Source organism: Lissotriton vulgaris, chromosome 4_1, assembly GCF_964263255.1.
Source record: "Lissotriton vulgaris chromosome 4_1, aLisVul1.2, whole genome shotgun sequence".
Lineage (NCBI taxonomy): Eukaryota > Metazoa > Chordata > Amphibia > Caudata > Salamandridae > Lissotriton > Lissotriton vulgaris.
The window spans coordinates 1,208,500,354-1,209,653,786 of record NC_141691.1 but is presented as its reverse complement, the minus strand read 5'-3'; the positions used below and the strand labels follow the sequence as shown (position 1 = coordinate 1,209,653,786).

Sequence of the window (1,153,433 nt, the reverse complement as noted above, 5' to 3'; positions counted from 1 at the left end):
CTACCAAAGGGGTGGGTACAGGGGTAACAAGAACAAGGGCAGAGGTAAAAATAACAATTCCCGCTCTGCCTCCACCCCTGCCCAAATGACTCCCTTCCCCTTCCCCTGCTCCACTCCACTCCTGTTGGGGGAAGACTCCAACAGTACCTGCCAGCCTGGGAAAACATCACATCAGACAGGTGGGTGTTACAAATTATTCAATCAGGTTACTGTCTGGAACTACAATCTACCTCCCCAAACATACCACCCAAGCAGCGTCCAATGTCACAGGAACATTTAGCATTGCTCAGACAAGAGGTAATATCCCTCTTGCAGAAAACTACACTAGAAATCGTTCCAGAGCACCAGAAAAACAAAGGAGTATACTCACTGTATTTCCTAACTAAAAAAGGACGGATCTCTAAGACCCATCCTAGACCTCAGACCTCTAAACATTTACATTCAGTCGGACCATTTCCATATAGTCACACTTCAACAGGTCCTTCCACTACTGGTACTAAACGACTTCCTTGCCACTCTAGATCTCAAGGACGCCTACTTCCATATTCCCATCCACGCAGCGCACAGAAAATATCTCAGATTTGTGCTAGACCGGCAGCACTACTAGTTCAAAGTGCTCCCATTTGGAGTCACAACAGTGCCACGGGTGTTTACCAAATGCCTAGCAGTGGTAGCAGCACACTTAAGAAGACAGCACATTCATGTCTTCCCATATCTGGACGACTGGCTCATAAAAGCCAGCTCATACAGCCAGTGTGTTCAACACACTCACGCTACCATTCAACTGCTTCACGACTTGGGATTCAAAGTAAATCACACCAAGTCGCATCTACAACCCTCACATATACAATAGTATCTCAGCGCTACAATAAACACCCAGGTAACACTAGCGTATCCCTCTCCAGCAAGGATAACAAGTGTACAAACTCTTCTAACAAAATTCAAGCCGCAACACTCACTACCAGCTCAAGTGTTCATGCAGCTCATAGGAATGATGGCATTTTGCATATTCGAAGTTCCTCACGCAAAATTGCAAATGCTCCCACTTCAAGAGTGCCTAGCACGCCAATGGAACCAGGCTCAAGGTCAACTAACAGACCTAGTGTTGGTAGACAGTCGGACTCATCGTTCTCTGCAATGGTGGAACACCAAAAATCTTTCCAAAGGGCGATTGTTTCTAGAGCCAGTTCCTCAAGTAGTCTTAACAGCGGACGCGTCGCTCTCCGGCTGGGGAGCTCACCTCCTGCATCACACCACTCAAGGCAAGTGGACACAGCAACAAAAGCTACTCCACATCAACCACCTAGAGTTACTAGCTGTGTTTCTAGCCCTAAAAGCTTTTCAAACTCAAGTGTCAGGCAAAGCTGGCCTAGTCCGCACAGACCATGTGCAAGCTATGTACTACATAAACAAACAAGGAGGGACACACTCTCGGCAGCTCTCTCAGTAAGCACAGCAGATATGGAGATGGGCTATACCACTAAAGATCTTAATATTAGCCCAACTCTTCCCAGGAGTACAAAACACCATGGCAGATCTGCTAAGTCGATAAACTCAGCAAATCCACAATGGGAACTTCATCCACAAGTTCTTAATCCGTTCTTTCAAATGTGGGGACACCCTCAAATAGACCTCTTTGCCACCCACGAAAACGCAAAATGCCCAAACTTTGCCGCCAGATACCCACACCCATTGTCCAAAGGCAATGCGATATGGATGAACTGGTCAAAACTATTTGCGTACGCTTTTCCTCCTCTCCCATTAATTCCATTAGTGGTACGCAAACTACAGCCACATTCCCTAACGCTCATCCTGATCGCTCCAACTTGGGCCAGACAACCGTGGTACACCACGCTGTTGCAAATGTCTGTAGTACCACACCAAAAACTAAACCTATCTCCACGCCTATTAACGCAGAACCATGGAGAGATCAGGCACCCGGACCCAGCTCAGCTCAACCTAGCGATCTGGCTCCTGAGGTCATAGTTTGGTTGCCTCAACCTTCCCCCAGAATGTATGAACGTTATCAAAGAAGCTAGATGCCCCACCACTAGAGCATGTTACGCTGCTAAGTGGAAAAGGATTGTCATATACTGCCAAAACAACCAAATTAATCCTTTAGATGTGTCTATTCAACACATCATTGGATATTTATTGCACCTTCAAAAGTGTAACTTAGCCTGCATGTCTATCAGGTTACACCTTGCAGCTATTGCAGCATACTTACAAAATAGATAACATCTATCTCTTTTTAGAGTGCCATCTATTAAAGCTTTCATGGAAGGACTCAAAAGAATAATTCCTCCCAGACCACCACCCGCACCAGTGTGGAATCTAAATGTGGTTCTCACAAGGTTAATGGGACCTCCCTTCGAACCATTACATAAATGCGAATTTGCAATTTTTAACCTGGAAAGTAGCTTTCCTAGTAGCCATTACGTCTCTCAGAAGGGTTAGTGAACTACAAGCATTTCCCATTCAGGAACCCTTTCTGCAAATGCATCATAACAAAGTGGTTCTTTGTACTAATCCAAAATTCCTTCCAAAAGTCATTTCCCCCTTTTCATCTAAATCAATCTGTTGAGCTGCCGTATTTTTCTCGCAGCCTCAAACAGTCGCAGAAAGAGCTCTACACAGTTTAGATGTCAAGAGAGCATTACTGTACTACATTGAAAGAACACAAACCTTTCGTAAGACAAAACAACTTTTTGTGTCTTTCTCACTGCCACATAAAGGCAATCCCATTTCAAAGTCAGTGATCGCTAGGTAGATTTTGTTTCTCTTTGTGTTGTAACTTCTCATTAGTTAAATGTGTCATTACTGGTTTTATCTCTGTCATTGGCTGGTGGTCCGATACCTCATTTCCGGTTTGCTTTCGTTTCGCAGGAAGCAGCACCGACCAACTACAATGTAGTTCCGCTGCTGGCTGTTATCGTTTCTTTTAGGGACTACTTGTTTTATGTAGGCATCGCGCACGCACACCTGGGCAAGAATAATAATGTTTTCATGTTTACGGTGCGGAACGCCGCGCCATGCCTTTCTTTTTATGGATATTTCTTTAATACAATGGCGGCACCAGGTTCCAGGCAAACACAGCCTCCCGCCAGCTCTGTCAACACTCAGCAGATCCTTCTTGGCGGCTGACGCTCCACTTGCAGGTTCCACAGCGCAGCTCAGCGGTTGAACAGCAGAGCTGTGGAATGCGCTGTTGTGTCTTTTCATGGAGTGCCTCGCTGTCAGCTACTAAATCTGCTGCTGCCTGTCATGTCCTGTCTCCGGGAACCTAGCACAAAAGCTCCCTTTCGTGTGCACTCCCTTTGCTACCTCTGCTCTCAGTTACTGCGAGGTAGCGTGCACAAAGGGACCAATGGCGCCCCCTCCATTGAGCCACACCGCCTCTCTTGACCAGGGCTCCTCCACTCTCATCTCACAAAAAAACAAACAAACACAGAAATGTCACACAACCTGAAACCTCAGCAGTTGTGTATAATTTCGCTGGTGCGGAAATTAATAGAAACCTACCCAGAGTCCTTGTGCTTTTTGAGCTGCTCGGCCTGAATTGTCTGTATTAGGCACTTATTTATATTTACGTTCGGTTTTAATGGCTGCTAGGGTTGCTTTGGGTTTACACTGAAGAGCTCAGTGCTGGCATGGAGTGGAAGGTCAGTCAACTGCCAGGTTATGTTTGGCCAAAGACTATCTCAAGCTGTTAGAGCAGGGAAGAGCCAGTGACGTCAGGCTTGTGCTCCTTTTCGTGTTCATTACCACCTATAATTCATTGTCAGTCAGCGCCCACCCGAGCCTTGTCCACATCTGGTATTGTTTGTTACTGCTAACTCTTTCACACGCGCGCACACACACACGCACCCATACATTCACAGCAAGATTTTTCTGCGTTTTAAACGCTCGCTGCTGACATCTGCAGCTATGTAGTAGTTCCTTTTAATTGTGTTGTGAGTGTGCGTGGTGGTCAAAGTATACAGGCACAGCCAGACGCTGAACTGACCCATTCCCACCTGCCAAACGCTGAACAGTATCACACCGCAGAAAAAAGAAATGACGCACTCTCAGATTTTGGCACATCTTCCTGGCTGTGCTAGAGTGCTATATAATATTTATTAATGCTATTGATTCTGCATGATATCTTTCAGCACCCCCTTTAAGGCAATTCATGAAAGTATATATTTCACAAATGTTAACAATAAATATAATTGTACAACCACGTATACTACTGATAGCACCAAAAATGCAAGGAACAATGGACCCTCGTGAGCCCTTGCTGCGCCTAATTCAGGCATTCATTGCTTGATAGACATCACATGTCGCGCAGTATTTGAAACACATGACAAAATGCACTGAGGGGGACGTGGACAACAGGCCTTTTAGAACCTTTGTCAATGACATCCTGATTTAGACAGTTTGCGGGCGTACGGAAAATCATAGGTATTCCTCAACTATACGTCGACCTATTGAAAGCCTACTTTAAGAATCAGTCATTTGTTCGCCCTCTTGCAGGCATGCTATTTAGTGCTGATTCTTTCACACACACACACTCACAGCAAGATTTTTCTGTGTTTTAAACGCTCGCTGCGGACATCTGCAGTTATGTAATAAAGGTCATCAGTTCACATCCTGGCAGGACCAACTCACACACGTACCATTTAGTGCTAATTCTTTCACACACATGCATGCATGCACGCACGCACACACATACATTCACAGCAAGATTTTTCTGTGTTTTAAACGCACTCTACAGACATCTGCAGTTATGTAATAAAGGTAATCAATTCACATCCTGGCAGGACCAACTCACACTTCCAGCTTCTAAGGTGGATGAATTGAGTACCGTTACATTGGGTCATAGTAGTTCATTTTTATTGTGTTGTGAGTACGCCTCCTGGCCAAAATAGACTGCCACGTTAACGCATGCATGCAACACATAGAGCCAGTGGTTCAATGGCTACGGCTAAGGGGGTTAAATTTATCACTTTGTGTGGAGACTAATTACTGAGATTCATGCGCATCAGCAAAAATGGAGGCCTGGGGGTCGGCAATTCTGATCACATTCTCTGCCTCTCTTCTCATCCTGTCACTGTAAATTGCCTGGAATGTGGCTCGCACAAAGCCTCCCTTTACCTGGGGATTGCTTCTGAGGAGCATGCTGCCCACAGCAGAAAATCATTCACTCACTCTATCTGTATCTATCACCCTCCCTCCCTCTATTTATCGCCCTCACTCTATCTATCTATCGCCCTCACTCTATCTGTCTATCGCATCACCACAGCATCACTCAGCACCACCAAAGCATCACTCGGGGGCACCACAACATCACTATGCGTTACCACAGCATCACTGAAAGCCACAGCATCCCTCGTCGCAACCACAACATCACTCGGCGCCACCACAGCATCAATCTGTGCAACCATTCAACAACAACTGGTTCAAATATGTTCTCTCAATGTTTAAAGCTTTATTACAAATGTCACAAAAAGAGGTTAATATTTCACTTCTGTGCTTGGATTTTCGTCACAATATAATACACCGAACATAATCTTCACAAAAGGTATTTATCAAAGTTTAAGCTATTGCCATTATAAATTACAATAACTTTTATTTAAGTATTAATTATTTAAAATAAATAAAAGCCATTGTTATTTGTAATTGCAATACATCTAAGTCATGTAAATACAACACATATTGCATTACAAATGCTATAGGTGTCACATTTGCGAAAGTTAAAACTATTGGCATTGTAAATGACACAGCCATTTATTTTGCTATTTTCAAAACCAACACATAAATAACAAATTTGTCATTTACAATACCAATAGCTCAAACTTTCCTAATGTGAGACCTATTGCATTGCAAATGCTTGTTTATATCTATTCTTACATGTTCTCATACCCTACATTAAGGTTCCTTATCTCATTATAAACCCTTCTCTCTATTTAATGGTTTATATTTTCCATTTCAAAACAATCCGTAGCACCCTTTTAATGTTAATTTAGGTAAAGTTTGTAATCTAATAAGTCAGCTGAACTTTTCTGAATGAATGGATAGTAACGGCTCAAAAGCACCATTTGCTCATCTCATCCGGTGGCGCTTTGTCAAAAATATAAAGTGTATTACTCAAGCTGTTCCCCACAGTCATTACTTTAACTGCAATACCAGGGGTAGTTATTCTCGTTTTTGTTTGTAAAACTATCTGCTTCCAGGAGTATAAAATTTTTCCCCATATCTTGTGTTATCACAATTTTTTGCAGACCTGCAAAATCAAGTTTATTCAAACACAATAGTCAATCACAGAAATTAGCAAAGCCAGGTAGTTGCTTTGCAATCATACCACTACGTTACTCCTGTAAAGTATACCATAGCATTGTTTTATATATGCATGTGTTCATAGAAATAATTTATAAAGACAACTATGTCTGTATTTTTACTTCATTGTGCTGAATGAGGTCACTGTAATAGCAGTACCAGCATATTATTGTCCAGTAGTAATCTCAAGTGCATTCTTTTAAATATACTGTGTTGCCATTTTTAGCCTTTGAGCAAAGTACAATAAGCTGCAAGGCATGAAGAACACAAAAGCAACCAGGGAGGCCATCACAGTTAGATGATCTTGTTTCCAAATTACTAGGGCTGTAACTTCAGTTATGTCCATGGTTGTCGTCCCATGTAGCCTGTTACTTGTGTCTACACCGTTTAATGTTTCCGAATCAAACTCACAATTACCTTAACTATGGAGCCTATAGAGTAGTATACAGAATGCCCTTTGTTTGAAGCCTGAGCTCTTGAAAGAATTAAACGCTACTAAGAATTGATTTTATAAACATCATACAATGTAATATAGACTTCTAGCCACAGAGTCCTTACCTTAGAATATTTCCCAGGTACCAGACTGGATCTGGAAACTTTTCGAGCAGTACCTCTGTGCACTGGTAGGTGACGTTGATTAGCTTTGCGATGTCTTGCCGGAAGTGACATGCATAGTGCCTATAAAGGTGGCCACCACTGTGCGCTGATAGAAGTTCTTTTTTGTTCCTCTCCGTCAGCAGGGATCTGGAGAGAGCTACCTCTGTCCACTTTTTAGATGCCTTGTTTCAATGTTTTGTCAAGCTTTTTTGAGACTTTTTCTTTTAGTGTGTGTAGGGATGTCCCCTAAAAAATCAGTGGGATTTAAACCCTGCGGTTCCTGTTAGACAGCTGTCTGTGATGGACCTCCACCGAGTGGGTTCCCTGGTTAGAGTAGGCACTGAGGCGAGAATTATCGAGTCCGTTGACCCCTGGTCCACGGCCCTGCCGCGTCGGGAATTGAACCCTGGTCCCGGGCTGTTCTCTACTTACAGGTCTGCAGAAGGCATATTGTTTGATATGGTGAAGAGGATGGTGGCTGAGGTCATGACCTTATGCTGCCCTCTAAGGCAGTCAAAACAAATGTCTTGATGGTGTTGCTTCATCTGGGAGTCAACTCCACAGAAACCTCTCCTCCCTTTAAAAAAAATCACAGGTGCTCCTCTGCACAGGACTATTGCCACTGTGACCACCCCAATCCAGGGGGCCCAACTGTTCTCAGTCAGAACCCCACCCTAGAGAGTCTGGTTGTCCTGGTATTCATATCCAAAGTCAACCATGGCTCGTTCCCTACCACATCTGTGGAAAGGGAATCCAAGATGCTGGACACCTATGGCATGAGCCAGACTTGCACTGCAGTCCATGAACACTGCGTGTCTCCCCCAATGACTGGCTGTTGAAGGTGGACTCTCACCAGACTGTTGTCTGGTGAGAGTGGACCTCCTGTATGCTGGACCTCCTGTATTTGCTGGGGTTCACTATCAACGTGCCACAGTCACACCTAACTCCCTCTCCGATGCTCGCTTTCATCAAAGCCATTCTGGACACAGTGCTATTTTGCACTTATCCTCCAGATCAGCGAGTCCAGGATATTAAGGTTATGAATCCGATATTTCAGCCTCTATCCGTGATTTTAGTAAGACTGATTCTGAGGCTGCTAGGCCTCCTGCAGCCTGCTGGTAAAACATGCCTGTTGACATATGTGCGATCTTCAATGGGACCTGAAGTTCCAATGGACTCAGCATCCTGGTCCAGACATTGGAGGAAACTGCAAAAGACTTGTAGTGGTGGCTAATGAACCCAGATTGGCTCACCACCAGACCACGTTCCCTTCCCCACCCAGAGCTCACAGTGGTGACAGATGCTTCACTTCTGGGTTGGAGCGCCCAACAAAGACTCCGGTCTCCGGTGGAGTCTTGGCTCCACATCTAGTTTGTGGCTCTGTTAGCGATATGCTTAGCTTTGAAATCCTTCCTTCCATCTATCAAGTGAAGGCATGTTAAGGTGTTCTCGGACACCACCACCACCACCATCATGTGGTATTACAACAAACAGGGCGCAGTGAGGTCCTGGACCCTGTACAAGGAAGCTCTGTGCTTCTGGACTTTGCTAGAACATAAGGACAGCTTCTTGGTCTGCAGTCCCTGGCGGGCTCCTTAAACGCCAGAGCGAATCACAAATGGCATCTCCATCCAGAGGTGGTGCATTGTCTCTTCAAAGAATGGTGAGAGCATTGGTTTAATATATTTGTTACTGTTGAGGACACTCAATGTCAGCCCTTCTGCATGTTGGACTATCCAAAACTATTCGCAGTCAGAGATGTATCTAATCTTGAGTGGAACTCAGGCCTCCTTTCCGCCGATACCACTCCTGTCTCAAGTCCTCAAGAAGATCTGTCACTGCAACAGGGTAGGGTTCTCTACCCGTACATGCACACACTCCACCCCACGCGTGTAGATTGAGGGTAGACAGTTCAGAGTATTCAACCACCCTTGTGAAGTGTGTAGTGTCAGTTTTGCAGCCAAGCTTCCCTCAATGAAAACAGTATACGTCTCCTGATAGGAAAAATTTGTGACTTAGTTTGCTGCAAAACAAGTTTACTTCCTATCTGCACCCATGTCTGAAGTTTTGTTGTTTGTGCTGTTGTTAGCCTGGCAAGGACCTTGGTACAGTTAAAGGATACCTTTTGGCCATCTTGACTCTCTTGCGGTTGCCATGTCAACCCTTACTGTCCAAGTCACCATTGTGACAGGCTTCCTAACAGGTTTACAACATATAACTGCTCACCATCAAAACAATTTTTCTGATGGATGCATCTGCCTGTGGATTCCTCACTTTTTGCATTACCCCTTGGGCAGCATTCCACTGAAACTTCTTTCCCATTTCTCCTACGCCGACGAGGACGTCATAATGATACGGCTCTGCTCGTGACTCTGCATTATGTCATCAAAGCCATAAGAAGACCTTGTCGGCGTGCTGGCGTCAGTTTCCTTCTTTACACGCTGTTGATGCATAAAAGGTTTTTCTAGGACTCTCCATTTGTTTGTCGTTTAACATTGTTACAGTTGTCTGTAATTGTAGCAGTGCGATGGCTGCTCAGAAAAAGTCTGGTTTTAAACCTTGTAGGGAATGTGGGGGACATATGTCCATCATGGATCCCCACAATGATTGCCTTTGGTGCTTCTCTGACCACGACGTCGAGGGATGCTCTTCTTGTCGCCGTATGAACCTGAAGGCCCTCAAGGAGAGGGAATCAAAACTGTTCATGGCCCGGGCGAAGACGCAGAAGAGGGGTCGGAAGAGGACAAAGTCAAGGTCGAAGTTGCCAACTCCACACTCCTCGAAGTCGTCGAAGAAACATAAGAAGAAGCGATATCAAGGCGTCGCTCTTCTAAAGACGAGTCGTCGAAGTCTGGATCCCCTGCCCTGCGGCATCACAGGAAGGATGATAGCTCACCTTCCCCTTCATCATAGGTGACTCCGGTGCATTTTTCGGCTCTGAGGGACTCTTCGGCGCCCAGGGAATTGACTCCTTCGTCTCAGGCCACTCTGCCCTCAGCTCCGGTGTCTTCGGCGCCGCAGCCATAACCAGCCTTACAACCTCAGGCGCAGTTCCAGACCAGGTGGTTCTCCATCCATACCCACCTTTTCCGGCTCCAGGTACGGGTCCTTCGCATTTTTTAAATGCATGTTTGCCAAGGCCGTTAACCCTTCTAGCTCGCCTGGTGGCCCTGTGGGACCGATTTCCTTCAACATGGGCTTACCCCATCATTATTTCCAGGCACACTTTATGCCTTTCATGCCAATGACTCTGACTTAGCCTCTCCGACAAAGATGTTCTTGACACCTATCTCGTCCCAGGAGGGAAGGATGAACTATTCTCCGTCACCATCAGGCTCCGGTCCAGCACTGTCTCAACTTCGTGCAGCGCCTCCAGCCATCCCTAAAGGGCCTCCATCGACGCTGGCTCCAAAGTCTCTGGTGCCGCAGATACCAAAGATACGATCAAGAAGGGAGGCTTAGAGGCTTTTGGAAGAGGAGGATTTCCAGGAGCAACAGGAAGAAGCAGAGGAAGGGGATATACTGGATCCTAAGCATGATTTTGAAGTGCTTCAGGTAGCTAGAGGACTGGATACTTCACCAGTGTGGGAAGTCTCTTCTCCCAAAGCACTTCCTTCTCAGGAGGTTTCTTTCTACCATTCTGTAATAAGGAAGACTGCTGACCTTCTGGATTTGCAATTGCCCACTGCTGAGGTCAACTCAAGCATTCTGACTGAGGTTCTTCACTCCCCTTCATCACTGATGGAACCTTTGCTTCTGTTCAGTGAAGCTTTGACAGAACCCATTCTGGAAGTATGGCAAAAGCCTATGTCTGCTCCATCTGTATCCAGACCGGCAGCAAGGATATACATAGTTGCGTCTGGGTATCCAGCATTTTTAATCAAGGCACCCTTCACCTGAGAGCCTGGTGGTTAAAACTTGCTTTCCATCCACTCCAGGGGATAGGGACTCCAAATATTTGGAGCAGTTGGCTAAAAAGGTATTTTTTGCAGCCAGTTTGGCTTTAAGGTCAACTCATGCTACGTTCCTGCTGGGACGCTACATCCATGCGTTGATGGAATCGGCTATGGGTGTGATTCCTAAACTGCCAGAGGATGTCCAGGGTCACTTCGCGGAGGTGCTGTCGGACATTCAAGCTGTAGCCCGTTAGGGTATGCGGTCCAAACTTAACATGGCTGACTCAGTCGCCAGGTGATGGGCTCCTCGGTGGCAACCAGGCGGCATGCCTGGCTCAGGCTTTTCTCCAGTTCAGGCATCTTTGCCGATGTTCAGTCCACGCTGTTGGGTCTTCCTTTTGATGGCTCTAGACTCTTTGGGACCAAGGCGAACTCAGCGCTACAGCGTTTCAAAAAATAGTAGAGCTAGCGCTAGATCTCTAGGTTTGTAATTTCGGGCCTAGGGGTTTTGGATTCCGAAGATTTTGGGTCTTTGAAAAGGCTGCTTCTTTTCGGGCCTGACATCAGCAACAGAGCCCACTGTGTTGAATACAGAGGGAAGGGAAGAGGTCATCTGCAAGGATCTGCTTGCCAACAAGTCTCCTCCTCCTCTCCTGTTCTACAGACTGGCTCAGCAGGGAAGCAGCTCTAGATCCCAAATCTTGGAGCACGTTGGACCCGTGGGAGGTTGGGTGTCCCATTTTCTTCAAAATTGGAAATCTGTTACATCAGATCTTTGGGTTTTGAATCTTGTAGAAAATGGGTATGCCCTTTTTATCCAGGAGTTTCCCCCTCCTTTTCTCCCTTGCCAGGGCTGGTGTTCGGAGGACCATCTGTTGCTCTTGCAACAAGAGTTTCTGTCCTTGCTTCAGGTGCGATGGAGGTTGTTACAGAGCAGGAATGGGGTCAGGGATTCTACTCAAGGTATTTCCTGATCCCCAAAAAGGTTGGGCGATTGAGACCGATACGTGACCTCAGGGTCTTGAATTTTTACCTCAAACAGGAGAATTTCAAGATTTTGACCCTCGATCAGGTTCTACTGGTGCTGCAGCAGGAAGACTGTATGGTGTTCATTGATTTACAGAATGCGTACTCTTACACTCCCATCCCGAAGTCACATCGGAAGTATCTCTGTTTAGTGGTGGGGTCTCAACACTATCAGTTTGCGGTCCTCCCTTAATCTGTGCACCACAGGTCTTCACAAAGGTTGTGGTGGTGATAGCAGCACATCTCAGAAGGTCCGGATTCCTGTGTTTCCCTATCTGGATGACTGGCTGCTCAAAGCAAAGTCACCAGAGATGGTGCTGCATCATCTGCGGGTAACAGCACAGCTGTTGTTCGAGTTGGGTTTTTGAATAAATGTATACAAATCTCACTTGGCGCCCTCTCAGAGCAACCTGTTAATAGGGGCAGTACTGGACACTACTGTGAGTCAAGCTTTCCTCCGGCATCCTCAGAGGATTCTAGGCATCCAAACTATGATTCCAATGTTTCAAGGTGGAGCAGCTGTTCCAGTCCTAAAGGCTCTGTGCCTGGTTGGTCAGTTCACTTCCTGCATACTGTTGGTCAACTATGCACGCTGGTACATGACAGAACTCCAGGGGTGCCTCCGCAGGCAGTGGTTTCAGCACAACAGTGATCTCAGGAAGGTGGTCAGAATCTCCAGAGACTGAAGCAGAGCTGTTATGGTGGAGTGTTCCAGGCAACCTGCCTCAAGGAAAGGTGTTTCAACCTCCTTCACCAGTGGCCACAGTGATAACGGATACCTCCACTCAGGGGTGGTGTGCTCATCTTGGGGATCTGGACATCAAGGGTCTTTGGTTTCCAGAAGAAAGATTGCTTGACATTAATCTTCTAGAATTGTGGGTGATATGTTTGGCTTTCAATGCCTTTCTTCCCTCCTTATCAGTCATTTTAGGTTCTGACTGACAACACTACTCCGATGTGGTACATGAACAAACAGGGTGGAGTAAAGTCGTATCGCCTCTGCAGAGAGACTGTGCTACTCTGATCCTGGGCTCAGGACCACCAGATTTGTATGATTGCAAATCATCTGACCGGGGTGCTGAATGTGCGTGCGGACAGTCTCAGTCGGCAGTACTCGTCCGATCACGAGTGGCGTCTTCATCCAGAGATGGTCATCACATTTTCAGAATTTGGGTGTTTCCTTGGTTGAACTGGTTTGTCACTCACGAGAACCCACACTGCCAGTTGTTCTGCAGTCTCCAATATCCGATGCAGGGAGCGTTGGAGGACGCGTTTCAGTTAGATTGTGGCTCGCAGCTTCATTATGCGTTCCCTCCTATACCCTTGATTCCTCTGGTTCTGAGGAAGATTTGCTAAAAAGAGTCCAAGTCATATTGATTGTCCCGAATTGGCCAAGAAGGGTGTGGTCCACAGACCTCCTTTACCTCTCATCACACCCTCCGCTCTGTCTCCCTCTCAGGGCAGACCCCCTCTTGCTATCGCAGGAGCAGGTTCTGCACCCCCACCTCCAGAGTCTGCACCTTCATGTCCAGAGATTGAACGGGCTAACCAGAGTTATTTCTCTCTCCCACTTTGATGTGGTGGATGCTATATTATCGGCCAGAAGACACCCCGCCAAATCTGTCTATTCTTGTATGTGAGCCAAGTTTGTTAAATGGTGTGGAGAGAGATCAATTGATCCTTTGCAGGCTAATGTATCTGATATTCTGAGTTTTGCTCTTTCCTCGGCTCATCAGGGTTGTGCTGTAGCAACCGTTAAAGGCTACTTGTTTTCTATGTCTGCCTTTCTTTGCTTACCAGACCAACACTCTTTATCTAAGTCTCCTATAGTCATGAGGTTCATTAAGGGTCTCACAAACAGGTTTCCTCTCACTCCATTTATCATGCCTCAGTGGGATTTAAATGTAGTTCTTACTTTCCTGATGGGGTCCCGCTTTGAGCCTCTACATAGTTGTCAGTTGAAGCTCCTGTCATTCAGGACAACTTTTATGATTGCATTTACTTCGATTAGGAGGGTTTAATGAGTTTCAGGCTCTTCGTTCCAAGCTCCCCTTCACCTCTATTCATGCAGATAAGATGATTCTTAGGACCAGAGCTGCTTTCCTGGCTAAGGTGGTCACTCATTTCCACCAAGGGCAATCTATCACTCTACCCACTTTCTATCTTTCCTGCCACCCTTCTAAGGAAGAGGAGAGACTTCATGGCCTGGACCCTAAAAGGGCAGTCAGCTTCTACCTGGACAGCTCTTTATTTGATATGTGGGAAAAATGAAGGGCAAGGCTGTTCACAAGCGAACACTGCCAGGTAGATCATCCTCTGCATCACAAAATGCTACTCTTTGGCCAAGAAGGAGCCTCCTGAAGGTATTCAAGCTCATTCCACCAGAGCTAAGTCTTCTTTTTCGACTTTGGCTAGAGGTGTCCCTGTTGTAGACATCTGCAAGGCGGCAACTTGGGCCTCCCTTCAAACATTCTCGAAGCATTACTGTATGACTTTCTAGTATTCCGTTGTCATTTGAAATATGATGCTTGGCGCTAGGAAAAATCTATATTTTAGAATTTCCAGTTTCCTTTCTTGTTTGAATCATATACTGTTTATATGCATGCATATATTGTATACTGTGCATACTTGTGAAATGTTGTTGGTTCACCTGTTTGCCTCGAAGGCACAGAAGAAATGGGTGGAACTGGTGTCTGTCAGCACGCAGACGAGATCTTCTTATGGCTCCATTGATATCATGTGGAGTCGCGATCGGAGCCGTACCATTATGACGTCCTCGTCGCCGTTGGAGAGCTGTGAGAAAAGTTTAATTGGAATGCTGCTCAACAAGCTATTCAAAAGGTGAGGAATCCACAGGCAGATACTGCAGCCACCAGAAAAAGCGTTGCTGAAGGTAAGTAAATTGTTCTTCTCATGGCTATTGCATTTGAAAGGAGGGTTGGTGAATTGCAGGTGCTCTCATTCAGCCCTCGGTTTACTACTTCTTTGCGGACAAATAGGTCCCCCGGACCCGTGCCTCCTTCCTGGCCAAGGTTGTGACAACTTTTCACGTCAGACAGAACATCAGGCTGCCTACTTTTCTTGCCCCATCTCACCCTTCCAAAAAAGATGAGTGAGTCCACCACCTGTATCCAAAAGGCATTTTACCATTCTACATTAATCATACTAAATGCTTCTAGGTGGACATTCAGCTCTTTTGGGTTTTGTTAGAGTGGAGAAGTCAAAGCAGTGCACAAGAGAACTGTGTCCAGATGGATCGTACTCTGTATTAAAATCTGCTGCGCACTGGACAAAATGCAACCTCTTGAAGGTTTGTCGGCTCATTGCACCAGAGCCAAGGCTGCGACCACTGCATTAGCTCATTGAGTATCTCTCCTGGACATCTGCTGGGCAGCTACTTGGGCATCGCTGCACACGTTTGCCAAACAATACTGCTTAGACAGTCACAGCCCATGTGATGGACATTTTGCTTGTTCGGTCCTACAGGACTTTTCAGTGTAAACAGTCCACTTACCCTCCTCCTTGGAGAGCTTTCTTTGTTATCTGTTCTAAGGTAAGGAATCTGAGGCTAGGAGTATCCAACAAATAAACAAGTAACTTACCTTCGGTAACGTTTTGTCTGGTAGAGACACTAGCTGCAGATTCCTTACCGATCCTCCTGATTCTGCGAACTGTGACTTCTCCTTCAAGAGGTCTTCGAGGATTTCATTCTGGCACTCTGGTTTTATACCTCAGCGTGGCTCTGTGTTCCTGGTGCAGAAAGATAGTCACAAAACAGAGATTTATTGAGCTGGGGTGTCTCTTCTGGCATGGATGACACTAACAAAGTGACGCAGAGCCGAACGACTACACCTACTGGTGCACAAGGAAACTGCTCAGAAAACTCTCTGGATCTCGTCTGATGCCTGGGAATATTCCATGGTAATGAATCTGCGGCTAGATAAAGTCTCTACCAGATCAGGCATTGCTGAAGTTAAATAACTTCTGGCAGCCAGGCGTCCCTCAGCCAAGACGATATCCGTCTGCTATTGGGAGAAATGTATAGCTTGGTGTACTGCCAAAAATGTTGTTCCTCCTCCTACACCTCTGTTAGAGGTTCTGTTTTTTGTTCTTTTGATAGCCCGGCAAGGCTTTGTTTTAGGCATAGTTAAAGGGTATCTTTTGGTCATATCAGCGTTCTTAAAGTTCGTGGACCAGCCCTTCTTGTTAAGCCACCTGTTGTGACTCTGTTCCTAAAAGGCCTAAACATATGTTCCCTCCAGAATCCTTCATTACACCCCAGTGGGACTTCAATCTGTTATTAACATTCTTGATGTGCTTGTCCTTTGAGCCTCTTCACACCTGCATATATGCCTTCTCACCATAAAAACTGCATTTCTAGTGGCCATTACATTTGCCAGGAGGATTAGCGAACTATAGTCACTAGTCATGCCCCCACCATATACCTCATTCTTTCCAGACAAAATGGTTCTCAGAACACATGCCTCTTTCCTGCCGAAGGTGACAACACCCTGCCGACCTTATTTGCTCCACCTCACCCGTCCAAAGAGGAGGAGTAGAGACTTCATCTACTAGACCCAAAAATAGCACCACGCTTCTACACTGATCTTGTTAAGGAACACCAGGTGGACGATCAACTCTTCATTTGGTTCACCGGAGCAAAGAAAGGAAAGGCTATGCAGAAATGGACCATCTCAAGATGGATCGTACTCTGTGTTAAAATCTTCTTCGCACTGGTCAACAAACACCCTGAGGGCTCACATGCTCATCCCATCAAAGCTAAAGCTGCTACCACAGCATTGGCTCGCAAAGTCCCTGTCCTGGACATCTGTGAAGCTGCGACTTGGGCATCTGCACGCTGTAACCAAGCTCTACTGCCTGAACAGTTCAGGTCCTTTGTGACAGGCACTTTGCCAGTTCGGTTCTCCACAACATCCTATTCTAAATCTGTTCGCAGACCCAACCCTGGAGAGGTATTGCTTGGATATATCCATTCTAAGGTAAGGAATCTGCGGCTAGAAGTCTCTATTGGATGAAAAAGTCACTTACTTTTGGTAATGCCTAATCTAGTAGAGACTATCTAGCTGCAGATTCTAAGCCACCCATCCTCCCTTCACTGCCAACTGATTTTTCCTCATAGGATGATCCATATGAGGTCTGTAGTGTCTGTACACCGGTGCCTCTGCATTGTGCGTGGCTCTGCACCTCTGGCTTGCAAATATCACTAAAAGTACATGGCGTCAGCATGCTGGGGTGGCACCTATATATATGCACCACACACATCACTTCTGGCTTGGAAGCTGCCGAGCTCATTGATGCCACCTACCGGCGTGCAGAGCTATTGCTCAAAACGTTTCCTGATCCAGTCTGACACCTGGGGAATGTTCTAAGGTAAGGAATCTGCAACTAGATAGTCTCTACTAGAAAAGGTGTTACCAAAGGTAAGTAACTTGTTCTTTAGTTACCACATTGAGTGTTTTTCATGAGTTTCCTGGTGCACTGCTGCCCTTGTATGCTCTCATTGCTACTGCTAATTGTAATCTACTTCTTTTTGTACCTTCATTTTGGGTAACAGCATCATGATTTCTTTAATGTTGGTGGAAGCATGCTAATATCTGGGGGAGAACCACAGGATGTTAGTTTGGGAAATGTCATGGCAGCACTTGCACCTGACCCTTAACACAAATCTGAAGTCATTGGGTACATAGCTTTCATTTATCAGCATTACTGCATACAATTTAAGCCATTAGGGAAATCTCATAGAGTAAGAAATAATTAATTGTAATCATCTTAATAGTTATATTTTGTTTTTTTAATTTTTTTTCTCACTGATCTGACATTTTTTTTACAGAGGAAAATCATTGTGCCCATCTATTCCACTTACGACTGTACTTGAAAGAGAGATGCAAACTCGACCTCCACCACCAATCCCTCATTTCAGACAAACTACAGATCGGTACGTTGTTACTTACTAAGAGTTTACTTTGAAATGTTTGATTGAGGGAACCTATCTTGGTTTGTTTTGGAAGAATTTCTCAAATTAAATTAAAATGTGTTTATTTGCTTTCAGTATTGTAGAGGAAAGCACATTAGGTATTTCCTGACAAGCTCAGCATCACTCGAGACATCTGCAAGACAGCAGTAGATAATCAATTCTCCTTTATGTTGATGAGTCGGTGGTAATGATGTGTCAATCTCGGGACAGATCAAAAATTGCATTTTAGGTCTCCACTTCCTATCTGAAGTCTATCCCTGTAATGTTCAATATGTGTAAAGTAAATACACACACTTGTACTCTGCTTCACCTCCTTGTGTGGGTGGTTAAGTAGTAAGACCTATGCTGCTTAATTGTTTGCAACTGATGCCACAAACCTCTTAAACACCATGTGGAAAGATATATGTTTAAAACTATATGTTTGAGGTATGTGGGCTGCTGAATTTATATCTTGTGCATAGATCGCCGCCTAGTGTTGGGTCCGGATGATTGCACTTTGTTATCTTGGAAGAGTCTTCGAAGTATCACGAGATAGGTGACTCCTCCCCTGGACTACAGTGCGCATGGGCATCTTCTCCATCCTCAGATTGTTTTTTTCCGCCATTGGGTTCGGGTGCAAACTCCTATACTCCAACTTTGGAATCAAAAACAAAACTTTTCTAAAGGCCAAAAGGCCTTCGATTCGACGGTTTTGTTCTCGCTCTGTAACTCGCTCTGAACCCCCCTCCAACAACCTTTACACCTGGAACCCAATCACCACTGAAGACACCATCCGCCTGATGAACTCCATCCACTCAGGATCGCCAACCGACCCATGTCCCCACCACATTTTCAACAAAGCAGACTCCATCATCGCACCCCATCTCCGAGACGTCATCAACTGCTCCCTCAACTCCGCTACCTTCCCGGAAAGCTGGAAACATGCCGAACTCAGCGTCCTTCTGAAGAAACCCACAGCAGACCCCACTGAACTTAAGAACTACTGCCCCATCTCGCTCCTCCCATTCCCTGCCAAAGTTATTGAAAAAGCCGTCAACAATCAGCTCGCCGCCTTCCTCGAATCCAACAAATCCCTCGACCCCTCACAGTCCGGCTTCCGAGCCAAACACAGCACCGAAACCGCCCTCATTGCAGCAACAGACGACATTCGAACACTACTGGACAACGGAGAAACAGTTGCCTCATCCTACTTGACCTCTCTGCTGCCTTCGACACAGTCTGTCATAGCACCCTCATACAACCCCTCAGCAACGTCGGAGTACAAGGAAAAGCATTGGACTGGATCATCTCATCTCATTCCTCGCCGGAAGAACCCAGAGAGTCCGCCTCCCCCCTTTCACATCGGAGCCCACTGAAGTCATCTGCGGCGTACCACAGGGATCTTCACTCAGTCCCACCCTCTTCAACGTCTACATGAGGCCCCTCGCTTCCATCGCGCGCCAACACAACCTCAACATCATCTCCTACGCAGACGACACCCAGCTGATCCTCTCACTTACCAAAGACCCAAACACCGCCAAAACCAACCTACACGAAGGAATGAAAGCTCTAGCCGAGTGGATGAAGAACAGCCGTTAAAAACTGAACTCAGACAAAACGGAAGTCCTAATCTTAGGCTCATCCCCCTCTGCTTGGGACGACTCATGGTGGCCACCAGCCCTGGGAACAGCACTCATACCAACGGACCACGCACGCAACCTGGGCTTCATCCTGGACTCCTCCCTCTCGATGACCAGACAAGTCAACGCCGTCTCATCATCATGCTTCAACATCCTACGCATGCTCAAAAAAATATTCCGTTGGATCCCCATCGAAACAAGAAAAACGGTCACCCACGCACTGGTCACAAGCCGACTGGACAACGGAAACACCCTTTACACCGGAACCACAACCAAACTACAGAAAAAACTCCAAAGCATCCAAAACGCCTCAGCAAGACTCATACTAGACATCCCCCGCCAAGATCACATTTCCGGCCACCTGAAAAACCTCCACTGGCTCCCCGTCAACAAGAGGATAACGTTCCGACTCCTCACCCTCGCACACAAAGCCCTCTACGACCTAGGACCCGAATGCCTGAACACGCGCCTGTCCTTCTACACTCCCACCCGCCAACTACGATCGTCCAATCAAGCCCTTGCCGCAATTCCACGCATCCATAGATCCACCATGGGGGGAAGATCCTTCTCCTACTTAGCGGCCAAAACCTGGAATTCTCTCCCCACCCACCTCCGCCTCACACAGAACCACCTCTCCTTCAGAAAGCAACTTAAAACTTGGATATTCGACAAGTAATGTACCCCTCCCTCCCACAAGCGCCTTGAGACCCTCTGGGTGAGTAGTGCGCTATACAAATTTCTGAACTTGAACTTGAACTTCCTGACTTCCATCTCGAAGCAGTCGTCGACGCGGGCCGTTGGGCCTTTTCGGCGCCACGTGAGCCGACCGTCGATGGAAAGAAGCCCGTTTAAAAGGTGCCCACAATGCCAATCCAAGTTCCCACATACTGATAAGCACTCAGTATGCAACAAGTGCCTTTCCCCAGACCATAAGGAAGAAAGCTGTCCAGCCTGCTCACAGTTTCGATTGAAGAAAACTATTCGAAACCGACGTGCCGCTAGGCAAGAAATGCAGCGACAGGCACCGGACCCAGACAACATCTTCAATGATGACCAGGATCTACAAGAAGCTCCAGACTCGGACCTAGAGATCGTCACCGTCGACGACTACTCTGACTCCAATGACGACATCCCACTGGGGCAAACCGTGAGTACCCTGCCCTCCACACCAACTACCCCTTTACCAAAGGCTCCGGTCAAGGCATCGCCAAATGGCCTTAGCCAAGATCAGAAAAAAAGTTTTGCTTGCCCCGCCATCCGACTCTGCACCGAGACCTTCTGAAAAACCAGGGCCCAGTACCATCGTCCCAAAGAAGGTTCCAGAGCCAAAGAAGGTCGTCGACCCGAAGGGCGTCGATCCGAAAACAGCCGCACAGCCAAAGAGTGTCTAGTCGGAAGACTGTCGACCCCAAGAAGGCCGCACAGCCCAAACTTGTCGAGACAAAAGTGGTTGTCGAACCGAACAAGGGCACACAACCAAAGGGCGCCGAACCAAAAAAGGTCACCGACTCGAACAAGCCTTCGGCACCAAAATCCATCGACCCGGCAAAAGGCGCCGTACCAAAACCCACGCCGAGGCCAGAAAAACCTATCGACCCGAAGACACCGGCTCCGAAAACACCAATCGATCCAAAAAATACCATCGACTCGGGAAAGGACACTCATCCAAAAAAGCCAAAGTCACCAGTCGATCCGAAAAGGAACATCGACTCTGAAAAGGACACCCCTCCAAAGAAGCCTACGGAGCACAAAAAACGCATTGAACCAAAAGTCACGGTCGACCCGAAAAAAGGCCCAAAGCCGAAAAAATTGGTTACTAAGCCAAAAGTCGTCGAAAAACCAAAGTTGAACACTCAACCCAGGACTGTAGAGGAAGAATTCTTCCACCCAGATCCCTCTGACGACCAAGCAAAAATATACATCAATCCAGAGACTGGTAAAGTTACCATCCTGCATAGGAAAAAGAGGCCTTTGGACTTTGAACCTCAGTCTCCTATTCCATTGAACTTTGGGATTTCTCCCTCTAGACCCTTCATTCCTTTTCAACCTATCATGCCTACTACTCCTTTTAATCCCTACTCTCCTTATTCTCCTTCTCAACACGGGGACAATGAAGGTAACACAGGGGATGAGCCACAGCCTCAATGTGATTTCCCACAGGATCCTGAACCACAAGAGGAACCATGGGAAGAGCCAACAGACCCTTACAACACCCATCCCATCCCCGATATATCCTCTTATCCTACTAAGCTGTCACCTACTGATGACACTGTAGTTTTTAATCAACTCATAGACAGGGCAGCACAGTTCCACAAGGTAGTTATGCATAACGACCCTGTTGAGGAAGACTTCTTGTTTGACACCTTCCCTACATAAGAAAAATGTGTCAAAACACTTCCCATGTTAAAGGGAGTTCTGAAACATGCACCTGACATATTTAAGGATACAGCCAGGGCAACAGCCTCTTTTAGGGAGGACTTTAACTGTTTTTCAAAGAGACTCATTAAGGAGTTCTCTGTGAGGGTAGCTTCACATGTATCCCCAACCTTCTCAGTCATCTTTAATGTTTAAATTACTTTAAACTAAAGTCTAAAAAACAAGTCACCTACATTGAGGAAGGAAGGGCTGACCGTTCGTTAGCTGTGCGCTGTGCGATGCTTTTCAAAGAAACGCACAGCGCGAGCCGAAAAAATGCCTCTGTTTTCAGCCTAAACCACAAACTGGGGGTGCTGAACTGTTCCTGGCAAGAATTGAAGGGAGACTGGCTGTACCGAAGGTGTATATTAACACCCTTGGGCATCCATTAAGTTGGACATGTTTGCCTCACACACCCCGAAGGATGTCATGCTTCATCATCGGCGGTTGCTCCTCGTCGGGGAGGCGGTGCAATCCCCGACGGGCTCACCTCAAAGAGGGGCTCTTTGGCGGAGATCTTTTTGTCCAGCTGCCTGTTGGTGAAGTGCGGGTATGTGGGCCAGGGCAATCAGTATCCTGAACTGGAAGAGTGAAGTTAAAATGTAGTAGAGGGTCCCGGAAAAGACTTTATTCTAGAGGTCCTACTACTACCATTAAAAGGTGTAGTTAGCTTGTTTGGTCACGGAGAGTTACGTGGCGTGTCCCAAAGCAAGACTAATGTGAAGGTCGGTCAACATGTTTCTCGCTTGGGGGTTTTCCCGCGATTCGTCAGGACCTAGTGAAGTTGTGAGTGAAGAGTTTAAAAAGGAAACATGCTAGTGTCATGAATCTCATGTGGTTTACCTCAGGGGAAAATCCTATGCCTGAAGGATGGAGACAAAAGAAAACATTAAAGCAAGTATCATGTTTAATATACACAATTATCTATGGTAACAGCCAATCTAGCATTTCAGTGCAGTGAAGTGGCAGTGGTGTGTGGAGTGTCACACATACACGAACATGCCTGTGATGTATAAAGAGTGCATAGTCTCGTGAACACTCTTATACCTTATGTTCATGGTGGGTGCGTGATAAGTTAAAAGCAATAGTTAAAAACGCAACTGCTATCTCAGGGAGAGAACTAGGATCAGAAAAATGGCAAGTCGTGACGTGGTTTGTTATAAACTCACCTAAAGGTCTTGGACTAATGGCCACCTGAGTTGTCGGCGGGTCGGTACAACAGGAATTGCCTATAGATCAGGCTAGGGAGAAGGAACTAAAGGTTATGGAAGGTCTTGGTATCGTTCCACCTAGAATGGAGCATTTCGGAAGCTATGTGGTCTTACCTCAAGTTACCCGTGTCCGTGTAGAGTCACCTACCCATCACCGCCGAGCTCGAATAGGTAATGAACCAAGGGGGCGTGGGCTATTTATAGGTAGACCCGTCATCAGGTTGCGTCGGTAGACGCCCTCTGTGTAGGTCACGTGTTAACCTAGGTAATGACGGCCATGATGGAGTGGTGTAGTTGGAGTTCCGCCTCATGTGGATGGATACAATGTAATCAGGTAGTAACCAAAGGGTTGGATGTTTACAGAGAATGCCAGGGAATATCTTCATTCAGCCCGTGTCTGTCTGTGGAGAGGCGGTGTACCCACCTTTGCTCTTTGCGGAACAATGCATTTTTAGGGCAATTTGGACTTGCTTCAAGGATCACCCACCTCATGCAGTCGGCGCTATGTTGGTTTTCCAAGTAGTGTTTACACATCTTGGTGTGCGTTTTCTTGCACCGAAAATTACTGCGGTGTTCAGTGATCCTTGTCTTGATTGTACGTGTTGTCATCCCAATGTATTTGAGACCACATGGGCAAGTTAGCATATAGATGCAGTGGGTGGTGTTGCAATTTGTGTGGCCCTGGATTTCCCATTTGAAGGTGTCAGTAAGCTGTATTGTTTTCTGGGGGGTGGTGTATTTGCAGACCCCGCAGTTGCCGCATGGGTAGTGACCGGTGACCGGTGGCAAGTTCCATAATGTCTGTTGGGAGCTTTTTTTAGTGGTCTTAGGTCTAGTGTGGATGAGGATATCCTTCACATTTTGTGACCTTTTGAATGCGAACCTGGGTTGTTCAAAGGTCAAATAGCCTGTATTCAGAATCCCCCAATGGCGTCTAAAGTCTAAAAAACAAGTCACCTACATTGAGGAAGGAAGGGCTGACCGTTCGTTAGCTGTGCGCTGTGCGATGCTTTTCAAAGAAACGCACAGCGCGAGCCGAAAAAATGCCTCTGTTTTCAGCCTAAACCACAAACTGGGGGTGCTGAACTGTTCCTGGCAAGAATTGAAGGGAGACTGGCTGTACCGAAGGTGTATATTAACACCCTTGGGCATCCATTAAGTTGGACATGTTTGCCTCACACACCCCGAAGGATGTCATGCTTCATCATCGGCGGTTGCTCCTCGTCGGGGAGGCGGTGCAATCCCCGACGGGCTCACCTCAAAGAGGGGCTCTTTGGCGGAGATCTTTTTGTCCAGCTGCCTGTTGGTGAAGTGCGGGTATGTGGGCCAGGGCAATCAGTATCCTGAACTGGAAGAGTGAAGTTAAAATGTAGTAGAGGGTCCCGGAAAAGACTTTATTCTAGAGGTCCTACTACTACCATTAAAAGGTGTAGTTAGCTTGTTGGGTCACGGAGAGTTACGTGGCGTGTCCCAAAGCAAGACTAATGTGAAGGTCGGTCAACATGTTTCTCGCTTGGGGGTTTTCCCGCGATTCGTCAGGACCTAGTGAAGTTGTGAGTGAAGAGTTTAAAAAGGAAACATGCTAGTGTCATGAATCTCATGTGGTTTACCTCAGGGGAAAATCCTATGCCTGAAGGATGGAGACAAAAGAAAACATTAAAGCAAGTATCATGTTTAATATACACAATTATCTATGGTAACAGCCAATCTAGCATTTCAGTGCAGTGAAGTGGCAGTGGTGTGTGGAGTGTCACACATACACGAACATGCCTGTGATGTATAAAGAGTGCATAGTCTCGTGAACACTCTTATACCTTATGTTCATGGTGGGTGCGTGATAAGTTAAAAGCAATAGTTAAAAACGCAACTGCTATCTCAGGGAGAGAACTAGGATCAGAAAAATGGCAAGTCGTGACGTGGTTTGTTATAAACTCACCTAAAGGTCTTGGACTAATGGCCACCTGAGTTGTCGGCGGGTCGGTACAACAGGAATTGCCTATAGATCAGGCTAGGGAGAAGGAACTAAAGGTTATGGAAGGTCTTGGTATCGTTCCACCTAGAATGGAGCATTTCGGAAGCTATGTGGTCTTACCTCAAGTTACCCGTGTCCGTGTAGAGTCACCTACCCATCACCGCCGAGCTCGAATAGGTAATGAACCAAGGGGGCGTGGGCTATTTATAGGTAGACCCGTCATCAGGTTGCGTCGGTAGACGCCCTCTGTGTAGGTCACGTGTTAACCTAGGTAATGACGGCCATGATGGAGTGGTGTAGTTGGAGTTCCGCCTCATGTGGATGGATACAATGTAGTCAGGTAGTAACCAAAGGGTTGGATGTTTACAGAGAATGCCAGGGAATATCTTCATTCAGCCCGTGTCTGTCTGTGGAGAGGCGGTGTACCCACCTTTGCTCTTTGCGGAACAATGCATTTTTAGGGCAATTTGGACTTGCTTCAAGGATCACCCACTTCATGCAGTCGGCGCTATGTTGGTTTTCCAAGTAGTGTTTACACATCTTGGTGTGCGTTTTCTTGCACCGAAAATTACTGCGGTGTTCAGTGATCCTTGTCTTGATTGTACGTGTTGTCATCCCAATGTATTTGAGACCACATGGGCAAGTTAGCATATAGATGCAGTGGGTGGTGTTGCAATTTGTGTGGCCCTGGATTTCCCATTTGAAGGTGTCAGTAAGCTGTATTGTTTTCTGGGGGGTGGTGTATTTGCAGACCCCGCAGTTGCCGCATGGGTAGTGACCGGTGACCGGTGGCAAGTTCCATAATGTCTGTTGGGAGCTTTTTTTAGTGGTCTTAGGTCTAGTGTGGATGAGGATATCCTTCACATTTTGTGACCTTTTGAATGCGAACCTGGGTTGTTCAAAGGTCAAATCGCCTGTATTCAGAATCCCCCAATGGCGTCTAATTGTGTTTTTGATTTTGGTTGATAGTGGGGTAAAAGTCGTGACACAGGTGATCGGTTGATTTTCAATGGGTGGTTTATCCCGTCTCTCCAGGAGTGCTTCTCTGTTATTATTTCTCGCCCGTTTTTTGGCTTTCATAACCTCTCCTTTTGGATAGCCTCTGTCTAGTAGATTTCTTGACAAGAGGGTGGATTCTTTTTTGTAGTCTGCGATGTTACTGCAGTTCCGCCTAATCCGGAGGAATTGTCCAAAAGGTAAATTGGACCTTAAGGCTTTAGGATGGTGGCTCTCGAAATGTAACAGACTATTTCGATCTGTAGGTTTCCTAAACATTGTTGTCTGGAGTCTACCCTCTAGCAATTGTACTGTTAGGTCGAGAAAGGCAATCTCCTTAGGTGAGGAAGACATGGTGAACCGGAGATATGGGTTGAGTGAGTTGACCCATACGAAGAAGGCCTCATGTGAGTTAGGGCGACCTGACCATAGGATGAGAATGTCGTCAATGAAGCGCTTCCACATTGTGATATTGGCCAAAAATGGGTTAGATTGGTGGTGGATGAATCTGTCCTCGAAGTCGGCCATATACAGACATGCCACCGACGGGGCAAAAGTGCTGCCCATCGAGGTCCCTTGGGTCTGGTGAAAAAATTATCCCTTGAACTCAAAGAAGTTTTCAGTGAGTGCCAGTGTAGCGCACTCCATAATGAATGAAGGCGGAGTGTTAGAGTCCCATTCCTCCATTCTCAGGCGTGACTCGATTACCTCTAGTGTGGCCCTTTGTGGGATGTTGGTATAAAGGGCTTCAACATCTAGAGTCAATACCCGAAACTATAGGTCTCCCTGGGACTGGTCTTGTTCCCTTATAACTGTCTGCAAACAGTTATTACAGGCTTAGTGGAAACTGCCGAATGTGAGCAATGGATAAGCAAATAGGAGGCTGCATTTTTGAACCAGAAAAATCCTAGGGTCCCCTACTTCTACATACTACCTAAAATTCATAAGGGAACAAGACCAGTTCCAGGGAGACCTATAGTTTCGGGTATTGACTCGGTACTGGAACCTCTCTCCAAATTTTGCGATCATTTCCTGCAACCCTTGGTGAGACGCATCCCCTCCTACATTCAGGACACTGGCGATGTCTTACGGCATCTAAACTCAATCGAAGATGCGAGACAAATTGACCTTTTGATTACCCTAGATGTTGAAGCCCTTTATACTTGAAGACTCGAGAGGCATGACCCGCTCATTTCCGCGAGCGGGTCACATTTCACAGAACCCGGAAGAAGCGTACCGGGACGCGCTCTCGAGAAGGGAAACAGAGGTCTCGAGGTAAGCGTTGAGCCCGTTATGAATCTATTTAAAAAATGCTCATTACACAGTGGGAGTGCAAAATGCAATCCTAAAATATAACGCAGAAGGTTTTACTTTATTAGCGTTTATCAAAATTTGAGAAAGTTGTAGTGTGGGGGAAAACAGGGAAGAGAAAAACGGAGAAACAGAACTCCTTAAGCACAATAAAGAGCACTTAAGAAGCATTTAACATTGCTGAGGGCTTGTTTTTTCGAGAGAGAATAAAAAAGAAAGAAAGAAAGAAAGAAAGAACCCAACCATAAATTGGAAGGGTGGAAAAGTAAATAGAACAAACTTACCTGAAAAGGGTAAATTTCTCAAACAAATACACAATTGTAATGGCAAGGTGTAATATTACTTACCTAAAAAAGGTAAATCTGAAAAGAAAATATGTTAGATAAACTATTATCATATAAAATACTTTAAAAAAAGGGAGAAAGGAAGAAGTTGTACTTAACTCTCCGTGAGCAGCGAATAAAAGAGGAAGTTATTTGGTTGCTATGACACATTGTCTATGCTGTGTGGAATGTTTTATTTATGATGTAACTGTTACACTTTAAAGGGCTGCCTATCTTGGGCAGTAATAAAAGTTATTGCATAATGTAGCCTCCGGTCTTGTAATTAAATTGCTAGCAATATTCCTAGCCCTAAAAGCATTTCAGAAATACTTGTACAGCAAGACGGTGTTGATCCGGACGGACAACATGACCGCGATGTACTATATTCAGACACAGGGAGATACGCACTCTCCACAGCTGTCCCATCTGGCACAAAGCATATGGAAGTGGTCGATTCCAAAAGACATTTTTCTCCTAGCAGAACATCTTCCAGGAAAGGACAATCAGGTTGCCTACCTGCTCAGCAGGCACAGCCAACAACTACACGAATGGGAGATTCACCCCCAGGTTCTCCAGCCATTCTTCGAGGAGTGGGGTCACCCAGAAATAGACCTGTTCGCCACAAAAGAAAACTCGAAATGCCAATACTTCCATTGTCACAGGGCAATGCGATATGGGCGAACTGGTCAGGCAGATTTGCGTACGCTTTTCCCCCAGCACCACTGATGCCGCTGGTGGCATGCAAACTGCGGCAACACTCCCTCACACTAATCCTAGTTGCTCCCACATGGGCGAGACAACCGTGGTACACAACGTTCCTGGAACTCTCAGTAATTCCCCATCAAAGACTGTGCCTTGCACCTCATCTACTAACTCGGAACCATGGAGAAATCAGACACCCAGATCCCAATCAAATGAACCTAGAGATCTGGCTCCTGATGTCTTAGAGTTTGGATACCTTAACTTGCCCCCAGATTGCATGATCATCATTAGGGAGGCAAGAAGACCAACCACACGAGCGTGCTATGCAGCTAAATGGAAGAGATTTGGTATTTACTGCAACAATAATCAAATCAACCCCTTAGACGCTTCAATAAAAAAACATTATATGTTACCTGCTGCATCTACAAAGATGTAACTTAGCATACTCTTCAATACGACTACACCTCGCTGCTATAGCAGCATACCTTCAAAACAGGCAACACCTTTCACTGTTTAGAATACCAGCAATCAAAGCCTTCATGGAGGGTTTGAAAAGGGTGATTCCTCCTAGGCACCCCCCTTCCCCAGTCTGGAATCTGAATATAGTACTTACCAGACTCATGGGCCCTCCTTTCGAACCTTTACATTCATGCAAACTACAATTCTTAACGTGGAAAGTTGCATTCTTGGTTGCCATCACCTCACTCAGAAGAGTGAGCGAATTACAAGCACTGACAATTCAAGAACCTTTCATGCAGGTACATGCCAACAGGGTGGTTCTTAGAACAAACCCTAAATTCTTGCCTAAGGTTGTATCCAATTTCCATATCAACCAATCAATAGAACTGCCAGTTTTCTTTCAAAATCCACAGTCAGAATCTGAGAGAGCCCTGCACACACTAGACATAAAGAGAGCTCTACTTTATTATGTGGACAGAACTAAATCAATCCTTTGCACCACAACACAAAGGGAATCCAATTTCAAAATCAGGAATAGCCAGATGTATAGTTAAATGCATTCAAATATGCAAACGCACTTTACCTGTCCCCCAAGAGCACACTCCACAAGAAAAATGGGGGCATCCATGGCTTTCCTAGGAAATATTCCTCTTGAAGATATCTGTAAGGCAGCCACATGGACCACCATACACACTTTCACAAAACACTACTGTTTAGATGTGAAAACAAGACAGCAAGCTGCTGTAGGCCAGGCTGTCCTCAAAACTCTTTTTCAAACTGCTGCAGCTGGCACAGGTAGCCTCCGCTAGAGGAGATATTGCTATACAGTCTATGCACAAGATATGAATTTAGCAGCCCACATGCCTCGAACGGAATATGCTACTTACCAGTATGCATCTGTTCTTGGCATGTAGGGCTGCTGACATTCATATCGCCCGCCCTCCTCTCCGGTGCCTGTAGCAGCTGCAGCATTATCCCTGGCATGGCCATCTCTTACTTTACTATCTCCATCTTTGCCACAATGGCGAAAAACAATCTGAGGATGGAGAAGATGCCCATGCGCACTGTAGTCCAGGGGAGGAGTCACCTATCTCGTGATACTTCGAAGACTCTTCCAAGACAACAAAGTGCAATCATCCGGACCCAACACTAGGCGGCGATCTATGCACAAGATATGAATGTCAGCAGCCCTACATGCCAAGAACAGATGCATACTGGTAAGTAGCATATTCCGTTCTTATTCAAGCACTGTGTACATAAATTCTTAATTGCGTTTTAAAATATAGATCAAAACTCTCTTAGCTACTTGGTGAAATAACTGAATATTTAGAATGGACTAACGTGCAGATTAATGCTTTCACTCCATCACTATTTTGATATAGCCACTGATGGTCATAAATAAAGTATACCTACTGTTTTATGAATGTGTTTAATTGGGCTGATTTCTTGCCTCAAGTGACTTTCATTGTTGCTAAGATTAAGGCTTACTCTAAAGGTAGTATAGACAAATCAAATCTATACATAGATGAACAAAACTTGAAGGCCTGGGTTTGAACATCTTTGAGGGTTCTAAAGGGACTCTTTCATATACATTGTTCTGGAAATGTAAAGTGAAGAGACTAACACATTGTTGATTAAAGCCCTGAGTTCAAGGCCAACACTTTCACCCCAGAAATTAGCATGAGTTCCAAAGAATATTAGTAGTGTAAATCTTATTGAACATTTGCAACCCAATTGTCAGAGGTCAAGTTTCTGAATATTAGTGTAAAGCTTCAGGCTCAACCAGTGGCATTTGAATTCCTAGGGAATCTGGCAATAGAAAAAGTGTTTGGCAGTCATTGCAAATTAGAATTGTGATCACTTGTTTAATTCTTAAAGCGACTAGATCATGCCACAAATGGAGTGTCATTTGCATACATAGGTTCTCCCTTCTGAAATCTTTTAATGACAAATGGCAGTGACCTCATGCAAGAGATTAGAGAGAGCACAAAATCATATCGGCTTTCTGCGGCCAAGTTGTTTATGAGAGGGGATTAGACCCTGTAAGAAAGTGGCTCTGTATATACTGCACCAAAGTAAGGTTCAGTGTGCACAGAGTCCACTGTCCCCAGACGTATGGCAGAGGGTAAAGTTTGATATAACCTCACTCTCAAAAGTGGTAGCTTGGTCGAGCTGTAAGGCAGAATCAGAGGACAGTGTAAAGCATTTGTTGTACACACACTGCCAGCAAATGGTCTCATACACTCAATAACTGAACTCTAGGCCAATTGTTTTGTATATAAAAATATATTGTTGTTTATTTTAGAACCACAAGTAGGTATCATAAATACTTTCTCAGAATGAGATGTTGCAATTGAATACTTTCAAAAAGCAATAGACTTTTAAATGCAATTGATACAGTTGCACCCGTCCGTGCCTGGACCGAGCCCAGGGCCTTGACCCCTACACAAAATGAGACTGCTCCAGAGACGATAAGGTACACTAGCAATGAGCTGCTTACACTCAGGCCCAAATCTTGCTGTCCTACATTGATGATGCTGAAGGAAGTTAAACAATGCCCGTTCTGTCATCTAACTTTCAAATTTACACAAAGAAGAAGGCTAAGTAAATTTCGGACTCACCCTGGCAGGATAAAAGACAAAATTATTAAGGCTGGGCTAATCAACTCTTGGGCCTTAGTCAAGCACAATACAGAAATGGCCGAATTGATAGAAAAGCAAAATCTTGATTGTGTCTTCATTACGGATACTTGGGCTGATGACGCCTCAGACTTAGATTTAGCACTAGCCATTCCTGAAGGCTATTCAATGATTATGAAGGACAGGAAAGGGAAACGAGGGGGGGGGGGGGGGGGGCTGGCTATTATCTCTAGTAATAAACTGAGGGCTAAGGCCTCGGACCAGGGCAGTAATCCAGATTGCGAGACCTTATTCTTCCAGATTAATGTCACAAATATTTACACGTTTAACGGCCTTTTGATTTACAGACCGCTTAGGGCTAAAACACCATTGATACAATTGCTTAGCCCATTTCTGGAATCCAATGTGAAGGGCTCAGACTTTACTGTTCTGGGCGATTTCAATGTGCACCTAAAGAAGAGTTTAGACATAGGCACAGTAACATTGACCGATGCACTGCCCAACCTAGCCACGGAGCAGATTGTCAAGCAGAATACCCATGTGGCAGGGCACACTCTCGATGGGATTTGTACCTCTAATAACAACATCAAGATATTAGGAATCCTGCCGGTTCCCTGGTCAGATCATAAGGTAATAACATTTACCATAAACATAAAAAAAGATGTGGCCGCCTCTGCGCCGCCACCTAGGTGCGCCACATACCTTGATTGGTCAATGGCAGACACCCAGAAACTGAACGAGCAGCTCTCACTGTCTATTCCTGAGCTGGAGTCAGACAGTAACGTAGCCGCCAATCAAATCTCGAGCTGGATAAAATCAGCCATTAAATTAGTAGTCCCTATAAAGAAAGTCACCTCCAGGAGGAAAACCCCTCCTCAACCTTGGTTCACGGACTCACTAAAGATTCAAAATCAAAACGGCAGAAGGATGGAAAAGAAATGGAGGACTAACTATGATCAACAGCTGAAAGATGAATATAAAACATCCTTGGCTATCTACAAAAAATTTATATTAGAAGAAAAAGGCAAATATTTTATACGGAAAATAAACAAGGCCAAAAATTCTCGTAAGGCACTCTTTATAACGGTGAAAAAACTAACAAAAATTGATAGTTACAAACAGATAGTAATTAGTACGGAATTATGCAATAATTGGCCTATTTATTTTTGATAAAGTTACGTGTCTATCAGTTGTACAAATTGACAGACCAGTATATTCCCACACCGCCAAACACAGAACTTAAAGAGGAACTGTTCCCACTAACCTATTACTCCTCATTTTACTTCTGGCCACCATCAGTGCAACAGATCCTTCAGGTGGTAATGACAGCTAAGTCCGGGAGTCTAACTAACCCTTGCCCACCGAAGGTGATGCATCTATTTCCTGAGCTGTTGAGCGAGCAACTAGTCTTGTTATTTACAGAAATAGTTAAATCTGGCCGCTTTCCAGATGCATGGAAAACAGCCTCAGTTCTGCCACTACTAAAAAAGCCAAATTTAGACCCACAGGAACCAGGGAATTACAGACCTATTGCGAGAATCCCTTTTGCCGCTAAAGTACTGGAGAAATTATTGAACAAACAGCTGTCTCAATTTCTCTCAGAGGCAAATTTTTTAGATCACTCGCAATTTGGTTTCCGAGAGGAACATGGAACGGAAACAGCTCTGCTCATGGCAGTGGAGGGGCTCGGGAGTGTACTGGACGCCGGAGGGAAGGCCGCCTTGATCCTCTTGGATCTCTCGGCGGCCTTCGACACAGTAAACCATGATACACTCCTGATCCGGCTAGCTCAAGTCGGAGTATATGCGTCGGCACGAACGCTGTTACCCTCAAATTTGTCTAACAGAACGTTCACAGTGGAGCTGGGAGAGGCTAAATCGAAACCATTGAACTCTCTGTGTGGTGTACCCCAGGGGTCTTCTTTAAGTCCCACTCTTTTTAATTTATATGTGGCACCTTTAGCGGCAATACTAAGGAATTGTGGCTTCCTACCAGTCTCCTATGCTGACGACACACAAATAGTGGTTTCAATTGCAAACAATGATAAAGAGACTGCAGACAGATTTAAAAACTGCATGTTGAAAATCAGTCAATGGATGCAGGGTAACTCCCTAAAGTTAAATGGTAGCAAAAGTGAAGTCATGCTATTGGGGACGGACATGAAAATCTGGTCCCCGGAGTGGTGGCCTGATAGTTTAGGCGATTGCCCATCCCCAGTTAACAAAGTTAAAAATCTAGGAGTGATTCTGGACAACAAACTTTCGTTTGACGCTCAGTCAAACAAATTGGCATCCACCATATGGTACATTCTGAAAATAAGGAAGTTCCTGCCGTTTATTCCCCATGATTCCTGTAAAACGGTGGTATCAGTGCTTGCCTTATCTAGGCTAGATTATGGGAACGCTCTGTATGCTGAGATACAGATCCAGCACCTAGCAAAACTACAGCGTTTGCAAAACGCAGCGGCTAGGGTGGTGCTGGACATTCCCAGATCTGAGCCTTTTGCACACAGATTAAGAACCCTCCATTGGCTTCCAATTGAAAAAAGAATAACATTTAAGCCTGTGTGTCTGGCTTATAAAGCCCTTCATGGGAAGGGTTCTCAGTTTTTAAAAACACATCTGAAACTTTATGAGCCATCCAGGAATTTGAGATCTAGTCAAGCGAAACTGATTAAGGTGCCAAAATACAAGCAGGTCAGGTGGGGGGAGAAGCTTTCTGCTGCATGCAGCTAGGGCTTGGAATCTTCTCCCAATTGCAATTGAAAGAGGTAAAAACCTGGCTGTTTACATCCTGTTAGAACTTAGTTTAGGCCATTTCCGGGTCTCTCTGCATCTACTCAGCGCCAGGACGCTCATGGGCAATCGCGCGCTTTATAAATTCACAAATCAAATCAACTCAATATGCAACATAAACTTGACACTAATGATATTGAGCTCAATTAGAAGTTTTAAGTAAATGCAATAAAATCACTTTACAAATGTTTTTCTTACTCGGGGCTGGATCCTGGATTCAGCCCTGGTGCATTTCCTGTAAACAGTTGAAAGAAATCGTTTTTGTTACAAAAGCAATTTTTAAGGAATATTTGTATGTTTTGGAAATCGACACTTAGAAGAAATGTTGGTGAAAACCAAGCAATGTAATCCTATGGAGGAGAATCAAGTTAACGGTAAGTCACAGTTATAATTACTTTTTATGGTCAGTGCTGGGTATCAAGATCTATCACTGGGATCTCTCCTGATAACAGGTGAGTAATTTCGTTTACGTTGATCGGACGATTTTTAAGGAATATTTCAAAGTTGCAAAACTCGACACAGAAGAAATTCTGAGTGAAACCCAGCCAGTGTTACCCTATGAAGAAAATCAAGTTATCGGTCTTAGGGTAAGTACTCGGTTGGCAGTGTTAAGGTGCTGGGGGTAGACTCAGGGGTCTCCCAGGGGCAGGTAGGTACAGTCGTTACACCCTCAGCGGCACTGGGGCAGCCGGGTGCAGTGAGTAGGCCCAATGTTAGCCTATGGCGGGTAGGGGGCCTTTTTTTGATGACTGCTAGCAGGCAGGCCACGCGACTGTGGGAGCTGAGCTCCTGGTCACTTACACAACGCAAATGGGGAAGTAGGATAAGACAGATGCTGCACTTCCAATGGCACTCTGGCGGCTGGGTACAGGGTGCTTTTGGGCCGTCGGGCACCCAATGTATTTCAATAGGAAAGCTGCAAGACGAACAAAGGCTGCAAACTCTGGGACGAAGGTTCTTCAGGTGCGACCACCACTTCGAGAGGTAAGTTGGGAAGCTGTAGGTTAGGTAGCCACCCAGGATTTGGGCACAGGGGGCCGTGGGACGGCGGGTGCAGGGGTGTCTTTTGGTGTCGGGAAATCTTACCCTCAGCTGGTTGCGGTTGGAGGGGTCCCTGGTTGTGAGGCTGCAGGCATCGTCAGGAGCGTCGAGGAGGGTCCTTGGGTGCTGAATTAGTGGCCACAGTCACCGTGGGGGCGTCCTTGTGGTCTTAGATCACTCAGGCACAGGCCGGGCTCGGCGGGTGCAGAGTGTGCTGGATTCGCGGTTCCTGGCTGGCACCAGGAGTTGTTGCTGTTTGAGCAGAACCACTGCTGGTGGGAGTCCCAGTCTTTAGATGAGCAAGGCAGTCAGGTCCTCTGGGGTTTTCGAGGTTGCTGGCCACAGGCAACGCCGTGGTTTAGCAGGAGCAGGTTCGAGGGTCGACAAGCCTGTAGGCCTGGGGCCAAGTCCGTTGAGGTCATCCTCTTGTTAGCAGTTGCACGGCAGGTCTTCTTTCTTCTTGTTCTTCTTCTTGTTTCAAAATCGGGTTCTGAGGAAGGAAGGTTTAGGGTGTCCCTAAATACTAAATTTAGGGACGTTACAGGTAGGACAAGGGCAGAGACCAATGGGCACCCCCTATCCTGCCACTCTCCGGTGGGAGGGGGGCAGGAGCCATGCTCTGATTGGGTAGGGCTCAACATTCTTGAAATGGCGAGAGCCCGGAGTTGTGCTTTACCTAGCCCCACCTACCTGAGGGGTGGGGTTGGCTGAGTCTGGCACACCCCCTCTCCTTCCTTTGTTTTTCCCCCCTGTCTTCCCGCCAGAGTCGGGGTCAGAACCGGTGGGGGCTAGTTGCCGAGTACAGCAAGTGGCCTGGAGAAGCTCACAAAGGCGACATGCCTTTGAAGCTCCCCCTGCACATCCTGGGGTAGGAGACCTAGCACTTCCTCCCATGATGTGCATTGTTGCAGGCCCATGAAAGCGGATGACTCTCTACCCAGGGGTCCAGCAACATGTCTGCTGTTTGGCAGCCTAGGCTGCCTCTCAGTCAGGACGCTGGTTGTGGGTTAGGTTCAGGGGGCAACTCGAAGTTGCCCTCTGTCGTGCATTTTACACTAAATCCCACACTGGCATCAGTGTGGCTTTAATGTGCTGAGAAGTTTGATACAAAACTTCTCAGTCTTCAGTGTAGCCATTATGGTGCTGTGGAGTTCGTAATGACAACCTCCCAACACCATCTCTTAATGGCCTCACTGCACTTACAGTGGCCAGGAATTACCCTGGGTAATGTAGGGGCAGAGGTCATGCACCTGTCCCCACACCACTGGCACAGTGCACCCAGCTGGAGGGCTGACTAAGGTATTCCATGGCAGTGTTTTGTGGGCATGGCACACAGGGATGTGTGCCATATCGACTCTTTGTTTTGTTCTGCACCCAGACACTCAGCCTGCAAAGCTAGTGTAAGTGTGTCAGGGCACAGGGCCTCTTAAGGATGGCACAATAAGTGCTGCCGCCCTTAGGGCATTCTTCGGTCACAGTGCCCTGGGTACCTAAGGTACCATTTACCAGGGGCTGACATGTGGCCAGAGATGCCAATTGGGTTTAGGCTTTAGTACAGTTTGTAGGGAAGGAACAAAGGCCCTGGGTTCCTGATTGGCAGGGACCTAGGGCACACCAAGGAAAAGTGCATCAGTATTCAGGCAAAAAGTGGGGTGTTACTACAACAGAAACCCACTTACCTTCACCCCCAGCCCAAAGGCCAGGAGACTCTGCCAATGCTGGGAGAGTCTTCCTAGTCTTTCAGGCGAGGAAGAGTTGGGAAGTGGTTTGAAAGTTGCCGGGCCTATCCTGCCTTATATCCTTCAGTCCAGGTCAGTCCCTTTGGAGCTGGCCTACCTTATTGGTTTCAGGACCTAATTCCCAAAGCTCCTCTCCTTGCTCTTTAGTGTCTTCACCCCATCTTTTTTTTTTTGCTTCAGAGGTGCCTACCTCTGCAAAGTCTAACTTAGCTAGGGCAAAGCCCAGCTTACCCACAGAGGTTACCCACAGTGTGAGCAACCCCACCATGACCAATATGGTCAGGGGGCCTAGCTTGCTATTTGGCAGGGGGTTGGGTCACCAGGCGAATGATTGGGCTGCCATGAAGGCTAACCACCAGTAGGGGCTGCTGACAGCTGTCAGTGCCCAGAACCACACCTTTAGCTCTTGACTGGCAAGTGAAGGGGCTATTTTACTGGTCTCTGTGGGTCTGTTGTTTTCGGCGGGGGGGTCACTAAACTTTGTAGTGAACACCCTTCCTCCACCCTTTGTTCTGCCAGCTGAGGAGGCACCAACTCAGGCTGGAGAGTTGCCTGACTAGTCATGTCTTTTTGTTGGCATGAGGGCTGGGGGGGGGGGGGGGGCACTTTACCAGGGTCACTTTTGGAGTTTTCCATCACTGGGATAGAATCTCCCTGGCCCTCTGGAACAGTGGCTAACAGTTGCCCACCTTTCCTACCCTGGTTCTCCTTACTCTTTGGGGGCTTAGCTGCACAGACTGCAGGTTGAGCCCCCCCCAGGTTTCTTGGGTGAGGCCTGGCATTGGGTCAGTAACTCTCTTAGGCTCAGATCCACCTCTACGTGGTCATTCCCCAGGAGGCAATCAAGGAGAAGGTCTTTACTGACTACCACCGTTCTCCATCTAAAGGACCCGGCTATGGCTAGGGGCACTGCAGCCACAGGCCTAACAGTGACTCCCCCTGGGACAGCCCTTACTCTTCTTGTTTCCCCTGGGACATACTGGTGTGGGAGTACCAACCTGTCATGCACCACAGTGTGACTGGCACAGGTATCTCTCAGGGTGTGGCTGGGATTCCATTCACCAGTAGGTGGTGGAAGTGTCTACTCCCCTCTGGGATCTCCAGCCTACCTTTTGGGCCCATTTTCCAGTTGAAAGCTAGGAGGACTTCCTCATCTGAGTACCCTTCCTAAAAAGGGGAAACAATATACCAAAAAGATGTCCTTGAAACTTTTCATAGTTGTCCCTTATATTTACTAACATTTAAGACAAGGTTCTTATTTGATATGACGCCAGCAAGGTGCTCAAGCGAATTTCAAGCATTAGACGCAAAACCTCCCTTCATGTCTTTTTTTTCTGACAAACTGTTATTAAAAACCAAGGCTGCCTTTCTGTCTAAAACGGTTACCTCTTTCCACTTAGGACGATCCATTACCCATTCCACCTTCTAACCTCCCCCGCTTCAAACTAAGGAGGACAAAATATGTCATTGTCTTGATCCCAAGAAAGCTGTTTGCTTCTACGTGGACAGAACATGTAAGTTCAGACTGGATGATCAACTCTTTGTGTGATCTATGGAAAAGATGAAAAACAAGGTGTTCCCCAAAAGAACATTGTCAAGATGGATAATCTGGTGCATTAAGATCTGCTACTTAATGGCACACATGGAACCTCCAGAAGGTACTCATGTTAATTCTACCAGATCCCAGTTTCCTGCTTTGACAATAGGAGGGCCTGTGGGTAATGCCTGCAAAGGGGTTACTTGGTTGCCTCTTCACACTTTTGCAAAGCATTAGTGTTTGATTTCTGAACTGAGAAGGATGGTCACTGCGCATGCTTAGTTCTTCAAGTTTGTTGGTGTAACCAACCATGTACAACCAGCCTATTTTCCAGGCGTGGAACTGCTTGATGAATCTGTTCAAAAGGTGAGGAATCTGCAGGTAGAAGTATCCATCATAAGTCCAGTTTGCTTACCTTCAGTTATGCTTTCGCTGGTGGATTCTGTGTATACCTGCAGATTTCCATTGAATGACTGTCTTTTCCAATAGTCATGTTCAGGGGTGTGGAATTTATTAAAATATCTACTTGTTCATGGGGCAAGTTGCTTCATAAATCTACTTGTCCTGTAACAAAATCCACTTGTCCCTTTTGTGCGAAATTATGGCGGCAACATCATTATAGAAGACCTCTTATATAGCCTCTCTGATTATGCCAGGGCTCATACCATAGTAGCTTTTGAATACTAGCAATCCCTTTATGTTGCCACGTTTCTGCAGGTCTACATACTGGGACTGTAGGTAGTGGTGAGCAATAGTTCCAGGGTCGGAACGCCCTTTAAGTCTGTGCAAATCTACTAAGGGTGTTTTTAAGGGTTTTCAAAAACTCTTCTCCCAGACTGAGAAATGTTGGAAATTTACTCCTCCTGACAATGGCAGACGTAAACCTTCCAGAGTTGGGAAAAAAGTGGTGGATGGGAAAAGGACCTTGCAAACACTCGGGTTTTCGCATGAGCTAATCTACACATGCATATTTGCTCATGATAAACTGTAGTTCACAAATATTTTCCATGAGTACATTTCTTGCCCTACTTCTATAAATTCTTGTAAATTCACGAAAGCCATATAGCTGCACTTAATGCAAGGACATATACTAAGGGTGCACTTTTGAGACTTTCTTTAATAATAGGGCCCCTAATTTGGTCTGGCGTTAACCACAACCTTTTGTGTTTGTTAAAATTCTCTCTCCCTCTCTCTGTATCGGCTGGCTTCACTGTGAGTGACAGCATAAAGCTCTTTCACAAGGAGTATATTGGCACACAAAGTAGTTTTGTTCAGTGGCAGAAACGGCAGTGTGTGTTTTTTTTAGACCAATTTTTTTTTGTGTTTGCCAATGTTTGTTATAATGGTAAGGGCCCGTCACCTCTCACATCAAGAAGGCTTTACAAAAACCATGCCAAAACAAGTCACGTATTGGCAAAACTAAAAGGTTGACCACTAATTTCAGACCTTTTGGCTTTGCTATGTTTGTTTATTTTTGTTTCTCATAATCTTATTGAAACTGGTTACACTGATTTTCCAATATGAACATTTTTGCAAAATACTAGCATGCATCAACACATTTTACTAAATGATGCTGCAAAGAAACGGTACCTGAAATTTCACAGTAGTTTAGCAAAATATTTTTTCCTACTTTAATTTTTTTAGGAACATTTTATATTGAAAGCAGAGTCATTAATCTTGCTCTCTGAAAATATTTGCATCTAATCAGAGAGCATTCTGGGAGCATTATGCATAGCCTCAAAGTGCTAAACTTTGAAACTGTGAGTACACATTTTTATACTGTAACCACTGTAAGTAGTGCAGTCAGAACTTTCATTTACTTAGAGCGCTTACCCTAATAATAAAGGCTTTCCATTAATGAACCATAAATACAAGTTTGAACAGCATTAACATAGGCACACAAATAATAACTTCAGGCAGTGCTCTTCCCTGGCCCTTAATGTGCTACTGTAAACTGGCAGCCAAAGGGTTTGTGCTGCAGGGGGTTGGGCCTACTTGTCCCAAGGACAAAATACACATTAAAACTTATTGCCCTTGACCCCAAACAATATGTCCTGGGCGTCGGGCTATAGGAATTCCACATCCCTGCATGTTGCTATGTTCTCTTCATATTATGGAAAACTGCACCAATCTTTTTGATGTATGTATCATTTGTTTGCCTCAAAGTTGAGCGAAAAATGGATGTCACCTGAGGTGGTCCTTAATGTCTTCAGAGGTGTTGTGTGCAGTCCCGAAGTGGAACCAGCAACTCCTCTACTGGCGTTTGGGAGTTATTAAATGTTTCCAGATCGGTGCCTGGTATACTCTAAATGTGAGTAATGCCTAGGTAAGGAACTTGTAAATTTCTGACAAGGATCCTGTGGGAAAGTGATGATGCCCATGACCTAGATCATGGCCAGTGCATCCTCAGCGGCATATGGTCAGGAGAGTGACGTTAACAATGCCATGCGGAGCCGAATGACGCCACCTACCATCGTGTAGTGGTACTGCTCAAGAATTTTTTGGGGATCCAGTCTGATGTCGGGGGATAATTCTAAGGTAAGGAAACTGCGACTAGATATATTCTCTACCAGATAACGCATTACCAAATGATAGTAACTTTTTCTACTGTGCATAGATAAGGGAGTGCATTGAATTACTACTCTAGATTCAGATTATACTTTAACTATTCTGGAAGACAGCCCGTGATGTTCCTGTGGAATAAATCTAAGTCTCAATGTAGTGCAAAATAAAAGTCTCTTTGTCCCAGCTGGAGGAGATCTGATGACTAGGTCTATGGATAGAACAAATTGGCCTTTGTCCGTACCGGTGAATATCTATCCCCCATAAATAATGGTTCCCAATATCCCATGGTAGTAGCTTTCCCTTTGTATGTTTCCATCTGTCCATTACATATGTTTCATCTGTCCATTACAGTCTGATTGCCAGGCAACACTTTCCTTTTTTGGTGGTTGGTATGGGTAGTGCAGCTTTTGATGGGGTTAGCTTGGCATTGCCCACTTATGGGGATCATGGAGTGTCTCTGCCCTGGCCCACCCATTCTGTTTGCAGTCTGCGACTGGTGCACCTGTGCATGCTGGTTCCGGTGAACAGTGGCAGCATCAATACTAATGGAAGGATGTTATGGAATGGTTGTGTGTCACTTTGATATTTCCTTAGACTCTGTCACATCCCCCGCTACCCTAAGCAAACTAGGTACCTACCCTTGTTTGCAGCGATAAATACTTTATGTTGGTGGGGTCGTCTTTCAACTAGGCAAAGTAGCCATGCTGGTATTCTGATTCTTTGGTAAAGACCATAGGATGCTTTCAGGTTTCTCTAGACCCTTGATGCTTCTGACTGCTTGCTTACTCGAGCAGAATTCGTCCTAAGTTGGGTTCCATAGCACTCCACAGTCAAATAGCATAGGCTTCAGCTCATTTTATGTGATGCTGTACCTGCACCTTGGCATAGTGCCCTAGGTTGTCACAGAGTACTGTTTCGGTTCATCCTACCTCTTCTTTGCAGTCCTTCTTAAGGGCAGGATCATCCTTGTACAAGGCCACCACCAAAGCTCCTACTGAGCACTAGATCTGAAAGAGACACGTTAGTGATAGATTCCTTACCTTAGAATATCCCCAGGCGTCAGACTGGATCCGGAATTTTTTTTGCGTAGCAGTTCCCTTGCGCGTCGGTAGGCGTCGTCTGCGGCTCCGCGTCCGTCGTCGGCGTCGTGGGCGCCGTGATGATGTCGTCGGAGTACTTAGACGCCGCCTCCGCGTGCTGATGTCAGTTCTTCTTTTTTCAGCGCCAGCAGCGCAGATCCGGAAAAAGTGGTACCTTAGTCACTTTTTGACTAACTCTTTTTGATCTTTTGATCACCCTTTTCGAGTCTTCGACTCCAATCGGTGCCGATAGGGAAATGCCTGGTTTCAAACCCTGTGAAGATTGCGATCGACTGATGTCGGTCATGGATCCTCACCGTCGGTGTCTCCACTGTCTCGGCGTCGACCACGACGACAAGGCCTGCCTCGACTGCCGGGCCCTTACTTCGAAAGCTAGACGGGAGCGGTCCCGTAAGCGACTCGAACCGGCAGTCGGCCCCGCGCTGAGAGAGGTCCCGGTACGGACGGAGGTCGAGGGACCGGTCGCAGGAGCGGAGCCATCATAGCTCCGGGAGTCGACATCACTCCTCTGGGTCGAAGTCGTCAGGTAAGCACAAGAAGTCGAAGCCGACTTCCCCCCCGACGCTCGCGCGACGCGGCCCGGGGTTCAGGTGGCACCGCCCACGTGGCTCCGTCGGAGTCGCAGGCGTCGTGTCCGGCTTCATACCCTCCGGTCCCTGGGCCTAACGCGACGCCGGGGGAGATCAAGCGGTTCCTCATGGCCATGAGGTCCCTCTCTCCCCGGACGGGTTCCGCGGCGCCTTCGGGCCCAGCGGCCCCGTCTGGGGGTCCTAGCGGGTCGGGGGCTTCTGCCCCGGCGCCGTTGGGTGCTTCGGCCCCGACGCCGTCGGTGCCTTCGGGCCCGGCGCCGCAGGGCCCCACTGGATCCGGTTCCGGATCCGGGTCGTCGCCGGTCGATTTAACGACCTCCCCGGCGCCGACCCCACAGGTGTCACCTCCGGCGCCGTCCTCGGGCGGCGCCGTCCCCGATGCCTCCCTCAACCCGGTTCCGGCGCCGGAACGGCGCCGATTCAGACGCCGTTTGCTGAGTTCACTTTCCATGAACCTGCTCCATCCTTTACTGACCCTGAGTACCAGGTGATGGGTGATGAGGAGGATTGGGAGGGGTCTGAGGACCCTCTGACACGTGAGTGCCAGTCTTATGAGGACTGGGCAGGTGAACTTGGGGAAGCCAGTGGTTTAGACACTTCGCCTGCCACTGGCTTTGTCTCCCGTCCTAGCGTGGCTACGGAGGAGGGGGCAACCTATAGTGTGGTGTTGATGAGGGCAGCCAAGGCCTTGGGCCTTGAGCTCCCCGTCACGGCCGTGAGGACTAACCTCCTCACTGAGGTCCTTAAGCCGCAGTCATGCTCAGCCGAGCCTCTGCTGCAGTTTAACGAGGCCTTAACTGACGTTCTTTTGGGCACTTGGTCCAAGCCCGCTACGGGTTCGCCCGTAGATAGGAATGTGGCCAAAGTCCACCGCCCGGCCCCGGGTGACCCATGTTTCCTGTCCACCCACCCCACCCCTGAGAGCCTGGTCATCCAGGCCTCCAATTCCCAAACCGGATTCCCGTCGGCTCTGCCGGACAGGGAATCCAAGAGGTATGAGCAGTATGGCAAAAAGATCTTCTCATCCCTTAGTCTGGGACTGCGGTTTCCAACACTGCATGCCTCTTGGGCCGCTACACCCACTCTCTGTGGGATACGGTCGCGGAAGTGCTGCCAGAGTGTCCGTTGGAGGTATGGGCCAAACTCGGCCAAGCCCTTGTGGAAGGTCGGGATGCAGCCAGATATTCCATCCGGTGTGGACTGGATACCACCGACTCACTGGGTAGAGCGATGGCAACGACGGTGGCGGTAAGACGCCACGCCTGGTTGAGGTCCGCCAACTTCTCGGCCGATGTCCAGAACACAATTATGGACATGCCGTTCGATGGCCGTCGCCTCTTTGGCGACAAGGCAGACCATGCGCTTGAGCGTTTCAAGGACTCCAGGGCTACGGCCAAGTCCTTGGGCCTCTCGGCCCCACGCCAGCAATCGGCTGCCTTTCACTTCTTTCGTGGCCACGGAAGGGGTGCACCCACACGTGCTGCCAGCCACGCTCCGCAGGGTAATACCCAACGCGGTGGCGGCCGTGGATACCGCCGTGGCGGCGGTCGGGGTCAACGGCGAGGTCAGTCCACACCTTCCCCCGCAGCATCCGCCTCAAAACCCTCCTAGTCCGTGCTTTCAGGCCCATGTGACGCCAGTGGGTGGCAGGGTTCGCCATCACCACTCCCACTGGCGCACTGTCACGTCGGACAGGTGGGTGCTGCAGATCGTCCGAAGGGGCTACTCCCTCCCCTTCGAGGCGACTCCTCCAGCCATGCCACCGCAGAACCACCGTGTATCGGGGGATCATTTGCGACTTCTGCAGGAGGAAGTTACGGCCCTCTTGGCCAAGGGGGCCATCAAGCGCGTTCCTGGGCCAGAAGTAGGGTGTGGTTGCTACTCCCACTACTTTCTGGTACCCAAGAAGGGCAAAAGGGGCCTATGCCCTATATTGGACCTAAGGAACGTCAACGGCTTCCTCCGGAAGGAGAAGTTCAAAATACTGACACTGGCTCAGGTCCTAGCTGCCCTGGACCCAGGAGACTGGATGGTAGCGTTGGACTTGCAGGACGCTTATTTCCACATCCCAGTCCTGCCGGCCCACCGGCGCTACCTGCGGTTCACGGTTGGCCAAGAGCATTTTCAGTATATCGTGCTCCCCTTCGGCCTTACCAGCGCCCCACGGGTGTTCACAAAGGTGATGACGGTGGTCGCAGCTCATCTGCGCAGGCTAGGGGTTTCAGTCTTCCCCTACCTCGACGACTGGTTGTTGAAGGCGGGCTCGCCCCAGACAGTCGTCAGCCACCTCCAGACTACGGCGGATCTCCTGCACCAGCTGGGGTTCTCCATCAATGTGCCGAAGTCACACCTGTGCCCCTCTCAGAAGCTCCTCTTCATCGGAGCGGTTCTAGACTCGGCGCAGTTTCGGGTTTATCCGCCCGAACAGCGGGTCCGGGATATTCAGGCTCTCATCCCACTCTTTCAGCCTTTATCCCGGATCTCGGTCAGGTTGACGCTGCGGCTTCTGGGGCTGATGGACTCCTGCATCCTTCTGGTGCATCTCGCCAGGTGGCGGATGCGGGCTCTGTAGTGGGACCTGAAGTTTCAGTGGGCCCAGCATCGGGGCAACCTGTCCGACCACGTCCTGATCTCGGAGAGCACTGCGAGACAGCTGCAGTGGTGGCTCACGGACCGCGATTGGGTCAGCAGCAGATCCCTCTCCCTTCCCCCAACCGGAGCACGTAGTCGTGACAGACGCGTCCCTCCAGGGCTGGGGAGGCCACATGGGAGAGGCGGAGATCAGAGGCCTCTGGTCTCCGGCGGAGTCCCGGCTCCATATCAACCTTTTGGAGCTGCGGGCGATTCGTCTAGCACTGAAGGCATTCCTCCCCTCTGTCCGAGGGAGTGTAGTGCAACAAACAGGGCGGGGTGGGGTCGTGGACCCTCTGCCAGGAGGCTCTGCGCCTCTGGCAATGGCTGGAACATCAGGACGTGACCCTGGTGGTTCAACACCTGGCAGGTTCTCTGAACGCCAGGGCGGACGAACTCAGCCGCCGGTGCATGATGGATGACGAATGGCATCTGAACTTGGACGTGGCGCAAGGTCTCTTTCTGCAGTGGGGAGAGCCTTGGTTAGATCTATTCGGCACCGAAGAGAACGCGCAATGTCATCAGTTCTGCGCGTTGGAATTTCCAAGGCGGCACTCGCTCAGAGACGCTTTTCGTCGCGAGTGGAGTTGCGGTCTGTTGTACGCCTTTCCGCCTATACCACTTCTGCCCAGAGTGCTGAAGAAGATCAAGCGCGACCGGGCCCAAGTCATCCTTGTGGCTCCGGACTGGGCACGAAGGTACTGGTATCCAGAGCTACTCAGTATGTCACTCGATCCCCCGGTTCGTCTGCCTCTTCAGGAGGACCTTCTATCGCAGCAGCAGGGGACGGTCCTCCACCCAAACCTGTCCAGTCTCCACCTCCATGATTGGAGATTGAGCGGCGACAGTTGAGGCCATTTGACTTACCTCCTGAAGTCTGTAACATCATTCTGGCAGCCAGGCGTCCCTCCACAAAGTCGGTATACGCCTGCAGGTGGAACAGATTTGTGGCATGGTGCACAGCAAAGGCTGTGGATCCTCTCTCTGCCCCTCTTTCTGAGGTTCTTCTCTTCCTTCTTTCTCTTGCCCAGCAGGGCTCTGCTCTGGGCACTATCAAGGGCTATCTTTCCGCCCTTTCAGCCTTCTTGAGGCTGCCTGATCAACCATCTTTGTTCAAGTCCCCTATTGTAAATCGATTCCTAAAAGGCATCACACACACATTTCCACCTGTTCCGTTTGTGATGCCTCAGTGGGACTTGAACCTTGTACTTACATTTCTGATGTGCGCTCCCTTTGAGCCACTTCACAACTGTCCTCTCCGCCTTCTTACACTGAAGACTGCTTTCCTGGTTGCCATCACCTCTGCCAGGAGAGTGAGTGAGCTCCAGGCCCTCTCTTGTACTCCTCCTTTCCTTTCTGTCCATCCGGACAAGGTTGTGTTGCGTACTAAGCCATCTTTCCTACCCAAGTTTGTCACAGCCTTCCACATCGGGCAGTCCATCACTTTGCCAACCTTCTTTCCGCCTCCGCACCCCTCTAAAGAGGAAGAGCGGCTCCACCGTCTGGACCCAAAACGTGCCCTCTCATTCTACTTTGATCGCACACGCCAGTTCCGGGTGGATGACCAACTCTTTGTTGGCTACGTGGGCGCTAAGAAGGGGAAGGCGGTACATAAGAGGACCATCTCCCAATGGATCATCTTGTGTATCCAGGCATGCTACTCCTTGGCTAGAAAGGAGCCCCCTGTTGGATTGTGGGCTCACTCCACCCGAGCCACGGCGACAACTACTGCCCTGGGCCGGGGAGTGCCCTTGCAGGACATTTGCCAGGCAGCTACGTGGGCCTCGCTGCACACGTTTGCAAGACACTATTGCCTGGACAGTCCAGTCCGGAGGGATGGCTTCTTTGGCCGTTCCGTCCTCCAGGACTTTCTGGTGTGATTATTGGTTCGCAGACCCACCACCGGGGTTGGTATTGCTGGGGTATCTATTCTAAGGTAAGGAATCTATCACTAATGTGTCTCTTTCAGATGCACAAGTTACTACTTGTGTAACGATATATCTGTAAGAGACATTAGTTAGTGATAGATTCCTTACCAACCCACCCATCCTCCCCGTTCTGCGAACCGATATCTAGGGTTAAGGTCATCCCCTTTCAGGGCCCTAGTTTCAATGGCACCAGTGTTGGTTTTTAACACGGCTCAGCGCTTCTGGCGCGGAAAAGCTGTGGCTAAGAACTGACGTCAGCACGCGGAGGCGGCGTCTAAGTACTCAGACGACGGCGCCGACGACGGACGCGGAGCCGCAGACGACACCTACCGACGCGCAAGGTTACTGCTACGCAAAAAAAATTCCGGATCCAGTCTGACGCCTGGGGATATTCTAAGGTAAGGAATCGATCACTAACTAATGTCTCTTACAGATATATTGTTACACAAGTAGTAACTTGTGCGTCAGCTCTACCCTTTGAAAAAGGGTCGTGGGACTAGCCAAACACTCTGTTTTTGACTCTGAACCTGGAAAGAACAGTGGGAAATAAATACCCCAAACCTGGAGCACAGTGTTTCTCGTTCATCCTGGCGTGGAGACCCCAGATTCTGGTAATCTTTGCACACTGGCTGGAAGTTTTTGTCTGTCTTTATACTAAAGTTGCAGACTTGTGTATGACAGTAGTAGACTCTGAAACCAGTTTTTGGCAGATCTTGCCTGTTGCTTATTTCACTCAGACTGGTCCAGCTAAAGACTTGTCATGTGAGATGTCCGGAAAAGGGTGAGATGGAGCAGGGAGTCTCCTGTCAAGGGAAACCCCCAAAAAATTTGCAAAAGAGGGTCTGTCACACTTAACTACCTGTTAAAGTGTGAAGGGTTTCTCTTCCACTGAATAGGAGTGGCAAGAAAGGGATGGTGGAAGCTGCATAACAATTGAAGGGGCTCTCTTTCCTATCTGCCTCACCCCAAAATCTTACCTACTCGAAATGATATTTCAAAGGCATTCAAGGAGACTGGAGGACAGGCAGGCAACCACATTCTTTTTGGTGTACAACCTGTAGGCCGACTACTAAGCCTCTGTCCTGCCCCACAAGAAAACAGGTGGGGGTTGTGGCAATGATTGTTCACCTGTGGTAGAGATCACCTCAGACCAATGGGCCTTTCATCTGGTTGCATCAGATTTTTCTCCACCATTCTCAAGGAGCCTTCCTCCCATCCTTCCAAAACCCATCCTATCCATTGCTGCCGTCCATACCTTGAATTTCCTCCTCCTCCCCATCAAATGAACATTAGAAATAGTCACTTCCATCCAGATTTTTTTAAATAGCTTCTGAGTGGGTCAGGCTCCTGTGGTACCCTGACATTCTTCATCACAGCATATAGAGTTCTATGCAATTTCCTCTGTGGGAGGATCTTTTGTTACTCGGTTAAATCTTCCATCTTAACCTCAGACGCTAAACTTGAATGCATGAATCTTTAGTGGTTATCACTTGCTTCTTATGCTCTTGTCCTGAAATCATTCTTTTGTCAAGGTAGTGTTCGACCAGAGTTGTCTATTCCATCAGATGGACCACATATGCTCCCAGAAGTCTAGATATGTCACTCGATCCACTACAATCAACCCTTGAGCACAATCTGAAATGTGTGATTTCTTTAGAAGACAAAGGGTTAAACTTTGGTACTTTGAAAAGGTATCTAGCTGGTAACTTTGCATCTTTTTCCCACATCAAGGCTCTTTACGTTTCCTGTTGTCATGCGTTTCCTTAGGGACATGCACACCATGTTTGCTTGACCTCTTTTTCTAGCCCCTCTTTGAGATTTTAATGTGGTCATTTTATTCCTGATGGGCCAAACTTAAGCCTCTCCTTTCTTGGGCATACAAAAAAGTGATGGATGGAATTCTTGAATTCATCTTAGCTACTGGTAATTACTTGGGGCTAAAACCCAGTCCATTATTATCTAGTACACCATGCCGCTTCAGCTTAGATTCAGCCACATGCAAATTAATCTTGACCCTGCTCCTTCAGGAGCAGTTCAGTCTGAACTGCCTGGACATTTCCTCCCTGAACTGCAACACAAGCAACCCAAACCAGTATTGCACAAGTTAGGTCTCATCAGTCAGGTATAGCTTGGTTTCAGTGACAGTACGCACAGGACCCACATCTGGGCATACCCGTCCCACTAAAGCATTAAAAAAAGTGATGGATGGAATGTTTGAATTAATCTTAGACACTGGTATTTACTCAGGCTACATCCTAGTCCATCTTTTTTTGCACACCATATCACCTCGGTCTTGCCCAGAAGTGGGTCTGGTGCACACTAAACTGGCACCAAGCTATAACTGGATAAGGAGGCCAAAATATGGTGAAAGCGGACCAAGATCACTTGTGTTTCGGTTCATGGATTGCCTCGATTGGTAGTTCGGACTGGACCTTTCCCACCGGAGCAGGGTCAAGACTGATATGCATATGGCTGGGTCCAAACTGAGGTGACATGGTGTGGAAAATAACAATGGACTGGGATGCTGCCCTGAGAAATCCCCAGTGGCTGTGATTAATTCAAGCGTTCTAGCCATCACTTTTTAGTATACTTTAGTGTGACACCTCCTTTCTTGTGGCATTACATTTCAAACTTTCATAACAACCATATTTCATGCAAGCTTGACGCTCTTTATTCTTCCCCACCATTCACTGTGTTCTCTGAGGATAGGGTAGGTCTCTTCTGGTCAAGGTTGTCATGGAGTTACAGTTGTCGCACATTTTTTACCTTCATCTTCCTTTCCTCTCCTTCGTCCATCCAAGGAAAACCACATTCATAGACTTGATCTTCATTGGACCCTTAGCCATTGTGTTCACAAAATGTACCCATTTGGTATGGAAAAAAATCTTCTGATTTTGTTTCAAGGGACTCAGCTTGCTTCATTAATAATTAATTGCATTTATATTGCACTCACTGCCTGCGGGTCTCTTGGTACAGATGAGAAGAAGAGCTATACAGCAAACTATGTTGTGATGGCTGTCTTTGACAGTGAAACATTGCTATGAACTAGCTCGAAAGCCAGTTCATGACTGGTTCGCAGCTCATTCAGTCAAGGGTTCAACTGCCATGCTAGCTCTTAAGAGGGGAAACACGATTCATGTGATTTGTAATGCTGCTAGTTAGTGCTCGGTGCATTGTTTCACGAAGTATAGTAGCATGACTATTCAGGTTTATTAGAACAGTGCTGTAGTTCTTACTAGGGTGTATCCTCGCATGTTTCATTCAAAGGTACTGCATAAGTTGTTCAATTAAAAAAAAAAGAGCGAGAGTCTGTTTGAAGAACAGGTCAGTTACCTTTGTAACATTCTTTTTCACAGATATGTAGCTTCTGTAAGTTGCTTGTGATGTTCATACCTCACCTCCTGGGGATCATTTATTTTTTAGTTTGTGTCTTTTTGAATTGGTTCCATGCATCCTTTTTTCCTGTGAGGGGCGTGGAAAACATAGTCAAAACTGGCGTAACTTCCGTTCTATTGTCATATACGATACCTACATGTTACCTTTGATGGCGTTTTGAAACACCTATCAGGACGTCTGTCTCAATCACATTCCAATGGTGAATAGAGTTTTGTGCTTTCACTCTGTACCTCAGGAAAGGGATTGAATTTGGAAATCAGTAGGAGCTACCAAATCCTTTAGAAAGAATGTTCTGAAATGTAATTAACATGTTCATTTTCATGTGCCCCTGTGATCTGTTAGGGAAAGCTACCCCTGGCCTACTAAAATAATTGTATAGGTTTCCATTATTCCGTGTACTCTTTTTTTCAGTGGAACACCCCAGCGTGCACATGTTCCTAATTCCTTTTGAGCTGCTGTGTAATCATGTTTACATGGTGTGCTTTGCGAAATTCATGTAATGACTGCTATAATGTTTTCAAGTTTCTCTGAGCCAAAAGTGATAATCAAAATTGCTGAGAAAAAGTCTTTTATAGTTTCAAAGTTGGGGGGAATATTTAACAAGGAAAATTGAATTGATTTAGTAAAATCTGGTTCCACTATTTGAATGAATATTTTGAGCTGTGCTAGTTGGCGTAAAAATGTGAAAGCCAAGTCACTTATGTTATGCTACATTTTTTACCAGTGGAAATTTAGATCTTTTCTCTAATGACTTTTATCAAATTTCTTTATTATTTGCAGAAATGGTGGGAACACCAGCCTACAGAAAACTGTAAAAGAAGAGCCAATGATAGACTACTTTGATGTCCAAGACTGAAACTTTTCAGTTGTGATATTCTTGGAAAATGCACACGTTGGAGACTGGAAGGAAAAGCTATTGACTTTCAAAAAACCCTGTATCTGTGCCTAAATAATCCACATACTTGCGAATCATGCCACGAGCATCCGCCGCTTTGCACTTGAAAGCACTGCTCATTCAAACCAGTACAAAAATATGGTTGTGAGATTGGCAATTAGAGGATGATTTTGTTAGAAACTTTGATACATAGTTTCAGTTGGGTCATTAGTTCTCACCTCTCAACCGTTAATTGTAGTACCACTTCTGTGAAGTAGGTAGGCACCTGAGGTTTTGAGGAACCCTGTTAATTTTACAGACATTTTATTCCTAAGACTTCAAGCTACTCAAACAGGAGTTGGTTCATAAAAGTACATCACCAGAGAAAGACATGATAACAGTAGACTCCAGGCAACGACACTTGTTATGTTGCTTGGTGTATGGTCTTAAATGATTGGAAAGAACCCCCAAAACATCCTAGATGTTTTTGCGGTATAGATTGAAGTTTTCCGTTAGGCATAAAGTTGTTGTCTAAGAACTTTCTTTTATTGCTCCTTTTTGTTCTTTCACATAATATATTTTCACAGATTTGGAAGGTTTATAGATCTTACATTTAAATGACCTACTGCTACAAGTAAGCATAGCAACACTATGAAACTAAGCATGTCATTTAAATAATATGTACTTCCTGTGCATCAGCACTTGGTATCTTCATAATCCGGATATAAATAGTTTGACGCATATAGATTTTGCTTGCTTATGTCATTTTGCTAATCATGTTTTTAAGGGTAAACTTGAAATACAAATATGGGCCTGGGTGCTAATTTTCTTCATGCAAATGGTTTCCCAGTAATGGCACGCATTAAAATGGATGGAATTTCCCCCTTCTTGATAACGACTAATTAAATTCTATCAACCACAATTCCAAATGACTCTGGGCCTGGGATTATCTGATCTTTAAGCTTTGGACCTGATAGTTCTGGGCTGGAGACACCAGACACTTTTACAGGCTGCAAGGCATCAGCACATCCTGGCCCCCACCGGAGCTGTTCAGCAGTATGCAGGAGTCGACAGTGCTTGCCGGTGGACAGACGTAACCCTTCACTCCTCCATCAAACCCGCTAGACTCCTACCAGCCTTTTGCTTCATTCTTTCTACCTGCTCAGAGCAGGCATATTGTGACTTCAGTGTTCTCCCTGGTATCAAGGTAAACCTCATGAAAAAGGACCCAGTGTCCCTGGTTCCATATCATTATTTGCCATTCCAGGCAAAAAAAACTTGTAATCAGCTGATTTCCTTACAGGAATACTGTCTGAAATCAGGAATACTTGCCTTCCTCTATCCCCACAACAACATCCTCCAAACTCGCAATGAAGGCCTAAGTTGAACAATCTGTTATTTCTACATACCAGTACTTGCCTCTCTTCTGTCAACTTGTTGGCTTCATCTTCTTTAGAAATGGTTGTCTTAAATGCAGTTGATAGCAGTTGTTCATACTGACATGCTTAGCATATTGGAAAATTCATGTTGACTCAAATTATTTTCCCTAGGCAATTAATGTTTGAGTTGGTCCATTCTCTAGTTGCTTAAGATCTCTCTGAATTTAGTTGAAATGCTTAGCATATTGGAAATTCATGCTGACTCAAATTATGTTTCCCAGGGCAGTTTAGTTTTGTGTTAGAACAATCTCTTTGTCCTTTTAGATCTTTCTGAATGTACATGGTTAGTTCATACTTTCTGAAGATATGTGCCACTGAAGGACGGCATTAATGCTATGTTTAATGAACCCTTCAATTGCTAGAGGTACTGTTTGTGAGATAGCAGGAACATTTAAGTCTTTGTCAAAGCGATCGCTTTGTTATCGCAAAGGTAATGTTGTCTTTGAATAGACATGTTTGGAACCTTATTAGTGTTTGAAGAAGGATGCGATATTGTGGATAATTTTAAAGCTGTATGTTACCACGGCTGTCAGGGGACCTTTATATGTTTCCCTTCAAGTCAAGTTCACTAAATCATTCTGCAGTCCTGTGAGATCTGATTTGCTTTAGCAGCCTCATTTCACTGTTGTCATCATGGTTTTGAGAGTTTATTGATTTTTTTCAAATAGTGCATAATAGGTTTTGAGAAGGAAACATTTAGTTTTTTCTGTTAGTATTGCTTCAGCCTCTGCCATTTTTTGTTGAGAATTTACTTTGTCAGCAGGCATGACTAGTAAAACGTCTGAGAGGAATCCTGTCACTCAAACATATTCAGTTGAACCATCCTGGTGAAAGTATACCTCCACAGATTTGAAATTAGCCATGAACAATCCCTATTCAATAACATTTTAGTACACTTTTTTATGCAAGTTATCCTTTTAGAAATAAGATTTTACCTTGAACTTTCCCTTTGGCTTAAACAAAAGTAATCATTTTGTTTCTGTCTGCTTCTCTCATAATACTACCAACTGATTAGTTCATGCCAGTTCTACACTGGAAGTCTTCTGAAGTGACTGAGATGTTGTATTGTTGAAGAAGAGGCTGGGTACAAGAAGAAGAAGCCCTTGACTTTATGATGGTATGGATCTGTTGCCATTTGCAGTTCTAGACATTAACACTGCATCGTCCGTGATTGGGAGCACTGGGGTATGTAGAGGTCCAGTTTTTTTTAAACAAATCTTTTTATTAAATAAGCATCAGCCAAAATAACATCATAGAGGCGTTGTCATAGCATAGAGAACACAGAGGGGGCACAGGAAATTCAAGTATACACATGATTAAGAACTTCATGGGGAAGGGGGCTCACCGAATAAAGCAGTTCTGGGTGGCGCACATATATCTCCCCTGTACCGATTCCAGGGTCCCCATACCAATGACCATTTACGAGGGCGCCCCCTTGCAAGGTAAAAAAAAATTCCCTAAACATGCACCAGTCCAAGTTATTTTCCCATACTTACAGTGTGGGTGGCTGCTCAGCACCCCATAGAGGTCCAGTTTTGAGTGCATCAAAGACCTGTGGCACTGGACATCCATTTCAAGCCTGGTAAAGTGCTGAAAACATCGCAGACGTATTCCACTGCCTCCGAATGTTTCTAAACAGGATCAGAACACTATGGAGTAGCTTAGTCCCCTGGTGTCAAATCCAAGAAGAACGAATGCTTTTGACAAAACTTCCTAAGCCAGAGAGAGAGTCTTGTTTCTCTCCTAGATGCTGTTACCAGTTCATTGTTGGTACCAAAGTTACCTGTAATCTGGACACCACAGAAATGTGTATAGAATGTTTTTTAATTGAATGGAGTACCAAACCTGTACCAGAACCTGCTTGGGGAATAAAACATAAAGGTACAAAAATAACGAAAACTCTAATGACTCCATGTTGATGAAGTGGTTTAGCTTAGGGCACCATTCATCCAATAAAGCCATATGTATGCAAGATTTTTATGATTTCCTATTCGTCTGGATTTTTAGCCATGTTTTTGGCCCTTCTGTCAGTGAGTTTAGAACTCCAGACCCTCATTCGTCACAGGATGACCTATCTAATTTTTTCAAAATTACATAGAAGCTGCCTTGGTTTCCTTATTGCTCTGTTAATTTATGAACAATTTGCAGATCAATATAGAAGATCCTTTGCATCCAACATCCCTGAAGAAATAAAATTGGAGGCAGATATCAAATCCCTGCAAGCGTTAGAACATCTGTTTTCTAAGCATTTCTCCTTAGATCTTTTTTCAAGATTTATAGTTTCCTATGATAGTGAAATGTTTATCATTGTGTAAACAAGCCTTTACTTGCCTGGCATAGACCTCTACTCAACTGGCCATTTCCAAAACCATAGCTATAAAACCCAAGTCTCCAAATATTTATTCATTATAGACAACTTGCCATGTCTCCTTTTTTAGCTAAGAAGATATAATGATATGATAACGAGGATAAATGTCTGACTAGATTGCCTCTTTCTCGTTAAGCCAATCCAATGTGGCTTTTGTGATTGAATTTTCTCATTTGCAGCTTAGCACAGATCCTTTAGAGGAATATCTTTTTGACTGCTTGATAGAAAAGGAAGTGGATAAAAGGAGCTGCGAGTAAGAAGACTTTATTGGCTGGAAACATTATACAAACATGATAACTTTAAGCATAAGGTGATCTACTCCAAGTCCCATCTTTATATCCACCAAGATATCAGAAGTCTTTGAAGAGCTTCTGGAGTAATTTTAAATGTGTGCTTTGCTGGGAGTGAGTAAAGGTGTATCCGAAATATAAAAGGGAACCCTGTGTGTGAGGAACTTCAATATACACTGGAACACCAGGATCATCAGGTTAATCTTGAATTTTCACTTGCTCCAAATAGCTAAGAAATCCTTCTACTTGGTGATGTGAGCACTAATTCTCTGCCAAATAGATGGACAACTGAACAACATCTGTGGCTCACTCTCCAGGAGGCGTATTTACTCATACTTATCAAGGAACAGCATTGTAATTAGTTGAGATTTGACTTTGAAGGTCAATGAAAAGCTGCACCATGTGTATATCCTTTGACCCTGCACTGTGCTCTGTTTAAGAATGTTTTCTCACGCCTCAGTCTTGTTTTCCGGGAATGGATACACTTGTTCCTTCTTTCAGAAGATTTGCTGGTGACAGCTAAATGTCCAAAACTTTAGGATACCTTCTTATCATATGCAATCCACTTTAGAGTCTGGGAAAACAAACAAAATCACCTATACTGACATAACAGATTACACTGTGAAGAAATTGTAATAGACTCATCTATTGACCTACATTTCCACCTCCTGTGATTAGGCCTAATGTAAAAAGTTCTGCACTCACTGTACATCATTGACATATTCGTTCCAGAAGTCCCATGGGCTAACATATGTATTCATCATCTCAATCCCTGTGGCATAGGTTTGAGTGCTTGCACAAGCAATTTGAGCCACTGGTCTTTTGCAAATTAATTGTTTTGCCCTTTAGATCAGCATTCTTGGTAGCAGGCACATCTTTCAGAATAGGCAAGCTTCAGAGATTTTCAGCAAATAAACATTACTTAGTCCACTGACATGGTGACCTTTGCATGGTTCTTCCCATCGTCTCAAAGGTCTAAATTAAGACATAGTACTTTCTATTTTTTCCAGCCAAGACATCACACTGCTTCTTCTGAGGTCAATTTTTTTAGAGTTCAATAAGGAGTTGCTCTTTCAGAGTTTCTGACCCTCTCTTTATAACTAATTGTGAAGTTACTTCAGTCATTAATATTTCCAAGGGAACAGTTCCATAATCTGTTCTTTTCAGAATTGCACACTGTGAGATTTCATTCTAATTTCAACAGAACTAGGCTAGCAGTGGTCACCTCCCAAATGTGTTATTACAGACATTTTTACACATTCTCAGCAGGCATTTTGAAACATTACTTTTTGAAAATATAGTCTTGTAAAATGCAGCTTTAGACCAAGTTATCTGTGGTCCGTTTTCCTGAGGCATGGTCTAATATTTGCTGCCTCTCTCTCAAAGTGTTGTGGGCTGTGGAATTTGATACCCAAGCGTTTGGGGATAGACAAGAGCAGCACACTCACTTAAGTCACTTTCAAGCACATGTTGTGCAGTAGCACTGCATGTTGACAAGAACATGTATGAATTCTTTTGAGACAGAGCTGACCAGGTGGTGAAGAGGAGGACACTTACCCTGAGGAGGAGTCTACTTAGAATGTAAATTGATAGTTATTTAGAGACTGTCTGCTAACCCAGCCAATTCCCAGCCAATTGTCAATAAGGAAGAGCGAGGACTGTGAATAAGCATTTTTCTCCTATTGTTGTTGATGTCTTAAGTGAAAGAACTTTGGGCTATATGTACAAAGCATTTTTGGTATAGCAAACAGCCCAATTTTACAAATGGCAAAAATGCTTTTCCAAATGTACACACATCCAAACTGAGATTCTCCAGAGTAGAAGTAGTGGGTATAGAAATCCCTATTTGGAAAGGGTGTGTTTAGGGTTCCCCTTCCAAATAGCGATTTCCAGTGTTGTGTGTCAAGGTTTTGAAACCAAAATACAGTGGCAATACCTTGCTATTTTACCACCAACTCAGAGTCCCATGGGACTAATTCCTCTTTATGAAAGTTGTAAAAAAAAAATTTAAAGCAGGCAGTGTTCCCAAGGACCCCTGCCTGCTCTCAAAAACTGACAATCAAGCCTTACTTTTCTTTTATTGTTGAAACGCATCTCCTTTGCCTTTACAGAAAACAGGTTGCATTTCAACTACAACAAAAAGAAAACGGTATTCAAAGGTAATCGCAGACATGGTGGTCTGCTGACCTCAGCAGGTGAACAGCCCTGTGATGGCAGGTATTTTTATTGGGTCTCAAACTGCGACCGACCTCATTAATTTCATGAGGTAGGTCAGTTTGCAACCCACTACGAATCACAAGTATGAAAGAAAAAGTTTTATAGAGAAGTAATAGCTATTTCCAAATATCGAATTAGATAAATTCGCTATTTGGAAATTGCTATTCTTAGTCTTTGTACATCTGGCCTTCCTACTTTGTGCTTTTAGTTACGTGCCTTCCACTAAGAGTCAGTCACTTGATTGGAGGAGTAGCTCCTTATGGGAGCGATTACGAATCAGTATTCTGAAGAACATCATCAAACATTTCCATGGGTCTATTTGGTTATTTGTAAAACTAGTTAAAGGGAAACCCAAATCAAAAGGTTATTATGATCATTAAAGTTGAATCTGTTACCAGAGGACCTTCAAAGTTGTGAACATGGAAGTCGAGCTTGTAACCAGTCTATACATTTTTCTTTAATTCTTCAAAATTCTTTCATATCTCCAACAATTTTTAGCAACCTTTTCTTGTAAGTATTTGACTTTTCAGCACACTCGCTATTTGGACCACAGAAATGTCATGCACTGAAACCCTCATATATATCATATGGCTTAATTAGGTGATCTAGATGAGAAAACAATGCCCTTCCAACATAAATCCAGTACTGTTGTGTCACACATCAGCACTGGTTGACAGGGAATGTAGTATCCTGCATAATCACCTGGTTAGGGTTGAAATTTTGACTCTGACCAGTGTCATCCTTTATTGGGTGTTTAGCACCAACATCACATTGACTTTCATACACACTTTTGATATATTTACAGAAAGTCATGTATAGTGTAAAGCTGTATTTTCAAAACAAGGGAAATCAGCACACAATTTTTTCGCAGTTGACACTGTGTGCCCGAGGTTTATCTTAAAGTTGTTTATTATTGATGTGAAATTGTTTCATGTTATTAAATAGTGAACTCCTTTTAAGATTAAATCATCTTTTTACTTGACTAGAATATTTGTAAAACCCGCCAACGTGTTTGTGGTCTCAAGTACTTAAGCCTTTAAAAACTTGTAGAGACTTTTATTTAGTAATATATGCTTTTATATTTGAATTCAGTTTTATATTACAACCCTCTCCACAGAACATGGTGAAACGTGCTTCATCTGGCATTTCTTCTCATTTATCATTACATTTTTCATAAATTGTGCCAGTCCCTCGTGGTTAACAATCTATACTTTTTTGGATGAGTATTAGCATCCAGGCTAAATAGTGTGTCCCTCTTTAACTTAACAAAGATCTATTGTGTTGTGAAGTTCATAAAAAGCTAAGAAAATACAAGAAAACAAAGTATTGGAAGAGATCATAAATGTACTGTTAATGCTTCGAGAGCCCATACTATGTAAACAATGATTTAACATGTTTCCAAGGGTTAGAACAATAACATCTAAGACTCCAGTGTATACCTGTTGGCTTGGGTCTACAGATCCTAAGTCAGAGAAGAAACATGCTAATGCAAACTCCACAGACACTTTGAAGGTCATCGTTTGCAGTGACAACTCATAATGTAATTATTTTTTCCTCTCTTCTCTCACCAATGCCTTTAAATCTTGCTTTTCAATTTGGGTAAATGTATATTTATTTATTAGACTTGAAACTTTGTTTTCTTCTTTTTATCAGCCGTTCGATTATTTCGACCTGTAACAATCACAAAATATGATCGGAGTGTAAAAAAGGTGATATCTAGTTTTTTAGTTTAAATTGTTTTCTTATTTTTATTTTGAGCCGAGTCGGGTTATGCATGCAAAGTAGATCTGTTTAATTTGGAATGTGCTGTAAGGAAAAGTAAGGCTTACCATGTGCAGCTAATTATTCGGTTTCTTCTGAGGCACAATATGTTCTTACTCTGGTTGACTAGGACCCATAGTCACATAATTCAAGCATTTTCCATATGGTCATAAATCTTAACTGGCCTTGCCAATTCAGAATACCAAGAAAGAAGGCTCTCATCTAATGTGGCTCTCAAATATTGGACTCATTTTCACCATAGTCTATGAACTTAAGCATAATATATATATATATATATATATATATATATATATATATATATATATATATATATATATATATATATATATATATATATATATATATAATATGCTGAGGTCAAAGTGCTCCTCTTTGCAGCATTTATAGGACATATGTAGGGTGGACGTTTAGCACAATATGATCTTGGCAGTGCTTTTCCTGCATACCATAATCAATTCATTTTTACCTGCACAATTAATTATATCAGAGAATTGTACTTGTAAACTTTCTTTTGCCATTGCTAGCACACACTTCTTTGTAATGGACATTGTGCACCATCATGCACCATTGCACACTTTCCTTGGTTCTCCAGAAAGGCATGGATTAAAATGATTCCTTGATATAGTTCTCTTAGCAATTCAGTGTCTTATTTAGTTGGCTGATTTAGTAATATGTTTCTACTCTCCTGAAATGGTGCAGAATGTGAGATGGATTAGAATACATCAAGCTTTGCTATTCTGGCCTGTAGTCTTTGACTCTCACTAAATGAGAGTCCTGTAAAATCATTAGAGGTTGCAGATGACGTTTCAGTATCTCCAGCACTACTGCACAGTCTTATCTTTCATATGCCTGCAATCCTCATGTTCCCTGCATATAGATTGATAAGAGGTGCCAGCTAATCGAACATTAAGTGTCACTATGAAAGCAGACCATAACCTGTTCTTTTCGAGTTTGTAAATGTACAGTTTCCTTCTCTACAGTCATACTTCGTTTTAGTCTGATTGTGATATCATACTGAAGAGTTTTTAAATCACAGCAGATCTTCTCCAGGATCCTATCTTCTCTGGAAGCCATATTGTATTTTATCGGGACCAAGAACATTGATCTTTCCTATCCTCTGTAGTTTGTGTAAGATTTTTCAATGAACTAGTGTATGTTCTTGCCAGATAATTTAAGTTTAGCGCGATTTAACAGTGCAGAAGACATCTGTACTCCTTGTATTTTTGTTGTTATCTGGGTAAGGTAACATTCAGTAGTTACCTTGCTTTTAATCAAAAGGAATGTTTTTTTTAACTATCCATTGGTGAATCGCGTGTTGAGTGTCTGCCAGAAACTATGGCAGCATGCAACATTGAGATTACATATCCTACATTAATCCTCCCTAAACAAAGTAGGTAAATAACAAATGTTTGATAGGATCACGTCACATTCCCTTTGATGATCAGTTTAAATACCTCCATATTTATTATTGTTTAACTGATGCCTAAGCTTCTACGTGGAATACAGCACTTATTGCACAAAAAGCAACTTGACATCATGTATCTTGCTGGAAATGTACATCATGTACATATCTATAAGGCTACTAAGCTGCGTTCAGTGCACATGCAATGCAAACCATATTTTGGCCTCATGCACGTACACAACATTTTATTGACAATTTCCCCTACTCTTTAGCCAGTGACTACTCCCGATATATCCACTTAGAACACACATTAAGAATCAGCTGATGATAATACAGAATAAGAATAATAGTCTGTGTACGATGAGTGGTAGTTAGCCTGATTGCTTTAAAGCCAACATATGGTGAATGAGCTTGTAATAGCCAAACCTGGCACTTCATGTATGTGAAGCGCATTATTTTGTGTGGGCTCCATTGCTTCATTCGTTGATTTTGGTGTTTATTTCGCTTTGATAAAATGTGCTGGCAGTCCTCAGTAGTCAGCAAAAGCACATAGATTGTTAGTTTAGTATTTCTGGTCATGAATAAGTAAAGTAAACATTGTATAAATAACTTTCAAATTGTGAAAAGAGACAACATAATTTTAAATTGAGCCTGTTGGAATTATTGAAATATTTACTGCAAAATGCACAATGAATATGATTAACCGAGATAGTAACTTACAGGGTCTCAAGGACTCATTTAAGCAGCACTCACTTTATTTTACCCAGCCCACTGTATCCTGTGAAAATGCTAATTGAATTAACTATTCAGCAGTATCAAACTTATTGCTAACCCTGCACAGTGACGAGCCGATGAATGTCCACAATGGTTTCCTCCCATTTTTGTACCTGTATTTGTAGACTAGTGACTTATTGTATGAAGGACAACATTATTGTGAAGTGACTAGAATGAAATATTTTTTAAGGGGGGTTTCGAGCAATTTTTGGTTCACATTCCAATCACAATTGCCCTGAGCCATTAGTTGTACATTTGTTATGTTACTCATATTGCAACAGCCCTTGGGAATCGTTATTATAACTATGGTGTACTTTTCGTACAACATTGACTGGCATACAGCTCTTCATCTGAGCAAATCTTTCACACAACTGATCTATCAACATTTATTTGGCAGCACAAAGGAGCCTTTCTCACCCTATTGATAGTTTATGACTGTAGCTGTTAACAATTTTTCAACCCTATCAATATGCCTTACTGATCTATGTGCAGACCATTCTTAGGGAGGAGACATGAGCATTTGACACTGTGAGAAGTTATGTATTGCTGCTGTTTTCTGTCAGTTCCAGAAGTCTTTTTAGACTGATCGACAGCTTACTCAATTCTGAGAGGCAGTACCGGAATGTTTGCAAGTTTACAAAGTGCATTAAACCCATTGTATATAAGATACATGTGGATTGTCAGAATTAGAAATGCTTAAATGTAAAATGGGCTAATGTTTCGAAGTACTCTGAATTTTCAGTGCTTTATGTACAGTACAGTAATGTTATCTGGATTTATCCAAATCCCGAATGTGGGTATTTGTTAAGGAGGGTTCTTATGGTTATTTTACTTTTTGTGACTCACAATGAAGTAAGCAGGCAGGTTCTAATCACTGTGTTCATAATTGGTAAATGCTTTTTGAATATTTGACATCAAACGTTTCAGTAAAGTGGTGTCATAAGCTACCCACACAATGCTGTAATAAAGGTCAGCTCTCAGATTGATGTATTGCATTGTCTTGGATATATTTCATCAGACCTTTGAAGTGGAAAGTATACTTTTTGTTACTTTTTCAGTGTTGCAAAAAAGACTTTTGTGAAATCTCTTAATAAAAGCCAAATCGCATTTTCTTTTTCTTTTTTTTCTTATATATAAATCAGCTAATGTTACTTGATTGTAAAAGGGTGGAGGAGGCTGTGAAATGTTAGCTGTTTCAAAATATTTTAATTTCCTCAATACGTAGCATTGTCGGTATTATGAGAAAGTTGTGTATTTTTTGGTATGGTGCCCCTTGTTGTTGGTCAAAGTATGCTCTGTTCTCCACTTATCTTGTGTTAAAACATTAATATAGAGTATTACAAAAATGCATTTTTAAAAAGGGACACTTGTATATTCCTTTTCCTTGCTTTAAAATTGCATCATGGCTTTGCTCTGTGCTGCAAAGAATCTATCCCTGAGACAGGAGACCAAGGTTTGAGTATTAACATGTTACTTTTTGATATCCTTGTACAAGTTCAGCATAAGAGACCACATTTCTACGTAGGAGTACCAGGAAAGGCCCATCATGAAGGAAGGTAAGGCAGCTTTATGGCTTCACAATAAAGAGCAGCAAAGACAGTGAATTGCAATGGGAGCCACAAATATAACCATTTCGGGAGTGGGTGGCATTCGTCAAAAATTGATTTTGCCTCTGGTGACTATCACCTTCTCACTGTTCTTGACTCATATATAAACTCATGTCTGGACTATGCAATTGAATGACATGTTAAGGTTGATAAACTTACAAGACCAAAGACTTGGGAATCTTCAGGAGGTTCTTATAGCTGCTCCGTTGTTTTTCGACTGGCTGAACTAGAGATCCTCAGAAAACATCTAGGGCCATATGTATGAACACATTTTCCCATAGACACAGAATGGGTAAAACCCTTTGATACATCTGGTCCATAGTCCCTCACTGGAAGGGAAGAAGCCATTAGCCAAGTGAATATTTAACAAGTATTCTAACTCTGTGGTTAATAAGTTAACTCTGAACATTAGGTGATTTGAGCTTTCATCATTGCTTCTCCTCGGAGTTAAGACGATTATATTAGATGTGTATTTTATTTATTCGTAGGAAGATTTGGCCGAAGCACTTCACAGTTAGGAAAATATAATTGTAATTGACAGAAGCGAAATGTAGTTATAATTTATATTAATCCTTATGCAAATTTCTTTCTTTTTTATCTTTGATGAAAGCAGGAGAACTCTTTTGTGTTGATCCATAAGATGCAGGAGAAATAACTCTCCTATGTATCCTCACTCTATTTTAATCATCTCTTGGGCCCTCAAGTAATAAAGTATTATTTTTTGGAAGAGACAACAGGATTTTTAGACTATCACCTTGGATCCTACACTGTCCCGACACAAAAGCCCATTTATCACCATAATCATTCCTGACGAATGAGGCAGCCCCATGATAAAGCATGCCACTTGGGTTACATTTTTACATTTACTGTTTTTGTAATTTGTTGGTCCTTTCATTTACATATACACATGTTATTAGGTCTCCTTTGGGACTTCTATTTGTTGTCTTTACTGCCTTGTTGTTTAATGTTATGATTAGGGAAGAGCAATCTGCGGCAGCCCATTTCCCTCTTGTTCTCCTTCCCCGTCCCAGAGTGTTAGTAGGTTTATCTGTTGAAATATGTCAACTTACAGATTATGGTCCTATAAACATTTGTTATCCGGTTCCAACATTGGCTGAATCCCTTTTGTCTCAACGTGTCAGCCTGGCATACAAGATGGTAACCAGACGTGACAGCTTCTCATTACATAAGCACAGCTATGTTCCAAACCCATTTGGTTGCCTTTTCCACACCTAGGTGTCCGGACTCTGAACTGTGCTGGGCGCTTTCATGTATTACTATTTTATTTCTCCTCTTTAAGGATGAACAAAAGGCCTTCAGGCTTTAAAGACTGTAGAAAATGTGTTAAAGTTATGTCAGAGGCAGGCATGAGAGCAGCTGTATTTTGCATATGGCAGTGCAGCATGATAATTTTGTGCTTGCTTCTGTATGATTTCAGAGGCCTACCTTTCTCATTAAAGGAATGTTATGTGTGAGACTGGTAAATTTCCAACACCCCAAAATTGAGGGCTCCTAAGAGTAGGGGACCGCTACATTCCTCCAATTAAGGGTTTATGGCTGTAGTAAGGTGGAGTATTATGTGATGATACAGGTTAGATTTCACCATGGAATACTCTCACAGTACTCCAAAGATAGTCCTTGGATTCACAATAATAAATTGTTAGCTCAGTCCTAGTAGAGTGGCAAAGAGCAGTCCAGCTTTACTAAAGAAACATATGTTAAGCATTTCAGAGTAACAACATGGATGATAAGTAATTGACACGACACAAAATAATTCCGACACCAATTTATAAAATAGAGCAGTTTTTTAACTTAATTTTGACTCTAAAATGAACGAGATCAGATACATAAAACTGGAGTTATGGATTTTAGAAGAAAACATAAATCACACCACTTCACTTCTGCAGAACCTTTACACTGCGGTCAATAGAAAAATGTGGTAGTAACAATAGGTTAGTTACAGGTTGAGTTGCATGGAACCTAAGGTGGGTAAAGGTGATGTGGATCCCAGGACCAAGTCACAACAGTCAGTTCTATTTTACCTAGCTCGGGTGCAGACATGTCCTGGCTGTCCTTGGTGCAAACGCGGAAGAGATAGTTTTGCTGCTTACACAGTGCTAGTGGGGAACAGGATGCAAAAAGTTGACAACAAAGCCACTGCTGATGTAGAATGAAGGTTTTGTGCAGATCCTTCGAGGTTCAGGATCGAGTAAAGGTGGTTGTTGTCGGACTGGTGACCAACAAGCCTTGGAAGTGGTAAACACAGAAGAAAGTTATTTTGACGTCCAGGTAAACTTGGTAGCCGCCTAAAACGTTGTGGGTGTCAGGACTACGTTTCCCACAATGCAGTTGGGCTATCTAATGGGTGATCCTTCGGAGGGCCAGATGGCTAACGATTCTTTGATTCCGGTGTTCTGTTTTTACCTGCAGTTGCAGGGGGACTAGTGCCACTAGTCCAGGGGAATCTGGCAATATCTTTGGCTCTTAAGGGGGTCCCACTGTCTGGGCAAACTGAACTTTGGACAGGGACGAGCCCTGTTCATGCAGTTTCAGGAAGGTTGCCACGGGTGCAGAGTATCAAGCCTGTGGTTGGTGCAGCTCCTGTTGTCGCAAACACTGGTTTCTTCTTTTGCCCTTGTTGCAAGGTAGATCAGAACTGAAGTTCTGGGGTTAGGGTAGCCCTTAAATCCTAGATGTAGGGGTATTAGGCCTGTGGATGCAAATGGCCAAATGACAACTAGCCCTAGTGGCTAACCCCCCAGACCCCCCCCCCCCCCGAAGGGATCCCATCCAGGGGTGTAGGTCACCTTTTCTACCCAGAACCCTCTATTCTACCACTTTTAAAAATGGCAAAAGTCTTCCTCAGCTGTACAGACCAGGTAGCCCACCCTAGAAGTGTGGCTAGCCTTCTGGGGGTGTAGTCATGGTCATAAAACCTTTATTCGGATTTGCATGAATCCATAAAAGCATACATTTAAAACACAATCATATTTCATTTAGAACATCTCTATATATATATACTGTGATTCAATAAAAAGTGAATACACAGGCGATATCAACAGCATCTTTAGGGGTCTTGAGTATTTTAGACTACATTTTCTACATTACACTCTTAAGCTACAACTTATAAAAACAAAATAGTTTCAAATTTCAATTAACTTGCACTCGAATTTCTAACTTAAATGGTTTTGTGCTCCCTTGAGGTATTAGCCCTGGGAAACCTGTTAATATCTCTCTCTAAGTGCCAAAGATTTCCTTAAAAAGTTATAAACTGCCCAACAGGCATCTTTGTTCTCCTGACACTGTAAGCAGCGTAAGCCATCCACATGGAATCTAAAATTCGATTTCCGCAATGTGGGTGTTAAGAACTCACACCTTGGAGCCTCATATAAAGAACAGAAAAAAAAATTCTGTATTTTTCGCAGATAGTTTCACACCTACACAATGATAAATTGCCAGACCAACAGTATTGAGTGCGGAAATCTACTACGAAATGTATTGTACGAAATCTAAGGAGAGATAGGTACTGCCGGTAGAGAGGATTTGTCACCCAGGTCAAGCATGGCTCTATGTAATTGATTTTCACCAGTGGGACATATCTTGCCAATGCATGAACACATAGTGCTTTCCTTAGCCTGTTTTTGGAACAATAATTTAAAAAGTTAGTGTTTTTCTATGTCTTTTGTATTTGCACTAATGATGGTCGGATTTTCATACAGTTGTTTCATGCCTATCAATTCGAAAGTCTTCTTTAGATAAAACTGACAGGAGGTCTAAGCTGACCGTGTTAAGCCTAAGCAATCAGATATGCATGCACTAATCAAAGAAGCCTCAAGATTTTTTTTTTGTTTTTAGTTTTTATAAAGCACAACATGACCCAAAGATATCGGGTATCTGTGGCGCTTTAACATGAGCACCTGTTTCGTTACAGATAAACACATGCCTTGATCTATAACAAAAAAGGGGCGAGGCTTAGAGAGTCTTCCAAATAAGGGAGGCCAAGTTCTTCATGGCATAACAGGTATACAGTACCTCTGGGGTGTACACTGCCTGCCCATCTACTTTTTCCTCCTACCTGGGTGCAGATATCCCTGAGGGCAGGGGGAGGGCGGTTTCCTCCTTTGGAAGGCAGCCTGGTTGCCTTTCACAGCGGCATCAAATTGGAGGTATACAGTAATTATATAATCATCGCTTACTCAGAGTATATTGGCGTCTTACTTTTAGTTTTATAACAAATCATAACCAAACATTTAATCACAATTTTATACTAACAAATCAGGCAGTAACTTCGGCAATATTGGCGATGTTCTATACAGTTATTATGACGACGTGTCTATAGAATCATTTCAAGTCTCATGTGTACTGGCTACTGTCGGGCATCCTACCCGGTCGCATTCTCATCTTGAAGCAATCGTTGCCACCACCACCCATGACTGTCTGTGGGGCAGTCTGTCTTCCTCCCCCTCCTCGTCCGAGCTGTCAACTTCATCTTCCCTCAGCGGATCACATAAATACCTTCTGGTACCTGTTCCATTGCAGCCATATTTTATTCCACTTACGAGGGTTTGCCCTCATCTTATATACCACTCTTTCTGTAGGCATTAGCATGTCCATGTTGTTACACCATTGCGTCAATGTAGGTGAATCTGTCGCCCCCATTTCTGCGCTATATCTCTCTTGGCAACCATAATGCCCACAGTGGCCCAAAGTTGTCCCTGGCGCGTGAGGTCATTTGGGTCCCACACATTCAGCAGGCACTTGCGGGGGTCCGGTGGAAGGGAGACCTCCAGCGTTTGGGAGATGGTGCGCATTACCTGCCTCCAAGTAGTCAATTCTAATCGGGCATTCCCAGATAGTATGGATAAAAGTTCCTTCCTCTCCACATCCCCGGAGAGAGTAAGGGTGTTGAGCCCTATGGATCTTGTGGAAGGCGGCCCTTGTGTAATATATCCGGTGCAGTACCTTAAGCTGCACCAGTCTGAACCTAGCTGAAATGCCCGCTTCCTTTGGGGATGCCAGTGCCACATTCCAGTCTGTTCCATCCATATCCCCCAGTTCGCCTACCCATCTCTCTCGTAGTTTGGTCATTGGGTCTGATAAGTTGTGTATTAGCTTGCGGTACTTGAGTGAGGTGGGGCTGTGCTGCATAAAGTCAGTAAGTAATCGGTCTTCCAAAGGAGACTCGGGGACCTTCGAGCCTTCCGGCAGTGCCGTCAATAGTGCGTGCCTAATTTGTACATATCTATATGTTTCATTTGGGCCTAGGTCGTATTGTTGCTGCAGCTGGGAGAATGGGACCACCGTCCCGTCTGTCCACAGGTCTCCTACCGTCGAAATACCAATATTGTCCCACTGTGTGAATCCCTTGCTCCACCGTAGATGACCAAGGGCCACATGTAGGAGCCTTAATACCAGTCGGAAACGGCCGATTTCGGCCGTTTCCGACCGGTATTTGGCTTTTGAGATGTAGGGGGCATTTTATTTACAGAATCGGTATATTTACCGATTCGGTAAATATACAGAATCGGTAAAATACCGAATTGGTAAATATACCGATTCTGTAAATCAAGATGTAGGTGGCACTGTAATCAGTGCCACAAGCCCTTACCGAATCGTTATTTACCATGGAATACTATTCCATGGTAAATAACGAATTCCAGTGTACATGCACATCTGTGCATGTTCACCTGTGCCATGTGGCACACAGACATGCCCTAAGGGCATGTCTGTGTGTCACATGGCACACAAGCCAGAAACAGGGGTGCAACAGGGTGTCAAAGTGACACCCTGTCACCCTTGCAAAATCGGTAATTTTACCGATTCTGTAATTACAGAATCGGTATTTGCCATTGATTCCTATGGGCTTCAAGGCCCATAGGAATCAATGGCAAATACCGATTCTGTAATTACAGAATCGGTAATTACAGAATCTTACAGATTCGGTATTTTTACCGAATATTTTACCTACATAGCAATTACCGAATAGTGAATACCGAATCTGTAAAATTCGGTATTTACCATTCGGTAAATTGCTATTACCTACATCTAGGCCCTAGAGCCTTGGCGTCCCATAATGGAGTAAGTTTCGTAATTACTCCTCCCCATTTAAGTTTTGTCTGTGCTTTATACCATAGCGCTACTGTGTGTTGTGTGGGTCCCATAAGCTTCGCTGCCATTTCTTTGTGATAAAGCGCCGTCAATATGCTATGTGCGCCTAATTGCATTCTATCGGCCCGGTATGCGGGATCGTCCTGGGGGCATGCAGGCAGTGATTAATGACTTTAAGTTGTGTTGCCCAATAATACAATTGTAAGTTAGGCAACGCTATCCCTCCCTCGTACCGGCTCCTGTTTAGCTTCACGTGGGCAATTCGTGCCGGGCGGTCTCCCCACATCAGTCCAGACACCATGGCCGTCACCTGCTGGAAATAGCGCGATGGTACCAAGTAAGGGGTATTTTCAAGCGCATAAAGGACACATGGCAACGCCATCATTTGAAATAGTGCTGCCCTCCACAGCAGCGTCAAAGGTAGGGCTTTCCAATGTTGCACATCGCGCCGCAGGCGTTCCAAAGGCAACCTCAAATTTCTATCATAGAAGTCGGACGCATCCCTGGTGACATGAATCCCGAGATATTTAAAGGAGGTCTCCGCTATCTCTAGCGGACAGTCAGGGGGTAGGATCGGCGTTGGGCCGTGCAGGACAAAAATCACTGATTTCGTCCAGTTTAACGTGTATCCGGACACCTTTTCGTGGGTATCACACATCGCAAGGAGTTCCGGTATTCCACGGTCTGGTTCTAACAAATAGACCAGCATGTCGTCTGCGTAAAGTGAGACTCTCTCTTCCCAACTCTCCCCCCAGCTAATCACCTTCAAGAGCGGAGTAGTCCTAATTAAAGTGGCTAGCGGCTCTCTAGCACCAGGGCAAACAGTAGAGGTGACAGTGGACAGCCCTAGCCCGTCCCCCTTGCCAGTGGCATCGTACGTGATATATGGCTGTTCGCCGTGACGTGTGCCAGCGGACTGGAATATAAGAGTTGTATCCACAATATAAATTTGGGACCGAACCCCATGTGGGTAAGAACTGCAAACAAGTATTGCCATTCGACCATGTCGAACGCCATTCTAGCATACAAAGACAGTATTGCCGCCGACACCTGCAGTTGCAGTGCTCACGCCAGCGCCCCATGGACCTGACGTAGGTTCAGAGGGGTACTTCTATGTGGCATAAAGCCTGATTGATCCGGGTGAATCAAGTGTGAAAGGTGAGGCAGGAATCTAGTAGCCAGAAGTTTCGCCAAAATCTTAGCTTCGGCATTTAGGAGCGATATTGGGCGGTAGGACGTGCATTCCGTCTCTGGTTTCCCTGGCTTTGGGATTGCCAAGATTGTTGCTGTGCGCTGGTCTTGAGGGAGGTCAGTAAGCTCTAGACTTTCTACGTACATTGCCAGAAGCGGTGCACTCAATGTCTCTGTCATTATCTTGTACCATTCAATTGGGATCCCGTTGGGGCCCAACGCTTTGCCGGATTGTACGGCATTAATGCCAATTGTATTTCCTCAGTCGTGAGTTCAGCTTCTAGCTCCTTCACTCCATCCGGAGTGAGTGTTGACATCGGTATGGCACGGAGGGAAGTCAGTGCTGCTTCCCTCGTGACAGTCTCATTCGGGGTGTACACCTTTTGAAAGTAGTCGGCCAGTTTGCCGACTATATCTGCCGAGATGATGCAGCCTTTGAAGCTCACCACCTTGATGTGCCACTTCACTAGCCGGCCTGTAAGGCCATTGTTTCTGACTCCTTGGAGAGTTCACTTCTCTTTGCAGGGGGTCAGATTCTTGTCTTGGTGGCAGAAAGGCTGGGGGCAACCTCGAAGTTAGCCACTAGGGTGCAAGCCACATCATCCTGAACACAATAATTGTGTGAGGAGGCACTTTGATATTTAGATGGTACCCAATTGTGTATGGGAATGTTAGGAAACTGCCCCATAGTCAAGGGTCACTCTCATTTTATTTTTAGGCCCACATTTTAGCCGTTTCTGGCTCCTTCCTTTGGGGCAGATCAGTGATATTCTCAGACTCGTCTGCCATTAAGGTGGGCAGAAAACCTCTAGATACCAGGGAAAGTTTCTGTGTGTGTGAACTGGAGTATGACTGACAGTCTGCATGTACTGATGTTTGGCTGGTGTGTGTAATGGCATTTTGCAGGTGCGCGTGTGGATGACACTTGGCTGGCGATGTGCGTTGGATGACGCTTGGCTGGAGGTGTGTGTGTGAATGGCGCTTGACTGCCGGTGTGGCTTGCGTGGATCCCCAGCATTTCTTTTACCCAAATTCCTTTGCAAACCTCAAAGTTAGCTAAAAAGCCTCATTTTCCTCACGTCTATGTGGAAAAGTTGAAGGATCACCGCACTGGCACAACTTTCCTACCACCCAGCGTTCCCCTCTAACTCCTGATAAAAATGATACCTCACTTGTGTGGATGCCCAAAGCAGAGTCAGCCTAAAAACCGATAAAAATAAAACTGCCCTAATGAACACACTTTGGTGCCACCTCAGTTTTTCCTTTTATACGTTTCTAGGGTGACTGTACTTTGGACAGCAGGATTGCTTCGGCAATCACAACTGAATTTTACTATAGGGTATTGGAGCAAAGAACAACTTCCCAAAAAAATAATGACTCCAGCCCCCATAGAGGAAAAAGAAAGGATGAGCCGGGGACCTTAATGCCCACCATTGAACAACAAACTAGAAATAAAAGCAGAGGTGCCTTTTTGCAGTGAAGAAATAGGGAATTCCCCAGATGTATCTGCCATCGAAATACTCTCAACATCCACCCAGGATGGGAATGTAATAAACTGCAGTACAAACCACGCTGGTAGTTTTGTACTACGTGAAGTTGATGTTGAACTTCTGGACAAAACCGAAATATCACAATTAAAGGGAAGTGGGATAACCTCAAAGTAGACAACGAATCTATCAGCAGCCTGGCAGACACCACAGTGTTATCATCCTACAACACACCTTGCTTTCAAAAATCTACGCACCGACCTTTGGGTCTCATAAACTCGAACAGCAGGTGAACCAGTTGCAGTGTTTGACCAGGAAATGAAAGTAGGGATTGAAACGACAGGTGTTACAGGGCCTGCAGCATATAATGACGATACATTGTGCACACTTCCGGGGATGCTGTCCCAATTGGTGCGGACTTCCGGGGATGCTGTCCCAATTGGTGCTGAGTTTAAAAAATAGAAATCCATCTGATATAGACACAGCAGCGAGAGACCAGAAATCTCTACAGAAACCTCGTTTAGCTTGGATATGTCGCCCACAATAAACAACTCGAACAGGACAGCTGCCAACAACCATTTATTGGCAGACAATTGCCCCCCAGGAGCCAATAAAGTAAACAAATGCAGAAACCAAAAGCAAACAGGAGAGGAGGCGTACTTAAAATAGCAGAATCATTAAAGCCAATCCAGATAGACACCAACACAATTAATCAAAATGAACAAATGCAAGGGGTTAGAATACTATCCAGGAGGGAATAGAAACAAAAAAATCCAAGAAAACGCAACATAAATAACAACGAGCAAAAAAACGTAGAACCCAGATAGTAGTAACAAGGGGATACTGTGCAATGTATTTGTATACTGCCTATAAAAAGCAATAAAAGCTGATTGGAAAAAAAACAAGGGAATACTGTGGGAAAGGGGGTTTCTGTTGTAGTAACCCCCCCCCCCCCCCCACCCACTCTCACACACTTTTTTCATTCAACCATTTTATTGGGTTTTCAAACAGCGAGAAAAGCAGGACATAATCATACAATTCACAAGTGTAGACAGCATGCTCGGTACATGACTGGTATTGAGGCAGCATTACATGCAATAACCATTAGGACTGAATGCACAGAAAATCTATGGAGACCGTTGGGGGGTAAGTCGCTCCCAGAGAAGGTGTGTCTACTTGTGTGTGTATCCAAAAGAAGAATGATAGGAGGAGAACTGAATGGAAGGGGGGGCGGGTGTGCAGTATTTTTTTCACTGAGTTGGCGGTGCTGTAAGCCTAGGCAAGGGAGATCGCTTAATGATTCTGCGGGGTGTGCCGGCTGAGGTGTATTTGTGCGCAGTGAGGGGGGATCTCAGAAAGGCAGGATGGTTTGCGCCCCTAGGGAAGCCGCTCAAAGAGACTTGTGACTGCAGAGTCGTAGTTTAATGATCAAAAGTCCGACAGAAGCACAAAAATAGCATGGCCCATTCAGGGGAGATGGGGCGATGGCGCACTCTATGCACCTCCTCATATTGAAGCGGATCTTCCTTTGCAGCGCCCACTTATGTACCTCTCCTATGCAGGCTGCCAAAGAGGGTCCCTCGTGCACACCAGTGCAGTTTGATGCCTCGTTTGAGTATGAGGAGGGCCAGCGTTGCAAACTGCGATTGGACCTTGTAGTGTTTCCTTCGTCAGAATATATGTTGGGGAGCTCCGTGACCTTGCGCAGTGTGGCATAGGTGGTGCTCCAATAGTGCTGTTTGTATTGTCTTCAAGTTTATGTAAGTGTTGTGGATACAGGACTGTGTCCCACTGTTTTATTTTTCTCCAATTGACTATTGAATTATTGAATAAATTTGCAAAGTCCGGCTGGACTTTCTTTTGCCGTTATAGTGCACATCGTGGCCTATAATTATTACAAGCATAAAAATTCTTTTGTGTCAAGGGCCGTTGTCTTTCGTAAAAGTTGATACCCCAGGTCCTTGCCTACCTAGAGGGTTCCCTTGTTTTTTTGTACCAATAGTGCTGCAGGGCAGCGCAGACCCAGAACATATGGAGGAAGGTTACGCTAGTGGTCTGGCAACGGGGGTAAACAAACTGTGACTCCGGATAATGGTGCTGTAGTTGTGCCAGCGTCAGGTATTCCTGGTGCAGTATAAAGAATCGTATATTTGAAACAGGAGTTCTAAAAAACATTTTGGGTGAATTTCAGGGTGTGCTCCGTAGTTTAGGGGCCTCTCAAACTTCTCTTCCCATTTGTGACACAACTGAGTATGCAGGCAGGGGTCAGTTCCCTGATGGCCTTGTATATCCAAGTAGTAAGGTGTCGGCGGGGACTCATGGTCAGTACTGTGTGAAGCACAGGGTGAGGCACAGGTTCACCCTTAGGTCCCAAAGAAGCCAGCAGTCAAATATAATTTGCCTATAGAGAAGTAATTGCCCTAGGGGGAGTCCGCTCTTCTCCGCTAGCTGGTCGAAGTGAAGTAACTGGCCCTTGGAAAATAGGGATTCCATCTCAAGATGCAAGTGGTCTGTCCTGGTCTGTAGCTCCCCGGCAGTGTAGTAACCCCCACTATGGGGCAGGCCAACCAGCGGCAACAGCAGGGTGTAGAATGAGGCCCCTTGGGACAGCCAATGAATGCAGAGCATACATGCCTTTGCAATAGTTACCTGTGTTGAATGGGTCGAGGCAGGCCAGGCTCCCAGCAGGAGCAGGCGGCGGTAAAGGCCCTCTTTCAGAACAGGCCTCCCACAGATTGCGCCTTGCTGTCCAGTGAGACAGCCACTTGAGCTGTACCACTAGGAAGTAGGCCTTAAACAACAGAGGTCCCAGGCCCCCCTTGTTTACCAGCAGCTGCAGCTTAAAAAAGCGACTCGCTGATGGCCGTTTCCCCAAATAAGGGAGCAAAGCAGGGCGTCCAGCTCCCTGAAAAAGGAGTGGGGAGGAATGGCTGGAATATTGGCAAAATAATAAAGAAGACGAGGTAGGAGGACCATTTTTGCCAATGCGATTTTTCCTATGGGGGCCAGGGTAAGAGTCCTGCAAAATTCCACCAGTGTTCTGTGGTGATTACCCTCCTAGAGATAATGGGGGGAACGGTACAAATAGACACCCAGGTAGCGAGGCACACACGTGGGCGAGGCTGGAATTGTCAATGAGCTCCTCTCACGGACGGAGGTCGGGACTGAGATGATAGACAGAGGATTTCGCCCAATTAACCCTCCGCCCGGCCGCGTCTGCGAAGTCTCACAATGTGGCCCGAAGAGGTCTAATGTTGGTCAAGATGTCCTGCAGATAAAGAAGCAGGTCATCTGCGTACAAGGATACTCTGGGTCTTGCCCTTCAGGGGGATGCCCCATTCCTGTCTCACCACCAGGGGCTCCATCGCAAGGGCAAAGAGCAGTAGGGAAAGCGGACACCCCTTACGCATGCCCCGGGTCACAGGGAAGGGAGCAGAGATGTAACGCCCTAGGCTTACCTGCGAAGTGGGGTTTGAATATAGTAGCTTAGTGTAGGCTAGGAGTTTAGGTCCCACTCCCATGTGACGAAGACAGTGAACAGATAGGACCAGGACACGGTATCGAACGCCTTCTCCAGGTCCAGGACCAGGCAGACAGCAAGTGGAAAAACGCCCCTCACCATACCCTGGACGTGAAAAAGGTGGCAAACGTTCTGAGACAGGCTCCTGCCTGGGATGAAACTGTTCTGATTCGGGTGCACGAGTGCAAGAAGAAATTGAGCATGGCGATCTGGCAAAACGTTTACCAAGGATCTTGCAATTCGCAATCGGTCTGTAGGAAGCCAACAGGGCTACAGAATCGAGGCAAAGAGAGACTCAGAGCGAATTAGGGAGCTTGCCGCCCTGCAGCGCTGCCCCGTACATTTCTGCAAACCGGGGTGCCAACAAGTTAAAAAAGGTGTTGTAATATTCCATAGGCTGTCCATACCCGGGGTTTTCTTATGGACCAAGTCTAGGATTGCTTGTTTCACATCAGCCAGTGTAATCTCCACATCCATGGATGCCTTCACCTGGGAAGAAATCTGAGGCAGAGTGAGAGCTGTGAGGAACTGGCCTATGGAATGCGATGAATCATGCAGTGGGACCTGTACACCTCAGCATAGTAGTCGTAGAAGGTCTGCAGAATTTCAGTTTGGGCATGGGCTGCAACATCAGAAGGGGGGATCAGTTTTGGGACGAGCGTCAGAATCCTGGTGAATAAGTCATGCGATGGTTGCTCCCGGCCTGTCTCCCTCCCGATGCACCCTAGCAACGTATGCTTAGAAGTTGTATTTATTTATTTATTTAGATCTTTTGTATAGCGCTAGCTGGACCCGCGGGTATCAGAGCGCTTCACAACAAGTACAATTATGAGCATTATTGGCAGAGACAAAATCCGTAACTCACAAACTTAAGAGCATTATAGACATAAATACAATACAGATCTCGAGGTCGAACAAGAGGGGTTAGGCTGATGGGTTTCTTGAGGAGGAGTTAGTTTGCTGATAGCTAGTGGGGTGTCTATCAATCAAGAAGCGGTATGGCGGGAAATCCCTTCGATTTTAGTTTTAAGACGACTGTTTTAGTCCACATTGAGGGTATGGTGCGGTGTCGAACACTTTCCAGCGTATCTTGTGGATTTCTCGTTACGTTTGAGAGCTCTCTAGGAAGAGGGCTTTGAGTAGGATCTTGAATTTCGGGAAAGAGGTGGTCGTTCTGATGTTGGGGGGGATGGAGTTCCAGATCTTAGGTGCATTTCCCGCAAAGGATTTATATGTGGTTTTGTGTTTCCGAGCTTTCGGTGGGATGAGTAGAAGCGTGTTGGAACTTCTGAGGTTCCTGGACTGGCCAGCCCTTTTGAGTTTTTGCCAGGTAAAACCTTGAAAGCGACCCATTACAGCATTCTGGTGGATGCCGTGTTGGAGATTTTGGAAAAATAGCAATGAATGTTTGCTTCCTGCTCATGGCAAAACACCTGGTCTTCAAGACAGTCACTCCGCAGCCGCCAAATGGGGACAGGAGGTGGAGGGGGCTGCCATTTAAGGGCTATGAGGTGCACGTCATGATCAGACAGGACCTGCCCCAGATATTCCGCAAGCTGAACCAGTGGGATGATATAGGGCGAGCACAAGAAGCTGATCAAGGCTTACATAGAGGTTGTGCAGGATAGAGTGAAATGAGTATAATTTAGTATTGGGTTGACGTGTTCTCCAGGCATCCACGAGTGACAGTTCTGTACCCAGGCACGCAAGCGCTCCATTTGCCTGTGGGGCGGAGAGCGAGGGATGGGTGGGTGGGACCTCTCTAGGGAGAGACATGCATACATTCTGGATTGCCATGCCCACACACCACTGCCAATGACATGGGTAAGTCACCCCTCTGGCAGGCCTTACAGCCCTAAGGCAGAGCACAAAGTACCACAGGGGAGGACATAACTGGATGAGCAGTATGCCCCTACAGTGTTTGAGTCCATTCTTAGACCCTGTAAGTGCAGTGAAGCCATTTTGAGTACATGGGCTGGGAGTTTGTAAACCCGAACTTCACAGCTCCGCAATGGCTTTATTTAAGACTGAGAAGTTTGGTATCAAACTTCTCAATATAATAAACCCACACTGTAAAATGCACTCAGAAGGCATTTTAGAGATGCACCCTAGAAAATGACCAACTTCTAGTGTATTGGCTGACCGGTCCCTGCCTGCCTGCCAGCCAGCCAGCCACCATCAGACAGGTTTCAGACCTCATGGAGCAAGAGCCTTTGTGCGCCCGAAGGTCAGGAACACATCCTTCTCTGGGTGGAGGTGCTTCACATCTCCTTGCCGGACCAGCAGCACTTGGTTCTGTTAGGAGCTACGGAACACCTGCATCAGATTCTAGACAGGGGTGGTACGACCACACTGATCCTTCAGGCCCATTGTGCAGCCTTTAACACTGTCTCACGATAAGCTGATTGACAGACTGACTCAACTCAGCCTAAAAATCACAACAGTTGCTTGGTTAAAATCCTGTTTGGCTGATCAAACTTTTCTGTTTTTTTCCACTAATACTGTGTCAAATCTACAAACATTGACCTGGGGTGTCCCACTGTGCTCTGCCCTTAGCCCTCTGCTCTTCAACATATATGTTCGCCCTTTAGCAGATCTAGTAGAAAGACATGGACTAACTATATTTTCCTATGCCAATGACATCCGGATAATTCTTTCTTTGTCATCGGATCAGAAAGCAGGCCCACAAGTTCTCAAATCTTGCCACAGTTTTGTTGCCAACTGGATGAATAAGACTAGGGTGCTAATACTTGCCACATATCTTCAGCTCTAGAGACCTCCGCTCTGGGTTCCTATCCCACACTGGCTGACAAGGTGAAAAGCCTGGATGCCACTCTGTCCATGAAACCTCAAGTAGCCAAAATGACCTCTTCCTACTTCGCCACTATGAAATGGCTCAAAAATATTCTATGGATGCTCCCTTTCTCAGCGCAAAGAACAGTCATTCAAGCCACGACTCTTTCCAGATTAGATTATGGCAACATCCTCTATTTGGGTGCTGACAAAGCAATAATCTGGCGCCTTCAGATTGTTCAAAACTCGTCTGCTAGGCTATTTTTTCGACTACCCAAACATTCTTCAGTATCTGACTTCCTTCAAGATCTCCACTGGCTCACTGTGGATAAAAAAAAGCATGAAATTCTGCTTTAAAAATTGCACCTTAGTCATAAACCAAACTATTCAATCTTCATTTATTTTTTTCGAAGAACGACATAATTTGTTGTGCATTTCAGTACAAAACGAACATGGACACTACAATGAGGCAAAATATAGACAAACTATGAAGTATTCACAAAACTCCTTATCAATATATATCCCATACAGTTGGCCAATTTCACATTCATATCACATTCACACAAACATCCATCCTACAACAGAGGTCCCTTTGTCACATTTAAATGTATATTGGACAATTAAAGCATCAAGAATACAACAATTTAAATTAATCAAGTCTTTTCTCAAAGAAATTGTTTTCCTATATACAATATTAACTTCTGGGTGACCAGGGACCAGGTCGGTCGACGCGTTTCGAGCCCCGACTGTCTACAAAAAACAAAACAACATATTTTAGACTAACTGCACTTAAGCAAGACCTTTGGCCTTAGGTCTAATCTACACCCCTAAAGACGCTTCCCTACCTTCAGTTATCCAGAATATGGTTGGGATCCATATATTAACGAAGTAAAGGATAGCACACCTATTAGTATTTCATCTATTTTTTAGTCCATTCTTTTAAACCACAGTTTTGTCCGGCGTGCTCACTGCTTGACATGCCAAGCCCACATTGCATGTGACGAATATAGTATATCAAAAATTGTGGGGCTACTTTTTAACCCCACTTCAGTGGCGACAGCCTATTAACTCTGCATTTGCATCAATTTCTTCATTAACTTGTATTAATCTTCATTTTTAAACCATCCGCTTTGGGCAATGTTGTTCTTTATCCTGTTAAATAAACATCCTTCTTAATCCATCATCAAGCAAGGGGCTGCAAATTTACGAAGTTTCTCATGCTTTGGTGGGCCAAATGAACCTCTCTCCCCAAAACACGCACTGAAGCATGGTTCTTTTTTCAGCAGTTTATTTTTATCCAATGCATTTCGAACCCTTAGATGGGTTCTTCGTCAGGGAAAACTGTAGACCAACAATAAAACATGTATTTACAATCATCTCTGTGTCATGTTAATTTCATCACATACATTCACTTCAATACAATCTACTTTCAATATGTGAATGCTTTCCATCCCCCTCCTGGTCCGTTTTTCTAGTCGGTTTTATTTCATACAGATGCCCCCTCCTCTTTTAACTCAATACTTTCTGTCCATGTTTTCAGAAACCTTTTTCACTTTGTGTGAGTTATTCCTGCTAAGTGCCCTGTTTCAATGGCTATTGCTCTCTCGTCCCACCACGGCGTCTTCCTCTTACTATTCTACAAGATTCCAGCTTCCCTCACTCTCTCTCTTCACCCAGCCTTCGAGTGCTGCGTTAACTATCCTCTCCCAATCTCTCAGCTTTTCTTTCTCCCTTTACCTGCTGAAACGGCTGTCTCCCTTTTCTCTCGTGAAACTGGAACCATTTCTTTCGACCCGTGTCCTTTTTATAAAGATGAAAACTCCCCTTGTTCGCTCGGGTTTAAAACCCGCCTCTTCAATCAACATTAATAATATCCACCTGTAATGCTGCTGTCTTTTTTCAACCTCTGTCACGGCCCCTTGATCTCAAAGGACCTAGCTCGACCTAAACACTATTGTTATGTCTCACCTAGTCCTTCATTTCAACCGGACCTCAAATATACAGACCAAAAACAACTCAATCAGTTAGCTACTCGAGGTCAACAAAACACACTTAAAATTAAAAATATATAAGTCCTGTGGCATTCAAAAAAGATTTTCTATATTTGTATGTGTTAAAAACAGTAATTTATTAAAATTTCATCGCATTACAGTACATCACATATTGCATAGTCATACAAAAACAATATTATAAAAACCAAAGAGTCGACGCGGCGTTTCGGTGTCTTGACCAGTGAGTCACACCTTCTTCAGGACGGTTTTTAAAATCACTAAAAAGAGAATGCCACAATTACACACTGTTTATAGACTTATTGATAACAAGACCTCGAGCAATCACAAACTGGTACAAATTACACATTTATTTAAAAAACAACACTCCTATACTTAATAATTGCAATTTTCTCATTAGTGCAATTCTATCCTTTCACATATGTCGGATATATTTCTTATAATTCTTGTTATCACATTTCAGATCTTATACTGGTAGCCATTATAAAGTCCATATACTTTCTTGTTTGTGTGACAAGTATAAACATTTCATCCTTTTCATCTTGTCCCATCATTACTTAGATACTCATTGTCTTTTCTAGTCTTATTACAGGGAAAAATATATATATTTCTAATTTACGTTGACCCTGGGATTTCATACACTTCAACTACGGATAGACAGAAATACACACAAATGCCAATTTGTAGGTAGGGTTTGGGCTCCTCTAGACCCCATGAGGTGACCCTAAGCTTCATAACAAAAGGTATGGGAACAAAATGAACATACAACAATTGTCTTTTTTTGACCATTAAGAGAAGACCAAACCCTACCTACAAATTGGCATTTGTGCGTATTTCTGTCTATCCGTAGTTGAAGTGTACATAACCTATCAGAACGGTGGTCATCCCTGGTGCAGCAAACCTTTCCAGCACACATACATCTGGATTAAGGTATGATAGCATGTAAACCTATTAACAGAAGTAGACCATCTGTGGCTAAGGGAATGGGAGATGCATGTTATATGAACCCATCTTTATTTTTGTAGGTGAAAATCTTTTACGATACGGAAAGTATACCCCTAATGGATTAAGAAATAGAGGGTAAACTCAGAGTTTATATCATTATCTGTCTCACTTGATGCCCAAGGTATGTAAAATTCTGGAGTATGAACAAATGAAATCCCAGGGTCAACGTAATTTAGAAATATATATATTTTTCCCTGTAATAAGACTAGAAAAGACAATGAGTATCTAAGTAATGATGGGACAAGATGAAAAGGATGAAATGTTTATACTTGTCACACAAACAAGAAAGTATATGGAGTGTTGTTTTTTAAATAAATGTGTAATTTGTACCAGTTTGTGATTGCTCGAGGTCTTGTTATCAATAAGTCTATAAACAGTGTGTAATTGTGGCATTCTCTTTTTAGTGATTTTAAAAACCGTCCTGAAGAAGGTGTGACTCACTGGTCAAGACACCGAAACGCCGCGTCGACTCTTTGGTTTTTATAATATTGTTTGTTTTTTTTTGTAAAATTTTTATTTTGATTTGCATAAGAGAATAAACAAAGGGCTGCGGAGGAACCGCACAGTACTCAAGATTAGGGCAAAATCATTGTTCACACATCAGCAGTGTCCCAAACCATATTATAAGCATATCCAGTCCAGGCGCGAGACATCATATCAATTAGGACCGCTGTACAAAGTGTTCTACAAGCTTATCATTAGGCCAGTCCAGCTAAGATAACCAGTGCTGCAATATGCTGGACCCCAATCCTCCAAGTTCCATACAGGCGGTGCAGATAATCAGTTTGTGGAACCTCCACAGCCCAAAAGACCAAAACAACCAACATCCCTATCCCACCCCCTCCCTCCCCCCGGTGGTGACGCCATTCACTCAACACTCAGTCCACATCCACATTACACTTGAAAGAGGTGCATCGACCTCAAAGAAGCCGGACATACCGCCGAGGGTAACCCCTTAGAAAGAAAGTTAACCAGAGGACCCCACTGATATCGGAAATTCTTATACTGGCCTAGGAAGATGTCCGCCACTCTCTCCAAACTGAGCAACCTCCATAGTCGCGCATGCCACAGTGACACCGCCGGGGCATCCTTCTTTTTCCAGGCCGCAGCCAGCGTGAGCTTCGCAGCGCCGAGGCATAGCCACAAAATCTTTTTATCTGCCCTGGTCTGATAAACGAGGCCAGGGTCACGCAGCCCTAGCAGGACACAGGCCATAGAATCATCAATGGGATAAGTCAATATGTCCTTCATGTGGGAGAGGATTTCCTCCCAGTACGGACGGATCACCGGGCAGTCCCACCAGATATGGCGGAAGTCTCCCAGAAGTCCGCAACCCCTCCAGCACTTATCTGAGGTCTCCGGGAAAATGCGGTGAAGCCTAGTCGGGCACATATACCATTGCATGACCGTCTTGAGGTGGGCTTCCCTCAAGTGCAAGGAATGGTTAAAGGTCGTCAGGTCACGCCATAGCGCCGACCATTCCACATCCGAGATATCTCGCCCCAGCATTTCTTCCCATTGCCCCATATAACGAGGTCGAGGAGCTATTGCCGATTGAAGCAACAACTGGTATATGAAGGAAATGGCCCCCTTCATGGCAGACGTCCGTAATATAAAGGCTTCAAACGGCATCGGCGGTCTCGTAGCCGCTTCCACCACTCCAGGTGACGTAGCCCAGTGAAGCAGCTGAACATGCCGGAATTGTTCAGTCTGGGGGACCCCATAATCTCTCATACAGTTAGCGAAAGTGAGGGTGTCTAGGCCGTGGAACAAATGGGTCAACGCCCGACACCCCCCCTCCCTCCACACCGTAAACGGCCCTTCATGAAGTGCCGGTGGGAAAGCTGGGTTGTAATGCAAGGGCGTAAACGGTGAAGGGAACGTGGTCCAACGGTCGTCCCCCGCTAGTGAGTCCCATACCTTCAACACCGTGCTTGTAGGAGTGCTGATATATGCGTTGAGAGGACGGTCCTTCTTTGGTTTCCAGGCTAGGTCCCAGATTGACCTGCCGGCAACGCATCAATCCATATGGAGCCAATGTTTCTCGGAGGTTTGTTGCGACCACTCTACCAATACTCTCAGTTGCGCCGCTTTGTAATATAACTGCAGGTCAGGGAGCCCAACCCCACCCTCTGATCTCGGTCGACGGAGAACCGCATAGGAGACCCGTGCCTGACCCCCTTGCCACACGAAACGCAATAAATAAGTCTTGAGCCGCCGAAAGAAATCGCTGTCTATAGGGATAGGCAATGCTTGGAACAAATATAAGAATTTAGGGAGGAGGACCATCTTCACGGCATGGATTCTGCCCAGCCATGACAGAATTTTTGGTTTCCACCTGTCCAATTCCGCCCGGGATTTCGCCATCAAAGATGGGAAATTGGCCTGGAACAGCCCGCTCACCGTCGGAGTCAGATGGACCCCCAGGTAGACAATCGAACCTGTGGCCCAGGCCAACGGAGTCAGCGGCCGTACCCGATCCCTCTCGACCTGCGACAGGGTAAGATTCAGGATGTATGACTTGCTATAGTTGACCTTAAAGCCTGCCACGCCCTCAAATTCCAACAAGACCTCCCTAATGCAATGCAGCGAGCTCTCCGGATCAGTAATAGAGAACAAGACATCGTCCGCGAAGAGCGAAATCTTATGCTGTTCCCCCGCGAATGGTAAACCTCGGATCCCGTCATGCTCCCGCACCGCCACCGCCAGCGGCTCGATGCTCAGCGCGAACAGCAGGGGGGACAGAGGACAACCCTGTCTAGTGCCTCGAGTGTGAGCAAAGAACGCTGACATATGACCATTCACCGCAACCCGGGACCGGGGGCAGCAGAAATTAGCCTTCACCATAGTGATGAAAGTCTCCGAAAAACCAAAGGCAGTCATGGTATTGAACAGGAAACCCCAGTCCACCCTATCGAAGGCCTTCTCGGCGTCCAGGCCCACTAGGACCGCCGGTATACGAAATCTTTCCGCCTTTTCTATTAGATGCACCACCCGACGTGTGTTATCATGCGTCTGGCGCCCCTTGATAAAGCCAGACTGGTCCGGATGGATTAGCGCCGGCATAAGGTCTTGTAGCCTACGCGCCAGGATCGCCGAGTATATTTTGGCGTCCAAATTAAGAAGCGCTATCGGGCGAAAGGAGGCGCATTGTGCTGGATCCTTCCCCGGCTTTGGCAAGACCGTAATCATCGCCTCCGCCAAGGAGCCAGTAGAGGAACCGGAGGCGGCCATGTCATTAAAAAGGGTGACCAAGAATTCGCAGAGCTCGGAAGCGTAAGATTTATAGAACACAGCGGTGTAACCGTCCGGGCCAGGCGCCTTGTGAAGCTTCAAGTTCTTAATAGCATCTAGCACCTCCTCCCCGGTAATCGGGGCCCCTAAGAGCTCGTTCCATTCCTTGGACACCTGCGGAAGGGGCAGACGTCCCAGGTACTGTTTCTGGGCAGCTGTTTCCAGCCGTTCCCCCTTGTATAGATCCGAGTAAAAGCGTCCGAAGATGGCCGCCTTAGTTTCGTCCCGATGCTGCAACTGTCCAGCAGAGTCGCGGATCCCCCCAATGTACTCACGTTCCCGCCTGTCACGAAGCTGTCGGGCCAAGTGCCTCCCCACCTTGTTACCACAAGAGTAGGACTGTCGGCCCAACCTCAGTAGGGTGAACTCCGCCCTGTTACTGTAATGAGCCCTCAGTTTCCCTCGTACCGCCGTGAGAGGCCGGAGGGTCACCCTCGAGGGGTTGAGTTTATGCGCCTGCTCGAGAGAAGCCAGTTCAGCCTCCAGGGCCTCCCTCTCCTTGCGTCGCAACCTATTGAGTTGTGCGTTAAGGCCCAAGCAAGTGCCCCTGATGGACGCCTTAAAGGCATCCCACGTGTTGGGTACTGAGGTATCGGACGTCGGATTGAGGGCAAAGAACTCCCTAATGGCCACCCGCAGCGCCCTGTTAGAAGCCTCGTCCCGAAGTACCGAAGCTGGGAAATACCATTTCCGTTGCCCGGTGTCTGCCGACGACCAGCGCAGAGTAAGCACCAGCATGCTGTGGTCCGAAACCGAGAGGGGCAGTATGGTGGAGTCAAGGACATCTCCTCTAAGAGCCTGGCTAAGGAATATATGGTCCAATCGTGAATATGAGTGGTGTACATGAGAAAAAAACGTGTAATCCCTGGACGTTGGATGTAGAAACCGCCACCCATCAACCAACCCCATTTCCGCAACTTTTTGCCGTGACATCTCAGAGAATACACCAGTATCCGCCCTGCGAGCGCCAGAACAGTCCAGCGCCCCGTCCCACACCAAATTACAGTCCCCCATGAGGAACAACTGCCCTTCAACAAAATCACCCACTTTATGCAGCAAGCCTTGCAAAAACTTATTCTGGCCAGTATTAGGAATATACAGCACAACAAAAGTACAGAGCCTCCCCTGAACCAGCCCATTCACCATCAACCAGCGGCCCTCCCTGTCCGTGCGTATCGCCACAGGCTGAAAATGCAGCGAAGCATGGAAGAGGAGGGCCACCCCCTTATGCTTTGTGGATGCAGAGGATCTGTATATTAGGGGATATGCCTTATGCTTAAGACGCAGCTCATCTTTGCGTGCAAGGTGAGTTTCCTGGAGCCCCACTATATCCAATTGGTGGTCCGTTATATATTTCCACACCCTTTGCCTTTTCTGCGGAGAGTTCAGTCCCTTAACATTCCAGGTCCCTATGCTAACAGGCATCGTGAGACAAAAAACAAGAATCCTCTATAACTCTGGGACATGCCCTCCACCCCTGCCAGAAGGTACCCTGGTTACAACACGTGTTAAGATCAGGCTCCCGCCAACCCTCCTCCCCGCAATCCCAACCTTGAGTCCCATGCCAAATCGCCCCGCATCTCCCATACCAACAGCACCTCCCAACTTCCCTCTCACCACCACATAATACAATCCACAACACGTCCGCGTCACCACCAACACCCCCCCTCACCCCCAACCCCAACACCCCAAACAGCCCCCCCAAGACCCTCCCCCCCCCGGAAACCCCCTCACAAACCATCGAAAGTCCAAAAGAGTCCTCCACGGGATGGCGAGGAGACATCAGCCGATGTCCCCCACAAATCTCGTACCTGGGCGTCTTCCCACAAAGTACATACGAACCCACGATACCTGCACGGGTGCGCCCCTCCGGCGCCAGTCAGATCCTTCTTCAGAAATCACGCCGCCCCGGAACCAAGCTGAGAGGCAGACAGCGTGACGGTGGCAACCGAGGCCACCGCGTCGTCCCGTTCTTGCATGCTGGTGGTCCTGTCAGGCACCCTCCTCCCCCCCTCCCCGCCCACCCTGTGCCAGGAGGGGGACCGTTGCCGGCCCCTTGCAGAAGGACTCCTATCGCCAGGTGAAGCATCCGGTCCGTCGATTCCCAGTAGATCCATTGCCACTTGAAGGGACCTGATCTGTTCAAGCCTATTGTTCCAACGAAATATGATGCGAAACGGGTGGCCCCAGGAATAAGCAATGTTGCGGTCCAGCAGAAAGGTAGTCACAGGTCTGAACTCACGCCGTTTCCGCAGAGTAGAAGCTGCCAAATCCTGGTACAACTGCGGGTGGTGCCCACGAAACAGGATAGACGTAGCCTCCCGAGCCTTCTTCAGAATGCGCTCTTTCAACTGAAAATCGTGGACGCAGACTAGGATGTCCGGCGGAGGGCCCCCCCGCGCCTAGGAAGACCAACCCTATGGGCCCTGTCCATCTTGACATCAGTGATTTCTTCGTCGCCCAAGATCTGCTGGAACAGCGCCAGGACATAGCCTCTCAGATCGCCAGACTCCCCGTCCCATGGTACCGACTTGATACGGACGTTGTTCCGCCTGGAGCGGTTCTCCAGGTCCTCCGCATGGGACTGCAGGTCCAGATTCTGTTCCCTAAGACGCAGCACATCCTGTTGCAGCTGATGGACATCATTAGCCAGATTAAGATCATGGTCCTCTAGGGTGGCTACCCTCTCGCCAACCCCATCCAGGTCTCTCGTCACCTCCCTAAGGTCCGACGCGAGTTGGGACCGCAGCTCGGAGATGTCATCTTTAATGGAAGCAAACAGCTCAGTCATGAATGCTTTGGTGACCGGCGCCTCATCGTCCTTTGATGTGGAGGAGGAACTCGCCCCCGGTGACGGCGGGAGCTGGGAGCCCCTGGTTAGGCCATCCTTGCCATTCTTCCCCCTCCTCTGGTTGTTCGCCATCGCAAGGTCGATCGTGTGCGTCTCCCCAAGCCGACCACAATCCACCGTTGATCACAACCCACTGCGCCAGTCGCCGTTTGCGAGGTGAGGCGACCGAGACGGGCTCCTCACCCCCGCTAAACACCGCGGGCCTCCCTGTGCCCTTCTTCGAGGTGCTAGACCCGCTGTAGCAGGTCCGCTCCACTTCACGGCCAGCCCTTCTGATCTAGCGACAGCCCCCACCAGGTCACAGTTCGGCGGGGCGCGTGCCCCCAAAGACCATAGAGCGCCTCACGCGTCCGGGCCACTGCCCCCCGATATTATGGCGCTTAAGATCGCTGCTCGGCGCAGGCCCTCCGATCAGGGCCTCACTCAGGATGTAGGCCGCAGCTGCGACTCCAGATGCCTCGCTTCCCCCACTACTACAGGCCGCCGCCGTCCAGGGTGCACTGCATGCGTAGGCTACTTGTGGCCGCAAACCTCCATGGACCCACTCAGAGGGGGGGTTGCCCAACCTGCACCAGGCCGTCCTTGCCACTCGGCCAGAGCGCAATGCCGCCCCCTCGCAATTCCTGCCCAGCAGCCCAGCTCCGTCGGCGCCCTCCGCGCTCCAGATCGTGGTCCTGAGCCCTCTCCGGCTGCCTCCAGGCGCTCACCTTCTTCCGCTCGGCGGGCCCACCGCTCCTCCGGGTCACGCACCCGGTGGCCGATCCGCGCTCAGCCCCCGGCTCCTCCGTCGCCGCTCCTCACAGCTCAACACACGAGAGGGGGGCAGCGGGGAAAGTGCTGTCCTCCGGAAATCCCGCCGGCTACTGAGGTCCCGCTCCAGGCATCGGGCCGACCTCCATCCCCTTACGGCGTCCGCCCTGCCTGCACTTCCGGTCGGCGTTCACTCCCACGCCAGTCCGGCGTCGGACAGGCCCTCCACCGCTTCTGCTCCAAGAGCGCGCCTCTCCGCGCGGGACGCTCCGAGGGTCGAGCGCCGCCACCAGAATGCAGCCACTAGGCTCCGGTGCCCCTTGGCAACAGAACCACCGGTCAAAGCACGGCCCCGGGGGTGCTATTCGGTGCTTTGTCAAAGTCGGCGCCGGAGGGAACGCAAAGAGCGTCTCACTCCGTCGCCATCTTGGCCACGCCCCTCGTATAATATTGTTTTTGTATGACTATGCAATATGTGATGTACTGTAATGCGATGAAATTTTAATAAATTACTGTTTTTAACACATACAAATATAGAAAATCTTTTTTGAATGCCACAGGACTTATATATTTTTAATTTTAAGTGTGTTTTGTTGACCTCGAGTAGCTAACTGATTGAGTTGTTTTTGGTCTGTATATTTGAGGTCCGGTTGAAATGAAGGACTAGGTGAGACATAACAATAGTGTTTAGGTCGAGCTAGGTCCTTTGAGATCAAGGGGCCGTGACAGAGGGTACCCCCCGACAACTAGGGACTTTCTTGTGTTCTAATATTATCTCACCCTGTCCCATATTGGCATATAGGGTATCTCCCTCTTTTTTTCTTGTTTTTTCAACCTCTTACAGGATAAAGAACAACATTTCGCAAAGCGGATGGTTTAAAAATGAAGATTAATACAAGTTAATGAAGAATGGACTAAAAAATAGATGAAATACTAATAGGTGTGCTATCCTTTACTTCGTTAATACGTCAATATGCAGGCCCTTGGAGTAAGCACCCAGAGCGAAAAGCTACGCATACTAAGATGGTTAATCAACTAAGAAGACAAATCCACCACCAAGCAAGATGTGCAATCTGGTTCAATTAGCGTGTTTATTTCACAAAAGAGTCGAGTTGAAAACGTTTTTTCAAAAAAAAAGATTTTATTGGACATATGATTGACACTGTGTTTATTTTTCCTCGTAATGGTCAATTGGTTTGAATAGAGTTTTGAAGTAGTTCGATTTGGAAGTGGCTGTGGAAAGAACAAACACGGCATTAGGGATGCCAAAGAGGAGGAGTGTGGGAGTTGTAGGAGGCTGCATGCAAGGAGGAGTTTGGGAGGTGTAAGAGGTTGGTCTTTTTCTAGATGGCAAAGAAGACCCGTAATTGAAGCAGCGGACGCTGCAAGCAAGTTTGATGAATTGCCTAACACAGTGACACGGGGTAAGCATCCCTCAGCGGCTTGATTTAGTCAGGGAGAGTTGTTTGTTTTTATGACGATCATGCATTAAATAAGCGGGACATTTATTTAATTCGTAGGTGTTGAGGACACTTTAACGTTTGTGTGTGGAACAAACAGAAAGGCAGCAGCCAATTAATTTTATACGGCGATTGGTACATTTCACAGGAACAACCGTGGATCACACGGTAAGCCACTTACACTGATTTATAAGCTGAACGGAGTAGTTCATCATCCTTTGTTTGTATCTGAGTGTCACTTACTCTCCTTTTCAGTGATTTCTGTGTATGACGTATGGATTGTGGCATATATGGTTCCCAACCATATTCTGGATAACTGAAGGTAGGGAAGCGTCTTTAGGGGTGTAGATTAGACCTAAGGCCAAAGGTCTTGCTTAAGTGCAGTTAGTCTAAAATATGTTGTTTTGTTTTTTGTAGAAAGTTGTTGGTCCTGAGGAGAACCCTTAAACAGTCGGGGCTCGAAACGCGTCGACCGACCTGGTCCCTGGTCACCCAGGAGTTAATATTGTTTATAGGAAAACAATTTCTTTGAGAAAAGACTTGATTAATTTAAATTTTTGTATTCTTGTTGCTTTAATTGTCCAATATACATTTAAATGTGACAAAGGGACCTCTGTTGTAGGAAGGATGTTTGTGTGAATGTGATATGAATGTGAAATTGGCCAAGTGTATGGGATATATATTGATAAGGAGTTTTGTGAATACTTCATAGTTTGTCTATATTTTGCCTCATTGTAGTGTCCATGTTCGTTTTGTACTGAAATGCACAACAAATTATGTCGTTCTTCGAAAAAAATAAATGAAGATTGAATAGTTTGGTTTATGACTAAGGTGCAATTTTTAAAGCAGAATTTCATGCTTTTTTTCATGAAACCAGTCAACAAATAAAGGAGTAGTCAGTCTCAGCATTGGCAATTGTTCTGTTCTATAATTGTAGGGCTCAGCCTTGCTGAGTGAGAGCCAAGACCCATCACTGTTGTTAGGTTTTGGAGCGGGCGGAGATCCCGCGAGGTTGTTTTGTGGTAGACATTAGGCCACTTAAAATAAACCTTATTTGAGAATTTAAGGGAATCTCAGAGCATTCCCTTCCCCAGTGTAGGTCGGGTTTAGAGTGTGCATGTGGTGTGACAATCGTGAGTTTCTTTGTTTTACTCTATCCTGTTAAGTGTTTTTTCTTTTGCACATTGTTTTATGTTATGGCTGACAAAGACACGTTCGCTTATAGAGAAGAACATATACAAAATCTTATGAGCACCCCTCCAATATTCGCCTCCGCAACCCTTAATTTGATGGCGAAAACGCAAAACGAATCGGATAAACTCATCAGATTGCGTAAAAAACAGATACGTACAGATCTCCATGGACATTTCTTGTTACAACATTTGCGTGCGGGTACAATTCCATCTGGACTCCAAATTCGCAACATTCCAGTAGTATTCACAGACGATCCGGAATATAAGAAAGGCTATAGCTGCATTGAGACCAAGTGCAGCAGAGATTTGATGGTTCTCACTGGCGAAACTTCTCATAGGATTTCTCTAAAACAACTAGAGGAGATAGAGGCATTAGAGACAGAAATTAAAAACAATCAATTAATTACAGACGCCAAAAGACTACTGGACAAAGTTGAAAAAGAAATCTTAGAGTTCAAGGATTACACAGTTACCCAGAAAACCAACAAATTTGACTTAGACAAAATGAATTTTTCACTAGAGAATACCTATCCATATCTAAACAAAGACTTTTATACACGGACAGACTCGAGGAGATTTCTTCAAGTGAATCAGGGTCGATCACGGCAAAAGTTTTTAACATTCTCCGATACATCGTCATCTTCGGAAGGAGAACCGGATACTAGCACGAGGTTTAATTCTAACCGGAAAGGAAATCAACAAAATCAACAGCAATTACAGCAGCCACAAAACCAGACACCTTTTTTAGGCAGAGGCCAACAGAGAGGCAGAGGCAGGACGCGCTTTGCCCAACCATGGAACATGACGACTCGTCGTCAATATTACAAGAGCTAGAACAATCACCAGTATTTAATTCATCAGACAGAGTGCTGACCGAATCGGAATTATCTGTTCTAAGGAAAGGTCTTAGCTCCGTACCATCCAGACCCACGGACTTCATCAAAATGAAATTGGAAATTATCGAATTTTGTCGTAAGATTCGACTTAAAACCTTTTTTACGGAAACTCAAGAAATACTGACAGGAGAAGTTACTGGTTTAAGAAACAAGTCATCCTTCTGCCCAGCAGGCCATAAAGTTCCAAAGGAAGTTGTCACGTTTGAAAGAACTATTTTGTCAAAGCCATGGAATCCAAGAAAAAATATGTGAACTATAATCTTTCAAAAAAGGAAAAAGACGCATTATTTGCGTTAAAAAACGACAAATCTTTGGTCATCAAGCAGGCAGATAAGGGCGGGGCAGTGGTGATCTGGGATATCAACAAATACAAAAAGGAAGTTCTTCGACAATTAGATGACACAAGTTGCTACAGAAGAATTGGTAAGAATCCAACAAATGATCTTCAAAGCTATCTCTTTAGCATCATTCAAGGAGGTTTTGAACAAGGGTTTGTAGGATCTAAAGAATTAACATTTTTACAGAATAAGAACCCTAGGATACCAGTTTTTTATGTATTGCCCAAATTGCATAAGAGTGAAATCGATCCCCCGGGCCGACCAATAGTCTCGGGCTGTGAGTCTTTGATTGAGCCAGTTGCCAAATACATTGATTTCTTCTTAAAGCCTTTTATAGAAGACATTCCAGCCCATTTGAAAGACACTACAGCATTTCTTAACAGAATAGCTTCAGTGCAATTTGATGAAACTAACAACTCCTAGTGACATTAGATGTTGTTTCTCTGTATACCCAGATTCTCCAAGACCAGGCGTTGGAAACATTGACCTTTTTCCTAGATACAAGAGACCAACCGACAAGAGTACCCACTGAGTTCATCCTGGAACTTGCAAAATTTGCATTACAAAAAAACGACTTCTCATTTGACTCAGAATTTTTCTACCATGTAAGAGGTGTAGCCATGGGGTGCCCATTTGCACCAGAACTGGCGGTCCTTTTTATGGGATTATATGAAAATAAGTTTATATATAACAACAACCCTTACACTGAGTGTATATCCAACTATATGCGATACATCGATGATGTATTCCTAATTTGGACAGGCACGCATGAGCTACTCAATGAATTTGTGGCGTGGTTAAACCTAAGAACTAATGATATCAAATTCAGTTGTTCCGCTTCCAATGAAACAATCCATTTTTTGGATGTAAAAGTGGTGGCATCAGAGGGTCAATTGGCCACAACTTTGTTCCGCAAGGATACTGATAGAAACAAAGCTCTCCATTATACCAGTAATCACCCTCGAAGTCTCAGACAGAATCTACCGTTTAGACAGTTTCTACGGATCCGTAGAAACTGTTCAAACAAAGAAAATTACTTTAGTCATGCCAATCAACTCAAGGATCGCCTATTGCAAAGAGGATACCCAAAGAAACTATTAAAACATTCTCTTAAGAGAGCATGGTGGACACCACGGGAAACTCTATTGGAGAAAAAAATCAAACCGGATCTCAAAAGATCTGTTTGTGTCACCACTTTTTGCCCAAATGCACATCAACTGAGGAAATTAATTATATCAAACTGGCATTTGATTTAGAATTTACATGAATAGTTTGAGATACCACCACTGTTTGCATTCCGAAAAGAAAAAAGTGTTGCCAATCATATTGTCCGTACATCACTCCCGACGGAACAAGCTCCAACTTTGAGGAGTATGTTGGGCCTAGCACCCGTAATTGGACACCACAAATGTGGGACGTGCACTTGTTGTGATCAAACCATGGAAAACTCAATTTTCTCATTTAATGAGATACATTGGAAACATGAGGTGTTTACTAATTGTAAAACCAGAAATGTTATTTATGGAGTCATGTGCCCTTGTCCCAGTCTGTATGTTGGAAAAACGACCCAGGAGATCAGACAACGTATTACACAGCATAAATCTCGAATACGGAGGCGGGTTGAGAATGCGCCATTAGTTAATCATTGGATTACCAAAGACCACAACGAAAATGAGTTACAATGGACAGTTCTATCAAAAATTGACGAAGACCCCCGTGGGGGGGATCTCGAGGCACGTCTGAGTCAAAGAGAAGCTCTCCTTATTATGAAATTCAATACTGCTATCAGCAGCCTTAATGAGATTTCTGAAATATTTAAACCTTTGTAAATACTGTAGGACCATGAGCATAGCCTCCACTCTGCTGGCCTGGGGCTGATACACAATGAGGGTGTCCTTTGTGGTTTCTGTTTTTAAAAAAATGGATACTTTAACCATCTGTACCACAAACGTAGGTTTACAGCATAAACCTCCAACGCACCCATTAATGGATATATATGGGATCGAATGGCTGTTTTATCTGTGAAGTTTCTTCTGTGAAGATTACGCAAATAGGGGTCCTCGACAGGACCCAGTAACTCATAATACCGTTGTCCCGGTTTGAGCGACACACGGGATAAAAAACTACAGAGTCCACACTCCCTGGCGATAGTCACATGACTAAACAGGAAGCAATAGCTCTCTTCCTAACAGTGCCGACATTCGAACGGCAGGGATGGAATCGCCGCGATAACGAATTCAGAAGCCTCCAACCACTTGGTAAGGGAAAACAGTTCAGCCTTGTAGATACAAATAGAAAGGGAGTGTAAATATAATTAGAAAAGAGGAGTAATGTACGGCGCGTTTTGGTCTTTCTCTGGATGGCAAAGAAGACCGTAATTGAAGCAGCGGACGCTGCAAGCAAGTTTGATGAATTGCCTAACACAGTGACACGGGGTAAGCATCCCTCAGCGGCTTGATTTAGTCAGGGAGAGTTGTTTGTTTTTATGACGATCATGCATTAAATAAGCGGGACATTTATTTAATTCGTAGGTGTTGAGGACACTTTAACGTTTGTGTGTGGAACAAACAGAAAGGCAGCAGCCAATTAATTTTATACGGCGATTGGTACATTTCACAGGAACAACCGTGGATCACACGGTAAGCCACTTACACTGATTTATAAGCTGAACGGAGTAGTTCATCATCCTTTGTTTGTATCCGAGTGTCACTTACTCTCCTTTTCAGTGATTTCTGTGTATGACGTATGGATTGTGGCATATATGGTTCCCAACCATATTCTGGATAACTGAAGGTAGGGAAGCGTCTTTAGGGGTGTAGATTAGACCTAAGGCCAAAGGTCTTGCTTAAGTGCAGTTAGTCTAAAATATGTTGTTTTGTTTTTTGTAGAAAGTTGTTGGTCCTGAGGAGAACCCTTAAACAGTCGGGGCTCGAAACGCGTCGACCGACCTGGTCCCTGGTCACCCAGAAGTTAATATTGTATATAGGAAAACAATTTCTTTGAGAAAAGACTTGATTAATTTAAATTGTTGTATTTTTGTTGCTTTAATTGTCCAATATACATTTAAATGTGACAAAGGGACCTCTGTTGTAGGATGGATGTTTGTGTGAATGTGATATGAATGTGAAATTGGCCAAGTGTATGGGATATATATTGATAAGGAGTTTTGTGAATACTTCATAGTTTGTCTATATTTTGCCTCATTGTAGTGTCCATGTTCGTTTTGTACTGAAATGCACAACAAATTATGTCGTTCTTCGAAAAAAATAAATGAAGATTGAATAGTTTGGTTTATGACTAAGGTGCAATTTTTAAAGCAGAATTTCATGCTTTTTTTCATGAAACCAGTCAACAAATAAAGGAGTAGTCAGTCTCAGCATTGGCAATTGTTCTGTTCTATAATTGTAGGGCTCAGCCTTGCTGAGTAAGAGCCAAGACCCATCACTGTTGTTAGGTCATTGTGGATAAAGGCATCATATTCAAGGCTCTCTGCCCTGAATTTTTACAAAAGCTAGCTGTGCTTTACCTTCCGTCTTGTACACTACGTTCTAGTAACAAGTCTTTTTTCAGTGCCTAAATTCAGACTTTCATGCATTGGTGGCCGGTCATTTTCTTTATCGGTCCCAAATTGTGGAAAACCCTTCGGGAATCAACCAGAAGCTGCAACTCCCTGGCCTCATTTCGCAAACAGTTGAAAACTTGGCTATTTTAGACGACTCCAGTAGGTTACCACCTAATGTCCTCCAGTGCTGGAAACCTTTATAGGTAGCTATGTGCTATACAAGAATTAATAACTTGGCGGAGAGCCTCAGAAGCTCCCACCTTGTGTTATGCTGATTTGGGCAGCTCTAACTAGTGTAGATGCTCACACCCTTGCCCCAGCCCCACTTTTTTTGCGACAGGACAGGCAGGAAAATTAGTAAGCAGAGGTGAACCCCTCTCTTTAGAATTCTCCATCTTGGTTTTGAGAATTAGGTCCAATAGAAATAGGGATATGCCCCTCTCCCCAAAGGGAGGGGGGCACCCAAAGGGTGTAGTCACCCTAGGGCACAGTAGTCATTGGCTACTGCCCTCAACCTCAGCAACTCCCTTAAATTTAGGATTTTTGGACTCCCCTGAACCTTGTTATTCATATTTAATGACCTAAGAAGAAGCACAGAAGAGCCATGCAGCAGCGAAGGAGGAAAGCGACAACTGGCTTGACCTCAGCCCTACTGGCCTATCTCCCACTTCAAGGACCTTGCTCACAGAAACCGTTGTGCCCCGCAGCCAGCAACCCCAGATAACACGGAGACCTGAGCTGCCTTCAACAGACCTTTTTTTCCTGTGGACACCAGATTTGGCTAGAAAAGAACAGAACGAGGCCCAACAAAAAGAAGTGTATGCAGACCACACTGTTGATCTTACATGGAGACAGTATTATGTCGTGTCAAAAGGAGAAGATACAGAGTCTCTGAGACTAGAAAACAGTACCCATCAGCCCACTCAGAAGCGGAGTATCGTCATCTGGGTAGTGGGAGAAAAGGTGTCCTCTAGGCTCATCCTCAGCCAAAGTCTAAGGTTGCCTGATCATGGACCCTTAAGATCGAAACATCCAACCCACAGAAGGCAAGACGTGAGCAGACAGGCCAGAAAGAAAAAGTTGCAGTGCAGAAAATAGAGGAAAAAGTGCTCCTAATGTTTAAAAATGCCTAATTTGATGACATAAGGTAACTTTATTGGGTTTGACCATCAAATTGGCATGATTAAAAGCAGTATGCTGATAGCATGGAAAAAATGGTTTGCTATCTATCTTGAGTGTTACTAGGTCGACATGTTTCAGCCGTTAACGGCTTTCTTCAGGACCAAAATGAGCTACCGCAACACATACTTATCGTGAACAATCAACCAATGTCCCATGGATTCAAAGGAAAAAGGTGTATCTCCTCCTGTATATATAGTGTGGGAAACAAAAAAACACAAAACATCATGTTAAGATATATACATAATGTAGACATATCATGATTAAGCTGTCAAACAGGCTTATATATTCAGCACTCACCCTAAATGCAGGGAGAGAAAACCTCACCTCGCCTGGCGACTGCTCAGGTAGGAAGGAGGCCACGCACTGTAAAGAAGTGCATGAAAAAGGAAAGTTAACTATACTTAAAAAAACTAATTCCAAAAAGCAATACCAATAAGGCGGAAAAATAGGACCAGATCTATAAGAAAGACCTATAACAGCCATCTCACAGAGAGATTAAAAACAACCTTATCTAAACAGAAAAGTTGTTGAAAACCAACAGGGTTATTTAGAAAAAACCTTGGCAAAAACGGCATATTAGCGCTGGATACCTGCCAAGGAGAACGCTGAGCTAGCTAAAGCCCTACGAGTCTGCAAAGGCCGAGCTCCAAAAAACCCTACCTCTCCGTCGTTGCCTCGGGTCCGTAGACTGAGCCGAGGGGGAGGTAGCGAACTCACGTAATGTGAGTGAATTTAGAGAGAAGCTGCGGACCTGGGAGAAGCCTCCCATCTGCATCCCTGCTATTGGTGGAATGTTCAAGCCAATCGTACGCGATGTCAGCTGTGCACAATTGACGCCTTTTAGTTGGCTCGAATACACTAGCGGACCTTGGAGAAAAATGTCTATCAAGTCCTGGCTATTGGCTGACTGGCGTAGGCCAATCAAAAGAGGTGTCGGCAAAATAAACAGGAAACGCGCGAATGACGCGTTCCACACGGAGTATGCTGTGCAGCTGACCAGCAAAACGGCCACGCCGTGTAGCGCACATTAAAGGGGACGGTACTTAAATGAAAGACATTGGTTGAACAAATCAGCCAATGGTAATGTGTCAGAAAGTAAACATCGCCCGTGGTATAGTGTGGGGACGCGTGTACATATCTGTACCCAAACGATGTAGCAGAGGTTGTTGCAGACATCCGTGTGTGTCGAAAAAAGTCCCACAAATACCGGGACGGGTGTCAAAGATTTAAAGTCATAGCAAACCCAGAATAGTTAGATGTAACCACCCGTGGGCTGAAGCTAGGTCGGGGACCCATGCTCATGATTGAAATACTTGCCCCTGGAAAGTATGGTATATAAGTAATATTACTAATGAGTCATGAGTAACTGAAAGAGTCATGCAGATGTGTCCCAAAAGCGGACATCACCCTTAGATCATGGGCGGAGTGTCTACATACAATGAGTGCACAGAAGGTTATGAAACTCCGACATCTACGCCAGTGTCCAGACACTTACAGTTGTAGCCAAGGAATATCATCATTCAGGCCTTCGCTGTCAGTGCGAAGTTTGAAAACCCACTTTTGCTCTTTCCTAAGGAGGAACAAAGGAATGTCAGTGATGTGGCTGGGTATATGTGGTTGCTCTAAGATTAACCACCTGAGTTCATCCGGATGATGTTTTTGCTGTAATGTTGTCACTGTTACAGTTCGTGTGGTGCCTAAGTACCCAGGGACGGTCGGTGCCAATGTCAACCTCCGACCGTCCCTGGGTACTTAGGCACCACACGAACTGTAACAGTGACAGAGTCATTTACCAAATCACTTGTCCATGTGGCCTCAAGTATATAGGCATGACGACAAGGAAAATCAAGGTGCGCATCCAAGAGCATAAAAGCACAATCAGACGCAGTAAACAGGCCACCCGCCTCACAACACATTTTGTTGAGCAAAAACATCATCCGGATGAACTCAGGTGGTTAATCTTAGAGCAACCACATATACCCAGCCACATCACTGACATTCCTTTGTTCCTCCTTAGGAAAGAGCAAAAGTGGGTTTTCAAACTTCGCACTGACAGCGAAGGCCTGAATGATGATATTCCTTGGCTACAACTGTAAGTGTCTGGACACTGGCGTAGATGTCGGAGTTTCATAACCTTCTGTGCACTCATTGTATGTAGACACTCCGCCCATGATCTAAGGGTGATGTCCGCTTTTGGGACACATCTGCATGACTCTTTCAGTTACTCATGACTCATTAGTAATATTACTTATATACCATACTTTCCAGGGGCAAGTATTTCAATCATGAGCATGGGTCCCCGACCTAGCTTCAGCCCACGGGTGGTTACATCTAACTATTCTGGGTTTGCTATGACTTTAAATCTTTGACACCCGTCCCGGTATTTGTGGGACTTTTTTCGACACACACGGATGTCTGCAACAACCTCTGCTACATCGTTTGGGTACAGATATGTACACGCGTCCCCACACTATACCACGGGCGATGTTTACTTTCTGACACATTACCATTGGCTGATTTGTTCAACCAATGTCTTTCATTTAAGTACCGTCCCCTTTAATGTGCGCTACACGGCGTGGCCGTTTTGCTGGTCAGCTGCACAGCATACTCCGTGTGGAACGCGTCATTCGCGCGTTTCCTGTTTATTTTGCCGACACCTCTTTTGATTGGCCTACGCCAGTCAGCCAATAGCCAGGACTTGATAGACATTTTTCTCCAAGGTCCGCTAGTGTATTCGAGCCAACTAAAAGGCGTCAATTGTGCACAGCTGACATCGCGTACGATTGGCTTGAACATTCCACCAATAGCAGGGATGCAGATGGGAGGCTTCTCCCAGGTCCGCAGCTTCTCTCTAAATTCACTCACATTACGTGAGTTCGCTACCTCCCCCTCGGCTCAGTCTACGGACCCGAGGCAACGACGGAGAGGTAGGGTTTTTTGGAGCTCGGCCTTTGCAGACTCGTAGGGCTTTAGCTAGCTCAGCGTTCTCCTTGGCAGGTATCCAGCGCTAATATGCCGTTTTTGCCAAGGTTTTTTCTAAATAACCCTGTTGGTTTTCAACAACTTTTCTGTTTAGATAAGGTTGTTTTTAATCTCTCTGTGAGATGGCTGTTATAGGTCTTTCTTATAGATCTGGTCCTATTTTTCCGCCTTATTGGTATTGCTTTTTGGAATTAGTTTTTTTAAGTATAGTTAACTTTCCTTTTTCATGCACTTCTTTACAGTGCGTGGCCTCCTTCCTACCTGAGCAGTCGCCAGGCGAGGTGAGGTTTTCTCTCCCTGCATTTAGGGTGAGTGCTGAATATATAAGCCTGTTTGACAGCTTAATCATGATATGTCTACATTATGTATATATCTTAACATGATGTTTTGTGTTTTTTTGTTTCCCACACTATATATACAGGAGGAGATACACCTTTTTCCTTTGAATCCATGGGACATTGGTTGATTGTTCACGATAAGTATGTGTTGCGGTAGCTCATTTTGGTCCTGAAGAAAGCCGTTAACGGCTGAAACATGTCGACCTAGTAACACTCAAGATAGATAGCAAACCATTTTTTCCATGCTATCAGCATACTGCTTTTAATCATGCCAATTTGATGGTCAAACCCAATAAAGTTACCTTATGTCATCAAATTAGGCATTTTTAAACATTAGGAGCACTTTTTCCTCTATTTTCTGCACTGCAACTTTTTCTTTCTGGCCTGTCTGCTCACGTCTTGCCTTCTGTGGGTTGGATGTTTCGATCTTAAGGGTCCATGATCAGGCAACCTTAGACTTTGGCTGAGGATGAGCCTAGAGGACACCTTTTCTCCCACTACCCAGATGACGATACTCCGCTTCTGAGTGGGCTGATGGGTACTGTTTTCTAGTCTCAGAGACTCTGTATCTTCTCCTTTTGACACGACATAATACTGTCTCCATGTAAGATCAACAGTGTGGTCTGCATACACTTCTTTTTGTTGGGCACCACTTGGGTCCTTATTCTTACACAGACTGAAGGTACCTCCTTTGTTGTTTCGCTATATGAGTTGGGGGACTAGGTACCTACTGTGTCTATAAATCATTTCCCCTCGGACCCTCCAAACACTCAGTATAATATTGGTAGAAAAGAACAGACCCAAGGACACAGGATCCGCGACCCCTACGCCACTCTGCACCCGTCGCCCACGCCCTGAGTACGGGTGGCCCAACAATTCAGTGACGTCTCCCCAGTGATCTGAGTTGGGATTCAGCATTTGACGACCTCTCCTGAACTACTCCGCGATGCCTACAGCCTCATCTTGAAGGGTCCCCAAACCAGATCCGGTGAGAGAAACCTGACGCATAAAGACACCCCTGCACCCGCAGCTCCCAGGACTTGGAGTACCCTCACGATGTCCCGGTATCCCCCCACTATCCAACTCTCCTCTCCAGTTGCTTGGTTACTTCAGCCAGTCTTCTGGTCCCCTCCTGCAGATGTTTTTTCAACCGAGGATCTCCATTGATTTCTACAGAGCACCCAAACTCTCCATTGCACCCTACACCCAGCTGCCACCTGTGCCGCTGGTGGTGCAGCTTTGGTGCTACTTGGTGACCCCTTCAGTGCTTACCTTAACCCCCAGGGGGTGTGTCCCTCAACAGGGGGTAATTACCTGCAACTGGTGTCTCTTAGAGGTGCCCCCAGTTCCCATAGGCTAACATTGGGCCTAGTGACCTCTGCACCCAGCCTCCCCAGTGTCGATGGTTGTGCAGTACCTACCTTGGTCCAACTCTTGACCTGTATTGGTCAAACCCTTCGAAGGCTGAGCTTGTAAGTCGAGTGCTTACCTGAAAAGTACTTACCTGTCTTTCCTCCCTTAGGATTGCATTGCTTTTTCTCTGTATTGACCTATGTTGATTCTGAGAATAATACAAAGTATCTCTTTGACATTAATAATTATTTCATTTTTTTTGTAACATCGTTTTTATTGCAGCACCAAAATAATTGTACAGACAATATCTCCATGGCATAATTAAGAAACATAGCAAGAAGACACTTTATCAAATCTCTCCCCCCATCATATCAGGCACGTCTCCAGAAAGAAGACTAAACTGCCATCGCGCTGAGTCCATTCCTCGCTGCATAGTTCAATGTCTGACATCACATTTACAAGAAAAAGAGGACTGCTTTTGTAGTTTTCGCCCCTCCCCCACCCCCGTCAACTACCTTCCCCCCCGCCCGCCAGCCAGTCCCGAACTCCCCCCTCCCCCGTGGCAGCGCTGTGTGAAAATCCCAGTCAGAGTAAGGTCTGGTGTGTGCAAGAAGGTCCTATACATTCACTAAGGTGTGTTCCTAGGTGTGTTAGTGGGGTCAGCTGCCACCAAGTCCTCCTCCTCTTCTTCCTCCTCATCATTATCATCCCGGAGTGCCTGCACCATCATTTCCCATGCTGTTGCCTTTTCCATGGCCTTCTCATCATCCGTCCTCCTAGCCATCTGGTACCTCAAAGTACTTTCACACGCTGCCCACCGCATACACTCCCCATACCACCGTTTATACGTGGGTCCCGCTTTCGACTTCCAATTCCTCGTTATTTCCCTCTTTGCGAGGATCAGCCCCAAATCTATAAATCGGCTGGTATTTTTATTTTTAGACGTGTGTGGAAACCAATGTAGGACCCCCACTGCCTTGGTGTACTATATGTCCCTATCTGTAGCATTATTCAGAGCCCTCCCGATTTCCTGCCAGTAATCCCCCAAGGCAGGGCAGTCCCACAGCATGTGACCCAGATCCGCCCCAACTGTGTTACACCTGGGACAGGCCGCCTGTTCCACCCCAAAGTATTGCCGTATTTTCCCAGGCGTGAGGTATGCCCGATGAATAATATAGAAGTGTATGAGCTGGAACCTGGCGTTCCTTGAGCTTTTCCGCGCCCTTCGTAGCAACTGACCCCAAGTTGCATCAGGCATCTCCATTTGGAGGTCCAACTCCCATTTAGCCTTCAAGGCTGCGAGCGGCTGCAAGGCCTCCCGCAACATTCTGGAGTACAGGCAGGTTACCGCTTTAAAGGTCCCGGCCGCCATCATCGTATATTGGCACGCCATGGAGGTCGCTGGTTCCTGCAAACCCTCTCCCCAGTGATCTTGCATGGCGCCTGTTACCGCCGCATGTAACAAGTAATCACCTCGCGGGAGATCGAACCGCTCCTGTAATTCCTGAAACGGAAGCAACGCACCATCCTCATACAAGTCACCCAGCATTTGAACCCCAGCCTCTTCCCAGCCTAGTAATCGCGACCAGTCCCCTCCATGAGGGAGGGCTGTAACCATCCCCAGTGGAATTTCCGGAGCATACATAAGGCGGACCCCCGCTCTTCTGCGCGCCAGATTCCAGCAGAGTCGAAATGTCTGTTCCTCTACTGTTAAATCTCTAACCAAGAGCCTCTGATGCAGCGTGATGTATGCCAGCACATGCCGCGGGTGCCCTCATCTCTAGAACGCTCCGGGCCTCGATACACCCTCGCGACCTCCTGAGTGAAAGCCTGCAGCTGAGCCGCCAGATAATAACCTTCGAAATCGGGCACCGCCATGCCTCCCTCATCCTTGGGCCGCAAGAGGGTATCCAGCGCGATTCGTCGCCTGCCCGTGCCCCAGAGAAACGCTATGGTCAATGATCTCAGGCGTCGGAAAACGGAGCCCGGAATCCATATCGGGAGGGTCCTAAAGTAGTACAACAGCCTGGGCAGAGCCACCATCTTAAGTAGGAAGATTCGACCAGCCAGTGAGAGTGGACCAGAAATCCATACACCCTCTCAGGGCAGTAATACAACGATTAATATTGCCATCCAGCATATCCGTTGGGGTATGGTAGATGTAAACGCCTAGATAGTGCAGACAATGCGGTTCCCACCGGAGTTCCTGCGCCGTGAGAGGGCACGGCTCTCCTTGTCTCAGAGGGTATAGACAAGATTTGGGCCAATTGACCCTCAGGCCCGACATTCGGCCAAACAGCTCCAACAGACGTCTCGCCTCCAGTAATTCTGCGTCCGCATCAGCCAAGAACATCAGTAGGTCATCTGCATACAATGAGATGACATGCGGCCTGTCCCTGTACATCAGTCCCGTATAATGGCGGCCAGATATGGCCTCCGCTGCAAATGGTTCCATTGCCAAAGCGAACAAGAGGGGAGAAAGGGAGCACCCCTGCCTAGTGCCTTGTCGTACGGGGTATTGCTTCGAAATCCGTGAGCCCACTCTGACTCTAGCTGTGGCTTCCGTATACAGGACTTTAGTCCAGTTAATATACCCGTCCCCTAGCCCGAAACGCCTCAGCACCTCGTACAGATAGTCCCACTCAAGACTATCGAAGGCCTTCTCGATATCTATTGAGAGCACGAATGGAGTAGTGGCTTCCGACCACTGGGCCCCCATCAACCTTGTAAGCCTGCGGATATTGTGGGTAGTGTTACGTGTCGGGATAAAGCCGCACTGATCCTTATGAATCAGACCGGTCATGTGGGTCAATAATCTATTTGCCAGGATTTTGCTCAGGATCTTGTAATCCGTCGTGAGCATGGACAATGGGCGGTAGGATGAAAGGGCAGCGCCCTCCCTGCCAGGCTTTAATAATGGGATCATAAGGGCCTCGCACATGGAGCTCGGGAGCCTACCTCGCGATTGCGCTTCATTATAAACCAATTGCAGTTGCGGAGCTAGATACTCCAAATATTTACTATAAAACTCTATCGGGAGACCGTTGAGCCCCGGAGTCTTGTTCCTAGCAATCTGCTTCACTGCACTCCCTATCTCCCCGATCGTAATGGGCCGACCCAACTCCTCTGCTTCCGAGTCCTCCAATCGTGGTAGCTGTAACCCTTCTAGAAAGGTGCCCAGCTCATCCACCCCGCCCGTCTGTCCGCTCTCATACAAACCCTCGTAGTACGTCCTGAACCTATCCAGAATCCCGGCTTGGGTGTGGCAAAGCCCCTCCCCCTCCGCCTGAATCGCCATGATCGGCGTGCCCCGCCTGATCGGATCGGCAAGCCACGCCAGCATCGACCCCGCCTTATCACCTTCTGCATGCGCCTTCGTCATATACGCCTTATGGTCGAAACTACGCAGCCGCTACAATTCCACCGCTAGTGCTTCCCTGGCACCACTAAGCCCCTCCTGAAGCTCGGGGTGATTCGGGCGTTCCCTCTCCTTCTCTCTCAATCGCTTTTCCGCCTTCTCAAGATCATCTAGCAAAGTTTTACGAGCCCCTGCAGTGTTCCCAAAACAGTGCCCCCTGACCACCACCTTAAACGCGTCCCACTCCACAGCTCTAGTGGATGCGGAGCCACTGTTCTCCTCAAAGTAGCGCGCTATTCGCTCCCCCAAGGCCTCCCTGAAGAGCAAGTCATCTAAGGTATCAGGTTGCAGTCGCCATGTCGGTACACAGTTAACTTCCACCATCCAGTTCAGGGACAACAATAAAGGGTTGTGGTCCGACATCGTGCGAGCCACATACTCCGCGCTACCCACTGTTGAGAGCATATGTGATGAGCACAGAAACGCATCCAATCTAACATGCAGGTCATGTAAGTGTGAGTGAAAGGAATAGTCCCTAGTGGTGGGGTGTAGTGTTCTCCAGGCGTCCCCCAGGGCCCAACTCTCCTGCCATTCCAGTCTGCGTTTCGCTACCCTGTGTGCTGGGGATGCACGCAGCGGGGGATGAGATCTATCCAAATCAACATCCACCACCGAGTTGAAATCCTCCCCCATGAGCACCGGCCCTGCCAGATAACTCGCCAGTTTGCCCGAGAGTGTCGTTAGAAAAGCGGGCAAATCCACATTGGGGGCGTACACGCTGCAGAGAGATACCACCCGGCCCCTCAGTCTCCCCTCCACCGCTACAAACCTACCCTCCGGGTCCACCATCGTCTTGGTGACCTGGAAAGGGACCCCCGCCCGTATCCAAATCAATGTCCCCCTCGCAAAGGCCGAATATGTTGTGTTGAACAGTTGCCCCCTCCACCTTCTTTGCAGCGCAATCCCCTCCTGCTTGTTGAGATGCGTCTCTTGTAGGAAAGCTATATGCACACCCCTACGCTTTAGATACGCTTGAACCTTGTGCCTAAGTACCATAGTATGGAGACCCCGCACATTCCAGGTCCGTACTAGCCATATCCCTTAGCACACACAGACAGAACGATAAATGTCATCGACCATGCGCTTTTGCCAACAGCGTGCTGCCCCTCCCTCCCACTCCAAACAAGTGAACCCCCCCCCAAAAACAACCTGAGCACCTCCAACTACTCTCGGTTCCCACCCTCCAGGACAGGCCCCCCCACAATTGGAAGCAAACCCATCCAAACCATCACACCCAACTACCCCTCAAAGGAAGGCACTAGTATTCGCAGTCTCCACTGCGATGACCGTAAGGGCCAGTAGGGCGCGGACCGATGTCGAGAGGGTTCGTCAAAGCAAATCAGTCCCGCACATCCCGCCCCATGATCCCCTCATTATAGAATCACGAAACCCCATAGAACAGTAAACTGCGCTCACGGGCACAGCGCCCCAGTGTCTGACCAGTAGGCCGCTCCTCTTGTCCAGCGTGTCACGCCTCGACTATCTCCCCAGATGTCTGCGGTGTCACTATAGGGCCTTTGGCTCCACCAAATTCCGAGAGCCCCGTCTCCGACCCCGTGCCCTGCTCATCACAGTCCGTGCCCTTCCCGGACTGGCTTCTGGTCGCCCTAGATAGGTCCACAACTGCCTGTAAGGCCGCCTTCCTCTCTGACTCTGTTTGTGACACGGATGGTTTGCCAGTTCTCCGGCGATTTTTACGAATCCATTGCGACTTCCTGATCGGCTGTGCTTCTCTAGCCTCCTCCGCCCTGGCTTTAGCTCCGTCCGTTCCAGCTTTATAGGTGTCCCACCAGGCCCAAGCATCCGCCGAGGTCGTGAAAAAGAGCGATTTTTCATCCACCACCACTCTCAGCTTCGCTGGAAAGAGCAGGGAGTATTTTATGCCCTCTCCACGGAGCTCGCGCTTGAGGGACAGGAAGTTGGCCCTGAGTCTCTGGGTCTCATAAGTGTAGTCCGGGAACATGGTGACTCTGTTGTTGTCAACTTGAAAGGGTCCCGCTTCCATCGCCCTCTGTAGTAGCCAGTCCCGGTCCCTGTAATGGAGCAACTTGAACACCACCGGGCGAGGTGGCAGACCCGGGGCAGGTGGTCGAGCCGGAACCCTGTAGGCCCGTTCCAGGGAGAAGAAAGGAGATAGTCCTTCCGGTGCCACCTCAGTGCGTAGCCAGTTGTCGAGGTAGCCCACCATATCATCGCCCTCAATTTTCTCCGGTAGGCCCACGAGGCGAACATTATTGCGCCTACTCCTGTTTTCCGCATCCTCGGCCCTCCTCTCCAGCACCTTCAGCCTTTCTAGGGCATCCGCCATCTGGGCTTTCACAGCTGCGTGGTCCAGGGCCAATTCCTGAACAGCGATCTCCATGGATTTGACTCTGTCCTTAAGTTTATCATGATCCGCTTTCAGGAGACCCAAGCCCGTCGCCACCTGGGCGATGTCCTGCTGTAGAGCATCTTTCGTGGTCGTGATGGCCTCCAATATACGGCCCTGCATGCGCTGGAGAGCAGACTGATCACGATCCGCTCCATCCGCCGCCTCCGTGTCGGTCGCTCCGTCCCCCTTCCCTTTCGGTTTCACCATCTCGGCTGCAGCTGGTAGCGGCCTCTAGGGTCTCTTTGTCCCCCTCACTGTCTCCACACTGCAGAGCTCCGCCACTAGAGAACTCGCCGGGCAATAGGATCAGAGATCTTGGATGTACTTAGGGCAGTGGACTCTGCTCCGATCGCACTAGATAGTGCAGTACTCTAGGGTCCCCTGCTGTCGCTGAGCCTTAAGATGCCAGCTTGTGCTCGGATAGTCGGGACCGTCGTCACAAAGTCGCCGCCATTTTAGTGCTTCATCGGCGAGCGTAATTATGGCCACGATTCCCAACAGCTCGCATCAGCGTGAGGAAAGTTCACCCGTGCCCGCCGAGAAGGTCAAGAGGGGTCCTTCAGTCTATCAAACACCGCCAGTAATAGAGCAGCAGGAGAATCCGGCCATGCGCTCCCGTCGTTGCTTTGTCCAGGCCTCAGGGCGCCATCTTAGATCGACGACATCACACCCGGTGCTGGTTTTCAAAGTCAAATTTCAGGACAAGGAACAGCTCCAGGTCGTCCACTGTGAACGCCGTATCCTCCGCGACTACTTCCGATTACGGATTATCCCAGTTTTACTGGAATCCGCTCGGATAATCAGGATGATATTCGGGATCGGGCGCGGAGCTCCGGGCTCACGCTGCCTACCTCCTCGGCATCCAAGCCACGCCCCATTAATAATTATTTCATGCAGCTATATATTGTAAGTATTACACTTCTGAAAAGTCTATTTAGGCCTGTAACTGAGTTCTACGTGTTCCTAAAATAAAAGTAACTAAAGTCATATTTTTACAACCATTGGCCTGTAGTTAGTCATTGAGTGTGTGTTCCTCCCTTGTGTAACAAATGGATTCACGCTACCCTCTGATAAGCCTAACTGCTCAGCCCAGCTACCACTTAATTGAGAGTAAGGTATTATCTTCTTTATCCTCTGCCATACCTTTGGGGACTTGGTGGACACTATACCTCTTTTTTTTATATACTTCTAGCTTGCGCGTTGCTGCGATCTCAGAAATGAAATTTAAGGAAACTTGTTATGATAACATTTAATTTACATTGTGTCATTTTTATTGAAACTTATTCATTTTAATATGGAAAACATTTTAAAGTGTTTTAATTCTATTTATTTATTCGAGTGCTTGTGGATACACAGTATTTTTTGTTTTTCCGTCTGGTTCGTACACGAATAAATCAGAAGGTTTTCCGACGCGTGAGCTGGCCACATACAGTTGTCCATGTGAGAAGCACGGATTCTCCAAATCTAGTCCACACACTTGCAGCGATTGTCCTTGTGCTTTGTTGATGGTCATTGCAAAAGCGAGTCGCACCATAAACTATAAACGTTCAGTATTGGAAAGATTATGAGGGCCCTGGGTGGGACCGGGGGGCCGATATTTATCACATTTTTCTTTTTTTTTTGTTGCCGGAAACCTTCGCGGGAATGTACTCAACAACTTTTAACACATTTTTTTTTTTTTTTTTTTGCCAGAAACCTTCCCGGGAGTGTACTCAACCACTTCCCAAAGTTTCATGGCGATCGGATGAATGGGGTAGTAATGCATAAAGGACAAACAGACATACTTTCGTTTTTATATATATATAGATATACAGAGCCAGCTTCCTACAGATAACAAGAATAAATATAACCCAATATTTAAGGAAGGGAAGGGGCAGGAGGAAGCTCAAGTACAGACAAACACTACAGACAATTTAAACAGTGAAACAGACAGTACAGAAGATAATGCCCGCTCCCAAAGCAAGTTAATTAAAATCTGAGTACACATAATCATAACACTGCCTCCAGGGAAAAAGCAACGGAAATCGCAACATATGTAAAAGCAGTAATGCATCTAGTAGGAGGGCATAAGACAACTTTGAAGAGGAAGCAGAATCCATACACTCGACAGCCATTCACTGTAGAAGTGAACTCAGAAAAGGAGAGTGTGGATGAAAAGGGAGAGGGCACTCGTGTCACAATGAACTCAGCTTTGATACACAATTTAACAAGCCCCACCCCACATCAAACAACCACGTATCCAACAAGCAGGGCACCACCCCATTTATATTTTTTAATAAAGTAAAATTACACCCAAGCAATACAATACTAATTTAAAAAAGTAACTTGGCCACAAGTAACAACCAGGCAAATAGATTACATCTTGTAACATCACCGGAAAGGCCAAGAATTGACAAAGAGCAAGAACCCGGAAGTGATTCACCGACAAGAACTCAAATGTAGGTGGGCATATTACACTTTTGAGAGTACTGTTTCCTCCTGGTTTTTGATGACTTGACCGCCCGGGACTGAGTAACGCTAAAGGACATTTCTCTGGCTCCACCAGATTAATGTTAATTCCCCCTTGTTCAAATGTTGACACTTGCAGTAGTACCTAGTTTCCTATTCCTTCTGAATCCCAAATACTATTGTAGTATCTGTACACAGTCTATTTTTAAAGGTGAAAAATCGTGTTCTGCTGATGTCCTCTGATTTTATATGGATTAACGAAGGTATGTGATGACATAACATTCATATATTAGTCCTGTTTAGTTTATCTTGCCTCCCCCTTGCAAGATATATGCAAGAGTAAAAATGCATCGCTGCAATTAGGGAATATTCAAGTAAGAGTCCAATTAAGTATAAATAACGAAATAAATTACATCATGTACAACTTCAACATGGAAGGTCTCAAGGAAGACTGGAGTTGGTTGACGCTTACTCAATTTTCAAAGTCTAAGCTGCATTCCTAACGTTGGCCCCTAAACCAGACTGTAAATAGATCATTGGGAATACCTATAACGCTAATATCATGGAATGTGGCGGGGCTCAAACAAAGTATACAGCAGGATACCCTAGAATCACTAAAGACAGGACATAACTTGTTTTCAAGAAACGTGGAGCACATGCTCAATACCAAAAGACGGATATCAGACAGTGAATCATCCAGCAGTAAGAACTAACAAGCTTGGAAGAGCGTTCCGTGAGTTGACTTGTGTAACAAAATCCGAAATATCAAATGATAGTTTTCAATGGCTTATCAAATCAACTAATTTTCATTGTTAACACATTCCTGAATCTTTTTTTAAAAAATCTACATGCGGTTGAATCGGAACAGCGTTCGCTGTTGTGGAGCGGGGGCTGTCCTAGGATAGCTCTCAAAAGTTACAGAAAGGGGTGTTTGAGGGGGGGCTAGCAGTCCCAGACGTCCGCCTGTATTGCTAGGCATCCCAGCTAGTCAATGTTAATGGTTGGGTGTTCGCACCTGTGGAGGAACCGGCGTACAGGGTGGACTGTATGGTCTTCGGAGACGCGACCTACCTGGCTGCCCTCTACCATAGAGGCAGATGCCTTAGGACCCTCCCGCCTCAGACGAATGCAGTGGTGGAGGTGTGGAAGAGAGCGACGAAATTGCTGGGATGGGGACCGAAATTAACTGCCCAGACCCTCTTATGGGCCGGGAACTTTCTCCCGGCAGTGACCAAACTGCAAGGCCTTCGCGCATGGAACCTTATCGGCATCGACAGACTAGGGGACATTTGGAAGAGAGGAGACATGGTGGAATTTGCGTCCCTACAGACGGAATTTTAGATGGGAACTGGAGAGTTCCTGCATTACCAGCAGCTTAGACATGCCATCCTGGGGCATTTGCAGTCGGGGGACTACCTACCGGAATATTCCCCGCTTGAGGACCGGTTGTTGATAGATCCAATGATAGATAAAGCAATCTCCCTCACTTATAAAAAAACTGATCAACAATCTGACTGATCCCCTGGGCCCTCTGAGGGAGAAGTGGGAGACAGACGTAGGGCTACTGGAAGTCGACGACTGGAGAGAAGCATTGCAAGGCCCAAGGGAGGTGGCGATTCGGGCTCGGTTCAGGCTGGTCCAGCTTTGAATATTACATTGCTCTTACACCCCACGCACGACACAACACCGGATAGGCTATGCAGATACAAAGTTTTGCCTCAGGGGGTGCGGGGAAGAGGGCACGTTCTTCCACATACTGTGGAATTGCACCAAGATCAGGGCTTATTGATCCAGGCTGTCTGATATCATGGCGGAGGTAGTGGGTGACAATTGAGGCGGTGCCTACGGTGGAAGAGTGGGAAAGGGACCTCGATTGGTGCCAAAGGGCGGAAAGAGTTATTTATATGAGTAGCGGATGCCCAAAGAAATGGGAGAAAGTGTGGGGGCCATGGAGGCAATACAGAGGAGAGTCAGTAGATACCCAGGCAGATTCGGAGCCTGATTAAAAGCTAGAATAGACCCAGAGTCCCGCTCCCTTCTCGAGGGGGATGGGGTTTGATGGGTGGCGCAGGAAGGAGTAGACCGGGTATGGGAGGGGGCTGGTACTTTAGTACGCAGTGATATCCATTCACAGAAATTCCACCTGTGTGGGCCCCGGACATTCGTGGTTAGGGTTGGGAGGGATACAGGGGGTTTGATTTTTCCTGCTGGCCGTGATGATGACATGCAATGTAAATATTGATGTATTTTTTGTATCAGTATATTACTACTGCCGACCACTGTGTGATCTACCTGGAGCATGTTTTATAATAAAAAGATTTTCACAAAAAAAACCCTACATGTAGTTTTAGGGAAATTCTGGGAGTCACTGTAAGATATGCCACTACTACCCACAACTTAAATATAAAAAACCTTGCTCAACCTCCCAACGTTTGTGGCCGCTCTGTCAAAAAGGCCCACAAACTGCAGCATATCATTCAGGCTTATAATGTGCACCCTCTTCAGGTTACTAATTCTGGAATTAATTAGAGACCAAGCAATCAAAATACACCCAAAAAGAAGTGGTCAATGGATCTTGCAATAAAGAAAATGACAACATGAATATGAACTTTATTTTCTCCTTTGTCCTGTCCTAAAATTGGAAATAACAGATCATATACAGTCTAGAAACTGTTGTTACCATATGACTCATTAGTTTAATATGTACATGTGCTTTAGGATTGTGCTCTCCTTGACCACTTCTTTTTGGATGTATACTTGTCAATCTTCTGTTTGACATCTGATCCCTCTTGGTAGTGGGGGATAGGGGGCTATGCAGCACTCTGTCTTTATGTACTAAAGATTGTTTCTACTTATCCAGCATTATTCTCTATCAGACTATTATTTGTGTATGTGCGGTCTTATTCAAGTTTGGATACACCACTACCGTCTCCTTTATGCATTCAAAATACACATAGAAGCGGGCCAACACTAGATTACATATTTACATCTAAAGGCCTCCAGGAGTGTTGTAGAAACGTCTTTATCCTGCAGATGACTCAGACACTTGCAGGAGAACAAAAATGGTGTAAGGCCTCTACAGCACGGTTTAACCAATGGCAGGTAGAGTTTAAACATGCAGACACCGAATTTGTCACAGAACAAGGGATGCATTATGTTACAAGATGACCAGAAATTGTCACCTGTTTACACATCTCATTGGTTGAAAGAGTTTCAGTCAAGCGAACAACAAAAGCCCTGGTGTTGGCCACTGGAGGCAGAAGTCCTGATATAATGGCACACTTAAAAGATATAAAGCAATATTAAGGGAAGCAAATAAAACACACAAGACTAATGTCGCAAACAAAATAATCAAGGACAAATTAATAGAAGGGAGGAGAATCCTATCGGAAAGCTCTCTTGGAGGAAAAAAGAAGCACCACAAAGACAGGTGGAGTAGTGTTCATACATTACTAGGGAGCACAAAGCAGTCTCAATTTTGCTAGTTTGTGAACAGGATAAGTGAAACCACATATAACACGCATTGACCATGGCAATTGGTCTTGATTTGCTGTTGTATTGAATTCAGATATAAATAAAAATACAGTCTTTATGCAACATTTTTTGTAATAAATGACAGATTTTTTGTAGTGTTGTATTTTTTTTATTTGTAGTGCAATATAAATTTCTCACCCGGTACAGCATTAAAAAATGTATTTGGTATATATTTTTTTAGTGTAATATCAAAGTGAAAGACATTAAAGAAAAGGTGCTTTGCTAAAAATATAAAGCTTAACGTGCAGTGCAGTTACATGCTTGCGCTAGCGTACGAACAAAGTAACATAGCAGACTAAAAACTGTGAATGAAATAAAGGCAGACAACACTTAAAAGAAATGATACATGTTTGTAATTTGCGCGCGCTTTACACCTATCTACACGAAGATAGCAGCCACTGTAAAAGTAGAAAAACACCACCACAACAGAGTAAGTTTGTAATCTGTGCACGCTTTACACCTATTTACACAAGGTGGCAGCAATTGTAACATTTAGAAAAGAAGCTCAACAACAAACTAAAGAAAGGGCAGACAAAGTGTTTGTAATGCGTATTTCGTTCGCACCTAACCAGACAGAACTGTTAGGATGGCACTGTTAAGTAAATGCATAGAACACAACAAAGAGCATACAGACAAGATGCTTATCAAATTCTCGGCTATATGACTTAGTAATTCGAAGTTGGCTGTTAGATGTTAGACAAAGAAGTGAATAGAGAAGGCCTTGAAGTAAGCAAACTAAAAAGGTTGACAACTTGTTTGTTATGGGAGCTTGCTTCGCATGTAATTAAATGGGCATGGCAGGACAACTGGTGTGAATTTCAAGTGAGCCACCAACGTACAAAATAAGCTAGACAGCCTGTCTATAACAGGAGCTTGCTCTACATATTAGTACAGTTTTAATGCCCGTGTTGTCTGTTCAAAAATGGAGATTTTATAAGCTAGACAGCCTGTGGTCTGTTTGTTCAAAAATGGAGATTTTAGCCAAATAATGAGAGTGAGCTAAACAGGTTAGTATTAGATTCCTTACCTTAGAATATCCCCAGTCGTCACTCTGGATCCGGAAACTTTTGCGTAACAGTACCCCTGCGCGTCACTAGGCGTCGTCTGCGGCTCCGCGTCCGTCGGCGCCGGGATGACGTCGCCGGAGTACTTAGACGCCGCCCTCGCGCGCTGATGTCAGTTCCTCTTTTTTTCTGTGCCAGCAAGCGCCGATCCGGAAAAAGTGGTACCCTTTAGTCATTTTTTGACTAAACTTTTTTGATCCTTTTTGATCTGTTTTTCGAGTTGAACGACTCCATTGGTGCCGGTAGGGATGCCCGGGTGCAAACCCTGTTCCGACTGCAACCGACTGATGTCCGTTACCGACCCCCATCGCCGGTGCCTGTATTGCTTAGGGGCCGACCACGATGACAAGTCGTGTCCCGACTGCCGGGACTTGACGTCTAAAGCTAGGCGGGAGCGGTCCCGTAAGCGCCTCGAGCTCCGGCAGTTGGCCCGCGCCGCTCGAGGTCCAGGAGGAGGTCGAGGGACCGGTCGCGGGGCCATAGTCATCACAGCTCGGTGAGTCGACACCGCTCGTCGGGCTCCAAGTCCTCAGGTAAGAGGCGCAAGAAGTCGAAGAAGCGACACCGCTCTTCTGACTCCCCCCGAAGCTCGCACGGCGCGGCCGGGGGTTCGGGCGACACCACTCACGCGGCTCCCCCGAAGCCGCAGACGTCGCGGCCTGCTCCATACCCGCCGGTCCCTGGGTTGAACACGACGCTGGAGATCGATCGATGCCTTCCTCACGACCATGAGGTTGCTCACTCCTCTGTCGGGTTCCGCAGCACCTTGGGCCCCCGCGGTCCCTACTGGGAGCCCAAGCAGGCCGGGTGCCTCGGCCCTGGCACCGTCGGCGACTTCGGTCCCGACGCTGCAGGGCCCCGCCAGATCTGGGTCACCGCGAATCGACCTCACGACCCCTCCTCTGGCGTCGACTCCTAGGGTGTCGCCCCCGATGCCATCCCCGGACGAAGTCGTCCCCAATCCCCCCTCGATCCGGTTCCGACATCGAAACGGCCTCGATCGACGCCGCATTCAACGTCGAGAGAAGTGCAATATTTCTATGATCCGGCCCCATCCTTTGAACCTGAGTACCAGAAGAGGGAGGGCAAGGCGGATTGGGAGGGGCCTGAGGACCCTCTGGCACGGGAGTTCCAGTCTTTTCAGGACTGGGCAGGAGATCTAGGGGAGGCCAGTGGTTTGGACACTTCGCCCGACACTGGATTTGTCTCCCCCTACCGTGGCTACGGAGGAGGGGGCTACTTATAGTGTGGTGCTGACGAGGGCGGCCAAGGCCTTGGCTCTTGAGCTCTCCGTCGCGGCCGTGAGGACTAACCTCCTCACTGAGATCCTTAAACGGTAGTCAAGCTCTTCGGAGCCTCTACTGCTGTTTAATGAGGCCTTAACTGACGTTCTTTTGGGCACTCGGTCCAGGCACGCTACAGGTCCCCCTGTTGCCAGACGCCACCACCCGGCCCTGGGCGACCCTAGTTTCCTGTACACCCACCCCACCCCTGAGAGCCTGGTTATCCAGGCCTCTAATTCCCAAACCGCATTCCTGACAGCTCCCCCTGATCGGGAATTCAAAAGGTACGAACAATATGGTAAGAAGATGTTCTCCTCACTCAGTTTGGGGTTGCGGTCAGTCAACACCGCGTGCCTTTTGGGTCGTTATACCCACTCTCTGTGGGACACGGTCGCGGACATGCTGCCACAATGCCCGGAGGAGGCCCGGGCTAAACTCGCCAAGCCCTTGCGGAAGGTCGAGATGCGGCACCGTATTCCATCCGATGTGGGCTGAATGCAACGGACTCGCTAGGCAGGGCGATTGTGACGACGGTGGCGGTTCGCCGCCACACCTGGCTGAAGTCCGCCAACTTCTCGGCTGATGTCCAGAACACCCTTATGGACATGCCATTTGATGGCCGTCTCCACTTTGGCGACAAGGTAGACAGTGCTCTTGAGCGCTTTAAGGACTCAAGGGCTATGGCCAAGTCCTTGGGCCTGTCGGCCCTGCACCAGCAAGCTGCTGCCTTTAGCTCCTTTCGTGGCCAAGGAAGGGGCACCCCCAAATGTCCTGCCAGCCATGGGCTGCAGACTAACATCCAGCGCAGTGGCAGACGTGGTAACCGCCGTGGCAGTGCCGGGGGACAACGGCAAGGCCAGTCCACATCCACCCCCGCAGCATCCACCTCAAAGCCTTCCTAGTCCGAGCTTTCAGGCCCATATAACGCCAGTGGGGGGCAGAGTTCGCCATCACCTCCTCCACTGTCGCAACATCACTTCGGACAGGTGGGTGCTGCAAATCGTCCGAAGGGGCTACTCCCTCCCCTTCGAGGTGACCCCTCCAGCCATGCCACCGCAATACTACTGCGTGTCGTGGGATCGCTTGAAACTTCCGCACGAGGAAGTTGTGGCCCTCTTGCGCAAGGGGGCCATCGAGCGTGTTCCTGGGCCAGAAGTAGGGTGTGGTTTTTACTCCCACTTCTGGTTCCCAAGAAGGGCAAAGGGGGCTGTTGCGGAACGTCAACAGCTTCCTCCGGAAGGAGAAGTTCAAGATGCTGACACTGGCTCAGGTCTTAGCTGCCCTGGACCCGGGAGACTGGATGGTAGTGTTGGACTCGCAGGACGCTTATTTTCACATCCCGTCCTGCCGGCCCACCAGCGCTACCTGTGGTTCACAGTAGGCCACGAGCACTTTCAGTTTACCGTGCTCCCCTACGGCCTTACCAGCGCCCCTCGGGTGTTCACGAAAGTGATGGCGTTGGTCACAGCTCATCTGCGCAGATTAGGGGTGTCAGTCTTCCCCCATCTCAGCGACTGGTTGTTGAAGGTGGGCTCGTCCCAGACAGTCGTCAGCCACCTCCAGACTACGGCCGACCTGCCGCACCTGCTGGGGTTCTCCATCAATGTGCCGAAGTCGCACCCGTGCCCCTCTCAGACGCTCCTCTTCATCGGAGCGATTCTAGACTCGGCGCAGTTTTGGGTTTATCCCCCGAACAGCAGGTTCAGGATATTCAGGCTCTGATTCCGATCTTTCAGCCTTTATCCAGAGTCTCGGTCAGGTTGACGCTGCGGCTTCTGGGACTGATCGTCTCCTGCATCCTTCTGGTGCATCACGCCAGGTGGCGAATGTGGGCTCTGCAGTGGGACCTGAAGTTTCAGTGGGCCCAGCATCAGGGTAACCTGTCCGACCATGTGATGATCTCGGAGTGCCCTGCAAGAAAAGTTGCAGTGGTGGCTCACGGACCGCGATTGAGTCAGCGGCAGATCCCTCTCCCTACCCCAACCGGAGCACGTAGTTGTGACGGACACGTCCCTCCTGAGCTGGGGGTGGCCACATGGGAGAGGCGGAGATTAGAGGCCTCTGGTCTCCGGCGGAGTTCCAGCTCCACATCAACCTGCGGGCGCTGCGGGCGATCCGGCTTGCCTTGAAAGCATTCCTTCCCTCTTTCCGGGGGAGAGTAGTGCAGGTGCTCACGGACAACACCACCACCATGTGGTACTCCAACAAACAGGGCGGGGTGGGGTCGTGGACCCTGTGCCAGGAGGCTCTGCGCCTCTGGCACTGGCTGGAACATCAGGGCTTGACCCTGGTGGTTCAACACCTGGCAGGTTCCCTGAACGCCAGGGTGGACGAACTCCGCCGTCTGTGCATGATGGATCAGGAATGGTGTCAGAACTCGGATGTGGCGCAAGGTCTCTTTCAGCAGTGGGGAGAGCCTTGGTTAGATATATTCGCCACAGAAGAGAACGCGCAATGTCATCAGTTCTGCGCGTTGGAATTTCCAAGGCGGCACTCGCTCGGAGACGCTTTTCGTTGCGATTGGAGCTGCGGTATGTTGTACGCCTTTCTGCCTATACCACTTCTTCCCAGAGTGCTGAAGAGGATCAGGCACGACCAGGCCCAAGTCATCCTTGAGGCTCCGGACTGGGCACAAGCTAATCAGCATGTCAGTCGATCCCCCGATTCGTCTGCCTCTTCAGGAGGACCTTCTGTCGCAGCAGGAGGAGACGGTCCTCCACCTGAACCTGTCCAGTCTCCCCCTCCAGGCATGGAGATTGAGCGGCGACAGTTGAGGCCATTTGACTTGCCTCCTGAAGTCTGCAATGTGATTCTGGCAGCCAGGCGTCCCTCCACAAAATCGGTATACGCCTGCAGGTGGACGAATTTGTGGCATGGTGCACAGCAAAGGCTGTGGATCCACTCTCTGCTCCCCGTTCTGAGGTTCTCCTCTTCTTTCTCTTGCCCAGCAGGGCTCTGCTCTGGGCACTCTTAAGGGCTACCTCTCCGCCATTTCCGCCTTCTTAAGCCCTCTCTTTTCAAGTCCCCAGTTGTAAATAGGTTCTTGAAGGGCATCACTCATATGTTACCCCCTGTTCCTTTCGTGATGCCTCAGTGGGACTTGAATCTTGCTCTGACGTATCTGATGTGCGCTCCCTTTGAGCCACTTCATAACTGTCCTCTTCGTCTCCTTACTCTTAAGACTGCATTTTTGGTTGCCATTGTAGGAGGGTGGATACCTGACTATGGTTGCCCCCAACTTTTTGCCTGGTGTTTTGCTGGTTTTCCGACTTAGTTGACCTGGGACCCTGCTATTCAGGGCCCCAGGCCTACTGCTCTCTCTGTAAAATGGATTCCATGTACCTTAGGTGCATATACCAATTGGTACTGGGCCACCTTATCAGACCCTGTAACTCAGGGCATAGGTGTACCCAGGGCCTACCAGGGGCTGCAGCATGTATTATGCTACCCCTGGCTGGCCATCTAAATCTGACACAACTGGCTGCACGACAGCTGGGGCAAGGTGGTGTAATCACCCTTTGCTTTAGATATAGTATACCTATATCTAACCCTAAAATGGACACATGTATTCCTATCAGTCACTCCTATGGCAGGCCTTGACAATCCTGAAGGCAGAGTGCTTGGAATTATGTGAGATGGTGCTCTGGCATGAGCTGAGCCCGTTTGCAGCTTGCGGAACCAAGTCCTAATAGCTGTTCCATGATAACGCGTACCATATACTCTTAAGTGCCTTATAATCCTCGCGGTTATTTGCCAACTTTGGTATCGCTTTATCAAAACATGTCGAGTAAGGTGTCATACGAATTGGAATACTAACCCCTCGCCAATTCTGGCGACGGGGTTAGCATTCCACCCTTCTAGAGGGACACGACATGTATGTAACTGTGAACCCCGGTTAAAGTTAACTCAAGCCTCAGCATCACAAAATGGATGCTGCCACCACAGACACAAGTCTGACCTCCTGCTGCTGGGAGTCCTTCCAGCGAGGGAGGCTTGGACAAAGGGTTTCCTGTCAGGGGCGGTGCTAGCACCATCCCAGACAGGGTTTTGTGTATCCTGGGTAGGCAGGGCTTTAGAGGAAGGTGACTGCAAGTGGCACCCCGGTGCTCACTATGCATAGGCCGGCTTGAACCATTTCCAGGGGCATACCAGCCCCTGAGCTGGGGAAAGTCCGGCATGGGAGAGGGGTGTAACCACCCCCCTTCCTGGTCCCACCCATGGGCAGGACCTAGTCGCGTGCCAGCCCCTTTCCTTAGTATAAAGATAGGAGCGGGCCCCCTTCCAAATTAGATCATCTTTGAATCCTGAAACTACTTTCTACGAAAGGAACTCAAGACTTCTTCCTAAGATTTCTCCCTTGTGACTAAGGAGTAGTCACCCTGCATCTGCGGGCACCAACTAAGAACACTGCGGTTTGCTGCACGTCCTTCCTCCGGAATCCGACCGACCAGCACGACGAGACCCGGCTTCCCTGGCACCTCTGAGCTCTACCTACATCATCAGCCCCGCTGAGATCCGTGGGTGTGACGAGACCTCGAGGGACCGGCCATGTTCAGAACTGCACGACGCTTATCCAGCACGACCGCCGAGGGATCCTCAAGTGAGTGCTTTGGGGTTCGAGAAGCCCTAACCCTGAGCAGCTCCAGCACCGAAGTCCAGCCCCCCAGCATCCACGAGATCTGCGTGAGGCCCTTCTGCTCTTTGCTGCTCACCGCGTTGTCCGGCTACTTGCCTGCTGGCTTGTGGCCCTCTTGACGACGCACCACGACGACAACACCGCTGGTCTGGTTGCTCCAGACTGGCCCTTGCTCCCCTCCAACAGAGGAGCACCCCGGACCCTCCTGGTCCACTCCAGACGCCATCTTGAGTCCATCGCGTGGGCTTGCATTTGCCAAGAGTTGTTGCCCCAATCCTGGGTCCAGCGACGTCGACAGCAGATACCTTCGTTGGACAGCTCGCACCTCCATCCTGGTCGCCGACAACGCCTCCTGGTCCGTGAGACTGCAGAGCCCAGCGTCGCCCACTCACCTGGTCGAGGTGACTTCGTCCGGTGCCATCCTGGTGCCCATCTAATCACTGGCTAGTGATTCAGGACTTGGTCCCCACTGCTTACAGGTATCCTCCATCATCGATCCAGGCTTGGATCCCTCTGAATCTCTTCACTGGTCGCCTGCCAGCAACTTCTTCTTTCAGGCTCCATAGACTGCAACGAGGATTCCCGACGTCTTTTCAGACCTATACAGCCGCAGCCCCTGGGCTAGGTAACCTGAGCATTTCGGTGCTCCAGCATAGCTTAACTACCCAGAGGTCCAGAACCTTTTTCGTTTCAGCTCTACCTAGTCGGATTCGTCCGATAACACTAACTTTACGAAATCTAGCATCCATAGACTTTGTCCCGCATCCTGCGTGAGAGTGCACACTCTGCACCCGATCCCCCTAGGCCTCCTGCTAGTAATCTGAAGGTTCAGTAGTACAGTTCTAGCGATCCCAAAGCCTTTGAGACTAGTTACTTACCTGCTAGTATTTTGCATTCCACTTTTAGAGTATATGGTTTTTCGTGCCCCTCGGGCATTTGTGTAAATTGTGCAACTTGAAGTATTTTCATAAGAGCTTTGTATTGTGCTTAGTGCCCTGTCCTCATAAAGAGTCCAGGGCTGTTGTGTTCTAAATAAATATACTTTATTTTCATAACAACTTGTGTGGTGTCCTTTCACTTGGTGTTCAAGGGGTATATGTGATGGTATAACAGCTGGCTTAACACGCCCTCTAGAGTTTAGCCTAAAGACTGCTCTTGTCCATGCTACTAGGATAGCTGGTCTACGGTTGACTTACAACCAATCATCAATAAGGGTTGTTTGGACTGATACAAAGTGCTCACTAGAATAGTGAACATTATATATCAGGCCAACTTATCACAGCCATCACCTCTGCCAGGAGAGTGAGTGAGCTCCAGGCTCTTTCTTCACAACCTCCTTTCCTTTCTGTCCATCCGGACAAAGTTGTGTTGCGGACGCGACCCTCTATCCTGCCCAAGGTAGTCACAGATTTCCACACCGGGCAGTCCATCATCTTGTCCACCTTCTTTCCGCCTCTGCATCCCTCGAAAGAGGAAGAGAGGCTCCACCGTCTGGACCCAAAACGTGCGCTCTCATCTTTGTTGGTTACGTGGGCGCTAAGACGGGACGGGAGGTGCACCAACGGACCATTTCTCGATGGGTCGTCATGTGCATCAAGGCTTGTTATTCACTGGCTACAAAGGAGCCTCATGTGGGTCTGCGTGCCCATTCCACTTGGGCCACGGCGGCTACTACTGCCCTGGGTCGGGGAGTCCCCTTGCAGGACATCTGTCAGGCAGCTACGTGGTCCTCGCTGCACACGTTCACAAGACACTACTGCCTCGACAGCCAAGTCCGGAGAGATGGCTTTTTCGGCCGTTCCATTCTCCAGGACTTTCTGGTGTGATAATTGGTTTGCAGACCCACCACCGGGGATGGTATTGCTGGGGTATCTATACTAAGGTAAGGAATCTAATACTAACCTGTTTCTTTCAGATGCACAAGTTACTTACCTTCTGTAACGATACATCTGTAAGAAACAGTAGTTAGTATTAGATTCCTTACCGCCCCACCCATCCTCCCCGCTCTGCGATCCGATATCTAGGGTTAAGGATATCCCTTTTTCAGGGCCCTAGTTTCATGTGGAGAGGTGTGGGTCACTGGTTAGAGACGGCAGACCTGTAAGCAGAGAACGGCCCAGGACCAGGGTTCAATTCCCGACGCGGCAGGGTCGTGGACCAGGGGTCAACGGACTCGATAATTCTCGCCTCAGTGCCTAGTCTAACCAGGGAACACACTTGGTAACTCTGGCCATTAAGCTTGCCTCATCTCTACAACGGCCCCCCACAGACGCCGGGGATGCCTGGTTTCACCCTGGAGATACCCAGAAAGGCACCATCTCACAGGGAAAACCAGGACGGGTTCCCCAGCGGTCTACAGCGCCAGGACACTCGGGTAGAGTAACAGTGCGCTTTACAAGAATCCCACATTTACATTTACATGGCACCAATGTTGGTTTATATCATGGCTCTGCGTTTCTGGCGCGGAAAAGCTGTGTATAAGAACTGACGTCAGCGCGCGAAGGCGGCATCTAAGTACTCCAGCAACATCATCCCGGCACAGACTACGGACGCGGAGCCACAGACGACGCCTAGAGACACGCAGGGGTACTGCTACGCAAAAGTTGCCGGATCCAGAATGACGCCTGGGGATTTTCTAAGGTAAGGAATCTAATATTAACTACTGTTTCTTACAAATATATCGTTACCGAAGGTAAGTAACTTGTGCTTTAAAAGCAGAGTAAACACAGAGCACACAAGATTATCAAGATAGCCTCCACGTGATCCACAACGCAGTGTGTTGCCAGTGACTAGCCATGCACCCCAGCAGTAAAAAACACTTTAAAAAACAAGCAATCCAAGTCTGTAACTTGAAAAGAATGTTTATCGCTGGAGCCTGGCAACATATGTTGTTTATGATGTCGCTTTGCTTTCCCGTAAACAAAATCCTCAGCAATTGTAGGTAAACAAAGCTAAGTACTAACTTATTCGTACGCTGCTATTAACATAAAGCTTAGCGTGCAGCACAGTTATGTGCTCATAATATCCTAAAAACGTACAAAAAAGTTAAACGCGCCATGTTCACATTAAATAATGTTGAACACGTACATCATGAAGCTCTTCGCTCCTAAAATAAAAATTAAAAATTCAAATATGCTGGCTTTTGAAAAACACCATTCTTAAACCACTTCTAAAAAAACCTCACTTGGATCCGGAGGACACCAAGTACTATAGGCCTATAGCTAGCCTACCTTGTCTGGCCAAAGTGGCTGAAAAGGAGATGAACCAACAACTTCCCAAATACATTGAGGACCACCATTTGTTGGACGACACTCAATTTGGGTTTCAAAAATCACATGGTACAGAAACAGCCCTAATTAAAGCCTCTGAAGATATAAGAACCATTATGGACCAGAGAGGCACAGCTGTGCTCATACTGTTAGATCTGTCAGCTGCGTTTGACACAGTCGATCATACCACCTTGATCGACCGTGTCTCTGCAATGGGTATCCAAGACAGGGCAAATGACAGGACCCAGGTTGTGACCCTGGGCTCCTTTCAATCTGCCCAACCGACGCTACCATGTGGAGTTCCTCAAGGCTCATCTCTAAGTCCGACACTTTTTAACATCTATGTGTCGGACCTAGCTAGAGTCATAAAGGCTCATGGGATGGGCCTTACATCCTACGCGGATGATACCCAGTTGGTGCTCGCGGTTAACAATAACGGAGAGAAGGTAGCAGCCAGCTTTCTAGAGGGCAATCTGGCCATCCGCAATTGGATGGCTAGCAATTGCCTAAAATTGAACTCCGATAAAACGGAAGTCATCATCTTTGGCAAGCTATTCCCTTCTTGGTCCAGTTCCTGGTGGCCACCTTCATTAGGTACTCCGCCCAACCCAGTACCTAAAGCCAGGAACCTAGGCATCATGTTTGATGATAGATTACATTTTGTCTCTCACGCCAACCTAGTGGTCTCGGCAGCATTCCACAAGCTTCGATTGATTAAGAAAATTCTTCCATATCTCCCTGAGACTGCAGGAAAAACCCTGGTCAGCACACTGGTGATGTCATCCCTGGATTACTGCAACAGGTTGTTTGCTAACACACAAAGCAGGGTTATCCACAAACGGCAAACCGTTCAAAATGCAGCCGCCAGAATGTTGTCAGGGACCCCTAAATTTAAACCTATCTCCCACGTGATCAAAAGCTACCACTGGTTAGCAGTAAGGAATCGTATAAAATTCAAGGCTTTATGCACATTGCTTTTAAAGCCTCTCATAATATAGGCCCCCAGTTCCTAATAAATCAGTTATCTATATACTTTCCCAACAGAAGGCTTCGCTCATCTACCGCCTATCAGCTATATGTTCCACGCACAAAAACGGCGTCCTGGGGAGACAAGCCTTTGTTGTAACAGCGGCAAGACTTTCACAAGCTCTCCCACTGAAGATTAGAACCTGTCAGTCATTGTTACACTTCCGCAGGATGATAAAGACGCGGTTGTTTGACCAATAATTCTTTCTCTGTTTCTGCTTCGTCCGCAGCACCGAGACTCCCAAGGGCATTTGTTGCGCTTTATAAGTTTCATAAATAAATAAATAAATGATAACGTTATTGTAACAAAAGAAGAGAAATGCTTTGTTATGGCCGGCGGAAGAAAGGCTTAACACATTTCCAACACGCAAGCTTTTGGAAACACAGATATAAATAACACTACGTGATTGTAACAAAAGACAAAAAATGCTTTGCTATGGGCGGCGAAGAAAGGCTGAGATTGTAACAAAAGACAAAAAATTATTAACCATGGGCGGCGAAAAAAGGCTTAAAGATGTTCGCTCAAAAAATCTATTTTCAACATATGGCTTTTGTAAGCACATATTAACGTGAATGTAGACAAAAAAGTTAAACAAACGAGCTATGTTCACATTAAATAATCATACATCATGAAGCCCTTCGCTCCTAAAATAAAAAAACAAAACATTTCTAACATGCGGGCTTTAGTAAACACATGATAACGTGATTGTAACAAAAGACGAAAAATGCTTTGTTATGGCTGGGCGGAAGAAAGGCTTGAATTTGAATTTAAAATACTTGTAAAGCGCAGCGTTCACCAGACGGTTTCTTGGCGCTATAAAGGTCAAAGTTAACAGAGGAGAGACAGAGGGTAGATTACTGCGAAAAGGCCTGATTGAACAAAAAGGTTTTTAAGCCTTTACGGAAAAGGGAGTAGTGTTTGGCCGACCGCAGATGGTCGGGGAGGGAGTTCCAAAAAGTGGGTGCCAGGAATGAGAAGTTGGCCCCTCCCCACTTTTTCCGCTTGTAGCGGGGTACCTGCAGAAGGGATTGAGAGGATGAGCGAAGCTCTCTTGCAGGGACGTATTCCTTTATCAAGGAGGCAATGAAAGCAGGAGCTGAGCCCTGGCGGGCCTGGAAAACTACACAGCCAATTTTAAAGAGGGAACGCTCCCTGACAGGCAGCCAGTGGAGTGCCTTCAGCAACGGAGTGGAATGGTGGGAGCGGGAAAGGCCGTACACTAGCCGGGCCGCCTGGTTTTGCACCAGTTGGAGCTTTTTTAAACTGTAGGCTGGAATGCCGGTGTACAGGGCGTTGGCGTAGTCCAGCCAGGAGATCACTAGGGCAGACATGATCAGTTTGAGTGCCAGGGGGGAAAAGAAACGGGAAACAGTGCGGATAGTACGAAGAGTGAGAAGACAAGAAGAGACAACAGAACTAATTTGTGAGTGGAGGGTAAGGTGATTATTCATTTTAATGCCTAAAGTCTTGACTGTAGGAGAGGGGGTGGGAGGGAGACCTAAGGAAGAGGGCCAGAATAGAGAGTTCCAGGGACTGGAAGAGCCACCGGTGAGGACCAACTCGGTTTTATCAGGATTCAGTTTCAAGTGGTTGTGGCTCATCCAGTCCCTTATAAAAATCATAATAGATTGGAAATGAGAAATAGAATGGGATGAAGGAGAAAGGTTGAAGATGAGCTGGAGGTCATCCGCATAGTTGTATACGGTGACCTCCATCTGCTGAAGAGCAAAGATTAGAGGATAGATATAGAGATTAAACAAAAGAGGGGAAAGAGAAGAGCCCTGAGGGACACCGCAAGTGATATTAAGTGGAGTTGCCGTGAAATCCCCCAGCCGGACAGCCTGGGTGCGGTCCCTCAGGAAGGACGATAGCCAGACCAGGGCTGAGCCCCCGATTCCCGCCGCTCTGATACGTGAAAGCAAGATGGAGTGGTCCACCATATCAAAAGCGGCGTAAAGGTCGAGGAGCACCAGGGCCTGGTGTTTGTTTTGGTCCATGCCCTCCCTGAGGTTATCCAGGACCGACACCACAACAGACTCAGTAGAGTGCCTGGGTCGAAAACCCGCCTGGCAAGACGCCAGGCCCCCTGTTGCTTCTACGTGGGCACTGAGAACCGATGTAACATGGCGCTCAAGCACCTTGCCCAAGAAGGGCAACAGGGAGATGGGACGATAGTTAACTGGGGCAGACGGATCTGCTCCAGGATTCTTTAAAATAGGCACTATTGTGGCTGTTTTGAAAGCTGAGATCACAACCCCCTGAGCAAGGGAACTGTTGAGAAGAGTAATCGGGGGCTGAGTGCAAACAGAATAGATCTGTTGAAGAATACGGGCCGGCCAAATATCTGCCGGAGAACCTGACTTTACCTTGGGAAGTGTTTCCAAGAATACTTCTTCAGTGAGAGGGGGGATTAAAGAAAGACACCACTGGACTGTGGGAGGGAGAGGTGCAACAAAAGTGGGAGGGGGGGTGGGATATTGGTCTTGATTGTGATAATTTTATCCAGAAAATAATAATTCAATGAATCACATAAGGACTGGGTGGGAAGGGGTTTAGGAGTAGTCCTCTCGGAAAAAGCTAAATCATGAACAATTGTAAAAATCTCCCTAGATTTTTTCTCTGCCACCAGAATTTTGGCTGAAAAATAGGCAGTTTTGGCTCCTATAATAGCTTTTTTGTAGTGGCTTAATAATGTGGGATAGTGGGTTTTCAATAGGGGGCAATAGTCCCTTCTCCATTGCCTCTCAGCCTGCCGGAGAGTCAGCTTTTTATCCTTCAAGTCCTCACTGAACCACCGGTTTGACTCCTTAGGTCTTCTGGTTGAAATCCGACGTAGGGGGGCTACTGAGTCGCAGCCTCCAGCAAGCCAGGTGTCGATGGCGGTGGCTTGCAGTGAAGAGGACAGGCCCGCCAGGTTGGGTGAGGAGTTAAGGAGAGAAGAGGATAAAGGCTTAACACATTTCCAACACGCAAGCTTTTGGAAACACAGAAATAAAGAACACTACGTGATTGTAACAAAAGACAAAAAATGCTTTGTTAAGGGCGGCGAAGAAAGGCTTAAAGATGTTCGCTCCAAAAAAAACAACCTATTTTAAACATGCGGCTTTTGTAAGGGCATATTAACATAAATGTACAGCCAAAAAAAAGAATACCTTTGCCATGATTGGCGAGAAGAAGCCTTAAAAAAGACAAATAACTTTGCCATGGGCGGCGACAATAAGCCGAAAAAAAAGTCCAACAACACAAACGTATCTCTTTAGAGCACAAAGGAATACACGTAAAGGTGCTAATAGCTGTAGGCATGAACAAGGTCCAAAAGGAGGGACTTCCTCACAGCTTGCACCAACCTCAACTTGAACGGAACTCGGACGGTTTGAGTGGCACACGAAAAAAATGAATCGGAAGGCTGCAAAAAATAAAGACGGTTACCAACATCATATAGTTTAGACAGCATCTCTCGTCGACCCAGCGCATGGCGCTGCCTAGGCGAGACCTAAAAAGGGAACACGCATATTGCAAGAAACGTGTCTGATACATTAAATAAAAAATGTACTTTACAGAAGAAACGGTAATGGGGACATAAAAGTGCCCAATAAGAGGCCGGCATCAGCACTATCCACGGAGGGCCATATTGAAATAGGTCATATATACTCTGAAAACAATAAGAGCAGAAGGGGCTCAAGGCCCAAAGGGTCTACAATGAATTTATGTAAAGGATATATAGAGTTCTGGACCCATTATTTGACACTGTTGTATGAAGCATCCTTGGATCCTTTTTGCACACTGCCCACAGGAAGGATATATAGAGTTCTGGACCCATTATTCAACACTGTTTTATGAAGCATCCTTGGATCCTTTTTGGACACAGCCCACGGGAAGGGGAACACAGCCGACCCTGAAAATTATCTGGTGATAGCACTACTTGAAGTGGAAGTAAAGTACAAGTTACTTACCTTCTGTAACAATATATCTGGTAGAGGGGGGGCGGAGCTAGCCACGACACGAGATGGCTGCGCTTTGAGTGAGCTCCTAGAGGTGTACTAATATTTCATCCAAAACCTGCACGAAACCGGGTCACTCCAACTCAAAATTGCCACAAGGATCTGTACACACCTCCAACGCACTCGGTGAAAAGCGGAACCCGCCAGAGTAGATTGTTAAGGAGATACAGCCCAAGCAGTAAGGGAGGCCTGCCGAGATATAACTGACGCGAAGCATAGGCCTGAGGCGGCGACACAGGCCGTGACGTGGGGCACGTAAGCCGGCCAGAGGAGTTCGGAGAGTCCGGGAGCGGCAGAGTTTGCAGCTGCGGCTCCGGAGCAGGTACGGGACGGCTGCGCGCCCCACGGGACCCCCCGCTCCATCCTGCTAGCCTCACCGGGGAAATCAATACACTGGGGGCAGACAGCAATATAAAATCCTCCATGCGGCTGCACCGAAAACGCATAAGACGAAAGCGCGCATAACGGCACTAGCGGGCATTTTGTCAGCGCAACGCGGCCCTGTGCACACACAGGAGCAAGACTGCAGCACCTGGTAAAACGGAACGAAATCCAGCACCAGCACTGAAGAGAAGGTGCACGCAGCCCAATACTCGAGTTTCCACCCCAGAGGAAGGTTGAAGCATGCTGCGCAACACAAAAAGTTGTAAAAGTGCAATCCGAAAGTGGTAAAAGGTGTAAAGCGCCCCTCTGAGGAATCATACACCAAACTACACAGTCCTGAAGTGCTCGTAAGACCAATAAGAAATCAATTTAGGAAAAGGGGGTGGTGATGGACAGAGACCGGTTTCTGGCATTTCAGCCGTCATCGGCCCGGCTTGCTTGAATCCTGATGGTGCAATGAGCAAGGGACTCACGTCTGAGTATACCCTCCCACACTTAGTGTGGACAAAATCGATTTTGGAAAAGGGGGTGGTGATGGACAGAGTTTCTGAATGATGCAGAATACTCCTACCCAGTCAAGAGATCAGGGCTTGATCCATCACCGTTTTTTAGCTCACTGCACCATCCCAGCTCAGAACCTGGCTACATGCAAATTAGTCTGTTCCTGTCCCAGTGCATGATGGGAACAGGGCAAACCAAACCACCAAGCCAATTCTTATACTGGGAAGGAAACAAGCTTCCGGGGACCGGTTTCTGGCATTTCAGCCGTCGTCGGCCCGGCTTGCTTGAATCCTGATGGTGCAATGAGCAAGGGACTCACGTCTGAGTATACCCTCCCACACTTAGTGTGGACAAAATCGATTTTGGAAAAGGGGGTGGTGATGGACAGAGTTTCTGAATGATGCAGAATACTCCTACCCAGTCAAGAGATCAGGGCTTGATCCATCACCGTTTTTTAGCTCACTGCACCATCCCAGCTCAGAACCTGGCTACATGCAAATTAGTCTGTTCCTGTCCCAGTGCATGATGGGAACAGGGCAAACCAAACCACCAAGCCAATTCTTATACTGGGAAGGAAACAAGCTTCCGGGTACCGGTTTCTGGCATTTCAGCCGTCGTCGGCCCGGCTTGCTTGAATCCTGATGGTGCAATGAGCAAGGGACTCACGTCTGAGTATACCCTCCCACACTTAGTGTGGACAAAATCGATTTTGGAAAAGGGGGTGGTGATGGACAGAGTTTCTGAATGATGCAGAATACTCCTACCCAGTCAAGAGATTAGGGCTTGATCCATCACCGTTTTTTAGCTCACTGCACCATCCCAGCTCAGATTTTGTCCACCATAAGCGTGGAAGGGTATACTCAGACGTGAGCCCCTAGCTCATTGCACTATCAGGATTCAAGCAAGCCGGGCCGAAGACGGCTGAAATGCCAGAAACCGGTCCCCGGTAGCTTGTTTCCTTCCCAGTGAAAGAATTGGCTTGGTAGTTTGGTTTGCCCTGTTCCCATGATACACTGGGCCAGGGACAGACTAATTTGCATATAGCCAGGTTCTGAGCTGGGATGGTGCAGTGAGCTAAAAAACGGTGTTGGATTAAGCCCTGATCACTTGACTGGGTGAGTGTATTCTGCTTAATTCAGAAACTCTGTCCATCACCACCCCCTGTTGTTTAATTATTTTGTCCACCGTAAGCGTGGAAGGGTATACTCAGACGTGAGTCCCTAGCTCATTGCACCATCAGGATTCAAGCAAACCGGGCCGAAGACGGCTGAAATGCCAGAAACCGGTCCCCAGTAGCTTGTTTCCTTCCCAGTGAAAGAATTGGCTTGGCAGTTTGGTTTGCCCTGTTCCCATGATACACTGGGCCAGGGACAGACTAATTTGCATATAGCCAGGTTCTGAGCTGGGATGGTGCAGTGAGCTAAAAAACGGTGTTGGATTAAGCCCTGATCACTTGACTGGGTGAGTGTATTCTGCTTAATTCAGAAACTCTGTCCATCACCACCCCCTGTTGTTTAATTATTTTGTCCACCATAAGCGTGGAAGGGTATACTCAGACGTGAGTCCCTAGCTCATTGCACCATCAGGATTCAAGCAAACCGAGCCGAAGACGCCTGAAATGCCAGAAACTGGTCCCCGGTAGCTTGTTTCCTTCCCAGTAAAAGAATTGGCTTGGTAGTTTGGTTTGCCCTGTTCCCATGATACACTGGGCCAGGGACAGACTAATTTGCATATGGCCAGGTTCTGAGCTGGGATGGTGCAGTGAGCTAAAAAAACGGTGTTGGATTAAGCCCTGATCTCTTGACTGGGTGAGAGTATTCTGCTTAATTCAGAAACTCTGTCCATCACCACCCCCTGTTGTTTAATTATTTTGTCCACCATAAGCGTGGAAGGGTATACTCAGACGTGAGTCCCTAGCTCATTGCACCATCAGGATTCAAGCAAGCTGGGCCGAAGACGGCTGAAATGCCAGAAACCGGTCCCCGGTAGCTTGTTTCCTTCCCAGTGAAAGAATTGGCTTGGTAGTTTGGTTTGCCCTGTTCCCATGATACACTGGGCCAGGGACAGACTAATTTGCATATAGCCAGGTTCTGAGCTGGGATGGTGCAGTGAGCTAAAAAACGGTTGGATTAAGCCCTGATCTCTTGACTGGGTGAGAGTATTCTGCTTAATTCAGAAACTTTGTCCATCACCACCCCCTGTTGTTTAATTATTTTGTCCACCATAAGCGTGGATGTGTATACTCAGACGTGAGTCCCTAGCTCATTGCACCATCAGGATTCAAGCAAGCCAGGCCGAAGACGGCTGAAATGCCAGAAACCGGTCCCCGGTAGCTTGTTTCCTTCCCAGTGAAAGAATTGGCTTGGTAGTTTGGTTTGCCCTGTTCCCATGATACACTGGGCCAGGGACAGACTAATTTGCATATAGCCAGGTTCTGAGCTGGGATGGTGCAGTGAGCTAAAAAACGGTGTTGGATTAAGCCCTGATCTCTTGACTGGGTGAGAGTATTCTGCTTAATTCAGAAACTCTGTCCATCACCACCCCCTGTTGTTCAATAAGAAATCAAGGCACGCTACACAGCGCCACATAGAAATATACAAGGCTCTGTGCTGAGGTGGTGCAACACAATAGTATCCATGTGACAATAACACGGGAGGGCACAGAGCAACACACGGACGCTATTCGAAACAGTGACAGAGTGCATCGGCTGAGACAGGGTGCTAGGGAGAAGCGTTTTTCTTTTTTCCCCAGCCGCCTGAGAAGACAACAACCAGATTCTGCAACTGCAGTGGGCAGGAGGCGACAGCACATAGAGGGGCTGCGGAAGAAAGAAACCGACCATTACAGGGGCGCTGAACTAGGAGGGGGCCGACAAACCGCCAGGATCCAATTGCAGACTGTGCCCTTCTGACATATAGGGATACTACTGGAGCCGGCGGAAGCGCGTTTTCGCCAGTTCAGGTAGAAGGTGGCATGGGCACCACACAACTGCAATAATGGGCAAACCGGATAGGAACCAGCCTAAAATAAACTTTGAGGCATCAAAGAAGGCCCCGGAACAGTCGGAATGAGATCAGCAGGCGTGCCCGCAGTCGGGGTCGCAACAAGCGGTATCCCAGTGGATAATGTCCAATCAATGTTTCAATCAATACAGACTGCATTATCTAACATCGACGGTAAAATTGACATGCTAACTCACAGAGTAGACCGCATGTCTGAGAGACTAGACCGACATTACGAGCAAATTGACATGGCAGAAAGGAGAATATCGGATGTGGAAGATACCAACAACCAAATAACTGCCAAACAAACAGGAATTGACAAACAACTGGCGGCGATGGTGGCAAAAACCAAAGATTTGGAAGCCAGATCTCGAAGGAGCAAAATACGCATTATGGGAATTGCGGAAACCACCAACACTGGCCCCATGGAGAAATACGTGGAACAACTACTGATAACACTGCTAGGAAGAGACACATTCACGGAGGTGTTTATCATAGAGAGGGCACACAGATGCCTGGCTCCTAAACCTCCAGTGGGCACCAGACCAAGGCCCATAATTGCCAAACTACTAAATTATCGAGACAGGGATGCAGCACTGAGAAAAGCGAGAGAACTGGGGACATTGCGTCACAAATGACTTGATATAGCCCTATATCCAGATTTTTACGGACCGGCAAAACAAAAACTGCGTGAGCTGCAAATCCCATATGCCATGCTGTACCCTGCACAACTAAAAATTACGGAGAATGGTGCTACAAAAATCTTCAATGATCCCAAAGACATTATGAAATACTTACAACTGAAAAAACCGAAAGGAGAGCGCAGAAGATCGCCGTGGGACAGACCCCAAGAAAGAGATGCCATGTCAGATGTGGAGTGAACTTTTCCTGTCAGCACACATATCCCTCCAATAAGCGGGAGAGGTAAACGCTATCCGGGAAAAGAGACTTGATGAGATGCAATGGGAAGCATTATATACGATGGTACAGTTGGACACTGAGTCACTGATAAAAGACAAGACACAGAGACAAGATGTGACCTGGTTGGGAAACTATGTGATGAAACACAGCCCAGAGCTCCAGATAAGTTCCCATTGGGACATAGTTATTTTGATAAGGCTACACTACAGTAGTGGTAACGGATCACCAGCTGTTATTGTTGATTATGTTGCAAATTGTTATTTTACATTGAATACCTAACAAAAGGGTTGGAGTGCACACATCTAGTGCTTCTATATGTTCAAGTACAGCCACCCCACCCCTGATTCACTACAACAGGGGTTGAGTCAAGGCAGCTTTCGCCCACCTGTGTATAACACAACTGTTATTTGTTTGGGGAAGGGTAGGAATATGCAAGGGCGAGGGAATATGTCTTCGTTAAGGGGCAAGAGACGAAGTGGGAGGGGGGTGGGAGGGAGGAGTAAATATAAAATTCACCAGTCAGCTACAGACTGTTGCAGAGGCAGACACCCTGCTCAAAGAGAACTGCATCCCTGCCTGTTCACAGAGATAGAGTGGGCAACAGCAAGCTATGGCAAATAATCTGAAGCAAACCAGGACACTGTCCTTCCTAACGTGGAACGTGAGAGGGCTACATGATCCCCGGAAGATCAGAAAAGTGATAGCATATTTAGACAGACATAAGGTAGAATTGGCCTGCCTACAGGAGACACACATTACCCCCGGAAGAGAATGTGGGATCGGATACAAATGGGCACAGACACAGATAATGTCATCATATTCCAATTATGCTAGAGGGGTGCTACTCATGATTAGACGTACTATTCCTTTCACTCTCATAGACACAGTAACAGATGACCAGGGTGGGTTTGCTATTTTACGTGGTAACTTTGGTGGCACAGATGTAACGATAGTCTCTGTATACGGTCCTAATACAGACGACCCTACATTCTTTGGGACCATTTGCTCCAAACTAAGAGTCATACAACCGACAAATATGATATGGGGGGTGACTTTAACACATGCTTAGACCCACCCTTGGCCAGATCAGCAGGTACCGATAGACATGGTAGACTTATGCGTCACCCAGGCACTAGAGAAGGCACGTGCACCTCGCTGACCCACAACACCTGGTCGAGGCTTGATTACTGGCTCACTACACAAGAGGTCAGCACATGGGTAACAACAGTGGAACACCTACCCAAAACATTGTCAGATCATTCCCCGGTGCGGATGGTCCTAGACATACCCACACACACACACACACCAAGGCAATTTACATGGCGCCTCCGCCAATCTGCACTAAAAGATCAAGTTTTCAGAAGCGAACTACACCAGGCTATTGCAAACTTTATCCAGACAAATGAGGGTTCGGTGGATAGTGCGCGGACGCTGTGGGAGGCCTTTAAGGTAACCATAAGAGGGCACTTCATTGGAAAGCACGCCAGGATACTTAAAGACATTCGACAGCAATTAGTCATGGTGGAGTCAGACATCCGAACGCTGGAAGCTGAGTACGCAGACACACCGCGAGAATCCATTCAGGCTGACATAAAACGCAAAGTTGATACATATCATGAATACGTGGACACAGAAATAAAATACCTCTCGAAACACTACAAGGCAAGGGCATATGGTGAGGGAGGCAGACCGGGAAGGGTGCTATCGCACAAGATCAAATCCATACAAAACAACACTCAGATAACACACATAAATAATGGTCAAGGCGAAACGGTTTACGACACACCAGCCATTTTAGACAGTTTGCAGAAGTTTTACTCCATGCTCTACACCACGCGGATCACCAAATCTAGACAGGAAATACATGATTACCTAGATGACATAGGACTAGCCTGGCTATCAGATACGCACAGAGCTTTTCTAGGAAACCATCTAACATGAGAATGAGTTTAAGGACGCTATTAACTCGCTCCCAAATAACAAGGCCCCGGGATTAGATGGACTGCTGGGCGAATTTTATAAGGAATACGGGGACCTACTATTACCACATTTAGCCCAAATGTACGAGGAATCGTATGAGGAGGGGCTCCTCCCGGAGACTTTAAGAGGAGCGTTACTGATAGCACTCCCTAAGCCTGGAAAGGACCTTACAAATTGCGAATCCTACCGTCCTCTCTCCCTCATTAATATCGATGTCAAAATCTTGGCGAAAATACTAGCTACTAGAATACAATTGCTGCTAGGGTTCCTGGTGTTCCCGGATCAGGCAGGATTCATCCCCTGCAGATCCACAACACAAAATTTACGAACAATATTTACAGTGTACCAAAGCCTGGACCCGGGTCTGCCAGCTTCAGCTGCACTCTTAGGTGCAGCAAAAGCGTTTGACTCGGTGGAATGGGAATGTTTACTGTCATGACAAGAATGGGTTTCCCATCCTCGTTTCTCAAATGGATAGCCTTACTATACAATGAACCTGGGGCGAGAGTTCTAATTAACGGAAGCACCTCAAATAGCATGGGCATAAGTCGCGGGACCAGACAGGGCTGTCCACTGTCCCCTATATTGTTCACACTCATTGTAGAACCACTGGCATGCAAAATCAGACAAAAACACCCAGAGTCGGCACTGCAGTTCTCTCTGCGGCCTATTGGGATTTCGCTTTCTGCGGATGACATGGTACTGTACACCAGATACCCAGAGACAAACTTGAACCCATTGATTAGAGAATACATCAAATATGAACAATACGCTGGCCTAAGTATAAATTGGGATAAATCGGTGGTGATACCGTTGACGACAGAGATCCCGCAACCCACAATAGACTACCCACTAAAGTGGGAAACAGGTCCGGTGAAATATCTGGGAATATGGGTACACCGGGATCCAGAGGTAGTGCTCAAAGAAAATTACGGAGTAGCCATGTCCAAATTGGAGGACACAGTAGAAAATCGGATTAAACTCCCACTATCGATAGCTGACAGAATAGCATTTCTGAAAATGGTAGTCTTACCCAGATTTCTGTATTTATTCTGGAATATCCCAGTATGGCTCACAAATGCGTTTTTCAACAGGTTGCGCTCGACGCTTCAGCGACTCACATGGGCGGGGAAACGATCGCGGGTAAGCTGGAAGACACTCACAAAACCTTACCACCTGGGAGGATTTGCAGCTCCTGACCTCCAACTATACTACTACTGCACACAGGCGCAGCATGCACACTACTGGCTACAACCACATTCGATTATACCACACATAGCGGTGGAAACGGATAGCGTATATCTGAAAAAACTGACGCAATACATTGCAGATACGGTGAGCCACTACACCAATGCACAATTCAGCCTGTCAAATGCACATCAAGGGCATGGCACACACTGGCAACGCGAGCCAAAAAACTCCCAATGTATGCTCCGTCGCTCCCACTGGCGAACCACCCCAAACTGTCAGTCACATGCGAACAGCGGATGAATAAAGAACTAGGGGACATGGGCCTCCGGACAATGGGCTCGGTGTTTCCTCACAATAAGTTTATATCCTTACAAAGTCCAACGCTGTGTGCCCAACAAACACCACTAAAAATGTTTGCCTATCACAGACTAAAAGCCGCAATTAAAGACCTGTATGAAATGTTCCCGGACGAACCGCCAACACTACATGCATTACAAATCTTACTAACAGCATCAGCACGAGCGAAATTGGTCATTAGACTGTACACAGCATCCCAGCACGAACAGACATGGGATACCAATAGATCGCTACTAAGATGGGAAGAGCAGACGGGCATGACTATCTCGGAAGATGAATGGAATTATAGTTGTGCGCAAATAGGCCTACTCACATCCAACTGCAATCTGCGCATTATACATTTTAAATTCATGCACCAAACGTACTACACACCGGTCAAGTTGCATAAGTTCGGCCTTAGAGTAGACGATAAATGTCAGAGGTGCCAGGCGCCCCAAACCGATTTCCTGCATCTGTCATGGGCCTGCCCTGTCCTCACCGTGTACTGGCAAGAGGTGACGACCGCGCTCACACACATGTTAAAGGAACATATCCCACACTCCCCATTGGTATGCCTGCTAGGCACGTTCAGGATCAAACAGATTAGAAGAAGGAAACTGTTAGCTGTAGCGCTATTACTGGCAAAAAGACATATAGCAATAAAGTAGGGTAGCAAAAGGCCGCCCAGATTTAAGGTTTGGATTCAATATATTGTATATTGCAAGGAAACAATGGGGGTGTATGAGGAGGAACTACCGCAGACCTCCCAACCGAAAGACTATTGGCAACCGCTAGTTGACTACCTGCTGGAACAACAAGATGAGAATGGAGAGGCATAGGGGCAGGGGTTTAGTGACACTGGGAGACACATGCCTGAGGGTAGATATGATTCAGTGATCCCTCATGTATTGGTTCCACTGTTCTTCTGTACTACAACTTGGAAAGGTAAATCAGATGTTCTTTGCCAATAATGAAAATGTCAATACTGCCAGAAAATTAACGCAGTGGCGTGATGTTGCATGATCAAATCCGGAATTTACTGTGAAAAACGGGTTTTTTGCAGAACGTTTGTATGTAATATATTTGATTACTGCGTGCTGTCTGTACTTTAAATGCTGGTCTTGTGTAATAAAAACTATTTGAATAAAAAAAAAACCAAAAAAACCCGATATATCTGGTAGAGACGATTCTAGCCGCAGATTCCTTAACGTAGAATTATCCCCAGTCGTGGGACTGCATCCGGAAAATTGTTGCCACAGCATCCCTGCGCGCCGGGGGGCGGCACCACGCGACCATGCCTTGACGCCATCCGCGGACGTGACGTCAGTGAGGTCACATAAGTCCCATCAGTTTTCTTTGGAGAACTTTTCCACGCCACAACGCGGAGCCATCACAAACAAAACTGTGAGAGTATGGGAACAGTGTGCGAGAAAAAAAATCAGTGAAACGGAAAAGGAAAGAGCGAATGGTGAAGAACAGCACCATTAGGCACAGTGCCAGGCACTGTGTTACTGTAAGTCATGGAAGAGAAAGAGCAAAGCACCGCCTCTGAGAAGGAACCCTGCAAAGCGGAGGCTATATCCACCATGGAGGCAGATAACATGTGAAAATATCATAACAAACAACAGAAAGTCTGCAACCACAATCTATAACAGCGAAGGGGAACAAACCCGGAACGGATGAGGAGCGATAAACTACCCCAAGACCACACCATCAAGGAGTGTCGTATCCCCTGTAAAGAGCTAAGGGCTAAGGCACAACCAAGAAACCCCAACCGAGACGACTGCAGAGGAGTCCGAAACCCCAAGCAATGGAAAAGGGAGAAGATTATGAGTAGGCTCCACACAGGAATAACCAGGGTGTAGGGATGCAAAATTACACATGAACGTACTGTCCAAGTACCAGAAAGGAAGGGGTAGAACAAATAAACAGAACGAAGCATCCCGCCAGGGAGGAAGTTAAAGAGGAAGCTCGCAGAAGACAAAGTCACCCGGAGGGAGACGAGTGCAGAAGATCACATTGAAGGTCCTTGCAGAAAGGGGAGGAAGGGCGGGCCGTGAAGGAATCTGCTGCTAGAATCGTCTCTACCAGATGCATCGTTACCGAAGGTTAGTAACTTGTTCATCTGATGGAGACCAGTAGCCGCAGATTCCTTAACGTAGAATAGATACCCTCGCCATACCCTGAAGGGAGGAGGGTCTGCGAGAGAACCTCACCAGCTTGGAAAAACACAGGACCCCCAACAGGGGATGTGTCATGGGGACAGGAAGGACGTCCCAGCCCCCACCAAGCCAAAGAAAATAAGAACAAGGAGATGGGAAGGCCAGGATACCACAAGCCTACCTGAGGGGCAAAGGGCGTCTGCCAGAGAACGCAGAGGGACAGACGGCACCAAGAGAGTACCAAAGGAAAAAAAAGAACCACCTGCAAAATCCAAGGAGAAGAGGTGGAAACTGAGGCCGAGCCTGCCTCAGGAGAAACACACAGTGAAGGGAATAGCTGAATGGGCATCAGCTCCGAGGCAGGGAACACAGCAGGATCGGCTCCACAGCCAAGAAGCGCATACGTGAGAATGAAGACACAGTAGTGCAAAGCTCCAGCAGAGCAAGGGACAGGAACACACGGGTATGCGCCGAGGCCCACAGAGGTGGACCATAATGACCATGCGTTTGCAGCAGGCAGCTGGTACACACTGTGAAGTAGTGTGCCCAGAACAAGCCGAGCCCAAGACTAAGACAGAGGCAAGGGAACCCCATTACAAGCCCCAGAGAAGGACCATCCCAGTGGCACAACCCGGCCCACGAAGAGAAGTGGGACCAGCCAAAAGAAAAAGAGGAGCACAAACCTAAAGCAGTCAACCAGAACACAGGTGAACACCAGGAATATCCTAGCCCTCCTGAAACACAAGGTAGAGGACCAGGCTGAAACGTCGGATAATAAGGTGAAAACACAAAGACACAATGCTGTCAACGGCATGACAAAAGTCGGTCTGGTGACCAAGAAGCTAAAGAGGGAAGGCAAAACCCACAGAAGCAGATATCCCACAGGAACCAAGGGCAAAACGTACGACTTGCAAGCCCTGCAGAAGAAGGATAGAAACACCATCGGATACTGAGCAGGGCAGAACCTGGAGCAGGGCAAGCTGCGCTAAGGCGGAAGAAAAAAGACCGCACCAAGCGATATACAGTGACACCAGGAAATGCAAGGATCCCGAGAAGGTATCCACACCCGCACAGTTTGGACAGAGCTATACAACAGCCAACAAGTACCCCACCTAGGGTATGACATGTCCCAAAACAAAACAGGGAAACACCTCTTAGAGAAAACGGCAGCAGAGGTCAACAACATAAAAGACCTGTGGGTATCACCACAGATGGCTTATCAATCAGCCAAAAAACAATACACAGATGGTCCTACCTAAGGACCTATATGGCTTCACAAACAGCCAAAAAAAAGACACCACAAAAGCTGAAGGGCTGTACCAGCAGCCAAAAGTACAGAGGGGCCAACTTAAGGGCCCTTAAGGCATTCCCAGCTACACACAGCACACAGAGGGGCCAATCGAAACGCTAGGCCCGAAGAGTAAGGTGGGATAAACGCCTTCCATAAGACACCTGAGGACTGACCATCCGAAGCTTATGGAGGGGGAGGAGGACGGAGCCCCGCAAGGAGTCAGTGAAAAGAGGAGTCCGCGCGGGTGTGAAATAAAAGAATCCAATCAAAGGGTAGGTCAACAAGATGCTCCCGAATATTCTCGGGAAAGACGCTATTCCGCAACCAAGCATGGCGGCAGAGGACCACAGGACACGCCATCGCGCGGCCGAGAGAATCAAAGACATCCAAGGCCGAACAGAGGATAAATGCAGCTAACTCCCGACCATCCAGCACATGGTGCCGCAGATCAGCGTGGACACCTTCGTGGGAGGTACGAGATAGAAGGGACTCCACGGAATCCCATAGGTGAAAGGTAGCCCTGGCCAACACACAAAGTGTGTTGAGCGCGCGCAGAGCAGCACTAGTGGAAGCGAAAATGTTACACCCCCAGGAGTCCATCCACCGGGTCTCCCGTGACGGAGGGAGCAACACTGAAGGCAAGGAAGGGAAAGCCGTCTGCAGGAGAGGGCACTGGGCAGATGGGTGGGAAAAAAGGTAGACTGGATCTTGCGGGCAGGATGGTGGCAGTGGAGGAGCGGCTGAGGCACTGGTTCCCCCGTAGCAGGACGCCCCCATGCCCCCAGAAGAGAGTTGTGGAGCGAAGCTTCAAATGGAAGAAGCGGCTCCCCTCCACCCCTCCAACAAGTGGTCTGTTGGGAGTGGAGCGACCGGGGTGCCCATTTGCGAAATGCCAGAGGCCGTGGAGATGGCCCGGACAAAGGCGACACTTGCCTCCGTAGAGCGATGTGGGGGAGAGAGCAACTCTTCCGTGGTCAAAGACTGCAAACTAAGCCGCCTGTCCCTGTGCCCTGCTGGAGGATGAAACGGCCAGCCCCTGTAGGTTGGAGGACCCATGGGCAAGTGAGAGCCTGAGGGGCAACCAACTGCAAGGTGCGGAGGAGCAGGTCCGCGGGCTGTGGACGCGGAGATGGCATAGAACCCGCCCCAGAAACTGCCGGGGAAAAAGCAACGATGCGGCGTCCAGTCTCCAGTGAAGAGGAGACCAGGAGATGATAATCCTCCGGAGAGGAAGGGACATGCGGAACAGAGTCGACAATCCGATGCCGGGACGGCGCCGGGGAGTCCGCCCTGGGTGCCGAAGTGTCCTCCAGGGGTGCCGAGTCGACCTCCACCACCACGTACCTAAGAGGAGAAAGGAGCGGGGTCGGAGCCTAATTGGCCAATGAACGGTGCCGGAAAGGCGCTGGCTCGACCTCTGATGAGGCAGCTGCCTGTGCAGAGTACCGAGAGGGACTCGGGGAGGCACCCCAGGTCCCAGCCTCCACCCGCGGCCCTGCCAGGGAGGAAAGCCGCCAGTGCCGGAAAGGCGTCGGCTTGGCCTCCGGTAAGACAGCCACCTGCGCAGAGGACCGAGGGGGACTCGGGCCGAGCCGTGAGTCCAGGCGACCTCCTGCGATACCACAGGGAACCCTGCGGTGTTTTGCGCCAAGGCAGGGACGCCGTGGGTCGAAGAGGGGAACCCCATAGGGCCGCACCTCAATGACACCACTCCTCCAAAACCTGAAGCCAAACGCATTGGCGCCGGGGCAAATCTGCCAGCGAGTCCGAGGAAGGCTCCGCGCATGGCAAGGGATCCGCAGACGTCTCAGGAAGAGGAGTGGGGCCCAAAGAAGCCTGCAGAGCAAATAGCGTAGGCCATCATTTGGGCCCTTGTCATCCCAATGCCAGGAAACGGCAGATAGGCTGGAGACGGGCGAGGGCGCACGTCCCGAGAGGAACCCGCCCCCTTTGCAGAACGAGGACAAGGCCTTGGTGACAAGCTGCAAGACTTACCAGCGGGCCTCGGTGAAGGACGATGCCGCAGCCGGAATCGGCGGTTACTGAACCCTTCCGAGGTAGGGGACTGATGGGGTGACGAGACCGATCTGGACAAGCGGGGCTGAAAGCAATTTCATCCGGCGCTCCCGCTGGGACTTCGGCTTGAGATGCTGACAAGCGTTGCAGTCCATAGAATCATGGTGTTCGCACAAGCACCACATACAAATTGGGTGAGGGTCCGTCACCGACATCTGACGCGTACAAGAAGCACACATCTTGAAACCCGAAGGCATTGCACACTGTTCCCAACGCAAAGGCGTTAAAAGAAGCCTGAAAGCAGGACACGGGAACTCACTCCGGATCCGCGTTGCATGCGGAAAAGAAGGAAACTGACGTCAGCGCGCCGGGTGGGACTTGTGACCTTGCTGACATCAAATTCGCGGAAGGCGTCTGGGCGTGGTCGCGTGGTGCCGCTCCCCCGGTGCGCAGGGATGCTTTGGCAAACATTTTCCGGATCCAGTCTCACGCCTGGGGATAATTCTACGTTAAGGAATCTGCGGCTAATAGTCTCTATCAGATGGCATATGCAAGAATCCTTCTAAAAGATCTTGAAGGCTGGGCAGGAAAATAAAAATTAATTCCCTATCATCAAACTGGGTTTGGACAGAAAGCCTCAACTGTACACATTATTGTTGCCCGATCATACTTGGCTACCGCATGAAAATACCTTTTTATCCTTTGTCTCTTTGTGGATTACTCAGCAGCATATATTATGGAAGAAGTTAGCTGAGCGGAATATTCCTCAAATCTTACACAAAGCAAAAATTGCACCTTACTCGGTCACATGGGTACAAGTTAAATTGGGCCATGGAAACAAGACCTAAGTAAATATTGGGGGCAAACGCTCATAAAACAAATGTTATGGTATTTAGAAAATTAAAGTAGAAATCTAAAAGTGTGGAAACTTGACTGTGTTAACATTGATTACACCACAACATACAATTTTCTACGGTGCTGTTTATCAGATATGACTTAAGTGTGAATCAATGCATGGGCTCTGCATTGGGACCTCTAAAATTTGTGGTGTTGTGAGTGTAGGAAGGTGGATATCTAACTATGGTTACCCCCAACTTTTTGCCTGGTGTTTTGCTGATTTTTCGACTTAGTTGACCTGGGACCCTGCTATTCAGGGCCCCAGGCCCACTGCTCTCTCTGTAAAATGGATTCCATGTACCTTAGGTACATATTTAATTGGATACTGAGTCACCTTATCGGCCCCTGTACAGTGTACCTTAGGTACCCAGGGCATAGGTGTACCCAGGGCCTACCAGGGGCTGAAGCATGTATTATGCCACCCCTGGCTGGCCATCCAAATCTGACACAACTGGCTGCACAACATCTGGGGCAAGGTGGTGTAATCACCCTTTGCTTTAGATATAGTATCCCTATATCTAACCCTAAAATGGACACATGTATTCCTATCAGTCACTCCTATGGCAGGCCTTATCAATCCTGAAGGCAGAGTGCTTGGAATTATGTGAGATGGTGCTCTGGCATGAGCTGAGCCCGTTTGCAGCTTGCGGAACCAAGTCCTAATAGCTGTTCCATGATAACGCGTACCATATACTCTTAAGTGCATTATAATCCTCGCGGTTATTTGCCAACTTTGGTATTGCTTTATCAAAACATGTCGAGTATGGTGTCATACGAATTGGAATACTAACCCCTCGCCAATTCTGGCGACGGGGTTAGCATTCCACCCTTCTAGAGGGACACGACATGTATGTAACTGTGAACCCCGGTTAAAGTTAACTCGAGCCTCAGCATCACAAAATGGTTGCTGCCACCACAGACACAAGTCTGACCTCCTGCTGCTGGGAGTCCTTCCAGCGAGGAGAGCTCGGACAAAGGGTTTCCTGTCAGGGGCGGTGCTAGCACCATCCCAGACAGGGTTTTGTGTATCCCAGGTAGGCAGGGCTGAGAGGAAGGTGACTGCAAGTGGCACCCCGGTGCTCACTGTACATATGCCGGCTCAAACCAGTTCCAGGGGCAACCCAGCCCCTGAGCTGGGGAAAGTCCGGACAAAGGAGAGGGGTGTAACCACCCCCCTCCTGGTCCCACCCATGGGCAGGAACTAGTCGCGTGCCAGCCCCTTTTCTTAGAATAAAGGTAGGAGCGGGCCCCCTTCCCAAGTTAGATAATCTTGAATCTTGAACAACTTTCTACGAAAGGAACTCTTGACTTTCTTTGAAGACTCTCCCTTGTGGCTAAGGAGTAGCCACCCTGCATCCGCAGGCAACACCTAAGCATTGCGGTTTGCTGCACGTCCATCCTCCGGATCAAGACTGACCAGCTCGACGAGACCCAGATTCCCTGGCATCTCTGACCTCTACCTTCATCATCAGCCCAGCTAAGATTCGTGGGTGTGACGAGACCTGAGAGACCGGCCATCTTCTAAACCTGCACGACGCTTAACCAGCACCACCGCCGAGGGATCCTCGAGTGAGTGCACTGGGGTTTGAGAAGCCCCAACCCTGAGCAGCTCAAGCACCGAAGTCCAGCCCCCCAGCATCCACGAGATCTGCGTGGGGCCCTTCTGATCTTTACTGCTTACCGCGTTGTCCGGCCACTTGCCCGTTGGCTAGTGGCCTTCCTGACGATGTACCATGATGATACACCGCTGGTCTGGTTGCTCCAGACTGGCCCTTTCTCCCTTCCAAAAGAGGAGCACCCCGGACCCTCCTGGTCCACTCCAGAGGCCATCTTGACTCCACCGCGTGGGCTTGCCTTTGCCAAGGTTTGTGTCCCCATCTTGGGTCCAGCATCGCCGACAGCAGAGACCTGCGTGGAACAGCTCGCACCTCCAGCCTGGACGCCGACAACGCCTCCTAGCCCGTGTGACTGCAGAGTCCAGCGTCGCCCACTCACCTGGTCGAGGTGACTTCATCCGGTGCCATCCTGGTGCCCACACAATCACTGGCTAGTGATTAAGAACGGAGTCCCCTCTGCTTTCAGGTCATCTCCATCACCGATCCAGGCTTGGATCACTCCGAATATCTTCACTGGTCGCCTGCCAGCAACTTCTTCTTTCAGACTCCATAGACTACAACGAGGATTCCGGACGTCTTTTGAACCCTATGCAGCAGCAGCCCCTGGGCTAGGTAACCCGAGCATTTCGGTGCTCCAACGTAGGTTCACTATCTAAGTGTCCAGATCCTTTTTCGTTTTAAGTCTACCTAGTCGGATTCGTCCGAAAACAGTGACTTTAGAAATACTAGCCTCCATAGACTTTGTCCCGCATCCCGCGTGAGAGTGCACACTCTGCACCCGATCTCCCTAGGCCTCCTGCTCCTAACCTTAGGGTTCAGTAGTGTAGTCCTAGCGATCCTGAAGTCTCTGGATCTTGTTACTTACCTGCTAGTATTTCGCATTCCACTTCTAGAGTATATGGTTTTTCGTGCCCCTCTGGCATTTGTGTAAATTGTGCAACTTGAAGTATTTTTGTAAGAGTTTTGTATTGTGCTTAGCTCCCTGACTCATAAAGAATTCAGGGTAGACTTGTTATAAATAAATATCCTTTATTTTCATAACAACTTGTGTGGTGTCCTTTCACTTAGTGTTCAAGGAGTATATGTGATGGTAAAACAGCTGGCTTAACACGCCCTCTAGAGTTTAGCCTAAAGACTGCTTTTGTCCACGCTACTAGGATAGCTGGTCTATAAGGTTGACTTACAACCAATCATCAATAAGGGTCGTTGGGTATGATACACAGTGATCACTAGAATAGTGAGCACTATATATCAGGCCAACTTCTCACAGTGAGCAAAAGAATGATGGATTAAACCCAGATCCTTGTGACTGGGGGTGAATGTTTGCATTGTCCAACATTCTGTCCATCAATTGTTTCTTTTGCATATGTCACTCTAAGTGGGAAGGGTGTTCCCAGACGTCTGTCCCGGGCTCACTACACCACTGTATTCAAGCTAGCCTTGCTGATGAAGGGTGATGCCCTGAATACGGTCCCAGGATGCTTGTTTCCGGTCCAGGGAGGACCTGGCTTAGCAATCTGAAAGAAACATGTACTGATAGATTCCTTACTGTAGAATTACCCCCAGGAGTGAGACGCGATCTGGAAAGTTTTCGTCCGCAGTACCCCTGCGTGTCGGTAGGCGTCTTTGTGTGGTTTCGAGTGCGTTGTTGGTGTCGTTCCATCCGAGACGTTGCTGGAGCTACATAGACGCGCCCACGCGCGCTGACGTCAGTTCTTTCTTTTTCTGCGCCAGCAAGCGAAGATCCAGGAAGAGCAAGTACCCCCAGTCACTTTTTAACTGATTTTTTTCGAGGCCTTTTTGTCTCAATTCTTTCGAGTCGATCGACTCCTGATGTCGTAGGGATGCCCGCAGCATAGTCGCACTGCGGTGCGCAATCATTTGCAAAATTATAATGTTCCCATGGATGGCATGGCAGTGATAATGGTGGTGAGTGCAGAGATGGCATACCCGTATGAAATGTTTTACTCGGGGGTGACCTTCTTGGCTGTTAACGCAAATGCTAATGTGTTCGACACGTACACTCCCACGGCTGTCCCACAGGAATATGCTCCATATAGGGCACAGGAAATTCCAATAGATACTTGGCAGCACCACGTTTGGTTTGATGGCGCCCTACCCCATTCTTTGGCAGCTCCGAGGTTAGGTCCTTTTTCCATTCCAGGCGCAAATTGGCCTGTTTTGGCTGGATTTACACCTCATCCTCAACACGGACCATGTAACGTTGTTGAGTTAAGATGACTACATGTAGTCGCAATTAGCGTGATACTTAACACGTAATCTCCCGGGCGGGGCCCCGGGTGGTGCGGCGCTTCCTGCCGGACAGGGCGGAATGAAACTCAGTCCCGTTATGGTCAATGCTGTGATGGGCAAGCGCCCCCAGGAAAAGGATGATTTTCCTTCCTGGCTTGCCGAAAAGTTTGACCAGCTGGAAGCAGTATTTCCTAACACGACTCCTGGTGAACAACACAGGATTCTGACAATTAGCTTACCGAAAGACTTGACCCCTGAAATTGGTGACTGTGTGACCTGGGGTAAAACATTTGCGGCCGTCTATACAAGGTGTTAAGGCACTCCGTCTATGACTGTCCTGCCGACGGTCCTTAAACGTGTTCAGGATGAGCATGGACCTGAGGCTGCTGTGAAATTGGGTCATGCGCCTCTGTGGCTCCTTTGATGTGGTTTCCGATCTCATACTTGCTAATGTCAAGGGGGATGCAGTGAACTTTCAGGTTGCCAATGCTTTGCAGGCAATTCCCGATGCCGAAAAACCCCGACAGTTGGCGAGGATTATTGTGGTGGCTTATAAAACCGTGGGCCGCAATAGTAGGGGTCTCAAGCCTTTTTCTACTAAAGAGAAAAAACAACCCCAAAGGCAGAAGTCAGATACTGACGAACAGCCCAAGACCAAAAAACAGAATTGGCTGAAAAAACAGAAACAGGGATAACAACAACAGCAGAAACAGGAGTCTCGTACTGCGTCTCCATTGCCTGCGTCCCCGTAACATGTTTATGACTTGCGCAATGATAAAATCACCTGATCGATTTCAGGTTTCTGATCAACGCCATCCTCGTTCTTTTCAGGAACCATCGGCCTTTTCGACCGGTGGAGGAGGAGGCGGCAGGGGTCGGGTGGCCAGCAGGGACGTGACGAGCCCCGCCCGAAGGACGGTAAAGGCAAGCAGGACGAATCTACACCGAAGAGACACAAGTTTCAGAAAAAGAAAGTCGCCACTTTATCAGCGAGATATGCCACAGATAGTGAGAACGCAGCTTCGGAATCTGACATGGGCTCTGACCTTGCTGGACAGCGCGTCGGAGATTACCATAGTGCGAGAGGCCCTGCGTCCACTACTGAAGGTGACAGCGACTGACCGCTATGTTGTTGTGGAGACAGCTGACACTAGAGTAGCCCCCCCTGATAGACTTTATGAAATAGTCCTGTTCATTGAAGGTGACATACAACGTACCATAAAAGGGGTATTTTGGGAGAATCTTACGACTACCTATGACATATTGTTAGCGGAGGCTGACTGGCCCCCACCTTTTGTGCTCGCGGCTCCAAGAGGGGAGGAGGTAATCCTCCCAAGTTTCGCGCACACTGTCTCGAAGGAGAATGCGCTGAATTTTGCAGAAGAGTGGGCTAAAGCCCTCCCACCGGCTCTGTACCGTACACACTGTGGTTGGGATAAATTTTCCCCTCACCACGAGATTCCTTTGCGGTCTATGCCACAGCCTCAACCTCAATATCCCATAAGACGCGAAGCTAAGGCTTCCGTTGCGGAAATCCTTGAACAATTGGAATATCAAGGAGTGATTGAAACGTGTGTGTCACCAATGAATAACCCTCTTTTTACTGTGACCAAGCCTGACGGTTCATATCGTTTGATATTGGATTACCGGCATTTAAACTTGCATTGTTGTACCTGTGCAGTTCAGAATACTCACGGCTCTGCCTTAGTGGATAGTCTTGTGCGTAAGCAGTTTAAAACCACGCTTGACATTTCCAATGCTTTTTATGCCCACCAATTGAATGGTCTGAGTTCCCAATGGACCTCCTTTACTTGCGGCAGTGTCAAAAAACATTTCAAACATTTACCGATGGGTTATAAAATAGTCCTTAGGTGTTTGCTGCCCGCATAGTCTCTCTCTTGGAGAGAGTCAACCCGGATGCTTGTTCATATGTGGAAGACATTTATCTCACGGATGACGAACTTTGGGAGCATCTGTGTCGAGTTGACCGCTTAATTTGTAGCTTTGCGGACTTCGGTTACAAATTCAACTTTGCAAAATCGCACATTGCAGAGTACACAGTGTTGTTTCTGGGCTACGAGCTCAACAATGAAGGTCGAGGATTAGCTCCTCACTTCTTGGAGAAATGCGCACAACTGCGCGCTCCGACAACGCTGAAAAAATTACAGTCTTTGCTGGGATTTTTGAATTTCGGAAGGACGTACATTCCTGAATATGCCCAGCATATCAAGCCCTTGTATGCTTTGATACAACCAACTTTTACCAAATCAAACTGGCTGCCGGAGCACTCAGCTATACTGCAATCTTTACAGGCTGATCTGCTCGCTTCTAAATACTTGTTGACTTGTGACGACCACACCAACCTGGTGATAAGAATTATCCCTGGGACGGTGGGTTTCACATACCTTACTTTTAACGAAGGAGACACAGTGCCTATTGCCTACAAGCCACACTTGTACACTTCGACTGAAATGCGATTTTCCACTGTGGAGAAAGTTTTAACGGCTGTACAGATGTTATGTTATGTTATAAAGTCTTGTATAGCACGCAGCTGCCCCAGCCAAGGGACGTCCCGGCGCTTTAGTAGACAGGAGAGTTGGCCGCCGTAGAGATGGAACTTACGGCTATAGCATGACGCTACAGTTAACAAAAAAGGTAGGTTTTGATGGCCTTTCTAAACCTCAGAAGGTCTTTTAGGCCGCGGACCTGGGGTGGCAAAGCGTTCCATATTTTCGCTGCTAAAAAGCGGAATGAGCGTCCTCCCATCTGCGCACGCTTTATTCGAGGGACCACTACCAGGTGCTGGCCCTCTGAGCGTAGAGTACGCCGAGGAATGTAAGGGGTCAGAAGGGGACATAGCATAGAAGGGGAGGCAAGTTTCAAAATTTTAAAAGTCAGACATAAGGGTTTGAATTTGATCCTCTTGTCCATGGGCAACCAATGAAGTTTGGTCAGAGTACTGGTAACTGAATGGAAGCCGGGAAGTCCTATCAAGGCTCTAGCTGCAGCGTTTTGCACTCTTTGTAATCTTCCCACCTCCGCCTGGTTGGCCCCTAGACGTAGCGAGCTCGCATAGTCTAGTCGAGATAAAATAGAAGACTGCACTATGGTTTGGCGGGTGGGAGGGTCAAAGAATTTTAAAATCGGCTTGAGGTTCCGAAGAATCCCAAAGCACGTGGCGGCAACCTTTTTTGTATGGTGAACAAAATTGAGTGAGGAGTCCAGCCAGACTCCAAGGTTTTTTACCTCATTTTTAGGCCCGGGAGGATCCCGAGAATTTCCGGCCATCATTTGTCACCCCAGGCAGAGACATCCTTACCTAGCAGTAAGACCTCAGTCTTGTTGGCGTTAAGCTGTAGGTAATTGGATGTCATCCAGTTGGTGACTGGTGTTAGGCCCAGTTTAAAATTGGACGCACTCAGCCCTGCGTCATCACTCAGCAGTACCACCAGCTGAGTGTCGTCTGCGTATGAGACTATAGAAAGCTCCCACTGTTTAGCGACCTCAGCTAGTGGCTCGACGTATAGATTAAAGAGTGTCTGGCTGAGAGCAGATCCCTGGGGTACTCCCTGCTCAGTTGGGCGTTCTTCAGAAAGAAACGGGGGGGTGGAAACCAGGAATGACCTTCCGGTCAAGAACGCCTTAAACCAGGCAACCAGGCCCACAGATTCCTGCTGTCTCCAGACGATACAGCATGGTGATTCTAAAGGACCATGCTCTGTCACAGGAAAAACGCATGTTGGTGGTTACCCTGTGTCCTGCTTTGGAGGCAGTTACGAAAGCCGGTGTACCTAATTCTAAAGCATTGCACCCTCGGTGGATACAATGGGCAGCATCGTTGACCTCTCCGGATGTCACGTTTATTTTTGATGCCTCCTTACGGTCGCAGTAGTTTTTGCAATATGAATTTGTTCATCCTGCAACTTTGGCTATGCGGCCTTGGAGGATTTCCATTGCATCATATACACTGATGGTTCGGCGTGGGTTGCGCATGGTTCTAAACATGCCTACTTTTCCGCATGCGCCATTGTGGTAGGTGCCATGGTGAATGATGAGTTCAATTCCACAGTCGTGCACACGCAGACTCTAGGGGACTGCACCGCACAATTGGCAGAGCTTCATGCTCTGATGTTTGCATTGGAGTACGCAGATCCTAGTGTGACGACACTTATTGTAAGTGATTCTAATGAAAACTTGTTCTTTTGGATTCAGAATGATTTTCGTGATTCCAAAGGTAGCACAATAAAACGATCTGGGTCCGAGTGGCTGAGCTTAAGGAGCAATTGCCACTCGTGTTTGTAATTCATAGTCTTGGTCATCAGCACGTTGGAGTTCACGCAGTTGGCAACTCGCTGGCTGATGAATGTAAGTGGGGTAGCAAAGGTCCAAGGGTTTCAAGGCTTGAACAACACTTGAATAAGTAGTATTGATTGGTGGGTGGAGACACACTCGAAGCTCTGGACCTCTTGGGCTTCAAATAAAGAAACAGTTTTGAAAAGGGGTAAGTGTGTTCTCCACAGAAATTCACATTAGTTTTTCAAGATTAATATCCATTCTTTCCAGATCGTGGTATGAAGGACAGAGACATTATAATTGCAGTGAAGTTTCTTTATTTTGTTTTTATTCATAGAACAAGGACAGCCGACACGTGTTTCGCCCCCTCTTGGCGATTCGCGCCGGGGCTTTCTCAAGGCTGTTGAAGAGGATAAGAGAGAATATTTTAGTTGTGTGGTTTTAAGAGCAGTTGACCCCAAGAGGAACAGAGAAAACACCTAGTGTGAGGAAATGGTTAGGGTGATTTTGTGGTGTCATAGCGAAAGAAAGCCTTATCTATATGCTCAAAGAAAAGTGGTGATTATTAAGTGCAGTGCAGTGATTTTAGTTGTACCAGAATCGCACAAGAGAGAATTCAGGAGAAAGCGATGTTAGTGGTGTTTTAGAGTTTTTTTAGGGTTTTTAGAAGGACGGCAAGATCTAGTGAGCGTAGTGAAAGGTGTCAGATATTCAAGTTTTCAGTCCAGAAAAAGTCCCACAATCCCAACACAGAAAATAATATGTGATTAGAGAAAGGTACAGTATAATAAATGGAATATAATCATAGTACCTAGTTTGACTTATTGACATAAATGGTTGTAGATCCCATATATTTACAGTGTTCCAAATGTGAAAATATAATTCTTCAAAGGTAAAACATTTTCTGTCAATTCAAACAGAAGAACTCATGAGTACAATTGTTATCGGTCTTTCGCATAGTATGTTAGATAAAACATTGTGAGAGGTACAAACAAACTTACAATATATAAAAAAGCATCTATCTACGTTACAAAAGTTTCAAAAGAGAATAGCAGCCTCTAAGGCGTATAAGGATGCCATGGCTTCGATGGGGGTCCAAGTCAAGTTTTCGTCTCCATGCAGACCTGAGGGTAATAGTGTAGTGGAAAGAATGAACCGTGACTTAAAGCAATCATTGACAGCTCGAGTTATAGGCTCTGGCAGGAACTGGCTGGCCCATCTCAATGGCGTGCAGCGTGCTCTTAATAATCTCCCTAGAAGGTCTCTGGTTGGGCGGACCCCATACAAAATGCTCTTTGGTATCAAGATGTATAGCCACCGAGTCTAGACCTTGACGGTCTAGACTCGGTGGCTGCTGCTGCCTCCTTTGACGTAGATGAACACTGCAATGTTTTACAGACTATACAAAAGACAAGAGACAGTCTTGCAAAGGAACATTTGCCCTCCACTTCGGATTATGCGTTGCAGATCCCGGTAGTTGGCTACCCCAAGTTGGAGAATTGGTTAGGGAGAAGCTCGATAACAAGAAAGAATTTGGACCCTCATTCCGTGCTCCAGTTCCTGTACTTGGTGTGAAGGGCACAAGAACAGTAATTTTACCACCACTTCCAGGTCGTAAAGAAAACAGGTATATCTCCATTGACAATGTCAAGATACACAGAGTGGGCGATTCTTCTTAGTATGACACCAGCAGTTTCATGTCCTTCGATGGTGAGAAATTCTGTATTGGCCACAGCTTCGAATCCTGAGCCAGAGGTGGTCCTCGAGATGCCTGCAGGTTCAAGTCCTTTATTGAGTGCATTGCCTGGTACTCAACTTGATGAAACTGACTACACATACCCAACTGACTTATCGATGCCTGATTTGCAAACTCGTTTGGCCACAGAATCCAGATTTTCATTTGACACTGTTTCACGCACTTCAGGAAAGCCCACAAGGATTGGGGTCTATGTAACATTGTTTAAAAAACATTTTTTGATTCCCCTTGGACTTACATTTGGTTGGGGCTTTTTTCACTCTACCTTTTTTTTTTTTTTTTTTTTTAAATTCTTTATTGTCAGGAAATTAGAAGAAATAGCAGTACGTCATTTGCAAGTGTCGTAACTTAACTGTAGGTAGCTCCCCTAGGTGGGGACAGCATGCAACATAGATTACAATAACAGTTACCGATTTCATGTAGGGCTTGATGGACAAAGGTTCAACAAATAGATATAAGCCGCCTCACACCCAGCTTCTCTCCGTCCTCTAATTCCCTTCCCACCCATACAGTTCCACGGCAGAAGGTTATTATTTCTCTTACAGTGCATGAGTGGGTACATACAAGAATAATGAACATTACTCCTAAAACCAAAACAGTCGTCATCACCATATCATATTCTGCGTACGTTCTGCTTTACCATCTCACAGGTTAACAATCAGCAATTCGCGTATAGTGTCAGTGCGTGCAACATTCCCCCTGGTCCCTCCCTCTTTCACAGTATTTCTCGATCGCCACTAGTCTTCTTCCTCCTCTGAATCGGAGTCCTCACCCTCCGGCAAAGCCTCACATGGGTCACCTCTATAGGCGTTCCACTTCAGCCATACCCGGTTCCACTTACGTGGGCAGGCTCTTATCACATACACTGCCCTTTCCTTGATCATGAGAAGGTCCATATTTCTCACCCACCCCGCCACCGTAGGTAACTCCGGAGCCCCCCATTTTTGTGCAATGTCCCGTTTGGCCACTGTCATTGCAAGAGTGACCCACACTTGTTCGTATCTGTTCAGGTCCGTTGGTTCCCAAATGTTCAGTAGGCACCTGCGAGGTTCCGGCAGGATAGACACTTTCATGGCTTGAGAGACGGTGCGCATAATTTGGCGCCATAGTTCCCTTATGCGTGGACATTCCCATATCGTGTGAAGGAGGGTTCCCTCCTCCCCGCATCCCCGCAGGCAGTATGGGTGCTGCGCCCTTTGTATCCTGTGCAGCAGTGTGCGAGTGTAGTAGGTGCGGTGGAGCACCTTGAGCTGTATCAGGCGGAACCTAGCTGATATACCCACCTCCCTCGGGGAGGCTAACGCTTCATTCCATTCCGTTTCATCCATGTCATCTAGCTCAGCTACCCATTTCTCCCTAAGCTTGAGTGTGGGATCAGGTGTGTTGTTAACTAATTTCTTATACGTGAGTGAGGTCGCTTTTTGTTCCATGTATTCGGTGAGCAGTCTATCCTCAAGGGGTGAGGACTCTGGGAGTGTCGTGTCTGGTGGGATAGCGCGCAATAGTGCATGTCGAATCTGAACATAGCGAAATGTTTCAGTGGGCCCTAGGCCGTATTGCTGCTGGAGGTGCTGGAGGGAGACAACCGTGCCCTTGTCCCAGAGGTCACCGACCACTGAGATGCCTATGTCATCCCATCTCTCAAAGCCTTTACATGCCCTAAGTGCGCCCAGTGCCTTGGTGTCCCAAAGGGGTGTCATCTTAGTGATTTTCCCTGTCCACCCCAGGCGTGACTGCGCCGTGTGCCAGAGTGTCGCTGTGTGGAGTGTCGGGCCCAGCAGGGTCTTCACCCTCTGGCGGTCGTACAGTACAGCTAACATGCCAGTCGTCCCCAGTTGCACCCAGTCTGCTTTGTATGCGGGATCGTGTCTGGATGCATGAATCCATTGATTAATTATTTTAAGCTGCGCTGCCCAATAATATAGTTGGAGATCCGGTAGCGCAATACCTCCCTCGTACCAACTCTTCACTAGTTTCGCCTGCGCTATACGTGCCGGCCTGTTATCCCACAGCAGGTTGGAAACCAGCGCTGCCACTCGCCGGAAATATTGCGGGTTAACCACATGTGGAGAGTTCTCCAATACATACAGAAACCTCGGAAGAGCCATCATTTTATAGAGAGCTGCTCGCCCCAGGAGGGTCAGCGGCAGCGTAGCCCAATACTGGACATCTGTACGTAGCCTCTGCAGAGGCGGTTGCAAATTTTCGACGTAAAACCGTTTTGCCTCTCTCGTCACATAAATACCTAGATATTTGAAAGAAGAGGTGGTCACTGTGAGAGGGCAGGTCGCCGGCAATATTGGGGCCTGTCCGGTTAGCACATAGAGCACCGTCTTGTTCCAGTTTAGGGTGTATCCGGATGCTTTACCATGTTCGTCGCAGAGTTCTAGTAGGGCGGGTACCCCGTTATCCGGGTCTGTCATGTACACCAACATGTCGTCAGCGTAGAGGGAGACCCTGTCCTCCCATCCATCGCCCCACTCGATCCCTCTAAACAACGGCGTCGCTCGTAACAGGATCGCCAGTGGCTCTAGCACTATCGCAAACAACAGAGGTGACAGTGGGCATCCCTGCCTCGTTCCCCTACCTAGGGGAAAGGTGGAGGATAGATGCCCGTTCGCTACTACCTGCGCCATCGGTCGGGTGTAGAGCAATCGCACCCATGCCATATACAGGGGCCCGAAGCCCATGCGGGTTAGTACAGCAAAAAGGTATTCCCACTCGACCAGATCAAACGCCATTTTAGCATCTAATGAAAGTATCGCTGTCTGTTCCTGAAGGAGATGCGCCCTTGCCAGCACCCCGTGTACCCTGCGTAGATTAAGTGCCGTGCTCCTATGTGGCATAAAGCCCGATTGGTCCGGGTGTATCAGTGTAGCGAGATGTTTGGTGAGGCGGCTGGCCAGAAGTTTCGCCAGGACCTTCGCTTCTGTATTAAGCAGTGAGATGGGTCGGTATGAGGCGCAATCGGTTGGTGGTTTGGATGGTTTCGGGATGGCCACAATGGTGGCCGTGCGCTGATCTAGTGGGAGTAGTGACTTCTGTAGGCTGTCTTTAAACATGTCAAGGAGTGGCTTGGCCAGGACCGAGTCCATCGCCTTGTACCACTCCACCGGGATCCCATTTGGGCCTAGGGCCTTGCCGGATTGCAGCGCCTGTATTGCCAATTGGATCTCCCCAACAGTCAGGTCTGCGTCCAGTTCTTGCTGTGCCTCTGGTGAGAGTACCGGGACCTGGACGTCGCGGAGCGTGTCCAGAGCCTCTCGCTCAGTGACTTGCCGCGTCGGCGTGTAAATGTTCTGGAAGTGACAGGCTAGAGTCTGGACTATGTGCTCTGGGTGAGTTCGCAGCGTGCCACTCGAGTCATTGAGTCCGTGGATCCCTTTGTTGCTGCCCCCCCGCTTATCCAGCCACGCTAGCATCTTTCCTGCCTTGTCGCCCACGTCATAGATCCTGTGTGCTGTATTCGCGAGGTGTCCCTTTGTGATCGCTGTAAGATGTGCCTGATGTTGCTGCTGGCGAAGCTGTAGTGCATGCAGTGTCTCCGGATTGGGGTCTGACATATGCGCAGTGTTTGCTGTGTGCAAGGCCGCTTCTAGTGTAGCCAGTGTAGTCCTGGATTCCCTCTTATGCCCAGTAATGGCAGATATGGATGCCCCCCTGAGGACCGTCTTATATGCCTCCCACAGAATCGAGGGCGAGGCCACCGACCCAGTATTCTCTTCGAAGTAGTGTGTGGTTGCCGACTTAAGCTTCTTTTTGATGCCAGGAACCTGCAGATAAGTGGGATATATCGGGTATATCCTACCCCGCCTATTCTCCTTAGTGGAAATGTGTAGGGTGACCGGGGAGTGATCCGAAATGCCCCGTGGCATAATGTCAACACTGTCCATCAAGCTCAGTCCCACCCCCAGAGTGAAAAAGTAGTCGATTCGGGAGAGGGTGTTGTGTGGTGCGGAGAAGTGTGTGTAACTCTGTTCTGTTGGGTGCAGGCTACGCCAGACATCCATGAGGCCCATAGCAGACAGAAAGCCCTGGAGCGTGGCGGCTCCTCTCTGGCGGGCTCGCTGGGGATAGGTGTCCAGTAGAGGGTCCGCTATGGCATTGAAATCCCCTCCCATGATCACATCTCCCTCTGGAAGATCAATAAGGAATCGGCTAAGTGCCGGGAGGGCCGTAGCGTGGAGCGCGGGGGGGATATAGACTGATACCACATTCAGGGCCCTTCCCTCCCACTGGCCTGAGAGTGCTGCAAACCTGCCTTGGTCATCCGTCTTGTGGCTAGTGACCAGGAAGGGGGAGCTGTTTTTGAGGAGAATCCCCGTGCCCCTGGAGCCCGAGGTGAACTCGGAGTGTACCGCCATGGTGTAACCACGCCTATTCAAGGCCTTACAGGTGGTTCCCGCTAAATGTGATTCCTGTAGCAGCACCAGGTCGGACTTAGCGCGCTTAATTGTTTGCAGCACCAAACCCCGTTTTATTTTGTCTCCCAACCCTCTAACATTCCAAGTAAGGAGCTTCAGTGGGGGCGTTATAGTCGTCGCCTGGGTACCCATCGCTGGCGTAGCCTGATTATGTTGTGCCATGAGTATGAGTTAATCAAGGTCTCCATTGTCAGGAGGAGAATGATACCAGAGTGCGGAGGAGGTGCACGCCCCCCATAGTGTGTGGGGTTTGTATGCCCCGTGAGATCGCAATAGTGATGACAGTGACCGTGTAACTTAACTGTAACTCTAACTTCAAAACTCCCAACCCATCCCCCCCTCCCTGCTCCCCTGCACCACGGACGAATTCCCGCCCGCATCCCCAACTTGGCAGAGTGCTTGATTCCCCCCCCTATCTAGTCTTACTTGCTTGTGGGGTTGGTGAGTCCCCTACAGGCACCGGCCTGAACCCGCCCTACTCGGTTCCATCGGCCCAAGGTCCCAAGTGTAGTGATCAGTGCTTGATGCTTCCAGCGCAGTCTATCATGCCTTGTTAGGCTGTCCCGAGTCAAAGGGATCTCTTTCAAGATCGGAGTCCAGTCCCCCGGCGGCTCCCTGTTCAGTGGTCGGGCTGGGCGTGCGATGCTCCGGTGTTTTCTCCTTACGGTGATCTTGGCGGTCTTTGCGCGGGCGATGAGGTTTGCCCGCCGGTCTCCAGCCGTCCAGCCATTCTCGCGCTACCTCGGGATTGTCAAAGAACCACGTCCTCCCCTCGGCCACAATCCGCAGTTTAGCGGGGAACAGCATCGAGTAGGGTAATTCCCTGTCCCTCAGAGTCTTTTTTACTGCATTGAAGGATTTTCGCCGCCTGGCCACCTCGGCAGTGTAGTCCGGGAAGAACGCCAGCGTGGAGTTCTGTATCTTCACTGGCGGGGCCACCCTGGCCGCTTGCAAAATGGCGTCTCTATCCCGAAAGTTGAAGAGTCTGGCCAGTACTGGTCGTGGTGTGGCTCCTGGTTGTGGTGTACCTCCGGGGACTCGGTGTGCCCTTTCAACGGAGAAGAAGGCTGATAGCCCTTTAGGCTGCAATTTGGTCTTGATAAGGTCCTCTATATACAGGTCCATGGCCCCCTTCCCCTCCGTTTCCGGAAGGCCCAAAATGCGGACGTTGTTCCTTCTGGAGCGTCCTTCCTGGTCGTCCAGCTTTTCTTGAAGTTGTTTGGTGGTCTTTTCCAGTCGTTCCATTGCCACCTGCAGGTCCGAGGTGTCCTCAATAAGAGATTTCGTGACCACCTCTACTTGTGCCACCCTCTCCGATATTTTCTTGAAGTCTGCACGAAGCAATGTCACCTCCGTGGAGATTGTACCGACCGTGGCCTGTACGTCTGTGAGGGTTCTCATGATGGCCTCCAGGGTGACTTTCCCAGTCCCATTGGCGTCAGATGAGGCTCCGGCTGAGTGCCGACCAGGCCCCTGCGAATGACCGGTGGGGGTGTAGGCAAATTTGTCCAGCTTCGATTGCGTTGCCGACGTGCTCCTCGTGTTCTTGCCCGCCATGATGTCCTACTAGCGCTGCCCGTGTCTATGCAGACCTTCCCCCGCTGTAGATCGGTAATGCAGCCGGTTGTGCGAGCAGGATTCAGGCTCGGTTCAGCCCGTAGTGCGGCCAGTCTGCTGCTGCCTTTAAAAGCAGTATAGAGAATGTCCCTGCTCTGCTCGGAGGTCTTTGACTCCGTATATTGTCACTCCTGCACGTGGAGCGCACCGATGTTTGTGGCGGTCGCTATGTGCCTCCGGAGGCTGGTGCTTCGATAGTGTGGGCAGCCCCCTTGTTCAGTGGCAGCCCGGGGCGATTTTTAGTGATGTGGGGGTAGGGTTCGCCGATGTAGGCGCCGTCCACCTACACGCGCCGCTTCCGTTGGGGTGCTTCCCCGCTGATGTGTGGGTCCCCCACTGACCTTGCTGCAGTCGTAGTCTTGGGCGAAGTGCGCTCTCAGGTGTAGTGCTGTATGAGCGCCGAGGCTGAGCTCACTGTTATTCAGGGCAGACCGGTCGCCGGCTAGTTTCGTTTTTTCCCCGCCGGGTGAGGTGCACTTCCGGTCGGCTCGTCTCCGCACCCAGGGCCGGTGCTTCCGAGTCTCTACAGGCCGCGCCTCCCCATCGATGGACGGGGCACTTCCCGGCGTCGGATTGCCGCTGGAAGCGAATCTTTCCGTGTCGCTCTGGTTCCCGGGGCCGATTTCACCCCTTCAGGCAGGTTGCTGGTCGGATGGGCATTCGGATTTTTGTTCGGGCCGGAATGCCTCGCGGAGCTCCCTGGTTAAGCTGCCGCCATGCTCGGCCTTCACTCTACCTTTTTATGTGAATTGGTTTTGTGTTTTATTTTTTCCAATTCATTAATGGACACTATGTCGAGTAGAGAACATGCATTCGACATGTGAATGGAACATTGGCACCCCATTCCTCGTCACATTCTGCCCACAGATTGAAGAGAAAGTTGGCCTTTGTTAACATCACTGCTTGGCTGTCCTGGGTGGGATAGTTTGGGATGCTGTTAAATTTCAAATCCATGGCCCACTGAAGTTATAAATGTCCCTAATGAACTAAGAGCTAACATGGGGGATGTGGTTAAACAAAACATACGTTCTGATTTGGATGTTCAGGCCGTGGGGCCGTTGTTTGCTGATTTGCAATATTATGCTGCCTTTGATGCTGAAGATTTATATTTAAAATCTGCTAATTATGGTGATTTGTTTTTCTTCCAACATTTTGGCAATCACTACCTACATAAAACTAATCCCAGGAGGAATACTGTAAATTATACACAGTGGGAGCATTGCCCAGCTCCTTTGCGAGGCAGCTCAAGGACATTTCTGAAAAAGTACACATATTTTACTGATTTCAATCAGTCCAATCCCACTTCATTTTATTTTAAAATGACAGAAAAATCCATGTCCAAAGTTAGACTTACCGATACTAAGTTATTGTACTTGAAGTCCTTTCTAGACCAGTTAGCTGTTGGAGGCTACGAGTTGTGGAAGGAAACCATTGACCTTAAATCTGTTTGGGGTTCTAAAAATTGGCAGGAACGAGGCACTGAGGCTTTGCACCGTGCATGTCTCATCCCAAATCATATGTTGTTTTTGAATTCTACCATCTCACAGATAACATGGTTTGGATTGGCTACTTCTAAAAAATTAAATACTCCTTCCTTCCCTGATTTGGAAGAATATTCAGGTTGGGATAATCCTACAAATTTTTCGATTGGAGAGTTGCAAACTCTATTGCTAAAATTCGTCCTTTAACATATCCAGTTATCCCAAGGGTTGGTTGTTGTGGCACAGAAGTGCTGATTCATGCCATCATCGTTTTCTGGGTCTAGCTGATGGCTTTACACAGGTCAGAGTTGATCCCCGTTTTGAGAGTGACCATTCTGTTACCACTTATTCAGTAGGCAAGTTGTGTCAGAATTGGCTCAGACATTCTACCTTAGCGTCAGTTAAACTGCATCTATCAAAACTGACTGATGATGTTGATCTGAATGATTTTATTAACACCTTGGCTGCTTGACTCATTCCCCTCCTGTGCTGGAGGTCAATGTAAACGTGTGTGGTGAGCACACGAGCACCGTGCCTCATGACGAGCTGAGCTCGTCATGAGCATCGAAGGGGTTAAAGGCCCGGCTAGAGGTAGATCTAGAAGATGGATTTATGCCGTTTATAATGAACTCTGGAAAACATCACAGATTGAGGCGGCTACCCTCCTTAGGGCTATTGATCAAGCTTATTTAGAGAAAGTGCTTGTAGTAGTGGATAACAGCATTAACACGCTTTCCTCCCGCTTCGACACATTGGATAATATTGTGTCATCTGTTGTTGATATTGTGCAAGATGATGTGTCTGTATTGTACCATGGTCAAAATCAATTGCGTTCTATTATGCAGTTTGCGTGGACCCTGCAGACACTAAAGGCCGGGAAGGTGTCTTGGAGTTACATGAATGTGTCGTCTCTTTTTGCCCCGTTCAATTTGACTGATAAGCAACGTTTGCTTTCAATGAGAGATGCATCTTTTTCCATGTTACACATTGAACGATTAGAGTCTTTACCTTTCTCAGTGGCAGAGGCCACTACTGCAACGTGGCTTAGCCACGGGTTAATAACTTTACCGTTTGCTCTTTTCCAATTTACAAATTGTATGAAATATTTTTCTATTGGTCGATACGAGCCTCTTGGTAGCTCCTATTTACATGAAGCCTGGTTGCTTCCTTTTACTTACAGATGCCTTAGGGAAGGAAAGGAGGTTTATCTGAAAGGTGAAGAGTGCATCGAAACACCAGATCACTCATTAATGTGTAGACATATTCAATTGCACGCTCTTGTAATCAGGAACGGCCTAATTTAGCATGTGTTTTAAAAGGTACACCTGTTCCCGCTATCGTCCCCACATTCACTTTACTGGCAAACGGTAGTTATTTACGTTTAAATAATGAAGATTGCTGTGGGTTATTAAAAGGCATAGCTTACATAGTTACAATCAGTGAACGTGTGGTTTGCTGTAAAAATGTGTTGTATCCACCCACGCATGGGAACTTGGATGTTTCCATCTCGCCGAGGATTCCGACCTTGAAAGCAGAGTTCAATAAGATGAGTCGAATAAGAGCCCTATTGTCACAAAAAGAAGTTGCCCTGACATCTGCTCGTGAAACATTTGTCCTTCACGTAGCTAACACCCGCACAGAAGTGCATGCTTTATTAAATACTGATCTACCATTGCATTTCGGTGAACTGATTCATACAATCTTTAATGCATCCTCCACATCGGGGCTGGCGCACTTTTTTAAAGTAGTGAGCAGTGGTCTTGTGACTTCTTTCCAAAAGATAATTGGAGTCATTCCTGTTTTCTTCCATTCGATCTTTTCCAGCCTATTTGGTGGATTTCCCGTTTTGCTGGCGTTGGCTACGGCCTTTCTATTGCTATTTTGTTTTATTAAAAATGGATGCACGTCCTGTGTTCCAAGACGAGCTGTCGCGGTTAGCACTGTTTCGCAACAGGATGCTTGAATACTATGGAACGCTGCCGCTCGCCACCTTAAGTGCAGCATATGGATTATCATTTCGATTTTCCTATTTCACATGTGTCCAGCCTGTCTTTCATTGCCTGAGCTGCGATTTCGACTCGGCCCTGGATTTGTGTCTCTGCAATATGGTGTCTCCTGAAGTGGATTTTAATCGGCTCATGAGCCACTTAGTTGCTCATGAATTGATTTGTTCTGACGGAGGGATTATGGCCTTTGCAGCGATGCATGGAATACTGGGTCGTTGGAATATATTCGCAGCGGCGCAAGACCGCATGTCGGGGGACCATCTTGCGCTTCTTCATGTGGTTCTGAAAATTCTAGACCCTGCTATGATGTGGCACCGAAGCCCAACACTCGTGTCACAAAATATCATCCAATCATGACGAATTTGGTATCATTAGACCGGTAATGACTAGGACATTACCCCTGTGCATTTGCGTCGTGATCGAGCAATGCAATCACTTTAAAACAGTCGTTTCTGTCTCGAACCCTCAGGTTCCATTTTGTAAGCGGCATCCATCTTGTGGTTCCCCTTCCATAGTCAATTGACCAAGGCCGAATTCGAGCTGAAAGGACACGTAGACCTTTCCTGACTCTTCTTTGACCTGGGCGAGCTGCCTCCACTGCCTCCAGCCAAACCTGCTCGGGCAGTCCCCAACCCACTGGCCGAGCGAGATTAACAGAAATTAACAACAAAAGAGTGTTCTAGTGCAGGTGGGATGGGGGTCTGCACTGAGCACAAGGAGTCACACACAAGCCCATTTGGTTTGTTAATAAAGCCCTCACTCACCGACCTGGTCGGTGACCTGCTTCATCATCGGGCCCCACCGGGTGTGACCGAATGTCACCCCGGTGTGCTACAACGCCAGAGTTACTGCGGAGTTGGTCTTGTGAGGATGGAGGGGCTATGTGATAGGTAACGTGAGAAGTGTAAAGAGTGGTGGTTTAAAATTGTCTTGTATGTATCAAAAATTATTTATTAACTGATCATCAATGACAAAGTAAAAAATGTGTCGATAAACAAGGCCAACTAATTGGATGGTCTTGTACCGATAACATTTATGTGAAAGTGTGGTTGGTCAACATGTTTCTGCCCTAGCGGTATAGTTAACCAGGCATTCGTCAGGACCTAAAGTGTAAACCCCGGCGGTATGAGCACGCTAAGGCCCACCCGACCGTAGGCCTTGAAAGTGAAAAGTTCGTGTCTGTGAAGTAAAAAAAAAGGGGGGCTACACCGGCCAAGGGCGGGAAGCACACAACCTCAGGTTTCCAAAAATACGGAGACCAAAGTTAAAACTTCACAGGGGGTGGTATTACACCCCATAGACCTCGGGAGGGGGGAGGCAGCGCTTTTTGGCACATCGCCCACTACGCCAGTCTCGGCGAGACCCGGTTCCGAGGGCTGAGCAGGTGTATCAGCGGGAGACTGGCGTAGTGGGCGATGTGCCAAAAAGCGCTGCCTCCCCCCTCCCGAGGTCTTTGGGGTGTAATACCACCCCCTGTGAAGTTTTAACTTTGGTCTCCGTATTTTTGGAAACCTGAGGTTGTGTGCTTCCCGCCCTTGGCCGGTGTAGCCCCCCTCTTTTTTTACTTCACAGACACGAACTTTTCACTATTAAGGCCTACGGTCGGGTAGGCCTTAGCGTGCTCATACCGCCGGGGTTTACACTTTAGGTCCTGACGAATGCCTGGTTAACTATACCGCTAGGGCAGAAACATGTTGACCAACCACACTTTCACATAAATGTTATCGGTGCAAGACCATCCAATTAGTTGGCCTTGTTTATCGACACATTTTTTACTTTGTCCTTGATGATCAGCTAATAAATAATTTTTGATACATGCAAGACAATTTTAAACCACCACTCTTTACACTTCTCACGTTACCTATCACATAGCCCCTCCATCCTCACAAGACCAGCTCCGCAGTAACTCTGGCGTTGTAGCACACCGGGGTGACATTCGGTCACACCCGGTGGGGCCCGATGATGAAGCAGGTCACCGACCAGGTCGGTGAGTGAGGGCTTTATTAACAAACCAAATGGGCTTGTGTGTGACTCCTTGTGCTCAGTGCAGACCCCCATCCCACCTGCACTAGAACACTCTTTTGTTGTTAATTTCTGTTAATCTATTGGGGACTAAGAGTGTTCGCGCTTCTCCCTACCTCTCTCTTTGTTGATAGCGAGCGAGATTAACATCAAGGCACAACTTGTCATAAACCCTTCACTGCATACAAACCACGCTTATCATACACACACCTGTCCCTGTTTCTTCTTTATGGCTAGTTTTACAAGGAGGAGGTGCCCGATTTTATTGGGGTTTCATCGATATCTGATGGTAGTTCTGGGCCTGGCCAGGTAATCTATCACAAACTGGACATACAAAAATGTAGGCTGGCCATCATGACTTTGCTTTTTCTTTGTTGTAAAAATATGTATATGGTTGCATCATAAAACAAAGAATTCTTGCCTGAAGTGTAATATTGTGTATAAAAAGAGAAGGCTGGCTCTGTAAAAATGAACAGTCTCCTGAGAATATACAAACCGTGCTGTTGTACTTCTAGGACTCTTGTTACTTGGTTGCAGCCAATAAAACTCGATCCTTGACATCACCTAGAAGACTCTGTGTTTCTGTGGTCCAGAACAGGAAGAACTCAAGAGGTCTTTGGGTGTTTTCCCCTGGCACCACCGGGTTCCTAAAAACCCGGTACCTCAGTTTGGCGCCCAATGTGGGGCGGTATCAAGCGGTGTCGGTCCAAGCCAGATGTTCGTGAGGAGCTTAGTGTGAAAATTCCAGAGGACGGCCAGCCACTTCAGCGACCCCTGTATGTCGACGTGGTTCCGAAGGTCTTTGCTGCGAGGTTCCCCGCGTCCCGACGGCTACGAAGGACTGCTGCCCTGACTATCGCCCTGTTTTGGACCCATTGATACTTGGTAGAGCGAAACGATAGACGAGTCTTCTAGTGAAGTCATTGATCATCGATACTTCAGTTAAGTATAAGTGGAGCATCTCCCAGTCCTTAGTTTTGTTCTTAGTTTTGGTATCCTCGAGATACACTTTGTTTGGAACTTGCAAGAGCCAAAAGCAAGGGATTCGTGTATTCACGAGACTATCCTAATCGATAATCCTTTGAAGTTTGAAGCTAGACTAGTGAGCGAAGATGCCTGGTTTTAGCAGACTTGGAAACTTGTTTTGTCTTGGTTGTAGTAGGGACTCCTGATTAGAGGATTCATGTCCGGTTTCTCCGATTGGAACTCCAACATATGAGCTCTATGTGAAGCACGGAGTAGGCCCCGTCACATACAATGACGTGTGGATAAAATACACCTTTTAAAGATGGTGTTTTAAAATGGCCCCAATATGGTAGCTTTGATACAGAGATTTTATATAATCTAGAGGTGAAACTGTTCAAGAAGAAAGCCCGGCAGGCGATGTTTGACTCTTTTCGCCTATGGCGCAAAGAAGCCAAACAGAAAGAAATGAAATTAGCAAAGAAGAATAAAAGAGGTATGTCAATGGTACAAGCTGCCGTTGCATACAGGGATAATGAGGAAGAGCAAGAGGGTGAACAAATGCTTAGAAGTTAGAAGCTAGCAGTAGATAAATGCTACCCAGTGTTGCTACGTAGAGGACAAGGTTCAACGGAGAAAATTGATAGCGATCCTCTAATGTCCCACTTGTTGAGTTCACCACCCCCCTATGCACAAGATGCTACTGCACCCCCGACGCTTTGTTATACCGCGCCCCGGCGCACGAACACCAGTTTTTACTCAAGCACCAGCTCCTCTTCAGCTGGTTTCTACTCCTCCGGCGCAGCCCTCTCAAGGGCCGCCGCCTTCGCTACATACTCCATTTACTTTTTCTGCGACTTTGCCTACTGCTCCAATTGCTTATCCTGATCCTCTTTCTGCTACTGCCTCGACTTCTACTTTACATCAGCCTGTCTTTTCTGGCACATCTGCCGTTCCGCCAGCTTCTCCTTCTGTTCGACAGAGAGTGGCAAGTACTGTCACTGGTCTTTTCTCACCTTTCTTTGGGTCGCCTAAGACGACCCCTAATACAGAACGCAGACAGTTGCGGAGTCAACTGCCTGACTATCAAGAGAGAGAAGTACTGAATGAGTTAGCACGTAATTGGTTTACCAATACTGCAAAGTATGACACTCAGTCCGTTATGGAAGTCTTCAGTCAGTGGGAAGCATCTACACAGAGATATGTATTTGAACAGATGTGTGTATATCTCTGTGAAGATTTGAAGGGAAATGATCCAGAATACAACATGAATAAATTATTCCGTATGCGATTCAAGTTTGGGGAAGGCATGATTGTGGGTGCCGATGTCGAACCAGCAATCGACATGTTGTTGTCATATAGGAGTAAGGGAAGCAATTCCCGATTACTGTCTGAGTATGACATGCCAGGTAGGAAAAAGGCGCGACAGTATCCCATGAGAGAAGTTCCTCCAGTTTGGAGGGAAGGTGATGCGAATGCGAATCCAGCAATTCCGCCTCATTTCCAGCGTGTATGGGTACATGTTCCCTGGAAAAGATCTGAAGTTTTAGCTCTAAAGCAGACATTGCCTGATCCTCGCAAAAATCCTGCAGGGTATTATAAGGAGTTGTCACAGACTGCCAGTTCATGTATCATGAATCTAGCAGATACAGACATGTTGTTTGGAAATGTTGTTCCACAGCCTTTATGGGGAAAAATTCGTCATGCAGATCATGACCAGGAATTAGGTGATACATGGGCTAATATTGCTACTGCTGATGCCAGACAAGTTGGTGGCTCCAAGCCCGAGCCTTTAGTTGCAGAACTTCCTGGTAGAATTATCACGTATATGAAGACTTTAATGCCTGAATTGCGTGTGAATTGGGACAAGTTGTCTGCATGCAAGCAGAAGAAAGATGAGAATGTGTCTGACTTTTTCACAAGGTTTGAAGAGACTTTCGTCGATCATAGTGGTCAGGATATGGCTACCGAGGGTGGCCAAAGATTGTTTGTAGACAAATTTGTACATAATTTGCTTCCTGAATTATGTAATAAATTGAAAGATTCAGAGAGTGCTTGGGCTGTTTCCACGTCAGCGCAGATTCTAGCCACAGCCCAGTACTATGAAAATAGGCGCAAAGACGAGCTAGAGAAGGCAGACAAAAAGACTAAAGATTTGAAAACTAAAGTCCTTCTCCAGCAAGCCTATCCGCTTTGTACTGCTAATCAGCACGATTATCCGCAACCTCAGCAGTATTAGAGAAACTCGCAAAGGAATGAGTCTTCTCAGCAGCGTTTACCCTATGGTCCGAATCAGTGTGCGTATTGCAAAGAAGAGGGTCATTTCAAGAATAGTTGTCCAGCTTTATTGCGACGTTTGAATGGTGTTTCTGGTGCAAGAGGTAGAGGTGTTCAACAGGCTCTCAGAGGTAGGGGTCGTGGAAACGCCCCCCAGAATGCTCGTTCTTTTCCGCCTCAGAGTTCCATGAACAGCTTTGATCAGCAGAATAATGAGTCTTCTAGGACAGCTCAGTACTATGCTGATGACTACTATGCAGAAAACGAGAATGAAGGTAATGATTGCTAGGACAGCCATGGACAAAGAGAGGGAGTTGTTTCAGTTCCAGTAGATCAGAGTGGCCCCTATGTTGAGGTGATTACATCAGGTGTGTCAGAATCTTTTCTGCTGGATACTGGCGCTACAAAGAGTTCTATTATGCACTCAAAACTTCCTGGCGCACCTTTGTCTGGCGAAATGAACGTTTCAGTAGGTTTTTCTGGCGCCCCGGTTAGGAACATGATCTCTAGTCCTATGCCCCTTTCTGTTGGGCCATGTGAATTGGAAGCACCCCTCATTCTTACAACAGGTTGTGGTGAAAACTTGTTAGGATTGGATCTGTTAAAGAGATTATATGCAACTTTGTACTGTTCTCCTTCGGGAGTACAACTTACGCTAGGTAAGAAAGTGGTTTCACCAATGTATTTGTCAAGGGAAAATATTCCAACAGAATTGTCTTGTCTTCCGGATGTACTTTGGGCTACTGGTTCTAATGATGTGGGTCTTTTGGAAATAGCGCCATATTTCATAACATTGAAAGCCAATGTTAGGTTGCCACGTATTCCCCAATACAAGATCTCTAGCGAAGGTGAAAAGGCGTTGTTAGCGATCATTTATGATCTGATTGAGAAAGATGTCATTGAAGAGACAACGGGTAACGTTTGTAACAGTCCTGTTCTGCCAGTTTTAAAGCGTACTGATCCTTCTCAGCCACCTGTGTACAGATTTGTGATCGATCTTAGAGAAGTGAACAAGATTGTTGTGCCACAGTTTCCAGTTGTTCCTGATATAACTGCCCTATTGACTATGGTTCCAGCTTCAGCCACTTGGTTCTCGGTGATTGACTTGAAGAATGCTTTCTTCAGCATCCCGATTGCCGAGGAGAGCAGAGATATTTTTGGCTTCAATTTAGGTGGACGAAGCTTCCGCTTCAAGCGCGCTCCTCAGGGCTACTGTGAAAGTCCATCTATATTCAGTCAAGCTCTGAAATCACAACTTGACACGATTGTTCTACCTGATGGTGCGACGCTTACTCAGTACGTAGACGATTTGCTACTCGCTGCAGATACTGAGGAGATTTGCAAACAAGCCACTTTGTCATTGTGGCATCATTTATGTGACATGAAGCACAAAGTCTCTCTTTCGAAATTGCAATTTTGTCGACAAGAAGTGACCTACTTAGGTCACATCTTATCGAAGGGGGGAAGGAGACTGACCCCAGAGAGAATACAGGCAATTGCAAATTTGAGTGTCCCAAGGACACAGAGAGAAGTGTGTGCTTTCTTGGGCATTACATCATATTGCAGACAATGGATACCAAATTTCTCATTGTTGGCCAAACCTTTGGTGGCATTAACTTGCAAGGATACACCAAAACCCATTCCATGGTCTGAAGATTGTCAGAAAAGCTTTCACGAATTACGTGATGCATTGTGTTCGGCTCCTGTGTTGGGTAACCCCGACTACAGTAAGCCGTTTACATTATACGTCCATGAGAAGGAAGGTTGCGCATTATCAGTCCTGACACAATGTTTTGGGGACAAACAGCGCCCATGCGCCTACTTTTCAGCAACTCTAGATCCCGTAGCTAAGGCATTGCCAAGTTGCTTGAGGGCCACTGCTGCAGCAGCTGTCTGTATTCGACAGTCTGCTGGGTTAGTAATGAATAATACACTGATAGTTATGGTCCCACATGCAGTAGACATTTTGCTAAACAGAACAAGGACACAGCACTTAACTAGTGCTCGACTGTCAAGTTATGAGCTGACACTGTTAGCGAGTCACATACACATAAAGAGGTGTGATACACTCAACCCAGCCACGGTATTGCCCATTCCAGCAGAGACAGATGAGGTCGAACAACATGACTGCTGTTTTAGGACAGAAGAAGAGACAAAAGGGAGAGTAGACTTACAGGACACTCCTCTTCCTAAATGTAATGATGCTTTATGGGTTGATGGTTCATGTTTCAAGTTGCTGAATGGTGATACGACTGCAGCATATGCTGTGACGACTTTGCACACGATTGTAAAAACTGCACATATCCCACACAATTCTGCGCAAGCAGCAGAGTTAATTGCACTTACAAGAGCATGTGTGTTGGCAAAAGGAAAACGAGTGAATGTGTACACAGACAGCTAGTACGCCTTTGGCGTGGCTCACAGTTTTGGGCGATTGTGGGGTGAACGTGGGTTCCTGACATCGCATGGCACAAAAATTCAACATGGTCAGCTAGTTAACGAGATTCTCGAGTCACTGACCTTGCCACTACAAGTTGCGATTGTGAAATGCAGTGCACACAAAAAGATTCAAGATGATGTTGGTCGTGGGAATGCATTTGCATATGAAGTTGCAAAAGAGACTGCAAGGAATATGATGAGTCGAATGTATGTTGCAGGTCCCGCAAGATGGATTGGTGATGTGGGTATGTGTGAAGACACGATTGAGAGTGTGAAGTCTATACAATCCGAGGCCACTGAGAAAGAGGTGAATGAATGGAGAGAAAGCAAGGGTAGATTGGATGCGAATGGTTGTTGGGTTGAATTGTCAGACCATCAGAGATGGTTGTTACCCGATGCGTATGTGCTTGCAGTGGTGACAATGGCTCATGGAATGGCTCACATCAGCGTGAAAGGGATCTGTAAGTTGTTGGCCCCAGTATGGCAGAATAGTGGCATCCCTAAATGTGCAGAGAATGTGGTCAAGAACTGTGTGGTGTGTCTGAAGTACAATCCTGGTAGGGGAACCCCAACTCCAGCTGGTCATTTCGCGCCTCCATCGTATCCGTTCGAGGTTTTGCAGCTAGATTTCATCCACATGGAAAGGTGCAACAACCTGAAATACGTACTCGTTGTTGTTTGTGCCTTTTCCAGGTGGGTGGAAGCATATCCCCTTAAGGACAATACTGCCTTGTCCACAGCCAAAGCCCTGGTCAAAGAATTCTTCCCTAGGTTTGGAATGCCTCAAGTGGTCTGGAGTGATAATGGGAGTGAATTCGTGGGACGAGTGATGAAGAGAGTGTGTGAGAGCCTAGGCATACACCAGAAGTTTCACGCTGCAAATCACCCCCAATCAGCTGGATTAGTAGAGTGCTATAACCGCACTCTCAAGTTGAAGCTGGCCAAGATCCAAGCCAGCACAGGCCTTAAATGGCCTGACGCCCTGCCTTTGGCACTCCTATCTACCAGAATGACCGTCCATTCTAGAATGGGACTTAGTCCGCACGAGATTGTGTTCGGCCGCCCGGCCAACATATGGGGAGTGCCAAGGCCCAAAAAGCTCAGTGAGATAGAGCATCCTGTACTGCTTGACTATTTGCACGAATTGGCAACTAAATTGCGTGTTTTACACCAACAGGTCCACAGTTCCTCTCCGCCAGCGTCTGATGATCCAGGCCACACAATTGAACTTGGCACCTGGGTCCTGGTGAAAAACTTTCAGCGAACAAAGAACGAACAGCCCAGGTGGACCGGCCCACACCTCGTCCTTCTTTCCACAAGATCAGCCGTTCGGGTGGAAGGAAAGAAGAACTGGATCCACGGGATCCATTGCAAACGGATCCCTCTACCTCTGCCCTATGACCGGTGGGTCCAGGAGGGTGTCGCCGACTCAGAGACTGAATCTGTGCCTCGTTTCTTACCCTTCAGTGATGCACGTTTGAAAGGAGCTGCTACAGAAAAGGAGAGTGATAGTATTCTGCAAGGATTTGTGCCACCGTCAATGCAGTTGGACACTACAGAACCTGAAATCTTGTTTGAAGACCACACCATACCAGGAAAACAACGATATAATCTGAGGCCAAGAAAAACGAACTAATAAAAATAAACTAATAAAGTTTTCTTTCCCCCAAGAACAATTTTTGATTGTGCAGCTCTCTCATCCAGGAAACTTGCTCATTTTTGATTTTCGAACCGCCATCCGGTTCTGCTGCTAGGGTAGCGGTTGCCACAGTCTTTGGGGTGCAGCTGGAGACGGTTAGGTTGACAGTTCTGGTTGGTCTAAGGGAATTACCCTGGACTGAACAGAAGCACTCCTTAGCAGAATCAATCTCCCACCGCGGGCAGCAACTTAGAGGATGGAGTTTCCAAAGATGGAGAGACCTGCTAGATCTACGAATTTTGAAAAGACAATATGCACTGTGATGGCAAGAAAACAATTTTTAGTAATATGCATTTTAATGTTGTGTAGCATAATGATGTTTTGGTGGGCTATGCTCTCTTCACCTTTCGAGTTACATTTGTACACAACACTCAGCCCACACCTCCTCCTACTGTTTCCCCGCATTCCTTTCACCCTCTACCTGAACACGAGTCTGCCAGAAGATTAGAATTTGTAAATAACTCATTCGTCCAGCTCTTACACCAGCACCAGTCTGTAATGAACACCACGAATTGCTGGGTATGTGGCCTCATGCCACACACGATAGACAAGGGTATACCGTATTTTGTCCTGCCATTTGGCTACCATGGTTCTCTGTGGGCATTTCGAGCAATGTTCCTGTTTGCCCTCGAACCATATGTCCCAGGGAAAAACTCAAGCAACAAGGCACTAGTGGCGGGAATTAGAAATATGAGTAGGGATGTCGACACGTATAAAACGATTCCCAGAGATGAATTGACGCCTTACAGCAGATGGAATATAACCCAATATGGAATTTCCTTGACTGAGAGTCAGAAATCAAAGAAATCCTCCCCAATCTGGATAGTGCCCCACCAAGGTCACCTATGTCTGCAGGGAAATGGCAAAAACCCCAGAGCTAAGTTAGGGAAGAGTGTCTGTACTGAGACTTACGTTTTCTCGTCTCAGACCTCTCCTTCATCCTAGCAGCTAAGGGTACCTACTTCGTCTGCCACGATAGAGCGTATACATGGTTGCCCCCTGACTTCTCGGGCACATGTTTTATCTTGTTTCTGCTGCCACCCACCTACACGGCCGAGGCAGATTACCATCGGACAAGGACAGTTAGGGGTGTTGTGAGTAAAGACGACACTGCGGAACAGGAGTTTGGAGATTTCGCAAAAGGTTTTCTGCCGTTTTGGGGGCCTATGGTGAACAGCAGGAACATTCGCCAATTGACGAGGGTAGTTGAATCCGCCGTGATTGAAACGGCTGGTGCCCTTAGTAACTTGACTGCGGAGCTCCAGTCGGACCGCCTTATGACTCTTCAGAACAGGGTTGCCCTAGATGTCATACTTGCAGACCGTGGTGGGGTATGTAAAGTGATCCAATCCAGTTGCTGCATTTTCATCCCTGATAATGCTCCGACAGTATACCAGGCCATCTCCAAACTGCACAAGATCTCTGAGTCCATTCATGTGGACAAAGGAGACTGGTCCTTGCTGTGGTGGTTCTGGGAACTGATATCTGCTTGAGGATGGAAAATTCTGATATTCATTGGAATGATCTTAGCCATTCTGTTTATGTTCTGCCTGTGTGTGCAGTGCGCTCCTGCAATATGTGGCCTCTGTGCTACATCATGTGTAAGGAAGCCTGTGTCCAGGGACGAACTGAGCAACAGGATGATGCTACAGCATCATCTCCATGACTTCATGAATACAGATTTGGATTCAGATTAGCATGAGTTATTGCCTATATAAGGGCAAGAGGAGGGACTGTGGTTCTGAAAATTCTGGACCCTGCTATGATGTGGTACCGAAGCCCAACACTTGTGTCACAAAATATCATCCAATCATGACAAATTTGGTATCAGTCGACCGGTAATGACTAGGACATTACCCCTGTGCATTTGCGTCGTGATCGAGCAATGCAATCACCTTAAAACAGTAGTTTCTGTCTCAAACCCTCAGGTTCCATTTTGTAAGCGGCATCCATCTTGTGGTTGCCCTTACATAGTCAATTGACCAAGGCCGAATTCGAGCTGAAAGGACACGTAGACCTTTCCTGACTCTTCTTTGACCTGGGCGAGCTGCCTCCACTGCCTCCAGCCAAACCTGCTCGGGCAGTCCCCAACCCACTGGCCGAGCGAGATTAACATCAAGGCACAACATGTCATAAACCCTTCACTGCATACAAACCACGCTTATCATACACACACCTGTCCCTGTTTCTTCTTTATGGCTAGTTTTACAAGGAGGAGGTGCCCGATTTTATTGGGGTTTCATCGATATCTGATGGTAGTTCTGGGCCTGGCTGGGTAATCTATCACGAACTGGACATACAAAAATGTAGGCTGCCCATCATGACTTTGCTTTTTCTTTGTTGTAAAAATATGTATATGGTTGCATCATAAAACAAAGAATTCTTGCCTGAAGTGTAATATTGTGTATAAAAAGAGAAGGCTGGCTCTGTAAAAACGAACAGTCTCCTGAGAATATACAAACCGTGCTGTTGTACTAGGACGCTTGTTACTTGGTTGCAGCCAATAAAACTCGATCCTTGACATCACCTAGAAGACTCTGTGTTTCTGTGGTCCAGAACAGGAAGAACTCAAGAGGTCTTTGGGTGTTTTCCCCTGGCACCACCGGGTTCCTAAAAACCCGGTACCTCATTCAGCAGGAAGTCATGGCCCTCCTGACCAAAGGGGCCATCGAGCACGTTCCTGGGCCAGAAGTAGGTCATGGTTGTTATTCTCACTACTTTCTTGCCCCAAACCAAAGAAGAACAAGGGCCTACGTCCGATCTTGGACCTCAGTAACGTCAACCGCTTCCTCCGGAAGGAGAAGTTCAAGATGTTGATGTTAGCTCAGGGCTTGTCTGCCCTCGACCCTGGAGATGGTAGCGTTGGACTTGCAGGACGCATATTTCCACAACCCTGTCCTGCCGGCCCACCGGCTTTACCTGCGGTTCACGGTAAGCCACAAGCATTTTCAGTTTACCGTGCTCCCCTTAGGCCTTACCAGCGCCCCTCGGGTGTTCACGAAAGTGATGGCAGTGGTCGCAGCTCATCTGCGCAGATCAGGGGTTCCAGTCTTCCCCTATCTCGACGACTGGCTATTGAAGGTGGCCTTTCCCCATGCAGTCTTTTCCCACCTCCAGACTACAGCTGACCTCCTGCATTTTCTGGGGTTCTCCATCAACGTGCTGAAGTCGCACCTGATTCCCTCTCAGAAGCTCCTCTTCATCGAAGCGGTTCTGGACTCAGCGCAGTTTCGGGTTTATCCTCCCGAGCAGCGAGTCCAGGATATTCAGGCTATGATTTCGATCTTTCAGCCTCTATCCCAGGTTTCGGTAGGATGACCCTCCGGCTACTGGGCCTGATGGCCTCATGCATCCTGCCAGTGGATCATGCCAGATGGCATATGCGGGCTCTGTAGTGGGACCTGAAGTTCCAGTGGGCACACCATCAGGGCAACCTGTCCGATCACGTCCAGATCTCGGAGTTTCCTACACACCAATTGCTGTGGTGGCTCACGAATCGCGATTGGGTCAATGGCAGATCCCTCTTCCTTCACCAACCGGAACACACAGTTGTGGTGGATGCATCCCTTCTGTGATGGGGCGACCACATGGGAGAGTCGGAGATCAGAGGACTCTGGTCTCTGGCTGAGTCCCGGCTCCATATCAACCTTTTGGAGCTTCGGGTGATCTAGCTTGCATTGAAGGCATTCCTTCGCTCTGTCAAGGTGAGAGTAGTGCAGGTGTTCACAGACAACACCACTGCCATGTGGTATTGCAACAAACAGGGCAGGGTGGGGTCATGGACCCTCTGTCAGGAGGCTCTGCGCATCTGGACATGGCTGGAACATCAGGGCATTTCCCTGATGGTTCAACACCTGGCAGGTTCCCTGAACGCCAGGGCGGACAAACTCAGCTGCTGGTGCATGATGGATCACGAATGGTGTCTGAAATCGGACGTGGCGCAAGGTCTCTTTCAGCAGTGCGAAAATCCTTGGTTAGATCTATTCGCCACCGAAGACAACACGCAATGTCTTCACTTCTGCGCTTTGGAATTTCCAAGGCAGCACTCGCTAAGAAACACCTTTTGTCGCAAGTGGGGTTGCGGTCTACTATACGCCTTTCTGCCTATACCACTTCTACCCAGATTGCTGAAGAAGATCAAGCGCGACCGGGACCAAGTCATTCTTGTGGCCCTGTACTGGGCTCGAAGAGTATGGTATCCCAAGCTACTCAGCATGGCTATTGATCCCCCTATCTGACTGCCTCTTCGGGATGATCTTCTGTCGCAGCAACAGGGGACGGTCCTGCAACAGGGGACGGTCCTCCACCCGAAACTGTCCATCCTCCACCTCCTTGCGTGGAGATTGAGCGGCAGCAGTTGGCGGCTTTTGACCTGCCTCCCGAAGTTCATGATGTGATATTGGCAGCCAGACATCCCTCCACTAAGACGGTGTACACTTGCAGGTGGAATACATTCGTGGCATGGTGCACAGAAAAGGCTGTGGATCCCCTTTCTTCCATTCTTTTAGAGGTCCTCCTATTCCTCCTTTCTTTGGCCCAGAAGGGCTCTGTTCTGGGCACTATCAAGAGCTATTGCTCAGCCATTTCAGCCTTGTTACGGCTTCCAGATCAGCCTTCCCTTTTCAAGTCCACTGTTGTAAATAGATTCTTAAAAGGGATTACTCCTCTTTTCCCTCCTGTTACTTTCATAATGCCTCAGTGGGACTTGAACCTGGTTCTGACATATCTGATGTGTGCTCTCTTTGAGCCACTTCACAACTGTCCTCTTCGTCTTCTTACTTTAAAGACAGCTTTCCTGGTGGCTATCACCTCTGCCAGAAGAGTGAGTGAGCTCCAGGCTCTTTCTTCTAAACCTCCTTTTCTCTCTGTCCATCTGGACAAAGTTGTTCTAAGGACTCTTCCCTCTTTTCTGCCAAAGGTTGTCACTGCCTTCCACATCGGGCAGACCATCACTTTGCCCACCTTCTTTCTTCCTCTGCATCCCTCAAATGAGGAAGAGAGGCTCCACCGTCTGGACCCAAAACTTGCGCTCTCATTCTACTTCAACCGCACACAATAGTTCTGGGTGGATGACCAGCTCTTTGTCGGCTACGTGGGTACCAAGAAAGGTTCGGCCGTGCACAAGCGGACTATTTCTCGGTGGGTCATTCTGTGCATTAAGGCTTGTTATTCTTTGGCTATAAAGGAGCCTCCAGTGGGGCTACGCACCCATTTAACCAGGGCGATGGCAGCCACTACTGCTTGGGACAGGGAGTTCCCTTGCATGACATCTGTCAGGCAGCTACGTGGGCCTCGCTGCACATTTTTACCAAGCCTTACTGTCTGGACAGCCAAGTCCTGAGAGACTGCTTCTTTGGTCGTTCTCCAGGGCTTTCATTTGTGATCTTGGTTCGCAGACCCACCACTGGTGTTGGTATTGCTGGGGTATCTATTCTAAGGTAAGGAATCTATCACTAGGTGTTTCTTTCAGATGCACAAGTTACTTACCTTCGGTAACAATATATCTGTAAGAAACATTAGTAGTGATAGATTCCTTACCGCACCACCCATCCTCCCCGTTCCGCGAACTGATTTCTAGGGTTAAGGACATCCCTTTCAGGGTTCTAGTTTCATGCCACCAGTAGTCAGTTTCTTGCATGACTCTGCGTTCCTGATGCAGAAAGTCATGTACAGAACTGACGTCAGCACGTGTGGGCGCTTCTAAGTAGCTCCAGGGACGTCATCTCGGCGCCAACGACGCACGTGGAGCCGCACTACGACTCCTACGACACACAGGGGTACTGCTGATAAAAACTTTCCTCCGGATCCAGTCTGACGCCTGGGGGTAATTCTAAGGTAAGGAGTCTATCACTACTAATGTTTCTTACAGATATATTGTTACCAAAGGTAAGTAACTTGTGCATTCGGGCTGGACTGTTCCCACAAGGAACAGGGTCAAGACTGATTTGCATATGGCTGTGTCCAAACTGGGGAGGTGTGGTGAGCAAAAGAAGGATGGATTAAACCCAGATCACTGTGACTGGGGGTGAATATTTGCATTGTCCAGCATTCCGTCCATCAATTGTTTCTTTTGCATATGTCGCCCTAAGTGTGAAGGGTTTGCTCACTCGTGGGTCCCATGCTCACTACACCACTGGATTCAAGCTAGCCAGGCTGATTAAGTGTGATGCCCTGAAACCGGTCCCAGGATGCTTTTTTCCGTTCCAGGGAGGACGTGGCTTGGTACTTTGGGCTGGACTGTTCCTTTCTCCAGTAAGTGAGTGAGGTTCTGTGCAGTTTCTTTTAGGACCGAGGAATAGCTTGTATATCCCTACAGAATTGCCGTAAATCCACATATGATGAAAGCAATATTTCCCCTGATATATACAACTAGTACTGCACAGCCCAGCTTATGGTGATCAACGAGTGGTGGTTGGACCCTGAGTCTGACCCAACTCATGCACTAGAGAAGTGGGTGATACTGGAGACCTTGCTGCTCCACCTGTTAAATGGGGGCTCAAAGTGCCCTGTCCTTCCTCCAGCTACCAAGGTCATCCTTAGCTTGTGGCAGAATACTGCAGGGTGGATTGGATGGGGATGCAGACTTGCGTCCGAAACGCCCCTGTGAGGGGGGGGGATATGCTCTCCCCAAGGTGTCTGCCCTCTCGGGCTTCTGCTTGTTAGATCTGATTGGCATCTCTCGCCTGGGAGATGTGATGGATGGCATCGACATGAAGTCCTTCACAGATCTGTAGATGGTATTTGACCTACATCGTCCATTATTGTCTTACCCAGGTACAGTACCTCCATCAGACTTACTTTATTAGATCTAGACTCTAGAAGAGAGGCTTGATAGCATCCCCATTGTGTCTTCTCTGCGGCCTTGTGGCAGAATTTTAGGTTGCTGGTGTTGGCTGTTGGAAGGACTGGCCTAAGATTCCGTTGACCTGGGCAGGTGAAAACACTGTGTTCCTGATTCAGAGTACGGCAGAAAAGGTACTCCTGCACAAAGGAAACAGAGTATCATCTCCACCATACTGAAGAGCTGCCGGCCTCATTTTGAGTTGGGTGAAGATTCAGTATGTCAGCGGCAGAGACTACTCTGTCTCCATCGATGACATACACCTCCAATGGCCCAAAAGAGTAAGGGTCTGTCTGAGGTTTGGACATTTGACTGGTCACCTGATTTAAAGTGAGTGGAATTGCCAATTTTCACTGTCCATCACAGCCAGGTAGAAACTGACAGTAAGGGGCAGTGAAAACTTGCCAATGATCCCCATTCCAAACTCCAATAGTAACAAGTCATTGTTTTTTTTACATTTTTTAATTTTCAAAAAGAAAATCTTGCATTTGAATTTTCTTTTTGAAAACAAAAAATAGCATTGAAAGTTTGCTGTATGACTCTGTGATGTTGACAGAGCCATTTGTCAAACTTTCAGTGCATTTACAGGAACCGCTGCAACAGAAGTTCCTGCTAGTGCAGGATGTCCATTTGGCCAGCGGACATTCGGCAAGCAGGTACTCTCCCAGGGCAACTAAGTACTATACTCCATCACCCAGATGAAGTTAATTATTTCCGTCAAATTCTAAATCAGGTCCTAACACTTTCTTCATGGATCGGTAAGCAGTGGAATATACTTGAGGCCCTGAGCACATACAAGTTGCATAAATACCTGAAATCAGAAGTCACACAGTCATCATGGGCAGCCTGTAGCATGAACAAGAAGACCAAATATAAGAATCCTTGCCATTATTCTTAATCCCAGCTCCCTGATATACCTCCATAAACAATTGATGTCCAGAGAGGGTTTTGGGATCATTACAGAAGTAATTTAGCTTGGGTAGTGCTGATCCAGGCTGAATTTTTCTGAAATATGTTTTTGAAAATGGCAGATGTGTTGCAGTGATGATGTAATATTTCAGGAACCGTGAGACCTATATACTTCATTTTGTTGTCAAACAGGTTTTAGGGGTCAAGTAGTCTTATAGAGACAGAAAATAACTCCTCAGAGCAACCCTTCTTCCAAAATGGCAGCTATAATAGAGGAAGAAGAGACCTATATAGAAATGAAGCAAATTATAATGGTTTTTAATCCTCTGATGTATACAACGAACAATGTTTATGATCTGAATATGGCTAAAATGTTTATCACTTCTGTTCAAGACACATTTCAATAGTTTATTTTGACAATCACTTGTGGCACATTTGCAGAATGTTGAACATTTGAGAAGAGAATATCGACAGGGACATCTTTTTGAAGCACAGGTTTTGCAAGTACATGTATGTGTACGTTCTGTGGGTAGAGGCTTTAGAAATTTCATAGGTTTTGGCACCCCATCAATATCTTCCCAAGCAAATTCACACAGATCATTCTCTACATATGCATGATCCAAAACATTTATACATCTTCTGATCAAGAAAAATGATCTTCTAATATGTCCACGTACAGAATATGACATTGGTGTAAGGTCACTTAGCAGGACTGATTTCTTCAACTCAGTGTACCAAAGATTTCCAAATGTGTTACAGTCAGAACTAGTTTTCCACTCACACACAAGGTATTCTTCTACGTCTTTAAAGTCACATTCTTCTTCTGTTGCAGCAAATCCTTTTAGAAACTTCACAGGTTCAGCAGTTAAAGCTCCAAGCTTGGTTCTAATTTTTCTCATCACCTGTGTGCCTTGATGAGAACATTAGACATTTCTGAGTCAAGTTTCTTGTACAGAATATGAAACCGGATTAGGTGTCTTTTCTCGCCTGTTCCGTAATGTATCTATAACTGACAATCCTTGACTTATGAGCATTGCAGCACATCTAAGTAGCACAATCATACATCTGTGTCATTGGACAGTACAATGACTAGATTGAAACCATTTCGAACAGCCCACTCAACATGTGGCACAACACGAAGGCCAGCTTCCTCCAATTTGCTGTTAAGTTTTTTAACAATATGTCCTGTACCTTTTGAATATATCTCTTCTTGCACCAACTCCTCATTGACATTCATTCCATTTGCAATAATTGGAAATTCAGTGTTCACTGAAGCAGTAGCAATATTTTGGCGAGTTAACATCTACAACTTCATCTTGTTTGATGTTGATGACAAGAATTTATTAAGTTGCACAGGTATAGGTGTAGAATTTTTTTTTTTTTTTAAAACCTTTATTTTCAGATCGCACAGTACACAGCGTCTGCCTACAACCCAATCGGGCCAGCCGCTATGACAAAAAGTCTGGATACCAGACAACACATTTTGACATCGAAGCCATACATCGCAACATACCGGTGCACTGGCATCAAAACACCATAAAGAAAGGATCAACCAGGTTTCGTTTTTATAATTTTGATGAAAACAAGAACAAACATCACAAACACTCACATGGTAAAAGCAATATCTAGGGTGCGGGGTGGAGAGGAGGAGGAAGTCAATTTTCCCAAAAATTTTGTGACTACTATCGAGGGGCGGGGGGATGGGGAAAAGGATCACAAAGAAGTTTTATTAGTCAGTCTTCAGGAACGTCAATTACGGGGATGAAGGGACATCAGCGGTGTATTCGAGTGGAGGGGTGCAGATATCTCCACGGTACTCATTCCACTGTGACCAAATCCTGTCCCACTTCCTGGGACGGCCCCGAGCCTCATAGACCGTCTTCTCCCGAAACATGCACCAGTCCATGTTTTCCTTCCAGGCTGTTATCCCAGGCGGTCTATGAGAACCCCAGAGTTGCGCTATGTCCCTCTTGGCAACCATGTTGCCAAGAGTTACCCAAAAGGTCTGAGCGGCCGTGCAGTCCGTAGGCTCCCAGACATTAAGCAGGCAACGACGCGCCTCAGGCAAAAGAGAGACCCCGGTGACCCGCCCCATAATATCATGCACTCTGGACCAGAAAGTGGAGATCACCGGACATTCCCAGATGATGTGAAGAAAGGTGCCACTCATGCCACAGCCACGCTTACACAGCCCATCAATCGAGTTTCCCATTCGAACCAGACGCGTACCAGTCATGTAAACTCGATGGAGGATCTTCAATTGCACAAAACGAAGGCGAGCTGGAATAGCCACCTCTTTAGGGGAGGCGATCGCTATCTGCCAATCCTCGTCGTCTAGTTCGAGGCTGTCCGCAGTCCAGGAGGCCCGAAGCCGCACCAGAAGATCAGCCCTGGTATTAATGAGTTTTTTATAGATCAAGGAACTCGTACTGTCAGGCACGTGGCCATCCAGAATACGATCCTCGAGCGGAGACGACAGGGGGATCTCCGTCCCAGGAGGGAACACAGAGATCAGAGTGTGGCGCACCTGAAGATATCGAAAATACTCCCTGTCGTCAAGCTGGTACTCCACCTTAAGGGCCTCAAAGGACTTAACTGTGCCCTTGGACCAAAGGTCCTCCACCTTGCTAATACCGATCATATCCCATCTATCAAACCCTTTCGACCGCCACAGGCTGCCCAATCTCTCAGTCATACAACGGAGTCAGCCTTGTCATCTTATCACCCCAGCCCGTAGCCACAGTCGCATCTCTCCACGCACGCACAGCACATTTTGTAGGTCCAGTCAGAAGTCGGAATGGCTCCTTCGAATACAAAGCCCTGTTGAAGTTGCCACCCGGCAACAGTAATTTGTCCATTGCGAAGGCAGGGACGGGGCCCGGGGAATACGTCACATGGTTGACCGCACTCAACTGTGAGGCCCAGTAGTAGCGTTTGATGTCCGGAAGGGCTATGCCACCATCATACGGCATTTCATGGAAACATGATGCCTTTAGTAACTGCAAATCCAAATTTGTAGTTTACGGGATAAAGTGCCCTTGCAATTTCCTGTATATAGGAAAAACTAATCAAGAAGTACGCCAACGCATTTCTCAACATAAGTCACGTCTGAAAAGGAAAGTTGAAAATGCACCTTTGGTAAACCATTGGACTAGGATGCAACATCGAATTGAGGACTTGAGTTGGACAGTTATATCTAAGGTAGAAAGGGACCAACGTGGTGGTGATTGGAACCTTAAACTGGCTAACAGAGAGGCTCTCCTTATAGTCAAATTCGACACGGCCGTGTCGGGTTTAAATGAATTGAGTGAAATCTATAATCTATGAAGGAATTATACCACCTTTACACCTCCTCTGCTTCTATCCGATGTTTCCCCGTTAGAGATTTAGGAACCCCTGATTTACTGTCTTTGTTCGAGCTCCGCTGTTTTTTTCGAGCTCCGCTGTGCTTTCAGTCTGCTTGATCATGACTGGTTAGGCTGGCACTCGTACGAGTGTAGACCAAGTTTATGCCGTTTTTCGGAATCTATTTCAATTCCTTCTGCTAGTACATCTTTTGTCCCATTAACCTCGATCAGCGCAAAACCACGCCCACCGGATTGTCTCCTCTGTTGGCGTGCCGATATAAAAGACACTGCTCCCCGGCCTACGTTCTTCTACGCATGCGCCGGTGAGCAGTGCGGATTGAGATGCCGTCGGCTTTTGCTTTGTTTCCCTGAACCTCTAGTAAGTGAACCATCGACTCGTTATCTTTTGCTCGGCACCCCTTAGTGTGCATTAAACATCAATGACTGAGGCTCTTTTATTTATATTTTTCATTATAGTTACCTCGCGTTGTTATTCACAGACCTTCGATACTACCACAGCGCTTATGTGGATCAACTAGCTTCCACACAAGTAAGTGTGTATATAGGTTTTAACGATTAGTACTTTGCTTAATACAGATTCAACCGTTTCTTCATACCCTCCCTTTTCTCTTACATCTGCAGAACGCATTTAAAGTGCCTGTCTTTGGGAAAGTTAAAACCTTACATTTCCTCTTTGGAAAAGATTAGGTGAGTTAGACGAACTTAACCCATGTAGCATTTTCTGTTATAAATAGATCGTTATCCTACTTATGATCCGCTTTTTTTGCCTATTTCAGCAACCCGTTTAAAGTTGCAGCCTAACGTTCCATCCTCCGGAGGAAGACTCTTCATTAGGTCCAAATCTCTCATGATTCCATATTGAAGTTTTTGTCGGTCCGTAGAAATCGGTAAGAAGGGGGCTAAAAAACTTTAAACAGTCGAGGTCTGCAATAAGGTCAAATTCTTAAGAGCCTTTCTCTTTTTCGCTCGTAGCAAACCAGTCACCATTTATCTTCTAGAAAAAACCAGCGCTTGAAGGTTCGTTCTGAAATTTAAGAGAAGGGTACGTTTTCTGCTCGAGACACTGTTGCACCTAGTGGTTAGAGCAGTTGTTAGTCCATCTGTAGAAGTTTAAAACTTTTTCCGATTGCATTATAGGTAGCCGATCACGCTCCAGCGCCCAGTCACACAGGGTTTATTGGCATCATTACATGCATGAGTTTCCTATCGAGAGGTCTGTAAAAACACTTGGTACTAAGCAGCTTGAGATAACTACCTTTGGGACAGATGTCGGTATTTCACGATAGACTTCGTGCGATGCAGCCATCCCATTTCGTATACGATACAATGTAGCACAGCTAGGACAGTGTTTCCCTGGGATATGTCTAAACTTTTATGTATGTTTGACACCTTTGTGGGAAACATAAATGGTGTAGTCACTCAGCGGTATCCTGCATGTATTCAAGTGGTCTAATGTTTAAGTAGATAACCGGTCCATTACTTTCCATTTACTTTTTGTTCTTCTCTCTTTCTTTCATTGTTCTGGTCTATAGGAATCGACTGGCCCTGAAGAGAATCCCCGTCAATCCAAGAGGGATTCGAAACGCGTAGGCTCCATCCCAATGGTCTACTGTAGTAACTGGGGATTACACTAGGAAAACCCAGTTCTAAGTGCTGTACATTACCGTTTAATAAGTGATTGTAATTATTTTTTTACCTTTGTAGACACACAGGAATGTACCTGTATAAATATTCAGTTTAAATATCTTCTAAAAACATGTAGACCTTGGTACTTGTTCTTTCATTGTTTATTCATAGTCCTTACTGTATATGTTCCTAATTCCTTTTGTTTCTCTCACATGTATGTATGTTAATGGTTGTCTGTGATATGCTTGTATCTTTTTGATTGAATGAGTGAATGATTGAAGAATATCCTTATTTCTTGCCCTGTGTCCATTGTAAATTTTATCTTTGTGATATTATGAATTTAATGTTTCTTTCAAATTTTGCAAATAATATGAATAAAAAATACTATTAAGTAGTAACTCCCACTCCTGATTCGTTGTTCCGGTTTTTTGGTTGTGATTTGATCTTGTTAAACAATTTGTATCAGTATTGGCACCTCTTCTTTGTTGGTTAACCATCATACCATGGCAACGTGAGTTTAGATAGGGAGATACGAGCCCGTCCGTCCCAAATCAATTGCCTCTGGAGCCCCTCAACCTCACGAAAGTAGCTAGAGGGAACAGGGTCAAAGAAATTCTGCAGGGCGTATAAGAATCTAGGGAGGGACATCATTTTGAAAAGCGCTGCGCGTCCCAGTGGGGACAAGGGCAAGCGGCGCCACCGCTGCACGTCTAGTTTAAGGCGCCGAAGAGGAACATATAGATTGCGGTCGTAACGTACAGAGGGGTCCAGGGAAATGAAAATTCCCAAATACTTGAACCCAGTCTCCGCCACCTGGATCGGGAATCTACGGGGTAGCGGAGGCAGCACCCCGGCTATAACATATATACACGATTTAGTCCAGTTAATTACGAGCCCCGAGTTCTTCCCAAAGGAGGTGAGGACATCAAAGAGCACGTTAAGGGAAATAATATGAATAAAAAATACTATTAAGTAGTAACTCCCACTCCTGATTCGTTGTTCCGTTTTTTTGGTTGTGATTTGATCTTGTTAAACAATTTGTATCAGTATTGGCACCTCTTCTTTGTTGGTTAATTATTCGGCTCAGCCTTACTGATTAGAGCCAGCCCCCTGTTGTTTTTCGCTATAATAGCGGGCTCCAGCCCGCGAGGTTATATTCGTAACCTCATTTATTTTGAGGTGTAGGGCCATCAAGTACCCCTCCGTGAAGTAGGGTTTGAATTGATTAAGTTATTTCAACCCCCTATTGAAAGTGTTGCTTGTTAATTTCTTTAAAAACTCTGGTCTAATCTCCATCTTCTCTTTTTCAGTTGACTATCTGTGATGGCAGAAAAGGACACATTTGCTTATTCCGAAGATCACATCAGGAGCTTGCTGAGTGACCCACCAGTGTTTTCATCAGTTTCCCTGAGTATAGTAGCAACATCTAATAACGAATCTGATAAATTGATCAGACTCAAAAAGAAACAGATCAGAACTGACCTTCATGGTCACTTCCTATTGCAACATCTAAGAGAGGGGACTATCCCGGGTGGGCTACAGATTAAAAATATTCCTGTAATATTTACAGAAGACCCGATCTTCAAAAAAGGCTTTTCACTTATTGAGACCAAATGCAGTAGAGACCTTATGGTCCTAACTGTGGAGACAGCAGTAAGGATCTCCAAAGAGGAATTAAATGAAATAGCCGAATTGGAAGCTGAGATTAATACCAATCCAGCTATAGCTGATGCAAAGGCATTGATAGAAAAAGTTGATAAGGAGATTCAAGAATTTAAGGACTATACGATTACTCAAAAAACAAACCAGTTTGAGAAAGATAAAAAAAACTTCTCACTGGATAACGTATATCCGTATTTACAGTCTGACTTTTACACCAAGTTAGATTCAAGACGTTATCTCCCAGATAACCAAGGGCGTTCAAGAAAACAGTTTATCTCGTTTTCCGATACATCATCCTTGGGCACAGATAGTGACGCAAGCAGTAGTTATAATCGCCCGAATAGAAATCGCAACTGGCGTCAAAATCAACTACAACAGAATCAATCTACTAACTCTTTTTTATCGAGAGGTCAGACACGTCCCAAAGGCAGGGTGAGATACACAATCCCCTGGGAGATGAAAACACGGCGCCAACAATACAAAAACTAGAGTTGTCACCTATCTTTAATCTTTCTAGTAGGACTCTCACTGAAGCGGAGGAAAGTATATTGGCCAAGGGACTGTCTTTTGTTCCATCCAAAAAGACTGATTTCGTGAAGTTAAAATCAGAGTTCATAGAATTCTGCAGAAAACTGAGATTAACCATGTTCTTCATTGAAAATCCTATGCAACGCCCGATTGAAGTGACTGGACTTAGAAATAAGTCCACCTTTTGTCCACCAGCTAACAAGATCCCAAAAGAATTGATAACCTTTGAGAAAACTGTGTTATCTGCTATTTCATCTATGGAAAAAGACAAAAAATTTGTCAAATACAATACCACCAAAGAACAAATGGCTGCTTGAAGTAATCTAAGAAATGACACCTCGATTATAATAAAGCAAGCCGACAAAGGCGGGGCGATAGTCGTGTGGGATACCAAGGACTACACCGCCGAGGTGATGAGACAATTGGAAGATCCCAACTGCTATCGCAAAATAGGAAAAGACCCTACGAAAGATCTACAAAATGAACTGTTTGCTCTAATCCAAGATGGATTCGAACAGGGGTTTGTTGGGCAAAAGGAATTAGAATATCTCCAAAACAAACACCCCAAAACCCCAATGTTCTATATACTGCCTAAACTCCATAAAAACCAAGATCACCCTCCTGGCAGACCCATTGTGGCAGGATGTGGTTCTCTGCTAGAGCCGATTGCCAAATATGTGGATTGTTTTTTAAAAGAGTTTATGAGCCAGGTAGTCTCGTACCTCCAAGATACAACCGACTTCATAAACAAATTAGACAAAGTTGGTTTTTGCGAAGGGAATGACACCTTGGTCACACTTGATGTGACATCCCATATACCCAGATCCCTCAGGATGAAGCAGTGGCGGTCCTCAATTTCTACCTTGACTCAAGACCTAGACCGATGCGAGTCCCAACCAAGTTTTTGGTTGACCTTGCATCCTTTGCACTAAGGAAGAACTATTTTTGCTTTGACAATGAATTTTACTATCAAGTGAAAGGGGTAGCAATGGGCTGCCCCTTTGCACCAGAGTTGGCAGTACTTTTCATGTCATTATACGAAGATACTCATATACATAATAACAATCCATTCAGTCAGTATATGAGTATTTGGCTTCGTTTCATTGATGACGTTTTTATGGTGTGGACAGGTGACAGTAACAACTTATCCCTATTCCACCAATGGTTAAACGCAAGGACACCAGATATACAGTTTAGCATGACCCAATCCACTACCCACATCCCATTTTTAGATGTGGAGGTATTCCCTAGAGAAGGCAAACTAGCAACTACGTTGTTTACAAAATCCACAGACCGCAACAAAGCTCTACTGTTTGATAGCAATCACCCTAGAAGCCTCCGAGAAAACCTACCTTATGGGCAGTTTCTGCGAGTTCGCAGAAATTGCACATATAATGAAGACTACCAACATCATGCGGGAAAGTTGATATCAAAATTTTGTGACCGGGGATACCCTAAGAGGTTGGTAAAAAATTGTATGAAAAGAGCCAAATACACCCCGAGAGAGACGCTACTTGAACGTAAAGAAAAATCCAACCAACAACGCCAGGTTTGCGTCACTACTTTCTGCCCTAATGCCAACCAACTTAAACGCATTATCGGCCAAAACTGGCATTTGGTTAAAAATTTAGATGCCAGTCTGAAAGAGCTTCCGTTATTTGCCTTTAAAAAGGAAAACAGTATAGCAAATCATGTGATAAGAGCGGCTATGCCTACTAAAGTTCAACCTTCATTGCGCCAATTGTTAAGCATGCCCCCAGTAACAGGACATCATAGATGTGGCACCTGCTTATGCTGTGATTCCACCATGGAAGGGTCATTATTCCAACATAACAGCATTTCATGGAAACATGATGCCTTTAGTAACTGCAAATCCAAATTTGTAGTTTACGGGATAAAGTGCCCTTGCAATTGCCTGTATATAGGAAAAACTAATCAAGAAGTACGCCAACGCATTTCTCAACATAAGTCACGTCTGAAAAGGAAAGTGGAAAATGCACCTTTGGTAAACCATTGGACTAGGATGCAACATCGAATTGAGGACTTGAGTTGGACAGTTATATCTAAGGTAGAAAGGGACCAACGTGGTGGTGATTGGAACCTTAAACTGTCTAACAGAGAGGCTCTCCTTATGGTCAAATTCGACACGGCCGTGTCGGGTTTAAATTAATTGAGTGAAATCTATAAACTATGAAGGAATTATACCACCTTTACACCTCCTCTGCTTCTATCCGATGTTTTCCCGTTAGAGATTTAGGAACCCCTGATTTACTGTCTTTGTTCGAGCTCCGCTGTTTTTTTCGAGCTCCGCTGTGCTTTCAGTCTGCTTGATCATGACTGGTTAGGCTGGCACTCGTACGAGTGTAGACCAAGTTTATGCCGTTTTTCGGAATCTATTTCAATTCCTTCTGCTAGTACATCTTTTGTCCCATTAACCTCGATCAGCGCGAAACCACGCCCACCGGATTGTCTCCTCTGTTGGCGTGCTGATATAAAAGACACTGCTCCCCGGCGTACGTTCTTATACGCATGCGCCGGTGAGCAGTGCGGGTTGAGACGCCGTCGGCTTTTGCTTTGTTTCCCTGAACCTCTAGTAAGTGAACCATCAACTCGTTATCTTTTGCTCGGCACCCCTTAGTGTGCATTAAACATCAATGACTGAGGCTCTTTTATTTATATTTTTCATTATAGTTACCTCGCGTTGTTATTCACAGACCTTCGATACTACCACAGCGCTTATGTGGATCAACTAGCTTCCACACAAGTAAGTGTGTATATAGGTTTTAACGATTAGTACTTTGCTTAATACAGATTCAACCGTTTCTTCATACCCTCCCTTTTCTCTTACATCTGCAGAACGCATTTAAAGTGCCTGTCTTTGGGAAAGTTAAAACCTTACATTTCCTCTTTGGAAAAGACTAGGTGAGTTAGACGAACTTAACCCATGTAGCATTTTCTGTTATAAATAGATCGTTATCCTACTTATGATCCGCTTTTTTTGCCTATTTCAGCAACCCGTTTAAAGTTGCAGCCTAATGTTCCATCCTCCGGAGGAAGACTCTTCATTAGGTCCAAATCTCTCATGATTCCATATTGAAGTTTTTGTCGGTCCGTAGAAATCGGTAAGAAGGGGGCTAAAAAACTTTAAACAGTCGAGGTCTGCAATAAGGTCACATTCTTAAGAGCCTTTCTCTTTTTCGCTCGTAGCAAACCAGTCACCATTTATCTTCTAGAAAAAACAGCGCTTGAAGGTTCGTTCTGAAATTTAAGAGAAGGGTACGTTTTCTGCTCGAGACACTGTTGCACCTAGTGGTTAGAGCAGTTGTTAGTCCATCTGTAGAAGTTTAAAACTTTTTCCCATTGCATTATAGGTAGCCGATCACGCTCCAGCGCCCATTCACACAGGGTTTATTGGCATCATTACATGCATGAGTTTCCTCTCGAGAGGCCAGTAAAAACACTTGGTACTAAGCAGCTTGAGATAACTACCTTTGGGACAGATGTCGGTATTTCACGATAGACTTCGTGCGATGCAGCCATCCCATTTCGTATACGATACAATGTAGCACAGCTAGGACAGTGTTTCCCTGGGATATGTCTAAACTTTTATGTATGTTTGACACCTTTGTGGGAAACATAAATGGTGTAGTCACTCAGCGGTATCCTGCATGTATTCAAGTGGTCTAATGTTTAAGTAGATAACCGGTCCATTACTTTCCATTTACTTTTTGTTCTTCTCTCTTTCTTTCATTGTTCTGGTCTATAGGAATCGACTGGCCCTGAAGAGAATCCCCGTCAATCCAAGAGGGATTCGAAATGCGTAGGCTCCATCCCAATGGTCTACTGTAGTAACTGGGGATTACACTAGGAAAACCCAGTTCTAAGTGCTGTACATTACCGTTTAATAAGTGATTGTAATTATTTTTTACCTTTGTAGACACACAGGAATGTACCTGTATAAATATTCAGTTTAAATATCTTCTAAAAATATGTAGACCTTGGTACTTGTTCTTTCATTGTTTATTCATAGTCCTTACTGTATATGTTCCTAATTCCTTTTGTTTCTCTCACATGTATGTATGTTAATGGTTGTCTGTGATATGCTTGTATCTTTTTGATTGAATGAGTGAATGATTGAAGAATATCCTTATTTCTTGCCCTGTGTCCATTGTAAATTTTATCTTTGTGATATTATGAATATAATGTTTTTTTCAAATTTTGCAAATAATATGAATAAAAAATACTATTAAGTAGTAACTCCCACTCCTGATTCGTTGTTCCGTTTTTTTGGTTGTGATTTGATCTTGTTAAACAATTTGTATCAGTATTGGCACCTCTTCTTTGTTGGTTAACCATCATACCATGGCAACGTGAGTTTAGATAGGGAGATACGAGCCCGTCCGTCCCAAATCAATTGCCTCTGGAGCCCCTCAACCTCACGAAAGTAGCTAGAGGGAACAGGGTCAAAGAAATTCTGCAGGGCGTATAAGAATCTAGGGAGGGACATCATTTTGAAAAGCGCCGCGCGTCCCAGTGGGGACAAGGGCAAGCCGCGCCACCGCTGCACGTCTAGTTTAAGGCGCCGAAGAGGAACATATAGATTGCGGTCGTAACGTACAGAGGGGTCCAGGGAAATGAAAATTCCCAAATACTTGAACCCAGTCTCCGCCACCTGGATCGGAATCTACGGGGTAGCGGAGGCAGCACCCCGGCTATAACATATATACACGATTTAGTCCAGTTAATTACGAGCCCCGAGTTCTTCCCAAAGGAGGTGAGGACATCAAAGAGCACGTTAAGGGACTTCTGAGGGGAAGTAAAGTAAAGAAGAATATCGTCTTCGTAGAGAGAGACGCGATCCTCAAGATCTGGGGCCCGCCGGATCCCTTTAATCGAAGGCTCCCACCGAAGCCACGCAGCCAACGGTTCCAATGCCAAAGCAAAGAGGAGGGGGGAGAGCGGGCAACCCTGTCGGGTGCCACGCCCCAGCGGGAACGATCCAGAGACTCTGCCATTAACAACTACCTGGGCCAACGGACGTTCATACAGGAGCTGCACCCACGCAATAAAGTTAGGACCAAAACCAAACTTCGAGAGGGCCGCCCACAAATAAGGCCACTCGATAGTGTCGAAGGCCATAGTGGCATCTAGCGAGGCCAAGATGGCGGGTTCAGTCAGCGTCCCAGCTCTCGCGAGAACACAGTGGAGTCTGCGAAGATTAAGCGCCGTATTCCGATGAGGAATGAAACCGGACTGATCCGGATGGATCAGGTCACAGATCACCGTTAGCAAGCGATTCGCTAGGACTTTAGCCAGGATTTTAGGCTCAGCGTTAAGCAACGAGATAGGGCGATAAGAAGTGCAATGATCCCGCTGCTTACCCTCCTTGTAGATGACGACTATAGTGGTCAAACGCTGATCAAGGGAAGGAGACCGGCCTCAAAGGCATCAATGAACATATTGCGCAGATGGGTCGCCATCTTATCTGGCCGTAGCTTATAGAGCTCGATGGGTAGACCATTCGGCCCCACAGCCTTACCCGAATGCAAAGACCTTATAGCGATAGCAACCTCATCCACCGTTATGGGCGCATCCAAAGCGGACCTATCCTCTTCCGACACACAGGGCAGCGCAATATCGCGCAGAAGCAAGCGGGAGTCAAACTCGTCTCTATCACTCATCGTTTGGTATACTGTCTGAAAATGGTCCACAAAGCATTCAACAATCTCACCTGGGTCAGACACGCATTCCCCAGTCACACGGGTGATCACTGGCACCACACGACTCATTCTCGCAGACTTATCCAACCATGCCAGTAACTTACTAGCCTTATCTCCCACATCATAGAGCCTGCCCAGTTGATTTCTGTGCATAACCTAAGCAGCATCGGTCACCAGGGCCCTATAATCAGCGCTAAGGAGTGCAAGATTGCAGGGGTATCATCACCACCCAATTCACTTTCAAGCGAGGTAATTTCGGCCTCAAGGACTAACAAGTTTTCCCTCTTGGCCTTCTTATCAGCAGCAATGAAGGACAGTGCAGAGCCCCTTACTACAGTCTTGAAGGCCTCCCACAAGGAAATAGGGGAAGAGACGGACCCCACATTCTCATTAAAATAACAGTCAATAGCCTTGAGAAGTTCAGAACAGAGCTTGGGGTTCCTAAAATGCCAAGGATGGATGGGGGAATCCTACTCCCCCCAAAATATTCCACCGAAACCTCAAGCATCAAGGGGGAATGATCAGAGATGCCCCTGGGAAGATGACGAACTCCACGCACCAAGGGGGTATGAGCAGCCAACATCAGAAAGTAGTCAATCCTCGAGAGGCTGCCGTGGGCTCCAGAGTGGAAAGTGTATTGAGTTTGCGTGGGATTCAACATCCGCCATACATCCACCAACCCGAGAGTCTCAAGCAACTCAGGCACCCACAACTGAGACGCCGCAAAACCCTGGGGGGTAGCCGGTCACACTCACCCGAGACCACCGAATTGAAATCTCCACCCAGTATAAGGATACCATCCGGAAGTCCTAGGAGAGTCCTTCCAAGATCGGCGTGCGTGGTAGCCTGGAGCCCCGGGGGAATATAAACAGTAACAATTGTAAGCAGCTTCCCCTCCCACCGCCCAGAGACAGCAGCATACCGGCCCCTATCGTCGAGGGCAACTTCGTCGATTTCAAGGGGTAGGGAGGATTTAACAATTATGCCGACTCCTCTGGAGCCCGATGTGAACCCAGCGTGCACTACCAACCGATAGCCTCGTCTATCAAGAGCCTTGCAAGCGTTCCCTATCAAATGGGTCTCCTGTAGCAGAACTATACCAGGGGAATGACGTCTAATAAATTGAAGTACAACACCACGTTTGATTTTATCACCCAGACCATTAACGTTCCAAGACAACAGTTTCAAATCACCCCCCCCTGTCCCAGCACAGCCCCCGAACCCTCCCCCTCGAAACCCAAGAGCAAAAGGATAAAAGCAAAAGAGATTGTACCATGTGGAGAAAAACATACACAAAAACAAAAAACAACCCCTCCCTCTACCCCCAACCAACAACCCGTTACAACACCTCCCACCCTGCACCCCTGCTGACTAAAAAGCCACCCCAAAATGCAGTGTGCCTGTCGCCCCTTCATAAAACTCTACACAAAGAACCCCTGAGGAGGAAAAAGAGAGGACAGTCCCCACCCCGCTGCACCCCCGGGGCCTAAGCAAGAATAAGATGAAAAAACAAAACTCAGCCGGTAAATGCGACCCAAAACCGGACATCGAGAACCAAAATGTCACTCCTGTGTCGATGCACCTCCGTCCGCACCGCCGGGGCCTCCACTCCCAGTGTCCATCTTCGGCAACGAGTCCAACCAGTCGCCAACACTGTCCGGTCGATCAAAAAAGAAAGTGCGTTCTTGGTACTCGATGCGAAGTCGAGCTGGAAACAGCATCGCATACTTAAGTCCCAAGTCCCGCAATCGACGTTTCACTCCCTGCAATCCCGTCCGCTGCCGCTGCACTTGAGGAGTGAAATCAGGGTAGATAGAAATGGAACTGTTCTCGTATTGCAGTGGGCCATGTCTACGAGAGGCCTGAAGGATAGCGTCCCTATTCCGAAAGTGGAAGAGCTTAGCGATGATAGGCCTCGGGGGAGCCCCCGGCTTGGTCTGTCCACCCGGGAAGCGGTACGCACGCTCAACCGCAAAAAACTCACTGAGGCCTGCGGGAGCAAGATGGGTCACAATTAAGTCCTCCACTAGTATTACCACTGTTCTCAGGTACCCCGACTAAGCGGATGTTGTTCCGTCGGTCCCTATTTTCATACTCCTCCAGACGTCTGGCCATCAGATCATGCGATGACCGCAGGTTGCCGATCTCCGACTGCGCGTCCGCCATCTCAGTGACAAGACTGGAGGCCTTAAGGTCCAAGGCTTTGACCCTCTCATTGGTCTTAGCCAAGTCCGCTCTTATGAGGGTAACATCGACCGCCACTGTGTCTATCTTCGAGACAATGGCCTCGTACTGGTGCCCCATGTCCATCTTGATCCCAGCGATGGCGTGCATGAGATCCTGGAGGGACACCTCCGATGTCGCCGCCAGGTCCGTCTTCGGGTCCTCAAGACTACGGCCAGCAGCACTGGGGTAACCTTTCGGTTGTGTGTAGCGGTCCATAACGTTGGACTGGACCGAACCCCCACGGGTCGGCATCTTTGTCTTGCGCTTCTCAATGTCGGGTTAGTCGCCATATTGGAAGCCGCGCCCCGAAGGGCCTCTCTGGAGCTGGTGTAAATGGCAGTGATCTTTGGGTCGCCAAATCAGTACTTCTGTCCAAAATCGTAGCCTGCGAGACCAGGGTTGTGGCCAGAATGCACAGCGGGTCAGGCCACCGTGGTCCGAAGTGAGGAGTACGTCCAGAGCAGTCAATTAGGAGGTAGTAGGGAAACCGAAAGTGAAAGTGACAATGACACCGGTGGAGCAGATGTCCAGTGACCGCTATTGTTGAATTACGTCTCGGCCAGCCAGAGCAGCAGAGACCCCGGTCCTGTCCGGGGTTAGGCCAGAAAGTGAATGACGGCGTAGAAATGGTTCCCGAAGTCCGATCTCAGCCCTGGAAAGTGTAGCAGGATCAGCAGAAGTAGAACTTCAAAAGCCCGTAAAAATAAACAGGCTATCAAAAGGATAGATGCAAGAGGGCGGAGTGGGTCTCGGGAGCTCTCTGCTCACGCGACCATCTTGGATGCCCGCGTAGCTCCTCCTCCAGGTGTAGAATTTTTGATGTAGGCACAGTCAATTGTTCCTCTTGTAGACATTTGTCTGATTTTCTCACATTCTTTGACTGATAGTTCAAGATAACTGTCAAAGACAATATGCAGTTCTTGCACGGTGCACACTGACTTTGATATCTGTAGAACAGCCTGAATGCCCTCTCCGAAGTTTTGCCTGGATAAAATCTTGACCATTCACAATTGTGACATAGAGTCCACAACAACAGCAGTTTTCAATGAGGAAACCTTTTTGAATTGAAATTCTTCAAATTAAAGTTTTGTTTTAGCTCTTTGACAAGTTTATGCTTCACTCATTTGTTTACAGCGTCTCTATCAAATAATGCGTTTGTTGGAAGAAGATCATGCAACAGAACATCCTTGATAAATTCACCCATTTCTTTTGCTACATCCATCTCTCTATGTGCTTGCAAAAGTTGTTTTTTTGTAACCTGTTTTGTAGTGGCTGGTTGGACGAAACTCTTACTATGGTAATTAAAGAATGGAAGTTTAGCTTTAGTGGTTATGCTTTTTCTCTTTCAAAACAAATCACTCCTGCTTCAGTTCTGCATATAGCTTTGATCCATGGTCCAAGACATCTAGTAGACATGTCTTTATATAGCTTTTCCATATATTGTTTGGTCACAAAGTTGTGTAGTTGCCACGGCTTAGTCATTTCAATGAGTTTTCCTTGCTGCTGCATGAAATGAAGAAGACTGTCAACAAGTTTATTGAAACGTTCCCCTCTCTTTCCCACAAGTGTGTGGTAAAGAATAGTTTCACTGTGGCCCGTTCATTTTGAATTTGTCCTCTCTGAAAACATTGCACATAGAAAGGACTTTATGGTACACTAGCTGCCATTGAGCAACATATTCACTTTTATTTGTCTGACCAACAATTCCCTTAGAGCCTTTCTGTGATCTCTGGATCGTCTGTTCTAGTTTCATACCTGGATCCACAGCATTGAACCTTCTCTCTCTGTCTTTTGCCACAAAATGTCTTTGGATGAATCTTCTGTAGAGGTATGATTTTTGTTCCCCCCTCTAGCTTCTTCACTCTTTCCTGATACCAGGAACCATAACTCAGGTAGTTTATGCAATCGAAATCATGAAACAAGGTAATCAGTGATTCCACAGTCTTTACGTGCTGCTCCTAATCAAATTCCCGATCAGTATGTACCAAGTTTTTCACTAGAGCTATATATATATATTTCCCCAGTACTTGCAAAGTTTTGATTTTTCTTCACATTATTTGACAAACTCTACTAACTTAGTTTTATGATTTTGAACTGAGTGTATTGGACATCGCCTGGCTTTACATTATGTCTTTTGAATGAAGTGCACCTTGTGCCTTGTTCACTTCTGTTCACTTCTGACAAAAGATATGCAAAACCTGATTTGTCATTCTTGTTCAAGAAAGCATTCCAATGCAATGTTTCTATAGCCTCATATATGATGAGCAGACCATGTAACAAACGAACATAATGAGTACTGCTCAATACTGGCTGGACAGTTTTGCTTCCAAAGATTTCAGCCTCAATAAGTGCATTGTCTATGCCACATCCACTAAGATATCTTTCTGCACACCGCAACACATCTTTTGTCATGTGGAAAACATCCATTATTGGTTAAAGATAATCAAATTCTACTGGATTCCTCATAAAAATGTCCGCTATAATACAGAAAACACCTTCATCGCAGAGAATTGGCAGGACAGGATAGACTGGTTTTCATGCTGGGCACGCACATTTTGGAAATTTCTTAGAACTGTGTGCAGTTGCGTAGTTTGTGACTGGAGATGGTATTACTGGTAAAAACACAACCTTGTTCATGGGACAGTATCCTGGGAGATCAGAACATGAATTCTAGCCCACAGAGGAAACTGCTTTCCTTCAGTCCGCACTGAATAAGCGATATGATAAATTCAGTTAAATCAGCTTTGCAGACCACAGCATCAGGTAGAAGAAGATCCAGGTCCTCAGCCACTTTAAAACATGTGTTGATGGCTTGTAGTGAGTTTGCACACATTGGCAAGGCAGTTGGGTCATAAGTTTGCAGCTTCGTTTGTTTATGCCTACAGCTGACAGCTTGTTTTCCAGCAGCTACTTCATTGGTGCAGGCTTGAAATAGCACCATGGCAGTATCATGTGTGCTGTATATTCCAGACAAAGATGATCTGTCTTCAAAATCAAAATGATCAAGAGCAGCAATTGTAAATCCTGTTCTGGTAAAGTGACTTTGAAGTGGTGTGCTGTCGGCTTCACTAGATTTTACAGCGTGAGTTGCTAACAAGTTTCTGTGCCGTACTATTTCATTTTAACTTGATGATACACCAATCCTATTTATAGAAGTGATTATCCCTCTACTTATGCACTTTTCATATATTGCGTGGGCAGTCATCATGTGTAGCTGAGTTTTCTCTTTGCTGTGATGTAATTCATAAAACATGATTTGGAAAAGACAGTACATTTCCACAGCATAAGCCTGTTGGTTCATGGGATTGTCTTCCACTTCTTAGCTTACATCTTCAAAGCCATTATCAATGCTGTCAGCTTCTGTTCCGAACTCAAGAACTTTAGTCTGTAACAGTTTTTTTTTTGTTTTTTTTAAAAAGACCTTTATTGTACATTTCGAGTCTTACACAGCGTGAAGCCTACAACCCAATGGGCCGGCTGCAACACAAACCAATGTATCAAGAATCATCAAGGTAACACAGCTCTTTTGCCGACAACCCATGGGTCCGGCGGCGTTATAAAACAGTGTTCATACTTATTTAGCATGAATACGTCTAATAAGTATAGGTCCGATTTTTAGTCTTCATAACAACAACCAAACTTAAATGTGAGACTAACCAAATATAAACCGTAGGGCAGACATCTATCTGGGGCACTGCTCCTGTCCAGTCTTGTATGTGACATTAACTATCTGTTAGCGGACTACGTCCTCTATCCGGAGCCCGTTTAGTGTGTTGTTTCCAGCATGTATGTGAACCAGTGAGGGCATTGTATGAAACTGACATGCCCGTCCATCCCTCCCACCCCCTCAGTGTTGTTTAACGTCATGTATTTGTTGTATCCCCTTCGTGCCTCCCCCTCTCTTGTCTAGCCAAGCCAACATTTTCCCAGCTTTGTCCCCTATGTCATAGATCCTATGTGTGGATGCCGTAATCTGTTCCATCGTCTAGAGTCGTAGGTGTTCCCTATGCTGCTGTTGGTGTAGGAGTAGGGTGTGGGATGTTTCCAGTGTTGGGTCGCTAATATGAGCCACGTTTGCGGCGTTCAATGCTAACTCAAGTTCAGACAGCTCTAGCAACCTCTCTCGCCTATAACCAGTAATGGACGCTATAGCTTGTCCTCGCAAAACCGTTTTGTACGCTTCCCACAGGACCGTAGGTGACTGCACTGATGATGCATTTTCCGCAAAGTAGTTTGTGGTCGTGTTCTTAAGCGCCTTTCTAATTTTAGGGACTTTGAGACATGATGCGTGTATGGGAAAAATTCTTCTACGCGCTTTTTCTTGGGTGGATAGAGTCAGTACTACTGGGGAATGATCTGATATCCCCCTAGGTTGGATTTCAATACGGTCTACGTGTTGCAAGCCCCCTCCCAACGCCAGGAAGTGGTCTATCCGTGACAGACTGTTGTGCACAGTAGAGTGGTATGTGTATTGTCTCGCTGTGGGGTGTATGTGCCCCCATATGTCCACCAACCCCAGGACGTTCATGAACCTCAGAAAGTAAGAAGGGCCTGCAACTCGAGTCGCCCCCGGGAACCTATCCACCAAGGCATCTAATGTCGCATTAAAGTCTCCTCCGACCACAATGTCTCCCTCAGGCAAGGTCAGGAGAAAGTCTCCTAGTGCTGGCAGTGTGACAGTGTGAAGTGCCGGAGGGACGTACACCGTCACTACATTTATAAGTCTCCCCTCCCATTGCCCTTGGACAGCCGCAAAACAACCCTGGTCGTCGACCTTGGTGCTCAACAGTTTGAACGGTGCAGACTTCCTTACTAGGATACCTGTGCCCCTAGAGCCTGACGTAAAGTCAGAGTGTACCACCATCTTGTAGCCTCGTCTGTCTAGCGCCTTGCAGGCCCCCCCACTATGTGTGTCTCCTGTAAGAGCACCAAGGCCGGGCCCTGCCTCTTCACTGAATGCATTACCACCCCTCGCTTTATCTTGTCACCCAGCCCACGCACATTCCATGTCATAATTCGGAGAGGTGCGATCGATGTCTTCAGTCTCCCCCCTCTGAGGTTTGCAATTGGGAGTCGAGCATGTTCACTTTTGCAGCCATTTTTACACTCCCTGAGTCTTGTATCAGGAGTGCGTTTTCCGTCACAGAAACCTAGGCATTGTGCGTGCCTCGTGCTAAGTCGTGCCCTGTCTTGTAGAACTTCAATAACAACAAAACTAACCCCCCCTACTCCCCCTCCCTGCCTCCCTGCTCAACGGACATACAACCGCCCGCCCCCCCCAACTTAGCAGAGTGCTTAACCCAACCCATGAACAGTTTACTTGCTTGCCGGGGTAGAGTTCCTCCCGGAGCCGGCAGCCCCCCTGTGTTCTTCAGGGACCCCCAGGCCGGTGTCCAAGCGCGACCAGTCATCAAGGTACATCATAGTTTATCCTTCATAAGTGTACCAGTCATTCAGGATTCTACACCACCTTCTGCGCCAAGGTGTTCCTGTGTGGGCGACCGGCCTGCTCCGTTTCTGCCCGAAGTCTGTGATCTTGTCTGGCGGTCCTCTCGGTGACTTCTGTTAGATCTGTGCTGGCGTCGGGCTTGTCCTGTTTGTCTCCAACCCTCCAGCCAGTCGCGAGCTGCTTCTGGCGTTTTAAAGAACCATACCTTGATATCCGCAACCACTCGTAGTCTAGCCGGGAAAAGCATTGAATATGACAGTTCTTTCGCCCTCAACTCCTTCTTGATCTCCAGGAAAGTCCTCCTCCGGCAAGAGACCTCCGCTGTATTGTCCGGGAAGAAGGCCAAAGTGGAGTTTTTGATCTGGATTGGCTCCGACACCCTCGCCGCAAGTAAAATGGTGTCCCGGTCTCGGAAGTTGAAGAGTCTCACCAAAATTGGTCTCGGAGGGGGGGGGGGGGTCCCAGGCCCAGGCCCAGGCCCAGGCCCAGGCCCAGGCTTGGGTTTCCCACATGGGACTCTGTGCGCCCTTTCTACTGAGAAAAAGTGTGAGAGCCCCTTAGGCTGTAATTTCGTCTTTATCAGTTCCTCCACGTAGAGGTCCATTGCATGTGTTCCTTCCAATTCTGGCACCCCAAGGATTCGGACGTTGTTTCTCCTCGAGCGCCCTTCCTGATCGTCCAGCTTCTCTTTGGGCGCTCTGTTTTCTGCCTCCATCCGTTCCTGCGCTCTTTGTAAGTCCGAGACATCCTCAACCAGGGATTTTGTCACCACTTCGACCTGTTTCACCTTCTCACTCATTTTATGAAAGTCAGCACGTAGTAAGGTGACCTCCGTGGCAGTTGACCCCACCGTGGCTTGGACCTGCGCCAGAGCTCACATGACGTCCTCAAGTGTCGCCGTCTTGGACCCCTCGCCCTCTGGCGGTCTTCCCGTGGACGTGCGGGGCTCCGCGTGTGAGGGATTGTGCTTGTTGTTGGCAAATTTGTCAAGCTTCGATTGTGTCGAGGTATTTTTCGAGCCTCTGTCCGCCATGGTCTCCGCCGTCGGTGTTTCTCCTTCCCTGGGTCGTTATTGTATCTCCTGGGGCTTGCAACCTTCGCCGCGTCCTGGGCTGTCACTTCGGCCCCCGAATGCCTGGTTCTTCCCTGCTGGTTGAAGACCCAGTATCTGGCCGCGGGGCACAAGCCTCTCGGTTATGCTGCCGCGATGTTTGGCTGCTAGCCACTCCCCTCTAACAGTTTTGTTTTGCTGATATTAATAATTAAAACATGTTAAGACAACATTAGGCCTTCTTGTTGACTCTTATGATTTGCAGAGCCCTGGGGCATCACAAAATTTGTCATTAAGTCCAAAATCTGAATCTTTCAGGAGGTTTCTTAAAATGGTTCCTGATGATTTTACTGCATCCTGTGATCTTATTTTGGCAGCAAGAACTTCAGTATTCAAATCAGCTGAGAATACCATAAGCGACTCATTGTTTTTTTAGACTGACAAAAACTAATTTTGTCCTTGTACATTCTCAACTGAAAAATCTTAATTTCATTATTATGGCTCAATACAGTTAAATCAATGTTGACCATTTTTCCTCTGACCTCACTGAGTGAACCGGTAGCCAGCACTCGAGTGGCTTTAAAACTTAATTTGCAAATTCATAGAGTGCAAACTTAACTGAAAGCTGGCAGTTACATTGCTGCTTGGACCTCATTGTACATTCATATTTTCAAATGTATGCATGCATGCAGTTTGGTTCGGCATACAAATCTGCTGCACATACATTCACCTCGCTATTTAGATAAGCAACTCAGCTGAAAACTTCATCTGGGGAGAAACTAGCAGATACAAACATGTTTTCCCTTGGATTCTCACATACTCTGCACCTTGTTCTTTCGTCAATCCCTTTGGTCCTTGTTCTGGCTAAACCACAGCTAATACATTGAAAATCCTCTGATGTCTGAGCAGTTGTTTAAGGCGGAAGAAAGGAAGTCATTGATCTTCTAAGTTGGTGGGCATTGGGTTTGGTTGTTGTCGCTTTCTCAGAAGACTGATTCATTTTGTTAATGACTGGTTTCTACTAAATTTTGACGAATTATATCCAGGCTTTTTTTCACTGTATAGGACTTGTGGCACTTGTTGTTACAATGATAAACTATTTGATCCTCTTCACCCATTAGTTTCAATCTTTTGTAAACCTTGTCTTACCGTATTTTCCAAAGCTTTCTCGCACTCTCTTCTGTCCAGCTGCAGATGATGTGTGCTTTTCTTTTGGATTAGTTTTGCATATGACACATTTTTCTTGGTTGAAGATGTCTTCAGATTTTATAGTTTGCAACACGTTGCCAGGAGGTAAAGATCTTTTGCTATCACCTGCTTTGCTCATGTTTACAAATATGAATCAACAAAAAACCTGTACCTAAAGAAATATTAAAATAAATTACCAATATGATGGCTTAAACAAATTATTATAGACCCGCCAATTGGGAATATGGCGGAAGGATTGCTCTGAGGAGTTATGTTCTGTCTCTATAAGACTACCTGACCCCCAAACCTATGTTTTGACATCAAAATGAATTTTATAGGTCTCATGGTGCCTGAAATATTACATAATCATTGCAACACATCCATCATTTTAAAAAATGGCGTCCAGAAAAATTCTGCCTGGATTAGCAATGTCTATCCAAGCTAAATTACTTCTCAAATGATACAAAAAGACAAATCAAAAATGAAAAATTACGATGAATATATCTGCCAGTGGATTCCCCACCCTTTGTATTATCACTATACGCAGCATTCTACTAAAACTTTTTTTCACAGCTTTCCCACGTTGACGTCTCATTCGAACGGCTCCCCGCGCATGACGTCATCGGAGCCATAAGAAGACCTCGTAGGCCTGCTGACTTCAGTATCATTTTTTCCCTTCCATCGACACATAGCGTTTTTTCCCAGGGTTTTCCATGTCTGGGAGTTTTGTTGTTGCAAGTTTCTGGGTCTTTGTAGCAGCAACCATCGCTACACAGAAGAAATCAGGCACCAAGCCATGCAGGGAATGTTGTGGTCATATGTGTTTTACTGGCCCTCATGATGACTGTTTGTGGTGTTTGTCGTCAGACCATGACGTCTGGGAGTGTTCGCATGAACCCCAATGCATTGGAGAGAAAAGTCAAGTTGTTTATGGCAAAGGTTAAAAAAGCAGGAAGGAGGTCAAAGGAGGTCGAGGTCCCTGTCCAAGTCGCCGACTTTGCTCACCTCAAGTCGTCAAGGAAGCATAAAAGGAAGCAGTGCCATGGATCTCGAAGTTGATCGTCAAAAGATGAGAAGCTGAAGTCGGGTCTCCGACTCTCCGGCGTCATCCCAAGGATGAAGTCTCTCTGTCTGCTTCTCCTGGGGTAACTACAGCCCCATTTCCAATTCTGAGAGGGTGTCTTCATCTGCACCGAGAGAACCAATGCCTCCGCTGCCGGCCACTCCACCTCCAGCGCTAGGATCTTGGGCGCACCAACCGGAGCCGATTGTCCTGCTTCCTCGAGCAGTCTCAGAACCTGCAGCACCGGAGCCAGGGTATCCTGCCTTCCCGACTTCGGGTCCGGATCTGTCGCATTTCCTCAATGCCATGTTCTGCTTGTTTGCCAGAAGGGCTGACTCCTCTGGTGCACCGGTTGGCCCATGGGTCTACTGGCATACTCCCAGGGAGGCTTGCCACCTCATTTCCCTCAGGCACCTCCCATGCCTTTTATGTCAATGGCACCGAGGAGTTGCCCTTTCCCGACACCAAGGTTCTCAACGCCGGTGCAATGTCTGGAAGCGCAAGTACCACTAGATGAGCCTTCAGCAATGCCATCCAGCTTCGGTCTGGCACCAGCTCGACTTCGGCCGGCGCCGCCAACGCCAGTCCCGAGCATGAGGTCTAGTAGGGAAGCACAGAGGTTAGCCGAAGAGGGAAAGTATCAAGAGCAGCATGAGGAGGCTGAAGAAGGTGAGATTGTTGACCCTGAAAAATAATTTGAGGGCCTGCAGGGGGCTAGTGGCCTAGATACATCTCCAGAATTGGAACTCTCCTCTCCAAAAGGTCTTTCAATGCAAGAAGTTACTTTGTATCACTCTGTAATTAAGAAGGCAGCAGATCTGCTGAGTTTACCATTGCCCTGAGCAGAACTGAAGGCTAACATTTTGACGGAAGTGCTCCATTCCCCTTCTTCTGTCTCTGAGCCTTTGCTTCCTTTCAATGAGGCTTTGACTGAGCCTATCCCGGAGGTGTGACAGAAGCCGATGACTGTTCCTGTGGTGCCAGGTCTGTGGTGAGGTTTTAGGTGGCTCCGGGGGGGATCCTGCCTTTCTATTCACCCATCCGTCAGTAGAAAGTCTAGTGGTCCAAGCGTTGTGCTCCACTAAGCAGGCTACAGGATCATTCCCATCTACACCTGTGAATAGGGAATCTAAACGTATGGAGCAATCAACAAAGAAGGTCTTTACTTCTGGTAGTATGGCTATTAAGTCGACTAATGCTACTTGCATTGTGACCTATTGTTATTTCAGCCCTGAGGATTCGCAAAGGCGATGAAACACGTGTCGGCTGGCTGTTTAATGTATTAAAGGATTCCATTGGACTACTCTCACAACGGAAATTCCTACTTTTTACTGTTACTTTGCTTTAATTGCTCATGTTACATGACTGTTTTCAATTTTGGTACTAATATTTTGTGTGTGCATAGGGTACTCCTGTAATGCTACTTGCATGTTAGGGCGCTGTATCTATGCTCTGAAGGACTCGGCTGGGGAAGTGCCCCCAAATCTTCTGGAGGACGTTCAAGCAATTTACCAGAGCAACCCTCTTTGTTTAACTCCCCATAGTAATGAGATTCATTAAAGGTCTCACAAATTAGTTTCCTCCCACTTCCTTTACCATGCCTCAGTGGGATTTAAATGTAGTTCTCACTTTTTTAATGAGTTCTCCCTTTGAACCTTTACATAGTTGTCCTGGAAGGTAACTAGCATGTAAGACATTATTTCTGGTTGCAATCACTTCCGCTAGGAGGGAGAGTGAAGTGCAAGCTCTTAGCTCCAAGCCTCCATTAACTTCATTCCATGCGGATAAGATGGTACTTAGGACCAGCGCTGCTTTCCTGCCTAAAGTGATCACTCCTTTTCACCTAGGGAAATCCATCAATTTACCAACTTTCTATCCTCCCCTTCACCCTTCTAGGGAGGAGGAAAGACTTCACTGCCTGGATCCTAAGAAGGCTGTCAGGTTCTACCTGGAGAGGACTAAAGACGTCAGGATGGATGACCAACTCTTCCCTGGATATGGGGCAAGATGAAGGGGAAAGCTTTCCACAAGAGAACACTGTCCAGGTGGATCATCCTCTGTATCAAGATCTGCTACGCCTTGGCCAAGAAGGAGCCTCCTGAAGGTATTCAAGCTTACCTTACCAAGTCTTCTTCTATGGCTTTAGCTAGAGGTGTCCCTGTTGTAGACATCTGCAAGGTGGCAACTTGGACCTGCCGCCCCACTTTTGCGAACCACTATTGCTGGAAAGCCTTAAGTAAAATAAGCTCTGCCATCAGCAGATATCAACTGGAGGTTAGCCCGATTACATAGTTGTCCTGGAAGGTAACTAGCATTTAAGACATTATTTCTGGTTGCAATCACTTCCGCTAGGAGGGAGAGTGAAGTGCAAGCTCTTAGCTCCAAGCCTCCATTAACTTCATTCCATGCGGATAAGATGGTACTTAGGACCAGCGCTGCTTTCCTGCCTAAAGTGATCACTCCTTTTCACCTAGGGAAATCCATCAATTTACCAACTTTCTATCCTCCCCTTCACCCTTCTAGGGAGGAGGAAAGACTTCACTGCCTGGATCCTAAGAAGGCTGTTAGGTTCTACCTGGAGAGGACTAAAGACGTCAGGATGGATGACCAACTCTTCCCTGGATATGGGGGCAAGATGAAGGGCAAAGCTTTCCACAAGAGAACACTGTCCAGGTGGATCATCCTCTGTATCAAGATCTGCTACACCTTGGCCAAGAAAGAGCCTCCTGAAGGTATTTGAGCTCATTTTACCAGAGCCAAGTCTTCTTCTTTGGCTTTAGCTAGAGGTGTCCCTAATGTAGACATCTGCAAGGTGGCAACTTGGACCTGCCGCCCCACTTTTGCGAACCACTATTGCTTAGACTCAGAGGTGAGGCCATTTTTCACCTTCTGTGCTGCAGGATTTCTTGGTATAGGTAGGCTGGCACCCTCCACCAGGAGCGGGACTGCGTGGGGATTCAGTACCTTTGGTAGCGCTTTTTCTGATGGATATGGTATCTGTCTGTGGATTCGTCACTGACATACTCACCTCCCCATTGCCGGCCTATTTATACCGAAAAATAATTGATATGCATTTAATGTATTTTGTTGTTGAAATAATGTGATACTTGACACTAGGAAATGTCTATGATTTAGAATTTCCAATTTTAGTTGTGTTTTATATACTGTGTTTACTTGTGAAAATGTTGTAGATTTGTCCGTTCACCTCGAAGGCATGGAAAAAATGGGTAGAACCGACGTCAGCACGCCTACGAGGTCATCTATGGCTCCAATGATGTCATGTGGAGTCGCTTGTGGAGCCATTCCAATGTGATTCAAAAGGTGAGGAATTCACAGGCAGATACTGTATCCACCAGATAAAGAGTTACAAAAGGTAAGTAGCTTGCTCATCTAATTACATTTTGTTTTCAGAGGTATATCAAGGGGCCAGGACTATCTCGATCTTAGACAGATTCCCACTAATGTTACTAATGCGCCGCTGCCTGTCAGCAGTCCTTCTACATAGTCAAGTATTATAATCCAGGCAGGTCAGTGCATATTAGCAGTGTATAATATATTGTAAGTTTGCATACCCTAATATTACCAATGAAAGAACCGGATTGGGCCATACCATCTCTGCACGGCAACTTTTTCAATTAGGGACATATTGCCTACTCTGACTTAGGCCCTGGCCCCCATGAAAGATTGCCACTGGGCTATTTTTATATACAGGCATGGCCAGTATTTTCATGTCCCGGATAGTACAAAAATTAGAAAAATCGCCTGATGATGACTAATATTCCCCTTATTAGTACATGCAATTAACCGTAAATATAAGAAGTACTTTAATATGTGTTCTACAGTTGCCTTAATAACCCCTGAGTGGTAATTAAAGTGGAGTTAAAGTAAAAACAATTTTTAAAAAGGCCATGATAAAAATTAGAACAAACAATGTTATATAGATTTATATTTATGAATCATGGCCAGGCGTTTGCAGAATCTTAAACCCGAAACAAATGGCTGTTTTTTTATCCTGTGGGAAAGGTGGCACCCTGGCACTGCAGCCAGCACTTGTGTGGTATTTAAATATAGAGGTCGCCAGGCTACTGAAAGCTCGATCCAGATGCCAGGGTCTGGCTCATCTCAAGGGCCTCTTGGAACTTTGAGCCAAAATGGGCCAAGCTTTTACTGGAGGTTTTCTGGCTTAGGAACGACATTTGATGATAATATAACATGGAAAATTAGATTCGATGCCTGGCCTTGGCGCTGCATCCTATGAAACCTAGCAAATCTCTCTGTGCTGAAAAATAAAACATTGTAGAGTGGTCTATCTCTGTTGGGAAGTGCTGGTATGTTCTTGGGCAGGTTTGGGCTATTTAAAACATCCCAAAGATAAAATGCGATTCTGCCTGTCACTTATGCTGTAAACACATCCTGCAAAAATTAGGGACAAAGCATTTCCTTTGATGTCAGAAAGAGATCCCATCAAGTGGTTTAATTGCACAGTTTAAAACCAGAAAACTTGTGAACTATCCCGACTTTGCTGCTTAACCAAATCCTGTGATCTAAGGCAAATGCTTAATTTCATTCTGCTTCTTTTTTTGTTCTTTTTTATTTTTCCTCATGTAAGAACACCATCAAAACGCAAGATCAGGATGTGCACTGTATAAAAATGTTTTTTTTTTAAACTGCTTCTAATATTAGTTCTTCTGTAACCGGAATCTAGGCCACATGTATGGTACACATGACCCCTGGGTTGCCTCATAGTTCACTATTAGTATTGTCATCAGGGCGAGGGCAGAAATGTTTCTCAGTTAAAATGTAAAAACTCACTTTTAATAAATGCTTCTCAATGCATGGATATAATCTGATGTACTGAGATGACACGCTTCTGCCTGTCAAAGAGGCATACTTTTTCATGTTAAAGACACACTATGATATTCTAAAGTAATGTTTTTTTTTTAGTTTTTTTTTTTAATCCTCATCAGCCTTTACGCCACCCATGTTCGATAGTTTCCGCCCTGGGCTTTTATCTCATATGCTGGCTATAGACTCGGGTAAATGCGGCTCTCCAGCCCGCACTGGGCCAAAATCTTCTGTACCGCCCTATGTAGACTCCACCTTCACGAAGGACGGACCTGCTCCACATGCCTGCGAGATAGGCCAAGGCCTTAATCATAGGATTTTTTCGTTATATCCTGATATCTTACAATATATCAAGGCGAAGGCCCGCTCATTACCCAAAATGTTGCAAAAAAAGTGACCAAAATCTATGCTTCTTGTTCGTAGATTCTAAAGTAATGTTTGTTGCATGATTTACATATCAAACATTTTCAGGGCTCGGGCAACCCTTGGCTCAGCTCTCACTGTTACGTTTTTGGCTCTCCCACTTCTATTTAAAAATATATGTATTTATTTAGCACATTACGCAGTGCCTCTTCCAGGAGTTCAACAGAGGCATTACAAAGATGGATCATTGGCTTTAGATGCTGATATATCATTAAACAATGAATAATTAAATCAGTTCCTTATAGCGCTGTCCAAGCTACTTGGAAAAGGGGCGCATTATTGACAAGCCATGAAACTCCATTATCTGACATGACGCACTGTTGGACTCTGGTGCAGCATGTCAGATGCAGATCATGACTGTGTGAGGCTACCTTGTGACAGCCCCCACCTGGCACATGTGCAATTCAACCAGTGGAGCCCTCTTCTGCTGCAAATGTGACATTGCCTCTTTTACATACAAACAATTGGCCCGTGAGATCATTTATTTTCCTATAAAAGCTGTAATAGCTGAAGCAATTGGTGGCAAAGCGAAGTGGTAGCCCAATGTCTGGCTTCCCCTATGGATGAGCCGCCCCTGACTTGACCCAAAAAAGAGGGAGGAATGGGTAAGCTTGTGTGCCAGCGATGTGGAAGACGATGTAAATGGCTTCCACTGGCCTGGTCTGAAGAGTTACTGGAAAGCCTTAAGTAAAATAAGCTCTGCCATCAGCAGATATCAACTGGAGGTAAGCCCGATTTGAATCCTTTTGGTGAAAAAGTTGGGAATGTTTTTGATTATGAAGAGGCTAAGCTAATCTTCTATCTCATTTTGCTTGGCAAGCATCTGTAAAAAATGGATTGACACCGCTCCGAGTATAACGATTGGATCAATTTGATAGAGAAAATCAGTAAGCAATAAAGAGTTTGGTTTAATGAAATGAAAATACAAATTTGGCTCCCTATGACATCCTAAGGCGTCCAAAATCATGATTACTTTAGAGCTCTTGCAATGACTGTGCTATTAGCCTGTTTGGAGGCTGGTCTCTAGAGGTCTCTAAGGGCTATAAAGATTACCCTGAAAACTTCAGGGAACCGAATGCAGATGCAACATATAAGCTGGGGCACAGTGAGTCCAGAATGGGTATCACAGTTGTAACGGTGATGAGGAAAAAAATAAAAAGTGTCCAGAGTTATTACCAGTGGCTGAAATTAACTCAGTCATTCCACCCATCACTTGTTGGTGCCCGAGGTGCAGCGAGCATGCCCAGTCATGGTCCTGTTCTCAATTAAGCACATAGGAGCGCTCAGGCTAACCACCTTGTGCTTACAAGGTTTCCCTAAGTACTATTTTCGTTCTGCTCTTCCCGGACAGCAAGAGCATCACCCTGAGCACCCTAAAAAATATACTTTTGGCAGGAAACCCTACTTGACAAACCTGATGAAATTAGGAGTGCAGCGGAATTACTTCGGTATTTACGCCTGTTCTCAGTGTGCCATGGGAATAAAGTTATACCTAACTGAGAAGGACCATCAAGGCGGAAATCACTTTCTTTGCTTGTGTTCCTTTAGATTGCACCAGCCTGGCATTTACATGTGGACTGTTCCTGTTGGAGCAAGACATACATGCCAACAGACTCGACTCAGATTGGAGACTCCAGGTTTTTAAAGCCCAAAATGCTTTTATTTTAGCAGCCTCCCGCAAAAAAATCTCTCCTGCTCTTCAGCATAAGTCAATGGCAAAATCAATTCTTCCAAGTTTATTTCCCAAATCGCCCTCTCACCAGGTTCAAAATGTTGGCATGTATACTACTCTTTAGAGTGGCATAGCAGGCCCAAAAAGTTGTATTGAAAGTTGACCTTTGTAATTGCTTGTAATTAAGATCAAGTCAAACATTCCCCCCATCCTTTTTTTCTTCTCTAAATTGTACTACCTGGGCATCAACAGGCCCATGCTGATTTTCAAATACCCCTGGCTGCCTGGAAGCCTTTGTGGAATTGGATTTATTTGAAAATTACATTGAAGTGACTATTAACATATAGAAGCTATGCAAGTACTTTATGACAGACGAGAGGCTAAGTGCAATGACCATTTAAGTTCTACACCGTAACAACCATTTCTACAGCATCTTGAAAAAGTCTGCAATATAGGTGATACTCCAGATTCGACCATTAGTGCAAAAGCATGACATGCCCTGGTGTCACAAGTGCTATATGGCCAAGGACGCCCCACATATCAAAACTGAAAAATATTTTGTATTTGATAGAGCATGTACTCAAGAACATGTGTTTAGCAACCCCAATGCTCAATACAGTGCACAAAGTGATAAGATATATAAAAAAATTTTAAAACATTGGCATCTACTCATCGCAGATCCAAAGGTAGCCCAACACTTATCAAGCAGACCACGGATTGTGCATAGAAGATCACCAAAAATCCATCATAGGATATGTCATATGTATCTTAACCCTAAGAACAATACGATTAAGCCTCTTTGGTTGTCGGCGTTACTGCATGGCTTTTTCAAATGTGGCAGATGCAATATGTGTTATTATGCTCCAGTCAAAATCACTGCATTCCAATATAACAAAAGCAAAATAAATAACATTTTAAATTTCAACAACTGTTAATTTAAACATTGTCTTCTATGTTATAGTATATTACTGCTCCAAAATTTGTGTTGGCAACACCATCAGACAATTAAAGGAGTAACTACAGGAACACATTAGGGCAATCAAAAATGGGGATCTGAACAACGTTTTAGCTAACCACAGTCATTCTGTGCATTGACAGTGTGCACACCTACATTTGCTTGTATGAACTCCCTCAGCAACGGCTATTTATGTGCAAAATCCCTAAACTGTATGAAACATATGGATAAAGTTTGTCCACTCGAAGCTCTCCTTCTAATGAGATGCCCAGTAGATGCTTTCACATGTTAGTGATTCTACGCTTCTACTTATTGTATTACTGCATTACTCTGGTCTTTCCCTTTTGTTTGTCACAATGGTTCAATTTCTGTGCAACTATGAGTTTGATGATATTAAGAAAGCTCACAATTATGATCTATGTACATGGAACATAAACAAACTTACTGTTTTGATGCAGGACTATGTTGCGTTCCTTAACTAAATGTGCACATTACTATATAGACGTGGTCCCTTGCTCACTTTACCACTGGATTCAAGCTAACCTGGCTGATGACTGCGGATTATCCAGAAACCGGTCCCAGGATGCTTGTTTCCGGTCCAGGGAAGACATGGCTTGGCAGTACGGGCTGGACTGTTCCCATGAGGCACAGGGTCAGACTGATTTACATATGACCATGTCTGAACTGGGGTGCTGGAGTGAATTAAAGAATGATGATGGATTAAACCCAGATCACTTGACTGGGGGTGAGTGTTTGATTTGTTCCAGCGCTCCGTCCATCATCCCCTTTGGTATTGCTTTGTTCGCCCTAAGTTGGCAGGGTATCCCCAGACGTGGGTCCCTTGCTCACTTTGTCACTGGATTCAAGCTAGCCTGGCTGATGACGGCTGATTAGCCAGAAACCAGTCCCAGGATACTTGTTTCTGGTCCAGGGAAGACATGGCTTGGCAGTTCGGGCTGGACTGTTCCCATGAGGCACAGGGTCAGACTGATTTGCATATGGCCATGTCTGAACTGGGGTGGTGGAGTAAGCTAAAGAATGATGATGGATTAAACCCAGATCAGTTGACTGGGGGCGAGTGTTTGATATGTTCCAGCGCTCCGTCCATCATCCCCTTTAGTATCGTACATTACTATATAAGCATTATTTGTTTCACGGTGTATCCAAAAACTTAGCCCTTTTTTTTTATTACTAAGATTACTCATGTCATTTGCTTAATTTTACTCCATTTGGACTTTCTTTTCTTCTCCCTTTTTCTTTGCTATTCATTTACTGTTTTTTGTTTCTGCCCCACCATGTGTAACTTTCTAATTCCAAATGTCATCTCATTTTTGCTAACATGTTTTATCTCCCTTCATACCTAGCATTCCGGGATGATCCTATAACCACTTGGTGCCACTTCCAATAGGACAATATGGCTACCTGTTTCCCTCCAGTCTTTTGTTTCTGGTTGGTCGCCAGTTGTCCTTTCTGTATTTCTTTTTAACCTGCCTGCTGCATATACACTGGTTCTTTCCACTCAAAATGGTGCACTCCTGAACCACAGGTAGAATGTCACTTTTTTTTCATTACCATGATACTTTCCCTTGCTTTTTAGTCCAAATCGCCACATAGCTAGGCCTTGTATTTTGTTTTGCTCAGTTTGAACCTTTGAGGTCATACTACTTCCTTATGTTTTGGGGTATGTATCACTGTGTTCACCCCAGATACACCACTACCAACTTGGGCATGCTTCTAACACTGGTATAGTTGCTGACCTATCAGTGATGGCTAGCATGTACCAAGGAAGGGGAGGAGGGGGATAACAACAAAAAAGGGTGACATCCTCATCCCTCCTCCGTCTTCTGTAAGCCCCAGAAGCAGGAAACTGCACAACCCAATCCTAGTGCCAGGATTGGATAGGGCGTCTTCTTTCAGCGCTCCTAAGAGCACTGGAGGCCTGCACGTTCTCTAACCCAGCTGTCTAAGACAGCGGGGTTAGAGACCTTTAAAATGTGCATGTCTAGCTGCCCGGCCCAAGATGGCAGGCCAAAGAAACATGCACATTTTAAAGTGCATAGCTCTATGCTGCTACCGCCACTTGGCAGCACTGGCCCACCCTGTTGTGACACTTAGCTCAGGACAGGTTGCTGAAAAAGAAAACAGTAATAAATAAACTTTATTACCATTTTAATTTTCAGCTCTTGGGCTTTTGGAGCGAGGCTCCTCAATCAAGTGGAGGAGCCGCCCCTGTACCTATACGCGTATTTATCCAGACTTATCTTCCACATACATGGATAACAGCCCTGTAAAGACATGGTTATATATGTAATTAATAATTAGGACCAACTCCATTTGCTATTATTTTTTTCTTACTGTGGGTTAATGAACTCTTGCTCTTTGCAAAACCTATAGTTTGGGCTGTTTTACTCTACCATACAGAATTGTTTAAACATTACAACATTTTTGCAAACTTTTCAACATTCAAGCAATGTCAACCCTCTCTTGTGCTTCCACTGTTTTTTCAGGTCGAGCCTAGCGCAGCGCGCATGCGCTGCTCTAGGAGAGGGCTTCTTGGAATCACTCCAGCTTTTCTGAAAACTTGTGTGTGTGTGTTTTGATTTTCCACACATTGTATTGGCCTTTGCGTGTGGCTTTCAAAAATGAAAGCACGCAATTGGCCAGAGGCGGATGCATGTCCCACCTTTCCCAGTAAATGTTTACTCCCGCGGCATCCAGATTGCGGGAGCAAGCAGGGCCGCCCAGGGTACCATCTGTTTTGGATCATGTTACGGTCGCTTTCACTCTCGCGGCTGCACGCCCGCGCTTGTCTCAAATGCTTTTGTTCCCACCTTGCTGCAGTGTGTATGGTTTTTGTACAGTGTGCGATACTCTGATCCGCAAGCCGCTGAAATTACTTCGGCAGTTCTTACTTGTTAATTATCGGTCACTTTCCCCAATCAGTGTTTTTCACAGTCTGCAGTCTGGTGCTCAGTCTGTTTTTTGTGCACTCTAGAGTAGTGATCCGTCACACCAGCTGCATGTGCCGCATGCATGAAGGATGTGACACTCTCTTACTCCTCCTTCATGCAATCTGTAGTGCTCACCAGTCACTTGTGCTCAGTTTCCTTTGTTCAGTCTACAGTAATAAGCGGACAGTCTCACTCCCTTCCATTTGCGGTCAAGCTTACTCCGTCCTTAATCACTGTGTAGTAATTACCATCCAGTGTTCCCTTTTCTTCATCTGATCTGCGGCCATGATAGGTCAGTCGCGCTCTCCTCTGTCAGTGCTCGGTAATGATGCTGTAGCTTCTCCTATCCTTGCCTATGTTGCCACTCAGCTTATGTTACTCCTTTCCCTTCTACATAACATCTCGAGACTTCATCCTCTGAAATCACCTTTCCTCCCCCTTCTATCTCCCTGTCACTTATATTTTCTATTTCTTAATAAGTCCAACGGTTCCCTGCTGGATCATGAAACCACAGTGGAAGTTGTCGGTGGATACAGGGGGTCTAGGCAAATCAGGACAGGACATTGCTTCTGAAAGGCCGACGGGGCTGAGGCAGAGCAAGTCAGAGTTTGGGGTTTTGAGATACTTATTATTTTTTTATCTTTATATTCTTATTTTTTACGGTGTTTACTATGGTGCTTTGAGTTTGTAACCGCCAGTGCTTTTTTTTGAGCCAGAGGATTCCAGGACTTACCACAGCATTTAAATAACAACACTGGCACTTATACAGCAAAATGGACCTACAAATATTGGAATTCTTTTTATGAGCATAACTTAAGGGCATATTATTTTCTGGTACTAAATTGGAGACTTAGGGGCTGATGTAGGTGGGTAAATACCAGTCGGTAACGCCGAAATTCGGTAAAGTTCAGCGTTAATGTCTGGTATTTAGTCATTCCTAATGTAGGTAAGGAATCGGTAAATAAGAAATCGGTAAATACTGATTCCTTAATACCGATTCCCTATTGCTCTTGCATTTAAGGAATCGGTAATACTGATTCCTTAAATGCAATATAGGAAGCACATTGAAGAGTGCTTTTGAGCCTTAAGAAATCGGTAATTACCACCAACTTCAAGTTGGTGGTAATTACCGATTTCCCTTAAAAAAACACTTTTTTGCTTTTTTTTAAAGTGCCATATGGCACACATCCATGCCCTTAGGGCATGAATGTGCGCCACATGTGCAAACATGTACATTTAAGGGGTGCAACAGGGTGTCCTTTGGACACCCTGGCCCCCTTGAAATACCTCCCGGCATTACTGATTCGGTAATACCGAATCGCTAATACTGAATGTCTTGATATTCAACCCTATGGCCCTCGAAGCCCATAGAAATGAATGGGTAGGTATTCCGTATTACCGAATCTCAATTACTGATTCAGTAATAAGGAATATTAAGGATTCCGTATTTTTTACCGAATCTTTTTCTACATAGGAAATACTGATTTCTTAATAGCGAATTGGTAAAATTCGCTATTATGAAATCGGTATTTCTCATTTACCTACATCTGGCCCAGGCACCTTTCAGTGCTATATTATAGCTTTTCCCTAATGGCATTTGCCTCTCCTAATCTGTTACTTTTTCTATATTCGAACATTGGAACGTTGAAAGCTCCATTGTAAACAATGGAGTGCTATGGGTTTATAATGGCTGGTATAAGCCCGGAGCTCCAACATTCCAATGCTTTTTTGTGGCTGTGAACAAAGGCTTCAGGGAGCCTAAGGGGATTTCAATACCCTCGCGCTCCCTGAAGCCTTTGTTTATTTTGTTAGAACATTCTGCCCTCTTAACGCCTTTAACGATGCAGTTGGCCTTTAATAGCCGGTATAGCCCGCTATGGTGGGCTATAAGGTTGTAGTAGTGCTTAATTTGAGCTGGTGCTTTCCGGAACTCAGCACAGCACTTCATTATAAACACTGGCACTTATAGCATAAACTGGACCGAGCTTTTTTGGAGTGCTTTTTATAAGCATTACTTTAGGACATATTACTTTATGGAACAAACACTGTTATTTTGATAAATACCACTTAAGGGCATAAGAATTTTTGTTACAAACATGGAAATTAAGTGATTGTCCATGATCACAGGATAGAGATCCGACGCCAAGACTCGATCTTTGTTCCCCAGCTCTAAAGTCGGCATCTTTGCCTGTTACGCAATAGCTTTCCCCAATGACATTTGCTTCTCTTAATCTGTTCCTTTTTTTATTAGTAGTACTAATTTGAGCCAGTGTTTTCCTTCACTCCCCACTGCATTTAATTGTCAACACCGGCGCATACAGTGCAAACTGGAACCAAAGGTTTTGGAGTGCTTTTTATAAGCACCATTTAAAGATATATTGAAAAGCATTATAACACGCACAAGTAAAACTCATTTCTGATATATTTTTTATTTAAAAAACTGGGATGTTATTGTGAGCAATATTTTACCTGCTCTTTGGCTTTTACAACACGCACAAGTAAAACACATTTCTGATATGGTTTTTCTATATAGACTGCAATGCTGTTATTGTGCGTGCCGTTTAATATGCTTTTTGCATTTTGTAAAACAGTGCTTAATTTGAGCTGGTGGTTTCCGGGACTCACCAAGGCAATTTATTATTAATACTGACGCTTATAGAGCAAACCTAGCCTACGATACTTCAGTTGTATATAATGTTTTTTTAGACTATATATAAGGTGTCAGAAATGGTTATAACACTTTTTTTATTATAACTTATAACTTTTAAACATGCTGCACAACATTCACAATACTATACAACACATATTAAAAATGTTAACAAAGCCCCTAGCTCTTTCAAAACCCTTATAAGGCCCCAAAGGCGAGACATAATTGGCTATGCCAATGCTTGCCTGACTTGAGTCCCGTGCCCATTTCCTAGACATCATTTACGAATTGCTTATCATGGCCAGGCACTATACTAAACATCAGCTATTTACTGAAACTACGGTCTTAGGGCTGGAGTGCTTTATCTCATTCACCTTCCAACTTCTACTACCTACAACATACCATTCCGCTTGCAGACAAAATATTTAATTTGGCTCGTTTGAAAGTATATCCAATGGTTTCAAATGGCTTTACAACCATGTTACTATTAAAAAATTCCGAACACAAAATACCTAAAAAACACTTCTATGTTTTTTTTTTATTTGTACTTCTTCTGGTTTCTACAGCAATAATTTGAGCATATATAAACAAAGGCTATAGCAGGGTACTATATAAACAAATATCCATTTTTGTTTTAACTTTACTTGGTATTAGAACATAGGGATGTTGGGAGCTCCATTGAAAACAATGGAGTGCTCTGGGCTTATAATGGCTGGTACAAGCCTGGAGCTCCAACATTCCAATGCTTCTTTGTTCACAGCTCTGGCTGTGAACAAAGGCTTCAGGGAACCTGAGGGGATTCCAATCCCCTCACTCTCCCAAAAGGCTTTGTTTTTTTTGTTAGAACATTCTGTCCTCTAGTGACAGAATGTTCTAATAGCCTTATAGCCCTTCGTAGATGGGCTATACCGCTATTAAAGTCCCTCTCCCTTGTTAAAGGCCCTCGCCTTCGGCTCGGGCCTTTAACCCTGGAGAGGGCCTTTAATAGCTGGTATAGCCCTCTACGGTGGGCTATAAGGCTATATTCAGTCTACCGTTTGTTCTGAGGGATTCAACCAATTCTTAAGTTTGGTGGGAACAAAGTGGGTTCAAACAAACCAAAACACATTGAGTTCCCTTTGTGTTTACATACAAGGTTTAATAAAACACTCTTTGGTACACTCCCTCTTTAAGCAGCAGTTAGATGTTTCACATCCCTAATCCTTTCGCGGCCTGATCGATGTTAGGGCCAGCACTTCCACTCCAAAAGGTGTTCCAGCATCTGTGTCTTGCGCTACCTTATCATCTATAAGTCTATTCACTCAGGGTTGTGAACTGATACGGCACACAGGTTTAGTATCTCCTGCAGGTCATCAATTCTGTTCATTTTTTTGCCGATTTAACAGAGTAAATTGACAGGAACCTTTGCTCTTCCGGGTTTTGAAGGTCATTTCCCACACGTTTTTCAAATGCCTCTTTGAATCTAAACTATGTTGGCTCTATTTCTTGGGCCAAACACTATGATGTAGAAAGCATCATGTTAGACTCTGAGTTCAAAGCAGTATTGAACACATGTTAGGATACACAGTGTTTCCCTACACATAATAACAGCAGTTTTAAAAATGTGTAAACTCTGTAAGCCTAACACAAACAAATATATAATGCTTATAGACATTTATGGGAGTTTTTGCTGGGAAAGATTGATTATGTTGTTAACTGACTATATAAATATTATGCGGAAAAGCCTTCATCTGCCTAGATATCGTTAACATGCAAGCCTAGGTCTTCCACATCAAAGTGGTCAATATTCCTAAAAAAAACATAGCTCGTCCACTCTCCTCTGATTTTGGTGCTGGATTTTCATTCCATTTTGAGTAGCACAAGCAATGACAATTTAAGCTAATGTCCATCAGGTGTGAATCCTTACTGAAGATGACTATCTCTGATGCTTTCTGTAATTCAAAAAAGGAAACAAAACAATGGATTATTTAAGATGTAATACATACATAAAAATAAATATTCATTTTGGAGCATCCCCCTTGCACATAGCTGGCTTCTCCCGCCTGAGATTTCCTAAAATCCAGTGATGCATAACCTTCACTGAAGTTTGCCTATGTTACCTGTAACATAGCAACATGATCAGCTCATCCAAAAATGCCATATTGTCACACATAGTTGTGTTAAAAGCCTTTATAATTCCTTCTGCTGTGTTAATTTTACCAATGTCATTTCCGTTTCTTACACACAGCATCTCTGCCTTGAGCACATTTAATGGAGGATATCAGCTACAGCAGATCTCAATTTCTTGTATTCAGTAACGACTGGCAGCATATTCCCAACTAGAATTCAGTAAATTATGCACAATAGATGTAGCACATCATAGTAGGAAGCAATGTGGTGTTTAAAATGTAGCTGACTTAGTTTCGGCATGTGCAGAAAATATACATCATGGATGTTGAGATGTTTGCAATGCTATTGGCGTTTTTGATGGCAGCAATTTCCTGCCTGCTTTTTAGAGAGGGGACCTTTAAAGAGAGGGCAGAGATTTCTCTGCAGGCAGGGTCAGTGAATGACTGCAGGGGGATGTGTTGGGAGGCGGGGGTCCATGGGACTGTGTTTCCTCCCCTTGCAGAGGTTGAACTGAGGGCAAGCAATAAATGGAGCCACTATTTTTGTAGCGCACAGTCAGTGCGCCTCCTTATGGCCTCTTGCCTCTGTGTTTGCATCCATAATATGGCACACGGGCAGAGCCAAATTGTTTCTCTCATCAGGGGCGGCCTTAGGCATGTGCAAGCTTTGCACCTGCACAGGGCCACCAAACCCTAGGGGCCACCACGCCAATATATATCCTTAATATAATAATCCTCTGAGGATGGATACATATTTGCGTGGCGGCCCCTGGCAGGGATTTAGCGGCCTCCGACTCTGTTCCACTTCCAAACACCCTGACCCCCCTCCCCCCCCTTCACTGGCCTCCGCGCTCTGCCCCACCCGGACCCCCTCTTCCGGGGCCCCTTACCTACGCTCCCTGCCCAGGGCCGCCATGAGCCTAGAGCTGCCCCTGCTCTCATTAGCATAAGACCACGTCCCCTGAGGACAGTGCTGGCGCTCTGTGTGCACCGGAGCTATCTGTATTACAGAAGAGGGCACACACATGTCTCTATCTTTTCTATAAGGCAGCAGTGCTCCAGGGACGCAGAACATGGGCACACTGTCCTACTGCTTATGGTGTCTCTCCTTTTCACTTTCGCTGTAAATTCGATCATGTAGGGCTCAGTGGTTGTTTCTCTCCCACTCGTCTCTCTTCAGAGGAAAAAGCACTGGTGGCTGTTTGAAAATTGGGGCCTTGTGGGCCAGCACCATTTGCTTAAAGCAGATACAGGTCCTGCATAGTGTGCATTTGTGAACTCTAGGAATGCAAGGAAGTATGAACTGTGCTTTTTGAGGGCACAGGCAAATCTTCGTTTGGGGACGGCTATTTATGCGGCTCCATTAGTAGAGCATGCACTATTGTAACCACTCACCTGAGTCCGAAGAACGGTTACCTTAAGCCACACAATGTGGTGATTTGGGGCACATGTAGAGATAGGGAGATATCTACTTATAGGTGACATATTGCAGACTTGTCATAAATTATACCACTACTAAATTTCTGAGCACACCCAAGTAGGTCAGTGTCTCTGAGGGTCTGACATCTAATAGAGGATCAGGTAGGGCAAATTTGCTTCGTTTCCTGACCAAAACTTTCCAAAAGTAGAAGAGTTCGTGGGTAGCTGCCTGACACATTGGTCCTGCATGTAATGGTTTCATGGTCAAAAAAGGAACGACCAATACCTTAGTATTCGACTGGCTAGAAGTCTGATGACACTCGAGACCGGGGATCCTGAACACACCTGGTCGCTGGGAAATCAGAGAAATCAGAGACAGAGATGTGAGTATCGTAGACCTCAGACAGACCCCACCAGAGAATGAGCTGAAGTGGAAGGGGCCAAAGTGGTGGTAGACATTCACCAACAAAACCTTGGTGCAGCCGAATAGATGTTTAACCCTGACAGTGGATGCTAGGGACTCTGATCAAGAGGAGAGTTTTGGAGAGCCCTCCCCACTAAAGACTACCCGAGTGACCGCTGATGACATAATTTGAAGGGGGAACCAGGTAGAGGAGTATGCACGTATGTGCTTACAGGGTGGGAGCGATGCCCCCCCAGGGAGGGGGTTCTGGTATGGCTGAACAATTATGCTGCGATCCAAAACCCGTCCCACCTCAAATTTGCAACGTACATGTTGTTCAAAGTACGTAGGTTTGATATGAGGGGTCCACAGACACCTAGAGCAACGAGTGGCAGGCATTTCATAGCCCGCATCACAAGGTTGTGGGAGGGGAGAGTTGGGGGGTCTACAGGTCTTTATACACTGGCACCAAAACGCCACTGCCACCCTCATCCTCCTCGACCTATCGGCTACATTCGACACGGTCTGCCACCGCACCCTGACAACCCGCCTCCACCACGCCGGGATCCATGGAAAGGCCCTGGAATGGATCACCTCCTTCCTCTCCGACAGAACCCAAAGAGTCCGTCTCCCGCCCTTCCGCGCAGCGGCCACCAAGATCATCTGCGGCGTACCCCAAGGCTCCTCGCTCAGCCCCACCCTCTTCAATGTCTACATGAGCCCCCTCGCAGCCATCGCACGCAAGCACAACCTCAACATCATCTCCTACGCCGACGACACCCAACTGATCCTCTCCCTCACCAACGACCCCGCCACTGCCAAAGCCAGCTTCCAGGAAGGAATGAAAGACGTCGCGTAATGGATGAAGCTCAGCCGTCTGAAACTAAACTCAGACAAGACGGAAGTCCTCATCCTTGGCCCATCCACCTCAGCCTGGGATGACTCCTGGTGGCCCCCTGCACTGGGCACCGGCCCACGGACCACGCACACAACCTGGGATTCATCCTTCACTCCTCCCTCACGATGACCAGGCAAGTCAACGCCATTACATCTTCCTGCTTCAACACCCTCCGCTTGCTCCGGAAGATCTTTCGTTGGATCCCCACTGGAACCAGAAAGACGGTCACCCAGGCCCTCGTCACCAGCCAACTGGACTACAGGAATGCCCTATACGCTGGGACCACTGCCAAACTACAGAAAAGACTCCAGCGCATACAGAACGCATCTGCACGACTCGTCGTGGACATCCCCCGACACAGCCACATCTCTGCCCACCTGAGAGAACTGCACTGGCTCCCTGTCAGCAAGAGGATCACGTTCAGACTCCTCACCCACGCACACAAGGCTCTCCACGACATGGGCCCGAATACCTCAACAACCGCCTCACATTCTACACACCTTCCCGCCCGCTTCACCGTCCCACGGATCCGCAGAACCACCACCGGAGGAAGATCTTTCACCTACCTGGTGGCCAAGATGTGGAACACCCTCCCAACCCACCTACGACTGACCCAGGACCATCTCTCCTTCAGGAAGCACCTCAAGTCCTGGCTTTTCGAGCAGTAGCGGGAGACTCCCGCTACTGAGTAGCGGGCTCTATAAATGTTCCTGATTGATTGATTGACTCAGGAAACATACACTGACATGGGGACAGACCTGATTGACTCTCAAGCTGTTATCCTGGAACGTAAACAGGCTGGGTAGCTAACTCAAAAAAGGACTGGCATCTAAGTATCTGTATAGGCATGTCCCTGATGTTATATTGTTACAGGAGACACACAGGGTAGGGAATAACTGTAGGTTCCTAGTGAGATGGAGATACCGAGTAATGGCCCATGTAGGGTTCTCAGCGAGATCGAGAGGGATGGGGATGCTAGCGCATAGATCCCTACCGCCCACATCATTAGCAGCTACGTGCACCCTCAAAAGATGCTTTGCAGCAGTTAGCAGCCAGTGGAATGGAATCAACATGCCAGTGGACTTTTGGTACTTTTCCCCAGACTTTCAGACAGTTGGGACAGGAGATGTTGGAGAGGTAGCCATAGAGGTGCTGGATGGGGACCATAGAGGTGCTGGATGGGGTTCTACAAGTGGGGTGTGGGTGGGATTCTAAACTAACCCTTCATGGGGACTTGGACACAGTGACGAGGTCTGGCAGACAACCCAAACCAGACATACACCTGCATACCTTCCTTAAGGCGCAGGCTTGATGGAAATATGGAGGGAAGCTCACCCTGCTCTGTGCCAACACGCCTATGTTTCCAATTTAAATTGCTCCCTGTCCAGACAGGACTGTGTGCTTGCCCCCAAACACCAGCAAGGTGTACATCAATACACATTACTTCACTAGAGGCATATAGGACCACTCTCCCATTACAACAGTTATACGGTGATCCCTGTCCGGTCAGAGGGGAGGGTGGAGACTCGATCCCATAGGACCTGAAAGACTAAAACACACAGAAACTTGCACTTCCAGGACAATGCTGGGTCGTTATCTCAGACTCCATTCAATGGGAAGTGTACAAATCCATCATGTGAGGCCCCAGATAGCCTATATCGTGGAGAAATGTAAGGAAAAGGATAAAGACCTGAGGAAATTAGAGGAACAGCTGGCCCGTGAGGAGGCAGATTTCATAGCCTAACCCACAGTTGAGTGGACTCAGCATTTGGAGGTTTTCCTTGAGGACTGCAGGACCCGAGCCACTCAGGAAGCGGAAGCTGCCTTCTGAAGCAAGCAGGCTCACCTATATGAAGTGGGAAATAAGGTTGGGAAGCCCCCGGCCTGGCTAGCAAGGTGGAACGAAGAGCAACATTGGGGTCACAGGGTGCGGGGGCCGAATGAGACTCTGGTGTCTGCGGTGGAGGGAATAGCCCAGGGATTTGCCGCCCACCTGTATAACCTCTATCAATCACAGACAGCACAGGATGGCAGTGCCCCGCATGGCTTTGTACTTGATTTACCAGTCCCCCAACTGGGAGATGAGGGGTGGCTTACTTTAGAGGCATAGTTCACGGAAATGAAGATCTCCAAAGCAATAACCCAGATCCGCAGCCGGAGGGGGCCGAACCCCACGGGGTTCCCAGTTGAATACTATAAATGTGTGAAATCCAAAATCACTGGGCCACTTAAGCCAGCAATGGAGATGGCCAGGGAAAGTGGAATTGTGCCCAGAGATTGAAGGCAAGCCACAATAGTGTTCATAATCAAGGAAGGAAACCCAAGAGAGGACTGAGCCTAATATAGGCCGATCTCCCTGCTGAATGTTGAAACTAAGATCTAGGCCAAAATACTAGATAACCGGCTGATAGGGGCGGTGGACTCACTAATTGCAGCCAACCAATCTGGATTTATGCCATATAGAGTGACACGACCCAACCTGAGGCGACTGTTTGGTTACCTAGTGCCTCTAAACTGTGTGAAGGAGCCTAACCCTTGATGCCACAAAAGCCTTTGACTCCGTGGAGAGGTCATACCTCTGGGAGGTCCTACAAAAAATGGGTTTTCAGCCCATCCTTCATGACGTAGATACAGCTACTGTATGAGGAGTCGTAGGCATGGGTCCGGGTCAACAGTTTGACTTTGAATGAATTTCACCTTGGCAGAGGCACCTGGCAGGGCTGCCCTCTGTCCCCCTTGCTCTTTGCGGTGGCAATCGAGCTGCTGGCTGGATGTATTCACACAGATGCCCTATTACGGGGACTGCAGTGAGACCCAAACTGGGAGGATGAGATCTTGCTCTATGCGGATAACCTGTTTCTCTATTTGGCGGACCCCAAGCACTCGATAGGTCAGGTCCTGCAGATCATGGAAGTGTTTGGGACCATGTGGGAATATGCAAAAACTGGACCAAGTCGGTGATTTACCCCCTGATGTTGTGGTAACCGGGAAGGGAGTGGGACTGTCCTCTGCAATGGGTACCCAAAGGGTTTTGGTATCTGGAGATCTAAGTGACAACAGACTGCAGTATGTTCTACACCAATAATCTGGGGCAAGTCCTGGAAAACTATAAAAATGATGTCCGCACTGGCGGTGGCTGCCTCTAACTAAGATTGGCAGAGCAGCCCTATAAAAGATGAGCCTCCAGCCTAAATTCCCGTATGTTCTGCAGAACACTCCATTTGAGGTCCCGATCGGTTCTTTAGGGATGTGAACGCAGTGACAAGGGAATTTCTGTGTGATGCTGGACACACAGGATATCACTTGCTGCCCTGACTAGGAAACCCCATGATGGGGGAATCTTCCCCGAATCTAATATTATACTATTGGCCATCTCAGCTATTGGTGGCTAATGACTGGGTGTATGCAAGCCAATAGGACCCCAACTCTGATGGCTGGTAGAAAGGCAATGGGCCCAAAGGGATATCTACAGGACCTGTTTGGGGGTGACCGGGCAGGTGGATTGGCTTACCTGACAACGACGGTGGTGCGACAATGAAAAATGGCGACAATGGCCATTGGGTGGGTGAAAACTGACACTGGAGACACCACTCTGGGAGATGGACGTTTTGAACGATTTGTGAGGCATAGAGGGGTACAGGAAGTGGGACCAGCTGGGTGTCTCAATAATAGGGGACAGTTGGAAAAATAAATAAGTGACAGTGTTCCGGGACCTCCAGACGTAATCTGACTTAGCCGTTAGTCAGATCTTCTGTTACATGCAAAAGAGGCATACACGGAGGTCCTCTATCAGCAATCTTGGAGACATGGGAGAGGAAACACCGTTATAAATGAGAGTATTGGGGACCCCACTGCACAAATATGCAGTATCCCAGATCTACGTCACAATACTTAACAATAGTCTACCCCCTTATGGCATTCAGAGACCGCTGGGAGCATGACCTGGGGACACTTGAGGATGATGCCTGGGCAGAAGCTTACGGTTACCCTGGGGGAAGTGGCTATTGGGGAAGGCTTTAGGGTGGTCCAGCTAATGATTTTCCACAGGTCATACTATTCTAGAACACAGCTCTTGGCGTTGGGCAAGATAGATAATGATAGGTGTCTCAGAGGCTGCAGACAATGGGGCACTGTAAGGCATACTCTATGCTGGGACTGCCTGTGCTTACATGAATACTGGGACACAGTCAGCAAAACAATATTAAGACAGATGGGCCTCTCCCAGAACCACGCTCCAGCCTTGGTAATGCTGGATATATGGGGCAAACAACTGTGACACAATCCGCAATTGGGGTGAGGGAGAGTAAATGAATATAAGGGCAATGTGTAGAAGTGTGGCAGGATGACAGGATCACAAGTCTATTTATTGTCACTCAGAACACCTATGTATAAAACTTCAGTTTTTATTCTCAGTTACCCTGAACGAAATTGGGTTGTTGGTTGACTGGGGTGTGACCCCTGGTCAAGCAACAGCAACAATCTCTTGCATGGTGAACCACAGAAAGTCACAAAATGGACCTCTGCTTAACCCTGGGTACCTGGGTAGCTTGGCACAAAAATCAGTCCGGCTTAACTTAGAGGCAATGTGTAAAGTTTTTATGCAGCACACAACATTTATAAAGTAAAAATACAACACAAAAGAAATCCCAAACCAACCTAGAAAAATAGAGAAAATTCAACAGAAGTGGAGTTAAGATGTTTTAAAGCGTTCAGTAAAAGCTAGAGCCTAAAAGATCAAAGCCCCAGCAGCGAACATCTAGTCGCACGAGACCGGGACAAAAGTCGAAAAATGGGGCTGACCATGATGGCGTGCGGTTCAGATACAAAAAGTGCATTGGGACGGGTCAGTGGTATCTGAGAGTCCATCACTGATCAACACTGTATGGAGCCAGCGCCGTGAGCGACTAACATGAAGACCCTCACGATTCGGATTGAGTGCGGAGCCCGAGGTCATGTGATGGCCCTGTCGGTCATGTGAGAAAGGCTTTGATCCTTTTTCCTATCATGACAGATCCAAACTAATGGAATTTTTACTAAACTACGAGGCAATTGAGAATGGACATCAGTTCTATGTCCTGAGGAGAACCCCATTAAGGTGGACTAGGGGTTCGAAACATGTCGACCATTTCCATTGGATCCACTATTGTAAATTGCGGAATGTGAGCACTGGTTTCTGAGCACTGGTTAACCCAGGGAACATACAAAAAGACTGATTGTAATAAATGTACCTGGTGTCTAGTTTTGCTCTAACAAGGATCCGGTATTTAGCAAAATAGGGAGCGTGTGCATCTACATCAAAACTCCTTAGGGGCTTATAAAAGTTGCCCTGTGAGGTAACTCCCTGCTGTGTATACATTTAACTGATGTTTTGATGGATGCATTCTACATTGAAACATGATGTGTTGAATTAATGTGTTAATTATATGTTGATCTGTTTGTTAAATGTGTGATTATTAATTGTCATGTATGACTTATTGTGCGTGGGAGAAACAATTACTGTCCATAACGAGTTGGTGGTTCTTTGTGTATGACAAAAAAGTTTTTTCAAAATAAATGTACTGTGGGTAACATATCCTTGTTGACAACCACAGTTATTGAGTAAAACATGTGCATGTGACTGTGGTTTTTAAAGAATGTCGGGTTTGGCAATTGTGTTTTGTGTACTTTCTAAAAGTGGCATTTTTCAAAATTGTAATGAAAAGTCCAACTTCAACATTAGAAAAGGTTTATCATTAGAATTTCATAGGTACCAAACATGAAATAACTACCTGCACTTATGCACTTTACCTCAAAAACTGGAAAATGGTTAATCAGATGTCGGGCATGTTATATTTTGGCATTGTATTCATATATGTTCAATCAGATTATGTGCTAGTTATGTATTTTTGTTTTAATAATGATTTTAATCAATCAACAAATAAAGAATTTACTCTGTCCTTTCAACTACCTGCTCCTAATTAGGAGTTAATAAGGAATTCCCAATGTTATCCAATGGGAGGGTAGTGTGAGAAAATGCCCTCTTTCTTGCATGGTATGCCCACTTTTTGCTGAATTGCTGATGTACTTTGACTGAGTGTGCCCTGGGCTCCTGCCAATCAGGTACCCAGGGCCTGTGTTCCTTCCCTAAAACTGCATTGAAGCCTAAACCCAATTGGCATCTCTTGCCACATGTCAGCCCCTGGTAAATGGTACAGTAGGTACCCAAGGGACTGTGACCAGAGAAGGCCCCTAAGGGCAGCAGCACGGATTGTACCACCCTTAGAGGCCCTGTGCTCTGACACACACACTGCCTTGGCAGGCTGTGTGTCTTGGTGCAGAACAAAACATACATCAGTCACCCCTCTAGCTGGGTGCCCTATGCCAGTGGTGAGGGTACAGGTGCATGAGCCCTGTATCCCTACAGTACCCAGGTCCATCAGTGTGCACTGTAAGTGCAGTGCTGCCATTAAGAGTATATGGTCCAGGGAGGTTGACACTATGAACTCCACAGCACAATAATGGTGACACTGAAGACTGAGAAGTTTGGTATCAAACTTCTCAGCACATTAAACCCACACTGATGCTAGTCTGGGATTTAATGTAAACTGCACGACAGTGGGCATCTTAGAGATCCCGCGTGAAACTCGGCCAACTCCCAGTGACCTGACTGAGTGGCTGCCGAGGCTGCCACCCCCAGACATGTTTCTGGACCCCTGGGTTGAGAGCTTGCCGCTCTCGGGAGCCTTAAACAATGCACATCCTGGGATGAGGTGCCATGCCTCCTCCCCCAGGATGGGCAGGGTTCACGAAGGAGAAGCTTCAAAGGCATACCGCCTTTGTGAGCCTCTCCAGACCACCTGCTGTACTCAGCAACTGGTCCCCACTCATTCTACCCCCCATTTTGGACGGGAGACCCGGCAGGAAAAACAAAGTGAGGAAGAGAGGTGTGCCCACCTCTGCCAACTCCTCCCCTAGGGTGGGGGAGGCGAGGTGAAGCACAATCTCAAGTCCCTGCCATCTTGAGGATGGGGGGGACCCAGCCAACCAGGGACAGGTTCCTGCCTCCTCCCACTGGAGAGTGGCAGAAAAGGGGTGTACCCACCCCAGGGAAGGGACCCATTGTTCCCTGACCTTTACCTACATGTAACGCCCCTAAATTTAGTATTTAGGGGTACCCTGTACCTTCCTTCCTCAGATCCAGCACCAACAGAAAAGAATAAGGACGAGAAGCTGTGCAGAGCTAACAGGAGGACGACGCCCACTGACTTGGCCCCAGCCCTGCAGGCTTGTCTCCCCTCGTACCTGCTCCTGCAAAATCCCATTGTGTGCAGCGGCCAGCAACCTCACAAACCCCGGAGGACCTGCTTGCATTCACTTCCCAAGCTGTTTCTCCCGTGAACACCAGTCTTGTTTGAACTACGGCTTCTGGTGCCAACCAGGAACCGCACATTCAGGACATGCTGCACCCACTGAACCCGGCCCGTGTTTGAGTGAACAAACACCATGAGGCGGCCCCCCCGGCAATCCTGGCCCAAGATCCGGCAATACCTGACCGGCCTCAAACCTCCAGACGACACCTGCAGCCTCAATCCAGAGGGCCCCCCTACCGCGACTAGAGCGGGTAAGAAAACCAGACGTCCAATGGCAACCCTGCACCCGATGTCCCACGACCTTGTAAGCCCAACCCAGCGGTGCCCAACCATCCCTCTACATCCCAACTTACCCCTCGAAGTGCTGGTCACTCCTGGAAGATCCTCATCCCCAAGTCTGCAGTGTTTCTTTGTCCCGGACAAATTCCATTGAAATCAACAGGGCAACCGACCTCAAAATTGCACCCTGAACCCGGCTGCCCTAGTGCCACTGAGGGTGCCCCTTTGGTGCTAACTTGGTCCCTAACTTTCCCTGAGCTTAACCGTAGGAGCTTTGCTCCCACAACCCTGTGGCCTGCTTGCCAGCCGCCACTAACCAGAGTTCCCCTATCCCCGATTGGATACCATTGGGCCTCAACACTCTGCACCCGGCCGCCTGAGTGCCGCTGAGGCTGCAACAACAGTGCATCACTGACCCTGGTAGACCACTAAGTCTAGCCCCAGAATCCAAACTTTAAAGACCAATTACTTACCTTGAAACCGAAAACTCATTTTTCCTCATACAATAACATTGACACCTTTTCTCCCAAAAAGTTTCTAAGTATCGACTTTTGAAAACTACAAATATTCCGTAAACTTCAGCCAAATAACCAAAACACATTTTCTCAACTGTTTTCAGGAAATGTCCCAGTGCTGAATTCAGGATCCAGCACTGAGTAACACTAACCTAAGCATGGGCGAATTTTGCGAATCTGGCGTTCGTGAATTTAGCGAATTTGCGAACTCGCAATCCACAAAATCCGCGAATTCCTGCGAATTTGCGGATTTTTTTTTGTGTTCGCAAGGGTTTCTGCCAGTTCGCGAGGATTTGGTACTAGTTCGCAATTGCGAACTTACTTGTCGGCTCGCAACGGTCGCAACTATGTTGTTTCTATGTCTGGTTCATCATCACAGCCTCCCAGCACCCTCTGTTTCACCACTGCCACCCTCTCTTTGACCCATGCCACCCTCTGTTGCATCAATGCCACCCTCTGGTTCATCATCACTGTAGAAGATGGGGGGGAAAGCAAGCACACCTGCCCTGCTTCAACTGACATGAATTAATTTGGGGTTAGTTTATTAACAACACCTGCCCTGCCCCAACTGACAATAATGAATTAGGGGCTAATTAATGTGTCACTGAATTTGAAGTTCCATCCTGGCACCTGCTTGTCTGCTCCCTTAGCTGTTAATCAGGACCTTTGTGGCATACAGTTACGGTCAGAGCAGGGTCACACAATAGTTGCAAGTAGGCAACCGAATTCTGGAGGGCCCCCTCAGGAAGCACAACAGGGAATCGTTACAAATCATGAGATTGACCTTTTGCACCTGTTCATTTGTTTTGCTTTTGCAAAAATAGTTTTTAAGTAATTTCGCGCTATTCGCGAGGGGCGGCGTCGTGCGAAACCGACCGCGGACGCCGCCAATTCGTGCGAATGAGCTTTATATTTTTTTGCGGCGTGTTATTTCGCGAGGTTTTTTGCAGTATTCGCGAGCCGCTTGCAGAGCAACACGCAAATTTACCCCAAGGTCGAGTACGGGCGCGGCCATTTTGTTTGCGTGACGTATTTCCGTTTCCGCCCGCTATGTATAATCTTGCGAAGTAAGCGCATTGCGAGTACAAGTTTGCACGAGATCACGAGGAAAATCGCGTGCGAACTTACTTTCGCGCTCGTGAACGGGCGGCCATCTTGTTTTTCATTCATTTCCTGTGTCTGGGCATGGTGTTTATCCTCTTGCTATCTTTGCCATCCTTTGCTTGTTTTCAGTTTTTTTTCGAACGATTTTGCTTCTTATCTATCCCTCTCTTTTCCTAGCTGTATATTTTTGTCTTTTCTGCAATTTATGTTTACTTTTAAACTACTTTTTTAAACTCTTTTCTTTTCTTCTTCCCTATCCTATTCTTTCTTAATTGTCTACTTCCTACCTTACCTGCCCAGACCATGGTGAAGCCAGGCGCCGCGAAGCTGCCCAGGCACTTGAGGGCCGCAGCGGCGGAGGGGAGGAGTCCTGGACCCCGTGCCAGGACAGCATGCGGGCGATTGAGGGGGGAGCAGGTGACGTGACTGGAGATCTTCAGCCCGAAGGAAGTGGGCGCGCTGGTCTACTTCGTCCAGCGCCGCCTGCCCAGGACCATCGCGGGAGGCGGCAGGATCGCGACCGGCGGCTACAACATCCGGGAGCGCCGGAAGCAGTGGCAGAAGGTGTGCTGGGCCATGTCCCAACTCTCCGGGGTCCAGCGCACCTACAGCCAGGCCACCCACCGCTGGACGGACCTCCTGGACCGGGAGCGCGACCTGCTGGACCAGCTCGGCTTGGAGATCCCCGGGCTTGGTGAGTAGTAGTAGCTATTTCATCACTCACTACTATGTTTTCTCCTGCTTTGTGTTGTTGTATTGCAAATATTTGTTTTTTACATGGAGCAAGCCAACAATGCTGCTGACGATTACATTGTAGTTAAATTATATTTCAAAATCTTCTGTGCATTTCAGGTGCACTGCTCTCCTTCTCAGTGGCATTGCTACTATGCTTATTTGTTTTCTATTTTGTGGTCTCATTGGCCTGAGTAACTATTATATATGAGTGTACTTTACAGAACTGCGTAATGCTAGACACTAGGGGGAGGATTACATTTACAAGCCCCTTGCACCACGTTTACATTGCCTTGCGTGACGCAACAGCGGCGTAAACGTGGCGCATCCCTGCAAGTCATTTACAGCGTGACGCATCTAGGGAGATGCGTCACGTTATAAAGCCATGGGCCTGTGCCACAATGGGTGCGTTCCTAGTACGCAGGGTGGGCGGTCCGGCGGCTGTGCGCCTCGCAAAAGTGCCTGCGTGAAATCTACAAGATTTAACGCAGGCACTTCTGCGACGCTGCTACGTCAATTCAATTCCTTATGCCTGCTTGAAGCAGGCGTAAGGACTGACACAGCATGTTAAGTATTGGGTGGCCCTGAGCATTACTGGAGTTGCATTGCGTTGGCGACGTGACTCCAGCGATGCGCCGCTCTTACGTGACGAGATGCGTCACGCAAGTGCCTACCCTTGCGCCAGGGCGCACCGAATGGTGACAGTAATATTCTCAATTCCTTCTTACACTGGTTGAATAACAACTGTGACAACTTGCAATTCACTCTCACGCATCACAGAACTGAGATAGCATTTCTTGACCTTACAATTTATCACGAGGACGGCAAATTATTGACTCGCCTTTACAGGAAACCGACTGAAAGAAATACTTTACTGAGGTATGATAGCAACCATCCAAAAGCCCTCAAAGACTCTCTCCCATATTCGCAATTCCTTCGAATAAGGAGAAACTGTTCCTCTAAGAATGATTACTTCAGAGAAGCAGGCATACTATGCGCCAAACTTAAAACAAGAGGCTACCCAAATAGGATAGTGAGAAACGCATCCAAACGAGCATGGTATTGCCCAAGAGATGTACTGCTCCAACCCAAAACAAAGCCAAACTCAGAAAGAATGGCCTGCGTAACAACTTTCTCCCCAATTTCAAACAAGATAAGAAAAACAATTCTACGTCACTGGTCAACCCTTAACTCAGGGACACTGAATTTTGACAAACCATTGTTTGCTTTCAAGAAAAGCCGAAACATCAAAGATCACCTTGTCCGTGCAGCCCTACCAGCACCACCTTTAAAAAGCACAATAGATTCCAGTTGGGGGCTGCCAGCTTTGAGGGGACATGTGAAATGTGGGAGTTGTATTGTCTGCGATTTAACACTTGAGGGGCGCACTTTCAGCCACAATAATATCACCATTCACTTAAGAGATTTCACAAATTGCAACACCTGTAATGTGATCTATGCTATTGTGTGTCCATGTCCTTTACTTTATGTGGGGCAAACGACCCAGAAAATCAAGACCAGAATTAGCCAACATCGGAGCCGCATACGTTGTGGTACCCTGAACGCTCCGTTGGTTGAACATTTTACAAATCTGAACCACTCAGCAGACGACTTGAAATGGACCATCTTCAAAACGGTCAAATTACCACAAAGAGGTGGTAACTTACAACAACTACTCAACAGGGAAGAACTAAAATCTATCATCCAATTCAATACGATCCAATCGGGTTTGAATCGGAGTGAGGATTGGACAACACTGCTCTGAGATCTTCTGGTCCAAACAACTCTGGGCACCCTAAGAGAATATGAAAATGAAATCGGGATGTACAATGAGACCTGGCTGATCCCACTCAAGACTTTACAAACTGCATGTGATGTCGAACATTTCTGAATGCATAAAGGCATCTGGAGCTGATGATTGAGAACTTATTTCAAAAATTTTAATTTTTACCTTTCACTTACGCACAATTGTCACTTTGATTGCACATATGTCACTATGATCTGAATTGTTGCAAATAGGTTCTTAATAATTCTCTGTAGACATTAATCCAAGAGTACCCACACAATGGCCGTGCCCTTAATGGTAGTGCACATGAAAACCTACAGGCCATTCATAGCCCTCCATTTACCCTCCACTCTAAGATGGCCGACACGTTAACGTAGATGCCGACCCATAATGACGCTTTCCGCTCACATCACGTGATCGGATCCTGTGTTACAAACCATTCACGAGGACATGCCTCCATTCTGGAACCGGCATTGTCCGAAGCACCCCTGGGAGAGGCGGATGGCAGATTACGTCCAAGTAAGTTAGACGCCCTTGCCCAGCGGCAAGCTCTGTTTCCAATAAAAAAGGCTAGCGCGACGTTCTCGCCGCACGCTCTGACGCGGTATTCACTCCTTTTTTCAGCGCCCTGTACCCACATTGTTGAAACCCAGGGCACAGCAAGTCTGAATCTCCTAATTCGTAAGTACCCAGCGCATGTCCGAGACTAGATCACGGTAATTGGCCACCACGTAATTTCTGTAGTAAAACCGATTCTCCGCCTTATTTCCTCAGAAAGGAGTCGGAAACACTGACAAATAACATGAGACCATTGATGTCTGTATACTTATGAGTTCCCCGTTAGCACGCGAAACAGAAGGTAACCACTTCCTACTAACTTGGGTACTGCTCACTGTTTTTGCGTAAACTTTATGGTCTTAAATCCCTAATTGATTCCTTGATTCTAGTGCAGCCACCTTCAGACTGCCGTCGAAGTTTTAAAATACGATTATATTGAGACAACCACTGATCCCCAGAGAATCGTATGCACAAGCTCAACCATATGGTTTGTTATACATTGTTTTCTGCCCTATTGGTTTACTAAGCCATCTTCCAATAGACCTTGGAAGGCTTCCCTTCACGCGTCTGACCAATTTCATATGAAGGCACCTGTCATTGCCCACCAGATTTAGACCAGGCTCACAATCACCACCTAGCCCCAGAGTTATGAACCTCACGCATGCCACTGCGATTCCGGAAGTTATGACAATGTGCTTTGCTTAAACTTTTAAGTCAACACGATACACTTTGCACCGGGTCACGCACTGCGATTTCGAATGTAACTACAATATGGGCAGTTAAAATCTTTATAATATTCTTTAATGGCGAAGTATTTTTCACAAACTTTGTTTCCTTTTGTTCCTTTTCTCTAATACAGGCTTTACTTATTTCAGGCATGTTTTGTTACATAAATAAGTCCTGATGATGATCCCGTGCATCTATTAGAGCCTTTAGGGATCGAAACGTCGACACCCAAGAGTGGGTTGACACTTGAAATATTCCAAAAAATTTGTGTAAACTCCACTCCAGGTGACACTGCTAGCAATCCTTGCATCTCTTCGCAGTGCCCTGTCTTTGCTCTCTTTCCTTGCCTGAAAACCACCCTCTTTTTCACCTTATATCTATTTCCTTCTTGTCAGTACGGCACAGGCTTGTGTCTTGCAAAATTGTATTGTATATTTGACAGTGTCTTTTTGGTAATAAATTCCTGCCCCGGCTGGGTCAGGACAACCTGAAAAAAAAAAAAGCTGGAACCGGCATTGTCCGAAGCACCCCTGGGAGAGGCGGATGGCAGATTACGTCCAACGCCCTGTACCCACATTGTTGAAACCCAGGGCACAGCAAGTCTGAATCTCCTAATTCAAAGGAGTCGGAAACACTGACAAATAACATGAGACCATTGATGTCTGTATACTTATGAGTTCCCCGTTAGCACGCGAAACAGAAGTGCAGCCACCTTCAGACTGCCGTCGAAGTTTTAAAATACGATTATATTGAGACAACCACTGATCCCCAGAGAATCGTATGCACAAGCTCAACCATATGGCTTTACTTATTTCAGGCATGTTTTGTTACATAAATAAGTCCTGATGATGATCCCGTGCATCTATTAGAGCCTTTAGGGATCGAAACGTCGACACCCAAGAGTGGGTTGACACTTGAAATATTCCAAAAAATTTGTGTAAACTCCACTCCAGGTGACACTGCTAGCAATCCTTGCATCTCTTCGCAGTGCCCTGTCTTTGCTCTCTTTCCTTGCCTGAAAACCACCCTCTTTTTCACCTTATATCTATTTCCTTCTTGTCAGTACGGCACAGGCTTGTGTCTTGCAAAATTGTATTGTATATTTGACAGTGTCTTTTTGGTAATAAATTCCTGCCCCGGCTGGGTCAGGACAACCTGAATTGTATAGCTTCCATTGAGTTCCTATACTATATATTGTATTTATTTTGAATAAGCTAAAGTCCGTTGTTTCATTATAACGGTATTGTAAATGAGGCGCATCTGCCGTGTCGCAAGGGTAGTTTTGCGTGACGCATTTGATCTGGCGCATCTTTGGAGATGCGCCAGAACGCGTAAGTAAGTATGCCCCTAAAGGGCAGAATTGCAATTACCGTCGCATCCCTGCAAAGTAGCAGGGATGCGCCAGTAATTGTGCGGCCCGATACCACCACCAAACATGGTGCGCCGTATTTGCAATGCGGCGCACCATGGGCCCAAAACGTCAACGAAGCTTTACTGCTGGAGTTGCGTCTCAACGATGGCGCAGCTCCAGCAATGCTCTGGGGTACCCTATCTCCCCAATGCTGGGTCAAGCCGTACGTCTGCTTCAAGCAGGTGCAGGGTTTGTGTGACGCATCATTGTCCTAAAGGTGACTGATTGAAATTTTGTAGATTTCCCTCAGCCACTTTTAGGATGTGTTCCAGCGCAGGAATGCCCTCCCTTTCACCAGAACGCCCACTGATGGCGCAAGGCTTTATAATGGGATGCATCTCCCAAATGCGTCACGTTGTTATAATATTATACGCCGCACCATGGCGCCTCTTTTGTTCAGCTGCTGCGTCACAAAAGTCACGCAAGAACGGAGCAAAAGAGCCGCAAGGGGCTTAAATCTGCCCCTTCCTTTGTACCCCTGACAATAAGAAAAATAGTGGCGGTGGATTGATAGTTTGACTATTTAAAAGACTGGTTATGTAGCAGGCAACTGTTAGTGTTGTCACTGATCTGACTGAAATCACAATGGAGTTTGTCTGTCACTTTGCGTCTTGCCTGCGGACTGCTGCCTGCCAGTCCTAGGTGAACCTTTCAGTACTTTGTTTAGTGAGTTACGTGACTTTCGAAGTCGCAGGTCCGCAAATCAATGAAAACTAACCCTAATCAATATAATTTCGCGGAAATATTTTGTTATTGTTGTTTTGAAATGTTTGATTTGGTTGACATTGACAAGCAACAATCATCCATGTTTTCTGTTCTTTCTTTCATGTTGTACGTCAGCTCCCCCCAGGGGCGAGGGGACACAGGAGCAGCAGGCGGCGGCGGATGCTGTTGAACAGGGCAAGGATCGGGCAGGCGAGGGCTCCTTTGCTGGCCCCAGTAAGTTTTCATTTTAGACTAGTACCTATTTTTCCTAGCGTTCCTCATTTGATTTTTTCAAAATCGTCTTTGATCTTCTTGTAGACTGTATCTAAATTCTTATCCTGCCTCTACTATGACTCCCTGTGGTATTACTAGATTATTCTTATTAGTCTGTCTGTGTAGCTAACTAAGATTGCACGGTTGGCGAAACTCCCATTCTAGTCAGCAATAGCTCTATCAACTTAGTGCAGTCCTCTGGGATTGTCCATAATGTCTTTTGAAGTGTTCTATCTGCTTTGAAAATTCCCAACTATAAAATGTGAATGACCACCAAGAAAGAATAAGATACTACCTTTTGGTTTGGATAGGAGGACAATCCATACCACTACTGTTGCGGGGACAATTCTTCTGCAGAAACAGAACTATGGACAATAAATAGTGCATTGCTTATCAATTATAATAGGCACTGTTAGAGTTTCCACATACCTCTGTGACAACAGACTTTGAACCCCCAATGTCCTTACTGACTGACTACATAGTGTGGCACAGTCATTTACCTCCCGAATTCATCGATGATTGATCCCCAATGATGATTATCCAACGTAGCTCAAGAGTACGGAGTCAGAGTCAAGAAGTGTCAGAAGCACGGACTCATGCTTGCAAAAATTGCAAAACCTTTCGCTCAGTCACTCTAGTCTGGACCAAAAAACACAGAGTCTATTTAAGTTTAAAAGCTTTATTAAAAGTAAACACATTTATTAAAATGAAGTCATAATAAAACTAAACGTTTAACTGAGAATGGAAAAGTGGTTAGTGCTGACGATTAATTGAAGACATTTCTTGTGGTCGAGCCGAGCTCTCACCTGGTTTTAACTTGATCTTGTTGTTAGAAGTCCATCTTCTGTCTGTGTGGAGAAAAATGGTGCGTGTTAAAAAGCCAGCCTTCATCAGTTGTGCCAAAAAGTGCAGCAAGACAACACCCTTCCCTGGAAAAAGGGACATTTTTTTTTACTTTAGAGTAGACAGTCACAAATTACATTGTTTTCACATGTCTTCATTCCTAGACCAAATACTAGTGAGTGGTTTATTCTAACATTCTTAAATGTACTTTGTAGGTGGAACATCTGGTGGCGGGGCCAGCGCGGAGGTGGTGGTTCTCGACATGGAGGCAGAGGGCAATTCTTCAGGGGAGGAGGCGGCGGCTCCAGTGCCGGCTGTGAGAGTTGAGACGGTGGTGGTGGCGGGCAGAGGTAAGCTCTTATATATTCCTTACTTATTGAGATTGAAGACGTGGCTGGGAAGGAAAGAATATGAGATGCATGGCTGGGTGAATGATGAAGCAATGATGGGTGGAAGGACAACAGCCTGGGTGGGTGACACAGAAACTGTATGTGTCCATATACCTGGATCATGCTACTATCTGACTCTTAGATAGCATATGTGTATCTAGAGCAGGGGTACTCATAGTACGGCCCGCGGGCCGGTGGCGGCCCGGCAAGCCTTCCTTGGCGGTGCGCAGACCTTGCAGACAATCACTGCTCCCCCGGCCCCCACAGAGCAGAGTGGAGATGCAGGGCCACAAAGAGGTGAAATAGAACAAAGCCTCTGCTCTGTGGGGCTGGGCGAGCAGTGATTGTCAGGATGGAGATGCAGGGGCGCTACAACAAACAAAGCCTCAATAATATGTTAATGGTCTTTTAAAGACCTGTTAAGTACTTTGGTGTGGCTGTCTGTGTGTGTGCCCGTTGAGGAAGCTGTCTCAGCCCGGGCTGAAGGCTGACACAGACAGACACATACACAGTGAGATGACAGAGGGGGAGGGAGAGGGAGGTCAGGAGGGAGAGAGAGATGGAGAGGGAGGGCAGGAGGGAGAGCAGGAGGGAGAGAGATGTATGTAAATGCTGGGTCTGGTGACTCAGTGGATGAAGGCATCTGCTGCAGGGACCTGTGTGCAACCTCATGGTCACAAGTTTTCGTTTTGCTTTAGCCCTGGCCCCTCTGACTCCGCCCCCACCAGTGCGGCCCTCAGCCACAAACTACACTGTAAATTTAGCCCCCGAGAGAAAGTTTGTGAGTACCCATGATCTAGAGAGAGTAGACGGTCAGTGGATGAACTAAGTGTAACTTTGAAGAGCATGTAACACTGCACCCGCACATCCGTTCCAGTGTAGGAAAGGCAAGGAAAAGAAGTTGTAATTTTGTCCAAATACTACCATCAATAGTAGCAGTAGTTTGTATTGCAAGCACAGCATAGATCCGGTTATTACGGTGGCCACTCCCTACCTCTCTTAATAAGTTTAGTAGTACTCAGTCATTCATGTGTGGATGTATCACTGGTCACTCAATAAAAAGCAAAGCACCTAAAGTCATCCCATATGTAAGCAAAAACATCCCATGTGAAGTGATAGATAATCAGATTATTTATCTTCTTCATTTTCCATTTCTAGTACTCATTTGCACTCTAGGGTGAAAGTTAAATTAATTAAGTAGTAGCCCTTGTAACAGAGTATTCTCAGTGCCACCCGTAATAGAAAAGTAAGAGCTTCACCACCTGCATGTACTGGACCGGTACAGTAACGCAAGTCTAGGTCACTCATCATGGCGTGCGTCTCTTTTTCTCGGGTGCAAGTTCACTGCGCTGGCATTATGCCAGCTTGCAGAAGATAACGTACCAATTTTCCTAAACAAGAGACAAGAAGAAGAATAAGACTGGTTTACTTTCATAGTCGACTCCAATGGAAGTCCATAGTGCTTGTAGAATTTGTTCCTTAAACTCCCACTAATGTTAGAGCAAGGATGAAGAAGTGGGAGGTTAGATAGATACTGGCCTCAATAGTTATGTAATGCGCTTGCAAGTTGCTAGTTGTACTGTAACACAAATTTCTGCTGAATGATTGAGTTAATCTTAAAGAGCATTGGTTACAGACTATGTCTTTTTTTCTTCATATAGATGCTCCTTCCAAACCAACAAGGAGGAAGGAGCTGGCTAGAGCGGCCCGGCAACGGAGGATCGATGCCACTGTTGCTGAATATCAGCGGCTGGTGGCCCTGGAGGACGACGAAAGTGCGCAGTCGACCACGACAACAACGTTGGCTGCATCGGCCTCCGTGCCCCCACGGGCTGCCACCCAGCACAGTGCTCCAGCCAGACCGAGCCGGGCTGCCAAAGCCAAACGCCGAGCAGCAAGGACAACAGCTGCCTCTCACAGCCATTGCAACTGCAAGGCATGCCTGCGCCGCAGTACCCTGAGGGTGTCCCGCCTTCAGCAGGAGCTCCACCACTTTACCAACGTGTTGGAGGGGCTCCGCTTAGAGCACGCCTTGCTCCACGAGGAGTATGATGCCCTGGCCCAAAAAGTCAACAGCATCCACCCATAGTGTCCCTTGCCCCTTTTTTAGAGACTTTTGGGGGGTGGGAATCGGGAGTTGGGTTTGGGACTTTTAAAGGACAACCGTTGGGGTTAGGGAGGGTCTTGCGGGAGATTATTTTGTTAGGGCTATAAAAATATACTTTTTGAAACTTTATCTGACCATACCTGTTTTTACTGCTTGCCTGGTGGGTGGGGGTTTAACAGTAACTTTGTTTTCCTGAAAGTTTAGTTCCATTTTCTTCCTTTAAGTGTAAATGCCCAAACAAGAGTCCTAGGACTTTAGTAGTACTACCGTCAGTCTCTCGTCTCTCCTAATACTCCATTATACTCCTTCCCACCAAACGCTTATCTTACCTGTAATTTGTGTTTCAAAGTAGGGCTAGGTACAGGGCTGGCTCCACGGGAAATGGCGATTAAGGTTGGCAATCCTGGGCGGATGAAATTTCCTCATAGCGGTGGTACTAGTGGTGTGACACAGTGGCAGTTGCATGCCTATGAAAAAAAAGAAAATGAAATCTGGTTTGTCCTGAGCAATACAACGGTACAATAGAGAATATAGCAGGTGACAGTACACTAGGACAGTGCCACATTGTAGCCTAACAAATGGTAAAGTATAACTACTAATTCGGTTGAAGTTCTTTGACATTAGCCATGGGTCTTTGTCAAGCAGAGTAAGAATATATCCTAGGATTTCTTCACCAGCCTGTTGCTATCACCTTATCCTCCCCAGCAAGTGTGTGGATTTATTGCTGTAATTTAGTCACACATCAATCAAAACCACACAGCCCGGGGGAAGAGGGTTAGGGTTTGAAAAATGGATGGGTACGGGGGTTTTTGAGAAAGGTTTTGGGAGACAAGAAAAAATAGCACAGCATGGACAAACAATTGAAAATAAACAAATCTTTGGGTACAAACCTATCCATCAATCTTTGAAAGTGCATGCACTACTGCATGCATGTCAGTGAAAAGTAAGTAGTACTTTCGACAACTGTGGAAGAAAGAATGCGACAGTACAGGGCGTGTGTGGAATTATTGATAACTATATTCAACATAAGGTCTCTGTTGCCAGATACCTGAGAGCCTTGCTGGTCACTATAAATCCATTCACAACACTCAATTGGGTTGGTCTGGAAGGTATAGTAGATAGAAAAGGAGAAATTGCTCTTTTTCTAGGTGTCCCCTCACTCACCAGGGTTGCCCCTTGGTGACATGCTTCATCATTGGGGCCATCCCAGTCCTCTACGGGCTGGGGCGTGCTGCGACTTGCGAATTACGTAGGAGCACTTACAAATAACTATGTGTGGTGCAGATGTGATAGTGGAGTGGACTAAGTGATGTGTTAAGGGATCAATTTAGAAGCAGAGAGAGATCCAAGAAATGCAGTCACAGTCATAGAAAAAAACAATGGATACTGATTCTGTATGTTGTTGTAGTTGTCCTGTTGAAATTGGAAAGTAAGTTGCATGCAGAAAAAAATTCCTCTTATTAGCGGCACTCCTCCATTGCAGCTGACGCTTAGTCCATCAATGTTGGTGACCAGAAGACACCCTGTAAAAAAAGCACAGCATGGACAAACAATTGAACATAAACAAATCTTTGGGTACAAACCTATCCATCAATCTTTGAAAGTGCATGCACTACTGCATGCATGTCAGTGAAAAGTAAGTAGTACTTTCGACAACTGTGGAAGAAAGAATGCGACAGTACAGGGCGTGTGTGGAATTATTGATAACTATATTCAACATAAGGTCTCTGTTGCCAGATACCTGAGAGCCTTGCTGGTCACTATAAATCCATTCACAACACTCAATGGGGTTGGCTGGAAGGTATAGTAGATAGAAAAGGAGAAATTGCTCTTTTTCTAGGTGTCCCCTCACTCACCAGGGTTGCCCCTTGGTGACATGCTTCATCATTGGGGCCATCCCAGTCCTCTACGGGCTGGGGCGTGCTGCGACTTGCGAATTACGTAGGAGCACTTACAAATGACTATGTGTGGTGCAGATGTGATAGTGGAGTGGACTAAGTGATGTGTTAAGGGATCAATTTAGAAGCAGAGAGAGATCCAAGAAATGCAGTCACAGTCATAGAAAAAAACAATGGATACTGTATCTGTATGTTGTTGTAGTTGTCCTGTTGAAATTGGTAAGTAAGTTGCATGCAGAAAAAAATTCCTCTTATTAGCGGCACTCCTCCATTCCATCTGACGCTTCGTCCATCAATGTTGGTGACCAGAAGACACCCTGTCCACTGCCTGCCTGGCGGATGCTGAATTGCGGCTCGCTAATGTGAAGCCTAACTCCATCCTTTTTCCCCATTGCACAGACTGAAACCCGGCCTGTAATTATTCAACGAAAAACAGGAAGTGATATAATATTACAACACCACTGATAAATAAATATAAGGTATGTAGGCTGTGGAGTGCAAAAAGTCACACTTTGATTTTCCTAGTAGACAGTACAATATTTTTGAAAGTGCGTACTCTGTCTGAGTCACCTTTTGAAGGATAAATAAGTATGGGCAAATTAATGTAGCGGATCTTTCCCCTCAAGCTAGGTATACTGTAAACTGTGTTTTAGAACAAAATTAGATCTTCCCAGCAGTGCTCCCACCCAGACCCTTACTAAAGCCAGTCGCAAAAATGTAGAAGATCCCCAATCAAATCTCAAAAAACGAGGCCTAGCAGAAAACTGGTGACAAAACGTACTTGAAAGTAAAAGTAGGCCCAAATACCCCCTTACTCACCGTGGATTGTATTCAAACCACTTGCAAGCAACCAAGCAAAAGTATCCATAGCCAGCATCGCTCCAAGACTCGAAAACCCCCCCACCCAAACACATGCAATAGAAATACTGCTAACCCTAACGAACCCTAAGTTAAGAATAGTGGCAAAGGCTTTCTGTAACTATGCCAAATCCCCCCTTTCCCACCATGGATTTTCTTCAAATGACTTGCAACCAAAATTACACATTCTCACGAGTGCTCTAAGACCCCAGAACTCAGTTGCAAAAATATAGAACACCCCGAAACACATGCAATCCTGCTGCTAGGGCTAACCCTAACGAACCCTAAGTTACAAAAAATGCCAAAAGGCTTTTCCGCGTGGATTTTGTCCCAACCACTTCTACCCGGTATTAGACCTTCCCAGGAATGCCCCAAGACCCGCCAACCCACCCGCCAAAAAGCATAACACCCCCAAACAGGCCAAAAGCAAAATCTCATACTTACAATATTTCTCGGCCTTCGGTCCAAACGCGCTGTGTAGCTAGGCCATAACTCCGGTTTACCACCACGGATTTCCTGAAAAGCAAATGCAATCAAGATTAGAGTGTCCCGGCAGTGCTCCCAGACCCCGAAACTCACCCACAAACAGCCGGAACCCCCCCAAAGAGCACCTCAAAGGCAAACAAGTCAGCAAAAACACAAAAAAAATTCCGCCTCGGATTTGGTCCAAACCACTTTTATCCGGTATTAGAGCTTCCCAGCAATGGCCCCAGAGCCGTCAACCCAGGAGAAAACGAGTAGAAGACCCCCAAACAGCCAAAGAGCAAAAGTACAAAAATGGGGACAGTCATTTTTTTGCCAATTTCCCAAATCACTCCGCGCGCGCTCTGCAGCTAGGCCCTAACTCCCCTCTGCCACCATGGATTTGCTTCAAACCTCTTGTAAAGTAAAGTATCCATAGCCAGCAGTGCTCCCAGACCCCGAAACCCACCCACAAACACCAGGAAGCCCCCCAAAAAGGCCCCCGGAAACGCTACATTGAGCAAAATGTCAGAAATAGCAACAAAAAATATCAGCTTGGATTTTGTCCCAACCACTTCTATCCGGTATTAGACCTTCCCAGGAATGCCCCAAGACCCGCCAACCCACCCGCCAAAAAGCATAACACCCCCAAACAGGCCAAAAGCAAAATCTCATACTTACAATATTTCTCGGCCTTCGGTCCAAACGCGCTGTGTAGCTAGGCCATAACTCCGGTTTACCACCACGGATTTCCTGAAAAGCAAATGCAATCAAGATTAGAGTGTCCCAGCAGTGCTCCCAGACCCCGAAACCCACCCACAAACACCAGGAAGCCCCCCAAACAGGCCCCCGAAAACGCTACATTGAGCAAAATGTCAGAAATAGCAACAAAAAAATCTGCGTGGATTTTGTCCCAACCACTTCTATCCGGTATTAGACCTTCCCAGGAATGCCCCAAGAACCACCAACCCACCCGCCAAAAAGCATAACACCCCCAAACAGGCCAAAAGCAAAATCTCATACTTACAATATTTCTCGGCCTTCGGTCTAAACGCGCTGTGTAGCTAGGCCATAACTCCGGTTTACCACCACGGATTTACTGAAAAGCAAATGCAATCAAGATTAGAGTGTTCCAGCAGTGCTCCCACACCCAGAGACCCACCCACAAACACCAGGAAGCCCCCCAAACAGGCCCCCGAAACCGCTACATTGAGCAAAATGTCAAAAATAGCAACAACAAAAAATCAGCGTGGATTTTGTCCCAACCACTTCTATCCGGTATTAGACCTTCCCAGGAATGCCCCAAGACCCGCCAACCCACCCGCCAAAAAGCATAACACCCCCAAACAGGCCAAAAGCAAAATCTCATACTTACAATATTTCTCGGCCTTCGGTCCAAACGCGCTGTGTAGCTAGGCCATAACTCCGGTTTACCACCACGGATTTCCTGAAAAGCAAATGCAATCAAGATTAGAGTGTCCCAGCAGTGCTCTCAGACCCCGAAACTCACCCACAAACAGCCGGAACCCCCCCTAAGAGCACCTCAAAGGCAAGCAAGTCAGCAAAAACACAAAAGAATTTCCGCCTCGGATTTGGTCCAAACCACTTTTATCCGGTATTAGAGCTTCCCAGCAATGGCCCCAGAGCCGTCAACCCAGGAGAAAACGAGTAGAAGACCCCCAAACAGCCAAAGAGCAAAAGTACAAAAATGGGGACTTAGTAATTTTTTTGCCAATTTCCCAAATCACTCCGCGCGCGCTCTGCAGCTAGGCCCTAACTCCCCTCTGCCACCATGGATTTGCTTCAAACCTCTTGCAAAGTAAAGTATCCATAGCCAGGAGTGCTCCCAGACCCCAAAACCCACCCACAAACACCAGGAAGCCCCCCAAACAGGCCCCCAAAAACGCTACATTGAGCAAAATGTCAGAAATAGCAAAAAAAAAATCAGCGTGGATTTTGTCCCAACCACTTCTATCCGGTATTAGACCTTCCCAGGAATGCCCCAAGACCCGCCAACCCACCCGCCAAAAAGCATAACACCCCCAAACAGGCCAAAAGCAAAATCTCATACTTACAATATTTCTCGGCCTTCGGTCCAAACGCGCTGTGTAGCTAGGCCATAAGTCCGGTTTACCACCACGGATTTCCTGAAAAGCAAATGCAATCAAGATTAGAGTGTCCCAGCAGTGCTCCCAGACCCCGAAACCCACCCACAAACACCAGGAAGCCCCCCAAACAGGCCCCCGAAAACGCTACATTGAGTAAAATGTCAGAAATAGCACAAAAAAAATCAGCGTGGATTTTGTCCCAACCACTTCTATCCAGTATTAGACCTTCCCAGGAATGCCCCAAGACCGCCAACCCACCCGCCAAAAAGCATAACACCCCCAAACAGGCCAAAAGCAAAATCTCATACTTACAATATTTCTCGGCCTTCGGTCCAAACGCGCTGTGTAGCTAGGCCATAACTCCGGTTTACCACCACAGATTTCCTGAAAAGCAAATGCAATCAAGATTAGAGTGTCCCAGCAGTGCTCCCAGACCCCAAAACCCACCCACAAACACCAGGAAGCCCCCCAAACAGGCCCCCAAAAACGCTACATTGAGCAAAATGTCAGAAATAGCAAAAAAAAAATCTGCGTGGATTTTGTCCCAACCACTTCTATCCGGTATTAGACCTTCCCAGGAATGCCCCAAGACCCGCCAACCCACCCGCCAAAAAGCATAACACCCCCAAACAGGCCAAAAGCAAAATCTCATACTTACAATATTTTTCGGCCTTCGGTCCAAACGCGCTGTGTAGCTAGGCCATAACTCCGGTTTACCACCACGGATTTCCTGAAAAGCAAATGCAATCATGATTAGAGTGTCCCAGCAGTGCTCCCAGATCCCGAAACTCACCCACAAACAGCCGGAACCCCCCCAAAGAGCACCTCAAAGGCAAGCAAGTCAGCAAAAACACAACAAAATTTCCACCTCGGATTTGGTCCACTCCAAACCACTTTTATCCGGTATTAGAGCTTCCCAGCAATGGCCCCAGAGCCGTCAATTCACCCGCAAAGAGGTAGAACAACACCCCCACAAGTGCTGAGTCTTTCTTCATTGGGCGTAAACCAGCCCTCTGCTTTGATGGAAATAGGAGTCTGGAGGAGGAGGATAGAGGAGCATGTTCTTTTGAACTTGTGAACCTGAGGAATGCAGACTGCAGCACCTTCAAATCAATAAGCAAACAAGTGAAGACAGTTCTGCTGATGGGCTTGTTTTTGTGATTAGGTGATTAAAGTTTGAATTATATTAACTGTGCACAACAAAGAAAGACAGACACACAGGAATAAAAGTGAATAAGGACGAAAAAGAAAGTTATTGATTCATTGTCTCATTTTCAGGGCTCAGTGTCACGGTCCACGAATAAGAATAAGGCTTCGTCATCATACTCTGCGAATTCAGGCAGGGTGAGCTCAGTGTCACCTGACAGAGAAGAAATTCCCTCATCTATGTTGCTGTCCACCTCGTCTTGATCCGGCGCGCTTTCTCGTACTCTGAAATCTGGTGGTATGAGGTGCTGATTCATCTTGATCATTGTTAACCTCTCCACATTTTAGGGCGAGAGGCGGCTCCGTTTGGAAGTTACAATGCCACCAGCAGCACTGAAAACACGTTCAGAAGACACGCTTGCGAGTGGGCAAGACAAGTAGTTTAAAGCCAGGTTGGAGATCTGTGGCCACAATTCTTTTTTCCCATGTCAATACGCCAATGGGTCAGCATTAACATAGACCTCTGTTGAGTCATTCAGATAGTCCTTCACCATCGACTCAAGGTGCTCCTCCAAGGTTCCTCCACTTTGCTTAGCTGTTGCTGTGACCTTTTGAGAACCAAACCCAAGCCGAGCTAGCCAATCCTCTTCAGCCTCCAATGTTACTGTTGTGTCTGGTGGTGCAGATGATCCGGTTGCCGGTCTCTTTAACGGCTGAGAGGTCACTTGTGCCGCAGCCACAGGTGCAGAAGTGGATTGTTGTGACTGGGGATGGCCTGCTGATGCTGATGTACTGCCTTTTCCTTCAATGTTCTGCCGTTCTCTTTCAAACCTCTTGGCTGAGGAGGCTAGCCACTGTTTGTACTTTGTAACATCTTCATCAGCAAAAGGAAAGAATGCTTGGCCTGCCAGCGCCTTTTTGTAGCGTGGATCCAGAATAGTAGCGCAAATGTAATGCTGGTTTGAGTGGATCATTTTAAGACGTTCATCACCTTGTAGGCGCTCTAATAATTTCTCCGCCAGAACAAAAGGGTCTTGGTTTTCTTCATCTTTTTGAAACACAGAACACACCTCCTTCAGTTGGTGCTCCAGCATGTACAACAATGGGATAGCTTTTCCCAAATTACAGTCCTCCTTGCTGACTGCACGCGTGAAGAACTCAAAAGGATGAAGCATGTGTGTCAGGCTTTTAACTATGTCCCATTGCGCCGCACCCATCCTCAGGTCCTCCTTCTGAGCTGTACCCTGTGTTAAGAAATAGTGATCGAGTACCGTATACTGCTCATACAGACGCTCAAGCATGTAGAAGGTTGAGTTCCAACGTGTTGCCACCTCCTGGATGAGTGCTTTCACTGGCATTTGACGTTCATGTAGCAGGCTCCTCAGATGCTTCCGGGCCTTAAAAGAATGGCTGAAATGTTTGCACATTTTTTGGCAGGTGTCCACTACCCTGTACGCTGCACTGTCTTTATCACTCAAGAATTTTTTGACAACCAGGTTTATACAGTGCGCCAAGCACGGCACTCTGAAATAGTCACCCAGCTCCATGGCCTTAACTACATTGGCGCCATTATCCGTGGAAACGTAACCAACCTGGCGTTTTTTGGGGGACAGCCAGCCAAGGACCTTTGTGTTAAACACATCCAAAATGTTTTCTGCTGTGTGACGTTTCTCCAAACCAAACATGGCTAGTGTTGCATGTTTCCGAGCAGCTTTAAAAACTTGGTCCGGGTCAACACCTGCGTTTAGCTTTGCTTTAACCCCTGAAAAAGAGACCCAGTGTGCAGTGATGCACATGTAATCAGCGCCTGCGCCACTGGTCCACATGTCTGTTGTCAGATGTATAGTGTGAACAGCACTCTTCTGCAAAGCTGCCCCAATCACCTCCAGAACATCTTCATGTAGTGCTGGAACCGCAACTCGGGCAAAATAGAACCGGCTAGGAACCTTCCATTTAGGGCAGAGCGCTGCCACTAATTCTAGAAAACCAACCCCTTCTACAAAAGAAAAAGGGAGAAGGTCCAGAGCTAGCATTTTAGCCAGCTTAGTGTTATACAGACGCGTCAGTGGGTGGTTGCGTTCATATTGCGCTTCTGTAAACAACATATTTTTAATGTTGCCCTGGACCAAGGATTTACGGGATGATGATGATGATATCTTCGACCCAGTTACGCTCGCTGATGAACTTTTTCGCATTGGTGTATCACTCTCTCCCACACTCTTAGTGTGGCTCACATGGGGTGTGCTGCTGACAGGGGTACTGGGTGTAAGTGAAGTGTTTGACACGTCTTCTTCCTCCTCGTCATCATCAGATGAAACAGCATTACGTGCAATTCGGGCTTCCTTGATCGCCTGTAGGTGCGCAAACCATTTGACAGCGTGCTTTCTTTCAAGATGACCTCTCTGGCCTCCGGTACCATAGTTGGAACCAAACTTACCACAACTAACTCGAAGCTTACAAATGCTACAAATGGCTATGTTTTCCTTTTTTGGGCAAACACTAAAGAAGTCCCAAACTGCAGACTTGAAATGTCTTTGGGGGCCGGAGGAGGCGGCGATACTGGTGGTGGTGGTCCTGCTGCTAATGCCAGATGAAGTGGAGGATGTGGATTGCCGAACTTCAGTGCGTTTTGCACTTTCACCACCACTAATTGAGGTCGAGGTGGATGGAGGTCCCTTCTGGCGACTAAGAAATATGGAAGCGGTAGGTGTTGGTGTACTAGTTAACTCCAATGATTGTGGTGTTTCTTCCATTGTCTCCTCGTCGACATCATCATCACGCTCAGCAGCTTCTCGGGATAGGGTCAAAATGTCTCTTTGCTGCATGCCCGCTGGGGCTGCAGTGACTTTTATGATGACTGGCTCGTCGTCGTGAGAGGCTTCATCAGCAGCAGTATCCGTCACTTCTTGTTGAGCCTCATCACACTCCATAGCTATGAGTTTTTCGACGACCTTCCTTTTACGCTTAGGTATCTTTGTCAGATCATGGTGTGCCTCACTCTCAGACTGCCGTGATGGTTCCCAATCTTCATCCAGATCATCAGAAGGAGGTGGGCTTGAAGAAGATGTAGACACCCCCCTTGATCTTTTCCTTGCTAGGGATGTGGAAGACAATGAATGATCATCAGGAGGAGTGGCTTCCTCAAATGATACCTCGGTTTGATTGTCAATTTCCTGATGTGCCCCTACTTCGGGAGGAACAACTATTGTGGGCACTTGTGACCCTCCATGCAGCTCTGCTTGCGCATCTCCTTGCGCTGCTTCTCCTTCCACATGTACTTTGGCTTGTACTTGCACATGTTGTTGTTGTTGCGGCTGTGGTTGTTCAAAACTTGTCAGATGAGTTACAACAACCTGTGTTGATTCAGGGACATTGCTGCTACTTTCTTGCGATGAGCCAACATCACTGGTCGATGGTGATTGAAGAAGTACACTGACTGCCTCTGAAGCACTCAAGGGCTTTGACTTAAGTTGGCGTGGTGGTGGAGGCACTGAGCCCAATGGTGCGGGGGTGCTGCTCCCAGCTTGGTCCCCAGCAGATCCCGCTGCAGGCGTACTTTTTTTTTACTCCCAAAAAACGCGGCGAACGGCACACCAGCCTCCTTGGTAACTTGCTTCTTCTGCTCCTTACTAGCAAATTTCTTGCTAGAGGAGCTACGGAGAACCTTTTTTGGGGCCATCTTCTTCAGAGCAGGTCAGAACAGCAGGCCGCAGTTGCACGAGTTGCAGAGTTGTCTGAGGCCAGACGTGACGTCGCGTGACGTTATGCTGCACACACACACCGCTGCAGGACTTCTTCCTGGCACTGGTGGTTCTCTTGAGTCTTGTGCACCTAAAAGCAATGGAAGACAGAGGAACATCAGTTCAGTTATACACCCCAAAAAAATCGAAAAAAACCAGAAAAATCAGCACAATCCCATGCCTTCCATAATGCTTAAATTCAAGACACCCCACAGAAACACTAGGCCCATGCAACACTCACTAGTCACTACCCCTGGTGAAAAGGCCACACCAACAGGCCAAAAAAACGAAAATCACAGAAAAATCAGCACAATCCCATGCCTTCCATGATGCTTAAATTCAAGACAACCCACAGAAAGACTAGGCCCTTGCACCACTCACTACCCCTGGGCATAATGGATGAAAGCTAGGCAAAATGGGTGCAGGCCTGAGAACACTGCCTGCATTCAAAATGGCCCCCTCCCTCACAGCACATGGCCAGGGCCTGTAGCAGCACTCAAAATGGCCCCCAACCACATGGTCTGTCCACAACAGGCCAAAAAAACAAAAATCACAGAAAAATCAGCACAATCCCAAGCCATCCAGCCCCTCCATGATGTTTAAATTCAAGAAGACAACCCACAGAAAGACTAGGCCCATGCACCACTCACTACCCCTGGGCATAATGGATGAAAGCTTGGCAAAATGGGTGCAGGCCTGAGAACACTGCCTGCATTCAAAATGACCCCCTCCCTCACAGCACATGGCCAGGGCCTGTAGCAGCACTCAAAATGGCCCCCAACCACATGGCATGTCCACAACAGGCCAAAAAAACAAAAATCACAGAAAAATCAGCACAATCTCAAGCCATCCAGCCCCTCCATGATGTTTAAATTCAAGACAACCCACAGAAAGACTAGGCACATGCACCACTCACTACCCCTGGGCATAATGGATGAAAGCTAGGCAAAATGGTTGCAGGCCTGAGAACACTGCCTGCATTCAAAATGGCCCCCTCCCTCACAGCACATGGCCAGGGCCTGTAGCAGCACTCAAAATGGCCCCCAACCACATGGTCTGTCCACAACAGGCCAAAAAAACGAAAATCACAGAAAAATCAGCACAATCCCAAGCCATCCAGCCCCTCCATGATGTTTACATTCAAGACAACCCACAGAAAGACTAGGCCCATGCACCACTCACTACCCCCTGGTGAAAAGGCCACAACAGGCCAACAAAACGAAAATCACAGAAAAATCAGCACAATCCCAAGCCATCCAGCCCCTCCATGATGTTTAAATTCAAGACAACCCACAGAAAGACTAGGCACATGCACCACTCACTACCCCTGGGCATAATGGATGAAAGCTAGGCAAAATGGGTGCAGGCCTGAGAACACTGCCTGCATTCAAAATGGCCCCCTCCCTCACAGCACATGGCCAGGGCCTGTAGCAGCACTCAAAATGGCCCCCAACCACATGGCCTGTCCACAACAGGCCAAAAAAACAAAAATCACAGAAAAATCAGCACAATCCCAAGCCATCCAGCCCCTCCATGATGTTTAAATTCAAGACAACCCACAGAAAGACTAGGCACATGCACCACTCACTACCCCTGGGCATAATGGATGAAAGCTAGGCAAAATGGTTGCAGGCCGGAGAACACTGCCTGCATTCAAAATGGCCCCCTCCCTCACAGCACATGGCCAGGGCCTGTAGCAGCACTCAAAAGGGCCCCCAACCACATGGTCTGTCCACAACAGGCCAAAAAAACAAAAATCACAGAAAAATCAGCACAATCCCAAGCCATCCAGCCCCTCCATGATGTTTACATTCAAGACAACCCACAGAAAGACTAGGCCCATGCACCACTCACTACCCCCTGGTGAAAAGGCCACAACAGGCCAAAAAAACGAAAATCACAGAAAAATCAGCACAATCCCAAGCCATCCAGCCCCTCCATGATGTTTAAATTCAAGACAACCCACAGAAAGACTAGGCACATGCACCACTCACTACCCCTGGGCATAATGGATGAAAGCTAGGCAAAATGGGTGCAGGCCTGAGAACACTGCCTGCATTCAAAATGGCCCCCTCCCTCACAGCACATGGCCAGGGCCTGTAGCAGCACTCAAAATGCCCCCAACCACATGGTCTGTCCACAACAGGCCAAAAAAACGAAAATTACAGAAAAATCAGCACAATCCCAAGCCATCCAGCCCCTCCATGATGTTTACATTCAAGACAACCCACAGAAAGACTAGGCACATGCACCACTCACTACCCCCTGGCGAAAAGGCCACAACAGGCCAAAAAAACGAAAATCACAGAAAATCAGCACAATCCCAAGCCATCCAGCCCCTCCAGGATGTTTAAATTCAAGACAACCCCACAGAAAGACTCAGTGCACCCACCACTGAGTACCCCTGGGCAAAAGGCCCCAAAACAGCCCAAAAATCGAAAATTCCAAAATTGGAGTTGCAGCAACTGTAATGCCCCAAACAAACTTACTTGTGAAATTTCTAATCCAAAAGTGATCCAAAGAAAGTCAAAAAGGCCTCAAATCCAAATGTCCAGCAGCATCCACAAAAAGTAATCCTTCCAGCTCCAGATCCAAATGAAAAGTGACCAGGAGATGGACAAAGCACTGGGAGGAGCCTGCTGGACAGGAACAGGAAGTTGAAGACTGTGGGGCACTTCCTTCCTCCCACCCCCCCCCCTCCCCAAAATGGACTCCTCGCAAAATAAGTGCAGGCAAATGTCAACCTGAGGAGTTATTCAGATAAAAATCATCCTTTCCAGAAGGTTTATGCTGCTTGCTGGTGGATTTCTTGTGCAGAATTGCAAATTTTGTATTTTCGCGAGTGCGAGATTGTTGCTGCTCGCCGCATCTCCAAGCTCGCAATTGCGAAGTACCGCGATACGTGATCACGGCGTACTCGCGTTGACAAACTCTCGCTGTACAAATTGGCAAGCCGCGATTACGTAATCGCGCTTGCCAAATTCCTCCGCAGCAAGATCCAAAATGGCGCAGCACTCGCAAAATATCAAGAAAAATAACTCGGCAAACGATGAATGACGGTAAGTAAACGCTGCGCGCCGCAAAATTGTATCACCAAGAAAAAAAAATCCGCTGCGTGCGAATTTGCGGATTTTGCGGGAAATTCGCAAATCTCGCAGATTGCGAATTTACCAAAAATCTGCAAAATCCGCGTGCGGAACGGATTTTACGCCCATGCTTACACTAACCTAACTTACTTGCTAAGTGAATTTCGTCCCATAGGATAACATTGGTGAGTCTGTGTGTCAAAGTTTCCAAGTCTCAACTTTTGAAATGCAATAATAATCCTTAAAAATCACACCTTTAACCAAAACGCATTTACTCACCTGTTTTTAGGAAATGTCCTGGACTGAATCCAGGATCCAGTCCTGCGTTAGCAAAAGTAATCTGAAAAGTAATTAACTGCATTTTACTTAAAAAGCCCATTCAATTGAATGCAGTATACCTGCAATGTGTTGCAAACTGCTTTCTTAAAACTGCAATCAAAACCAGTACAAGTTACACTGCTATTTTGAACTGTGTTCATACAAGCATTGTACTACTGAAAAGTATTTTTATGCTTACCTGTACCAGGCTTGCTTGGTTCTAGAAATAAAACAACAGCATATTTTTTTATACAAAACAATTGGCCTAGAGTTCAGTTATTGAGTGTGTGAGGCCATTTGCTGACTGAGTGGGTACATCAAATGCTTTACAATGTCCTCTGATACTGCCTTACTGCTCGACCGAGCTACCACTTTAGAGTGTAGGTTATATCTATCTTTAGCCTCTGCCAAACCTCTGGAGACTGCTGGACTCTGTGCACACTGAACCTTACTTTGGTGCAGTATATACAGAGCCACTTTCTTACAGGTAGGTCTTACAGTAGTGAAAAAGGAATTTAGGATTTTTCCATACCAACAGCCTGATTCATGTAGGTAAATTGCACTCGCAAAGGGCCAGATTCTCAGAATCTGGCCCTTAGCGAGTGCGATTTTTGCATTTGGTATTCATGATACCAAATGCAAAAATCGCTATGTAAGAATTCGCATATTTGCGTGGAATGGCATTTAAGGAATCTCTAATAGAGATTCCTCAAATGCTATTCATGACACACAACAAAATTGCGATTTTGGACTTTTGGGGCCGCTATTTACCGACAGGTCAGACCTGTCGGTAAATAGCATAAACTCAGAAAAATGCTTTTAAAAGCATCATTCGAAGTTGCATGTAGCACACACACATGTCCTTTGGACATGTGTGTGCGCAACACCTGTCCAAAAGTGCATTTTAGGGGTGCTACAGGGCGTCCTTTGGACACCCCTGGCACCCTTAAAATCGCTATCTCAGTTGCGAGTAGCAAATTGCTACTCGCAAATCCCCATTCATTCCAATGGGCCTCTTGGCCCATAGGAATGATTGGGGAGTATTTGCGAGTAGCAAATTGCTACTCGCAAATAAAGAACATGTAGGAATCGCTATTTAAGTACCAATTCCTACATGAATGCCGTTTTGCGTGTCCTCAATAGCGATTCGCTATGATTCGCTATTAGGGACACGCAAAACGGCATGTACATGAATCAGGCTGCAGGACATGTAAAACTTAAAAGTACATGTCCGACCTTTTAATTACACAGCACCCTACCCTATGGGCTACCTAGTGCATACTTATATGTAATAAAAGGTGAGTTTAAGGCTTGGAAAGGAAGGTTTAATGCCAAGTCAACACAGCAGTTTAAAACTGCATTCAGACTGCAGGGAAGGCCTGGGACATGTTTTGAAGTGCTACTTAAGTGAGTGGCAAAATAAGTGCTGCATGTCCACTTGGAGCATTTCATTTACAGGCCCTGTGTATAAGGTATATCACCATACAAGGGACTTATAAATAAATTAAAAAGGCCAATTGGGTATATGTCAGTTACACCATATTTAGGGGAGCGAGCACAAGAACTGTAGCTCTGGTTAACAGCGGTGAAGTACATAGCGGCATATTTAAAGGGAATGGTGGAGCGTGGCGTTAAGCACAAAATGCTAACGCCACACTCCGCCATTCAGAAAATGCAGGGATGCGCCATACTTCCACAGATACTGCGCACCCATATGTTCTTTCTAGCTCTAGCGCTAAAGTAAGCTGTCTAGCGCCATCACAAGCTCCCATGGGTACCTGCGTAGACGGCATGATTGTTTGTGTGCAGAAAGGCATCCCTTCCTGCACATAAACAATTGCAAACGGCGACTTGTAACTTCTATTTGTGCTGCATAAAAAATGCAGATCTTCATTTTTGCAATGATTTTTTATGTGCAGAATGAGATACCTTCCTGCACATAAACAATCATTCATGGCGTATTGCTGTTTCTATGTGTGCTGCACAATGCTGCACATGTAGAAACAGCAAAAACAAGTTTCTTCATGTTAAGACCAGGTTTTCCCTGGTCTTAATGTGGGCACTACCTCCTATCTATGACACCCTTGTAAATAGGGGGCGGAATCAATATCAATGGGTATTTGAGCAGAACGCCCACTGCAACACCCATTGCCCACCCCTTTCGGGTATAGTGTGAAAGGGTGCCTTATATACAAGGTGGTGTTCAGCCACATTAAGTGGCTCAACCCTGCCTTGTAAATAAGGCGAAGCCACTATCACCACAGGAATGATACTAAAAGTGACGTTCATGTGACGATAGGGGCTTGTAAATATGCCCCACAGAGTCTTACGGGCAACAAAGACGAATTCAGCAAAAGTGGAGTTTAAAAGGAAACGTTTGGGGGTGACCCTGCAGAGAGAGTCAGGTCTAACATACCACATTAATGACAACATGGAGAACCTGAGCTTCACTGTTGTCTATTTGATGTCACCCAGAACCCATAAATGGAAAACATCTTTATTCAGTTCCCTACATATAATTATCATTTTTACCTATTGTCAAATATTTAGGAAACCAGTAGCCTTTTCCATTGCAGGTCATACGGATTGAGACTCCACCTCCACCCTCTTCTAGTTCAAAGACAACTTGCAACATATGCTTCTGTCTGTCGGTCATTTTGATCGACGCTCAATGGTGGACCCACAAGCCTGACACCAGCCTTCTGTATAGGCTGTAGCTCTAGAGTGAGCAACTTTTACCTACTAAGTAACCTTCTAGAACGTGACTCCCCAGCTTCTATCTCCTCTACAGTCAACAGTATTTTTCATCCATCCAATGTCAGTATTTGAACTTGGGTTACCTAATGCTTGATGGGTCTTGTGAGATTGGTGCATGGAGTCTCACTTGTTACTCTATCACACTGAAGGGCCAGAGGAGATTTAGAGACCTGCAAGGGTTATCTCCCCTATTACATACATGAACCACAAAAGGGAACTCATGGGTCTGTAGAGGTTACTTTAATAACTGGAGACTTAGCTGTGGTGGAATATCACTTCAAAAAGACTATTTACTTCACTCACTATAGGTGGCATGCTTAATCATTGGGCACCTCCTTGGACCGTGATACCTGGTCATGGTGCAAGCTACAACCCCCTCACTGAGAGGGGGGAGCTCAAGGGTGTTTTTGAGAGAGAGTATACTAAATACCCAAATAGTGAGCTAAGGAGTGAGGGCAGCAGAGCAATGTGAATGTGAGGATTAAAACTAGCTACAGAGACACACAAATTACCGCAAATTACTTTATTTGTGTGTCCCTGGGCCAGGATTAAAAATGGGGCACTGCAGGAAGAAATTAAACCCACATTTGATGTCATATGTTAGCCAAGTCATGGTAGTGTGCCAACCACCTACGGCACAAGGCCTACACTCGCAGACGACGTGGTATGTGGGTGTAAGGAGGAAGAGGACATCATCACAATTTATTTTCAACTGAAATGAACATAATCCAGGCAATCTTTCAAGCATTAAAAGAAAACGTACCTCTGCCTCGGCATCGCAGCTTTCCAATGGTGTGGTACGCCATTTCTAATGGCGGGTCTTGAGTATCTCCAAGATGCACTGCTTTTACGGGCAAGGCCTGTTTGTCACGCAGGTATCCATCATCTCTCCTCCAGATGTGGTCATTGTTGTCACAGTTACACAGCTTACCAGAGCCCGCACAAGAGCCTAGGTTTGAAGATGGAAATGATACTGTCACACAGGACATACTTGCCATGCCAGACAGTTGTGAGTGCCTAAAGTTCACAATTTATTTAAACATTTTAATTATCTACAGTATGTATCTGGAATGCTATTTTAATGCCATGTTGGGTGCCTGAAATTAAGAGTGTTGCTAGTGTCACTGGCATGCATTCAATATATGTTTTTGTAAACTGTGTAAAAGAAATGAACGGCATGTGTAACAATTTGCCATCTGCTACCCACCGTCTTCTCTTTCACTGCTCTTCCCTCTCCCAGCACTCCTGCTCACCTTATTCCCACTATCCTTCTCACACCTACCATCCTTGCCAACATCCCTCTTTCTCTGAGCCTATTTTTTTCTCCAGCCCTTCTTCTTTCCCAATATCTTTTCTTACCCCTCTGCTCTTTCCACACCCTACTATGGGAACCATGTCACTGGGACCAGAATGCCCAACCACTAGGACAGGGAGGTACACGCGCTGTAATATGAAGATCCCGACACTGACTGGTGATACACTGGTCCTGGTTCTGAGGTTCGATATACTACTGGTCAGTGGTGTTTTCATGTGTTGTTGTTTTGGCATAAAAAATGTTTGCACTATTTTTGCACATCGAGGGAGGTTTATGGGCCAGATGTTCACAGGGTTTTAGCGTTTGCAAAGCCTTTAGTTGAGTAAATCTGAGAATTTGCGAATGCTACAACCATTCTAAAACTATAGTAAGCCAATTTAAAGATTTGGCTAAGGTTTTCCAAATCCTCAAAGGGGTTTCAGAAACCATACTGAACCGATATTTGGAATGGCCGTGTTTAGGGTGCGCTTTACAAATAATGATTCCTTATGGTATGTATTAATCTTTTGCAACACAAATCTTGTTGAAAAACATCAACATTTACTGACTACACAAAGTGAGTGTTAGACCACAGCTTACTCCTTAAAATTTTTATTTTTTTTAAATTGTGAAAACTTATTTTTTTTTAACACATCCTATTTTCCATTAAGTGGTTCCATGCTGAAGACTGAACAGTTCCGTCCTCAGCCACGGTGGTCGTGTGCTAAGAACGGAACTGTTCTGTCTTCTGCACTTGACTAGGAAATCCCTCTGCTCAGATGGGTTTCCTTTTTTATTTTTCAGATTCAGGAGCTGGGAAAGAGATTCTCCAGCGCCCAAGGCTTTTTTTTTTACAATGTAATAACGATGTGTGCATGGCGTGCTGACATCATTACATTGAAACTGATATGAGCGGATCAGCTCATTGCACTTTCACTGCTTCAGTGCCTGCAGGGCTATCTCAGCCACCGAGCACCAAAAACACAGGAAGGTATCTTTGAAAAGGGGAGAATGTCCCCTTTCCAATGGTACCATTCCCTAGTGGATCCCTGCCTAGGGATCACTGCAGGAGAGCAATTCCCAAGCAGGGATCCACCACTAGACACAGGGATGGGGTGCGTGGCCCCTTGGGTAAAGCACCTTGTTTCCCCCCCAATTTTTATGGGCATAAATAGTCTGGTTCAGAAAGCACACTAAGGGATTTTTTTTAATAAAAGAGGGGTGAGGCTGCCCACAATGGGCAAGACCATGCCCCCATCCAAAATAAATTGCAACTAAAGTATTTCTGCTCCCCCAGGGGGCATGGGGGGCACTAGCCCCCAATCTGCCTCACAAGGGGCACATAAAGCCAACTAGGGTTCAGGGATGGATTTTTTTAATATGTAGTGGTGGGGGCTCCCCAAAATGGGCATGCCAATGCCCCCACACTCCAAAATACAAATGGGGCAGTCTTTCTGTCCCCGCGGGGGGGGCCGAGTGGCAGAGTGCTCACTAGACAACAGGGATTTTTTTATATAAGAGGGGTGGCGGATGCCCACAATATGCATGACCATGCGCCCAAGGAGGCGACTGCCCGCAATGAGCATGACCATGCCCCCAGCCCACATAAATGTGGATCGAAGTATTTCTACCTCCCCTGGGGGGCAGGTGAGACAATAGCCCCCCCCCCATCTGCCCATCCAGGAGGCAGAAAGCCTACTAGGAACCAGGGATTCTTTTTTGTTCTTAGTGTAGGGCTGGGGTCTGCCTAGAATGGCAGTCCAATGCCCCTACCAACTCCCCCCAAAAATGGGCATAGTCTTTCTGGCTCCCCTTGCGGGCATTAGGGGCAACAACTTCTGATCTGCCCACCTGGGGAAAAAGAAAGCCCACTAGACACCTGGAACTATTTTAACTTTATGTAAGGGTGGGTGCTGCCCAGAAAGGGCATACCGATGCCCCACCCACTCAAAAAAATTACACACAGTCTTTTTGGTCCCTCTGGTTACTACAACAGATCTGCGCCCCCCGGGTGGGGAGTAAAAGTCCACTAGGCACCAAGGATTTGTTTATGGGCATGTCAGGGAGCAGCCACGTGGCAAAGGGTCGCTCTCCTTTCCTTTCTTTTTTTGGCACACATTTTAGCCTTTTCTGATCCCCTTAGGGACATATCTGTGATATTTTTCGGCTCATCTGCCCCAAAGGGGGCAGAAAACCACTAGATTCCAGGGAATATTTCTGTGTGGGAGTGTGACGATCTGCATGTAGTGGTGTTGGCTGGCTGTGAGTGTGTACTGGCATTTTGCTGGTGGTGGGTGTGGACTTGGGCTTGGCTGGCGATGTGTGTGGACTAGCGCTTGATGGCAGTGTGTGTAGACTGGCACTTGTCTGGTGGTGTGCATGGACTGGCACTTGGCTGGCAATGTGCATGGACTGGCATTTGGCTGGCGGTGTGCATTGGATGGCGCTCAGCTTCATTCTGCGTTGGATGGTGCTTGTTTGGCAGTGTTCGTGATTGGCCCTTGGCTGGCACTGTGCGGGTATGCTGCATGACTGGCGGTGTGTGTGGACTGGCACTTGGCTGGTGGCGTGTGTGGACTGCCGCTTGGCTGGTGATGTGCTTGCATGGATCCCTTAGTATTTTCTTACCCAGAATCCTTTGCAAACCTCAAATTTAGCAATAAAGTAACATTTTTCTCACATGTCTGTATGGGAAAGATGAAGGATCATCATGCCGGCACGCATTTTCTACCACCCAACGATCCCCTTGATCTCACAAGGGTGATGGTTGTCGTTCCCTCATCGAACTGCCATTGTAATGAGGCCCTAGGTTTCTTTAGGTTCTTACATACATCTTCAACTTGCAGCAGTATCAACAATGTTAATGGAAACTTTGTTATAGTCAAAACTTCATTTTGGTCTACACAAGAATTATGCTTCTGCATTACACAATAAAAGTGATGTAAAAGTTGGTGCTTATGTACACTTGCTGCGGTCTACTCATTTCTCCAGGTACAGGTCAACAAGGATACTGCGGAACTAAAGCAGTTGCAGTGGCTCCCTATAAATGTATTTTACAACCTAAGGAATCAGAAGAGTAAACTACACAGATGACAGCAACAAACCTACTATTTACAGCTGAATAGCACTGAGATTTTAAGTTGTCATGGCAAAGAATGCATTTTTACTCCAAGTGTCACTGAGTTTCTTACAAGTCTGACCTGCAGGATCTTTATAGTAACCAGGAAGTGTTGACAGCCATCTTGGGACTCATCTTTAGCCGAGTCCCACAAAAAACATTTTGAAAAAAAGAAAAGGTGGCAGAGTAGAAATACAATGACCCCCAAAACTTGGTCATGGGGTCCCAGGGACACCCCGCCAGGCAAAAAAGGACTTTTTAAAGACATTTTGTCATAAAATTTGTGAATTCACAGCAAAAGAAAAAAAAACACAAGCTCAGGCTCCCTCGTTGGTTTTGAAAAGGGCCCCTGGGTGGGCCAAGTCCCAAGGGCATGTTATTAAAAATGGAGGGAGGCACACAGGGCCAGGCTCTCCCTGGACTGGAAACAAGGATCCTAGGACCGGTTTCGGGCTTTCAGCCCTCATTAGCTGGGATAGCTTGACTCCAGTGGCATGGAGAGCATGGGACCCACGTCTGGGCATACCCGTCCCACACGGGGTGACAAATGCAAAAAACAATTGATGGACAGAATGCAGAACAATGTCATACATTCACCCCAGTACAGAGATCTGGGCCTAAATCCATCGATTTTTTGCTTACCATGCCATTCCAGTTTGGACCCAGCCACATGCAAATCAGTCTTGACCCTGCACCCAATGGGAACAGTCCAGCCCGAACTGCCAGACCAGGTCCTCCCTGGACAGGAAACAAGCATCCTAGGACCGGTTTCAAGCTTTCAGCCCTCATCAGCAAGGATAGCTTGACTCCAGTGGCATGGAGAGCACGGGAACCACTTCTGGGCATACCCGTCCCACTCGGGGTGACAAATGCAAAAACAACAATTTATGGGCAGAATGCAGAACAATGTCATACATTCACCCCAGCACAGAGATCTGGGTCTAAATCCATCGTTTTTTTGCTCGCCATGCCGTTCCAGTTTGGACCAGCCATATGCAAATTAGTCTTGACCCTCCGCCCAATGGGAACAGTCCAGCCCGAACTGCCAGGCCAGGTCCTCCCTGGACTGGAAACGAGAATCCTGAACATAAGTGTGTGTCCTCTAAGCATAACTTTTTAAAATACCTGTGATTCCACAAGCGCAGCCCTTGCTGTTTCGATCAGCTCCTCCCCAAAAAAACATCTTCTCTCCATTCCAAGATACCCACCATCCCCATCCTGATTGGATGAAGCGAATGTGGCGGCAGTCAAGCTGAATCATAAAAGAAATCAAAAAAGTTGCTTGGTCAACTGCAAAATTGATTAACACACATGATTTGAAACCAAGGACTTAGGTAAGAAGTTAAATTGCCTAGGAGCATTCAATTCGATGACTCACCAACTATGTCATTTAGAGTTTGTGTTTGGGTGTCCCAATCTCGAAGGCTGGATTTTTCAAAGGCTTGCCTGTGTTAACCCTGCAACAACCTGCGTACCAGGGTCGGAGTTCCCAGCTATGTCAGCAGAGAAAGTTTACATACTCCATGTCAGAGTCTGAGGAAAAGACATCCCAAGAACATCCTCCAGCACAGGACTCCCCAATGATGAAGCATGCCAAGAAATATTTTGGGTAACGCGACCCCTTAAATATCTATTTTTGAACCAATAGGTTAGGAGGGCTCTAGTACATAGGGAAATAAATGTGCCCTCTGATGATAGATAATACCCAGGCACCGAAGCCCCGTCCTAAAGAGCTTCGGACTTATATGTCTTTGCGATGATGGTCCTTTGGCAGCTGGCTTACAACAAATTAGCTTCTGACAGTGGAGCTGACTGCTGTTCAGTCATTGATAACGAATCGGTTCCCTTGACACTGAATGAGGTGGGGAAACCACAAACGCAATGCCGCATTGGTTGATTTTTGGCCAATGATTTTACTTCCCATCTTTAAGTCCCTTCCATAAAAATGCGTTCAGAGTGACTTGATAAAGGAGTGAGAAATAAAGCGCTTGTTAATTATTGACATTATTGACACTGTAAGGTTCACCAAATGTGGGATTCCCTCCTGATCATGAGTTCTTGGCATTGAAATGATAGATAACATGCAGAATTTCTGTACCAACTGGATTCTTGTTACACATTGATTCATTGTCTCTACAGGTAGCAGGAGAGCAGCTAGTTACTGCTTTGCCTGACACTGGGCATGTGAAGAGCCTGGGGAGGTCTTGCCTTTCATGAAGGGTTTACCAGCATATTATCTTAATAAACGTAAAAGGCTGACCAATTACTCCTCCTGATCAACCTGCTCTACAGCTGGTCAATTCTCCAAATATCTGTTTTCATGTCCCTCACTCTTATTACCTTTCATAGTGCTTTGAAGTGGCAAGGAAGAGGCATACAACATATTACAATAACCCACATTAATTAAAGGTATGAATCAGAGGAAGCATCATGCTGGATAACTTAATACAATACGACAAAACCGTTTTGCTTCCAAATGACTAAAAAAGAGAGTAGAACTACTGACGCAAATTGTTGTGCTATTGTATAGTCCAAAAATGAGTTGTGCATGTACTCTTTTAGGCTTGCTAACACTTATGATGCCAGGATATAATCTCATCAGAACAAGCACTGTACCTGTGTTCTGCTGTCAATAATAATAGTGCTTACCCTCACATACTGTTCACAGGTTTCAGACATCTTGGCCAGTGCATTCAACTGAGCCAGCTCTGTTCCATACTGCAGCTCTCTGTGATAGCACCCTGCTTCTTCACATGGAGTCACGCGAATGCGGTTCTCACTGTCATGGCTGACTTCGGTTATACCTCAAATAATAATTAATGTTATGTTAACTACAAAGTACACATTCAACAGACAGCTCAACTTACTTTCGGAATTTTTCTGAAGAATTGGAGAATTTTAAATCCATAACAGAACAGTTTATCAGATGTCTTTGCGAGAGCTAGGTTATATCCTGGTAACCTTATTCAGAGGCAGCCATTTTGGATTGAGAATAAAAGTTCTGCATCCAATGTCGAGGATGAAACATAGCAAAGAGCCTCTAGAGCATCAGGGCAATCAGGAATACGTTTGCCATGACGTAAATGGAGAGATACAAATATCAATGGTGTAAAACAGGACTTTAAAAATGTCAATTAAACCCCCATGGATCTGTGACATGCCTGGCAAGCCTACTGTACTTGACCCTACTGACATAATGGAGCATGAATGACTGGCACATTTGAAAGTGTGTGGGTAATTTTAGATGTAAAATATTTTTATTGAAACAGTTGGATGAGTGTTAATGAATTGATCAATAAATGGGCTTGTCTATACATTGACCAACGAATGAGACCATGTATGACAAATGAATATGATCATGAAAGTGCTTATGTGTATGAGTGGGGTTTGATAGAAATGTTATTATAACTTTGTGGTGTGACTTGCTCTTAACAGACAGTTGGCAGTGCATGTGGAGTTCTGTAACGATTGGCCAAGGATGCCTCTCTAAATAGTTTTTCCTTTTCTATAGAAATGGGCGCAAAGTTTGAAGCGTCTTTAACTGCAGCTTCTGTTCGCTTTTCTTTCTTTAATTTAGAGTAATGAAAACGGTTCAAAATATCTACATGAACAACTTAATGTCAGTTGAATCTAAGCATCATTCATCACTGAGCTTTTACTGTGATGAAAACACAACACTGGACTGTTATGACTCCCAAGTCTCAACTCAGTTTGCAGCAGCTTTAACACCATCTACTGCCACCGCTCACTGAGGCCCTTTAGCCCTTGGCAAACCCCCTCACCAGAGATCACTGTGTCCCTAGTTTGTGAATGGAATAGGAGTGAGGATGTCCTAAATATGGACTTCCACACTTGGTGAGATTGGGAGCAAGACTGTGAACATCTTGTTCTAATTTGTTCAGGTCTTGTTTTGGGAGCACAGAAGCATGCACATTCGCACGGGAGGATGCAAGATCTCGCTGAGGTGTGCGGGGTGAGATCTTGCAGAGATTCTAGTTTTTTCCAGAGTATCTAAGGAGACCCTGCCTTAAGCCTGTGTTCACAGTCATGGCACCTCACTGGAGGCAGAATGACTTTCCATTTTTTGGGAAACCTGCACTTATCATGATGCCTGCTGGAGCAAGGTGAGATTCATTTGATGAGAAGGTGAGACTTGATTTCTACCAAAGATTGATAGAACTGTAGTCCTTGGCCATAGTGACTTTTCAGGGAAAGAAGCCTGAGTGTTAGTTTACAATGACTTCGGGCAGTTTTGGAGAGCCCCTTTGAAACCTTTGGGAATTGGGCTCAGGAGAGTAGAAGGGGGTGAGAGGATCTGTAATGTAAGAGTGTACAAATAACAGAAAAGAACACTACAGACTAACTTCTTTCCAGAGGCTTCTGGAGTGAAGACAGCTCTAAATCAGGCTTTTGCACCCACCACAGCACAGTAAGAAACTTCATTGCAGAAACTGATGACATCAGAACCATCCTCGACTGAGGAGAAATGGCCACACTCATCCTCCTTGATCTCCCTGCAGCTTTTGGTTTGGTCTCTCAGAAGTCACTCATCAGAAAGCTTCAGCACTTGGGTATCTGTGGACTGACCTTGAAGTGGATATCCTCCTTCCTCACGGAGAGAAGACAGCAAGTTAGACTTCCCCCTCTACACCTCAAAACCCAAGAAACTCATCTGCAGAGTCCCTGAAGTATCGTCGCTCAGCCCAACCCTCTTAACACCTCAGGTGTGAGTGGGAGGAGGTTCCAACCTGCTTCCCTGTAAGTATTCTGAGTTTTGGCATTCAGTTACTTCCAAGTTGTATAAAATGCATCTGGAGTCTTTCAGTAATATAAACAATATACAACAGCAAGGTGCAGCACACAAACACTTCACCAACATGTTGTGTTTCGGACAGCTAATTAGTCCATCTTCTGGGCTTTATTAATGTGACAAAGTAACCACAACAACAGAGTTGCGCTCCCAAAATAGTATTTTCCCCTAAAAAAAGTTACTCTTGACATGAATCAAGGATTCTAAATAAGCGAATTAGGTCTTATTTAGAGTTTGGCAGATGGGACATTCTGTCAAAAATGTTGTGAGTGTTCATATTCTATATTACAAGTGCATTATACCCTATGGCACTTGTAATACCGGTCCTCGGAAGCTTGTTTCCGGTCCAGGGAAGGCATGGCTTGGCAGTTCGGGCTGGACTGTTCCCATGAGGCACAGGGTCAGACTGATTTGCACATGGCCATGTCTGAACTGGGGTGGTGTGAAGTGCAAAAAAACGATGGATTTAGGCCCAGATCTCCATACTGGGGTGAATGTATGACATTGTTCTGCATTCTGTCCATCATCTGTGGTTTTTGCATTTGTCACCCCGAGTGGGATGGGTATGCTCAGACGTGAGTCCCATGCTCTCCACATAGGTACCCAGGGCATAGGTGCATCCAAGACCTACCAGGGGCTGCAGCATGTATTATGCCACCCCTTGCTGGCCATCCACATTGACACCACTGGCTGATCACTCAGCTGTGGCAAGGTTGTGTAATCACCCCTTGCTTAGATATAGTATTCCTATATCTAACCATATATATAGACACATATATACCTATACGTCACTCCTATGGCAGGCCTTAACAATCCTGGAGGCAGAGTGCTTGGTTTTATGTGAGATGGTGTTCTAGCATGAGCTGAGCCTGTCTGCAGCTTTCAGAACCATGTCCTTATAGCTGTTCTATGATATAGCCATACTATATACTCTTAAGTGCATTAAAATCCTCGCGGTTGAATGCTAACTTTGGTTTGGCTTTATCAATACATGTCGTGTAAGGTGTCATACGTTTTGAAATACTACCCCCTTGCCAGTTCTGGTGACGGGGGTAGCATTCCACCCTTCTAGAGGGAGAAGACATGTTGTTCCTGTTAAACCTGGTTAAAGTTAACCAGAGCCTCAGCATCACAAAATGGATGCTGCTGCCACAGACACAATTCTGACGTCCTGCTGCTGGGAGTCCTTCCAGGGAGGGAGGATTGTACAATAGGTTTCCTGTCTTGGGAGGTGCTAGGACCACCCCAGACAGGCCATAGTGTATTGGGGCAGGGAGGGCTGAATGAAATGAGACACTGCCTGGGGCATACAAGGTGCTCCATGCATAGTCCGGTTGAAACCAATTGCTGGGGCACTCCAGCCCCAGCTCTGGCGTGAACCTGGACAAAGTGAAATCAGTGTAACCACCCCCCTTCCCTGGTTCCACCCATAGGAGGGACCTAGCAGGTAATCCAGCCCCTTTAATTCATATAAAGCTAGGAGCTAAGTCTAGAAACTTTAGATTAATCCTGAACTGAAACTTGAAACGAAACTCTGGACCTTCGACATTCTACTGCAACTAGAAGACTGAAGAATCTCCCTTGTGGTCAAGGAGTCACCAACCTGTGCAAACAGGCAACATCCAGCGATCTGCGGTTTGCTGTGTTGACGCTCCCACCGGAGCCCGAGCACAGAGCCTGACGAGAACCAAACTTCCAGACTTCACTGAGCCCGATCCACAGTCCCAGCAAAGCTTAGACCTGTGGAGGTGACAAGAGACGTGGGACCGGCCATCTTGAAAAACCTGCAACTTGCTACTTGTGCAGCTTCCAAGGCACCCTCGAAGTTGTGCATTGGGGATTGAGAAGCCCCAGCCCGAGCACCTTCTACACCGATGTACAGCCCTCCACACTCCACGAGTGCCGCATGAGGCCTGCTAGTGATTTGGTGCTTGACGCGTCGTCCGGTCACTTGCCCATTGGCTAGTGGCCACCTTGACGACGAACCTTTAAATCTACACCTCTGGCCGGGTTGCTCCAGGCTGGCCCTTGCTGTCCTGAAAAGGAGAAGCCCCCCCAGACCGTCCGGGTCTGCGACAGAAGCCATCTTCGATTCCTGCACCCGGCTCCTGTGGGTGAGTTAACGCGAGTACTACAGTGCTCCTGTGGGTATTGACTATCCTAGTGTCCTAGTTTTCAGTAGCTTTCTCCTAGTCCATCTGGAAGTGTCCTAAAAGAACTAGTTTCCATTTCTTTCGTTCCCATTGTATCCCTATGGTAACTTGCGTGTGTGCTTAGCCACTGCACACGCATCCCGTGGGCCTCCTGCTTCCTAACCTTTGGCAGTACAGCGTAGCCCCAGTGATTCCCTAGGCCCTAGGCCTACTCTTTGTTTGTGACATGGTCCTTATACCACTATTTTAGTATATAGTTTTGCATGCCCCTAGGGCCCGACTGTATTTTGTGCAACTTATTGTATGATAATTAAGTATCTTGTTATGTGCTTGTGCCTCTGACCTCATAAAGAGTTCAGAGGGTTGTGTTAGTAATAAATACATATATATTTTATATATAACCTGTGTGGTGTCCTTTCATTTGGTATTCAAGGGGTTACATATGGTAAAACAGCTGGCTTCACATGCTCTCTGAAGTTTTAGCCTAAGACTGCTTTGTCCATGCTACCACTAGGATAGCTGGTCTATAAGGTTGACTTTACAACCATCACCATAAGGGTTGTTTGGACTGATACAGGGTGCCCACTAGAATAGTGGACATGACATATCAGGCCAACTTCTCACACCAGCTGCACCGCAGAAGCGGGCAGCTGCAACGTGGGGCCACTTCAGTTGAGTAGCCCTGGAGGAGGCCCCAACCCACGCAAGTTAGCCAGAGATACCCCAAAGCCTCACTCTACCCACCTGCCCACCGGACAGGGAGCAGTTGCCCTGAGGGGCATGTTGTTTTTTTTGTGTAACAGGGTGGGCCCTACCATAGAAGGGTAGTAACCTGGGGGCGCTTCTGACTGTGTTTTATGCCCCCTGAGTATGAGTTATGCCTAGAGATAGGGTGCATTGCTACTGATGCTATGCACAGTATGTATTACCCTTCAGACTTGTATGTTCATGCCCTGATGTTTTCGTTATAGTCTCACTGCCAATAAGGTTAATGCTGCAGGCTCATGATTTGATGCCCTGATGTGATACTCATGAAGTTTGCCCACTGCTGAGGTTATGGTGGTTCATAGGAAGTTTAATGCGTAGTATTAATGTCAGGCAGTGGTGTTTTCATTCTTGGCCTATCGCCAACGTGGTTTCGTGCTAATTTGATGCATACAGGATTTATGCCTAATGAGGTGTTATGCCTGAGATAAGGTGCTCCATGCCTTATGCATTTCTGCTAAGAAGGTGATGCCTAATATACTGCCATGATGCTTACCTTTTATGCCTAATGCTTATGGTTTCTTTTCCCCTAAGGCTACAGCGTTGGTGTTCTGTATACTGTGCCTAACCTGATGTTTCCATTCCAGGCCTAGGGCAACGGTGGTTTATGCCTGAAGTTATGCATAAAGAGTTTTCATGCTTAATGCATCTATGCTACTGGGGGTTTTCTGCCTAATGTTATGCATAATGTGTTTCCGGCCTAAGGAGAAGTCTGAGATGATGCCTTCATGCTATTAATGCTTTCGTGCTCTGATGCACCATGTTTATGCCTATTTGACTTATGCCCTAAGGATGCCAACTGCAGATGTTCCTACCTAAGCTTTCCTGCTAATGTGATTTATGCTCGCATGTTTACGCCTGAGCTAATGAGGCTCGTGCTTATAGCCATATTGTTGACCTTATTATTTCACCAGTAGGTACTGGTTAGTGTCCATTTACGGTTCTGCATCAGGTGATGATGATAAGTTCATTTATTTTACTCCACAGGTACGGACTGCTTCCGGTTATCATTATTGATGGACTTTACATTCACCCTAATTGTACCTTGTAATGGTTCTGGCAGCGGCCCGATGACCCTGCCCTGTAAATAGTCCCCCTGTACATGACTACCGGGTGCCAGTTGGCGCCGTATTCACCCCTGTGATTACCTTTTGCTGTGTTTTGCATAATACATATGCTGTTTTTCTTTCACCTAACCTGGTTGGGAGTGTCTTTTTGTAGTGTGCCTTGTGTGTCGCCTGTGTGTGCTGCGCGGATGCTTTACACATTTCCTCCGGAGTTTGGCCCGCCCGCTCTGCACCACGCTACCCGTTTCTAACAGAGACACTGCCGAAAATGACATTTTGTGAGTCGCAAATTGCGAGTCGCAAAACTAATACATTTACAATTCTAAGCCTGAATCTTTATTCCTCGAGTTTAGTCCCTCCTCATGAATATTCAACAAGATACATACCGTTGCCCATTTAATTCCTGTTGTTCAGCCATTTCTACCGAAGTTATACTTTACTTAAAGCAGTCATGTTAATGCTTCTCATAAAGATTAAAGCCCAAAGCTATAGGAAAGGAATTTTTTCATACAGCACTCAAAAACAATGTCATCCCACCACACATTTACTTCTAAGGTAAGTTATTATAGCTGATTATTTAAGAGTAGATGTCGAGTAAATTGTTCACAGCTTGGTTGCCCCAGATGTAAAGGCGGACCCCTGACTTTGCTTTTTCTAAATTTGAGTGGCACTAGTATTTGCTTCCCATTAAAATGATTGTGTGGGGTGAAACTGTTTACTTTATGTGGCACTTTTCCACATATTACCTTATATGTCATTGTAAGGGCCTTAAATTTCATTGTTTCCTGGACAGTCAGCCTATGCAGAGATCATGCATCAGATAAAACACGTTCCCAGGGAACTATGCTGGCAACTCCAGGAACAGCGTAATTTAGGCTCCACAGTTACACGTGACAAATATGAAATATATATTTGTACTTAGCACCACATATTCAGAGTGTTTTAACATTATTAATGTGAAGTGTTGCACTTAAACTCAGTAATGAAGTGCATTCACTGTAGAATTAGAGATTCATAAATGCACTGTGTGCCTTAATCTTATTAACTTAAATATAGTTTTAGGGATTTGATAATCATCCTCATACTATTAAAATGTATTTACTACAGAAAAGAGAACGATTTATGTAAATGTATTTACTAATGTTTTCACATTTGAACTTAGAATATAGTTCACATTTACATTCAGGTTCATGTCATTCAAGTTGCCTTTCCTTAAATTAAACTTCAACATGAGTTTGACTTTGAATTTAAAGTACTGACATGTTCATGTATTTGTAGTTATGTGTGCACAGATGAGACGCATATTAAACGTGCACCATTGATTTAGTACATTTAGCTTGACATGAGTAGGCCTGTATTTCTATCAGCATGAAACGCTGAGCTTCTATTTCTGCTTGCATCTCTTTTTCCTGGCAAGTGCATTCACATGGTTTGTTAGTTTGGGAATATATTTAACACTGTATTACAGATAGAGAGCCTCAGAAGAAGACCTTGACGAAGAACATGGAGAACATAACATAACATGTGTATTTGTAAAGCGCACGTTCATCCATAGGTGTCTTGGCGCTGAATAACAGATGTTTATTGTTACCCAACTCAATGGTACTCATTTTATAGACCTCAGATGAAAGTCTGAGTGGACTTGCCGGGATTTGAACCTGTGACCATGAAATCGAACACAGGCCCACGCAGTGGATGCATGAGTCCACTGAGCCACCAGACCTAGCCACCAGGACCAGAGTGTATACTGACAGCCTCTATTCAGTAATGTTGCACGGAGTTGCAGGTACCCAAGGACAATATTGTTCCCATGGTTGGTCTGAGAGAATCCACGAATGTTGCAGCTCATAACGTGAGAATGGAAAGGACAATAGACCCCTCATGGCATGAATAGGTGGTGTTACTCAGAAGTGTCACACAAGATTGGGGATCAAAGCATAGATGCCTGCACCAGTCTTGACAGTAATTATCAAATGGAAACAAGGTGCAAAGGGCTTGGGACACAATCCCCTAGGTCCCAAATTAGAGAGACAAGGATAAGCTTCCTAGTCACTCTAGTACAATATAGCAAAAAAACTGCCCTGCACTCATTCTTATATTAAATACATGTAAACATCATTATTGATCCATATACATATTGAAATCAATGTACAATACGCAGGTGTTTTCCCAAGAAAAAAATCGAACTGATCTCGTTTTGAGACTTTTTCCCCAAACCAGATGACCGCATGACGACTGGTGCAACATTCACTGATATACTTGATTGATCCTTTGAACTAACACTATCCATAGGTGTGGACATACAGTTTACAAGATATACATTTTAATAACGAGCTTTTAGAGTTGATACTATCTGTGTACGAGAACCGACGTATGCTTTAACCCTGAAGAAGTCCGCTTGAGGACGAAGCGCGTTGGCAGTTTCAGATTTTTAACGAATATGAATAAAGAATGAACTCCAAACAACGCGAGATCCGTTTGATTTTTTCTTGGGAAAACACCTGTGTATTGTAGATTGATTTAAATATGTGTATTGATCAATAATGATGTTTCCATGTATTATAAGAATGAGTGCAGGGCGTTTTTTTGCACCAAGCCGGCAGGAGCAGCCTACGCTGCAGTGCTGGCTGCCACACTCCATAATATTACTGTTTTAGGCAGCACTTCGGTGAGCTTCAGACACTGTGCAAATGCGTAACGATGCATTTAAGTGCGGTGATGTGAATCACCACACTGAAATGAGTTAGAGTCACGTCTGATGCGTGATGCTTGGCAGGACAGCAGTCCCTGCAAACACTGTGCCAATATGCTGTGCTGGAGGGCGTCAAAGGCTGCCGGGGCCTTATAACATTAACAAGGAAAACCAGCAACCCCACTTCCTGTGCCCATCCTGTTGAGAATGGCGTTTAGCCCAAGTCCCTCAGTTTGTTCTATAGCCTGACCCTCACTCTCCCAGCCAATGATGTTGTTCCAGAGAAAGGTGTAATTGGATGTTGACGGCATTCTCAAGTGCTTTCAATAGTATGGCTGCATTAGAGATGGGACAATGATTTTTAAGATCTTGTGTGTCAAAGTCAGCTTTTTATTAGCAGTGATGTGATCCACGATTTTGTATATTCAGCGGGCAAACCTATAGTTTTGAAGGAATCCGTGACAAAATAGATCTGGAAATTGGTGTGTGAAAATAAAGAAAATATACTTGTACGCGACACAAGTCTGCCATCTAGAGGTAAAAATAGAATTAACCACGGATGAAAGTATTTCATCTGATGTTATTTTAAAAGCAATGGCAAGACAAAGACTGTAAAAGCAATAAATTTGGCTTTCATATAGTAAAACATTGGCCTGCATATAGAATATGGTGCCGTAGTGGTAATGATGGCAGTAATAACGGAGGTGTGGTAATGTTGATGAGTGTAAGGTTGTTGGTTATGGTGGTGGTGATTACTGGTGATGGTAATGATGGTAGAAGTGGTGTCAGTAGCAGTATTAGTGGTGGTAATGGCTCACACTTGAGCCCTGCCTAAACATTTAAAAACAATGGCAGCAAAAAGCAAAAATAAAATAAAAACGGATTGCTCTCTGCATAAAATGTGTGCAAAGAATTGATTTCATGTCTTAATGTATTTTTCAGATGTGACATAGTTTGAAAGCATTTTCTTAGGAGCAGAATGATACATCTAACAGCTAATGGCATAATGTGAGAGAGTTATTTTCGCGAGGCTAAAGGAAAGTCTATGAAGAATTTAAAGAGTTGGTAATATAACGTGCAGGCAAATGCACTGTATGACTGTGAGATTATTGTCCTGAGATAAATCCTAAAATAATAATTTGCCCCAAAATAAACACAAGGCACAATGGATCTCATTTAGAGATTGATAAGCGGTGGAGATCATAACCTCTGCTACCTTGGCGGATTACCGGCCACCATATTTAAAAAATTCTGCCTGACTGGCAGGGATCTATATGCCTTCAGCAAATCAGCCACACATTGGCTACTATGAAGGTATTGTAAGTATGCTAAGCAGCTGCCATGTTTCAAGTGGCCTGTTGTAAATTGAGTTTCTGGTTGGCAGAGGTATATACCCTGTCCAAGCATGAACCACAATCCTGGTCAGGGTAAGTCCGATGCACACCATAAATTAAACTATGGTCATCCTCTGGTAGTTTGGCACAGAGCAGGCAGGCTTAACTTGGGAGGCAATGTGTAAAGGATTTGTGCAACACTTAAAACCGTACAAGAGTGAAAACACCACACAAAAATAATCCACATCAGGTTAGACATATAGAGCTTAATTTAATGCACAAAGAAGACCAAAATAACAAAAGTCCAATAATTAGAAACGTAGTTACAAAATTTTAAAGAACATATACCAATATAGTGTTTGAAAGCTTAAAGCGCCAACAGGAGCTATCTGGTCACAGATGACTGGGTCAAATCCAAACATTCAGGCTGACCGCAATGGAATGTGGGTCATATACAGTGACCAACCATGTCCCACTGAAAAAGTACCTTGTAGTGCCATCGATGGAGCCCGATGTGTGGAACAGAGGAGGTGATGCATCATCGTCGATCCATCTGGATATAGGGGGAGCATTTTTTTTCGAGCTGCCCCAATCGAGCCGTGTCACTGTCAGCTTCTTCCGATATAGGCGATGCGTCATTGTTGAGCCGAAGAGCTGGCGATCCGTCGATGCTGAAGGAGATGCATTGGCTCCGACTGGCGCAACAACAGCGATGTGTGGATTGTGTTAGATGCAGTGCAGAAAATCCACTTCCAAGGATCCAAAACTGGAAAGGCACTACTTGGCATGGCAAGTCTCAGAGTTACAGAGTCCAGGTGCTGTAGCAAGGTTGTTGGAAGTCTTTGATGCCCCAGAGTGAAGTAGTGTGGCTCACTGGTTAGAGGCGGCAGACCCGAGAGCAGAGGACGGCCCGGGACCAGGGTTCAATTCCCGACGCGGCAGGGTCGTGGACCAGGGTCAGCGGACTCGATAATTCTCTCGCCTCAGTGCCCACTCTGATCAGCGATCACACTCGGCAACTCTGGGCATTAGCTTGCCTCATCTTCACTAACGGCCCCACCAGACCGCCGGGGATGCCTTGTCTCACCCTGGAGATACCCATTAAGGGACCATCTCTCAGGGAAACCAGGAAGGGTTTCGCAGTGGTCGAAGCGCCTTGGGACCCTACGGGTAAGTAGTGCGCTATATAAATGCCTATACATACAGAGTCTTCAGAACAAGAAGCAAGCCAGAAGGACCTTAGAGACTCTTTGGTGCTGGGTTGTAGAGATGCAGGTCAAGTCATTCTCACTCCCAGACAAGGAGGGTACAAGCGAGCAGGTCAGAAACAACAGACCAGAGCAGGAATCCAGCAAGATCCAGCAGACTGTCAGTCCTTTCAGCAGCACAGCAGTCTTTCTTCCTGGCAAAGTATCATCAGTTCAAAAAGAGTACTGTGGTAGTGAGGTCCAGTACTTATACTCAGTTGTGCTTTTGAAGTGGGGGAGACTTGAAAGAGAGGCCTTTGAAGTGCACAGAGTTCCTGCGATTCCTACCATGGCTGAAGACTAACTTCAGGGAGGTATGCAGTCCTTTGCGTGGGGACAGGCACAGACTATTCAGGTGTACGTGTTGGCTCCTTCCTCCCATGCTGCCCAGGAATGCGCATCAGGATGTGGTAGCCCATCTGTCACACCTACGCTCCCATTGTGTGTGGCTGTCTGGAGAGAATGCCCAAAGCCCAACTGCTACCTATTACAGAAGTGTATTCAGACACAGACAGAAAGCACAGAATAGTTAAAGTAAAAAACTGTCAACTTTCTAAATGAGGCATTTTCAGACTTACGAAATAAAATCCATGTTACCATAAGATGTGTTTTTAATTTGTGAGACCAGGGACACCAAACTTGAAAAGCCTATCTTTTCCCAATTGTAAATTATACTTATAAAGTGTGATAAGGTAATTCCAATTATAATCTATGGGAGAGATAGGCCTTGCAGCAGTGGAGAATAAATGTAAGAGTTTTTCACTACAAGGATATGTACAACTTAAAAGTACTTGTCTAATGTTGTAAATACACTGCACCCTGCCCTTGGGGCTGACCAGGGCCTCCCTTAGGGGTGACTCATATGTATTAAAAATGGAAGATTTGGGCCTGGCAAGAAGGTTAACTTGCCAGGTCGACATGGAAGTTTAAAACTTCACATACAAGCTCTGCAGTGGGAGGCCTGAGCCAAGTGTAAAGGGCTACTCAAGTGGGTGGCACAATCAGTCTTGCAGGCCCACTAGTAGGATTTAATTTACATGCCTGGATACATGTAGTGCACTTTATTAGGGACTTCTAAGTAAATTATGTATGCCAATTGTGGATAAGCCAAAGTTACCTTGTTTTAAGTAGAGAGCACATGCATTTTAACACTTTAGCACTGGTTAGCAGTGGGAAAGTGTCCAGAGTCCTGAAGCCAGCAAAAATGAAGTCGGAAAAACAGGAGGTCAGAAAGCAAAAAGTCAGGGGCAACAACATTAAGGTTGCCAGGTCTAACATGCATCCTTGTCCCCCCACGACCCCAGTTGAAAGTTCACTAAGACGAATGAGCCTGGACCGATCATCGGCATGGTCTGTTCCACCACAAAATCAATGTTCTGAAGGGAGATTGACCACCTAAACAGTTTGGGATTCTCACCCCTCATCTGCATTAACAATATGAGGGGCCTGTAGTTTGTCTGAACTTGGAAGTGAGTATCAAATAGGTATGGCCTTAGCTTCTTCAGTGCCCAGACCACGGTAAAGGTTTCCTTTTCTATTGCGCTCCACCTCTGTTCCCTGGGAAGTAGCCTCCTACTGATGAAGGCTACATGCTGATGCAGGCCCTCTTCATTTAGCTGTGAGATCATGGCTCCTACACCATGCTCTGAGGCATCTGTTTGAACAATGAATTCCTTGGAGAAATGAGGGGCCTTGAGCATGGGTGCGTTGCACATGGTCTCCTTCAGGGTGTCAAAGGTTTTCTGGCATACCTCTATCCAGATCTCCTGATGTGGCTGCTTCCTGGAAGTCATCTCTGTCAAGGGGGCAACAATGGTGCAGTACCCCCTGTTAGAAACCGGATTTCTGGTTGGCTAAGGCTTGCTCCAAAGCCAGGCAGAAACCACCACTCTAGTCAGGGCAAGGGAGTTACACACTGATGATAACCCCTACTCACCCCCTTGGTAGCTTGGCACAAGCAGTCAGGCCTATCCCAGAGGCAATGTGTAAAGCGTTTGCGCAACACACTCACATAGCAGCAACACACTAGGCACGCCACAAAAGAAACTCCACGCAAGGTTATATAAAAAGAAATAGCCTTTGTATTATCATAAACACATTAGAAACATAACCACACATTTACACTGTGCCAACTGGCACCAGGCAATATTCACAGGGGATTCTATATAGGACCAGGCCAATCGAGCCACGGTCAGAACCATCAAAATGCAGGAGAGTAAATGCAAAACACAACCAGTAACTACTGGTACCATAATGACCTAAGCATTATTTTGTCAGGCATAAAACACATTATGTACTAGGCCCCACCAGTATAAACACAGTATGCAATTACCTCCTAAGCATAAATCATATTTAGGCATGAATCACATGAGGCCTACATATCACATTAATCACATTATGCATCACATCACTGTAGGGCCCACCTTAGAAACTGACCCCTGGCCAACCTGGCCTCCCACTGGGGCTCAAATGCCCTTTGTCCAAATAGTCAGACCTGGGCTGCTAATGCAGCAAACTCTGAAGGGCGCAAAGCAGAGGGCCTAAACATTGCAGCTGCCGCTAATGGCGGTGCAGCTGGGGAGAACAATGTGGGCAATGGCACTCACTGTGCCCTCCTGGGCCCCCACAGGGGCTCTCCACAACCAAACCTTGCCCAATATTTGCAGTTGCCCGCTACGGCGGCGCAACTGAGGAAGTCAACAGGTACTGGCACTAACATGCCTTGAGTCCTCCCTCGGGCTCTACACCAATGGCCCTAGCAGAACTGGCAACACTGTACTACATGGGTGACCACAGGGGGGAGGGGCCCGACAATGTGCCTCTGGGAGCCCCTCTCACCTGGGACTCCTTGCGGTGCAGAAATCAGGCATGCAACCCTGGGGTGCTACCTAAAGCCTTTGGGAGCCCCTCCTTCCTGGGGCTCTATTCCCTAGTGCTACCCTGCAAGCTCCTTGGTGCCAATAACCCTCTCACTTCAGCCCAACTCACCGTTCCTTGGGGACTGAGCGGTTCCTTGTAGTGATCAGCTGGACACCTGGGAACCTTCCTACCTCTTCCCAGTTAAACCACCAGGGGACTGCTACTTCAATGAGGTCACTCGCTGGGGAAAAGGGCGGAGTGCGACAAAGCGGTGCCCGCGAGGTACTGGTCTCCCCTTAAACACCGGTCTTGCTCTCCCGCTGCAGTGCGCGGGGCTCCCCGACTCCTACAGTCTCCTCGGGGCATTTCTCACCTTGCCGGGTGCTCACGACGGCTGTGCACCGTCCCAGGTCTCCGCCCCGGATCCGGCAGAACTGCCTGGCTTCCGGTTTCGCTGCAGTGGCTGCACTCTCTTTCACCAAAGTGTGGGGAGGGCCCCGGCCTACGATTTAAGCATAAATGCGGGGTGGGCACCCGCTTGACAAAGCAAGCAATTGCGGCTCTTCCTGGCAGCAAGCGGGGTGGGCACCCGCTTTTTAAATAAATACCAAAGCGGGGTAGGCTCCCGCTGAAATCGGCAAAATCACGGGGTGAGCTCCCGCTCTGTCAAATAAGCACACAAGCTGCAAAGATGCGGGGTGGGCTCCCGCTTCTCCCAGCATCCAGATGGGGGAATCCCCATGTTGGGATTCCCTCGAAGCAAGCTGCAGCTCTGTGCTGCAGAGTCCATACATTCTTTCTCCCTCTGCAAGTTAAAATACAGTGCCCAGCCTGTCCCCCACCTGACAGAAACAGGCAGAAATAAAGAATCCTTGGTGCTGGGGAGACCCCAGCACAGCGCAGCCAGGCAGGCCAGCACGCAGTGACCCCCAGGAGACAGCAGCTGGGTCCCACGGCGGTTCCTCCTTGCAGAGGGTCCCTTCCAAGTAAGTACAGAACAGAGCAACTTCATGGGGTCACAACCCCTACATTTATAAGACATTTTCCGTTTGTCTGTAGAGTACAGGGCTCGGGGGAACCAGTTCCAACTGGTTCTGGAGCACTGTTTACCAGGCTCCTCTTCCCTATTGTTAGGTGGGGGCTCGTCATCAGACACACCACAGGGGGGCGGAGCCAGCATTCACTAGAGCAGGCACCTTCCTATTCAGGGACTTCTCCTCCCACTACTCTAAATGTAGATGTCCCATTCAGCCTAGTGCTGACTCACCCTGCCCCTCCTGGAGCCACACACACACACCTCATCAGCCCCTGTCACTCAAAAGCTAGACATGCAATTCACATCAGGTAGGCAGGCAGGTAGGCACATAGCACACAGAAATGCCTACTTCTAAAAGTGGCATTTCTAAAATAGTTATAATAAATCTGCGCACACCATTGCCTAGCATTTATTATCACTATTTCAAACATACCAAACTTGACCACGCTGCTCCTCTCATATCAGGAATTACCACTGAAAAACTTATCAGGGAATCCCAATGCATTCCTATGGGAGGGCAGCCCCACAGTAGTGAGAAATCAAAATGGCTGTTTGTCACTACCAGGACATGTCACACACTTAAGGTACATGTCCTATCTTTTACCCACAATGCACCCTGGCAATAGGGATAGCTAGGTCCTACCTTAGGGGTGACTGACATGTAGTAAAAGGGGGGTCACGAACATGGAACACACTTTAGGTTCCACGTCACAGTGGCAGTAACACTGCGCGCACAGGCCCTGTAATTGCAGAGGCCTGAGATAGGTTTGAAAGGCTACTTTGCTGGGTGGCGCAATCAGCGCTGCAAGCGCACCAGTAGCATTTAATTTTCCAATCCTGGGTATAGGGGATACCACTTTACAAGGAATTGACAGGTAAATTAAGTAGGCCAAACAGGTGTAGACCAATCCTTATCATATTTAACACAGAGAGCACATGCACACGCACTTTACACTGGACAGCAGTGCTAAGGGCCCAGATGCCTAAAACCACCAACACTATGTCAGCAGAAATGCTAGGCGAAAGGCAAACAGTTTAGGGATGGCCCTGCAAAAAGGGCCAAGTCCAACACCCCCTGACAAATATACTGTAGTATTCAGTGAGGTCTAAGAAGGCTCTCATTTCTGTATGGTTCTTGGGGTGTTCCCAAGCCAGAATGGTTTCAATTTTGGCCTTGAGGGACTGCACCTTGCCACCTCCCACTTGGTTACCCAAATAGACCACTGGCACCTGCCCTATCTGGCATTTACTGACCTTCATAGGCAGGCCTGCACTTTGCAGACCCTGAAGCACTTCCCTCAGATGGCCCAAGTGGTCCTCCCAGCTAGATCTGAAGACCACAATGCTGTTTAGGTAGGACGCGCTGAAGTCCTCCAACCCAGCCAGGATTTGGTTGACCAACCTCTGGAAGGTAGCAGGTGCCTCTTCAACCCAAAGGGCATAACCTGGAATTGGAAGTGCCCTTCTGGAGTAGAGAATGCAGACCTCTCTTTAGCCCCCTTGCTCAAGGCAATCTGCCAGTGCCCAGGCTTTAGGTCAAACGTGCTGTGGAAATTGGCAGCCCCAAACTGATCTATGAGCTGATCAGCTCAGGGGTTGGAATGGGGTATGTGTAAGTCTTGGTGACCGCATTGAGCCCACGGTAGTCCACACAGAATCTAAGTTCAGATGTGACATCTGGAAGGGCAGCCTTGGGGACTGACATCACTGGGCTGGATCCAGGGCTGTTTGAGGGCTAAATTACCCCTAACACCAGAAACTTGGATACCTCTTCCTTAATGCTGACTCTCACCTTATCTGACAATCTGTAAATGTAGTTCTTTACAGGTGCTGTCCCCAGTATCAATATTATGGGTACACCATGTAGTCGTTGAGCAGGTCGGAACCAATTCATCTCCATTGGCGACTATGCATCACCTGCTTCGAGGACATAGTTGACAATGTGGCTTGACGACAATACATATCCTACATCGGAAAAAAATGCTGCTGACGAATCTCGAGTTGTATGACTCAGAAATGACTCATCGCCTACATCCAAAGGGATCAATGACGACACACCGATCTGATCCACACATCAGGCCCCACTGACAGTGCAACAAAGTATGTTTTCAGCAGGACAAGGTTGGTCCCAGAATCTGACCAGTACTCCATCGCAGTCGGCCTGAACTTTTGGATTTGACCCAGTCAAGCATGACCAGATAGCCCCAGTTTGGGCTTTATGCTTTTAAGCACTATATTAGAAGATATTCGTTAAAAAATCATAATTGTTTCTACTTATTGAATTTTTGTTGTTTTGGTATTGTTTTGTTCTTTAATAAAGCTCTAATTTTCAAACCAGGTGTGGTATCTTTTTGTGTGGTGTTTTCACTGGTTTACAGTATTAAGTGTTGCACAAATACTTTACACATTCCCTCTTAAGTTAAACCTGACTGCTCTGTGCCAAGCTACCAGAGGGTGACCACAGGTTAATTTTTGTGCGTGCATCTGACTTACCCTGACTATGATTGTAGTCCCTACTTGGACAAGGTACATACCTCTGCCAAATAAAAACCCAATTTTTACCATGTCTCCCTTAAGATTATGTGCCATTGGCATGTACTCATGCTGTGTGCAAAAGGTGCAACATAGAAACACTGCACATCAGCTGTAATGTTTACATCCCTCGTCAAGCGCCCATAAAAACCTGAAGTAAATTGTGTTCACTTTGCAAACTGTACTGGTTCTTCTAATTTTGCGTTTAATATTAGATTCAGGATGAATGATGCTTATGGGTTAAGTTGAACCTAAAAATGACTGACACAATTTCTTCAGTCAGTTTCCTCCCCAGCTTTGCATGGGAATAATACTTACCAGTTGTTGGATCTGAAGTCATATCACAGTAAGCTTCAAATTCGGAAAACCCTTGACCATTGCCATCCGGATCTATAGAATAAAACCCAGAGTCTGTGTATCCGGCATCTTTGAGGGCAGCACAGGACTCCAGAACGGGCAGCTTCATGCCTGTAAATCAACACATAGTTAAACAAACCTGTCAGGTGATAAACTTTTGAATATGGCTATCATTCGACTATGCATTTCTTTTGTGATTGCACAGCTGGGCCTAACACAAGTGCGCAGAAAAATCCCAGCGCCTATTTGTTCTGGGGTCGAAATGATGAGTGATGTAGAATTTATCAGAACCAGAAATTACTGGGTGCAACGAATCCCAGAGCCCCTTTAAACTCTGCTAGATCAAACCTGCGAAAATTTAAGTCGTGAAAAAGGCCCAATAAATACTGGCCCATGCGTGCAAAGTTTCATGTGGTAAGCAATAAAATCGGCATGTTAAGCCTCATTTTCAGGGTAAAACGTTGTAAGTTGTGTTTATCACAGAAAATAAATTCTGAACACAGTTCAGTGGGACTTCATCACATGCTATAAATATCTTACTCTCTTCCTGTGCACATCAAGGGCCATATGTATCCCCTTTTGCGATTCGTTAAGGCCGAAATTCGCAGAATCGCAAAAGGCCTTTTTACCGATTTTGAAATGTAAGAAACATTAGCAAAATAAGGAATCGCAAAAATTGTGATTACTTATTTTACTTAAGCATTTAAGGAATCGCAATTTTGCGATTCCTTATATGCTATGTATGAAGCTTTTTAGACTTGCGATTTCAGGTTTAGAAATCGCAAATTACCACCAACTTGTAGTTGGTGGTAATTTGCGATTTCTTGTAAATATGCACAATTGTGCATTTGTGAGGGTGGCATATGACGCACATACATGCCCATTGGGCATGTATGTGCGCCATATGCACACACATGTAATTTACAGGGGTGGAACAGGGTGTCCTTGAGACACCCCTGCAATAATTCTCAAATTGCGATTAGCAAATTGCGAATTCGCAATTTGAGAATTATTTCGCAATCATTCCTATGGGCCTCCTGGCCCATAGGAATGCATTGGTAATTATTCCTTGATTGCGAATTCGCAAAATGCGAATTCGCAATTATGGAAGATTGAGGAATCGCTGAAAAAAAGCGATTTTCTTCATACATACCATTTTGCGATTCCTAAATAGCGATTCCTTAAAAATCGCTATTTAGGAATCGCAAAAGCGGAACTATGATACATATGGCCCCTAATGAGGGCCTTCGTGTTCGTGCATCTTTAGTTGTTGTCACATTAAATGAATTTATATTTATGTTCCATTCTTATTTTTCACTGTAAGTTGACATGTGTTGAGCTTCACAGTAAGCTTTGTCAAGGATAAAAAAAGAATCCTTAATATGCAAATTGAATGTATGGCGTTAACATGCATGCGGTTACCATGCATGTAATCAAGCGCGTTGACTTTGACTACGCATTGAACTACATCTTGGATATTCATCAAACATTTTCATGATTATTACTGTATATATATATTTAAATACACACAAATATGTCTATGTATATATATAAATATATAGCACTCTGAGCACTTTACCACTGTTGACTGGTGTTAAAGTTCTTATGCTTCTCCCCACTAAATATGAGGACATTGACATCATATACCTGATTGGCATATTTGTTGTTCTGGTAAGTCCCTTATATAGTGGGATAACATAAACCGAGGGCATGTACTGCAAACACTACTAGTGAGTTTGCAGTACTCATTGTGCCCACTACACATGTAGCTTTTCAAACATTCTCAGGCAGATTACTGCCACTTCAACTTGGCATTTAAAACTAATTGCCAAGCCTTTAACTCCCCTTTTATTACATATACTTCAGCCCTAAAGTAGGCCCTAAGTAACCTTAAGGTCATGATGATTGTTAGACCTGGCATCATTGGCGTGTGTTTAACCTGTATTTTTGCCTTTGCCTCCTGTCTTTTTGCTTTGTGTTGGACTTAGTCTCGCTGGTCTAGATGATTTGGGCACTGCTGTTCAGTGCCAAAGTGCAAGTGCGCCCTCTGTACATTTTTGTTATGGATTGGTGATTCTATGATTATCATATTTGATTTACTGGTCGGTCCCTAGTACAGTGCGCTGTGTGTACCCAGTGCCTGTAAATCAAATGCTGCTAGTAGGGTGCAGCACTGATTGTGCCACCCACAGAACCAGCCTGTAAATGTAGCTCAGGCCTGCCATTGCAAAGCATGTGTAGAGTCTGGATCAGCTGTATTGACCTGGCAAGTGCACCCACTTGCAAGGTCCTAACCTTCCCTTTTCTTACATGTTAGTCAACCCTAAGGTAGGCCCAAGGTCCCCTGTGGGCATCGTGCAGTGTATGTGAAAGGTAGGGCATGCACTGGTGTGTGTGGCATGTCCTGACAGTGAAATACTGCTAATTCCATTTTTCACTATTGCAAGGCTACCTGTTCCCATAGGATAGAATGGGGAGTTTGCGTATAACATCTTATAAACATAACTACCCCTGGGATCAAGGTAGGAAAATAAAGTTTAGTATGCTTGAACTCTGAATGTTAAAATGCATCTTTTAGTGAGGGTGATTTTTACATTCTGTGTTTCTAGATACCACTTGTAGAAAATAGGTATTTTCTTGCTTAGCCATCCAGTGTGCCTCGCCTCTGATAGGATGTGAATTGCCTGTCTGGCTTTGGAGTTACAAGAGATGGATATGTGCAGTTGCTCCAGAGAGTCTGAATGAATCAGGGCTGGGCTGAATAGACCTGGGCTGTATTTAGAGTAAGGGGAGAGATTTCCTTTCACTTGAATGGGCCTGGTCTGACTTACACAATGCTGTCTCCACCTCCTGCCAGGAAGCTGCACCAGAGAGGACATAACTAGTTTTGACTGAGCAAAGGGCTTCTTTGCCACCAGAAAACAGAAGATGTTGCTGTATAAATATTGGACTTTAGATCACTTTTGGACTTCAAATTTGATTTGATTTGATTTATAATTTTATAGAGTGCGCAAATGCCCACCGGCGTATTGGCGCTATGACAATTCAGAAGACTCAGGATCAAGAGGAACCTCTGCCAAGGAGAAGAGCTGGGGAAACTGGAGTAGGAGTACTGCCCCTTAGCTGTGTGCTGTATGGGGTGGGCCTTCATAGGCTTTTTCCACCAAGGAGAGGAACTGTGTGTGCATCCTGTTTGAGAAAGTATCTCCAAGGGCCTGAAGTGGAGCTTGCCCCCCTGTTCAAGAGGACTCCAAGCAAAGACCTCCATCCTTCTGGGCACCATCTCTGGTTCCACTGGTTCCAGTCGCCACAGAAGAAAAGGGCAACCAACTCCGTCACAGAGTCCGTGTCCTGAAGGCACAGCAAAGAGCACCGCCTCGCATGACCACCCTGGTCCCACTGACTCTGTCAATGAGACGCTGCTTGTACCGCGCCATGTGGGCACCGCACTCCCCACCGCTTCGCTACAGATTTCACAGATGCCACTGACTCCGTTGCTGCCCGACTCAACCATCAACCGGCTCTGTTGCCTCACCGTGACCTGCCAGCACCACATCGAGCACCGCCTCACCCTGCAACTCAAGCCTTGGTCTCACCGACTCCGTCAACGAGCCGCTGCCTGCAGATGCTGCAACGCTTCCATCTCACATTGCAACTGCTACGGTTGTCCCTGACAGGCTCGTACCATTGTGTCGGGTGCAACAAGAAAAGCACCGTCTCCGAGTCTGTCGACGCTTTAGCTAACCCATACCAACGCGGTTGTCTGGAATAGTTGGTCTGTTGTGTTCAGTATCGCAGTAAGCCCCAACAAAGCTACACAGTCGGAGGATCTGTGTTTCCACGTTCTTCCTGCAATTTAAAGGTAATTTTCACAGTAACTATTTTTACAAGTATTGTATGTTGGCTTTTTTGTTGTTTTGATCTTGTTTGGATTAGATAAAGATTACTTATTTCTCTAAACTGGTGTTGTGTCCATTTGTAGTGTTTTCACTGTATTACTGTATGTGTTCACAAGTGCTTTACACACTGCCTCTGAGATAAACCTGTCTGCTTGTGCGAAGCTACCAAGGGGGTGAGCTGGGGTAAATTTAGAAGTGTATCCCCCTTATCCTGACTAGGAAGAAGGGTCTCTACTTGGACAAAGGTACAAACCATTACCGACTAGAGATCCCCATTTCTAACAGTGATATGTAAGTAAAAGGTAAAACATGTACTTTTATGTTTTTACATGTCGTGATAGTGACAAACCACCTATATCCTTTGTCACTACTATGAGGTCCATCCCTCTCATAGGCCAGCATTGGGAATTGTTTAATATACTTTTAAGTTGTAATTTCTGATCAGAAAGGAGTAACTTTTTCATGTTGATATGTTTGAAATGGTAATGATAAATCCTCCTTACTGGTGAAGTTGGATTTAACTTTTTAACTTTACTGTTTTGAATTGCCACCTTTAGATAGTGGATATTTATCTGTATTTAGTGCCCTTTGTGCCTGACAGCCTGTCTCCAATACATGTCTGGGTTGGGTGCAGCTTCAATTTGTGCATTCACTCTAGACAGCCACAAACACAGGAAGGTGAGGCTCATCTGCATTCTGAGCACTCATCTGCATTCTGATGGGTATTCCTGTGCAGGGATGAATGGGAGGGACTGACACACACTTTAATAGGTAGTATCCTGTCCACAGACAAAGGAGTGTTAACCCCTCACAGGTAGCCTGGCAGACAGGACAGGGTTAAAAGGTATCATTGTGCACCTCAGAGAGTTCCTTTTGAAGTCAACACCTATATCAAATGCACATTTGGGTACAAGTACTGGATCTCTGACTCCATAAAATCAGACACTTCTGGATCTTGCAATTCACAAAGAAAAGGCTGGGGCACAGTGTACCGGACACAACACTTATGATAGTTTTTATTTAGAACATGGTGGTGCTCGAGTCTCAGGGACCAGCCATCTTAGTCTCCCCAAAGATTTGCAAAATTATGACTCTGTGCCCACACCTAAAGAATTAAGGGCTATTAGATTAAGGTAAAATAGATTTACCGATTTTTAATTACCAAATTTTACCGATTCCGTAATTAAAAATCGGTAAATCTAAAGTGTAGATATGTAGGTATATCCAGATGTTGAAATACTGAATCTTTAACAATCGGTATTTACCGATTCTGTAAATACAGAATCGGTAATGCCCATTCATTCCTATGGGCTTCAAAGCCCATAGGAATGAATGGGCATTACTGATTTGGTATTTACCGAATTGTTAAATACCGATTCACACAAGGGTGCAGGGGGTGTCACTTTGACACCCTGTGGCACCCCCAAAACAGGCACTGGTGCCATGTGGCAGGCATACCTGCCCTAAGGGCAGGTCTGCCTGTCACATGGCATAGGTGTGCATGCACACCTGAATAAGTATTTTACCATCAAATTGGATTTGATGGTAAAATACCGATTTGTTAAGGCTCCTGGGACTCTGAAGAGTCCCACCTATATCGGAGAATTACCGAATCGGTAAAAATACCGATTCGGTATTTTACAGAATCGGTAAATTTACCGATTCTGTAAAATTGTGCCCCTACATACCATTTCAGGTATACCGGACGGTAACGGCCGAAAATACAGATTTTCGGCCATTACCAACCGACCTACATCGGGCCCTATATAATTAATAATAACCAGACTTGTAACAGCAACGGTTAGACAACAAGAGGCAGACTCCCAGACTTGTTTTCCTAATAAATGAGATTCCTTATTCATAAATTATTCCATTAAAACATTTAATTTTTCTTCTTTGAGTTTCAAAATTGCAGAAGCCATCCAAGCAAAACATGGCAATGGAGTCAGTTCAATACTTACTGTTTCCCAAACAGCGAAGCTTGCCTATGCTATGAAAAGCCATCTCCACTGGAACATCTTGTGTGCCCCCAAAGATTATTGCTTGGATAGGTAGCATGGATTTATCTGTTAGGAGACCCTCGTCCTTTCTCCAGACACCGTCATTAGCATCACAGTTGCATGTTCGAAGGCCAAGAGCACATGTACCTATTTTCATGGAACAAAACAAACAAAAACATGACTATTTTGTTTCTGAGAGAGTGAGCACTAATCTTCACTCTATACATGGAATGAAACAGGTGCGTCAGATATGCATAAGCAGTGCTTTGTCAATAGGCTATTTATTTAACAGGCCACTTGCAAAGTCATCCAAAAGAGGAGAAATGTGTTTATGAGCACAGAAAAGCTGTGTTTATTCATAGTGAGTACATGAGAGCAAGTGTGGTTTATGTCAGCGGAAAACTCTTGTCCATAGAAACAGCAGAAGTAGACAAAGAATGATTCTGATATGATGGAGGTCTCCGTTCAAATCAATGTAACTGAAGATCTAGCTCTACTCATTGAAATACTTCTCTGGTCTCCTCCATGATATTTCCATTTCCTTTGCTGCAATTATCAGTAGAAGATGGTGTGAGAAAGTGCCATCTTTCTTGCCTTGGTATGCCCCCACTTTTTCTGAATTGCTGATGTGCTTTGACTGAGTGTGCCCTGCGCTCCTGAGTACCAGGTACCCAGGGCCTGTGTTCCTTCCCTAAAACTTTACTGAAACAAAACCCAATTGGCATCTATGGCCACCAGTCAGCCCCTAGTAGTTGGTAGCCTAGGTACCCAGGGCATGGTGACCAGTGAAGTCCCCTGAGGGCTGTAGCACATATTGTGCCACCCCTGGGGCCCTGTACCCTGGCACCCACACACTGCCTTTGCAGGCTTAGTGCCTAAGTACCAAACTAAAACCAGAGTCCCTGTGTGCCATGCCCACAGAACCCACTGCCCTGGCATACTTCAGTCACCCCTCTAGCTGGGTGCCCTATGCCAGAGGTGTGGGCACAGGTGCATGAGCCCTGTGCCACTACAGTACCCAGGGCCATTCCTGGGCACTGTAAGTGCAGTGATGCCATTAAGAGTATATGGTGCTGGGAGGTTGGCATTACGAACTCCAAAGCACCATAATGGCTACGCTGAAGACTGAGACTGACAAGTTTGGTATCAAACTTTTCAGCACATTAAATCCGCACTGATGCCAGTGTGGGATTTAATGTAAAATGCACCATAGGGCATCTTAGAGATGCCCTTTGAAACCCTAACCTACAATCCATGTCTGGCTGAGTGGCTGCAGAGGCTGTCACACAACAAACATGTTGCTAGACCCCTGGGTAGGAGAGCCCCTGCTCTCCTGGGCCTGCAACAATGCACATCCTGGGCGAGGTGCTAGGTATCCTCCCCCAGGATGGGCAGGGGGAAGCTTCAAAGGCATGCCGCCTCCATGAGCTTCACCAGACCATTTTCTGTACCCAGAAACCAGCCCCCACCAGTCCTACCCCCCACTCTGGCGGGAAGACTGGCGGGAAAAACTATGTCAGGAAGGGGGGGTGCCAGCCTGTGCCAACTCCACCCCTCAGGTGAGGGAGAAGAGGTGAAGCACAACCCCGGTCTCCGGCCATCTTGAAGATGGGGAGCCCTGCCCTATCACAGCTAGGCTCCTGCCCCCTCCCACAGGAGAGGAGCAGGCTAGGGGGGTGTACCCAACCCAGGGCAGTGACACATTGGTCCCTATCCTTGCCCTACCTGTAACGCCCCTAAATTCAGTATTTAAGGGCTCCCTGAACCTTCCTTCTCAGATCCCGATACGAAAAGAAGAAAGAAGATCAAGAAGAAGAAGACCCGCCGTGCAGCTGATAACAACAGGACAACAGCAACTGACTTGGCCCCAGCCCTACCGGCCTGTCGATCCTGGAACCTGCTCCTGCTTAATCCCGGCGACTCCTTTGGACAGCAACCTTGGGACACCCGGAGGACCTGCCTGCCTTGACCCTCTTGTAGACTGGGACTCCCATCAGCAGAGGCTCTGCTGCAACAACCTACCTGTTGCCAATCAGGAAGCTCCGGACCAGCCCACTCTGCACCCACCGAGCCCGGGCCGCCCCCCCCCCCCCGAACCAAGAACACGAGGACTTCCCCGCAGCGACTGGGACCCGAGGTCCAGTGCCCAAAGACCCTCCTCGATGAACCAGCCGACACCCGCAGACTCAGAACCAGGGGCCACCCCAACCACGGCCAGCCGAGGGTAACCTTTTCTGACACCTAAAGGCACCCCTGCACCCGGCGCCCTACAGCCCCCTGTGCCTTCCTTTGGGGTACCTACCTGTGCTCCAAGATCCCAACTTACCTCTCGAAGTGCTGGTCTCCCCTGGAGAGTCTCCGTCCCCGGGCCTGCAGCCTTTGTTCCTTTTTGACCTTTCCCATTGGATAACATTGAGCGCCCGATGGCTCAAAAGCATCCGGCACCCTGCCGCCCGAGTGCCGCTGGCTGTGACCCCTGTGTCCTCTCCTACTTCCCCCCTTGCCCTCTCCTACTTTTTATTTTATTTTTTTATTTTTTTTATTTAAAAGACCTTTATTCACAGAACTTGAAGCAAGCAATACATGGTACATAACAATATACGGTGGATCAAGCAACACATCCTGTTTGTCAATCTCAATGATGTTGGACACAGCCATTCAGCCGGCATCCCGGGGTCCCGGCGGCATACAGTGCAGCAAGCTGCCAGGATCATCAATGCTTAGTCTCGTCTCAGTAGCAAAATGCATATAACCATGAGTGTTGCAAGGAACAAATTGGCGCGCACGCCCAAGAGCCTCAATGACGTGTGATAGGTCTAAGAACTATTGAACAACCCCAACCTACCCTAACCCTCCCCCGTGTGCCAGCAAATATGTACCTAGTGATGTACACCAATTAGTGTGATCGACATGTTCATACTACACTGCTTACAGCTATCTCTCTGGGAGTCTCAGTACGTGTTCCGAGTGACCTAAAGAGGAACACACTAGTGCTATTGATAAGCCCCCACCTCCTCCCCACCCGTAGCTCCCCCCAATGAAATCTACATCAGTTGCTCTACCTGGCCCCCCGGGGATTCTAGGATGTCCGACATGTCGTCATCATCCGAGTTTGCTTCCTCAGTCTGTTGTGCGTGTGCCTGGAAGAGGCCCCAGAAATTTTTGGGTCTGCTCCTAGGGGGGAGTAACTCACTGTAGAGTTCCGACTGGGTGCAGCAATAGAGCAAGTCGCCCGCCCATCTCTTCTTGGTGGGGAGTGGCCCCCTCATCCAGCACTGGGCAACCACCCTTCTGGCCACTAGAAGTGCCATATCTACAGGTCGGCGCTGAACAGTCGGAAGCGGCTTAGAGTATCCCAGCAGCGCTAGCGCTTGTCCGTTAGACAATTCCGAGCCTAGTATCATGTTAAGCTCTGAGAAGACTTCTGCCCAGAATCTCTGAATTCCAGGGCAGTACAATGCCACGTGGATGAAGTCTGCGATCTGCGCATGGCAACGCTCACACTCTGCAGACTGTCTGAGGCCATAACGATGCAGCCTCTCCGGTGTGTAGTACACCCGCTGAAGGAACTTAAAGTGCACCAGTCTATGCCTACCATTAAGGGAGAGCTTTCTCGTGTTTGCGTAGCAATATCTCCACATGTCGTCATCAATCTGCATCTGCAGATCTCTTTGCCACTCCTCTCTGGCTTTGGAGTGCTGGATCTGCTGATGTGCGACACCCAGTTTGTTCATTTTGGAGATCAGTTTACGTGACGACGCAGTTTTAATGACATAAGTGAGCTCCGGAACCTCAGGGGGTTCCTCCATGTCCGGGCCAAGCACATCCTTGAGTGCACTCCGGACTCTATGAAACTGGAACCGCTGCAAGAGTGTAGGTCCTGCTGGAGCAGGGGGGAGTTGTTCCCAGGTCTTCGCAACCCCTGCAGTAAACAGATCTTCCATTTTCGAGAGACCCAGTGCGCACAGTGCCTCCGTAACTCCCTTTTCGCCAAGTGGGCCCAGCCACAGTGCCCAGTCGATCTGCATTTGCGGTGAGTACAAGAAACTACTGTCTTGTGCGCGGGTCAAAGCATGCCATGCATGATTGGTAGATTTAAGAGAATCTAGTTGGCCGATGGTGCGGTCTTCCGGGAGACAGACCATGGCCGGTAGGGGCAGGGGTTCCCCGAACAAGCGTTCCAGTGTCACATGAGGTATACGTGGGTCCCCGTGAATCCACGAGTGCAGATGGGCAGCCTGTGCAATACGATAGTATCGTTCCATGTCAGGAGCCCCCAGCCCCCCTCTCTCACAGGGAAGCATCAGCGTCGTCCACTTAACTCTAGGTTGTTTACCACGCCATGCCAGCTTGGTGAGCACCTGCGTGAGCTGTTTGAAGAAGACATTTGACAAAACCACTGGTAAGTTGTTGAAGAGGAAGAGAAACCTAGGCAGCACTATCATTTTCATGAGAGCAATCCTGCCCATCAGGGAGAGCGGCAGTTTACACCATGCATCCACATCCTCCTCTAGTTTAGCGAACGCCACACCGTAATTTTCTCTGATTAAAACATCGGGGTCTGTGTGTAGTTGTATGCCGAGATATCTAACTGAGTCTGTAGTCCATTTCAGGGGGTACTCCATGTCAAAGGGCTGGGTCACAGGCGTCAGGGGAAAGGCAATAGACTTATCCCAGTTCACTTTCAGCCCAGAGAGTGCGCCAAAGCGCACAACCTCATGCAAGATTGATGAAAGGTTCGTCTCCGGGTTACGAACATATAGGAGAGTATCATCAGCATATGTTGAGATACCTATTTTGTACGTCGGAAAGCTAATGCCTTCCAAGCTGTGGTATTCCCTGATTGCACAAGCCAGGGGCTCCGCCACCAGCGCGTACAGAAGGGGCGAAAGGGGGCATCCCTGCCTAGTACCTCTGCTAATAGCGAACGAGTCCGTCACTCTGTCCCCTATCTTCAGTCTCGCTGTGGGCTGGAAATACAAAGGCCACAACATCTGCAAGAAAGGCTCTCCCAGGCCCAACTTCCTGAGGAATTTGATCATGAAAGGCCATTCCACAGAGTCAAAGGCTTTTTCCATATCCAGAAAAACTGTCAGAGCAGTATTTTCCTGGCGCACGTGTTGCATTGTCCCAAGTACTGTGCGTATGTTGTATGTCAGGTTCCTATTAGGAACGAATCCAGCCTGCTCTGGGGCTACTAGATCCGGCACTAGGAGCGCCAACCGCGTGGCCAGCACTTTGGCAAAGATTTTTGCGTCGACATTTAGTAGCGAGAGCGGCCTGTAAGAACTGCAGCATTCCGGAGGTTTCCCAGGCTTTAAGATAGTGACAAGTAGGGCCTCCCTCATCGAGGGGGGCATACTCCCATCTTCACAGATGTGATCAAAAAGGGTAATCAAATGTGGGACCAGCTTGTCCTTAAAGGACTTATAAAAGCCTACCGTCAGACCGTCCGCACCCGGGGCGCTACCCGATCTCATGCTTGCCAGCGCTTCCAGTATCTCGTCCTCCTGTATGGAAGATCTCAGAAACTCCCTGTCTGAGTCTGGTAAGAACGGCATGGCTATATGTTCGAGGTAGTCATCTATCTCCTCCTCGACATGCAGTGATCTGGACTTGTACAGCTCCGCATAGTACCGCCGAAACGTTTGGAGGATCTCCTCCTCATCAGAGATAACCTCACCCTCTGGCGTAAGCAGTTCGTCCACAAATAGAGGTTTCCTGGTACTGCATACCATTCTGGCTAGCAACGCACCCGGTCTTTCACCCTCCCCGTATGTACGTGCCGTAGCGTATTTGCCCATATGCTGCACTTCCCTGTCTGCTAGTTCGTGATATTCCGTCAGTAGGAGTTTAATTTGGGAGACAACGCTAGTGTCTGGCCCATCCGGAAGATGACCCTCCAGCTCAGACAGTCGGGATTCAAGCAGTGTCAAGTCACGCCTGATGGATTTGAGCACGCTCGAGTGTTTAGACATCGCCATACCTCTGATATAGGCCTTAAAAGTGTCCCACACAGTCTGAAAACTGTCGACAGAACCCACATTCGATTAAAAAAATGAGTCTATATCAGCAGCCAGCTCACCTTGGAAAGCCTCATCGAGTAGGGAGTAGGGGGGAAATCTCCAGGTGAAGGGGGGAATTACTTTCTTCGGGATCACCAGGTGGAGTAGTACGAGGGAGTGGTCCGACAGTGTACGGGGGAGCACCTCACATCTCCTAATACTACCTAGTAAGGCTTGAGAGATAAGCCAGTAGTCAATTCTGGGGTGGGTATTATGAAAAGCAGAGTAGTGTGTAAAATCACCTTTAGTGGGGTGCTTGTGTCTCCAAACGCCCACCAGATCCAATTTAATCAGTTCAGCCTTCATGTGTAGAGCTGAGGCCACTGGCCTCCGAACAGGGCCCCTCGATCTATCCAGATCAGGGTCAAGTATAAAGTTGAAATCGCCCTCCCATAGCATTCTCGTGGGAGCGTATAACCTGCACTGTGTCGACAGCTTTGTGTAGAAGTCAGGGCTATCATAGTTTGGTCCATACACATTAACCACTAGCAAATCGAGACCTCTGCCCACGCATCTGGTGATAACAAAACGACCTTCCGGGTCCGACACCAGCGGCACCAGTTTCAGATGTGAGGTGGGGTTGGCCCAAGTAATGACGCCCCTGGAGTGTGTCGTGAACCCCGCGGCCACTATGTGTCCCCCTAGACCCCTGGCCTGCAGCATCTTACTATTAAGCGGCAGGTGAGTCTCCTGAAGGAGAGCTAGGTCTACTCAGTGTCTATGCAAGTAACTGAGTACCTTACGCAGCTTTCGATGATCATTAAGCCCCCTCACATTCCATGTCAACATTTTCAATTCCTGCAGAGTGTGCGGGGCATTCCCGCCATCCGTACCCGTCATCCCATCAGTAACAACCATGGAGCGCAGCAAGCAGTTGTACCTTTCCGTGTACTCACAATTTAAACTGAGAATCAGACAACACTTTGCTTGGCATTAGGTTCAGAAACCCGCTGTAACAACAGAAAAAACAACCCCCAACACAATGCTCCCTTCGCTCAAAAACAATGGTTCCATAGGTAAAGTAACCAGTACAGTTCCCAGTAGTGTCCCCCCCTCCCACAGCAGACCTCCCCCAACCTGGCCTGACAGGACCTACTCCCACCCAGTGGCATCAGAACTCCCTACCACTCCCAAACACCCCCGCTAACCCGCAGGAGCAAGCCCCAGATCAACTCTCTCCAGAGCCTGTGAGCCAGAAGCGCAGGGGCAGACGTTGCTGGCTTAACAGTTATCTAACAAACCAAATCCACTCCGCTACTGCACCCCGGCACTTAGCCACTAACTAGCGTTCCGTGCCTAAAACAAAAACCCATGCATAAGTAACATAGTGTGGCTCCCATCCACCCTCAATGGCGCCGCCCCACTTCAAGGCTCAGCAACATCACAGTCACACAGCGCAGCTAATACATACTGTCCCAGTTTGCCGCCTTTTTAGTGAAGGAACACACCCAGCTCCCCGCCCCCCCAAAGTCAAACCAGTAAGATCTCACCCAGCTTGAGATCCAGAAAGCAGTGTTCAGGCACAAACCATGCAGAGGATTCGGGACTCCATCTTTGCACCGTGTAGGCCACGGCTGCTAGTAATGACCCACAGGAGGCAGCGCGCAGGCCGTTGCATAACAGAAAGCGGGATAGACGGGCGCAAAACACTCAGTCTTGCTCTTCCAACAGTGAGGAGGAATCATGTTCCCGCTGGTCTCTCCTCGGGCTGGTTCTGCGCTCCTTGGACCACTCCTTCAGCGATTTCTGCAGTTCCCTGGGGTCAGTGAAGAAGTGCGAATGCCCCTGCCTGTTGATACAAAGCTTGGCTGGGTACAGCATCGCATAGTCCAGCTCCAGTTCGCGCAACTGCTTCTTATAAGGTGCGAATTGTTTCCTCTCCTCCTGGACCTTTGCCGTAAAGTCCGGATAGAGTGAGATGTCCATCCCCTCGTATTGCAGCTTACCCTTGTCTCTAGCTAGGCGGAGCGCAGTGTCTCTGTCCCTGTAGTTCAGGAGCTTCGCTATAATGGGTCTCGGGTTCGCCCCTGGTTTAGGTCTGGGTCCCAGCGTGCGGTGTGCTCTCTCCACGATAAACATCGGGGAGAAGGCCTCATCCCCGAGCAGGGCCTTCAGTAGTTTCTCCACAAAAAGCTCCATCTTGCCAGTTTGTGTAGTCTCCGCAACACCGGTAATGCGAATGTTGGATCGTCGCGACCTTGCCTCCAAGTCTTCCGACTTGTCTTGGATCACCTGCAAGAGCCTGCCAAATTGCTTGCGGTCCTTATCCCACTCCGTTTGGGCTTCCTCCGCCTCGGTCAGTCGTCGCTCCGCCATGTCGAGGCGCTCAGCGTGTTTGTCCACACGTTCCGACATGCGGTCCATGCGATAGGACAGGGCATCGATTTTGGACCCGACTGTTGCGATGCTGTCTTGTATCCCCTTCTCCATTGCGACCAGCAGTTCGCGAATATCCGAGCTGATGGTGCCCTCAGGCGCTCCTCCCTTCGGGGAAGTCGCCGGGGCTGGCATCTCGGACCCCTTGGTCCGGCGCTGCTCAAAGGTAATTTTGGGTTGTGACCTGTCGTTTTTGCCCATGGCGAGTCTGGTGGACATGTAAGCAGCCCTCACCGCAGGTGGCCGCAAGTTGCCGTGACTGGCTCGGGCACCCCTCGGCCTCCACGTGTAGCTCAAGTTCCAGGCGTTAGCACACAGTTGACACTCTATAACAGGAGAGCAGAGGGGGCTACTCGCACCATACAGGCCAGGCGGATAACAGTACTTCGCAGGACCCTAGCGCATGGACAGACCGCCAGCCTTAGGCGATGCGTCTCCCAAGTGCGCAGTCTAGCGTGCAGGGGGCCCTTCTGGCGTGCCAGGCAAGGAATCCACGATGCCACACAACCTCACTGCGATCAAACATCGACCAAAGCCCCTCAAATGCAGGAGACCAGCCTTCCTCCAGCCGTCCGCGGTCGCCTCGTCCTTCCCACTCGACTTATCTCGGCAGCGCCGTCCCGGACACCTCCATGCAGAGGGCAAATGGCCGCAGCAACACCAGGCTTGCATGCAAAATGGCGGAGTTCAAATGCGCAGGGGTGTGCCGGCAGGGCTTCTTAAGAAAGCACCACAGGTCCAAGTCCAGTGTCACATACACACTCAATGGGGCTGGCGAGGCGTAGGTCGCAGCAGTAGCCCTGGCCGAGAAGCGCGGGCACTCCCCAGCGCCACGTGTCCGCCCGAACCCTTGGGGACCACTCACAAATTGACAGCTTCACGGGGTCCAGCCTCCGGTCCCCAAGGGCCACCGGGTCCCATACAGCGCGACCACTGCCCGGAGAGTCGCAGCGCCTGCCCGGGGGCCCACAAAGCGCAGGCAGGTCGGAGGGGCGGAATGTAGGCAGGAGGCAGGGCGAGGTACCGTCAGGAGAGTCCCCGTGCAATTGGCAGCCGCTCCGTAACCTCCCCTACCTGGGAGCAAAGCCGCCAATACAGTCTTCTGCAGAGGCGTCGGTGGGCGCGGGGACAGGCTTTCCACACTTCGACGCCAGGTCCAGGTCACCGGGCCTCACTGCGCCCCCCGGGCCGCACGTCGAGCGACGTCGGCGGGACGCACCGCTAGGCGAGCACACGGCTGCAGGCCTGGTCCGCCACTCCTCGCGGCCTCCTCCGGGACACCTCGCGCGGCGGCCGCGCAGCTCGTGTCCGGTGCGCCCAGGTGTTCCAGGAACAGTCGGGGAGCTCCCCACCTCCAAAGCTGCAATTTTGGCACCGTGAGGATATACTGGAAGGATAATGCCGGGGCTTTAGCCGGGAGCTCCGCGCTTACACGTCCGGCATGGACGCCAGCAAGCTCCGCCCCCCCTTGCCCTCTCCTACTTCCCCCCTTGCCCTGAGCAAGTGACCAGGAGCCCAGCTCCCACAGCCACGAGGCCGGCTTGCCAGCATTCACCAACCGAAGGCCCCCCTTCCCTCATTGGATATCATTGGGCCTACCTACCCCTGCACCCGGCCGCCCCTGTGCCGCTGGGAGTGAACTAACTGTACTTACCTGACCCTGAGGGACTCCTGAGTCTATGACCAGAACCTTAACTTCACCAACCAAGTACTCACCTGGAAACCGGTAATTTACTTACCTGCCATTGGATAACATTGACTCATTTTGACTCGAAAATTTTGTAAGTGTGAAATTTTGAATTCTGAAAATATTCACAGCCAAAGTCCGAATTCCGAAGTACTCACCTGTGATCAGGGAAGGAGCCAGTGCTGTACCTTTCAGCCCAGTACTGAACCGCAAAAGTAATCCCTAGCGGGGTTACTAGTAATCTGTATTTTCTCCATAGGAACCCATTGTCTGCTTTTCTATGAAATTTCTTCTGAGTGTCTACTTTTGAAAACTTGAAATATTCTGTAAAAATCACACGAAATACTGAAACGCAATTACCTACCTGTTTTGAGTTAAGACCCCAGTGCTGGCCCTAGGAGACCAGTGCTGGGTTACAAAAGTAACGCGATCGTACTTTACCTGCAACCTGAATTTTCTCCCATTGAATAACATTGTCAGATTTCCTTTGAAAAGTTTCTAAGTGTGAACTTTTAAGACAGCGTTATATTCATGAAAATTTACTACAGTAACTAAAAGGTTTTTGCTAAACTGGTTTTAACTTAGACCCCAGGACTGAATCTAAGATCTAGTCCTGGGACTACTAAAGTAATCTATATAGTAATCAACTGTACTCACATGTGGAAATCCCATTGAGCTCAATGCTATAGTGTGTTTTAGGATTGTGCTGCTTACTGTCAATACTGTATTAATTGTGTGCACAAAGTTTATTGCTCCTTGCAAAGTAATTACATGAGAGAACTCATAACAAGAAAAGTATGTCTTTATAACGGTTGGTTCTAAAAATAAAACCCCTATATCTGTGGATATCAAAACAATTGGCCTGGAGTTCAGTCCTTGAGTGTGTTAAACCTTTTGCTGACTGAGTGTGTACAACAAATGCTTTACACTGTTCTCTGGTACTGCCTTACTGCTCGACCAAGCTACCACTTCGGAGAGTAAGGTAAGTTCTGACTTTAACCTCTGTTATACCTCTGGGGTTGGTGGACTCTATACACACTGTACTTCATTGTAGTCCAGTATATATAGAGCCACTTTCTCACAGGTGGACACTCATAGGCCTGATTACAAAGTAACCATTGGCTTCTAGAGCACATACTGGCACATGCATCAAGGTAGGCTTTTGCGATTCCTTAATTGCGATTATTGAGGAATCGCAATTAAGGAATCACAAAAGCCTATGCATGTAGGAATCTCTGAACTAAAAGCGATTCCTAAACATTCCTCAATTGCGACTCGCAAATTGCGATTCGCAGTTAAGGAAATCCTTCCCATGAATGGGAGATTGCATGCGCAATTTGCGAGTACCTGTGGGTACTCGCAAATCGCACATGCAATTTCAAGGGTGCAAGTGTGTAAAAATGACACCCTGTTGCACCCCTGAAATTGATCTGTGCACAAATGTTGCGCACACACATGTCCAAAGGACGTGTGTGTGTAACCTACGACTAGGAAAAATGCCTTTTAGTGCATTTTTCTTAAAGTTTCTGCAAATTACCATGAAGTTCAACTTCATGGTAATTTGCGCCCCCTAGTAGCGAAATTGCTACTTCAAAGTGGTTCTTGCATTGCATTTAAGGTACGGCAAAATGCGATTCCGTAAATGCAATCGCAATTTGAGAACTCGCAATTAATTGCGAATTCTCAAATTGCGAGTGCCTTGACCTTTCATGCATCGCAAATGCCCTTTTTGCGGATGCAAACAGCCGATTTATGCGAACCGCACCGTTTGCGCTCGCAAAAATGGTGCTGCATGTGTCTGATAGTCATCAATTCTGCCTGGGTGTTATATCTGTGTGAACTAGGGATGCAAGGCTTCTCCTGGGTATGTGACCTTTCTTTTGTTCAGGGTATATGAGGTTGTAATGAAGCATAAGGGGCTGTGTGTGGACTTGTTTAGCATTTCGTGGTATATGATAATAATACATTACCATGTGTGTCTTTAGCAGGGTGGGTCTGAGAGTCTACCTAGTATTGTGGCACTGTAGTTGGATTTCTGAAGATTGAGATTGCATTTTTGAAATTGTATGTAGACACATGAGGCTACAGATTGACTTTTGAGGCTGTGCAAGGGGCTGTGAAGTGGTACAATGTATATTTCGGTGGTATGTTGAGAAGGAAGACTGTACCTGAGCATCTCAAGGTTGAACACATGAATGTCCATAGTCATTTGAGACTGTACATGATAATATGAAGCTATGTTTGCTACATGATAGAATTACAAGGGAATTAGAAGACACTCCCTTATCTTATAATGCAGTACCAGAGCATGAGAGACTATACTTGGGACTATGCAGCTGTGGCTCAGCCACACTAAACTGCCTGACTGTCCATACCTCCCCCACACATTACCTATTTCTTTCTGGTGGCAGCGCCAAATAACAACTGGTCTGAGGAAAGGAAGAAGTGGGCTTTGGTAAGGCAGATGTAAGTATTTTGTGAAAACGGATAAGTGTATATTTTGAAAAAAATGAGTGCATTCAGATGACAAGGTGGTACGGTAAGACAATATAAATGGTGTTTCAGAATATGGCATGCTACTTTTTGGAGATGAAGTGAGTGCTCTGCTAAACATAAAAAATGGTATGGATGACATGTAATGTATGAATACACAGAAAAGAGTGAGTTGATATTTGTGGGCATCTTTGTGGACTAGTTCAGAAAATTATAACCTGACATCTGTGGTCATCATGAGTGCATTTAGTACAATTGAAATAATGGTATTTAGAACAACATGTATGTACCTACTGAGCATTACTAGAGATTTTGGACGAACTTTAGTACATTTCAAATATTTTTCATACTGATTTTTTTTATTGAACTGGACTTTTGAAGTCCATACTGAAAAAAAAGGAAAAGTATAACATGGAAAACCAATCATGAGGCTGACTAATGTATAGAATACTTGTTATAATAATTAACTAAAGATACGATTTTAAGATTTTAGTGATATATAAAGTTGTAACCATTTAGGGTATTCGTCTTTTAAACATTAGATTGTAAATTTTATAATGTGTGACTTTTATGATTTTTTTAAATCTGAAAATCGAATAAAGTTTATTTGATTTGAATTGATTATTGAAATTCATATTGATTTGGGAGACACTTCCTGCAAATGTTATAGAACAATTTCCTTTGTGGTATTTGGCATTTTATTTGACACTGGTGGTTATTGCTCCTGTGAAGGCATTGCTTGATACACAATGATCAGTTTTATTGCTTTACTATGATTGTATGTTACATTATGGGAGGCCTAGCTCCGGGTGAACAGAGTGACCAAAGGTATATGTCTGCTTTTGGAACCTGCATGATCTGTATAACCTAAGTGACAGATCTGTTCACTGAACGTGTAGAATGGGTTAATCTGAGGTACCATTCTGATCTCTAAAATCTGATATTGTGAGGATTGTGCATTCTTCCCACTTTGCCCAAATTCTCTGCCATATTATATAAGACCTTTGAAGTCTATGTAGGAAAACAGAAAGAACTAGCTAGTAGATAAGAAGGTAGGTAGTGTATGCATTTTGTGAAAATCAAAATAGGGAACCATGTCTTATTGCAATCTAAACTCACAATCTAAGCTCACATCAGCTTCCTGTAAAGCCTATAACCGTTTAGCTAATTTCTTTGTAAAATTGTGCTGTAATGTTCACTTTTCACCCAATCATATTCAATATATTCACAGGCAAGAAGGTGGCTGCTAATAGGTTCATGGACATAGTCACACTCAGAAAATTCTCACATATTTGAATATTTCTCAAGTGACCCCTCAGAACTGCCTCTAGAACACGGGCTTTTGGACAATTTCTTATGAACTCTGTGTTTTTCAAAATTCAGCCCAATTAATTGTACTTTTCCTGGAGGAAAAAAACCATTACAATTCCCTGAAGAGAGATTGCACTCATTCAGAATAGTAAATCGTGCGTAGTTGCAGCAATCTGCATGTTAAAATGTTTACCAGCTCCCATTGCCATACATCATTGTCTGAAGATTGAACCAAGGGTTTGTGTGATCAGTTCAACCAAAGAGATAGCAAGATCTTACAACTGGGTTGTTTAGTGAACCCTTAATGACAATTTTGTTCTCTGAATCTAGTAGATCTGCTAACCTGTGGGATAGCTCTGCTGTTTAAAGTTTGAGATTGTAAAATGTATATCACTTTTTTTTAATTTCCAATCCTATCACATAAATGAAGAACTCAGCCATATTATAAATTGTGATAATCTTTTGGAAAGGGGGGGATAGGAAAATGAAAAGAAGTTGGTAGAATAATAGGAAACCATGCCAAATTGTATTTGCAGATTACACAAACCTTCTGTAAAATCCACACATTATTTGAAAGACAATACTTGTTAAAATACATTGATTGATCCCATTATTTTCTGCATATTGTTGTGTGGGAAATGGGCTGTCATATTTATCTGGGGTGTATTCGCAACATACCCTGAGGTATTTGAATATTTACTGAATGGTATATCAGACCCAACTGTAAAACAAATTAATTTCTGATAATTTCTTAGAAAACTTCTACTGTTTACTTCAACATTTGGCCACATTTCTTTTAATTTCATAGAAAGAGATGTTTCATGTTTGTTTTCTGAGAATATAGCTAATACAAATATTGGACAATCACATACTATTTGTACAAATAAAAGTCGCTCTCATAAATAGCCACCATTTTTCATCTGTTTTTCAAACACCATAAAAGAATTGCTCAGCCTAAAACATAGGGGGTGATTACAATGGCGGTGAACTCGCCACCGGCAGTCTGCCGGTGGCGGGCTCACTGCCATTGTAAGGCCTTTTTCCGCCTGCTGGGTCAGGATGGCGGGCGGTGTGCCTGGCGGTCAGAAAGCCTGTCCGCCATGGGTCTGTATGATTGCCTGTCGGACCCACCCCGCATCCAGAAAATGGTGGCGGTGGCGGTGCCTAGTAGGCACCGCCTGCCTGATTTGGATGCCGGTTCCCCGCCAGCCTGTCTATGGTGGTTCAACCGCCATTAAAAGGCTGGCAGGGATGTACTTTGGAAGCCTGTTGCGAGCCCCCTTTGTGCAGGGGCATGTGGAATTTGCTCTCATGGGCACCTATGGTGCCCCCCTATAGTTCCCTGCAGCAGGTGGCAGGCACCTTGTGGTGCCTGCCCAGTAGTGCAGGGAAATGCACAACATGCATTTTTATCATTGTGGCGGGTGCTGCAGCCAGCAGCACCCGCCGCAATGATAAACATGCACAATGTGATCGCCACAATTGGAGTCGCATTGTAATCTCATGTGTGGGACCTTCGCCATATATGCGGCCAGGTCCCAATCCCCTGAACAATGGGAGACAGACTTAAGTCACCCAATAGCTGCTTGTCCACACAATTGTTTCTGTAAGTCATTAGTTCTTTGTACTTAGTGAAGTTTCGGTTTAAAAAAAATAGCAACATCTGTATTCAATAGTGGCACAGGGCTTCGCACACTAGACGGGCATATATATTATTCTTGGACGCTTGGTTACACAGTGAGCAATTAAGTTCTATGTTTGACTATTGTTAAATCCTCTTCCATAATTGTTAATTGACAAAGTCTTAGATTTAGCATACACCTCTACATTCACTCAATTGAACTAATGTAACTTATGGTTGAGCCAACCCCACACTAGTGGTATTCACTATGTTCCTATATCTTTCTTATACATACTTCTTGAATTCTTTCATGACTTGCCAGCTTAGTGTCTGATTCACAAAGGTAAACTACACTTTTGTGTAAGCTTACTCTTTTTTGGTATACACAAATTAAGATTTAATAGTAACTAGATCCTGAATACGAGACAGTGTCGGGGGGAGGGGGCGAAGCTTCCGCTCAACATCGAAATGAGGCCCTAAATTGTAATTTGTGAATATCACAGAGAATAAACTTACTACAATAGTGCAGGTTTATCTTTGTAAATTAGTCACAATTTTTTATCTACTCTTTTAATCAGGATTACTTTTCTTCTCTAAGTTATAGTCCCTGTTCAACTTCAAACTTTGAAAAATACTTTGTAGTACGTCAAACCAATATATTGTTTACCAACGTAGATGGCTCTGTCTTTTGCTACACTGGCTAATTGGAAGTCAGAATATTACTGTTTTGGAGAAGTAGTTGTACATGATACTGGTCATATGCCTCGAGATAATCTCAAACAGCACTTTCAAATAGACATTTCTACAAAATGAATATTACGTTTGTTCTTTAGCTACATTTGTCGCATCCACAAGTATTAGTTCATACACCTCCTGCAACATTTTGATTTATGACACATACCCGTGTCAAATTTGTCCTAGGTTCCTGACACTAACTTAGCATTCCCAGTCATTGTTTCAAAATGGTAGTCAAATGACAAATTACTGGAAGAAGTTATTCTTAAATTGCTATGCTTGGAGACCGTTTCATTCAAATTGTGATGTCTTCTCTTCCTTGTGAAATCCATTGCTTTGCTTTTATTCATGTTAAATTCCAAAATAATTTGTTTATAGTATAGACCGACTACATTTGGGGCACATTGCAATCCATTTAAGGTAACGTCCAACAAAATGGTATCATCAGCTTAAAACTTCCTTTGAACTGAAGGAGCAACTTAGGTAGAATAACAATGTTATGGACTCAAAGTTTTGGTGCATCTGGATTGTAGATTAAGAACAACAGTGGACCCAGGAAACAACCTTGGCATAGTCCATTTGGGGTTTGTATTTTTTGGGAAAGCAATGTTATTGGTGCACCCCAAGCTTACATCTTAGGCCAAAGGGATTTTCTATCAATTAATCAAATGCAGTTGACGATACAAAGGACGTTTCTACGATTAGCTTCAGGAATACGCACCTATCGGTAGTGGAGTGTTTCCTCTTGAAACTGATCTGCAATTATGGCAAGATCTCAAACACAACAAATATGTTTGGGTGTTATTTGAATATTATATTATGATAAGACCATATATTTTCAAACCCAAATGTTGGCACAATTTTATTTTCCTTAGCATTTTTCTTCCAACTTAATACAACAAACAGTATTCAACATCACAAAGCTATACACACATTCATTTTCTGCATAAAGCAATATTATGGTCAATCGTGGTCTCTCCAGACTGCATCTTTTTACAACAAAATTGACAAATACATTGGTGGTCCTACTAATCCTTAACCGAGATTTTAAATTCAACTAAAGAATGATATCAGGGGATGCACAGTATTTTCTTTAGTTTTCTTAACACAATTCCCCATCAAAGAAGGCCTAATTTGTAGTTTCCATCTGTGGATATACTTCTCCAAACAGGGAAATGGTCGACGCATTTCAGCCTTTGATGTATTTAAGTCCTCATCAAGACCAGAGGTGAAGGGGGGACCAATTAATTCTCAACTTTCTCGAGAAAAATCAAGAAAGTGATTCCAATCAAACCGTTGAAAGACAATGATAGCTTGGGCAGAAAAGAAAGGCGGGAGAAATCCATGCTATCAATTGGGTTCTGCTAGGAGGAACTACGTAGGAACGTAAATAAGATTGTTTCCCAGGGTCCAAATCCCACTGTGGAAAGAGGAGTAGAACCTCCCTCAGCGCCAATGCTGCTGTGAATTGTAGGAATCGAGAAATCAAATTTTGATTACTTTCAATTTTTCCATCTACTGTGGGCCAATCCCCGCTCTCTGACTTCAGCCACATTGACCGCAAACCTCCTTATCTTATCAGCAGAGTTCATGATCTCATAAACTATTGTCATAGATTTGAATTTCAAAATGTAAATATTGCAAATTGAATTTTAATTAGCATCAATAGGTAAAATTGCTAAGCCTATGTTGTTTTTTAAAATAGTCCTGAGAAAAAATTAAAAATACATCAAATTAAGTATTTTAGTACAATTCATGTAACTCATTCTCTTATCAACTACAAAAATACATTGAAATTCTAGACTGTGTACCCTTTTGGTGATCTGTCATGCTTCTCCTGGAGAAATTGTATCCAATTTACTTGAAATTATGTTTTTCTCTGAGACTTTATTTTATCCATCCCCCAAGACACCTTACTGTAGATTGATTTTTTTATGCATTTAATCTTGATTATTATTTCCAAGCTAGCTGTTCTCTGGAGGTTGACCACTTCAACTTCTCATGTGAATATTCTCCGAGGACTCCACCCTATTTCTTTATTCCTCTCTTTCTGGATCTCCTTGGTTCGTATAAGGGAGAAAGGTCTGGCATGCTGGTTTAATATTTGGGCCTCCGTATCAATAGTGGAATCCGTACAGATATCTTGCTGTTGAAATCTCAACCTACATGACCTCTTCTTGCTATTTTTTTAGTTTTTTATCGAGGCGAGTCCTGCGTGTTTCTTACTTTATGGGTCAATTTTATTTTTATAATTTGCGATGTTAACATATAACCAGCCTACTACCCAAGACCAGAGTTGAACAGTAAACCTGGCCTCAACATGGTGTCAAAAAGGTTGCCTACCTTTGAGAATATTGGATATACCTTGCTATTCCTTTTAATCTTTCCTGTATACACATTTTGTCTTTGTATTCTTCAATTCTGCATTGAGGCTTAGGGCCTTATCATGAGTTTGGCAGTCCGTGGACCTCCAAACCCACGGTGGTGCAGCGGTGGCAGTGATCTGACCATCTTATTATGACTCTGGCAGTTGGACTGCCATGGGACTGTCGTAACTGCTAGGGATTTGCGATCCCTGGCGCTGGTGCGGCAGTCTGAGCCTGCAGTATTCTTAGCGGTGCCGCTGCAGTACCGCGGAGCATGTTATGAGTTTTCTCACGCCATGAAAATGCTGGCAGTGAAGGCCTGTTGCCTATGGGCCTGGGGATACATGCAGGAAGGCACATGGTGCGCCCCCCTGTGTGCATGCACCCCCTTTTCTGCACGGCATGGACTGCACAGTTCATTCTGTGCAGGAACAGGCTTTGGTGCTCCCATTGCAGTGCCTTTCTAATAGGCACCGCCAAAGGACCACTTGCTAGACCAGAAGGGAACTCATAATCTGACGGGCGACTGGTGGTCGAATTTAGTGGCGTGGGAGAAGGGAGCTGACATGGTAGCCCGCTCCCACACCGCCAAACTCGTATTCAGGCCCTTTTTCTTGAGTGCCAATTAAACTATCCTGATTACTTCATTATATTTCTCTTCACTGTTACATTTCTGCATCATTTTGATTTTCCTCCCTGAGAGACAAATTGTGATATTTAACACTACAGCTTTAATAGAATCTTAAGGTCATCATTAGCTATGTCATCTTGTGTGACATGGAAATGTTCTAATTTCAGTCAGTTGATGTCTGCTGGCATTTGTATGTGGATGGGATCTTTATTCCTGGATTAAACTTCATCTTATGAATTACAACCTCTCCTGGATTTATTGTGAAGTATTCCCAATATTCGTGGGAGAATTCCGAACACGCAGGTTGAACCTTTTTGGGTTAATAAGTATGAAGTGTTGAAGGGTAAAGAATGTGTGTGCAACAAGGATGAAATTGTTGAAAATGAAAAGGATAAAGCTGAGCGTAGGAAAGCTTATTTTGATGTTAAAAAAAATGTCAAAAAAACTGTTGTCTGTGTTGGCGATTTGGTCATGGTCAGACGACCTGGCATGGTGGGCTGTTCTCAAACAAAGTTCATGAAGCCTATCAAAGTAATCAAAATTTTCAATAATGCAGTGCAAACTCAAGATCATCGCATTTGGAACTTAAATAGGGTTGTCATTGTTAGAAGAAAATTGCAAGAAGAACTGGATTTTGATTCCAAGGAAAAGGACTTGGATAATAGTAACGATTCAGAAAAGGGGGGTGGTGATGAAAAGAGTGTCTGAATTAAGCAGACCACTCTTACCCAGTCCAAAGATCAGGGCTTGATCCATCACCGTTATTTATCTCACTGCACCATCTCAGCTCAGAACCTGGCTATATGCAAATCAGTCTGTCCCTGGCCCAGTGCATCATGGGAACAGGGCAGACTAAACTACCAAGCCAATTCTTCACCAGAAAGGAGACAAGCTACCGGGGACCGGTTTCTGGCATTTCAGCCTTCTTCGGCCCGGCTTGCTTGAATCCTGATGGTGCAGTGAGAAAGGGACTCATGTCTGAGTATACCCTGCCACACCTATAGTGGCCAAAAACGATTCAGAAAAGGGGGTGGTGATGAACAGAGTGTCTGAATTAAGCAGACCACTCTTACCCAGTCCAAAGATCAGGGCTTGATCCATCACCGTTATTTATCTCACTGCACCATCCCAGCTCAGAACCTGGCTATATGCAAATCAGTCTGTCCCTGGCCCAGTGCATCATGGGAACAGGGCAGACTAAACTACCAAGCCAATTCTTCACCAGAAAGGAGACAAGCTACCGGGGACCGGTTTCTGGCATTTCAGCCTTCTTCAGCCCAGCTTGCTTGAATCCTGATGGTGCAGTGAGAAAGGGACTTATGTCTGAGTATACCCTGCCACACCTATAGTGGCCAAAAACGATTCAGAAAAGGGGGTGGTGATGAACAGAGTGTCTGAATTAAGCAGACCACTCTTACCCAGTCCAAAGATCAGGGCTTGATCCATCACCGTTATTTATCTCACTGCACCATCCCAGCTCAGAACCTGGCTATATGCAAATCAGTCTGTCCCTGGCCCAGTGCATCATGGGAACAGGGCAGACTAAACTACCAAGCCAATTCTTCACCAGAAAGGAGACAAGCTACCGGGGACCGGTTTCTGGCATTTCAGCCTTCTTCAGCCCAGCTTGCTTGAATCCTGATGGTGCAGTAAGAAAGGGACTCATGTCTGAGTATACCCTGCCACACCTATAGTGGCCAAAAACGATTCAGAAAAGGGGGTGGTGATGAACAGAGTGTCTGAATTAAGCAGACCACTCTTACCCAGTCCAAAGATCAGGGCTTGATCCATCACCGTTATTTATCTCACTGCACCATCCCAGCTCAGAACCTGGCTATATGCAAATAAGTCTGTCCCTGGCCCAGTGCATCATGGGAACAGGGCAGACTAAACTACCAAGCCAATTCTTCACCAGAAAGGAGACAAGCTACCGGGGACCGGTTTCTGGCATTTCAGCCTTCTTCGGCCCGGCTTGCTTGAATCCTGATGGTGCAGTGAGAAAGGGACTCATGTCTGAGTATACCCTGCCACACCTATAGTGGCCAAAAACGATTCAGAAAAGGGGGTGGTGATGAACAGAGTGTCTGAATTAAGCAGACCACTCTTACCCAGTCCAAAGATCAGGGCTTGATCCATCACCGTTATTTATCTCACTGCACCATCCCAGCTCAGAACCTGGCTATATGCAAATCAGTCTGTCCCTGGCCCAGTGCATCATGGGAACAGGGCAGACTAAACTACCAAGCCAATTCTTCACCAGAAAGGAGACAAGCTACCGGGGACCGGTTTCTGGCATTTCAGCCTTCTTCGGCCCGGCTTGCTTGAATCCTGATGGTGTAGTGAGAAAGGGACTCATGTCTGAGTATACCCTGCCACACCTATAGTGGCCAAAAACGATTCAGAAAAGGGGGTGGTGATGAACAGAGTGTCTGAATTAAGCAGACCACTCTTACCCAGTCCAAAGATCAGGGCTTGATCCATCACCGTTATTTATCTCACTGCACCATCCCAGCTCAGAACCTGGCTATATGCAAATCAGTCTGTCCCTGGCCCAGTGCATCATGGGAACAGGGCAGACTAAACTACCAAGCCAATTCTTCACCAGAAAGGAGACAAGCTACCCGGGACCGGTTTCTGGCATTTCAGCCTTCTTCGGCCCGGCTTGCTTGAATCCTGATGGTGCAGTGAGAAAGGGACTCATGTCTGAGTATACCCTGCCACACCTATAGTGGCCAAAAACGATTCAGAAAAGGGGGTGGTGATGAACAGAGTGTCTGAATTAAGCAGACCACTCTTACCCAGTCCAAAGATCAGGGCTTGATCCATCACCGTTATTTATCTCACTGCACCATCCCAGCTCAGAACCTGGCTATATGCAAATCAGTCTGTCCCTGGCCCAGTGCATCATGGGAACAGGGCAGACTAAACTACCAAGCCAATTCTTCACCAGAAAGGAGACAAGCTACCGGGGACCGGTTTCTGGCATTTCAGCCTTCTTCGGCCCGGCTTGCTTGAATCCTGATGGTGCAGTGAGAAAGGGACTCATGTCTGAGTATACCCTGCCACACCTATAGTGGCCAAAAACGATTCAGAAAAGGGGGTGGTGATGAACAGAGTGTCTGAATTAAGCAGACCACTCTTACCCAGTCCAAAGATCAGGGCTTGATCCATCACCGTTATTTATCTCACTGCACCATCCCAGCTCAGAACCTGGCTATATGCAAATCAGTCTGTCCCTGGCCCAGTGCATCATGGGAACAGGGCAGACTAAACTACCAAGCCAATTCTTCACCAGAAAGGAGACAAGCTACCGGGGACCGGTTTCTGGCATTTCAGCCTTCTTCGGCCGGGCTTGCTTGAATCCTGATGGTGCAGTGAGAAAGGGACTCATGTCTGAGTATACCCTGCCACACCTATAGTGGCCAAAAACGATTCAGAAAAGGGGGTGGTGATGAACAGAGTGTCTGAATTAAGCAGACCACTCTTACCCAGTCCAAAGATCAGGGCTTGATCATCACCGTTATTTATCTCACTGCACCATCCCAGCTCAGAACCTGGCTATATGCAAATCAGTCTGTCCCTGGCCCAGTGCATCATGGGAATAGGGCAGACTAAACTACCAAGCCAATTCTTCACCAGAAAGGAGACAAGCTACCCGGGACCGGTTTCTGGCATTTCAGCCTTCTTCGGCCCGGCTTGCTTGAATCCTGATGGTGCAGTGAGAAAGGGACTCATGTCTCAGTATACCCTGCCACACCTATAGTGGCCAAAAACGATTCAGAAAAGGGGGTGGTGATGAACAGAGTGTCTGAATTAAGCAGACCACTCTTACCCAGTCCAAAGATCAGGGCTTGATCCATCACCGTTATTTATCTCACTGCACCATCCCAGCTCAGAACCTGGCTATATGCAAATCAGTCTGTCCCTGGCCCAGTGCATCATGGGAACAGGGCAGACTAAACTACCAAGCCAATTCTTCACCAGAAAGGAGACAAGCTACCGGGGACCGGTTTCTGGCATTTCAGCCTTCTTCGGCCCGGCTTGCTTGAATCCTGATGGTGCAGTGAGAAAGGGACTCATGTCTGAGTATACCCTGCCACACCTATAGTGGCCAAAAACGATTTAGAAAAGGGGGTGGTGATGAACAGAGTGTCTGAATTAAGCAGACCACTCTTACCAAGTCCAAAGATCAGGGCTTGATCCATCACCGTTATTTATCTCACTGCACCATCCCAGCTCAGAACCTGGCTATATGCAAATCAGTCTGTCCCTGGCCCAGTGCATCATGGGAACAGGGCAGACTAAACTACCAAGCCAATTCTTCACCAGAAAGGAGACAATCTACCGGGGACCGGTTTCTGGCATTTCAGCCTTCTTCGGCCCGGCTTGCTTGAATCCTGATGGTGCAGTGAGAAAGGGACTCATGTCTGAGTATACCCTGCCACACCTATAGTGGCCAAAAACTATTCAGAAAAGGGGGTGGTGATGAACAGAGTGTCTGAATTAAGCAGACCACTCTTACCCAGTCCAAAGATCAGGGCTTGATCCATCACCGTTATTTATCTCACTGCACCATCCCAGCTCAGAACCTGGCTATATGCAAATCAGTCTGTCCCTGGCCCAGTGCATCATGGGAACAGGGCAGACTAAACTACCAAACCAATTCTTCACCAGAAAGGAGACAAGCTACCGGGGACCGGTTTCTGGCATTTCAGCCTTCTTCGGCCCGGCTTGCTTGAATCCTGATGGTGCAGTGAGAAAGGGACTCATGTCTGAGTATACCCTGCCACACCTATAGTGGCCAAAAACGATTCAGAAAAGGGGGTGGTGATGAACAGAGTGTCTGAATTAAGCAGACCACTCTTACCCAGTCCAAAGATCAGGGCTTGATCCATCACCGTTATTTATCTCACTGCACCATCCCAGCTCAGAACCTGGCTATATGCAAATCAGTCTGTCCCTGGCCCAGTGCATCATGGGAACAGGGCAGACTAAACTACCAAGCCAATTCTTCACCAGAAAGGAGACAAGCTACCCGGGACCGGTTTCTGGCATTTCAGCCTTCTTCGGCCCGGCTTGCTTGAATCCTGATGGTGCAGTGAGAAAGGGACTCATGTCTGAGTATACCCTGCCACACCTATAGTGGCCAAAAACGATTCAGAAAAGGGGGTGGTGATGAACAGAGTGTCTGAATTAAGCAGACCACTCTTACCCAGTCCAAAGATCAGGGCTTGATCCATCACCGTTATTTATCTCACTGCACCATCCCAGCTCAGAACCTGGCTATATGCAAATAAGTCTGTCCCTGGCCCAGTGCATCATGGGAACAGGGCAGACTAAACTACCAAGCCAATTCTTCACCAGAAAGGAGACAAGCTACCGGGGACCGGTTTCTGGCATTTCAGCCTTCTTCGGCCCGGCTTGCTTGAATCCTGATGGTGCAGTGAGAAAGGGACTCATGTCTGAGTATACCCTGCCACACCTATAGTGGCCAAAAACGATTCAGAAAAGGGGGTGGTGATGAACAGAGTGTCTGAATTAAGCAGACCACTCTTACCCAGTCCAAAGATCAGGGCTTGATCCATCACCGTTATTTATCTCACTGCACCATCCCAGCTCAGAACCTGGCTATATGCAAATCAGTCTGTCCCTGGCCCAGTGCATCATGGGAACAGGGCAGACTAAACTACCAAGCCAATTCTTCACCAGAAAGGAGACAAGCTACCGGGGACTGGTTTCTGGCATTTCAGCCTTCTTCGGCCCGGCTTGCTTGAATCCTGATGGTGCAGTGAGAAAGGGACTCATGTCTGAGTATACCCTGCCACACCTATAGTGGCCAAAAACGATTCAGAAAAGGGGGTGGTGATGAACAGAGTGTCTGAATTAAGCAGACCACTCTTACCCAGTCCAAAGATCAGGGCTTGATCCATCACCGTTATTTATCTCACTGCACCATCCCAGCTCAGAACCTGGCTATATGCAAATCAGTCTGTCCCTGGCCCAGTGCATCATGGGAACAGGGCAGACTAAACTACCAAGCCAATTCTTCACCAGAAAGGAGACAAGCTACCGGGGACCGGTTTCTGGCATTTCAGCCTTCTTCGGCCCGGCTTGCTTGAATCCTGATGGTGCAGTGAGAAAGGGACTCATGTCTGAGTATACCCTGCCACACCTATAGTGGCCAAAAACGATTCAGAAAAGGGGGTGGTGATGAACAGAGTGTCTGAATTAAGCAGACCACTCTTACCCAGTCCAAAGATCAGGGCTTGATCATCACCGTTATTTATCTCACTGCACCATCCCAGCTCAGAACCTGGCTATATGCAAATCAGTCTGTCCCTGGCCCAGTGCATCATGGGAACAGGGCAGACTAAACTACCAAGCCAATTCTTCACCAGAAAGGAGACAAGCTACCCGGGACCGGTTTCTGGTATTTCAGCCTTCTTCGGCCCGGCTTGCTTGAATCCTGATGGTGCAGTGAGAAAGGGACTCATGTCTCAGTATACCCTGCCACACCTATAGTGGCCAAAAACGATTCAGAAAAGGGGGTGGTGATGAACAGAGTGTCTGAATTAAGCAGACCACTCTTACCCAGTCCAAAGATCAGGGCTTGATCCATCACCGTTATTTATCTCACTGCACCATCCCAGCTCAGAACCTGGCTATATGCAAATCAGTCTGTCCCTGGCCCAGTGCATCATGGGAACAGGGCAGACTAAACTACCAAGCCAATTCTTCACCAGAAAGGAGACAAGCTACCGGGGACCGGTTTCTGGCATTTCAGCCTTCTTCGGCCCGGCTTGCTTGAATCCTGATGGTGCAGTGAGAAAGGGACTCATGTCTGAGTATACCCTGCCACACCTATAGTGGCCAAAAACGATTCAGAAAAGGGGGTGGTGATGAACAGAGTGTCTGAATTAAGCAGACCACTCTTACCCAGTCCAAAGATCAGGGCTTGATCCATCACCGTTATTTATCTCACTGCACCATCCCAGCTCAGAACCTGGCTATATGCAAATCAGTCTGTCCCTGGCCCAGTGCATCATGGGAACAGGGCAGACTAAACTACCAAGCCAATTCTTCACCAGAAAGGAGACAAGCTACCCGGGACCGGTTTCTGGCATTTCAGCCTTCTTCGGCCCGGCTTGCTTGAATCCTGATGGTGCAGTGAGAAAGGGACTCATGTCTGAGTATACCCTGCCACACCTATAGTAGCCAAAAACGATTCAGAAAAGGGGGTGGTGATGAACAGAGTGTCTGAATTAAGCAGACCACTCTTACCCAGTCCAAAGATCAGGGCTTGATCCATCACCGTTATTTATCTCACTGCACCATCCCAGCTCAGAACCTGGCTATATGCAAATAAGTCTGTCCCTGGCCCAGTGCATCATGGGAACAGGGCAGACTAAACTACCAAGCCAATTCTTCACCAGAAAGGAGACAAGCTACCGGGGACCGGTTTCTGGCATTTCAGCCTTCTTCGGCCCGGCTTGCTTGAATCCTGATGGTGCAGTGAGAAAGGGACTCATGTCTGAGTATACCCTGCCACACCTATAGTGGCCAAAAACGATTCAGAAAAGGGGGTGGTGATGAACAGAGTGTCTGAATTAAGCAGACCACTCTTACCCAGTCCAAAGATCAGGGCTTAATCCATCACCGTTATTTATCTCACTGCACCATCCCAGCTCAGAACCTGGCTATATGCAAATCAGTCTGTCCCTGGCCCAGTGCATCATGGGAACATGGCAGACTAAACTACCAAGCCAATTCTTCACCAGAAAGGAGACAAGCTACCGGGGACCGGTTTCTGGCATTTCAGCCTTCTTCGGCCCGGCTTGCTTGAATCCTGATGGTGCAGTGAGAAAGGGACTCATGTCTGAGTATACCCTGCCACACCTATAGTGGCCAAAAACGATTCAGAAAAGGGGGTGGTGATGAACAGAGTGTCTGAATTAAGCAGACCACTCTTACCCAGTCCAAAGATCAGGGCTTAATCATCACCGTTATTTATCTCACTGCACCATCCCAGCTCAGAACCTGGCTATATGCAAATCAGTCTGTCCCTGGCCCAGTGCATCATGGGAACAGGGCAGACTAAACTACCAAGCCAATTCTTCACCAGAAAGGAGACAAGCTACCCGGGACCGGTTTCTGGCATTTCAGCCTTCTTCGGCCCGGCTTGCTTGAATCCTGATGGTGCAGTGAGAAAGGGACTCATGTCTCAGTATACCCTGCCACACCTATAGTGGCCAAAAACGATTCAGAAAAGGGGGTGGTGATGAACAGAGTGTCTGAATTAAGCAGACCACTCTTACCCAGTCCAAAGATCAGGGCTTGATCCATCACCGTTATTTATCTCACTGCACCATCCCAGCTCAGAACCTGGCTATATGCAAATCAGTCTGTCCCTGGCCCAGTGCATCATGGGAACAGGGCAGACTAAACTACCAAGCCAATTCTTCACCAGAAAGGAGACAAGCTACCGGGGACCGGTTTCTGGCATTTCAGCCTTCTTCGGCCCGGCTTGCTTGAATCCTGATGGTGCAGTGAGAAAGGGACTCATGTCTGAGTATACCCTGCCACACCTATAGTGGCCAAAAACGATTCAGAAAAGGGGGTGCTGATGAACAGAGTGTCTGAATTAAGCAGACCACTCTTACCCAGTCCAAAGATCAGGGCTTGATCCATCACCGTTATTTATCTCACTGCACCATCCCAGCTCAGAACCTGGCTATATGCAAATCAGTCTGTCCCTGGCCCAGTGCATCATGGGAACAGGGCAGACTAAACTACCAAGCCAATTCTTCACCAGAAAGGAGACAAGCTACCGGGGACCGGTTTCTGGCATTTCAGCCTTCTTCGGCCCGGCTTGCTTGAATCCTGATGGTGCAGTGAGAAAGGGACTCATGTCTGAGTATACCCTGCCACACCTATAGTGGCCAAAAACGATTTAGAAAAGGGGGTGGTGATGAACAGAGTGTCTGAATTAAGCAGACCACTCTTACCCAGTCCAAAGATCAGGGCTTGATCCATCACCGTTATTTATCTCACTGCACCATCCCAGCTCAGAACCTGGCTATATGCAAATCAGTCTGTCCCTGGCCCAGTGCATCATGGGAACAGGGCAGACTAAACTACCAAGCCAATTCTTCACCAGAAAGGAGACAAGCTACCGGGGACCGGTTTCTGGCATTTCAGCCTTCTTCGGCCCGGCTTGCTTGAATCCTGATGGTGCAGTGAGAAAGGGACTCATGTCTGAGTATACCCTGCCACACCTATAGTGTCCAAAAACTATTCAGAAAAGGGGGTGGTGATGAACAGAGTGTCTGAATTAAGCAGACCACTCTTACCCAGTCCAAAGATCAGGGCTTGATCCATCACCGTTATTTATCTCACTGCACCATCCCAGCTCAGAACCTGGCTATATGCAAATCAGTCTGTCCCTGGCCCAGTGCATCATGGGAACAGGGCAGACTAAACTACCAAGCCAATTCTTCACCAGAAAGGAGACAAGCTACCGGGGACCGGTTTCTGGCATTTCAGCCTTCTTCGGCCCGGCTTGCTTGAATCCTGATGGTGCAGTGAGAAAGGGACTCATGTCTGAGTATACCCTGCCACACCTATAGTGGCCAAAAACTATTCAGAAAAGGGGGTGGTGATGAACAGAGTGTCTGAATTAAGCAGACCACTCTTACCCAGTCCAAAGATCAGGGCTTGATCCATCACCGTTATTTATCTCACTGCACCATCCCAGCTCAGAACCTGGCTATATGCAAATCAGTCTGTCCCTGGCCCAGTGCATCATGGGAACAGGGCAGACTAAACTACCAAGCCAATTCTTCACCAGAAAGGAGACAAGCTACCGGGGACCGGTTTCTGGCATTTCAGCCTTCTTCGGCCCGGCTTGCTTGAATCCTGATGGTGCAGTGAGAAAGGGACTCATGTCTGAGTATACCCTGCCACACCTATAGTGGCCAAAAACGATTCAGAAAAGGGGGTGGTGATGAACAGAGTGTCTGAATTAAGCAGACCACTCTTACCCAGTCCAAAGATCAGGGCTTGATCCATCACCGTTATTTATCTCACTGCACCATCCCAGCTCAGAACCTGGCTATATGCAAATCAGTCTGTCCCTGGCCCAGTGCATCATGGGAACAGGGCAGACTAAACTACCAAGCCAATTCTTCACCAGAAAGGAGACAAGCTACCGGGGACCGGTTTCTGGCATTTCAGCCTTCTTCGGCCCGGCTTGCTTGAATACTGATGGTGCAGGTACTACTGGATGTTGACTGGGTACAAGTGTTCTGTTTAATTCAGATACTCTGTCCATCACCACCCCCTTTTCTGACTCGTTTTGTCCACCACAAGCGTGGAAGGGTATACTCAGATGTGAGTCCCTTGCTCACTGCACCATCAGGATTCAAGCAAGCCGGGCCGAAGACGTCTGTAATGCCAGAAACCGGTCCCCGGAAGCTTGTTTCCTTCCCAGTGAAAGAATTGGCTTTGTAGTTTGGTTTGCCCTGTTCCCATCATGCACTGGGACAGGAACAGACTAATTTGCATATAGCCAGGTTCTGAGCTGGGATGGTGCAGTGAGCTAAAAAACGGTGTTGGATCTAGCCCTGATCTCTTGACTGGGTGAGAGTATTCTGCTTAATTCAGAAACTCTGTCCATCACCACCCCTTGTTGTTTAATTATTTTGTCCACCATAAGCGTGGAAGGGTATACTCAGATGTGAGTTCCTTGCTCATTGCACCATCAGGATTCAAGCAAGCCGGGCCGAAGACGGCTGTAATGCCAGAAACCGGTCCCCGGAAGCTTGTTTCCTTCCCAGTGAAAGAATTGGCTTTGTAGTTTGGTTTGCCCTGTTCCCATCATGCACTGGGACAGGAACAGACTAATTTGCATATAGCCAGGTTCTGAGCTGGGATGGTGCAGTGAGCTAAAAAACGGTGTTGGATCTAGCCCTGATCTCTTGACTGGGTGAGAGTATTCTGCTTAATTCAGAAACTCTGTCCATCACCACCCCTTGTTGTTTAATTATTTTGTCCACCATAAGCGTGGAAGGGTATACTCAGATGTGAGTCCCTTGCTCATTGCACCATCAGGATTCAAGCAAGCCGGGCCGAAGACGGCTGTAATGCCAGAAACCGGTCCCCGGAAGCTTGTTTCCTTCCCAGTGAAAGAATTGGCTTTGTAGTTTGGTTTGCCCTGTTCCCATCATGCGCTGGGACAGGAACAGACTAATTTGCATATAGCCAGGTTCTGAGCTGGGATGGTGCAGTGAGCTAAAAAACGGTGTTGGATCTAGCCCTGATCTCTTGACTGGGTGAGAGTATTCTGCTTAATTCAGAAAGTCTGTCCATCACCACCCCTTGTTGTTTAATTATTTTGTCCACCATAAGCGTGGAAGGGTATACTCAGATGTGAGTCCCTTGCTCATTGCACCATCAGGATTCAAGCAAGCCGGGCCGAAGACGGCTGTAATGCCAGAAACCGGTCCCCGGAAGCTTGTTTCCTTCCCAGTGAAAGAATTGGCTTTGTAGTTTGGTTTTTCCCTGTTCCCATCATGCACTGGGACAGGAACAGACTAATTTGCATATAGCCAGGTTCTGAGCTGGGATGGTGCAGTGAGCTAAAAAACGGTGTTGGATCTAGCCCTGATCTCTTGACTGGGTGAGAGTATTCTGCTTAATTCAGAAACTCTGTCCATCACCACCCCTTGTTGTTTAATTATTTGGATAATAGTAAAGCAATTGTTTCTAAAAATATTAGGTCTTCTACACGTGTGTCTAAAAGGCCTAGTTATCTTACTGATTTTGTATAATCTATGTACCTTGAAAATGTTGTGTATTTTGCATAACTTATGTATATATGTTTTTTTTTTCTTCTTTGTTGTTTTGGAGGGAAGAGGATGTGTGATATTTAACACTACAGCTTTAATAGAATCTTAAGGCCATCATTAGCTATGTCATCTTGTGTGACATGGAAATGTTCTAATTTCAGTCAGTTGATGTCTGCTAGCATTTGTATGTGGATGGGATCTTTATTCCTGGATTAAACTTCATCTTATGAATTACAACCTCTCCTGGATTTATTGGGAATACTTCACAAATTCTTCTTGTCCTGAATTCATTATGTAAATTGAGAAAAAAAAGAATTATCCTGTTGCAAGGGGTCCTTTGCATTTTCCTTCTGTGTTCAGGCTTTGCCTTCAGTATGATTCTTCTCCCAAATAACTAACACTTTTCGAATCTCTGTTAATAAATCTTCTTTATCGTTGTGTGTTTTAACAAACGTTGCCAATATTGGCAATATTGAATCTAGTATAGATACTATAGCTTCAAATTTTCACACTTATCCCATTGCAAATTTGCACAGAGTGATTTATTTCTAACTTGGTTTTTCTCAGTTGATGGCTTTCCGTAGCTTAGTACTCCCTTAGAGTGTAGAAATTCTTGGCAACTGCTCTTTTAAAGAAGTTCTATTTATAGTTCTTCTGATTGTTAGAGAGTTCATGTTTTTCATTTGAGCCTCCTTTATATAGACTAAAACCATCTGTCTTCTTGCTTTTATTTTCCATTTGCAAGTTCATATCCTCGTTTTAAACTGAAATTATGCTCCTTATCTGTATTTCTCTTCATCTCATTTTTCCCAAATGCTTATATTTCATACTAACACTGAGATATCGAGTTCACTAAAGATTAAATTAATTAATAATACTACATCACAATCTAATTGCATTTTTTTAAGCGCCTCTTCAAATGAATTGGAGCCCTAGACTCTCAATATTAAAACAGGATAGTGTCAGATAAGTTTACAACATTAAAATGTTAGGACTTCAGACGTGGGTCAGAAAAATGTGAAAACTTTGAACTCCATAAGCTTAAGCTACAAAAAGCCTATTACATTGAGCCCCATTGTAAGCAATGGCCAGTACGATCAGCGGAGGATCTAGAGCTAAAATAATGGCCAAGGCAGCTAGAAACCCGCGGCCAACCACCAGTGATCTATAGCATTCCAGAGTTACGTTGATTGACTCACCTGGGATGCAACAGGTGGTGTTGCAAGCTGCAACCGCCACCACCAGTTCTGTACGTAAGTGGTTTTGTATAAAACTAACCTAGCCAAAAGGCGGCAGGGCTCTGTACAGGGTCAAAGGTAAGGATACAGTCAACAAGTGATAGGATAGGTGTCTACATTCTGGGAGCACAGCAGTACAGTTACTACACTGAGGTGTCTTCAACTCTTCCCAAACTCAGAGCTGCACTGGGGCTGTCGTGTTGGATGCAAGGATGTTATTCCAAATTCTGGGTCCTTTGATCAAAAAGGACGGTGGTTTAATTTTTCTCTTTCTTTTTACACTTCTTGGTCTCTGATCTGAAGGTGCCCTTGGTGCAGGTGTGCCTAGAGCAACCAGGGACAATAAGCATGTCTGCAAGATAACAAGATAAGCAAGGATGGTGTTTGTGATGGTTTTGTAAATGAAGCAAAACCAAAGGGGATGATGGACGGAGTGTTGAACATTGCAAGCACTCACCCCCAGTCAACTGATCTGGGTATGCTCAGACGTGAGTCCCGTGCTCTCCATGCCACTGGAATCAAGCTATCCTGGCTGATGAGGGATGAAAGTCCAAAACCGGTCCTAGGATGCTTGTTTCCAGTCCAGGTTAGGGCCTGGATTGGCAGTTCGGGCTGGACTGTTGAAATGGGGCACAGCGTCAAGACTGATTTGCATATGGCTGGGTTCAAACTGGAATGGCATGGTGAGCAAAAAAACGATGGATTTTGGCCAAGATCTCAGTACTGGGGTGAATGTATGACATTGTTCTGCATTCTGTCCATCAACTGTTGTTTTTGCATTTGTCACCTCGAGTGGGACGGGTATGCTCAGAGGTGAGTCCCGTGCTCTCCATGCCACTGGAATCAAGCTATCCTGGCTGATGAGGGCTGAAAGCCTGAAACCGGTCCTAGAATGCTTGTTTCCAGTCCAGGGAGGACCTGGCTGGGCAGTTTGGGTTGGACTGTTCCCATGGTGCACAGGGTCAAGACTGATTTGCATATGGCGGGGTTCAAACTGGAATGGCATGGTGAGCAAAAAACTATGGATTTAGGCCCAGATCTCTGCACTGGGGTGAATGTATGACATTGTTCTGCATTCTGTCCATCAACTGTTGTTTTTGCATTTGTCCCCTCGAGTGGGACGGGTATGCTCAGACGTGAATCCCGTACTCTCCATGCCACTGGAATAAAGCTATCCTGGCTGATGAGGGCTAAAAGCCCGAAACCTGTCCTATGATGCTTGTTTCCAGTCCAGGGAGTACCTGGCTTGGCAGTTTGGGTTGGACTGTTCCCATGGGGCACAGGGTCAAGACTGATTTGCATATTGCTGGGTTCAAACTGGAATGGCATGGTGAGCATGAAAAACATGGATTTAGGCACAGATCGCTGTACTGGGGTGAATGTATGACATTGTTCTGCATTCTGTCCATCAACTTGTGTTTTTGCATTTGTCACCCTGAGTGGGACGGGTATGCTCAGACATGAGTCCTGTGCTCTCCATGCCACTGGAATCAAGCTATCCTGGCTCATGAGGGCTGAAAGCCCAAAATCGGTCCTAGGATGCTTGTTTCCAGTCCAGGGAGGACCTGGCTTGGCGGTTCGGGCTGGACTGTTCCCATGGGGCAAAGGGTCAAGACTGATTTGCATCCGCTTCTCCCCCCTATCCGCCAGTTCCATTACGATGGCGGAGGAAACAACGTTGGGAGTTCATGGCGGTGAGGAGAGTCTTTGGACCTGATGGAGTTCTCAGTGACTTAACATCTTTGCTTGATCTCAGTTTGAACTTTGCTGCACTTTTCTCGTATCTTGACTATCCTGTGAAGGCGGCAGTTTGTCCGGAAGGGGTTCGCATGTCCGATCGGAAGGGTCAAGGATGAGACTGATTGACTGGGTTTGACATCGTGGTCTTGATGGATGTGGGATTCGCTACCATGATGCTTGCGGGAGGTTGGGCGGTGTTTACAGTTTCCCCTGTTGTGTACTGCATTAGCTTCTTAATAGATTTGTGGATTTACTCTGGGGGATTCTTGGTTCTGGCGGGAGGGAGGGGGGACCGGGGGCACGTACGAAGGTGCCCTCCTCCATTTTCTATTTTTAGTACCTAGTTAGATGGGACGACAGGCACACTGCTAGTTGGGGTTTCGGCAAAAGCCATATGCAGGGGTGCAGGGTGGGGGGATGGGTGTTAGTGTAGTTAGTTTAGGCTGTGGCGTGAATATTTTTGTCATTTATCCTGATTTTGTTTTTTCGTATCTGGGGGCAGTACGCCTTTCTTTATCCTGTTCTGTTGGGTGGGGGGACTGAGTACCGTAGCGCATCAAATGCAGCTTAATTGTGTGCAGTCAACCATTATTGAACGATCTACGCGTTGATATTTCAATGACCCCGCCCATTGTTTTTACAGAAATCCTGATATCTGAAAATGTTTGCTTATTATTGTAACTGAATGTGATGTCCCAGATATGTCTTTGTTTCATTTTGTTTTATATTTTATATTTGAAAAAAAAAAAAAAAAAAAAAAAAAAAAGACTGATTTGCATATGGCTGGGTTCAAACTAGAATGGCATGATAAGCAAAAAAACGATGGATTTAGGCCCAGATCTCTGTACTGGGGTGAATGTATGCCATTGTTCTGCATTCTGTCCATCAACTGTTTTTTTGCATTTGTCACCTCGAGTGGGACGGGTATGCTCAGACGTGAGTCCCGTACTCTCCATGCCACTGGAATAAAGCTATCCTGGCTGATGAGGGCTGAAAGCCCGAACCCGGTCCTATGATGCTTGTTTCCAGTCCAGGGAGTACCTGGCTTGGCAGTTTGGGTTGGACTGTTCCCATGGGGCACAGGGTCAAGACTGATTTGCATATTGCTGGGTTCAAACTGGAATGGGATGGTGAGCATAAAAAATATGAATTTAGGCACAGATCGCTGTACTGGGGTGAATGTATGACATTGTTCTGCATTCTGTCCATCAACTTGTGTTTTTGCATTTGTCACCCTGAGTGGGACGGGTGTGCTCAGACATGAGTCCCGTGCTCTCCATGCCACTGGAATCAAGCTATCCTGGCTCATGAGGGCTGAAAGCCCGAAATCAGTCTTAGGATGCTTGTTTCCAGTCCAGGGAGGACCTGGCTTGGCAGTTCGGGCTGGACTGTTCCCATGGGGCAAAGGGTCAAGACTGATTTGCATCCGCGTCTCCCCCCTATCCGCCAGTTCCATTACGATGGCGGAGGAAACAACGTTGGGAGTTCATGACGGTGAGGAGAGTCTTTGGACCTGATGGAGTTCTCAGTGACTTAACATCTTTGCTCGATCTCAGTTTGAATTTTGCTGCACTTTTCTCGTATCTTGACTATCCTGTGAAGGCGGCAGTTTGTCCGGAAGGGGTTCGCACGTCCGATCGGAAGGGTCAAGGATGAGACTGATTGACTGGGTTTGACATCGTGGTCTTGATGGATGTGGGATTCGCTACCATGATGCTTGCGGGAGGTTGGGCGGTGTTTACAGTTTCCCCTGTTGTGTACTGCATTAGCTTCTTAATAGATTTGTGGATTTACTCTGGGGGATTCTTGGTTCTGGCGGGAGGGAGGGGGGACCGGGGGCACGTACGAAGGTGCCCTCCTCCATTTTCTATTTTTAGTACCTAGTTAGATGGGGCGACAGGCACACTGCTAGTTGGGGTTCGGTGAAAGCCATATGCAGGGGTGCAGGGTGGGGGGATGGGTGTTAGTGTAGTTAGTTTAGGCTGTGGCGTGAATATTTTTGTCATTTATCCTGATTTAGTTTTTTGACTGATTGCATATGGCTGGGTTCAAACTAGAATGGCATGGTAAGCAAAAAAACGATGGATTTAGGCCCAGATCTCTGTACTGGGGTGAATGTATGCCATTGTTCTGCATTCTGTCCATCAACTGTTTTTTTGCATTTGTCACCTCGAGTGGGACGGGTATGCTCAGACGTGAGTCCCGTACTCTCCATGCCACTGGAATAAAGCTATCCTGGCTGATGAGGGCTGAAAGCCCGAACCCGGTCCTATGATGCTTGTTTCCAGTCCAGGGAGTACCTGGCTTGGCAGTTTGGGTTGGACTGTTCCCATGGGGCACAGGGTCAAGACTGATTTGCATATTGCTGGGTTCAAACTGGAATGGGATGGTGAGCATAAAAAATATGAATTTAGGCACAGATCGCTGTACTGGGGTGAATGTATGACATTGTTCTGCATTCTGTCCATCAACTTGTGTTTTTGCATTTGTCACCTCCAGTGGGACGGGTATGCTCAGACATGAGTCCCCGTACTATCCATGCCACTGGAATCAAGTTATCCTGGCTGATGAGGGATGAAAGCCCAAAACCGGTCCTATGTTGCTTGTTTACAGTCCAGGGAGGACCTGGCTTGGCAGTTCGGGCTGGACTGTTCCCATGGGGCACATGCAAGACTGATTTGCATATTGCTGGGTTCAAACTGGAATGGCATGGTGAGCAAAAAAATATAGATTTAGGCCCAGATCGCTGTACTGGGGTGAATGTATGACATTGTTATGCATTCTGTCCATCAACTGTTGTGTTTGTTTTTTGTAAATAAGGCAGTCCGTTTTGAAGATAGTGCGGACCGTCAAGTAGGGTGCCCTTAATGGTGGGCAGCAAATGTGGAGGGGAGGGCATGGGGTAGAACATTACCACCAAGATGTTAGTACAAAAAGGCTCAAACAGAAGTTCTGAAGTCGCTTTCTGGAGGAAATGGTTTCACTTTCTTTAGAAGAGAAAATTGGTACCAGGGTGAGGCTGATGTCCAGGGTGAGTCCAAATAACTTGACATTTGGTGAAAGCTGAGGTTCAAAGCTGTAAATGTTGTCATAAGGCCAGGTTGTTGACTATTACTTGCTAATTGTCCTCTGCAAATAGAAGGATTGTTGTTTTGGTTTGGTTGAGCGTCAGATAGGCATTCATCCAGGTCTGAATGAGGTGCAGGCAGTTTTTGAGGTGCTGAATTTCTGGAGTGGAGGAGCCTTTCAAGCAGTGGCGGCTGGTGACATTTGAAAGTGGTGAGGCGTGAAGGCATAAAGTGTCCTGTGGGGGAGCGAGCAAACTCGACAGTCATAAGGGGAGTTCGGGGGGAACCTCCCTGAAAACATTCTGAAAAAATAGTGGGCAAATGGTGCTTTTTCAAGCACATTTGAGAGAGTAAGAAAGTTAATAAAACAATTGTGAACATGTAGATATAACATCAATAAAGACATTTCATATGATAACGACATAGGTAGTTTTAGGTACATGCAGCGTGCAGTCAAAGCTGTTGAAAACTACCAAGAGTTGCATTCGGATCTGGTTTGCATCAACACCCAAAAATATAAAAATGGCATACAACATGCCACATAAACTGCCTTTCCTCACAAAATATTCCCCATAATGAGCCTTTTTAATGCCACATAATTTAGTCAACCATGCCACAGACTTTCCTCTTGTAAAGCAACTTATTTCCAGTACCATAGTTACAAAGATGGTGAGTAGTTCTTGGTTTACAGAAAGTTGACTTTGATATAACATTCTACAGATATAGGAAATACAAGCTGAGCATGCATAAATGGAAGATCTTTAAGAGTAATGTGCAGGAAGGGGTCAGTGATTTTTTGCCTGGTTTATTTGTTTGTCCAGACAGTCTGGTTGCAGCTCTTTGACACTTCATAGCTCACTGTGCTAGATTGTGGTTGTAATTTATGAACTGTACAGTAACAGAAGAGCCTCTGTGACAAAAGCAGTACCCACTGAGTATTGCAAATAAAATACTTTTCTGTGATATGCATAGTACCCAGTCTTTGCAGCAGGTACATTAACCCTCCGCGCTTCCTTAGATGAGCCAACACTGCTACCAGACAAATCTCTGATCTCTCACCATCAGGTGCATTAATCACCAGAGGTATCTAGCCACTTTTATTGTTGCCTGAAAACTGTTGGATACAAGGATCTCTGCAGTGCTTTTAAAACAGCTGCACTGCTACAAAACCCTTTTAGCCCTCCTGGAAAGGTCTGATCCACACTACAGCCAGCCTCCCTTGATTCATGGGGTAATGCAGCGAGCATTATATTTCAAGTTACATTTTCAAAATATGCTCTCTCTGTTAGGCTGGCCTGGCTCAAGTCATGCAAAACAGAGTAACCTATATCTGACAATGACAGATTTATTGACGATTCTAAACAAAAGGGGCCTCTGCTGGCACGCACATCCTATCACTTTTAATAGGTAGCCTTACTTGGCGCATGCTCTTCTTGCATTGAAAACAACACTATTTTGTAACCATAGTTGTTTCAATTTGAAACAACTATGATTAAAAAGTAACATTGCATTTGATTCTTTTCTTGGGTAACAAATGTCAGACGTGGAGAGAATATACGCTAGAACACGAGTGAGTGATATCCTTATATATTTAAACATTGTCATGTAAGCCCAAGGGGGGGGTCACTCTTACTTAAGCATTGCAGTCTCTTAGGTGTGGGTTGTATTTGCAGATGCCAGAAGCCCTTTGGTGCCTGAGGGGGTGTGAGCTGCAGGTGTCAGTTAGATTACCCTCCTCTCACATGCCTGACAACACTCCCTGGCCTTCCATGAGGAGGGCCTGTGGCCGCCCTGCTCTGGTCAGGGAGGTGGGGGGAAAGCCTCTCCTTCTATTGTCAGCAAAGCCTGCCATGTCAAAGGTGGGGCTGAGGGGGGCATTCCCTGCCGACACTTTCACAGGCTGTGGGAATGGCCAAGGAGCAGTGAGAGCGGGTACAACAGACATCCCCTCCAGTTAAAAAGGGAGCCAAACTGGAGCACTTAGACAACCAGCGGAAAGGAGGCAAGCATTTAGGCCCTGAATTCCACCAAATATTCTCAGGGAAGTAGTGTCTCATATACTAACTATTATCTGCTTTATGTATGACTCTCCTGACAGGACATCATTGTTAAAAGCACATGTACAGCTTCATGGTCATATTGTTTTATTAAACGGTGTTCATGATGGCGTGACAATCATCTGCTCTAATACATAAACACAATCCATGCAGCCTTTTCTGCAAAACACGGATACTCTTTATGGATTTAATTAACTTTAATAAAGATTGACTTTCTTACAGATACACACACATGCACGCAGGGGAAATGCACACAAACTTCAACAATCACACTACATATGCGTGCACCATCGTTGGCATAAGGAACCGCGCTCGAACACCTAAAAACATTTGTATATCCAAAACAATTTGAGAGAAGAACGTCCTTATTTCACTCGATTTCCAGATTTAAACACACTTACCTAAGCACGATGATTGATGCATTGAAGCAGCTTTTTTTCTTCTGTTTGTGCGGCAGGAAGGAGAGACATACAACTCCCAACCCCTGAGTCTCTGAGCCAATCCAGACCCTACTCCTCCTGTTACAGCGGCACCTGGATTGGCAAGGGCAGATAACCTCAACGCTCATTACTGAGTCCGGGGGCTATGGCTAATACTCCTATGAGTCTCACTGGCTCCAGTAAAATGTGCAGGTGGCTTTAAACTCTGTCTCTTGTGCGTATGTCGGGCTGGCCGGAGAGTGGCAGCCGTCCAACCCGACATACGCACTTTGGTCCAAACTTTGGTGACAAAATAATATTGTAAGTACCACCCCCTCACACTCACACAGGTTTCCTAGGAATCCGGTCCTGCCCTCAGGGGTACTGTAAATGGCCTGGGCCGGCCACGGCAGAATCACTCAGTCAAATCATCACATTTAATTTGCTGGCAATGGGGCCAAAATATATGCAGGGCAACGCCCCAACGCCCTAATGGAGGCACCGCCCCTGCTTTCAAGTAGATTTGATGGTGCTGTCGGTGAGGTGCCCATCTGTTCTTCTCTCCTTACCCACTCTGGGGCTCTTACCTCAGTATCCAATACGGTGATATGGTGGATTAAATTCATTCCCTTTCCCATTCAAATGTTGCTGGGTACTGCGTGCGATCTTTCCACCACGCAGGAGCCACTTGCGTTCGGTGACCGCTTGTAACTTTGTTGCAGCCAGTAAATTAAAGACGGAGACTTTTCTCCTTCCTGGCTGAGATGCTTAATTAGCATCATATATTGCAAAAATGTGACAGCAGTAGAAGTTAATTAAAGAACCCCAGCCAATCGCTCAGGCAAGTTACAACACAAAGTATGCCTTAAACAATGCACATGAGAAGTTTGTGAAGCTTAGAAATGGTAACAAATTGATGCCTTTGTTTACAACAGCCAATAAAACAGAGAGCTACGATAAACTCAGCCAATCAAACTGAAGCAGGAACACAAGCACGCCACAAAGCCCAGTTGTCCAACAGTGATAAATTCTCCAAAAATATGGTAAGAGAGGGACTCCGGAACAAAAAAAAGGATGAGTTTTCTTGACATAAAAAAGTTAGTGAAAAGTAAATTCAAATGTTTTCATTATTATTAAGAAACAATTTCATTTTTCTATTTTACAGTTGAAAACCAACCTTGGTCCTGAAGAGACTTCAAATTGAGGAGTTCGAAACGCATTGACTGGTATCAGCAGTAAGGGAGTTGAAGGAATACAATCTAATCTTAAACAACAAGGGACTGTTACAGGTACCTTTTTCAAAAAAATATTTGCAGACACAACCCCTTAGTTTTGCGGACATTCATGAGCCTTCTTTCAGAAAGAATAATGAAATAACCACTCTTGTAAAAGGTAAAGTCTGGTTGGCTCTGATTTAATTTTAGTATGTGTTAAATAATAGGTTTGTGTCGAATCGATTGTTTTGTGTTTCAGGCAACACATATGAAGATGTTACTTTAATGATTTAAGTATTTGTCTTGAATGTATGAATTGTCATAAAGATTTGATCAAGGTCCAAATGGGCACAGAAACCTTTGGTATATGTGATCTAAAGTGTTTGACATAAGAAAATTGTACAATTGAATCAAAGCATTGGCAAACACACAAGATCTCAGGCAATAACAATCCTGAACCCAAAAAAGAAAAAAGTGTGGTGAATAATTCCAGCATAGGCAAAAAAGAGTTTAATGACCAATATAGCACTTGACAGTGGAATATAATGCTATAAGGTCGACCAAATGGTAGTAATGCTGCCAAATGCCATGCATCACACGTCAGACTAACATACATTGTTAAATCTTCTTTCATTCTTACACTGGAACATTTCGTCAAGCCATATGGAAAGCTTCTCAGTCACAGTGATTCTTTTTGTGCCACCCAGTGTAAAACTTTATTAGCAGTGAACTGAGAAAGGCTCAGACCGGCATTTTTTTACTGCTGGTTGGAACTTTCGGAATTAAGAGGAAGTTTTGGCGTGACGAGTTAAGAACAGTCCTAGTACACATGGACGATTAAAACGCGGTGGAACCAGCATAGAGACGCTGTGGAACCTTGGAGCCCTTGGAGCCTTTAACCCTTCATCCCACTGCTCGCCGCTCCCGCTGCGCGGGAGCCGCTTCGCTGCCTTGTCTTTGTGGGTGGTCTAACCAACGCTATCCAGTGTGGATCCTGCCTGCTGCCCGAGGTAACGACGTGGGAAACAAACACCTAAGGAGGCTGCAGGGGTAGCGCGGCAGGGACTCACTATCCCAGGAGTCCCTGCGTGACCACCTGACATCTGGTCAGCGCCCCCCTGAGTGCCCCGCCCACCACCGCCTCGCCTACATCATCAAGCGTGAGCCCGTCTTGCGGGACGCAAGCGGGACGCCGGGCGAAGCCCGGGCAAAGGGCGGGCCGTCTGTGGCCGTCCGGGGCCAGCAGGGGCCGGGACGGGCCACCCCCCTAACAACTTCGGTAAGCCTTTTGTCCATTGTAAAATGAGTAGCTCATGTCTGCAATATCACCAATGGCAACACGCTCAGGCAGATGCTCACGAAAGGGGGGAAACACCACGTTAGGGACTATGGACAATTTCATAACCCGTGCGGTGTCAGTGGTAGAAAAGGAGATCATACTAGCAGAACGCAGACTGTCACGGGAATATCTGGCTCATAAACGATCCTCTATGGGGTCCCTCGCACAGGCTAAATCACCAATACATAGCCTCATACCAGCCGACTCTAACACTGCTGCCATTCCTAGTGACACACAACCATGTGTCATCGATACACGACGGGCTAGTGACTTTCATGAAATCACATCTGACCAGGCACCCCTACAAAAATCTCCAACGAACATTCAAAAAAACAACACTCAAACCTCAGTACCATTGTCCTTACCCTTAGTAATGATACATGACGCTCCCTCTGTCCACCCCCTCAAATCACCTCCCAAGATGACAGGGCGAACAACAGCTGCTAAAAGGAAAAGACTGGTCACCCCTCGCAAAGCGTATAGATTAAAAACCCTAAAAAGAATACGTAAGAACTTCATGAATGTAGGTGACCAGAGCCAAAAAGTAGCAAACCCTCTCATGAACAACGGGGATGAGCATGGAGAATTCACGGAGCATAATAAAACAAGCGATCATGCTGACACAGTTGTTACTATAGAATCAGCCAACAACTCTGTAGAAAAACCGGCACCAGGGAAGCTGATGGAAGAAATTCTTTCACTTATGACATCACTATTACAGCCAGTAACAGTAAAACTGGAAAGGCTAATGGACCGTTTGGACAAATTCGAACAAACATCTTTGGATAATTTTTTTGCCCTGAAAACGCTGGTAAAACTTCACTCCAAGATTGATCAAGAATCTGAAAGATCGGAAAAAAGTCCAATGTCACCTAGACCAGCACATCAACCTGGTCCAGCTATGAAAGACAGGGCAATGAACTCAAAAAAGCAGGCGGCCTCGAGTAGGTCAAATACTGTGCAGGAAAGACCAGGTATGGAGTCCCCGAAAAACTCAATAACCAGTGATAGACCGAAACCGGCTGACCCACCAAAACCGGCTCCACGTAAAACTAAACATACATCAAAGTCTACCACTCTGGAAACCAAGGCACCTGCTAATCCAACAAAGGGAACGCAAGCTGCAGCCACTTGCAATAACATCAATGCCCAAACATCTGACTGTAGCACTGTTCCGCATAAGCCCAAAAGGGCTTACAATGCACATCTTCCACCAGGATGCCAACCGTATGTGGTAGTTCTCACTGGGGTTCCACAACTAAAACCAAATAAAAGGGAGTCATACGACGAGCTAAAAAATAAGACCTTATATTGGCTAAAAGAAAATAGACCTCTGCCCTACACAGTAAATTGCCAGGTTATCCACGTCCGAAGAGTTAGTTGGGTGGGAACAAGATTAAAAGACATTGAAGGAGATTGTATCCTGGTGAACTTTAAAGACCCCTCTGTTGCCCAACTTGTCTATAGCCAACAGCCATGCAGCAACAATAGAGGAATTGGGACCTGCGACCTTAGTTATTTCTACCCGATGCAAGGGGAACAGACAAGCAGAGTTCCACTTCAACATGGGATGACGACTAACAAATATTCCTTTTTTGACCCTCCGACACCACTTGAAAGAATACCACCGTTAATCGCAGGGTCAGATAAGAACTGGTCATGGTGGGGTTACTGACAAACAAACAAAGAGGTTGCACCCAAAGGTCTGCCTGCCCACCAATTCCATAAGGATCTGCAGGCAGGGAAAGCCGCAATCGCTGAAGGCAGCACTGGGGGCCACGGCTCCCTTCCACGTCCCTTGCACAATCAAGTTCACTGGTCTCAGGCAGTTACACTGACAATCCCGGAGGTCCCCAAGGAGAGCCACCTCTTGGCTATAAGCCACCTAATTGATCAAGAACCCATTGGTCATGAACCCCGCAAGCCAAAGCGTGACCTAAAGATCTTGTCATGGAACATTGCAGGGTTGTCCAGGAACCTGTGCGACAGAAACTGGAGCTCCTTCATCGAGGAGCATGACATCATACTTATGCAGGAAACATGGGCCACCAATATTATACATAGACTTGGCTTCAAAACGTTCTTCAAGGGGGCAATTCCATCATTAAGAGGTAGACCCTCTGGGGGTCTAATAATATGGACAAGTATCTCCCTGGACGTTGTTGTATCACCACTGTACTTTCCCTCTAAAGACTTACTAGGTGTTAAGATAACCACGAAAAATATGGGAGATGTATATATGATAAATGTTTATAATAGACCCTCCCCACGAAATAAGGCATCATTGGTTATTGAACAACTCAGTTCTTACTTAGTAAACATAGAGCCGGATTCCAAAATATACATAGGTGGGGACTTCAACTGCCAGTTCGAACCCATAGTGGGGCTCGAAAAATTACTAGAAATAGAAGATAGAGCGCTTGACATCCCCCCCTTAGATAATACAAAACTTGTAAAATGTTCAGTGGCTGCTATGCAAATTTATGAACTGACTGTATCGTATGGATTGCGGGCATGTAATGGTCGATTAAACCCAGATAAACCGGCCAATTTTACTTTTAGTAAAGGTTTGTCTAAATCCCTGATCGATTTTATGTTAATTTCTATAAACCTCTGGTACCTATTGTTGGCCTTCAAGGTTGTGATCAGACCCGAAAGTGACCACTTCCCCTTACAGTTAGGACTATTAGCTGACCCTTTTTTGACGCAAGACTGCGGGACGGAAATTGAGAGCGGGGTAGCTGAGGTTGCTATTTCTAATAATAGGAAGGCAATTAAATGGCCCCACATTCTAGCAAAAGAAGAGACACTCATGGGGATTTACAACATCTTCTCAGATATCGTCCCCCAATATGCAAACATAAGGCTGGGATCCCACGAGGTTTTGGAAATGCATTATCACCTAGTGGAATCTCTAACTCCCCTCCTGAGTAAATGTTGTACTACTAAAAAAGTTAATGTAAATAGGCAACTGGAACTAGAAACGCCTTGGTACAACGAACAGTGCAGTATAGCAAAATCGAACTTAATAACTGCAGTGAAATCTAAAGATCAGATGCGGGTTAGAGAGTGTAGGAAAGCTTATAAAACCCTTATGTTTAATGCAAAAAGGGAATGGGACGATCAAAACTGGGAAGAACTTTTGAGTGCAGCTAGGAGACATGATCAATGCACTTTCTGGAATTTAATAGCCAAAAATAACAAAAAAGGCTGTTCCAATAGGGATTTCTTTCTGGATGAAAAGGTTTGGTTTGACCATTTTGTGGGTTTGTATGATCAAGTAGGGTCCTCTGGTGTATATAATGACCCCGGGTTTCTTACTCAGTGCACAACTCCGGTGCAATTTAGTATTAATGAAACTCTCTGTGCCATAAAAGCAGTTAAGGCAGGGAAAGCTCCAGGTCCGGACAAGTTACCTGGCGACTTGTTCACCCATAATTTGGAGGTATGGAGCCCGTACATAAACTTTTTGTGCAATTCAATTTTATTGGGCACCCCAATCCCTGAAACATGGAAAGGGGCGGAAATTATAACTATCTACAAAAAAGGGGATCGTTACAATCCAGGGAACTATAGACCGATTAGTTTAATTGATATTTTACAGAAAATTTTTGCTAGACACATTTTAAATCGGCTTTTAATATGGATTGATGACTCTGAAATTTTATCTAATTATCAAGCAGGGTTCAGATCCAAGACTAGCACTGTGGACCAAGTGTATAGATTTATGTGTATATGCTGGAAGTATGTTAATATTAAGAAGAGTAGCATATATGTTGCATTTATGGACCTACGCTCTGCGTTCGATCTTGTCCCCCGCCACTTGTTATGGGAGTGCCTAAAAAAGATGGGCGTCCCGGATGATTTGTTGGGTAATCTTATAAAATTGCATACAGATAATTTTGCTAAAGTAAGGTGGGGTAGAAATGGAGAACTCACCCGATCCATCCCAGTGAAAAGAGGTGTGAGACAAGGGTGCGTTCTAGCACCAACCCTCTTTTCATTGTTCGTAAATGATATCCCCCATTACTTAGCTCAATGCAATCATGATTCGCCCAAACTGTGCAGCGAGGCTGTCACTGCATTACTATTCGCGGATGATACCATCCTCATATCCCAAACTCCGAAAGGCTTGCAAAATCTAATAAACAAATTTAATAGTTATTGTGTAATGAAGGGGTTAGAAATAAATTCATCCAAAACGAAATATATGGCAATTAATCCCTCCAAATCCTTTAAGAAGAACTTGGTCCTAAATAATAACAAACTTGAATATGTGGAGTCATTTGACTATCTGGGCATTAGGCTGGATAGCAGAATGTCTTGGGCGAACCAACTCGACAAAAACAGGCTAACACTTACACAGAATTCATTGCCCATCTTAAAGATTCACGGTGGGAGTACATCTAAAGCTATTACACCTGCGATTGACGTGTTCCAAGCAAAAGCCCAATCCGCCGCCCTGTATGGGGCCGAAATTTGGGGGCCTTATTCTATAAAAACATTTGACGTTGTAGAAAACAAGTTTTTCAGACGCCTACTCAGACTGCCCCAAAGAACACCTTTGGTGCCACTCTACTTAGACATTGATGTAAAGCGCACTGATTTCTTGTGTTTTTTGCGACCATTGCTTTATTGGGTGCGATTATGGTCTACCCCAGAACTAAGTAACTATAGAGCAGGCTTATTGGAAATTATGGAATTAGATTCATTCAATACAATTAAGTGGCTGAGACATGTGTCCCACTGGTTTAAAGTAATAGGCCTATCACACTACTGGGAAACACCAGCTGTATCTATCACCTTGCCTAATAGTTGTAAGATCCAGGTAAAATCTGCCTACTGGAACTATGTGAATAATCATATATATGAACGTGCCACTGGACAACTGACGTCCACATTCTTGCAATTCAAGGATCTTCCGTCATTTGAACTTTTTATGGATGAAATTGAGCCACCCCTGGCTAAATCTGTCTTCCTCAAATTTAGATATGGAGTGTTACAGATTAAATCAAATTCCTGCCGGTGGGGAGGAGTAAGTAAAGATCCTCATTGTACTTCATGTATATTAAACCAGAAAGAAGATGAGGCTCATATCCTCTTTTGTCCATTATACGTTAAATCTCGAAAAAAATGGATCATGCCTCTATGTAAAACTATGGGGACACGTTCATTCAAAGAGGCAGAACGCATACTCAGATCCTCTAACAGTAGGCTATTGGTGTTTGGTCTGAGTAGGTTTCTCCATGGTGTTTGTATAATTAGAAAGAAGCTTGGATTACCATTTTAAGATTAATTGATTTTAATATTAGTCTTTTAATATTTTTACTATTGTATATAAACTGTTTTAAAGAGACACAAAAAAAAAAAGTTGATTGAACTAGTCGAGTATAAAACCCTGGTATGTATATCCCCCTTAAAACCCATGATTAATGAATAAGCCCAGAATTGCAATTTGTCTAATTAGCGCTATTGCACAACATGAATGTTTTTAAAGTTTGTATTCACTGTAACAAATTTTTATTTTATGAAACAGTATGTGTATTACATGTATGTTGGCTTAATGACAAAAATGTCGAATAAAAGCTTTTACTACTACTACTGCTACCAATGTCTGATGGTGGGATGTTGTTACTTTTAACAGATTCAGGTAACTTTAAGTTCAGTGACAGTCTAGCTCCTGTGACCAGCAATGTCTCAGTGCATCATTATCATTATCATATATTTATATTTCAAATTCACAAAAGTGATCCATAATGAAGAATAAACTTCAAAACAATATTATATGGATAGATGAATAAAAAGATTTTAAAAAATATTGAGGAACATTAAAATCTAAATAAATGCAACTAGTGAACTTAATGTCAAAACTCATCATGGGACATCCATCCTGTTTATTATCTTGATAGGTACCGTTCTAAAACTTACAATAGAGAAGCATAGACCTTCATCATGTAACAATTGCAAAAACAAGAAGGCAGGGCAGGCTTGAAAAAAATTCTCTCCTTCGACAGTGGTTTGATAAAACATCTTCGGGGAACATCCCTATGCACTGGCCAGCTGACATCAGCAGTGCTGTCAGTTCTGGAATACTGTGTTGTTTCCACCCCTTTGCTTCTGCCTAAAGGTGATGCAGCAATTTAACCTAAATCTTGTTTGCAGATAGCGATGATTTGCATTGGTAACTAAGTTCTATTTTCTTTTTTATTTAGTTCTCTAAACGAAATGAAGGGTTTTTTTTGGTCCAAGCAATATCTTTGATGGTTAAGCTCCCAGTAAAAGAAAACAAATCAGGGTGTCCCAAGGCATTGAATATGGTATTAATATAATGTAGCCAAGGAATAGACAAGTCGCTGTCTAAACTCAGGTGACTTCTCAGAGCAGCCCGATTAAAAACTGATTCCTGTTTTGTCTAAACAGAAATACAATGCATAAACAGATGAAATGCAAGAGTATTGGAAAGGTACACGACTCCAAACTCTTTGTGGATGATATAAGATTAGTGGCCGGCTGGTAAACCCAGCAGACATCTGGCAAATTGATTTTCCACTTTTTGAAGAGTAGAATGATCCTTACATCCCCACATTTTGCAACCGTAAGCAGCAGAGGACAATCACTTGGTCTGTAACATGGCTTTAACCAGCTTATTTCCTAGTATGGAAGCCAAATCAAACACTGAGACAACGGCCCTCGACAGGCACTTTTTCTTTGCTGGTAAAAGGGGCGAACATGAACCTAAACAATCAAACTGAAGCCATAGATGGGAAAAAGAGTCGACCCTGGAAATAGCACTATCTTGTATATAAATTGATTTTGTCCTAGTGGGCCTAGGACCAGCGACCATGACAATGGATTTAGAATAATTTGTAGAGAAGTCCAGTAAAACCATAACATTAGCAGAACTATCCAACTGCTGTTCTAGACTAGACACAGCTCTGGCCAGCAGAACTCATGGTCTGTCTACAGGACAGCAGGAATTAAACAGCATCCAGCACAGAGAAAATCTACACTATCAGACTATAAAAATGATTCCAAATTATTTCTATAAAGAGTAAATTAAATGGGAGCAAAAAGGCAAACCTGTCTCACCCCATGCTTGATTAGGAAGGCTTCAGAATAAGAGCAATCATTATTTTATCTTATGATGTCAGACTTGTTAATATAAAGAGCCTGGAAAAAACAGATAATGTCCATATCTACACCCTTGTTCAATAAGATCTTCCACAATGTCTCCTGGTTCACTTGATCAGACGCAGAGGTAAGGCCCATAAAGGCCATGTGGATGGACCCAGATTTACCTACGGTGTACTTGTTAACAAGGAAATTCAGGTATTCATCATTAGTTCCCAGCCCCGGCCTGAACCCATATTGCAATTCTGAAAGGATGTGGTTTCCTCAGCCTAAGTCATGAACCTGTTGAAAATTATCCCCCATGACCTTAACTACTGAGGAAATAAGGGAGACATGTCTATAGAAGCAAGGTGTGCTCTTATCCCTCTTCTTGAACACTGGAATTATGACAGATCTAGACCACAATGGCACTTTAATAGAAGCATTTATAACTTAAGTGAGCAAAGGAGCCCATACCTGCGGTTTGGAAAGATATAAGTCAGGGGGGGGGGGATCTCGTTAGGACCAGGGGCTTTGTTTTAGGTCAGTCACCAGATAGCATCATACCTTCCTCTAACGAAAAGAACAAATTAGAGACAACATCAGGTTTATAATCAGGGGGATGTGAAAAGAAAGAGACCCTTTATCAGATTGCACAAATAGAGGCTGGTTAATAATCTCCCAGAATAATGAGCTATTTGAGAGACAACTGGCTTGAAGCAGTTCATCATTTTTTGCGCAGAAAGTCTTGCAATTCCAGCTTAGACCACTTCAATTGTTGGCCCCAATCAATGGTTATCAAATGACTACACTTGCACGCAGAGGAGCTCCGGATTGCTCTAAGCCATTCCAGGGTAAAAAAAAAAGGAAATCAATAACTGACAAACAACCAGAACCAATAAAAGTTGGTTATATAGGATACTGCAGATTAAAAACAATCTTATCAAATGATAATACATTATTATAATAATTTAACAGAGTATCTTGAAAGTCCCCTTGCTCTTTATACTTCAGGTGTGGAGAACCCTCTGAAAAGGACTTGACTTGAGCTCTGAGCCCTTCAATAATACCTCCACATAAAAGTATGTTGAAATTGTCCATGAAGAGATAGTAAATGATTGACGATCACCACTCCCTCTACTTCTCAGTGAATAAACACAGGTTACATAGATATTCAAGGTTCCTCAAAGATACATTAGAGTTATAAAAGTTGATTACCGACAGTTTAAGTGACTCAGGAGAGAAGAACAATATCACCTGTGATTTTGGAGAGCAAGTGGGGATCTTCAACCATCGCCCCCTAATTGCAAGGAACACCAGAATCAACAAGCCACATTTGGCCCTACCAGAGGTCGATGGAGTTGTCGAAACATAAAAAGAGCAATACCCATCCATGGAGATGAAATTGGATGTAGTCCAAGTTTCTTGGAAACAAATCAAAGCAAAATTGGAGATATAATGAAGCCATAACTTTTCTGATGACTTATCAGACGAATGTATGACGTTACAACGCATACTTTCACAACACATACCATTACAACGCATTTTTTACAACGCAAATATCAATACAACGAATACCATTACTACGTATACCATTACCACGCAAAATAAGTAAAGACTATAAAAGTGCCATCACAACGCATGACAATACTCCGAATACCTTTACAACGCATCTATATCTATATATATATTTTTTTAATTTGTAACCTACAACCTGGCACGGGATGCAGGGAAAATAGGGGTTTTGGGTGGGGAAGTGTATTGAAACGGTAAACCCAACTGAGCACATATTTTTCATCAAACGAACAATAAAACAAAATTAATACTCGAGTATTAAAATTAATACACACGAAAAAAAATCATATAAAATCAAAAACAATACATTTTGAAATCAGAAACAGACCAAATAAACTTACAATAAAATACATTATATAAAAATACTCCATCATTCATAATAAACAAACGAAAATAAAACGAGCCACCATTTTCCAACCTTGCACACACCGCAGTCCTACAACAGTTTTCATGACACTAAAACAAACCCACAGCATACAAAATGGAGGACAATGTCAATTGAACACATGATAAACACACTTTTCAAATCAATAACTTAAATTATAGCTTCTCACATCAAATAAAACCCCTAAAAAAACAAATAAAAAGAGTATCTTTCTGAAAATAATGGTTATACACACCAAAAACTATAAATACAGCTGATCTACCATTTTGAAGTCAGTGGTCAGATGACTACGGCCGAGAGCAGACGCATTTTACACCACTGCTAATGTTACCCAAAGAGAGAAATTTCCATTTAACTTGAAAGAATAAGCAAGTAAGTAAGATAAACTTTAGAAATGTTATTATTGCCACAAAACAAACTATTTGAAACAAAAGTACTAATATAAAACAATATTTTGTGCAGTTTCAGACAACATTGTGAGAGAGAATAATTTAAAAGCGGAACATAGTACACTCCAAGAAAACATTTCAAGTAAGTGAATAAATATGTTTTATATAATTTACGCGTAGTTTTGTGGTGTAAAAAAAAAGGACATTTATAGAACGATTGATTTTACTGAAATATTTCTGCAAGAATTTTTATAAAAAAAGTGATAAAAAAACACATTTCCATAATAAAAATTAAACGTTTTTTAAAATAAATGATACTGAAAAGCAATAAATAAAATGTACTGAACAAATGAAGACTGTGTATTAAAAACATTTATGAATGAAATAAATCATTTAAAAAATGGTTTTTAACAAAACCTAACAATAAAAAAATAATATACAAATAAAGTAACCACCTATATATTTTATATTGTGCAACAGAAATTAGACAGACAGATCAACAATAAATCGAATGTGAATAGACGTCAGGAGAAGATTTCTTAGTGCCCCAAAGAAGCATTTGCCATACTTTCAAAGAGCAAAACTTAAGGTAAAAATATTTGAAAAAACGTTGTAAATGTAATGTAACCTATAATTACCAGAAAGAGTAACTGATGCAGAAAAATTATGAAGTACATTTTTGAGTTTCATAAAATGAACCAAACATTCTCAAAAACAATTTCAATTATTAACTAAACTGTCAAGCATTATATGCATGAAAATCACCTTTTTTTAAATACAAAAAATAGGGAATTAAAATGTAGAAAATCAACAGTCTATTTTAATTTTTTTCTACAGAAATCATCCTAAAACATCAGAGGCACACGTGAAGAACCGCTTCCTAAATAAAAGGCCCAGCAGGAAGACATCAAAAAATCAAAAGTAAGCCGAAATATATTTTGTATAAATAAATGTTAAAAAAATAAAATGTACTGTTTTTCACAAAAAACAATTAATCCTGTAATAGATCTTCGAAATGCCTTTTGTTTTTTAATCAAACAATTTGATGTTGTAGTCCAAAAATGTTTTCTCCACAAAATAGTAATGCATACTAACCATAAAATGAAGCTCTTTTTAAATTCCAAAAAATAGGGAACTAATAATGTATCAACTAACAGCCTATATATTTTATGTTATTCTACAGACATCTTCAAAACCATCTTTACAACAGCCAGTCCAAGAAAAGAACCTACACACAACAAAGAATCGAAATACAACCACCATCTGAAAGAGAACTGAAAGAAAATCACCAATGTAAATATATTTAAGCCATGTTTTTCTAACAAATCAAACCCGTTTTGATTTTGATAGAGTAAATTCGAAAAAAAATAGGACACTAATGATAAAAATCAAATAATAATTTTTTTCAACATCTTTTCCTTTACTTTTTTTTAATTTCAGAAAATTTCAACTGATAAAGCAGCCAAATACCTATCAAGCAGCAAAGGAAACCGACTCCTACGGCATGCAGGGTATATTTATTGCAAGGAGGGAATTTCAGAACCAAGGAGACATTGGAGGTGCATGCAATATTACTCATCCCATTGCAAAGACAGAGCGGTTACTCTGGGTGACACAGTTGTAAAAACAACTGAGCATAACCACTCTGCCTCTGCAATTGAGATTGAAGTTAGAGAAACAATTAAGGAAATGAAGGATATTGCAAGCACCTCCACTGACACCTCTGTTTCTATTTTTAGCGAGGTTGCTCAACATGTCCCTGAGCACATTGCTAGCAGTATGCCCATTATACCTAATCTGAGATGAATTATTCAATGTAAAAAACAGGCAAGTAACCCACAAAGAGTTATACCACAGACATTCTCTGACATTCTAATTCCTCCTGAACTCTCTCTTTCTATTTCTAATGAACCTTTTATCTTGCATGACAACCAAAACCCTCAAAAACAAATAATTATCTTTAGCACAACCCGTAATCTTGCCAAGTTAGAGAATAGTGATATTTGGATGATGGATGGGACGTTTAAAAGTACGCCCCATCCTTTCACCCAAATATACACTATTCATGCTAAAATTAACCATACAGTAGTGCCCCTAGTATACAGTTTGCTACCTGATGAACAATCCACAACGTACACTGAACATTTAACAGTGGTTAAATCTAACACAACAAACAAAAGTCCTCGGAAAATTATTATTGATTTTGAATTCGCAATGCTAAATGTAATAACCAAAACGTACATGGCTACCAAAATTCAGGGATGTTTTTTCCATTTTTCCCAGGCATTTCGGCGTAAGATACAAAAAACCTCCCTAGTTGTGGATTACGTATCAGATAGAAAACTGCAATTCGAATTAAAAAAACTAACAGTTCTTTGCTTTGTTCCTCCTGAAAGTGTAGACGAGTACTACACTGCAATTACAGAATCGGAATTTTTTACTACAAATGAAGAAAAATTGGCACCCCTGCTAAATTATTTCGAAGACACATGGATTGGACATCTAAGCAGGTCGGGTCGCAGGAGGAAGCCACGTTTCCATGTGGAATGGTAGAACTGCTACACGAGCTGCTTAGAAGGAGAAGCAAAGACAAACAATGCCATAGAGGGATGGCAAAACTCCTTCAACCACACAATTGGAAGACCTCACCCTAACTTTTATAATTTTTTTAAAACTTTGAGGAAGGAGCAAAGTTTTCAAGAAATGAGAATGTCACAAGCATTAACAGGCAGTCCGAACCCACGCATCTCTAAAAGATTAAAGTAAATGTCAGAACGACTATTGGCTGCTTTACAACAATTTTCGTTGTGTGTGGCTTCCGACTACCTAGATAATGTTGCACACATACTCCATTACTAATTCACCCTACAGTATTACTCTCCTGTTTTGCCCTAAATTACATTTACACAAATTAAAATTGGCATTTTTCAAAAATATATTTACATTTAGAGTCGGGTCCACCCATACCTTAGATGCCTTCTTTTTTCTTCTTTAATCCAAGGCTAACCCATGCTTGTTTTGTATTCCATTATTAAGAATGCAGGCCAAAAACGGCAAACCCCCAAAAATCTTTTTTTTTTAATTGAAATTCCCATTAGTTCTCCTTTTGAAAAGATCGATTTACCATAACAAATCGAAATAAAAAATTCCTCTCCAAATTGAAACAATCTTATACTCCCAAAAAATCCAAAATACAATACATGTTCTTGATGTACTCGAAAAAACCATCCTTCAAAAACCATTGGCTTTGATTTTATTCCTTCGTAAAAACAAACCCCAAAAAGAATCCAAAGATGTGTTCCACAATTCCAAAATTAATCCATGAAAAACTATCCATATTCTCCTCTCCCAAACCAATGTTCGTAAATCGATCTTCTTCTGTTTCCAATGAATTCCAAAGTAAACAATGTTCCAATATTATATTCTCAAAGCACTGTTTATCACATTTTAAATTAAAAAAACCAACATTTCTTATTTTGCAAATAAAAGTGAATCAAACTTGTGACCCGACCTGCGCATACACTAACAATGTGATCGAGGACATGCTACAGCAACATTCAACCCCTTTATTTAACTAATCTAAACCTCCCTTTTCTCTCCTTGCAATAAATATAACTCAATGTATTTACCTAAAATTAGAAGTTTTAAAACTTTCCTACCTGAGCGCAGGTTTCCTTGCTTCTGCTCTTTCCAGTGAAGCTCCTCAATATGGGTGCCTACGCTATTGACGTTCACGCATATACGTCATCACAAGCTGCAAACAAAGAAAAAGGACAATTATTTTTTTAACTTTATTTATTATTACAATACATTTAAAATGTTTTTTAAAAATCAAAACAGTATGCAAATCATTTGCAAAATTTTCTAAAAATTAAATAAAATAGAATAATTTATTAAATAAATATTTTTAAAATGAAACTTTCCAAAACTGTCGTCTTACATTTTTTATTAAATGAATATTAAAAGTACAATGTTGTAATAAAATTTTTTCAATGTATATATATTTAAAACATTATTCTTACCTTGTGCATGCTCCGTTTTACTTGTGTTCCAATCCCCGTTACTCTCCAACAACCTTCCTTTTTCCTAGACGCGACATTGCAATAGAGAGCAATGGAAATTAATGAAGGACATTCCTTTACATTGAAAGCAATGTAAAACCGTGGGAACAAATCTTACATTAATTTTTTCTAAATTGTATCAAACTGTAAATTAAATTAAAATTAATAAAAACATTTAAAAAAGGGGTTTTAATTAAAAAAAAGAAATTCAAGTATACATGTTTAAAACTGTAAGTGTTGGATAGTGGAGAAACATTAATTACTAATCTAACTCCAGGGTAATGAAATAGTACGGTAAGTGTGTGATAGTGTTGGAATTACATTACTATTGTAAGTCCAGTGATGTGTAATAGTAGGGGATGTATAGCATACTATTGGGGTATAAATTACTATTCCAACTCCAGGAGGGAGTAATAATAGGTTAATTGTTGCATAGTGTAGGGGTTAAATTTACTATTATAACTCCAGAGGGGTGTAATAGTAGGGTAAGGGCTGGATAGTGTAGGGGAAAAATCACTATTCTAACTCCAGGGGGGTGTAAAAGTAGAGTAAGTGCTGGATAGTGTAGGAGAAAAAACTACTATTCTAGCTCCAGGGGGTTGTAATCGTAGGGTAAGTGCAGGATAGTGTAGGGTTCATAATTACTATTCTAACTCCAGGGGGGTGTAATAGTAAGGTAAGTGCAGGATAGTGTAGGGGTAAAAATTACTATTGTTACTCCAGGAGGGTGTAAAAATAGGGTAAGTGCTGGATAGTGTAGGGATAAAAATTACTACTCTAACTCCAGGGAGGTGTAATAGTAGGGTAAGTGCAGGATAGTGTAGGGGTAAATATTAGTATTCTTACTCCAGGAGAGTGTAATAGTAGGGTAAGTGCTGGATAGTGTAGGGGAAAAACACTATTCTAACTCCAGGGGGGTGTAATAGTAGGGTAAGTGCAGGATAGTGTAGGGGTATAAATTACTATTCTAACTCCATGAGGGTGTAATAGTAGGGTAAGTGCAGGATAGTGTAGGGGAAAAATTAATGTTCTAACTCCAGAGGGGTGTAATAGTAGGGTAAGTGCAGGATAGTGCAGGGGTAAACATTACTATTGTAACTCCAGGGGGGTGTAATCGTAGGGTGAGTGCAGGATAGTGTATGGGTAAAAATTGGTATTCTAACTCCAGATAAGTGTAATAGTAGGATAAGTGCTGGAGAGTGTAGGGGTAAAAATTACTATTCTAACTCCAGGAGGGTGTAATAGTAGGGTAAGTGCTGGATAGTGTAGGGGTAAAAATTACTATTCTAACTCCAGGGGGGTGTAATAGTAGGGTAAGTGCTGGATAGTGTAGGGGTAAAAATTACTATTCTAACTCCAGGGGGGTGTAATAGTAGGGAAGTGCTGGATAGTGTAGGGGTAAAAATTACTATTCTAACTCCAAGGGGGTGTAATAGTAGGCTCAGTGCTGGATAGTGTAGGGGTAAAAATTACTATTCTAACTTCAGAGGAGTTAAATGCTAGAGTAAGTGCAGGATAGTGTAGGGGTAAAATTACTATTCTAACTCTAGATGGGTGTAATTGTAGGTTAAGTGCTGGATAGTGTAGGGGTTAAAATTACTATTCTAACTCCAGGTGGGTGTAATAGTAGGGTAAGTGCTGGATAGTGTTGGGGTAAAAATTACTATTCTAACTCCAAGGGGGTAAAATAGTAGGGTAAGTGCAGGATAGTGTAGAGGTAAAAATTACTATTCTAACTCCAGGGGGGTGTAATAGTAAGGTAAGTGCTGGATAGTGTAGGGGTAAAAATTACTATTCTAACACCAGGGGGTGTAATAGTAGGGTAAGTGCAGGATAGTGTAGGGGTAAGAATTACTATTCTAACTCCAGGGGGTATAATAGTAGTGTAAGTGCTGGATAGTGTAGGGGTAAGAATTACTATTCTAACTCCAGGGCGGTGTAATGGTAAGGTAAGTGCTGGATAGTGTAGGGGTAATAATTACTATTCTAACTCCAGGGGGGTGTAATAGTAAGGTAAGTGCAGGATAGTGTAGGGATACAAATTACTATTCTAACTCCAGGGGGGTATAATAGTAGGGTAAGTGCAGGATAGTGTAGGGGTAAACATTACTATTCTAACTCCAGGAGGGTGTAATAGTCGTGTAAGTGCTGGATAGTGTAGGGGTACAAATTACAATTCTAACTCCAGGAGGGTGTAATAGTAAGGTAAGTGCTGGATAGTGTACAGGTAAAATTTACTATTCTAACTCCAGGGGGGTGTAATAGTAAGGTAAGTGCTGGATAGTGTTGGTGAAAAAATTACTATTCTAACTCCAGGGGGGTTTAATATTAGTGTAAGTGCTGGATAGTGTAGGGGTAACAATTACTATTCTAACTCCATGGGGGTGTGATAGTAAGGTAAGTGCTGGATAGTGTAGGGGTAAAAATTACAATTCCAACTCTAGGGTGGTGTAATAGTAGGGTAAGTGCAGGATAGTGTAGGGGTAAACATTACTATTCTAACTCCAGGAGGGTGTAATGGTAAGGTAAGTGCTGGATAGTGTAGAGGTAAAAATTACTATTCTAACTCCAGGGGGGAGTAATAGTAAGGTAAGTGCTGGATAGTGTTGGTGAAAAAATTACTATTCTAACTCCAGGGGGGTGTAATAGTAGGGTAAGTGCTGGATAGTGTAGGGGTTAAAAATACTATTCTTACCCCATGGGGGTATAAAAGTAGGTTAAATTATGGATAGTGTAGGGATAAAAATTACTATTCTAACTCTGGGGCGTGTAATAGTAAGGTAAGTGCTGGATAGTGCAGGGGTAAAAATGACTATTCTAACTCCAGGGGGGTGTAATTGTAGTATAAGTGCTGGATAGTGTAGGGGTAAAAATTACTATTCTAACTCCAGGGGGGTGTAATAGTAAGGTAAGTGCTGGATAGTGTAGGGGTAAAAATTACTATTCTAACTCCAGGGGGGTGTAATACTATGTTAAGTGTTGGATAGAGTTGTAGTATAAATTAATAATCTTTCTTCAGGGAGTGTGTAATAATAGGGAAAGTGTAGGATAGTGAAGGGTACTAAATTACTCGAGTATTAAAAATATAAACATTTAAAAATATTTAATTTTTAATTTTAACTTTTTCTAAAAAAAAATTACAAATAAATACTCAAGTATTAATATTAATTCTCTCCAATATAACAAATTAATATTATTATTTTACAAATAAAAACTCAAGCATTACAATTAATACTCTCCAATATATCAAAATATTATTATAAAACATAATAATTATTAATAAAACAAATAATTTTTTTAAATAGAATATAAAAAATATGTAATATGAAAAGTATTTAAATGCAGAAAAAACGTACCCATAACTACTTTGTAATGGTATGAGTTGTAAAGACATCTGCATTGTAATAGCATGCGTTGTAATAGCATGTATTGTAATAGCATGCGTTGTAATGGAGCTTGCATTGTAAAAGTTGCGATGTAATGGTAGTGCGTTGTAAAAGTTGCCTTGTGATGGCTGTTTCCCTATCAGACAGGCTGGCTATGTTCCAACACAGAATACCTTGACTTTTAAGATCCAAGAATGATTTAGCCGTAAAGCTACCAGTATTTCTAAAAGCTTGTGTGAAATTAAAAGTCCTTCAAGTTGTTATGTCCATGTTTGCTCTCCATGGAGACATAGGTTCAAACACAGGGTATTACTCTGTGTGCACAATGGGACATACGGAAGATGGGCACGAGTTAATGAAGGAGGTTTATAAAGGAAACCCATTGTCTTGATAGAACTAATGGGAACATGTACATGAGACAACTGGGACAACAAGTGAATAGCCACCACAGGAGGACCAAATTGTATTTATTACATAATCCATTAAATGCTTGTAAATTTGACCTATCCATCCAACTCGGCTGACCATAATGATATGTAGAGCACTATGATGCTCAATCCCCCCTCCCACAATGCAACTGATGAGCAAATCAATTGCCTTGTTTGAGGAAAAGTCTTCTTTTGTCCCTTTATTCAGTGGGAGGGGCATTCCGTAGAAAAATAAAGTAGGGAGTCGCCTCTGGATGCCAATTCATAACTATGCCAAAACAATGGTGTGATGAACTATTACAATGCTTCTCACTGCTAGGGCATTAAAATCCCAATTGGGTTGGTAATGGGGGTGCAATAGGTGAAGAAGGACTCCCTAACACTCAGTGGCTTTCGCACAGGTTGAGCTGGCTTCCAGTGGCAGTTGAACAACAATTCTACTGTTGAGGACCAAGACGTTATTTGCTCACATGTGAAGTTGTTCTTAGAGATAAACTGAACCCTGCCAAATCTGAACCCTCAACTGTTGTCCTCCCCTTAAGGTACGCCATGAAAATAGTTTTGGTCTTGGATAAATATGGCAGTTCAACCATCACTTATTCAACACCGGACCCTCTCTTGGAAAAATCATCAAATATATTCTTAATCAATAGTTCAATTTTAACATAGAGGATGTCAATCAAGTGTTGTACCAGTGCTAAGTCACCCCCTTTTCAACCATCCTGAGAAGGCCGAGTCAGATCCAAATTGGGATTAGAAGCAGTCTTCCTCAGAGGAGCCTCTTTTTTGCTCCTTTTTCTAGCAGGCAGCTCAGAGACAAGTAAGTCATTCTGTGTTAGACGTTCGACATGATGAACATCAGCCCTGTCTGCCTTGGAGTTCCCACCTATAACAGGACCCTCTTTCTCAGATACGATAGGCAGCGTATATACACAGGAGGGCAAGTGCTGGTCAAAGCAGAAACTCCTTTTGATGTACTTAGAATAGAGCCGGGGTAGAAATCCCAATTCTTTTTCAACAGTCGATATTCTATCACTAAGCATTCCCACTGCAGAAGTAAGAGAGGACATAATCGATGACTACTTTAGGAAACCTTCAGTGGGGGTGCATTTTCCATGGCTGCTGTCTTCCATTTGCCTATACTTCTTCTTGATATTCATTGGAGGTTAAATATGTGTGGCCCAGTGCAGTTTCAAATGGCTGTCAACAGGTCAGACGGGCCCACTCTTGTTGCAGTGTCAGACCTGGCAGTGTCCAGGCACATTCCTCGTTGCTAGGTGAGAAAAGCACTTTGGTAGCTCGGCATGGCAGCCCCTGCCATCTAGCAGACAAAGGATTGTATGCTCTGGAGTTCAGACAGCTGAAGCTGGTCCTGTATATCTCTAACTGCGGGTTGAGTGTGGAGCTTTACTAGCTCTGCGTGGTGGCGGAAGAACCACCATTACCATACAGTCATAACCACACCATACATTTACATTAACCACACAGTTATTACCATGAACCAATCTTTATCACATATTCAACTACCACAGATGTACCTTTACCCCGCATAGAATTTCCACGCATGCTATCAAAACAAATTATTGTCTTATACACTCACCAATCATGTCTTTACCATTTATTTATTTATGAATCTTGTAGAGCGCACGGCTACCCCCAACGGGGGTGTCCCGGCGCTGAAACTGTAAGCAGGAGGAAAGGATCTACCTATATTGATGAAAATAGCCACGTCTTCAGATGGCTACGAAACAGTGCCTCAGAGGGAGCAAATCTGAGGTCTATAGGTAAGCTGTTCCAATGTTTGGCAGCGAGGACTGCAAAGGCTCTGCCGCCCATTCTAGTACGGCGGAATCGCGGAACAATCATGAGGCGTATATTATTGGAAAGTAAGCATCTGACTGAGTGAGATAATATTAATCTCTTTCTTAGATATTCCGGTCCAGTACCGTTCAGAGCCCGGAAAGCAAGAGTGAGTATTTTAAACTTGATACGACTGGCTATTGGGAGCCAGTGGAGCTCTTTGCGAAACGCAGAAATCGAGTGTCGGAAGGGGATGTTGCCAATCAGTCTCGCCGCCGCATTTTGAACTATTTGTAGGCGTTCAATTTGGTACAGAGGGGCCCCAGCGTAAAGGCTGTTGGCATAGTCCAAATGGGAGGTAATTAAGGCCTGTGTGACCGTTCTGCGAGCGTCTATCGGCAGGAATGGGAAGATCTTTCTCATCATCCTTAATTTTCCAAAACAGGCTGCCGTAACCTTGTTAATTTGAGGGCTGCAGGAGAGCGTGTCGTCGAACTGGAACCCCAGGTTGCGAGCGGAGTGGACCGGGATGGGGGGGGCGTTGAGTACCGTTGGCCACCGCAATGTGGAGGGTATGGATGTTTTTTGATTGAAAAACAAGCCCTCCGTCTTGTCGGTGTTAAGTCGAAGATGGTTGGAAGCCATCCAAGAGCAGATTTCGCCCAGACAGTAGCGGAAGCTAGAGAGGCTGGAATCAGAGTGATCTCTAAAAGAAAATATCAGCTGTGTATCATCAGCATAAGAGATCACTCTGATCCCGCATGATTCAACTACCTTGGCCAAAGGGGCCAGATAGACATTAAAGAATAATGGACTCAACGCCGAGCCCTGCGGGACTCCACAGACAAGTGGTTTGCACTCAGATTTGATCGGTCTAAGAAGGACCCTCTGCGTTCGTCCTTGGAGAAAGGAGCTAATCCACAACAGGGCAGAGCCGCCCAGTCCAATCTGCTCCAATCGCTCTAAAAGTATTTTGTGGGACACCGTATCGAAAGCGGCGGATAGGTCGAGGAGGACCAACATGGCCTCCTCGCCCCTATCCACACATTCTCGAATGGTCTCCGACACTTCTAGCAGTGCGGTTTCCGTACTAAAACCCGTGCGGAAACCTGACTGGGAGTCATGGAGTAAAGAATTGGTCTCCAAATATTCTGCGAGTTGTAGTTGGACGGCCTTTTCCAAGACCTTAGCTGGTTTCGGGAGGAGGGAAATGGGCCGGTAATCGCAAAATTGCGTGGGGTCCGCATCTGTTTTCTTCAGGATAGGCACAAGCATGGCTTCTTTCCAAGCAGTGGGAAATTGACCTAGATGTAATGAGGCATTCCATATAGAAGTAAGTGGCTCTATCAATAAGGTAGCAAGATCACTCATGACCTTAGGGGGGCCGGAATCTTACCCATGCATCATTGGGTAAGTTTGTAGGTATTTAGGTATATGACTAATTTATCTGTTTATTAGTATTTAATAAGTTATTATTAATTGTTCTAATGTATTATATGACTCTTTTTTAAGCCTTCAGGAACCAAATGCAAGGATTAGAGGGGTATTGGGTGGGGATGTATATGAATACTCAGGTATTCATTTTATTGCCTGAGTATTATTGTTTAATGATAAAAAATTATGATTTTTAACTATAAAATTACAATTATTTGCAGGACTGTCACACTAACCTTAAGGGATAGGGTGCAAGGGATATAGCAGTACCAGGTGGGAAAGTGTATTAATACTCAGGCATTATAATTAATACCCGAGTATTAATGCTTGAAGGCTATAATGTGCATAATTTAAATATATATTAAACAAAATAAATAATTAATAGGACTGCCACATTAACGTTTAGGGATGGAATGCAAGGGATATAGAGGAATTGGGTTAAGAAGTGTATTATTACTCAGTTATTGATTTTAATACCTGAGTTTTCTTATTCTTTATTAAAATTTCTTAATATTTTTAAATATAAAACACACCTTTAGGAACAGGATGCAAGGCATATAGGGGTAATGGGTGTTGAAGTGTATTAATACTCAGGTGTTAATTTTAATACCAGATTATTAATGTTTAGAATGATTTTAATATCTACGTAGATTTCTATAAATTAATTTAATTTTTTTTGTATTCAGTTAGGGACGGGATACAAGGGATATGGGGTATTGTGCAGGGAACTATATTATTACTTGGTATTAATTCCAATAGCTGAATGTTAATTTGTAAACAATTTAAAATAGTACATTTTGTAAAGTTTTGGAAAAAATCTAAGTTAAAATTTACTCTACATATTTGTAATAATTAAAAAAACTTTAAAGTACATTTATAAAAATGAATTAAAGATTTTAAAAAAATCTGATAACATCTCCAAAACTGTTAAATATATAATATTTCAAAAAAATAACATAATTTTGACATGATTTACAATATTTTAAAATTAAATTTTTAGTGCATTTCCCAATGCTTTCATGTTGACTTCAATGGGAAAAATTGTCATTTTTTGTTTTTATTATCAGCCTTGATGTCTGCAGTTTTACGTTTGTTTCTTTAGTCATAGGAGCATCGTGGTCAAGATTGGAAGCAAGGAAGAGCTGTGGTCCGATAAGAAAACTTTTTCTTTTTTTTTTTAAATAGTGTGGTGATTACATTTTCTTTAAGGATAGATGGCTGAAGTCATTAGATGTAATAGATAGAAAGTATGTATGTTTTTACTGTTTAAACCACATTTACATCCCCAAGCCGGTTGCTTTCAGATACACACATCAGGTGTTTTTTTCTTTTTCGATGTACGTTTGCAAAAGGTGGTTTTAAAAAATAACAACACCTTTCTAAAACCTATTTTGAGAAACAAGAAATGTTTTTCTTTTTGCCGTTGCGTTTTATTTAACATTGGGAAACGTTTGACGAAGGGAAAATTAAACGCCTAAGAGGAAAAGACTGCATTTCCTGGATAGTTTGGAGCAGATTTATTTACGGAAGGAAACGTTTTTGAAACTTTTGTTTTTTTTAGCTTTATGTTAAACTTTCTAGGGGGGTGAACCCATTTAGATAGCCTACGAGGAGAAAATTCAGCGAGGGGGACTGTTTGGTGAAATTTTTATTTTAGGAAAGAAGATTTTTTGCACATTTACAGTTTTTCAAAAAGAAATAATTTTATGGTTTGTGGAACATTTTCCCTTTTTTCTAAGGTCTTCAGTGGATTGTGGTTTGCCAATTTGAATTGTTTAGATTAATTCAGTGGATTGCTTTAGAGTCATGGTGACAGGATTATTGAAAAATCAGCATGACTTGAAGAAAGAAGACATGTACATCTACGGAAGTGTTATTTACTTTTAAATTTGCTAAAGAATTTTTAGAAAAATTTCAATAGAATTAAAGAACTGGTTGTAAAACAGGCAAGTAATTTCACAGGGACAATGTTTTAACCCCTCCCATGCTCATGACGAGCTGGTCATGAGCCACGGTGCTCCGGTGCTCATGATAAGCTGAGCTCGGCATGGCCCGTGGAACGCTCGCACGCTAGGCTAATTCCCCTGCTGTGCTGAGCGTTCCATTAAACGGGCGTGGTCGTCATGAGCTCAGCTCGTCATGAGCACCGGAGCACTGTGGCTCATGACAAGCTGAGCTCTTAATGAGCATGGGGCGCTGTGCGCGCCCCCCAGCACAGCAGGGGAATAGCCCCATCAGCCAAGGGGTTAATTAATAATGTAATATATAAGCAATATTTTCTAGATAGTCTGAAGCCACCATCAGCAGAAACTGATGGATTTTTGCCAATAGCATTTCTTTACTTTTTTTGGATACTCAGGGATACGTACATCCACAAAATGATTGAGCCTTTCTAATTTCTTGGAAATTTTGCTCCTTTTTTAAAATCTCCAAGAAATTATATAGATTTGGGTGACTGTTGCAAATTGATTTGTTGAAGGAGTTAAGCCAGCCTTCTATTGCTTTGCTTGTTTTTGTACCTCCCTTTAAGCAGGTCGAGGAGCAGTTATACCAGTAATTGGGGAACCTTGGCTTACTTCTGTGACCCGACCTGCTTAGATGGCCAATCAAGGTGTCTTTAAAATAATTTAGAAGGGGGGCAATTTTCCTTTTGTTTTGTGTAAAATAATCTGACTCTATAAGAAGTTATCCACAAACTCAGGATTAGATAGATAATGGTTTATTAGTCAATTAAAACCATAAACAAGATCATACTGTACATTGGATTTAAAATACATACAGAAAGGATTAAAAAAAGAGATTTATCAAAAAGCAATTACAGCCACTGAGCATCGTGCTGCAAGCCCTTCACTTTCAACTCTCATTCCTAGTTCTTTTAGTAGAGGTGTCAAATACACAGTTACAGTGGATAAAAGAGACTACTCCGGGGGTGGTCTTTTCCCTAGTGTATAAAGTGCTAAATTGCCATAAAGATGGCTAAAGATTCTTTAAATAAATTAATATAGGTCATTATGGTACATATGTGCAGGACTGAGGCGGGTATGTATACAGTGGTGGATGGGCTATAAGTCCCACTGTAAAAGTGCAAGTACGCAAAACGTTGCATCATTAAAATACCAGGATGGACAAAATAGTTATCCAAGCATAACGGGATAGGAAGCAGCTGATTATGGGAGTCCGTAGCAGCCCGTCCTTGATGATTATCTGCTCATGTCGAGTTTGCCTGTGAGTCTTCTGATTTATCACTTTTTAAAATTAGACTCGGAAACCCCCTCCAGATTACTCATCACATAACCTGTTAGTTTGTCATTCTTTTGAAAATATTCATTAACTTGGTTAGTCTAATGTTCAGCACTGTGTTGCACGGGTCCATGTAATCCACCAGTGCAGGCCTACATGACCTAATTCCCTGTTCAAGGACCTCCTGGCTTAATAGAGATCTGCATTGAACCATCAATACAGGACAGATGCATGCAATGTGGAGCAATGTTTCATTCCCCTGGTGGCATAGACAGCAGGACCTCTCTTCACTTAAACCAGTCAGCCTCCATTTTGGAAAGAGATATATTGTGGGTATTTCTCCAAATCTTAAGGCCAGAAATGACTGTTTGATCTTTCGGTTGAAGGGTGCAGCCAACAGGGATGATTCTCTTGGAGTGGAATATGATTTTAACACCAGCCACCCATGGTGACGTCTAGACAGGGTTTCTTTGTCTGCCACCCACCTTTGCAGTTAAGTTGATTTATTTACTAGTTTCTTAAAGGCTTGCCCAGAGGTATTGGAGGTCCAAAGGCCACCCAGTTCAAGCGTCCTAATGCTGTTTTTGAAATATTTCTTGTGAGCGCTGTTGTCCCGCTGTAAGTTGATTTTGGTCCAGACTAAATTAGCCAGGATGTTTTCAGCTGCTGCTCGCAGGTTATGACAAAGCTTTATTTACATCACCGGCCTAGCAAATGTCTGTTTTGTGAGCAGGAATTCTAGCCGGATCTGTGCAGGAGAGGCCGATCTAGGGAGCCTAAAGATTTGTTTATAGGCTCTTATCATCAATTTATCTAACAGAAGAGCCTAGTCACTTAGCATTATCTCCGATCCATATGCAAGGGTTGGCAACAATTTAACTTTCATACCTGATCCCATGGGTTTTAGATCATGGCCAATGACAAGAAACCATAATTAACCCCTTGGGCGTGACTGCGATTCTGCGCATGTGCGCCACATTCCGATCGCGAGTGCGATCATGAAGGCCGGGAGCCGTCATCAGCACACGAGCACTGTGTGCCATAATGGTTCCCGGCCGTCATCAGCATGGAAGAGGTTAAGGGCCTGTGATTTTGCACTTATCACCCTCTTCTGGAAGCCAAAGGAGCCATTTGTGTCTATTTTCACTCATAGGTATACATAGAGTTTGACCTCTTCAATTCTGTTTCCCTTAATATGCCATTTTTAATTGTTCTTAGGGGAACGATTGCATACCATCACACTTGTTTTTGAAAAATGTATTTCCTTGCCATTCTTTTCAGTGTAAGCTCCAAGAGTGTTAAGCAGCCTTTGAAGCCCTATTCAAAAGTTGTTAAACAGTAGCAAGTCATCAGCATAGAGGATATGCAACATTTGTTGTCCTCTGATGCTCGGTATGTGAGCCTTCTGTCCATCGAGTTCAGTAGAGAGATCTGCTAAAAATAAATTCAAGAGAAAGAGGGCTAGAACACAGATCTGTTTTATGCCAGAAGTTGTTTGCACCTTTCTTGATACGCACAAACCATCTCCAAGTTTGATCTTGACCCAAGTATCCAAGTATACCAGCCTAATTGCTTGTAAGATGCTCTGTGGGATACCCCATTGCTGAAGTTTGTCTCATAGCTTGTCCTGAGGAACACCATCAAACTCTGTTTTAAAATCCACAAAGCACATGTAAAGAGGTGTCTCAGATGCTTTTGCTCTGTTCCTAATTAGGTTCAGGGTCATTAGATGGATAGAAGTATCTTGGCCCCTTAAGAAATCAGTTTGGTGTAAGGGGATTCTTTCTTTGTTGTTCAACCAGGATTCCAGATCATGCAATAACAACGTTCAAAAATATTTTAACTCAACATCCATCAGTGCTATTAGTCTATAGTTGCATGGTGGACATACCAAACCTTTTTTAAAAATGAGATGGAGTATTGAGCCCCTCCAGCTGTCAGGCATAACGTCATTTTTCAGAATGAAATTAAACATTGAAGCTAGGAAGTCCGCCCATTGTGGGATGAGGTGTTTGAATAATGCCTGTGGTAGCCCATTTGGGACGGGACTTTTTGATGACCATCTCTACTGCAGTTGCTGTGTTTGTCCGTTGTGCTGCAGTGAATTTGTTAGGACAGTAGGGACTAGTTGTAAGCACCAACCGCTCTTGAATGTGGGACTTTAGATAATATACCCATTCTGTCTCACTGATGTTTGCATTATTTGCAGCTGCAGGACGTTGATCATTCCTATTGATTATCTTCCAGAATCTTTTAGAATTGTTAGTTTTAGAGGCGTGTAATAACTGAGCCCATGGTATTTCTTGTATGGATTGTTTATACTTCCAGATCTCTTTTTTTAGTGGCCGTCTCTCATTGCAGAGTTGTTGTTGTAGATTTGGATCTCCTGGATGTCTACAAGATTGCCAGAAAAGTTTGCCTGTTTCCTTCTTTGTGTCCTGAATGTGGGTGGGCATAGATGACGATTTACCATGGTCAAGTAAGGATCCCTTATTGTGGCTGTTCTCACTTTGATTTTTAGTCATAATATTGGCGAAAGTCTCCCATGTAGCTATTGGATTGGAATCTAGTTGTTCTAGGACCTGTAGACTATAGACTGAATCCTCTGCTATTAAGTTAATGGAACCAGAGCTCCACTTCAGGCGTTTCAGGTTTTCTGAGTGTGTTTCTCCAGACAACGTACGAAATGCCTCAAGTTGGCACGGCGATGCGTTCACCATGATGACCTGAGGGTTGTGATCCCTTTCCACATGATTGCATATACTATAGTTGCAAACCTGGTTGTACAGAAGCCTTGAAACAAGGGTGTCATCTATAATTGAAACAGCGTTACCACAGACCGGTGGAACGTCCGATAGTTTTCGGCCATTTAGTGCCAGCAGACCCAAAAGTTCATAGGCCTTTATGAGTTCCTCTCCTGATTTATCCCTCCACGTTTTCAATGGCATTGCTTGCTCGGGGAGGGGACCCACTGCATCTAAGTGCAGTGAAAAAGGTTTAGGTTGAAGTCTCTGGAAACTAGCCAATGTGACTTATTATGGCTATCCTTCAACTGAGGTAAGTGAGCTGCTATTCTCATGGTTGATGTGGCTTTTTGCTTTGGATTGATGTATAGGTTGACTACGTTGATTGGATATTTATAATTATTAGCCCAACCTTCCAGTTTTAATACAAGCATATTTGGGTCATCCATGGACACTTCAACCGTTTCACTTGTTATGTTGGTGTTCATATAAATTGCCAAGCCTCCTTTTGCCCTTCCATAGGCTTTCTTTCGGCTTTTTTCATGTATTCTTTATAGATGATAAGAGGGGTAGTAGTCTGCGCCCAGGTTTCCTGGAACATTAAGATACCAAAGGATCTCAAAAATACTGTGAAATCTGGATCTGAAGGTTTTGTTTGTAGACCATTGATGTTCCAAGAACAAACTACCAGACCACCGGGAACCTTTTCTGCTGGTCTTTCCTCGCCTCAATCTTGACTGCTCCTAATTTGAGACAGGGCTTGCGGTAACCAGCCCCAAGAGGTTTGTTGCTCGTTACTTGTTACCAATCGTCGTGGCTGGCCGGGGTCTGTTTCGTTAGTTACTTTGATTGTCATTTTAGAGAGCTCGATTTGTGATGGACCGCAGGGGGAGACCTTTTACCAGCGCCTCTCAGGAGGTACAAAGCATATATATTTTTTTACTTGTCTTGCAGTTTACTGTTTCACATGTAATCCTCAACTAAGGATATTTTTTGCATTGTTCACCAATAGGCCTGAGAAAAGTGAAAAAACATTCTTGAAATTAGGTATTAGGGTACAGTTTAATAATTGTATATCCTATCTATATTTCAAAGACAATTAGTATTTTCCTATGACTTTTGTTGAAAATGTTGGATTTTATAACTCATAAAAACTCAGTGTAAGTTGAGGATTGCTTAATATTGCAGTGAATAGTGTATATTTGGGTGAATGGATGGGTGTTGACTTGAAAGTACCATCCATCATCCAAACTTCTGTATTTTCTAAGATTGACAGGTAATGCATTGTGGAGAAGATTAATATACGTTTGAGTGGGTTTTTATTGTCATGCAGAAGGAAAGGTTCATTAGTAAAAGTAAAAGTGAATTCACAGAGGATGTTAATATCCGAGTAGGTTTGTGGTGTTATACTTTGTGGATTAATTGCCTGTTTTGTTCTCTGAATCATTCTTCTCAAATCGGGGATTGCTGGCATATTACTTGCAATGTGTACGGAGATGTTTTGTGCAACCTCCCGCAACACTAAGCCACATGGTTCATTGGAGGTGCCTGCTAATAATTGTATCTGTTGCAGGTTTTCTCTTACTTCTATCTCCATTGCAGAGTCAGAGTGTATATGCTCTGTGGTCCTTTCACATTGTCACCCAGAGTAACTGTTTTACCTTTGCAATGGGATGACAAATATTCTACATGCCTCCAATGACTTTTGGGCTCAGTCAATCTTTACTTACATAAAATGTAGCCACCATATTTTAGAAGCCTATTACATAACCTTGACTGGATATAACTTGCTCGCTGAGCTGAACCCATTATTGTTGGTTCTGCTGGAGAAAAAAAGAAACAGAAAAGAGTGTATCAATGTATTTTTATTGTAATGTTTTATTTTACACCTCTCAATGTTTGCCTGTAAAGAGTAAAACAATGTTTTGTTATTTACAGCACTCTGTGGAGAGAGAGAGAGTTGAGATTATATGCCCTGTTGGATTTAGATGTTTCTTGTTCTGCTAGGTTTTTACCCTTAAAAATGCTGTTAGTAAGGTTAGGGAAAAGGAATTGACAAGATTTTTTACCTGATGTTTGGATGGTTGTCGCTTTTGGTTGCAAAGAGTTGTCTCTTGTGCTCTCTGCTTTGAAAGTGGGGTTTCAGTTCCCAGAGGTTGCCTTTGGATTGCTATCTGGTTAAAGGTAGACAGTAAGATTTTAAGAATTGGATTTTATAAGAATTTCTCATTATTTGTGTTACATTTACTCTTTCTTAATGCATTCATGTACTTTACCTAAAAATCACCTGATTTAATTGTGGAAACTGCTGTGTAGTATGGAGTTGTTTTTCTCCAAAATGTCTTTGAATCACTCACCGAAGTGGGTTTGCTTGTAGTTCTATCTGTTTTAATGACCTAAAAAATGTAGGAATCATTTGTCTATAAATTCTGTATTTTGTTCACTAGCCACTGACCAGCACCTTACCCTGAGGAAAGTACCCAGTGGAGTTTGGATAATATTTTTGCCCCCAGTCAGTGTCCAGCATCTTCCTTGAGGTAAGTACCCAGCAGAGTTAGAATAGTAATGTTGTCCCTAGTCAGTGTCCAGCACCTTTCCTAACATAAGCCACTGGTGGAGTTAGAATAGTAATTTTAACCCCAGACACTATCGAGCACCTTCCCAGAGTTAAGCAACTGGCAGCGTTAGAGTAGTAATTTTACCCTCAGTCAGTGTCCAGCTCCTTGAGTTAAGCCCCCTTGGAATTAGAATAGTAATTTTATTCCCAGTCAGTGTCTAGCACTTTTCCAGAGGTAAGAACATGGTGGAGTTAGAATAGTAACTTTGGTCCCAGCCACTGTCCAGCACCTGCCCTGAGGTATGCCCACGGCTGAGTTGCAGTAGTAATTTCATCCCCCAACCAGTGTCCAGCACCTGCCCTGAGGTAAGCCCCCTGAGGAGTAAGAATAGTAATTTTGCCCCCAACCACTGTCCAACACCTTCCCTGAGGTAAGCCCCCAAAGGAGTTAGAATAAGTAGTAAAGTAACACTCCTGCACAGTAAGAATACTATTTTTGACCCCTGCCATTGTCCAGCCCATCACCTGAGGTAACAGATAGTCTACCATTAATGCTGATTTTGTTGTTTAAAGAACAATTATTTTCAGGGCCAACTTTATTTGTAAATGTAATCTCAGTAAACAAAACCTTTTCTAAACTCACTTATGTTGTTAACACTCCAATATTTCTTTCCAATAGAATGTCTGGACAAAATCTTGAGAAGATCTGTGGATTTTTTGAGAAAAATATGTTAATAAATGTTTTAGGGAGTTAGTCAGTTAATACTGAAGTTGTTTTGTGTAAATACTGTACCTACTTGTGCAGATAGATAGCATTGTTTGTGAAGCAAAGTGCCTCAGGCTTCATCGTCTCTCTCAAGCTCATGAGCAATGTCAGTGTACCACTGAGCACAAAATGGTGCACAGCTGTTTTTATATTTTCTTTGAGTGGTATACAATTATTTTAAACAAACCATGCATTGGAATTTGTTTTTTATGTGAGTATTAATCTGGCAGACACTAGGGTGTCGATTAGGATGGCGGAAGGACCTGCGTCCGTCCGCCACCCCGAGGTGGAGGGACCGCCCGCAGGGGCAGCGGCGTTCCCTCCATAGGAATTAGGATGTGACCGCCACCTTGGCGGTCACATCCTGTATATGTAACATTGCGGCAGGTGCTGCTTAAAGCAGCACCCGCCGCAAAGTTAAAAATGCATGCTTTGCATGTGCATGCACAAAGCGGCAGGTACCATAGGTACCCCCCATGTGCACCCCCCACCCCCCAACATCCTGGGGGCCCACAAGAGGCCCCCAGAAGCAAAGGTCCACATGTTTTTTCACAGCGGAATATCCGCAGCGGAAAAGCATGTCTCCGCACCCCTCATAATATGGCTGGCGGTGTCTTGCAGACACCGCCACCATATTGTGGTCTAGACCCCGCGGATCAGCGGCGGACGGACCTGCCGTCCGCCGCTGATCCCACCGCCATTATGATCTGGTAGTGGGTGTTTTCAAGGACCGCGGCGGTGAATCCGCATCCTCCGGGCCGGCGGTGGCTTCCACCGGCCCGGAGGATGGGGATTCACCGCCATCATAATCGACCCCTAAATTTGTTTTGTTTCTTGGAAGGAGGTAATTTTTTCACTAGCTTCACATATGACGAGAGCCATTTTAACTAGGGACAGGTGACACAGTTAGGGTTAAAATAAAGGAAGTGCAAAAACTCCATCGTTTTTTGCACTCCACACCACCCCAGTTCAGACATGGCCATATGCAAATTAGCCTTGACCCTGTGCCTCATGGGAACAGTCCAGCCCGAACTGCCAAGCCATGTCTTTCCTGGACCGGAATCAAGCATCCTAGGACCGGTTTCTGGCTATCAGCCGTCTTCAGCCAGGATAGCTTGACTCCAGTGGTGTGGAGGGCATGGGACTTACGTCTAAGCATACCCATCCCACTCGGGGTGACTAATGCAAAAACCACAGTTGATGGACAGAATGCAGAACACGATGGATTTAGGCCCAGATCTCTGTACTGGGGTGAATGGTATAACGTATTTTATGTTAGTTCATTGTTGTGACATGTTGTAAAGACATGCGTGGTAGTGGCATGTTCATTGTAAACTCTGCGTTGTAAAGGCACGCATGGTAAAGGCATTCACTGTTCCATCATACAACCCATGATGGCCCCTACTCTCCAAAAGGAGAAGAATTATGAGCTTTGTAGTTCAGAGTCCCAGTTGGTCCTGTATGTCCTGCACTGTGGGGTGAGAAGGGTGCTTTAGTAATGCTGTGTGGAGGATCCCACACTCCAATAGACAAAGGATTGTGGGTGCTGTAGTCTAGACAACCCTAACTGGTCCTGTGAGTCTTGTGCTGCAAGGTGAGACTGGCGATTTAGTAGTGCTGACCTGCTTGTCAGTGCAAGTAACTAAAGTTGGATAAAAAAGGTACTTACTTCTAGAGCTTCATGTTGCTGAAAAAGGGGTACTTTCTGATTTGCATCTTATTATAGGGATTTTTCTGGCTGAATTTATCTAAAATTAAATTCGCAGTGTCAAGGAATGTCACACATAAGCACGCTTAAACCATGGTAATGCCACTCATAAGCAATCTGAAAACTTGGCAGCTATGTTGTAAGAATCATTGATAAAGTGAGTATTTGAGCAGCTACATCTATTACGGATTTGGACTTGTCAGATTACTTTTGGCTGACTTTCCTGTCCTTTCCTTTCTATGATGTATAATGATGGGTCTTCTCCTGGCCATTGTGGTGATGGTATAACTTTCTAAATGATCTCAGTGTGTCTACACAGGCCTGTCCCTCACTCCTCCTGTGTGACATACATGTACCTAAAATTCAGGGTAAGAACTTTGAGTGTACTACACATCACGCTATGACATGTGCTGTTACCTCCCAATTTGCAATATTACAGGATAATGATCAGGAATATACTTCAACCCACATGACCAGAGTTTGTCTCTTGTTTGCATTCGTACATGTTTACTCCGTAGTAGCAAGCATGGTGCTGTGTGATCACTGAATGTGGTGAATGCAGGAGAGCACTGCAGAAGTGCAGGGATTGCCCGATACCAATGTATTTCATTCCCATTTCTTTACAGGACCCAGGACAATCAAGTCATTTGAGAATGAGCGAGTGAGCCCTGCGTGTATTTTGCATGTTCATGTTTACATGTGTTTTCTATTTCTTGACTGATTCTAGTTAGGCTGAAATGACATTGATTACTGGGCATTATATTGGATATGTCCCGATGAAAGCCAGGGGCCACATTGGCCACGTAGTATAGGCTGAAACGTGTTGACTCCATTCAGGGGGTAGGCGCAATATTCCGAACACAACACACGTATATTCCTTTTAATCATACCAGGAACACCACCAATAAAGGGATACCTAGTTGTTCTGAGGTATTTTTATCAAAAGATCCCAGTAGAATATTATCCAAAGCGCTCCCTAAAATATGGTCAAGCCCATCCTGGTTTTTAAAGAACAGGATGAGACCCGATGCCACTAATAGAGAGGGTGACTAAAAAAAAGCAATTGTGTCTACCATATAGGGCCAAGCTTTCCACTTACAATGTTATAGCGTGTACTATACTTTTTGTATGTGAGCAGGCATGATTTTGAGACAAGATGTACTACCTTAATGGAGGGTTTACAACTTTTGGAAGAAGATGGATTGTTGATGAGATGTGGCTAGCGTTTTCTTTCAAGTGTTTGTCAAATAATAAAGTCCCAATAGTGCACAAAGGACAATAGGGTATACATTAGAAAACAGGAAATAGATATGATTGGGCTTTGGTGGACGAGTTTGGACTGAGAAGTTGAAAGGGTGTTTACCAATTGTAAATGCTGTAGGTTTTGTGACAAACATTTGGTCACAGTGGCTCTTCCTGAGTTTCCTGTTAAGTGTGCAAGACAGACTTGAAAGAAATGATTTTTTAGGGCCTTTTTATATTCCACTTAAAGAGTTCAGGCATTTGCTTTACTTGTCACAACCGACCACTTGTGTTGGTGTGTAAAGGCTACATTTGTGGCTGACCTTTCTGCTGACAGTGTTTTTAAAGTTATTTGAGTGGAGAAGTGTGGCTCACTGGTTAGAGGAGGCAGACCTGGAAGCAGACGTCAGCCCGGGACCAGGGTTCAATTCCTGGCTCGGCGGGGTCTTGAGTCCTAAAATGTCCATGGACTTGACAATTCTCGCTCCGGTGCCTACTCGATTCACGGGTTCACACTCTGCAACTCTGGGCAATAGCTTGCTTAATCTCCACAACGGCCCCTCGCGGCGGGATGCCTGGCTTTCACCTTGCGGATACCCTGCCAGGGTTATCTCACAGGGGACTACCAGGATGGGTTCCCTAAGCAAGCGCTTAGAAACCGCTCGGTGATTTACGCTATATAAATTCCTGTACATTTACATTTGAAGAAATATTTTCCAAAGTAGGTGTGTATACTGTAACGGTGGTAACCTGGTGAAGTTTGCCTCTGATGTCATACAATACTTTTTGTTGCAGTGCAGCATCAAGCACTATAGAACTGATTTGTAACACCCCAAAGAAAAAGACTTGCGGAGAGTTCAAGTAAAGTTTTTGTGGATTGGGTATAGAGTGCATATAAAAGAAGTGTTATGGTGGTGTAAGCAGATATGTAGTTCTTGTGATCTTACAAAACCTCCCCCCATTTTGGCCACAGGCAATTTCGATTTAAGCTGATGAGAGGTAGGAGTGGGTATTGGGAGCTGTGCAGCAGGTCATTTTTGGGGAAATCAAGTCAATGCTGATATCAAACGGCTGGCTCGAATGCCATGTTTTGGGACTATAGGAGAGTTTGTCATCTGTTTGTTCACACCCAGTCTCTAATAACAAATGGGCATAATATGATGCTGGTAGGACCGCTACCGACAGACTGCCCTTCGGGCCGACCGCAACATTGTGATGCAGGCAGTCGCTCCCTTGACTGTTGGGGGTGGACCACCACCTCAGACAGGCTCTATTGATTCTGGCGGTGCAGCAGTTGTAATCGTGATCCTGAACGGAGACGGTGCATACTCAGGCACCGCTGTCAGGGTCGCAATGTCCCTTTGTTACTGCCTGTTCATGGTGGTCCCACTGCCATGGAAAGGCAGCCGATAGGGGGCCATTGCCCCCCGAGAGGCATATTTGGTGCCCCCAAACATATATGCACCGTGTGCCAGGCACCACATGGTGCCTGGCACATTGTGTATGGATGTTTGAAAAAGGCCTGTTCCTACTCGGCTTGTGCTGCGGCCCTTTTCTGGGCCAAAGCACAAGCTGCAGTAGAAAAAGGCAGTTTCCGACATCCTCCACGGAGGTCTTATCTAAATATGTCAAGTGGGACCTTCGACTCCTTGTCAGGCGGTCTCAATCCCACTGCCATCATAATGAACCCCAAAGTAATCCATTAAATTGGTGACAAGGTCATCTAAGTTATGTTATTTTTTCAAAATTCAGGAAATGAGTGGTAATGTTCCGGGAGTATATGGAAGTGGTGGATAAGGGATAGAGGGTGGCACTGGTCATGTCTGAACATCCCCATAGTGAGAACGTTGGCTCTGATCCAATGAAAAAACATTTCTGCCTGTCAGATGGCCACATTCCTGGTTTAAATTAATTGGCTGTACAGCTCAGTTTCTGCTTGCCAGATAAACCTTGCATAAATGCCATTGTCACAGCTCGCACAAATCACCACACCGTGAAATTTTCGAAACATAATGGGTGGCTTCAGTTATACACAGGGTTGGTGCAACCAAACTTGACGTCCCTGCAAACCCATGCCAGTACCAATTACAATAGAATGCTAGACACCAGTTTGCCTTAACATTATTTAACAACCCTTTGACAATGAACTGCTGCTGCGAGAACCGAGCCATTCCGTGGACACAAACTGACTTACCCTTGTCAATATTTAGAGTTATGCTCTTTCCACAAGAAAGAAAAAAACAGATTAAAACATTTTTACTCAAAGATAAAAATTACATTTACAGAAAAAATAGCAAGTCAGACAAGAAAGAATAGTTACAGACATCCAAATGAATGCAAGGGTAGGATTCTAGAATTGTGAAGTGAGCGCTGGTGTTGTTTTTTTCTCCACGTTTTCGTTTTTTAGACATTTCAGATTCTCAGGCAGTCAATGCTCTTCTAAATGGATAAATCAGGAAGAATTAAACAAAATAATACTCCACCTTCCTCTTACCTTTTTCTCCGCATGCGCACTTTCCGCTGTTTGTTGAGGCTCCGCCCCAGGAGTTGACCTTTTGGCCATCACTCGAAACCCACCATCCCCGCTTTTCCTCCAGAAAATGAATATGTCGACATTCCAGCTGAATGGATGATTATATTGTTCAATTAAAAACATCACCTTCCATGTAGATAACACAAAAACACAAAAAAATCACAGCTCCTTTTGTGTGTGAGGAATGTATGCATATATAATTGACCCGGTAATCAGGATCCCAATTAATAGTTAATGCACGTTTGTAACGGATACCGTGCTGCATGCAGAGTTGGATTTTCGCTAGGGGGCGAGGAGGCACATAACATGAACCCCTGAGTGAAACTTGAGGAGAAACCCCAAAAAGAAGACTGACATATCCCAACAGTGCCGCTGAGCCACCATGCAGCTCAAGATGCTACAGCGGGGAATGCTGAAGAGAGAAATCAGCTGCTGTGATGAATAGAGAATGCTTCTATGTGAGTCCAAGCAGCTGCCACTGGCAGCACTGTCCTGAAGTACCACAGCAGCCCTGCTGCGTGGAGAGGCCTAGTCCCAACTGTTCAAAATGGATTACGGAAAACCTCTTCTGCTAAAGTTAGCTGCTCTCAGCTGAAAATCAGCAGGTTTCCCAACCCTAGCCCCCCAAATCAGTCACTAAGAACCAGCATCCCTTTTTTGGGCTGCGTACCAGTGGGAGGGCAGGATCACAGAGGGCTGTGTGCCCCTTGGAGTGACCCATAGTCCTACAACGTACTATGGAGTCAGAATATAGCTTGTTGGCTACCTTGTTATTACTTGTTAGGCAGTGTATTCTGTTGCAGTCTTGGTTATAGCTTCATTGGGCCCGATTCACAGAACTAACTTAAGATACAATCCTAAACTTACTACATTTGGTATTCAAGGAAGTTAGGATTTTACCTTAAATTTGTCTTAAGACAGACTTAAGACAAAATCCTAACTTAAGTCTGTCTTAAGCCTGTCTTAAGTCTGTCTTAAGACAAACTTAAGACAAAATCCTAACTTCTGTGAATACCAACAGCAGTAAGTTTAGGATTTTGTCTTAAGTTAGTTCTGTGAATCGGGTTCTAACACGGACATTGCACAGTGACATTATGGGCTGAGGGTGGGGAATGTTACACTGAGTGAATAACAGGGTTCGGCCAGCTGAGTGTCATTTATCATATGTCTGCGTCCACAGCTGTGGATCCGTTTTGCACATGACCTACATCTGCCTTTTGCTCTGATGTAGGAGTGCAATCGCAATTGCATTTGCAGTTGTCTATGCAACAACACACACATAAGAGTACGAAATATAGGAAGTAAAAGAGGAGGGGAAGTAGTACAGACAAGGAACTTCTATAAATGCCTGAGGTGTTGAGCAAGACAATAATTGTTTACTTGATTTAGATTAGGGAAATACCTCCCCTCACATCCTGGGATTATTTATCTGGATTACACGTCTCGAAGAGATTAATAAAATCAGGGAAAATAGCTCAAATCGTGGCTGAGAATGAAATAAGGGATATACCTCCAAGAAAATTATAGAAGACCGTCTGATGGTTTATTAACTTTAGTTTCATACCAAGTGAAAACAAAATGTGATTGGGTACAGATAAGCGAAATAGAGCTGTCTCAAAACACCACACATTTGTATTATCTGATTGCATTCAATGCATACGTAAACCAGTCTGTGAAGCAGTATAATGAAAGGCAATTTAACTTGTTTACCAACAATTTGAATGTTGCATGAACTTTGCTTCAAACACTGCAATGGTATTATTGGAATATTTTAATGCAAGAGTTCACCCACAAGATGAATTATGAATAGAGAATGTTTTATTATCTGCCTATCATATTCCAAAGGCTGCTTTCCTAGACTGTTCAACTCTATTGTTGCTTGAGTTAAAAATTCCTTAAAAACAGAAGACAAGAGGCGTTTGGCAAAACAGGATCAGTTTGTTTAATTAAACATTACGGCCGGGAGAACAGTTACAGGCACAGGGTCTGAGGACTGTCTCAATTTACAATCTGTATGCGTCCTTCTTTTAGACAAAACATGATGGGTTGTATAAGTTTCTTTTGAACCATATATGGTGAGGAATGTTGGTTGCTGCTTTTGAAGTCAGACATTAATTGTCTAAAGGTTACCACAGGTGGGTCTCAACTTCGTGTGGACACAATGTGGTCAGTGGATAACATGTCCAGATGTCTGTCATGAGGAGCGCATGATCACTACGTGTGCTAGGTCCTGATTGGCTATGTCTTCCTAACTCATGTGGTATCTGACTTTTACGATGATTTTAGGAGCGGGCATACCCCTCCGGCCATGTGGTTTTTTTGGGGGGGAGGGGATCTCCCTTGGCCATTGTAAGGTTGCTGCACCTATCTGTGGGATCAATAGGAGTTTCCTGCCCAAATGTTTGCCTGCAGCTACACACCCTCCCAACTGTGCCCTATCAATCAGCCATCCAAGCCCAGGAACATTATTATCATTTTATTTTTTGTTGCTGCAGGGCTGGGTTAGGGTGGGGCAGGGCTAGTGGCACAGGGAGGAGGAGTGGTGAGCACACTCAAAGTGCACATGACTATTTAGCCAGCTGTCTTGGGCTAGCCTTACAGTCATGCACACTTTGAATTTTCCTCACCAGGCTGCATTACATATCCAGGTGGGAACATGCACAGGCTGCCTGTCCCCGTCTGAGCTCTGAACCACAGAACTCAGACCAATCGCAATGCTGCATTGCAGTGTTGTGATTGGCTTAGGGGAGCCTGTGTGCAGCCTGCTTCTTCCAACTTGGAGTGAGGAAGAGAAGAGAAGGAGGGATGGAGGAGAGACAGCAGAAAAGGTAAGTGGTTTATTTAAAAAAAAATCAAATCCCACTCGCCCCACCATCCATCCACCCCTGTTCCCTACTAGCCGCTACTGCAAGGGACTAGGTCTAAGGGCCGTCCTGACTACATATTTACAATTCAAGATTGATGTAAAGTTTACAATGGCTGATTCTGTTAATAAAGACGAGATTTCATTTTCATCGATGAATGCAACGATTTCCATTAATTTTCAACTACACTTAAAATTTTAAAGTACATGTCCTACCTTTTACATACACAGCACCCTGCTCTTACGGCTATCTATGGCCTACTTTAGGAGTGCCTTAAGTGTAATAAAAGCGGAGTTTAAGGCTTAGCAAGTGGTTGTACGAGCCAAGTAGAAGTGGCAGTAAACTGCTCACACAGGCCTTGAAATAGCAGGCCTGCGACAGGTTTGAAAGGTTACTTGTGTAGGCGGCACAACCAGTGCTGCAGGGCAATAGTTATGAAAACAACAATGGTCCCATGCAAAATCACAATTTAAACAGTAGTAAATATAGACACAATGGCTACTATATTGGTTTTGGACACGTCCAGCCGGACAGAGGTCTCAATCTTTTACTTATCACAAAGAATTAATAAGAATTTCCTTCAACAATTCCATGTAGTGGGGCACAAGCCTGTACCCTAACACATACAGATTGGCATGGTGAAGAATAATACAAACAGAAAACACAAGGCACAACATTTTTGATTCCTGTAGATAATAATGCATCAGAAATTCAGTGACACCATTACAATTATATAACACTTGGTATACGTTATAAGTATATGGTGTACAAAGAAGTCGAGGGCGTTTCAAACCCACTATCTAATCACAGGGATCATCATCAGGACATTAATAATGCCTAAACAATTTACACCTTTGTAGCCATTATCACCTACCCTAGGGATACAGGGCACGATAACAATCATCAGGGAAGATTCGGCACCCAGCAATCGGGGTGTCTTAATATAGACGCATCCACGTTGTGCTTGATCGCGTTCGGGAAAGGAGACGTTCCGGGTCAGTCGGTCTAAAGTTCCTAGGAGGAACTTAAGACCGACTGACAAATGGTGTTTGATGGGTTATTAACAAAAAAGAAAATTCCTAAAGAAGCACAGTCCTCATTATAACTACTCATTGGGTAGTATATATATTAATGGCTGACTGGTGGCGGGCGTGGCTAAGCACGCAATGGCGGAAGACGTGCTCGGGTAGAGCTCCATGAAAAGCTCCCCTTCCCCGAGCCAATTATCCGCCAAAATACATCGAGGCCGCCGGAAATTGCAGGCGGACACCCGCGGAGGTCATCTCGACAGCCTGGCCGACTTTTGACCCGAGGCTCCGTCGGGCCGGACCCCGGCCTGTCCTACGACCCTTCTGCGGACCCGGAGGCCTCCCGGCCGGCAGTGAAATTACGAGAGACCGGGGCTTGGGCCCAGCGTAAAGGCCCCGGCCCACACTGCTCGAGGGCCGCCAGCGAACTGCTGCCACACTAGGAACGACCACCGGGGGTTCGGCGGAGGCCAGCCTCGCCACTACTGCCCCGACCAGCGGTCCACGACGGCCCAGCACCCACGCTGCAGCCCCTGTAAGACTGCTACCGGAGAGCCTGAAGCAACCTAGGAGCGCGACCTGACCCGGTGAGGAGGGGGAGAGTCGGGCGGCCCCTGGGGCGCCGCACAACACCAGGCGCTACCCGGGGAGTCACGAACACACAGGCAGGCACGGAGGGACCGGGGCGGAGAGGCCGCCCACAACTCGCCACCGCGCCCGGCCCACACTCCCCGAGGGCCGCCAGCAGCCTGCTACCGCTCAGAGGGCGACCGCCAAGGGCTCGGCAGGGGCACAGCCCTTTCGCTACTGCCCTGACCAGAGGACGACGAGGGCCCAGCACCCACGCCGCAAATCCAGTAAAACTGCCACCAGCGCGCCTGAGGCGACCGAGGAGCGCGAACTGATCCGGTGAGGAGGGGGAGAGTCGGGCGGCCCCTGGGGCGCCGCACAACACCGGGCGCCACCCGGGGAGTCACGGACACGAGCGCAGATACGGAGGGACTGGGGTGGAGAGGCCACCTACAACTCGCCACCACGGGCCGGTGCCCCCGGTCAGGCCTGCGATCAACGGCTGGTGGCACAGCGGACACCCCCCCCGCAGTGAGGACAACTGAAGAGACATTTGCGGACTCCCCCCCCCTCCGCACAGGCACACGTGCAGGGGGGAAAAAAGGCCAGGAAGGGGTGACCGACCACACACGAGACACCCGGACCCTTGGGACACCCACTGCACTAGGGGCTGCGTGGCGGAGCTGGGCCACGGAGGGGAGGAGACCCACCAGACCCCCCACCCCCCCGCGAAGACGCCGGCCACAGTCGAGAGGGGAACCTCGGATCAACGGACCCCCAACCCAGGCGGGGGGTGATCCCAGAGGTGCCACCAGAGTGGCGGAGACAACGACTCTGCTGGACGTGCACCCCCGCACATGTCAGGAGGGGTGCGGACCCGCACCAGGACTGGTGGGGCCCCGCAGAAAGGGAAAACAAACAAGCAGCTCGACAAAATGGCTGCTGAACAATTGGCCACGAGACTAGACAGCGTGCTGGCGGCCGTCGAGCGAATGGAACAATCGCTCCAGCAGACCAGGACCTCCCTAGAGTCCAAGATAGACGGCGTGGCTGTGGACCTGACCCTCCTGCGGGACGACCACAGGAAGTTGTCCGACCGAACCACAGCCCTGGAGGGCGCGATGAAGGAGATCGAGCCCAAAGTCACCCAAACGGACAGGCACGTGCAGGACCTCCTGAACAGAGTAGAGTTCCTGGAAGACAGGGCCGAAGATGCGGAAGGGAGGGTGAGACGCAACAACATCAGGCTCGTAGGTGTCCCGGAAAAATGGGAAGGGAACCACCCCGCACAACATGTGGAAGACTGGCTACGGACCCTGTTGCCTGAAGGCACGCTCTCGCCCCACTTTGTCGTGGAACGCGCGCACCGAGTACCGACCAGGCCCTACGCGACCGGTGCCAACCCAAGACCACTACTCTTCAGGATACTGAACTACAGGGACCGTGACACAGTGCTGCGGGAAACGAGGCGGATGGGTGAAATCCGCATAGACAATGCGACAATCATGTTTTTCCCCGACTACACCATCCAGGTGCAACGCCAGAGACACGACTTCCTGGAAGTTAAGAGGAGGTTATGCACTGCAGGCCTCAAATACTCCCTGCTCTTCCCCGCAAAGCTGAGAGTGGTGGCGGGGGACAACACGTACTTCTTCGGGACCCCCAGGGAGGTCAGCGAGTGGCTGGACGGAGGCACAGACGCGGCACCCAAGCACCATCGTGGGGGCGAGGCATGGCCCAGGCGGCGCGGCCCACGGCACCGCCGGAGACACGGAACTCAACAGTCCCAGCGGGCAGAGGAAGGTTCGCGACACTCTCCACCGTTGGATCAGATGCTCCAGGAACAACGCGATGCGATGCGGAAAGTTTCCCAGCTCAGCAACCCACCCTCCCAGGAACCACACCTCGAGGACGGACAGCAGACAGCGCCCAGCGACGACGACAAAGCCATCTACGGGATCCCGAACTCACAGATCTCTGTGGAATTGCCGGTGGTCACGCCGCAAACCTCAGACCTGATCCACTAGCCCCACAGGAGAAGTCTGGAAAATGACCGTCCAGGCGGGGGGGATGCGGCAATGGTCGACGGGACGCTGAGGCGCAGCCAGCGCCAGGTGCAACCGGGGGTGCGCTCCTCTCCCCCCCTGCCGGCCGAATGGATAGCGGACCACAGAAACAGTGAGTACTGCCTAAGTGGCGTTGGTGGCTGACGGGGTTGGTGATGGTGGGGTTGCCCCTTGACCCGTGCTCATCCTTGGCCGTCTGCAGATGCGGCCTGGAAGGGGAGGGGTGCCCTCCCTGACTGGGGCCGAGAGCCCGCACAGAACCGCGACCCTTCCCCCCCAATGGTCGGGGTCCACACAAGCGGGGTCCCATGGGACCAGAGCGACGTCGTGTGCCAGTCCACAGCCGGTGGCCAGCAAACGGCCTGCAATTTGAGGCTCGGGGATGGAACTGGAATCCCTTTAACTGACTTAACTTCCTCTTAGCCTCAACCGTGCTTATGCGCACTGCCCCTTAGACTGGAACTGTTGTCCCTCTCAATTGAGATTATGGACGGTGGCCCGTTTCGCCACTGCCCCTTTGGTATTTCAGTGGGTCTCGCCCACAGTTGGTTAATGTTGTTTATTGTTTTTTCCCTACCTAATGTCTACCTGAACAATGCTAAGTGTACTACGGGGGGTGGAGATGGGCATGCTGAGGATGGCGATGGGAGAGCCCCTGGTGGAGCTGCTGTTTGTACGAGGGATGGGGAGGAGTACGCACCGCTAATATGACTTCGATTAAGATATGCACCGGAATATCAGGGGAATGCACACACCCGCGCGCAGATACCAGATATATTCCTACCTGAAAAGGCAGCAAGTACAGATCGCACTCCTGCAGGAGACACACCTATGCGGGGCGGAAGTGGCTGCACTACGGCACAGGTGGAGGGGTCAATTGTACGCCACAGAATACTCCTCGTTTGCCCGTGGGACACTACTGTGGGTTAGGCCGGGCACCCCCTTCACAATGTCGGAAGTGCTCACGGACCAGGGGGGGAGGTATGTACTAGTGAAGGGTCGGATGGACGGGCAGCCAGTAGTCCTGGCGTCCGTTTACTCTCCGAACACAGACCAGGGAAGCTTCCTGACGCACCTATCGGAAAAATTGGCGCCCTGGCACGGAGTCCCCTGGGTACTGGGAGGTGACTACAACACAGTGCTAGACCCTGTACTGGACCGCTCGACCCCGCCCAGGCCAGATGCTACATCTTTAGGGGCTGCGAAGGCGTTCACAAGATGGGCGACACAGTGGGACCTCAAGGATGCATGGCGCGCGCACAACCCAGACTCCAGGGTATATTCATATTACTCGGGGGCACACACGCTACATGTCCGCCTGGACAGATTCATGGTGACAACGGAAATGCTGCCGCACATTACTGAGTCGCAATACCTCGGCCGGACACATTCAGACCACAACCCACACACGCTGGCAATAGCATGGGAACGCCCACACCCACCCATACCCACGTGGCGGCTACAACCCGCTCTGCTGCTCGACGCCCCCTTCAGAGACGCCCTGCAGGCCCGAGTAGCACAGTACTTCACCGACAACTCAGGCACGGCGTCCTCCCCGAGTGTGGAATGGGACGCCTTCAAAGTGGTGATACGGGGTCACTGCTTGGGCACACAAGGGAGCATACAGAAGAAGTTAGAGGCGGACCTATGCAGGGTGGAGGCGGACTTACTCCGTTGGGAGCGGGAGGCGGTGATCGGCGCGGGTGACCGGCTAAGGGAGGCCCGTGAGGAACATGCAGCGCTACTAGAAAGACTGAGGCACGTCAACTTCGCGGCCCACTCAGCGCGGGTGCACCAACACGGCGACAAGCCGGGGAGATTGCTGGCTTGGCTGGTCAAACAGGAATCCCGCACGGAACCAGTATCCGCTATTCGGACAGCTGGAGGGGAGATCGCGTACACACAAAGCAAGATACACCAGGCATTTGTGGGGCACTACCAGACCCTATACAAGTCACAGCTGAGGGTCTCAGCGGCCACCTTTGCGGATTTCCTTGCTGACATCCAACTGCCTTCCCTGACGAACGCGCAACAGGAAGACTTAGGGGGCCCATTCACCCAAGAGGAAATGCGAGAGGCCATCTTCGCATTGTCCAACGGCAAGTCTCCCGGCCCCGATTTCCTGCCTGCCGAGTTCTTCAAGGCCTGCTCAGACGTACTGGTCCCGGAGATGCTCAAGCTATATGCACATGCGATCGAGGACTCGGCGCTCCCAAACTCACTAAACGAGGCGAACCTGGTTTCGCTGTTGAAGCCAGGAAGGGATGGCACGTGCATGGGGTCCTACAGGCCTTTAGCCATGTTGAACACGGACTACAAAGTATTCACCTCCCTGCTGGCCCACCGCCTGACCCTGGAGGTCCCGGCACTGGTACATACAGACCAAAACGGGTTCATGCCGGCGAGGAGCACTTCCCGTAACTTGCGACGTCTCTTCCGAGTCCAGGAAGCGGCCACAATACACTGGCCGAGGTCGGGGTGCCTCGTCTTAGACCTGGAGAAGGCCTTCGACTCGGTGGAGTGGCCGTACTTAGGAGCGGTGCTGGACAAACTCGGTGTCGGGGATGCCTTCATGGACATGGTCGGGCTGCTATACCAGAGACCTAACGTCCGCGTACGGACGGGCAAGCTGCTGTCGGAGACGGTGCGGGTACGCAGGGGTACCAGACAAGGCTGCCCCCTGTCGCCCCTTCTCTTCTCCCTGGCCATCGAACCCCTGGCAGCTCTACTGCGGGACAAGGGAGTGGAATGGGGGATCCCGCTGGCTGACGGGGTGCACACGGTCTCGCTATACGCGGACGACCTATTACTCTATGTGCGAGACCTCACTGCGGTGCCTGCAACACTGTCGGACATATTCCGGACCTTTGAAGGGGTGTCGGGCCTAAGGGTCAATTGGACCAAGTCCGGAGTGTACGCCTTCAGCCCGGACCTGGAGGAATGCGAGGTACACCTTGGTGGCGCCCGGCTTACCTGGTACCCGACTACGTTCAAGTACCTCGGGCTGCACATTTACAGAGACCCGCAGAATATACTGGAGGGCAACCTGGTGCGCGCCGTGTCCTCGCTGAGGGCCCAGATGAACTTCTGGAAGACCTTGCCATTGAATGTGCCTAGCCGGATCGCTCTGTCTAAAATGATTGCGCTACCGAGACTACTCTACCACTTTGCAAATGTCCCACTGTATGTCCCCACAAGGATCTTCCGCGAACTGGAGTCGATGCTCCGCGGCTTTATCTGGAACGCGGGGCGCCCACGAGTAGCCCTGGCGAAGTTGTACTCCCGACGGCGGAGGGAGGGCTGGCGGTCCCCAATATGGAGTTGTACTACCTGGCAGCACAGCTGCAATGGGTCACGTACTGGCTTAGCGACTCACACCTCGACGACACCGCCAACGCGGACTACCAATGGACGCACCCGCAGGTGTGTGCCCTGTTTCACCCCCTGACCAAGGGACCTCGCCCTCTGCCCCTGCACATGGCCGTAGCCCGCAAATGTTTCCTTCGCTGCTTGAAGCTGACAAAGAATGTCAAGCCGTATGCCCCCGCCCTTCCCCTGCTGGGCACCCCCCGGAGGAATGGGATGGTGTCGCTACGCAACATGGAACCCTGGGTTGCCGCCGGAGTGGAGACAATGGGAGACCTCTACACGGACGGGGGCCTGCTTCCTTTCGCGGAACTATCAGAGAGCACTGGCCTGCGGGCGGGGCAATTCCTGCTCCACGCGTCAGTGGTGAGGGCGTACACGGAGTCCTGGGGGGATATCCAGGAGGAGCCACCACTCCATCACTTGATCCAATACCTACATGTTATGGGCAGAGGCTCACACATTACACACTGGCTGGCACAGGCGCTCCTCATACACACCCAGAGGCCCACACAACCGATTAGGGACAAATGGGCGACCCACCGAGGGAGGGAATGGACAGACAAAGAATGGAAACTGGTCCTAGCCAGCCCTGTGAACGTCCCACGTAACTCCCGCTTCCGCACTATTCAGCTGTACATACTGCACCAGGCATATCTGTCGCCAGACAGAATAAATAAATACTTCGCGACAGACACCGCAGCCTGTCCCAGATGCGACCTGCTGGATGCCGACATCCTGCACATGCTTTGGAGCTGCCCGACTCTGTCCACATACTGGGGGGAGGTGACATCGCTCCTGACACACAGCACAGGCCCGGGGCTACCTAACACGTGGGAGGCATGCGTTCTTGGGCTATACAAGAGGACTAAGCAAAATAAAACACAAGCCCGGTTCTGGGACCTAGGCCTTATCACGGCCAAGCGCCTGCTCACCAGGCACTGGAAAAGAAGAGAACCGCCAACCCCCGCACACTGGTACACATCCTTTATCAACTGGGCCAGAGCAGAGGGCACGGCACTGCGAGGAGAGGAGATAGCGGGTTTGAGGCAGTTCCCGATCGCACACGTCTGGGATGACATCCTGGGGTCCCTGCGGGGGGAGGGCGAGGCCAGGGGGCTCACGCAGAGACAGCTGAGAAGGGTAGGCGCCCCGCGAGCGGCGACACCATAGACAGGGCTGCGCGCCGCGCTCACCCCCCCCCTCCATGAGAGCAACACCGACCCCCCGACACACAAGCCATGACCACAATCAGCCACACACACGAGAGCCCTCCACCACACAATGGCCCGACCACTGCTCTTAGCACCATTGCCCTGACACAGCCCCCACGAGTACACTCCCCCCCCCCCATTTCCGACCCCCCCTACGCAATCCCATGTTAAAGGTTTCGCACTCCTGTTCTTACTAGCTGCGTGAATACCCACCATCACACAGCGGCGGACAGGTGCCGCTGACTGGACACTCGGCAGGGAACACGGGAGCGGGTGACACCCACCGAAAGTGCAACAGGGGCGACACATATGTCTGCCACACACGCCGTACACTGAACCGACAGATGGGGGTACACCACCGCTCACCGAACCTGTTCCCCACCAGCTTTACAGCTAACCATACAAGCGAGCCATAGATCCCACATCTCACTGATGCGCCACCAGCGCATGCCTAACAAGTTGATGGGACATTGGTGCCGTGCGCACCGATGGTACGTGGTGCAGCACTGGCATCACAGACACACTGGGACAAACCGATGTGAACAGCCCTGTTTTATGTTGAAGAGTTAATGGTTGAATTTTAGAAAAATGTAAAATGAGACGTCAATTATAGAAATGATCGTGTGCGAAATGCGAAGAGTATGCATAATCTACTAGTGACAAGGCACGCCAGACAACGAACGAGACGATGCATAATGTCCTCCCCTGTAACCCTATGTCCCAACAATACACAGACTTCTCGCAGCCGGCCCGCAGGGTTGTAGGCTTTGCTATATGTACTGCACTTTTTTTTCACAATAATAAACGTCTTAAAAAAAAAAAAAAAATAATAATTAATGGCTGACTGGTGTTGGGCAATAAAATAATCTACACCAAAGATCGGGTCTCGCTTCATCCTTTAGTTCGGCTGAGTATGCTGAGTTTTGGACGACAACATACCGAATATATATATATATATATATATATATATATATATATATATATATATATATATATATATATATATGTATATATTGAAAACAAACGTTCTGCTGCTTGGGAGCGCACACGACCTCGCTCTGCCTTAGGCTCTGTAGATGCAGCCTGCCTTTGTGTGCCATTTAAACTCTTCCTGCTGCCAACGCGTTTCAAGGTTTCACAACCTCTTCTTCCTGGGCTCAAAAACGACATCTGAATGCGCAGCTGCTTAATTACCATCCTTTATTTCAACTATGACGGCACCCAATGGGCGTGTGCAAAGTGTTCATTCATTGCATGATGGGACCTGGAGTCTTCAAAGTGCAGCAACACCTTTCAATTGTTCGTTTTTGCAATCATTTTATTTCAATGCAACCTTAGTAGGTCTGACTCACTCTGACAGGCTCTAATTTGCAAAGTCAAAGTCAAAAGTTTATTATGATTTGGCTCTCAATGAGGGCCACATAAAATAACATACATGTGAACATACTTTAAAACACAACCTTAATACAACGACTAAACGACCACTTGATTATATGCAGTTACACTCATCAACATCTCACCATAATCACATTAATAGATATCTAAAAATTCTTTAAAATATTTAAAAATTCTAAAACAGAACATTTCATTAGGGGGGCAGAGGAGAGCATTAAAAAACATTTTTACATTCGTAATTCCCATTTGTATACAGATTGGTTTTATCCATTTTTTCCTCAATAAGTACAGCCCTGGGCAAATAAGCAGAACATGTTTAAAATCTTGAACGGCATTATTACAAAAATTGCACAAGGGGGACACTCCATACCATTTTGCAAGTAATGTATTTAGTGGAAGCAAATTGTGGCGAAGGAGGTACCATACCCTACGGACACCATGCGGAATGTTCCAAGTTAGATATTGTTGGGCTTGTTTAGGTGTATAGGTTAAAACCAGGAGTTCCCTATCTTTATCTTTCTCTTTCTGTTGGGCAAGTATATCCAGTTTGTAGCAGTATTCCCAGGACATACTTTTTAACTTTAGCTTTAGTTCTAATGGAGAGAGTAAAAACAACGTACTTTCATCCAATTCCAATATTGAAACAGCCAGTCGGAAGTTTTTTACTAGCTGCGAGAACTCATTAAAGTTGCCCAAGAGCTCCTTTTTTAAGCTTTCTCGTAAGGTTCCTGGTTTGCCTCGGGCCAAGCATGCTATCCATTTTACTAGAGCAGCTAACCCTTGAGCCCTACAACTTCGCAGTCCGAATTCCAGCCTGCAAGATGAAGTGGAGCAGGCAGAATTTAAAGAAGAAATTTTCCTTAATACCTTCCCCTCCATTTTTTGCATAAACTCCCATTGATATGGATCCACCAATTCCATTCCATACAAAAGGGTAGCAGGAATCTTTGCACGGAATACATCCAGGCAACATGAGAAGTGTCTCCTCCCAGTCGCTTTGTACAAGGAACATAATCCCCTCCCATGGGCCATTGCTTTTCTAGAGTTATTTTCAATGTGGGGTTTCTCACTAAGGTTAGAACATATTATTTTGCCCAAAAACGTATAGGAGTTAACTACCTCTAGTTTTTCACCACTTAATGTCCAATTAAAACTCTTGGACCTGCATTTCTTTTTTCCAAAGATGCACATAACTTTACTTTTTGAACTATTGATTTTCATAAAGTGTGCATCGGCGAATTCATTCAATGTATGGAGACGATTAGAAAGGCCTTTCGGGGTCAGATCTAGAACAAGAATATCGTCTGCGTACATTAGAATGGGTATGGCAGTTCCTCCAATTTTTGGGGCTAATCCCTCACAGTCAGCAACAGCAGTTGGCAAATCAGCCATATATAGGGAGAACAAAGTGGGTGCCAGTATGCATCCCTGTTTTAGGCCATTGCAGGATGGGATGGCTTGGGAGAGACCCCTATCACCTCCTTGTAGCACCCGACACCATGTGTTCCAATGCAAGGACTTAACTAAGTCCAATAAATGCCCCGGCATACCCAATGCCGTCAACTTTCTCCACAGCGTTGGCCTGTCCACCCTATCGAACGCTGCAGAGAAATCTATAAATGCTGCATATACACCTCCACCACGCACACGAACATATTTATCTACTATTACCTGTAGCATGGTTAAATTGTCCAGAGTTCCGTGCTCTTTTCGGAAACCTGTCTGTTCCCTGGGTATAATATTATTTTTATCTGCCCATTCTGTTATAGATATTAATAAAAGTTTAGCGAAAATTTTCCCTATAGCATCCAATAATGCAATTAGACGGTAATTAGCGGGATTAGCCCGGTCCCCTTTTTTAAAAATTGGGATCAGGATGCTTCCCCGCCAAGATTCCGGGACTGCTCTTGTTTTAAAACACACCTGAAACACTGGAAGAAGGATCCTACTCCAAGTAGTTACATCTTGCTTAATTGTGGACATAGGCACTTCATCTGGTCCCATAGCCCCTGAAGAGCGCATATTCCTGATTGCACTGGCTATGGTGTGCTCAGTGGGGAGTTCCATTATAACGTCAGAATTGAAATCTGGAACCCAAACATCGGTCCCTACATGGTTGGACGCATATAGAGTAGTCACAAATTGGGTCCAGACATTTTCAGTGATTGCAATCGGAGTGGACGTTGTTACAGATCCACATCCTTGCCTTATTATAGACCAAAAATCTCTGACGTTTTTACACTTAGATGCCTCTTTTAGCTTAATCCATAAGATATCTTCTTTATCTCTTTTTAATTTGGCTCTCAATCTCACCCTCCTTCTTTTTAATAAAGCTAGTTTTAACCCAAGCTCTCCAGATCTATTTAGGTATTGCATCCTAACAACTTTATTAATTTCTTTATTCAACCTTAATAGAGGACTAGGAGAGAAACTTTTCTTTTTAAAATTTCCTGAAGTCCTAACTATTTCAGTAATTTTTTGGATAAGGGTTTTGAGGAACATAAATTCCCTTCCCTGCCAATAGTCAAGCTCAGTTAGAAATTGGGTAAGGATGTTTTGTACATCTTTGTTATAACTAGATCTCCAATAACATCTCTCTGAGTGACTATTAATGGTGAAACCTCTGTTCTTTAATGACCAGAGGTCAGCTTCAGGAGATGTTAAAGAAACAGTTAATTTAATGATTTTATGATCGCTCAAGGGGGTATAAGAGATTACCAAATCTTTGCAGAAAGAGAACATTTCAAAGTCTGTAATTACATAATCCAAAATTTGCATATAGAGCGACGTGCTGATCCAGTGATGAAATGTTCAAAACGGTAGCCTTGTAACTGGTTAAAGGTCCCCCAGCTTCCAATGGTGCAGCTCCCCACGGTCGGACCACCGCGAGAAAATATTGAAAACAAACGTCCTGCTGCTTGGGAGCGCACACGACCTCGCTCTGCCTTAGGCTCTGTAGATGCAGCCTGCCTTTGTGTTCCATTTAAACTCTTCCTGCTGCCAACGCGTTTCAAGGTTTCACAACCTCTTCTTCCTGGGCTCAAAAACGACATCTGAATGCGCAGCTGCTTAATTACCATCCTTTATTTCAATTATGACGGCACCCAATGGGCGTGTGCAAAGTGTTCATTCATTGCATGATGGGACCTGGAGTCTTCAAAGTGCAGCAACACCTTTCAATTGTTCGTTTTTGCAATCATTTTATTTCAATGCAACCTTAGTAGGTCTGACTCACTCAGACAGTCTCTAATTTGCATATAGAGCGACGTGCTGATCCAGTGATGAAATGTTCAAAACGGCAGCCTTGTAACTGGTTAAAGGTCCCCCAGCTTCCAATGGTGCAGCTCCCCACGGTCGGACCACCGTGAGAAAATATTGAAAACAAACGTCCTGCTGCTTGGGAGCGCACACAACCTCGCTCTGCCTTAGGCTCTGTAGATGCAGCCTGCCTTTGTGTCCAGGTGGTTGGATAAAGTAGTTTCTTATAATGCCAGGGTGTCAGCGTATAGCAATCACAATCCTGTTATTCTAGAACTGGATGGCAGGGTTGGTATTGTGGACCTGGGGGGTGAAGACTGCGGAGCTAACTGCCTGGTAGACCGGGACCAGGGGAGGAGGCTCAAGTGGTCAAAAGTAACCACCGATGTATTTTTTCATGGATTTCTGCAGAAAGGCTGAAGGAAATCTTGCTATATGCGTGGATCCCTCAAACCCAAAGGACTTGGTCCTTCAAGCATTTGAGGGTATTTGTAGCCAGATTGCAACATATCTGACGTTTGGAACTGGGTTCAAAGAGAACCGTGGGCCTAGGTGGTTTGACGAAACCTGCTCGAAAGCCCATCGTCTACTCATATCAGCACTGAAGAGGACACCTCGAGATAGGTTGGAGGTAGCCAGCTTTGGTAAGCAGTATAAGCTGGCAGTGCACGCTCGGAAAGTAGAAATTAAGGCAGAGGCTCTGAATGCTCTTCTCTCAGTAGAAGTCCTAAAAGATAGCTCTACATTTTGGTCCATCATAAATGCCTGCTTTTTTTCTTATGTGGAGAACAAAGCGCAGGAATGCAATATTACTGAGGCACAGTGGCTAGCCCACTTTGGAGCGATCTGTGACCCTGGTGGTACACTATTGTCTATTGCTAGTCCTCCTCCTCGACTAGGAACAGCCCCATTCGTGTTTAGTGAGATGGACATTGAAAAGGCAATAAAGGAGACCGCGAGTAACAAAGCCCCAGGACCCTATGGGGTACCAGCAGATCTCTATAAGTGTGACCCCAAATTTTGGTCAAAAATATTGGCAAATGTTTTTAATGCTTCTGGTATGCAGGGGTTCCCGGTATCCTGGAGCCAATCAATTATTATTCCGGTTTTTAACCAGCCACGGTGGCCGTGTGCTCATGATGAGCTGAGCTTGTCGTGTTCAGATCTAGGACCCTAATTCTACATTCCCGATTTATGCCCTTGTGAGGTTATAATCAATAATATCCTGATACAGGCATAAGAATCAGATTCATATTCAGTAATAGCCCATGCAATCCAAAGCACAGCACGGCTACTTCCATCGACTCTTGAAAGCACAACGCATTCTTTAAACAAATCAATCCTCCAGCAGCCCGGGAAAACCCCCCTGCTTTTGTTTTGATTTGAACAAGAACTCCTGAAGTCCAGAAAGAACTCTTAGTTCTTAGTGACGTCTTATGTCCAACCTTGCGTCAAACCCGGCACCTTCCAGGTATAAAATACCAACAGTTGCCTTAAGCCATGGGTACTCACAAACTTTCTCCCGGGGGCCAAATTGACAGTTTGGTTTGTGTCCGAGGGCCGCATCGGTGGTGGCGGGGTGAGTGGGAGAGGGGCGGGGCTAGAGCAACAACATAAAACTGACCATGAGGTTTATCACAGGTCCCTGCAGCGCACGCCTTCATCCACTGAGCCATCCCGGCATACACACACCTCTCTCTCTCTCTTTCGGTCTCCTTCCCTCTCTATAGCTCTCTCCCCCTCTCTCTAGCTCTCTCTCCCTCTCTCCCTCCCTCTCTCCTGTCTTCCTCTGTCTCACTCTGACTGTCTCACTCACTCTCTCTCACTCTCTCTCTCACTCACTCACTCTCTCTCTCCCTCCCTCTACGTCTCCCTCCCTCTCACTCTCCTTCTCACTCCCTTTCACTCCCTTTCCCTCCCTCTCCCTCCATTTCCCTCCCTTTCCCTCCCTCTCCCTCTCACTCCCTCTCCATCTCCCTCCCTTTCCCTCCCTCTCCCTCTCCCTCCCTTTCACTACCTCTCAGTCTCCCTCCCTTTCCCTCCCTCTCACTCCCTCTCCGTCTCCCTCCCTTTCCCTCCCTCTCCCTCCATGTCCCTTCCTTTCCCTCCCCCTCCCTCTTACTCCCTTTCCCTCCCTTGCCCTCCCTCTCCATCTCCCTCCCTTTCACTACCTCTCCATCTCCCTCCCTTTCCCTCCCTCTCACTCACTCTCCGTCTCCCTCCCTTTCCTTCTCTCTCCCTCCATTTACCTCCCTTTCCCTCCCTCCCTCTCCCTCCCTTTCCCTCCCTCTCACTCCCCATCAGTCTCCCTCCCGTTCTCTCCATGTCATTCCCCATCAGTCTCCCTCCCTTTCCCTCCATCTCACTCCCTCTCCGTCTCCCTCCCTTTCCCTCCCTATCCCTCCATGTCCCTTCCTTTCCCTCCCCCTCCCTCTTACTCCCTTTCCCTCCCTCGCCCTCCCTCTCCATCTCCCTCCCTTTCACTACCTCTCCATCTCCCTCCCTTTCCCTCCCTTTCACTCCCTCTCCGTCTCCCTCCCTTTCCCTCCCTCTCACTCCCTCTCCGTCTCCCTCCCTTTCCCTCCCTCTCCCTCCATGTCCCTTCCTTTCCCTCCCCCTCCCTCTTACTCCCTTTCCCTCCCACTCACTCACTCTCCGTCTCCCTCCCTTTCCCTCCCTCTCCCTCCATTTACCTCCCTTTCCCTCCCTCTCCCTCCCTTTCCCTCCCTCTCACTCCCCATCAGTCTCCCTCCCGTTCTCTCCATGTCATTCCCCATCAGTCTCCCTCCCTTTCCCTCCATCTCACTCCCTCTCCGTCTCCCTCCCTTTCCGTCTCCCTCCCTTTCCGTTCCTCTCCCTCTCCCTCCCTGTCCATCTCACTCCCTCTCCGTCTCTCTCACTCCCTCCCTCCCTCCCTCTCACTCCCTCCCTTGCTCTCTCCCTCCCTCCCTCTGACTCCCTCCCTCCCTCCCTCCCTCTCACTCCCTCCCTCCCACTCCCTCCCACTCCCTCCCTCACTCCCTCCCACTCCCTCCCCCACTCCCTCCCACTCCCTCCCCCACTCCCTCCATCTCACTCACTCACTCACTCACTCACTCACTCACTCACTCACTCACTCACTCCTTCTTCCTCCCTCCCACTCCCTCCCTCCCTCCCACTCACTCCATCCCTCCCACTCACTCCATCTCTCCCACTCACTCCATCCCTCCCACTCACTCACTCCCACTCACTCACTCCCTCCCACTCACTCCCTCCCACTCACTCCCTCCATCCCACTCCCTCTATCCCTCTCACTCCCCCCCATCCCTCTCACTCCCTCTCACTCACTCACTCCCTCCCTCCCTCTCACTCACTCTATCCCTTTCACTCACTCACTCACTCCTCCCTCTCACTCCCTCCCTCCCTCCCTCCCACTCACTCACTCCCTCTCACTCACTCCCTCCCTTCCACTCCCTTCATCACACTCCCTCCATCCCTCTCACTCCCTCCATCCCCCTCACTTCCTCCCTCTCACTCCCTCCCTCCCTCCCTCTCACTCACTCACTCACTCCTCCCTCTCACTCACTCCCACTCACTCACTCACTCCCTCTCACTCACTCAATCACTCCCTCTCACTCACTCGCTGTCACTTACTCACTCCCTCCCACTCACTCCCTCCCACTCACTCCCTCCATCCCACTCCCTCCATCCCTCTCACTCCCTCTCACTCACTCACTCCCTCCCTCCCTCCCTCTCACTCACTCACTCCCTCTCTATCACTCACTCACTCCTCCCTCTCACTCCCTCCCTCCCACTCACTCACTCCCTCTCACTCCCACTCACTCCCTCCCTCCCTCCCTCCCACTCCCTTCATCCCACTCCCTCCACCCCTCTCACTCCCTCCATCCCCCTCACGTCCTCCCTCCCTCTCACTCCCTCACTCCTCCCTCCCTCTCACTCCCTCCCTACCTCTCACTCACTCACTCACTCACTCACTCACTCACTCACTCACTCACTCACTCACTCACTCACTCTCACTCACTCACTCCCTCTCACTAACTCACTCCCTCTCACTCACTCACTCTCTCTCTCACTCACTCCCTCTCAGTCACTCACTCACTCCCTCTCACTCACTCACTCACTCTTCCCTCTCACTCCCTCCCTCCCTCTCTCTCCCTCCCTCCCTCCCACTCACTCACTCCCTCTCACTCCCTCGCACTCACTCCCTCCCTCCTACTCCCTTCATCCCACTCCCTCATCCCTCATCCCTCTCACTCCCTCCATCCCTCTCACTCCCTCCATCCCTCTCACTCCCTCCCTCCCTCCCTCCCTCCCACTCACTCACTCCCTCTCATTCCCTCGCACTCACTCCCTCCCTCCTACTCCCTTCATCCCACTCCCTCATCCCTCATCCCTCTCACTCCCTCCATCCCTCTCACTCACTCCCTCTCACTCACTCACTCCCTCTCACTAACTCACTCCCTCTCACTCACTCACTCTCTCTCTCACTCACTCCCTCTCAGTCACTCACTCACTCCCTCTCACTCACTCAGTCACTCACTCCCTCTCACTCACTCACTCCCTCTCACTCACTCACTCACTCACTCTTCCCTCTCACTCCCTCACTCCCTCCCTCCCACTCACTCACTCCCTCTCACTCCCTCGCACTCACTCCCTCCCTCCTACTCCCTTCATCCCACTCCCTCATCCCTCATCCCTCTCACTCCCTCCATCCCTCTCACTCCCTCCATCCCTCTCACTCCCTCCCTCTCTCTCTCTCACTTGCTCCCTCCCTCTCACTCACTTACTCACTCCTCCCTCTCACTCCCTCCCTACCTCCCACTCACTCACTCACTCCCTCTCACTCACTCCCTCTCACTCCCTCCCTCTCACTCACTCACTCACTCCCTCTCTCACTCACTCCCTCTCACTCACTCACTCCCTCTCACTCACTCACTCCCTCTTCATCCCCCTCCGCCTCCCTTTCCCTCCCACTCCCTCTCCCTCCCACTCCCTCTGTCACCCTCGTTCATCTCACCCTACCTGTGTGCCAGCCGGGGTGCGCACACACACTCACAGCCGCACCCGAGCACTTAACAGGTCTTTAAAAGACCATTTGCATGTTAATGTGGCCTTTGTATTTCACCTCTTCTTAGGCCCCTGCAGCTTTACTCTGGCCATTGCTAGGATCGCCCGGCCGGCAGCTCCCACAGAGCAGCAGAGTCTCTCGCGCTGCTGCAGACACTTAAAAAAAAATGTAAAACACAGGTATGATGTCTCGGGGGTCCGCGGGCCGCCAGGAAAGGCTTGCCGGGCCGCCCCAGGCCCAAGGGCCGTACTTTGAGTACCCCTGCCTTAAGCAAACACATGGTGGTTTGGAGCAGAGCGGCCATCTACTAGCCCGAGAGCCCAGCTGATGCGAGTGCCCACGGAAGCCACCCCTCCTGTTTGACGCACTGAGAGAGATGCTGTCTTTTTCTCCAGCCGAGAAAATCCAGCTCCGGTGTTTCCAGCCTACCCTTGCGGGTTGCTGGAATATCGAGTCCTGAGGAAAGAGATACCAGACCTCCCACATTCTATTACCAAGGTACGGAGCTGACTAAACCCTTGAGAGAATTCTTGATGCAGATTCTTGGCAAAATAACCTTAACTAACTCAACTTAAACTGCTACTCACTCATCACTTACCATGTATTAGGCTTAGGTCAGGTACACCGGGGTAGGCTTAGTTAGAAGCACCAGTTGAGTACGTTAGTCAATGTATTTATGTATGTATATATTTTATCCATTTTAAAATATCATATGGCTAAGAAACCATATCAATGCTTTTACAGTATTATTTCATAATACTACTTTTACTGTACGCACTTTACTTTACTTTAAGTATTGCAATTGTGGCAATTCACTTCTCTTGCATGAGAAAGAAGACTGCTCAATAAATAACACCTTTTTATTGAAAACGCCTGTCTCTCTGTTTCTCTGCACTCTGGTGAAACTAAGTATGCACTGCAGACTGAGTGAAACAGCTGTCTATTGTTTTCACATGACTCTAGAGATACACTCTTATTCTGAGGGAGCAAAGTTGTCATGTTTATGCGGTTGTCGGAAACTGAATCCCTTCTTGTCTGAACCAGGAGAGGTTGTCCCTCCCTATTCATTCAAGAAAGTTTCCAGTGACCTCTGAGCTAGCTGGCGCAAACCTAAATTAAGTTTAACATAGTCAGTAGAGACCTATTTGACCTCAGTCCTACGTCTACACGGCTGTTTATGTTATTCCAGTGAGCAGAGCCTATTGGGAAAATAGGAACTACACTACATGGCGCCAAACGTTTGGTAAGGCGATAATCTAACGCAAGACATATAGAGTAACTCAGTCGTGCTTTTTCACACAGAACCCTTCACCCGTAAAAAGTCCAATAGACGTCTGGAGTGGGTGAAAGGTTAATATCCGCCGGAACTTAGTAGGATGAGAATCCTATGTATTAGTTTTTGGTTTGATCAACGTTGAAGGATACAGTGTTCCAAAATATTGTGGACATAATCTTTGTTTCCTTGAAACTCGATCTGCGACAGAAAACTTTCAGTCAGTTAAATGGCAGAAAGGGACGAAGAAAGGGAGCGAGCAAGATTAGCAGCTTGACTCTTAGAGGAAGACGCAAGTCTCCATGAAACTGAAACGGATGCAATACTCATTCGGGTCAATGTAAGAAGAATTATAATTCTAAAACTTATGGAAAATGGACTGACATCAAGAGGTGGTACAGTCATATTCATGATAGAGGCACATGAATATCGGCAGACAGAGGTATTCTATTCATGGACACATTTTCCAGCAGCACATGCTACGACAAAAGACTTCCACTATTACAAAATAGAGGAACCTCCGGATGAATTTACTCCTTTCGAGTAGATTGAAATCCCACTAAAATACCAAGAGCACCAGCTCTGGTTTAAAGGCGCCCTAAAACATAATGATCACATCACCAGGCTCAGTCCACTAGGTAGACCAGGAGCAACGTGGCCGGTTCTAGCCAGCTACACACCACATCCAGACATTGATAAAATGTCAGTTCCTGAACTTTTAGCTCAGCTAAAACTCTTAATTAAAATACATAGACAATTAGTCCAATATGTCATGCGGACTTCAATAGTCCAACCGAAAATTAACATTCCACAGCAGACCCCTCACCAGGAGAATATAAACAAAATCATACCACAGAACATACAATCATGTCTTGGTAAGGTACCCATAAAACAGGAACAAATTCCATTCTGGTTAGCACAAAAATTACTCAAATAGAGGCAGTATTTCCTGATACTACGCCTACTGATAAACACAGAATTCTGACTATCTGTCTCCCGATGGGGATCGCACCACATGTGGAGGACTATGACACTTGGGGCACAGTCTTTGCTTCCATCTACACAAAAACACATGGTGTCCCGTCTATGTACTAAGACAGATTCTAAATGTATACTGTCCAGAACCTGCTTTAACTCTGGGTATGAAATTACTGAAAGACTTTAAGCTGGTCTCGGCTATATTACTAGCCAACATAAAAGGTGAAGCAGCATCTGTGGCTATCCGCCAGAAATTGAAGGAAACAGATATAGCAGAACAACCATTTGAACTCGCTAGAATCATAGAAAATCCTATGAAGAGCTAGGAAGAGATAGTTTGGGTGGGAAACTGGTAAAACCCCAACTAACTGAAAGTCCTGAAAAAACATTTATTAAAAATAATTTAAAAACTCCAAAAAAGAGTTGGGACGGTAATAAACAAACCATTCCGAGGGAAAAACGTTTCCAGCCCAGAGGAAGGTCTTCTCAGCGTAGAGAGAGATCTCCAGGCCAAAAAGACAAGTCTCCCCAAAGGGAGCCCTCTGAAAAAAGATAGAACCTTAGAGATAGGGATAAAATAAGAAAACCAGACAGATATCAAGATGTTGATACACGTCCCTCTCGATGCTTCTCACTCAATCTTTCTCGATCTTCCTCACAGAAATCGGAAAGAAGAGGATGGTCAGAACACAGAGAAGAGCACGTCAAGTCCAAAGGCAAGGAACCTGCTCATCAAAGTAAAACATTACAATATCCCAGAAAGAAGGTAGCAAGTATTAAGATTAAACATGCCGAGAATTCTGAGGACACAGCTGAAAAATGGAGAGTGGGCACAGACAATGCTAGACAGCTCAGCAGAAGTGAGCATAGCTCGCAAGATCCTGATGAATCTTCTGGAGACAGTGGACACGAATGAGTACATTCAGGTGGAAACTGCAGACACACGAGTTAGTGTGCCCCATAAACTATATGAAATAACATTACGTATAGAGGGAGATAAAACTAGAAAAATAAAAGGTCTCTTTTAGGAAAAACTCTCAAAAGGCTATGACATTCTGTTAGCTGAGAAAGACTGGCCACCAGAGTTTGTCAGGGAGTGCCCTCATGGCGAAGAAATGATTATGCCTACCTTCTGGAATCACATCCCGATTCATAAAAATACACATTGGCAAGGAAATGGGCAGTAGCCCAAGCTCCTGCTTTATACAAAAATCATGTAGGATGGGATGAGGACTCATCTCACCACAAGATACAGTTAAAAAATCAGCCCACTGCACAAAGACAGTATCCAGTTAAGCAAGAAGCTAAAAAACAAGTCAGGGAGATCTTAGATCAACTTGAATACCAAGGGGTGATCGAAACATGCACCTCTCAAATGAACAATCCTTTGTTTCCTGTCTGCAAGCCAGACGATTCATATTGTCTAGTTTTGGACTACAGACACCTTAACTCCTGTTGTAAAACATTTGCAGTACAAAACTCATAGTGCAGCACTAATGAATAACATTGTGCTAAAAAAATATAAAATGACATTAGATATCTCTAATGGATTCTTCTGTCAAAACATTGCACCTGAAAGCAGGTATTTGACCGCTTTCTCAATATTTGGATCGCAAAAACTATTTTACCGACTCCCACAGGGATTCAAGAATAGCCCAGGATTATTCTCAGCAAGGGTAACAGAGTTACTACAAATATATGATGATGAAGCATTATCATATGTCGATGACATCTATCTAACAGATGATGACCTGGAGACTCACTTAAAAAGGGTGAATATCATAATACTTGGACTCACTTCAGAGGGTTACAAATTCAACTTTAAAAAATCATGAATTGCCCATCTAACTGTCTTATTTTTAGGATATGAATTATCAAGTGAAGGCAAAAGCCTGGCAGACAATTTCTTAGAGAAATGTGCTGTACTCCAAGCACCAAAAACGCTGAAGAATTTACAATCACTACTAGGTTTCCTGAATTTCGGAAGAACATACATTCAAAATTATGCTGAGAGGGTTAAACCTCTCTATGAATTAATAAAACCAGATTTCAAACAAACCAATTGGACTCAAAAGCACACAGAGATTTTGAAATCATTGCAAACAGACATGTTAACTAAAACAAAATTACAAACTCGCAAAAATACACGCAATCTTGTAACCCGAGTCATCCCAGGAAGATGCGGATTCCCATACCTGACCTCTAATGAGGGAGAAACGGTACCTATAGCTTACAAATCACATTTGTACACTGAAGCTGAAATGAAATTCAGCTCCACAGAAAAAATTCTAACAGTAGTTAGAACTTCTGTAGCTAATGAAAGAGCCCTAGCCCAAGGCAGGAGAATATCTGTTCTTTCAGCAGAATCAGCCCTTGAGGCATTAACAAGTCCACGTAATCTGATTAAAGTGGCCTTAGATCCAAAATGGATAGAATGGGAAAATTCTTTTGCTACAGAAGGCGTAAAATACTATTTTGACCAAAAACTGAAAAATCTAGATGATCTAGTATATGAACGAGAATATCCTCTGCCAGCTGGAATTCTGCCTCTAGAACAATATACCCGCGTAATCTATATGGACAGATTCGCACAACACTATGATGTTGAAAATAAATCCTATGATGCAGCGTGCGCGATTGTTAAAGGTCGCTGGCGCTCTGGTAAATTCAAACCAATGATTACCAAAACTGAATCACTCAGGAAATATTCAGCTCAGCGAGCTGAAATAAGAACTTTAAAGATGGCGCTTGAAAATGCTGATCGTGAATTCCCCACACTAATAGTGTGTGATTCGTATTTCTGCGTCAAATCTTATAACAGTGACATGCAGACATGGATCAAAAACGGTTACAAAGATGACACAGGTGCTACAATAAAGCATACAAGGCTTTGGGAACAGGTAGTTCTTTTACAGAGAGAACTACGAAGGACTCACGTGATACACGCATTGAGTCATAGACGTGATGGCATTCACGTTGCAGGGAATTCATTGGCTAACACAGCCACAGCGGAAGCGGTTCAACCGGCTTCCGTAGCCACTGAAAAGCCTTCAGACAAAAACATCGATGGGGAAACCATGCTGGCAGTAAAAGCCTCACTAAAAGGCGAATATGCAGCATTACCTCTGAATTATCTACTCAATAATACATACATAATTGATGCAAACTCCGTTCCGTTTGCTCGAATCCCTGGAGTGGGGGATAGGGTAATTCCAAACACGAACCGGAGAATCTTCTTACTACAAGAAGCACATATTGGGTTGGGTCTGAGGCACCAAGAGATCCTGAAATCTCTGATGGAACTACAAGCGGAGTACTGGTGGCCGGGAATGAGCGTAGATATCTACTATTTTGCAAGAAATTGCAAGGACTCCAACAGAGATCGCAGTTGTGAACCGGCCCAACCTGTAGCCCAGATACCACTATTACATAGCATCAGGCTATCTATAGCGCAGAAATCCAGTCGAAAAAAAGCTTCCCCATAATAACTAAGACCAAATTCACTTAAAAATGTAGACCCCAGCGCTCGGCTGACGCAAGAACTGTTATAAAAGATTTGCGAGTCTTTATCAGCACATACGCAATTGGCATGCTACATTCTGATCAGGGTCCTGCGTTTAGCTCTCGAGCTTACAAAGAGGCCATGAACAGTATGGGCATCGCTTTGCAGTACTCTTCTCCCTTCCATCCTGAGGGAAATGCGGTTGTGGAAAGAAAAAACCGGGACATAAAGCAATCTATAACGGCAAGGGTATTAGGTTCGGGTGATGGGTGGGTCAAACATTTAACAAGTGTCCAACGTAGTCTTAACAATCTGCCACAAAACTCTCTAAAAGGTCTCACACCATACGAACTATTGTTCGGAACTAGAATGCATATTCAGGACCTTGATAGTCACACTTCAGTGGTAGAAGAAAAAACCTTTGATATCAAAGATCGTTTGGCTGTTTTGCAGGATTTAAATGAAACAAGAAAAACCCTGAGTAACATAAAGTTGAAACAACAGTCGACAGCCACTGAAGAAAAACCACCTGTCCCAGCAAGACCTATCTGGATTCCAAAGATTGGGGATCTGGTCAGAGAGAAGATCGCGGTAAAAAAGGAATTTGGGCCTTCTTACAGAAAAGCAGTACCTGTCTTAGCTATCAACGGAACAAGATCAGTTGTACTACCGCTTCTTGCTGGTAAAAAGGAGATCCGAGTTGTATCCATCGACCTGGTAAAACCACAATCATGTGGCCGATAATAAGTAGTAGGCCCAGTGGACTCCCAAGAAATAGCAGAATACCAAAATTTGCAACAATCCAAGATGTTCAAACTGAGGGACTAATCACATTTGATAAACCTGCAGTGCATAAAAAAGGACTATGCAACAAAGCCATGGAACTTGTGCCTCTTGAAACACAAATATCATCAGTTCGTCAAGAAACACCTGTCAACAACGATGTAGCCTCGGACTATACAAATGAAACAAATAAAAATGCAAAAGAAAATGAAAATCCGGAAGCAATTCCAACAATTGACAGAACTGCATCAGGCTACTTCATCAATTTCGACAATTTCTCTGAAAATCCTAGCGAGCATGAAGAAACGCCTCCAACAAAAACTTTTAAAAACAAAGTAACTGAAATTTTTCACCAACTAAAAGAAACATATCTAATTTCACCATGGATTGAATTTTGGATTGTGTTAGGTGTACTTTTCCTCCTGCTTTGGCTCATCATGGTTCTATGTTTCGGAACATTCATTGAGGGGAAATATAGTACAATGGACACAGCAAGTCAGAACATCAACTCAGTCCTAAAACCACACACATCCTCTCACATCGAGAAAAGAGAACTGTCATCAGTGAACATCACAGCCATTCCAATACCCGGTGGGGTAGCATGGGACAGAACTGATTATGACATTTTTGGCCCGGTCAAGCTCTTAAAGTATCCTCACCAGCTCAAGATTTCATTAAGTGATTTTGTGACACCTAGTACCTTCTCTGATGACTGGGACCTTGAAAACAATAATAATATGATGTCAGATTTAGTAATGTCAGCCAAATTTACAGAACATGACTACTTACAGGGTTCATCCAATTATGAAGAGCTATACTGCTACAACCATTATGGTGATCACTATTTGCATAAAACTGCTCATCCTAGAAATGTTTTATCTTATAACCAGTGGGAACACTGCCCAACTCCACCAAAAGGCAGTTCAAAAACATTTTTTGAGAAATTCCAATACTTCTCAGGGTTTAATAACAGTGATCCAGGAACATTTTATTTTAAAATGTTAAATAGAACAGAATGAAAACAATGTTGACAAATACAAAATGAATTTATTCAGAAACATTTTGTGACAAAATGCCTACATTAGGTTTCGAATTTTGGAAAAACACCATTGAAACAAAAACAATCTGGGGTTCCAAAGATTGGCAAGTACAAGGCCTAGAAGCACTATTTAGAGTCTGCATGATCCCGGAACAAATGATATTCTTGAATGACACAATTCAACAAATTACTTGTCTTGGCATAGCTAAGATAAAAGATTTTAATACACCGTCTATTCCGAAACCCATACCTGATAGTGACAGCACTACTGATGTAGAGATAGACGTATCTCATATTTTACACCAAACCAGAACACATACTGATTGGAAAAAGTGGTTGATCTGGCCAACAGACACAAATAACTGTCAAGATAGATTCCTGAACAAAACACAGGGGTTCAAAATGACCAGACCCTAGATACTCCCAGAGACAACATCCAGGGATAGTTACAACATACAGTGTAGGGAAACTAAGCCTTGAGTGGCTACAGACATCCACACTGGCTGAAATTAAGCAACACTTGACTTTACTTAAAGACGGTGCTGACTTGCGTGATTTGATAATGGGACCACGCAAACAGCGTCAAAAACGTTTCATAGCGGCCGGTATATACGCTGCATACAACGAAGCATGGAAAGTAATGCAAATTGAAACAGCAGAAAAAATACGAGAAATTGATTGTATAAATTTGGAAAAATCACTTTCTGTTGTGGACAATGGGTTAACGACTCTGTCTTACCTGAATATATTCACTGGACAGCATTGTATCATCTGCTTTTGATATAATAGAGCAGGACTTACTAATTTTACAACATGGTCAGTCTCAATTACGTTCTATTGTACAGCTTGGCTGGACGTTGCAAAACCTACGTTCAGGCTACGTACCATGGCGTTTAATCAACACAACGTCATTGTTTTCTATCTTTAACCTTACTGATAAACAAATCAGTTTGGCACAAAAAGGAGTAGACTATACGATTCTGAGCATTGAAAAACTCGAGAGATTACCATTGACAATTTCAGAGAGACCTGTCATTGAATGGATAATACATGGAACAATTACAATTCCGATTACAACTTTCCAATTTAAATACTGCCAAGAGTATATACCAGCAGGCCAGTATGAAAGGTTGGGTAAAGAATACATCAAATCAACCTGGGATTTGCCTTATACACACAGATGTTATTGTGAAGGAAACAGGGAGGTATTTCTTAGTGGTAAAAATTGTAAAAAATCTCTAAGCGGTACACTTCTGTGTCAAGGAATTAATTTGCATGGAGCCTGCGAAGGGTCTTCAAACAACCTTTCATGTCACCTGCATGGCACGACTGCATAACAGATAGAGCCATTTTTTAGACCAGTTTCTAACGGTAGTTATATTTTAATAAGTGAACACAGCTGTTGTGGCATGCTGCCAGGAAAAGCCTATCTGACAACTGTAACTTCCAGGGCCATTTGCTGTATGCAAGTATTGTGTCCACACAGCAATCCAGATATGGGGGCTGCGTTATGGCCTCGTTAGAATATCTCTTCTATTCAAATTGATACTTTAAGCAGAATGAAGACTATTCTTTTACAAACAACTGTGCCTTTAACGTCATCAAAAGAGACATATGATCTGCAAGTTGCAAGGACAGCAGCAGAGATACATACCCTTTTATCAACAAATTGCCCCGTACATTTCGTAGATTGGCCCGTCTAAGAGATCTAAGTGCAACCTGGTTTCTTTCATTCAGACCGATCTGGCAAGATTGCATCACACCTGTGCTTCGATGTCTGCTATGCGGAGAAGAATGCGTGTTGAACATCTGTCTTACACTACAATCAGCAGTACCAATGGATATCAATACTTTGCTAGGTCCGGTAATGACTCATGCATCGGGTTGTCCCCAGCGGCTACCGATTCTGATGACGGCATTCGTTGAGACTTCACCACTACGAGTAGGTGGCGGTGAGGTACGAGAGGAAAGCAGCAGTGAACAGGTACAGCCTTCTGTGAGCATTGCTGATCCAACCATCGATGATAGTACTCACACAGAGAACTGTGCAGTAGCAATATTTTCAAACTTAGCCGAACTTTCACCTGATGTGGTAGACCAATTTTTGCAGGTGTGTCTGAAATAATGTTCTCTCCAGTCAACGAGAATAACTCTTAATAAAAACAATGAGCACACAGCGTTCCCTGAACTTTGAATTCGGCCTTCAATTTTGATAAACAAAGCTACAGAAAATATTTGGAACCTTTTCCCTTGTAAGCGAAATTATTTTTGCCCATTTTTCAAAATATTTACCTTTTTTCGGCACATGATACTCCGCTTAAAGTAGAACTATTCTTAGAGAACAGAGCTTCTATTTTAGGATACTAGAGACAATATTTTACCTCAGCCTCTAGCACATATACAGCAATTTGTATAGATATGTGATGAAATGGTCTAGACCTTCTTTTCTGTATTTAGAGCCATTTCATGTGTAATTTTCGTAATTCATTCAGCTGATATATATATGCATTTATCTGAATGATGACACTGCTTGAAAAGCGTACAGTACCAATACTCCGTTTTCGTTTATTTACCTTATACCATTTCAAATGCGAAATATGTATTTTGGGGTGGGTCAGAAAAAACACATGCATCATTGAATGTTTACTATTGGTTAGTTTTTTAGCAATGATGGACATCAATCCGTGGAGTGGGTGTCGTGTTCATATCTAGGACCCTAATTCTACATTCCCGATTTATGCCCTTGTGAGGTTATAATCAATAATATCCTGATACAGGCATAAGAATCAGATTCATATTCAGTAATAGCCCATGCAATCCAAAGCACAGCACGGCTACTTCCATCGACTCCTAGAAAGCACAACGTGTTCTTTAAAGAAACCAAGCCTCCAGCAGCCCGGGAAAACCCCTCTTCTTTTGTTTTGATTTGAACAAGAACTCCTGAAGTCCAGAAAGAACTCTCAGTTCTTAGTGACATCTTATGTCCAACCTTACGTCAAACCCGGCACCTTCCAGGTATAAAATACCAACAGTTGCCTTAAGCAAACACACAGTGGTTTGGAGCAGAGCGGCCATCTACTTGCCCGAGAGCCCAGCTGATGCGAGTGCCCACGGAAGCCGCCCCTCCTGTTTGACGCACTGAGAGAGACGCTGTCTTTTTCTCCAGCCGAGAAAATCCAGCTCCGTGTTTCCAACCTACCCTTGTGGGTTCCTGGAATATCGAGTCCTGAAGAAAGAGCTCCCACATTCTATTACCAAGGTACGGAGCTGACTAAACCCTTGAGAAAATTCTTGATGCAGATTCTTGGCAAAATAATCTTAACTAACTTAACTTAAACTGCTACTTACTCATCCCTTCCCATGTATTAGGCTTAGGTCAGGTACACCGGGGTAGGCTTAGTTAGAAGCACCAGTTGAGTACGTTAGTCAATGTATTTATGTATGTATATATTTTATCCATTTTAAAATATCATATGACTAAGAAACCATATCATAGCTTTTACAGTATTATTTCATAATACTACTTTTACTGTACGCACTTTACTTTACTTTAAGTATTGCAATTGTGGCAATTCACTTCTCTTGCATGAGAAAGAAGACTGCTCAATAAATAACACCTTTTTATTGAAAACGCCTGTCTCTCTATTTCTCTGCACTCTGGTGAAACTAAGTATGCACTGCGGACTGAGTGAAATAGCTGTCTATTGTTTTCACACGACTCTAGAGATACACTCTTATTCTGATGGAGCAAAGTTGTCATGTTTATGCGGTTGTCGGAAACTGAATCCCTTCTTGTCTGAGCCAGGAGAGGTTGTCCCTCCCTATTCATTCAAGAAAGTTTCCAGCTGGCGCAAACCTAAATTAAGTTTAACATAGTCAGTAGAGACCTAGTTGACGTCAGTCCTACGTCTACACTGCTTTTTATGTTATTCCAATGCGCAGAGCCTATTGGGAAAATAGGAACTACAGTACAAGCTCGTCATGACCGTTGCGCCGCGCCCTCGCGGGGATAATTCCCCTGCTGTGATGGGCGTTCCATTGGAACGGGCGGGGTCATGACAAGCTCAGCTCGTCATGAGCACACGGACACCGTAGCTCATGACGAGCTGAGCTCGTCAGGAGCACCGGGGCGCAGCGTGCGCCCCCACTCACCCCAGCACAGCGGGGGAATTAGCCCCGCAGTAAATGGGTCAAAAAAGGTCAGAGAGGGGACCCGCGGCGCTATAGACCTGTATCACTGATCGATTCAGCAGTGAATATTCTGGGTAAAGTGGTCTTAGCAAAGATAACAGGCTGGGTCACTGAAAACAAGATTTTATCAGATTTGCAGTATGGTTTTAGACAGGGTAGAAGCACTATGGACCAGTGCCGCAACCTGCATTTATTAATTGGTAAATATACTGTGTTGCGAAGGAAGGTTCTCTGCACATTGCATTTATGGATCTGTCCTCCGCTTTTGACCTGGTTAACAGGTCAAAGTTGTGGAATATTTTAATGGAAATAGGTATTGAGTCAAGTTTACTTCACTTTCTAGCTGGCCTTCATCGGGATCTCCATGCGTCAGTGAGCATATGCCACGATGGTAGATGTACCAGGTCTTTTAAATATGACTGTGGTGTTCGCCAAGGGTGTATATTGGCGCCCCTATTGTTCATTCTTTATATTAATGCTTTGGACAAATCCCTAAAGGAGGCGAGTCTGGATATTCCGCATGTAGGTGAATATTTAATACCTGTTCTCCTATACGTGGACGACGCTGTCCTTTTAGCATGTACTGCACAAGGCCTCCAGAAGCTCTTGGACTCTTTTGGAACCTATATGCAGTCCTTGGATTTGGTTGTGAACAATGGAAAGTCGCACACCATGGTAATCGGGAAAAAAAAACAACTAAGAAAGTGAAATCATTCCTCTGTAATAAAGTGGAAGTGTCCAGGTTACCTCATTTACATATTTAGGGGTCTTATTCGATGATCAGGGTTCATGGGCCCCTCAAGATAAAGCAAAAAGACTGCCGTGACTAGATCAACTTCTGCCTTATTGGGGTTTGCCCAGCATTTGGGGGCTAGGCCAGTAGAGGTGATTCTCAAAATGTATTTATCTAAGTGCTCGGCTATTGCCGCCTATGGCTCCTCTATTTGGGGTTTTAAACAACTGCCAGGGGTTCAGATAGCTGAGAACAGATTCCTTCGTAGTCTCCTGTCTGTCCCCCAGTCAACATCTATCTATGAGATTCATGAGAAACTAGGGCAGGGCTATGTGTCGGATATAATGAGCCTAGTTTCTCTTTTATGCTGGCCTAAAACTTGGCTTAATCAAGCACTGCCACTGAACCATCTGATTTTACGTGATATTGACAATCTGGATAAAGCTAAAGACATCAAGTGTCTGGCATATGTTAAACGTATGCTCTCCAAAATAGGACAGCCAGAGCTATTTGATTATCCTGAAAAGATTTGTAAGGAGGATGTAAAGTGGGTCAAAATCAATTTTTTAAACATTTTAAAGATGGAACGGGAAGAGCAGGAGCTGCAGAAACCATCAGCTAGGGCTCATTGTTTGACTAAAACCACTCTGTTAATTAAACCGTACCTGATAACGGTGACTAAACCCTTTCACCGTTGGCTCCTGACTAGGTTCCGCTTCAATCTGATTCACTTTTCATTGGGTTTCTTCCATGGTTGGTGTGAACCAGAGGAGGCGGAACCCTGCCATTGTGATAACTTCTCCTTACAGAACACCTTGCATTTCATGATGTTCTGTGATTATTACGATATTAGGAGGAAGTTTTTAATTCCTTTATTGAGAGGTAAGGGCTTTGTGCAAGTCAAACCAGCTTTACTTTACCTCCAAATGTTGAGTAATCCATGGGATATTTTTAATGTTGCCTGCTTTCTGGTTGCTGCTGTCCGATCTAAGAAGAAAAGATGTTCCGGTCTATACAGTGTATAAATTGTAATGGTACTGCTCTAGTGAATTTGTAACTCGGGTGCCCTGCTCTTTTTAAATCATTATTCAGTTGTGTTATTTTAGAGATGACTTATATGTTTTTTAATGTATGTGTTTTTGTATCAGTGTTGTGTACTTTTATGATTTTTAAAAATCGAATAAAGTGGATTGATTGATTGATTGATTGATTGATTGATTGTCTCGCACTCCTCCATTTGTAATCCAAGGTTTATTTACGGCAATGCTTTTCATACCCTCAGTGGGCCCGTGACAAAGCCTCTGAGGGGGAGAAATGTGTTGCCGTAAATAAACCTTGGATTACAAATGGTGGAGTAATATTAGTTTTCGTAGTCTGCAATACCTTTTGTATTACGATCCTGCTGACATTTTTATGGGTCCTGCACCTGTAACTTGCACAGATCTTTTCAGGTGGACATGGCTGGACGTCTGCAGCGAAATCTTCTCTTCAACGAATATATATATAAATTAAAATTTAGTTATAAAAATACAAAAGAAACAATATTATCCAAAATTATTGTATATATCCCAATTAGTTCAAAATTAAGAGAATCCAAATAAAGAAATCTCAAGTAATGGTACGGAAATTCCTTGCATAGGAAATAGGGTCCCACTCTATGGGTGTTCTGTTATGGGCCATTTCTGCTACCCTGCCTTCTCTTACTTCCACACAACCCTCCATGACAGTCTCCCCTGATTCTCCTCTAATGTATTCTTGCAGATGACTCTGTTATCTTAATGCTGCTTTAATTGTGGAATATTGCCAGCTCACCTGCAGTACTATTTACCCAAAGGCCCATCTATCATCCTGCAGCACTTTCTTTAAGGAAGAGAATTTCATTCACTAAAACCCATTTGTGGTCTCAGGAATCCTGATAGGCCCCTAGTAACTATTAAAATGAGCCACCTCAAAGGGCTCCCAGTTCAAAGGTTTTAAACCTGTTACCCGAAGAAAAAAAATGTGGCTCTTAGACTCTACCCCTTCTCTGCTTCTCTACTGGCTTACATCTCATAAACATCTTATTCCCAATCTTAAATAGTTAATTGTAATGGAGTGTCTCTTTTTGTACGGTCACCAGCAACGTTTTGGACTGATGCTGCCGGTTTCTGACCTCAGTGCCTGTGCCCTAGCATTAAAGTGATTATGTTTGATTGATTTATTCCAAACTGGCATAAGCTAGCTCGCATGTAAGTCCCTAGTATATGGTACCCAGGGCCTGTAAATTAGAGGATTACCCCATGGATTATAGCACTGGTTGTGCCAACCTGGGTATGACAAAGGTGGAACATGGCTTCTAGTCTGCCATTGCAGACTGGTAGGACAATTTTGAACTGCAACTTAACTTTCCCATTTAAAGTAATGTCAAAGCCCAGCCCTCCCTTTATAATATATGTTAGTCACCTCTAAGGTAGACCTGGCGAGCTCTAAGTCAGGGTGATGTATGTTAAATGTGTACATGTTCCAACAGTAAAAACATGAAATTGTTGTTTTTACTATAGAAAAGGCTAGACCACAGAGTTGCATGATGCCTCTACAGCCCTGCTGACTTCTTACTGGGCCTACTAAAGTTAAATACCTAAGGTATCAAACAACTCAATACATTAAGTCTGACTTGATGGCCAAGCCGAAGTTAGTGCACAACGTTTACTAAGTTGCCACCTTGTTTCCTAAAGTCCCCTGTGCCCATCCATGGTTTCACATGGGGTCTGCCCCTGAGACAGCTTTCCACCCTCCTGGAAAGATGTGCAAATGACTCCCAGAAAAGGAGACTATAGACGCTTGTGCATGAGACAGGAGTTACCTCTCCCTGGCAGGAAGCCACACAAGTGTTAACCCAAAAGTCAAGCATTAAACAGGAGGCTCCCTTTGAAAGGAAAATGGTGAACAATTAGGAATGGGGATGCTCTATCATTTAGGTAGACAGGGTAACACTCGGGAAGGAGAGGGGAAACCAGAAACCAGTTACCAAACTGTTTTTTAAGGGGAGTGTAGCTCCCTTGGGAGCCACACCTCTAGGTTGGGCTAGGAAGTTCTGTATGCCATGAGAAAGGGTCTTCTGAGTTGGAAGTGGGCAGAGCAGTTCATCCTGTGCTAGTCAGATGCCAAACTTTGCAGGAAGTGGTCATCTGTAGGCAGGAAACCTGGTAGCTTATTGGCTATTGACCGTGACCTACCTTGAGGGAATTTTCTAGGCTTGAAAAGGGCACTACTGCCACCCTGATCTCAGATTTGATTGGACTTTAGAAAATGACCAAAGAAGGACTTCCTTGTTGCACCAAGGACTCAGAAAAGAGAGCAGAAGGATGAGACTCCAAGGGTCAGTTTGCTCACTCACCTCCGGTATGAAGCACAGGGCCACAACAGCTGAAGAAGCCTGGTGAGGTAAGTTGGTAGCTCATATCTTTACATCAGCTCTTTTTATCACTGTGCAGTACCAAGGGCCAGGAACCGAAGCACAAAGTTGCACCCAAGACTGCAGGACCTAAGAGAGTCATCAGAGTGTAGCTTGGTCACCCAGAATGCAAGTCACTGCGCTAGGAATGATTTGTTTGTGATTGGGCTATTGGGCGAATGGACTTCTGCCATGCTCCCGGAAAGCAGCTGCCATAGGGCGCTACTGAGGAGTCTCACTGTCATCTGTATTATGAGTTGGTTTTCCTTCAAGTCGACCAGCATGGGTGGGCCACCGTGTTCAGGTCGGCGGAAACTAAGGATTTGGGGTACATACTCACTCCTTTCCTGTTCTTCCAGGCAGAGTTTGATGTAGATTCCTTTCTCCAGGCAGCATCTTTGACTATGATCATGTTTGCCACGAGCTACTGATAAGTCCTTTTTGTAACAAATACACATTGCCTGAGCCATCCACATATGGGCCAGAGTTTGGAAATCGGTAGGTTGTATTTTTCCACATATATCATGCATATGTGTGCATTCAAAACATATGCAGTCGAAAGGCTCACACAGGCACTGATATACATGAAAATCCACTCCCCACCACTGCAAGTCCACCGCTGCCACACCGTGGGCACTGCGATCAACTCATAAAAGAGCGTTGGGAAGTAAGCTGGTATTACAGACAGCTAGAGTCCGCGACGTACGCCTGGTCAGACCGCGAAACTCATGATCGGGCCCTTAGTGTCAGATTCATTGAATTTGACAATGCTTGTTCGTGATTAATTGAAAGAGTACATAGTTACTATACCATTTAATTGTTGTATCTCCGCATTCCTCTGGTGGATATTTATAATTTTGGTGTATAAAAATACATTAAAATACAGAATAGATTTATACATTGGTGTTGGATTTCTTGAGTGTCAAAAGGGGTTTCTTCTGCAATGGTTTTGGTGCTGTTTAAATGCTTTACACTTGTTCCTCTATGTAAGACTAATGCTCAGATCCACAATTACCCAGGCGTGAGCTAAGGGTTCGACAAACAAAACCTACTGGTTGTCAAGGGGTTGGTAAGTGCATTTCACAGTGAGGTTACACAACCACACTATATATTACGCCCTGTTTCCTCACACTAACTCTCTCACTTCACCTCCGCACCAGCTTCTAATAATTATTATCGCAGCATTGGTTGGTATCGGAACATTCTATACATCAATGCTCACAAAGATATCTGTCACGGAGGCATATAAACAAAATAACTATGAAAATTGTGTCCTCATTAAAAATGGCGTTAAGTTCCATTTGGCTTGGTAATAAACATTTACTGGGCCCATTAGAAGCATAAGTTCTAGGGTCTGGCCTAAGCGCTGTTGAAAATCGCCACTAGGTGAATGAGCTCTGTGCCGATATTGACAACTACAATTTAGGACATTCCATAGGGACACTTACTGTTGCAAAATGAGAGGTCAGAACTCCCATATTCTTTGGGGTTGAGAAGACCGCCGTTTTTTTCCCCTTTGCGGATTTCTAGCATCTGGAATCATAGCTTGGTCTCCTCTCAAACTTTGCTTTAGCTCTGCAGTGGCCATTTTCTCTCCACCACAGCGTCGCAGCATACTAGATTGAAGATGTGCAGCAACTTCTGGCGTGGAATTAATTTCTTACTGTGGGTGTGATGTCCCTCATACCCTGAACCTATTTCTTATTGTTACACACCACTGGTTCTGTTTTGAGACATGCCTTTTACCAAAATACTGCCTGCATATTTTGTGACTGAACCAGCAATCATGGTGTTATTTTACTTCATATATGTTTGTCATTATCTTTTTCTTTGCACCTGTGACCATTACTCCTACCAGTTTTTTAGTACCAAGACTTTCTTTCAATAATGATACTCCTTTTATCACATATATTTGGTTTCTTGAGTTTCTGAAGTTTCAATGGGCCATTAATTTGGTCCTGACTTCCTTTGTGCTTCTGCGTGATGCTGCATGCGGAAAATGAGGAAACTTTAAATACTGTCTCAATCTTGCTCTGATGACACTTTGTTGTACAATGGTAGTTTAATGGATCCACCTCCTTTAGATAACATGCCCTCTGCCATGCCTGATTTTACTCCAACAGTGAAGATCCAACTGGCTGGTCCTTTCAAGAAACTGAAACAGAATCCTTCTTCACTTGACAAATCATTTTCATCCATATCTATGAAACTTTTTGAAGACGAAATGTGAGCTCTTTGTTCTTTTGTGGTAGAAACAAATGTACAGATTCAGAATCTTGATGCCAAACGGCTCATCTATGGAATCTCACATTACAGATGTTAAGCAACAAAAGAGTGAGATCCAAGATGAAGTAATGAAGATACTAGCCATGCAAAAAGAACTTGCTTTTCTAAAAAAGCACTCTGAAGACCTGGAAAACTGAAATAAGTGTAATAACATTTGTAATTACTGACTTTCTGAGAATAGTGAAGTCCAAGACACTGTCTCATTTTTAACTACCTTCTTACCACAGATTCTGTATTTTCCGAATTCCCTGGGTCTTAACATCCAAAGAGCTCATAGATTGGGTCGCTAATCTGCCTCATAAACACCTTCCTCTAAACGTAGAGGAGTCATTCACTTATTCTTAGAATTTACTGCTCTTCTAAAAGTCCTGCAGGCTGTGTATGAGGCTCCTACTGTACTTTGGCCAAGGTAGAGGAACCCCCCACTTTGGTCGGAAGGGTAGGGAGGTATTCCGGGTGTGGATACGTCCTCCCAAATCAAATTACTTGCTACTTAATATAATCAAGGCTCAGCGCTAAACTCTTGTGGCGTCAACCGCTCGGTGCGGGGAAGGCTGCAATTCCTTTTTGTTTAGTAACCCTCACAAACCCTCGTGGTGTTATGCTTTATCATCAGATTCACCTGACTCCTAAAGGTCAGGGTGGGCTCAACCATATTTCAGGGAGCACTTAGGAGAGATAGGCCAGAGGGGTCTAAAGAGAAAAATCCTCCTCCGTCTCCAGGTATCCCTTTATTAGTAGAGGCGTAGGGGATGTTAAAAATGTATATACAAGGGTTCTTCAGGAGATGATGGTCCTATGACCGTTGTGCTTTGCCAACATGTTTCAGCCCCTTGCAATGGCCACTTGGGTCCTGGGATTTCTTCAGGGCAAATAGAAGTTCCCTCCCTGATATTCACAAAAGGAATTCCCTAACTTTTCAAATTGAGGATGCAGAAAGCTGCATTCTCGTGAATGGTATAGAAGGTATACTTATCTCCCATCTGGTTTTCTTATGTTTGGTATCCGCCCTATTGTGGCAGATCATATGTGTCTCAGGGGGAGCGGTAGAAGGGGTAGCCTTTTAATCACACTTTTGTTTAAGGTCTTGCCCCTCGATTCCACCTACTTTGGTCCCAAGTTTCCCAGAATTTGTGTGTGTGTGTGTGAGGCTCACCTCTATTTTCTGCAGGGGCAAAATGTAAATAATCGATGCTAGTTCCCAGCTTCCCCACCCACCTCCTTCGCCCAACAAAGTCAAAGCAAAAGAGGGAAGGCGGGGAAAAAGGGGAGATAAAACAAGGAAAGGATGAAGAGGTAGAATCCACTGGATTGTCCGTAGGGTATCACCAAGGCACTTAATGAAAAAGACACAAAGGTAAGCACATTCCTTTATACTAGCAGGTTGCTGTATGTATATATGTATCAACTACAATGATATTATACCTGCTGAATGTAGTTCTATTCATAGGCAGAGAACATTTCACAATCAGAACGTAGGACACACTAAGTATCTAGAAAATAAATATACACTTATTTTATGTACACAGACTGCTGGAGTTTAACCACAAACAAGGTTGAAATATGAAGCATATCAACCTAATCAGTAATCACCTTTGGAGATCAATAGACACTTCGGAAAAAAAAATACCTATTTCTCCTGAACATGGGAAAAGAGAAAAAGCTAATTTCCCTTATCAGGAGAAAAATAAGAATAAAAACATGGCAAGAAGTGCAGGGTCAAACTATGAAAATAATGTGAACTAGAGGTGTTTCTGAGACTGTCACTTTCTTTATATTTCTTTTAGCAAGAAGAAACTTGACGCAACCAGGAGAGAACTGGAAACACACTCCTCAATAAACAAGGAGCACAGCCATTAGATACGTATAGGAGTGCAGTGGGAAAAGAAAAGCAAATTCCCCAAACAACGAAACAACAATTCTTTAGAAGTCTTTCTCCTCCTGTATTACAGAAATAGTCTGCTGGGAAACGAAGAATTAAGCTGCGCAGCAAAGAAAGAACCAAAGGAAATAATGTTGCCAGCTGGCAACGGAGCTTCGAGAATACTTGGAGCCCCGGTAGAGCATCCTATAACCTAGAAATAGTAACTCAAGGAGACTGAAGGGGAAATCCAAATTTTTCACCACCTTGGCGAGGGATCAAGGAGATGGCAGGTAAGTGATCCAAAAAGCAAAAGGAATGTACGAAGGCCTGGCAGGGTCCGTGATGGAACGCGAAGCACGTTTCCCTTGCGGACCCCTCCCTGTATACTGCTCCAGCGCCGCCTTCCCCAGCTGACAGGAGTTGGCGGATGGGGCTCTCCTCGGAGGTCGCGGCAGAGTTACGATCTCTGCTACGGGCAGCGCTGACTGAAAAGCCCGATACTGTGAAGGCGAAGAAACAAGTACTTTGGTACGGTCAAAAACTTTTCTTTATGCAAGATGTTGCTAAATCTATAGCAGAAAGGCGGAAGGATTTTCTTGCTCTTTGCCCATCCCTGTGAAACATGAGAGCATTGGTTTTCTTCACCCATGTTTTTTCAAAGTTTCCTACAAGGACAAAAAACCTACACTTTTGAATACCCTATACATCTTCTGAAGTTCATCCAAGATCACTCTAACGACTCCATGAAAGTTGCTGGTACGTCTACCTGTTAATTCTCCTATATAGTTTAATATAGTACTATTTCGAAATTAATCTTTGTTTGATTCCTGTCATCTTTTTCCTAATTGTATTGAACTCTCCTATAGTAAGGTTATTTTGTTTTTTCTCTTATATGATATTGTTCTACAGTTTTTTTGTGTCTAACTATTTATGTCTATTATTAATGCATAATACTTACCTTTCTCATTTCAGAGTTGACGGTAACAAGTCGCCGTCATGTTAATAACCTCCCTTTATTGTTCATGCCTGTTCGGCACTTCCAGTTCCCCAGATCTGTCATTCTTGTGATGGGCTATCACTACTGCCACCCCTTTTTCCACCACAGACAGGTACATTGTTCAGTTGCCATTTATATAGTATGCACTGTTGTTTTTGTTCATTTTTTTCACTCTTTTATCGCCCTGTTTTTATTTTATATTTTTTCCTACTACATTCTACTTTCCATGATTTTTGTCTTTTAATATTATTCTCTCTCTTTCCTTTCTTCCCTTGTTTTGTTTCATTACCATTGTTGATCAGTATTTGTATTTATGTTATTCATATATTATCATTCAGCATTATTACATGGAATGTCAAAGGTTTAAATAGTCTCATCAAATGACAGTAATTCTTTCCTACCTGGCTATGTATGAACCTGATTTAACTTTATTTCAGAAAACTTATCTTACAGAATTGGAAGCACGCAAGCTTAAATGGTCCTGGGTGGATACGGTTCTTGTTTCACCTACTCATAATGGGAAAAATAGCATTGTCTTTTTATGTAATAAACATCAATATTTCTGTAGCTTCTCTAGAAATTGATACTGAAGGAAGATGGATGGAAACCAAGCTTTTTGATAACAATTTTCCTATGACTCTATTTATTGTTTATGGCCCTACCCAAAATTATTTTATAGTTTGATCTAACACTGAGAAAAAATTATTTATTTTGGTGATTACAATTTTGGTTTTGGAGGGGATTGCAAACACATTATAGACCCATTTTTAGATGGACAATCCAAAGTAAAGTTCCTTCCTCATAAAGCACGCACACAATTGTGTTATTTTGTTTCACATAGATCCCTAGTAGATTCTTGGAGATAATGTATTTGTACTGCAAAAGACTATACCTTTTTCACTCCAGCCCATGGTTCCCTCACTGGAACAGATCATTTATTTTTTAGCAAGCACCTCTTTCAACATCTTCTTAAGGCTGAGATTGAACCAATCTTGATTTCAGAGCATGCCCCCGTTGTAGCCGACTTTGATTCATTTCTGTTCATAAATCACTTAACCAATGGAAATGGAAAAATACCTTTCTACCTGATACAAGTTTGTATTCACTTTTATTGCCTCCACCTTAGATTTTTTCTTTATTCATAATGGCCCAGCTATTTCCCCTTAATTACTATTGGACACTTTTCAAGCTACTACACAGGGTTTTAATATTGATTATGTCTCCAAGAAAACGAAGAGCTCCCTCACACGACATAATAAATTGTTTTTGACTATTAAAAAATTGGAACATCAATACTATTCTAAATCAAATGATATGCTTCATGGCCTGGTTGCACCAAAATGAAGATCATAATAAACTGAATAAACTCTTGGCCAATCATCTTAAACTAAGGAAAGATCGTACCAAAATAGGATCTGTGCAGACTAGTCTAGGTGCCTCCGTCTTTAAAGATGCTGATGTCCTTTTTTTTTTTAAAACCTTTATTGACATTTCAACCAAAGACAAGTATGGGCCTACAACCCCCGGGGCCGGCCGCTAAACAGTTAGAGTAACAAAAAGCAATTTTTAATCACATGCAGCACCTCGGGGAGCAGATTCTCCATGCTAGTACACTCTTGGCCACTGAACAGCACAATTAGGAAAACAGGACATAAAAGGTTTTCATTTTATAATATAGGATGGAAGGATCAGTTGCCGAACAATTTCCCAGCAGCGAAAAATGGCAGGCAGAATAGTAAACGTGTCAACAATAAACAGTAATCGATCAAGTCAGTGGCGCTGAAACAGGAGATTCAGGATGTGGAGGAATATCACGGTCAATTCGCGCCTGCAGTCACCCTGCCCTAAGACCCAGAGACACCACGAAAATTGAGGCACAGATGAAAAAGCAGTGATTGATACCAAAGGAAACCCACTGCACTGACCCAAGAAAAGAAAAAGACAAGGAAGGATAAGAGAAGAAAAAAAAAAAAAGAGGCCATAGAAACAAATTAAAAACGAAAAATCCCCTCCCCCAACCCCCCACCCTGCACCCCTGCAGATGACTTCGGCCCCCCCAGCAGTGTGCCTGTCACCCAAGAACCAAACCCGAATTATTGAAGAAACAGAGAAAAGGAGAAAGAAAGGAAACCCCACCTAATGGGGAAATGGAGGAGGGCAGTTGTCTATGCGCTCCCGGTCTCTCCCCCCGCCCTAACCAAGGGGGGCCCCCTAGGCCTACACGAATAAAGTTGTCCACTATACAAAAAGACCCAGGGGGGAACCACCAACCCTCCGCCCCGGAATCCGTCTGTTAGTGAGGCAGTCCCGTTACCAATGGATCCATCGTAAACAATTCAACCCGCAGTCTCAGCCTTGGCCCCGTCTAACAAAGTTACAGAATCCTTCGGATAAGAAAAGCCCCATCCCCGGAAAGACAAAGTTCACACAGAGGCAGCCGGAGCTTGAGTCAGCAAATGGGAGATGATTAGCAGAGCCCAACGCACACGGCTTGCACCAACGATGTCCCTCCCCGTCTCCGAAGCCAAGCATCGATTCATCCGCCATGTTGGGAGACCGACTGGGGAGGGGGTGCGACTCGTTCCGGTACAGATCAAAATGTGAGCCAACAGTGTCCAGGATGGGGGAAGCAGTGAAATGCTCCGATAAGTGTAAGACCGATGTTTCCGAGAACGTAGAAGAGTCACCAATCTCAGCACACACGATGAGTACCATTTCTTCGGGGGCAGGCACAGCTTCCAGCACCGGGTCCAAACGCGCCTGTAAGGCTTCCACCAGGGAGCAAGTCGGCTGCTGGGTCTCAGAGAGCAAGTCAGGGCTTGCTCCCGGTCCTATGATTCCATCTGTTGCCATCAGCCAATGATTGACCTGGGCCCTCACCATCTCGTGAGGCGCCGCAAGTTCCGCCATTACCATCCGCAAGGAAGGGCCACATTGAGTCTGTTCCGCCAGGTTCCATACGGCCGCAGGCATAACGATTCCCATGGAGAGGGGCCCTCTCCGGGGCAGGATATGCCGTGGCAGAAACAGGCCGTGAGGGACGGGCCAGCAGCGCGCAGAAAAGCGCGGCGGGACCCCTACCCCGGGGCACCAGCGGTGCTATTGCCGGGTCTCCGGGCCGGGCCCCCCGCAACGCAGCACCGCGCGCCACCTGTTGCCTCACCTCAGGTACAGCTCCAGGCAGCAGATGGTTGCAAAGTAGTCCAGAGAAATTTTTAAAAGTTCCAGGGACCGGACCCAACCACCCTTAGCAGTCCGTTGTTGTTCACTTTGGACCCGGGTAGACCTGCAATCGAGGCCCCGGCTTCCAGTCTGGGTTAGGCCTCAAAACATTTTCGATGTTACTTCACCCCAGAACATCAAAAAAATTCTGTGAGCACACCATCGGGGTGCCGACTAGTCCACCCACACGAATCCGGGGCAGGAGATCAGGATATTCGACAGGATAAGCGAGCGTAGGACGGGGGTCAGCAGAGCTGGGAGACTATGCGGCCATCTTGGTTGGTGTCGTAGCTCCTCCCCCAGATGCTGATGTCCTTAATGAATTTGTGATTTTTTATTAGACACTTTATACTGTTCCCTCACATTCCAATATTGATTCTTTTTTCAAACTAATTGACAAAGAGACTAACTGGCATCCATTTCTTTGGTCTGTAGCACAATAGCTCCCTCCATGAACTGGTTTCTATTCTCCAATTATTAAAGAGATGTAAAACGCCTGGACCCAATGTTTTTTCTGTTGAATTTTACTCTAATTTCTCTTCTACATCACTACCTCACATGCTTGCTCTATTTTCATCGATCTCCTCTCTTTAATCATCTAGAGGGACCTTCTTAGAAACTGCCATTTGTCTTATTCATAAAGAGGGGGAAACACCCTAATTTATGTAAAAAAATTACAGACCCATATTATTAGTTAATATCACTATAAAATGTTTGCTAAATTTTTTGTTTTAGGATTAGAAGCTTTTTTACCTCAGCTAATTGGCCCGGAATAAGGCAGCTTCATAAAAGGAAGACTCAGTTATGACAATGCAAGTCTATTTTTAAATATTAAGGGCCTTATTACTAGTACGGTTGTCCATAGGGCCTCCATACTTGCGGTGGCAGCCTGACCATTGCCACGCTGTGGGCCCACCCGCAGTATGATGAGTGGGGGGGTCGGACCACCACAGGAGCAATGCGTCCACCCGGGATCAAGGATGCAGCGATCAGGAGCAGGAATATGTTGACGGTACCGCTGTGGCACCACCACACATATTTTGAGTTTCCTGCCACCAGAGATAAGCCTAACAGCCCACCACTTTGAGACCGCTGCAGCATGGCCCACCCAACCAGGATTAATCTCCAAATCCAGCAGGCAGGCCCACTACGGCTTTGGCGGTCCTCCACCGGAGAGCGCAATATAATTTGGGGTGGTGACTTATTTATTGACGGATCTCCAATCTCCTTTCCCCATTTCCAACAGATATACTTATCCTAATTCCTTTCAATCTATATATTCTATTTTAATGTATTTATTTCTGAATATCTTCTTTATATTACCTGACCTTTCCAATGATTCTCATATGAATTTTTATTTACTTCAAATTTTATCTTCTAATTTTAAGGCTTCTCTTTCTTGTTAAGTATTTTAGTTTTTCTACACATCCCAGAACAATGTATTCCCTTCATTCTATGTGGGAAGCTGATTTAAGATGCTCATCTTCAATTTCCCTTTGGGATAATTTATGGATTAAAATCTATAAAACCTCAATAACAGCCTTTCTTACTCTGAATTTCATTTTTCTTTATAATAGATTACATTTTACTCTTCTCTCCCTAGCTAAACGTTCCACGTTTGCTGACCCTCCCTGTTGGTACTGTAATAACAGATGTCGTGAGCGGAAACATGTTTTTTTGTCCTGCTATTTTATTCTTTTGGCGTCTAATTAATGTTATTTTTCAAACACATATTCCATTAAGTATTGCTTCTCTTTTATTAGGCAGGTTGGCTGAAAATCGGCACTCAAAATTGTCAAATAATAAATGAATAGATCTCTTCATTGCTGTAACTTTTCAACAAATTACTACTAATTAGAAATACGCTTCTGATATGTCCAAAAAGGCCTTTTGGTATGCAGTATGTCATCATTATCTTCTACATAGAGCATACCCTGACTTTTCTCTTATGTTTATTAATAGAGAAACATATGGCTACCCCATACATCATTTCTATCTCATGCTATTACACCCTCTACGACTAAACAGATTTTCAGAGCTGAGACTTTCAAACCTCCTTGAATGTTTTAACTCTCAATTATACTTTTTGATACTTATTCATTATTATATATTTTATGTTTACACTCATTTTCACATACTCATAAATAAGTTGTATTGTAATTTTTGCTGACCACCTTTGGCTTATGTACATAATATTGTACCCATAACATTTTACCCTTTTTACCTCCCTCATCATATCTCACCTTTTACAAATAAAACCCTTACAAAATAAGCATGTAGCATTTAGTATTTCATATGAGATGTATTATTTTTTAACCCATTATTACGATGCTTTGAATATTCACTGTATATTTAATTATTTAACATTTTACATTCTTAGTTCCACTTCTAATGTTAAGATATCACTGTTCTTGATTATGAATAATACAGTGAATGGTGTTTCTTACTTTATCCTAATACAACTTCTAAACTTCAATACACCAAGATTTTAACTGCTAATCTCCGCGTGCAACTCCAAGTAAAAAAGTGTGGGAATCAGTGCAGAAATATTGAATACTGCATGTTATTCTTAATTATCTTTGTTATCTTTCTGCCACGGTACTACCAGGATTCCCTATATGGGGGATGCACATATTAGTTGTTTTTAATGTATATTGAATTAACAAACAACAGTTTTTCTGCTCCTCTTTAAATTAATCAAATAGCGACACCATGTGACAGCTGTCATTAGTGCAAGTTTTGACGATTAAGTGCAGAGCACCGGAAACCATTGGCTCAAATTTAGCAGTGATTTGTCCTCCTATTACAGTAATGCCTATGCATGAACTCCACTCCAGCCATTTAGTGTTGTATATTCAGCACTCCGCCAGAAAGCACTTGGGGAAGGGACACAGGCCATGTTTGGCCTGCCCAATTTTAACATTGGGCATTTCCCATGTGGGATGGAGCCTTTGGAAGCAGGTTTCTAGGGCAGGGGGCAGCTGCTGGGGCCTCTTTTACTTGCTCCATGTCTGTCAGGTTATTACAATAGGTACCAGGGGGCTTCAGGAGAGAGACGAAAAGAGAGAGAAGGAAGACCGAACGTTATAGAGATAAGAAAACCAGAGTTGTGGAGCCGGACTAGTTTGAACATTTTTGCCAGAGCTACTTAGGGTTCCCAGTACGACCCGACACAGGGGAATGCAGGCATGAACTGCACCTCTCAATAGGCTAGGTTCACAGATTCATATCAAATGAAGACTTGGGTGACCCTGCGCAAACACTGAGGGACCGATTCCGATCTGGGTCCGAAAGCTCTCCGACCGAGCCGGCTCTGGAGTGTTTACCGACTGAGCTGGACTCCTGCTGTCCGACAGAGCGAGTACGATGCGGCCGCATGCTGCCGGGCTTGGTACGGTCGGATTCCAATTGAAGTCAATGGGAGTCTGTCGTACGACGCATACATGAGCTCCCACTGACTGAATGGGTACCGAATCTCAAAAGGGCGCCCCCTGCAGTGGGTACGCGTTGGTGCCCTCTGCGCACCGTACATGCCTGTGTAGGGGAGACCCTTGGGTCTCCCCCTGTGTCTGAGTCGTAAGCCTACGGGTGACGGGGGCCCTGTACACCCCCCGCAAGCCAGCCTCCCGGACGTTTTGCGAGCCGGAATCTTCAGCTCGATCCAGCTGTCCGACGCGTACAACGTACTCGCTCAGCCGTAAAACGTCTCCATTGCGCGATGCGAATCGTGTCTGTAAGAGTTGGTCGGAGCAATTCGGATCCACACGCGTACAGTTGTATCGTACTTGCTCGCTCGCACAGGTGTCCGAGTCGGTCTGGAAACAAGCATCTGGCTACTACCTTTTTCCGGACGGACGCGTTCAGGGACCTTCCGACCGAGATCGGAATTGACCCCTGAGTGTTTATGACTGTGCATAGTGTCAGAATCTGTACATGGCCACACTGTGACCTACGGGAGGTTCTATGAAGGCCACAGGAAGTTGAGTATAGCATGTAACTTCATCACTCAATGGGGCTCATAAGCTTACCCTGCGCACCTTTTACATAATTTCTGTTTACAGCACAGATCACTGAAAAATGCACATCTTAACTGCAAAAAATGTGACAACATTTTGTATGAGCTTCAGGTTTATTTTCTCTATTCGCCCTCCCCCTCCCCACTATTTAATTACTTTGTGTTACTGTAATGCATTGCCACTTTTCTCTTAATAAGCTTATTTTGTTAAACATTCGTTATCCAAGTGGGCTGGATGTAATATAATGACTTTTATCTTATTTATTAATTATCATTCTTTTGTCTTCTTGTTCCTCTTAAACCTCAGCGGAGTCTGCTTTTTTTGGGAGGGCGGGGTGTAAAAAGAAATGAAGCTGGCAGCATGAAAAATAACATTTTGCTGTAGAATAATGCTTTCATGCTTTATGTTTGAAAAACAGATAACAATTTTCCTAGAACCCTCATTGCCGCCTCTTTAGGTAAATGGATAAGTCCCTTGCCACGAGTCACATGGCATGTTATTCCTTACATTTGGAAAATTTCAAACAGCGCGCCTGGCCTACCTTCACAAACTGCTCGCAGGATTCAGAGACTGACGTCAGGGCTTTGAGCTGCTCCAATGACGCACCTCCTCTGTACGTGACGTTCCTCGTATAACAGCCAGCATTTTCACACGGAGAAACACGCTCTCGCTCCTCTGCGTCATGGCCCACTATTGTTACACCTGCCCACGGGGAAAACAAAAAAACACATCAAGTTGTTGGTTCTCTGCAGTGGCTGTCAGTTAAAACGATGATGTATCCTCTTTCGAGACGTTGATAAAAGTGAAGCTCAGGGCCCAGAACAGTAACCAAGAATGTCAGCGGCGGTAAGCGAAACATGAAATGTCCACCGCCTACCCACTGGCGTTATACATAAATGTTGCTGTGAAGCATAACATTCAATTGGATTATGATACGAAAAAATGAGAGGGAATGCTTGAATAGAAATATATGGGAAAATACTTTGATCACTCCATATCATATCCAGCGAAGAGAAATCTCTATGAGCAAATTATTGATATCTATACTATTTGCAAGAACATGCAGTTACCTTGCCCACCTATCTCAGAGACACAAAAGACTTTTTGAGGAATCTGAGTGCTATACATTGGTCCAGGGAGTATATGCTATTGACACTACACATCACCTCTCTTTATACTAGTATACGACACGGTGATGGATTAAATGCTGTGAATCATTTTCTGAAAAGCAGGTGTATTTCCACGTACCGGCACAACATTATGTTATTGAGAATGATACACTGGTGTCTGCATAACAACATGTTTATGCTTGATGGGAAGATCTATAGACAGAAACAGGGTGTGGCCATGGGCGCATGCTTCTCCCCAGCTATGCGTGTTTGCACATAGGATGGTGGGAGGAGCTTGTCCTCAGGGTGGAACACAAAGCACTATATGACAGACACAAATAGTTCACATGTGGAGGTATATTGACAGTATTTTCGTCATTTGGAAGGGAACATCAGACCAAGCCTTTAATTTTGTGGACGCCAGCACCTCCAATAATCTGAATTTGCAGTTCACGGCTCATATAGATTAGTTTGCAGTCAATTTTTTAGACATCACAGTATATGTTCTAGATGGAGCCCTAGAGACATGGCTTTTTAGAAAACCGATGGCAGGGAATACATTACTGCACGCCACTAGCTTCCACCCCCATCATACCATTTCCAGCTTACCCTATGGGGAGTTTTTACGAATTCACAGAGCTTGCAGCCCCAGTGAGTCTTTGGCAGTAGCACAAGAGGCGGCAAGGAGTAGATTTTTGCAAAGAGGGTATAAAGCTAACAAACTTGATATGGCCCTTAAAAAAGCTAACGTAAAAGACAGACAATCATTATTGCAAACTAATCCTGTTATATCCACCATTGCCACCCCGTCCCAGACAGCATAGGGGACCGCGAGGGCCACGATCGGCGCAATACTGTCACTTGCAGGTTTATTTCAACATACAGCAGGCAAGCGAATACGATCAAGGGCATAATCAATGCACAGTGGCCTATAGTACTTACTGATGCGGCTCTCTCGCAGATTCTACCTATCAAACCAAACTTCGCGTACAGGAAAGCACGCTCCATGCGCAGTGACCTGGTCAAGACTAGTCCTGAATTGGACAAGAAAATGGGGTCATTATCTCCAAAAATTGGTTTTTATAAGTGCAGCACATGCCGTGCGTGCAAATTTGGAATCAATGTAAAATCCTATACCACCGCATTCTCAGTTGTTCCAGTTAATTTGAAGGGTCATTACACATGTCGCACAGATCACGCTGTGTATATTCTGCAGTGTATCTGTGGACTCCGCTATGTAAGCAGCACTAAGCTGCAGGCGTATGTGCGTATCTTGCAGCATTTACGTGCTACGGTGAATTCAGATCCCTCGTATCCAGTGGCCCGGCACATAAAATTGGAACACGGAAATAACCTCAATGTGCTCCAATATTATGTCATTGACAGTATCCCAGCCAACAAAAGAGGGGGGAACCGTGAAAAACAACTCAGGCAGCTAGAGGCCAAGCATATAGTAGATCTTAACACCAAGGCACCTAAAGGGTTAAATATATGCAAAGATTTACATCATTATTTGTAACACCCCTTTAACCATTACTACATCAGGTTCTACATCTCTATGTTGTCCATCATGAACCATCAGAGATACTCTTTTTATAACTACAACTTTCAAGTGGATAGACATTCCCTTTATACTGAAGACTGTTTAACTGATATGTGCCCATACTGTTAATTTCATTGCTATTTTGGGTTCACCTAAGAGTTGTAGCATGTTTGTTTTCCGAGTCAGTTACTTTGGTAACTTTTTGTAATTTTCGTAATTTCAGTATGTTTATGATCAGCGTTCCTCCATTTATACTGAAAATGTAGTATTGGAGGTCCACGTGAACAAAGTCGGCTGCTTTCTCTCAATGGTTGCTTTTTTAATTTTATTCACTGCACTTTTTTATGCACTTTGATTGCAATTGTTTTGGCATAGGTGTATAGTCTACTTGAAAGTGTTAAGGCAACATTTCAACACTATGTGGGTACACTGTTGAAGCTCCCTTTTTCTAGATAGATAGTATCCACAATAGCAATCTAGTATAGCAGTATCAGGATTGGGCCAATGGTTATTTTAGTGAACGGGAAAGCTTCTCTTATTATTTTTCCTGCTATAGGTTTTTGATCGGCCATTGCCCCGAATGTTCAAAAATAGAAGGCGCTTTTTTATATTTGAGCAGCGATAACTTTTTGCTGCATTTGAGCTATTATCAGATTTGTGCCAATATGTTCTAAAAGTTGGTAGAACCTTATTGCATTTGTGCAGTTATAAGCATACTAAGGGCATCTTAACAAGAACATTCATCAGTACATTAATAGCAAAAACAATAGGAATACATAACATTTTACGTATGCCATACTGTTCACTCATCAAGGGAAATCAAATAGCAACAACTAAGACTGGTTATCTGAAGCCAGAACAGATGTCTAAGCCCAACAGCTGTCAATGATTAATTCCTGACTGCGATCTAAATTGCATAGTACGTTTAGTTATGTAAGGAATTGTGGATTACTCTTTGTATATATTATTATATATATTGTATTTGTACTGGAAAGTTTTATAGATTTGTCCATCAATTGGGAGATATTATATGTTGACAGTATGCATTTTGAGCAATGTTTGTATTCAATAATGTGAGCCTTTTTTCAGTAGTTTTTCCTACATAGTATTTTTTCACTTTCTATTGCATTGGTAGTCATTACACCACATGGTCATTGCACTGCTTTATTTAAACGTCACAACCATGCAACGCTGTTATGTGAGCAAGGCCCCTCCGTTGGCCAAAACGCGTCATTTGTCTGGCACTCTGCACTGTATATATGGCGAAATAAATACGTCACTGCGGCCGGCAGTAGCAGAAACAATTCAAGGAGTCCGTCTCTCTTTTTGGTGACAAAACGCACCTCAGTGGTAACTGTATATATATATATATATATATATATATTGCACACTCCTCCGAATTCACGAAAGTAATGGGCGCACACGCGCTGCCTTTCCACATTTAATTTATTAAATTATTCCAGCATGGAAACAAACAAAACGATCAACGCGTTTCAGTGCTCTGAAACGCGTTGATCGTTTTGTTTGTTTCCATGCTGGAATAATTTAATAAATTAAATGTGGAAGGGCAGCGCGTGTGCGCCCATTACTTTCGTGAATTCGGAGGAGTGTGCAATATTGAACGGCGAGGTTCCGCCGTAGGGAAACGCACCCACATTGAGCGCTCGCAGTGGCTGGGAAAACAGGAACCGGCGTGTGGAGATATATATATATATATATATAGGTCGCCAGTAGGTAGTTATAGTTAGGATTTTTTTCAGTGCAAAATCTCAAAATTCTATTGTGAATAACTTTGGCGCCGGTTGACGAATCTGCCTGAAAATTACCTCAAATTTGCATCGCAGAGCTCCGGTCCGTCCTTGAAAGTTTGGGGGGGATTCGTCAAGCGGGGGTCGAGATAAAAGGGGGGTCCCAAAATGTGTTTTCCCCATAGGGCGGTCGACCTCACTTTTAGCCCAAACGGCTGAATGGATTTCCACCAAACTTGGCAAAATTGTAGGGACTGGTAGCCCAATGTGCCTTTGCTATGTCTCAAGATATGTGCTCCAGTGGATTTTGAGTAATTTAGGTTAAAAAAATATATATATCTATGGCCGCGCCCCGGGACGCGCACCGGGGAGCACACCGGGCGCGCGACACGACTTGCGCACGGAAAGCTGATTAGATCTCGGGTGTCTGTAAACATTCGAAACAGTCCGGAGCGGCCGCCATCTTGTGTCTCAGTAGGATTGAGACACAAGAGGTGGCAAAAACAAAGGGGGAAATGACCAAAAGGGGGCAGGGTAGACCCCCCCTGACCCCCTAGGTTTGATGTGGGGGCCATAATAGGGCCCCGCGGGGCAAAAAAATATTTTTAGGGGGGATTTTCGCGGGGGAGCGCCCGTTATGCGCACTGGCGAGCGCACCGGGGAGCGTACCATGGGGAAAAAAAGAAAGACAGTTTTTTAAAAATGTAGCATTTTTATATAAATTGGAGGTAGTTCTGAAAAGAACTGTTTTTTTATTCTTTTTGTTGTTTTATATTTTTTTTATTGTTTTTTTCGAACTTTTTTTGGGGGGATTTTCTTAACAATTTTATATTTTTTTGTAGTTTTTCTGGGGTCAAACAAAACACAGGGAATTGCAAACAGCTCAACTCGAGCAAAAGAAATAGAAAAAAATTAAAGTTGCTTGCTGCAGTGATGGTTGTCTGCAGCTCGATTGAGTAAAGGGATGCTCTGCTCACCATATGATATTGTTTTGTTGCAATATATGCAAACAAATTTAAATTTTGCAAACTTGGTTTGGACATTAGGGACCATCTCCCTAGCCTCTGCACCCGATGGAGTGGGTTGATTGGAGGTGCTTGAAGAAGAAGGATGGGGAGGGTTCTTGGTCAGTTCCCTGACCTCTGCTCTCGAATTATTGTTCGGGTGCTTCCTCTGCATATGCCTAATCATAGTGTGGTTCCCAAAAGAATATTTTTTGTTTGGGTTCCCTCTTGACAGTTCTTGGTGACAGATGAGGCAAGTCACCTTAGCTGCATTCACTTTTTTGGCACCCCTTGGCATCTTGAAAAACTGCCAAATAAAATGTTCCTTGGGTCTGTATGGGGGATTGTCCTCAGCCAGATATTGCCTCTCCTCCTGCTCCTCTTCGTCCTCCTCTTCTTCATAACCACCAATGTGGTCTTGTGGTGGTCCTTGTGGTGGTGGTGGAGGTGGTGGTGGTGCAGATGCACCTGCAGCTGCTACTAGTGAAGCCATTTCTCACAGAATGAATGCAGGTCTTCTTCACTCAAACAACAAAGTGAAAATGAGGAAAAAAGGTGGGGTGTTTCAGCATTTGGAAAACAAAACTGTTGTGAACCAATCAAAAGTGTTAATTTCAGGTCTCATGACCTGGGCTTTCTCATTATTTGGAAACTAAAAGTGTTCTGAAACAATCAAAAGTGTTATTTTCAGGTCACATGACCCGACGCGCTTACGCTACGCGCCCCGGTGCGTGCCCCGGGGCGCACCCCGGGGCGCGCCCATAGTCGCGCCCCAGGGCGCGCCCGGCGGCGCTTACGTTGCGCGATCGTATGCGCTCGGGTGCTTCACGCGGCTACGCGATACGTCATGATGTTGTTTTCGTTCGTGGGAATAGTGCTAACGGGACGCTCACCGGTACGCGCCCCGGGGCGCGCCGAAGCACTGCGCTTACCGGTGAGCGCATCGGCACGCGCCCCGGGAGTGCTCCGGGGCAAAAAAAAAAAATACATTACATTATACAGGATCACTGAAATAATATCGAGGGACAAAATATCGACTTGCAAAAATATTGTTGACAAAATATCGACAGACAGAATATCGAGTTTGTATCTACAAACAGGTAAGTACAAAAATATCGAGTACAAAATATCGTTTACAAAAATATAGTTTTAAAAAAAAACGACTTTATTAAAAACAGTGTTAAATTAAATTAATATTAAAATGTAATTACTAAAATATACTTAAAAATACTTAAATTAACTTATAATAATTAAATAATAAATGAAATTAATAAAAATAAATTTTTACAATCATATTTGTTGAAACATATATATATAGTAACATACTATAATTAAATAAGATACTATTATATTACTGTACGATAGCAGTGTAAAAAATACTATTCCCACTCCAAAGAGTGCAAGCGTAGGGAAAGCATTGGATAGCGTAGGGGTTAAAATTACTATTCTCACTCCAGTGGGTGCAACAGTAGGGAAAGCGTTGGATAGCGTAGGGGTTAAAATTACTATTCCCACTCCAGTGAGTGCAACAGTAGGGAAAGGGTTGGATAGCGTAGGGGTTTAAATTACTATTCTCACTCCAGTGGGTGCAACAGTAGGGAAAGCGTTGGATAGCGTAGGGGTTAAAATTACTATTCCCACTCCAAAGAGTGCAACAGTAGGGAAAGCGTTGGATAGCGTAGGGGTAAAAATTACTATTCCCACTCCAGTGGGTGCAACAGTAGGGAAAGCGTTGGATAGCGTAGGGGTTAAAATTACTATTCCCACTCCAGTGGGTGCAACAGTGGGGAAAGCGTTGGATAGCGTAGGGGTTAAAATTACTATTCCCACTCCAAAGAGTGCAACAGTAGAGAAAGCGTTGGATAGCGTAGGGGTAAAAATTACTATTCCCACTCCAGTGGGTGCAACAGTAGGGAAAGCGTTGGATAGCATAGGGGTTAAAATTACTATTTCCACTCCAAAGAGTGCAACAGGAGGGAAAGCGTTGAATAGCGTAGGGGTTAAAATGACTATTCCCACTCCAGTGGGTGCAACAGTAGGAAAAGTGTTGGATAGCGTAGGGGTTAAAATTACTATTCCCACTCCAGTGGGTGCAACAGTAGGGAAAACGTTGGATAGCGTAGGGGTTAAAATTACTATTCCCACTCCAGAGAATACAACATTAGGGAAAGTAAATACTTCATAAATAATTAAAAAATGTATAAATGAATATCTATTAATAATTAATTAAAAATAAATAACATTTGTATACAATATAATTAATATATTAAAATTACTAATTAACAATAATTATTTAAATTGATCACCTATTAATACTAATTAATAAAAATATTTACAATTAATTATTTAATAATGAAAAAGTATTTAACAATTATTTGAAATTAAATAAATATAAATAAATGTAATTAATTAATTAATTATAATTTAATCACTTCCCACCCAATTCCCCTATAAACTCACAACCCGCTACAAAAATAATTTTGTAAAATTTACATAATTACCAATTAATCAATTAATTAAAATTATTTACCAATTAAAATGTAATTAATTAACTATTATAAATTAATTAACAATTAATTTAAATTTACTATCAATAAATAAATTTAAATATTTAATTAATTATAATTAAAATACTTCCCACCCTATTCCCCTATAAACCCACAACCCGCTACAGATTTAAATTACACAATAATTATAAAAACAAAAATCATTAATAAAAATTAATTATAACATAAATACACACTTTTCACACATATTATACCATAAACATACACTATAAAAAATTAGATATTATTAAAAAATCGATATTTTTTACTATCTATATTATATACTTCGATATTTTAACTTTCTATATTTTTAACAGTCGATATTATATCACTTACCTTAAAAACGATATTTTGGTCATCTATATTCTGTCCTGTCGATATTTTGTCCAGTCTATATTTAAAACTCGATAATATGTCCAGTCGATATTTTGGAGTCGATATTATGTCTGTGCACCAATTATACAATATAAAATTCGTTATAAAAAATATTACATTTTATACCTATAGGGATTTGCTATTAAAAAACCTTTGAAATTTACTGAACAAAAACAGAGGTTTCACACCAGTTATAGTTAGGAATTAGCATTTAAAAAACCTATTAAATTCACTGAAAAAACCATAGGTTTCACACCAGTTATAGTTAGCTGGAAATGTTACTGACATAAAACCACTGAAATTCCCACGTTATAGTTAGTTGGACTCACTATAACTTGCGCGCCTGCAATGCACTGCTGATGACGTCACATATTACATCACTCATGACATGGTCAGTGACATCACTCATGACATCACTGATGACACCAGCTACTGGGCAGCGTGCACTGTTACCGTCGCCCCCGTGAATTATTGAACTGCAACTTCGGGGCTGGAGCGGTAAGGGGACACAAGGAGGTCTTTGGCTCTCACCACAAACAAGACCTGGGGTGCCACTCATGCCACCCTGCATCCCGCCTCACCACTTGGGTGTCATTCCAGCGCACTACCCACCTGGAGGCTAACTGGTGCATTCTGGGAGTTGCAGTTCCTGAAGATGCCCGGAACTGCAACAGGTGGGCCTTTAACATCGGAGGCGGGACCAAAGTCACACGGCTACTAAAGGCAGCAGGACACCATTGGGGCGTGAGTGGAAGTTTCCCCGGGACTCTTGTGGCGCTGAAGAAGGCTAAATATTGCCGAAATGCATTCGCCTTGCTGGTGTGAATAAAGGCTTCCACACTGTCCCCTGTTGTGGCTTCTACTCTTTTCAAGGTGAAGGAGGTTCTTTCGATATTGTCTGCGTTCTTGCCAGAGATGCAGTTTGGAAGCCCCCGCTCCATTAAAGATGGCCCGGACTTCTCTGTCTTTGCTTCGGCATTTCTTCGTCACCAAGGGATTGGTTCGACCCGGGCCCGCCAAGAGGTGCACTAAAGATTGAAACGGTTGCGAGGATATTCTCCCTGCTACTGGGCAGCGTGCACTGTCACCGCCGCCCCCGCGAATAATTGAACTGCAACTTCGGGGCTGGAGGGGTAAGGGGACACAAGGAGGTCTGGCTCTCACCACAAACAAGACCTGGGGTGCCACTCATGCCACCCTGCATCCTGCCTCACCACTTGGGTGTCATTCCAGCGCACTACCTACCTGGAGGCTAACTGGTGCATTCTGGGAGTTGCAGTTCCTGAAGATGCCCGGAACTGCAACAGGTGGGCCTTTAACATCGGAGGCGGGGCCAAAGTCAAACGGTCCTAAAGGCAGCAGGACACCATTGGGGCGTGAATGGAAGTTTCCCCGGGACTCTTGTGGCGCTGAAGAAGGCTAAATATTGCCGAAATGCATTCGCCTTGCTGGTGTGAATAAAGGCTTCCACACTGCCCCCTGTTGTGGCTTCTACTCTTTTCAAGGTGAATATATATATATCCAAAAGGCAGCAGTCATGGAACCCCTGCAGCTGCCAGCGGCGGGCCTCAGACGGGATAACGAGTCCCCAACAAATCCAGCGCTTTGCCTCTGCAAGTAAAAGAAAGAACTGTCCGGGCCACCAAGTTCAAGAAAGCGTGTACTTATTAAATAGCTTCACTCGACGCGTTTCGAAGGGCAAGCCTTCTTTCTCACGAGTGCGAGTGCAATGTTAAAGTTTCTTTAAATACAAGTCCCATGGTATTGGCATCATACACATATACATGGAAAACAGACTCGCTGAAGTATACATTTAAGGAGCTACATGATAAGTGCCTGGCAATGCAGCAAGGAAATTCATTCATTCCCAAATCAATAAATAAATGCACAAAATTTAGCAGTGATTGGTTGAAGAGTTCAAAATGCATTTCTCAAATACAACTGGCAAAAGGTTTGCTTGTTACAATATGAATTGCATACTTCTGTTGTCCGCCACTGTTGTTCAATAAAGCATGAGACATTCAAATCAAGAAAAGTAACCTTTCTTTTACTTGCAGAGGCGAAGCGCTGGATTTGTTGGGGACTCGCTATCCTGTCTGGGCCCGCCGCTGGTAGCGGCAGGGGTCCTAATCGACTGCTGCGTTTTGGATTTGCATTTCACAAGGACCCTCGCCCGCCCCCTCTCTTCGACACTGATGCTATGTGCTGATACAATCTTCGGAAGACTGGCATTTGAATCGGAACGCACAGATACTGGGAATACAATTTGTGGAGTTTGGTGACGAGCTGCTTTCATTGCGATCACCGGTCATCTTTACCACGCTACATTCGGTGAGTTAGTACGTCACAATCTTTGTGATTCAGCCAGATCTAAGACTGTGTTTATTAGTAGAGGGGCAAGCGGAAGATTAGCAAGCCACGATTATCAGTACGTGGCAGCGATCGAGTTCAGAATAACGTGCGGACACATACTGTCAGTGTCCGATCACTTTGACCTGCATTTTCTCAAAAATGGCTTCAAACAGGAATACTAAACCGAATGAAGCGGCGAATAAAATGTTTTCAGGACAAAGCTCTGGGGCGCCTGCTTACAATACCAGACAATTGACAGTTACCGGAGGGGCCCCAAACTATGGAATAAACTTTGGAAACTTTTAAAAAACGGAACAGAAAAAATGGTGGGAGGCAACAACACTTTAAAAATACATTGAAGCCATCCGAGTACCACGGGGCTTACGTATTTACACAACTCCCACCTTCAATTAACCCGACCATGACCTTGTTGAAGAGTGGCCAACAACAGTCCTGACTGCTCTCTTATAATGCTTAAACTGCTGGTCAAATATGCTTCCAAAGAATGTGACAAGCTAACACTGGAAATTGATGAAACTACAGTGAAACTTAAAGCACTTTATGACGATATTGGGCAATTCGACACTGAGATGGCTAAAATGGAGGCTAAACTCGAAAAAATAGAGAAAGACATTCGCAAGAAGAAAGAAAAGAAATTTACAAGAGACTGAGTTGATTTCGAACGCGGTCAGGTACTGACATTTGCAAAGAAGTATGACCACTTGCGTAATACATCAAAGGTGCCCACTACTAAAACCACAACAGTAGTCAGCACTGAAACAGAACTGGACCAACCCACAACGAGTATGCAGCAGGATAATGCATACGAAACATCTAGTAACGCTCAACAACCAAAGAGCCCAGGCTTACTCAGCCAAAAAGAACACATTTTAATAGAATTCGCATTGGGAGCGCAAGGAAGACTAGCTGCCCAGAGCAAAGTCAATGCCGGAGGACCAAGAGGACGAGGTCGAGGCGGCAGAGGAGCAGGGAAACCAAATGCGACCAACATAAGCGACATATCGAGCCCTGTGGGATCCAGGACAAGGGGCCAGAAGAGAGGAAAATGTAGGACTCTAAAACAGTTATCAACTTTTTTAGACCGAGAACTCAATCAAGCTGAAACTGAGGCATTGTCCCTTGGGCTGTCCTTCTGCCCATCCTCCTCGTTTGATTATACCCAAAGCAGAATTGATTTGTTCTACTTCACGCGTAAACTACGCCTACGCAAATGGTTTGCAACCACGGTCAACACAGATACAAGTGAAGTTGCTAGAGAACCAAGCAACATTGCAGTAAAAGATGCTGAAATGTTGCATCTGCTACATGACCTAGGTGGCAACCCGAACATTATTGACAATCCTATTTTAAATTTGATTAACGAAAACATTAGACTTGACTTCCCAATGTGGTTTTAAACCTAAATCTGTTTTCCTCCCTCAGATCACCAAGGAAGCCATCGTAATTTTTGAAAAGGGCATAATTAAAGAATTTGATAACATTTTGAAAAAACCCAAATGTGCTAGAGCTAACCTCACTAAAATACAATTTGATGCTATTAAAAAACTGAGCAATGACAATAGTATTATCATAAAGAAGTCAGACAAAGGGGGGAACATAGTAGTTCTACCCCGTGAGATGTACATTGATGAGGGCCTTTCCCAGCTGAGTGATATCAGTAAATATGAGAAAAGCAATTGACAGACATACAATGCCAGCACGGCCAAGTATCAAGATCAACTCTCAGAGTGGAAAGACAGGGGGTTGATTGAAATAGATGAATTTAACTTCCTTAAATTCAGGCATCCTAAAATACCAGCTCTTTATCTACTCCCTAAAATGCACAAGAGTATGACTCAACCACCTGGGAGGCCAATAGTCTCTTCATGGGGTAGTTGCTGGGAAAACACGTCACGGTATGTGGATTTTTTCTTGCAACCGTTGGTGCAAGAATTACCTTCCTATCTCAAAGACTCCGGAGATTTTATAAGCAAAATTGAAGGCGTGGGATGGAAACCTGAGTGGCTACTCATGACACTTGATGTCAATAGCCTCTACACCTGCATTCCTCACCAACTAGGGATTGAGGCTTGCAGACATTTCTTAAGAATTCTACCCTGATTCGATGACTCCCGCTTTTCCAATGATTTTAAAATGTTTTATGTGAGATGTTTTGTTATTTTAAACAATGATTGCACATTTACTGAGTCACATGTTATATAATTTTTTTTCACTTTTACAGATCTTGGGAAGTCTCAATAGGAGAGTTCATGCACACGGTTCCGGCAGCAGCACACTAGAAGCACGTATGACAGTTGACGTGATTGTGAGTTAATTTAGCACCAGTTCTCAGGGCGAATGTGGTAGCATGGCTACTGCTAGATTCTGTCACCTTGTGTCCACTGGGGCTGGACCTGACTGAATGGTGCTTTGCCCACTTGGGCTTGGACAATGCGATATGTTTTTAATTTGAACAGCATTTCCTGCCATGACTTGCACTCACAGAGCATTTTACTTATTGGCGCTACCTGTGATGATTTATTCCCCTCGGATAGCTTTAACCTGTTAGCACGCAACTTTGCATAGGTATTACCTAGAGGCAGCAAACAGGTCGCCGTTGTGCACCATATGTGGTATTGCGTTTGCCCACTGGTGCTCTATGTGGACCAAATGGTTTGTCCGCTCAAATATATTTTTGGTTACTTTTCTTTATTTGAATGTCTCATGCTTTATTGAACAACAGTGGCAGACAGCAGAAGTATGCAATTCATATTGTAACAAGCAAACCTTTTGCCCGTTGTATTTGAGAAATGCATTTTGAACTCTTCAAGCAATCACTGCTAAATTTTGTGAATTTATTTATTGATTTGGGAATTAATGAATTTCCGTGCTGCATTGCCGGGCACTTACCATGTATCTCCTTAAATGTATACTTCAGCAAGTCTGTTTTCCATGTCTATGTGTATGACTCCAATACGATGTGAGTTATATTTAAAGAAACTTCAACATTGCACTCGCACTCCTGAGAAAGACGGCTTGCCCTTCGAAATGCGTTGAGTGAAGCTATTTAATAAATACACGCTTTCTTGAACTTGGTGGCCCGGACAATCCTTTCTTTTACTTGCAGAGGCGAAGCGCTGGATATATATATATATATATCACTGAAAAAACCATAGGTTATAGACCATATATAGTTAGGGATTAGCATTTAAAAAACCTTATTTTATTTGCACAAAACCATTGAAATTCCATATATAGTTAGTTGCACTAACTATATATCGCGGACCCGCAATCCACTGCTAATGATGTCACATATTACATCATTCATGACATGGTCAGTGACATCACTGATGACATCACTGATGACATCTCAAATGACATCACTGATGACATCACTGATGACATCTCAAATGACATCACTGATGACATCACTGACATCTCATTTGACATTACTGATTACATCACTGATGATATCATTTATGTGATAATACATCTTCAGACTCTAATATAACCTTAGATACACTCAGTGTAAACAGGCACTCACAGACTGTCACACATCCATGGAGTTACTCACACACCTAGTCAGTCATGCAAAGAATCAATCACACCTCCATTTCCTCAACTATACAGTTATACACACCTTACTTATTCAAACATATACTAACACATATTTACTCTCTTATACAATCCTTGATACAAGTTCACAATGATTCATACAGCCACTCTCACATTCACTGGCTCTTATGTTCAGTTATTTATATATGTCAACTCTCACATGGAGTGTGTTTTACATATGTACTTACTTTGACATGTAGAACTGAGATATCCATTCACTCACCAATACACTCATGCACACAGTCAACTGTCCATACAGCTGTTTCTACATGCACTTTTGAACCCATACACCTAGGGAATCAACTGCTCACACATCTATGCACAGAGTTATACACCTCCCAGCCACCCACACACATACTCAGTCTCCCATACAAATACTTGGGCAACCATTCAATAACCCATATAGTTACTGATATAGCTACTGATTTAAACATGCAGCAGTTTACAGAAGAACATAAATAATGATTGCCAAATTAAGACACTTTAATCACTAACCCATGCACTCAGTGAGACACATTTAATCATTCTCTCATACAGTCAGTCATGCACCTACTAAATCCTTCATCCAGACACTTATACATCCACTCATTCTTCAATATGTAAGACATATTTTAACTTTACAGAAACATACAGTCACTGGGCGTTGTCATCAGTGATGTCATCAGTGATGTCATTTGAGATGTCATCAGTGATGTCATCAGTGATGTCACTGACCATGTCATGAATGATGTAATATGTGACATCATTAGCAGTGGATTGCGGGTCCGCGATATATAGTTAGTGCAACTAACTATATATGGAATTTCAATGGTTTTGTGCAAATAAAATAAGGTTTTTTAAATGCTAATCCCTAACTATATATGGTCTATAACCTATGGTTTTTTCAGTGAATTTTCAAGGTTTTGTAAATGCAAATTCCTAACTATATATGGTCTATAACCTATGGTTTTTTCTGTGAATTTCATTGGTTTTTTAAAAGCTAATATCTATAGCTGTAAAATATATTCTTTATTAAGTGACGTATCACGTAGCCCGTGAGACGCCTCATGATGCATCGCATAACCGTGACGTATCGTCTCTGCAGCGCAAACCAAACCCAAAACGTAAGCGCGCCAGAACACGCTTAAAGATATATATATATATTTTTAACCTTAATGAGACAAAATCCACACGTGCACATATCACAAACGTTATATAATGTAACTAAAGTCCTAAAACCCTCTATTAACTACAATGCTTTTTAATGAGGTGCTATCATGTATATTGGTCCCAAGATGGCTGCCAACACTTCTTGGATGAAGTGCTGACAGCCAATCAGATCAGATGTGTGGTTAGGCTCCGCCCAGATATATATCTTTTTTTGAACCTAAATTACTCAAAATCCACGGGAGCACATATATTGAGACCTAGCAAAGGCACATCGGGCTAACAGTCCCTACAATTTTGCCAAGTTTCGTGCAAATCCATTCAGCCGTTTGAGCTAAAAGTGAGGCCAACCGCCCTATGGAAAAATGAATGGGAAAAACGCGTTTTGGGACCCTCCTTTTTTCTCGGCCCCCCCTTGACGACCCCCCCCCAAATGCTCAGAAACAATATGTGCCATTTTCCTGAAAATTTCCTGAAAATTTCAGCCAATTCCGTCCACAAACGCCAAAGTTATTAGACATAGAATTTTCAAAAGTTCCATAGAGAAAAAATCCTAACTATATAGAGACAAGATGGCGGCCGCTCCGGACTGTTTACAATGTTGACAGCCAATCAGCTACTCCTCAGACTCCCGTTACACTGCCGGTTAGCTTCCCGGTTAGCTGCCCGGTTAGCTGCCCGGTTCGCGTACCGGGACGCGTCTCTATGGCGAAAAAATCGGATTTTTTTTTTTTTTTTTTTGGGCCCCGCGTGACTCTATAATATCCCCCTCATCAATCCTAGGGGGTCAGAAGGGGTCTACCTCGCCCCCTTTCCTTCATTTCCCCCTTTGTTTTGGCCTCCTCTTGTCTCTCGATCCTACCGAGAGACAAGATGGCGGCCGCTCCGGACTGTTTAGAATGTTGACAGACACCGGAGAGCCAATCAGCTTCGCTTCGCAAAGTTCCGATACGCGAAAAGTACGCGAACCGGAGCGCTGCCCGGAGCGCTGTTACAGATATATATCTTGTTTTAAACGTTAATTTCTCAAAATCCACTGAAGCACATATATTGAGACCTAGCAAAGGCACATCGGGCTAACAGTCCCTACAATTTTGCCAAGTTTCGTGGAAATCCATTCAGCCGTTCGGGCTAAAAGTGAGTCCAACCGCCCTATGGAAATTAACATGGGAAAAACGCGTTTTGGGACCCCCTTTTTTTCTCGGCCCCCCCTTGACAAACCCCCCCCAAATTTCCAGGAGCTGCTCAGAAACAAAATGTGCCATTTTCCTGAAAATTTCAGCCGATTCCGTCCACAAACGCCAAAGTTATTAGACATAGTATTTTCAGAAATCCCATAGGGAAAAAATCCTAACTATATATACCAACTGGCTATCGCCAGTAGGTAATATATATATATATATATATATATATATATTCACTGAAAAAACCATAGGTTATAGACCATATATAGTTAGGAATTCGCATTTACAAAACCTTATTTTACTCACACAAAACCATTGAAATTCCATATATAGTTAGTTGCACTAACTATATATCGCGCACCCGCAATCCACTGCTGATGATGTCACATATTACATCATTCATGACATGGTCAGTGACATCACTGATGACATCACTGATGACATCTCAAATGACATCACTGATGACATCACTGATGACAACATCCAGTGACTGTATGTTTCTGTAAAGTTAAAATATGTCTTACATATTGAAGAATGAGTGGATGTATAAGTGTCTGGATGAAGGATTTAGTAGGTGCATGACTGACTGTATGAGTGAGTGATTAAATGTGTCTCACTGAGTGCATGGGTTAGTGACTAAACTGTCTTAATTTGTGCATCATTATGTCTGTTGTTCTGTAAACTGTTGCATGTGTTGATAAGTAGCTATATGAGTAACTATATGGGTTATTGATTGGTTGCCCAAGTATTTGTATGGGAGATAGAGTGTGTGTGTGGGTGGCTGGGAGGTGTATGACTCTGTGCATAGATGTGTGAGAAGTTGATTCACTAGATGTATGGTTTCAAAAGTGCATGTGGAAACAGCTGTATGGGCGGTTGACTGTGTGCATGAGTGTATTGGTGAGTGAATGGATATCTCAGTGCTACATGTCAAAGTAAGTACATATGTAAAACACAGTACATGTGAGAGTTGACATATATAAATAACTGTGCATAAGAGCCAGTGAATGTGTGAGTGGCTGTATGGATCATTGTGAACTTGTATCAGGGATTGTATAAGAGAGTAAATATGTGTTAGTATATGTTCGAATAAGTAAAGTTTGTATAACTGTATAGTTGAGGAAATGGAGGTGTGATTGATTCTTTGCATGACTGACTAGGTGTGTGAGTAACTCCATGGATGAGTGACAGTCTGTGAGTGTCTGTTTACACTGATTGTATCTAAGGTTATATTAGAGTCTGAAGAGGTTCATCGTATTATCACATGAATGATATCATCAGTGATGTGATCAGTAATGTCAAATGAGATGTCATCAGTGATGTCATTTGAGATGTCATCAGTGATGTCATCAGTGATGTCACTGACCATGTCATGAATGATGTAATATGTGACATCATCAGCAGTGGATTGCGGGTGCGCGATATATAGTTAGTGCAACTAACTATATATGGAATTTCAATGGTTTTGTGTGAGTAAAATAAGGTTTTGTAAATGCGAATTCCTAACTATATATGGTCTATAACCTATGGTTTTTTCAGTGAATTTTCAAGGTTTTGTAAATGCTAATTCCTAACTATATATGGCCTATAACCTATGGTTTTTTCAGTGAATTTTCAAGGTTTTGTAAATGCTAATTCCTAACTATATATGGTCTACAGCCTATGTTTTTTTCAGTGAATATATATATATACATACATATATAAACATATATCATCTGTATATCTATATAAGTACAAACATAAATACACTAATAAAAGCAAAGCTAAAAAGCCACCTCATTACAAACTGAATGGCTTTAACTTAAACGAGGGCGAGATCTATTGCATTTTCAATGCTTGTTTACTTTGGTTCCATCAAGAAGGCATTCAGATGTGTCACACATTTGCCATAAATTCTGAATGTTAGCACTCTAGTTGCACATTAGATCACTGTAGTAAAGCTACTGCTCACCAGGGACGTCTGCTGCTGGTATTCAAAGTGCATGTTTCAGTCTGCATGGCAGAATTTTTTTAATGAAATAGAAGAGGATTTGAGAAGTCACTCAAAATGATCCCTAATTTTTCTTTCTGAAGCACTAATCATACTTTCTATGGCACAATTAACCCCCTCATGTTGTTCCTTTTTAAATTGAGTGTTTTCAGACTTACCACTTCATTCCAATCAAGATGGCTTCTAGTGTGCCATACTTTTGTCATAAGTAAGACTGTTAGCGCTCTAGTTGTTCTTTAGAACACTCTGGGACATTCTGTCATTGGGCTATACTTGGGGTACATCTGGGTGATATTTGGGCTACATTTAGGCTCTTTTGTCTCTGGTGGCCATCTTGGGAGACTGTATGTCAGAATTTTTTAATGAAATTGACGAGGGTTTGAGAAGTCACTCAAAATGTGCCCTCATTTTTCTTTCTGCAGCACTAATCATAATTCATATGGCAAAATATACCCCCTTATTTTGTTCCTTTTTAAATTAAATGTTTTAAGAGTTACCACTTTATTCCAATCAAGATGGCTTCAGGTGTGCCATACCTTTGTAATACGTAGGACTGTTAGCGCTCTAGTTGTTCTTTAGAACACTCTGGGACATTCTGTCATTGGGCTATACTTGGGCTACATCTGGGTGATATTTGGGCTACATTTGGGCTCTTTTGTCTCTGGTGGCCATTTTGGGAGACTGCATGTCAGAATTTTTTTATGAAATAGAAGAAGATTTGAAAAGTCACTCAAAATGTGCCCTAATTTTTCTTTCTGCAGCACTAATAATACCATCTATTGCATAATATACCCCCTCATTTTGTTCCTTTTTAAATTAAATGTTTTAAGAGTTACCACTTTATTCCCATCACGATGGCTCCAGGTGTGCTATACCTTTGTAATAAGTAGGACTGTTAGCGCTCTAGTTGTTCTTTAGAACACTCTGGGACATTCTGTCATTGGGCTATACTTGGGCTACATCTGGGTGATATTTGGGCTACATTTGGGCTCTTTTGTCTCTGGTGGCCATTTTGGGAGACTGCATGTCAGAATGTTTTAATGAAATAGAAAAGGATTTGAGAAGTCACTCAAAATGTGCCCTAATTTTTCATTCTGCAGCACTAATCATACTTTCTATGGCAAAATATACCCCCTCATGTTGTTTCTTTTTAAATTAAATGTATTAAGAGTTACCACTTTATTCCAATCAAGATGGCTTCAGGTGTGCCATACCTATGTAATAAGTAGGACTGTTAGCGCTCTAGTTGTTCTTTGGAACACTCTGGGACATTCTGTCATTGGGCTATACTTGGGCTACATCTGGGTGATATTTGGGCTACATTTGGGCTCTTTTGTCTCTGGTGGCCATTTTGGGAGACTGCATGTCAGAATGTTTTAATGAAATAGAAAAGGATTTGAGAAGTCACTCAAAATGTGCCCTAATTTTTCCTTCTGCAGCACTAATCATACTTTCTATGGCAAAATATACCCCCTCATGTTGTTTCTTTTTAAATTAAATGTTTTAAGAGTTACCACTTTATTCCAATCAAGATGGCTTCAGGTGTGCCATACCTTTGTAATAAGTAGGACTGTTAGCGCTCTAGTTGTTCTTTAGAACACTCTAGGAGGCTGCAGTAGAACACAAAGGAATCAACTGACAGTCTCTGTCCTTGTTGGATGTACATGTTTTACTGAGAATGTCAGACTTCATTTTCACATGACTGAGAAAGATAATGTGAATTTACGGAAAATATGCTTTCAGTTTAGCTTATAGATCCCCTTCCAAACCACTGTGGGAAAATCATGAGATATTAGTTTTCTTTCAAACAATATTCATGATATCACAGCAGAAGGTTTTTTCACATGGTAAAATCACCTTAGAACCCACCACAATTCCTAAAACGAGTATGGTACCATCAACAAATGATTTATAATGTAACTAAAGTCCTAAAACCCTCTATTAACTACAATGCTTTTTAATGAGGTGCTATCATGTATATTGGTCCCAAGATGGCTGCCAACACTTCTTGGATGAAGTGCTGACAGCCAATCAGATCAGATGTGTGGTTAGGCTCCGCCCAGATATATATCTTTTTTTGAACCTAAATTACTCACAATCCACTGGAGCACTTATATTGAGACCTAGCAAAGGCACATCGGGCTAACAGTCCCTACAATTTTGCCAAGTTTCGTGCAAATCCATTCAGCCGTTCGAGCTAAAAGTGAGGCCAACCGCCCTATGGAAATTAACATGGGAAAAACGCGTTTTGGGACCTCCCTTTTTTCTCGGCCCCCCCTTAATGAAACCCCCCCAAATTGTCAGGGGCTGCTCAGAAACAAAATGTTCCATTTTCCTGAAAATGTCAGCCAATTCCGTCCACAAACGCCAAAGTTATTAGACATAGAATTTTCAAAAATCCCATAGAGAAAAAATCCTAACTATATATACCTACTGGCGACCGCCAGTAGGTAATATATATATATATATATATATATATATATATATATATATATATATATATATATATATATATTCACTGAAAAAACCATAGGTTTCACACATGTTATAGTTAGCTGGACATTTCACTCATACAAAACCACTGAAATTCCCCCGTTATAGTTAATTCAGCTAACTATAACTTGCGCGCCCACAATGCACTGCTGATGACGTCACATATTACATCACCATCACTCATGACATGGTCAGTGACATCACTCATAACATCACTGATGACATCTCAAATGACATCACTGATGACATCATCCAGTGAATGTGTGTCTTTCTGAAAAATAAATATGTTTTATATATGTATATCTAAAGGTCGATGGAAGAAAAAATGTGTAAATAAGTGTTTAAATTGATGTTTTTTTGTAAAAATGATTGTATAACTGACTTATTAAGTGTAGCTTAGTGAATACATGTATTAGCGAGTAATGTTTAAATATGTAAATGTCTGTATCAGTGTCTCACTTTGTGTATAAGTGGCTGCATGGGTTGGTGACTAGCTACATGAGTGTCGATATGGGTTATTAGTTGGTTTTTAGAGTATCAGTATAAGTGTCTGTATGGTTTGGTGGGGGGTAGATGCATGGATGGGTGACTCACTGTTTGTATGTGTTTTGAAGACACCATGTGTGCAGGACTGTATGGGTGGATGAGTGTGTGTATGGGTGTGTTAGTGAGTGAATCACTGTCTCAATAGTATCTTTATGAGTAACTACATATGTTTTAAACTAGTATATGTGAGTATTGATGCATATAAGCGAGTATATGTGAGAGCAAGAGATTGTAATAGTTCCTGTATAAATAAGTATGTGTTTCTATAAGTGATTGTTTAAGAGAGTAAGTATGTGTATGATTCTGTAGAAGTAAGTGTAATGGTGGGTGTATAGCTGTATATGCAAGTAAATGGATGTAGTTTATTTGCATGTGTGAGTTTGTGTGTGAGTAACTCTATAGATGAGTGTCCGTGTGTAATAAGATGTATCGGTGTATGAGTACATATGATGAGTGAGTACATGTATGAGTGCCTATATGGAACTGTTACTGAATGACTGGATGTGTATGTAGATTTTGGAATTACTGAATAGGTTGTTCTAACTGGAATTGGTATCTCCATTTTTTTGAAAATGTTAGTTTCTATTTTTGAATATGTGTATCAAGGGTTATATTACGCTGAGAGGAGGTCTGCCACTCTTTCACAAGGATGATGTCATCAGTGATGTCATTTGAGATGTCATCAGTGATGTCATGAGTGATGTCACTGACCATGTCATGAGTGATGTAATATGTGATGTCATCAGCAGTGCATTGCGGGTACGTGAGTTATAGTTAGCTGAATTAACTATAACAGGGGTATTTCAGTGGTTTTGTATGAGTGAAATGTCCAGCTAACTATAACGTGTGAAACCTATGTTTTTTTCAGTGAATTTCTAAGGTTTTTTAAATGCTAATTCCTAACTATAACGTGTGTGAAACCTATGGTTTTTTCAGTGAATTTCTAAGGTTTTTTAAATGCTCATTTTTAACTATAGCATGGCTGAAACCTATGGTTTTTTCAGTGAATTTCAAAGGTTTTGTAAATGATAATTTTTAAATGTATTAATTGTTATATTTTTTATACTAATTTACTACATTATTTTAAACTATTTATTTTTAGATATTTTATTTTTTAAATTACATTACACATTTTTAATATAAATTGAAAAAAAATGTTTTTAAAAATATTGAAATTGTAATGTTTTTTTTATTTAATATTTTTTTAATTTCTATATATTTGATATAGCAGGCAATGACATCCCATGGAAGGAAATTCAAGTTACTAGTAAGTACAGTTAAATTTACTTTTCAGGAATAGTAGTGAGCTAGTTTGGGCAATTAATTCCTCTTCAATCCTGAGGTCCCCTGTAAGCCAACTAGCCCACCAGGTACCTCCAGTATGCGCCATGCAGCTGTGTTGCAGAGAGTCGTTCAAAGGGCATGCCCCCTTTTTACAACACTCTGCAACACAGCTCCGTGGCGCTTACTGGAGATACCTGTTGGACTAGTTGCCCCTTAGGGGACCTCTGGATTGAACAGGAATTAATTCCCCAAATTAAAACGTGCCTCAGGGCATGTTTGCACTCACATCACCTTAAGACCCACCCCCTACCTTAACCACTGTGCTAACGCGCCCTGTAGAGTGTTCTAAGTTGGGAGATTAGGTCCCCTTGCATACTGGGGTTCCCTGGGGGCCAACTAGCCCACCCGGAACCTCCAGTATGCGCCAGAGGCTGCGTAGCAGAGACGTGTAATGAGGCCCCGCCCCTTTTTACACCTCTCTGCAACGCAGCCCCCAGGCGCGTTTGCAGAGGGGGAACTAATTCCTCTTGCATACTGGGGGTCCCTGGGGCCAACTAGCCCACCAGGAATCTCCAATATGCGCCAGGGGGCTGCTTTGCAGAGAGGTGTAATGAGGCCACGCCCTTTTTACACCTCTCTGCAATGCAGTTCCCTGGCGCGTTTGCAGAGAGGAAGCTAATACCCCTTGCATACTGGGGGTCCATGGGGGCCAACTAGCCCACCAGGAACCTCCAGTATGCGCCAGGGGGCTACATTGCAGAGAGGTATAATGAGGCCACCCTCTTTTTTACACCTCTCTGCAACGCAGCCCCCTGGCGCATTTGCAGAGGGGGAACCAATTCCCCTTGCATACTGGGGGTCCATGAGGGCCAACTAGCCCACCTGGAACCTACAATATGCACCAGGGGCTGCGTTGCTTTGCCCCAGTGGATGGTGGTCCCCGGGGCAGTGTGGGGGAGATTGGGGCCCCCCCACACTTCTTTTTCACTTTGCCCCGGGATTTGGTCCCCCTGGGTGGTAATTTGAGAAAAAGCAGACCGGGTTCTTAAAAAAAAATTGGGGGCCTTGGGGGTCCTTGTGGGACCACCTGAGCAGGCCTAGGGGGTCAAGCTGTTTCTACCCTGCCCCTTTTTGCGTTCAACACGTTTGTTTTTCTGCTTTCTTGTGCCTAAGTCTACCGAGGCACAAGATGGCTGCCAACACTTTCTGGTTTGGAGTGTTGACAGACAGTTGACAGCCAATTAGCATTCAGCTCGTGCTCGGGAAGGTACAGAGTACAGTAAGCTTACCGTATGCACCTCTAAATATACTTATGATTTTACTTTTGATTTTCTCAGGAACTACTGAACGGATTTACTCCATTTAACAAAAATGCCCATCTGCGAACAGAACTCTACATTTTTGCCAAGTTTGGTGTAATTCTGTTCAGCTGTTCGGGCTGTAGCCCCGGCTAAAGGTCCTATGGAAAATTGCATGGGGAAAACACGTTTTGGGACCCCCCTTTTTTGTCAGCCCCCGCTTCACGAGTCACCCCCAAACTTTCAAGGAAGGAGCGGAGTGGAGCAGGCCATCTTCTTGGAGCAATTCGCGAAGGGTCGTCCACCGGCGCCAAAGTTATTCCAAATAGAATGTTGCAGATTTCCTATGGAAACTAGGTTTTAACTATAACTACCTACTGGCGACCGCCAGTAGGATATATAGTTAGGACCTAGTTTCCGTATGAAATCCGCAACATTCTATTGGGAATAACTTTGGCGCCGGTTGTTGAATCTTCGCAAACTTCTCAAAGAAGATAGCCCGTTCCGCTCCGCTTCTTCCCTGAAAGTCTCGGGTAGATTCGTCAAGCGGGGGGCGAGAAAATAGGGAAGTCCCAAAACGTGTTTTCCCAATGTTAATTTCCATAGGACGTTTAGACACGGCTACAGCCCGAACCCCTGAAAGGAATGACACCAAATTTGGCAAAATGGTGAAGTCTGATTCCCGTGCACGAGCTGCATGCTGATTGGCTGCCACTGTTTGTCAACACTCCAAAACAGAAATTGATGGCAGCCATCTTGTGCCTCTGTAGACTGAGGCACAAGAAAGCAGAACATTTTTTGGGGGGCCTTGTAGGACCCCCTGTGTCGTAATTTGACAATGGCCGGGTTAGCGCTTAGCTTTGCTACACGTTATTCCCCTTAACTTGGCCTTACTTGGAAACGCCATTTTGTATACTACGGCGGCCATTTTAGGGAATGAGCGGCCTCGTGGTCAGCATGCCCTTTAGTCCTTTGTCCGTGCCGCTGACCACTCGAGTTTGCCCAGCAACAGGCTATTTTTAGTAGCGGTCAAGCCTGTACATGCGCAGTCCCAGCTGACCAGTCACCCCTTAGGAATGTTTCCGCCAAACTGACCAGTGGAGTTGTAACCCCTCCCATGAGTTGGCTGTGCTCCAAAAGTGACCATATATGTACATAAACTCTGTAACCTTGTACCGCCTATCTTTTTATTACCTGTAAGAATGTATAAAAGAGGGACTCACACCAACGTTCGGGGTGATACTTCTTGCATTGCCGAAGGGTGCTGTAGGAATGTACCACCACCCCATGGGGTCTTAATAAACTTGTCTTTTGTACTTTTCAGTTTCCGTGCCAACAGTTCTTTCGGTGTAAGTGGGTATTTCTGCGGAGCATGTAGGCCTTGGGAACCCAATACCACAAATTGGCGACCACGAAGGGACTCATCGGCGACTCGGATGCCCGAAGGAGAGGTTGTGACGAAGGATTGGAAACTCGCCATGGACGCGTACGCTGCCACTGAGTGACCCGAGTCTTGGCACCCACGGTGTTTTCTTCCTTTCCTTCTGATCTGACCTTCCAGGTGGCGCCGGTCTCCGACTGAGATCCTGATCGTCTGCATTGCTGTACAGTGCCCGTTTGGCTGATTCGGTTAAAGACCTTGGCAGTTGGAATCTGGATATTTGAGATTGGGTAAGATTTGTGATCGATAAGGTAGTCTACGGACGCTTACTGAAGTTCTATGATTGTGACTACGATTTGAGTTAGCTAACATTTTGACTTTGTGAACTTTGAATATATGTGTAGTGCACTTCACATAGGCAGGCATGTAGAGATGTTTCTCTAATTTCATTTGTATTCTGAGCGGCACATTTGTGTGAAGTACTGTAAGTGCCATTTTTTACGGTATCACGTTTTCGTGGTACTTTTTGAACATGCCTGTTTTAAGCACACTCCGAGGGATGTGCTGTTTTGGAAATGGTACCACAATTAGGTTAGCGGAATCTCAGCCGGCTCCCCCAGAGGAACTCCAAACCGTGGGATGTATGTTAAATTCGGCCTTCCCCCTATACTGTACAGTAAATTATGGCATAAATATACTAGAACTGATCCCGAGTTGCAATGGCCACTACATGGGTCGTTTGATTTGCGAAAGGTTCAATTTGTGGAGCAATGTTTGTTTCAGCGCAGGGCTAGACAGAATATGTTTGATTGTGTGCGAATGTGGGAGAAAGCGGTGCGTGAACGTATGAAGCGTGAAGTTGCCTTGGCGGACAAAGAGCAGCGCAAGGCTGCTCGAGATAAAGCTTTACAGCTTGAGGAAAAGGAGGCGCAGGAAAAGAAAGAGAGGGAGGCACGGGAACGTAATTTGCAAACGACCGGTCAATTTCCTATTCGACGACCACTTTATCCTGTCCTTAATAATGAAATTGATGATTTTTCGTTATTAGATCGATCTCCGCCCCCGTACGTTCCTCCTACAGCTCCGACTGAAGATTCTGGCGATGAAGAGCGGGATAAGTCGGAAAAAGGGGATAAGTCGAGTGTCAGGTTATCTGCGGAGAGATCCGCGGAACTGCGTAGTTATGCTCGGAAATTAAATTTAAATCATATAACTGTGTCAGACGTTGTTGCCGAAAGGAGTAAATGGACAGAACGAGAATTGATGTGTTTTTTGAATACTTTTGCAGATGAAGTTGTTACTCGATTTCGTAAATATTCAGAGACTTTAGAACCTAAGGCTGTGTCGGTTCATCGCGAGAATTTGGATAAAGGTTTATTTGTTCTTGCAGATGTCGATACCTTTTTCAAACAACTGGTCCAGCTGCGGGATGAGACGTCCAGGTTGCGGGAAGAACAGAAAAAGAATAAGGAGTCCGTACCGGGGTCGAGAGATCAGTCTAAGGAGTGTTCTCTCCGGGGTTCAGATAAGAATTCTAAAGTGCATGTTATGCCTATGCGTGAAGCTGCACCTTTGTATGTTCCTCCAAAAGGGGACGGTACGGATGAGGATAAAACATCGACAAATGCGAAGGGGTATTTTGTATATAATTGGGTGTATACGCCTTGGAACAGAGCAATGTTATGGCATTGAAACACGCTTTACCTGATCTTCGTAAAAATCCAGCTGCATTCTATGAAGGGGTAGAGGGGGCAATTTCCTCTTGTGTTATGACTCTTGTCGATATAGATCTCCTCTTTGGGTTAATTCTTCCACCTGATATGTGGAGGTTGATTCGTAAAACTGATGATCAAGGGACGTATGGGGCAACTTGGAAAGAAATAAACCAGGCTGATTTAGACAGGGAACCAGCATGTAAGCCGTGTGATTTGTTTTTAGGACTCCCAACGGCTATTTTAACTAAACTAAAAATGCTTGTTCCTTCTAAAAAGATTGATTGGACTATGCTAGCTTCGTGCAAACAGAAATTAAATGAATCGGTATCAGATTTCTTTACACGTTTCGAAGAAGCGTTTCATGATTACAGTGGTCAATCATTAACAGATGATACGGGTAGGCATCTGTTCGTCGATAAGTACGTGGCTAATCTCCTACCGGAGATTGCAAAACGATTAAAAACGAGCGAAAGTTCTTGGGCCACGGCGACCCCTGCGTCTTTGTTAACTATGGCTCAGTATTATGAGCGGCAGGAATTAGAGGCTAAAGAAAGTGCAGATAAGAAAACGGAGGAATTGAAAACGAAGGTGATGTTGGCGCAGGTTCGCGGAACGCAATCTAAGGGAATGATAGAGGTCGGCGAGGAGGGAGTAATGCGTCGTACGGTCGTACTGATATAGCGGAGGACCAATGTGCTTATTGTAAGGAGTTTGGGCATTGGGCTGAAGATTGTCCGGTACTTCGCGAGCAGCGCAGTCAGCGTGGTCGAGGAGGTGGAAGGTCGAGGAATAATTATACAGGAGCGAGAGGTGGCGGAAGTGATCGTGGTAGGTTTGAAACGAGGGGCCGTGGTCAGGATGAACGAAATGCTTTCGATAGACAAAATCAATATCAGATCTCGGAGGGTGAGAATGTGGAGCATCAGGATTATGTGCATGCATAGGATTGCGTAGGATGGGGTACGGAATCAGTTGAAGTGCCAGTAGATCAAAGAGGTCCATATGTATCAGCGGGCATTTTGGGTTCTACTGATCAGTTTTTAGTTGACACAGGAGCTACTCGTAGTGCTTTGTCCAAAAACTTGGTTCCAAGGGCTCCCCTGTCTGGCGAAACGATAACATGTATAGGGTTTGATGGCACACCCTCTCCTAGCCCATTATCACAACCTCTTGCACTTTGCATTGACACATTTTTCAGCTTTGGTCCATTTTTGTTGTCACCTCACACCCCAGATAACATTATGGGCATTGATTTGCTCAAATACTTTCGAGCAACAATACGCTGCGCTCCCGAAGGAGTGCTGGTTATTTTGAATGACAATTACCCCGATTCAGACAGATTTTGTACCATACAGGAAATCGAAGCATTAGCCTCTCTCCCGCACACGTTGTGGGCGACCTCGGATACGGATGTGGGACAGATGCTTATTCCACCTATTCGAATTACTGTCAAGGAGGGAGTACTTTTGCCACGTGTACCACAGTATAAGATTTCTAGGGAAGGTGAAATTGCCCTGACGCACATCGTTCAGGATTTGATCGTTGCAGGAGTAGTAGAGGAGGTTCCTTACAATGTCTGTAATAGCCCTATTCTCCCGATCCTTAAGAAAGACACTGACGACAAAGTCTATCGATTTATTATTGATTTGAGAGAAATTAACAAAATTGTCATCCCTCAATATCCCGTGGTGTCTGATATCACGACATTGCTTACATTGGTCCCTCCGACAGCGACAACGTTCACTGTCATTGATCTTAAAAATGCATTCTTTTCCATTCCCATCCACCCCGACAGCAGATACTTATTTGGCTTCATGTTAAATAATAAATCGTATAGATTTTGTCGTGTTCCTCAAGGTTACACAGAGAGTCCTAGCATCTACAGCCAGGCTTTGAAAAGACAGCTTGATTCTTTCGAATTGCAATCTGGAGTAGCCCTTATACAGTATGTTGACGATCTTCTATTGGCTGCAGACACTTATGCACAATGTGAAGAGAGTACACTTACTTTGCTTTCCTTTCTGGCTCAGAACAACCATAAAGTCTCTAAGAAAAAGCTTCAATATTGTAGACCCAAGGTGACCTACCTCGGTCATCTTTTGTCTAAGGAGGGGCGTGCATTAACATCTGATCGAATTCAGGCGATTTTAGACACACCAGTCCCCCGCACTCAGAGAGATGTACGCGCCTTCATAGGACTAACGTCTTTTTGTAGACCGTGGATTATGGGGTTTTCACACATTATCAAGCCTTTGTTAGCGTTACTGTCCAAATCTACACCAATGCCCCTTGAATGGACAGATGAATGTCAAAATGCTTTTGAACAGTTGAGACAGGCCCTCTGCTCTGCACCTGTGTTAGGTACACCAGATTATACAAAGATTTTCACATTGTACGTGCACAAGAAAGATGGGTGCGCGTTATCAGTGTTAGTGCAAGCACACGGGGACAAGCAGAGGCCATGTGCGTATTTTTCAGCCATTCTTGACCCTGTAGCACGAGGGTTACCTGGGTGTTTTCGAGCAGTTGCAGCAACAGCAGTAGCTATACGGCAGAGTGAGGGGATAGTTTTATCGCACAAACTGTTGGTGCTAGTTCCCCATGCAGTAGATGCCCTGTTAAATCAAACAAAGACTCAATATCTTACGAGCGCACGTTTAACAGGATATGAGCTCACACTTTTGGCGCCACACATCACACTGAAAAGATGTGCTACCCTGAACCCTGCCACTTTATTGCCTTATCCGGTCGAAGAGGGTCAGGAAGAAAAACATCACAATTGTGTTTTCCTGACTGAGGAACAGACAAAGGGTCGTGTCGACTTACAGGATATGCCACTTCCAGATGTGGATGGGGAACTGTGGGTTGATGGATCGTGTTTGAGGCTGCCAGATGGCACGACTTCCGCAGCATATGCGATCACGACACTTAAGACAGTGGTAGAAACAGCACGAATACCACAGAAATCGGCTCAAGCAGCAGAGCTGATAGACTTGACAAGAGCCTGCGAACTGAGTGCTGGCCTATGTGTGAACATCTACACAGACAGCCGGTACACCTTTGGAGTAGCACATGACTTCGGGTTACTCTGGAGAGAACGTGGGTTTTTGACTTCTCATGGAGTACACATTATGCACTGAGAACTGGTGCGTGATCTCCTAAACGCGTTGTTTTGCCCAAAGAAAGTAGCGATAATTAAATGCAGTGCACATAAAAAGATCACTGATGAAGTAGGACAAGGCAATGCTTTTGCAGACAGTATAGCAAGACAAACAGCTATGTCTCGAAATGACTCCCCCATGTATGTAGCGAAGTCGCAGGCCGAGCAATGGCATGATGCTAGAGCAGAGATACTAGACATCCAAAAATCAGCGACTGAAGCAGAGCTTGTAACATGGGCAGCAGAAGGGGTACTGGATGACGAGGGTTGTTGGAGGAGTAAGGACATGGAGAGATGGAAATTGCCTGCAGCTTACTTGCAGGCGATGGTCCAGATGGCGCACGGATTAGCACATGTGGGAGCTCTTGCAATTACTCGATTGTTAACACGAGTTTGGGAGCATCCCGAGATTGCCAATACTGCTAAGAGAGTAGTGCAGACCTGTTTGATATGTTTACAGCACAATCCTGCAAAAGGGACGCATACTCCGAAAGGAGGGTTCGTTCCACCTTCTGCACCATTCGAGGTACTTCAAATGGATTACATCCAGCTTGAGCGCTGCAATAACCTTAAGTATGTCTTAGTGGTGGTGTGTGCTTTCAGCAAATGGGTCGAGGCCTTCCCCACGAAAGATAATACAGCTTTGACAACAGCTAAGGTTTTGCTCAAAGAGTACTTCCCTCGATTTGGAGTTTGCAAATTTTTGTGGAGCGATAATGGTCCTCATTTTGTTGGGAAAATTGTGGAATATGTGCTAAAGGGACTGGGGATCCAGCAGAAGTTTCATGCTGTGTTCCACCCTCAGTCAGCAGGTCTTGTCGAGCGGTACAATGCCACGTTGAAGTTGAAACTGGCTAAGATTGTGGCGTCCACGTCATTGAAGTGGCCGGATGCCTTGCCGCTAGCATTGCTCTCTCTTAGATCAGTGCCCCACTCTCGAACTGGCCTCACACCGTATGAAGTGGTGTTTGGAAGGCCTATGAACATATGGGGAGTTCCTAAGCCGCGATTGTTACATGATGTGCCTTGTATAATGATGAACGATTATTTGGCACGATTAACAAATGATTTGCTTTCTATTCATCAACAGGTTCGAGAAGCGCTCCCTGATAATTCCATTGGAGAGGCCCATAGTCTCCGTCCTGGGGACTATGTGATGGTGAAGTCGTTTGAGAGGGCGAACAGCTTGGAACCGAGGTGGCGTGGCCCCGAGCAAGTCCTCTTGGCAACTCGAACGGCTGTGCGAGTGACCAACAGAAAGCGGTGGGTGCATTCAACTCACTGCCGCCGTGTCTCTCCGGACCTGGTGAATCCTACTGTGCTGTCCGACTACAAAGAGATCTTGGATAAAGAAAAGAGCCCAGCTGTGACGTCGGCCGAATCTGAGGGAGCCTTCCCGGACCACACCGTTTCTGGACGACAGCGCTCTGATCTGCGGCCTAGATAGGAAGAAGATTTTTTTTGTTGTGCGAGACTGGTTGGTTACCGCTCTGGGGTTTGTGAAACGGAAGCCGGGAATCTCAAGGGGGGGGGATCAGTTCTGCCAAGAGTAGCGACACCCGTCTTGACCCCGGAGAAGAAAACAACGGCTACCTCGGAGCTCAGCACCAGTGTTTTTTAATTTTTGTAGTTGTATATTTGAGACATTGTGAACTTTTGAACTATGGCGTCTTCTGCATCACGAGACAAGAGAATTCTTGGTGCCATTTTGTTCGTATTGACAATTGTGGTGATAGCAATAATAGCCTGGGTAGTAGAACTTGTGGTGCCTGTACGAGAACATTTGCTGCCGTCTACCCCGGCTCCGTCTGAAAATTTTCACTTCACTTTGCCCTACCATGAAGAACGGCACCGACAGACTTACTTGAACAATAGCTTCATTCAGATTTTGCATCATACTCATAATATGACGAACACTTCTAACTGTTGGGTGTGTGGGATGTTGCCTGGTCATCAGAAGAAAGGGGGCACCCCGCTCATCCCACTCCCATTCTCTCACAATGGTTCCTGTAATGCCTGGTATACTCTCCTATTCACTTTACGATGGCCAACAAAAGGGGGGGTGCTTTTCCGTTTAAATAAGATATGCTACCATGACCGGGATGGTTATCCACGAGCTGAGGGTACTCGATTTGAATGGGAAGAGTACCGCCCCGATAATGCGTCTGCACCCCGAAAGGAACATTAATATGTCCAGTTCACATGTCATTAATGTTATAAATACCAAGGCTGATCTCTGTATACGTAATAAAGGTACAATCCCGGTTGGAAAAAGTGAATGTAACACCACACTTACATTTGACAGTCCGAATGGCATATCATTTGTGGCATCCCGAAATACATACTTTATTTGTGGTAATAAAGGCTATCATCAGCTCCCTTTAGGATGGTTAGGCACATGCTATGTATCTTTTGTATTGCCCCCTGTATTCATTGCCCCACCAATGTATCACAATGACTACGTGCTCTACCACGATTTTGTGCTAAATCGAGTTAAACGTACTGTGGTCTTGGACGATATTGACCAGACCGATACTGCCTTACAGCAATATGTAGATTTTAATTTGGGATTGTTTTCCTTTGTGGGGGCTGCTTTGAACAGTCGGAAAATACGACGACTGACTCGTGTTGTTGAGGCTGTAGCTAATGACACTGCTATTGCACTAGGGAATATAACGGAAGAACTCCAGATTTCTAGAATTGTTACGCTCCAAAATCGCATGGTTCTAGATGTGGTTTTAGCTGATCGAGGGGGGGCATGTAGAATCATCGGAAGTAGCTGTTGCGTGTACGTGCCAGATAACTCGCCGTCTGTTTATGATGCCATTTCAAAACTTCACAAAATCGCTGCTGAAATACACCCGGACAATGGCACATGGACTCTTTCGGGGTGGTTCTGGTCAATGCTTAGCACTTGGGGCTGGAAGCTGCTGACGATTTTATGTATCATAGTTGGGATACTATTCTTTGTATGTTTATGTATACAATGTGGCCCTGCCTTATGTTCTATGTGTTTATCAGCATGTATTCCATCTAGACGAGCTCTTGCCCAAAAAGAATTGATGCTTCATAAAGAAGTAGCTCAAATAATGTCAATTGATATCGAAGATGAGTATCCCGACTATGTCCACTATGAGGTAGCTTCAGCTAAACGCTAAAAGGGTCGTCTGTCGTAATTTGACAATGGCCGGGTTAGCGCTTAGCTTTGCTACACGTTATTCCCCTTAACTTGGCCTTACTTGGAAACGCCATTTTGTATACTACGGCGGCCATTTTAGGGAATGAGCGGCCTCGTGGTCAGCATGCCCTTTAGTCCTTTGTCCGTGCCGCTGACCACTCGAGTTTGCCCAGCAACAGGCTATTTTTAGTAGCGGTCAAGCCTGTACATGCGCAGTCCCAGCTGACCAGTCACCCCTTAGGAATGTTTCCGCCAAACTGACCAGTGGAGTTGTAACCCCTCCCATGAGTTGGCTGTGCTCCAAAAATGACCATATATGTACATAAACTCTGTAACCTTGTACCGCCTATCTTTTTATTACCTGTAAGAATGTATAAAAGAGGGACTCACACCAACGTTCGGGGTGATACTTCTTGCATTGCCGAAGGGTGCTGTAGGAATGTACCACCACCCCATGGGGTCTTAATAAACTTGTCTTTTGTACTTTTCAGTTTCCGTGCCAACAGTTCTTTCGGTGTAAGTGGGTATTTCTGCGGAGCATGTAGGCCTTGGGAACCCAATACCACACCTGAGCAGGCCTAGGGGGGTCAGGGTGCTTATACCCTGCCCCCTTTTTGAGTTCTAAAACTTTCCGAGCACAAGCTGCCTGCTCATTGGCTTTTAACACTTCAAACCAGGAAGTGTTGGCAGTCATCTTGTGCTCGGTAGAGCGAGGCACAAGAAAGCAGAAAAACAAACATGTAGAACACAAAAAAGGGACAGGGTAGAAACACCCTGACCCCCTAGGCCTGCCCAGGTGGTCCCACAAGGACCCCCAAGGCCCAATTTCTTTTTTTTTTAAATCCGTTTTTTTTTCAAATTACCCCCCGGGGGGACAAAATCATGGGTGCATAGTGATAAAGAGTGTGGGGGGGCCAATCTCCCCCTACACTGCCCCGGGGACTGCCACCCCCCGGGGAAAAGCAACGTAGCCCCCTGGCACATAATGGAGGCTCATGGTGGGCTAGTCGGCCCCCAGGGACCCCCAGTATGCAAGGGAACTCAATCCCCCAATTTAGAACACTCTACAGGGCGTGTTTGCACAGTTTAAGTTGGGGAATTAATTCTTGTTCAATCCAGAGGTCCCCTAGAGGGAACTAGTACAACAGGTCTTCTCCAGTAAGCGCCATGGAGCTGCCCTGCAGAGTGTTGTAAAAAGGGGGCGTGCCCTCTGAACACCTGCCTGCAAAAATATAGTAAATCAGTATAACAAATGACGATTAATACATTTAAACATTGTAATTTAAAAAACCTTCGAAATTCAATTAAAAAACCATAGGTTTCAGGCCTGATATAGTTAGGAATTAGCATTTAAAAAACCACTGAAATTCACTGAAAAAACCATAGGTTTCAGGCCTTATATAGGTAGGAATTAGCATTAAAAAAACCTTGCAAATTCAGTGAAAAAACGTAGGTTTCAGGCCTTATACAGTTAGGAATTAGCATTTAAAAAACCTTTGAAAGTCACTGAAAAAACCATAGGTTTCAGGCCTTATATAGTTAGGAATTAGCATTTAAAAAAACTTTGAAATTCACTCAAAAAAACTATAAGTTTTAGGGGTGTTATAGTTAGCTGGACATTTCACTCATACAAAACCATTGAAATTGCTCCTATATAGTTAGTTGTACTAACTATATTTTGCGCACCCGCAATCTTCTGATGATGTCACATATTACATCATTCATGACATGGTCAGTGACATCACTGATGACATCTCAAATGACATCATTGATATATATATGCGTGAAATTTGGTAGTAGTACCAAGCATCCATCATGCCATGAGAATTCATCAGTTGTAATATTGCTGTGTGTGTTTGCTGCATATAGTGTCCACTATTGAAATTAAGGGCGTCGATAATAAGATTTAATGTAAAGTTCATATCTCCACATGTATTAATTGGACCTTTCCAACTACATAATTCCATAAGTAATAGCTGGAATAAAAAAGGATAGTCATGATTAGGGTCATAAACTGAACATACAGTAAATGCCCCGTAATTTTTACATACAAATGCAATGACCCAGTACCCCTGGTTATCACAGCAGCTTTCAAGCTTGATCCAGCCACAATGGCCAGTATCATAGGCTCTTGAGAAGGGTTGACTGATGTTGTGTTTTTATACCCAAGTGCATTTAGTTGTTTCATTTTGGCTCTAACAGATGAGGGTTTTTGAGACATACATTGTCAGCCTTCATATAGAATAGTTCTGACTTAACATTCCGAAGTTTAGATGCTGTCCACAGACCATAATATTTCATTATAAAATGCAGCAATCACTATTAATTAGTACCTGCGTTGTATCGAAAGTTACATTCATACATATGATTAATCCTTAAAGTTTGTTCCAGATATAGAATATGCAAAGTTTTCTCATTCCATCCCCAAGAACCCACAACCCTCCACACCTCTCCCGGAATTCCCCTCTTTCTCCTTCTTTACAGGCATGGATGACTTGATTATCTGAATTATACTAATTTCTTCCTTTCCCAAGTCTACATTTTTAGGGCAAGGAAAGGCCCCAGAGGAGTAAACTAACCCATGCAATAAAATTGCAAATACATTTTGTAAATATTAATAAAAAAACTCCCTGTACTACCCATAACCAGAGTATCTGTACAATGTAAGAGATATTGTGATAGGTATCAATACAGTCTTCCTACTGAACATCTGACAGGGGCCTATTACCTTTGTGTCAATAGTCCACATGATTGAACCATTGATGTACAACTATAAGTTCTTTTTTTTAAAACTATTTTAGCCTTTGCTGGTTCTTGCAGAAACACTTGGGCCCCTACCTCCTGGAGAGGCGCAATGAGTTGCTGTAATTGTGAATGACATACCAGAGCTGCATTGCAAAAGTCTGAACTTACAAAAAAAAGTATGTTGCCCAGTCGACCTGGATTATTTGGATTTGCAATCTGTTGTAAAATTACCAATATAAATCAAAATAGCATGAGGACGATGCTGCTGCTTCCAGTTTTTTTTTTTAAAGGGAAACTTATGAGCCCCTCTGTTTTGTAGTTGATGGTCCTGTCTAAAACGCTGGGATAGGCTTGATGAAATAGGCATACCTCAAACCCTCTGAGATTATCTTTTTCAAGCCCTCTGGCATACCCAACACACTCATATTATGTCTTCGAAAGTGGTTCTCCAAGTCCTCTAACTTCCAAGCCAAGCATTTGGTCTTTGAATCCTCATTCTCCAACTTGGTATGCACAGCTTGGGCTGTATCCTCAAGACTGGATATGGTTTTAAGGTGAGATGTTTCAGCAATGCCAAATCCTTCTTACATTTTTTTCCATGAAGACATATTAAAATATAGAGTTGTTAATGTTTGGTGCAATTTGTTCAGGGAGTGGAAGGGTCTGAGGCAGCCAGCATATGAGGTTCAGAACTAACTATGGCAGACTTTTGATGAAGAGCAGTCAATTCTGATAAAGCGTTGGCTGATAAATTCCATTGCAGCTGTGGTTTTTCTTCATTATCATCCTTAGCTGCGTCCGCTCTCCAAGTGACTTATGCTTTATAGGCTTCCACACCATCCCCGGGGAATACACTGAGTCTTTATTGTGTCACAGTAGACAGGAAAGTGTGCCCTCATTTGAGTCACTGTGGCAGGGTCTTGCAGTTCCCAGGCGTTAAGGCGCCATAGAGGGTCACTGTGTCTCCTTTTCCATCCCAAACTCACAAGTAGAGGGGAGTGTTCAGAGATTCCTCTCACCAAGTATTTTGCCCCCTCTATCATCAGTGCTGTCTCAGTGTGTGATAATCAACTGTCCTGTCTGGAGATAGGATGTCATTGTAGTCTCCCCCCACCGGTTGAATTGGGCCCACCTTTTCAGTGCCTCCATCTGCAGTCAATGGGAGAATAACATTAACTAACATGAAGGCTTTGGTTTCCCTAGTCCCCCTTATCCCAAACACCAAGCCATCTGGATCCAGCCATTTCCCTATGGCCCTCAAAGGGGCATTTTTCCTGGCTATATCGCCATCCCTGGAGAACCTGGCATGGCCCTTTGACTCATATCTGCCCCAGCCCAGGAATCTGCTGTCCGTGCCCAAGAGATGAGTCTCCTGTAGGAAGACGAGATCTGGGGAAATGTGTTGAATCTACTTGGAGACCACCCTCTCTTTAATGTTATTACCTAACCCATTTAAATTCCAGGATGGGAGTTTGAGGTAGTCTGTCCTACATCCCTCTTCTGCCATAGTGCATCATCTGTGTTCGTACCCCACCCATCTCCCAGCTCAGTCCATTCAGTCCTGTGTCCATTTCAGTGTTCATGCATCTGCTCAAGAAACCAAATATTACCCAACTTTTCTTTCAGTCCCCCAGCCTACATTTCCTAAAACTAAGCCAAACATGATTTACCCCAACTCCCCACCCCTGACAAACAACAAAATCAACGACTGATTGATATAGTGTTCTGGACTGCAGCAGGCAGCCGAGAGGACAATTCTACCCTCTCCTCTTTGGCTAGGAAGGAGATGACTTGAGCAGGTTTACCTACCAAAGGGGCTACGCCCTGCCATATGCCCAATCCAGTCCAAGGGAGAGCTGGCCCTGTGTTCCCCCTCTTCAAAGTCCAGGTATACCGGCCTTTCAGGCCCCCTGCAGACCCCACATTCCAGTGGAAAGTGAACAGTACTGATTATTCATATCTGCTCTTCTGCAGTCATAGAGGTCTCCTCCCGGCCCCAGGCCAAAAGGGTCCATTATGGAGTCCACCTCACTCAGAGGTAGCATAGGAGGCCTCCTGGCCGGGCAACACAATCGACTCCTGGGTCTTGTGGAGGGTCATTGGTGCCACCACCTTGTCACTCTCTGACCTCACCTGTGACGATGAGGGGTGGCTGCCTGCCCACCAGTGAGGCCACGCATTGATGCCACCTATGTCTCATCCTGATAGCCGTCAACTCCCTTCTGCTCTAGCCAGTGTCATGCCTCTTCCAGCGACGTGAAGAAATGTGCTGTGTTCTCTTTGACTAGCCTCAGTTTAGTCGGGTGGAGGAATGTGTACTGCAGGCCCAGTTGAATACGTTCACCTTTACCTCCAGGAAGAAGCTCCTCTGTATTTTGACCTGTAGTGTAAAGTCAGGGAGGAGGTAGACCACGTTACCTTCCAAGGTCCATGCGTGGCAGACAGGGAGGGTGATGGGAGCGCAGATGTTGTGCTATGTATTCTTGAGACTTTGGAGCTGCTTTTCCCTCTACTTGTGGATGTTTGGATTTGCCTCATGGTTTCTGTACATTTTGTACTTTTAAAAATACTGTTTTTTTCAGACTGTGATTGTTTGGATTTCTCTCCTGATTTTTCCTTCTGCTGTGCTGCGGCCTGTTGACGGTGGTCCACCTTCCCCTGATGTTCTTCAAGGTGGGGGGCAGAGTGCACCTCAAAGGCTGACAAGAGTGTGTTCAAGAGACTGCTTGGTCTGCTTTGTGGTTTGGATTGTGTTTGAGTGGTGTGTGTGGCACTAATTTTTGGCTCAAGAGTGATTTGCTTGAGTGCACGAAAGGCGATATTTTTGCTGGCTTTGGATTTGGGCCTTGCCCTCAGGGTCGAGCATGGATACGATGTGTGGATTAAGCCTGTTTGTATCTGGGGAGATTCTGGCTTCAGGATCGACCTCCTGACAACAAGTTTGTGTTTAAGGTTACATGTCCATTATGTAAGTTTCCAACTGGTTGTTTAATATGTGCTCTGATTGGTTCCTAGGTCTAGGGTTTCTATTGCACTTAGGGGCCGCGTTCTTATTGGCTGATAGGTCTGGGGCTCTGATTGGTTCCTAGGGCTTCTATTGGATTTAGGGCTTAGATGTGAGTTCTGATTGGCTTATAGGTCTGGGGTTTTGATTGGTTCCTAGAGCTAGGGTTTCTGTAGGTATAGCTTTTGATTGGTTGCTAAGTCTAGGGCTGTGATTGGTTGAAAGGGCCAGGTCTCCCATTGGTCCCAGGGCTTAGGGCTAGGGTTCCTATTTGTTAGAGCTAGGGTTCCCATTGGCCAAGAGTCCCTGACCTAGGGCTGTTTAAACTTAGGGCTCAGGGCATCTCTACACAGGCATCGAGCCTAAGGGCAGAGAGGACAAGGACAGTTACCTGTTTGGGACAAGTGGGCTTAGGGCCAGAGATGCTGCCCTTTTTACTATTTACCAGCAACCACCTTACATTCTCAAGACCCTCAAACATATTAACACACTCACAGCAAGTGCATTATATTCATTTACTACAAAAAACCTAACCACATTTCAATGTCTCAACAACCAATACAAACCTCACAAACCACATCTATACACCCTTCTACCCCAAGTACCACACAATGGCCCCTTCAATCTCACACAAACACCACTCTGTCTTATACCACTACCAAAGCCACACATCACAAACACAACACAAAGCCACATTATACATAACTTTAATCCATCCAGACACACACTCCCTGTTCATAGAAAACACCAGATCTACCCTCTACTTGCTCTTAACAGACCCCTTTCTGTCACCACCAAACCTATACCCAGCCCTCCTTCATATCATTCACCAACACCCTCCTCCTCTATTTACCTAAAAACACACAACCAAACAATTCTAACACTGCACCACAGATATTACATCTTCCAGCAAATAAAACTAACACAAACACTCATAACTCTTGTCCATCCCCTCTCACACACCATATACACGCTGTTCCGAAACACATCACCATCCCCTTTACCATTCAACTTCCACTCAACAACAGTACTTCACATAAAAATCCTTCTCAGAAAACAATCACATCAATATCTCATTTCACCACTCCACAAAAACAAAACATAACACACACACCAGCACATCAAGACCTCTCACACACACAAATTTATAATACATTCCGTCACAAATTAGAAACATACACCAACTCCCCCCTACATGACTACACAAATAATAAACATACTAAATCATCTTAACTACCAAATGTTCTCTCTTCACCAACACTTATCACAAATACGCTAACACAACTATCATTCACCCGCCTCTCATCCATTTCACAATTTAAAGCCTAAAAACATGACCCACATGTTCCACCAACACCACTAATCCATAAACCTTTCACCCTAAACAGCCGCAAATAAAATGAACAACACACCACTCTTCACAACTTAGCATCTCCAAATATGTTACACAACAAGGCTACTCTATGAATACAACACAGCTTACCAACTCAATCTCAACCACCTTCCCCACCACCTGCACACGCAGACCCAACAAAATGCCTTCTAAGCATGCTGGACAAGGAATGTATCGAAAAACAACACTTTTGTTAACCTCAAGCAGTTAATACCAGCACTAATGACACACTGCAATAAGTTAAAAAAACATGTGGCTCACTCTTCTGGAAAACAAATTCACACCACCACCAAAACATAATCTCTAAACTGCCTGCTAATAAATGTTCGCTCAGTCTCTAAAAACAAGCCCCACATCTATGACCTACTCACTGACACATAACCTGTTTTACTCTTAATGGATGCAGCTAAAGAGGCCAAAACCACTTTCTTCCTCTGCTTTATTGATTATACCGCCGCCTTCAATCATGTTGACAGAATTAAACTTTGGCAAAAATTGGAAAGCTGGAGGATACCAAAAACACTTCTGGACCAGCTTAAATTGTTGCACACAGACACCTGGATTAAGATCAAATTAGGAGCAGGAATGCACCTTTCCAAACAAATCCCAACCTCTAATTGGTTGAAACAAGGTTGCGTACCAGCACCCTTATTATTCAACTTTTATTTGGCAGACTTGCCAGGGGAACTAGACAAGTGCTCTTCTCATGCTCCAAAACTGGGGACGTTATTGCTGTCAACTTTGCTGTACGCGGACAATCTGGAGTTGATAAGTCGGACCCCGATAGGCCTCCAACATTTTTTGTACACAACTTATACCTTTTCAAAAAGGAACTCCCTGCAAATAAATCTTAAGAAAACCAAGATCATGGTAGTTAATTACTTAAAAAAAGAAAAGGAATAATTGGCATTTAAACGAACAAGGCTTGGACTCGACAACCTGCTATAAATATCTGGGAGTACTTATGGATCATAAAAACACATTCCAACCACAGTTGGATTCTCTTCGGGGGAAGGGAACCGCAACTTACCTGGCGATGAAAGCGCTGAAAAACAAACTGCCTGACTTAACACTCGATGCCTTGCTACAGGTGCTGCGAGCAAAATTACAGCTGACTTTAACATATGGGAGTGAATCTCTCCAAGGGAAGGATGCTGCAGTCCTGGACATAGTTATAGCCAACTCCTACAGAGCAATCTTCCACCTGCCAAAATATGTCTCACCAGCCCAAATGCGGCTGGAATTTGGACTTTAAAAACAATCGGTGGAAAGAAGGGGTGGGTACGTCAGTAGTTGGCACAAGATCCACAGCGCAGAAGTTGGATCGTTAAATTCAATCTCTGGCTCGAGCTGCTTCTCCACAGAAAATCTCCAACTAGGGACTATATGTTTGATTAGTTTAAAGTACTGGGTTTGTCGGATCTCTGGGGAACCCCTACTGACCATCCGTCTTTTAAAAAAATTGTGACAAGCTCAACATGAATCATATCTGCCATAGAGGACAAGGAAACACTTGCTAAAAGGGCACAAGGCTGGATAATGCTTAGCAATTATGGAATACTGCAACCGCATTCTTACCTTAAAATTGGAGTTAAAATAAAGACAAAAGAAAAGTTCTTAAAGCTACGAATCAGTGTTATTCCGATTACCCTTCACCTGCCACCTTGGGAGAGGAGAGAGAGTTTGCAGTCCTGTCGGCTATGCAGAGTCGGTAAGGAGGACATTATCCATGTCATCTGTATCTGCCCCAATTTAAAGGATATTAGGTATAGCCTACTACGGACTTTTTTTAAGCAGCGCGGCATCCGGGCCTACAGGCCGGCAGTAAAGCTGTGCTTCAACCCAGCTGAGACACAGCTAAACTGCCAGCTTACCAACATTTTCGACTTAGTAACAATGAGACATAAAAATATGTTGCATGCACAAACAAAAGTAGCTGGTCAGGGTACTGCTGATGCTTGCTCAAATCACTAAAATTCATAGTTTGCAGATTACTGTTGTCCTGATTGACGATGGCAAGATGTGCAAAGGAATAGCCTGAAACAAGACAACTAGCGTTAGAACCAGCATCCTTTCTAATTTAGGATAATTTTTATTTATTTGAAAAGTTTTATGTAGCTCTGGCTAGACCCGGAGGTATCATAGCACTTTACATGATACAGGACATTGTTTCAGAACATTGTTACATAGTTACATCAGTTACAGTTACCAGTATATGCTTAGGAGAAAAACGTGAGATTACACAATATTATAAGATATTAGCGTTTAGCATATCCAGGACAAAAATCAGATGGGGAATGGAAGGTAGTGGGGGAAAGGTAAACCGGGGAGAGGAAAACAGACAGAGTGAGGTAGATTTGAAGGGGGAAAGTACTCCAAGGGGAACAAAGCAGTCAAGGCAGTCGAGGAAAGAGACAGATAAAACCGGGAAGAACCGTGAAATACAATGTCCGATGTCCGGCTGGGTAGGTGACGGCTGAGGAGGTGAACCCAGAGCCAGGATCCGCTATAGCTGAATAAGACAGCTTCACCGGACAACGTCCAAGGGTACTTGGACTTCACTCTCAGTACAGTTATATTTTCAGCCCGTGGGGCATCAGCATAGTTTCATAGAAGCCATTCAGTCGGCATTATAGCGTCAGGCCGGACGGGGGGAAGGTGACACCTGGGACGCTGAGGATCGTCTGAAGTGATTCAGACCTGCTGTTAGTCGCCATCTTAGGAACAGGCAGATTGTCAGGTAGGCTGTAAGGTGATCATTTAAGGGGTCAGGCTTGGGGAATCCTGCTTACAAGTAGAAGCCAAGTTTTTATAGAGGATTAAATTTGGCATTATCGGGTCCTCAAAGCTACCATTGGGATTGCTGGAGGCTATTTTCTGCAACCCCACTCACTGCTTCTGAAGCGCGTCTGTTGTGATCTCAGGGGACACTGCGGGCCAGGCTCAAGTGCCCCCACCCCTCCAGCCGCAGCTGTGCCGAGTGGGTGAACTAAGTTGTACAATTGCCTTCTCCGGTGCAGACCCCTTACATTCTGTAGTCTGAGATGTCCGGTGCCCCTGTCCCTGTTCATTAAGGCCAATCCAGGATGCTCTGTGCAATGTAGCACTTGCCAGGGGCAGGCAGGTGTTGCTAGGGTGCAAGTTCTGTTGGATCGCGCCCCGGGGTCACCAGACCTAGCTCTTTGCCGGCTCGCTGTCTCCTGAGCGTGAGCTCCCACTTCCAGCACTTATCCACATCGCTCTATGCACTGGTCTCACCTACCGGTATGCACTAGGATTGCACTTCTCACTAAAGCTTTTTCCACATTCTGTGCAGTGGAAGGGTTACTCACTAAGTGTGAGCGCAAAATCCGTTCCGCTCACGGATTTTGCGAATTTTCGGTAAATTCGCGATCCGCGAACTCCCGTGAATTTACCGCAAATTCGCAAATCCGCAAGCGGCGGATTCCGGGGGCAAAAGTTGAAGCCTGGCTGGCCTGTCAACTTGTAACTATTTTACGATGGCGCCGGCAAGCTGCCAGCGCCATCCTAAAATAGTTACTAAGTTAGCTTCAACAGGAAGCTGTAATAGATAAAATAAAGCAGGTGCGAGCTGCTTTATTTTATCTATTAGAGCTTCCTGTTGAAGCTAATTTAGTAAGTATTTTAGGATGGCGCTGGCAGCTTGCCGGCGCCATCGTAAAATATTTACAATATGCCCTTCCTGTGAGCCCAAAAACAATCGTGAGTGTCGTCGAGGCAGGTGTGCCTTCTTCCCAAATCTACCGTGGAAAATCAGCTGTGATGCTGGATTGAGGCTTTTGCATCCTTGACTTTCACGAGCGCAATACCCGTGCTGTTCCTGTGACCAGGAGCTTCTTTCTCTTCATCTGCTGAACTGATCTTTCTCTGACCTTTTATACACACAAGAAGCATGTGTGAACTCGCATGGAAGCCCTGCCCGTTTGGCCCCGCCCACACACTCGCGGTTTGCACCGTCTTCCCGCCATTCACCCACTATGATGGACAGCTCACTCAAGGGACCCCTGCGCCCTTCGGGGCGATTGCATGGTAACACACACATGGTCGCTCAAACTAGTTGATTCTCAAATTCAGTGACTCATTCATTAGCCCAAAAACAATCGTGAGCGTCGTCGAGGCTGGACAGGTGTGCCTTCTTCCCAACTCTACCGTGGAAAATCAGCTGTGATGCTGGATAGAGGCCTTTGCATCCTTGACTTTCATGAGCACAATACCCGTGCTGTTCTTGTGACCAGGGGCTTTTTTCTCTTCATCTGCTGAACTGATCTTCTCAGACCTTTTATACACACAAGAAGCATGTGTGAACTCGCATGGAAGCCCTGCCCGTTTGGCCCCGCCCACACACTCGCGGTTTGCACCGTCTTCCCGCCATTCACCCACTATGATGGACAGCTCACTCAAGGGACCCCTGCGCCCTTCGGGGCGATTGCATAGTAACACACACATGGTCGCTCGAACTAGTTGATGCTCAAATTCAGTGACTCATTCATTAGCCCAAAAACAATTGTGAGCGTCGTCGAGGCTGGACAGGTGTGCCTTCTTCCCAACTCTACCGTGGAAAATCAGCTGTGATGCTGGATAGAGGCCTTTGCATCCTTGACTTTCACGAGCACAATACCCATGCTGTTCTTGTGACCAGGGGCTTCTTTCTCTTCATCTGCTGAACTGATCTTTCTCAGACCTTTCAAACACACAAGAGGCATGTGCACTCGCATGGAAGCCCCGCCCCAAATCCGCGGATCCGCAAATCCGCAAAATCCGCGGATCGTGGATCCGCAAAATCCGCCCATGCTTATTACTCACCAGTATGAATTATCAGATGTATGAACAGTTTGCTCGCTTGAGTGACTTTTTCCACAAATGATGTGCCCAAACGGGGTTTCTCAGCAGTGTGGATTTTTCTCACATTTCCCACGCTAAATCTGCCTTGACGAATTATGCATCCTCCAATGCTGGAAAAGACTTGTGCTTTGAGTAAAGCTTTTCCCACATTTTGTATATTTATATAATTTGCCCCATGTATGGATTATTTGGTGGCTCAGTAGTGTACTGTTCAGAGAAAAGCATCCCCACATTCTGTGCACTCATAAGATGTCTCACCAGTGTGGATTCTTTGGTGTACCAACACATTGTAAGAATCTTTTACAGCGTTCTGTACACTGTAAAGGTTTATCACCAGGATGGATTCTATGATATCTTAACAGTGTACTCTTTGCAGGAAAGCTTTTCCTACATTCAGTACACTGATAGTGTTTCTCACCTGTGTGGATTTCTTGATGTTTTAAGAAACCGAATTTATGAATAAGGCCACTCCCACATTCAGTACATGGATAGTGTTTCTCTCCATTATGGAATTTCTTATGCTTCACTAATGTTCCCTTCAAAATTAATCTTTTTCCACATTCTGTACAGTTGTAGGTAGTTGGAGGAGTCAGTGCCTTTAAGATCACCTATCCAACTAACCTCACTAAGAATGCGTCAAAAAAATGAAACATAATTTAATTTAAAAAAACAGGAACTCTTATAACAGATACATACTTCAGTATGTATAATGGTAACATCATGTCTGATCTAATCTTCTTCATGATTAAGAGAGCCCAATGGAGAAAAACTCTCATTTAATTTTTCCAGTGCACACAAATAAGGAAAATACCCCATGGTTTTAGTCTCGCCATCACTCCCTCCACAATCCACAAAATAGAACTCACCATTACCATCTATAATAATGGGATCATTCTCATTCAAGCTGCTAATTGAAACCTAAAGCAGTTCGACAAACTCTTTCCGAAGCTTAAAAGCATGATAGCTAACTATTCAATCCCAGGGCGACTTGATACCACGCTAACCACACGTAGGTCACTCCAATTCAATGTTCCCACTCCCCCCTCAGATTCACACCCTTCCTCTCTCACCATCCTTCCCTCGCCATGGCAGGCTGCAGAAGGGTTCGAATCATTGTTGAATCTTACTTCGCGACCACTAACCCTATCACCACTTCCAACCTCCTTATCAATACTGCCTGACACACCTCTAACACTCTGTGACCAACCTCCATCATGACTCTCCCATTATTGCTACTAGCCCCGTTAACACTCATCAGCATCCATTGCCCTCTGCAGCTCTCCACACCCAATCTACTTCCTGGTCCACGCTCCCCGGAACACCACCCATATTCAGGGACACACCCTCTCCTAGTGTATCCTCCAGTACTGCTTTGGACCTCTCTAACACATTTAGTCACCCGCCTTCCTCTTCAGGTCTCCACACTCACCCTCCTCCCCTCTCCCAACACCCAGAGCTGTTGGCACGCTTGGACGATATCTCCCTATAGCTACACCGCCTCTCCCTCGAACTCCACGGTGTAAAAACTCTTTCACTTAAATATCTCCCCTTGTTAAGACCCCTCCTCGCTAGTCCGAGCAGGCCCAAAGCCCCCGCCAAAGCCACTGGCACACCTCCCTGCGACTATCCCCTGTCACCTACCACCTCCAAATCTGTTCCTCTACCTAATTCAGCCTATCGTCCTAGAAGCTCATCCGGTCTCACACCCAATGAAATTGACAATCTGGTCAAATCTTACTCGTCCAATGAGGTCCTTAACACAATCCCAAATGGACTAATCCATACCATTCATTCTAACCCTAACAGAGAATCCTACCTTAATGACAAACTCATAAATAATGATAACCTCAGGCAAGTCAATATCTCACAGACCCCTCCCCCCCATAGTGCGGCTCCACTCAAATGCATACTACTTAATTGTAGGTCTGCGAGCAAGCACGCCTCCGAGATCTTTGACCTCATTCAACAGAACGAGATAGACATCATTATCCTCACAGAAACTTGGCTCAACCCTTCGTCCACTCCAATTGTAGACCTCTTGGTACCCCCCACCCATGACATAATTTGTCCTGACAGAGTCAAGAAGCTGGGTGGTGGCCTAGCTTGTATACACCGGAGTACGCTTGCGGTCTCCCTTTCAGAGTCATCTTCGCCGGTAACATGCGAATACCTTTGTCCTAGTATCTCCTCTCACAATCATCTGGTTTGCAAACTACACTCATTCTACCACCCCCCCAGACGACTTTCTCCCCTTCATTGAACAATTATTGGAAATAATCTCTGGCAATGTGGACTCAGCCCAGTCTCACATCTACCTGGGAGATTTTAACCTTCACTGGTCTAACACTAATGATCATGCAGTCTCATGCCTAAAATCCTTCTTACTCGACCATGATTTGATTCAACATTGTGACCAGCCTACTCACACTAAAGGGGAAACCTTAGCTCTCATCATCTCCAAAAGTCAATCCATCTCAGTGGATTCCATCATACCATGTGATTGGTCAGGCCATCACATCATTTCCTTCCATTTCAACTCAGAGGTTCACCGGAGTAAGACACAAAAAACCAAGCCAAAGATCTGGAAAAGGGATCTCAGAGATTTCAATAAAGCTGAATTAGCAACCCCCTGTAATCAAGCCCTCTCTCCACATTCTGACTTATCTGAAGTCTATGCTCTCACCAACTTCTACAACTCTTCCATTTCCAATATCATGGATTTTATGGCCCCACTCCAACAAAAAAATGCACCTGCCAAAATGTCCAAACCGTGATTCAATTGCAACCTAAACTTTGAACGGCGTAATCTAAGGGCCATTGAATGGTCCTGGAGTACCACTCCATCTGCTGACAATCTAAAAAACCTTAGAACAGCAAGAAGTGCATATAAAAACAAATCAAGACAGCCAAGGCGGAGTACTTCAGAACCCAACTTAACCAAGCTGTGAAACTATTCGAACTGGTTAAACAACAATCGTTATCAGCCCCTAACCAGTCAGCTTCAGACATCAGACCTCCATCTTGTGTTGATTTGGCTGCCTTTTTTATGGAGAAAACTAGGCTTATCAACACTGATCTGGAAGCCAGGAAGGCACTATTTCCACCCATTGAACCCACACCCTTGCTGGCTGTTCTTGACAAGAAAACATCAATTAGATGAGGTATCAAGAACAATGCTGCCTGGGACACATTTACCCCCTCAACGAAAATGATCTCAAAAAGGTACTGCGGATTATCAACCTTCTAATCACTTCAATGACCCGTTACGACTTAACATCTTCAAATTAGTTAAGGACGAAATCACCCCCTTCTGGACAAAGATAATCAATGCTTCCTTGTCACAAGGTATGATCCCAGAATGCCTAAAAGAGGCACAGGTAACGCCTATATTAAAAAAAAACACAGCCGATAGTACAAATCCTAACAACTTCCGACCTATCTCCAGTATACCTAACCTTGCCAAATTCCTGGAAAAATGCGTCCAAACACAACTATGTGCACACATCGAAAATTACCGCCTCCTGGACCAACATCGATCTGGCTTTCATAGTGGACATAGCACTGATTCGGCCATCACTCATGTGATTGATGATATCTTAACAATGCTTGATCGAAATTAATCCAGCCTCCTTATCCTACTTGACCTTTCCTCCGCATTTGACACTGTCAATCATGACAACTTCCTATTGATTCTGGAGCATAGGATGGGCCTGTAAGGTCAGGTGCTGCATTGGTTTACGTCCTTCCTGCAACACAGAACCCAAAGAGTTACAGCGAACCACTCACTCTCCCAGCCATCCCCTGTCAGCATGGGGGTTCCCAAAGGATCCTCCTTATCTCCCATTCTTTTCAATCTGTTCTCGGAACCATTCACTAACGTTCTAAATTCCTTGGACATTAGGTTCCATATGTATGCAGACGATACCCAACTCTATCTAAAAATCTCCTATCCAGAGGAGATCACTTCACTCAACTCTACCCTCCTGGCTACCCAAATTTGGTTGACTAAGAACCACCTCCTGCTAAACACATCCAAAACAGAATTCCTCCTAATTTCTCCTCCGAAATATACTCCTAAAATCGACCTATGGATGAACCAACTAACCGCCTTCAATTGCTCCCCCGCATCATCGATTCAGCTAAATCCCTAGGAATTACTCTGGACAAACAGCTGAATATCAAGTCTCACATCAGCAATGTGTGCAAGGGAACTAACCACCTTCTAAGAACACTCAGGAATCTGAAACCTTTCCTACCGCAAGCAGATTTCAAGCAAGTGGTCCAAGCGCTTGTCCTACCGAGACTTGACTACGGCAGTGCCGCGCTATGTGGACTCCCTAAATACTCTTTGGCCCCCCTAAAGGCCTCTCTGAACGCAGCAGCCAGACTGATCACGGGCACCAAGCACAATACACATATCTCTCCGGTTTTAAAATCACTAAATTGGCTACCCCACGAAACTAGAATTCATCTGAAGATTGCCTGCCTTTCACACAAAGCCCTCCACTTCAAAACCCTTACCTACCTCGCACAAAAACTAGAACTATCTAGATGAGGTAGATCGTCAAGGAGTGCCAATTCCCTCCTCCTGAAACCACGCATCTTCCGCAAAAAGAGAACTTGCCACCCAGCTTTCTCAGGATCTGCTCCTAAAATCTGGAACTCTCTTCCACCCGAAATTTGGAGGATCTCTTCCAAGAACGCTTTCAAATTGGAAGCAAAACAATTCCTCATGAAGAAGTTCTTACCTAATAAGAGGGACAATATATATACCTTCTTGTACTTGTTTTTCCGCCCGAAAGACATTGGACATTGTATAGTATGATTCATCCCTGTATTTGATTATTATTTGGTAGTGTTTATTATTCCTGTACATGATTATTGTGTTTGCTCCCTTAAATCATTATGTTACATCTTCTTGCCCATCCCGCGCTCGCCCAGGTCTGTAAATGTTCTATTAGTTGTTCACCACTTGATTCAATGCTTAGTAGAAGCCCCATATAATTCATGTTTAGACTTTACTATAGTATTGACTTTTATTGATTCATGATCTGATCGTTACCTTTCCCTATAACTGTAAAGCGCTCTGATATTCTTCGGGATCTAGTCCACGCTATATAAAACTTTATAAATAGAATAAATAAAAATAAATAGTGAGTAATATTGCATCTTTGTTCTTTTCCCACATTCTGTACAATGACAAGGTCTCTCACCAGTATAAATACTCGATGATTCACTAATCTCTGCTTTTCACTTAAGCGTTTTTCACATTCTGTCCACCAATAGAGTTACTCACCAGTATGGCATCTTTGATTTATCAACAGTCCTCTCTTCACGACAAAGCTTTTCTCACATTTTAGTGTTTTTTACTAGTATGGACTGATGCTTCACCAGTTCTTCCCTCTCAAAAAATCTGTTTCCACATTCTGCACTATCATAGGGTTTTTCACCAATATGGATTCTCTGATGCACCAAAAGCATTCTCTTATGAGTGAAGCTTTCCTCGCATTCTGTACATGGACATGGTTTCTCACCAGTATGGATTCTCCAGTGTACCAACAAATTGTATGCGTTAACAAATCTTTTTTCCCCTCAGTCTGCCCACTGAAAAGATTTTTCATCTGTATGAATTTTCTGATGACCCAACAGTGTGCTCTTTCGAGTGAAGCTTTTTCTGCATACTGTACTGTGGTAGGGTTTCTCACCAGTATGGATTCTCTGATGTAGCAAAAGCCCTCGCTTCTGAGTGAAGCTTTTCTCACATTCCGCTCAGTGGTAGGGTTTCTCACCAGTATGGATTCTCTGATGCTGCACCAAGTTGTACTTCAAACTGAAGCTTGTATCACATTCAGAACAGTGGTGGGGTTTCTCACCAGTATGGATTCTCTGATGTACCAAAAGCCTTCCCTTCGAAGTGAACTTTTTCCCACATTCTGTACATTGATAGGGTTTTTCACCAGTATGGATTCTCTGATGAGTCACAAGCCCATGCATCTTACTGAAGCTTTTCCACATTCAGCGCAGTTGTAGGGTTTCTCACCAGTATGGCTTCTCTGATGCTGATGCAGGCTGTTCTTCACAATGAAATTTTTCCCACATTTTGTACACTGATAGGGTTTCTCACCATTGTTAATTCTCTGATGTATCAAAAGACTTTTCATCTGAGTGAAGCTCTTCCCACATTCTGAGCAATGATAGCGAGTCTCACCAGTATGGATTCTGTGATGTGCCAACAAATTGTATCTATTAACAAAGCTTCTTTCAAATTCTTTACATTGATAGGGTTTCTCACCAGTATGGATTTTCTGATGTATGAGCAGTGCACTTGTTTGAGTGAAGCTTCTCCCACATTCTGTACACTGAAAGGGTTTCTCACCAGTATGGATTCTCTGATACTGCACCAGGTGGGACTTCACACTGAAGCTTTTGCCACATTCACCACAGTGGTAGGGTTTCTCACCAGTATGGATTCTCTGATGTACCAAAAGCGTTTCCTTCTGAGGAAACTTTTTCCCACATTCTGTACAGTGGTAGGGGTTCTCACCAGTATGGATTCTCTGATGCTTCGCCAAGGTGTACTTCATAATGAATCTTTTCCCACATTCAGCACAGTGGTAGGGTTTCTCACCAGAATGGATTTTCTGATGATTCACCAGACTTTGCTGCTCATTGAAGCTTTCAACACATTCAGTGTAATTGCAGGGGTTCTCATTAGTATGGATTCTCTGTTGTATGATTAGTGTGCTTCTCTGAGTGAAGTGTTCTCCACATTCTGTGCACCAACAGGGTTTCTCATCAGGGAGGAAACTTTGGAGACTTAACATATTTGTCTTACGACTGAAGCCTGTCCACATTTAGTACAGATAGGGTTTCTCACCAGCATGTATTCTCTGATGTAACAGTGTGCTCTTCACAGCAAGTTCAGTTGTTTCTGAAGCACTAGCACCTTAAGATCCATCCAAGCCAGGACCAGTTAACCGGACCCTGAAGATCTGTTCACTCCATGGTAACACTGACCAGCCTACTGATCCAGAAGCACAGGCATTTTCAAATTAACTGTTGAGCACTATATTGTCCTGCAAAACCTTATATAAAGCCCAAGAGTGGATTCCAGGATAAATACAATCAGTGCACTTGATCTCAAAGCATAAGCACTTTGAGAACTGCTCAACTTAAGATATGATGTCCAGTTTTCCCGATCATGAAGCACAAGCACTTTAATATCTGTAGGCGAGTACGATACTAAACTGTGTAACCTCAAACAATGCCAAGAGTGGACTTTAATAATGCTTTGCTTCTGGAAACTATGGCCTAATCCAGGACAACTACAACCAGTTTAGTTGATCTAGAAGCTTAAGCACTTTGAGACTTGCCTAATTCAAGAAACTATGCCCAGCCTATTTAAACCTGAAGCGTAAGCACCTCCAGATCTGTCAATCATATTATACTGATTTATGTAACTCTAAACAATGTCTAAAAGTGGATTTAATACTGCTTTGTTCTGAACATTGTTGCTTAATTCAGGCCTACTACATACAGTTTGATATGTTCCTGAAACACAAGCACTTTAAGAACCTACTTGATTGAGGACAATTATAAGTAGTTGCTTAATCTTGATACATGTGTTTTTCAGGATTTGTAGACAAGTAACAAATTGAACTGGGCAATTTTAATATGAATTTTCATGTCAGTTTTAATATTGTTTTATTATTGCAAAGGTTTTTATTAATCATGCATAATAAAACATTTACCTTTACCTTACTCTTAATAACAGAATCATGGTTGGGAGATGACATAGCTCCAATGCTGCATTAAGCTGTTCTTCCAGGTTTTCAAACTATCACACAAAATTGTATAGGCATTAGAGGAGGTGGCCTAGCTGTTATATTCAAGCAAGCAATACTTCTCACCAAAGCTGACAGCATTTCCAGGAAAGGTTGTGTGGCCCTCATCACCAGATGCAACCCCACACCAACTTTCTTCTGTAACTTCCTCCTCCTTTACAGACCAACACCTAGCAATACAACATTTTAAGACAAGGTTCTGTACGCAGTTTCATAGCTGGTTGCTCCTACTGGCAACCATCTGCTCAAATTAAACGCTGCCTGTAGCCAGTGACATGGTGAAATCGTCAGGGAGCATCTCTTTAATAAAGATGGAACTGTGTGAGAGTTTGTATATTCCATACTGACACCCACTGGGACACTGTCCACCAGTGTCTGATTGGCAACGCGGACACTCGGGGAATGCCCAAGGGGCTGGTATCCGAATCCTACATTGGGTTGCTTTTTTTAGCAGCCTGGGGGCCAAGGACGGGGAAGGATTAAACCCAGATATGTTGACTGGGTGTGAGTGTTTGATTGGTTCAGATGCTCCGTCCATCACCACCCCCTTTTGTACCGCTTTGTTCGCCATAAGTTGGCAAGGTATGCTCAGACGTGAGTCCCTTGTTCACTTTGCCACTGGATTCAAGCAAGCCTGGCTGAAGACAGCTGTAATGCCAGAAACCAGTCCTAGGAAGCTTGAATCCGGTTTAGGGAAGGCATGGCTAGGCAGTTCGGGCTGGACTGTTCCCATGAGGCACACGGTCAAGGCTGATTTGCATATGGCCATGTCTGAACTGGGGTGGCAGAGTGGGCTAAAGAACGGTGATGGATTAAACCCAGATCTTTTGACTGGGTGTGAGTGTTTGATTGGTTCAGATGCTCCGTCTATCACCACCCCCTTTCGTACAGCTTTGTTCGCCATAAGTTGGCAGGATATGCTCAGACGTGAGTCCCTTGCTCACTTTACCACTGGATTCAAGCAAGCCTGGCTGAAGACAGCTGTAATGCCAGAAACGGGTCCTAGGAAGCTTGAATCCGGTCCAGGGAAGGCATGGCTTGGCAGTTCAGGCTGGACTGTTCCCATGAGGCAAAGGGTCAGACTGATTTGAATATGGCCATGTCTGAACTAGGGTGGCAGAGTGGGCTAAAGAACGGTGATGGATTAAACCCAGATCTGTTGATTGGGTGTGAGTGTTTGATTGGTTCAGATGCTCCGTCCATCACCACCCCTTTCGTACCGCTTTGGGGGGACAATTTGGGCAGGGTCTGCGTTGTTTGATGCCGCCAGCGGCCTAGTGGGTGCCTGAGTGGCCTTTTTGGAGGTAGATGGGCGTCCATTACCTCTCTTTTTATCAAAGGCAGAAGTGTCACTCCCTTTCTCTTGCTGGGCTGGCCCATTTATGCATATTGAGCTGGGGCAGGGGGCCTGAGCAAAAGTGGCCTCACTTGTTTTCAGGTGTGTTTCACCAGTGTAAACTAATCTGTGAATTTTTCTAACGCTATCCCCCACCCTTTTTGTAAAAGAAATTTCACCAAAACAGCGTTTTGGGGAAAGGCAATATGCAAATGTGGGCCACTTTTTTTTTGAGTGCCTGGGCTGATTTGTAATCCCAGTCCAACCCAGCCATCCACTCTGGTCTTCAAACCACGTAACTTTAGGCCTTTGCTGAAAAGGTCAGTGTGAACAACTAGTTCCCTAGGCATCACATCTGTTTGAGTGTATTTAAAGACGTGGGAGAAAGGGTATTACCTGTTGCCTTTTCAGATTGCATGTCACACTCAACTGGAAAAGGATCTTCACCATGATACAGTCCATCGGGGTCTATGGTGTAGACCCCAGATTCGAAAACTCCTGCACTCTTGAGGGCTGCACATGAATTCAATACTACAGGGGAAGAAAAAGAGACATTGACAACTAGACATATGTTTAATGCATGTATCTTCTTTTGTTTAGGACAAACCCAGAGGAGCCCTGTATGTTTCCTACAAGGGAATTTGTTAATTAGATTTTGTGCTTGTATCAAAATGCAAAGTATTCATGAAAGAACATGGACAATGACATTTCTAGGGGTCTCTGTCAGAGAGACATTTTTTGGGCTGTATTTTATTAAACTCAACCTCATCACTGAAATGAATAACCTTGATTATTGCCATATACTAATTAAAGGCAAATTTGCACCCACTTGCACACTAGTCAAAACTGGCTTACCTGGATTGCCAAAATTGATCTGGTAAACTATAATGTGGTTGTTCATTTCTAGTGACTGAGGTCCCCTCGGACCCTGTTATTGGTACCTATTAACAGTTCCACTTCTCTGTGTGAGTCCTTCTTCGCATACACAACAAAATTAGGGCAAATAAATAAAGCATGTTCCATATCTAGACTTCCATCATAGCAGTTTTCTGATTCGTTCTTTATGCAGAATTCCCCATTCTGGGACCTAATTCATATTACAAATAAAGTCGGTCTGTGCTTTAACCTGTGTTCAATTTACTACATAGTGCACTGCACAGCGAGCCTGGTTTAGAAGTCCAATGTCAGAACCTGGCTCTAATTAAAGCACCAAGGGCTAGATGTACAACCCTATTTTGCAATGCGCAAACGGGTTTGCGAACCATTCATACATGCAAAATACAATCGGGCCATGTACTAACCCTACTTAGCAAGTTGCAATTTATTTGCGACTCGCTAAATAGGATTAGCGACTCATTATTAGGAAGGGGTGTTCTGAGAGCGTCCCTTTCTAATAGGGAGTCTGAACCCTATGTATGAATATTTCGCGACTGCAATTGCAGTCGCAAAACAGTCACTGTTTTCCACCCTTCTCAGAATGGTGGTAAAGCACTTGCAAAAGGGAAGGCGTCCCCAGGAGACCACTTCCCCTTTGAGAATGTGGTGGGGAAATATTTTTAGGGGCAGGCAGTGGTCCCAGGGACCACTACCTGCCCTTAAAAAATAAAACAAAAACTTTTTTTTTTTTAAATGCATCCCGTTTTCCTTTAAGAAAAATAAACTGCATTAAAAAACTGCCTTATTTAAAAGCAGTCCCAGACATGGAGGTTTGCTGAGCCCAGCAGGCCACCATCCATGGGAGTGCCAGCCATTCCCAAATGGGTCGCAAATTGCCAGTGCCTCATTGATATTCATGAGGCATGCAATTTACGAACCCATTGGGATTCGCAAACTGTGTCTGAGATACTGTTGTACATTGTGATTTACGACTCGCAAATTGCGACTCGCAATTTGTTGCAATTTGCGACTCACAAATCACAATGGTCGTAAATCTGGCCCCAAATGCTCTCCACAAAACCCCAACCAATCCTAGGCCTAATCTAATTCTGTGTGCAGGAAAAACATTTAATGGTGTAGAAAACCCTATACTGATGTTAGACACTTCCAATAGTTTTCTTTCACTTTTTCTGACTTCTTCAGACTATAATAATGAATGCTTTTTTCACAAACAATTAGGTTTAGCCTATATCTCTGATACTATTAAATTGGCCCCTCTGTTAATTTGGCTATCGATCTGGAAACGGGAGACGGTACAGATAAATCAATGCATCTTAAATGATGTGATGAAATTGGCTTATGTGCCTAAACTAACGTGGTTAAATTATATAAGGTGTACTCTGGTCTCTCTGGGGTTGGGGGCCTTGTATGACCACCTAATGCAATGCGAAACTTTCTCAAAGGCAAAATTAATACATCTGACAGAAATGCACACAAGAAAAAGAGCAAATGAATAAAGACAAAACCACAGTATCTGCCTATAACAAGAGACTCTCTTTAGTGCTTGGGCTACCTTCATATCTTGGCTGTGTGACTAATAATCGTCAGTGTTTCCTTTTAATAAGGTTTAGTTTGAGATATGTAATGATAATGCTCGGATATCAAGCGAACGTGTTCTCTGAGACCTTACTAGGACGATGTCCATGTGACACTCGATCCAAACAATCAATTGTAAACATATTGCTTTTTTGCCATTGTTATGAATTAGAGAGGAAAAGATGTCTTGTTCCACTTCTGAAGAAATTCTGCCTGTATAATTATACCTCTGCAATGATTGCCATGTTATAACTAGAGACCCCGTATGTTTGCCTGGCGGTGGCATCCTTCCTCTGTGCAGTTTTTAAAACCCACAGAGTAGCAAACATCTGATTAAATGTTTAATCACTTAGAATATGTACAATATGAATAATTCTAATTCTAAAAATATATTAAGATACTGATGAATTAGTAATATGATATACATATGCGTTTTTATCTAAATTGTGATTAATATTCCTCTTGTAAGACAATTTTATGATAACTTATTGACATGTCTGTATATTTTATCTGAACTTTTTATGCATTTGACTTTAAATGTGAAATAAAGTATTAATTAAATTGAATGCTTTTTTCTCCGCACAAAAGTGCAGTTGGAACCTTAACTAGATACATTTGTTTGAAGGGAGGCATGTTTCTCTTTCCGGTAGAACTAAAAAACAAAAAAACTTCATTTATTGCACCTCAAATGAGACATCTTTAATTGTTTATTTACATAGAAGTTACAACTTAATTTTTTGAGCGACTATTATCACTAAATTTACATATGTTTTTATTCTCTTTAAAGCTGGTCCGCCTGTCTTATTGAAAACAATGGGCCAGCTTCCTATGTGTACTTACAAAAGCCATTATGTTACTTTTAGACTTAATTATCCTCAGTGTTTCCTTGATTAATGATCAAACACCACTGAACTCCACTGATACCGTACGAATATTAAGTCCAAGAGAGTTACTGCTACTCAGCGTGGGGGGAGGCTAGGATTCTCGCCCACTAAAGCATAGCAGGAAGATAAAGATGTTATGCATTAGGGGTGCACGTATGCACCTCTGTTAAAGCTCATTCTTGATTTACAGCTTCATTGACAAACCTCTCTTCTCCCACATTAAAATCTGTGTCAACTATTCTTATCGGAGGGCCACTAGGATGGAAAGCTACACATTTAGGATCCCATAATGTATACATTTGTGCGAGTGGTTCTTGACAAAAGGCATTGAATAATCATTAAAAGCTGGTTTGACCGGATGTCCTTTCCTTGTAAGATACCTATCTAAGATTGTATGACTTTTACGTTCATTATCCTAAGCTGCTATGTTTACACGCATGCACGTATGCCTGCCTGCTCATCGGTAACATTGAAAGTGGCTAAATATATGTTGCCAAAGATTTTCTTATGTAAAATGTAAGATTAAAATTTAAAGTAACAATTAAGGTACCTTTTTATTAAAGGAGGATAAAATGCTCCCCTTCAATGGCTGTGAAATTTGGCCAATTTCAATTTATTATGAATACAAAGAGGTAACAATCTTGTGCCATAATTTTACATCAGTCTTGATTATTGTAGTTGGCATGTTGTGTTAGTCTGAAGTCTTTATCGTTTGGCAGAGCAACTTCCCTATGTCAATAACCAGGCTCTGTACTTTTCTGAATATTTATCGAATCAATTTTCGGAAATATTTTAAGTCTGAAATAGGAATTGAGGTTCATCTCAACTTTGATGAAACTAATTTGACATTCCAATATTTTTTGGACCGCTTTTCTATTTGCTGCACAACATTAAAGATATACTTCCCTTTTAGTCTTGAGATCATTTCTAACTTGTGATAAGTTTTACAGAATCACAAAACCCACATTCCTCATCTAAAAAAGAGACTTCAAGGGACAGGGATATTTATCATGTAGCATGAGTGTTACCATTTGGTGAGTGGGAAAGCTAAGAATGTTCATGAGCAGTGAACGAATTATAGTAAATGTGAAGCTTTACAGAACTGCTTAGTACAAATTGGTGTCTGTCTTTCTTTTAATTTTTATCTTACATAGCGCTTCCATCTTTATTTCAAGCAACATTATTGGGTGTCACAAGGAACAGGAAGTAAACAAATTAGGCCTTCACTGATGCAGCATGGTGGTGAATATATTTTGCAAAAAGGTCACTGCGGATCATTCCTAATCCCTTTAAATGACTTCTGTGTTTATAGCAGAGATGATTCTTCCATTATGTGCAGTTGACCCAACAATGTATAAGATGGAGCATGGAAAGTTTAATGCAAAAGGATAACACCTGAAATGTATAGTACTGTGAAACAACAAAACCCATATTCGAAGAGTTATATAAAGCAGATGTTCTGTTACAAGATGTGGATGATCTGAAGTCTGGCACTGAGTTCATCAACTAGATACTGGTCATGCTAAAAGAGAAAGTTGAGGCCTCCAAGATGAAGGTTTAACAAGTCTGTGATAGAATGATCAAAGCAGTTTAAAAGTTGTGTAGGTGGTGTGTTAATCATAGTATACTTTTGACAACTAGAAGAGGAGATTACAGTGATGGCTGCTGTGAGTAGTTGGCCTGATATGTGATGTCCACTATTCTAGTGGGCACCCTGTATCAGTCCAAACAACCCTTATGGTGATGGTTGTAAAGTCAACAGTATAGACCAGCTATCCTAGTGGTAGCATGGACAAAGCAGTCTTAGGCTAAAACTTCAGAGGGCATGTAAAGCCAGCTGTTTTACCATATGTAACCCCTTTAATACCAAATGAAAGGACACCACACAGGTTATATATAACATATATATGTATTTATTTCTAACACAACCCCTCTGAACTCTTTATGAGGTCAGAGGCACAAGCACATAACAAGATACTCAATTATCATACAATAAGTTGCACAATATACAGTAGAGCCCTAGGGGCACTTCAAACCATATTCTAAAATAGTGGTATAAGAACCACGTCACGAACAAAGGATAGGCCTAGGGCCTAGGGAATTGCTGGGGCTACGCTGTACTACCAAAGGATAGGAAGCAGGAGACCCACGGGAGGCGTGTGCAGTGTCTTAACACACACGCGGGTTACCATAGAGTTATAATGGGAACGAAAGAAATGGAAACTAGTTCTTTTAGGGCACTTCCGGATGGATAAGGAGAAAGCTACTGAAAACTAGGACACTAGGATAGTCAATACCCACAGGAGCACCGGAGTACTCGCGTTTCCTCACCCACAGGAAGCAGGTGCATAGGTGTCAAAGTGTGTCGGGTTTCGTCACTGAATCCTATGGAGCCTTGAAGAAAGATGCTGCAGGCGACCAAGAGAAAAGTGTTCGGTTGGATCCAAGGGCGGATAGAGGATGAAGAGTACCTGAAAGCAGAAGGGACAGAGTCTGGGTCACTAGCAAGTGACCAGGAAGGAACCAGGCGATGTTGTGAAGCAATCAGGTGATGTTGTGAAGCTTGTCTCTGTAGCCACGTAGACCAAGAGGTGTCGACGACAACCAGGAGCTGGGCACAGACTGTCCCACAAAGAATCTCGCTGTTGGCTGTGTCGGCTTCCGGATTGGAGTCAACAAGCCTTGGCAAAGGCAACCCATGCAGGAATCAAAGATGGCTTCTTGATAAGACCAGCAAGGTCTGATGGGCTTCTCCTTTTCAGGGAAGCAAGGGCCAGCCTGAAGCAACCAGGCCAGCAGTGGAAATTTGTAGGTTGGTCGTCACAGAGGCCACTAGCCAACGGGCAAGCGACCGGACAGACGCGTCAAGCACAAAAACACTAGCAGGCCCCACACGGCCCTCGTGGAGTGTGGGGGACTGTGCGCTGGTGCTGAAGGTGCTCTGGGCTGGGGATTCTCAATCCCAATGCACAGCTTCAAGGGTGCCTCGGGAGCTGCACAGGTAGCAAAGGGCAGGTTTTCCAAGATGGCCAGTCCCACGTCTCTCGTCGCCTCCACGGGTCTCAGCTTTGCTGTGGCTGTGGATCGAGCTCAGGGAAGTCTGAAAGTCTGGTTCTTGTCAGGCTCTGTGATCGGGCTCCGGCGGGAGTGTCAATAAAGCAAACTGAAGATCGCTGGATGGTGCTTGTTTGCACAGGGTGGTCACTCCTTGACCACAAGGGAGATTCTTCAGTCTTCTATCTTCAGTAGAACGTCGAAGGTCTTGAGTTTCGTTTCAAGTTTCAATTCAGGATAAATCTAAAGTCTCCTGACTCAGCTCCTACCTACATACTAATCTGAGGGGCTGGATTACCTGCTAGGTCCCTCCTACGGGTGGGACCAGGGAAGGGGGTGGTTACACCCCTTTCCCTTTGTCCAGTTTCACGCCAGAGCTGGGGCTGGAGTGCCCCAGCAACTGGTTTGAACCAGGCTATGCATGGGACACCTTGTGTGCCCCAGGCAGTGTCCCATTTCATTCAGCCCTCCCTGCCCCAATACACTATGGCCTGTCTGGGGTAGTGCTAGCACCTCCCAAGACAGGAAACCTATTGTCCAAGCCTCCCTTGCTGGACGGACTCCCATAAGCAGGAGGTCAGACTTGTATCTGTGACAGCAGCATCTATTTTGTGATGCTGAGGCTCTGGTTAACTTTAACCGTGTTTACTAGGAACAACATGTCTTCTCACTCTAGAAGGGGGGGATGCTACCCCCGTCACCAGAACTGGCGAGGGGGTAGTATTCCAAAGTGTATGACACCTTACACAACATGTTTTGATAAAGCCAAACCAAAGTTAGCATTCAACCGCGAGGATTATAATGCACTTAAGAGTATATGGTATGGCTATATCATAGAACAGCTATAAGGATATGGGTCCGAAAGCTTCAGACAGGCTCAGCTCATGCTAGTAGGAAGATGGGGTTCGTGAAGAGCCCTCCGTGATTTTTAATCAAATTATTCCACTTATCAAATGGTGCTACGATTAATCAGGGTAGTCACTCCTGTGCGATATGACGTGGTTATGATGGGTTTATGGACCCACCTAATCGTGCACTGTTCACTTGGTGCTCCGCACCTTAAACTTTTAGCATACTAATGACACTCTTGATTTATGCAAATATTATTGCTTTTATTTTTCAGTTATTGCTTCTTTTATATCAAGATACCCTCCTGTTTGTTATTTACATTATTCATAACAAAAAACATTTGTTTCATTTTCATTTGTGCAAACATTGTTAAATTTTACAATTTTACATTTTCAATTCTTTGGCAATTCAATAATCATACATTCACAAATGAGCCCAATGCATTTCGGCACCTCTATGGTGCCTTCATCAGGGGCGACTCTGTAAAATAAAAAACATATGATATGTGTGAGAATCTTGTCTGAAGTGGTACATAGGGGTGTATTACTGAACTATGTTATTGTCATACCTGTTGTCAATGGTAGATGTTGTATGTGTTCGCTTCAATCCATCTTACCCTGTATGGGTCCCTGAAAAAATGATAATGATAAGGTGACCTGTATTGATACTATGCCAAACCTTAATGATCAGCTCTAGTATAGTTATGTAATCTATAGGGACACACCTGATGTGTATGATCAGAGCTCTCTGAAACGAAAAAATGACACCTGTTTAAACTACACTAGTCCCGCAAAAACGAGTGCTAACTATGTGACTGTAACGGTAAATCTAAATACCCTTACCTTATCTTCACCAATATTTTCAATCTGTTCGGTGAAAATAAAAATAAAAGTTGTTTACTACTTTGTAGTTTGAATCCTAGAAAAGCCTCAAGATAACACCGTTGGTCAGGAAAATAGCGTACCTGGATTGCCAAAACTTCACACCGTATCGACAAAAACCGCAGCCCTTTGTTCGCTGTGTTTACACGATAATCGAGTGTTCGCCATTAAAACTCCGCGGACTCCGCTTGATTGCGGAGTTGTGATAATAGAAGACGGACTGTGGGTTACTACTGACTACTATATGCCTTTCTGCATGGGCGCCATGTTAGTATAGGTTTATTTCATGAGTGGCAACCTTACTCGTAACGTTTTTGCCGAAATATTCTGCTCACGATGCAAAAATTGTATCTACTTGCGTGTCACCTATCGCAATCCTGGAAAAGTTTCTATTGTCGGTTACCGTTTTCAAAAACAAAGTTAAGCACGAACGCCGTATGGTTATTGATAACATTCTTGCTAAGGTGCCCTGCTGTTCTCGTGATGACTCTTTGGTTTAGAGTTATATTGCGTTACTACCTTCTATACAAATGCGGCGATAACTACGCGTGCTCTATTTTATTCTGAGTAGAACTCAATGGATTCCTGATGTGCTGTTTGTTTATGGGTTATTCAGTATTCATATGTGTTTACTGATGTGCTGGTACAATAAACAATCCTAGGTCAAATATATGCTGGATGATAATCAATTGTTATGACAATATTTATCTTTAGTACATATATTCGTGTTACAATTACTGATGTACATTAAACATGGTGAACATTTAGAATTTTTCTGGGATAAATCATATGAAATACATGTCCTTATTCTTTTAAAACCACTAATGTAATATCTCGAGTCATAAACCTTATGGCATTTATTAGCGAGCTAGTATTCCTGACTTGTAACCCCCTACTCATATACTGATGTTTAAAAAGTTATGTGGGGGCTAATTGCTGACCATGAGTTAATGTCACTATGTTGTAACTTAATGTTATTTACAGATAACAAGTAAGATCATATTTATCATTGAGCCCAGTTGGAGCTAAGGTTTTGAGATATTTAATCCAGAATAGTTCGCGTTGCATTAGTCTTTGGTGATTGTCTATCCCTTCTTTTATTTGTACTTTTTTGATAATGAAGAATCTCAATTGCGAAATGGTGTGTTTTTCATCCCTCCAATGGAGCACCAGTGGTGAAGTCAGATTCTGATTACGGATTCTGCTCTTGTGTTCCGTTATGCGTATTTTCACTTTTCGTTCTGTTTTACCAATGTACATCTTGCTGCATGGGCACTTAATTGCATATACCACATTGTTTGTGTTGCAGTCGCTGGTGTGTTTCAACTGTATAATTTTTCCTGTGGTTGGGTGTGTACATGTGCTTCCTATGATCACATTGTTGCAATTGGTGCAATTTGAACACCTTGTGGTACCCTTATATGTTGCCGGACTTATAGAGAGTTGTTTGTGTTTAAGCCTTGCTCTTAAGTTTGGTCCTCTTGTATACGCGTGTACTGGAGGTTCCTTAAAGATGCCTTGAAAATCTGGTTCTACAGATAATAGTTCCCATCTTTTGTTGATTATTTCTTTGATTTTTGTCGATAAAGTTGTGTATTTGGTCACAAAAACCATCCTGTCAAGTGTTTTCTTCTTGCTTGGTTTCAGCAGATCTGCTCTATTCATTGCTTGTACTTTATTTAACTGTAGTTCTAGTACATCTGCCGGGTATCCTCTTTCTTTATATTTCTGAACCTGTCTTTCCAATGACATTTGGCAAACTTGTTCGTTTGAGCATATACGTTTTATTCTGATGAATTGGGACACTGGTAAATTGTTTATGAGGCTCTTGGGATGAAAACTCGTGTAATTGAGAGCGCTGTTCCGGTCTGTTGGTTTCGTGTATAACACTGTTTCAAAGCCGTGTTGTGTTTTGGTTATTCTGACATCTAAAAAGTCAATGACCTCTTTGCTGATCTTGTGGGTAAATTGAATCCTAGTATCCACTTGGTTCAAGGAACTTATTAGTTGCTCAAGAGTTTCCTGTGTATCATCCCAGATTAAAAACACATTGTCAATGAATCGACTGTACATTTTGACATGGGCCCATTCTCTCAATGACATCAAATTTTTAGCTTCATATTGAGCCATAAAGGTGTTTGCGTATGCAGGGGCCCCTGCAAAGCCCATTGAAGTCCCATTCAGTTGCGCAAAATACTCATCCTTCCATACAAAGTAGCTGTTGTGGAGACAAAATTTTAGTAGCTGTATCAGGAAAATCTTTTGGTTCATGGGTAAGTTCTCCATTTTAAGCAATGCCCATTCGATGGATTCCAATCCTGCGTGATGGGGTATGGAGGTGTAAAGTGCCACCACATCAATGGTGCACATGATCCAATGTTGTTGGAATCCTGTCTCTATCCATTTTAACTTGTTGAGAAAATCCGTTGTATCCCGTATGTAGGACCCCCATTGTTGAACAAACTGTTGTAAGTAATGGTCGATATATCTGCCAAGTGGGTCAAAGATTGACCCACATCCTGATACTATCGGTCTTAGTGGAGGGTTTGTTGGGTGTTTGTGAATCTTTGGGAGCATATAAAGAGTCGGACGTCTGGGGTTCTTCTGGATAAGATATGCTGAAGTTTGCTCATCGAACCATTCATTCTCTTAGCTGCTTTCAATATGTCATGCAACATCTGTTGAAGTGTTCCTGTTGGATCCATTGATAATTTGAGATACGTATTCTCATCTGTCACATGTTCATTCACTTTTTGTTCATAAAAGACCGTGTCCATTAGTACAAGGGTACCGCCCTTGTCTGCTGGTTGTATCGTTAATGCTGCATTGTTTGCCAAATTATTGATTATACTCTGCTCAGATTTAGTTAGGTTATTATGTCGTTTTCTTTTATAGTCCAACTCCTGTAGATCTTTCCTGACCATTATTTTGAAAGTGTCCAACATCTTATGCGACACCGGTGCTTGGAACACACTTTTAGGTCTGAATTTTTTGATGGCATTATCTTCAATGCTCTCTGTGGGATCAACCACATTTTCGAAGTAATGTCTCAGTTTTAATGTTCTCATAAATCTGAAGAATGCTCCCTCAGTTTCCATTTCATTGGTAGCAGTTGTTGGGACAAATGTAAGGCCTTTATTCAAAGTTGATATTTGTTGTTGAGTCAATATAGTGGAAGAGATGTTAATGATTAAATCACTGTTCGTCCGCTCCTCAGTGCTTTTCCGGCCACTTCCTCGCCTTGTTTTCCGCTTGCTGTTGCTGTTTCTGGTGATACCGTTGGCGGTTGTGCTGAATCCTGTTCCTGTAACAAAAAAGACGTTTCTCTGCTCGTGGTTGCCTGATTGTTACTTTCACCTGTTAGTATGACCCCGTCTTGGGTGGCTTTTACTGGTCCTCTGCGTATAGATGTTTCCTTGTCTGTCACCAGACTTTCCTCGGAGGAGCGTGCAGATGTTGGTGTTTTTTTTGGAATATATTGGCGTCGGGCATAGATGTCCGCCCATGTATAAACCTCGTTGAGCTTATAATCTATAGTATCTCGTTTATACTTTCTCAATTTTCCTTCCTGCAGCTCCTTTTCATATTTGTCTAGTTTGATGTTAATGCCTTCCAGGCTCATTTTCCAGCTGTCTGTCTCCATCCTGGTTTCAAGTTCTGTTTTAAGTACATAGATTTCTTCCTCCAATTCCCTTATGGTTTTGGCTAGTTCTTCTATTATGAGCAATATCAAGTCCAAAGAGCATTTGTTTAAAATACTAAACCACTTGTCCATGAATTTTGAGTTCAAATTGAAATGAAATAACATAGGTTTTATTGATAAACGCAAGCCTCTTGGTATACGCTTTGCTCGGTGATATTGAATGAGCGTAGACACGTGCATCCGTTGGTTTAATTGGCGGCGTGTTAAATACTCCAGTTGTTTCAGTTGTTGACTTACAGATCCCCCATGTACATCCATGTTTTTGACTTCTTTGATGAGAGAATAGATTTGGTCTGCCTGTTCGTTGGTGTAGGCCAATGTGTTGGCTCTGTTATCCGTCATTCCAGTTATTGTATCGAACTGCATCTTGGATAGATGGGTGCCTCCTCACTGGTTGACTTGGTAATAAATGTAGGAAGATGGGGTTCGTGAAGAGCACTCCGTGATTTTTAATCAAATTATTCCACTTATCAAATGGTGCTACGATTAATCAGGGTAGTCACTCCTGTGCGATATGACGTGGTTATGATGGGTTTATGGACCCACCTAATCGTGCACTGTTCACTTGGTGCTCCGCACCTTAAACTTTTAGCATACTAATGACACTCTTGATTTATGCAAATATTGTTGCTTTTATTTTTCAGTTATTGCTTCTTTTATATCAAGATACCCTCTTGTTTGTTATTTACATTATTCATAACAAAAAACATTTGTTTCATTTTCATTTGTGCAAACATTGTTAAATTTTACATTTTTACATTTTCAATTCTTTGGCAATTCAATAATCATACATTCACAAATGAGCCCAATGCATTTCGGCACCTCTATGGTGCCTTCATCAGGGGCGACTCTGTAAAATAAAAAACATATGATATGTGTGAGAATCTTGTCTGAAGTGGTACATGGGGGTGTATTACTGAACTATGTTATTGTCATACCTGTTGTCAATGGTAGATGTTGTATGTGTTCGCTTCAATCAATCTTACCCTGTATGGGTCCCTGAAAAAATGATAATGATAAGGTGACCTGTATTGATACTATGCCAAACCTTAATGATCAGCTCTAGTATAGTTATGTAATCTATAGGGACATACCTGATGTGTATGATCAGAGCTCTCTGAAACGAAAAAATGACACCTGTTTAAACTACACTAGTCCCGCAAAAACGAGTGCTAACTATGTGACTGTAACGGTAAATCTAAATACCCTTACCTTATCTTCACCAATATTTTCAATCTGTTCGGTGAAAATAAAATAAAAGTTGTTTACTACTTTGTAGTTTGAATACTAGAAAAGCCTCAAGATAACATGGTCAGCAATTAGCCCCCACATAACTTTTTAAACATCAGTATATGAGTAGGGGGTTACTAGTCAGGAATACTAGCTCGCTAATAAATGCCATAAGGTTTATGACTCGAGATATTACATTAGTGGTTTTAAAAGAATAAGGACATGTATTTCATATGATTTATCCCAGAAAAATTCTAAATGTTCACCATGTTTAATGTACATCAGTAATTGTAACACGAATATATGTACTAAAGATAAATATTGTCATAACAATTGATTATCATCCAGCATATATTTGACCTAGGATTGTTTATTGTACCAGCACATCAGTAAACACATATGAATACTGAATAACCCATAAACAAACAGCACATCAGGAATCCATTGAGTTCTACTCAGAATAAAATAGAGCACTCGTAGTTATCGCCGCATTTGTATAGAAGGTAGTAGCGCAATATAACTCTAAACCAAAGAGTCATCACGAGAACAGCAGGGCACCTTAGCAAGAATGTTATCAATAACCATACGGCGTTCACGCTTAACTTTGTTTTTGAAAACGGTAACCGACAATAGAAACTTTTCCAGGATTGCGATAGGTGACACGCAAGTAGATACAATTTTTGCATCGTGAGCAGAATATTTCGGCAAAAACGTTACGAGTAAGGTTGCCACTCATGAAATAAACCTATACTAACATGGCGCCCATGCAGAAAGGCATATAGTAGTCAGTAGTAACCCACAGTCCGTCTTCTATTATCACAACTCCGCAATCGAGCGGAGTCCGCTGAGTTTTAATGGCGAACACTCGATTATCGTGTAAAAACGGCGAACAAAGGGCTGCGGTTTTTGTCGATACGGTGTGAATTTTTGGCAATCCAGGTACGCTATTTTCCTGACCAACAGTGTTATCTTGAGGCTTTTCTAGCATTCAAACTACAAAGTAGTAAACAACTTTTATTTTTATTTTCACCGAACAGATTGAAAATATTGGTGAAGATAAGGTAAGGGTATTTAGATTTACCGTTACAGTCACATAGTTAGCACTCGTTTTTGCGGGACTAGTGTAGTTTAAACAGGTGTCATTTTTTCGTTTCAGAGAGCTCTGATCATACACATCAGGTATGTCCCTATAGATTACATAACTATACTAGAGCTGATCATTAAGGTTGGCATAGTATCAATACAGGTCACCTTATCATTATCATTTTTTCAGGGACCCATACAGTGTAAGATTGATTGAAGCGAACACATACAACATCTACCATTGACAACAGGTATGACAATAACATAGTTCAGTAATACACCCCCATGTACCACTTCAGACAAGATTCTCACACTTATCATATGTTTTTTATTTTACAGAGTCGCCCCTGATGAAGGCACCATAGAGGTGCCGAAATGCATTGGGCTCATTTGTGAATGTATGATTATTGAATTGCCAAAGAATTGAAAATGTAAAAATGTAAAATTTAACAATGTTTGCACAAATGAAAATGAAACAAATGTTTTTTGTTATGAATAATGTAAATAACAAACAAGAGGGTATCTTGATATAAAAGAAGCAATAACTGAAAAATAAAAGCAATAATATTTGCATAAATCAAGAGTGTCATTAGTATGCTAAAAGTTTAAGGTGCGGAGCACCAAGTGAACAGTGCACGATTAGGTGGGTCCATAAACCCATCATAACCACATCATATCGCACAGGAGTGACTACCCTGATTAATCGTAGCACCATTTGATAAGTGGAATAATTTGCTTAAAAATCACGGAGTGCTCTTCACAAACCCCATCTTCCTACATTTATTACCAAGTCAACCAGTGAGGAGGCACCCATCTATCCAAGATGCAGTTCGATACAATAACTGGAATGACGGATAACAGAGCCAACACATTGGCCTACACCAACGAACAGGCAGACCAAATCTATTCTCTCATCAAAGAAGTCAAAAACATGGATGTACATGGGGGATCTGTAAGTCAACAACTGAAACAACTGGAGTATTTAACACGCCGCCAATTAAACCAACGGATGCATGCGTCTACGCTCATTCAATATCACCGAGCAAAGCGTATACCAAGAGGCTTGCGTTTATCAATAAAACCTATGTTATTTCGTTTCAATTTGAACTCAAAATTCATGGACAAGTGGTTTAGTATTTTAAACAAATGCTCTTTGGACTTGATATTGCTCATAATAGAAGAACTAGCCAAAACCATCAGGGAATTGGAGGAAGAAATCTATGTACTTAAAACAGAACTTGAAACCAGGATGGAGACAGACAGCTGGAAAATGAGCCTGGAAGGCATTAACATCAAACTAGACAAATATGAAAAGGAGCTGCAGGAAGGAAAATTGAGAAAGTATAAACGAGATACTATAGATTATAAGCTCAACGAGGTTTATACATGGGCGGACATCTATGCCCGACGCCAATATATTCCAAAAAAAACACCAACATCTGCACGCTCCTCCGAGGAAAGTCTGGTGACAGACAAGGAAACATCTATACGCAGAGGACCAGTAAAAGCCACCCAAGACGGGGTCATACTAACAGGTGAAAGTAACAATCAGGCAACCACGAGCAGAGAAATGTCTTTTTTGTTACAGGAACAGGATTCAGGACAACCGCCAACGGTATCACCAGAAACAGCAACAGCAAGCGGAAAACAAGGCGAGGAAGTGGCCGGAAAAGCACTGAGGAGCGGACGAACAGTGATTTAATCATTAACATCTCTTCCACTATATTGACTCAACAACAAATATCAACTTTGAATAAAGGCCTTACATTTGTCCCAACAACTGCTACCAATGAAATGGAAACTGAGGGAGCATTCTTCAGATTTATGAGAACATTAAAACTGAGACATTACTTCGAAAATGTGGTTGATCCCACAGAGAGCATTGAAGATAATACCATCAAAAAATTCAGACCTAAAAGTGTGTTCCAAGCACCGGTGTCGCATAAGATGTTGGACACTTTCGAAATAATGGTCAGGAAAGATCTACAGGAGTTGGACTATAAAAGAAAACGACATAATAACCTAACTAAATCTGAGCAGAGTATAATAAATAATTTGGCAAACAATGCAGCATTAACGATACAACCAGCAGACAAGGGCGGTGCCCTAGTACTAATGGACACAGTCTTTTATGAACAAAAAGTGAATGAACATGTGACAGATGAGAATACGTATCTCAAATTATCAATGGATCCAACAGGAACACTTCAACAGATGTTGCATGACATATTGAAAGCAGCTACAGAGAATGAATGGATCGATGAGCAAACTTCAGCATATCTTATCCAGAAGAACCCCAGACGTCCGACTCTTTATATGCTCCCAAAGATTCACAAACACCCAACAAACCCTCCACTAAGACCGATAGTATCAGGATGTGGGTCAATCTTTGACCCACTTGGCAGATATATCGACCATTACTTACAACAGTTTGTTCAACAATGGGGGTCCTACATACGGGATACAACAGATTTTCTCAACAAGTTAAAATGGATAGAGACAGGATTCCAACAACATTGGATCATGTGCACCATTGATGTGGTGGCACTTTACACCTCCATACCCCATCACGCAGGATTGGAATCCATCGAATGGGCATTGCTTAAAATGGAGAACTTACCCATGAACCAAAAGATTTTCCTGATACAGCTACTAAAATTTTGTCTCCACAACAGCTACTTTGTTTGGAAGGATGAGTATTTTGCGCAACTGAATGGGACTTCAATGGGCTTTGCAGGGGCCCCTGCATACGCAAACACCTTTATGGCTCAATATGAAGCTAAAAATTTGATGTCATTGAGAGAATGGGCACATGTCAAAATGTACAGTCGATTCATTGACGATGTGTTTTTAATCTGGGATGATACACAGGAAACTCTTGAGCAACTAATAAGTTCCTTGAACCAAGTGGATACTAGGATTCAATTTACCCACAAGATCAGCAAAGAGGTCATTGACTTTTTAGATGTCAGAATAACCAAAACACAACACGGCTTTGAAACAGCGTTATACACGAAACCAACAGACCGGAACAGTGCTCTCAATTACACGAGTTTTCATCCCAAGAGCCTCATAAACAATTTACCAGTGTCCCAATTCATCAGAATAAAACGTATATGCTCAAACGAACAAGTTTGCCAAATGTCATTGGAAAGACAGGTTCAGAAATATAAAGAAAGAGGATACCCGGCAGATGTACTAGAACTACAGTTAAATAAAGTACAAGCAATGAATAGAGCAGATCTGCTGAAACCAAGCAAGAAGAAAACACTTGACAGGATGGTTTTTGTGACCAAATACACAACTTTATCGACAAAAATCAAAGAAATAATCAACAAAAGATGGGAACTATTATCTGTAGAACCAGATTTTCAAGGCATCTTTAAGGAACCTCCAGTACACGCGTATACAAGAGGACCAAACTTAAGAGCAAGGCTAAAACACAAACAACTCTCTGTAAGTCCGGCAACATATAAGGGTACCACAAGGTGTTCAAATTGCACCAATTGCAACAATGTGATCATAGGAAGCACATGTACACACCCAACCACAGGAAAAATTATACAGTTGAAACACACCAGCGACTGCAACACAAACAATGTGGTATATGCAATTAAGTGCCCATGCGGCAAGATGTACATTGGTAAAACAGAACGAAAAGTGAAAATACGCATAACGGAACACAAGAGCAGAATCCGTAATCAGAATCTGACTTCACCACTGGTGCTCCATTGGAGGGATCAAAAACACACCATTTCGCAATTGAGATTCTTCATTATCGAAAAAGTACAAATAAAAGAAGGGATAGACAATCACCAAAGACTAATGCAACGCGAACTATTCTGGATTAAATATCTCAAAACCTTAGCTCCAACTGGGCTCAATGATAAATATGATCTTACTTGTTATCTGTAAATAACATTAAGTTACAACATAGTGACATTAACTCATGGTCAGCAATTAGCCCCCACATAACTTTTTAAACATCAGTATATGAGTAGGGGGTTACTAGTCAGGAATACTAGCTCGCTAATAAATGCCATAAGGTTTATGACTCGAGATATTACATTAGTCGTTTTAAAAGAATAAGGACATGTATTTCATATGATTTATCCCAGAAAAATTCTAAATGTTCACCATGTTTAATGTACATCAGTAATTGTAACATGAATATATGTACTAAAGATATATATTGTCATAACAATTGATTATCATCCAGCATATATTTGACCTAGGATTGTTTATTGTACCAGCACATCAGTAAACACATATGAATACTGAATAACCCATAAACAAACAGCACATCAGGAATCCATTGAGTTCTACTCAGAATAAAATAGAGCACTCGTAGTTATCGCCGCATTTGTATAGAAGGTAGTAGCGCAATATAACTCTAAACCAAAGAGTCATCACGAGAACAGCAGGGCACCTTAGCAAGAATGTTATCAATAACCATACGGCGTTCGCGCTTAACTTTGTTTTTGAAAACGGTAACCGACAATAGAAACTTTTCCAGGATTGCGATAGGTGACACGCAAGTAGATACAATTTTTGCATCGTGAGCAGAATATTTCGGCAAAAACGTTACGAGTAAGGTTGCCACTCATGAAATAAACCTATACTAACATGGCGCCCATGCAGAAAGGCATATAGTAGTCAGTAGTAACCCACAGTCTGTCTTCTATTATCACAACTCCGCAATCAAGCGGAGTCCGCGGAGTTTTAATGGCGAACACTCGATTATCGTGTAAACACGGCGAACAAAGGGCTGCGGTTTTTGTCGATACGGTGTGAAGTTTTGGCAATCCAGGTACGCTATTTTCCTGACCAACAGTGTTATCTTGAGGCTTTTCTAGCATTCAAACTACAAAGTAGTAAACAACTTTTATTTTTATTTTCACCGAACAGATTGAAAATATTGGTGAAGATAAGGTAAGGGTATTTAGATTTACCGTTACAGTCACATAGTTAGCACTCGTTTTTGCGGGACTAGTGTAGTTTAAACAGGTGTCATTTTTTCGTTTCAGAGAGCTCTGATCATACACATCAGGTATGTCCCTATAGATTACATAACTATACTAGAGCTGATCATTAAGGTTTGGCATAGTATCAATACAGGTCACCTTATCATTATCATTTTTTCAGGGACCCATACAGGGTAAGATTGATTGAAGCGAACACATACAACATCTACCATTGACAACAGGTATGACAATAACATAGTTCAGTAATACACCCCCATGTACCACTTCAGACAAGATTCTCACACATATCATATGTTTTTTATTTTACAGAGTCGCCCCTGATGAAGGCACCATAGAGGTGCCGAAATGCATTGGGCTCATTTGTGAATGTATGATTATTGAATTGCCAAAGAATTGAAAATGTAAAAATGTAAAATTTAACAATGTTTGCACAAATGAAAATGAAACAAATGTTTTTTGTTATGAATAATGTAAATAACAAACAAGAGGGTATCTTGATATAAAAGAAGCAATAACTGAAAAATAAAAGCAATAATATTTGCATAAATCAAGAGTGTCATTAGTATGCTAAAAGTTTAAGGTGCGGAGCACCAAGTAAACAGTGCACGATTAGGTGGGTCCATAAACCCATCATAACCATGTCAGCTCATGCTAGAGCCTCATCTCACATAAAACCAAGCACTCTGCCTCCAGGATTGTTAAGGCCTGACTTAGGAGTGACTTATATGTATATATGTGTCTATATGTAAAGGTAGGTATAGGGTTACTACACCTAAGCAAGGGGTGATTACACAACATTGCCCCAGCTGAGTGATCAGCCAGTTGTGCCAATGTGAATGGCCAGCCAGGGGTGGCATAATACATGCTGCAGCCCCTGGTAGGCCTTGGATGCACCTATGCCCTGGGTACCTAAGGTACACAATACAGGGGCTCATAAGGTGACCCAATATCCAATTAGAGATGTACCTAAAGTACATTGAGTCCATGTTACAGTGAGAGCAGGTAACCTGGGTCCCTGATTAGCAGGATCCCAGGACAACTAAGTCGAAAACCAGCTAAACACTAGGCAAAAAATATGGGGAAACCATAGTCAGGTATCCACCTTTCTACAGCTGCTATCATTGCTTAACCCTTTCGCTGGTAGGCCTCCGCGTGCTAAGCCTTTTTATGGCTATTTGGGGTAGTTCGCACTTAGGCCCCTGTAACTTGTTGACCACATATGGTATCCACGCCAAATTTGCATCCCTGTCTTCCAAAATCATGGGGATTTTAAACGTACAGAGGATTTGTTGATTCCCCTTGATGAGATGCAGAAATTAGCCAAAATACAGCTACATTGAGGTTTTTTTTGGGGGGGGGGGAGTTCTGCTGAAGAATGCATCTGTTTTTTCCCTGAAGATGGTATCAACAAAGGGTTTGTTGTGCTGAAATCACCATCTTCTCAGCTTTCAGGGACTGACAAAGTGATACAAAAGAGGAGGATGGACGGAGCGTTTGAGCAAATCAAACACTCACCCCCAGTCAACTGATCTGGGTTTAATCCATCACCATTTTTAGCTCACTCCACCACCCCTGTTCAGACATGGCCATATGCAAATCAGTCTGACCCTGTGGCTCATGGGAACAGTCCAGCCCGAACTGCCAAGCCATGTCTTCCTTGGACCGGAAACAAGCATCCTGGGACCGGTTTCGGGTTCATAACCCTCATCAGCCAGGCTATCTTGAATCCAGTGGCAAAGTGAGCAGGGGACTCACGTCCGAGCATTCCCTGACAACTTAGGGCGAACAAAGTGATACAAAAGGGGATGATGGACGAAGCGTTAAAGCAAATCAAACACTCACCTGATCTGGGTTTAATCCATCACCATTCTTTAGCTCACTCCGCCACCCCAGTGCAGATATGGCCATATGCAAATCAGTCTGACCCTGTGCCTCATGGGAACAGTCCAGCCTCTACTCGCGCAAGTTCACACACAAACGCACTTTGCCGTTGGGTTTTCTGGCGACCACCAAGGGAGCCAACCACTCTGAGCTATCTATGGGCTCAATTATTCCCTGTTCTTCCAGCCTGCGTAGTTCTCATTGCACCGCTTCCCTCGCTGCGATGGGCACATTATGGACTTTGTGGGACACTGGCTGGGAGTTCTCCCTGAGTATGATCTTATGCATGAATTTCTCCAGCTTTCCTACTTTACCTCTTTGGGGAAATCTCTTCTCACTCTCTCCAGGTCCGGCCAATTCTCTATGTCCGTCAGTAGCAGTCGTTCTTTGCTTCCTGGATCCAGTTTGATTCTGAGGTCCCCTTGATCCCTCCATCCTAGAACCGAGGGGCCTTTCTCTGCCACGTACAACTTGCATGTCGCTGTTCTCCCTCTGAATTCGAACTTCAGGCTCCGGTACCCTACCATAGGGATCGGGTTGCTCGTGTATGACACTGGTCGTATGTCGGGAGGTTCCAACTTGGAACCCAGGCTGGGTTTGAATTCTTCCTCCCATAACGACCTCTGAACAATGGTGTACGGGGATCCTGAGTCTATCGCGATTCTGATCTTCACTCCCCCTATCAGCATGTCTGCATGCGGTTTGTCGGAACGCTTGATGTCTATGCCTAACACCTGCTCCTCAATACATAGCACTCTGTCATCTTCATCTGATTCTTCGTCGGCTTCTTCTTCCGGTTGCGGTTGCGCTATGTATTTTACCACTGATTTCTTCTCTTTCCTTCTACATACCTTCTCGTAATGTCCTATCAGACCGCAAGAACATGCATTTTGCACGGAAAGCCGGGCAGCGTTTGCTTGTGCTGCGTGGTTAGTGCTTCCACATCTGTAGCACGTGGACTTGTTGTACGAGGTTTGCTTCCCCGACTGTCCTGGTATTCCCGCCCATTTGTTGGTTCCTCTGCTGTCTCCGGGCGCCATCTTGTGTCTTCCCGATGGCTCGGCGTCATCTACCTTGTTGACCATGATCCTCTGTGCATTTTTTCTCTTTGCTGCTTCGGCACAACGCTTTGAGAGCTCGGCTTTTTTCACCATCGCGATTACTTCCTTTAATGTCGCTTCTTCGTGAGCCCACAGCTTGTCCTGTACAGTCTTATTGGTGGTGTGCATCACAATTTGGTCCTTGATAAAGTCTTCTTCAAGCGTCCCACACTTGCACGTGACCGCTAATCTTTTTAGGGCTGCCACGTAGTCGTCGATCCATTCTCCTTCCCCTTGCTTCCTTTGTTGAAAGTTGAACCGATTAATGGAGACACATACCGCTGGGCGGTAGTGAGCGTCTAGGTCTTCTAGAGCTTGCTTGAAGACATCAGCATCGGCTGCTTGTCGAGGTGTTGTCGCTAAGTTCGTGAACACTCTTATTCCTTCCGGGCCCAGGTTATGTAGCAATATTCGTTTCCTTCTCGCGCTGGTGAATTAATCTCCAGTTTCGTCTTCCAGGGCTTCAAGGTAGTTCTTGAAGTACTCCCTCCAGTCTTCCCATTTCATCTGGGGCTCACCTGGCTTGGGTAGGAACGGGATCGGCGTCGTGAGTGGGGACGCTTGGTTGCTCATTCTGGCCTGTCTTTCTGGCTCACCTTCCTGGTTCCTGGGGCTGCCAGGCGCGCTGTTGTTTCCTCCCCGGTTCCTGGGGCTGCCCGGCGCGCTGGCGTTCTCTTCTTACGACGTCTTGGGACGGGATTCTCCTTTTCCCCTTTCCACATGGTCTCCCTTTTCCGCCAGGGCCTAGGTGGGGATTCTGCCACTTTCCTACCGTGCTTCTGTGCAGGTCGCTGAGTTGCTTGGCTCCTGGACCGTGGTGTGTGTTGTCTTGACCTTTGCGCCTCTGCCACGCTCTTCCTGTGCGTCCTGTGGTGATATTCCGCTTTCACCTCCCTTCTGACGGCTAGTGGCGTCAGTTGGCGCGTCCCGGGTTCTCCTTCTCTGTAGGGAAAGATCCCACTCCTCGTCGCCACTGTGGAGTCTTAGAGTTGCACCCAAATAACCACACTGCTGCAGGATTGGTGGTACACAGGATTTATTATAAAGTTTCACCTTGCAGGCGTCTTACTCAGATCGCGCTCTGACTAGCTCTCCCGAGGCGTGAACCGCCGTACGCAAATGCGCACACCCTTGCGGTGTCGCCCCCTTGCGTGTTACGTCACACGCACGCTAGTGTGGCTAGAGCGTTAACACCAAAAGCTGTGCCGTTCCTGTTGTTGTTGTTGGGTAAAATGAGAAAATCCTTTCTATACGAGTAGGGTAAACAAACACTTTGTAGGAGCTGCGCATGGAGTGAATGCCGAGTGCACGGCCACTATAAAACATTGGGATTCCGTTGACTACTATGTTGGTGCATATTAACGCGCTGTTATTTGCAGGTTGCTACACCATGCATGCGTGTCTACGTAGTTTGAAGGTGGCAGAGCTGTGGATGGGACTGAGCTTCGCACGTGGGTGCTCTTTCAGTGTGCAAGTGTTTTGCAGGCCTTTGCTGTGTTTCAAAGACTTCCATAAGTTGCACGTGAGTGTGCCAGTGTCTTGTAAATGGTTGCGCTGTGAGCGCACCTGTGTTTTGCAGGATTCTGCTTTGCGAGTGGCAACTAAATCTTTGCGCGTCTTTTATTTTACGGTTGGCTGCACTCTGAGTTTGGCTGCAGAGTGCAGGTGCCATGTTTCACTCTGGGTGTACAGTAAAAGTAACAGTTGTAGTAACGTAAGTGTTATAAAGCATAAAATAGATCATTTTGGGAAAGTGATTGGGTGTAGATTAACACACCTTCAGACAGTCTGGTATAAAACAATGATGTTTGAACCACTTTTGGGTGCAATCTGACTTATCCTGTATTGAAGTCCAGAGAAGGCCAGTGCTGGGGAAAACGAATCTCAGGGCACACACAGTTGCACATGGTGATATCGTGTGGTGTACATTTATCTGCCCCTGTGCACCAGTACGGTTATTCTGTTCCTCGTTTGCGCATGCCTATGCATGTGTGTGAAAACGTGTGCTAGGTTCCATGTGTGCACTTGTCTGTCTGAGTCACTGACCCTGGTGTTCATTGCAGCTGGATCCACAATCCATGTGGGCGGTTGCAGATGGTTGTGCGCTGACTTATCGCCCTCACTGGAAATCCCTCCATTACAAGGTGGCCTCCCTGTCCTGCAGATGAGTCACCTGATGAACCTCCCCGCCTCCTCCGACCCCATAGGACCAGGAGTCCTGCGATGTGTGTGGGTGGGGGGGGTCGCTGTTGGGGTGCAGTGAGCGATGAAGTGTGTACTTCAGAGTTCGGTGAGCCCATAATATATCCCTGGCCGAGTCCCAGGACGAAGCGCTCTCTTCCAGAGAGGAAATCCTGAACTGTCCATCCTGACCCAGACAGGGTCCACACAGGTGGTTGTGCAGAGACGTGCAGACATCTTGATGAATCCTTAAAGGCCAGCGCTCCCTGATGACCGTGTAGTGAGGGGAGACCCTCCTGCTCGCCCTCTGCACAGCATCCACTCTGTCCAGCGTGAGCATCCCCCTAGTTGAGAACCCTGTTGTGGTTTTTGTGTGTGTGATTTTTACTGAAAGTGCTCCTGCTAGAGTTGCCAACTTTATTAGAATAAAATACCCCGGCCATTTGTTAACTTTTTGCTATTTCGTGACAGCCATGAGCTGATGAAAGGCGACAAAGAAACCTTGTAAAATTGTTAGGGTTCTTTCGTAACACTGAAATTATCCCTCTATTTAACCTAATAATCATTCTGAAATGACTTAAACAGCTCTCAAATACCTTTTAACCGACTTCTTTTATGTTTTTACAGTTTTAGACACTTAAATATACCATATTTCACTAATTTCTCAATATTTGTATTAGCCTGGAATTAAAAATACAAGCAAGACCGGTAGGGCGAAAGCTAGGTGGCTACCCTAGCTCCTGCTGACATGTCAGCACATTTTTAATTTTCCGAAGACAACCCCCAAAGGAGAGTTTGTTTGTGTGTGTGTGTGTGTGTGGGGGGGGGGGGGAGGGGTTTGAAAATGAAAACGCAACGTCACTAATGTGCACGAAATGTTCCCTCTTCATATGAGTGACATTGATACTTTTTCCTGGCCAGTAACCATGCTCAGGCCTTTCATCAAAACAATTAATTGAATATTAACAATAAAACAGCAGTTCTTAACCTTTTGTCTTCTGTAGACCCCAAATAAATCATTACTGGTATCTGGGAGCCCCTACTGAGTCAGAATTGGAAGCCAGGGACCCCTGCCCTAAGCATTTTCTATGATTTTGATCTCAAAATAGAACAAACTACAAAAGTGCAAAACCGGTATACACCAAACAAATGCTTGAATATTGAAATATTTTGTTTTTCTTTATTAACCACCCAGCTTCCTCAAGTTTTGTTGAAAATGCACCATTTTTCCACTCTTTTTAAAAAAAAATTCTTAGGGGAACCCCCCCCCCCCAAACTCCACTTAAGTTGTTCGGGGATGCTCGCTACGCTAGCTTGCCATAATGCAATACGGCAATAATTTTACACATCACCATTTTCAAATGGCACCAGCCGCCACTGGTTCAGGAGTCGCTGTATAAATCAGTAACTGACTTGCACCCCGAGAATAATAAATAATAGTGCCATTGATGATTGAAGGTCTGTTAACTTAGAATAAATAACATATATTAGTAAATGTTGTTTTGGGAGTTTGAGTGAGTCCACCTATGACGTCTCTGTTCACCTTGTGCACCCTCTTCCTGTTTGCATTCATTCTTCACTGTAAACATTGAATCAAGCAGATTTTTTTATTGTTACTATTTTTTGCTCGACTTTGAACTTGCATTGCGCGTAGATTTACCTTGGCATATGACGCCCGCTCTTTCCTGTGATTCACATGTCCCAGAATGCTCGAGTTTGCAGTGTTGCAGGGTAGACTCATTTCCTGTGCACTTCGCATAGGAGACTGAAACTTGATGGTTGCTATTCAGAGATCTTCTCCTTTAAAAAAAAAAAGAAACATATGTTAATGCCAACAAGCTGAACTGGTGAAGAAAGGTACAATCCATACACCCACATTTTGATATTCCATCAGTTACCAAAGACAGTACTAGTACAGCAAAATAGGCGGGGAGGGGGGCATTACCATACTAGTAAGGGAGACATCTCATGTTGAAGGGATGCCTCAATTTCACTGTGTGGATAAGGAACTGTTGGGAAGTTGTCATGTTAGAGAATATCAGTCTTAATAAACAGTAAGAAGCAGACAAAATAAACCAAAAGTGGGTACTTTATCAAGGGGCACCATTCAAGTAATGGTATTAATTGTAAATCTAAAAAAATAGAAATGCTTACAAACGTCACATTTCAAAAAGATTTGCTTTGACTTATGCCTATAGTACTTCTATCTTACTACTAAATTCTAGGAGTAAATCAGAAGTACTTGCCAAGAGTACTACACGAGTAAGTCACACTAATTCATAGCTATGTCTTTCTGAATATGGCCCATGGCATTGTGTTGTGTTTCTTATGGGATGTTGACACCAAACATTGAAAAGTACCTGGTTGTAATTGCAGATCCTGTGTAGCCTAGTTGACGGCACACCACTTGCGCTTCCTCTTGCTCCCAATGTTTGAGACATATTCCACTCCATACACCTTGGTGCTTAACTTCCACTAATCCTTCCAGCAGGTTCCTTCCTCCAACAAGTCGAATGCTTTCTGCAGAATAAAATTGAAATTTTTCTATAAATTCAAGTTTTCCTTGTCTTAGGCATTTCTACTACAATACACTTAATATGAAATGGATTTCATTTTCTCCTTTTTACTGGGAAAAGCAGGTGGTGTTACTCTACATGGGGATGGGCTTGTAATGTTTACACAGTACTAAAGTGTGTATTAAACTTAAGGTATGGGAATGCCAAAGAGAAGAGTCATCTAAATAAAATTGTGTACCTTGAAGGACGCATAGATTAAAAGAACCGTCGCTGTAACATCAATAAACTCATCTGCGATAAACCATCAACATGTTTCAGCAAATTATGACCAAAGTATACTCACTTTCAGTTATACTCTAATCTCATAATATTTAGGTTATAGTTTGCCGGATCCAGGTTTAAATGCGCATATCGCAGTTCTTGCATTCACAAATGGGGAGGTGCCTTCAAGCTTGGAGTACTTGCACTTCATCTATCTTATATTAATTTAACGGTAACATTATTTTAAGGGTGCAGTGTCAGTTCATGCACTTCTTAGGCAGCGGCAGGTGCTGCTGAGCTCAACAAAACATGGCAGGAAGAAAATCTTGTCTGAAATACAACAGCCACTGGCTGCGACAACGGGTGCTGGATAGAGCCTAACGTTTACTCCATTAAACTCTGAGCTGCAGTGATGTCATCATCCATGACGTCAATGGTGATGCCATATTTAATGTCATTCATGATGTCATCCCTGACATCAAGTGCAAATCTGGCAAATCTCAGTGATTCTTAGATTTCAGATCATGACCATAACATATCTGCAAATTCAAGTTTCCTATAAATAGTTCTTTGGTTTTTCAACAAACATTTTTTCAGTAATCTTTTTCTAATTTATTTTGACTCTGGCAAATTTTACAACAGCTATGAACAAATAATCCCAGTGCAGGTTAAACAGGGAAATGCTAATTTTAGATTACCCTCCTTAATTCCGTCTCCCCCTCAACCAACCTGCACGAAATGTAAAAAGATGAATCTTAGCTGGATGGGTGGAGCAGCTGCTGCTGCCTTCTGTGTAGATTTGTCAGATGATGCCAAAGTAAATGGCAAAAACAAAAAATCAAATGCAATGAGAACACAAAGCACATAGACACATCCACCTCAAGATTAAAGTTTATTACAACGCAGAAGCAGAACTTCTCAGCCACGTATTTTTGCAGAATTTGTATAGCTTTGCTCAAGGTTATAAGCTCTTGTCAGATAGACCTATACAATATACCCCTTAGTATTATTTAAATCTTTGTAAGGCTGAGTGCACAAATGATTTTTGTTCTTTTGATAGTACGCAGATGTATGCAAGCTCAACTATTGTGATCGTGGGCAGCTGGGTCACTTTTTTCACTGCAAACCATCAATGTTCAGAGTATGTGTCACATATTAGTGTCAGGCAGCGCATTAAATTCTTGTTTCTTGGAGTCCAGACCAGAAGCTTAAGTGGTTGAGTGAAAGGAGGAGCTAGGAGATAGATTAGAATGCAGCAATTGGGTGAGAAAGGCAGGTTCATGAGATGCATTCAAGCAACCACTCTGACCATTCAAGTCTCTTATAAGGGAGTAAAAAATAAAGACTATAGGGGCATATGTATAAGAAAGTGCCGGAGCTCAAGTCAGATCGAAAATTGCTAACGCCGCTCTCCGTCACTTAAGAAACACATGGATTTTCCATATTTACAATAATACGGCGCAACCCTTTGTTTCTCCCTGTGCTGGCACTAAATTCAGCTGATTAGCAGGTGTCCCTTCCTGCACATAAACAATCACAAAGGGTGATTTGTAACTCTTATGTGTGCTGCTATGTGCAGCACACATAGAAGTTGCAAATCATTTTTTTAAATGATTATTTATGTGCATGAAGGGTCACTTTCCTCCCCATAAACAATCAGCTGTTTCCAAATGTTCTGCACAATGCAACATATATAGAAACAGCAAGAACGAGGAGACATAAAGCATTTCTCCTCGTTTTGCCAGGTTTTCCCTGGTCTTAATTTTGGCGCTGCCTCCTATATATGCCACCCTTGTAAATAGGAAGCAGTGTCAAAATCAATGGGCGTTGCAGTGTTACGCCCACCACAACACCCATTTCACGCCACTTCCACGCTAAGTGTAGCATGAAAGGGGGCCTTATTTACAAGGCGGAGTTAAGCCACGTTAAGTGGCTTAACGCTGCCTTGTAAATAAGGTGAAGGGTTTACCGCCACAGGAATCTCACTAAAAGTGACATAAGGGCTTGTAAGTATTCCCCATCGATGTTCATAATTCATCCAAATTTCACCTGACTCTTAGGGGCATATTTACAAAGAAAGTGGCGAAGCGTGTCATTGAGTCAAGAAGGCTAACAACACGCTCCATCACTTTAGAAACGCAGGGCTGCACCATATTGGCAGGGCTGTAACAAAAGTGAGAGTGGTGCTTCTCACTAGCGAATCCCCCATCCCGCTACCCCGCCGGTCGAGTAGATTGCAAGGGCTAGTTGCTGTTCCCAGTCCGGCCGGGCAAGATAGCATTGGATGAACAGTAGGCGGCCGAAGCCTGTTTTTACACTTGCCTGTGTCTCACAAGGCCACAACGTTTTGGGTGCCATCTTGAAGTCAGTCGGTTTTATCACCTGTTCATGGTAGCATATGCAGGTGCCTGTTTTGAAGTTAAGCAGTGAAACGCTGCAATTCAATAAGAATATCCTGAAGCAGACTGAACTACATACATCATTAAACAAGTCTCCACGAAAACTGAGTCCAGCAAATCTCCAGTATCTTCAAGCACTATCAGTTCATGAATGCCACATTATGCTTAATTGCTCTTGAAGTACAGCGTGTGCATTGATGCACACTGCTTCTGTACATTTAAATTCACCTCATGAATTAACGGTAACAGTGAACATCTTGCAATGTGGCTACTGGCCAAAAGGGGTTGGTAAGTGTTAGTGGTTGTCCTGGGTAACTAGCACATAATAAGTTGCAAAAGACATAATTCTGAATTTCTGGGTGAATAGTAATCAGACCACACCTGCCGACTATATGTAGTCGACCAATTACTGTCTATTGAAGATAGCCAAGGACCACCAATTTCCAATTAGTGTGCCCATTTTCCAACTACTGCAATGCCATATATCGTACTCACGGCCTTGTTACGAGTTCCACAGCATCTTTAAAATCTGGAGCAAACGATTAAGGTCAGGTGGTATCACCTGCCCAGCTGGACCTCAGCACCATGTACAATTTGGTTAATTCCCTGAAGAAATTATTTATCCTTCTGGGGGTACTCTGAGCCCATAGTTTCAAGTGGGCCTGCCCACCAACTGAAGCCAGGCCAACACCGGACTCCCCCCACACTCCCCTGCTGGACCTTAGCTCTACAGTGTAATTTATCGCTTCATTATATATTTCAATAGCTGCACCCTACCCACGGGGTGAAAGTAAATCTTGTAAATATTGCTCACTGTTGCCATAGGCATGAGTAAAAAAGACAGACACTTACAATCACAACCCTGCAACCCATGTGCGCACTCATACAGAGCAATTCCTGGACTATTTAACTAGGGGGGCACAGGGTGACCATCACCTCTAGCATTTTAAACACACTGCATTCTTTATTGATTGGTTTAGTGATACTTTACAAAGGCCAGATGTGTTATCTTGCCAAAACCCATGCCGAACCATGCCCATGCCCATTCACTGCACCTTCCCGCTGCCCACCTTGTTCACAAGATGTGGCACATCCACCTGACATTGTCACATCCTATGCTGAGGATGCACGTCTGTGGAGGCACCATGGTTTCTTACTTGGCTATCTAGGAAGAAGAGCTTAGGTCACATAACCCTTTCTGGGTCCATCAGTCCCAGAAAGGATAGTGAGAGATGTTTACACCTATGTTACCAACATGAGGCGCTATAATCTATTAGAGAGCTTTGATAATCATTTTCAATACGGTAAATTGTATAGTATATATTAATAAAGGACACTTATTCTATGACTCCTTCCTTTTATCACAGTAGTTCATCTTTTGGTTCTTCAATGTCATGTTCTATAGCTCTTTTTGTATGGCTGCAATTTTGGCTAGAGTGTTCTTGCAAATGGAGGAAAGAGGCTTAGTTTGTGTGTTCATCTCTGAGCAGGATCTAAGATAGCTGGTGCAAATTACTAACATTTTTGTTTGGCTAATATGGAAACTGTTGTTGTACAGGCACCTCATTCTGATAATGTACAGGCACCTCATTCTGAAATGTACAGGCACCTCATTTTGACATGTGCGGGCATCTCATTCTGATAATGTACAGGCACCTCATTCTGAAATGTAAAGGCATCTCATTCTGAAATGTACAGGCACTTCATTCTGATAATGTATAGGCACCTCATTCTGAAATGGGCAGGCACCTCATTCTGAAATGTACAGGCACTTCATTCTGATAATTTATAGGCACCCCATTCTGAAATGTGCAGGCACCTCATTCTGATAATGTACAGGGACCTCATTCTGATAATGTGCAGGCACCTCAATCTCAAATGTGCAGGCACCTCATTCGGAAATGTACAGGCGCCTCATTCTGATAATGTATAGGCACCTCATTCTGAAATGTGCAGCCACCGCATTCTGATAATGTACAGGGACCTCATTCTGATAATGTGTAGGCACCTCGATCTCAAAAGTGCAGGCACCTCATTCGGAAATGTACAGGCACCTCATTCTGATAATGTATAGGCACCTCATTCTGAAATGTGCAAGCACCTCATTCTGAAATGTGCAGGCACCTCATTCTGAAATGTACAGGCACTTCATTCTGATAATGTATAGGCACCCCATTCTGAAATGTGCAGGCACCTCATTCTGAAATGTACAGGCACTTCATTCTGATAATGTATAGGCACCCCATTCTGAAATGTGCAGGCACCTCATTCTGATAATGTACAGGGACCTCATTCTGATAATGTGCAGGCACCTTAATCTCAAATGTGCAGGCACCTCATTCGGAAATGTACAGGCACCTCATTCTGATAATGTATAGGCACCTCATTCTGAAATGTGCAGCCACCGCATTCTGATAATGTGCAGGCACCTCAATCTCAAAAGTGCAGGCACCTCATTCGGAAATGTACAGGCACCTCATTCTGATAATGTATAGGCACCTCATTCTGAAATGTGCAAGCACCTCATTCTGAAATGTGCAGGCACCTCATTCTGAAATGTACAGGCACTTCATTCTGATAATGTATAGGCACCCCATTCTGAAATGTGCAGGCACCTCATTCTGATAATGTACAGGGACCTCATTCTGATAATGTGCAGGCACCTCAATCTCAAAAGTGCAGGCACCTCATTCGGAAATGTACAGGCACCTCATTCTGATAATGTATAGGCACCTCATTCTGATAATGTGCAGGCACCTCAATCTCAAATGTGCAGGCACCTCATTCTGAAATGTACAGGCACTTCATTCTGATAATGTATAGGCACCCCATTCTGAAATGTGCAGGCACCTCATTCTGATAATGTACAGGGACCTCATTCTGATAATGTGCAGGCACCTCAATCTCAAATGTGGAGGTACCTCATTCGGAAATGTACAGGCACCTCATTCTGATAATGTATAGGCACCTCATTCTGAAATGTGCAAGCACCTCATTCTGAAATGTGCAGGCACCTCATTCTGAAATGTACAGGCACTTCATTCTGATAATGTATAGGCACCCCATTCTGAAATGTGCAGGCACCTCATTCTGAAATGTACAGGCACTTCATTCTGATAATGTATAGGCACCCCATTCTGAAATGTGCAGGCACCTCATTCTGATAATGTACAGGGACCTCATTCTGATAATGTGCAGGCACCTTAATCTCAAATGTGCAGGCACCTCATTCGGAAATGTACAGGCACCTCATTCTGATAATGTATAGGCACCTCATTCTGAAATGTGCAGCCACCGCATTCTGATAATGTGCAGGCACCTCAATCTCAAAAGTGCAGGCACCTCATTCGGAAATGTACAGGCACCTCATTCTGATAATGTATAGGCACCTCATTCTGAAATGTGCAAGCACCTCATTCTGAAATGTGCAGGCACCTCATTCTGAAATGTACAGGCACTTCATTCTGATAATGTATAGGCACCCCATTCTGAAATGTGCAGGCACCTCATTCTGATAATGTACAGGGACCTCATTCTGATAATGTGCAGGCACCTCAATCTCAAATGTGCAGGCACCTCATTCGGAAATGTACAGGCACCTCGTTCTGATAATGTACGGGGACCTCATTCTGATAATGTGCAGGCACCTCAATCTCAAATGTGCAGGCACCTCAATCTCAAATGTGCAGGCACCTCATTCTGAAATGTACAGGCACCTCATTCTGATAATGTATAGGCACCTCATTCTGAAATGTGCAGGCACCTCATTCTGATAATGTACAGGCACCACATTCTGATAATGTACAGGCTAACAGGCACCACATTCTGATAATGTACCGGCAACTCATTCTGATAATACAGTGGCTGACAGATACCTACAATGGGCAATAATATGTATCAGGAGTTGGCCTCTCAAACTGTTCAGGGTGGGTATTTTCAATCAGGAAAATAATAAAAGGAATGAAACTCTGCAGGAAGAGTCACATGAACTATGCGCAATAGGTTAGGAAAGGTTGTCTAGTACATACCGGAAGTGGATTTCAGTGAACTGAACTGAGCAAAGAATCCATCCAGTTCCAATGAAGAGTCAGTTCTCATCACTAATGTCATCACATTGGACGTTGACCGTAACTGTGGTATCAACTGAGAGCCACAAAACCTAAAGGAAACAAAGAAGCGTTACAGATATCTTATAATTTTTTTAACTAAAAAGATGTATTGGTTATTTTCACACGCAAAAAGAACAAACAATATTCCACTCTAAGTAAAGGAGTTAGCGTCCCCTGTCTTCATGTTCACGGACAAGCAATGTTTGACCTTATTTTAACAGTTTGACCTTGCATGCTGAAGAGACTTCCATCCCTCTCGGCATATTGCTCAGTTCCACCAGACCCAGATCCCATTTTCTCTTGCTTAACCATTGGGTGGAAATTAAGAGCCACATGTTTTCCAGTAAAGAGCAATGAGATGGGTCCAAGCTGTTAGTATATTTTCTGTTTTTCTTTATGGGAGTAAAGCCTAGACAGATTTCAAGTGAAAGGCTTTGCAGGGAGCTGTTCCACTCTGCTTGGTACTCCAGCGCTCCCTCACAGTCGACCTTTACTTTAAAAATGTAAAGCATCACCACATGTGGATAAAGGTGGCAGGACTGCACCACAGTTGGGATGCAACTTGACAAACCTTATGATTATGATGCATACGCTGGAAATTTGACACTTCTGTAATCATTAATTTAACCCATGAATTATGCAAGGTTCCTTAAGTACTGAAGCAAGATCTGAAACCCTCAGGGTCCCTCAATGGAGTACCGGGATTCTTCTCCCAAGTAGAAGCCAAACCTTACGTAATTAATCTGCTGGCAATATTTAATAATGCTTGCAATGTCTCATTAATCACAAGGACTTCAGAACTTTGCAAACTGTGACCATGGACCGGTCCCAGCTTTATACATGAGAAATTCTTTCTGTTGAACAGCCATTGGTTTCAAACCGCATTGAAGCCTCAGCGATGACCTTCCTCTTCTAGCTGGGCAAGTGTGACCCTGTCCAGTGCCATTGCAATGGTGGTGGTAAAGAAGATTAGTCCTAAAAATGCTTTGCTGGCTTGTAACATTTCTGTTTGTTTTATAGATAATTTGGTCAAGTATTGTAGTTGTGGTCCACGTAATATTTTTTAGGCTAGGCACTCTGACTATTTCAAGTTTATACAGCACCTTCAATGCGAACATGTCTATCTTTGTTTGGCTCCAGTGAGAGGTTTGGTCCACACATGAAAAGGACGCCTATACCACCCTTTCCCTCTTTGTCATTTTACAGCATGCTATTTGTGTTTAATCACAGTGGTCTCGGCAATATGCTAGTCGACCGGAATTGTTTGATGTTTTTTGGACATCCCCCAACATAGCAACAGGCTGTGTTGGCCAGGGGCTGGACCCAAAGGGAATGAATCTTCCAATAATCTGCCACCCAGTGTAACTGGCATTTGGGGAGACTGGTGTTTGGTGGCAGCTGATTCCAGAACCACTTTCATCTGAGCAGTCATTAGCTTCTCCTTAAGTTTCTTATGTTTCGAGTACATTTAATCTCCACAGTATTTCGCATAACGGAGTATTTTGTCAATGGGGTTACTTTGCCAGCAAATTAAATGTTAATGAATCATTCTGCTAATCTAGGGTCTCAGTCTGTATACAAACCGATAAATATAATGTCCCATATCTTTAAAGGACGACACAGGAGGACACAGGCGCTGAAAGAAACATTTCATGCTGATTATGAAAGGTTTTTGCAGGCATTAAAGCTGTACAGTAGGATGGAGAATGAGTCTGAAAAAGATATGGGACGACACAGGAGCTGAAAGAAACATTTCATGCTGATTATGAAAGGCTTTTGGAGGCATTTAAGCTGTATAGTAGGATGGCGAATGAGTCCGAAAAAGATATGGGACATTTAATTTGTTGGCAAAGTAAACCCATTGTCAAAATACTCCATTATGCGAAATACTGTGGAGATGAAATTTACTCGAAACATAGGCAACTTAAGGAGAAGCTAATGACTGCTCAGATGAAAGTGGTTCAGAAAGGCCAGGGTGGGACAATTGTTGATCCCATGTTTATTGTGCAGGAAGGTTTTCAGCAACCCCAGTGGATGCAAGGGGTAAGGGGAGGACAACAGCACGGTATGCAGCCTCAAGGTTAGGGATGAGTTGTTTCAATTGATGAGTCGAAAAGGATAAATCCATGTTACGTTTGTGGCAAGTTGGGGCATTAGAAGCGCAAATGTTGATTCAATTTGCATTAATCAAGGAAATGGGAGGCAGATTCAGAATGCTGGTAACGCACAATCACAGGGAGATGGCATGATAAAGACACAACAGGTTCACAGACAAAGAAATCAAAATGTACCCCAAGTCCCAATGCCTCTAATGAATTGTCAGGGTCAGAAATACAATTCAAATACAGAATTTTATACAGATGCAGCATCTAATACAAATCAGAATGTGTCCCAACAATATTTTTTGATCCAACCAGATGACACAAACTCAGACCTGTCACTATGATGGTGCGTGAGAGGGGGTGAGGAATGCATGCTTGGTGCATCTTGAGAGGTAGACCGGAGTGGTCCCTAGATGGAAGGCAAGGTGAATGAGACTCCTATCTCATATCGTATTGACACTTGTGCTACCTGTTCCACTGTAAAAACAGCGTAATTTCCAAACCTATCCCTCTATGGAGAAAGAATCCAAGTAGTAGGAGTCGCAAACGAACAAATGTCAAACCCAGTTACAGAACCTGTGAAAATAGGGTTCTTTTGAGGATTTGCGTAAATTTGCTGTGTGTCAAGGACGGCAATTGGTGTGCAAATTGATATCTCAATCTATTGCACACCAAGGGGAATTGAGTTTCACATAAATGATGAGGATGTTGTCTTTAAATTGGCTAAGTAGAAGACAGAAAGCGCAGGGTTATTTCCCATGCAAACCAGAGGTGAGCCGCATCTAGAATTAAGAAACACCGTATTCCCAGAGGTTTTTGGATTTGGCATTATACATGATTTCGGGCAATTGTGGTCGCAGCGAGGGTTCATTGCCTTGTCAGGGTCTCCTATACGGAATGAAGATAGTGTAAGAAAACTTTTGTTATCATTACAATTGCCTGCTCAAATTGCAGTTGTGAAGTGTGCAGCCCCTCGGCAGGGCAATGATTATATCACAGCCGGAAACCGCTTTGCAGATGAGACTGAGCGTTATTGCGCTCTAAATTCTTATGTTTTCAATGGGGATTCTCTGAGAGAGAGAACACTAATGTCACAAATTTCAAATTATTGTTATCCACTTTATAGACTTGGGAGGAAGTGAAGGCATTACAGGAGGAGGTACCAGAAACTTAAAAACAAGGAAGGGTCTGAGTAGAATGCACTAATAGACAAGAAGATGAGGTGAGGCTATACACTGATGGGAGACCTGTATTGCCAGATAGCTTGCTGCCTTCTATGGCGCAATACTATCATGGTCCTGCACATGTCCTGAGGGGTGTTATGAAGCGTTTCTTTTATCAGACATGGTTCAGCCCAAGGTTCAGATCTGTGACAGAAGCTTTGTGTCATCGTTGCATAGTATGCCAACAACGAAATGTAGAAAAAAGAACACCTGTTGGCATGAGTCATGTAGGGCGATCAGATGGCCCATTTAAGCAAAACCAGCTCAATTTTGTTGAAATGCCTTTCTGTAATGACTTGAAATACATTCTTGTGATTGTGTGTTTTTGAGGTGGTTGGAAGCCTACTCAACAAGACGAAATGACAGTCTCACTCAGACCGAGGGACACATTTTAATAATGAGGTCTTAAAGATGTTATGTGCAGCATTACAAATTGATCAGAAGCTCCATTGTGCTTATTGTCCAGAAGCCTCTGAAACTGTGGAGCAAATTAATGGAACACCAAAATCCAGATTTGCAAAAGTGTGTGCTTCGACTTCTCTAAGATAGCCTGATGCATTACCTCTTTTGTTGATGAGTTTGAGAAGTGCACATACAGAAGAACAAGACTTTCTCCTCATGAAATCATTATGGGGAGGGCTAAGAGACAGTCTGTAGTTTCAGCCAATGCTTTCTTTAATATAACAGATGATTTGGTGCTCGATTACTGTAAAGGACTGCCTGATGTGGTGCATTCTGTGCCTCAGCAGGTTGGGGAAGCTGCTACTTTGCCTCAACAAGAGCAGCGCTACAACCTTAGTCAACCTGACTGGGTCCTATTGAAAAAACATGTGCGCAAGTCCTCTTTGGAGCCTCATTGGCATCCCAGGTGATATTGGTAACCACAACTGCTGCTAAGTGTGGTTGTCTTCCAAATTGGGTGCACACCGTCACTACTCGGACAGTCCCATGTCCTCTTGACGATACAGTTCCTGTATTGGATGTGCCGTGGTTACAGAGAGACAGCCGTCTCAGGTTAGCCAAACTGTTGAGAGGGCTCCAGCTACTGGGACTCTGTGCACTGGTTCCGAGGGAGTTCCGAGAGAGTCAGGTCTTATAGGCACTGAGGGGGTCACAAGAGGAAGAGCAGACTAGGTGTAAATTTGATCTCACTGAAGAGAACAGGGCACCTGAAATGCGAGTAGCACCCAGAGACTGTTGGCCCAGAAGACAAGACAGATTGAGTCACATTTTTACAGAAAGATGAGTGCCACATACAATTGTGGAAGACTCTAGTAAGTCAGAGCAAAGTAACAGTAATGGGGAGGGACCATGAGTGAGGAGGTCCAAAAGAGACTGAATACCAATTCAAAGATACGCTGCACCTAAATGGAATTATCTGGCACTGAACGACTGGCAAAGAAACATTTCACACCTTTTGCTACAGCAATCAGAGCTTTCATGTGCCACTGTCAGAAAACTCTGTGCTCCCATTGAAATGCAGTGAAATCAATTTGCCAATAAAAGAACAAAGTCAATTTGTTCGGGAAAAAAAAATTCAATTACAAGAACTGTGCAATAGATAAGAGCCTGCTTTTATTAGACTATAAAGGAGAGCATGAGCTGTGCTGTAGAGCAACATAGCTGAAGCTGTACAGAGAATGAGCTCCTGAAACTTACTTGTGCTGGTAACACTATTAACATCTAATGTAAGTTTATAAAAGGTCATGGGGTCTGATTCCAGAGAGGAAATGGGTCCTAACAAAATATCATCAAAACACAAAAGGATATGTGCATGTAGAGATATGTGCATGTAGGCTTGCTATATTCTCTATTTTGCTTGTAGTATTTTTATAGTTAGAATTTGCCCCATCATATTTATATGAGCAAGTCTGAGCCTAGTTCTGTGCCTAAAAATGATTTAGCGAATCAAAATGAACTAAGCATTTCAGATGATAAGGCATTTCACGGAGATCAGTCTATTGGTGACTTTTCAACAAATGTATTTACGGCGGGAGGAGCCAAGATGGCCGCGGAGACGGACGTGTAGTCTCCCGGCTCCCCGAGCCTTTGTTCCCCGCAGCACTATCCTGTCCCTTCTCCTGCATACCGCTACTGCGGGAGGTAGACGGTAGCGCGCTGTTGCCGAGGGTGTTTCTCCGGGGTCCCTGCCTGCCTGCAAACCGGTGATACTGTCGGGCGGAGCTGTCAGCTTTGTCCAGCCCTGGAACCGGACCCGAGTCGTGGTGCGCCGTCGGGGACGGCTGGAGCTCTGTGGGCTGGCCGATCTGGAACGGAACGGGCGTCTAGTGCCCAGCAGCTTGCTGGGGATAAAATCTGCATGGCTCTTGGTGGATCTAAGACGTCGACTGTTTGGAGGTTGCTCCTGCTACATCTCCCCCGTGTGACACTACGGTGAGCCGCTCCGCTTCCCTTACTTGCGCTCGGAGGCGATTTGGCTACAGTGCTTCTCAAATGTGATTGCCCCTGTTTAGTGTCGCACGGGGAGGGAAATTTACTTGATATCGCCCAGTGTCAGCGGGCCCTGACTATTTCGGGGGTTGGTCCCCGGATTTCCACAGTGTACTTCGCCTGCTCGTACGATTGAGCCCCTTGGTGGACCTAACATGGCGTCCGGCTCCTACGGAGCGATGGTGGGTTATGCCCCGAAGCCTGGCTGTGTTGCCCTTCCCGGACCCGAGCGCAGAGTTGTTCATCGTGAGGCGTCTCGGCTGGTAGAAGTGAGCGATCTTCAGCCTGTTTATTCTTATGCCTCTGTCCTTGCCGCACTCGCTGATTTGAGAGCAGAATGGCGTATGAGCACTGCGGCGCTGTGTGACCGGCTGGATAGAGCCGCAATCGACTTGAGGTGTGTGGTGTCTACCTATCCCCCGCACTGCTCTCCTCGGCCCACGCTGTGCCAGGGCCGAGATACATTGTTGCTGCACGGGCGCACGACGGAGCAATTATCGGCCAGTGACGATGTTTGCGGCTCGTTATCCGCCTCCGCCAGTAAAGCTACAGTGTTGCCATTTTTGCCTGATCTTTCGACTTCGCTTGCAGCTTCAGTGTCCCTGCTCATGGTGCCGCCGGCGCAGCGACTGGATCTACTGACTGCCTACGACCTGCAAGCTGCGCTCCTGCTCCTTAGTGCCATACAACATCTGGGACTCATGAGGGCACCGCTCTTTTGGACATTTGGTACTCTCCATCTTGTATGTGGGAGTCTTAACATTACCGAGGGCGGCCATCTTACCCCTTTGTTCTGTCCGGGGCGGGTCCTCCTTGGTGGCCATCTTCGGGGAGACGCATACGTTCTGGTCAGGGCTAGGAGACCTTCCTCTACCTACTGTGCTTGAGTGGCGTCTGGTGACTTGATATGTGACGCTCTCTCTACGCGTGCTGTGACCTGTGGGATATCTCGCCCTCTCATTTTGAACTTGCTGTGATTTGATTCTGTTATTGCATATGGGGTGGACGACAATATACGGCTGGGGTGTCCGGGTGACCTGATATGAGGTGGGCTCCTCCCCACTTTTGCGCTTTATTGGGAATTATAGATTAGAGCTTCTTTTCTTATTCCCTATATCTAAGGTGTTATACTTATTCTTTCTTTTCTCCACTTTCTTTCTTATTCTATATTTCGGGTTTATTGGGCGACAGACACACTGCTGGGGGGGGGGGGGGGGGGGGTAGGCCGTAGCCTCTGCATGCGTGTAGGGTGGTGGGTTGGGGGATGGGATTTTAGTTCTGTTTTCGGTTTCTATGGTGCCTTATTTTTCTTCTCTGTTATTATTTTATTCTTTATTCCAACTTGGGTCCGTGACTGAGGCGGGTTCGGGGTGGGTGGCGGTGGATATTGTGATGATGCTGGGTGTGTGACTCCTTTTGCACAGTTTTTGAGCCGCCATGCTGCCGGAAGAGACTTGAATATTGAGTATTTTGATTCTATGGTTAAAATAGTTGCTACGATCACGACAAGTCAACTCGGATTCCGTTTCTTTGCTTATTGTTTATGTAAAACTAAAATGTCTACTTTCATAGTTGCCAAAAAATATAAAACTAACCTTCATTACTCCTGGGGCACAGTACCGTGATGACCTACAGTGTTACTCTTGAATACTTGCCAATTGTACTTATGTGTTACTGTGTCGCCATATTGCTTGCTTATGTGCTTTAAATGTGTCCGAGGCCGGCCAATGGGTTGTGGGCCCGTATTTGTTCTTTTATTACTGCACAATAAAGGTTTTCCAAAAATTAAAAAAAAAAAAATGTATTTACAAAAATACTCTGTGAGTATGTAGATACCATGGAGGCTAGGGATTTTTATGTCGTTTACAATTGCCTACATCATTTTCTGAGGGGGTGACCTACCATCATCGGCCTGTAACGTATGGTATTTCATGTTGCTTATTGACAAGCTCATTGTATGGCAAAGGACAATTTCAGAAATATTATTCTAACTTTGATCTAATCTTTTCTGAAATGCCTGTGAGAAAGTATTTTAATCCTGTGTCTGACACGTAAACAGCTGAAATGACCGGAGAATTATTTAAGCCTACACAAGTTCCAGACACAGCTTGCAAACCAACACTATCTAACATGCCTTTTGCATAATGTAGAAAAGGAAGTCGTAGAATCAATAGAAGGTAGACACAGAGAGATCATGGCTAAAGCTGCAAATCATTCTAGGGTACCATCTTGGGCACTTAGGAAACCAAATCTAAAAAAACATGGGAACGCAAGCCGCTATTGCTTTATATTGGCAACATAGAGCGAAGCTATGTCTATTAAAGTGTAGGACTGAGGCTGATACTAATTATGTTGGTTCTAGTGAATGTGACCATATATATCAAGTTCTGAAAAATTGGAGGCTGTTTCTGTGAGGTGTTGATCCTGTATTCATTGGGGATTATTATATTTTTGGGAAAAATGCCTATTACAGACTGCCTGAAAAATGGTATGAATCCTGTTATATGGAAATAGTTTTTTCAAACATTTATCAAGTGTATCAATCTGATGAAACCAACAGAGCCTTTCACAGGAGACACAAGAGAGGTGAAAGTGCAGAAGAGATAGTAGATGGCATTTTGGAACCCTGATACCATCTGTTGGGGTGATACTGAATTCTCACAAAATCCAAAAACGGTGTACTGTAGCAGCTAAGCCGTTTACTGATACTGTTGGAGAATTTTAAACAATAGATGCCGAAATGATTGCTATGAGATCTATGGTTCTTCAAAATCATCTTGCTTTGGACATCCTTCTTGCAAAGGAAGGTGGGGTCTGTCCAATGCTAATGGTGCAATATTTTTGCATGTATATTTCAGGAAAAAGTAAAGATTTGAAAGGTTACATTCAGAACATCACGCATCTTGGAAAATATTTGAAAAATGTAAAAGCTGATGGTGCTTGGGAAACAATTGGGAAAGGATTTTATTAAATAGGTAGATGGTTTGCAAATCTAGGAAGTGGACTGTTGGGAGAAATCTTGAAGCCCATTTTGACAATTGCATTTTGTATATTAACCTTGGTTTTCATTGTTAAGGTTTATGAATGTTTGAAAATTAAGAAAGAAACAGAGATCAAAAGTAAAAGAGCTGAAGTAGAATTGAAAGATAGACAATGTTGGAACCACGACAAAGTAAAGGCTATGAAAAACTCTAGATTAAAATTGATGAAGATGGCAGAATTGTAATTTGTGACATCAGAAGAAACTATTTTAATGGCTTGTTTCCCCATCAAGTGCGGGATTGATGAAGCAGAAAACTGCTAAATCCCTTAGTTGACTCATAAAACTAATTTTTACCCTTTTTGGAGAGAAAATGACAAACGTGCACAATTTGTGCTTTAACATGAGTTAAAGAATCTTGAACAACAGATCATATAAAGACTTAGTTACTGTGTCGTAAAAGCATGCAGAAGAGTGTAGACTAGACGGAAATGCTCGTATTAATAACATAGGTTCAAGTTTTACTAAATTGCAGTGGTGTATTCGTTTAACATGGAATAAGAAATGTGAATGTGATGACGCCCCTATTATAGTGATGTACTTACTAAGGTGCACATGCATCAAAAATCGGTAAAGCGAGTCCTTAGCGATAAATAAGGAGTCGCAAATAAGGATTAATTTTTGGGGATGCATGTACAGATTCAGGAAATGTTAGCAATTTGGTAAAAATCGCAAAAAAAATGATTACACAATAGCGATTCCTTAAATTAAAAATTAGCTATTACTGAACTCGGCATTAACAATTTCAGTAATAGCGAATTCACAAAAAACGGGTCGCTTCGGAAGCAGGCTGATGACATCACAACCAGGAAGTCAACCAGCCCGTGCTTCATTCAGTGCCCTGAGGAGCTCAGAGGAGGAGGCAGAGCACAGAAGCTGACCTGAGAGACTTCATCCTCACAACCCAGCTACACTAGACCTATCCAGGATGGACACCAAACCTGCACATACATGTGCCACGCCCAGGAAGAGAGAAGAGAAAGTTCTTTGATAGGGAACTGAAACACTTGATAGAGGGGGTGAGCAGCAACCATGATAAACTTTTTGGAAAGTTGTCCCTCAAGGTGCCAGAAGCTGAGAAGCGCAAGATATGGCTGTCCATTAAGGAGAGGGTAAATGCTGTGGGAGTCAAGCACCGCAGCAATGATGACCTGAAGGAGAGGTTGTATGACCGTAGGAAATGTGCGTAGGAGCGTATTGCAGAAAGGGTGAAGGAAGCAGCCGGCACTGGAGGGGCGCCATTCAGAGTACCCACCAACACAGCCCTGGAGGACCTCGTTGAGGGGACTATTGAGCCAGAGGAAGTTGCGGGAGTCAACCAAAGGAACACTTCCGGCGCAGCAACCATACAACAAGGTAAGATGCATGCCTTCGCTAATACACTGCGTATTGTATACCCATGCTATTAGCCTCTCAGGCTAATCACAGTGTGCAAGAAGAAGTGCATTACACATATACCCTCACATACAAATTGCATCATGGGAGTTGTAGTCATGTTAGCCAAGTGTGCATGTATAATCACCAATGCGCAAGAAATTAGACCAGGAGTACAGGTCCAACAGTGTGTCTAAATATGTTATTTATAATATGAAAAGTAGGCTAAATGATAAACAGATAGAGTAACAAAATGATATAACAATGCACTGTTTCACACACAGATGCACCTCTGGTGGACTCAGATGACAGCGAGCACCTCATCATTTCGAAGACACCGGCAGAGACAGATGGAGAGACTCCGCAGGACCATCAATCCACGCCACCAACACCACCAAGAAGCAGGGCACATGTCCCCGCCCTGCAGGTAATGGAAACAGAGCCGAGCCCAGCACCCACTGTTGTATGTCGATTTAGATCGGAATGAATTTCTTGATTCATGTCCTTATATAGGTACAATTCGCATTGGCCTTATATAGGCATAGACATCCAGTCCTTATTTAGGCATAGCCTATGCTACACAAATACAGGCATGGCTACTTCCATCTGTTCATCTACGTCACAACAATTTCTTGGAAAACAAGACTTTTAACCTGAAGGGACTTTCCCCTAGCCTAGATATTGAACTCATTATTATGCATGAACAACTATTCCTTAGGGGTTCATCCATGACGTTCATATGCCCGGCTTTTACGTCAATACTGGCATTCCTAAACACCTTCAAGGTATAAATATACCTTCACCTGCTTTAGCAAAGTATGGTGTGGTTTGGTGCAGTTCGGCTACCTACTTGCCCAACGCAGCTCGCTACAGCAAGTGCCGAAGGAAGCCAACTCCGCAGCTGACGCACTGACCAGAAGCTGTCATCCTCCTGCCGAGAATCCAGCTCCAGTGTTTCTGACTCCCCTTGCGGGTGTTGGAAAATCGAGTCCCGTGAAAGAGATACCAACCTCTCTCATTTTAAGGAATGGAGCAGATTAGAACCTAGAGAAATCTTTGGCAATTCTTGGCAGAACTAAACCTATGCTAAAAGACAAACACCTACTTCTTCCCTGGTACTTGACCTAGGTTAGGTACATTGGAGTAGGCATATTTTAGAAGCACCATTTGAGTATTTTAGCCTGTGTAATTTATGTATGTATTTTTACATGTCATAGCAACAGACAATGTTATTACAGTATTATTTTATATTACTGTTCTCGCTGTACGCATTATACTTTGCAATCTGTCTAACGATTGTAGCAGTTCATAACTCTTGCATGAAAAATAAGACTGTTCCATAAACCCCTTTATTGAAACGCCTGTCTCTCTATTTCTATGCAACTCTGTAGAAACGAAGCATGCACGATTGACTGAGTAAACTAGTTATCTATTGTTTACACAACACTGAAGATATGTTTAGATTCTAGGGGAAACAAAATTGTCATGTTTATGCGGTTGTCAGAATCCAATCCCTTCTTGTTTATTCGAGAACGTTTCTGGTGGCCTCTGAGTTAGCTGGCACACACACAATTAAGTTTAGTATACTCAATAGAGACATACTGACCTCAGTCCTATGTCAAATCTATAGTGTATATTATTCCAATGCGCAGAGCCTATTGGGAATATAGGAACTACGCTACATGGCGCCCATCGGTTTGGTAAGGCACTAATTTAAAGCTAGATACTAAAGTAACTCAGTCGTGCTTTCCTAAGAGACCCCTTTTCCCGTAATACTCCAATAGACTTCTGAAGTGGGTGAAAGGGATAATATCCGCCATAGCTGAGTAGGACGAGAAATCCTATGCATTAGTTTTTGGTTTGTTCAATGTTGAAGGATACAGTGTTCCAAAATATTGTGCACCTTATCTTTGTTCCCTTGAAACTTGCTCTGCAGTTTTCATTAAACAATGTCGAATAACAACACCGAAACTGGTGGAGCTGCGGCTAATCCAGCCGACGCAGCTTTCAACTATACAGGTGACCTGACCTGACCTTGTCAGAGCCGGTCGCTCCTCCCGCCGCGTGGCTTCTCCTGAGTGCGCCGGTTCCCCCTGCTGTTGCCGCTTGTTCGCCGCTGCCCCCAGGGCTTAGGTGCCTCTTGGTTGTGTTCTATTCTGCTCTGTGCCTTTTTGTGTGACCGTTGTCCACCTGTACTTTGCCGATTTTGTGCTTGTCTGCCGCCTGGTTCCCGCTGTTTTTCCCCGCTCCCTGCCGCTGCTCCCCCGCGGCCCGCCCTCTTTTCTCTTGTGTACCCTCTCCCCCTCCTATTCGCCACCCCGCTCCCCCCTCCCAGCTGCTCCTCCCTCCCTCCCCCCTCCCATTGCGGCATTTATGGCGGAGCCGCGCGCACGCGCAGGGGGCACGCCGATTGCGCGCCAAAGCCAAGCCCGTCTGCGCCCATCCGCGCCTGGACCGCCCCCAGCGCCAGGAACCTTGGATCTCGCTGATGCCAACGTACCCGACAAACCTACGACGCCGCCACCCTCCGCGCACTCAACACTGGCCAAAACCCCGCCTGCTACCTGGCCACCCCGAAACGCACCCACGCACCCTTCACATGCCAAGAGTGCAAACTCACCTGCATCCGCCCCGGACCAACACCCGCCAAGCCTACCACCAGCAAGAATCACCTCAAGTGCATCCTGCTCAACACCCGCTCCGTCCACAGGCACGCTGTCGAACTCTGGAACCTCCTAGACACAACAGCACCAGACGTCGCCTTCCTCGCGGAAACCTGGGTGAACGCCTCCTCAGCCCCCGACATCGCCATATTTTACCACACTAGACGCTGGAGGTCATAATTAGCACTCCAATTAACGTCTACTTGCCTTTTATACGCTAACAGAGGCCCAGTTCATTAAAATATTTTACCCTCGGGTACTGGGACCAGCTGTATAGCTTTTAAACTTCACCCTTCTCACCCAACTCACGGCACACTCAGCAACATACCAGCTCCGCAGTCACCTGGCGTTGAAGCACACCCGGGGCACATTCGGTGCCATTGCAGTGGGCCCGATGATGAAGCATGCCACCGACTAGGTCGGTGGGTGAGGGCTTTGTAAGGAAAACATTGTTTCTCCTTATTTGACGTACTGCTCTGAGTCTCCTACTTCTCTCAACCTTAGCTAGTCCTTATTGATACATACATACTCAGACAATGTTTGACAGCGCAGCAGAAATCACAATAGCTCGCCAGAACCTAAAGGGTCTTCTGGAGACAGTGGACATGAATGAAGTTGAAACAGCAGATACCAGGGTTAGCTCTCCACATAGGTTATATGAAATAACACTCAGGATGGAAGGAGACATACCAAGAAAAGTGAGAGCATTCTTTTGAGAGAGGCTTTCTAAGGACTATGACATACTTCTGGCTGAAAAAAAACTGACCACCTACATTTGTCAGGGAGTGCCCGCATGGCGAAGACATCATTATGCCAGCCTTCTCTAATCATATTCCAATTCATTTAAAATATACTTATGCCAGGAAATGGGCAGTAGCCCAAGCTCCTTCATTATATAAAAATCATGTCGGATGGGATGAGGACTCGCCTCCCTATAAAATCCAACTAAAAAAATCAACCAACTGCACAAAGGCAGTACCCAGTTAACCAAGAAGCTAAAAAGCAGGTCAGGGAGATCTTAGATCAACTTAAATACCAAGGGGTGATTGAAACATGCACTTCGTCAATGAACAATCCTTTGTTTCCTGTATCCAAACCAGACAATACATATCGTCTAGTATTGGATTACAGAAATCTAAACTCTTGTTGCAAAACATTTGCAGTGCAAAATGCACACAGTACGGCATTAATGAATAACATTGTGCGTAAACAATTAACACCCCATTAGATATTTCTAATGGTTTCTTTTGTCAAAATATTGCACAAGAAAGTTGGTATTTGACTGCTTTCTCAATTATGGGTACACAGAGTCACTTCTGTCATCTCCCTCAAGTTTTCAAGAATAGTCCTGGGTTATTTCCAGCACGGGTAACAAAGTTACTACAAACTTATGATGATGAAGCATTGTCATATGTGGATGACTTCTATCTGACAGATGATGACTTGGATAGGCACTTGAATAGGATGAATACTATTATACTTGGATACACCTCTGAGGGTTACAAATTCAATTAAAATAAATCTAGAATTGCCCATTTAAATGTCCTCTTTTTAGGATATGAACTCAAGTGAAGGAAAAAGCCTGGCAGCAAACTTTCTAGAGAAATGTGTGCTGCTCCAACCTCCAAAAATGCTGAAAAACTTACAGTTGTTTCTAGGTTTCCTAAATTTTGGAAGAACATACATTCTAAACTACCTAGAAAGGGTTAAACCTCTCTACGAATTAATAAAACCTGATTTTGAAACGGTAAATTGGACACAAAAACACACAGAAATTTTGCGTTCCTTGCAAACAGACATGTTAGCAACTGAACATTTGAAAACACGTGTAAACATACGCAACTTAGTGATCAGAATCATTCCGGGTCAATGCGGATTCACCTACTTAACTTTTAACGAAGGTGAAAAGGTACTAATCACATACAAATCACATTTGCACACACAAGCAGAAATGAAATTCACTTCTACAGAAAAAATTCAGACAGGTGTTTAAACCGCTGTAGCAAAAGAAAGAGCCCTAGCACAGGGGAAACACATTATGGTTGTAACTCATGTACCTGTCTTAGAGGCAGTGACAAAAGCAAGTATTCCTAATGCTAAAGCTTTACATCCGAGATGGATACAATGGGTTAATCCTCTTACTGCAACAGCTGTTGAATACGTTTTTGATCCATATTTGAAAGCACATCATTTCTACAATACGAACAAGAATGTCCTCTGCCTCTTGGCCAGTATGAATGTATAATTAATATTGATGGATCAACACAACCCGCTATGGGGGTAAACAAGCCTATAGTGCGGCGTGCGCGATCGTTAAAGGTCGTTGGCGCGATGGCAAACTTAGACCAATGGTCACAAAAACTCAATCCTTAGGAGATTGTATAGCTCAGCGAGCTGAACTACAAGCATTCAAGATGGCACTTGAAAACACGGATCGCGAATTTTGCACACTCATAGTGTGCGATTCATATTATTGTGTTCATTCTTTCAATGAATACTTGCAAAACTGGCTTCAAAATGGTTTCAAAGATGCAAAATTACGAGAAGTACTACAAAACACTCGCATGATACATACGCTGAGTCATCAACGTGATGGCGTTCACGTTGAAGGGAATTCATTGGCTGATGAAGCCGCGAGGCAGCTGTGCAAACGGCTTCCGTAGCTGCAATCTCTCGTTCAAAAACGAAAATAGACAGCAAAATAATGCTAGCTGTCAATGCTTCAAGCAAAGACAGTGGTAAAATATTACCGAAAGGGTTTCCAATCAAATACTCATATATAACTGATGCAAACAATGTTCTGTTTGCTCGAATCCCTGGAGTGAGGGATTGGGTAATTCCAAACATGGAACATAGATTAGGTCTAATCCTAGCAGCACATGAAGGGCTTGCCTCTGCTCATGCAGGTGTTTCCGCCACAGTGTCATTATTCAAACAGAGATACTGGTGGCCACGCATTAGGAAACAGACCAGAAACTATGTTTTGGAATGTGAAATGTGCCAGAAGATGAAAGTCTCTACTGTGAAACGTCCTGCGCAGACGTCCCTGTTAATTTCAGATAAACAATTAGCGTGTGTTTACCTGGACCACTGCGGTCCCTTACAAAGGAATGGTAACTATAAATATATCATGTTCACAGTGGATTCGTGGTCAAGGTTCCTTTGGATGTGGCCTCAGCACTCGGCTGACACTCGAACTGTTATAAAAGATTTGCGAGCCTTTATCAGCATATACGCAGTCGGCACGCTACATTCTGACCAGGGTTCTGCATTTAGCTCACAAGCTTACAAGGAGGCCATGGCCAATTTGGGCGTTGCATTGCGGTATTCTAGTCCATTCCATCATGAAGGAAATTGGGTTGTGGAGAGAAAAAACCGGGACATAAAGCAATCTATAACAGCTAGGGTATTAGGGTTGGGTGACGGGTGGGTTAAACATCTAATAAGTGTCCAACGTAGTCTTACCAACTTTCCAAGAAGTTCTCTACGAGGTATCACTCCATATGAGGTCCTTTTTGGGCAAGAAAGCTGGTTGCGGATCTTGATTGGCAGACATCAGTGGTGGACCAAAAAGATTTTGATATCAAAGACCGTTTGGCTGTTTTACAGGACTTAAATGAACTAAGAACGAAACAAAGCAATGTGACCCTGTAGCCAACCGCCACTGAAGAAAAACCAACCGTCTCAGCAAGACCTGTCTGGATCCCAAAGCTTGGGGATCTAGTCAGAGAAAAGATCCCGGACAAGAAGGAATTTGGGCCTGCTTAAAGACAACCAGTACCTGTCCTAGCAATCCACGGATCAAGAACAGTATTACTGCCGCCCCTTACTGGTAAAAAGGAGAACAGGTTGTGTCCATCGACATGATAAAACCACGCTATGTGGCCGATACTAAACAGTCGGTCAAGTGGACTCCGACCAAGTAGCAGACGCCCAGCTCTTGCTACAAACCAAGAGGTTCAAACTGAGAGACTCAACACCTTTCAAGAATCTGCAGTGCGAAAAGAAGGACTATGCAACAAAGCTATGGAACTTGTATCTCTTGAAACCCAAAGAACAGTTCGTCAAGAAACACCTGTCTACAATGAAGTAACAAGTGATCAAGTGGTTCCAGCAATTTCAACGAATCCTGATGCAATTCCAAAAATTGACAACTGCCTCTGGCTATTTCATTAACTTTAATACGTTTTCTGAGGATCCCAGCGAACCTGAAACTATGCCAGTAAAAAGAACTTTCAAAGAACAAGCAACTGACTTTTTTTATCACCTGGAAAAGACTTATCTGGCTTCACCATGGATTGAACTTTGGATTGTGCTGGAGCATTTTTTCTTCTACTTTGGTTAACTCTGCTATTAACTCTGGGTATGCTGATAAATGGAAGATATGTCAAAATGGACACAGCAAGTAAGAACGTCAACTCACTCCTCAAGCCACACAAATCATCCCATCATGAAGAAAGAGACTTGTCATCAGTGAACATCACAGCCGTTCCTATACCTGGTGGTATAGCTTGGGAATATGACATTTTTGGCCCGTCGGAGCTGTTAAAGATTCCACACTTATTCAAGATTTCATTAAGTGAATTTGTTTCATCTAGTATCTTTTCTGATGATTGGGACTTTGAGACTGTTAATAATATGATGACAGACCTAAAACTCTCTGCAGTGTTCACCAATCATGAATATTTAGAGGGTTCATCAGACTATGAACACATGTATTCTTTAATCATTATGGCCATCTTTTCTTGCACAAATCTGCAAATCCTAGAAATATGTTAATGTGTAACCAAAGGGAACATTGTCCTACTCCACCAAAGGGTAGCTCAAAAACATTTGCTTTGAAATTCCCATAGTTTTTAGGGTTCAATGTACCAAATCCAGAATCATTTTACTTTAGAAATGTAAACAAAACAGGAATGAAAAGTATGTTGACCAATACAAAACAGATTTATTCTGCAGCCTTTTATGCCCAACTGTCTAAACTAGATTTCGACTTTTGGAAAGACAACATTGAAACAAAAACTGTCTGGGGTACAAAAGATTGGCAGGTTCAGGGGGCAGAAGCTTTATTTAGTGCCTGCGTCATCCTTGAGCAAATTATGTTTTTGAATGACACTGTCCAACAGACGTCTTGCCTTGGGTTAGCCAAGATTAAAGACATGAACAATCGGTCCATACCTACACCTACACCTGATAGTAATAGCACATCAGAGGGGGAGGTCGACGTACATACTATTTTGCTTCACAACAGAACAGATCCAGATTGGAATACATGGTTTATCTGGCCCACAGACATAAACAACTGTCAAGATAGATTCCTGAACAAAATACAGGGTTTCACATTCACTAGGCCAGACCCAAGATACGTTCAGAGACAGCATCCAGGAATAGTAACAACATACAGTGTAGGGACGCTCTGCCTTGATTGGCTACATAGATCTATACTTAAGGATGTAAAGCAACACTTATCTTTACTGAAAGATGGCACTAATCTTAGGAAATTCTTGCTAGGACCGAGAAAACCGTGCCATAAACATTTTATATATGCCAGTATCTATGCTGCTTATAATGAAGCATGGAAGATTAAGCAAGCAGAGTTTGCAGAAAGAATACGAGAAATTTATCATATTAATTTAGAGAAAACTCCCTCTGTAGTTGACAGTGGGTTAACAACTCTGTCATCCAGAATATATTAATCGGACAGCATAGTGTCTTTTGACACAGACATCATGGAACAGGACTTGGTCATGTTGCAACATGGTCAGTCGCAATTACGTTCTATCATGCTATTAGGCTGGACGTTCCAAAACCTTCATTCAGGCTATGTGCCTTGGTGTTTAATCAATACCACATCACTGTTTTCAGAATTCAATCTCACTGATAAACATATCAAACTGGCACAGAGAGGAGCAGACTATATGGTGCTGAACATTGAAAAACTGGAAAGATTGCCATTTACGGTAGCAGAAAAACATGGAACAATCCCTCTGCCTGTAACAATTTTCCATTTTCAGTATTGCCTAAAACACATACCAACAGGCACATATGAAATGTTGGGTAAAGAATACATCAAGACATCCTGGGAATTATCATACACACACACATGTTGGAGGGGGGGATATGAAGTGTTTATTAGCAGGAAAAACTGTGAAAACACACTAAGCGGTTCTCTCCTTTGTCAGGGTAAAAACCTACACAGGGCCTGCGGTGATCCCTCTAACAACCTATCCTGCCACCTGCAAGGTTCACCGGCTGCAATGATCGATCCAATATTTGGACAACTTTCAAATGGGAGTTACCTCATGTTGAACAATCACAGCTGCTGTGGCATGTTGCCTGGTATACTATATCTAGTGACTGTGTCAGCCAGGGTCCCTTGCTGTATGCAAGTATTGTTTCCTAAAACCAAGACAAACAGGGAGTCGCCTTTAGGGCCTTCACTGAACAAATTGATACTCTAAGCAGAATAAAAGCCATTCTTTTGCAATAAACTGTGCCACTGACCTCGGCCAAAGAGACCTATGATCTGCAAGTCGCAAGGACTTCTGCCGAGATACATGCCCTCTTAACTACAAACTGCCCTATACATTTCTCAAAAATGTTAAGTCGTATCTTAAACATGTCTGATAAGAGCGGTATTGCACATCTATTTTAGAACGTATGTTCCGGACTGTTAGCACCTTTTCAAGCAGTCCTAGGAATATTTCCAAACTTCGTGCACTCTGTGTTTGGCAGACTGCCTCTTCTTTTGGGACTCGTTGCAGGGATACTATTTTTGCTCCTACTGCTACGATATGGCAAACCAAATCACAAGCGCAACTCCAAGCAACATAGAGAGAGCTCTATCGGAGATGAAGTGTTGTGACCGCATCGTCCAAAATGTGGGATTAACTCGTCTACGAGAATTAAATACCACATGGTGTCTGTCATTCAGACCAATCTGTCAAGATTGCATCTTACCTGTTCTACGCTGCCTGCTATGCGGAGAAGAATTTGTGCTAGACATCTGTCTAACACTCCCATCAGTCATGCCAACGGATGTTGATACTTTGCTGGACCCGACAACGGCCTATGCGCAGTGTTGTCCCCAGCGGCTACCAATTCTGATGACGGCATTCATTGAGCTCTCACAGACACAAAATGCTGATGCTGAGGTACGAGAGGAAACTTTAGGTACGCTGGTAACATCGAATTCGAACATTGCTAATGCGACGCGATGCGTCACATCTATGAGGGTTTAGTCTTCTAAACGAGGTAATCCACCTGTCACCTATAATGATAGATGATTTTTTGACAGACTTAGAAGATTTCAGGCCAGATGTAGGTAGCCAAATACCGGTTGGTAACGGCCAATTTCGGCCGTTACCGACCGGTATTTGGCTTTTGAGATGTAGGTGGGTCAGAATTTACAGAATCGGTATATTTACCGATGCTGTAAATTTACCACTTCGGTATTTTACCGAATCGGTAAATATACCGATTCTGTAAATCCATATGTAGGTGGCACAGTCTGCATTGCCACAGGCCCTTAGAATTCCTTATTTTACCACCCAATCATATTGGGTGGTAAAATACCGAATTCCAGTGTACATGCACATCTGTGCATGTACACCTATGCCATGTGACACACAGACATGCCCTAAGGGCAGGTATGTGTGCCACATGGCACACAAGCCTGCATTTGGGGTGCTACAGGGTGTCAAAGTGACACCCCATTCCCCCTGCCAGGATTCGGTATTTACCGATTCTGTAAATACCAAATCTGTATTTCACATTGATTCCTATGGGCTTCAAGGCCCATAGGAATCAATGGGAAATACAGATTCGGTATTTACAGAATCGGTAAATACCGACTCTTACAGAATTGGTAATTTTGTATCTACATCTGCCTCCTTCCAATTTACCGACTCTTAAATACCGATTCGGTATGAGTCGGTATTTAAGAGTCGGTAAATCGGAATTACCTACATCTGGCCCTTCATGTTTTCTCCAAGCGCTAACACTGACTTTTGAAATTGGCACACAGTGTTCTGAGAGACTTTGAATTTGACCTTCATTTTCTGAAAACAATGAACTTTTTTCCTATGATTAATTTATTTTTTCCAAATTCGTATTTTTCATTTTTTGGCACTAAGTAATCTGCTTAAAGTAGAACTATTCATAGAGAACAAGAATTCTTTGAATACTTCCAGAGACAATATATCTGACCTTGTCCACATACATACAGTTTTATGTCATATGACATTAAATGGTTTCGGCATTTTTTTCTGTATTTACGAGCCATTTCATAAATGTTTGTTTTCGTGATTCATTCATTTAGCATTCAAATTAAAATATATGCTGAGAATTATTGTATTTATTGTATTTCTTATATAGCGCCAGAATCGACCTCCGAAGGGGTATCTCTGCGCTTGCCTTGGGAACCCGTCCTGGTTTTTCCCTGTGAGATAGCCCCTACAGGGCATCCCCAAGGTGAAAGCTAGGCAACCCGCCGCGGGGGGCCGTTGTGGAGATTAAGCAAGCTTAATGCCCAGAGTTGCAGAGTGTGAACCCATGATTAGGTCAGGCACCGAAGCGAGAATTATCGAGTCCGTGGACATTTGAGCTCAACACCCTGCCGCGTCGGGGATCGAACCCTGGTCCCGGGTCTGACCTCTGCTTCCGGGTCTGCCTGCTCTAACCAGTGAGCCACACTTCTCCACTGCATTGGTGCGTACAGCACCAATGCATCTTTTATGTGTACAACCAGTTCTAAAATATGTATTAAAATACATTCCTTCAAAAGCATTGATGTTCCCCCAACAATCAGTACTTGCTCATATCTACTCTCTGTGCACATAGCACTTATTTTGATCTTTGTCAAAAACTGACAGATTCTGATCTTTGTCAAAATAATTTTTACGCCGTTCTGAAACTAATATAGAAAAATTGAAGACGACAAATAAAATAATTAGATGCAGTTAATACAATCTATAAATAGACTTAGGAAGTATCCCTCAGTAATTCATAGTAACGGACCTTAGAGAGAATAATAGAAACATATTATAAAAGAATATAAGTACCAGTGAGACCCGTTGCAAGATGGCTGCCACTGAGAGCACGAAAAATTGGTCTCTCTTAAGAGAAATGACCCAATTAGTTTTAATTAAGAGCCAAATAAATAATTAGCAAACATATAAAAAGCAAGTCAAAATGAGAAGGAGTCCCAGTTGCAGTTAGAGAAGAGCATAGGACGGACGTGGACAACAGCCCTGAAGGTATGCTGTTAGTTATGTTAGCTTTCCTTATTATATAAGGAAATTTCAGTGGGGTCCTTCCAAATAATTTCTGAAGTTGTTATCTGGGTTTTTTTCTCTAGATAACCGTGGGCATACCATTATCCAAGAGAAGCATTGGAACCTGATGTAGATAATTCACACAGGAATTGAATGTCTATTTCCAGTAAGCCTTTTGCCAACTACAGAATAGGCCAAGGTAACAACAAGAAAATTACATAGCAATGTATTTTGTAATTGTAACTGTAAATGGGAATAGGGAACTAAATAGGACCCTTATATTTCTATAGCAAAACAAGTTACAAAAGGGCGGATGATCATCCAACTCAGACCCTAGATAACTTCCAAGGGGAATTGAACCACATCAGACCCAGAATCCGGTAGGATTCCATCGAAATATGATGAAACAAGTTGTTATTAAAATTAAGCAAGGAAGGGCATGATAAGAGTACATGATTTAAAAATTGTATCCCAACAGTGGGCAGAAAGAGAGATACCCATTGAATATGGAGAATCACTACCAAGAGGTAAAAATTGAACCTAAGCTTTCTCTTCCTTAAGGTAATCATATGGACAATGAAGTAGAGAAAAGGGTCACAAGCTGGACCTAATAATACAAACATAATGAGAAAGGGACTGCATATGTATTTCTTTCTCTCTCTCTCTCAAATTTTGCAGTAAACTAGAGGCAGAAAAATCCTAGTTTTGTGAAACCTTAAAACCGAGCCAATTAGGTAAGGCAGAAAAACTTTTTTACAAAAATGTAAGTAAAGGAGCAATTTCTTTTATAAATTTATAATTCAAATTAGTAATAGACAAGTGCTTTGAAACCAAGCCAGTCAGGAATAGTGAGTCCACAAAATAACAAATAGTCAAAGAGATGTTGTAATACGCAAAAGTGTTTGTCTGTTTGTTTATCTACTTATGCACTATGCATATGAAGAGATGCTTGGTCCTGAACAATTTAGAAATCTGAATGTCCATTGAGTATAATGGTGACTACAATAAGGAGTAAATGTGAATATATGAATCCAAAATAATTAGACATATGTGCTATATACACAGAGAATAGATATGAGCAAGTACTGATTGTTGGGGGAACATCAATGCTTTCGCAGGAATGTATTTTAATGCATATTTTATTACATTTTTTTGATTTAGATTGTTTTTAATAAAGAACCTATTGTCCTAAAGAAGGTGACCCACGTTTTTACCGAAATACTGCGTCGACATTTTTGTTCTTTTTTTAATTGTTCCATATATTATGTATTGTAACGTTTTAATAAATTGTATAAGTTTTTAATGTAATAACGATGAAAAGATCAGATCTTGTGAAATAATAAATTGAATGTAACAAATTATTCCTTTGTTAACTTTGCTCTGTTCACCCTAAAGAAATAACTGGAGTTTTATTATATATAATTTGTAAATATGTTACTTTGTTTTGGACTCCAATCTGATTACACTGGCTATTAGAATAAAAAAAGCAGAAAGAGTAGACTGCCGGTCATAACTTGACCTGGTTTGTTCAAACAAGGAAAAGGGACCCATACGTATTTCTTGTTGATTATCAACCCATTCCCTTTTTATATATAAAGGGTGTCTCCCAATATATTTTCTCTTACAACCAGTTCTAATGCATTTTTATGTCTTTTGGAGGGGTTTTCACCTTTCATGTGTAGATCTGTTTTAGATATGTTTAAACATGTTGAGAATTTAGTAATGCCGTACATAAGAAAGTGGAGTGGGTGTTGTTTGTCGATTTAGATTAGGAATGATTTTCCCGATTCATGTCCTTATTTAGGCATAGCCCATGCTACCCAAATACAGATATCGCTACTTCCATCCGTTTATCTACGTCACAACGATTTCTTGGAAAACAAAACTCTTAAGCTGAAGGGACTTCCCCTAGCCTGGATATTGATTTATCCAATAAACTCATTATTATGCATGAACAACTATTCCTTAGGGGTTCATCCATGACGTTCATATGCCCGACTTTTACGTCAATACTGACATTCCTAAACACCTTCAAGGTATAAATATACATTCACTTGCTATAGCAGGCACAGTGTGGTTCGGTGCAGTTCGACTACCTACTTGCACTACGCAGCTCGCTAGAGCAAGTGCCGAAGGAAGCCAACTCTCCAGCTAACGCACTGACCAGAAGCGGTCATCCTCCTGCCGAGATTCCATCTCCAGTGTACGCATTATACTTTGCAATCAGTCTAACGATTGTAGCAGTTCATATCTCTTGCATGAGAAATAAGACTGTTCAATAAACCCCTTTTATTGAACCGCCCGTCTCTCTATTTCTATGCAACTCTGTAGAAACAAAGCATGCACGATTGGCTGAGTGAACTAGTTATCTATTGTTTCCACGACACTGAAGATATGTTTCGATTCTAGGGGAAACAAAGTTGTAATGTTTATGCGGTTGTCAGAAACTAAACCCTTCTTGTTTATTCAAGAAAGTTTCTAGTGACCTCTGAGTTAGCTGGCACACACACAATTAAGTTTAGTATACTCAATAGAGACATACTGACCTCAGTCCTATGTCAAATCTATAGTGTACATTATTCCAATGCGCAGAGCCTATTGGGAATATAGGAACTACACTACACCACAAGAGTTCCCTGCCAGACACGTGTTACTCCGCCAGCTCCAACACCAGCACGTGGCGGAGTCAGACAGCGGCGCACGTCCATGGGCAGGATTGCGGCGGGATCCGAACAGGCTCCAAATGTCTATGGTGGGGTAGAGTCCCAGATGCTGCGTGTTCAGCACCTGCAGGGGAGACATATGTGCACAATGAACCTCAATAACCCAAAACTGGCCAAACACATGAGCACGATGACAGACACTGTGCGTCACCTAACCACAGTTGTAGCAGAGGGAAATCAAGAAATCAACAAGACCCTACAGGAGCTCACACGTACCATCCTAGCACGACAACACAGTGCACGGAGAGGGCATCAGCAGAGCTTGCTTCGTTCTTCTGCATCTACTAGGGCCATCACCAAGCTCTGCAACAGCACTACTGTCTTGTCAAGCCGCTCCGTGTCAATGCAGATAGATCTAGGACATTACTGCGGGGATGTAGCGAAGGCCTTAGGCCAGGTGACCACTGCTGTGGAACATCTACAGTCTGGGACATTCAGTGCTAGCAACTTAGGAGGGGAGGAGGGCAGTGAGGCGGTATCGAGCCTGAGTAGCGTGTCCGTGCCGGAGACCAATAGCAGGAGGCACAGTTCCGCAGCTCAACAGCCACAGGCACACATCGTGGTGCTGTTGAGGAGCCATGCGTCAGGAGGCTGGGGGTACGCGACAAGAGGCGCTAAACATGCAGTTCCGCCTATTTGTCCATGGTGGTGTAACCATGGGCCACTGAAATATTGTGATTGCACTCCTGTGCTGTTAAAGGATAGATTTCGTTTCACATAGGATTCAATCACGTCATGTTTCCTAAATATGAATATTTACTTTGACAAGTGCTCATGTGAATTAAACATTTGCACTTAACAATATTTTGTGAAGGCTCATTCTAAACTGGCTCTGAAGTGATTTTGTGTGATGTATGTCTGCCTCCTCTGACCTTCTGCTGTGTTTGGCACGTGTGACTGTCAGTGATGTGCGGGTTGTTGGTCATTCCGATCGTTGTCATTTCCGTTCACCTCAACATCTCAATGGGTATTCCCCCTTCTAGTTGCAATGTTGTGCAGCATGGCACATACTGCTACAATCCTGCAGCAGGTCTCGGGGTTATATTGCAGTGCACCACCAGTCTTATGTTAGATCCTGAAGCGACCTTTCCGGATCCCAAATGTTCTCTCAACCACATTTCTGGTGCTAATGTGTGCTGCGTTGTAGCGTTGCTCATGTGGTGTTGCTGGGTTGAGGTAGGGGGTGAGGATATATGCCCGCAAGGCGTATGCGCTGTCACCTACAGGGGGGATGAAAAGGCTTAGCAGCAGTAATGCAAATACATATGTGCTCTTGATGTAATGACTAGGTATATGTATGTACTAAGTAGGGTCCCTCTCCAGATTCACTGTTGAGCAGACGCCTGTGGATGCCATTGTGTTGAAATATATATGAGTCGTGTGTGCTCCCTGGAAATTGTGCCACTATGTCCGTAATTATGTGCTTGGCATTGCACACGACCCGCACGTTGATCGAGTGATAGGACTTCCTGTTACGGAAGATGTACTCGTTGGCTGAGGGGGAACAGATGGGGACATGTGTGCAGTCAATGCATCCTATGACATGGGGGAATTGGGCTACCTGGTACAAGTTCTGTTTGGTCTGGTTCAACTGCTGTTGGGACGGTAATATGGGTATGTATCATTGTCAGCATGGCATCAATGAATTTACAGAAGAAGCGTGAAAGTGAGATTTGTGAGACGCCTCCGGCTACTGCTACGACCCCCTGGAAACTTCTAGACTCCAGTAGGTGCAGGCTGCATAGGACCTGGACATGCCCAGGAATGACATTGGTCCTACGGGTCTGGTGCTGCAGTAGTAGTTCCACGTCAGCAATTAGGCGCATTATCGTGGCACGATTCAGATGGTACTTGTAATATACTTCATCCTCATTTTGGCCCAGCAATGTAATGCGCACTATGAATACCCTCTCCTGGATCCTCCTCCTGCGCTGTGCTGCTGCATTTATTCTCATCCTCCCTGCAAGCACGTAGCCCTGCAAGCATGTAGAGGGCTGCCATTTTGAAAACAATACGGGGTCTCCAGTGCCATTTTTTGAAGGGTTTCTGATTCATTACACCTGTGAAAAACGTTACTTTTTTTTAATTGTGTTTCAGCAACTTTACCTCTTGGTTGAGATTCCCCTTATTCTGCTCATGCTAAATAGAGATTTTGATGATTTTCGGTATTAGCAAATTTTGATGCATTCATTTGCGATTCTTTGTTTGCTAATCGCTATTGGCAAGCGCAATTGTTTTCGCTATTTCCGATTGTTTATTTTGCGATTCGTTAATTTACTGGTTTTGTTTTAGCGATTCTTTTGTTTTTTCGCTATTGGGGTTGATGCATTGGAATATGTTCTTTGGCGCTCGCTAACGGCCTATTTTACCGATTTGCTAATTTAACGAGGACAATTTTGCTTGAGGCATGGGCCTGTAAGCTCTTTCAAATATTTGTGTGTGAAGAATTAATGAAAGTAATGGAATTTAGATACCATTTTGTGTATTTTAGGAGTCTTGGTTTAAACTTCATGTTTGGCATACATGAAAATATTCACTACTGAGGAGTGGTGCTGCATGCTCACAATGATTCCGATTTCTTTTAAACTTCCACAGAATAATCTTCATAAATGTATTAATGATAATCTATGCAAACAACAAAATTGTTTTATATTACAAAATGATTTTATACGTTGATAATTTAGAAATGTAATACTATGTTATAGTTAGACATGATTATTACAATGAAACTAAAATGCGTCATAAGCGCAATGAATTGAAAATAATATGTAAAAGGTTCAAAGGCTCCAAACGGTATGTACATTCCCAATTTTCCATAAATTCCAGGAGCCGAATTCGAGCACAAGTTGCAATTGAATTCACCACGTGGTGCCTGAAGTGCTAAGCATGGATGTGTAAAATATGCAATTGCAGCTTGTGCTGCTGCCCTTTTTCAAAGCCGTGGCACAAACAGCAATTGGAAAAATCATATTTGCAACTGACGTGCTGGCGGTCGCATTGGAATACCGGGAGTGGAACAGCCGACTTCTAGTCGGGAGGTACCACTTTTACTGCGATGTTGGTTGGACGCTTTACCGACCGACATCCAAATGAGCCCCATTGACAAAATTGTATTCAAACAACCCAATAATGCTGTCCTGTGATTCAAAATTAAGATTGGTAGCCAACCTCTCTACACAATCCCACAGATGCACAGGCAAAAAGCTGTTGCCACAGCTGTCTATGGGGTTGAGCTCTGGTGCCACTTTATAACAAAAGATCTGCAAATACATACTGAAGCTAGGCCCTGGTACCAGTTTACCACCGATCTACCTGGAACTTGGTGATGAAACCTATTTCTGACAATATTAAATTGCAGCTCATTGTTCTATTGGCTCTGACTGATTGGCTTTGAGGCATCATATTTAAAGACAATGTTGGAGATCCTAGCTTTTGGGGCGGCAGATGGTAGCAACTGCTGGGCATCATCTGTCAGAAGCACCCTCGTGTCTCTATGACTTGGGCATCCATGGAGTGATCCTATCATCATTAGGTCTGACACAATTAAGTTAGTTAGAGAAGAGTTCTGCTCACAAAAGCTTAAAAAATAAGTTTGTCATACATAAGGCTTTTTTTCTGACAATTATCTCCCCATCAAGCTAACCACTCGTTTTTGGCAATATCTTGACCAGCAATACCCCCAGGCACAACACACCTTGTGTATGTGGGTCAGACTTGATAGCCTCCCTATCAAAATGTATCTGATGAAATAGAACAGATTGTATTTGATTAATGATTTTTTTCAACTGGGATTTTTTGGGGTCAAGAGAGATATTGCACTTTATACTATTTTGCACAAAAATGGCAATTGTCTGCTGTAGATGGCTCACTCCATTATTTATATCTTATTTTAGAATATCTTTTGATGATGCTTTAAAATATTGCTACGTAACTGATGATTCTATAATATATTCTTCTGTAGCCAGTTATATCCAGTCTGCATGGTTTACACTGAGACAAGCTTAGTTGGGCTCCTGTAAGTACCTTCAGACGGGGTATTCTGAAGTAGAACTCCACTTGAAAGATGATTGCCTTGTCTCATGCTTTTATTCACTTATAATGCATTTTAGAACTGTTAGGACTCCTATTTTTATTACAAAATATCACAGTAAAGAGTGTCTATGTTATCGGATTATGAACTGAATGTCTTCATGATTTTGTTGTGTCTTTTGATATTTTTTATGTATATTGTTAGGGATATTGTTGAAAACAATAAAGAGATTATTACAACAAAAAGGATAAGCCACAGCTTAACAGTACCACTCAAACTGTCTATAACCCTATGCACTGTGGTTCTTTTCCTATGTACAGCAATTATTGTTGACATGCTAAATATTTGCACAACTAAAAAATATATTATTTCAGAGGATATTGAACTGTAATGAGATTTGAATTACAAAACACAGGCAGTTAAGTTAGAGAGACAGTTAAAGTCATGAGAAAAAATACATAAGGACAATCAGCCTAATTAAATTGGTAGTCTTAGGGGGCGTGGCCAATCCACCCCCAAGATGACTGCAGACTTGTGAAGCTCCATGTTGCAACAGAAACTTCTTATGCCCAGAGCAGCAGTCTCACCTCTTCACAGGCATGCTGTGACTAGACAAAATACACAAGTGCGAGGGACAAAGGTATTATTCTTTTTTGGCTTTTATTAAAGCCACAATTCATGCCCTCATATTCGGTGGTTGTGGCTGCTATTTGCAATTTTTTTTTTGTATTTTTTTATTGATAGTTTGCAATAATAGCACAAAGAGCCCCATAACTGGGACAAACAATGCTTTCATAGTGTTTTTTTTTAACACTATCGGTGCGGCGCATTTTCCCGCTGTGCGCTGAACTTTGAATAATCCAGCGGTTCATGACGAGCTCAGCTCATCATGAGCTCGTCATCAGCTTTAAAGGGGTTAAGAAGGTGACTGTGCACCAAGTAACAAAATTCAAAGAGCTTCCAATTTATCCAAAATTAAGTCCTTTTTTCTTTTCAATCTTTAAAAACCTCAGCCAACGCGTTTCGTTCCATTGGAACTTCATCAGGGCTCGGTAATCTCTTGTGGTTCCAGAAAAAGGTCCTAAACCAGGTATTCCAAACGTTTTCAGGCCTTGTTCTATTAAGCAATCTTTTATTCAGATAAGCAAGGAAGTTTTTCTCAAAGTTCAGAGGCGGTTCTAGTGGCCCAGAGTCCTGTGACACGCACCTTTTAAGCAGTCTTTATACAAATAAATGAAGAACATTATTTCTCAAGGATCAGAAGCTGTTCTAGTGGCCCAGAGTCTTGGCACACGTGCTTATGCGTTCAAACATAGACCAGAAGAGTATTATGGTTCGAGTTCAACAAGCTGCTTAAAACAGAAGATCCCATTCGACCTCAGGTGATCCAAATAATTAATAAATACAGTTCGGCCAGTAATCCTTCGTATTAATAGGGCATATATAACCCCTGGTCAGAATAATAATGATGACAAACCAATATAACGGCCGTCCGTCCTCAATAACAATGGGGCATGAATGACCCCCAGTAAAGACCGACAGGAGACCCACCCGTCTTGCGGCCGTCTGTCTGCCTTCGCCTCAGAGAACTTGAAATACGCGCCATGTTGGTCTCGAGACTCTAGTAGATAGCATAGGTTCCGTCATGCACAGCCCCTGTCATTTTTTTATAGTGTATAATGATACAAGCATATTTTTTTCCCTGTTATCACATCCAATCTGAAATATAGAACAAAGAACAAACCCACAAAACAAACAGAGAAGCTTCTCCCCCCCCAGCACTTTGTAAATAATGATACAGCATTCAGATGTTGAATCCTAATCATAATAAACACACATATGTGATGATTCATTCAGGGTGTCCCAATTCCGGCATTTCCTGGTAAGGCATACAGACAGTGTAAGGAAAGAAAAATTACTCCAAATTCGGGTGGTTCAGCAAATACAGAGTTAGTGGGGCCCAGAAGTCTTTGGGTCGCGAGGCCTCGAGAAGCTCCTCCGCAAATGCCCCCAGCTGGTCTTTACAGTAGACTAAGTCGCTGATCCATTTCTTTACAGTGGGAGTGGCGGTAGCACCCCAACATTGTGCTACAGCTCGTTTTGTTCAAGACAGCGACAATTCGATGATTGCAAGGCTTAAGACTCTGCACACAACCCAACAGGCATACCTCCGGTTTACACTGCACACGTACCAACACTACTTCCGAGAGCACCCTCATCACCCTGGTCCAGAATGCTAAAATCCCTGTGCATTGCCATGCCAGGTGCAGAAAATCGTCATCAGCCTGCCTGCACCTCAAACAACAAGCAGAGTCACGTAACCCAAACCTACGCAAATGCAGTGGGGTATGGTATAACTGGTGTTAGTATTTAAAGTGGATTAGGCAGAGATTACAATTCACCGTCAGGTGCCCTGTTAACGTACAGCAAAATTTCAATTGCTCTAGCGATAATGTGGAGCCCAGCGCAGCATTCCATTTGAGATATTAAGGATGTTCAACTGTCTCTCTCTCTCGCAGTGACACATTATACAGCATAGTAATCAGGCCCCTTCGCTCGGTCCCTACCAGCACCTTCTGCAGTGGCAGCAGTGTTTTTGGTTCCGACGGATAGTTAGGGTAGATGGCTCTAACTGTTTGCCGCACTCTCACGCATGTGAACCCAAACATCAAGCTGCAATCCTGACCCCCCTGTGAGCGGAACTGGCCCTGTTTGTACAGGTCCTCCATCAGTTTAATCCCAGAAGCCGCCAGCGCCAGCAAAGCCGGTTGCTCCTGTGCCGCCAAAATATCAGGGTGCGCAGCTATCAGTAACGACGGGGCGTAGAGGTAATCCAGCTGTGCCCATTTCGCAATGGTCGGCCAGGCCCAGGCGGTGCATTGCACATGATTGATTTCTGTCCTGGGGCCTCCCCCTCCCCCGGAGAGTGTCGCCGCCACAAGCGGGAGCACTGCGTCTGACTAAACGGCTGTTTGGGCCTGAAACCGCTGCGGGAAAAAATAATAATGCGCGAACTGCAACCGGGGTGTGCACAGGTAGTACAGCCGCAGGTCAGGAGCCTCAAAATCTCACTTGTCAAACGCCTGCACAAGAGCACCACAACTGCATCTGGGCTTCTTACCCCCCCCATACAAATGATAGCAAGGCCGACTGGAGCGTCTTGAACAGCGCGATGTTCAGCTGAATGGGAATATTCACAAACAATTAGAGAAGTTTGGGTGGTATAGCCATTTTTAACACCTCAATCCTGTCAGCGAGCAATAGAGGCAACCAGGCCCACAGTTCCGCCTGGTCAGTGATCCATGCAACAACTCGGCCATAGTTCATAGAAATTACCTGATCAGGGGCTCTACGCAACCATATCCCCTAGTATTTCACAGGTTTCTGAGTCCAGCTCAAAATCCCGATAGCCAGCTGTCAACAGGAGCACAGTAGATTTTGCCCAATTAATCCCTAGGCCTGAGAATCTCTCAAATGTATCATACTCGCACCGATTTGCAGCCTTGTCAGGCTTCAAAAGCATCACCAATAGGGCCTCCTTTAAGGTGGGTGAGTGGCGCCCGATTTCATATGCCTCTGCATATGCCGCTAGGAGCCTGGGGGGCAGGTTGTCTATAAAAGCCTTATAAAACTCGCCTGGGAGCCTGTCAAGGCCAGTGGCTTTGCACATGGGGAGTGACATAATGGCGAGTTTCACATCCTCTACAAGAAAAGTCTGCATAAGATATTCCCTCTGTTCCAGCGACAGCCATCCAAGGGCAATGTTGTTGAGGTAGGAATGTATATCCGCCGTCTGCACCGTGGCTCTGTTTTCGTAGGGTCTGGTATGGAAGCTGATTACTGCCTCGCTAATCTCGGGTGTAGTGTAGTGCGCCGCCACTTCATCATCTAGCAGCTCTGTGATATTATCCTGTCTTTGTGGAGCCACTAGCTTTTGTGCCAGAGAGCAGCTAGACCTGCCCCCTCACCCTAATAACGAGAAATACATTGTCCAGATCTGTGCACCAGCTCCTGGTCCACTGTTTCATTATGCTCCGTCGCAAGACCTCGCATCGCGGATAACACCGCTGAGGAAGGGTTCTTCTCATACTCATGCTCCAGCTTAGATATTTCCACAGCTAATTTATGGATTCTACGTCTAAAATCACTCAATACACCGGCTTGTGCACCCATACAAACTCCCCGATATAGTAACTTTTAAAGCTTCCCACAAAACTCCGGCGCTTTTCGAAGGCACCCTCATTCTCCCTGAAATAATTTCAGATTGCCTCCCCAATAGTGTATTTAAAAACCAGGTCAATCAAGGAGGTCAGCTGCAGATGCCATGCAAAAGAAGGTCTCTCACACTCGGGAACCTGAAGCTCCAGGACCACCAAGGGGTGGTCCGAGAGCCATGTGTTTAACCTGAACCATCCCTAATAAAAGAGAGGGACCCAGATCCCAAAGGGAATGGGCACCGAAAGACAATTGTCAAAAAACAGAAGTTCCCTTTGGGTACATAAAATTGAGTAAACCTACTCAAATCAACTTACAAGTCACAGTATGCTGGGTGTATATGTAGTAATCAGAAAAGGCAATGCAACAATCCTAAATATATTGAATACATATCACAGATTTATTAAATACAACAGACATTTTAAAAAAGACCAATATGGTCCAAATCAGAAAAACATATCAGAATATATTAAAATTACATATGATTAAAAAAATCACACACAATACATTATAAAAGGACAGAAAAATAAGGAAGAATTGATTTCCTATTAGTAAAAAAGGAGACACAAGAAATTTGATGAGCACGATTAAGAACTGTTTTCTCAGGCTCGCTTGACAATGAACATGGCAGACTGATTTTCGGCACCAAAAATGTCCCTAATGAGATCTTCAACGAATGATTCCATTTTGCTCACATTCGTAGATTCAGGAAGGCCCGTAATTCTGATATATTGCGCTGGGACCGGGCCTCTAAGTCCTCATTCTTAGCCAGAACTTTTTCCCATGTTTAGTGTCTTCCCAGCAACATCACTCAGACCATCTTACATCACAGAGACTCGCTGCTTGACCTCACCCATGCGAGTATTCTGCTTTTGGAGCTGCACCGATATGTGGTCCAGGCGGTGATTCGCGGCTGCCATCGTTCCCTCGATAGATTGGAGGCTCTGCTGCATTGCCAACAGCGTTGACTCAAGTGTGGGGGGAGAGTCACCCTCTGAGGCCGGTTTCTGCTGTGATCTGGTGGATCTGCGTGCCTCAAATGTGAGGTGAGGTTGGGATTCGTCAGTCTTCCCCTTTTTGGCCACAGCAATAAACAGGCCTATCCCAAAGGTGAAATGAGTGTAATGAAGTCCTCCAGGCATGCCTGCTGCAGTCCTGGGCAGGCCTGTGCAGGGTACGGACAGCAATCCACCCAAATGACACCACTGGCCCCAAAGCTTAGAGTTACACTGCCCAACATACTCCGCAAGGTGCACCGGGGGAGTGAAGCTGCTGCCCAGCACCACGCGAAGTCAGCAGCCCCCAGGAAGACTAGACACGAAACGCTTGATTCCTGTAGGGCCCATTGCTACATGCACCGCTGTACAAAAGAAGGGAAGCACTGCAGTCACAAGAGCTTTCACATCCCTCTTCATCATGGGCAGTCGTCTACTGGACGAACTACAGTACAGAACTCAGGCAGGCCAAAGCATGACCAGCCCAATAGCTGCAATTAGAAAGCAGACCACAGTCCACTACGTCAGCGAGGACACATGCATCACAGTCCCAGGAGACTGGAATAAAGCCTCTAGCACGTGGAAACAGCACAATTCAGTACCAAAGATCACGGTCCCCCCAACCACACTCGCATACACAGGGAGTATCGGCGCCAAAATGGATCCAGGCATGGACGGGGTGAGCCCCCCCACGCCGATGGTCACCCCATCGTGCAGTGGCCTCACGGGGCGGTATAACAGAGGATTAACAAAGCGTAAATGTCACCCCCCCCCATAGGCCTGTGGCGGCTGAAACAGCGAGTGCTAAATGCTTCCAGACAGTATCTCCTTCCTCGCACTGCCACTTGGGGTGGCCACAGACTGGCTCAGTGCTCTTCTCCGAGCCCGGACCCGTCCCTGCCTCTGCAGTCACCAACCCAGGCTGCGCCCCACTCACCACAACCAGTGCCAGGCAAGCCGCTGTCTCCGTCAGTGCACTTTGTCACAGATCTGTGCCCACCACTCCGGCCCCTACTGAGCTGGCCAGTGTCTGGACAGCAGCGGATGTTGCATGCGTCAGCAGGCGCCCAGGACCACTCTGCAAAGCAGGCAGGCTACGACTTCAGGGCCTCGAGGCTGCCGCCATTTTATAGATAAGCCGCTAGGTCTGATCCCACAAGAATGCAGCACTTATGCTAGCTTCCAGCAGCCCAGACTGCCTCAAATGTGAGCAGGAGGGCTCAACAGCACAGAGCACCCATTGTCAGGTCATCGATGCAGATATTGCAGGCGGATAATTGACGGATGGACGCTCAGCCGGGCAGAGTCTCACTAGGGTGCAGCCATCTTGCCATACGCCTTCTAGCACCCACTCCATTTCCTAAATTGAAGAGCATTATGCTGCTCATATTTCCTCCGTATGGACTCGTTATTTTCATAATGTGCTTCTGAGCCTGAAAGCTGCTTTTCTTTGCCGGTGAGATATTTTGAATAATTTCACTGCCAGTCAAGTGTAGGGGCTGCTGACCTATTACAATATTTCAATGCCAATGCTGAGGGCTTGACACATTTGCTCCTTCTATTTTATTGCCTAATATCCTCATCATATGCTGCTGCAATACTTATTACAAGGCATTACATTTCAATAAGGATTTTTGCTAATATCCGTGAAGGATTGCCTTGCCCGGTTTCATATAAGCTGACTGTGATCTAGGGCTTTCTGGGCAGATCTCTCTGTATGCAGTAACTTGTATTGCATTAACTCTTGCCTATTAGATAACATATGGTGCTTTTTGGCAATGGGCTTCCTCAGCTATATTTATTTTCTGCTATTTTACGGCATTTGACATTTTTCTGCCCCTCCTTTTGTGACTTTGGACTTTGCTCTCATTACTCATATGGAGTACTCATCATCTTGTCAAAAGACTACCACTTCATCTGGAAGCATGCCTTCTGTCTGCAAAGACTTCACCACTGCCACAAAGCGACAAAAGAAAAATCCTAGATCTCCTACAAAGGCTCCATTACCCTTGACTCTAGATGACCTTAGGGAAGAAATAAAGATCCTGCAATCTTTTGTTATGGAAACTAATGCTACACTTCAGGTGATAGAAGAGATGTGGTCTAATCTTGAGTCTATGGTGTTGGATGTTAAGCAAAGGATTAGTGATGTACAGGTTGCGTCAACCAAGATTGATGGTATGTCTAGGGAGGTAGTGCTCCTTAAGCAGCAGATGGAAGATTTAAAAAATCGCAATATTCTCAACAATCCCAGAATTTATGGTTTTCCAAAGGGCCGGAGGGTTCTGACATGCTTGCCTTTCTTAAGATACAAATTCTGAAGATAGTTGGCCTTAAAGAGGGAACACATCTTAATTTATAATGAGCTCATCGCATTGGCCATAAGTCTGTCACAGCTTCATCATCAGGTCACCCTAGAGGAATAATGTTCTTTTTTTGGAATACACTGAACTACTTATGGTTTTATTTATGACCAAGCAAAAGAAGCAAATGTTATGGTCTGGCCAAAGGGTCTTTTTTCTCAGGATGCGGTTCATGCAACTGCCTTTCGTCGAAAGGAGCTCCTTTCCATTCACCCATCCTAGCATTCCTTGAATGCTAGATATGGTCTTGTGCATCTATGCTTTTTCAAAGTCACCTATAAGGAAAGGACTGTCTAATTTGACTTCCCAGACGGCCTTTAATTTCTTTTTCCTTTTTTTCTTTATTTTTCTTTTATATACTTTATAAAATATAAAATGGGATTTTCATAGCTACATAATTAATATAGTATTGTAATTGTCTCACAGTATATATTACATTCTTTCTTCACTCTGTATTCTTTCTTGTAGCTTTTTTATGTTACTATTCTCTCACATAATCTTGGATTTTTCATTTTACAAGGACATTTTTGCACTTATGTGATAATTTAATAAAGATTGAACTAAAAAAACAGTATGGGAGGCAGTACTATAGTACTCTTTTACAGACTCATACATGCCTTTGCGAATCAGCCCCAAAATGTTTAAATCCATATCAGTAAAAGCGCAAAGAGGGTGCAGTCCTTTCCATTTGCACTGACTGATTATGAATGTTCTCATTTTATTCCCATAGAAGATTTTTGGTGGCCAATTCACACAGGCATATAGGAGAATGTAAAGGAGTACTGACAGATTAATACCTTTGGAAATAGACCCCAAAGAGTTCAGAGAAAGAGTGAGGGGACCTTTCCAGATCTCTATTAATATTATCAAGAAAAGGCCTCACAATATTTACAACAGATGAAAATCACTGAATATCCAGGTTTTCATGATATTTCTGTACTAGAGTTGATGATTTAAACACATCTATCTACTGGGATATCTCCTAACTCTCAATAGCTAGGGATACATAAGAAACTATGCAACTAGGCTTTTATTGAAATTCTTACAGCATTCTGGTATTTTTTTAAAGATTCTAATGATAAACAGATCACGTTACCTTGTACTGTTGGACCAGGGCCTAATGTAGGATTGATAATCATGTTCCATACTACATGGCTTCATTGTGTGGACTGATGGCTGTCAGAAATGTTATTGGCTTGTCCTGTATCTGAAAATGGGTGTTGGTTGGGCTCTGACTCCGGGAAATTGGCACAATGGGGATTAAACTTTGAATGAATACATAGATAAATAAACCGATCATTCAATCCTAGGCCCTTAGTAAAATCTGCCATTTGCTTCATTTTTTTAGTATTTGAAAAGAAGGGATCCTATGGGGCAGATTATTTTAATAAAACTTTGATCTGTAATTCTGTAAGAGCAGATATCAAAATGTGCCCCAACTGTGAGAAAGTGGAAATGCAGGTTAACTATAATAGAAATAAAATAAAGTCTATTACTTTAAAGAATATAAATATGCATAACCTGATTGGCCTGATTGGGTTGTATGTATGATCAAATTAGATAGGACTATATTTTGATAATATTATTGCTTATTATGTATATGCGTTGGTTGTTTTGAACTCAACTATGGTTTTGGTTGTGCTTCTTTATCTACAGCAGTTAAAACTTCATTGTGAAAGCAAAACAAAGAACTAAGGGCCACAGGTGTCATGTTTCGTACATCCGAGAGACACAAGCAGCCTGGATACCGCGGTCCTCGCACCTCAGGAAAACAATAACTACGTTTCCCGGCAGGCTATGGGGCAGTGACGTGATGGACGCACGGAGCGTGCGCACCACGTAATCAAAAGGAGCCCCGGCAGCCACGGCTTTGTCGATAATTCCTGATCCTGCTCGGAGGACTGTTTGTTTCCAGACAGTAGCGGTAAGAACGCGGATCTGGTCCGCGAATTCCTGTTCCCTGCTGCACACTGTGTCGTAACAGTGTGAACCACGCTGGAGGCATGGATCCTTGTTATATTTCCTGATTTCCTCTCGGCTGAGAGGGAAGCAACGGCGCTATTGCGAAACTTGTGAGACACTGGGTTAAGAACGTCAGAGCCACGCTGGGAAAGTGGCATCTAGTTGAATATTGATTTTTCCTCTTGGCTGAGGGGTAAAGAGGAGAACCTTTGTGTGCAATTATCTTTGCTTCAAGTCCGGGGAATCGAGGCTGGACCTCGGTGAAACATTGTGCTGTGTAATTACAGTGCTACTCAGTGCAGGGTGTGATATGGAACACCCACATTCCACAGACACGCTTCAATGTGAAACAGAACAGAGGACCCTTTCCGTTTCTGCTTCTATATTATTTGATGTTATACCACAACATTTGTTTTTCCTTTCTTCCTACTCAGGAAACACAAGAGGGGTACATATTCAGAGGGATTAAGCACACCCATTGAGGAATGTTTATTACTTGTTTTAGGTAGGTGTGTCAGTCCTCCCTTTACATAGCACAACCCTCATAGGTTAAAGTGTTCATGAAGTGTCTCTCTGCTTGGTTATTCCACAGTTGGGTAGAGTGCCTGGGACCACCTCACGTTGTGTCTTCTTGAGAAGCAACCAATTGTATTTTCCTTTACAGGTACGAGTGTGGTACTGTAAAGTCTTTCTGTTTGTTACGGGGTCTGCGAGAGAAGTGGGTGGTTTAGATTCACAAAACCGGGAGGGTCTTCTAAACGAGTTGTTCTTTGTCGTTACAGATCTCCCTCCCTGCTGTCCCCTTCCTTTCCCTCCCCGGTTGAAATCCTTCTGTAGTCTGTGTTATCTGATTCAGACTCTGAGGTTGTTCATAGGGGAGGTTATAGGCATAGCAACACAGCCCCGAAGAGGCTAGAAAGCAGAGCCTGACAACAGGGACATACCTTATGGTGCAAATGCTGGTCACATTTTCCAATCAGAATGATTTTATGTGAACTGACCTAAGTATGAATAGGTCAGTTGTCAAAAAAAGGATTCAGATTGGAACACAATCTGGGATTCCTCATTAACATTCACAAAGGGAGGTCACAAATTGGGGCTCACTTAGATTTGTGACCATCACTGGATGGTGACTAGCTTGGTCAGCAGACCATCATGTCTGTGATTTCCTTTCCATAAAGAAAACATTTTTTTTAAATAATTGAGCCCATTTTACTTCAAGGAAACAGGGCAGCATTTAAAAAAAATTGTTTAGATAAAAAACCTTTTTTGAGATTTACAAACAGGAACATTTTTGAAGGGGAGTCCTTTAGGTTTTGTAAATGCATTGCTACCCCAACTATGAGTAATACTTTTCAATGTTGTGCATCTGGATTTCAGTCGTGTAACATTGATACATCACATACCAATTCTCAGTTTGGAAGCGATGCCTATAACATGCTTTTTCCAAACTGTGAATTGGTAACCATTCGCAAAGCTATTTTAGGAGGCAGTAAAAGTTTACAGTCTCCTAAAATGGCTTCAGTACATTAGAAACATCTGTGGGAGGCAAATGTTACCTACACATCATCAAATGAAAGAAAATATAATTTAGAATGTATAATTTTCTAATATTTTCAGTGGAGATATCCTCAGGTAAAGAATGTGAATTTTATAATGTAGAAATTGAGCCAAGATCTGTTTTTTTAAGTACCTTGCAGTGGAATTTGTGGACAATGACAGTTTTAGGAACACTTTACCTGCCTAGCTCTTGCAGCTTGTCCTCTGTCCCGTCAAATACCAGCACATAGTCGTATTGGCATGTCTTGTCCTCCTCTAACACCAGTTTGAGAAAATCCAGGACGACATGATGGCCAACAGGTGTCTCAATGACCCACTTGCAGTCCATATCACTCTGATAGGACAAGGGGAAACCAGGTGACTGAAACTGGCCCACCTTCCCTCGAAGAACACCCCCGCAAGCATCTAAGAAAATACAAATGCGGGTCAAACAAACAGAGATTAAATGAGGTGATTCATGATGCTTTTGTTATAGTCACTTCAAAATTCACATTTCATGCAAAGTTTACATAATCCATGGTTGCATATAAAAATATTGAACAAAGAAGAGAAATAATATGGAACTAGAGGAAAATGAGTCTTCAGGAGCTGTATTAATTTTGCTAGGAGAAGAGATATTGTGGATCTCCAAGGAAAGTGAATTCCTGAAAGAGGGGTGGCATATAGAGAAAGCATGACCATCGCATCTGCTCATGCAGAATGTGGAAACACAAGCAGTTCCGATTGCTGAAGTGAGGGGATGTAGGGAATAATGTACTTAGAGAGCAAACTGAACAGCACAGCTGTGACGAGCGCCTTGATGACACAAAGAGGTGTAAAGGTAATTCTATTAAGAATAGACAGTCAGGCAGCATGACTTTGATGCGTTGAAGATGGTTGCCTTTGCGTGAGGCTCTGCAGCAGACCGGGGGTCGGGAATTCTCCAGACGGCCACGTCCATGCTGCATCGCCTGGAATGAAGCCTTTGTGGACATGAAGGGCACCTGCTTGCCTTATGATCAAGAAGAGTGTTCGGGGTGAGCTAGAGCTGACGCATTTCTTCTTCTCTGTCAGGAGCATTTCCCTCACAGGTCTGGCAGCCACTATTTTGGTTATTACAGAGTTGCCACCTCCAGTGCTCCTCTCCTCACTCCTTAAAACAGCACATAATGTGGTGCTTATTTACAGCGTTTTATGTTTTAACTCACTGCTCAGTGCCACAGTAAAAAATATAATCTATTTATGAGGAATTTTCCTAAACACAATATATTTGTTCTTCTGCAAGTTGCAAACTAATCAATCAATCAATACATTTATAAAGCGCACTACTTAACCGTGAAGGTCTCAAGGCGCTGGGGGGGGGGGGAATACTGCTACAGCTCTAATAGCCAGGTCTTGAGGAGTCTTCTGAAGGTTAGCAGGTCCTGGGTCTGCCGTAGGAGTATGGGGAGGGTGTTCCAGGTCTTAGCGGCGAGGTGGGAGAATGATCTGATGTCGGATGCGGGGCACTGTGGCGAGAGCGAGGTCGGCGGAGCAGAGCTGGAGGTTGGGGGCGTGGAAGCTGAGTCATCTGTTGAGGTATGCGGGTCGAGTGTTGTGGAGTGCCTTGTGTGCATGGGTGAGGAGCTTGAAGGTGATCCTCTTATTGATGGGGAGCGAGTGCAGGTCTCTCAGGTGAGATCTGATGTGGCTGCGGTGAGGGATGTCGAGGATCAGGCGAGTAGAGGCGTTTTCGAATGCGCTGGAGTAGTTTCATGAGTTTGGCCGAGGCTCCTGTGTAGCAGGCGTTTCCGTAGTCTTTACTGCTGCTGACGAGTGCCTGGGTGACCGTTCTTCTTGTTTCGGTGGGGATCCACCTGTAGATCTTGCGGAGCATGCGGAGGGTGTTTAAACAGGAGGACGAGACGTTGCCCTGCTTTGTCATGGAGAGCATGGAGTCGAGGATGAACCCCAGGTTGCGTGCGTGGTCGGTGGGTGTTGGAGCAGTTCCCAGTGTGGTCGGCCACCAGGTGTCATCCCAGGCCGAGGGGGTGGATCCGAGGATGAGGACTTCCGTCTTGTCCAAGTTTAGCTTCAGTCGGCTATTCTTCACCCACTCAACGATGGCTTTCATTCCTTCGTGGAGGTTGGTTTTGGTGGTGAGGGGGTCCCTGGTGAGGGAGAGGATCAGCTGGGTGTCGGCGTAGGAGATGATGTTGAGGTTATGCAGTCGGACGACGTGGGTGAGCAGTGCCAAGTAGAGGTTGAACAATGTTGGGCTGAGGGATGAGCCCTGGGGTACGCTGCAGATGATCTTGGTGGCTTCGGAACGGAAAGGGGGTAGGTGGACGCTCTGGGTTCTGCCGGAGAGGAAGGAGGTGGTCCAGTCCAGAGCCTTGCCTCAGATCCCTGCGTCGTGGAGGCGTGTGCATAGGGTGCAGTGGCAGACATTGTTGAAGGCGGCTGATAGGTCCAGGAGGATGAGGGCCGCGGTCTCTCCGTTGTCCAGCAGGGCCCTTATGTTGTTGGCTGCGGCGATGAGGGCGGTTTTGGTGCTGTGGTTGCTGTGGAACCTGGACTGGGACGGATCCAAGATGCTGTTCTCCTCAAGGTAGTGGGTCAGTTGTCTGTTAACGGTCTTCTCAATGACCTTCGCCGGAAACAGGAGCAGGGAGATGGGTCGGACGTTTTCGAGGTCCTTAATGTCGGCCTTGGGTTTCTTAAGTAAGGCGTTGATCTCAGCGTGCTTCCAGCTTTCTGGGAAGGTAGCTGTCTCAAAGGAGATGTTGATGGCTTTCTGGAGATGGGGTGCGATGGTGGTGCTGGCTTTGTTGAAGATGTGGTGTGGGCAAGGGTCTGATGGAGAGCCAGAGTGAATGGTTTTCATGATTTTGATGGTGTCGCCTTCATTTATGTTGGTCCATGAGAGCAGGGGGTCAGTGCTGGAGGTGGTCATGTGGACGGAGCTCTCAGTGGCTGTCGGGGTGGTCGAGATGATGAAGCTGCCGTGGATGTCTGTGATCTTGTGATGGAAGAAGGTGGCAAGGGAGTCGCACAGGTCTTGTGAGGGTGGGATGTAGTTGGTGTTGGAGCTGGGGTTGGAGAGTTCCTTCACGATGTTGAAGAGCTCTTTGCTGTAGTGTGCTTTGTTGTCAAGGCGGTTTTTGAAGGAGGTCCTTTTGGCGGATATGATGAGCTGATGGTGTCTGCGGATGGCATTCTTGTGGACCACGTAGCCACGTGGCCATTTCTTTTCTAGTTTTTGGCAGGATTGCTTGGAGGCCTGGAGGTCCTCGGTGAACCAGCTGGCATTCTTGCTGGTGTGTCTGTTAGAGGGTTTATTGATTGGGGCGAGGGTGTTGCCACAATCTTCAATCCACTGTTTCATGTTGCGGGCGGCAGTGTCAGGACGGTGGAATCGGCTGGTGGGCTCCAGGCGAGGGTGGTGGTAAGCTGGTCTTCGGTGACTTTGCTCCAGCAGCTGCGAGGGATCTGTTTCGTGCAGTGGTGCGTGGTGGGTTTCTGAAAGGTGAAGTGGATGCAGCGATGGTCGGTCCAATGGAGTTCGGTGGTGTGGCTGAAGGCGACGTGGGAGTTTGCGGAGAAGATGGGGTCAAGCGTGTGGCCAGCAATGTGGGTGGGTGTTGTGACGAGCTATCTAAGTCCGAGGTTGGCAAGTTTGTCGCTCAAAGTGGTAGAGTTGGTGTCGTTGTTGTTCTCGAGGTGGAAGTTCAAGACCCCGAGGAGGATGAAGTCTGTGGAGGCAAGGGCGTGTGTGCTGACGAAGTGGTTGGGGTCCGGGAGGTCTGTAGACAAGGGTTCCTCTGAGGGTGGTCTTGGGATGGGTGTGAATCTGAAAGTGTAGGTGTTCGGCGGTGCTGAGGGTGTCGTCGGTGCTGGTCAAGATTCTGAGAGTGCTCCTGTGGACGATGGCAATTCCTCCTCCTGTTCCGTTGGTGCGGTCCCTAAGGCTTTTGTATATGAGTTTCCACAGGTGGCTGCACAATTTTACTTTTAATCTTTACTGCTATTATTTCAAATCTCTTATTAGAAAGAAAGAGTTCTCCCAATTAATTTGAGGTCCAGAGGGGGGAGAGACAAATCAAGAAAAACAACAGCAAGAACCTCTGTACGGACCTATATTACTTTTAACATTGAATGAATCTCAAACATTAGTCAGAAAGATGCCAGAAAGTAAGCTACACATTATTATCAAAACATATATATTTTATTAATCTTTTTTGTTTTCTAAGAAAAGTGTTTTTAAGGACATTTATAGGACTGTGCTTATCATTTTGGTCTCACAAGAGAATTCATTGCTTTTACATACTTTTTTTCTTTTTTTAAACATTCATATGCAAAAAAGGCGTACCCTCTCATAAAAATTAGTCCTAAACATTCATACAAACATACTTACAAAGCAATCATACTGTTTCTATTGGTTTAAAAAGACATACCTATCTACATAAACAACAAGGTCTAATTCATACAGAACATGAGACTAACATTAATGGCAACTCTAAGGTGTGCTATATAAGATGGTGTTGGGACAATTCCTCTAGTTAAGTTGGAAATAACTAGTTGGTGTCCAAAACATTAGGTGTTGGGCCGACGTACGTTTCGGTGGTTGTCACCTTCCTCAGGGCCATAGACAATATATACATATACATAAACACAACATAGATAATATTAGAGAGGTCGAGGGCGCAATACAATTTTCTATGGTATAGATGGTCTCAGCATAAATTGTATTGAGGGGCGGATGCTGGGCGTTCTTTTGGAGCATAAGCTTGATTTTAAAGATGAAAAAACTCTTAGTTTTCTAAGGTAGCGATCCGGTTGGATAGGAACCTCTATCGTTCTCTGGTTATTTGGAGATAGCTTTTCAATGTTTAAAATTTGCCAGCCTTTTCTTTTTTCCCGTTTTCCTGATATTGAAGGTCTGGCGCCGTAATCAGGGGTTCCAACGACTCAGCCTGGTATGAGACATATTTTCGACGTGTTGTAAGGGTATGCAATATGACCTTATGAGCAGGTAGCTGTGGTCGTAACCGGGGTTTCTTTAGGGGCACATTCCTTGAATTTTATCCTTCCGTCACAGCTCCAGTCGAAATCTCCTGCCACGATACTCCGACGTCTTCTACCCCTCGTCTTCCGTCTTTTCTGTGTCTGGCCGTCGGCAGGGAGGCGGGACTTCCGGGGTCAAGGGGAGGTCCTTCCGGTCCGCTGTCTCTCCGGGTTGGATCCTGCAACAGAGAGAGGGGCGGGGTTCCCGTTGTCACAGACGCTTTTGTGGTGGTTTCTGATTGCGGGCCCTGGAAGGGAGAGAATCGGAGGGCTGATGTTCGTGGCGGGGTGAGTAAGGGTCTTGCGACCCGTGATGCGATATCACATCCCCTTCCCCTAGCTGTCTTTCTTGTACAGGGTGGGGACATGGGGTAGCGGGAGAGGTAGTCCGCATTACCCTGGTCCACACCTTTCCGATGTACTGTTCTGAAATGGTAGGGTTGGAGCGACAGAAACCAGCGGAGGACTCGGTCATTGTGTCCTTTGTTCCGAGCCATCCACTCTAGGGGAGCGTGGTCTGTGTATATGGTAAAGTCCCGACCCTCATTGTAATATCGTAGGCTCTCCACAGCCCATTTGATTGCCAGGGCTTCTTTTTCCACCACGGCATAGTTCTTTTCTCGTGGGAATAGTTTCCTGCTGAGGTAGAGGATGGGCTTCTCATTCCCAAGGGGGTCTTTTTGAGACAGCACTGCCCCTAGTCCCTGTTCCGAAGCGTCTGTCTGCAGCAGGAACGGTTGTGAGTAATCAGGACTCACTAACACTGGACTGGAAGTGAGGGCGCTTTTCAAATCGGAAAAAGCATGCCACAACAATGGCGTTGGGTTTCGAAGGATTGTTTCAGTTTTAGTAGATTTTTTCAACAGGTGAGTGAGGGGGGCTGCCCTTTGTGAAGAGTTAGGTACAAACCTCCGGTAAAAGCCTAAGAGGCCCAGAAACGCACGAAGGTCTCTTCTGGTCTGGGGAAACGGGAGGGATTGGATAGCTTCGGTTTTGCTTTTCTGGGGTCGTATTAGACCTTCACCCAGGAGGTATCCCAGATATTTAACTGTTTGGGCCGCTAGGGTGGTTTTGGCGGGCTTTATCGTGAACCCATAAGCCCCCAGGGAAGTGATGACCTTGTGAAGGTGTTCCAGGTGTTGTGTCCAGCTATCACTATAAATGACGATATCGTCCAGATAAGCGCTCGCATACAGGGTGTGGGGCCTTAATATGTGGTTCATTGCTCGCTGGAATGTAGCGAGTGCGCCATGAAGGCCAAAAGGGAGGACTAGGAATTGGTACAATCCTTCAGGGGTGGAAAACGCCGTCTTTTTCCTGTCCTCTTCTCTGAGGGGTATCTGTCAATACCCCTTACAGAGGTCTAGCGTGGAAATATACTGGGCCTTCCCTATGCGTTCGACCATCTCATCGACGCGAGGCAACGGATAGGTGTCAAAGGAGGAAATCTTGTTGACTTCACGGAAGTCAATACAGAACCTGACAGACCCGTCAGGTTTGGGTATGAGGACAATCGGGAAGTTCCAATCGCTCACCGAAGGTTCTATTATACCCATCTTTAATATTTGTTCTACTTCCATCTGTATAACCGCCCTGTGGGCTTCGGGGACCCTATAAGGTCTTTTTCGGACCACCCTCCCAGGTACCGTTTGTATGACGTGTTCTGTGATGGTGGTATGACCGGGTGAAGACGAAAATACCTGGCGTAATGGGTAGAGGACAATCTCTATATCAAGACACTGTTGTGTGGTTAGTTCGGTGTCTATACAGGGGGAAAAGGAGAGGGGAGCAGGAGCAAAAGAGCCGGACAGGACAGGACGAGGGCCTTCCCATTTCTTTAGATGATTCACGTGATATATTTGTGTGGTATCACGTGTTAGATCCAGGTCTAACAGGGGTCACCTGTGGAAGGATGGTATAAGGGCCCTGCCACTGCCCTAGGAGTTTCTGGTCTGAGGACGGCATCATTAAAAGTACAAGATCACCCACGGAAAAGGCCCGTGGTTTCGTGCCCTTATCGTATTGCCCTTTCTGTTTGTTTTGTGCGTTCTCTAGATTTTGGCGGACAATTTCCCTTATCACGGTTAGGTGGGTCTTTAGGTTGTCCATATATTTAGGGAGGGGACGAGTGCGGTCTGTTTCTGCTTCGCAGGCTTCTTTTTAAAAAAAAAAAAATTTGAAAACCTTTATTTGTGTAGATGGTGACATACAAATATGGGCCTACAACCCAGAGGCCGGCCACGGAACAAACTTGAAAGCACCAATAGCAATAAAAAGTACGGAGTGGTTACGCAATACTACACAATGCTGTGAGTCCATAATGTTAACTGAGCGTAACCCCCCGGTAGAGGATCACAGAAGGTTAATTTTTATATTAAAGAATAAAGGATCGGTCGTATAATAAGCGTCTTGGTACACATGACGGGGAACAGAACCAACAACATTATAATAGGGAATCCATAGATCAGTCATCAGAATAGTCGAAAGCGTTCAAGCCATAGATGCCCTTGCCATTCTTCTTCAGTCAGTGTCCACCCGCATCCTCATGTGCCCAAAGACAAGCAAAACATCACTCTCATGATAATCAAATCATCAATGAGACGGAGAAAGTTGCAATCACTATACAGCCCAACCCGGAGAGTAAAAGAAAACAAAAATATTAGAAAAAAGGAAAGGAAAAGGGGACTCCACGTTACTGTACCCGCCCCACGGCGATAATGGCGATCAACAATCCAGACAGCAAACATACTTAGGGGCGGGGCGGCTAAGTCAGGATAAGCAAAACCTGAAAGTACCATATCATAAAGGAATACCCAAACCTCCCCCCCCCCCCCGGGCACTCATCCCGCGGGGATCACGCACAGTCACAGAGACCCAAGAAAAGGACACAAAAGAGCCATAGAAACAAAGAACTATCTAATAGACCCCCATCCACCCGCCCCACCCTGCACCCCTGCAGAAGGCTATGGCCTACCCCCCCCAGCAGCGTGCCTGTCGCCCTAAGCATGAACCCGAAATATAGAATGAGATAATGTAGGGAAAGGGAAAGAAAACAGAGAAAAAGGAAAAAAGGAAAGCCAGGGAGGAGGATACCATGTAACAAGACGCACGGCCCCCGCCCATACAAACATTCTAGTTCAGCCCAAAACGAAGCTGGCATGGCTTCAGGTAGCCATACATATTAAGGATTCGACAAACCATCTCAATTTGGGGCAGTCCACAACTCCGTGCATCGAACAGCAGTCCTCCGGGTGAAAAAACCGGGCTCACCCCAGTCCTTTCTTAGCCATCGCCTCGATGTATGGAAAGATAGCGAGCATAAAACAAAGCGGTGAGAAAAGGCCATGGAGCAACCGCTGAACGGCCAATGGAAGCCACCCACGGGATCTCCTCCGCCGAAGGCAATGCAAAAGCCGTTCACGGCAGTGATATAAACCAGTGTCAATGATCGCAAGCAAATCTTCCCGCATACGATCCAAGACATCGCTGCCCCCGCCAAAGTGCGGGAAACAAACAGTAACCACCTCGGGCCCATCCGTATCTCTGAGGGACGGCTCGGGAGCAATCAATGGCGATCACGCCATTGTCTTGCACACAAGAATCCTGGGCCAAGGTCACTTGCCAAATCTTCAGCGCCCGTAGGACGTCGCCAATCGTGGGTTCACACTCCCCAGTGCAGGCCCCATCACGGCACAGAGGTACAGCATCAACATCCCTGGGCGTTCCACAGCGTGCGGCATCAGCCGCCGTTTTGTGATTGCTGCGCCGTCTTTTCGAGACCGACTCCTGGGGTGAGCTCACAAGCAGGGCCCCCGCGGGATCCCCCTCAAGCATCCAAACAGCAGCCTCGGTGCAGAGATGAGGGCCACCAAAAGAGAGGGACCCGCCGGTGCCAACGCTCCGCCGGAGCCACTCTCCACCACCGAGCGAAGGAAGTCGGAATGACCGGGCGAGGCAACAAGGGGGGGAGCCACCAGCACGGCGTCCCCCACACACAACTTGCCGCACCTTACCTCTGGACCACCGGACGGTAATCCCAGGCACGTTCAATTGCCTCCGCCTTTTTCGCACAACGGCCTCCTCCGGCCGGCCTCCATCCTCCACCCGAGGCCGCCACTGACACCGTCTCGCCGGCTACTCGCTGAAGGCAAGGCCCCGGTCTCCACTCCACAGAGGCCGCACTTCCTGGGAGGACGCTGCTGCGGACCCACTGATCTCCGGAGCCACCAGGACGGGTGGTAAGTATCAGCAGACCTTCATCTATAAAATGTTGTTGTTTCCGGGCAGGATGGGCGGCAGGATAGATGATTTTGGGCAGGGAGGCCGGCGGAGCCGAGCTACCGTGCGGCCATCACGATGTCGAGCTTGGCTCCTCCACCTTCCCAGGCTTCTTGGGCCATGTCTAATAGGGTACGAGGGGGTCGGCCATACAGTAGTTCAAAGGGTGAATAACCGGTGCTGCTCTGTGTCGTACATCGAATGGCGAATAAGGCAAGGGGAGCATTTCCTCCCACCTTTTTGCTTCTAATCCCAGCAATTTCTTTAGTGTCTGTTTCAGCGTGGCATTATATCTCTCGACTAACCCATCCGTTTGCGGATGGTACGCAGAGGTTCTGATCTGTTTTATCCCTAGTTGGGAGCATACCTGTCTCATCAGAGCCGAGACAAAAGGAGTGCCCTGATCGGTTAGAATTTCCCGGGGAAACCCCACCCTAGAGAACACAGAGATGAGGGCTATAGCGATATTCTGGGGAGTGGGTTGACTCAAAGGTATGGCTTCAGGGAAGCGCGTGGCGTAGTCTACTATGACTAGGGCGTAGCGACAGCCGCTACGCGAGGGTAACAGAGGCCCTATAATGTCCATCCCTACTCTGCTGAACGGGACATTGATAACAGGAAGGGGCTGTAGGGGTACCCTAGGGGGTCGATATCTGCTATGTTTTTGACACACAGGGCACTCTCTACAATACGTCTTGATATGTTGGTACACCCCGGGCCAGTAAAACTTGTCTAAGATCGCTTGGCTGTTTTTTTCGTCACCAAAATGACCCCCCAGGAGGTGGCTGTGTGCAAGGAACAGGACTTTATCTCGGAAGGGGCCAGGGATCAGAAGTTGGGGTTTTTGCTGGGTCCCTCCCTTGCGGTACAACAACCCATGTTTCTTTAAGAAGTAGGGACCTACGGTAAGGGGATCCTCGTTGTCTAACGCCCTTTCCCACGCTTACTGTAGAACAGGATCTTCTTGCTGTGCTGCCCTGAATTCCCTGTCGGTCTGCCAGGGGTGTTAGTCCGGGATCACGGGGAACACACAGGCGTGCTCTCTCTTTTCCTTCTTCTTTTGTGTTTTAGTTTTATGGGGTTTGGGCTCCATCGCAGAGGAGGATAGCCCCTGAGGAAAGGGTGCTTCTTCCCACCATCGGGTCAGGAAATCGGTAGTGTCCTGTCGAAGCCCCGGTAAGCCGGAATAGTCGCTCCCCAATATGGGCTGTTCCGGAAGAGCTGGTACAAGTCCTACGGTGAGGGCGGTTCCTGGATCCTTGGGGTGTTGGACATGTACTTGGGTGGTTGGGTATCTTTTCGTATCGCCATGGACGCATTGAATGGCGACCATACCAGACGAGGGGCTAACAGGGTGTTTCAAGTCCTGAGGTCTGAGGACGCTCTGTCGACACCCAGTGTCCGCCAGAGCCATGAGTGTTTGTCCGTCAAAGTTCACCGGACAACAGAATGGGGGTGGTGCAGCACCGGGAATTGAGCATACATAGTTCCAGGCAAGGCCAACCTCCATCAGCTCTTCCTTGTGGGGGCACACCCGAGCGATATGACCAAAACCCCCACAGCTGTAACATTGGGGTCGGGGGTTGGTAGGTCGCTGCAATATAGGGGTGGGAAACAGAGGGGTCGGCTCCGGTCTTCTCGGTACAGGTGGACGGTGAGGCCGGATGCCTGTGGAGGGATGTGGTTTATGTGGGTGCTCCTCTTTGCCTCGCTGCACCTCCTGTGCGCGGCTGTAGGCACTTGCGATTTCCACTGCAGCTTCTAGTGAAAGACGGGCATGCTGCCGCACCCATCTTTGCGTGCCTGGATGCAAAGACATCAGAAATTGTTCCAGGTATATTTTCTCGAGGATTTCCTCCTTGGTGGAGGCATCGGGTCTCAGCCAACGATTGGTCAAGTCTTTGATCCTGAACGAAAGGGCTCTGGGGGTTTCTTGTGGCCCTTCTTTGGCCTGGCGTAACTTTACACGGTACGTTTCGTCATCGATGCCCAGCCGTTCAAGGATACACTTCTTGATTTCCGCATAAGGATTGTCGCCCTGTATGTTTGCCTGAGGAGACGCGGCTTGCAAGTCGCCGGTCAACAAGGGTCCCAGGTAATGGCCCCAATGGTCGATAGGCCAGGAGGCGGCCTGTGCTAGCCGCTCGAAATTGGTGAAGAAGAAGTCCGGGTCCTCCCCCGGCACATACTTCTGGAGAACCACGGAAGGCAGGGAAGTCATGGGTCTCTGATGTCCCAGGACATCGGTCAATTTCCCCATGGCTTGCTCGTGTGTGTCCCCCTGTCCTTTCAGTAAATCGTGGAGCTGGCCTCGGTCGTCCTCAGCGGTCTTCAGGAACCGCTCCTCCCCAATTGTCCTTGGGACTCGGCCATCCCCTTCATCACGGCCTCCATGCCTCCAGGGAATCCCACTTCTGACAACAGATGTGATCGTGGGCTGTCGGCGGGCTGGAAAAGCATGCAAGGAGGACGGATATAGTGGATAATAGTGTTCTTTTATTGCACACTGAGCAGTTCTTATAACCAGAGAGGAAACAAAGGTATGGTACAACACACGGCTGCGCAGTCTTCTTCCGTCTCCGCCGGATGTTGTGGGGGTCCAGTGGGTTCCCGGTCTTGGGTGTAGAAGTCCGTAGAAAGTCAGGAAGGCTCCTCGGAGGGCAGTAATAGAAAGAGAAGGAGCCGTTAGTCTTACTGGGGCTAGCGATCAGGTACCGTAACCGTTACCAGGGGTGAGAGAGTGGAAATGACCGTGAGGAAGGGGCGGGACGGACAAGGAAAGGTAAAGCACAAGGGGTGTTCAAGAAGGTTCGTGTGGGGACAGTTTTTATACAGTGTCAGGTGCTATATATTACATACAAGGTGTCTAGTTGCTACAAGTGACGTGTCTAAGATAGAGGGAGTAATTATACAGGGGGCCGTACTATTTACACAGAGCACCTAGCGTGCTTTAGAAGGTAGCTGGTACTCACCTGCTCCGCCGTAACTCTTCTCCGAGTTACGGCCGCTCTTCAGCCACCTCCGTGGGACTCCACCAGTCTTCGGACCACTCCTCGATTTCTCCACTCCGGTCTTCTCCTTCCGTCACAGCTCCAGTCGAAATCTCCTGCCACGATACTCCAACGTCTTCTGCCTCTCGTCTTCCGTCTTTTCTGAGTCCGGCCGTCGGCAGGGAGGCGGGACTTCCGGGGTCAAGGGGAGGTCCTTCCAGTCCGCCGTCTCTCCGGGTTGGATCCTGCAACAGAGAGAGGGACGGGGTTCCCGTTGTCACAGACGCTTTTGTGGTGGTTTCTGATTGCGGGCCCTGGTAGGGAGAGCATCGGAGGGGTGATGTTCGTGGCGGGGTGAGTAAGGGTCTCGCGACCCGTGATGCGATATCACAGTTCCCCTCTATTCCCAAACCTAATTTTGGCAAAAGTGTCTACATGGAGATTTTGTAACTGTTAGAAAAGGTGCCCTATTTCTAGGAGGAGTACCCACAACTGGTCTCGATCAACCAAATCGAATGCCGACTTAAGGTCAACGAATGTTAGTTAAGGTGATCCTCCCTCCAAGATGATGGTTTTCCAATAGATCAGTTGAAGTCTAAACAACTGATCTATGGTTGAGGTTTTTGATCTAAATCCCGCTTGGAGGGGGGTCAGTATGTTATGGTCATCAATCCAATTCTGAAGTCTTCCCAGAAGAACATGTGCAAAAAAATGTTGCAATACGTCAATAAGGCTAATAGTCCTGTTTTAGCCGGGTCTAAGGGACAACCCTTAGAAAAATTGGAATAATCTTGGCACCCGCCCACGTTTAGGGGGGTGTCAAACCCTGGAGAATTGCATTAAAAAGGGACCTCAAATAAGGAGCCTAAACTACCTGCTCAGATTTCTATAGGTCTCCTGGGACCCTGTCCAATCCAGGTGCCTTATTTGGCAGGACTTTGGCCAAGGCCACTGATACCTCGCCCAGAGAGCAAGGAGGAATGTCAGCAGATGTAACATGAATGTAGTCAATGGCAAGGGGCCCCACTGCGGCAGTTCCCACTTGAGACTTTGAATATAGTTTTCCAAAGTGCGATCGCCAAGCTTCCTCCCCCAAGTTTGGCTCAATTGCATTCTTACCACCAGAGTTGCCTGTCTTAACCAAGTTCTAAAACCCTCTCGTGCCCATAACATCTAGGGCTTTCTTGATAGACTGCCACCTCTCAATCTCCCATTCAGATTTTGCAATTAAAATAATTTTCTTAAAAAAGGCCCTGGCCTCCCTGATGGGTGCGACGCCCCCCACACGTAATTTGATCAGTAGATCTGTCCTTGCTTCTTTACATGCCCTATTGTACCAAGGACTGTTACCACTTTCTTCCTTCCTTTTCTTGGTTGAAGAAGTATAAAAATACTCAGCCAGTATTCCAACCAAGTCCTGGCGAAATGCCCCCAACTCCTCCAGACAATCAATATCACTACATCTATCTGGAATAAGACTAGCCTTTTCCAAAAAGGGTAGAATCGATTTGTACAAGGAAGCCTTTGCCTCAGGCGTTTGTAGGAAGGTTGCCCAGCGGATTCTTCTCCTACTCTCTATAGCAATTAATTTGGGGTCGGCTGAGCAGTCTCAGCGTTCCCAGCTGCCAAGTTACACCAATCCAGAGTAATGACTAAAGGCTTGTGATCGCTTTCAGGACGACACTGAACCAGGAACCAGGAAATTCACTACCCTGTGTCACCAAAATACAGTCTATTGTGGACGCCTTGCAATTTCTTTCAAATGTATGTTTCCCTGGGTTGTCCGCAAACAATCGGCCATTACATCCTCTCAAGGAATGATTAAGAGTTAATGTGGTCAGTTGTAGGGCTAGAGGGGTCCAACCCCTCAAGGGGTATTTGTTGCATGCTGGGATACCCCACGAGGCATCCTCGTCACTCGTTATGGGGTGGGATAGACCATTTAGGCGTTCAAAATGGGAGTTGAAGTCCCCGCCAATAATGGGGAAGATCTGCTCAGGTAACGTAGAAAGAATGGCAGTCAGGCAGTCCAACGTCTGCGCAGTCTGACAAATACTTAACAGGGCATGAGTATACGTTGATAATGGCCAACTTAGTGGAATAATTAAAGGAGAGTACAACACATAGAATATCGGGGGAGTGGGTGTCTATAGGTTTGACTAAACAACCAAGATATGTAGCGACCCAGATGCTCAACTCTCCGGAAGGCCTGCCCCTTAGCCCCTAAGTGGCAGCTTTACTATAAGTGGCAAACCCAACCCTATGCAGCGACTCCAAAGCCCAGGTCTCTTGGAATAGGGAGAACTCGTGGGAGTCGATAAATTTGCCCCACTCAGGGATATCCATTTTTGCTTTGAGCCCAGCTATTTTCCATGATAATCCTAAGCCCTGGAATTGGGGGTGCGCTAGTTCTCTGTGGTCCCCGTGGTTTCAGGCCTAGAATCGTAGTGGCTCACTATTTCCCCTTGAACATTCTCTGTTTGGACCCAGTCATTACTTCTCGACACAAAGTTATCAAACAGCACCTCTTCCTGACCCATATTTATTCCTATGGCATGCGGGATCAAGTAAGTTCTCCCTGGGTTGCAGTAGTAACTTGCAAGCTCCCCGCCCTTCCAGGTGGACTGCAGGTGCTAACCCCCTCACTATCATCATTGACTCCCCTATAGATATCCTCAGCTATTAGACCCCTCTTCAGGGTCCGTAACTGGTCTTTAGTCGTGTCTCCCTCATCAAGTCATAAGACTTGACTGCAACAAGTCAGTCAATCAACTTGGTCTAGGGTGCTAAATCTATTGTTTAGGGGAGAACAAAGGGAAAGGGAGTGCTGGAATTAGCGTAACTAATGTTTTTTCTTCTTGCCTGCGGCAAACATTCCCAGCCTACCCATCGTTGACCCCAACTTTCTGAAAGAGGATAAAGTGAATGAGGGGGTAGAAGTAGGTTAGGGAAAGGGACCTTATCCGTGAAGTTGCCCTTGTTAGCTGCCAGTCGCATAGGTAGTTAACCACCTGGCTATCTCTGAAGTTAATCAGGATACAATCACCCTCGGTGTCCTTCTTACACTGGCCCACCCAGCTAACTCTCCAAGCAAACAAGATTTCACTATGTTCCTGTAGTGGAAGTGGTCTGTTGAGGTTTAGTCAGTGGAAACATTTATTTTTAAGGGCGGAATATGATTCCACCTTATCATGGGCCAGCCCAGGGACACCGGCCAAGACAACAACATACTGGATTGATTCAGGTGGCAGATCTATACATGGGAGACTAGAAATTGTTAAATCCCAGCCTAGCACAGATCTCTGCGGATTTTCAGCTTTATCTTTCCCCCTAGGAACCAACATTAAATCACCCTCTTGGGAAGAAATTACTTGATTTGAGGTCAGATTAGGGTCTCCTTCACCATGGAGTGCATTGCCCGAATTCTCAAGGGGACCGGCTCAGCTAACCCCCTAGACATAGGTAATATCGGGTTGCTTGAGGGTACAGGTGGTAAGCCGTTAGAGACTAGGGGAATGTGTACTGGAGCAGAGGTCACGCCAGCTAGACCAGACTGACCCCTCCTAGCAAGTTACTGGTTGATTTATGTAGTACCAAACATGTTTCAATGTGCAAAAGTTTGTCCTCTATGAGGGAGAGTCTGTCAATGAGAGGACGAAGAGACGAAGTAAAGGGGGCTCCCATTTATGCCAGTAGATCCACTTCATCACGTAGGGAACAAGCCTCTGTAGAGTCTAGGCCTGACAGCCCCATCGCACAAGGTGGTGAATGGATCTCCGCCCCTAATGAAGTTGTATTAAACTCTCTCATGCCAGTTCTGGAAGGTTTTTGGAGTTTAGGGTTTTTTGGATTTTTATTCCTCTGTTGAGCCCCATCCCACTTTCTCTTTGTAGCTGGTGCTGTAGGTTGGGCCACAGTTCTCAGCGCTTGGACGCCCGTGGGCAGCAACCGCGCTTAATAAATTTATTTACATTACATTACATTACATTACATTACAGTTCGCTGAGAGGGATTTGAAACGGACCTAGTCAGGGGGCGAATAGATGAACTATTGACAGAGTCTCTAAAGGGGCAAAACAGCAGGCTCAACAACAAGTGCAATCTCTAGTGGAAAGGGTACGTTAACAAGGTTCTTTGGGGCCAGCAACGACTGATGGCTTCCTCCTTGCACTGAGGTAAATAAAGACCATACTTTGTGCAAAAACTATGGGCATATATCTTCAATCAGTTTAGACTATAAGATATTTGTGAAAATACTTGCCCTTTATTTGGATATTTTACTACCTCAATTAATTTGGAAGGAACAATGTGGTTTCATTGAAGGTAGACATTTATCAGATAATACTAGATTTTTTTAAAGCCCTAAGCAAATCATAATTGCAAAAAACAAATCATAGACATATAAATATTCTTTGGCTGTGGTTTCTTTAGATGCTGGGAAAGCTTTCGATAGAGTTAGTCGGTCTTTTATTTTTTCCACACTTTCTTGGTCTGGTTTTGGCTTGAAATTTATTAATCTACAGCCTGATTCATCATTCTCCCGTTTTGCGAGCCCCTAATAGCGATTCATAGCGAATCGCTATTAAGGACTCGCAAAACGGGATTCATGTAGAAATTGTATAAAGAAATGCGATTCCTACATAATCCTTATTTGCGATTAGCAAATTGCTAATCGCAAATAAGGAATAACTCGCCATTCATTCCTATGGGCCAAAAGGCCCATAGGAATGAATGGGGAGTATTCCTTATTTGCGATTAGCAATTAGCTAATCGCAAATAAGATAGAGATTTGAAGGGTGCCAGGGGTGTCCAAAGGACACCCTGTATCACCCTTCAAATGAAATTTTACACAGGTGTTGCACACACACATGTCCAAAGGACATGTGTGTGTGTAACATGCAACTCAGAAAAATGCATTTAAAAGCATTTTTCTGAGTTTTCGCAATTTACCACGAGGTCTGACCTCGCGGTAAATTGCAGCCAGAAATTGCGAATTCGCAAAACAAAATTGGATGATGAATTGCATTTACAAATAGAGATTCCTTAAATGTAATTCCTCGCAAAATTGTGAGATCGCAATTAGCGATTTTTGCATTTGGGATGATGAATCCCAAATGCAAAAATCGCATTCGCAAAGGGCCAGATTCTCAGAATCTGGCCCTTTGCGAGCCGATTTCGGCTTCATGAATAAGGCTGTATGTTTCTTTACTATATTCATCTCCCAAATCCTCTATTTTAGCTAATGGACTTATGTCCCCGTCATTTTCCCTTCACATAGGTGTCAGACAAGGTTTTCCCTTAGCTCCCCCATTGTTTATTCATGCCCTGGAAGCCTTTTTTAATAAAAATTCGGTTGAACTCACATATTAAAGGTTTTCTCTACTCCGACAAACACTTTAAAATTCCAGTTTATGCGGATGACAGATTTCTTTTTATTTCTCAGCCGCAGACTTCTTTGCCAGCCTTTTTGATAGAAGTCGATAACTTTGCTTTTATCTAAGGGTATAAACTAAATGCTGATAAATGTGGAATCCTTCCCTTAAATAAATTATGTTTTCATGCAGATTTGACTTCTTTTTCTTTCCATTGGAATTCAGATCAAAATAAATATCTTGGACTAAGGTTTAGTGTTTCTGTAAAAGAAACTGTCACCCTAAATCTGAAAGAATTAGAGTCGGTATTAATTCCGTCTACATCTTGGTCGCATCCATTATTTTGATCATGAAGGGGTCCTCTAGTTATTATAAAAATAATGTTAATTCCTATAATACTGTTTTATTTATCCAGCATTCCTATAAATATTCCTTGTTCACATTATAAGAAACTATATAATATCTTATCAAAGTTTTTATGGCACAATAAAAAAGCTAGAATGTCTATCTGTAATCTCAAAAGACCTAAACATGTGGGAGGGGTCAACTTTCCGGATTTTCATTTTTGCCATACTTCTTTCTTTCTTAAACAATCTTCCTTTTTGTCATCACAAAATGATTCTATAACCTATCTCTTGTGGATAAATCTTGAAAAATCTTTTTTTCATCCTTTCTCTTTTGAGGGGTATATCTTCTTTTCTCATAAACCCTTAACATTATCTCTTACGATTTTTTAAAATGCTTGTAAGGTCTTCCAACCTCTTTTCATGTCTTCTCAAAGTAATAAAACTCAGTTTTTAAATTAATCAATTTGGTATAATAAACATATTAAGATCAATAATAAACCTGTTTTTTGGGAAAGATTGGTTGGCCCAAGGACTTAGATGGACTTTTCAACTTTTTCAAGATGAGGTTTGTGTTCCTTTTTCGGTAGCCCTTCACATGTTAATCCAATTACTCATCCTTAATCTCTGTGGTTCAATCCTCTTATAATAAATTACCGCCTAATCCTATGATTTGCCCTCCATCCCCTAATATAAGGTCGATCTTGTGTATCTCTCCCTCAGTGTCTCAAATTGATAAACACTTAACTTCTTTTTCAGTTACTAAGATTAAACAGAGGTGGAATGTTTTTGGGAGTCTGATTTGCAAACTTTTTTCCCAGTTCTAGTATGGAACAAAATTTTAACTAAAATAAGGAAATCTTCAAGAGCAGCAAATACCACTCAAAATTTGTTTTTCATTTATTTATTTATTTTTAAACCATTCTTGATTAGGATATTTACCGTTTTTAAACAATCAACTCCCCCACCCCGTCCTCATACAGGCATTTTAAATAACAAATTTAAACAATGATAGATGTGAATAAATTATTGTACACATTCATAATTTAACCCAAAATTATTCTAAAGAAAACTTTCAAGACGTGACTAGTCAGTAACTTCTACCCAGTGCTTTATGGGGACCCATATTGCTAATCCTTTCTTTTTCATGTTCCTACCCTTTCTACTGTAAATTGAAATCTCCAGGCTATAAGTTGCTAATAGTTGTGCTCGCCACTGTTGAAACGTGAGTGGTAGAGGATCAAGCCAGGCCGTAGCAAGACAAATTCGGAGTACTGCCATAGCTACAAACACTAGTCCCTTCATTTGGTTTGGCCTAATATCACTATCAACCCCTAGGATTATTTCCACGGTAGTTATCTCCAAGTTTGTTTAAAAAATTCTTGAGAGAAACATGGAGACCTCCTGTCTAATAGTCCGTAGTTCTTTACAGGTGGCCAACATATGAATTAAGTCTGCTTCGGGATGGGCGCATCACGGACAATGGGTCCCTTTCCCCGTACTCCATTTGGCTATTCTTTGGGGTGTATAATATAATTGATAAAAGGTTTTGTAATATTGCGATTGCAGGTTGGATGCTATTAATAGTAATTGGGAAAATTCAAGTGCTTTATGGATTGTAGTTTCCGATGTCTCCAGTTGATTGTGCCACTTTTTAATGTGTTTGTCCATATCGTCAGGAGAAGCGTTTGTCAAATTTTTATTGATTTGCCCGATTTTAACTCTATTATTTTGTGCTATTATTTCGATTACCTGGATTTTCTGGAAGGCCGCACTACCGCACCCTTTTTTCGTTATGAAGGCTCTAAGTTGCAAGTATTTATAGAAATCATGGTTTTCTAAGCCAAATTTATTTTTTAGTATTTCGAATGAGCTAAAATCTGTTGAGTTATAAAATACACAGAATTTTGTAATGCCCAGCCTGACCCATCGTTTCATACAAGCGTCAGTAAACAGTTCAGGAAGATTCTTATTTCCAGAGATACTCGTATAATGCAAAAACCTACCAATCCCCAGAAGTTTACGTATATGACTCCAAGCCATATAGGTTCCCATTAGCGATTTAAAACAAACTTTTTTAAAGTGACAATCATAAGTCAGTCGCGAAAGATGATCGTTTGTATCATAACCTAGAATGAGTTCTTGTGGGGTAGGGACCCACCTTTCATAATCAGTATCTATATCTGAAATTAAAAGTGCTCTGCTATATTTGAGTATAGAGGCCCACCAGTACATTTTAAGATTAGGTAGGGCAAGACAACCTCTATCTTTAGGCAAAGTAATAAACTTGAAGGCTCTTTGTGATCTGCTGTACCCCCAAATAAATCGGGAAAAAATAGCATCACTCCCTAACATCTAGGGCATTCTTGATAGACTGCCACCTCTCAATCTCCCATTCAGATTTTGCAATTAAAATCATTTTCTTTAAAAAGGCCCTGGCCTCCCTGATGGGTGCGACGCCCCCCACACGTAATTTGATCAGTAGATCTGTCCTTGCTTCTTTACATGCCCTATTGTACCAAGGACTGTTACCACTTTCTTCCTTCCTTTTCTTGGTTGAAGAAGTATAAAAATACTCAGCCAGTATTCCAACCAAGTCCTGGCGAAATGCCCCCAACTCCTCCAGACAATCAATATCACTACATCTATCTGGAATAAGACTAGCCTTTTCCAAAAAGGGTAGAATCGATTTGTACAAGGAAGCCTTTGCCTCAGGTGTTTGTAGGAAGGTTGCCCAGTGGATTCTTCTCCTACTCTCTATAGCAATTAATTCGGGGTCGGCTGAGCAGTCTCAGCGTTCCCAGCTGCCAAGTTACACCAATCCAGAGTAATGACTAAAGGCTTGTGATCGCTTTCAGGATGACACTGAACCAGAAAATTCACTATCCTGTGCCAGATGCCCACCTTCACCAAAATACAGTCTATTGTGGACGCCTTGCCATTTCTTTCAAATGTATGTTTCCCTGGGTTGTCTGCAAACAATCGGCCATTACATCCTCTCAAGGAATGATTAAGAGTTAATGTGGTCAGTTGTAGGGCTAGAGGGGTCCAACCCCTCAAGGGGTATTTGTTGCATGCTGGGATACCCCACGAGGCATCCTCGTCACTCGTTATGGGGTGGGATAGACCATTTAGGCGTTCAAAATGGGAGTTGAAGTCCCCGCCAATAATGGGGAAGATCTGCTCAGGTAACGTAGAAAGAAAGGCAGTCAGGCAGTCCAACGTCTGCGCAGTCTGACAAATACTTAACAGGGCATGAGTATACGTTGATAATGGCCAACTTAGGGGAACAATTAAAGGAGAGTACAACACATAGAATATCGGGGGAGTGGGTGTCTATAGGTTTGACTAAACAACCAAGATGTGTAGTGACCCAGATGCTCAACCCTCCGGAAGGCCTGCCCCTTAGCCCCTAAGTGGCAGCTTTACTATAAGTGGCAAACCCAACCCTATGCAGCGACTCCAAAGCCCAGGTCTCTTGGAATAGGGAGATCTCGTGGGAGTCGATAAATTTGCCCCACTCAGGGATATCCATTTTTGCTTTGAGCCCAGCTATTTTCCATGATAATATCCTAAGCCCTGGAATTGGGGGTGCGCTAGTTCTCTGTGGTCCCCGTGGTTTCAGGCCTAGAATCGTAGTGGCTCACTATTTCCCCTTGAACATTCTCTGTTTGGACCCAGTCATTACTTCTCAAAACAAAGTTATCAAACAGCACCTCTTCCTGACCCATATTTATTCCTATGGCATGCGGGGATCAAGTAAGTTCTCCCTGGGTTGCAGTAGTAACTTGCAAGCTCCCCGCCCTTCCAGGTGGACTGCAGGTGCTAACCCCCTCACTATCATCATTGGCTCCCCTATAGATATCCTCAGCTATTAGACCCCTCTTCAGGGTCCGTAACTGGTCTTTAGTCGTGTCTCCCTCATCAAGTCATAAGACTTGACTGCAACAAGTCAGTCAATCAACTTGGTCTAGGGTGCTAAATCTATTGTTATGGGGAGAACAAAGGGAAAGGGAGCGCTGGAATTAGCGTAACTAATGTTTTTTCTTCCTGCCTGCGGCAAACATTCCCTGCCTACCCATCGTTTACCCCAACTTTCTGAAAGAGGATAAAGTGAATGAGGGGGTAGAAGTAGGTTAGGGAAAGGGACCTTATCCGTGAGGTTGCCCTTGTTAGCTGCCAGTCGCATAGGTAGTTAACCACCTGGCTATCTCTGAAGTTAATCAGTATACAATCACCCTCGGTGTCCTTCTTACACTGGCCCACCCAGCTAACTCTCCAAGCAAACAAGATTTCACTATGTTCCTGTCGTGGAAGTGGTCTGTTGAGGTTTAGCCAGTGGAAACATTTATTTTTAAGGGCCGAATATGATTCCACCTTATCATGGGCCAGCCCAGGAACACCGGCCAAGACAACAACATACGGGATTGATTCAGGTGGCAGATCTATACATGGGAGACTAGAAATTTTTAAATCCCAGCCTAGCACAGATCTCTGCGGATTTTCAGCTTTATCTTTCCCCCTAGGAACCAAAATTAAATCACCCTCTTGGGAAGAAATTACTTGATTTGAGGTCAGATTAGGGTCTCCTTCACCATGGAGTGCATTGCCCGAATTCTCAAGGGGACCGGCTCAGCTAACCCCCTAGACGTAGGTAATATCGGGTTGCTTGAGGGTACAGGTGGTAAGCCATTATAGACTCGGGGAATGTGTACTGGAGCACAGGTCATGCCAGCTAGACCAGACTGACCCCTCCTAGCAAGTTACTGGTTGATTTATGTAGTACCAAACAAGTTTCAATGTGCAAAAGTTTGTCCTCTATGAGGGAGAGTCTGTCAATGAGAGGACGATGAGACGAAGTAAAGGGGGCTCCCATTTATGCCAGTAGATCCACTTCATCACGTAGGGAACGAGCCTCTGTAGAGTCTAGGCCTGTCAGCCCCATCGCACAAGGTGGTGAAGGGATCTCCGCCCCTAATGAAGTTGTAATAAACTCTCTCATGCCAGTTCTGGAAGGTTTTTGGAGTTTAGGGTTTTTTGGATTTTTATTCCTCTGTTGAGCCCCATCCCACTTTCTCTTTGTAGCTGGTGCTGGAGGTTGGGCCACAGTTCGCTGAGAGGGATTGCAAACAGACCTAGTCAGGGGGCGAATGGATGAACTATTGACAGTCTCTAAAGGGGCAAAACAGCAGGCTCAACAACAAGTGCAATCTCTAGTTGAAAGGGTACGTTAACAAGGTTCTTTGGGGCCAGCGATGACTGATGGCTTCCTCCTTGCACTGAGGTAAATAAAGACCATACTTTGTGCAAAAACTATGGGCCTATATCTTCAATCAGTTTAGACTATAAGATATTTGTGAAAATACTTGCCCTTTATTTGGATATTTTACTACCTCAATTAATTTGGAAGGAACAATGTGGTTTCATTGAAGGTAGACATTTATCAGATAATACTAGATTTTTTTAAAGCCCTAAGCAAATCATAATTGCAAAAAACAAATCATAGACATATAAATATTCTTTGGCTGTGGTTTCTTTAGATGCTGGGAAAGCTTTTGATAGAGTTAGTCGGTCTTTTATTTTTTCCACACTTTCTTGGTCTGGTTTTGGCTTGAAATTTATTAATCTACAGCCTGATTCATCATTCTCCCGTTTTGCGAGCCCCTAATAGCGATTCATAGCGAATCGCTATTAAGGACTCGCAAAACGGGATTCATGTAGAAATTACATAAAGAAATGCGATTCCTACATAATCCTTATTTGCGATTAGCAAATTGCTAATTGCAAATAAGGAATAACTCGCCATTCATTCCTATGGGCCAAAAGGCCCATAGGAATGAATGGGGAGTATTACTTATTTGCGATTAGCAATTAGCTAATCGCAAATAAGATAGAGATTTGAAGGGTGCCAGGTGTGTCCAAAGGACACCCTGTAGCACCCCTCAAATGAAATTTTACACAGGTGTTGCACACACACATGTCCAAAGGACATGTGTGTGTGTAACATGCAACTCAGAAAAATGCATTTAAAAGCATTTTTCTGAGTTTTTGCAATTTACCACGAGGTCTGACCTCGCGGTAAATTGCGGCCAGAAATTGCGAATTCGCAAAACAAAATTGGATGATGAATTGCATTTACGGAATCTCAAATAGAGATTACTTAAATGTAATTCCTCGCAAAATTGTGAGATCGCAATTAGCGATTTTTGCATTTGGGATGATGAATCCCAAATGCAAAAATCGCACTCGCAAAGGGCCAGATTTTCAGAATCTGGCCCTTTGCGAGCCGATTTCGGCTTCATGAATAAGGCTGTATGTTTCTTTACTATATTCATCTCCCTAATCCTCTATTTTAGCTAATGGACTTATGTCCCCGTCATTTTCCCTTCACATAGGTGTCAGACAAGGTTTTCCCTTATCTCCCCCATTGTTTATTCATGCCCTGGAAGCCTTTTTTAATAAAAATTCGGTTGAACTCACATATTAAAGGTTTTCTCTACTCCGATAAACACTTTAAAATTCCAGTTTATGCGGATGACAGCTTTCTTTTTATTTCTCAGCCACAGACTTCTTTACCAGCCTTTTTGATAGAAGTCGATAACTTTGCTTTTATCTAAGGGTATGAATTAAATGCTGATAAATGTGGAATCCTTCCCTTAAATAAATTATGTTTTCATGCAGATTTGACTTCTTCTTCTTTCCATTGGAATTCAGATCAAAATAAATATCTTGGACTAAGGTTTAGTGTTTCTGTAAAAGAAACTGTCACCCTAAATCTGAAAGAATTAGAGTCGGTATTAATTCCGTCTACATCTTGGTCGCATCCATTATTTTGATCATGAAGGGGTCCTCTAGTTATTATAAAAATTATGTTAATTCCTATAATACTGTTTTATTTATCCAGCATTCCTATAAATATTCCTTGTTCACATTATAAGAAACTATATAATATCTTATCAAAGTTTTTATGGCACAATAAAAAAGCTAGAATATCTATCTGTAAATTCAAAAGACCTAAACATGTGGGAGGGGTCAACTTTTCGGATTTTCATTTTTGCCATACTTCTTTCTTTCTTAAACAATCTTCCTTTTTGTCATCACAAAATGATTCTATAACCTATCTCTTGTGGATAAATCTTGAAAAATCTTTTTTTCATCCTTTCTCTTTTGAGGGGTATATCTTCTTTTCTCATAAACCCTTAACATTATCTCTTACGATTTTTTAAAATGCTTGTAAGGTCTTCCAACCTCTTTTCATGTCTTCTCAAAGTAATAAAACTCAGTTTTTAAATTCATCAATTTGGTATAATAAACATATTAAGATCAATAATAAACCTGTTTTTTGGGAACGATTGGTTGGCCCAAGGACTTAGATGGACTTTTCAACTTTTTCAAGATGAGGTTTGTGTTCCTTTTTCGGTAGCCCTTCACATGTTAATCCAATTACTCATCCTTAATCTCTGTGGTTCAATCCTCTTATGATAAATTACCGCCTAATCCTATGATTTGCCCTCCATCCCCTAATATAAGGTCGATCTTGTGTATCTCTCCCTCTGTGTCTCAAATTAATAAACACTTAACTTCTTTTTCAGTTACTAAGATAAAACAGAGGTGGAATGTTTTTGGGAGTCTGATTTGCAAACTTCTTTCCCAGTTCTAGTATGGATTAAAATTTTAACTAAAATAAGGAAATCTTCCAGAGCAGCAAATACCACTCAAAATTTGTTTTTCATTTATTTATTTATTTTTAAACCATTCTTGATTAGGATATTTACAGTTTTTAAACAATCAACTCCCCCACCCCGTCCTCATACAGGCATTTTAAATAACAAATTTAAACAATGATAGATGTGAATAAATTATTGTACACATTCATAATTTAACCCAAAAATATAATAAAGAAAACTTTCAAGACGTGACTAGTCAGTAACTTCTACCCAGTGCTTTATGGGGACCCATATTGCTAATCCTTTCTTTTTCATGTTCCTACCCTTTCTACTGTAAATTGAAATCTCCAGGCTATAAGTTGCTAATAGTCGTGCTCGCCACTGTTGAAACGTGAGTGGGAGAGGATCAAGCCAGGCCGTAGCAAGACAAATTCGGAGTACTGCCATAGCTACAAACACTAGTCCCTTTATTTGGTTTGGTCTAATATCACCATCAACCCATAGGATTATTTCCACGGTAGTTATCTCCAAGTTTGTTTCAAAAATTCTTGAGAGAAACACGGAGACCTCCTGTCTAATAGTCCGTAGTTCTTTACAGGTGGCCAACATATGAATTAAGTCTGCTTCGGGATGGGCGCTTCAAGGACATTGGCTCCCTTTCCCCGTACTCCATTTGGCTATTCTTTGGGGTGTATAATATAATTGATAAAAGGTTTTGTAATATTGCGATTGCAGGTTGGATGCTATTAATAGTAATTGGGAAAATTCAAGTGCTTTATGGATTGTAGTTTCCGATGTCTCCAGTTGATTGTGCCACTTTTTAATGTGTTTGTCCATATCGTCAGGAGAAGCGTTTGTCAAATTTTTATTGATTTGCCCGATTTTAACTCTATTATTTTGTGCTATTATTTCGATTACCTGGATTTTCTGGAAGGCCGCACTACCGCACCCTTTTTTCGTTATGAAGGCTCTAAGTTGCAAGTATTTATAGAAATCATGGTTTTCTAGGCCAAATTTATTTTTTAGTATTTCGAATGAGCTAAAATCTGTTGAGTTATAAAATACACAGAATTTTGTAATGCCCAGCCTGACCCATCGTTTCATACAAGCGTCAGTAAATAGTTCATGAAGATTCTTATTTCCAGAGATACTCGTATAATGCGAAGACCTACCAATCCCCAGAAGTTTACGTATATGACTCCAAGCCATATAGGTTCCCATTAGCGATTTAAAACAAACTTTTTTAAAGTGACAATCATAAGTCAGTCGCGAAAGATGATCGTTTGTATCATTACCTAGAATGAGTTCTTGTGGGGTAGGGACCAACCTTTCATAGTCAGTATCTTTATCGGAAATTAAAAGTGCTCTGCTATATTTGAGTATAGAGGCCCACCAGTACATTTTAAGATTAGGTAGGGCAAGACAAACTCTATCTTTAGGCAAAGTGATAAACTTGAAGGCTCTTATTGATCTGCTGTACCCCCAAATAAATCGGGAAAAAATAGCATCACTTTTTTTGAAGATTTGTGGGTCAAAATGTAAACATATAGTTCGAAAAAAATATAAACATTTAGGGAAAATTAACATTTTAATTAGTTTGCATCTTCCAATAATAGTTGGGTGTAGATTATGCAATCTCTTCAGTGTTTTTTCTGTTTGTTTCAACAGTGGATTCATATTCAAGTTAACTAAGTTGTTTAGATTTGAAGTGATGTTAACTCCTTGATACACTGCATTATCAACTACCCTGGTGTCGCTAAGGTTGCTTTTATTGTTGATTATGACCTGGGTCTTGTCCTGATTTAGGGGGTCATTATGATTGCAGTTTTTCCGCATCCTCGGGGTCGGCGAAAGGCACCGCCGGCCCAGAGGATGCGGAAAAACCGCAGCGGACTGACCAAAGACCCACCGCCACATTAGGATGGCTGGTGGGTCCTGGTTTCCGTCCGCAGCTTTTCCGCCGCGGTCGGCTTACAACCGCGGCGGAAAAGCTCTAATATGGTGACGGTGTCTTCCAGACACCGTCCACCATATTAGGATGGCCTGTAAAGTATGCTTTTCCGCGGCGGGTTTTCCGCCGTGGAAAAGCATACGGAACTTCACTGCGGGGGCCCGTTGCGGGCCCCCTAGGTGAAGGGGGGGTGGGGGGTGCACATGGGGGGTACCTATGATACCCCCCTGCATTTGCATGCAGAAAGCGGCAGGCACCGCGCGGTGCCTGCCTCTTACTGCATGCAAATGAAATGCGTGCATTTTTAACATTGCGGCGGGTGCAGCTTGAAGCTCCACCCGCCGCAATGTTAAAAATAGAGGATGTGACCGCAACCCTTGCGGTCACATCCTAATTGCACAGGAGGGAACTCCGCATGCCATGCGGAGGTTCCCTCCTGCCCTGGGGTCGCGGACGGACGCAAGTCCGTCCGCGATCCTAATGACCCCCTTAGTTTGTACCCAGATATTTCCCCAAAGTTATATGCTTCTTCTTTCATTATGTTTAGTGTTTCATTAGGATTGCTTGTGACTATAGCGATGTCGTCCGCATATGCTAGTGTTTTAATGTCTCCATTGGGGGTCTTTATCGGCGTTATGGCTTGGTTGTTTTCTAACCTGCTAATAAACGGGTCTATGAAGATGGCGAATAGTAAAGGTGAGCAGGGACAGCCTTGCCTTGTCCCTCTCGTCACCTTGAAGATGTCGGAAGTATCCCCGTTTATTGTAACCACCGCTTCTGGGTTGACATACATCATGCGGATGGCTGTGATACATTGCTCCCCTATCCCACTCTTTGACATGGCGGTCATCGGTATTGCCGGGGGACCCTATCGAATGCTTTTTCAGCATCTAGCAATATCAGTGCCATAAGGTCTCCCGTTATTTCAGCCATGTCAAAGAGTGAGATCACCCTCTGAATGTGATCAGTGGTTGATCTGCCAGGACAAAACCATGTTGCCTAACCGAGATCATTTTATGGATTACGGGGGCAAGTCTGCTAGCTAGTAGTTTGTTTTTCATTTATAACAGTCTTCCAAGAACACCTGCCAAATTATATCAAATGGATCCCAATATTCCCTCTTCCTGTTGGTCATGTACTGTTTATCCAGCAGATCTTAAACACATGCTATTTTAATGTCTCCTATCCATAACTTTTGGATATGAATCTGGCAACTGATAAACATTATTTTTCAAACACACATCCCATTTTCTTCAACACATTTTCCTGGGAAGCTTTCAGAGGTTTGGTCATCTCAATCTAGTGATTTTTGTATAATTGATTTACTCCTTGCTGTTGCCTTTCAACAGATTACCAAGTCATGGAAGGATGCGTCTTCTGTATCTTTTCAGGCATGGTGGTATGGAGTCTGCTATAATCATAGATTAGATATATATGTACATCCAGTTACTCTCGCTATGAAAAGAGATCTTCTTTGGTTGAACATCATAAACGTTATACATTTTTCTGCCAACAAGACATATTCACGTAACCCTCATATTTAAGAAGTACCTAAACATCCATGAATTTACATATATTTGTTGCTTTGTATTGTATTATATTCGCTAGTTTTTATATTTATGCATTTAGTGTTATTATTATATAATGGTATGCAGTTGTTTGATGGTATATGATGTTACCCCTCCCTTTCTCTCTTTCCGACCTTTTTCAGGTTTTAACCCTTATATCTTAACATTATCAGTATATGTTTATTGTTTACTCCATACTTTATTTTATTGTGTTTTGCATTGTTACCAAGCAAAATTCACTTTTAAAACTTAAAAAGAATAGAGGGTCATTGGAGATGGGCAAGAAGAAGGCAAAGCTTTGGAGAATCTTGGGGCAGAAAAAATAAGACGGGCCACTTGATTTTGGATCGCTTGTATCTGGTTGAGCAAAGAAGAATTTTTTTTCAAAGATATGTGCCCTTACGATAGGGTAGAAGAGAAGGCGACCGGAGAGAGGGGTTTTTGTTTTTGCTGGCAAGTATTTGTCTTTTATCAGTGTTGATATTTAATCTTCATCTATCTAGTCAGTCTTGCAGAGTAGACGTTTGCTGCTGGATGAGCTAGAAAGACAAACCCAAATCTAGGTATGGTTTGCATAATAATGAAAATCGAACCTCAGAGAGTCATAACATGTGGCTAGGGGAGTTTTTACGGATAAGGGGACAATGTGGAGCTTTGACAGACCCCATAGGTGTAGGCAATGGGGGCAATAGAGCATTTGCTCAGCAACAAAGTTAAATAAAATAGAGTGGCACTGTGGCGTCCCTGAGTCACATATGGCAGTATTTTGAAGATCATGTAGTAATAGTGAGTGGTTGACAGTGACAAAATCTCCTGACAAAAGAAGGATTGTTAGGGCATGGGCACTATCCTTTTAGAGGCAATGTTGAGATCGCTGGCAATGGCTGTGAGGACAAGTTTGGGGTTTCTCCGGAGGCAGGAACCAGCCTGAGTATCATCAAGGAGTCTGTGCTTCTAGAAAATGACAATTGTTTTGCTATATGATATTATAATATTTTAGCTGCTTCAAGTAGAAGGGTGCATATGCAAAAGATACAATTGATGGACGGAATGCTGGCCATTGCAAACATTCAACCCCAGTCACAAGGATCTGGGTTTAATCCATCATTCTTTTGCTCACCACACCACCCCAGTTTGGACCCAGCACTATGCAAATCAGTCTTGACCCTGTTAAGTAGAAGGGTGACAGGGTACTTTGAGTCAGATGGGGGGTTCTTTCAAGAGAGGTATAAATGTGCCATGTTAAAAAAAATCGGAGCTTAGCCAGACACCAGTTATGATAAAACCTCAGCCAAAAAAAGTATTTAGGGACTTATCCCCAAAGGACTCTTTTCTTCTGAGATTTTATTATAACTGTGTGGTAGACCACCTGGAAAGAGTTGGATTTAGTGAAACATGTAGCAACAATTGTGGACGCATTTTAAGCCTATGTAACCAAATTCCAAGTGCATTATTAGGTCTGCTTCAAAGTTTACAAAACTATAAACATTTTAATAAAATGTTCTGCAAAAAAATACGTTTATTTTAGGCATTTCAAATATTGTGTAACTATATCCATGGAGCAGCAGAGTTTGTTACAGAGAATAATATTGCAAGAGAAAGATGCCAAACAAGCAGTACTGAATGTCAAGCCAGTTCTGTGGGGCCTGAGTAAGTGAGGAGTATTGGGTAATCCTTGTAGAAAGTACTGCCAGCTTTCCTTGAAACCTCAGGAACCAGGTTCTACTGCGAGCTAACTAAATCCAACCAAGTACCTTTTGTTTTGGCTTTGATTTTCAGGGAAAGGTAAGGTTTAAGTCAATTTTTGGAAAGTGATGTAGGCTTAGAAATCAGATTCCAACCATATAACAAAATGAGAGCACTCAATAATTGCATTGGCCATGTAGTGTTATATATCATTGAAATTAGATAAACCTTTATTCTTATTAGGTTGATAAAGTTAGTAACAATATGATAGCTTCACAGATTCACAGCAGCATGGCACAGTCAGTGTTCAGGGCTGGCAGGGGGGACTTCTGTGTGCCCTTGCACACGATAATGAGATTTAGTGCTGCATGTTAAGTTTATATTAAAATGTTTAGAGCCTTATGCCGCCGTTCTTGATTCAGTCTTATTTGTCCTTTGGCGGCTGGGGCAGGTCCCAGTTGTCAGAGTGCTCCATGGCTCCAGAATTGGGTAACAGCAGCTCGTAGTTCCGGAGAGGCTACTGAAGCCATATGACCCCCTCAAAAATGGGCACATCAGACAGAGAAATGTTTTTAGCCCCAAGAGGACACACATGGCATAGTATGAAGGTGGGGATTTCTGGAAATCACCGTCTCTCTGAGATTACATCCCCACCAAGGATCTCTGAAGCCATTTTGACCTTAGAATGAAGTCACTAATGAGCTTTCTATTGCCTACAACCAATCTTTGGAATAATGCTGTAGAGCAGTAATATGTGCTTAGACATACAAACACCACAAGCCAAATTTGGCTTGAAAGGTGGCCCATCAGAAGTTGTAAATGACTGTGCAGTATAAAGCTGTGCAATTCCAATCCTGTACCATCCAGGAAATGTATTGCATAGGCTGAAGTCACGTCTACCTTTTTCTTAGTGCAAAGGGGAGACTTCTTGACTTAATCCCTGTCGTAGGCTGCATGCATTGTGCACTGCCTAGAAGTTGCTCAATGCCTAGCAAGAGAGGAGAAGGGAAGGCAGCAAGATCCTACACCTGCATCATAAAGGAGAAATGTATCTAAAATCCAAGAATTGAAAGTCCAAACCACATATGTATGTTCTAAAGGACAACTCCAAAACAAATAATTGAATCCTTTGTGGACCTACACCAATAAGCCTGTGACATAGTGGTGTCATCCATCAGGAGAAGAGGTTATCTGTGAAACCTGATCTCCTCCTTTTTTCCATTCTGGATCTGTTCTGACCCATACCACCTGGGAACTGCATAGTTGAATAACTATCAATGGATCTGACAGAGCTCCATGAAAATGACTAAGTGTGAAAGCACCTCTAGCAACTGAGTCCACAATAAGGAATTTCAGTTCCACTCAGTTCAATTCCTGCTTTTGGATATTCTCCCTACTGAAAAGACCCTGTTAGACCTGGCATCTTTGGCGTGTTTTCCCTCTGTCTTTTTGCTTCTGAACATGTGCTGCATATCGTTTTTGCTGGTTTTAGAACTCTGGGCACTTTACCACTGCTGATCAGTGCTGACGTGCAAGTACTCCCTGTTTAAATTGTGATTATGATTGGTTATACATGATTGGCTAATTTGATTTACTGGTAAGACCCTAGTACTGTACAATGTGTGCGCCCAGGGCCTGTTATTCAAATGCTACTAGTGGGCTTACAGCACTGACTGTGTTACCCATATGAGTAGTCCTGTAACCATGCTGCCACTGCTGTGTCTGTGTATGCAATTGTAAACTGCTGTGTCGACCTGGCAAGTGCCCCCATCTGCCAGGCCCAAACGCTACCTTGTTCTACATGTAAGGCACCCCTAAGGTAAGCACAAGGTAGCCCCATGGGCAGGGTGCAGTGTATGAGAAAGGTAGGACATGCCCTGGTGTGTTTTACATGTCCTGGTGGTGAAATACTGGCCATTTCGTTTTGTTATCATTAGAGCTGCCTTGAAACCTCTTACATGTGTAACTTCCAATTGGGACGAGAAAGAGATTTGCAATTTGGTGTCCGTAAACTCACAATTTAGAAATACATCTTTTAGCAAAGTTGTTTTTTAAGTTGCATGTTTGAAATGCCACTTTTAGAAAGTGTGAATTTTCTTACTTTCCCTTTCTGTGCCTTTGCCTGCCTGTGGAATCCATGTCTGGTTTAGACTGACAGTTTGGCTGTTTGTGCATTCACTCTAGACAGTCACACAAAGGGAGCTGAGATGTGCCCTGCATATCCTGAGTGCTCATCACCAGGCTGATGGACCTTCCTGAGCTAGAGTGGTGGGAGGAGTTGTCACTGACACCTGAATAAGGCTGTACCTGTCCTCAAACAAAGCTGTCTTCACCTTTCTGTAGAGTGTCTGGAGCCAGGTCAGGAAAAGAAACGGTCTTGTGCACTACAAAGACTTTCCTTTAAAGTTTGCCTGCTTCATAAGCAGAAACTGGTATAAGTATTGGAGCTGTGATACCATAACTTCAGAACACTCCCGGATTTAGAGGAGATTCTTCCATGAAAAAGAGCTGGATAAGCTGTATGAGGGAAACTACCACTCTGCTTGTTGCTGTGTTGATCTGACCTACTGATCGCTGCTTCTGTCTTGGGCAGTGAAAGGACTGAACTTTGCTTTCTGTATCCTGCTTCCAAGGTTCTCCAAGGGCTTGTGAGGGCTTGCCTCTTGCTAAGAAGTCTCAGGGCCTTCAAAGACTTCACCTACAACCCCATGAATCCTTTGCTGTGAGTTCTGATTTGCCAAGTGGTGCCAATTCCAGTTCTGGGCCCTATGAGGTGGCTTTGCTGCAAACAGAAGAAAATCAACGCACCACCCTTCAGCACCTGTTTATCCTGACGCAGCACCACCGTGCGGTTGAAAACCCAACGCATCACAGTGGCGCGGCAGAAGAATCGATGCAATGCCTGCTGTGCGACTGAAAGTCTGAGCCCTGAGCATTTTGTCTCGAACATCCGAGACACCAGCTCCGACTCAGACGCAGGCCCTACTGTGCGGCTGAAGGAGTCTACGCATCACCTTCTATGCAGTTGGAAAATTGATGCAGCACCTTTTTTGCCACTGCCGCATCGACACAGCATGTCCAAATTTTTGATGAATCGCACCTGTGCACCAAGTTCTTCATCGACGTTGGCCAGCAGTAAGGAACCAAGACAGCGTATCTGTAATTTGGAACATCACCTCCCTTTGCAGTAAGGAATCGCTGCACCACCTCCCCTGACAGCAAGGAATTGGTGCATCACCTCCTCTGGCAGTAAGGAATCAACAGATCACCTTCCCTGGGTGCAAGGAATCGATGCATTGCTTTGTTTTGTGGCCTTTCATCTACCATGCACCTGTTTTCATATTTTATTTGTGACACATCCCAGGTACTTTTTCATAAAAGCAAAACATCCATAGTTTCCTATGGACTGAACTGTTTTGAACCTTTTTAAAGTGCTATCTTGAATGTGTATGTTGGATTTTTGTTATTTTGGTCTTGTTTTATACAGATGAATATTGGTTATTTTACTAAAGTGGTGATGTCCTTTTATAGTGGCTTCACGGTGTAACTGTGTGTGGTTTGTACAAATGTTTACACATTGCCTCTGACTGCTTGTGCCAAGCTACCAAGGGGGGGGCACAGGGGTTATTTTAGTTGTGTGATTCAGTTACCATGACTAGAATAAGGGTCCCTACTTGGACAGGGTGCAATCCACTGACAACTAAAGACCCCTCATTTCTAACAGACCCATAATGCGTCATGGTAATTTTCCAAACTCTTAGACACACTTCATATACTTCAATGATAAACAGTCTTCTCTCTAGGCTTTCAAATGGATAACATACTTTTCGACCATCTTCCTTCATCTAAATTGCCATTGTTGATGTGTGCTTTTCCTAACATATCTGGCTCTGTTAAGCTTTGACCCGTTTGACTTCCCTATGGAGGATCACTTGAGAGCTAAAGAGATTTTTGAGGGGGCGTTCTTTCTGGCAGCAATCTGAAAATCTCTGTATCTGGGCATTGTGTGATCCTACTAATGTATTTTAAACTTTTCGCCACTCTCCCTCTTGTACAGTACCTTTTTATTATCAGTCATTTAAAACCTTTAGAATATTCTTAGTATACATCAGATGTACAATACTGTTAGCTAAAACAAACGTGTTATTAATCATGGCCTCACCAAGCCATTTCCATTTCTTTCAGGCTGCTATGATTAGCTATATCATACATTTGGGCAGTCCGGAAAAGAGGAATGTATGGTCAGATTATGTTAGTCTACTCATGATCATCACTTTCCCCACTACAAATCAATCATTAGAAGAAATTCCTAATAAACGTTTCAATATTCCTACATAGTTTGTCAAAGCTAACCATTTTAGAAAATAGATTGTAAGAGATGGGCTTACCTAAAGGCTCATGCAAAGATGAAGGAAGTTTAAAGGAAGCAGTTGCTTCTGTTTTAATGACTGGTGAAGCAAGGGATTTGTTGGGTTTCTCTGTGTTTACAGTAGGTTTGGGTTCCTGAACTCCAGAAGAAGTCACAAGAGGAATAATTGAACCTCCTGGTTCTTGGCGCGCACTGCTAGGAAGTTGCAAATTTTCAACAGAGAAGGTGGTTAACGGTGAGGGATGCCTGGTTGACTCATGGTTTAGGACGTGAAATCTGGCTTGCTTGTCAATTTCAAAATAAGTGGTTGTTTGACTTTTGAAAACAGTATGTTCGCTTGTAGTGGTTGCACTAGTTTGGTCTGTGTCATTTAAGTCAATTTCCTGCCTTGGGATTGGTCCAACACTTGTTCCAATATCCATTATATATGAAGAAGCATTTGGAAAGTCTGAAGTATTTTCTTTAATTGTGTTTAAAGACCAAGAGATGGGTGTAATTGCCTCATCTGGTACCACTTTCTGTGATTGGGTAGCATAAACTGGCGCCTGGCCTGTGTGACTAGTTGTTACAGAGAGTTTCGTAGGTTTTTCAAGCCTTTGGGCTCTTTGAGGCAGAAATGCCAACTTAGTTTCCACTGACACACTGATGCGATCATCGTCATTTGTGGCACCAAAAGTCTGAACATCACCATGCCCAGTTGGGGCCTTCCACACTTCTTCACTTGGAGTAACTAAACCTGATTTTTGCCTATTGCCCATGGTCCATGCCGTTGGGAGCAATGGAGCGATTTGTGAATTGCTGCTGTCAGAAGAGCCTTTAATATTGAACTTTCCAGCACTAAAAGTTGCATTTGACAGTGGAGTTTTGATGCTGTTGTGTCCAGACCAATGTTTTTCAGAACTCACAACTTCAGCCAATAGTCTATCTTCTATAATAGGTGATGTGAATTCCAAAAGGCCAAGTGTAGTATCACTTAAAGCAGTTTCGGAAACTTTAGTGAGGTTTATGGGAAATGGAACTGATTTTTGACTTTCAGTTTCAGCTCTTGTAGTGGCAAAATCATTAATAACCGGCGGCGTGCTATCTTGCACTTTCTCGGTTAGCAGCTCTTTGTATGAAATGTTTTCTTCAGAGGGAAATATGATACTGAGATTATCTGCATTGTACAGTTTAGCTACAGGTGGTGAATCAGTGGCAAATGAACTAATAGTAGTAGTAGAAGAGGTATTGTGCACATTTAGCCGGGGTGGCCCTGGCCCTAGAGTTGCCCCATGACTACTGACTGGTTTTACAGTGACTTGACTTAGTTCAGCTGTAGTTGGGCTCACTAACTGTCTCTCCACTGGCTGTGGGGGAACGCTTGCATTATGCAGACTTCCTTCCAAATGGCTTGAAACAGAGTCCAGATATGTCCTATTGTACATTGAACAGTCATCATCAAGCTTGTAGCAAAACACATCCCATTTTTCCAAGAGGTCCTTCCTGATGCCGTAGGAGACGATGCCAGTTTTGTTTTCGCCACACTTCCAGTTTCTCTGTATCCTTGGGTAAGCAACTTCTCCTGATAGGAGCCAGCCTGCCCGGCACTCCTCCAGCCCAGATGTGTATGCGACAAGGAGCTGGGCCAAACTTGCCATTTCAGCACCAAAATCCAATCTACATGACATGAGGGCATCATCAAACGTCAGCTGGTATCTTGTGTGGCGATCATAGTGGAATACTCCTTCTACCCGACCTAGAAAAGCAACATATATTTAGTATACCTAGTAACTAGTACTTCAAGAGAAAACATTTTCACTTATTTTTCTGTTCTTAGTCATTTATTGATCAAAACACCTGTGGCCCAATTCACATAAAGTGCATTGCAGAAAGTTAAGGAATGCATAAGAGCAACTTAGATTCACTCCAGCCTCCCATACGAAGCTGGCAATGGTTTGCATTGGAGAAAGGCACATGTGCACATGGAATTGTATTTGCTCAAGTGCAGCTTGAAGATCTTGAATATGCCACTGGCTTCCCCCGAATTTAATTCAGTTGTAATTTTTATAAATTTAGTTTAAGAAGGCTGATGTGAATTTGAGATGTTCAAGCAGATCTTTTCATTTGCCCAAACAAATCTTTTTGAATCTTTGTGAATCCCTAATGCACAACAATAATCTCCATAACAAAGTCCATCTCTCTTAGAACTCTAGATAAAAAGATGTTATTCTCATTACTTCCCACGACTGCATTACCAGCAAAATAATACGTTTATGAAAGCCATGTCCATTGTGGTATAGTATACAAGTTACAAAAATCCAAAATATTTATGATTACCTCTTTTTAATTGTAAACGTTAGTTAAAGAAAAAGATAAAGTGCCTGAAGTAGTTTTTGGCGGTAATAGCACTAGAGAAAGTGCCACATTTGGAAGAGAATTTAACAGCAAAGTTTCTCCACCATCGTGACACTGTGGACATTACAGGGCAGATTTATCATTCTTTCACAAATTGCAACGCAGCAAGCTACCTTGGGGAAAGGGCAGGAATGCGCCATATACCATTATATTGTGCATTTCAGTCCGTTCCTAGCACTGGAGCACTTTCGACTGCCTAGCACCAATGCAGGCACCTTTGCATCATGTTGCAAGAGTGCCTGTGTTGTAGGCAGGATTGTTTTTGTGCAAGAAGGGATACAATTCTGAAAGGCATTTTCCTCTATGTGCATGGCAGCATGCAGCACATGTAGAAGGAGGGAACAAACTCACCTGGGGAGGCGTTGCATATTGAGGCAGGTTTAGCACTAATGATATATCTGGGAATGTGCCAAAATCCATGGATGGATGCTTAGGAACACTCACACTCCATCCATGGGAGACTTTCTGCTGCTGAGTAATGCACTGCAGCCATTTGCACTGCTTTGCGTTACTCTAGATTGATCAAACCATGCAGGACCATGCAAGGTGGCCTTGCATGGCTTGAGAAATCTCACATAGGTTTTGTGTCGCCCTTGCACCCCTTTGCGGGGTGCAATGGCCATGCAAAACCTTGATAAATATGGGCCTACATTCCTATGTTTAAGTTACATGTGTTTTTTCAGCTTTCCATAAAAAACAGTAAGACAATAGACATGTTGCGCCAATAAAGTACGTAAGACAAAATGACAGCTGGCCAGATGCTTACCAAGGGCCGCATTATGCAAAAAATAACACTGTTCCTCTTTGCACACTAGTACAAATAATGTGCAGCCCTCAGGGCACCTATGAACTTGTGTTCCATAACCCTTCCCTTCTACATCTCAAATGTCAGTCAAACCTGTCCTGTTTTAGGAAACATCTGAAAACCTGGCTGTTTTTCTTGCCCCCTGTGATATGATCTTTTACATACTCCTCTTGTTCAGTACTGTATTTAGCAGGCCCCAGGGTCAAGATGCCTTTGGGCATTCACGCCTGTATAGAATTATTCACTTCAATTTCCTCTCCAATACACCCACTTGCGGCTAATCAAATCATAATCATTTCCATGATTTTTGTACCCAGCTGAAGTCACTATTAAAAAGGAGGAGGACAGATTGCTGCACCTATTACGTAGCATTACCATGGAGGGAGGTTTTACTGGGTGCGGTAAATGTCTGCAGCTCCAACTTTTTCACTTGTAAATGATGCATAAAATGCCTCATAAGTATTTAAACAACTAAATGCCACAGTGTTTGGCTTTTTTTCTTTTCCAACCAATACATTTAGGCAGGTTTGAACTTCCAAAATCGGTCAGAGGAAAACAGCCAGTTGTGATAACTTGCTTGCTAACCAGAATCCGATCCCTGTGCAAATGCCTGTGTGCAATAGGGTTCAGGAATCACCCCTCAGCTGTAATCAGCGCCTAAGTGTCCGCTTCAGCCCTTCAATTTCATTTAATGTCTTTCTAATATTTTCTGCCCCTGTAATAACTGAAAAACCTTCACCTGCCTCCTGGACCGTTTTACCATCGAAAATTTCCCTCCACGATCCTGGCGTGAATCCTTCATTTTTTTTGTATATTTGATTTACTTTTCCCACAGCATACTGGTTTTTATCTCCAGGTAGTCCGTATACTTTAATGAACTGATCAGTTTTTTCCATGCAATATATCTCCTTTCTATTGAAATAGATCACAAAGGTTTACGTAATTCATAGTTTCATGTTAATATAATAATACTTTTAAATTAGAGGGAGTTTTATAATGCAACAGCTAGTTGTAAAACGTATTCTATGCATTGGTATATATGAGAGTTCATTAGGAATAAAACGACAATAACTAATGTAATCAGGATGCATCGTTTAAAAGTCTTATCACTTAATAATGCTGTCAGTGGCATAAAAATATGAAATCATAAATATCGAATCAATGTTTGGTTGTTATTAACACACATATGATTATGGAATATTATCATATGTTGTCTGTAATAACACGTTTGGATTTTGAATAATTTGCTCTAAAAATGCTAGTTTTTATAATGATGTCTGTCAAAAAAGTATGCAATTGAGAGAACAGGCATGTTGGACCTGCAGCCCTTGGACGGTAATCCCCAAGACTTTTTGGCTTCACCCCTCCTGTTTTTCTGAATTTGTTTTTGTTGTCTTTAGGACTTTGTGCACTTTACCATTGCTAACCAGTGCTAAAGTGCTTCTGCTTTCTCCCTAAAAACAATGGTGCAATTAGCCTACACCTAGTCGGAACATTAAATTTACTTGTAAGCTCCTAGTAAATGGTATTACAACTACATGTACACAGGCCTGTAAATTAAATGCAGCTAGTGGGCCGGGACGACTCATTGTGGGCTGAAAAGATTCAATCATAGTTATGGTGATATGTCCCATAAACCTCTACTGACGGCCTATATAGCAATGATTCCCCCTCAATTCCCAATATGGTTCAGAAATCTTCGGTATCGATGGTAAAAGCTCTTGGGATAAAGAGGAAGGGAAATTCCTAAAATCTTTATTGTCCCTGCCAAGCTCGACAATGATCCAAGCTATCAGACTGAAATCAGGACTGATAGCATGGAATACACAGGTGCAACAAAGTCTTCTTAGATTTTGGAATCGATGGGTCGTGAGGAGGTCACAAAGGTATCTCAATGGTGTATGAAAGAGATCCAAGTTAGTGAGCTAAAATGGGCTAAAGCCACAAGAAGCAAACTTCAGACGATCTGTGACCACCTGAAGGTGAACATTCATCCGAAGACATTGCAGATCATTGTAATAAAGAGCGTACTCAAAAGGCAGAAAAAAGAACTGTCAAGAGCAATAGACCGAGAGTATTTCAGTCAGAAAGATTCTGTAAAATGTATGAGCAAAAGCTGGGAGAAAGATATAAGTTAGTCCTACATTGATATATTATCAAATCGATGGTTAAGAATGAAAGTTCTAAGGATAAGAATTGGAATAAATCCGGCTGTAACAAATAGTGCAATAAAATCAGGCCTAATGCAACCCGATGGCAAATGCATGTATGAGTTGGGGATGAAATGTAACATTTTACACATTTTATTGAATTGTCGATTTTTTTTTAATTTACGTAATTTATTTCTTCGTCTGATTTTTTTAAAGTATGATGTAAAGGCGCGCTTGCAAGTATGGGAGCTTCTTGAAGATATGGAAAATTTAGATTCTGCGATAGCCATTGCGAAATATATGCAGTGTGTATATAACTTTCCTAATTCATTAGAGGCTTAAGTGCAAAAAAGTGTATCGCTATCTAAAATTAAATATTACTGTTTTAAATTTTTTAGGAATGAAGTTTTAAGGATCATATGGTTGCAATTAAGATTATTGTATAAGCTGTAGTTTAAAGACTAAATGGTCTAAATAAACTTTGTTTGAACTGAACTGAAAATACACTCATTGTGCCACCCACAAAGTAGCTTTTCAAAACATCGCAGGCTTGCCTCTGCGGCCTATAGTGCAGCTTTAAACTGTTATTTTGACCTGGCCAAATAAAACTTTTGCCAGGCCTAAAGCTTTCTGTTTAGGGCAAGCCTAGGCAGCGCATGCAGTGTCTCTCGAGACATGTTGTATCTTCTCTATGGCCTTTCAGCACACACATCGCTTTTCAATGGTTCCTTCCTCTACCTTTCGAAATTCCTTTGGTGAATAGTTTGCATTTGTCCCCCATTTTCACAATTCGATCATATGTTTAGTTTCGGCTCACTAGTTTTTAATTTATTTAGCCTTGGTTGCAACTTTGGCTACTGTCCGTCCGAAGTCGGCACTCTGATTGCCGTTTTGTCTCGCCAGAGCAGTCCTTTGTGAGCAGCTCATCGGAGTCCCGTTTGTTTGACACAGCGGGCTACAGATAAATAATATACCATGGATGTGAAAATCTTTTAGGCATAATTTAATGGCACTCACTGCAACTACCCCGTGGATACGTACCACAAGATATAAGAAATGCTAACTTGGTACTCCTATTTTAGTGTGAAGGCGCAGCATTTCACTAACAGCAGTTTTGAGGATTTGCGCGGACGTGCTTCGCTTATTAACACCTTAGCTGCTTTGGAACGTCCAGCTCCAGTGCTGAACGTTCCATTGCGCAGGTGCAGCTGGAACGTCCAACGGCCGACGGCAGCACTCCCGAGGTAGTGGTGCCGTCGGCCGCTGGTATAGGCGCAGCACTTAAGAGGCTAAGCCCGCAGTAACTGTAACTCATTGAACTAGCCCTTTCACTTCTAACGCATGGCACAAACGCACACCACTTGTTGCTCATTGTATGTATATATGACCTGGACCAATTAGCCCAACAGTAGATACATTGCACAGATGCACACCGCTTATCTTTAAGGATATAACTTGTTAGGTGCTGGTTAATGTTATGTATAGCTAGCCTTCCTGTTCCATTATGGATGTCACGATTATACAATCTAGCTGCTGGTGGCCATCACAGTTTGTACAAGTAATGTTATGGTAATTTCAGGTAGGTTGCACTGGCTTTTCCCTGCAAGCTCGGGGATGAGCTATTCTCTAGTGTGTGTGTGTGTGGTGAAGGGATTCCACATGTTTAGTCCTTCTTCTAAGGTGTAGTTGGAATAGTGTCTCTCGTGTGCATTTATTTCCTGCTTTTTAAATAATATGAATAGCCAAATTATTCACTGTAACAAAGAAACCATTGCAAATTTAGTCCACTCTTGTGGCTGCCTCATCCTTTTGCGGGGGTGGGTGGGGGTGTAAGGGGTTAATGAACTCGTCCGTATACAGGACCCAGGATAATGTGCTGTATGGGTAAACACTTAGTGACTGTTTTGCCGATCTGAGATTTAGTCTCCGTATGACATAGATTACCCAAAAAGGAAGTCTTTGGCTTTTGTTTTTCCTGTATTTTGGCGTTGCCTTTAATATAGCCTCCATTACACCATTGTATGACCTTAAAGATGGCTGGTGTTTTTCTGGTTTGATAGATTTATACTAAACGTGTTCTTCAATCAATTAAATCACGCCAACTGAGTATAAACGTTTCTCTTGAAGCCATTACGTCGGCTCTTTCTTATTTACTCTTGTTCTTTATTCTGCCTTAGCAAGGTTCATGTGCCACACCAACAGCATTCACTTTCTGATGGGTTTATACTGAACATGTTCTTTGATTAATAAGGTCATGCTATCAAAACATAACCATTTTTCTCAAAGCCACCACAACGGCTGCTTGTTCTCAACTTAAGTAACTGTTTTATTAAGTTACATTTGCCATATTTATGGCTTTCACTCTATTTTTTCATTTGTTTGACTATTAACAACATGCTTTGCTCGTTAGTAGTTGAACAGTATCATGCTTTTCTTTTGGGGTGCAGGGGTGCAGTCTGCTACCAATCTCAGCATCAACTCCTTTTCAAATTGAATCCTTGTTCTGTTTTCACCAGATGGTTTACTTTAGACACTGCATGAGTCTTCTTCTGCATTTCGTTTGCTTGCCTTTAAGATTATTGAGTAGCCGCCTGGCTTCTACGTTGCACATATCTTGTCTTTAGAATTATTATTAGCATTTTGACAGTCACGCTCTTCTTCTGACCAAATGTATTCATCATTTAAATTTTAATTTGTAATCAGAGCACCAGCTGTTGTAGGGTTACATAATAAATGCCAAAATACGGAAGAGGGACCCTGTAAACCTAAGCAAAAGATAGGTAAGGGGAACAACCCACCAGGGAAGATAAATGTTACAAAAACATGAAAAGGGGCATTTCCAATTGAATGAAACACCAACTTAATGAAATCAACCAAAGTCACCCACAGAACAGCTGAAATAATTTTAGAAACATGTATTTTTAAATAATAATTTTTTTGATAAGATTCTCAGGACCAAAATAAATTTAGGTCAACTTCTTGTGCATGAAAATTCATTAAGTTATACAGTCATGGAAAAACATCAGCCCAAACACTAATAAAACACTAAAAACATATCACACAGTTCAGTCATTCTGATCATTCATCCACAAAACTCTCTATCACACAAACCATATAATCATACTCAATCAGAACATCAGAACGTCATACAGTAGGGAAGAAGCGCCGACGCACGTTTCGGAAATAGAGAATAATTTAAGAAAGTCCTTCATCAGGGCGCATATGTTCAATCCAGAGATCTGCACGGTCTTTAAGATCCAATTTTGTTAAGCAAAGTCAGTATAGGTTTTTGTTCACATTCTCTATTTAGGGCTGACGAAGCATATCTGTGGGTGTGAACGGGAAAATGACAAAGAAAGTAAGATTATATAAAAAAGCTATGTACAACAGTTCTAGGTCACAAATGAGGGCAAGGCAGAGTGTAAACATACATATTCAGACACATGGGCTTACATCATTCATACTAAATCAAAGAAAAATCTGAAAGAGAACCACAAGGTCCCAAAATGGTGAAGAGAAAAAACATTTAAAATCAATCAATACATGAATAAACCTAAGCCTTTACATTAGGTTATAACAAAAAATAGTTATCAAAAAGGCGTTCCAGGAAGTAAATGGGTTCTGGAGATGGCTGATGAGAAACCAACAGTGTTCCATGTTTCTATTTGTTGGAAGTAAAACACCAAGGGTTTACATTTAATGGATCCTAAACCGGAACAAGTTGTATCTACAATCTGTAAGGAAGGTGGCCTAAGGAGAGAAAAATAGCTCCTGATAGTCAACGACCATCCAACTTAGGGATTTACATAACATACCTGTAAGTGATGTAAAAGCAGGTACGAAGAATCCAGTTTGGTGTGCAGCGTAATCCTGGTATGCTTTTGATAGTGAAAATAAATGTGCAAGATGGAGGAATTCAAAAGGTGTCCTCCTAAAGTGGAAGGAAGGAACAACGTATTTATAAAGATAAATACCCGTTTGGACGCTAAAGACTTATAAAGCAAGCAGGGGTACTACAAAACCATGGGAGTGGTTGGACAAAAAACACAGTATGGGGTTCTCTCTTTTAAAAGTATACTACACATAAAATGGAATAACTAAAATGATATTTCGATTCAATTTAGATAGTTGCATAGAATACCTGTTGGTAGTGAAGAAACAGATTTAGAGAATGCAGTTAGGGGTGCAGCGAAGTCCTAGAATGTTCTTGGTACGTAGAATCGAATATGTAAAACGGAAGAATTCCACAGTTATCCTCCTAAGGTGGAAGGAAAGAGCAGCATGTTTATAAAAGTATCCCCGTTTTGGTGCTAGTAAGTCATAGATCAAAAGGTAATGCTAAACCATAAACACGGTTAGGCAGGCTACATAGTAATGAGTTCCTTTTTAAAAAATGTGCTACGTATAAGAGAAATAGCAAAAGCGATTGTGCAATTCTATTAATAGACAGACTACGTGTGCTCCAAAAGGTTAATAACCCATAGATCAAAGGGTAATGCTAAACCATAAACACGGTTAGGCAGGCTACATAGTAATGAGTTCCTTTTCCAAAAATGTGCTACGTATCAGAGAAATAGAAAAAGTGATTGTGCAATTCTATTAATAGACAGACTACGTGTGCTCCAAAAGGTTAATAACCCCAGAGGTTCAGTGTCGAGACAACAATCTTTCGTCTGACAAGTAACAAGGTATCACAGGAAAGAAAAAGTTCTGGTACCTGAAAGCGTATGAGGGTACGCGTGTGGTTGTTCTATTTAAAAACTGAGCATTGGTGATCAAGAGTTCACGGATCCTAGAGGCGCTCTGACCTACGGGGCAAAGAAAAAACAGAGGGAGAATGACTTAGAGTGAGCATAAATTGAATGGGTCAGAAAAAGTGTAAATTGTCGGGTAGACGGAAATCAAATACCTGTTCAGCTGGAAAAGCGCATAGAGTACATCGATTCAGTGGCGGGCAGCCTCCGCGTGCGTCCACACCCAGGAACGCAATTAGAAACAGTGAGACTGTGCTTCAATAAATACCGTTCAGCAGGATTGTAATGAAGATCACCTGAGGTTTGTACTGTGTCGGTAAACTAGAGCGCTAACCAGAAGTATGTGGTAACGGAAAAAATGGCGGTCATGTAGATCGATAAACAGCACTGTATTTGTAGCGAGGAAGAGGTAAGCGTTTCGCGATAAAAATTCAATTAATGGAAAAAAGACCAAATTTGCGAAAAATAGAGAAACAATACTAAGGAATTGAGAAGTTCGTAATTAGTGATACAGTGTGGAGATACAATGGTCATGAAAGACAGACTAATTTCAGTTATAAAAAAACTGTGGCAACGAAAAGCAGACTGGCGAAAGAAAACAATTTTTTTGAGTGATCGCAGTAGCGATCACTATATATTAAGGCTAGTGTGTTAATCGCTGATATAAGGTAGCAGGAAAATGGCTGTTATATGAATCGATTAACAGCGCTGAATTTGTAACATGCAAGGAACAGCAATCCGCAATGGCAATTCAATGAATGAAAAAAGGGCCAAAATGACAAAATAAAACAGTACTAGGAAAATGGAGAATTCGAATTTGGTTTCTAAGAGTGGAAATGCAATGATCGTAAAGAACAGACTAGTAACTAAATGTGTAGATACTTGGGCAATAGAAGGCAGACTGGTAAAGGGGAAATTGGAGAAATGGCGATCACTACAGAATAATCTCACATCATTGGAAATCTCTGGTGAGATTAAGTGATCGCATTTTCCCACTGTAGATTTTCATTCAGGCCTGTGGTGGGCGTGTTAAGGGTGAATATCCAAAACACTTCTCTTTTGCCACGTAGTGCATCAACATTTCCATGTAGGGGGCATTTTATGTGTTCCAAAATGAGCCATTTAAGATCTTCCAATGAGTGTTTCATATCTTTCCAGTGGGCTACAAGAGGTGCCCCGGGTCGTGAGTTCCTGATAGATGATTTGTGTTCAGAAAAACGTGTTCTGAACTCCCTCCCTGTCTCGCCAACATTTCCTTTAGAGCAGGGGCAGAGGAGAAGATAAATGACATTTTTTGTTCGACAATTAGTCATTTCTTTGAATAGAAATTCTCTTTTTCCCCACGTGAGAACAGGGGTAGTCATGACTTGATCACAAGCGTGGCAGCAGCCACACCTGTGGCTTTCAGTGATCAGATTGATGCCAGTGATGCTTCTTTGTCTCTGGAATGGTGGCTCTAACCAGGGCATTTCTCAGGTTTCTCTTTCGTCTAAATGCAAAAATAGGTTTTTTGAGTTGCTCGGTTGTTTTGTCTGTATTCAAAATATGCCATTGGGAGTTAATAATAGATCTGAGTTTATTGTTGAAATTGGAGTGTGTGGTAACAACAACAAGTTCCTCCTTTTTGTCTTTGGGGCTCAGGAGGGCTTCACTATTGTAGTATTTGGCCCTTTTATAGGACTCCCTTATCAGTCTGTGTGGGTAACCCCTTTCCAGGAGTTTGTTTTTGAGTTAAGAGGCATGGATTTCAAAGTTGTTGATATCCGTACAATTACGGCGGAGCCTAAGGAACTGGCCGAATGGAATACTATTTCTCTGGCTCTGCGGATGAAAACTGTCGTAGAGGAGTAGAGTGTTACGGGCAGTCGGTTTGGTGTAGAGAGAGACTTCAATTTGCTGATTGTTAGTTTGGATCCATACATCCAAAAATTCAATTCTGGTGGTGCTGGTGTTGGCAGTGAATTTAAGATGTGTGTCACAAAGGTTGATCCACAAGAGGAATTCATTGAGTTGGTCCTGTGGGCCCTTCCAAATAAAAAAGATATTGTCAATGAAACAATTGTAGTTGGTAACATTTTTGAAAAAGGGAGCAATCTCATTGAAAATAAATCTTTCTTCGAAGGCTCCCATATATGCATTTGCCACATATGGGGCACAAGCCGCACCCATACTTATGCCAAGCACTTGTTGGTATGTAACTTTGTCAAACTCAAAGTAATTTTATTTGAAAACAATTGCCAGACATTCCAGAATGAATAGTTTTTCCAATGCACAATCTGAACCATCCAGCATTTTCTTGACGGCTTCCAGGGCCCCTTGCTGGGGAATATTAGAATACAATGCCTCGATGTCCATCGAGACGAGTATATAAGTATCAGTATTGAACTCAAGGCCCTCAATCTTGGTGATGAGATGACCAGTGTCTCAAACATAGGCTGGTAGCCGACAGATGATAGGTAAGAGACAAGCTCGACAAATGTGGACAGGGGTTCTGTAAGCGATCCAATGGTGGACACTATGGGTCGGTAGGGGGGAGTTTGCTGATTTTTATGCATTTTGGGTACCCCGTATAAGACTGTGATTTTGAAAAAAGTTTTGTTAAAGAATTCAAATTCTTGGTCACAAATAGAGCCTCATTGAAGGGCGGCATGTGTGACATTAAAGATCTCAGTTTTAATCCTTTCGGATGGATAGGATGTCACTTTATGGTAATGTTCAGGATGGTTGAGCATGGAAAGGATTTGTTCCTTATAATTAAGGCTGCCAACAACCGCATTCCACCCACCCTTGTCGCTCCGTTTCACGGTGAGCGTGTGGTCAGAGGATAACTTTTTGAGGGCTTGATACTCGTCATAGTTCAAGTTATAGGCAGGTTTGGGAACAAATGTTGTCATATTTTGAATTTTGGCATAAACACTTTTCTCAAATATGGCCACCTCGAGACGAACCTGATCCAGTGTGGGTGTAAATACAGAGGTGGGTCAAAAGCCAGAGATGTTATTATTAGGTGGTGTCTCTTTGTCTGCAAAGAATTTCCTCAACCTGATTTTCCGGAAGAAGGCCTGTACATCTTTATTAATTCAAACACATTAAAAGGAGAACTAGGAACAAATGACATAATAAACCACTGCAAATTAAGACCACTCTTGTAGCTGCTGCATCCATTTGCAGAGGCGTTTGGGGTGTAAGGGGTTAATGAATTCATCCGTGTACAGCGCCCAGAATAATGTGCTGCAGGGTAAACACTTGCATAGTCACAAAGGAGAGACCTATTGGCTATGCCAATGCTTGTTAATACTTATAAATCATCCTTATGTAGGTCCTAAAGTCTCATGGGTGGTTAGGGAGCATCATATTTAAAAAGTGGGACATGTAGGTTAAAGTTTTCCATGCCTGGTATTGAAAACCCCCTAAAGTCATTTATCACCATTGCAAGGCCTATCTCACCCACAGAATAACATTGAGTTACCTTATTACACTTAATACATGAGAACGACAGTTTAAGAGAAGATAGGAAATGGTGTTTACACTCAAATATATTGTCATTTAAAATCCTCTTAATGGTAAAGCAGATTTCAGATCATAATTCTGAAAAGGTCACTTTTAGAAAGTTTGCATTTTCTTTTCATAACCATTTGAAAGTTGCCATTTTCATGTTATAACAATAAAATAGGGCACTGGCCGCCTTTCAGGAAGGCAACATGGTGGCCAATGATGAGTTTGACAAATGGGAGGTTAGAGTACCAGCATATGCAGTATGTTCAACTGAAGGCGCGGACAACATCCGGAAGGAGGAGCTCAGGGAGAGACCCGAGACCTTGGAAAAGAGAGATGAGACGCAGCGCAAGCCGTGTGTTGCCAGGAAGCTGCCTGAAGGACGGAGGAAGACCAGAGCTGAAACTACGAGGACGACGGAACCAGAGCAGGAAATCCAACTGCATGCCAGCTTGATGAGAGCCCCACTGTCATCGCTAGTATCCCAGAAGAAGAGCCCATCGTGTACCCACTGCCACTTCCCAGGAGGGGTCATGGCCACAGGCAAGTTTCATCCTAAATATATTTGCAATACTCTGCTGGTGGACAGGAAGCACACATTAACAACCGCACTAAAGGAAAGAAGTTTCACGGGTGTGGTGAAGGTAGCACTAAGCTGTCCCTTGACATACTGCACTGCAGTTACTGCGTTTCTTTTTTCTTTTTTTTAAAACCTTTTTTGAGGCAGACGTTCTAAACATTCTCCGATGGTTGGTGGACATTCTTAAATTTCAAGGGGAACAACCTTAGAAAAGAAGTATGGCCAAGAAGCAACCAGTCACAGCAGAAGAAGGAGACTGCCCCCCCGTTTTGTTAAAACTTATTGTTTTGTGAACTAATAAGACTGCTTTGCAAAACTTTTGCATCCACAGAAAAAAAAAAAGATTAAAAACAAGTGCGGGCTCCCGCACTTGTTTTGAAAAAGCCCTCAGGTGGGACAGGTCCTGGGGCATTTTAAAAAGATAGGTCCTGATCCTGCAATGTCCCAGGTGCCCACTCCCGGAACATAGCTGTTTGCTCTGACTTGACATGAGCTTTGACAAAAGTGCTCCCTCCCACTGGAAGCATAATTTTCATCTCTTTTCCTGCCCACAGAAATGCGTGAAGGGAAAGAGATCAAACTTTTGCTCTTGCACACAGGGAGCTGCATTTCCAGCAGCTTCCTGTGTGCAATAGCAGTGCCAGCTTCCTCAAGAGGTGGGGAGCCAGCTGGGACCACAGGGGCCTTGAGGCTCCCTCTGCGGTCCCTATCCGGCATACTGGGTGCCTGGCTGGGACACCCAGGGATACAAGCCGGGCCCCGGGGCCAAAATTGGACTGGCGAGGGTGCCGCAAGGCACCCCTCCCCCATTGAGTTAAGGCCGGCCCCCGGAATGGGATGCCCAGGGCTTATGTGGCCGGACAAGGGGGTCATGCAGCCCCTCTCCCACTTTAAAGAATGTATTTGGCCCTGGGGAGGTGATGGTCCTCGGGGCCCAGGGAGATCTACACGGCCCCTGCATACTTTTTTAGTTACCGCAACGGAGGTTGTGGTCCCCGGGCATATTAAAGCCCCAAGAGGGGAGGTCCGTGCAGCCCCCTCCTTTGCTTCAAATTAAGCCCCGGGGAGATTGAGGGCCCTGGGGCTCTTGAAGCTTAATGAAGTGGGGTCCACGTACCCCCCTCCTTAATATCAGTAAATCCCTCTTGAGGTGGTGGTCCCCAGGACTTATAAAAGGCAAATCAGAGGGCAGAAAAATGAGCAGAAAAGGAAAAAACAGAGAGCAAAAAATAAGCAGAAAAGGCAAACCAGAGCAGTAGAGGGCAAAACAGAGAGTACTCAGACACTCCCACATCTACTCACAGACCCACTCAGAGACTCAGGCACCCACTCATAGACCCAATGAGGCACTCATACACTTTCTCACAAACCCATTCAGAAACTAATGCACTCACTCACAGACCCACTCAGACACTCACACGCCCACTCACAGATTTACTTAGACACTCATGCGTCCATTCACAGACCCACTCAGATAATCGTGCACCCACTTGGACACCCACTCAGATACTCATGTACCCACTCACAGATCCACACACCCACCCACAGACCCACTCAGACACTCATTTACTTTCTTACAGACTGACTCACACACATGGAGCCACTCACAACCCCACTCACTCTCATACCTACTCACAGACCCACTGAGACACTCACTCAGATACTGGTGCACCCACTCAGAGACTCACACACCCACTCAGACACTTATTCACCCAGTGAGACACCTATTTACCCACATCAGGTCTATTTCTATTTCCTAACTATAACGTCTCTGTAACCTTTGTTCTGTTCGGGGACTATATATATATATTTTCACTGAAAAAACCATAGGTTATAGACCATATATAGTTAGGGATTAGCATTTTCAAAACCTTATTTTACTCGCACAAAACCATTGAAATTCGCATATATAGTTAGTTCCACTAACTATATATCGCGCACCCGCAATCCACTGCTAATGATGTCACATATTACATCATTCATGACATGGTCAGTGACATCACTGATGACATCACTGATGACATCTCAAATGACATCACTGATGACATCTCATTTGACATTACTCATCACATCACTGATAATATCATTCAAGTGATAATACGATGAACCTCTTCAGATTCTAATATAACCTTAGATGCAATCAGTGTAAACAGACACTCACAGACTGTTACTCATCCATGGAGTTACTGACACACCTTGTCAGTCATGCAAAGATTCAATCACACCTCTATTTCCTCAACTATACAGTTATACACACCTTATTTATTCAAACATATACTAACACATATTTACTCTTTTATACAATCCTTGATTGAAGTTCACAATGATCTATACAGCCACTCACACATTCACTGGCTCTTATGCACAGTTATTTATATATGTCAACTCTCACATGTATTGTGTTTTACATATGTACTTACTTTGACATGTAGAACTGGGCTATCCATTCACTCACCAATTTGCTCATGCACACAGTCAACCGCCCATCCAGCTGTTTCCACATGCACTTTTGAACCCCTACATCTAGTGAATCAACTGTTCACACATCTATGCACAGAGTCATACACCTCCCAGCCACCCACACACACACTCAGTCTCCCATACAAATACTTGGGCAACCAATCAATAACCCATAAAGTTACTCATATAGCTACTGATCAACACATGCAGCAGTTTACAGAACAACAGACATAATGATGCACAAATTAAGACAGTTTAGTCACTAACCCATGCACTCAGTGAGACACATTTAATCAGTCACTCATACAGTCAGTCCTGCACCTACTAAATCCTTCATCCAGACACTTATACATCCACTCATTCTTCAATATGTAAGACATATTTTAACTTTACAGAAACATACAGTCACTGGATGTTGTCATCAGTGATGTCATCAGTGATGTCATTTGGGATGTCATCAGTGATGTCACTGACCATTTCATGAATGATGTGATATGTGCCATCATTAGCAGTGGATTGCGGTTGCGCCATATATAGTTAGTGGAACTAACTATATATGCGAATTTCAATGGTTTTGTGCGAGTAAAATAAGGTTTTGTAAATGCTAATCCCTAACTATATATGGTCTATAACCTATGGTTTTTTCAGTGAATTTTCAAGGTTTTGTAAATGCTAATTCCTAACTATATATGGTCTATAACCTATGGTTTTTTCAGTGAATTTCAATGGTTTTTTAATAGCAAATATCAAAAGCTATAAAATGTTTTCTTTTTTTTTTTTCACCAAAGTGCGCTCCCCGGTTCGCTTACTGGTGCGCGTACCGGGCGCTCCCCCTGCGAAATTTTATTTTTTTTATTTTTTTTATTTTTGCATGTATCAGCATCCTAATCCCCCCTCCGAAAACCTAGAGGGTCACAAAGTGTCTACCGTGCCCCCTTCTACCCATTCCGAACATTGTTTGTCCTCCATTTTGTGTCTCAATTCTACCAATACTCAAAATGGAGGACTCCCGAACGCTGCCGGTTCGCGTACCGGGGAGCGCACCGGTAAGCGCTCAATAAAAAAAGGTGGGAAAGTAATTTACAGAAAAACCACTACAGACACTTTCATCAAATATAGAATAGCCCCTACTACATAGCAGTCCCTACCATTTCCCCAAATTTGATGGTATTTCATTGAGAAAATTATGCTGTAAGCCTGATTAAATATCCTGAGGTAAATTACCTAACCAAAACACTTATGAAGTATTAGAATTGACAACCAATCAAAATGCTACTTTCAAGATCTTCTATTATTTCATGACATTTGATTGGTTATGTACCTGAATATATATAAAGAAAGAGAGAGAAACACAGCCATTTTGACTACTACTTCTTGAAGTACATATCAAGTGCATTTCAACTGAGAACTTAAACTTCTATTTGAAAGGTAAGATGTTATTTTAAAAACTGAAGTATGTTCTGTACTTTAAGTTAATTAGGAAAACATTTTCTGATAGTTATATACTATCCCTCTGTAATACTTATAGAATAAAATAGACTTCTCTGTTTTAGTTATGGATGGAGTTAGGCTTGCTTGTATAATTAAGAATTGACTTAGACTTTTTCACATAAATGTTTTGATATTTCTACTTCCAGTCTGATACCATACACTGCCCAAAGAAAAAAACACAGTTTAAAAAACCAAACTACCTGTCTGTACTTAAACCCAACAGTGCCCTATCTGTACTGATATATTTTTTTAAAATTCATTTTACAGCACAGAAATGGAAGGAGAACAAAAAAATAATGTGGAAATTGTTGCAGAATGCAACCAAGATACAGATAATGAATCAGAATTCTTTGATGAATCAATGGACATAGAACTTCTGCAAAGTGTTGAAGCTGTGGATTTCTTAATTCAAAATCAGACACAATCTGACCAAGAATTATTAGAAGTTCTTTTTAATTTTGAAAACAAATCAGAAAAATAAATTTATATTTAATAATTCAAAAATTGTTTGAGACAATATTCATTTTTATATGTATTTTTTAAACTAGTAGCAAATTGATTATAATGTTAAATTAGACTTTAAATATACTGTGCAACTTTAATTTTGCTCATAGTTACTTCTTTTCTTCCACTATATCATCTCCAATGTGTATTTAACATCTCTTTATCAACTCCTGCCTCCATGGTGTTTCTGCTTTCCTGACAGACTACGCTATGAATTCCATATACCACAATAACTTCTGAAACAACCTGCAAGATATCTACAAAGGAAACAATGTATTTTTATTTTTAGACTCTGCATTTGTACCTACATGTTGGTACTTAAATAAAATAAATAAATAAATAAAAAAAATAAGAATCAATAAACATACAATATTTGAACATTCTTTCATCCTATTTTCCCAATATTACACTTCCCGGACCACTTCCCGGTGCGCGTACCGAGCGCTCCCCCTGCATAAAGAACGATAATAATTATTTTTTTTGCCCCGCGGGGCCCTTTTACAGCCCCCTCATCAAACCTAAGGGGTCAGGGAGGATGTACTCTGCCCCTTATGCTCATTTCCCCCTTTGTTTTTGCCACATCTTGGGTCTCGATCCTACCGAGACACAAGATGGCGGCCGCTCCGGACTGTTTCGAATGTTGACAGACACCCGACAACCAATCAGCTTCGCTTCGTGAAGTTCCGTTACGCGTCTGGTACGCGAACCGGGGCGCTAACCGGAGCACTGTCACAGATATATCTGTTTTTAAAAACGTTAATTTCTCAAAATCCACTGGAGAACATATATTGAGACATAGCAAAGGCACGTCGGGCACACCATATCTACAATTTTGCCAAGTTTCGTGTAAATCCATTCAGCCGTTCGAGCTAAAAGTGAGTCCAACCGCCCTATGGAAAACTCAATGTTAAAAACGTGTTTTGGGACCCCCCTTTTTTCTCGGCCCCCCCTTGATGAAACCCCCCCAAATTTTCAGGGGCTACTCAGAAACAAAATGTGCCATTTTCTGGAAAAATTCAGCCAATTCCGTCCACAAACGCCAAAGTTATTCGACATAGAATTTTCAAAAATCCCATAGGAAAAAAATCCTAACTATATATACCTACTGGCGACCGCCAGTAGGTAATATACATATATATATATATATATATATATATTCACTGAAAAAACCATAGGTTATAGACCATATATAGTTAGGGATTTGCATTTACAAAACCTTATTTTACTCGCATAAAACCATTGAAATTCCATATATAGTTAGTTGCGCTAACTATATATCGCGCACCCGCAATCCACTGCTGATGATGTCACATATTACATCATTCATGACATGGTCAGTGACATCACTGATGACATCACTGATGACATCTCAAATGACATCACTGATGACATCTCAAATGACATCACTGATGACATCACTGATGACATCTCATTTGACATTACTGATCACATCACTGATGATATCATTCATGTGATAATACGATGAACCTGTTCAGACTCTAATATAACCTTAGATACAATCAGTGTAAACAGACACTCACAGACTGTCACTCATCCATGGAGTTACTCACACACCTAGTCAGTCATGCAAAGAATCAATCACACCTCCATTTCCTCAACTATACAGTTATACAAACTTTACTTATTCAAACATATACTAACACATATTTACTCTCTTATACAATCCCTGATACAAGTTCACAATGATCCATACAGCCACTCACACATTCACTGGCTCTTATGCACAGTTATTTATATATGTCAACTCTCACATGTACTGTGTTTTACATATGTACTTACTTTGACATGTAGCACTGAGATATCCATTCACTCACCAATACACTCATGCACACAGTCAACCGCCCATACAGCTGTTTCCACATGCACTTTTGAACCCATACATCTAGTGAATCAACTGCTCACACATCTATGCACAGAGTCATACACCTCCCAGCCACCCACACACACACTCAGTCTCCCATACAAATACTTGGGCAACCAATCAATATCCCATATAGTTACTCATATAGGTACTTATCAACACATGCAGCAGTTTACAGAACAACAGACATAGTGATGCACAAATTAAGACAGTTTAGTCACTAACCCATGCACTCAGTGAGACACATTTAATCACTCACTCATACAGTCAGTCATGCACCTACTAAATCCTTCATCCAGACACTTATACATCCACTCATTCTTCAATATGTAAGACATATTTACACTTTACAGAAACATACAGTCACTGGATGTTGTCATCAGTGATGTCATCAGTGATGTCACTGACCATGTCATGAATGATGTAATATGTGACATCATCAGCAGTGGATTGCGGGTGCGCGATATATAGTTAGCGCAACTAACTATATATGGAATTTCAATGGTTTTATGCGAGTAAAATAAGGTTTTGTAAATGCAAATCCCTAACTATATATGGTCTATAACCTATGGTTTTTTCAGTGAATTTTCAAGGTTTTGTAAATGCAAATTCCTAACTATATATGGTCTATAACCTATGGTTTTTTCTGTGAATTTCATTGGTTTTTTAAAAGCTAACATCTGTAGCTGTAAAATGTATTCTTCTTTAAATCTTAAAATATATTTTAGATCTTTATTAATAATTTTTTTTTTAATATTTTTTTTCTTCGCTTCTAGTTCGCGAACCGGGAAGCTTTCCGTTAGCTCATCTTGATGCCGCGACCTAGTCCGCGAACCGGTCAACGTTACGTTAGCAGAACTGTGACGCGTCGCGGAAGCGTGACGTATCACGTTGTCGCGTAATGCGTCTAATGACGCGCTGCGTTAGCGCTCCCGGAAGTGCTCCGGACCGCGAACCGGAAGCGATCCGGGACGCGGCACGCACCGCGTAACGTAAGCGGAACAGGTCATGTGACTTGTTTATCAAACTTTTCATTGGTTCATTTCACTTTTGGTTTCCAAATGATGTATGACTAGGTCATGTGACCTAAAAATAACACTTTTCATTGGTTCAGAACTTTTGCTTTTCCCAAATCATGTAAACCCCTCCTTCTTTCCTCACTCTGACTTTCATCTTGGTGAGAGAAAGACCATTTACCTGGAGTTGAACAATGGCATCCATACTTGCTGCAGCTGGTGCACCCCCACCACCACCTCCACCTCCTCATAAGAAGAGAGGACCACCAAGTCAATTTACCTCCAACAGAGAGGAGGAAGAGGAGGAAGAAGAAGAAGAAGATAGAGATCAACCACAATTTATCCAAGAGTTGCCCCGTGTTTCTAAGAGAAAAACAAGTTTCATCTGGCAGTTTTTCTCCATCCCTCCTGGAGAGAAGAAGGTGAATGCTAAATATGCCACCTGCCTCATCTGTGATTACAGATTGTCTAGAGGCACAGAGAAGAAATATAGTATGGGCAACTATACTATGCATCGACATATGAGCAGGTGGCATCCCTTAAACTACAGCCGGGCTGAGTTAAGGGACCTACAAGACAATCCCCCGACAACTCCTGTGGCCAGATCTACCTCAACAATGTCTTTGACAGGAAGAGAGGCACAGGAAACTGTGCCAAACATTCAACCAAATTTCAAACATATGAAGTTTACTTGTATATACTGTGGTGCTATGCTGTCGTATGGGAACATGAGCGTCAACTTGATTAATATGGTGTTCGAAAACCATAAGTGTCCTAATGCACCCAAGCAGTAATTTTTTTTTTGCTCCTGTTGAGCCGTTTTCAATGCCTGTTTTTTTGTTGTTTCCCCTCCATAAAAAACACAAAAAAAACATAAAACTGTTCTAAAAATACAAAAAAATCAAAAAATGTTCAGAAAAAAAAAAAAAAAAAAAAAACAACAAAAACAAAAAAAAAAAGTTCTTTTCAGAACTACCTCCCCTTTCAAATAAAATTGCTAGAATGTTTATCACTCTGGCAAGCTCTATTTCTTTTGGTTCGCTTCAAGTTCGCTGACCGGTTCGCGAACTGGAAGCGAACCAAAAAAATATTTTTTTTAAAAAAAGAAGAGTTAGTATAAGGGAAGTAAACAGAGAATAATGTAAAAAGAAAGACAGCTATAGAGAGTAAATGAGAGATAGTGTCAGTGACATCATCAGCAGTGCATTGCGGGTAAAAAGAGTAGAAAACATTTACCTTATAATTCTTGTTACCTTTTTAAAATATTTTTTCATACTTTCAATCTGTAAAACAGAGAACAAACATTTCCAAAAATATTAAAACATGTATTTAAAAATTAGAAAAGACAAGGGAAAAGGTTCAAGAACAAACAGTTTTTCAACAACTTTGACATTTACAGAAGTCTCTGCTTCTCTACGTCCCCTACACAATCCTAAATATATATATTTTAAAGAAACTGTATCTTGATGTTGATGAACTGAGGCCTATTTTGGAACATGGTGCTTTTTTTGCACTGCTAATGTCTCACAATAGTGATGCAATTGCAGCGCAAAAAAGATGTAAAGCCATCATAAAATTGTGTCTAACATTTTAAATGATTGTTTTAGGATGCAAATAAGATGTGTGCTTTCAAGAGCTTTCTTTGAGGTGAGGCCTCTTTTCTTTTTTTAAAAAAAACAGTACCCAGAAGTACAGCACTGTAAGCATTAAAATTGATATTTACAGAACTCAGCTTACCCATATGTACCTCACATTTCTAAATGTATATCATAAGGACAAAAAGCATAACATTAATTATACATGTTAAATGGTTTATTTTTGCTGTTCTCAGAATGTATCAAATTTCACTTAAATCAGTGACTTGAAGGTATTCATCATGTAACAGCGGGGAAAAAAAAAAACAATCAAAATGACTGTGTTTAAAAAACCCATACAACCTAAGAAATCTGATTTCAAAACTCCTTAAAATTAACTTACTTTCAATGACGTCGAAGGATCTCCTATAAACAGCATCCACTCTGTTGTGCTATAAATATTATCAGCCCGCCACTTTCTGAAAGAAAACCTCCATCGATACGTAAAATATGTTACATAGAAAAAAAACTTCTCTCATTATATCACATGTTTCCACTAGGCCAAATCATGTTGCCGCGATTCGCAAGTCTTGTAATTCTTCCAATCAAATCCCGACATTTTCTATTTTCGCAACTTTCAAAAATAAAATATTTGAGATTATTTTCACAATCCTGGACTACTAATATCTTACTCTTCTTTGTCACTCATGTTCTCCTTTTCCTATGACACTGATACTGCTTACTACGAAGCAGACTTACTTGCATCAGGTTTATATAGTTGGATTTTTAATCTAGACAGCATTGCAGACTTACATTCCCTCTACTTAAAATTTTGGTTTTAAAAACACCAGGTAAGAGTTTTTAAGGTCAAACGGCAATTTTTTTTTGAAAGTTACAACGGAATCATTACAGAATGACCAGCCGTTTCCAGACTTTAAGTAAGCTGTATAATGTCCTGATGTTGTTGATGGACCATCGTGATAGATTATTGCTACAGTTACAAAAGTCCTCCCTGATATTGACAGCTGAGAAGCCACAAATTTTTTTATTAAAGTTGACAATTTTGATCCATCAGGCCTACAACGTTGGATCATTAAAATGACATACTGGCTATATCTACGTATAAATAATGTTGACATCATATCACATTTACATTGGCTACACTCCATGTTGTGATCCGCTGCATTTACTAGCTTATTAAAGGACACTGATTTACTGTCTGGCAAAGTTATATATATAAATCTTTCTGAGTCTACACTAGTAGTACTTGATACCATACAGTTCTCGCAGTCATGCTGCCATTGATAAGAAAGCCCAAACAGGTGATCTACATCTACACCCTCATCTTCCAATACATCAAGCATATACATTAAAAACTCCTGACAATCTTGCTGATTATTTTCAGAGAAGTCTGTTTGACCTGAACATTCATCTAACAGATAACGAACTTCAGACACACTTTCTACTTTTGTTCGATCAGTGCTACATTTCTCTAACACAGAATTCAACAAGCAGCATAAACTTTGTTCCGAATTGAACACAATCTGTTCTTTTAAACTCTCTAGTGAAAAGAGAACATTAACCACTACATTTGCATAGCAGTTGACACCAGAACTGTTTTCAAATTGAAAACCGACAACATCTTCAACAGAATCCACTTTCTTTCTGCTAACAACTTTCGGTTCATTGACTTTTAGTCTTTTTGCAACAACCTCCCTACTATTACTGATATTTCTACGTTTCTGGCCTACCACACGTTTCTCAAACAAAGGATATTGAGGCAAATGTGGCGCATACTCTCTTCTTAACCTATTGTATTCCTTAACACAATCTAGATCCGCACAAATGTTTGTGACATCACAGTCAATCAAGTACAATCCCGATAAAGTTCTAACTCGTGACAATGCCACATATGCCATACCCTCCTTGAACACAGAACTGCCAATATTCACCAATGCACAGTCTACACTTAAACCTTGCGATTTATGGATTGTCACCGCATATGCCAAGCAAACAGGAAACTGTTTACGGCGAACATATAAGTCTTTAACAAGCAAAAACCTAGCAGAACAACGACCAATTTGCTGTACTTCCTCAATGCCATCAAATTTAATTCTTAAAAATTCTATTCCATCTCTATTTTTGTATTTCTCAAAATCAACAACATTACCCATTGATCCATTTACCAGACCTCTTTCTACATGTAAATTCCTTCTCAAAATGATTCGGCAATTTAAACACACATTCAAAGTCTTTTCAAAACCCGCTGTTTTAGATATAGTCTTCTCTAATGAATCCAATTTTGATTTCAAATTGTCTGACAAAATAATTGTTGATCCCATATGCTCTAATTTGTCGATAGCTTCAAGTTTCACAATCTCTTGCTTTTCTAAATTCAACATTTTGTTGTTGAAGATGGCACATTCTGCAAGAGTTGGCATGAGACATATCCCGGATTTCTTCTCAGTAATTTTCTGAAAAATATTCTCAGGCACAATCTCTTGTTTGGGATATAAATTTGACAGTAATCGTGCATTTAAAGCTTCTTTCCCATGCTCGGTCACTTTTCCAATTCTAATATCTTGTAGAATATTCTTGTAATCTTCATCCTTTGCCTGACGCATATTTTGATGCAGTTCTGCATAATTGAAGTTTAACCATATATTGACGTTGCCAATGCTCCCTAGGCACTTCCTGGTATCTTCATGCGTGAGTATTTTGAACACAGGTTGACCTTTTACTGGTGTCAGCTGCAGAAGATCTCCGAAAACAATGATGTGTTTCCCACCAAATAACACATCATATTCAGTTTTAAGTACTTCTTGCATTCTCAAATGCACAAAGGCAAGCATGACATTGGAAACCATGCTTACTTCGTCAATGATAAGTAGTTTCATTTTCCTCAAGACTCTTGAAACTTCACAGCAAGCATCTCCAGATAACTTGTTGTATTGTAATTTGTTGTCATGCTCCACCGGCAGCATCAGTAGACGATGCAAAGTAATACCTTTAATGTTATGTGCTGCCAGTCCAGTAGGAGCGGTGACAACACAAGACAGCGATGACTCAGTCCTTTCCTGCAAATAACAAGAGATTGCTTTAATGAGGAAACTTTTTCCAGTTCCCGCTTCTCCACTCACGTACAGTCGGACAGGCTTCAACGATGTACATGAGCACTTGTTCTTCTCATGACTTAATCCGTGCTCAATTTCCTTGGTAACTTCATCATATATTTTCCTCTGCTCAACGTTGAGTTGTTTTTCCAAGTCTTCTAAGTTAACTGAATCCTCCTGAGCATGTGCCATGGCTCTTTCTACTTCATTCATAGCAGTGGCAGCTTCATTTTCGATAATAGGTCCTCCAAGTGGATCTTGACTCAATGAAACAGAACTCTAACTGTCCTGAGAACTGTCTCTGGCAATCTCGGCTGCAATCGTTGCTTCCTGCTCAATTTCCAAAGTTAGCATTTCTTGATATTTAGAAAAAGCAGGACATTCTATGGACTCCTTGGCTGCATTGAAAGAGTCTTCGTAACAGAGGAAATCTCCAAGCAGTTCCTCTTCTGCACGCCAAGGCTTGAAAAGTTGCAAAAGTGCTAAATAAAAAAACTCCTTTTTTTCTGGAGATTCACCACTCAATTTTCGATGGTTTACTAATTGGCATTTTCTTTGCTTGACCAGGCATCCCTCACTTCCAATTACAGCATACACTCCTTTCTCAATATCTTCTTTGATGTTCCTCTTGAATATATAATTTTGGAGAACCTCATATAGACAAACATTGTCAAGGTGACTGCTTCGATTTGGATAATATGTATCCAACATGTTGGTCTTCAAAATGTCGGTACTGTTTGGTTCCTTTTCTGCCAAATACTCAATTTCCCGGACAGGTTTTAGAACTCGATTTCGCGTTGCAGCAAGACCAAGACTCGCCCAAACGAGACTCCTGGATTTGGCATAGAGACTTGCAGAAGACAATCGATCAGAACATTCGTAAGCTCCGATTTCTCGATGCGACAACATCTTCAGACTGAAACTGTACAACTTCTTGCTGAGGCTCTTTTCATGGGAAATGTCCTCCCACATATCCTTCAGTTCGGTCTTTTCTTTTTTGGTGATGTAAGATGTCACATACCGAGCCACAGCCATACAGTTGTCAGCCACAAACTGTATATCCATGTTAGCATTCCACATGGACAAAATCACTGGGTTGTAGTCATTGATGTACTTGGACTCTTCGTTCCTTTTCAAATTGTATGTATTCTTGGGTGATTTCCTCGTCACATTATGTCGCAGCGTAGACATCAAACTGTTCACTCTTCCTTAAGAAATCACCGGTCGTGGAAAGTTGAAACGACATTTGGTGTAGAACTTGTCCTTGTTTCTGAATTTACGACGACAGTACTTTCCACAACGATGGCTTTGGAAACGTAGAACTTGTTCTCTTAGACTTTTCTTCTCCGTTGCGTTTGGAACAGCACACGTAGAATACTGTTCGATGAAATTCATCACTAAGTCATCCGGATCTGTTCCAAATTTAGGTGCATCCTTGATCCACAACAACATATGTATATGAGGGGCACCTCTTGCTTGGTACTCCTTTCTCCAGAAGAAATCCAACACCTCTCCAAGAGGTGGATTCTTTTTATTTGTGATGAAAGACATCATAGCTTCAAATCTATGATTGAAGTACCTGCATACATTCACTGGATCCAAAGAACACAGTTCTCCAGGTGTCTTGAATTCAATGTTTTCAATATTTCCATTTGCCTCTCGTAGAAATTCAAGTAAGTCTTCCCAGCCATACTCGGCACAGCTCAGAGTGAGGAACCATGTTGGAGTTCCTAAGTTCCTCAGCATACATTTTAAATCACCATGACGACGGTACCAGTACTCATTAGTACCACGCTGACACGCCATGAGATTAATTAAGTGAGAATCCAAAATACTGTCTTGGACATTGACTTTATGCATAAAGTCACTTGCCGAGATGTTTCGCATCTGTATACCACTTTTTAAGATGTGGTTCACTGCATATGACAGTCCAGACAGATCGCTTTCAAACAGGAGATGAAACAAATAGGGAATGCATTGCCGAAACCTAGGATCTTCTGCATACAATCGTAAAGTCCGGTATTCAGACGCAGGAATTTGATGAGGTCGCTCATCATATCTTCCTCCTTGACCTGTGGGAAATAGCTGTGGGAAACACCGAGCTTCCAAACTTTCCTCCCAAACACTAATGGGACTCCCTTTGGCTTGTTTCATTTGAAACAACTCAATAGCATTCCCCATGACTTCCTTGGAATGCAAAGGATGAACACTATAATGTTCATATATTTCTTCACTTTTAGAGGCCTCTACTTTCTCAATTTGGCCAGCACACAAATCGCTATCCTCTTCATCACTTACTTCCTCTTCTGCAACATATACATTCTTATAGTACTTATTATTTTTCTTCAAATACACTGTTGCCTTTTTGACTTTCCTAACATCCACTAAATCTTGCCATATTTTCTTATTCTTTGTCGGAACCCCATTAACCAAGATAACCAGAGGTTCCTCTTCCACTTTTTCTATTCCAATTGTGTTAATGTTTTTCTTCAAATCTAGAGGCAAATAAACAACTCTTCCCTTTAATCCTCTCTGTAAATCTGCTGGAGGCAACTTCCCTGTCTTTGGCTCCATTCTTACAATAGCCTGAAAGGGATGGATACTTTGAATCAAAATAGATTCATAAGTATTTAAATCCTTCAATTCAGAAGGAATCTCAACCAATTCCAGATTATTATGAACTGCCCTAGCAGGCATCTGGTTTTGGTTTAATTTATTACAACAATAAGTACACACACGTTGATCCGATCCCAAATCAAAATAATTTTCTACCATCAAGTATGTGGCAAAATCCTTCCATTCACTATTATTTTCCCTTTCACTTTTTGCATATAAATCCACTACCTTAGTCTGATTCTTATAATAAGTGCGTCGACAACATACACAAGTGAAATTAGGCCTCTCACTTGATTTCATCTGAAACGTGGCAATTTCCTTCTGAAAATTATCTGTACTGGAAACCTGTACATTATCTTCCACATTACCCTCTACTTCAGGGTCAATTTGAACATTCTCATCTTTACTACCAAAGTAACAAAACTCAATTTCTTCACAAATATTCTTCACATCTATTTCAGAACCATGCAAAAGAGCAGCACATAATTGTTTAAGCATAATTGCTGGACTCTTAGCATAATACAACATTCTCACTAATTTTCTCACTTTATTATGATGCACTGCTAGCATCCTGAAATGATGAAAAACACTCTGGCATACTCTCCTGGAAAGACAAGCCAGTGAATGACCACGCAAACCTGTCATTTGTCTCACTCTGCAAGGATCTAAATCTTGCAACAACTTCATTTTCTGCTTCAAACTTTTCTTATTAAATGTCCGTATAAAATCACAAAGCAAATTGATGGAAACCTGTCGCACACTGCAAATAGAACTACACTTCCAAATGTACACAGGACCCTTAGGACGTCTTCCTAAAACCTCATCACTTAGCGCCTCTTCTGTCTCTGTTGTCACAAGTTGTTCTTTTTCAACTGGACAACCATCCTTCACTTCATAAGCTCGACCACTGATGTCAACTGCATGCACCAAATCATTATCCTGAAAATAAGTCTCCTCATTAAAAAATGCCTCAGAACTTGAACTATGCATCCATTCTCCGGAACAAACTTCACAAAAGTTAGTACGATTTACTACTCTCTTCCATCTACTTTTTGTTTTGAAATCAGAAATTACCTTGCTTAGTTTCCTAATTCTATTGATTACCAAAATAAACAACTTTCGCTTAATTTCAAAAGCATGATCAATAATTTTCTCTACATTTTTCTTCTTCTTATAAAATGCCGCTTTCTGTTGGCCTTTCTTTTTAATATTTTTCAATAAATTAACTAATATCCTATTACGGAACATTCGATTTCGAGTGTCCCTAAACTGTTGTTTCCTTCTACTATCATGCACAGTGTTATCTCTTCCTCTACCAGTAACATTTGTGATGGGTCTCTCCTTTCCATTTAAATTACTTTTCTTTTTGTGAACTGAAACATTTTTTTGAGCAAAACTTTTTTTACTACAAATATTTCTTAAGAATGATTTCGTGCTCTTACCCGGACCTTTCTTGGTGTTTTGACAAGTATTTGGGGAAGAGGACTGCTGCAATAAAACATCATCCTGCTGTCTTTGACGTTTTCTAGCCTTTCGTATTCTACTTTTTGAAGGCATTTTCCAAACTATGAAAGAATCTGCAGTTGAATCTGTGGAAAAATATAATATAAAATGTTATTAACCACTATTACCAAACAGTAAATAAATAACAGTCATCTAAAACTTAATGCCGTACTAATTATTTAACATAGCAAATATTTTCCACCAGCACTGCATCACAAAAATGACACTCAATGGTACAAAACAGGCATACAACACTCATAAATCACTCCCTAATATTTTAAATCATTAATTCAGGATGACGATAAGATGTAGCCTATCTAAAGATTTGTTTAGGCCCAGATCTTTAGACTGGGGTGAATGTGTGTCATTGATCCACATTCAGTCCATCACCTGTTTTGTTTATTTGAGGTGAGGCCAACACATGGTTGCAGATAAGATTTTCACTGAAAAAAACCAAGGTAAAAAAACATGTGAAGGCCTACCAATGAAGTAAATCATTAAATGAAAACCAATACATTTCTGGAAATATGCACTACTAGTGCTTCATAAGATGTTTTGGGTCATATTTATAAGGCATTTGAGTGTCTAGTATGCTATTTTACGTTCTTCATGGTGCAAATTTATTGTAAATACGCTCCCACCTGCGGTTGGCAAATTTAGATTTTGATTATGGGAGTTAGATAGGCATGTTAATAATTTCCCAAAAATGGTGTATAACCCCAAACAACCTTTGAAGCAAATGCTCTTAGCCATGTTATCCACCTCCCATTGGATAACATGGCTAAGAAGTGCTTGCAAATGTGAAAAAAAACGGCCGCAATGCATGAATATCGCAGAAAAATCAGCGATATTCATGCATTTTCCAGCAAATGCTCTTAGCCATGTTATCCACTTCCTATTAAATAACATGGCTAAGAACTGCTCAGGGCCCCATGAGGAACGCTTTCCATTTAAAAAGGGAAAAATAACATCAAAGACACTAAAATGCCTTCTAAATATGACCCCAAACAACCTATGAAGCTCTAACAGTACATATCCTGAAATTTAATTGATTTCAAAATTCGTTTTTAAACACAGCATATAATTCAATTGTATACCTGCATTCATGAAGAAATGACTAAAAATGTCCTTGAGACACATGAAAGTGTTTTCTGGAATGCCCTAGCACCATTTTTGGGACACTATTAACATGGCTAGGTAACTCCCATAATCAAAATCTAAATTTGCCAAGCGCAAGTGGGAGCGTATTTACAAGACACTTGCCCCAAGAGGAACGCTTTCCATTTAAAAAGGTAAACATAACATCGCAGAAAAGTCAGCGATATTCATGCATTTTCCAGCAAATGCTCTTAGCCATGTTATCCACTTCCTATTAAATAACATGGCTAAGAACTGCTCAGGGCCCCATGAGGAACGCTTTCCATTTAAAAAGGGAAAAATAACATCAAAGACACTAAAATGCCTTCTAAATATGACCCCAAACAACCTATGAAGCTCTAACAGTACATATCCTGAAATTTAATTGATTTCAAAATTCGTTTTTAAACACAGCATATAAATCAATTGTATACCTGCATTCATGAAGAAATGACTAAAAATGTCCTTGAGACACATGAAAGTGTTTTCTGCAATTCCCTAGCACCATTTTTGGGACACTATTAACATGGCTAGGTAACTCCCATAATCAAAATCTAAATTTGCCAAGCACAAGTGGGAGCGTATTTACAAGACACTTGCCCCATGAGGAACACTTTACATTTTAAAAGGAAAACATAACATCTTAGACACTCAAATACCTTATAAATATTGCTCAAAACAACCTATGAAGCTCTAGCAGTACATATCCAGAAATGTAATTGATTTCTTAAATCGTTTTTAAAAGCAACATATCTGTTTCAGCTTACATAACAGACCATGGAATGGGCTCCATGTACCACAATAACTTGTGTTACTGCATGCCAGAATGTTACACCAAATATGCAATTACAATTTCTCTATGAAACTAATTCTATTACTATATCACTAGAGACAAAACCACATTTTAAAAACACAGCTTTCTTCATCATTTTCTCCTTAAATCATACTATTCTCTATCTAAATTAAATAAATCTTTTCTCACCTTAGCAAATATTTTTTGAGTGTTGAAAACAGTCTCAGAAATACACCAAATTGTCTTCAGCAGAAGAAAAAGGATGCACTCCAAAGGCTGCAGCTATTGAAAGCACAGAAATACAGATATTCATTTCACATATCTCTCATATTAGCCAATCATACCTCTTCCCTCACTTTTTTCAAATCAAAACCCTTCCCCCCTCTGCCCTGTCTGCCTTGTTTCCATAGCAACCACCTCCTGGAAGACCTCTCATGTTTGCAAATTCACACAACAATGTTTCAATTGAACTCTGAACTCTCAGTGCACCTGCGTATCCAGTGCAATCTTTCATTAAATGTTTCTTCCTTGACCATTCAAATGACATGTTTCAAAGAACACATCCATGCACCCTAACTTTCTGTTTTCAGAAATGGAAATGCACCAATCACTGCTAATGAATCATTAGCATTGTAAATCCACAGTTTTTTTTCTTTAGAAACTCCTACTGTTTCAACTGCCCTTTCATTACCACACTTCATCTGACTGCAGAACAACCTTCTCCCACCATGTTTAAGGTCTGGATTGTTGGACATAGTTACATCCACTGGGCTCAAAGGTATGCTGAGAACAGAAATTTACCTAACCTCAATTTACAAGATGTGGAAATTAAGTGGTTGGGCCAAAGAGGATTAAAATGTCACCAATTGATACCATTGGTGAAAACCTTTATGCATTTGCCAAAACCTGACCTGTTAATTGTGCACTGTGGAGGTAATGATTTGGGCACTTTGACAGGGGTAGGTCTGGAAATGCTTTTAAAGGACACCTTTGAGCAATTAATGGCACTTTTTCCTCAAACTGCCTTGGTATATTCCAATATATGCCAAAGACAGAAATGGAAGTGGTCCAACCAATTTTGTCCACAAATTGAGAAAGCGAGGAAGCATGTAAACAAATCTGTTTCAGCTTTCATGAGAGACCATGGAATGGGCTCTCTGTACAACAATAACTTGCGTTACTACATGCAAGATATCTACAGAGGAGATGGAGTTCACTTCTCAGATGAGGGCAACAGAATTTTCATTCTGAATTTAAGACTGTGCATTGGTACCTACTTATAAGTACCTAAATGTACCATAAACCCAAAAGCTCTTCTCAGAGCTACCCTTCATCTGATCACTCACAATTATTATTTTTTTCTAATTTTTTTCATTATTTTTCCACAAAATTCGCTCCCCGGGGCGCTACCCGGTTCGCGAACCGAAAGCTAACCTCGCGGAATTTTTAAAAAAAATGTTTTTTTCCGCACATATAAGCCTCCTCAGCCACCCTCAGAAATCTAGAGGGTCAAGATAAGTCTACCATGACCCCTTCTACCCATTCTAAACATTATTTGCCCTCCATCTTGTATCTTAAAGCGACCGAAACACAAAATGGTGGACTCCCTTGACGCTTAAGGTTCGCGAACCGGGCCGCTTCCCGGAAAGCGGTCCAAAAAAAAAGGTGGGAAAGTAATTTACAGAAAAACGACTAGAGACACTCTCACCAAATATAGATTAGCTCATACTACATAACAATCCCTTCCATTCTCACAAATTTCATTGAAATTTCATTTAGCCATTTAGCCTGTAGACCTCTCCAAGTACCGTGAGGTAAATTACTTCACAAAACACATCTGAAGTGTTGGAATTGACAACCAATGAAAATGTTACTTTCATTTTCTACTTTTATTACCTGACATTTGATTGGTTATATACCTGAATATATATAAAGGAAGAGAAGGAAACACAGCCATTTTGACTACTACTTGTTGTTGTATATATCATTTAGAATATCACTAATAACATCAACTTGTTTCTAAAGGTAAGTTGTTATTTTTAAAACTGAAGTATATTGTGCACTATAAGTAAATATGGTAAACTTTTTCAGATAGTTATATACTATCCCTCTGTAAGAGTTAGACATTGAGAAAGGCTTCTTTATTATAATTATGGACTGATTTAGGTTTCTGTGGTATAATTATGAATTTACTTAGGCTTCTTCACAGGCACTTTTTAATAGTACTACTTCACGCCTGAAACCATACAGTGCCCATAGATTACTTCTCTGTTATAAACTCACAAGTGCCTGTCTGAACTTAAACCCAACAGTGCCCTATCTCTACTGATATATTTATTTTTTATGCAAATTACAGCAATAAAATGGAAGGTGAGCAGAATGTTTCCTTCGAAATTGTTCTGGAGAACAACACAGAAAAAGTTATTGAGGACAATGATGACTCAGATTTCATGGATGAATCACGGGACCATGAATTAGTTCAATGTGTAGAATCTGTGGATCATTTACTTCATTATGATGACGGTCAAATGTTGGAACTTATGTTCACTGAACAAGAACACATATCAGACAGTGAAATGCTAGACGTTGTATTAAATTTTGAAAAACAATCCGAAAAATAAAATTGTATGTAATATTAAAAAATTGTTTGAGTCTTTAATCATTTTTATATGTAATTCATAAACTAGTTAAATGTTAGAAATGTTATTAAATTTTGAAACACAATCACAATAATAAATAATTGCTTAAAAAATTAAAAAATTAAAAAATAATCAACAAAACCAACAAATAATTAACATACAGTATTAGAAAAGTCTTTCATTCTTTTATCCATAAAGTTCGCTGCCCAGAACGCTTTCCGGTTCGCGAACTTGGCGCTTACCACGCAAAAAAAATATATATATTTTTTTTTTTTTGGACCCTCCTAGGCCCTTTTAAAACCTCCACATAAAACCTAGGGGGTCAACGAGGATCTACTATGCCCCCTTATGGTAATTTCCCCCTTTGTTTTGGCCTCCTCTTGTCTCTCGATCCTACCGAGAGACAAGATGGCGGCCGCTCCGGACTGTTTAGAATGTTGACAGACACCGGAGGGCCAATCAGCTTCGCATCGCAAAGTTCCGATACGCGAAAGGTTCGCTAACCGGATCGCTGCCCGGAGCGCTGTTACAGATATATATCTTGATTTAAACGTTAATTTCTCAAAATCCACTGAAGCACATATATTGAGACCTAGCAAAGGCACATCGGGCTAACAGTCCCTACAATTTTGCCAAGTTTCGTGCAAATCCATTCAGCCGTTCGGGCTAAAAGTGAGTCCAACCGCCCTATGGAAATTAACATGGGAAAAAGGCGTTTTGGGACCCCCCTTTTTTCTCGGCCCCCCCTCCACAAAACCCCCCCAAATTTTCAAGGGCTGCTCAGAAACAAAATGTGCCATTTTCCTGAAAATTTCAGCCAATTCCGTCCACAAACGCAAAAGTTATTAGGCATAGAATTTTCAGAAATCCCATAGGGAAAAAATCCTAACTATATATACCTACTGGCGACCGCCAGTAGGTAATATATATATATATATATATATATTCACTGAAAAAACCATAGGTTTCACACCAGTTATAGTTAGGAATTAGCATTTAAAAAACCTATTAAATTCACTGAAAAAACCATAGGTTTCACACCAGTTATAGTTAGCTGGAAATTTTACTGATATAAAACCATTGAAATTCCCACGTTATAGTTAGTCGGACTCACTATAACTTGCGCGTGCAATGCACTGCTGATGACATCACATATTACATCACTCATGACATGGTCAGTGACATCACTCATGACACCATCCTTGTGACATAGTGACAGACCTCCTTTCACTATAATGTAACCCTTGAGACACATATTCAAAAATAGAAACTGAAATTTTTAATAAAATGGAGATACCTATATCAGTTACAACAAGCAATTCAGTAATTCCACTATCTATATACACATCCACTCATTCACCAACAGTTCTATATAGTCACTCATACATATACTCACTCATCATATGAAGTGATACACCTATACATCCTGTTACACACCGACATTCATCCAAAAGTTACTCACACACATATTCACACGTGCAAATAAACTATTGAACATCCATTTATTTGAATATAGAGTTATACACACACTTCCACCTTACTTCTATTTAAAATTACACATATTTATTCTCTTAAACAATCACTTATATAAACACATACTTATTTAAACAGGAACTCTTACAATCTCTTACTCTCACAGATTAAAACATATGTAGTTACTGATAAAGACACTAGTGAGACAGTCATTCACTCACTAACAAACACATATAGACACTCATCCACCCATACAGTCCTGTACATATGCTGTCTTCAAAACACATACAAACAAAGAGTCAGTCACTCATGCATCTATGTGCTAAGTAATACCCCCACCAAACCATATAGACACTCATACTGATACTAATAAAAATATCTAATAACCCATATACATACACATGAGTGGATGTGTATTAGATGGTGGTATTACTGAATTGGTTGTTGTAACTGGTATGGGTATATCCACTTTTTTGAAAATATTAGTTTCTATTTTTGAATATGTGTTTCAAGGGTTACATTACACTAAAAGGAGGTCTGTCACTCTGTCGCAAGGATGATGTCATCAGTGATGTCATGAGTGATGTCACTGACCATGTCATGAGTGATGTAATATGTGATGTCATCAGCAGTGCATTGCACGCGCAAGTTATAGTGAGTCCGACTAACTATAACGTGGGAATTTCAATGGTTTTATATCAGTAAAATTTCCAGCTAACTATAACTGGTGTGAAACCTATGGTTTTTTCAGTGAATTTAATAGGTTTTTTAAATGCTAATTCCTAACTATAACTGGTGTGAAACCTATGGTTTTTTCAGTGAATTTCATAGGTTTTTAAAATGCTAATTCCTAACTATAACTGGTGTGAAACCTATGGTTTTTTCAGTGTATTTCATAGGTTTTTTAAATGCTAATTCCTTTGTATATCGAGTTTCTAACCTTTTTTTTTTTTACAATTTGCTGTTTTTTTTAAGTATTCATTTTTTTTATAATTTTTTTCTTTTGCGCTCTGGGTGCGCGCTCCTGGAAGCTTTCAGCTAAGCTCTCCTGTAAGCTTCTCCGAGAGCTCATCTGAAAGCGCACCCAGAGCGCAACTGTCGTTCGTGAAAAAAAAATATGAATGAAAAGTTAATAATAATGCAAAACATTTCGTACCATACAAATAAAATTTGTTTTTTTTAATATGGAAAATGATTATGCATTTCTATTAAAGATTGATGACGTCACTTCGGCGCGCAACGTACGTGCCCTCGGAAGCGCCTACGTGCGCGGCGCCTAAACGCACGCAAAAGCGCCTACGATCGCGCCACGTGTGCGCCCCGGAAGCGCCTACGATCGCGCAGCGTAAACGCACCCGGAAGTGCACCGGAGCGCGCACCGTAAACGCGTCGGGTCATGTGACCCTAAAATAACACTTTTCATTGGTTGCTAACAGTTTTTTTTTACAATGAATGAAATCCCCACCCATTTCCTTCACTTCTTCTTTCACTTTTGTGACTGAAAGACCTGCCTTTTTTGCTGCTCCATATTCCTGGATTCATCATGGCTGCCAGATCATCCAGCAGTGAAGATGACTTCATTGATGAAGAGCCACCTACCCCAAAGGTGAAGGGACATTTCATCTGGAAATTCTTTAAATTTCCAGCAGACCAGAAGAAGGTGAATGCACCAAAAGTAGAGTGCAGGATCTGCAAAAAGGTCCTGTCACGGGGTAACCCCCAAAAAAAATACTCTTTTGGCAACTTCACCATGATTCGCCATGTGGAGACCAGGCACCCCCAGAATTTTGCCCGAGAAAGTGTCAGGGCTCTGGCACAGGAGGTTCCCAGAGGTGGGGCCTCTACATCAACAGGAGGAGCAACTTCTTCTGGAAGAGAACAATCTCAGGGGCAGGTAGCAAACATCCAACCTGCATTCAACCATGGGGTCGTCAGATGCAGATACTGCAATCAACTCCTCACCTATGGGGAGCAAAGTGTCCTGCTCATGGTTCGGGCATTAGAGAACCATCACTGCCCTTCCCACCCCTAATTTTTTTCTTTTCTTTTTGCTCCTGTTGAGCAGTTTCTATTCCCTGTTTTTGTTCCTCTTCAGTTAAAAGAAGAAAACCAAAAGTTCTTTTCAGAACTACCTCCAATTCTCATCAAAGAGCTATAATCTTAAAAAATGAAGAGTAAGTGAAATATAGTGCATTGATAATTGAAAGGAGAATGAGTAAGAAAGAACAGAAAGGTATGAGAGGTGAAAGGAAGTGAAGTAGGAGGACTGAAAGAAGGTGAGTGTTAGAAAAGAAAGTTATGACACAGTGAATAAACTGGAGGCCTCATTTCTGAAAAGTGACGCATCGCTACGTGAAAATAGCGATGCGTCACTTATCTGGACGCACTCCTTATGACATTCCAGATATGTCATATTTAATATATGACTAATCAATTCGCAAGGAGTTACAGATATGTCAGTATTTCTGACATATCTGTAAACACAAAAGTAACGCATTGCAGGAGTGCGTCACAAAAGTGACGCAACTCCAGTAATGTGTCCTTTCACATGGAAAAAGCACCATGTGAAAGGTTTGCTGTGAAGCAGGCGCAAGATTTTGGCGCAACTGCATCCTAAAAGTGACGCACTGCGTCATTATTACCAAGCTTTTTGCAAGGAACACCCCCTCTGCATGCATTATACCTGACACTATTTTTTAAAAAGTGACGCATCTAGGTACATGGGTCACTTTTTAAAACTCTGCGCCATATTGTATCTGCATCAGGTATAATGTATGCAGAGGGGGCAATCCCTCGCAAAAAGCTTGGTAATAACAACGTACTGAAATCTATGAGATTTCCCTGCGTCACTTTTAGGATGCTATTGCGTCAAAATTTTGCGCCGGCCTCGCATCACTTTTATGTTTACACATATGTCAGAAATACTGACGTATCTGTAACTCCTTGCAACATGATTCGTCATACATTAAATATGACACATCTGGAATGTCATAAGGACTGTGTACAGAAAAGTGACGCATCACACCAGCAGTGTAATAAAATGTGCCTCGTTGCACTATATTTAAAGGATGCAACAGCATCCTAAAAGTGACGCAGTGAAATCTCAAACATTTCACTGCGTCGCTATTACAAAGCTTTTTGTGGGGGAACACCCCCTCTGCATGCATTATACCTCACGCAGATATAATGTGGCGCTTGATTTTAAAAAGTGACCCATCTACCTAGATACCTCACTTTTTAAATATAACGCAACGCAATACATTTTTTTACACTACTGGTGCAATGCGTCACTTTTCTGTGCGCACTCCTTATGACATTCCAAGTAACGCATTGCTGGAGTGCGTCACAAAAGTGACGCAACTCCAGTAATGTGTCCTTTCAAATGGGGAAAGCAGCATATGAAAGGTCTTGCCTCAGTCTAACACCTGCTGTAAAGCAGGCACAAGATTTTGACGCAACAGCATCCTAAAACTGACGCAGTGAAATCTCAAAGATTTCACTGCGTCGCTATTACAAAGCTTTTTGCGGGAGAACACCCCCTCTGCATACATTATACCTGACGCTATTTTTAAAAAGTGACGCATCTAGGTACATGGGTCACTTTTTAAAACTCTGCGCCATATTGTATCTGCAACATGATTCGTCATACATTAAATATGACACATCTGGAACGTCATAAGGAGTGCGCACAGAAAAGTGACGCATAACACCAGCAGTGTAATAAAATGTACCTCGTTGCACTATATTTAAAAAGTGACGCATCTAGATAGATGCGTCACTTTTTAAATATTGCATAACAATGCGCATTTTTTTACACCGCTGGTGCGTCACAAAAATTGACGCACAGGAAGCGCAAAACTAACAGCGCAAGGCCTTCATAAATATAGTCCTGGATTTAGGGGGTCAGAGGGGGTCTACTCTTCCCCCTTATGATCCAATCAGCTTCCTGCGCGCAAGTCGCGTGTCGCGCCTGGAGCGCACTCCCGTGCGCGCACGGGAGAGCGCCTATCCCCGCGCAAAACGAAAAAAAATTTTTAATGCCCTGCAGGACCCTATTTTAGTCCCTACATCAAACCTAGGGGGTCAGAGGGGGTCTACTCTTCCCCCTTATGGTCATTTGCCCCTTTTTTTTTCAAACCCCTTGTGTCTCGATTTTACCGAGACACAAGATGGCGGCCGCTCCGCACTGTTTAGAATGTTTACAGACAACTGAGATCCAATCAGCTTCCTGCGCGCAAGTCGCGTGTCGCGCCTGGAGCGCACTCCCGTGCGCGCACGGGAGAGCGCCTATAGATATATATATTTTTTTGAACCTAAATTACTCAAAATCCACTGGAGCACATATCTTGAGACATAGCAAAGGCACATCGGGCTACCAGTCCCTACAATTTTGCCAAGTTTGGTGGAAATCCATTCAGCCGTTCGGGCTAAAAGTGAAATCGACCGCCCTATGGAAATTAACATGGGGAAAACGCGTTTTGGGACCCCCCTTTTATCTCGGCCCCCACTTGACGAATCCCCCCCAAACTTTCAGGGAAGGACCGGACCGCCATGAGACCATTTTCCTGAAAATTTCAGGCAGATTCGTCAACCGGCGCCAAAGTTATTCAAAATAGAATGTTGAGATTTAACATTGAAAATTATCCTAACTATAACTACCTACTGGCGACCGCCAGTAGGTAATATATATATATATATATATTACCTACTGGCGGTCGCCAGTAGGTATTATATTACCTACTGGCGGTCGCCAGTAGGTATATATAGTTAGGATTTTTTCCCTATGGGATTTCTGAAAATTCTATGCCTAATAACTTTTGCGTTCGTGGACGGAATTGGCTGAAATTTTCAGGAAAATGGCACATTTTGTTTCTGAGCAGACCTTGAAAATTTGGGGGGGTTTTGTGGAGGGGGGGCCGAGAAAAAAGGGGGGTCCCAAAACGCCTTTTTCCCATGTTAATTTCCATAGGGCGGTTGGACTCACTTTTAGCCCGAACGGCTGAATGGATTTTCACGAAACTTGGCAAAATTGTAGGGACTGTTAGCCCGATGTGCCTTTGCTAGGTCTCAATATATGTGCTTCAGTGGATTTTGAGAAATTAACGTTTAAATCAAGATATATATCTGTAACAGCGCTCCGGGCAGCGATCCGGTTCGCGAACCTTTCGCGTAACGGAACTTTGCGATGAGAAGCTGATTGGCCCTCCGGTGTCTGTCAACATTCTAAACAGTCCGGAGCGGCCGCCATCTTGTCTCTCGGTAGGATCGAGAGACAAGAGGAGGCCAAAACAAAGGGGGAAATTACCATAAGGGGGCATAGTAGATCCTCGTTGACCCCCTAGGTTTTATGTGGAGGTTTTAAAAGGGCCTAGGAGGGTCCAAAAAAAAAAATTTTTTTTTGCGTGGTAAGCGCCAAGTTCGCGAACCGGATAGCTTTCTGGGCAGCGAACTTTATGGATAAAAGAATGAAAGACTTTTCTAATACTGTATGTTAATTGTTTGTTGTTTTTCTTGTTTTTTTTTGTTTTCTTTCTTTATTTATTTTTTTTATTATGATTGTGTTTCATACTTTATTAAATTTTCTAACATTTCATTGTCAGAAATGTCATAATTTATTATAGGGTGTAATTGTTTTTCATTTTGAAGCAAGTTGTCTACTGCTTCAACACATTGTAGAAGTTCGTGGTCTCTACTGTCATCCATAAAGTCATCAAGTTTGTCTTGGCTGCTCTCCTTCAGTTCAATCGAAAATGAAACTTGCTGCTCGCCTTCCATTTTGCCTGAAATTTGGATTAAAAAAATATATATTAGTAGAGATAGGGCACTGTTGGGATTAATTTTAGATAGGCAGTTTTTATCAGTGAATTTATCTTTTGGCAGTGTATAGTATGAGAGTGGAAATAGGACTAAAAAAAAGTGTATGTGATTTAACCAAGACACTACTACTACAGAGGGATAGTGTATATGTAGCAGAAAAAGTCTACTATATTAAGTCATAGTGCACAATATATTAAATTATAACTTACCTTCACAAAGAAGTTGAAGTTTTTTGAAGCTTTTGAAATAGGAGGTACAACAAGAAGTAGTAGTCAAAATGGCTGTGTTTCCTTCTCTCCCTTTATATATATACAGGTATATAACCAATCAAATGTCAGGTAATAAAAGTAGAAAATGAAAGTAACATTTTCATTGGTTGTCAATTCCAACAATTCAGATGTGTTTTGTGAAGTAATTTACCTCACGGTACTTGGAGAGGTCTACAGGCTAAATGGCTAAATGGAATTTCAATGAAATTTGTGAGAATGGAAGGGATTGTTATGTAGTATGAGCTAATCTATATTTGGTGAGAGTGTTTCTAGTCGTTATTCTGTAAATTACTTTCCCGCCTTTTTTTAGGACCGCTTTCCGGGAAGCTGCCCGGTTAGCGAACCTTAAGCGTCACGGGAGTCCACCATTTTGTGTTTCGTTCGCATTAAGATACAAGATGGAGGGCAAATAATGTTTAGAATGGGTAGAAGGGGTCATGGTAGACTTATCTTGACCCCCTAGGTTTTCTGAGCGTGGCTGAGGAGGCTTATATGTGCGGAAAAAAAATTTTTTTTAAAAAAATTCCGCGAGGTTAGCTTTCGGTTAGCGAACCGGGTAGCGCTCCGGGGAGCGAATTTTGTGGAAAATTAGTGAAAAAAGTTAGAGAAAAATAATAATTGTGAGTGATCAGATGTAGGGTAGCTCTGAGAAGAGCTTTTGGGTTTATGGTACATTTAGGTACTTATAAGTAGGTACCAATGCAGAGTCTTAAATTCAGAATGAAAATTCTGTTGCCCTCATCTGAGAAGTGAACTCCATCTCCTCTGTAGATATCTTGCATGTAGTAACGCAAGTTATTGTTGTACAGAGAGCCCATTCCATGGTCTCTCATGTAAGCTGAAACAGATTTGTTTACATGCTTCCTCGCTTTCTCAATTTGTGGACAAAATTGGTTGGACCACCTCCATTTCTGTCTTTGGCATATATTGGAATATACCAAGGCAGTTTGAGGAAAAAGTGCCATTAATTGCTCCAAGGTGTCCTTTAAAAGCATTTCCAGACCTACCCCTGTCAAAGTGCCCAAATCATTACCTCCACAGTGCACTATTAACAGGTCAGGTTTTGGCAAATGCATAAAGGTTTTCACCAATGGTATCAATTGGTGACATTTTAATCCTCTTTGGCCCAACCACTTAATTTCCACATCTTGTAAATTGAGGTTGTGTAAATTTCTGCTCTCAGCATACCTTTGAGCCCAGTGGATGTAACTATGTCCAACAATCCAGACGTTAAACATGGTGGAAGAAGGTTGTTCTGCAGTCAGATGAAGTGTGGTAATGAAAGGGCAGTTGAAACAGTAGGAGTTTCTAAAGAAAAAAAACTGTGGATTTACAATGCTAATGATTCATTAGCAGTGATTGGTGCATTTCCATTTCTGAAAACAGAAAGTTAGGGTGCATGGATGTGTTCTTTGAAAGATGTAATTTGAATGGTCAAGGAAGAAACATTTAATGAAAGATTGCACTGGATACGCAGGTGCACTGAGAGTTCAGAGTTCAATTGAAACATTGTTGTGTGAATTTGCAAACATGAGAGGTCTTTCAGGAGGTGGTTGCTATGGAAACAAGGCAGACAGGGCAGAGGGGGGAAGGGTTTTGATTTGAAAAAAGTGAGGGAAGAGGTATGATTGGCTAATATGAGAGATATGTGAAAAGAATATCTGTATTTCTGTGCTTTCAATAGCTGCAGCCTTTGGAGTGCATCCTTTTTCTTCTGCTGAAGACAATTTGGTGTATTTCTGAGACTGTTTTCAAAACTCAAAAAATATTTGCTAAGGTGAGAAAAGATTTATTTAATTTAGATAGAGAATAGTATGATTTAAGGAGAAAATGATGAAGAAAGCTGTGTTTTTAAAATGTGGTTTTGTCTCTAGTGATATACTAATAGAATTAGTTTCAAAGAGAAATTATAATTGCATATTTGGTGTAACATTCTGGCATGCAGTTACACAAGATATTGTAATACATGGAGGCCATTTCATGGTCTGTTATGTAAGCTGAAACAGATATGTTGCTTTTAAAAACGATTTAAGAAATCAATTACATTTCTAGATATGTACTGCTAGAGCTTCATAGGTTGTTTTGGGCCATATTTATAAGGTATTTGAGTGTCTAAGATGTTGTGTTCGCCTTTTAAAATGTAAAGTGTTCCTCATGGGACAAGTGTCTTGTAAATACGCTCCCACTTGTGCTTGGCAAATTTAGATTTTGATTATGGGAGTTACCTAGCCATGTTAATAGTGTCCCAAAAATGGTGCTAGGGCATTCCAGAAAACACTTTCATGTGTCTCAAGGACATTTTTAGTCATTTCTTCATGAATGCAGGTATACAATTGATTTATATGCTGTGTTTAAAAACGAATTTTGAAATGAATTAAATTTCAGGATATGTACTGTTAGAGCTTCATAGGTTGTTTGGGGTCATATTTAGAAGGCATTTTAGTGTCTTTGAAGTTATTTTTCCCTTTTTAAATGGAAAGCGTTCCTCATGGGGCCCTGAGCAGTTCTTAGCCATGTTATTTAATAGGAAGTGGATAACATGGCTAAGAGCATTTGCTGGGAAATGCATGAATATCGCTGATTTTTCTGCTATATTCATGCATTGTGGCCGTTTTTTTTCACATTGCTTCATAGGTTGTTTGGGTTCATATTTAGAAGGCATTTTAGTGTCTTTGATGTTATTTTTCCCTTTTTAAATGGAAAGCGTTCCTCATGGGGCCCTGAGCAGTTCTTAGCCATGTTATTTAATAGGAAGTGGATCACATGGCTAAGAGCATTTGCTGGAAAATGCATGAATATCGCTGATTTTTCTGCTATATTCATGCATTGTGGCCGTTTTTTTCACATTGCTTCATAGGTTGTTTGGGTTCATATTTAGAAGGTATTTTAGTGTCTTTGATGTTATTTTTCCCTTTTTAAATGGAAAGCGTTCCTCATGGGGCCCTGAGCAGTTCTTAGCCATGTTATTTAATTGGAAGTGGATAACATGGCTAAGAGCATTTGCTGGAAAATGCATGAATATCGCTGATTTTTCTGCTATATTCATGCATTGCGGCAGTTTTTTTTCACATTGCTTCATAGGTTGTTTGGGTTCATATTTAGAAGGCATTTTAGTGTCTTTGATGTTATTTTTCCCTTTTTAAATGGAAAGCGTTCCTCATGGTGCCCTGAGCAGTTCTTAGCCATGTTATTTAATAGGAAGTGGATAACATGGCTAAGAGCATTTGTTGGAAAATGCATGAATATCGCTGATTTTTCTGCGTTATTCATGCATTGCAGGCCTTTTTTTATCACATTTGCAAGCATTTCTTAGCCATGTTATCCAATGGGAGGTGGATAACATGGCTAAGAGCATTTGCTTCAAAGGTTGTTTGGGGTTATATACCATTTTTGGGAAATTATTAACATGCCTATCTAACTCCCATAATCAAAATCTAAATTTGCCAACCGCAGGTGGGAGCGTATTTACAATAAATTTGCACCATGAAGAATGTAAAATAGCATACTAGATACTCAAATAACTTATAAATATGATCCAAAACATCTTATGAAGCACTAGTAGTGCATATTTCCAGAAATGTATTGGTTTTCATTTAATGATTTACTTCATTGGTAGGCCTTCACATGTTTTTTTACCTTGGTTTTTTTTCAGTGAAAATCTTATCTGCAACCATGTGTTGGCCTCACCTCAAATAAACAAAACAGGTGATGGACTGAATGTGGATCAATGACACACATTCACCCCAGTCCAAAGATCTGGGCCTAAACAAACCTTTAGATAGGCTACATCTTATCGTCATCCTGAATTAATGATTTAAAATATTAGGGAGTGATTTATGAGTGTTGTATGCCTGTTTTGTACCATTGAGTGTCATTTTTGTGATGCAGTGCTGGTGGAAAATATTTGCTATGTTAAATAATTAGTACAGCATTAAGTTTTAGATGACTGTTATTTATTTACTGTTTGGTAATAGTGGTTAATAACATTTTATATTATATTTTTTCACAGATTCAACTGCAGATTCTTTCATAGTTTGGAAAATGCCTTCCAGAAGTCGAATACGAAAGGCTAGAAAACGTCAAAGACAGCAGGATGATGTTTTATTGCAGCAGTCCTCTTCCCCAAATACTTGTCAAAACACCAAGAAAGGTCCGGGTAAGAGCACGAAATCATTCTTAAGAAATATTTGTAGTAAAAAAAATTTTGCTCAAAAAAATGTGTCTCTTAACAAAAAGAGAAGTAATTTAAATGGAAAGGAGAGACCCATCACAAATGTTACTGGTAGAGGAAGAGATAACTCTGTGCATGATAGTAGAAGGAAACAACAGTTTAGGGACATTCGACAACGAATGTTCCGTAATAGGATATTAGTTAATTTATTGAAAAATATTAAAAAGAAAGGCCAACAGAAAGCGGCATTTTATAGGAAGAAGAAAAATGTAGAGAAAATTATTGATCATGCTTTTGAAATCAAGCGAAAGTTGTTTATTTTGGTAATCAATAGAATTAGGAAACTAAGCAAGGTAATTTCTGATTTCAAAACAAAAAGTAGATGGAAGAGAGTAGTAAATCGTACTAACTTTTGTGAAGTTTTTTCTGGAGAATGGATGCATAGTTCAAGTTCTGAGGCATTTTTTAATGAGGAGACTTATTTTCAGGATAATGATTTGGTGCATGCAGTTGACATCAGTGGTCGAGCTTATGAAGTGAAGGATGGTTGTCCAGTTGAAAAAGAACTACTTGTGACAACAGAGACAGAAGAGGCGCTAAGTGATGAGGTTTTAGGAAGACGTCCTAAGGGTCCTGTGTACATTTGGAAGTGTAGTTCTATTTGCAGTGTGCGACAGGTTTCCATCAATTTGCTATGTGATTTTATACGGACATTTAATAAGAAAAGTTTGAAGCAGAAAATGAAGTTGTTGCAAGATTTAGATCCTTGCAGAGTGAGACAAATGACAGGTTTGCGTGGTCATTCACTGGCTTGTCTTTCCAGGAGAGTATGCCAGAGTGTTTTTCATCATTTCAGGATGCTAGCAGTGCATCATAATAAAGTGAGAAAATTAGTGAGAATGTTGTATTATGCTAAGAGTCCAGCAATTATGCTTAAACAGTTATGTGCTGCTCTTTTGCATGGTTCTGAAATAGATGTGAAGAATCTTTGTGAAGAAATTGAGTTTTGTTACTTTGGTAGTAAAGATGAGAATGTTCAAATTGACCCTGAAGTAGAGGGTAATGTGGAAGATAATGTACAGGTTTCCAGTACAGATAATTTTCAGAAGGAAATTGCCACGTTTCAGATGAAATCAAGTGAGAGGCCTAATTTCACTTGTGTATGTTGTCGACGCACTTATTATAAGAATCAGACTAAGGTAGTGGATTTATATGCAAAAAGTGAAAGGGAAAATAATAGTGAATGGAAGGATTTAGCCACATACTTGATGGTAGAAAATTATTTTGATTTGGGATCGGATCAACGTGTGTGTACTTATTGTTGTAATAAATTAAACCAAAACCAGATGCCTGCTAGGGCAGTTCATAATAATCTGGAATTGGTTGAGATTCCTTCTGAATTGAAGGATTTAAATACTTATGAATCTATTTTGATTCAAAGTATCCATCCCTTTCAGGCTATTGTAAGAATGGAGCCAAAGACAGGGAAATTGCCTCCAGCAGATTTACAGAGAGGATTAAAGGGAAGAGTTGTTTATTTGCCTCTAGATTTGAACAAAAACATTAACACAATTGGAATAGAAAAAGTGGAAGAGGAACCTCTGGTTATCTTGGTTAATGGGGTTCCGACAAAGAATAAGAAAATATGGCAAGATTTAGTGGATGTTAGGAAAGTCAAAAAGGCAACAGTGTATTTGAAGAAAAATAATAAGTACTATAAGAATGTATATGTTGCAGAAGAGGAAGTAAGTGATGAAGAGGATAGCGATTTGTGTGCTGGCCAAATTGAGAAAGTAGAGGCCTCTAAAAGTGAAGAAATATATGAACATTATAGTGTTCATCCTTTGCATTCCAAGGAAGTGATGGGGAATGCTATTGAGTTGTTTCAAATGAAACAAGCCAAAGGGAGTCCCATTAGTGTTTGGGAGGAAAGTTTGGAAGCTCGGTGTTTCCCACAGCTATTTCCCACAGGTCAAGGAGGAAGATATGATGAGCGACCTCGTGAAATTCCTGCGTCTGAATACCGGACTTTACGATTGTATGCAGAAGATCCTAGGTTTCGGCAATGCATTCCCTATTTGTTTCATCTCCTGTTTGAAAGCGATCTGTCTGGACTGTCATATGCAGTGAACCACATCTTAAAAAGTGGTATACAGATGCGAAACATCTCGGCAAGTGACTTTATGCATAAAGTCAATGTCCAAGACAGTATTTTGGATTCTCACTTAATTAATCTCATGGCGTGTCAGCGTGGTACTAATGAGTACTGGTACCGTCGTCATGGTGACTTAAAATGTATGCTGAGGAACTTAGGAACTCCGACATGGTTCCTCACTCTGAGCTGTGCCGAGTATGGCTGGGATGACTTACTTGAATTTCTACGAGAGGCAAATGGAAATATTGAAAACATTGAATTCAAGACACCTGGAGAACTGTGTTCTTTGGATCCTGTGAATGTATGCAGGTACTTCAATCATAGATTTGAAGCTATGATGTCTTTCATCACAAATAAAAAGAATCCACCTCTTGGAGAGGTGTTGGATTTCTTCTGGAGAAAGGAGTACCAAGCAAGAGGTGCCCCTCATATACATATGTTGCTGTGGATCAAGGATGCACCTAAATTTGGAACAGATCCGGATGACTTAGTGATGAATTTCATGGAACAGTATTCTACGTGTGCTGTTCCAAACGCAACGGAGAAGAAAAGTCTAAGAGAACAAGTTCTACGTTTCCAAAGCCATCGTTGTGGAAAGTACTGTCGTCGTAAATTCAGAAACAAGGACAAGTTCTACACCAAATGTCGTTTCAACTTTCCACGACCGGTGATTTCTAAAGGAAGAGTGAACAGTTTGATGTCTTCGCTGCGACATAATGTGACGAGGAAATCACCCAAGAATACATACAATTTGAAAAGGAACGAAGAGTCCAAGTACATCAATGACTACAACCCAGTGATTTTGTCCATGTGGAATGCCAACATGGATATACAGTTTGTGGCTGACAACTGTATGGCTGTGGCTCGGTATGTGACATCTTACATCACCAAAAAAGAAAAGACCGAACTGAAGGATATGTGGGAGGACATTTCCCATGAAAAGAGCCTCAGCAAGAAGTTGTACAGTTTCAGTCTGAAGATGTTGTCGCATCGAGAAATCGGAGCTTACGAATGTTCTGATCGATTGTCTTCAGCAAGTCTCTATGCCAAATCCAGGAGTCTCGTTTGGGCGAGTCTTGGTCTTGCTGCAACGCGAAATCGAGTTCTAAAACCTGTTCGGGAAATTGAGTATTTGGCAGAAAAGGAACCAAACAGTACCGACATTTTGAAGACCAACATGTTGGATACATATTATCCAAATCGAAGCAGTCACCTTGAGAATATTTGTCTATATGAGGTTCTCCAAAATTATATATTCAAGAGGAACATCAAAGAAGATATTGAGAAAGGAGTGTATGCTGTAATTGGAAGTGAGGGATGCCTGGTCAAGCAAAGAAAATGCCAATTAGTAAACCATCGAAAATTAAGTGGCGAATCTCCAGAAAAAAAGGAGTTTTTCTATTTAGCACTTTTGCAACTTTTCAAGCCTTGGCGTGCAGAAGAGGAACTGCTTGGAGATTTCCTCTGTTACGAAGACTCTTTCAATGCAGCCAAGGAGTCCATAGAATGTCCTGCTTTTTCTAAATATCAAGAAATGCTAACTTTGGAAATTGAGCAGGAAGCAACGATTGCAGCCGAGATTGCCAGAGACAGTTCTCAGGACAGTCAGAGTTCTGTTTCATTGAGTCAAGATCCACTTGGAGGACCTATTATCGAAAATGAAGCTGCCACTGCTATGAATGAAGTAGAAAGAGCCATGGCACATGCTCAGGAGGATTCAGTTAACTTACAAGACTTGGAAAAACAACTCAACGTTGAGCAGAGGAAAATATATGATGAAGTTACCAAGGAAATTGAGCACGGATTAAGTCATGAGAAGAAAGAGTGCTCGTGTACGTCGTTGAAGCCTGTCCGACTGTACGTGAGTGGAGAAGCGGGAACTGGAAAAAGTTTCCTCATTAAAGCAATCTCTTGTTATTTGCAGGAAAGGACTGAGTCATCGCTGTCTTGTGTTGTCACCGCTCCTACTGGACTGGCAGCACATAATATTAAAGGTATTACTTTGCATCGTCTATTGATGCTGCCGGTGGAGCATGACAACAAATTACAATACAACAAGTTATCTGGAGATGCTTGCTGTGAAGTTTCAAGAGTTTTGAGGAAAATGAAACTACTTATCATTGACGAAGTAAGCATGGTTTCCAATGTCATGCTTGCCTTTGTGCATTTGAGAATGCAAGAAGTACTTAAAACTGAATATGATGTCTTATTTGGTGGGAAACACATTATTGTTTTCGGAGATCTTCTACAGCTGACACCAGTAAAAGGTCAACCTGTGTTCAAAATACTCACGCATGAAGATACCAGGAAGTGCCTAGGGAGCATTGGCAACGTCAATATATGGTTAAACTTCAATTATGCAGAACTGCATCAAAATATGCGTCAGGCAAAGGATGAAGATTACAAGAATATTCTACAAGATATTAGAATTGGAAAAGTGACCGAGCATGGGAAAGAAGCTTTAAATGCACGGTTACTGTCAAATTTGTATCCCAAACAAGATATTGTGCCTGAGAATATTTTTCAGAAAATTACTGAGAAGAAATCCGGGATATGTCTCATGCCAACTCTTGCAGAATGTGCCATCTTCAACAACAAAATGTTGAATTTAGAAAAGCAAGAGATTGTGAAACTTGAAGCTATCGACAAATTAGAGCATATGGGATCAACAATTATTTTGTCAGACAATTTGAAATCAAAATTGGATTCATTAGAGAAGACTATATCTAAAACAGCGGGTTTTGAAAAGACTTTGAATGTGTGTTTAAATTGCCGAATTATTTTGAGAAGGAATTTACATGTAGAAAGAGGTCTGGTAAATGGATCAATGGGTAATGTTGTTGATTTTGAGAAATACAGAAATAGAGATGGAATAGAATTTTTAAAAATTAAATTTGATGGCATTGAGGAAGTACAGCAAATTGGTCGTTGTTCTGCTAGGTTTTTGCTTGTTAAAGATTTATATGTTCGCCGTAAACAGTTTCCTGTTTGCTTGGCATATGCGGTGACAATCCATAAATCGCAAGGTTTAAGTGTAGACTGTGCATTGGTGAATATTGGCAGTTCTGTGTTCAAGGAGGGTATGGCATATGTGGCATTGTCACGAGTTAGAACTTTATCGGGATTGTACTTGATTGACTGTGATGTCACAAACATTTGTGCGGATCTAGATTGTGTTAAGGAATACAATAGGTTAAGAAGAGAGTATGCGCCACATTTGCCTCAATATCCTTTGTTTGAGAAACGTGTGGTAGGCCGCAAACGTAGAAATAGCAGTAATAGTAGGGAGGTTGTTGCAAAAAGACTAAAAGTCAATGAACCGAAAATTGTTAGCAGAAAGAAAGTGGATTCTGTTGAAGATGTTGTCGGTTTTCAATTTGAAAACAGTTCTGGTGTCAACTGCTATGCAAATGTAGTGGTTAATGTTCTCTTTTCACTAGAGAGTTTAAAAGAACAGATTCTGTTGAATTCTGAACACATTTTATGCTGTTTGTTGAATTCTGTTTTCGAGAAATGTAGCAGTGATCGAACAAAAGTAGAAAGTGTGTCTGAAGTTCGTTATCTGTTAGATGAATGTTCAGGTCAAACAGACTTCTCTGAAAATAATCAGCAAGATTGTCAGGAGTTTTTAATGTATATGCTTGATATATTGCAAGTTGAGGGTGTAGATGTAGATCACCTGTTTGGGCTTTCTTATCAATGGCAGCATGACTGCGAGAACTGTATGGTATCAAGTACTACTAGTGTAGACTCAGAAAGATTTATATATTTAACTTTGCCAGACAGTAAATCAGTCTCCTTTAATAAGCTAGTAAATGCAGCGGATCACAACATGGAGTGTAGCCAATGTAAATGTGATATGATGTCAACATTATTTATACGTAGATATGGCCAGTATGTCATTTTAATGATGCAACGATGTAGGCCTGATGGAACAAAATTGTCAACTTTAATAAAAAATTTTGTGGCTTCTCAGCTGTCAATATCAGGGAGGACTTTTGTTACTGTAGCAATTATCTATCACGATGGTCCATCAACAACATCAGGACATTATACAGCTTACTTAAAGTCTGGAAACGGCTGGTCATTCTGTAATGATTCTGTTGTAACGTTCAAAAAAAAATTGCCGTTTGACCTTAAAAATTCTTACCTGGTGTTTTTAAAACCAAAATTTTAAGTAGAGGGAATGTAAGTCTGCAATGCTGTCTCGATTAAAAATTCAACTATATAAACCTAATGCAAGTAAGTCTGCTTCATAGTAAGCAGTATCAGTGTCATAGGAAAAGGAGAACATGACTGACAAAGAAGAGTAAGATATTAGTAGTCCAGGATTGTGAAAATAATCTCAAATATTTTATTTTTGAAAGTTGCGAAAATAGAAAATGTCGGGATTTGATTGGAAGAATTACAAGATTTGCGAATCGCGGCAACATGATTTGGCCTAGTGGAAACATGTGATATAATGAGAGAAGTTTTTTTTCTATGTAACATATTTCACGTATCGATGGAGGTTTTCTTTCAGAAAGTGGCGGGCTGAAAATATTTAAAGCACAACAGAGTGGATGCTGTTTATAGGAGATCCTTCGACGTCATTGAAAGTAAGTTAATTTTAAGAAGTTTTGAAATCAGATTTCTTAGGTTGTATGGGTTTTTTAAACACAGTCATTTTGATTGTGTTTTTTTTTCCCCGCTGTTACATGATGAATACCTTCAAGTCACTGATTTAAGTGAAATTTGATACATTCTGAGAACAGCAAAAATAAACCATTTAACATGTATAATTAATGTTATGCTTTTTGTCCTTATGATATACATTTAGAAATGTGTGGTACATATGGGTAAGGTGAGTTCTGTAAATATCAATTTTAATGCTTAGAGTGCTGTACTTCTGGGTAGTGTTTTTTTTTTATAAAAAAAAGAGGCCTCACCTCAAAGAAAGCTCTTGAAAGCACACATCTTATTTGCATCCTAAAACAATCATTTACAATGTTAGACACAATTTTATTATGACTTTACATCTTTTTTGCGCTGCTATTGCATCACTATTGTGAGACATTAGCAGTGCAAGAAAAACATCATGTTTCAAAATAGGCCTCAGTTCAGCAATATCAAGATACAGTTTCTTTCGAATATATATCTTTAGGATTGTGTAGGGAACGTAGAGAAGCAGAGACTTCTGTAAATGTCAAAGTTGTTGAAAAACTGTTTGTTTTTGAACCTTTTCCCTTGTCTTTTCTAATTTTTAAATACATGTTTTAATATTTTTTGAAATGTTTGTTCTTTGTTTTACAGATTGAAAGTATGAAAAAATATTTAAAAAAGGTAACAAGAATTATAAGGTAAATGTTTTCCACTCTTTTTACCCGCAATGCACTGCTGATGATGTCATTGACAGTATCTCTCATTTACTCTCTCTAGCTGTCTTTCTTTTTACATTATTCTCTGTTTACTTCCCTTATACTAACTCTTCTTTTTTTTTAAAAAAATATTTTTTTTAGTTCGCTTAAAGTTCGCGAACCGGTCAGCGAACTTGAAGCGAACCAAAAGAAATAGAGCTTGCCAGAGTGATAAACATTCTAGCAATTTTGTTTGAAAGGGGAGGTAGTTCTGAAAAGAACTGTTTTTTTTTGTTTTTGTTGTTTTATGTTTTTTTTGTAATTTTTTGAACATTTTTTGATTTTTTTGTATTTTTAGAACTGTTTTATGTTTTTTTTGTGTTTTTTAAGGAGGGGAGACAACAAAAAACAGGCTTTCAAAACGGCTCAACTGGAGCAAAAAAAAAGAAAATTACTTTTTGGGTGCATTAGGGCACTTATGATTTTCATATGCAATGTTCATGAGGTTGACACTCATGTTGCCATATGACAGCATAGCACCACAGTAAATACAAGACACCTTCATGTGCTGGAAGTTACGTTGGATGTTTGGCACAGTCTCTTGTGCCTCTCTTCCCGTCAAAGACAATGTGGATGTAGATCTTGCCACAGGAGTTGCCGTCGGATTGTCTTCAAGATCCCTCAACTCAGCCCGGCTGTAGTTCAAGGGATGCCACCTGCTCATGTGACGGTGCATTGTATAGTTCCCCATACTGTACTTCTTTTCTGTGCCTCTCGACAATCTGTGGTCACAGATGAGGCAGGTGGCATATTTTGCATTCACTTTCTTGGTTCCAGGAGGGATGGTGAAAAACTGCCAGATGAAACTGGTTTTTCGTTTAGAAACCCGGGGCAACTCATCAACAAATTGTTGTCCCTCTCTCTCCTCTTCTTCTTCTTCCTCATCTTCCTCCTCTCTGTTAGTCATAATTTGACTGGGTGGTCCTCTCTTCTTATGGGGAGGTGGAGGTGGTGGTGGGGGTGCACCAGCTGCAGCAACAATGGAAGCCATTGTGGATCTTCAGATAAATGGTCTTTCTCTCACCAAGATGAAAGTCAGAGTGAGGAAATAAGGAGGGGTTTACTTGATTTGGGGAAAACAAAAGTTCTGAGCCAATGAAAAGTGTTATTTTTAGGTCACATGACCTAGTCATACATCATTTGGAAACCAAAAGTGAAATGAACCAATGAGAAGTTTGATAAACAAGTCACATGACCTGTTCCGCTTACGTTACGCGGCGCGCGCCGCGTCCCAGATCGCTTCCGGTTCGCGGTCCGGAGCACTTCCGGGAGCGCTAACGCGGCGCGTCATTAGACGCATTACGCGATAACGTGATACGTCGCGCTTCCGCGGCGCGTCACTGTTCCGCTAACGTAACGTTGACCGGTTCGCGGACTAGATCGCGGCATCAAGATGAGCTAACGGAAAGCTTCCCGGTTCGCGAACTAGAAGCGAAGAAAAAAAATATTAAAAAAAAAATTATCAATAAACATCTAAATATATTTTGGGATTTAAAGAATAATACATTTTACAGCTACAGATGTTAGCTTTTAAAAAACCAATGAAATTCACTGAAAAAACCATAGGTTATAGACCATATATAGTTAGAAATTTGCATTTAAAAAACCATTGAAATTCAATGAAAAAACCATAGGTTATAGACCATATATAGTTAGGAATTCGCATTTACAAAACCTTATTTTACTCGCATAAAACCATTGAAATTCCATATATAGTTAGTTGCGCTAACTATATATCGCGCACCCGCAATCCACTGCTGATGATGTCACATATTACATCATTCATGACATGGTCAGTGACATCACTGATGACATCACTGATGACATCTCAAATGACATCACTGATGACAACATCCAGTGACTGTATGTTTCTGTGAAGTTAAAATATGTCTTACATATTGAAGAATGAGTGGATGTATAAGTGTCTGGATGAAGGATTTAGTAGGTGCATGACTGACTGTATGAGTGAGTGATTAAATGTGTCTCACTGAGTGCATGGGTTAGTGACTAAACTGTCTTAATTTGTGCATCATTATGTCTGTTGTTCTGTAAACTGTTGCATGTGTTGATAAGTAGCTATATGAGTAACTATATGGGTTATTGATTGGTTACCTTAGTATTTGTATGGGAGACTGAGTGTGTGTGTGGGTGGCTGGGAGGTGTATGACTCTGTGCATAGATGTGTGAGCAGTTGATTCACTAGAGGTATGGTTTCAAAAGTGCATGTGGTAACAGCTGTATGGGCGGTTGACTGTGTGCATGAGTGTATTGGTGAGTGAATGGATATCTCAGTGCTACATGTCAAAGTAAGTACATATGTAAAACACAGTACATGTGAGAGTTGACATATATAAATAACTGTGCATAAGAGCCAGTGAATGTGTGAGTGGCTGTATGGATCATTGTGAACTTGTATCAGGGATTGTATAAGAGAGTAAATATGTGTTAGTATATGTTTGAATAAGTAAAGTTTGTATAACTGTATAGTTGAGGAAATGGAGGTGTGATTGATTCTTTGCATGACTGACTAGGTGTGTGAGTAACTCCATGGATGAGTGACAGTCTGTGAGTGTCTGTTTACACTGATTGTATCTAAGGTTATATTAGAGTCTGAAGAGGTTCATCGTATTATCACATGAATGATATCATCAGTGATGTGATCAGTAATGTCAAATGAGATGTCATCAGTGATGTCATCAGTGATGTCATTTGAGATGTCATCAGTGATGTCATCAGTGATGTCACTGACCATGTCATGAATGATGTAATATGTGACATCATCAGCAGTGGATTGCGGGTGCGCGATATATAGTTAGCGCAACTAACTATATATGGAATTTCAATGGTTTTATGCGAGTAAAATAAGGTTTTGTAAATGCGAATTCCTAACTATATATGGTCTATAACCTATGGTTTTTTCATTGAATATATATATATATATATATATATATATATATATATATATATATATATTACCTACTGGCGGTCGCCAGTAGGTATATATAGTTAGGATTTTTTCCCTATGGGATTTCTGAAAATTCTATGTCTAATAACTTTGGCGTTTGTGGACGGAATCGGCTGAAATTTTCAGGAAAATGGCACATTTTGTTTCTGAGCAGCTCCTGACAATTTGGGGGGCTTTCGTCAAGGGGGGGCCTAGAAAAAAGGGGGGTCCAAAAATGCGTTTTTTGCATTGAGTTTTCCATAGGGCGGTTGGACTCACTTTTAGCTCGAACGGCTGAATGGATTTGCACGAAACTTGGCAAAATTGTAGGGACTGTTAGCCCGATGTGCCTTTGCTAGGTCTCAATATATGTGCTTCAGTGGATTTTGAGAAATTAACGTTTAAATCAAGATATATATCTGTAACAGCGCTCCGGGCAGCGATCCGGTTCGCGTACTTTTCGCTTATCGGAACTATGCGAAGCGAAGCTGATTGGCTCTCTGGTGTCTGTCAACATTCTAAACAGTCCGGTGCGGCCGCCATCTTGTCTCTCGGTAGGATCGAGAGATAAGAGGAGGCCAAAACAAAGGGGGAAATTTTGATAAGGGGGCATAGTAGATCCTCCCTGACCCCCTAGGTTTTATGTGGAGGTTGTAAAAGGTTTCTGCAGGGCAAAAAAAAAAAAAAAAAAAAAATTATTTATGCGTGGTGAGCTCCTAGTACGCGAACCGGGAAGCGCTCTGGGCAGCGTACTATAAGGATAAAAGAATGATAGACTTTTCTAATACTGTATGTTAATTATTTGTTGTTTTTGTTGGGTTTTTTTTGTTTTCTTTATTTTTTTTATTTTTTTATTATGATTGTGTTTCATACTTTATTAAATTTTCTAACATTTCATTGTCAGAAATGTCATAATTTATTATAGGGTGTAATTTTTTTTCATTTTGAAGCAGGTTGTCCACTGCTTCAACACATTGTAGAAGTTCGTGGTCTCTACTGTCATCCATAAAGTCATCAATTTTGTCTTGGCTGTTCAATTGAAAATGTAACTTGTTGTTCGCCTTCCATTTTGTCTGAAATTTTGAATAAAAAAATATATATTAGTAGAGATTGGGCACTGTTGGGATTAATTTTAGATAGGTAGTTTTTATCAGTGAATTTGTCTTTTGGCAGTGTATAGTATCAGAGTGGAAATATGACTATAAAAAAGTGTATGTGATTTAACGAAGAGAAGCCTAACTCCATTCCTAACTATAACAGAGAAGTCTATCTAAATCCATAACTACTACAGAGGGATAGTGTATATGTTTAAGAAAAAGTGTACCATATCAAGTTATAGTGCACAATATACTTCATTTTTAAAAATAACAACTTACCTTCAGAAACAAGTTGAAGTCTTAGGTAAGTTTTGTAATGTGATGTACAACAAGAAGTAGCAGTCAAAATGGCTGTGTTTTCTTCTGTTCCTTTATATATATACAGGTATATAACCAATCAAATATCAGGTAATAAAAGTAGAAAATGAAAGTAAGATTTTTATTGGTTGTCAATTCCAACACTTCAGATGTGTTTTGTGAAGTAATTTACCTCAAGGTATTTAGAGAGTTCTACAGGCTTAATGGCTAAATGGAATTTCAATCAAATTTGTGAAAATGAAAGGGATTGTTATGTAGTATGAGCTAATCTATATTTGGTGAGAGTGTCTCCAGTTCTTTTTTTTTGTGAATTACTTTCCCACCTTTTCTTTGGGCCGCTTCCCGGGAAGCAGTTTAGTCCGCGAACTAGAAGCGTAACGAGAGTCCACCATTTTGTGTTTCGGTCGAATTAACATATAAAATGGAGGTTAAATAATGTTCAGAAAGGGTAGAAGGGGACACGGTACAAGTATTTTGACCCCCCAGGTTTTCTGAGGGTGGCTGAGGAGGACCATATGTGCGGAGAAAAAACATTTTTAAAATAATTTTCGGCGGTTAGCTTCCAGTTCGCGTACCGGGTAGCGCTCTTTGAGCGTAGTTTGTTGAAAATTACAGAAATAAGTTAGAGAAAAGTATTAATTGTGCGTGATCAGATGAAGGGTAGCTCTGAGAAGAGCTTTTGGGTTTATGTTCCATTTAGGTACTTATAAGTAGGTACCAATGCACAGTCTTAAATTCAGAATGAAAATTCTGTTGCCCTCATCTGAGAAGTGAACTCCATCTCCTCTGTAGATATCTTGCATGTAGTAACGCAAGTTATTATTGTACAGGGAGCCCATTCCATGGTCTCTCATGAAAGCTGAAACAGATTTGTTTACATGCTTCCTCGCTTTCTCAATTTGTGGACCAAATTGGTTGGACCACCTCCATTTCTGTCTTTGGCATATATTGGAATATACCAAGGCAGTTTGAGGAAAAAGTGCCATTAATTGCTCAAAGGTGTCCTTTAAAAGCATTTCCAGACCTACTCCTGTTAAAGTGCCCAAATCATTACCTCCACAATGCACTATTAACAGGTCAGGTTTTGGCAAATGCATAAAGGTTTTCACCAATGGTATCAATTGGTGACATTTTAATCCTCTTTGGCCCAACCATTTAATTTCCACATCTTGTAAATTGAGGTTGTGTAAATTTCTGTTGTCAGCATACCTTTGAGCCCAGTGGATGTAACTATGTCCAACAATCCAGACGTTAAACATGGTGGGAGGAGGTTGTGCTGCAGTCAGATGAAGTGTGGTAATGAAAGGGCAGTTGAAACAGTAGGAGTTTGTAAAGAAAAAAAACTGTGGATTTCCAATGCTAATGATTCATTAGCAGTGATTGGTGCATTTCCATTTCTGAAAACAGAAAGTTAGGGTGCATGGATGTGTTCTTTGAAAGATGTAATTTCAATGGTCAAGGAAGAAACTTTTAATGAAAGATTGCACTGGATACGCAGGTGCACTGAGAGTTCAGAGTTCAATTGAAACATTGTTGTGTGAATTTGCAAACATGAGAGGTCTTCCAGGAGGTCGTTGCTATGGAAAAAAGGCAGAGAGGGCAGAGGGGGGAAGGGTTTTGATTTGAAAAAAGTGAGGGAAGAGTTATGATTGGCTAATATGAGAGATATGTGAAAAGAATATCTGTATTTCTGTGCTTTCAATAGCTGCAGCCTCTGGAGTGCATCCTGTTTGATCTGCTCAAGACAATTTGGTGTATTTCTGAGACTGTTTTGAAACTCAAAAAGTATTTGCTAAGGTGAGAAAAGATTTATTTAATTTAGAAAGAGAATAGTATGATTTAAGGAGAAAATGATGAAGAAAGCTGTGTTTTTAAAATGTGGTATACAATGCAGGTATACAATTGATTTATATGCTGTGTTTAAAAACGATTCTTTTCTATGATGTTATTTTTTCTCTTTTAAATGGAAAGCGTTCCTCATGGGGCTCTGAGCAGTTCTTAGTCATGTTATCCAATGGGAGGTGGATAACATGGCTAAGAGCATTTGCTGAATAATGCATGAATATCGTTGACTTTTCACCCTTATTCATGCATTGCGGCCGTTTTTTTTCGCATTTGCGAGCAGTTCTTAGCCATGTTATCCAATGGGAGGTGGATAACATGGCTAAGAGCATTTGCAGGATAATGCATGAATATCGCTGACTTTTCAGCGTGATATTCATGCATTGCTACCGCTTTTTATCGCTAAGGAGAAAATGATGAAGAAAGCTGTGTTTTTAAATTGTGGCTTTGTCTGTAGTGATATAGAAGTAGATTTTGTTACTTTGCGAAATTGTAATTGCATATTCGGTGTAGCATTCTGGCATGCAGTAACACAAGTGTTCTTGGCAAATTTAAATTTTGATTATGGGAGTTACATAGCCATGTTAATAATGTCCAAACAATGGTGCTGAGTAGTTTTTAGCCATGTTATCCAACATGGGCTTCGATTGGATTTCCACAGAGCATATTATGAAGCCCATTATCGCCGCTTTATCAGCCGTTTTCGGCCGATAATGCGACGATAATTTTAGTGTACAGGTTTGATAATATTTCCCTACATTCGCAGGGCTAGGTGATAGGCTGAGACCAGCCTGGCATGTAAAATGGCTACCGTGCACGACAAAATTGTGGCATTGTAAAAAAGGCAAGTTGGCGCAGACATTGTGTCTCAATAAGGATTCATTTATAACAATGTGGTATTTTATCAAGCCTGTGTGCTTCAATTATCGCCGCTTTATCGGCCAAAAACGACCGATAAAGCGGCGATAATGGGCTTGATAATATGCTCTATGGATTTCAAATCGAAGCACATGCTAGATGTGAAGACATCTAAAATGGGCTTCGATTGGAATTCCACAGAGCATATTATCAAGCCCATTGTCGCCGCTTTATCGGCGATAATTTTAGCGCGTAGGCTTGATAATATGCCCCAAAATATTTTATCGCACTGAGAAATTGGTGGTCAACACTTCCTGATTTCCTTCGAATCGAATGTTAACAGACGTCGCGCAGCAAAAATAAAAAGAAGCTCACGCACAGCCGCTGGAACACATGTATCAACATATATGAGACTCCTCAGCCACCCTCAGAAAATATAAGGGATTAGGATACGTCTCCCGCACCTTCTTATTCCTAGTAATTTAATTAAAACGAAGCACAAAATGGCGTATTCTCGTGCAGTTTGCGGCCTAGTTCGGTGTTTGGGAAGCGGTTCTATCGTGAAAAATATATATTTTTTTATTTTCCCCAGGGGACCCTTTAAAAATCCCAACAACATTCCTAGGGGGTCAACTGGGGTATACCTTGCCCCCTTTCATTAAATTTCCCCTTCGTTTTTCACCTCTACTTCTCTCTCGATCCTACCGAGAGATAAAATGGCGGCCGCTCCGGACTGTTTAGAATGTTGACAGACACCGGAGAGCCAATCAGCTTTCTGCACGCAAAGTTCCGTTTCGCAGGTGGGAGCGTATTTACAAGAAACTTGCACCATGAAGAACGCTTTCCATTTAAAAAAGAAAAATAACATCATACACAGTCATATGCCTTGATTTGCTATGTTAAATAATAAGTAGGGCATTAAGTTTTTGATGACTGTTATTCATTTACTGTTTGGTAATAGTGGTTATTAACATTTTTTATTAAATTTTTCAACAGATTCAACTGCAGATTCTTTCATAGTTTGGAAAATGCCTACCAGAAATAGAATTAGAAAGGCTCGAAAACGTCAAAGACAGCACGGTGATGTTTTATTGCAGCAGTCCTCTTCCCTAAATACTTATCAAAACACCAAGAAAGCTCCGGGTAAGAGCACAAAATCTTTCTTAAAAAATATTTGTAGTACAAAAAGTATTTCTCGCCAAAATGTTTCAGTTCAGAAAAACAAGAGTAATTTAAATGGAAAGCAAAGACCCATGAAAAATGTTACTGGTAGAGGAAGAGATAACTCTGTGCATGATAGTAGAAGGAAAGAACAGTTTAGGGACATTCGACAACGAATGTTCCGTAATAGGATAATAGTTAATTTAATGAAAAATATTAAGAAATGCAAACAGAAAGCGGCATTTTATAAGAAGAAGAAAAATTTCGAGAAAATTATTGATCATGCTTTTGAAATTAAGCGAAAGTTGTTTATTTTGGTAATCAATAGAATTAGGAAACTAAGCAAGGTAATTTCTGATTTCCAAACAAACAGTAGATGGAAGAGAGTAGTAAATCGTACTAACTTTTGTGAAGTTTTTTCCGGAGAATGGATGCATAGTTAAAGTTCTGAGGCATTTTTTAATGAGGAGACTTATTTTCAGGATAATGATTTGGTGCATGCAGTTGACATCAGTGGTCGAGCTTATGAAGTGAAGGATGGTTGTCCAGTTGAAAAAGAAAAACTTGTGACAACAGAGACAGAAGAGGCGCTAAGTGATGAGGTTTTAGGAAGACGTCCTAAGGTTCCTGTGTTCATTTGGAAGTGTAGTTCTATTTGCAGTGTGCGACAGGTTTCCATCAATTTGCTTTGTGATTTTATACGGACATTTAATAAGAAAAGTTTGAAGCAGAAAATGAAGTTGTTGCAAGATTTAGATCCTTGCAGAGTGAGACAAATAACAGGTTTGCGTGGTCATTCACTGGCTTGTCTTTCTAGGAGAGTATGCCAGAGTGTTTTTCATCACTTCAGGATGCTAGCAGTGCATCATAATAAAGTGAGAAAATTAGTGAGAATGTTGTATTATGCAAAGAGTCCAGCAATTATGCTTAAACAATTATGTGCTGCTCTTTTGCATGGTTCTGAAATAGATGTGAAGAATATTTGTGAAGAAATTGAGTTTTGTTACTTTAGTAGTAAAGATGAGAATGTTCAAATTGACCCTGAATTAGAGAGTAATGTGGAAGATAATGTACAGGTTTACAGTACAGATAATTTTCAGAAGGAAATTGCCACGTTTCAGATGAAATCAAGTGAGAGGCCTAATTTCACTTGTGTTTGTTGTCGACGCACTTATTATAAGAATCAGACTAAGGTAGTGGATTTATATGCAAAAACTGAAAGGGAAAATAATAGTGAATGGAAGGATTTGGCCACATACTTGATGGTAGAAAATTATTTTGATTTGGGATCGGATCAACGTGTGTGTACTTATTGTTGTAATAAATTAAACCAAAACCAGATGCCTGCTAGGGCAGTTCATAATAATCTTGAATTGGTTGAGATTCCTTCTGAATTGAAGGATTTAAATACTTATGAATCTATTTTGATTCAAAGTATCCATCCCTTTCAGGCTATTGTAAGAATGGAGCCAAAGACAGGGAAGTTGCCTCCAGCAGATTTACAGAGAGGATTAAAGGGAAGAGTTGTTTATTTGCCTTTAGATTTGAATAAAAACATTAACACAATTGGAGTAGAGGAAGTGGAAGAGGAACCTCTGGTTATCTTGGTTAATGGGGTTCCGACAAAGAATAAGAAAATATGGCAAGATTTAGTGGATGTTAGGAAAGTCAAAAAGGCAACAGTGTATTTGAAGAAAAATAATAAGTATTATAAGAATGTGTATGTTGCAGAAGAGGAAGTAAGTGATGAAGAGGATAGCGATTTGTGTGCTGGCCAAATTGAGAAAGTAGAGGCCTCTAAAAGTGAAGAAATATATGAACATTATAGTGTTCATCCTTTGCATTCCAAGGAAGTCATGGGGAATGCTATTGAGTTGTTTCAAATGAAACAAGCCAAAGGGAGTCCCATTAGTGTTTGGGAGGAAAGTTTGGAAGCTCGGTGTTTCCCACAGCTATTTCCCACAGGTCGAGGAGGAAGATATGATGAGCGATCTCATCAAATTCCTGCGTCTGAATACCGGACTTTACGATTGTATGGAGAAGATCCTAGGTTTCGTCAATGCATTCCCTATTTGTTTCATCTCCTGTTTGAAAGCGATCTGTCTGGACTGTCATATGCAGTGAACCACATCTTAAAAAGTGGTATACAGCTGCGAAACATCTCGGCAAGGGACTTTATGCATAAAGTCAATGTCCAAGATAGTATTTTGGATTCTCACTTAATTAATCTCATGGCGTGTCAGCGTGGTACTAATGAGTACTGGTATTGTCGTCATGGTGATTTAAAATGTATGCTGAGGAACTTAGGAACTCCGACATGGTTCCTCACTCTGAGCTGTGCCGAGTATGGCTGGGAAGACTTACTTGAATTTCTACGAGAAGCAAATGGAAATATTGAAAACATTGAATTCAAGACACCTGGAGAACTGTGTTCTTTGGATCCTGTGAATGTATGCAGGTACTTCAATCATAAATTTGAAGCTATGATGTCTTTCATCACAAATAAGAAGAATCCACCTCTTGGAGAGGTGTTGGATTTCTTCTGGAGAAAGGAGTACCAAGCAAGAGGTGCTCCTCATATACATATGTTGTTGTGGATCAAGGATGCACCTAAATTTGGAACAGATCCCGATCACTTAGTGATGAATTTCATAGAACAGTATTCTACGTGTGCTGTTCCAAATGCAACGGAGAAGAAAAGCCTAAGAGAACAAGTTCTACGTTTCCAAAGCCATCGTTGTGGAAAGTACTGTCGTCGTAAATTCAGAAACAAGGACAAGTTCTACACCAAATGTCGTTTCAACTTTCCACGGCCGGTGATTTCTAAAGGAAAAGTGAACAGTTTGATGTCTTCACTACGACATAATGTGACGAGGAAATCACCCAAAAATACATACAATTTGAAAAGGAACGAAGAGTGCAAGTACATCAACGACTACAACCCAGTGATTTTGTCCATGTGGAATGCTAACATGGATATACTGTTTGTGGGTGACAACTGCATGGCTGTGGCTCGGTATGTGACATCTTACATCACCAAAAAAGAAAAGACAGAACTGAAGGATATGTGGGAGGACATTTCCCATGAAAAGAGCCTCAGCAAGAAGTTGTACAGTTTTAGTCTGAAGATGTTGTCGCATCGAGAAATCGGAGCTTACGAATGTTCAGATCGATTGTCTTCAGCAAGTCTCTATGCCAAATCTAGGAGTATCGTTTGGGCGAGTCTTGGTCTTGCTGCAATGCGAAATCGAGTTCTTAAACCTGTCCGGGAAATTGAGTATTTGGCGGAAAAGGAGCCAAACAGTACCGACATTTTGAAGACCAACATGTTGGATACATATTATCCAAATCGAAGCAGTCACCTTGAGAATGTTTGTCTATATGAGGTTCTCCAAAATTATATATTCAAGAGGAACATCAAAGAAAATATTGAGAAAGGAGTGTATGCTGTAATTGGAAGTGAGGGATGCCTGGTCAAGCAAAGAAAATGCCAATTAGTAAACCATCGAAAATTGAGTGGTGAATCTCCAGAAAAAAAGGAGTTTTTCTATTTAGCACTTTTGCAACTTTTCAAGCCTTGGCGTGCAGAAGAGGAACTGCTTGGAGATTTCCTCTGTTACGAAGACTCTTTTAATGCAGCCAAGGAGTCCATAGCATGTCCTGCTTTTCCTAAATATCAAGAAATGCTAACTTTGGAAATTGAGCAGGAAGCAACGATTGCAGCCGAGATTGCCAGAGACAGTTCTCAGGACAGTCAGAGTTCTGTTTCATTGAGTCAAGATCCACTTGGAGGACCTATTATCGAAAATGAAGCTGCCACTGCTATGAATGAAGTGGAAAGAGCCATGGCACATGCTCAGGAGGATTCAGTTAACTTAGAAGACTTGGAAAAACAACTGAACGTTGAGCAGAGGAAAATATATGATGAAGTTACCAAGGAAATTGAGCACGGATTAAGTCATGAGAAGAAAGAGTGCTCATGTACGTCGTTGAAGCCTGTCCGACTGTACGTGAGTGGAGAAGCGGGAACTGGAAAGAGTTTCCTCATTAAAGCAATTTCTTGTTATTTGCAGGAAAGGACTGAGTCATCGCTGTCTTGTGTTGTCACCGCTCCTACTGGACTGGCAGCACATAACATTAAAGGTATTACTTTGCATCGTCTACTGATGCTGCCGGTGGAGCATGACAACAAATTACAATACAACAAGTTATCTGGAGATGCTTGCTGTGAAGTTTCAAGAGTCTTGAGGAAAATGAAACTACTTATCATTGACGAAGTAAGCATGGTTTCCAATGTCATGCTTGCCTTTGTGCATTTGAGAATGCAAGAAGTACTTAAAACTGAATATGATGTGTTATTTGGTGGCAAACACATCATTGTTTTCGGAGATCTTCTGCAGCTGACACCAGTAAAAGGTCAACCTGTGTTCAAAATACTCACGCATGAAGATACCAGGAAGTGCCTAGGGAGCATTGGCAACGTCAATATATGGTTAAACTTCAATTATGCTGAACTGCATCAAAATATGCGTCAGGCAAAGGATGAAGATTACAAGAATATTCTACAAGATATTAGAATTGGAAAAGTGACCGAGCATGGGAAAGAAGCTTTAAATGCACGATTACTGTCAAATTTATATCCCAAACAAGAGATTGTGCCTGAGAATATTTTTCAGAAAATTACTGAGAAGAAATCCGGGATATGTCTCATGCCAACTCTTGCAGAATGTGCCATCTTCAACAACAAAATGTTGAATTTAGAAAAGCAAGAGATTGTGAAACTTGAAGCTATCGACAAATTAGAGCATATGGGATCAACAATTATTTTGTCAGACAATTTGAAATCAAAATTGGATTCATTAGAGAAGACTATATCTAAAACAGCGGGTTTTGAAAAGACTTTGAATGTGTGTTTAAATTGCCGAATCATTTTAAGAAGGAATTTACATGTAGAAAGAGGTCTGGTAAATGGATCAATGGGTAATGTTGTTGATTTTGAGAAATACAGAAATAGAGATGGAATAGAATTTTTAAGAATTAAATTTGATGGCATTGAGGAAGTACAGCAAATTGGTCGTTGTTCTGCTAGGTTTTTGCTTGTTAAAGACTTATATGTTCGCCGGAAACAGTTTCCTGTTTGCTTGGCATATGCGGTGACAATCCATAAATCGCAAGGTTTAAGTGTAGACTGTGCATTGGTCAATATTGGCAGTTCTGTGTTCAAGGAGGGTATGGCATATGTGGCATTGTCACGAGTTAGAACTTTATCGGGATTGTACTTGATTGACTGTGATGTCACAAACATTTGTGCGGATCTAGATTGTGTTAAGGAATACAATAGGTTAAGAAGAGAGTATGCGCCACATTTGCCTCAATATCCTTTGTTTGAGAAACGTGTGGTAGGCCAGAAACGTAGAAATATCAGTAATAGTAGGGAGGTTGTTCCAAAAAGACCAAAACTCAATGAACCGAAAGTTGTTAGCAGAAAGAAAGTGGATTCTGTTGAAGATGTTGTCGGTTTTCAATTTGAAAACAGTTCTGGTGTCAACTGCTATGCAAATGTAGTGGTTAATGTTCTCTTTTCACTAGAGAGTTTAAAAGAACAGATTGTGTTCAATTCGGAACAAAGTTTATGCTGCTTGTTGAATTCTGTGTTAGAGAAATGTAGCACTGATCGAACAAAAGTAGAAAGTGTGTCTGATGTTCGTTATCTGTTAGATGAATGTTCAGGTCAAACAGACTTCTCTGAAAATAATCAGCAAGATTGTCAGGAGTTTTTAATGTATATGCTTGATGTATTGCAAGATGAGGGTGTAGATGTAGATCACCTGTTTGGACTTTCTTATCAATGGCAGCATGACTGCGAGAACTGTATTGTATCAAGTACTACTAGTGTAGACTCAGAAAGATTTATATATTTAACTTTGCCAGACAGTAAATCAGTGTCCTTTAATAAGCTAGTAAATGCAGCGGATCACAACATGGAGTGTAGCCAATGTAAATCTGAAATGATGTCAACATTATTTATACGTAGATATGGCCAGTATGTCATTTTAATGATCCAACGATGTAGGCCTGATGGATCAAAATTGTCAACTTTAATAAAAAAAATTGTGGCTTCTCAGCTGTCAATATCAGGGAGGACTTTTGTAACTGTAGCAATTATCTATCACGATGGTCCATCAACAACATCAGGACATTATACAGCTTACTTAAAGTCTGGAAATGGCTGGTCATTCTGTAATGATTCCGTTGTAACTTTCAAAAAAAAATTGCCGTTTGATCTTAAAAATTCTTACCTGGTGTTTTTAAAACCAAAATTTTAAGTAGAGGAAATGTAAGTCTGCAATGCTGTCTAGATTAAAAATCCAACTATATAAACCTGATGCAAGTAAGTCTGCTTCATAGTAAGCAGTATCAGTGTCATAGGAAAAGGAGAACATGAGTGACAAAGAAGAGTAAGATATTAGTAGTCCAGGATTGTGAAAATAATCTAAAATATTTTATTTTTGAAAGTTGCGAAAATAGAAAATGTCGGGATTTGATTGGAAGAATTACAAGACTTGCGAATCGCGGCAACATGATTTGGCCTAGTGGAAACATGTGATAGAACGAGAGAAGTTTTTTTTTCTATGTAACATATTTTACAAATCGATGGAGGTTTTCTTTCAGAAAGTGGCGGGCTGGAAATATTTATAGCACAACAGAGTGGATGCTGTTTATAGGAGATCCTTCGACGTCATTGAAAGTAAGTTAATTTTAAGGAGTTTTGAAATCAGATTTCTTAGGTTGTATGGGTTTTTTAAACACAGTCATTTTGATTGTGTTTTTTTTTCCCCGCTGTTACATGATGAATACCTTCAAGTCACTGATTTAAGTGAAATTTGATACATTCTGAGAACAGCAAAAATAAACCGTTTAACATGTATATTTAATGTTATGCTTTTTGTACTTATGATATACATTTAGAAATGTGAGGTACATATGGGTAAGCTGAGTCTTCTGTAACTGTCAATTTTAATGCTTACAGTGCTGTACTTCTGGGTACTGTTTTTTTTTAAAAAAAAGAAAAGAGGCCTCACCTCAAAGAAAGCTCTTGAAAGCACACATCTTATTTGCATCCTAAAACAATAATTTTAAATGTTAGACACAATTTTATGATGGTTTTACATCTCTTTTTGCGCTGTTATGGCATCACTATTGTGAGACATAAGCAAAAGAAGCATCATATTTCAAAATAGGCCTCATTTCATCAGCATGAAGATACTGTTTGTTGAAAATAAATATATTTAGGATTGTGTAGGGATCGTAGAGAAGTAGAGGTTTCTATAAGTGTCAAAGTTGTTTAAAAAGTGTTTCTTCTTGAATGTTTTCCCTTCTTTTTTCTAATTTTTAAATACATGTTTTAATATTTTTGGAAATGTTTGTTCTCTCTTTTACAGATTGAATGTATGAAAAGTTTTCTTTAAAAATTAACAAGAATTATAAGGTAAATGTTTTCTACTTTTTTAACCTGCATTCCACTGCTGATGATGTCACTGACTATGTTATGAATGATGTAATAAGTGGGCATATCTGTTATCTCGTTAAAAAAAGGAACAGTAAGTTTAAGGATAGAAAACAGACAGTTATGTTACAAAAAAGACAGCTATAGGACGTAAACAAAAAAAACTGTTACTCGCAATCCACTGCTGATGATGTCACTGACCATGTCAAAAATAATGTAATATATGACATGATCAGAAGTGAATTGCGGGTCACAGTATCTTTTCTTTACTCCCTATAGCTGTCTTTTTTGTAACATAGCTGTCTGTTTTCTTTCCTTATACTTACTGTTCCTTTTGGTGCGCTTAAAGTTCGCGTACCGGAGTGCGAACTGGGAGCGAACTAATAGAAATAGAGCTTGGCAGAGTTCAAAGAATTCTACCAATTTTTTTAAATAATGGGGAGGTAGTTCTGAAAAGAACTTTTTTTTACTTTTTGTTGTTTTAAATTTTTTTTATTACTTTTCTGAACATTTTTTATATTTTTTTGTTTTTTTCTGAACATTTTGTATTTTTTTTACTTTTTGGGGGGGAGGGGGGAAACAAAAATGATTCATCGAAGAGGGCTCAACAGGAGCAACAAAAACAAAGATGAATTTATTTTTTGGGGCGTTTTGGACATGCATGATTTTTGATTGCTCTCATTATGAGAGTTATGCTACTTTCGCGGAAGCATAATGTTTGATTGCACCACACGCACATTTGTTTCACTTCCCCCATGTCCACTTGAATATTCGGGATCAACTCCCTTGCTTCTGGTCCCGAAACTTCTGGCACGACCGATCTTCTGGCTATTGCTGGGGAATTTTGTTGTTCGTCCCGAAGCTGAGCAGCACTATAGTTATTTGGGTGCCACCTGCTCATGTGCCTGTGCATAGTGAAATTCCCAAAACTATATTTTTTATCCGTCCCTCTCGAAAGGCGATCATCACAGATACGGCAGAAGACATATCTGGCGTTCACTTTCTTTTGTCCTGGTGGAATTTTAAAGAATTGCCATATGAAATTTTCCTTCCTGTTGTACCTCCTGGGCTCCTCTGGCAAATATTCAGGTTCTTCCTCCTCTTCCTGATCTTCCTCTTGTGGAAAGATTGGTTGAGTAGGTGGTCCTTTTTTTCCATGAGGAGGTGGAGGTGGTGGTGGAGGAACACTACCAGAAGCAACAACAGAAGCCATTTCTCTGGATTGTACAAAGGTCTTTCTCTCACCAAGATGAAAGTCAGAGTGAGGAAAGAAGGAGGGGTTTTCATCATTTGGGAAAAGCCAAAGTTCTAAACCAATGAAAAGTGTTAATTTTAGATCACATGACCTAGTATTACATCATTAGGAAACTAAAAGTGAAATGAACTAATGAAAAGTGTTATTATCGAGTCACATGACCTGCTGTCTTTACGTTTCGCGCTTTGCGCCGCTATCCAATCCGCTTCCGGGTCCGCTAACTTGGCGCGTCGGAAAACGTATTACGCGACAACGCAAAACGTCATGATAACGTAACAGTTACGCTTAAGCAACGATTATCGGCTCGCGTACTAAGTCGCGGCTTTGAATTCCGCTAACGGGAAGCTGACCAGTTCGCGGACTAGGAGCGGAACAATTTTTTTTTTTTTTTTAAATGTATAAGAAAACATGTACAATATATTTTATGATTTAAAGAAGAATACATTTTATAGATAGAAATATTAGCTTTCAAAAAACCATTGAAATTCAATGAAAAAACCATAGGTTATAGTCCATATATAGTTAGGAATTTGCATTTACAAAACCTTATTTTACTCGCATAAAACCATTGAAATTCCATATATAGTTAGATGCGCTAACTATATATCGCGCACCCGCAATCCACTGCTGATGATGTCACATATTACATCATTCATGACATGGTCAGTGACATCACTGATGACATCACTGATGACAACTCAAATGACATTACTGATGACATCTCAAATGACATCACTGATGACATCACTGATGACATCAGTCATGTGATAATACAATGAACCTCTTCAGACTCTAATATAATCTTACATACACTCAGTATAAACAGACACTCACAGACTGTCACTCATCCATGGAGTTACTCACACACCTAGTCAGTCATGGAAAGAATCAATCACACCTCCATTTCCTCAACTATACAGTTATAGATACTTTACTTATTCCATCATATTCTAACACATATTTACTCTCTTATACAATCCCTGATACAAGCTCACAGTGATCCATACAGCCACTCACACATTCACTGGCTCTAATCCACAGTTATTTATATATGTCAACTCTCAGATGTATTGTGTTTTACATACGTATTTACTTGCACATGTAGCACTGAGATATCCATTCACTCACCAAGACACCCATGCACAGTCAACCGCCCATATAGCTGTTTCCACATGCACTCTTGAACTCATACACCTAGTGAATCAACTGCTTACACATCTATGCACAGACTGACACACCTCCCAGCCACCCACACACATACTCAGTCTCCCATACAAATACTTGAGCAACCAATCAATAACCCATATAGTTATTCATATAGCTACTGATCAACACATGCTGTAGCTTACACAACAACAGACATATCGATGCACAAATTAAGACAGTTTAGTCACTAACCCATGCACTCAGTGAGACACATTTAATCACTCTTTCATACAGTCAGCCATGCACCTACTAAATTCTTTATCCAGACACTTATACATCCACTCATTCTTCAATATGTAAAACATATTTAAACTTTACAGAAACATACAGTAACTGGATGTTGTCATCAGTGATGTCATCAGTGATGTCACTGACCATGTCATGAATGATGTAATATGTGACATCATCAGCAGTGGATTGCGGGTGCGCGATATATAGTTAGCGCATCTAACTATATATGGAATTTCAATGGTTTTATGCGAGTAAAATAAGGTTTTGTAAATGCAAATTCCTAACTATATATGGACTATAACCTATGGTTTTTTCATTGTATATATATATATATATATATATATATATATATATATATATATATATATTACCTACTGGCGGTCGCCAATAGGTATATATAGTTAGGATTTTTTCCCTATGGGATTTTTGAAAATTCTATGTCTAATAACTTTGGCGTTTGTGGACGGAATCGGCTGAAATGTTCAGGAAAATGGCACATTTTGTTTCTGAGCAGCCCCTGAAAATTTGGGGGGGGTTTGGCAAGGGGGGGCCGAGAAAAAAGGGGGGTCCCAAAACGCGTTTTTCCCATGTTAATTTCCATAGGGCGGTTGGCCTCACTTTTAGCCCGAACGGCTGAATGGATTTGCACGAAACTTGGCAAAATTGTAGGGACTGGTAGCCCGATGTGCCTTTGCTAGGTCTCAATATATGTGCTCCAGTGGATTTTGAGAAATTAACGTTTAAAATAAGATATATATCTGTAACAGCGCTCCGGGTAGCGTTCCGGTTCGCGTACTTTTCGCGTAACGGAACTTTGCGATGCGAAGCTGATTGGCTCTTCGGTGTCTGTCAACATTCTAAACAGTCCGGTGCGGCCGCCATCTTGTCTCTCGGTAGGATCGAGAGACAAGAGGAGGCCAAAACAAAGGGGGAAATTACCATAAGGGGGCATAGTAGATCCTCGTTGACCCCCTAGGTTTTATGTGGAGGTTGTAAAAGGTCCCAGCAGGGCAAAAAAAAAAAAATTTTTTTTTTTTTGCGTGGTGAGCGCCCAGTACGCGAACCGGAAAGCGTTCTGGGCAGCGTACTATAAGGATAATAGAATGATAGACTTTTCTAATACTGTATGTTAATTGTTTGTTGTTTTTGTTGGTTTTTTTTGTTTTCTTTATTTTTAAAGTATTTTTTTTTATTTTGATTGTGTTTCATAATTCATTAAACTTTCTAACATTTCAGTGTCAGAAATTTCAAAATTGAATATAGGGTGTAACATGTTCTCATTTTGAAGCAGGTTATCCACTGCTTCAACACATTGTAGTAGTTCCTGGTCTCTACTTTGATCCATAAAATCATCAATTTTTTCTTGGCTGCTCTCCTCCAGTACAATTGTAAATTTAACTTGTTGCTCGCCTTCCATTTTGCCTGAAATTATGATTAAAAAAATATATATTAGTAGAGATAGGGCACTGTTGGGATTAATTTTAGATAGGCAGTTTTTATCAGTGAATTTTTCTTTTGGCAGTGTATAGTATCAGAGTGGAAATAGGACTATAAAAAAGTGTATGTAATTTAACCAAGAGAAGCCTAACTCCATTCATAACTATAACAGAGAAGTCTATCTAAATCCATAACTACTACAGAGGGATAGTGTATATCTATCAGAAAAAGTCTACCATATTAAGTTATAGTGCACAATATACTTCAGTTTTAAAAATAACAACTTACCTTCACAAACAAGTTGAAGTGTTTGGTAGCTATTCAAATGTGATGTACAATAAGAAGTAGTAGTCAAAATGGCTGTGTTTTCTTCTCTTCCTTTATATATATTCAGGTATATAACCAATCAAATGTCAGGTAATAAAAGTAGAAAATGAAAGTAACATTTTCATTGGTTGTCAATTCCAACACTTCAGATGTGTTTTGTGAAGTAATTTACCTCACGGTACTTGGAGAGGTCTACAGGCTAAATGGCTAAATGAAATTTCATTCAAATTTGTGAGAATGAAAGGGATTGTTATGTAGTATGAGCTAATTTATATTTGGTGAGAGTGTCTCTAGTAGTTTTTTTGTAAATTACTTTCCCACCTTTTTTTTGGACCGCTTCCCGGAAAGCGGTCCGGTCCGCGAACTAGGAGCGTATCGGGAGTCCACCATTTTGTGTTTCGGTCGAATCAAGGTATAAAATGGAGGGTAAATAATGTTCTGAATGGGTAGAAGGGGGCATGGTACAAGTATTTTGCCCCCCTACATTTTCTGAGGGTGGCTGAGGAGGACTATATGTGCGAAGAAAAAACTTTTTTTTAAAAATTTTGCGCGGTTAGCTTCCAGTTCGCGTACCGGATAGCGCTCTTTGAGCGTAGTTTGTTGAAAATTACAGAAAAAAGTTAGAAAAAAAATAATAAAAGTGTGTGATCAGATGAAGGGTAGCTCAGAGAAGAGCTTTTGGGTTTATTGTACATTTAGGTACTTATAAGTAGGTACCAATGCACAGTCTTAAATTCAGAATGAAAATTCTGTTGCCCTCATCTGAGAAGTGAACTCCATCTCCTCTGTAGATATCTTGCATGTAGTAACGCAAGTTATTGTTGTACAAGGAGCCCATTCCATGGTCTCTCATGTAAGCTGAAACAGATTTGTTTACATGCTTCCTCGCTTTCTCAATTTGTGGACAAAATTGGATGGACCACCTCCATTTCTGTCTTTGGCATATATTGGAATATACCAAGGCAGTTTGAGGAAAAAGTGCCATTAATTGCTCAAAGGTGTCCTTTAAAAGCATTTCCAGACCTACCCCAGTCAAAGTGCCCAAATCATTACCTCCACAGTGCACTATTAACAGGTCAGGTTTTGGCAAATGCATAAAGGTTTTCACCAATGGTATCAATTGGTGACATTTTAATCCTCTTTGGCCCAACCACTTAATTTCCACATCTTGTAAATTGAGGTTGTGTAAATTTCTGTTCTCAGCATACCTTTGAGCCCAGTGGATGTAACTATGTCCAACAATCCAGACCTTAAACATGGTGGGAGAAGGTTGGGCTGCAGTCAGATGAAGTGTGGTAATGAAAGGGCAGTTGAAACTGTAGGAGTTTGTAAAGAAAAAAAACTGTGGATTTCCAATGCTAATGATTCATTAGCAGTGATTGGTGCATTTCCATTTCTGAAAACAGAAAGTTAGGGTGCATGGATGTGTTCTTTGAAAGATGTAATTTGAATGGTCAAGGAAGAAACATTTAATGAAAGATTGCACTGGATACGCAGGTGCACTGAGAGTTCAGAGTTCAATTGAAACATTGTTGTGTGAATTTGCAAACATGAGAGGTCTTCCAGGAGGTGGTTGCTATGGAAAAAAGGCAGAGAGGGCAGAGGGGGGAAGGGTTTTGATTTGAAAAAAGTGAGGGAAGAGTTATGATTGGCTAATATGAGAGATATGTGAAATGAATATCTGTATTTCTGTGCTTTCAATAGCTGCAGCCTCTGGAGTGCATCCTTTTTCTTCCGCTGAAGACAATTTGGTGTATTTCTGAGACTGTTTTCAAAACTCAAAAAGTATTTGCTAAGGTGAGAAAAGATTTATTTAATTTAGATAGAGAATAGTATGATTTAAGGAGAAAATGATGAAGAAAGCTGTGTTTTTAAAATGTGGCTTTGTCTCTAGTGATATACAAATAGATTTTGGTTTTAAATTTTAATTGCATATTCGGTGTAGCATTCTGGCATGCAGTAACACAAGTTATTGTTGTACATGGAGCCCATTCCATGGTCTCTTATGTAAGCTGAAACAGATATGTTGTTTTTAAAAACGATTTTTGAAATCAATTACATTTCTGGATATGTACTGCTAGAGCTTCATAGGTTGTTTTGGGTCATATTTATAAGGCATTTGAGTGTCTATGATGTTATTTTTCCCTTTTTAAATGGAAAGCGTTCCTCATGGGGCAAGTTTCTTGTAAATACGCTCCCACCTGTGCTTGGCAAATTTAGATTTTGATTATGGGAGTTACATAGCCATGTTAATAATGTCCAAAAAATGGTGCTAGGGCATTCCAAAAAACGCTTTCATGTGTCTCAAGGACATTTTCAGTCATTTCCTCTTGAATGCAGGTATACAATTGATTTATATGCTGTGTTTAAAAACGATTTTTTGAAATCAATTACATTTCTGGATATGTACTGCTAGAGCTTCATAGGTTGTTTTGGGTCATATTTATAAGGCATATGAGTGTCTATGATGTTATTTTTCCTTTTTAAATGGAAAGCGTTCTTCATGGTGCAAGTATCTTGTAAATACGCTCCCACTTGCGGTTGGCAAATTTAGATTTTGATTATGGGAGTTACATAGCCATGTTAATAATGTCCAAAAAATGGTGTTAGGGCATTCCAAAAAACACTTTCATGTGTCTCAAGGACATTTTCAGTCATTTCCTCTTGAATGCAGGTATACAATTGATTTATATGCTGTGTTTAAAAATGATTTTTTGAAATCAATTACATTTCTGGATATGTACTGCTAGAGCTTCATAGGTTGTTTTGGGTCATATTTATAAGGCATATGAGTGTCTATGATGTTATTTTTCCTTTTTAAATGGAAAGCGTTCCTCATGGTGCAAGTTTCTTGTAAATACGCTCCCACTTGCGGTTGGCAAATTTAGATTTTGATTATGGGAGTTACATAGGCATGTTAATAATGTCCCAAAAATGGTGTAAGGGCATTCTAAAAAACGCTTTCATGTGTCTCAAGGACATTTTCAGTCATTTCCTCTTGAAAGCAGGTATACAATTGATTTATATGCTGTGTTTAAAAACGATTATTTGAAATCAATTACATTTCTGGATATGTACTGCTAGAGCTTCATAGGTTGTTTTGGGTCATATTTATAAGGCATATGAGTGTCTATGATGTTATTTTACCCTTTTTAAATGGAAAGCGTTCCTCATGGGGCAAGTTTCTTGTAAATACGCTCCCACCTGTGGTTGGCAAATTTAGATTTTGATTATGGGAGTGTTTCCTAAGTTTATGAATGACATTGTGCAGATGAAGTTTAGGTGTGACCACAGATTCAAAAGAGGTCTGCCCTTTGTTCAAGAGTAAAGAGGACATGACTTACTTCATTGGTAGGCCTTGGAAACACTAGTGATGTAATTGAAAAATGTGGAGTTTCTTTTCCTCATTTCAGAATTACATCACCTGTGTTTCCTCATTGACTTAAAATATCCTTAATACACATGAAAACGTTTTTTGGAATGCCCTAGCACCATTTTTGGGACATTATTAAAAAGGCTATGTAACTCCCATAATCAAAATCTAAATTTGCCAACCACAGGTGGGAGCGTATTTACAAGAAACTTGCCCCATGAGGTACGCTTTCCATTTAAAAAGGGTAAAATAACATAATAGACACTCAAATGCCTTATAAATATGACCCAAAACAACCTATGAAGCTCTAGCAGTACATATCCAGAAATGTAATTGATTTCAAATAATCGTTTTTAAACACAGCATATAAATCAATTGTATACCTGCATTCAAGAGGAAATGACTGAAAATGTCCTTGAGACACATGAACGCGTTTTTTGGAATGCCCTAGCACCATTTTTTGGACATTATTAACATGGCTATGTAACTCCCATAATCAAAATCTAAATTTGCCAAGCACAGGTGGGAGCGTATTTACAAGAAACTTGCCCCATGAGGAACGCTTTCCATTTAAAAAGGGAAAAATAACATCATAGACACTCAAATGACTTATAAATATGACCCAAAACAACCTATGAAGCTCTAGCAGTACATGTCCAGAAATGTAATTGATTTAAAATAATGACTTACTTCATTGGTAGGCCTTCACATGTATTATCTCCTTTGTTTTCTTCAGTGAAAATCTTATCTGCAACCATGTGTTGGCCTCACCTCAAACAAATAAAACAGGTGATGGACCGAATGTGGATCAATGACACACATTCACCCCAGTCCAAAGATCTGGGCTTAAACAAACCTTTAGATAGGCCACACCGTATCGTCATCCTGAATTAATCATTTAAAATTTTAGGGAGAGATTTATGATTGTTTTATGCCTGTTTTGTACCACTGTGTGACATTTTTGTGATGCAGTGCTGGTGCAAAAGATTTGCTATGTTAAATAATAAGTAGGGCGTTAAGTTTTTGATGACTGTTATTCATTTACTGTTTGGTAATAGTGGTTAATAACATTTTTTATTATATTTTTCCACAGATTCAACTGCAGATCTTTTCCAAATTTGAAAAATGCCAACAAAAAATCGAATTAGAAAGGCTAGAAAACGTCAAAGACAGCAGGATGATCTTTTATTGCAGCAGTCCTCTTCCCAAAATACTTTTCAAAACACCAAGAAAGCTCCGGGTAAGAGCACAAAATCATTCTTAAGAAATATTTGTAGTAAAAAAAGTATTTATCCAAAAAATGTTTCAGTTCAGAAAAAGAAAAGCAATTTAAATGGTAAGGAAAGACCAATCAAAAATGTTACTGGTAGAGCAAGAGATAACTCTGTGCATGATAGTAGAAGGAAACAACAGTTTAGGGACATTCGAAAACGAATGTTCCGCAATAGGATAATAGTTAATTTATTAAAAAATATTAAGAAAGGCCAACAGAAAGTGGCATTTTATAAGAAGAAGAAAAATGTAGAGAAAATTATTGATCATGCTTTTGAAATTAAGCGAAAGTTGTTTATTTTGGTAATCAATAGAATTAGGAAACTAAGCAAGGTAATTTCTGATTTCAAAACAAAAAGTAGATGGAAGAGAGTAGTTAATCGTAGTAACTTTTGTGAAGTTTTTTCCGGAGAATGGATGCATAGTTCAAGTTGTGAGGCATTTTTTAATGAGGAGAGTTATTTTCAGGATAATGATTTGGTGTTTGCAGTTGACACCAGTGGTCGAGCTTATGAAGTGAAGGATGGTTGTCCAGTTGAAAAAGAAAAACTTGTGACAACAGAGACAGAAGAGGCGCTAAGTGATGAGGTTTTAGGAAGACGTCCTAAGGGTCCTGTGTACATTTGGAAGTGTAGTTCTATTTGCAGTGTGCGACAGGTTTCCATCAATTTGCTTTGTGATTTTATACGGACATTTAATAAGAAAAGTTTGAAGCAGAAAATGAAGTTGTTGCAAGATTTAGATCCTTGCAGAGTGAGACAAATGACAGGTTTGCGTGGTCATTCACTGGCTTGTCTTTCCAGGAGAGTATGCCAGAGTGTTTTTCATCATTTCAGGATGCTAGCAGTGCATCATAATAAAGTGAGAAAATTAGTGAGAATGTTGTATTATGCTAAGAGTCCAGCAATTATGCTTAAACAATTATGTGCTGCTCTTTTGCATGGTTCTGAAATAGACGTGAAGAATATTTGTGAAGAAATTGAGTTTTGTTACTTTGGTAGTAAAGATGAGAATGTTCAAATTGACCCAGAAGTAGAGGGTAATGTTGAAGATAATGTACAGGTTTCCAGTACAGATAATTTTCAGAAGGAAATTGCCACGTTTCAGATGAAATCAAGTGAGAGGCCTAATTTCACTTGTGTATGTTGTCGACGCACTTATTATAAGAATCAGACTAAGTTAGTGGATTTATATGCAAAAAGTGAAAGGGAAAATAATAGTGAATGGAAGGATTTTGCTACATACTTGATGGTAGAAAATACTTTTAATTTGGGATCGGATCAACGTGTGTGTACTTATTGTTGTAACAAATTAAACAAAAACCAGATGCCTGCTAGGGCGGTTCATAATAATCTTGAATTGGTTGAGATTCCTTCTGAATTGAAGGATTTAAATACTTATGAATCTATTTTGATTCAAAGTATCCATCCCTTTCAGGCTATTGTAAGAATGGAGCCAAAGACAGGGAAGTTGCCTCCAGCAGATTTACAGAGAGGATTAAAGGGAAGAGTTGTTTATTTGCCTCTAGATTTGAACAAAAACATTAACACAATTGGAGTAGAAAAAGTGGTAGAGGAACCTTTGGTTATCTTGGTTAATGGTGTTCCGACAAAGAATAAGAAAATATGGCAAGATTTAGTGGATGTTAGGAAAGTCAAAAAAGCAACATTGTATTTGAAGAAAAATAATAAGTACTATATAAATGTATATGTTGCAGAAGAGGAAGTAAGTGATGAAGAGGATAGCGATTTGTGTGTTGGCCAAATTGAGAAAGTAGAGGCCTCTAAAAGTGAAGAAATATATGAACATTATAGTGTTCATCCTTTGCATTCCAAGGAAGTCATGGGGAATGCAATTGAGTTGTTTCAAATGAAACAAGCCAAAGGGAGTCCCATTAGTGTTTGGGAGGAAAGTTTGGAAGCTCGGTGTTTCCCACAGCTATTTCCCACAGGTCGAGGAGGAAGATATGATGAGCGACCTCATCAAATTCCTGCGTCTGAATACCGGACTTTACGATTGTATGCAGAAGATCCTAGGTTTCGTCAATGCATTCCCTATTTGTTTCATCTCCTGTTTGAAAGCGATCTGTCTGGACTGTCATATGCAGTGAACCACATCTTAAAAAGTGGTATACAGATGCGAAACATCTCGGCGAGTGATTTTATGCATAAAGTCAATGTCCAAGACAGTATTTTGGATTCTCACTTAATTAATCTCATGGCGTGTCAGCGTGGTACTAATGAGTACTGGTACCGTCGTCATGGTGATTTAAAATGTATGCTGAGGAACTTAGGAACTCCAACATGGTTCCTCACTCTGAGCTGTGCCGAGTATGGCTGGGAAGACTTACTTGAATTTCTACGAGAGGCAAATGGAAATATTGAAAACACTGAATTCAAGACACCTGGAGAACTGTGTTCTTTGGATCCAGTGAATGTATGCAGGTACTTCAATCATAGATTTGAAGCTATGATGTCTTTCATCACAAATAAGAAGAATCCACCTCTTGGAGAGGTGTTGGATTTCTTCTGGAGAAAGGAGTACCAAGCAAGAGGTGCTCCTCATATACATATGTTGTTGTGGATCAAGGATGCACCTAAATTTGGAACAGATCCGGATGACTTAGTGATGAATTTCATAGAACAGTATTCTACGTGTGCTGTTCCAAACGCAACGGAGAAGAAAAGCCTAAGAGAACAAGTTCTACGTTTCCAAAGCCATCGTTGTGGAAAGTACTGTCGTCGTAAATTCAGAAACAAGGACAAGTTCTACACCAAATGTCGTTTCAACTTTCCACGACCGGTGATTTCTAAAGGAAGAGTGAACAGTTTGATGTCTTCACTGCGACATAATGTGACAAGGAAATCACCCAAAAATACATACAATTTGAAAAGGAACGAAGAGTCCAAGTACATCAACGACTACAACCCAGTGATTTTGTCCATGTGGAATGCTAACATGGATATACAGTTTGTGGCTGACAACTGTATGGCTGTGGCTCGGTATGTGACATCTTACATCACCAAAAAAGAAAAGACAGAATTGAAGGATATGTGGGAGGACATTTCCCATGAAAAGAGCCTCAGCAAGAAGTTGTACAGTTTCAGTCTGAAGATGTTGTCGCATCGAGAAATCGGAGCTTACGAATGTTGTGACCGGTTGTCTTCAGCAAGTCTCTATGCCAAATCCAGGAGTATCGTTTGGGCGAGTCTTGGTCTTGCTGCAACGCGAAATCGAGTTCTAAAACCTGTCCGGGAAATTGAGTATTTGGCAGAAAAGGAACCAAACAGTACCGACATTTTGAAGACCAACATGTTGGACACATATTATCCAAATCGAAGCAGTCACCTTGAGAATGTTTGTCTATATGAGGTTCTACAAAATTATATATTCAAGAGGAACATCAAAGAAGATATTGAGAAAGGAGTGTATGCTGTAATTGGAAGTGAGGGATGTCTGGTTAAGCAAAGAAAATGCCAATTAGTAAACCATCGAAAATTGAGTGGCGAATCTCCAGAAAAAAAGGAGTTTTTCTATTTAGCACTTTTGCAACTTTTCAAGCCTTGGCGTGCAGAAGAGGAACTGCTTGGAGATTTCCTCTGTTACGAAGACTCTTTCACTGCTGCTAAGGAGACCATAGAATGTCCTGCTTTTCCCAAATATCAAGAAATGTTGACTTTGGAAATTGAGCAGGAAGCGACGATTGCAGCTGAGATTGCCAGAGACAGTTCTCAGGATAGTCAGAGTTCTGTTTCATTGAGTCAGGATCCACTAGGAGGACCTATTATCGAAAATGAAGCTGCCACTGCTATGAATGAAGTGGAAAGAGCCATGGCACATGCTCAGGAGGATGCAGTTAACTTAGAAGACTTGGAAAAACAACTCAACGTTGAGCAGAGGAAAATATATGATGAAGTTACCAAGGAAATTGAGCATGGATTAAGTCATGAGAAGAAAGAGTGCTCATGTACATCGTTGAAGCCAGTCCGACTGTACGTGAGTGGAGAAGCGGGAACTGGAAAAAGTTTCCTCATTAAGGCAATTTCTTGTTATTTGCAGGAAAGGACTGAAACATCGTTGTCTTGTGTTGTTACTGCTCCTACTGGATTGGCAGCACATAACATTAAAGGGATTACTTTGCATCGTCTACTGATGCTGCCGGTGGAGCATGACAACAAATTACAATACCACAAGTTATCTGGAGATGCTTGTTGTGAAGTTTCAAGAATCTTGAGGAAAATGAAACTTCTTATCATTGATGAAGTAAGCATGGTTTCCAATGTCATGCTTGCCTTTGTGCATTTGAGAATGCAAGAAGTTCTTAAAACTGAATATGATGTGTTATTTGGTGGCAAACACATCATTGTTTTTGGAGATCTTCTGCAGCTGACACCAGTGAAAGGACAACCTGTGTTCAAAATACTCACGCATGAAGATACCAGGAAGTGCCTAGGGAGCATTGGCAACGTTAATATATGGTTAAATTTCAATTATGCTGAATTGCATGAAAATATGCGTCAGGCGAAGGATGAAGATTACAAGAATATTCTACAAGATATTAGAATTGGAAAAGTGACCGAGCATGGGAAAGAAGCTTTAAATGCACGATTACTGTCAAATTTATATCCCGAACAAGACATTGTGCCTGAGAATATTTTTCAGAAAATTACTGAGAAGAAATCCGGAATATGTTTGATGCCAACTCTTGCAGAATGTGCCATCTTCAACAACAAAATGTTGAATTTAGAAAAGCAAGAGATTGTGAAACTTGAAGCTATTGACAAAATAGAGCATATGGGATCAACAATTATTTTGTCAGAGAATTTGAAATCAAAATTGGATTCATTAGAGAAGACTATATCTAAAACAGCGGGTTTTGAAAAGACTTTGAATGTATGCTTAAATTGCCGAATCATTTTGAGAAGGAATTCACATGTTGAAAGAGGTCTGGTAAATGGATCAATGGGTAATGTTGTTGATTTTGAGAAATACAGAAGTAGAGATGGTATTGAATTTTTAAAAATTAAATTTGATGGCATTGAGGAAGTACAGCTAATTGGTCGTTGTTCTGCTAGGTTTTTGCTTGTTAAAGATTTATATGTTCGCCGTAAACAGTTTCCTGTTTGCTTGGCATATGCGGTGACAATCCATAAATCGCAAGGTTTAAGTGTAGATAGTGCATTGGTGAATATTGGCAGTTCTGTGTTCAAGGAGGGTATGGCATATGTGGCATTGTCACGAGTTAGAACTTTATCAGGATTGTACCTGATTGACTGTGATGTCACAAACATTTGTGCGGATCTAGATTGTGTTAAGGAATACAATAGGTTAAGAAAAGAGTATGCGCCACATTTGCCTCAATATCCTTTGTTTGAGAAACGTGTGGTAGGCCGGAAACGAAGAAATATCAGTAACAGTAGGGAGGTTGTAACAAAAAGCCCAAAAGTCGATGAACCGAAAATTGTATGCAGAAAGAAAGTGGATTCTGTTCAAGATGTTGTCGGTTTTCAATTTGAAAACAGTTCTGGTGTCAACTGCTATGCAAATGTAGTGGTTAATGTTCTCTTTTCACTAGAGACTTTAAAAGAACAGATTGTGTTCAATTCGGAACAAAGTTTATGCTGCTTGTTGAATTCTGTATTAGAGAAATGTAGCACTGATCGAACAAAAGTAGAAAGTGTGTCTGAAGTTCGTTATCTGTTAGATGAATGTTCAGGTCAAACAGAATTCTCTGAAAATATTCAGCAGGATTGTCAGGAGTTTTTAATGTATATGCTTGATGTATTGCAAGATGAGGGTGTAGATGTAGATCACCTGTTTGGGCTTTCTTATCAATGGCAGCATGACTGCGAGAACTGTATGGTATCAAGTACTACTAATGTAGACTCAGAAAGATTTATATATTTAACTTTGCCAGATAGTAAATCAGTCTCCTTTAATAAGCTAGTAAATGCAGCGGATCACAACATGGAGTGTAGCCAATGTAAATCTGAAATGATGTCAACATTATTTATTCGAAGATATGGCCAGTATGTCATTTTAATGATCCAACGATGTAGGCCTGATGGATCAAAATTGTCAACTTTATTAAAAAATTTGTTGCTTCTCAGCTGTCAATATCAGGAAGGACTTTTGTAACTGTAGCAATTATCTATCACGATGGTCCTTCAACAACATCAGGACATTACACAGCTTATTTAAAGTCTCGAAACGGCTGGTCATTCTGCAACGATTCTGTTGTAAGTTTCAAAACAAAATTGCCGTTTGACCTTAAAAATTCTTACCTGGTGTTTTTAAAACCAAAATTTTAAGGGAAGAATCTCGGAATTTCCTTTGAGGAATTGCAAAAGGTTCATGAAGTAGAGGGAATGTAAGTCTGCAATGCTGTCTAGATTATTGGTCCAAAACTTTTAATTATAATGTCATTTTAAAAATCCAACTATATAAACCTGATGCAAGTAAGTCTGCTTCATAGTAAGCAGTATCAGTGTCATAGGAAAAGTAGAACGTGAGTGAGCAAGAAGGGTAAGATATTAGTAGTCCAGGATTGTGAAAGTAATCTTAAATGTTTTCTTTTTGAAAGTTGCGAAAAATAGAAAATGACGGGATTTCATTAGAAGAATTACAAGAGTTGAAAAACCCTGCAACATGATTTGGCCAAGTGGAAACATGTGGTAGAATGTGAGAAGTATTTTATTATATGTAACATATTTTTCAAAACGATGGAGGTTTTCTTTCAGAAAGTGGCGGGCAGAAAATATTTATAGCACAACAGAGTGGATGCTGTTCATAGGACATCCTTCGACGTTATGGAAAGTAAGTTAATTTTAAGGAGTTTTGAATTCAGATTTCTTAGGTTGTATGGGTTTTTTAAACACAATCATTTTGATTGTGTTTTTTTTTCCCCGCTGTTACATGATGAATACCTTCAAGTCACTGATTTAAGTGAAATTTGATACATTCTGAGAACAGCAAAAATAAACCATTTAACATGTATAATTAATGTTCTACTTTTTGTACTTATGATATACATTTAGAAATGTGAGGTAGATATGGAGAAACTGAGGCTTCTGTAAGTGTCAAAGTTAATGCTTACAGTGCTGCATTTCTGGGTACTGTTTTTTTTTAAAACTGAATAGACCTCACCTTAAAGAAACCTCTTGAAAGGACATATCTTATTTGTATCCTGAAAGAATCATTTAAAATGTTAGACACAATTTTATGATGGCTTTACATCTTTTTTGCGCTGCTATTGCATCACTATTGTGAGACATCAGCAGTGCAAAAGATGCACCATGTTCCAAAATAGGCCTCACTTCATCAGCATCAAGATACTGTTTGTTTAAAATATATATCTTTAAGATTGTGTAGGGGACGTATAGCAGCAGAGGCTTCTGTAAATGTCAAAGTTATTGAAAAACTGTTTCTTCTTGAACCTTTTCCCTTGTCTTTTCACATTTTTAAATACATGTTTTAATATTTTTGAAATGTTTCATCTCTCTTTTACAGATTGAAAGTATGAAAAAATATTTGAAAAAGTTAACAAGAATTATAAGGTAAATGTTTTCTACTCTTTTAACCCGCAATCCACTGCTGATGATGTCACTGACTATGTCATGAATGATGTAATAAGTGGACATGACTTACTTCATTGGTAGGCCTTCACATGTATTAATGCATACACTGCTGCACTTCTGCGTACTGTTTCATATGCTGAACTACATCTGCACTATGAGATACCTAAGCAAAGGCAACACAGGTGATGTGATTGTGAAATGAGCAAAAGAAACTCCACGTTTTTCAAATTACATTACTTGTGTTTTCTAAGTTTACGAATGACATTGTGCAGATGAACTTTAGGTCTGTCTATGGACACAGAAGAGGTCTGGCTGTTGTTCAAGAGTGAAGTGGACATGTTTTACTTCAATGGTAGGCCTTCACATGTATTATCTCCTCTGTATTCTTCAACAAGCATAAATTTGATATGCAACCCTGAGTAGGCCTCACCTTAAACAAACTTTTGGAAAGGACACACCTTATCGTCATCCTGAATCAATCATTTTATCTATTAGTTCTACTGCTTCATTTCTTTAATCCTTACTTTCCTGCGTTTGCTACTTCTCTCATTCCTTTCTCTATTACTTAATTATTCTACTCCTTCCAGTATTTTTCTCAGTCCCTCTCTTCTCATACTTCTTCATTATTATTCACTCATTCTGTCTCTATTAATGTTACTGTTTCTGAATGATCTCAAAAAAATTTTAAAACAAGAACAGTAAGTATAAGGATAGGAAACAGACATTTATGTTACAAGAAAGACAGCTATAGGAAGTAAACAAAAGATACTGTTACTCGCAATCCACTGCTGATGATGTCACTGACCATGTCAAGAATGATGTAATATGTGACATGATCAGAAGTGAATTGCGGGTAACAGTATCTTTTCTTTACTCCCTATAGCTGTCTTTCTTGTAACATAACTGTCTGTTTCCTTTCCTTATACTTACTGTTCTTTTTTTTTAAAAAAAAGTTTTGGTTCGCTCCTGGTTCGCGTACCGGAGTGCGAACTGGGAGCGAACTAAAAGAAATAGAGGTTGGCAGAGTTTCAAAAATTATAACAATTTTTTTTATAATGGGGAGGTAGTTCTGAAAAGAACTTTTTTTTGGGTTTTTGTTGTTTTAAATTTTTTTTATTATTTTTCTGAACATTTTTTATATTTTTTTGTTTTTTCTGAACATTTTGTAATTTTTTTGTTTTTTGGGGGGAGGGGGGAAACAAAAATGATTCATTGAAGAGGGCTCAACAGGAGCAACGAAAAAAAGAAGAATTTATTTTTTGGGGCGTTTCGGGCAAACATGATTTTTGATAGCTTTTATTATAAGAGTAATGCTACTTTCTCGGTAGCATATTAATTGGTTGCACCACACGCACACTTGTTTTACTTCCCCCATGTCCATTTGAATGTTCGGGATCACCTCCCTCGCCTCTGGTCCCGATACTTCTGGGACGACAGATCTTCTCGCCATTGCCGGGGGATTTTGCTGTTCATCGCGAAGCTGGGCAGCACTATAATTATTTGGGTGCCACCTACTCATGTGCCTGTGCATCGTATAATTTCCAAAACTATATTTTTTGTCCGTCCCCCTTGAAAGTCGATCGTCGCAAATACGGCAAAAGACATATCTGGCATTGACTTTCTTTTGCCCTGCTGGAAATTTAAAAAATTGCCAGATGAAGTTTTCCTTTCTGTTGTACCTCCTGGGCTCCTCTGGAAAAAACTCAGGCTCTTCCTCCTCTTCCTCCTCTTCTTGATCTTCCTCTTCTTCAAAGATTGGTTGAGCAGGTGGTCCTTTCTTCCCTTGAGGAGGTGGAGGTAGTGGTGGGGGAACACTAGCAGAAGCAACAATTGAAGCCATTTCTCTAGAATGTAAAAGGGTCTTTCTCTCACCAAGATGAAAGTCAGAGTGAGGAAAGAAGGAGGGGTTTTCATCATTTGGGAAAAGCAAAAGTTCTAAACCAATGAAAAGTGTTAATTTTAGATCACATGACCTAGTATTACATCATTAGGAAACCAAAAGTGAAATGAACCAATGAAAAGTGTTATTACCAAGTCACATGACCTGCTGTGTTTACGTTTCGCGCTTTGCTCCGCTTTCCGGTCCGCTTCCGGGTCCGCTAACTTGGCGCGTCCAATGAGGTATTACGCGACAACGCAAAACGTCATGCTAACGTAACAGTTACGCTAAAGGAACGTTTACCGGTTCGCGGACCGAGCCGCGGCTTTAAATTGAGCTAACGGGAAGCTGACCGGTTCGCGGACTGGGAGCGAAACAAAAAAATATTTTTTAAAAAAATGTATAAAAAACATGTAAAATATATTTTAAGATTTAAAGAAGAATACATTTTACAGCTACTGATATTAGCTTTCCAAAAACCATTGAAATTCAATGAAAAAACCATAGGTTATAGAGAATATATAGTTAGGAATTAGCATTTACAAAACCTTGAAAATTCACTGAAAAAACCATAGGTTATAGACCATATATAGTTAGGGATTAGCATTCACAAAACCTTATTTTACTCGCATAAAACCATTGAAATTCCATATATAGTTAGTTGCACTAACTATATATCGCGCACCAGCAATCCGCTGCTGATGATGTCACATATTACATCATTCATGACATGGTCAGTGACATCACTGATGACATCACTGATGACATCTCAAATGACATCACTGATGACATCACTGATGACATCATCCAGTGACTGTATGTTTCTGTAAAGTTAAAATGTGTCTTACATATTGAAGAATGAGTGGATGTATAAGTGTCTGGATGAAGAATTTAGTAGGTGCATGACTGACTGTATGAGTGAGTGATTAAATGTGTCTCACTGAGTGCATGGGTTAGTGACTAAACTGTCTTAATTTGTGCATCATTATGTCTGTTGTTCTGTAAACTGCTGCATGTGTTGATCAGTAGCTATATGAGTAACTATATGGGTTATTGATTAGTTGCCCAAGTATTTGTATGGGAGACTGAGTGTGTGTGTGGGTGGCTGGGAGGTGTATGACTCTGTGCATAGATGTGTGAGCAGTTGATTCACTAGATGTATGGGTTCAAAAGTGCATGTGGAAACAGCTGTATGGGCGGTTGACTGTGTGCATGAGTGTATTGGTGAGTGAATGGATATCTCAGTGCTACATGTCAAAGTAAGTACATATGTAAAACACAGTACATGTGAGAGTTGACATATATAAATAACTGTGCATAAGAGCCAGTGAATGTGTGAGTGGCTGTATGGATCATTGTGAACTTGTATCAGGGATTGTATAAGAGAGTAAATATGTGTTAGTATATGTTTGAATAAGTAAAGTTTGTATAACTGTATAGTTGAGGAAATGGAGGTGTGATTGATTCTTTGCATGACTGACTAGGTGTGTGAGTAACTCCATGGATGAGTGGCAGTCTGTGAGTGTCTGTTTACACTGATTGTATCTAAGGTTAAATTAGAGTCTGAAGAGGTTCATCGTATTATCACATGAATGATATCATCAGTGATGTGATCAGTAATGTCAAATGAGATGTCATCAGTGATGTCATCAGTGATGTCATTTGAGATGTCATCAGTGATGTCATCAGTGATGTCACTGACCATGTCATGAATGATGTAATATGTGACATCATCAGCAGTGGATTGCGGGTGCGCGATATATAGTTAGTGCAACTAACTATATATGGAATTTCAATGGTTTTATGCGAGTAAAATAAGGTTTTGTAAATGCTAATCCCTAACTATATATGGTCTATAACCTATGGTTTTTTCAGTGAATTTTCAAGGTTTTGTAAATGCTAATTCCTAACTATATATTCTCTATAACCTATGGTTTTTTCATTGAATATATATATATATATATATATATATATATATATATATATATATATATATATATATATATATATATATATATATATATATATATATATATATATATATATATATATATATATATATATATATATATATATTCAATGAAAAAACCATTGGTTTTAGGCCATATATAGTTAGGGATTTGCATTTAGAAAACCTTATTTTACTCGCATAAAACCATTGAAATTCCATATATAGTTATAAGCGCTAACTATATATCGCGCACCCGCAATCCACTGCTGATGATGTCACATATTACATCATTCATGACATGGTTAGTGACATCACTGATGACATCACTGATGACATCTCAAATGACATCACTGATGACATCACTGATGACAACATCCAGTGACTGTATGTTTCTGTAAAGTTAAAATATGTCTTACATATTGAAGAATGAGTGGATGTATAAGTGTCTGGATGAAGGATTTACTAGGTGCATGACTGACTGATTGAGTGAGTGATTAAATGTGTCTCACTGAGTGCATGGGTTAGTGACTAAACTGTTTTAATTTGTGCATCATTATATCTGTTGTTCTACAAACTGCTGCATATGTTGTTCAGTAGCTATATGAGTAACTGTATGGGTTATTGATTGGTTGTCCAAGTATTTGTATGGGAAACTGAGTGTGTGTGTATGGGTGGCTGGGAGGTGTGTGACTCTGTACATAGATGTGTGAGTAGTTGATTCACTATATGTATAGATTCACAACTGCATGTGGAAACAGCTGTATGGGCGGTTGACTGTGCATGAGTGTATTAGTGAGTGAATGGATATCTCAGTGCTACATGTCAAATTAAGTACATATGTAAAACACAGTACATGTGAGAGTTGACATCTATAAATAACTGTGCATAAGAGCTAGTGAATGTGTGAGTGGCTGTATGGATCATTGTGAACATGTATCAGAGATTGTATAAGAGAGTAAAGTAAATATGTGTTAGTATATGTTTGAATAAGTAAGGTGTGTATAACTGTATAGTTGAGAAAATGGAGGTGTGATTGATTTTTGGCATAACTGACTAGGTGTGTGAGTAACTCCATGGATGAGTGACTGTCTGTTTACACTGATTGTATCTAAGGTTATATTAGAGTCTGAAGAGGTTCATGGTATTATCACATGAATGATATCATCAGTGATGTGATCAGTCATGTCAAATGAGATGTTATCAGTGATGTCATCAGTGATGTCATTTGAGATGTCATCAGTGATGTCATCAGTGATGTCACTAACCATGTCATGAATGATGTAATATGTGACATCATCAGCAGTGGATTGCGGGTGCGCGATATATAGTTAGCGCTTATAACTATATATGGAATTTCAATGGTTTTATGCGAGTAAAATAAGGTTTTCTAAATGCAAATCCCTAACTATATATGGCCTAAAACCAATGTTTTTTTCATTGAATTTTCAAGGTTTTGTAAATGCAAATTCCTAACTATATATGGAGTATAACCTATGGTTTTTTCTGTGAATTTCAATGGTTTTTTAATAGCAAGTATCAAAAGCTGTCAAATGTCAAGTACGTGATAGGTAAAAACGTTTTCGTGTTTATGCACGCTGATGTGCTTTGAACGCTGCCCCCCCCACTCCCCTCTTTTCTCTTAGTAGTACTCTCTCTTTGCAGATAGTGAACGGTAGTTAACTCAGACCTTTACCCCTGTTGTAATCCGTCGTACCTGCTTGTCTCTCCATTTGATTGATTATTATCCAAGCATTTACTGTTTTACAATTGGTTCTCTTTGGATCATTCTCTATTTACAAACAAGCACAAAGTCGCAATACTCTGTTTAGTCTTTGCAGATAGTGAAAAATCGTGTAAAAAAATAAAAGTAATCGAGCAAAATCAGTAGACCACTAATTCGATCTCTTTTTGACCTCGGTAAAATACAAACATTAGGAATAACCCTTCATGAGAAATACGAAAATAGTGAAATGAACTGAGCTCCACACCATGAGGGCTGCAAAACAGCTCGACTCCGCCACCCACACCGCCCAAAATAACGGCAAACCCTATGCAAATATTATAAATATACACAACACACCACCAAAGAAACAGAGTAAAACATTTTATTAAATAACTATTTACATAACTATTTTATACTTTTTATTACCCGATCCGGCTAGCTCAATCGATCGAGCATGAAACTCATGCACTGATAACAAGCGTTGAGAGTTTGTAGAATGCTGGCTTCAGATTTTCCACATACGGTGTAGTGGCGCGAACTGGCAGGGGGCGTTTGGATTCTACCCCTTCTCCAAATAAGATTTTCATACGTGAATGTTCGTTCATGCTTTTTGTCCCTGAGTTGCTTCCATGTCACTGCCTTACATAAATGGCATAAGTCCTGGTTGTTGAGTGCCATACTTCAGAGTTCTAAGCAGCTCTTGTAACACTGTTTAAACCTTATTTGCACCTGCTGCAGCTTCACTATTCAAAGTAAGTGGGGTCCATTTGTGGACCTGACTGCATTGGAAAACAATGTGATACGGTGCCTCCCTAAACCGCTTGACGGAGGCCCCCGAGGGGCGGTGAGATGGCGCGGACTGAGAGGGGGCCCTTGGCTCCTGCCCCCTCCCCAAGTCGTGTTGCCCTGGTGAGGCCTGAGATCGCCCCCGGCATAGGCGGCCGGCTCCCGGGGTCCAGCGGAATTTTTTCCCTTTTGAAGAATCTTTCATTCTGGACCTTGTCCCACAATCCGTTTCACCTGAAGACACGCTGTCGTAGGGCGCCCCTTTACCGTTTTAGTTGCCATTCCGCCCGCTTTTGGTACTCTGTGCCTCTTCCGCCATTCAGCTGTTTACCGCTCGCTCTTGCGACTACAACGTCTCGCTCACCATGTAGTTGAGTTGCTCCCGCTCTTAAGATTTGACCGAACTTTTTGGACTGCTGAAAGCGGTTGTATTCCGACCGCTGGTTGGTGGAGACATTTTGACTATATTCTGCACCTGCATTGTCGCGTAATGCGTCATATGACGCGACGCGTTAGCGCACCCGGAAGTGCTCCGGTGCGCAAGGCGCAGCTTCCCGGAAACGATCCAGAGCGCGCCGCGCAGCGCGTAACGTAAGCATAACAGGTCATGTGACTTGTTAATAAAACTTTTCATTGGTTCATTTTACTTTTCTTTTCCTAATTATGTAAGACTAGGTCATGTGACCTAAAAATAACACTTTTCATTGGATTAAAACATTTTTTTTCCCCAAACGATGAAAGCCCCACCTTGTTTCTGGATGTTTCAGACTGAAGCTGGCGTCACCATGAGAGCACCACCATCTCGTAGCTCCGTCGTGGCCATTCCGCAAGCAATCATGGCAGCCGCTCCCCACCGGAAGCCTGCGGGAGTCGAGGGCCCCCAAGACTTTTGTACAATCTTCAAGGCTGAGGGGACGCTTTCGAGAATGGAACCCAAGCCCTGGCAGACAAGCGTCCGAGTTCCAAGGTGTCCCAGGGCCATTTTACTGGACCAGGCCCAAATCCGAAGAGCCGGCCGCCATTTTAAGAGTCCTGTGGCAGCCGCCTATCGCTGCACCGCAAGAGTGGGAGCAACTCAACTACATGGTGAGCGAGACGCTGTAGCCGTAAGAGCGGGCGCTAAACAGCTGAATGGCGGAAAAGGCACAGTGTAGCAAAAGCGGGCGGAATGGCGACTGAAACGATAAAGGGGCGCCCCACTACAGCAGACAAGCCTCCGCCATGTGCTTCAAAACTGCATATGTATCTCGTGATATCAAGGTTGGGCAACCAGTACAGAACAAGCAGTTACGAGTCCCATTTACACCGGCGCCATTTTGGGCGCGGCCGGGCAGGTCCAGGATCTACTGAAACATAAAAAATGAGGCTGACGTCTCTGAAGCAGTTGACGAACAGCAGGACATAGTAAATAAACATGAACTCTCTAAAGCTGTTAACTCACTGCAGGACAAAACAAGTGAACCTGAAACCTCTGGAATAATTGTCGCTCAAAAGAACAACACACAAAACTCTATAGAGCCTGAAGAAAAAAAAACAGAAGGGCACTGTAGTTTCAGACACACTTAACACTAATGACTAAACAAAGATATCGTCTGTTTATAAAGCAGTTATCATCTTGACAGAATTGACAAAGAAGTGTACAGACACCAATGCATCAGCATTCTCGGAGATAACATCTTAAGGAACAAAGAAAGACCTGTTCACTCTTGACACCCCAGGTGCTGTGTATATTGCACTATAGTGCTGCATCGAGAAAACGGGCAACCCTATTGATGTGGATTTTTCATTATTGATTATTGTAAAGAAATGGCGACTCCCCCCTTTAGCAGATTAGCTAAATGTTTGCGTAATTTAGGCATAAAAGTTATATTATTGTTGTTGTTGTTGTTATCGTTATAGTTCTGGTTAATTTCAAAAAATTGTTAAATATATTTACAGTTTTTGTTGCGTTCGTTATATTTAAATGTTAATAAAATTTTAAAATGTAACTGTCTTGGAGTACTATATTTTTTTAAAAAATCGGGTGAATGGGGCCTTGAATCGGGTTATTGTCATGTGTGGGCTTTGCAAGTGTACTGCTACAAGATCGGACATTTCAAACTCAAATGCACGTTCTTTTTCTTACCTTTCCGAAGCATGGAGCGCAATAGCAGGCAGAGAAAGGGTGATGCACGTGTTGAACACTGCCTGGCCTGCAAATTGCTGGCAGTGCCCCCCCGCCCGCTCCTGAAAGAGGGCACACACACACCGCCGCCCCGAGTACTTCACAAATCTTTAAAAGACCATGCGCTTGTTCAATGGGAAGTGGATAACATGGCTAAGAGCATTTGCTGGATAATGCATGAATATCGCTGACTTTTCAACGATATTCATGCATTGCGGCCGTTTTTTATCGCATTTGCGATAAACCTTGCTAATAGCAAGGTTTATGTGCGATAAAATTCGCCGAAGTGCGGCGATAATTTTTGTCTCTAAACAAGTTAGAGACAAAAATTACCGCTAGTTTTTGGTAATATGCCCCCGGGTTTTTCCTTGCAGGAATCGGGAAGCGAAAGACTACCACTGAAATAAGTAGTCTCACGCCTGAATCGGGAGGGTTGGCATGTCTGGATACTCTACAGCTGGGGCCATAAACTACATCCGCAGGGCTAGGTGATAGCCTAGGTCCGGCCTGGACAATCGGACACAGAGGAAGAGGAGTGTCAGAGGGTGCGGTAGTGAATAGGGTGAAAGGGAGGTGTCGAGCGGGCACAGGGTGTGATTCTCAGAGAAGAGCAGCGCAGATGGGGGAAGTATATGTCCCATGCATGAGAGAGAGAGCGGGGGTGACCATTGCGTGGGGGAGATGCGTGCGAGGGTGGGGAGCCATGCTGAGAATCGGCGGCGTGCAGAGAGTGGCCCTGGTCAAGGCATCTAAAATGGCTGCCGTGCACGACAAAATTGTGGCATTGGACAAAAACGCAAGATGGCGCAGACAATGTTTATCAATAAGGATTCATTTATAACAAAATATTTACTCGCAGTGACAAAATGGTGTTCAACACTTCCTGATTTCCATCGAATCGAACGATAACAAACGTCACGCACAGAGCAGTTTTTAGCCATGTTATCCAATGGAAGGTGGATAACATGGCTAAGAGCATTTGCTGGATAATGCATGAATATCGCTGACTTTTCAACGATATTCAGCGGGGCTAGGTGATAGCCTAGGTCCGGCCTGGACAATCGGACACAGAGGAAGAGGAGTGTCAGAGGGTGCGGTAGTGAATAGGGTGAAAGGGAGGTGTCGAGCGGGCACAGGGTGTGATTCTCAGAGAAGAGCAGCGCAGATGGGGGAAGTATATGTCCCATGCATGAGAGAGAGAGCGGGGGTGACCATTGCGTGGGGGAGATGCGTGCGAGGGTGGGGAGCCATGCTGAGAATCGGCGGCGTGCAGAGAGTGGCCCTGGTCAAGGCATCTAAAATGGCTGCCGTGCACGACAAAATTGTGGCATTGGACAAAAACGCAAGATGGCGCAGACAATGTTTATCAATAAGGATTCATTTATAACAAAATATTTACTCGCAGTGACAAAATGGTGTTCAACACTTCCTGATTTCCATCGAATCGAACGTTAACAAACGTCACGCACAGAGCAGTTTTTAGCCATGTTATCCAATGGAAGGTGGATAACATGGCTAAGAGCATTTGCTGGATAATGCATGAATATCGCTGACTTTTCAACGATATTCATGCATTGTGGCCGATGTGCGGCGATAATTTTTGTCTCTAAACAATTAAAACGAAGCACAAAATGGCGAATTCCCGTTTCGCTACCAGTTTGCGGCCCAGTTCGCGGCCCGTGAAGCGCTTCTACCGTGAAAAATCATTTTTTTTTTCTTTTCCCCACGGGACCCTTTAATAACCCCAACAACATTCCTAGGGGGTCAAGAGGGGGATACCTTGCCCCCTTTCATTAAATTCCCCTTTCGTTTTTCACCTCTTCTTCTCTCTCGATCCTACCGAGAGACAAGATGGCGGCCGCTCCGGACTGTTTAGAATGTTGACAGACACCGGAGAGCCAATCAGCTTTCTGCGCGCAAAGTTCCGATAAGCGAAAAGTACGCGAACCGGATCGCTGCCCGGAGCGCTGTTACAGATATATATCTTGATTTAAACGTTAATTTCTCAAAATCCACTGAAGCACATATATTGAGACCTAGCAAAGGCACATCGGGCTAACAGTCCCTACAATTTTGCCAAGTTTCGTGCAAATCCATTCAGCCGTTCGAGCTAAAAGTGAGTCCAACCGCCCTATGGAAAACTCAATGCAAAAAACGCGTTTTGGGACCCCCCTTTTTTCTCAGCCCCCCCTTGACGAAACCCCACCAAATTTTCAGGGGCTGCTCAGAAACAAAATGTGCCATTTTCCTGAAAATTTCAGCCGATTCCGTCCACAAACGCCAAAGTTATTAGACATAGAATTTTCAGAAATCCCATAGGGAATTAATCCTAACTATATATACCTACTGGCGATAGCCAGTAGGTAATATATATATATATATATATATATATATACTGAAAAAAACATAGCTTTCACACCAGTTATAGTTAGCTGAACAGTTTACTCATACAAAACCATTGAAATTCCTACGTTATAATTGGTTGGACTCACTATAACTCGTGCGCCTGCAATCCACTGCTGATGATGTCACGTCACATATTACATCATTCATGACATGGTCAGTGGCATCACTGATGACATCACTGATGGCATCTCAAATGACATCACTGATAACATCACTGATGACATCATCTAGTGAATGTGTGTTCCTGAAAAGTTAAAATGTGTCTAACATATTGAAGAATGAGTGTATGTATGAGTGTCTGGATGAAGGATTTAGTAGGTGCGTGACTGACTGTATGAGTGAGTGATTAAATGTGTCTTACTGAATGCATTGGTTAGTGACTAAACTGTCTGAATGTGTGCATCAGTATGTCTGTTGTTGTGTAAGCTGCTGCATGTGTTGATCAGTAGCTATATGAGTGGCTATATCGGTTATTGATTGGTTGTCTAAGTATTTGAATGTGAGGGTGAGTATGTGTGTGGGTGGTTGTGAGGTGTGTGACTCTGTGCATAGATGTGTGACCAGTTGATTCACTAGGTATATGGGTTCAAGAGTGCATATAGAAACAGCTGTATGGGCGGTTGACTGTGTGCATGGGTGTGTTGCTGAGTGAATGGATATATCAGTGCTACATGTCCATGTAAGAACATATATAAAACACAGTGCATGTGAGAGTTGGCATATATAAATGACTAAACATCAGAGCCTGTGATTGCATAAGTGACTGTATGGATCAATGTGTACTTGTATTAGTGATTGTAAAAGAGAATAAGTATGTGTTAGTATATGTTTGAATAAGTAAGGTTTAGTGTGTATAAGTTTGTAGTTGAGGAAATGGGAATGTGATTGATTCTTTGCATAACTGACTAGGTGTATGAGTAACTTTGTGGATGAGTGTCAGCATGTAAGTGTCTGTATAGGTGTATGAGTGGACATGATAGTGTTGTATTGATGAGTGTCTGTATGTATGAGTGATTGTATGGGTTTATGAGTGGATGTGTGTGTAGACCTAGGAATCAGTGAGAGCGTATGTAGTTACTGGTATTGGTGTGTCATTAATTTCAGGAATAGTAGTTTGTATTTAAAACTGGGTGTATCAAAGGTTAGATTAGAGTTTGAGGAGATGCATCGTATAATCACATGAATGATGTCATCAGTAATGTCGTCAGTGATTTCATTTGAGGTGTCATCAGTGATGTCATCAGTGATGTCACTGACCATGTCATGAATGATGTAATATGTGACATCATCAGCAGTGGATTGCGGGTGCTCGAGTTATAGTGAGTCCAACTAGCTATAACGTGGGAATTTCAATGGTTTTGTACGAGTAAACTGTTCAGCTAACTATAACTGGTGTGAAACCTATGAAAAGTAAATAATAATGGAAGACATTTAGGGCCAGATGTAGGTAAAATAGATTTACCTATTTTTAATTACTGAATTTTACCGATTCGGTAATTAAAAATCGGTAAATCTAAGGGGTGGATATGTAGGTATTCCAGATGTGCTGGAATACCGATTCGGAAGAATTCGGTATTTACCGATTTGGTAAATACCGAATCGGTAATGCCCGTTCATTCCTATGGGCTTTGAAGCCCATAGGATTGAATGGGCATTACCGATTCGGTATTTACTGAATCGGTAAATACCGATTTTCAAAAGGGTGCAGGGGGTGTCACTTTGACACCCTCTGGCACCCCCAAAACAGGCTCGGTGCCATGTGGCAGGCATAAATGCCCTAAGGGCAGGTCTGCCTGTCACATGGCATAGGTGTGCATGCACACATGTGCATGCACACCGGAATCAGTATTTTACCATCAAATTGGATTTGATGGTAAAATACCGATTGGGTAAGGCCTCTGGGACTCTGAAGAGTCCCACCTACATCTGGGTGCCACAGAATCGGTAAAATTACTGAATTTTTATTTTACCGTATCGGTAAAATTACTGAATCGGTAATTTTACCGATTTGGTAAAATAATGCCCCCTACATACCTGTCACCCATTTACCGATCGGTAACGGCCAAAATCAGCCGTTACCGCTCGGTAAATGGCCTCAAACGGCCACCTACATCTGGCCCTTAGTGCCATACTTATAAAAGCAGTATTTTTGATTTACGAAATGAAAATGATTTTGCATTTCCATAAAGCTATCGAAATGTCACTTAGGCGCTCCGCGTAAGCGCCCCCGGAAGCGCCTACGTTCGCGCTGTGTAAGCGCCCCTGGAAGCGCCTACGTTCGCGCCGCGTAAGCGCCCCCGGAAGTGCTTTGGTGCGCGCAGCGTAAGCGCGTCAAGTCATGTGACCTTAAAATAACTCTTTTCATTGGTTGCTAACCGTTTTTTTTTACAAAGAATGAAATCCCCACCCATTTCCTTCACTTCTTCTTTCACTTTTGTGACTGCAAGACCTGTCTTTCTGCTGTTGGATCTTTGTTGGAGTAATATCTTGGATTACCATGGCTGCCAGACCATCCAGCAGTGAAGATGACTCAAATGAGTTTCTTAATGAAGAGGTTCCTCAGCCGAAAATAAAAGAACACTTCAGATGGAAGTTTTTTTCCATTCCAAATGACCAGAAAAAAGTAAATGCTCCACTATGATTCGTCATGTCGAGAGGAGGCACCCCCAGAACTTTGCCCGGGAGAGTGTCAGGGCTCTGGCACAAGAGTTTCCCAGTGATGGGGCCTCTACTTCAACCGGAGGAGCAACTACTTCAGTGAGGGGGCGATCGCAAGAGCTAATTCCTAACATTCAGCCTGCTTTTTCTAAAGGCGTTATTAAATGCAGAGACTGTGATCAGCTACTTTGCTATGGGGAACAAAGTGTTCTGCTCATGGTTCGAGCATTGGAGAACCATCCCTGCCGTTCCCAGCCCTAAATTCGTTTGTTTTTTTGCTCCTGTTGAACAGTTTCCTATTCCCTGGTTTTGTTTTTGTTCTAAAAAAGGAAAAAAGAAGAAAAAAAAAAGTTCTTTTCAGAACTACCTCCAATTCTCATCAAAGAGCTGTGTTCTTAAAAAAATGAAAAAGAGTAAGTGAAGTGGAGTGCATTGATAAAGGAGAGGAAAATGAGTAAGAAAGCACAGAAAGGGACGAGAGGAGAAGGGAAGTGAAGTAGGGGGACTGAAAGAAGGTGAGTGTGGGGAAGGAGAGTGAGGAGAAGGAGAGTGAACATGGGGAATGTGGATATGCGAAGAAAATGTAGTAAAGGAAAGGGGTGTGGAAGGGTAAGACAAGAGCAGTGATGTTTTGGAAAGAGTGGAGATACAGACTGGATAAAGACAAGAAAGTGTGAGACCAGGTAAGTAAGGCAGTGAAGAAACAGAGAAAGTGAAAGAAAAAATAAGAGTAGAAGATTGAAGGCCTCATTTTTGCACCTGCCTCACAGCAGGCGTAACACTGACGCAGGTCCTTTAACATGGGCCTGGCCTCATGTGAAAGGATGCATTGCTGGAGTTGTTTCACTTTTGTGACACACTCCAGCAATGCATCACTTTTGCGCTTACAGATACGTCTGAAATACTGACGTATCTGTAAGTACTTGCGACATAATGCGTCATATATTAAATATGACGCATAAGTAGAAGACTGAAGATCTCATTTATGAGGCCATGCATCACTTTTACGCCACCGGTGCGTCACTTTTTGTGACGCACCAGTGCTGTAAAAAAATGCACCTTATTGAGTCATATTTACATAGTGACGCATCTAGGTTGTTGCGTCACTTTGTAAACCCCTGCGCCACATTATACCTATGTCAGGTGTAATGTATGCAAAAGGGGTGTATTGACGCAAGAAAGGGTCGTAGAGGTGACACAGTGAAATCTAAGAGATATCACTGCGTCACTTTTATGACGCAGTTGCGTCCAAATCTTGCGCCTGCTTAACAGCAGCCGTAAGACTGACGCAGGCCCTTTCACAGGGGACTGGCCCCATGTGAAAGGATGCTTTGCTGGAGTTGCATCATTTTTGTGACACACTCCAGCAATGCATCATTTTCCTCTAAACACTCAACATTTTTTTTACTCTATTTTTTTACACTGTCTTTTCCCGTGGTGCGCTCAGGGTGCGCGTACCGGAGAGCGTACCCGGGAACGCACCCAGCGCTTACCCCATGAATTTTTTTTTAAAAAACAAAACGTTTTTTTGCCCTTCAGGGTCCTTCTAGGCCCCCCTCAGAAAACCTAGGGGGTCAGGGGGTATCTACTCTGCCCCCTTTTAATTATATCCCCCTTTCTTTTTTCACCTCTTGTGTCTCGATTCTACAGAGACACAAGATGGCGGACTCTCCGGACTGTTTAGAATGTTGACAGACACCCGACAGCCAATCAGCTTCCGCTCGCGCACTCCTGTAGCGCGCCGGCTGCGCTCCCAGGTACGCTCCCAGGTACGCGCACCTGTGTGCGCTCGGAGCGCGCCTATAGATATATATATATGTGTTTTTGAAGTTAATTTTCTAAAAAAACCACTGGAGCAATTTTCACCAAACATAGCAAAGGCACATCTGCGTACTAGTCCCTACAATTTTGCCAAGTTTGCCGTAATTCCGTTCAGCGGTTCGGGCTGTAGACTTGTCAGACCGTCCTATAGAAATTAACATGGGGAAAACACGTTTGGGACCCCCCTTTTTTCTCAGACCCCACTTCACGAATCCCCCCGAAACTTTCAGGGAAGGAGCGCAGCGGAGCTGGACAAAATTCTGGAAAATTACACACAAATTCCTCAACCGACGTTATTCCCAATAGAATGTTGCGTATTTCCTATGGTAGCCAATCCTAACTATAACTACCTACTGGTGACCGCCAGTAGGTAATATATATATCCTCTTCGCCGCTAATGACAAGGGTAACTCGTCATGGACTTTCCATTGATTTCAATGGAAAACAAATGAGCCTAAAAATAATGCCTTAGCAGCCAAGTGGTTAAATATATATATATATATATATATATATATATATATATATATATATATATATATATATATATATATATTCAATGAAAAAAACATTGGTTTTAGGCCATATATAGTTAGGGATTTGCATTTACAAAACCTTATTTTACTCGCATAAAACCATTGAAATTCCATATATAGTTAGATGCGCTAACTATATATCGCGCACCCGCAATCCACTGCTGATGATGTCACATATTACATCATTCATGACATGGTCAGTGACATCACTGATGACATCACTGATGACAACTCAAATGACATCACTGATGAAAACATCCAGTGACTGGAAGTTTCTGTAAAGTTAAAATATGTCTTACATATTGAAGAATGAGTGGATGTATAAATGTCTGGATGAAGGATTTAGTAGGTGCATGACTGACTGTATGAGGGAGTGATTAAATGTGTCTCACTGAGTGCATAGGTTAGTGATTAAACTGTATTAATTTGTGTATCATTATATCTGTTGTTCTGTAAACTGCTGCATGTGTTGATCAGTAGCTATATAAATAACTATATGGGTTATTGATTGGTTGCTCAAGTATTTGTATGGGAGACTGAGTATGTGTGTGGGTGGCTGGGAGGTGTGTGATTCTGTGCATAGATGTGTAAGCAGTTGATTCACTAGGTGTATGAGTTCAAGAGTGCATGTGGAAACAGCTATATGGGCGGTTGACTGTGTGCATGAGTGTATTGGTGAGTGAATGGATATCTCAGTGCTACATGTCAAAGTAAGTACATATGTAAAACACAGTACATGTGAGAGTTAACATATATAAATAACTGTGCATAACAGCCAGTGAATGTGTGAGTGGCTGTATGGATCATTGTGAACATGTATCAAGGATTGTATAAGAGAGTAAATATGTATTAGACTATGTTTCAATAAGTAAGGTGTGTATAACTGTATAGTTGAGGAATTGGAGGTGTGTTTGATTCTTTGCATGACTGTCTAGGTGTATGAGTAACTCCATGGATGAGTGACAGTGTGTGAGTGTCTGTTTTCACTGAGTGTATCTAAGGATATATCAGAGTCTGTAGAGGTTCATCGTATTAACACATGAATGATGTCATCTGTGATGTTGTCAGTGATGTCATTTGAGTTGTCATCAGTGATGTCATCAGTGATGTCATTTGAGATGTCATCAGTGATGTCATTTGAGTTGTCATCAGTGATGTCATCAGTGATGTCACTGACCATGTCATGAATGATGTAATATGTGACATCATCAGCAGTGGATTGCGGGTGCGCGATATATAGTTAGCGCATCTAACTATATATGGAATTTCAATGGTTTTATGCGAGTAAAATAAGGTTTTGTAAATGCAAATCCCTAACTATATATGGCCTAAAACCAATGGTTTTTTCATTGAATTTTCAAGGTTTTGTAAATGCAAATTCCTAACTATATATCGACTATAACCTATGGTTTTTTCAGTGAATTTCAATGGTTTTTTAATAGCAAATATGAAAAGCTTTAAAATGTCAAGTACGTGATAGATAAAAACATTTTCGTATTTATGCACGCTGATGTGCTTTGAACGCTGCACCCCCCCCTCCCCTCTTTTCTCTTATTAGTACTCTCTCTTTGCAGATAGTGAACGGTAGTTAACGCAGACCTTTACCCCCGTTGTAATCCGTCGTACCTGCTTGTCTCTCCATTTGATTGATTGTTATCCAAGCATTTACTGTTTTACAATTGATTCTCTTTAGTTCATTCTCTATTTACAAACAAGCACAAAGTCGCAATACTCTGTTTAGTCTTTGCAGATAGTGAAAAATCGTGTAAAAAAATAAAAGTAATCGAGCAAAATCAGTAGGCCACTAATTGGATCTCTTTTTGACCTCGCTAAAATAGAAATATTAGGAACAACCCTTCATGAGAAATATGAAAATAGTGAGATGAACTTAGCTCCACACCATGAGGGCTGCAAGACAGCTCGACTCCGTCACCCACCCCGCCCAAAATAACGACAAACCCTATGCAAATATTAAAAATATAGACAACACACCAGCAAAGAAACAGAGTAAAACATTTTATTAAATAACTATTTACATAACTATTTTATACTTTTTATTGCCCGATCCGGCTAGCTCAATCGATCGAGCATGAAACTCATGCACTCTGATAGCAAGCGTTGCTACTGATGCTATGCAGACCAAAACTGGTTTTCAGTTTGTACATTTTTCTAGATTTTTCAATCCAAGGTTGGTTGACTTTGTAGAACGATGGCTTCAGATTTACAACATACGGTGTGGTGGCGCGGACTGGGAGGGGGCGCTTCGCTCCTGCCCCCTCCCCAAGTAAGATTTTCATACGTGAAAGTACGTTAATGGTTTTGGTCCCTGAGTTGCTTCAATGTCACTGCCATTCTCAAATGGCATAAGTTCTGGATGTTGGGTGCCATAGTTCAGAGTTCTGAGCAGCGCTTGTAACACTGTCTGAAGCTTATTTCCACCTACTGCAGCTTCACTATTCTCAAAGTAAGTGAGTGTCGTTTGTGGACCTGACTGCATTAGAAAACAATGTGATATGAAACCTTCCTAAACAGCTTGACGGAGGCCCCCGAGGGGCGGTGTGATGGCCATGGACTCGGAGAAGACACTTGGCTCCGACCCCCTCCCCAAGTCTTATAGCACCGGTGTAGCCTGAGATCGCCCCCGACATAGGCGGCCGGCTCTCGGGGTCCGGCGGAACTTTTTGCCTTTTGATGACTTTTCTATTCTGGACCTTGTCCCACAATCCGTTTGACCTGAAGACACGCTGTAGTGGGGCGCCCCTTTACCGTTTCAGTTGCCATTCCGCCCGCTTTTGCTACACTGTGCCTCTTCCGCCATTCAGCTGTTTACCGCCCGCTCTTGCGACTACAGCGTCTCGCTCACCATGTAGTTGAGTTGCTCCCGCTCTTGCGGTGCAGCGATAGGCGGCTGCCACAGGACTCTCAAAATGGCGGCCGGCTCTTCGGATTTGGGCCTGGTCCACTAAAATGGCCCTGGGACTCCTTGGAACTCGGACGCTTCCCTGATAGGGCTTGGGTCCCATTCTCGAAAACGTCCCCTCAGCCGTGAAGATTCTACAAATGTCTTGGGGGCCCCCGACTCCCGCAGGCTTCTGGTGGGGAGCGGCTGCCATGTCTGCTCGTGAAATGGCCACGACGGAGCTACGAGATGGTAGTGCTCTCATGCTGACGCCAGCTTTAGTCTGAAACATCCAGAAACACTGTAGACTACCAATTCGATCAGTTCCGGTAGCGCCCCAACATGACCCGGAAGAGAAGAACTTGCCCTCCCCTCTTTGACTGATGGTTCTTGTTGCCTGTCCCCTCTGTTGTCATTTAACAGAACTTTTTGGACTGCTGAAAGGGGTTGTGTTCCGAACTCTGGTTGGTGGAGACATTTTGACTATATTCTTGACCTACGTTGTCGCGTAATGCGTTATATGACACGCCGCGTTAGCGCACCCGGAAGTGATCCGAGGCGCGGCGCGCAGCGCGTAACGTAAGCATAACAGGTCATGTGACTTGTTAATAAAACTTTTCATTGGTTCATTTTACTTTTGTTATTTTAATGATGAAAAGCTTGGTCATATGACCTAAAAATTACGCTTTTTATTGTTTTCGAACATTATTTTTTTTTAAACATATGTTATAATATTCCAGGCTAATGTACTTTCCCGGAAAATTTACAACTGTCCTGCAAGTAAAATATATTCCTTTTTCGAGAAAAAGGGCGTTTCTTCGTTCCATGACGGAGCCGTTGAGTAAAAGAGATTCGGCCTGCTGTCTTAGTCGCCGATACGCCTGATTATCAGATTCTTATCGATCACTTTATGTTGCAGAAATGAAAAACACAACTGCCCTTGACCATTTATCTTTACTGCGTTCCTACATATTATACCTTTTATCCGTCATGTAATTGGACTGCTTTATTTCACTTGCCTTTTACTGATTCGAAAACAGTGACTAAAAGTAAAAACTTAACCAATGTAAATACTACTACCGTGTTTTGTTTTAAAAACCTTTATTGTGAAAATGTCAGTATACAAATACGGGCCTATAACCACGTGGGCCGGCCACGGAGCAAACTGAAATCGTATATGATGAGGAGACATTTACACTGTAGAGGAACGTAACGAGCGGGCCATTAGGTTGGAAGAACTAAGGTGTCTAACAGTTGCGGAATCGGTGGACGTACATTTTGTAATTAAAATAAGACAGGGCCACTTACAATAAAATTTTCTAGATATACATTTGCGGGCAAGGAGTTACGAGTCCCATTTATACCGGCGCCATTTTGGGCGAGGCCGGGCAGGTCCAAGATATAGTCAAAATGTCTCCACCAACCATCGGCCAGACCAGAACCCCTTTCGGCCCTTTATGCTACAAGATGGTGTCTTCCATTCAGAAAATATTGTTGGCAGCATTTTGAAAAGAAACAGAAACAGCCGTTCTCCTAGTGAGTTTCACATTGTTACATTTAGGAAGAATGTTGAAGAGTAGTATGTGGAAAATCTGAAGCCATTTTTCTACAAACTCTCAATCAGCCTTGGATGGAAAAAAAAATCCAGAAGAATGTACAAACTGAAAACCAATTTTTGTCTGCATAGCATCAACAGCAATGCTTGAGTCAGCTTTGTGTCAAGCCGCCATTTTCATTCAATCAATAGCGTCCCCCTGCACACATTCAGGGACCTGGTCGTGTCTTCAGATGAAACGGATTGTAGGAAAAGAAGCAGAAAGGAAAAGGAAAAAAGTTCCGCCGGACCTCGGGAGCCGGCCGCCTATGTCATGTGCGACCTTTGGCCACACCAGGGCAATAGTGAAGCTGCAGCAGGTGCAAATAAGCTTCAGACAGTCTTACAAGCACTGCTCAGAACTCTCAACTGAGGCACTCAACATCCAGGACTTGCCATTCGGATCTTGGCGCCTTGTGCTGGTTCCGACCTATTCACACATCGGTCCACTACTGACATCACCTCATAAGCCAACGGGGCACCCCACGCCGACTTTCGGCGCAGCATTGTAGGATGGCCACACCAGTGCGGCAACTTGCTGGACACCACCTCGGTGCCATCCGGATCTCGGCGCGTTCGAGTCACTGTACCGCAAAACTGACCGGAACTCAGCTGGACACGCCGTCTTTCGGCACAGCATTGTAGGATGGCTACACCAGTGCGGCAACTTGCTGGACACCACCTCGGTGCCATCCGGATCTCGGCGCGTTCGATTCACTGTACCGCAAGAGTGACCGCAACTCAGCTGGACACGCCGTCTTTCGGCGCAGCATTGTAGGATGGCCACACCAGTGCGGCAATTTGCTGGACACCACCTCGGTGCCATCCGGATCTTGACGCGTTGTGCTGCCTTCGGCCTATTCGCACATCGGTCCGCTACTGACGCCGCCTCACGTGCCAACGGATTTTCTACGCTTTTTGTAGCCCTATGCCGCATAACAGGTCATGTGACTTGTTTATAAAACTTTTCATTGGTTCATTTTACTTTTGGTTTCCTAAAGATGGAAGGCTTGGTCATATGACCTAAAAATAACACTTTTCATTGGTTTAGAACATTTTTTTTTCCCAAACGATGAAAGCCCCACCTTGTTTCTGGATCATTCAGACTGAAGCTGGCGTCAGCATGAGAGCACCACCATCTCGTGGCTCCGTCGTGGTCATTCCGCGAGCAATCATGGCAGCCGCTCCCCACCGGAAGCCTGCGGGAGTCGGGGGCCCCCAAGACTTTTGTAGAATCTTCACGGCTGAGGGGACGCTTTTCGAGAATGGAGCCCAAGCCCTAGCAGGCAAGCGTCCGAGTTCCAAGGTGTCCCAGGGCCATTTCAGTGGACCAGGCCCAAAACCGAAGAGCCGTCCGCCATTTTAAGAGTCATGTGGCAGCCGCCTATCGCTGCACTGCAAGAGTGGGAGCAACTCAACAACATGGTGAGCGAGACGCTGTAGCCGCAAGAGCGGGCGCAACTCAGCTGGATGGCCGCCACCTGGGGAGGCCCGTTCACGCCGCCTCCCCCACGCCCCTCCCCCCCCGGCCGCCCCACGCCAATTTTCGGAGCAGCATTGTAGGATACCAAAACCAGTGCGGCAGTTTACTGGACATCACCTGGGTGCCATCAACATCTCAGCGCGTTCTGCTGCCTTGGGACTATTCGCACAACAGACCGCTACTGACGAGGCCTCCCCCCGCACCACCCGGGACGCCCCGCGCCAATTTTTGGAGCAGCATTGTAGGATCCCAAAACCAGTGCGGCACCCAGGCGACATCACCTGGGTGCCGTCCAGAACTCTGCACGTTGTGCTGCCTTGGGACTATTCGCACAAAAGACAGCTTCTGACCATTGTTGCTTTTTTGGGTGAAAAATGTTTAAATGTTTTTACAGTTTTTGTTCCGTTCATTATATTTAAAAGTTAATAAAGTTTTATAATGTTACTTTGTTGGAGTGTTATAAATTTTTTTAAAAACGGGTGAATGGGGCCTTGAATCGGGTTATTGTCATGTGTGGGCTTTGCAAGTGTACTGCTACAGGATAGGACATTTCAAACTCAAATGCACGTTCTTTTTCTTACCTTTCCGAAGCATGGAGCGCAATAGCAGGCAGAGAAAGGGTGATGCACGTGTTGAACACTACCTGACCTGGCAAGTTGCTGGCAGTGCCCCCCCCGCCCGCTCCTGAAAGAGGGCACACACACACCGCTGCCCCGAGTACTTCACAAATCTTTAAAAGACCATGCGCTTGTTCATGAGGCTTAAATGGTTTATCACCTCTTCTAGAACACCTGCATCGACCCTCTGACGTTTCCTGGAAAAATTACCACGTAACACAATACCAAGCCCTGTCAGCTGAAACCCCCGAGGAATCGTGGGGCATATTATCAAGGGGGTTTATCTCCGCTTTTTTGGCTTTAAAAGCCATGAAAGCGGAGATAAAATGATCTCCCTATTACCAAGCTGTCGCTACCACCAGTTAGTGACAGCTAAAAGGTGATAGCGACCATCTTGGGCCCCGCTTTGCATGTCAGTGATACTTATCACTAATGACATGCAAAGTGGGCGTGCCAAGATGTTAGCGACTGGAAACAGTCCCTAACATCGCTATCTCCTATTACCAACTTTTGGAGATATTCGCGCTAAACGCGAATATCTCCAAAAGCTAACACCTGCCCTGAGCAGTTCTTAGCCATGTTATCCAATGGGAGGTGGATAACATGGCTAAGAGCATTTGCTCGATAATACATGAATATCGCTGACTTTTCTGCGATAATAGCAAGGTTTATCTGCGATAAAAATCGCCGATGTGCGGCGAAATTTTTTGTCTCTAAACAAGTTAGAGACAAAAATTATCGCTAGTTGTTCGTAATATGCCCCCGGGTTTTTGCTTGCAGAAATCGGGAGGCGGGAGACTAGCACTGAAATCAGTAGTCTCACGCCTGAATCGGGAGGGTTGGCATGTCTGGATTCTCTTTAGCTGGGGCCATAAACTACATCCGCAGGGGTAGGTGATAGCCTGGGACCAGCCTGGCATCTAAAATGGCTGCCGTGCACGACAAAATTGTGGCATTGGAAAAAAGGCAAGATGGCGCAGACAATGTTTATCAATAAGGATTCATTTATAACAAAATATTTTATCGCAGTGACAAATTGGCGGTCAACACTTCCTGATTTCCATCGAATCGAACGTTAACAGACGTCACGCAGCAAAAAAAATAAAAAGCTCACGCACAGCCGCTGGAAAAGATGTATCACCATATATGAGCCTCCTCAGCCACCCTCATGAAACATAGGGGATTAGGATACGTCTCCCGCACCCCCTTATACCTAGTAATTTAATTAAAACGAAGCACAAAATGGCGAATTCCCGTTTCGCTACCAGTTTGCGGCCCAGTTCGCGGCCCATGAAGCACTTCTACCGTGAAAAATCATTTTTTTTTTTTATTTTCCCCACGGGACCCTTTAATAACCCCAACAACATTCCTAGGGGGTCAAGAGGGGTATACCTTGCCCCCTTTCATTAAATTCCCCCTTCGTTTTTCACCTCTTCTTCTCTCTCGATCCTACCGAGAGATAAGATGGCGGCCGCTCCGGACTGTTTAGAATGGTGACAGACACCGGAGAGCCAATCAGCTTTCTGCGCTCAAAGTTCCGTTTCGCGAAAAGTAAGCGAACCGGAGCGCAGCCTGGAGCGCTGTTACAGATATATATCTTGTTTTAAACGTTAATTTCTCAAAAACTACTGGAGCACATATATTGAGACCTAGCAAAGGCACATCGGGCTAACAGTCCCTACAATTTTGCCAAGTTTCGTGCAAATCCATTCAGCCGTTCGAGCTAAAAGTGAGTCCAACCGCCCTATGGAAATTAACATGGGAAAAACGTGTTTTGGGACCCCCCTTTTTTCTCGGCCCCCCTCGACAAAACCCCCCCAAATTTTCAAGGGCTGCTCAGAAACAAAATGTGCCATTTTCCTGAAAATTTCAGCCGATTCCGTCCACAAACGCCAAAGTTATTAGACATAGAATTTTCAAAAATGCCATAGGGAAAAAATCCTAACTATATATACCTACTGGCGATAGCCAGTAGGTAATATATATATATATATATATATATACTAAAATACCAGTTTTAGTTAGCTGGAAATTTTACTGACATAAAACCATTGAAATTCCACATTATAGTTAGTTGGACTCACTATAACTTGCGCGCCTACAATGCACTGCTGATGACGTCACATATTACAACAAGGGGTGGTGAGGGACAGAGTCTCTGAATTAAGCAGAAAGCTCCCACCCAGTCAAGAGATCAGGGCTAGATCCAACACCGTTTTTTAGCTCACTGCACCATCCCAGTTTCAGAACCTGGCTGTATGCAAATTAGTCTGTTCCTGTCCCAGTGCATGATGGGAACAGGGCAAACCAAACTACAAAAGCCAATTCTTACACTGGGAAAGAATTGGCTTGGTAGTTTAGTCTGCCCTGTTCCCATGATGCACTGGGCCAGGGACAGACTGATTTGCATATAGCCAGGTTCTGAGCTGGGATGGGGCAGTGAGATAAATAACGGTGATGGATCAAGCCCTGATCTTTGGACTGGGTAAGAGTGGTCTGTTTAACTCAGACACTCTGTTCATCACCACCCCCTTTTCTAAATCGTTTTTGGCCACTATAGGTGTGGCAGGGTATACTCAGACATGAGCCCCTTTCTCACTGCTCCATCAGGATTCAAGCAAGCCGGGCCGAAGAAGGCTGAAATGCCAGAAACCGGTCCCCGGTAGCTTGTCTCCTTTCTGGTGAAGAATTGGCTTGGTAGTTTAGTCTGCCCTGTTCCCATGATGCACTGGGCCAGGGACAGACTGATTTGCATATAGCCAGGTTCTGAGCTGGGATGGGGCAGTGAGATAAATAACGGTGATGGATCAAGCCCTGATCTTTGGACTGGGTAAGAGTGGTCTGTTTAACTCAGACACTCTGTTCATCACCACCCCCTTTTCTAAATCGTTTTTGGCCACTATAGGTGTGGCAGGGTATACTCAGACATGAGTCCCTTTCTCACTGCTCCATCAGGATTCAAGCAAGCCGGGCCGAAGAAGGCTGAAATGCCAGAAACCGGTCCCCGGTAGCTTGTCTCCTTTCTGGTGAAGAATTGGCTTGGTAGTTTAGTCTGCCCTGTTCCCATGATGCACTGGGCCAGGGACAGACTGATTTGCATATAGCCAGGTTCTGAGCTGGGATGGGGCAGTGAGATAAATAACGGTGATGGATCAAGCCCTGATCTTTGGACTGGGTAAGAGTGGTCTGTTTAACTCAGACACTCTGTTCATCACCACCCCCTTTTCTAAATCGTTTTTGGCCACTATAGGTGTGGCAGGGTATACTCAGACATGAGTCCCTTTCTCACTGCTCCATCAGGATTCAAGCAAGCCGGGCCGAAGAAGGCTGAAATGCCAGAAACCGGTCCCCGGTAGCTTGTCTCCTTTCTGGTGAAGAATTGGCTTGGTAGTTTAGTCTGCCCTGTTCCCATGATGCACTGGGCCAGGGACAGACTGATTTGCATATAGCCAGGTTCTGAGCTGGGATGGGGCAGTGAGATAAATAACGGTGATGGATCAAGCCCTGATCTTTGGACTGGGTAAGAGTGGTCTGTTTAACTCAGACACTCTGTTCATCACCACCCCCTTTTCTAAATCGTCACATATTACATCACTCATGACATGGTCAGTGACATCACTCATGACATCACTGATGACACCATCCTTGTGACAGAGTGACAGACCTCCTTTCACTGTAATGTTAATAGGTTTTTTAAATGCTAATCCCTAACTATAACTGGTGTGAAACCTATGGTTTTTTCAGTGAATTTCATAGGTTTTTTAAATGCTAATTCCTAACTATAACTGGTGTGAAACCTATGGTTTTTTCAGTGAATATATATATGTATATTAATGTAATACTTTTTTTTAAAGTATATTCATTTTTTTTTTTTATGTTTCATCCTGGAGCGCTCCCGGTGCGCGTACCGGTGAGCGTACCGGGGCGCGTCCCGGGTGCGTACCAAAAAAAAAAGAAAAAAAATAATGAAGTAGTGAGCATGAGCAAAGTGGACAGAGACAGTGGTGTAAAGAGAAAGAGAGCTAGAGGGAAGAACACAGAGGGACTGTGTAATAGATAGTAAAACAGAGAAAAGGTATAAGTGGAAGTAACTGAGAAAAGGAAAATGAATAAGGGAGCAAAAGAAGAGAAGAAAGAGGAAAAAGACTAAAGCATAGGTTCTGGGAGAATGTGAATGGGTAATGAAAGTAAAAGGAAGGAAAGTAAAGAATGGGGAATGACGGGTAGTGACGGAACCAGAGAAAAGGAACAGCGGTGACGGAGGGAAAGAAAAGAGCAGTGAGTGTAAGTAAAGAGGGGTGAAAGAGGGTGGATAAAAGTGAATAAGGGTAAGACATGGGGAATGACAGAGAGAAAGAACCATCTCTCATCATGTATTCTGTGTGGATTATTGGACAGAGCTACATCCACTGGGCTCAAAGGTATGCAGCTAGCAGAAACCTTCTCTGGTATAATTATGAATTATATTAGGCTTCTTCACATACACTTTTTTATATTTCTACTTCCTACCTCATACCATACACTGCCCAAAGATAACTTCACTGTTAGAAAAACTCACAAGTACCTGTCTGAACTTAAACCCAACAGTGCCCTATCTCTACTGATATATTTATTTTGTATGCAATTTACAGCAAGAAAATGGAAGGAGAACAAAATAAAATTAATATTTCATTTGAAATTGATATGGAGAACAATCCTAAGGAAGACATTGATGAATTAGACTTTTTGGATCAGTCTCTGGACCAAGACTTACTTAATTGTGTAGAAGAAATTGAATCATGGAATCCAAATGAGGACATACCTGACGAAATAATGTTGGAAATTCTTTTAGATTTTGAAAAATCACAGCAATAAAATTTTTTTTAAAAATTAAAAATTGTTTGAGACATTCTTTTTTATATGTAAATTATGAAATAGTACCAAAATATATTTAATATAAAGTGAGACTTCAAAAATACTGTGCAACTTTTTTATGTTACATAGTAATTTTGCTCATAGTTACTTCCTTTCTCCCACTATATTATCTCCAATGTGTATTTAACATCTCTTTATCATCTCCTGCCTCCATGTTGTTTCTGCTTTCCTGACAGACTATGGTATGAATTCCATATACCACAATAACTTCTGTAACAACATGCAAGATATCTACAAAGGAGACGGTGTATATTAAATTTTAGACTCTGCATTGGTTCCTACATGTTGGTACTTAAATTAAAAAAAACAACAAAAAGAACAATTAATAAACCTACAATTTTTGAAAAGTCTGTCATTCTTTTTTCCCCATGGTACGCTCCCTGGTGTGCTCCCCGGTGTGTGTACCGAGCGCTCCCACTGCAAAAATCGAGAAAAAAAATATAATTTTGTTTTGCCCCGCGGGGCCCTTTTATAGCCCCCACATCAAACCTAGGGGGTCGGGGGGTCTACTCTGCCCCCTTATGGTCAATTGCCCCTTTGTTTTTGCTACCTCTTGTGTCTCGATCCTACAGAGACACAAGATGGCAGCCGCTCCAGACTGTTTAGAATGGTTACAGACACCCGACAGCCAATCAGATTTCCGCGCACAAGTCGCGTAGCGCGCCCGGTGCGCTCCCCAGTGCGCGTACCAGGGTGCGCCTATATATATATATTTTTTTTTTAACCTAAATTACTCCAAAACCACTGGAGCACATATCTTGAGACCTAGCAAAGGCACATCGGGCTACCAGTCCCTACAATTTTGCCAAGTTTGGTGGAAATCCATTCAGCCGTTCGGGCTAAAAGTGAGTTCGACCGCCCTATGGAAATTAACATGGGGAAAACATGTTTGGGACCACCCTTTTATCTCGGCCCCCGCTTGACGAATCCCCCCCAAACTTTTAGGGAAGGACCGGAGCTCCACAAGGCAAATTTGAGGAAATTTTCAGGGAGATTCGTCAACCGACACCAAAGTTATTCACAATAGAATTTTGAGATTTTGCATTGAAAGAAATCCTAACTATAACTACCTACTGGCGACCGCCAGTAGGTAATATAAATATATGCACGTGGGCTGGTGGGAGCAGGTCCTTGGCTCTACGCATGCAATTTGGGTGAGAGAAAAAATTGTCAAATACCTAAGGTACATTGATGATATTTTTATTCTGTGGCAGGGCAGTGAGGAAGAGGCCAATTTGTTTATAAATGAAATCAATGTAAATTCCCTCAACTTCCATTTCACCTCACACATCAGTGCTCGCCAGATAGAATTCTTAGATGTACTGCTATATGTGGAAGCCAACCGACTAACATCTACTTTATATCGCAAACCCACATCTGGCAACACCCCTTTACACGCCTCTAGTCTCCATCCTAAACACACCATATATAGTATCCCTCTTGGTGAAATCCTAAGAATCAAGCGTATTTGTAGCTCTACATTGGATTTTGATAAATGTGTCAATGACCACAGAACCCGTTTTCTGGAACGTGGTTACTCCAATCAGATTTTTAACCAAGCTTTGGGTAAAGCAAGGTTAAGAAGCAGAGAGAGTTTGTTACAGAGGCCTGACCCTGACAATGTTGAGGTGTCCACACATTCCGACACACTTATAAATACTTGTCCCAGGTTTATTACGGCCTATAGCAGTGATGAATATGCCATTAAAAGAATTATCCCAAAAAATTAGCCCATCATTTTAACTGACAACATCCTGAGACCTACCTTACCAGAAAAACCTATTATAACTTTTCGTAGGGCTAGAAATATGGGTGTATCCCTAGATGTTAGCAGTCCAGAATTAAAACAAAAGAACATCTGGTTAAAGGCCAAACCTGGGTTTCGGAAATGTACTCATTGCAGGGCCTGCAAATTTGGTGAAAACAAGACACACTACCGTACACCATTTTGCCCTACTGAGATTCCAATTAAGGGTTGCTACGATTGTAAGACTGATTTTGCAGTTTATGTTCTGACGTGCACCTGTGGACTACATTATATTGGAAGTACTAAAGCCAAGGTGCACGTCAGAATCTTGCAACATCTTAGGGCAATATTGCATACGGATCCTTCCTACCCTGTAGCTCGCCATTTTGCAGCTAAGCACAATAAAGATCTTAATTGTCTCAGGTACTATGTGATAGGATCAGTATTGCCCTTACGGAGAGGAGGCAACAGAGAGTTGTTATTGCGACAACTCGAAACACGCTTTATTTTAGAGTTCGATAGCAAATGGCCGAATGGCCTTAATAATACCGAAGATTTTTACAATTTTTTGTAACAACACTACGAATTCTTTATATATGTCTGGTATGATTCGTTTGCCCCTCTTCTAGTAGTAGCCATAAGGCACATGTTGTGGTCCGTCTTTGGCATGCTTACCTCTCTGTTTCAATGAGTAGTCAGGTTCCCTGTTGCTCATCATCGCTTCGTGTATATGGTTATGTACCTATTGTCTAGATTCTCAAAAATTGATAGATAGTCAGGCTCCCTGTTATCTATCAGGGTTTAATATTTATGACTGTTTTCACTTTATTATGTATAATAATATGAATTGGTTACATAATTTTGTGTTATCTTTCAATTTGCGTCCCTCTTACCATTTTATGATCTATGGTTTGCTTACTCTTCCCTCTCTTTAATCTACATTTTATCACTATTTAAATTATTTATACACTGACTGATATGTTCTTTTAGGATAATAACATTATAATGAAATAATTGTTTTTAGAAATGCATTTTTAGAATGAAAAATAGTTCCTGATTTTTTGACGGGTAACTTATTGTTTTTTCATAGTGCCTTCTCTTATATTCATTAATATGTATTTCAATGTCTTTTAGAATATACAGCATGCAGTTTATTTCTAGCCTCTTTGCACACTAGGCTGGATTGTTCTAGCTTTTTTGGTTGTTAGTATTATAATACCGTTTGGCCCTATGTTTGTTGATATGATTCAACTTTCCCCTTACTTGATGTCTACAAAAGACAGTAAACAGACTTATGCTATCTACAGTTTATATGTATGATATTGTTATAATGATCTATGTTTACACGATCTACTGGATTTAACCAGTTATTTCATACGTATATGGAATTTTTTCCGAGATTTGTTTTTTATGAATTTACATTTATATCAGTGTATACATTATGCATTTACGCAGGAGACTATATGTTCAAATCTCTTCAATGTACATTTACTGAGATAGTCTGTTTTCCTTTTCAATTTTGGTCACATGACCATTTAAGGAGTAGGGCTATAGGCGGGGCACTTCAGCACTTTAAAAAACACTCACATTTATCTATACCTTGCATGTGAACAAGGGCTGCAAAGCCCGAAACGCGTCATGGTTGGTTGGTTTAGGGAAAAACTGGAAAAATAAAAAACTTACCTGGAAAAGCTGTGGTCTGTCTCCTGCTTCGCCGGTCCTGTGGGATTGGAGGTGGTATTGCGGAGTTCCTGTCGATACAATTACAGAAGTTCGGCTTGCTTCTGTCAACAGACCCCCTCTCCGAATGTGGCGCCTGAGTTTCAAACTGACTTGTAAATTTCTCCGTAAACGGGATTTCTAGCAGGTGCCCCCTATCACACACCACCGGTACGAGACGGCGTTGCAGCGCGGAACAGTCACCGGCAGGGTCGGACGATTCTGCTGTCTGATTGGAGTACGGCTGCACCGCGTTCCATCACACGGCACTGGATAGGTGGAGAGGTCATCCAAGCACTTCCGAGCACTCTGTATATGCAGCCGCAGCAACGCTTCACAAAGGGCTTGCAAAGTGCTTTCCAGTATATTTTGTGATTCCCGAACCAACTAACATGTCTGCAGAGGCTTTCCGTGCGAGGGAAGCGGAGGCGGCACAATTGTTTGATAACATTGCCGTGACGAGCGATTCTATACAAAAGGTCCCGGCCGGGACAGACAAGAACAACGATGGGGACATTAAGACCCTATACAGGACTTTGGAAAGGCAAAGGCGTTTGGAAATTACCAAATGGTGGGAGCACTACTCACTAACCAAATACGCAGATGCTGGTCGTGTTCCAAGAGGACTCCGTATTATGCTGGCGCCCAGCTTTGACCGCCCCAACCCTATGATGCTCAAAGAATGGGGGCAAAGCAATTTGGCAGCTTCAATGAACTTGGTTCATATTCTCATAAAATATGCTGCCATCGATAGAGCTGAAATACTTCTAAACATCGATCAGCTCAATGAACACATCAGCAAATGTAAGGAGTCAGAAGCGATTATAAAAAATCTTGAAGAAGCAATGAATGATCGCCTAAAGAAACATGAAGATAAAATAAAGGCAAGAAAGGTCGGTAAATTTGCCCACGACCAGGCAGACTATGCACACGGGCAAATTTTCACCTTTGCCCGGAAATACAGTGCAGCAAAGAGACAGCAATACAGTGGGAGTTCAAAACAGCAAGCGACACCCACCGCCGCACGTAATGACCCTGAACATGACGATAAGTTGATTAATGAAGAGGCAAGCGGAAACACGCCATCTACATCTAGTGTTTCTAGTGATGATTCTGGCAGAGACCTGCAAGCAGCACCTATTTTGGATCTGGCTGAGGAACTTGATTTTTTAGTTGCAGAAAGACTGAGAACATCGCGCCCTCGGCTCGACAGTCATGGGCAAATTATAAAACCAATAACCAAAAAAGACGAGAACGAGGGAAGTTCGACACTAATACCTGTACTAATACTTTATACATTTCATATCACTCTACCGGTAGTTGTGATAGGCTATAACCAAACCAGGGAAAGAAAGAACACATATCCCACTAAGAATTCATAAGCTGACAACTCCATGATAGTACGTATACCATTATTGGGGAAAAACCACCCATTATGATAAATATGATTTAAAAACATTTAAAACATATAGGGTATTAAATATGTTAAAAAATGTGTCTAACTAACGACTCCAATAAATACATAAATATACAATTCATAATGAGTCCATATCAAAACTCCACCCCGAGGTATTCAAGACTATCGATTTTTTTACGCAAACTATTTACAAAAAAAGGTGTAAATCTTCGCAAATGTTGAGCCCCCTAGGGGTCTTTGTCTAAAGTTCCACTATATACCTTGTCTCCAAACGGCACAACTGTTTTTCTCTATCGCCCCCTCTTTTATTTACCGGAACGCTGTCTATCACAAAATACTGCAAAACCTTTACGTTATTGTCATGTTCACTTTTTACGTGCCTGGCCGCTGGGTAAGTTGGGTCATAATTGACCGTGGCTCTCAGGTGCTGCAGTATTCTAGCCTGTACCGGTAGCTTTGTACTGCCTACATATTTGAGGCCACAAATGCATGTCAACACATACATAGCAAATTCCGTTTTGCACGTGTAGTGCCCCTTGATTTTGATAGGGGTATCTGAAAATGCATTGGTGTATGTGGTGGTATTAGAACCAAATCTGCAGGCCCTACACGAGCTACACTTATAGAAGCCATTCCTGGCGGTTAACCAATCGTCTTTGGTGTGTATGTATATATATATATATATATATATACATATTCAATGAAAAAACCATTGGTTTTAGGCCATATATAGTTAGGGATTTGCATTTAGAAAACCTTATTTTACTCGCATAAAACCATTGAAATTCCATATATAGTTATAAGCGCTAACTATATATCGCGCACCCGCAATCCACTGCTGATGATGTCACATATTACATCATTCATGACATGGTTAGTGACATCACTGATGACATCACTGATGACATCTCAAATGACATCACTGATGACATCACTGATGACAACATCCAGTGACTGTATGTTTCTGTAAAGTTAAAATATGTCTTACATATTGAAGAATGAGTGGATATATAAGTGTCTGGTTGAAGGATTTACTAGGTGCATGACTGACTGATTGAGTGAGTGATTAAATGTGTCTCACTGAGTGCATGGGTTAGTGACTAAACTGTTTTAATTTGTGCATCATTATATCTGTTGTTCTACAAACTGCTGCATATGTTGTTCAGTAGCTATATGAGTAACTGTATGGGTTATTGATTGGTTGTCCAAGTATTTGTATGGGAAACTGAGTGTGTGTGTATGGGTGGCTGGGAGGTGTGTGACTCTGTACATAGATGTGTGAGTAGTTGATTCACTATATGTATAGATTCACAACTGCATGTGGAAACAGCTGTATGGGCGGTTGACTGTGCATGAGTGTATTAGTGAGTGAATGGATATCTCAGTGCTACATGTCAAATTAAGTACATATGTAAAACACAGTACATGTGAGAGTTGACATCTATAAATAACTGTGCATAAGAGCTAGTGAATGTGTGAGTGGCTGTATGGATCATTGTGAACATGTATCAGAGATTGTATAAGAGAGTAAAGTAAATATGTGTTAGTATATGTTTGAATAAGTAAGGTGTGTATAACTGTATAGTTGAGAAAATGGAGGTGTGATTGATTTTTGGCATAACTGACTAGGTGTGTGAGTAACTCCATGGATGAGTGACTGTCTGTTTACACTGATTGTATCTAAGGTTATATTAGAGTCTGAAGAGGTTCATGGTATTATCACATGAATGATATCATCAGTGATGTGATCAGTCATGTCAAATGAGATGTTATCAGTGATGTCATCAGTGATGTCATTTGAGATGTCATCAGTGATGTCATCAGTGATGTCACTAACCATGTCATGAATGATGTAATATGTGACATCATCAGCAGTGGATTGCGGGTGCGCGATATATAGTTAGCGCTTATAACTATATATGGAATTTCAATGGTTTTATGCGAGTAAAATAAGGTTTTCTAAATGCAAATCCCTAACTATATATGGCCTAAAACCAATGGTTTTTTCATTGAATTTTCAAGGTTTTGTAAATGCAAATTCCGAACTATATATGGAGTATAACCTATGGTTTTTTCTGTGAATTTCAATGGTTTTTTAATAGCAAGTATCAAAAGCTGTCAAATGTCAAGTACGTGATAGGTAAAAACGTTTTCGTGTTTATGCACGCTGATGTGCTTTGAACGCTGCCCCCCCCCCACTCCCCTCTTTTCTCTTAGTAGTACTCTCTCTTTGCAGATAGTGAACGGTAGTTAACTCAGACCTTTACCCCTGTTGTAATCCGTCGTACCTGCTTGTCTCTCCATTTGATTGATTATTATCCAAGCATTTACTGTTTTACAATTGGTTCTCTTTGGATCATTCTCTATTTACAAACAAGCACAAAGTCGCAATACTCTGTTTAGTCTTTGCAGATAGTGAAAAATCGTGTAAAAAAATAAAAGTAATCGAGCAAAATCAGTAGACCACTAATTCGATCTCTTTTTGACCTCGGTAAAATACAAACATTAGGAATAACCCTTCATGAGAAATACGAAAATAGTGAAATGAACTGAGCTCCACACAATGAGGGCTGCAAAACAGCTCGACTCCGCCACCCACACCGCCCAAAATAACGGCAAACCCTATGCAAATATTATAAATATACACAACACACCACCAAAGAAACAGAGTAAAACATTTTATTAAATAACTATTTACATAACTATTTTATACTTTTTATTACCCGATCCGGCTAGCTCAATCGATCGAGCATGAAACTCATGCACTGATAACAAGCGTTGAGAGTTTGTAGAATGCTGGCTTCAGATTTTCCACATACGGTGTAGTGGCGCGAACTGGCAGGGGGCGTTTGGATTCTACCCCTTCTCCAAATAAGATTTTCATACGTGAATGTTCGTTCATGCTTTTTGTCCCTGAGTTGCTTCCATGTCACTGCCTTACATAAATGGCATAAGTCCTGGTTGTTGAGTGCCATACTTCAGAGTTCTAAGCAGCTCTTGTAACACTGTTTAAACCTTATTTGCACCTGCTGCAGCTTCACTATTCAAAGTAAGTGGGGTCCATTTGTGGACCTGACTGCATTGGAAAACAATGTGATACGGTGCCTCCCTAAACCGCTTGACGGAGGCCCCCGAGGGGCGGTGAGATGGCGCGGACTGAGAGGGGGCGCTTGGCTCCTGCCCCCTCCCCAAGTCGTGTTGCCCTGGTGAGGCCTGAGATCGCCCCCGGCATAGGCGGCCGGCTCCCGGGGTCCAGCGGAATTTTTTCCCTTTTGAAGAATCTTTCATTCTGGACCTTGTCCCACAATCCGTTTCACCTGAAGACACGCTGTCGTAGGGCGCCCCTTTACCGTTTTAGTTGCCATTCCGCCCGCTTTTGGTACTCTGTGCCTCTTCCGCCATTCAGCTGTTTACCGCTCGCTCTTGCGACTACAACGTTTCGCTCACCATGTAGTTGAGTTGCTCCCGCTCTTAAGATTTGACCGAACTTTTTGGACTGCTGAAAGCGGTTGTATTCCGACCGCTGGTTGGTGGAGACATTTTGACTATATTCTGCACCTGCATTGTCGCGTAATGCGTCATATGACGCGACGCGTTAGCGCACCCGGAAGTGCTCCGGTGCGCAAGGCGCAGCTTCCCGGAAACGATCCAGAGCGCGCCGCGCAGCGCGTAACGTAAGCATAACAGGTCATGTGACTTGTTAATAAAACTTTTCATTGGTTCATTTTACTTTTCTTTTCCTAATTATGTAAGACTAGGTCATGTGACCTAAAAATAACACTTTTCATTGGATTAAAACATTTTTTTTCCCCAAACGATGAAAGCCCCACCTTGTTTCTGGATGTTTCAGACTGAAGCTGGCGTCACCATGAGAGCACCACCATCTCGTAGCTCCGTCGTGGCCATTCCGCAAGCAATCATGGCAGCCGCTCCCCACCGGAAGCCTGCGGGAGTCGAGGGCCCCCAAGACTTTTGTACAATCTTCAAGGCTGAGGGGACGCTTTCGAGAATGGAACCCAAGCCCTGGCAGACAAGCGTCCGAGTTCCAAGGTGTCCCAGGGCCATTTTACTGGACCAGGCCCAAATCCGAAGAGCCGGCCGCCATTTTAAGAGTCCTGTGGCAGCCGCCTATCGCTGCACCGCAAGAGTGGGAGCAACTCAACTACATGGTGAGCGAGACGCTGTAGCCGTAAGAGCGGGCGCTAAACAGCTGAATGGCGGAAAAGGCACAGTGTAGCAAAAGCGGGCGGAATGGCGACTGAAACGATAAAGGGGCGCCCCACTACAGCAGACAAGCCTCCGCCATGTGCTTCAAAACTGCATATGTATCTCGTGATATCAAGGTTGGGCAACCAGTACAGAACAAGCAGTTACGAGTCCCATTTACACCGGCGCCATTTTGGGCGCGGCCGGGCAGGTCCAGGATCTACTGAAACATAAAAAATGAGGCTGACGTCTCTGAAGCAGTTGACGAACAGCAGGACATAGTAAATAAACATGAACTCTCTAAAGCTGTTAACTCACTGCAGGACAAAACAAGTGAACCTGAAACCTCTGGAATAATTGTCGCTCAAAAGAACAACACACAAAACTCTATAGAGCCTGAAGAAAAAAAAACAGAAGGGCACTGTAGTTTCAGACACACTTAACACTAATGACTAAACAAAGATATCGTCTGTTTATAAAGCAGTTATCATCTTGACAGAATTGACAAAGAAGTGTACAGACACCAATGCATCAGCATTCTCGGAGATAACATCTTAAGGAACAAAGAAAGACCTGTTCACTCTTGACACCCCAGGTGCTGTGTATATTGCACTATAGTGCTGCATCGAGAAAACGGGCAACCCTATTGATGTGGATTTTTCATTATTGATTATTGTAAAGAAATGGCGACTCCCCCCTTTAGCAGATTAGCTAAATGTTTGCGTAATTTAGGCATAAAAGTTATATTATTGTTGTTGTTGTTGTTATCGTTATAGTTCTGGTTAATTTCAAAAAATGGTTAAATATATTTACAGTTTTTGTTGCGTTCGTTATATTTAAATGTTAATAAAATTTTAAAATGTAACTGTCTTGGAGTACTATATTTTTTTTAAAAATCGGGTGAATGGGGCCTTGAATCGGGTTATTGTCATGTGTGGGCTTTGCAAGTGTACTGCTACAAGATCGGACATTTCAAACTCAAATGCACGTTCTTTTTCTTACCTTTCCGAAGCATGGAGCGCAATAGCAGGCAGAGAAAGGGTGATGCACGTGTTGAACACTGCCTGGCCTGCAAATTGCTGGCAGTGCCCCCCCGCCCGCTCCTGAAAGAGGGCACACACACACCGCCGCCCCGAGTACTTCACAAATCTTTAAAAGACCATGCGCTTGTTCAATGGGAAGTGGATAACATGGCTAAGAGCATTTGCTGGATAATGCATGAATATCGCTGACTTTTCAACGATATTCATGCATTGCGGCCGTTTTTTATCGCATTTGCGATAAACCTTGCTAATAGCAAGGTTTATGTGCGATAAAATTCGCCGAAGTGCGGCGATAATTTTTGTCTCTAAACAAGTTAGAGACAAAAATTACCGCTAGTTTTTGGTAATATGCCCCCGGGTTTTTCCTTGCAGGAATCGGGAAGCGAAAGACTACCACTGAAATAAGTAGTCTCACGCCTGAATCGGGAGGGTTGGCATGTCTGGATACTCTACAGCTGGGGCCATAAACTACATCCGCAGGGCTAGGTGATAGCCTAGGTCCGGCCTGGACAATCGGACACAGAGGAAGAGGAGTGTCAGAGGGTGCGGTAGTGAATAGGGTGAAAGGGAGGTGTCGAGCGGGCACAGGGTGTGATTCTCAGAGAAGAGCAGCGCAGATGGGGGAAGTATATGTCCCATGCATGAGAGAGAGAGCGGGGGTGACCATTGCGTGGGGGAGATGCGTGCGAGGGTGGGGAGCCATGCTGAGAATCGGCGGCGTGCAGAGAGTGGCCCTGGTCAAGGCATCTAAAATGGCTGCCGTGCACGACAAAATTGTGGCATTGGACAAAAACACAAGATGGCGCAGACAATGTTTATCAATAAGGATTCATTTATAACAAAATATTTACTCGCAGTGACAAAATGGTGTTCAACACTTCCTGATTTCCATCGAATCGAACGATAACAAACGTCACGCACAGAGCAGTTTTTAGCCATGTTATCCAATGGAAGGTGGATAACATGGCTAAGAGCATTTGCTGGATAATGCATGAATATCGCTGACTTTTCAACGATATTCAGCGGGGCTAGGTGATAGCCTAGGTCCGGCCTGGACAATCGGACACAGAGGAAGAGGAGTGTCAGAGGGTGCGGTAGTGAATAGGGTGAAAGGGAGGTGTCGAGCGGGCACAGGGTGTGATTCTCAGAGAAGAGCAGCGCAGATGGGGGAAGTATATGTCCCATGCATGAGAGAGAGAGCGGGGGTGACCATTGCGTGGGGGAGATGCGTGCGAGGGTGGGGAGCCATGCTGAGAATCGGCGGCGTGCAGAGAGTGGCCCTGGTCAAGGCATCTAAAATGGCTGCCGTGCACGACAAAATTGTGGCATTGGACAAAAACGCAAGATGGCGCAGACAATGTTTATCAATAAGGATTCATTTATAACAAAATATTTACTCGCAGTGACAAAATGGTGTTCAACACTTCCTGATTTCCATCGAATCGAACGTTAACAAACGTCACGCACAGAGCAGTTTTTAGCCATGTTATCCAATGGAAGGTGGATACCATGGCTAAGAGCATTTGCTGGATAATGTATGAATATCGCTGACTTTTCAACGATATTCATGCATTGTGGCCGATGTGCGGCGATAATTTTTGTCTCTAAACAATTAAAACGAAGCACAAAATGGCGAATTCCCGTTTCGCTACCAGTTTGCGGCCCAGTTCGCGGCCCGTGAAGCGCTTCTACCGTGAAAAATCATTTTTTTTTTCTTTTCCCCACGGGACCCTTTAATAACCCCAACAACATTCCTAGGGGGTCAAGAGGGGGATACCTTGCCCCCTTTCATTAAATTCCCCTTTCGTTTTTCACCTCTTCTTCTCTCTCGATCCTACCGAGAGACAAGATGGCGGCCGCTCCGGACTGTTTAGAATGTTGACAGACACCGGAGAGCCAATCAGCTTTCTGCGCGCAAAGTTCCGAAACGCGAAAAGTAAGCGGACCGGATCGCTGCCCGGAGCGCTGTTACAGATATATATCTTGATTTAAACGTTAATTTCTCAAAATCCACTGAAGCACATATATTGAGACCTAGCAAAGGCACATCGGGCTAACAGTCCCTACAATTTTGCCAAGTTTCGTGCAAATCCATTCAGCCGTTCAAGCTAAAAGTGAGTCCAACCGCCCTATGGAAAACTCAATGCAAAAAACGCGTTTTGGGACCCCCCTTTTTTCTCAGCCCCCCCTTGACGAAACCCCACCAAATTTTCAGGGGCTGCTCAGAAACAAAATGTGCCATTTTCCTGAAAATTTCAGCCGATTCCGTCCACAAACGCCAAAGTTATTAGACATAGAATTTTCAGAAATCCCATAGGGAATTAATCCTAACTATATATACCTACTGGCGATAGCCAGTAGGTAATATATATATATATATATATATATATATATATATATATATATATATATATATATATATATATATATATATATATATATATATATATTACCTACTGGCGGTCGCCAGTAGGTAGTTATAGTTAGGATTTTTTTCAATGTTAAATCTCAAAATTCTATTTGGAATAACTTTGGCACCGGTTGACGAATCTGCCTGAAAATTTCATGAAAATGGCCTCGTCGAGCTCCGGTCCTTCCCTGAAAGTTTGAGGGGGATACAATAAGCGGGGGCCGAGATAAAAGGGGGGTCCCAAAACGCGCTTTCCCCATGTTAATTTCCATAGGGCGGTCGATTTCACTTTTAGCCCGAACGGCTGAATGGATTTACACCAAACTTGGCAAAATTGTAGGGACTGGTAGCCCGATGTGCCTTTGCTATGTCTTAAGATATGTGCTCCAGTGGATTTTGAGTAATTTAGGTTCCAAAAAATATATATATCTATAGCAGCGCACCGGTGCGCGCACCAGGGAGCGCTCCGGGCGCGTGACGCGAGGTGCGCATGGAAAGCTGATTGGCTCTCGGGTGTCTGTAAACATTCGAAACAGTCCAGAGCGGTCGCCATCTTGTGTCTCGGTAAAATCGAGACATAAGAGGTGGCTAAAACAAAGTGGGAACTGACCATAAGGCGTCAGGGATAGACCCCTTTGACCCCCTAGGTTTGATGTGGGGGCTATAAAAGGGCCCCGCGGGGCATTTAAAATATTTTTTTTTTTTTCGTTTTGCGCGGGGGAAGCGCCCGGTGCGCGCACCGGGGAGCGGCCCGGGGAGCGTACTATGAGGAAAAAAGGTGACAGAGTTTTTAAAAAATGAAGTTTGGATTTAGAAATTGGAGGTAGTTCTAAAAAGAACTTTTTTTTTCTTCTTTTTGTTGTTTTATATTTTTTTTGTGTTTTTTGAACTTTTTGAACTTTTTTTGGCTTTTCAAAACAGTTTTATATTTTTTTTGTATTTTTTTAGGGGGAGAAACAAAAAAAGGGAATTGAAACTGGCTCAACTGGAGCAAAAAAACAAAAAACCCAAAAAATTACTTCTTTTTGGGGCACTTGTGATTATCACCTGCAAGGACGATGAGTTTCACACTTTGTTCCCCATAGGAGATAAGCTTGCCACAAGCAGTGCAAGTAATTTTAAAATCAGCAAATCTCGGCTGAATGCAAGGCATCACCTCGGATGTTTCTGGTTCCGAGGAAGTGGGTTGGTTTCTTTGGGAGGGGGTCCTTGATGAATGGGGGAGGTTACTGGCCAGTTCCCGGAACTCTGCACGAGAGTAGTTGTTTGGATGCTTTCTTGTCATGTGCCGAATCATGGTATAGTTACCAAAAGAATATTTCTTATTTGGGTTGCCCCGTGAAAGTTCATCATTGCAGATGAGGCAATTCACTTTGGGCGCATTCACCTTTTTTTTCCCCTCTGGAATTGAAAAAAACTGCCAAATAAAGTGTGGTTTGGGTTTGTAAGGTGTATTTTCTTCTGGCAGCCATCTTCTTCTCCCCTCCTCCTCTTCCTCTTCCTCCTCCTCCTGTTCTTGACCACCAATATAATTTGGAGCTGGTCCTCTTGGTGGTGGTGGTGGTGGTGGTGGGGCAGATGCACCAGCTGATGCTACTAATGAAGCCATTATTTAGAGCAAAAAAGTAGACAGAGCAACAAACAGGTCTTCCTCAGTCAAAGGACAAAGTCAGAATAAGGAAAAAAGGTGGGGTCTTTCATCATTTAGAAAAAAAAACTGTCCTGAACCAATGAGAAGTGTTATTTTCAGGTCACAAGACCAGGGGCTTCATCATTATGAAACTAAAACTGTTATGAACCAATGAAAAGTGTTATTTTCTGCTCACATGACCCGACGCGCTTACGCTACGCGCCCGGGGGCGCGGCCCGGGTCGCGCAGCGTAAGCGCGCCGGAAGTTTACGTTGTGCGATCGTATTCGCTCGAGTACTTCCGGGTGCGCTTACGCCGTGCGTATCACGCGGTCGCGGCTACGCGATACGTCACGATCATGTTTTCGTTTGCGATATTGACGCTTACGAGACGCTCCCCGGAGCGCGCCCGGGGGCGCTTTTCAGAAATACGCTTTTCGGGGCGCTCCCCGGGGCGCGCTCCGGGAGCGCTCCCCCCAAAAATTAAAAAAAAAAAATGGGATAATTGTAGGGACAGGTAGCCCTATTCTGAAGTGGTTTGTAAAAAAATTAACTTTAGAAAAATATGTATTGTGCTACATTGGGCTTAATATATGTTAGAGCCAAAATGTAGCCCAAATGTAGCCCAAAGTAGCCCAATGTAGCCCAAAGATGGCCACCAGAGATCAAAAATTGTAAATGTAGCCCAAATTTCAACTAGATGTAGCCCAACTGTAGCCCAATGACAGAATGTACCAGAGTGTTAAAAAGAACAACTAGAGTGCTAACAGTCTTATTTATAAAGTGAAACTTATAGTTAGGAATTAGCATTAAAAAAACCTTTGAAATTCACTGAAAAAAACCATAGGTTTCACACCAGTTATAGTTAGGAATTAGCATTTAAAAAACCTATTAAATTCACTGAAAAAACCATAGGTTTCACACCAGTTATAGTTAGCTGGAAATTTTACTGATATAAAACCATTGAAATTCCCACGTTATAGTTAGTCGGACTCACTATAACTTGCGCGTGCAATGCACTGCTGATGAAATCACATATTACATCACTCATGACATGGTCAGTGACATCACTCATGACATCACTGATGACACCATCCTTGTGACACAGTGACAGACCTCCTCTCAGTGTAAAGTAACCCTTGAGACACATATTCAAAAATAGAAACTGAAATTTTTAAAAAATGGACATACCTATACCAGTCACAACAAGCACTTCCACTATCTATATACACATCCACTCATTCACCAACAGTTCTATATAGTCACTCATACATATACTCACTCATCATATGAAGAGATACACCTATACATCCTGTTACACACCGACATTCATCCAAAAGTTACTCACACACATAATCACACGTGCAAATAAACTATTGAACAACCATTTATTTGAATATAGAGTTATACACACACTTCCACCTTACTTCTATTGAAAATTACACATATTTATTCTCTTAAACAATCACTTATAGAAACACATACTTATTTAAACAGGAAATCTTACAATCTCTTACTCTCACATATACTCACTTATATACATCAATATTCATATATACTAGATTAAAACATATGTAGTTACTGATAAAGACACTAGTGAGACAGTCATTCACTCACTAACAAACACATATAGACACTCATCCACCCATACAGTCCTGTACATATGCTGTCTTCAAAACACATACAAACAAAGAGTCAGTCACTCATGCATCTATGTGCTAAGTAATACCTCCACCAAACCATATAGACACTCATACTGATACTAATAAAAATATCAAATAACCCATATACATACGCATGTAGCTACTTATCAACACATGTAGCCACTTATACACAAAGTGAAACACTAATATATGTATTTAAATATTAAAACATAACTCACTAATATTTATTTTTCAGAAAGACACATATTCACTGGATGGTGTCATCAGTGATGTCATTAGTGATGTCACTGACCATGTCATGAGTGATGTAATATGTGATGTCATCAGCAGTGCATTGCACGCGCAAGTTATAGTGAGTCCGACTAACTATAACGTGGGAATTTCAATGGTTTTATATCAGTAAAATTTCCAGCTAACTATAACTGGTGTGAAACCTATGGTTTTTTCAGTGAATATATATATATATATATATATATATATATATATATATATATATATATATATATATATATATATATATATATATATATATATATATATATTACCTATATAGTTAGGATTTTTTCTCTATGGGACTTTTGAAAATTCTATGTCTAATAACTTTGGCGTTTGTGGACGGAATCGGATGAAATTTTCAGGAAAATGGCACATATTTTGTTTCTGAGCAGCCCCTGAAAATTTGGGGGGGTTTCGTCAAGGGGGGGCCGAGAAAAAAGGGGGGTCCCAAAACGCGTTTTTAACATTGAGTTTTCCATAGGGCGTTTGGCCTCACTTTTAGCTCGAACGGCTGAATGGATTTGCACAAAACTTGGCAAAATTGTAGGGACTGTTAGCCCGATGTGCCTTTGCTGGGTCTCAATATATGTGCTCCAGATGATTTTGAGAAATTAACGTTTTAAAAAACAGATATATCTGTGACAGCGTCCCGGGTAGCGCTCCGGTTCGTGAACTTTTCGCGTAACGGAACTTTGCGAAGCGAAGCTGATTGGCTCTCCGGTGTCTGTCAACATTCTAAACAGCCCGGAGCGGCCGCCATCTTGTCTCTCGGTAGGATCGAGAGACAAGAGGAGGAGAAAAACGAAGGGGGAATTTCATGAAAGGGGGCAAGGTAGACCCTTCTTGACCCCCTAGGAATGATGTTGGGGTTATTAAAGGGTCCCGTGGGGCAAAAAAAAAATATTGTTTTTTTGCGGTAGAAGCGCTTTCCGGTTCGCGAACCGGGTAGCGAACCGGGACGCGAAAAGGGAATTTTTCATTTTGTGTTTGGTTTTAATTAAATTACAAGATGGAGGAAAAACAATGTGAGAAATGGGTATAAGGGGGTACGGGAGACGTATCCTGACCCCCTATGTTTTCTGAGGGTGGCTGAGGATGCTCATATATGTTGATACTTGTCTTCCAGCGGCTGCGCATGAGCGTTTTTTTTTTTGTTGCTGCGGGACGTCTGTTAACGTTCGATTCGAAGGAAATCAGGAAGTGGTGACCGCCATTTTGACACTGCGAGTAAATATATTGTTAAAAATAATTGTTATAAATTAATCCGTATTGATAAACATTGTCTGCGCCATCTTGCTTTTTTTCCAATGGCACACTTTTGTCGTGCACGGCAGCCATTTTAGATGCCTTGACCAGACCCACTCTCAGCACGCCGGCGATCGTGACGTCTGTTAACGTTCGATTCGAAGGAAATCAGGAAGTGTTGACCGCCATTTTGACACTGCGAGTAAATATATTGTTAAAAATAATTGTTATAAATTAATTCGTATTGATAAACATTGTCTGCGCCATCTTGCTTTTTTTCCAATGCCACACTTTTGTCGTGCACGGCAGCCATTTTAGATGCCTTGACCAGACCCACTCTCTGCACGCCGCCGATCCTCAGCATGGTTCCCCACCCTTGCAAGCATCTCCCCCACGCACTGGTCACCCCCGCTCTCTGTCTTATGCATGGGCCATAAACCTCCCCCCATCTGCGCTGCTCTTCCCTGAGAATCACACCCTGTGCCCGCCCGACGCCTCCCTTTCACCCTATTCACTACCGCACCCTCTGACATTCCTCTTCCTTTGTGTCTGATTGTCCAGGCCGGTCCCAGGCTATCACCTAGCCCTGCGGATGTAGTTTATGGCCTCAACTGTAAAGAATCACCCCTCTTCAAAGGAGTTACAGTAGATCAAGGCCCCCACCCGATGAGATCCGTCACACCACACGTGTTCCTACTATCTGATAATGATCCTGTATTGTGATTGGGGAGGGGATTCTCACTGTGAGGGTGTGTGGGACCGAGCCTGAAGCGGAAGATTCCAGGGATGCCTTTTTGTACATCAAAGTCTTCACAATTATGTGTCACATTAAAAATATATAGCACTCCAACAAAGTAGTAGGATTATAACACTTTAATAACTTATAAATATATACAATGCACCAAAAACAGTAAACACATTAAAAAAAAATTTTTTAAACAGAAGCAACAATGGTCAGTAGCGGTCTGTTGTGCGAAAAGTCCGAAGGCAGCACAACCACTGAGATTTGGACGGCACCCAGGTGATGTCCTTTACTTCCCGCACTGGTTTTGGCATCCTACAATGCTGCTCCGAAAAACGGCGTGGGGCGCCCAGGGGGGGGGGAGGCGGCGTGAACGGGCCTCCCCAGGTGGAGGCTCGTCTGCTGTAGTGGGGCGCCCCTTTAGCGTTTCACTTGCCATTCAGCGGTTTTCCGCCCGCTTTTGCTGCACTGTGTCTCGTCAGTAGCGGTCTGTTGTGCGAATAGTCCGAAGGCAGCACAACGCGCTGAGATGTGGACGTCACCCAGGTGATGTCCTTTACTTGCCGCACTGGTCTTGGCATCCTACAATGCTGCGCCGAAAAACGGCGTGGGGCGCCCCGGGGGGGGGGAGGCGGCGTGAACGGGCCTCCCCAGGTGCAGGCTCGTCTGCTGTAGTGGGGCGCCCCAAAAAATATGTGATGGTCGGACCAGGGCACCGCAGGTAAGCATGGGCGAATTTTGCGAATGTCGCGTTCGCGAATTTTGCGGATTTGCGAACTCGCAATCCGCAAAATCCGCGAATTCTCGCGAATTTGCGGATTTTTTTTTTTGTGTTTGCGCGGGTTTCTGCCAGTTCGCGAGGGTTTTTTACAATGTCGCAAATTGCGAACTTACCTGTCGGCTCGCAAGTTTCGCGAACTTGTTGTTTCTACGTGTCCAGCCTGTTTGGGACACTCTTCTTCATCACTGCCACTCTCTGTCACCACTGCCACTCTCTGACTACTCATGCCACCCTCTGGCCCACCCATGCCACCCTCTGTTTCATCACAGCACCCTCTGGTTGTCCAGTCAGTGTACATTATTGTGGCAACGCAAGCACACCTTCCCTGCCTCAAGTGACCTGAATTAATTTGGGGCTGATTAATGTGTCACAGAATATTTTTTTAGCTGGCACCTGCTTCCTTAGTGCTTCCTGATTAGTGATCTTTTGCACTTGCTAAGTGCTTTCATTGTTGCAAAATTAGTTACAACACCTGCCCTGCCCCAACTGACAATAATGCATTAGGGGCTGATTAATGGATTTGAACTTCCAGCCTGGCTCCTGCTTGTCTCCCTTAGCTGTAATTCAGGACCTTTGTGGCATATGTGTAACTATTCTGAGGTTCAGAGCAGGGTCACATAATAGTTTCAACTGGCAACTGAACTCTGGAGGGGCCCCTCAGGAAGCACTACAGGAAATGGCTACTAATGATGAGCCTGAACTTTTGAACCTGGTAAGTAGTTACTTTCAGTTTTGCTAAGATCGTATTTCTGCAATTTTGCACTTATTCGCGGGGCGCGAACTCACGCGAACAGTGCGAACAGTGCGAGCAAAATCCGCTGCTCGCGGATTTGCGGATTTTGCGGGAGATTCGCGCATCTCGCGGATTGCGAATTTACCGAAAATCCGCAAAATCCGCGAGCGAAACGGATTTTCTGCCCATGCTTAACCGCAGGACGTGTCTTCAGGTCAAACGGATTGTGGGACAAGGTGTGGAGCAGGTGCAATTATCTTGGGGGCCTCCGTCAAGCGGTTCAGGGAGGCACCGCATCACATTGTTTTCCAATGCAGTCAGGTCCACAAACAGCCCCCACTTACTTTGAGAATAGTGAAGCTGCAGCAGGTGCAAATAAGCTTCAGACAGTGTTACAAGCGCTGCTCCGAACCCTCAACTATGGCACTCAACATCCAGGACTTATACCATTTGTGCAAGGCAGTGACATCGAAGCATCTCAGGGACCAAGCAACATACCATATCCGGAGTCCTTCCCACAACCTCTGCCTTCCTTCTTACCTAGTTATTGTTCTTTCACTGCCACTCCAGGCTTTTAGTCTGTGGATGGAAAACCATGAACCTACACTCACCTATGAAAATCTTAATATTGATGCTTGACTGAGGCCAAGGAGATCAGAGTGCATGAGTCTCATGCTCGATCGATTGAGCTAGCCGGATCAGGCAATAAGAAGGATTTGGTGGGGGTGGCGGCATCAGCAAGGCATCCCCCCACACAACTTGTCGGACATCACCTCTGGATGTACTGGGGACGAGCCTAGGCGCATGGTGTCGTCCCCGGGCAATTTGCACAACGGTCCTCCACCCCTAGGCCGCCAGCTATGCTACCTCGACAGGAACAGTGATGGATGTTGCAGCAGGCTACCATGTAAATAGTTATTTAATAAAACGTTTTACCCTGTTACTTTGCTGGTGTGTTGTATATATTTATAATATTTGCATAGGGTTTGTCATTGTTTTGGGCGGGGTGGGCGGCGGAGCCGAGCTGTCTTGCAGCCATCATGGCGTCGAGCTCAGTTCCTCTCACTAGTTTCGTATTTCTCATGAGGGGTTGTTCCTAATGTTTCTATTTTAGCGAGGTCAAAAAGAGATCCCATTAGTGGCCTACTGATTTTGCTTGATTCCTTTAGTTTTTTTAACGATTTTTCACTATCTGCAAAGACTAAACAGAGTATTGCGACTCTGTGCTTGTTTGTAAATAGAGAATGAACCAAAGAGAACCAATTCCAAAACAATAAATGCTAGGATAACAATCAATCAAATGGAGAGGGAAGCAGGCACGACGGATTACAAGGGGGGCAAAGGCCTGCGTTACCTACCCTTCACTATCAGTAAAGAGAGAATACTCCTAAAAGAAAAGAGGAGGGGGGGCAGCGTTCAAAGCACATCAGCGTGCATAAACACGAAAATGTTTTTACCTACCACGTACTTCACATTTTACAGCTTTTGATATTTGCTATTAAAAAACCAGTTAAATTCACTGAAAAAACCATAGTTTATAGACCATATATAGTTAGGAATTAGCATTTACAAAACCTTGAAATTTCACTGAAAAAACCATGGGTTATAGACCATATATAGTTAGGGATTAGCATTAACAAAACCTTATTTTACTCGCACAAAACCATTGAAATTCGCATATATAGTTAGTTGCACTAACTATATAATCGCGCACCCGCAATCCACTGCTCATGATGTCACATATTACATCATTCATGACATGGTCAGTGACATCACTGATGACATCACTGATGACATCTCAAATGACATCACTGATGACATCTCATTTGACATTACTTATCACATCACTGATGACATCATTCATGTGATAATACGATGAACCTCTTCAGACTCTAATATAATCTTAGATACAATCAGTGTAAACAGACACTCACAGACTGTCACTCATCCATGGAGTTACTCACACACCTAGTCAGTCATGCAAAGAATCAATCACACCTCCATTTCCTCAACTATACAGTTATATACACCTTACTTATTCAAACATATACTAACACATATTTACTCTCTTATACAATCCCTGATACAAGTTCACAATGCTCCATACAGCCACTCACACATTCACTGGCTCTTATGCACAGTTATTTATATATGTCAACTCTCACATGTACTGTGTTTTACATATGTACTTACTTTGACATGTAGCACTGAGATATCCATTCACTCACCAATACACTCATGCACACAGTCAACCGCCCATACAGCTGTTTCCACATGCACTTTTGAACCCATACATCTAGTGAATCAACTGCTTACACATCTATGCACAGAGTCATACCCCTCCCAGCCTCCCACACACACACTCAGTCTCCCATACAAATACTTGGGCAACCAATCAATAACCCATATAGTTACTCATATAACTACTGATCAACACATGCAGCAGTTTACAGAACAACAGACATAATGATGCACAAATTAAGACAGTTTAGTCACTAACCCATGCACTCAGTGAGACACATTTAATCACTCACTCATACAGTCAGTCATGCACCTACTAAATCCTTCATCCAGACACTTATACATCCACTCATTCTTCAATATGTAAGACAAATTGTAACTTTACAGAAACATACAGTCACTGGATGTTGTCATCAGTGATGTCATCAGTGATGTCACTGACCATGTCATGAATGATGTAATATGTGACATCATCAGCAGTGGATTGCGGGTGCGCGATATATAGTTAGTGCAACTAACTATATATGCGAATTTCAATGGTTTTGTGCGAGTAAAATAAGGTTTTGTAAATGCTAATCCCTAACTATATATGGTCTATAACCCATGGTTTTTTCAGTGAATATATATATATATATTCACAGAAAAAACCATAGGTTTTAGGCCATATATAGTTAGGGATTTGCATTTACAAAACCTTATTTTACTCGCATAAAACCGTTGAAATTCGCATATATAGTTAGATGCGCTAACTATATATCGCGCACCCGCAATCCACTGCTGATGATGTCACATATTACATCATTCATGACATGGTCAGTGACATCACTGATGACATCACTGATGACAACTCTGATGACATCACTGATGACAACACTGATGACATCATCCAGTGGCTGTGTGCTTCTGTAAAGTTAAAATATGTCTTACATATTGAAGAATGAGAGGATGTATAAGTGTCTGGATGAAGGATTTAGTAGGTGCATGACTGACTGTATGAGAGAGTGATTAAATGTGTCTCACTGAGTGCATGGGTTAGTGACTAAACTATCTTGATTTGTGCATCATTATATCTGTTGTTCTTTGAACTGCTGCATGTGTTGATCAGTAGCTATATGAGTAACTGTATGGGTTATGGATTGGTTGGCCAAGTATTTTGTATGGGAGAATGAGTGTGTGTGTGGGGGTGGCTGGGAGGTGTGTGACTCTGTGCATACATGTGTGAACAGTTTATTCACTAGATCTATATTTTCAAAACTGCATGTGGAAACAGCTGTATGGGTGGTTGACTGTGTACGAGTGTATTGGTGAGTGAATGGATATCTCAGTGCTACATGTCAAAGTAAGTACATATGTAAAACACAGTACATGTGAGAGTTGACATATATAAATAACTGTGCATAAGAGCCAGTGAATGTGTGAGTGGCTGTATGGATCATTGTGAACTTGTATCAGGGATTGTATAAAAGAGTAAATATGTGTTAGTATATGTTTGAATAAGTAAGGTGTGTATAACTGTATAGTTGAGGATATGATTGATTCAGTGCATGACTGACTAGGTGTGTGAGTAACTCCATGGATGAGTGACAGTCTGTGAGTGTCTGTTTACTCTGAGTGTATCTAAGGTTATATTAGAGTCTGAAGAGGTTGATCGTATTATCACATGATTGATGTCATCAGTGATGTTGTCAGTGATGTCATTTGAGTTGTCATCAGTGATGTCATTTGAGTTGTCATCAGTGATGTCATCAGTGATGTCACTGACCATGTCATGAATGATGTAATATGTGACATCATCAGCAGTGGATTGCGGGTGCGCGATATATAGTTAGCGCATCTAACTATATATGCGAATTTCAATGGTTTTATGCGAGTAAAATAAGGTTTTGTAAATGCAAATCCCTAACTATATATGGCCTAAAACCTATGGTTTTTTCTGTGAATTTCAATGGTTTTTTAATACCAAATATCAAATGCTGTCAAATGTCAAGTACATGATAGGTAAAAACATTTTCGTGTTTATGCACGCTGATGTGCTTTGAACGCTGCCCCCCCTCTTTTCTCTTAGCAGTACTCTCTCTTTGCAGATAGTGAAGGGTAGTTAACGCAGGCCTTTGCCCCCGTTGTAATCCGTCGTGCCTGCTTCTCTCTCTATTTGATTGATTGCTATCCAAGCATTTACTGTTTTAGAATTGGTTCTCTTTGTTTCATTCTGTATATACAAACAAGCACAGAGTCGCAATACTCTGTTTAGTCTTTGCAGATAGTGAAAAATAGTTTAAAAAAACAAAAGGAATCGAGCAAAATCAGTAGGCCACTAATGGGATCTGTTTTTGACCTCGCTAAAATAGAAACATTAAGAACAACACCTCATGAGAAATACGAAACTAGTAAGATGAACTTAGCTCCACACCATGATGGCTGCAAGACAGCTCGACTCCGCCGCCCACCCCACCCCACCCAAAATAACGACAAACCCTATGCAAATATTATAAATATATACAACACACCAGCAAAGTGACAGGGTAAAACGTTTTATTAAATAACTATATACATGGCAGCCTGCTGCAACATCGATCCAAATGCCTTTTGGTGACTCTTCCATTGTGAACATTGTCCCACAATCCGTTTGACCTGAAACGATTACACAAAAAAAACATTTGTGAGTTTTACATTTCCGGAGAAGTATAATTCACCAATAGTTTTCTCTGTAGATCTTTTTCCATTAACAATCCCAGTTCCATCACCCGCCCAGGATATCACTACTGTTAGTTGTCATTGTTGCTTCTGTTTTAATAAAAAATGTTTTAAGGTGTTTACTGTTTTTGTTGCGATGTATATATTTATAAGTTATTAAAGTGTTATAATCCTACTATTTTTTTTATCGATTATTGCTGTTTGAGATATTCCCTGTCTACAAACAGAGAAGAATAGAAATATTCTGTCTCCCTTTGCAGATAGTGAAGGATAGGTAATGCGGACTTTTGTCCCCCGTTGTAATCCGTCATGCCTGATTGATTGATTGGCTGGAAATTTATTGTTCAAGGAATAGTTCTTTCGAGGTACTCTCTGTTTGCAAATAACGTGGAATAGAAATATTCTGTCTAGTCTTTGCAAGTAGTGAAGGGTGGGTAATGCAGACCTTTGTCCCCCGTTGTAATCTGTCACTCCCCACTGATTGAGAAACTACTTCCACCCGGACCATTTATTAGAGGTACATCATCTGACTCAACCGGAGAGAACCCCTAATAAAGAAGACATATGTAAAATACGAAGTAATCCCTGTATCCTGTTAAACAGAAACTTTAGCATGAAACACACTTGAAAAGGAAAGGAAAGAAATCGAACAAAACCAGTAGGCCTCTGATGAGTTTTTGACTTCGCTAGAAATAAGAAACATGAAAATGGTGAAAGAAGCCAAGCTTGACGTTACGGCAGCCACAAGGTAGCTAGGCTCCGCCACCCCCCCACTGCTCCAAGCATGTCTGTCCCACCGCCCGCCACGCCCAATAACGGTAACATGAAATAAATACAAATCAGCAGATACCTACCCCCATTCCGGAAACTCCCGAAGTGCAACAGGTTCGCGGCTACGCCCATCCGGAAGACGAGGCCTTCGGCACGTGTAGGGCGGGTCCTGCTGGCAGCCGTCGGCCGGGGAGGTCATCCCGTAAGGTGGGCCAGGAGAGGAGCCGAGGCCGACGGGATTCTTCTTCTTTCTTAGATAATGACTGCGACAACGGGGGATGTCTTGCATATGCCACCGACCCCCCCCCTCGTATCTCCTGGTCTGGCCCCGGCTTGATATGAGCTCCCCGTTCGGGCCTGAAGCGGCGCCCTGCAGGCCACGGGGGGATGTCTTGCCTCTGCCTCCGACCCCCCCCCTCTTATCGCCTGGTCCGGACATCACGGATATCAACGCCAGGTGTCGGCATGGGGTGCGCTGGGAGGGAGAGGCGGCGCGAACGAGCCTCTCCCACCCCCCCAAGGTGGGGGCCCCTCAGCTGCACCCCCAACGCTCCACTCACCCAACAAAAGGGTTCGTCCACTCTTGCGATACAGCGACGCTCCACTCGCCCAACAAAAGGGTTCGTCCGCTCTTGCGATGCAGCGACGCTCCACTCACCCAACAAAAGGGTTCCTCCACTCTTGCGATGCAGCGACGCTGCACTCACCCGACAAAAGGTCTCGTCCACTATTGCGAGGCAATGATGCTCCGCTTACCCAGCGGGGGTCTCGTCCACTGTTGCAGTGCAACGGCGCTTCTGAGTTCAACTAGAAAATGAGTCCTGCATCCAGAAACGTTCTCCTCAACTTTGAAGATTCTATAAGAGCCACGGGGGCCCACGACCCCCGATGGGGAATGACTGCCATGATCACCCACGGAACGACCACGACGTAGCCGTGGGACGTCGGCGCGCTCATGCCGGCGCCGGCCTCAGTCTTGAAATCACCAAAATCCTGCAAGACTACCAACTTGATCAGTTCCGGTGGGACACCAGTATGACCCGGTAGGAGAGATTTTTGCCTCCCACCCCTCTTTGACTGATGGTTCATGTCGCCAGTCCCCTCTACTACCCTTCAACGAAAACTTTTAGACTGCCGAAAGAGGTCCCGGTCCAACCCCGAGTTGGTGGAGACATTTTGACTATACTTGGACCTTCCTGACCTCACCCAAAATGGCGCCGGTACAAATGAAACTATTGTGCCCCGATGGCTCAGCCTTGATATCATGAGATATGTATGCAGTTTTTAGCACATGAATTGATATGGGACAAGACTGATTATATGTTCGGACAATTAATTGATCCGGGATGGGTATTGATTATACGTTCGAACAATAAATTGACATGGGACTTATACTGATTACACATTCGGACAATGAATTGATATTAAGTTCTAATGCATCATTGATTACTGTATTTATTGAAGGTTAGAATTGTCGACACTTTTGGTACTTGCTCACAATGAATTATCGATATGATTTTGTCGCACTTGTCGCACTTTTTACTGATTATATGTTCGGACAATGAATTGATCCGGGATAGGTATTGATTATACGTTCGAACAATGAATTGACATGGGACAGGTACTGATTACACGTTCGGAAAATGAATTAATATTAAGTTCTAATGCATCATTGATTACTGTATTTATTGAAGTAATACTGATCTCTCCGCATGAAATTAATTTTCCACATGCTACACAAGTCAATCTCATCTGCCCAAAGTTCTTTTGCAGATTTGGGACCGTTTCCCTTGCCTCTGACTCACTTATTGCTAAGTCATTGGTGGATGTTTTTGCCGGTCGGGGGGTTTTCCCCCAAATCTCGAAGTTGTGCTTTAGAATAATTAAAAGGGTGCCACCTCTCCATGTGCCGATGCATGGTATGATTACCATAGCAATATTTTTTTTCGGTCCCTCTCGAGAGTTTTTTTTTTGCAGATGAGGCAGGTAACGAACCTGGCTTTAACTTTCTTTTCATGAGAAGGAAAAGAAAAAAATTGCCAGATAAAATTCACTTTCACATGGGACGTTCTTGGCATTTCTTTTAGTTTTTTAATGTACATGTTCATAAAACGATTACACAAATGAAACATTTGTGAGTTTTAAATTTCCGGAGAAGTATAATTTACCAATAGTTTTCTCTGTAGATGTTTTTCCATTAACAAACCCAGTTCCATCACCCGCCCAGGATATCACTACTGTTCCCCATGTCATAAAACCTTAGGATGTTCAATAACTGAAACAGCTAATATGGGTTTACTTACAGGGGACATCTTTTGTTCTGTTTTGTAAAGTAAAACTATTGTGAACGCAAGTATTATACATAGTAAGTGTTTAATATAGCATTTGTCAGTCATTGGTTAAGCAGCTAGGACCTGTTCACTCTTGACACCCCAGGTGCTGTGTATGTTGCACTATAGTGCTGCATCGGGAATACGGACAACCCTATTGATGTTGATTTTTCATTATTGATTATTGTAAAGAAATGGCGACTCCCCCCTTTAGCAGATTAGCTAAATCTTTGCGTAATTTGGGCATAAAAGTTATATTATTGGAAGTAGATGGTTATAGTTCTGGTTAATTTCCATTCAGAATGTCCTACACAGCACCACTCTAGGTAAATATGCTGCAATGGGACTATTCGCACAACAGACCGCTACTGACCATTGTTGCTTCTGTTTTATTAAAAAATGTTTTAAGGTGTTTACTGTTTTTGTTGCGATGTATATATTTATAAGTTATTAAAGTGTTATTTTCCTTCTACTTTTTTGTGAGTGCTATATATTTTTAATGTGACACATAATTGTGAAGACTTTGATGTACAAAAAGGCATCCCTGGAATCTTCTGCTTCAGGCTCGGTCCCACACACCCTCACAGTGAGAATCCCCTCTCCAATCACAATACAGGATGGTTATCAGATTGCAGGAACGCGTGTAGTGTGACGGATCTCATCGGGTGGGGGCCTTGATCTACTGTAACTTCTTTGAAGAGGGGTGATTCTTTACAGTTGAGGCCATAAACTACATCTGCAGGGCTAGGTGATAGCCTGGGACGGGCCTGGACAATCGGACACAGAGGAAGAGGAGTGTCAGAGGGTGCGGTAGTGAATAGGGTGAAAGGCAGGTGTCGGGCGGGCACAGGGTGTGATTCTCAGAGAAGAACAGCGCAGATGGGAGGAGGTTTCTAGCCCATACATGAGAAAGAGAGCGGGAGTGACCAGTGCGTGGGGGAGATGCTTGCGAGGGTGCAGACAGTGGGTCTGGTCAAGGCATCTAAAATGGCTGCTGTGCTCGACAAAAGTGTGGCATTGCAAAAAAGGCAAGATGGCGCAGACAATGTTTATCAATAATGATTTATTTATAACAAATAAAATATTTACTCGCAGTGACAAAATGGCGGTCAACACTTCCTGATTTCCATCGAATCGAACGTTAACAGACGTCACGCAGCAAAAAAAAAAAACGCTCACGCACAGCCGCTGGAAGACATGTATCAACATATATGAGCCTCCTCAGCCACCCTCAGAAAACAAAAGGGGTCAGGATACGTCTCCCGTACCCCCTTATACCTAGTAATTTAATGAAATCGAAACACAAAATGGCGAATTCACGTTTCGCTACCAGTTTGCGACCCGGTTCGCGAACCGAGAAGCGCTTCTACCGCGAAAAATCTAATTTTTATTATTTGCCCCACTGGACCCTTTAATAACCCCAACATCATTCCTAGGGGGTCAAGAGGGGTCTACCTAGCCCCCTTTCATTAAATTCCCCCTTCGTTTTTCTCCTCCTCTTGTCTCTCGATCCTACCGACAGACAAGATGGCGGCCGCACCGGACTGTTTAGAAAGTTGACAGACACCGGAGAGCCAATCAGCTTCGCTACGCAAAGCTCCGTTACGCGAAAAGTACGCGATCTGGAGCGCTATCTGGGACGCTGTCACAGATATATCTGTTTTTTAAACGTTCATTTCTCAAAATCCACTGGAGCACATATATTGAGACCCAGCAAAGGCACATCGGGCTAACAGTCCCTATAATTTTGCCAAGTTTCGTGCAAATCCATTCAGCCGTTAGTTTGCGACCCGGTTCGCGAACCGAGAAGCGCTTCTACCGTGAAAAATCAATTTTTTTTTATTTTCCCCACGGGACCCTTTAATAACCCCAACATCATTCCTAGGGGGTCAAGAGGGGTCTACCTTGCCCCCTTTCATTAAATTCCCCCTTCGTTTTTCACCTCTTCTTGTCTCTCGATCCTACCGAGAGACAAGATGGCGGCCGCACCGGACTGTTTAGAATGTTGACAGACACCGGAGAGCCAATCAGCATCGCTTCGCAAAGCTCCGTGACGAGAAAAGTACGCGATCTGGAGCGCTATCTGGGACGCTGTCACAGATATATAAATTTTTTAAAACGTTAATTTCTCAAAATCAACTGGAGCACATATATTGAGACCCAGCAAAGGCACATCGGGCTAACAGTCCCTACAATTTTGCCAAGTTTCGTGCAAATCCATTCAGCCGTTCGAGCTAAAAGTGAGGCCAAACGCCCTATGGAAATTAACATGGGAAAAACGCGTTTTGGGACCTCCCTTTTTTCTCGGCCCCCCCTTGACGAAACCCCCCCAAATTTTCAAGTGCTGCTCAGAAACAAAATGTGCCATTTTCCTGAACATTTCAGCCGATTCCGTCCACAAACGCCAAAGTTATTAGACATAGAATTTTCAAAAGTCCCATAGGAAAAAAATCCTAACTATATATACCTACTGGCTATCGCAAAGGGCATCTGAGGAAGGCAATATAAAGCCGAAATGCATCATGCCAAGCAATGGTCATTAAAAGAACTCCCAAAGGTTTCCCCATTGTGTCCTCTGGTTACTTGCTTGAGTGATCGTCTGTTGATACTTTTCACACGTGCCGCCTACACGCGTGTTAGAGGACCTGCTCTACAAGAGTCCAGTGGATTGTTGGCAAACGTGGCAAATTTCACCGAGGGATCGGATTTCGCAGGACCGCCTCGGAAGCAAACCAATCAAGAGGGCGCTGTTCAGTACGGACTGTGACTTCACAGGGAGACAGGAGGAAGCTATTTCTGTCTCACGTCCCGGATTGCTTTTTGTGCATGAGGCAGAGCGTTGGGGACCCAAGGGATTTCTGGACTGTCATAGAGGGGTTCGAATGGTACTTCAAGCCTCCTTTCCCTTGCCAGGCACACAGCGCTCATGTGAGCGGACTTCGGACTCCAGGAGCGGTACTTACCGAAACAGGGAATCATGGTAGTTGCAGTCTTTCATCACCCGACTGCAGCTGTTTCCAATCAAGTGGAGCCGTAACACCTCCTACTATTGGGAGGGGCCGTAGCATTACAAAGGAAAATGGCGAAGTGGACCCTGATTTTGCAAAGGGCATCTGAGGAAGGCAATATAAAGCTGAAATGCATCATGCCAAGCAATGGTCATTAAAAGAACTCCCAAAGGTTTCCCCATTGTGTCCTCTGGTTACTTGCTTGAGTGATCGTCTGTTGATACTTTTCACACGCGCCGCCTACACGCGTGTTAGAGGACCTGCTCTACAAGAGTCCAGTGGATTGTTGGCAAACGTGGCAAATTTCACCGAGGGATCGGATTTCGCAGGACCGCCTCGGAAGCAAACCAATCAAGAGGGCGCTGTTCAGTACGGACTGTGACTTCACAGGGAGACAGGAGGAAGCTATTTCTGTCTCACGTCCCGGATTGCTTTTTGTGCATGAGGCAGAGCGTTGGGGACCCAAGGGATTTCTGGACTGTCATAGAGGGGTTCGAATGGTACTTCAAGCCTCCTTTCCCTTGCCAGGCACACAGCGCTCATGTGAGCGGACTTCGGACTCCAGGAGCGGTACTTACCGAAACAGGGAATCATGGTAGTTGCAGTCTTTCATCACCCGACTGCAGCTGTTTCCAATCAAGTGGAGCCGTAACACCTCCTACTATTGGGAGGGGCCGTAGCATTACAAAGGAAAATGGCGAAGTGGACCCTGATTTTGCAAAGGGCATCTGAGGAAGGCAATATAAAGCCGAAATGCATCATGCCAAGCAATGGTCATTAAAAGAACTCCCAAAGGTTTCCCCATTGTGTCCTCTGGTTAGTTGCTTGAGTGATCGTCTGTTGATACTTTTCACACGCGCCGCCTACACGCGTGTTAGAGGACCTGCTCTACAAGAGTCCAGTGGATTGTTGGCAAACGTGGCAAATTTCACCGAGGGATCGGATTTCGCAGGACCGCCTCGGAAGCAAACCAGTCAAGAGGGCGCTGTTCAGTATGGACTGTGACTTCACAGGGAGACAGGAGGAAGCTATTTCTGTCTCACGTCCCGGATTGCTTTTTGTGCATGAGGCAGAGCGTTGGGGACCCAAGGGATTTCTGGACTGTCATAGAGGGGTTCGAATGGTACTTCAAGCCTCCTTTCCCTTGCCAGGCACACAGCGCTCATGTGAGCGGACTTCGGACTCCAGGAGCGGTACTTACCGAAACAGGGAATCATGGTAGTTGCAGTCTTTCATCACCCGACTGCAGCTGTTTCCAATCAAGTGGAGCCGTAACACCTCCTACTATTGGGAGGGGCCGTAGCATTACAAAGGAAAATGGCGAAGTGGACCCTGATTTTGCAAAGGGCATCTGAGGAAGGCAATATAAAGCCGAAATGCATCATGCCAAGCAATGGTCATTAAAAGAACTCCCAAAGGTTTCCCCATTGTGTCCTCTGGTTACTTGCTTGAGTGATCGTCTGTTGATACTTTTCACACGCGCCGCCTACACGCGTGTTAGAGGACCTGCTCTACAAGAGTCCAGTGGATTGTTGGCAAACGTGGCAAATTTCACCGAGGGATCGGATTTCGCAGGACCGCCTCGGAAGCAAACCAATCAAGAGGGCGCTGTTCAGTACGGACTGTGACTTCACAGGGAGACAGGAGGAAGCTATTTCTGTCTCACGTCCCGGATTGCTTTTTGTGCATGAGGCAGAGCGTTGGGGACCCAAGGGATTTCTGGACTGTCATCGAGGGGTTCGAATGGTACTTCAAGCCTCCTTTCCCTTGCCAGGCACACAGCGCTCATGTGAGCGGACTTCGGACTCCAGGAGCGGTACTTACCGAAACAGGGAATCATGGTAGTTGCAGTCTTTCATCACCCGACTGCAGCTGTTTCCAATCAAGTGGAGCCGTAACACCTCCTACTATTGGGAGGGGCCGTAGCATTACAAAGGAAAATGGCGAAGTGGACCCTGATTTTGCAAAGGGCATCTGAGGAACGCAATATAAAGCCGAAATGCATCATGCCAAGCAATGGTCATTAAAAGAACTCCCAAAGGTTTCCCCATTGTGTCCTCTGGTTACTTGCTTGAGTGATCGTCTGTTGATACTTTTCACACGCGCCGCCTACACGCGTGTTAGAGGACCTGCTCTACAAGAGTCCAGTGGATTGTTGGCAAACGTGGCAAATTTCACCGAGGGATCGGATTTCGCAGGACCGCCTCGGAAGCAAACCAATCAAGAGGGCGCTGTTCAGTACGGACTGTGACTTCACAGGGAGACAGGAGGAAGCTATTTCTGTCTCACGTCCCGGATTGCTTTTTGTGCATGAGGCAGAGCGTTGGGGACCCAAGGGATTTCTGGACTGTCATAGAGGGGTTCGAATGGTACTTCAAGCCTCCTTTCCCTTGCCAGGCACACAGCGCTCATGTGAGCGGACTTCGGACTCCAGGAGCGGTACTTACCGAAACAGGGAATCATGGTAGTTGCAGTCTTTCATCGCCCGACTGCAGCTGTTTCCAATCAAGTGGAGCCGTAACACCTCCTACTATTGGGAGGGGCCGTAGCATTACAAAGGAAAATGGCGAAGTGGACCCTGATTTTGCAAAGGGCATCTGAGGAAGGCAATATAAAGCCGAAATGCATCATGCCAAGCAATGGTCATTAAAAGAACTCCCAAAGGTTTCCCCATTGTGTCCTCTGGTTACTTGCTTGAGTGATCGTCTGTTGATACTTTTCACACGCGCCGCCTACACGCGTGTTAGAGGACCTGCTCTACAAGAGTCCAGTGGATTGTTGGCAAACGTGGCAAATTTCACCGAGGGATCGGATTTCGCAGGACCGCCTCGGAAGCAAACCAATCAAGAGGGCGCTGTTCAGTACGGACTGTGACTTCACAGGGAGACAGGAGGAAGCTATTTCTGTCTCACGTCCCGGATTGCTTTTTGTGCATGAGGCAGAGCGTTGGGGACCCAAGGGATTTCTGGACTGTCATAGAGGGGTTCGAATGGTACTTCAAGCCTCCTTTCCCTTGCCAGGCACACAGCGCTCATGTGAGCAGACTTCGGACTCCAGGAGCGGTACTTACCGAAACGGGGAATCATGGTAGTTGCAGTCTTTCATCACCCGACTGCAGCTGTTTCCAATCAAGTGGAGCCATAACACCTCCTACTATTGGGAGGGGCCGTAGCATTACAAAGGAAAATGGCGAAGTGGACCCTGATTTTGCAAAGGGCATCTGAGGAAGGCAATATAAAGCCTAAATGCATCATGCCAAGCAATGGTCATTAAAAGAACTCCCAAAGGTTTCCCCATTGTGTCCTCTGGTTACTTGCTTGAGTGATCGTCTGTTGATACTTTTCACACGCGCCGCCTACACGCGTGTTAGAGGACCTGCTCTACAAGAGTCCAGTGGATTGTTGGCAAACGTGGCAAATTTCACCGAGGGATCGGATTTCGCAGGACCGCCTCGGAAGCAAACCAATCAAGAGGGCGCTGTTCAGTACGGACTGTGACTTCACAGGGAGACAGGAGGAAGCTATTTCTGTCTCACGTCCCGGATTGCTTTTTGTGCATGAGGCAGAGCGTTGGGGACCCAAGGGATTTCTGGACTGTCATAGAGGGGTTCGAATGGTACTTCAAGCCTCCTTTCCCTTGCCAGGCACACAGCGCTCATGTGAGCGGACTTCGGACTCCAGGAGCGGTACTTACCGAAACAGGGAATCATGGTAGTTGCAGTCTTTCATCACCCGACTGCAGCTGTTTCCAATCAAGTGGAGCCGTAACACCTCCTACTATTGGGAGGGGCCGTAGCATTACAAAGGAAAATGGCGAAGTGGACCCTGATTTTGCAAAGGGCATCTGAGGAAGGCAATATAAAGCCGAAATGCATCATGCCAAGCAATGGTCATTAAAAGAACTCCCAAAGGTTTCCCCATTGTGTCCTCTGGTTAGTTGCTTGAGTGATCGTCTGTTGATACTTTTCACACGCGCCGCCTACACGCGTGTTAGAGGACCTGCTCTACAAGAGTCCAGTGGATTGTTGGCAAACGTGGCAAATTTCACCGAGGGATCGGATTTCGCAGGACCGCCTCGGAAGCAAACCAGTCAAGAGGGCGCTGTTCAGTATGGACTGTGACTTCACAGGGAGACAGGAGGAAGCTATTTCTGTCTCACGTCCCGGATTGCTTTTTGTGCATGAGGCAGAGCGTTGGGGACCCAAGGGATTTCTGGACTGTCATAGAGGGGTTCGAATGGTACTTCAAGCCTCCTTTCCCTTGCCAGGCACACAGCGCTCATGTGAGCGGACTTCGGACTCCAGGAGCGGTACTTACCGAAACAGGGAATCATGGTAGTTGCAGTCTTTCATCACCCGACTGCAGCTGTTTCCAATCAAGTGGAGCCGTAACACCTCCTACTATTGGGAGGGGCCGTAGCATTACAAAGGAAAATGGCGAAGTGGACCCTGATTTTGCAAAGGGCATCTGAGGAAGGCAATATAAAGCCGAAATGCATCATGCCAAGCAATGGTCATTAAAAGAACTCCCAAAGGTTTCCCCATTGTGTCCTCTGGTTACTTGCTTGAGTGATCGTCTGTTGATACTTTTCACACGCGCCGCCTACACGCGTGTTAGAGGACCTGCTCTACAAGAGTCCAGTGGATTGTTGGCAAACGTGGCAAATTTCACCGAGGGATCGGATTTCGCAGGACCGCCTCGGAAGCAAACCAATCAAGAGGGCGCTGTTCAGTACGGACTGTGACTTCACAGGGAGACAGGAGGAAGCTATTTCTGTCTCACGTCCCGGATTGCTTTTTGTGCATGAGGCAGAGCGTTGGGGACCCAAGGGATTTCTGGACTGTCATAGAGGGGTTCGAATGGTACTTCAAGCCTCCTTTCCCTTGCCAGGCACACAGCGCTCATGTGAGCGGACTTCGGACTCCAGGAGCGGTACTTACCGAAACAGGGAATCATGGTAGTTGCAGTCTTTCATCACCCGACTGCAGCTGTTTCCAATCAAGTGGAGCCGTAACACCTCCTACTATTGGGAGGGGCCGTAGCATTACAAAGGAAAATGGCGAAGTGGACCCTGATTTTGCAAAGGGCATCTGAGGAAGGCAATATAAAGCCGAAATGCATCATGCCAAGCAATGGTCATTAAAAGAACTCCCAAAGGTTTCCCCATTGTGTCCTCTGGTTACTTGCTTGAGTGATCGTCTGTTGATACTTTTCACACGCGCCGCCTACACGCGTGTTAGAGGACCTGCTCTACAAGAGTCCAGTGGATTGTTGGCAAACGTGGCAAATTTCACCGAGGGATCGGATTTCGCAGGACCGCCTCGGAAGCAAACCAATCAAGAGGGCGCTGTTCAGTACGGACTGTGACTTCACAGGGAGACAGGAGGAAGCTATTTCTGTCTCACGTCCCGGATTGCTTTTTGTGCATGAGGCAGAGCGTTGGGGACCCAAGGGATTTCTGGACTGTCATAGAGGGGTTCGAATGGTACTTCAAGCCTCCTTTCCCTTGCCAGGCACACAGCGCTCATGTGAGCGGACTTCGGACTCCAGGAGCGGTACTTACCGAAACAGGGAATCATGGTAGTTGCAGTCTTTCATCGCCCGACTGCAGCTGTTTCCAATCAAGTGGAGCCGTAACACCTCCTACTATTGGGAGGGGCCGTAGCATTACAAAGGAAAATGGCGAAGTGGACCCTGATTTTGCTAAGGGCATCTGAGGAAGGCAATATAAAGCCGAAATGCATCATGCCAAGCAATGGTCATTAAAAGAACTCCCAAAGGTTTCCCCATTGTGTCCTCTGGTTACTTGCTTGAGTGATCGTCTGTTGATACTTTTCACACGCGCCGCCTACACGCGTGTTAGAGGACCTGCTCTACAAGAGTCCAGTGGATTGTTGGCAAACGTGGCAAATTTCACCGAGGGATCGGATTTCGCAGGACCGCCTCGGAAGCAAACCAATCAAGAGGGCGCTGTTCAGTACGGACTGTGACTTCACAGGGAGACAGGAGGAAGCTATTTCTGTCTCACGTCCCGGATTGCTTTTTGTGCATGAGGCAGAGCGTTGGGGACCCAAGGGATTTCTGGACTGTCATAGAGGGGTTCGAATGGTACTTCAAGCCTCCTTTCCCTTGCCAGGCACACAGCGCTCATGTGAGCAGACTTCGGACTCCAGGAGCGGTACTTACCGAAACGGGGAATCATGGTAGTTGCAGTCTTTCATCACCCGACTGCAGCTGTTTCCAATCAAGTGGAGCCATAACACCTCCTACTATTGGGAGGGGCCGTAGCATTACAAAGGAAAATGGCGAAGTGGACCCTGATTTTGCAAAGGGCATCTGAGGAAGGCAATATAAAGCCGAAATGCATCATGCCAAGCAATGGTCATTAAAAGAACTCCCAAAGGTTTCCCCATTGTGTCCTCTGGTTACTTGCTTGAGTGATCGTCTGTTGATACTTTTCACACGCGCCGCCTACACGCGTGTTAGAGGACCTGCTCTACAAGAGTCCAGTGGATTGTTGGCAAACGTGGCAAATTTCACCGAGGGATCGGATTTCGCAGGACCGCCTCGGAAGCAAACCAATCAAGAGGGCGCTGTTCAGTACGGACTGTGACTTCACAGGGAGACAGGAGGAAGCTATTTCTGTCTCACGTCCCGGATTGTTTTTTGTGCATGAGGCAGAGCGTTGGGGACCCAAGGGATTTCTGGACTGTCATAGAGGGGTTCGAATGGTACTTCAAGCCTCCTTTCCCTTGCCAGGCACACAGCGCTCATGTGAGCGGACTTCGGACTCCAGGAGCGGTACTTACCGAAACAGGGAATCATGGTAGTTGCAGTCTTTCATCACCCGACTGCAGCTGTTTCCAATCAAGTGGAGCCGTAACACCTCCTACTATTGGGAGGGGCCGTAGCATTACAAAGGAAAATGGCGAAGTGGACCCTGATTTTGCAAAGGGCATCTGAGGAAGGCAATATAAAGCCGAAATGCATCATGCTAAGCAATGGTCATTAAAAGAACTCCCAAAGGTTTCCCCATTGTGTCCTCTGGTTACTTGCTTGAGTGATCGTCTGTTGATATATATATATATGTCATGCAGTGAGTTAACCCACTGAAGGGATGTAAAATGACTATAAAAAACTACATTACCCAGCCGGCATTGTGAAAATAAATGACATCACGAGCACACTAAAGGCTCATTACAATGATTGAAAACAGGCAGCAGGGTTTGTAGCGTCGAGAAATCACTTGCTGCATGTGGGGCCTCTGATGAGAAGGACAAAACCTTCGAAACGCGTAAGGTCTGAGGATTCAATAACTGGGGGAGAAGCTGCATGCCTAAACAACAAACAGGTTGCTCACCGAACTGCAATGGAGTGCGGCCTTAAACCTGAGCACCCTTGGAACATTTAAATCACGGCGGCTGCGGCCGTGGAGGCGACGCACCGGCCTTGAAAGCAATAAGGATCCGGCGAGGGGGACTGGACCCCTTCGAGAATGGCACTGCAGTTAATGGAAAATAAGGTATGCAAAATCTCCCCTGGGGCCCACTGGAGGGCTCGAAAATGTTATCCTTGAAATGTCATGCAGTGAGTAAACCCACTGAAGGGATGTAAAATGACTGTAAAAAACTACATTACCCAGCCGGCATTGTGAAAATAAATGACATCACGAGCACACTAAAGGCTCATTACAATGATTGAAAACAGGCAGCAGGGTTTGTAGCGTCGAGAAATCACTTGCTGCATGTGGGGCCTCTGATGAGAAGGACAAAACCTTCGAAACGCGTAAGGTCTGAGGATTCAATAACTGGGGGAGAAGCTGCATGCCTAAACAACAAACAGGTTGCTCACCGAACTGCAATGGAGTGCGGCCTTAAACCTGAGCACCCTTGGAACATTTAAATCACGGCGGCTGCGGCCGTGGAGGCGACGCACCGGCCTTGAAAGCAATAAGGATCCGGCGAGGGGGACTGGACCCCTTCGAGAATGGCACTGCAGTCAATGGAAAATAAGGTATGCAAAATCTCCCCTGGGGCCCACTGGAGGGCTCGAAAATGTTATCCTTGAAATGTCATGCAGTGAGTAAACCCACTGAAGGGATGTAAAATGACTATAAAAAACTACATTACCCAGCCGGCATTGTGAAAATAAATGACATCACGAGCACACTAAAGGCTCATTACAATGATTGAAAACAGGCAGCAGGGTTTGTAGCGTCGAGAAATCACTTGCTGCATGTGGGGCCTCTGATGAGAAGGACAAAACCTTCGAAACGCGTAAGGTCTGAGGATTCAATAACTGGGGGAGAAGCTGCATGCCTAAACAACAAACAGGTTGCTCACCGAACTGCAATGGAGTGCGGCCTTAAACCTGAGCACCCTTGGAACATTTAAATCACGGCGGCTGCGGCCGTGGAGGCGACGCACCGGCCTTGAAAGCAATAAGGATCCGGCGAGGGGGACTGGACCCCTTCGAGAATGGCACTGCAGTTAATGGAAAATAAGGTATGCAAAATCTCCCCTGGGGCCCACTGGAGGGCTCGAAAATGTTATCCTTGAAATGTCATGCAGTGAGTAAACCCACTGAAGGGATGTAAAATGACTATAAAAAACTACATTACCCAGCCGGCATTGTGAAAATAAATGACATCACGAGCACACTAAAGGCTCATTACAATGATTGAAAACAGGCAGCAGGGTTTGTAGCGTCGAGAAATCACTTGCTGCATGTGGGGCCTCTGATGAGAAGGACAAAACCTTCGAAACGCGTAAGGTCTGAGGATTCAATAACTGGGGGAGAAGCTGCATGCCTAAACAACAAACAGGTTGCTCACCGAACTGCAATGGAGTGCGGCCTTAAACCTGAGCACCCTTGGAACATTTAAATCACGGCGGCTGCGGCCGTGGAGGCGACGCACCGGCCTTGAAAGCAATAAGGATCCGGCGAGGGGGACTGGACCCCTTCGAGAATGGCACTGCAGTTAATGGAAAATAAGGTATGCAAAATCTCCCCTGGGGCCCACTGGAGGGCTCGAAAATGTTATCCTTGAAATGTCATGCAGTGAGTAAACCCACTGAAGGGATGTAAAATGACTATAAAAAACTACATTACCCAGCCGGCATTGTGAAAATAAATGACATCACGAGCACACTAAAGGCTCATTACAATGATTGAAAACAGGCAGCAGGGTTTGTAGCGTCGAGAAATCACTTGCTGCATGTGGGGCCTCTGATGAGAAGGACAAAACCTTCGAAACGCGTAAGGTCTGAGGATTCAATAACTGGGGGAGAAGCTGCATGCCTAAACAACAAACAGGTTGCTCACCGAACTGCAATGGAGTGCGGCCTTAAACCTGAGCACCCTTGGAACATTTAAATCACGGCGGCTGCGGCCGTGGAGGCGACGCACCGGCCTTGAAAGCAATAAGGATCCGGCGAGGGGGACTGGACCCCTTCGAGAATGGCACTGCAGTTAATGGAAAATAAGGTATGCAAAATCTCCCCTGGGGCCCACTGGAGGGCTCGAAAATGTTATCCTTGAAATGTCATGCAGTGAGTAAACCCACTGAAGGGATGTAAAATGACTATAAAAAACTACATTACCCAGCCGGCATTGTGAAAATAAATGACATCACGAGCACACTAAAGGCTCATTACAATGATTGAAAACAGGCAGCAGGGTTTGTAGCGTCGAGAAATCACTTGCTGCATGTGGGGCCTCTGATGAGAAGGACAAAACCTTTGAAACGCTTAAGGTCTGAGGATTCAATAACTGGGGGAGAAGCTGCATGCCTAAACAACAAACAGGTTGCTCTCCGAACTGCAATGGAGTGCGGCCTTAAACCTGAGCACCCTTGGAACATTTAAATCACGGCGGCTGCGGCCGTGGAGGCGACGCACCGGCCTTGAAAGCAATAAGGATCCGGCGAGGGGGACTGGACCCCTTCGAGAATGGCACTGCAGTTAATGGAAAATAAGGTATGCAAAATCTCCCCTGGGGCCCACTGGAGGGCTCGAAAATGTTATCCTTGAAATGTCATGCAGTGAGTAAACCCACTGAAGGGATGTAAAATGACTATAAAAAACTACATTACCCAGCCGGCATTGTGAAAATAAATGACATCACGAGCACACTAAAGGCTCATTACAATGATTGAAAACAGGCAGCAGGGTTTGTAGCGTCGAGAAATCACTTGCTGCATGTGGGGCCTCTGATGAGAAGGACAAAACCTTCGAAACGCGTAAGGTCTGAGGATTCAATAACTGGGGGAGAAGCTGCATGCCTAAACAACAAACAGGTTGCTCACCGAACTGCAATGGAGTGCGGCCTTAAACCTGAGCACCCTTGGAACATATATATATATATATATATATATATATAGATTCACTGAAAAAACCATAGGTTATAGACCATATATAATTAGGGATTAGCATTTACAAAACCTTATTTTACTCGCACAAAACCATTGAAATTCGCATATATAGTTAGTTGCACTAACTATATATCGCGCACCCGCAATCCACTGCTGATGATGTCACACATTACACCATTCATGACATGGTCAGTGACATCACTGATGACATCACTGATGACATCTCAAATGACATCACTGATGACATCACTGATGACATCATCGAGTGACTGTATGTTTCTGTAAAGTTAAATTATGTCTTACATATTGAAGAATGAGTGGATATATAAGTGTCTGGATGAAGGATTTAGTAGGTGCATGACTGACTGTATGAGAGAATGATTAAATGTGTCTCACTGAGTGCATGGGTTAGTGACTAAACTGTCTTAATTTGTGCATCATTATGTCTGTTGTTCTGTAAACTGCTGTATGTTTAAATCAGTAGCTATATGAGTAACTTTATGGGTTATAGATTGGTTGCCCAAGTATTTGTATGGGAGACTGAGTATGTGTGTGGGTGGCTGGGAGGTGTATGACTCTGTGCATAGATGTGTGAGCAGTTGATTCACTAGATGTATGGGTTCAAAAGTGCAGGTGGAAACAGCTGTATGGGCAGTTGACTGTGTGCATGAGTGTATTGGTGAGTGAATGGATATCTCAGTGCTACATGTCAAAGTAAGTACATATGTAAAACACAGTACATGTGAGGGTTGACATATATAAATAACTGTGCATAAGAGCCAGTGAATGTGTGAGTGGCTGTATGGATCATTGTGAGCTTGTATCAGGGATTGTATAAGAGAGTAAATATGTGTTAGTATATGTTTGAATAAGTAAGGTGTGTATAACTGTATAGTTGAGGAAATGGAGGTGTGATTGATTCTTTGCATGACTGACTAGGTTTGTGAGTAACTCCATGGATGAGTGACAGTCTGTGATTGTCTGCTAACACTGAGTGTATCTAAGGTTATATTAGAGTCTGAAGAGGTTCATCGTATTATCACATGAGTGATGTCATCAGTGATGTGATCAGTGATGTCATTTGAGTTGTCAACAGTGATGTCATCAGTGATGTCATTTGAGATGTCATCAGTGATGTCATCAGTGATGTCACTGACCATGTCATGAATGATGTAATATGTGACATCATCAGCAGTGGATTGCGGTTGGCGATATATAGTTAGTGCAACTAACTATATATGCGAATTTCAATGGTTTTGTGCGAGTAAAATAAGGTTTTGTAAATGCTAATCCCTAACTATATATGGTCTATAACCTATGGTTTTTTCAGTGAATTTTCAAGGTTTTGTAAATGCTAATTCCTAACTATATATGGTCTATAACCTATGTTTTTTTCAGTGAATTTCAATGGTTTTTTAATAGCAAATATCAAAAGCTGTAAAATGTATTCTTTTTTTTTTTCTCCAAAGTACGCTCCCCGGTTCGCTTACTGGTGCGCGTACCGGGCGCTCCCCAGCAAAATTTAAAAATTGTTTTTTAATTTATTTTTGCATGTATAAGCATCCTAATCCTCCCTCCGAAAACCTAGAGGGTCACAAAGTGTCTACCGTGCCCCCTTCTACCCATTCCGAACATTGTTTGTCCTCCATTTTGTGTCTCAATTCTACCAATACTCAAAATGGAGGACTCCCGTAATGCTGCCGGTTCACGTACGGGGGAGCGCACCGGTAAGCACTCGATAAAAAAAGGTGGGAAAGTAATTTACAGAAAAACCACTACAGACACTTTCATCAAATATAGAATAGCCCCTACTACATAGCAGTCCCTACCATTTCCCCAAATTTGATGGAATTTCATTGTGAAAATTATGCTGTAAGCCTGATTGAAAATCCTGAGGTAAATTACCTAACCAAAACACTTATGAAGTGTTAGAATTGACAACCAATCAAAATGCTACTTTCAATATCTTCTATTATTTCATGACATTTGATTGGTTATGTACCTGAATATATATAAAGAAAGAGAGAGAAACACAGCCATTTTGACTACTACTTCTTGAAGTACATATCAAGTACATTTCAACTGATAACTTAAAGTTCTATTTGAAAGGTAAGATGTTATTTTAAAAACTGAAGTATGTTCTGTACTGTAAGTTAATTAGGAAAACATTTTCTGATAGTTATATACTATCCCTCTGTAATACTTATAGAATAAAATAGACTTCTCTGTTTTAGGTATGGATGGAGTTAGACTTGTCTTGTATAATTAAGAATTGACTTAGAGTTTATTTCATAAATGTTTTGATATTTCTACTTCCAGTTTGATACCATACACTGCCCAAGGAAAAAATCACTGTTTAAAAAACCAAACTACCTGTCTGTACTTAAACCCAACAGTGCCCTATCTGTACTGATATATTTTTTTTAAATTCATTTTACAGCATGCAAAATGGAAGGAGAGCAGAAAAATAACATGGAAATTGCAGAATGCAACCAAGACACAGAAAATGATTCAGAATTCTTTGATGAATCAATGGACATAGAACTTCTGCAATTTGTTGAAGCTGTGGATTTCTTAATTGAAAATGAGTCAAAATCTGACCAAGAATTATTAGAAGTTCTTTTTAATTTTGAAAATAAATCAGAATAATAAATTTATATATAATAATTCGAAAATTGTTTGAGACATTAATCATTTTTATATGTATTTTTTAAACTAGTAGCAAATTGATTTTAATGTAAAATCAGACTTTAAATATACTGTGCAACTTTAAGTTTGCTCATAGTTACTTCCTTTCTTCCACTATATCATCTCCAATGTGTATTTAACATCTCTTTATCATCTCCTGCCTCCATGGTGTTTCTGATTTCCTGACAGACTACGCTATGAATTCCATATACCTCAATAACTTCTGAAACAACCTGCAAGATATCTACAAAGGAAACAATGTATTTTTATTTTTAGACTCTGCATTGGTACCTACATGTTGGTACTTAAATAAAAATAAATTAAAAAAAAAATAACAATCAATAAACATACAATATTTGAACATTCTTTCATCCTATTTTCCCAATATTACGCTTTCCGGACCGCTTCCCGGTGCGCGTACCGAGCGCTCCCCCGCAAAAAAACGATATAAAAATTTATATTTTTTTATCCCCGCGAGGCCCTTTTAAAGCCCCCTCATCAAACCTAGGGGGTCAGGGAGGATGTACTCTGCCCCCTTATGCTCATTTCCCACTTTGTTTTTCCCACCTCTTGTGTCTCGATCCTACCGAGACACAAGATGGCGGCCACTCTTGACTGTTTAGAATGTTTACAGACACCGGAAAGCCAATCAGCTTCGCTTCGCGAAGTTCCGTTACGCGTCAGGTACGCGAACCTGAGCGCTAACCGGAGGGCTGTCACAGATATATCTGTTTTTTAAAACGTTAATTTCTCAAAATCCACTGGAGCACATATATTGAGACATAGCAAAGGCACGTCGGGCAAACCATATCTACAATTTTGCCAAGTTTCGTGTAAATCCATTCAGCCGTTCGAGCTAAAAGTGAGTCCAACCGCCCTATGGAAAACTCATTGTTAAAAAACGCGTTTTGGGACTCCCCTTTTTTTTCGGCCCCCCTGTGATGAAACCCCCCCAAATTTTTCAGGGCTGCTCAGAAACAGAATGTGCCATTTTCCTGAAAATTTCAGCCAATTCCGTCCACAAACGCCAAAGTTATTCGACATAGAATTTTCAAAAATCCCATAGGAAAAAAATCCTAACTATATATACCTACTGGCGACCGCCAGTAGGTAATATATATATATATATATATATATATATATATATATATATATATATATATATATATATATATATATATATTCACAGAAAAAACCATAGGTTATAGACCATATATAGTTAGGAATTTGCATTTACAAAACCTTGAAAATTCAGTGAAAAAACCATAGGTTATAGACCATATATAGTTAGGGATTTGCATTTACAAAACCTTATTTTACTCGCATAAAACCATTGAAATTCCATATATAGTTAGTTGCGCTAACTATATATCGCGCACCCGCAATCCACTGCTGATGATGTCACATATTACATCATTCATGACATGGTCAGTGACATCACTGATGACATCACTGATGACAACATCCAGTGACTGTATTTTTCTGTAAAGTGTAAATATGTCTTACATATTGAAGAATGAGTGGATGTATAAGTGTCTGGATGAAGGATTTAGTAGGTGCATGACTGACTGTATGAGTGAGTGATTAAATATGTCTCACTGAGTGCATGGGTTAGTGACTAAACTGTCTTAATTTGTGCATTATTATGTCTGTTGTTCTGTAAACTGCTGCATGTGTTGATCAGTAGCTATATGAGTAACTATATGGGTTATTGATTGGTTGCCCAAGTATTTGTATGGGAGACTGAGTGTGTGTGTGGGTGGCTGGGAGGTGTATGACTCTGTGCATAGATGTGTGAGCAGTTGATTCACTAGATGTATGGGCTCAAGAGTGCATGTGGAAACAGCTGTATGGGCGGTTGACTGTGTGCATGAGTGTATTGGTGAGTGAATGGATATCTCAGTGCTACATGTCAAAGTAAGTACATATGTAAACACAGTACATGTGAGAGTTGACATATATAAATTACTGTGCATAAGAGCCAGTGAATGTGTGAGTGGCTGTATGGATCATTGAGAACTTGTATCAGTGATTGTATAAGAGAGTAAATATGTGTTCGAATATGTTTGAATAAGTAAGGTGTGTATAAATGTATAGTTGAGGAAATGGAGGTGTGATTGATTCTTTGCATGACTGACTAGGTGTGTGAGTAACTCCATGAATGAGTGACAGTCTGTAAGTGTCTGTTTACACTGAGTGTATCTAAGGTTATATTAGAGTCTGAAGAGGTTCATCGTATTATCATATGAATGATGTCATCAGTGATGTGATCAGTCATGTCAAATGAGATGTCATCAGTGATTTCATCAGTGATGTCATTTGAGATGTCATTTGAGATGTCATCAGTGATGTCATCAGTGATGTCACTGACCATGTCATGAATGATGTAATATGTGACATCATCAGCAGTGGATTGCGGGTGCGCGATATATAGTTAGCGCAACTAACTATATATGGAATTTCAATGGTTTTATGCGAGTAAAATAAGGTTTTGTAAATGCAAATCCCTAACTATATATGGTCTATAACCTATGGTTTTTTCACTGAATTTTCAAGGTTTTGTAAATGCAAATTCCTAACTATATATGGTCTATAACCTATGTTTTTTTCAGTGAATTTCAATGGTTTTTTAATAGCAAATATCAAAAGCTGTAAAATGTATTCTTTTTTTTTTCTCCAAAGTACGCTCCCCGGTTCGCTTACTGGTGCGCGTACCGGGCGCTCCCCCGCAAAATTTAAAAATTGTTTTTTAATTTATTTTTGCATGTATAAGCATCCTAATCATCCCTCCGAAAACCTAGAGGGTCACAAAGTGTCTACCGTGCCCCCTTCTACCCATTCCGAACATTGTTTGTCCTCCATTTTGTGTCTCAATTCTACCAATACTCAAAATGGAGGACTCCCGTAATGCTGCCGGTTCGCGTACGGGGGAGCGCACCGGTAAGCACTCGATAAAAAAAGGTGGGAAAGTAATTTACAGAAAAACCACTACAGACACTTTCATCAAATATAGAATAGCCCCTACTACATAGCAGTCCCTACCATTTCCCCAAATTTGATGGAATTTCATTGTGAAAATTATGCTGTAAGCCTGATTGAAAATCCTGAGGTAAATTACCTAACCAAAACACTTATGAAGTGTTAGAATTGACAACCAATCAAAATGCTACTTTCAATATCTTCTATTATTTCATGACATTTGATTGGTTATGTACCTGAATATATATAAAGAAAGAGAGAGAAACACAGCCATTTTGACTACTACTTCTTGAAGTACATATCAAGTACATTTCAACTGATAACTTAAAGTTCTATTTGAAAGGTAAGATGTTATTTTAAAAACTGAAGTATGTTCTGTACTGTAAGTTAATTAGGAAAACATTTTCTGATAGTTATATACTATCCCTCTGTAATACTTATAGAATAAAATAGACTTCTCTGTTTTAGGTATGGATGGAGTTAGACTTGTCTTGTATAATTAAGAATTGACTTAGAGTTTATTTCATAAATGTTTTGATATTTCTACTTCCAGTTTGATACCATACACTGCCCAAGGAAAAAATCACTGTTTAAAAAACCAAACTACCTGTCTGTACTTAAACCCAACAGTGCCCTATCTGTACTGATATATTTTTTTTTAATTCATTTTACAGCATGCAAAATGGAAGGAGAGCAGAAAAATAACATGGAAATTGCAGAATGCAACCAAGACACAGAAAATGATTCAGAATTCTTTGATGAATCAATGGACATAGAACTTCTGCAATTTGTTGAAGCTGTGGATTTCTTAATTGAAAATGAGTCAAAATCTGACCAAGAATTATTAGAAGTTCTTTTTAATTTTGAAAATAAATCAGAATAATAAATTTATATATAATAATTCGAAAATTGTTTGAGACATTAATCATTTTTATATGTATTTTTTAAACTAGTAGCAAATTGATTTTAATGTAAAATCAGACTTTAAATATACTGTGCAACTTTAAGTTTGCTCATAGTTACTTCCTTTCTTCCACTATATCATCTCCAATGTGTATTTAACATCTCTTTATCATCTCCTGCCTCCATGGTGTTTCTGATTTCCTGACAGACTACGCTATGAATTCCATATACCTCAATAACTTCTGAAACAACCTGCAAGATATCTACAAAGGAAACAATGTATTTTTATTTTTAGACTCTGCATTGGTACCTACATGTTGGTACTTAAATAAAAATAAATTAAAAAAAAAATAACAATCAATAAACATACAATATTTGAACATTCTTTCATCCTATTTTCCCAATATTACGCTTTCCGGACCGCTTCCCGGTGCGCGTACCGAGCGCTCCCCCGCAAAAAAACGATATAAAAATTTATATTTTTTTATCCCCGCGAGGCCCTTTTAAAGCCCCCTCATCAAACCTAGGGGGTCAGGGAGGATGTACTCTGCCCCCTTATGCTCATTTCCCACTTTGTTTTTCCCACCTCTTGTGTCTCGATCCTACCGAGACACAAGATGGCGGCCACTCTTGACTGTTTAGAATGTTTACAGACACCGGAAAGCCAATCAGCTTCGCTTCGCGAAGTTCCGTTACGCGTCAGGTACGCGAACCTGAGCGCTAACCGGAGGGCTGTCACAGATATATCTGTTTTTTAAAACGTTAATTTCTCAAAATCCACTGGAGCACATATATTGAGACATAGCAAAGGCACGTCGGGCAAACCATATCTACAATTTTGCCAAGTTTCGTGTAAATCCATTCAGCCGTTCGAGCTAAAAGTGAGTCCAACCGCCCTATGGAAAACTCATTGTTAAAAAACGCGTTTTGGGACTCCCCTTTTTTCTCGGCCCCCCTGTGATGAAACCCCCCCAAATTTTTCAGGGCTGCTCAGAAACAGAATGTGCCATTTTCCTGAAAATTTCAGCCAATTCCGTCCACAAACGCCAAAGTTATTCGACATAGAATTTTCAAAAATCCCATAGGAAAAAAATCCTAACTATATATACCTACTGGCGACCGCCAGTAGGTAATATATATATATATATATATATATATATATATTCACAGAAAAAACCATAGGTTATAGACCATATATAGTTAGGAATTTGCATTTACAAAACCTTGAAAATTCAGTGAAAAAACCATAGGTTATAGACCATATATAGTTAGGGATTTGCATTTACAAAACCTTATTTTACTCGCATAAAACCATTGAAATTCCATATATAGTTAGTTGCGCTAACTATATATCGCGCACCCGCAATCCACTGCTGATGATGTCACATATTACATCATTCATGACATGGTCAGTGACATCACTGATGACATCACTGATGACAACATCCAGTGACTGTATTTTTCTGTAAAGTGTAAATATGTCTTACATATTGAAGAATGAGTGGATGTATAAGTGTCTGGATGAAGGATTTAGTAGGTGCATGACTGACTGTATGAGTGAGTGATTAAATATGTCTCACTGAGTGCATGGGTTAGTGACTAAACTGTCTTAATTTGTGCATTATTATGTCTGTTGTTCTGTAAACTGCTGCATGTGTTGATCAGTAGCTATATGAGTAACTATATGGGTTATTGATTGGTTGCCCAAGTATTTGTATGGGAGACTGAGTGTGTGTGTGGGTGGCTGGGAGGTGTATGACTCTGTGCATAGATGTGTGAGCAGTTGATTCACTAGATGTATGGGCTCAAGAGTGCATGTGGAAACAGCTGTATGGGCGGTTGACTGTGTGCATGAGTGTATTGGTGAGTGAATGGATATCTCAGTGCTACATGTCAAAGTAAGTACATATGTAAACACAGTACATGTGAGAGTTGACATATATAAATTACTGTGCATAAGAGCCAGTGAATGTGTGAGTGGCTGTATGGATCATTGAGAACTTGTATCAGTGATTGTATAAGAGAGTAAATATGTGTTCGAATATGTTTGAATAAGTAAGGTGTGTATAAATGTATAGTTGAGGAAATGGAGGTGTGATTGATTCTTTGCATGACTGACTAGGTGTGTGAGTAACTCCATGAATGAGTGACAGTCTGTAAGTGTCTGTTTACACTGAGTGTATCTAAGGTTATATTAGAGTCTGAAGAGGTTCATCGTATTATCATATGAATGATGTCATCAGTGATGTGATCAGTCATGTCAAATGAGATGTCATCAGTGATTTCATCAGTGATGTCATTTGAGATGTCATTTGAGATGTCATCAGTGATGTCATCAGTGATGTCACTGACCATGTCATGAATGATGTAATATGTGACATCATCAGCAGTGGATTGCGGGTGCGCGATATATAGTTAGCGCAACTAACTATATATGGAATTTCAATGGTTTTATGCGAGTAAAATAAGGTTTTGTAAATGCAAATCCCTAACTATATATGGTCTATAACCTATGGTTTTTTCACTGAATTTTCAAGGTTTTGTAAATGCAAATTCCTAACTATATATGGTCTATAACCTATGGTTTTTTCTGTGAATTTCATTGGTTTTTTAAAAGCTAACATCTGTAACTGTAAAATGTATTCTTCTTTAAATCTTAAAATATATTTTAGATGTTTATTAATAATTTTTTTTTTAATATTTTTTTTCCTTCGCTTCTAGTTCGCGAACCGGGAAGCTTTCCGTTAGCTCATCTTGATGCCGCGACCTAGTCCGCGAACCGGTCAACGTTACGTTAGCGGAACTGTGACGCGTCGCGGAAGCGCGACGTATCACGTTGTCGCGTAATGCGTCTAATGACGCGCTGCGTTAGCGCTCCCGGAAGTGCTCCGGACCGCGAACCGGAAGCGATCCGAGACGCGGCGCGCACCGCGTAACGTAAGCGGAACAGGTCATGTGACTTGTTTATCAAACTTTTCATTGGTTCATTTCACTTTTGGTTTCCAAATGATGTATGACTAGGTCATGTGACCTAAAAATAACACTTTTCATTGGTTCAGAACTTTTGCTTTTCCCAAATCATGTAAACCCCTCCTTATTTCCTCACTCTGACTTTCATCTTGGTAAGAGAAAGACCATTTACCTATAATTGAGCAATGGCTTCTGTACTTGCTGCAGCTGGTGGACCCCCACCACCACCTCAACCTCCTCATAAGAAGAGAGGACCACCAAGTCAATTTACCTCCAACAGAGAGCAGGAAGAGGAGGAAGAAGAAGAAGAGGATCCAGATCAACAACAATTTATCCCAGAGTTGCCCCGTGTTTCAAAGAGAAAAACTAGTTTCATCTGGCAGTTTTTTTCCATCCCTCCAGGGGAGAAGAAGGTGAATGCGAAATATGCCACCTGCCTCATCTGTGATTACAGATTGTCAAGAGGCACAGAGAAGAAATATAGTATGGGCAACTATACTATGCATCGACATATGACCAGGTGGCATCCCTTGAACTACAGCCGGGCTGAGTTAAGGGACCTACAAGACAATCCCCCGACAACTCCTGTGGCCAGATCTACCTCATCAATGTCTTTGTCAGGAAGTGAGGCACAGGAAACTGTGCCAAATATTCAACCAAATTTCCAACATATGAGGTTTACTTGTATATATTGCGGTGCTATGTTGTCGTATGGGAACATGAGCATCAACTTGATTAATATGGTGTTCGAAAACCATAAGTGCCCTAATGCACCCAAGAAGTAATTTTTTTTTTGCTCCTGTTGAGCCGTTTTCAATGCCTGTTTTTTTGTTGTTTCCCCTCCATAAAAAACACAAAAAAAACATAAAACTGTTCTAAAAATACAAAAAAATCAAAAAATGTTCAGAAAAAAAAAAAAATATATAAAACAACAAAAAAAAAAAAAAAAGTTCTTTTCAGAACTACCTCCCCTTTCAAATAAAATTGCTAGAATGTTTATCACTCTGGCAAGCTCTATTTCTTTTGGTTCGCTTCAAGTTCGCTTACCGGTTCGCGAACTTTAAGCGAACTAAAAAAATATTTTTTTAAAAAAAAGAAGAGTTAGTATAAGGGAAGTAAACAGAGAATAATGTAAAAAGAAAGACAGCTATAGAGAGTAAATGAGAGATAGTGTCAGTAACATCATCAGCAGTGCATTGCGGGTAAAAAGAGTAGAAAACATTTACCTTATAATTCTTGTTACCTTTTTAAAATATTTTTTCATACTTTCAATCTGTGAAACAGAGAACAAACATTTCCAAAAATATTAAAACATGTACTTAAAAATTAGAAAAGACAAGGGAAAAGGTTCAAGAACAAACAGTTTTTCAACAACTTTGACATTTACAGAAGTCTCTGCTTCTCTACGTCCCCTACACAATCCTAAATATATATATTTTACAAAAAACTGTATCTTGATGTTGAATAACTGAGGCCTATTTTGGAACATGGTGCTTTTTTTGCACTGCTAATGTCTCACAATAGTGATGCAAATGCAGCGCAAAAAAGATGTAAAGCCATCATAAAATTGTGTCTAACATTTTAAATGATTGTTTTAGGATGCAAATAAGATGTGTACTTTCAAGAGCTTTCTTTGAGGTGAGGCCTATTTCTTTTTTTTTTTTAAAAAACAGTACCCAGAAGTACAGCACTGTAAGCATTAAAATTGACACTTACAGAAAACTCAGCTTCTCCATATCTACCTCACATTTCTAAATGTATATCATAAGTACAAAAAGCATAACATTAATTATACATGTTAAATGGTTTATTTTTGCTGTTCTCAGAATGTATCAAATTTCACTTAAATCAGTGACTTGAAGATATTCATCATGTAACAGCGGGGAAAAAAAAACACAATCAAAATGACTGTGTTTAAAAAACCCATACAACCTAAGAAATCTGATTTCAAAACTCCTTAAAATTAACTTACTTTCAATGACGTCGAAGGATCTCCTATGAACAGCATCCACTCTGTTGTGCTATAAATATTTTCAGCCCGCCACTTTCTGAAAGAAAACCTCCATCGATACGAAAAATATGTTACATAGAAAAAAAGACTTCTCTCATTCTATCACATGTTTCCACTAGGCCAAATCATGTTGCCGCGATTCGCAAGTCTTGTAATTCTTCCAATCAAATCCCGACATTTTCTATTTTCGCAACTTGCAAAAAGAAAACATTTGAGATTATTTTCACAATCCTGGACTACTAATATCTTACTCTTCTTTGTCACTCATGTTCTCCTTTTCCTATGACACTGATACTGCTTACTATGAAGCAGACTTACTTGCATCAGGTTTATATAGTCGGATTTTACAAAATAACATTATAATTAAAAGTTTTGGACCAATAATCTAGACAGCATTGCAGACTTACATTCCCTCAACTTGATGAACCTTTTCCAATTCTTCACAGGAAATCTCGAGATTCTTTCTTTAAAATTTTGGTTTTAAAAACACCAGGTAAGAATTTTTAAGGTCAAACGGCAATTTTTTTTTGAAACTTACAACGGAATCATTGCAGAATGACCAGCCGTTTCGAGACTTTAAATAAGCTGTATAATGTCCTGAAGTTGTTGAAGGACCATCGTGATAGATAATTGCTACAGTTACAAAAGTCCTTCCTGATATTGAAAGCTGAGAAGCCACAACATTTTTTATTAAAGTTGACAATTTTGATCCATCAGGCCTACATCGTTGCATCATTAAAATGACATACTGTCCATATCTACGTATAAGTAATGTTGACATCATTTCAGATTTACATTGGCTACACTCCATGTTGTGATCCGCTGCATTTACTAGCTTATTAAAGGAGACTGATTTACTGTCTGGCAAAGTTAAATATATAAATCTTTCTGAGTCTACACTAGTAGTACTTGATACCCTACAATTCTCGCAGTCATGCTGCCATTGATAAGAAAGCCCAAACAGGTGATCTACATCTACACCCTCAACTTGCAATATATCAAGCATATACATTAAAAACTCCTGACAATCTTGCTGATTATTTTCAGAGAAGTCTGTTTGACCTGAACATTCATCTAACAGATAACGAACTTCAGACACACTTTCTACTTTTGTTCGATCAGTGCTACATTTCTCGAAAACAGAATTCAACAAACAGCATAAAATTTGTTCAGAATTCAACAGAATCTGTTCTTTTAAACTCTCTAGTGAAAAGAGAACATTAACCACTACATTTGCATAGCAGTTGACACCAGAACTGTTTTCAAATTGAAAACCGACAACATCTTCAACAGAATCCACTTTCTTTCTGCTAACAATTTTCGGTTCATTGACTTTTAGTCTTTTTGCAACAACCTCCCTACTATTACTGCTATTTCTACGTTTGCGGCCTACCACACGTTTCTCAAACAAAGGATATTGAGGCAAATGTGGCGCATACTCTCTTCTTAACCTATTGTATTCCTTAACACAATCTAGATCCGCACAAATGTTTGTGACATCACAGTCAATCAAGTACAATCCCGATAAAGTTCTAACTCGTGACAATGCCACATATGCCATACCCTCCTTGAACACAGAACTGCCAATATTCACCAATGCACAGTCTACACTTAAACCTTGCGATTTATGGATTGTCACCGCATATGCCAAGCAAACAGGAAACTGTTTACGGCGAACATATAAATCTTTAACAAGCAAAAACCTAGCAGAACAACGACCAATTTGCTGTACTTCCTCAATGCCATCAAATTTAATTCTTAAAAATTCTATTCCATCTCTATTTCTGTATTTCTCAAAATCAACAACATTACCCATTGATCCATTTACCAGACCTCTTTCTACATGTAAATTCCTTCTCAAAATAATTCGGCAATTTAAACACACATTCAAAGTCTTTTCAAAACCCGCTGTTTTAGATATAGTCTTCTCTAATGAATCCAATTTTGATTTCAAATTGTCTGACAAAATAATTGTTGATCCCATATGCTTTAATTTGTCGATAGCTTCAAGTTTCACAATCTCTTGCTTTTCTAAATTCAACATTTTGTTGTTGAAGATGGCACATTCTGCAAGAGTTGGCATGAGACATATCCCGGATTTCTTCTCAGTAATTTTCTGAAAAATATTCTCAGGCACAATCTCTTGTTTGGGATATAAATTTGACAGTAATCGTGCATTTAAAGCTTCTTTCCCATGCTCAGTCACTTTTCCAATTCTAATATCTTGTAGAATATTCTTGTAATCTTCATCCTTTGCCTGACGCATATTTTGATGCAGTTCTGCATAATTGAAGTTTAACCATATATTGACGTTGCCAATGCTCCCTAGGCACTTCCTGGTATCTTCATGCGTGAGTATTTTGAACACAGGTTGACCTTTTACTGGTGTCAGCTGCAGAAGATCTCCGAAAACAATGATGTGTTTCCCACCAAATAACACATCATATTCAGTTGTAAGTACTTCTTGCATTCTCAAATGCACAAAGGCAAGCATGACATTGGAAACCATGCTTACTTCGTCAATGATAAGTAGTTTCATTTTCCTCAAGACTCTTGAAACTTCACAGCAAGCATCTCCAGATAACTTGTTGTATTGTAATTTGTTGTCATGCTCCACCGGCAGCATCAGTAGACGATGCAAAGTAATACCTTTAATGTTATGTGCTGCCAGTCCAGTAGGAGCGGTGACAACACAAGACAGCGATGACTCAGTCCTTTCCTGCAAATAACAAGAGATTGCTTTAATGAGGAAACTTTTTCCAGTTCCCGCTTCTCCACTCACGTACAGTCGGACAGGCTTCAACGATGTACATGAGCACTTGTTCTTCTCATGACTTAATCCGTGCTCAATTTCCGTGGTAACTTCATCATATATTTTCCTCTGCTCAACGTTGAGTTGTTTTTCCAAGTCTTCTAAGTTAACTGAATCCTCCTGAGCATGTGCCATGGCTCTTTCCACTTCATTCATAGCAGTGGCAGCTTCATTTTCGATAATAGGTCCTCCAAGTGGATCTTGACTCAATGAAACAGAACTCTGACTGTCCTGAGAACTGTCTCTGGCAATCTCGGCTGCAATCGTTGCTTCCTGCTCAATTTCCAAAGTTAGCATTTCTTGATATTTAGAAAAAGCAGGACATTCTATGGACTCCTTGGCTGCATTGAAAGAGTCTTCGTAACAGAGGAAATCTCCAAGCAGTTCCTCTTCTGCACGCCAAGGCTTGAAAAGTTGCAAAAGTGCTAAATAAAAAAACTCCTTTTTTTCTGGAGATTCACCACTCAATTTTCGATGGTTTACTAATTGGCATTTTCTTTGCTTGACCAGGCATCCCTCACTTCCAATTACAGCATACACTCCTTTCTCAATATCTTCTTTGATGTTCCTCTTGAATATATAATTTTGGAGAACCTCATATAGACAAACATTCTCAAGGTGACTGCTTCGATTTGGATAATATGTATCCAACATGTTGGTCTTCAAAATGTCGGTACTGTTTGGTTCCTTTTCTGCCAAATACTCAATTTCCCGGACAGGTTTTAGAACTCGATTTCGCGTTGCAGCAAGACCAAGACTCGCCCAAACGAGACTCCTGGATTTGGCATAGAGACTTGCTGAAGACAACCGGTCAGAACATTCGTAAGCTCCGATTTCTCGATGCGACAACATCTTCAGACTGAAACTGTACAACTTCTTGCTGAGGCTCTTTTCATGAGAAATGTCCTCCCACATATCCTTCAGTTCGGTCTTTTCTTTTTTGGTGATGTAAGATGTCACATACCGAGCCACAGCCATACAGTTGTCAGCCACAAACTGTATATCCATGTTAGCATTCCACATGGACAAAATCACTGGGTTGTAGTCATTGATGTACTTGGACTCTTCGTTCCTTTTCAAATTGTATGTATTCTTGGGTGATTTCCTTGTCACATTATGTCGCAGCGAAGACATCAAACTGTTCACTCTTCCTTTAGAAATCACCGGTCGTGGAAAGTTGAAACGACATTTGGTGTAGAACTTGTCCTTGTTTCTGAATTTACGACGACAGTACTTTCCACAACGATGGCTTTGGAAACGTAGAACTTGTTCTCTTAGACTTTTCTTCTCCGTTGCGTTTGGAACAGCACACGTAGAATACTGTTCGATGAAATTCATCACTAAGTCATCCGGATCTGTTCCAAATTTAGGTGCATCCTTGATCCACAACAACATATGTATATGAGGGGCACCTCTTGCTTGGTACTCCTTTCTCCAGAAGAAATCCAACACCTCTCCAAGAGGTGGATTCTTTTTATTTGTGATGAAAGACATCATAGCTTCAAATCTATGATTGAAGTACCTGCATACATTCACTGGATCCAAAGAACACAGTTCTCCAGGTGTCTTGAATTCAATGTTTTCAATATTTCCATTTGCCTCTCGTAGAAATTCAAGTAAGTCTTCCCAGCCATACTCGGCACAGCTCAGAGTGAGGAACCATGTTGGAGTTCCTAAGTTCCTCAGCATACATTTTAAATCACCATGACGACGGTACCAGTACTCATTAGTACCACGCTGACACGCCATGAGATTAATTAAGTGAGAATCCAAAATACTGTCTTGGACATTGACTTTATGCATAAAGTCACTTGCCGAGATGTTTCGCATCTGTATACCACTTTTTAAGATGTGGTTCACTGCATATGACAGTCCAGACAGATCGCTTTCAAACAGGAGATGAAACAAATAGGGAATGCATTGCCGAAACCTAGGATCTGCTGCATACAATCGTAAAGTCCGGTATTCAGACGCAGGAATTTGATGAGGTCGCTCATCATATCTTCCTCCTTGACCTGTGGGAAATAGCTGTGGGAAACACCGAGCTTCCAAACTTTCCTCCCAAACACTAATGGGACTCCCTTTGGCTTGTTTCATTTGAAACAACTCAATAGCATTCCCCATGACTTCCTTGGAATGCAAAGGATGAACACTATAATGTTCATATATTTCTTCACTTTTAGAGGCCTGTACTTTCTCAATTTGGCCAGCACACAAATCGCTATCCTCTTCATCACTTACTTCCTCTTCTGCAACATATACATTCTTATAGTACTTATTATTTTTCTTCAAATACACTGTTGCCTTTTTGACTTTCCTAACATCCACTAAATCTTGCCATATTTTCTTATTCTTTGTCGGAACCCCATTAACCAAGATAACCAGAGGTTCCTCTTCCACTTTTTCTATTCCAATTGTGTTAATGTTTTTGTTCAAATCTAGAGGCAAATAAACAACTCTTCCCTTTAATCCTCTCTGTAAATCTGCTGGAGGCAACTTCCCTGTCTTTGGCTCCATTCTTACAATAGCCTGAAAGGGATGGATACTTTGAATCAAAATAGATTCATAAGTATTTAAATCCTTCAATTCAGAAGGAATCTCAACCAATTCCAGATTATTATGAACTGCCCTAGCAGGCATCTGGTTTTGGTTTAATTTATTACAACAATAAGTACACACACGTTGATCCGATCCCAAATCAAAATAATTTTCTACCATCAAGTATGTGGCAAAATCCTTCCATTCACTATTATTTTCCCTTTCACTTTTTGCATATAAATCCACTACCTTAGTCTGATTCTTATAATAAGTGCGTCGACAACATACACAAGTGAAATTAGGCCTCTCACTTGATTTCATCTGAAACGTGGCAATTTCCTTCTGAAAATTATCTGTACTGGGAACCTGTACATTATCTTCCACATTACCCTCTACTTCTGGGTCAATTTGAACATTCTCATCTTTACTACCAAAGTAACAAAACTCAATTTCTTCACAAATATTCTTCACATCTATTTCAGAACCATGCAAAAGAGCAGCACATAATTGTTTAAGCATAATTGCTGGACTCTTAGCATAATACAACATTCTCACTAATTTTCTCACTTTATTATGATGCACTGCTAGCATCCTGAAATGATGAAAAACACTCTGGCATACTCTCCTGGAAAGACAAGCCAGTGAATGACCACGCAAACCTGTCATTTGTCTCACTCTGCAAGGATCTAAATCTTGCAACAACTTCATTTTCTGCTTCAAACTTTTCTTATTAAATGTCCGTATAAAATCACAAAGCAAATTGATGGAAACCTGTCGCACACTGCAAATAGAACTACACTTCCAAATGTACACAGGACCCTTAGGACGTCTTCCTAAAACCTCATCACTTAGCGCCTCTTCTGTCTCTGTTGTCACAAGTTGTTCTTTTTCAACTGGACAACCATCCTTCACTTCATAAGCTCGACCACTGATGTCAACTGCATGCACCAAATCATTATCCTGAAAATAAGTCTCCTCATTAAAAAATGCCTCAGAACTTGAACTATGCATCCATTCTCCGGAAAAAACTTCACAAAAGTTAGTACGATTTACTACTCTCTTCCATCTACTTTTTGTTTTTAAATCAGAAATTACCTTGCTTAGTTTCCTAATTCTATTGATTACCAAAATAAACAACTTTCGCTTAATTTCAAAAGCATGAGCAATAATTTTCTCTACATTTTTCTTCTTCTTATAAAATGCCGCTTTCTGTTGGCCTTTCTTTTTAATATTTTTCAATAAATTAACTAATATCCTATTACGGAACATTCGATTTCGAATGTCCCTAAACTGTTGTTTTCTTCTACTATCATGCACAGAGTTATCTCTTCCTCTACCAGTAACATTTGTGATGGGTCTCTCCTTTCCATTTAAATTACTTTTCTTTTTGTGAACTGAAACATTTTTTTGAGCAAAACTTTTTTTACTACAAATATTTCTTAAGAATGATTTCGTGCTCTTACCCGGACCTTTCTTGGTGTTTTGACAAGTATTTGGGGAAGAGGACTGCTGCAATAAAACATCATCCTGCTGTCTTTGACGTTTTCTAGCCTTTCTTATTCTACTTTTGGAAGGCATTTTACAAACTATGAAAGAATCTGCAGTTGAATCTGTGGAAAAATATAATATAAAATGTTATTAACCACTATTACCAAACAGTAAATAAATAACAGTCATCTAAAACTTAATGCCGTACTAATTATTTAACATAGCAAATATTTTCCACCAGCACTGCATCACAAAAATGACACTCAATGGTACAAAACAGGCATACAACACTCATAAATCACTCCCTAATATTTTAAATCATTAATTCAGGATGACGATAAGATGTAGCCTATCTAAAGATTTGTTTAGGCCCAGATCTTTAGACTGGGGTGAATGTGTGTCATTGATCCACATTCAGTCCATCACCTGTTTTGTTTATTTGAGGTGAGGCCAACACATGGTTGCAGATAAGATTATCACTGAAAAAAACCAAGGTAAAAAAACATGTGAAGGCCTACCAATGAAGTAAATCATTAAATGAAAACCAATACATTTCTGGAAATATGCACTACTAGTGCTTCATAAGATGTTTTGGGTCATATTTATAAGGCATTTGAGTGTCTAGTATGCTATTTTACGTTGTTCATGGTGCAAATTTATTGTAAATACGCTCCCACCTGCGGTTGGCAAATTTAGATTTTGATTATGGGAGTTAGATAGGCATGTTAATAATTTCCCAAAAATGGTGTATAACCCCAAACAACCTTTGAAGCAAATGCTCTTAGCCATGTTATCCACCTCCCATTGGATAACATGGCTAAGAAGTGCTTGCAAATGTGAAAAAAAACGGCCGCAATGCATGAATATCGCAGATAAATCAGCGATATTCATACATTTTCAAGCAAATGCTCTTAGCCATGTTATCCACTTCCTATTAAATAACATGGCTAAGAACTGCTCAGGGCCTCATGAGGAACGCTTTCCATTTAAAAAGGGAAAAATAACATCAAAAACACTAAAATGCCTTCTAAATATGACCCCAAACAACCTATGAAGCTCTAACAGTACATATCCTGAAATTTAATTGATTTCAAAATTCGTTTTTAAACACAGCATATAAATCAATTGTATACCTGCATTCATGAGGAAATGACTAAAAATGTCCTTGAGACACATGATTGTGTTTTCTGGAATGCCCTAGCACCATTTTTGAGACACTATTAACATGGCTAGGTAACTCCCATAATCAAAATTTAAATTTGCCAAGCGCAAGTGGGAGCGTATTTACAAGACACTTGCCCCAAGAGGAACGCTTTCCATTTAGAAAGGTAAACATAACATCAAAGACACTAAAATGCCTTCTAAATATAGCCCCAAACAACCTATGAAGCTCTAAAAGTACATATCAAGAAATGTAATTGTTTATCACAAATGCGATTAAAAACAGCCGCAATGCATGAATATCGCTGAAAAGTCAACGATATTCATGCATTATCCAGCAAATGCTCTTAGCCATGTTATCCACCTCCCATTGGATAACATGGCTAAGAACTGCTCGCAAATGCGAAAAAAAACGGCCGCAATGCATGAATATCGCAGAAAAGTCAGCGATATTCATGCATTTTCCAGCAAATGCTCTTAGCCATGTTATCCACTTCCTATTAAATAACATGGCTAAGAACTGCTCAGGGCCCCATGAGGAACGCTTTCCATTTAAAAAGGGAAAAATAACATCAAAGACACTAAAATGCCTTCTAAATATGACCCCAAACAACCTATGAAGCTCTAACAGTACATATCCTGAAATTTAATTGATTTCAAAATTCGTTTTTAAACACAGCATATAAATCAATTGTATACCTGCATTCATGAAGAAATGACTAAAAATGTCCTTGAGACACATGAAAGTGTTTTCTGGAATGCCCTAGCACCATTTTTGGGACACTATTAACATGGCTAGGTAACTCCCATAATCAAAATCTAAATTTGCCAAGCGCAAGTGGGAGCGTATTTACAAGACACTTGCCCCAAGAGGAACACTTTCCATTTAAAAAGGTAAACATAACATCGCAGAAAAGTCAGCAATATTCATGCATTTTCCAGCAAATGCTCTTAGCCATGTTATCCACTTCCTATTAAATAACATGGCTAAGAACTGCTCAGGGCCCCATGAGGAACGCTTTCCATTTAAAAAGGGAAAAATAACATCAAAGACACTAAAATGCCTTCTAAATATGACCCCAAACAACCTATGAAGCTCTAACAGTACATATCCTGAAATTTAATTGATTTCAAAATTCGTTTTTAAACACAGCATATAAATCAATTGTATACCTGCATTCATGAAGAAATGACTAAAAATGTCCTTGAGACACATGAAAGTGTTTTCTGCAATTCCCTAGCACCATTTTTGGGACACTATTAACATGGCTAGGTAACTCCCATAATCAAAATCTAAATTTGCCAAGCACAAGTGGGAGCGTATTTACAAGACACTTGCCCCATGAGGAACACTTTACATTTTAAAAGGAAAACATAACATCTAAGACACTCAAATACCTTATAAATATGGCTCAAAACAACCTATGAAGCTCTAGCAGTACATATCCAGAAATGTAATTGATTTCTTAAATCGTTTTTAAAAACAACATATCTGTTTCAGCTTACATACCAAACCATGGAATGGGCTCCATGTACCACAATAACTTGTGTTACTGCATGCCAGAATGTTACACCAAATATGCAATTACAATTTCTCTATAAAACTAATTCTATTACTATATCACTAGAGACAAAACCACATTTTAAAAACACAGCTTTCTTCATCATTTTCTCCTTAAATCATACTATTCTCTATCTAAATTAAATAAATCTTTTCTCACCTTAGCAAATATTGTTTGAGTTTTGAAAACAGTCTCAGAAATACACCAAATTGTCTTCAGCAGAAGAAAAAGGATGCACTCCAAAGGCTGCAGCTATTGAAAGCACAGAAATACAGATATTCATTTCACATATCTCTCATATTAGCCAATCATACCTCTTCCCTCACTTTTTTCAAATCAAAACCCTTCCCCCCTCTGCCCTCTCTCCCTTGTTTCCATAGCAACCACCTCCTGGAAGACCTCTCATGTTTGCAAATTCACACAACAATGTTTCAATTGAACTCTGAACTCTCAGTGCACCTGCGTATCCAGTGCAATCTTTCATTAAATGTTTCTTCCTTGACCATTCAAATTACATGTTTCAAAGAACACATCCATGCACCCTAACTTTCTGTTTTCAGAAATGGAAATGCACCAATCACTGCTAATGAATCATTAGCATTGTAAATCCACAGTTTGTTTTCTTTAGAAACTCCTACTGTTTCAACTGCCCTTTCATTACCACACTTCATCTGACTGCAGAACAACCTTCTCCCACCATGTTTAAGGTCTGGATTGTTGGACATAGTTACATCCACTGGGCTCAAAGGTATGCTGAGAGCAGAAATTTACCTAACCTCAATTTACAAGATGTGGAAATTAAGTGGTTGGGCCAAAGAGGATTAAAATGTCACCAATTGATACCATTGGTGAAAACCTTTATGCATTTGCCAAAACCTGACCTGTTAATAGTGCACTGTGGAGGTAATGATTTGGGCACTTTGACAGGGGTAGGTCTGGAAATGCTTTTAAAGGACACCTTTGAGCAATTAATGGCACTTTTTCCTCAAACTGCCTTGGTATATTCCAATATATGCCAAAAACAGAAATGGAGGTGGTCCAACCAATTTTGTCCACAAATTGAGAAAGCGAGGAAGCATGTAAACAAATCTGTTTCAGCTTACATGAGAGACCATGGAATGGGCTCTCTGTACAACAATAACTTGCGTTACTACATGCAAGATATCTACAGAGGAGATGGAGTTCACTTCTCAGATGAGGGCAACAGAATTTTCATTCTGAATTTAAGACTGTGCATTGGTACCTACTTATAAGTACCTAAATGTACCATAAACCCAAAAGCTCTTCTCAGAGCTACCCTACATCTGATCACTCACAATTATTATTTTTTTCTAACTTTTTTCACTAATTTTCCACAAAATTCGCTCCCCGGAGCGCTACCCGGTTCGCAAACCGAAAGCTAACCTCGCGGAATTTTTAAAAAAAAGTTTTTTTTCCGCACATATAAGCCTCCTCAGCCACGCTCAGAAAACCTAGGGGGTCAAGATAAGTCTACCATGACCCCTTCTACCCATTCTAAACATTATTTGCCCTCCATCTTGTATCTTAATGCGACCGAAACACAAAATGGTGGACTCCCGTGACGCTTAAGGTTCGCGAACCGGGCCGCTTCCCGGAAAGCGGTCCTAAAAAAAGGCGGGAAAGTAATTTACAGAAAAACGACTAGAGACACTCTCACCAAATATAGATTAGCTCATACTACATAACAATCCCTTTCATTTTCACAAATTTGATTGAAATTCCATTTAGCCATGAAGCCTGTAGACCTCTCTAAGTACCGTGAGGTAAATTACTTCACAAAACACATCTGAAGTGTTGGAATTCACAACCAATGAAAATGTTACTTTCATTTTCTACTTTTATTACCTGACATTTGATTGGTTATATACCTGTATATATATAAAGGGAGAGAAGGAAACACAGCCATTTTGACTACTACTTGTTGTTGTATATATCATTTAGAATATCACTAATAACATCAACTTGTTTCTAAAGGTAAGTTGTTATTTTTAAAACTGAAGTATATTGTGCACTATAAGTAAATATGGTAAACTTTTTCAGATAGTTATATACTATCCCTCTGTAAGAGTTAGACATTGAGAAAGGCTTCTTTATTATAATTATGGACTGATTTAGGTTTCTGTGGTATAATTATGAATTTACTTAGGCTTCTTCACAGGCACTTTTTAATAGTACTACTTCACGCCTGAAACCATACAGTGCCCATAGATTACTTCTCTGTTATAAACTCACAAGTGCCTGTCTGAACTTAAACCCAACAGTGCCCTATCTCTACTGATATATTTATTTTTTATGCAAATTACAGCAATAAAATGGAAGGTGAGCAAAATGTTTCCTTCGAAATTGTTCTGGAGAACAACACAGAAAAAGTTATTGAGGACAATGATGACTCAGATTTCATGGATGAATCACGGGACCATGAATTAGTTCAATGTGTAGAATCTGTGGATCATTTACTTCATTATGATGACGGTCAAATGTTGGAACTTATGTTCACTGAACAAGAACACATATCAGACAGTGAAATGATAGACGTTGTATTAAATTTTGAAAAACAATCCGAAAAATAAAATTGTATGTAATATTAAAAAATTGTTTGAGTCTTTAATCATTTTTATATGTAATTCATAAACTAGTTAAATGTTAGAAATGTTATTAAATTTTGAAACACAATCACAATAATAAATAATTGCTTAAAAAATAAAAAAATTAAAAAATAATCAACAAAACCAACAAATAATTAACATACAGTATTAGAAAAGTCTTTCATTCTTTTATCCATAAAGTTCGCTGCCCAGAACGCTTTCCGGTTCGCGAACTTGGCGCTTACCACGCAAAAAAAAAATTTTTTTTTTTTTTTTTTGGACCCTCCTAGGCCCTTTTAAAACCTCCACATAAAACCTAGGGGGTCAACGAGGATCTACTATGCCCCCTTATGGTAATTTCCCCCTTTGTTTTGGCCTCCTCTTGTCTCTCGATCCTACCGAGAGACAAGATGGCGGCCGCTCCGGACTGTTTAGAATGTTGACAGACACCGGAGGGCCAATCAGCTTCGCATCGCAAAGTTCCGATACGCGAAAGGTTCGCTAACCGGATCGCTGCCCGGAGCGCTGTTACAGATATATATCTTGATTTAAACGTTAATTTCTCAAAATCCACTGAAGCACATATATTGAGACCTAGCAAAGGCACATCGGGCTAACAGTCCCTACAATTTTGCCAAGTTTCGTGAAAATCCATTCAGCCGTTCGGGCTAAAAGTGAGTCCAACCGCCCTATGGAAATTAACATGGGAAAAACGCGTTTTGGGACCCCCCTTTTTTCTCGGCCCCCCCTTGACGAACCCCCCCCAAATTTCCAGGAGCTGCTCAGAAACAAAATGTGCCATTTTCCTGATAATTTCAGCCGATTCTGTCCACAAACGCCAAAGTTATTAGACATAGAATTTTCAGAAATCCCATAGGGAAAAAATCCTAACTATATATACCTACTGGCGACCGCCAGTAGGTAATATATATATATATATATATATATATATATATATATATATATATATTACCTACTGGCTATCGCCAGTAGGTATATATAGTTAGGATTTTTTCCCTATGGGATTTCTGAAAATTCTATGCCTAATAACTTTGGCGTTTGTGGACGGAATCGGCTGAAATTTTCAGGAAAATGGCACATTTTGTTTCTGAGCAGCTCCTGGAAATTTGGGGGGGGTTCGTCAAGGGGGGGCTGGGAAAAAAGGGGGGTCCCAAAACGCGTTTTTAACATTGAGTTTTCCATAGGGCGGTTGGACTCACTTTTAGCCCGAACGGCTGAATGGATTTGCACGAAACTTGGCAAAATTGTAGGGACTGTTAGCCCGATGTGCCTTTGCTAGGTCTCAATATATGTGCTCCAGTAGTTTTTGAGAAATTAACGTTCAAAACAAGATATATATCTGTAACAGCGCTCCGGGCAGCGATCCGGTCCGCTTACTTTTCGCGAAACGGAACTTTGCGCGCAGAAAGCTGATTGGCTCTCCGGTGTCTGTCAACATTCTAAACAGTCCGAAGCGGCCGCCATCTTATCTCTCGGTAGGATCGAGAGAGAAGAGGTGAAAAACGAAGAGGGAATTTATTGAAAGGGTGCAAGGTATACCCCTCTTGACCCCCTAGGATTGTTGTTGGGGTTATTAAAGGGTCCCGTGGGGAAAATAAAAAAAAAATTATTTTTCACGGTAGAAGCGTTTCCCGGGCCGTGAACTGGGCCGCAAACTGGTAGCGAAACGGGAATTCGCCATTTTGTGCTTCGTTTTAATTGTTTAGAGACAAAAATTATCGCTGCACATCGGCCACAATGCATGAATATCGTTGAAAAGTCAGCGATATTCATGCATTATCCAGCAAATGCTCTTAGCCATGTTATCCACCTTCCATTGGATAACAGAAAGCTGATTGGCTCTCCGGTGTCTGTCAACATTCTAAATAGTCCGGAGCGGCCGCCATCTTATCTCTCGGTAGGATTGAGAGAGAAGAAGAGGTGAAAAACGAAGGGGGAATTTATTGAAAGGGGGCAAGGTATACCCCTCTTGACCCCCTAGGAATGTTGTTGGGGTTATTAAAGGGTCCCGTGGGGAAAATAAAAAAAAATTGATTTTTCACGGTAGAAGCGCTTCACGGGCCGCGAACTGGGCCGCAAACTGGTAGCGAAACGGGAATTCGCCATTTTGTGCTTCGTTTTAATTGTTTAGAGACAAAAATTATCGCCGCACATCGGCCACAATGCATGAATATCGCTGAAAAGTCAGCGATATTCATGCATTATCCAGCAAATGCTCTTAGCCATGTTATCCACCTTCCATTGGATAACATGGCTAAAAACCGCTCTGTGCGTGAGCTTTTTTTTTTTTTTTTTTTTGCTGCGTGACGTTTGTTAACGTTCGATTCGATGGAAATCAGGAAGTGTTGAACACCATTTTGTCACTGCGAGTAAATATTTTGTTATAAATGAATCCTTATTGATAAACATTGTCTGCGCCATCTTGCGTTTTTGTCCAATGCCACAATTTTGTCGTGCACGGCAGCCATTTTAGATGCCTTGACCAGGGCCACTCTCTGCACGCCGTCGATTCTCAGCATGGCTCCCCACCCTCGCAAGAATCTCCCCCACGCACTGGTCACCCCGCTCTAGCGAAACGGGAATTCGCCATTTTGTGCTTCGTTTTAATTGTTTAGAGACAAAAATTATCGCCGCACATCGGCCACAATGCATGAATATCGTTGAAAAGTCAGCGATATTCATGCATTATCCAGCAAATGCTCTTAGCCATGTTATCCACCTTCCATTGGATAACAGAAAGCTGATTGGCTCTCCGGTGTCTGTCAACATTCTAAATAGTCCGGAGCGGCCGCCATCTTATCTCTCGGTAGGATTGAGAGAGAAGAAGAGGTGAAAAACAAAGGGGGAATTTATTGAAAGGGGGCAAGGTATACCCCTCTTGACCCCCTAGGAATGTTGTTGGGATTATTAAAGGGTCCCGTGGGGAAAATAAAAAAAAATTGATTTTTCACGGTAGAAGCGCTTCACGGGCCGCGAACTGGGCCGCAAACTGGTAGCGAAACGGGAATTCGCCATTTTGTGCTTCGTTTTAATTGTTTAGAGACAAAAATTATCGCCGCACATCGCCCACAATGCATGAATATCGCTGAAAAGTCAGCGATATTCATGCATTATCCAGCAAATGCTCTTAGCCATGTTATCCACCTTCCATTGGATAACATGGCTAAAAACCGCTCTGTGCGTGAGCTTTTTTTTTTTTTTTTTTTTGCTGCGTGACGTTTGTTAACGTTCGATTCGATGGAAATCAGGAAGTGTTGAACACCATTTTGTCACTGCGAGTAAATATTTTGTTATAAATGAATCCTTATTGATAAACATTGTCTGCGCCATCTTGCGTTTTTGTCCAATGCCACAATTTTGTCGTGCACGGCAGCCATTTTAGATGCCTTGACCAGGGCCACTCTCTGCACGCCGTCGATTCTCAGCATGGCTCCCCACCCTCGCAAGAATCTCCCCCACGCACTGGTCACCCCGCTCTCTCTCTCATGCATGGGCCATATACTTCCCCCCATCTGCGCTGCTCTTCTCTGAGAATCACACCCTGTGCCCGCTCGACACCTCCCTTTCACCCTATTCACTACCGCACCCTCTGACACTTCTCTTCCTCTGTGTCCGATTGTCCAGGCCGGACCTAGGCTATCACCTAGCCCTGCGGATGTAGTTTATGGCTCCAGCTGTAGAGTATCCAGACATGCCAACCCTCCCGATTCAGGTGTGAGACTACTGATTTCAGTGCTAGTCTTTCGCTTCCCGATTCCTGCAAGGAAAAACCCGGGGGCATATTTCCAACAGCTAGCGGTAATTTTTGTCTCTAACTTGTTTAGAGACAATAATTATCGCCGCACTTCGGCGAATTTTATCGCACATAAACCTTGCTATTAGCAAGGTTTATCGCAAATGCGATAAAAAACGGCCGCAATGCATGAATATCGCTGAAAAGTCAGCGATATTCATGCATTAGTCAGCAAATGCTCTTAGCCATGTTATCCACTTCCCATTGAACAAGCGCATGGTCTTTTAAAGATTTGTGAAGTACTCGGGGCGGCGGTGTGTGTGTGTCCTCTTTCAGGAGCGGGCGGGGGGGCACTGGCAGCAATTTGCAGGCCAGGCAGTGTTCAACACGTGCATCACCTTTTCTCTGCCTGCTATTGCGCTCCATTCTTCGGAAAGGTAAGAAAAAGAACGTGCATTTGAGTTTGAAATGTCCGATCTTGTAGTAGTACACTTGCAAAGCCCACACATGACAATAACCCGATTCAAGGCCCCATTCTCCCGATTTTTAAAAAAAATATAGTACTCCAAGACAGTTACATTTTAAAACTTTATTAATATTTAAATATAACGAACGCAACAAAAACTGTAAATATATTTAACCATTTTTTGAAATTAACCAGAACTATAACGATAACAACAACAACAACAATAATATAACTTTTATGCCTAAATTACGCAAACATTTAGCTAATCTGCTAAAGGGGGGAGTCGCCATTTCTTTACAATAATCAATAATGAAAAATCCACATCAATAGGGTTGCCCGTTTTCTCGATGCAGCACTATAGTGCAATATACACAGCACCTGGGGTGTCAAGAGTGAACAGGTCTTTCTTTGTTCCTTAAGATGTTATCTCCGAGAATGCTGATGCATTGGTGTCTGTACACTTCTTTGTCAATTCTGTCAAGATGATAACTGCTTTATAAACAGACGATATCTTTGTTTCGTCATTAGTGTTAAGTGTGTCTGAAACTACAGTGCCCTTCTGTTTTTTTTTCTTCAGGCTCTACAGAGTTTTGTGTGTTGTTCTTTTGAGCGACAATTATTCCAGAGGTTTCAGGTTCACTTGTTTTGTTCTGCAGTGAGTTAACAGCTTTAGAGAGTTCATGTTTATTTGCTATGTCCTGCTGTTCGTGAACTGCTTCAGAGACGTCAGCCTCATTTTTTATGTTTCAGTAGATCCTGGACCTGCCCGGCCGCGCCCAAAATGGCGCCGGTGTAAATGGGACTCGTAACTGCTTGTTCTGTACTGGTTGCCCAACCTTGATATCACGAGATACATATGCAGTTTTGAAGCACATGGCGGAGGCTTGTCTGCTGTAGTGGGGCGTCCCTTTATCGTTTCAGTCGCCATTCCGCCCGCTTTTGCTACACTGTGCCTCATCCGCCATTCAGCTGTTTACCGCCCGCTCTTACGGCTACAGCGTCTCGCTCACCATGTAGTTGAGTTGTTCCCACTCTTGCGGTGCAGCGGTAGGCGGCTGCCACAGGACTCTTAAAATGGCGGCCGGCTCTTCGGATTTGGGCCTGGTCCAGTAAAATGGCCCTGGGACACCTTGGAACTCGGACGCTTGTCTGCCAGGGCTTGGGTTCCATTCTCGAAAGCGTCCCCTCAGCCTTGAAGATTGTACAAAAGTCTTGGGGGCCCTCGACTCCCGCAGGCTTCCGGTGGGGAGCGGCTGCCATGATTTCTTGCGGAATGGCCACGACGGAGCTACGAGATGGTGGTGCTCTCATGGTGACGCCAGCTTCAGTCTGAAACATCCAGAAACAAGGTGGGGCTTTCATCGTTTGGGGAAAAAAAATGTTTTAATCCAATGAAAAGTGTTATTTTTAGGTCACATGACCTAGTCTTACATAATTAGGAAAAGAAAAGTAAAATGAACCAATGAAAAGTTTTATTAACAAGTCACATGACCTGTTATGCTTACGTTACGCGCTGCGCGGCGCGCTCTGGATCGTTTCCGGGAAGCTGCGCCTTGCGCACCGGAGCACTTCCGGGTGCGCTAACGCGTCGCGTCATATGACGCATTACGCGACAATGCAGGTGCAGAATATAGTCAAAATGTCTCCACCAACCAGCGGTCGGAATTCCACCGCTTTCAGCAGTCCAAAAAGTTCGGTCAAATCTTAAGAGCGGGAGCAACTCAACTACATGGTGAGCGAGACGTTGTAGTCGCAAGAGCGAGCGGTAAACAGCTGAATGGCGGAAGAGGCACAGAGTACCAAAAGCGGGCGGAATGGCAACTAAAACGGTAAAGGGGCGCCCTACGACAGCGTGTCTTCAGGTGAAACGGATTGTGGGACAAGGTCCAGAATGAAAGATTCTTCAAAAGGGAAAAAATTCCGCCGGACCCCGGGAGCCGGCCGCCTATGCCGGGGGCGATCTCAGGCCTCACCAGGGCAACACGACTTGGGGAGGGGGCAGGAGCCAAGCGCCCCCTCTCAGTCCGCGCCATCTCACCGCCCCTCGGGGGCCTCCGTCAAGCGGTTTAGGGAGGCACCGTATCACATTGTTTTCCAATGCAGTCAGGTCCACAAATGGACCCCACTTACTTTGAATAGTGAAGCTGCAGCAGGTGCCAATAAGGTTTAAACAGTGTTACAAGACCTGCTTAGAATTCTGAAGTATGGCACTCAATAACCAAGACTTATGCCATTTATGTAAGGCAGTGACATGGAAGCAACTCAGGGACAAAAAGCATGAACGAACATTCACGTATGAAAATCTTATTTGGAGAAGGGGTAGAATCCAAACGGCCCCTGCCAGTTCGCGCCACTACACCGTATGTGGAAAATCTGAAGCCATCATTCTACAAACTCTCAACGCTTGTTATCAGTGCATGAGTTTCATGCTCGATCGATTGAGCTAGCCGGATCGGGCAATAAAAAGTATAAAATAGTTATGTAAATAGTTATTTAATAAAATGTTTTATTCTGTTTCTTTGGTGGTGTGTTGTGTATATTTATAATATTTGCATAGGGTTTGCCGTTATTTTGGGCGGTGTGGGTGGCGGAGTCGAGCTGTTTTGCAGCCCTCATGGTGTGGAGCTCAATTCATTTCACTATTTTCGTATTTCTCATGAAGGGTTATTCCTAATGTTTGTATTTTACCGAGGTTAAAAAGAGATCCAATTAGTGGCCTACTGATTTTGCTCGATTACTTTTATTTTTTTACACGATTTTTCACTATCTGCAAAGACTAAACAGAGTATTGCGACTTTGTGCTTGTTTGTAAATAGAGAATGATCCAAAGAGAACCAATTGTAAAACAGTAAATGCTTGGATAATAATCAATCAAATGGAGAGACAAGCAGGTACGACGGATTACAACAGGGGTAAAGGTCTGCGTTAACTACCGTTCACTATCTGCAAAGAGAGAGTACTACTAAGAGAAAAGAGGGGAGTGGGGAGGGGGGGCAGCGTTCAAAGCACATCAGCGTGCATAAACACGAAAACGTTTTTACCTATCACGTACTTGACATTTGACAGCTTTTGATGTTTGCTATTAAAAAACCATTGAAATTCACAGAAAAAACCATAGGTTATACTCCATATATAGTTAGGAATTTGCATTTACAAAACCTTGAAAATTCAATGAAAAAACCATTGGTTTTAGGCCATATATAGTTAGGGATTTGCATTTAGAAAACCTTATTTTACTCGCATAAAACCATTGAAATTCCATATATAGTTATAAGCGCTAACTATATATCGCGCACCCGCAATCCACTGCTGATGATGTCACATATTACATCATTCATGACATGGTTAGTGACATCACTGATGACATCACTGATGACATCTCAAATGACATCACTGATGACATCACTGATAACATCTCATTTGACATGACTGATCACATCACTGATGATATCATTCATGTGATAATACCATGAATCTCTTCAGACTCTAATATAACCTTAGATACAATCAGTGTAAACAGACAGTCACTCATCCATGGAGTTACTCACACACCTAGTCAGTTATGCCAAAAATCAATCACACCTCCATTTTCTCAACTATACAGTTATACACACCTTACTTATTCAAACATATACTAACACATATTTACTTTACTCTCTTATACAATCTCTGATACATGTTCACAATGATCCATACAGCCACTCACACATTCACTAGCTCTTATGCACAGTTATTTATAGATGTCAACTCTCACATGTACTGTGTTTTACATATGTACTTAATTTGACATGTAGCACTGAGATATCCATTCACTCACTAATACACTCATGCACAGTCAACCGCCCATACAGCTGTTTCCACATGCAGTTTTGAATCTATACATATAGTGAATCAACTACTCACACATCTATGTACAGAGTCACACACCTCCCAGCCACCCATACACACACACTCAGTTTCCCATACAAATACTTGGACAACCAATCAATAACCCATACAGTTACTCATATAGCTACTGATCAACATATGCAGCAGTTTGTAGAACAACAGATATAATGATGTACAAATTAAGACAGTTTAGTCACTAACTCATGCCCTCAGTGAGACACATTTAATCACTCACTCATACAGTCAGTCATGCACCTACTAAATCCTTCATCCAGACACTTATATATCTACTCATTCTTCAATATGTAAAACATATTTTAACTTTACAGAAACATACAGTCACTGGATGTTGTAATCAGTGATGTCATCAGTGATGTCATTTGAGATGTCATCAGTGATGTCATCAGTGATGTCACTAACCATGTCATGAATGATGTAATATGTGACATCATCAGCAGTGGATTGCGGGTGCGCGATATATAGTTAGCGCTTATAACTATATATGGAATTTCAATGGTTTTATGCGAGTAAAATAAGGTTTTCTAAATGCAAATCCCTAACTATATATGGCCTAAAACCAATGGTTTTTTCATTGAATTTTCAAGGTTTTGTAAATGCAAATTCCTAACTATATATGGAGTATAACCTATGGTTTTTTCTGTGAATATATATATATATATATCAATCAGGTCAGCCACTTATGTAGAAATAGGACTAAAATATGGCATTGCACTGACCAGTGCCAACATTTAGTTCTATTTCAATGTAAATGGCTTTCCCGATTTTTTTGTTCTGAAAATCTGATTACCCGTATAGTCAGCAAAAAACACAAGATAATGGACGGAATGTTGCACAATGGCAAAACATTCACCCCAGTCACAGATCTGGGTTTAATCCATCATCATTTTGCTCACCAAGCCACCCCAGTTCAGACATGGCCATATGCAAATCAGTCTTGACCCTGTGCCTCATGGGAACAGTCCAGCCCGAACTGCCAAGCCATGTCTTCCCTGGACCAGAATCAAGCATCCTAGGACCGGTTTCTGGCTATCAGCCATCTTCAGCCAGGATAGCTTGATTCCAGTGGCATAGGGAGCACGGTACCCACATCTGGGAATACTCTTCCCACATAGGGTGAACAGCAAAACACACAAGATGATGGACGGAATGTTGCACAATGGCAAAACATTCACCTCAGTCACAGATCTGGGTTTAATCCATTGTTATTTTGCTCACCAAGCCACCCCAGTTCAGACATGGCCATATGGAAATCAGTCTTGACCCTGTGCCTCATGGGAACAGTCCAGCCCGAACTGCCAAGCCATGTCTTCCCTGGACCGGATGCATTACCCTTATAGTCAGGCCATAAATTCAGGGTCCTATCTTGGCTCTTCAGGGTCAATAGTGGCTCAACTCAACTGCCATAACCGGGGCCACAAGCAGGGCTGGCTTTTGGCATGGATGAGCTGGGACAAGGGCACAAATCTTCAGAGGGGCAAAAAGAACTGCCTGCATAAAGGTCCTGCAAACTGCAATGCCTCGCCTTTGGGCTCCAGTGATTTCATTTAGTATTTCCAAACGTTTTTAGGTTGAGCCTGGCAGCACGCATGTGCTACCTGCAAGACCTGCTTTAATTAATCAAACCACTCTATTCTCACCTCCTGCTTACCATTGGTTCTCTCCAGCATCACTCTGCTTTGCAGCCTCCTGTCTAGTTCCCACAGCCGATACCTCATTTCCTTTCAAGACTCAAGAGCACTGGTAAAGTGCAGTGTACTTACGTGTAACTTCTTTCTCTCTTGTTTGGGAGAATTTTTTCTTTTCTATTGCTTTCAACCCGTTGCTGCTTGTTTTGCCATCCGCTTTAATGAAAGTACCCCTTGATGTTGTTGTTTTAAAGAACTTTTTTTAAATAGTTGCTTTTGTGCCAATTATTGCTTGTTTTTTTTCTATCTTCTGCCCAACTCGTTTCTTTAATCCATCTTAATAATGGCAGCCGCACCTCTTGCTGTGCATGGCTCGTCCAACTCAACGTTTTTATTTTTTCTTGGGTCCATTACATAAGACATGGCAAGCAAGGGCAGCGAAAATTATCAATGGTCCTTGCGTTCAGGCAGAAAGCTTCATGCATGTCAGCGCCATTGATTTTTTTTGTTTTATAGAAATACACCCCTGCTTTTTTGCTGTGAATGCTACCTTTAGTGCAGGTAATGTCCAAAATTTGCCTGCACTGAGATCACACCACCTCTGTCATGAGGCTCCCTTTCCCGATCTAAGTTGGCGACCCGAAGTTAGTGGCAAAAAGTTGTTCACACCAGGATGCTGCGGCGCACTCCAGGAGAGGGAAAGGTGTGGAAGGGGCAGGCGCAAGACGGTGTTTGCCATGTTGGAGAACAGTGGGGCACACAAGATGGGGAACATGCACTTCTCCATCCCAGACCAAGTCCCGCAGCGAGGAGGGCGGTGCCACCTACTTGGTGAGTGATTGGGTCTCTGAGGGTACCCTGTGCCTCTCACCTGTCTTTTTACTCTGTTCCTGTGCTCACTTTACCCTTTGTGCCTTTCCCATGACCCATCTCTGGCTGACACGCTGTCTATCCCGCTCACCCCCAAAAATGTTGGCATCCTCTCCTCATGTGCCAAGCTGGCAGTCTGGTCTACCTTTCTATTATGTTGCATCTATCGTGCCTGTCACCCCTCTTCTTACTCTGTCCCCCATCCTGCCGCTACATTAGCATCCTGCTGTCTGTACCCCACCCTTCTGCAGGGCCAGCCTACTTCTCTGCCCCACTGTCTGTACTCTTACCCTCCTCATGCCTCCAACCTCTTCTACCCACCCAATGGCTCTCTTTTATCCGCTTTCCTTTATATACAAGGGCCCCCATTAGTCCAGGTTGCACCTCTCCTACTGCCTGTGCCACCCCTTCCCCTTAAATACTGTAGCCCCAATGTCGCTCTAGCCCTCTGTTGCTGGTGTCACCTGTGCTCCTAATGCCACCCTGACCTTTGCACCATTTTGTAACACCACGGTTACAAGTACATCACTCTCCTGCCTGCATGATCTTCCAACACACCACCTCGCACCATCCTACTTTGTCCCTTACCCTCGATCTGGCCTGTCTCACTTTTCTCCCTTCCTGGCTCTCTGATCTGCACCGCCTTCCCCTATTCTTTTCTTCCTGGATCACTGTCCCCTCCTGCCTGTCTGATCCCCAAAAACCTAATCACGTTGTGTCCTATTATCTAATTAACATCTCTACGGTCCTGCTCCTTGTACCACCCTCTCTCTTGTCTCTACATTCCTCCTTTCCTATATCCCCCTGTTTCTGTGTCCCTCTGTATCTATTATCTATCTCTACTGTTCACCATCCTGCCTATACCACCACCCCTCCAGCTTCACTTCTTGTACATGGCCAGCTTCCTGAAGCACCCCTCTGCTGGTCTATAGAACCTTCCTTTGCCATTTCACTCTCCTCACGCAGCCGCCCTCACTCCTGTACCACCATCCTCCTACTAGTCTGTGCCATTTATGTTCTCTCTTTACCACCCTCCTTGTAGTACGTTCACCCCACGGTGCTTGTGCCAGCCTTCATTCCCACTATATACCCCTGTCTCCTACTTATGCCACCCTCCATTCACATTATATGTCAATTTCTTACTTATGCCTCCCTTTTAGGCCATATGGCCTTAATCTACCCTGCCTGGTCCACCCTTCAACCTGTCATTCAACCCAACTAGCCGTAATTCCCTCTGTGGCCTTGCACCCATACCTTTTATCAACTTCCATCACTCTCTACCACCTTATTCACTTTTCCATCACCTCCCTCTGGCATCAGCCCCTTTAGCCCCTCCCCCCTTTTCCAATGTTCACATTGTTTGCACCCTCACGTTATCACACGTGCGTCCTGCCAGTTCTCCCTATGCAGCGAGACCCATCTTTGACCTAGATCTGTTAAAATGAAGCACTGATGAACATTATTAACCTAAATTTCGAAGGACGGGGTTGTTTGACGCTGCCTGGTTTAAAACGTATCTAGCTAGAGATTGGAGTCTCAAAAGCACTGCTTTTCTTTACAATAAATGCATGTTTCGTGAGTTCATGGCTCCTTTAGATGTAGTTTTGCAGTGACCCTAGCCGCTGAGAAATGCCGTACTTGTGAGTTTAGGGAAGCTGCAGAGTAATTCCTTTGGCCTACTTTTGTGTGCTTTAATGAATTCATGTTGCTGTCCCTTCTGTTATCATGTCTTCAAATCTTGACTAAGGAAAGACATCAACAGGTATTGGATTTGCAACTGTGAACATTTGTAAGCTCTGTAAGTGCTTGCATAAGTCACTGAAACTTATTTTTGTCTTCCTTTGTCTGTAATGTGGTTTCAAGGTTACCATCTCTTCTTCTTTGGATCACATGTTCAAGGACACTCCACTTTAGGTCCTTCTTAGAGGGGTTGTTGTTTAACCCCTTCCCTGCGCCGCAAATTCCGCCACAGCGTGGGGGGCTAGGGGGTGAGCGCGGCGCTGCGGTGCTCATGACGGAACCACGCCGTTATGAGTCACGGGTGGCGTGTGCTCATGACGGCGTGTTACAGTCATGACCCCGCCCGCTCATTAATTTGCCCGCACAGGCGGGGAATTAGTGCCGCGTGTGCGGACCGGCAGCAGCATGACGGAACTATGCCATCATGAGCACACGCCACCCGTGGCTCATGATGGCGTGGTTCCGTCATGCACACGCAAGGGGTTAATATCTAGGTCACCATGGGAGCAGTCTTGTATTTGCATCAGATTTTAGATTTGTGATGACTGACTGCTTCTAGGTTCTTCCAAGGAGCTACCTCAGAATTTGTCTAAAAATCATGGCAAATATGCTAGTCCCACTATGTAAGCCTACCCATTATGTGACAGTAGGACACATAAAACACCAGTTGGCATGCTGAGGGCCGAACCTGTTTTTCTGCACATCATTGACTTGGATTTGAAGCGCTTCTCGGTTTTTCACCATTAAAATTCCTGTGCTTTTCAGAGCAACTAGGTCAAATGCCTCCTAAAGTATTAGGGTTTACATTGGAAATGGCCATTTCTACAGGGTATCCCCCAAACTTTTTGCCTTCACCTCCCATTCTTGCTGAATTTGTTTTTTTGCCTTTATGAATCTAAACACTTTACCACTGCTAATCCGTGCTAAAGCGCATGTGTTCTTTATTGAAAACATGGTAACATTGCTGTTCACCCAATTGGCATATTTAATTTACTTATAAGTTGCTAGTAATGTACATTACATGTCCCCAGGGCCTGTAAAATAAATGCTACCAGTGAGTCTGCAGCACTGATTGTGCCACCCACTTAAGTAGCACTTGAAAACATGTCTTAGGTCTGCAAATGCAGCCACTGTATGTGCAGTTCTAAACAGCCATTTCGACCTGGCAAGTTAACCTACTTGCCAGGCCCAGACTTTAATTTTTAAGTCAAGCCTAGCCAGCGCATACGCTGTCTCTCAACATAATGTGTTCACTCATGGGGTTTACAGCCGCCTCAGATTTGCTTTTGTGAGTGTCCTTTAAAAAATGTTGCTCCACAAAAGAAAGCATCATTCCACATAATTGCGCTCTATAACATACAACCCAATCCACATAAATTCTACTACACTCAATACCACATAATTACTATCCACATAATTTCACACCACACCCTACCACATAATTACACTACAAAAAACACCCCACACAAATCTACACCACACAATGCCACAACTAATACAATACAACCCACATAATATTACTACACACCGCATACATACACTCCATAACACATAGGGAAACAACATTGCCATTTACAATGCCAATAACTCTAACTCAAACAAATGTGAGACCTACTGCATTTTCAGTACTTGTTATTATAATGTGAGGGTCGCTGTTTTAAGTACTCTATCAGTTGCCTACCGTGCCCCTGCATCTAACTCCAGTTCCATGCTGACATCAATACCCCCTCGCCTCCAAACAACTTGGACCTAGCCTGACCGAGCTAAGGTGATTCTAGTGAACTGGGGGGAATGCGGAGGTGTGTGTTCAGAGGCAAGTCCCTGCATTTCTGTAGCCTGCTGGAGACTTGCCTGTGAAAATGGGCTGCTGCCTCATTTTATTCACCAGCAGTGGGAGGGTGGCAAATGCATGTCTGCCCAGGGGGTGATTGGAGCACTGGGGCAAAGGCCAGGCCAGCTCTGGAGGTTCACTGACACTACCTTCTCTGTCCACGCTCTCCAGAGTACCCGTTCTGACTTCCCAGTGCTGTGCACAGCGGCCTGGGCCTCCGCACAGGCTGCCTCGGCTTCCCTGGGGCCAGACAGAATAGGGGACATTATGTTATGTTAAAATTATTTATACAGCGCACTTACACCAAGCGGTTTCATGGCGCTAAGATCGGAAGGACGACGGCAGGAGGGTAACAGAAGATTTTATTAATAGGCTTGTGAGAACAGGAGAGTTTTAAGGAGAGTTCGGAATTGAGTGTAGCAAGTTACCAGTCTCAGCTCAGTAGGGAGGGCATTCCAAAAACGGGGGGCCAGAAAAGAAAACCTGAGACCACCATGTTTTTTGCGTTTGAAGGTGGGGATAGTGAGCAGGTTAAGGTGAGAGGAGCGGAGTTCGCGTGAGGGGACATATCTTGGATCCTGGAGGAGATGAAGGCAGGGCCCTGACCAGCAAGGGCTTTGAAGATGTTACAGCCTAATTTAAATATTTAAATTATTGTTGTATAAAACGAGGGATGCACCAGTGGGACTAAGCAAACCGAGTCTTTGAGAACCACGATCCTCGCAGCCGAGAAACACCCACAGCAGAGGGTGCCAGTGCAGTTCACCAGCTCCACAGTCTCCGACATGCCACAGCGTAACAGCAGCAATGCGGCTGTATTTTAGTATAAGTTGAACTGAGGTACCCTTAGGATTATGTAGATGCGACATTTCACACCTTGCGATGTCCTACGTTTCTAAATACCTGTTCACTGCCTGGCACACACACTCCAGGGGCATTACTGAAGAAGAGGCCCATCATGAGAGATATCGGGCGTCTTGACAAAATTATTCCACACCCAGTGTCTCGCAGAGGATGCCCTAATTTGCAGTGGGTGTGATATTGTATTGTACTGTAACTGTTCTGAGATAGCGCTTACTAGTACTACCACGTACAAGGAGTTAAAGCGCTTTACAGATAATATACAAAGTAATTGTTTGGTGTAGTTACAATGCCGATACCATGCCAAATGTGACACCTTAAGCCAGCCCTGACGTTTTATCCAACAGAACAACGCATGATTGGATTTTTAAATACATACTTATAACGGTAAATACAAAAAATCGTGAGCAAACATTTATGGCACAAGCTGTTCTTTTGGCTTACTCAAATATTAATTTAGAATCTTATCATAGTTTCCAATAGGACGGGAAAAATAAGGGTGTGCTACAAGGGCAAAAAAAACAAAAAAACACCTGTAGCATTTTAACAAAAAATTCTGTCGGATTCAAAAGGGATGCCCCAACGCCCCCTGTAAAAACAACCCGAGGGCGAAACGGAAGCGGCGGACAGCAGCCCTGCCCTGCGGGCGTTCCTATAAACTTCCCAACTGCAGGTCTCCTGGGTCTTTTAACTGCACGGAGTGAATATTCCGCGCAGCAAAGCCATCATATTCCATCCATTGGTATGTGGAGTGGAAAAAGCTAATTCCGCAATGAAAAACAGTACAAGAAACGCAGCCCCTAGATAGAACGTTATCAATGGGATTGTCAGTTTTTAATTGAGACAAATGATTAGATTGTCAGTTGCAAATTATGTTTTCTTCACAAAGAAGAGATAAACGACAAGCAATTCTCACGAAACTCGCTTACTGCAAATGTTCTGTCATGAACAGGGAACAACTCAGACAGTTTAACTATTTAGATTAAGGGGGAAAAAAAGCAGTAACTCACGTTTCAAATAGTCTCCGCAGCTCGGGATGCCGTTACCAGGAGAAAGGAAAAGGCTCGGAACCACAAGAAGAAGCGGCCAAAACCACATGGCTTCAGCTGCAGAGAAATATACAGCGGCTTGAATGTTCTTTGGGATAAGAGTATTTTGGTGAAAAAGCTTATAGATGTCTAAAATATTATAAAACTTCATAAGATGGGACGAGAAATTAGAAACGGTGACCACTTTCCGAGCCCGGTGTGCAGACTGAATTGTCAGCAGCGCCTCAGGAAGAAAGGGTGGAAAAAAGTTAATTGGATGGTGTGAAAAAACAAAAGGCACCGGTGGAAGGAAGTGGAAGTTTCACAAACCATTAACTCTCTTCTGTAGGTCACAAAGCCTACGTGAAACGAAGTAATGCAGTGTGGAGAGAGACTGACTCAGCAAAAGCTAGGGTCCTATTAGATAAGCACTAAATGGGAAGTCCTGTCCCTTAGACATCCCCTAAAGAAACTTCATTTCAACGGGCGTTTTGATAAAAAATCAGTACAAAAATTGACAACGCTAATAGGTCTGGAGTTCGCTTCCATCCTTTTAGCCTTGTCAGTGCTTGTTTTGTATTACTGAGGGAGATGTCCTCGCCAAGAAAAACAAGCACTGGCACAGCCAATCGGTCTCAGCAATAGGAGTCTTTAATTAGGGCTATGCAAGAAGCTGTTTAGTATTGACACTACTTAAGTTTGTCTGCCTTGTAAAAATTGTTCCCTGCATAAAGCGCTGCGCATTGGTGTCACTTCATTTATGAAAAGCGCCTTTATATTCCAACAAATATGTTTAAATATTGACTACTGTCCCGTCTACTTTGAAGTCTATGGCTTCAAGCACAGGACTGAAGCATGGCGGCTTAGGTGAAGTAAAGTCAACAGGCAACTTTAAATAAATAGACCCCCGATCCCCTTGACAGATGAGGGAGAGTTCAAGGCACTCTGCCAAGTAGCATGCTGTTCTGACCGGGTTTTCTGCCCCTTTTTGAGTGAAGGTGACTTTAGCCTGCTATCATTCTAATAGGAGGATTAGAACCTCAGACCTGGCCTATTTACCAGGTGTTTGATGTAATTCCCTACCCTTTTCTGCATCTTAGGGTCTATAAACTTATGTTAATGAATAGATTCCTTAGTATTAGTATTAATCCGTCCTTTTGTAAGGTTGCAAGCATATTTCTAATGGAGTTATGCTTATTTCGGGCCTTGTAGGCCTCGAACGGGAGAGACTCCATCTTTCTTTCTGCCTCGGCTGCTTGAGATGCTTTTAGGTCAAATGTAATGTTTTAGTTATAAGGTGTTGTTCGCTTGGAGAGAACCGGCTCAGGCTGGCCCTTATCGAAGGATTGTATTTTTCTTTGTGTCAAAGACATAACATCAGGCCGGCCGGCTGAGAACGTGTCCTTGGCATGGGGTGGTACAAGAATTTGGTGGGCGGCAGGTTACTGGCCGTAAATTTCCATGCATGAACACGGTTCCATATTAGCGAAAGCACGGAGAGTTCAGGAGTCAGTTAGTAGATGGCAGCTAGTCGTTAGCATTATTGCAGATAATCAACTTAAGGCAGACAGTCGCCATTTTGAAGTCCGAGAAAGACCGAGGGCTGATACTCTCTCAGAAAGATTGAAGTTATTTTAGTTGGAGCAGCTGGCGAGCTTTGATACTAAGATCAGGGCATACAGAGTGAAGAAGTTAGCGGAGCGAACGAATACCAGAGCGGCAGAAACTGATTTATAAGATCGACGTTGGAAGGTGAAGATAGTCCGTGGTCGAGAGGAGAGAGGAGTAGTGCAGAACAGCGAGAGTGCAGCAGACGACACAGAGAATAAGAGGAAGGTTCCAGTGACTTGGAAGGAAGTAGAGGAGACGGAGCATAGCGGTGCAGATGTGTATCCGTGACTGCAGGGGTGATCCTAAGATGAGCCAAGGCACAGACGAGAAGGGAACCCAGATGACAACTGAGTCCAGACTTCGTACTCATAAGGTGACGTTGACCCTTTCTTATTAGTGTGCACACACATTCTAATCCTTTCCTTTTGCTTTTCAGGCTATATGTTATATTGCAGTATTATATTGTTGTTATATTTTATTATTGTCGAATAAAGGTACCCTAGTTCTTAGTGAACTATTGTGTAATTGTTGTTGTCTTATGATAAAGTTAACCTTTCTTCTAGTCAGATGCTGTTATGTGAACGGATGCATCTCCCGTCCAGGTAAATGGTAACTGAGCAAGGAAGTAGAGGAGCACTTAAATTAGGAAACAACCTTTGCACATTGTGAGTTGGCCATTCTTGTGTGAGAGGATCGACCTGTCTATCCATCACCTAACCTATAATATTATATTCCCAGTAGATAGAGAAACTTCCCAACATAGAGAAAGAGAGAGAGAGAGAGCTGAAGGTATTCATAGGAAAGTAATCGTCGTTGTGTAGTGGCGTTAATGATAGCATTGACCGTGGTCAATGTGTATACCCACAAGATTGTGGCTTGCGAGAGCACCAGAGGAACCCGGTGTGTAATGAGATCGCCGTTAGGAAAAGTGGCGTTAATGAGAGCATTGATTGTGGTCAATGTGTATACCCACCGGATTGTGGCTTGTGTATGTATGAAATAGTGAGAGCACTGGGGGGATACAGTGTTGAAGAGTCCAGCGAGACTCTTCTGACGTTTCCTCTCGAGCTGCAAGCTCCCAGCTCCCTCAAGGATCAACCAACCCAATCAGGACCTTGACACTGACTGGATTGACTTCTCCCCCAGGGAAAGGGGAAGTGGACAGAGAGACTCACAACAAATTATACAAGATTATATCTACGGTTGTCTCTCTCTCTTGAAAGTGCTCCGGGCCGTGGACCTTCAGTTAGGAAAGTTCTGCGCTGCCTTCACGCAACACTGTGATGCAATATTAACAGCAATTACTCGACTGAAGACCTTAAAACCAACTACTAAAATAACTAAACATTGTGCTTACTGACCATTAATCCGTCTGACCCTTGTTCGCACTTAAAAAGTAGTTTTAGCTCTGGCTCTGAGTCTTGACACCTTCAAGTAAGCATAACATGTCAGAATAGCTTAACACTTTTACTGAGAAGACAGGCTAACTAGATTAGTTTGGTTAGTTTTAACGGAACACAGAAACTTCATGCAAGCCCATACCTGAGTCTTTTAGTAATTCTTCTGTTAGGAGATTCTGCAGTTGGAAGACAGAAAATAACAGCCTATCCAAAATCTCACTACAATCTAAGGTTGCTATTCCTGACAACACTTGTAAATACTCTAACCTTTCTTACAAACTCAGTTTAAAAGTTAACTTATCACTATTAGTTCAGATAGATTCTGATAGCCTATTTTACACTTTGCCTTTATCAAGGCTTGTTTATGTTCTCAGTCCGCTTTTGAACACATAAGTCAGTTCTAAGTTTGGCTCAGTTCAATTGCAGTCTTTAGTCTCTAGAAAGTCTTGTTTGGCAACTCTCCGTGAAACTCGCGCTAAAACAAAAGTTAATTAGCTCCAGCTCACTTTCCTGAGTGACTTGCCAATGCTTGTTTTTAGAGCTGCACTCCTCGACGCGCTAGTCTCTTTAATGTCAAGAGCGACTTCCTGTAAATCACCCTTGCCACCTCTACATTGACCCCAATTGTTCGTGGCAATTGTTAAGAATAATTTAAACTCTTACTGTCCTTTTCTAGAAGTGCTGCGAGGGGTAGACAGGAGACTCGAACTGCCAGCCGGCAGAGATGAGCGAGCGGGTTAACAACCTCCCGGCTGACTCGGAGTTATGCTGTCACGTCGTCTTCGAAGATTCATCAGCGGCGCTGACAGCCAGGGCTTCCGAGACCTCTCGGAACAGGATTTCAGGGAAGAGTTACGGGGCAAGATTAACCCAGAGGTTAACTGGAGCTTTTCAAGGCCAGAGGAATTTCCAACGCGGGGACAGAAGCTCTCGCTAGGAACAACGAGAGACAAAGCGTTTGGCAGTTGGCTGAAGCATGTATTTATAGCTTCAGCCACGAGACCAGCGCGAGGCTCCCTCTTCATGACACCAAGCGCGAGGACAGACACGAGCCTGTCTCCCATGAGCTCACAGTCTAGGAAAACGGCACATTATGAAATTAAATAACCAACAAGCATTGCTAAAGGCAATTGCTACAGAATACATTTCAAAAAGGATTTTGATTAAACTTAACATTAAAATAATACACTAATTAATTCACTAACCTAAATCAACCCTGTTGACTTTAAATATATATACACTGAATCCATTCTGGGTCCGAACCTAATTAAGACGGCCGGTAACACCCCTAACAGTTCCTCCCCCCAAAGGTTGTCTTACAGGTCTAGGTTTATCAGGATGCAGAGCATGAAAAGATCTAACAAGTCTAGGAGCATGAACATTTTTTTCAGGTTCCCAAGATCGCTCAGAAGGATCATAACCCTTCCAGTCAACCAAATAAAACAAGGCACCCCGAATCCTTTTGGAATCAAGAATGGATTTAACCTCGTACTCAACATGGTCACCGACAATTACTGGCGGTGGTGGATTATCAGCACGAGTAGAAGGTTCAAAAGGTTTCAACAGAGAAACATGAAAAACAGGGTGAATGGCATATTCCTCAGGTAAAACTAATTTCACAGATACAGGGTTCAAAACTTTCTTTAATTTCAAAAGGTCCAATATATCTAGGCTTCAACTTCCTGGGACCCTCCAACTGAATGTTTCTAGTGGATAACCATACCAACTGACCTTCCTTATACAAAGGAGCAGCTTTACGATGAGAATCAGCAGTCTTTTTCATAGATAATTTACTTTTGACCCATTGTTTTCTAGCCTTATCTTGGATATCCAACAGATGAGTTAACCTATCAGTAACTGCTGGCATAGACAATTGTTCATCAGGTAAGAGTATAGGAATAGATCTTGGATGTTGACCAGTGAGAAAATAAAAAGGAGAACAACCCAAAGCTGAATGAGTCGTGTTATTATAAGAAAATTCAGCCCATGGTAACACTTCATCCCAAGGGTAAGAGGAGGTAGTTAACAAACATCTTAAACCCTGTTCAACATGCTGATTCAATCTCTCTGTCTGACCATCCGTCTGTGGGTGAAAAGAAGAAGACAGAGCCAACTCGATTCCCAACATTTTACTGAGTTGTGACCAGAATTTAGAAATGAACTGAGGACCCCTATCCGAAATAATTTTTGAGGGCAGACCATGAAGTTTCACAATATTAGATAAAAATACAGTACTGAATTCAGTTGCAGAGGGAATCTTGTGTAACGGGATAAAATGTCCCATTTTAGATAACAGATCCACCACCGCAAGAACTGTGGTAAAACCATTAGACTTAGGGAGATCAGTAATAAAATCTAAACTGATTGTATGCCAGGGATGAGGAGGAATAGTCATAGGACGAAGTAAACCCATTGGAACTTCATGTAAAGCCTTTTGACGTGAACAAACTGGACAGGCTTTCACAAATTGTTGAATCATAGAAATCATTTTTTCCCACCAAAAATGACGTTGACATAAATCCAGGGTTTTGTTAATACCTGGATGTGCAGCAATTGCCAACTCATGATTCCATCGCATGACCTTATCCTGTAAATCTCTTGTGGGAATAAACAATTTGTCATTGTGATAAAAAAAAACATCTCTAACGGAATTACCTTTTTTAAATAACCATTCTTGAACATCAAAGTTCTTTAATTCCTTTTTAACGGAATCCAAGAAACTTTCTGAATGGATTTCAGCAGCAATTTTTTCTAAAGGCAAAATGCTGGGAGGATCCTTCATAGTATTTAAATCTTTTTCACAAACTAAACGTGAAAGTGTATCAGATAACAGCTGCTTCTTCCCTGGTCGATACATAATCAAAAAATCAAATTCACTAAAGAATTGCAACCACCTCATTTGTCTAGGAGTAAAAGCCTTAACAGTGGAATAAAATTGTAAATTTTTATGGTCAGAATAAACAGTAATAGTGTGTTTAGCCCCCAAAAGATGATGCCTCCATTCTTGAAACACATCTTTAATGGCTAACAATTCTCGTTCTGCAATAGTATAATTCTGCTCAGCCAAAAGTAGTTTCCTAGAGAAAAAGGCGATTGGATGAAGGTGACCAGTATTTGTATCCTTTTGAAGCAACACACCACCAATAGCAGTCTGTGAAGCATCTGCTTCTACAAAGAAAGGCCTGTCAGGATCAGGTTGAACCAAAATAGGAGCAGAGGTAAAAGCCTTCTTCAACAATGAAAATGCTAGGTCGGCTTCCTCAGTCCAAGAAAAGACTTTCCCTTTTTTCAATAACTGGGTAATAGGAGTAACAATTTCTGAAAACTTAGAAATGAATCGCCTATAAAAATTAGCAAATCCTAGAATTCTTTGTGTGTCTTTAATTGAAGCAGGAATTGGCCAAGTTAAAATTGCTTCAACTTTCTTTGGATCCATATGAATTCCCTCAGGTGATAAACAATAGCCAAGAAATTCCACTTGAGAAGCATTGAAAACGCATTTTTCCAATTTAGCATAAAGAGAATTATCTCTCAATTTCTGTAATACTAACTGAACATGTTGTATATGCTCTTCCATATTCTTAGAATAAATTAAGATGTCGTCAATATAAACAATACAACAGACATCCAATAGATCATGCAAGACCTCATTAATAAAGTATTGAAAGGCCGCTGGAGCGTTGCAAAGACCAAAAGGCATAACCGTATACTCAAAAAGACCAAATTTCGTACGAAAAGCGGTCTTCCACTCGTCGCCTTCTTTGACTCTAATTAGATGATATGCTCCTCTAAGATCCAGTTTGGTGTAAACACTAGAACCTTTAATTTGATTAAGAAGCACTGGAATCAAAGGCAACGGATACCTATTCTTAATGGTTGCTTTATTAACCGCTCTATAATCAATACAAGCCCTCAAATCCCCAGACTTCTTCGCAACGAAGAAAAGAGGAGACGAAACAGGAGAAGTAGAATGTCGAATAAAACCTAATTCCAAAAGCTCATCCAAATAGTTCCTTAAATAAACATTTTCAGGTTCAGTTAAGGCGTAAATTCTACTACATGGTAGAATAGCACCCGGAACTAAATCAATCCTGCAATCAAAAATTCTGTGTGGAGGTAATTTGGTTGCTTCAACAGGATCAAAAACCTTAGAAAAATTCCTATACTCTACTGGGAGTTTACTATCTTCAGCAGTAAGAGCAGCACAAAAAAGGGGCATCACAGGATCTTGGGTTTCTTGATAACAATGTAACTTACAAAAGGAAGACTCCAAGGTAACAGTCCTCTTAATCCAATCAATCTTGGGATTATGTAATTCCAACCAAGGAATGCCTAAGATGACACCAAAACTTGGTGCATCAATAAGATCAAAAACCACTTTCTCAGTATGACCATTATCCGCTACCAAAGTCAACGGTTCAGTGTTAAATTGAATCATACCAGAAGACAAAACTGAACCATCAACAGCTCTCACAGACTCAGGTTCCTCCTTAGCAACAAATTTCAGATTCAATTTATGGGCAAAACCAATATCGAAAAAATTCCCAGTAGCCCCAGAATCCAAAAGTACAGGAATACTATGTCTTTGAAGAGTAGTTAAGATAAAAACCATCCGAATAGTAAAATGTTTGGGAATATGTGTAGTTACATTGGTGACAAATTTGGAGATCTTAGAAGAAATTTTACTCGAGGAAACGATCTCTGCTTCCCTCGAGAATTTCAGTTTTCCGACGGCTTAATAGGAAGAGTTTCAATAGCTAGAACTTTCTTTTTAGCAGGTTTTACAGAACAATCCTTGGCAAAATGCCCAGGTTTGCCACAATACAAACATAAATTGCCCTTACATCTCCTTTCTTTCTCTTCAGGAGTTAAAGGCCCTTTGAACCCACTCGGTACAACAGGTTCAACAAAAACATTCTTAACTTCAGACTCTTTTTTCTCAACTTTAACTAGAGGACTTTTAAAATCACTCCTTGTTTTTTCATTTCTACGTTCACCTAATCTGTGATCAAGTCTAACCACAAGATCCTGAAATTCCTTAAACCCATCAGGCAAATTCACTATGTGTGCAAGAGAATCCTTTAAATCATCTTTTAGACCTCTATAAAATAAAGAAATTCTCTTTTCTTCAGGCCAATGAGTTTCGGACAGAAGTCTATTAAAGGTAGTCATATAGGAGATAAGATCCTTGGTCCCTTGACGAAGACTCAATAACTCATTATCAGAAGACTGAATTAAAGTGTGTTTGGCAAATAAATTGGACATAGCCGATTTAAAATTCTGCAAATTATGAAGCAAAGGGTCATTATTATCAACTAAAGGCATGGCCCAATTCGCAGCCACCCCTCCCAGATAAGAAATTATAAATGCTACCTTAGCAGAATCAGAAGAAAAAATTTGAGGTTTACACATGAAATGCAATTGGCACTGACTAAAAAAGGTTGCAAATCTGCTATTATCTCCAGTAAACCTTTCAGGGTTGGCCAAAGGGACAGGAGTAGGGGTAACTACAGTTACTTGAACCGGTTGTTTTTCAGATCGGTCTTCTGAGGTATGAGGCTGAACAACATCGGCACCAAATCTAGCTGGCGCTAAAACCGGTTTCCTCTCCTTAGAGGAATCCCTCCAAATCGAGAAACCAGCCCTAGTCTCATCTAGCTCCTGACGAAGCGATTGATTCTCCAAACGTAAATTTTCCATTTCCACTGTCAACTTCTGGACTAACTGTGACAACTGAGCAGCATCCATGAGGGTGAGTTTGCAGACTCGAAAGGAAACGATTTTAAATAGGGAAGATTGGCTTTGTCTACTGTTGAAGAGTCCAGCAAGACTCTTCTGACGTTTCCTCTCGAGCTGCAAGCTCCCAGCTCCCTCAAGGATCAACCAACCCAATCAGGACCTTGACACTGACTGGATTGACTTCTCCCCCAGGGAAAGGGGAAGTGGACAGAGAGACTCACAACAAATTATACAAGATTATATCTACGGTTGTCTCTCTCTCTTGAAAGTGCTCCGGGCCGTGGACCTTCAGTTAGGAAAGTTCTGCGCTGCCTTCACGCAACACTGTGATGCAATATTAACAGCAATTACTCGACTGAAGACCTTAAAACCAACTACTAAAATAACTAAACATTGTGCTTACTGACCATTAATCCGTCTGACCCTTGTTCGCACTTAAAAAGTAGTTTTAGCTCTGGCTCTGAGTCTTGACACCTTCAAGTAAGCATAACATGTCAGAATAGCTTAACACTTTTACTGAGAAGACAGGCTAACTAGATTAGTTTGGTTAGTTTTAACGGAACACAGAAACTTCATGCAAGCCCATACCTGAGTCTTTTAGTAATTCTTCTGTTAGGAGATTCTGCAGTTGGAAGACAGAAAATAACAGCCTATCCAAAATCTCACTACAATCTAAGGTTGCTATTCCTGACAACACTTGTAAATACTCTAACCTTTCTTACAAACTCAGTTTAAAAGTTAACTTATCACTATTAGTTCAGATAGATTCTGATAGCCTATTTTACACTTTGCCTTTATCAAGGCTTGTTTATGTTCTCAGTCCGCTTTTGAACACATAAGTCAGTTCTAAGTTTGGCTCAGTTCAATTGCAGTCTTTAGTCTCTAGAAAGTCTTGTTTGGCAACTCTCCGTGAAACTCGCGCTAAAACAAAAGTTAATTAGCTCCAGCTCACTTTCCTGAGTGACTTGCCAATGCTTGTTTTTAGAGCTGCACTCCTCGACGCGCTAGTCTCTTTAATGTCAAGAGCGACTTCCTGTAAATCACCCTTGCCACCTCTACATTGACCCCAATTGTTCGTGGCAATTGTTAAGAATAATTTAAACTCTTACTGTCCTTTTCTAGAAGTGCTGCGAGGGGTAGACAGGAGACTCGAACTGCCAGCCGGCAGAGATGAGCGAGCGGGTTAACAACCTCCCGGCTGACTCGGAGTTATGCTGTCACGTCGTCTTCGAAGATTCATCAGCGGCGCTGACAGCCAGGGCTTCCGAGACCTCTCGGAACAGGATTTCAGGGAAGAGTTACGGGGCAAGATTAACCCAGAGGTTAACTGGAGCTTTTCAAGGCCAGAGGAATTTCCAACGCGGGGACAGAAGCTCTCGCTAGGAACAACGAGAGACAAAGCGTTTGGCAGTTGGCTGAAGCATGTATTTATAGCTTCAGCCACGAGACCAGCGCGAGGCTCCCTCTTCATGACACCAAGCGCGAGGACAGACACGAGCCTGTCTCCCATGAGCTCACAGTCTAGGAAAACGGCACATTATGAAATTAAATAACCAACAAGCATTGCTAAAGGCAATTGCTACAGAATACATTTCAAAAAGGATTTTGATTAAACTTAACATTAAAATAATACACTAATTAATTCACTAACCTAAATCAACCCTGTTGACTCTAAATATATATACACTGAATCCATTCTGGGTCCGAACCTAATTAAGACGGCCGGTAACACCCCTAACATACAGTGCCTATACCCACCGGATTGTGGCTTGCGTGAGCACTGATTGTGATCAGCGTGTAATGGTAAGTAATCGGAACTGCCTCAGGGTAGTCTAGTCTGGGTCTATGCTGCCGCGAGACTATAAGGTATGAGTGTGGTATTTTAGAAGATCTAAGCTTGTATATTGCTAATTCCCCATCCTCAGGTAGGTACCCAGGTGCCTCTGGTAAATAGGTTCTGAGGAGGGAGGTGGTTAAGTTTCGGCTGGATTGGTGGTGTCCTAGTGAGCTGATTCTATCTGGTCCGAAAATCTGGTCGTTACACATGCACAGCCCCTCTTCGGAGAAGGGGTACTGTGACCAAAGCACTCAGGACCACGATCATTAGGAGAGTTTTGCATGCGGAGCATGTCTTATTGGAAACCACATTGACTGCTCACGATACGTCACAAGTCGATATCCAGGATGAATCTCTCGTAAGAGAGACTCAACTGTCCCAACGTATGGTGGACCGGTCACCCATTTTTAGGTTTAAGTATTTTTTATTGAGACAACTTAAAGAGACAGAACATTCATAGCATATACGAAATTAGTTCGCTGTGATTAGGGTTGCATACAAAGCATTGATTGTCCCCAAAGCAACTCAAGTTCAGACCCTACCACAGCAACCCCTCTAAATATACATTGCCATATTCAATGAGCTGTCCCTTACCCCAAACACCCCCCCCAAACCCCCCCCTTTCCTACCCCCACCCCTCCCTCTTCCAGTGCGCAGCCCGCCCCTTGCCCTCTGCCCCGATCTCCCTGGAATGAAAAAAGCAAAGTCAGATGTTATTCAGGAAGGTGGCTCTACAAGTGTCGTAAACATTAAAAGGCGTAGGCATCTAGGGCAAGTGATTTCCCTAAATTCGGTGAGCAGCAGCGACCGGAATGGTTGCAATAGGTCATCAAATTGCTCTATGTCCCCCACCACCGTGAGCGATAGTTTCTCCATCTCTAACACATGCCATTGTCTATTAAGCCAGCCCGTAACAGAAGGGAGTGTAGTAGTGCGTCAGTGTAATAAAATGTTCTGTACCGCTGACCCCAATGCAATAGCTATTTGTCTGCCCCTACGGGATTTGAGGGGATACATCAACCCATTCGGGAGGCCTAGCAGTATATATGCTGGGAAGTGCAGCAGTTCTGTGTCAAAATGGGAATCAATTTTGTCTAGTATTTCCTTCCAATAGGATTCTAGGAGTGGACAGTCCCATAGGCTATGTGTCAGCGTGCCCATCTGCCCGCACCCCCTCCAGCAAGCGCTATCCTTACTACGGTCCATCTTGTGAATTCTAAGTGGGGTGTAATACCAATAAGTGGAGACTTTGGTCAAGGTGTCGGTGAGGCCCATGTGGTACGCTGAGTGCCGTGCTCTGTACGAAATCTGTTCCCATTCTTTATGTGTCAGTGTCCTGCCCAATTCTCTCTCCCATCGTTCCCTTCCTGGATTATATAGGTGTGAGGCAGGTGGCTGTAGTAGTTTGTACAGGTCCGTGATCAATTTCGCGTCTGATGAGCGGGTCATGAGCCACTTTTCAAAGGGGAGGAATTGCCTATCTGCTGCGTCTCGCACCTGTGGGTGCAAAGCCCAGTGGCGGACCTGCATATAACGAAGCCTCTCGGTCTCTTGGAAGGAGTACTCCTGTCAGAGGCGCAGGAAGGGAATGACACCCTCTGCGTCGTAAATATGGCACAGGGCTCGGCATCCGGCCGTTCTCCAGTGGGTGAAGGCCCTCTCTCAGTGCCTGGGGTGAAGTCCGGGTTATCTACTATGGGCGTATGGGGCGAGGGGAACGAAGTAAGATTGTAAATGATGTTTGTCGCATCCCATACCCGCAGGGGCACTCTAGTAATGAAGGAGGCGTAGAGGTTCGCGGGTCGATGGACCCGGCGTAAGAACGGCACTTCCTGTAGAGGCCGGCCTGCCACTGCCTGGTCCTGAAAAGGTTAGTGCTTATCTGATTCCCACCTGCTCCATTCTACCAGATAGCGTAGTTGTGTGGCTTGGAAATACTTTCGGAGATCCGGAATCCCGAGTCCTCCGGCCTCAGGTGTTAACAGCGAGAGTGATATCCTCATTCTGGGCCTCTTGCCCTGCCAGATAAAACGCGCAAGGTCAGCTTGCATCTGTTGGATCCACCCAACGGGCGGCTGGAGTGGTAGAGCTCGGAAGAGGTATAGAATCGGGGGCAGAACCGTCATTTTAACCACCGCTATTCTACCCAACCAGGAGATGGTGCTATGGTTCCATCGTCCCAGCTCCTCCCGAATCTTCTTTCCCAAAGCAGCATAGTTAGCCGTGACCATAGCCGGCAAGGTGGGGGCCAGCTGGATTCCCAGGAAAGGCACAAGATCTGATGACCAGAGCATGGGGAACATGCCCTGTAAGTGTGCCCTAGTGGCTGGGTCAAGGGACGCGTCTAATGCCACTGACTTCCCCATGTTCATCTTAAAGCCCGTGACGGCTGCAAAGGAGTCTAATTCCCCATTGCATGCTGGGAGGGCCGTCCGGGGTTCGTCCAACGATAATATTATATCATCAGCGTAGAGGCTTATGGTGTGAGTAAAGCCCCGAACCGTATCCCTGTCGCTGCCGGATTCATGCAAATCCGTTGGGCAAGGGGCTCCATATACAGTGCAAAGAGCAGGGGTGAGAGTGGGCACCCCTGTCTAGTGCCTCTCTCGATGTCAAAGCTCTGTGAGCTGTACCCGTTCACCCGCACTACCGCCGTTGGAAGTTTATAGCAATTGAGTACTAAGGATCGAAATTTCTCTCCAATGCCTACCTTCTGAAGGACCTTTTCTAAATAAGGCCAATGCACCCAGTCAAACGCCTTTTCGGTGTCTACCGCCAACATCATCCTTTCCCCTGGGATCCGGGAAGCCTTCTCAATGAGGTGGACGATCCTTTTGGTGTTGTCCACCGTTTGCCTCCCAGGAACGAATCCCGCCTGATCCGGTTCAATAAGGCCTGGCAGGTGAGGGGCCAGTCGGGCGGCAAGGATCCCCGTATATAGCTTAGGATCGACGTTTAGGAGAGATATCGGCCTGTAAGAGCCGCAGAGCGTCCGATCTTTCCCCGGCTTAGGGATGACTGTAAGAGAGGCTCGCAGGAGGTCAGGTGGGATGGCCCCCGGGGTCGCGAACGAGTTGAATAGACCGGTGAGGAGCGGAGCCAGCAATGCACAGAATGTTTTATAGAATAGGGACGTATATCCGTCTGGAACTGGGGCTTTGCCGTGTTTAAGTTTGGCAATAGCAGAATTCACCTCCTCGATTCGAATGTCACTCTCTAGGTTTTCGGCCTGTGAAGGTGCCAGGGATGGGAGGGTAACAGAGTCTAGAAATGCCGTTGTTGCAGGTTCGTTCGGGAGGTCCCCTGCATAGAGATTAGCGTAAAACCTGCGGAAGGTTTCCGCTATTTGGGCATCTTCCGTGACCATCGTCCCAGTGGGGTCAGAGATCTCCTTCAGCATTTGTTGCTGGCGTTGTACCCGAAGTCTATTTGCCAGTAGGCGACCACAACGGTCCCCCCAGTATAATAGGCATGATGCAGTCGTAATGCTGCGTATTCCGCACTGTCCATATCTAGTGCCGTTAGGAGTTTCCTGGCTCCTTTGAGTTGCTTCCACACCTGGGGCGCCCCTGTGCGGCGGTGTATCTGTTCGAGCTCACGGACCCGTTGAGTGAGTTCCTCCCTTTTACTCTGCCTTTCCCTATTTTCAGCCGACGCGATGGCTATAAACTCTCCCCTAAGTACCGCTTTCAGGGCAGCCCATCTTGTCGCCAGTGTGGTGTCGGGGTTATCATTGTGGGACAGATACTCCTGAGTAACCTCTGTTATGCGTTTAACCACCTCTTTCCTATGAAGTAGAGTGTCCCTAAGACGCCAGACCCGAGGGGTGCAAGTCACCGGTGGCAGGCTTAATGTAGCGAGTACCGAAGCATGGTCCGACATGGAAATCACCCCCATTTCAATTGTCGAGGCCATCGCTTTTACCTGGGTCGTCACCAAAAGGTGGTCCAGCCTCGCATACGTCTTATGCGCATGGGAGTAGTATGAGTACTCCCTGTCAGTAGGGTGCATACAGCGCCAGAGGTCGTGGAGGTCCACTTCTGACAGCTGTGTTTTACAACTGGCGGAAAATTCCCCAGTCTGTGGGTTACGCTGCGCCGATCTATCAAGGGCCGAATAGAAAACCATATTAAAGTCGCCCCCGATGATAATGTATCTGTCCTGCGAGACAGTAATATCCACTAACGATCATAAAAACTTCTCCTGTTGGTCATTGGGGCTATACAGGGATCCGACCGTAAACGGGAGTCCCCCAATTTTAAATCTGTAGGCCAGCAATCTACCTTTGTGCTCTGCATGTTTATGAAGGACCTCCCCCTTGAAATGTCATGCCACTAGGATCGCCACCCCCGCAGTCTTAGTGTTGCTGGAGGAAAAGAATTGTGTTGGAAATTTATGGGAACGCAGCCTGTGGGAATCGCTAGGTAGCAAGTGGGTCTCTTGAAGGAGACAAATATCCGCTTGTGTGTTCTCCAGTAAAGACAACACCGCCCTCCTCTTGACCGCCCTCCTCTTGACCGGGTTACTGAGGCCTCTGACATTTAGAGTCACTATCTTAAGAGACGTGGGAGGCATGTGGAGTGGTGAATGTTAATCAAGAAATACCTGCCAGAGCAGGGCAAAAATGTATATATGCCGTTAGCACGGCCGAGACCTGCATAATGCACTGGAGGAACCTCCCCGACCCCCCATTCCCCAACTTCCCTGCCCTCAACCGAACTCCCCGACCCCCTCTCCCCTGAAAACAACCCACACACCCCTCCGCTCCCACCCCTCCCGCTCCCAACAAGTTCCAGAACGGCATTTTGTCCCAGGCCAGTCCTCAAGGGACAAGTCTGTGGTAAGTCACAAATGTGGACGTCCAACCATTACACCCCCGCCTGCCACCCCTTCCCCCTAGAGCCCCCAAACCTGCAATGCAAAATAGGCTATGATGATCTCCCCCCGGAGTCGGCTTAGGCCGTCATAGCGACATCACTCGCGGTAGTGTTACCGGCCGTCTCTCGGAGTGCCCCGTCCATTCCGGATCGAATGGTAGGCGAGTCCAGTCGAGCAGAAGAAGCAGAGGACCGGCGTTCAGAGACCCTCTGCCAGCCGTCCCTGGTGGTGCGCCTTCTGCGTGGGGTGTGTGGTTCTTCGTCTGTCGCAGTGATACCCAGCACCTCGCAAGTGTCCTGGAGTGATCGGAGCTGGTGTAGGACGCCATTCCACCGGAAGATTAGACGGAAGGGGTGTCCCCAGGAATACTGTGTCTCGTGGGCTCTCAGAAAGTCTGTTGCTATTTTGAATGTTCGGCGTTTTTGCAGCGTAATCGCTGATAAATCTTGGAAGAGTGCAACTGGATGCCCATGGAATTGGAGTGATTGTTGTTTCCTCGCTTCACGCAGGATTCGCTCCTTAAGTGGGAAATAGGGTAGGAAGGCCAGGATATCCGGAGGGGGTGCCGAGGACCGACGCGTTCTGCCCACCCTATGCGCCCCGTCGATTCTGATAGGGGAGTCCTCCGGCTCACCTAGTATCTCCCTAAACATGCTCTGCAAATACCCAGCAATGTCCTCTCCTTCTTCCGTGGAAGGTACCCCCCGGACTCGGATGTTATTCCGGTGGGACCGGTTTTCAAGGTCCTCCGTATGGGCCTGGAGGTCCAGCTGCTGTCCTCTCAGTCGCAGCATCTCCTGCTGTAGATGCATGACCTCTTTGTCCCTTGAATGTCCGGTTTCCTCCATGCTGGCTACCCTCTCACCCAGACTATCCACCTCTCGCCGCACCTTGGCGTAGACCGGGAGGCCCTGGTGCTGTGCTGTGTCGACGAGGCTCCCTGCCCTTCGGGTGCTGTGGCAGGAAAGCTTCACTTCTATCTCGGACCCTAGGCCAGTTCAATGAGTGTTGAGATTTTTCCTGCATCACAGCCGCTACTTCAGTTGGCCATGATCCGGCTAAGCCGCGCTTGGCGGAGTTAGTTCGGGGCCTAGTCCTTCTCGGTAACCATTGGGCCTCGTCGCTTCAGTGGACCTGTGTTCCATCGACTTCCACGCTTCCACCGGCTCTGCGCCACTCCTCAATCGGTGACAGACGCCACAATCTTTCGGCCCGGTGCAGGAATCCAGGCAGCTCCGCCCACAGGCCGCGTCCTCGGCCTCGCGTAGAAGCTCCCAGCCGTTGGGAGGGCCTCAGGTATACTTCCGGTCCCCTCCGGTTCCTCCGCAGCCTCCGGGCCGTCGTCTGTCGTTCAGCGGAAGCCGTCGCTGCTCAGTCGGCCGATCTGCCACTTCAGATCTGTCGTGGGTCCGGTTACTGTGTGATCCACTGCTCCGGCAGGCCTCGGGTCGCAGCTTCCCACGTCTCTGGCGTCGGCACCGGCCCCCACCGCGGAGCCTCGCCTGCGCAATCCCCGGGGCGGACGCCAGCTCCCAATGAACTACCGGCAGCACCACCGCGTCCGCTGCAAGTTTCAGGCTGATCAGGGGAGATCGGCATAAATACAGGGCTTAGGGGTCTAGAGTCCGGGGAGCTCGCAGAAAGTGCGACCGCTCACTCCGTCATCTTGACCACGCCCCCCGGTCACCCATTTTAAAAAATAAAAAAGTAGTCCCAAAACAATGATGACAATGCCTACTGCATATGTTTAATAGTAGTTCACTGGTGCATTTGGGGAGGGCTAAACAGATGCTGGCAGCTAATGGGCAGGACGCCTCTTTCGCTGACGTTGTCAGAGCCGGGACCTTATCACAGGTGCGGCATTACTGCCTTGATTCTTAACGTGGGGCATTAACGGACCCCTGGCCTTTACGCTACGCTAGCGGCAATTACTCTATGAATTTTAATACATTAGACTGCTTATACCGCGTCGCCGCCCCAATATGAGAATTCCTGTTGAAGACGTCACAACCCTTCCAAATTGATTGTTTCCCTAACTTGGGGCTGTTAATAGCACCTGGAACATATTCGTCCTCACCACACCGACTGGGACTACTTCATTTCATCTCTACTTGGGCGTCTTTTTCCCAATTTAAGGCATTCAAATTTGACCCATCGGGCTCGGTTTTATCTCCAGTTTACCTAATTCTGTTGGCTAATGAGTGCTGCCCTTTGAAAATACTTGCTTGCCCTGATGAAATTCCTAAAGGCAAAAAAAAGGGAACGAAACGCGTTGGCTGTGCCTTTGCTTGAAGAACAATTTTTGAATAAAGAAGAAGATACTTAAAAACTACTTTCTCTCTTGACTTCATTTGAGTGCACCTTCCATTCTGTTTCTTTGCATTGTGGTAAATTGAACATCCTACAGCAGCAGATGTTGGAAGAGATTGCCCACCCAACCTCAAGAACTTTAAGATCCGTTGTGCTTGACCTTATCTGCTGCTTTTGGTCTTTTGCTTGTATAGCTAATGGGAAGCCTAAGGGTGGGCTGAGGCCCACATACCAGATACAGTATGTCTCTGTTCGAGACAGCGCATGCGCACCGTCTACAGCTGAGGCCTAAAAAAGAAGTGGCTACAAGTAAAAAAGAATTTGGTCAAACCACACATTGCCACTGGCAATTAACTACTTTCTGTACATAGGTGCTCCTTGTGAAAGAGCAGAATGGCATAATTCAGAGTGAAGTCAGCCAGTGACTGCAGTAGGCTGACCTTTGCCCCGTCCCCCTAACCCCGATACCAGGTTTGGCGAATTACTGACAATGGCAATCAGGCTCTGTCCTCATCATGACAATTTTGTGGAATTGGGTGACTGTAATCTACATGTAGATGATCAGAGCCGCAAAGCTGCAGAACAGTTTATTGAAACCTTGTCTGGCCTTAACCTGGTGAGGAGAGTCAAAGATCCTACTCAAAACATATGGCGCATGCTCAATTTTATTATTTCTAAAATCTCTGCTTTAGAAGTTGGTCCCATAGTCCCCCTAGTTTGAACTGACCACTTCTTAGTTTCTTTTAGTATAGAGTTACCCTTCATTCAGGCCTCAAAATAGCTGAAGCCATCTTTCTTTTGCCCTAGACACCCCATTGCTGACTCCACCCTAAATATGGCCTGTTCACAAATAGTTGTCAACCAGCTTGCAGACATTGATTTGGCTGGATCCTCCTTTAATTCTGACCTCAAGACCATTCTTGATGATTTAGTGGAGTGGTGTGGCTCACTGGTTAGAGGCGGCAGACCCGAAAGCAGAGAACGGCCCGGGACCAGGGTTAAATTCCTGACGCGGCAGGGTCGTGGACCAGGGTCAGCGGACTCGAAAATTCTCGCCTCGGTGCCTACTCTAACCAGGGATCACACTCGGCAACTCTGGGCATTAGCTTGCCTCATCTCTACAACGGCCCCCCACATTCGCCGGGGATGCCTGGTTTCACCTTGGAGATACCCAGTAGGGAACATCTCACAGGGATAGCCAGGACGGGTTCCCCAGCGGTCTACAGCGCCACGACGCCTCAGGGCAGCAGTGCGCTTTACAAGACACATACATACATACATACATACATACTTTTGAGAGTGAGCACAAATAGAAGATTTTCTACTTCTGCACCTTGGTTTTCTGTCACACTTAAATCTGAAAAACAGAAGTGCAAAGTCCTAGGGAGCAAATGACAAGACAATATTCTGGAGGAAGAAAAATTTAGGTGTGCATTTGCTCTTAAACAGTTCAGAAAAACATTTAAAAAACAACAAAGCTTCTTTATTCACCAAACACATCAATAAAGCAGAAAATGCACCTTGTCCAATTTTCGTAAATTGTCAACTCCCTGATAAATCATTCAGTATAAAATCAATCTACACCAACATCACAGGATGTTTGTTGATAACATATCAGAATTTTCCCATGACAAGGTGTTCAACATCTATTCTAAATTTTCAAACACTGAAGATACTACGTCAGTCACACTCGAACCAACCTCCCAAACATTAAAAAGCCTACTATCTTTCTTCGAAAAGATTTCTTTGAAGGATTCAGAGAATCTTCCCTAAAATTTCAAAGGCATTGGTCTTTCCACTTTAAAATAAACCTAACTTGGTCTCTACATGTCCTGCTAGCTATAGACCTATCTCACTTCTTCCTGCGTATGGAAAGATGCTGGAATCTATAGTTACTTACCAGATCACCAATTTTACTGATGTAAATAATGTGCTTCATTTTTCGTAAACTGGGTTCTGATTGGGATTTAGTACAGAGGCAGCACTCTTAGAAGTGACTGAGTTTATGAAAACCCATCTCAATCTGGGCACAAATACCATGTGATCCTGCTAGACCTACTCGCAAGATTTTGACACAGTGTTGCATGACATTCTCCTGCAAAGACTGGGAAGAAGCCAGAATTGTCGCCACAGTGTGGAAATGGATCAAATCTTTTGTTTCCAACCGTAAGCTAGCAGTCCACCTATCTCCTTTTACATCAGAGTATAGAGAGGTAATTTGTGGAGTACACAGGGATCCGCCTTGAGCCCATGACACTTTAATATCTACCTTGCCCCCCCTCGCTGCTATATATAAGCGTGGGGTTTCAATGTGGTATCCTACGTGGATGACGCCTAGTTGATGTTTGCTTTCAAACACCTGGATGCCTCTGTTTCAGCCAATTTTCAGGGTTGTTTATATGCAGCAGCAGATTGGATGCATAAAGCTGTCTTTGCTTAATCTCTGAAAAATCTGAATTTCCTATATTTGGCACACACCCACATCGGACCTGAGCCATCTTGGCCTACTGAAATAGGACTCCCACAGTCCCATCCACCTCTGACAAAAATATTGGGGTAAAGCTAGACAATGCTCTCTCATTTAAGCCATTTGTTAATGCTACTACAGGAGTTTGTGTTTCTTCCTGTTGAAAACTTTAAGAAAGACCATCCAATTCCTGCCAGAACACACCAGAAAGATCATTGTGCATGCACTGATCATGCCCAGACTCGACTGTGCCAACAATGCTGCTTTTAGGATCGTCCCAAACATTGCTTTTTCTTTAGTTTTTTTATTGCAGCTTTTTATTCAATTACAGTGTTTTAGAGTAAATCCATACCTAACAAACAGAGCGATTAATTGTGGCGTACACGTCAAATCAAGCCATAAGAGTCCCATATTAGACCACATAACTGGATCAATTGTTCGCTATTACATCCCACAGCTTGCTCTTCTACTCTCCACACACATAATTTCTGTCTATATATTCATATCTTATCTATCCTGACATATCCAGATGTGCAATCAGGTAAGCAATTTTACTGATGTAAATAATGTGCTTCATTTTTCGTAAACTGGGTTCTGATTGGGATTTAGTACAGAGGCAGCACTCTTAGAAGTGACTGAGTTTATGAAAACCCATCTCAATCTGGGCACAAATACCATGTGATCCTGCTAGACCTACTCGCAAGATTTTGGCACAGTGTTGCATGACATTCTCCTGCAAAGACTGGGAAGAAGCCAGAATTGTCGCCACAGTGTGGAAATGGATCAAATCTTTTGTTTCCAACCGTAAGCTAGCAGTCCACCTATCTCCTTTTACATCAGAGTATAGAGAGGTAATTTGTGGAGTACACAGGGATCCGCCTTGAGCCCATGACACTTTAATATCTACCTTGTCCCCCCTCGCTGCTATATATAAGCGTGGGGTTTCAATGTGGTATCCTACGTGGATGACGCCTAATTGATGTTTGCTTTCAAACACCTGGATGCCTCTGTTTCAGTCAATTTTCAGGGTTCTTTATATGCAGCAGCAGATTGGATGCATAAAGCTGTCTTTGCTTAATCTCTGAAAAACCTGAATTTCTTATATTTGGCACACCCCCACATCGGACCTGAGCCATCTTTGGCCTACTGAAATAGGACTCCCACAGTCCCATCCACCTCTGACAAAAATATTGGGGTAAAGCTAGACAATGCTCTCTCATTTAAGCCATTTTTCAATGCCACTACAGGAGTTTGTGTTTCTTCCTGTGGAAAACTTTAAGAAAGACCATCCAATTCCTGCCAGAACACACCAGAAAGATCATTGTTCATGCACTGATCATGCCCGGACTAGACTGTGCCAACAATGCTGCTTTTAGGATCGTCCCAAACATTGCTTTTTCTTTAGTTTTTTTATTGCAGCTTTTTATTCAATTACAGTGTTTTAGAGTAAATCCATACCTAACAAACAGAGCGATTAATTGTGGCGTACACGTCAAATCAAGCCATAAGAGTGCCATATTAGACCACATAACTGGATCAATTGTTCGCTATTACATCCCACAGCTTGCTCTTCTACTCTCCACACTCTCCACACACATAATTTCTGTCTATATATTCATATCGTATCTATCCTGACATATCCAGATGTGCAATCAGGTAAGCAGTCACAGGCGCCCACATAATATCTTAAGCCGGGAGGCTGCTGGCAGTTCCTCTGCATACCTATCAAACTGGTCTCTGCAATATACAACAGTCAACAATTGATTTAACTTAGGAGCAGATAATCCCCCCCCGTGCCTTCCACTTGTCTTTTGGCTAGAAGCGTGGAAACCACCCCCAGCCTGTGGAAATATCTTGAAACTATTGAATGCAATTATAGATTTGAAGGATGTAACATCAGATGATTTGGAATCAGTGGAGTTTAAGAAAGATTGTAATAATTTTTATAATGAAATTACTTTTAGAACTTGGCAAAGTGATGAAATTGTCAGTAAAATAATTGCCAACATTAACCTATATGAGAAATGGGGCATCGAAGTCTGGAGAATTTGTGGGTCTCAATATCCAACTCTGTTGATTCCTAGCAAGTCACCTTGCAGCCCCACATGTTAGAGTGCTGAAAGGTGCCTCAGGTCCATCAACAGAGCTGAATTTGTTGTGTGATATTAAGATCAGGAGTTGTCAGCCAGGTTTACGAATATGTGAAGAGTTAAAGAAAGTAACTAATCAGGTCGAGGATTGGAGTTGGCTGCCGTCAATATTAACAAATGGAAACTCTGTGAAGAAAGACTGATGCTGGTCTTCCCTTGAAAAAGTACTAAAACCTTTCAAAATCTGTTCTTGGAACACAAATGGTTTTAAATCACTTCTTGAAGATTTGAATGTAATACGTTTTTTAAATACCTTTGACATACTAATGTTACAAGAAACATGGAATATGGTTAGTGAACCCCTTATTGGTTATTTTGAATATTTGAATGGGGCTACTTGTGAGGCCTCTACTGGTTGTCCTAGTGGTGGCCTTTCTATCTATGTCTCTTTGAATTTGGATCTTAATCATTTTGAGATTGACCTTCAGGCTAAATGGATACAGTGTATCAAATTAATCTCCAAACAATCAATTTTTTTTTTTAATGTTTATTTAAGTTCGAAAAAAAAGGTTAGATCCACTCAACTTTCATGTTTATGGGAAATGGTGAAAGTGCTATATTATGACCATCTAGATTCAATGATAGATATCTTTGGTGATTTTAACATGCATCTTTTTTCATGTAAAAAGCTGAATACACATTCAAAAATTGTATCCAAATGGATCAATTGTGAGTTTATAAAATGTAACCTTAAGATTATGCAAGATGAAGATAATACACCGACGTTTAATAAAACGTGTAGTCCTTCTATAATTGATTACTCTATAATTTCTGAGAAACTTTTTAACTTACTACAAAGCTATCAGGTAGTACCAAGGATTGAGAGCGACCATAACCCACAAGTTATATATTCCGCTTTTTCTTTTGATTACTTACCAGAAACTAGAATAATCAAACCTGTTTCTACTCCATTTAACCTTAAAATGTTAATATGGAATGAGAGAACTGAAAAAGATATTGTGGAAGTCCTTTCCCGTTTAATTTTAAATGTTCAAGATGCTGTTGCGGAAGGGAATTCTATGGTTGCTCTTTGGCCTTGTTTATGTTCCGCTCTTTTGGTCAATTTTTCTAATTTGAAACCTTCTCAAGGTATAACTTTGACATGAAAGAAACCAGGGTGGTTTTTTGCCCCGTTTATTATACCTTAAAAGAAGTCTCAATAAAACAATAAGAGCACTATATAGGAAAGCAAAAGGAACATGTCACTTTACGATATTCCAACAAATTAGACAATTAAAAAAGGGATATAGGCATGAAACATGGAAGGCTAAACAAGCATATTATGAAGAAACTTGGTCTAAATTACATTTTGCTTGTAAATCTAAAGATTCACGGCTATTTTCGAGTATTAGTAACCAACTTGAATATGGTAATCATTGAAGTAATAGTGCCAATATTAAGCTGGGTAAACTTTTTTAATAATCTTAAATCTATTCCTCCGGGCCCACAGTACAATGATGGTAAAATTAATCCTACTCATCATGGCCAACTGGAGATAATAGAAAATGGTGGGTCAGACTTAAGTGCCTATGAACCATTAAGTTCCCTTGATAATGAGCCATGGTCGGTTGATAAAGTAAAAAAAGTAATAAATAAGATTAGATCAAATGGAGCGCCTGGCCTGAATGGAATTCCGAACGCTATTTTTAAAGCAAATTTAAAAGATTGGCCAGAGTATTAACTCTCCTATTTAATAATGTATTAAAACAGGCTTAATTCCGAAATCATGGCAGAGAAGTATCATCCAACCAATTTATAAAAATGGTCCCCAGGACAACCCTGCAAATTATCGCTTAATCGCATTATCAGACGTAGAAGCGAAAATATTTGCTAGTTGTCTGCTGGAAGAACTGGAATCATGGGCCATGAGAAAGGATGTGATCCCTAATTTACAAACCGGTTTTAGAAAGGGAGAATCAACTTATACTAATTTGATTTTATTGACATTATTAGGCGAAGGAGCCAGATATAGGAAACAAAAGTTGTATATTTGTTTCATTGACTTAAAAGCCGCCTTTGATTCTGTGCCTCGAAATGTACTATGGTCAAAGTTAATTAATTGGGGTATATCCAACACCCTTTTAAAGATGATTAAATTATTATACTCCGATACATGGGTACAGGGGGAAAACACAACAACCTGGAATTGCTTTCTGGCCGCGATCCACAGACGTTAGGATAGATTGCTGAGCGTGCACGCGGGCAGTGGCGAGGACGCGGGTTGTGGGCGGAGCGGAGTGAACTGGAGCAGACGCGGCTGCAAGCTGCAGGCTGCAAGCAACGGAGGTGGTGGCGGTGAGGGCGGAAGAGGCAGTGAAAGCAGCGAAGGCAGGGGTGACGGCGGGACGAGTAAGTCGACCGAGAGAGTGGTAGTTGAGTAGCCGAGGTCCAGCTGTTACTGTCCTGCGAGCCAAGGTGAGTCCCGAGTTGACTTTAGGACAGCGGATTCCCGGTGCAGCTGTGCACCGCATCTGGCTCAATGACAGTCGGCATTGAGTCGGCATTGAGTTAGACCTTGCTCCTCTACTCGGCACACTGTGTTCCCAACCAACCCTGACCCTTACTCTGCCCCCGCTTCTCCCCGAATTGCTTCCGACCCGGCTTGGTTTTTCACCCAGCCGCACGGCCCTGCGCAACGCCATCTGCCTGGGCCGCTATTCAGCGCCTCCCCCAGCTGCCCCAGCCTCAGTCCCAGCTGCCCCTAGTCTCCGCTCTGCTCCCCTCTCCGCCCCCCAACTGCCAGCCAGCCGCTCTCGGGTGCTCGCTAGTCCGGTCCTGTCAGCCCTGGTTCTGCTCCCCCCACCCCCACCTACCCATTACCATAACTGCCCTCTACTGCCCAGACTGGAACTGGCTCAGGCGACTCACTCAGTACCCCCCTATGCTGCGTCCCCACCTGGTCTTGGCTTGGTCCACTAGCTGTGGACGCTGCACTTGGGATTGGGGGCCTAGGAGCCAGGCCTAGGCATCAGGCCTTTGGTGTAGCCTTAGGAGTAGCGGATAGGTGGCTGCGGGCAGTGAACAACGAGATGTGTTGGGTCCAAGAGAGCGGGGGTGCCTGTGCACCACGGCCATCGCCAGCTGATCTTGCCGCCCAGGATAAGACAAGATTCAGCAGTCCTGAATTCAGGGCCAAGCTGGTTCTTCACGACCCCCCCTGACCCTTGGAACCACATCCTGGTACGGTTGGCAAACAAGAGACCAGACGGCAGGGGGCTTTTTAACTCACAGGCCCCGAATAGCCACGCACAACAACGGAAGTGATGATATCCGGGAAAATAAGAAAAGCACCCTCCGTACTAAAACAAAAGAAACCAAAACGGCTGGCCACAGACGTGGAGGGTGCCCCAGTCAACCTCATGAACCCACTGACCTCTACGGCCACATTGAAGGCTACTAACTCCCTATCAAACGGATGGCAACACAACAGCAACATGCATCCCTCTTACGCACTATCCTAAAACGCTTCAAAATCTCTCTCTCTTTTGGATTACTTTAAAAAAGTACCTGGTGGAGTCAAGCACCCTTCCTCCCCTCAAGCCTCTGAGGCAATTAAGTTTTGTGACCCTCATCAATCTACTGAGCCAAGCATGCACTTGTTTCAACCGTCTCAAACATCAACCAACAAGCCTGTTTTAGTACCGAATGTCTTTATTTTTGGGTCATTAGTTGATGATCAGAACACCGCTTTGGAGTGCTTTATGAGGGCCACTCAAAATCCTTCACCAAGTCACCAACCTTCACCAAGTCAGCTTCTTCCCTCCCACGACATCTGCAAGCAAGAGGCCCATTTTAATCAACCATCTCCGCAAGTCTTATTGACAACTCTAGTTCCCAAGCATTGCAATCATTGCAAACAGAGAATTTTTTGACTACGTTACCACAAAACTCCCTTTTATTTTTTCCACAAATTCACACACAAAAAGATTTAGCACCCAGCTCCGACATATTTAGTCCTTGTTCAGTATAGGTTTAAAGCTTCCTGGAGGGGAGTTCAGAGTCAATTAAGCTCCAACAACGACCACACTCACCTCCAGCAGCAGCAACAGTGTTCCCAAAGGGTATTGCACCGTTACAACGCAACTTTTACAACGCACTACCATTACATCGCAACTTTTACAACGCAAATACCATTACAATGCATGCCATTACAACGCATGTCATTACATAGCAGATACTATTACAACGCATGCCATTACATCGTAAGTATAGGTAAGTATATAATTTTTATTTTATTTTATTTTACATTATTTTAATAATTTAATTAATATTTAAAATAAATTAAAATATTAATTTATGTATTTTTTTAAATTAATTATATATATTAATTTAAGTAATTTTGGGGTATTTTTAGGTTTTAGGGCTGGGTTTGGTTTTTGGGGTACAGGGGTATTTTTAGGTTTTAGGGCTAGGTTTGGTTTTTGGGGTACAGGGGTATTTTTAGGTTTTAGGGCTGGGTTTGGTTTTTGGGGTACAGGGGTATTTTTAGGTTTTAGGGCTAGGTTTGGTTTTTGGGGTACAGGGGTATTTTTAGGTTTTAGGGCTGGGTTTGGTTTTTGGGGTACAGGGGTTTTCTTAGGTTTTAGGGCTGGGTTTGGTTTTTGGGGTACAGGCGTATTTTTAGGTTTTAGGGCTAGGTTTGGTTTTTGGGGTACAGGGGTATTTTTAGGTTTAGGGCTGGGTTTGGTTTTTGGGGTACAGGGGTATTTTTAGGTTTTAGGGCTGAGTTTGGTTTTTGGGGTACAGGGGTATTTTTATGTTTTAGGGCTGGGTTTGGTTTTTGGGGTACAGGGGTATTTTTAGGTTTTAGGGCTAGGTTTGGTTTTAGGGGTACAGGGGTATTTTTAGGTTTTAGGGCTAGGTTTGGTTTTTGGGGTACAGGGGTATTTTTAGGTTTTAGGGCTAGGTTTGGTTTTTGGGGTACAGGGGTATTTTTAGGTTTTAGGGCTAGGTTTGGTTTTTGGGGTACAGGGGTATTACGACTTTAAATAAATTAAATTAATTTAATTAAATTTAATTAAATAATTACAATATTTACAATTATAAATTAAATTAAATTAATTACTTTTTTTAATTTATTTAATTTATTAAAATTAAATAATATTATTTAAAAATTTTAAATTAATTACATTTCTTTAATTATATTAAATTAAATTATATTAAGTATTATTTTAATTTAATTTAAATTATATTTATTGTAATAAATTAAATTATATTATTTACTATTTATAAATTTAATAAATTTCATTAATTATATTATATTAAATAAATTAAATTAATTACAATTTTATTTTTAATTAAATTACTATAATTAAATTAAATTAAATTAATTACTGTTTTAAAAAATTTTAAATTATATTTTTTAATTTAAATTAATTAAATTAACTTTATTACATTTTTTTTAAAAAGATATACTTACCTATACTTACGATGTAATGGCATGCGTTGTAATAGTATCTGCTATGTAATGACATGCGTTGTAATGGCATGCATTGTAATGGTACCTGCGTTGTAAAAATTGCGTTGTAACGGTCTGCGTTGTAAAATAACGCGTTGTAACGTCATAGATCCTTCTCAAAGTCCCCACAAAAAACGATCCAAATTATCAACTGCTAGCGGACCTGTCCTTTTTTTTCAAAAACTTTCAAAACTCACCCAATCCTAGATTAAAAACTGAGCCACTCCCCGATGTCACCACAACAACAAGAATCTGGCCTCAATTACTCAAAACTTTCCAATTGACAGTCACTGCCTTAAACTATCATTCCGAAAAATTGAACACGCAGGTTGATCTATTGAACACCTTAGCTTGCTCACAGCAGGGATCCACTGAACAATCTAATAATAGGAGCGCAATCATCCTCAAAATTAGTACAGTCAGTCTGCTGCTGCTCGCCCATCATTGATTCTCTCTCCTCGCTTCCAGCTTTTTTAACCAGTGTCATAAATGAAGTTAAGCTGTTGAAGGGAGGCAGGGCAACTGAATGTCTCGTCCAGTTACCTCAAAGCCCCCAACACCCAACTCAGAATCGGTTAACTCCCTGACCTCACCCGCAATTGGGACTCTGGTGAGTGGGGAACTAAAATGTTCCTCGAAACAGACCGACCACCCTCAAGACCCCCACCAAGACCAAGACCCTCTATCCTCAGTGGCATTGATTCCATCATCGGCCTTAAGCCCTTAGACAGTGAGTGGGCAAACTCATACTACCGGTAACAATGTGGTAGGGTCTTGTGTTCAATTAGCTGCTGCTGCAGCACCCAACCCTGAAATACTTCCTGCTCCCCTGCCACCTTGTAGCAAGAGAGAGCCTAAACGTCAGCGCAAACAAAGAAACAAATTAAGACCAAATCCAACAGTCAATCTTCTTAAACTATTTCCACTGTTACAACCGCTGCCAATAAAAAAGACTTAAGTGTCTCACAACTACCACCAATGTCAAAAAGTTTCTGTCAAAGCCCCCTCATGGCCAACTTCATCTCAAGTGTCAGTCAACAGATTTCTGCGTGTCATCATGATCAAAATACTTTACCCGCGGAAATAGTGGCACTAGAGCCACAGCCCGGCACTGAAAAAGCAGGGGGTAAATCTAACGAATTAACCACAAGGAAGACGACAGTCACGATAACTCAACCCCAACTAGCTTTCCCTTCAAGTCCACCCCACCCTGAAAAATTAAATACCGGACCCAATACCCTAAAAGTAATTTTTAATAACACATTAATTCCACTCAAAGACACTCAGACATCCAGGCAAGGTTCACGCAATCCTCCTCAAACCTATCCGGGATCAGACTTAGGCTCCTTAATTGATAAATCCACTCTGCCTAACCTAAGCTCTAGCACCAAGAGTGCCAAAAGTGACTTACAGCACTCCAAAATACTTCTTGCCCCTGAATATAAATCAAAAGGTTGGCCCGATATTCTCAACAGATCAAACATAATTAAATTAGTGAAATGTGCCTCAGGTTTTGAGGCTCTGACATCGGACGAAATTGAGTCCATTGAATTCCTTCCACCAAGAGGCCGACAACCCTCTGAGGTAACCCTGGTGTCATTTAGATCCGTTATTTGGGCACGAGCATTCTTAGCCCAAAAGGATACTTTTCAGCAATGGGGAATTAAAATCCATCCTTATTCCACCCCAGGCTATCCCACAGTGCTACTAAAGCAGTCAGCCACCCGACAAGAGCGCAATGTCTTAGGATTGGAGTTAAAAACAGGCCATACTCAATCCTAAAAAATGCCTTAGGCACAACACCACTGACTGAAAATGTATGGATTAAAGCCCCTGACCCTGAAAAAAACTCAGATTGGGGATGGCTTCCGGCCGCTCTGTCCCGCAAAATATTGACCATTTGAAAAACATTTTGCAGACCCAAATTGCAATGACTTGGTCCAATCAAGACCCCAATTATCACTTCCCACAAACCTTCCAAACCCCCAGTCGCAGCCCTTTTTTACACTGTGTTCATGGAACATCAGTGGTCTCCATCAGAAAATGTCCAATTTGGAGACGCACAATTTTACATTTCGGCACGATTTAATAGCCCTTCAGGAAACATGGGCCACTCAAAATTGTCCAGTGATAGGCTTTATTGAATACTTAAAACCCGCAATTAGAGACCGTCTTTATGGCCACCCCAAAGGTGGTTGGTCGATCTACGTCTCAAACAATCTAAAAGGCCCGATCGAGCTATTGAACTTTGATGAGGACTGGTTAGTCGGAGTTAAAATCAGTTCATGGAGCAAACAGCGATCGCTTTTACTTCTTAATGTTTACATTAACCCGAGCACGCATTAAAAAAATGAGCATTTAACATGCTTAATGAAAATCGTGTGCGACCTGGCTGCGGATCATCCCCATTCAGACTTTATGATCACCGGAGATTTTAACACTAACCTCTTTCAGGGAAACGCTGCTGACTTTGAAGGGCTTTTTCCAACCACATCAACAGAAGTAGAGGCACAGTCGAAACCACCAAACCAAGCCTACTGTGGTCTAGGAGAGCTTTGTGAGTTGCAACTTTACAGTGCAGGCTTTTTTGTAATGAACGGTAGATCTACGAAAGATATTTCACCAAAGTGGTCTTGGACAAACAGCCGCAAACATTCATATCTTGACTATATCATCTGTAATTCAGCCCTGTTCCAACACTTGGGTAACTATTGTATTCATCCTCGATCGGAAAGCGACCATCACCCACAAGTCGTCACCCTCAATGTAAAGCCAGTGTATCATAAATTTGCCTCAACAACATGTATAGGAACTTACACTGAAAACCTAAAACGACTAAGATGGAGCAAGACATCTGCATAGTGTTATCAAGGCATGCTTGGTCTTTACAACAGAAGACACTGACTTGGCGGCCTCCCCCACTGTTTCCTGGTCGATCTTCTGTTCTCATTTGATAAGCCTTTTTCCATCCAAACAGCATCCCCATAAGGCTTCCTCTAGTCCCCAGTTTTTGATCTCAAGCCAAACTAGGGTACTGAAGAAATCTAGAAATAACGCCTTGAGCGCCCTTAAGAAATCCCCAGGGAATAGTGAGCTCTTGAATGTGTATAAAACTGCCCAAAAAACATTTAGGCATGCTCAACAAAAAGACAAACAACTTTACCTAAGCCAATTCTGGTGCAAACTACTTAGGGAGAGCAAAAATCGCAACCCAAGAAAATTTTGGCCTCAATCCATCGCCAAAACTCTAGTTCATCCACCTTTGCGACAGCAAACATTGCAGAAGCAGAATGGTCCATCTTTTTGACTAACCACTTCAGGCCCACAGAGGGAACAGCTTCTACAGACATATGTGCTCTCAATTCAACGAGAATAAGCCAGAGTAAGCGCCTGAGCAGGCCCACCGAATCCTTAGAATCTCCAAGTGAAGACCTGCAGATCACCCAAGAAATGGTCACCACAGTGTTATTAAAAGCAAGACCAGATGGAGCGCCTGGCCCAAATAGCCTACCACAGAATTTGTTCAAAACAAATATAAACCTTTGGTCGGGATACTTAATAAAGCTTTTCAACTTTGCATTAAGAAGCTCAACCATACCGGACTCTTGGCGAGGCGCAATAAACCATCCGATTTACAAGTGAGGTTCTCATGTGACCCCAAACAATTAAAGATTAATTGCCCTTTTAGACATTGAGGCAAAGCATTACGCAGGTATCCTACTGGAAGAGCTGAGAACCTGGGCAGAGCAGAATAATCTGATCCCAAGGAACCAAACCGGCTTCACTGCAAATTCTGGCACCATGACTAACCTATTGACATTGTCCATAATTGTTGATAAAGCATTTATTACATCTAGGGCTGTTTTTTGCTGCTTTGTAGATTTTAAAGCCGCCTTCGAGCGGGTCCCCAGGCCTGCTCTATGGGTGAAGCTAAAAAAATGGGGGATCCCAGTTAAACTTCTGGAGGCGATTATCCAACTGCACTCAGGCACATGGATACAAGTGACGTTGGGGACTGACACACATCTCTCCCGGAAAATCATGACAACCAGAGGTGTCAAACAGGGATGTGTGCTGGCCCCACTACTTTTTAACTTGTTTATAGCAGACTTACCAGCCACCCTAGAAGAAATAAACAGCCACCCACTCAAGATGGGAGGTGTTTCAATAAGTAACCTTTTATACGCCGATGACTTGGTCCTTTTTAGCCTCACCCGGGTAGGGTTGCAAAGGCTATTAAACAAACTACACAGCTATACCACCATGAATACTTTAGAGGTTAATCTAAAGAAAACCCAAGTGGTTATCTTCGGTAGAAAACGTAACCTCGGTGGTGGATGGCTATATAACAATATGAGCCTCACAATAGGAAAAACATATAAATATTTAGGGGTCAATTTTGACTCTAGGGGTACTTTTGCCAAACAACGTAGTGAAATTTCAGTAAAAGCCATGAACCTTAAGGTGAATCTTTCCAAGCTCTCAAAAAAACTGTCTGGTCCGAGTCTATCACCACTATTGGAAGTCATGAGAGCAAAAATCGGGCCCACTCTGTCATATGGCATTGAAATATTTAGGGGAAAACTAAATGCCAATTTAAACCAACATGTGACCAAAATTTATAAAAAAATCCTTCACATGCCTAAAACCGCCTCTGCCGCACAGATCAGATTAGAATTGGGCTTACTAAACTATGAAATTTCTAACACTGGCACGTATTTAAACCTGTGCCACAAACTTAGGCAAGCAGATCCAGGTTCATTGGAGTCATTACTTTGGTTAAACATAACTCAGAAAAACCCAGTTTTGCGGGTGACCTATGGGATCTCAATCCCAACAAGGAAGTATTTAAAATCAGTATTAAGAAACTTATTCGAATGAGGTCCCAAATCACTGATAAAGCTCACTTCGCTAAACGTAGACACGCATGGGCAATAATGAACTCTTATGGGCAGGCCTCTCCTTCTTCTGATCTGTCCTGCACTTATCCCTTGTATTTAAAACTTAGCTTTATGGCTCTCAGACTGGGTGACTGGCAATTCTTAAAAGATTTACCCTCCTGGCATCAAACGTCAGAGGAATTATTGTGCAGAGGGTGTGGCAAGACGGCTGAAACTTTGGAGCATGTAGTAATTATTTACCCCGCTCTCATGTCACAGCGCAGACGAAAACTGAAAACTGAGTGGAATAGGCTAGGAATCCGGACCCATAGACAGGCAATTATCGAAGCTCTGAATCCTGAAAATACAACTTTAAACATAGGCCTTAGAATTTTTATACACCATGCATACCGTAATTTCACTCAGTAACCGGAAGGGCCTGTCAATGCCTTTTTTTAAAGAAACAGTCTATACTAAATTGCACTTTATTTTACGCTGCTCAAACTGTTTACATCTGATTGCACTTTACCATAACGTGCTGCTATTTGTTGAACACTTGATTGTATTTACTAGCACAATTTTGCAATTTGTCAGTGCCACAAACTTTTTATGTTTATAACGGCATTGTTGACATTGTTGTTTTGCACATCATGCCTTTTTAACATACGTACGCTATTGAAGTCTCCCAATGCAATTTGGAAGTTCTCATTTACTCGCTGTTTTTATGTTTTGCTTCTTTTATAATAACTTGTATTGTTGCTGGTATTTTTGATGTGCCCTTTTATGGATATTTTATATCCAAATAAAGATATTTTTACACATGGGTACAGATCAAAGTAGGCGACGGAAGACACACAACTTGTTGCCTTGAGACCAATATTGGCTTGAAACAAGGATGTGTTTTGGCTCCTTGCCTTTTTAACCTTTTCATGTCTGATCTCCCAGCCCATTTTAATGATGTTAATGCCCACTCTCCTGCTTTGTTGGGTAAAGAGATTAAATATTTACAATATGCCGACGATACCATTCTATTAAGCCAAACTGTTATAGGACTAAAAAGGTTCATAGATTCTTTTAGCCTTTATGTTACACAAAATGGTCTAAAAATAAATACAAAAAAGACGAAAATAATGACCGTGGGAAGAGGCAAACTAGGATTAAAAGAATGGAATATTAATGGTTTGGGTTATTGAATGTGTAAAATCGATAACTATTTTGGAATCACATTTGATGATAGTATGTCATTTAGGCAGCGTTTTAATAGGCTTGAAGCTAAGGGTACATCACTATCATTTGCTTTTAGAAAACTGAGAGATAAGCTATTATGTCCAAATTATGATCACTTGCTGAAAGTTATTAAAGCAAAACTAATTCCATCTTTGGATTATGGTTCCATTATCTTCTGTGGCAAAGATGCGAAAATTCTTGATGATATTGAATTAAGGACATATACATCAGTTTTTAGGATTCCCAGATATATTAGTCGTGCAAATATAAGACTAGAATTTGGTCTAAAGAAACAGATGTTGGCCCGACAATCTACATTTTTTTTTTCACAACCATTTTTATTGAGCAAAGCAGGCAATAAAATCGTGGCACCCCACAGATCGGAGATCACCACCAACAGTTAGGACACAGTGTACAGGACATGTATTAATGGTCATTTAGGTACCGAAAATAGGCTCAAATATGAATAAACCCACAACCCACCCTACCCCGTCAACTCCCAGAACTCCCTAATTCCCAGGACCACCCCCTCCCTTCCCCCCCCTCCCCACGCACGTGTACAAGTAGCAGCAAGTAAAGGTTTAGGTGTAGTGTGACGGGTGTGCCACAGAATCGGGCCAACAACTTTAGCACAATCATATGTCCTCTTCTCGTTCCACCGGGGGATCCAGCGATAGTCCTCTGTAGTCGGCCCACCGATTCCAGATTTTGTAGTGTTTGCGGGGGCAACCCCTTGCCTCAAAGATCGGCTTCTCAAGTCCCATATAGTAGTCCAACCCTGCCTTCCACGCAGACAAGGGGGGGCCCTCACTCTCTTCCACACCCGGGCCAGATCCCGTTTGGCCACAACAAGCCCCAAGAGCAGCAGGTGACGTTTATAGATGTTCCCACCAATGCCCTCCATAACATGCAGCAACCCCAGTCGGTGAGTGCGGGGAAGATCCCAACCCAGGACCTCGGACAAGCAGCTCCACACCCCCCTCCAAAAGCCAGACAATCGAGCACACGACCATACGGTATGCAACAGGGATCCAGGCGACAATCTACATTTTTAAAGTCCTTATTGACATTGTCTCGAGCCGAAGAGGGTTCTCTAGCAAATCAGTGTTGGCTTGAGATAATAAAAAGTGAATATGCGAGTAGCTGGCAAACCTATTTAAATGAGTGTTTACATAACTTTGATTGTCCAAATTTAGTAGATGAAGTAAGGAGTAAAATGGTTTACAAAAAATCAATCAATCAATCAGCTGCTTTATTGTCTACTATAATGGATAAAGATGATGAATTGAGGAAAAAAAAGCATCTATGGTCAATAGCTAACTCCTTTGGCAAACTGGCTCCCCAACCTTATTTGTTGTTTCATTAAAAACCTTTAATGAAGAATAAATTCATGTTATTAAGGTTTAGGAGATACCCAACTAAAGATGGAATTCCAAAATGAGAGAAGTGGCCGGTCAACCTTTGTAGGCTATGTGGGTTGTGTGAGGAAACCCTACCGCATATAGTACCCTTATGCCCAAAATTGTTAGAAGAGCGGAAGGCCATCTTAAAGCCCATTTTAATGAACTATGGGTAAGATCTTGTAGGTCTGTAATTATTGTATGTTTAAGTTGTGTTACTATCCGTCTCATTTGCCAATTTGTTACGTTCATTTTTATAGCTGAAAAGAAACTTAGACATTTCTAGTGAAGAAATTTGTGCTATGAAGACTATCTAAAAAGTATATTTTTATATCTGAAAAGAAACTTTGTAACATAGACAATCTAGTAAAGACATTTTTACTATGAAACTATCTAAAAACCTGGCAATGATACATTGGTTTTAAATGTTTTTAGGGAGAGTGTAGGCTTTTTTAAGCTTGGTTAAAATTTAATATTATAAATGTTCCGTACTGTATCTAATGCAACTCGATAATGGTGGAATGTATTATATGTACACTTTTTAACTGGAAAGTTTACTTAACAATTCTAGTTGCTAGCACAATGCACTTTAATTTATGCTGCTATTTGGTGGGTTGTATTCTAGGTACTGTACTGTTTTTTAATTCAATTTTATAATGGTGGACGGCATTTCATGTACACTTTTTTAATCTAAAGGTTTACCTGACAATTCTAGCTGCTAGCACAAGGCACCTTAATTTTTGCTGCTACTTGGTGTGTTGTATATCATGTACAATTCTAGCTGCTAGCACAAGGCACTTTAATTTTGCTGCTACTTGGTGTGTTGTATATCATGTACCCTTATCAAACTTAAATAGTTTACTTGTAATTCTAGCTGCTAGCACAAGGCACTTTAATTTCTGCTGCTATTCGTTTATTAGTAAACAGATTAATTGTAGTTAACCAAATCATGTTAGGGCTTAGTTGGGGATCTCGTCTTGGATATAAAAGCATAATATATCTGTACATTTTTAACCTGATTTCGTTCTGAATGTGTTTTTGCGGATTGTAATGATTTTAAGTAATCAACAAATAAATACATTTCAATAAACAATTTCACCCCCAGCCTGTGGTTGCATGGCTGTAGTGTTGCTCCTGATCCTAGCAGGCAAAGCTGAGGGGTGCACTCCACCCTCTCCAGCACCATCTCTGATAAGATATAGGCCACCTTGGACTGGAAATTATATAAAGGGGCGCAGTGCCACACCAAGTGTATAAAGTCAGCATCCGTCCTACCACATTCAATGCAAAGAGAACTCTCCCTAAGTCCATACCTACACAGTTGGCTGGGGGTGTAGTATATTTGTTGCAAGTATTTGAAATGTATTATACTAAGGTTGCAGTTCGCAGTGAGGCATCCTGTTAACGCACAGCCTGCTTCTCAAGTCTGTGTGGTTAATGGCGTATCAAGTACTGCATTCCATTTGTCTAAGGTGCCTCCTGGACCTTCTTGTTTATCTTTAATTGACGCCTTATATAGTCTGGGTATGAGCCTTTCCGCAAATTGCATGTCAACAGCCCAGGTAACGCCATTAGTGGTGCTGGTACAGCTGGAAATTGGGGATACAATGTCTGTATAGCAGATCGAAGTGTGGCATATACGAATATTGATAGTGCCGTTGAAGGCTGCTGGGGGGTAAATGCATCTAGTGATAAGAATTGGTCATCTGGATACACCCAAACATTGTGAAACAGATTGCAACTGGATCAGAACGTAGCAGCCAGACTGGTGCTGAATATTTCTAAAATGCAATCAGCCCGAAATGGCTTGAAAAGCCTTCACTGGATCCCCATGAATCAAAGAATAAAGTTTAAAGCTCTGATTATAATGTTTAGAGCCTCTCAAATGAAAGACCTGAAAGTTATTAGCCATAAAATCAAGAGGCACGATTCACAAAAGTAATCTGAGACAAAATCCTACCTGTACGACTTTCGGTAGTCACAAAAGGCATTTAGTAGCAGTAAAGTTAGGATTTTTCTCAGTTTAGTAGTGGTAAAGTTAGAAATCCTAACTTTACTATTACTAAGTGCCTTTTGTGATTACCGAAAGTCGTAAAGTTAGGATTTTGTCTCAGATTACTTTTGTGAACCGGGCCCAAGATACCTTCCTCGCAGAGCATTGTGCTCGGCCAACCACAAATTGCTCTGCATCTCAAAGATTAACAAAACTAGAGCTGGTGGGCGTCCTTTATCTTATCTGGCCTGAAGCTCTGGAATATTTTACCTGAGCATATTAGGAGTGCTACTTCAGAAGATTCTTTCAAAAGCCTTCTGAAGACCCACCTTTTCAGAGAGACCAAATCTGTTCGGCCTCACCTTTTTTCAGCTTCCCCAGTTACGTCTTACTAGTACCTAGCGCTAGGACACTCCTTGCTGGAGCAGCTGTTTGCGCTCTATAAACATATTCCATTAATTCATGCTGTGAGCTGTAGTGGAAGGAAGAACAATGTAAATGACACAACAATAGACCAATGGATGGAGAGGGCTGGCTGAATGCCACTAAAAGTAAGCATATTATCTATCTATCTAGCACTCTATATTATCCACTGGCGATTGCCAGTAGGTAGTTATAGTTAGGACCATGTTTCTGTAGGAAACACATTTTTGGACTTGCCTATAATTTTGGCCCTGGTTGATGAATCGTCACAAATTTTTCTAAAATAACTGTGCAGGGTGATCCGCCAAACTGGGGCCGAAAAAAAGGGAGCTAAAAAAGTGTGTTTTCCTATGTTAATTCCCATAGGACTTGACAACATGCCTACAGCCCGAACCGATTAACGGAATCAAATCAAATTTGGCAGAAAGGTAGATTTAGAACCTAGACAGTGGCGCTAGGAGGCCATGAATCGCATTCATTCGTACTACCCTGTGGAGTCCCCCAGGGATCTTCGCTTAGTCCCACCCTTTTTAATGTTTATGTGTCGACCCTCGCCCAGGTGATTCGATCGTTCGGTTTTCAACTCACGGCTTACGCCGACGACACACAGATTGTGGTGTCCCTCCTACCCGGCAATACTGATAATACAGCAGACAGATTCAAAAACTGTATGCACGAAGTGGGGTGCTAGATGGCACAAAGCTGCCTTAAACTGAACTCCTCGAAGACAATGGTCCTGCTCTTTGGAGCTAGGGAGAACTTCTGGTCCCCGAGATGGTGGCCAGACGAAATGGGACCACTCCCCGTGCCGGTTGACAAAGTAAAAAACCTGGGCATACTGGTGGACAGTTTCCTGTCCTTTAAACCCCAGATTAATGCACTCTCTTCCTCTCTCCATTATACCCTCAAAACCATCAGGAAAATTCTCCCGTATCGGGAGAAGAAACACAGGAAAACGATTGTTACAGGTCTAGTGCTCTCACGCCTGGACTACTGTAACAGCCTGATGTTAAACGCCCAGCAGAGTGTACTCAATAAACTCCAACTATTGCAAAATGCAGCCGCCCGCCTGATCACCGATACCCCCAAATTTGCTTCGGTAACTCAGGACTTGGTGGCACTATACTGGCTGCCAATTCGTAAGAGAATTGCATTCAAGGCACTATGCATGGTCTTCAAAGCCCTTCATGATATGGGCCCTAGACACATGAAATTGCTTTTTCGCTGGCACAAACCAGCACGAACCCTGAGGTCAGGAGAATTGGCTCTGGTCACGGTCCCCAGAATTAAAGGAGCTCGCTGGGGAGGTAGGAGCTTCTCCCTTAGGGCGGCAGAGGCCTGGAACAAACTCCCACTTGTACTCAGACAATCTCAGGGTCTGATGGCCTTTAGAAGAGGACTCAAGACTTGGCTCTTCACTCAGTAAGCCTGCTCACTCACGCTAGCTCTATCATACCAGTGCCAGGACACCTCCGGGTAACAGAGCGCTCTACAAATGTGCCAAATAAAATAAATAAATAAAGTTACTCAGATACAGCTTTTTCTTATTTGGTGTAGATCCATCCAGTAGTGGTGGAGACATTTCAGAACATACAGTTAGTGATATCTCTGGCCACGGGGACTTTCTTAATAATAATGAGCTTGTGCAGGGAAATACAGAGCTCTGATTGGCTGCCAACCTTCAACCAGGAATTGTTGGTAGCCATCTTGGGACTCAGCTTCAACTGAGGCCCAAAAAAGCATAAAAAAGAAGAAAAGGCGGCCGGGTAGGAATAACCTGACTCCCAAGCCTTTCTGTTGGGGTCCCCTGGGACTCCGCCACAGCAATAAAGCATTAAAAAAGAAAGTCACGATGATGGCGATCGGCATGGATGTGTAGGCTCCTGGCTCCGTAAGCCTCCGAGCCCCGCAAAACGATCCTGTGCACGATTTCGGTATTATTTGGCAGCGGGGCGAGGGTGAATGCGCGCAGATACCGAATGCGCGATTCCGACGTCTCTACCGGCCTCGCAGACAGACATATTGGTGCAGTTTACTGATGGCCTTAAACGACCCTGAGCCGCGCCCTCGACTGGTAAACAGGGCCGGGCGCTGACTCATCGGCGGCGGCCAGCAGGACCTGGGCGGAGTCGGCCCACCGGGTAGCAGCAACTCCAGAGCGGAACTCTCTGAGGATGCCCCGGCTGTCACACGGTGCGGCTGGAGTGCATCCTTGACATGGTGACTCGGTGGAATTGATATTGACTGCGGAGTTCGTAGGTGAGCCTATCGGCATTGTTCTCTATCCTGCCCGGTTATCACGGGCCGCTCCCGTACTTAAGCCTGGTGTTGGGTCGGACAGGAGATGGCCACAGCCATTGATTGCTTTTCGGGTTCATACCTTGGAAGCCCTCGAGACTCCAGCAGCAGTCTGCCTGAGCCGGTTTTGTCCCTGCCCTGCCTTTGTTCTCCCTCCCAGTTGGAAACGCCTGATGGGTGCCTTAATAAGACGGAGTACTACACCTTGCCCACTGAAGTGCTGCGTGAGGGTGAGTGTGAGGCACCGAGTAGCTCTTCGATGTGGGAACTTCAGCCTGTGCTGTCTCGCAGCGACATCCTCGCCGCCCTGAATGACTTTCAGTCTGCTTGGAGGAATGGCCTCCGGGCGCTTGGTGGAAGGCTTGACGATCTTGCGCTCACACTGGGGCAACTGCGTTCGGATGCCCCCCAGATGCGCGAGGAATTGCCCCCACCTATGTTTGAGGAGGATCCTGTGGCTTTGCTTGGATGCGGAGGGGAATGGCCGATCCCGGACAGTGTGGGTGTCTGGGGCAGAATGCCTACATGTCTCTATTGTTTTGAAGGATGCCTTTCCCAGCATTTGGCGGTGTCCCCGTCCGCTACAGCGCCGCTGATGACTCAGACACTGGTTCAGCTACTGTTGCCTCTTATGACTCCTGCCTCTTCCCTCGCCCCTGTATCTTTGCTGTGGTATGCTTTTTCAGACTTGGAACTGGGAGTGTTTGTCTTTAATGGAGGAGACTCTGTCTGTGGCCGGCGACGTCCATTTTGTGTTGGCGAGTTGCGCCCCTGCCGTGCGTGGACATTTTGTCTTCCTTTGTCTGCTGGGACGGGATCTCCTCTGCGGGCTTGGCACGGGGGACTTACAAAAACGGGTCAGGGCAAAGTGCTTCCCACTAATGTTTGATGTCTGTGTGGCTGGAGGGGAAGCGGATTGGCGAGTACCTACGACATACTTCATGGCGCAATACGTGATGTTTCTCCCCCATTTTTATTGTACTAAGAGACTGTAGAAATTGACTGTTTCGTTTGGGGTGGCGATTACACTAGTGGAAGGGGAGACCGGGAGCCTGATGGGTTGGCCCTCCTCCGGTATTATACTAAATCTTTTTTCTTTTCCCTTTTTCTCTTCTCTGAATCTAAATTTCGGGTCTCTGTTTTTCGGGCGACAGGCACACTGCTAGGGGGGGGTAGGCCGTAGCCTCTGCATGCGTGCAGGATGGGGGGTTGGGGGTGGGGTTTTCTGTTTTGTTTCAGTTTCTATGGGTCTTATTTTTTCCTCTCTTTTCTTGGTTCTTCTCTCTTTTTCTTTCTTCTTTTGGGTCAGTATGGTGGCTAGGTGTAGCGCTGCTTATCGTTTCTGCTGTTAGTCCTACCGCTAACGTTAGTTAAGCTGTTCCACGTTCATGGGGCGGGTAATGACCAGTCTGTACTGTGACTACATATGATTATCCTGATACGTATCTTCTTATGCCAATCTTTCGATTGTTACCCTTCGTTTTGTTGATAATCTGCTGCGATCATTGCCCACTGTGTGCTTTCGGTGGATTGAATGGCGTCTGATCCTTCTTATCTAAAACTTTAAAATTAACCTAATTTATCCTGTACCCAGCGGTCACTTTTCCCATACGTAATGTTTTGAATACTTGCTGCTTTTCGTCTCTGGGACTGCTGGGCTGTTTTAAACTTGCTTTTTGTGCTACAAATTGATTTCGAGGCCAGCCAGAATGGTTGTGGGCCCGTACCTGTATGCTTATGTTGCACAATAAAGGTTTCAAAAAATATTTAAAAAAAAAAAAAGAAAGTCACGTCACGAAAATCAGCAACAAAAAAAAAACTCAGCTGCCTGAGCTTCTTTGTAATTGTGCCCCCGATTGGGCCAAATCCAGGGGGCATGTAAGTTTTTATAATAAAACAAAGGAGTGGGTGCATGGGGCCCATGGGTTGCCCCTGGGACTGCCACTCACCCGGGGCACTGCATGTATGCCGGCCCAACCATGCCCCGGGGACTTCCACCTCCCCAGGACAAACAATGTAAAGTACATGCCGGGAGCCGCACAGCCACTCTCGCCGCTCTGGGGAGTTGGCACCTCCCCAGGGCACTGTTAAATATGTAAGTGGGCAGGCCTCCCAGTGTCACACAAGGTATAATAAATGCAGGGGACCCATACGGCCCCTGCAGATCCAGGATCGCCACCTCCAGAGGCACGTAATATAAAATAAATGCGGGGAGCTGCAAGGCCCCCTGCAGCCCCGGGGACTGCCACCTCCCTGGGGTACTTTATAATATGTATTCATACTACGAGGAATGCCACCTCCCCGTGGCAAGCAATTTATAATAAATGTGGGGGGCCCCACACAGCCCCTTGCAGCCAAGGCACCAAAGAAAATAATGAAGGGTTCCATCATGGACCCCCAGCCCTGGGGACCACCACCACATCCCTGGGGCTTAAATAAGCTTTGGAGGGGGTGAGCAGCCCCCCTCGTGTAGTCATGGATGGCCCTGGAGACCACCATCCCCCGGCTCCTGCTACCTCCCGAGGTACCCACTCTTGGGAGCTAGCTGTTTGCTTTTGCTTGGTGGGACAGCTACCACCAAGCAAAAGCAAACATACCTTTGCCTTCTGCAAGCCGGAGCTATCAAACAGCTCCGGCTTGCAGAAAGTGGACTTTTTTTCTGTTTCCCTGCATACCAATATGCGTGCAGGGAAACAGTTGAAAACATTGCTCTGACAGATAGGGTGCTGCCTATCAGCAGCACCATGTTTGTCAGAGCAGCGCCACCTCCCGCAGGAGGAGGGGAGCTGGCAGGGACCGCAATGGCATTAAGGCTCCCCCTGTGGTCCCCAACAGAGGTCAAGGGGTGCCCTAGGGGTGCCCAGAATAAAGAGACCGGGCCCAGGGAGTTGGGTTCTCTAGGACTGAAATCGGCCCCGGGAGAGGGACGTGCAGCCCCCCTCCCCACAGCGTGATGATTGGGTCCCAGGGATGGAGTTTCCTGGGCTGAAACCGTCCGGGGAGTGGTGCCGCGCGGTCCTCTTCCCTAATATATATATATTTTAAAGACCAGCCCTGGGGTCCCCAACCCCAGAATCATCTGCAGGAGGGGGCAGCGTGGCCCCCCTCCTCTATCTAAAATGTATTATTTAAATGGCCAGGCCCCAGGGGCTGAAGTCCCCTTGGATGTTGCAGGTTCTTGGGGGCCAATAACCCCTCCTGCTACCTCCAGTAAGTACGAGATTGTGGGAGGCCCTATCCCCTTTCTCTACAACTCTGCAAATGTGCCTTCTGGCACACTACTGGTTGGGGATGAAGTCCCCTTAAATGCTGAGGGTCCTTGGATGCCAACAACACCTTATATTACCTCCAGTAAGTCCCACACAGCAAGATTGCTGAGAGCTCGTGGGAGTCCCCACCCCCTTTCTCCACTAGTCAGGAAATAGAATTACAGACACTTAGAAATTCACTGAAAAAAACAAAGGTTACAGGGACTTTATAGTTAGGCACTGTGGAGCGGGGGTTAGGGCGGGCCGGAATAACAGGCGTGGAGGCCGTATGAAGTGCGCTATGATTAGCGAAAACTTTATTGTTCACACAAAAGAAACTCAGTTCAGAGGGTGAGGTGGTCCGGGTGGAAATCCAGGTGGGGTTTGAAGGGGCGAGGTTCCGGGAAGATGTCGTCGGGGTGTCCACGGCTGGGCTGTGGTCGTTTTCCGTGGTGTGGGTACGGCGAGCCCCTCGGAGGGAAAAGAGAACGAAACAGGGCGATTAGTCCAAAGGTTAACAAAATGTCGTAACACTGACACCAACACCTGGGAGTGTGAGGGGTTGAGTCGGAGGTGAAGGGGTAGGGTTGCAGGCAGAGAAGGGGAAGACGGGTACCGGGAGAAGAGTGTTTGGGAGGGGAAAAGAGTGCGCAATTCTATACAGTGCCTGTGCACGTTTTTACAGTGAGAGTGGTCCGGAGGGCTATTTATACTATGTACACTACTACAAGGGGGAAACACGGAGAAAGGTAACAAGGTACTCACGTGCCCCGCCGTAACTCTCCTTTGAGTTACGGCCGCTCTCCAGCCACCTCCTGAGGACGCCACCAGTCCTCACACCAAACGTCTTCTTCTTCCGCTTCGTCGTTCCGGTCCTTCGGCTCTTCGCTGCTTTCCGCTGCTGGTTCTCCGCGTTCTGCCAACTCCTGCCACGAGTCCGCTGTTGGGAACCCCGAGTTGTCCGGGTCGCTGGCTTTTCTACCCTCCAGCCGGTTTCCGGTAGAATGACTTCCGGGGTTAGGTGAGATTACTTCCGGTCCTTCAATAGCGTTCCTACTTCCGGGATCACGACAGGTCGTTTCCGGTCCGCCATGTACCGGTGTTACCGGTGGTGCCTGTGGGAAGACAGAGAGAGGTGTAGTTCCGGAGGCATAAGAGTCCATATCCCTCCGCTGTCCCCTCGAGGTAAGGGTCGACCCTTCACATGCACTCATACAAAACCAGTGAAATTCAGCACTCACACCCCGTAGAACCTCTCAAACACCCACTCCCACAGAACACCTCAAATACCCATTCACAGACCCATACAGTACTCACATAACCAATCACTCAACCATAGAGCCATTCACACATCCACTCAATCATTCTGCCACTCACACACACACTCAATCACCCATACAGAAACTCACACAGCCACTCACTCACCCATACAGCTACTCACACATCCATACAGCTGCTCACACATCCACACACTCACCCATACAGCCACTCATACTGCCAAGCACTCACCAATACAGCTAGTCACACACCTACTAACACCCATACAGCTACTGACAGCCTCACACCCAGCCATACAACCATTCACCCCCCCAAAGAACTAGTTACATACCCAATCACACATTCATACAACCACTCGACTCATACACTCTTACAACCACTCACATAGACATTCAGTCTCCTATTCAACCACTCACACATCCACTCACCTATGCAGTCACTCAGACAGCCACTCCACCACCCATACAGCTACTTACAAAACCACTAACACATTGTTACATAAACTGAGACACCCATTCACACGTCCATACAGCCTCTCAGCCATCCACTCACACACTAATGTATATAGTCACGTAGCCACTGAGATTAGATATGTTAGAAATAGTATGCCTAATTACTAGTACAGAAAGAATAGTAATTTAACTCACGTTGAAGCTTAGTATATATCTTTAGAAACATTTATGAAGCACATACAGTTGTGGGATGATGCCATCAGTGATGTCACTTGAGATGTCATCAGTGATGTCTCTGACCATGTCATAAGTGGTGTAATATGTGAGCTCAAAAGCAGTGCATTGTGGGTCAAATGATGTGAATTGAGTGGGACTAATTAATACAAATAGTAGATGGCTAAAAGTATAAGTTAATTGTGATGTGAACGGGCGGGGATGGGAGTTAGATACCACGTGCATTTTCAGCATTTCAGGGGGGGGGGGGTGAGAGGCACGCTGCCATGTTTGGGAGTGGGTAGTTTGAAATCCACCGGCAGGGAGGCAGGGAGGGGGGCGGCAGTTGAGGGGTTGGGATTGGGAGGAGGGAGGGATTTGACAATGGCAAAGGAGGTATGGTGGGGGAGGGACATCAGGGGTTTTGGAATTTGGGGATGTTTCATTTTTGACTGCTTTATTGGTATGCACTGTGTTCTTATAATTGAAAAATGTGAAGTAGCCATGTTGAACATGAGACAGCAATTGTTGAGTTGGCAGGTTCAACTTTATTCACTTATCCGTGCAAGGGGTGATTATTTTGTTACTTGGGATGGGGGGGATAGAGATAGGACACTTTCTGTACTGACCTGGAATGTTAACGGGATGGGGGACAAAATCAAGAGAGGAATAGTGCAACAGTATTTGAAGCGACACTCTCCTTATGTGGTTTTGCTGCAGGAGACGCACCTGGTGGGGCAGAAGACTAAGGCCCTCACGAGATGGGGGTATAAACTACTGGTCCATGCAGACTACACATAGGGGTCCAGGGGAACGGCGATTCTGGTTAAGAAATCGCTACCTCTCATAGTTGGTAAGATCTGTGCGGACCCGGCGGGGAGATTTGCAGGAGTGGAGGCCCAGTGGGATGGTAGGGTCCTTAATATAATCTCGGTTTACCTGCCTCCCGCTTTGGGTAAAGTAGCTTTAGAAGACCTTGGGGGAAGGTTGGCGGGACTCCAAGATGGCACATTGATTATGGGAGGAGACTATAACATAACACTGGACGACACGATCAACCGTCACCCGCCGAGGTCACAGGCGAGATCTAGTGTCTTAATGGCTGACTTTGTGACAGCACTGGAATTGGGGGATGTGGATCGGGCACTGCAGCCCACGGACAAGTTATTCACCTCTTTTTCTGGTATGCACCACAGCTTATCACGTATAGATTATTTCCTCACACATTTGTCATCTGAAGGCAATTTTGTAGGGTCCCAAGTTCTACTGAGGGACATAACTGATCACTCCCCGGTCTGGGTGGAGTATACACATTGGGAAAAGCAGGCACGTACTACTATCGTTATCAACCCATGGCTTTTACACATACCTGACCTTAGGGAGGAACTTCACACTCAAACAGAGAAGTACTTCTCTGAAAATGTTGGTTCAGTTACATCTGCTCAGACGATATGGGAGGCGCATATAAGGTGGTTCTGAAAGGGAAGGCCTTATCTTTGAAGATGAGATATATCACTAAGAAGCATGAGCTTGTGGCACAGGTGGAACACAACCTTCTTAACCTACAGAGAGAGCATGCACAGAATCCTTCTCCTTATACGGCGCACATGTTTCTACTGAAGCAAGATGAGTATTGGATCAAAAACAGGGAACACATGTTGGCCAAGTATCGCCATACTCAGCATAGAATATATGAAATGGGGGATAGAGCGGGCAGGACATTGGCATGGCTAGAGAGGAGAGAACAGGGATCGAGATGGGTACATAAGCTGACGACACCAGGGGGTGACATGATGTCACATCCGCAGGACATTGCAGAGAGATTCGTGGCTCACCTAGAAAAGGTATATTCCCCCTCTACTCACTACACGGCTAAGGATTCGCGCCAGCTTCTCCAGGATAGTGACGTGCCAGCCCTCTCGGAGGCGGATAGGGAGACACTGGATGAGGCTCTCTCACCTGAAGAGATAGGCAAAGCTATAGGGCAGATCAAGTCAGGGAAGGCGATCGGGCCCAACGGCGTCCCACTTGAAGTTTTGAAAGCCACTGCCTCCCGCACAATCCCGCACTTAAAGGCCATGTATGAGGAGAGTCTGGAGGTGGGCCGACTGCCAGCAGATCAGAGATTGGCTACCATTGTTGTAATCCAAAATACGGGCAAACCAGCGGATGCATGTGGCTCCTATAGGCCGATCTCGTTGATTAATGTGGAGGCAAAGGTGCTAGTTTTGGCCAATAGGCTGGTGTCGGTTATCGAAACACTAGTCCACCCGGACCAGTCTGGGTTTATGCCTTGAAGAAACACGGCCCTCAATCTAAGGCGCTTACATAATGTACTGGCACGTATAAAATACATCGAGGAGGACGCAGTGGTGCTGTCTCTCGATGCCTCAATGGCCTTTGATTCCATAGAATGGCCATACATGTTTGAAGTTCTGAAAAGAGTGGGCCTGGGTCCCAAGTTTATAGCCTGGGTCTGACTGTTATATACGGATGTCTTGGGTCAGGTGCGGGTGAACCGTCATAAGTCCCGGATATTTAAGCTCCAAAGGGGTACTAGACAGGGGTGCCCTCTATCCCTGTTAATATTTTAATATTTTCACTGTTACTAGAGCCCCTAGCGGCTTGGATACGCAGGGATGTTATGGTCCGAGAGATGAGGAGGGTGGATGACGTGGAGGATCGAATATCCTTATATGCGGACGATATACTGCTGTACCTGGCTTCCCCATACAGATCTATATCGGTGGTGCTTGACAAATTTTGACAAATACTCAGGGTATGCGATCAATTGGCACAAATCTGTATTGTTTATGCTGTATGGCTCGATCCCTAGGCTTCCGGCGGGATGCGATGTAGTGGTGGCAGAGGAGGGGTTTCGGTACTTGGGAATTTTTGTCACGTCCGACTCAAACCTCTTTTACAGCTCTAACTTGGCCCCCGCTGGCAAAACTACGGGCGGATGTGAAACATTGGAGATCCCTTCTACTTTCGCTACTGGGTAGGGCTGCGCTTTTTAAGATGCTGGCTCTCCCTCGATTCCTGTATATCCTTCATAACTGTCCACATAAAGTTCCGGACTCGTATTTCAGGGCAATTGAGGGAGAGGTCCGTAAGTTGTTGTGGGATGGGAGGGCACCAAGGGTGGCACTAAAGAAGTTAACAAAAAGCTGGTACGACGGAGGCATTGGGCTTCCCGACCTGCAACTTTATTATTGGACAGCACAGCTAGTAACTGTTAATCATTGGATATACTGTCCCCCGGATGACCCTGCATATGCTCCTGACCGATACCAAACTGATCCGTCCGGCTACCTCGGGCCCTTTATACATATGATATGACAAATAAGTGGCGGTTCTTGGGCCCGACCTACACACGTTACAGATTTGGCGAACAGTGCTTTCTCGCCTTGGCTGGGACGGCGTCCTCACTAAGGCAACGCCACTTTGGTATACGCGAAAGCTGGGCATGTTGTGTCACCAGCCCGAGTTTGATAAGTGGGAGCTTATTGGTATTTCGGCAGTAAAAGAACTAGTCAGAAAGGGAGCTATACTCACCTTTGAGGACCTCCAGAAGCAGTATCACCTGGCTCGGGGAGAAACGTATAGATACCTGCAAATCCGACATGCTCTTACGGCGGCTTTTCCATCCTTTGTGGACATACCAGAATCTTCACCACTTGAGGATAGGCTGCTAGATGCGCCCTTAAACTCGAAGGCAATATCTCTCACCTATAAAAAAACGGTGTAATAATCTCCCGGATACCTTTCCAAGACTTAGAGAGCGATGGCAAGGTGATTTGGGAGTGATTAGTGATGAGGGCTGGCAAGAGGCCCTTATGTCCCCTCGAGAGGCGGCCATAACACTTAAGTTTAGGTTGATCGAATTGAGGATACTGCACCGCTCATACAGGGCAGACACTAGCAAAAATAGGGTCCAGAGCTGACGACCTATGCTTACGGGGTTGTGGCCAAGGGTCCACATTTTACCACACTCTCTGGAGCTGCCCGAAATTTCGTAGCTTATGGGAGGAGGCCTCGGAACACATGCAGGCGGCCCTACATAAAGAGATTGTATTAACGCCACAATTGGGATTGTTGAATGTCTGGAAGGCTACTGACCTCACGGAAGTGGAGAAAGAAATTCACGACACTAGGATTTACATTAGTTAAGCGGGAGATAGCAAGAGGATGGGGGGGGGGTGCTCGTACCATGAGTCTACACATGGGAGAGAGAGCTTGATAGATGCATGCTGGCGGAAACGGAAGTCTTTTTTAGCAATGGGGTGCCCGAAAAAGTGGGATTGGAAATGGTCGCTTTGGAATAATTATCAAGGAAATCCAGTGGTGTCTCCAACGGTGGAAATGGACATGCATAGAAGTACAGAAGATGCAAATGGTATGTAATATTTATTTGTATCTACTGATTGTCCATTTATTTTGTGTGTGCAAATCAAAATTGCCGTCCTTTTCTGTATACATGATTGCGATGTTTACCAATAAACAAATGAAAAAAAAAGCAGTGCATTGTTGGGGTATAAGTTATAGTTAGCTCAGGTTACAATAGCTGCTGAATTTCACTGGTTTTGTACAAGTGAAATCTGATCCTAACTCATCGTTCCTGTAACCTTTTTTAGGTGAATATATTATAACTATAGCTACACATATGTCTGTGTGTATATATATATATATATATATATATATATATATATTCACTGAAAAAATCATAGGTTATAGACCATATATAGTTAGGGATTAGCATTTACAAAACCTTATTTTACTCACACAAAACCATTGAAATTCGCATATATAGTTAGTTGCACTAACTATATATCGCGCACCCGCAATCCACTGCTGATGATGTCACATATTACATCATTCATGACATGGTCAGTGACATCACTGATGACATCACTGATAACATCATCCAGTGACTGTATGTTTCTGTAAAGTTAAAATATGTCTTACATATTGAAGAATGAGTGGATGTATAAGTGTCTGGATGAAGGGTTTAGTAGGTGCATGACTGACTGTATGAGAGAGTGATTAAATGTGTCTCACTGAGAGCATGGGTTAGTGACTAAACTGTCTTAATTTGTGCATAATTATATCTGTTGTTCTGTAAACTGCTGCATGTGTTGATCAGTAGCTATATGATTAACTTTATGGGTTATTGATTGGTTGCCCAAGTATTTGTATGGGATCGTGAGTGTGTGTGTGGGTGGCTGTCCGGTGTGTGACTCTGTGCATACATGTGTGAACAGTTGATTCACTAGATGCATGGGTTCAAAACTGCATGTGGAAACAGCTGTATGGGTGGTTGACTGTGTGCATGAGTGTATTGGTGAGTGAATGGATATCTCAGTGCTACATGTCAAAGTAAGTACATATGTAAAACACAGTACATGTGAGAGTTGACATATATACATTACTGTGTATAAGAGACAGTGAATGTGTGAGTGGCTGAATGGATCATTGAAAACTTGTATCAGTGATTGTATAAGAGAGTAAATATGTGTTAGAATATGTTTCAATAAGTAAGGTCTGTATAACTGTATAGTGGAGGAAATGGAGGTGTGATTGATTTGTTGCATGACTGTCTAGGTGTATGAGTAACTCCATGGATGAGTAACAATCAGTGAGTGTCTGTTTACACTGAGTGTATCTAAGGTTATATTAGAGTCTGAAGAGGTTAATCGTATTATCACATGAATGATGTCATCAGTGATGTTGTCAGTGATGTCATTTGAGTTGTCAACATGTCATGAATGATGTAATATGTGACATCATCAGCAGTGGATTGCGGGTGCGCGATATATAGTTAGTGCAACTAACTATTTATGCGAATTTCAATGGTTTTGTGTGAGTAAAATAAGGTTTTGTAAATGCTAATCCCTAACTATATATGGTCTATAACCTATGGTTTTTTCAGTGAATTTTCAAGGTTTGGTAAATGCTAATTCCTAACTATATATGGTCTATAACCTATGGTTTTTTCAGTGAATTTCAATGGTTTTTTAATAGAAAATATCAAAAGCTGTAAAATGTATTCTTATTTTAATGGAAAAAGTAATTTTATATGTTTTTAATATAATTTTTTTGTGTATATATTTTTTTTTAATTATTTTTTTTTGTTTTGCTACCGGTAGCTTCCCGTTAGCTCAATTTGGTGCCGCGACCCGGTCCGCGAACTGGGAAACGTTCTGTTAGCGCAACTGCCGCTCTAGAAAACAACATCGTGACGCGTCGTGTAAACGCGACGTATCGCGTTGTCGCGTAATGCGTATGACGCTCCGCATTAGCGCACCCGGAAGTGCTCTGGAGCGCGAACCGAGGCGCGAAGCGCAGCACCCCGGAAGCGCTCCGGGTGCGTAGCGGGACGCGTAACGTAAGCATAACAGGTCATGTGACTTGTTCATAAAACTTTTTATTGGTTCATTTTACTTTTGGTTTCCTAATGATGTAAGGCTAGGTCATGTGACCTGAAAATAACACTTTTCATTGGTTCATTACATTTTTTTTTCACAAATGATGAAAGCCCCACCTTTTTTTCCTCACTCTGACTTTCATTTTTATGAGAGAAAGACCTACTTTCAAAATTTTGAAACATGGCAAGTGTTGTAGCTGCAGCTGCTGGAGCCACTCCACCACCACCACCAAAAAAGGATGGACCACCTCCTCAGGTCCTCCTTAATCAAGAGGAGGAAGAAGAGGAAGAGGAGCAAGTGAGCAGGCTGTTTTTGCCTGAAGATATCTGGCAATTCTTCACATTTCCCCGGGGCCAAAAAAAAGTAAATGCCCGTTATGTCACATGTCTGATCTGTGACAGAGAACTATCCCGAGGGACATAAAAAAAGTACAGCTTCGGGAATTACACCATGCATCGCCACATGGAGAGGTGGCACCCTATTAATTACAGTGCTGCACAGGTACGTGACCTTCAGGAAAACCCCCCTCATGTGGCCAGTACATCAACCGAACAGGCAGTGACGGGACCAGAGGCGAGGGAGACGGTCCCAAACATACAGATGAACTTCGGGAACATGAAGCATACCTGTATTTTTTGCGGCAAATTAATTTCCTATGGGGAGAAAAGTATAACTCTAATCAAGAGCTTATGAAAATCATAAATGTACAAAACGGCCCAGAAAGTAAATTATCTTTTTTTTTTGTTGCTCCTGTTGAGCTCTTTATAATGACTGATTTTCGTTTCCCCCCCCCCAAAAAAATAAAAAAAATATAAAACCGTTCTTAAAATACAAAAAAAGTAAAAAAATGTTCATAAAAATAATAAAAAAAATTTAAACAATAAAAAAAGTTCTTTTCAGAACTACCTCCCATTTATAAAAAATTGCTCGAATGTTTAGCACTCTGGCAACCTCTTTTTCTTTTGATTCGCTTCCCGGTTCGCGCGCCGGTACGCGAACCGGAAGCGAAACCAAAAAAAAAATTTTAAAAAGGAAGAGTGAGTATAAGGGAAGGAAACAGAGAGTAATGTTAAAAGAAAGACAGCTAGAGGGAGTAACACAGAGATACTGTTTAATAGATCTATTTTCCAAAGAAAAGATGTAAGAGGGTATAATTGAGAAAACAAAATAGATAAGGAAGTGAAAGAAAAAAAGGAGAGTAGAAGAATAATAACAAGAGTTACTTGGAGAATGTGAGTGAATGTTCATATTAAGAAGAAAAACAGTAAAGAATGTGGAATGAGAGGTAGGGATAGAACCGGACTAAAACAACAAGCGTGAGGGAAGGTGTTTAGAAAACAGTGAGCGAAAGTAAATAGGAATAAAAAAAGATGTGTGACAGTGAATAAGGTTAAAACATATGGAATAACATAGAGAAAAAACAGAAAGCAGAAAAGAAGAAATGACAGAAAAGGAATAATTGAAGCAACAAAGAAATGTAAATAACATAGTGTGCTTCAACTACAGGGAGAAAGCATAATGAACAAGTAGTGAAAGAGTGAAGAGACAGAGACAGTGAGAGTAATAGAGACAGACTGAGTGAACAGGAGTGAGGAACTATGAAAACAGAGGGACTGAGAAAAGGAGTGGAAGGAGTAGAATAAGTAAGTAATAGAAAAGGAATGAGGGAAGTAGCAAAGGCAGGAAACTGAGGGTTAAAGAAATGAAGCAGTGGAACTAATAGAAGCTAAATGTGATAGAGATGTAACGGAAAGAATACTAAACACTTACCTTATAATTGTCGTTAACTTAGTCAATTGTTAATTTTATACTTTCAATCTGTGAAAGAAAGAACAAAAAATTTTAAAATATTAAAACATGTATTTAAAAATTAGAAAAGACAAGGGAAAAGATTAAAAATCATCCAATTTTACAAAGAAATAAAGTTAGAGATAAACATGCAGAAAGAAAGAGAAAGAAATGGTGATAGACAGATAGAGACAAAAAGAAATAGTAATGCAGTAAATTACTAAGAGAAAAAAAAGGAAGATAGTTTCATTGACAGAAAAGAAGGATGAAAGAGAAAACTAAATTGAAGATGTGTAAGATACTAAAAGAAAGTGAGTAAGGTAAACTATATAAGGAAAGGGTGAATAAGGAAAAAAGTGTGAGGGAGAGAGGAGACAGAAGAAGTGAACGAAAGACTGTCAGATACAGACTGAGTAAGGCAAGAAAGAAAAATAAGTAAGTGAGGGTGAGTTATACTAACTGATTGCACCAAAAAAGGAGAACCTAAAAATTTTTAATTTAGAAAACAAAGGGAGGAAAGATGGAAAAGACAAACGAAACAGAGGGTCAAAAAGCTGGAAAATGGTGCAAGGGAGAAAAGAAAAAAGCAGAGTTAGAATAGGGAAACAATGTTTGAAAGATAAGTGCAGTTAGAGAACAAGGGTGAAAGAGAATAAAACAAAAGGCAATGTGAGTATCTAAATAGGATTGATAGAAGGTAGTAAAAGATGAGTGAGCATGAGACAAGATGAGTACATATTAAAAATCACAATTCAAAGTACAGAATTAATTATACATATTAAATGGTTTATTTTTGCTGTTCTCAGAATATATCAAAGTTCACTAAAACAGTGAGTTGAAGGTATTCATCATATAACAGCAGGGGAAAAAAACACAATCAAAATGATTGTGTTTAAAAAACCCATATAATATAACCAATCAGAAATCAGAACTCCTCAAAAGTAACTTACTTTCCATGATGTCAAAGGATGTCCTATGAACAGCTTATACTCTGTTGTGCTGTTATTATTTTCTGCCCGCCACTTTCTGAAAGAAAAGCTCCATCGTTTCAACAAAAATGTGACATACAATAAATGACCTCGCTCTCTACCGCACTTCTCCTCAAGGCCATTTATAACTCTTGGAATTCTTCTAAGCAAATCCCACCATTTTCTTTTTCCACAACTTTCATAAAGAAAACATCCAAGATCAGTTTCACAATCCTGTACTAGTAATATCTCACCCTTTTTGCTTACTCATGTTCCACATTTCCTATAACACTGATACTGCTTACTATGAGGCACACTTACACTACCTCTATGACTACTACAATTATTTAATTCTCTTGAGCACTGTTAATCACAAAGCAATTTAAAACAGCACACTAAATTATATCAACACCTAGAAATAAGCTGTGTAATATCCTGATGTTGTCAAAGGACCATTATGTCATATAATAACTGCAGTTACAAATGTTCTTCCTGAAATCGACGACTGTGTAGCCAAAACATTTTTAATTAGAGTTGACAACTTACGTTCATCCAGTTTATATAGTTGAAATTGTAAAATGACATTTCACCCATAAGTTTCTATAAATAATGTGGACAGCATTGCAGACTTACATTACCTCTACTCCTTGTTTTGATCTGCTGCTTGAATTAGCTTATTAAAACAAACAGTTTTCGCTCTGGACTATACTTATCCACAAGGCCATATAGTGTAGGAGCCATTAGAACCTCTTGAAATTCCTCAGAGCAAATCCCGAGATTCCTTCCCTAAAATTTTGGTTGTAAGAACACCAGGTAAGAATTTTTAAGGTGAAAAGGCAATCTTTTTTTGAAAGTTAAAACAGAATCATTGCAGAATGACCAGCCGTTTCCAGACTTCAAATAAGTTGTGTAATGACCTTATGTTGTTGAAGGACCGTCATGATATATAATTGCTGCAGTTAAAAAAGTCCTTCCTGATATTGACAACTGCGAAGCCACCAAATTTTTAATTAAAGTTGTCAATTTTGTTGCATCAGGCCTACATCGTTGGAACATTAAAATGACATACTGGCCATATCTTCGTATAAATAATGTGGACAGCATTGCAGACTTACATTGGCTACACTCCATGTTTTGATCGGCTGCTTTTACTAGCTTATTAAAGGATACTGATTTACTGTCTGGCAAAGTTAAATATATAAATCTTTCTGAGTCTACACTAGTAGTACTTGATACCCTACAATTCTCGCAGTCATGCTGCCATTGATAAGAAAGGCCAAACAGATGATCTACATCTATACCTTCATCTTGCAATACATCAAGCATATACATTAAAAACTCCTGACAATCTTGCTGAATATTTTGAGAGAATTGTGTTTGACCTGAACATTTGTCTAACAGATTTCGAATTTCAGACACACTTTCTACTCTTGTTCTATCAGCGCTACATTTCTCTAACACAGAATTCAACAAACAGCAAAAACTTTGATCCGAATTGATCACAATCTGTTCTTTTAAAGTTTCTAGAGAAAAGACAACATTAACCACTACATTAGCATAGCAGTTGACACCAGAACTATTTTCAAATTGAAAACCAACAACATCTTCAACAGAATTCATTCTGTTTCTGCCTACAATTTTGGGTTCATCGACTTTTGGTCTTTTTGCTACAACCTCCCTACTATTGGTGACATTTCTTCGTTTCCGGCCTACCACACGTTTCTCAAACAAAGGATATTGAGGCAAATGTGGTGCATACTCTCTTCTTAACCTATTGTATTCCTTAACACAATCTATATCCGCACAAATGTTTGTGACATCACACTCAATCAAGTACAATCCCGATAAAGTTCTGACTCGTGACAATGCTACATAAGCCATACCCTCTTTGAACACAGAACTGCCAATATTCACCAAAGCACTGTCTACACTTAAACCTTGTGATTTATGGATTGTCACCGCATATGCCAAGCAAACAGGAAATTGCTTACAGCGAACATATAAGTCTTTTACAAGCAAAAACCTAGCTGTGCAACGACCAATTAGCTGTACTTCCTCAATGCCATCAAATTTAATTTTTAAAAATTCAATTCCATCTCTATTTCTGTATTTCTCAAAATTAACAACATTACCCATTGATCCATTTACCAGACCTCTTTCAACATGTAAATTCCTTCTCAAAATGATACGGCAATTTAAGCACACATTCAGAGTCTTTTCAAAACCAGCATTTTTAGATATAGTCTTCTCTAATGAATCTAATTTAGATTTCAAATTCTCAGACAAAATAATTGTTGCTCCCATATGCTCTATTCTGTCAATAGCTTCCAGTTTCACAATCTCTTGGTTTTCTAAATTCAACATTTTGTTGTTGAAGATAGAACATTCTGCAAGAGTTGGCATCAAACATATTCCAGATTTCTTCTCAGTAATTTTCTGAAAATATTCTCTGGCAGAACGTCTTCTTCTGGATACAAATTTGACAGTAATCGTGCATGTAAAGCTTCTTTCCCACGCTAGGTCACTTTCCCGATTTTAACATCTTGTAGAATATTCTTGTAATCTTCATCCTTCGCCTGACGCATATTTTCACGAAGCTCAACATAATTAAAGTTTAACCATATGTTAACGTTGCCAATGCTCCCTAGGCACTTCCTGGTATCTTCATGCGTAAGCAGTTTAAACACTGGTTGTCCTTTCACTGGTGTCAGCTGCAGAAGATCACCAAAAACAATGATGTGTTTGCCACCAAATAACACATCATACTCTGTTTTAAGAACTTCCTGCATTCTCAAATGCACAAAGGCAAGCATGACATTGGAAACCATGCTTACTTCGTCAATGATAAGAAGTTTCATCTTCTTCAGGACTCTAGATACTTCACAACAAGCATCTCCAGATAACTTGTGGTATTGTAATTTGTTATTATGCTCCACTGGCAGCATCAGTAGCCGATGCAAAGTAATACCTTTAATGTTATGTGCTGCCAGTCCAGTTGGAGCGGTGACAACACAAGACAGCGATGACTCAGTCCTTTTCTGCAGATAACATGAAATTGCTTTAATGAGGAAACTTTTTCCAGTTCCTGCTTCTCCACTCACGTACAGTCGGACAGGCTTCAACGACGTACATGAACACTCTTTCTTCTCATGACTTAATCCATGATCAATTTGGTTGGTAACTTCGTCATATATTTTCCTCTGCTCAACGTTGAGTTGTCTTTCCAAATCTTCTAAGTTAACCGTATCCTCCTGAGCATGTGCCATGGCTCTTTCCACTTCAATCATGGCAGTGGCAGCTTCATTTTCGATAACTGGTCCTCCTAGTGGATCCTGACTCAATGAAACAGAACTCTGACTGTCCTGAGAATTGTCTCTAGCAATCTCGGCTGCAATTGTTGCTTCCTGCTCGATTTCTGCATTCAACATTTCTAGGTATTTTGGAAAAACAGGACATTCTATATACTCCTTGGCTGCATTGAAAGAGTCTTCGTAACAGAGGAAATCTCTAAGCAGTTCCTCTTCTGCACGCCAAGGCTTGAAAAGTTGCAAAAGAGCTAAATAGAAAAACTCTTTTCTTTCTGGAGATTCGCAATTCAATTTTCGATGATTTACCAATTGACATTTTCTTTGCTTGACCAGACATCCCTCACTTCCAATTACAGCATACACTCCTTTATCAATATCTTCTTTGATGTTCCTCTTGAAAATGTAATTTTGTAGAACCTCATATAGACAAACATTCTCCAGGTGACTGCTTCTATTTGGATAATATGTATCAAAATGTTGGTCTTCAAAATATCTGTACTGCTTTGCTCCTTCTCCGCCAAATACTCAATTTCCCGTACAGGTTTCAGAACTCGATTACGCGTTGCAGCAAGACCAAGACTCGCCCAAATGATACTCCTAGATTTGGCATAGAGACTTGCTGAAGATAACCGGTCAGAACATTCGTGAGCTCCGATTTCTCGATGCGACAACATCTTCAGACTGAAACTGTACAACTTCTTACTGAGGCTCTTTTCAAGGGAAATGTCCTCCCACATATCCTTCAGTTCTGTCTTTTCTTTTTTTGTGATGTAAGCCGTCACATACCGAGCCACAGCCATACAGTTGTCAGCCACAAACTGTATATCCATGTTAGCATTCCACATGGACAAAATCACTGGGTTGTAGTCGTTGATGTACTTGGACTCTTCGTTTCTTTTCAAATTGTATGTATTTTTGGGTGATTTCCTCGTCACATTATGTCGCAGCGAAGACATCAAATTGTTCACTCTTCCTTTAGATATCACCGATCGTGGAAATCCAAAACGACATTTGGTGTAGTACTTGTTCTTGTTTCTGAATTTACGACGACAGTACTTTCCAGAACGATGGCTTTGAAACCGTAAAACTTGTTCTCTTAGACTTTTGTCTTCCTTTGTCTTTGGAACAGCACATGTAGAATACTGTTCTATGAAATTCATCACTAAGTCATCCGGATCTGTTCCAAATTTGGGTGCATCTTTGATCCATAGCAGCATATGTATATGAGGAGCACCTCTTGCTTGATACTCCTTTCTCCAGAAGAAATCCAACACCTCTCCAAGAGGTGGATTTTTCTTGTTCGTGATGAAAGACATCATAGCTTCAAATCTATGATTGAAGTACCTGCATACATTCACTGGATCCAAAGAGCACAGTTCTCCGGGTGTCTTGAATTCAATATTTTCAATGTTTCCATTTGCCTCTCGTAGAAATTCAAGTAAGTCTTCCCAGCCATACTCAGCACAGCTGAGAGTAAGGAACCATGTGGGAGTTCCTAAGTTCCTCAGCATACATTTTAAGTCACCATGACGGCGGTACCAATACTCATTAGTACCACGCTGACATGCCATGAGATTAATTAGGTGAGAATCCAAAATACTGTCTTGCACATTGACTTTATCCATAAAGTCCCTTGCCGAGATATTTCGCAGTTGTACACCACTTTTCAAGATGTGGTTCACTGCATAAGACAGTCCAGACAGATCACTTTCAAACAGTAGATGAAACAAATAGGGAATGCATTGACGAAACCTAGGATCTTCTGCATACAATCGTAAAGTCAGGTATTCAGAAGCAGGAATTTGATCAGGTCTCTCATCATATCATCCTCCTCGACCTGTGGGAAATAACTGTGTAAAACATCGAGCTTCCAAACTTTCCTCCCAAACACTAATGGGACTCCCTTTGGCTTGTTTCATTTGAAACAACTCAATAGCATTCCCCATGACTTCCTTGGAATGCAAAGGATGAACACTATAATGTTCATATATTTATTCATTTTTAGAGGTTTCTACTTTCTCAATTTGTCCAGCACACAAATCGCTGTCCTCTTCTTCACTTACTTCCTCTTCTGCAACACATACATTCTTGTAGTACTCGTTGTTTTTTATCAAATACAATGTTGCCTTTTTACATCCACTAAATCTTGCCAGATTTTCTTACTCTTTGTCGGAACCCCATTAACTAGGATAACCAGAGGTTCCTCTTCCACTTTCTCTACTCCAATTGTATTAATGTTTTTCTTCAAATCTAAAGGCAAATAAACAACTCTTCCCTTTAATCCTCTTTGTAAATCTGATGGAGGCAATTTCCCTGTCTTTGGCTCCATTCGTACAATAGCCTGAAAGGGATGCACACTTTGAATCAAAATAGATTCATGAGTATTTAAATCCTTCAATTCAGAAGGAATGTCAACCAATTCCAGATTATTATGAACCGCTCTAGCAGGCATCCAGTTTTGGTTTAATTTGTTAAAACAATAAGTACACATACGTTGGTCCGATCCCAAATCAAAACAATTTTCTACCATCAAGTATGTGACAAAATCCTTCCATTCATTATTGTTTTCCATTTCACTTTTTGCATATAAATCCACTAACTTAGTCTGATTCTTTTAATAAGTCCGTCGACAACACACACAAGTGAAATTAGGCCTCTCACTTGATTTCACCTGAAAGATGGAAATTTCCTTGTGAAACTTATCTATATTAGAAATCTGTACACTCTCTTCCACATTACCTTCTTCTACTGGGTCAATTTCAACATTGTTCTCTATACTAGCAAAGTAACAGAACTCAATTTCTTCACAAATATTCTTCACATGTAGTTCAGAACCATGCAAAAGAGCACTGCTTAATTGTTTAAGCATAATTGCTGGACTCTTAGCATAATACAACATTCTGACTAATTTCCTCACTTTATTATGATGCACTGCTAGCATCCTGAAATGATGAAAAACACTCTGGCATACTCTTCTGGAAAGACAAGCCAGTGAATGACCATGCAAACCTGTTACTTCTCTCACTCTGCAAGGATCTAATTCTTGCAACAACTTCATTTTCTGTTTTAAACTTTTCTTATTAAATGTACGAACAAAATCACAATGCAAATTGATGCAATCCTGTCGCACACTGCAAACACTACTACACTTCCAGGTGTACACTGGACCCTTAGGACGTCTTCCTAAAACCTCATCACCTAACACCTCTTCTGCATCTGCAGACACAAGTTTTTCTTTTTCAACCGGACAACCGTCTTTCACCTCATATACTCGACCACTGGTGTCAACTGCATGCACCAAATCATTGTCCTGGAAGTAACTCTCCTCATTGAAAAATGCCTCATAACTTGAACTATGTATCCATTCTCCTGAAAAAACTTCACAAAAATTACTACGATTAACTACTCTCTTCCATCTACTATTTGATTTGAAATCATAAATTACCTTGTTTAGTTTCCTAATTCTATTGATTACCAAAATAAATAACTTTCGCTTAATTTCGAAAGCCTGATCAATAATTTTCTCTACATTTTTCTTTTTCTTATATAATGCCACTTTCTGTTGACCTTTCTTAATATTTTTTAACAAATTGACAATTATCCTGTTGCGGAACATTGGTCTACGAATGTCCCTGAACTGATTTTCCCTTCTACTGCCATGCACAGAGTTATCTCCTGCTGTAGCAGAAACTTTTTTGACGGGCCTTTCCTTTTCCTTTAAATTGTCTCTCTTCTTCTGCACTAAAACATGTTCTGTAGTGGTATTTTTTTGGCAGCGAATTCTTTTTAAAAATGATTTCATTTTCTTACCCGGAGCTTTTTTGGTGACTTGAAACGATTTTATAGTAGAGGACTGCTGCAAATCTTTACCAAGGTGGAGTGTAAGTCGCTTTGCTTCTTTTTTTCTCCTCTGCCTTGTGGGCATTTTTGAATTTTTCAAAAGATCTTCAGTTGAATCTGTGGAAAAAAAATTTAAAAATTGTTATTAACCACTATTACCAAACAGTAAACCAATAACAGTAGGCAAACAATTAACACACTAGTTGTCAATTCTACCTACAGTAATTTAACAACATAGACACATTTTAAACTCTCAAATAGTAGCAATGGAATGGAATGCTTCTACATATGACCTGTGCTCTGTTTATATGTTAATCTCAACTAATTTCGAGACTCTATTACACAGTTATATTAAAGACACTTCACACAGGGTGTTTTTGAAAACTTTTATATAATTTTAATTCAACATCTTGAGATTGTTCCTCATCTAGAGATTATTCCACATCTAGAGATTGTTCCTCATCTAGAGATTGTTCCACATCTAGAGATTGTTCCACAACAGACATTGTTGATGTTATTGTTATTGATTTAAAATTGCCAAGCACACATGAAGGCATATTTACAAGGCCCTTGCACCAGGGGGAAGTGACTTAAAATTGCCAAGCACACATGGGGGCGTATTTACAAGGCCCTTGCACCAGGGGGAAGTGACTTAAAATTGCCAAGCACACATGAGGGCGTATTTACAAGGCCCTTGCACCAGGGGAAAGTGACTTAAAATTGCCAAGCAGACATGAGGGCGTATTTACAAGGCCCTTGCACCAGGGGGAAGTGACTTAAAATTGCCAAGCACACATGAGGGCGTATTTACAAGGCCCTTGCACCAGGAGGAAGTGACTTGAAATGGCCAAGCACACATGAGGGCGTATTTACAAGGCCCTTGAACCAGGGGGAAGTGACTTGAAATGGCCAAGCACACATGGGGGCGTATTTACAAGGCCCTTGCACCAGGGGGAAGTGACTTGAAATGGCCAAGCACACATGGGGGCGTATTTACAAGGCCCTTGCACCAGGGGGAAGTGACTTGAAATGGTCAAGCACACATGACGGCGTATTTACAAGGACCTTGCACCAGGGAGAAATGACTTAAAATTGCCAAGCACACATGAGGGCGTATTTAGAAGGCCCTTGCACCAGGGGGAAGTGACTTAAAATGGCCAAGCACAAATGGGGGTGTATTTACAAGGCCCTTGCACCACTTATGCGTCACTTTTAACATTTACAATGTGGAGCACCATGGGGCAAAAACGGCACAGATGCGTCATGCATCTGTTCTGCAAAAGCGACGCATTGCAGGAGTCACATCGCAAGTAAATAAATTCTCATAAATTTAAAAAGCATTCCTTTTCCTTAAAAACGATTTTCTGGTCATAATTTGAAAACACAGCACAGCTCCTATGTACAAGCACACCCTGTACTAATACTTCACATTATCTCTAATTATAATTTGTCAAAGAAGCAAAATCTTTTTAGAAAACATAATGAAAACACTTGACACAAAACAACATTTTAAATTCACAGCTGGCTTCCTTATTTTCTCCATAAACTATACTAGTCTCTATCTAAATTAAATGAATATTTTCTCACCTTAGCAAATGCTTTTTGAATTTCAAAACAGTCTCAGAAACACACCAATTTTTCTTTAGCAGAGCAAAGGGTATGCACTCCAGAGGCTGCAACCAACAAAGGCACAGAAATGCTGTATTTCATCACGCATATCTCTCATGTCACCCAATCAAAACTCTTCCCTAACATTTTTCAAATCAACACCCTTCCCCCCTCTGCCCTTTCTGCCCTTTTTCCATAGCAACTACCTCCTGACAGACCTCTCATGTTTACAAGTTCACACAACAATGTTTCAAATGAACTCTGAACTCTCAGTACACCTGCTAATCCACTGCAATGTTTCTTAAAATCATTTTTTCTTAACCATTTAAATTACATCTTTCAAAGAACACATCCATGCACCCTAACTTTCTGTTTTCAGCAATGGAAATCCACCAATCACTGCTACTGAATCATTAGCACTCAAACTCCACAGTTTTTTTTCTTTACAAACTCCTACTGTTTCAACTGCCATTTCATTCCCACACTTCATCTGACTGCAGCAGAACCTCCTCTCACCATGTTTTCTGTCTGGATTCTTGGACACAGCTACATCCACTGAGCTCACAGGTATGCTGATAACAGAAATTTACACAACCTCAATTTACAAAATGTGGAAATCAAATGGATTGGGCAGAGAGGATTGAGATGTCACCAATTGATACCATTGGTGAAAACCTTTTTGCATTTGCCAAACCCTGACCTCTTAATAGTGCACTGTGGAGGAAATGACCTAGGCACTTTGACTGGGGTAGGTCTGGAAATGCTTTTAAAGGACACCTTTGAGCAATTGATGGCACTTTTTCCTCAAACTGCCTTGGTATATTCCAACATATGCCAAAGACAGAAATGGAGGTGGTCCAATCAATTTTGTCCACAAATTGAGAAAGCGAGGAAGCATGTAAATAAGTCTGTTTCAGCTTATATGAGAGACCATGGAATGGGCTCCATCTACAACAATAACTTGCGTTACTACATGCAAGCTATCTACAGAGGAGATGGTGTGCACTTCTCAGATGAGGGAAACAGAGTTTTCATACAAAATTTAAGACTGTGTATTGGTACCTACTTATAAGTACCTAGAACTTACACAGAACCCAAAAGCTCTTTTCAGAGCTACCTTAACTATGATTACTCTTTAAAAATTTCGAATGTACCTTTTTTCACTAATTTTCACTTATGTTCGCTTCCCGGTTCGCTACCCGGTTCGCTACCGGCAGCTAACCGCGCGAAAAATTATAATTCTTTTTTTACATATATGAGCCTCCTCAGCCACCCTTAGAAAACCCAGGGGGTCAGGATACATCTCCCGTGCCCCCTTATACCCTATCCCAACATTCTTTATCCTCCATCTTGTGTCTAAATTCATCCGAAACACAAGATGGCGGACTCCCGTTACGCTGCCGGTTAGTTTCCCGATACGCTATCCGGAACGCTACCCGGTTCGCGTACCGGGTAGCGCTTCTACCGCGAAAAAATTAAAACTTTTTATTTTTTATTTTTTGCCCCACGGGACCCTTTAATAGCCCCCACATCATTCCTAGGGGGTCAGGAGGGGTCTTCCTTGCCCCCTTTCATTAATTTCCCTCTTCGTTTTCCTCCACCTCTTGTCTCTCAATCCTACCGAGAGACAAGATCGCGGCCGTTCTGGACTGTTTAGAATGTTGACAGACACCGGAGAGCCAATCAGCTTCACTTCGCGAAGTTCCGTTACGCGTCAGGTACGCGAACCGGGGCGCTAACCGGAGCGCTGTTACAGATATATATATTTTTTTGAACGTTAATTTATCAAAATCCACTGGAGCACATATATTGACACATAGCAAAGGCACGTCGGACAAACAATATCTACAATTTTGCCAAGTTTCTTGGAAATCCATTGAGCCGTTCGAGCTAAAAGTGAGTCCAACCGCCCTATGGAAAATTGCATGGGAAAACGCGTTTTGGGACCCCCCTTTTTTCTTGGCCCCCCCTTGACGAAACCCTCCCCAAATTTTCATGAGCTGCTCAGAAACAACATGTTCCATTTTTCTGAAAATTTCAGCCAATTCCGTCCACAAACGCCAAAATTATTCGACATAGAATTTTCAGAAATCCCATAGGAAAAAAATCCTAACTATATATACCTACTGGCGACCGCTAGTAGGTAATATATATAAAATATATATAATATATATACACACGCACACCCACCCACACATACACACACATATATATCATGGCAGACGGTTTGAGAATAAAGTAAAAAAACAAGCAGCACGAAAAAACTGGAGTCTGTGTTATTTTGTACAACTGAAGGGATTTAACGATTGGAGATAAAGTGATCGATATATATATATATATATATATATATATATATATATATATATATATATATATATTACCTACTGGTGGTCGCCAGTAGGTAGTTATAGTTAGGATCTACTTTCGATAGGAAATCCGCAACATTCTATTGGGAATAACTTTGGCGCCGGTGGACGAATCTTCGCGAATTTCTCAAAGTTCGTGGCCCGCTCCGCTCCGCTCCTTCCCTGAAAATGTGGGGGGGATTCGTCAAGTGGGGGCCGAGATAAAAGGGGGGTTTTCCCCATGTTAATTTCCATAGGGCGGTCGAACTCACTTTTAGCCCGAACGGCTGAATGGATTTCCACCAAACTTGGCAAAATTGTAGGGACTGGTAGTCCGATGTGCCTTTGCTATGTCTCAAGATATGTGCTCCAGTGGATTTTGAGTAATTTAGGTTCAAAAAAATATATATATCTATAGGCGCGCCCCGGTACGCGCACTGGGGAACGCACCGGGCGTGCTACGCGACTTGCGCACGGAAAGCTGATTGGCTCACGGGTGTCTGTAAACATTCGATACAGTCCGGAGCGGCCGCCATCTTGTGTCGCTGTAGGATCGAGACACAAGAGGTGGCAAAAACAAAGGGGGAAATGACCATAAGGGGGCAGGGTAGACCTCCCCTGACTCCCTAGGTTTGATGTGGGGGCCATAAAAGGGCCCCGCGGGGAGAAAAAAAAATCGATTTTCTGATGAGCGCACCGGGGAGCGTACCATGGGGAAAAAGAATGACAGTTTTAAAGAAAAGTAGCTGTTTTAAAAAAAAAATCTTTTTGTTGTTTTTTTAACATTTTATTTAAGTACTTACATGTAGGTACCAATGCAGAGTCTTAAATTTAATGTACACCGTCTCCTCTGTAGATATCTTGCATGTTGTTATAGAAGTTATTGTGGTATATTGAATTCATACCATAGTGTGTCAGGAAAGCAGAAACAGATATTTAAAGCAATCCCTGAGAAGTCCTAGGGGAACATGGGTAATCTATCCTGTTCCCTTATGATGAAAATGAGATGTAAAATACACATTGGAGATAATATAGTGGGAGAAAGGTAGTAACTATGAGTAAGCTTACTATGTAACACAAAAAAGTTGCATAGTATACTATAAGTCTCACTTTATAACATAAACATTTTGGTACTACTTCATGAAATACATATTAAAATGAATAATGTCTCAAACAATTTTTAATTAATAAATATAAATTTATTCTTCTGATTCTTTTTCAAAATGTAATAAAACTTCTAACATAATATCGTCCGGAATTTCCTCATAATCATTAGTACATGATTCTATTTGTTCCAAAGATTCTAGTAACTGTTGGTCGAAAGAGTCATCCATGAAATTAAATTCATCTTTTTGTTCTTCTGGATTTTCCACCTTTACTTCAAAAGAAATAACAGTTGATTGTTTTTCTCCTTCCATTTTTTTGCTGTAAATTGCAACAAAAAAAATATATATCAGTAGAGTTAGGGCACTGTTGGGTTTAAGTTCAGACAGGTACTTTTGAGTTTTTAACAGTGAAGTTATCTTTGGGCAGTGTATGGTTTCAAGCAGGAAGTAGAACTATTAAAAAGTGCATGTGATGAAGCCTAAGTAAATTCATAATTATACCAGAGAAGCCTAACTCAATCCATAACTATAACAGAGAAGCCTATCTCAATCTCTAACTCTTATAGACGGACAGTATATAACTATCAGAAAACGTTTTCCCAAATTAACTTAAAGTGCATAACATAGTTCTCCTTTCATATTAACAACTTACCTTTTTCAAAGTAGTTGAAGTTTTCTGTTAAAATTCTTTCCAAATGTACCTTAGGTAGTATTAGTCAAAATGGCTGTGTTTCCCTCTCATTTTTCAAATATATTTATGTACTTAACCAATCAATTGTCAGCAAAAAAAAAGTACAAAATGTAAGTAACATTTTAATTGGTTGAAAATTCAAACAGTTTCATATGTGTTTTTGTCATGTAATTTACCTCAGGATATTTAGACAGGGCTACAGCCCAAATGGCTCAATGGAATTCCACCAAATTTGGGTAAATGGTAGGGACTGCTATGTAGTAGGGCCTATTCTATATTTGGTGTAAGTGTCTCCAGTGGTTTTTATGTAAATTACTTTCCCACATTTTTTTTGGGAGCGCTTACCGGTGCGCGCCCCGGTACGCGTACCAGGAGCACTACGGGAGTCCGCCATTTTGTGTTTTGGTCGAATTGAGACACAAGATGGAGGACAGACAACGTTGGGAATGGGTAGAAGGGGCAGGGTAGACACTTCATAACACTCTAGGTTTTCTGAGGGGGGTTTAGGAGGCCCATTTATGTCCCCCCAAAAAAACATTTTTACATTTTTCACGGGGGGAGCACCCGGTACGTGTACCGGGAAGCGTACCGGGGAGCGTACTTTGGTGAAAAATTGTGAAAAAAGTTAGAAAAAGAAAATCATTATGAGTGATCAGAGGTAGGGTAGCCCTGAAAAGAGCTTTTGGGTTCTGTGGCTGATTTAAGTACCTACAAGTAGGTTCCAATGCACAGTCTTAAATTCAGGAGGAATATTCTATTCCCCTCATCTGAGAAGTGCACACCATCTCCTCTGTAGATATCTTGCATGTAGTAACGCAAGTTATTGTTGTAGATGGAGCCCATTCCATGGTCTCTCATATAAGCTGAAACAGACTTATTTACATGCTTCCTCGCTTTCTCAATTTGTGGACAAAATTGATTGGACCACCTCCATTTCTGTCTTTGGCATATGTTGGAATATACCAAGGCAGTTTGAGGAAAAAGTGCCATCAATTGCTCAAAGGTGTCCTTTAAAAGCATTTCCAGACCAACCCCAGTCAAAGTGGCCAAGTCATTTCCACCACAGTGCACTATTAAGAGGTCAGGGTTTGGCAGATGCAAAAAGGTTTTCACCAATGGTATCAATTGGTGACATCTCAATCCTCTCTGGCCAATCCACTTGATTTCCACATTTGATAAATCAAGGTTGTGAAAATTTCTGCTAGCTGCATACCTTTGAGCCCAGTGGATGTAGCTATGTCCAATAATCCACACAGAATACATGATGAGAGAAGGTTCTGGTGCAGTCAGATGAAGTGTGGGGATGAAATGGCAGTTGGAACAGTAGGAGTTTACAGAAAAATAATTGTGTAGGTTCCCTGCTCTTGAATCACAAGCAATGATTGGTGGATTCAGATAGTTGAAAACTGAAAGTTAGGGTGCATGGTTGTGTTGTGTGAAAGAAGCAATTTGAATGGTTAAGAAAAAGTCAATTAAAGCAATAATGCCCTGGATAAGCTGGTGTATTGAGAGGTCAAACATCCTTGCTGACTTAATTTGCAACATTGTGGAATAAACTTTTGAACCTGAGAGTTCAGTTAGGAGGGAGTTGCTATGGTAACAGATAGAAAGGGCTGAGGGGGGAAGGGTGTTGGTTTGAAAATAGTGAGGGAAGAGTTTTGATTGGTTGAAATGAGGCATATGTGTGTAGAATTAGAGGTTTTCTGTGCCAGTCTTGGTTTCAGTGTATTGAGTGCACACTTTTTGCTCTGCTAAAGAAAAATTGGTGTGTGTGTCTGACACTGTTCTCAATCTCCCAAAGCATTTGTAAAGGTAAGTAATGATTCATTTAATTTAGATAGGGACTTGTTTGCTCTATGGAGAAGATTTGGAAGCAGATAGTGAAGTTTCAGTAGTGAAATTGAATGCTTGTACATAGGACTTGTGCTGTGTTTGTAAAAAGTTATTTAAAAAACGATTTTGGGGTAAAAGAATGGCTTTTATATTTTTGAGAAGCAATTAATAGTGTCTACCTCTGTAAAGAAATATATTTGAACCTTTTAGAATTATGTCACCTGCGTTACCTCAAATTAGGAAGCAGATTGAGAGTCTTTCTTGTTGGTTTGTGGCATGTTTTTTGGAAATGCTTGCTATTAAAATATGCAAGATAGATTGTCTTTTGTGAAATAGTGAAGTTTCAGTAGTAAAATTGAATGCTTGTACATAGGACCTGTGCTGTGCTTTTAAAATCTTATTTAAAAATGATTTTGGGGTAAATGGATGGCTTATATTTTTTAGAAGAAATTAATAGTGTTTGCCTCATTAAATAAATATATTTGAACCTTTTACAATGATGTCACTTGCATTACCTCAGATTTGGAAGCAGATTGAGATTCTTTCTTGTTGGTTTGTGGCATGTTTTTTGGAAATGCTTGATATTAACATATGCAAGATAGAGGAATTGTTTTTTGTGAAATAGTGAAGTTTCAGTAGTGAAATTGAATGCTTGTACATAGGACCCGCGCTGTGTTTCTAAAATGTTATTCAAAAAACGATTTTAGGGGCAAATCAATGGTATTTACATTTGGGCCTTATTTATGATTGCATTGTGCCGCCAGTGCGTCACTTTTAACATGGGAAAAAGTGACGCACCGGTGGCGCAAGGCCTTCATAAATAAGGCCCTGAGTTTCTTTGCTGTTGGTTTGTGTCTTGCTGACATACAACCATTGAAATTCCACGTTATAGTTAGTTGGACTCACTATAACTTGCGCGCCTGCAATGCACTGCTGATGACGTCACATATTACATCACTCATGACATGGTCAGTGACATCAATGGTTTTATGTCAGTAAAATTTCCAGCTAACTATAACTGGTGTGAAACCTATGGTTTTTTCAGTGAATTTACTAGGTTTTTTAAATGCTAATTCCTAACTATAACTGGTGTGAAACCTATGGTTTTTTCAGTGAATATATATATATATATATATATTAACACCAAACCAAACTTCACCATCCAAGAAGGCGCTGACTCCGTGTATCTTAGTTCAAGGGTGTTTATTTTACATCAACTTCTGCTCAGACGCGTTTTGGCGGCAACCTCCGCCTTGCTCACTAACATCTGACCAGACAAAGTAACGCTTTTTATACATGTTCAAAAATTCACATGAGTCATAATTGTCAACCCTAATTGGCATTGGTTTGTTGCCATGGTGACTACGAGTTACACCCACACAATTACGTGACTGCATATATTGCTTCAGACATACTTTGGCGTTTATAGTACATTCTATATGTCACGTTACTTGGCATGTATTAATTAAACATTTACTTCATGTTCATATACATATCCATTGCGTTTCTGAACCTTGTATTTTAAATACATTATCAATTTGCAAGTTTAATCATTGGCAGAAGAAACCCCCGTGATACGTGACACCCTGCATGTAAACCTGCGTCATAGAGGATCGGGCGTATCAGATGGGAGGTGTGTTAAACCACTGTCCGTGATTGGTTTCACGGACCTCGTTTTACACAAATGGGCTCCGTTTCATCGGAAATCGGTTTGCTGGCCTGGCGGCAGAGGCAGAACATGTTGCAGTTATACCACTCGTCCTCGTGCAGCCGGTAAGTAAACCTGTTTGTCAGGGCGAGCCTCCAAAGACAAATTGCCTATATCGACAATATCAAACCAAATGGAGAGTTACGATCCCGCGCAAGTGCGCATTTACTCTCCTACATGGGAAGGTTACTTCTCACGTATAAAATACAAGGTGTACCAAATGAAACCTTTGAGGTGTTTAACATCTACTCAGGGTGCTGTGTGACCATGTGACAGAAAGTGTGATTAATTAAAATTTATCGCGTAAACTGGTATGCGATGTTACAGGGTACTTGGGAAAAGAGAGGTAAGCTGCTCTAGATATGCACACTTAGGGCTTCGTCGGCATTCAGCCCTGCGGGAATCTTGGAATTCAGCAGAATAATGTATCTGGATTCCAGGCGGCGCAATGCAAGTTTGCGATTGCCACCCCTAACATTTTTTGGGACATTGTCTAAGACACAGTAAGTTAGACCTTTGGCATCTCCACCATGTACTTCGTGGATGTGCCTCGCTACAGGGTAAGCTGGGTCCTTGTTTGTTATTGCCCTTAGGTGTTGCAATACCCTAACATGCACTGGGTGAATGGTCGACCCTACATATATTTTGCCACACACACATGTCAGCATGTATACAGCATGATCTGTTTTGCATGTGTAGTGATCCCTTAAGTGGTAGGGTTGCTTGCGAAAGGGTACTGTAATGCTGGTAGTATTTTTGCCATGAATGCAGGCCTTACATTTTGTGCATTTCCTAAAGCCTTTTTGTGACTGGAACCAAACTTTTTGCTTAGGTATAGCTGGGGCATTACAGACTAATTGCTGCCGCATGGATTTTGCTTTCCTGAAAGACACTAGTGGTCTTTCACCCACTAAGTTTCCTATGGTTGTGTCATTTCTGACCAGCGGCCAATGCCTTCTGAGTATTTTACGAAGGTTGGCTTGGTGGCGATTGAAACCTGTGATTAACCTGGGTGGTTGTCTTTCTGGTGCGGAGGCCCCAGACTCTGGTTCTTTTGGAAATAGTAATTCATGGCGGGTTTTGGAACTACACTTTACCTCCGCAGCCTTGCATGTTTTTTCAGAGTATCCTCTTTGTTTTAATCTCATGAAGAGATTATTTTTGGCTTTTGATAACCCCTCGTTTGTGCTGCAATTGCGAGTCATCCTGAGACATTCTGCATATGGGATGGATTGTTTCAGTGGTGTGGGGTGAAAACTGTTGGCGTGGAGGATTGTATCGCCCGCAGTGGGCTTGCGGTACGTGCGTGTTTGTATTTTATCATCTTCTACAAACAGTTCCACATCCAGAAATTGAATGCTCTCCCTGCTAGCATTTACAAGTAAATTTTAAATTTAGTGAATTATCATTTAACTGGTCTGTGAAGCTGTTTGCACTTTCCACACTGCCCTCCCATAACATAAAAATATCGTCAATAAAGCGTTTATAAACAATGACATTCTTTTCCATTGTCTCCTGGTGTTGGGTCATCAGCACCCGCTCCTCCCACCAGCCCATATGCAGATTCGCATAGCTGGGGGAGAAGCAAGTGCCCATTGCTGAACCTTGGATTTGTTTATAAAACAATTTATCAAAAATAAAGGTGTTATTTGTGAGGCACCACTCAGTCATCTCCAGAAGCATTTTGGTATGTATATATATATATATATATATATATATATAATTATATCACTATGATTTTATTAAATTCAAGATGTCTTGGCTAATGCAAGACCTAACAAGCACTATCAATTTCCCCCTATGTTTTCCTACCCAAGTTTAACTCCTCCCTACCCCTTTCATATAACATCACCGATTACACTACTGTTTTTTTTTTTTGCTTCACTCCAGTTGTACGAAAGAAATCATTTGGCTTAAAGAAATTAGACAAAAAACAATACAATCTAATTTGCAATTTAGTGTCGCACATTTCCTTTGTATGTACTTTACAAAGCTTAATTAACCCCTCACTGTACTCTGGAGGATCTCTCTCGTCCCAGTTCATTGCATTTATGGAACAAGCAACAAAAACAACAATAAACCAGGAAAGACTTACATCTCTATTGCTTAACTCTAGTTGCCTAAAACTACTTGACAATACAATGTAAGGGATATGCTAATTCCAACAAAGTTGCTAATAAACAGTATGACATTTCCCCCAAATTCCAGGATTGCATGACAATTTCAAATCATAGGTGCCCAGGTCCCTACTTCTTTACATCTGGTACAGGTGTTGCTAATGTTATTATTGTTTTTATGTAGTTGATCTGGGGAATAATTAGGCCAGGGTGTAAAATTCCGCTCTGTTTGTGGAGTTTTTTTCAACTCCAAGCTCCAGTTAGAGCAAGGAGTTCTGAAAAACTCCACATAGCGGCGCAGAGCATAGATTTTCCTCTCTCATGGCTCGCAAACATTAAGTTGAAGAGCGAGGAAAATCGTACACTAGACCATCTCCTATCGAGATTGCTCAACGTGGGTGGTAGTGGCAGGTTGCTACCGCTCACTTTGAGAAACCTGCTGCTCGCGTTGAGGAATCTGCTGCTCGAGTAGAACATCTCCTCGAGCAGCAGAAAGAAGCTGAACCCTCTTGTGCTGTTCTTGGTGCGGTTTGCACTGAGTTTACAGTGGGGCAGAAACCCCCAGTGCTAAAAATCAGCACCACTTACTTCACTCCGCCATTTGCGGAACTCCGCAGAGCACGGCGGAGATTTTTCGGCACGTCACGGAGTTCTGCATAGTGGAACTCTGCAAACTCCACCCAGGTCAAGGAATAGTACACTAACTATTGAGCTAAGATTTGTATACACTTAAAGTTATGCCCGCACTGTGCATTGCTATCAAACACCAATATTTCTTCCCATTCTCTCCAGCTTTTATTGATGCCTAGTTACCTGGCCCACTTTATCCTGTATAAACGCAAACAATAATTCAGTTTTTTTTTATATTCTTAAATCTAGTTGGAAGCATATAGATCCTGAAAAACATCCCTAGTAGTTTCCAAGTGTGGTGACCTATATGTCATTAACAAACTTGTAATTTGTAGATAGGGGAATTAGTTCACAACCTTTTGTGGTGCTAATTTTACACAAGCAAATTCCCAAGAAATGATTTCATTATACAAAAGCCAGTCCATTAGTCTGCCTAAGCGCACCTTCCCCATCTCTATATTTCTATCTGGGAGAGTTGAGAACCAAAAAATAAAAATTAAGAGGCTTTGGTGCGTGATTACTCATAATTCCCACAAAGTTACAGAGCTGCAGCTAGCTGTTTTCTTTAAAAGCTACCATGGTTCTAAATCTAATTAATTTAGGGTTAGTTGGATAAGAGATTAGGGGATCAAGATGGGGAAAATAATCTCCTTTAATTATTTCGGTAAAAACATTGTCAAGGTGATTTTCATTGCAATTACAGAATCAGGATGAAGTCATTATGAAGGTTGTATAGTAATATTTTCTCCAATCTGAAAGAGCCATCCAGATTACAATACTGATGACGTAACATGCGATCACCAGTAGCATAAGTCACAGAGCGGGCCAAACACCATGTGCGAATGACCCAATGTGTGGTACACGAATGACATTGGACATGTAAGCTGTGTGCAAGACACAGATGCTATACCCTCGATTGTCAAAATAAGCGTACATTGGGACCAAAGGATTTGAAAGGCCACGCCTTGTGTGCTCAATGCCACTGTATATAACAGGCATAGAACTCAGCAGTTGGCCACTGCACTCCCCTGTACGCTGAATGCTCCACATAAAGGGCAATCTTTTGCAATGTCATCTTTGATGTCTTGTGTGTAGTTAGGGGCAATGCATATGGGGTATTGTGGTTGGAGAGCTCTTTCTGCGAGAGGAATTTCAGAGGTTATATAGGTTTTTCTATCTTGACCATAACATCAAAGAAGATTTTTCATGGAATCTGTCAGCATTGTTCTGTAGCTGATCTTTATAGACAACCATGAATGCACAGGGTGCGCACATGACTTTGCCATGTACCCACTACCCGGTCATAGTGGTGGCTTGGCACAACTTGTACTCAATCAGACTTCTCCTGCACCTGTTTGGCAGCCACACATCTATTGACCAAGGTCAGAGAGCTCTAGGAAAATGACCTGCCTTGGACCAAGCCTGCACCCTCTCCCACTTCCTTCTATGCCCATTCGCTACTCAGCACATAGTGTACCTTCAGCAATGCTCTGTATGCACAGAAAAATGTATGTGCAGTAAAAACGATGTCAAACATTAAAATGCACAAAAATCAAAATACTCTATAAGTACTGTTTCTGGCTTTCAGTACAAATCAGTGTTAACTAAAAAAAATCCCACAGAAGCAAATATTTGTGTTTCGGTGAAAACTGGATAACACTGAATTACGCTTCACTTCTATTGCTTTGGGAGAATGTGTAGTTAGAGTAGTACATATGAATCCCCTAATAATAAGCACTGTTCTATGTTGGATGCTCTACCTATGCCACACTTAAAAGACATCGAATATCTTAATGTGACCATCCCAAAAGTCATTATGCCCTCAGGACCTACTTTCAACTCTTTTTTTCTTCCATTTTTGGGAGCATGACTCACCTCATCTAAAGTCAGCTTGATTTGCTGTATAAGACAATATATTTAAATGTGCTTGCTCTTTCTCCAGAAGGAGGAAAATACACCCTAACAGTGCATTGGGGAAAAGGTCTTCAAAGAATACAAAGATGAAGTAGCTGGTGCAACTCTCTCATATTCTTGGCGTGAGTATTGAAGTCCGTGTATTGCTTTCAAATGAATATAGGCCCGCATGCATAGTAGAAATCAATGCTTGGAAGGCCACATGCTGACTTCTAAATATACACAATCTCTGGTGGGGACTGACAAACAATGTACATAAGAAAAAAGGAGAAAGAAAGAAAAGCTTTGAGAAAGTCTGTAGACCTTGCTATGTGGTCTTCCTACATTTAGCAATTTGCCTACTTCGTGCTCACTTCGGCAGCACTTTTTTTTTTTGTAAAATAATTTTTATTGCAGCCGGAATACATGTACAAACTAGCCCCCTATGAGGGCAGCATCATACTTTCGTGGTACAAACGTTCTGATATGGGAAACGTAGTCTAACACGGCCATTCAGCTCACACCCCGGAGGTCGAGCGGCAATATACAGTAGGGCATTATTCGCTAAGATCTGTAAGGGCACTCACAAATAGCTGTTTCTAAGGTAGTGCATATGGCTGCGTTTCCAACCATCAGGTTCCCCCTTTACTTGTTCCAGGGAGCATTGAACAATAACAAACAACTTTCTACCCTCCTCTCAGTCCCCCCCCAACCCCATCATCTCTTACCCCCCATATCCCCCTATACTACTCCCCCTTCCCCCACCCTTCCCCCCTGGCGTGTCAGAGGTCCACAAGAGCAAGCTCGATTCCTCCGCGGGCACAGCAGATCCGAGACCGACAATCAGGATTAAGCAGTAGGAAAGTGCAGTCAACACGTGGGGCGCGGGGCGATTCCAGGAAGGATCCGGGACTGGCACCCACCCAAGCCATGGTGTCTAAGGACCAGGGCTACCTGCGGGGGGAGCCCTCGCTGTCAGAGGTCGGCAGCGTGAGTTCCAGTACCAACCGCCTCCAGGCCCGGGCCCGCTCCAGAGCAGTATCAGTGCTTGCCCTAAGTGCCAGTTGCAGACGTATATCCCCCTCACAGCTGGCCCATTTAGTGAGCTCCGCTCGCCACCTCTCCACTGTGGGCCCCCTATTTGCTTTCCATTGGGATGTTGTACCTCGCTTCGCTAGCAGCAGACCCAGATCTAGGAACTTACTAGTGATTTTGTTTTTCGATGTGTGTGGGAACCAGTGTAGGACGCAGTGTGCCATTGTGGGTTGCAAATCCCTCTCAGTGACCTCCCGCAGATTCTCCACCACTCCTTGCCAGAAGGAGCCCAGAGCCGGGCAGGACCAGAACATGTGCTGGAAATCAGCCACCTCTGCCGGACAGCGTGGGCAGGCCACTGAGTGTGTCAGGAAATACCTATGGAGCTTGTCAGGGGTCAGGTACGCTCTGTGTAGGATGTAAAAATGCACCAGCTGAATCCTCGCATTGCGCGTCCCTTTCCACGCCCGTTCAACTATACCCGACCACGCAGTGTCAGGGATCTCCGTCGTTAATCCGGGAGATCACCTGCACCGGCCCCACCGGCTCACCAGATCCGTTCTCCTCCCTCGTGGCTCTCGCTGCCCACTGTGTCAACCACTGCATCTGGGCCGCCAGGTAGTACAGCTCGTAGTCTGGCACCGCTAGTCCCCCTTCAGCGCGAGGCCGCAGAAGCGTGGTCAGCACCAAACTGCGCCTACCCGAGCCCCATAGAAAACCGGTCACCATGGCCCGTAGACAACGAAAGTAGCTCGCCGGGATCCAGATCGGAAGAGTCTGAAAAAAATAGAGCAGCCGAGGCAGCGTCACCATCTTAAGGAGTGCCACCCTTCCCGCCAGGGATAGGGGGAGCGTACTCCAGAAGTCAAAGTTTGTCTTAGTGAGTCGGATAGCCGAACCGATGTTGCCCTCCAGAATCTCTATGTTAGTATGGTAGATCGAAGTACCCAAGTATCGAAGGCTCCTCTCTTCCCAGGTCACTCCTTCCGAAGAGTGTGGGCATGGGTCGCGAACCCGAGTCGGGAATAGGTACGACTTCGCCCAGTTCACTCTGAGGCCCGACACCCTGCTCAACGCCTGAAGTAGAGCCTTAGCTCCCTGCAGAGAGGCCGCAGTGTCCGCCAGAAACAGCAGGAGGTCGTCAGCATATAATGCAATATGGTGCACCTGTCCATATACGTCCAACCCCTGATATGTCCGTCCCAAACGGGCACACGCCGCCAACGGTTCGACCGCTATGGGGAACAACAGGGGCGAGAGTGGGCAACCCTGTCGCGTGCCTCTCCCTACCACGCAAGTCTCCGATATTACACCTCCCATTCTGACTCTCGCCGTAGCGTTCTTGTATAAGAGTGCCATCCAGTCCACAAAATCCGCACCCAATCCCATGGCGCGCATGACATGAAAAAGATACGGCCATTCAAGGCTGTCAAAAGCCTTTTCCATATCAACGGCGAACACCGCTGCCTCGTCCACCTCGTAGGTGTCAGCCTCCAGAACGTGGAGAAGCCGTTTATATTAAGTGCGGTGTTGCGGGTCGGGATGAAGCCCGATTGGTCCACGTGGATTGGAGTGGCCATGTTGGGAAGAAGGCGCGTCGCCAAGATCTTGCTCAAGATTTTGTAGTCCAGGTTAAGCATGGACAGCGGGCGGTACGCTGACCTGTCCCAAGGTGGCTTGCCAGGTTTCAAAAGGGGGACGATGAGCGCCTCGCCAGTGGTCTTCGGTAGGCTGCCCAGACGTTTAGCCTCATTGTAGAGCCACGCCAGTCGGGGTGCCAGGAGGTCGGCGTAGGCGTGGTAGAACTTCGTCGGCAGTCCGTCAGAGCCCAGTGTTTTATTCCGCGCCATACTCTTGATGGCGACTCTCACCTCCCTTTCATCAATTTTACTCCCTAGGGGTTTCGCAGTCTCCTCATCCAGTTCCGGTATGTCCAGTCCCTCCAGGAAGCTCTGGAACTCAGCCTCCAGTGGAAGCACCCGACTACGATAAAGCTCTGTGTAATAGTCATGGAATAAGTAATTTATCCCCTGTTGGCCGAACCGCACCATTCCCGCATGGTCCCTGAGTTCGAGAATACCCGAACGTGGCTAGCCAGGCCAAGAGCGCCCCGGATTTGTCCCGTTCCAAATACGCACGTCTAAGGTAGGCTTTGTGATCGAAGCACCAGAGACGCTCCACCATCGCCGCCACCGACTCCCTCGCCTCAAGGAGTGCCTCCTGAATGTCTGGCCGCTCAGGTCGCACCTTCTCCAGCGCGCGTAGCTTCGCGTCTTCCTGGTCAACTGTGCTGAGCAGGGTCTTCCGCACCCCCGACCCCGTCGCAATGCAGCGTCCCCGCACCACCGACTTAAAGGCGTCCCACTCGATTGTCGCCGATCCCGCAGTCCCCGCGTTATCCCCGCGTTATCCCGAAAATACGACTCTATATCCGTGGCTATCGTGGTCCGGAAGACCTGATCGTCTAGCGCCTCTGGGCGAAGTTTCCAGGTGGGGATGCGTGGGCGGGACTGCATCCATTGCAGGTGCACCAGCAACGGGTTATGGTCGGAGATCGTGCGCGTAAGGTATTCGCTATGGGACACCTCACCGTGCACTTCCAGGGAGCACACAAAGGCGTTTATGCGGACGTGAAGTTCGTGAAGGGAGGAGAAGAAGGAGTAGTCCCTGTCTGAAGGGTGGTGGGCTCTCCAAGTATCAATTAGCCCCCAACGCCGCTGCCAGTTGGAACGCGCAAGCGCCAGTCTGCTCGCCGGTGCATTTAGTAAAGGGGGATTTGACCGGTCCAAGGCAGTATCAAATACACAATTAAAATCCCCCCCAAGGAGCAGAGAGCCCATTAAGAACGGTGCCAATGTGCGGGACAGCAAGGAGAAGAAGGCAGGTTGGTCCGTATTCAGTGCATATATGCATCCCAGCGTGAGGTCCCTCCCATCTAGTCTGCCCCTCACCACTACATACCTACCCTCCGGGTCAATAAGCTGGTGCCTGCATTGAAGGGTACCCCCGCTCTTATCCAGATGACCACCCCTCTGGCGTAGGCCGAGTAATCAGTGTGATACACCTGTCCCCTCCATCTTCGCTGCAATGCTTTCCCTTCCTGCGCTAAGAGATGCGTTTCCTGGAGGAAGGCCATATGTATGCCCCGCCGAATTAAGAAGGAGTGAATCTTGTGGCGTCTATGCATGGTATGCATCCCCCTCGCATTCCACGTGAGACATTTGTATCCTAAGTCGGGTCCCATGGCAGTACACATTGTAGTTCACACAGTCCCCTATGGGAGCCTCTGACACGTCCAGAACCCACCCCCCACCCCTCATACCCAGTATCAGTTCTACCCAACTCCCTCTCCCCAGGACAGATAACCAACGTGGTAACCCCATCCAAACCCTGCAAAACAAGCGTCAATCAACAAGAGTAGGCTAGGCTATGCGGAACGTCAACGCCAGTTAGATCCGGAGCTTCCCCCCCGCACCCCCAAGCATCCAAAAGTTCACCCATTCTGCCACCGCCAGCACCGCCTTGTTTCTCTCCTGTTGCCATCCAGTAGGGGAGCCAGGCCATCGCGTTGGTGTCAATTCAGGTGAGCCGCGTCTAGGCGTGGATGCAGCGGAGATGTCTCAATCAGCCGTCCCCCTGGTCTCTATCCAGTCCCAAGCCTCCTGTGGAGTAAGGAAGAAATGAGTGCTCCCGCCGGCAATGACCTTTAGGCGGGCCAGAAACAACATAGTATAAGGCAGCTGCAAGGCTCTCAGCTTCCGCTTGACGGCCAGGAAGGATGATCGCTGACGTTGAACGTCTCTGGGGAAGTCCGGGAAAATCATGACCTTGCTGTTACCAATGCGTAGGTTCGGCAGGGCCCTAGCCGCTTGGAGAATGTGATCACGATCCCAGTAGTGTAAGAGGCGCGCCACCATCGGGCGAGGCGGTCCTCCGGTTCTAGGCGGGCACGACGGGACTCTGTGGGCGCGCTCCAGAGCGAAGAATGGGGAGAGCCCCTCCGCGCCACCTCCGTCCGCAACCAGCGTTCCAAGAAGGCCACTGCGTCTTGGCCTTCCTCCCTCTCCGGGACTCCCACAAGGCGGAGGTTGTTACGTCTGGAGCGTCCCTCGCTGTCCTCAGCCCTGAGTTCCAGCACCCGAACTTTCTGCGCCACTTCCGCCAATGAGGCCTTCAGGGTTGCCACGTCACCTGGAATGTCTTTCATGTTCGCCTCCGTGGTCGTAACTCACTCCTTCAGCTTCCTGTGGTCATCCTTCAAAAGGGACAGGTCAGTGCCAATGGTGTCCATTCGCTTCTCCAGGGCCTCCCGCGACACCATAATGGCCTGCATAATGTCACTCAGGGAGGGGTCCCGTGGCGGGGCTGAGCCCCCAGAGCCAGATGCCTACTCTCCCCCCGGCATCGTGTGACCCGGGTCATCGAGCCTCAATATATCAAATCCCTTTTTCCGGGCCCCCCGGACCATCGTGTGGTAGGTTTCCGAAGGCCGCTCCAAGCCACCCACTCAGGCTCAGTGCATCGGGCCCGTTGGCCCTCAGTCGCTTCCACAGGGGAGCCCCGGCACCAGGTCCGCGTCCCCTCGTCTCTTGCGCCCATGAGCACTCCCACTCCCCCGATAGTGGATGCTGGGGCAAAGTCAGCGCAGGGAGGACGTCCCGACCAGGATCTTCAGAGAGGGCTCCAGGGCCTGTCCGAGGCGGTCATCCGCTGCAGCAATCGACAGGAAAGTGGGGAGGCCTGCCCGTGGATAGCAGGGGGTGCCCTCCGTCCCAAGGGGCAGACTCCTGGAGTTCTAGGCCACTCATCGCAAGTCCAGCGTAGTCCCCGCCAAGATTGGGAAGAAAGAGGAGGCCCCACCGGTCTTCTCCCGCCCGGGGCACCCAGCAAAGCAATCAGTGCCGGCACCGCTGGCCCCGGGACACCAGAGATCTCAGGGGGTGGCTCACCGGGCCATGGCAGCTACGTGTAGGCCTCGCGGGAAGACGTCCCCCGGACCCCCTGACTCCTCCTCGTGACAGGTCCACAGTCTCGAGCAGCCCCCTGTCACCACCCTCGGCCGTCGTGCTCCTCCCTGTACAGGGTCCGCCGTCACTCCCGCTTCAGTATCCGGGAGACTCCTCCACAAGGGGGGGGGGAAACTGCAGGCCCCCCAACGTGTCTGGCCAGAAGTCCGGGGCCCGGGGCACTCACGCGGGCGCCGCCATCTTGGGGGTCAGGATATGTTGTTGCGAGGGGCGGATGCGGAGGAGCCCCGGGGTCCCGCTAGCGTCTACATTGGCGCCCAAGCCACGCCCCCTCGCTTCGGCAGCACATATACTAAAATTGGAACGCTAACAGAGAAGATTAGCATGGCCCCTGTGCAAGGTATGACACGCAAATTCGTGAAGCCTTCCATATTTTTTCTTTTAATGGGTAAATATGCTAATGCAAAGGGTGGGAGACTTCACATGGCATACGTAGATCTAACATCAGCTTTTGATTGCGTAAGCCATTCGAAACTGTGGGGCATTTTAACAGACATGGGTATTGATCTCTCCTTAGTTAACTTCCTGCGCGAAATGTACTCCAACGCCACTGCCAGGGTGAGATTTGGAGCGGGAGGGGAGCTGACATCGCCGTTTAGGGCTGAGAGGGGTGTCAGGCAGGGTTGTGTCCAGGCCCCCTTGCTTTTTACACTCTAAACAAATGGCTTAGAAGCAGCCATGTTGGAGGGGTGCCAGGACCTTCCATTACTCCAAAATCGCCCGTACCCGCTCTCCTCTATGCGGACGACGCTGTGATCATTGCACGTACTCCCCTGGAACTCCAACGCTCACTCAACAGATACAATTCCTACATGTCTAAATTAGACTTGAAAATCAATATTAAAAACAACTTTTATAATGAACGCAGGGCCAAGACATAAAAAAAGGGGAGATATTTTTATTAACAATACCAAGGTGGAGAATACGAATACCTATCCCTATCTTGGAATTTTAATAGATGACAAATGCACCTGGAGAAAAGCTATTGAGGCCAGAAAACTGTTATTGTTAAGGTCTACCTCGGCACTAGTACGTTTTTCACAGAGTCTAGGAAAAAGACCCCCAGCTGAGATGATCCTTTTGTAACAGGCAAAATGCATTAGCACTGCCATCTATGGAGCAGGGGTGTGGGGCTATTTACAGGTGGAAGCCCTCCAAAAGGTGGAGAACAGTTTTTTGAGGTTCCTCCTCGCTGTCCCTCAAGGTACCTCGACCTTTGGCTGCCACCTAGAACTAGGCTTGCCCTTTATCACCGATATTATAAAAATGCAGCAAATTCTATTGTGGCATCGCCTTTGGTCATCTTCCAAGTTACTTTTTACTCAAAGCCTTGTGAAAGACTGCCTTGCACTCGATAAAATTTAGCTAAGATCGGTTGGCTCCTATATGTCAAGAAGTTTTTGCAGGACTTGGGTCTAGTAAAATACTATTATAACCCTTTACTAATATCAGAGCTATCGAGAAAAAGGTTGAAAAACCTATGCCTGAGTAATTTGGAAGATTTGCTCCTGGCCTCTGAAGTTAACAAAAATACGGTTCAACATTCACTGCTATTGATACAATCTTCCTTGGCCATTCAGCCTTATTTAATCGGTAATCTGAATGGTTCTGATAGGTTTCTGTTGACCCGCTTCAGGTTCAATATTTTTCACCGATTGGTAACCTTTCCTAAAACTAATGACTGGTCGAAACTGTTATCTCTTTGCACCTGTGATGATGTCTCACCCCAATCCTTAATCCAACTGACCCTCTTTTGTAAATTCTATGCAGAACCTAGAAAGCGCTGGTTAATTCCAATTTTAAAAGTCTTAGGCTTACGCCAATGTCATCCTGCCCTCATCGTCTTACAACTTATGGACTCAGAATGCTTGGTGCTAAACAATGTTAAATTCCTGAAGTATGGTATTAGACACAGGAGTAATTTATAACAGAAGATTGTTGAACTTTTCTACTCTGTCTTCTACTGTACAATTCGCTTGCTTCTTTTTAGTAATATTTCTGTATTTTAAGCTATTTTATCCAGACTGATTCGTCTTTTAAATTTGTATCAATTATCATGAATGTCTTTGGCTTATATGTATGTACTTTTATGGTTTTTCTTAATTGATACCAAATAAAGAAATGTTTGATTTGATTTGCCTACTATACTTCTTTACTTAGTTTTATTCACAGTGTGACTTAAACTTCCAAATGACTAAATGTCTTCTGTAGGTCATAACGCTACTTTACTACCCCAGCTGTTTTTTCTTTTTGCCTACAACATTATAATTCACTGTCATCAAAGATTATTTACCTAACAGTATTCATATTCATTTTTCAGCAGGTTTCTCAGCTATGACCAGATAGAACAGGAAAATGGCCACATAAAACAGTATTTATAATACATTTATCAAATCATTTTTAGGTATATCGAGACAACGAACAAGACTACTTAACATTCACATACAATAGGAGCACATGTAGTGCTAGAGGCACTCCTATGTTTTGAAACCGCATGATGACCTTTGACCACCATTGTTTTAATTTACTTTTGGTGTATTATTTTACTCTAATCTGAATGTACAACATAATTTTTCCCTGTATGTGCACGTTTCGTTGAAGATGTCCTTTATGTAATCTTGTAGTTTTTAAAGTGGGAGACCTTTCACAGAGTAGAACAGCCTTGCCAGTAACAGTAAGTGTGGGATGTGCATTTGAAAGCACAAGAGAGAGAGGTGTGGAATGTACTCTTTGGACTAAAGCCTTGAGCTTTGGCCTGACAAAAGGTGGGTTCTTATGGTTTTTGAGGGCTGAGAAAGTAGAAATGGGCACAGAATATAGGTATTTGGGATTGTGGCGGGTGCCGCTCGTAGTTGCGAGGGAGGACAGAGGACCGAAGGAGCAGTTTGCCTGTCTTTGGATCTACCCCAGCGGGAGCAGCAATACCTGGAGTGTGTGTGAGCGGCAGGCGGCAGCAACGGAGGGACTCGAGTCCCAGGAACTCTAGCGGCGTTTCCAGCTGCCGCACCTGGAGGCTCTTCCCCCCTGACCCCGCCCCCCTCCCGGGTCAGCAAAACCGCGACTCGCGGCCCCCGCTTCGCGGGAGCCGCTCGTAGTTGCGAGGGAGGACAGAGGACCGAAGGAGCAGTTTGCCTGTCTTTGGATCTACGCCAGCGGGAGCAGCAATACCTGGAGTGTATGTGAGCGGCAGGCGGCAGGAACGGAGGGACTGCGAGTCCCAGGAACTCTAGCGGCGTTTCCAGCTTCCGCACCTGGAGGCTCTTCCCCCCTGACCCCGCCCCCATCCCGGGGGTTCCGCCCCAATATCAACTACAAGACTAGCACGAGGAACGCGCATCGCGGGACGCGCGCGGGCGGATGCCGGGCTAAGCCCGGGCAAAGGGCGGGCCGTTTGAGGCCGTTAGAGAACGGCAGAGACCGGACCGGGCCATCCCTCTTTCGCCCTCATCCCGAGCCCACCTCAAGCAGACTTATTCACCATGGCAAACAGAGAAACCAGAAGTAAGTCTGTCACTGTGGTTTCTGGAACTATGGACAAATTTCTACGCAAGGCCAACCTAGTGACTACAAAGGGCATCGCTTTGGTAGACAAAACCAACGAGGAGGGTGTTGAAAACTCGTGTTTATCATCGCCAGGCCCTTCATTGTCCATCAGTACACCGCTCTTGCTTGATGCTACCCACCTATCACTAATGGACAGTATAGACCAAACAATAGAGTCTGTACTCCAGGGTGATTCAATCTGTGGGGCGCGCCCCCCTGGGGGGGCGCGGCGCCATCCCAGGGGGGGCGCGGGCTCCACTTCGATCTTTTCTTTGTGCCCGTTTCTTTGTCTGGGTGATTCTCCCAGGAGGGGGCCAATTCACGGAGTAAACAGCTTTGCGGTGCGAGGCAGGGGTCTCCTCTGCTAAAAACGAAAGCAAACAAACAGACACGCTTTCAGTTTTAGCAGAGGAGACCCCTTTCCTCCCACTGCAGCTGAAGCTGTCAGCTCTGTGAATTAACCCCCTCCTGGGAGAGTTAGGCACGGGCAGGGTGGGCTCTGGTCCAGGGCCCCAGCCTTTCAAGGGGGGTGGGAGTGAGGGGGAGTTGGGGGGGGGCGGGAGTCCTTCAGTTATTTTGGGAAGGGAGGGAGAGGTTGCAATCGGGTTTGGGCCATGAATCGGGACAGTGGGCTCCGGTCTGTGGTCCTCAACTCATGAGGATCTTTGTGTGGGCACCGAAGGTGTTCAGGGATGTTGGTCTGCAGATTCGAATTTGAATCATAAAAGGTGTGAGGGTGGAGTGGTGGATGTATGGGTGGGGGGAGGATGGATGAGTGAGGGGATGGATGGTGAGTGAAGGGGTGAATGGATGGTGGGAGAGAGGATGGATGCATGAGTGGAGGGATGGATGGGAGAGGATGGATGTGTGTATGGTTGGAAGGGTAGATGGATGTGTGGAGGGGTGGATGGATCAGTGAAATGGTGGATGGATCGATGGGGGGTGGATGGTGGACGAGTCGGTGGGTGGATGGATGAGAGAGGTGATGGATGGATTGATGTATTGATGGGTGAAGGGATGAATGAATGGATGGATGGATGAGTGAAGGGGTGTATGTGGGGATGGATGGGTGATTGAGGAGGGTAGATGGATGGGGGATGGATGGAGGAGCGAAGGGGTGGATGAGTGGTCAATGGATGGATTCATGAGTGGATGAGTGGATGGATGAGTGGGTGGATGGGTGAAGGGTGGATGGAGGGATGGGTGGCTGGATGGATGGGTGGCTGGGTGAGGGGGGAATGGAGAGAGAGGGGGAGGATGGATGGATGGATGGATGGATGAGTGATGACATGGATGAATGATTGGCAGAGTGGATGGGCAGGTGTGTGCATGGATGGGTGAGGAGAGGAGCATGGAGATGGATGGGTCAGAGTGCATGCATGAGTGGGGGGGAGCGTGGAGAGCGGGATGGATGGGTGGATGGATGAGTGGGTGGGGGGATGGCTGGATGGGTGAGAGGGTGGGTGGTTTGACGGATGAGTGGATGGATGGATGGATGGGTGGTGGAGTGGATGGATGGGTGGAAGAGTGGATGGATGAGCGGAGGAGTGGATGGATGAGTGGAGGAGTGGATGGATGAGTGGGAGGATAGCTTGGGTGAATGGTTGGATGGATGAGTGGGTGGATGGATGGGTGGAAGAGTGGATGGATTGGTGAGGGGATAGATTGGGTGAAGGGATGGATGGATGATGGATGGATGGGTGAGGGGGTGGATGGAGGGATGGATGGGTGAGATAATGGATGGAGGGATGGAAGGTGGATGAGTTTGCAAGTGGTTGAAGGGGTTTGGATGTGGATGGGGCTCAGATGGAGGGACGGAATGAATGGTGGGGGAGTTGGTGGATGACAAGGTGTACATGATGGATGGGGAGGGTTGTGATGACTTCCTTTGCTTTGTTGGTGCCATGAGAGCTGTGGTTCAGAGTGGAAGGTATTTGAATTGTTTGGCTGCTCCCTTGCCTATGTGTTGCTGTTCTGTATTCTATGTGTGCTCATGTGTGGGATCTATGCATCATGCGTGTGACATTTTGCGTGACGTCCAGCTACTACTTGAATGCGGGGCCCCCATGGGCAAGGTCGGGTTCCATGTTTTGGGTTCCGCTTGGTGAAGAACCCATGGTGTGTTCCCTATAGTGGGCTCATCACGGCGGTCCTCCCTTTGGTTCACTTGTGCATGGTGCTTTACATCCTACAATGTATTTGTTTATTTGTTGGGGAGTTTGTGAGATTGGGTTCTCAGCACTTGCGGTGTTGAAGACTAGGTATCGTTTAGAACTGGATGTGGAGCACAGCCTGAGGATGGCAGTGGCAGGGATTCACCCACAAATTGAGAGTCTAGGTGTGGCTGGGCACCGGCACACCCGTCACATTCATGTTGGTGGTGTTGTTGTTGATCTGTGTCCTGTGTAAGGCAGGACATCCTAGTGGGGAGAATTTGCGCACATTTTGTCTTGGAGGATTGTGTTTTGAGCTGTCTGGTACGCCTCTGTCGTTTCGTCACACCCACTCACAGGCCTGCAGTTTGCTAGGCACTCTTGTTGTGTTGAGCATTGTTTGCCGGATATGGCCCGTGGTGTGCGCGTTGTAGTCGATCATGTGGTGTACCGGATTCCCGAGGTTTCTGTCGGCTGGTGGGGGGGCCCAACATCTGGGAGAATTCAGCTGGGGGGGCTCAACCTGGAAAAGTTTGAAGACCTCTGCTGTACTCCAACAGTTGAGGACACCGTCATCCTTGCCAAAAGAAAGAGACACACCATGTATCATCAGCGATGTGGATCTCTCACCTGCTGCAGAGTCAATACCATCAGGGGAACAGGGCGTGGTTGACATCTCGCCGGAGCACACGGCACCAATAGAGGATTGTGTAATGAAAAGGAAAAGATCCAGAAAGCCTAAAGGTGCTAAAAGGGCAAAAACTGATTCTGTTCCACCGACTATTGGCGAACAATTGGGCCCACAAGACACTTTAGGTTTGGGGAAGGAGAGGGCATTGCCATGTGTTCCTTCCCCTGTATCCACTCCCGCACTTTCCCAGCCATTTATTTTTGGTGGGGCTAGCCCTAACGCTACAGATCCTATTATTGCTTCACTCACTGCTGCTTTTAGTGCTCTGCTGAATCCTATTTTTCTCAAATTGGATTCAATAGAGTCGAGATTAGCTGCAATTGAGAGTTTTAGCGTGGGCAGTCTAGGCCGGTCTAGGACAGGAGTAAGTACAGAAGGGCTATCCGCAGGGGGAGCCGGAAATCTACATCCCCCTCCGGTCACCACGATTCAGGTCCCCCAATCTTCTACAACTTCTAATGGGGAAATTAGCACTCATAGTACAACTTCGGTGCCTCAAACTGCACCAGTACCACTGCCCAGGATATTACCTCCGATTCCCCCACCTAGGAGGTCGAAACAACCAGTTCCTGCTAACCCATCCACACAGGGGATTCCATCAAATACGCTAACTAGTAGCTCTACCCACCGGCCTAGTCCCAAAACACGGCGCAGGGCAGTGAACTTGCCCCCTGAGGCAGAGGGTTACACCGTTATACTGATGGGGGTACCTGAATTGGCTAGCAGGGTAACAGAGTCTTTTGAATCCCTACGAAATAAGGTAATTAGCTGGCTTAACATACAAAGGCCCCTTTCATCCAGCCTAAAAGGAGAAGTCCTTATAGTTAGAAGGGTTATGTGGGTTGGCTATACCGGCAAGAAAAGTGTGGGGGACTGTGTAATTGTTAGTTTTAAGAATCCCCAGGTTGTTTCCTACATCTGTAACTGGTTTGGTAACACCGCCAATACATCGATCGAACTCGTCCCTCTCTCATATTTTTATCCTAACACCAGTAAGTCATCTACGAGAAGGGACGAAGGATGGACAAAGGTGGGCTTTGCAGTGGATGGGTCTAGATATAGGCTTAGGTATAATACCCATTTTTCCAGCACAAACTATGTACATCCCAACAGGTTTAATTGCCTTGATGAAGTAGATTGACTTCGAGGGGTTTCTCCCTTACAATCTTACCAAGTCAATGACAATGAACCTGTGGGGCAGGAGACGGGAACTGATGGGGCTGACTTTTCGAATAGACAATTGAATCTACACCAGGGCGGTGGTTTGAAATCCCCTAGCCTTAGGGTCACTGCAGATAGTGTATCCCTGAATCCCTCTGAAGCGCTTTGCGCTCCTAATGTAACATCTTCTGCCAAATCCACCCCGGGAATGCAAGACCGGCTCTCCGTATTTCCACCCACGGGCACTACTCCTGAAATAACTAAAGGGCGTACTCCCAAATCGACCACCGAAATTCTAAAAGTCCTCTCCTGGAATGTGGCAGGTATTGCTAACAAAATACATACATACAGCAGACTGGGATCTTCTAATTAGTACCAGTGATATCTGTCTCTTCCAGGAGACATGGGCCAGGGAACCAGTGAGTAGTGTGGGCTTTGCTGTTTTTGAGACCCAGGCTAAATGGAGTGGAAAGGGGAGACCCTCGGGGGCTTGGCGATTTGGGTAGCGAGCCACACTGGTTGCACTGCGGAGAGCGTTCCCACGTCCTCTGAAGACATCCAGTGTGTACTTCTCGGGTGGCCCAATGCAGCAAAACTGGCAATTATAAACGTATATTCCCGTCCAGTTAGCACAACCAAGGAATCGCCTACCCTAGAAGATCTTGCGTCCCTTTTGGACTCATTGCCCAGCGACTATAAAATCGTGCTGGGCGGAGATTTCAATTGCCACTTCGAACCCCTGGAAGGCTTAAGGGAGGGTGCCCTTACTACCGAAGATGATTTCTGGGGTGTTCCACCATGTTCATCCCCTCATCTCAAATCTTGGTCCCCACTAGTTGTGCAAATCATGTCCATAACCCTAAACTATGCATTGAGGGCTTGTAACGGCCGCACTCCGTCAGACAGCCCCTCATCGTGTACCTTCAATAGGAAGGGTCACGAATCCAGGTTGGATTATATTCTTGTCGACATTGGCTCATGGTCCAGGGTCCAGGATTTTAGAGTATCTCCCAGAACTGATAGCGATCATAACGCTCTTTTACTAGACCTGAAACACCCAGCACCTTCTGCTGACTCGCTATCTACTAACCACAAGGATGACCCGGGAAATTTGGCCCTTAGCTCCAACAGGCGCAGGGTAAAATGGGGGAAAATAGGCAGCACTGAAGAAAACATAAGGAAAATCTTTGATATTGCACTCCCGAAGTTTGTGGAATTAGATGAATTAATTAATCAGACTGGGTCCACAGACTATAACTTCAAATTGGGACAGATACATGCAAATCTAGTGAGTTCCCTAGCAGAGGTTTTCCATCCTGTGGCAGCCCCACGGCGTAAAAAGACACGCACCTCAGTTTGGTACAACTCCTCCTGTCGAAAGGCCAAGGAAGAATTAATTGTCAATATCAAGGCAGGGTCAGATAAGGGTACGATCGCCAAACTCAGACGGGATCATAGGGATGCCATTGCGTTGGCAAAAAGGAAGTGGGATTGGAATCACTGGCAGGATCTCTCCTCCGCATTAGAAACCAGAGACTCAAAAAGATTCTGGTCTTTGGTGAATAATGGCACTGGAGAGGTTAAAGCTGCTGTGGAGCCAAATATTGCACCATCTGTTTGGGAGGCCCACTTTGGCAGACTTTACCAGGACACCGTATTGCCCGCCTCTGAAGTGGCTCCCGATGATATAATCACTCCTGTGGCTGGGTTGGAATTCACTCTTGGTGAGGTAGTGGGTGCAGTAGAGAGATTGGCAATGGGGAAGGCTCCGGGTTTGGATAGGTTGCCCAGTGATCTTTTCAGACAATATCCTGAAATTTGGGGCCCCTACCTCCTCATTTTATTTAATGCTATCTTGGGGGGTATGGAAATCCCCTGTACTTGGCTGGGAGCAGAGATAGGGGCAATTTATACAAAGGGCTCTCCTCTCCTCCCAGCCAACTACAAGCCGATTAGCCTCATAGACGTTCCCCAAAAACTCTTCTCTCGTCTCCTCTTGGACCAGCTCCTCGATTGGATGGAGGCAAACAAAATTCTTAGTCCTCTCCAGGCTGGCTTCAGAAAAAACACGTCCACCAGATCTTCCGCCTCATCCTCCTGTATTGGAAAACGGTGAGGATTGAGGGTGGGAGGCTATACATGGTGTTCGTGGATCTGAGGTCAGCCTTTGACTTGGTCCCACGGAAAAAACTATGGGAGGTCCTAAAGGAGCTGGGCGTACCAACCGAGCTGCTGCATGCCATAATCAGGCTGCACGATGGCAACTATGCGCAGGTTAGGTGTGGGAGGGATGGAGCGCTCTCCTCAAAGTTTCCTGTTCTCAGGGGGGTAAGGCAGGGTTGCGTCCTGGCGCCGACCCTGTTCTGCCTCTTTGTGAACAGTGTTATATCTCACCTTGATGAAGTAAAAGATAATGACGCTCCTTCTCTGGCAGGCAGGAGGGTTCCAGCTATCATGTTTGCTGACGACACCCTCCTGCTTTCCAAAAGCCCAATGGGGATCCAGAGGATTCTGGATGGATTTGGTCTTTTCTGTAGACAACATGGTCTAGAGATCAATACAGAGAAGACCAAATTCATGATTTTTAATCCCTCACCAAAGAGAAGACCAAATCCCACTCTGGGTACAGCTAGCTTAGAAAGGGTCACAACCTTTCAATATCTGGGGGTGACTCTGCACGAGAATTTATCTTGGGAACCCCAGATAGTGAAATCTCGGCTAAAGTTGACCCAATTATCTGGTGCAATCCTGAAGGTTGCAAATACTTCAACCTACAAACCTATAAGTCCGGCACTGGAACTGTACAAAACGCAAGCCAAGGCGGCTGCAATGTACGGCAGTGAGCTTTGGGGGTACAGAGCAGGTCTGGATTTCGCCAGAGTAGAAAACACCTTTCTCAGACGCCTACTGGCTCTCCCCCGTGGCACACCCCTGATTCCCCTGAGATTGGACGTGGGTTTACCCTCTATCGCTGCTGATCTGGAGTCTAAGCCAGTAAGATTCTGGCACAGGCTCTGGTCCACCAGCGAGCTTGAACATTATAGGAGTGATCTCACCCACGTATTGCCCTGAATCAACGAGACAGAATTCCCTGGCTGGCCTTTGTTAAGAAGGAACTGTACCGTTTAAATCTTTCTGAACTCTGGGAAGCCCCAGCAGTAGGCTGCCAAAGGCTATCCCGGAAACGACTTGTCCAAATTTATAAGGAAAAAAGCCTCGATTTACTTATGACCTCGACCAACAACGGCACCCTAATCGAACGTTTCCTGCCAATCCAAAAGTTCTTATGAGTTTGAGGATTTTATGGATATTATTTTCCCAATCCTTGCCAGGAAGCTGTTTATACAGTGGAGGTTTGGCACTTTACCGATCAAAACTTTTACCTCCAAATGGCTTCAGAGGGATGATAAATCCTGTCCGGGTTGTAACTTCCACGATGAGGAAGAAACCCATCTTTTTTTCTTCTGTCCTGCATATTACAGACGAAGGAAATACTGGTTGGTCCCTCTTTGCAGGAATTTGGGTTTCAGGAGCTATATAGATGCCTACAGAGTTTTAAGAACCAGTACTCTGCCTCATGTAGTTTTTGCTGTGGCGAAATTCATTATGGCTATGTGGCTCATCAGGAAAAAACTGCTAATTGCACAAAACCCTAAACTATGAACTTGTCGTCATATTCATGGACTGTGCTTTCTATCAATTTATGTCTATTTTATTCCTGATTAAGAAATGTTCACTCTTTCCCTCATCGTCCCTGGAATGATCCGTTAATCATTTAATGTATATGTGTTTTTATAATTGTAATTCTTTTTTTAAAATGTTGCTAGATTGTATATATCATGTATCTTTTATGGTCTTGTAGACCGAAATAAAGAATTTTTGGATTGGATTGTGGATTGAAAGAAGTTTGAAATGGCATACCCATCTAGATGCGATAAAATTAAGAACATCAGCATAGATTAGTAGACTGAAATTGTTTAATTGTTAAATTAGGACTGACTTCATGGGGCATTTTAGCAGGTATGGCCCTACTCCGTTTCTGGCAAAGCCTAGGAGCAGGTGAGAACACCAAAATATCACAATAGTGTAAAAACGAAATTCAGAACAGAAAAATAAAATGGGCAAGAGAGACTAGAGCTATCATGATGAAGCTGTGTTGCATGATGAAGGTTAAATTGTGCCCCATTACTCACATGATCAATATTGATAAGAAGGTACTTAGGACGAAGGGGAAAGAAAAATCGCAGGTACAGGATCAAAATTACCTTGCAAACAAAATCTCAGTACATTTTATGATTGCGGCAGGGAAAAATGAACATTGCTTTCCCTACGTTGACAGGCTACCCGATTGTTGTTTACGAAGAGAGATTTTAAGGATAAGAATTGGGGTGAATCCTTGTTATGTAAATAATGTGTTAAAAAGCTCAATGATTGATAAGACAGGAAGATGTATTTGCACTTTGGGCACCTCATGTGATTTGTTACATATCTTAATAGATTGCCAGAAGTTTCTTGATATTCAAATTATGTTTTTAAGACCGATTTTTAGGAAATATGAGATTAAGACTAGTGCCCAGGCTGTAATTTTCGTGACTGAAATGAGCCATTTAGATATTGCTGTTGCTATTGGGACATTTATGCAAAGAGTGAAGGCACTTCTTCTTATCTGTTTTAAATACGTTTTTAGCAAATAATCCACCCTGACTTAATTAATGGAGGGTGTTATAATTGTATGTGTTTTAAGATGTGTTTTAGTGTTAAGGATATGTAATTTTAGATGTATTTTAACAAATATAAGTAATGTTTGAGGACCAACGGTCCAAATAAACGTAAATTAAACTGACTGACCCACCTCTTGGTCTCAGAGTGCAGTTTTAAAAGCAGAGGTGCTCTAATGTGCATTATGTTGCACATTGGGAGATGAAGTGTGTGATATTATAGGCAGTGGTGCACAAATGGGCATTGTGTTGTACATTGGGAAGTATTATGAAGTTTTTTCTATTGGCTTTGACATGCCCTCATGTAATCTTGAAATCTGTCGGCTAGCTTGAGCTTTTGTGTAAACAGGGAGGCCCCAAGATTACTCAAGTTGTTTAGGTTATTCACTTTCAAGGTTGTTTTGTTTTCTGTGCATTCAGAGATTGTTGAATGTATTGCCGGAGACTTTTGTAAGCTTTGTTAAGATAAAGTATGGAACATATGAAAGTGCAGAAGGAGCATGTGAATTCTTTTGCCGTTGGAATGCTTGCATGGAAAGTGACCAATTCCAGTAAGTTTCCTTGGCGCAGAGGAGGGCCTTTTGGAACCTTCTAGTGTGTTTTGAGATTATAAAGCTGGGGTTTGTTGACTTGGAGACTGGGATTGGTTTAGCCTGAATGACGGATGTGCCTACAGTGCAGCAGCTCCCGGTTTTGCTGAATCTCTTGACCTCAACTGTGAATCCTCCAGTCTGGAGTGGGCCAAGATGAAGTTTGCAGCCGGTGATGTATTTTATTTTGGATTGTTGCCTGTGACTATAATCATCTGAGTTGTTTTCAGTGGTTGTAATCATCTAATGTATTTAGTGTATATATCTCTTTCTGATTTCTTGTAGGACGTCCAGCATAATCTACTTGTGTTTCATTCCATATTACTATCTTCTTGCGTTTCATTTTATTATTGCTATCTGCCTGCATTATATTTCATGTATATTCCATGTATTGCATATATACATATATATCTCTATATACATTTGAATGTTGTTCATTTGATATCACGGAAAGCCTTTTTGTTGTAGAGTGTTGCACAAACATAACCCCAAGCCTTATTCTGAATACACTCTTTGATGTGTCTCCTTTTATAAAAGTGAAATCCCTTTCCAGGTGGTGTTGTGTTGTTTTCTTTGCTTCTTCGTGTTTGAGCCTCCATGTGGGAGGGCAGTATTTTCTATGATCTGGGAGTGCAAAGCAATGCAGCACAGAACACTCCACAATATATATCTCATGTCCTAAGTAGAAATTCTCCTCTTTTAGCCACTTATTGCCATTTGACTAAAGAAAACAGCAACAACATAATGTTAAATTCCCATTTGTAATCTTTTATCTGCTGCAATCAGTTCCTAATGAGCTGGAAATATATCTCCAGCCATACATATCTTTGAAATTTTTTCACAGCAACCCTGACGGAGAACCTGACCGGTTCGAAATGCATTGGGTCACATGGAATGTTGTCAGAATAGCACACGTTTATGTAAAAGCTTGGATTAGCGACAGAAAACGTTTGAAATGCAATAATAAAATATCATGTGAATTTCAACTGTCTCCGGATTGACTCCACACATGCATTAAGATGATAATGAGTATAATGGATGAAAACTGACTGGTTTACTATGGATTACTTGGTTTAAATTTGAAATATTGGATAACTTGGAAGACTTTGTTCCTCTACAGCAGTGCAACAGCTAGAGGCGCAACCAACGCCACTTTTTTTCACTTTTAGAAAGTTGGCATTTAGTGCCTACAGCCTGGCAGTTTATCTTTGTGTATTCCTCCCAGACAGCCACACACAGTAGGGAGCTTAGGTGTGCCTGGATGGGCCATCACTGACATGATGGGAGGGCGGAGCTGAGCACAGCCCCACTTGCACCTGAATAGACTGTGCCCCACCTTCACACAACAGGCTCGTACCCCTCTAGTTTTCTGGAACCAGAGCAGGGACGTCAGGAGATCTGTGCACTTCAAAGGCAATCCCCTAGAAGTTTCCCCTACTTCAAGAAGCCCTGCTGAGTGACTCGCGGCTCCACTGCAACCTTGGAACATCTGAGCCCTGCTGAGTGACTTGCGGCTCCCCTGAAGATCGTAAGACCTCCGACATCATGCATGAGCCCTGCTGAGAGACTTGCGGCTCCCTTGCAACTTTGGAACATCTGAGCCCTGCTGAGTGACTCGCGGCTCCCTGACTCTTCTGGTCTGGCTGGACCCTGAAAGGTCGCCCCGTATCCCCCGGCTCGAGGTTTGAGAGCTGTGCGCCGGATACGCAACGACATTGACACTGATCCTATAAGACTGTCCCGCTACCCCTACCCTGACCGAGACTCTTTGAGCTCTTGCTCCACTTGTAACTACCAGCTTTCTCTGATCATAAAGATCCCTTGAATCAAGAGATAAAGAAACGTTCTTAAGAAGCTACGGTGTGGTGTCTCTTTGTCGTGTAGTGCTTGTGTAGTGTGTACGATCCTAGATTCGAGACTCTCCCCCTGAGAAGTCTCCCTCCAGTGCTCGTCTTCGTACCTAGGGAGGTGGGTCCCTGGGTGGTCAGGTACACTTCCTGCCCTTCCCTGAGGTCGCCTTCTAACAGTCTATATTCATTCTGCGTTCTAAATTCCTTTTTGCATGGGACCACTGTTGTCTTCATTAATATGTTCCCCGAGGTCCTGTGCTGACTCGTTTGGGTGCCCTTGTTGTTATTTATAATATGACGGCTAACGCAGCACTACGCCAATTCCTCGTACATATGCCCCATTGTGTCTGTGTAACTTTCATTAAGCGCAGCGCTGTAACCTAGCGGGCCCAATCCTTTCTGGCCCTTGGTGTCGCCACCTGACACCACAAATATATCCTAGAATTGTCTTAAAGATCCCTGGTCAATAATGAAAGTACATAAAGGCAGAAAAGCACGTTAAAAATTAATAAAAAGTGTTTGTAAAAAGGTATTTTTTAATATCATATCCCGGCCTTTCTTAAAGCGTGAACAAATGATAGGTATTTATTTCTGGGAAAGGCGTCAGTCCTGTCTGTGCGCCCCAGCAGTTGACAAAACATACTCATGGGGCGCTAACAAATAACATGAAAGGAAGGGCACGTCTGTTTACGTCAGTCAGTTGCGCATAGTTACAGACATTAGTCACTACTACGAGGTAGCTGCTGCCTTCCACTCCTCCCCTGAGTTTCGGTCGATCTCACAAACACGTTTTTTTTCTTTCAAAAGTGCTTTTACAAACGATAAAGCCTGCTCCTAACTGTGCCGGGGAACCCTTCAAAAGAAATGTGTTCAGAGCTAGGATAGCGTGGCGGCCATCTTTAATTCGAGCCGTTTCTAAAACGGTGTAACGAAAAAGCATTGAATACTTTATATAATAACGAACGCGTCCAATATCGTGAAACCGTTACTGCACCTTGTGGCTGGAAAAAAGACCTAGGTCATTTTCTTCGATTTCAATTTGTGGACGACATCGACTTCAAGTGTAGCTCTAGTGTAAATCTAGACGTCATAACATCGTAAATCCTGCCTGCCAGGCTCTCCAATGATTACGTTACGGTATTCCTAGTTTTACCTACGCGTACCCAATGGAAATATGAAGATAGAGTCTCAGAGTAGGGACTCCTCAGTTCCACCATAAAACAGTTGTGCGAAATTGACAAGACACCTGAGAGATTTGTCATGTTCATTAACGTTGCTTTAAATCTTGTCAGTGGTATTGCTTCATAGAATTAGGAATTCTGGTGTTGCTTTTGTATATTTGCAAAAGGTATTAGTATAAATTACGGTTTATTAAAAAAACAAAAACAGTTCAAAGATTATTGAATATTGTTCCTTCAACAGTGTAATGTTTCAAGATGGCGACTCCGTTTCCCACAGCCCTGCAGGCCTCTGTCTTTGCTCCACTTCCTGGAAGATTCCGAACTCTGATTGGGCGTCACGATGGGCTGTCAGTGCAGCTGATCGTCCCAGGGAGGCGTTGGGATTCTGAGTGCGGTTCTGGAGTAACATTAGCGGCGGCACTGCGTCCATTGTCCCCGTAACCCCAGTATTGCGAGAGCTGAGGAGCCATGAACCGCATTTTCGGCAAGGGCAAGCCCAAGGCACCGCCGCCTAACCTGACTGACTGCATCGGCAATGTGAGTTCTTATGAGCGTCTGCCACCAACTTTGTGTGTGGGGGAGTTGCATCTACCGAACATGGTGTATAGTACGATTTATGGAATTGAGAGTGCGGTAGTATAGAGGCGCGAATCCAAGATGTGTGTTTGGAGTTTAACTTGCCCTCTAGTGTCTCCCCATCTGCCATTGATTGTTATAGTATTGGTCCTTCGCGCGTCAGCGCATCCGCCATTGTTTCTGAACACCTGCTTTGGCATTTTTATTGCCCCTTAACAAACACTTCATTTTATAGAAAAGTGACTATAGTTGCCCAGAACACCAGTGAACCTCCTCCAAGAGTCTGAAATAACACGCGTGATCTCCTAGCGCCTCTTGAGAATGTTTAATATTATCTAACTTCACTCCCCTCATGGCCTCTCCAAACGGCTTAGTGTACGCTTATGGTCACACCAAACTCCCCTGTCACCCTCCCCAGGTAGGACACATAGCATTAGACAGCGCTTAGCCTCACTACATCTGTATTACACATTATTCAACCAATCGCATTATTCGCTGTTCTCACTGCTGACCTATCCACGAACTTGTTTTAATTGTAAGGTTTAGATTATACACTTAATTGCTTTCCAGTGACTTCCTGAAGCATAGACCCTAATACCTTTGACACTATACACTTACACTTTTCGTTACTCGGGATAGCGTCGCGTCTGCTACCCTGAGGAATACTGGATTTAGATTGTGTGGGTGACAGGCATACAGTATTGCTTGAGCACAATCGCTTTGTGTATCACTTTTACTTCCTGGTGTCCTTTGTGTTGCATTTTAGTGGCTGGGCCTGGCAGGGGCTGATCCTGCAGACGTCACACAGCCTCCACTGGCACCACCCACACAGGACTGGTCTCATGACTCGTCTCTTTCAGCCTCAGCTGCTCTGGACCGCTGTCGCTGGCGAATATAACGTGCTCTTTGATCAAAGAGGGGCTATTGACTCGCGACATTTATCTGCGCAGCTCTGCAATGTGTAAACTGATTTCATGCCGGGTGTAATTCACACCAGAAACAAATCGTTTTCAAGTCCTTTGTGAGTTTGATTAAACGAGTAGTTTGATTACACGAGTAGCTTGCATGTCTCCTGTTTTAAATAATTTCGTAGATTGCTAATTGCTTCCATTTTATAGTGCTCTCGCAACGTGCAAGTGTCTTCCCCCACCCTCTCCCAAAGAGAGAGACAACAGCGATTAGCGTGGTCCAACCAAGGTATAGTCTTTTATTCACATCGGCACATAGTATAAGTGAGAAATGATAACCATAGTTAAGATATTATTGTTATGAGAATAGAGGACGACAGATGAGTAAAAACAGCTCTAGGATTGCACAAGCATATCTTTCATCTCCCAGGGTCCCATTTCTGCAGCTTGCACAACTCCTCGATAATTTCGGAAATGTCTCGGGCTTTAGTCTAAAACGCCCTTATTAGGTCTGTTGTCATACTGTAACCATCTTTTTCTACGTTCACTTCATATTTGAGAAGCATCTTTATGATGTTGAAACTTTCATATACTGCAGTCATGCAGAGCAGTATTATCTGTAACAGTCTTCCTGTTCACATCTACCCCCTCGTTTCTAGAAGTTACTATGCGATGCCCTTGTATCGGATGACCATGAGACAGGTGTGACCGTGCTGTTTGGCCACCTCCAAGTTGGCCTTGTGCTCCACCAGGTACTTGGCGACTCTAGGTGTCCGTTGATGCTGCAGGTGGAGTTGGTCAAGGCGGTGGTGTTGACCAAGACCCGTGCTCCACCAGTGCCTGACTGTCGAAGCAGCCCAGAGTGGCAGGGCACCCTTGATGGTCTCTCTGTTGAAACTGACAGCACCACTAGTCTCAGGAGCCCTTCACTGGGTCAGAAGGTAGAACACAATGTCCAGGTAGCCTTAGCGCACCGCCCTTTGCAACAGGGTGGTGTCATCCATGCACTTCGATACCAACACCACCACCTCAGACAAAGTTTTGCTGCTCAGCAGCTTGGCCAGGAGCCGCAGTTTTCCATCGCTGGCTGCGTTGAATACAACTGTCCTCGGATCAATGCCTGCGGCGCAGGCTCAGCAGTGGCATCCATCCCCAAGATCGAACCTTCACAGCGCTATGCAGCCACCGTTCCAATGGCACCGAACATGCTGCTTCTCCGTTGCCAAAACCCTCGACTCGCAAAGCAATGAAAACTAGCCACACCTCTTCCAACGCCTTCTTTGAGCCCCCCTGGAAGCGGATAGGGGACTTGAGTAGCAAGACTGACGGCTAGAAGAGTGATGTTGTGTGGTTGCTGAGCTCTGCATATGACTAGAATTATTACGCGCTTGCCTGCCTCATGGGGCTTGCATGTCTGGATGAGTGAACTCTATGCACATTCTAGGTGGGGTCCCCGGGGCCAAATACGGCCCAGGGCCCTTTCCATTATAATAATAAAAAAAAGAAAATGCTTCCAGCACGACGCTAGAGGTCCGCTACCTTTCTGCAGTACTTTGCAATTGGGCCTCCTGGCACACTGCTGGTTGGGGAATAACGTCCCCTTACCTCCCGAGGGCCTCAGGACTAAAGTGGATTTCTTCCCCTAACCAGTAGTGCGCCAGGATGTGCGTTTGCAGTGGTGGTAAAAGGGGGCGTGGCCCGCAACTACCTCTCAGCAATCCCACTATGTGGGGCTTTCTGGAGGTACCACGAGGTGTTGTTGGGGCCAAGGACCCTATGGAGCCAAAGGGACTTTATCCCTCAACCAGCAGTGCTCCAGGAGGTGCTTTTGCAGAGTGGTGGAATAAGGGTGTGTGGCCTCCGAAGCCCCCTCAGCAATCAGCTTGTGTGGGACTTGCGGGAGGTAACTAGGGCTTATTGGCCCCCAAGGACCCTCGGCATCCAAATTAACTTCATCCCCCAGCCAGCAGCACCCCAGGAAGCGCATTTGCAGAGAAGTGGAAAAAGAAGGCGTGGCCTCCAAAGACCTTTCAGCAATTCCACTGTGTGGGACTTACTGGAGGTGACAGGAGGAGTTGTTGGCCCGAAAGGACACTCTAGAGCCAAGGGGACTTCATCCCCCAAACAGCAGTGCGCCAGGAGGCGCATTTGCAGAGTGGTGGAGAAAGGGTGTGTGGCTTCCAAATATCTCTAAGCAATCTCTCTGTGTGGGACTTACTAGAGGTAACGGGAGGTGTTGTTGGCCCCCAAGAACATCCTTGTGTGCCAACTATCCCTCCTGTTAACATCAGTAAGTCCCACATAGCTGATTGCTGAGAGGTATTTGGAAGCCACACTCCCTTTCCCCACAACTCCGCAAACGCGACTCCTGGCGCACTTCTAGTTGGGACATGAAGTCCGCTTGGCTCTTGAGGGTGCGTGGGGGCCAACTAACCCTCCGGTTACTTAAGTAAGTCCCACCCAGCTGATTTGCTGAGAGCTGGTCAGAGGACCCACCCCTTTCTCCACCACTTTGCAAACACCATTACTACTTAAAAAAAATATAGAAATTTCACTGAAAAAACCAAAGGTTATAGTTAGACTCAGGTTTCACTCATACAAACTAGTGAAATTCGGCAGTTCTAGTTAGCTGGGCTAACTTTAACTTGCACCCCTATAGTGCACTGCTTATGACCTCGCATATTACATCACTCATGACATGGTCAGTGACATCACTGATTAACTCATCCAATGAGTGATAAATATCAAGGTGTATTGGTTTATCGGTGGGTGTGAGTGCCCGTATGGATGATTCAGTGGGTGCGTGACTGACTATAAGTGAGTAATTAGGTGTCTCAGTGAATGTATGAGTGAGTGACTGGTTGTGTGAATTTATCAGTCTTTCGTTTGGTGTCTAAGTAGCTGCATGGGTGTGTGAGTGGGTACATGAGTGGCTGTATTGATGAGTGATGGTTGTCTGACTACCTGTATTGTATCTCATTGTGTGGGTGGGTAAGAGAGGGTGTCACTGCCTGTATGGATGAGTGAATGGGTGAGTCAATCAATGGCTGTGTGTGTATATATATATATATATATATATATTCACTGAAAAAACCATAGGTTATAGACCATATATAGTTAGGAATTAGCATTTACAAAACCTTATTTTACTCACACAAAACCATTGAAATTCCATATATAGTTAGTTGCACTAACTATATATCGCGCACCCGCAATCCACTGCTGATGATGTCACATATTACATCATTCATGACATGGTCAGTGACATCACTGATGACATCTCAAATGACATCACTGATGACATCTCAAATGACATCACTGATGACATCTCATTTGACATTACTGATCACATCACTGATGATATCATTCATGTGATAATACGATGAACCTCTTCAGACTCTAATATAACCTTAGATACAATCAGTGTAAACAGACACTCAGACTGTCACTCATCCATGGAGTTACTCACACACCTAGTCAGTCATGCAAAGAATCAATCACACCTCCATTTTCTCAACTATACAGTTATACAAACTTTACTTATTCAAACATATACTAACACATATTTACTCTCTTATACAATCCCTGATACAAGTTCACAATGATCCATACAGTCACTCACACATTCACTGGCTCTTATGCACAGTTATTTATATATGTCAACTCTCACATGTACTGTGTTTTACATATGTACGTACTTTTTGACATGTAGCACTGAGATATCCATTCACTCACCAATAAACTCATGCACACAGTCAACCGCCCATACAGCTGTTTCCACATGCACTTTTGAAACCATACATCTAGTGAATCAACTGCTCACACATCTATGCACAGTCATACACCTCCCAGCCACCCACACACACACTCAGTCTCCCATACAAATACTTGAGCAACCAATCAATAACCCATATAGTTACTCATATAGCTACTTATCAACACATGCAACAGTTTACAGAACAACAGACATAATGATGCACAAATTAAGACAGTTTAGTCACTAACCCATGCACTCAGTGAGACACATTTAATCACTCACTCATACAGTCAGTCATGCACCTACTAAATCCTTCATCCAGACACTTATACATCCACTCATTCTTCAATATGTAAGACATATTTTAACTTTACAGAAACATACAGTCACTGGATGTTGTCATCAGTGATGTCATCAGTGATGTCATTTGAGATGTCATCAGTGATGTCACTGACCATGTCATGAATGATGTAATATGTGACATCATCAGCAGTGGATTGCGGGTGCGCGATATATAGTTAGTGCAACTAACTATATATGGAATTTCAATGGTTTTGTGTGAGTAAAATAAGGTTTTGTAAATGCGAATTCCTAACTATATATGGTCTATAACCTATGGTTTTTTCAGTGAATTTTCAAGGTTTTGTAAATGCTAATTCCTAACTATATATGGTCTATAACCTATGGTTTTTTCAGTGAATTTTCAAGATTTTGTAAATGCTAATTCCTAACTATACATGGTCTATAGCCTATGGTTTTTTCAGTGAATATATATATATATATATATATCATCTGTATATCTATATAAATACAAACATAAATGCATGCATACATATACTTATATGCATACAGATGCATGTTATTTACATGAAAGTTGAAAAAACACTAATAAAAGCAAAGCTAAAAAGCCACCTCATTACAAACAGAATGGCTTTAACTTAAACGAGGGCGAGATCTATTGCATTTTCAATGCTTGTTTACTTTGGTTCCATCAAGAAGGCATTCAGATGTGTCACACATTTGCCATAAATTCTGAATGTTAGCACTCTAGTTGCACATTAGATCACTGTAGTAAAGCTACTGCTCACCAGGGACGTCTGCTGCTGGTATTCAAAGTGCATGTTTCAGTCTGCATGTCAGAATTTTTTTAATGAAATAGAAGAGGATTTGAGAAGTCACTCAAAATGATCCCTAATTTTTCTTTCTGAAGCACTAATCATACTTTCTATGGCAAAATTAACCCCCTCATGTTGTTCCTTTTTAAATTGAGTGTTTTCAGACTTACCACTTCATTCCAATCAAGATGGCTTCTGGTGTGCCATACTTTTGTCATAAGTAAGACTGTTAGCGCTCTAGTTGTTCTTTAGAACACTCTGGGACATTCTGTCATTGGGCTATACTTGGGGTACATCTGGGTGATATTTGGGCTACATTTAGGCTCTTTTGTCTCTGGTGGCCATCTTGGGAGACTGTATGTCAGAATTTTTTAATGAAATTGAAGAGGGTTTGAGAAGTCACTCAAAATGTGCCCTAATTTTTCTTTCTGCAGCACTAATCATAATTCATATGGCAAAATATACCCCCTCATTTTGTTCCTTTTTAAATTAAATGTTTTAAGAGTTACCACTTTATTCCCATCACGATGGCTCCAGGTGTGCTATACCTTTGTAATAAGTAGGACTGTTAGCGCTCTAGTTGTTCTTTAGAACACTCTGGGACATTCTGTCATTGGGCTATACTTGGGCTACATCTGGGTGATATTTGGGCTACATTTGGGCTCTTTTGTCTCTGGTGGCCATTTTGGGAGACTGCATGTCAGAATGTTTTAATGAAATAGAAAAGGATTTGAGAAGTCACTCAAAATGTGCCCTAATTTTTCATTCTGCAGCACTAATCATACTTTCTATGGCAAAATATACCCCCTCATGTTGTTTCTTTTTAAATTAAATGTTTTAAGAGTTACCACTTTATTCCAATCAAGATGGCTTCAGGTGTGCCATACCTTTGTAATAAGTAGGACTGTTAGCGCTCTAGTTGTTCTTTAGAACACTCTAGGAGGCTGCAGTAGAACACAAAGGAATCAACTGACAGTCTCTGTCCTTGTTGGATGTACATGTTTTACTGAGAATGTCAGACTTCATTCTCACATGACTGAGAAAGATAATGTGAATTTACAGAAAATATGCTTTCAGTTTAGCTTATGTAGCATACAACACACGGATATAATAAGGTGTTGAGATAAGATGTTTATTGGAATAACAAGGGCCCGCAGTAGCGGGATAAGAACTAGCGTGAACGAAGTCAGCTGTCATCTGTCAACCAGCACAGGTGACGTCACATAAATACATTCCTAACATTCTATGGTGACGTGTATGATGCTGGCAGAGGATATGGAAAACATACTGTCATAACATTGTCCCATTACAGTATAACATACAACATCTCCCTTCCTCCATGAAAACATAACCTGAATTTATTCCATAACATAGTCTTTAAGTCTGGTAGGCAATCTTATTACTCTGCCCGTTCTTGAAGTTTGCCCCCCATCAAGATGGTTACCAACATCATTCATACCAGTTACAACATTTTCATTACTCTCTGTTTCATTGTCTATCATGGAATCTTCCTGAACTAAAGCAGTACCCTCCAGACTAGAGGAGAGTCTGACGGAGTTTCCATTAGAATCCATAGACCGTCCTCGACTTGCACTTGAATGTAACATCTCTGAGCCACTAGACACATCATCCCATTCTAGGACACTCTCATCTAGACTTCCTTCTCCCTCTTCTGCTTCTCTCATTATGATTTGTTCTTGACCTGGTTTCAGTTTTACTATATCATCTTTACTGCGCCATCCTTCTCCTTCGACAAACACCGCTCCTCCTGACGCTTTACCAACTCTCATTGGTTTGCTGAGTCTTGACTCTCCCTTGCTCACCAAACCAGGCTTTTTTACTAGCACCCAATCACCAGGTGCAATGATCTTATCCTTAGCACTGTTTACCTTGTCAGAATATGTTTTATTCTGCATTTGCTTGCATATTATATTCTCCCTCACATTTAGTTCCTTATCGCATACTTGTCCTGCTTCAACAGCTGTTTTTTCCCATCCACCTATTTTTGGTGTCATGGCATTGTTGCATGCTCTTCCTCTCATCAAGAAAAACGGAGTAAACCCCGTAGCTTCCTTGGGCGTATTGTTGTACGCATTGATCTTTGTTTTAATAAATTCTTTTACATTCATTTCATTTGCCACAGCCATTTGGATTCCTTCTTTGAAGAACCTGTTTATCCTCTCTACTTGGCCATTGCTCTTGGGACTGTAGAGGGGAGTTTTTTCCTGTTTTATTCCACGTTTACCTAGAAATTCGACCATTGCTCGTGATACCAGCTGTGATCCATTATCAGATACCATGACCTTTGGTTGCCCTTCTCTCTCAAAGGTCTTATCCAGGAATTTTATTACTACCTCAGTAGTAACCATTTCCACAAATTTGTAACATACCCACTTGGTGTAGTAGTCCATCAAAACTATCAGATGTTTGCACTCATCTGGCAAAATATTGAAAGGTCCAGCAAAATCAATTGCCACTTTAGCCCAGGGACCATCAGGGATTTGCACCATCTGTAATTCATTTTTCTCCATTCTCCAGTGTTTGTCAGATCTTAAGCATTGCTCACATTTGTCAATAAGATTCCTGACTTCGCTGTCCACCCCCGGCCACCAATAGTGCATTCTTAGAACGTTCCTTGTGGCCGTGGTGCCAGGGTGCCCTCTGTGAGCCATTTGAATTATTTTCTGCCTGAGTCCCAATGGCGGCACGAAGACCTCACCCCTTTTCAAGAATCCATTTTCAAGTGTTAACTCATCACTCACTTGTTGATAATTTTTTAGTTCCTTTGGCATGTTCCTCACATGTGGCCATTTGGATTGTACATATTCTTTCACCTTCCCCAAAACAGTATCTTCCTTCGTACTTTCTTCCTATTCTTTTTCACCTATTGATCCTTCACACATTACTGTTGCGTCAATATGCGCAACTATGCATTCATTGTCGTCCAGTTCCTCATCTTTTTCTTCTCTCACTGGCAATCTGGATAGGCAATCCGCTCTACTGTTCTTACCTCCTTTTATGTGCTCTATTTTGAAGTTGAATTCTTGAAGCTTCGACATTAGTCTGATCAGTCTGGAACTTGCGTTGCCATTGCCCCGACCCTTACCATCCATCATATACACAAGCGGTTTATGGTCGGTTACCAGTTTGAAACTCTTACCCCACAGATAGTCTTTGAGTTTGTGTACAGCCCATACACAAGCTAAAGTCTCCCTTTCAATTGTGCTGTAATGAATCTCTGTTTCATTTAGCTGTCTCGAAATAAAAGCTATTGTGTTTTCTTCATTTCCTTTCCTTTGGCAAAACACAGCCCCTATCCCTTCATTGCTCGCATCCACAGTTACTATATTGTCAAGTTGTGGATCGTATGGTTTCAGTGCTGGCGCTCTGGCTATTTCCTCTTTGACCGATCTGAATGCCTCAACTTGTTCGTCATTCCACTCATATTTTACATTTTTCTTCAGCAGTTTCCTGAGTGGACTCACCATTTCTGGGTACTTTTTGATAAACTTCGCATAATATTCACTCAGGCCAAGGAATGACTTGAGTGTATCCTTATTCCTTGGTTCAGGGGCCTCCCTTATTGCGCGAACTAAATCGTCCTTGGATAAAATGCCTTCAGCAGTAAGGACGTGCCCTAAATATTCCACCTCTTTAGTCATGAATTTGCATTTGTCTCTAGCAACTGTCATGCCTTTGTCTTTCAAGATCCTCAGAACTGCTCCAATCAATTTTATGTGCTCACTTTCAGTTTTTGAATGTAACAAAATGTCATCTTGAAAGGCTTCTACCCCTTTCATCTTTCCAAACAAGACATCCATGAGTTTTTGGAAAACTCCTGAAGATGACGCCAGGCCAAAGGGAAGTCTCACATACCTAAATGCTCCAAACGGCGTGATGAAGGTAGTTAATGATTTTGACCTTTCAGACAGGCACACCTGATGATAAGCGGCCCTCAAATCTATGAGCGAAAAATATTTTGACCCTGCCGCTGACTGAAGGATGTCTTGTATCTTTGGTAGAGGATGACAATTTATTATAATGTTTCTATTGAGTGACCTCAGGTCTACACACAACCTAATGTCCCCTGACTTTTCACTGTTCTTACCTTGTGCTTACATGGAATTGCATTCTCTTTCAACTTGATGTCATGACTGAACCCCTTTACACACCCAATTACATTTTTGAACACATCATCATGTTTTTGAAAAACAGTATTCAAATCATTGTCTTCTCTCTCATCACAAATACTATTTATCCACTCTTCCCTCAGTATCACTGGGTCTTTTGCCCCCGGGACTAAAACCACCCCCAGCTGGGCTAAATCTCTCCATCCTACTAGTATTCTTCCCTTTTCAGCTACATAGACCTTTGTCTCAATCACTCTCCCCTTAAAGGTCACCGTGTCAACAAAATACCCCAACATATTTATGTCCTTTTCTCCGAATGCCTTTGGGTTCATATCAGACTCTGTCAATTGCACACCTTTCCACTTATCCTCAAAAAGAGTATCTGATATAGTCGTGATTGGGGCACCTGAATCGGCAGTAAATTTCAGTTCAACCTCCCCAATCTTGACATCGCTAATAGGACCTTTTATCTTACCATCTTCCATTTCTATGTACAAAACAATATTCGCACACATCTCCTCATCGAAATTCCCTACTGTATTTATACTTGTGCTACCGCTACTTCTTTTGGTCTTACACAGGGTTGAATAATGACCATACCTCTTGCATTTAATACATTTCTTCCCTGCCGCAGGGCAATTTTTAAAATCTGCTAGGTGGTCACTTGATCCACATCTAAAACAGCATAGCTGCTTACCTCCCACTTTTCTTTCATTCATGTTTCTTTCAAATGTCTTACCATCACCCTTCTTCTTCTCCTGTAAATAAAACACATTAGTATTATTCCCTGTTGAAGATAGCTCTTTAGTGGAAGTCAGAGATCTCTCTATACCTCTAGCAATATCTATGACCTCATGCAAAGTTGGTCTTTTGCATGCCAACAGTCTTTCCTGCACTTTTTTAGTGTAACAGTAAAATACAATCTGATCCCTGATGTATATGTCTGTCATTGCCTCATACTCGCATTCTACTGCCAAGACTCTTAAACATGCAACATAGTCTTCTACAGACTCTCCTTCTTGTTGTTTCCTTTGAGCAAACTTATGCCTGGCAACCATGATATTGTTCTCCTCATCAAATTGCCTCTCCAATCTTTTCAATGCTTCTTGATATTCATTCATAGGAATAAATGTTCCAGGTGGACTTTCATATTCAGGCAGGCTGTCAAAGATATCCTGACCTGCTTTACCTAATAGTCCGAACAACAAAGAACATTTCCTTTCTGCATCAAAGGCTTTCCCATCTATTGAAACGATGTAATTTTCAAAAGCCCTCACCCACTTTTTCCATTTCATGGTGGGTTTACCGGGCTCATCCAAGAAACGTGGAGGAGCACATATATTATTGCATTCTGCCATTTTATATATATTTAACTTCCTTTTCTGGTTACTTCCACAGAGCTTTCCACTTTAAAATACTTTTCCTTACTTCCGATTTACTATTCTGTGGCTTACTTGTGTTATGAGTTGCACAATTCGACTCCTCGTTTTATTTTTATTTCTGCGCGTGTGATTTCTCCAAGTGCCTCAACTGCTTTGTATTAGTACAGCCGATGTTCAGAACTACTGTTAAAATGGCCGCACGCTGTTTACGTCGTGACGCGCACCAATCAGCGCGCTCCCGGCATGCTTCACGCGTCTCAGCTGAGGTAATAGACTGACGCCTCAGCTGAGCGCTGTTACCGAAGCGCGCGAAAGATTTCCTCGTCAGCTTCATACAGCGCTGCTGCTTTGCAAGTATTTCTTAGTTCATTCAACTGCTGCACTTCCTCTCATAGATTCAGGTTACACACAGCGTGGCAGCCCGGAAAATTTCGTGCTGATATCACCCGCAGCACTTCCTCGTTCCACACGTCATGAGCAATAGGCTTCACTTTACGCGCTGCTGCACCTTAGTTCATACAAGATCCCTTCAGTCAGCGCTCAATTGCCATCGCACTGTACTCACTCCTTGTTGCTTCGTCGTTCTCACTCCCCGCAATTTACTTCATGGATCGATCTCGATCATCAATCATCGGCCGATTCTTTAATTACCTCCGCTGGCCCTTGTTGTGACAAGACCCTCGTCGCCAATTGTAGCATACAACACACGGATATAATAAGGTGTTGAGATAAGATGTTTATTGGAATAACAAGGGCCCGCAGTAGCGGGATAAGAACTAGCGTGAACGAAGTCAGCTGTCATCTGTCAACCAGCACAGGTGACGTCACATAAATACATTCCTAACATTCTATGGTGACGTGTATGACGCTGGCAGAGGAAATGGAAAACATACTGTCATAACATTGTCCCATTACAGTATAACATACAACAGCTTATAGATCCCCTTCCAAACCACTGTGGGAAAATCATGAGATATTAGTTTTCTTTCAAAAAATATTCATGATATCACAGCAGAAGGTTTTTTCACATGGTAAAATCACCTTAGAACTCACCACAATTCCTAAAACGAGTGTGGTACCATCAACAAATGATTTATAATGTAACTAAAGTCCTAAAACCCTCTATTAACTACAATGCTTTTTAATGAGGTGCCATCATGTATATTGGTCCCAAGATGGCTGCCAACACTTCTTGGATGAAGTGCTGACAGCCAATCAGATCAGATGTGTGGTTAGGCTCCGCCCAGATATATATCTTTTTTTGAACCTAAATTACTCAAAATCCACTGGAGCACATATATTGAGACCTAGCAAAGGCACATCGGGCTAACAGTCCCTACAATTTTGCCAAGTTTCGTGCAAATCCATTCAGCCGTTCGAGCTAAAAGTGAGGCCAACCGCCCTATGGAAATTAACATGGGAAAAACGCGTTTTGGGACCCCCCTTTTTTCTCGGCCCCCCCTTGATGAAACCCCCCCAAATTGTCAGGGGCTGCTCAGAAACAAAATGTTCAATTTTCCGAAAATGTCAGCCAATTCCGTCCACAAACGCCAAAGTTATTAGACATAGAATTTTCAAAAATCCCATAGAGAAAGAATCCTAACTATATATACCTACTGGCGACCGCCAGTAGGTAATATATATATATATATATATGTGTGTGAGGGGGGCTGTATGGATGAGTGAGTGTGTATGGCTGTGTGGGTGGGTGACTGAGTCAGTCATATATGGGTGAGTAGCTGGGTTATATGAGTGACTGAATGTGTGAGTGTGTGCTTGTCAGTGACTGTCTAGGTGAGTGAGCATGTGTTAGTATCTGTATGTGTAAGTAGGCGTGTGTGAAACAGTATGGGTTAGTAAGTGGTTGTGTGATTGACTGTATGGGTGAGTGAGTAGGTGTGTGAGTAGCTCTATGGGTGACTGACTCAGTGTGTGAGTGGTTATATGGGTGTATAAGTAGTTTTGTGAGTAGCTGTGTTAGTTAGTGAGTGAGTGAATGTATGAGTGAGTTATTGGATGTGTGTGTAGATCTGTGTATCAGTGAGCCCGTTTGTAAGTACTGGTATGGGTCTGTGAATGGTTGTGTGGGAGTGGGTGTATAAAAAGTTCTATGGGGTGTCACTGGGTGCGTATGTGCGGGAGGCGGTGGAATTGTTGAAACCTACAGTAAGAGCCTATTCCTTGATTGCCACTCCAGATTCTTTGGAATTTTATTTAAAGGTAGTTAATAGACCCTTTCACAGATGGCTATTAACAAGGTTTAGGTTTAACCTAATTCCTTTTTAGTTGGGAACAAACCTGGCCTGGGGCTCTGCAGATAAGGCTTTACCCTGCGATTGTGATAATTGCTCTATCCAGGACACCATACATTTCATGTTTTTTTGTAAACACTATTCAGTCATAAGGAAAAAATATATTATCCCATTACTAAAGGGTTCGGGGCTACGCCAAGTTAAACCTGCTCTAATGTTTCTGCAATTGTTGCAAAATGTCTGGGTCATTTTTAATATTGGGAGCTACTTGGTGGCAGCTGTGAGACTGAAGAAGTTAAGACCCATAAATCATGTGGAGTCATGATGTCCTCTTTTATTAGAGATTATTGTATTCTGGTTATGTATCTTTGCACCTTTTTTCTGCTAACTTAAATCATGAGTGGCATTTGGCTTTTAAATTTTATGAACATCACTGATTTTATATAGTACTAACTCACTGATTGTATGTATTTTTATACTATTCCCTTTTATGATTTTAATCTAATCGAATAAAGTGTATTGAATTGAATTGGGTGCGTTAGTGATTTTTTTTGCGGATGATGTCATCAGTGATGTCACTGACCATGTAATGGGTGATGTAATATGTAATGTCATACACAGTGTATTGTGGGGGCGTGAGTTATAGTTGGCTCTCCTAACTGACTGCTGAATTTCACTGGTTTTATGCAAGTGAAATCTGAGCCTGACTATAACGTCTCTATAACCTTTGGTTTCTTCGGTGAATTTCTAACTTTTTTAATATTCAATTTCTGAACTATAACCTCTCTGTAACCTTTAGTTTTTTCAGTGAATATATATATATATATATATATATATATATATATATATATATATACATACGCACGCATGCAAACACACATGGTGTGTGTGTTTATATATAAAACACTCACTAAGAGAATATTGTAAATTTATTCATGTGTTGACACAGGGTGACAAAAATGAAGGAACAACGATGCCAGTAAAGTCCATCACCACTTACTGCATTCTGGATATCCAGTGGAGAAAGGACTGGGATGTTTAAACTGGGGGCAATGACAATACATGCAAAATAGGTATTGAAAAAGGTGTAATGCTGAAACAAGTCTGCATTCAATAAACTGAAGAATGTGAAAATTGTGGAGTCTCCCTGATCTCCTTTGTTGGGATTTTGGTGAATATGTAATGCAAGACGGCCACAGTCACGAAGAAAACGGCTGCCCATAAGTCTGTTTGGCAGTATTGTGGCGAATTGGTTATATAAATATATATATTATATTCACTAAAAACAAACCAAGGTTACAGGGACATTATAGTTAGGAAACCGAATTGAAAAAAAGCTTAGAAATTCACTGGAAAAAAAACAAAGGTTACATGGACGTTATTGTAAGGCTTAGATTTTACACACACAAAACCATAAAAATTTAGCAGTTATAGTTAGCTCAGGGAACTATAACTTATGCCTCCGCAATGCACTTCTTATGACCTTGTATATTACATCACTTATGGCTTGGTCAGTGACATCACTGATGACTGATTAAGTCAGCAAAGTAAGCTTCAATATACTTCATAAAATACCATTAACACTTAAAAAAACAACCAAAAAACGACACAGGTGAGAGACATACAGCACAGAGCTCACTGTAACATTATCAACAATGGCACTCTTATTACGTAAGAGAGATCTCGGTGGATAGTTCTGCCTCTACTGAACCACTACTGTAAACACTAATGACCAAATTAAGACTAACCGTATAGGCTAGTCTATTGCAAACCACAACAACTCCATTAGTGAACAAGGAAAGAGGATGTGCAAATGTCAGATTTACACAAACCACTACAACGTACAACCAGTAGAGAGGTCTTAGCGGTCAGGTCACTGTGTAGCAAACCACTAGTAAAATTATTCTTCATCCTGGAGAAAACTGTGAGCAGAGAGGCGAGTCTGTTGTAAATGTCTACTATGCTGAGTCATCGCCCTAGAGAAAGGTCTTAGTGAACAGATGAATTTATTACAAGCTACTCCTACTTTCCTTATTCACAAAGGAGAGAGAGGTCTAAGGAAACTGGTCAGTATGTCATAAAACTGACCTATACTCAGCCATCACTGTGGGGGAAAGTCTCAATGAACAGCTTAGGCTGTCACAAAGCACTACCATACAGGTACATCAGCCGGGAACATGTCAGTGTAAAGCTAGTTCACTGATCAGTAGTACACCGTATTTAAAAATGGGATTATAGATCAGATGACATGTTAGAAATAGTATCACTCATTAGTAGTACAGAAAGAAAAGTAATTTAACTTATGCAGTAGCTTAATGTCTTTAAGTCTCAAACTTTTACAAAACACATACACTAACTGGATGCTGTCATCAGTGATGTCATTTGAGATGTCATTAGTGATTTCACTGACAATGTCATGAGTGATGTAATAAGTGAGTTCATAAGCAGTGCATTGCGGGGGCATAAGTTACTTGTAGCTCCGGTAACTATAAGTGCTGAATTTCTGTGGTCTTGTACATGATAAATCTGAGCCCAAAGATAATGTCCCTGTTACCTTTGTTTTTTTCTGTGAATTTCTATGTTTTTTATTGGTATTTCTAACTATATTGCCAATGTGAGTGGGTGTTTAAGTGGTATATGGGTATGTGCATGATCTGTCAGTGGTTGTATGAGGGGCTGTGTTGGTGTGTGGGTCTGTGAGTGGTTGTATGGATGTATGAGTGGTTGAATAGATGTATGAATGAGTTGGTGTATGGGTTAATGATTGTGTGTGTGAGTTGCTGTATGGGGGTGTAAGTGGTTTTGAGGGTATGTGGCCAGGTATGAGTGGGTGTATTGGTGTGTGAGTGGCTATATTGTGTGTGAGTGGCTGGGTGTGTGAGTGGCTATATGGGTCGGTGACTGGATGTTTAAGTGGTTTTATAGGTTTGTGAGTGGGTGTGTAAGTGGCTGTATGGGTCTGTGAGAGGGGTATGTGGGTGAGTGGCTGTGTGGGTCTGTGAGTGGCTGCATGGGTGTTTGATTGGGTATGCTTGTGGCTGTATCAGTTGGTGAGTGAGTGTGTGGCTGGCTGTATGGGTGTGTGAGTGGCTGCATATGTGGGTGTCGGTGTGTGAGTGGTTGTTTTGGTCTCTGAGTGGGGGAGTGAGTGGTTGTATGGGTGGGTGTGTATGTTTTTGTGGGTCTGTGAGTGTGTTATATTCCCTATTGGACTGGATCCATGGTTCGGTCGTGGATTTACACATTGGTGCGTGAAGTGCCGAGATGAATCTGCAGATCCAGGCGCATGGAAAACCAAACCTGTTTTTGGCCAATTTCTTGCCCATCAGAGGTTCCCTCAGAGACACCTTTATCACACCATGGGGTCAGGATACCTCTATTCTGACCCCATTAATATGTTTACACTTGAATTTTCAGGCCCTGGGACCGTGCCCCAATCGAGAATGTTGTGGCAACTTTCTCATCAAGTTGAGGCTACCCAGTCATGGCATTGCTGTTGGCGCACAAATTTGCGGATCAGATCCACTGTGGTGGGCCCATGGTCGATTAATGTCCCTAGATATCTATACATCTTCACTTTGTAACTTCGAAACCACGTAATAGATTTATACTGAATTACAAAAAGCACTCTTTCCGGACCAAGAGCAAGATCTCAGCCAAATTTAGTGTAATTTCGTTCAGCGGTTCGGACTGTAGTTGTGTGTAAAATTTCAATGGGAAATGCATGCTTTTTGACTACCCCCTTTTTCTCGGCCCCTTATTGACGCATCACCACAAAGCTTTTCATGCAGAACTAGGCAAAGAAGGGCACTTTTTTTTGCAGTGGGGACATTTTGTGACGATTCCCCAAATGTCACCAAAATTATAAGCAAACCACATAAAACTTTTCCTATGGAAACTAGGTCCTAGCTATAAATACCTATTGCCAGTAGGTAATATATATGATTCAAGGGACTACAGCTCTGCTTAAGTGATTGGATAGGTACCATCATTAATATCAATTGAATAGAATGCACAACTAAATGAAATGTCAAGTTAATATTTTCTCCCAGCTGTGGATTAGAAAATAACACTTGTATATGTTTACATGTTATATTAGTAATTTATTTCACATCTAATATATGATCTATCTATATGTACATTTCTGTTTATTTATTTTTTATAAACAAAGTAACATTTTGTTACCTTTTTAAAAGCCCCCTGCATAGGCCTTTGGCAGTGTGCAACAGGGGGTTTGCCAAACCCCCTGCAGGCAGCCTTCAGCCATGCACATCAGGGTGTTGGCCAGAGAGCATTGACCACAGAGCCTGGCCACAGGTTGTCAACCATCTCCGCAGGCAGCAAACCTCCCTGAAGCAAGAAAGACCTCGGGGACCCCAGCCCCTGGGGCCGCATTATATTTAAAAAGGTGGTGCTCTGCTCCCTTCCTGAGCCTTATAAGGCCCAAGGGACCGCACGCCTTGGGCCAAAATCCATAATAAAAACAGAGAGGGGCTGTGTACCCCCAACTCTTCTTGGGCCCTGGAGATTCCCTCCCACCGGGACACCAGCGAGTGCCCCACTGCCCATCTGGGGCATCCACGAACCGCAAGTTGGGGCCGTGTGGGATCCCCAGAGCCCCCACAGCCCCAGCTGGCTCTCTGCATATTGTAGAAGCAGGCATCGCTTCTTTCCTATGGAAACTAGGTCATAGCTATAAATACCCATGGTCAGTAGGTAATATATATGATTCAAGGGTAGCTTAGCAAAGGAATGAATAAGACAAAAGACTACAGCTCTGCTTAAGTGATTGAATAGGTACCATCATTAATATCAATTGAATAGAATGCACAACTAAATGAAATGTCAAGTTAATATTTTCTCCCAGCTGTGGACTAGAAAATAACTTGTATATGTTTACATGTTATATTAGTAATTTAATTCATATCTAATATATGATCTACCTATATGTACATTTCTGTTTGAAATGAAATGAAAGAAAGCTTTATTCAATTTTGTTTTTTAAAATCATGAAAGCGTACAGAAAAATGACAGTCAAATTAAAAATAAATATGTACATTCAAGGGTAACATAACTTCAATTTCAAAAAGACATTACCCCACCCTCAGAGTTCAGTGGTGTGACATATTCAAGGGGTTTTATCCCTCTCTAGAGTAAAAATACACAGGTTTGTCCTTTAAGGTGAGTAGACTAAAAAATTACCACAGTTGTGCAGTGGATCAAATCTGTTGGAAACAGAAAAACTAGTACCACTAGGTACCTGGGCTTCCCCACCCAACCGGTGGTGGTAAGCTATTGTTGGTCCTGGCCGGGGGATATTTGGCCTACAGGGGTAAAAATCAAATAAATCCCAAATATGTATTGGGCCATCCCCTTCTTGAGGCGGACAAGATCTTAAATATGATGCGATGTTCCGGTTCCTGAATCTAACAAGTACCAAGTCCCCTGAAATGTTTTTTGGTAGTGGGCCCAACCAGCCCACCCTTCTCACACTCAGGATTCCGCCATCTTTGTCCGGTGGTAGGGGTCTATTTCTTCCCATCCAAAAAATAACTTTGTTTAATAGGTCCTGCTGTCTTTCAGCTTTTCCCATCGCAGGTGCTGGTACTCCTGAAAGGACGGACACGTATGGCGCGGCTTCTGGCGGAAGATGTATGTATGGTAGTTTGCGTACTGTCTTGACCTCTGAGGGCCTTGATATAACAGATTTGAAAGGAGCTTTTGAGGTAGTTGATTCTGGGATTTTAGGGGATTGTAGGGTGACTTGCATGCTTTTGTGGATGGCAGTTAGCTTAGCTCTTGGAAAAGTGGTAATTGGCTGGGGTCAGTTCAATGTTACTGGATTATCGATGGGTTTCAAGATAGCCGTGATTTTATTCTCTAGACCCGAGAGCCTTTCCCCTATAGCGTTGATTTTTTTCTGTTAATGGGGAAATGATGGTTTTAACAAGTTGTTCAATCTGAGTCAGAAAAGAGATCTGGGAATAAGATGTTAGATCATCCAGTTTGACATCAGTCTCCATAGTGATAGGGAGATTATGACCAGACAGTACAGGGCTTACAGATGGTTTGTGGAATTTGGATTCAGTCCTTTCGGCATTGTCCTCATCATGCTTTCCTTTAACGGGTAATAACCATGAAAGTACAGAGGCTTGTGTGTTAACTTTGTTTGATAAAAAGGGGGATTCATGTGTACTGCCTTTAGTATTTGTAGTACAGGTGCCTTTAGCGAGAGAGGGTGCATCCACACTGACATACTTAGTTTTGCATAGACTGTTTAGTTCATCCCACAAGGACAGGTTATGCATTCTTGGGGAGAATAGTGGAGGAGATAGCGTACTAGATGGAGAATAACAGGGACAGTTTATGTCTGTCACATGAACAGTAGGCAGGGAGCTTGTGGTAGTCGTTTGGTGCATTTGCGCCGCTTGCCCTGAACACCCCTGCGCAGCAGAGTTTGTACCCCCCTTACAGGGCATGTTCAAAGAGGAGATGGTGATGTTACAGAAGAAAGGTAAAATAATATATGTAAACTATACCTCCTTTAGCAGAAGTTACAAGGGGGGTGGCCCGTCCCGTCCTGTTCGGTCCACTGAGGGCCACAGAGGGCCCGCCCTTTGCCCGGGCTTAGCCCCGGGCGCGACTCGCGTTGCGAGAGGTGTTGCTTGTTTTTCAGGCGCCTCCAGGCGCCAAGGTAGCGTCAGGGACGCGACTCGGCCGCCGGGGCACCTGGAGGTTGCAGTTCTTTGACCCGGTGGAGCTGAGCTGGTTTGCGTGGCTGCCGTTCCCCTCACGGCGCTGGACTGTGCTGTGGTGATTGAGCCGTTGCCCTCACGGCAGGTAGGTAGGTAGGACATTTCTGTTTATTTTTTATAAACAAAGTAACATTTTGTTACCTTTTTAAAAGCCCCCTGCATAGGCCTTTGGCAGTGTGCGACAGGGGGTTGGCCAAACCCCCTGCAGGCAGCCTTCAGCCATGCGCATCAGGGTGTTGGCCAGAGAGCATTGACCACAGAGCCTGGCCACAGGTGGCCAACCATCTCCGCAGGCAGCAAACCTCCCTGAAGCAAAAATGGCCTCTGGACCCCAGCCCCTGGGGCCGCATGATATTTAAAAGGGTGGTGCTTGGCTCCCTTCCTGAGCCTTATAAGGCCCAAGGGACCCCACACCTTGGGCCAAAATCCATAATAAAAACAGAGAGGGGCTGTGTACCCCCGACTCTTCTTGGGCCCTGGAGATTCCCTCACACCGGGACACAGGCGAGTGCCCCACTACCCATCTGGGCACCTACGAACTTCAAGTTAGGGCCGTGTGGGATCTCCAGAGCACCCACAGCCCCAGCTGACTCTCTGCATATTGTAGGCGCTGGCATCGCTTCTGCTCGGAGGGAGTAGCTATTTATGCTTGCTGCCTCTGGACGGTAGCAATATCTGGCCTGTTTCGCTGCCTGCAGAAGTGCAGGCAGGGAAACAGAAGTCTGCTCCCAACCAGCAGGAACATGTTTAAATCTCCTGCACAGTGAGATCAGACATTCCTTCTCAGGGAAGCTACACTGTCTCTGGTGTGGGCTCCCCTGGACAGGGTAATAGAGCTGGCCCCAAGGGATGGGGTCCCCAGGGCCTTTTAGGGGTCAGGGAGTTGACGAAACGCGATAGGACTGAGTGCATCCATTATGATGTCACTTGTGGAATAAATTATTCACTGCTCACTAACCCAAATGTAGAGTGTTTGGTGTGTTTCATGCTCCATGCTGTAAGACTCATCCGCCTCCTCTTCGTCACCCCCTTGTACCAGAAGAGCGCAGTAACCACCACATAGTATTAAAAGGGCTTGGAGTTTATGTCAAGTTTCCTAATAAGCCCCTGCTGTGCGTAGGATTTGGCGAAATGGAGTTGAAATTACAGGTACAACAACCTCTGCTTACTCAGTAAAAGAGATACTGGAGTGTTCAACCCAGTTGATGATAAAAAGATCTCAGGCTAAAAAACCTACAGGGGCCTGTTGGTCATTGCAGCACCGGCCCAACAAGGAGCACAGCCCGATGATGAAGCATGCCACCCTTAGGTGGGAGAGGGCTTGTGCTCAGATGAGCTAATGCTTTCATTGACTTTGTTGGGTCCGGGTATTTAATATACTACCCTGGAGCCCTATCAGAACTGTATACTTTATAAATATTTTTATTTTCTGTAGTCTGCGGTGAAAGTGTTCTGCTGAATGTGAAGTCATACAGATTTTTGTCCAGCTTCAGTCCAACTCCCAGCAAGGATTCCTTGGTATACAGCTGCAGGTGGCCAATATCTTAACCTCCGTGTACAACTTAAGCAATTTAGGTATCCATTTGCCTTTATGTAACCTAACATTCAGAAGGAAGCCTATCCGGATTGGCCAGCTAGCATATGCCAATTTTCTCAACGTACAACAGTAAATCCAGCTCCATCACCTGTTCATATGACAGCACAGTCAATGGGATATAGTCTAGAGACTACGAGACTTTCGTTACATCTACTGGCGTAGGCAAGGAGTAAAACCCACTATATTGCTGAGAGCAGAATTTGTCTCAGATTGCGAACTTGGTATCTTCCTGACTGAGAGCATAGGGCACATATTGGCCTTTGCTTAACATCCGATCCAAATATTTACACCAACAACCTACCAGAATTGTCACACGAATCCACATACTTCAAACTGGCTTCAGCCAGTACAACCCAGGCCAGTAACCACCGGACACTCTGTCGTGTGTTTTCTGCTCAACCTCACTAATTTCTCTATTGTCATCACTTTAATGGCATCCCATTCAACAGCAGCACGGGAAGCGCTCCCCTCATTTGTTTAAAAACCAAATCAAGTTGACCAAAGTTATGTTATGCCAATTTGTAAAGTGCACTAATCACCCATGAGGGTATCCAGCCACTGGAGGTGGCGTGGTGTGTGGTTCCTTTAGAGTTATTTGAAGAGCCAAGTATTCTGCTACTTGCCAAACTCTAGAGGTGAGGAGGAGGATCAGATGTGTACTTGGAGGCCACTCCATGTTTTGAGTGTGATGCAGGAGAATGAGCGACCTGCTCGATTTTGTGAAGGGGCAGTGTATGAGTGACAGTCAAGTCAAGTCAAAGAATTTATATAGCGCACTACATACCCAGAGGGTCTCAAGGCGCTTAGGGAGGGGAAGAGGATTACTTGTCAAATATCCACGTTTTAAGTTGCTTTCTGAATGCTAGGTGGTTCTGGGTAAGGCGAAGGTAAGTGGGGAGTGAGTTCCATGTTTTAGCAGCCAGGTATGAGAAGGATCTGCCTCCCATGGTTGTCTTGTTGATGCGAGGTACAGTGGCGAGGGCTTGGCTGGAAGAACGTAGTTGGCGGGAGGGGGTGTAGAAGGACAGTCGTGAGTTGAGGCATTCTGGTCCGATGTCGTAGAGTGATTTATGTGCGTGGGTTAGCAGTCGGAAAATGATCCTCTTATTGACGGGTAGCCAGTGGAGGTCTTTCAGGTGACCAGAGATGTGTTCGTTACGCGGGATGTCTAATATGATCCTGGCTGAGGCGTTTTGGATTCGTTGGAGTTTCTTCTGGAGTTTAGCGGTAGTGCCTGCGTAGAGGGTGTTTCCGTAGTCCAGTCGGCTCGTGACCAGAGCATGGGTGACTGTTTTTCTGGTTTCGGTGGGGATCCAGCTAAATGTTTTTTTGAGCATGCGAAGAATGTTGAAGCAGGATGAGGATACGGCGCTGACTTGTCTGTTCATTGAAAGTGAAGAATCCAGGATAACGCCTAGGTTCCGTGCGTGGTCTGTCGGGATGGGTGCTTTTCCAAGGGCTTCCGGCCACCAAGAGTCGTCCCATGCCGAGGGGGATGTACCTAAGATGAGGACTTCAGTTTTATCTTAATTCAGTTTCAGACGGCTGTGTTTCATCCATTCGGCAACTTCTTTCATTCCTTCGTGTAGGTTAGTTTTGGCGGTGTTGGGGTCATTGGTGAGAGAAAGGATCAGTTGAGTGTCATCCGCGTAAGAGATGATGTTGAGGTTGTGTTGGCGTGCGATGGCCGCGAGGGGGCTCATGTATACGTTGAAGAGGGTGGGACTGAGTGAGGATCCTTGTGGTACGCCACAGATGACTTCAGAGGCCTCGGACTTGAATGGTGGAAGGCGGACTCTCTGGGTTCTTCCGGTGAGGAACGAGGTGATCCATTCAAGTGCTTTTCCTTGTATTCCGATGTTTCTGAGGCGTTGTAAAAGGGTGCTGTGGCAGACTGTGTCGAAGGCTGCGGAGAGGTCGAGGAGGATGAGGGCGACTGTGTCTCCATTGTCCAGTAGAGTTCGAATGTCGTCTGTTGCTGCGATGAGGGCGGTCTCAGTGCTGTGTTTTGCTCGGAAGCCAGATTGTGAGGAGTCGAGGGATTTGTTGGCTTCGAGGAAAGCGGCGAGCTGGTTGTTGACAGCTTTCTCGATGACTTTGGCCGGGAAAGGAAGGAGTGATATGGGGCGGTAATTTTTGAGTTCGGTGGGGTCCGCTGTGGGTTTTTTCAGAAGGGCTGTGAGTTCAGCGTGTTTCCAGCTTTCCGGGAAGGTGGCGGAGTTGAAGGAGCAGTTGATGACGTCTCGGAGGTGCGGTGCTATGACGGAGTCTGCTTTGTTGAAGATGTGGTGAGGACATGGGTCTGTGGGGGATCCTGAGTGGATGGAGTTCATCAGGCGGATGGTGTCCTCAGTGGAGATTGGGTTCCAGTCGTTAAGGGTGTTCAAGGGGGGAGAATGTTCATCATATGGTTGGGTGGGTTGGTCTCCGGGTTGGTTTTCGAAGCTGTTGCGGATGTCTGCAATTTTGTTGTGGAAGAATGAGGCTAGGGAGTCGCAGAGGGCTTGAGAGGGGGTGATGTCGTTGGAGTTGGCCGAGGGATTGGTAAATTCCTTGACGATGTTGAAAAGTTCCTTGCTGTTGTGGGCGTTGTTGTCTAGTCGATCCTTGAATGCTGTTTTCTTGGCCTTTCGGATTAGTTGGTGGTGTATGCGGGTGGCGTTTTTGAAGGCGTCCTTGGTGCTGGTGGTTGGGTGTTTTTTCCAGGCCTTTTCAAGGGAGCGGCAGAGTTTCTTGGACTTCTTAAGATCATCGTTGAACCATGAGGCCTTCTTGCTGCCAGGTTTGCTTTGACGTTTTTTCAGTGGTGCTAAGGTGTCGGCGGTGTTGGATAACCATAGGGTGAAGTTGGCGGCGGCTTGGTCTGGGTTAGAAGAGTGAGCTGGGGTGTTTAGAAGGAGCGATGAGGAGATCTGGTCGATGGTGATTTTGTTCCAGTTTCTTTGCAGAGTTGGTTGGAGGTGGTTGATGGGTTCCGGCTTGTTGTAGGTGAAGTGAACGCAGCTGTGGTCAGTCCAGAGGAGATCCGTAGTATGGCTGAAGGAGACATGATTGCTGGAGGTGAAGATGGGGTCGAGTGTGTGACCTGCGATGTGGGTGGGGGAAGTGACCAGTTGTTTAAGTCCGAGGTTGTCCAAGAGGGTGGTGGTGTTGCGGTCGTTGTTCTTTTCAAGGTGAAAGTTGAGGTCTCCCAGAAGGATGTAATCTTTGGAGGGGAGCGCGTGTGGAGTGATGAAGTCCGTGATGTCTTCATTGAATTTTGCGCTGGGTCCTGGTGGTCTGTAGAGGAGGGTGCCTCTGAGTGTGGTCTTGGGGTCGATGTGGATCTGGAAGTGAAGGTGTTCAGAGTTGGCAAGGTTGACGTCAGAGCTGGTTGAGATGCGGATTGATTTTTTATGGACGATAGCGATTCCTCCTCCTGTGTGGCCGGTACGGTCCTTGCGTGTGATCTTATAATCTTCAGGGATGGCAATGGTGATGTCTGGGGCTGAGGAAGCGTTCATCCATGTTTCTGTTAGGAAGGCGACGTCTGGAGAGATGGTGTCTAGTAGATTCCATAGGTCAATGGCGTGTCTGTGTACCGATCGGGTGTTGAGAAGGATGCATTGTAGGTGATTGGGGTCGGGAATCTGTGGTGTGGTCGTAGCGGGGATGTTGTCGGATCCGATGAATTTGCAGGAGTGGCAAGAGAAAGGTCCATGAGTGTGTCCAGGAGCGGCTTGGACGCAGTTGGGGGCGCGACCGGGGTTAAGGGCTAGGAGGGTGGAGGCATCGTAGGTAATGCGGGAGGGCTGGGCAGCGCGAGGGGCAGGGGGTCTGGCGCTGGGCGCGGTCCAGGCGCGGACGGGCGTAGACGGGCTTACCTTTGGCACACCTTCGGCGCGGATTGGGCGCGGTTGCTGCGCGTGAACGCTGCACGTTGGGACATAGGGCATAAATGGGAAGTGGTAGGGGGAGGGGCGAGGGCGTCTCAGCTGGGAGGCGGGGCGGGCTGACGAGGACAACAACAATCAACAAAATGGCAGCGGAGGGGAGGGCAGAGCACAGCGCCGGGGGTAAACTCGCTCTGAATATAAATTAAAAATCAATGCAGTGGAGGCGATGCAAAGCGCTAGCAAACAACAACAGAAGCAGGCAACACGCGGAAGCGAGGCGAAGCGCTACAATGCAGCAACAAGTGCAGGCAACACACGAAAAAGCAATTTTAAATGAAGGCAGCACACGATACCAGGTCTCTCAAGAGAGACTAGGGGAGCGACCTCTCAATGAGCAGCAGTGAGGGGATCACTGTGAGCATAAGTGTCTAGCAGGTTTGTGAAAGAGTATGCAGCTGTCATGTATGCTGGCCCACTGTTGTGCAAGGCTTTATATGTGCGCATGAGGAGTTTGAATTGGCTGCGCTTGTGAATGGGAAGACAGTGGAGCTCTCTGAAGTGGCGTGAGATATGAGTGTGGCGTGGGAGGTTGAGTAGTAGTCTTGCAGCGGAATTTTGGATGCTCGGAAGTCTGTGTTGGAGCTGCTTTGAGATTCTGGCTTAGAGTGCGTTGCCGTAGTCGAGTCTCATTGTGATGAGTGCTTGCGTGATGTGCATCTGGTGTTGTGTGGCAGCCAATGGTCTTTCTTAGCATATGTAACTCCAAGAAACCGACCGGTGTATGTGCGCTCTACAAATAATTTTAACTTAACATATGTAGGATGTGGAAGGAGGCTCCGTTCACTGTGTTGGCTTCTGCCTTCATGTTGAGCTTGTCTTCCAGGATGAACCACAGATTATGGTCCGGGTCGGTGGGTTTTGGTCCCAGCTCTGTCTGCCACCAGGTGCCATGCCATGGGGAGGTCCTGTTTCTGTAGACCAATACTTCCGTCTTGTTGAAGTCGAACTTCAAGCAGTTGGTTCTCATCTGTTTTGCCACCATGGTCATGCAATTGTTGAAGTTGGCTCCAGTGGTGGTTGTCTTGTCTGTCATTGAATCAATGAGTTTGGTTGTCGTCATAGATTAGGGAGATGCCTTAGAGTCAGCTGATGTTGGCGAGAGGAGCATTGTAGACATTGAACAGGGTAGGACTGAGAGATGATTCCTGGGGGACTCCTCAAATCAGGCTCTTGGTCTATACTGTGAAGGTTGGTAGTCTGACATTTGGGTTTTTTTCTGTGAGGAAGGAGCAGATCCAGTTGAGCACAGGTCCTTGGGTGCCTAGCTTGTGGAGTCTTCTGATGAGTGTGTAGTTGGAGACCATGTTGAATGCCACACAAAAGGCGAGCAAAATGACGGCCACTGTTCCTCTTTGGACCAAGATGGCCAGGATGAGGAGTGCTGTTTCGGGGCTGTGTTTTTTTTCTGGATCCTGATTTAGTGTTGTCCAGTAGGTGCTGGTGTTCTAGGTGGGTTGCGAGTTGCTTGTTTATGTCCTTCTCTATCAATTTGGCTGGGTATGGGAGCAGAGAGATAAGGCGTAAGTTGCTCAGTTGGCTTGGGTTGGCTGACGGCTTCATAAGGAAGGCATTGACTGCTGCATGCTTCCCGTCTCCCGGGAATGTGACGGATGTGATGAATGTGTTGATGATCTGGGTGAGGGTGGTGCTGATGGGTGATGCTCCAAGGCTGTAGCTTTGTAGGGGCTCCTGAATGGATGGTCTGCATGATCATTGGTTTGTTTACTCTGGTGAGAGCTTTCCGTTCAGCCTGGTGGTCATCTTGGTTGGTAATGGGCAGGCTTGTGATGAGATCGCTGGGGTCTGGTTGGTGTGCGAAGTTGCTGTAGATGTTTACCATTTTTTGTGGAAGAAGTTTGATTGGTCATTGCAGAGTACTTGGGAGGGGAGGAAGCTGTTGACTGAGGCAGAAGGTGTGGTGAAGTTTCCTTGCAGCGTTTGGGGCTCCTTTCAATGTTTTCAGCTAGCGCCCTTTCCTTGGTATCTCAGTTGCCAGTGGTAGTGTCTGAGTGCAGCCATGTAGGTGGTCCTGTCTATGGTTTCGTGGCTGTTTCTTAATTTTCTTTCATGCTGTTTGCAGTGAGGTTTGGAATATTGAAGGTCCTCTAGGTACCAGCTGGCCTACTTGTTGGTTGTTCTTTGCCTGTTGGGTTTGATGGGTGCAAGGGCATCTGCACTGTTCCTAATCCTGTTGTTGAAGCTGGTGAAGTCCTCGTTGAGGTTGTCTGTGAGGTTATTTTGATTTGTTCTGACGACATTGAGCCAGTCTGCTCCAGAGGTTTTGCCCCAAGTGCGGGTCGGTAGGCTGGCGTTTGTTGATGCGTTCACTAGCAGTGTGTTGATTTGGATGTGTATTATAGTGGTCGGTCCATGCCAGTGGTGAGGTGGAGTTGTACTTGATGCTGTCGCTGGTGGTGGTTACAAACGCTAAAGTGGCACCCTCAAAATATCCTGCCCCCATCCGAGGAGTTATCGTACAGGACTATGATCTGAACATGGGCTAGGTACTCTGATCCCATGTCCAACCTCCCGATGCTACCTGTACACAATAGCATGTCTAATTCTGAGTAGAGAACATCAAGGCAGTGTAATAGGAGCATTTGTGTGACATCGAGGGAAGTTCCCTCCTGATATCAACCAAATTGCAATTTTTAACCCAGGAGCAAAATTATACAATATTGATTCACTATATGCACCACAGGATGGGGTAAAGAATCTGTCCAGATCAGTTTGACACCAAGTTATGATCTCCTTCCCTTCCCTGATGATGGCAAACCAATAGAGGAGTCCAATACTCAGAAACTGGGTCTGTCCTACATTAGGGGCGTATGTGCTTGCTGTAGTCAGAGGGACCAGTGTTCCATAGATCAGGGTATATTGACTATCCATGTCTATGTAAGTCTGAACTGTATTGAAAGAAACTCCAGGGGCCACCCACACCGGCATACCCCTTGCTAGTGAGGAATAAGTAGTATTGGCAATTTTACAATCCCCACTTACGGCACAGCCGGTCCTGCAGAACGTGGGCTCCTGGAGACACACAGTGTACCCCCAGTGTTTTAAGCAGGAGTAAATGTTCTCTCTGTTGATCATTGCAGCCATGCCTCTCATATGCCAAGTCAAACATTGTATGAGTCAAAAATGTCCCAAGAGGCCTATATGATTATAAGTTGTAATGGGGCACATAATTGAGCGAATGGCGGCCTTAGAAGCAAGATCAGAAAAGCTAGAGCACTGTTAGAAGATCATCTATCCATTGATTGGAGTCCCATATTATTTATGGCAGGCCCCATAGCTGAAAGGGTTTTTCATGGCTTAAATTTCACGGCAGGAGCTATTCTAGTAGGTATGGAAATTGACCCCACACTTTTATTGTGTGGATTGAAGTAAACATATTGTGAGTGATTTTGAGAACTGTTGAGTATCTACAGTGGGAGTAGGTAGTTTAATAGTCTTATTTGAGTCCATAGCATCTACACTTAAGTGGCCCTACAAATATATTGATATGCGTATAAATCCATTCTCACTCAGAAATGTCCAAATGTGCATTAAGTGTTAGACGCATGAACCCAGTCCTACAAATGATGCGAAGTAAGTAAGGGTTAATTTGAGTTTAAAAGTGGATGCCATTATTGTTTGGATATATTTGTGTAAAGTTGGGGTTATGAGGTTAGGATGCAATTCTCATGACTTCACATAAAACATCACTCATGACATGTTAAATGACCTCATTGATGACATCGCTCATTAGATTTTAAGAATAGTATTCAATTTACTAATGAGTATTATGCTCCCCAAGGTAGTTTGTGAGCAGTGCGTGGTAGGTGCACACGTTTTAGTTAATCGACTAAACTATAACTGGCGTGGCAACTAAACTATAACTTACTTGGTTGGTGCGCAAATTATAGTTAATAAGTACAGTATAACCTGTCTCATTTCAACACCAAACTATAACATGTTAAAGCATTGTAGCTGCTGAAATTTCATGTTTGTGTTTACTTCAATCTTTGTTCATTTCAAAGGTGGACAGCAGGGCAGAGTCAATTGACAAGAAAATCTCTCGACTTGATACAGAACTGGCTAAGTATAAGGATCAAATGAAAAAGATGAGAGAGGGCCCAGCTAAGGTGAGAATTTGTATCCTTAAGAGACTCCTTAACCTAGTTGTCTTTTAAAAACATGTGGCTCATACAGATGAGATGATATCACAACCCGTTTCCTGGTATTTTGAAATGTCTGTGAATTCTTCAACATGTTTTAGTGCTGTGGCGCAAGGGTGAGGCCCCTGGCTGGAGGCAGGTTTACCTCCTAAAATAATGCTTCTCATGTGAGATCATCAGACCTGTTTGGCAGGATGATACAGTGACTTTGAAAGCGGGGAATTGGTAGCATGGATTTTGCTTCACTGAAAAATTAAGGTTATTGACAAAATCTACTGAAGAATGCTAAGATGGTGAAAATCAAAAGTTGGAGGAATGTACTTTATCTATAAAGTACATTAAATTCTCAGACCCTGTCTAGAATCATAAACTATCGAAAGGTATTTGTTATGTTTTTCTTACTGAGTATGCCATCTTTGATCATTGTACACAGAATGCTGTACTATTTGCTGTCCTGGGACACCTCAAGATCCCCATGTGTAATGCTATTAAATGTTAACGCTTGAAAAGTTTAGTGTATCCACTGGTTCCCTTCTTTACCTCCTTTTATCAACCTATAAACTTTGTTGTCCCACACATTCCCTTCCCACTCTCGACCGTTTGAGTCCTCATCCGTGCTTCTCTTGTGCTGCATGCAAACGAAAAGTAAAATAAATTGAATAGTTGTACCCTGGTGTTAGAAATGGTATTTCTGGCTAGCTGAGGCGTGCGCCAAAGCGAGGCAGAAGCCACCACTCTAGTCAGGATAAGGGAGTTACACTTTAAAAATAACCCCTGCTCACACCTTTGGTAGCCTGGCACGAGCAGTCAGGCTTATCTTAGAGGCAGTGTGTAAAGCATTTGCACATAACGAGTGGTAATACAGTGTATGTACTACAAAAGGACATCACACCAGTTTAAAAATATTTCCAATTTTTATATACTTAAGATAAGACCAAATACCATAAAAATCCACAATACTATACGTCAAATTCTTCACTTATCAAAAGATGCTTTTAAAAATAGTTCCTTAATGTCGATAGCTCCACCCCGGGCTATCAACAGCGTTGTGAACAACAAATCCAAAAACAGTTCTGTCTGACCGCGGGGTCGCAGGCCAACTATTTTATTTATTTATTTATTTATTTAAGCTTATATCGCGCACAGCTACCCACAATGGGTTTCCCGGCGCCAGGGATAGACTATAGAAGAAAGGAGGGTGTATCACCTGACTTGAGGCCACAGCCGACTATTGGTCACGCTTAGTAAAAAGCAGAGTCTTCAGAGCCTTACAGAAGCGGAGTAGGTTGGTCTCTGATTTTAGTGCCAATGGGAGGGAATTCCAGTATTTAGGACCCAAAGTAGAAAAGGAGCGGCCTCCCATTTTTGTCAGCTTCCATCTTGGCACTGTGAAGTTACCAGTGTCCGATGACCTTAGTGAGCGCAGGGGTCTGTAGGGTTTTACCAGCCCTTGAATATATGCTGTGGCGCTGCCCTGCTTGGCCTTGAACATGTAACAGAGTGCCTTGAATTTAACACGTTCAGGGATGCTCAGCCAGTGAAGGTCACGCAAGGCGGCAGTGGCTGAAGTGCGTCTAGGGTCGTTCTTTAGCAGGCGCGCAGCCGCATTTTGCACAACCTGCAGCACATGTATGGTGGCTTTATCTGCGCCAAAGTAGAGAATGTTGCCATAGTCCAGGCGTGATGTTACAAGTGCCTGGACTACGGTTCTGCGGGAGGAGAGGGGGAGCATCCACAGAATCTTATAAAGCCACCGCAGCGTTGAGAAGCAAATGGCTGCAACCTTAGTAGCCTGTTGCCTCATAGTTAGCCTGTCGTCAATAATGACACCCAGGTTACGAACTGCAGTAGATGGTGTAGGCGCATTTCCCAGTTCGGTCGGCCAATGGCAGGGACCCCATAGATGTTTGTTACGTTCCAGAATGACCACCTCGGTCTTCTCCCCATTCAGCTTGAGACAGTTTCTCCGCATCCAATCGGCCACAAGAGTGAGGCCCGACTTGAGTGCGGAGATATTGTTCTCGTCTCTCCCTGATAAGGAGAAGACAATCTGGGTGTCATCTGCGTAGGAAAACAGGGTTAGCCCAGCCTGTTCAACTATGGTTGCCAAGGGTTTAACATAAATGTTAAATAATAAAGGGCTAAGGATTGAGCCCTGGGGGACGCCGCGGGTAGATGGGCAGATGGTGGAAGCTGTTTTAGAAGAAAACACTTGAAAGCTTCGGTCGTTGAGGAAAGACACCAGCCAGGCCAAGGCCTGGCCTGCCACACCTAGAGATTTCAGAGAGTCAATGAGGATGGAATGCGACACGGTGTCGAAGGCTGCGCTCAAATCCAGCAGGATGAGCGCCATGGTGTTTCCCTGATCTACACCGTGCCTAAGACTCTCTTTTACCCCCAGGAGGGCTGTCTCAGTTGAGTGCCTAGGCCGAAAGCCCGACTGAGAAGGATGGAGAAAAGCAGTGTTTTCGACCAGTTTAGAAAGCTGGGAATTTATATGTCTCTCCAGTATCTTCGAGAAGATTGGCAACAGATATATACGGCGAAAATTGGCAGGGTTGGAAGGATCTGCACCCAGTTTTTTCAGTAAAGGTACAACCATGGCGTGTTTCCAAGGTTGGGGGACATGGGTCTCACTCAGAGAAGCGTTTAGTAATTTGATAATGGTGGGGTGAGTGAGGGGATCTAATTGTTTTAGTATTTTGGCCGGGAGAGCGTCCCGTTGGGAGCCCGATCGCACACTATTTAAACAGGAGACAAAGGAAGTGGCATCTAAAGGCTGCCAGGTAGTAATTACTGCATCAGTGGTGGTATTTTCCGGTTCCTGGACCATATCATGGGCAATGGAAGTAGTACCTGGAAGTATAGTAAAATGGTCGTAGATAAGATCAACTTTATTTATAAAGTAATCTGCTAAGGACTGACACTGGGTGGCATCAAGTGCCGGAGGAGGAGGAGCAGAATTTGCACCAGTCAATTTTTTAACAACGGAGAATAGCACCTTTGGGCAGTTTTGTGCATCAGTCACTGTTTTTTTAGTGTAATCTGCTTTAGCAGTTTTACAGCTGTTGTGGGACTTTTTCAAGGCTTCTTTATATATGACTTTGCGTGAAGGAGAATAGCCTTGTCTCCATTTACGCTCCAAGGTCTTACATTGTGAGCGGAGGCTTTTAAGTTGTTCCGAGTACCATGGAGCCGGGGGATGGTGTGAAAGTGCGGACTTTGATGTCATCGGTAGCGCCAAATTGACCGCATTGGTTAGCCAGAGTTAAGTGGCGCAATTGAGTGCAGCAACTGGTAGTTCAGCACACGGGAGTGTTTTGATCAATAGCTTATTGAGTTCTGGCATGTTGATCTTCCCCCAATTCCGAACTGGCCTCGTAGTTTCCACCTCAGGTCTTATTGCTGTTTCAGCCATATCTAAGGAGAAAGGGACAGCTAAGTGGTCGGACCAGGCAATTTGTAGAGCTTCACGAGAACAGTCTAAAGACAGGTTGGACAGGATCGGGTCCAGTAAATGACCGGCACAATGTGTGGGACCTGTGTTTTGAAGTTGAAGATTAAAAGCTTCCAGGATGGAGAGAAGCTGATTTCTATTAGGGCACTCGTGGTCGTCTAAATGTATATTTAGGTCCCCTAAGATCGTAAAATTCGACGCTTTCAGCATTACTGGAGCTAAGAAATCCGGTAATGTTGTTATCCATGAGCTCGCTGTCCCAGGGGGACGGTATACCAATAATCCTAGCTAGGTTAATACAGATAAGACTCAAAGGAGTGCGTATGTCAAGGAAAACCAGTAGGTTTTATTTGAAAGCCCTCACCCACCAACCTAGTTGGTGGCATGCTTCATCATCGGGCCCCACCGCAGTGGCACCTAACGTGCCCCGGGTGAACTGCGACGCCAGGTTACTGCGGAGCTGGTATAATTGCTGCGTGTGCAATGTGGTGAGTATGAAGGTGAAGATTAAAAAGCCATACAGAAATCCCAGCACCCGAGGGTAAAAACTATTTTAATGAAACTGGGTATCTGTTGGCACGTTAAAAAGGCAGACGGACACAATGGAGTATGGATTATGACCTCCAGTGTCCTGTGTGGTCTACATGTTTCAGCCTGGCCTTTCTTAATTTGAAACAGGCTTTCCTCAGGACCAAGTGAATATGTGTGGGGTTATAAAATTAATTTACAGTGAGTGTGTTTAGGATTCTATGTGTAGCACGCACTAAGGTGCTATACGGGTGAGAAGGGGGTTCCCTCTCGCTTTGACAGTGTTTGGCTGATCAAAGCCTCCTTGGGTCGCCTGGCAGAGAAAGAGACCGAAACTATCGATCTGGTTCCTCCCTGGACCTGTAATACATCCGGGCGCCGCACCCGTATAGCACCTTAGTGCGTGCTACACATAGAATCCTAAACACACTCACTGTAAATTAATTTTATAACCCCACACATATTCACTTGGTCCTGAGGAAAGCCTGTTTCAAATTAAGAAAGGCCAGGCTGAAACATGTAGACCACACAGGACACTGGAGGTCATAATCCATACTCCATTGTGTCCGTCTGCCTTTTTAACGTGCCAACAGATACCCAGTTTCATTAAAATAGTTTTTACCCTCGGGTGCTGGGATTTCTGTATGGCTTTTTAATCTTCACCTTCATACTCACCACATTGCACACTCAGCAATTATACCAGCTCCGCAGTAACCTGGCGTCGCAGCACACCCGGGGCACGTTAGGTGCCACTGCGGTGGGGCCCGATGATGAAGCATGCCACCAACTAGGTTGGTGGGTGAGGGCTTTCAAATAAAACCTACTGGTTTTCCTTGACATACGCACTCCTTTGAGTCTTATCTGTATTAACCTAGCTAGTCTCTTTTGATTTTGAATATATAATAGCGGGGATTCAGACTAGCTTACCTAGTCCTCCCTCTCTCCTTTGATTTAGTGATACCAATAATCCTGACAGCGTGAATTGGGGGGTAATGGACAATTTAAATAGGGCTGATTCACAATCTTTTTGAGTGGTATCTACCAATTTACAAGTATATGCATTCTTGTAAATAATTGCAATTCCACCACCCCTGCCAGAAACTCTATCCTGACGAAGAATGGCATAATTGGAGGAAATGGCATCTGCAGTATCCGGGCCTGAGCAGTCTCTGAGCCACGTCTCGGTTAGGAATATCGCATCAGGTTGATTTTCAACAAGAAAGTCATGGATATTGTATCTATGTTGTGGCAAGGATCTGCAATTTATGCTCCAAAATCTTAAAGGGGGGCGAGTGGAAGCTGTCCTGGAGCAACTACGGTGTCGTGAAGAACCGCAAACAGTACCTTTCAGAGATGCAGGGCGATGGGGCCCTTGAAGTCACTCGCGTTGCAGGTCAAGCTCTTTTCTGATGGGATCCGGAGTGCTGACACCAACAGGCGTCGGATGCTGCGTTGTGAAGTGCAGCGGTGCGTCGTGTGGTGCCCCCAGATCGCGGTGCAAGCAGCGGCTCGTGGCGGCACCAGAAGGCGTCGTCGGTGAGACCAGGGTCGCGGTGCGAGATGGAGCCAGTGCTCGTCACGGTGCTAGCAGGTCACGTGCAAGCAGCGGCGTTGTCATTGCTGAAGCGCTGTTGTTGGCTAACGAACTGGAGTCGATGGCGTCGGTAGGCCATGGCTGCGGTGCGGGATGAGGGCGGTGTGTTGTGTAATTTACAAGCGGTGCTCCCAAACCACGGTGCAGGCAGCGGCGTCGATTTCGGAGGGAAGTGGTGGCGTCAGGAAGGCCAAGGCGTCGTTGGGTAGCGAGGCGGTGCAGAGTGCGGTGCCCACAGCTCGCGATGTGAACAGCGGCTCGGTGATGGCGTTAGCAGGCGAGACCAGGGTCGCAGTGCGGCGTGTCGGCGGTGCCAAAGCTTTGGTGTGAAGCAGAGCGGTGCGGAGTGCGGTGCCCACAGGTCGCGGTGCGAGCAGCGGCTCAGTGATGGCGTCATCGGTGAGACCAGGGTCACGTTGCGGCGATGCCTTCAGGACACGGGTTCGTCAGGGTCGTCGTAGATGTCGTCGGGTGGCGTTCTTCGGGTTGCAGCTCAAAACACAGTGTCCATTGGTGCGGGTCGAAGAACCTGAAGTCTTTGCTGTTCCTGAGACTTTGTGAACAGGGGGCAAGCTCTACCTCAAGCCCTTGGAGAGTCTCACCAATTCGGTTGCAGAAAGTCCAGTCCAGGCTTTTCACTGCCCAAGACAGAAGCATTCAGCTGCAGGTTAGCCCAGCAAAGCAGGTAGCAAAGTGTTTGTTCCTTCCAGCAGTCTCTCCGGCTCTTCTTCTGTGCAGTCTTCTTGATCCAGATGAGTTCTAAAGTTCAGGGGTCTGGGACCCAGCATTTGTATCTAAAAATCCTTTGATCTTTCAGGCAATGAGGGTCTGTGTCCGGCCAGAACCAGTTGGACTGTCTCTGGCGTGAATTCCTGGCAGGAGGTGGAGACTGCTTTGTCAGAGGCAGACCAGGCCCTTTGAGGTGCAAGGAGATTCCCTCCCTCTTCCCCCTTCATAACCCAGGTCTATTTTAGCCCTTCCCTGACCTACCTAGACTATTGGGAGCCACCCTGTTCACCTAGCCATTTGTCGTCCCAAAAACAGACAGGCAATCCACATTCCAGCAGAGGCACACAGGATGACCGAGCAAAATAATACCCACTATCTAAAAGTGGCCTTTATGAACTCAGAATGAAAAGGGTATCCTTGCTAAAGGCTGCGTCTTTAGAAACTGAGTTCAGGCATACCCAACTCCATTCACTTATACCTTTTTCGGACTACGAACATGGTTGGCACAATCTGTGCTGAAGGCCCACGAGCAGCGGTGTACTCACAAGACCCAGCTCCCGTAGTGCCCGTTACTGTGGGCTGACAAGTAAGTCGCACATCCAATCATAACACAATTTTCCATAGGAGCACCATTGCTTTACCGCTGATCAGCAGTGCGAAAAGTGCACAGAAACGTTATACCAGCAAAAACAGTCTAAACCGGGAAGGCAGAAAGCAAAAACTCTGGGGAAACACGCCAAAAGATGCCAAGTCTAACACCTGGTGTTAGTTTATTCCTTATCTTCATGTTTTTAAAAGATCCTTGCACTGTCAAGAGAATTTTTGACTTTTTAAAACATTTTTCTGGTTTGTGTTAACCATTATTGTGGGGAGACATTTTGCTCAAGTTCCTATGAAGCTGATATTATACAGTACAATCAATCAATCAAAATATCTTTATTCGGGTTCATGTTGATAAAACCATAAAAGCACAATATATAATGCGTCCTAAAAATTGGTATAGTACAATTTATACAATCGCAAAGCAGACCAAATGTGGACAAATTGGCACTTCATTCTTAAATGTTTATGGACAGCACAGGTCCAGAATACATACCACTACTAATCACATCTGTTAAGAGTACTAGATTAAAACATTATAGATAGTGCAATAATACCATTAAATTATTCTACAAGCTATTAGCTAACCAAATTCATGAAACCAGGGGTAGTTATAAAAAAAACAGCCAATTAGTTGCAACTCGCCCAGAGCCTAATAGCGGATTTTAGAAAACTAAATACATGACGACATTTCCCCTCATCATCTGGAGGAATATATAAGCCCAACGTTTGCATGAGTCTCTTTCCTTCGCAGGTCTATTTTGTATTTTTGGCCAAATAACATTCAAATTCAAAACATAGTAATAAATCACAGAGGCCTTTCTAAACAATGGGTTATAGCTCACCAAGTATCAGATACAAGGCAGCAATAACGCCAACAGCATGTAAATAAGCCCTTAAGTCAGATATGCTATGCCAAACCCTAACTGCCACATGCCATCTCCGGGAATACTCACCCTGGGAGGGTCTATGAGGATGTTTCAAGATGGAAATCCTCAGTGAAGCTAGAATAAATGTTTACATGGTGTCCGGCTATAGTTTGCATCAGTAACAGCCAAACTCTTCTCCCCATAGAGAACACCAATTTGCCACCAATTGTAAGGTAAAATGAGGACCCTCCATATAATCCCTTCAAGGTAATGGGATCCATTGTGGCAGTCCTTGTGTATCATGAAAAACAGCCTAATCCTGTGCATGGACGGAAAACACGATGGGAAAAGCAAAGCTATTATGGGTAAGAATAGGTCAATGAAATAAATCACAAATTTAACTCGCAAGACTAGATCGACTAGATCGAATCTGTTGAGTCCAAAACCTTAATAATGCCCCTACCTGACCATGATGTTAAAAGATTTTCTTGTTACAGTAAGTATACAGCAAAAGAAGCTATATCGCACTCGCTCCTGAAACCTGTTCCGGCAATTAGAACATTTCCTGCGAGTGAAGTAAACTAAAGTAATAAACCAGAATTAAAGCCCTGTTTTAAAGTCGGAGGAAGCTGCCACGGGCCTTTCTTTTAGCAACATGGCACCCGCTTCATGGTCTCTGCACTTCATGAAACATGAATCGCGGTGCTGTGAAGCAGACGCTGTGTTGATAAAAGGCGGGCGGCTGTAAATCCAGCCAAAAAGTGTAAAGACATTCCAAGCAAGAAAATAATCTTTACAAAAATTCAAAACACAACATTCAAAGTTATCATGAAAGGACTTAAAAATTACCTATTGTCTTACAACACTGCAGTAGTTAACATTGCATGGAAAAGTCATATCACATTCAGAGTAGCAGTGGAATACAATGTTGGTTTGTTAAGGATTTTACTACATAAACTTCAAACCGTCTCCTACATTCAGAACTCCTGCATTCATTCACTCCCTACATCTGCTAGCTGATTGTAGAGCAGGAGTTTTTTGTAGAGTTCCCTCCAAACTGGACAGCAGTCAAAGTATATTAAATTTTAATTTCAACTACATCTTTACATCAGAGCAAGGATTTTCATAGTATCCTGGCAGAAATAATCATTCTCATATAAAGTTCATCTGAATGATTTGCGCAGTCATCTACCTTGATCAAATACGCTCCCTTGCATTTAAATTAGATGCGTCTCCTGAATGAAAAATAGGTGTGCTGGAAGATTACGTGTTTGAGTTTATATCCATTAACCCACTGAAGAAACAAGCACTGGCGTTGCCAATAGGTCTCGCAGTGGGAAAGTTGGAGCTATTACAATTGCAAATAACAATGCCTTTTATTTTTGTTTTCATTTTAAAAACATAAAGGGCTTTGTCATTTACAAAACCAATAGCTCCAACTTTCCTACTGCGAGACCTATTGTGCACTGCACAGTGTGGGTGAAAGTGGCACTGCGTGGGTGTGAGTGGCTTTGAGTGAGCGTTGCGTGTGTGAGTGGCGTTGCCTGTGTGAGTGGCGTTGCCTGTGTGAGTGGCGTTGCCTGTGTGAGTGTGGAGTTGCGTGTGTGAGTGTGGAGTTGCGTGTGTGAGTGTGGAGTTGCGTGTGTGAGTGTGGAGTTGCGTGTGTGAGTGTGGAGTTGCGTGTGTGAGTGTGGAGTTGCGTGTGTGAGTGTGGAGTTGCGTGTGTGAGTGTGGAGTTGCGTGTGTGAGTGTGGAGTTGCGTGTGTGAGTGTGGAGTTGCGTGTGTGAGTGTGGAGTTGCGTGTGTGAGTGTGGAGTTGCGTGTGTGAGTGTGGAGTTGCGTGTGTGAGTGTGGAGTTGCGTGTGTGAGAGTGGCGTTGTGTGTCTGAAAGTGGTGCTGTGTGGGTAAAAGTGGCACTGCGTGGGTGTGAGTGGATTTGCGTGGGTGAGTGGCGTTGCGTGGGTGAGTGGTGTTGCGTGGGTGAGTGGCGTTGCGTGGGTGAGTGGCGTTGCGTGGGCGAGTGGCGTTGCGTGGGCGAGTGGCGTTGCGTGGGCGAGTGGCGTTGGGTGTGTGAGTGGCGTTGGGTGTGTGAGTGGCGTTGGATGTGTGAGTGGCGTTGGGTGTGTGAGTGGCGTTGGGTGTGTGAGTGGCGTGTGTGAGTGGCGTTGCGTGTGTGAGTGGCGTTGCGTGTGTGAGTGGTGTTGCTTGGGTGAGTGGCGTTGCTTGGGTGATAGTGGGCTTGCGTGGGTGTGAGTGGCTTTGCATGAGTGAGTAGCGTTGTGTGGGTGAGTGGCGTTGCGTGGCATTGCATGTATGAGTGGCGTTGCGTGGATGAGGGGTTGCGTGGATGAGTGGGGTTGCGTGGATGAGTGGGGTTGCGTGGATGAGTGGGGTTGCGTGTGTGAGTGGTGTTGCTTGGGTGAGTGGCGTTGCGTGAGTGTGGTGTTGCGTGGGTGATAGTGGGCTTGCGTGGGTGTGAGTGGCGTTGCGTGTCTGAAAGTGGTGCTGTGTGGGTAAAAGTGGCACAGAGCCTTTAATGTGGCCTGGCGCAGGAGAAATGCTGCTGCTGCTAATTAAATATAAAAAGTGTTTAGGGAGTCATGGCTGCCGAGTGTAACAAGGCAGTGCTGGGAGGGGGGCTGCACACCAACTGAAGTGCTCTGGTTGCACGGCCTGCGGCCGTGTGAAGTGATAAGCCTTTGAAATACACAGGCATGCTGTGACGGAGGTGTGAGAGGTCTGGCAGGGAACAGATGGCCTGGCCGTGAAGCAGGGGGCGGGGCAGCGCTGGGGAAGCCTGTGGGAGGGTGATTGATGCCTTTGATGTGGGGAGGGAGGAGAGCCTTTTGCGAGCCTTGTGCAGGAGAAATGCTGCCGATGCGCGTGCATGTTTAATCACGTGATTCACGTGAACTTAAAGAAAACCGCGGCTGAAAGCCCGTGGTTTGAAGAGGATTTTACCGACATGAATTCTCGCTCCGCTCAATGCGCTTGCGCGCATTGATAGGTCGCGTGACCTAAAAAGGGGAGACCTTTTTAGGTCGAGGACCGAAGGCTGCGCTTGCGCAGTCTCCGGTGGGAGATTTAATGTTTTTAGGAATGGGGGCTTGAACCCGCCTCTCTCCTCCATTGGCTGGCTTCCAAAATGGAGGCCAGCCATTGGAGGAAAGGGGCGTCACTCCGTTCAAGCCCCGTCTCTTTCGGATTCGGGGGCGTGTTTTTTGCGTTCTTTGTACCTGTGACGTCATCAGTCACTCGGAACGCCAAAAACACGCCCCCGATTCCGAAATCTTCGGCCGCCGTTTTGCTGCTCGGTAAAACCAGGAGAGCGGCGCCTACAGAGGACATCAGGTAATTATCCCTTGTTAAAGACATGCAAGCGTTCAGATTCCGAGGGCAATTTAACTTTGAATGTTTAACTTCTGGTTCTGGTTTACCTGGCGAAGTTGGGTTTTCATTTGAGAGAGGAGTGTGCAAGTTGAGAGCGTTGTGTGTGACTGTGCTACACACACATGCTGGAGGATTAAGTTTCAGCTCCCTCTACCATCTTCATCCCGTTAGGCCTGGGTGGGTGTCCCACACAACATTGGTACACTTGGGAACTGGCAAAATGAGCAGTCTCTGCCTGCTGAGAGTTGTGAATGCAGCTGTGACACTCTGGTATACAGTATTGCACACTCACCTTTGTGAAGCATTAAGGCACCCCGTTTGATGTGTTACACACACGCCGGCCACAGACTAGTACCCCCTCCCCCCATAATGAGTGTCGCCCCACTTGCCGTGAGTTACTTTCAGGGAGCCAAACCCTGCCAGGAAAGGAGTCCGCTCCCTGTAACGCTAGTACACACACTTCCCATTCGAGAATAAACTAGCTTTATTCAGCGTGTTATACATATGCCCCACTCGTGTCCAGGCACTGACACGACAGAGAAGCTTCGTGCCCTTACAGCACAGACCCATTTCGCCCTACACGGGCGAGCCCCGTGCCTCTCACACAGCTCCCCGTGTTGCAAGGCAGTATCAGAGCCGAGCGTTTCCTCAAAGGGTTAATCATAATTGCAGGGCGGGGAGACACACCCTGCAGAGAGGCACCGACCAGGAACACTCTCTGTACCTTCCTCCCAAGCCACTGCCTGCCAGGCCGCCGCTGCAGCTCTGCCGCGCCTCGGAACCGGAGCCCAGGAGAGCCCATGTCCACCTCGGATGAAGTGGACGGGCTCAGGGCGTCTACCGCCCCGGATATGTCTGTAAATTTGGGGGACGGGGATCTGGGGAGGGCAGGTGGCGACACTGTACTTTATAAGGGAAATGATAAACACAGTGGAGTTGAGTGTTTGTGCATTATTTGTTTCTTTGATATTGCACCCCTCGCCCCCCAACCCATCCTAGAAGGGAGGAACTGTTCCTGTGAGCCTCGTTTTGCTGCACTTCACCGCCAGCCCCCAGATTAGTGTCACCGTAACCGGAGGAAAAGGGCGGGTTGGCAAGCGTTGGTCACTGGAAAAGGCTTTCCAAAACTGCTGCCACCGGAGTGCAGACGTGTTGGTGCTCAGAGAGGAATTGTTTTTACTGCATTTCCCTGCGTGTCCCACGGCAAAGGGCATCCGTGCAGGAGGGGCAGGTCTCGACGTGTCTCTCGGTCAAACTTTTCAACCTGTGAAGTTAAAAACTGCAGCCCCCTTTTGAGGGAGCGTCCCTGACTATCTTAACATGTTGTTGCGACAGCGCGTGCATTTCCCTCTCCTGAATTCATTAGATAAGCACTTTGATCGTTTTCACTGGGAGACGAACTAAGTAACGCTGTAGACTGTAGGTCTTCGGGGTGCAACATGTTCTCGAGCTGGTTTGATGTTAGCGTAATATTACTTCCATTCAGGATATTGCTTCATCTCAAGGGGCTCGTGTCGGAAGAGGGTGGGTGGGAGGAGGCGGGTCAGAGTTTCCTACCTTTAAGCTTGAGATACTCCCCTGCAACAGCTTCTTCTATTAGGAAGGTTATGTTTGGGTTAAAGAAGGGGGCAGGACAGCCCCTTCCGGCAGCCCAGCTCCCAGGTCTTCTCTTCACGCGTCCTTGCCCACTTGCGAATTTTGTTTTGACTTAGACCTTTATTCTTCACACGTATTTTTGCATGTCACGTGTCTCCAATCAATCAATCAGGGGATTTTGCCACGTAGAAAACAAATGCTCCCCTGCCCCCTGGCTGTGCTTTCTCCCCTGCCCCCTGGCTGTGCTTTCTCCCCTGCCCCCTGGCTGTGCTTTCTCCCCTGTCCGTGCTGGTTTCCCTGCCCCCTGGTTGTGCTAGCTTCACTGACCCCTCGCTGTACTTGCTCTCCTGTGTGTGTATGTGGCTCTGGGTGTGTATGTGGCTCTGGGTGTGTGTGTGTGTGGCTCTGGGTGTGTGTGTGCGTGGCTCTGGGTGTGTGTGTGGGGCTCTGGGTGTGTGTGTGTGTGGGGGGGGCTCTGGATGTGTGTGGGGCTCTGGATGTGTGTGTGTGGCTCTGGATGTGTGTGTGTGTGTGGCTCTGGATGTGTGTGTGTGTGGCTCTGGATGTGTGTGTGTGTGGCTCTGGGTGTGTGTGTGTGTCTGTGGCTCTGGGTGTTTTTCTGTGGCTCTGGATGTGTGTGTGTGGCTCTGGGTGTGTGTGTGTCTGTGGCTCTGTGTGTCTGTGGCTCTGTGTGTCTGGGGCTCTGTGTGTCTGGGGCTCTGTGTGTCTGGGGCTCTGTGTGTCTGGGGCTCTGTGTGTCTGGGGCTCTGTGTGTCTGGGGCTCTGTGGCTCTGTGTGTGTGTATGTGTGTGGCTGTGTGTGTGTGGGGGGGGGGGGCTCTGTGTGTGTGGGGGGGCTCTGTGTGTGTGGGGGGGCTCTGTGTGTGTGGGGGGCATTGTGTGTGGCTCTGTGTGTGGGGGGGCTCTGTCTGTGTGGCTCTGTGTGTGTGTGTGGGGCTGTGTTTGTGGGGCTATGTGTGGGGGTCTGTGTGTGTGGGGGGGGGGGTCTGTGTGTGTGTGAGGGGGGCTGTGTGTGTGGGGGGGCTGTGTGTGTGGGGGGGGCTGTGTGTGGGGGGGGCTGTGTGTGGGGGGGGGCTGTGTGTGTGTGGGGGGGGGTCTGTGTATGTGGGGGTCTGTGTGTGTGTGTGAGGGGGCTGTGTTTGTGTGTGAGGGGGCTGTGTTTGTGTGTGAGGGGGCTGTGTGTGTGTGTGAGGGGGCTCTGTGTGTGTGGGGCTGTGTGTGTGGGGCTGTGTGTGTGTGGCTCTGTATGTGTGTGTGGCTCTGTATGTGTGTGTGGCTCTGTATGTGTGTGTGGCTCTGTATGTGTGTGTGTGTGTGGCTCTGGGTGTGTGTGTGTGGCTCTGGGTGTGTGTGTGTGGCTCTGGGTGTGTGTGTGTGGCTCTGGGTGTGTGTGTGTGGCTCTGGGTGTGTGTGTGTGGCTCTGGGTGTGTGTGTGTGTGGCTCTGGGTGTGTGTGGCTCTGGGTGTGTGTGTGTGTGTGGCTCTGGGTGTGTGGGTGTGTGTGGCTCTGGGTGTGTGTGTGTGTGTGGCTCTGGGTGTGTGTGTGTGTGTGGCTCTGGGTGTGTGTGTGTGTGTGTGGCTCTGGGTGTGTGTGTGTGTGTGTGGCTCTGGGTGTGTGTGTGTGTGTGTGGCTCTGGGTGTGTGTGTGTGTGTGGCTCTGGGTGTGTGTGTGGCTCTGGGTGTGTGTGTGTGTGGCGCTGGGTGTGTGTGTGTGTGTGGCTCTGTGTGTGGCTCTGGATGTGTGTGTGTGTTTGGCTCTGGGTGTGGCTCTGGATGTGTGTGTGTGTTTGGCTCTGGGTGTGTGTATGTTTGGCTCTGGGTGTGTGGCTCTGTGTGTGTGTGTGTGTGGCTCTGTGTGTGTGGGGGGGGCTCTGTGTGTGTGTGTGTGTGTGTGGGGGGGCATTGTGTGTGGGGGTGGGGCTCTGTGTGTGGGGGGCTGTGTTTATGGGCCTATGTGGGGGGGTCTGTGTGTGTGGGGCTCTGTGTGTGTGGGGGGCTGTGTGTGTGTGGGGGGGGGGCTGTGTGTGTGTGGGGGGCTGTGTGTGTGGGGGGGCTGTGTGTGTGGGGGGGGCTGTGTTTGTGGGGCTCTGTGTGTGTGTTTGTGGGGCTCTGTGTGGGGGGCTCTGTGTGTCTGTGTGGGGCTCTGTGTGTGTGTCTGTGTGGGGCTCTGTGTGTTGGGATCTGTGTGTGTGTGGGGGGCTCTGTGTGGGTGGCTCTGTATGTGTGTGTGTGGGTGGCTTTGTGTGGCTCTGTGTGGGTGTAAATGCAATAGATTAAAAAAAAATGTCATGAGCAATGCCAATAGCTCTACCTTTAATAATGCGGAGACCATTGCATTGTAAATGCTTGTTTTACTTGCCGTTATATGAATTTTAAATCTCAGAAAGTGGTCTTGTAAGTTATGAAACTGAGCAGTCTAGCCACAAAGTGAATAAAGATGTAATATATGTCCCTCCACATTATCGCAACCCCCATCAAGTAGCACATCACACACAAGGTTTGCATTTGGAAAACTACAGGAAACCAGGAAGTAGAAGAACAAAGGAGTATTAGCCTTCTCAGTCCATTCTCACTGCATCTCTGTATTGCCACCGATGCAGCTGGTCTCAACAGAGATGTCAACATGAGCATGAAACTACTTAAAAAGGCTGATTTAGGGGGGCGTGGCCAAGATGGCGACAGGCTAGGACGTATTCTTCCCAGTTCCTGCCGTCGCCTCCCAGTATAGCATAGCGGAGCCCTCCCAGTGCGTAAAATAGCCCAAGGGTCCGTTAAAACGTTGAATGGTGCCCTCCGGACCCATCCAGAGACTGAAAACTCTGACGGAGGGAGCGAACACAGGCATCCTGTGAGACGGCTGGGACCGAAAACTCTTGACGGAGGGAGCGAACACAGGCATCCTGTTAGACGGCTGGGAGGCAACTCCGGCATCCCCAACAACGTGGTGGTCTGCGACGCGAATGATCGAGGAAAGCCTCATCTCCCCTGACCGCCACAGAGCCTGCCTTCTGCCCGGTGTGCCGACCGACACCAGGATCACACTGGGCGATGGAGCTCCTCGCCACGGGAGGGGCCTCAACTGCAGATGTCACTCGTGCCGTCCCCTGGGCAACGGAGGAGGGGACTCTTTGCTGGTGATCATCCTGACTTCCCGCGGGGCCGCAGCAAATGCTCCGCTGAGTTTGCCTTAAGTTCCGTGTAGAGTGCTGTCTGCTCGCCCATCCATTCGACCGGGCCGCGCAGATCCCCGACCTGCAGTAGGAGTAAATCCGCAGGACTAGCAGGCAACGCGGCTGTGGCCTAGGAGAGGTCGCGACTCCAGGAGGTGGGCTGCGGAGCCATCGCTACACCCCCGTGCCGGGCCGCCTGTCCAGTGCGACCCCTCCCCAGCGCACCTCTCCTCTTTTGCTCAACTAGGGCGGCCATCCGGGGGACAAGAGGAAGGGAGGGCCCAAGACTGCTGAGAGCGACCTAACGAAGATGACGAAGGTGGCGACCTAAGAACTTGATGTGGGCCGAGAGTGCACAGCCTAGTTGTTTTGGCTCGTGCTCAGCGCCCCACCACGGACCAGTGGCTCGTCGGGCGTCTTCTCCCTGCCCGCGTTGGAGCCACAGCTCCGGGCGCGGCCATGCCCGCGACTGAGGCCCGTCTTGTCCCTGGAGCCCTCGTGGGGGCAAGCCCAGGAGTGGGCTTTCGAGACGCTCCTAGGACCAGACTGGGCTCGTGGTGAGGCCCCCGCACCGAACTTGGGTGGAGTGCAGCGGACACCCCGGGGGTGTAGCAGACACGCTGGACCGTGTGCACCCCTGGCCTGAGGTGAGCGGAGGACCCGGCGCCATTGAAAGACGTGCGCCTTGTGCCGACAGCTCTGGGCCTTGTGCACTGACCTTGAGTTTCAGCTCCACGGACTTACGTGATTCTCTGGGGGGTAGCCCCCACACAAGTGATCTGGCCCAGCTGCCTCAGTAGAACAGAGCACAGAGAGCCCACACCAGCCGAAGAAGGATTCGTGGAGGGGGCTGCCACCGAAGAGGTCTTCGCGGGCGACGACTCTGCACCTAGGTGTGTCTACGGGGCACCCGATAAGAGACTTGCATGGACTGCGTGGGCAATACCTAACCGGTTGAATCGAGTGACTCTATCTGCCTACCGCGTAAGTGGCCCTGCCCTTCCCACTCGGAATTGTAGTGCGCCCTAATATCGCCCATGACAGTAGCGAGCGTGCAACAGCAGTACCGGGAGGCGAGTGCCAGCCCATTACATTGGCCAAGAGACCCACATTACCACGGGCGAAAAGACTCCCACAACCTCATCACTGACCGCCCTCTGCCCCTCTGCGAGGAAGCCGCCCTCTACTGGCGGACCCATGCTTGCCTGGGTGACGAGCCAGCTTCTCGATCTCGCCCTAACGGGCGCTTTTGGTGTAACGGGAGCATGTCCAAGCCAGGAACGCCAAGGTAAAATCCCTGAAGGATATGTTTGGCCGCTCACAGTCCAGCCCCAATATTGCCACTTCGGCGCCGGACACTGAGACAGCGAAGCACCCCACGACCTCTGGAGACTAACCCATCACGAAAGCCTTTCTGGAGTCGTTGTTCCTCACTCTCAGGGAAGATATCAGATAGCGTTGGGGAGCGGGTGGCCACGCTCTAAGAGAAAAGTGACGCCACAGTGACCGACCTCACTACGCTCCAGCAAGAAGTCATCAGACTACAAGACCAGAACGTGGATATGCAGATGCACTTGGAAGACATTGAAAACCGATCCCGCAGGCACAATATCCGGATCCGGGGGGTGAGAACCTCTGATGATACATGGGACCTGTTCGCCTTTACTACTAACCTCTTTCGGCACATACTAGGCGACTCTCAGATAGGGTACGTCGTCTTGGACAGGGGGCACAGAGTGGGCGCAGCCCTAATGCTCCACCGGCGGACATCCTGGTGTGTGTCCAGGACTTTTAGACCAAGGAATCTATCCTCTCCAAGGCAAGGACTCTCCATCCTATCTCGTTCCAAGGCCATTACCCTGTACTATATCAGGACCTAGCCCTGATCACGCTGCTGCGACAATAGCGACGGATCATCTACAGCAACAGGGATATCGTACTCATGGGGGCACCCATTCCACCTTATCTTTCGGTACAACAGCAAACATCACCAACTTCGCTCCTTAGTGGATGCCTTCCACCTGCTGGGACTGACGGCGCCAAGTGAGGATGAAGATGCCGGTGGCTCGCGCTCTGGACCGGCGATCTCTCCATTAGGCTGGCGATGACAGGGCAGGAGACGACGTCCTCGGAGACCACCTGCCTCCGAAATTGCTCAGAGCCAGCAGGAAGCACTGACTGCGTCTACGGAGGCCCTCGCTGAGGAGAACTCTAGTGCCAAGTGAACATCCTGACGACCATCCTCCCTTTTGAACCCTCTGAATGCATCATTGCTGATTATGGTGGGCGACGGGGGAGAATACCCCTTTATATTGACCACACTATGGACCCCATCTGGTTGTTCTACCAGTCATCCTGGGATAACTGACTTTTTTTGAGGACTGTTCTTGTTTAGACTATTTTTGGGTTAGGGGGGTTGGGAATTTTCTTTTTGCAGGGTTTTTTTTTTTTTTGTGATTGCTACACCTCGTCCACCTCCCCCCTCATTGCCAGGCGCCAGGGCCCTCCGACGACTAAATGCGCTTCTCCTTCCATAGCTCTGATCGCTTGAGACCCCTCTGGGAATTGGCCTAGCCAGTCCATCCCTTACATGACGCATGCCACATAAACCACATAAAATCCTAACACTTAATGTTTGTGTCCTAAATACCCCAAATAAGTGCAGGGCAGTTCTCCACTATCTGGAACTGTCGAAAGCTGACATATGCCTCCTACAGGAGACCCACCTCATAGCCAAAGATCACCACAGAATGAAGTCTTGTGCCTTCCCCACGCAAATGTTCTCCTCTAATTCCACTAAGTCTGCCGGGGTCGCCATCCTGGTCTCCTGCTCCTTTCAGGGTAAGGTTCTTCAGAGGAAAGCTGAGATCAGGTGCCACTTGCTAACATACAAGTTTATAGTGGCAGGGATTTCCCTTATAGTGGGCTCCATTTATGCTCCCAATGAGGGACAGGAGAAATTCTTCCACACAGCGCTTACTGAGGCGACCGCTAACTCTGAACGGCGCCTGCTGCTAGGGGGAGATTTAAACATGGTGTTAGAGTATAGAATCATGATGATGTTTTATCTTCATCTTCATCTTACGCTGATGATACTCAGCTGATATTCTCTTTTAGAGATCACTCTGACTCCACCTTTGCCAACTTCCGCCAATGTTTGGATAACATCTGTGCCTGGATGACCATCAACCACCTTAGGCTTAATACTGATAAGACAGAGGTCTTTTTTTTTAACCAGAAAACTCCAATATCCCCCAGCCTGTGGTGGCCCACAGTGCTTAACCCCTCGCCCACTCCTGTTCAATCAGCACGTAACCTTGGTTTTCAGTTTGATGACTCACTTTCTTGTAAAGCGCAAATCAACAAGGTCACCTCAGCTTGCTTTGCGAAACTTCGCATGATTAAAAAGATCTTCCCTTACTCCCCTTAGACGCCCGCAGAACCATCACTCAGGCCCTCATCATATCTCATTTAGACTACGCCAACAGCTTGTACGCCGGTGCCCCACAATATTTGATCGATCGTCTTCAGATCCTGCAGAATGCGGCAGCTAGACTGATAGGAAATATCCCCTACCGTCAGTCGGTTGCTTTTTATTGCAAAGAGCTACACTGGCTTCCCATTGCAAGCCGCATTCAATTCAAGATCCTCACCCTCGCCTTTCGTGTTATCAATGGCCTTGGGCCAGGATACCTGAAAAAGCGAGTGGTAATATCTCAATCAGTCAGATCACTGAGATCTAACAATTTACGTCTCTTGATTGTACCACGCTTTCGACGATCCAGAATGGGCGGCAGAGGGTTTAGCGTAATGACTGCTAAACTATGGAACTGCCTCCCACTTGACCTCCGGTTTTGCCCGTCTGAATCCCTCTTCCGTAGTAAATTAAAAACGTGGCTGTTCTCCAGATCATGAATCTAGTCCTACTATTGTCCTGTTCCTCTCCTATATTCCCGAGTTTCTGTTTTAGCGCCGGGACACCCCTCCGGGGGTAGCTGCGCGCTGTATAAGCTACTTAAATAAATAAATAAAAAATTTAAGATCAATTTCCCTGATTTTAAATGGTATTAATTGAAAATTATCTTCTTTTAACCTTTTTTCTGTTTATTTATATTTTTAAATACTTGGTGCAATACGATATCATTGTCTAATATGTTGTCAATGTTCCCCTTAACTGAGACACTTGTTCATGCTTAATGCTCTCTATGGGTTATTTACTTGAGGGGGCATGACCCTCTCTATATTGTCACCTCCTTGACTTCTGGGGCCTGTATGTTAAATTATTAGCATTGTAATTGTTTTTCTTTTTCTTTTCGTTTAATTATTAGTCTGCTATTTTATGATGTTGAACTCACAAATGTTATATCACTGTGCTTTTATGGCAATATTGCCGAAAGAAAGTTTTTTAGACATGGTGTTCGACAACCTCACTGACCGCTCTTGTCAACGTACGACACAGGTTGAGGCTCTTTCCCGGGCTGGACTGGATCGTCTCCGGGAGCTGGGACTCAGACATGTGGCGCCACTTCCACCCTCAAAGTCGAGCCTACACTTACTACTCAGGGGCACACAAAACATATGCCAGACTAGACTACTTCCTTGGCTACACCCCCCACAGACCCTTGCGACAGATACTGAAATCCTTACTGCCTTCCTCTCTGATCACTCCCAGATTATGGCAACCTTTCAATTCCCGCACACTCAACAACCACTGCGAACACTGGCGCATACGCGATACGCTATTACACCAGCCATCCACAGTCACCCAAATTAAAACGGCATCACAAACTACTTAGCCCTTAATGCCAACTCAGAAACGTCCCTGGCGATGTAATGATCTGTCCTCAAAGCTGTCCTGCGGGGAGACTTCATCGCCATATCGGCTGCCAGTAATGTGGAACACAGTCAAAAGCGAGCGGAACTAACCAAGCGGGTTGCAGAGCTGGAACAGATGCACCAGCGCACTGGGGCGGCGAGGGCTTGGCACCAACTCTGTGTGGAAAGGAAGCAGTTCGCAGCGCTAGATCAAGACAAGGCTGAATATTCGGCCCTTCGCCATTCCTATTATACTAGGGGCAAAAGGGGCGACTCCTTCTGGCTCACAAACTGCGGGAGTCACGACAATGTCAGGGAGTGCAGGCCATACGCGACACCGGGGGGAGAGCTCACGTCAGATGACGCAGGCATAGCGGAAGCCTTCCGAGACTTCTACGCAGACATGTACACGAGCGACCCTCTTGATGCTTCTCACAGTCTTGACTACCTAGAGGCTGCATGGATGCCGGCACTCACCCAGGCGCAGACAGACCACCTCAACAGGGACATAGGGACGGAGGAAGTTATTGCAGGAATTTCCCGCCTCCGGCTTGGTAAATCGCTGGGACCTCATGGCTACTCGGCAGCCTTTTATAAAACTTTTCTTGCCCAACTCGCCCCCTTGCTACAGGACCTATTTAACACCTTTGCACAAACAGGGACCATCCCCAAAGAAATGTTGGAAGCATCCATTGTGGTCATCTCCAAGCTCTGAAAAGACAAAACACTCTGCAGCGTATACAGACCTACCTCCCTCCTAAACATGGAGATAAAGCTCTACACAATCATCCTAGCAACCCGCCTAGCGCCCTATATGCCAAAACTACTAGAACCCGATCAAGCAGGGTTTATACCTCAAAGGCAAACGAGCGATAACACTAAAAGGGTCCTGCACCTAATTGAAAAAGCCTCCTGCACACAAGGGGAATATATGCTACTGGCCATCAATGCAGAGAAGGCCTTCGATAGGGTTCACTGGCCCTATCTTGAACAAGTCCTGTTGAAATTTGGCTTTGGGGACAAGTTGCGCACGCGCATTTTGAACTGTTTCCGCTCACCTAATGCAACTGTCCGAGTAAATGGCCAGACATCGTCCCGGTTTCCCATAATTAGAGGCACGAGGCAGGGGTGCCCTCTTTCCCCCCTCCTCTTTGCACTTTACATGGAACCACTTGCGCTGCGGGTTAGACAGCGCCCACTTATATCCAGGATTAAATTCGGGGGGGGGGGGGATATATTCACACCATCAGCCTTTATGCAGACAACATCCTGCTCTCCCTCTTTGACCCGATTCAAGCACTAGGAACCCTTTTCATCGAATTACATGGCTTTGCGCAGGCTTCAGGGTTCAAGATTAATATGGATAAATCGACCACTCTGGATATTTCCCTCACTCCGCACACACTGGCCCACATTAGAGAAGAACACCCAATACAGTGGTCTAGATCCACAATACCATATTTGGGGGTGCAATTAGGCTCTACTATTCCCGCCACTGTCACTGCTAATTATGATAGGCTCCGCACTCATATCCGCAAAGTGGTAGGCCAATGGAAGCATCACACCCTCTCTTGGTTAGGCAGGATTGCGGCCAACAAGATATTATCCCAGATTCTATACCTCTTCCAGACGCTTCCTGCAGCCGGCTGGATCCAGCAAACCCAAGCAGACTTAGTGCGTTTCATATGGCAGGGCTGCAAACCGAGGTTCAAGCTTGCTCTAGCGATTCTGCCACCAGAGCAAGGTGGGGTGGGTGTCCCCGACCTACGGCTATATTTTACACCTCACAGCTCCGCTACCTAGTGGAGTGGATTCGTCTTGAATCCGAGAAACATTGGTCGTTCCAAGATCAAGCAGTAGCCGGCACACTCTTGCAGGGTATCTCCTTCCTCCACAAGGCACATAAACCACCTAACCTATATGCTTCTTGCATCATGAGCACTACTATGGAAGCCTGGGACCGTATGGCCACTACTCAAGAACTGACGACATTTCCCTCTCCGCTCACGCCACTCTTTAATAATCCAGAGTTCCACCCAGGTACAGATGCCAGGGCCTTTGCAAATTGCCGCCCCACTCCTTGCAGATCTCTGGGTCACCTATTTGACCAAGAAGGAATCATCCCATTCCCACGACTTCGGTCGGATTACGGTATTCCGGAGGCGGAAAGGCTATCCTATCTGCAGCTCAGACACTGGGTCCTCCAGCCACAAGTTAGGCCTGGCGCCCAGCGACTATTAACCACGTATGAGAAGTGGCTTGTCACCCGAACAACTGACAAAAAACTAATTTCAGATATCTACAAGCCCTTATTACTTAACAATATTCACACGTATAATGCAGAACGGGCACAATGGGTGTGGGACATAGGCTGCGCTCCCACCCACAAGGAATGGGACAGGATAGGGCTCGACACTCAGCGTACCACACAGGCCTCACTTAGACGCTAACTAAGGTAGTAACCTACTGTTACTACACGCTGGCGCGGCTCCATCACTTTGATCCCCGCCAGAGCGCTTTGTGCTGCAGGGGTTGCGGGGAGGTAGGCACACTGGAACATCTCCTGTGGATCTGCAGCTGCATCCAATCGTACTGGTCCCAAATACTGGACGAAATAGATTCTCACCTAGACACACAACTTCCACGTTGCCCTGCCTACATCCTCTTAGGCCTTACTAACCCACTAATGTACCCAGCACAGTCCCGAAGAGGAAGACTGATCGCAATCGCCCTTGGAGCGGCCACTCAGAATATCCTTGCACATTGGAGATCTCCCCAACCTCAGCCACACTCTGGGTGGTTGCAGAGGCTCTGGCTAGTGTTGGGGATGGAGAAACTGACTCTCACTCTGGCGGGCAGAGGGTCCGAGTTCCCGGAACTATGGCGCTCCCCCTTTTTTTTTTTTTTAAAAACAGATTGAGTTTTATGCTTCTAGACAAATACATTTATGCCTTGATCTTTGTTACAGAACAATGTATAAAGGGTTGCACATCTGAAAGCCGTACATATCACATATATAAAACATAAATTCCTGCTACATATTGCTTATTATACATCTTCTACACAATGTGTTGGTACTGCTATATTTCAAGACGGTGCATGTGATGAAAAACCCTAACTGTTCCCCCAACTTCTCCCCTCCCCTAAGGTCTTGCAGCCTGATTCATCAACGGGCCGTTTTGCGAGCCCCTAATAGCGAATCATAGCGATTCGCTATTAAGGACTCGCAAAACGGTAATCATGTAGGAATCGCATAATAAAATGCGATTCCTACTGATTCCTTATTTGCGATTAGCAAATTGCTAATCGCATATAAGGAATAACTCGCCATTCATTCCTATGGGCCAAAAGGCCCATAGGAATGAATGGGGAGTATTCCTTATTTGCGATTAGCAATTTGCTAATCGCAAATAAGATTGCGATTTGAAGGGTGCCAGGGGTGTCAATAGGACACCCTGTAGCACCCCTCAAATGAAATTTCACACAGGTGTTGCACACACACACATGTCCAAAGGACATGTGTGTGTGTAAAATGCAACTCAGAAAAATGCATTTAAATGCATTTTTCTGAGTTTTCGCAATTTACCGCGAGGTCTGACCTCGCGGTAAATTGCGGCAGGAAATTGCGAATTCGCAAATTTAAATTGGATGTTGAATTGCATTTAAGGAATCTCTAATAGAGAGTCTTAAATGTAATTCCTCGCACATTTGCGACATCGCAATTAGCGATTTTTGCATTTGGGATGCTGAATCCCAAATGCAAAAATCGCTCTCGCAAAGGGCCGGATTCTCAGAATCCGGCCCCTTGCGAGCGCAATTTAGGTTCATGAAACGGGCGGATGGTCTCTATCCGCCTATTACAAATATTCAAGAACATGTGTTGGCCAGTCCTGCCGTTCACAGTACATAGTCCACACTTATAAAATTGTAGGAAGCTCCCATAAAGGCCTGTGGAACACACATGGCATGGGTCAAATTACCCCAGATCGTACCTTTACTAGTCTGCAGAGTCCAAGTTATGAGATCTCAACCCTTCTAACATGACCTCCCATTCAAGAGAGATCGGTGTTTTACGTAGGCCTCTGATTTCTTCTCTCCTCAGTGCCGCGCCCTCTGCTCCACCCCAACGCAATAATTCTGTGTGCCAGATTCTCACTTCAGGGGGTTTACGAGATTTCCATCTCATGGTGATGTTTCGGATAGCCAATGTAAGTGCAAGGTTTATAAATCGGTACTGCACCTTGTGGGTAGAGGTGTGAGTATGAAGACCCAAAATGCACTCCCCCAATGTATCACTAATAGCAAGTTGTGTGGTTGCCTCTGTTATGCTTCGAATTGTGTCCCAATATCCCAGAATCTTCGGGCATTCCCATACCATGTGTATGAAACCCGCTCCCTCCAGAAGGCACCTCTGACATGAGTGTTGCATTTGGGGAAACATTTTATCTAGCCTGTTCAGGGTTAAATATGCCCGATGTAACACCATTGTTTGGATAAATTTGAATTAAGATTTCCGTGGGACTTTCCAGGGGTGCTCCAGTACTATAGGCCATTCTTTGTCCGACAGGTCTTTCCCTATGTCTAACTCCCAGAGGATCTTCAGTGCCCACAAGGGTGCTCTCGTATGTGTGCTAATACCAGCGTACAGCCACCTAATCAGATGGCGTCCGCCACCCATATAGTATACCTTCTTTACCAGTTCGTTTTCGGGGGGGGGGGGGCAGTTCTCTGTGGAGCCCAGTGTGTTTTGAGAAATCTAATCAGTGCTGCATGCATTAGATATAAGTGTGCCGGGGACCAGTCTCATTTATAAACGTATCCTGGTCCATTAGTGTCTCCTCTCTGAACAAATCCGCCACTGTGCTGATACCTACATCCAACCAGGGCGTCAGTTTGCGTTTCGTAAGCCTACCACTGGCTAGCGTAAATCCTAATAATGGTATGTTCCCCGCATATCTCTGTGTCGTATTTGTGTATTGCAACGCTGCTCTCCAGCACCGTAGCGCCGTCTACAACAAGGGGGGGGGGGAGATCTGTCGGGACTCTGCTACCCAGTAAGAGTAAAGCGTGTAGTGTCCCATCATCTATATCTATTTCTGTATAATCGATTTCCTGTAATTTACGTCCCGCCGTCCAATATGACAACCACTGCAGGTGACATACATAGTAATAGGCGCAAAAATCTGGTACACCTAGGCCGCCCGCCCGAGTACCCACTTGTAGTTTCTTGAGGCTAATGCGTCTCCTGCCCTTGACCCAGATAAGATCCGTAACCAGAGTGTTGAGCAAGTTAAAGGTAGGCTGTGGCACGATCAGAGGCAAGTTCATAAAATAGTATAACAATTGTGGCAAAACCACCATTTTTGCAATAGCTGCTCTGCCTGTAACAGAGAGTGGCAACGCAGTCCAAAATGTGACACTGGATCTCAGTGCCCTAATTGCCTTATTCAAGTTGCCTTCTAACATATATTTTTGTGCTTTGGATAGATTTGAATGCCTAGGTACCTGAACGTCGACTGTGTAACTTGAATGCTAGTGCCTCAGACATCTACATCAGTAGTGCCCTCCTGTTCCACAAAGAAAAACGCATGCGTTTTTGTGGTATTCAAAGCCAGTACCGATCATAGTTCAAAATGTCAATACGTCTCGAACAATGTGGCCAGTGGCCTGCGGAGATCAGATATGTACATGAAGATGTCATCCGCATACGCCGAAAATAAGTGGGTCGTATTACCTATTCTTATCCCCCAATCGAAGAAGTCCTGCCGTACCTTTATGGGCAATGGCTCTAGTGCTAAAATAAAAATGAAGGGCGACAATGGGCAGCCTTGTCTTGTCCCTTTATGTATGGTGTATTCCTCTGAGATGTGTCCCCCAGTTCTAGTGCGTGCCGTGGGGGAGCTATATAATATTCGTATCTACATTATGTATTCTGCCGGTATCCCAAATATCAACCATATCAGTCTGCTCTCTGCCCGGCTTTGGTATTGAAATAACCAAGGCTTGGGCTGTCGTGATAGGTAAAGAGCCCTTCTCCCATATTTCTTTATATAATTCCACTAGATGGGGCACTAGAGCCTCTGCATATCTGTCGTAAAACTCAATGGGTAGTCCATCTAGACCTGGCGTTTTGTTGCGTGGTAGCTCCTTCATTGCCACTCTGATCTCATGTGGTGTAATGTGTCCCATCAGGCCCCTACGTAGCGGTCCCGGAATTTCTGGGCATGTCAGGGTAGATAAAAAATTCTCTGTTTGGTCACCAGTGGGGTGGCCAGGCACTCCATATAGCGTGGCGTGATCGTCACGGAACGCCGCGTTAATCTCCCCTTGAGTGGTAACTATATCCCCATTGTCTTTAACTATCCGAGGTATGACCACTGCTGAAGGGGCATCACGTATGAAGCCAGTAATGCTCCCGCCTTGTCGGCCCCACTATGGGCTCGTTGTGTGTATGCCGTGTGGTCTATGACTCTCATAGATTCCAACAATTCCGCATGTCGGATACGTGCCTCTTGCAGGGGGCCTCTTTACTCCAAATCCGTAATTGCCTCGTTCTCCAGTCTGCCCATTGTCTCCTCAACTTCCACTAGTGTCTTGTGTAGTTCCTGCCGCGCTCCCACCGTCAAACCAATGGCCTTCCCCCGTACTACCGCCTTGAATGCGTCCCCCTCTATCAATCTACTCGTGGCCGTGTTGCTGTTGTCTGTAAAATAATGGTCGATAGTGGTGGAGAGGGTATTGCGGAATACCTGGTCCTCAAGGAGTTGCGGCCATAGGCGCCATGTTTGGACCGGTGTAGGTACCATGCCCCATGTGATAAATCACTCCAGTGGGTTGTGATCAGAGAAAGTCTTGGGGAGATATGTGGATTCAGTCACCTACATTGCTATCCTGTCGGAGCAGAACACTATCTATTCTGGTGTGGAGGTCGTGCACTGCGGAGTAATATGAGTATTCTTTATGTAGTGGGTGTCGCATCCGCCATACATCACAGAGCCCCCTACCCTCCGCCCATCGTATGAGTGCCTCAGTTTGTGTGTGTACACCAGTGCCTTGTAACGGTGGGTGCGACCTATCCAGGGACACCACCAGCATTACGTTGCAATCTCCCCCCCAAGATCCATGGGTGCGCCTCCCAACCTGCCAGTGCCCCACTTAACACATTCCAATATTGATCTTGCTCATAATTGGGGGCATAGAAATCGCCCAGTATCACCAATTGGCCATCCAAAGTTCCTTTAACGAATACATATCTGCCCAATTTGTCGATTCTCTGCACTTGTGCAACAAAAGGTACCCCATGCCTGATCCATATCGTGGCACCCCTTACGTAATTTGAGTATAAGGTGGAGAATACCTGTCCCTTCCATTTCTTCCGTAGTTTTGCAACTTCACTTTCTATCCTGTGCGACATGAATCCGAAACCGGTCCCAGGAGGCTTGTTTCCGGTCCAGGGAAGACATGGCTTGGCAGTTCGGGCTGGACTGTTCCCATGAGGCACAGGGTCAGACTGATTTGCATATGGCCATGTCTGAACTGGGGTGGCTGAGTGAGCTAAAGAATGGTGATGGATTAAACCCAGATCAGTTGACTGGGGGTGAGTGTTTGATTTGCTCAAACGCTCCGTCCATCATCCCATTTTGTTTCTACTCTTGCAGATATACAATTTACGCTCTACGGTGCTGTAGTTGGGCGTGTATCCTGTGACGTTTGTGTAGTGTGCCCATACCCCTTACATTCCAAGTTATAATTTTGTACTTCCCGGGTGTATGCATCATTGTATTAACCATAATGTGAGAAAATATAGCATGTCATACAGGCAAACCAGCATTGCGACAATGGCAAACATTTTCGAGACCGTTCCCCTTCCCAACTTCCCCAATACTCCGTCCAATCTGAAAGCTGTACTGGACCACAACTCTCAATAACTGCCCCAATGTACGTGTAAGGATCAACAATGAATACAATGATTTAACCAACAAAAAGGGCATACATAGCGCCTTCGCCTTATGGGGGGTTACGCCTGCGCTCTGCACGTGGTAGGGTGTGGCAGGTAGCTGCCAAGTTGAGCTACTACGGCCTCATCGCACTAATAATCTCCAGCCTGCCATACATCATTTAAACTAGCTAAAGGACGGTTAGACGCAGCTGTGGTGTGTAAATGTAAAGAAAAAGGGAGTACGATACTTGTATAAGTCCATCACCCAAAGAGGTCCGTGATCAGCTGTGGAGTCGCCGAGGGGAACAAGGCCCTCTGAGTCCGATCCCTGTGACTCCTCCTCCTCCGTAGAGGACTTGGTGATCGTACGTGGTGCATTCGTGAATGCTGCCGTAGCCAATATCGCCTGCTTCTTGGTCTGCTATATCTGTTGCGAGGTAGCCTTTACATGCCCAGTGGTTCTTCTCGGTTTACCGCCTTTACGCCCTGTCAAGGTGGCTTCGAAGGATTTCTGCCTCTCCTCTGCGATTGCTGTATTCTCCTCCGCGTTAGTTAGTTCCATGACCTCTAGTCAATCCTCAACATCTCCGAGACTTTAAAAAAAGTACGATTTCTGGTCTTGTAATATTTTCTACCGTGCCGGGAATAGTAGTGCATACTGTATATTCAGGTCTCGAAGCCACCGATTCACCGTCATAAGAGGACTGTTGCTTTTGCACTAGCATCGTGTAATCCGGAAACAAGGAAATCCTCGCATTCTCAAAGTTAAACGGCGCCGCCTCCCTGGCTTTCTGCAGCAGAGTGTCCCGGTCACGGTAATTCAAGAACTTCACTATGAGGGGTCCCGGATGGGCACCCAGTTTTGGACATCCGGTAGGTATCCTGGGCGCACGCTCTATGCAGTACTGTGAGGAGAGTCCCTCTGTCGTGACATGGTCTCTGAACCATTGTTCCATATACCCCGATGCGTCAGGTCCCTCACTTTTCTCCGGCAAGCCAATCACCCGGATGTTGTTCTTTTGTGCTCTCCCTTCCGCATCTTCCACTGGTTCCAATAAGGTGGCCACCTGTGTCTGCAACTGCTTCACGTCTGTTTTAGTTTTTCTGTTTGGGCAGTAGCTCCGCCAGTGTTGTTGCATGATCTTTCACCTTCTCTGCCGTTTTTACATGATCTGCCAGGGGTAAATTCAAACCATTGGACAGGGACCCTATTTGTAGCTCGAGTGCCTTCCTTGAATCTCGCACTTCCCCCAATATAAGATCTAGTTTGTCTTCTGAGGCAGGCTCCTTAGTCGGGGACACACAACCAGACCCCAGCGCCCCGTCCGTGCCACTGAGGCCCTCCTGCGTCGGGACCGTGCCGCTCTGATTCTGCGGCTCTCGGCCTGTTACGTCCCATCTTGCCCCTGTATCGTGTCACCATCACACACTAGACTAGAGATGCGTGATCAGGGGGGCCCTTAAGACACTACTCTCCGTCCTATGTACGTTATGTCCTTCGTTGGTGCCGGTGGGGTAGATGTTCCTGGCCTACAAGGCAACCACCGCTCTCAATGTATGGCATCAGTGTACACATATGGTGCACAGAACCCCCCAGTTCTTACCAGGCTCCACAGCTACCTGTAGTGGGGCAGGGCAGTCCCAATTTCACGTTACGGACCTCGCAATATTGTCCCAGATTCACTCTCACCGCCGTATCACTGCACTGGAGGTGAGTAGAAGAGTAATATCTTCGTCAGGGACAACACAAGCCATCCACGCCCGTATTAATACTGCGAAACTTCTAGTTCCTTCTGGGCACAGCAGTAGGGTAGATCAGCACGACACATACCACTTCAGGTTCCCACGGAAGAGCGTGCTTGTGTTTGTACAGCGATTAGGCAAGATTATGCATCCTCCGTAGTCCCAGCAATGCCCTTCACACACCGCCATCCATTCATCAGGCTTTAAGCAGCATGCAGCGAGCACGCGCCTCCCGGTCTGCGCAGCTCCCAGAGGGCAGTCAGGGGCAAACAGCCCGCTCACAGCCACTCACAGTAGTAGCCGGCCCAATTGCAAAGGGCCACCGCTGCCAAGGGGCCTGCCCACTAGGCCTCAGTCCCGGCGTTTGCCCAGTCCTCTCCCGCCACAGTAAGCTGGTAGGGCACCGCTCTGCCCCCCCTGCCGACTCCGGTCTGCCACAAGTTATGAAAGATGATTCTCCACTCTCCGTTGTGGGCGTGGTCCGCCGGGGCATATCGCCGGGGAAAAGCAGGCCTCACTACATCCCCGGGCTTGCATAGATGCGCGCCCCAGATCACCTCCTCAGGCTGCCCATCACCTGCCAGTGAGACTGCGATCGTAACTCCGGTGTGTCTGCAGCCGGCGGGTGCAAAGATGTGCTGCCCCCTCCGCCCGAAGCGGTCGTTCTAGCCCCGATGCATCAGCCTCCGGCACTCGCAGCGTCAGTGTGCCGATCCGGGCTGCCGCACCTCTCCTCCCTGCGCCTTGCGGCCTCGGCTATATTATTGCAAATTGCGTCTCTCATCGGCGTCTGACCAACCCGAGTTGTCAGGCCCGTTCTCTCGGCCTTCTCCCACAGCTACAGCCGTTCGTTTATTATATATGGCTAATATATTTCAGCATTATTGTAGGCTCAGGTCTGGAGCTCCGTTAGCAGACAACCGCCATGCTTGGCTGCTGGCCACGCCCCCCTATGGCACCCCTTTTTAACATTGCTCATAACTGAATTTAGGAGCTGACCCGCCCTCAGTACCTTAGATTATTGCACCTGGCTGATACACAAATACCACTGGAGAGATCTGCATGCAGAGCTACTAGACCGCGATGATCCCTGCTGGGCACCATGGTTCCCTTTTTTCCCCTTCCATTTTATCCTGTTTGGGTGGACGGGGGGGTGGGGGGCGGGATTGTTGGGTTCCTATTGTTGTGTTGCCTCTCTCTGCTTTGCTAATTATTTACTTAAGCAGACTCGCTCCAAACTTTTTACCAGGGAAAAAAGATTTAAACCATAAAAAGGCTGATTTACAGTCAAAAATGGAAAATAGAGGCTTAGACAGAGTATAGCTGTTGAGCGTTGTTGTTTACAACATACCTTGATGAAAGGGGTTCGGTTCACCCATCTTGGACCAATCCGCAACTCAAATGAGGAATGATAGAAAGCAAAGAGCACACTGTTCAAATGAGCGAATGGGTGGCAGTACAGTGTCTGCTCTGAAAATCTTGATTCAGAAAACAGCTCTGATCTGAAATTTATAATTGGGACACATGACAGAAGGACATCTATACCGTACTAGGTGAATGAAATGTGAAATAAACATTAAAGAATACAGCATCATAGTGAATCATTAAGAATATGGCCAATTCTGTTTGACACTAAACTTAATAGGGTGTGTACTTCAATAATTACAGGTGGTTGAGCAAACCCAGATAAATGAAATGGTAAGTTTGAACACAAGATTTGAATCTTTCACAGCATTTAAATATCTTCATTTAGAGCAGGGTTCTCCGAGTCAGTCCTGGAGAACCGTATTCATGACAATATTTAAGATGACTACATTTATGCTAAAAATCTGGCATGGGTCCAGGCCTCTTGAAGTGACATTCGAGAAACCTTTATGACCATGGATCAAACTTCCAATTTGTCACTTGGGAGAGGTTGCTTGCTTGAGGTAGACGTGTTATCCTGTTGCTTGGGTTGTTCCTTATTCCGAGTGTGCGGCCTCATCAGGTGAGGCGCATCTTTTGGCTGCTTCGGGGCTTTTTGTTTCCATCTCCTCTGTCAGCGGCCCCTGCATATAGCGTCTCAGGTCTTCCGGGTTTTCAAACACCATTGTTCTCCATTTGTCCGTGATTTTGAAACGAGCCGGGCCAATGAAACTGAAGCTGATGCTTCTTTTGCGCAGGGTCTCTCTGAGGGCCAAGAAACCTTTCCTGGTCTCGACCGTTGGTTTTGAGTAGTCTTGGGTCAGCACGATCTTGCTGCTTGCCCATGTGAGGTTCTGATTCTTCCTGGCAAATGCGAAAATGGCGTCAGTATGGCTCGTTCGCAGCGGATTGCATATTATTGGTCTGGGTCCCCTTCCCGTCACCGGTTTCCCTGCCGGCACTCTGTAAGCTTTTTGTACTTCGAACCGCCTGTCAAAGTTGATGCCTGTGAGCTTTGGAATCATGTCTTCAAGCATGGCTGCGCATGAGCCTGCTTTATCCTCTGTTCCTTCCGGCACCCCAAGGATCCTCATGTTGCCTCTTCTGGCCCTGTCGTCCTGCTCCGCTAGCTGTCTTTGTATGGCTTTCGTGGCTTTCTGACATTCTGCTATTGCCTTGGTGTTCTCTACAGTTGCGTCCTCCACAGAGCTTATGCGGCCTTCTGCTGCTTCCATTCGAGTGTTGGTGCTGTGCAGGTCGGCTCTTATTGCCGCCAATTCTAGTTGCATGTTGTCAATCTTTAGTTTTGTTTCCTTTGCCACCGCGTTCCCTCAATTGATCTTCCTGAGGATAGTCTCTAGGGTGGCCGTTTCGCTTTTAGACTTCAGCGGGGAGTCGGGAATGTCTTTTTTGACCTTTTTTTGGTCTCCTGCTGTTTTGCCTTCATTGTTTGACATTGTTCCGATACCTCTTCTTGACAGAATCTCAGAGCGACACTCACCGCCGGTGAACGTGAGGAAGCGCACCTAACGGGCTCCAAGGCGAGAGATGAACACGGACTCCTGAAGGGGGGTGATACCAAGGCACGAACACAAGCCAAAAGAGCCAAGGGCCGAGTGAGCCGTTAACTGATATGAGTCTCAACCAGCCAAAAGAGACAACCGACACCACCCCCAGCCAGCCACTCATACAAAGCAGCCGGTTTAGGCTGCGAGCGAGACAAAGCACACGCTGGCAGGACCAAAAGCCAAGACATTCGAGAAACCTGATTTAGAGATTGGCAACATAAATATTATGTTAAAAAATGTAAGATCTTGACAATTATTCTGGGCTGTAATTTGAGTTTTGTTAGCATGATTCCTGCAGCATTGTCCAGAATTCTAAGAGAAAGTTTCCAAAACCAATTCATTTGTGATTTCATTTTGAGAAAATGGGTTAATGGGTTGTCAATAACTTGGGCTCTTATATTATTTCTAGTGCCAAATTAAGTTGATAAGCAAAGGAGATTTCTTGCTTATTTCCGAAACAAATACGACTGAAGAAAGGAGACCGTTGGGGTATACAATTAACACAAGCTGCAAAAAGTTAATTCTTTTGTCATTTTCCAGATACTAGCTTTGAAACTTCAAGACACCAAAAGGAAATTAGGAACTTGTACTTTGAATTTTAGACTGCCGGTATAAGGTCCAAATAGTAACCATCTAAATTGAGCTCATGGCATGTAGGTATTAATTTGCAAGAAAGCAAAAAGACAGTTGGGGTCATTACGATTGCGGTGAATCCGGCAGTGGCAGGCTGCAGTGGCAAATTCACCACAATCATGCAGCATGCATGCCAGATTACGATGGCAGGCGGCTGATGGAAAGTCTGTCCGCCAAGGGTCCAACAGCAGCAATCATAATGATTGCTGCTGTCGGACTGCTTGCATTAATAGAATTGTGGCGGTGCCTAGCAGACACCGCCCACCTTATTATGATGCTGCATCCCTGCCAGCCTTTCCATGGCGGTAAATCCGCCATGGGAAGGCTGTCTGGATGTATTTTGGGGGCCCCTTTGGGTGCCCTACTTGTGCTGGGGGGATTTGGCTCTGCAGTTGGAGGGGGGGGGGCACCATTTTCCTTCACCAGTAGGCAGGCACCGCGTGGTGCCTGCCACGTAGTGCAGGGAAATGCAAACTATGCATTTCGGACATTGCAGCGGGTGTTGCAGCCAGTAACACCCGCCGCAATGTTAGAGATAGACGATGCGACCCCCACAGTGGCGATTGCATCGAAATCTCATGTGCGGGGCGGTCGCCTTACAGGCGGATGGTCCGACTCCCTGACACAATGGTGAATGGACTTAAGTCCGTCCGCCATCGGAATTCCCCCCCCAGTGTATTCTGCAGCAAATTAATAGACCTATATTTCTTAATAAATAGGAAAGTAATCATGTGTAGATTAGGAAATATAAATAGGTTGATTGAGTGGCCTTTATTTAAGTAGTAAGAATGGTGTACTTAGAAAACACTGCAGAGAGACCTTGTGCCATTTATAAAGTTGCCTCGGTTTTCTCCTTTTATTTTGTCCTCTGTAAAACAACCAACCTCTTTCTCTCACCCCTTTCTGTATTGGGTTTATAAAATGAAGAATAATTAATTCCACATTATTTTGTGAATCAAAAAGTGTATCCGCTGGGCCTCTGCAGTACCAGTGAGCCTAAAATAAAAGTCCTACAATTGTATAAGGTAATCTGCAGTATTATTGGCTAGGTTTCAGGAGTTACAAAACAAGAGATGAAAAATTACTAAAAGAAAATGAGTACAGTGTAAAACATTTACTTTACACCATTTTCCAGAAACACAACTTCATAAATTACGCAATCAAACTATCCTTACCAGTAGTGATGAATACTCTGCACAATACAAAAAACATACCCTCAATCTTTCAAGCTAATTTCTGCCAAATATTTAACATACTAATGAGCTCTTTGCACTTTACTTTTGCTGCAAACCGTTTTTTAAAATACTTTTACTTGCAAATCCTTATTAATAGAACAAAAGAGTTGTGGCACTTTACATTTTCATTACTATTCGTCTGCATGTTTCTTGGGCCAAAACCTTACAAAGCATGTTTATGGGAATGGAACAGTGGCAGTTGGTATTTATGGTGCATAGAACAATAGCTTTAACTTCTTTCTGACAAGTCATGCCTCCCCTAATGTCATTCTTACAATGAGTTGCTTAAGGTTCTTTTAACACCCCTGCCTTTAGCCCTCATGATTTCCACATTATGTGAAATGCTTTCTTAATTCCTGTTTCCCACCATTATTCCACGATTCACTGCACTCTTGTCCATTTTCTCCGCCTCAATACCCCACTGAATAATCACTTAAGACACTGGACTCTATTTTGAGCACATTGTTCCTCTTGGGTATTGATTGATTGTGCCCCCCTTATGTTTTGATTTCTCTCTAGTTGCACGGTGCCCCAACACTTTTTTCTTCCATGTATACTACTTTTATATATTGTCAGCATGCTTTCATTTCATATCTGTACTTTTATATTTCCACCGGATATATTCTTTTGATTACAGTGCAGTTGAATATTCTGTTTGTCTTTTGTCTTAGTACAGTACATTAATATTGAAAGCATCATTGTCACTTTTTATATGTAACTAGCTTACCCGTCGCGCGTTGCTGCGATCTCAGAAGAAAGGAAATTTTTGTTAACTTGTTATGATAACATTCAATTTACATTGTCATTTTTATTGAAACTTATTCATTTTAATATGGAAAACATTTTAAAGTGTTGTTTTAATTCTGTTTATTTATTCGAGTGCTTGTGGATACACAGTACTTTTTGTTTTCCGTCTGGTGAGTACATGAATAAATCATAAGGTTTTCCGATGCGTGAGCTGGCCACATACAGTTGTCCATGTGAGAAGCACGGATTCTCCAAATCTAGTCCAGACACTAGCAGCGAATGTCCTTGTGCTTTGTTGATGGTCATTGCAAAAGCGAGTCACACCGTAAACTGTAAACGTTCAGTATTGGAAAGATTATGAGGGCCCTGGGGGCCGATATTTAACACATATTTTCTTTTTCTATTTTTTTTTTTTTTGCCAGAAACCTTCGCGGGAGTGTACTCAACAACTTCCCAAAGTTTCATGGCGATCGGATGAATGGTGTAGTAATGCAAAAAGGACAAACAGACATACTTTCGTTTTTATATATATAGATTTTCTGTTATGTTTTTCTTCATTCTTATGTAGTCCAAATGACCTGTTAGACTGGTTCATGGGGCAAAAACTGTGAAAAGAAATTTAAAAAAAAGTGTACATTATAAATTGCAGTTCATTTTAATCTTTTTTTTTTCTCTTTCCAGAATATGGTAAAGCAAAAAGCGCTGAGAGTGCTAAAGCAGAAGCGAATGTAAGTGTTCACTGTATTTATTTAATAAGAACCATCATAACATTTCTGCTAGAATTTGCATGAAAGTAAAGGACATATGGGTACCATTTCTGTCTACAGTCAGAAACATACGCAGATGTAAACATGTTAAAATATATTTGCATGTATAACATACATTGGTCGGTAAAGTACTTAACTTTGTAGGTTTCGTTAAAATCAATTAACCCCTTCCAGGCTCATGACGAGCTGGGCTCGTCATGAAGTAGCCTCCTACCAGGCTGATGACGAGCCCAGCTCGTCATGAACAATGGACTTTTGAAAATTACAGCACAGGAGCAAAATATCGCTAGCAGCGATGGTGTTAAATTATGTTCAACAAACAAGAGAAAGCTCATTGTTAGAAATAGGAGTTTTGGTTGGCTAAGGTTTGCACCAGAGCCAGGCAGAAACCACTTCTCTAGTCAGGATAAGGGAGTTACACTCCTAAAATAACCCCTGCTCACCCCCTTGGTAGCTTGGCACGAGCAGTCAGGCTTATCTCAGATGCAGTGTGTAAAGCATTTGCACATAACCACCAGTAATACAGTGTACACACTACAAACGGACACCACACCAGTTTAGAAAAATATCCAATTTTTTTATATACTTAAACAAGACCAAATAAGGTATAAATCCAGAGTACAGTACTTTAAAAATAGTTGCGTTGCAAAAATGTCTTTAAATTGCCAAGTTATGTTGAAAACACAGTTCGTAAGAGTAGGTAGCTCGGTCCGAGCCTACCGTGATGCTGAAAACAACAGTCTCGCAATTCCAACTGACCGCGTCGGTATGGGCCAGTAACAGCGGGACAGGTTCGTTCACAGTACCTTTCTTAGTGTGGCTCACACGGAGGTGCGAGTCGGTCTTGGCATCCATTGCGATTGTGATGCGAAGTGGAATCGGTGCTCGGCCAGACTGCGTCGGTGAGACCAAGCCTTACAGTGCAGGGTAAGACCGCGCTCGATGCGGTGCTGGCAGGTCGCGGTGCCGGTGACAGAGCCAGTTGTGGCGTCCATCGCGGTTACGGTGCAAAGTGGAAGCGGTGCACGGTGCGGTGTCCCTCGGTACAGGCAGCGGCTCGGTGACAATCGTGCAGACGGTGTCGGTGAGTCCAAGGCGTGCGGTGCAGGGCGAGACGGTGCTCGATGCGGTGGTGGCAGGTTGCAATGCAAGCAACAGAGCTGGTTGGCGGGAATTGGTGCTGGCCGAGCCGGACAGCTGTGCGAGATAAGACGGTCACGGGTGTCGAGGCAGCGGCAACCATGTCGGGGATACCAGGCCAACGAAGTGAAGTGAAGCGAGGCAATGCGGGTTGCTGTGCCTTGATGCGGTGCAAGCAGCGGCTCAGTGATGATCGTGCGGACGGCGTCAGTTAGACCAAGACGAGCGGTGCAGGGCGAGACGGTGCAGCCTGCGGTGCCTCCAGAACACAAGGCTAGCGATGTAGTTGTATGACAGAGTCGGTCGCGGTTCCCTCTTCTCTGTGGCAACTGAAACCACGGTTCCAGGAGCGGTACCCAGAGGTTGGTGAAGTCTTTGCAGTGCCTGAGACTTCTTAGCAGGAGGCCAGCTCCGTTTCAGGCCCTTGGAGATACTCAGCACAAGTAGAGAAAGTTCAATCCAGTCCTTTCACTGCCCAAGGCAGGAGCAGCAGTTCAGGCCAACCCAACAAAGCACCAACACAGCAAAGGGGCAGTACTCCTCCTGGTAGCTCTTCCAGCTCTTGGTTTAACTTTGGTTTAAGTAAGAAAAGCATTAAAGTATGCTATGAAACCTATTGTTTCTTACTGTTAAAAGTTTGTAATAACATGGTTATAGGCTACGTTAAGAAATGCAATTAATTAACTAATAAAGCGGCGGAGGAGCCAAGATGGCGACCGGAGCGGACGTGTAGTCGTCCGGCTCCGCCGGCCCTCGAGCTCCGCAATAAAATCCTGATATCTTCCTGGTTAAATTCGGCGGCGGAAGGCGTGTGAAGACGAGCTGAGCTCATAGCTCCTTTTCTGACCTTCTAGCTTGGTCGGGTGCTGTTGAAACTTGCAGTGCGACTCCCGCCCCGGACCCTCGCCTACATGGCCGCTCGTCGGCGGCTCCTGGAGACTCGGATATTGTCCGCACGGCCGGCTCGCGCAGCTATCTCAGTGGCGGCGCCTCCTCATCTGCAGCGACCACTACCGCACTGAAGCAGACGTCCACTGCGGACTACACCTGTATTGGGACGGCTGGTTTGAGACGCCCGTGGACGGTGTCTTCTGTGCTCCTAACGGGAGGTGAGCGGCGCATGGTGCCTGGCGACCTAGCTCAGCGCAGACAGTTGACCCATTATTCGCTGCCCAGCCTGGCGCGAGACGTCTTGGGAGAGGTGTACTTGATCTGCCCTCGACGCCTGGTGGTCACGAGGTCTCTCAGAGATTCTCGCCTCTGCTGCACCCTCCCCAGCTCCACTACCGTGTGACCGGCGCCATGGCTCCCTTTGTTATTCCGCGGCTGGAGAGAGTTTCTACACTCCTGCCCATGGCCAGCCGTGCCCTGCCGGGGCGGTACACCGACTTGCGAGCACCGTCGCTGGAACCTGCCTCATGCGAGCTGATACCTGCACTGTCCTACGGAACTATCCTGGCCGCCCTCCGTGATCTCCGTTCGGAGATGATTGATGGCTTCCGAGCACTGGGTGATCAGCTGGACGCCATGATGACTACCGGGACTCGCGAACGCAGCGTCTGCCCCCAGCTGAGTCAGCCTTCGCCGCTCCATGATGCTACAGTGTTTCCCTGTGCCTGGTCTGCAACTAAACTTGCGAGCGCCTCAGCCGGAGCCGACGATTGGCAGCCCTTCAGTCCCGCGACTGCTACATTGTTTCCCCTTTCCTCCGGGCTTGCCTTCTTGTTGCCTGCACCGCCGAGTCCAATGGGGGATTCAGCTGAGCAGCTTTTATCCTACGGGTCGGCTTTTGACCGGTGGCCTTCACTCTGCTCCCCGTGGGATTACTTTTTGGATGCTCTTACAGATCGTAGTACGGAGGACAAAGGACCTTATACTGATGGCCGGTGGCCATTTTGGGCTCCTGCTTCGTCTTCTTCTTTCAGGCAGCCATGTTATCCTGATGTGGACGGGGGGAGGGGCTCTCCTGGGGAAGTCTGCCTGAGGTTCCATCCACGATCGGGTCAGGGCTAAGCTGCTCTCGCGCTGCTGACTGATTTTGCTGGCTGTAAGGGATGGGGTTGGACCTGGATACCGTGTTTAATGGGCGCATTTCATACAATGTTTTTCCACAACTGTATTGCAAGATTACTTGATACTGTATTAACGCCTCAGTAATGGCCGATGTTTATGCTGTGGATCTCGGGGGAGGCCATTTTGTTCCTTTGTCTGGCCGGTGAGGGGTGTACGGCGGTGGGCATGTTTGGGGATATTTCGGCGCTCTGGCCAGGGCTGAGGATGCTACCACGCTGGCTTGCTGACTGACTGGTGTCGACCTGGCCTGTCATGGCAGTTGTTGTGCATTGCACGCCGGGGAGGGGATGTTTTCCTTCTTTCACGACCGCAGTTCTAAAATCCTCTTGCTAGTCTTCGTGGTTAAGATCTTGGTCCTGGGCGACACGGGGGTCTGGAGGTGGGCTACTTGCTTATACCTGTTGTTAGGTCTTTTAATTTTGAAGCTCCGTTTGGGATATTAACCATTGCCTTGCTCGCGAGCCTAGAGAATTTGATAAGTGTTGGCTCCTCCCCACCTTCTTCATTTTTGGGGGGTTATAGACTAGTTTGTTCACTTGTCTTCCTCCCTATATGTCAAATGTGACGCTTTTTCTTTTATGCTTTCTTCCGATCTTGGACTTTACTTTCTCTTCCTTTTCTCTCCCTTTTCTCTTTTCTTGCTACATTTCGGGTTTATGGGGCGACAGACACTCTGCTGGGGGGGGGGGGGGGGCAGGCCATAGCCTCTGCATGTGTGTAGGGTGGGGGGTTATGTTTTAGTTTCGTTACTTTCTATGGTGCCTATTTATGATCTCTTTATAATTTCTCTTTCCTTTGTTCTGGGTCTGTAATGGGGGTTTGTAAGGCGTGGGTGGCGCTGTGGGTGGTATGCAAATGCGGACTGATGCTCCTGTTGTTTAGAACTGTGCCGCCATACTGTTGGGTGTTATCACTACTGCCATGTTTATTGCTGCCTGCATGTGCTATAGCGGACTGTATGGACTCAGTTCTCCTTGATTTAATTTTCACCGATTTATGTTTAGGAAAAAAAATCTTAAAATTAACCTTCACTGCTCCTTCTCCTTGGCGGTAAGACTCAATTTTGTGTAACTGCTATTACTTGTTGCTATCTTGCCTGATACCGCTGGGTGGACTAGATTGTTCGCTCTCGTGCTCAACTGTTTCGTGGCCGGCCTGACGGTTGTAGGCCCGTATTTGTACTCCTTTTTCATGCACAATAAAGGTTTTCAAAAATTAAAAAAAAAAAAAAAATTAACTAATAAAGCTGTTAGATGGTAATTTGAAACAAATGAGGGTGGCCTTGATAAGTGCTCTTTTGTTTGCATCTGTAAACAAAGATCACAGATATTTTTTTGCAATAATATAATAATTCAGGGCATAAAAAGATGTGTTCAAATGATTCCTCCTTATCTTTTCATGGACAAAGTCTTTGGTTATAGGTACATTCTTCCTAGCAACCTCAAATAGTAAAATCTGATTATAAAGAAGTGTTCATTTCAAGTAAACCTTCATTTTTAGAATCAAGATAGGTCAGCCTCCATGTAATATACGTATCTTGGGTAAATGTTGAGTTTTTATACATTAATGATTTGGCTAGAGGATTAAGATCGTCCCCTGTTCGTATTTGCCCTTCATCTGTTTAAGATGTGATTTGTTCATAAAGCAATGTGCGTCTAGTGAGGGTATCTGATATTCTTTTGTAAAATATTGTTCCTTCTATAACCACCCACCCCCCCATTGGCTATGTTCCCGGAGGGGCGCATGTGACCGAAGCACGAATTGTTTCTCTGCCGGTGAGGCCCCACTGCCTGTGGTAACCTCCCGGCATTGCAGCTTCTGTGGCTACAGGCCTGGAAGACACCATGCTGCGAATGCTGCACCCTTTCCATCTGACCGCATGGACCAGAGCAGCACATGTGGCAGAGGCCTGCAGTGATATCCGACCAGCATAGTCCTGCTGCCAACTGTGGACATCTGTTGCTGAGGCTGCAAGATTGTGGGGCCCCAGAGACCACGCTGTGACGCCCGCTATTCCTGAAGAGGTGAGTGAGGCTTTGACCTGCTCTAGGCCAATTGCTAGGGCAATTGCTAATTAGGACTAACTTGCTTTGTGGTGAAGGGGGCGAAGTACTCGGTTGACACTGCGCAATGAGAGCTGTCCTGCTCTGGACCGCTGTCCCCGTAGCAGTATGTGTGGCTGAGGCTACTAGGGATTCCAGACTGGCAGGGCCCACTGCTTCTGGGGGCCTCCTGGAGCCACAGCTGATGATGTGAGGGATGGATTGTGCAGGTGAGCCCCCCCAGACCACCCCAGAGCTCAGGGAGGGTCTTTCGAGACCCCAATTACAGCTATTTAGATGTTGTGTCTTGGTGTGGCCTGGCCTGGCAGGGGAAGCAGCCATGAAAAGTATGCGGCTACGGTTTCACGAATTTGAACGGAAATGGCGCTATGGCCCTGACTGCCTCCCTGGTCTCCTGTGGGGTGCCTCGATGACTGATGCGTGTGTTGCTCGCCCTGCCCCCTGAGAGTTGAGGCATTGCCGAGGGGTGGTGACCCTATTGCCCCTGCAAGTTGCTGGGATTTTCAAGGGCAATCTATGGGGCTTGGGTCCCGGGTTCCAAGTGCTGTTGCCCCAGCAGAGCGCCTAGACTGTCCCTGCCTGGAGCCGGAGGGTTGCGAGTGAACTTGGCCCCCTGAGTGAGTGTCTCCTTGCCTGTTGTTGCCTGGGCCTCTCCCAGTTGGCATGCTGGACTCTGTACTGGATTCCCCTGTGTTGTGGGGGATGAGCTGAGGGCCCCCCTCTGCAGAGCGGAGAATTGATGGTGCACCGTCGTTCTGCCTTGGTCCCTCTGCCATGATTGAGGTTTCAACACATGCGGGTCGGAGGCTCCCTAAGTGCTGTCCGGGATTGGGTGGGCTGCGTGTACCTGTCTGCAGGCATGCCTACTCCCCTGTCTGCAGTGGACGACTGAGGTGGTGCTTGAGGGTCCCCCTGCTTTAGGTGGACTGACAGGTCCCTCTGTGCTGCACTATGACTTTAATCCAGGAACCATCGTTGTGGTTGGTGCCCCGCACAGCACCCCTTGACTGCCACGTCTACTACCTGCTTTGACGTGAGTCCCCTGGGTGTCTGCACTTGATCGCCTCCTTGGGCAGACAGTGCCCAGTCGCTATATTGTGGTACTGATTGTACGTTGAGGGACCTGGGTGCTTGGAGGCCCTCCCCCCTGACGACTGGCTGCTCAGGTTGGTGTGCGATCCTTGATCTCGGCTGCAGGGTATTTCAGCTACCCTCCTCGGACCGATGTTTCTGATTTGTCTGTATTGCATCCCGCCCCGGACTGCTGCGGGTAGTGAGTCTTGCTGTGACACCTGAGGCCGCACTCTCCCCTCATTGGCATAGACGTCTGTACCTGCAGTGGTCCTCACCTTCCCTTTGTCCTCTTCCTCTTACTTACAACTGGCATGCCACAGTCCATTTACTACCCATGGGGTGCCTGTGAGGGGGGAACCTCCCGGTAGGGGATCCACCAGGAAACCAGGGGGCACCACAAGAACCTTGTGGGGCACAAATACTTGCTGCTACAGAGGCATCTAGTGCCACACTGCAGACCAAAATAGACGCCGTATCCCTGGATGCAATACTTTTCAGGGTTGATCTCCACATGGAGCAAAATGTGGCCGAATTGCAGGGCGAGGTCAGAGCTCTGAAGGCCACACTGACCGACCTTTCAGCCAAAACAGGGGCCCTGGAGTGGAGGGCCAAAGATGCTTAGGCCCGCTCTAGGAGATGTAATCTCAGATTCACTGGATATCTGGAGGGGACTGAGTACCAACTGCCCAAACCTTTTTTTGAGAGCTGGTTTAAGGACGCTTGCCCAATAGCTTCTTTATTCCCCCTTTTTAGGTCGAGCAGACCTACTCTCAATGCGTGAGCATTGAGAGTGTCTGCTTCAGACCTTTTGTGGCCCGTATTTAGGAATGTGGACAGCTACCAGACGCGCGCTTTGACGAGGTCAGATTTCACCTCGGGAGCGAGCGTCTGGTAGCTGCGCATGCACAAAGCCCTTTCTCACACACAGACACAGGCAGCCCCCACCCCTCTGCATGCATGCACGCACACACACACACACAGGCGCGCGCATGCACACGCAGGCATACGGCACACATACAGGCACACTATCCCCTACCTCGTATTCTCTCTCAATCACACACAGTCACGCATGCGCACACACGTTCCCTCGCGCACACACGCACGCACACACGCGCGCACGATCTCCCCCCCCTCCACCACCCCCCCAGGCATACACGCATGCACGCACTTTACATCAGCCCTGGGCCCCACTCACCAACTGCGCTCTTCCGGCGGGGCTCCTTACGGCGCGTCTCCTCATCTAAATCGGGGCTCCCTCAGGTCAGAGGAGCCCCGCAACAGGCGCCACACTCCTCCTTCTCCCCGGCCCCCTCCTGGGGACCCGGGCTACACCAGACGGCAGGGCGCTCCATGCGCCGGCAGCTCGCAGACCTCGCGGACCTCGGGAGGCGGGACTTCCGGTCGGCTGCGAGTGGATTGGCCGGCCGGCCAAGAGCTTCCGGGTCGCCGCGGGCAGCGCGGCGGCACTCTCGTTTCTTACCTGGTTCGTAATGCTATGGAAATAAATGAAATCCTTGAATGTTGGCTACAGTAGACTCTTCATAATAATGTCTGCACACAGATCTGGATAGCTGCATTTGAGTTAAGAATCCCTCCTTTGTGATTGTTTGTTGTGATACTGAGACTATGAAACAAGGGCTAGAAGTACACACGCACACTTGTTGTAAAATGTCCCGGCTTTTGGTTCCCAAGATCTGGTCGCTCTATCGCTAAACTTTTAGCGGCGTTGTGGATCAATCCTAGGCATGCTAACATATGAGCTAGGGATGAACTCCCTACCTGCTCACTGCCCTGCCAGTGCCTTCTCAGAATGACATTTGCCTAGTTGTTCCTGTTGATTTATGTTTGGGCGGGGCTTCAGTAACGAGGATGAAAAGACTGCGGCTGCAAGTGTCTGCATCTGTTTTCTGTCCGCTATTTCAGGAATGCACTCTGGGCCTGCCTTGAGCCGACTCAGGCAGACGCCGCCGTTCTGTGCCTTTGGCTGTCTGACGTTTTCTACGGAGGGAGAGCGGGGTTTGGGCCACAATGTCTTTTCCCAACTCTGTTGTCACCGCCCAAGATTACAGAACCACTCTGGCACATCATTAACTCTACTAGGAATTTGTGCTTTGCCCTTATTCTGATCAATTACTATGCAGCACAGCCGTTTTATTTTGAAGCAAAATACAACATACGAAAAGCAAAGTGCCTCGAGTTTCAAGAGAAGTTAACTTTTAATCCAATTGCTTGGATTGTGTATCTACCAACCTTAGCTTTTTTGCATCTCAGAACTTACAATGTTGATTAATCTGCGTCGCAAGCTAGTGTTTTTGTTTGTTACTCTGAATTCTGTCTGTTTTATACTTTGAACGTCATTTTGTCTCAGTGGTGCTTGCACCACTAGCGCTGGGATGCTCCTGGGTAACCATGCGCTCTAGAAATGTTTCTTCATTCACTTCAGAGCGCTGAAGGCCTCGGAGGATATCATGGCCTAAAACTAGCTGCGCTGAAGGCCTCTGAGGATATCATGGCCTAAAACTAGCTTCTTTCACAATGTCCAAAATGTCTGAATGGGGGGGTTCCCAGTAAAACGAAAACCTAAGATTCGTGCTGCTTATCATCCCCCCTCCCCGCCCCCCTAAAGCCGTTGATTACTTTGAAGCCGATTTCAAGATGAGGGGTGGTTTGCCTTGCCTGAAGTATGGCGGATTTGTCCTCGTCACTTTCCCTGTGACTGGATTGCAGACAGTGGTCTACAAGCCGTGGCATTGGCCGATCTCTGCGTAACGCTAACAGCGTTTATTTATAAGTACTTTTGGTATACTGCCAGAATCCAGGCAAGTGGGATCGGACGGGACCTTTTCACTTTCTACCACAGCCCACCAGTCACAGTAATTTGGGTGGGGTGGCAGGCTAGTGAGCAAACCAACTCAACCATGTATATTTCAGCTATATAGATTAGGTGCAGTTCTTGCTCTCCCTCCTGCCCCATCTGTATCTCACTACTGTGTAAACCTATACCGAACAAAGGGATCACTACTGAATCAGGTTATAGCCGTAGATTCTAAATCCCAGTCAGTGCTTTGGGATTTATTCAAGATTTGTATAGCTGTGCTAGGTAAATGTACAAGTAGTGTACAATCCAATGTAGTGTGGGCAGTCATTCATGCCTGGCTGACTTGAACTGATTCTGAAGTGTGTTTTGGAAGTAGCACTCGGATAAACAATGGGCCCCAGATTTGGAAAGGATACACTCTGTGCAGCTGTGGGCTATGGTGAATGCCGAGTTAATGGAAAATTTGAGCTTGTGTTGTATTAAATAGAAAATTGGGTGACAGATGCTCCTAGGAAAATTAGATGTCTTGTACAAACATGTACGCAGCACTAATTGTGTAGCACAGGCACTGACTAAGGGAAAGAGCCTGAGGAATGATCTGAACATTTTCAACACACCGTCACACCCCCTCACCCCGTCACACCCCCTCACCCCGTCACACCCCCGCACCCCGTCACACCCCCGCACCCCATCACACCCCCGCACCCCGTCACACCCCCTCACCCCCCCGCACCCCGTCACACCCCCCCCCCACCCACCCCTGCCATTATAAATTACAATAACTTTTATTTAAGTATTAATTATTGAAAAAAAATTAAAAGCCATTATTATTTGTAATATCAATACACGTAAGTCACGTAAATACAACACATATTGCATTACAAATGCTATAGGTGTCACATTTGCGAAAGTTATAACTATTGGCATTATAAATGACAAAGCTATTAATTTCGCTATTTTCAAAAACAAAACCTAAATAAAAAAATTGTCATTTACAATACCAATAGCTCAAACTTTCCTAATGCGAGACCTATTGCATTGCAAATGCGTGTTGTTGTTGAGCAGGTACCTTGATACCACTAGCGTGGGCACTGCCTCGCACCATTTTTGGAAATATTCCTAATTAGAGAGACCAGACTGCTATTCTCCGGGCTGTTCGGCGAGATGCCAACCCGCGTTCGAAAACAAAGTAATCCATGCCTTTCGTGATTACACCCTCCTGGTGCTGCAGATGGAGCATTCTTTGGGAAGGAAAAAGCAAAAGCTGAGGGTGATGGGGCTCCAGTACATGCTCCTCTACCCAGCCAAGCTGAAGGTCCTCCATGAGGATCATGCTCACTTTTTCGGTACTCTGGAAGCTGCTTGGTACTGGCTTGAAGTGCTAGGACATGGTTGGATCTTGGCCCTGGGGTGGTGTGGAACTGGCTCCTGGGGCCCTTGAAGGACGGGGAGATGCAGAGGGCGAGGTGGCGAGCCTCTTGGGGTCGGATGGTGAGGAAGGACAGACGCACCTCTTGGACCTTGCACAGCTGCAATCTGAACAGGAGGCAGCGAGGGCACTCGTGGAGGAGATGACCGCCTCCATCCCTGACCCCGCTTTCTGACACCGGTGTGCCCCCTTTGGCGTCTCCAGCCAGAGGTGCTCAGGGACTCTTTGTTTCGCGAGGAGCTTTGAGGTGTTACCGCTGGGCACTTTGATACTAACTGGTTGTCCACCGCCAGAAGAGGGCTGGACTGGGGCGTGCTCAAAGTGGTGACGCATGGAGAGTGCTTATCTAGGATTGGAGATAAGAGGCATTTTATGGATAGGGAGCCGACAGAGGTGAAAGAGGTCCAGGCCGGCCTTTAGGGCCTGGGGATTTGGACCCAGGAGCGTTGTGATACACTTTTTCATATGCAACATCGAGTTGGGGACATTTGGAACAGGCTGGATTGTCTGACTAGATGTGAGTATTGGTAAACAGTAATGGGGCGACCCTGTGTCCCTCAGAAACTGGGTATGGATAATAAAACAAAAAAAATGGTTCTGTATTGGGTTTTTTCAATTATTTCTTGTAAGAACGTCTAGTGTTAATATATTATGTTGTAGTTATTAACATAAGTATCTCAGTTGAGCTTGTGAGATTCCTGGATGATTTGGAACTCTCGCACCTTATGGAGACGCAGTGTGGGATTCTTGGAGTGGTACTCTGGGTGGAGGAATTGCAGGAAGTTGTTGAGAGAATGGCGCATTGCAGAGCCCGAGGCCTGGATGAGCTTCCAGTGTAATATTATGTGACATTTGCTGGCCTCCTGTTGCTATGCTTGCTGGAGACTCCAAGCGTATTGGTGCCCTGCCATCATCTATGCGGAGGCCCAAATTGTCATGCTCATGAAGCCAGGCATGGATCCCCTCGACCCCAGTTCCTACTGTCCTTTCCATGCTGGGAGTGGACACTAAAATATTGGCTAAGACCCAGGTGATGCACCTGAGTCGTGTGGTGACCCATCTTGTTCATGAGGACTAATGTGGCTTTATGCCGGCTAGTAAGACATATGAATTTACGGCGGCTCTCTCGTGTGCTTCATTCCATGACTGGAACTGATGTGTGGGTGGCAGTAGTTACTCTTGGTTGGGACTATCTCTGGGAAATACTGGGGAGAATGGGACTGTGGCCAGGGTTTAGCTCATGGGTCCACCTGCTTTACAGCCAATTGATGGCACGTAATGGGAAGGTGGTCTCTTAGGGTATCCCTATAGAATAATGCAGGGGTGTCAGTTGTCCCCGCTCTTCTTCGCCCTGGGAATGGAGCTTCTAGCGATACGGCTGCCACGAGACATGGCCTGGTGAGGTGTCATGATGGGAGGTCACACTTGTGTGGTCTCCCTTTATGCAGATGACGCATTAATCTGTTAGCCACCCAAAGAGATTGGTTCCCATGCCACTGAGCATGATGGCCTCCTTTGGGATGGTCTCTGGCCTACGAGTCAAGCATCACAAGTCGGTTCTCTTCCCATAGGCGGGGTGGATGCTGCTACCCTTCTTGTGACAGGGCTCCATTGCAACTTTGACCACTTCCGCTTCTTGGTTTAAGAAAGTGGCTCTGTATATACTGCACCAAAGTAACGTTCAGTGTGCACAGAGTCCACAGTCCCCAGAGGTATGGCAGAGGCTAAAGTTAGCTATAACCTTACTCTCTAAAGTGGTAGCTTGGTCGAGTAGTAAGGCAGTATCAGAGGACAGTGTAAAGCATTTGTGTACACACTCTGTCAGCAAATGGTCTCACACACTCAAGAACTGAACTCTAGGCCATTTGTATTGTATATAAAAATATATTGTTGTTTATTTTTGAACCACAAGTAGGTATCATAAATACTTTCTCAGAATGAGATGTTGCAATTGAATACGTTCAGTTAACAATAGACTTTAGAATGCAATAGATAGAGTTGTTGCAATATACAACATAAACTTAACACAATAATGACATTGAGTTCAATGGATAGTTTTACGTAAATGCAATAAAATCACGTTACAAATGTCTTTCTTACTCAGGGCTGGATCCTGGATTCAGCCCTGGTGCATTTCCTGTAAATAGTTGAAAGAAATCGTTTTTGTTACACAGGAGATTTTTAAGGAATATTTGTATGTTTTGAAAATCGACACTTAGAAGAAATCTTGTTGAAAACCAAGCATTGTAATCCTATGGAGGAAAATCAAGTTAACGGTAAATCAGTTATAATTACTTTTTAGGGTCAGTGCTGAGCACTAAGATCCAGCACTTGGATCTCTCCTGATAGGTGAGTAATTTCATTTTCGTTGATCGGACGATTTTCAGTGGATATTTTAAAGTTGCAAAATCGACACTTAAAAAAAATTCTGAGTGAAACCCAGCCAATGTTTCCTTATAGAGAAAATCAAGTTATCGGTCTTTTGTTAAGTACTCGACTGGCAGAGTTAAGGTTCTGGGGGTAGACTCGGGGGTCTCCCAGGGTCTAGTAGGTACAGTTGTTACACCCTCAGGGGCAGCCGAGTGCAGAGTGAGTAGGCCCAATGTTAGCCTATGGCGGGTAGGGGGCATTTGGTTGGTGGCTGCTAGCAGACAGGCCACGCTGCTGTGGGAGCTGAGCTCGTGGTCACTTACACAGGGCAAGTAGGATAGGATAGATACTGCACCTCCAGTGGCACTCAGGCGGCTGGGTGCAGGGTGCTTTTGAGCCGTAATTTGGGAAGCTGTAGGTTAGGTAGCCACCCAGGAGTTGGGCACAGGGGGCCGTGGGGTGCTGGTTGCAGGGGTGTCTTTTGGTGTCGGGATATCTTACCCTCAGCTGGTCGCGGTTGGAGGGGTCCCTGGTTGTGAGGCTGCAGGCGTCGTCAGGAGCGTCAATGAGGGTCCTTGGGGGCTGGATTCTGAGTCACAGTCGCCGGGGGGACGTCCTTGTGGTCTTTGTTCACTCAGGCCGGGCTCGGTGGGTGCAGAGTGTGCTGCATTCACGGTTCCTGGCTAGCACCAGGGGTTGTAGATCTTTGAGCAGAACCACTGCTCGTGGGAGTCCCAGTCTTTGGAAGAGCAAGGCAGTCAGGTCCTCCGCTGTTTTCGAGGTTGCTGATCACAGGAGACACCGGGGTTTAGCAAGAGCAGGTTCGAGGGTCGACAGGCCGGTAGTGCTGGGGCCAAGTCAGTTGGTGTCATCCTCTTGTTAGCAGCTGCACGGCAGGTCTTATTCTTCTTGATCTTATTTGTCGTTTCGGAATCTGGATCTGAGGAAGGAAGGTTCAGGGTGCCCCTAAATACTAATTTCAGGGGCGTTACAGGTAGGTCAAGGGCAGGGACCAATGGGTCCCTGTCCTGGGGTGTGTAAACCCCTATCCTGCCACTCTCCAGTGGGAGGGGGCAGGAGCCTAGCTTTGATTGGGTAGGACTCTCCACACATATACAAAGCCCTGAAGGCTGACCATTTGGTGGAAGTAACAAGGAATTGTTACATAAGTCGGCAGATCTGCCGCTGCCCCTCATGGATGGCGAGTGGCGAAAGGAGTTTGAGCTGGTCCGCAAGGTTGTTAGCAATGCACACTTGAAACGCATGTAGTTCCATCATTTGCACCTTACCTACTTGATGCCTCAGCAACTGCGTAGATTTCATGAGACTCCGCCCCACCCCCAAATCCCCCCTCCCCCGATCCTGACATCCCTCCCCCCAGGCATGCCTTCGGTGTGATCTGGAGCCTGTGACTTTCCTTCATATGACTTGGGATTAATCTAGGATGCAGGTTTATTGGGCAGCGGTATTGCATGAGCTGCGGATCGAGCCTTCGGTCAAACCCTGCTTTCTGGGCATACTACCAACCCCAAAAATCAGGACATAAATGTAACATAAGTTCACTGTGCTAAGTTCTAGAGCTTCGCCAAGCGCCGCATTGCAATATATTGGACATATCCCGCCCAAGCTGGTCAGATGGAGGGCTGGTTTGAGTGACTGGCGGAATCGCAACAGATAAAATTGGTCTCACTGAGGACAACGCAGAGCTGGATGTAGAGATCTGAAGTGATATGTTGGAAGAGAAGATGACTGAGGAGACGCTGCAGGCAACACCCTCTGGACATTCACGGATTGTGGGGTCGGTTGGGCCCCCAGGGACCTCGAGGAAGATTTCCTGTATTCCTGAATGATATGTAGCTGAGTCTTAGTGTGTGGGTCTGTGTGGCTGGGGGTTTGGATGTATGAGGGGGGAGAGGGAGGGAGTGAGTGTGTCTCTTACTATGCCTCTGGGTGGAGCCTGCTTGAGAATGGGGTTATCTCCTCAGGGCTGTCTCGGTGGGGGTGAGGGTGTGGCTATTTTCAATGGGTTGGGCTCTGAATCGCGTTGGCCATCTGGTTACCCCCTCCTGGGGAGGTACCTCTTGTGTGGGGTGACTAGGTCCCCCTTAGGTCCGTGATCCGACTCTCTCCTCCTTCTGTCTGACCGCCCTGGGAGGATAAATATTTGCTGGTTTGCTGCTGCCTCTACTGTTGGTTATTGTATTATTGTTTGGGGGGGTTATGCTTTGAAATTGTGAATTGTTCGCGTATTATTCTGTCACTGCTCCGTATTTTCACACTATTATGCACCTGCTCTGTCCTAGATGTCATTTTATCGCACAAGGTTGGTGTTTCCTACGGCTGCCAAAGGCGGTACGCCATGGCCTATGACTTGTGTGCACTATAATGTATGCTTATGGTATATTGTTGGACGTATAGGGCTATATGGTCCTCACTTATGTGCTATCTTTGTGCATGCCCTTCCGTGGTATTCTATGCTGTGCGATTATTATATAAAAATAAGTTTTAAAAAAAGCATGTATGGTCAGGAGGCGATGCAGTGTAATGGCCAGACTGATGTTGGAACTGAGAAACCAGGTTCGAGTCCTGGCCTTGGCTCAATAGCCTGTGATCTTGGGCAAATCATTAAGTTGTAGTTAGTAAAAATGTGGGGTTCGACCAATACCGTTGGACTGTTTTACTTACACCCAAGAGTCTCAATGTAGCGTTGACAGAAAATGTAAGAGGGTGCAGACGATTCCTTACAAGTGCTATTTTTGCCAAAGAGATGTTTTGTTGACTTTGTTGAAGGCTGTGGAGTAGTTGATGTAACATGCAAGTATCTCCTGTCAGTTCCCCTCCATTGCGTTTTTGATCATTATAATTATACTTAAAGCCATGATATTGGCTATAGTAGAGCATGCCTGTCGGAAGCCTCTTTGACAGAATTGTAGGATTTTGTGTTCATTGGCTCACTTACATAGTTTTTTAAGTAAACTGTTGGCAAAAATGTTGCCATGCCCATCTAGTACAGCAGTGAGACAGTTTTTGGGATCTGATGTTGGCCCTGTTATATGAATTTGCTTAATAATGACCTGTTTATATTTTTTCTTTTTAATTCGCAAAATGCATAGGAGTGTTTTTTTCCTGGAATATGAGAACTGAGTTTTCAATACTTGTTGGGAAATGACAAATTAGCGACTTTTGTTATTTATGCCGTATTAACTGCTAAGACTTATTGAGAAGGACTAATAATCAGATTGCTTAAGATTCTGATCATATTGGCAGCATTATCCTTTTGTGACTAATGGCTAATGTGCAAAATGAGTAGTAGTGAAACGTGGTCCCCAACTGCACACTAATTTTTGGGAACCAGTGTTTAATTTTGCAATGCAACCCATATATTTACAGGTTGCATCTCAATTTCCAGCCGGAAAGGGTTATAGAATGACCTGCCTAATGAATAACAATTAAGCAGGTCGCCATATGTAAACCCCTGTGATTGGCTGCATAGACAGATAGTGGACATAAAGTACTTCACACCAACGTCCCCTGTTTGCATTTTATTTTAATGTAGCTCGTGCTCCTTAAAGGAGAAGAAAAAGAAAAAATCACTTAACTGAGGCTTCATATTCGGAAGAGGAATTTGCATTTAAGGTAATTCCCCCCTCTATATTGTTCTCTGCTTCGCCCCCGCCATTAGAGGCTCTCATTGGACAAGATTATGAACAAAATTTTTGCTTCTGTTATTGCTATAGTTTGCAGATAAAAGTCAAGTATGCCACTGAAAACCTAGTTGTTTCTTTTTTAGAATCTAGATTGCTATATGTTCTGCCTAAGAAGGCTTACTTTAGTGTCTCCAGTGTCTCTACATTTTCATAGTGGTCAAGTAAAAAACTAAAAAACTCCCTTTGAAGGTTTTTCTTTCATTCTTGAGATGCTCTGCTGTTAAGCTGAGGCTAAGTACCCTTGAATATCTTGGAATATTGATCTAATTAAAGGAAAAACTGCCTCTGCCCATTAGAGTCTTGTAATTTCTGCTTGACTTTTAATTGAAGAAAGGAGTCTCTCATTCTGAGGCACACCTAACTGGTGGTCCATATTCTGCACTGGTTTTTTGTAGTTCACGAGCAAAGCAATTCTTGCGATCTGTTATAAGTTTACAAACAACTTTTTTTGCAGTCATGCACCATAGCCAGAAATGGAACACCGCACTTCCACTCCCTGTTTTCATGATATAACTGATTGAAGAACCACTGCCTTATTTTAGTCCTTCAGTTACATAAGTGCTTCCTTTTTCAGATGCACATTCTCTACATTTACCAACACTAGAGCTTTAAGAGTTTTGTGTATGAAAAAAAGGCAATTGGTAATGCAAAGCCCCCTCATTCATCTAAAAGGCCATTACCTATTTTAGTTGTCTTTGGGACGTTAATGTTTTGACGCATTAATATGACTTTCTACCTTTAGCATCTTATTTATACTAAGAAAAGGTACAATACCGCCCCCACACACACGGAGATCTTTGAGGCATGAAGTGAAAGACTATGTATACTTTAGCTGGTGCAGGTGATTTTTCTCCCCCCACCAACTTCCCAACTTGGTAAACTAACTCCGCTACAAAAAACTCAACACCTAGTTACCACCCAGAATCACATCATCAAACCTAATGATAATCAGCACTATTGGCAGGCCCTTGCACGCCATCCAACCTAATCATTCTCTCTTGATCTTAGTCATTTGACAAACAGACCTGCCTCTAGCAATTGCGATATAATGTTGCCACAACTTTTATACTCTTTTCCGCTGCAACTTCATTGACCCCCAGCATCCACACCCACATTGTATGAGCTTGACTCTGATAGCTTCAACATCATCCAAAAGCACCATGTCCTCAAACCAAATTGCAGCCTCTTCAGCATTAACCTATGTGGACCCTTTCATGCCAATCCCCTGCCTCCCTGCATGCATTTGAATGCCTTTCACCACACCTCTCTCATGTACTCACAGAGTAGTTTGATTTTCTATTGTTCCCTGCTTGCTACGCCAGAACCTTTGCTTCGCCAAGATCACCTCATCAACATGTCTTCTCACCATCCTCCAACATCTACCTTGGTGATGACTGAATCACCACCAAAACCTTGACAGTAACCCTACTGGAACTCTCCTCACCTAACCTTTCCTTACCCTATCACATTTCAAATTTAATTAGCATTTTCAGCCTTGTAGCCTATATTGAGCGCATATCATTCATGCGTACAAAAAACAATAATAGTAGAGTTTAGAGAAAAATGTACCTACTTACATCCTTAACACAAATGGACAGCCTAAATCCACCACAGTCACCCCCTGCTCCTTCATAAAGGTGTTCTTGTACACCATTGAGCAAACCTTTTATATTAACATAATACCCTGCAGGCCTTCATCGACGTCCATGCATCTGTCACCAACAAAAACAAATAAGCAAAATCCATCTCTCTCAGGCATGTACAACCTCAATGCCACAAAGTGTCAAATGGTAAACCTGGCACAAAATGTATTTCTCTGAAATCCTCTTGTCACTAAAAACTACACCTCCACTTGCACCCACTCTCCACTTTCAACATCTGCATGGCAAAGCAAAATCAGACTGCACCAAGGTTATTTCTGGTGATAGCCAAAGCAAAACATTATTCAAACTGTGCATTAATCCGCTCTCCAACCAGTCCTCACATTCCATTAAAAAAATCTCACAATCTCTACCACAAAACATGACCAACAACATGCCACACTTAACGGACGAGTTTAGCTCATGCGGCTCTGGCTCCATTAATGTAACATAGATGATATGGATTTGTACGTAAAATGGGTAAAATAGTCCAAGTCTGCTTTCAGGACTACAAATGTCAGTCTTTCTGTGTGCAAGTTAACATAGCTAAAAGTCCATGGCACGTAAATCTGAAGTCTATGAGAAGATCACTGACCTTCTAGTTACAATGGCTGTTATACAAATCCTCACAGAACTCCTACACATGATCCAAAAACTTCTGTGTTTCTTTAATTTGTAAAAGAATTTGAGCTGTTAAAAAGTGATGGCCTTACACGCATTAGCTGATATTTCACTAGCAGACAGAAAACCACCAAAGAGCTAAAAGAAAGGAGTGATGAAAAAGAGAGAAAAACAATGGGTTCATGTCAGTATGGGGCAAGGCAAAAGAATCAGCTGGAGATTATATTACAAAAGGAAGTAGCATCAGAAAAGCTAAACAGCATGAAGACTCCACCCTCACGTTTGTGCTGTTAACACTTTGGACCCATGATGTTGCTGTACCAAGCCAGCGATTCCTTCACCAAATGACTTCGAATGAGTTGAACAGCTGTGGCTTCTTATGATGTGTGTGGGATCGTTAAAGGTCCTTTGGTAGAACAGAAATCAGCCAGACTGGCACCCCAACCACCTTCCGGTTCAATGAATTCAAGATGGCGGTAATCCGTAGCATCTTCAGTGGTGTTGCATCCTGCTGAATGTGAGGCTGGTGACGCATTATACCGGGAGCTAGTGCTGTGGTTCCAGGGCTTGCAGGGCTTGCAGCTGAGCAAGAGGCTGCAAGTGAATCAAGGCTTGGTTGCCAAGTCTGGTACTGAAATGTAAATAGGTGGGGGCTCCTAGCATGGCCCACAAAATGCAGTCCTTCAAAACTCTGGCTGACTACCTGGGTTGGTCACCTTTGGTATCGAACATGAGAGACTTCAGATACAATGGTGACACTCGCTGAAAAGGCCAGGACTGCTGCCACATAGGATGGATTTTTTAGTCCGTGCAGCCAAGCTTGTGAAAAACTGAATCCTAGATTTGACAACACTGAATGTAAGTCAAAAGGGCCTGCTGAGGGAAGGAAAGATGCTGAAGGAGTCCCTGGATGAGTTATTGAAGAAACTAGATAATATCGATTCGTGATTTGTGGCACAGGAGAGCAAGCTGAAAAGCATTTCAGCACATGTCGAGTGGTTGAAATTGTTGTTTAGGCCATTTCTAGAATTATGTGGTTGCATCAATACCCTCATTAGAATGCAGACTTTAAAGTTTGAGGAACAAAAGGAGAACTGTTATTTTGAGACGAATTGGACGGCCGGTGTGTAAAGAAGGATGATATGAAGGAATCATTGAAGAGTTTTTTAACAGAGAGATGGCCTGTCTGGAAAGTCAAGGACTGATCCATTTAAGGTATATACTGAAGGTTTGTGAGAATCCAAAACTGGCCTTGACATGCTTCTGGTCATACTAGGTAACAAGAAATATAATGAACCCTTTTCGAGATTGGTTGCCAAATAATGTAGGTGGCACACCACAGTCAGCGGCTCCTTTTGTTCTGTGATGTTAGCCTAGTGACGTCCGTGAAGAGAAAGGCCTTTAAGGGCTAAGGTTAGACTTATTTGGTTTGGGCACAAAAGCAAGTGTACACTGAGGGTTGAAGTGGGGATTCAAGGTCTTGCTCCCTTTACATACGTTAAAGGCAAACTAACTTGGCACTTTAAAGCTGTGGTACATTCTGCTTTAGCTCTTTGGTGAACTGCCAGATTTGGAATATGTATTGTTATGTAATCTTTTCTATTTGCTACTATTGCCGAATTACTGTCTGTTGTTGGTGCTGGGATACAGTGTGGGCTTTGTACTGTCTGGAAACCTGAGTGTGAACTCTGCAGACCAGTAAAGGGATTATTAAGACTGTTTGATATGTTAGTGGAGGTTTACTTTCTTGCTTCCATTACCCATCCTATCTGCTCTGAAGGCTATCATTTTACGCACTTTTTACTCCAAGTCTGTCAGCTTATTTTAATTACCTTCATGACGTTTCTTCTAGGTGGATGTATTCTTGTGAGTCAGTAACATTTCTCAAGTGAATGTGCAGCATATTGCATGATTATACTTTTTGAAAACCTAAATGTAGTACAATTTTTTTATTTAAAAAAAAATAATTGCTCAACAGACTAAGTCACTGTGTTATACGTACCAACAGGCACACCCAAATAATGGGGCAAACTTGTTCCATATGTTCACTTTTCCCTAGTGGCTGGTTTTCCACATCTGTAATTGACCAGGGAAAACACCACAAGCCCAACTGTCAGTTCCTAGACATTATCCATGGCACGGTTTGCAGATAGAATGCTTTGTAAAAGGTGATGAACATACATATGTTGTTAATAATCTAGAATATCCAAATAGCCACTCCCAACTTCTTTCAAACACTTCTTTTCCTAATAAGGCGCATAGAAGCTGATCCCATCACATTGGGTGGCGACTTGCACATGCTCCTCAACCCACACTTAGACACCACTGCCGCACGCCAACGGGCAAACTGTATTCACTACGCATCCTTTGAGATCCCTGCAACACCTACATACTCCGATACCCCTGGTGCCTACACATTTTACGCAGCACCGAACACACTTGTATCCACATGTATTATTGGCTTATTTCCACTACAATCGCCCATGGCTAGGATCAGTTTTATACCTTGCATGCACACTTTCAGACCATTCTCTGGTCCAGATGGTGCTGCGCATTCCGTTTGAGGGTGGCTGGAATGATAATGGCACTTCCCTGGCATGGTGTTGCATGATTAACTATTCCACACAGAACTCTGGTTGACTGTGGTGGAATATCTCGAACTCTGGGAGAAAATTACAAAAAACAAAAAACAATTTGATGGACAGAATGTAGATCAATGTCTTACATTCACCCCAGTACAAGGATCTGGGCCTAAATCCATCGTTTTTTGCACTCCACACCACCCTGGGTTAGATAATGGCTTTATGCAAATCAGCTCTGACCCTGTGCCCCATGGGAACAGTCCAGTCCGAACTACACAGCCATATCTTTCCCAGACCGGAATCAAGCATCCGAGGACCGGACCGGTTTCGAGGTAACACCTCATCAGCCCGGCTAGCTTGACTCCAGTGGTGTAGAGGCTCTGGGACCCACGTCTGAGCTACCCCAGTACACTCAGGGAGAAAATTACAAAAAACAATTTGATGGACACTTCTTTCCCTAATAAGGCGCATAGAAGCTGATCCCATCACATTGGGTGGCGACTTGCACATGCTCCTCAACCCACACTTAGACACCACTGCCGCACGCCAACGGGCAAACTGTATTCACTACGCATCCTTTGAGATCCCTGCAACACCTACATACTCCGATACCCCTGGCGCCTACACATTTTACGCAGCACCGCACAACACTTGTATCCACATGTATTATTGGCGTATTTCCAATACAATCGCCCATGGCTAGGATCAGTTTTATACCTTGCATGCACACTTTCGGACCATTCTCTGGTCCAGATGGTGCTGCGCATTCCGTTTGAGGGTGGCTGGAATGATAATGGCACTTCCCTGGCATGGTGTTGCATGATGAACTATTCCACACAGAACTCTGGTTGACTGTGGTGGAATATCTCGAACTCTGGGAGAAAATTACAAAAAACAAAAAACAATTTGATGGACAGAATGTAGATCAATGTCTTACATTCACCCCAGTACAAGGATCTGGACCTAAATCCATCGTTTTTTGCACTCCACACCACCCTGGGTTAGATAATGGCTTTATGCAAATCAGCTCTGACCCTGTGCCCCATGGGAGCAGTCCAGTCCGAACTTCACAGCCATATCTTTCCCAGACCGGAATCAAGCATCCGAGGACCGGACCGGTTTCGAGGTAACACCTCTCATCAGCCCGGCTAGCTTGAATATCTCGAACTCAACAGAGGCTCAGTTTCCTCACGGGCCACATTCTGGGAGGCCTTTAGGCCTAAGTATGCTGCATTTGTCTATCCAAGCACTCCAGAGTGCTGCGTGATATACATAAAAGCCTCTACCGTATAGAAGGATCTGGATTGCACAGACACCACGCTACATCAAGGGCCACAATTGAATAGGCGGGCCACCCTGTTGACTGAACATTGTGACCTGGCCAAAAGAGAGGTAAATTTGTTTGGTAAATATGCCAGACTCGTCGCTATGGTTAAGGTGAGAGACCGGGCCGCGTGTTGGCTCACCTGCTTCGCCCCACTAGTGTTACCTTTTATATCCCGGAGATACAGCTCGACAACAGGACTCTGGTATCTGACAATCAAGACGTTATCACCACACTGCTCAATTATTACACCCACCTTTACTCCTCCCACTTAGCTGGGAACACTACGGACAGTGCTGCATATCTCACGGAGGTACAAATGGTTTGGCTAACAAGGGTCCAGCAGCAGTTAATCGATTTTGACCGAGAAGATCATACAGGCCATTGATTTGCTGGATGAGTCAACATCTACTATCCCCCCACTTCCTAGCCATGTTTGCTGAAGCACTAGAAGCGGGGTTACTGCCTCCGACTTTTGCATGAGGTAGTGATTAGCTTGCCAATGAACCGCTCTTTTGTGACTCCTATAGGCCCTCATCATTCCTCAACTTTGGGGTTCCGTTCTTTCATATTTATTACCTAGCTGTGCATTGTCATTTCTCTCAGTACTGGTACCATACTGATGCCTGCCTCCCCTACTCTAAACCCAAGATGGACCAGCTGCCCCTCTGCCTCTGAACACAATACTCCTGGCAGGCCTCCCCTTCGACCCCACAGACATTCAAACCCTCTACACCACTAGCTGGGCTTGGTGGAAACTTCTTCAGTTATTGGGGGGGATGGCCTTCTTTTCTTTTCTTTGACTCCCCATAACACAAGAGAAGCTGGTCCAGTGCATGCTAACACAACATGCCCATTTTCCAAACTGGCATGCCATTTCCCATGGCGATGATTCCTGCTTCGCTAGTGCCACTTACAAAGGCTACTTTGTTCTGCACCACCTCCACAGCTCCCTAAGGGCCAAGATCCCTTCATACCCATTTGCCCCTGATGAGTTTACACCCCTCATGCTAGCGATCACTGAAAACAAAGTGTCCTGGTTTCAAAGCTCTACTGAATTTGTAAATTTAAACTTTATTGTTTAGTTAATTAAAACCATAACAATTTGATATATTTCGCACACATTATAAAAATGTATAAATTATCATTTAAAAAGGATTAAAAATATTTTATAAGAGCAAAAATTGAGAGTCAATGCTTTTCCAGCTTATTAACAGTTGAGATCTTCCTGTTGTTTAAGATATTTCTCAAATGCTTGCAAGAACTTCACCAACTTGCAATGCATTCGAGGGGCAGTTATATCCAAGCTTCCAATTATAGCAGATCTACATGTTCGTAGCTTCTTGATCCGAAAGCTTTGCTTTAAAAAGTATGAACGTTCTTTAGACAGCTTCCTACAGTGGCAGATTATGTGTATTAAATCTTCTTTGGGGCTACCACACAATCGACATTTTACAGCTACATGCTGTTTCCAAGCTGGTTCCTCTGCCAATGTCGGGAATTTGCCAAATCTCAGTAACATCAGCTTTCTTTTCATGAAAATGGAATATGTTGTTTCCAGGTACACTGCTGGGGTTAGTGTTTTATAGCCGTTTATCACAGCCCAGGAGTGCGAGCGATGGGAAAAAATCTCTTTGTCCAATACCAATGAATGGAGTTTGGCCGCTTTGTTTAATGCCTGTTTTAGTGCTGCAAATGACAGATTTTTGTCCCATAGAGTTTTTGAACAAGTCACCTCCAAAGCGTGCGTGAGGAACTGATTTGCTTTGGATTTTTTTGGGGATTCAAGCTCTTGCCATAGGTGTGTATTAAGGTTATTGTTAGTTGCTTTTTGCTTGATCTGATACCATACCTTGATATAGGAGTATAATCTGCCCACAGTTTCGTTTTTTATTCCAAATTCTAGTCGCATTTGGGCTGGCGACGCCATCCTGGGTAATCGTAAGACCTTCTTGTAGATTTTTGTTGTTAAACTGTTAAGTAGGACCATATCCTTTCCATGCAATGCCTCACTTGCATAGGACAGTGTTGGAAGAACTTTGTTGGCCATTACAATTATTAAAGGTTTAAGTGATGGACCTTCAAGTTTTTTTGTCAATGTACTTAGTCCGAATATCAGGGCACCCGCTCTTTGCGTCAGATATTTCTTCTGTTCTTTAAAATCAAGCTTATCATCCAGATAGAAACCCAAATACTTGTATGCTGAGACTCTCTCTAATGGTTTTCCTTTTAGCCAGATGTTACAATTAGATCCACGGCGATTGGTTATCAACATGGATTTGGTTTTTGAAACATTTAAAGCCAACTTATTTGCCAACAGAAATGTTGAGAGTTCAGTAACTAATCTGGTTATACCAACTTTCGTTAGGCTCATGAGTACTATATCATCAGCGTAAGCCAAGTGGGTCAGCTGTAGGTCTCCTAATTTAGGTGGGTGAGCATTACAATTGTTCAGTTTCACGGTGAGATCCGAGATGAAGAGATTAAATAGATGAGGGGCAAGGACACACCCCTGTTTGAGTCCAATTGATGTAAAGACTTTTCTCGACAACCGTGTGCCATCCCCAATTTTTACTTGCGACCAAGTACTAGAATAAAATAACAGCAACCCCCTTAAAATATTCTCCGGTATTGCCCATGCTCTCAATTTCGACCACAATAAGTTATGGTCCACACTGTCAAATGCGGCCTGAAGATCAATAAAACACAGGTTCAGGTCCCGTTTGCTGGTAATACACTTCTCCGCGATCATAGTGATAGATAGGATATTTGCTGTTGTACCTATCCCCTTCCTGAACCCTGTCTGATTAATGGGTATCAGCTCTTTTTCACTTGACCAAATGACCAAATCATTTAAGAGAAGCGTTGCAAAATATTTTGCCTCAACGTCCTGCAATGCTATTAGGCGATAGTTATTTGGATTTGATCTTTCACCACCTTTGTAGATTGGCGTAAATATGGATCCTTGCCAGCTTTCGGGTACTCTGTTCCAGTTTTGCACCTCCAAAAACAGTTGCGCCAGACAGGGTCCCCAGAATTCCGGAGCATGTTTGTAAGCTGCTTGCGGGATACCGTTCGGGCCTGGCGCCCCATTGGGTTTAGCTTTTTTGATCAGTTTAATGATCTCTTCCGCCGTATATTGTTTATTCTGAGGAACAGTGCTGGATACGTTACAGGGATCAGTAGTCAAAGGTTGTCTCCCTTGTTCTTCTGCGGGGCACATTTTGTTTTGACTGTTTAGACCAAGAGTGCTACTCTGAGTTTTTTTCACGATATCTGTAAATTTAATAGCAAGAAATGATGCCCACTCCGATTCCTGCACATTTGATATGAGGGAGTTACAGGGTCTTGTTAACTGGTTTATGGTTTGCCAAAATATATTGGTATTCTGGAGTTTTGAACTGAAGATTAATTTGGACCAAAAACTCTCATTAGTTGACCTTTTATGTTCCCAGACCTTATTTTTATATTCTTTTCTTTGTATGCGGAAGCTGGCCCATTGACTGGTACCACGGTCAGTCAACTTTATCTTCCTTTGAGTTTTCTGAAGTTGTCTACGCAGGTCTTGTAGCTCTTTCGGATGTTTTTGCTGTGGTCCATCTATACTGGATTTCATAACTGGCAACTTCATTTTTTGTTTTAGTTTTAACAGAAAATGGGACCATGCTTGAATCGCATCCGTTGATGCATTTCCGATCTCACTCAATGAGTCCTTCATTATAGTGAACCACTTGTGATCATTGGTGTTGGACCAATTTATGCGCATTGTCATTTCTCTCAGTACTGGTACCATACTGATGCCTGCCTCCCCTACTCTAAACCCAAGATGGACCAGCTGCCCCTCTGCCTCTGAACGCAATACTCCTGGCAGGCCTCCCCTTCGACCCCACAGACATTCAAACCCTCTACACCACTAGCTGGGCTTGGTGGAAACTTCTTCAGTTATTGGGGGGGATGGCCTTCTTTTCTTTTCTTTGACTCCCCATAACACAAGAGAAGCTGGTCCAGTGCATGCTAACACAACATGCCCATTTTCCAAACTGGCATGCCATTTCCCATGGCGATGATTCCTGCTTCGCTAGTGCCACTTACAAAGGCTACTTTGTTCTGCACCACCTCCACAGCTCCCTAAGGGCCAAGATCCCTTCATACCCATTTGCCCCTGATGAGTTTACACCCCTCATGCTAGCGATCACTGAAAACAAAGTGTCCTGGTTTCAAAGCTCTACTGTACCTGCATGGCGCTCCTGCCATTGCACAAGTGGAAGCCGAGGGGCATCTGGGAAGCCGAACTGGGAATCTCCTTTGACCAACAAACTTTGGTTGGCTTGCTGCGCTCAGACACGCCTTGTCTCACCCAACCATTGCCACAAGCTCATACACTACAAATTCTTACACAGACCCTATTTTACTCCTAGCACACTATCCCGGCTGGAACCCCCAAGATTCCCCAACTGTTTTAAGTACCATGTCGCTGGGGCTGACTTTGTACATATGGCATCCACATGCTGCCATATCGAATCCTTTTGGTGTGACTTATTCACCCACTTCACCCTGTTAGACCTAGACCTGGTACCTGATCCATTGTTAACCCTATTGGGCTATGTTGAGGATATTCCTAAGAGTGTTCAGTGGTTCACCGCCATTGCTTTTCTGATGGCCAAGCGTGAGATCGCTCTTCACTGGGCAGCAAATGGTTTCCTACTGCCAAAACCTGGTTAAATAGCCTGATGTACTGTGACACTAACAGAGAACTATATGCCTCCCTTCAACCCCATAATTCTAGCCTGAAGGACATTTACCAATGTCTCAGAGACTACCTTCAGAAGTTAAAATCCGCAGAATTGGATTCATGAAAGTTGATGTTGCCTCACCGCCCTTGTTTGGGCACCCACGGCCCTACTGGTGGGCATGGACTTTGGCCTCTCCTCTCTTCATCAGTGAACTCTTATCCACTGGAATTTCCCTTTGTGTATTATGATTTGCTCATCTGTTTTGCTCATGATTCCTGTACCACCTATCTTCTCAGTGTCCACTGCAATTTGTGGTTATATTGTAAACACTGTAATGCTCCCCTCTTGGGGTCGTTACTTGACTTTTTCAAGTCATGATAAAACAATAAATAAAGTTTAAAAAATATCGAAATAGCTTGTATTGGCTGGAGCTGTATGCGTAAATAGTTGAAAACGGTCCATATTAGGTACAGTTTGCCAATAGTGTCCTACTGGTCAGCTCAAGAACAGAAGCTGGGTTCCTATGGCTCCTTTGCAACATATGCCCTTAGTTCAAGAGGCATCTCATTTAATAGAAAGGGGCCTCATTGGCTTGGAAGAGACCTCACTGGCATCCGGGAGACATCCAGCCTGCCAATGGTATCTCTTTATACTTGTGGAATTTGTCACACGATTTCGCTAGGCTTTTCCCCTAAGTCGGGATACAATTACGAATATGTATGATCTATTGATTCTTTGTATATTCAGGGCTGGTATTTCAAATGAAACCAAACCAGATCCAGGAATCAACTTCATCTCTGGTATGATGCAACAGATCTGTTTCCTGTTGACTGAACATCTCAAAACCTTGTGAGTCACTCGAGAGATACTGTGAAATCAATAAACACGCCTTTGAAAGCTGTTGGGCCCCAGTAACAGATCTGACAGAAGCATAACATTTGGTTTTATCTGTATATCACACCACAGCTTTCGACAGACTTTGGCACATCTGAGCTGTAGTTTGGTAGACATCCATAGTCTTTCTTAGGTGTGATTTGTGAATATTTGGAGGACAACCCTCCAAAAACATATACTGGTAAATTGCATATTAAAATACTGAATCAGTTATAGATAGAGGTTTAGAGGAATAGTTGTTGAAAACCTTAGAAAACTCAAAAACAGGAAGCCTACTATAATCAAAGTTGCAGGATAGCTTTTATGAAGTAGGAGAACCAGACAACAAACTGCAAATCAAACTTATTATGTTAATTGTTTTAAAAAGACTCATAGATTTACTTATGGTTCCTATGTATTTCCCTGGTGGAGAGAGCAGCTCTTCTATGCATTCATTTTGCTCTTTTCAGTGAAATTGGTTATATGCGTTATTTCGCTCTAAATATGTACAGAAGTCACTGACTTGAAAGAGGTGGGAGAGCGATTGACACCTGGAATGGACCATGTTCATGTGCAGCTGAGATTTGTCCTTTAAAATGAGTTATATTTAGACTTAAATTAATAAGGCCACTTACTTAACTAGATTTAGAGCAGGTCACTGGTAGAGTTCATGGGATGTCCTCTGCCTGATATAAACTCACTTAGAGCTATTAAAAATGCAAGAGTACTGTGGAACCTTCTTAGTGACAGCACCTAACCTAAAATGACTCTAATATGAAAAAATCCCTTCTTTTCAACATAGGGAGATGTGTGCAAACTGGTAGACACCCACCGTCACAGTGCTAGTTCCAACAGGAACTCAATAGTGTGAACAAAAGCACAGGTGCACCACAGAATATCAACAATGAAATTAAGTCAAATCCAAATATGATATGAGCGAAAGCTTCTCAGTTTTGATTTCCTTATTCTGTTTTGTAGTAGAAAAGACAGTACAGCTGACGCGTTTCGTCCCGACTTGGGACTTCTTCAGGGCGATTTAGGAGTGGTACTTCGTATCTTTATGAGTAGCAAAGACGGCAGTAGGTACGCACTATGCCTCAAAATAACATCCTCCATGAAAATATGTCAGGGGCAAGTCCAAAATTCTCAAGAGGAAGATGTATAAAATTGATATAGCGGTGTTGCTTCATGTGGAATCTGCAGTGATGTAGGTCCCAATATAGTTAAGTGAAGATTAGCGAGCAGCTACACGATGAGCTGGTCAGTTAAACCACTATTCCTGTAGCCGAAATCCAAACGCTTGAAGAGAAAGAGACCGCGTGTCTTGATTCTAAATATATTTCTTCTTGAGCCGTGGTGACTGTGGAAGGTGGCCCATGAAGAGCTAACAGAATGTAGTTGAATGTAGATGAGTTCTCAGTCACACCCACCCTTCCTGTGTTTGTGTCTGTCTAGAGAGAATGCACAAAGTGTAGCCGTCACCCACCCCAGACGTGTATTCGAGACGGACTGCAAGGCACACAGAGCGGTAAGAGCAGAGTAACGTCAACTTTCTAAAAGTGGCATTTCTAAAATTGTAATGTTAAATTTAACAACTCTAGTAAAGAGGATTTATCATCACCATCCCAAAGATATGAAACATGGTGCAAGTACTCCTTTCTAATCAGGAATTACAGCTTAAATGTTGTATGGAATTTCCAGTGCTAGCCTTAGAGATGAGTAGGCCTCACAGTAGTGAAAAACGAATTTAGCTGTCTGTCGCTACCAGGCCAATTAAAACTTAAAAGTACATGTCCTACCTTTTACTTACAAAGCACCCTGTCCTTAGGTTTACCTAGGGTCTACCTTACGGGTGACGTATATGAAATGAAAGCGGATTTTAAGGCTTGGCAAGCGATTTTAAATGCCAAGTTGTAGAGACAGTAAACTGCATACACATGCGTTTGGCAGGCAAGTTTGAAAGGCTACTTCGGTGGGTGGCACAACCAGTGCTGCAGGTCCACTAGTTGCATTTATATAACAAGCCCTGGTTAAATGGTAAACCACTTTACAAGGGACTTATAAGTAAACTAAATATGCCAATCGGGTATACACCATATGTCACCATGTTTAGGGAAGAAGCACATATACTATAGCACTGTTCAGCAGTGGTTAAGTGCGCAGAGTCCTAAGCCAACAAAAAGCTACAGTAAAAAAGTTAAAGCTAGCAGGCAAAGAGTTGGAGGAAGTCGGTAGTTGGAAGGTTAAATTAGCCAAAAAATTCAGAGCATTTACCAGCGAGAAAACTGCTTGTGGTTTTGTTTGATGAATAAGTTTGTTTTCATTTCCTTACAGTTCAGTCCTTAGTTAGCTTACCAAATTGGTTGTTAAATGATGTGTATTAATGCCTTAATGTATATATGTGGCTCATTCATTAGAGTTGTGTATGTTTGTTTTCTGCAGGTCTTGTGGTAGCATGACTTGAGTGTGTCTGTGTGATATACTTTAATATGTATATGTGCATTTTTCTTTTAAAATCTCATTAATCTGCCAGATTGGCAAATCTATTTTGTACCATCAGTCTTGATAAAAATCTCGAAAAAAAACATCTGCCATATGACACCTGCTCCACAACTACCTATACAAACCTTTCCTTGCTTGGTCTACATCTTCATGCGTGTGAAGAACATTGTTCTCACTAGAACTGTATGGCCAACTGGAGTTAAATACTCCCATGTAAACATGTATTCCTCTCACATTAATTTCTAGCTTTGCACACTTGCTTTTTTTCACCCTGCATCTATTATTGCTGACACTTTAAAATTGCTTCTTCTTGTCCGGTGTATTATTTTAATTATGATCTGTTCCCCTGGATGTGGCCAATACTGCCTTCACTTGATGCTGTGTACGATTTGTTGACTACAAACAACTGCTAAATAAACAAGAAAACATTATTATCCGCTGATGTCACTTTACTATATGAACCACAGGTATGAACAGCAGAGAGATAACCTGTCACAGCAGTCCTTCAACATGGAACAAGCAAATTACACAATCCAGTCACTGAAGGATACAAAGACAACGGTATGGTGAAAGAAATTGTATTGCCTCACTCTATACCTTTCATTTAATAACCTACTCCATCTCCAATCATGTTACCATGTTCTTGAAACTGCATTCGCTCATGTTGCAAATTTCATGACCTCTACTCACCAAAATCACTATCATCTATTCACATGCTGCTACATCTAGCTATTTCAGTACTGTTGGTCCTACTTTGCTTCCCTCTCAATACCTCAAGCATTTCTTCTTCAGCCTTCAATTAGTTCTCCAACCGCTTCAACTACTCCTTTCTAAAAAATCCAGAATTCGAAACTATGTACTCAAGCCACTCCTTTTTTGTTCGGTGTGCGTCAAGGCTCAGCCTTGGGACCCTCCCTTTTCTCTCTCGGCACCATCTGTAAGCAGATCACACCTAAATCTTTCTCATTTCCAGTTCTGCCCCTCCTTCTCAAGTCAGGCATATATGTTTACCTACCTGTGTGCTGTTTGTCACTTGGTGTCTTTAGAATTCCACCTGATGAATTAAAGAAAAAGTGAGGCCCTCTAATTTCTGTACCCATCTCGGCCATCCCTTTTTTCTAAATCTGTCCACTTTCCTTTTCCTGAATTTTGCCACCTCTCCTAGAAATCACTGCTTTCTGTTCAATCCTTCTGTGCATTGGAAATCTTTCATAAGCACTGCCAGCATGCTGTAAATTTCTAAATATGGGAGATGCACCCTTTCATTTCATTCCACAGAGCTAAAGCACTGGTTAGCCCATCAATACTCAGCACGCTGGACCTTTGAAATAGGTTACTTGTAAGCCTCCCCAGTACTCTTTTCTTCTACTGGGCAAGGTCTTAAACTTTGCAACTAACCTCCTAAAACACACACATCTTCCTAAACGTATCAGGGCCCTCTTAAGACTACTGAGAATGATATTGATAGCCACCCATCATGTATCACCTAGATATCTATCCGACTCCCCATCTACTTACACACCTACCTGCAATTCAAGGTTTGCCAATAAAAGCCTCCTTGTCTTTCCCACATGCATTGCATCTACATTTCGATATTCTGCCTCCCAAAACACCTCCTCTGCTATGCACTTCCACCACAATTCGAGGTTGTGCATTTCTCCACAATGTTAAAAATGCCCTTAAGTATCTCCTGCTGTTTGGAAGAAAATGACTTACTCCTTCGTTTGCTGTCTTGTAATGGTCCTTTTTCTTCCCTTGCTTGTACTCACTTTTGGTACATGTTAATGACAGTATTTTGTTTTTTCTGTGTTCCAGTTTGTACTATATTTCTTATCAAAATAGTGTGGCCATCTATAAATAAACAGTACAGCAGGTACAATTGGTATTTTAAGAGTAGTAGTATAATGTACACATATCTCCTTTTGAAACAGTTAAAAGGCAGCATGATGTTACATTATAATCCACTTTTGCCTACAAATTAAATGCCATAAGGGTGACTTGGAAAGGAATGCAAACTGTTACTAACTCTCTTGTAGGAAATTTGCAATTCTATTGACGCAGAGGCGAGGATTATGCTTTACTCTCTTCGCTTTATTAAATAGCAGCCTTTTTTAAAAACAAACATTTCCTTAAGATTCAACATGAAGCGAAGAAAAACTGTCCCAAGAGTCCCTAGGAATGGTATCACAATGTAACTAATGAAAGTCCAATAGTAGTTTCCTTCCGTGGCCAATCGGGGTCCACATGAGGGTGTAATAGTCCTTTCTTTGTTCTGACCCCCCCCCCCGCCCCCCTCTTTCTTCGCACAAGTCATGCCACAGTGAGTTTCTTATTGGTCCGACTTGGATCCATTCGAACTTAAGAATAAAAGAGACAAATCAGGGATAATCTGTGTACGGAGCATTTCGCACGGACATCATTAATGTGACTGTAAGTTTGGGCCTATAAAATCCACATAGCCTTACTTGCGTCTTAGTGCGGGTCTTTCATCGGAGAGAAATGACTTCTCACCAGATGGGATACTCCTTGCCTCCGCATTCTTAATAGAATTGAAACTTTCCTACATGAGAGTTGGGGACTACGCAGAGTTTTGGGGAGTCAGGGAAGGCTGGGTATTCTTTAACCCTTGTATTAGTTTTGGTCCTCCTAGACACTGTGAAATATATCCTAGAAGGTAAAACATTCTGTTATATCCAGGGCCTGAATGCCCGAGACTCTTCTGCAGGAGATTAAACACAATAACATTGCCAATTTGGCAGACCAGTCTTAACGTGAAAAGGATCTATTTGGTTACCATGAAAGGAAGAGGCTTAGTACTCTGTTAACATCCCAAAGCGCTGAATACCTCGGCGATGGCAGCAGTGAGAGCTTAATTCCCCGAAGGAGCCTACATACAAGGACATGTTCTCCCACAGGAACTCTTGTCAACTGGGTTATGTCCAGCAGATATTGCTGAGTGGAAGGTATTTATGGATCGATAGGCCAGGCCTTCTGTTGCTAGCCCTACCAAGAAGTTGACTACCTGCACTACTTCAACGCCCAAGGGATTGAAACCACGTCGCATACTCCAATGGGTCCATGCTGACCTAAACCTCTTGACTGTGCTGTCGGCCCAGGCCTTGATAAGGAGGTCCTGAGCCAGGCTTGAAAGTCCTGGGACTGACCATCGTCCCCTGTAATCCACCACACCATCAGGGTGCAGGCGCCGTCCCGGACTAACTGATGGGGAGACCTGTCCGGATTGAAAAGAAGATGAGGAAACCAGGGGAGTTGGATTGGAGAATCCCAGGAAAGTTCCAGTAGAACCGGAAACCACACTTGAAATCTACAAATTGGGGTGATCAAAACCACCTCTGCCCGTTGGCGTCTGATCTGAGCCATGGTCCAGGTGATCATGGCGAAGGGTGGGAAAGCATATCCCTGCTCGTGAGCCCAAAGCGGTCCACTGAGAATGGACCACATCTTGCATGGAACTTTGCAAATACTCCCGGATCTAGTTTCTACAAGCTGGAGTCTCTCAGGTTGCGGGAGTGCCAATCCGCCACTTGGTTCTCCTGGCCCAGAAGCTATTTCGCTGTCATGAAAATCTGATGCTCTAGGCAATCTTGCCAAAGCCCGGTCGCCAGGCCTGAGAGGACTATGGAGCGCGTACCGCCGAGATGGTTGATGTATCTGACGGTGGACACATTGTCCATCTTGAGTAACATGCAAGACTGTGCTTTGTCCCTCATCCAACATCGGACTGCAAAGGAGCCTGCTAGAAGATCTAAACAGTTGATGTGTAATGATTGTTCTTGCGGAGACCATGACACTCCTGTGTAAAAATCGAGCGCCCCCACCGGAACTTCTGACATCTGATTCTATGACAAGGTCCGGGGCAGAACCGAAGATTGCTCTTCCATTCCATGCCTCCGTTTGGGGAAAATTTACAAAAGGGGGTGGTGATGAACAGAGTGTCTGAATTGAGCAGACCACTCTTACCCAGTCCAAAGATCAGGGCTTGATCCATCACCGTTATTTATCTCACTGCCCCATCCCAGCTCAGAACCTGGCTATATGCAAATCAGTCTGTCCCTGGCCCAGTGCATCATGGGAACAGGGCAGACTAAACTACCAAGCCAATTCTTTACCAGAAAGGAGACAAGCTACCGGGGACCGGTTTCTGGCATTTCAGCCTCTTCGGCCCGGCTTGCTTGAATCCTGATGGAGCAGTGAGAAAGGGACTCATGTCTGAGTATACCCTGCCACACCTATAGTGGCCAAAATCGATTTACAAAAGGGGGTGGTGATGAACAGAGTGTCTGAATTGAGCAGACCACTCTTACCCAGTCCAAAGATCAGGGCTTGATCCATCACCGTTATTTATCTCACTGCCCCATCCCAGCTCAGAACCTGGCTATATGCAAATCAGTCTGTCCCTGGCCCAGTGCATCATGGGAACAGGGCAGACTAAACTACCAAGCCAATTCTTTACCAGAAAGGAGACAAGCTACCGGGGACCGGTTTCTGGCATTTCAGCCTCTTCGGCCCGGCTTGCTTGAATCCTGATGGAGCAGTGAGAAAGGGACTCATGTCTGAGTATACCCTGCCACACCTATAGTGGCCAAAATCGATTTACAAAAGGGGGTGGTGATGAACAGAGTGTCTGAATTGAGCAGACCACTCTTACCCAGTCCAAAGATCAGGGCTTGATCCATCACCGTTATTTATCTCACTGCCCCATCCCAGCTCAGAACCTGGCTATATGCAAATCAGTCTGTCCCTGGCCCAGTGCATCATGGGAACAGGGCAGACTAAACTACCAAGCCAATTCTTTACCAGAAAGGAGACAAGCTACCGGGGACCGGTTTCTGGCATTTCAGCCTCTTCGGCCCGGCTTGCTTGAATCCTGATGGAGCAGTGAGAAAGGGACTCATGTCTGAGTATACCCTGCCACACCTATAGTGGCCAAAATCGATTTACAAAAGGGGGCGGTGATGAACAGAGTGTCTGAATTGAGCAGACCACTCTTACCCAGTCCAAAGATCAGGGCTTGATCCATCACCGTTATTTATCTCACTGCCCCATCCCAGCTCAGAACCTGGCTATATGCAAATCAGTCTGTCCCTGGCCCAGTGCATCATGGGAACAGGGAAGACTAAACTACCAAGCCAATTCTTTACCAGAAAGGAGACAAGCTACCGGGGTGAGAGCTTTCTGCTCAATTCAGAGACTCTGTCCCTCACCACCCCTTGTTGTAAATATTTTTGTCCACCCTAAGCGTGGGAGGGTATTCTCAGATGTGAGACCCTTGCTCATTGCACCATCAGGATTCAAGCAAACCGGGCCGAAGACGGCTGTAATGCCAGAAACCGGTCCCCGGGAGCTTGTTTCCTTCCCAGTGTAAGAATTGGCTTTTGTAGTTTGGTTTGCCCTGTTCCCATCATGCACTGGGACAGGAACAGACTAATTTGCATACAGCCAGGTTCTGAAACTGGGATGGTGCAGTGAGCTAAAAAACGGTGTTGGATCTAGCCCTGATCTCTTGACTGGGTGAGAGCTTTCTGCTTAATTCAGAGACTCTGTCCCTCACCACCCCTTGTTGTAAATATCCGTTTGGGGAAAGCCGCCATGAAATCTCTTCTTTCGCCTCATCCGTGAGCTCGACCATCTGGGAATATGTGAGACCCTTCGGAGATGGGTCGCATTTAGCCGTTACGGGGCTCTATAATGGAAGGGCCCTGGAAATATGACCTGGATAGGAGGCCTAGAAGGCAGGCAGTCTGGTGCAGCGTAGTGTGAGGTCTGGCCAATGTGGGGTGTAGTTTGTGTCTTATTTTTGTCATTTTCTGAGAAGGTAGACTGAGGCAGGGAGGAAGTTACGGAGTGAACCCTGAAAAAAACTTCTGATTGGGATAGAACCAGGAGGGATTTCCCTTCATTTATTACAAACCTCAAACTCTCTAAGAGGCCCACTGCAGTCGGCAGTTGGAAAGACAGCGGAGTAGGGTACTGTGCCATGTTAATCATGCGTCCAGATAAAGATGAGGCGGAAGCCTCGCGCTCCAAGGTGTTCTACCACGTGTTTTAGAACATTGGTGGAACACCATGGAACAGAGGACAATCCGAAGGGAAGACTCAAAAATTCGAATGCCTGCTGGTGCCACTGGAACTGCAGGAAACATCGGTGTGGTGGAAAAATGGGTATCACCAGGTACGCATCCTTGAGATCGAGGCGAGTCATCCAATCTGAGGGGCTAAGACATCCCGCAGGAGGTGGATTCCCACCATTTTGAAATGGCGATACACCAACCATTCTTTGAACTCTTTAAGTCTACAGGACCCCCATCGGCCTTGTCAACTTATTGCTGATAAACCCACATTGATGAATGGAGGTGAGACTACGCGTTTAGTAAGTTCTGAATCTCTGCATCTATTAGGTTCTTTTCATCTGCAGAGAATTGAATCTATCTGGAGACCTTCCGTGGTTAGCAAGACCCAGGCATATGATGTTGAATCACGTCACTCTCTGGCGAAGCAAGCTAGTCGTCCCCCCACCTGGTAACGGAAGAAGCTTGTACACTCACCGGCTTTATGGTTGACGGATTGTCCCTTTTGGCCTCTTCCTCGGAAGCTCAGACCTTTTTGTGGAAATGTGCCTTTTAATGGGCAAACTGGTGCAGGGGGTCACCCTTCTCTGTCTATAGATATTTTATTGACTATTCGTCAGCATTTGACTAAACCAGTTAATACTCCTCCACACACAGATGTGCGTCCAAGTCAAACTGGGAGATGGTAGGTTTTTGTCCTGGAAAATTCCAACAACCATGAAGCTCAAACAGGGGTGAATCTTGGCGACGACACTTTTTAACTTGTACATGTCTGATTTACCATCAGAACTAGACACTTGTAATTTGCATGCGCCAAACATAGGAGGGCTGCTACTCTCTAATCTCCTGTATACAGATCACCTTGTGCTGCTGAGTCGAACCCCCATTGCATTCAACATCTACTAGATACAACCAGTAGATATTCAGCAAATAATGGTTTAGCAATCACCTATGGCAAAACGAAGGTAATGAGGATTCATCCAAGAAAGGAAACCTCCAAGTTTCGCTGGCACCTGGCTAACTCTACAATTGCAGTAGTGGACCAATACAAATACTTAGGAGTGATAATAGACAATAAAGGCACATTTAACACACAAAAAGATGTAATCAATAGAAGAGGCAACTCTATCACTACGGCAATAAAATCCATTAAGCATCTAACAACCGGCCCAAATCTAACTCCATTATTACGAGTCTTGCAAGCAAAGCTCATATTGGCAATCACTTATGGGAGCGAGTGCATGAGGGGAAGAGATGCGGCTACACTAGACAGTACTGTCTCAAAAGCGGCCAGAAAGATTTTCAGTGTACTTAAGAATGTTTCGCCGGCCCAAATAAGGTCAGAATTCACCCTGCAAAGCCAAGAAATAGCTCTAAAAGGAGCCTACGCCAACAGCTGGTCAGGATCAAAAGGGCTGAAGCAGGAACACTGAATTCTTACCTATGGATTGAAATACAACGAAAGAGGGACTGTGCAGCCATAAGCCATCTGACCGCATCAAAAGAGCGTCTGGTACTTGAGGAACTTTGGGCAGCATCAGGGTCTTACCATTGTTTTAAACAAATCGTAAATAAGACAGTGAAAAAACTATCACTATTAGAAGACAAGGCGACTCTGCTCAGCACATACATAGCTTTGGCCCAGTACAGAAGAAGTTAACTAAAGCTGATGAATCAAGCAAAATAGAAGGGCAAGCAACAGTGAAGATGGAAGAATTACATAGCTAACCAAATGGATGCCGCAACCAAAATGGCTTCAGCTTATGCAAACGTAACGTAAATTATTTCAGACTTCCACAATGACCCTTTTAACCTATGCTGAAGACCTTTTCTTATGCTTTTGAGGGAATACGAAAAACATTGTGTATATCAATCTGCATCATTTCATTAATTTCTTGATCACTTGCTAGTCGGGCATTTACATACTTTTTTTTTTTTTTAAACTTCTTTATTCGCGACTGCATAATATATCACGTTACATAGTATGATATTACGAACAAAGTACAGTCTTTTAACTTTTTCCCCCACCCCATACTTTCCCCTCGTTTGTTTTAGTACCATTTCTATTATGTTTGCAGCCATAAACACAAAGAACACGCACGTCATTATTAAGCACCACTCCAACACTTCCCCATCTTTCCCCTCACAGCCCTCCCTACGCGTCAGACCCCAAAGTCCAGCGCCTGATTAGCCCACCATTACGAACATCAGAATCCATTGCAGTGATATCTCCCGGCCCCAAATGCACACTCCTTCTCTGATGCCCAAGCCTGCAAGTGTTTGCCATCTCTCATAGTCCTCCATCAAGACCGTGATAGTGTCTCCATTTGCCCCATACTCTACGAAATTTCTTTGGGCAGGCCCTCGCCTTATATGTGACCCTTTCGGCTGCGATGTAGAGGTCCATACCCCTTCTCCATTCCTCAAGCAGCGGAGTATCAGGCACCCCCTATTTCCTGGCTATATCCCTCTTGGCCACTACCAGGGCTAGCCCCAGAAAAATCAGGAGTGGGCGTGCCAAGTCCACATCATTAGTCATCCCCAGGAGTACTACCTTCGGGTCTGAAGGGATGTCTGTCTCCAGCACCTCCCCCAGTTCAGCTAAGACCTCCCCCCAGTACGTTTGAATGCGTGGACAGGACCAAATGGTCGTGGCCACAGCGCAGACAGCATGGGTCAGGTATTCTTCCCAGTCTATAAAGCCTCACTCTATCAAAATTTGACCTATGCAGGATCTTAAACTGGATCAGACGGAGGCGTGATTTAATCGCCACCTCCCTAGCGTGCATCAGTACTACACCCCAATCCACATCATCCATATCTCCCACTTCCCGTTCCCATGTGTTCCTGAGGCCTTCTAATTTGTTTGGTCTATTATTCATGATGGTTTTATATGTCCGGGACACTGCTTTCCCGGGGATTTGTTCCTGCAAAAGGTGGCCCTCTAGCGGGGCATATTCGGGGCGTACCTCCAGCGATGCCCCCTCCGCCCTCCATGCATGCCTGAGTTGCATATATTTAAAGAACTGGGAGTGGTGGAGCCCATACTCCCTTTGGAGCAACGGAAAGAATTGTAGTACCCCCTTTTTAATCACATCCCCTAGAGTAGAGATACCTATGGCATCCCACTCCTGGAACCCCTTCAACTTGTGTAATTCCTTCAGCCAGGTGCAGTGCCACAGTGGAGTTTGCTTCGTCGGTTTGTGCTCCCACTGTATTGCCCTTGTCGCCCTCTTCCATGCTCCCAGCGTGATTCTAGTTCCCGGGTAGTAGTCCGGCCTGCCCCCTCCCTCCATAGATGTAATGAAGACAGTTGTGCATGCCCATCTTGTGTCGTTCCAGTGCATAGGTGGGGTGTGTGGCTGGTACGTGGAGCCATTCATTTATGGGTGGCAAGTGTACTGCCCAGTAGTAGGCCTCTAGGTCAGGCAAAGATATTCCACCATCGTATTGGTGTCTGTAGGGTCGAGAGGGCTACTCTAGGCTGCTTACCCAACCACAGATAGGACCTCAATGCCGCATGGATGTCTCGGAATATCTTGCACGGCAAGGGAAAGTATTCATTCTGGAATGCGTATAGAAATCTGGGGAGCGTGACCATTTTAAACATAGCTGCCCGCCCCAGAATCGTCAGAGGGAGCGATTGCCATCTACTAGCGTCTTCTGAGAAAGTGCGTATGACCCGGCTGATATTACGTTCGTAGGAGAGGTTACCATCAGTCGTGACAAATATTCTTAAGTACATAAACCCCTCCCTAGTTGTTTTCAGTCCCTTGGGCAACATGGGCCAGTCCTCCCTACCCTGCGGATCATATAACAACGACTTGTGCCAGTTATTCTGGTACCCTGAGTTATTGCCGTAGTGATCTAATTCCTCAAACAGTGCCGGTACAGTAGTGTCCGGGTGCGAAACATAGAGGAGGACATCGTCCGCGTATAGGGACAGCTTCTCGTCGGCTTCTTCCACTGGCCCCATCCGGAACCCGGTAATTTCTACATTTTGTCTTACCGCACAGGCCAGCACTTCAATGGATAGCACAAACAACAGGGGGATAAGGGGCACCCCTGCCTGGTGCCCCGTTGAATCCGAAAGGCCTCCGATAACGTCCCATTTACCCTAACCCTAGCACTGGGGCTGGTATACAGGAGACTAATCTTATGTCTATACTTGGCCCGAATCCCATGCGCTTCAGCACACCCCCTAGAAAGGGCCAATGTACTGCATCAAACGCTTTCTCTGCGTCCAGGGAGAGGAACCAGTGAGGCTCAGTCCTGTCCTCCACCTCCTTAAGCCAGTTATGGGTCCGTCTTTGATTATATCTAGTGGCCCGTTCCGGGATGAACCCCGTCTGATCTAGATGGACCAACCCTGTTACCACCCGTCGCATGCGGAGTGCCAAGATCGTGGCGTATAGTTTCACCTCTACATTGAGGAGGGAGATGGGGCGATAGGACGAGCAGTCGTCCGTCGGCTTCCCCTGCTTGTAGATCGGGACAATTGTTGCCTGCCTGAGGTCCAGGGGGAGCTGTCCCTCTTCCTCAGCGTCAAGGAATAGACCCAGCAGGTGGCGGGTCAGGAGATCCGCTGTTTTCTTGAAGAATTCCGCTGGGAAACCGTTTGGGCCCGGGACCTTTCCCGGTCAGAGCTTCGTCAGTGCCACCCTAACTTCTTCCTCCGTTATGTCTGCCTCTAAGGCCACCCGGTCAGATGCCTCAAGCTCCGGAATAGTAATATGTGCCATGTACTGCATTGCATCCTCTTTTGAGCCCAGGTCCTGCGCTTCATAGAAGGACTTATAGAACGCAGCGAATACCTCTGCTATCTCAGCATCCGTGTCGGCCCACTTCCCCCGATCGTCTTTCACTTTGTCGACCCAACAATCGCCTCTCTCTTTCCTACTTAGCCAAGCCAAGAGCCTCCTGGATTTCTCTCCCACATCGTATAGGCGATGCAGAGTAGCCAGGGCCTGTGTCTTTGCTTCCCCCATCACTAATTGCCTATACTGGGTTTTCAAATCGGACAGTCGCCGAAGTGTCCCCCGATCTCTGGTACGCAGGTGTTCTGTTTCAAGTGTCAGAATCTGTGTTTCCAGTTCCTGTAACTCAGCCTAGACTTTCTCCCTATCTTCTGCAAGTCTACAGTGGGCCCTGTCTCTAAGTACCACCTCAAGTGCCTCCCAAAGAGGTACTCTGGATTCCACTGTGCCAACATTTTCTGACAAGTACACCCTCACGTCTGCTCTTAGGCCCCTGAGGAGTTCTGCGTTTTGTAGGTCCCACGCCGACAGCCTGAGTGTCTTGGGTCCCTCCCTCCTCGTCCTACCCACCTCTATCAATAAAGGGGAATGGTCAGACACGCCACGTGCACAGTACTCCGCTGTGTCCGATACCTGCAGTGCCTGCCGTGCCATAAAAATGTAGTCCAGGCGGGAGTACACTTTGTGGGCCCATGAAAAAAAGGAGTAGGCCCTGGTGCCCGGGTGGAGCCACCTCCACAAATCCAGTAGTCCGAGCGCGGACATAGATTTGGCCAGCGGTGTCACATGTGAGGGTTTAGCACGGTCGCCTGTCCTATCCTGCGCAGGATCCATTACGTCATTAAAGTCGTCACCAAGGATTTGGATCGTAAGGAGAATATCAGAGACTCCCCCGCAGTGTGCCTGCCTGGAGTTTGGGTGGAGCATACGCTGATATAAATGTGTACTCCTTCCTTCCCCATTTTCCGCGTACCCCTACATATGTTCCCTGTGAGTCAGTCCAAACCTGCGCTATTGTCATAGGTGGATGCTTTTTAATCAGGATTGCCACTCCTCTAGAGCCCGAGGTGAAGCCCGCGTGTGCCAGGACTCTATACTGCCCCCTCGCCAGGAAGGCGCATTTAGTACCTTGCAGATGCGTTTCTTGGAGGAGAACGACATCTGCCCCAGATCTTTTCACATAGTTATGGACCAGTCCCCGTTTAATCTTACAGCCCAGGCCGTTTACGTTCCAGGTTAGTACTTTAAAGCCATCTCTAGGCCCATTCACTCTTTGTGGGTCTCCCATGGGCAGATCGTGCATTAAGGGCTGTTGGGATCTTGTGCCCTATGTCGGGAGTCTTATTGAAGTGTGTGCATGTGCTCAACAGTGCATGACAAAACAAACTCCCTCCCCCCACCCCTCCCATTTCTAAACTCCCAGAAACTGAAAACACCCACAACTCCCCCCCCTCCCCCCCTCCCGCAGCCCCAGCTTCCACATAGCCCGGACTACTGACGGAGGGGGTCTGTCGCCCACCCTTGGATCCCCCCTACAGAACTTACGTTTGCACCTTAGTGAGCGGGATGATACCCCTCCCGCCTAGTCAGTCTGCAAGGGAAAGTGCATAACATAAACAACAAACGTAAAGAAATGTATAAAGGGGTGTGTGCAACTTGCGTGCCCCTTCTACGATGAGCTGCAGTGTCACGGATTAGTCCTGTCCCCTTTTCAGGAGTGAGAGTCTTGAGTCTCAGTGTCCGGCTCTTCAGGGAGGCCTCTTGCCTCCTGTTCCATCTCACGTATCGCCTTTTCCAGGGATCGGTTAGCCACCTCCTCTTCTTCCGAGGTTCGGCCACCTGTGTCTTCTTCTTCCTCCGTGCCATTTTGATCGGCCAAGCAGTTGTATCTGGATCCAGACGTCGCCTTTGCCCCCGCTGACACTAATGAAGTCAACCTCCTTCGACCCTGTGTGCTAGGGCCCGGATATGGGGTCGTTTGTGTGCGCCTCCTACTCCGCGGTTTCTTTATCCTTTGGGTTTTAGGGGGACTCCGACGTAGACCAGCGGCCTCCATCTCTTCCCTGATCCTGCGGCCTTCCTCTACTGCCCCTTGTAGCATAGGACGTTCTTCCAGCCATTGCCATGCTTCCTCTGGTCGGTTGAAAAAGTGCGTTCTCCCCTCATAGAGTACTTTTAACTTAGCCGGGAAGAGTAGCATGTACGTTAAGTTTAAGTCTCTCAATTTTGCCTTTATCGTGTCATAAGAACGTCTCTGTTTCTGGACCTCTTGGCTGTAGTCCAGAAAGATCATTATGTTAGTGTTCTCCAGCCGTATTTCCTCTTTCTTCCTGGCTTCCCGCAGAATAAGATCTCTATCTGCAAAATTGAGGAAACGCGCAATTATCGGTCTTGGCCATGCCCCCTCCGGTGATTTCGCCAGCAGCGCCCTGTGCGCCCTTTCGATGATGAAGCAGTCCGAGAAATGCGCCTGGAGGAACGTTGTCTTCAGCCAGGAGTAGAGATAGGCCGCCACGTTCGTTCCCTCAATGCCTTCTCTAAAGCCTACGAAGCGGAGGTTAATGCGTCTCGCTCTATTTTCCGCGTCGTCCACCTTCCACAGCAGTTGCCGGTGCGATGCTTGAAGGTTCGAGGCATGTGGGCTGCTGAATTCATATCTGTGCATAGATCGCCGCCTAGTGTTGGGTCCGGATGATTGCACATTGTTGTCCTGGAAGAGTCTTCGAAGTATCACGAGATAGGTGGCTCCTCCCCTGGACTACAGTGCGCATGGGCATCGCCTCCATCCCCAGATTGTTTTTTTCCGCCATTGGGTTCGGATGTGTTTCGGTCCCGCTGTCGGAACCGATAGTACTTTTCTGTTTCTACTTGAGACCTAACGGTCTTTAGGCTGGGCGTCGGTACTGTTTCGTTCGGGTTATCTTATTCTCAGCTCTGAACACTCTCTGCCCCTCCGCGTGCTCTCGGCGCGGACGGGCCTACTCGACGCTCGAGGTTCCTATCATGGAACGTACTCCGTTCAAGAAGTGCCCGGTGTGCAATTCCAAATATTCACACCTCGACGTGCACCCTGTGTGCAACAAGTGTTTATCACCGAAACATGACGAGACCAGGTGTATGGCCTGTTCAAAGTTCCGGTGCAAGAAGACCCTAAAGCAGCGTCGCGTCGCTCGGCTCCAGGCCCAGTTGGCGGAACCCCCTGCGAGCCTGCCGGACAACATCTTCGAAGGTTTTGAAGTTTCGGACTCTAACCCTGCGTCGGAGGAAGAGGAAACCGGCGACGCGGAAGATGCGGACTTTTATGAAGCCGGCGACGAGGTAGGGGACGACGATGAGGCCATTGCCACCGTGGGGGATAGCTCGGAGGAAGAGCATCCCCAAACTGACTCAGGGGTTAATCCCCGAGACACGGCCCAGGTCGAGGGATCGCCTTCGGGCCTTACCCAAGACCTCGTTACTAGTCCAGCAGCCCCGCCTCTCGGCCCGGCCACGGACATTTCGGAGGGGCCACTCCCGTTGAAGGAAGCGAAAGTGAAGCCATCGGGATCCACGCAGTCGGTTTCGAAACCGAAAGTGAAAGCTCCATTGATGGTGCAGAAGGCTCGGGAGGTGTCAACACCTAAGGCAATCAAGATGGCCGACTTGAAGAGCCACGCCAAGATGGCCGACCCCAAGGCCTCGGGGTCGACGCCGAAAGCAAAGGCGGCCGACGCGGCTGCGTCGGCGCCGAAGACATTGGGGGTCGACAACCCAAAAAAGGCTCCGAAGAAACGCCAAAGCGAGTCCACGGCTCCGGCTGTACCGGCTCCGACCGTCGGAACCAAGGATGGAAAGGTGTCGACTCCGAAGACGCTGCCCCCGGCTGACTCGACTCCCGACTCCGGGAGAGCTCACAAGCCAGTCAAGCCCTCTCCGGTATTGGCGACGAAGGTAGTGGAATCCCTCCAACGGATTCGAAGCGCTGAAGTTCTCGAGCCGGAGGGAGTGAAGCCGAAGCCCGCATCGAAGCCGGCGAAGGCGCAGACGCCTATTCGCTACACCCTGCCGCCGAAATCGGCGCCGAAGGCCTTCGCTCCGAAGCAGGGGGGCGGACGTGCCCTCGAAAGAGACATCGACGTCCAAGGCGGCGTTAGGGGTGTCGAAGCCTCGGCTCCAGCCACTCGCAGAGGAAGAGCGCCGAGAGGTCGTCATCGACGCAAATACTGGGAAATTGTCCCTACTCAAGAGAAGAATCACCGCGGAACCGGTGCTGGAGCATTTTCGGATTCCTCTTAAGAACAAGAAGGACTCGACGGGTGCTTCGGACCCTATGGAGCCTTCGTCTCCCACACATGTAGAACGTTCTCCTACTTGTTCTAATGCAGGGGAAGGTGACGATGAGGAGTACGACGAGTACAACTATCCGGCGTACTCGGATCCGGAGGAGGAACCTGCTCCTTGGTCTGCCGGAGCCGACCCAGACGACCCGCAATCGGGTCAGGAACCGCAGCTATTTGCGGCAAAGACCTCACCGACGGAGGACTCAGCGGCCTTCAACGCTCTCCTCGAGAGAGCTGCGGCTAACCACGACGTCGAGCTGCACTCGGACCCGGTGGATGTGGACTTTTTATTTGACACTTTCTCAGTAGCCGAAAAGTCAGTCAAGACACTGCCGATGCTTAAGGGGGTGCTAAAACACGCAACTGAGGTCTTCAGGGAGCCCACCCGGGCGCGGGTCATCAACCCTCGCATTGACAGAAAATATAAGGCAGCGCCCTCGGATCCCACATACATCAAGGGACACTTGCCACTGGACTCGTTGGTTGTATCCAACGCTCGGAAGAGGGCGAACTCGCAGACCACTGGTGACGCTCCTCCCCCAGACAAAGAGTCCAAGATCTTCGAGGCCTCTGGGAAGCGAATTGCTGCACAGGCAGCAAACATTTGGAGAATCTCAAACACACAGGCCCTACTTGCACGCTATGATAGGGCTCATTATGATACCTTAGAAACACTGCTGCAACACCTGCCTGACCAGTACAAGGAGGCAGGAGAAATGCTTATTCAGGAAGGCAAGCTCATCACAAATGCATCCATAAAATGTGCGCTGGATGTGGCTGATACGGCCTCCAGGGCAATCAACACTAGTGTGTTGCTTAGACGGCATGCTTGGCTGAGAATTTCAGGGTTCAAGCCCGATATTCAAACGACAATACTGAACCAAACTGTTAATCCTGACCACCTATTTGGCCCTGAGGTGGATGCGACGCTGGAAAAGATGATGAAAGATACGGACACTGCCAAGTCTATGGGGGCCCTCCAGTCTCAGCAGTTTCGGAGCGGTTCCTTTCGTCGCTCCAATTCCAGAGGCACCTCAAGGGGTCAGGCATCGCAGTCCACCCAGTATTACAAAAGTAACACCCAACCCTCATACAACAACAAGGGTAGAGGTGGCTACAGAGGCAATAACATCAAGGGCAGGGGACGTGGAAACAACAGCTCCAGGTCCACCACCGCCAACAAACAGTGACGTCTTGTCACTGCCCCCCGACCATACAACACCGGTCGGGGGGAGACTCCAGCAGTTCCTGCCCGCGTGGAAATCCATCACCACGGACAGGTGGGTCAAGTCTCTTATCCAGTACGGTTACTGTCTGGAACTTACTTCCATTCCACCAAACATACCCCCAAGAAGCCGTCCTATGTCCGGCGAGCACTTGACCTTGTTGCAGCAGGAAGTCCTGGTCATGCTGCAAAAAGGGGCAATAGAGCCCGTTCCGTTGCAGGAAAGGGGAACAGGGGTTTACTCCCTGTATTTTCTAATCCCCAAAAAGGATGGATCCCTCAGGCCCATCCTGGACCTCAGGCCCCTCAACTGGTACATTCTCTCGGAGCACTTCCATATGCTCACGTTACAGCAAGTACTCCCTCTGCTTCAGCAGGGGGACTTCCTGGCTACGCTGGATCTGAAAGATGCATATTTTCATATCCCACTGCATCCTTCCCACAGGAAGTATCTCAGGTTCACGATTCAAGACCAGCATTACCAGTTCAGGGTTCTGCCGTTCGGGGTCACCACGGCGCCGAGGGTATTTACAAAGTGCCTGGCGACCGTGGCGGCGCATCTCCGGCGCCAGAACGTCCATGTCTACCCCTACCTGGACGACTGGCTCATTCAAGCAAAGACAGAACAACAGCGCGTCGACCATGTGTCACGCACCATTCATCTCCTGCACGATCTGGGATTCTCTCTGAACTACCCCAAGTCCCATCTCCAGCCCGCCCACGTGCAACAGTATCTGGGCGCGACTATCGACACTCTGGCAGCCACTGCGCAGCCAAATTCAGTGAGAATCGCCAGTATTCAGGCGCTGATCCAACGATTCAGACCTCAACACTCGCTTCCAGCGAAGATGTTCATGCAGTTGATAGGCATGATGGCCTCCTGCATCTCCATCGTCCCGCACGCGAGACTACATATGCGTCCGCTTCAGGAGTGCCTTGCACGTCAGTGGACTCAGGCTCATGGGCAACTGACAGACCTAGTGTTGGTGAGCGGTCGGGCATACAACTCTCTGCATTGGTGGAATCCACAAAACCTTTGCAAGGGCCGACCATTCCAGGAGCCTGTGCCACAGATTGTCCTGACAACGGACGCCTCTCTCCAGGGATGGGGAGCGCATGTACTCCAGTACACGGTGCAGGGACTATGGACACTACAGCAAAGGAAGATGCACATCAATGTGTTGGAACTGATGGCAGTCTTCATGGCCTTAAAGGCGTTCAAAGTACATCTGTGCAACAAGGTCGTGTTGGTCCGGACGGACAACATGACGGCCATGTACTACATCCAGAAGCAGGGAGGCACACACTCTCCACAGCTGTCTCATCTGGCTCAGAGCATGTGGAAGTGGGCCATTCAGAGGAACATCTTCCTCATGGCAGAGCATCTCCCGGGCAAGGACAATCAGATGGCGGATCTGCTCAGCAGGCACAGCCATCAAATGCACGAGTGGGAGATACATCCATCAGTACTCCAACCGTACTTCCAAAAGTGGGGTCATCCAGAGATAGACCTGTTCGCCACGAAAGAGAACGCAAAATGCCAAAGCTTCGCCGCCAGGTTCCCACACCCGCAATCACAGGGCAATGCGATGTGGATGAACTGGTCAGGCAGATTTGCGTACGCTTTTCCCCCAGCACCTCTGATACCGCTGGTGGCACGCAAACTCAGGCAGCACTCGATGACTCTCATCCTGGTTGCTCCAATATGGGCTCGCCAACCATGGTACACCACGTTTCTGGAACTCTCCGTGGTACCGCATCAGAGGCTTCATCTCACCCCCAGCCTTCTGACGCAGAGCCATGGCGACATTCAGCACCCAGATCCGCAACAGCTCAACCTGGCGATCTGGCTCCTGAAGTCCTAGAGTTTGGCTACCTCAATCTTCCTCCCGATTGCATGGACATCATTCGAGAGGCAAGGAAGCCCACTACTAGAGCTTGCTATGCGGCTAAATGGAAGAGGTTTGTCATCTACTGTGTTAACCACAATATTGACCCGCTAGATGCTTCCATTCAAAACATCATTTGTTACCTGTTCCACCTGTATCAATGCAATTTGGCGTACTCTTCCATCCGCATTCACCTGTCTGCTATGGCAGCATACCTCCAGAATAGGCAACATCTGTCGCTCTTTAAGGTCCCTGCGATCAAGGCTTTTTTGGAAGGACTCAAAAGAGTCATTCCACCAAGGACACCACCAGCTCCAGAATGGAACCTCATTTGTGGTTCTTACCAGACTGATGGGTCCTCCCTTCGAGCCACTGCACTCTTGTGAGCTTCAGTTCCTAACTTGGAAGGTTGCGTTCTTAGTAGCAATCACATCGCTACGGAGGGTTAGCGAGCTGCAGGCGCTCACCATCCAAGAACCTTTCTTCCAGGTACACGCTAACAGGGTTGTGCTCCGCACTAACCCTAAATTCTTACCCAAGGTGGTATCTCAATTCCATATAAACCAGACAATTGAGTTGCCAGTGTTTTTCCAGAACCCAGAGACGCTGGCGGAGCGGATGCTCCACACCCTTGACGTTAAGAGAGCCTTGATGTACTATGTAGACAGGACAAAGGATTTTCGCAAAACAAAGCAGCTTTTCGTTGCTTTTGCCACACACCACAAGGGAAACGCTATCTCCAAAGCTGGGATCGCTAGGTGGATAGTGAAATGCATTCAGATCTGTTACGCTAAAGCTAAACGCACTCTCACAATTCCACCAAGAGCCCACTCCACTAGAAAGTTGGGGGCCTCTATGGCTTTCCTAGGTAACATTCCCTTAGAAGATATTTGTAGAGCAGCTACATGGTCAACCACACATACTTTCACAAAGCATTACTGTGTAGATGTGCACTCTAAACAACAGGCAGCTGTTGGCCAGGCTGTTCTCAAAACGCTTTTTCAGACGGCTGCAGCTGGCACGGGCGGCCGCCGCTAATGGAGGGACTGCTATGTATTCTATGCACAGATATGAATTCAGCAGCCCACATGCCTCGAACTGCAAATGCTACTTACCAGTATGCATCTGTTCTTGGCATGTAGGGCTGCTGACATTCATATCGCCCGCCCTCCTCCCCGGCGCCTGTAGCAGCTGCAGCATTCATTTACATATATTTATATGCTCTTAGCATGGGCATCATTCACATACTTCACTCCATCTCTGCCAATGGCTAAAAACAATCTGGGGATGGAGGCGATGCCCATGCGCACTGTAGTCCAGGGGAGGAGCCACCTATCTCGTGATACTTCGAAGACTCTTCCAGGACAACAATGTGCAATCATCCGGACCCAACACTAGGCGGCGATCTATGCACAGATATGAATGTCAGCAGCCCTACATGCCAAGAACAGATGCATACTGGTAAGTAGCATTTGCATTCCGCTATTTCCTTTTGGAGAGTGGTGATAGAATCCTCCGCTTCTCCAATCCTTGTTTCCGTCGTCGCCACCCGCTCCGTTAGGTTCCGAAAGTCTTGACGCATGAGGAGCACCTCCGAGCCCACCTCCCCTATCTTGACCTCCAGAGCTGCCCTAGAGTCCTGTATATCCGTTCTGGATGCTTGTATCGCTTCCAGCAGCATGGCGGTGTCAGATCGTGCGCCCTGGGCCGTAGGAAGTGTCTCCCTTTGTTGGCGTGCCGTGGCAAAGTTGTCCATAGTTTCTTGCTGTGTGGACTTAACCACTGTGTCTTTTTTCCCCATCTTGAACGTCCTTATGAGTGTCCAGATGGTGCCCTGGCCGTCCTCGCGTCACCCACCAGCTATTGAACTGCGCCGGTAAGAAAACGAGGCCAGCGGTGCGCCAGGTTGCGGCGGCGCACACTGATCACAGATACCAAGGGTAGCCGCTCCGAGTCTTCACATGCATTCCCCATCTGCTCGAATCCCAGAGAGCTGGAGTAGTCCTTCTGGGGGGCGGGGGGGGGGGGGGGTTCTCTGCCCGTTCCTCACTGCGCAGTGTGGTCCTCCGACCACTCAGGTGTCTCGCGGGGTTCGTCAGGAGTCTTTATCGCTCTCTTGCCGTGGACCTTGTGGGCCCCACACCTCAATCTCCCTCACACGCCAGCCTAGGGTCCCCTAGGACAATGGAGGCACATCCAGGGTCTCACTCCCTCAGTAGCCGCGTCCGAAGCGCTGTGTCGCCCACTGCTAATTACACTCCTCAGGGCATCTGCTTCCTGGCGGATAATGAAGAGCTGCGGCCCCATTACCCACACTACGCCAGGAGACTTACATCGATCTGGGTCGCAGCCCCGCGAGGGCCCTCGTTCCCTCAATCCGCACTACGTCCGGACGGCCGCGCACAGGCCAATGAGGCAGGGGACCATCCACGTTAATAGTTTCAGTCCGCTCCCACTGCCCCGTGCTCGGCTCCGCCCCTGGACCACCTCAGGGCTATGATGAAGGGCTCCGGCTCACCTCAGCGCTGTAGCTCCGGATCCGCCCGGCCCCGCACAGACTCCGTCTGACTGTCACGGTCGGCGCCGCAACTCTAGCGCAGGGCTCTCCTGCGGCCTGCGGGTCTATCGCCACAGCGGAATCCCCGAGTGCCTCCATGGGGCCGCCTTCACTCACCGATCCGGTGCCAGCAAGGGCAGGGGCAGAGCCGTCTGGGCGCAGCCCGGGTGTATATCGCCTCCGCCCTCTGGTCGTCCTTGGATCTCTCGGACACACCAGTCTCTGGGTCCGGGCCGAGATCTATCGTCTCCCTTACACCATCCGGGGACAGCTGGCCGCCATCTTTGTAAAGGTACACCGCGCCGGTCTCCTGCCGAAGTTGATTTTACTCGTTTGGGAGCTAGTTTCGATGATTTCAACGTCGCCGTGGACTCCCCGGCCAGATCGGACTTGCATTCACCGTTTTGGGGGTTCAGGATCGTCCTTGAAAGTCTGATTTGCTGCAGCTCACTGGGAGCTCTTTACAGGCATGTCTTACTCGGCCATGCTGTTGGCCACGCCCCGGCATTTACATTCTTAACATTTTGTTTAGTCGGTATACACGAAGTACAAGTGGAAACCCAAAGGTGACAAAGCATCGGGCCGCATTGAATACAAAGGCAACAAGTGAAAAGAATAGCAAAAAATTTACATAGGGCTGACAATGGTTTCCAACCCAATACAGTAAACATGATCCATAGCCATCTAGTCAAAGTCCACGTGCCAGAATCCTGATGGATTTCAGAGGCTATTTTATGCATCTTGGAAATTGCATCAAAAACAGAAGGGATGTGCTCAGGGATGTAAATGCAGCAGCTACTCCAGATGATGCAACATGCTCCACCACGGTCATCCAAGATGATGTCAAGGATCATTCTATTTTGGAGAGTCACAATTCTCTCAATTTGTAGTTCTTCTGTGATGTTTCCAAGTGCCATGGCTGTCTGATTGGTTACAGCCTCTACAACATGTGTCAAGCGCCTGATCTTTCTACTGTTTAAGGCCCCAAATTAAAGTCCATATACTGCTGTAGTGCAGTATCGGTTTGATCCACCTCATCATTGTTTATTGTCCTCTTGAATCTCGTCTTGGAAATGTCATTATATAATTTATAGTCTTTATGGTAGAATGCAGGTGCCAAAAACACAAGTGTTAGTAAAAAGGACACGTAGCAGCTACCTGACCAACCAATAGGTAGATGATAATATTCTTTACCTCCACAAATGAAATAGGTATTGTGTGAGGACAGAAAACTGCTAATGTTCATTCCAGTAATATTTACCACTGAAGTACAGTCACTTTTTCACACCGGAATATTGCCAATACTGCTCTCACAGAGATCCGCTTGAGCTCTAGTAACAGCGATAACCAGAGCCTCATTTCCCTTCGTTGTTCGAGTGTTTGGTAAAACATAGCACGCAGAGGAATTTCCTCGATGATACTCCTCCATTTCCCATACAGTTCCTTTAGCTTGTGGATCCCCGTCCTCATCAGGGTAACAGACTTTATTGAACTGAATGTTTAGTCTTCCTACATCAGCGTAGGTAATGTCAGCAACTTCAGAAACCCACAACAATGCAAACCAAGCTCTGCAGGAGCCATTATGTGAAAACGGCAAGGGAATAAGAGGCGTCCTCCCTTTTTCTGATGAGCTGGCATCATTCCACATACACAGCTGTGGTAACGTTTGTGGCATTGTTTGTATGGTGCAACATCCAAATGAAAGTGTTATTGAGGTAGGACGTTCTATGTTTTTGCTCATGATAAGGAAGAGTGAAGTAATGATGTTCAATGGGGACAGGAGTAGTAGCAGTCAGTAGATTTCGGACAGGAGCTACTTGCCCTACAACCCGTGTTATTATAGCAACAATAACAGCCAAAGTAAGTCCAGTAACAATCATTGTTCTTTTGCTACAAACTCTTGCAACAGTCGGTTTCTTTTCCTTAAGCATATTCATTTCGTCGACAAACAACAAAACAGATCGTGCCCTAAGGTCCTGGGCAGACGTTGCTTTTTCCTCACTAACATTGAGACGAATAGTCACTAAAAGGCTACCCCCTTTGAAGTTAGTCTTTAACCACCCAGGACAGTGGCTCAAACAGTCTTTTCAAGCAACGAAGTGTCTTTGTTCCTAGGTTGAAGCTGATATCGGGATGTACCAGTAATCATGTGGTCCGGGACGACTTCCTCAGATCCTTTAGGCGACACAGCTTGTCCTTTCTCGGTGACCAGGATATCTCGGTGATCCGCCAATGCAGCTGGGCTCACTAGGTCTTGCAACACCTCAACAGTGTGTCGCATGGACCCAGTTTTTCTGGTCCGTCACCCGATCTGCAGTCCAGGTAGCCAACAGCACCTGTTTGGGGCCCTGCCACCCCGGTGCTAGGGAGCTGGTCCCCTGGAAGGATTTAATCACCACGTAGTCAGCAGGGCGCAAGCAGTGGCCCTCACCTTGCGACCTGTCTGGAAGAGTCTCCAGGACCTGTTGATAAATAGAAGACAAACTACTGTCAATCAACTGGGACAAATAGTCATTCATCAATGTAGGGTACATCATGTATAGGGTGTGGCCTAGGAATCCCCCAAATATTCATTAGCCTTCCAAAAACCACCTCATACGGTGTGAGGCCAGATCGTGTATGTGGTATTGATCTAATAGATAGCAATGCTATAGGCAGTGCATCAGGCCATTTCAAAGATGTGAAAGCCTGTATCTTAGTCAATTTCAGGGTAGATTTGTAACGTTCCACTAGTCCTGCTGATTGTGGGTGAAAAGCAGCGTGAACCTTCTGCTTAATTCCCAACCCTTTCATGAGATACTCAACAACTTGCCCAATAAAATGGTGTCCGTTATCACTCCACTAAACTCGACAAATGCCAAATCGGGGGAAAAAAACTCCTTTAGGAGCACCTTTGCTGTAGTAAGAGCTGTATTATCTTTTGTAGCGTATGTCTCCACCCATTTGCTAAAGGCACACACCACTACCAGAATATACTTTAGGTTGTTACAATGCTCAAACTGTATGTAGTCCATTTTCAGGACCTCAAAAGGTGTAGTAGGTATTGCAAACCCTCATGTTGGAGTTTGTGTTCCCTTTCCAGTATTATATTGGAGACCAGAATGGACTATTTTCTTAGCCGTACCGACAATCTTTGGATGATCCCAAAGTTGCATAAGTTGCTATGCTATTGAGGATGCTCCAACATGTGACGGCCCATGTGCCATATGAATCACAGGGTGTAAATAGGCTGTGGGTAACTTCCATTTTGTCATTTCTTTATTCTTCCAACAGCCTTCATCATTAATTTGCTCCCTCCTTAGACCAATGGTCTAATTCATTAACAGAGGCAGATGGTTGCATGTCCAGGACCTCTTGACTGGCATCATGCAAACGTTCAGTCTGTGATTTAACTACATACATAGATGTGGTACTTCGCTGCATTGCGGTCTCCTGAGCTGTGTAATCTGCAAAGGCATTGCCTGCTCCTATTTTATCGGTCACTTTCTTGTGTGCGCTACATTTAACAATTGCCACTTTCTTAGGATAGGTCAAGGCAGTAAGGAGATTGTGTACTAATTCCCCATGCACTATTTGTGTTCCTCTTTCTTTCCAAAGCTGCCCGAAGTTATGTGCCACGCCGAAGGCGTATTGGCTATCTGTGTAAAAGCAAATCTGTACTAAGCTCACATGCTCTTGTCAGTGCTATCAACTCTTCTGCTTGAGCTGACTTCTGTGGGATACGAGCTGTCTCAACTACTGTCTGAAGTGTTGTAATTGCATAAGCAGCAGATATAGTGCCAACAGGCAACTTCAGGCAGGAGCCATCGACCCACAATTCTCCATCAGCACTAGAAAGAGGTGTATCTTGTAGGTCAACACAACCCTTTGTGTGTTCTTCAGTAAGGGATATAAGATTGTGTAGCTCTTGTGACTGAGACTAAGTAGCTGGAAGTGGCAATAATGTAGCCGGATTCAAAGTCAAACATCTTTTCAACGTGATATGACGGGCCAAAAGTGTCAATTCATATCCTGTCAAGCGGGCACAGTTGTGTCTTTGTTTGATTTAACAAGGCATCGACTGAATGAGATACTAACACAAACAATCTATGTGACAAATCCCTCACTCTGATGTATGGACACAGCTGCTGCCACTCAAACAACCAGGCAGCACACGGGCAACTGGATCAAGGACAGCCGAAAAATATGCATTAGGACATTGTTTATCACTCTGTATCTGTGTTAAAACCAAGAGGGCACAACCTTCCCTCTGGTGTACATAAAGTGTGAAAGTCTTAGTGTAGTCTGGAGTTCCTAATGCTGGTGCCGAACAAAGAGCTTGACATAGCTGTTAGATGGCATTCAGTAGTCCATGTGGGAGGCATCGGAGTGTCTTTAGTCAAAAGGGCCAACAAGGGTTTAATAATGTACGAAAAGCTAGGGATCTACTGCCTACAGAAAGAAGTAAGGCCAATCAATGAACAAACATCCTTCTGAGTAAGGGGCACAGGAGTATCCAAAATGGTCTGAACGCTGTCTGGTGTGAGTGCACATCCCTCCTTAGACAGGAGGTGACCTAAATAGGTAACCTGTTGTCTACAAAATTGCAATTTCTTCCGAGAGACTTTGTGATGATGAGAGGCAAGAAATGAAAATAAAGACAGTGTTCCTTCTTTACACTGTTCAGGGGTATCGGCAGCCGACAAGATGTCATCAACATATTGAATAAGAGACACCCCTTTCGGCACAGGAGAAGAATCAAACTGCCTTTTCAATGCCTGACTATAAATGCTAGGACTCTCTGTATACCCTTTGGAGCTCTACAGGATCTGTATGATCTATTATTCCAAGTGAAGCCGAACAAATAACGGCTGTCGGGGTGAATAGGTATTGAAAAAATGCATTTTTCAAATCAAATACACTAATTGTAGTGGCAGTAGGAAGAACCTTAGTAAGAAGTGTTGTGATGTCAGAGACTTCCGGGTATTGGGGCACCACAATTTTGTTAACCTCTCGTAAATCAATAACGAATCTGTACATTTTAGTATCAGTGTCTCTTTTTTCAAAATGGGAAGGATAGGGCTATTACAAATGTTATAAGGGACTTCTTCAACAACCCCCACCTTGATCAAATCCTGAACAATGTGCTCAATGCTTCTTCACCTTCCCGAGATATTTTATATTGGGGCAGCCGAGGCAATGAAGCCCCTTCCTTCACTTGAATATGCACTGGTGGAATAACCGTTTATCCCACATCAGTATCTGATGTAGCCCACAAAGTACTAGGTAACAATGCCAGAGCAATATCTTCTTTAATGAGACAAGACCTCTCAACCGTTGGATAGTTCTCGTTTAAGATAGCACGCACACCTTCTGGGGAACAACGTATTGTAGCATGAAATTATTTAAGCATATTGATGCCCACGATATTATCCGGCGTGGTAGAGGAAAGCAAACATGGACATGCTGCAGTGAGTTTATCAAGACTAAATGCATGTGGCTGTGACAGTGGGCTAGATGTAGGTGTCCCATCGAATCCTATCGATGTTATCATTGCGCCAGACAGGGTAGCCCTAGAAACCAATTTTTTAGACAGAGCACTACGAGTAGCTCCTGTATCAACCAGAAACTGATCACTAGAGCCCAAGACATTTGCATCAACAGAAGGACCTTTCTGATCTACTGCCACCTCAACCGGTTCCTTACCCCATCCTAGGCATAATCAGAATCCCAAGACCATCAGCCGAATATTCTAACACTTGATATTGATTCTGTCTATCAAAGGTATTCGAATAATTTGGTCCGTGTTCAACTGCCTCAAATCTGGTACAATTTCCTATTCCTCCCCTATGTCCTGAATTCCCTGGGCGTCCTCTCATACTTCCTCTACCCCGTTAAAACTGATGACCTCGCAAAAGGGGGCACTCAGAACGCCAATGTCCAATCTCTAAACAATAAGCACACTGATCAGAAGACAAAGTTGATCGAGAGAAAGGGCGTACACCAAGGGTATATATTGCATGTCCGCCTCTACCACCACCTCTGAATGGTGGACCATATACTTGAGTCTACATAACTTTTGTCTTTAAATCCTTAACCTTCTTATCCTCTTTGCCTTTTCCTTTCAATTCCTGACGCTCCTGATACTGGGCCATAGTCAAAAGGGAGACTGAGGAAGACGTAGTCCACGAACTCTTGCTGGCGTTAATGCGACTAGCTATTTCTGGCAACATGTTGGCGACAAATTTGTCGACAAACAGGTGCCTACCCGTGTCATCCGTCAATGACTGCCCACGTAAGTCGTGGAATGTCTCTTCAAATCGTGTAAACAAATCAGAAACGGACTCATCCGGTTTCTGTTTATAAGACTATAACGTTGTCCAATCTATTTTCTTAGGGGTGTGAGAGTTTTCAACTTAGTCACAATAGCTTTGAAAAGTTCTAATATCTCCTGTTTTGGTTTCTGCGCAGGGTCCCTTGCCGCATCTATTTCTTCTAAATGCACCCAAGTTTCACCATATGCTATAGTATCATCTATTTTCCTAATTGTTCTCCACATATCAGGGGCAAAATAAGTCCAAAAAACACATCGATACTTGGCAAGGGTATAGTACAGGAGCTAATGGCTCCTTCCACTTCTTCATAGAAAGCTGCCAGATTTTTCCATGGGTAGGGCAAAGCAGCCTTAAGCGCCATAATGTCTGCTCTACTCCAAGGAGTATGGAACCAATTATAAACCAAATATCCCTTTGCATCATCTGAATCTTTATCGCCACTTGTTCCTGCACCCTTCGGAGGAACAAACAAAGGCTCAGCTTCACGCATTGGTTTCATAGTAACTATAGTATCACTAGGGTCATTGGCTGTTTCCAAAACTACTACTTTTTGGGCTGGGGTCTGACCTGTTTTCGCAGTTTTAAGTTTACTAGCTGATTTTTTTTTTCTCCGCTTTTAAACGTGGTGTATCATGTCTTAGTTTAACTACTTGCCTAATTAGATCAGGTATATTTGAAAAAAGGAAAGTTCCATCACCTAATTGCTTATAATCAGAATTGATATCAGTGGGCTGTAAGTTTTTAGAAACTTTTCTAAAACCAAGTATTACCTCCCAGGTGAACTTCTCTGCAAAATATACCTTCTCTAAATCCTTCCACTGCTGAACCATTGGTACAAGATCTAGAGCAGTAGTACTGACATGAGCTTCTTTGGGACCAGTGGCTCTAATAGTGGCCTTCTCATCAGTGATCAAAGTAGAGCGGGTCTGCCGCCCAGCTTGCTTATCTATGTCTTTATCATCTGAAGAAATAATTTCTTCTTCAGAAAGATCTTTCTCTGGGGCAGAGGGAAACGTATACGGGGCGGAGGTAGATCTAACAAGATGGAATCATCCTGAGGTTTATTAAATATGGGATAAATGGGGTGCCTAATAGCGTACTGGCCAGTTAACTCTAAACAACGCTCCCTTTCCTCTTTTTCTTTTATTGCCTTCATCTCTTCATTTTTTAATTTCAACGCTTTTTGATATATCGTTTTTCGCTGTTCTTTTTCTGCTATAGCTTCTTCTTTATTCACTCTCTCTTGCACTTCTTTCGCCCACATTCATACACAATCAAACATATCTTGTCGACTTTTCCTTTTAAACAAACACTGTTCTACATATTGAATCGACTTAAAGTCAAATTACCCATTCACTAGCCATTGTAGATCAGGATCCTTTTTTGTATATTTGTTCCACAGTGTACTATACATTATGGAAGAAATACCGTATTTAACATAGATATGTCTATTGGGTGTCCCCTCTGGGGGAGCCCGCTGACTTCTTTCTAAATCCGTTTTGTTATCACCAAGACAGCAGCACAGCCTACGGAGTGTGCTGGAAACAGGCATGCTACCAAATTTTGTAAAATTTTACTTTTCCAAAATATTCAAAAGTAGAGAAAAATCTCCACATTACCTGCCTTTATCTTTTGCAAAAAATAAATCAAACAAACCAAACCAAAATCTTTGCCAAGCAAATCAAGAGTGCCGCTTCAGCGACCTTACCAAACAAGAGTCTCCAACTTCCAATTGTCAATCTCTTGGTCGACCTAATGGTCACTGCAAACAAAATTACGCCAGAGGATACCTCAGTCGGGACCAGCCACCACCTGGAGGGTCAAATTGAAAAAAATTGAAAAGTCATTTCGATCTGCAAAGGCAAGGGTCTCCTCATGCAAGACGTCTCCTCAGTAATATTCCACTCTTCTGTCAAGACCACTCCTTTGGACGGCCGCGTCTCCGATGAGGACTCGCATGTCGAGCGCCAACTGTGGAAGTGTGCCTATTAATGGGTATACCGGTGCAGGGGTCATCCTTCTCTGTCCACGGGTCCGTAGACCAACAAAATAGAGATTGGCACTGAAGCTGGAATTCAAATAACCAGTTTATTAATCACTCATGAGTGGGACCACGTTCATACAACACCCTCATGTGTTCCAGGAGGTAGTACATTGAATACACAGACCATGGTACTTATATACACACTTTGTTGCAGAGTAAGCATGTAGATGCAAATAGAAGGTACAGGCCTACACAGGAATTGTTACCGACAAACCTGGGCAGATGGGAGATCACTTAGTCAGCAAAGTGAGAGGGGGAACCGAACTGTTTACAACTGCAGAAAATAGTTGACAGGTACATCTTTAACCAGGTGCATTTCAGCAGCTACAGGCCTTTGCACAGCACATACATTGCTTTGGTCCAGTACAGAAGGAGTTAACTAAAGCTGATGACTCAAGCAGAGGTTAGAAGGGCAAGCAACAATGAAGACGGAAGAATTACATAGCTAACAAAATGGATGGCAAAACCAAAATGGCTTCAGCTTATGCTAACGGAAATTATTTCAGATTTCCACACTTTAGTAAGGTAGAAGTTTGCAAAGCGTGTTTGGCCCTTTGAAAAACCCATGGGGGGAAAACCTTTCTTATTGAGGTCTGGGCCTTATCAAGGGAGGTAAAGGTGTTAACAAACTTGCCAAGTTCCTTGATGAAAGGTTCCCAAAACAGTCCACCCTGGGACACTGCCCTTGTCTCTGAGACGGCTAGGTCTCCAAGTTTCGATCCAACTTGATAAGTAGGGACTGGACAGTGTGCAGTTGGCATTACCTAAAACATAATTTTCCTCTGCGCCCACCCAGAGAGTTTACGAGGAAATCATGGCTCCCGAAGACTTGGCGTCCTCTGCCATGTCAAGGACCTGGGTCATGGGTACACCATATCCAACAGCTTATCCTGGCAAGCCCGCCAGGACCGATCAATTCCTTTTTTCGGGTCCTTAACAAACTTTGACAGAAAAGTGGGCAATATTGGGTCTATATCAGGCGTTTGTGCCACTTTTCCCTCCAAAGAAGGTCTGAAGTATTCCGCTTTGAGGCAACTATGTGCCTCCTTCTCAAGTGGTTTGTGCAGCTGGTTGGCCACATATTGCGCTACCTTGTCACATAGGACCCATTCTGCCGATCTGAGCTGTAAGATCTGGTCAGGGTCCAGCAAATCAGATTGAGTGGCCTCTATTGGTACCCCCTTCTGAAGCTTCCATGATTGTCTGGGTTATGTGTCCCAGGGAAAAGTGGGCAGGTAAAGTTTTAACCCCACTGTCAATGACTCATCTGTTACTCATATAACACCCCCTCACACAAGGAAGATATACGGGCAGACAAAAGCTGCTGTTTTAACTGTGTTCCAGTCACGATAAGCGTGGCTGAGCCGCACAGAAGGAGTTTTATCCCAAGAAGAAGAAAAGCCCTTATTTTAATACATTAAATCTAACCAAAACAACACAAATGCAATTAGTAGATCCAGAGATATGGAATTTTAACATTTATACTGAAAAATATTCCTACAAAGCACAATTGGGGATGTCTGGTTGCATTGGAGCGGGTTAAAGTCACAAGTTCAGGCCGACCGCGATGGAGCACAGGTCTGCTATAGGGACCTAGTTAAGCCCGCTTAACAAAGTACCTTAAATCCTGGATGTGGATGATTGCGTGGATCTGCTTTGAAGATGCGTCGTGCATCTGAGGCAATGTATTGGTCGCCGATGCGACAACGCTGCAATTAAAGGTCCTGATGGGTCCACGTCGAGGATCCTATCTGGGGCTTGTGATGCAAAGTCGGGTGTCGAGGATGAGGGGCGCAACAGGGTCAATACGTTGAGAGCGGTGAAGCTGCGAAGCAGTGTTTCAATCTCATTGCCGAGTCTGCCATCGAGGGATGTGAGGAACTTGCTCTATGTGAAGCACCACACAGACTGTTCCAAAGGCGATTTATCAGGCCCAAGATGTGAAGGGTCCAATCCATGAAGCAGTGGATGCTCCGGGATGTGCCGCTCAGCCAAGGAGACTTCGATTGTGGCCAATTATGGCCTTGGTCCGCAGAGAAGATGCTTCAGTTTCACTGGCAAGCACCTTAGGCCCACTTCAAAGGGTCCAAGACTGGGGTGGCACCACTTAGCTGGATAAACTCACAGATGACAGAGTCCAGGTGCAGGGTGTGGAAGCCTGTTATGTCTGTAAGGCTTCAGATCAGGAGGCCTGTCAGCTAGCCCTTGGAATCACTCTGGGGTCAAGTGATGCAGGTCCAGTCCAGTCCTTCTCACCCAGGTAAGAGGCCAGCAGATCAACAATGCAGGAGTCCAGTAGAGTGCAGTCCATCAGATTGGCAGTCCTTCAGCAGTCCAGCAGTCCTTCCTGGCAGAGTATCCTCAGGTCCAGAAGTGTACTACATAAGTTCCACCTCCGTCAGACACCGTCTCTCTCCAAGTTCCCGACAGGCCTCAAGACCTGGCTCTTTGACGAATCACCATGAGCATCCGACTACCGCACACACCCTGGTGAGCCCTGGAAGACATCAGGGCCTGCTTGACCTCTCGACCTATCTCTGTGTGTGCCAAAGAACTGCGCACGCCCCCCACCCCTCTCCCCCAGTGCCTTGAGATCCTCCTGGGTGAATAGTTGCACTTAACAAAACCCTTGATTGATTGATCCTGAAGTGGTAGTGTCCGAGGTCCAATACTTACACATAGTTGTGCCTTTGCAGTGGGTGAAACTACAGAGACAGGTCTTTGAACTGCACAGAGACCCTGCTCTTCCTGCCCTGGCTCCTCACTCACTACTGGGAGGTATGCAGCCTTAGTGTGGAGAGAGGGCACAGCCTATTCAGGTGTAAGTGGGGCTGGGTCCAGCTCCTCCCTCCCATCCTTCCAGAATGGCCCCTCAAGTCACATCTATGCTGTGATTGTGTGTGGCTTTCTAGGGGGAATTCACAAACCCAGCTGTTACCCACCCCAGATATGATCGGAGACAGACATCAGGCACCAAATGGCTAAAGCAAGAAAATGCCAACTTTCTAAAAGTACAGAAAGTACAATTGAGGGACAGAATGCAGAACATGTGGCGTAGTGGGCAAAAGAACGATGGATTTAACCCAGATCTCTTGACTGGGGGAGAATGTTTGAATGATTCAGCATTCCGTCCATCATTTGTTGCTGTTATACTTTTCGCCCTAAGTGGGATGGGTATGCCCAGACGTGGGTCCCTTGCTCACTGTACCACTTGATTCAAGCTAGCCTGGCTGAAGAAGGGTGACATACCCCGAAACCGGTCCCAGGATGCTTGTTTTCGGTCCATGGAGGACCTGGCTTGGCAGTTGGGTGTGGACTGTTCCAATGAAGCACAGGGTCAAGACTGATTTGCATACGGCTGGGTCCAAACTGGGGTGGCGTTGCTGTGGCAAAAGAACAATGAATTTAACCCAGATCTCTTGACTAGGTTAGAATATTTGAATCATTCTGCATTCCGTTCATCATTTGTTGCTGTTACAACTTTCTAAAAGTGGCATTTTTTAAATTGTTATTTAAAATCAGACTTCACCATAAGTTAGGATTTTAAATTAAAGATTCCATAGACACCAGATTTAGAGGTTTTATCTCTTCCCAATTGAAAATTACATCTTTAAAATATAATCAGGTAATCCCAATCTTATCCTATTGGAGAGATAGGCCTTGTTGTAGTGAAAACTGAGTTTGAGAGTTTTTCACTACCAGGACATGTAAAACTTTAATATATATGTCCTGCCTTTTAAATACATTGGACTCTGCCCTCTGGGCTGTCCAGTCCTATGGTAGGGGTGGCTTATCTGTGTAAAAAGGGAAGGTTTGGGCCTGGAAAAAAGTATATTTTGCCAGCTAAACAGGGCACTAAAAACTGCACACACTGGCTCTGCAATGGCAGGCCTGAGCCATGGTTAAAGGGCTACTTAGGGGGGTGGCACCATCCGTGCTGCAGGCCCACTGGTAGCGTTTAATTTACCTGCCCTGGGTACATGTATTGCCAGTTTGCTATTTCGGGATGCATCAATATGGCCATCTTCAGGGGAGAAGAGTATAAGCACTTTAGCACTAGTTAGCAGTGGTGAAGTGTGCAGAGTCCTAATACCACCAAAAACAAGGTCAGAAAAGTGGGGGAGGAAGGCAAAACTTTGGGAGAAGACCACCCTAAAGCTGTCAGGTGTAACAATGCACCTCCCCATTAATCATTTATTCTTCATTATATTGCTAACTAATAACTCAAAAGGATTCTTTAGCTCAATTGACAATCTTCTTTCTAACTTATTATGGAATGGTTAACCACCCCGAATCTCTTAGCAAAAATTAAAACTTCCTACGATTTCCGGCAGTGTTAATTTCCCAACTTTATTACCTATCATAGGGCTTTTGGCACTAGGCGAATACATTATTATCTGTCTGTCCCAATCTCCTGAAATGCTATGTTATCGCCTTTTTCTCACTAACAAATTCTTTTTATGTCTTGCCCTCCTAGAATTTGATTGCCTACCGCTTTCTCGCACGCTTGCACCCTTTTCTTCTGGCTCCGACTGTTTAGTTCTTGAACAGCCCTATTTGACATAATTCTTGGCTTCACCCCTTCATTGCGGGGTGTTCCCCCCCCCCCCCTGCTGTGCGGGGGGAGGGGGGCCACGCGGGGCGACGCCGTGCTGGTGACGAGCTCAGCTCGTCATGAGGCACAGCGGAGCTTCACTCATGACGAGCTGAGCTTGTCATGAGTGCAGCTCCACTGTGCCTCATGACGAGCTGAGCTCGTCAGCAGCACCCATGAGGTTAAGAAAAATGGAAAGACTTTAAGATGGAAAGCATGGATGAGCAAGGGTTTATTCCCCATCTCACAATATTTCCATTTTGGCTCCCTTATACCGATTTCCAAGTTATCTCCCTTATACATTTTACCAGAGACCATACATACCCACTATACTGAGCTCTCTGCCTTGATACAAACTGCTTTCACCCAATACGCATCTTCTGTTCCTTCCCTTACCAGCTTGTTTCCTCACTTGTTCTCAATTTATGTTTACTCCAAGGCTGGTATCATATATACATTTCGTGGATTACCCAACCCAGATAGGACCAAAACAATAACTGAAACACTGTAGGAATTTGACTTACATTTTCTTTGACTTACCTCATTGTGGGGTAACATTCGGTACAAAATACATTCTATATCTTGTACCGCTAGTTGCTCTCAAACTTTAAATTGTTTTTATAACAGACTCTTTTATATTCCTATTTGTCTTTTTAAGGCTAAACCTATTCACCGAGACACTTGCAGGTGCTACAGTACTCACCCAGAAACATATTTTCATATGTTTTTTACCTGTCAAGGTCTTTCCCATTTCTGATCTCTACTTTGGAAACATATTATTGCTATCACCCAGGTTCATATACCTCGTTCACATGATGTACTATTTCTGGGTAGCCTGCATATTTGCTCTTCTAACAGAATGCTTGGAAAATGAATAGATCTTCTGATTTTAATCTGCACTCATGTAATTACCTCCAACTGGAAATCTACAGACAACATCACACTTCAATGCTGGTGGACTTTAGTTTGCCATAGTCACAGGCTTGTCCAATTCAACCGGAGCTCATTACAGTTATCAGTTGAATGTAATTGGTTATGGATGCCACTTGCCAATCTCACATTTCTATTACTCTTGCTACTCCGCATTTCAGTTGATTCTATTCTCTTATTGTATTGAATGTTTAACCATGTAGTATTTTGCTGCATTCAATATATTTTTTCCACTATACTTAAATACTTCATATTGTTACAATTGGACTCATTCTACTTCTTCTTTCTTCCCTTTTCTTTCTCTCTACTGAAATTCATTGTTTTTGAATTATCCTATTTTTCTGTCCTTTGTATATAGTAGAGAGGAAGATCTTGACTGTCCCACTTTTAAATAAATTCTCCTTGCGCGCTCTTGCCCCAGATCTCTTTCTATTTTATCCATTAAAAACTCCAATGGTTTGCTATGCACTGGCTTCTTTTTAATTGGCTGCCTTGAGAACCCTTAAGGTTTTTAGTAGAACACCCATCGCACTTTAAGACCATTGCTTCAATTGATGTACTTGTTTTTAATGATTATGATTGCTGCTATCTGATTCTATTTTAACCTGAAGGGTAAAATTGCTCTGGTTCTTGCATTGTATTTATTCTATGTTTGGCTTTTAATTGTAATGAAATATCTTTTTATGTGTACTTTTATGCATTTTTTGAAGTGCGAAATAAAGTTGGTTGATGATGATGACTTTGCATTTCCTCTGTTGAGTATTACTCATACATTTGAAATTTGCTTAATTCTTAGCTTTGTTCAAAGTTTGATGTAACTCATCTTTTTCAGTGTTTCTTATATCTATTTTTTTTCTTAATACAACGTTTTAACTTGGAAAAAAAAATGCTGAGATCAGTATCTTCCTACTTTCTCTGCCATTAAATTGAACTTAAAGAAGGCGCTGATGTTTGCAGCCCATAGAATCAATAGATAGACATATGTGCTTCTTGATCCCCACCATGTTCCTCCGTTTCCTGTGTTTAGAAGGAAGCTCAGAATCCTCTCTCAGCAGAGTGCTATTGTGTGTAGGTAAAGTGCCTAGACACCTTCATTGGTGGAGAGCACCAGAGAAACGTTATGGAAGACATGGCTCCATGAGTAGAGGTTGAAAGGCCATCTTGGAAAGGCAGTCATTTAGTAGCGAAATAAACAGGTTTCTGGAAGTACATAGTGATATAAAGAGAGAAGCAGTTAAGACCACAGCCGTTTAGTAGTGAAGAAAACTTTTTTTGAAGAGAAATTCATAGTCACATCAAGAGACAAGGAAGAGAAGCAGTTAAGACCACAGTTGTAGGTTTTTCATATTAACGCACCAAGCACAAGCGGGCTAGTCTGGTGGTGCCATCTTTCCTGAAGAAAAATACAGGTAATTAGTTCAGGTTTACAGTTTCAAGAAATGCCAGGGGCAGTACTGGAATAAGAGCTTGTCTAAATCCGAACTTAATTAATTTTAACATGATAATTTGGCCAGTGTTACCTTTAATTGCTATATTTATCTAGAATATATTTTAGTCAGTGACTTCTTTTACGTACTTGTTATTTCAGGTTTATATTTCAAAGTATTAAAAATAACGACTGTTGCCGATTTTTCTAATATTTTTACAGGCCTTTCCATAAAAATACTGGCCAAGTGGCAAACCTATTCTAGTCTTGCCAAGTTACCTTTAGATTTGGCAGCTTGAGAGAGGCATAGTGAGTCTGGGTTGTTGTTTTAAAACAGGGGCGGTTGGTAAGTAGACTACTGCTGCTTTGAGGTCTAATTTTAATTTGTATTACACCAGGTTGATGCCATGAAGATCGGTGCGAAAGAAATGAAGAAGGCCTATAAACAAGTCAAAATTGATCAAATTGAGGTGAGTCCATTTTTTTTCAATTTGGTATGATAAAGGCAAAGGAGACCGATATAAACATGAGCGCAAACGTATTTATTTATTGTATTTAATCCTTTGTGAATGAAGCCTGCGCAGATGTGTATCCAGGAAAATGACTTATCCAAAATGTCTGGTTTTGTACTATGAACCTGTTCTAGAAAATTCTTGTTGGTAATTAGTTCTCTATAGATAGGTTGTGTCTGGAAAAAAACATGTTGGTTAAAAAAAAACGTTTTGTTTTGGGCATTGCCCTTAGGTTGAGTAATTATGACACATGATGATATTGCCCTTAAGTGCAAAATGCTTCATCTTCTGATGGTGCTTATTTGCCATACTTCATTTCTCTGACCTTGATGATTAATCTGTCATTTTAGCTTTGGCTTGTCTAGGTTTAAAGGTGACATACGGTATGCCATTCTTCTTTATTTTTTTTAGAAATTCTACCTGCTAATGCCCCGAAACTAAAAGTAGTGATGTTTAGTTGGCGTAAGGTTCAACAAGGACTTTTAATAAACAAAAAACTGAGTTAGCACTCTTGACTGTACTATACTGTTAACATTTACTCCAAATTATTTATTTGTTCCGATTTCTATCCCTGTTAGTAGAGTCAAACCAATGTGCATTGCCTAATGTCTGTTTTTCTCCAATTGAAGAGACGTGCCTGGTTTGTCTCACTGGTGCTCGAGATGGGTCTGTGTGGAAATGGAAAAACACGACAATGCCAAAATGTGTGGCTACTTTATCAATACCGATATTTTGGACAATATATATTTTTTACATTCCTTTTACATTTTTCTTCATGTTGGGAGATCCTCATTCCCTCTAGTCCTATTACCTGTATACTGACAACTTGACATCTTCCCCTGCGTTTAGCCTCCCCTGACCACCATGCTCTTTCCTTTTTTAAATTTAAAAAACTGTTTTTATTGTTTTATTGTACATTTCTCCACACTTATGACAGCATTTGCGCAGCAATTTTGCATCTTGAAATTATTTACATGTTAAATCTCAATTGCAATAAGTACTAGAATTCCGCAATTTCCACATATGCTTACAGGAGTATGTACCATTTGTAGAGCCACCAGTAGAGAATTGCATGGTCTGGTTCTTAAGCTTAACGTGTGTGGGAGGGTAGATCAAATATATATGTATATATATGCCCTGATGTTGCCTGAGAGTACGCGATTCCGTCGTTTAGGAGAAATTTGTGTATATGCTAGCCAGTTGCTCTTCTGGCATACGGACTACCTTTCACGGGTCCTTGGTCTGGTATATATATATGCATGCAACATTGAAGAAATTGAGGGGTCAACTCATACACAAGTTGAAATGAGTAACATTTGGCCTTACTGTTAAACCACCCAGTTGTGGTTGTCTCATTGATTCACTACCTAGGTCACGTCATTCTTGCCATCCATTGCATTTATTTGCAGTTTCCAGTTGTGGTTATTCTGCCCCCCCCCCCCCTGCTTGTTATTTCCTGACGACTTTGATTCATCATGGCCAATTTTAATCCGACCCACTCTGTGTTTATCCCTCTGTCCTAGAGATCTTTTTTAAACACTCCTTTTATGTTTTTATCACCCCTCTCCTTATGAACACATCTCCTCCTCTTACGCTTAGTCTTAAGCACTCATTTGTGAATATTCTTCCTGCTTATTTTTAGGTCAGTTTCATGTGATTATTCCTCACCCTTTTGCAAATGTTCTCTCTCCGTTGGTTTGTATTTCCATTTTCTCATTATTTCCTCCTCGGAAAGATCTTAATCGCCTTATATAGCAAGGTGAAATTTCATAAGCCCAGCATTCTTGGAAACATTTGTTTTTTTCTCCTTTCTTTCATGGTTTCTGTACTTTTTCCCACAACATAATTTTATTGTTGACAGCTAAGACAAAATTGATGCCTCACTGGGCATTCGCAATAAGCATTGTGGAGAAGTGTGGCTCAATGGTTAGAGCGGCAGACCCTGATACAGAGGTCGGGCCCGGGACCAGGGTTCAATTCCTGCCTCGGCGGGTCTTGGGCTCAATTTCCTCGGACCTGATAATTCTCGCCTCGGTGCCTGTTCTAATCATGGGTCCCACTCTGCAACTGTGGGCAATAGCTTGCTTAATTTCCACAACGGCCCCAACAGCGCTGGGATGCCTGGCTTCACCTTGGGGGTGCCCAGGAGTGGGCATTTCACAGGGAAAAGCCAGGAAGGGTTCCACAGCGGTATGCGTTACAGCGCCAGGACACCCCAGTTGGGGTATTAGTGCGCTTTACAAGTACAAATTAAATTTACATTTACATATAAGGTGACATATACTGATATCAACATTTTCAACAATAGTATAATGTTGTTCATACAAAGAATAAGTTGCAAGTTAAAACTTTAAAGAAAAAACAAACACTGTGCCACATAATCTGTCTGAAAAGTAAAAACGACTCCTATATAGGGAGAGTTTTAGCCACCCATAACCACATCCAGCATGTGTACTATGTATGTTCCAGTCCATTATATTCATATCAATTGTTCTTCAGTAGTAGGGGGGGGCTCCAGATATAGCCCCCTATAATCTGCCCACCTTTTCCAAATTTTGGAAAGTTTCCGAGGGCATCCTCTTGCTTCAAAGACCGGCATTTTTAGTTTTAGACCCATAAAGTCTAAGCCCTTCTTCTGAACCCCAATCAGTGGCTTCTGTACTCTTGATGTTGCAGTTATATCCGGTGCTTTTGGTGACCATCCTACCCCGATATGGAGAAGTAGTAGCCTTGAGAGAAAGCACATTTATGCTTAAGTATTGTTGAGCACTTCATGTTTGTTGGTTTTATACAGTTTCTAGACCCTTCTGAAACAGTTTCTAGTCAAACCTCTAGAACCCACAACCATAAAACCAGTATGGAGTGCTTGAACTATGCTCTTTTTTTTCTTTGATATTCACAACATTTTCCCAGATGAGATCAATTATATCATTCTGTATGTAATGTTTGACTGCCATATATGAAGTCCGTGGGATCAAGCTACTTTAAAAAAAAATATTATCAGATTACCGTTTAATAATCAAGATGTATTAGACCCTCTCCATCTTTGTGTGCCTTTGTATAGCAGTTCAAGCGATTTCAGGCGGAAGCATCTTATATTCTGATTTTCCAGAGAAACCTTTATACATGATGTAGGTGCTGGGGGCTACCTGTTTGGAGCACTTGATATTCCAAACTATATGTGAAGCCTAAATACCTTTTGGAATAGCGCTATCTTGTATGTCGGAAAAGGGATCCTAATAGTGGTTTGTGTTATCAGACACAGTCCCTCATCTGCAAATAACACCAGCTTGTGTTGTTTTACTTCTGTTCCAACCATTAATTCGTGTTCTGCTTAATTCTTTGTGTGAAACTTTCCAAAGCAAAATAAAATGATTAGTGAAATAGGTGTCATCCTCGAAGGGTTTTTATAATGTTGTAATATGCAACATGTGTATCTGTACACATTCACAAGGATCTGATATGTAGGGTTTGCTGCTGGTGCCATGTTTGGCAGAGGACTCTTGCAAAGGTTTTTCTTTTGGAAAAAACGCAGTTTACCAAGACCCTGGCTAGCTCAGCTTTGAGACCTGATTGAAGGGACGAGAACTTGCACCCCATCTGGTGAACAGTACGAGTGCCCTTCTCCTATCTAATTGGATCCCCAAGTCTTGTGCACTATGCAGTATTTCAGTCTTCAATTCAAATGCTCCTGTGCTGATTACCTGTTACGGTTCACAGTGAGACAAAAGGCTTTATAGTTCAAAAGAACCAGTCTCTCCCAAAGAGTCAGGCAGTTAAAGTGGAATGCAGGAGACAATAGAAACAAAACAGCCCCTACCGTCTGCTGCAGTTGTCTGCAATTTTAATTATCAGAATGTAGTTTATATATCTTTTAAAATGATGTCTTGCCTTCAGTGGTCCGTTTAAAGAGTGGTGACCTGCATTCACCAAAGGCTATGGCACCCTTAGTTGTACGTTAGTAAATTTTTCTTACTTTCCATGCCTCAGGAGGTGGTATCCACAGTCTGTATCCATTAAATAGCTCTCTTGTGTGCAGTTCTGACGTATGACCCATTGCACTGTATGATTATGGCTTCTCCTGCCTGGACTACCTAGACCTATATTGAGTGCACTCTACTGCTTTACTGTCACAGCACAGTTGTAAAGCTTCCCAGCCCTTGAAAAGGGCATCATAAGTGTCGCTTTACTCATAGTGATGCTCTGTGTAGTAATTCTGTAACCACATAGTGGCAAAGGTCTTTCTTTTTGACAATATTCAATTATTTGAACCAAATAGCTATTCAAAACATTATTTGGCTTGGAACTTGTTCACCCAGTGCAAAGGCCCTGCCTATGAAATAACCGTTTCTGAAAACAAGTGACTTGCATTTCTTTGTTCTGTATTTAGTTTGTATGTCCTTTGGTTTATAATAGGACTAATTATGTTTTGTGATCTAGGATTTGCAAGATCAGTTAGAGGATATGATGGAGGATGCTAATGAAATCCAAGAGGCACTCGGCCGCAGCTACGGAACACCAGAAATTGATGAAGATGATTTGGAAGCAGGTCAGTAAAGCTGTCTTCCTCCATTCAACCTAATGATGTGTTCAGAACTAAACACACTCAATGGGCCAGTTACTCCTGATCAAGTTTTTGTTTCTTTCATGTCTGTTATGTCAGAAATAAAAAAAAAGTAATGTATCTAACTTGTCATTAATATTTATTTCTAAATTATGGATATGTTTTCACTTTAGAACTGGATGCTCTTGGTGATGACTTGTTGGCTGATGAAGACACCTCTTACTTGGACGAAGCTGCATCTGCCCCATCAATTCCAGAGGGGGTTCCGAGTGATTCTAAAAACAAGGTCAGACAACAATCTTTGCATCACTGTCTGAATCCATCATAACAGCTAACACAATGCAGTACCCTATCAAATAACGTTATTTCTGTTTGTATAATTTGCTCTGGTATTCAAAAGGTTGTAGTGTATGCACTGTATATCCAGCTTTCTGGGATAATGGTGCATGACAATATTGTGGGGAAGAGAGTGCGGCTGGTATTCAGATAAAACCAGATGGTGGGTTATTTGCGGTGGTGTGTGGACGTGTTTCTGCGCTTTCCTCCGTAGGACTGAATTTAAGCATTTGTGGTCTCTCTTGTACTGTGGTAAAGTTTGCATCCTTTAGAAGACTTCTGACATCTCGTCTCTGCCCAATTGCTTTCCCCGTTCCTGGGCAGGAGACGTGATTGGACCCATGTCTTGGATGTTGCAGCAGCTCTATTTTCCCTGCCTAGTCCGAGGGGCATTGACTTTTGTTCTAACCAGATTCTTGTGTTCCAGCTTATTTTCGGGGTTGTCTTTTATTCTCAGTATCCTTGCCCGTGTTGAACCCTTTCCCTCAGAATTATTATTATTATTATTTATTTTTGTAGAGCGCGTAGTCACCCGGAGGTATACCAGCGCTAAAAGATCCTATCTCCTAAGTTCAGTGGGACAAGGGAGAGAAAGAGGGAGATAAAAAAGGGAGGGGAGGGGGGCACAGAAGATCAGGGTTACGGGCAAGCATGATTCATAGAGGAAAAAGGTGAGTTTTGAGCCGCTTCCTGAAGCGGAGATATTGTGGTTCGAGTCGCAGGTCGCGGGGGAGTGAGTTCCAGAGTCGTGCAGTATGGACTGAGAAACGTCTTCCTCCTGAGCGGGCTTTCTTGAATCTGGGGATAGCGATGAAGTTTTCCGTGTCCGAGCGGAGGGGTCTTGAGGATTTGTAGGATGTGATGAGTTTCCTAAGAACAGGGGGGCCTTGATTTTGTAGTAGTTTGTGAGCTAGACACAGGGCCTTGAATTTGACCCGCTCCCTTATGGGAAGCCAGTGGAGGAGTTTTAGGGCCGGTTTGGCCGAAGCTCTGGCAGGGGTCTTTGTGAGAATCCGGGCCGCGGTGTTCTGAATTCTCTGAAGCTTGTTCAGCGTCGCTTCGGGGGCGCCCAGGTAGATCACATTGCTATAATCAAGCCTCGAGAGTATTAGGCCTTGAATTATCAGCTTTTGGGAGTTGGTGGGCAAGAGGGGCAGGACTTTCCTTAACGATTTCAGGAGCCCGAAGCAAGTCCTGGCTACTTTCTTTGCCTGCACGGTAAACGAGAGGTTGGTGTCGAGCCACACACCCAGACTTTTTACTTCTTCTTTAGTTTCAGGGGGAGGGCCCAGACAGGCTGGCCAGACGTTCGGGGAGAGTGTGAGTCCTTTCGTGCCGAGGAGCAGAACCTCCGTTTTCGAACCATTTCATTTTAGGGCTGAGGTGTTCATCCAGCATTGGACCTGCGCAAGGCAGTTAAATAAGTCTGCTGGTTGTTGTCTGGGGTGAGATCGTGATACAACTAATTGTGTATCGTCGGCGTAACTGACGACGCTCACTCCGAATGGGATGATGACCTCCTCCAATGTGGACATATAGATATTAAATAATGTGGGGCTCAGGGAGGAGCCCTGAGGCACGCCACATTGGAGGGGAATTTCGGAGGAGCAGGCGTTATTCTCCCAGATCTGATAGGTCCGTTGGGCCAGAAAGGATGAAAGCCAGGCTAGGGCAGAGTCCTCTACACCAACTCCCTTGAGTCTTTTAATGAGACGTTGGTGGTTAACGAAGTCGAAGGCCGCACTTAGGTCGAGGAGGATCACTGCTACTGATCCTCCTCCGTCCAATAGCGCTCTGGCCTCCTCTACCGCTGCCAGGAGGGCGATGTCGGTGCCCTGCCCTGGACGAAAGCCCGTCTGGGAACTTTTTAGTTTGTTGTTGACCTCCAGGAACTGGGAGAGTTTTTTATTAACCAGTTTTTCAGCAATCTTGCTGATTCCTGGGAGTAGGGAAATGGGCCTATAGGCCGCCAGGTTTTCGGGATCAAGGGAGGGTTTCTTTAGCAGAGCTTTCACGACTGCCGCCTTCCAGCTCGGGGGTACAACTCCCTGTTGGAGTGAGGCGTTGATCAGATGAGTCAAGGGGGGAATAATCGTGGGAGCTACCTCCTTAAGGATTCGAAGCTGGGCGGAATCCCTGGGGGAGCCGCTTTTTATGGATTTTAACGTGTTTCCCACTTCTTCGGTCGTAACTTGACCCCAAGAGGAGAGACAACTGGGTGTTAGGGAGTGCGGGAGATCGTTTTCCTCGCACGGAATCGCGGGGGGAATTGAATCGAGGATTTTTTAAATTTTTTCATGAAAAAAATCCGTCAATTGTTGGCATTTTATCTGGTCAGCTTTGGGGTCTGTGGGGTGTCTCGGTCCAGGGACTGGGGTTTTCAGAAGATCTTTTAGGATGGCGTAGAATTCCTTGCTGGAGCATACTGCTTTCTCTATTCTTTCCTGGAAAAAAGCGCTTTTATTTTTTTGGATGGCAGTTTTGTAAATTAAGAGAGAGGTAGAATAAACATCATTGTTTGTTTTCGATTTGTCTTTCCTCCAGGAGCGTTCCTTTCTCTTGCACTCTTGGCGCAGGGCTTTAAGCTCTGGGGTATACCATAGAGCCGAGGATACTCTTTTAGAGTGTTTGAAGGAGGAAGTTTTGGGGATGAGTGCATCTAGAGACGAGGTGATCCTCTCATTAAACTGATTATCGGCTGTGGCAGGATCGGTGAAGAGCTCAGGGGTGGAATCTGCAAGGGCGGCGGCCCATTCCCCAGATGTGAGTTTATGCCACCGTCTATCAGTGACCTGAATTTTAGTGGTTTGGGGGTTCGTGGTGGGTATTTCCCAGGAGATAGGGACAAGAAAGTGGTCCGACCATGGAAGGATCAGGGGTGGCCTGGTGGTGATGGTAGCCACATTAGTGAGGACGGGATCCAGTAGGTGTCCCTTCTCATGGGTGGGCTCATTGTTAACCAGTCGGATATTGAATGACAATAGGTCTTGAAGGAGGTCGGCGGCTATCCGGTCCGTGGGGTCTTCGAAGTGTAAGTTCAAGTCGCCTAGGATGAGGAAGTTGGAGGCGGAAGATGCTAATTGTGAAACTGATTCGGTGACGGCATTAAGGAATTTCCCAGGGGTACCCGGGGGGCGGTAGATCAGTAGCCCTGACAGGGAGTGAGCTGGGGAGGTTTGGATGGAGAATTGGCAGCTTTCGCAGTCCTCGATATGGGCGTTGGAAGTTCTACAGATAAGTTGCTCCTTGAAGATAATGGCTACCCCCCTCCCCTCCCTTTGGGTCTGTGTAAGGCTTGACAGAGGAACCCTGGGGGAAGGGCCGTGACGATGTCCGAGTCGGCGCTGTCTGATAGCCACGTTTCCGTGAGAAAGAGCAGATCAAAGTCATGATCTTGAATGAACAGATTTGTTTCGAGCGCATGTTTTGGAAGGGAGCGGCAGTTAAGAAGTCCTATCTTAAGTCCGGGTTTTGTTGAGCTGATGGGAGTCGGAGTGCAGCGCATACAGTTAAAGAAGGGTTTACCTTCAGTGTGCGTGTGGTGGCAGGCCAAGATTTTCTTCGGTTGGAGTGCGCGGAGCATGTCTCCAGTATACACCACGCGGTCATAAGGGACGTCCGACAGAGTCTCTGGGCCTGGGTCCGTCTGGGCCCGGACGGGCCCAGACGGGCTTGCCTTTGGCGTCTCGGGATTCCCATTACCACCTTCCATTCACTGCTCTATTTTTAGGCACAGTAACCCAGGGCATGGTGACTGGCCTTTAACAGCTCTAGATGCCAGATGTGCAATAGAGGGTTAATTGCAGACTTTAAATTCGGGCCTCTTCCAACTTCAGCATTATGTCTTTTTCTTATGCAGAGAGCCCAAATAGAAGGAGATGTGGAATTTACATTGTGTTTATGGGGAGGATAAAAGGCTGAATGAACCAGCACTGCCATTTCTGGATGCTGGCTTTTGGCCTTAATGCTGCCTCTGAGGATCTGTATGGAGGTCATGGGCCAGCAGAAGTACCATCTGAAAAATACCAGTTGTATTTTATATCTTTCCATCCATCACTTAGTTCTGGCTTTGAAATGATGGGAGCATGCCTCCAGTCTCTTTATGGGATACACAGATCAATGTGTCCTGTTTGCTCCTTGCAGTCATAAGCAACTCTTCCTTCGCGGGCACAATGTTGTAATCTCTTCTTCACAATGTTGTAATCTCTTCAATGCCTTTTACAGCAGATCAGATATGCCCTGCTACACAAATGTATTAAAGATGAATGCAGTCGGTCATTGCTCAGATCCAGGTTGTTGACATAAACAACACCATGGCCCTCTTCTACATTGGATAAAAGGGTGTCCCACTCTGTACACCTCAACTAGCTGGCTGTAGCTCTGTATGAGTCGGACCTGTGAAATTCCATGTTCCTACAGGGTTCGCTCATCGTGGGGGACAACGCCAAAACCGACAGCCTATGCTGGTGTCCTACACTTCACATGATTGCGAGATCCTTGAGGAACTCCTTGATACTAACTATCAGATCTGGGGGTATTACAGTGCAGTTAGTCACTGATGTTTGAATAGATAGGGTCTTGGACAATTCCTGTATAACTTTTTGCCAACACCTTGGATCCTGCAAATACTCCAGACAACCTGGGATTATTCAGTGTGCAGAGAATCGTGGTGGTTCCACCCTGGCCTTACCAGGTGTGGTATTCAGTTCTGCTCCACCTTCTGATTGGAGACAATGTCCACCAACCCCAGAGGAGAGACTTCAATCGACGGGGGGGGAGTAAATGTGAGCAATCAATCATAAGTTCCCAAAGCTTGAGGGCTTGTTTTCTGACATCTCATTCTTTCCACAGAGACGTTGGCGGTACTGGCAGCTGCCAGGAAATCCTACACAATACGTGAAGTTCGTGGTTAAGCTTCTTTTGTTGAGGGGGCGTGGCCGGATTGGTAACTAAAATGACCTCCTGGAGCTGTAGCTCCGTGTAGACCCAGCTCGCCGTAGCCCAGAACGGCATTTGACTATCATTAATCCCGGCACAGAATGGAGACTTCGGGACCGGAGAACATGCTTACGCAGCGGGCCGAAGAGCGTGGCCTGAACTGAGCCCATAACCTAAATATCGGCTGTGGTAAATCCTGAGACCCAGAGGACAAAATGGTGCCCTCCGGTCGCGGACCCATCCCAGGCTGGACCGACACCATAATCGCCCTACTGGCATGATTTAGGCACCGGGGCGACCCCTTGGTAGACCGGAAGGTGGGTACTCTCTTGATTCTAAAGTAAGCACTCACCTGAGAGAGCCACTGTATACGGGATCCGACTGAGGTGTTGGCACTGGAAGCGGCAGAGAAGCGAGGCAGCGCTTGGCAGAGACCCGGCTGAGGCGCTGTAGTGATGCACGCCACGTTCGCTACTTTTGCTGGGAAGACACCAATGCCTTTTAGAAATCACCCGCTGAGCACCTCTACGCATCGGGGACTGTGATTCATGAACAGACTCGCTGTAAGCCCTGAACCTGGGTAAGACGCTTCACCAACTTTTGGCCATTCAGTACTGCTCGTGATGATGCAGGAAAGGCATGGCACACCCTCCCAGCCCCCGTCTTCCCAAATCACGGTGTTTAGAACCGGCACAGTTCAGCAGACGAAAATGGCGATGGTACAAGTGTAATGTGGGCAATATTCCCCACCGCCGCGTGAATAGTCTACAGCAAATAGTGCAACTGGCTCTGAGGAACCGATCGTCTGGGAATCCGGGGCACAGCCAAACAAACAGAGCTTTACCACAGTCACTGGTGAGTGACCCCCCCCCCCTTATCACAGGGAGACACACGAGGGCTCCAAGACTTTAGGAGAAAAGGGGAGAAGCATGACATAATACTGCCTGGAGCGCAGGAAGGCCAGAGGTCACCCAGTAGGGGCCATTCAGACTACCACACAAATACCTTTCTCTGGACGGCGACAGCCACCCCTGGGCAGAGTATTTTCCACAAAACTTGAACATGCGCTACCACCAGAGCCTGTGGTAGTGGGAACAGCGACCTACTTGGATGCGTACCCCGCACTGCACGGCTGGGTTGACAGGTGCACCCGGCAGTGGTTTGGAAGGGTGCGCAAAGACCCCAAACAGAAAACATTTCAGTTCGAAACACTGGCTAAGACAGACAGCCGTCAGCCCGCAGAGATGGCCGCAGACGCCACTGGAGGCATTACATCCCCAGACAACTCAGCCTTGTTGTCAGAACTACGCTCTGGGTTCAAAGCACTATATAACAGGTTTGACGCTCTAGACCGACACCTTTATGGACTGGAAGAGAGAATCAATCGCCACAATGCCAGACTGGACACTGTGGAGGGTGGCGTGTCTGACCTGGAAGATGGGGCAGACCAAAGTACCAAGCAGGTAGAATGACTGGAACGCATACTGAAGACGTTCACCGCAAAGAATGGGAACTTAGAAGCCAGAAGTCGGCGCAATAACATGCGCATGATGGGAATCCCTGAATCGACCAACACCGGAAGACTAGACCAATTCGTAGAGCGACTACTGACAGATTTGTTGGGGATAGAACATTTCACAAGCACCTTCACCGGTGAGCGAGTGCATAGAACACTCAGTCCCCGACCTAATCCGGGAGTCTCACAACATGACCAATCATGGTATGCTTGCTAAACTTCAAAGATATAAGATACGGTGCTCCGACTCGCCAGAGAAACTGGGGCATTGACACGGCAAGGCTCCAATGTATCATTCTATCCAGACTTCACTACATTGGTGCAAGAAGCCAGACGCAAGTACGTAGGGGCCAAAGCAGTGGTTTGGAAATTGGATCTCCGCTACGGCATGCTTTACCCTGCCTGGCTCAGGATTGATGTCAACAGCAAGGCAAAAATATTTGATGCTCCAGATAAGGTACAGAATTTCTGCAAGCACTACGCGGCTCTGACGGTGCAAAAGGGGTGTCCTCCCCTGGGGGAGATCCTCAGGAGGCTCTGTCAGGGACGAGTGTGAACTATTTCTCAGCAAGTTAGCAGCAGTCGCTGGGCAGATGGACAATATAAAGTAGCGAACATTGATGGTCTAGTCCCGACGTTTACCAAATATGGCTATTGATTCTGGCTAACACTGTGAATATTTATCCATGAACATTGTCATTGTAAATGAGGGGTAAACGTTAATTCATTGCTCGGTGCGCGGGGTCCCACGTGGCGTTGCCACTCCCTCATGGGAACACTATGATACTGATTTGGGGAGAATTACCATGTTGGCATTTTGCACAGCAACAGTTCGTTAGAGGGTATAAAGGGGTATCGCCAGTCGGGCAGCCGCCAGGTGAGGTGGGGGAGGGGCATAGAATTGTTTTATCATTTATCTGATGCCGGTTTAAGATTGCGCGTGTTAGTTTGTTGTATCATTTTATGATGCAGGAACAGTTCACACGCACAGAATTCCGGTTATGGCCCACAAGGTAGAAACACAGTGGCGCCTATATCCAGGACTCGACAAATCTTAAAAATCGTACTTGACCTGCAGGTCTAGTAACTAGAATTTTCTGCTCGACCTAACGTCAAGGCACTCGACCCTCAAATCGGTTGAATACAAATTTACTTCAAAACATATGCAGCGCAGTTGATCTATGACCAGTAAGACATGATCGAAATTTTTAGCCTCATTACTATTCTCACTGCAATGTTTTGAAAGTTATGAGCACGGCCTTGGATAAACACTCTCAGCAGTAATAAGGTACACCAGTAAACCTTGCACATACTAGAGTGTGGCCCTGGATGAATACTCTTAACAGAACTCAGGTTCACAGCTGTACCTTAAACATACTAGAGTACGGCTCCGGTGGCTCAGCATCCAGTGATTTTGGGAAAATCACTTAATCTCCTTGTGCCTAACAAAAATTAGTGTGTCCTTGTGTAGCCTAACTGGTGCTCATGTAAAGCACTGCAATACCTTCAGGTCGGGTAAGCGCTATATAAATCTGCAACAACAAAAAACTTTTAGCAGTACTCGGGTACACCGATGTAACTTAAACATTTTAGAGTACGGCCCCGGATAAACACTCTTCCCAGTACTCGGTACACTGCTGTACCTTAAACATACTAGAGCAGAGCCTAGGAAAGGGCAGCTCGCACCATGGCTTGGGACAGAAGTAACTGTATGACTGGAATTTATTTACTTGCATTTATATTTTATGTCCCAGCTAGCAGACCAGGCATGTTGTGTAAGCACAAGTAGGCCACATAAACAATACTGCCCTGCTTGCTCGTGACATGATATCGTCATTTTTCATCACTCTACTTTCCAGGTTGCTGACGTGGGGACCGGTCTGTCAAGCGACGGTGAAGCCTTTCAGTGCGATTTCACACCATAGATTAAGATTATAACTTGCCCATACACCTGTTTCCCTTCCTGGTGGGCTCCACGGCTTGGCCTTTCAACTTAAAGAAGTCGGCGCCAGCCAGGTCCTCCTTGTGAACGGCCGTGCTTCATATACAGTTAATTGCAAATCACCCCGGGAAATAAAAAGATATGTGTTTTGTTTAACGTGATTGGTTGTACAATTTGGAGTGGACATATATTTTTGTTCTTGTCCACTTTCCTCCAGCCTCCTTATATTTATACCACTTTTATCTTTGCCAACCCACCCATTCACTCCTTCCTTACTATAGTTCGTATTATACAGCTAAATATTTTTGTACTTAAAATAACAAAGGGAATCTTGGGGCGCTGTTTACCCTCTGCATCCAGACTGTGCACCCTCGACTGCACCCCCTTTATAGAGCTGGGTAATTCAAAACACAAAATGTCCTGCGCTGATATCTGGCGCCTTGATGGGCACTGCAGGCAGCTTGTTGGCACCTCACGAGCTACCATTTGACAAGGCACAAGCAGTGAGTGCCCTCTGGCTGCCTGTGTCGCTCGCTATTTCATATCAACCCTCTGATCACAGGCAGTTCGCAGTGCTAATGTGATCGCACACGTTAATTATAATGATTTCTAATGCCTAATTTCTAGTCAACTAGGTTTATTTACGTTGCCGGTAAATTTGTGCTTTTCCAGGATAGAAGACTCAAACAATAACAAGCATGACAATAGCCCCGGCTGTGCGTGAATCCCCTTCAAAGCCACTCTCCCCAACAATCGGAGCAAGAACCCCTGGTGTTCCCATTTAAGCTCACTTACCGTAGGGTCCCCCGCAGAGAGATCGAGCCGTCCTCGGCAGGCGCAGGCTTACATCACAGCCAGAGCTCAACTCGCAGGGCTCCCAGGATCATGGTTAAACACCAAGGTGCAGGAGAAATTCTGCTTCGCTAGGGCACCTGTCTCGTTCAGGGTCTGCCTTTGGGGCTGCCAAAGGCAGTTTACACGCTTTTCAGACAGTATATCCTGCTGTGGCTCATTGTAATCAGCCAATGAGAAGCATGTAAACTTTACTTATCAAATGATTAGCTACCATCTGATTGGCTGATTGCAACTAGGCCTCAGCAAACCGAACCCGCGTTGCAATCAGCCAATTAACACCTTTGCTTTTCCCGCATTTTATCATGGTAGTTCCTGAACATTTCACCCAGCTGCCCTCTAGAGCCTTCTACCGGTACTGCGCTTTAGCACAGCACAAAGCTCACTCGCCAGGCCGGTCAAGTAGGCCTGAAAAGTGTCTCGCCCTGAAAGAAACTGACTCGCATTTGCGAGGGGGCGAGTACATTTCTCGAGCCCTGATATCACCCTACTTACCTGGAACGTCCGTGGTCTAAATAGCCCTAAGAAGTAACTAGTACTCCAGTACATGCGTCAACATATGGCAGATATAGTATATCTTCAGGAACACACACTTATCACCTTCATCCCAGTCTAAATTTGCGTCCACATGGGGAACTCATCGGTATTTCTCCAACTACAGCTCATACGCCCGAGGGGTGGCCATATTGATTAATTGAAGTGTGCCGTTCACACTCATAGCCACGATATCGGACTCGGACGGACGTTCTTGATAGTAACAGGAACACTAGCAGTACACAAAATCACTCATTATTGTGTACGCACCAAACACTGACTACTTCGCCTTTTATGAAAGACTGCAGACACACATGGGTAGACTGTCCACAGACCACATATTACTGGGCGGAGACTTAAATATACTACTAGACCCGCCCATAGACAGCACTGCCAAGGCTCCAGCTATTAAACCTTGCTCTCTCAAGGTACTACCAGACATGTTCCAGGATCAAGATTTAGAAGACACATGGATATACCTGAACCCTCTGACTCTGTATACATCCATTACACGCAACAGCACAGTGCATGGGCGAGGCTCGACTACTGGCTGATCACTAGTCCAACTATAGCATGGGTCAAAAATGTGAGCCATTTACCCCGCACTCTGCCTGATAATTCCCCTGGTTCCCTTTCAGTGCACTTTCCGGCAGAAGGCGGTTTAGAGAGGCAATGTAGATTCCCCTCCACGGCGCTGAAAGACCCAGCCTTTCAAGACTAACTATACATGCCATAGTGGACTACTTTGCTAACATCTGTTCGGTCTCGACCCAGGTAGTTCTTTGGGAGGCCTTTAAGGTGTGTATGAGTTGGGTATGTGTAGGAGTGTAGGATCTGCTTCTTATAGTACCCCCAATTTTTGCTGATCTTTCACTGTTTTTCGACTTTAGTCTGGCTGGGACCCTGCTATCCAGGGCCAGAGCCTAGCTGCTTCCTCTCTAAAATGATTGCATGTACTTTAGATACACCCCAGATTGGATTCTGGGGTACCCTTAGAAGTCTCTAGTACATGGTATTTTATATACCTAGAGCATAGGTACTCCAGGGAGGTGCTACAGCATGTATTATGCCACCCCTGAGAGACAATTCAAAATGAAACCACAGGTCTGCTACAGCAGCCTGTGTAAGGTGGTTTATGCACCTCTTACTTAGATATAGGTTGCCTATATCTACCTTATGTCACTACACATATAAACCTATCAGTCACCCCTGTGGCAGGCCTTATCAGTCCTGAAGGCCGGGTTCTGGGTTTTGTGTGAGAGGGTGCTCATGCATGAGCAGGGCCCCTCTGTAGCCTTCGGAATCTATTATCTATGGTTGTTCTGTGATACAGCCAAACCGTATACTCTTACGTGCATTATAACCTCGCGTTAAATGCTAACTTTGGAATGGCTGCAAGGAAACATGTTGTGTTTGGAGTCAAACACCTTGGAATTATACCTCCCCGCCAGTACTGACGGCAGAGGTATGATTGCACCCTCTTAGAGGGAGAAATGTGACTACACCGGTACACCCGGTACCAGCTTGTCAGAACCCTGACATCAGAAAATGGATGCTGCAGCCACAGACACGAGTCTGGCCTCCTGCTGCTGGACGAAACTCCGTCAGGGGAGGCTGGACTATAGGTTTCCTGTCGCAGGGAGGTGTAACCTCCTCCCAGACAGGCTTTAGTGTATTGGGGCTGGCTGGGTGCACTCCAAGAGTGCTTTGATGTCTACACTGGGGGCACATTTGGTGTCCCTGTGCATAGTCCAGCTCAAACTGGTTGCAGGGGCTACCAGCTCCTGCTCTGGCTCGAAGCTGGACAAAGGCTATGGGTGAACCATCCCTCTATCCTGACCCTCCCATAGGTGGGTCCCCAGAGTTTGTCCCACCCCTTCCTTGGATGTTAAGTAGGAACCCCTGACTACAGTACCTAAGATTTACCTGGACGAAAGTCTGCTACAGAATCCCGGAACTTCAACTATCTACTCTTGTTGGATGATCGAAGAATCTCCCTTGGAGTAAAGGAGTTACTCCCCTGCAAGGCAGGCACCAAAGATGCACCTGTCCGGGTTTTGCAACTACGCAGCTCTGAAGGACTCCGAATACTTTGCAACACAGGAGGTGGGTTTCCAAGCTTCCTGAGGCAGATCCGTGCTATCAGCAAACCTGAGATCCAAAGCCCTCGTGGGGACCGTGCAACCCGAACCCCTGGACATCATGACCATTTGCAGCTGCATATGCTTCTTGGTGATCCCTGAGGCTGTGCATTGGGCTCCTGAGAAGGCTACTTTAACTTTGAACGGGCTTACCTGGTTGCTCCAGACGTGCCCTGACACTCCATCGCTTGGGGAGTCACCAGGACCTTGCTGGTCCATCCTGAAGAATTTTTACTCTCACCGTGTGGGTTGCTGTTCCCAAGGCTTGTTGGTTTCCGAACTGGACACCGACCCCCCAGCACTCGACATCCTTCATAGGACAGCTTGCCTACGGACTCTGGTCGATGTCTCCTGGTCCCCGTGGCAGCAGAGTCAAGCTTCACCTCATCACACCTGAAACACCCAACATTGGAGGGCATTGGTCTACCGTGCCCCTGGTCATCCTGAAGTGACCCAGACGCTGTCCCCTCTGCTTTCAGGTTCTTCACATTCTCGATCCAGGCTTGGATCGCACCGGACACTTTTCCTTTCCACAGCAGCAGCACTTTGCAGCAACTCGCCATTGAAAACAGCGACGATTCCTGACACCATTTGGCACCTATGCACCCGGCTTCCCTGGGTGAGGTAACATAAGTACTCCGGTGCTCACATGGGTGCTGGCCTTAGAACCTTCCAAATCTAAGGGGGTTTGCTCCAAGTCCTCTTGGAAATGTCCTTGATCTTTAGTTTTCCAACTGCGACATAGGATTGTACGGAGCTCGTGGCTGTGTTCTCACACTGCACGCATCCCCTGTGGGTCCCCTGTGTCACTACCTTGGGTGGTTCCTTGGGGTCCCAGCAATTCTACATGCTCTAGGCACTGTGTCTAGTCAAGTTGTGGTTCTTATACCACTTTCTTAATATATGTTTGGTCTCCCCCTGGGGCCCATTGTATACTGTGCTATTTACTGACATTCTAGTGTGTTGATATTGTGCATCTTGTTCTCTAATCTCATAAAGATGTCAGTAGAGAGTATTTAGTAATAAATATATATATTTTATATACACCTGGTGTGGTTCTCCTTCCATTTGGTCATTTAAGAGGTTATAATCTGGTAAACCAAGCTGCTTTACACTCCTTCAAGACTTAGCCTGAAGGCTGCTCTCCATAGCTGCCACTAGGATAGCTTTCAATAAAGGTTGTCTTTAAAGCTATCATCTATAAGGGCTGTTTGGACTGGTGCAAGGTGCCCACTATAACCAGTGGACAGCATATGCCAGGCCAACTTCTCACAGTATCAATCTCCACACACACCCGGGTGTTGAGAGACTTAAGGAGACTATTGGCCAGATTAGAAAGAGACCGTAATTTATTAGACAGAGAAAACATGACAGGAGAGGCTCAATACAGCGCAAAGTACTTGCTTCACAGAACTGAGTTAATGGCGGAACAAACTGACAAAGCTAGCTGAGAAGCTCTATATCTAGGGATATATATGCCACAGCTTGCAGGTATGGAGAGGGGCAAAGGCCAGGCCGCACCTTGGCGAGACTACTCAAGCCCGTTTTTCTCAGAACTACATTACTAAGAAGAGGGATGGAGAAGGGCGGATTATAACTAGAAATCCCGCCATCTGGTGCACGCTCTTGACATAGTACACAGATTTATACGCAACTAAGTCAGGAGCCAACATGGCTGAGATTGGGGAGTACTTAGGTGAGATCGACATGGTATTGCTCCCTGATGCGCACAGAAAGTTTCTGAGTGAACCCTACTCAGTAGAAGAGATAGGACAGGCCATTGACGCAATGGATGGCTCTAAAGCTCCTGGATTAGATGGGTTTCCCAGTATTTTTACTTACAAAACGCTCCTAGCCCCACACCTTCTGGAAGTCTATGCTGAAGCATTGTAAACTGGTAGTCTCCCACCTTCATTCAGGGAAGCGGTATTGGTGCTTCTCCCTAAGCCTGGTAAAAACCCAGAGCAGTGTGGATCGTATCAAACATTATCACTCTTAGATTTTGATTATAAAATTCTAGCTAAGATGATGGCGACTAGACTATCGCTTCTAATGGAACAAATTCTAGCACCCGCTCAATCTGGGTTTGTGAGGCACAGGTCCACTGCACTCCATCTTCGCTCATTTTTCTCAGCGGTTGATAGAATAAATTCCGCCACGCCTGCAGTCGCTGCCTTTTTAAATGCAGAAAAGGCATTTGACTCTGTGGAGTGTCCCTTTTTACATGGAGTCTTGGCTAAGATGGGCATTCCCAAAGGTTTCACGACTTTGGTGAAATTTCTCTATGGAGGCCCATCAGCTCGCATCTACTTCAATGGCACAATTACTGAACCTTTCACAGTGTCCAGGGACACCCCACAGGGTTGGCCTTATCTCCACTGCTATAAAAAATCGCAATGGACCCCCTCATACGCTACGTCCAGAAAGACCATTTACATAGAGGTCTCCAATTCAAACATGGCCCTGTACTAATAACATTATATGCAGACGATGTGGCCTTGTATGTCAGGACAACGGAGGAAAATTTACAACTGTTATTAATTGAAATAGAATTCTTCAGAGCTTTGTCCGGCCTTAAAAATAATTGGGGTAAATCAAATTGTTCCCACTGATAGTCATACAGAATCGTGAGTGCAAGGATTTTCCGGTACAGTGGTGCGAAGCAGAGACCAAATATTTGGGAATATATCTACATAGGGACCGTGAGCAGGTGTTACACTTAAACTATGGCTCCGCATTGAGTCGCTTACAGACCAAAATCCCAAAATCCAGAACTAGCAGTGACGTAATAGGAACTTGGAAAGCAAGGAATCAGCCTCCGGAATAGCAGCAACCAGCCCAGTTTCAAGCGGAATCTAGTAGGAAAGACTCTTGCAAAAATAAGAATTAGTGAGTTCATGGGGGTAATGTAGCTGCAGGAAGAGTGTCTGGTGCGAACAAATCATAGGTTGTTGGGAAATACGTCTCTGCCTCAAGGGTCAAGACTGCAGAGGCACTGGGAGATAATAACTACGGGAACCAAAAAAGTAATGGGGAAATCAGGAGTAAAATTTGAATTGTAGCGAAGGAAAATATGTAGTTATTCATTGGTAAATCTGTGGGGGTCCAGTAACCACTAGGCAATAATGGCTGCACACCAGTACTTGATATCGCAAAAATTTGAGGAAGGAAAAAACTAAGTATACATTCTACTTTGCAACACTTTGCAAAAATGTATCCACTTTTTAGTGTTTTCGTTGGTACAAAGAGCTGAGGTCCGAATCCTCACAACAAGGTATGAAAAAATAAATAATGCCCGGTATGCTAAAAATACATTGCCTTTAAATGTTTTTAGTTTGCACATTTGGAACAGGTAAACGGTATCTTTGAATTTCTTTGAATATGATCTGTAAAGAGAAAAGTTTTGCAATCTTTCTGTATATTCCTGAAGGGCATATTTATTCTAATCAAGTTCTTTAATGGTTTCAAACTTTTCCATCAATAGTATGTCAGCTTATTAATTGTAGAAGTGTGCTTTTGCTCTAAAGTGCATTACGCCCCTCTCAAGCTCACTGTAATTAGACTTGCCTGCACTTTGAAAGTGTTGTTTAATTTTTTAATTGAGTGGCATCTCAATGAAGAATCTTCAGAAATCCCGATTGAAGGTCACTATTTATGATGCATAGTTGTCGAAAATGCGTATAATCGAGATGCTCACTTCAGCAAGCAACACTATGTGGGACCAAATAATAGTTACGATTTGCTAGAGCAATACGTCTGATTCTTGTTGATGGGAAATGTACGGGGGGGGGGAAGTGTTTGAAATAGAAATTGATATCCAAGTCTTGTGGATAACCATGTTTGGTACCATTGCTGTATTCCAGTATCTGATTGTTCTCCATGTTTACAGCTATTATTTAATACATGTTTTGTACCAAATGCTCAGAGGCTACAATATTCGGAGATAGTGTGCATTGCTTACATTTTCTTTCATTGAAAGCCTACTAACCCAGTTCCTCATGAATTAATGATCCTACTTTATTTATTTTTGCAGGACGGCGTGCTTGTGGATGAATTTGGACTGCCGCAAATCCCTGCCTAGTTTCAACTTCAGTGCAATTCGGAATGGCATAATAAAGCACTGTAAACTTTTGTAATCTCCAAAAAACGAAAGCAACCAAGAATTTGCCTTTTCCATTATACCAGTCTTTAGTCCTTTGGTTCATCCAGAAATAGAATTGATTTGCTCCCTTCGGAAGAATTCTTTGAAATATTTTGTTAATAACCGAAGCCAATGTAACCAATATTCTCTTCTGGATACAGCTTATATACAACTCTCATTTCTAATGAAAGATGTAAGGTGAGGAGGAAAAAATACTGGCTTGTTTTCATGTATTATATAGAGAGGAAAAATGAGTAACCAGCATGACTATTTGGCTGCTTACACTATGTAAAATAACATTTTTGTTACTCCTTTAAGAAATATTTTTGGAACTGTTTCGAAAATCATGTTTGAGGCGTACTTTTTACTTTTTTCTGCTATAGCTGTGCTGAGTCAGTGTGGGAAAAGTCTAACATTGAGTTTATGTACTACAGTGATTCCTCCATACAGTGGATGTTCTTTTTCTCTAGGTGTTGTTGGGTGCTCATTCCTTTATGGTCTGCCTATTTAGTTAATTATTTGCTTTATGAATGTGGTTTACTGTGTATGATAATAATTTTGTCCAAGTAGTTTAAAATTTAGAAGCTACACTTCAGATGCATTCAGTTGAGATATTTTATAAATGAATGCTGTGGATTACTTCATATTATTTATTTTTTTGGGGGAAATGGTATTCCAACTCCCATAACTCTATACCTAATGAGCTGTGTAAAAACATGCATTTTCACAGGGTTCACTAGAATGGTAACAATTTAGCTCTATCAAGGTCACAGTTGATGCAAATCCATATTTTATTGGGTCCAAATCTTCTAAGATCATTGAATGATTTTCCAGAAGACTTTCAGAACATCTGTACAGGTGAAACACAAATGTGGTACTTTTCTTTAAAAAATGCATGTGTTCTTTTGGGTTAAGATAATACAGACAACAGGCATTGACTCGCCTGCAGTCGAGTTATCTTTATGATGACCATTAACTCGGATTACACTTGGTATAATGATAGTCAAGATTACTCTTGCATATAGGGTGTTGTGGATATAACAGTAGATGATGTTCTCTTCATTCTCTTTATGCAGCAATTTCTAAACGGTTTGGCAGTCCTTTGTGACACTGTGAAGATATAAGGTTTAGCAAACTAAAATTGCTGTCCATAAATGCACCCAATTCATGGGAGTTGCATTTATTTTAATCTTTAATATGCCTTCTGCTGTTTTTTTAGCTGATCATGTTCTAAAATGTATTTTGCTTTCATTTTACTGGCCTTGTTTATTAGGTGGATTGTTCTTCTAAATTTTAGATTGTTTTTCAACATTTGTAATTGTTCGATTTTTGCTAAGATCCCCTGTGATGGAAGAAATATTACAGGGGTCTGAGGAGCTGCAACAAGAAGACACCCTAAAAAAATAAGGAAGAATTGTGTGGAGCCATCATCCTCCTTTAAACAAACACTTGGATTCCACCCTCACTTTAACCATATGCAAAATGCTCAGAGACCATGAACACTCACCTCCTTCAGAAATCCGCTAGTTAGGTCTTTTGTACTCCATGGGGATCAAATACTGATGTCCATAACATCTGCACAGGCTGTTCACCCAGTTGACAAAGATCTGCAAATAATCTATTTGGTGTTCTTGATCATCTAGAAAGATCCACTTGGACACAAAACCAAGAATGCACATCATACTGTAATTTTGTACTTGAGCTTACCTTTTGACGAAACCCAGTTTGACCCAGCTTATAAAATTGAGGATCTCCTGGTTTAACACCTAAAAAAATAATATTTCACTTGGGGTTAGGATATTTTTCAAGTTGATAATTGTAATTATAGATCTCTGTAACTAGGCTTCTATGGATGTATTGCTAACTATCCCCCTCATAGTATCTGTCTGCATGAAGGGTAGCACAAGAAGTGACTTGTTGGAAAAAATTAGTTTTGTGCTCATAAACATGGCATCAAAGATTCTGAAAAGTTGCTAATAAGTGAAAATAATCAGAAGAGATTTCACAGGTTTTGTATGTTTTTGGAATGGGTTTGGTGTATTAAGAACTCTGTATGCATTCATAAGCTGTGGCTTTTATTCTAAATGGCAGAACATGCATTGTAAAAAATGGCTGTGCGCAAATATTGTTTCTAAATTAAAATATTTTTGAAATATGTCTGACATTCTAATTTGAAATTGTAACATTGTAACTTAAGGGATCTCTACTTCATTCCAAGCAAGATTGGTGTGCATGAACAGTTTTTCAGATCTGTTGTAGTGCTTACTTGTATGTTCTCATGTTAGGAGTCCGGAAGCCCAAAACATATTTTGGTTTTCTATTGTGCTATGACTAACATTTTATGTGGAGGGACTCTAGTCATAGCTGTTCATAATTTAAATATGTACACAACTATTGACTTCAAACCCTATAATTCACTACAAATCCACTCCTTTTTTTGGGAACTTTTGCACAGGTGCATGTGGTCAGTAACAGATGTTCTTGTAGGCCTCATTCACAAGTACCCTATCCTCCAGCCTTGTGTGGGGATCCTTTTTTGATTGAGTAATTTACACAGTATGTGGGGATCCTGATTTGTATGGCTTTCCTTGGGGGTACCCTATTGCGGTTTTCACCCATAGCTCTTTTCTTACTTCAAGGGATTTGTCTTACCTATTGTGGAATCTGTCTCTTCTCACAGATCACTCCACTAGAAGAACCACAGTCCTGTTAATCTGTTTTTGGATGCTGATGTTATTTTGTTTTCTTAGTGGTTATTGGCCCTGGATAGCCCCAGGCTCACTTATTGGCAATGTCATTTTCTTACATCCATGTAAAACTTTATCTTGGTATCTGCTGTACCCGAGTTTCAAGGGAGTTCCTTGTGTTGCAGAGAAGCAGAAGACTACTAGTCAGCAAAGACCAGTAGTTCCAGTCAAGTGTTTGCCAAAAAAACTCTGACCAAGGCAAGACATGTATATGCTGGATGGGACTGTTCCTGTAACCAGTGTACCGAAGATAACTTCAAGGTACCTGTAGGAAGGTGGATATCTGACTATGGTTGCCCCCAACTTTTTGCCTGGTGTTTTGCTGGTTTTTCGACTTAGTTGACCTGGGGCACTGCTATTCAGGACCCCAGGCCTACTGCTCTCTCTGTAAAATGGATTCCATGTACCTTAGGTGCATACCCAATTGGATACTGAGTCACCTTATCAGTCCCTGTACAGTGTACCTTAGGTACCCAGGGCATAGGTGCACCCAGGGCCTACCAGGGGCTGCAGCATGTATTATGCCACCCCGGGCTGGCCATCCAAATCTGACACAACTGGCTGATCAATCAGCTGGGGCAAGGTGGTGTAATCACCCTTTGCTTTAGATATAGCATCCCTATATCTAAACCCAAAATGGACACATATCCTCCTATCAGTCACTCCTATGGCAGGCCTTATCAATCTTGAAGGCAGAGTGCTTGGAATTATGTGAGATGGTGCTCTAGCATGAGCTGAGCCTGTCTGCAGCTTTCGGAACCAAGTCCTTTAGCTGTTTCCATGATAACGCTATACCATATACTCTTAAATGCATTATAATCCTCGCGGTTATTGCTAACTTTGGTATAGCATTATCAAAACATGTCGAGTAAGGTGTCATACGAATTGGAATACTACTCCCTCGCCAGTTCTGGCGACGGGGGTAGCATTCCACCCTTCTAGAGGGACACGACATGTATGTAACTGTGAACCCCGGTTAAAGTTAACTCGAGCCTCAGCATCACAAAATGGATGCTGCCACCACAGACACAAGTCTGACCTCCTGCTGCTGGGAGTCCTTCCAGCGAGGGAGGCTCGGACAAAGGGTTTCCTGCCTTCGGAGGTGCTAGCACCACCCCAGACAGGATTTTGTGTATTAGGTAGGCCAGGGCTGAAAGGAATGAGACATGCCTGGGGCACACAAGGTGTCCTGTGCATACACCGGTCAGAACCAGTTCCTGGGGCACCCCAGCCCCGGAGCTGGCGCAAGACCGGACAAAGGAAAGGGGGTGTAACCACCCCCCTTCCTAGTCCCACCCAGAGGAGGGACTTAGTCGTAGTGCAGCCCCCCTTTAGCTGGATAAAGGTAGGAGCTGGTCCCATTCCAAATTAGATTATCCTGATCAACTTCACAAGAAGAAACTCTGGACCTCGACGTTCTGCTCCACAGAAGACAGAAGGAATCTCCCTTGTGGGCAAGGAGTGTCCACCCTGCATCTGCAGGCACCATCAGCGTACCGCGACTTCCCTTTGTCATCTTCCTGCAAAGGATCCAGACTTCAGAGCCCGACGAGACCCGGATTCCCAGACCTCTCCGACCTCAACCCACATCTGCAGCAGAGCTGAGACCCGTGGGTGCGACGAGACACGTGGGACCGGCCATCTTGAACGAAGCAGCAATTCGCTCCAGCACGACTTCTGAGGTATCCTCGTCCAAGTGCTTTGGGGACTGAGAAGCCCCGACCCCGAGCAGCTCCTGCATCAAAGACCAGCCCTCCAGCATCCACGAGATCTGCGTGGGGCCCTTCTGCCTGTTTGCTGCTCGACGCGTTGTCTGGTCACTTGCCGGCTGGCTAGTGACCTCCTAGACGACGAACACTGACAACTTAGCTGCTGGTCTGGTTGCTCCAGACTGGCCCTTGCTCCCTTCCAAAAGAGGAGCACCCCGGACCCTCCTGGTCCACTCCAGACGCCGTTTCCACTCACCGCGTGGGTTGCCTCTGCCAAGGCCTGTTGAACCCGAATCCGGAGACGACACCGCCGACAGCGAGAGGCTGCGTGGGACAGCTCGTGCCTCCATCCTGGTCGTCGAAGACACCACCTGGTCCACGCGGCTTCAGAGACAAGCGTCCACCTTCACCTGATCGCGACGACGACATCTGGTTCCACTCCTGGTTCCACTCCAGTCACTGGCTAGTGACTTTGAACATTGTCCCCTCTGCTTTCAGGTTCTTCTCTTCACCAATCCACCCTTGGATTGCACCGGACATCTTCCTCCTGGTCGCCTGCAGCATCTTTCTTCAAGGCTCCATAGACTTCGACGCGGAAACCCGACACGACTTCGCACCTATGCACCCGCAGCCTGTGGGTGAGGTAACACGAGCATTTCGGTGCTCAAGGGTAGCTTGACTCTCCTAGTGTCCAGTTCCATTGTCGTTTCAGTCCTATCTAGTCAGGAACGTCCGTACTCACCTTTTCTTTAAACTGTACTGTCCATAGACGTTTGTACGTATCTCGCATGCGAGTTCACACTCTGCACACGCGCTCCGTGGGCCTCCTATTACCTACCTCAAGTTAGTATAGCGTGTTCCCAGCGATCCTACAACCTCTGGACAGCTCCATTCCTTTAATTGACTTTCACATTCCACTTACTTAGTATATGGTTTGTCGTGCCCCTAGGGCACCATTGTAAATCGTGCAACTTAAACGTATTTTTCCTAAGAGTTTGTCCTGTGCTTAGCCCTCTTACCTCATAAAGAGTTCAGAGGTGTATGTTAGTTAACCCCTTCCGTGCGGCCGCGATTTTCCCCGTGTGCGGCCGCCGGCCGAACACGGGCGGGCCATGACGAACCCCAGCCGTCATCAGCACACGAGCACCGTAGTGCATGACGGCTGGGGTTCGTCACCAGCATGGAAGGGGTTAATAAATAACTGTTTATTTTCATAACAACCTGTGTGGTGTCCTTTTCATTTGGTATTCCAAGGTTATATGTGGTAAAACAGCTGGCTTCACATGCCATAAAGAGTTTAGTCTAAAGACTGCTTTTGTCCACGCTACTAGGATAGCTGGTCTATAAGGTTGACTTACAACCAATCACCATAAGGGTTGTTTGGACTGATACAAGGTGATTACTAGAACTAGTGAGCATCATATATCAGGCCAACTTCTCAGAGTACCCTTGACTCCTAACTCTGGGCTTTGGCTGTAGGTGTCCGCATATTTGCCATCAGTTTTAATAAGTGCCAACTTGACCTAGCACTGGATTTACATCAGTGGAGCTGTCCAGCCTAAAAAGTCCTATCAGAGGTTGTGTTTCAGAACACTAGATATGTCTAGCCTTCCTAATTCCGACTTTCACCTGTTCATTACAGTCCCGGTCAAGAAGACCTTGAAGTCTCCAGTATTCCTTTTGTCGACCAACTCTTCTTCAAAGAAGCCTCAATCCATGGCTTCTATCAAGTTTCATCAGGTACTCAGTGGTTCAAGAAATATTTAAAGCAAATAGTCAAACTGTTTACTAGATGGCTGGTATAGTCTATTGTTATGGAGTTTCTATTTAGGGTCCAACCAACAGCTTGTAGGTGGTCAGTGGACCAAATCCTTTTTCAGCTAGTGCTACTACACCGTCCACAACAGAATAGTTAGCCTCATGCATATACATTACATAGGTATTTCCAGATCTCTTGTCTCTGTTCACCTGTGAAATGGGTGAATGGTAACTTTAGCCTGTTATATAATGTATCCAAAAGTATGCAGGTGGAGGATCTAACAGGGTTATTCAGCATTGTTTAGACCACCCAGAGGGTTCCGTATGACGATAATACAGAAATTTCCTTGGGCGAGGTAGCAAAAAAGAATGTTGTAGACCAATGGGATTTGGCCTTTTTTTTCCCTCCAAGTGCTCCTAGCTAGGTTAAATTAGCCACCCCTGTGGCTCTTCCTGCTTTGCCTTTATTACTAACTTGGTTGCTGCTCATAAGTCTAACAGTGCCTAGACCTGATCTGACTAAAGTCTTAACACCTAAACTTCTGTACTGCCGAGATGTTTGCTTTGATTATCAAGAGGATCCATCGAGTCTGCACACACCTTCTTAACCACCTATTCTAGCACTACAGTCCCCTGGGAAGATGGTGTCCTTCACACTTTTATGAAGTCTAACAATATGCAGTATTTCTTCAATCAGTTGATAAAATAAATTAATCTAGCTGCTCTTGCTATTGTTCTGCTTGCACTTTGTTCTGCTCTTGTATGCCTTTCAGCCTTGCCTACTTTGACACAGACGTAAATCAGTGGAGGTAGCTGATAGTCTTTTGTTCCACAGTTAATTCTCCACATCTTAGTGGACGTTGGCTTTGCATGGTCAAGCTCACAATTGGTGAAGTATTCCACCACAAACACGAGGGTTGTGATTCCTGGGTAGAAGGGCTGGGCAGTTCTGTTCTAACCCCATACTAGATGATCTTCATGGGTGCAGTCAGAATATGGTTATAACTCATTTCTATGCCATGATATTAGAGATATTGAATACTTCATTCAGATTACTCTCTGTTATGGTGGCGGGCATTAGTGTGCTATATCCGGGAGATATCTATGCCATTTTGTCTTCCTCCCCATCAGAAAAGGTGTTGTCTAGGCACAACCTTAAAACTTGGAATTTAAGATTTCCACTATTTTGTACTTTTGCTTTGGCTTCAACTATGTATCCACAGCAGCTAGAGATAGTCTCTGTACAAACAACCCTGGCTGTTTTCTTCTGACTTTGCTATAATGGCACAGGAGGCGACAGACCCCTTTTATATGTTAATGTCTTTTACCTGTCTTCCAGGCATCAAATACATATTACATGTAAATCTGGAACGGTTTCAGCTAGTGAATGAATGAATGGTTAATTGAGGTTACTAAAAACCTTACGTAAAAACACTTTAACAACGAGATTCAAATACATTTTACATTTAATTGTGCAAGTTTGATCATTTGTCTGAATGAGATGCGTTCCAAGAGGGCAGGCTAAATAATTAGCATACGTTCTTTTTTGAGGGCCCAGAAGATAATATGAATGTTAGTTCACATGATGACTATGGCAAGAGGGGATTTGGACACATTCACAATAGCATCTAGCTAACAACCACCCCCCTGGGGCTTTTCAAATAATACCAAAAAGCATTAGTCTGGAAGTAAGAAATTTGACAATTCAATTCCAAGATGAATCTCCTTTCACTAAGACAGCTATACAGTTAACTTCCAGCTAAAGTGCATACGGCCACATGCATCAACCTATTTAGGAAGTGCAAACAGTGCGAATCGCAAAATTCGGCCGTTTGCGATTCCTAAATTGGTTTTTGGGATGCATCAAGCATTTTTGGTAAAATCGCTATTTTTAGCGAATTCCAAAAATGCGATCGCTTTTAAGGAATCGCAAATTTGCGATTCCTTAAAAGCAATGCATGATCAGATAAATAACATTCAGGCCTCCTACTGATATAATCTAATCCTGTGTTATGAATATATGTTTATATCTACATTGAACAAACTCAACAAGCAAATAATGATTCTAAATTAAAAACGCTAAAAACGTTAAAAAAAAAGCACGAGGTTTGGAAAATTAAGGGATGAAAAACTACAATTAAATTCTGCACATAATTCCTCTTTATTTTCTTGTATTTCACGTACCAATCACCTTAGTATAGGGGCTTCCTTCATTGATTTTTCCTTTTTAGGCGGGTGGGGGTAGCTGCAACCTGAGGGAGGGGTGCCATCTACTGGACTTGATCCGGTTAGATACAGCACGGGTCCTCCAAGGGTGGGGGGGTGGAGGGCGGAGGGGATTCGGGGTTAAGGGGGGGTTACAATTTAATAGAAAATTCCTCATTTGCCAATATGATGCATCCTTGCACCTAATCAGTTATAAATACTTTTGTGACGTGCTGCTAACTTTTAAAGGGGGTGCGCGGCATACCTCTGACCCTTATTTTGGGGTTTAGACGGGGTGGAGATTGGAGTGGCTAAGATGTCTAATCTAAATATAATTTCATGGAACGTCAATGGCTTGCGAACAAAACCCAGAGCCAGAACACTTCTGCAGTATCTTCGTGACTCAGCTGCTCAGGTTATCATTCTACAAGAGACACATCTGGTTCAGGTTGAGATGGATGAACAGGTTAAGGTTAATAAATGGATATATTTTGCGATCTCTACCTCTCAATCCCTGACACGCAGAGGTGTATCGATTATTTTTAAGAAACATCTTAAAATCAAGCTTCTCGACTCAAAAGTGTACCCAGATGGTAGATGGGCTATTGCGTTTCTATCCATTTGGGGGTTTCAATTAACAATAGTGGGGTATTATGGGCCTAATCTACATAATCCATCTGTTTTATGTACTATATTTTCTCATATCTTGTCTTACCCAGAGCCTGTAATATTTGCAGGGGACTTTAACATTGTTTTAGACCCCATAATGGATAAAACACCTAATAATAGATCAAAAGTCCCGTCAAAGTCAAGATCTTTTTTGATAAATGCTATGAAACAATATGGGTATGTGGACATTTGGAGGCTAAGGGCGGGCCAACAGCAAGGCATCTCATTTAGGAATTATAAGTATCACCACCAAGCGAGAATAGATTATATACTAGTTAACCAGACCTTGGTAGATGCTGTTAAGACCATTAAATATCTTCCCCAACACTTATCAGACCACTCGGCTGTGCTGCTGGAACTTCCGATCCCTTTAACAGCGCCGGTAAAGATTTGGTCTTTTGACCGTTCACTACTTTCTCACTCTGAGGATGTTCTATTCATAAAAACTGAGGTAGCGCATTTCTTGAATATCAATGTAGGCTCTGCTGGTATTGGAGTTGTCTGTGACTCTCTTAAGGCATTTCTGAGAGGCCTAATTACAGCTAAAGTAGCCTATAGAAGAAAAGAATACAGAGAGGCTGTTGCCTCAGTGGAATCAAATATAGCCATGGTTCAGCTTGAAATTAATTCCAATGCTACTTCCACCGATGATGTTTTGATACCTCTCCGCGAGAGATTACTCTCTTTAAAGGCTAAATTAGCCTCAACTCTCAACCAGAGAGTACAAGAAAGATGGGATGCCAGTAAGCTTGCACATTTCCAGTATGGAGAGGGTGCTGGGAAACTACTGGCATGGAAGGCTAAAACGGATCAGACCCGTAACAACATTGATCTGATCAAAGTTAATGAGGTCCCCCTATCTGTGGATGTTGATATTAGAACAGCCTTTAAAGAATATTTCCAAGCCATATACCGGGAAGACAAAATATTAGATCCGGTTACCATCAGGAATTGGCTTGATAAAGTCTCCCTCCCATGTCTTTCTGTTAATCAGAGTGAGAAGCTAGAGTCTGAAATCTCAGAAGATGAAGTTAGGACTGCTATCCAGAATACCAAGAAAGGGAAGGCATCTGGCCCAGACGGCCTACCAGCAGAAATCTATAGATCATTAGAGCAAGAACTAGTCCCCTTCCTGACAATCCTGTTTAATCAGATTCTTTTGGACGGGGTACCTCCTCCAGTGTCATGGGACAATGCTTCAATTACTGTAATATTAAAGCCTGGGAAGCCATCAACTGCATGCGGTTTGTACAGACCAATCTCTATTTTAAACGGGGATTACAAGATATTTTCATCCATACTTGCAAATAGATTAGCCGTAGGTGCACCCTTAATTTTACATCCGGATCAGAAGGGGTTTGTCAAGGGGCGTCGGCTTTACCAATTGACATACAATTTAATTGGAGCCATAGATCTGGCAGTTTTAAAGTCTCTCCCACTCGCAGCTTTAACGTTGGATGCCACCAAGGCCTTTGACAGGGTCAATTGGTTGTACCTGTCGGAGGCCTTGGCTAAGTTCAACGTGGGAGGTGGATTTCGTCGAGCAGTCGGCCTCCTCTACCGGAATCCTAAGGCCAGTGTTCTGGTTAACAGAGTATTATCTGACCCTATTGACATCTCGAGGGGAACTCGGCAGGGCTGCCCACTCTCTCCACTTCTTTTTGATCTATATGCTGAACCCTTTGCCCAGAGTTTGAGGCACAGTGTTGACATCAAAGGTTTCACATACAGGGGTTGGGAGAGAAAGGTTGCCCTATATCCGGACGACATTCTCATCTTTACGTCCGCACCCCACTTGGCTCTTCCTGCAATATTCAAACTGGCATCGGAGTTTGGGGAGGTGTCTGGTTATGAGATCAACACATTAAAAACTGAGATGTTGACCTGGAACATCGATCAGAGTTCCTTTACTTCAGGTATTCGGCCGGCTAAGGAGATGAGGTATCTAGGCCTTGATGTTGTTGGGAATATAGATCAGATTGCCACTAATAATTTCTCGAAAGTGACTAAAGAATGTCGCAAGTTGTTCCGGAATTGGGCCCATCTCCCGTTATCTTTGTTGGGTAGAGTTAATCTTGTTAAGATGACTATTCTACCCAAGATTACATTTATATTTAACATTATTCCTTTACATTTTGAATCTCTTCTTATTAAAAAAACTGCAGGCTGATATTAACACCTTCATCTGGAACAATCATCTTCCAAGAATCTCTTGGAAGAAAATCAGGAGACGTAGGGACAAGGGTGGGCTTGCAGCCCCTGACCTGCAGATCTATGCCTGGGCCTTCCAGCTATCTCACGCTAGGATGTTATTAAAGAATCCACCAGACCATGGAGTTGGTTCTATTTTTTCTACCTTGCTGATGGCAGAGTGGGTGAGCCAGTCGAGTTTTCTCTTTAAATTTGGAGACCCCAAGTTCTTTAAAAAAGTTAAACTGAAAATCTTACGGGGTATGGCAAGAATGTGGGCCCAGTTAACAAAAGGTATTAAAATAGGATACTATGGTAGTAAAACGCCTTTGTGGGGTCTTCCCGATAGCCCGGCTTGGCTGGGAGATACACTTGCGCTATCTATCAGAGATACTGGACTTCTGGTGTGGGGAGATCTATTTGTTGATGGTATTTTGTTACCTTGGAACTGCTTAAGTAACACAATAGGTCCGAACTTTTCCAGATTTAAATACATGCAAATATCTAGTTGGTCCAGAACATATAAAGCCTTACCATCTAGAGGAACTAAATTTCCACTGTGCACTCACAGTAACCTTATTACCCTTTTAGTTGACAAGCCTCCCACTAAGAAGGAGATTTCACTTTGGTACAATCTAATCCTTGAAGAACTGGACGGCGAATTTTTGCTACCGGTACAGCTTTGGACACATCTCGGTATCCCCAACTTACAAGACCTTTGGATTACATCATGTGGTATGATTTGGGATATTGTCAAACCGGCATGGTTACATAGAAACCATATCTTTACCATTCACCAAGCTTATTATTCGCCTGAACGACTCTCTAAATACAATCAGGGAAATAGGGTGGCTTGTGCGAGATGTGGGCTCTTAGCTGCAGCGGATACACACATGTTTTTCGAGTGTCCTTATCTTTCTCTGTTTTGGGAAGCCATAAGTAAGACCCTTTCAAAATCACTTGGCACCAACATTGTTCTAGATCTTACCTCCGTAATCTTCGGCATTGTGGACGGGGTTCCAACATCGGCAAGGAAGTTGATTTTCTACTCTATCCTGCTTGCTAGGAGGGAGATATGTAAGAAGTGGAAAGACTCTCTACCTCCCTCTATTAATGACTGGTATACCTCTGCCCTACAGGTCTCCAGGTTAGATTTGGCTAGAGCTGGAAACAGTGACAAAAGATCATTTTGGCATCTCCTGAGGTGGGACCATTGAGAATCTGGTTTTTTTTTGTGTTTTTTTTTTCCCCCAGGTCCAATGATTAAGCCATCAATCCCATCTTTGGGTACAGCCGGATTTTGATGCTATTTTAGCATTCTGGCTGCGCTCCGAAGACCTCCATATGGTTTTCTGTCTTTGCAAAGCTGGTCTATGCACTACGGGAGAGGGATGATTGCCCCGTTCCATTTCCACCCCCCCAGATAAAAGTACTGAGGCAGCACGGTGCATGTATATCGGCAGATTGCACAATCGAACCTAAGTGGCATATGAGGACAAAAAAAAAAAAAGAAATATCAGGGCTGACGATGAATAAATAGAACTTCTTGGGATGGCTTTAGTGTATTTGTGCATGGGTGTGGTGTAAGATGGAATTTAGCCACCTAAACCATGACTAATAGCTAGTAACCACCCCCTGGAGCTTTTAAGCGGATTCTGTTAACAATGGACTTGAAGAGAGGAGTTTGTCCTCTCTATTCATAATCTTCGGTCTCGCTGTACGGCTGGCAAATGCAATTGCAGGCAGAAAACGACTGCATTCCAACATGTTCTGACTTCATGTTGGTTAAGAATATTGCAAGGCCAAAAGCTACCTTTGTTGAATACAAAAAAAATAGAGGTGCATAGAATATGAGGCAACAATTCCTCCTGATTGCTGCAAAGCCGACACAACCTTGACAAGGGTTTTGGAAGCCATTTAGGCTGATGGCCCAGGGTTAGCGCATTGCCAAAGCAGAGTTGAAGCAGCCTTATTTTATAATAGCGTTTATAATTCTCTCCCATGTATTCCTGTGTAGTAGAATGTTTATACGAGTTGATAGTAATCCAAGAGTGACTTCTGCTTCTAAAAGCGTCCTTGTCAGTAACAAGCAAGATTAGTTTGACTTGTTTGTTGAGAAAATGTCCGAAATGCAGTTTTTTTTAATTGGAAAGTCCCTTAATGGTTCCGGTTTATGTTCTGAAAGAGCATCTTTCATTGCAGTTGCCAAGGCATTCCTAAGTAAACTTGTTTGAATTTCTTTCCAGAAAAGTGCCATAAGGCTCTTTGTATCTGCACAATGCAAGGAAAGGGGTATTTAAGAATCTCTTACTTATGGGGTAGCCTCTGTTCAATTAGGCCAAACTCAAGTCTTATTTGGGCTTCTTAGGCATCCTCTGGCAACTGGAAAAGGAAACTGAAAACGTAACATTGCAAGATATTTAAGTAGGATGTCAGTTTGTTCAGGAAAGCTCTGCACCATAAGCCAAAGTTGGTGTTCCTGTTGCCTTCACCATGCACATCAGCAAGCTCAATGATAGATTTGCTGTTCTATTTAGAAGTTCTGAAAAGGCAAAGATAAGAGTGGCAATCTCAGGGTCGGACTCGGAACCCAAATAAGCCCTGGCAATTTTGTTCGACCAGTCCACCAGGGGAGAGTGCGGGTGCAAGTCTGAAGGACTGCTGCTTTTGTTACTGCGTGGGGCTATATTGCAGCACTGCTGCAAAACTGCCCACCAGTAAAAAAAAAAAAAAATGGCCCCCAGAGCTGCAAACCCGGCCCCCTCCCTTCCAGCCTCCCGGGTAAACGCCCGATGCCCACTACAGCCAGAGTCCGGCCCGGGGCAAGCTTGCACTTCAGGGCATTCAGGTGCAAAAGATGATCCTTAGCCAGACACCGTGATATTTATATGCGCTTGTCTTTACCTGCACCCCACCTAGGAGCCATGAGCCATTTTTGTTAAGTCATTTCCCAAAGATAAGATTATTGTTTTTTCCAAGATTGACAAACATTGCCTTTTCCTTTCAGTATAAATCCAGGGATTTTTATAGTCTCAGGAGGGCGACTCGTGTTTGATTCATCCAGACCACATAGTTGGCATATTGTAATGATTACACTGTGTGGTGGGCAAATCATTGAGGATGCAAGTCTACTTGGTTCAATCGGGTGGTAAGCTCAACAAGAATAATTAAAAGGAAGGGGGGGGGGGGCACACTCATGCTTTAGTCCTCAATTAGTTTGAATTCCAGAGGGGAGCAACTGGCTTTCTCCTAATTTGATTCACGTCTATGTGTTTGTATACAGAAGCTAGATTGCACGGAAGACGTTAGGTGGAATTTTCCTTGCTTGAAGGTTTTTCCAGTGTAGACCCCTATCGACATGGACGAAAGCTTTCAAAAAGTCAATAAAGCAATTCTAAAGCAACTGGCTTTTGCTGATTGATCTTTCCATCAGTAACTGAAGACCTACCAAATTGTCCTGTATGCTCCAGCTAGTTTTAAAACCATCTGGTTAAAAGGAATTCATTTTTCAGTTGCGGCCCCTAATTTCAGATCCCTTAACAAAAGCCTTGTGAAGTGCTTAGCCTTGATGTCCAGCAAGGCAATTAGCCAATAGCTCTCCAGATTTGCATACAGCCCTTATATATTGGGTGAGCTATGCCAGAAATCAGGGACTGAGTGTTGCCAGACAGTAGTTAACAATTTAATTAAACGAAAAGCACTGGCCAGTACTGAGGGTCTTGTTTAAAATGTTCGCTGGAAGGCCATTTTAGCCTGGTGCTCTATCACCCCTACCTGTGCTTGATACATTCTTGTATATACTTTTGATGCTATTCCAGGGGTGAGTCCCTTGCTCAATTTGCCACTGGATTCAAGCTAGCCTGGCTGATGACGGCTGAAATGCCAGAAACCGGTCCCAGGATGCTTGTTTCCGGTCCAGGGAAGACATGGCTTTGGCGGTTCCAGCTGTACTGTTCCCATGAGGCAGAGGGTCAGACTGATTTGCATATGGCCAAGTCTGAACTGGGGTGGCGGAGTGAGCTAAAGAATGGTGATGGATTAAACCCAGATCAGTTGTCTGGGGGTGAGTGTTTGATTTGCTCAAGTGCTCCGTCCATCATCCCCTTTTGTATCGCTTTGTTCGCCCTAAGTTGGCGGGGTATACTCAGACGTGAGTCCCTTGCTCACTTTGCCACTGGATTCAAGCTAGCCTGGCTGATGACGGCTGAAATGCCAGAAACCGGTCCCAGGATGCTTGTTTCCGGTCCAGGGAAGACATGGCTTTGGCGGATCGGGCTGGACTGTTCCCATGAGGCACAGCGTCAGACTGATTTGCATATGGCCATTTCTGAACTGGAGTGGCGGAGTGAGCTAAAGAATGGTGATGGATTAAACCCAGATCAGTTGACGGGGTGAGTGTTTGATTTGCTCAAGCGCTCCGTCCATCATCCCCTTTTGTATCGCTTTGTTCGCCCTAAGTTGGCAGGGTATGCTCAGACGTGAATCCCTTGCTCACTTTGCCACTGGATTCAAGCTAGCCTGGTTGATGACGGCGGAAAGGCCAGAAACCGGTCCCAGGATTCTTGTTTCCGGTACAGGAAAGATATGGCTTTGGCGGTTCGGCCTGGACTGTTCCCATGAGGCACAGGGTCAGACTGATTTGCATATGGCCATGTCTGGGTGGCGGAGTGAGCTAAAGAATGGTGATGGATTAAACTCAGATCAGTTGACTGGGGGTGAGTGTTTGATTTGTTCAAGCGCTCCGTCCTTCATCCCCTTTTGTATCGCTATTCCAGGGGTGACAAGAATGATGCATGATTCTCTAAGGCAGAGTCTGGCATATCCAGAGTAGAGTATTTTATAAATTTCTCTTTTTTGTCCTCATACGCCAATAAAGATATTTTCAGTATTGATTATACCAAGAATCTTTATGGGAACTCTTTCTGCAGTCACCCAGTATAAATCTCACAGTGCCACCATGTGGACAGTCAGATCAGTCTCTCAATTTACCAGACCCTTAGACTGATCTTCGGGTGAATCATTCTGCAAAAAGGGCTAATCATTGGACAAAGTTGTAAATAATGCAGGGAGTCCAAAAATGCTTCCTTCTCTTCCATACCATACTATCCAAGCTGAGAGTATGCCTAATTGTCCTAATCCAATTTACATATGTCGGAACAATGGTGCTCACCCACAGTTTACATATTTCCCTGCGGGCTAAGACAATTAAATAAAAAAATAACTTATTATCTCGTGGTACATTCTCATAATTAGAAGGAATTCCAAAAAAAACTTGTTGTGTACTAACCTGTATTTCATACCCAAAAAGGGCTTTCATACCTTCTTGTATTTCAAACCAAAATTCTCTAAGTGCGGGACAGGTCATGAACATATGCAGGTCATCTGCTTTTTCCAGATTACACTTTGGACAACAGGGAGTAGGCCCCTTCGAAAATTTGGCAAGCCTAGCTGGAGACCAGTATACTCTATGGAGAGAAAACAAGTGGTTCCGCTTTAAATTGGCAGGTGAGACCGTGAGATGTAATAAGTCAAAGGATACTTGCCATAAATTCTGCAAGTCGGCGTCCAGTACTTGATCCCTCCATAGCTGATCTGGAAGGACGAACTCTCCATCTTCTTCCTCGAGTATTGACCAATAAAGGACTGATGTTTTGAGTGTTCTAGGTTTCTTCATTAGAAGCTCATCGAAAACAGTCTTGAAACCTTTATCCCCTGTAACAGCCTGGGTCCAGCTTTTAATTTGAAAATACTTGAATTTGGATAGATTCTTATCTCTAAGAACAGAAATGTCTTCCCAACTCAAAAGGTTCCCTCCAGGCAATAACTGGCCCCATTTTCTGATATTTGCATTCTGCAAAGCGATAGATAGTAAATCTTTAGTCCATTCAGGAGACCCAGGAGAGTCCCATATTGGGGCGAGGGCGGAGTAATATGGAATATTCAGCGCTCTTCTAGCTCTGGCCCACACATATGCCATGTCTCTAAAAACCTTTAATCCCACTTTTTTAAAGTAACGCATGTCTACAAACTTAAATAAAAATGCATTAGATCCTCCCTGGATCTCGGATAACATGTTTTGAAACAAAGTCTGTTTCTGTCTCCCCTAGGATGTCAAATAAACTTATTCCTGCTTTCAATAATAGGGTCCAGGCATATACTCTCAAATCCGGTGCGCATAATCCACCCTTGCTTTTCTTCCTGCAAAGCTTTTTCCATGAAATCCTTATGCCTTTAGAGGCCCAAATAAAGGAGTTCCATTTGGCTTGAATCTTGCTTAGTTTGGCTTCATTGAAGGTAAGTGGAATGTTCTGGAATATGTATATTAATTTAGGTAGCAGCATCATTTTTACTACATTGATTCTTCCAATTAGGGTCAGAGGAAGAAGTGACCAGCTTTTTAAGGATTCCTCGATTTCTTTCTCAATTTTAAAAAGATTTTTTTCTGCAAGTTGATTTATGTCCTGCGTGATTTGAATTCCCAGATATCTAATTTGATGTTTCAAGATTGGAATGGAGTTAGCATGGGTTATATTCCAGCACATACATTCTGATTTGGATTGATTAATCAGGTATCCAGAAACTTGACCAAAGTTCTCTGCTGCTTTATATATGAGAGGAATTGATTTGATAGGGTCAATAGTGTACAACATGAGATCGTCCGCATATAAAGCGACTTTTTTCACCCAGTTGTTATATTCAAAGGGTAAAATATCTTGATCTTGTCTAATCTTTTCTGCAAACGATTCCATATATAGATCAAAGAGCAGGGGGGAAAGCGGACACCCCTGTCTTGTTCCTCTCTGAATTTTTATAGGAGAGGATAAACTTCCATTTATTAGTAATCTAGCTGTCGGAGCCTGGTAAAATGCTGCTATTGCCCCACAAAAGTTTCTGCCTAAATTAACTTTTTCTAATACTTTAGCCAAGAATTCCCAATTAACGCGGTCGAAAGCCTTGGCGGCATCTAATGTGATAACCGCTAGTGGAACTTTAAATTGAGAGGCAACATCTATTGCACCCACCAAAGCTTGTGTAAGATCTTGTATAGAACGGCCTCTGACAAAGCCCTTTTGGCCTAGATGTAATAGTAATGAATCACACTGGGATGGTCTCTTCATTGGTTTTAAAATTAGGACCACTATGGCATCATTCCAAGAGACAGGAATTTTACCTCCTTCCTCATATATAGAGGTAAAAAGCAATTTCAAAACTTGTATTATTACAGATGCTAGCACTTTATAGATCTCGGAGGGTAGCCCATCAGGGCCTGGAGCCTTACTTTTTTTAGCGGAATCTATTGCCGAAGCTATTTCAGTGGAGCTAATTTCTCTGTTAAGATTGTTGGTAGCCTGATCATCTAGAGCTTTAACCTGATATTGATCTAGCCTAGACTGTATTAATTGCTGTTGTGGTAGGAGATCTTCTCTATATACTTCATCAAAATGATGGTAGAAAGCCTGATCAATATCTGTACTTTTATCTGAGATCACATCCATATTTGGTATCTGTACTTCTTTAATAGAGTTCTTCTTGATATCTTTTTTTGTTTTCCAGGCTAAAAGTTTTCCGCTGGCCTCACCATATTCGAAATGTGCTAATGAGCTAGCCTGCCAACGTTTCCTCAGCCTTCCGTCTAATAACTGCTCCAACTGTAATTTACATGTTAGCAGATCTTTCTTATTATTCTCTTGATCTGTCAGGCTGGGATCTAGTACATCCTGTTCAAGGACTTTAATCCTTGCTTCGATCTGTGAAATTTGTGCCTTGTATGCTGAATATTTTGCAATCTGAAATGGGGGGAGAACATGGCGACTAGCAGGCGTGGCTAGTCGGGAGACTCTGGAGCCTCGGGTGTCTGTGCGGTGCAGAGTATGAGCGGGGCAGCGAACGGCAAAATGGTGTTCTAACCTTTCCTTGTGGGACAAGACGTGCTTTCTTTTCCTGGTCTCCTCGGTGCAGGCGGCAACTGTTACAGCAATAAAGCAGCCGCTAAACCAAAACTAAACCAACAATTCAGGCTGGCTGGCGAAAAGCAGAGGTGAGCGGGCGGAGCCGTAGCCCGAGGCACAGGGTGCTTGCACCGGCTTTTCGAGCTTATCGAGCGCTGAACGGCGGTGGCAGCGGGAGCGGTTTTCTTCGTGTCAGAGCTTTGGTGTTTTCTCAGTTTTCACCGGCTTTTCGAGCAGCCGCCAAACCAAAACTAAACAAACAATTCAGGCTGGCTGGCGGAAAGCGGAGGTGAGCGGGCGGAGCCGTAGCCCGAGGCACAGGGTGCTTGCACCGGCTCTTCGAGCTTTTCGAGCGCTGAACGGCGGTGGCAGCGGGAGCGGTTTGCAAGACAGAGCCGTTTTTTTTTTTTTTGGTCACAGAAGGGGAACAGATTTGGCGATATTTGGTGTTTTCTCCATTTTCTTTGTGTCAGAGCTTTATAAACAAACCGTCTGGAGAAGGTTACTCATACTGACACGGCAGGGGCCGTGACTCCTCTTCTGCCACGTTCTGCTACCTGCACCTTAAAGGTAGGAACATATGATGCCTCAAAACAGGGGTTAATACGATGGTTTAAGGCAGCATACGAGCTCAAGAAGGGGAGAAGAGCTGGATACAGATATAGCTTTTGTTACCCAGGGGGAAAAACTGAAACTATAAAATAAAAATTAAAACTACCAAATCCACAATGCAACGGGCCAAGTGAAATTTTGAAGGATGTAGCCCTATTAGCCCCAGACTTGCATATGTCAGAAAGAGAGACTCAAGGCTCCCAGGCCTCGGGATATACCCTTAGGAGCAAGGGGGGAAAGCAACCCATTCTAAATGCCCTCTAGACACTCCCCCTACTGCTATATCTAAATCCAAGATAAAATCTCTAAAGAAAGCTGGAAAAAAAGGTGCTAAAGCCCAGAAAGTAGCCGAAAAGACGAAACCACCTCCTTCCTTGAAGGCATATTTTAAAGCTGTGCCTTCAGTACTGGAACTTAAATTGTCGGAAGAGGCTTTAGGTGGGGTAGCTATAAGCAGTTTGGAAACTACCAATAAATACCAACTTTTGGAGGGGCTAGAGATGGACTTGGAGCTCGAGGAAGCCTCTGACCCTGCAGAAACCTCGAAACAAAACCCTATACACAGTTCTGAGGATAAGGATCTTGAATCAGGAGAAGAAGTTCCAACGCATACAATGAATTCTAATAGTGAAGACAGTCTATCTGCAGTCCCCACAAATATTTCAGATATGGACCAGTCGGTGATAGTAATGCTAAAAGCCCTGAGTCATGAGGTTAAAAGTGGTTTTGAAGCAACACTAATTAATCAGCAGGAGATTAAGGAGAAATTCGATGCTTTAGCTGCTAGAACTACTGATCTAGAATCCTCAGTAGCAGAACTAAAAAAGTTTGCTACTCAGCATACTAAAAAGCTTGAGGATCTCAGATTGAAGGAGCAAGGACTCCAAGAAAAAATGGAGTCCTTAGAAAATGCACAAAGGCGAAATAACTTGCGCCTGTTAAAAGTTCCAGAAGGGGCAGAAGGGGGAAATATCAAAGCTTTTGTGGCCAGATTGATTAAACAAACAATAGAACTAGAGATATCTGAAGAAGAAATAATAAAAGATATTCAACGAGTTCACAGGGACCCATTCAGGCAGAACCCAAACAAGAGCAGGCCTAGGAAGATCCTAGTACATTTTTTGACCTACACCCTAAAAGAAGAGATCCTTAACAGGGCATTAAGAACCAGCGAACTTTTGATAGACGCTTTTCTTATCAGATCAGATCAGATGTGTCTTCCATTACAGCATCTAGACAGTGGGAGCTAGGTAAGCTGCTAGAACCCTTTAAACAACTTGGCGCTACCGCCCAGCTCAAATGTTCGGCATCACTGAAAGTGATGTATAAAAATAAAATGAAAGTCCTAAAAAGGTTGGATGAGGCAGAAGAATACCTGCAATTACTCACAGGCTACAATCTAAGAGAGCAAGACAACAAACATTGAAGGTACTGGAAATCTTAGCTTATGCATCAATTATCATTAAAATTCAACTATATATTTTCAATGCTCTCAATGTATATTGAGTAGACACCCGGGAGTGAGAGTCTCAATGGCCCAAGCAGGCCAGGAAAAAGGAGGGGGGTTCTCCAGGGGAGCACGAGAGGGTTAGGATGGGGGGAAAGGGAGGGGAGGGCACTGGGTGGGGAGCATCTGGGGGGAAAAAAACCAAAAAAATGTCCAAATCGCCATATTCAAAGTTTGATTGTAAACACATTCCTTAGGAGAAATAATGCAAGATAGGGTAACTCATTCATCATACCTTAAGATTCTTTCGTGGAGCGTTAATGGGTTACGGGTCAAGCATAGAAGAGAGAGAATTCTTCAGTACTTAAAGGATGCACCTGAAAAAAATTTCATTTTACAAGAGACCCACTCTACCGAACAAGAATTAAGAGATATTTTTAAGGGAAAAAAATGGATTCAGCAGGTGATAACCACCTCGCAACCAACTGCTACCAAAGGGGTGGCTATATTGATCAAATCTAATTCAGAGATAACCTTGTTACAATTCAAGTCTGATAAAAAAGGAAGGTGGGTTATAGCAAAAATAAAGCAACATGCGTTCAAATTTACGATCGCGGGATACTACGGTCCTAATTTGGATGATACCCTTCCTCTTAAAGACCTCTTTGTTGAACTTTTGGATTATGAGGATCCGGTGATTCTTGCAGGAGATTTTAACTTAGTACTTGATCCACAGCTAGATAAATCCACCACTGTAAGGTTCACACATAATTCCAAAACTAGAGCTGTCCTATCTAATGCGATTATCCAGGTTGGATGGAAAGATATCTGGCGACAAAAATGGCACAAAAAGAGAATTTACTTTCCACAATAAGAAATTACGGCATAAGTCTAGATTAGACTTTTTCTTGATTGCAGAACACCTAGGTCAGCAAGTGGTGGAGATAAAACATCTTGGTGCCCACATCTCTGATCACTCAGCGGTCACTCTAACTCTAAAATTGTCAGGTCCACAGTTGGTTAAGAGATGCACAATAGATAGAAGTATTCTCTTGGAAGAAGAAATAATAGATAAGCTGCTTAAGGAATCTAACGAGTTCTTTACTTTTAATTTAGGTACAGCTACACTCTCGGTTGCCTGGGACACATATAAAGCCTTTTTGAGAGGGCGCCTATTAGCAATGCTCCACAGTGTTGCCTACAATTCCTGTGGAGCCTCTTTCCATTTGATTGATAACATACAGGAAATCTCGCTGATTTCTATGGGGGCACGCATCATAGAGTTTTAGCCAGGTCTCATTCTCTTTACTTTGATTGACTGCCCAAAGGGACCTTTTGAAGTCTTTCCTTATTATTTTAATCTTCTCTTCTCCCTCGATTGGATTGTATAAAGCTTTAGTTGCCTTGATTTCCTTGTTCAATATTTTCTTCTCAGTTTCTATGGGCTTTTGAATACCATTTTATGTGGAGGATTCCGCTAGGTTTTTGTACCTGATATCAACACGATGCGGTGTCCGTATCAAGTTGGAGAATAAATGTGACATTTCACTGATGCTGGACTATGATCATTACTTTTGTGTCCGTGTGGTCATCTGATTAGGGATCATGACTTGAGTTTGTGTGCTGATGGACAGTTAACATCAATATATGAGGGTCTGTATAGTAATGACCTTCTAGTGTATTACACATTGACATGATTATGACTTATGTGCCGGTATCATGAGTTATGTCTTTACAAATTTGGACAGTGAACCATGATTGTTTGAGGTTGTGTGAACAGTGTTTTTAGATGTATGTCAATATAAGACTGGAAGTGATCTGTTTGTTCATGTAAGTAGAGACTGGGACTTTGAGCTGTGTCTCAGTGGTAAGTTTGTAACAGTGATTTTGATCCCTGTGAGTAAAACAAATGATTTTGAATCAACTTGTCAGTGTGCCGAATTGTTTTTCTGTGAGTTTGTCAACACAGTACTCAATATGCTTGGCATTTTGAGGTGATATCGGCTGTTGTCCGGGGTTGTGTGTCTGTACAAGGGTAGACGATGGGTGTGTGTGACTATTTGGGTGTATTATATGGTGTGGTTGTGCTACCTTACTATGTATACACTTGCAAAATCTGTCTTGGGTCCAGTCAGGCTCGTTTGTAAAACCTTTAGCTCAACCCTGGGTAGATGTGGCTTCCTAACAACCAGGCTTAAACAAAGGAACTAGCGTAAAGCAATTAGTAGCTCCAAGCAACTAAATAAGTTCACACAACACAAAAGAAATCTGACATCAATTTATAAAAATAGATAATATTTGTATTGGCTTTTAGAGACCAAGATGAGCAGAATTCACAGGAGGGCTCCAAAGATAAAGCTTTTTAAAGTAAATATAAATCAGTTTTTTTTTTCAAAACTGCAAACAAGCACTGGTAACAGCAAAGTTTGGAATTTTTTGGAAAATATGTTTCACTACAGCCTGTCTAGGGCAACCAAATCTGGAAAGGAGAAGCTCACAGGGAGCCACTAAGGGGTATTTAGACAGTTATTTAGTCACCAAAGCGTTCTCCAGTCCAGTTCTGAACTTTACATCACAACCACCATAGACTTTAATAGAGTAGTCCTGATGCAGGAGATGGAAGATACTCAAGGATGCTCTGCTGTCAGCCAGGGGTGTCCTTGTGGTTACTCTTTGTCTACTTGTGAAGCAACTTTGGCCACAGAGGTTGGGCCTCCTCAAAACTGCTGCTGGACTATTGGTCTCTGTTCCAGAGGTCCAGCTGTACCCTTTAATGGAGGCCAGTGCACCTCTTGGGTGGCCAATCTGGACTCAGACAACACTCCCACATCTGGCATACTCAGGTGCAACGTTTGGCCGTTGAGGATTGGTCTCTTGGCACCCAGCAGCAGGTCTCCAGAAGTGTCTACTGACATGTCAAGTTGGGATACTTCAGCGTTGATTGCTCTGGTGCTGGTTCTAGGGGGTCAGCCGACTGACCCTTGCAGTCACTTCTTCAGTCTAGGGCTTGAGAGCTACTTTTCCTCAAGGCAGGAGCCACAGGCACAGGGCTGTCTCGCTAGACCATGGTGCAGCAGGTGCAGTCCAGCAGGCTGTGCAGCCTCTCTTTGCTAGGTCCTGGGGTCAGCAGGGCAGTCCTTTTTTTGCTCCTCTTCAGTTCCGTAGTGATCTGAGGCCAGTAGGCCAGGAGTGCCATATTTATGCCCAGAAAGTGCCCTGGGGGAATGATGTGGTCACTAGCCAATGGGCGTCGAGGATCCCGCCCGCCCTCTAATTGTATTTATATAGCGCTTACTACCCCTAACGAGGCATCAAAGTGCTTTTCAGCGAGTAGCCCGCTACTCTGGAACCCAGACAGGATTAGTGGTGAATTAGTGTAGGGGAATATGAAATTAATTTGACTGGTCGACATATGAGTCTGATATTTGGATTGAAAAAGGTTAGTGGAGAGATAGAAGAGTGAATAGTGTAGAAAGTGTTGATAGTGTTTATTTGGAGATTATAGCAGCAGGAGGTGATTTGGGATGAGTAGGAGGGGGAAGAGTCGAAGGGAAGGGTTTAGAGAGGCTTGTTTGGGAGATCTGAATAGCAAAAGGTTTGAGATCATGCAAGGAGGGTTAGATGAAGGAAGGGTTATTGTGGGGATCATAGTAGAATGGGGTTTGGGATGAGTCAGAGTGGAGGTAGAGAATATATTGAGAGGTATAGGGTGAGACATAGAGTAGTGCATTAGAGAGAGTAGTTAATTGAGGAATGGGATGAGTCAGAGTGGAGGTAGAGAATATATTGAGCAGTATAGGGTGAGATATAGGGTAGTGCATTGGTGATGCTGAATTAGGAGTTGGGTAAAAAATATAAAATCTGAAAGAAACAGTTATAAATTCTTTACTTTCGAATTACCCTCAGGCGTCAGACTGGATCCAGAAAGTTTTCGTCAGCAGTACCCCTGAGCGTCGGCAGGTGGCGTCGGTCGACTCCGCATTAGTCGTTGGCGTCGTGGTTGCCGAATTGATGTCGGGATAGCTACATAGATGCCGCCCTCGCGTGCTGACTTCCGTTATTTCTTTGCGCCAGTTAGCGAAGATCCGTAGAGTGGTACCTCCAGTCACTTTTTGACTGACTTTGTTGCCGACTTTTGTCGACAGCGTTCTAGAGGTCTTCGACTCCTGGTGCACGTCGGGGATGCCCGGCTTCAACGTTTGCGGTTCCTGTATCCGACTGGTGTCATTGACAGATCCGCACCACGTGTGCCTCTTCTAGCTGCAGTGCGACCACAACCTCAAGTCGTGCTCTGCCGGACCATGAATCCGAAGTCTTTGCAGGAGCAGTCCCGAAAGCTTATCGAGGGCCTGCAGTCAGCTCCGCACCGCTCAATGTCCTGGTCGTGTAGGAGGTCGAGGGACTGGTCGCAGAGCCACCATCATTCTTCATCCAAGTCTTCACACTCAGGGTCAGGTAAGTCGAAGCACAAGAAGAAGTCGAAGAAGCACCATCGCTCTTCGACTTCTACCCATCTGTCGGCAGACGCGACGAGCGATGCAGTGGTGCCCCTCCCATTCTCTGCGTGCGGAGCCCGAAGGGTCGACTCCGGGTTTCCTTCCCTTTCCGGAACCTGGAGCGACGCCTGCCCAGCTTCGTCAATTTTATGAAGTGTACACGCCATCTTTGGGCAGCCTGACTCTGCCGGCGCGCCTTCGGGCCCCGCGTACTCTGCTGGGGGCCCTGGGCCTTGGACGCCGGCGGCTTCGTTGGATCAAGGCCAGGATCCAGATTGGTGCCGGTCGACCTATTTACACCTCCCCCTGCGCCGCTTCCACCCGCACCACGTTCGGAGCTGATGCCGGTTGGGTCCCCAGTTGACGTTGACCCCGGCCTCCATCCCGATTTAGACATGAAGCTGGAATGGCATCGACCAACCCCAGATCCGGCGCAGACTGGTACTTTTGTGCCCCTGTTCTACCCTGGCTGTTTGAGATCTGATTGACAGCCAGAGGAGGGTGAAGAGGACTGGGAGGGGTCTGGAGACTCTTTAACTGACCATTTAGGTTATGACCTGGACTGGAGAGAGGAACTGGGGGAAGCCAGTGGTCTGGATATCTCACCAGACCTTGGCATGTTGTATCCTACTACCGTGGCTACAGAGGAGGGAGCGTCTTACGCAGTGGGGTGTTACGTAGGGCGGCCGAGGCTCTCGGCCTTGAGCTACCTTCGGTGGCAGTCAGGTCTAACCTCCTGACAGAGGTGCCTCAACCAGCAGCGAGCTCTTCGAAGCCCCTGCTGCTGTTTAATGAAGCCCTAACAGACCTCTTTTTGGGCACCGGCACGGACAACACAGGGGCTCCTATGGATAGGACGATTGCCAGATGCCACCACCCGGCTCCTGGCAACCCCACTTTCCTCTCCCAACATCCCACACCATAGAGCTTGGTGGTCCAAGCCTCCACTTCTAAGGGTGCATTCCCTAACGCTCCACCGGATAGGAAATCCAAGAAGCTGGGCCATCTTGGGAAGATGTTTTCTTCCTCCAGTTTGGGACTGCAGTCGGTAAACACTGCATGTCTGTTGGGCCGTTACACCCACTCCATGTGGGATTCGGTTGCGCAAGTTCTGTCGCCGGCCCGGCCGTACTCTCTCGGGCGGTTTCCGAAGGGAGAGACTTAGCGAAGTTTACCATCCGCTGTGGGCTGGATACCGCTGACTCACTAGGCAGGATGATTTCCACGTCGGTAGCCCATCAACGCTATGCCTAGATGAGGTCGGCTGGTTTTTCAGGGGATGTCCAATTCACCCTTATGGACGTACCCTTTGATGGCCCTTGCCTATTCGGTGACAAAGCGGACAATGTGCTGGGGCGCTTTAAGGACTCTCAGGCTACGGCCAGGTCCTTGGGCCTCTCCACCACCCGCCCTGCACAGTTTGCTTTTTGCCCCTTTCGGGGCTTTGGAAGGGGTGCCCCGCCACGTCCCACCCAGAGCCACAAGCCAGTGCAAGCTGCTAAGCCCCAGCACGGCGGGAATGTGGGGACCACCGCCGTGGTTCTAGGTGCCAGCGGGCAGACCAGTCCATCACACCACCTGCAGCAGCCTCCAAACCCTCCTAGTCTGACCTTTCTGGGCCACCAATCGCCAGTGGGCTGCACGATTCGCCATCACCTCCCTCACTGGCGCACCATCACGTCGGGCATGTGGGTTTTGCAAATAGTTCGAAGGGGCTACTCCCACTCCTTCGAGACTACCCCTCCATCCATGCTACCTCAGTACCGTTGCATGTCAGAAGATCATCTGGCCCTTCTCCAACAGGAAGTTTTGGCACTATTGGCCAAGGGGGCCATCGAGCGAGTTCCTGTCCCTGAAGTAGGTTGTGGTTGCTATTCCCACTACTTTCTGGTGCCCAAGAAGGACAAAGACCTGTGTCCTATCTTGGATCCCAGGAACGTCAACCACTTCCTCCTGTCTGCCCTCAACCCTGGAGACTGGATGATGGCGTTGGACTCTCAGGACACTTATTTTCACATCCCCGTCCTGCCATCTCAAAGGCCTTACCTGAGGTTCACGGTAGGCCACAAGCACTTTCAGTTTACCGTGCTCCCTTTTGGCCTTATCAGCGCCCCTCTGGTGTTCATAAAAGTGATGGTGGTGTTCGCAGCTCATGTGCGCAGATCTGGGGTTCCAGTCTTCCCCTACCTCAATGACTGGCTGTTGAACACAGGCTCGCCCCAGGCATTCGTCTCCCACCTCCAGACTACGGCAGACTACAGAACTCGCTGAGGTTCTCTATCAACGTGCTGAAGTCACACCTGACTTCCTTTCAAAAGCTCCTCTTTATCGGAGCGGTTCTGGATACAGCGCAGTTTTGGGTCTATCCTCCTGAACATAGAGTCTGGGATTTTCGGGCTATGATTCAGATCTTTCAGCCTCTATCCCGGGTTTCAGTCAAAATGATCCTGAGGCTTTTGGGCCTTATGGCCTCTTACATCCTGCTGGTGGATCATGCCAGCTGGCATATGCGGGCTCTAAAGTTCCAGTGGTCACAGCATCAGGGGAATCTGTCAGATTGTATTCAGATCTCGGAGGGCACTGCATGACAATTGTAATGGTGGCTATCGAACCAGGATTCGGTCAACGGCAGATCCTCTCCCTATTCCATCCAGAGTTCACAGTGGTGACTGATGCATCACTTCTGGGATGGGATGGCCACACAGGGGGAGGCGCAGATCAAAGGCCTCTGGTCTCCGGCGGAGTCCTGGCTCCACATCAACCTTCTGGAGCTTCGGGCGATTCGTCTTGCACTCAAAGCATTCCTTCCCTCTGTCCGGGGAAGAGTAGTGAAGGTGTTCACGGACTACACCACTGCCATGTGGTACTGCAACAAACAAGGCGGGGTGATGTCGTGGACCTTATGTCAGGAGACCCTCCCCCTCTGGACTTGGCTGGAGCATCATGGCATATCCCTGGTGGTTCAACACCTGGCAGGTTTCCTGAACGCCAGGCATGACTAACTCGGCCGCAGGTGCAAGATGGATCACGAATGGCGTCTTCATTCAGAGGTGGTGCATGGTCTCCTTCGACATTGGGAAGAGCGTTGGTTAGATCTATTTGCCACCGAAGAGAACGCACAATGTCAGCAATTCTGCATGTTGGAATTTCCAAGGCGGCACTCGCTAGCGAATCTTCATCGAGATTGGAGTTGCAGTCTTCTATACGCCTATACTACTTCTGCCCAGAGTGCTGAAAAATATCAACCGCGACCGGGCCCAAGTTATTCTTGTGGCGCCGGATTGGGCACGAAGAGTCTGGTATCCCGAGCTGATGAACATCGCCATCGATCCTCCGATCAGACTGCCTCTTTGGGAAGATCTTCTGTTGCAGCAACATGGGACGGTCCTCCACCCAAACCTGTCCAGCCTCCACCTCTTTGCATTGAGATTGAGCGGTGGCAGTTGACGTTGTTTGACCTGCCTCCCGAAGTACGTGATGTAGTCTTGGCAGCCAGGCGTTTCTCCACTAAGACGATATACGCCTGCAGAGGGAACATATTTGTTTCATGGTGCGCTGCAAAGGCTGTGGATCCCCTTTCTGCCCCTCTTTCTGAGGTTCTCTTGTTCTTATCTTTGGCCCAGCAGGGTTCTGCCATGGGCTCTCTAAAGGGCTACCTCTCGGCCATTTCAGCCTTCCTGATCAGCCTTCTCTTTTCAAGTCCCCTGTTGTAAATCGTTTCCTTAAGGGCATCACTCCTCTTTTTCCTCCTGTTCCCTTTATAATGCCCCAGTGGGACTTGAACTTGGGTTATACATATCTTTATGTGCGCTTCCTTTGAGCCGCTACATAACTGTCCTCTCAGGCTTCTAACTTTGAAACTGTCTTTCTGGTGGCCATCACCTCTGCGTGCTGAGTGAGTAAGCTACAAGCTCTTTCTTCCAAGCCTCCCTTTCTGGGTGTACATCCAGAGAAAGTCGCCCTTAGAACTAGACCTTCCTTTCTTACCAGGGTGGTTACTTCTTTCCACATTGGCCAAACCACCACTTTACCCACCTTCTTTCCGCCTTCACATCCTTCAAAAGAGGAAGAGAGGCTCCACTGTCTGGACCCAAAATGTGCGCTTTCTTTCTATTTGGAAAAACCACAGTTGATGGACAGAATGCAGAACAATGTCAAACATTCACCCCAGTACAGAGATCTGGGCTTAAATCCAATGTTTTTTTTGCACTCCACACCACCCCAGTTCAGACATGGCCATATGCAAATCAGCCTTGACCCTGTGCCTCATGGGAACAGTCCAGCCCGAACTGCCAAGCCATGTCTTTCCTGGACCGGAATCAAGCATCCTAGGACCGGTTTCTGGCTATCAGCCGTCTTCAGCCAGGATAGCTTGACTCCAGTGGTGTGGAGAGCAACTCACGTCTGAGCATACCCATCCCACTCGGGGTGACAAATGCAAAAACCACAGTTGATGGACAGAATGCAGAACAATGTCAAACATTCACCCCAGTACAGAGATCTGGGCCTAAATCCATCGTTTTTTTGCACTCCACACCACCCCAGTTCAGACATGGCCATATGCAAATCAGCCTTGACCCTGTGCCTCATGGGAACAGTTCAGCCCGAACTGCCAAGCCATGTCTTTCCTGGACCGGAATCAAGCATACCAGGACCGGTTTCTGGCTATCAGCCGTCTTCAGCCAGGATAGCTTGACTCCAGTGGTGTGGAGAGCATGGGACTCACGTCTGAGCATACCCATCCCACTCGGGGTGACAAATGCAAAAACCACAGTTGATGGACAGAATGCAGAACAATGTCAAACATTCACCCCAGTACAGAGATCTGGGCTAAATCCATCGTTTTTTTTGCACTCCACACCACCCCAGTTCAGACATGGCCATATGCAAATCAGCCTTGACCCTGTGCCCCATTCAGACTGCTACGTGGGCATCCCTAACACTACTGCCTGGACAGCCAAGTCCAGAGAGACGGCTTCTTAGGCTGTTCTGTTCTCAAGGACTTTCTGGTGTGAACTTAGTTCGCAGACCCACCTTGCTGGGTGGGGTATCTATTCTAAGGTAAGAAATCCATAACTAACTGTTTCTTTCAGATGAACGTTATTTACCTTCGGTAACAATATATCTGTAAGAAAGATAGGTTAGTTATAGATTCCTTGCCGCCCCACCCACCCTCCCCGTTCTGCGAACTGACTTCTAGGGCTAAGGACTTCCTTTCAGGGCCCTAGTTTTGTGCACCTGTGGTCAGTGTCTTGCATGGCTCTGTGCTTTTGGTATGGAAAGTCGTGTACAGAACTGACATCAGCGCGCGAGGGAGACGTCTATGTAGCTACAGTGAGATCATACCGGCGACAACGATGCCAATGACGAATGCGGAGTCGACCAACGCCACCTTCTGACGCACAGGGGTACTGCTGATGAAAAACTCTCCAGATCCAGTCTCACGCCTGGGGGTAATTCTAAGGTAAGGAATATATAACTAACCTATGTTTCTTACAGATATATCGTTACCGAAGGTAAGTAATCTATCTAGATTTGAGTTGTTCTGAGTAAACTCAGAACTTTCAAATGTTACTGCAGTTTAAGCTAATGAATTTGTAGTGAAGCAATTGTAGAGGGATAATTATGATAAAATGTACTTATTTATGCATTGACCTATATCCATAGAATAATATGACCATAAGTTATATGTACATTTGTTAAGCAGAACTAACAAATACCTATATATTTAAAAACATAACTGTTACTCATTTATAGAAAGGAATACACATATCTAGGTACACATATGATCCAAATAACTGCTTACAAAGATAGGGGTATGTTGTATATTTGTTTGAGTATGGTGATTATGTTGGGTAAGAGCCAATTCTTGAGTAGTAGTCTGAAGATAACGTAGTTATCTGTGGATCTTCTGTTTGGAGAGTTCCATAGGTTGGCTGCTTGAACAGAGAAGGATGTGCCACCTATGGTTTTTTTCTTGTATGGTGAGATTTTGAGGAAAGCTGCCAATCCAGAGTGGATTTTCCTTTTTGAATGTATTTGGCGATTTTTATTCCGGAGGAAGACACCCTGCTCCATCTATTGCTTTGTGGGTGATCCGCTGAATGTGAATTTTCTGACAACCGGTAACTTAGGTAGGGGAAATGTGACCTTCTGGCTGTACATGTGAGAGTAGTTCGGCAGCACAGTTCTGAATCTCTTTTATAGTTGTTGAAGAAGATCTGTGGTGGAGGCAATTGGTGTAATCCAGTTTAGACAGAGCAAGCGAGATAGTAGCCTGGACCTTGTGTGGAAATCCCAGGTGGGGGAAGATGCATCACAGAGTTTTTATAGTAATGAAGCTGGATCTTCCAGTCTAGTACCCATGGGTACCCCTGGTATCTTATATTAGGGAATTATAATTGTCAGCTTATGCAATTGAAGGTAGCCAATTAAACCTACACATTATAAGGGGGTTAGAACACTGACATTGAGGTCTGGTTAGCAGACCTCTGTGCACTCTGAGTTGGAAAAACCAGCAGCATCAGTCCAAAACTTTGCCGGTGATCATACAAAAAAGGTATTTCCTTACAGTGTGACATGTTTGTCATTGTGAGACTGGCAGGGATTTGAAGTGGGTGTTCTGAGGCTGAGTGACATTTTTCATACACTGTATCAGTGTAAGATGGAGAGTGATTTAATTCTTTGCTAGCTAGAAGCAGGGCAGTGTGTGACTAAGAAGGACAGAGATCATCAGGAGGTCTGTGTGCTAGATAGCAACCAATACGTCTGTCAATATGAGATTGGGTATTTTTGTGAGCTGTACGGAAATTAATGCATGTCTGACACATTTGTTGTATCTCTGGATGTGCTGGAGGATTAATGTGTGGGTCCTTTTAGTGGGTTCTACATGGTTATGAGTGTAGTGCAGAGAAAGAGCGGCCATTCATATTAGCCTCTACTTACAATGAGATGAGAGTTGATCTTCTTGTCAAAGTATATTTTGTCAATGAAGAATGAGGTCAATGACGGAGTATGCTTTCTTGTTAGTATGTGGAAAATTGCTTGTCATCCTGTGATGAAGAGTGTAAGTGAAATTCCTTTAGCTAGAGCTGTGTGACTTGGGACTTTGTCCAGAGCTGTACACTGTGGTTCTCTTGTACTGTTACCTTTTATAGGTTCACATATTTGAATCTTCCCCGTCGTAATGTTGGGAGTCCCATTGTAACAGTAAAATAGTAGAACCACGCTTTAAACATAACTCCCCTTGACATTCAATAATATTCAGTAACCAGTTAACATAATTTTAGAACATCCAAATTCCAGCCAATCAGAGCATAGACTCATAGTATTCATACCGTGCAGGGCCACCATACCTCCGATTACGAGCACAATCGCAGTTAAAAGAATATTAGAGGTATGTATTGGTGAATGTGAATGGGGAGGACAGAGGGCCGCATGTGAATCTATAAAAGATATCAATACCGGAGAACCACAGTGTACAGGTAAGTAACTTGTTTTTTCTCCAGTATTATATCTTTTATAGATTCACATGCTTGAATCAGAATAGTAAGCAGTTCTGAAAAACAAAGGCGGGAAAACAGGTGAACCATCCCATCATACGACCCAAAACAGAAAATTATAAACAAAAGCAGACAATGCAAATATAGAAAAGAGACTATCACCAAGCAGCATCATAGGAAAAGGAATAGACCTTAATAAGAAAAGGCCTACCTTATTCGCATAGTTGTCGTAAGACAGCTTGTCCAACTGCAATATCTGCCTTCCGCAATGTTTCCAGGCAATGGTGCCTCGTGAAGGTATGGATGTTTGTCCATGTCACTGCCCTACAGGGCCGACAACGCTGCCATCTGCCAGGTGGAAGGATCAGTAACTTTACCTGCAAGCAGGCGTCCCGCTTTTTCATGGCAGAAGATTATAGTCGTTGAGACCCAGCGTGCAAAGATGCTCATGTCCAGGCTTGACCCTTTCCAGGAGAGGAGAAAGCGATGAGCAGCTGGGTTGATTTATGGAAAACCTTTGTCAGTAAAATTTTAAGCGGCACTTGATGTCCAGAGAATGGAAGGGGCTCTCTGTGGGCATAGACGAAGACTGAGAAAAAGGAAGGCAGAACCACCGGCTCATTGAGATGGAACGGGAAGGCACCTAGGGAATGAAAGAAGGATTGGTGCGGAGTACCACTCCGTCCTGATGAAACTGCATGTAAAGCTATGTTGCATTGAAGGCTTGAATCTCACTAATGTTTCTAGCAGACGTGATAGCCATAAGGAAATCCACCTTTCAATGAAAGTTAGTTTAAGTTTAAATCGCGTTTGTGAATCGGTTGAATCGGTTGACAAGACAATGTTCAAGTGCCAGAGGACTGTAGGACTGTAGGAGGCCTTATTGTGGGTTGGCCCTAAAGAGACCCTTCACAAACTCCTTCACCAGCCTGTCTGACCACAAGGACAAATGGCCAAAACGTCTCCTGTATCTGGAAATTGCTGCCAAGTGCACTCTAATTGATGAATGGGAAAGGCCAGCTTTGTCGCGATACAGTAAAATGTCCTCTGGAACCGAAGAGAGTGGATGACAAGAGTGCTCAACCATGAACAGAATGGTTTCCATTTAGCCGAGTTGTACTTTATCAAGTATGGATTGGCATCAACTTACATGGAAACCCCAATTGGAGGTGTCAACTCTTAAATTTGTTCGCCTTACTGGATGCCTGTTGAAGGAACAGAAAAAAACCTTGAGCAAACGCATTACACCTGCGTTAAAAATTTACGAGGCCAAGGTGAACACAGCTATCCTGTATGGGGCGGATATATGGGGTTACAAGGGCTTGCTGGCGTTAACCAGTGCACAGAATAGGTTTCTTAGGAATTTAGTAGGACTTCCTCAATCCACCCCCGTTAAACCCTTGCTTTTAGATTTAGGTTGTAAACCGCTGAATGAGATGGCACAGTATCGCCTTGTAGCTCTATGGCGTCGTCTCTGGACGACCGAAGAGCTTAGTCTCTTTGCTCATGAATTGGGTGAGGTAAGAGCATTGTGCGGTGCCCAGAAAATTCCATGGCTACGAGAGGTTAAGCAAATATTGTACTCCATGGGCCTCCCCGAGCTATGGCTACACCCGGAATGTTCTTGCTTCCCATCTAAAATGGAATTCAAAGAGCTTTTTTGGGCCACTAAGAAATCTGTACTGGTCACTCTTTCTTCAGAGAACAGCCTAACGGGACAGTTTTTAATGCATAAGCTAACTCCGTTCCTCGAACCCTATTGGGACTTGATATGCAAAACACTCGACCGTAAGCTGTACCATCAGTTTCGGGTGGGAACCTTGCCGGTCAAGTCCTTTACTGCGAAGTGGGCTATGGACACAAGCAATAAATGCCCCTTCTGCCCTGACCAGGTGGAAAGTATTGGACATATATTCTTTGCATGTCCTGCGTATCGATTGCCTAGATTAAAATGGCTGAAACCAATCTGCAAAACACTGAACTGTCGAGGAAGCAATGTAGCTTTGCTTAAACTGCGTGACTTACGCACTGCTAAATCAGTGATTTGTATTGCTAAATTTTTGGGTTGGATGTGGTTAATTCGTGTAAAGAAACTGTAAACCGCCTTTTAATTGTAAACCCCTCTTTTTAACAGAAATCAGTTTTTAATGCTGCATATGATTGTGCTAAATCCCTTTTATGTATTTGGGGGAACCATTGTACAACATTGTAATGTTGAAATGTTTTTTAAATATTGTGTCTTTTATGAATTTTTTATTCGAAATAAAGACTATATGAACTGAACTGATTGGCATTCCTCAGAGAGAACTAACTTTCCAAATTCCGGGTGGGCAGAAGCCAAGCTGACAATTGAAGCACCTGAATCTGGAGATGAACCACTTTGCTTTGGTTCATGGAAAATAGATTCTCCGTATGTTGGAAACGGATTGGCGAAGACTCTGATAGGCGATACAGTTCCATGTGGAGTGGTGTGGCTCACTGGTTAGAGGCGGCAGACCCGGAAGCAGAGAACGGCCTGGGACCAGGGTTCAATTCCCGTCGCGGCAGGGTCGTTTACCAGGGTCAGCGGACTCGATAATTCTCGCCTCGGTGCCTACTCTAACCAGGGATCACACTCGGCAACTCTGTGCATTAGCTTGCCTCATCTCTACAACTGCCCCCCACATTCGCTGAGGATGCCTGGTTTCACCTTGGAGATACCCAGTAGGGACCATCTCACAGGGATAGCCAGGACGGGTTCCCCAGCGGTCTACAGCGCCACGACGCCTCAGGGCAGCAGTGCGCTTTACAAGACACATTACATTACATGTACCAATACTACCTTGCTGGGTATGAGAATAATGCAGGTTCCTGTAGAACTTATGGAATGAACAGGAATGGAAGGAACGCGTAGGCAAATGTTCCTTCCCATGAAACGTGGAAGGCATTCCCCAGAGCGCCTGGTTAAGGAAATCTACTGGTGTAAAAATCACATTTTTAGTTGAGTGATGAGGCGAATAGATCTAGGGTTGGCAACCCAAAATACTGAAATACTTTCCGTAGCTGAGTCACGCTTAGCTCCCATTCGTGACATTGCTTGGCGTCCTTGCTGAGGGAATCGGCCCATTCGTTTTGTATTCCTGAAACATTTTGGACCTGCATAGATATGTTGTGGGCTATCAGCCATTCCCAAATCTGTTGCGCTGGGATTGACAGGGCATGAGACCTTGTCCCTCCATGGTTCTGTATGTAGAACATGGTGGTGGTGGTGTCTATGCAGACGAGTATCAACGATCCCCTGATCCTTGGTAGAAAAGACTGGTGGCCCAGAAATACTGCTTTCAGTTCCAACAGATTTATGTGACACAATGCTTCTTGGTCTGACCACTTCCCCCTGGACATTGAATTCCTGAAGGTGAGCTCTCCATCCTTCCATGGAAGCGTCCGATGTCATCACCATACCTGGTTTCAATGGGAGAAAGGACAGGCCTTGAGAGAGAGTGTCCCTGATCGCCCACAAGGACATTGCCACAGTCATCTCTGGTGTGATCGAAACTGTCGTTGAAGGAGCTTGAAGATGGAATCCACTGAGTTTCGAGTTGCTCCAGGAGAGATCTCATCCGTAAGCAGCAGTGCGACATTAACGGGATGCAGGATGGCATCATCCCCAGCATTGACTTGCAAGTCTTTACAGAAACGCACCATTTTGAAGAGAAGGACTGTGTCATCCTTTGTAGGTGTGAAATCCTTTCTTCTGTGGGAAAGGCCACTGAGCGATTGGTATCCAAGATCGCTTCCAGAACACCAGCGACCTGGAAGGGATAAGAGAGGACTTGTCCCTGTTGCGATTGAGGTCTAGGGATCGAAAAAGTCAAAGACTGGCTGCCATAGATTTCCTGGCGCTTTGGAAGGATGGGACTTTGACCAACCAATCATCCAGGTAGGGAAATACCTTGTGACCGGATCGCCAGATGAAAGCTGGTGCCAAGCACTTGGTGAAAACTCTGGGCACTTATTTTAGCCCGAAAGGTAGCACCTTGAGTTGGTAATGGCACCCTGCTACCTCAAACCTCAGAAAGCGACAATGCTTCAGGTTTATGGGAATGTGAAAGAATGCTTCCAGAAGATCTGGGGAGGTTATACAATCTCCCATATCTATGAGTAGAAGAATCTCCTAAAGCGACAACATCCTGAAAGGTTGACTTTTGATGAATGTGTTCAACAACCTGAGGTCCATAATTTGCCTCCATTTTCCTGTCTTTTTCTTGATTTAAAAGGAATGAGAGTAGAAGCCTAGGTTGTGTTAACTGCATGGCACCTCCTCAATTGCTTGTTTGGAGTGGAACAAACTGATTTATTTTTTGAGAAGTGCAAGATGGTGATGTGCAGTCTTTTGTGGAAGGAAATTCAGAGGCTTTTGAAGAAATTCCAGGGTGTGACCGTGATGGAATATGTCTAACACCCATTTGTCGGAAGAAATGGCATTTCATTGAGCGAAGAATTTGGAGCAAGTTTGGGCCAATTGAAATGAAACTCCGGTGATGGGTGCCTTAGAATCCTTATTGTCTCCTGTTGGTGTCATGATATGTTCCTCCAGACGTGGGGCGTCTACGTGCAGGTGCTCTAAAATATGCAGGCGTTGAAGTTTGGCGAAACTACTGCACCGAATATTGCGGCTGAAACCCCTGCTGATAGTAGGGTTGAAAATGTTGCTGGAGCCAAGGCCTAGAAAGAAACTGACCTGTCACTCTTCCTAGGAAGGAAGAACATTTCTTTTGCTGTAAATTAGTTCGGGATTTGCCCGTGTCTGTATCAGATTTTATCAACTGCAGCGCCTCATCTACATGCTTGCCGAAGAGATATTCGCCATCAAACGGCATATCCAGCACCTTAGCCTGAACCTCTGGGTGGAATGTTGTTGCTCTAAGCCATCTCTGCCTCCTCAACTCGGCTTCTCCCGCCATTTGCCTAAAGGCAGTGGATGAAATGTCCAGCACCACATCAATGATCTCCGAAGAGGCACACTCTCCTTCTGATAGTATGTCCTTTGCTTCCTTCTTCTTATCCTCAGGAAGATATTCCAGCAAGGGGAAGATATCTGACCACATTTGCTGGTCATATCTCCAGAGGATAGCCATGGCATTGAAGGCCCTGATGGCTGTTGCTGCCAGCGCAGAGAATCTCTTGCCAATGTTATCCAACCTGTGCCCTTTATCCTGTGGTATTTACAACAGGGGGTGGTGAGGGACAGAGTCTCTGAATTAAGCAGAAAGCTCTCACCCAGTCAAGAGATCAGGGCTAGATCCAACACCGTTTTTTAGCTCACTGCACCATCCCAGTTTCAGAACCTGGCTGTATGCAAATTAGTCTGTTCCTGTCCCAGTGCATGATGGGAACAGGGCAAACCAAACTACAAAAGCCAATTCTTACACTGGGAAGGAAACAAGCTCCCGGGGACCGGTTTCTGGCAATACAGCCGTCAGGACAGGATTCAAGCAAGCCGGGCCGAAGACGGCTGAAATGCCAGAAACCGGTCCCCGGTAGCTTGTTTCCTTTCTGGTGAAGAATTGGCTTGGTAGTTTGGTCTGCCCTGTTCCCATGATGCACTGGGCCAGGGACAGACTGATTTGCATATAGCCAGGTTCTGAGCTGGGATGGGGCAGTGAGATAAATAACGGTGATGGATCAAGCCCTGATCTTTGGACTGGGTAAGAGTGGTCTGCTCAATTCAGACACTCTGTTCATCACCACCCCCTTTTCTTTATCCTGTGGGGCAGCACGTGGCGATACAGGATTTTTGGATCTTTTTTGGGTGACCTGCATAATAACGGAGTCAGGACGTGGATGACCAATAAGACATGCAGACGAGTCCTCGGGTGCACTGTATTTTTGTCTAATTTCGGGAAAGCAACAGGAACGGAGGCTGGGGTCTTCATTATCTTCAGGCCCTCCTGCCACAGGTAGTCCACTATGGGGATGGCTCTGGTGGAGCGTTGTGTAGCGGCCTTAATCATACAAAAACATCCATCTGCTTGACAGGCATAGGAAGATCAAAACATGTTGATGCCTGCTCTAAGAGGTCATGGAAACCGCTGATGTCTGCCAGTGGAGAATCGGTCTTTGGAAGAGTGGGAGAAGGTGGTGTGTGCGCCACATAGTCATTCCATTCTTACCAGTCATCCGGGTCCAACTGCAGCTCTCCCTCTTCTAGCTTCTAGTCACCACTGTCAAGCGTCTGGACAGGAATTTCCAGAGGCGGTAGATTTCTGTTTCTCGGCAGCGTAGGCGTGACTTGAGGATCTGGGATGATGGAGGTACCTCCTGTGTAGGAGGTGGCTTCTGGCTAGCATTAGCCTCAGGAAAACGTTTGTGATAATCACTGAGCATCAGACTCAAGTCAGTGACCAATGAAGCACAGATGTTGATGAAGGGTTCCTGCTGACGCTCACCCGCCTATTCCTCATATGGATAATGCTCCTGGAAAGTGTCTAAGCTTTGCACGCTGGGACGTCCTGTGTCTGAGAAGGAATATTTGCCCTCTAGATATGTAGAAGGGTCATGCAGCACTTCCTCGTCCTCAGATTCTTGCCATTTGACCCTGAGCTGTGAGGGGCTATATTGAAGACCATAAGGACCCTCATCCTCTGATTCCTGGAAGTCCAAGAGGCGAGTATGAGGCAATGGAGAGATCTTAGAAAAGTCTTGTGAAAGAGAGGGGAGCACCTTTGGAAAAGCCATGTCTTTCCCCTTTGTCGACGGTATAACTGACTGCGTCGTCAGGGTGGAACTGCTAGTCGACGGCGCAGCTCCGAGCGGGACTGTTGACGGTGAAGTTCTCGTCAATGGAGATGGTCAATGACGATGACCTCACCACTTCGTCCTCAATGAAGCTAGGGCCGTCGTCATCATGACCGTCGACATCGTAGAAGTCGCTGACGAGACCAACGACGGTGTACCTGATCCAGTGGAGACGGAGGCCATAGACCGAGAGTGTCTTGTCGACCAATGGATTTTCTCTGAAGGAGCATCCTTGAAAGGAGTATGCGGCTCAGAGCCAGATCTTTGCTGCATATGAGAGGGGCCAGGCTGTTCTTCTTTTAGCCCTCTTACCCACAGATCTTTCCTTACTCTGAGACCTGGATTTTTTCGGATCTCTTTGGGCAGAAGAATCTTCTTCCATTTTCTTCTTGGTGGAGGTATGAGGCTTCCCCTCACTCTGAGTCTGATTCCTTCACAGACTTCCTCTTTTGTAGCCAGAGGAGCAGGCTTCCCTAACGAACCTTAAGGGTTTTTGAAGAGAAAGTACAACAGTACTTGCAGTCTCTGGACTTATGATCCGGCTACAAACAATACAGGCATTCTGTATGTGGATCTTCAGAGAAAAACCTGAACTTTCCACAAGTCTTGCAGGGCTTACATTACCCTTTTTTAGACTCCGACATTCTGAAGAAAGCAGAAAAGGTACACTTCATTCCAACTGTACCTCAGCTGAAGAGATGCTTGTAGAAAAAGAACTGCCAGCTGGAAGTTCAAAAGTGTAAAGTAGAATCACTTTGACTGAGCAGAGCTCAGGGAGACTCCCTAACACACGGCGTGCGATAAGAAATCTGAGGTATGGTGGCCCTGCAGGGAATTGATACTCTCTGTCTATGCTCTGATTGGCTGGAGTTTGGATGTTCTAAAATAACTGGTTACTGAATATTATTCAATTTCAAGGAGAATTAAGTTTAAAGCTTGGTACAACTATTTTACTGTTACCGTGGGACTCCTATGAGGACGGGGAAGATTCAAGCAGGTGAATCTATAAAAGATACAATACTAGGGAAACCAGGCTCTATCAAGTGCTGGCTATGCGCACCCGTTATCCAGAATTACGTCAACCTGATCTTTACCTAGAATTAATTGTACCATTGTAGGGTACTATATTGCTAACATTCTTTTGTGAGACATTACATCATCTCAAGGATCGACCTTTGTGTGCCATCTTTTTTAAGTTACCCTTACCCTTTTCCCTAATTAAGGAACACTTGCGTTATTTTTATTACTGACTTTTTGATATATATCATGATGCGGTGGGCTCTTTGGTGGCGGTATTAGTTATTGAATGGGACAGGTTGTACAACCGAAGCTCTGGATAACCTCATGCCTGGAGATTGAGCTTGGCTAACTGGGATCTTTTACTAAGCCTGCAGAGGTAGTGAGCATGAGCTTGACAGTGTGTCATCCATGGACAAAAACTGTTTTTCCTAGACACTAGTCAAGCTTTATTTCTTGGTGTACTCAAAAAGGAGTTGATCACTTCAAGGTGCGTTTGCTAGATGTGTTGTAATTTGCGCTATCCCTGCCTTGGCATGGCTTTGCAGAGAGCAAGGTTACTGGTTTTCTATTGGCCTTTTCGATTTTCTTTGTTTGCTAGATCACTTATCATTGTTAAGGTTCCCTATTATCAGTAATTTAAATGCTTTGACTTAACTGTTTTTCCCTTCACCATTTGTCATGCCACAGTGTACCCTTAATATGGTGATCACTTATTTTGAAGGGTTCACTTTCCCAGGCCATGCACTGGTGCCCTTGGAGGCTACTCACCATGAATACAGTTTTTTTCTCTCAACATTGAGGAACTCCCAAATCTCTGAGAAACTCCCAGAGTGTATGTCTGGGAACCAAATCAAACGCATCACTAACATCAACGAAGGCCACATGAAGGTGGTCCTTCCAAAGAAAAACATATTTCCAAGTGATAAAGAGGAATCAAAGCGCCTGGTCTATAGTGTTGATCTTTCATCCAAACCGGCCTGAAGTCGAGATAATATTTTAGTTTCTTCTGGCTAATCCTGAAGCTTCAAAAAAACCTGGGAGCAAAAGATTTTTTGAAGATTATCAAACAGGCTTATAGGCCTGTAATTTATCGGATCACTCCTATCACCCTTTTTAAAGATGGGAATGATTTGAGTCCCAGCCCAGGTAGATGGCAGATCTGTTCCACTGAGGATTTCATTAGAGAGGCAGTTGATATAAGGGGCCCTGATGTCGATCTCTGATTTAAAAAGGTCACCGGGGATAGCATCAGGTCCGGGGCCCTTGCCTTAATGTAAAAATTCAGTAGCCCTTCTCGTATCAGATAAAGAAAAGTAGAACTCCTTATGGGGGAGAGTAACATTTGCAGGGCTATCAAGGATAGGTTACTCGTGGAATATTGTCATAAAGCTTCAAGAAGTGATTTATACAGACAGGTGGTGGGATGAAATGATCAGTCTGTTTACTAACCCCTGTGTGACCATTTGAAATGATGTGAAAACAGCACCTCTTGCTTGTCCTGGGCTGAAGCAAGCAGATCCTGTCAAATAGATTCATCCCAATTGTATTGTTTTTTAAGGGTGCGATTGTAAGCTTTATGAGCAGTGCGAACAGCAGCTACATTGTGATCTTTAATCTCCCTTAGAAGGCACGTTTTGGCCCTACAGCAGTCTTGATTGTACCCAAAGGTTGTGTTATTTGGTTTATTGAGATATTGTTTACATGGCCTTAGAAATAAATCTTTTAATAGACTGGAAAAGGGAAGAGTGATTATCTAATGTCAGTTTGTTAGGGTGGAGACAATGATCCACGTTTGCCACTTTTGGCCAAAAAAAGGGTATACATGTTACCAGCAGATCATGATTGCTCACTATGGAGGGCTACTTGATACCCCTTCTGTTGTTAGATACAGATGGAAGAGGGTGGGATGCATTTGTGGATCAGACAAATCCAAAATAGTTCCCCAGATATTATTAGTTAAAGAGCATTATGATCGCTGTCCTCTCTCTTAAGTATGTTAAAGTCCCGCAAATGGGTCCATATCTTAGTATCAATAGTCAATACAAGATTTCTTGGAACCTCTTTTAAATGTAAAGGTTCTAGATTTATCGGACACAGTTCTTCCATTGCATGCCCTAAGGGCACAGGTAAATGCAGGTAAATAAGGTATTCACCAGAAAGATCATTATTAAAGGTATGTAACTTGTTAATTTTCTTTTGCAAGTAATAAGGTGCTAGCATTAAAAAGACAAGATGGAGGCATTTAAATGTTTTATTCTATTGGTGTGCATGCACTGACCTCCTGTATTTAGATACCTGGACCATTTTTAGAAACCATGTGTCAAGTTTCACCTCAGCAAGCTACACTTTTGATAACACGTACGTACCCCTTTTGGAGCAATAGATAGACTATTGGAAAACTCTAAATGTGAATTTATGATGGAACACAGCATGATGGACTATAGTCTAATATTTATCATATTAAAGACATAGCTCAGGTGAGAAAGCCAACACATGTTATTATTTGCCGTTTCCATGATCATTGTCTCAAAAGATAGTGTACTGCTAAATATTGTTTCCTAACTGTGGAGGGGAGTTTAATTTACTGATATATTGATATGTTACTGATATATTGATGGGTTTCAGATGGTCCATTTTAGATGGTCACAGATGTGTCACCTAATTTTCCCTACATTGAGTTTAAATTGTCTCTGTTATCCAGTTCTCAATTTTCATCAGTTATCTACATAGACTGTAAAATTTGTCTTGTTTCTCATCTATCCTTAATACAAGCAGAGTACCCTCAGAGTTGACTGAAAATCTAGGTTGCACTACTGAATCCGATCAGATCTAGAAGTGGCCTCATTTATATGTTGAATATGCAAAGAGAAAGGGGGGGGGGAATCTCTGTTGGATTTCACAGGAGAGTGAAAGCGGAGTTCAGAAAAGCTGACCTAGTTTTACAGCTTGTGTACCCACCCTGAAAGAAAGTAAGTAAACTATCCTTTTATGTTATGACACTCTGGTTGCAGCCTTTAGACAGTGAAGGAGTATGGAGTTGTCTCATGTCAAATGCAATAATAACATAGCAAAGCTCCCCTCATTATCAATTGCTAACCAAATAGCAAGTCTGTTTTGAATGCCATTCTCTGTACCATGAACATTGGAATGTATGGTTCCCGGAGAATATTCAATAAATTAGTATAATGTCACCTCCCTTCTTACGATATGATTGTACTCCAAAAGCACTGCTATTCCGGTGCTGAATGGCCTCCTGGCAATCTGCCTTTTAAAAAAATAAAAATAAAAAGTAGCCATGGTTATTCACAGTGTATCATGTACTTATCACCTCACTGAAAGAAAGTTTCAAACTTCATATTGAATAAAGAAAAGGATGTCTATGGGTAAAAGAGTGTTCTTTGTGAATAACCACGACTACCTTTTAAAATAAGGCAGGTTGCCAGAGGCCATTTGGCACCCGGATAGCAGTGAAATTGGAGTTCAACACTATCCCAAGAAGAGAGGTGACATTATATTAATGCTCTGTATTATGCCATACTTGAAATCTAGAAAAAGAAGGTTCTGCGAACCTGTGTCATTCTAGAGGTACTTTAGCTGGCTAGTGACCACCTTCTCTAACATAGATCACCTGTAATCTCATGATATGCCTTTACTTATTAGGATCTCTCTTCTAATTAGATCAAACCTTTGGTTGTACAGTGGACAAACTGGTGTAAAACAACGGGGTGTTTTTTCGTGTGTAGTTGAGTGATGTATGACTAGGATGTGTGATAGAGTGGATGTGTTGTGTTCGTGTTTCTCGACCTGGTTCATAATAACTGCCTCGTTGTTTTTTAAAAAAAGATATGTTTATCTACTCTGACTTTGTAAATACAATATGAATTTTTGTATATTTATTTAAAGAAAATTACATGAAATACAGTGAATAACTACCTGTTTTCAAATAAGAAAAAAGAAAATATGAATTTTTGCGTGACAAAAAAACTCTAAAAATAAATAAATAACCTAATAAGTTGAAGATGTGGTTTATGTATGCCCGTGTTATTGGAGGCTTTCCCCAATTATAAAGTGTATATAGGTCAAGAGGGAGCTCCTTTCTTGCTTCTGTACTTATTAGGATCCTCATCTTGCAGTCCAGGATTTTTTCAATAATGGAGTGACCATTGCCTTCCTATCTTGACCAGGAGTACTGCTTCCACCTAAGAACCATTGATAATGGAGGCAATGATGGGCGAGTGTGGTAGGAAATGTAATCAATTTCGAGGCAGATACAGCATCCAGTAGGATTAGGTTAGTTTAACCTGGTAAAGAGCTTATGAAGAATGTCTTGAGTGACCAAAGATGTTGGTTGTCAGGAATAGTAAGCATAACAGTTTCAATAAGGGTTCGATCAAAAAAAATAATAATCTGGTTGCACACTTCCTGATATGGGGATCATGTACTGAATCAGATAAGAAGCAGCGATCAACAGTCTGTGAGGCTACCTTTGTGTTATTCTTGACTTTTCCTAGTAGATTTTATTTTTAGACAGTTATACCGGCCTCCTAGTAAAAGGATAGTTTGCCCTTGTTTCTAATATTATTTTCCTTTCTATATTTCTTCTGCTCGTTATCTGTCATGTGGTTAGCACATTGTGTGAAAGCATTACCCGGTCACTTTTATAGCATTGTGAAGTGTGTGCATCAGTATGGGAGTTCATAAGCTGGGCAGCGTCTGACCACTGCTTTACCCACACAGTATCTGAAATGAGCCTATGCTTCTTCAGTGCACAGGTTTTCTGATCGAAGAGATGCTACAATTGTTAAAGTAAATGGAAATGTTCTTTTTAATTCCCTTTTCTGACAAACGCTTTGGCCATTTTAACGCCAAATCTTTCCACTGGGACTTTGAGTGAAATCATAAATCCTAGATGATCCAATCACACCCACGGTGAATGATGTGTTACTGCTAATATGGTTAGTTAATAATAGAAATGTTTTCTTTGTGGTGGTCCAAAGATTTTACCAGTTGCTAATTTTGTTTGCACTTTGTCTAATAAAAGCATGAATTTCTCAAACACATGTTTTGTTTTTATGTGAAATAGACCATGTCCTTATTCACACAGACCACACCTCTTGTGGAGGTTTCTTATATAAACTGCTTGAGCCAAAGACCTTTAAGTGTCCCCCACATCCCATTAATCAACTGCAAAAGCACCCATTCTGACTGGTATATGATTAAAATTAGGCCATCACCCAGCATTTTTGACAGTTTGTAAAGCTTTAGTGCGCTACAAAGAATTGGTAACTAAATGTCAGTGTCTGAGTTGATTTGCCAGTTGAAGGGGGAGAGGAGTTGACCTAACAGATAGGGCTGTCAACCTCGAATCTGGGGAACTGGGTTTGAGTCTCGGCAATGACGCTGAACATCCTGTGATTCTGAGCAAATCACTAAGTCTCCCCTTGCCTAACAAAAATAAATGTGTCCTCATGTAATGCAACCTGTTATATGTAAAGCGCTCTGATACCCGATTCGGGTCAAGTTTGCGCTATATACATGGACTGGTGCATGTTTAGGGAAAAAACTGTATATCTGGCCCGGGGCCGTCCCCGGAAATGGCATAGAGTGTGGGGGCCATGGAACAGGTATCGTGGAGACATATGTACACTACCTGCAGTGGATAACATCGATATCCCCCTCTCTCCCTGACCCCACATTAATGTTTGTATTATAGTCTGCTTACTGCTTCGCCCCTGTACTCCTCCCTTCCTTATAGTGATTACTGATTATTTGATGTACTGTTTATCCGGCCTCATTTGAACAAAGCACTTTATATATTGTTTTCTTGCCTAGTTTGTTATACTTAATAAAAAATAAATATAAAAAAAACGTTTGCGCTATATAAAACTGTAAAAAAAAAACTTTAAAAAAAACCTACTTTTCATTATAACTAGGGTTGCCACCTGACCTATATCCTACCAGCACCACCGGTAATTTGACGCTCAAGGCCAGAGTACGTAATTATTAAACATCAATACATTGCCCAGTCTTTTATGCCTCATACTTGCTTTGTTTACTGTCACTTAGATTATACGGTCTGTCTAAAATGTTTGGATTTACCTTCAGCAGTTACAGCTCAGCCTTGGGCATGCATGTATTACTGTCAACCCTGCCCTCACCCTTCCAATATTCACCTCACACCACTACCGTAGCTGTTGTTTGGCGACGACTATTGTTTCGTAAAACAAAATTACTAAAAGTGGCCTTTTGGAATGTCCGTTACTTAGCAATGGTTGGCTTCTTCCTCACTCTCAGTTCCTTGCTCCTCATTGCTCAGCGAGTGCAGGAGTCACTTGCTCCATGTGTGCTCCAATTTTCAATGAAGCATAGACCAAGTACTGATTAATGGTTTTATTGGTGTCTTTCCACTTCTTACATCAAATGGAGGTACTTTTTTAAGTTTCACCTGAAATCTATTATTTTTAATACATCTTTAAAGGGACTTACATCCTTCATCCACTTTTTATTGGTCTGTATGCTTGTCAGTTTACTTTCCTCTTTTTCTATTGGTTGTAGCCTATTTTCCCTTCTGTGTCTCTCTTATCAGTTACCCGTGGTCTAATTACTTGTTCCCATCTGCATTAGTGTTTTGAACATTTTTTATTTTGGTTAACTCTGCTTACTGTTTGCATTTAATCTTTCCCTCTAAACAGCTAATATTGCTATATTTTACTACTAAACAGGCAGTTACAAGGGACGTGGCCAAGTGGGCAACTGGAGCAGATGCTCGGTGACAAGCTCTGCCCTTGCCCGGTCCCAAAATCCTGAAAAATATAGGGAAGAGGCTACTTCCGCATGAGATCGCAGCTGATTCCTTATTGGAAAAGAATTCCTGCTTGGCGGGAGGGCACCGACCCCCAAAAAGACCTCAGGAGGGATGAGCAGGGTCTGCTGCGTGGGAGCCCGCTGGGGCCCGTCCTCCATGATCGGGGACCGAGAGGTACGCAAGGTTGGTGATGCAGGCAAGACCGAGAGGTGGCCAGGTGGGGAGATGTCGAGGACAGCAGATGTGCTGCTGGAGTGAAAGAACCACGTACCCTCCCGGAGCGACTAAATGAAATGACGTGCCTGTGAAGCGGCTGAGCGTTTGAGCACAAAGGGCTTCTGAATGACGCTAGCAGCCGCATCACAGAGCCGCAGACCGGTACAAGCTGACAAGCAAGAGCAGCAGCCTCCACTATGTCATCTGCAAATGACGAATAAAGACGTATAATACTGATGGAGCAGGGTTTCGTAAAAATGAAGCCTGCTCCAATGAATACTCCATAATAAGTACTAACAGTAAGTAGCTGTAGTAAAACTAACTACACTCAACATAAACACAAGGAACTGCTTTGCGCATGCCTAAACTAACACATAAATGAATAATATTGTAATAACGCTTGTGCTTTGAAAGTAAAACAAAAGAAGTTGCATGAATAGGCCGCATGTGCATCATTATTTTGCATGTTACATCCTGCTTTAAAGTAATTTTTAATACCACATTTGCACTAAGATTATGCTAGTTAACATTAATGGGGACTAGTGCGAGGTGGGCGGTAATCATGTAAGGTTTCATTATCATATAATTAATAAATGTTCATCTACTTTAGTGTGCTGAATGAAGCCTCCATCTTCTTTAACTAGTCCAATGAGAGAGGGGGAAGCGTCAGTGAGTGATGCCGTTCTGTTACGAGGCAAACAAGATGTGCTGTGCACTGCAGATGACATGAAAGAGGAGAGGAGTTGGCCTAGCAGCTAGGGCGGTCGACCTCGAATCTGGGGAACTGGATTCGAGTCTCTGCAATGATGTTGAACATCCTGTGATTCTGGGCAAATCACTTAATCTCCCTGTGCCTAACAAATATTAATGTGTGTCCTCCTGTAACGTAACTGGTGTGCTATGTAAAGTGCTCTGATACCCGATTCGGGCAAGCTCGAGCTATATAAAACTCTGGAAAAAAAAAAGAGTGAAGGCCAGTGTCAGACGACTGCCAACTCTGGAAAAAAAAAAAAGAGTGAAGGCCAGTGTCAGACGACTGCCAACTATTGTACTCTGGCATGAGACCAGAGATGTCACCTAGTGAGGATGGGTGGCCGCTCCTTTAGTGTCACAGCGGCCAAATTCTGGAACTCCTTGCCACTCTCTCTGAGAAGCCACAAGGACTACCTTCCTTTCCGAAAAGCGCTAAAAACCCACCTATTTCCAAAATTGCCCTGAGTTGCTAAAGTCTATGGTTCTTGATCAAAGCGCCAGGATGCCCTTCGGGTGACAGGTTTGCGCTCAATGAATACACTAAATAAATAAATAATAAATAAATAAATGTACTCTGCAAAAATGTTAGTATATGAGAGGAGAATGTTATAAAATTGTATCTTGTATGGGGAACGTGTGAGAACAAACTAAGATTCAGACCAAGGGAATACATTTTCACAATGAAGTTGTTGAATAGAAGATGGAATCAGGGTGGTGTGACCATGCGGACCCCCCCCCCCCCCCCCCCAAGACCACCAATCCCTGTATGAGTTTGATGTTAGTTTGCAACATTAGTGGGATGGACATGTCAATTTTAGGGTATATCTGGAGTGCCTTTAGGGGTGTGGTTTAGAGCTTAGGCTGACAGGAAAGAAGAGGGGAGATGCGCCGCTGTCCGTCGGTTTGCAGAGAGGTCTAGCTGTTCCTGACCTGTCCTTTTCCTGTCCCTATATTCTTTGTTCCCTGATTGTGTTTCAGGGAACCCCCACTATTTCCTAGGCCGAGGGGGTGGTTTTCCTACAGACCTATAGGTTTGTATTTAGTCTAACTCTTGCTCAGAATTTTACTTATTGATGTATTTTGTCTCAAACTTTTGTCTCTCCACCTATCCACTCCGTCAATAATTTATTGATATGTATTATTTAGATGAAAACTATTGTCTCTTCATCTATCCCCCCGTTAGGTATATTATGTTTAGCATAAATATTTGCTGAAACTTTTGTCTCTTACACTATCCACTCCTTCATTGCATAAAGTCATTGTTTAATTTGGATGAGTTTGACAATTATATATATATATAGAATTGTTTCTTTCATGAGATTCAGTGCTTGTAATCTGTGACCAAATGCAACTGAGCATTAACCCTTTAATATTTGAGATAAAAATTCATTATTAACTTTATCAAGAGTCTGTGATCATTTTATTGACTAAATGGTTGATAAAGTCAGTAGTTATCAGTGCCATCAACTATTCAACTAATTGGTCCATTGCCCCAGTAGAAGGAAAGTTGATATTAAAAAAGAATTCGTTATTTAAAGATGTCTCATTTGAATCTAGAAAAATGAAAGAAATGATTGGACGTATAAATTGACCCCAGCGCATCAGGTATTTTGGATGAATAGGCTGCTTTCAAACTGGAAGCAAAAAGATTTCTCATGAACAAGTTCTTACCTTAACATGAGGGGTAATTTTTAGCTCTAAGCACATTGGCTATACTATAGTATTGGTTATTATTCTTGTATATTATCCTTATTTTTGTTTTAGTTATCATTCCTGTACATGATTATTGAATTTACTCCCCCTAAGTCATTATGCTCCATCGTCTAGTCCATTCTTCGTTTACCCAGGTGTATAAATGATCTGTTAGATGTTCAACATTTGATTCTATGCCTATTAGACTCCCCATTTGACTCCTGTTTTGATTATTGTTTTGGTGCTGGTTATTATTTTTGTATAGGAATATTGTACGTACTCCCCTTATGTCTCTACGCTCCATCGTATAGCCCATTCCCACTCATTCACTCAGGTTTATAAATGAGCTGTTATATGTGTACTATTTGATTCAATGCCTATTAGATTCCTCATGTTAGACTCATGTTTTGATTTGTTACCTTTGCCTCAAATTGTAAAGTGCTCTGATATGCTTCGGGACCAAGTTTGCGCTATATAAAACTTTATAAGTAAATAATAATTACCAGGCAGGCTTCAGGGCTTCTACAGGTACTGCCGGCCAGGCTTTCAGGCTGGTTTTGTTGCATTGGAAGATAGTAACCATTGGCAAGGCTGGTCTTTATTTAGCGTTTATTGATTTGAAGACCGCATTTGACTTGGTTCCCCGAGAGTGCCTGTGGACGGTCCTGCGGGAGAAGGGGTTTCCCCTGCCTATTTTGAATTTGTTGGCCTGTATGCATGATGGAAATTATGCATGCATTTGCTGGGGTACACAGGAGCAGAAAACGGACAAAATCCCAGTAAATAGAGGTGTCCGCCAGGGATGCGTCCTGGCGCCGACCCTCTTCTCGTTGTTTGTGAATGGGGTTGTCTCATTTTTGTCTGAAATCAACTCTGATGCCCCCACCCTGGCTGGTGTTAAGGTCCCCGCTTTGCTTTTTGCGGATGATACGTTATTGGTATCAAAAACACCAGCGGGCCTCCAGAAGCTTTTAGATCGTTTTTGTCTTTTCTGCAATTTAAAGGGCCTGGTAATCAACACAACCAAAACCAAGCTCTTCTATTTTAACCCTAGTAGGAATGCTAAATCCACGCTCACACTTGATGAGGTGCCCCTTGAGCATGTTAAAGTCTTTGACTATCTAGGGATTAGACTATCAAACCAACTAAAATGGCAATCACACATTGAGAAAATGGCCTTAAGCCATAAGCGTGTCCTGGGAGTCATTGGGAGGGAACACAGAGCCTCAATATCCAGACCCATAGCCCCTGCCCTGGAAATCTATGCTGCAAAAGCTGTAGGTTGTGCATTGTATGGAGCTGAGCTCTGGGGTTTTAACAATGTTGATGTACTTGTTACGGCAGAAAACAAGTTCTTTAGAGAGCTTGTTTCGCTTCCCATGGGTACTCCAATTAAGCCACTCCTGTGCGATTTGGGTCGCCGCTCAATTAAAGATCTAATTGTTTGCGCCCGCTTCTCTATTGGGCCCGATTGTGGCGTACACCCGAGCTATCCTGCTATGCAGGCGGCTTAAGGGAAGTCATGAACTTGCAGGGTTCGCACAAAATTGTTTGGCTTGCTAGGATAAAAAAGCTTCTACTAGCTATTGGTTTTAATATTGCATGGGAGTCAGGTGTCTCGGTGTCAAAAGTGGAAATTAAGAGAGCCTATTGGGCATGGGTAGACGCTCAAGATCTCAGAGATACAGATGTGGGGAGGTTGACAGATGAGTTCCGCTTGCACAAGACAGCACACCGTCTTGAACCCTATCTGGACTTTATTAGGAAACCCATAGATAGGGCACTTTACATTCAGTTCAGAATGGGAACTGTTCCCATTCGTGAACGTACATGTAAGTGGAAACCACCTAACCAAACACCTGTTGACTGTCCATTTTGTACTGGTGTACCTGAAACTATTCCGCATTTTTTCTTTGTATGTCACGCTTATAGCAAACCTAGGTTGAAATGGTTAAAACCTGTCTGCCGTCAGCTTGAGACCAAGAACTATTCTTCTGCCCTCAGAATTTTGCAGACAGATCCTAGCACCACCCTAGGTTGCGGGGTGGCTAAATTCCTTTGTTGGGCGTGGGTGATCAGACTGAAAGACTTATGTTGAATCTACAAGGCGACATCTTTTTAACTTTGTCCAAAGCTGTAATTGGTTTAATATATTTTTATTACATTTGTATTTTTGTCAAAGATCTTTTTAATGTAAGTTTAAAATAAATTGTGATTTTAATTGTAGATGTGCTTTTTAAGATATTTTATATCGAAATAAAGCTTTGTACTACTAAAATAAATAAATAAATGTGTATAAGGCATTGTTTTATGATGGTATTGATTATTGATCCCTGATCCATGTTTGGTAAGGGCACTGGATCAGTTTCTTGTTAGCAGAGGACGGTTTAATTATTGATTAGTTTGGTAATGATTATTGAATTTTGATTATATGTTCTTAACACGAAAAGTTAGTGTCATGTTCTATGTTGTCTAGTAGTACAGGTATGGAGATACCTGAGGAATCCCGGGAAGGAATTAGCCTGAAGTAGATGGAACAAGAGTTTGGCAAAGAAGCCATACTGCAGAAGTACTTTGTCTGTTGTATTAATGCCTAAAAGCTACGAATGGCTATAGTTATTATATTAGGGAATTTTAATATGTGAGGACTAAGCATGGGAGTAAAATCCGTTCCGTTCGCGGAATTTGCGGATTTTCTTCAATTCCGCGGTCCACGAATCTCGCGAAATTGCAGAAAAATCAGCAAAATCGCGTGCGGGACGGGTTTTCAAAAACTGAAGTACATGAACCACTTACAGGGTTACAGCAGGTGCCCAAGTTGAAGCAAAATTCTTTGTAACCTTTTACAAAATGGTTACAAAGAAATTACTTCAACTTGGGCACCTGCTGTAACCCTGTAGGTGCTTCCTGAGCGGTGCCTCCAGAGTTGTTGCCAACTTGCAACTATTCTCTGACCCTGCTCTGACCCTCGAAGCAGGGTCAGAAAATAGTTACAAGTATGGCACAATGCTCCAGGCTGACACAAAAATTAAACCACAACAGGAAGCACTTACAGATAAGGAAGCAGGTGCTGGACTTGATCCTCAAATTCAGTAACACATTAACCAGCCCCCGGTTGAGGCTGGGCAGGTGTGCTTTCTCCTCATAATCTACAGTGGTGAACCAGAGGGTGCTGTGATGAACCAGAAGGTGCAGTTGTGAACCAGAGGGTGCTGTGATGAACCAGAGGGTGGCAGTGGTGAAACAGAGGGTGGCAAACCAGAGGGTGTCAGTGATGAACCAGAGCGTGGCAGTGGTGAACCAGAGGGTGTCAGTGATGAACCAGATGGTGGCAGTGGTGAACCAGAGGGTGGCAGTGGTGAACCAGAGGGTGGCAGTGGTGAACCAGAGGGTGGCAGTGGTGAACCAGAGGGTGACAGTGATGAACCAGAGGGTGGCAGTGGTGAACCAGAGGGTGGCAGTGATGAACCTGAGGGTGGCAGTGATGAACCTGAGGGTGGCAGTGGTGAACCAGAGGGTGGCAGTGATGGACCAGAGGGTGGCAGTGGTGAACCAGAGGGTGGCAGTGATGAACCAGAGGGTGGCAGTGGTGAACCAGAGGGTGGCAGTGGTGAACCAGAGGGTGGCAGTGATGAACCAGAGAGTGGCAGTGGTGAACCAGAGGGTGGCAGTGATGAACCAGAGGGTGGCAGGGTTGAACCAGAGGGTGGCAGGGGTGAACCAGAGGGTGGCAGGGGTGAACCAGAGGGTGGCAGGGGTGAACCAGAGGGTGGCAGGGGTGAACCAGAGGGTGGCAGTGATGAACCAGAGGGTGGCAGTGATGAACCTGAGGGTGGCAGTGGTGAACCTGAGGGTGGCAGTGGTGAACCAGAGGGTGGTAGTGGTGAACCAGAGGGTGGCAGTGGTGAACCAGAGGGTGGCAGTGATGAACCAGAGGGTGGCAGTGGTGAACCAGAGGGTGGCAGTGGTGAACCAGAGGGTGGCAGTGGTGAACCAGAGGGTGGCAGGGGTGAACCAGAGGGTGGCAGGGGTGAACCAGAGGGTGGCAGTGATGGACCAGAGGGTGGTAGTGGTGAACCAGAGGGTGGCAGTGGTGAACCAGAGGGTGGCAGTGATGAACCAGAGGGTGGCAGTGGTGAACCAGAGGGTGGCAGTGATGAGCCAGAGGGTGACAGTGGTGAACCAGAGGGTGACAGTGGTGAACCAGAGGGTGACAGTGGTGAACCAGAGGGTGCTGTAATGAACCAGAGGGTGGCAGGGGTGAACCAGAGGGTGGAAGGGGTGAACCAGAAGGTGGCAGTGATGGACCAGAGGGTGGTAGTGGTGAACCAGAGGGTGGCAGTGGTGAACCAGAGGGTGGCGCTGCTAAGCTGCCCAGGAGCCCTGTGGGCGTGAGCCCCCGCGCTGCTGAGCTGCCCAGGGGTTGTGAGCCCACACACTACTGAACTGCCCCGGGGCCCAGTGGGTTTGAGCCCCCGTGCTGCTGAACTGTCCCGGAGCCCTCTCAGTGTGAAAATCATTTGTGCTTAATTGCCTGGGAGCACTCTGGGTGTGAGCACACATTGTGCTAAGTGCCCCCTGCCCCCAGTACATATATACCTGCACCGCACAGCACAGTTATGCTCTTGCACCATGATGTCTGGAGCCTGGATGCTCCTGATCCATGTAGGTGGTACCACCGTCTGGTGCTGTCAAAATGTAAAGTCATAACTTACTACACAGCACCAATAAACATGTGTCCCCCCTGGCACCGGTATGCGAATGTACGAGGCGTGGAGCACCCGCATGCCACTGCACCCTACTGCCCAGCACTGGCATATGCCTGTACGGGACAGTTTAGTATGAGATGGGACATTGTCTAGCAGCTGCATGCGCCTGAACCCACTGAGCAGGATCAGAATGGCTTTGTACCAACACGCACAGCAGAGCTATCTTGGACATCTGAAGGATTCTGGGGTCCTGTGCTAAATGTTTTTTTGCATCCATGAGTTTCCCGAGCGCCATCCCTGTGTAGCTCCTGTGACCAGAAGGCTGCTTTCTCCTCATCTGCTGCTCTACTCGGTCTCTGACCCTTTATAAACAAGATGCATGTGAACTCGCATAGAAGCCCCGCCCGTTTGGCCCCGTCCACCACACACTAGCGGTCTGAAACGTCTTCCCGCCCGTCCCCACTATAATGGCCAGCTCACTCAAGGGACCTCGGCGCCTTTTGGTGCGCTGGCAAAGTTACAGGCACACGTGATCACATATTGGTGCAAATGGCACAAAAATCTGCGAGTTCGCGGAAAAATGCGCGAACTCGCGGATATTTTTTGCCATATCGCACGTATTTGCGGACCGTACTTAGGAAGTACAATGTTTCAATAGTGAAGGGTCCACTTCCGAAACTCTAGCCTTATTTCTAGGAGAATAGCAAGACTCCTTTTCATGCCAAAAAGTCCTCTTGTGAAATTCTGGTTTTATCCCTAGAGGAGTAATAGGTCCACCTGGAGCTTGTATGAAGGGTACAAATAACGCTGGTCGTTATTAGGACCAGTAGTAATAAAATCTTTTGAAGAGTGAAAACTATCTCTTTACTTAGTGGAACAGACACAGTAGCATTGTTTTATGTTGTTACTAATAGAATTTTGATTAAAGAAAACACAGAAAAATATTGCCGTAAATTTTTGTAAAGGGAGGGTCCGTAGAAGGAGTAATACTGACGTCAGAAAAAGGCTGTGCTGACATTGGTCAGGCAGTGGGTGTGTACTAAATTATGATTGGTTCGATGGTGTGATTTGCGCTAGTATTGGTTGAGACTTTGCTTATGTAGTAGTACTCTGATTGGTTGGTTGGTGTGAGCCGCGCTGGTATAGGATGAAAGGTTAACCAATAGAATAAGTGGAGTTACGGAAAGGTTGTTTTTGTTTATTCATGATAAGACCCATTAGTGGAGGAAGTCAGAAAATGAAGTTGATGCAGAAAATAAAGAATGTCTTCAAGAAAGACAAACCAATTGTGACTAGAGAGGGAATTCTGATTCCACCTCCAAAGACGCCTGCTTCTTTTATGATGTTGGAACGAGGATATCACACGTGTATGTGGTTGGAAAATTGGATAGAGTATACAAAAGGTGATGGTGTTTTAGCTCTTCTGCAAAATGGTACCTTTAATGTGAGGATATTGCAGAATTTGAGAAACCGGATGAATTTATTAGTCCCAACCCCTAGTTTGACTCATTACGAAATTTTGGAAGAATAGGAAGTGGAGGCATTTAAGAGAGAAAAATATAGAATTGGTAACAGAGGTTACAGGAGTATGATGTTCAGATACCCTTTTGAGAGTAGGGAAGAAAAGCTGAAAAGATAGAGGAGAGCTGTGGTAACGGAAGCGTTGTACCCAGTCTTAACAGTGGATAAGCAGACTGTAGGTAAATGTAAGGAAAAGAGAACCATTTAGAAACTCCAAGTGTAAGAGGTGATATGAATGATTCTGATGACAATGAATTGATAGAGGTTATCATGAACAAGAGACCTCCGCCATATGAAGAGAATTTAGAGGTGATGACTCCGAGTGCCCCACAAATGGGATCTCCATTGACTTCGCAAGTCTATGATATAGTGAAAGTAGTGAAAGAAAATGAAGCAAAAATGTTAAATAAGGTCAGACTCGAACAGGTTCAGAAATTCAATTAGTTGAGTTTGAATGCAGAAGCATTGACAGTACCAGTAACAATTGGTCCTGTTCTTCCATTGTTTAGAGAGAGACAGAATGTGTCTAAATTGTATGCATTAGCCATACTGGGAAGCAGCATCAGGAATAGCACAAATGGGGATGGACAGGCAAATGCGAATAATACATTGTTAGAGCTTCCGGTTTGTGAGTTGATAACCGAAACCCCACAGAGAAGTATACAATTAGACCCAAGAAGAATAGGGCCGAATGTCACTCCAATAGCAGGGAGTTCAGCAGGTCCGTCATCGGAAGAGATGAATAATTGGATAAAAGGGATGACAAAGCCAAAAACTGAACCACAGAGTATAAAAGTCAGTTTAAAGTTGATTTGGAAGAAATGATTATTGGTACAATAAGTCTAGACAGATTAGGGACCTATTGTGATGAAGAATTGTTGTTTTTGTGTAAAAGTATTACCTGGAGGGCAAAGAATTTACATGAGAAAATATCTAAAGCTGCCAGTGAGCATGGAGTAGACATAGAAAAGTCGCAGGTATTTCAGAAATCGTACAGGTTGGCCTTCACTGACAAGGACCTAGAAAGTTTGAATGCATCTGGAAGAAGATTACAGATAAAGGAAATAATTAATATTTTGAAGAAATGGGGAGATGGAGATCGCTGGAAAGTTAGGTGGGAGAAAAAGAAGGAAGAAGCAGCCAGTAAAGGAGCATCTATGTTTCCCATGAAAGAAACAGAACAGGTTTAAAGGGCGTGTCCGATGAGAGAAGTACCAGGTGGTGGATATGTTCATGTTCCTTGGTCAAAACAGGATATATTATCTTTCACAAATGATTTTCCCAGACTGAAAGAGAAACCCGTTGAATGGTACAAACAGGTGGAAAGGTGTGTAAAGGTCTCACAAGTTCTGCTAAAGGATTTAGATGGGCTGTTTGAGATTGTTGTACCAGCTGATTTATGGACAGAGTGTAAAATCAATGTTGACTGGCCCAAAGATGAATATCCTAGAGATGCTAAAACAGGTGCTCCATCAGAAGAGGTGATGAAAAAGTACAATCAGTTAATCACGTTTCTGAAAAGGAAAATTTCCCCAAAGGAAACAGATTGGGTTAAGATTGACAGAACTACCCAGGAACCAAAAGAGTCAGTACATGCCTACCATGAACGGTTGTTACAGGTATTTAAACAGTATAGTGGATTTGAAAACATTGTAGATAAAGACATGGGACATTTTGTATATATCGTTTTGTGTTTGGATTGAGACCAGAAATTAGTAATATGATTCAACAGCATTTGATCTGTTTGGCAAAGCAAAACGATAGATGAAATTCTGGGTATGCAAAATATTGTAGTGATGATATTAAATCTAGACATAAAAAGTTAAAAAAGAAAATTATGTGGGCACAGGTGAAAGTGGCAGAACAGCAAGAAGCAAATATTGGCCCTCAAATTATCAGGCAAACGGTCAGAGTCAGAATGGACAGAATTACAATAGAGATAAGAGAAAGAAGAGTAAAGAAGAACTATGAAGAAATGTCCTTGTCATGCGTGCGTAAAGATTGGACATTGGAGGAATGAGTGTAGATCTATTAAAAAGAATAATGGGGGAAATCAGAATTTTATTCCACAGACGCAGAATGAGGTGTTTGTAAATCATCAGCAGCAGCAGCAGCTAGTTACTCAACAGTTACAGGTGCCACAAGCTCCCATGCAAAATAATATGAATGCTCAAGTGCAGAGGTACAGTGTGAACACTGGATATCTCGGAGGTGACCAGCTGGGTAAGAATCAAGGTTTGATTCCACAGTATTGGGTGCGATGCAATGAGAGTGAGTCAGACTCATCTCAATAACGGTGTCTGAGGGGGGACGAAGAGTGCGTACTTGGCGCATCCTTGGCGGTAGATCAGTCAGGTCCATTTGTTGATGGAAAGGTGGAAGGTAATGATATTACATTCCTAGTGAACACTGGGGCTACTCGTTCTACTGTGAAAGCAGCAAAAATTCCAAATCTATCCCTCCCGGGAGAAACTATCCAAGTTGGATCACTGACAGAATATCGAGGAGCAAAATATCGACCTGCCAAAATATCGAGGAAAAAATATAGAATGCCAGAATATCAGATTCCTGTCTTCAAACAGGTAAGTACAAAAATATCGACTCCAATATATCGATGTAAAAAATATAGACAGTCAAAATATCAAATTTTTTAAATGTCTTAAAAGTAATTTTAAATTAATATATTAATACATATAATTAATTTAAACATACTTAAAATACTTAAATAAACTTAAAATTAATAAATAATTAATGTAACTTACATTTTTTATATATATATGAGTGACTAGTTCTCATAAGTATGCACCCGATATATTGATATTGCAGCGATAGTCTGTCTTCACTGTTATCACTCACGTGACACGGGAAGTTACCACCAGGGGGAGGTAACACACATTGGTGCACTGCATTTAAAATGGCTTGTGATTGCTTTATTCTTTCACTGCAGCGTGAACAAGGGCACTTGTGCTCGAAACGCGTCGCTGAAAATTGGCTTCTGTGAACTGAAATAAAACAAGAATTACTTGCTGAATTGGTGGTCCGTATTTCCTTCCTGTGGATGGCGTGGAGGCTTTGACCGCGTACGCAGATCTGGAGAGAGGGAACTTGTGTTCTCATATGTTTCCGGAAGAGGATTTGCTTCCGTAACGGACCCCTTCGCCTACAGCTGACATCCGCTTTACAAATCACCTGGCTCGAATCTCTTTTGGGAATCATAGCGGCTGTCCCCGTGATTACAGCTACTTCATACGCGAGTGTTGACGGCGGGAAAAGTCTCGCTGATTCGGGTCGGAGGACGCGGAGCAGGGAGCAGCTTCTGCCACACACGAGCGGTGAGTGAACCGTATATCATGTCACGGCGGCGAAGTTAATCAGCAGCGGCAATACACTGTGGCGGGTACTTCACGCAATAAGTTATCTGCCTAAATCTAAAACACACAAAGCCATCATGAATGATGACGAAATTGACAAGTTGCGGGAAGAAGCCGCATCCACCATGTTTAACGGGACTACAAGCCGTTTGGACAAACCGCCATCACATAGCGATATCAACACCACGCAAAAACGAAATTTGCAACAGTTGTTTAAAGAGTTAGAAAAACTACGCAAGTCTGAGTGCACCAAATGGTGGGAGCACAAATCCCTCAGCAAATATGAAGAGGTGGGCCGTGTCCCTCGTGGACTGCGCATCTTATTAGCGCCCAGCTTTGATAAACCGGACCCGGCCATGTTATTGGAATGGGGGGAGAGCAACCTAGCGGCCTCGATGAACTTGGTATGCATACTAATTAAATATGCCGCAAGCGATCGTCTTAAACTTTTGGATCAAATAAAAGTTTTAGAACTAGAAATCAATGCTCACCCAGACCAACAGGAAGTCCAAAAACTCACTGAAAAAATGACAGAGCGTCTACGCAAGCACGAAGAAAAGATAAAAGAGCGAAAGGCCTCCAAATTTGCGCGGGATGCGGATGATTATAGCCAAGGCCGCATCTTCACATTTTCCAGGAAATATAACAACGCCAAACGACAGGCATATTCCAATAGAAACTCCACGGAAAATTCTGGTAATAGCGCCTTACCTGCTCCCACTCAACAAACCAGCTCCGGCAATATCGCAACCTCTATGCCCAATGATGACAGCAACAATTCCACACCACTACAGAGCGATTATAGTAGTGATGCCTCATCTACGTACTCCTCCACGTCGGATTTAAACTTACAAGGACTTGCGAAATTAAATCTACAGCAAGAAATGGATTTCGTAGTGGAGGAGAGGTTGCAGACTCTGCGATCATGGCAGCCCAATCCACAAGCAGACAAAAGCGAAACCAGCGCCGGAAAGCAAGGAAGCGCAAGTGGAAACAACGCCGGAGGGCAGCCACAGAAAAAGAAAAAGAAACCTTGGGTGAAACGCAGATAGTGGACAATACTATCGTAAATCTATCTAACATCGTTTTAAGCAAAGCAGAGGAACAGTTACTTTCCCTTGGCTTAAACTTTTCACCCATACAGAGTATCAACTATGCAATGACCAGGGTGGATTTATTTTGTTTCATACGTAAACTGAAGTTAAAAAAACATTTTGCTTCTAAACCCACCAAAACAACAGGCGAAACAAACATAGCTAATTCTGTGACCACCACTGATGAAATTGCCCTCTTAAGCGCAGCGGACACGCATACTTTCCTGGATGCCAATGATTAGGCAGCTGATGCGGATCCAACAGAAACAGATCCAGACATAGCTACACAAAACCGCTTGCGTAAAATATCCATTGAACAAACTGGAGCTGGGTTAAGTCCATTCCGCAGCAAGTCAAAATACATCCCCATGATGCCAAGAGACGCTGTGGATGTGTTCCATGACTGTGTTGTCAATGATGTGAAAAAATTGTATATAAGATCTAACAACAAATTTCGTAAAAAAGAAATACACAGAAAAAAAGCGTTTCATGCATTAATGAAGAAATTGAGCAACAACCATGAAATAGTCGTCAAAAAATCGGACAAGGGGGGTAACCTGGTAATCTGGCCTAAAGCGGACTATATTTTGGAGGCCAAGCGACAACTTGATGATTCCAGCTGTTATGTAAAAAGTTCGCATAAAGACTATGAAAGTGCAAAAAATCAACTGCACAAAATGCTAGGCCAATGGAAGCGAGAGGGCCTCATCTCGTCCGAAGAATTTAAATTTATGTGCATCAACTACCCTGTATTACCCTCTTTGTATCTAATACCAAAAATCCACAAAGCTGTTATACCCGTGCCTGGCAGACCTATAGTATCTGCCATTGGAAGCGTGGGGGAAAAAGTGGGAGAATATATCGATTTCTTTCTCCAAGACTTTGTTAAAGAACTGCCCAGCTTTGTAAGAGACACCAGTGATTTTATCAGCAAAGTTGAGAACATCATATGGAATTCGGAGATGTGGCTTATCTCTCTTGATGTGGAAGCGCTTTACACCAGCATAAACCATGAGCAGGGACTCTTGGCTGTAAAACATTTTCTATCCAAGCGCTCCATCAAATTTTATGAACATAACAAGGTCATCATCAGCTTGATGGAATGGTGTCTCCATCACAATTTCTTTTCTTTTGGCAAGGAAATTTTTCGGCAGCTTAGGGGTGTGGCAATGGGGGCCTGCTTCTCTCCCAGCTATGCGTGTTTACACGTAGGCTGGTGGGAGGAGCAGGTCCTCATGACACGCCACAAAGCATGGATGAACAATCATGTTATTCGTTTTTTGCGTTATATTGACGACATTTTCATAGCCTGGCATGGCACCAAGGCTGAGGCTATTGAATTTATTGACTCTATCAACCAGAATGACCTCAATTTCACTGCTCATATAGAAAAAGAGAGAATTCAATTTCTTGATGTAGAAGTGTACATAAAAAATAACAAAGTCAATACTACTTTACACAGAAAAAAGACACCTGGAAATGCCACACTTCACGCTACCAGTATGCACCCTAGACACACCATCACAGGCATCCCTTATGGTGAAATGTTAAGGCTTAAAAGAATATGCAGCTCCGCTTCTGATTACGAGCAATGCCTAAAAGATCTTAATTCTCGCCTTAAAGCTAGGGGGTATTCTGAGGCCGTGCTGAAAAAAGCCTATAAGAAATCCCTTTCTCGCTCAAGAGAGAGCCTGTTTCCAGTGAGCAATTCTGATATTGAGAACCCTACTATCAGTGAACCCCTAGATTCTGGTCCTCGCATGATCACTACCTTCAGTAGGGAGGAAAAGAAAATTAAGGCCATTCTTAACAAGAATTGGCCGATAGTTCTCAGTGATCCTGTCCTCAATTCTGTGTTACCCTCAGCTCCTCAGGTGACCTTTAGGAGAGCAAAAACTATGGGTAACTATTTGGACACCTCTGCGCCTGAACTGAAAACTAAAGCAGCTTGGTTACGACCATCTAGAGGGTTCTTTAAATGCTCCAGCTGTCGGGCATGCAAATTTGGCATGTCTACCACCCACTACACGACTCCATTGAGGTCTGTAGATAAACCTATATTGGGCAATTACTCTTGCAAAACCGATTATGCCGTGTACGTTTTGGTATGTGCCTGCGGACTTCGGTACGTGGGCAGTACTAAACTCCAGGTACATATGCGCATATTACAGCACCTACGAGCCATACTGCATAATGACCCGGCTTATCCGGTCGCCAGGCATTTCAATCAAACCCACAAGAGAGATTTGTCTTGCCTCACCTATTTTGTGATCGAATCTGTACCCCTGTCAAGGAAAGGTGGCAATAGAGAATTGTTATTGAGAAAGTTGGAATCAAGATTTATTCTAGAGCTCGACAGTCGCTGGCCAAATGGGCTCAATAACATTGAAGAGATGCACCATTTCCTAGAATAATTTTCCTCTTTCAATATTGACACATAGCATTGTCATCGCTCATCATCCATCTCTCTCTCTTTTTGTCGGCTGCGGTTGCATGAGTATAGATATCTCAAGTTAGGTTCCCTATTTTTGATATCAAGATGAATGTGCTCATTTCATATCTTTGAGTTGCCTTATCTGCAGCACTATACATTTACACAAGTTAGGTTCCCTATGTGTGTATATTGAACAAATGATCCTTTTCCATCTCAGTCGTTTTGCAATTCTGTTAATATTGGATCCTGTGTAAATATGATAGTTTTTTGACTTTGCACTTTACAAGCACTTTATTGGTTCTACATTTGCACATCTGCGCAATTTACCTATGTATTGATGATGAAGTGATCTGTCTATTCTTTTTGTAAATATAGAAATTTATGTAAATCTTTGTATATATTTATACCCATTTTTTAACACTTTTTTGATACTGCATTTTTGATACCATCTTTTACCATTTATGACTTTGATAGCCAATACATATCTATGATCATTTTTATTCAGGGCTCTGAATTTTGAAATATATGTACACACGGCATCTTTAGTCCGGTTACAATGCGGCTAATACTGCACTTTTACACTTTTTTCGTCGCAATCACTCTTTTTGCACATCTTTCACATATGCACTTTATTAAGGTCTCTTTGCTGCTAGCATAATATCGCTAATTTTTGCACACTATAGTCATTGGTTTACATGTTTCTGAACATTTTTAGATTTTAATCACTGTATTAGAAATGCTAATTAGTATACAGTCTGTTGTTTATGTAGTTATGGTAGTGAAAAGTCGAGTCGACAATTACCATTGCTTGTTTTTGGAAACTATGACCATTTAAGAGGTATCATGGATTCAACCAGTGATCTATTTTTTCCTTATTTCAATACCTCTTTTGTACAATCTTGGATTTAACCTGTGACTAGTTCTCATAAGTATGCACCCGATATATTGATATTGCAGCGATACTCTGTCTTCACTGTTATCACTCACGTGACACAGGAAGTTACCACCAGGGGGAGGTAACACACATTGGTGCACTGCATTTAAAATGGCTTGTGATTGCTTTATTCTTTCACTGCAGCGTGAACAAGGGCACTTGTGCTCGAAACGCGTCGCTGAAAATTGGCTTCTGTGAACTGAAATAAAACAAGATTTACTTGCTGAATTGGTGGTCCGTATTTCCTTCCTGTGGATGGCGTGGAGGCTTTGACCGCGTACGCAGATCTGGAGAGAGGGAACTTGTGTTCTCATATATATATATATATATATATATATATATATAATTAACAAAACATATACAATATTTTCAAAGTAGGATAGCGAGAGGGTTAAATTTACTATTACCACTCCAGTGAGTGCAACAGTAGAGAAAACATTGGATAGCGTAGGGGTAAAAATTACTATTCCCACTCCAGAGAGTGCAACAGTAGTGAAAGCATTAGATAGCGTAGAGGTAAAAATTACAATTCCCACTTTCCCACTCCAGAGAGTGCAACAGTAGGGAAAGCATTGGATAGCTTATGGGTAAAAATTACTATTCCCACTCCAGTGAGTGCAACAGTAGGGAAAGCGATGGATAGCGGGAGATTAAAAATTACTATTCCCACTCCAGTGAGTGCAAAAGTAGGGAAAACATTGGATAGCGTAGGGGTAAAAATTAATATTCCCCCTCCAGAGAGTGCAACAGTAGGGAAAGCGTTGGATAGCGTAGGGGTAACAATTACTATTCCCACTCCAGTGAGTGCAACAGTAGGGAAAGCGTTGGATAGCGTAGGGGTAGAAATTACTATTCCCACTCCAATGAGTGCAACAGTAGGAAAGTATTGGATAGCTGGAGAGTAAAAATGACTATTCCCACTCCAGAGAGTGCAACAGTAGGGAAAGCATTGGATAGCAGGAGGGTAAAAATTATTATTCCCACTCCAGAGAGTGCAACAGTACGGAAAACGTTGGATAGTGGGAGATTAAAAATTACTATTCCTACTCCAGTGAGTGCAACAGTAGGGAAAGCGTTGGATAGCGGGAGGGTAAAAATGACTATTTCCACTCCAATGAGTGCAACAGTAGGGAAAGCATTGGATAGCGGGAGAGTAAAAATTACTATTCCAACTCCAGAGAGTGTAACAGTAGGGAAAGCGTTGGATAGCGTAGGGGTAAAAATTACTATTCCTACTCCAATGAGTGCAACAGTAGGAAAGCATTGGATAACGGGAGAGTAAAAATTACTATTCCCACTCCAGAGAGTACAACAGTACGGAAAACATTGGATAGTGGGAGATTAAAAATTACTATTCCTACTCCAGTGAGTGCAACAGTAGGGAAAGCGTTGGATAGCAGGAGGGTAAAAATTACTATTCCCACTCCAATGAGTGCAACAGTAGGGAAAGCATTGGATAGCGGGAGAGTAAAAATTACTATTCCCACTCCGGAGAGTGCAACAGTACGGAAAACGTTGGATAGTGGGAGATTAAAAATTACTATTCCCACTCCAGTGAGCGCAACAGTAGGCAAAGCTTTGGATAGCGTAGGGGTAAAAATTACAATTCCCACTTCAGAGAGTACAACAGTAGGGAAAGTGTAGGATAGCGTAGAGGTAAAAATTACTATTCCAACTCCAGAGACTGCAACAGTAGGGAATGCGTTGGATAGAGTAGGGGTAAAAATTACTATTCCCACTCCAGAGATTGCAACAGTAAGGAAAGCGTTGGATAGCGTAGGGGTAAAAATTACTAATCCCACTCCAGTGAGTGCAACAGTAGGGAAAGCGTTGGATAGCGGGAGGGTAAAAATTAATATTCCCACTCCAATGAGTGCAACTGTAGGGAAAGCATTGGATAGCGGGAGAGTAAAAATTATTATTCCCACTCCAGAGAGTGCAACAGTAGGGAAAGCGTTGGATAACGTAGGGGTAAAATTGACTATTCCCACTCCAGAGAGTGCAACAGTAGGGAAAGCGTTGGATAGCGTAGGAGTAAAAATTACCATTCCCACTCCAGTGAGTGCAACAGTAGGGAAAGTAAATACTTCATATATGAATTAAATTAAATTAAATATTAATACCAATTACAAATATTATAAAATAATTAACAATTTTATATAATATATAAATTAATCATTTAAAAATACAAATGAAATGTAATTATTAAAACAAATTACCTACTAATACAAATTATTTACCAATTAACACTAAATAATTAACAATTGATAAAATATTAAATATTACAACAAAAATAAGCAATACATTTAAAAATTTGATTTATAATTCAATTACTTCCAACACTATTCCCCTATAAAGGCACAACCCGCTACTGAAAAGAAATTAATACAATTAACATAATTATCAATTAATCAAAACTATTGACCAATTATATTTTAATTAATAATCAATTATTAATTAATTAACAATTAATTCAAAATAAATACCAATAAATAACATATTTAATTAACTATATTTAAATTACTTCCCACCCTATTCCCCTATAAACCCACAACCCGCTGCAGAAAATACATTAATTTAATTAACATAATTATCAATTAATTAATTAAAATTAATTACCAATTATATTTTAATTAATTACCAATTAATAATTAATTACCAATTAATTCAACATAAATACCAATAAATAAATTAACATATGTAATTATTTATATTTAAATTACTTCCCACCCTATTCCTCTATAAACTCACAACCTGCTAAAGAATATTACGCAAAAATTAAATACAATTAAATTAATTAATTAAAATTAATTAATAAATAAATATACCCTTTTCACACATATAGTAACATAAAAAACACTTTAAAAAATTCATATTAACTCACCTCAAATTCGATATTTTTGTTGTCTATATTCTGTCCATTCGATATTTTGTCCATTCTATATTTTGGATTCAATATTAATGCTATTCTATTTGATATTTTGCTATTCTATTCGATATTTTTGTAATCTATATTCTGTCCATTCGATATTGTGTCTATTCTATATTTTTTAGTCGATATTTTGGCCAATCGATATTTTTTATTCGATATTATGACTGTACACCATCCAAGTTGTAGGTCTTGAATAAGCATATTAGAACACCAGTCACAACCTCAATAGAAGTTCATATTGGAAACTTCAAAGACATGCATCGGTTTGTGGTGTGTGACTCGAGCCCAGTAAAATTCTTGGAAAGGGATTTGTTATGTAAAATGAACTGCATCATCTATTGTACACCAGATGGTATTGCATTTCAGACCCCGAATGAGGATGATGCTAGCAAAGCAAGGGACAGAAGTGTATGAGTTGTTTTCACTTCTCACAGAAGAGAATCTGCCCGAAGAGTTAAAAATTGAAGTGAATCCTGATGTGTGGAATATTTCAGGAAAAGAAATTGGCCTAATGACAAATGTGATCCGATTCAGGTAATAGTGAAGAAGCGTTCTGTGTATCTAAACACCCCTCAGTCAAAAATGAGTCCAGAAGTGATTGCAGGAGCTACTCCAGTAATTGACCAAATGATTGAACAAGGAATTCTATCAGAAATAATGAGCAATCCTTGTAATTCACCTATCATAGGTAACAAAAAGCCCAGTGGGAAATACCGGATAGTGCAGGGTTTATGTAAAATTAATAAAATTGTAGTGCCCTGTTGTCCAGCAGTGCAAAATCCAGCAGTGATTCTTTATCAAATTTCATGTGATGCTGAATAGTTCACAGTGATTGATTTGTGCCAAGCATTCTTTTCAATTCCTTTGCATCCGGGAAGCCAGTTTTTGTTTGCATTCCGGTTGGGAGACCGTGTTTTGGCATGGTGACGAGTTCCTCAAGGTGCACAGAGAACCCCTCAATCTTTAATCAGATCTTAAAAAAATGTATGGAGACTCTAGTCATGCCAGGAAATTCGGTTTTGGTTCAATCTATTGATGACCTACTGGTGGCATCAAAGACATGAGAGGCATGTGTGACAGACAAAGTTGCCCTATTGAACCGTTGGGCAGAAGGAGGGCATAAAGTGGCCCCAGCAAAATTGCAATTTTATGAATAGGAAGTATTGTACCCTGGGCACAAAATAGAAGAGGGAGTCCGGAAAGTAACTCCAGGGAGAATTAGTGTAATCAAACAGATGAGTCCACCCAAAACTCAAAAAGAAGTATGTTTTTGGGAATGGTTAGATATTGCCGTCAATGGATATGCGGTTCCTCACTGATTGCAAAACCTACAGAGGCTGATACCAAAGGATGTGAAAGATCCGATTGCTTTGGATGATGAAGGTATGAATGCTTTTATAAAGTTGAGAAGTAGTCTCTGTCGAGCACCTGCATTAGGAATGCTAGATTGTATAAAAGAACTTGCATTGTGCTGTTGTGCGAGAGATGGATGTGCACTTTCAGTCCGAGCTCAGAAACATGGAATGGCACGACGTTCAGTAGCATATTTTTCTGCTGCTCTGGATTCAGTGGTTTCAGCATTACCAGGATTCTTGAAAGCAGTAGCAGCTACTTGTATGAGTCTGGAACAGATTGAACCAGTTGTGGTGGGTTATCCAGTCAATGTGTTTGTGCCACATTCAGTTGAGATTCTTTTGACTTGCACTAGGACCCAATACCTTACATCTAGTCAGCTGACTAAGTACGAAAGAGTGATTCTGGGTGCTGAAAATGTGACTGTGGTAAGGTGCACTTCTGTAAATCCGGCAACTTTATTGCCTAATTCTCTCTGTGAGGAAGTTAGAGGGGACACGGGTCATGATTGTTTGGATGTGATAGAATTATGCACCAAACGTAGGCCAGATATAGAAGATTGTCCTTTGGAAGAATCAGATTGTGAGACGTTTGTTAATGGGTCATGCTTGAAGAATGAAAGAGGTGAATTATGCACTGCCTATGCTGTTTGCACCATAGAAGGAGTTCTTGAAGCATTCTGTCTGAAAGGAGTGAACTCCGCCCAAATACCTGAGCTGATAGCTCTGCTTAGAGCATGCAAATTGCCAAAAGCCTGAAAGTAACAATATTCATAGACAGCCAATTCGAATTTGGAATTGTACATGATTTCGGCCAGCTATGGATCAAAGGAGATTTCTGACTTCCTCAGGTTCCCCTATTCAAAATGGTTAAACTGTAAAAGAACTATTGGATGCTTTACAATGGCCCAAAAGAATTGCAGTAGTCAAATGTGCCGCACATCAATCAGAAGATGGTTATGTGACGAAAGGCAACAGATATGCAGACCAAATTGCATGTTAATATGCACGAAATACAATGGCTTTAAACAGATTCATTGAAAGAGGAATTACCAAATGCCATCTTATGTACACAACAACATTTGAAACGTGGGATGAGGTGAGGCAGATGCAAGAAGAGGCAAGTGATGAGAAAAAAAGATTTGGAAATGTAGAAGCTGATGAAAAAGAGCAGATGATGAATTATGGGTTTATCAGGATGAAAGACCAGTTTTACCAGACTCCTTAATTTCCCACAAGGCCAGGGTTTAACATGGACATGCACGTATTGGATGAGATGTAATGATTAGACTCTTCAAGCAGACATGGTATAATCCGTAGTTCAGGGTCATTGCAGAGAGCCTTTGACTCGAGCTTGATTTTATTGAGCTTCTCCCTTACAACGGACTTAAATATATGCTAGTCATTGTTTGTTCGTTCTCTCGCTGGGTGGAAGCCTACCCCTTGAGAAGGAGTGACAGCCTTACAGTAGCTAAACTACTTTTGAGAGAATTGATACCTAGATTTGGAATTCCAGTCACTTTGGAGACAGATAGAGGAACACATTTTAATAATGAGATAATTCAGCTGATTTGTGCAGGATTTAAGATTGAACAGAAGCTGCATTGTGCCTATCGACCCAACGCATCTGGAGTGGTTGAGCAAATCAATGGCACTATACAATCTAGGTTAGGTAAAGTGTGTGCATCCATATCACTGAAATGGCCTAATGCTTTACCCCTTGTGCTGATGAGTCTGAGAAGCATTCCTGACAAAAAGACTGGATTGAGTCCCGATGAAATCCTCATGGGAGGAGCAATGAGACAGGCATATATACCAGCGAACATAGTATATCTGATGATCTAGTACTGAGGATTAGCTGAACTGGTACGTTCTGTGTCTCACCAGGTTGGAAAAGATGCCACAACAATACATCAGAATAAAGCTCATGACCTGAGTCCTGGTGAATGGGTTTACATCAAAAAGTACATAAGAAAATCGTGTTTAGAACCCAGGTGGCACAGACCTTATCAAATCATACTGGTGACGACAACGGCAGTGTGCTGGTTTGCCAAATTAGATCTATGCAAGTCACACCAAACAAACCCTAGATCCACCTGAAAGACTGAAGGAGCCACAACTGGTAAATCAAAATCAAAGACCAGTGGCTGAAGTGTGTGAAGCTGATGAATCTAGAGTGACAGTTCTGACAAACAAACAGATGGTGAACAGCCGAACACCAGTCAAGTAGAGTGGGTGCAAGATTCTAGGGTTCAGGAGACTGCTGTTGAGCCAGAAAGACTGCTGTTGAGGCAGAAAGAAGTGAGTTCACTGATGATCCAGAAGAAAGTGAACTTCCAGCTGAACCTGGAACAGGTAAAACTGTATTTGAACCAGAAGGAAGTGAGTTCACAGTTGAAAGAGAAGTCATTGTAGAAACAGAAAAACCTGAAGAAACTGAAAATCAAGAAGAAAAACAGTCAGAAGAAAGGGCAAGCACAAGAGCCTGTGAACCAGATGTAGAAGGTAAAAAAGTGGTCAAAGCAAAGAAACCAAGAAAAGGTGATAATTGGCCAGGTGGAGTGAAAAAACTAAAATATACACTTGTAAAGAGAAGGTTAAGAAAAAGACCAGAACAAAGTCATGAGGTCTCACGTCAAACAGATCAAGAAGAGTCAGGAAAAGAATTAGTACGGAAAACATGAAGAGTAAGAGTTCCGAGTAGGAAGTACAGAGCACCTGAGTGGACATACATCATCTTGGAAGAAATTGAAAGCTCAGATCCAAGTGAAGAAAAAGAGAATTCTGATACTGAGCAAGTTGATGAAAGCAAACTAAGACCCCCTTAAAAGATCTGTAACAGAAATAAGGTGCAACCTTGTGGAATGAAAGAAAATGAAATAAAGATTCAAAGCAGACTGAAGAAAAAGAATAAAGGGAGGGGGTAAAGAAGAAAGCCGTGAAGTGTAGGATTAAACTACTATTTTTTATTTTTTTTATTTAGTTAAAAATTTAGAGGTATAGTTAGATTTTTATTTTATATATAGAAACAAAATGGCTGAAGCAGAAGTCACTGAACTTCCAAAATCTAGTCTAAAAGGTAGGCGTATTAAAGCTTGCTTATGTAGTGGATTGTTATTAACATTTATGAGGTTATTATTAACTGTCCTTGTACCTATTCTAATGATAACTGATAAAAGAAATAACATTAATGATGTAATAAGTGAAAGAATGAGTGATGTCACTAATGAAACCCCAAATACTAATGTAGTACCCTTTGATGGACGCCTTCTCCATCATGATAAATCAATTAATGATTCCTCGTTAAATGTCTTTACCAAATTACTCCATGAATATATAGAGACCATGAATGTGAGTAATTGTTACGTGTGTGTGCAATTACCTTTGTATTTCTCATAAGGGGTGACCTATCACCACCTTCCTCTAACCTATGGTGTGTCTTACAGCATACATAAAAGTCTATTTTATGTAATGGGGAAACTCGATTATCATTTTTCCTATATAGATTTAGTATTTTCTGAAATTCCTGTTATTCAAGAATTAAACAAAAGAATGCAAGATACATGGCAGAATGTTTCCATATTACTAAAACATTAGACATGGAAAACGCTTATAAGAATAATTTGACATGTAGTTTGCGAGTTGAAGAGAAAGTTTTTATAGAAAAGGTAGAAGATAGAAGCGAAAGTTTCTAAAAGAAAGCTGCTGAACAGAAGTCAAGAGTACCACCATGGGATTTTAGAGAAAGAAATTATGAGAAAGGTGAGAAATACACTGCAATGTCCCTGGAATGGTCACAGAAAGGAAAGATTTGTTTGCTTTGAACTAAAACTAACTATAACAATTACTTTATAGGTTCTAGTGAATGTGAGCATAAATTCCTGGAGTTTGGGGATTAAAGGGTGGAACTGATCCTGCTTTTCCAGGAGTTTATTATCTGTGTGTCAAAAATGCTTATTATAGGCTGCCAGTACATTGGTATGGAAGTTGGTATTTTGCTATTGTTTTCCTGGAGGTGTACCACATGGAACCGTCAGAAGGGACGTGCAGGAGATGTGGACTTGTTTCTCTTGCCGCCTCCAAGTCTCGCAATCGGAACAGAGGGGGGAAGGAACCAAACAAAACAAAACACTGGGTCAGTTCAACTGAGACAGGATGCCTCCAGGCAGTAGGAAAAGGGAGTGAGGGAAAAACACTTAAAACCCCGCACTGAGTGAGTCCAAGCGTGTCCTCCCTCTAGACCAGAGGTCTTCAATCTGTGGGGCGCGACCCCCAGGGGGGTCATGGAGTCCTGGGAAGGGGGTCGCAAATTGTCAGTTTGCCTTAGTGGCTTCGGGCTGCTTGAGGGTGCTCACGGCGGAGGCCTAATTCACACCGAGGGGTGAAAAACAACAAAGCCTCATTAACAAGTAAAAGGTATTTTAAAGACTTGTGAAGTACTGGGGTGCAGCTTTGTGTGTGTCCCTGAAGGTGTTTAAGCCCAGCTCACATACACGAGGAGGGAAAGGGATGGGGGGCAGGGGAGGGTGGCTGGGGGAGGAGGCTGTAGCCCTTTGAGTTCAATGGACGTTGCATGCCTGGAGCTGTGGGTCCTGCCTGTAAGGCACAAAGCACAAACCCTCATACCTGGCGCCTGTGCAGGAGAAATGTGCCTGAGAGTCTGTTCTTCAGGTGGGATGTTGTTACAGCCTGTCCGCCCCCCCCCCCCCCCGCCCGCAGCAGGGAGGCACAGAGATGCCCTACCATGAGAGAGGAAGAAGAAGGCAGAAGACGCAGAGAGATACTGACCCCCCCCCCCCCCCCCTCCGATCTCCCCCATGAGAGAGGCACAGAAAAGGTGGGTGGATGAATGGATGAAAGGGTGGATGGATGAAGGATGGATGGATGGATGGATGGATGGATGGATGGATAAAAGGTTGCATGGATCTTGGTGGATGGATGTGTGAAAAGGTGGGTGGATGAATAATGGGTGAATGGATGGATGAAAGGGTGGATGGAATAAGGATGGATGGATATGTGAAAAGGTGGGTGGATGAATGATGAGTGGATGGATGTATGAAAGGGTGGATGGATGAAGGATGTATGTATGGATGGAAGGATGAAAGGGAAGATGGATGAAGGATGGATAAAAGGTTGCCTGGATGACTGATGGATGGATGGATGTGTGAAAAGGTGGGTGGATGAATGATGGGTGAATGGATGGATGGAAGGGTGGATGGATGAAGGATGGATGTATGAATGGAAGGATGAAAGGGTGGACAGATGAAGGATGGATGGATGAAAGGGTGGATGGATGGATGGATGAAAGGGTGGATGGATGTATGGATGGATAAAAGGTTGCATGGATCATGATGGATGGATGTGTGAAAAGGTGGGTGGATGAATGATGGGTGAATGGATGGATGAAAGGGTGGATGGATGAAGGATGAATGTGTGGATGTAAGGATGAAAGGGTGGATGGATGAAGGATGGATGGAAGGATATGTGAAAAGGTGGGTGGATGAATGATGAGTGGATGGATGGATGGATGGATGAAAGGGTGGATGGATGAAGGATGGATGGATGGATGATGGATAGATGGATGGAAGGATGAAACAGTAGATGGGTGAAGGATGGATGTATGAATGGAAGGATGAAAGGGTGGATGGGTGAAGGATGGATGAAAGGGTGGATGGATGAAGGATGGATGTATGGATGGAAGGATGAAAGGGTGGATGGATGAAGGATGGATGTATGGATGGATAAAATGTTGCATGTATGGATGAATGATGGATGGATGTGTGAAAAGGTGGGTGGATGAATGATGGATGGGTGGATGGATGTAAGAGTGGATGGGTAAAGGATGGATGTAAGGATGAAAGGGTGGATGGGTGAAGGATGGATGTATGGATGGAAGGATGAAAGGGTGGATGGATGAAGAATGGATGGATGGATGTGTGAAAGTGTGGGTGGATGAATGATGGATGGATATGTGAAAAGGTGGGTGGATGAATGATGAGTGGATGGATGAATGAAAGGGTGGATGGATGAAGGTTGTATGTATGGATGGAAGGATGAAATGGAAGATGGATGAAGGATGGATGTATGGATGGATAAAAGGTTGCATGGATGAATGATGGATGGATGGATGTGAGAAAAGGTGGGTGGATGAATGATGGGTGAATGGATGGATGGAAGGGTGGATGGATGAAGAATGGATGTATGGATGGAAGGATGAAAGGGTGGACGGATGAAGGATGGATGGATGAAAGGGTGGATGGATGTATGGATGGCTAAAAGGTTGCATGGATCATGATGGATGGATGTGTGAAAACGTGGGTGGATGAATGATGGGTGAATGGATGGATGAAAGGGTGGATGGATGAAGGATGAATGTATGGATGTAAGGATGAAACGGTGGATGGGTGAAGGATGGATGGATGGATATGTGAAAAGGTGGGTGGATGAATGATGAGTGGATGGATGGATGGATGAAAGGGTGGATGGATGATGGATAGATGGAAGGAAGGATGAAATGGTAGATGGATGAAGGATGGATGTATAAACGTCTGCATGGATGAATGATGGATGGATGGATGTGTGAAAAGGTGGGTGAATGAATGATGGGTGAATGGATGGATGAAAATGTGGATAGATGAAGGATGTATGGATGGATGGAAGGAAGGATGAAATGGTAGATGGATGAAGGATGGATGTATGGATGGATAAAAGGTTGCATGGAACATGATGGATGGATGTGTGAAAAGGTGGGTGGATGAATGATGGGAGGACGGATGGATGGATGAAAGGGTGGGTGGATGAAGGATGTATATATGGATGAAAGGGTGGATGGATGGAGGATGGATGTATGGATGTTAGGATGAAAGGGTGGATGGATGAAGGATGGATGTATGGATGGAAGGATGAAAGGGTGGATGGATGAAGGATGGATGTATGGATGGATAAAATGCTGCATGGATGGATGGCTATGTGAAAAGGTGGGTGGGTGAATGATGGATGGATGGATGGATGGATGGATGGAAGGGTGGATGGGTGGATTGATGGAAGGGTGGATGGGTAAAGGATGGATGTAAGGATGAAAGGGTGGATGGATGAAGGATGGATGGAAGGATGGAAGGATGAAAGGGTGGATGGATGAAGGATGGATGTATGGATGGAAGGATGAAAGGGTGGATGGATGAAGGATGGATGGATGTATGGATGAAAGGTGGATGGATGAAGGATGGATGGAAGGATGAAAGGGTGGATGGACTTAAGCATGGATGTATGGATGGATAAAATGTTGCATGGATGGATGAATGATGGATGGGTGTGTGAAAAGGTGGGTGGATGAATGATGGATGGATGGATGGAAGGTTGGATGGGTGGATGGATGGAAGGGTGGATGGGTAAAGGATGGATGTAAGTATAAAAGGGTGGATGGATGAAGGATGGATGTATGGATGGAAGGATGAAAGGGTGGATGGATGAAGGATGGATGGATGGATGTGTGAAAGTGTGGGTGGATGAATGATGGATGGATGGATGGATGTGATGAGGTCTAACAGGTGCATGTATGGTTGTCGACAGTTGTTGATGATGAGGAGTACCAGTTTCTAGAAACTTTTGTTGGGAGGGGGTCCTTAAGCCTAAAAAGGTTTTACAAGGGGGTCTCGGCATCAAAAAGTTTGAAGACCTCTGCTCTAGACAGAGTCCCTCCTCTGTGCGTGCCCTTACAGTCCCTGGAGTTTCACCCGTACCTTATGAAGCCACCCTCCTCCAGGAGAGTGGTGGGCGAGGAGCAGTCTCGTTGGCCTCCTGGCTTGACGGTTGTCTCAGGGTTAGCGTCTTTGGATCGTAGTCTGTCCGTCTCGTCTGCTTCTTTAGGTGTCCACTTCCCTGGGCCCTTTTTGGGTCGGGAACTCACTTCCGTTCTCTCCAGATTTTCCCCTCTGCTTGTGGCGGCATGCGTCATATCTGATAGGCCGGATAAGGGACACGTCATCAGCCGAGCCCCCTGAGGTCCATTGGGCAGAATCCTGTTAAAGGGCTCCAGACTAGCCTGTAGATGAGGCGAGAGGGGGCCGGTAAATGTCCCTGTGAGGAAACAGGGGAGCTCAGTCCAGGCTTCGTCATCGGAATTCTGACACACTAACATGTAACTAAAGAGCAAGTTTCTCAGAAATAGTAGTTGATTTTTTTGGTGCACTGATACCCTCAGTTGGAGTTCTTCTGAATGCACACAAAACTGCCCACAGTGGTTGATCGTTTATCTAAGGATCCTGCTGGTGGGTTTTTGATGATTGACACAGAAATGGTTGCAATCAGATCAATGGTTTTGCAAAATCGACTTGCCCTTGATGTCTAATTGGCAAAAGAGGGTGGAGTCTGTGGTATGTTTAAAGTTCAACATTGCTGCACATATATCCCTGATAAGAATAAAGGAATTGAGGGATATATATAAGGAATATTACGAAATTACATGAAGACTTGACCCAACTGGAGGTTGACGGTGTTTGGGAGAGTCTTGGTAAGAGTTTCTCCTCTATAGGTAAATGGTTTTTCACCTTTGGAAGTAGTCTATTAGGAAAAATAGTAATGCCAATAGTCTCTATAGCAATAATCATTTTAATGATAATAAAAACATATAAATGTTGTAAATGAAAGGGTGGAAGAAAAGAAGTGACAGAAGTAAAGAATAAATGAAGAGCAAGAAAGAAAGACAGATGTGAAGAATAAACAAAGAGCAAGAAAGAGAAGAGATAGAATTAGAAGAAAGGAAAGGAGAGTACTATGACTTAATGAAAGATTTAGATGTGGGTGCCATAAAAAGAGAACAGAATACTGAGTTTTAATTTGAATAAAGATGGCACTTGGTATGGTAGGTATTTTATGATGGCTCCTAAAAGCCATCAGAGGGGGAAATTGATGGAGCAGGGTTTCACAAAAATGAAGCCTTCTTTAATGAGTACCCCATAATAAGTACTAACAGTAAGTAGATGTAGTAAATCTAATGTACACTCAACATAAACACAAGGGAAATGCTTTGCGCATGCCTAAACTAACACATAAATGAATAATATTGTAATAACTCTCGTGCCTTGAAAGTAAAACAAAGAAGTTGCATGAATAGGCTGCATGTGCATCAGTATTTTGCATGCTGCAGCCTGCTTTAAAGTAAATATTAATGCCGCTTTTTCACTAAGCTTATGCTAGGCAACACTAATGGGGAATAGTGTGAGGTGAGCAGTAAACAGTGAAGGTTTCATTATCATTTAATCATTAAATGTTCATTTTCATCTACTTTAGTGTACTGAACGAAGCCTCCATCTTCTTTAACTTGTCCAATGTGGGAGGGGGGAAGCTTCAGTGAGTGATTCCGTTCTGTCACGAGGCAAACAAGATGTGCTGTACATCGCAGATAACATGTAAGAGTGAAGGCCAGAGTGTCAGACAACTGCCAACTACTGTACCCAGGCGTGGGACCGGAGATGCACTCTGTGAATATGTTAATATATATGAAAAGAGAACGTTATAAAATTGTATCTTGTATGGGGAACGTGTGAACAAACTGAGATTCAGACCATGGGAATTAATTTTTACAATGAAGTTGTTGAATAGAAGGTGAAATGATGATGGCGTGACCAAGCCACCCCTATAACCCAAACAATCCCTGTACAAGTTTGATGTTAGTTTGCAACATTAGTGGGATGGACATGTCAATTTTTTGGTATAACTGGGGTGCTTTTAGGGGTGTGGTTTAGAGCTTAGGTTGACAGGAAAGAAGAGGCAAGATGCGTCACTGTCCGCCGGTTTACAGAGAGGCCTAGCTGTTCCTGTGCTGTTCCTGACTCTATATTATTTGTTCCCTGATTCTGTTTCTGGGAACCCCCACCATTTCCTAGGCTGAGGGAGTCGTTTTCCTACAGACCGATAGGTTTGTATTTAATCTAACTCATTCTCAGAATTTTACTTATTGATGTATTTTGTCTCTGAAACTTTTGTCTCTCCATCTATCCACTTCGTTATTAATTTATTGATAGGTATTATTTAGATGAAAACTATTGTCTCTTCATCTATTCCCTCCATTAGATATATTATGTTTGGCATAAATATTTGATGAAACTTTTGTCTCTTACTCTATCCACTCCTTCACAGCATAAAGTCATTGTTTAATTTGGATGAGTTTGACAATGATATATATAGAATCGTTTCTTTTGTGAGATTCAGTGCTTGTAATCTGTGACCAAATGCAACAGAGCATTTACCCTTTAATATTTTAGATAAAAATTCATTATTAACTTTATCGAGAGTCTGTGATCATTTTATTGACTAAATGGTGTATAAATTGATCACCACACATCAGGGATTCTGGGTGAATGTGTATGGGCCATTGTGTTATGATGTTATTGATTATTGATCCCTGATCAATATTTGGTATTGGCGCTGGATCAATTCTAAGCTCCACATGTGTGGTGTTGTCATTGGAAGTTACCCAGGCAGGGGAAGAGGCTACAAAGACTATAGTCAAATAGGTTCCAGTGTTTTCCTTCTGTAAGATCTGCTCTGTCAATACTGCCTACAGCCGAGCCTACTGATCCTTACTTCCCCCGTGCTCGGTCAATCAACGGTTGCGGTCTGGTCTACCACAAGCTTTAGCTTTAGCCTAACCATCGACACTGATCTACGCACCCTGCCTCCATGCCCCCAGCGACCCGATGCAGAGGCCAGTTTAACAGACATACAGGCCGGATCTGGGTCCCACAGGTCCGTGCCTTCGATGCTGTCCTCCGCGCTACCCAACTTCCGGACCATGCCAAACGAAGCTATCCCACGGTGCCCGACAGCAGTCTGACAATGTTACTAAGAGCAGGCCCATCGATGCTTGCAACTCCGGCCTGAACCGTGGCGCCATCATGGAAAATCTGGCACCTTCCTCCTGGCCCCTTGCCAGACCTTGGGACTCACAAGACCTCACCCCCTGAGACTGACCACCACTGGACTGCCTCATTGGACTCCATTGGACCGGCCTTGAACCTCTCTCGAGCTGCCCTTCCCGATTCCCTGACGTCATCTTCGCTCCTCCAGAGCCGAGCGTGGTTCCGCCTCGGTTTTTCCTGCTGCCCGCCCGAGCCTTCCTGTCTGGAGATCATCGCTGCATCACCTCTGTCCTCTCCAAATGCATTACTTTAACTCTGATGCGTTACTGTTGATCTAATTCTAGTTTGGCTCTGTTTTACGTATTTTCTCATTGCTATTTAATCTGACCTATATGCAATTTAAACTGCCTGTATTGATCTTCCTGATGCTAGAATGGTCTATTCATAAAACCCAATTTTGTTGTTATCGTTAACCTTTATTAATTCTAATTCTGTTGCTCCTCTTTCCTATTGCCACTGTCATGGCTAGGCACAGGTAAACGTGTAGAAACTTGAATTAAACATAGTACATAGGATAAGCGTAGTACTACATGTCCCACAATTCCTAGGGTGAGTTGGAGTGAGCACCTGACAAGGATATCAGCCCCACCCTTTCATGCACACGGGGCTTGTCACTCGTGGAGCTGGTTTGCTACGGAGCATACCGAGTCTTGCCTCATCGAAAACCAAAGAAAGGAGAATCCTAGCAGCATCTGCCAAAACGACGGCTGCTTCTGTATTTTGCGTCCGCCTACACAGGAAGAGAGGCGCCTTGCATGCGCCTCCCTTAGAGTGTGCGGAATCCTCTTCACCTTCACTTCCGGGTTTGGAGCGTTATTGCCTCGCTCCCCGGGGAAAACATTCTTTACTTTGTACCGCGTAGCTTCGCTCACGCTACGGGGGTAGGAATCCTTCTAACCCTTCTGCGCGGCTCCAACAGAGTTGTGAGGGGTACAAGCTGCGAAGACCAGGAATCACCCAACAGTGTTGGGCAGCAGCCGCAGAGTTGTGCTGTGTGCCCCCAGCGGATTACTCGTCACGCTAGGAGCGCGCAAGTATATTTTCACTTTCCCTGCATATGGATTGCTGTCTGAAAGTACAAGACGGCACCTGTCTTGTTCTTTGTGGTTTCTATGTTTGGCATACTAAGAACTCAGCGCATGGAGCGCTTTATTATTATTTTGTATTGCAGACACTTTCTGTAATCAAGTCTTGGCAACTACAATCACATGGGGTTAGCAGACTTGATGTGCAGAACTCCTACTCATACTTCCGCAAGTCCCCATAAATACTCCTCCCACCCCTCCCCCAGCTTCCAGCCCATCCAGGTCTTTAACCTCTGCCTGATACTCTCTCATTAATTCACTCCAATTTGTCAATCCCCCCTCCTGAATCTATTTCTCTTTCACTTTCTATATCTCACTCGGCTGTACACTCCCGACACTTAATCGCTCCCTATATTCTGCCATCAGTTCATACCACACCATCTTATGTCAACATCGCTACCCCTCACTCTTCGCTGTCACCTAAATCTCTTTATATCTCTTCACCCTCCCTTCTTTTCTCCTCCATCTCCTCTAACCAACTGACCTATCATGTCCCACCTCAATCCCATTCTTACATCCCACCTCTATCCCGCTCTCACCGCCAAACACCGCTCCCTCACCAAACATGGCCCAAACTCCTGGACCATTTCTTGCCCTCCTAATCTTTCCAAGAATTCCAAGAAATTTTTTAAACATAAATTACTAATCCGGCATCCCGAAACTCTAATTGTTGACAAATACTACAGCCTCACGTCCCCCATAAAAACCAACTACATTTTCTACTCCAAACGCCCCTCCACATGGAAGAGCACGTTCTTAAGCCACATCCCAGTAACTAAATTGAGCAAAATCCCTTACGGTTTCAAACTATCCACTTCTCCTTCCCCACTTTTCCCTGATAAAATTGACATTTCCATTTTCAAAACAGGTAACATCCTGATAAAAGCCTCCGAACACCACCTCACCATCTTCGAACACCATTTCAGCACCCTATCCCACCAGTTGTCCATACCTACTCCTCTGCCCACACCTACTCAACCCCAAGACCCCCCTGGCTCTCCCCTGCCTTCCCGACGCTAACCCCTCTCCCTCTCGACATACCAAACCTTAATGACATATCCCTTTCTTTGAGGTTTATTCTATCACCCTCTCTTGAACCCACCCACCTCATCACCTCTAATTCACTCACCACCCCCCAAACTACCATGCCCCCTAATGACCGTCTCCCTCCAACCCCTAATCCCCTCCCCCCAAGCTCACCTCCTAGCTACTATACCCCTTCCTGCCCCTACTCCTCCCTCCCCGAACTACACTCCAACCCCCAAATCTGATGCTGCGTCTCCCCACACCCCTTACACCCTCTACTCTCCTCTCCTCACTCCCCATCTCCTACCTCTATAACTGTCCCACCCTTTGCCTTGCCCCTCCCTCCCAATGCCGGATCACACCTCCCTCCCTTCCCCAGGCCTCCCCCACTCCCACAGTCTCAGTACTACCCTCATCCCCCCTATCCTCTCGCCCTTTCCGCCCTCCCCCACTCCTACAGCTTCAGCACTACCCTCACCCCCTGGCCTCTTGCCCTCTCCGAACACCAAACCTCCCCCCCCAGCCAACCCAGATCATATCTCCTTCTGCCCCAACCACGTCCCACCTCACTCTTTTAACCCAGACACTTTGCAACATTGACTGCAATATCTCTATTATGTATGATATGTGAAAAGGTGGGTGGATGAATGATGAGTGGATGGATGAATGAAAGGGTGGATGGATGAAGGTTGTATGTATGGATGGAAGGATGAAAGGGAAGATGGATGAAGGATGGATGTATGGATGGATAAAAGGTTGCATGGATGAATGATGGATGGATGGATGTGAGAAAAGGTGGGTGGATGAATGATGGGTGAATGGATGGATGGAAGGGTGGATGGATGAAGAATGGATGTATGGATGGAAGGATGAAAGGGTGGACGGATGAAGGATGGATGGATGAAAGGGTGGATGGATGTATGGATGGCTAAAAGGTTGCATGGATCATGATGGATGGATGTGTGAAAACGTGGGTGGATGAATGATGGGTGAATGGATGGATGAAAGGGTGGATGGATGAAGGATGAATGTATGGATGTAAGGATGAAACGGTGGATGGGTGAAGGATGGATGGATGGATATGTGAAAAGGTGGGTGGATGAATGATGAGTGGATGGATGGATGGATGAAAGGGTGGATGGATGATGGATAGATGGAAGGAAGGATGAAATGGTAGATGGATGAAGGATGGATGTATAAACGTCTGCATGGATGAATGATGGATGGATGGATGTGTGAAAAGGTGGGTGAATGAATGATGGGTGAATGGATGGATGAAAATGTGGATAGATGAAGGATGTATGGATGGATGGAAGGAAGGATGAAATGGTAGATGGATGAAGGATGGATGTATGGATGGATAAAAGGTTGCATGGAACATGATGGATGGATGTGTGAAAAGGTGGGTGGATGAATGATGGGAGGACGGATGGATGGATGAAAGGGTGGGTGGATGAAGGATGTATGTATGGATGAAAGGGTGGATGGATGGAGGATGGATGTATGGATGTTAGGATGAAAGGGTGGATGGATGAAGGATGGATGTATGGATGGAAGGATGAAAGGGTGGATGGATGAAGGATGAAGGATGGATGTATGGATGGAAGGATGAAAGGGTGGATGGATGAAGGATGGATGTATGGATGGATAAAATGCTGCATGGATGGATGGCTATGTGAAAAGGTGGGTGGGTGAATGATGGATGGATGGATGGATGGATGGATGGATGGAAGGGTGGATGGGTGGATTGATGGAAGGGTGGATGGGTAAAGGATGGATGTAAGGATGAAAGGGTGGATGGATGAAGGATGGATGGAAGGATTTTTCACTAAGCTTATGCTAGGCAACACTAATGGGGAATAGTGTGAGGTGAGCAGTAAACAGTGAAGGTTTCATTATCATTTAATCATTAAATGTTCATTTTCATCTACTTTAGTGTACTGAACGAAGCCTCCATCTTCTTTAACTTGTCCAATGTGGGAGGGGGGAAGCTTCAGTGAGTGATTCCGTTCTGTCACGAGGCAAACAAGATGTGCTGTACATCGCAGATAACATGTAAGAGTGAAGGCCAGAGTGTCAGACAACTGCCAACTACTGTACCCAGGCGTGGGACCGGAGATGCACTCTGTGAATATGTTAATATATATGAAAAGAGAACGTTATAAAATTGTATCTTGTATGGGGAACGTGTGAACAAACTGAGATTCAGACCATGGGAATTAATTTTTACAATGAAGTTGTTGAATAGAAGGTGAAATGATGATGGCGTGACCAAGCCACCCCTATAACCCAAACAATCCCTGTACAAGTTTGATGTTAGTTTGCAACATTAGTGGGATGGACATGTCAATTTTTTGGTATAACTGGGGTGCTTTTAGGGGTGTGGTTTAGAGCTTAGGTTGACAGGAAAGAAGAGGCAAGATGCGTCACTGTCCGCCGGTTTACAGAGAGGCCTAGCTGTTCCTGTGCTGTTCCTGACTCTATATTATTTGTTCCCTGATTCTGTTTCTGGGAACCCCCACCATTTCCTAGGCTGAGGGAGTCGTTTTCCTACAGACCGATAGGTTTGTATTTAATCTAACTCATTCTCAGAATTTTACTTATTGATGTATTTTGTCTCTGAAACTTTTGTCTCTCCATCTATCCACTTCGTTATTAATTTATTGATAGGTATTATTTAGATGAAAACTATTGTCTCTTCATCTATTCCCTCCATTAGATATATTATGTTTGGCATAAATATTTGATGAAACTTTTGTCTCTTACTCTATCCACTCCTTCACAGCATAAAGTCATTGTTTAATTTGGATGAGTTTGACAATGATATATATAGAATCGTTTCTTTTGTGAGATTCAGTGCTTGTAATCTGTGACCAAATGCAACAGAGCATTTACCCTTTAATATTTTAGATAAAAATTCATTATTAACTTTATCGAGAGTCTGTGATCATTTTATTGACTAAATGGTGTATAAATTGATCACCACACATCAGGGATTCTGGGTGAATGTGTATGGGCCATTGTGTTATGATGTTATTGATTATTGATCCCTGATCAATATTTGGTATTGGCGCTGGATCAATTCTAAGCTCCACATGTGTGGTGTTGTCATTGGAAGTTACCCAGGCAGGGGAAGAGGCTACAAAGACTATAGTCAAATAGGTTCCAGTGTTTTCCTTCTGTAAGATCTGCTCTGTCAATACTGCCTACAGCCGAGCCTACTGATCCTTACTTCCCCCGTGCTCGGTCAATCAACGGTTGCGGTCTGGTCTACCACAAGCTTTAGCTTTAGCCTAACCATCGACACTGATCTACGCACCCTGCCTCCATGCCCCCAGCGACCCGATGCAGAGGCCAGTTTAACAGACATACAGGCCGGATCTGGGTCCCACAGGTCCGTGCCTTCGATGCTGTCCTCCGCGCTACCCAACTTCCGGACCATGCCAAACGAAGCTATCCCACGGTGCCCGACAGCAGTCTGACAATGTTACTAAGAGCAGGCCCATCGATGCTTGCAACTCCGGCCTGAACCGTGGCGCCATCATGGAAAATCTGGCACCTTCCTCCTGGCCCCTTGCCAGACCTTGGGACTCACAAGACCTCACCCCCTGAGACTGACCACCACTGGACTGCCTCATTGGACTCCATTGGACCGGCCTTGAACCTCTCTCGAGCTGCCCTTCCCGATTCCCTGACGTCATCTTCGCTCCTCCAGAGCCGAGCGTGGTTCCGCCTCGGTTTTTCCTGCTGCCCGCCCGAGCCTTCCTGTCTGGAGATCATCGCTGCATCACCTCTGTCCTCTCCAAATGCATTACTTTAACTCTGATGCGTTACTGTTGATCTAATTCTAGTTTGGCTCTGTTTTACGTATTTTCTCATTGCTATTTAATCTGACCTATATGCAATTTAAACTGCCTGTATTGATCTTCCTGATGCTAGAATGGTCTATTCATAAAACCCAATTTTGTTGTTATCGTTAACCTTTATTAATTCTAATTCTGTTGCTCCTCTTTCCTATTGCCACTGTCATGGCTAGGCACAGGTAAACGTGTAGAAACTTGAATTAAACATAGTACATAGGATAAGCGTAGTACTACATGTCCCACAATTCCTAGGGTGAGTTGGAGTGAGCACCTGACAAGGATATCAGCCCCACCCTTTCATGCACACGGGGCTTGTCACTCGTGGAGCTGGTTTGCTACGGAGCATACCGAGTCTTGCCTCATCGAAAACCAAAGAAAGGAGAATCCTAGCAGCATCTGCCAAAACGACGGCTGCTTCTGTATTTTGCGTCCGCCTACACAGGAAGAGAGGCGCCTTGCATGCGCCTCCCTTAGAGTGTGCGGAATCCTCTTCACCTTCACTTCCGGGTTTGGAGCGTTATTGCCTCGCTCCCCGGGGAAAACATTCTTTACTTTGTACCGCGTAGCTTCGCTCACGCTACGGGGGTAGGAATCCTTCTAACCCTTCTGCGCGGCTCCAACAGAGTTGTGAGGGGTACAAGCCGCGAAGACCAGGAATCACCCAACAGTGTTGGGCAGCAGCCGCAGAGTTGTGCTGTGTGCCCCCAGCGGATTACTCGTCACGCTAGGAGCGCGCAAGTATATTTTCACTTTCCCTGCATATGGATTGCTGTCTGAAAGTACAAGACGGCACCTGTCTTGTTCTTTGTGGTTTCTATGTTTGGCATACTAAGAACTCAGCGCATGGAGCGCTTTATTATTATTTTGTATTGCAGACACTTTCTGTAATCAAGTCTTGGCAACTACAATCACATGGGGTTAGCAGACTTGATGTGCAGAACTCCTACTCATACTTCCGCAAGTCCCCATAAATACTCCTCCCACCCCTCCCCCAGCGTCCAGCCCATCCAGGTCTTTAACCTCTGCCTGATACTCTCTCATTAATTCACTCCAATTTGTCAATCCCCCCTCCTGAATCTATTTCTCTTTCACTTTCTATATCTCACTCGGCTGTACACTCCCGACACTTAATCGCTCCCTATATTCTGCCATCAGTTCATACCACACCATCTTATGTCAACATCGCTACCCCTCACTCTTCGCTGTCACCTAAATCTCTTTATATCTCTTCACCCTCCCTTCTTTTCTCCTCCATCTCCTCTAACCAACTGACCTATCATGTCCCACCTCAATCCCATTCTTACATCCCACCTCTATCCCGCTCTCACCGCCAAACACCGCTCCCTCACCAAACATGGCCCAAACTCCTGGACCATTTCTTGCCCTCCTAATCTTTCCAAGAATTCCAAGAAATTTTTTAAACATAAATTACTAATCCGGCATCCCGAAACTCTAATTGTTGACAAATACTACAGCCTCACGTCCCCCATAAAAACCAACTACATTTTCTACTCCAAACGCCCCTCCACATGGAAGAGCACGTTCTTAAGCCACATCCCAGTAACTAAATTGAGCAAAATCCCTTACGGTTTCAAACTATCCACTTCTCCTTCCCCACTTTTCCCTGATAAAATTGACATTTCCATTTTCAAAACAGGTAACATCCTGATAAAAGCCTCCGAACACCACCTCACCATCTTCGAACACCATTTCAGCACCCTATCCCACCAGTTGTCCATACCTACTCCTCTGCCCACACCTACTCAACCCCAAGACCCCCCTGGCTCTCCCCTGCCTTCCCGACGCTAACCCCTCTCCCTCTCGACATACCAAACCTTAATGACATATCCCTTTCTTTGAGGTTTATTCTATCACCCTCTCTTGAACCCACCCACCTCATCACCTCTAATTCACTCACCACCCCCCAAACTACCATGCCCCCTAATGACCGTCTCCCTCCAACCCCTAATCCCCTCCCCCCAAGCTCACCTCCTAGCTACTATACCCCTTCCTGCCCCTACTCCTCCCTCCCCGAACTACACTCCAACCCCCAAATCTGATGCTGCGTCTCCCCACACCCCTTACACCCTCTACTCTCCTCTCCTCACTCCCCATCTCCTACCTCTATAACTGTCCCACCCTTTGCCTTGCCCCTCCCTCCCAATGCCGGATCACACCTCCCTCCCTTCCCCAGGCCTCCCCCACTCCCACAGTCTCAGTACTACCCTCATCCCCCCTATCCTCTCGCCCTTTCCGCCCTCCCCCACTCCTACAGCTTCAGCACTACCCTCACCCCCTGGCCTCTTGCCCTCTCCGAACACCAAACCTCCCCCCCCCAGCCAACCCAGATCATATCTCCTTCTGCCCCAACCACGTCCCACCTCACTCTTTTAACCCAGACACTTTGCAACATTGACTGCAATATCTCTACCTTGGTTACAGAACTTGCCCGACTTAGAGAGGATTTCAAAAATGTAAATTCCCTCAATGCTAGAACTCACCCCTCTTTGTCCTCCTCCCCATGCTCTGGCCCTCTTAAATGCCCATATCCCAAACGTTGGATAACCACCCCTCTTCACAACCGTACACACAGACCTCTTCACACCTTGAGTGACTACTCCGCTTCTGACCAACCCGACATCTGCAACTCCTACCTAAATAAGTCCCCGCTTAAGGATTCTTCCTTCCCTCACTCCAATATCCCTGTTATCATGGGGATCAGCAGAATCCCCTCCTCTCCCGGCTCCCCCAGGCTCCCCCTCAACTCACCGCCATTCACTTATGCCCTGCCCCAATACTAACCCTAAACCCCTGACCTGCATGCTCGTGAACTGCCCCTCGGCTGTTCGACATGCGACCAAAATATCCTAAACCATCCTTAGCGAAGATATTGGCATCGCCTTCCTCACAGAAACCTGGCTCAAAAATCGCTCAACACCCATCCTCGACCTACTCTTCCTTCCTGGTTACTGCATTATCAGAAAAGACAGATTTTAGAGAATAGGGGGTGGTTTAGCAATTATTTATTAAAAAGAAATCCAGCTCTCCCTTGCCAAGAACACAGACTGCACAACCTTTGAATACCTTGGAGCCGAACTTAAAATGAAGGGCTCTGCCCCAATATGACTGCACAATATCTACCACATTCCTGGTGAAGCTCTGCCCTTCGCTGAAGAACTATCTGACCTTCTTACGCAATCATTACTTTCTAACTCTAAAAATCTCTTCCTAGGAGAGTTTAACCTTCTGTGGGGAAGCGAAGCTGCAAGCAGTGGAAACGGAAGACACACCAGAACGCTTCCCCCCTTACCTTTCTCAGTGTCCTCTGCTCTCTTCACAGACACCCCCTGCTGAACGAGAACTGGAATACCCCTTTAAGAGGCTCTCCCTGTCGGAACAGCCGGATGATCACGTGACAGAATCTTGTGATCCCCACAGCCTGAAAGAGGAAGACAAGCACTGTTGGGGGAATGCCTTGGGAGTTCAAAGACCGGAAGACCAGCGAGGAGAGAAGCAATGCGGACCTACATCGTAGCACCGGGGACCCAAGGCGCCATGGGAGTTCGAGTCGAGGAGGACGACGTATGTAACTCAGTGGGAAGACTTGCGTTCAAGAGGGAGCCGGACCCTACCCGGCATCAAGCAGATGCCAGCCACGTTCCAGGAGGGATGTGACTGTACAAGGTACAGAGACGGCTGTGGGTCCTCTGGGGAAAAGGGCTGGGAGTCTCTAAGGAGATGTTGGGTGGAGAAGGTGGAGGGCAGCGATAAAGATAGAGCTTGCTTTGGTGTAAATGCGCGTAAATAGCTGTCACACGGCGTAGACACTGAAAACACTGGTGCAGGCACAAGGTGATACCTCCCCTCACTCCCTTCCCCGTTTAAACGAAGTGGATCGAAGGGTGTCCTGACATTCTTTTTTTTGTTCTTTCTTTTTGTTTTTGGGTGATTTTCATTGGATAAATACCAGAGTAATCGACCCATCGGGGCAGAGACGGAAGACCGAAGGTGGCAAGGCCTTCTTTGAAAGAAGAGAGAGGACGTAAACTACTGCCTGGAACAGGGCATAGAGGCCCACAGAGACCGTATCCCTAGCATTAAGCCCCAACTGTGAGAAGCTTAATAAAAAGCACTGTAGTGAACTCAAACGCAAGTCCCTGTCTACTTCTCCACCACGCCACACCTTCACTCTAACGAACCAGAGGATCCCACAATCAACCTTCTCAGTAATCTTCTTGAGATCAGGGACCTCAAACAACTTTGCCACTCCCCAACCCACTTCAAAGGAACTATTCTCTACGCCATCATCGCTAACACAGATTTGTCATCCCTATCCATTATCAGCCCTGTCGACTGGTCTGACCACCACCCCATATTGTTCATGATGTCCCCCTCAATCCCGCCCGCCCCAGCTAAAAACAACAAAACCACGAATGTGACCAGAAATCTTAAGCAAATCCCTCCTGGTGCACTTGAGTCCAAACTCCAATCCCAACTTCGCTAACCCCACCATTACTCAATGCAAATGAACTCACTGAGCACTTTAATAAAACTGCCTCTGAGGTTTTAGATCAACTTGCCCGCCCAAACTTAAAACTCTAAAAATATCCACTCCAAATCATTGTTTACCTCAGACCTCAACAATGAAAGACGTTCACTTAGACTCGCTGAAAGATCATGGAGACAACACTCTTCCCCATTCCATCTCACCCTCCTTAGAACCGCTAGATCTACCTACAAAAAACAAATTTTCTCTGAAAAGGCATCTTTCTTTTGCGCGCAACTCGCCCTTGCCAAGAAAAGACCCAGAGAACTGTTCAACATTGTTAGAAACCAAACCTACCTGGCCCCCCTCAACTTGTTGGCCTCCACTAACAAATGTGAAGTAATTGCTAACTTTTTCTCTGAAAAAATTGCCAAAGTTGATCAATCCTTCCTTGTAACTCAGCCCCCACCTACTCCCCAAATGTCCTCTTGATGGTACCTCAATACCATACTTCCCCCTGACTCTACCCCCTACTCCTTCCCTACACCTTCCTTCATCTACCCTGTCTGAACCCCCCCTCACTAAATCACAGCGTAAAAATAATAATGCCTCCTGGCAGAATTTCCACTCCGTTTCCGAACTGAAAGTCTTTAACATCTTATCCAAATTAAAACCGTACTCTCACACAAAAGACCCGCTCCCATCTACCCTCGTCCAAAATCTAAAGCACGTCATCGTCCCTTATTGGACCAACATCATGAATTCCTCCCTTTCTACAGGGTGCGTCCCTGTCTACCTTCAACTCGGACAAATCACACCCATCCCTAAAAAACCCAAGGCCGATCCTAATGACCCTAACAACCTCCGCCCCATATCCAACCTCCCCCTTCTCTCCAAAGTTCTTGAAAAATGTGCCCTACTTCAATTGGATAAACACATTGACACAGCCTGCTCGATCCTCTACAATCCGGCTTCCGCAAAGGCTGCAGCACAGAAACTGCATTGCTTAATATAGTGGATGACATCCACCTCGCCCTGGATTAGGGAGAGACCTGCCTACTCATTCTTCTCGACCCCCCTCTGCATTTGATACAGTTAACCATTCAACCTTACTTAATGCACTCAAAGATCGTTTCAGCCTTAATGGCACTGTCCTAAACTGGTTCGCCTCCTACTTCTAACACATAACCCAACAAATTAAAATTGGAAACTGTCTCTCTTACCCCACACCTGTCTCCCTCGGTGTCCCCCAAGGATCTATCCTTTCTCCCGCTCTCTTCAACCTCTTTATGGAACTCCTTACCCTCATACTTAAACAACCCGGAATTAACCATCACCTGTATGCTGATGACGCCCAACTGTACTATAAAATTAAATCCCACTCCGATATCTTACACCTCAACACTGCCCTAACCAAGGTTCAATCCTGGTTCTACTCCAATCATCTTAAACTCAATCCAAACAAAACTGAAATCATTCTTTTCTCTCCCAAAAACAAACCTCTCCCCATTCAAACATGGATCGCTGACCTTAATGCCCAAACTTGTTCTCTCTCCCTCGCCAAATCTGTTCTCAACCTAGTGGCCAGGCTAACAACCGACTGTAAATGTTTCGACCGCATCTTACCTGCCTGTAGTATGGGGTAGAATACAAATTATGCTGCAACCTTTGAGTTGATTGTAGAAGCAAGATTTATTCCTTGAAGTACAGAATAAGGGAGCCCACGACGGAGGTTGCTAGTGTGGAGAAGCACCAACAGCAAACTGTCGTGGAGGAACAGAATGTAGGGACATGGAATTATAGAAGCACTCTAAAGAGAATGTACATGTTAAAGGCACAGCATTACTGACATACTACATACCTCCCCAAGAAACACAAAATCAGTATAGAACATCATCTTTGAATTTGATAGGTAATTTGTGATTACGATGGTTGAGAACAACAGCATTATCATCGGAGGCATTTAAACTAGGTGAAACATCTCTTGAGAAAGATTGAGGAGTGCATGTAGGTGAAGCCAAATTATTTGAAATCAAAACCAGGACCAAAAGTAAAATCAGAATCATTTTCAACTTTTCTGTTAGAATATGCTTTGTTAAAAAACCCAACTTGAGATTTGGCAATTTTTACCACATTGTCCTTGCTCCACTAACCTCTGTTATCTAGTAAAACAGAGGGTTTAATAACTTTAATGACATGAAGAGGTAGAGTGAATTTAGAGTGACCTTTACATACTTTAAAAGGTTTCTTAATGAGAACCCAATCATGAACATTTAAGTCAATGTTATTACACTTAGATTTTCCATCAAAAAATGTCTTCTGAAGTGATTGTTTATTAGCAACAAAATCTTTAGTGACTTGTAAATGTGTTGCTACGCTTCTTTTTTTCTCTAAATTTTGACCTGCAGATAAATTGCTGAACTATTTGGGCATAAGTTTGGATTTGGCATCTCTTCCTCCAAGAGCCTTGAAAGGTGTGATATTGGCAGTAGAATGAGGAGTATTAAGATATGCCCAAATTTTGTTTTGCAAGAATTCAGCAACATCAACATTAGATGCAAGAGCAGCGTGAACTCCTTTAATAAAAACGATTTGCTCTCTCAACAAGACCATTTGAAGAGGGGTTGTATAAAGCAACTTGGAGATGTTGTAGTCCATTGGTTTGTAAGAAACTAACAATTTGATTAGAGATGAAGTGTTGGCCAGTGTCAGTAACAATATAGTTAGGAGTACCTTCAATTTTGAAAATATTTTGAAGAAAAGAAATGACTGTAGAAGAGTTCACTGTTTGTACAAAAGAATAGTAGATCCATTTAGAATGGTAATCAATGGCAATAATACAATATCTTTTGTCTAAAGGTAGTAGAATGAAAGGCCCTGAAAATTTGAATGCAATTTTGTCCCAAGGAAGGTCAGGAAATGGTACAGGATATTTTTAAAAGTAAGGAACATAGCCAAAAGTAGTACTTGTGAGGAGGTTTATTTGAAGGAAAAGACCCCTTAGATGTTCACATCAAAGCAGCAATCTTCAAAATGACCAAAGAACATTCTAGCTTAGATCATAGACATGTTGACATTCTAATGGCTTAAAGGAACATAACATATAAGAATGTAACAGATATAAAGGTTTTTTGTTGACTTTCCAGTGTTTATAAGAGACAATACACGTAGGACAGTTGTCTATAAAGAATTGTACTTGTTTGTCTAAATTTGGCCACCAATAAATTGTTCTCAATTTTTTTTAAGTAGCAAAGATGCCCAAATGACCTTTATGGGCTATACCAATGATTTTATTCCTTAGCAAAGTTGGAGGAACGAACAGCCCATCCCTGACACAAATCCCATTCTCAAATGATAGTTCATCACAAATTTGTGCAAAGGATCTCAACTCGTTGCTAAGACTTTTGGTATTTGGCCATTTGGTTTTTGATGAAAATTTCTACTTTTTGAGAGTTTCATCATTTGCCATAGCAGATGCCCATTCATCTTGAGATATGTTATTTGAGCACAAAGCAACAGCATCAATCAAGCCAACAACACAGTCAGTATGAAGACTGTCTTCACCTTCATTACAATCTGGGAGTGGTAAGCGGGAAAGGCAGTCTGCCCGTACATTTTTCCCTCCCTGGATGTATTTGATCACAAGGTTGTATTCTTGTATTTTAGAAAGCAATCTTTCTAATCTTGCAGATGATTTGCCTAAACCATTTCCAGACAATAAAGACACAAGTGGTTTGTGGTCAGTAAAAACTTCACAAGAAACACCCCATAAATAAGTTTTACATTTTTTAACAGCCCCTACAATGGCGAGTGCTTCGCATTCAATTGTACTATAACTACATTCAGCTGTAGTTAAAGCACGAGAAGCGAAAGCAATGGTACTTTCGTTACCATCCACCCATTGGCCAAATACTACTCCTAAACCTTTTTAACTGGCATCTACTGACATGAAAGGTTTTGCTTTGGGAACAAAAGGTTGTAAAGCAGGAGCATTGATCACTAGTAATTTAACTTTCTCAAAAATTTCTTGTAGAGTGTTAGTCCACACAAATTTGCACCCTTTTTTAAGCAAACATCTTAAAGGTTGTATTAGCTGGGCGTAACCAGGAACAAATCTTGCGTAGTACTCGCAGAGACCGAGGAAAGACCGCAAAGCGTCTTTATCGGACGGAGGAGGTGTATTGCGTATGGCTTCAGTGTTACAGAATTTTGGTTTGATGCCATTGCTAGAAATTAAGGGCCCTATGTAGGTGGCAAATACCGGTCGGAAACGGCCGAATTCGGCCGTTTCCGACCGGTATTTGGCATCTTGAGATGTAGGGGGCCAGATTTTACAGATTCTGTAAATTTACCGAATCGGTAAATTTATAGAATCTGTAAAATACCGAATCGGTATTTTTACCGATTCGGTAATTCCCAGATGTAGGTGGGACTCTTCTGAGTCCCAAAGGCCCTACAAATTCGGTATTTTACCACCCAATCCAATTGGGTGTTAAAATACCGAATTCAGGTCTGCATGCACACCTAGCCATGTGACAGACAGACATGCCCTTAGGGCATGTCTGTGTGCCACATGGCGCATATGCCTATTTTTGGGGTGCCAGAGGGTGTCAAAGTGACACCCCCTGCACCCTTGCAAAATTCACATTGAAAAACACATTGATTCCTATGGGCTTTAAGGCCCATAGGAATCAATGGGCAATACCGATTCGGTATTTACAGATTCGGTAAATACCGAATCTTAACGATTCAGTATTTACAGAATCTGTAATACCTACATCTCCCCCCTTCATATTTACCGACTCTTAAATACCGAATCGGTAAAATTCGGTATTTAAGAGTCGGTAAATATGAATTACCTACATCTGGCCCTAAATGGCCTAAATATTCAACCTCACAGACGAGTAATTATCACTTGTTGGCTTTTATGGTCATGCCCTTATCTTGTAAAATTGAGAAAACTTTCTTAAGGATGATCAAATGTTCTTCTTTAATTTCTGTGTGCACCAAGATGTCATCCTGAAATGCTTGTACATGATTCAACTCATCAAAGAGATTGTCCATAAGTTTTTGAAAAACACTTGCAGCTGATGCGAGGCCAAAAGGCAATCTTAGATATTTAAATGCTCCATAGGGTGTTACAAAAGCAGTGAGGGGTTGGGAATTGAGTGAAAGTTGGATTTGATGATAAGCCGAATGTAGGTCGATGGCGGAGAAGAATTTTGACTTACCGATGTTAGCTAGCATTTCAAGTATATGCGGTAAAGGGTGGCAGTCAACTATTATATTCTGGTTGAGAGATCTTAGATCAAGACATAACCTTAGATCACCATTTTTTTCCGCAAAACCACCGTAGAAACCCATTCAGAGGCATCTATGGGTGCAATAATGCCTTCAGCTTGAAGGTTAGATAGAAGGGTTTTGAGATCCTCTCTGACACTGAAAGGAATGGGTCTGACTTTTGCACTATAGGAGTTGCATTATCTTTCAGTAAAATGTTGTGTTCAAAACCTCTGACAGTGCCAATTGAATTCTTAAAAACATCAGGGAAATTTAAAGCAAATTTGTCAATAATAGAATCATGGTCACTAATGGCTAGTATATTTGAAGGTAGTTCACCTAGTACTATGGGAGGATCTTGTCCAGAACGTAAAATAAAGCCTAACAGGCAGAGATCCTTCCATCCAATGATATTTCTTCCTTTAATTGCTATACATATTTTAGTTTTAATTGATCTGCCTAAACATGTAAGGGTGTCCCAAAATAGAATCCTATTAAATCAATATCTTGCTCGCCGAAAGCTTTCGGGTTAATATCAGGAGCAATGAGTAGAGATTCATCAGGCTATAACTCATAAAATGTAACATCAGCTAGAATAGTAACAGGTGCACCGGAATCAGCCATCCTTGGGATAACATTGTTATCAATAATAATATCAATAAATGGACCTTTGATAGGTTTGTCAGAAAGCTCAGTGATGTCAATTGTTACAACCATGTTTGCAAACTGAGATATACAGTCTTGTGTTTCAGGTGAATCTAAAGAGATGTTGGCTATTCTGGGTCTAAAATTGCTATTAAAAGGAGTATAAGGTCTTTTGTTACATAGATTTTTAAAATATCCGAATTTCTGACACTTCACACATTTTTTTCCTTAATGCAGGGCTTGTTCTCTATGTGGTTTCTAGAACCACAGCGAAAACAAATGAGTTGAGATCTTGTGAGTTGGTTTCTATTAAATTTCCTTTCTAGCCTTAGTTTTGAATTAATAGTATACACAGTATTACTTTCAGAGACAAAATTCATGGTTTGGGAGGTGTCAGGAGAACTGGTTTGACTATTAATTTGAGCAGAAAAACGAGTATGTTGGTTGCTGGCTAGAACTTTGGACGTAGCAATTGACCTTTCAATACTTTTAGAGATGTCAATTGTTTCAGCCAAAGTAGGATTACAAGAAGTAAGGAGACTGTAACGGGGTCGGGAAGGGAGGCCGGGAGGACTGGTGGACCCCTGATTATACTTCCCCTTCTACCCTACAGACTGGAACAACGAGGGATGATTGGGAGCTTCAGCAGGACACGAGCGAAGAAGCGTCCCCGGGTTCCTTTAAGTGGGCGTGTAGTGACGAAGAGGAGTTCCCGCCTACTGATGACGTATACACTCCCGGATGGATGAATACGGGGGAAGTCCTCTACACGGCGTGTGACGACACCGGAAGACCGAGGACCGGACCAGGCGAGGAGAGGAAAACGGAGACGCGAGACGAGGCAGGAGGAAGCGAAAGACCCGACGGCGGAGGAAAGCCAGGAGGCCAACGACCCTACGTTCCGCCGTGCCATACTCCCGAGGGAGGAGTATGGCTTAGCCAGGTACGGCGGCGTTTGGCGGGCTGGCTGGGGAGGAAAAGTGCCCCTGTAGATAGTGTATAGCTACCCTCGTGTGTGTCTGTCCTCCGTATTTCCCAACCCCCTCTTCCCATTTCCCGTTCCTATTACCTTTTTCCTTACCCCTACTCCACACGACTCTCCTCCCTCACCTGAGCACAATAGACTGGCTGTAGTAAAACGGGTGCACCTTCACAAACACCGGGTCCCCTTTGGGTGATAACTGATAAGAGACTAGCGGCTAACGGCCTCCCTCTGTCCTTCTTCTCTCCCCATATTCGGGCTTCTGAGACCTGACACCAGTGAAGGACGACCCCGGAGTAAAGGCAGCGCCCAGGGACGAAAAGGCAGCGAAGACCACCACCACGGACAACTTAGACTTTGCGAGGGAGAGACTAACCTACAGAACACGTCGAACTATAAAAATAAAGCCCAGTTTAAAAAAGCATTCTAGTCAGCCTATCACTGCTGCGGCACCCGTTCCAACCCTTGAGTCTGTCCTTAGCACCCCTCCCACGCCTACAGAGACATTCTTGTATTTTTTTGGAATGGAAGTAAAACATGAATTGATCTCTTATATATGTATCAACACTAGCACCAAAATCACATTTCTCTGCTAAAACTCTTAAACTTGCAATATAGTCTTGTATAGATTCTTCTGGGGACTGTTTGCTCATAGCGAAATTGAATCTCTCTAGAACAACACTTGTTGAATCACCATAAGTAATTTTGTTTCTAAAAACACATTCCAGACGGCATCTTCTGAGACTGGTGGAGGAAAATGAGGAAGGTTTTCAAAGACCCTGTGACCAGCAGCTCCAAGGTGATTGATTAGTAGAGCTAATTTCCTTGATGGAGAATAACCATCAGCATCAATTACAGTTAAATAGTTCTCAAAGTTTTTCAGCCATTCAGACCATTTTAAGTCCGGTTTACCTGGTTTCTGTAGGAAAGGTGATGGGTGTATGACACCTTGAGCAGTAGCCATGAAAATACAGATGAACAACCAAAGTGGCAAAATGTCAGATTAATTAAAAGAATAAGGAAAATAGTAAACTTACAGTTGCAACTTTTTGTCAAATACTTGTTCAATTAGGAATGTAAGTGCTGAAATTGATGGTGTGCAAATCACCGTTTGTGAAAAGATTGCACCGACGGAATAAATTAGAAGTAGAGATGAGGAGAAACGTTGGAGTAAAGTCGGAGAATCTAGAAAACGCTTCGCAACTTACTCAAAATGGCCGCAGTGCATGTGACGTCAACACGCTGTTCCCACAGTGCTTTGCAATTCTTGACTTCAACATGTTGCTCCCACAGTGCTTTGCGGTTCTGCAGCGTAGTGACAATGGACCTTAGAATGGTTGGAAGATCTGTGATGTGAAGCGCAGATGAGAAAGCTGATGTGTATGCTGGTGGAATGTTTGGTTTTGAAGAGGAGTGCTGGAGGACAAACCGTAGGAGCGCTCGCGGACAACCCGTAAGTTCCACAAAGTCTGACCCACCTTGGAAAGTAGATCGAAGTTCGAGGTGGTCGAGACAAGTACGCCTGTGGGCTCCAAATTTAAAATAAAGTTCAGATTGGAAATCCAGCAGCTAAAATCGAAATTAGAATAGAAAAAAAATGACCCCACTCCTGGTACCAATGTAGTATAGGGGTAGAATACAAATTAAGCTGCAACGTTTGAGTTGATTGTTGAAGCAAGATTTAATCCTTGAAGTACAGAAGAAGGGAGCCCACGATGGAGGTTGCTAGTGTGGAGAAGCACCAACAGAAAACTGTCATGGAGGAACAGAATATAGGGACATGGAATGATAGAAACACTCTAAAGAGAATGTACATGTTAAAGGCACAGTATTACTGACATACTACACTGCCCTCAAGGTCCTTAAATGGCTTCCTACCGAAGGCAGATCCTCCTATAAAATTGCCTGCATTACGCACATAGCCCTTTATCAAAAGACCCCGCTCTACCTCTCAAACAAACTCAACAAAGCAGGTTGCAGCCGCCCGCTGAGAAGCACCAACTCTCTTCTCCTCATCTTCCCTCTTTTGAAAAAAAAAGCCTCTCAATCCCGCTCCTTATCTGGTAAGGCCCCCTCCCGCATCTGGAATACCCTCCCTAAAGATCTACGAGGTAACCCTTCTTATGTCAGTTTAAAAAAAGATCTTAAAATACACCTACTCAACAAATATTGGGGTACATAATCCCTCTCTTACTGTATATGCAATACTCTCCCTTCTCCCTACCACCCCTACCTTCTTCCCGCTCACTGATACCTTCCCTTCCCGACCCCTCTCCACCCTGCTTGCCTCCTCTCCCCATCCTAACATCCCCATCACACCCTTCTCACGCGCTCAACCTCACCAGCTTTATTCTGACCATTGAGCCTACCCCATGTGTACAATAATATAATTTGTTACGTCATCATTTTCATACTGCCCCTTTTTTCGTTTTTCTCACCAATTAGTCTATAGTACTCAATATGCTCTTTTAGTCCAGCATGTATGTGAATGCTGCATTTGAAACAACTGTTCTTTATTCCTTTAACATCATCATTCTAATGTTAAGCGCTCTGATACCCCTGGGTGTAGCAAGCGCTATATGAAACTTCTTAAATAAATAAATAAAAGGTAATTCAACTCCAGGACTATCTACACTTGCATAATGACCAATGAGCAGCATGGATGTCATGGGCTCTACAACAAGCATGGAAAATTGCCCTTTTCACATTTGGGGTAGCAAAATACAGCAATTAACAGGGTTCAATGGGTGCTAAGGGACTTGGTGCAGCTACACCAATGGTAGCTACGCTCCTTAAAATGGCTCAAGACCACCAATGCACTAATCTCCATAACTTTGTCGCTTCAAATGAGCTGTGTAATAAGAGTCTGAGGATCCTTTTAAATTAAAAGTATATTAAGTTTAATCCAAAGGTATTCACCCACAATATCCAAGTGTCCAGTCGACCCGGAGTTCGTTCAGTAACTGTTGTCACTAAACGAACCGCGAGCCCAGAACACTCCAATTAGTTCAAAGCAATACATTAGAAAACCATGACATAATAAGGAATACAAGATACAATCTTAACATTCGATCTAAAGCCCCTACTACATCACCTTCCCCCTAATACAGAAACAAACAGAGAAATAAAATAACATTAAACTAATATCTAACAAATTCATTGAACCTTGAGGGGACTTTTCTCAGTCTACCAACTCGACTGAAAGAAGTGGAAGGTAAACTGGAAGCGGTAGAACCCAGACTTGAACTACTCTGATTACTACCCTTCTCACCCACATCAGTTTGCAACCAGTAAGCCCAACCACAGCTATCTGAATAATTTTTACTTTTAGCCCTGTTGATCACCATGGCTTGATCCTTGAACATCCTCACCAGTTGTCTCACATTCAACTAGCTCTTCTCTCCTAAGAAAGCCGGCCCTTTACTTATCTTGACCACTTGAACTAGATTAGAAAAAATGGAATTCCCTTTAGCGATTTTTAAAGACTTTTTGATCATCACCCAGTCCCCTACTGAAATTCCCACATAATTCGAGCACTTTATCCCATCAAAATCTTTCTTCATTATCTCCTGTTTCTCTTTAACCACCTTTAACAAATTTTTACTCAAACCTTCCCTACCAATTTTGGGACATTTCCTATCCAACCAAGCTGGGAACAATGCCGAATGAACCATCCTTCCTCTCAGCAGCTCAAAAGGTGTAACCTCTGTAGTACAATGAGGAGAGGTGTTATAGTTCCAGACCTTTTCTTCAATAAAGTTCCCCACATCTAAACCTGAAGCATTAGCTGTCTGAATACCCTCTTTCATGACTTTATTACCACGATCAACTAGACGATTCGAAGCGGGAGAGTAAAGAGCTACTCTAAGTTGCTTTACATCTTGGGAGGTTAAAAATGTACATATCTCCTCAGACACAAAGTGGGTACCATTATCCGTCACCAAAAAATGAGGAGCACCTTCCAACATGAATAACTTTTTCAAAAACCCTATCGTATTCTCCGATTTAGGGGCGTCCACAAATTTATAATACAGCCATTTAGAAAAGTAGTCCACCGCTAAAATCAGGTACCTCATTTCCTCAGGTAACACATTATAGGGCCCAGAAAAATCCAAGCCAACTTTTTACCATGGAGAATTTGTAAAAATTGTTGGATGCAAAGGGACACTAGTTGTCTTCCAATGTTTATCCGAAAGTAAACATTTCTCGCAATTGTCCACCACTGACTTAACCTGCGCGTCCAGATCAGGCCACCAGTAATGTCGTTTAATCCTCATACTTGTTTTTGTGACCCCTAAATGAGCATTATGTGCTAATTTTATAATATATTTTCTAAGTTCAGAACGGGGAACAAATTATACCCAAGAAGCAAAATATTATCTTTTACAGACAACTCCTCTGAGACCTGAGCCAAAATCCTTAGATCCCCTGACAAATGTCTAACTTCTGGCCACCTTCCTGATGAAAACTCAATCGCCCTAGATAAAACCGAATCTCTCCCTCCTGCCTCCTACCAATCCTTCTCTGAAATAGCAAGTTTCCATTCATCAATAGCATCTACCAATGCCACGCATTCCACATCATCCTCAATTAAATCTTCCTCCTCATCTTTATCCAGTGACATCCTGGTTAAACAATCAGCTCGGAAATTTTTCCGGACAGAGATGTGTTTTAAATCAAAATTATACTCCTGTAACTTAGAAACTAGTCTAGTTAACCTTGGTAATAAATTGTTACTTCCAGACACCTTACTGAAAATAAAGGAAAGAGGTTTGTGATCCGACAACATAATGAATTTGCGACCCCAGACATACATTTTGAATTTCTGAGCCGCCCAAACACAGGCTAGAGCTTGCTCTATGGTACTGTAGCGTTTCTCAAATTCCTTTAGAGATCTCGAAGCAAAAGCCACTGTTCTTTCCATACCATTAACCTCCTGACTTAAAACAGCTCCTAACCCACTCATCCTTGCATCCACTGCAATAGTAGAAATACAGTTGTCACGGAATGCATGTAAAGGAAGAGCTGAAACAATCAACTTCTTCACATTAGCAAAAGCTACATCCAAATCTTTTGACCACACAAATTTTTGACCTTTCTTAAGTAAACTTCGGAGAGGCTCAACCACCTGGGCATAGTTACTTACAAACCCAGCGTAATATTCTACTAGCCCTAAGAAAGAGCGTAGCGAGTCCTTATCAGTGGGGGCTTTTGCTTCTTTTAAGGCCTCTGCCACTGAAAATGTTGGTCTAATGCCAGAGCTTGAGATAGTGTGTCCTAGATATTCCAGCTCCTCCACTCCAAACTTACATTTGTCCTCTCTAACAGTTATTCCACGTTCACCTAACAACGAGAGAACCTTCCTCAATAAAATGTTGTTGTTAGACCTAGGGAATCCTATACTACATAGGGTAGCCTGGCACAGAGGGGGACAGCTAACCTCCAAGGCTTTGGTGAAGTACTAACAGAACCCACTCACAGTAACTCAATGTCTTACCACTAAAAATAAAGGACACCACACCAATTTAGAAAAATACTGGTTTCTTTTATAAAATTCTTTGGTATCTCTTTTCTTTTTGTTTCTTTAAGCAGAGCTTCACTTTAAGTTCATTAAACCTTTTTACATTCAATTATTGGTTCAAAGCACAGTTCATTTAACAGTTTCAATACTTTTACCCCCACCTACAAAGATCACATTGAAAACACCCTACAACTTAAAGTTGCAATATTCTTACACTTCCTCCCTATTCATTTCAATAAATAATCAGGCTTCTTTACAGTAAACTAATCTGGTACATTACATGTAGCCGGGTGCAGGTCCCCCGCACAGTTCCAACACAATCCCGCTTAGGCTGTGGTGCGAGCAGTTGAATAACTGGAGGAAACAAGCAAGATATTACTTTTCTGAAGAACAGCGCTTATCTCACTACAACTTATCTCCCCCCTTAAGGATTTTACCGATTCCAAGTTTAGCGTAAACAGCAAGATCAGGACACTTTTACTTCAATGTCCACATTAGCTAGGGATTACAGCAGCACAGCATTTCTCTTCTTCCCCCCCATTGGTATCTCTGCAAGTGGTTTCAGTTAGCTGGTTTTCTAATTAGTGGTAACCCAAATTTTAGGTCAGAATTCACAGTTGGTTCATTTGTTTTGAGTTAACATTCCTTTGACAGACTATAGCTGAGAAGAACTCTTCAGACCTAACAGACTACAGGGATCGGTGCCCTAAATACCCCCCCGTCTCATTCCTCTCCCCTCTAAGCTTACTCTGCGACCCTGAACTCTTTCGGCAGGCAACAATGAGTAATCAGTGACTTCCCCCGCAGGGCCGGTCCGCTCAAATGTGGAAATAGAGGTAGGAGTCAGTTAGGTATTTATAACGCACAGTCCCTTGTGCAGTTCGGTAGGTTAGAGGTGCTCAGGGCTGAGTGCTAGTCTCGCCTCCCGCCCGTCAAGTTCCCCGCTTACTTGGTCTTAGGGTAATTGCCAGTCTGTCTCCGTTCCGATGTCTGACCTGACATCCACGGACCCGGTGAAGGCCTCCGCTGCTCTCTACCTTCTCTCGCCTTGCTATTCGGCGGCTGTTTCTTCACTGCTGCACGTCGAGTTGGCAGCCGGATCGTCCGGAGTGTTTACCTCACGTCTGTCGGACTCCGCCCACAGCCGGCCTCCATCTTCTTCTTCTGTTGCCGCCGCCGGCCTCCACACACAGGGCCCCGCCTCCGCCCAGCCTCTTCCTGCAGTCTCCCCGCCTCTTCCGACGCTACCTCGGGTTCCTCCGGACGGCAACACGGATCAGCTGGGCTCTTCCTCCTCAGTCACCCCTGCGACAGGGATCTCCCACGGCAAAGGGCGCTTCCTTCAGGTAAGGGCGTCAGCTGGTTCCGACGCTTCCTCACACAGGTCGCTTAAGATTCACGCCGGTAGAGTCACCTTTGGCTATAACTTGCCACGGAGTCCTCTCTCACTTAATCTGGTTGCTGTGGCAGTGGGGTTTGGTCAGCCTACGAGGGGTCACTTCCCAGTAGAGCAGCAGCCGGCCCAAAGGTCGATCTTGTCCCTACTAGTGTGATATCCTCCTCCTCAAGTCGCCTCCCTCCGCACTGGTCACTTCCAATACTGTCACAAAATGGCTCCTGGTCACTGGCCTTTTATAAGCTGGTCTCAGACCCCTGGAAGCTACTAGTTGGTTCTGGAACCTTCCTCATGCTAGCCTATGGGTCTGCCACCCTTAGATGTCCGTTATGGCAGTTGGTGGACACCATTTTAGGTTTCTGAGTGTCCCTAGATTTCCAGGAGCTTGACTAGGCCTCACAGACAATGAAGGGAAACATGGCGACACAATCAAGGAACACCTAGCCCCCTGACAACACTGAAAAATCCTGGTGAACATAAAAAAATAGAAACACTGGGAGGCTAAGGGTGGCAAAAATAAATAATAATGGTTAGAACACCCCCAGAGGCAGACAGGTCTAACACGCGTCCCCCCCAGCAGAAAGTGGGGAGAGCTACCCAATCCCTTGGGAGTTCTCATCACTAAGGCGGAAATACCTAGAAAGACCGTCTGCGTTGGCGTGGTCCATTCCAGGCCGATGTTCCACCCGGAAGTCCATTCCCTGTAGGGAGATGGACCACATTAACAACTTGGGATTCTCCCCCTTCATTTGCATCAGCCAACGAAGGGGCCGGTGGTCGGTCTGAACCAGGAAGTGCGAGCCAAACAAGTATGGACGCAGCTTCTTCAGAGCCCAAACAACCGCAAAGGCTTCTCGCTCAATGGTACTCCACCTCTGTTCCCTGGGGAGTAGTCTCCTAGACAGGAAAACCACGGGTTGATCCAAGCCCTCATCATTTAGTTGTGATAACACTGCCCCAATGCCATGTTCTGACGCATCTGTTTGGACAATGAATTCTCTTGAAAAATCAGGGGCCTTGAGTATTGGAGCAGTACATAATGCTTGTTTCAATGTCATGAAGGCTCGCTGGCAAGCCTCCGTCCAGACTACCCGTCGGGTTGTTTCTTAGAGGTAAGTTCAGTGAGGGGTGCCACAATGGTGCCATACCCCTTCACGAAGCGACGGTCGTATCCAGTGAGGCCCAGGAAGGCTCGGACCTCAGTTTGAGTCTTGGGGGGCTCCCAGGCCATGATAGCCTCAATCTTCGCCTGGAGGGGCTGCACCGTCCCTCTGCCCACCAAGTGGCCTAGGTACACCACCGACCCCTGCCCGATCTGACACTTGCTGGCCTTGATTGTCAAGCCAGCCTGTTGCAGGGCCTGAAGAACAGCTTGCAAATGTTGCAAATGGTCCTCCCAGCTGCTACTGAAGACAGCAATGTTGTCCAGGTAAGCAGCAGAAAAAGCTTCCATAACAGAAATGACCTTGTTCACCAGCCGCTGAAAAGTGGCAGGGGCGTTCTTGAGCCCAAAGGGCATCACACAGAACTGGTAGTGTCCCTGAGGCGTGGAGAAGGCTGACCTTTCCTTCGCTCCATTAGTAAGGGAGATCTGCCAGTACCCCGAAGTAAGGTCAAAGGTACTTAAATATTGGGCAGCTCCCAGCCGGTCAATGAGTTCATCCGCCCTGGGGATTGGATGAGCATCAGTCTTTGTTACCGAATTTAGTCCTCGGTAATCCACACAGAATCTTAATTCCGGTGTGGTGCCCGGTGGGGCAGCTTTTGGTACCAAAACCACCGGACTGGACCAAGGGCTATTGGAAGGTTCTATCACTCCCAGCTCCAGCATCTTAGCGACTTCTCCCTTGATGCTGGCCTTCACCTTGTCCGACAGCCGGTAGATCTTAGACTTCACAGGTGGGCTGTCTCCTGTGTCCACATCATGGGTACACAGGTGGGTCCTACCCGGGACAAGAGAGAACAGTGAAGAAAATTGCTCCAAGATTTGGCGGCAATCTCTCTGCTGTTCAGGAGTCAGGGATGGTGAGAGAACCACTCCCTCCACCGACCCATCCTTCTCTTGAGACGAGAAAAGATCAGGGAGAGGTTCGCTTTCCTCTTCCTCTGCTCCATCGGTCACCATCATTAAGACAACCTCGGGCCTCTCATGGTGTGGCTTGAGGCGATTGGCATGCAGCACCCGGTGGGGCTGTCTCGGGGTCTTAAGGTCCACCAAGTAAGTGGCCTTACCCTTTTTCTCCAATACCTCAAAGGGGCCTGTCCAACGATCCTGGAGGGCATTTAGCTCTCCAGGCTCCATCACCCACACTTTTTGTCCAGGCTCCAGTTCCACTGGGTGAGCATTGTGGTCATACCACTCCTTCATTACTGCTTGGCTGGCTTCTAAGTTGTCAGAAGCTTGCTTCCACAACTTGGCCATTTGGCTCCGGAAGGCCAGCATGTAGCGCACCACGTCCTGGGGAAGCTTCCTGGGAGTCTTTTCTCATCCATCCTTCACCAGGCTGAGAGGACCCCTTACAGGGTGCCCATACAGAAGTTCGAAGGGGCTGAAGCCCACTCCCTTCTGTGGCACTTCCCTGTAGGAAAACAAGAGACAGGGAAGGAGGACGTCCCATTTCCTCCGCAGGCTCTCAGGCAGACTGCTTATCATGCCTTTCAAGATTTTATTAAACCTTTCCACAAGACCATTGGTCTGTGGGTGGTAAGGAGTGGTAAACCGATAGGTAACACCACACTCCTTCCACATAGCCCGCATATAAGCTGATAGGAAGTTGGTCCCCCTGTCGGACACAACCTCCTTGGGGAAACCCACTCGGGTGAAGATCCCCATCAGGGCCCTTGCCACTGCAGGTGCAGTGATGGTCCTCAGAGGAATTGCCTCTGGGTACCGTGTGGCATGATCCACTAGAACCAGGATGAACCTGTGACCAGCCGAAGTTGGTGGATCTAATGGCCCTACAATGTCGATGCCCACCCTTTCAAAGGGGGTGCTAACGACAGGAAGTGGTTCCAGGGGAGCTTTTAGCTTCACCCCTGTTTTCCCACTGGCTTGGCAAGACACACACGTCCGACAATAGGTATCAGACGCCACTCTCATCCGAGGCCAGTAAAAGTGGGGGACAAGCCGGGCAAAGGTCTTGTCCTGTCCCAAGTGTCCTGCCAAGGGTATCTCGTGAGCCCGTTCTAAAAGAAAGGCTCTAAAACATTGAGGGACCACCAAGGCCCTGGATGAACCATGTCCGGGTGCCTTGGGCTCACTGTAGAGGAGTCCATCCTCCCAGTAAATCTGGTAGTTCCCTACAATGTTCCCTGCTGCCTGGGCTTTGGCCTGTTGCCGCAGCCCCTCAAGAGTAGGACACTCCTTCTGGGCTTTGCAGAATTCCTCCCTGGAAGGACCTCCCTCCACATGCCACTCAGCGGGGATGGGTAGGTTCTCCAAGGAAGCAACATTCTCCTCCGTGGACTCCAGATCCACCTCCGCAGGTGGCCTAGCTATCTCACGAGGTAGAGATGTCGAGGCAGGTCCCTCCTGCCTTCTGTCCTTCTCTTCTCTGGCAGCGGGCTGGGCCATTGTTCCAGGCTCCAGCGTAAGCGAACTCCCCCTCCGGGTAGTCGCGGACCTTGTGCTGACACAGGTCCAGTCAGGTGTACCCAGCATCTCAGAATGAGTCTGGTATTCCACCCCCCTCCAAGCATTGTGCTCCATATCATTTCCTAACAGGCAATCAACAGGCACGGCAGGGCTTACGGCAACTCGAAGTGAGCTTGCAACCCCTCCCCACTCAAAGGGTACCTCGGCCACAGGATAGTGGCCCAATCTGCCGTCAGCCATCACAGCGGGATGGAGTACATTTGGGATGACCTGCTCTGGTGACACCAGTTGATTCCTCACCATAGTCATACTGGCTCCTGTGTCTCTCAGAGCCTCCCCTCTACGGCCGTTGATGGTGACCCACTGCTCATACTTGGTAGTATTGGAGGGCAATTGGGTCTTTGGCACCATCTCCTTATCACCCAGGGACACTAAAGTGACACCCGCCCGCTCCCCTCCGTTACCCAAAGGCATCTCCTCCCCGAGCACTACACTAGTTATTCCCGGGGCTTTTCCTCCAGTGGGAGGGGGTGGTCTTTTTGGGCATCTCACGTCTCCTTTATAGTGTCCCACACCACCACACTCGAAGCAATGAACAACCCTTGGCTGCTGACTTTGGCCAGGATTAGGGTTGCGGGGTGGGTTAACCTTAGGGATGAATCCTCTGCCCCTTCCTTGTGAAGTATTTTGTGGACCTTTTGAGAACTCCCTCTTATTATCTCCCCCCTCTTTCTTCTGGGGGGTGCCCTGTCCAGACTTCTGGGAATCCCCTCCAGTCCCCTTCGTGGACACCCGGGTACTAGCCCAGATGTCCGCCTCCTCAGCAAGCTTCCGGGGGCTGGTCAGCTTGCTGTCCACCAGGTGTTGACGCAGCTCGGGAAAACATTTCTCGAGTAGGTGTTCCTTGAGTATGAGGTCATATAACCCTTCATAGTCCCCTACCTCACTGCCTTTCACCCAACCCTCCAAGGCCTTCCTGGCGTAATCAAGAAAATCCACCCAATTCTGTGTGCCTAGTTTGTGGCTACTCCTGAATTTCTGCCTATACTTCTCAGGAGTTAGTCCAAACTTCCTTATCAGCGCCACTTTCATTGTAGGGTAGTGGGTTTGCTCATCCTGCTCCAGGGCCAACAAGGTATCCCTGCCAGCAGGTGGCATGTACTTATACAGCCCACCCCCCCAGTGGGTTTCCAAGATCCCATGGGCCCTTAAGGAGACCTCATAGGCGGCTAGCCACTTGGCAATATCTTCACCTGGGGTGTAGCTAGCAATGACATCCTTGGGTAAGTAGGGTCTGGGTTCTCTGGTGATCTCTTTGTTTTCGCTGCCACCATTGCTTGGATTGGAGGTTCTTAAGGTTAAGGCTTGAAGGGCTAACTCTTTTATTGTTCGCTCATGGGCCAACCTTCTGTCCTCCCTCTCCATTTCCATTCTAGCTAAATCCAATTTTAGTCTCCTCTCTTCCCGCCTGTCTTCTAGCTCGGCGTCAGTAAGGCTCCTCACTGAGACACTACTGCCCTCCCTTGAAAGTGTCCTGGGACCTGTCAGCAGATTCCCCCCTTCAGTTTGGTACAGCAGCCCTGCCCCAAGGACAGTGTCTCGATCACTCTCTTCTGTGTCCTGTTCCTCCTCTATATGAGCTTCCACCCATGCCCTCAAGCTTGTCTGTAACTCGCTTTTCTTAACAACAAAAAGAACCGGGGGTCTATAACGGAGCTTCAAGTACTCCGAGCTGCTGCAAAACTCCTACATAAGTGAGTTAGGCGCTAATAGAGCTATATAAGTCTCTATATCAGAATGTGTGCCAGGACAAACCTGTCGAAGGACCTACTGAGATTGTTGGTAAGACCCGTACAGAGATGTGTTGGATTCCCATCAAATAGGTATGTAGATCAAGTGTTCTCATTTGGTCATCCAAAAATGGGGTGGTATGTCTCTTGATCAATGAGACCCATCCATCGCCCTTACTCAATTGGGTCGCACCATCAATCGCTAAGGTACACATGAACAAATGATAAAGATGGGATCGAGTGCAGTGCAAAAATCAAAAGATGTGTGAGTTAAAAACAAGGGGTAAAAGGATCAATAGGCGAAAAACTCTAATGTAATTTGTCCTTTCCCCCAAACAAACAAGAACAATGCAGAGGAAGCAGTCTAAACATATAACTGCATTTACAAGGCCAACATGTTTCAGCCGGTAGGGACAAGATCCCATGGCTTTCTTCAGGGCCAGAGTTCTAAGCATTAGCTACTGCATACATAAAGTGAACGTAACGACAATCTGTAAAGGATATACATAAATAGTCCAAAATCGTGTTCCTCTGTACCAAACGGTGTCTCTTACATCTGAATAGTACAGGGAGTGTACCTCACCTCTCCTGGAACACAGCTCAGGAAAAGGGAGGCCCCGCTCTGTCCGGCGTTGTCTCATTGCAGGACCCGAGCTTCGTGGGAGGCGGCAACTTTCTTGAAGAACAGCCCCTGTCGTTGACACCACTCTTTAAGTTGGGCCACAGTGTAGGTCTCTATCTCCTCAAGGTTCAATTCCATTTTTCAAATATGGTATTAAATGGGCACTCAGGAGAGAACTAAGAAGTGTAATTCGAGGACAACCTCCACCCACCACCAGGAGTAAATTTGGAAAATCAAAATATAAATTTGGGCGACCGCTTGGAGAAAACTCCAGGTGTAGGCCCGTGGTAAGCACTGCGTTACTACTAAGTGAGTGTAAGCACAAATCTGTGATCCCTCCGCTGAAACACCAATTATGTTAGACCTAGGGAATCCTAGACTACATAGGGTAGCCTGGCACAGAGGGGGACAGCTAACCTCCAAGGCTTTGGTGAAGTACTTACAGAACCCACTCACAGTAACTCAATGTCTTACCACTAAAAATAAAGGACACCACACCAATTTAGAAAAATACCGGTTCCTTTTATAAAATTCTTTGGTATCTCTTTTCTTTTTGTTTCTTTAAGCAGAGCTTCACTTTTAGTTCATTAAACCTTTTTACATTCAATTATTGGTTCAAAGCACAGTTCATTTGACAGTTTCAATACTTTTACCCCCACCTACAAAGATCACATTGAAAACTCCCTACAACTTAAAGTTGCAATATTCTTACACTTCCTCCCTATTCATTTCAATAAATAATCAGGCTTCTTTACAGTAAACTAATCTGGTACATTACATGTAGCCGGGTTCAGGTCCCCCGCACAGTTCCAACACAATCCCGCTTAGGCTGTGGTGCGAGCAGTTGAATAACTGGAGGAGACAAGCAAGATATTACTTTTCTGAAGAACAGCGCTTATCTCACTACAACTTATCTCCCCCCTTAAGGATTTTACCGATTCCAGGTTTAGCGTAAACAGCAAGATCAGGACACTTTTACTTCAATGTCCACATTAGCTAGGGATTACAGCAGCACAGCATTTCTCTTCTTCCCCCCCAATGGTATCTCTGCAAGTGGTTTCGGTTAGCTGGTTTTCTAATTAGAGGTAACCCAAATTTTAGGTCAGAATTCACAGTTGGTTCATTTGTTTTTGAGTTAACATTCCTTTGACAGACTATAGCTGAGAAGAACTCTTCAGACCTAACAGACTACAGGGATCGGTGCCCTAAATACCCCCCGTCTCATTCCTCTACCCTCTAAGCTTACTCTGCGACCCTGAACTCTTTCGGCAGGCAACAATGAGTAATCAGTGACTTCCCCCGCAGGGCCGGTCCGCTCAAATGTGGAAATAGAGGTAGGAGTCAGTTAGGTATTTATAACGCACTGTCCCTTGTGCAGTTCGGTAGGTTAGAGGTGCTCAGGGCTGAGTGCTAGTCTCGCCTCCCACCCGTCAAGTTCCTCGCTTACTTGGTCTTAGGGTAATTGCCAGTCTGTCTCCGTTCCGATGTCCGACCTGACATCCACGGACCCGGTGAAGGCCTCCGCTGCTCTCTACCTTCACTCGCCTTGCTATTCGGCGGCTGTTTCTTCACTGCTGCACGTCGAGCTGGCAGCCGGATCGTCCGGAGTGTTTACCTCACGTCTGTCAGACTCCGCCCACAGCCGGCCTCCGTCTTCTTCTTCTGTTGCCGCCGCCGGCCTCCACACACAGGGCCCGCCTCCGCCCAGCCTCTTCCTGCAGTCTCCCCGCCTCTTCCGACGCTACCTCGGGTTCCTCCGGACGGCAACACGGATCAGCTGGGCTCTTCCTCCTCAGTCACTCCTGCGACAGGGATCTCCCACGGCAAAGGGCCCTTCCTTCAGGTAAGGGCGTCAGCTGGTTCCGACGCTTCCTCACACAGGTCGCTTAAGATTCACGCCGGTAGAGTCACCTTTGGCTATAACTTGCCACGGAGTCCTCTCTCACTTAATCTGGTTGCTGTGGCAGTGGGGTTTGGTCAGCCTACGAGGGGTCACTTCCCAGTAGAGCAGCAGCCGGCCCAAAGGTCGATCTTGTCCCTACTAGTGTGATATCCTCCTCCTCAAGTCGCCTCCCTCCGCACTGGTCACTTCCAATACTGTCACAAAATGGCTCCTGGTCACTGGCCTTTTATAAGCTGGTCTCAGACCCCTGGAAGCTACTAGTTGGTTCTGGAACCTTCCTCATGCTAGCCTATGGGTCTGCCACCCTTAGATGTCCGTTATGGCAGTTGGTGGACACCATTTTAGGTTTCTGAGTGTCCCTAGATTTCCAGGAGCTTGACTAGGCCTCATAAACAATGAAGGGAAACATGGCGACACAATCAAGGAACACCTAGCCCCCTGACAACACTGAAAAATCCTGGTGAACATAAAAAATAGAAACACTGGGAGGCTAAAGGTGACAAAAATAAATAATAATGGTTAGAACACCCCCAGAGGCAGACAGGTCTAACAGTTGTGTTTATCCAGACTATTTGCAAAAATAAGAATATCGTCCAGGTACGCCTGAACCCCTTTGAGGTCTTTAAATAAGGTGTCCATTAACCTTTGAAAGACGCTGCCGCCGACGCCAATCCGAAAATGAGTCTCAAAAATGTAAATGCCCCAAAGGGAGGACGAAAGTGGTCAGTTCTTGGGATTCCTTGGACAGGGGAACCTAATGGTAGGCGGATTTGAGATCTATTAAAGAAAACCATTTCGCGCCTCCCCAGATTCACCAATAACTCCTGAATCTTGGGCAGAGGGTGACAATCCACCTTGATGTTTTTGTTCAAACCCCTGAGATACACACACAACCTAATTTCATTTTTTTTTGAGCAACCACAATGGGGGCCACCCATTGTGAAGACTCAATAGGTTGTATAATCCCTTGCACACACAGATCCTCCAACATTTTCTTTAGCTCCACTCTCACACTTAACGGTACATTACACACCTTATGTGCAACAGGAGTAGCATCAGGAAGTAATCTAATCCTCTGTTCTACTCCTTTTACAAGTCCAACTTTGTCATTAAAAACATTTTAGGATTCCTTAACAAGATCTGCACGATCAATTTTTGTATTCTCAATACAACAAATAGGTAACTCTCTAGCTCTTATGGGGTTTTAACCCCATTTTGGCTAGATCTTTCCATCCCGCTATATTTTTCCCTTTTATTGCTACATATATTTTCGTACAGATGGATCTTTCTAACACTTCTAAGTTACCCATGAAAAACCCCAGCATATCAATGTCTTTCTCTCCAAATGCTTTTGGGTTGATGTCTGTTTCTAAAAGAACCATTTCTTTCCCCATTTTTCGTAGAAAGTATAATCCCGAATAATAGTGATGGGCGAGCCAGAGTCCGCCATCATTTGTAACTGAACTCCGTTGATAGTCTAGGAATACATCGGACCTTTTATCTCCTCTTCCCCGGAATCTAGAGTTAACAAATTGTCCATGGATTCTGAACATTCATCCCAATCAACATTGTTAATTTTTATGCTTCTTTTTTTAAACCTACAAACTTTTTGGATGTGGCCAATTTTCTTTTTTTTGTTTTAATATATTTATTATTTTCCATGTTGCACACACTTTATACATTATACATTGTTCAGCATTAATACTTCATGCTTCATAGCTAAATAAGCTCTATTACAAGATATACAAATATTTCATTACACATTTCCACAAACATTATTTATATTTCTTACTTTACCTCCAATAAACATTAAGCCCTTCTTGAGTCTACATGCAGCCCAAATCCTTCCTTCCACCTACTTATGGGTTGCCATATTCTTAAGCCTAATGTCCTTCCCCTTTTCCCTTTTCGTGCATAAATATTCTTCTCCATATTATATGCATTCAACAGATTAGCCAGCCAGGTTTGTAGTACCGGTGATTTTTGTCAAGCCATGCCCTTGCTAAGGTCAATCTGTATACTGACATTGCCACGAACAGGAATTCCTGCTGTGTATCGGCTCCTTCCATACCCAGACCTAAGATTATCCGAGCTGGGCTAAGTTTGATTTGAATCCCCAAAGATCTGTCTAGAAAACCCTCGATGTCTCTAACTAGCGTATGTAGTTGAGGGCAGGTAGCAAATATGTGAATAATATCAGCTTCGCTAGCGTTGCATCGAGGACAGTTTGTACCCATGGTCCCGCCCCATTTAGCTATCTTAGCGGGGGTATGATATAGTGAATACAGAGTTTTATAATGTTGTGACTGCATGGAGGATGAACACAATATAGTACGGCCTAGGTCCAGTAATTTCTTGAACCACCCTATTTCCACGTTAAGTTTTTCCGCCCATTTATTACCCACTTTTCCTAAGTCATCAGTTTTCCCTTTAACCAAACAGGCATAAAAAGACCTAATGGTGCAATCCCCCAAAAGTCTAATTTTTTCCAGTATCTCATTCCTACTTGCTCCAGCTGTCCCCCCTATTTTATTATTCAAAAAACTCCTGACCTGGAGATACTTGAAAAAGCCTCTGTTATCGATACCATGCTTAGTTCTTAGATCTGCGAACTGTACCATCCCCTCTGCCTCAAATAAGTCCCCAATCTGGACAATACCGTTGTTTACCCATTCTAACATTACTTCATCTGCGAAAATTGCTTGAGGAAATGACCTGTTTTTATAGAGTCTAATATATCTATTGTATTTCCCCAATTTACTTCTTTTCAAGAAGGTAATCCAAATCTTAACAGCTGCGGAAAGTGTCTTAAACCTGGTTCTTTTAAAGTAGCCAAAATCGATACAATTTAAAAAGCAATTTCCCGCATCTGTCCCTAACACCGTAGCATGTACTTTCGTAGACAGGTTATTAACTCTTTGATCCAGATCTGTTCCTCCTATTAACCCTTGCATATATTGTAGGGCAGCTGCCATGTAGTATAACCTGAAGTCCGGTGCTCCCCAACCCCCCCTTTCTCTTGGGAGCGTGATGTATCTATATGCCCTGCACGTCTTCCCATGTGCCCAGTTGAATCTGTTGCATATTAGTGTGTTAAACCATCTGTTCTCAAAGAATAAAGGGATCGATCTAAAAAAATTAAGTAATTTGGGGAGAATCAACATCTTAATAACGTTGGTACAGCCCATCAACGATAGGTGTAAGTTGTTCATCCTTATTAGATCTGTTTTTACTCTTGTCATCAGTGGAGCCATATTTATCTCTACTACCATATCAAGATTTGCTGATATTGCCACCCCCAAGTACACGGCTGACCCAACTAGTCTAGCGTCGTTACACACTGAATATCTATTTTCAACCATCTGTGTCTTGGATTTGTTCAGTTTGTATTCTGAGATTTGACCGAACCATTCCGCCTCTGCTTCAATCTCCCTAATGGCGGTGGAGGGGTTAGGTGTCAAAATGGCAACATCATCCGCATACGCAAGAGTTTTGATTGTACAGCCGTTTATGTTCATCGGGGCAATCTCTGGATTCTGTTCCAGCCTGCGCAGATAGGGATCCAAATATAGTGCAAACAGGAGGGGGGATGACGGGCAGCCCTGCCTAGTCCCTCTACAGATCTTGACTGCTGCCGAGTATCCCCTATTGACCCTAATCTTAGCCATTGGGTTGATATACAGGGTCTGTATGGCCTTGATGAAGCCCTCCCCAATTCCATTCCACCTCATGGCTGACCATAGGTATCCCCAGGAGACCCTATCAAATGCCTTCTCTGCATCTAGAAACAGCGCTGCCATGGGGTTTCCTAGGCACCTGCTGCATCAAACATGGTAATGACCTGCCTGATGTGCTGTGTTGTTCCTTTTCCTGGGATAAACCCATGCTGGGAGGGACTAACCAAACCCTCAACCACCCCTGCTAATCTCTTAGCTAGTATCTTTGAGTAGACCATGACATCGGCGTTCGTCAACGTAATTGGGCGGTACGAGCTTGGTTCGGTTGTGGGTTTACCTTTCTTTGGTATTACGATGATGTTGGCTGCACTCCAGGACTCAGGGACGGATTCACCCTTTTGTGCCATTGCCATGATATTAAACATGTCCCCTATAATCACTGTTTGGAATATTTTAAAGAATTCCACTGGGAAGTGGCCAATTTTCTTACAGACAGAACAACGTTTACCTAAAGCTGGACAACCTTTAAAATTGCCAATAAGAAATTTCAAGCCACATCTGAAGCAAAGATTTTGGCTTTTTTGTTGAGCAGGCTTTGTTCCTTTGTCTTTGGACCCAACTGCATACAGACCTTCATCCTCACCACCATCAGTGACCAAATTTACCTTAGGGGTTGCTTCAGACATCCTAGCTTTAGTTGATAAAGCAGATCTCTCAATACTTAAGGCCAGGTCAATAACCTCTGAGAGCGTTGGATTCTTACAACTAAGAATTCTTTCTTTGATATTTGAAGATGTACAATTAAACACTAGCTGGTCTCTAATATAATTATCTAAAAGAGGACCAAAATCACAAGAAATTGTGAAAACGCTTAACACAGCCACATATTCTTCCACCTTCTCATCATCTTTTTGTTTGCGCTTATAAAAGTTGTGTCTTTCAAGCATAATATTAGGTGATTCGTCATATTGTTTTTTTAACCTAGGAATAGCCTCAACATAAACATTCCATTGCCTATCACCTGATTGGCCAACAGGAGGCGTAATGGGAGTTAGACTGTTAAAGATACGCTGTGCTGCTAACCCCAAACTCCCAAACAATAAGGCAAACGTACCCTGAGGGGAGTAGTCAGTCGTATCTATAGCAACAAGATGGTTTTGAAATAAACCTAACCATTCTGACAAGAATAGAGTAGGTTTACCGGGCTTATCTAGGAATGGAGGGGGTTGGGTGATATCTTTAGCTGAAGACATATTTCAAAGGCAAAGCAAACCTAAAAAAAAATGCAATAGATAAGTAGGTAATATCAATATCAACCCACAAAATGGTTCCCCAATAAACAATAAGTTCTTGAAATCCTCAATAAGCTATGCATATCAGCGTGAAATGCACCGGTGAAGAGTCATTACATCTTCCTGCAGGCAGCATAAACGCTTTTTTTAAAGTCAGGTTTGTAATTCAAAAGGGATGAGTTACCTTGTTAATGCGCTTTCACAACTGCGCCATATGAACTCCAACGAGTGAAAAATCCCAACAAACCTCCTTTAAATGAAGGACAATCTTTTCAAAATGAAGAAAATAATGATCGGAAAGTGACTCTCGGCTCCCGACTTCCTCAAACTAAAACAAAATGGCGTCACGTAGGTTACGTACTGCCGAGTAGTTCACAGCACGTAGAATGCACACCGGAACTGCTGAAACGCCTTAAGTCACGCACCTTGTGATCCCAGAATTCTCTGCACTGATGTAGATTCCGGAATCCTGTTGCATCGCAAGCTGGGAGAACGCACAGGTAAGGAGAATGTCTTTCCAAAGTTTTAGAAAATGCGCATCGATCAAACACCAACAGTTGACGAAGATCACTCGATCACCGTTGAGTAATTTCCTCAACGAGCCTCAATACTGCAATTTCCACACTTTTAAGAGTTGCGCCACACAGAGGCATGCAATGAACAGTGGGACTCTTCACTCCAAAGTGTCCTCAAAGAAACAATCAATTTCTCGCAGCAAGGTAAAATTATTCTACATTTGAGTTGCAAAACAAAGGCAGCCATGCCACAGGAACAAATCCTACCGTAATACGACCACTGATCGATACCATCTTGAGAAACAATTGTCGATACTGGAGCAGGAGAAAAATGTGGTGACCTTGAACTGGCTTTGACAAAGACCCTTGACAACTCGTAGAATAATGAAAAAAAAAAATCCTTGCGTGGGTCAGTGGGTGAATAAAGTTGATCCTGAATAGTCGCCAAACTGTAATAAGAGTCTAAGGATCCTTTTTTTAAAATGTATTTATTTAATGCATTTTTATAAAGCGCTGACTTTACCCGAAGGTGTCAGAGCACTGTACAATAGAACCAGTTACGTTACATGAGCGAACTGTTACAGGAATGGAACAAACAAAAATAAAATGCCATAGAATTAAAGCGACGCAGGCATAAGGCACACAATCTCAAGCACAGCAAGCACAGACTGTACAAGCAAAAATATTAATATATATGACAAATTTTAAAATAACTAAAGCACTTCCTGGAGAAAAATAGCAGGCCATAGAATCAAAACAACGCAGGAAAAAGTAACACAATATCGAACGCAGCAGGCACAGGATGTACAAACAAAAATATAAATATAAGTGACAAATTTACAATGACTAAGGAACTTCCTGGCGGGGTCTGAGAAGGAGGGAATTAGTTCTGAAAGTGTCTTTGGAAGAAAAGAGATTTGAGGTCCACTTTGAAGATCTGGATGGAGGTGATGGGACGGAGCGAAGGAGGAAGCCAGTTCCAGATTCTCACTGCATTACCTGAGAATGATTGTACCATCAATTTTTTCCCTTTTGAAGGAGGGGGGCTCAAGTAGGAACTTTTCCGCATTCCGAGAAGGTCTTGAGCCTCCAGACAATTTCAGTTTATTCGCCAGATAGCGAGGGGAGGAAGAGTGCAAAGCTTTGTGGGTGATGCATGCCGTTTTGTAGATAGCTTTAGTCTCGATGGGAAGCCATCGGAGAGAAGACAGGATAGGAGTGATGTGGTCACTTTGTTTGGACCCTGAAATGAAGCTAGCTGCTGAGTGGAGGACGGATTTGAGGGGGGAGAGGTGAGATTTGGGAGGGCCAGTCAGAAGAGAATTACAATAATCCAGTCTAGAGAGAACTAGCGATTGGGCCAAGGTTTTTAGGTCATTCTCCGGGAAGAACCGACGAATCCCCCGTAAAAGGCGCAGCTGATAACGTGCGCTCTTGGCCATGGAATTGATGTGTGAGATTAGGTTGAGTCTTTTGTCAAGTGTGACACCTACGGATTTAGCGCAGTCCCCAATGATGGGTTTACTGTTGAGTAGATTCAACTGATCCATCCAGGATGGAAAAGGAGGCGGGGAGAGAGAGCTAAATACGAGGAGGAATTCCGTTTTGAAGGGATTGAGAATGAGTTGGTGCACTAACATCCAGTTGTGAATAGCATTGAGAGTAGAGCAGAGTAGTGAGAGATCATGAGGGGAAGACACCTTGAGGTAGATTTGGGTGTCATCCGCATAGAGATGGTAGAGGATTCCAGATTTGTTTAGGAGGTTCCCTAATGGTCCCAGATAGAGATTAAACAGAGTGGGAGCAAGGATAGAACCTACCTTGAGGGACGCCTTGACCAACCACCAGTGGAGACAAGAGACTGTTCGCAATCTTAATCATTTGGGATCTGTCAAAGAGGAAAGAGGCAAATCATTTGAGATCTGTGCCTTCCACGCCCATTCTCTGCTGAAGAATGTTAAGGAGGGTGGTGTGATTAACAGTGTCAAAAGCTGCAGAGAGGTCAAGAAGAATCAGAAGGCGCGATCCCCCCGAATCTAGAATATGCAGCGCATCATCAATCACTTGCAGCAGGGCTGTTTCAGTGCTGCAATTTTGAATAAAGCCCGACTGGAACATGTCGAGGAGATTATTGTCCATAATGTGTTGGGAAAGTTGTTTTTAGCAACACATTTTTCTGTGATCTTTGAAAGAAAAAGGAGATTGGTGATGGGGCAGAAGTTATTGAGGTCATTTGCAACTGCAGAGGGTTTTTTTAGAAGGGGTTAACCTGTCCTGTTTTGAAGACAACTGGGAGGGATCCTTAACTGAGGAAGAGATTAACTAGCCTAGTCCAGTAGGAGAGAGTGTTAGTATAGAAATCAATGGCAATGCCACTGGGTATGGGGTCAAATGAATGGTTGGAGGGTTTGGTTTTGCGGATGCATTTGAGATCATCCTCCGAGATGGCGGCAAAGTTCCGCCAAGTGACTAAGGATTTTCGCTCCTCATGGGGGTGGGGTGGGTGACCAGTTCCACCAGAGATTTTACCTTTTGATTGAAGTATATAGAGAACTCAGTTGCTTTCTTTGAAGCATCCTCAGGTTTGATGGTTTGGGGAGAACAATTTGGGTTTTTGATGAGGTCAAAAAGTTTTTTGGGTCTGTTTTTAGCTGAATCGAGGAGGGATTTGAAATGTGATGTTTTTTCCTGGAAGATGCTTGTGGTTTTTGGATCTTGCTGAACGTAAAAGAGAGAGGTTGGGGTGGATGGAGATTGTCTCCAGTGCTTCTCCAAGATTCTAAGGTTTTTCCTTTTGTCATAAAGAGCTTTGTTGAACGAAGGAGCTGATGGGGTGGGTCTTTTCCTTTTGCTTTGGAGTGGAGCAACCTTGTCGATTTCAACTGCAAGAACTGAGAGGCAAAGGGGAGTGAGATTGTTGACATCCGTATTGGGGTCTAGACTAGGAAGTGAATGCATAACAGAATCACATAGAGTCTCAAGATCAATGTTTTTTGTGTTGCGGAACCAAGTAGAGGATCTTTTAGGTTGGCCGAGAATTCAAATGTGAGAGAGGTGAAAACTGAAGGGAATGAGGAAATGGTCAGAACAGTCAACACGGATGGGTGAAGCAGTGGTAATCTGGTCTGATTTGGATATCACAAGGTCCAGAATTGAGCCCTTGGTGTGTGTAATTTCCGAGCAGTGTTGGGCAAGATCGATAGCTGAGAGAAAGGTTACAAGCTTGTTGGCAGCTGAGTCTTCCACGGAGCCCCAGTGGAGATTGAAATCACCTAGGAAGATCTGATTGTCGCTTTGTGAATATTGGTCACTAATGAAGTTGATGAATTCCTCAATGAAGGAAGAGCAATTACCTGGCGGGTGGTAGATGGTATGGAACCTGAAGGGTGAGCCATGATGAACTTGGAGTTCTAGGGAAAGGCATTCAAAGGTGCGAAAGAGGGTGGTGGGAAAGGCTTTGATTTGGAGGGCGTTTCTGTAGATAATCGCAACACCTCCCCCGATCTTGCCTGTTCTGTCGTTTCTGAGGATAGAGTAGTCAGTAGGTAACAAAAGAACAAATGAAGTGTGAGAGGAGTAATTTAACAAGGTCCCAATGAGAAAGAGCATGTTGATATTGTGGTGAGTGATAGTGTCAGAGATTTCCAGTTTGTGTTTGGTTGCAGATCTGCAGTAATGGAGCATACAGTGTAGCTCTGACGCAACTGTTTTGGTGATGCGAGTGTCTGGACTGATGAGGGAGATAGGGATTAGATTCTTGAATGAGGGTGCTCCTTGAGGGGGAGGCTGGTAAGTTCTGACGGAAGAGATGGTCTGAATGGCAAATTGAGTAGAAATGTTAGGAGAGGCGAGTGGAGGGGAATTGACATTGATGGTCTTGTAGGTAGCCAATACGTTGGTGATGTCTGTGGAGAACAGATTGTGGTTGGTTCTATTGGGGCGCTGGAGCAAGGAATTCCTCAGAAGGTTATTCGGAGAGGCGGATATCTTAGCACATAAGAGTGAAATGGACACTTCAAGCTGGGAAATGGAAGAGATGAGAGAATCAAGTTTAGTTTCCAGAGAGAGGTGTGCTGAGCATGGAGTGAAGATTGGCTAAATAGCTAAGGGAGAGAGTGGTCTAGGCGAAGGAGGACAGGAGGAAGTGGGGGTCCGGGGAGAGTGTTGGGGTGCGAGGTCGAAGGTGGGGGAGGAAGTGAAGTAGGCGAAGGAGGGCTGTGGGGGACTGGGGAGAGAGATGTGATGCAAGGGTCTGGGGGGGAAAGGTGATAGCAAGGAGTGAATGGAGTTACTGTGATATTTTTACTGGTGTAGAGCAGAGGTGAAGAATAGAGATCATACATAGAAGTTGAGAAGTAGAAATGGATGGCTGGAGGAGGAGGGGGGAAGGAGTGGGATTATGAGAAGGCCATGGATAAGGTGAGATGAGAGTAGAAGGGGCTGAACAGGTAGAGGAGGGAGGGAGGTCAAAGGGAGGCCACAGGAGTGGGGAGAAGAGAGAGGGTGCAGGCCAGGTATCATGGTAATGAAAGGTCAATGAAGGGGTAAAGGCACCAGGCAAAGTGGGGGGATCGAGCAAAATGAAAGTTGTGGGAGGAGTGAGGGACTGTGCAGTCAAAGGGAGGGAAGAGGGAGGAATTACAAAGAGAGGAAACAGGGTTGTGAAGAATCAGGAGGAATACAAGATGTGGAGAGATAGGAGGTGAGAGATCAGTGGGAGGGAAGATGATGAGTTTACCAATAGGGGAGGCAGGGATGTGATGGGAGGGGGTAGAGAAGGTTGAAGAGAGATGGGAGATGTAAGAACAGAGTTGAGGGTACCAGGAAAGGGGAAGAGCGGAGAGGGGTGAGGGGTGAGGAGAAGAGGGGAGGGAGGGGGGAGGGTAAGGTGAGTTGATCGGTAGTTCAGATTGTAAGAAATGTGGATTAAATAGGGGGAAATGGGAAGGAATAGGGGAGTTAGGGGGTGGGAGACGACAGTGGGATAATGAGGAGATGCAGGCTATAGAGGTGAAGTGGGGTGTAAAGCAGTTGAGGTAAGGGGGAGGTCCAGTTAGGAAGGTGGCAGAATGGGAGGGGAGGGAATGAGAGAAGGGGGTATAAAGGGTCGACCTTTGACTCCCGGGAGAGCGGTCTGAAGGAATGTGTGGGGGTCAAGAGGGGAGAAAGGGAGAAAGTAGACAAGTTAGAAGAAGAGGAGGAATCTAGAGAGATACTAGTTGCAGGGGTGGGAGGAAGGAAGTGGAAGATGTGGTCAAAGAGAGAGAGACTGGAGTCAGAAGCTTGAATCATGGCCGTGCCATTGTTATAAAGTGTAATGGTGAGATAGCCATTAAAGCGAGTGGAGGGAGAAATTTTGAACTGCTTCCCATGCGGAAAAAAGAAGAGGAGGAGGAGACGTTGAAGAAATTGGAGAAGCTGGAGGACCAGGAAGGGATGTCATTAGTGAAGAAAATGAAGTCATTTGTAATCTTCCCTAGGCGCCCATTATGGAATTGGTAAACAAAGAGGGAATCTGGACATTGTTCTATGATGTCATGCTTGAACCGTTTAGCTTGTGCTTTGGACATATAAGGGGGATAGATTACTTTGAAGCAATTGATTCCAGACTTAATTCGACTGGAAGCCATGATAAGGAGATGAGGCGAAGAAGTGGTGTGGTGGACTGAAAAAGGGGCCACTAGGGTAGTGATGGCGCAAAGAGGTAAAATAAGAGGGGTGCCCAAATTCCGGAAATCAATGAGAATAAAACCTATAGGAGTGATTTCAAATCAGGACCAAAGGTAGATACCCGATAATGCTAGAAACAGGTAGAAAGGTAAAGGGGGGAAGCAGCATTGAGTGTGCATACCAAAAGGGGGGTTTCCCAATCCAAGATGGCCATCAATGATTTGAAAGCATTCCTCTTTCTGTTCTAAGCACTGCCTGGTGGCAAGGGCCGCCACCTTAGGGTCAGGCATCCAGGTTCTGGGCATGGGGGGAAATAACATGGATGGTTAGGGTGTGGAAGCACCACAGAGGGCACATCGGAAAGTAAGCGAGTAATCCACAGTAGTTCAGTTTAAAACCCCCCAGTCACCCCCTCGGTGAACACATTGTCTGAAGGGACAATAGAGCGCTGAATCTTCCCAAAGTATGCAGCCGACCCCTCAAAATAGAATGGAAAGCAGTGCAGATCATTCCCATCCGGAAAAATATTAAGGCTCCTATGGATGATGTACTCAACTATCGCCCCATTTCTCTGCTCCCTCTTCAGAGCAAGTGTTAAAACGAAGTATAGAAGCGCAGACACTCTTGTAGATGGTAATGAGTAGATGTATTCTTGTAGTAAATTACAGTCTTTCAGTTACAAGAAGATCTATAGTAAATCAGGTAGTCTCTGGTAATGCCCCACCAGGAGCAAGGTCCACTCTGCTCAGCCCATCACACCAACTGAATCTCTCAACATACAAAGCAACCCCAACATTCCACGTGACATAATCGCAGGCTGAGCAGGCAGAGAGAGAACCACAGTGGAGAGACTGAAAAGGCAATAAGCACATTACAACACATCCCCCTCCTTAATAATTAAACAATCAAAGGAATGGAAGAAAAAGAGAATGTATTAATAAATACAACCAACACATCCTTCCCCTTAGATAATGATCATAAGCACAAAAAAAATGCATAGATGGAAAACGCACTTTTGACAGAAAGAAGAAGACACAGTATCAAAACAATATAATACCTCCTTCTCCCTGAAAATGATCATAAACAAAAGAAATGCAAAACAAGAAAACACCTTCTTAAAAACCAATAAATCCAAACCCGCACACAATACTTAATGTGCCATACACTAAATCAGTAGAAAAACTGCAGTAAAACAAATCAAGCACAATACTAAACCAGCATAAACTGGGGCAAGACGGGGATCTACAACCCTAACTGCACAAATCCCAAAACAAAGGGTAACAAGTGTGATGAGAGGAGTTAGACTACACTTGAGGTAACTCTCCACGTGTGTACCCGTCACACACAGTCTGAGTAGCATATAAACATAACACCAGACAACCAAAAACCTAGGGTATCTCTTAACCCCACGTGTGTAGCCATCACACACAGCATGCACACACAAATCAAAACCTAGGGTATCCCTTAACCCAAAGTAAATCCAGGGTAACTTTTAAACCAATGACACTCTCGTTAAACTATGGGTATCCTTAAACCCATGACACACTCGCTAAAACTATTGCTAAACTCAAACCCAATTGTCTAGAATCCTAGACAAAACTGACCAAAACTTGAAATTCAGAAAAACCGAGCACAAACGTGCAGACAAGACACTCTTGCAACATACACTAGAATACAGTATACTTAAACCCAAACATAATGGCCAAAACCAGGAATAAAGAAAAGCAAGAGAAAATGAGCACAGTCCAGAACACCAACTGAATCTCTCAACATACAAAGCAACCCCAACATTCCACGTAACATCATCGCAGGCTGAGCAGGCAGAGAGAGAACCACAGTGGAGAGACTGAAAAGGCAATAAGCACATTACAACAGCAAGCTTTAGGAAAAGCATATTAACAAACATCTATCCGAATTTGTCGAAGCCTCAAATTGTCTCGATGTCTCTCAATCCGGGCCAGACACAGAACTGCATCTGCCCTGGTAGGTACTGTATTCACCCTCCAGAGGCAGCGCTCCCCTATGCCAGCCCCGATCGGCCCCACCAGCCGCAGGCACCAGCGCTGCCCAGATGGCGCAGTCAGAAGGTGCGTGGTGCCTGTCCTGTATAGGCCGCGCTGTGTCCTTGGCCTATGGTGCTTGAAGATAGCAGCTCGTGTAGGTGGAGGGGCGGCAATTCTCCATCACAGCGCCGGAGGCCCCCGCAGGTGTCCCGCGCCACAGTCACGGGAGCGGGGGCGCGCCTCACCCCCAGGTGAGGTTGTAGGTTGCGTAGGGGTAATATTCCTCTTGTGCAGGTTCCTCTTACTTCGATGCTTAGTTGCCCCGATCAACCGTCCGCATTGTGCGAGGAGTTATGGTAATGGGGCAATGTAGGTGGTGCTTCTGGTAATAGGGAGCTGAGGGCCTGCGCAGTCTGCGTGCTGTTCTAGTGCCTTTTAAATTGAAAGTATATTAAGTTTAATCCAAAGGTATTCACCCACAATATCCAAGCGTCCAGTCAACCAGAGTTCGTTCAGTAACTGTCATCACTGGAAGAACCTCGAGCCCAGAACATTCCAAGTAGTTCAAAGCAATACATTAGAAAACCATGACATAATAAGGAATACAAGAAACAATCTTAACATTCGATCTATAGCCCCTACTACAAGGTGTTTTCTTCTTTCATCGGAAATAATTCAGCAAAACAGGTCAGGGCAGAAATAATTCTATTATGTTGTCGTTTTATGATATGTGTTGCAATTTGGCTATTTCTTGCGTCATAATTGCTCTGTGGGTTGTGTTTGCAATGTGTATGCGCCATTGTTCTCGTTGGAGAATTTTGTCGGTGTTGATCTTAATAAAAAATTAATAAAAACATGTTCCACTGCTCAAGCAGTTCTAGCTGCGCGAAGCATGGCGGGAAATGTGCTCCATATGAAGCCA

At 44.4% G+C, this 1,153,433-nt stretch overlaps 3 protein-coding genes, 1 non-coding gene and 1 pseudogene across 4 annotated transcripts in view; 3 read left to right on the top strand and 2 right to left on the bottom strand.

Moving 5' to 3' along the window:
- NFX1 (nuclear transcription factor, X-box binding 1) overlaps positions 1 to 52,607 on the top strand; it is an 892,403-nt gene extending 839,796 nt beyond the window's left edge. The window contains exons 23-24 of the mRNA XM_086965422.1: positions 17,689 to 17,793; positions 51,582 to 52,607. Coding sequence (XP_086821548.1) covers positions 17,689 to 17,793; positions 51,582 to 51,657 — 181 coding nt within the window. The 3' untranslated portion in view covers positions 51,658 to 52,607. The remainder of the gene's footprint in view (positions 1 to 17,688; positions 17,794 to 51,581) is intronic.
- Positions 52,608 to 218,573: 165,966 nt separating this feature from the next.
- On the bottom strand, positions 218,574 to 774,131 carry LOC147723050 (uncharacterized). Its single transcript, XM_086966920.1, has 15 exons — positions 773,917 to 774,131; positions 579,105 to 580,820; positions 544,015 to 544,240; positions 503,779 to 503,909; positions 496,935 to 497,094; positions 496,235 to 496,374; positions 470,668 to 470,802; positions 415,961 to 416,121; positions 366,235 to 366,361; positions 288,671 to 288,856; positions 282,772 to 282,921; positions 264,608 to 264,762; positions 263,084 to 263,210; positions 258,310 to 258,495; positions 218,574 to 219,499 (listed from the first exon to the last, which is right to left on the bottom strand). Exons 1-15 carry the CDS (start codon positions 774,104 to 774,106, stop codon positions 219,471 to 219,473), a joined length of 3,819 nt encoding a protein of 1,272 aa, XP_086823046.1. The 5' UTR covers positions 774,107 to 774,131; the 3' UTR covers positions 218,574 to 219,470.
- Positions 466,441 to 467,915, bottom strand: LOC147723051 (uncharacterized; annotated as a pseudogene).
- An 81,662-nt stretch (positions 774,132 to 855,793) lies between the features above and the next one.
- On the top strand, positions 855,794 to 855,898 carry LOC147723049 (U6 spliceosomal RNA). The gene has a single exon (XR_015295356.1). It is a non-coding gene; the product is annotated as a U6 spliceosomal RNA (small nuclear RNA).
- Positions 855,899 to 871,727: 15,829 nt separating this feature from the next.
- Positions 871,728 to 1,029,502, top strand: CHMP5 (charged multivesicular body protein 5). Its single transcript, XM_086965421.1, has 8 exons — positions 871,728 to 871,945; positions 901,838 to 901,942; positions 938,693 to 938,739; positions 970,195 to 970,288; positions 1,006,270 to 1,006,341; positions 1,010,824 to 1,010,932; positions 1,011,121 to 1,011,233; positions 1,027,240 to 1,029,502. The coding sequence occupies exons 1-8, from the start codon at positions 871,877 to 871,879 to the stop codon at positions 1,027,285 to 1,027,287; spliced, it is 657 nt and encodes a 218-aa protein (XP_086821547.1). The 5' UTR covers positions 871,728 to 871,876; the 3' UTR covers positions 1,027,288 to 1,029,502.
- Positions 1,029,503 to 1,153,433: the final 123,931 nt, after the last annotated feature.

Excerpts from the sequence above, each read along its gene's own strand:
- LOC147723050 (XM_086966920.1), bottom strand. The coding sequence starts at position 774,106 with ATGAAGTTTTATAATATTTTAGACATCTATAAGCTTTTTCACCAAAAT. Across the intron at positions 416,122-470,667 it reads GCAATCTGAAAAGGCAACAG|GTGTAACAATAGTGGGCCAT; the intron begins GTAATACCCTTT and ends CCCCGTGGGCAG. Across the intron at positions 366,362-415,960 it reads CCTGCGAGCAGTTTGTGAAG|CTGGAATGTCGACATATTCA; the intron begins GTAGGCCAGGCG and ends TCATCCATTCAG.
- CHMP5 (XM_086965421.1), top strand. The coding sequence starts at position 871,877 with ATGAACCGCATTTTCGGCAAGGGCAAGCCCAAGGCACCGCCGCCTAAC. Across the intron at positions 871,946-901,837 it reads TGACTGACTGCATCGGCAAT|GTGGACAGCAGGGCAGAGTC; the intron begins GTGAGTTCTTAT and ends TTCATTTCAAAG. Across the intron at positions 970,289-1,006,269 it reads TGAAGGATACAAAGACAACG|GTTGATGCCATGAAGATCGG; the intron begins GTATGGTGAAAG and ends GTATTACACCAG.